The 1,153,433-nt window shown below is 46.9% G+C and overlaps 1 protein-coding gene and 1 pseudogene across 5 annotated transcripts; both read right to left on the bottom strand.

Annotated features, from left to right (window-relative positions):
• Positions 1 to 147,842: 147,842 nt before the first annotated feature.
• Positions 147,843 to 148,528, bottom strand: LOC138515491 (chromobox protein homolog 3 pseudogene; annotated as a pseudogene).
• A 32,703-nt stretch (positions 148,529 to 181,231) lies between these two features.
• On the bottom strand, positions 181,232 to 1,143,679 carry KIAA1958 (KIAA1958 ortholog). Of its 5 annotated transcripts, XM_069630639.1 has the most exons (6): positions 1,143,325 to 1,143,679; positions 992,167 to 992,351; positions 727,504 to 728,689; positions 354,928 to 355,010; positions 223,063 to 223,236; positions 181,232 to 183,666 (listed from the first exon to the last, which is right to left on the bottom strand). In XM_069630639.1, the coding sequence occupies exons 3-6, from the start codon at positions 728,663 to 728,665 to the stop codon at positions 182,854 to 182,856; spliced, it is 2,232 nt and encodes a 743-aa protein (XP_069486740.1). In that variant the 5' UTR covers positions 728,666 to 728,689; positions 992,167 to 992,351; positions 1,143,325 to 1,143,679; the 3' UTR covers positions 181,232 to 182,853. The 5 variants fall into 5 exon arrangements, with proteins under 5 accessions (XP_069486740.1, XP_069486738.1, XP_069486736.1 ...); XM_069630637.1 differs by lacking the exon at positions 354,928 to 355,010 and having other exon boundaries at positions 223,063 to 223,235; positions 1,143,325 to 1,143,678; XM_069630635.1 differs by lacking the exons at positions 181,232 to 183,666; positions 223,063 to 223,236 and having other exon boundaries at positions 350,623 to 355,010; positions 1,143,325 to 1,143,675.
• Positions 1,143,680 to 1,153,433: the final 9,754 nt, after the last annotated feature.

Below are 1,153,433 nucleotides of genomic sequence, written 5' to 3'. Positions count from 1 at the left end.
ATCTGGGAATATGGGCCACCCCTGCAGGCCGGGGTGGCGAGGCGTACAGCAGTCATTCGTGATGATGTGCAGGCTACACGTAGTCTGCTTACACATCATCACAGTGAGGTATGCCACCTCATCAGCTGGATTGCAACATGCCTGTTTGGTGTTGTGCTCCACGGGCTGTTCACTGCTGCAACCCCCTCCTCGTCTTCCTCCTCTGCGCCAGACGTCCTCCAGGGTGCCTTCCGGCCCAGATACCACCAGAGCCCCCTGTGCACCAGTGCCTCCCACATTGCCCAGCCTGGTGGAGCCAGCATCCTTGCCCAAGTTGGGAGTCCAAGGTAAATCAGCTGAGGTGGTCACCTTGCCTACCCAGGCACCGACAGGGTTACCGGCAATGGAGGGACAGCAGGCACCCAGAAGCAGTGCACAGACCGTATGCCCCCGGGTAGCATCATCAGTTCAGAGGGCATACATACATAGCAGGCACCAAGCACTGTGGCAGCAGGTGACAACAAGAAGGAGGCTACATTTTTCAGGGCAGAACATCCAAAGGGGGCAGGTGCGTGGTGTGAGGCGGGAGGCACACAAGGACCTGAGGCACAGGATGTCTTCCATGTTCCGAGGATATGGGTAGCAGAACAGAGCAGAGAGGCAGCGGGCTCTGGAAGAGAGGACTATGTTGGCCAGGGCTGTGATTGCACTGCATCGGGTGAGGAGGCGGACTGCAATCCTGGAGGACACTTGCAGGGAGGCCAAGGTGATAGAGACACAGATGTTGAAGACCCTGCAAGCCCTCCAGGCAAGAACGGAGGCCAGCATGAGGAGTGAGGACATGGCGCTGGACTCAGCTCTAGTGGAATGGCTAAGTGAGATTGGCGAGGAGGAGTTGGACTCGCACGCTGCCTGTGTACATAGTTCTTTAGGTGTAGGTTTCCTTTGTTTATTTATTATTTTCCCCAGACTTTCAAGGCATTCCTTCCCCGTTTTTCTTGTATGTAGTTGTTTAGGCATGCAATAATGATTTTTGTACATATTTATCATGAACTAATTTTAACTTCATTCAGAGTTTATTTTTTTACATATTTCTTTAATATACATTGGGCCTCATTCCGACTTTGGAGGTAACCATGCCGCTATTTGCGGCATGGCTGCTTCCAAAATAGTTCCGACTCCGCCTTGGTGAATCGAGTAATTACTGGTCCATTCCAAGGTTGGAGGGACCGGTAATTCCCCATTCACCAGGGCCCTTCCCCATTCCCATTTGAGCCCCCATAGGGCTCAATGGAAATGGGGAAGGCGCTAATAACGGTACTGTAAATTACGGTACCGTTATTAGCACTAAAGTCCCTTTGCAGGTCCTGTCCGAGTTCCGTACGAGTTCCGTTTGCGGGTCCTTCCTTAACGCCTGCTAAAAGCAGGCGTTAAGGAAGGACCCGCAAACGGAACTCGTAGTAGGGCGGTAAGGGTTTAACGGCACCGGTCTCGTTACCGGTGACCGTTAATCCTTACCGCCCTACTCGGAATGAGGCCCAATTTTCTGTTTGTTACATTCCATGCTTTGTGCAGTTCATTTGTGTGTCGGCCTCTTTGCTAGTTCTATTTTCAGCCAGTGTATCTCTCCATTGCAAGTCATGTGTCTTGTGGCGTGCGTGCTTGTATAGTGTTGTTGCTGGGACGGTAGGATGCACATGCGCCTGACATGTGGTGGTGGGTCCATCAGCCAACTGGGTCTACACTGTATTTTTAGATTAGCATTTACCTGTGCTGCATCATTTTGTATTTGGTATCTGTGTAGTTGGGGTGGAGGGAGGTGGGCTCACTGTTAGAGTGTTCCATGGTCCGGTTCATAGCACATTGGTTTGTCATTGCTGTGTAAAACACATGTTGTGCAGACCCCTTCACCAGCATGTTCAGTCACACAATGCATTCTCTCTGTGTTGCTCAACCTCTACCACTGGAATGCAGTAGGGGGCCATGTTTGCTCTTCCAGAGTGGCAGCACAATTCACCAGTCTCTGTGCGTCATGCTTTCTCTGACTGCCCTACCATCACCTGTGCATGGCCCTGTCATGTGATTGTTCTATGACAGGTATTTTTCCACCCACCTCTCTCATGCCCAGGCTGTGACATGCCTGCCCATTGTTTGTGGATCTTGCAAGAACTTTTGGTAGGTTTGCTTCTGTCGTGGGCACACATTCTGTCACTGTGCCTTGATGCCTTGGCAATGTGCCATGGGCAACATGCACATGTTTCTGCGTTCACTTGTCACGTGTATGGTGGGGGATGATTAAGGCCGGGAAAGGGGTGTGAGCAGATGCTCTACTCATGGATGGACCTCCAGTGATTCCAGTTGGTCGGATTTGCGGACTACATGTTGTTGTTGCAATTCATGGTGCTGTCAGACCTCAGAAATTCAGGTGAGCAGCAGACATGCATTGCACTGGTATTCTGTCAGACTGTCAGGGTGCTGCCTGGGGGGGTGTCACAGGTGAAGGGGGCTGGGGGTGGTGACAAGTCTGGAGGGGGCTGCCTGTGGGTGGTGTCCTGTCTGGAGTGGGCTGACTGTGGGTGGTGTCACAGGTGAGCGGGTATGGGGGAGGTGTCCAGTCTGGAGGGGACTGCCTGTGGGGTGTGTGCAGTCTCGAGCGGGCTGCCTGTGGGGGGGGAGAAGTCTGGTGGGGGGTGAAGTCTGGAGGGGGCTGTCTGTGGGTGGTGTCCAGTCTGGAGGGGCTGCCTGTGGGTGGTGTCACATGTGAGGGGGGATGGAGGTGGTGTCCAGTCTGGAGGGGGCTGCCTGTGGGGGGTGTCCAGTTTGGATGGGGCTACCTGGGGGTGCTGTCATAGGTGAGGGGGGCTCGGTGGTGGTGTCCAGTCTAGAGGGGGTGTGCAGTCTGGAGGGGGATGACTATGGGTGGTGTCCAGTCTGGAGGGCTGCCTGTCAGTGGTGTCCAGTCTGGAGGGGGGCTGCCTGTGGGGGGTGTCCTGCCTGGAGGGGGCTGCCTGTGGGGGGGTAAGTCTGGAGGGGGCTGCCTGTGGGTGGTGTCCAGTCTGGAGGGGGCTGCCTGTGGGGGGTGTCCAGTCTGGAGGGGGCTGCCTGTGAGGGTGGCCAGTCTGGAGGGGGCTGCCTATGGGTGGTGTCACAGGTGAGGGTGTTGGAGGGGGCTGCCTGTGGGGGGTGTCCAGTGTGGAGGGGGCTACCTGTGGGGGTGGCCAGTCTGGAGGGGGCTGCCTGTGGGTGGTGTCCAGTCTGGAGGGGGCTGCCTGTGGGGGGTGTCCAGTCTGGAGGGGGCTGCCTATGGGTGGTGTCCAGTCTGGAGGGGGCTGCCTGTGGGTGGTGTCACAGGTGTGGGGGCTGGGGGTGGTGTCCAGTCTGGAGGGGGCTGCCTGTGGGGGGTGTGAAGTCTGGAGGGGGCTGCCTGTGGGTGTTATCACGGGTGAGGGGATCTGGGGATAGTGTCCTGTCTAGAGGGGGCTGCCTGTGGGTGGCATCCTGTCTGGAGTGGGCTGCCTGTGGGTGGTGTCAGAGGTGAGGGCTGGTGTCTAGTCTGGATGGGGCCTGCGTTGGGGGTGTGAAGTCTGGAGGGGGCTTCCTCTGGGGGTGTGAAGTCTGGAGGGGGCTGCCTGTGGAGGGGGCTGCCTGTGGAGGGGGTTGCCTGTGGAGGGGGTGAAGTCTGGAGGGGGCTGCCTGTGGGTGGTGTCACAGGAGAGGGGGGCTGGGGGTGGTGCCCAGTTGGGAGGGGGCTGCTTGTAGGTGGTGTCCAGTCTGGAGGGGGCTGCCTGTGGTAGGTGTCACAGGTGAGGGGGGCTGTGGGTGGTATCCAGTCTGTAGGAGGCTGCCTGTGGGGGGTGTCCAGTCTGAGGAGGGCTGCCTCTGGGTGGTGTCCAGTCTGTAGGGGGCTGCCTGTGGGTGGAGACACAGGTCAGGGGGGCTGGGGGAAGGTGTCCAGTCTGAGGGGCTGCCTGTGGGGGGTCTGAAGTCTGGAGGGGGCTGCCTGTGAGTGGTGTCCAGTCTGGAGGGGGCTGCCTGTGGGGGGTGTCCAGTCTGGAGGGGGCTGCCTGTGGGGGGTGTCACCGGTCAGGGGGGCTGGGAGGTGGTGTGTGGACTACAGTGGTTGATGTGCAGTAGGGGGGTATTTGAACAGGATGGGTGCCAAGGATGTAGGGGGGACTCACATTTTTGTAAGGGGTGTAGCCTACACTTATGAGTGGGGCCCACCTTATCGCTGGGGTGCAGCCTGGGCTTGCGAGGTAGAGCACGCGTTTTCTCTAGGGTGCGGCCTGGGATTGCGAGGTGAGGCGTGCAATTTTGCTGGGGTACGGCTGTGCTTGCGAGGGAAGGCACTCGTTTTCTTTGGGATGCGGCCTGGGATTGCGAGGTGAGGCACGCGATTTAGCTGGGGTGCGGCTTGGGCTTGCTAGGGAGGGCACAGGTTTTCTCTGGGGTGGGTGCTGGGATTTCGAGGTGAGGTGCGCGATTTGGCTGGGGTGCGGCTGTCCTTACAAGGGAGGAATGCATTTTCTCTGGAATGTGGCCTGGGATGGCGAGGTGAGGCGTGTGATTTTGCTGGGGTACGGACTGGAATTGCGAGGTGAGATGTGCCATTTCGCTGGGGCACTGGATGCTGGGCCAGGGGGGGGGCGCAGAGGCTTGCACTGTGTTAGTCCTTTAGCTTGCTTTTTGCTGTGCCCTGGGGGAGTGTTGTGGGCATTCCCCGCACAGCTTGTTGTTACTTGAGTGACGGCTAATAATGCATCTTGAAATCCATGAATACGCGTGGCACGCAATATTTTTTCTGCGCCATGGCTCACGCAGGGTCCATTCCCTGCACGGCCCTTGCGCCATTTCTGCACCATATTCCATTCATCGGGCCCATAGCCTGCTGTCAAATTGCCTGCATTGTCATACTTGAGAATGTGCGGGGGAAAGGTTGGTATTGAGTTTACTAGTTCTGGAAGTTATGCGCCCCTTGCATTGTGGACTTTTGCCGCCACAACAAATGATACTTGCCCGCCCAAGGCTAAATGTAGTTAATCCTCCCCTGGCGCAGCTCCTTCCCCGATGAATGTATAACATGCACGGGGGGGGGGCATTGCCATCTGTGCTGGTTTCTGAGTCCTCTTCAGGATGCCACAACAGTGAACGTCCACTCGATACGGGGGAGGTAGTGTTGGGGAAAGGGGGCAGCATGGGAAGAGGAGAGTCGTCTGGCAGGTGCATTTCCCTACTGACTGTCACAGGTGCACTTGTAATGTTGGCAGTGACAGGTGCAGGGTGGTAATAGCAACAGCCACTTGCTGCCCAGTAGTGGTTTTGGAAATTGCAGTGGTTGCGCCATCTGTGTCACTCATGTCTATAGTGTGGCTGGTGCTGGTGGTCTGTGCCACAGGCTCTGTGGATGGTACTGTGGTGATCAGCGGCGAGGGAATGGCTGCCGAATTGCAGATCTCCGACCTGCGACCATGTGGTCAGAGGCTGCACTGGGCCCCTCATCTGCTGCTTGGCTGCCTTCAGTGCCGGGTGGGAGAGATGTGAGATGCTGTCACTACACTTTTAAGTTACTGTAGTGACTATTCAATGCCTTCAGCTGCATTGTTAGGAGCTGTAAGTCATCAATTTTGTACTGTGTGTTAATGTTACACATGGCTTCTCTGTGAGTGGCATCTTGCCCTACATGCACATTTGCACTGCTGCTATGGTATGATGTGGGGTTTGCTGTTTGCGTTTAATGAACACGTGGGCCTGTGCAAATGTTGACAGGGTCATGGTCTTTGTCTACAGAATTATTATGGCTGTTGGGAATGTTTTGCCAGACATTTCCTGGTACTTGTGTTGTACCCCCGATGGATGTGTGTTTCATCTGTCACTGCCCTTGTGGCAGCTGCTTGTTGCTTACAGCATGATGTATGTCGGGCAGACATGATATAGCACTATGGTATGTAAGTTGTGCATAACATGGCTGTTTCACCAGATGTGGTAGTCAGGGGGGTAATCGTGTTTTTGGTCAACATGTGAAAGAGGTAGTCGAGCCATGGTTACTAGGTGGTACTGAAGTTCCCATGGACAGCCCAGGTCAAATGGCCCCCCATGTGCAATACTGGTTTTGGACATTTGCTGACATAATTTGCAAACTGCATGTCAAAGTGTGTGGGTATGGCCTTCCTTCAGTACTGGGGCAGTTGGATTGATGGCGGACAGTGTGCATGTGCAATGGTGGCAACAGTGTGTGGCTTCCCATTGTATATGGCTTATGTAATTTTCAGTAGGTTAAACATTTACTCACCATGGTTTGCAGGAGTTCTGGCATCAACCTCAGCCAAAGCTATGCCGTCCAGGCCAGCCATGTGTAGGATGAAGCTCACTGTCTCCTCCATGGGGTGAGTTCAGGGGGCTAAACTGTGCCTCTGCCTGTGGCTGCTGTGTCCCTGAGGTGTTGCACCAGCAGTGAGCGTACCCCGGCGATGAGGTCGTTCCACTGATTTTGTGTTTCCTCATGTCTCTCTGTACCGCCCCTACTGTACCACCTTGTCCCACACTTTACTGTAGATGGCAGCCGTCCTCTGGTGTGTAGTCATTTTTGCTCTGGCTTTCATACAACTCTTCCTAATGACTGACAACCTCCTCCACCAATAATAATAAGCTCAGCCTCAGTGAACTTGGGCTTCCTAAAATACATTTCCAGGCCCTTGGTGTTTTCCCCTTTCCCCAGGCATTTTCAACCCTCTTTCGCCCTTGGATGACTGCAGGAAATGAGAGATTTTTCAATAGATTGTGTATTTGAAAATGGCCACTGTGCAGCTTCCCATTTCATTCAAGGCACTATTTCCACTGGCGTTAATTCCGCTAATATTTGGCGGATTTACCTTTTGTTAATTCCGCTGAATACTTTGACGGTAACAGTATTTCTGCCAAATATTGTTGAAATTACCCCTCAGTAGTGACTTTTGGTGGTCGAGCCCACTAACGGAGGTGTCGAGCAAGGGAGTGGCTGTATGCAGATTGAGTACTGAGAGGCATAAAAGGAGAGTTTGCCAAAAGTATCTCTCCTACCCAAAGCCATACCAAATTGGCCTCCGTTGAACAAGTGGTGGCTAAATGCCACTGCAATGCATTAGGAGAAAACTGAATTAGAGGTAAGGCTAAAAATAATGCTTGGCAGGTTAAATAGGCCACTGAGACATTGAACATTAAGGACAACACTCTAGGAGGGCAACTGTCCATTATAAGGCCCTTATCCAGAGCCTTTCTAGCTCCGAAAGCAAGGCTTTGAGGCCTTCTGTTCTTTCCAGGTGTATTGAAAGCAGTGGCCAAATGAGCAGTAGAACACACTCTTTCACTTACTCCTTAGGGCCAGAACAGCCAGGATCTGATGACAGGAAAGCTGTGAGGAACTACGGGCACTCTTAAATGAGGGTGGTCTCTGATCTATGGCTCCGCTGGGAGCACGCCCCTGGGTCAAGCTGCCTGCAAGTTCTTGGGGCCTGCCAGGGGCATTAGAGGTATGGTAATGGTGGTGTGGGAGGTTGAATTCCTCTTGGCCTGGGGCTGAGCTCTTCTGGGAGTCAATCTGCATAATCAAGGCTATCTACCCTTCCCAGCTGGGGCTGCAGTTACCTCATCCTATTAATAGAGGGCAGCTGGGTAATCCTAGGTTACACAAGGGTAGCGTAGTCTGCTTTTGCTGGACTATAATGGGCACTGTGGCCCTTTTCTTGAACGGACTACTGCTAACGTGTAATTATTTGGGGAACTGTGGTGTGCTATGTCACCTTACTGCTGCTTTACAGCCCTTGTTGGCCTTGTACACGCAACATGACATTGTAAATACCACATAAAACATGACCCAATACAGCATGACATAACACAATGTATCATAACATGCTCATATAACTAAACCACGGTTATGTCCAAAAGTTGTAAGTAAATATACAAATAGATACAACGACAAATGAGTGAAACTCCCTAAATAAAATGGAAATGTGCAAGGGAGAATTAAAACAAAACACAAGGATGGAATGAATGAGTCCAACTGAAGCGTGTGTGTTTGGGGGCGTTGAGCTCCCATCAAGGCAGGTAGAAGGTGTGAACAATCTATTGTCTATGGGTTACTGTGTGCATACTGTCCCCCCACCAGTCAGTGGTCAAAGACTGATCATCCACTACACTGCCAAAGATGCCCATCTGTCAGTGTGCATGCAATGCTTGCCCATCAGTTACCCTGCCACACCATGCTTTTTTGTTTGGTCCTGCCCATCACTTAATCTGCACTGAGTGCACAATACACTCGAGGTACCCAGACCATTGTATGTGCCACCTTCTCCATATTTTGGAATTAGATAAATGGGGAAGACCACATGTAATACCGAACCCCTAAATATAGGAGGGGGGCTGAGAAACGCAAACAAACATTTCAAAACGTACCATAGTTGGTAGGAGCAGGAAAAAAGAAAAACTGGCATAAAGTGAAAGTTTATTTTTCACAGCTGCTATAGATTGATGATTGTAGCCACCCTAGGACAAGGCCCTGGCACACGCAAACCATGATTTTAGTGGCCAGTGCCCCAAACGGCATCCATGGCATGTTGAGGTTTCATTGTGCATAAATTCCCTAACCATCATTCCGTGGGGCAGAAGAGACCACAGCTCTCTGAGGCAGACGCCAGGCTGATAAATCAGGATTTTGGTGATACAGTTATAAGCAGTAAACAACCTCAGACCACGCAGCACCCAGCCATTGCATCACATGTGTCATTCCACAAAAGCAGAGGCGTGGCTAGGTTGGGTTGGGGGTGGGAGGGTAATAGCCCCGAGTCTTTTGGCTGTAGCCCTGGATAGAAGCTCACAAACTATAACCAAAAGACTTGCTAGCCCGAGTCCTGACAGTCCCGACATTAGCATAGACCCAGACCCTTTCCAGACCAAGCAACACCACTGCACAAAAGAGTACTTGTTCAGTCCATTCCATCTCCTGTGTCTCTAAGTTTCCCTCCGTTTCTCCCAAGCATGCGGGCTTCCGGCCTTGATTCAGTGAGTCTCACACCTGGGAGGTAGTCTCATTGGAGGCGAGTCTCACGCAATCAGCACAATCTCTAGCATTGATTTTGTTTCTATTCAAGTTCCAAAATACATCTCTTGACTAAAGTCTGTGCATAGAAAGAAAACAAAACCTAAAACGCGTCAATCGACTAATTAACAACAGCTGTAGTATAGTTTTAAGAAAATACAGACCCACTATCAAATTGAAACTAACTGGCATTCATCCAAGTACTGTACCACATTGTGTGAGTATCCCATCGCATTACAATATGTTTGATCAGGCATATGTGTCACACTAACCTGAGGAAACATAAGATATATATATTTTTTAATTCTTTGGTAGAAAAGCATCCATGAACAACCTTAACTGATCCCATGCTTTTCGTGTCTAATATATTCAAACATTCTCTCTATTGGGGAACTTTAGCTGGCAAAGACCTATTTCTGTTCTCAGTGCTGAGACCCAGGTTGCCAAAAACAGTTCCAGGGTTTATCGCTAGACCCCGGGCTCACGCCTTGTTAAATCAGCAAAATGACTGGCCCACATTCATCCTGCATGGAGTGGGAAGGGCGCAACCCTTGTCCTCTGTGCCGAATGATGGGATTAACTAAAGGGAAATCATGCCGCTTACTAAAGCAGGTTTAATTCACATGCAGTTGAGAACTGTATCATCCACTATGTGTGACATCAAAACTCAGAACAGCTTCATTCGGGTGAGTCTCCATACAGTGGTGTTTCTTTCTTTGGGTGTGTGTCCCACACCTGCGAGCGTAGTCTCATTCACTGGGTAAGAGTCTCTCACTTCTGAGAACAATCCCACTGATTGGCTGAGCTTTACACACTGTACCAATGTCTCTACTTGGGCATGTGCCTCACCCCTAGGAGCACAGTCTCACTCAGTGGGTGTAAGTCTCACCTCAGGGCATAGTAAAGAAATAATCGCCTGTGCCTCACTCCAGGGAACTCAATTTCACTCTTTGGGGTGAACCTCTCACTCCAAAGCACGCACCTTAAATGGGTAGGTTGGTTACCTGTGATAAACCACTGACATCTGACGTTTAAGGAAACATTCATCTTATCTGGTCTTGGTTGCCCAATTTATTACAACCTTCAATAATGCCAAGGCCCTTGCCTTGGTTATAAAGGAATTATCATAGCAACATGGAATACATATGGCCGCAGTGACCGGCTCAATGCTAGTAATGATAAACAGATACTAAAGGAATGTGATATATTCTATGTCAAGACCGGAGGCTCGGATTATGCTTCTCTTCCATATTTACTGTTCAGCAGCAAAGTACAACCAATAAAACATGAAAACACAAAACTCATTAAAAACTACAATAACCATGTTTTTGAGTCTTTGTAGTTCTGTTCTTATTGGTCCTCAAACTGGCCATGTGATAACTTTAACCAATGATAGTGTTCCTTGTCCATAAATCCACTGTCCTTCTACTATTCCTCCTCTTTCTTTGCTGCTCGGCAGCGAGTTAAGTGCCCTTTTCATTTATTATTCATGAATGTGTGTTGAGTGACTTTATGTTTACTTTAGGCAGACCGCACGCATGCGCACGCACTACCTAGCATCTGGCGGAGCATATCCGTGTTGACTACTGTGTGTTTGAAGTTGCGGTCGCGATGGGGCTAGTTCTCTGGCCACCGGAACCTCAGGGGGAAGACAACAGAGGGCACTACGGTTACGGAAGGGGGAGCGCGACGGGACCCCTTCCGTGACCGTAGTTCCAGCGCTCCCTTTCATTCCGAAAACCATTAGTGAGGTGAAAGCGATCAAACATTCTGAGAGATATATATTACCATAATTCTTCTGACATATTCTATGCGTTTCAACTATATAACGAAACGTACCATTTGCATTGCACTACGCGATCAAAGAGCAGAGCACCCCTGCAGGCCATAGAAAGGTACCGCATCTTTCACACGGGCACAGTCCCATGTAAAACCTGATATTACATATATATATATTTATATATATATATTACAAAACGGGCCAGGTGATTAATTCATATATATATACATATCTAAATCTCTAAGAGATTATATATCAAAAAAACTCCTGGTTTATATATATTATTGAAATCCCCAGTGTTTCTGTGCAGACATAGGCTCCTCTAGTAATGAGGGGAAGGCTAATATTAGCCAGAAGAGAAGCCATGCAGGGATGACTGAGGTCCTCCAAAAAGCCTTGGAGGCCTCGTTGGGACAAGGGCCACAGCAGATAGCTCTGATGGAGGATTGGCTCAAGTTCTCACAGGGCCTGGAGGAGATCAAAGGGCTAAAAGCACAGGGGAAAACAAAAGGGGGCAGAAAAGCAGCCCACAGGGCAGAAGAAGCCCACCCCCCCCCGGGAACACCAACAAGGAAGTAGGGTGGTAAGAGAAGGACAGTAAGAGTAAAGGCAGGGCCTAGCAGGGGGCAGGATAAATCCTCAGACACCTCTGATGAGGGTGAGGAGGACTGGGAGGAAGAATACTCTGAGGAAGAAGAGGTATACTCCATGTCTTCCTCAGAAGACGAAGGCCACAAAGCGCCAAAGAAAAAGGAGGAGACAGAGGAGGATGGTGCAGGTGATGATGATTTTGATTCTGAAGCACTAATCCACCCAAGGTCTTCCGGATGGGAGCCACCAAAAAGAATAGCGGCCTACTTAAGAAAGCACCTGAGGGCGCCCTAGCTAAGGAGGCTAGGAGTAAAATGAGGGCAGAATGCCCTAGACGTCACCTCCCAGAAGGGGCAGCAGATACGCCCGAGATCGATGATAAAATGATCACATTCATGAGTAAGTACAGTAAGGACGTGAGGAAAGGTCTAGATAGATCCTGGCGTTCATGCCAGGACAAAATGCTGGACATGACAGGGCCCCTCACAAAAATTCTGCAGATTGGCGAAGAGGCCAGAGAAAAGGGGGAGCCAGTGGACCCGAAGATCCTGATCGGTGGGCCCAAAGGGCAATTGGGCAACGCCAACCACGCTATCACCACGGAGAGAAGGAGGTCTCTGCTGGTAAAGATAGACCCGAAGCTAAGTGAGCTAGCTTCTTTGGAGTCAGCGTCGACCGCAAAGGGAAAACTCTTCAGAGATTCTTTCATTAAAGAGTTAACTAAGTTCGCTAACTCATTTGCGGCGCTAGCCAAGGCACAGGCCTCTCTCAAGAGAATGTTTGGGAGACACATTTTTGGACGGGCCAGCAGAGGCTGGGGTCGCTCGGCTGGCCGATTTCTACTTTAACAGATCCTACCAGGACAGAACACAGTGGCGAGATCAGGAGGATCGAAGACAGACTCCCTTTTTCCCATCAAGGGGCAGAGGAAGGGGCAGAAGCTGATGACATGGAGAGCGTCAACAAAATAACTCAGGTGATAGCGAACAACCCATGCTTAATTACCCCAGCAGTAGGGGGAAGAATAGCACAGTTTATACAAAATTGGCTCATAATATCGGGGGATACTTGGCTAAGGGAAACCGCAAAAAGGTTTTCACATAGACTTTCTAGAGACGCCTCATCAGAAGGACCTGCCAAGGGGTTTAGAACTAAAGAGGGAAGACAAATTATTACTGGAAGAAGAGCTGAGAGGGCTAGAAAGCAAAAAGGCCATAAGACTAGTAAAAGATTATTCAAAGGGATATATAAGCAACATGTTTCTCGTGAAAGGGAAACGCAAGGTAAGACCAATTATAAACTTGAAAGGTTTAAACGAATACGTGGTGTACAGACACTTCAAGATGGAAGGAATACACCTATTAAGAGATACCTTAATTCAAGAGGATTGGCTAGCCAGAATAGATTTAAAGGATGCGTATCTAACCATACCCATAGCAGAGGAACACTGCAGAGTCCTAAGGTTCATTTGGGGAGAAGCAACATGGGAGTTTCAATGTCTACGCTTTGGTCTGGCATCCGCACCATGGTGTTTCACTAAGATGATGAAACCAGTAGTGACACACCTCAGGAGACGGGGAATAAGACTCTTAATATATTTAGACGACGTATGTCTGATGTGTCAGGAGAAAGAAACACTACTAGTACAGGTGCAGACAACGATAAAATTGTAAGAGGACCTGGGGTTCTTAATAAATTGGGAAAAATCCAAAATAGTACCAGATCAGTCAATAGAATTTCTGGGGTTCATAGTGGACTCTATTCAGGGATCTCTCAGTCGACCCATTCCCAAGGTGAACGATATTGTAAAGGAATGATCATAGCAACATGGAATAGATATGGCCGCAGGAACCGGCTCAATGCTAGTAATGATAAACAGATACTAAAGGAATGTGATATATTATTACTTCAGGAGTGATAACCATTGCAGGAGTGTTGCATGGATGGGTATACGATTTTCACGCAGAAGGCCAGGAATGGAATTTTTGGCCGTCCATCTAGGGGCCTACTCATAGGTGCTAAAAAATACATGTAGTGTTGTGGAAATTGAAACCAATAACTGTCACTATCTTTTAGCTATTGTGATTACATTTATAAATCGATCTTCTCTGTTAGTATGCAACATTTATGATCCTCCTAGTGGTTCATATTCAAATGAAATAATGGAAAACATCGAAGAGATTGTGAATATGCGTCATTTGACTCTAATTCATTCGGTTTGCCTCATTGGCTGGGATTTTAAGGCGTATTGCAGATCGCAAGATGACCATATTAAGTAATACATTGATTTCTCAAGATAAATTACAGCAACCTGAAGGAAATGGCAAAGGAAAACGTTGGTTGTTTTTCATGACAAACTGACAAATGTTCATACTTAAAGGAATAGTGCACTCAAAAATGTTATTGCCCGAGCATTCGGGCACGTGGTTTAAAGCAATCTGTGATCGATCGTAAAAACATTTCCTATGCACCTTACCATAGTTTTCCTCACTTTTACACATGCGAAATCAAGCATCGGGGCGCTTCCATATTGTGCTAATCTTATCTGTTGCCACATCGCCCTAAGTTGAACTGCCCTCGAGGCACTAAACCATATCCCCCGCCCCTGAAGCTGACATCAGTAGACGCGTATGGCCCATTTCACAATGCAAATGCACGTCTCGTGTCAACGTTCTCTGTGCGCCAGCTAATGACGTGTCTCCATGGAAATGGCAAGACGGCTCTTTCCTCAATAAGTATAAACAGACCGCTTCTCATCAGACAACATCAGAGTTGGTCTTTCAATCGTTTCACTGTCTTTTTATGTTTTTCCTGTGACTCGTTTCTGCTCTGTTCAGCTATCTTCATTGCTTGTAGCCTGTGCAAACAGATACCGGTACTAGCATTACTATCGATTTTAATGTTGTCATATAATGGCAACAATACAGCCCTACCAGTACGAGCCAGAGTATTCTGAGGTGGAATTAGTTGAAAGATAAAGCTGCAGAAACAATGGGGCATCCTACGACAGTTGGGAGGATGAATTACCGGATCCTGAGCCAGAACCTAGCCGCATGGAAGACGTCTCCACCTGGTGTACCTGCAATCGGTGCAAGGTCATGCAAACCGAGGAGAAGAACTGCTGCTGCAGAGAAATCTCTGGATGCTTGGCCTACATATCGGAAGACGAGACACGGCCGCAAACCGTTACCGAGCTGCATAACTTCAGGGTAATCTGCCTCACAAGGTCTGTGTTTAGGATTATGTTGGTGCTTATGCACGAACTTCGCGCAACAGTTCTCCTTCGCAATCCAAGTAACGAGTAAGTGTACTCTAGAAGTGATGTAACTTAGGCGTTTATCTCCTATATTGTCATAACTTTGATCTATCACTGTCAAATGAATGTAGTCTGGCAATTCAATAGATCTCTCGCAATTTGGGGAAATCTTAGTGGTAATCTTATGTGTCTTTCACGTACAACCAAGAAACAATATTTCTATGTCCCCCAAACGTTATGGATTGCGTGGGTGTTCACTTTTGTAATGTGTCTACACTTTAAAGCCCAAGTTGATTGATCCATGAAGTAACATTTGTACTGGCAACTATGCCATAGGATACAAGATTGCATTTTCAACTAAGGTTTGTACACTTATCATGTTCATTTAAATACAGTTTGTATGTTTCTCTTCCACAGGTGGTACAGGCTGGTGGCCTATCGTTTGTTTACATGGTGGCTTCATGGGAGGCTGCGTTCGACGAGTAATACCCGCCTGTGTCGTTGGTGCCATTCGATCCAAATTCCACAGTGACAGCGGTCAGTACAGGGGATTTTCCAACACTGTGTTGCAACCCAAAGTATACAATTTGTAGTACATTTGTGCCATCAACATCAGCAACAAAATAAAATAAAAATCATCTTTTTTGAATAGTTGTTTCAGTTTTTCATTGAATCAAGTACACGCTCACTTGTCCTGGCAGGGCTGGCAGGGTGGGAACGGCCAAGGTGCCAAACACCATGTACACTTCAAAGGTATCTTTTGCGCAGGGGCCATTGCTCACATGGCCTAGCCAGACCCAGTGTATCCAGGCAGGCTCCCCTGAAGCAGGCCGCGCCCCTGCAATCGACATAAGTGTGTCTCCATTCATCAGTGTTCCGGCCCTTTTCTGCATGCCTCATGCCCCTCCATCCCCCCTCCAGTATCAATGGCTGTTTGCACCTGTGGCTGTGCCCTCCCAAGGGGGCTGGCATGGTGGGAACGGCCAAGGTGCCAAACACCATGTACACGTCAAAGGTTTCTTCCGCGTAGTGGTCATTGTTTACATGCCCTCCTCAGACCCTGTGTCTCCAGCCAGGCTCCCCTGAAGCAGGCTGCGCCCCTGCAATCCACATAAGTGTGTCCCCATTCAGCAGTGTTTTCCGGCCCTTTTCTGCATCACATACACACTAACTTTTCTAATTCTTTATAAACCCCTTGATGGTTATCCTGAGAACATCTGTGAATGCTGGAAGTCAACTTGTGATCGTACTACCTGTTCTCCTGCTACTAACTATCCTGCTTGCTGAATCCAATTGTTTGTTAGTCAAGGTAAGGGCAGGTCACCTAATCATCTCTTTCTGATCTCAAAATGTCTATCTATTTCGAACAAATGTACCTAGTAGTGTAATTTTCATTCATCTCAATGACTGTACCATTGTCTACTGTTGAAAGTGTTCTGATCTTGATATACAGCAAATTTCATCAGTGTCAATTGTGATAGAATTGCATCTTTCTCGAACCATGTCTATAAGCATGTTTCCTTTTGATGCATGAAAGTAGGGATGTAACGGTATAACGGTATACCGTTAAAGATACCGTGAACCACTCAAATGAACAATATTGTTTATACCGGTATACCGTTTATACCGTTAAGTATGCTTCTCAATCTGATTTGGAAAGGCTGCAGTAAGCAAGTGCTAGGCAGTCTGGTCTTGCACTGTTGGATGTGCCATCTGCCAAGTACTTTCAGTTGGAGCAGTTTTTAATGCCATTCCATAAACCACACGTGCCTGACACAAAATCAATATGTTAGCAAAAGGAAGAATAAATACAGTGCCAAGAAGGAAAAGGGTTTACTTGGGGTTGGCGGCTTTGGGGTCTATATATAATGGATAATGTTTCCTAAACATATGACAATGGGGGATTTCCCTGGTTCTATCATTGAATTTACATATAATAAGTCACACTGTGAAATTCACTCATCTCCGTGGGAATTCTCTGGTGCCATACCAAAGGGTAACATGTCCGTGATTACTGAACACCTTTTGGCCCACAAGTAAACTAATGGCTGTAACGTAAAGAGAGCGTGCATGTGTGTATGCGCACAAGCGTATACTACCATCAGCCTCCATTGATCTGTGGCATGCAGGTTATAAAGATGGCAACATGTTCATCTTCACCAGTAGCCAGTGAGGGAGCTAAAAGCCTAAATGACCACTTAAGAAAAGCTATTCAGTTTGCTTTGCCAGTCGCAGCAGGGCTCCCCCCTCCTCCTCTCCACGCGTGTGTTTGCGTTTGGTGGAAGCAAGGGGTGGCATTTCAGTGGAAAGTATGTTGAAAAAATTCTGGCCCTGGGTGCCTGGTTTTGTTTGTGATGATAAATCTGACAATTTATGACCTTTTAGAAAATATTTGTTAAGATTGGTTAACTCCACCTGCTATACCGCGATAACCATGATATACCGTCATTTGGCAAGAAGGTTATGGTACCGTCATAAAATTAATACCGCAACACCACTACATGAAAGTACATTCAACGGACGAGTAACACGTTACGATTTACTTTGCATCAATCAATTCTGTATGAAAGTTATCCCGGAGTATATTTGACCACGCTACACAGGTTTTGCTTCTTTGACCAAAAGAAACATTGCATAGAAAACTTTGATATAATGCCATCAATCTCATGCATTCAGTAGAATGTTTTTGTAATTATGTGTACTTTTTTTTATACAGATTTTTCAAGAATGCCTGCTTGTATGGTTTTTGGTTGCCGTTCTAGGAGCCATGTCAAAAGTATGGGCACTATCATGCATAAATTCCAGACGAATATTGATTTAATAAGAGAATGGGTTCGACGTTGTGGATTTCCAGTGGACAAGCTTGAAAGTAGAATCGAGGCTGTCTTGGGAGACTCGAGGGCCAATCTATTCCGCATCTGCAGCCTGCACTTCACCCGGGATATGTACGACCAATCCCAGTACACAAAAAAGCATCGACTCAGAGCGTCTCGTAAATTGCTTCCAAATGCAATTTCAACTCTGTTCGTGCACACGCTGCCTCAGGTGAGACCCGGATGATGAATTGCATATTTACCAGATTGTATTTCTTTTTAACTATACCACATTTTACTACACATCTGTCCATGGTTTATGGAGCATCAAGGAAAGTAATTATGACCATAGAAAACATTTATTTTTGTTTTCTCGAAGTGTTTTGGGCTGGTGTTTTCTTCATGACGTGTTTTTTTATTTAAAGTGCTATCTACTGAATGTGTGATTTACATTGAACATGTTTTTACAAACTATCTCTTAGAGGCCCAGAAGGAAAAGAAGTATAAAGACACAGACAACAAATGAAACCAAAGATGCTGCTTGCCAAACACAGTTCACCATGGAGCAACTACTATTTGAGGCGCAGCGTGGTCCAGTCAATAAGCAGACTCAAGATGCTTATGCCCAATGGCCGGAAAATGTATTGAATGTGACCGGCAAAGCCAGCCAAGTTTTGTTGGATCATTGCTACAATGTGAGAACTCGACAAGATGAAGATGAAACTGAATATAATGAAGATACATTGGAATTCCTCGAGGACCACTTGACACAATCTACACCCTCAAAAAAAGGTCCACCCAATAAACATTCTTTGTTGATGGTTTCTCCAATTTGTGTGCAAATAACACAAGCTGAACTAACAGAGACTGAAGCTTCAACGCAATTGACTGTGGAACTTGTCAAAGTGTCACGCCGCGCGCTCGCTCGCAGGCGTCATTTACCTGTCCTGGGGTCCCTGGTCCACGGCCGCAGCGGTCTCCTCCTTCATGGAGGCTGTACCCGCGGTGGCGTCTCTCCTCACGCCAACCCGCGGTTCGGATGGGCGCCGTGGACGCCGCCATCTTGCGAGGATCTGCGCATGCGCGGATCGTCAGTATTCAACGTCCCGCGCATGCGCAGTGTCGGAACATGCGTTCCAAGCCTCGCTTTGACCCCGGGCCATAAAAGGGCACCGCATACACAGGGACAACGCGTCTCAACGCGGTTGTTACTGTGTATGCGCTGCTGGAGTCCTGGCGCTCGTTTTCCAGCCCTCCAGTTCCCTGTTCTACCTTTTTCTGCCTAGTCCTGCCTCATTTCCTTATTTCCTTCTTGCTTCCTGGTCCTCCTACCCTTTCTTCCCTGTATTGCTGGACCCTTGCATGTCCCTGGTTTAGGGTAGGGGAGGTCCTGTCTGGGTTCCTAGTTGTAGTAGGGATCCCCCTGTCTGTACTGCTTTCCTTGCAGTCTGTTCTCCTTTGCCTGTCTTGTGCCCTGCCGTTACCTGTGCCTTACTGCCTTCTTGGAAGTTCCAGTGTTCAGCCCTGTTATCATCGGTGTCTTCATCAAGCCTTCTCAGCCAGTGGAAACACTGTCCCGACGTCACGCAAATTCTGAGAAGTGCCACCCGTGGCGAAGGGAGTTGGTTCAGTGTCGTCCTGTCTTATATCGTCAGGAGGGGATTGGGCTAATTTCTCGCGCTACCCATTCATCGGCCATCGATACATCGACATACTGGCAACCTCAACTCCACGGTCTACAGGAAGAAGAGGTAACCTACGATCTCGTGAAGATTCGTTTAACAGATTGAGACGCCTCACCCCCAGTCTCGACATGGACGACATGCAGGAACTACGTGAAGAAATGCGTGCCATGCGTCTTGAAATGACCACTCTCCGCCAGGAGAACAACACCCTCAGACAAGCGTTGGATCGGTGTTTGGCTAATCCTGCACAACCTGCCACACCGCCTGAGAACTCCATGGCTTACACTACTCCGATGAAGTATGATGGTGATCTGCGTCGAGTGGCAGAGTTCTGTACCCACTGTCGGATCCATTTCCAATTCAGGTCTACTCATTTTGCTCAAGACAAGGCTAAGATCGGGTATATCCTTGGAAATCTAACCGGCAATGCACTCGCTTGGGCCGCACCTTTGGTCTCTACCAACAGTCCTCTGTTGGGTGATTTCGCTGCCTTCGAGAAAGCCTTTTTGGACGTCTTTAAACCACCCAATTTGGCAGCCATGGCCCAGAATCAATTAATGGAGATCAAGCAAGGGTCAGGTGACATAATCCACTACATCAGTCGGTTTCGACAATTAGCAACCGATTCACAATGGCCCGAAATCACTCAAAAAACCTTGTTTCGTCGGGGACTACGAGAAGAGTACAAAGACGAACTGCTGCACATTCCGGAGCCAAAAACGTTGCCTGCATTGGTGGAACAAGTCTTACGCATTGACCACAGGTTAACCGAACGACGGAGTGAACGTCGCAGATTTGACAGGTATCAACCAATTCTTCCAGCACAGAATCCCGGACCGGCTGTTTCTACCGATGTGGGTCCAGATCCCATGTAGTTGGGTGCCATCCGAGGTCCGTTGTCCGAGACCGAAAAGAAAAGAAGACGACAGAAAAACTTGTGCATGTATTGCGGTGGTTCTGGCCATTTTCTAGGCAACTGTCCGCTACGTCCTCTGAAGAAACAGGAAAACTAACAGGCCCGTTGTTTGAGGCGAAGGCAGCAGCGGGCCGCCTTTCTGAATCTGACCTTCCTCCCATGAACTCAGTACCCTTGTTGATCCTGAAAGTCGGTATTGCCTGGCTAGGGGAGTGTGTGAAGACCTGGGCCCTTCTGGATTGCGGAGCATCCGGCAACTACATCGATGCCTCGTTCGCGATTGCCAATGGGATCCGTTTACATAACAAGGAACGACCAACAGTGGTCGAGGTGATCGATGGTTCTACTTTGTCTTCCGGTCCGGTTTGCCAACAGTCCGATCCCTTGTGGCTCTCTGTGGAAGGACATCTCGAACGAATCTCATTGGACGTCATCAAGTCTCCCTCATTTCCGGTGGTGCTGGGTTTACCATGGCTGTTGTATCACAATCCCCAGGTCGTCTGGACCGCTCGTTCCCTGGTGTTCTCTTCGACACGTTGTCCTCGCGACTGTGTACTTCACGAAACCTTTCCTGCAATTTTTGAGTCCCTCAATCCTGCTGACATATCTGCTCGTTTATATGCCACTCAATCGGTTCCTCAAGAATATGCTGGATACCACAAAGCGTTCTCCAAGCCTGAGGACATACCATTACCACCCCATCGGCACTTTGATTGTTCCATTGACGTCCTGCCTGGTGCGATCATTCCCCACGGCAAGATCTATTCATTGACTCAACTCGAGAAAGGCGTCCTACAGGAGTACATTACGGATTGCCTCAACAAGGGCTACATAGTGCCGTCCAAATCCCCTGCAGGATTCCCGTTATTCTTCGTCAAGAAGAAAGAGGGCACTTTGCGCCCCTGTATCGACTACCGTCAACTAAACGAGATCACGAGGAAAGACAGGTACCCGTTAACACTCATCCGGGACATCATCGAATCCCTGAAATCCGCACAAATCTTCACCAAGCTGGATCTAAGGGGGGCCTATCACCTGGTGCGGATTAAGAAGGGAGATGAGTGGAAGACGGCCTTCAAAACACCTATTGGTCACTTCGAGTACAGGGTGATGCCGTTTGGACTCTGCAATGCCCCGGCCGTCTTCCAGCGGTTCATGGACGATGTCTTTTCGGACCTTATTGGAATATCTTTATGGGTATACCTTGATGATATTCTGTTTTTTTCTGACACTCGTACTGCACACGTGGCGCATGTTCAGGAAGTCCTCCGTAGACTAATAGACAACGGCCTGTATGCCAAAATTGAAAAATGCCAATTTCATAGGGAAAGCATGGAATTTCTGGGTTATGTGATCAGCAACACAGGAGTACAGATGGATCCCGCAAAACTGCAAGCTATAAGAGAATGGAAACCGCCACATGGCGTGAAGTCGCTTCAAAGGTTCTTGGGCTTCGCCAACTTTTATCGACGCTTCATTCCACGCTTTTCTCAACTGGCCAACAGTCTAACCCGCCTGTCCAGTACCAAGGTGCCATTTCTCTGGGACACGCAGGCCGAGGAGGCATTCCTGGGATTGAAAAGATCTTTCATGTCGGCTCCTGTTCTTAGACATCCAGATGATGAAAAGCCATTTGTGGTTGAAACAGACGCTTCGAACTACGCAATTGGTGCGGTCTTACTACAGCAAGATGCAATCACGGAAACAGAGCACCCGGTGGCTTACTACTCAAGGAAATTGTCAGTGAGTGAGAGAAACTATGCGGTGATAGAAAAGGAATTACTAGCGATAAAAGCTGCTTTCGAGGAGTGGCGACATCACTTGCTGGGTGGGAGGTACCCGGTGGTGGTTCGCACGGATCACCGTAATCTACAGTTCCTGCGCTCTTTGCAATGCAGAACCTCCCGTCATGCTCGTTGGGCCTTTTTCTTTTCGCAGTTTGATTTCACCGTCACGTACATTCCTAGTTCCCAGAATACGAAGGCTGATGCCCTGTCTCGGTCTCTGGAAAACAACGTTGAAAGTGCCAAGGAACCGGAGCCTCTGATAGCGTCAAAGCATTTTCTATTGATGGTGACTCCCCAGCTCCAACAGTTGATAGAGGCCACACGAACGGATCCCTCAAGATCACAGATACTACAACGCGCTGACATCAGAGAACGTGACGGCTTGTTGTTCTTCAAGGAACGTCTGTACGTTCCCACCTTGGAACTCCAGAAAATCGTTCTACAGAATTGCCATGATTCCGTCGTTTGCGGTCACCGTGGAGTTCGCACAACACAAGAACTGGTTGCACGGCAGTACTGGTGGCCTGGATGGGCCACACAGGTAAAGCACTATGTGGACTCCTGCCCTGTATGTGCCCAGACCAAGATTCCTCGCAAAAGGCCCATTGGTCTTCTGAAACCCACGCCTACGCCTCCGTACCCTTGGCATACTATCGCCACGGATTTCATCGTTGACCTGCCCCTGTCTGGTGGTTTCACGTGTATAATGGTGGTGGTGGACTGTTTGACCAAGACTGCTCATTTCTTGCCCTTTCCTAAGCTGCCCACTGCATCCCAGATGGCACAATGTTTTCTACACGAGGTGTATCGTCTTCATGGTCTTCCGGAGAAGATTCTGTCAGACCGGGGGTTTCAATACATTTCTTCCTTTTGGGGCCAACTGTGTCGGCATTTGGACATTCAGCGAGCCCTGAGTTCCGGCTATCATCCGCAGACTAATGGACAGACGGAACGCACCAATCAGACCCTTGAGCAATACCTACGTTGTTATGCCAATGCTACCCAAGACAACTGGTCGGAATGGTTGGACACCGCGGAAGCAGCTTACAACAACGCTGTTCATTCCGCTACCGGACTCAGCCCTTTTTTTTGCTCCACTGGTCTTCATCCCAGACTGCTGCCTGTTCATCCTACTTCTTCCAGTGCCGTACCATCTGCAGATGCCCTGGTGTCCCTGATCCGCGATCAACATCGTCTGGCGGCCGGTACCTTGGCAGTGGCACAAGCACATATGAAGGAGCGGGCTGACAAGAGACGGAGCCCTGAGCCTGTCCTTCATGTTGGGGACATGGTTTGGCTGTCCTCCAAGAATCTACCGGTACGCAACTTACCTGTGAAACTAGCCCCCCGCTTTTTTGGTCCCTTTCGCATCATAGAGCGTATTTCGTCTGTTGCCTTTCGTTTGTCTTTGCCTCGTTCTTGGAGGGTCCATCCTGTCTTTCATGTTTCCCTTTTGAAGCCCTATGTGCCCGATGTTATGGGTCGTACCTGTTCCCGTCCTGCCCCGGTTTTGGTTCGGGGGGTCCCTGAATTTGAGGTGCAGGAGATATGTGATTCACAGATTTGGCGGGGTGCTCTGCAGCTCCTGGTCAGCTGGAAGGGTTATCCTGCTTGTGACCGCACTTGGGAACCGCCCTCCTTCGTGCATGCACCGCGCCTGGTTCGGGACTTCTATCTCCGCTATCCTTGGAAACCCGGTGCTCCGGGGTTGTCCGGGAGGGGGTATGGTGTCACACCGCACGCTCGCGGGCGTCACTTACCTGTCCTGGGGTCCCTGGTCCACGGCCACAGTGGTCTCCTCCTTCATGGAGGCTGTACCCGCGGTGGCGTCTCTCCTCACGCCGACCCGCGGTTCGGATGGGCGCCGTGGACGCCACCATCTTGCGAGGATCTGCGCATGCGCGGATCGTCAGTATTCGACGCCCCGCGCATGCGCAGTGTCGGAACATGCCTTCCAAGCCTCGCTTTGACCCCGGGCCATAAAAGGGCACCGCATACACACGCGGTTGTTACTGTGTATGCGCTGCTGGAGTCCTGGCGCTCGTTTTCCAGCCCTCCAGTTCCCTGTTCTACCCTTTTCTGCCTAGTCCTGCCTCTTCCTTATTTCCTTCTTGCTTCCTGGTCCTCCTACCCTTTCTTCCCTGTATTGCTGGTCCCTTGCATGTCCCTGGTTTAGGGTAGGGGAGGTCCTGTCTGGGTTCCTAGTTGTAGTAGGGATCCCCCTGTCTGTACTGCTTTCCTTGCAGTCTGTTCTCCTTTGCCTGTCTTGTGCCCTGCCGGTACCTGTGCCTTACTGCCTTCTTGGAAGTTCCAGTGTTCAGCCCTGTTATCATCGGTGTCTTCATCAAGCCTTCTCAGCCAGTGGAAACACTGTCCCGACGTCACGCAAATTCTGAGAAGTGCCACCCGTGGCGTTGGGAGTTGGTTCAATGCCGTCCTGTCTTATATCGTCAGGAGGGGATTGGGCTAATTTCTCGCGCTACCCATTCATCGGCCATCGATACATCGACATACTGGCAACCTCAACTCCACGGTCTACAGGAAGAAGAGGTAACCTACGATCTCGTGAAGATTCGTTTAACACAAAGATCTCGACTACAGTTTGCCTAGTTTGGGCGAATTGTCCACCACAGTTGAGTCACAAACCACAATCATGCAGGAGGATTGGCTAATAAAGGAGCAGAAATACATTGTATTCGACCACTGCCTGGTAGAGATTATACTGATGCTGAAATGTGTGCATCCAGTGAGGGGGAAAATATGCGGGGAGCCATTGGTCATTGTGACTCGTGTATTACAAGGCACTAACCTGAAAATCCAAGCCACCTGTGCCCACCTCCATGACACATTTTCATGGTCCGCTCAACCGATGCTAGGCAAAGTGCCAGCTGGAAATCTACTGTGTTCGGCAGCTTTACTTTTCAGTGGCTATACTTTTAGTAAGTTGTCCAGTTTCTGTCAATTTGTGGGACTTTCAGTTCCTTGCTAAAACGCAGTACTACAAATACCAAAGAGAAGTTGTATTCCCCGCTATTAGTCAAGCCTGGAAAATTGAACACATGTCAATTGAAAGGACATTCTCTGGCAAACGGTTCAGGCTAGCTGACGAAGGACAGTGTGACAGCCCTGGATTTTCAGCAAAGTACTGCACATACCACTTCCAGGACATGGAAACCAAAATAATTGTGAGTTCGGAGGTCGTGCAGGTGTCTGAATGTAAATCCTCAGTTGCCATGGAGAAACATGGTTTCATAAAATCCCTCCAATATCTTCCATTGCCGGGAATGCAAATAGACCTCATAGCCGCTGACTGTCATGATCTTTGCTTCCAAAAGGTCAGGGTTTTCCCAACTCCCTTGGAAGCAGATCCATAACCCAGGTTCCGAGTGCCAACCAGTCCCAATTGGGACCTTTTGGACCCAGTCCTGGCGCCAGTGGCACCAGGCTCATAAATATGCCCAGTCCCAGCGCTGGAAGCGCCGGGCTCATAATGCTTGGGTGGACTTACCTGCAGCAGACCATGCTGCTTACTTGCCTGCCAGTTGAGCCTCTGATCCTCTTCTGTTTGGAACTACTTTTCCTGTTGGGTGGGGCAGGAGCCACTCCCTAGATTCAGAACACTGGAACTCTTCTGGAAAGCAGGAACTATTTTCTTACCTAGGCGTGGCTGTGGAAGGAGACACCTAAGCACTACAGGAGGCTATTTAAACCACACCCGATGGATGAATCTTGCTTTGCGTTATTCTGCATCCTCTGCAGCAGAACGTTCATCGTGTCTTCTGCATCTGATCCTGGGCCTAAGGAAAAAGGCTTACCATCCTGAATCCAGTCTTCAGCAACACCTATAAAGACAAGAAAGAACAGGTTAGCATTACGGTCTTCAGTGACAGCTCTTCACTTACCTGGTCCATCGGCTGTCACCAACGCCTCGCGCTGCATTCCGGCATCTGAAAGACAAAGGCTTACCTACTCTTCGTGCGCTCCGGAGGTCTTCACACTGCATTCCGGCATCTGAAAGACAAAAGCTTACCAACTCTTCGCACGCTCCGGAGGCCTTCGGCGCTGCATCCCGCATCTGAAAGACAAAACAAGGTGCGTTTAAAGACATTGGGGAACTTTAATACTCACGTGCCATTACTCCTTTCCACATCTAACCCAGTGGGTATTCCGGCACCCTGCAGCCGCTCCCAACTTGTACCTGCAAAATAAAAAGACAGTTAGAGCGCATCGTGAAGCAGGCAACAAGCGCTTACTTACGTGCTTCCAAGCGCTTCTATTCATCACACGGGCTCCATCTTCAACTCACTTCAGCCCGTCATCCGCCATCGCCGGAACCCTGCAAAACAAGAAACATCATTACTAAAGACTTTAAAGGCATTAGAATTACTCGAAACTTACCGTTCGTGCAGTAAACGACGGACAGCAGTCCTCTGAAGTCAAGAGGCCTGCTCCCCTTATCCAGTGAAGAAACTGGTTACAGCACCCTGCCCCGAGGCAGATGGAGAGCACGGCGTTCACTTACCTAAGGTGAGAGCGTTAACCTTTGGGGTTCTACAGGAGAAGAGAAAGGGAAGAAGAGAGAGACATTCAATAACCCAGTTCCTTAATCCCATATTTTCTATCTGCAGACATCTTACCCTTCAAGTCAGACATACAGTGCACAGAGGTCCAGCCCAAAGAACCAGCCGTGTGTTACACATCCCCTTTGCAGATACGGTATACGCCCAGTCAAGACCGGCGCCTCTACGGGAATCAGGTGAGCGTTACAGAACGCAAATCCTACCACAAAACTCCCGTCCAGGCGCTATGGAAACCTCGGATACCGACCAGCTAGCCCAGTTACTTGGGGAACTAAGGGCAGAAGTGCATGCAGCCCGTCAGGAAACGAACGCTCTAAGAAGGGAACTGATTATTTCCAAGGAGCGAACAGATGATCTCGCTAGACAATTGCTACAGTCACAAGCCGGACAGACCCCGTTACCCGCATCTGGGGGAAATCTTCCTTCTACATCCTCTATGAATCCAGTGCAGATCAACCTACCTGAGAATGTACCTCTGGCTCCGCCCGAATGATTTTCTGGTGACCCAAAGAGGTTTGCAGTATTTATCAATCAGTGCCGGTTGCATTTCTTATGCCGGCCAGCAGCCTTTCCAACTGATCAAGCTAAAGTAGCTTTCGTGCTTTCGTACCTTAGTGGCAATGCGGCAGACTGGTCGATCCCTCTAGTAAATCAAGATGATCTGGTCCTTCATGATTTTCAAGCTTTTCAGCTCAGTATGGAAAAACTGTTCGCAAGACATTCACAGGGGCAGGCCTTGGACAATGAGCTTCTTTCGTTGCGACAAGGTAATCAAGACCTTTTGGCTTATATTGCGTCTTTCAACAGACTGATAGTGGAAACTCAATGGCCTGAGGACAAAAGGATTACGCTGTTTTATAGAGGTCTACGTGGAGAGCTCAAAGATGTGTTCGCTCAAGTAGTGAATCCCCCACAAGATTGTTCGGACTATATAGACTTAGTCGTTCAAATAGATCACAGACTGCAGAACAGGAAGGCCGATCGTTCCAAGTTTGATGCTCGAGTATTTTCCAAACCGCCAACTCCTTCCAAAGGAGTAGACCCGGGGAACCCATGCAAATAGGGGGTCTGAAAGGTCCTCTAACACAAAAGGAGCAGGAAAGGAGAAAACAGTTGCAATTATGCCTCTATTGCGGAAACTCAGGGCACTTTCTTCGAGACTGTCCGGTGAAACCTGCCAAGAAGGCAGTAGGAGCTGCAGTTACCAAAGTTACAAACTCTGAGCAGGGAAACAACCTCGCCCGACAAGAATAGAGGTCCTCTTGCCGAGCGTGAAAACCAGTTCCGTGACCTCGCATTTCGTGATACCTATGGTCCTCATTAGCCCTGATAATCCGGATCGATTACATGCAATTGAAGCTTACGTCGACAGCGGTGCCATCGGCAATTATGTGGATCATGAAATGGTTTTGAGGATGAATCTAACTCTTTGTCCCAAGGCTGTAAAGGACGTCATTACTACGGTGGATGGTACGGAGATAGCCTCCGGGCCAGTAACGCATACCACTCAAGAGGTGACGCTAGTAAGTCAAGATGGACACCATGAGAAGATCGTGTTCGATGTGATCAAGGCCCCTCAGTTTCAGATTATTCTAGGAATACCTTGGTTAGAGAAACACAATCCTCTGATCGATTGGCGAGCAAGAACGGTCCAGTTTCCAGAATGTGTCTCTACTTGTCACCCTCCACCTGGTGTTGCACTGGCAGCAATTTCTTCAGAGACTCCCCAGTTACCTCCCGAATACCTAGAATACCAAGATGTTTTCCGGAAGGATCAGGCTAACTTTTTACCTCCTCATAGGTCTTATGACTGCCAGATAGACCTGATACCTGGATCTACTCCTCCTTGTAGTAGAATTTATGCCCTCACCGAGCCTGAGAACCTTCACCTTCGACAATACCTGGATCAATACCTGGCAAATGGGTTTATTCGTCCTTCCAAGTCCCCTGCTTCTTCAGCTTTGTTCTTCGTTCCAAAAAAGGAAGGAGACCTTAGAACTTGTATAGATTATCGCTCCCTGAACCAGATCACCGTTAAGAATAGATATCCGTTACCTTTGATCCCTGAACTCCTGGACCAAGTCAGAAAAGCATGCATATATACAAAGCTGGATCTTAGAGGAGCTTACCACTTGGTACGAGTAAAAGAGGGCGATGAATGGAAGACGGCCTTCCGCACCAAGTATGGACTATTTGAATATCAGGTCATGCCCTTCGGACTTTGCAATGCCCCGGCCGCCTTTCAATATTTTATGAACAATGTCCTCAGAGAGCTCATAGATGTGTGTGTTGTTGTTTACATTGACGACATCCTCGTTTATTCTTCATCGGAATCTGAACATCGGAAACATGTGAAAATGGTCCTCGAAAGATTGCGTCAACACAAACTTTTCGCTAAATTGGAAAAATGTGTTTTCAACGTGACTGAAGTTGAATTCTTGGGATTCATATTATCACCTGGCGGAGTGCGTATGGATTCAAAGAAGGTCGATGCAGTTCTCAAATGGCCATCACCATCCTCCGTAAAAGGTGTGCAAAGCATGTTAGGCTTCGCTAACTTTTACCGCAGGTTTATCCCCGAATTCTCTCGAATAGTCCAGCCCATCACTGCCTTGTTAAAGAAAAACAAACGTTTTGAATGGTCTACCGAGACGGAACAAGCTTTCCAGGATTTGAAGACTAAATTTATCTCTGCACCAATCTTAAAACACCCTCGCCCCGAACTCCCCTACATCGTGGAAACTGATGCTTCAAGCCTTGCCTTGGGGGCAGTTCTATCACAAAAGGACCCGGTAACCAATCAGTTGCATCCCGTGGCATTTTGGTCCCGCAAATTCTCGCCTCCTGAAATCAATTACACGATTACTGACAAGGAACTTCTGGCTAACAAGTCTGCCTTTAAGGCTTGGCGGCATTATCTGCTGGGGGCCCGACACACCGTTACTGTGATTACGGATCACCGAAACCTGCAATATTTGAAAACCGCAAAAGCCCAATCCTCTAGACGACTCCGTTGGGCATTATTCTTTGCCGAGTTTGACTTCATAATTACCTATCGACCTGGTACAAAGAACGGTAAAGCTGATGCCCTTTCTCGGATGGGAGTGGAAGAACACTTGATCAACCCTAAACCTGTACCAATCATTCCCGAACAAAGAATTCTGGGTGTAATCGCCACAGAATCCATAGAGGAAGTTAAGGATAAGGCCAGGCAACTTGTAACTCCAGCAGACATACAGAATTGGCATCTGCAGGGAAAGGACTTTGCAGTAAAGGACAACTTATTGTATTTCTAAGAACGATTATACCTACCCAGCACAGATTTACAGAAAAAAGTAATCTCTTGTTATCACGATTCTTTAATGGAAGGACATCCCGGTATGGCCAAGACCTCAGAAAAGATCAAGCGCTACTTCTGGTGGCCGTCTTGGAAAAAAGATATCAGAGACTTTATAATGTCCTGTGGAGTATGCGCCCAAAACAAGAGTCAAAAGGAAAGACCAGCAGGCCTCTTACGCCCTATTGACATCCCACCTCGCCCTTCGCATACGCTTTCTATGGACTTCATCACCGATCTACCTCCATGCTCCGGATACAATACGATTCTAGTAATCGTGGACTTATTCTCCAAGATGGCACATTTCATTCCGCTCAAAGGCTTGCCAACAGCAGCAACTCTGGCCCGAGAATTTCTCGAAAACATCGTCCGACTGCACGGTTTTCCTTCGGTTCTAATTTCGGATCGAGGTAGTCAATTTATTTCTCATTTTTGGCGAAGTTGCTGTCGGTCGGCTCAAATTGATGTGAGACTATCGACCAGTCACCACCCTCAGACCGACGGACAAACCGAGAGGACCAATCAAACTCTGGAACAGTATTTACGCTGCATGCTGCAACAAACTGAAAAAACTTGGAAAGACATCCTTTGGATAGCCGAATATGCCTACAATAACTCTGTCCATTCGGGAACTGGGAAAACCCCGTTTTTTCTTTTGTACGGCAGTCACCCTCGAACCTCGGAGTTGGATCCCCTCCAAGATCTTGAAACACCAGCAGTAGACTACCTGCATTCTACAATCACGCAAGCCTTTAAGGAAGCTGTTTCTCACCTTCAAAGGGCGAAAGAACAATACAAGAAAGGAGCAGATCAACATCGGAAGGAAGCCCCTCAATATCAAGTAGGGGATCAAGTCTGGTTATCCACCAAATATCTACCTCTAAAAGGGCCACGCACATTCAACCCAAGATACCTTGGTCCCTATTCCATCACTACCATAGTAAACCCAGTAGCGGTCAAGTTGGACTTGCCCCCGCACATGAAGATACATCCGGTCTTCCACGTCTCTCTATTAAAACCCGTGCAACCTCAAACCCGACTAACTAAATCTCCAAAACCTATCCTAGTTGATGGAGAACTCGAGTTTGAAGTCAAAAGCATTCTGGACTCCAAGATCTCCAAATCTAAACTATTTTACCTAATTGACTGGAAAGGCTACGGCCCCCAAGAGAGATCCTGGGAACCTGCTGAATATGTCCACGCTCCTCGCCTGATCAAAAGATTTCACCGAACATTTCCTGACAAGCCAAAACCCCCGGAGAAGCCCGGTTTGGGAGGGGCCTTGAGGGGGGGTACTGTCATGATCTCTGCTTCCAACAGGTCAGGGTTTTCCCAACTCCCTTGGAAGCAGATGCATAACCCAGGTTCCGAGTGCCAACCAGTCCCAATTGGGACCTTTTGGACCCAGTCCTGGCGCCAGTGGCACCAGGCTCATAAATATGCCCAGTCCCAGCGCTGGAAGCGCCGGGCTCATAATGCTTGGGTGGACTTACCTGCAGCAGACCATGCTGCTTACTTGCCTGCCAGTTGAGCCTCTGATCCTCCTCTGTTTGGAACTACTTTTCCTGTTGGGTGGGGCAGGAGCCACTCCCTAGATTCAGAACACTGGAACTCTTCTGGAAAGCAGGAACTATTTTCTTACCTAGGCGTGGCTGTGGAAGGAGACACCTAAGCACTACAGGAGGCTATTTAAACCACACCCGATGGATGAATCTTGCTTTGCGTTATTCTGCATCCTCTGCAGCAGAACGTTCATCGTGTCTTCTGCATCTGATCCTGGGCCTAAGGAAAAAGGCTTACCATCCTGAATCCAGTCTTCAGCAACACCTATAAAGACAAGAAAGAACAGGTTAGCATTACGGTCTTCAGTGACAGCTCTTCACTTACCTGGTCCATCGGCTGTCACCAACGCCTCGCGCTGCATTCCGGCATCTGAAAGACAAAAGCTTACCAACTCTTCGCACGCTCCGGAGGCCTTCGGCGCTGCATCCCGCATCTGAAAGACAAAACAAGGTGCGTTTAAAGACATTGGGGAACTTTAATACTCACGTGCCATTACCCCTTTCCACATCTAACCCAGTGGGTATTCCGGCACCCTGCAGCCGCTCCGAACTTGTACCTGCAAAATAAAAAGACAGTTAGAGCGCATCGTGAAGCAGGCAACAAGCGCTTACTTACGTGCTTCCAGGCGCTTCTATTCATCACACGGGCTCCATCTTCAACTCACTTCAGCCCGTCATCCGCCATCGCCGGAACCCTGCAAAACAAGAAACATCATTACTAAAGACTTTAAAGACATTAGAATTACTCGAAACTTACCGTTCGTGCAGTAAACGACGGACAGCAGTCCTCTGAAGTCAAGAGGCCTGCTCCCCTTATCCAATGAAGAAACTGGTTACAGCACCCTGCCCCGAGGCAGATGGAGAGCACGGCGTTCACTTACCTAAGGTGAGAGCGTTAACCTTTGGGGTTCTACAGGAGAAGAGAAAGGGAAGAAGAGAGAGACATTCAATAACCCAGTTCCTTAATCCCATATTTTCTATCTGCAGACATCTTAGCCTTCAAGTCAGACATACAGTGCACAGAGGTCCAGCCCAAAGAGCCAGCCGTGTGTTACACATCACCTTTGCAGATACGGTATACGCCCAGTCAAGACCGGCGCCTCTACGGGAATCAGGTGAGCGTTACACTGACAGACATGTTTCAATAGCCAAGGCCATGCGAGAGCAGTCTCCAAACATTCACCATCAATTTGATGTATGGCACGTTGCCAAATCAATCAATAAAAAAATCACAGCACAATAAAAAAATCCACACAAAGCTCTTGAGAAGATCGTGTTTGATAAAAACTCTTTCAAGAGACCTGAAGGGACTCACAGAATTCTGTCAAACCGGAGATTTGGAGGTGTTCCACAATATGTGCCTAAAGTACAGGCCCAAGAGGTTGCATTTCGGCATAGACGGTATGCAATATCGAACTTTACTAGCGGTATTAGCGCATAACGAGAACATGGGGAGAGAACTGCAGGAAACTTTGGGATGCTTTGTTACACAATGGCCTTTGCAAAAAGAAGCAAAAAATGGGTGGTCAAGCCAATATAGCAGGAAATGGAATTCGATTTTGTGAAAGATCTCTCTTTGACTGTGTTGGACATGCATACTCATGGAATCGATCATGATTTTGTTCCTAGGACACATACATTGCCACAAAACATTGCAAAAGTGCCCTGTCCACCAAAGGCGGACCTCGTTGAACAGTTGACTTCCTGGTATAAATGATTAGCAGCATGACCAATGGAAATCTATTTAACTTGAATTTCAAAGCTTTTAAAAGAATTAAGAACTATTAAGCGTCCAAATTGTCTTTTCAAATGTATCCTCTTTGTCAATTTTTTCTGCAAGAAGTGCCTGTTGGAGGATGCCATTCAGTGTAACACTGTGTTTTCCACCTTCCCGCTTTTGGCCAGCTCTTGTGGGTCCTTCACTGATCAGGGCATGGGAGGGTCGGATGGATATCAGCATGAAAGCAACTGTGGGGTCTGCAGTTGCCTTAGCATGCACCTGTCCAAATAGATAGAATAAATACGTGTCCCACTAAGGAATGAGACCTAAGCTAAATAACAAACTTGGCATGCAAGAACTAACGACTGTAAGCAAAACACTGCATGGAAGGGTGCTATTGGTGTGAAATAGGTGCATTCTGACCTATATTTTTATGGGGGCATGTGTTAGGGGTCGTTGCTTCCGGATGCCTTATCAGAAGGGCTGATCTTTGATTTGCGGGCTTTGGAGTCTTATGATTTCAAACACAGTGAGGATAGGTGTTAGTGTTACCAAAATATATGACCACTCTAGATTAGGTATATGGTAGGTGAATTTGAGGTGGTACGGGGGTAGGGTCTAGTGACCAGATGAGTTCCAAAGGAATAGGGGTCATGGGTACAGGGGACCGTGGCCGGGCAGAGAGGGGCTGGAGATGGCATGAGTCAATCAGCAGAGATGGGTGCGGCACTAAGGTTGGAGCAGGCCTTGGTCTCACATTATAGGATGAGCACATTTTGTCAGGGCTCGATACTTGCTACTTGCAAAAATGAATAGCTGCATTTCCGTGAGAACAGGAGACGCGCTGAGCTGACAGAGGACAGAGGTGGTGGGGGCTGGCTGTGCGTGGCGCTGGGAGAGGGAAAGTGAACAGTTCACCAGAGGGGCAGAGGGCCTCGAAAAAGAAGGTGTTTGGAAGGAAACAAAATGGAGTTCAAAGAATACACATTAGCACAGCGTTAATACACTTATATGAAACATGGGTGATGCAAATAGGTAAAGGAGGGGTGGAGAAGTCTCCCACCTTAGCTTATACGTCATTTGCCCGGTACGAGAATTGTGCAGGGGGGCGGGATATACCGCCTCTCCTTCAACATTTGTTAGTGCACGAGAAGTTCAGTGGAGATGGAAGGGCACTTGGATTTATGACTTATCATTGTCTCACGTTATCCACAGAGCACATTCCTCCGCAAAAACAGGGCGCACACAGATGTGACAATGTGGAGGACACTAACTGGAACTGTTGTTATAAAATAACTAAATCACTATCAATATAGAAGAGTAAAAAGCTATTCAAGATAGCACAGCATTGGAGGATGCCAGCAAACAATTAGTTTGTATTTCGAACATATTTCAAATGCCACGTTGGTCGGCTGGTCTAATCGCTCCCATGGGTTTGAAGGTCACTGCGTTTGATGTTGCTTGTGGGCTGTTCACACCGACGCATCCTGTACAGTATGTTTTTGATTTGTGGCTTTACTTCACCAAAAGGAAACTTAGCATACGCGCTCCTAAGAAGGTTCAATTGTTGTTCGTCCTTGGAAGAAAGGGAGGATTTGCTATGGATTGAATGACGGGAGGTATGTAATACAAGCAAAAATTATAAGGTTCACCATTTCAAAACTGGACAAAGGAACATGTAATTTCGTTTTATGAAAACCGTTGATCTGATTAGACACTCTGCGTTACGCCAAGAGAATGGAAATACCATATATAATGTAAGTTTTACTGTAGACGAGTTTATAGATGAACGAGTCAAGGTTTCATTTTCTGACCGGTATTGCTGGCTTACATTGTAATGGGTTGTTGGTTGGGGCATATTGTGACAACACGCAAACACAACCTGTATGTACTTGTCTTTGTCCCCTGCACATGGGCAGTCCAGCACCGAAATGCATGGAGTTCACGTCTGGGTTCCCCCAGGTTCCACCAACACCAAGTTTGTTGCTAATATTCCGTTATAATGCCGTCTATGTGTTGTTCGAATTCTTCCGTCAGCTTCCGCATCCCATTGCGAACTAAACATATTCCACAGCACTAACCTCTCAAGCACATCGTAGACTCCAACTTTCCACAATGTTTTCTCTGTGTTTCCATTGTTTCTGGTTTCTGTTCATTATTAGGTTTCACCTGGTGCAGAATTAAAGGGTAAATGGATAAATTAGAATAAAGAATGGCTACTGAGATATATTTCTGTTATGTTTTCTACACAGCTACATCCTTCCTTTCTGCGAATGTCATCGATTCCAGATACCCAGTGACGGGTTCTTCAGCAGGCAGTGGCAGATACACCTAAATGGCTGGCATACAATTATGCTGATGTGGGACGATTGCCCCGGACCAATATGCCCTTTCGTAGTACCAGCGACAAGGAGCAACCTGACATTGTTTACGGTGGTCTAGCAAGAAGCTGATGCCGAAGCCTTGCGATTCAAGGTGCGTCCAATGCGCTTATTCTACCGAAAGGAACACCGTGTGCCTCATGATAAAGATTTGATGTTCGAAAACAAAGAAATTAAGAATTTGGTTGAATATGGAAATTGGCAGATGTTCTCAGAGCGTTTCTTGTGAAATAAAAGCACATTATAAATTGTAGAGTATTAGTGTTTCCTTTAAAAATAGTGTTTTCTATTCCGATTTGGGACGTGCTGTGCTGTGAGAGGATGTGTGTGTTGATATTCCGGGTTCTGCATCAACTAACGTTTAGACGTAGGTGATGACGGCGCATTTGGCTACGCAGCCCACTAACATCATGAAAATAGGTGGAGAATATCGCTAGGAATAGTGATGTCGGCTTCAGGGGCGGAGGATATGATTTAGTGCCGCGAGGGCAGTTCAACTTAGGGCGATGCAGCAACGGATAAGATTAGAACAAGATGGCCATGCCGCTCTGCCTGATTTCGCATGTGTAAAAGTGCGGAAAACTAAGGTAAGGTGCATAGGAAATGTTTTACGATCGTTCACAGTTTGCTTAAAACCACATGCCCAAACCCTCAAGACAATAATATTTTTGAGCGCACTATTTCTTTAATGGTCGGACCAGCAGTGATATTTCTGGGCACACAACATGGAGACCATATTCTAAAAGATAATTAATTGATTATTATTTTATTATTAATAAACACTTCTTAGTTGTCGATAGTTAAAAGTCAGAGAAAATGAAGACTGCGATCATGCTTCATTGTTATTGGTGGGGAAATAACATAGTCCAGTGTGTCCTCAGGTAAAAGTTGGCGGTATAGAAGTAAATAATCTGACAACAGAGTGTGTTGGACGAAAAAGAATATTATTTCCCTGAACAATCATGTGAATAACCTGACTCATGGGAAGTCAAGTAAATTAGAGCCATTAACGTCCAGGGGCGCTAGTAATTGGATGTTCACATTGACTAAATGATTTGTCCAGTTGGAAGTAAGATGGTTTCAGCAAAGAACACAGAGGAAAACGCATATATGATGCGATTATAGCTAAAGAAAAACATACTTGCAGAAGCAATGTAAAGAGATTAGTGAAAGGCGAAAAGTTCAAATGCTAAACAAAGATCCGTACCGTTGACTATTATCAGGACGCAATGATGGAATTGGCTTACAAGGCATCAGGCATCGATTTGAAACGCTTGCTGGAAGATAATGCTGACAATACTTAGAACTAATAATGCAAAAAAAAAGTCTGACATTCTGTTAACAAACAGAATGCAGCTAAATCAAATTTCTATAAGGTTCTGGACCAAATTTATAGGTAAATCCTTTTATGATAAAGATACTAAGGAAAACTTTAATTAATTTATCATTAAGGAAAAATATGATCTAAAGGAATATAGTCCAGATGATATGCAAGATCTATTGCCAGGACTATGGCAATTACAATGTACCTGGTCCTGATGGGCTGTCTAATGCAGTTATATGACAATAAATGTCCTTCTGGTCACATCTATAGATATAAAAGTGAAAATCTTTGGGTTTGTTGGTTTGTGGCTTCACGTATGTTCCCTATACTATTCCACACTGTTTCACCAATCTGCACCAATTTTTGCACAATCACCTGTTAGGACCCTCTGGACATTACTGGCTACATGATATCTGGAAACCCCACCACTTTCCCCAGATTTCAGCAAAAGTGCACATTTGGGTGTGGGTCTGTGAGTCTGTGGCTTTGTGTATGTTCCCTATACAATTCCAGACCGTCTCACCAATCTGCACCATATTTTGCACAGTCGCCTGTCAGTACACTCCGTACATTACTGGGTACATGACATCTGGACACCCCACCATTTTCCCCACATTTCAGAAAAAGTTAAAATGTGGGTTTGTCAGTTTCTGACTTCATGTATGTTCCCTATGCAATTCCACACCGTTTCACCAATCTGCACCAAATTTTGCACAGTCACCTGTTAGGACCTTCCGGACATTACTGGCTACATGACATTTGGACACCCCACCCTTTTCCCCATATTTCAGCAAAAGTCTCTGGGTTTGTAGCTTCATGTATGTTCCCTATACAATTCCACACCGTTTCACTAATCTGTACCAAATTTTGCACAGTCACCTGTTATGACCATCTGCACATTAGCGGCTACATGACATTTTGACACCCCACCCCTTTGCCCGAATTTCAGCAAAAGTCAAAATGTGTTTGTGGGTTTGCGGCTTGGGCGAACCGCTGTTCCTTATACAATTCCACACCGTTTCACCAATCTCCACCAAATTGTGCACGGTTACCTGTAGCTATGAGGGAATGAAATCCCAGGAAACACCTGATATATCAGCCAGTTTATTCTAAATGCTGTAATTGAAAATTGTAGAATTAAAAAAGGTGCCTTCTCCCTGGAAAGAATCCCTTCTGATTGCTGTGCATAAATAAGGCTGCAGGAACAATCCCAATAACTACCATCTCTTAGCATTGATAAATGTGTCACTAAAGTATTTTCAACATTTATACATAAAGAGTTATACCTCTGGGTGGTAGATGATAGCCTGTCTGAAAATGTTTCAAAAGGTTATCGTAAAAGTTGCTCTACTGCACACAATATTTTGACACTGGAGTCAAACTCCACTAAGGCTAAGAGCGGACTGCGCCGTACGCTTTATGTTGCATACATCTATTTTAATGCATACTTTGATAGTCTTCGCAGAAACATGCTTTGGAACAAATTAGGTAAATGGCAAATACCAATAGGATTATTAAATATAATTCACCTACTATAGACACAGACCACAGTGCAAATTAGATCTGATAGCATGGGTAATATGTCACAACCAATTAACACCAGCAAGGGGCTCAAACAATGCCAGGTATTAGCACTGCTTCTTTTCAACCTGTCCATCGCTGTGATATGGTGTTTTCCTGTCTAGGTTCATCTTGTCATTTTACCTTGCGTGGAGTGGGCTCTGTGGCTGTGAGATCATTACAATCCATTCTACTTTGCAACCATGGTCTGGAATGTTTGGGTATGAGAAGGTGGTTGTGATCCAGTGAGAGAGAGCAGTTGGTGGAGTTCGAAGGAGCTGTAGGACCTGGGAGGCCATTTACTCAAGTACTTCAAGACATAATAAAGCAGCTGGTTGGAAATCTTCCAGAGTGCTTTATAATATATGCCTTTTACTTTGCAAAAGGTCTGCTTGTTGCCACCTAAAATGAAGAGCCAATGTATCCCCTGGATGGGATACATGGACGATATTGTGTTGTTGGTCCACACACCTATAGGTCTTCATCATGCTTTAAGTGCTGTGTCATTATTCAAGCTCTAATAATCTGACTAGTAACATTATTAAAACTAAGTCATGTTTTTGAAAAAACGCAAAATTGATTAGCTTATATGGATGCTTGATCAGAAAAAGTTGGAGATAGTTGACTCCAATATATATTTAGGGGTCATGATCACTAGTAAAACAAACAAGGCTCGATGCAGAGGGCGCCGTATTATCACGGTATGTAGTAAGAGAGGGGCCATCAACAGTTTTGCTAAAACTCACTTTGGATATATACACACAAAGTATTGTTCCAGGCATGCTGTATGGAACAGAAGCAGAGAGTGACACGAAATTGTCTTAGTTCTCCAGATCCTAGCTTCCAGTTTATTAAGCCATCGTAGGCCTTTCAAACTCGATTTTGAACAGCATTTGTCTTCAGCTGGGAATTATCTTACTACAAGCTAGAGCAATAGAAAGAAAAATGGTCTTTATTATAAAGAATCATTACAAACCAAGACACTTCAATGCATTAGTTAAAAGAAGCTGCTGAATCAAAAAGGTCTTACCTTAAATTAAATGATTAATGATATTGAAGAGTGGTTGAAGCAGATTAATCTGCAAATTGATTGGGACCTCAGTTTTAAATTAAGAAAAACAAGTAAGTGCTACAATCAAGAAATGAGACTGTGGAAATAATATTTTGAATGATGAACGAAGAAGGAATACTCAGGAAATGATCTTTGTAACTTGCATTCTTTCCAAGCCCCAAAATTACATAATCAAATTCTGATCTCCGTAACTTGCATTGTTTCCAAGCCCCAGAATTACATCATCAAATTATTTTCTTTCTTTCTGCGCCGTCAATTACTAGTATTGCGCTTGAATTTACTGCTGTGTTTAGCAATGCCAGGCCCTAGACTTGGAATTGAGAATTTGAAACAAACCTGTCATCACTGGAAACTATTGGATAAAAAAGAAACAATAAGGCATCCAATAACAGAATGGGAAGTAATAACAGTGCCTAGAATATTATTTTTGGGACGATTTGTACATAACATAAATGCAATATTTACTAATGAATTTTGGTTATGATGCCTGAGCGGACAGAGGTTTTCTTTCACTATTGTGGTATTGAACTTCTGGTTGCACTTAGAGGAAATGTATAATTTGTAATTGTATCAATGTGAGACCTGGATTGATGATGATTATGATGCTTTTACAAATGTTCTTCCTGTTCTTCATCTTTTTAACCAGCGTGAAAAATTTATCATTTTTGCTTACGCGCTAAGGGCCTTTGGTCCAATGAAATCGTGTATGCGTGCAGACGCGCTTACGCGCTAAGGGCCTTTCCTCGAATTACACGGTGACGTGCAATTTTTTCACGTGCCAAATCACTCCGTATCAAGCTGGCCACGCGAAGACACACGGAAGACCACGCTCCTGCCCAAAAGGCCGAATCATTGCCCCCCAAAACCCCTGAGCACGCTCCCACCTGCCATCTGCTGCTGCCTGACTGCCTGCTGGCCTCATGCACTGCCATTTGGTGCCTGCACATCAGCCATCGGCAGGGGTCCAGTTGCCGTGCCCACCCCTGCTGGAACAGAAGACTCCCGACTGGGATACCATCGCTCCACAGCCCAGCCCCAGGACCCTGTTGCCCACCCACGTCTGCCTCGGGGGTCGCCATGTCGGGGCAAACACCATCTGAGACCACTGGCGACCCCCAGCCAGAGGGGCAGAGGGCCACCAGCTTCAGTCAGAAGGAAGTTGGTGTCCTGGTGGAGCTTGTCTTGGGGCATTATGATGCCCTCTTCGGATCATCACGCGCCGACAAGGAAGGACGGGACAGGATCTGGGCCGACTTTGTGGTTGCCATCAACGCGGAGGGGGTGGCAACCCGCAACATCAAGCAAGTCAAGAAGCGCTGGGAGGACTTGAGGTCCAGGACCCTCATAAAGGCCCGACGCCTCATGGAGAGGGGCCGGGGCACTATGAGTACCATCCAGATGAGGGTCCTGGAACGCGTACGCCCAGAACTCCATGCCCAGATCCTTGAGAGGCAGACCCGTCTGGAGTTGAGCGGTAAGTGGCCAAGCATTGCTGTGTGAGACAGGGCATGTTGCATTGTGCTGGTTGTCTGATACTTGCCTGTATGTGTGACATAGGCCATGTACGCATGTGTGTGTGCAGGGACATCAGCCTGGATGCCGTCGTGCTGGCAGAGGCAGTTGCGTCGGATGCAGCGGCAGGCTCGACGTGGGAGGCATCATGGCTCGGGGCCATCAACATCAGGGGGGCAGGCATCGGCCGGAGGGCAGGAGAACCCTGGAATGGGAGTGTCTTCCGTGTGGGAGCGGTTGGGCCAGCAGATAGGTGTGGAGCGGCGGACGGGTGGAGGAGGAATGGCTCACAATGGTCAGGGCGGAGAACTCCATGCGGAGGGCGCTGAGGGGGGCTGAGTGCCTCGAGGGTATTCGCAGGGCGTTGGAGCTGGACACCGCATTATCCCTGCGAGACCTCGGGGCCAGGGAACATGCCCGCCTCCAAGCCATTGAACAGGAGTTCGATGATGCCCTGGCCCATGACATCAACCAGTGAGCCGTCGGACTAGCCCGCCGCCTTTGTATATAGTTATTTAGGTTTAGGTTTCATTTCTTTATTATAATGATTTGGAGTTCACGGACTTTGCTCCACTTTTTGTATATAGTTGTATTTTAGATAGGGTTCTTGGTAGGTTTCATTTGCTTTTGGGATAATGGACCCTTCAGACTTTCGTTTTCAATTTTCAGGACATGTATATACTTTCTTTTAGTCATATTCACATGGAGTAATGTTTTTTATGCTTTCCATCTTTGGATTTCGTTCTATGGACTTTGGGGATGCACCACTTATATTTTTTCATGTTTTGGATTTCTTTTCTTGCTTGGATTTGACTTTCTTTTTCTTATTTCAAAAATTATTTCTTCATTTGCATGTGTGCTTTTCATTTTGACATTTGTTATACTTTTTAATACATTTCTTTATTCAACATTATTGGTGTGGTGTACAGTGATGATTTTGGTGCATGTTTCCATGAGCATTGGCACAGTCATGTGTTGCAACTGTGTGGCTCTGTAGGACATTTGCTGATGGGCATGCTGGTTCTTTTCAGACTATCATGCAATTGGTGATTTACTAGGGAGTGGGTGCAGTGGTTCGTTGGGTGTTTGCACTGGGGGGTGGAGGGGTGGGATTTGGGTTGGCATTAGGGCCATGTGTCTGTATAGTCATGGTCTGGTGTTTGGGGGACATGTGTGGGGGCCTGCTGGCAGGTGCCCCTGACTGCTGGGGGTGGGGGTGCAGGGGGCCATGAGTGGGACATGAGTGGGGGCCTGCTGGCAGATGCCCTGCACTGCTGGGGGTTCAGGGGGTCATGCGTTGGTGATCAGTAGTGCAAGCTGACATGTTGCTTGGCTGGGGGGCATGCCCATGGTGGATGGGTAGCCTGTGGGACATGACCTGGGGTGCGGGGTAGTCCCCTGTGGTGTGGGCTGCCTGCAGGGGCCGTGGAGGGTGTAGAGGGGACACCTGGGAGGACCCACACTGCCAATTCACGTGTAGGACTCCCCGGCATCCCCGAAATACACGTACCCTGCTGAAATCGCGTGTGGAAGTTCCCGCGCACCCTGAAATACACGTACCCTGCTGAAATCGCGTGTGGAAGTTCCCACGCACCCCGAAATACACGTACCCTGCTGGAATCGCGTGTGGAAGTTCCCGCGCACCCCGAAATACACGTACCCTGCTGAAATCGCGTGTGGAAGTTCCTGCGCACCCCGAAATACACGTACCCTGCTGAAATCGCGTGTCGAAGTTCCCGCGCACCCAGAAATACACGTACCCTGCTGAAATCGCGTGTGGAAGTTCCCGCGCACCCCAAAATACACGTACCCTGCTAAAATCGCGTGTGGACGTTCCCGCGCAACCCCGAAATACACGTAACCAGGCCAATCGCCGGTAAGACTTCCCACGCACCCCTGAAATACACGTACCCAGGCCAATCACGTGTAGGACTTCCCGCGAACCTCAGTAATACACGCTCCCCGCTCGGCGTTTGCTGCAGCCCTTTGCGCTGGATTGAGGATTTTGATGGCTTTTCCTTGCGCTAGGGGCGTTCTTGGGGGCGTAACTGGCGCTGCTGCAGGGTCGCCACTCTGCGCCACGGCTGGTGATGGATGTTGAAATCCATGAATACGCTGTGCGCGGAAATGGATTTTAGCGCACGCGGCTGGCGCAGACTATCGCACGCGCACTCTGTGCGCCAGCCGCGTGCGTGCTAAATTCTATGAATTACCCCCTTAATTTTTTTATTTAAATTCGCACCCGTGTAGGTTTAATCAGCAGGAGTGACGGAGACTTACATCAATATACATTATCTTTAGTAATCTTTAAACACATTGCTAAATTTACAGTACACCTTCTGTGAAAGGTTGAGCAAAAACACACATTTTACAATCCGTTTTTTAGGGTAACAGTTGAAAAAAATACAATAACTGGTAATTCACCAACATTTCGTTGTCCAATGCATTTTCATGATTTCTTTGCCCACAATGTATGCTAGGGTTCTGCCACTGTAAAAACAATGTAATGCTGGCTGCACCCATACGTGTCCACGTCAGCGGAATCCGTATAGGGCGGTATTCTCACATAAGAACATACTCATATTTGCTCTGCCCATAACTCAGTAATGACACTATAAGAAAACATGCCCATGGTGCTCTTCCAACATATGCCATGAATTAAACCACTTGCACTCAAAATGTTTAACTTTACAATTGTCTCAAAACGTTCATTCTGGTTGGGGATTAGAAACTATTGAAATAGTTCTACAGCATAAACATGCTGTCCGCTGAGACACCTCTCACATGTTTGGTCTATAACCAACCTATGCTTTCACCAAAATCTTAAGAAAACATGCCCACACTTGCTGCACCAATGTAGGCCATAATGGTCATGCAAGAACACTTCATATTGTCTTTGCCTGTAATGCCAGTCAAAATGCTGTGCCCACTGTAAGAAAACATGCCTAAGCTGGATGAACAAATGCAACCACCCCTTTTACCCCATGTAAGAACACTAATCATGTTGGCTTTGTCCACAATGCAAGTAAACAGTAAAAATGTATGCCACTGTAAGAACACAAATCATGCTGGCTGCCACTGCACCAATGTAGCCCTGAATCTCGCCATCACCAGCTCCCCAGCCCACACACATTCATATACACCCCAATGCAACATACAAACTACCTCTCTCGCATGTGCACCCATACAGCATACACTCTCTCATTCACAAGTGCTCTGCTCTCTCATTCACATACTCACCTATACACTACAACATTCACATAGATGCACTCTCATTCACGCACACACTTACAGACCTACCCTTCATGTAAGCATGCATACATGTACAGAAAGGTTTTTTCCTACCTGCTGCCTGATATGCTGTTCCGATGGCCCTCCTACTCCCATGCACCATGCAAACAGGAACCAGGAATCAGGGAGACCTTCCTTGTTCCTGGCATGTGCAATGGAGCCAGAGCACCACAACTCACAGCCCCAGGTCCTCTGAATGTGCAGGAATGCAAAGAAAAACCCACTACACAAATTTGGCCTTGAAGTACCCAGCCTGCATCCCAATTGGTCATGCAAAGGCTGGGGAAGCAAAATACCCCTTGCCTTTTGTGGCCCATGGGGCATACACAGATGGGCCTGTATAGTGTCAAAGGGAAACCATATTTCCCTAAACAGTGAAAGCCAGCTCATGGGGTAGTCCTCAGTTGCTTGATGCAGCTGAGGACACGATCAGCGTTTTCACTGGGGTAGATTTGATCCTCCATAATTGAAGGAAGGCCGCCTCCGTGGTGCCCACCATGGATGAGCTGTCCCTGCTGAGAAGTGGTTGTGCAGTCCCATCAAATGTATAGCAAAGCTGCTGCAGGGTTCAGCTATGATATATGCAACATATGACAGCTCTGCTTAACAGGGCCAGTACAACGTACTTCCCCATTCCAATGATGGTAGCTTTGTTAATTTCTGACACACTCCCATTCTGCTGAGACGCAATGTGGGTTTCTTCCATTCCACTCCAATATGCATTATGTCCGCTAGCTCTCAGACAAGCCCTTCCCCACACCCACCACAAACACACACATAAAACAAGATGAAAACATCTAAATAATCAGCTCAAGCGACAAAAGCTTTTCACTGAAAAAGGCAACATCCTTTGCCTTTTTACATGTGTGCTTATCCATGCTACAGAATGCATGCTTGCCACTCTGATTTGCCATTGTGCAGTCCTTCTCCTCCTCCTGGCTCTGCCAGCCTAATTCCCCAGCTCCCTCTGTATCTCAGTGCTCCTTTTCCTCTTCATCACTTGGTTTTCCTTTTCTTTTCCATCCTTCTCTCTTTCCTTCTCTTGTTTTACACCTTGTTTTTCATTGCCGCAGTATTCCACAAACCCTTCTCTGTCTGCCTTCCTATCTCCCTCGCCCTTCGTCCTCTGATTCCTATGGTTCTAGTCTCCATTTCTCTCTACCCTGTTCGCCCTTGTTTTCTGGTGTCCGTTGCTCTCTCTGCTGCATGTGCTCGTGTTCTCTCTGCCCATCTTGCTTTGTTTGCCCTCTGCCACCTTGTCACATCTGTCACATTTCCCTTTGCCCGTTTGAGACCTCCAACCCTGCCATTATTGTACACTGCCTAGTATGCTATCTTGTGTTTGTATGATATGAAATGATATGATGTGGCATTTATTACGCGCCTGTATACAAGTGTTTCAAGGCGTGACAAGACAAGGAGGGGGAAAGAAGGGGAAACAAGGGAGGACAAAATAACAATCTTACTAGGACTTGTGTCATTCAGATTGCGCAAGTGCGGGGAAGAGGAAAGGGGAGAAGTGCCGGAAGGGAAGGGGGAAGTACAGTTAACTCATACGTGCAGAGAGAAGGGACTGCAGGGTTGCAGGTACAGACCCTTAAGTGTTGGGGAGCCCGGAGGCAGTGCAAGGGCAACTGGACATGCAGGAGCCTGGGCTCGAGTTCAGAGGGTGACCAGTGCGCGGAGCAGTCCGGTGCATCAGCCGGGGAGAGAAAGAGAGAAAGCGGAAGCGAAAAGGAAGGTCTTGCATTGCTTCTGGACCCAGAGGTGGTTCTGCTCATGTTTGAGAGAGGCAGGGAGGCGGTTCCAGAGGGAGGCCCCGGCTGAGGCGATAGATATGCCCCCAACTCTCTGCTTGGAGAAGCGTCTGACCCTCAGTGGACAATGCAGAGGGTCTTGAAGTTGATCTTTGCAGCCACGGGGATCCAGTGAAGAGATTTCAGAGGTGGAGAGATACGATCCCTGGGCTTGAGGCCAAGGACACGTCTCGCAGTTCTGTTCTGGATAAGTTGTAAAAGTTGAAGAGTAGAGGCAGGTATATTTAGAAAGAGGCTGTTGCAATAGTCCAACCTAGAGAGGACCAGAGCTCTGGAGACAGTGAGCTTCTGGGTGAAAATGAGAAAAGGAATAATACCTCTGAGGAGGTGCAGCGAATAGTTTGACTTATTAGAGACGTCAGAGATGTGAGGAGAGAAGGAGAGGGTGGAGTCGAAGATGACACCAAGGTTCTTAGCATTACAGGAAGGAGCAGGAGGAGGGCCCAGAGTGGGCGGCCAGAGAGAGAGAGCAAAAGAGGGAGCGGGTGTCCTAATGAAGAGGATCTCAGTCTCACTGGCATTAAGGCAGAGATCACTGGCAGCACACCATTCCTAAATTGCAGCCTGACAGTCTGATTTTAGAGAAGAAGCAGAGGTGGTTGAGCGGAGCCTGGAAGAGAGTGGAGTGTCATCGGCATAATATTGAAAATTGTAGCAGAAAGTAATGATGCACTGGGCAAGAGATGCCAGGTAGTGGTTGAAGAACCAGGGAGAGGTTAGACCCATGGGAACACCACAAGTAGAGAGAGAGATAGAAGAGAGGAAAGACTCCAGTTGGACGTGAGAGGGTCGGTCGGTCAGTGAGAAAGGACGTCAACCAGGCCAGGGCATGGTCAGTAATACCAAGGCTGTCCCGGAGATGATTGAGCAGGATGGGATGGTTGACCGTGTGAAAAACAGAGGATAGATCACAGAGAATTAGGACATAAGGGAGATTAGAGCCAAGATTGGAGAGCAAGTCTTCACGGTTGTTCAGGAGAGCAGTTTCTGTGCTCCTGGCAGCTCTGAAGCCAGACTGGTGGTCATGGAGGTAACCAATAGATTCAGTGGGCCTCATTACAAGCTTGCCGGTCCGGTAACAATGGTACTGGTAAACTTGCCGGTACCGCTGGTACCGGACTGGCAAACTACGAGTTCTGCTCGCAGGTGCCTTCCCACCCGCCAGGTCTAACCTGGCGGACGTGCCGGCACCCACGAGCAGACCTCGACGGATGCTCCGGCCAATGAGACTCAAATGGGAATGGGGAGTAATAATTACTGGCACCTGGCAATGGGCAACTACCGGGTCCGGCGGGCCAGAATGCCCCGGTAATTGCCCATTGCCGGTAAATTCATGTCTCCGGCAGCAGCCGTGCTGGGATTTACCGGCACGGCTACTGCCATTGTCATAATGAGGCCCAGTATGTAGATTAAGATGGGAGATGGCCAGCTTTTCCAAGAGTTTGCCCAGGAAAGGAGTGATGGAGATCGGGTGATAGCCGGAGAGGAAGGATCGGCAGAGGGATTCTTTAGAAGGGAGTTCACAAGAGAGTGCTTAAGGGGGAGGGGAAGTTCCAGTGGCAAAGGAGTGATTGCAGAAATCGGCCAATGATGGAGCAAGGGTGTTGATGTGATCCTTGATAGTTTTGGATGATCAGGGGAGAACCTGCTTTGATGAGACTTTCATAGATTAGGCTTGTCTAGAAACATTGTCAGGGGTGAACAGGGGAAAGGAGTAGAAAAGAGGAGGAGTGATGGCCTCAGACAGTCAAGGAGTGGTAGAGAAGGAGGAAGAGGAGGTAGAGGAAGAGAGGGCGAACAGGATGTCCTGAGTTTTAGTAGTGAAATGAGGCCAATGCTGTGCAGAGGGCTTGGGAGGGAACAGGATAGGTAGATACTGCAGAAGAATTGGCCAGCTCCTTGCAGATTTTGAAAAGTTTGGCCAAGTTGTTAGATGTCGCAGAGACGCGCACTTGGGTGTAGGCTATCTTCTTAGAGAGGACAGAGAGTCTGTACTGCCTTTGGAGCAAGCGGCAGGCCAGTTTGTCAGGGGGTGCACACAAGGCCCTCCACTTCCTCTCCGCAGCCCTACACTTGCGTTAAAGGGCGATGAGGACAGAATCATACCAAGAGTTGCACTTGGATTTGGGCTCTAAGCGGATCCTCAGAAGGTAGCTGACAGTGCTGGAGTCGGCTTCATCTGCGGGGAAGTGAGAGGTGGGTAGAAAGGAGAAAGTGATCACTCCAAGAGAGAGGAGTGGTGAGAGGGTTAGAGAAGGGGAGGTCTGAGGAGATCAGAACATGTAGGGTGTGCCCTGCAGAGAGAGTCGGGCCAGAGGGAAGGAAAGAGAGAGAGAGAGGATAGCAGAGCTTGCAAGAGTCCTAAAGGTATCCAGGTGGATGTCCAAGCCTCTGAGGAGGAGAAGTTGGGAGGTAGAGGCAAGGAGTGAGGAGGAGAGGTCAGCCCGCTCAGAGAGGAAGAGGGCGACATGGCCAGGCGGCTTGTAGATAGTGCCCACAGTGAGAGAGAGAGGCCAGGATAGATGGAGAGCCTGCAGATCAGGCATTCAAAGGAGGAGTAGTGCTGCACTGGAATGATGGAAGCAGGTATTATACCATGTGTTGGTCTTATGAATGGAAGCTGCGGTTTAACTGAGAATAACTTGACTGTAAGTCCTCTAATACTTGTGGCTTGCATATTCTGTTCCTCCTAGCCTGTGACACCCTAATGTCGCCCATTATTTAGAGAGTAGGCAAGAAGCAAAGTGATACAAGGGAAAAGGCAAAACATTGTTCAACTTGTATTGAGTGGCTATGGGCTGAAGTTGCCCCAATGGTTCTGCCACTTGTATGAATGTTCAAGTGTCTACTGAACAAAGTATTTACCCAAGGTGATTCCGGCACTTCACACCACCAAGAGTAATGTGGTGACTGAAGAACTGGCAAGTGTCATATCATCCGGCAGATCAAACCATATTTGTCATTTCACGCAAAAGTTATTGTCTCAATCGTTCTTTGTCCTTTCTCTAGCGTTCTTTACTAAGAAGTCTTTGCCGCTGAAGAGTGAAGAGGATTTAAGGCATAGTAAGTTATTTTCAGTTTTCATGTACTGCAATGTATTCATAGGCAAATCTCCTTCCGTGCTTGTCGCTGGTGATATTTTCTAGGGTGTCTCCTGACCTAACCAGAAACTCTTAGTATTCGTGCCCTCGAAGTTGATGTGACTCTTGTAGCCATTGCATTTCCCTGAAGGTGCAGATTCTTAATTAGACCCATACATATGTTGTCAAATATTTCCAAAGAACGGAATTCTTCTTTTTTGACGCTGCAGTCTTCTTGAGTCCTAGGCGATGGCTGTACACTGCAGTGGTGACCTGACCAAAGGTGGTAGATAACTTTGAAGTGATCATAATCACTGGCTTTGCTCTGCGGCCATATGCAGATCAGTCTTGTGGTGCAGCTGCTAGTTCTCATCCGATGTGGGTCACACGGTCATGGTGCCCAGTGAGACCAAAACCTGCCTGAGGTCACTTGCGGTCCTGTGCAGAAGTGGTGTCATCTAGCAGTTCGGAATAGATTGCAACCTTTGACATATACAGATTTGCAAACAGGGTTTCCCTTTATAATAGCACAGCAAGCTAATGAATGAATGATGGAATGGAATGGAATGCTACTCGTAGCAATTGCCAGACATTTTAAGGAATCCATCTATCACGTTTTAGTGCTGTACACTAAGCTGGACTATTATAATGGTCTATAAATGAGCATAAGGCAGTCAACTGTTCTTTCTCTGCCTGCCAGACCAAAGTGGGTGTTCACTCCAACTGCAATGAATTATAGGCCCACCAAACAAGGCTTTTGTGACTCATGCAAACACTGCATGGCAAATATTCTTTGACAGTAGGAAAGCTTTCACCTAGCGCTTGCTTCACACCAAGCCACAATCTCCACTGGGGCAATATGTCCTGATGCACTGATCTGATAGCCAATCGCACAGACTGGCTTCTCAAAGCAGCTCCCAGCTTTCTGTACATCAACCTGGTAACAACCTCCTTAAAAATAGTTGCATAGTAATTGTTCCTTTGGATGCAGGGTTATTCCCCTCATTGATCAAACGGTCACATCCCCTATGGAAGGGTATATGACAAGGAAAGGCAGTTTAATTGAGGTGTGTCCTGAACCACTGACTTGTCCTCCATTTAGGTGTCTGTTTGTTGCATGGATCGAGTGGAATGTTGTTATTGCAAGTGATTGGATTAGTACATTTTTACCCAGGTTTTGTGAAATGCAGATGTCTTAGGGCTTGCTGGCAAATTAGCAAACGGGGTGATTCAATCTTAGACAGCCTATGCTATCTCGCTAACGGAGCCCGAATAAATAAGTTGCAGAAAAAGTGGTCATGAGGCCGAAGAACAAGTTACTTACCTTATCTGGTAACGTTCTTTCGATGGGATGTTCCTCCGACGTATTCCACATCTATGACAGGTAATGACCACAGCTGTGCTGCTTTGGAAAATTTTCGGCAGAGGGCATCCTGCGTCGATGACGTCGATACGTTGTTCCTCGAGGGCCTCCGTCGAGGGTCGACGTCACCAGATGTTATATATAGGACGCACAGCGCCCGTAGCCTCAGTTGTAGTTTTTTCCCCAGAATGTGTGGCACCAATCTCCTGCCAGTATGACTGCATAAAGCTTTGCGCAAACGTAAGCTGCAATCGCATAAGAAATTCTGTAGTGGGGCAGGCTGGGAGGGTGCAATGTGGAATATGTCGGAGGAACATCCCATCGAAAGAACATTACCAGATAAGGTAAGTAACTTGTTCTTCGAGGGGATTATGTCCTCCAACGTATTCCATATCTATGACAGACTCCCAAAGCAGTACCAACGTATGGAGGTGGGAAAAGAATTTACAATTTTAGAACTTCAGAATGCCCAATGAAATGGCTGAATAGAGGACTGCCTTACCAAAGGCCAAATCCTGCCCATGGATGGAGTCCAAGGAATAGTGTCTCACAAAAGTATGGACAGAGGCCCATGTGGTTGCTTTGCAAATATTGCGAATCGGAACACCCCTCTGTAGAGCAGTGGAGGCAGCCACACCCCTAGTAGAGTGAGCCCTCAAGCCTACTGGAGGGCCCTTTCCCACCAAACGGTAACACACCGAGATCGTCAAAATGATCCATCTAGACAAGGTCTGTTTGGAAACAGCCTGACCCAAGCGCCTTCCAGCATAACCAACAAAGAGCTGATCGTCCACTCTGACCCGGGACATTCGTGATAGATAGCAACTCAAAGCTCTTCTAGGATCCAACCTATGGAGCCTCTCCTCTTCCTTACCAGGATGTGGAGGAGGATAAAACGCTGGAAGAGTTACCTTCTGGCTCAAATGGAATTCCGACACAACCTTCGGAAGAAAAGAAGGCTGCACCCGCAGGACAACCCTGTCCTTATGGAACACAGTAAAGGGTGGCTTGGCGGAAAGTGCCTGCAACTCACTCACTCTGTGTGCGGAAGTAACCGCAACTAAAACACTGTTTTAAAGGACAACAGTCGCAACGGACAAGAATGTAAGGGCTCAAACCGAGCTCCCATTAGGAACTTTAAAACCAAATTCAAATCCCATCCTGGCACCTGGAAAGGCGACGGTGGAAACACATTAGTTAGCCCTTTTAGAAACTGAGAAATCAAAGGGGTCTTAAAATAAGAACATTCCTCAGACGAGCGCTTAAATATGGACAGCGCCGCCAGGTAACCCTTAATGGTACCCACTTGCAGGCCCTTGTGGGCTAAAGAAAGCAAAAAAGACAAAACCAAAGGATTGAAACATTGGAAAGGATCCATATTCTGTACCCTGCAGCAGTCACAGAACTTTCTCCAACGGCAACGGTACAGGGACTTTGTTGCTGGCCTTCTGGCCAAAAGCAACACCTCCATCACGTCTTCTGGGATGTCCCAATCCATATACCTCAACCTTTCAGATACCAAGCATGAAGGCTGAGAGACTTGACTTCTGGATGGAGAACCCGACACCCCTCCCGTGAGAGCAGATCGTCTCGGTAGGGAAGACGGCGTGGAGGGCAGATGGACATGTCTAGAAGGTCCAGGTACCACGCTCTCCTGGCCCATGCCGGAGCAATGAGGATCATCCAGGAACCGAACCTCGATAACCTCTGCAACACTTCCGGAATGACGGGGACTGGAGGAAACGCGTACAGCAGTGGGAAGGACCACTCCACTACGAACACGTCACCTAAGGCTCATGCGGAAATTCCCGCGAGCAGAATCTTTCGCACTTCCCGTTGACACTGATAGTGAAGAGATCCACTTGTGGGGTTCCCCAAAGGGCAAAGATCTCCAACAGAACTTCCTGAGCCAACTCCCACTCGTGAGAGACCGTGCTCCGCCTGCTCAGAGCGTCCGCCGCCGCGTTTTTTTCTCCGGCCAGATGAACTGGCGAGATCGAAATTTCCTGCTGGATGGCCCAGAACCAGAGCTGCATCGCCTCCCTGCACAACGGGAGTGACCCTGCCCCCCCTCTTTTGTTCCGGTGGTGCATGGCCACTGTATTGTCTGTCATAATCAGGACATTCTTCCCTCGCACAGACGGCAGAAAAGCCTTCAGGGCTAGCCTGACAGCCCGCAGCTCTAACAGACTGATGTGGAGTCTGGACTCCGACGGAGACCAACGGCCGCTGGCTGTCAACTCATTGGCATGAGCTCCCCAACCCGTGAGGGATGCGTCTGTCACGAGCGTCACCTCCGGCCAAGGTTGCCAAAATGGCGCTCCCTTCATCAGATTGCCTTCGACGGACCACCACAGAAGATCCTGTGCGACCACTGCTTCTTGAGAGCCCACTGCAGAGATCTCATCCACAGCCTGACCTCTGGCACCAGGAAAATGCAAGATGCCATGAGGCCGAGCAACCTCAAGAACTCGAAACCCGGGAGACTCTGGGCACCTTGAAATTTGTCCACCATCTGCAGAATGTGATGAGCCCTCACCTGGGGAGGCGAACACTGCCCCGGGGATGTGTCGAGCACTGCTCCAATGTATTGGAGCCGTTGGGTAGGTGTCAAATGGGACTTCTTTAAATTGAGGGAGAAGCCCAGCTTGTGAAGGGAGTGGCAGGTGATGGACAGATGATCTAGGGCTTGGTCGGGAGAGCGTGCCTTGATCAACCAATCGTCCAGGTAGGGGTAGACGTGAATCCCCCCTTTCCTGAGATACGCTGCCAACACCACCATCCGCTTGGTGAAGACCCTCGGGACAGAGGTCAATCCGAATGGCAGGACCCGAAACTGAAAATGCAAGTCGCCAACCATGAACCACAGGTACTTCCTGTGCTTGGGTTGAATCGGCACATGAAAGTAAGCATCCTTGAGGTCGAGAGACACCAACCAATCCTGAAGTTGAAGGGCCTGGAGGACTTGAGAAAGAGTTACCATCTTGAACTTGTCCTTCCTGAGGAGCTTGTTCAGCCAACGCAAGTCCATGATGGGTCTCAATCCCCCATCTTTTTTCGGGATCAAAAAATAAGGGAACACCATCCCTTGTTCCTCTCCGCTACAGGCACCAGTTCTATGGCGCCTTCCTCCAGCAGGGATAGAATTTCCTGCGCAGGGAGCGGATCCGGGTGCTTCAAAGAGAGCTTCCCCGGTGGATTGTGGTGAGGCCTCTGCCGGAAGGGAAGACAGTAGCTGTGGGTTATGATCTCCAGAACCCACAAATCTGAAGTAATGACTCCCCATTCTGTAAGACGCTGCGCAAGTCTGGCCCCAACCGGCAAACCATGGGACATGGACTCATGACTGAGCTGACGCGGCTGTGGCAGTGCCTGAGGGCAAAGAGGCAACTGCCTGAGCAGCTTTGGCACCTCGAGTACCCTGCTTTCCACCTCTGGTACTCCTACGGTGGCCCCTTTGACTGGCAGCTCCTCTCGATCTACCAAAGGTAGAGTAGTACTGAAAGGAACCCCCCCCTCCATTGCTGTGCCCTAGGACGAAAAGGCAGAGGTTGACGTACTGCAGCGCTCAAAGACTTTGCTGCAGCTTTGGAGGTCTGCAACCTCTCAAGGCTCTCGTCAGCCTTGCTGCCAAACAGATGGACAGCATCAAAGGGCATGTTGAGAAGCCAAGATTGCACATCAGGAGCAAACCCCGACTTCCGCAACCACGCAAACCTGCTCGCAGCCATGGACCGACTGACAGTCTGCCATGTCCAGACGCGACTGAACAGATTCGCACATGGCTGCCAAAGATGCATAATTCCACAGAGTGTGAGTGAATCTCGCCAAGGCACAAACAGAGTTGGCTGCCTTCAAAGCCATACCTCCAGAAGAAAATACCTTCTTCGCCGAACCATCAAAGCGCTTGTCATCCCTATCAGGAGGGATGGTAGGGTACGCAGTCTGCTTTGCTGGGGCCGTAGCCACCTGCACCACCAAACTCTCCGGAGTAGGGTGCGTCGACAAGTAGCAGGGGTCACTACTGGCTGGGCGGTATTTTTTCGGAAGCGACTTACCAACTGCCGGGAGACTCTCCGGAGCAGTCCAAGCTGCCGCCACCCTTCTTTGCAAAGCCATGTGAAATGGCAACACCGGGTCAGTGGGTGGACCTTGGTCCATGATGTCCGTCAGATCATCCTGATCAAAATCAATAGGTGGAGCAGACCACCCAGAGTATTCCGTCACCCTGGACATGAGACGCCTATAGGAGGATTCTGCATGTGTTCCAGGCTCAGGCCTGCCAAACTCCACTTCCGGAGAGGTGTCAAGACCACTGGCATCATGCAAGGACTGATGGAGGTCTTCCATCTGACTGTGACCAGACAAAAGGTCATCAGGGACATCAGGAGGCACAACCAACTCCTGATCTGACCCTTCCTCCACCTCTGAAATATACTCCAAAGGTTGGAACAAATCCAATCTGGGAGGACGAACAGAGTAGGGCTCAAAAACAGGCCTCACAAATTTACTGAGAGCCTTCCTCAGAGCTTCCACAGCCCTCCGGCGCACCTCCGGCAAATCCTCCACAAAAGGTGCCGAGGGAATCGGCGTCACAACTTCCTCGAGGGCATAACCCTGAGAGCGTCCTTCGATGGACACGGCGTCGATGGCATCAACGACTTCTTCGAGGGTGGAGCCCCGAGAGTGTCCTTCTACGGACACGGCGCCGATGGCGTTGACGCCTTCCTCGAAGGCTTCACAGGTTCCGACGGTCTCAATGGCATCAAGAACTGGGACCTGGATCTGGCACGGCTACGGCGATCTTCCTTGTCCGGTCGGGACCTCGACGGCTCCCGATGATCGCGCCGAACGCCAGAGCACGTAGGCATGCGAGTGGTGGACCGAGCCCATTCCCTGCCGGCTTCTTTCGAAGGCGCCGCCGGAACTGTGCCTTGCGATTTGAAAATCGCCATCATGTGCTGGTGGAATGCATCCCATTCTGCCGCGATGAAGACTTGGTGGGACAAGTTAACCGCCGTCCTCCGACGAGGACGGTGAAGGCGACCGGTGACGGCACTTCTGAGAATGCCTCAAAGAGGCAGAGGAATGGCGGGAACCACTCCGAGACGCCCTGGACTTTTGCCGACGTGGAGAGTCGCCCCTCGAGTCGTCAGTCGAAAGCCCAGCAGATTTCGATTTATGGGGCTTAGACACCCTACCTACCGTTAATTTCTTCTTCCGCTCCTGCAAGGCCTTCGATGTCAGGGACTGGCAGTCATCGCAGTTGTCAGTGGCGTGGCTTTTTCCGAGGCACCAAAGGCAGATGTCGTGCGGGTCCGTGATGGACATTTTCGAACCGCAGTCCCGACATTTTTTAAAGCCCGACTTCGGGGTAGAAGAAGACGAAGACATTGCTTTCGAAATATGAGAATCGAGTGCGCCGAGATTCCGAAGCAAACACGTTTGCGGAAAAAACGGAACTGAGGCTATATATAACATCCGGTGACGTCGACCCTCGACGGAGGCCCTCGAGGAACAACGTATCGACATCATCGACGCAGGACGCCCTCTGCCGAAAATTTTCCGAAGCGGCACAGCTGTGGTCATTACCTGTCATAGATGTGGAATACATCGGAGGACACAAGCCCTCAAATTTGGTTAATTTCTTGAAAGAACGGGGGCTCTGTGAAAGGGGGTTATTAGCACTGTTCTGATTCGAAGCCTCTAGGCTGCATCTTATGGAGAGGGCCTAGGATACGAATGGAATTAATCCAACTGGGAGTGTCAGAGGTATGGTGAAGGCGCAAGCCCCTGAGGAGGGCACTCTTCCTTTTTCCACAAAATATTTATCCCATTTTCTATACATCTCACAGAAAGAAAGTTGTGCTGGAATTCACTTCAGCTTCTGCAAAGAACATTCCCTCTTAATTTCTTTCTACTGCGTTAATAATTTTCCTCTATCTTTCCTATCTCATACCTCCTTTTTTTGGCTTTCCGTTGATTCCCAGTTTCGCTATCGCATTCATAACCTGTCTCTTTCTCTTCCCCTTCTCCAGCCAACCTTTCCATATATTCTGAAATGTAAGAGTTGCATATTTAGCAAACAGTATTTATTTATTCATTTATTTAAATTTCTGGTAACACGCCAACTTGCCCGAAGGCCTCCGAGTGCACAAAGAACAAACAGACAGGACAACAAGAAAGTCAGAGTCGGAATAGGAGCAGTTGGTGAAAGCTTAGATTGGGGAGCATTGAACAACTCGTTGTTTGAATTTTGTTAGATCAGGATAGAGTTGCAGATAGCAGGGCTTGGACATCAAAGCTTGTCCCCCCCGTATCTAACGAGCCTGAATCCTGGCTGGACAAGTCTGGTCTGGTCCTGAGACCTGAGCTTGCGTGGTAGATAGGGCTTCAGACGCTCTGCGAGATACTAGAAGCCTCGTAGGCCAGGCATTTGTGTGTTAGGGCCAGGATATTATGCGAGACACGTTGCTTCACGGGCAACCAGTGCAGTTTTCTTCTTGCCTCAGAAGTGTGATGTCATCTAGAGAGACCTCTTACTGCCCCATTTTGGGTCACTTGAAGGGTAGAGAAGTTCAATTGGGCCGTGCCGGCCAGCAAACTGTTGCATAGTCAAGCCGTGTGTGGACTAGGGCCGAAGCCAGCACAGACATATTTTTCTGTGAAAGAAAGAGACGGATGTGGCTGAGCAGTTTATTAATGAGGCCACATGATGCGCAAGTCTTGGCCACATGCTGTCTCATGGTCAGTTCAGCATCCATCGTGACACCCAGAGTTGTATGTATGTTCTGACCCCCTTTGATCATTGCGGCCCCTTAACGGTGTTCACCTGAGTCCAGTACTTTGCTATCTCCCACACCATTCCAAGTGATTATCTGACCATGGGTTTCAGTGATGGTTATCGTAGCCCTCAGGCACTATACCCACTGTTGGCCCAAGCTCATGTGGTGAGGTCGGAACTTTCTGCTGCTCCCGCTACGATCCTGCACTGATCCGTGTCGCTGCTCCAACTACTGCATATTTACTGGTGTGCGAACGTAGTGCCTGCTATATCTGCTATGATTGACACATTTTACATCCTACAAAATAAAATCGTGGCCCATCAACAGGCACTCAGCCACCTAATTTCTGAATCACAAAGTATGATTACTGGTTACACCCCTTCATTTACCTTTGAGGAAATAAGTGAATCAGAAGTTACCACCCTCCTTAAATCTATGAAACCCTCCTTCTGCAAAAGGGACGCCTGTCCAGCCCAACTTATTAAAGATTGTGCCCCTACCCTGCCCGCATTCCTTACAGCCTTCATTAATGTGTCCTTCCAGTCAGGCCATGCCCCTACTGGTCACAAGGAAGCATGCGTTCGCTCTCTCCTCAAGAAACCAGCACTTGACCCGTCTGTCCCAGGGAATTACAGATGAAAACATGCTGCTGCAGGAAGTTGGGCCTGGCAACCTCTCGCAGGGCTTTTCCGTGGAATGTGCTCATTGCTCACTCCAAAAAAGACCCCCGCCCGGACCTCACACAAGGCCAGTGATAGCCAGGATCTTGAATTTCCACAATAGAGAAGTGATCCTGAGGCACTCCAGAGAAGGAGGTGACATACAAAGAGAAATCTCCAGGATCACAATATACCCAGACTACACACCCACGGTCCAAAAAGCCAGGAGCTCCTTTGTGCTGATAAAGACGAGACTCCGACAACTGAGCCTCCAGTATATGCTACTATATCCTGCCAGACTAAAGATTCTTTACAATAACAAATCATACTTTCTTGAGCGGTCACCATGTTGATGGAGCACAACAACCGAGCCAATAAACTTGAACGATCACCCAGCCCTACCGGCTCTCACCATGCCTGTTGTTCATAAGACACTAAAGTAACACCTTGTGGTTGGAGCAAAGAATGAAGGGACACAGCTCCACATCCTGAACCTTGGCGCCGCACATTTTGTGCGCCTATCAAGCTATCCGTTATAATTATCGCTGAAGCTGGTCCAACAGTATCTCTTTTTGTTCAGTGGGAGCGGGAGGCCCAGTTACCCACTGCTGGCCTTATTTGCCCACCCCAAGTTGACACTGGGAGCTGGCCAGTTGCTGGTCCCCCTTACCTGGTACTCAATGGCCGACCCTGGCCTTGGTAGTACAGGCATGCCTGAGAAATATACCTTTGCTGGGCAATGTTATAAAGTGCTGTTAATAATGGCATTGTTCTTTTGTTTACTCTATGCATTATGGCTCGAAAGGTGTTATTGCTGTGAGGGTTGGATGGTGGGGAGGGAGTACCCAGGGTTCGTATGCTCTAGTACTGCGTACATGGTTTAACAAGACACTAGCGACCACACACTACTAGTGCTTTTGTCATACAAAGCATGCACAACATCCTGGGGTGTGGTTGCTGGAATATTTGCTGGTGAGGTTTATCACGTTGTTTATTCATGGCCCCAATGTGCTTGGGTTGGGATCCTATCTCCGTAGAAACAGAGTGAACTCCTACCGGAAATGCAAGAAAATGTTCATAGCACTAATCCAGGAGACCCACCTGCTGGCGGATGAACAGGAGGCGATTTTGAATCGCTGGGGTGGGACGGGATACAGGGCCACATTCCCCAAGTATGCCAGGGGGCTTTCTACGTGGATAGATGGCTTGCTGCCATTGCAATTATTAGAGGTAGACAGAGACAGGAAGGGACCATATGTAATTTTGCGAGGTTACCTAGAACATAGGGAAATTTGTATTGTGAACTCTTACTTTCCAAATCATAATATCCCATCTCATGTGTGTGCAATAAGCAGCTATGCCACGTCCAGAGGCGACTGCTTCTTTCTATGGGGTGGAGATTTTAACTGTGTTACGGACGCCAGCGGGAGCCCATCCCCTGCCACTAATGCTTTAACTGCAGCCCTACATGACCTGGATTTGGTGGACGTCTGAAGAGAATTACACCCACACGCTGGAGGCTATTTCATTTACTCACCCCCCCCCCCAATCTACACACCAGAACAGATTACTGGATTGGGACAGTTGGCCGAACTATGTAATGCGGTATATCTGGGACGCTCTATATCCGACCACGCCCCCTGGTGATTGAGTGCAACACAACATACCGCAAGTCCCCATCCTGATCTGGCGAATGCCGGCGGATACCTTGACCAACCTGGTCTTTAAGAAATAGCTTCAGGTGTCCCTGACGGATTTCCTAGAACATAATGTTGAAAGTGTCGAGAAGTGGGGCACTGTCTGGGAGGCCATGAAGGTGGTGACAAGAGGTGAGGTGATATCAAGTGCCAGTGGTATACTTAGGAAACTGCGGGTAGACCTAGAAGCCATGGAAGATGAAATTCGGACAGAGGAGGCCTGCCATACAGGCCTGCGGCCTGATGAGAACAAACTAGCAGATATCCGGACCGGTTGTCTCGAGGCATGGAAAAGGCTCTCAAAGTTTGACTACAACACGTGAATAGCCCGTTCGCATGCAGAAGGGGACATACCGGGACAATTGTTAGCATGGCCCTGCAAAACGGAACACCGCTGACAATAGCACTTCAAGACGAATGCAGAACCCTTTGGAGAACCCAACACGAAAAAAATGACATCCTCACTACATATTATACTCTGCTATACAGTCATGACAGACAGGTGCCCCAGAACAAGGTAGCAGATGCACTTTCGCTAATCTCGCTCCCGAAGCTCACACAGGTGCAACAGACCCTTCTGGACCAGCCTATGTCTCTGGAGGAAGTCTCTGACGCAATAGCTTCCCTGTCCCGGTAAAACCCCTGGGAGTGACGACAAGACCTACAGCTCCACCCTGGCTCCTATGCTACTAAAGGTTTTGGAGGAAGCCTACGACACAGGAATACTTCCGGATAGCATGAGGGAAACCCTGGTCGTGCCTATACCCAAACCTGGCAAGCCCATGGACAAATGTGACTCGTATCGCCCCTTGGCCATTCTAAATTATGACGTCAAAATACGTACGACAGTGCTATCGGCGCGTCTCCGCAAGGTCATTGCTTCCCTGATACACACAGACCAAACAGGGTTCATACCAGGCCGTAGCACTACCCTGAACCTATGTAGGCTACAACACATTCTAGACCACACTGACTCTCACAACAGGAGTTATGTAGTAGCATGCTTGGATGCAATCAAAGCTTTCGATTCAGTCTACTGGGAATGGCTGCTTGCCTCACTGCAGAGCTTTGGGATGGGGGAAAGCTTTATTCGCTGGGTGACGCTGCTTTACACTTCCCCAACTACAAGGGTGAAATCGGGTAGACAGATCTCTGAAGTTTGGGACATATGTCGTGTGACCCGCCAGGGGTGCCATTTGTCTCCCATGCTATATATACTGGCCCTGGAACCTCTAGCAGATTACTTACACCAGGAATACTTGGGTGCGGGCATGGTGATTGGGGGAACCCGACACTTACTATCACTATATGCTGATGACGTCTTACTTTACTTATGCGAGCCACGGCATAATCTATCCATGGTACTGGATGTACTGGACAGTGTTGCAGAACTGTCTGGGATAGTCTAAAATAGGCAGGAGTCCTGCTTCTTCCCCTTGGCTGGTCTCCGCAGGATGAGCGAGGCTTCGCTACCGGATTTGGGTCTCACATGGGAGGTGCGCTCCTTTAAATACTTGGGTATCCACATCACACATACACCGGAGGATAAACATACACTTAACACCCTGCGGGACATGAAGGGTCTCAAGGAGTCCAAGTCTTTTTGGTCCCGGTTACTACTGTAATTTATGGGCAGGATTGCAATTGTGAAGATGATTGCTCTCCCTAGATTCCTGTACTGTTTCACAAATGCTTACTACTATATTGGGTCTCAGTACTTTTGTCGTCTAGATAAGCAAATTAGAGACTTCCTCGGGGGCCCAAATCACCACAGACTCTCCTTGCAGGTGCTAAGCCTTACAGTGAAGGAGTTACACAAGTGCCCCGGTTGGAACTTCACTACCTGGCTGCCCAACTAAGTTCCATCTCAAAATGGCTTTCTGATGACCCCACCTCTGAGTCAATATTGCTTCAACATCTGATCTCACCTGCTCGCCTTAAAGAGATCCCATGGCTCCTCTCCGGCTGCATGAATGCCCTTTCACTTATTGTGGTTCTTGGTCGCAGAGTCTGTTTCCAGGCATTGAAACTACCTAATGTGCACCACCCCTACTCATCTAATGCTCCCATAATGGTGGATGTATGTAAAACCAGGGACGACCTGGCAGCTATTCAGCACTGGGAGATATGGGGCATCTCTACATGGGGCGACTTGTTTGAGGGCGGGACATTTAGAGACTTAGATAACCTAACACGACAAACGGGGCGGCCTAAAGGGCAATTCCTGGGATACATGAAAGTTAAAGGAACTGAGAATGGCAGATGGCTGGAGTGGCCGGCTGAACCTGAGGAGGCAGAGCTGCTGGCCTTAATGCACATGCTCGAAGATGGCTGGAATCCTGTAACCAGACTGTACAGCTGCTTACTAAGCGGGTTGAAAGCCCAAAACTTGAATTTGAAGACATCAGACATAGGTACCACGAGTGGGATCTTATACTCTGTTTCCCTAAGAAAGTCTCCCAGAATGCTAGATTTAGGCTGCTACAAATCAATGTACTTCATCGCATGTACATGACCCCCAGCGCAATGGCCAAGTTTAATAGGAATAAATGCTCGTCCTGCCCATGGTGTCTCCTTGATGATGCAAACCTAGTCCACATGTTTTGGAATTGTTCCAGGGACCAGGGCACCGGCATTCTGATCCCGAGTAGAGCATTCCTGCAGGTTAGCTGGTATGGCTAGATATGACTGGAGCCCGCTAGAGTGGTTGCTTTGGGCATACTCCAGGAGGGAAATCGGACATATCACCAGGTTCATGGACCTAGCCTATATCCTCGCCAAATGCTGCATTGCCATGTCCTGGCAACATTCGGGGGCCCACAAGAAAAACTGTGGTATTTAGAACTTGAGACTTGGAGCGTAGCCGAGACAAGGGCGTGGGCTGGGTCATTACAAGACCTGGAGGAATCCCACACAGGAACTTATGAGTCTTGGAAAGCACTTGTTTTTACTATGTTCCATCCCTCAGATGACAAACCCCCATGAACCCCTACCTGATGTCATACCACTCTTTACTGGCAATGTGTGAATTACCTCTGCCCCTACAGAGCCTATATTTGTACCGCCGACTCCATCCCACTGATTACCCAACCAGGTGGACCTTCAACGCTACCCCTGCCCCCACAAAGCTGATTTCTTCACAATACCCTTTATAAGAGCCTAGTTATTAAGCTCTCAGAGTTTGGTTTTTGTTGGTTTTGTTCATCTGTGTTTATTCCATTGGTATGCTACACATCGCCTGGTTGCGTAACAGTTCCTGCTTCATATGTAACCTGCTACTGTTAATTGCTGATGTAACCTAATGATGCATTGTTATTCACTCTAAATGCCAACAAACAAATTTAAAAATAAACACTATATCCACTGTTGCTTCGAAACGTTTTAAAATTACGATTATGTTGACCTTTATTGTTCGTCCAAGAACATTTTTTTGCATTCTTTCAATATTTGGTAGAAGCTCCCTGACTTCTGCATTTTCCAGCTCATAACATTTGTATTACATTTTTTTGCGAAAGAAGAACTCTGGTCATTGATTAACTACACAGGTGTCTAGTTTATTGGATGCAATGTCTCGGGGTGTTCTTGTCTTATTCCTACCTCTATGGCCACTTAGTTAGGGAAACGTAGTGCTTCCTCCCACTTTTAATCTTCCATGGGGTCTACACCACTCTGCAAGTAAACGCTTAGCTTTTTGGTGCTTTATTAGTTGGTGTTGCTAGTGTCTAGTCATGCTTTCTTGATGTTGGCCCGCTCCTGGCAATTCGCTATACAGAACTTATCTTTTTGTGATTCACTGCTTCTTTACCAAAGAAAGATACAGAAACTTCCTCTTCACCTTCCACCTCTAGAAACCCTAAAAAAACATTATGATGCCCTCTATCATACCCAGTAAAACAGCTTAAGCAAATTCTGAACTCCACTAAACCCAAGCCATTGAACTCCTCCCACTACCATGCTGAATGCATTGAAAGGACTGGGCTACTAACCAAAGCCACAGTGAGCAAACTCTGAGCTGATAATGGCTTTCCTGCATCTGTCTATGCACCCAGCCGAAAGACATGAACAGTGCTGAACACTGCAAACTTCAGGTAGACCTGTCCTTTTTTGCACTCTGGGTTCTTTCTCAGGAGAATGCGGTTGACAGAATGTCCTGCCAGCATGGCTCTTATCCTCCTCAGACCAGGTACATGGCTTCTCTGATCCTTTTGGTTATACCCATCAGGGTTCTCCCATTCCAGTTAGCACATCAATTGGTCCCAATGCTTCTGAAAGTCCACTTCCGAGGACACAAAACACCATTTCTTCCTGTCCTACCCAGAGCTAATCCCATCCGGCATTTAGGATGGATATCCACAGCACCACACTGTCTGTTAGAAATTCTCTTATCTGTGTCTTTGTATTCTTTAAACCAATGTTTACTTCAAGCTGTAGACAAGTTGCCATGCCTTTCTTTAAGTGTATTACCATAAAGTAGCATCTGTGTGCAGAAAGGACACCTACATCTCCCACCTCAAATGACTTTGGGACAGAAATGCTACAACAATGTACAAAAGAGCTCACTGAAAAATATATGTTACTCCCCCAGCCCCCCACCCCGCCAACAAAGTATTCTGCACAGGGATTTAGAGATTATGGCCTATGACCTGTCAGTAAAAACAAGCCACAACATTGTTCAGGATTTCATTGTGAGACTTCAGTGTGGCCGTCGACACTTTGGCCCCATCAGTGCGTTCAGATACTTCATGGATTGGCCATGTAACAGAAGATTCAGTTCAACACAGTTCAAAAGAAAAATTGGCCCACCAACCTGCAGACCCTTTTAAAGAACTTTAGCTATGCAGTTCTGGCTTCCACCCAGCCCGTTTACATTTTGTGAAACATTCTTGGTCAATTGAACACAGGCAACACAAAATGGCCGACACTGGAACTAACTAGCCAGCGACCATCCTTATGCACTGTCTGCAAGACGTTTTCGCCAAACATTGAGCTGGCCTGTCACCACTTAGTGGAAGTAGTTTCAAGGAATCTAATGCTACTTTATATGACACTTACTTGCCCAGAAGGGTGTTGGAACGTTGTACAGACAAGAACAGAGGAGCATTACATTAAAATGTGGCAATATGCCCAGAACACGAGCCCCTGCGCCCTGTGAGGGTAGCAGTGAAACCAATCAACATGTACAATTTGGTGTAGCTCAACATCATTTACATAAAAAGGTATCATCATATCAAAAGTGCCACCAAAATTGAGTTGTAGTGGACATTGCATTAGATCAGGAAAGCAATCCTTTGCAACGTTGGGCGGTTTTAATGGGTGAAATTGGCCACCAACAAAGAGTGGTTTCATTTGGTTGTGAAATGGAAGGGGGCGTTCCAGGAAGTGATAGCAGGTAGACACTTCAGAGCTGGGAAAAAGACGGGTCACAAGAAGAATTACAGCGCAAGACTACGGGGAAGCTGCCTAGGCACAAGAGGGCCTGTGCCCACTGAAATATCCCAAACACTTCACATCATCGGCAAAGCAATTGACAGAGTGTATGAAAACTATGTGAACTTTTCATTTAGACTAAGCGTTTGTGCCAACGTTGAGGACAGTCGCGAGTTCAGGGGAAAAGCTAGCAGTTAGGCCCATGTAAAAGGGGCAAAGATGTTAGGTTCAGTGGTACATTACCTAAGAGGCGGTGAATGGTTACACCATAAGCGTGTATGAGAAGGAGCACATGAACTGTAAGAACAGTGGGCAGAAGGCACCAGAAAGTGTGGAGAAAGGAGCGTTAGCAGCCTGTCTGTCTCTACAGCACAGACAAGAAAGTGACTGCGATAAAGTCATCATTGCCCCCTAGTAGGACGCAAGCATGTATGCATGGATCAAAATTAAGATTGAAGGAGCATCAGCTAAATCAGTACCTAGATGGTCAGCATTAACCAGGGTACCAGGAGCTACCACTGGGGAACGAGGAGCTAGTACATAGTGTTCTGCAAGTCTTACTTCCACATGAGATGCAGGCATATAATCGTGTCCAATAATTATGACTCCTGATTTAAATGTCGTATAGATGTGTCCTAATGTTTGTCTATAAATTGTTGAGATAAATTCACATATGTGTGTTTGTTCGGCATCAGATGGACAAGGAGCCAAAAGTAACTCCTGGTATCCATTGGTATCAAGCTAATCAGCCACTTCTAGGCTACAAGCAGGGGCTAAATAGCTCCTAGCTCCTCTCAATTTCAAAAGTAGCTCCTGGTAGCTGTTGGTATCAAGCTAACCAGGCTCTTCTGTGCTATAAGAAGGAGATAAACAGCTGCTAGCTCCTCTGGTAGTTGTTGGTTTCAAGATAAACAGGCTCTTGTTGTCACCAAGGAGGAGCTCAATAGATCGTAGTTCCCCTCAATTTCAAATCCTGTTTGTTATATATAAATTACTGTCACAGTCAGGTTGTTTTTTGATTACCAAGAGATTCAATTTTAAGCGGTTTTCTTCTTTTGGGGTTGTCACATTGTAAGATGCTGTGAATTCTGCAGGAGTAAACAATACTGGCACAGAACTCATACAATGTTCTTTTTTCTTCTCAGAATGTGTAGCCAAGAGATGTTATCCTGATTTGGAGTCATGCACGAAAATCCGACTTGGTAAAAGTGGCAACCAACTCACAGGTAATACAACAGCTACAAGCATTTTCAATGTCACTAGCTGGTTCTTTAAAAATGGAAACCTGTTCCTGATCACAGATCGGAGACTTTTATCCATAAAAGATCAAACTGGGTCTCTAGGAATTTAAGTTAATGAATATTGGTGGGAGTAAAACAACTACACAGGACACGGTTTTAGGATTCTCTTTAATTATACATCAACATGCCCATTCACCAACCCTCACCAGATAAAATGCATGCAATAAATTACCCTTTATTCACAATTCGTAAAAAATAACCATACTTTAATAATCACTTCCATCGTTTAAAAAAGTCACCATCCATTACTAATGTGCTTAGCATCCCTGCCTATAATCATTCTGAAACCGGTGTGTCATTAGAGACAACGTGTATATAGTTAAGGCTTCTGGACACAACATCTAGCTTTATGGAGTCTGTTCTGTCACAAATATATATATATATCCGTTGTCCATTATGAATTTCAGTGGCAAAACATCCCCTGATCACCTGCTTCAGCCTGACATTTTTCGTTCTTTAAGGGAATTTACAGAGCTTTAAGAGACACTGGGGGTCATCACAAAGTGGGCGGTATTCCAGCGAGAAATCCGCCAGATAGCGCCCAATGCAAAATAGCGTTACTGCAAATCAGTCCGGCGCTATTACCGCCAGATACAGAGTTGCGGCAAGGCTGCAAATCCTTATTTTATTCAGAGTCCATAAGACTGTATGGGGTGTTTTCGGCGTATTTACCGCAGTGCAGTCATGTGCCGACAAAGGGCGGAAAGTCGGCAGATTTACCTACAGCTCAAAGCTGGAGGTGAATCTCTCAACTTTCCGCCCAAACTTGGAATTGGGCGGAGCAGTAGTGTGTGAAAATGACCCCTCATGCACAACTCCTTACCCGATTTTTCTTGGTTTCTTGAATATGCACCACCAAAGAAGGAAGTATGCATGGTGGTGCCGGGCTAGAAAAACCTGCAGCTGTGTGGTGCTGCTGCTTTTAAAAATGGCCCTGGATGAAAATCTACATGTCATGCCACGTCATGTCATCAAGTGACACACCCATGTAGGTTTACACTGTGAAACCTAGGTGGAAAAGCTTAGGAAAAAAAACATTATTATACGATAAAAAAAACGGTCCATACATCACACAGGACTGTGATATGTGCCCACTGGAAGGAACGCCTACTGCCACTATCGCAATCTAAAAAAGTTTAAGATTCATATTTTGTATCAAGGCCAAGTCAATTGTAAATATTACGTTACTCTTTGGGACATGAGGGATATAGTTTATCCATGGATATCTTATCAAAGCATACACGATGTTGTGAAAACAAATCATAGAAACAGTGTTAAGAATTGACTGAGCAAAATATCTATATTTATGGCAAGGTTTAATATATAATTTGTCTATGCCTCCAAATGATTTATAAAGGACATAGTACACATTACCAGTCACTCGAGTTCTCAATAATGATGCCACACCAGAGGTCAAAGTGACGAGGAACTAGCAGGATCTTCGTTCCACTTTTATTTTTAAGCATAACTATTTATTTTAATTGACAACTTCTTTTAAGGGGACTACTCCATTTGGGCTCTGCCGAGCTGGCAAGCAATATATAACAAGTGTGTAAGACCATGTTAAGGGCTGCTTTCTGGCTCCTGTGTGGTTGTGGAGTGCACTGCAGGGAGAGAGTACTCTGCTTTGGGAAGTATATTGTACAATTTATGAGGGTCGTGACAGAGGGAGCCCTTTCAGAAGGTTGTCCATGTAAAGACACCACTAGAGATTGTCCCTACTCCAGCGGATCATTGTCACTCCCAATTGGATGACCCAGCAGCTTCCTAGACTGACCATTGGCCCTCTGTGTGGTGATTCCCTAAGGTTGCCACCATCCTGTCTTGCTGGCATCTGTGATCATTATAATTTCTGAGGCTGTGACAGGGCTTCCCCTTCAGAAGGTTATCCATGTAAAGCCACCACTGGAATTTGACCTTGAACTCCTGGGAGATCCTTATTCTCAAAGTCCTTGGACTCCGGAGCCCAGCACCTTCGAATATAGTCCACTAGAGATCCATATGAAGTATTGCCCTTGCCCTGGAGGCCATATCTCTCTGAAGTCTCAGCGCTGTCTGTCTATTGCCCAATCGTACCTCAATAAGTACTGTAATCTGACTGCTCGTTCTTCAGGCAATAATACACACCCCTTTGCAGTGCCTGACAAATTGTAAATCCTCTGAGGGTATGATTTTGGATTTGCCCCAGTTGATCAGGTGCCCCAGATTTTGTAATATGTCACACGCAATCCTGAGATATTCCACCACCAAATGACCAGATGGAGCCCAGCTCAGCCAATCGTGCAGGCATGGGAATACAAAAAGACCCAGCTTTTCAGGAAGGGCCAGCACCGGTCCCAAAACCTTTGGTAACCTTTTTAAACACATAGGCGAATACCAGTAACTGGAAATAACCTGCCACCAGAAACATCAGGAAATGATGATGATGATGTGAGGGGTGTAATGGTACCTGATGATATATAACTAAGAGGTTGATTGCCAGAAAGTCGTGTTTCCTGATCAATGGGTTCCTCCGTACCAGAGTCTCCATCTTGCATTTCTTAGAAGAAATTAAGGTATTCAATCTTTTCAGGTGCATGACTAATCAGGATTTGCTATTGAGGTTCACAGATAAGAATGTGATGCATTCAAATCTCTGTCTGTGTTTCCTACTGTGCAACAATTCCTGAATGTCTTCCATCAAGGCTAGACGTTTTGAGGAGAGCCTGGAAACTGGGGTGCCTGTTAACCCAGAATGACCAGGGACTTCTGTTCACAGTCCCGTTGTCCCAAGCATCTGAAATCTTCCTCCATTCTCCAAAGAATCATAGTAGCCAAGCCCATAGTGTCAGGACCTATGTGTCATGCATGCTTGAAAAGGGCTTTCCTGAGTATCACCAAAATACAGACGTGACAAGGGATACCAGGGATATCTAAGTACTGTGCCCTGACCTGGATAGAACACAAAATACTTCACATAGAAGGTCAGAGTACTGTTGTGTTTATATGGTGAGTGCCGGTGCAATCTATCTGTATACATAATACCACTGTCTAGGCAGCACAAAGAAACAGCTGTAAAACAGAGTGTCTTCCAAAAACCATGTGCTGGGATGGAGCAAATTAAATTCAACCCAGTCGACACTCAAACACGGTTCAATATTATTTATTAACACGTTTGAAAAAAATCATGATAAAAAATATACATAATCATCAATGTCATTGTCAATAAATGTGTCAACCACTCCACCAAATTCATCTATGGACTAGTACGATATAACATTCCCATCTAAAACCACAATAAATCACACATCAACCATACCGCATTCATACACAAACCATTCAACAGATCATTCGATTATAACAGATATTTCATCACTATAAAAACGGTCATACTAAAATACAACATTACAATTTAGGTCCATTATTAATATGAACCAGAGATTTTTTACTGCTGAGTCAGTCTTTAATAATACACTGTGTTCTGACTCAAGCTGGTTTCATTTAGATGTATAAATCTTGTTTAAAAGAAATTCTTCAGGGGCACTATGGTCCCACGTGGTCAGGTGGAATATAGATGAATGATAGAAGAACATGTAGACTATACCAGCAGGTCTCGCCTGAATATAAACATAAAAACTCAACATCAATCAGGCTAAATTGCTTGAGTTTCTAGATTGATCTTAACAACCACTGCACCAAAAAATAAACAGGGTGTAGGAAAGGGTTATGAATACCCCACATTTACCTCTACCACTACAAAGATAATGAGAACCGGAGTACAGAACCATACGGGAAACACCATATTAATTGGTGTGTCCGAAATAATACCACCATCACCAACACCACATATCAGGACTTCCAGGATTTATAGGGTAGCTCCCCCAGATGGAGGTGCCACCAACCATTACCAAGTAGTGTATCATGCACAAAAAAGAAGAAGATGGAGATCTCAAGGCTGGATCGCCACAGATCAAGACACTTACAATGGATCTTCTATGGGTATCTCAATCTGTACCACCGGTAAATATCACCCACACATAGTACGCAAACACTGATAGCGCTAGTCGTGTCACACACTCGTACAAGAAGGGAAAAATTGACACAATTCCGTCGAATCAGTGCATACCCCAAGGTCAATTATGGACCACCTGTAAACAAAAGAGCGGAATATAATCAATCTGTAACAGTAATGAGATGGTCAAGTGAAGACATCTTAATTACCTCCTATGCAAGTGATATCTTAACCTCAATGAATAGAATATAAACAGGGTAAAAAACATCCTTAATGGAAGGTATCCACCCTAAAATTGTGCACGTATTACTTAGGCTTACCTCAATCTTCAAGGTATAACACTCCCCGCTGTAACTGCATTCTAGCAGATATCGCCCCATCGGACAACAACGAGAGCGTGGTCAGTGTCATTCAAACCAAAGCTCATAGGCGTTACTACGGAAACAAAGATGAGAAGATAAATACAAACAAATGCGGGGGTCTAATCACCGCCGAAAAAAACTCAATTCAACTGGTCACCATAACTCTCCATATAAGTGGCGAATCACATATCAACACGGAAATGCCACTCGTAAGACCAAAAGCGGCTTCCCTTCCCCAACTAGGACGTGAACACCGGTTAATACGAGAAAGCGAGCCGGAGTAGTTAAACCGGAATGAATCAACCCATACACTCCCGATACCGTCAGCGTCATTAAAAGAAGTTCTGGTAGCAGCCCCGCTTACCTGAATTACTCTAGAGTGTGCTCCGATGGACGCCGTGGGGGTCCTGTGAATCAACACGTCCACCGCTCAGGCACCGTACTGTCGGATAATATACGTGCTCGCCTGATCACATGGCGGTCACGAGACGCGAGTATTAGAGCGTAAGAAAATACACGCCCCTCAGTCAACGCTCGGACTCGGCAGATCTCCGGAACGTCGCAGTACATCATTTACAGCTGCATTATTGAGATAAACAAACTTCAATAGAGGAATGTGATAGTAAGTAGAAGGATCAAATGTCCACATACAAAAAGGTGCAATACAGAGATACTGCTTCGCAACATATTCAAAAGGCCATTTAACAGTTCTACATTTCGAGTGGCCTAAGACGTGAAGCCACAATGATTAAAAATTCCAATCTATTGCCTCGTTTAAACCAATCACATGACTTTTACTCAAAAAAATGAGTTTGGTTTCCTCCCTCGATAGAGTCTGTTTATCCACAGAAATGTTATTGGTAACAATAACTTTATTCAATACTGTCCACCTCAGCTCATCACAACCATGGTTCCGCATTACAAAATGCCCTACCATGGGGGCTGTCAAATTCCTTAATCTGATACAACTCCTGTGTTCACTGATGCGGATTTTGATTTTGCGTTCTGTTTTACCAATGTAAATTTTGTGGCAAGGACACCAGATTGCATATATAACATAGCTAGAGTTACAGTTAGAGAGCCCTCTTTGGGCCCAAGGTCTTGCAAGCCCAATGTCAACCTCAGTGGTCCGTTTCGTAAGGGGGCAACATACACACATTCCACAAGGAGCATGTCCTCGTAATTTGGGTAGCCCCCACTGTTGGGTAATTGTAGTTTGTATATCAATTTTGTTGCTAATGTCATTCCTACTCACCATCTCCTTATCATTACGTTCCCATTTTGAAAGCACATCGTGGACTAGCCACAGGTATTGTGGCTTGTGCTAAAAGGTGCCAATGTTTCTTAATAATCTTGACCACATGATTAGACAAATGGTTGAAGGTACTAACAAAGACCAGTGGACCAGATTCAGAGGGACTGGATTTAGGTCTATATTCCAGCAAGGCCTCTCAATGGTTATTTGAGGCTCTCTTAAATGATCTAACAATCTTGTTAGGATACCCTCGCTGGATCAAGTTGTGACTCAAAATGGAAGCTTCACACTCAAACCTGTCCTTCTTACTGCTATTCCGTTTGAGTCGCAGAAATTGCCCGAATGGTAAATTATCCCTCAAAGCCTTTGGGTGAAAACTGTCATATCGGAGAAGAGTGTTCCTGTCAGTGGTTTTATGCAAAGGTTTTAATCCGAACAGATTAGTAGATGAATCGGAAAAGATGGTTAAGTCCAAGAAATCTATCTGTTTCTTATGAAAATTCATAGTATGAGTATTACTGACCTGGTCTTCCTTCCTGTATAATAGCCTGTGACTGCCTATAAGCTGTCTGTACTTTCTTCCGTCACAGTTTGTCTGTTTATCTGCTGTAAAGGCACATTGTACTTTATCTTTGAGAGAATTTCCAAACATTAGGTGACCCTCAAATTGAATCCAGAGGGCTGCTTACTTTTGATGAATCTATATGCAAATCTCTAAGATGCAAATAATGTCTTCCGGCTGCAACGGCCCCCACGTAGAACGTGGATGCCTTAAGCCCATCATAGGCCACATCTGACAGGATAGTTGGTTGGCATTGCATGGACTCCAGTAAAGGCATACAACCTAAACTTACTTCCATGGCTTTGGCGAGTGAGGAAACCACCAATAGCAGTGAATTGTGCATAAAATGCATAAATAGATGTCATTAAAGACAAGTGGTCTCCTGAGTATGCCATCTTCACATTAGACTCGGCCTTCATGTCGACCCCATATTTAAATGTGTCTTCCAGGGCCATAGATGTATGTCCGACCAGATTCTGAAGAATAACATTCACTTTAAGGACAGTGGAAGGCTTGTATATTCTTCTTCTATGAGACACATCTTTGCCAAAGTCTTGGTAGGGCACTGTTGTCAGGCATCTTCCAATCCTTAAGGATTTCTACCTTAAGTTCAGGCAACAATGGAAGCCCATTCTTAACTGTTGTTTTAACCAGCCTCCTCCTATCGAGGCAGACTCTGCCTCCTCCTGAAACCGCAAGTAATTGACAAATAGGGAGATGGCATTGGCTGTGTCCTCTTTATTCAGATGAATATCTCTCCTGCAAATAAGACATGGTTGAAGACGAGGGAGAAGAGGATGAATGAGAACTGCCTGATGAGGTAGAGGCATGATCACTCCTCTTCCTCTTATGCACTCCTTTAAATGCCCTTTTCAGGATTTTCACCAGCTCCTGATCCTTTTGTGAGCCCCAACTCGGCTGCCTTAAATTTCCCCCTCTCGGGGAATGAAGACATGGAGTTGGAGGAGAGCTGTCTCCACATGTTTCTTTTTCTGAGTGGCCTTGTCCATATTGCTTCCAGGAGATGCAATCCTAGCAGACCCAGATCTGCTTCCCAGAATGGACTTTAAATGTTTGTGACATTGTGCTCCTGTCTGTTCCTAATAAGCAAACTAGTTCATTGGGTAGAGGAACGGCTCTAAATAATCCCCCCTCCCCTCTCCTTACCTTAAGTAGACACTGAACACCACCCGCTCTGAGTGCTGTTTTTGCATCAGCCTTTGCCGGACCCTCGACTGTGCTCCAATTCGCCTGCTACAAATCTGACTTTGCCTATTTTTTTTTTATTGATCCTCAACCAGGCCCACACCCAAAAGGTCTGCAGGCACGCGAGCCTTACTTCCGTGTTCGATGCCGCCACTCAGTGGCAGACAGGGGATCTGGGTAGACTCCTTCGTTGCCCCCTGGAGCCCAGAAACAAAGAGGTATGAAGAAGCGTGAAGTCCAGCAGCAGCACACCAGGATGCCTGGCCATGTAGGCTGCAGCAACCTCACAGAGAAGGACGTGGAGGTCATGTGAAGACAAAGGCAAACACTACAAAAGGAAGGCTCAGGGGAGTTTTTCACTGAACAGGAGTCGTAGTGGAAAAGTGAATCACTTTTTAATGACGGAACAGCCCCACCGGAACTACGCACCAGAAGCAGAGCAAATTAGTGCATATGGAACATTTTTAACTAAAATTGAACTATGCTGTTTCCACAGAGCACACAAAACAAGAGAAACTGTTCAGTGATCATTAAACTTAACGTTACACTGAACTAAGGGGACATTAGGAAATTGTCCATGAGGCATTGTAGTATCTTCTAGCTATGTGTAGAGGGAAGGAGAGAAGAAAGTGAGAACACAGGAAGTGGAGGGGACAGAGTGATGAAAAAGCATACCTTACCTTGAATAGTTTCTTTGTCCCTTTCTGAGAACCGCTGTGTGATCTATTATCTACAGCCCCGAATGGAACACTGGGAATGAGCGCGGCGTGAGTCCATGCGTGGCCTGGACTTCTCCTTGACACAAAGGGGTCCACGCAGAGGTGGTCCTGATACCTGCAGTGCATACTATTACCAATGCTCTGAGCACAGCGAGTGATAACATTGCCTACTACATGGACGGATGTGAGTCACACAAGCGTCTTCATAGAAGCAAGCTTACTGTAAAACTAACGATCTAACGTAACTCCTATAACAGTGAATATTCCCACAATGAAATTGATATCCACTGTAGGAAGGAACAAAGGGGTATTTAGTAGAGATTCAATAAAAACGTATACATATTACTTACTACATGTTTTTTTAAACTTTATTGTGTATTTGGTTTTAAAAAGAAACCGTAAGCACATTTTAACGCATCATCATTACATTTTTATACAATAGCCTTCATAATTTATAAAATACTTGTTCAAATATATTTAAAAATCAGAGAACAAAATCCAATCTGTTAAAAGGTTAAAAGGGAAAAAAAAGACATAAGCAATAATAAAAAGAAGGATTCTGACTCTTGAATTCTGGTCCCCAAGGATCAAGTTCAAAACGTCCAATCAGGGGTTTATTTCTTCTTTGGGCCAAATGTATTCAGAATGATTAGACGGCGACTAGAATGACTCATAGTGAAATTGAGGTGAGGGAATTCATTTGCCCTCAGTTTGTTTCAGGACTTCCTTCCAGATATGATAGGCTGCAGCAGTGATCACCAAAGATTCTGCAGCAACGAGGGTGGTCCAGAATTCGTCCTGTTCAATATGATCAATGCGGCTCACCAAATCTTTATAACTCTTCCGATATAGGGGCTTTAAGGCCAGGCAGGCAGTTAGTAGATGACGGCCTGTTTCCGGTCAGAGGGAGCATAGACAACATGGGCACTCCTCCAAGGGTGTACCCTGCCAGACTCCACAGTACTCCTTAGTAAGTGGGATATTTAATCAGAGGTATAATGTAAAGCGTTTCAGGTTCTTAGACCAAAGTTTTTTCTCACATGCCCTGGGGGTATCCGGTAGAAAGACATGTTGAGAATATTCGCTGTATCTCTTTTTTTGAGAGAGATAATTGATGTTTTTTATCGTGTCCCATTGCTTCGTCTGTTTTTTTAGGATGGATTCCAAATCAGGCAAGCTGTACAAAAGCAACATGGGGAGATGTAACTTTTCTAGGTGGGAGGCTGCACATTGCCACAATTCCTCTAAAAATCTGTTATTCGTCTGGCCGGCCTTTACTTTCCCAATTAGTTTCAACAAGTAGTTAGTGTTGACATATGATGATGTCAGCTTACAGTGGAGAAAGGTTAATTTGAGGTGCCAAATAGATTTTATTGAGGCTAAGCCATACTCCAATCTCAGGGCCTCGACTGGGACTGAGGGTGGAACATTAATGATGGAACGTAGAATTTTGCCCTCAATCTTATCCAGCCATTCTACCTGATTTAATGGAAGAGCTTCTAGACCGTATAGCAGGCAGGGTATTAAACAAACTTGGTATATCTCTAGTATCCCTTCTGTGTTGTGACCACATTAGCTATTTATATAATGCTTTGTAGCCAGCCACTTTCTCCCAATTGTAGGCTTCAGTATATTACAATAGATTGATTTGATGGTTTACGTTTTATAGGGAACCACAAGTAACAAAATTCTTCAACGATATCAAGTTTGTTGCTATTGAGCAGACATTTAAAAGGTGTTTTTTTGGTATTTTTCCAGCCAGGCACAATTTTTGTTTTTGGTATATTTATTACCATATGATTATATCTTGTATATTGGGACAGTGCATCCAAGGAGAGCTGCAGGCAAACAGGGGTGCGGTCAAATATGATGGCATCATCCGCGTATGTCATGCACAAAACAACCTCCCGTTGATTTTTGGAGGGAAGTTGTGTGCTGACCTAAGAGCATTGTCCATATCAGCAGCATATACTTTGTAAAGGAGGGGGCCAATACACATCCCTGCTTTAATCCTCGGTTAGTCATCAGATTCCTGCTGAGGTTTACCTTCTGATTCATTACAACCAAGGTGTTCGTATGCAGCATCTTGATGAGATATAGGAGTTGGTCGTCTATGCCCCAATTCTTGAGCTTGGCCCAGAGCAGAGAGCGATCAACCAGAACAAAGGCCTTGCTGGAGTGCACAAAGCAACAGAATGGATTTTGCTTTTGGCCATCCGAAGCCTCGGCCCTAGGGAAGTGTAGGGCACAGATATTATTGCAGGTGCTGTATCTCTTCCTGAATCAATTCTGGAAAGGTCTTAAGATCCTTTCTGATCTGTGCATTCTGTTAGTCTTTTGAGTAATATGGTTGAAAATATTTTCTGGCTGGAATCAAGCACAGCTAGCAAACGATAATTGGCAGCATCGGATCCATCTCCCGTTTTGAAACCTGGGACAAGTACCAACCGACGCCAGCTGTCTGCGCATATACCACTTGATTCAATTATAGGGTATAGAGTCATCAAGATTTTGGCCCAAAACTGTGGATTTGCTTTAAAGAGGTTATTCGGCACGCCCTTGGATCCTCGAGCTCTAGAGGCTTTTTGGTTTTTAATAATGTTTTCTATTTCCTCTATTTCCAGGCCCACTGCGCTGCCCGGTAAATTATGTGTGATCGCCCTTTCCACCCCCTCAGCTGGCTCCCTGTTTGTGTAGAGCTCTTGAATATGGGAGGCCCAGGCAGAGACTGTTATTGGGTTCAGTTCGATGGCCTTGAGGGCTTTTTGATATTCATTAAAACGTGACCAAAATGTGCGGCTGTCATGCAATCTCAATAAAGCAGACATAAGTTGCCAGTTGGCACTCAGAACAGAGCATTTGTATCGTTTCATCCAGTTGTTGTATCTGGTAAAGAGAAGGATAAGGCTGTCCGCCTTCTGTGATCTTGTTTGCAAGATATTTCTGCAAATGGCTGCTCTATCTTTAGGGAACTGTATTTTCTGCTGGTGTGTTATAGAATCAAAAAGGTACCATTTCAATACAACCCTTCTTCCCAAATGAGTTCTTGACAAGTATTTGGGAGATTTGGGTTGCCATCCTGACAAACGCCTCCAAATCCCAGATTTGTTCCCAAGGCCAGGGGACGTCCAGAAGGTGTTTGGTCTGTAGAAGATTGTTAATGTCTTTTATTTTGTCAGGGGACCATCTTATGCGATTCCCAGCAGTGTTGATGTGTATGTTTTGGCTTAAATTATTTGATCTTCTGGATCTGGGTAGAGCTACGTCAACTGTCGATATCAGCATAGCATGATCGATGAGTGTCCCTACCGTACTTGACGCTGGGCTACAGTATGTTGCCATTACAGGATCCACTGCAACGTAATCAATATGAGATCTGGCCGCGCCACTGGTCCATGTATAGGTTTGCTACTTTGTCTTCAGCATGGTTATTGGTAGGAGCGTGAAGTTATGCAATGTTAAACATTGTTTCCATTGGCAATCTTTGCGCCTGCCCCATTTATTGATCAAGTGTAGATCTTTGGAATTTAGATCACCTATCAGCATGATAGGGTGCTTAGGGTGTAGATCATACCATTTCATGATTGTTTCTGCTATGTTTTGTTGCAATACTTTTGTGTGGGTCACCAAAGGTGGATCGTATACGTTAATGATCAAGATTTTGAGGCTTGTAGGAAGCGTTAACAGGACACTTAGCATTTATGGTGAATACGTTTCAGTGCCAAATCTCTCATGCAGTAGGTTGGCCCTGGCCCCTGTTGCCAGCACCCTGCTGGCTCTTCCTCGCTGCGATGGCACTGCGCAATTAAAGACCAAAGAATAGCCATTGATACTGAAAGGTTGGGTGAGCCAACTTTCTTGTATGAATAATAGATCATATTTCAAGAGTGAGGCTAGGCCAGGAGGGCAAGATAGAAAAGTCTGATAGCCCTTCGTGTTCCATGAAAGGCAAGTAATTTAACTTGCCGGGGCAGGTGGTCAATGTGCCCCTTTCCGGACTCGCTCAGAGGCCCAGTATTCAACATGCTTTCTTTTTTTTTTTTGCCATTTATATATTGTAGGGCTCGTAGAACTGTTCGCTCAGAGGAGAGGATGAAGCGTCTGTCCTAGATATGGGGCCTTTTGCCAGGTAGGTTTCTTGTTTTTGTTTACGGCAGATCGTAAGCGCAAATCCCCATTCTTCCAAGGTGCTAATTTGTGTTTTTAGGCATGCCACCAATAGCGGGGTAGTACATTTAATTAGCACCCAATTTATCTGGCTACCTATCTTTGGTAACTCTATGCTTGAGATGTCTGCTGAAGTGATTACTTTTAAATCTGTTATTTCGTTAAATAAGGCTAAAATGTAAGAGATATTTTAAAATGGCCTAGCGTTTGTTGGGTGAAGTTCTTCCAGTAGTACCCAGTTTCCCAATTCCTTGATTTCTTCAAAGGCATTGGCCTCTCGAGTGTGGGGCTGTAGGTACTCATTCTCTGCTTGTTTTGAAACTTGAGTTTTCCCATTGGATGTCGTGGCCGTAGTTAGGTCTTTACTTTGCGCAGTCAGAGAGGTCTGAGGAATGCTGTTAATTACGGGAGATCCAGAAATTGCACTTACTAATGATGTGGATTGTACTGGTGGTTTCTCCCATTTGTCCATAGGGTCCTTTAGGCTTGTTTGTCTGAAGGAGCCGTCAGCAAGGTAATTAGTCATTGTAGTTCTAGTATTACTTTGACGTTTGCATTCTAGCCTGTTTTGATGGTTTTCCGTTTGATGCTGTGTTTCTCAGGATTTACTTGCCTTGCCATTTTCCTGTTCACATTCACTGCTGCAGCTGTTATAGCAGCTCCCTGGTTGACACTTTCTATCAACATCATGTTCGGTATCTGAGAGGGTAAAAAGTGTATTTCTTCAAAATCCTACCCATTTTTCCGGGTGGCCGAGAAATGCCCAATGTTGGTTTTACCTAGTAGTTGTGAGTCTTCTGGTGCAGGATATGCAGGTTTATCCTCTGTTGAGGCTGCAGGTTGGAGCAAGTCCTGCCCAGGTGCTTTTGTTGATGCTCATTTGGGAATGCAAGTGTTGTTTGGGTGTTCACTCACTTGGCCCCCAGGCTCTGTGTAATTTGGAAGAATGTTATCTACTACTTTGGCAAGTGCCTGCTTGAGGCCTAACTGCTCATTTTGAACTGCCACTTGTTGTGTCCTTCCCACCGGGCCCATCCTTAAATAAATACAGAGACTTGGTCATGCGTCTAACTCCTTTAATATCTTTTAACAACTGCCCTTTCCCCATGCCCTGCCTCCCCTCACCCTCCCCCCCTTCCGTCCCTCCCGATGTTCCTTGTTCCCTTTTCTTAAAGGAGGCGTGTGACCTTTTGGCCATTTTTGCTGTTAGTAAGTTAAGTGCAAGTACTTCTGCAAGGGTGTCTACCCTGGCTGTCAATGAATTAAATGCTTGTAAAGATGTATGTTAGTCTCTTGCATGTATGATGTTTTCCCGAATAGTGCCTTCCTCATCACTGTCACGGTCGACTTCCTCTGATTCGGAAGAGCTAAAGGTGCCTGAAGATTCAGAGGATGATTGCAGCGCTGATAAATCTGGAGTTGCTGACAAGGCAGTTCCAATGACATTGTCCATTCGCGCACTCATGAGTAGAGTTTGCCGCCTCCCACGGAGACTCACTGGAGGCCTATAAGCATGTTTAAAAGAAAGTGGTTATTGTCGATTGTGGATGAGAGTGCTGGATCAAAAGTATCTGGTATACAGGCCCGCTGTTCAGCATTAGCTGGTTTTGTTGCAATCTTGTCAAAACAATCTGGTGATTTCCGACTGCAATTCAACTATCGTGGAGGGTCTATATTTCTTAGCATTCTGTGTTAGTTCGTTCAACTTATTTATAGTTTCATGGCTCCGCTGCCTTTTCCCAGCTATGGTCGTCTCACTTCGTAGGCAATGTAAAGACTGGAGGGGGGCATCTGTACTCCTGCTCTCTATAGGGCAGAGTGGAAGCACAGAGCACCCCAGCCAAGATTCTCTATACGGTAGCTATGGACGAGCAATCCAGGCTTAAGCTCTCAGGAGGTGATGCAGGCAGGTTCTTAAGTACAGTGTAGTCCCCAAGAACCCACAAAGGAATGTCCACACACTATGTTAGTGAAAACACAGTCATTATATAAATAAGGTTCACGTTATGTACACAATCACAATAACACACTTTGTGCTCCGACAATTCTATAATGGCAAATATATACAGATCTACGTGGTACCACTCTTACTATCGATTCCTTTACAATCGGTCCACTGTTAACAGCTCCAAATCGCATACGAATCAGATTATAAAATGAATCCACGATAGACCACAGAAAGAATGCAAGTTAAATCAAGCAATGGCAGAACAGTATATCCCACTACCATGAGACAGTTCTGTGTGAGGATCCCCCCACCTAAGTAAACCTGTATATAAAGTGTATTTGACAAGCCCAATCCAATCATGCTCAGTACAGTCTCGAGTCCTTTCCAAAAGGTTCCACAACCCCAAAGTACATCCGATTTTCCCCAAAATCTAGCTTAGCATTGAAGTTCGGGATAGATGTTTTAGCACGCTTTATTGTTCCCGACTTCCGGGGAGATGTGAAGGTTCCCATACAAAATCATGGTGAAACTCAGTTTGAGGTACGTCGGGGGGATCAGATTGCTCAGGGAATTTTGGAAAGAGCGTTATTCCCTCAATTTAAAGAAAGAGACCAGCTAAACAGAAAGAGGGAACTTAGGCTTTGGGGAAGCTGATAAATCTCTTAACATCGAAGAAAGGAAATGGGAAGAACTCATCATCTATCCCGAATGATGCAGCCCTCGCTGGAGCTTTTTTACAAACAATTCTGGAAGAAGAAGGCAGAGAAAAGGGAAGTCCCTTTTTCTTGTTAAAACAAGGGTTACTCTAGAGAAGAGAAACCGCCACCGAAGGTTTGGTTAAAACCCAATTGGTAATACCCAAGAGTCACGAAAGTTTTTTTTTGTTTGTTTTTTAATATCTTTATTGTTTTTTTTAACATGTTACAATGCCAGTGTGGAATCATGGATAATCACATTCTTAACAAACAACGTAAATTCTTCCCTCTTCCCCTCGTACTATACTCCTCTGCCTGAGCATAGTCTTGCAACATTTAGTTTCCATTTTGTGGTCTGCTCACCAGTCTCGTCTTGTATAGTCCAGGCTGCACTTCCACTCTTTTCACTCTAGATAAAATGTTAACTTAAGGTCGATCCATTGTAATATGTCTGCACCAGGTTCTTGTTTTTTCCCCTCCAGTGCTTTTTCCCAGACCCCCGTTTCAGCCGTCGACTATTTCCTAAGGTCTTCCCAACATCTGTTGATACTCTGGCCATTTGCAGCTTTCCACCGCATGGCTATGCTGCATTTGTCCAACACGCATATTAGGTCTTTGAGTTTCCCCATTGCTTTTTGGTTGGTGTTTCTCTTGAAAAGCCCCAATATACATGCCTCCGGTGATTGGATGTCAAGGTTAATGCCCCCAGGGGCTACTTGATTTGCTACGCCCCTCCAAAATTTCTGTACACTCTGACACTCCCAAAACATGTGTAACATTCCTACATTGACTTCCCTGCATTTGGGGCAGACCTGAACACTCGCCCCTTTGAATTTTGCTATTTTGCTATTTTGCTTTTCTGGAGACTTTTTTGTGAAATAGGGTTATGCTTTGCCATTCCTTGTCTTCTAAAGGTTTCCCCAATTCCTTCTCCCATCCCCTCCTGCATTTCAGTTCACTCTTCGAGGTGCGCTCTATCAATACCTCATATATCCTAGAAATGGCTTGCCCGCCTCCAGAGATATTTATAATTGTTTCTAGATCTTCACATCCAACTGTCTCCTCTGTTATTCTGGGCCACCTACTATTTACTATGTTTAGCACGCTTCTATGCAGCAGGAATTGACCTTCATGAATGCCTGACGAATCCTGCAATTCCTTAAAGTCTAGCAATCTATTTTCGTTCCTAAGGTCTCCTATCGTAGCTACCCCACAGGATTCCCAATGTGCTTGCACCCGTGCTCTACATCCCTGTTTATCTGGCACTAGCGCCGCCAGAGGAGTCTGTGGTGATACTTGGTCTTTAATTCCCATGGTTTTGCAGGTCCTCTGCCGTATCTGCATTCCTAACTGCGCTAGGTATGGATGAGCGTGTGGTTCTCTTGGAGGGACCCATAGTAATTCACGCAGCTATAGTTTTTTTTAGTGCTGGCTGCAGGAGGAACGTCTCTGACATGGGGTCATCAGCCATCCACTGCACCACGTACTGCAACTGGCACGCAAGAAATTACAGCTCAAAATTAAGAAAGTTCATTCCGCCTTGTGCATAGGGCCTCTGCAGTATATTGAGTGCCACTCTGTGCCTCCCCCCTTGCCATAAGAAGCTTCTGCATTCTCTGCCGAGGTCTAGAAAGAATTTCCTTCCTGGGAATATTATACAGGATATTTCCGAAACAGTGCATGAGACTCGGTAGTGCCACCATTTTGAGTAGAGCCGCACTACCCATTACCGATAGTGGCAACTTACCCCAACATTGCATCGATTTGGCCAGGCTCTATATCGCCCGTAATGTGTTTAATTTGTGTTCACGTTTGGGGTTGTGGTATATATTTAACCCAAGGTATGTAAAGGAGTTCCTACACCACGGCAGAGGTAGGGCCGGCAGCGCCGCCTCTTTGTATTTTGCCACTGGGAATAGGCAGGATTTTTTCTTGTTTATTCCTATCCCAGTCAATATACTAAAATTATCTTGCACTCCAGTATATATGGTAGGTTCTCCACAGGGTTACTCAGATACAATAGCATGTCATCTGCATACATTGACATTACATGCTTAACCCTATCAATGTCTATGCCGGAATCACTGTATTCCTATCGTAGGAGTGCTGTTAAGGGTTCTACTGCAATTATGTAATACATTGGGGATAGGGGCAACCCTGTCTCGTGCCTTTAAATAGCTGCCACCTATCCAAAAAGGTAGACCAGTCTGCACCCTGGCCATAGTTTTTGTGTATATTAGCTTCACCGACCCCATACAGTGTGTTCCTATTCCCATTGTTACCATAGTAGCGTACAACCAGTCCCAATGGACAGAATCAAACGCTTTGGTCGCATCCAATGAAGCTACAGCACAGTGCTCTGCCCTCCCTTTTGTACTGTTAATGACATGATGTAGCCTTCGTAGATTCCCAGAGATGTTCCTGCCTGGTACATATCCTGTCTGGTCCTTGTTAGGGGCCAAGGACTAAATCTAGCAGTGGTGGCTTGACACGTCGTGATGCAATTGAGTCTTTCTGACAATATACCCCTCAAGAGTACAAAAGGACAGATGAGGTGAGTATTGCACGAAAATATTGGTACACCCTGGTACCCAGACAGCTGGCTGCAAGAGAAAGTATTATTATTAGACAAGAGGGCAAATTCTACAAAATTAACAGCATATTACCCTTAGTAGATTATGTTCACACACTAGATGGGCAATATACAACTGTGTTGTTCGCAGCCAAGTAAGAACCAAAAGAGGTCCAGTCGGCACAACCCAAATGACTGTGGTATGGACTACAATTTCAGCTAATATCTAGCTTGAGATCGAGAAAGATGTAAAAACAAGGCTGTGGCAGAAGACAGAAGGATAGAACAAGAAATATACTATCCCTGCCTAACGTGCGTTCTCAACTAGGTTGCGATGTTACAATGCCTGTCTAAAAAGTGACAGAATAAGAGTCAAATTACCAACTTCTATGGTATGTAATACATCCAGCCTTGTAGGTCCTTGTAGGTCCTATACCACTTTCTTCCAAATCTGGTACAGATTGGGAGAAACTGTAATTTAAAAGAAAAGGCGCACCAGGAGTATTGAAGAGGATATGTATCCCTCCAAAAACTCGTGTGGCAGCTAATGGGGTAAACAGTCCTCTAATAGCCCACAGATTTGTCACACTGACCCTGGATTGCTAGGGTTAAAAAGACACAAAAACAATTGAAGAAGGAGAAAATCCTTATTCTTTAAACACAAAGACAATACAGTCACAACTTCCCTTCCAAGGCTCGTTTTAATTAGAGGGGAGTCGGACAATGTAAAAAGGTTTGCTCAAACAATCACAAATAGGCTAACTGTTGCCTTTTTTAAATGTAGCAAACACCTTCGACGGTTTCAGTGGCATGACTTCATTACAACCACATTCATCAGGACAGTCTTAGCTTCCTCAGAACTGGTGTATTTTGTGATTTAACAGCCAGTAAATGAGGAACAAAAATACGGAAGATGGAATTGTACTTTACCACCTTGCCGTAGGTGTCAATGGACTGGAACAGTCTAGAAGGGAGCCTGTAGGATGAAAACAAAATAATCCACAGTCACAACGCGGCTGCTAGGTTCCATGCATTGGATTATGAATAGACCACAAACTAAGTGTCATTCATCTATGCAAACAAAGTCTGTTAAAACCACACTACATCATTCAATCTTAGTATATATCTCTCAATCTCCTTCGTATGTAGCCATCATGGCATCTAGGGCCAGAGTGTGGGCTACAGTATGCAAGGTATTAAATCAATAATCATGGGTACATGTGAATCATTCATAGACACGTCTTGAACGAGTTTGTTTTTAGGTCAATGGAGATCAAACCTTGTAAACATGCATATATAGGGTTGAAAATATACATATATAAAGGAAGGACTCCCCCTCTATTTGCTTCCCTCGAGAGTCGAAGAAAAAAGGTTATTATGCCTTAGTTGGAGGCACAGTTCGACTACCCAGTCCCATGCTGTTAATCTGTTGGGTAATATAAAGATGTAACAGTGTTACTCATATTAATATTATTCATATTAAGGTACCAGATTTTTGGTGCCTCTGCCTGCAGTGCCACCGATTAGGTTGCCGGTGAATTTTGGCACCTCTAATGCATTTTAGAAAACGTATAAAGGGGAGGGCCAGGAGTTACTGCTCCTAAAAGGGGGCGAGTACTCCCTATCCAGCGTGACATAATCCCATGGTTCTAGAAAACCTTAAGTCAAGATTATATGAAACCTCAGAGGAGGTCCCAAAAGCTTACCAGCATACACCTTCCTCGGTGTGTGGTACGGCTGTAATGTCCGATGCGAGTATTAAAATATGACTCAACACAACAAAATAACTAAGCAAGTTGATGAGTAGATGCTCTCAAGCAAGAAATGTAGACTGGGACTGATAAGTTCCAAGCTAGATTGGTGAGTATCCTGAAACAAGAGAGGTGGCTATTACAATGAGTGCAGGATAGTAAGAAAAAGGAAAGAACCAGGCAGTTGTGAGCTTACCAATAATTGTTCTGGATGAATTCTGAAGAGGAAATTGTAGTAACGAAGTGGTAGTCCTGGGAACACAAAGTCTTGTTTCCTATTCCCGCTGGCACGAGAACGCCTAAAGAAGTCTTTGATCCTTGCGCAGTTGCGCTAATGTCCTTTGAGCCTTGCACCGTTGCGCTAATGTCCTTTAGGTTCCTTAGAGTCTTTGAGCCGAAAAAGAAGGAAGACGTGACGATGGTTGGCATTGAAGCAGTCCAATAGACGATCCGGTTTGGCAACTAGCAGGTAAGACGTGAGAGATGAGATGAATGCGGTCCGTGGACGTTCCGGTTTGGCAACAAGCAGGTAAGACGTGAGGGATGAGGCGAAGGCAGTCCATGGATGTTCCGAGTCAACAACAGATACCAAGTAAGCAATGACAAAGTACGAGGCACGGGAGGTCACAGAGCAGACCTGGGGAATGAAGAGCTTGAAGACAAGGTAACAAGATACGTAGCTTTGAAATTACAAATTCAGAAGCAGCACCGTGCAGCGGGGGTGGGGTTTAAATACAGATCAGCTGACCGCACGCACAACGCGCCGCTGTAGGCTTGAACGCCTACGTGAATGCAAAGGGCGCCAGCATTTCCAAGGCAACCCATAGCGTTCTGTGAAGGGACACGTAAACAGGGACGAACCAGGGTCCGAGGGTTTAATGAGAATCCCGAATTCAAATGTAAACTGTTAAACCTACTGGGGATTCAGGAATGTTTCTTCCTGTGTGTAACCAATCTATGAGAAGACACAGAGGAATTGAATGGAACCCTGACAGTCCTGGTGTACAATTTTGGTTATTACATTCCTAACTCTATCCGCTAGAATTGCAGTAAGAATTTTTCTATCATTTACTACAGTCCGTAGGATCTTTATTCGGTTTGAGGAGCAGGATAATTGAGGCCTCTCACATGCTATCCGGGAGGATCCCGATTACATAGGCTTCATTGAATACTCTGGCTAGGAGTGGTGCTCACGTACCAGCATATGACTTATAAAACTCTACTGGCAACCCATCTGTGCGTGGGGTCTTCCACGAGGGCAAATCTCTAATTGTGGCTAAAACTTCTTCTGGGGTAATGGGCTCTTCCAGCATATTCGTTTGCTGCTCATCTAAGTGTGGAAGGGTGAGGAGGTCTAGTGCATCTTGCAGCACACCTGCCCGCTCTGTCTCGGGGTCTGTATATAGGCTCTGGTAGTATTCCGAAAACACCTTGTTAATACCTTCCTGAGTATTTTCCTCTACATCAATTTGGGAATTAATGGAGTTTATCGGGGATGTCCTGTTCCTATCCCTGTATAACCAAGCAAGCATTCTCCTGGGTTTATCCCCTTGTGCGTGGCTTCTCTAGAGATATTTTGCGTAACTGAACTTGCCCAGCCTCTCCCATCGTACCAAACATTCCTGCCTCAACCTGATTTCCTCCTCCAAATGGTCCTCGCCAGCGCCCATCGCCCTTTCTATTTCCGCCAGTTCCTTTTCTTGTAAGTTTCTAGTGATGCTTTTTTGTACTCCTAAGGCTGTGGTTATGATTTCATCTCTAATCACCACCTTGTATGTTTCCCAAATTGCGCCCACTTTGTTGACACTGCCCTCGTTGGCTTCCAGAAAGTCCACTGTACTTTTTCTAATGTGTCAATTTAATGCCTTATCCAGCAATGCCTCACTTCTAAGTCTCCAGGTGGGTAAAGACAGTCTCTGAGCAGTGACCCTCCGTTTTGTTAGAAGAGGGGCGTGGTCTGACAGGACCCTAGATAGATATTCTGCCTCTGTAAAGGCTGCCACATGTTCCTCTGCAGTGAATAAATAGTCTAGTCTCGTGTGGACTCCATGAGGGGCTGAGTAATGAGAGTATTCCCTGGCATCTCTATGAAGTGTCCTTCAAACATCTGTCAACTGGAAATGGCCCAGAAGGGTACCAAGGACTTTAGCAGGTGGTGCTGGTCTTTTGTGCTTTGTGTCTGATCTGTCCAATGTGGGGTTAAGGGTGCAATTGAAATCTCCACCCCATATCATGACCCCATCCCTATAGGCACCCAGTCTCCCGTAGAGTGACTTAAAAAATATTGTGGCGTCATGATTGGGTGGGTAGGTATTCACTATGCATACTTCCCAGTTCTCTACTATACAGTGTATTATAGCCATCCTCCCTTCATCATCAGTCTTAGTATCCAGAACTTTGAGGGGGATAGATGGGGCTACCCAGATAAGTACAACCCTAGCGTATGACGAGTATGTGGAAAACTCCACCACTCCGCCCCATTTTCTAGCCAGCTTACTTTGTTTCTGTACATCCAAATGTGTATCCTGTAATAATGCCACTCCCACTTTGTGTCTTCTTAAATATGTGATTCCTCTATGTCGTTTGACAAAATTATTTAGGCACCCGATGTTCCAGGTCATGATTTTGATGTCTCCAGCCATCCCTTGCTATTTTTTCAGGGTTTAGTGAGGCCGCAGCTCCTCTTCGGACAGCCGCCGGACACTTGCGTGGACTATATGCGCTAATACCAGGCTTCCCTACCAGCCCCTTTTGTAACACCCTCCCTCCCTCAACTAACAACAAAACGTCAAAATGAAACTGTCCAGCCATGATAAGCATGTTAAGTCTACCCCGCTTCCGCTTCATGGGATCAAGTCAGAGGACTTGACTCCTGGTGCCCAGCAGGCAGGTACTATTGCGTACCCTAAGAAAAAACAAGTATAGGGTGGTAGAAGGGTCTGCTTATTGTGTTCCCTCTACCTGGCTTCTGTGACTGTTCTGCAATGTTCCTGCTTCTAGCTTCAGCTAGCAACAGCCTTGATCTTATGCTATAGAAGCGATTACCTTAGGCCCAGCGTTTATATACACCCCCCAGCGCCTCCTGGTACATTCCTTACATTCCTTATTTAATAATAATAATAATTATTATTATTATTATTTGACTGGCTTCCTATAATACGACCTCCGGGCGTCTTCTGACTCCCTCGTTGGTTCACTGTCAATGTTCTCCGGATTCTGAGATCTGCGCACTGTCCATCCAGTCTTGTGCCTCAGAAGGTGTTTCGAAGAAGAGGGCCTTGCCATTATGTAAGATCTTCAATTTAGCTGGGTAAATTAGCATATATTTCAGGCCTGCTTTTTTGAGTCTGGCTTTTGTAGAAATAAATTGGGCTGGTCTCTTTTTGCACATGAAAGGTATAGTCCCGGAATATTGTTAGCTTTGCCGAGGCTCTTTGTATGTTCCCTCCGGTCCTCGAAAAAGCGAGGATCTTCTCCCTGTCCTTATAATTGAAGACCTTGGCAATGATGGGCCTGGGTGGAGATCCTGGTGGTGGTCTTCTGGTCAGGGAGCGGTGCACGCGCTTCATAGAGAAACCCTGCGTTAGGTTCCCAGTGCCTATTTTCTGCAATAAGACATTTTCTACATAAGTGGTGGGGTCGGACCCCTCCATTCCCTCGGGCACACCCACTATCCTGAAGTTATTTCGGTGCGCCCGCCCCTCTGCATCCTCCGCTCTGTCTTCCAACACCTTGACTTTCTGTATCAGGATATGCACATCCTTCGTCATTTGCATTCTCACTGTGGAGTTTTCTTGGACCTGTTACTCTAATTTGCCTGTACGATCTGCCAGGGCTCTAACATCTTGCCTCAGCAGTCCTTTCTGAATTCTTACTTCATCGATCTTTGATTCCAGGGGTGGCCTGCAGTGCGGTTATGGCATTCAATATATGTTGATTTCCCTGATCTGTTGTTTCCTTGAGTCTCATGGTGGAGCCTGCCTCCCTGTCGCCACCATTGTTTTCGACTGTGCTTATTTGGACTTTTGCGAATGCTTCCAGCATGGGCTGTATTGTTTTTGCCTTTGTTGCCATCCTCTTACTGTTGCACTCTCAAGCTTCTACAAGACCGCACTTGCTTGACAGCCCCTCCGTTACATCTCCCAGCTTCTAGTCAGCAATCCTGAACTTAGTTTGATCTGTCAGGAGGCCCCAACTTTATTGCCTCTGAACAACCTTTGACGTCGGCCTCAACACTGGACCTTCAATACAGTACATTGCTATTCACCAGGTTGTTGATGGGCCATCGGGGCGTGTTGTAATAATCTACTTGCCTTGCAATTATCACACAGGGTTCTGTGTGTTAATATCCCCACAAGAATATTGCGATACAAAAATATCGCCATATTTTTCCGGCGATATTGACCCATGGACCCTGCGGGGGACACCCCCGCAACCCCTGCTCCCACAAATTATCCCCCCTAAAAAATATCGCCTGTGGCGAGACAAACGGGCATATGTACGGCGATATTTTTGGTGGGGTTATTTTGTAGGGATACCTCACACAGGGCCTACTCTGTCTTCGGGGCTGGCAGAAAGATGCAATGCCTGTGCTTGTGGGCCTAGATCTCCTCTTCTTTCTTCTTCAGGCCTTTAATTCATTATTTGTCCTGTGCTCCTTGTAAACAGCAAATTAACAAGGGGGTCCTGGGAGTCCTTCTGCCAGACATTAGTCCTGGTTACGAGAGGCTTTCCCAGAGTCTTTAGCTCACTATCTTTCACAGAGAAGAAATATCCCAAACATATCAGTCTTTGTCCTGCCCTGGGGCAGTCCAGCACCGAAATGCTAGGCAATTCTCCTCTGAACAAGAGTACCAACAGAAACCCCAGACACGTGTTTCGGTCTGGTTGGACCTCATCAGTAGGGTGGATCTGTGCCTCTCTAAGAATAGTGAGCAAGGGGTCCACGTCTGGATTACCCTAGTAACTTAGGGTGAGACCCAAAGTTACTTAAATATGCAAATTAACAAGGGGGTCCTGGGAGTCCCTCTGCCAGACATAAGTCCTGGTTACGAGAGGCTTACTCAGAGTCTTTAGCTCACTATCTTTCACAGAGAAGAAATATCCCAAACATATTAGTGTTTGTCCTGCCCTGGGGCAGCCCAGCAACAAAATGCTAGGCAATTCTCCTCTGAACAAGAGTACCAACAGAAACCCCAGACACGTGTTTCGGTCTGGTTGGACCTCATCAGTAGGGTGGATCTGTGCCTCTCTAAGAATAGTGAGCAAGGGGTCCAGGACTCATGTCTGGCAGAGAGTCTTCCAGGACCCCCTTGTTATTTGCATATTTCAAGTAACTTTGGGTTTCACCCTAAGTTACTAGGGGAATCCAGACGTGGAGCCCTTGCTCACTATTCTTAGAGAGGCACAGCTACACCCTACTGATGAGGTTCAACCAGACCGAAACACGTGTCTGGGGTTGCTGTTGGTACTCTTGTTCAGAGGAGAATTGCCTAGCATTTCGATGCTGGACTGCCCCAGGGCAGAACAAAAACTGATATGTTTAGGATATTTCTCCTCTGTGAAAGATAGTGAGCTAAAGACTCTGGGTAAGGCTCTTGTAACCAGGACTCATGTCTGGCAGAGAGTCTTCCAGGACCCCCCTTGTTATTTGCATATTTCAAGTAACTTTGGGTTTCACCCTAAGTTACTAGGGGAATCCAGACGTGGACCCCTTGCTCACTATTCTTAGAGAGGCACAGCTACACCCTACTGATGAGGTTCAACCAGACCGAAACCCGTGTCTGGGGTTGCTGTTGGTACTCTTGTTCAGAGGAGAATTGCCTAGCATTTCGATGCTGGACTGCCCCAGGGCAGGACAAAAACTGATATGTTTAGGATATTTCTCCTCTGTGGAAGATAGTGAGCTAAAGACTCTGGGTAAGGCTCTTGTAACCAGGACTCATGTCTGGCAGAGAGTCTTCCAGGACCCCCCTTGTTATTTGCATATTTCAAGTAACTTTGGGTTTCACCCTAAGTTACTAGGGGAATCCAGATGTGGACCCCTTGCTCACTATTCCTAGAGAGGCACAGCTACACCCTACTGATGAGGTTCAACCAGACCGAAACACGTGTCTGGGGTTGCTGTTGGTACTCTTGTTCAGAGGAGAATTGCCTAGCATTTTGATGCTGGACTGCCCCAGGGCAGGACAAAAACTTATATGTTTAGAATATTTCTCCTCTGTGAAAGATAGTGAGTTAAAAAGACTCTGGGTAAGGCTCTTGTAACCAGGACTCATGTCTGGCAGAGAGTCTTCCAGGACCCCCCTTGTTATTTGCTCCTTGTAACCAGAGCAACACTTTCTCTTCTACTTCTTATTCTGTTTAATTGTACCAATACAGTGGTGTCTGCATGCATGCTGGGTGGGTCTCAATGACACGTATGCAGCTTCTGTGTGCACTTTGGGCCCTAAGTGTACGATGTGCTTGTGCCAGTGGATTGCCGTTATGCTCAGCCTATCTCTTTCTGTTCACTCCCGGCATGGAGGGGGTCTTCGGTGGGGAGTGGCTCCTATTGTTGTTTGGGAGGCTCTAGAAGTCCAAGCACATGGGCCAGGCTCTGTTACAAAGTGCACCCCCCCCTGGTGTCATGTAGGGTGGGGAGATGTACCTGCTCCCTTGATTACCGGGTAGTTGATCAATTAGCAGAGCTACAACGTGGCCACCACATGTACCGGTCTGAGCTCGGGGCACTGCGTATGTCAGGCGGATCTGGGCTCGACTGGGGTGTGCAGGTGTCCCTCCTCCTACCGGCTCCTTACTGAACTTCAACAATCCCTGCAAAGTCAGCCCTTACTTGAGTCCTTCAAGGATGTTGCTTTGCAGCTCTACATGCAGTAGTTGTAGCCTCCAATTGCACTGCGTAGTGTTATCAGCCTTACTATGTCACTTAATAGTTCACACACTTCTCCTGGTCAGTCGACTTTTAATGTGGCTAGGCCAGTCCGACCAGCCCCTATTCCCTCTTCCCCTCAGCAGGGAGTCCAGCGTTGCTTGTGCGCCTTACCCAGCATGCACACAATTCCTCCAATTACTCTGTCAATGTGTCTTTATACCTACTCTCGGGCCCCTTTGTTGTTTGCCAGGGGGCTGCTCTGATCAGCCTGGGCCTCTTGTTACCATACATTGTGGGGATTCAGGTAGCCTTGTGCCAGATTCTGCAAGTGGTTATTATGTTCATTGCCAGGGTGGGCTTTTGGCCCCTCGTATTTACTTTTTAAAGTGTGCAGAGTTGGCCTAGGCTGTGTTTGCGCAATGTGACTTGTGATGCCGCACAGGCGGCTCAACCGACTTTCGCTCTTCTCTCCACGTCTCACAGAGGGTGCACAGTGTACACCGACTTTGTTGCTGAGTGCTTTTATGAGCCGGTGGCTCAGACTCGTGGTCTGTGCCTCCCTCCAGGCCTTGATGGAGGGGGAAGCGTACTCTAGTAGCAGATCTCTCTACTCGTAGGGAGCGGGCTTAGGTAGCCCTGCACAGCCAGCTGCTTTCCCTCCTTTGGTGAGTCCCAGGTGTTTTCTCTGCTTCCCCATTCTCCTTACTGCTTCATCGTGGGCGCCTCAACACATCTTCCGCCCCTGGTTTGGGATCGTTCACTTCACCTCAGATCCTCCGAACCCTGCCGCGTATGTTGCTGTTAGCGCCGCCCCAATCCGCATCATTTTACTCTGCTGTTCATGCGCCAGATGCTTCGCTGATTGGTCCAGGCAGGCTGTCTCTCCCAACATGTCTTCTTCTATCGTCTGCTGTTCCCCACGGTGCTAGCTGCCAACTCAGGTATGCAGACCAGCTCCTCTGTCCCTGCTCCACTCGGTGCTCAAGTTCACCAGTGTGGGTCTTCTGCGCGTCAGCAGTGGGACCGGGGCTCTCGCCTTGTAGCTTCACACACACCTTAGTTCCTCATATGCTGTGAGGGATCTGCCAGGCCAGCCTGCATCCGTGGCGGTCTACGCTCTCTTCACGGTACACTTTGCCCATATATCAACTCACGCCAGCCGTCTCATTTCCCTGCGCCATTTTCTGCCTCCTCGTTTCATAAGTGAATTCCTGTGCATATTTCACTTTATAACCTCGCCTGCACTCACAATTCGACACGCAATCCACGCTGACGTTCTTATAGTTGGCAATCTTTGATTTACAGATCTAACTTTGCTGTTTGGTACTCATCATTGAAAGGATATGCAGGAGCTTCCAGAAACCATGTCAACTTCACATGGCTGTGTAGCCACGCCCCCCACCGAAAGGTTGTGCTAGATATCGCGCATTCCCATCTTACTGGGGGACATTTAGGACAATTTAAAACACAGGCGCACATTGGTGGGAAATTTTACCTGCCGGGTATCCACGCTGATATATAAACTTTCATCCAGTCATGCGAAATATGTCAAAAGACCAGCACGCACATCCCATTACCTGCACCTCTAAACCCGTTACTGATCATAGAAGTCCCCTTTTCAAGAATTGGCATGGACATAATAGGATCTCTAGAGACATCTAAACTGGGAAATAAGTATGTCCTGGAGTTTGTAGATTATGCAATGAGATATCCGGAGGCATTCCCAATGCAAAATAACAGCACCCAGCAAATCCTTCAGCATCTTCTATCGTATTTCTCAAGGGTTGGCTTTCCGAAAGAAATACTAACAGACCAGGGCTCGAATTTTATGAGTAAGTTTAAGGCCGAAGTCAAAGCACTACTCCACATTACCACCTTGCAAACTTCTGTGTACCACCTCCAAACCGATGGCCTGGTAGAAAGATTCAATAAGATTCTGAATAGACTTCTGTCAAATTAATTCCGTCTTGGACTTCGATGCCTATCCCATGCCATGCATCGATGACCTAATTGATCAACTCGGAACAGCTACCTATCTATCCACCCTAGATTTAACAAAAGGGTATGGCAAGTTCCTGTGTATGGGCCAGATAAGGGAAAAAAGTGTTTTCAATGCCCTTAGGATTATTCCAGTTTAAAGTCCTCCCCTTTGGCCTGCACAGTGTGCCAGCCACTTTCCAACGCCTCATGGATAGGGTCCTACAACCCTATTCCAGTTTCTGTGGAGCTTACATTGACAATATCGTAATTTATAGCAAGAGTTGGGGGGACCACCTCTTCTAACTTTATACCATCATGAAAGTCCTCGGGAACGCTGGCCTAAATGCTAATCCAGCTAAGTGCAGATTGGCCCAATCAGACATAAAATATCTTGGCTTTTTTTGTATGAAATGGAAACGTACAGACCCAACATGAGAAGGTAAAAGCTGTCTCAGATACACCAACCCCTAAGACCAAAAGAGACCTTAGAGCTTTCCTCGGGTTAATAGGATATTACCGTAATTATCCCCAACTTTTTTTGGACCTAACAGCCCAGCTAACAGATAAATGTAAGAATGCTGAACCCCAGAAACTTCAGTGGAATGAGGAAGACAAGATATATATATATTTTTTTTATTGTAAAACTTCAACTTGATATATTATATCAAGCTTTGGTTACATTTTAAAGAATAATTTTTTTCATCTCCTCCGTGAGATAGTCAAATTCAACAGAGAAGTTTAGACTATAATGATACAAAGTCACATGGAAAAACCTAGACTGTTATGACATGTCCTTCAGTTACTCACAAGGTTCAGTTAGGAACTGACTTTAAGACTTCATCAAAGAAATTGACTAAGTTACAGGAAAGCTTAATGTTATGACCTGCTACAGCATAATCCCACCAGTCATCAGACACATGGATTTGTGGTTTGAATTCATTTAAATGCACTTCGCGGAGATCTGTCAGCATTGGGCATGTAGTCGCTAGGTGCTTTAAAGTCTCGACTTCTGTTGATTTGCAGAATCGGCAATTGTTGTTGACTGTTTCTTTGTTCCTGCGCAGCCAGAGCATTTCATTAGTATTTAAAGCGTTCAGTCGGAACCTTAGAAATTGAGCCCTATGATGACGAGATGGACAATTTGTGAGATATTTTGGTTGACAGTGTAGTTTAACCAAACTTCTGGAAGTGGGCAAGGTAGATTTAAGAGCTAGACGACTGTTATAAGTTGTAATCCAGTCCCATATTGCTAGCTTCTTTTTAGCGTGTTGCGGGCGCTGGATGAGCTCTTCTTCCGATATGCCTGTTTCATCCATAATTGAATTTAGTTTGAGCTTCCAAACATGGATGAGGGCATTGTCGACAGATTCTTTCCCCTTCTTGAAGATGTTATATGCCGGGATGGAAGAGCCAAGTTGCATTTTACGTAAGATGGATAAAGATTTCCAGGCAATTGTCATGTGAATTGAGTTCAGGGCTAACTCATATCTCAAAGCTGACAGAGATATAATTAGGGAGGCCCAGAACACGCCTCCAAAACTTTCCTTCCAATCTGCGCCATAGGGTATGATTGACATTCAAGGCTGCTTCACCACCGAAGGTGAGTGTTGGGATTACTTTTTGAAGGTAAAACATTACTACGGGATTGATGGAAAATTTCCCGTAGTCAATGTTGATTTTAGCAGCTTGGATACTCAGAATTTTTGTTTTGTCCATCAAGTCGCTAATCCAGGCAGCTTCGCAAATGGAATCGTTAAACATTACACTTAGATAACGGATTGACTTGACAACATTTAGAGCCTTTTTTTCTATGTACCATCGGAAGGACCTGTCTTTCTTTGACATAGTTTGTCCGATGCACATGATTTTAGTTTTCTCTGCATTTAAACGCAACTCGTTGATAGTTAAAACCTCATGCAGGCGAGAAAGGAGATGTTCAAGGCCAATTTGTGTTTGGTCAACCAACACTATGTCGTCAGCATAAACCAGGTGGTTAACAAAGGAGCCATTGATCTTAGGAGGGAAACAATGGACAGACTTTAGCCACTCCGGTAGATCCGCTATAAAGAGTTTAAAGAGATCTGCTGCAAGAGGGCACCCTTGTTTAACGCCTTTGAATGTTCTTATTGGATCTGTAAGGTCGCCTTGTGAATTGACTCTAATTTGAATGGAAGTATTATAGTGCAGGGCGATGATGGGTTCTAACAGGTGATCTGGACAATGCCAAGAGCGTAGTTTTGCCCATAGTTTGCTGCGGTTGATGGCATCAAATGCTTGTCGAAGATCGACAAATGCAAAGAAGATACTTTTTTTCGCTTCCATTGCTGACAACTTTAGGAATGACAAGATTGTAAGATTTACATCGGTCCCCACATGTTTCGTGAATCCTGTTTGGCGACAATCAAGTTTTCCAGCTGCGACTGCCTAATTCACCAACTGTTGGCGCAAGAAGGATCCAAAAATATTTCCAATAGTATCAAGAAGGGCGATCGGGTGATAGTTCGCAGGATCGGCCCGGCTGCCCTTCTTGTATATAGGAACTACAATTGCCCTGGACCAAGAGGACGGAAGCTTCTTGCTGTTTGTGATCTGGAAAAACAGCTCATGGATAAATTTAGCCCAATGTACACAATGCTTCTTGAGCATGAGATTTGAAACTTGGTCTGGTCCAGCAGCTCTTGAATTTTTCAACTTAGAGATTGCATCCTCAAGCTCTTTGCAAGAAGGTGCAATATCCCAAGTGGAATTTGTCACCTCAAATGGCGAGGAATATTCACATGAAGGTTTTTCATAGATTGAAGTAAAGTATTCACGCCATTTGTCGCTTGTAATTTCATTAGTGATTGCTGGAGTAGATTTGGAACGCCCCTTATTCAGGATGGCCCAAATTTCACGTGTGTTTTTCTGTGCTAATAATTTTAGCATAATTTCTGCTCGTCCTTGATCGATGATGGTCGAGTGTGATCTTAGCCAATTTCGATATAGTTGCCACCGATCCTTGACCTTCCTTGCCTTACAGCATGGGTCGCTCAGCTCTCTTTTGATTTGTCGAAGGTCTTTTCTTAGTAATTTTTTTGCCGATGCTATTGTGGTCCATCAGCAATGGGGTGTATTCTACTATCTGGAGTGCATTTAAGCTTTGGCTTAGATGTGCGATGGCAAATCCATCAGTTACCAATCGGTTGCGTGCAGCATTTGATTGTAATTGGGAGGAATATTTTTCTGGCGTGTTACAGTGCTCTTCACACCAAACAAGCCACAGCATATCATGATCGCTGGATGACATCGGCTGCACATTGAGAGAAGAGGCTTTATCAAGAAAATCCGTCGAGGCCCAGATGTAATCAAGAGTACTTGTTCGGGCCATACTATGCCAGTCAGATTAGCAGGAAAGTCGCCTTTTATTGCTCCATTTAACATCTGATAGTTGCGTTCCGACAGATCTTTAGCCCAAGTTTGGCCTCTCGAAATAACTTTATGATCAAGTAGGCAAACATTTGACTTGGTAGATGGATCAAATTTAAACCAACTGCAGTTGAGGTCACCACAGATGAGTACAGAGACATTGTCATACTCTAGAAAATAGTGGTCAATTTCATTCAGTACTGACTGGATGAAAGATGTTGATGAGATCATGGCAGGATTCCAATATCCATTGATTATTAAGAGATTTGAGACAGTGGCTCTCAACGAGAGTCTGATCAAAGTACTTTGCACAAAAGGATTTGGATTTTCAGAAGTGTTATCAAACCTGCAAAAGGTCGACCCTTAGGGTTTTTACCAGCTGGGTTTATCAGCGTAGTAAATCCATTACGAGTGGGTGGGTCTCATAGCCATGTTTCTTGTAAGCATATGACAAACACATTTTTAAAGATTCTTAGAATGTGTTGAACAGATGCATGAATCCTCTTGTGTTCCAGGACAGTAGAATTAGTTCTTGTAGCTTGACGTTGGCTCATTGCTATTTGCGTGGTCCATTTGGGAATCTTCTCACGTTGTTGGCCCTTCTGTCGAATGACTGATGTGTGGCGGCATCTAAAATGTCAGGTGATGAGACTAGAGACTGGCGCAAGGCCGATCGCTTGGTGGCTCTGTGGATTGCTTCATGATCGAAATTTGCCTTAAAAGATGAAGCAGGTCTCGTAGCAGGCGGCTCAAGAGTGAGATCGAAACCGTAAAGCAGGAGATCTTCGTTTGCGTGGAGTAACATGTTTTTCACCGCCACCGATGAAATGTGAAGAAGAACTTGGTCGGAAGACGATTCAGATAAATATTCCACGATTTTGATGTCATCTGATGAAATGGCTCGCAGTGGTGGAATACATGCAAGTAGTTTTAGAATATATGTTCTGTTTAAGTTAACTTCATTACCATCCGAATGAATGTTTTGAAGACGAAGTTTCCACTTGCATGTTGAAGTCTCGAGATTTGCAGGTCCAGAAGCTCGCTGAACTCGAGGCAGACGCAAATTTAACTGATTCGACGTGTGTTTAGGGTTCAACCTTGAGCTTAGAGGTTGCTGAGAGGCCCCCATTAGTCTGAGGAGAAAGTTGTCGAACATTGGGTCTTGGTTGCGATGTGCTCCGGATTTTGCTGGCCAGTAGGTTCCTCATCATTGATGACCGGGCTGTTTTGACAACTTGAGCTTTAATAGGAGCATCGATGGGGTTCTCTGGGTCAGCCGAGTAGGTCGATAGATTGCATAAATCAATGGAGGTGTCAGAGGTGGCATTTCCAATGGAGGAATCATTAGATGCTATGCGCCAGCGTTTTGCTGAAGTCCTTGAAGGATACAGTGGAGCACCTGTTGTCCTCGGTGGTGCACAGCATGCAGAGATTGTCGCTGCAGTTGTATGAGCAGGTCGGGTAAGCAAACTTGTCTTCTTTGGGGTCGTTATGTTTCTTATGAATTTTTTTACCTTCTGTTGTGTTTATTTCGGCGGAATATATATTTTTTTGGGTTGCTGTGCTTGTTTCCCAGATATCTTTTTAAGTTTAATTTCAAGACTTGTAGTAATGGTTTTTGCCGGGCCTTTAAATATATTGAATGAATTCACTGACGTTAAAGTTTGAGCAGGTACACTTCCTTGGATCGGGATCGCATTTGTTGCCAAACTCCTCACATTAGGGACTAGACCCTGCATATTCGAATTTGGATCCAGAGCCTCATGAGAGGGAACCAAAGAGCTCACTGTTAGGACAGGCTGTAATGGTTCTTTGGCAGCTGTCGCGGATGCAACCAAGGCTTGAGGATGGGGGGATCCAGGTGAATTGTCTCGAGTATTAGAGTCTCCCCTCGAGGGGATAATTGCATTTTTTCGCATCCATTTCACAGAGTCCAACAGACCCTCCATTAGGGAGTCTTTTTGGCAATGATGACGAGCAGCTAGATCGCTCAGCCTGTCTTGCCATCTCACCGCATTTTCAGCATTGGATGCCATTTGAACTTGCAAGAAACTTGAAAAGTGTTCAAGTTTGTCAATTTTGTCATTATGTTGGAAATTGCAACACCTTGATCACTTATAGTCCCTATCAAGGATTCAAAAATGTTTGTGAATGGTGCTAAGGCAACAGCAGAAGCAGCTAGGACATTGTTATGTATCTGAGAAAGTGCTTCAGATGAAATGCTGAGCGATGGAGGTGCAAAATCGTGAATTGACGAAGAGCAGGCTGAATTGTCCAAATTATATTGCGGATTGAAGGAGGAGATATTTTTGGCAAAATTTGTAGGATGAACTTCTTCACCAAACTGAGACAAAATGGGATGCGGAGTGCTCGCATTTAGCATAGAGTTGTCACGCAGAGGAGGTATGGTAGAAGTGCCTTTTGCCTTAAGCTCGGCAACTCTTTGCAGGTGACTAGCGCGCGTAATCGCACTCCGCTCAAGAAGAATAGGGAGTGGATTGGATTCGTGCACCCGAGGCCCAGGGGTGTCAGATGGATTGGTGCCAATGAACTGTTCATTTGCACTCAACGTGGAAGAGCGACCAACATCTGGTGCTTGGCATGCTAAAGCACTGTCATTATCAAGTTCAGTACTTTCAAATACTGCTCCTAGAGCAGCTCGACCTGTTGTTTTTGGGCCGGTAAGGTCGATTAAGGAACAAATTGAATTGGTTGTAGACAGAGAGCATGGAATAGTAACACAAGGCCTCACTCCATTTTTGGCATCAGCCGAGCCAATCTGTGGGTCATGCGACTGGGCAGGAAGGAAGCAAGAGGTTTTCTCCTGTAGCAAAATTTATTTGGCAGTAAGGGGACGAATGGACCCCGGGGTAGGCCTGAGTAGTCGTTTCTCCTTCGGAGCTTGTTTAAGAGGCAGTATGGTCGCCCAAAGATTTTCCACTTCATTCGGAATCTTTAGCAGTTGTTCATCAGTTACTAGATGTGATGAAAGACCTTTATCTATAGGAGAACCGACATTCTTTGTAGAGTTATTGTTCTGTGCAGGCGCCCTGGCCAATAAGACCGATTGCGTCGTTTGTGGTGTAACAGATGCCTTGACATCAGACCGAAGCGCCGGAATGGCGACTGGAGCGCTGGATATGCTCAGTGAGTACACCTTATCCGCTCTGTATGCCAACGAGACTGTTTCATCGGCAAACGTGCTTACGAGTTTATCACAGTTGAAGGCAGGATTACAGTCAAGATTAGAAGCAGGGATACTCGAGGAGCAGGAATTTCCAAGCTGGACTGCTGAAGAGCCAGAAGGAACAGTTGACAGAACGGGTGGAATTAAGACATCTGGTGACACGCATCGCTCATCGAAAGATGATGAAGCTGGATGCGGTGGAGAGCAGGTAGCCGCCGTTGTTAACGAGCCATTCGCAGCCAAAAGCGCGCGTCCGGTTACTTTGCTATTGGGTCCAACGGCTGCTTTCATCATGGACCAAGGAGTTGTTTTGCGTCGTTGCTGTGAAGATTTTTTCCGGGTCAAGGGGCCGTCTGCTAACAAAGTCATTGCACCGCCGCCAGAGGGTGCGCGGTCAAGCAGAGAGAGCTGGAAGGAGCGGGGGAGCGGACTAGGAGCGGACTGGGGCAGACTGGGACTCAGCTCCTTGACTCCGCTCTGCGCTCTGTAGGTGTTTTTAAACACTGAAGAAATCGAGGTAGAAACAGGACAAGACGTGCAGCTCCTCTCAGCAGAACAGGGAGACTGGGGCAGACTGGGACTCAGCTCCTTGACTCCGCCGGGATATGCTATAACATCTTCAAACAGATTCTGAGCCAGAACCCAACCCTGAAGGTAATCGACTTCTCAAATCAGTTTGTGTTACCGACGGATTTCTTCTTTACATTGTAAGGAGCCATCCTGCCCGAAATTTGTGACAGACTAGAACATCCTATACTATATACTAGTCGCAAGTTGTTCCCACGTGAACAAACGACTCTGTGGTAGAACTAGAGGCCCTAGCTATCAAATGGGCCATTATCCATCTTAAGTACTACCTATTAGGACGAATGTTCACACTGGTCACCGACCACTCACCCCAAGTTTGGATTAGCCAACGCAAAGACTCCAACCCTCGGGTCATGTGATGGTTTCTAGACCTACAACCCTATTGTTTCACAGTGGAACACTGATGCTAGAAATGCATCGGAGGGAAAGGGCCTCCATGTCCTTGTTCTGTAGTCCTTTTTCATGTGTGTTCTCTATTATTTTCTGCCCAGGAGTCCACATGGGATTCCTGGCAGTGCAGCTCTTCCTCTTTTTGGTTTGGTGTACAGACTCTTGGAATACCCTTACGGCACCCAAGGGTGGGGGTACAACCCTGTACCGCTAGTGTATGTTTTTGGACACTCGTGTGGCACCCACAAAGCAGGCTATAGGCTGGTGGAAGCTCCATGCTGAATTTGACGGATGCTCTGCGTATCCCTCATTTTGGGATACCCAGGCCCTGCCATTGGAATCAGTTGATTCCTGATAGGAGGCAAGATGGCCCCTGTGGCCTCTTGCTTTCTGTTAGCTGTTAACTTGTTTTTCCCAAAGTCCTGGGAAGCCCTGACTCTGTCCCTTCCCCCTGATTGGCTGTTGGGTGGAAGTTCCATATATCGAATTGTGGGGAAGTCCAGGCCAGCCTGGTTGGAGCCTTCCCAGTGACTGTATGTTGTGGGTACACCCTTGGGGTGGGACCTGGGTGAATGTAGTGTGTGACCAATATGCACTTCTTGTTATGTTATGGGTGTCTGGTTTCTGGTGTGTAACACAATGAATGAGACACCCCTGCCCGAAATTGGTATGAATGCATTGTGGAGTGCTGAGAGGCTGGGTACTTGTCCCAATACACATTCCTTGTTGTGAGTGCCTGGAGGGAGGAGAATGGCCTGAATGCACTGTGAGCCTGATTGGATGCCTGACTGCGTGAATGCTCTTCTGAATGATTGGTAGCCTGAGTGTGACCCAGCAGAGTGAATGGGAGATCAACAGTATATCTGGGGGCCTCACACTGATGGAAATCGTTCAGAAGCTGAAGTTAATACTTGATGCTTAACCTTGAAGCCCATGGAAGAAGAAGTATTGCTGCTGCTGTCCTTCGCCAATCTGAAAGCTGCGTGACTGTCAAAGAACTGATCCAAGAGAGGACCTGGCTAGTAGACCTCTTCCCGAGCTACGTGGGACCATCGTGCACCAGCTGATCTTTGCCAAAGCTCCCTGGACGTCAGACCCTCGAAAGGCTGCCGACCGGAGACGGGGACCGCAGCGGAATCACAAAGCGAAGCGCCCGGACATTGAAGTCCATCACCGACCAGAGCAGCAGTGCTCCTTATCTAAGACATTTGATCCAAGGACTCCCTTGCTTATCACCGTTGACCACTTTTGTCCTGCCAGAGAAAGTAAAGGCCGCCGATGACCGAGGAGAATCCGCTGGTGGGTTTCCTGCCACCCGAAGACCACAGAGATGCCGAAGACCCGACGCCCTTGCTGGGCCAAAGTTCTTCATCAACTCTTTGCAGCAATGAACACTCGTCATTGATGTTAGGGAGAATTCTCTCTTTAGGAGGAATTTCCTAACCTAGTGAGTCCCCCAGCAGCTTTGCTGGATTTCTGGAGTTTGTTTTTTTTCTCCTGCCAAGAGTGAGACTCTTTTTCTCCCACTCTTGGACATGATTTATGGTGTTCCTTTGACTGTTAATGTGCTTTATGGGCTATGGGGTCCTTTACTCCATAGGGTCTAATGTGTTTTTACTATGTGTGTTACACAGCACCATCCATGCAATAACACAGGGGTGTCATAGTGACACCCCACCATATACTCCATACCCTGGGACTGACTACTGTCTCCCAGGGCATGTAAAGTCACCATTGGCTTTACTAGTCCCAAATTATGAACAGAAACCAGTACAAACCATCATATTGTGGACGTACTGGTCGGAGCAATTCAATTGCCCCGGGGTCTGTTAGTCAAGGGGGCACGTCTCCGTCCCCCCGATCGAGTTTTGGCTGGTGGCAGTGGATACTACTTTTTATATTCGACCGCGAAGATATCTCTACGGGATTTTCCCATTGTTCGAGGCTACCAACTTTAATTATTTAATTCTCATAGCCTCGAACATACCGCTGGTTTATTTATTTAATATTAATTCGCCAGTTGGTATTTTTTGCCAGAACTCGATTCTAAAATGGCGTTTGTGTTCTCTTCTGTGACTCCAACCCAAGTGGAGCCCTTTGTTCCACTTTTTGGCGGGCTTCTCCACAGAAGCCTCCAAAAGTGGTGCCACTCTAACTGGGTACCACAGGGAGTGTGGGAGGGGCTTTAGGCACCCTGGACTGAGTTAGCTTGGTAACTCAAGTCGCACTCTTGTGTGATTGGCCCAAGTGGTGAGCCGGCCGGCTCACCACTTAGCATGTTTGATGGACAGCTAGGCTGAGTGAATGGGGCTGTGCTGCATAAAAGCAGGGCTTTTGGGACTGGAACTTTAGAAGTCGCCACAGGACCTGAGAATCTGACGAGGGAGAAGCTGAGCCGACCTGCTACGACGACACCACCGGTGGAGCCCTGTGGAACCGACTCACCATTTCCCGACGACAGAGAAGATCTCCCGGCTGGAGAGTCTTCTTCCCCTGACAGGTGGGCACAACCAGTTTACCTTCTTTTTCTCGCATCCCAGGACGTTTTGTGGTCGAATTGCCCGTGCCAAGCACCCCGGCGACTGAATAGCCACTTACCACTGGACCGCGAATAAAAGGACCGCTCCTTTTAACTGAGAACTCTGCGGCTGATTTCTTCCCTGGCAGTGCAACGGACTCATGTCTTCCTCCCCGACGAGATCCTCTCTTCCCCCGGACGAAGCACCGACTTGCATCCGCTGCCAGAAACAACTGCCCCCGCTGGAGTTTTCTCACCACTTTAAGGTACCGTGTCCGCCAGGCCTCCCTTTCCAAAGATTGCTACAAGGTAATAATAATCCCTTAACCTTCTGGACTGGGCTGGCCTCCTTGACCTTCTAACTGGTCCCTTTCTTTTGGTCCAACTCTTTTTTGAACCTTTGCAAGACTCTTGTGCACTTCAACCGTGTGACCTTGGACACATTTCGTTCTGATCCTCTTAAAGTGGATCCGGCCTTCTGAACTCTAATTTCACGGTTTTACTTGGCTTCCTCTCTTGTTTTGTTCTTATGAAAGTGTTGGGATCTGTTTCAAATTATACTCTGCTTTTCTCTCCCTTTTTAAAACGAATTATTAGAGTGCCATCTGTGTTAAGCGCTCACCGCTGTCTGAAAATAAGTGGGGCTTTACTTAAGACTTGTCTAATATTCTTATAAGGGAGTGTATATCTTTTAGTGACTGTGTTTTTGAATTGCTTACTATTAGTGCCTGTGTGTTTTTCTAGATGTGGTTTTTAAATAAATAATTATCCCAATTGTCCCAAGTCTGAAGCTTCTTTTTGTAAAAACCAAAGGGGTTAAAAAGAAAAAAAAATAATAATAATAATTATATCTCTTTTACACCAAGCCCTGGTTAGTGTTTACTTGATCTACTGTGTTCTTTTGACCTATTGTGAATACTCTGTAAACTGCCTAACTCTTCTTGAGGGAAGTCTGACTGCTCAGCCACAGCTACCAAGTAAATCTGTGTGGTACAGACTGCTACCAAGTGGGTTTACTGCCAAACACCTGTAGTCTTAAATCTTTTGCAGTGGTCCCAGAGGGAACTGCACAGGTTTCTGCCTAACACTGGTGTACAGCGGTGGGATTTGTATCGAGTATACATTTTAGAGTGCTTTTTGAACACTTTAGGACAAGTAACCACAGAGTTTAGCACTAAAAGCTGATTTTCTAACTATGTCTGCTATGGAGAGTTATACCCTAGAATCATTGTCTGCAAAACTGCTGATTGCTTAAAAGTATTGTGTAGACATAAGAATCTCTCTGAGAAGGGCAAGAAAATGGAACTTATAGAAAGATTGTTAGAAAACCAAAGTCTGGGTGGTACAGAGGAATCTACCCCCCCAGCAAATGTAGAAAACAGTGATGGTATTTGTCATGCGCCGCCTCACCTGGCGCATTTGGCCACACAGACGAGTGTATTCCCGTTAGCACTTTCCCTTTCTTCCGGGTGCGGGTATGGGTCTAGTCTTTCTTTGTTTACTTCTGCTCTTAAGCCCCGCCTTTCCGGGCTGACACTGCGTTGCAACTCACTGCTTTCCTCGTGAGTCTGACGCTGTGTTGCTTTCCTCTTACCTTCCGTTTTCTCCTTGCCTTCCGTTCCTTCTGTGGTTTCCTTGTTTTCTCCCTCCGGCCCCTGGCGCCGCTTCCCGTCCTTTTCTCTGGTTCCTCTTTTCTCCCGGTTTTCTACCGTTCACTCGGCCCTTGTTACCTGCTTGCGGTGACTTTGGCTGCTTTCTGTCCGGAGCCTATTTCCCTTTTGGCTTCCACCTTGGGTCTCCCCATTGGGTTTAGCCATTCCTCTGGACATTTGCAAGTTTCCACGATCAGCCTTCTCTCCTGGTTCATACTTACTTCTGCTGCTGCATTCTGGGAGTCATAGTCCTTCACCGCCAATCCTCAGCGAATTCCTTACCTGCCATCTTCAAGAGGTTTTTTTTGCCGGCTGGCTTTTTTTCCTCGTGTTGGACTTCGTCGGAAGGGGGCCCCTCCTGCTTGCCATCACAGAAAGGCAGCAGAGTGGCTTCCGACCGAGGGAGACCCTTTCTCTTTGATCGAAGGTCTAGGAGCAAGAAGAAGAAAGAAGGACAAAGACCGGACAACACCGTTACCTCAGGTGAGAAGAAGGAGGAGGAGGAAGGGGATATTGATTCCTGTAGTGGCTCAGAGCATAGTACTGACTCAACTCCTGAGACCAGTTCCGAGCACTCTGAGAGATTGCAATGCCCACGAAACATCCTCATGGCTACTGCCGAACAGATGCAGGAGGTTGTGGCTGCCCTACAGAGCCTTACCCAGGAGGTGCAGACTCTGAAAAAAGAAAATGCTGATCTTCGATAATTTATGGCTACTCGTGAATTACTACGTACTGAATTACCTCCATTACCACTCACATCCGGTAAATTTGATGGATCCCCCCGGAGATACAAAGACTTTATGGAAGCCTGTGTAATTCACTTTACCTTTCACCCTCAAACGTATGTGTCCGACAAGGCTCGTATAGGTTTTCTAATATCGAACCTAACGGGCAACGCTCTGGCATGGGCAGCACCACTAGTAACCAGTGGTAGCCCGTTACTCCAGGATTATGGTGCCTTCACCGCCCTATTCAAAACCACCTTCGAAAGACAGGAGACAGCTCAGGTAGCCGGTGAGGAATTGCTGGATATCCGACAGGGTACGGCAGATCTACTGTCCTACATTTTGTTGTTTAAACGAACGGCTGCAGAGACTGGATGGCCGGATACGGCGCAATACACTATTTTCCGCAGCGGCCTCAGGGAAGAACTCAAGGATGAGTTGGCCCGGTCCCCAAGGCCAGCTACTCTTTCCGATTTGATCTCCACGGTTCTCCAGATCGATTTTCGACTAAGTGAATGACGAGGTGAACGACGCAAGAATCGTGGTCTACCTTTTCGGCTAGAATCTCCTACCCCTATTTCCTCCTCACCTTCCACAGTACCCGACGAGGCAATGCAGATTGGAACCATGAGAGGTCCTTTGACTGCAGAAGAAAGAAAGAAGAGAAAAGACAACAACCTTTGTATGATTTGTGGTTCCGACAAACACATACTACGAGATTGCCCTTTTGTTCCTCCACGGTGCCAGGGAAACGAGAAACCTCGGAACTAGAAGGGGCAAGGCTCCGAGGTGTACCAACAAGTCCCTACGTAACATTATCAGTTACTTCCACCTTACCGTCCGATGACAAAACCGGCTTATGGTTATGGGAATACAGCTATTATCCAACAAAGAAAGGCTAGAGATGTTAGCTCTAGTGGATTGTGGAGCGGCTGGTTGTTTCATGGACATATCCTGGGCCAAACGGATGGGTATAGAAACACAAGAAAAGGAAGAGAACCAAAAGGTGGAGGGTGTGGATGGAAAGCAGTTATGTTCTGGCCTCATCACCCATTCCACCATCCCGATCATTATGACAGTAACCCATCACAAAGAAACCATCCAATTCGATCTCATCAAGGCTGCACATTTTCCAGTCATACTGGGAATCACGTGGTTACGCAGGCACAATCCAGTAATAGACTGGATGAAGAACCAAATGGCATTTTCTTCTGACTATTGTTGCCAGACCTGTCTACAGAAAAGGCACTATAGCAAGGTTGACACAACTATTGCGGACCCTGTGGTCAGGACGGCTTCCGAGATTCTCCCCATTCCTGTATACCTGGAAGATCTCAAAGAAGTTTTCAACAGTGAAGGTCCACAAGCCCTTCCTCCTCACCGGCCAGAAGATTGTTCTATTGATCTTATCCCGGACGCTCTAGTTCCTTTCGGAAGAATGTTCTCCCTCTCTCTTAAGGAAAAGGAAGTCCTGCGGTCATACCTCGATGAAAACCTTGAAAACGGCTTGATACAACCCTCCCGTTCTCTGGCTGGGGCCTTACTATTTTTGTCCCTAAAAAAGATACCCATGAACTTCGTCCCTGCATAGACTTTCATGGTCTCAACAGTGTTACCATACGGGACCGCTACCCTATGCCACTGATAAAGGATGTACTAGAAGCGGTACAAGGCGCAGTCGTCTTTTCTAAACTGGATCTCCAAAGAGCATATCATCTTTTGCGAGTCCGTGCTGGAGACGAATGGAAGACTGCGTTCCGTACTCCTTACAGACTTTTTGAATACCGGGTCATGCCTTTTGGTTTGGTGAACGCCCCTGCAGCATTCCAAAGATTCATGGACCGCATATTTTCAGACCTTCTTTTTATCAATACCATTATATATCTGGATGACATTTTAGTATTTTCCGCCACCGAGACAGAACACAAGACCCATCTCCGACAAGTGATCCAAAGATTGCAAGAACATCATCTGTTAGTTAATCCACACAATTGCATCTTTCAAGCCTCCGTAGTTCCTTACTTGGGCTTTCTCTTGTCCCATGAGGGAGTCCAAATGGACCCCAGAAAGGTTACCGCTATCCTGAAATGGCCAGTTCCCACCTCAGTGAAAGAAGTGCAGAGATTCTTGGGTCTAAGCAATTTCTACCGAAAGTTTATTTCAGGGTTTTCAAGGATGGTTCTACCCATTACCTCTCTTCTCAAGAAAGACGTTCATCCATATATGTGGACGGAACAAGCCAATCAAGCCTTCGTCCAGTTGAAATCAGCCTTTAGCTCGGCTCCCATTCTTCAGCAGCCCTACCAGACCCTTCCTTTCATTGTGGAGACTGATGCATCAGCGGCAGCTTTAGGCGCTGTTCTTTTGCAAGAACATAATGGCTTGGAACACCCGGTGGCCTATCTATCCAAGACACTGACACCCAGCCAAAGGAACTATTCTGTTCTTGAAAAGGAACTATTAGCCATCAAAATGGCATGTGAAGAATGGCGTCATCTACTCCAAGGCTCAATTTGTCCATTCACTATAAGAACGGATCACAAAAATTTAAAAGTCCTGCAAAAGATGGAATGTGTCAACTCCAGACAAGCCAGGTGGGCACATTATTTTTCCCAATTTGACTTCAACATTACGTACTTGCCTGGAACCAGGAATATCATGGCAGATGCTCTCTCACGAATACCTATTGCAGGTAATCTTCCACATAACATGCCAGAATACATGTTCTCCCCCAAACAAGTGGTTTGTGTAGTCTTGTCGTTTCTTCAAAGGGTTAGGCAAAATACCGCCTCCTGTGCCTCTTTGCCTCCCAATGTCACCAGCAGAGATGGTTTGGTGTTTCAGAAACAAAGATTGTACTTGCCTGACTCGTCTACCAGGCTACAGGCTTTGAGATGGTGCCATGAAAATCCGGTGGCTGGACACCGGGGTGTCGCTGGAACCATCGATCTACTCCAACGACATTTTTGGTGGCCCGGTATGCTTAAGGAGGTCCAGAGTTATGTACAGTCTTGCCCCATCTGCTGCAGATCTAAATACGATACCAGGAGACCGATCAGTCTGTTACAACACGATTCCATTTCCGAAAGACCTTGGAACACAATAGCAACAGACTTTATAGTCGAATTACCACCTTCAGAAGGGTGTACATGTATCATGGTCACAGTCGATACTTTCACAAAAATGGCACATTTCACCCGACTTCCCGGTATACCCACTGCGTCCGAGATGGCTACCGTCTTCATCCGTGATATCTTCCGTCTGCATGGACTTCCGGCCAAGATAATATCGGACCGGGGAAGACAGTACACCTCACATTTCTGGAAGACACTTTGCAACAAATTGGGAGTACAAAGAGCGTTATCTTCAGGTTTCCACCCCCAGACTAACGGCCAAACTGAGAGAACCAATGCCACGTTAGAACAATACCCTGATGCTACATCAATTCCCAGCAGGACAATTGGGTGGCATTGCTACCATTGGCAGAATTCTCATACAACAACAGCAGTCATAGTGCCACCTCTCTTAGCCCTTTTTTCTGTTCTTATGGGATTCACCCCCAAGCTATTAATCCTGACAATTTACAAGCCACTGCCATTCCTTCTGTGGACGATTTACTCGTCAAAATCGCTGACGCGCACAAGAGAGCCTATCAAAGTCTTGTTAACGCTCGTCACAGATACTGCGACCAAACCAACCCCCATCGACTCCAGTCTCCCTCATGGCAGGAAGGGACCAAGGTATGGCTCTCTACAAGGTACTTACCCCGCTGGCTGAAGAGATCTAAGCTATCTCCCCGATATCTGGGTCCTTTTTCAATCTCCAAACGGATAAACCCTGTTGCCTACAGATTACACTTACCTGATCACATGAAACATATTCACCCGGTATTCCATTCCTCTTTACTCAAGGAATGTAGGGCGGATCCCTTCGCTCGGTCTATTCTGACCATCACGCCTTCCAAAGACGCCAACCCTGAAGAATATGAAGTGGCCTCCGTGCAAGATTCCAGATATAGAAGGGGCAGGTTGGAATATCTCATTCATTGGAAGGGTTTCCCCCATTCAGAGGACTCCTGGGAACCGGCATCACATGTCCATGCCCCTGTTTTGGTCCGAAAATTCCATCGATCCCACCCTGGCAAGCCGGGTGGTATCTCTTCGGGAGGGGGGCATACTGTCATGCGCCGCCTCACCTGGCGCATTTGGCCACACAGACGAGTGTATTCCCGTTAGCACTTTCCCTTTCTTCCGGGTGCGGGTATGGGTCTAGTCTTTCTTTGTTTACTTCTGCTCTTAAGCCCCGCCTTTCCGGGCTGACACTGCCTTGCAACTCACTGCTTTCCTCGTGAGACTGACGCTGTGTTGCTTTCCTCTTACCTTCCGTTTTCTCCTTGCCTTCCGTTCCTTCTGTGGTTTCCTTGTTTTCTCCCTCCGGCCCCCCCTGGCGCCGCTTCCCGTCCTTTTCTCTGGTTCCTCTTTTCTCCCGGTTATCTACCGTTCACTCGGCCCTTGTTACCTGCTTGCGGTGACTTCGGCTGCTTTCTGTCCGGAGCCTTTTTCCCTTTTGGCTTCCACCTTGGGTCTCCCCATTGGGTTTAGCCATTCCTCTGGACATTTGCAAGTTTCCACAATCAGCCTTCTCTCCTGGTTCATACTTACTTCTGCTGCTGCATTCTGGGAGTCATAGTCCTTCACCGCCAATCCACAGCGAATTCCTTACCTGCTATCTTCAAGAGTTTTTTTTTGCCGGCTGGCTTTTTTTCCTCGTGTTGGACTTCGTCGGAAGGGGACCCCTCCTGCTTGCCATCACAGAAAGGCAGCAGAGTGGCTTCCGACCGAGGGAGACCCTTTCTCTTCGATCGAAGGTCTAGGAGCAAGAAGAAGAAAGAAGGACAAAGACTGGACAACACTGTTACCTCAGGTGAGAAGGAGGAGGAGGAAGGGGATATTGATTCCTGTAGTGGCTCAGAGCATAGTACTGACTCAACTCCTGAGACCAGTTCCGAGCATTCTGAGAGTATTGATCTGAATCAAAGTCTTGATAATGAGTCAGAAGAGGAAAGTGAACCAAATGAAGTTAGCCACTCTGAGCCTCTGTCTGCCTTACCTACTGTACCTACTGGGCCTATACCAGGTCCTACATGTAACCCTGCTTATTTTGAACTTGAAAAAATGAAGCTTGAATTAGAGTACAAACGTTTTATTGCTCAATCTGAAAGAAACCAAGAGCTAGAGTTCAGAAGAATGAATGCCCAGGCTGAGCAGAAGCAAGCTGAGTTAAGACTCATTGAAATAGAGCTTAATCATGAACTAGAAATTAAGACGTCGTCTGTGGAAAATGCTTCTCTCTCCTCTGGTTCCTCTAGGAGTTCCAGTCCCAAAAGACCCCGGATGCCTAAGGAATTAGTGGGTATGTATGAACCTAAGTTGGATGTGTTGGATTGGTTAAAAATGTTTGAGTATAAACATGGGTTCCAGGACATCACAGGGAATGAGTTACTTCCCTGGTTGTTCTCTAGGCTTCCCCCTGTTACAACTGATGTGGTAATGGAGCTGGGGGAGGTGGATAAGAAGGATTATGAATGTGTGAAACTAGCTTTGATAGTTAGATTTGGGAAGACCCCTTCCCAGTACCTTAAGAGGTTTAGGACCCTCAAAAGCATGATGGTACCCCTTGGGCTACCTGGGTGAGTGAAAGTTTGAAAAATTTAGAGGGATGGATTAAGGGTTACAGAGTTAACACTTATGAAGGAATGAAGAATCTTGTAATGTTGGAGTCAATTTATGATGCCTGCTCTCCTGAGCTCAGACAGCACTTGGCTGATTCAAAGGAATTAGATTCCAGGAAGTTAGCCAAGGCTGCTGACTTGTGAGTTGCCAACAGGGCCACTCACAAGGATTCTGGGGCTACTCAGAAAAAGGATGAGGGAAAACCGCACAAAAAAGGACTCCAAAGAGAATTCTAATAATTCCAATTCCAAAGAGGGTCCCAAACAAAACCAAAAGGGTAAGCCACAAGGGAAACCAAATCAGGCTAGTGTACCTTCTGGTGCCAAACCAGAAGGAGGTCAAAACAAGCCACCATCCCAGAAAGCATTTGGTAAATGCTTTGTTTGTGGCTCTACTGACCATGTGAAAGGAGATCCCAGATGTAAGGGTAAACCTTCAGGGGTCCAGCTTGTCTCCTTAGCCTTCGCTCCAGAGGAGGAAGTACAAATGGCAAGTGGAAACTTTCTATTGCTGGCTGATGAACCCATTGGAGTCTCAGCCAGTGTTTCTTTAGTGTCTCTGGGTTTGTGGGAACAGCAGAACTTAGATGTCTATAATTCTATCCCAGATAATACTAAAGAGTATTATAAGGACAGTGTCCAGGTGAATGGTCAGGAAACTCCTGCCATTAGGGACACTGGGGCCAGCATAACTGCGGTGGACAAATCGCTTTTTCAGGCTGCGGATGTTGCTAAGGCACCCAAACGCCTCACTAAGTTAGCTGGAGGGCCTGTGCAGATGCTTCCCCAATTACCAGTTCTCATCCAGTGTAATGACATGACTGTGAAGATACCTGTCAGCATACAAAGTGAGGTGGCAGGAAGGGTTCTGTTGGGTAATGACTTGAAAACTCTTGGAGTAGTGTCACATACCCCCAGACCTCCTAGTAAAAGGTTACAGGAGCTCACCAGACCTGCAAGGGAGAGAACCATGAGAGGTGCTGCCAAGGAGATGATGAAGAAAGAGATCACTCCTGCTCCACTGGAGATGTCAGCTGCTGTCTCTAAGAAACTAGAAGAAAAAGGGAAACCTAAAACCTCTAAAAAGAACCTCACAGCCAGCACTCCAGTGCAGCCAACAAGGACTTCCCCTAGGTTGTCCAAAGTTACACCAGTAACTCCCCCTCCAGCTGAGGCCGAGAGGGAGGTACAAACCTGTGTGGTTGAACTAGACTCTGAGGAAGAGCAAGTGGAAGGCCAGGAACTCATTGGAGATCTGGATCCTGTTGACCATCCTAAGCTGCAGTCTTTACTGGCAGAAGGTGGACCCAACAGGGCAGACTTCAGTAAGGGACAGAGAGAATGTCCAACTCTGGAAGGTCTTCGCCACCTGGCAGATGCTCAGGCTGAAGGGCAAGAGCCTGGGAAATATAGGTTACACTGGGAAGATGGCCTCTTCTACAGTGAACCAACGGAGTCTGCACCTGGGGACAACAAACGACTTGTAGTACCCCAAGAGAACAGACCACAGTGCTTGCAGTTAGCCCATGAGATTCCTTTGACTGGTCACTTGAGTTTCAAGAAGACTAAGGAAAGGCTCTCACTCTACTTTTATTGGCCAAAGATGTGGGCTGAAGTAGATAGGTACTGCAGGAGCTGCCACACCTTCCAGACCTCTGGTATGGTTGGCTCCAAGAATGTGGCACCTTTAGTGCCTCTCCCTGTAGTGGGAGTCCCATTTGAGAGAGTAGGGATTGACATTGTTGGTCCCCTTGATCCTCCAACCTCCTCAGGCAACAGGGTTATACTTGTTGTAGTAGACCATGCTACTAGGTACCCTGAGGCAATTCCTATGAGGACTGTTACAGCTCCGACTGTGGCTAAGGCCCTCCTTGGTATTTTTACCAGGGTTGGGTTTCCTAAGGAAGTAATCTCTGACGGGGTCGAATTTTATGTCCCACTACATGAAAGCCATGTGGAAAACCTGCAGAGTTACATACAAGTTCTCAACCGCATACCACCCTCAGACAAATGGGCTGGTTGAAAGGTTCAACAGAACCATGAAGAGCATGATAGGTGCTTTAGAGGACCCCCTTAAAAGAAAGTGGGACCTTCTACTGCCATGCCTTCTCTTGACTTATAGAGAAGTCCCTCAGGAGGGAGTAGGTTATTCTCCCTTTGAACTTCTTTATGTCATCATTGGCCCTGATCAAGGAGGGATTAGAGAGTGCTCCTTCCCCCAAGCCAGTCAGAGTGACTGACTATGTGATAGGTCTTCAAAGGAGAATGTCACAAATGATAGCAGAAGCAAGTGATAACTTGAAAGCTGGACAAGCATTGGTCAAGCACTGGCATGACCAAAAGGCTAACATGGTTGAGTTTACTCAGGACCAGCTAGTTCTCGTTATGATTCCAACAAGGCAGAGGGCCTTGCAAGACAAATGGATGGGACCCTTCAAGGTTGTGGGTAAACTTGGAGAGGTCAGCTATCTGGTGGACTTGGGCAATCCCAAAGAGGCTTCAACAGTCTTCCACATGAACAGACTAAAAGTGTATGTCTCCAGACCTGATGTAGGAGCTTTGCTTCTAGCATCATCAGAGGAAGAAGAAGAGAGTGAAGCTCTTCCTGATCTCCTCAGAGGCTTACCTTTAGACGAAAAGATTGAAGGAGTAAATCTCTCTTCAAATCTGACACCTGAGCAACAGGAAGAGTGCAAATCTATGTTAAATCAGTTTGCCTCCCTGTTCTCACTTTCACCAGGCTTGACCCCTTGGGGACAGCCGACATACTCACTGGTGACTGTCTGCCAGTCAAAAGCAGAGGATATCGAATGTCAGAGAATGTAAGAACCCACATCAAAGGTGAGTTCAGCAAGATGTTTGATCTCGGGGTAATAGAGCCCTCTACTAGTCCATGGTCTAGCCTAATTGTGTTAGTACCAAAGGCAGGATCTAAAGAACTTAGATTCTGTGTGGATTACAGAGCTCTTAATGCAGTCACTAAGACTGATGCCCACCCTTTGCCAAGGACAGATGAGTTGGTGGATAGACTTGGTGCAGCCAAGTTTCTCGGCACGTTTGACTTGACGTCAGGCTATTGGCAAATACCCCTGACAGACCATGCCAAGGAGAAAACTGCATTTTCTACCCCAGTTGGCTTATACCAGTTTAAGGTTATGCCTTTTGGATTGAAAAATGCACCTGCTACATTTCAAAGGATGGTAAACCAGGTTCTGAATGGGATGGAGTACTTCTGCATGGCATACTTGGATGACATAGCAGTGTTCAGCAGTTCCTGGGAAGAACATGTGGACCACTTGAGATATGTTTTGCAGGCTCTTGGAAAGGCCAATCTGACCATAAAAGCAAGTAAATGCCAGATTGGACAGAGTAAAGTGGTCTACCTTGGACATGAGGTAGGAGGTGGAGAAATAAGGCCTTTGCCCAGTAAGATTGAAGCTGTGCAAAATTGGACAACACCTACTACTCAGACCCAGGTGAGAGCCTTCTTAGGCCTCACTGGATATTACAGGAATTTCATTGAGAACTATGGGTCCATAGCTTCTCCACTGAATGTCATCTCCTCTCCTAAATTCGCTAAAAAGGTTAGGTGGAATGAGGAATGCAATCAGGCCTTTGAAACCCTGAAAGGGGCTCTTTGCCAAGCCCCAGTACGCAGAGCTCCTGACTACCACCAAACTTTCATTGTGCAAACAGATGCTTCAAATGTAGGAATAGGTACCGGCCTTGGCTCCAGATATGCTGTAAAGCCCAGCGGTTCATCACAGCCAGTCAACAACTGGATGGGAAAGGTAGGGAGCACCCTATTTGCTTCATCAGTAGAAAACTGAAGGATCCTGAAACAAGGTGGGCAACCATTGAACGAGAGTGTTTTGCTATTGTGTGGGCTCTGAAGAAGTTTAGGCCATACTTGTATGGTTCTACCTTTGTCATTCAGACTGACCACCAACCCTTGAGATGGTTAATGCAAATGAAAGGGGAAAACCCAAAAATATTGAGATGGTCAATCTGCCTGCAAGGGTTTGATTTCACCATTGAGCACAGGTCAGGGTATCACCACCAAAATGCTGATGGTCTCTCTAGGATGTATGTCATCGACTAGAGGTATGAGATTCATCCAGGAGTGGATTAAATCCTCCTGTCCCTTAGTCTGGGGGGGCGAGTATTAGGGAGAATTCTCTGTTTAGGCTGAATTTCTTAACCTAGTGAGTCCCCCAGCAGCTTTGCTGGATTTCTGGAGTTTGTTTTTTTTCTCCTGCCAAGAGTGAGTCTCTTTTCTTCACACTCTTGGACATGATTTTAGGGGTTCCTTTGACTGTTAATGTGTTTTATGGGCTATGGGGTCTTTTACTCCATAGGGTCTCATGTGTTTTTACTATGTGTGTTACACAGCACCCTCAGTGCAGTGACACAGGGGTGTCATAGTGACACCCCACCATAGACTCCATACCCTGGGACTGACTACTGTCTCTCATGACATGTAAAGTCACCATTGGCTTTACTAGTCCCAAATTATGAACAGAAACCAGTACAAACCATCATATTGTGGACGTACTCGTCGGGGCAATTCGATTGCCCTGGGGTCTGTTAGTCGAGGGGGCACGTCTCCGTCCCCCCTGATTGAGTTTTGGCTGGTGGCAGTGGATACTACTTTTTATATTCGACCGCGAATATATCTCTATGGGATTTTCCCATTGTTCGAGGCTACCAACTTTAATTATTTAATTCTCATAGCCTCGAACATACCGCCGGTTTATTTATTTAATATTAATTCGCCGGTTGGTATTTTTTTACCAGAACTCGATTCTAAAATGGCGTTTGTGTTCTTTTCTGTGACTCCAACCCAAGTCGAGCCCTTTGTTCCACTTTTTGGCGGGCTTCTCCACAGAAGCCTCCAAAAGTGGTGCCACTCTGTCTGGGTACCACAGGGGGTGTGGGAGGAGGTTTAGGCACCCTGGACTGAGTTACCTTGGTACCTCAAGTCGCACTCTTGTGTGATTGGCCCAAGTGGTGAGCCAGCCGGCTCACCACTTAGCATGTTTGATTGACAGCTAGGCTGAGTGAATGGGGGTGTGCTGCATAAAAGCAGGGCTTTGGGACTGGAACTTCAGAAGTCACCACAGGACCTGAGAATCCGATGAGGGAGAAGCTGAGCCGACCTGCTACGACGACACCACCGGTGGAGCCCTGCGGAACCGACTCACCACTTCCCGACGACAGAGAAGATCTCCCGGCTGGAGAGTCTTCCTCCCCTGACTGGTGGGCACAACCAGTTTATCTTCTTTTTCTCGCATCCCAGGACGTCTTGTGGTCGAATTGCCCGTGCCAAGCACCCCGGCGACCGGATAGCCACTTACCACTGGACCGCAAATAAAAGGACCGCTCCTTTTAACTGAGAACTCTGCGGCTGGTTTCTTCCCTGGCAGTGCAACGGACTCCTGTCTTCCTCCCCGACATGATCCTCTCTTCCCCCGGACGAAGCACCGACTTGCATCCGCTGCCAGGAACAACGCCCCTGCTGGAGTATTCTCACAACTTTAAGGTACCGTGTCTGCCAGGCCTCCCTTTCTAAAGATTGCTACAAGGTAATAATAATCCCTTAACCTTCTGGACTGGGCTGGCCGCCGTGACCATCTAACTGGTCCCTTTCTTTTGGTCCAACTTCTTTCTGAACCTTTTCGAGACTTTTGTGCACTTTTCAACCGTGTGACCTTGGACACATTTCGTTCTGATCCTCTTAAAGTGGATCCGGCTTTCTGAACTCTAACTTCACGGTTTGACTCTGCCTCCCTCTCTTGCTGTGTTCTTTTGAAAGTGTTGGGATCTGTTTCAATTTATGCTCTGCCTTTCTCTCCCTTTTAAACCGAATTATTAGAGTACCATCTGCCCTAAACGCTCACCGCTGTCTGAAAATAAGTGGGGCTTTACTTAAGACTTGTCTAATATCCTTTTAAGGGAGTGTATATCTTTTAGTGATCGTGTTTTTGAATTGCTTAATATTAGTGCCTGTGTGTTTTATTTATTATCTCTTTTACGCCAAGCTCTGGTCAGTGTTTGCTTGTTCTACTGTGTTCTTTTGACCTATTGTGAATACTCTGTATACTGCCTAACTCTTCTTGAGGGAGGTCTGACTGCTCAGCCACAGCTACCAAGTGAATCTGTGTGGTCTAGACTGCTACCAAGTGGGTTTGCTGCCAAACACCTATAGTCTTAAATCTTTTGCAGTGGTCCCAGAGGGAACTGCACAGGTTTCTGCCTAACACCCTCCTACCATGTAGGATATTCCAAAACACTGCCCCCCTTTCCGACACTGACACTTTCGCACACCACAAACAACGGACTAACACCCGAGCCATTTACCTAACATGTCCCAATACAAGGGTCAGGCATGGTCAGGCGATTGACCAGAATAACGCGCACCTGATGGCCCTTTCCCTTCCCCACAGGGATACAAGGGTGAGCACGAAAGCACACTACGAGCAAGGCAGACCGCGCAACAAGAAAGCTTTCCAGGCACAGCAGTTCAAGCAGAGGCGAATATTGAGAGGTTGACAAGGAGAGATGCGACATTTCCCTTTTTGACCTAGACCTGCAAAACCTCTGCAGAAGGAATCGTAAAACCGCGGACAATAGCTCAAGTGTGTTGCAGCAGTGTCAATGGTACACAGAGTGTGCCTACGCTAATAAGCAGAACTGAGGGAGGCGTTTGCTACCGTGGTACCGGCCTTGGCTCCAGATATGCTGTAAAGCCAAGCGGTTCATCACAGCCAGTGAGTCGAGGAGAGAAGCGATAAAAACCGAACTGTGTTGAACGAAAGCCGCAAAATAGCAACTTAAGGGAAGTTCAAAGAAATGATAGAATAAAGGGGAGATCAGCTGCAGAGGGATCCGGCACTATGTGGGTGCTTATTCGAGAGACTCTGGTCAGTCCTGTGTTTGTTGAAACTGCGAATACCAGAAAGTCTTGGGAAGGTCGCAGAGGAACAGTCAAAGCGGTCATACAGGGGTCTTGCAAAATCTTCTCTACATTCAAAAGTCTTTGACCGACAGTGAAGGGCATGTGTGATAAAGTTGGCAACAGTGAACCTGGCAGAGGGATGATGAAAAAAAGGGGCGAAGCCTGAGATCCCTATGAACAGTGTGTCGACAGAAGTGAACCCAATCGAGGGATGTCCACAGTGAACTGTTTAAGAAAAAGTTGGCAAGTGTGGACCCGGCAGAGGGACGAAGCCTGAAGAATTGTTTAAAAAGACATTAAGATTCATGAATCAAGGAAAAGCCATAGTGAACCCGAAAGTGGGAGGCTGAAGATTGAGAAGCGTCTGCGCCTGCAGAGGGGGACCCAGTGGTAAGCTATTATCACCCTAACTACCGTGTAGAAGGAACATTTTGGTTTGTTATTTTCCCACCCACGAAGGCAAGAGACTTTTTGCAGGAAAGGAGACTTGGCCATTGAGGTTCTTGACGGTTGAGAGCAGAACTGTCGTCTCGTGCTGGGGAAGCCCGAGAAGTGTGCTATGCTCAAAGGTTCTACCTTATGCAGTGCTTAAAACGTTGGGAAGGGAGACCCCGACTACTGCATAGTGACACATTATTTCTGAACACTTATTTATTTCTTATGAATCCTATCCCACACTCTTTTTGTAATTAGCGTAAGGACTGGCAATAGGCTTTTCTTAGTATAGGCCCTTTTATTTGACACAACGCCAGTAGGACTGCCTCATTTTCATTTGATGGTCGAAGCTTGCTCCCATCTTAGATTTAGGTTTAGGTTAGGCGTTTATCTCACCCACTTTTGCAGTTTAATAAAGACCCTTGAACTGTGATCACTTGTGTCTGTCTTTACTGTTAACACCATGAGTTCTTTACAGTATACACACTAAGGGCAATATTTGGATTTAAGACAGTAGGTTTTCAAAAAGAATGACATACAGTTACCAGCTAACGGGTCTTTGGAGTGCACAGAAGGATAAAGGCAGCAGATAGGGTTCCAGAGGGCGAAGAACCACATCTGAAAGGACCTATGTGGTCTGAAGCAAGGGTATGGTGGCAAACTGAGCCCAGTCACGAAGTGGCTCAGCAGTGTCTTCAACTTTTTGAACATTTCTTGGGCTGATCTGCTCGCTGTAACTACTGTCGGGGGTAACACTGTGGAGAGCACCATTTGGGGTTGGCAAAAGGCTAAGCCTCTGACTATGCAGAGACTTCCAGGCAAGCTCCATGATGTCCAGACAGCCATGCCTGACTTGTCAGATGAACCCTAGTTAGTGACTGCTCTATGTAAACATGCAAGCCGCAGATGATGTCATGTCGGGAGATGGAGAACTGGTGAGTAGTGCAAATGGTGGGACAAGTCTTCAGTAGGAGGGTACATGACAGCTAAGCTGCTTGCCACAGTAATCTAGCACCTCACTTCTGGTGGCACCTTACTGGGTGGCTTATCAACCCTCAATGATTTCCAAGATGTGCTCTGTTGTTCTTCACTTGGTAATTATTTTGCTCATTCTGTAAAATATGGAATGCTTTAACACGCAATATTTCCTTTTAATGAAAGCCTGCATATCTTCTATTAAGCTCCTACAGGAAAAATTCAATCTGGTTTAGGGTTTTCAAACTTTGTTTCTTGTTTTCATTGTGCAGATGAGATAAAAAGAGAAGTAGCAGTGGTCCGCTGTGTCATTGGCTTTGGAGACTGTGCTACGAAGTGCTTCAACATCCAGGGGCTTCAATTTCAGCCCAGGACATAGCCCTTACTGGCTTTTCTGCTTGAACGCAAGCCCTACAAGATATGAATGCATTAGTAACTACATGGCGCATTGATGAGTGACTTTCATTAATCAATATGATATTTTCAGATATGGTATTCCATTTCGTTCAGGAGAACTTGTGTTTTTATCCTCGAAACATGTGTATATGTGCTTGTGATATTTTCATATAAAATGAACAATAAACTGTGCCTCCAAGCCTCAGTCCTTCATGTTGGACCAGCTGCTGCTGGACCACTGATGTAGGATTTTATTTTTTTATACCATATTTCATTGTGATTTGAAAACATACAACAGCAAAAACAAAGCAGCACCTTGATTGACATAATATAAGAAGTTCCGGCTATGCCAAAGGCAAAGAGCAGGCCAAAGCATAAACACAGACAGATCAAGTTACACATCCTACCCTGCGACGAACTCCATCACAGAGCTCCCCCCTCACTTGTGCTATATCTTGTGGAATTAAGTCGGACATCCCTCTGCGTTAGAAATTCTTCTTTCATATGAAATACATATATCCATGTCTGATACCCATTTGCTATATCTAGACACATCTGGTTTGCCCCACATCATAGCTATGTTTCTTTAAGCAAGAATGGCAGCTGTAGATATCAGCAACTTATCAAAGTGACCGTAGGAATGAGCACCCCAGATTCCCAACAACAACACCTTGGGCTCAGCAGGCATCAGTTCCCCCACCACCCTCAGCAATTTATTTATTTATTGTACCTTTGTATGGCGCTTATACATCAAGTAAATTGTGTTTCAACTATCCATAACTCTTTCCTAAAAGCGGCATACCATCAGACATTCCCATGTAGTATGGAAAAAAGTACCATCTGCTAGCTCGCATCTCAGGCATTGATTGTGGGCCGCACCACCACATTTAAAGAGCAGAGTATGCGAGTTGTACGTTCTTTGTAATATATTGAGCTGGATCAAGGAGGAAATCGCTACCTCCCTCAGGGACATCAGGGCCTCTATCCAGTCCTCGGGGTCCATAACCCCCAACTCCACCTCCCACCTACATTACAGTTCAGGCAGTTCGCCTGTTGAGGAGGAAGCTATGCATTGATACATGACCAAGGTAACCTTCCTGTCCATTCGCAGTGCCACGATATTGGTCTCTAAAGGGGAGCAGGGTGGGACAGCATGCACATCCGAAAACTGGGTGTATAGTGCATGGGTGATTTGCATGTAGTGAAAGCTTTCCACCCCTGGGAGCCCTTCGGTGTGTTGTAAGGTGGGGAAGGAGACAAGACTAGCCTTCCACCCCCCTGTCCAGTACGTAGTTTAGGGTGAGAATTCCGCAGCGGGCCCAAGTCCCGAACAAGCCAATCTTGTTAATTTCAGGTTGGAGCAAGTTCCTCCACAAAGGCTGGGCAAGCGGCAGCCTCCGCCCCATCCAATGCCCCAAAGTGCAGTCCCCCATACCCTGACAACATGACGAGTTACCCCTGGTAAAGCCAAGTCGTTACGACCCCCATACAATACTTGGATTGACGTGACCTCACCCATTCATGCCTGCTCAGCCTTAACATGGGGTAGGTGTGGGTCCCGTGCACCCAGTCGTTAATCACCGCCATTTGGGAGGCCCAACAGTAATAACCTATACCCGGCAGTCCTATGCCCCCCTTCCACACTGAGCGTTGTAACATAAACACAGCAATCCTGGTTTTCTTCCCACTCCATAGCAGGTTCCTGAGGGCAGAGTACACTCTGGCAAACTCTGTCCGGGGCACCAGAAGGGAGGTGTTTTGTGGGACGTAAAGGTACCTAGGTAGCATGAGCATCTTGAATAGTGCTGCCATTCCCAGAATTGTTATTGGGAAGGTTTGCCAATGCCACACATCCTGCAGAAAACTTTCCGTCATGAGGTATAAGTTACAAGAGAGAAAGTCGAGTGGATCAAGACCAATGTGAACCCCCAGGTATTTAAAACCGAGCCATGTGACATAAGGGATATCAGGGGGATTTGCCAGGTCACCTCCCTTTACCAGAAACAGGACAGACTTATGCCAGTTGACCCTAAGCCATGTGACCATATCGCTGTTCCGGATACATTTGATAACTATAGGACAAGAGACCCTTTGGTTACCCAAAAATATTAAAAGGTTGTTCGCTTAGCAAGAGACCCTGTCCTCATATCCAGTGGGCCAATGGAAACCTCCCATGCCAGATCAGTGCATAGCAGTATAGCCAGCGGGTCAGTAGCAATTGTAAACAAGGGGGGAAATAGTGGGCAACCCTGCCGGGCCCCCCTCTCCTCCAAGGGTAAAGTTCTAGATGCTACACTGTTTACCTTAACCCTAGCAACAGGAGTCATGTATAAGAGTTTGACACAGCGAATGATATGATATATGATATGATAAGGCATTTATAACGCGCCTATACACAAGTGGTTCAAGGCACAATGGGGCGTGGGGGGGTGAAACAAGGGACAACAGACAACGATCCTACTAGGCTAGGTGTCATTCAGATCGCGCAAGTGCATGGGAGGGGGGAATGGGAAAAGTGCGAGGAGGGGAAAGGGAGAGGGGAAAGTGCAGTAAAAGGGGTGATCGAATAAATAAGATAATAAAACAGCCATATGGTGGCAAGTGCAAGCTAAGTGCAAACATACGTGCTGGTAGGGGGACTGTAGGGAGACAGAAACAGTCCCTTAGTGCAGGGTTGCCAGGGAAGGCAGTGTAGGTGTGCAACTGGCAGTGCCTACGCCCGAATCAGACAGGGAGGGCAGGTAGTTTTGGACAGTGCAGATTCAGCAAGGGAGAGAGGGGGAGAAAGCGGAAACAAAGAGGAAGGTTTTGAGGTGCTTACGGAACCGGAGATGATTCTCTTCAAGTTTCAGGGAGGCAGGAAGGCTATTCCAGAGGGAGGCCCCTGCTGAAGAGAGAGAGATCTACCACCAACTCGTTGCTTAGAGAAACGACTGACACTGAGGGAATTGGAGCCAGATGAGCAAAGAGCTTGAAAAGGAAGATATTTGGGAAGAGAGAGTTGAAGGTAATTCGGCCCTAGGCCCCAGTAGGCCTTGTGGACAATGCAGAGGGTTTTGAACTTAATCCTTGCAGACACTGGGAGCCAGTGCAGTGATTTCAGTCCTGGAGAGATACGATCTCCCCAAAACCCATCTCTGCCAACACCTCCCAAGGGTGCTCCCACAAGACAGAGTCGAATGCTTTTTCGAGATCTATGGCAAGAAGTGCCATAGGCTCAGGAAGAATCAAAGCACGGTCCATTGTCATGCGGGTGGATTTACCTGGCAAAAAACCACTCTGATCTGGATGTATCAGTGAGCTGATCACCTGCAACACCCGATTGGTGAGCACCTTAGCCAGTACCTTAGTTTCCCCATTTATAAGAGAGATAAGAGGATAGGAAGAGCACATATTAGAGGTTTTGTCCTTTTTTGGAATAACAACTATGGTGGCCTACCTCAAGTCCAACGGCAGGGTGCCCACCTCTCTACTGTGTAGAACCAAATTAAGCAAGTGTGGGACCGTCAGGTTGCCCAGCCTTTTCCACACCTCCACCGGGAGCCTGCTAGGACCTGGAGCTTTCCTAGACTGAAGTTGGGAGATTGCATCCGCAATCTCCTCGGTAATCTCTGCATCCAGACCTACTGACTGTTCTTCTGAGAGCAAGGGAAACCAATGCTATTGAGAGGGCCACGATCAACCTGCTCCCATCGTACGGGCGCTTGATATAGTGCTTCATAGCATTGTGGGAAGCATTCTGCAATCTCAGAGTCCTCGGTGTGGCCTTCCCTATTCTCGACCAGTATTTCCCTAACATGTCTGTTTCCACATTGCGCTGCTCCATCCAGGCCAGCATTTTCCCGGCCTTATCCCCAGCATTGTAGATTCTGCCTAACCTGGCCCTGTGCGCTTGCCTGGCATCCATTTGGATATTCCGCATTGACTCTCTGGCCCCCACAAGTAATCTACGAGTGGCAGGGGGGTCTGATTGGAGAACATCTTCCTCTAGGTTCTCAGCTGCAATTTCAGACTCTCGTACCTGCTGTGGCTGGACCGTACGTTTTGCTGAGACCAGGGACAGCATTTCTCCTCTCAGCACTGTACCCCTCTCGTCCCAGATCGTGGGCTGTCCACCGACCCAGTGCCCCTCCATACTTTCAGGGAAGCTGAGGTAATAAGTATTAAAATGTCATCCCGCATGGTGCCTGGGTCTGCCGCTCTCCAGTTCTAAAAGAAGTGGGGTGTGGTCAGAAACCCCTCTCGCCAGGAACCTGACTGACAAAATCAAGTGTGCCTTCAGTTGCGGAAGAAAAAAGTAATCCATTCTAGACATGGAGGTGTGCGCCCCAGAGTTAAAGAAGTAACGCATGGACACCCCATTAACGGGCCTCATCACATCACACAGGTCGAACTCAGTCGCAAAAGTGCGTAATTTAGTGGGCACAGCAGGGTCCCTGTCCCAAAGGTGAGTACGGTCAGTGGTCTGGTCCATGACATCATTAAAATCACCTCCCAAGATGCACAACTCGTGGTGGTGGGAGAGTATTACATTTTGAACAGCGTCTAGGAGGTCCATAGACAGCAGAGGAGGCCCATAGACAGTCAAGATACCAACAGTGGTCCCCCACAAGCAGGGTCATTTTTGGTAGAGAGGACCCTAAAAGGCAACCGTTTGTGGATGAGCACCAACAACCGTCGGGAGCCTCTGAAGAAGCCTGCAAGTGTGGCGCTTCGATAGTGCGCCTCAAAAAATTGCAGTCTGAGCCTGACAAGTGTGTTTTGAGAAGAGCCACATCTGTAGAGTACCTATTCAGGAACAGGAGAACCAGGCCCCATTTAATCTGAGAGCACAAGCCATTCATGTTCCAGGACATCAAAGTAAGCTTTCTCCTCGTGCTATTGGTCCCCTGTCAGGTCACACGGAGATAAATGTGTCTGAAGTGAACCCAATGCCCCACATACATCCAGAGTACATTCTCCACTCATCATGTCTTTACGTCAATGGTGTGTAAAAAAAACATTTCAACCCCCAACTTCGCAGCCACACTCCTCCCCATACTTCATCCCCAACTCGAAGTACCTGTGGCCCAAACGTGACTAAATAGTCAGCAGCCTAACGGTAAGAGAGGAAATATAGTGTCCAAGAACTCCCACCATCCAGATCCAAAGAGAGAAAAAAGATCCAGTGAAAAGGGAAGGAAGAAGATAAGAAGAGAAAGCAAAAGGTGGCTGTCCTCTCCGCCACAGACAGTGAGACCAGTTCACCTCCAGGACAGTGGGCAATGTCCATGTCCTGCCGACACCTCCATCTCTGGGAAAATAAATTCCTGCAGGACAAAGAGTCTCAGTCTGCATTCCACAACGATTGTGAGACGTCTGCTCAAGGGAGGGCCATATGTGATGGAGATCGTGGCACATCGGAAGGACGTGATCGGTCAGCATTTCCACTGGGGTACCCCCTCTTTTGTGCCCCCACGATCTCGCCCCAGGTGAGTCTCTGCCCATGTCCATGCAGCCTGAGGATCCAAGAATGTCTGAATCGTTCCAATATGGTGTAATTTGAGGAGCGCCGGAAAGAAAAGGGCAAATTTGACCCCATGTGCATGAAGATGATTTCTGGCCGCGTCAAAGGACTGGCAAGCCGTTTGGACCCCTCTGGTGTAGTCGGGAAGGAGATTTCATTGTATGTTATCGGGCCCTTCAATCGAGCCATCTGGAGCAGGGCATCCCGATTCCAATAGTTGAGGAGCCTGGCGATCACTGTGCAGGGTGGAGCCCCAGGAGACGGCTGGCCCTTTGGGACCCGGTGTGCCCTTTCAATGGAGAAGAAGTTCCTACACTGAGCGTTGTAGCATAGACACAGCAATCTTCTGGTTACCACCTTGCTTTCACACTATTCAATAGTGGTTTGCTTTGCTCACTTTTCAATTTGTTTGAAAATGCTTTTTCGTTAACTTTGTTTCGTTCAAAAATGCTTTTCACGTTCTGTTTCATTCATACAATATTCTCATCTTTGTTCTATTAGTCAGTATTCAAATGTATTCATCCTTGTCCCCTTGTTTGGTATTCAAAAAGTTCCTTTCTGGGCTTCCGACCCATTCATTATTGTTCAGATCTTATCTCATGCTTGGCAAATTGTTCAGTATTCAATAATCTACTTTTCCGGTCTCCAGACCAATTTGGCCTGTCTTCCTGTTTGTCCGGCCTTCGCCGTCGCTCACATCATGCCCCTGGAATTAACCTTCTGCGTCACTCACCAATGTCTGGTATCTCCTCTTGGTGCACTGGACTTGTTCGCAGCTCGCTCCTCTTCCACTCGGAGGGGCTCCGGCGAGAAGCGTTCGCTCTGTCTGGTTTTCTTCTGCAGCGGTCGGAGGTTTCTCAGTGTTCCCCACTCCCAACGGGGAACACACAGCAATGGGCTTTGTCCAGCTACAGACTCTCCCGTGGCCCACAGTGGCCTCTGTGTCTTCCTAGATATACTTCTCTCTGCGTCTTTTTTTACTGGCCACGGTTATTCTGCCTGCTACACCTTGGCTGGCCGCGCTCTACGGCCCAGCTGCACTCTCATACTGCAGTCTCTGCCTCCTTTTATACACCTGCAATCACTGAATAGGTTGCAGGTGTGAATGTTCCATTTCATTTGCCTGCCCATAGTTATTGGGACATGCCTGACGCTCACAGTACTTATCAGGCCTCATCCTCGTCTCAGTAATAGAGTGGTGAAATGAACTGTAAGTGTTCACTACTCTTAGTTGCCTCTTCCTCGTCCCAGTACTCTAATGGTATGACTATGGAAAAAATGAGGGGAGATGATCTACCACATCCCATAAAGGCAGGAGGATGGTGAATCTGGTTTGCATTAGAAAATGAGAGATAGCATGTCTCGCCTGCTGATATCCTCTCCCCAATCCCCAAGGACCCTCCACTCAGGTGATCCTCCCTCGCATCTCCACCCCTAGGGTCAGAATCCAAAAGTGATGGCCCTTCCCTGGCCACCTGAGCAGAGGATCCAAGGGGAGTAGATGTGAGGATACCCTCAGGTTTCTCACAGAAGTCATAACTAATATGGATAACTGTCAATCTGTAATTCAGGCAAAACCAGTTTCAGAAATATTGTGGGTTCAGCACTTCGAGGCTATATATAAAAGGGCTGGTCCAACCTTCAATGCTCTATCTATTGACAGTAGGAATAAGTCGGATTGGAACCTTATCTGTACTCAGACAGAGATCTTAAAATGTATTCAGGACACTAATTCCACTAGAGCAGTAGGTCTGAATGAGCTCTCTAATCAGATGTTTATGGCAGCACTTGATCAGTGGGCTGACATTCTATTAATTCTATTTAGACAAATAATATCTTCTGGGAAATTTCCGGTTTCTTGGAAGACCTTGTTTATTATTCCCATATATTAATGAGGGCAGTGTAGCAATCCTAATAACTATAGAACTATTCTGCTCATGAATGCAGATAGTAAGATCTTCGAACTTATATTGGGAAACATGTACAACTTTTTGTCAGAAGAACCCAGCTGTCTTAAAAAATGGCAGGTTGGTTTCAGGAAACCGCAAGGTACAACTATTAAAGGAATGGTTCGGTCAAAATTTTTTTTTTGCCTCTACGGGTCGGCCACGTGTTTTTAAGCCTAAGTCGCTCGATTTTAGAAAAATTTCCTATGGACCTTACCCGAGTTTTCGTCCATTAAACGCACGCGAAAACAGGAGCCAGGGAGCTGCCATTTTGTGATAATCCTATCATTTCCCCCATCGCCCTGGCTGACCTGCTTTTTCAGCACTAAATCATATCCCCGCCCCTGAGCCTGTCATCAGCAGACGCGTACCACCCATTTCACAACGCCAAAGCACGTCTCGTGTCAACATCCGCTGCGCTTCAGCTAATGACGTGTCGCCATGGAAATGGCAGGACGCCTCTTTCCTCAATAAGTATAAACAGACCGTTTCACAACAGCAGCAGATTTTCGATTCCATTCCTCTCTCTGTGTTACTTTGAGTATTCTGTGACTCATTTCTGTGCTCTGGTCAGCTACCTTCATTGCTTGTAGCCCGTGTGGACAGATACCAGTACCACCGCTATCAATTATTTTAGTTTGTGCAACACCCAATGGATACAATAATGCCCTACATGTACGAGCCCGAGTATACCGAGGAGGAACTGCTGGAAAGGGAAACACGCGAAAAAGATGGGGCTTCGGACAGCAGTTGGCAGGACGAATCAACGGATGAAGACACTGGACCTAGTCGCATGGACAGTGTTTCCACCTGGTGCACATGCAATCTGTGCGAGCTAATGCCGACCGAGGAGGAGAACTGCTGCTGCTGTGAAAACTCGGGATGCGTGACCTACATTTCGGAAGGCGAGCCACGACTGCAATGCATCACCGAGCTGCCAGACTTCAGGGCAGCCTGCCTCACACGGTCCGTGTTGAGGATAATGATGGTGCTTATGCACGAACTTCGCGCAACTGTTCGTCCTCGTAATCCGAGTAACGAATAAGTATACTCTGCTTGTCATGCCACTCCCATTTCATGGTCTTCTACTATATCCAAAATGACATCTACATATCATTGTAACGCATGAAAGTCTTTCAATAGTGTGCAGTGTCTAGATAGCATTTGTCCAAGCAGAATGCCATTAGTTACAAGAATTGTCATTGACAACAAACGTTTATTAAACTTAACTTGGTCATTTAAAAACAGTTTGTTTAATTCCTTTTCACAGGTGGTACAGGCTGGTGGCCTATCGTTCCCTTACATGGTGGCTTCACGGGAGGCTTGGACACCGCGTTCGAAGAGTGATACCCGCCTGTGCGGTTTGTGCCATAAGAGAAACGTTCCGGAGTGACAGCGGTCAGTACAGGGGATTTTCTCTCGCTGTGCTTCAACCTGACCTGTACAATGTGTAAAGTCTTGTATTTTTGTGCCATCAAAATAAGGTACAAAATAAAACACCACATATATTTTAACAACGGTTGTTTCGATTTTTTTAATGAATCAAGTGTGTCTCCATTCAAGGATGGACGTCAGACATCTGTGCTCCGAATGGGTGAAGGTCAGGTCGCTGTGAAGCAGGGTGGTCACTATCTAAGCTAACATAAAATATTCTCAATAATGCATGCACTAAATAACACTTGTTCAAAGTCTTTCAGTCGGTTATGTATCTATAAAAGTCACACATATATCAATACTATCAATGAACATTGGATGATACAGGCCTTAGGTCAAGGGTCTTGACCACTGTAATACAGTGTTTGAAGTGTGGGTCTGTGCTCACAAGCATCTCCGATATGTGGCATTTGTTATTGATAGGCTACGATATACTGCAGTAGGGGTCTAATGTTAGTTGGGGATCTGCTAGGTGGCCATCATGGCGTGGACAGTGGTCTGGCACATGAAGAGAATACCTTGCAGGGACACAAGGTCAGAATGGCAGTAACTTTCCACTGGCGAGGGTGCGTGGGCAAGGACACGTTTGTCAATGGTGCGTGCTTTGTAAAAAAAACATTTCAACCCCCAACTTCGCAGCCACACTCCTCCCCATACTTCATCCCCAACTCGAAGTACCTGTGGCCCAAACGTGACTAATAGTCAGCAACCTAACGGTAAGAGAGGAAATATAGTGTCCAAGGCCTCCCATCATCCAGATCCAAAGAGAGAAAAAAGATCCAGTGAAAAGGGAAGGAAGAAGATAAGAAGAGAAAGCAAAAGGTGGCTGTCCTCTCCGCCACAGACAGTGAGACCAGTTCATCTCCAGGACAGTGGGCAATGTCCATGTCCTGCCCACACCTCCATCTCTGGGAAAATAAATTCCTGCAGGACAGAGAGTCTCAGTCTGCATTCCACAACGATTGTGAGACGTCTGCTCAAGGGAGGGCCATATGTGATGGAGATCGTGGCACATCGGAAGGACGTGATCGGTCAGCATTTCCACTGGGGTACCCCCTCACTTGTGCCCCCACGATCTCGCCCCAGGTGAGTCTCTGCCCATGTCCATGCAGCCTGAGGATCCAAGAATGTCTGAATCGTTCCATTATGGTGTAATTTGAGGAGCGCCGGAAAGAAAAGGGCAAATTTGACCCCATGTGCATGAAGATGATTTCTGGCCGCGTCAAAGGACTGGCAAGCCGTTTGGACCCTTCTGGTGTAGTCGGGGAAGGAGATTTCATTGTATGTTATCGGACCCTTCAATCGAGCCATCTGGAGCAGGGCATCCCGATTCCAATAGTTGAGGAGCCTGGCGATCACTGTGCAGGGTGGAGCCCCAGGAGACGGCTGGCCCTTTGGGACCCGGTGTGCCCTTTCAATGGAGAAGAAGTTCCTACACTGAGTGTTGTAGCATAGACACAGCAATCTTCTGGTTACCACCTTGCTTTCACACTATTCAATAGTGGTTTGCTTTGCTCACTTGTCACTTTGTTTGAAAATGCTTTTTCGTTAACTTCGTTTCGTTCAAAAATGCTTTTCACGTTCTGTTTCATTCATACAATATTCTCATCTTTGTTCTATTAGTCAGTATTCAAATGTATTCATCCTTGTCCCCTTGTTTGGTATTCAAAAAGTTCCTTTCTGGGCTTCCGACCCATTCATTATTGTTCAGATCTTATCTCATGCTAGGCAAATTGTCAGTATTCAATAATCTACTTTTCCGGTCTCCAGACCAATTTGGCCTGTCTTCCTGTTTGTCCGGCCTTCGCCATGTGCTTGGTTCAGGCCGGTTCACATGCAGGACCGTGATCTCAGAGAGTGATGTGTTACATTTATTAGCTGTTGCAAATACCTCTGGAGCTTTCCAGTCAGAGTGGGAACGAGGCTGTGGGCCATGTGCTCTGCGCGCTGTACTATCGCAGTGAGGCCTGGTCACCAAAATGGAGTGGAAAGGTGGTACAAAAATGGATGCTCCGTGTCCTGCTCAGTGTTCCCATCTACGCAAATGTCATGCAAAGTTAACATCACATAAGGGCAAGGGACAGGCGCAAACGGCCAAGGTGCCAAACAGCATGTACACTTCAAAAGGTATCCCACGCCCAGGGGCCATCGTTCACATGGCCTCCTCAGACACCGTGTCTCCAGGCAGGCATCCCCTGAGGCCGTCCGCCCCCCTGCAATCCACATAAGTGTGTCTCCATTCAGCAGTCTTCCTGTGCCTTATCTGCACACCCCAGGCCCATCCATCCCACCTCCTCTATCAAAGGCGGTTCGCACCCGGGCATGAGCGCTGGCATGGGGGGCTGTGACGGGCGCAAACGGCCAAGGTGCCAAACAGCATGTACACTTCAAAAGGTATCCCACGCCCAGGGGCCATCGCTCACATGGCCTCCTCAGACCCCGTGTCTCCAGGCAGGCCTCCCCTGAGGCAGGCCGCCCCCCTGCAATAAACATAATACCACGACATACACACGTCATTCATTCACAAACACACCCCTGTTTCTAATACTTTATAAACCACTTGATATGTCTCATGAGAACATCTTTGTGCTTTGCAAGTCAACTCCTGAACTTTCTACCTGAGAAGCACTGAGATCTATGCTAATCTGCTTGTCGCCGTGCTATCTGTGACCACTTCGAGCTAACTCGTCAGTGTGCTACCTGTGGCCATCTACGTGTTCTCCTGCAACATACTGCTCGGCCTGCTGAATCCGCCTGTTTGTTGTTCAAGGTGAGGCCATGTATCCTAGTCATATTTCGGTCATTTTTACATTTCAATCTATTTGCTATTACAGTACCCAATAGACCTATGGTCATTGGTCTCATTGCTTTTGACTTGAGTTTCAATTGTTATGCTATCAATAGATCTATTTATTTTCATCTGTGTCAATTGTCATCGAATTGCATCCTTCGGGGGTCCAGTCTATAATGTAAGCATGGTTCCTTTTCGTGTAAGACAGAACATCCAAGGGACGAGTCACATGTTCAGAGTTTAGTCACATAATTTAAAACATTTCTGTAACTTATGCAAATACTAAGCCGCACATGATGAACTGGTATAGTTCCGGCGACCAAAACAAACCTTGCATTGAGCATGGTATGGTTCATTTACTTTTTTATGACATTTTTATTCATCAAGGTTTTATAATAATCTTGATATTTACTTTTCAGAATTTTCAACAATGCTTGCCTGTTCGATTAGCGGTTGCCCTTCGAAGACCCATGCTAAATCTGAAGGCACTACAATGCATGTGTTCCCGAAAACTGTTGCTCGAATAAGAGAACGGGTCAGACATTGCGGATATCCACTGGATGAGCTGGAAAGTAGAGTCTAACAAGTCTTTGAAGACAAGAGGGGTGATCGATACCGCATCTACAGCCCGCACTTTCCCTCGAACATGTACACCACATCTTGGGTAACAAAGAAGAATAAACGGCGATCGACCATAAAATTGCTCGCAAACGCTATTCCCACTCTGTTCGTCCACAATCCGCCACTGGTGAGTCAAGTGTCCGTTTTTAGCTATAGGCCTTGCGGTAGTGTGTAGGTAGCCGAATGGATTCATTGATATTTTAGGTGTTGTTTCCAATTTGTAATACTTTCGACATTGATATGAGTGTATAGCTTTTTGAATAATGACATTTATCAATATATTATTTTTAGATTTCATAACCCACAAACGAAATCTATATATGGGCACAGGGAACTGTGCTATATTGCGCATTACTCAAGTATTCTGTCGCCTTACATGGCAATTTTAAATATTGGCATTTCATTATCAAACAATAATTTACCTTTACAACTTCTTGACTATCCCTTGAATCTGAAGCAAGAACATTCTACTTCCGTCACGTGCTCGCAGTTATCAACCACTTCTAGCGCGTATCAGGTAATCATACTTGGCTATTCCGCTTCAGACTTGTTTTATGCATGTCAAGTAATATTTTGTATGTATCGTGTGATTATTTTACCAATTGTTTGGTTAGTGCTTTCCAATTGATATACACCTTAGTTGTCGTCCCCTGGTGTTTGTTTTCAGTTATAATTAGTGTTATCCATACTAATGCAAGTACTGTCTTTCAGGGAGATGCTGAAGTGTCCACCACATTGACAACAGCCCTAGATGTTCTTCAGCAGCCCGAGGTATGGATACTGACAGCTCAACTGACCGTGATCATCAGGACTGGAACACTTGTCGTTTGATTGTTCTACACCATGTTTCATTTGTGGTTAGCCGTTGAAATGTACCTGTGCGGTCGACCCCAAGCGTGTGTTGTGTTTTCAATATTGTAATCCTTACTAATGCAAATACTATGTTTCAGGCAGCTGTTGAATCGTCAACCCACACACTTGATGCGGAGCCTGACATTCAAGTAATTCCGGTGGAAGCGGGACCATGCGGATACGAATCGGCGCAACAGCTTTCGGAAGTGCGCACCACATTGACAACAGCCCTAGATATTCTTCAGCAGCATGAGGTATGGATACTGACAGCTCCATCGAGCGTGATCATATAACGTGATTCCATTTGCTAAACTTTCTTCCCTATTAACGCAAGTACTGTGTTTCAGGGAGATGATGGAGCTTCCACTACAATCACAAGATCCCATTTAGATGATGCAGATGTAAAGAAATCGGAGAAATAAGTCGATTAAATCTGATCATTTTTAAATATTCCTTGGTTCTTTTAGACAATGCAACATTTGTGGTTATCTCTTTATATATGTACCTGTGCCGTCGACCCCAAGTGTGTGTTTATGTTTACGATATTGAAAACCATACTAACGCAAGTACTGTGTTTCAGGGAGTTGCTGATGCCTCTTCTTCAATACAATCATTTGTGGCAGTCCATGCAGAGCCAGAGGTATGGATACTGACAGGTCCATCGAACTAGGTCATCAGAGCTCGAATACTTGTCGTTTGATTGTTCCACACAATGTTTAAATCGTGTTTGGCTATTGAGATGTACATGTGTGTTCGTCCTCACATGCGTTTTATGCTAACAATATTTTGATACATAGTAATGAAAATACTATGTTTCAGGGAGTCAATGGAGCCTCATTCCGTGCTGTCTATGCGGATACAGAAAATATAGTCGTTGCAGCGCAAGAGGAAGGGGAGACATGCAGATACGTATCGGAGCAACAGCGTGCAGATGTTGAAGGTTGAGTCAAAAAAGTTGCAAAGAAAAGAAACAAAAATAAGGTTAGATACAAACAGTTCATAACTTTAGACATTTTTTTGTGCTGGGGACTATTTTATGTTTTTCTAAAGTCAATTGTACTATACTTAATCTTGTGTTTAAACTGAACATCCCTTTTCCAATCTGTCCTCTAGTTACCCGTGGATCTACGAACTATACATACACAGACAGTGAAGCGAATGAGAGATGTTGCTTGCCAGACCATTTACACTATGGAGGAACTATTAATTCAGTAGCGGCGCGTTGAGACTCGGGATGCTCATGTCCAATGTACAGAAAATGAAATGAATGTGTCCGGAGAATCCAGCAAAGTTGTATTGGACCATTGCTACAGTACGACCGCACCACCGCAACAACATGATACTGGATGTATTGAAGATAGCTCTGAAGTAGTCGCAGATCAATTTACACAATCTACACCCGCCAAAAAATTGCCACCAAAAAAGCTGTCGACATTGTTGTGTTCTCCCATCAATGTTGAAGTAGCAGATGTTGAAATGACAGAGAATGAACCAGCAGCAGCATTCACTGTCGCATCAGAACTTGATAGCAGCGATATTTCTTTCAAATGTGGTGATAAGTCCTCAACGTCACATGCCGAAACAACTTTGACGCAGGATGACAGTCTAATCAAAGAGGACAAATACATAGTATTCGACAGTTGTTTGATGGATATTATAAGTATGCTGAAATGTGGGCATTCCGTCAGAGGGAAAGTATGTGGGAAGACATTGATTCATGTGACTCGTCAAAAACAAGGCAGTAACGTCACAATACATGCCGCCTGTAGATTACATCATACGTTCTCATGGTCTGCACAACCGATGCTGGGGAAACTGCCAGCAGGCAATCTACTGTGTGCAGCTGCATCACTTTTTAGTGGCTCCAGTTTTAGAAAGTTAAAGTCTTTCTTTCAGTTTGTGGGACTCCATTTCATTTAAAAAACGCAGTACTACAAATACCAACATGATTATCTGTTTCCGGCCATTAGTGATGCTTGGAAAATTGAACAATTGTCTTTAGCAAGTACATTCGAAGGCAAACGATTCAGGCTAGCCGGCGATGGACAGTGCGACAGCCCTGGATTTTCTGCCAAGTACTGCATCTACCACTTTCAGGACATGGATAGTAAGAAAATTGTGAGTTTGGTGGTCGTGCAGGTAACACAATGTACATCCTCAGTGGCCATGGAGAAACTAGGATTTATAAAATCAGTGGAATATCTGCAATCTAGTGGTATGCACATCGACCTCATAGCCACGGACAGACACGTTTCAATTGCCAAGACAATGAGAGAGCAGTTCCCACATATTAAACATCAATTTGACGTATGGCATCTTGCTAAATCAATCAATAAGAAAATCTCGGCTGCAGGGAAAAAAAAGGTTTGGAAAGTATTTCAGAGTGGTCCCAGTCTATCAGCAACCATCTTTGGTGGAGCTCCAAAACTTGTGAAGGGTCAGTGGAAATACTACTTGAAAAATGGCGGTCACTGATGCACCACTGTACCAACGTGCACCGCTGGTCAGAAAACCTACATTTCCACCAATGTGAACATGGTCCTTTATCCCCAGTGGAGGCATGGAAGAAGTAGTTGAATCCATCTTCACCGACACACAAAGCCATTGAGAAGATTGTTTTCGATAAAACTCTATCAAGAGATTTGAGGGGACTGACAGAATTCTGTCACACTGGAGGTTTGGAGGTGTTCCACAATATGTGCCTAAAGCACAGGCCAAAGCGCTTGCATTTCAGCATACAGGGCATGAGACATAGGACTCTACTTGCCGTCTTGGCCCATAACGAGAATCTCGGCCGTGAACAATCTAGGACTAAGGGTAATGTAAGGATGCCTCGCTACACTAAGGCCTTTTCAAAAAGAAGTAAGCAATGGGTGATCAAACCAGTCTATGAGGAAATGGAGTTCGACTTTGTCAAAAGCCTTATTGTTGCTGTATTAGAGAAGCACAGATATGGAATTTTTAACGTTTCTGTGCAGAGCACTGATCCATTGCCACCCAACATTGCCACTGTGCCATGTCCAACCAAAGGAGAGCTGGTTGTGAAGTACAAATCCCGGTTTAAATAATTGTAATACGATTGTCTTTTTGTAAATACATTTTATTGTACAGTGTGCATACAAAGTACGCTAACCCTAACTCCTACCTTCACCATCCTAGGTGCCAAACTACCTGGGAGTCATCTTTGAATTCTCTCTCTATTCACCTCATATTGCCGACCTTGTCTATATGTGTATGTATATATTTTTGTTGATGTAACTATTTTTCGCAATCTCTTATAAATGCTGGGCACTGTTAACCGAGGGGAGGCTTGCGTATTGCAAATAATAAAACAAACAAACAATAAATCTCACTTTCAACTCAACTCCTCGGGTACTTTATACTTTCCCTGACCTTCCCCAAAAAATTAAAAGTCTCAATAGTTATGGTTCTTTGGGGCTTCAAAGCTCGCAGACAACGAGGACAAAATTGGGGCCTTAGAACGCGCCAAGCGAGCCGTTGCAGATGGGTGAGAAGCCAGTTCGCATTTGCACATTGAGGCGCACTACATAGATGGATTCGAAACTTCAAGTTCTCACAGATGGCTTTACTACGGGATGTTGCAAAGAAAGAATGTATGCTAATTTCTAGTGAAGGTCAGCGGCTTTGATTTTCAATTCGCGCCCTGAAGAGGCCCACAACTCGCACTGGCAGTATAAGGTTCTATTGTTTTTTGACCTTGAGAGACAGGGACCATGCAGAAAGAACTTCATTTGAAGGTGGGGTTTGGGGGTGCAATAACGTTTGAGACGATAAGGCAGAAAATTCTTAAACTAGACCGAGTTTCATGTTAGTTCAGTATACGAAAAATCGTTGTCAAGAGCACAGTGGGATTTACGGACTGCATTACACAGAGACACAATGGAAATTGCAAATATAATGTAGGTAACTCTTTAGACGCTTTTATACCGGAATGAAGAAATTAATGAATGGATGCATGAATAAATGAATGAATGAAGAGCTTTGAAAAGGTTTGTGGGATCGTCGTTATAGCGGGCACATGGGCATGCAGGTCCACATTCCACACGCATGTAGACAAAAAGTCGTTTCTCATTGTGTACCAACCTCAATTTATTTCGTTAGTTTTCGCATTGATTTTAGAGCCGAACATACTCCATTGCACTATCCTTGAAAGCAAATAGTTTCAGCTCGGCCGTAATAAATAAAATAAATAATATTAATAAAGATCGGCTGGCGAGACTAATTATAAATTTTATGTTTTCAAAATAGGTACATCCTTCCATTTTGCCCCTGCCACCAGTTTCAGACACCGGCAGACGGTTTTTTCAGCTGCCAGCTGCAGCTTAATGTAAACAACTGCACCATTCTGATGATCTTATGGGACGATCGCCAAGGGCCCATATGCCCTTACACGGTACTAGCGGCTAGAAGCAACATATCAACCTTTACGCTAGCCTAGTGCCTACTTGATGGAACAGCCTTGCGGTTCAACGTGCAACAAAAGTGCCTCTTTGAACGAAAACCAACACCCTGTGTACCATAAATGAACAGCGCGTGACTCACGATAAAATGTTAAGGATTTGCGGATAGAGATAAAAGAAAATAAATGACTTTCGGAGTTCATACGGCAATTGCAGAATATTCTATAAAAATTTAATGTCAAATAAATGTACTTTACCAAATTTACTGTGTTGCTGTTTGATTTTAAAGTACAGTTTCATATTCCGAATTGTGGCGCGCTGTGTTATGAGCTGATCTGTGTTGGTTTCCGGGTTCTGTGTGAAGTCGCGTAGAAGACGACTGGGCGCGTTTGCCTAAGCAGCACAGTAACGTCACGGAGAGAGGCGGGGAATATGAATGTTTTGATAATGTCAGGCTCAGGGTCGGGGGATATGACTTAGTGCCGCAAAAGCAGGTCAGCCAGGGCGATGGGGGAAATGATAGGATTATCACAAAACTGCAGCTCCCTGGTGCCTGTTTTCGCGTGCGTTTAATGGACGAAAACTCGGGTATGGTCCATAGGAAATTTTTCTAAAATCGAGCGACTTAGGCTTAAAAACACATAGCCGACCCGTAGGGGCAATAACATTTTTTGACCGAACCATTCCTTTAATTGGTTTATTTTAAGATGTTTTCAGGATCTTGCATGGTGTCAAAAATATAACCATATTTATGTAGCATCTATTGATCTTTCCTCAGCGTTCGATCTGGTGAATAGAGATTTGGTATGGCACAAACTGGTGAACTGCAGGTTTGCTGAAACTCCTGATTAACCTGCATGAAAATTCTAACATACAAGTCAGATTAGATTACAATGGTAATTTATCTAGAAAGATCTATACCAGTACTGGCCTAAGGCAGGGTTGCATCTGGCAACCTGCCTTTTTAATCTTTATGTATCAGATATCGAGGAAGTTCTGACCAAAGCTGCTTTTGCCTCTCCAAAACGTGCATCTTTTAAATACTGATGGGTTGCCTATGCAGATGACTGTATATTGTTTGACTGCACTCAGCGTAGGCTGCAACAACTAATCAATGCATTTGCACATTACAGGACATTGTATTAACCTGAATCAGGCAAAAATTATGTATTTTACTACCTCTTTACACCCTACACATTTTTATTGTTTTTTAAATAATTCGAAATTGGAGGTAACTTATAATTTGATGTACTTGGACTTGCCTATTTTAGGGAGACCTAGTAAAGGTCACATTGTGGAGTTTTTAAAATCTAAAAAAATAATCTTGGTTAGCCAAATGAGTAAAATGAATTATGAATTTTGAAAATGTTCAGTTTTAGCATTATTCAAATTTTATGAAGGTAAGGTGGTACCAAAAGTGTTATATGGAATTGAAGTGGTGCAAACCTGGGTATTAGAGAAACTGAACTATTTCGAAGAGTGGATGTGGAGGAAAGTGTTGAGGCTTCCCAAAAGATATGAGTTGGGTCTCAAGTCTCTCATGGCTAGAGCCAAGTGGAAGCTGTTATGTCTATTTTGTAAAATCTTGAGTCCCCACAGTAATTCCACATGTATCAATATGGAGCAATTAGTTAAGGATCAGAAAGTTAAAATGGTCTCCAACTTCATAGAGATATGCGCTCCTATACTAAATGAATTGAACCTCAAGTTGGAGGATTTCATGGGAGATGTGGTGCATATCAAATTACTTCTATATTGAGAAGACTGGAGACTAACAATGGAGAGGCTACATAATTATCCTTCCTTGGGCAACTTAATAGGGGAACATAAGAATTTGGGATGTCTACCCCCTATACCTGAAACTTTGTCCCAATTGTAAGACTCGATCTCAGTTGATGAGTATCAGATTTAATATGTGGCCTACAAGAGAAAACTTGGTGAAATGAGGTCAACTGCCCAAAGAACAAGTCTTCTGTAGATTTTGTAGAGATGAGACTACTATTGCAACGCTAAAACATTTAATAATGTCTTGTCCGATTTCAAGTTTTAAACATGCCTTATATCTGAGATGTTTGCTTTACAAAAATGATTTTATTGACTATGAAAGCCTGTGGAATTACTTCTTAAATGGCAATTCTACATCTACTATAATTGCTTTAGTGGGATTTCTTAATAGTTGAAACACTGATTTTAAATTATTGTGAAATATGGTAATTTATCTTAAATGTGCTATTTTACAGTTCATAAGGTTGTCTAAATGCATTATGTTAAATACTATCTTCTCTCTTTTTAGCCTCTCTTTCTTTGTAATGTATTGCAAAGGTGGTTGAACAAGTTTTATTTTTAACCATAAACAAACATTTAAAAAAAAAACTAACTTGAAAACAGAGACCTGTGGTCCCACCCTGGTGGCTATGCGCAGAATCATTACGAAACACATTGTGCAGGGAGATCATTTAATTCTTCAAACAGAACGAAGGCTCTATTGATGATACAGGGATAATTTGGGAGGCATTCAAGGTTACTAGCAGGGGTGTATGCATGGCTACAACATATGGGGTTAGGCAAAGCTCACAAAGTCTCTTAAATAATACAAAACAACATAAACAATAGAGGAGAAAATGGCAATGGGCATTCCCTGTGGAGCTGAGTTAATAAAACAACTTAAGGCACAACAGGAAATGTATTTATTTATTTTATTGGGTATTTATAATGCGCCTATACAGCAAAAGGTGGTACAAGGCGCAACATGGCAAGGAGGTGGGGTGGGGGAGCAGGGATGAGGAAAAACCAAAACTTTCCTACTAGGCTTTGTCATTCAGATTGTGCAATGGCTTTGGAACCTCTAGCTCAAATATTTAGGTACCATTTCTCAGAAGTAGGAATACAGATTGAAGATTGCAATCATATTATCTCGCTATATGCATATGATGTCTTAATATAAATCAGGAACCCTTTATATAGTCCCATTAATGCTAGAAATTCAGATAACTTCAGCACAATATCTGGATTGTAACAGTAAATCGTCTATATTTCCACTGGCAGGAATTAAAAGAAAAAAGAGCAATACATTGCCCGTTTGAGGGATAAGGTGGGAACAAGAATCCTTTAAATATTTGGGCATACATATTTTTCAAACCCTTGAAGAAAAATGTATATAAAATACAGGGAGAACATTAAGCAACTTTGGGTATTCTATACAATTTTGGATAACACTCAGGCTGTCTTTAATGGAGAAGACAGCAATGTTTAAAATGATAATTCTCCCTCAGTTCCTTTACTCGTTTACAAACATTAAAAAATACAAATATTCCATAATAAATCCTTAATATGCTTAATACAAAAATAATAGAATTCCTATAGGCAGATGGCAGACAGTGTCTAGCTCCATCAACACTATGCAGACCTTATCAAGAAGGGGGGGTTGAATTTAGCAGATTTTCAATTTTATTTAATAGTAGCCCTGCTTCAATATGCAACCAAAATAATTGATATAAGTAGGGAAGAAGACGGTACATTATTGGGGAATATCCCAAAGTACAGGAAGGGTTTCAAACTACTTTGGACTCCATGGGCCAAATCGGGGACATGAGTATAGTTTGGGTAGTACAACCGTCTGAAAGAGGACAGTTTCAACATTTCACATATTGGAAGATTATTGTCCTGGGTTGCTGATGGGAACTGATAACATTCTTGAAATAATAATCAAGGATATAGGGCGGTCAAAACTAAAGTAGGATGAATGTATGAGATCTGAGGACTTATTTGAGAATGGCACAGTGTTGACATTCAAACAGTGGGTAAAGAAATATAACATGCCATCATGATCATTCTTAAATCATGCTAGGCTAATTCAAGAGATCAGCAGTCAAGTGGGGGAATATTCCAGAAGAGCCTGAAACAACACCAATTTTAAAATTGATACTGTCAGTGGGACCCAGGAAGTGTTAATTCCCAAATTATACAAGGAACTAATTAATGGGAAAAAAAACCCCAGAACTGAAAATAAGGGAGATATTGGAAAACAATTTAGGCACACCACTGGAAGAGCAGGAATGGACGAAGATCTGCGCCGTTGTGCAAAATCTATCTAGAAACGCTAGATTTAAATTGATCCAATTTAACATCCTACATCAGGTATACTTAACACAAGCAAAATTACATATAATATATCCAACCTTTCCCCAGATGCAAACAAGAAAATGCAGGTTTCTGGCAAATTATATGGGAATGTCAGATAATCCGACTTTTTATAAAAAGTAATTTCAAGAACTAATGCATAACGCATGGATTCTTAAAATGCAGTATATATATTTGTCTACTGGGGATTTTACCTGGTGGAAAAAATAACACAGAATACAATAGCTACTTTATTGATGTTACTTGCCAAAAGGAGGCTAGCTTTTTCTAAAAACATGCCCCAAAGGCCTTTTCATTAATCAATGGGTGATTGGTATACAGAGATGAGCAGTAGCCGAAAAGGAAATCCTGTATAATAATAAAAAAGCTGAAGAAGTCAGCAGTGGAATTAACTGTGGACAATTGCCGAATATAACTTTCACGCCTCGCCGCCGGGGTGGGAAACTTATTCACATGCTGGGATTTTGCAGGTTGCAGATCTTTTTCTTCTTTGATTCCAATTGGAAATGTGCTCAGCGTGAGCACATCTCCCGGCCGGAATAAAAAAAAAGTTATAAAAAATGGCTTCTGCCATAAACATAGAAAAGGGACTATGTCCTTTTCTTTTGGATGACTGCGGCCATTGAAAAGATGTTAAAAAATGGCCACTGTCATCGGAAAAGGGACCTAGTCCCTTTTTGATTTTTATGGTGGTGGGCATTTTTGTTGACTTTTTTTTTTTTACCATAGCGGGCGGTGAATGCAGAATCACACCAGGGAAAGGAGGATTCTGATTGGTCAATCCGCCTTTCCTGGGTTGCGAATGAGTCAATATCATCACAGGACAATAAATCACCCAAGGCCCAACCCTAGAGGAGGTTATTGAAATTCATATATGAAGATGGGAGTTGTTTGACGTAACCCTTTAATTTATGTTGGAGAATTATGGCCGCCTTTTGACATTAAGTGGTCTGTTTACTATGGGAAGGATGGGACCGACCCCTTATCCAGAAGACATTCAGATGGTATTATGTTTAATTTGGAATAAACAGGAATCATGTTGATGTGTAGGCTTTTACTCATGTACATTGTACTGTCACAACCCAAAAATACATTGTTTATGCTATTTGTTTGTTTCGTTGTTTATTCTGTTTGTTTGTTTAAGAACCAAATAAAAAATATTTTTTAAATGTATGTCAAGGATATCCATATTTTTTTATTTTATTAAAATGATATAGTTTATTTCTAAACTTCTCATTTCTCTACATTACATTCCTAAATGTCAGTCTGTACATATAGAAGAAAAAGAAAAAGAAGAGAAGGGAAAAGAGGAGAAAGAGAAAAAAAAACACACACACATTTTCTGTTCCTTTTCTTTTTTGCCTCTTCCTTAGTTCATTACATCCTCTTTGGTAATATTTCTCCAAAATTGAATTATCGTATATTTCAACCTCTTGTTGATTCCTAGCAGTATTTGTTCCCATCTTTCCAAATGTATGTCAAGGATTTCCAAGGGCAGAGTACACAAAGTAAAGACACCATTCATGGTGGGCATTTAGACACTAAGAGGGGCATTGGGTATTGGGTGATCTTTCATGGCCCCTATTGCACCCGCTTTTAAAACTGTTCTCCAGCCTCTCCCCACCCCTAATGATGATGCTGGCACTACCTTTGTATTGCGCATAAGAGGAATAGTATTGCCTTCAAACTCTCCTCATTGTCCTTAGTGATTTGATATAGTGATTTACAACAACATACAAACAACACATAAGCACGCACAACAGAAGATGGTAATCGATCAGACTCGAAAGTCTCACCTAAGCTCAGCGAACGGTGCAACCCGAACTGAAGCTGCAAACAGAACATCATATCTCACTTTACTATTCACACTGCACCCTACTGACTGCTCCCACAGCCTCCCTGTTTCATACCGTCCTTTTTCAGATCCCCCAGAGCGCTAGGGGACCACTCTGGTGGGGAAAGTGCGCGGTACAAGTAACCTTTAACATTAACATAGGTTTTAGGAAATGAAAACCACAAGCCTTCATATCTCCTTTTAAGTATGATGGGGCATGCTGAGAACTGTCACAGGTCACCCTCTACCGTGCACAGGATGTGTGCCTAGCAGAGCCCCCTGAGACTTTCATACATAGGGGCAGCACCTGTCAAGTAAACAATTGTGCTTTTATCAGTTATTGGGCCAGAATCCCTGGTTATTTGGCCTAGATAGCTAACTCTGTGTCTTCAGCAGGCCTGAAACACATAAAATATGAATGCTCATGGCGCTATCCGTAACCCCCAGCCCAGACTCTAACCACCAAACTCCATGATAGAGGTTATCCTTATGCGGCGGTCAGACAAGCCAAGAAACGAGCTTGGAATAATAACTGAGAAGCTTTATTGGAACATACCAGGGAGAAGTGCCCATCTAATAGATTGGTTTTTGTGAATACTTTAACAAACCTTTCTTTCAAAATCAAAACCATGGTGACTAAACATTTGAAAAAGTACTTTGACCAAGGCTTTGAACGACCGCTATTTGCTTTTAAAAATGGGAAGAAGGTACAAGATATGCTAATACATAATGATCTGAAAAACCCTCCCTTAGAGCAACTACTTTACCAGCCTTATGGGGGTTAATCCCTGTGGTAGGCCATTACAAATGCGGGGGGTGTACCATGTGTAAACAGACCGACAATGCAAAAACGATCGATCTTGGCCTCACTGAACCCTGGCTACTGCGTGACTAATTGTAATACAAGTAATGCAATCTATATGCTGGTCTATATGCTGGTATGCCCATTCGGCTTGAGATATATTGGCAAAACCAAGCATAAGTGTAAAATCTGTGTGATTGAACATCAAAGCTGTCTGAAAAATCCAGTAGCGAACGCACCTCTGGTACATCATTTCGCAGAAAGTAAGCATGGTTTTGACGAGTTCCGATGGGTTATACTAATGAAGGTCAGAGGTCTAAACCAGCAACAGGTGGATCATAGATTGTTGAAGATGGAACAGCGCTTAATTTTCAAATTACAAAGTCATGTGACAGGCCTAAATGAATGCATTAAATGGCAGAATGTATAAGATAAATTATGTCTATCAATGCTTGTTCAATGTTTTGCTTGGGTTAATATTGGCAATTAAATATTCAACAAGGCGATATGATCATCAGATGCTTAAATGTATTAATATCACAGGTGGATGCAATTGTTTGGGTGGCCGTCATCAGAACCTGTGCTTGGGGTGTATTGATCTAGCATTTCAACTGTACAGTGGTTTGGAAATGATGCCTGTGAGATGGTTCTTAGATCCATCATTCTGACAATCATGAATATGTAAGGTTTATATTGCGATTAAACATCCTCCATGGTTTGCCGTCCCTGTCCTATTGTCTCCCTTCCCCCTGGGGTACTGAGAAGTCAGGTGGTGGTTGGGATGCGTGCCAGTAACTTAGCGGCTCTGCGCCTCTTTCAATGTGCCTAGAAATTTGTTGATTAATCGTGTTTATTCATGTTTTTTTCTGAATCTCCATGAATGGGATTTCGTTTAGGGTTTACTTTAGTTTGATCTGGCTTAGCCTTAATTGAAAGCCTACTGAGTGTTTATCATCTACGCCTAGCTGGGCATTGTAGTTTGTTCCTTGACTCATTTGCATTTTGGCCGGCGCTGATTTGGCTATGGGACCGCATTGTGCAGGACCCATGCCATGCGTCTGCTAGGGTCACGTGAGGCCTCACACATGATTGCTTTCAAGCCAATGGCTAGACTATATGCAACCGGGCGTCTGGATCGCTGCCGAATACGGGGATCGATTTGCGCACCTATAATGCAGTGACTTGGAGCCATTTTGGAGGAAAGGGTACCCTGACCTGTTGAAAGTTTTTTCTCTCATTCGCTGCCTTTGACTCATTGGTTCCGATTTGGTGTTTGTTTGTTGGATTTTCGAGGCCCAGGGTTCATCACACAGCAAAATGCATGAGGAGCTAATTCGGGCAAAAAAACATAAAAGAACAATATTTTATCGCTAAATAGGTAATCTTGATTTTTCTTTTTCATGAGAAACTCTACAATAGGCTCTATTTGTTATGATTTGAATAAACAAGGATATGCAAGGATGGTTATCTAACCCTGAATAAACAGATCACATTTTAAACAACTAGCATAATAAAGAGGTGTAATCAGGCCCACTCTAGGACCCTGGTGCTTCACCCCACCTGCTTTAGGTATATGAACATGGCATTTGACTCAGCTCCAAAAGGAAACTGTTGGGAAGGGCTTAGACCTATAACAGGACATATATGCTTACAAGGTCCTGTACGGAAAGAATAAAGAAGTTATCACGAGAATAAAGAAGTTATCATGTTTCAATAGTCAATTGGCAATTTTTGTTTTGTTTGTGTGGAATATAAAACAATTTTTATTGAACACTGCTCACCAGTTTACAGTAAACAATATACAGTCGGATAACATTCCACTTACTACATAAACAATGGTCTGCATTAAAACCTCCAGAGTTAGGGAGCAGAAAATGCATGCACATCAATATCAAACACTAAGAAACATCTGTGGGTCCGCTTGTACGTAGAAGATCAGTAGACATGAAACGTAAGGTTTATGAAAGCCTCACTCAAGGAGGGAAAAAAGTGTCCATGGACTGCTGGGACCAAGTAAAGTCAACTGCCAAAAACCTCCTCTGTTCATCTGAATGCCGAAAAATTCTACCAAAGGAAAAATAAAACGAGTTTTTTTAACATTGTTGAATAGATCAAGAGAAACCTCTTTACAGTACATTAAAAAGGTTATTGTACCTCGTCTTCTGGACAAGAGTGCCAAGTTAATCGTTCTTCATAGAAGGGAATCACAACTTGAGGACACTTTACATTGGCTTCTTTTGGTGGTACCAAGTCTGCTTCATCCGAGTCCTTCCATTTCATAAAAACAGTAGTTCTCCACTGCTGTCTGTGGCTCTGATTATTCTCTCGGGGTCGAGGGCACGAGCAAATCCCCTGGGTGTGTCAATGCTTACCGACTCCCTCTTCTTTTTGGTTTTGCTGTCTTCCGATTCACTGTCAGATAACGACTTCCGTATTGCCACCTTTGGCTTTTGTTTTCCAGATTTTTGTGAGTTCAAAAATGCTTCAATGAGCTCAGGGCAGTCTAAGTTCTCTTCTGGTTGCCAGGTGTTGTCAGCATCTGTAAATCCTTTCCACTTCAAGTAATATTCAACTTTTCCATTCACTATACGCCTGTGCAGCACTTTCTTCTCAACAAATTCTTCTAGTTCAGCTTCTTCTACCTTTTTGCCCTTGCCATTCTACTTCTTTCCCATTTTTTGCGATTTAGTCTGCGTCTCGTCGACGCCTTCTGCCCCGTTGGGACCCAGCCTGCCTCTAGACGCTAACCGGGGGGTTCCCTGGCCTGGTGACAGTGCTCACAACACGCTAACAGTGGTTGTTGGGGGCCTGCTCCGGGTCACCGGGTAGGCCCCATACTCGCGTCGGGAACACCCAACGGGGTTCCGTTGTGCGGCGATCACGCCGCAGATAATGCAATGGGGATCACCCCACTGCGCTCCAGGTCACTGAAGCCCACACTGGGCTGGGGGCACCTAGCACACGACAGCCCCTGCTCTGGGGGCACCCAGGCCGGGATCGTCCCCAACAGCCAGGCTCACACGGGCCGCACAAAGTGGAGGTCGCCGTTGCCCAGCAGGGGCGCTGGCCTCGTGGTGGGCTCGGTCCCTGGGCCTACACCACGCGGTGTTGTGCCAGGCAGGCACACAAAGGACGACACCGGAGCTAGGTTGTGGTGTGACTGACGAGCCGGAAACGGCTCGTTACTTTTATTATGTTGACCCATGACAACATCCTGGGAGCTACCATGCTCCCAGGAGGGTTACTATGCAACACCACTCCATTTTTTAATAACAACAAAACAAAGCTTACGCCACTACACACTACTGCTCCTATAACCACTCTACTAATTGTTCACCACTTTATTAACCTGGGTGAGTGGTTCTACTATAACAGAATAACTCTCAGAGGTACTGGCACCATGTTCCGTTGCCCACCAACAGGGCCATTTTACACCAGTCCGTCTCTGCAGGCCCGGAGTGTTCATCGGGATGTTGGTGACAATACCCATCCTCCACACTCGTGGAGTTGCAGAAAAACAGTCTGTGTCCTCAACAACCATTCACAACTGTCACAAAGGGCCGGAAAAGCCGCACCTGGGGATGCCCATGGGCCACATCGGCGAAGTCCAGTCTGGATTGCAGATGCTGTGGCAGGACGTGTGGGCAACAGGGTTAGGAGGGCGCACAAGTGCTCACAAAAGCTGCAACCCTCCCTGTGGAAACACCACATTCACTACCACCAGGCCCGGGTGATACCTGGGGCCCCTGCTGTTCCAGCTCCCTTCACTTCCTTGCTGCTCCGGGGGCCACAGGGCAGTCACCCATTCTTGTTGAGAGCACCTTGGGCCTGCTTGCCCACATGTTCATTTGGAGGCCTCCCCACCATGCTTGACGTTGGTGTTGCTCCCTCTTTTTTCCCTTCTTCTCCCGTGGGCCCAGGTGGTGATGGGCCTGCCTCATTGGTCCATGTGTCGGTGCCCGATGGGAGCAGCAGCGCTGTGGTGGGTGGCCAGAGGTGCCGGCAGGCATGCTGGGGGAGGGACAGGTCACCTTTCAATGTGGCCGACGCCGCGTGTGGCGATTCCCCGTCGTGTGGCTCGTGGGTGGACAGCTTTCCTCCTCCTGGTGGGGAAGACAGCGTCTCCTCCATGTGGCGCCGGCCTCCAGTTTTCCTCCCTTTTTTTTTTGTCGCGGCAGGCCCGTGTTCTTGAGGGGCTGCCGCAGGCTTTTCTGCCTTCTTGCGATTTTTCTTTTTTTTTTTGCAGCGACCGTCGCTGCTTTTCAGTTTTCCCCACCACGGGTGGGGAGGGGCAGGCAGCACCACCTCATCATCGCAGCCGCTTTAGATCTTCTTGGGGGCGGGAGCTCCATCTGCGCCATCCGCTGCTGCGGGAGAGGTCTCCTGCGGGCCCAGTTGAAGTTGGGGCCGCCCCTTCTCTTTTCTTTGTGGTGCATGTCGCCGCTCCTTCCCTCCGCGGCTCGTGGGCAGAGGAGAGGCAGCACCTCCTTATATCCGGCGTGGCTGCCCGCATTTCTGTTTCCTCTGGGGAGAGGTGCAGATCTCCCTTCACGGGGGCAGTGTTGCCAATTTAGCGACCTTCTCGCTATATTTAGCGAGAAAGTACGCCCCCTAGCGATTCTTTCATTAAAAAGCGGCCAGTGAGAAATCTAGCTACTTTTTTCAATTGGTTTGGAGACCCGCTTATTTATGCAAGTTTCCAAACCAACTGAAAAAAGCGTGGTCATTCGCCCATTTTCTAACAGCAGTAATGCAAAAACACACTGAATTTAAAAGGGTGGTGTTTACTCTAACGTTCTAGTGGAACTGTATGTTAAGGGGATGGACCAAAACAAAATAGTTAAAAGGGGAGGGGGCCACAGTAAAAGCCATAAATTGTAGGGGGAAAGAGTAGGTAATTATGCAAATTAGGCAGTGATGTCATCTAGCTACTTCTAGAGACTTTTAGGGGAGCCAATAGCTACTTTCTTCACTCAGAAGTTGGCAACACTGCACGTGGGCCGCCTCAGCTGTACAGCGGCCCAGGCGCCACCCTATGGCTGTGGCGGACGCCGCTCATAGCCCTTTCTTCCATTTACTGCGGCCGAGGCCGCCAGGCATCCTCCCCCTCAGATGAGATAGGGGTGGGCAGCTCACGCGGCCACCGCCGCCTTCACAACGTGGCCGACGCCGCGGGTCAATCCTCCCCCACACGGGCAGAGGAAGCTGCCCCTCCTCCTTTTTGCAGCTGACGACGCAAAGAGACGGTGGGACGTCTCCCGGTGGTGGTGGGGGTCAGACTCCCATCCTCATGCGGCAGACGCCGCCCACCTCAATGTACGGCGGCAGCCGACGCTGCCACCAGTCTCTCCACTCCTTCGCGGGCTGCGTTTCCTTTGTTCTTCCACCTCACAGCAGGGAGGGGCAGGCAGCTCTACTGCCGCCCTGCAGAACGGATGGGCCCCGCTCACTCGCCGCCTCCGTTGTCATGCGGCTGACACCGCACACCATCCCGGGGGCACCAGGTGCCCTGCGTTAGGACACACAGGGCCCTGGGCCACCCCCAGCATTTCCTCTCCATGTGGCCGACGCCACCTTGCACACAGGGCTTCAGCCCTCGTCACCATTGTTGGGGGCCTGCTCCGGGTCACCGGGCAGGCCCCATACTCACTTCGGGAACACCCGACGGGGTTCCGTTGTGTGGCGATCACGCCGTGGATAATGCAGTTGGGATCACCCCACTGCGCTCCAGGTCACTGGAGCCCACACTGGGCTGGGGGCACCCAGCACACGACGGCCCCGGTATCACGCTCACCTGGTCTCCTCGGGGGGTCGCTCAAAGATGCAGGAATGATGACTGCCCTGGCGTTACACGGCTGGATGGAGAGACTTGTACGCGACTTCTCCTTCCCTGTCACTTCCCTGAATGCTTTTGCCTACAAGGTCGAAATAGGATGTTAGCAACGTGAGGAGCGGGGTTGAGTTCCCACCTCCCGTAACCTCCTAATGCCCCCTCACTGCTTCAGCCTCACCTTGGTTTGTTTAGTGGTGGACTCTCCGTCCTGCGATCTCTTGCAGGGGCGCAATATGACCGTCTCTCCCTGGATCAAGTTCCTTCACTGATCCTGTGGGGGTGAAGCGGAGTCTTGAATTGCTTGACTCAGCAGGTAATAGATGCTTGGAATAGTTGCTTGAATGTCTTAATTACCCAAGTTTCAACCTTGTATTCACCTTTCTTTCAGGCGCAGTCTTGAGCAGGTTTTTAATGAAGTTTGGACTCGTCCTTCAACGCTGAGCAGGTTCTATGCGGGTGAGTGTAGCGTTTGTGAGTGGCGCCGAATGTCTCTATAATGGTTTCTTCCTGTGCGCGACTAACCTGTGGTGTTCTTTTCTTTCCTGCAAACAGGTGCAGCGTGGCTCCGGAGCGGCGATCGGAGGAACCGCTGCAGAGGAATCGCAAGGGAAGCGGTCTATGGGTGCGTATCAGCTGTTCTTGCAGATGCTTTCTTTTCTGCAGGTGCGGCGAACTGAAGAGCAGCTGCAGGAGCAGCCGCTCTGATGGAATCCTTCAGGTAAGGTCGAAAACTCAGTATTAATTCCTGTTTCTTTCTTCTCTTCTTTTGTTCTCATGTTCCGATGGATGGAAGTTCCAGAACGGGCGTGGCTGCTGGCGTTCAGGTACTGGAGCTAAGCAGACACGGTGAGCGTTACGCTGCAGGAATGCAGAATAACGCAAAGCGTGTTCTGTCGGTAGGGTGTGCTTTAAATAGCCTTGTAAGTAGTTCCAATAAAATAGTCCCTCCAGCCCCATTCTGCAATCATAGGTAAAGTAGTCCCACAGCCTCACCCAGGATAAGCCAGATGATTCAGCCCCTTTTGACTGGGCTGTATGTAGTCCCATGTAGTGCATTACCAGATGGAAAATCATGAGCCTTGGACAACCCTTTGGGGCTTTATAAGCCCTGATGGGTGTCAGTGACTGGGAAAGGCCCGCCAGCTCCAAGGGTTTTGGCACCCGGCTCTGGGTGCACCCAGGCCGGGATCGTCCCCAAGAGCCATGCTCACATGGCCCACACGAAGTGGAGGTCGGCGTTGCCCAGCAAGGGCGCCGGCCTCGTGGTGGGCCCGGTCCCTGGGCCTACACCATGCGGTGTTGTGCCAGGCAGGCACACAAAGGACGACACCGGAGCCAGGTTATGGTGTGATTAACGAGCCGGAAACGGCTCGTTACTTTTATTATGTTGGTCACCTGGCTACTGCCACGTGACCCATGACAACATCCTGGGAGCTATCATGCTCCCAGGAGGGTTACTATGCAACAGTGGCTCTCGTATACAAACGACCAGTGGCTCTCGGATACAAACGACCAGTGGCTCTCGGATACAAACGACTACAAAATCGGCAATAAAGCGAGAGGAACTGTTGCACATAGACAACCCGGTTTCTTTATGTTGTTTCTAAGCCGCGGCCACCCGCTGACTGACCAATTGGCAATATTTAATTACAAATAAAAATACGAAAATCTAACTTTACAAAATACTTATAATTGGCGATTTTTAAATACAATAATGATGAATAAACATAAGTCTACTAATCCTGAGGCATGGGACCTGTTTAAAAGTGCTCTAATTGATCATTTAGAGCCTCAGAAAGGTGATGATTTGCGCGCGAACGATCACAGGTCACATGACACAGAATCAAAGTTTAAAAGGAATTTCCAAAATGGCGGCGCGCTGGATTTTACAGATGCAGGCCACTATTAAGACTGAACACGAAGGTAAGCTGCTTATATTGGCAACTAGAATGCCAAACTAATCATGTGTGAATGACAATTGATACAAGCAGACAGTCTAATGCATGATATAGACGGCCGCTCCAGCTATACATGTAGTTTTTCTTTTTTTGTTTACTTTATTTAGTACAGTGCAAGACATACATCCTCAGAAACACATTTACACAACAGTATACAGCCTTCAACCTTGAGCATAATTGTAGATATATAATCAAACAATATTAAGCTTAACGTGTATTGTTTTGAACATCAAATCACAACACATTTATTGGGTTGAACTCTGCTTCCGCAGGTATTCTCGAAAAGGCTCCCAAATGTTCTTAGGTCTGCAACTTGGTGTCACCTGGGAAACATAGCCCTCCTCCATTTTATTAGAATAGGTCATTTCTCTAATCCACATTTTAATATCTGGGGCAACCTTCGATTTCCAATGATATAATATACATTGTTTGGCGGTCAAACAACCCAGATTGAAGAGGCGATGTATTTTAACTGTTACCAAGCCTATCGCACCAAACAAGTATTAGGGAGGTAAAAGCGTGGGTGGGACGTCTGCGATTTCATACAAACTATTTGCAACCAGCTGCCAGAACTGGGCTACCTGCGGGCCGTTCCAGTACATGTGATAAGAGTCGGCCACATCAACGCCACATTTCATACAGCCGCCATCAGCGAGAGAGCGAACCTAGCGATTCTTGCAGAGGTATAATGCAGCCTATTTAGTATTTTGAATTGGATCGGCCTGTGTCTGGCGATACCTCCTTGGTTAGGCGACACCAGCGGAGCCACTGAGCATCATCCACTGAGCTTGACACTTTGAGCTAAAATCTGAGCACCCTGACATTTCCTATACAGTCTAGATACCATCGTTCTGGGATTTCCACCAGTAACCACAGTCCCTATTTTTTCACATTCGCTGGGCTCGGCAGGGAACGATGACCATCACCTCTTGACCGCTGCTCTCATCCTGTAGTATTGTAATGATTTAATTGGATTATTACCCAGTTTCTCGGAGAAGTCTGCGCGACTGACAAAGGATCCTTCAGGAAAAAGATTATGCAGTGTCAGTGTTTCCTCGGGGTCCCACCCTCTCTGTATGTCCTAGTCATATGCAGGGGGGAGTCCTGGGCAGTTCCAGAGTGGGAGTGCACCGAAATAGGGGGAAGAGGTATCAAGCCTCTTGAATATTCTGGGCCAAGCGTTCACAGTTGTGCGGACGGGGTCGAATGTGCATGTGTCCACGTGTTGGTTAGCAAGGACAATAGTACTCAAACTCGCAGGGGAGGTGCTGTATTTCTCCATGGCCGTGTGTATCGGCAGTTCTTGTGTAGAGTACCAGTAACCGGCAAATTGTGCTTGTGATACCTTGTAATATAGTTTGAAGTCTGGGGCCTGTAGGCCACCCTGTTGAAACGGCCTGGTCAGTCCCTCCCATCTCATCAGTGGGGTTCCAGTGCCCCATCTAAAGCCGACTGCCAATGATCGTAGTCTATCAAAAAACATGCTACCGGGCCAAGCCGGAATATTAGTAAAGTAATACATTAATTTGGGGACCACAATCATTTTTAATAAGGAGAGTATGCCGTATAGGTAGATCTGAAGCTTGACCCAGAGACTCAACTTGTCCGCCAACATTTGTAGATATTTCTCGTGATTTTCAGCCAATAGGAAGCGATGTGTGCATGGAACCACTATGCCTAGATATTTAAATTTGTTTGAGACCCATCTGAATCCCGCCAAATTTGGCAGGGCGGTAGTAATATCGTTCAGCGGAAATAGCTCCGACTTAGATTTGTTGACATAATATCCTGAGTAGGCAGAGAACATACGCACCTCCTCCAATACCCGGGCCAGATTTGAAGCTGTATTTCGTATGTACACCAACGTATCATCAGCATAAAGAGAGATTATTTGTGGCGGACCAGCTATATGCAATCCACAGTGAATGTGCTTGAGGCACATTATGCACGCAAGGGGCTCTATAGTGAGTGCAAATAGTAATGAGGACAACAGGCAGCCCTGCCTCGTGCTGCGCTCCAGGAGAAATGTGGGAGAGAGTGTGACTCCAGTGCAGATCCTAGCAGTCGGTGAAGCATATAGCAAGCGGACACATTGAATAAAGAAATCTCCCAATCCCATCCGACACAGCACCGAGAATAGAAACTGCCAGGAGACCTAATCGAAAGCCTTCTCTGCATCATGTGAGGCAACAAACCCTTGCGCTCGTGGGCTAAGATGCTATAATAATAATAATACCGAATAGCCTTCGCAGATTAAACGCTGTTGAACGTCCGGGGATAAATCCCGATTGATCCGGGTGAACCAGCTTCAACATCTATGGGAGGAGCCGCAAAGACAACAATTTAGCAAACATTTTAGTATCTAAATTGATCAGGGATAATGGTCTGTATGAGCCCATGTCAGCAGCGGGTCTGTTTGGTTTCAGCAGCACTGTAATTACTGCTTCGGAAAGGGATGAGGGAAGTAGGCCAAACCGGAGCGACTCCTCCCAAACACGCATCAGGCTAGCAACGAGGGTGACACGCAGCTCCTTTTAGAATTCGATGCCCAAGCCGTCCGTGTGTCGCACCTTGCCAGATGGAAGTGACTTAATGGCATCAATAATCTCCTTGGGGGGTCAGTGGCTGATTAATTGACAATCGCGCTGATTGTGAATAGAGAGATTCATAGAACCCATGGAATTCATCATTTATCGCCTTCGCGGTGGTAAGAGTGATTTCAGAGGATCCCTTTCTCAGATCTAACTGCATTAGCAAGAAGTCAGCCCGGTCTATCGGCCTCGCCATATGGGATAATACATCAAATGGACCTCCCTATCTGCCAATTCCCTGAACTGCAAGAGATTACCCTTAACACAACCTAGCAGGGCTCGATCTTGTGTGTTGCCATATTAGTCTTCTAGCTTCGTGAGGTCTGTTTCTACCCTGCCCAGCTCCCGTCTAGAGTCCTTCGGGGCACCCGAAGCGATAGAGATCACTTCTCCCCTGACCTACACCTTGAAGGCCTCCCAGACCATGCTATAATGTAGTACCGTTCCTTAATTTCTTTGAAAACATCCTACCACTCCACTATGAAGTGTCTCCAGGAAGACCGGGTCTGTAAGGCATGCGGGAAGCATGTGCCATGGGGGCGTGGAGTTGTCTGTCCAGCCCACACCAACGTCATAGTGATAGTGGAGTGGTCCAAAATTGTGCGAGAGAGTATCTTGCTATCTTTAACCTGTGTCATCAGTGTGGCAGGTATCAGCCAATAATCAATTCTTGAATGGGCGTCATGGACCGACGAATAGTATGTGTACTCACGTGTATCAGGGTTGCGGTCCCTCCATACGTCTATAAAAGCAAGGTGTTGCATTATGTTTAAAACTGTGCCGCCTGCCTTGGTTAGTTACCGTTGAATGGATCTGGAACTATCCAACACAGTCTGATATCATATTGAAGTACCCTCCCCAGGTAAATACGCGTGTGGGCTCCCCCTAATAGGACGTCCAAAACCTGACCATAGAACTCAGGGTCATCAACATTGGGGCCATATGTGTTCACTAAGGTTGTGGCCACACGGACCAATTCACCCCATAAAATAACATATCTACCTAGTGAGTCTATGCAGCGTTTAGTTTCATGAAAAGGGATCGATCGGTGTATCAACGTCATTCCCCCCACAGTTTTGCAATGAATAATTCATGTATCCTTGCTGAGGCCCCCAGGCCGCAGAAAACCCTTCGTTAAGGACCCCCAGGGCATGCGTCTCCTGTAGCATCACCACCCTTGGAGCTTGGCGGTTCATGTACGCCACAACCCTTTGTGACTTACTAGGGTCATTGAACCCTCGGATAGTCCATGACATAAATGCAATATTACTTATGTCTGAACTGTAACTAATTGGGGCCCAAGTATGGTTGTGGGCGAAACCCAGGACAAGATTGCAACGTGTAGTCGAGGAGCAGTCTGCACTGTTTTTCAACACTGTATTTAACAACATCACTGATATACTATATCAACTACAACATCAAAACAAAACTTATGAAATCGCTACACCAATGATTTACTTGTGTGTCATTAAATACCCCAAACTTGACACTCTCCCTCCCCACCTCCCACATCATCACCCCCAACTTGACGATGGAACCCAAAAGCAACAAAAACACACTTGGACATCCCCTGGGGAGCACCATGAGCAGGGAATAATGCTTTTCAGATGACCGCTCTGCTGCAGCCCACTCCAACTCGCGAAATTTGTGTACTCTCGGTCAGTGAAGGAATAACACAACACAGTGTATGTTGATCAGTCATTGTCCATAATATCAGGCTCATTATTGCGCAAGGGGGGCTGCCACCACTTCCCCGGTCTCGCTCTCGGAAGGGGTATAGGAATGGAGGACTCGATGTAGGCTGTTGCTTCCAGTGGGTTTTCAAAAAAAGGTGTACGTCCTCCATGTTGAATACGCAATTTTGTCGGATATAGTATTGCATATGGGACTTGCCTCATGCACAGTCGTATTTTGACTGAGTCGTACGATTTGCGCTTTGCCTGTACGTTGGCGGAGAAGTCAGGATATATATGTATATCAGAGGATTCATATTGCAGGGACCCTTTTTCTCTGGCCATGCGTAGGATAAGGTCCCTGTCCCGATAGTTGAGAAGCTTCACAAGGGTAATGCAGGGAGGAGCCCGAATCTTGGGGGTGGGGGCCAACACCCCGCTGGGAGAATTTAGATGGGTCAAACATTGATTTCAATAAGGTCTCGACAAAATGTTCCATCGGGCCCTTACAGGCCACCTCCAGGATCCCAATGATACGGCTGTTGCGTCGGGAGCGCGACTCAAGTCTCCACATTTATTGCGGCTCTTGCTGACCTCCTGTTGCAGATGTGCTATATCACGCTCGTGTTTATCAACTTTGTCCTCAGTCTCGCCAATCCTCGTCCCCGACCTCTGTGCTACAGGCCCCCTCTTTCTCTAACTTGGACTTCAGAGACCCTATGGTCGATACAATATTGTCCAGCTTCATGTTTACTGCCATGAATCCATTTTGCATGGCTGCAAGGAGGTGGTACTTGCTGGTGGAATTAGAAGCTTAAGGCTGTTCATCACCGGGTGGTGACTCAGTAGACCACAGAGTTTTAGCAGGGGTATTAGTATACGTATCCATTGGACCCTTTCGCTCAGTGCCAGAACCCTTCATCATGTTGAATCCCCACGGAGTCAAAGCAGAACACATATTTTTACCCGGGATGCCAACCATTTTGCAGACGCCTCGGATGAGGGTCTTCGCCCCCAAGGGGCGATGTACCAGTTAACTGACAGCAGAAGGCCAACCTATCTGTATCCCAGGTGCCACTGCAGCAGGAATGAGGGCAGATGGGATTTGCTTGTGAGTCGTGTACTCCGGAAGTGGGACCGCCACGTTGTTCGATGAAGTATTTGGATACCACTGTTTAGAACTCCTCTGGCCCCTGGCTATATCCTATAACTCAGGATATTCTGTCATCACCCACTTTAAATTACAGCCCAGGATTGACAACCTGACGTGGGCTTCTCAGAACACGGCCCCCACTCCATAGGCCGCACACCACGGCGTCGCCTCCGGAGTTCCCTGTATGTGTCCGCAAGGGTCAGCACTGGTGCCACACTCGTACACCCCTCAGGGCACCCGTGCCCTCGCAGATGTGGATTCGAAGGGGGATTGGGTGTACCCCAGTGTCCACTCCAGTGACGCCAGTCAGCCCAGATCAGCAATCCCGACAGCGGGCCATGCAATGGATCCGATGGTAATATGACTTAGGGCACAGCAGCAGGGGAGGGCCACACAGACAGCACAAGCCCCACTAGGTCAACCAATTGTCTGCTAAGTCCGAAGTTATCTGGGGGGTTCAGTAAGCACACACTATCCCTGGTGGGCCACCTGCGCCAGTCATGGGATCACTAGGAAGGGACCCATATCTCCCAGGCCCTACACGCATCCACACTGCCACCCCGATTCACTGGGTGGCGAAACAGTAGGCTCTCCCAGCAGAAGGGGGGGGTCAGGGCCCCACACTCACTGCAGTTATAGCTCCCTAATTGGCAGGACACCCTGCTGAAGATGAAGGAAGAATGTAGCAGGTGAGATGGCTCAGCTCTAGCCCCACACCACTGCAGTGGAGGCCTCACAATGCCAAATGCGTGGTTCAGAGCAGCGTGGGCTCCAGTCAAGGCCCAACTGTGGTCCGGCCGAGCTTGTAGGACTGCAGCCGTGACCATGCAATGTTTGTTGCAGAAACGTAGCATGCAGGGTGTAGAGACTGGAGGGGGTATCTGTACTCCTGCTCCCTATATGGCAGAGTCGAGGCACAGAGCACCCCAGCCAAGATTCTCTATTGTTGGTAGCAATGGATGAGCAATCAAGGCTTAGCTCTCAGGAGGTGATGTGGGCTGGTTCTTAAGTACACTGTACTCCCCAAGCACCCACAAAGGAATGTCCACACACTATGTTAGTGATAACATATTCTTTATATAAAAAAGGCTCAAGTTATGTACACAATCACAATAACACACTTTGTGCTCAGACAATTCTAAAATGGTAAATATATACAGTTTCTATGTGGTACAACTATTACTCTGATTCCATTAAAATGCATCAACTGTAGATAGTTCAAATAACATACAAATCAATATAGCACAAGGTATCAATCATAGTCATAGACTTAGGAGGAAAACAGGCTGTTAGTCAATTGGCAGAATGCTGTGTCCAGTTTACCTAGACACAGTTCTGAGTGAGGATCCCCCACCAGGCCAACCTGTAAATAAAGATATCTCCTTCTAAAATGGTTCTACCTCCCCAATATACCTGGAATAGCATAGCTTGACGTTGGGTCATCGACGGATCCTTCTTGAGCGGCTCCCTTTAAGGTAGGAGCCACGGATCGTCGAGATCCCATGAGGAAATGGTGAACAAAGGCATTGAGGCAGCAGCTTCGTTCCTGGCGGTGCGAGTCGACGATCAGTCGTGGACGTCCTGCGAAGATGAGGCGTGTGGGGCACCACGACGACGATAGTTCGTTGCAGCAAAGAGTTACTGAAAAACTTTGGCCCAGCAAGGGTGTCGGGTCGTCAGCGTCTTTGTGGTCTTCGGGTGGCGGGAAACCCACCGGCCGATTCTCCTCAGCGCGTCGGTGGCCTTGACTTTCTCCAGCGGGACAAAGCGGTCGTTGGTGATGAGTGAGGGAGTCCTTTGTTCAAAGTGTTCTTGATCAATGGAGCATTGCGGCTCCGGTCGACGACGATCGACGCCGACGGTGATCGACTTCAATGTCCGGGCACTTCGCTTTGTTATTCCGTAGCGGTCCCCATCTCCGGTCGGCAGCCTTTCGAGGGCTGACTTTCAGAGCGCTTTGGCTAAGGTTAGCTGGTGCACGATGGCCCACGAGAGGTTTCCTAGCCAGGTCCACTCTTGCATCAGTTCCTTGAAGGCACAGCAACTTTCAGATTGGCGAAGGACAGCAGCAGCAATTCTTCGTCTTCCAGTGGGCTTCAAGGTTAAGCATCAAGTATCAAGTTCAGCGACTTCCATCAGTGAGAGGTCCCCAGATATACTGTTTGGTCTCTCATTCATTCTGCTGGGTCACATTCAGGCAACCAATCATTCAGAAGGGCATTCATGCAGGCAGGCAGCCAATTAGGTTCACAGTGCATTCAGGCCATTCTCCTCCCTCCAGACACTCACAACAAGGAATGTGTATTTGGACAAGTACCCAGCCATTCAGCACTCCACACTGCATTCATACTAGTTTCGGGCAGGGCTGTCTCAATCTTTGTGTCACATACCAGAAACCAGACACCCATAACAAGAAGTTCATATGGGTCACACACTACTTTCACCCAGGTCCCACCCCAAGGGTGTACCCACAACATACATTCACTGGGACGGCTCCAGCGAGTCTGGCCTGGACTTCCCAACAATACCATATATGGCACTTCCACCCACCAGCCAGTCAGGGGGAAGGGACAGAGTCAGGGCTTCCCAGGACTTTGGGAAAAACAAGGTAACACGGGTAAAAGCAAGAGGCCACAGGGGCCATCTTGTCTTCTATCAGGAATCAACTGATTCCAATGGCAGGGCCTGGGTATCCCAAAATGGAGGATACTCAGAGCACCTGTCAAATTCAGCATGGAGCTGCCACCAACCCATACCCTGCTCTGAGAGCCACAAACAGGTTCCCAAAAACATACACTAGGGGTAGAGGGTTGTACCCCCCACCCATGGGTGCCATAAAGGTATCCCAAGGGTCTGTACACCAAACCAAAAAGAGGAAGAGCTGCACGGACAGGAGTCCCACATGGACTACTGGGCATCAAAAAATACAGAACACACATGAAAAAGGACTACAGAACAAGGACAGGGAGGATCTGTCCCGCCAATGCATTTCCAGCATCACACAGGGCCAGTGACCCGCCGCTGTATCAGCGTGTCGCCACCTTCCTCAGGCCCACACCAGGGACCAAGATTCAAAACTGAGCGTTCAGCTGATCACGTGGCCGGGTTGAAGCCGGCAACGCGTAGTGACTGCAGATAGAGTGTGCACAGCCAGCCCTGCAAGGTGCATCACCTTTGCCGAGTAGTGGGCTCAGCTGAAATTCGCCCCGGAGGGCAGGCACGCCCACATTGAGTCCGCTCCCAGTCCCCCGCTGCACCACCACTCCACCCAGCTATTCAAGTTATAAACTATTTTATAAATAATAGAATGTGAATACAATGTGGCAAATATAGAAGTTTGCCACACTGCTTTGAGGGAATAAGTATGGGACACTTACCATGTTGTATAATTATGATTTTTTATAGATGGGAACTATCCCGGTAATCAGTGGTTAAAGGAAATAAACTAAGGTATCCTAGTACGTCGACTATTGAATGTGAGTATTATATGAATATGGTTTATTGATCAAACACTATCAGGGTAATTCATAGAATTTCGCAGAAAAGTGTCGCAAGCGGCTGGCGCAGAGTGTCCGCGTGCGATTGACTGCGCCAGGCACGTGCGCTAAAACCGATTTCCGCGCACAGCGTATTCATGGATTTCAGGCTCCCAAACCAGCCGTGGCGCAGAGTCTCGCAGCGACCCTGCAGCAGCGCCAGTAACGCCCCCAAGAACGCCCTCGCGCAAGGAAAAGCCATCAAAATCGCTAAATCATCGCAAAGGGCTGCGCTAACCCTGGACCAGTTTACAGGGCTGCCAAACAAGGAACGCAAAGCGGGTAACGTGCATATCAGGGGTACGCGTGAAGTTATACACGCGATTAGCCAGGGTACGTGTATTACAGGGGTACGCGGGAAGTTTAACACGCGATTGGCCAGGGTACGTGTATTACAGGGGTATGCGGGAAGTTTAACACGCGATTGGCCAGGGTACGTGTATTACAGGGGTATGCGGGAAGTTTAACACGCGATTAGCCAGGGTACGTGTATTACAGGGGTACGCGGGAAGTTTAACACGCGATTAGCCAGGGTACGTGTATTACAGGGGTACGCGGGAAGTTTAACACGCGATTGGCCAGGGTACGTGTATTACAGGGGTACGCGGGAAGTTTAACACGCGATTAGCCAGGGTACGTGTATTACAGGGGTACGCGGGAAGTTTAACACGCGATTGGCCAGGGTACGTGTATTACAGGGGTATGCGGGAAGTTTAACACGCGATTGTCCAGGGTACGTGTATTACAGGGGTACGCGGGAAGTTTAACACGCGATTAGCCAGGGTACGTGTATTACAGGGGTACGCGGGAAGTTTAACACGCGATTAGCCAGGGTACGTGTATTACAGGGGTACGCGGGAAGTTTAACACGCGATTGGCCAGGGTACGTGTATTACAGGGGTATGCGGGAAGTTTAACACGCAATTCGGCTGGGTACGTGTATTACAGGGATGCGATTTGGCCAGGTACGTGTATTACAGGGGTGCGCAGGAATTATCACACGCGATTTGGCTGGGTACGTGTATTACAGGGGTGCGTGGGAATCATCACACGCGATTTGGCTGGGTACGTGTATTACAGGGGTGCGTGGGAAGTCACACGCGATTGGGCTGGGTGGGTCCTCACAGGTGTTCCCTGTACACCCTCCACGGCCCCTGCAGGCAGCCTACAAAACAGGGGACTACCCTGCACACCTGCTCATGTCCCCCTGCACCCCCACCCCCCAGCAGTGCAGGGGCAGCCTCCACCAGGCCCCCACTCATGTCTCCCACCACCCCCACCCTCCCGCCACCAGGGGCAGCCTCCACCAGGCCCCCACTCATGTCCCCCTGCACCCCCACCCCCCAGCAGTGCATGGGCACCCTCCACCAGGCCCCCACCCATGTCTCCCACCACCCCCACCCCCCGCCACCAGGGGCACTCTCCACCAAGCCCCCACCCATGTCTCCCACCACCCCCACCAGTGCAGGGGCACCCTCCACCAGGCCCCCACCCATGTTTCCCAACACCCCCACCCACCAGCACTGTGGGGCACGTGGCCAGCAGGCAGTCAGGCAGCAGCAGATGGCAGGTGGGAGCGTGCTCAGGGCTCTGGGGGGCAGTAATTTGGCCTCCTGGCCAGGAGCGTGGTCTCTCGTGTGTGAACGCGTGGACAGCCTGATAGGGAGTGAAATCCCACACGTCAGCAAAGGCCCTTAGCGCGTAAACCCGTCAACAGCATATGCGCGCCTATAGTCACCTGCACGTGCAGGAAATTGTTGCGTGACACGTCCCAGTGTCAAAGCGTGTGATTGGTGAAAATGGATCTACACGCAGAAGTGACAAAGCGTGTGATTGGTGAAAATGGATCTACACGCAGAAGTGACAAAGCGTGTGATTGGTGAAAATGGATCTACACGCAGAAGTGACAAAGCGTGTGATTGGTGAAAATGGATCTACACGCAGGAGTGACAAAGCGTGTGATTGGTGAACGTACACGCCGCGTAAGTGACGCTGTACGTGTGGGCCTGTATATAAGGTACATGTAGAACACCATTTCCTTGTACGTGCTTTTCGTGGAGAGCGAGTGGGTGAATTCTGTACTTCTTGTCGTTTCACACGCGATTTACTTCACGGCGTTTCCAGTTCGTATTCCCTGTTACCTCTGACAGCTTTTTCTCTTTTTTCTCTTTTACTGGTTTACCTGGGCCTGTTCCCTCAAACAGTGTCCCCTTCTACTGTTGTCCTGTCTTCTCAGACAGCGTACACATCTTCTTTTGGCGGGGGTTTAGCCAGCCAAACGCGCTCATTTTTCACGCTCTTTTACCTGGCAGACGGTGAGTCACGCACGTATCCAACTTCTGTGCTTGCCCCGTGTGTAGCCTACCCCTTCAGAGGTCATTCTAGGCTGCGTGTGACACGCATACGTTCATTCTTGTGTTACTGGGTGCCACAGCGTAGTGCAGGTTTTTCTTTCTGCACACGTGGTCTAGGAGGGGTTGCGTGCACGTCATCTCCCTTTTTTGGGCCTCCTGTGCGTTGCGTGACCCGTCATCTTTCCCCAGGGGTTACAATCAGCCGTGCTAGAGCACTAGGGTACAATTACCATCTGGTACCCAACCCCTTTGACCCCCAATTGCCCAGGACAATTGTCTACAGCCACTCCCATACGCACATTAACATCAGTGCCATGGCTGGGAGGCGAGGATTCCGTAAGGGTGGCAAAGGTGGAAGAGCCACAAGTGGTGGCCGTGGTGGATCCGGTAGGGGACGTGGTCGTAACTTGCAGGGTGAGCCTGTCCCCCCATGTGTGGAGGACCAGTCAAGGGCACCCATCATCCCCCCCCCCTCCCCCCCTCCTGTTGAGGCTGAAGTGGCTGACACCATCCATGCTCAGCCCTTGTTGGACCAGCCCATTGTGGCACCAGACCTGGCTGACTCCATGGCTGACTTCCAGGTCAGCAGGGCTACGACACGTGCGCTGGTGCACGTTGATGCCATCATGCCACGTGGATCTGGGGCAGCAAGGTCATCTGCTGCACCAAGGAGGCAGGGCGGAGTGGCTGCAGGGGCAGCTGCGGCTCCATCCATCCCAGCCCTCACACACCCAGCCAGGACAGTGTCGGTCCTAGTCCATGCTGCTGACATTCCCCCTGACACCATCACACTAGAGCCAATGCCTGCACCAACTCCCATGCTGAGTGTGCAATCCCACACTCCTGATACAGAGTCCACCAGGGCTCCTGCCCCTAGTGTCCAGAGCGGCGCAGGACACTCAGGATCACCACCACCTTCCAAGCGGAAGAGGAAGAGTGCTCGTCCGGCACAGGCTGATGCCCCAGACACGGCTACACAGTCCGGCCCGTCCAGGAAGCCCAGCTTCACGGATGACGAACTGAATGCACTTGTCGAGTATGTGTCCGGACATGACAACGAGATGGTCATTGTTGCAGGATCCAAGACCACACCTGCACAACGCCAGGCACACTGGCAGACCGTTGCGGACATCGTAAGTGCCCTTGGAATCGTGAGGCGCACAGCCAATGATTGCTATAAGCGCTGGAATGACCTAAAGCGCAGGGCAAAGAGTAAGCTGGCCTCAAGTCATGCCGCAACTCTAGTGACTGGAGGTGGGTCTCCAGTAGTAGACATGGAACTCACTCCACATGAGTCAGTCGCTGGGACCTACGTCACGGAGGAACAGATCCAAGGCGTGGGAGATCTGGCTGATTACGAGGCATTGTCCGGTGAGTGCACATGCATGTGTGTGTCATCCATGTGCATGGTGTGTGTGTGAGGGCTTCTGTTTGGGTGCCAGGTGAGAGTGTGTGCGCCTGAGTCGTATGGGTCAGCCATGTGCTTCATGCAATACTTCCTGCGCAGCTGCATTTGGCCATAGCAGTATCCCTTCTGCCAACAGTAGACATCTAGCACAACTGCACGCCAGTTGCCCTTGAAGTGTCACCTTGACACAACATATTTGCTTATTTTTCACTGTTCATTCAGTCAGTTTGTTTGCATTCCACCACTTTCACTAGGCATGTCGCTGTCCACTAGTCACATGTCTGACATGGGTATGGTAAAGTGGAGTGACTTTGTTACCTGGATATCATTTGTACACACATGTCCCTGTGCAATTTGACCATTTCAGACTGGCAGCTCCAGGTGAAAAATCTGACCTGTTAGAATTAGAAAAGCTATTACATGCGGGAACTGGACTGAATGAATAGGTGCTGCCCTCCTCTCCATCTTCACTCAATAGCAATGGTACATGCCATCTGTGTGATGGCATGTGTGTTTCACCTGCCAATCACAGGCCAATGTGTGATGCCACTGCCAGGCAGCATGCAGAAAATTTGTTCATCTTCCATCTTGGTGTCATCAGTGTGTGCCATTTGCCTGCACTTCATACGCAGTGAGGGTGCATGCATGGGAGGGTTTTAGTCATGTGGGACATGTGACAATCAAGTACTGGTTCTCTTGCTTCTCAGCCCTCAATGTGTGCCATGGTGCTAATGCCTGTTTCCATTACTTTGTTTTCATGTCTTTGCAGGGGAAGACGCACCTGATACTGCTGGGGTTGTGGAGATGGTGCAGACCCAGGAGGTGTCCCAGGGCCGACCAACCACCAGTGAGGGACGTGGTGTGGTGGTGGGGGAGAACCCACAAGTGCTGCAGTTCGTGCTCTCAAGGGGTGTCGCTGGCTGCACCTCCCCCGAGCTGTACTCAGGTGTTGATTCGGATGAGACCTACGTGCCGTCGCAGGTGAGTGTTCCAGGGAGGGATTCTGTTCTGTCTCACCCACCTGCACCAGGGTCAGTACCCTCCATGGGGATGTCAGTGTTGGCAGCTACGCCTTCGGTGGTTACGGATGCAGGGTCACACTCCGCGATATCTGATCCTGTTCCTGGGCCAGCAGATCAGAGGGGGAATGCAGTCCTGCAGCCTCAGGCAGTGCCGGCACAGCAAGGCGCAGTTCGCCTTGCCCCAGACAGGTGTGGTGCCCGCCGACGTGGTGGCCGTACGCCACCCGGCAATACCGCATGGGAGCAATCCATTTACGGTATGGCTACCCAACAGGCTGCATCATCCGAGATGATGGCTCAGGCCATGGATAGGGTGGCCACTTCCATTGTCCCCCCAGAAAGGCTGATGGAGCGACTAGAGCAGGCAACCGACTCCATCTGCCAGTCACACAGGGAGGACATGTTGGGGTCCAACAGGGACAGGCGGGCGGCACTGGCGACTCTGCAGGAGGCCATCTCCATTGAGTCCCAGGGCCACAGGGAAGCCCTGAGGCAGGAGCTCCTACACCTCAGGACGACTCTTGTTGAGCTTGAGGCTTCAACACACCAAAGGACAGAACAGCAGCTGGAGCGTCTCACCCGTACGCTCTCAGCTGAGATGCAGGCAACGAGGGCGGAGGTCCGGGCATCCCGTGAGTTGTTGCATGGGGACCTCCGCACACTCATCCTCCAGAACCAGACCTACCACACCCGCATGCTTGCAGCCATGGAGGAGCAGACTAGGGCCTTGCGTGGGCTGCCTCCCATAGTGCAACCACCTCCGGATGCAGCTGCACAGGGTGATAATAGCGACAGCAGTGATACTCCCACAATAGGGTAGCCGTGTGGGCCATGAGCCCATGGAGGTGTTTTATCTTCCCAGGATCCACGCAGGTGGGTTCTGGTGTGCATCCTGTCCTCGGACCTCCTGGGTGGCCTCCCCAACCCCCCCGGGCCCATCAATGGCCATTTTTGATTGTTTCTTATTTTTATTTTTATTTTGATTTCTTTTATTCCCAATTTTTTTGGGACGATCTGTTGGCTTCGATGTGTTGGCTTCGATCTGTTGGCTTCGATCTGTTGGCTTCGATGTGTTGGCTTCGATCTGTTGGCTTCGATCTGTTGGCTTCCGTGGTTCCTGTGGGCATACGCTGCATTGTGGCTGGGCACATGCAGGCTTGTAATGTATTTGGTTCAGATGCTTGGGTTTGAGTCACACACACCCCTCCTGCTTCCCGTTTCCATGGGCTTGCAAAGGGTGTGCCCAAGTGACAGTGAATTACACAGTGACGTTGGACTCCCATGAGCTGTGTGGCCAGTCTGTAGTCAATACTGTGTATACATTCATAGTGCATATTGCTGTTGTGTTGTACACTGCATGTTGCATTGATGTGTAACTCTTCTTCTGTGTCTACCTCCCAATTTGCAGGTCCCTTCCTCAAGTCCACACAAGGACCTCTAGTCTGGAGATGGGGACCATGTTGGCAGCAGTGCACCTACAACTCTACATGGCGCCAACACTGCACAGTTGGTAGTGGTGGGAGTGCAGGCATTTCCAGGTGGTGAGACTACTAATATGTAACATTTGTGATGTCATGTTAATGGTACTACGTGCTCAAGTATGTTGTTGGTCCGGCATTGCTGTGAGCATTTCAGGTGTTGCAGGTTTCTAATAGTGCCACTGTACATAGTGAGAGTGATGTCATGTTGTGGGGATTACTTTGTTTACCTGCAATTAGCATGACATGGCACGGTGTGTCGTGTGGCAGTGCTGGGGTTGGGTTGGCTGACATGGCACTGTCCTCTTGTTGCATTTTGCAAGTGGGTATTCATTTTAGCTGCTTCAATGTGTAACTTCACAAAACTGCATTGGTGGTGTCTGTGTGGGTAGGGATGCACACATTGTGACACTTCCAGGTGAACAATCTCAGGCTGACATGGAATTCCCGGCTCATTTTCCAGACATTAAGGATCAGTGTCAGGTTGAGTCATCATTGATTGTCAGATGGAATGTGCCAGGGCAGTGTGCACTCCACAGGGGTGTGATTTCTATGTGAAGTAATTAGCCACTAGCTGTGTACGGGCTGCCTCCCCCCGTGCCCTTTCCCCTCCCATGCGTAGCGGCTGTGCATGTGGTTGGGGATGTGGGGCCACCACCATGTCCACGGCCAGGCCCCGGCGTGTTGCAACGTTGTGCAGGACACATGCTGCCACTATGATCCTGCACACTACTGGGGGAGCGTATAACAGCTGCCCGCCAGAACGGTCAAGGGAGCGAAAGCGTGACTTTAGCACTCCGAATGTGCGCTCCACTATGCCCCTGGTTGTAATGTGGGCTGTGTTAAATCTTACCTGGGGTGGCGTGGTGGGGTTCCGAATTGGCGTCATCATGTGGGGGCTGAGAGGGTAGGCACTGTCCCCTGTGGAGGTGGGGATTGGTATCATTGGTGAGGTTGTGACCTTGCTCAGTATCCAACATGCATGCATGTGCAGTGGCATACATACTCACCAAGCAGCCATGTATCGCCATGCCGCCCAGCTTCTAGGTCCCGGTTTAGGGTGGACATTCGGTAAATGAAGCTGTCGTGGGTGGAGCCGGGATAGTTGGCATATACTGAGGTGATGATTCCCTTGGCATTACATGCTACCTGCACGTTGATGGAATGCCAGTGCTTGCGGTTCCTATAGATGTGCTCAGATGCCCTGGGGGGACGTAGAGCCACATGGGTGCAGTCGATGGCACCTAGCACTTTGGGGAATCGTGCCACTGCGTAAAAATCCAGGGCGGCAGCATGCCTTTCTGCAGGTGTTCTGGGCAGGTATATGTGCCTGCGGACTGATGGGCGTGCAGTCATGATGTTCAAGACCTGGTGTAGGCAGCGTGACTGGGTGGCCTGTGACACCCCACCCACTCTGGCACTTGTCCGCTGAAATGATCCAGTGGCTAAGAAGTGCAGTACATTGAGGACCTTCTCCAGGGGGCTGAGTGCTTGGGAGCACAGGGTGGGTGATGTGAGGTCATCCTCCCACTCACTCACCAGGTCCAGTATGATGTGTGGTGGAAACCTGTACCTCCCATACACCTGGTCATCAGGCATCCCGAAAAGGCTGGTTCTGGGTGTGAATATTCTGGCCCTGACTATCCTCCTCCTCCTCCTTTGGTAGCCCACTGCCACTGCTGCTAGGAACGGTATGTTCATCCTGGCGTCTGAGCTTGTTATTGTTAAAGTCCGCAATTTATGCTTAGCGCGTGTTCTAGGCGAGCGTGTGACCCGCGCACCCCTGGAATCCAGTTCCCAGTCCAATAGCGTGCGGAAATTCACACGCACCACGGGATACAGCGTGTGACCCGCGCACCCCTGGAATCCAGTTCCCAGTCCAATAGCGTGCGGAAATTCACACGCACCACGGGATACAGCGTGTGACCCGCGCACCCCTGGAATCCAGTTCCCAGTCCAATAGCGTGCGGAAATTCACACGCACCACGGGATACAGGTTCGCTGACGTACTTGCGTGTGTAAGTGGCCGCGCACCCATTAAATACACGTACATAGGCCAATCGGGTGTACGCGCACTTTTGTCCAATTACACGCGATGACACTCTGACGTGCAGTATCTCCACGTGTGCCCCGTCATCACGTGCTGAGTGGGGAACACCCGTGCGGGTCACGTCACAGACGCGCTTACGCGCTGAGGGACTCTGGTCCAATAGAATCGCGTATGCGTGCTGACGCGCTTACGCGCTAAGGGCCTTTCCTCGGATTTCACGCTGACGTGCAGGATTTTCACGTGCCAAATCACTCCGTATCAAGCTGGCCACGCGAAAACACACGGAAGCCCACGCTCCTGCCCAGAAGGCCGAGTTACTGCCCCCCAGTGCCCCGAGCAGCCTCCCACGTGCCATCTGCTGCTGCCTGCCTGCCTGCTGCCACCGTGCCCTGCCATTTGGTGCCTGCACATCAGCCATCTGCAGGGGTCCAGTTGCTGTGTCCACCCCTGCTGGAACTGAAGACTCCCGACTGGGATTACATCGCTCCACAGCCCAGCCCCAGGACCCAGTTGCCCACCCACACCTGCCTCTGGGGTTGCCATGTCGGGCACTTCCACATCTGGCACCAGTGGCAACCCCAGGCCAGAGGGGCAGAGGGGCACCAGCTTCACTGTCACCGAAGTTGGTGTCCTGGTGGAGCATGTCCTGGGGCAGTATGATGCCCTCTTTGGATCGTCCCGCACCAGCAAGGAAGGACGGCAGAGGATCTGGGCCGACTGTGTGGTTGCCATCAACGCGGAGGGGGTGGCAACCCGCGACGTCCTGAAGATCAAGAAGCGCTGGGAGGACTTGAGGTCCAGGACCCTTGTGAAGGCCCGGCGCCTCGTGGAGGGGGGCCGGGGCCGCATGAGTTCCATCCAGATGAGGGTCCTGGAACGCGTACGCCCAGCGCTCCACGCCCAGATCCTTGAGAGGGAGGCCCGTCTGGAGTTGAGCGGTAAGTGTCCATGCATTACTGTGTGAGACAGGGCATGTTGCGGTGTGCTGGTTCTATGATACTTGCCTGTATGTGTGCCATAGGCCATGTATGCATGTATGTGTGCAGGGACATCATGGTAATGCATGTGCGACCAGTGATGTGTGATGCACATGGTTGTTGCATGTGTTGAAATGCCGCATGGGGAGCCCTATTCAGATTTTTAACATGATAGCATGCCAGTCTCTGTACCTGGACATGGGTGGGGGTGAGGGATGGGTGCTGATGCCAGGTACATATATGGTAGCCATGTCTGTGTGCCTGACCTGCGTGTCTGTGACTTGTGCATGCCATGGATGCATGACACATGTGTGTGACAATGCAGAGATTCAGTAAAGCAGCCAAATTACCCTTGTATCCGCTGTGTTTGGTGTGTTTGGGGCCAGATGGATGTGACTGAGGTGAAGTGTGTGCATGTGATGGGCATGAGCCATGATGCATGTGAGTTACATATCATTGAATGTTTCAAGAGTCCATTGGACATGCATGGAAATGTCCATGGCATGCACCATGCCTGTTACTGTGTGTGTTTTGCCTGGACTGACCCATGTGTTGTGGAGGGACATGATGGAAGTGTACTTTGACAGTGGTGCTCATCTGCTATTGCTTCCTGTCTAGGGGACCATTGTACAGTGCCCTGATGCTTGTGTTCTTTGTCTCCCTCTACGCAGCGGCTAGTGAAGAAGAGGGCGGAGACGGCGCTGTGGAGCAAGGCGGCGGGGATGCCCCCACGGCTGCAGCGGAAGGGGTGGGTGAGCCCCCACAGGGGCCTGCTACGGTGGGAGACGGTGAGGAGCCATCCAGGTTGGTGGTTTGCACAGAGGAGGAGGAGGCCGCCACTGGGGCACACATGGGGCCTGGTGGGGGCATCCCTGCTGGTGCAAGTGGTGCAGTCCAGGGCCAGGGGCAGGAGGCAGCACAGGTCACCGTGGAGGGGCCTGTGCATGTCGCTGTCCCTGACCCTGTGAGTGCACCACCATGCACCAGCAGGGATGCCCCGTCCCAGGCCTGTCCGCAGGTAGAGGGGATGTCCATGTCACCTGACTCCCCTCCACCTGCGGACGTGGGAACCCCTGGCCGTGCGGAGAAGGTCCTGATTGGGGTCGCGATGCGCCTGGCTGTGATTCGTGATGCCGTGCGTGGCTTCCCGGGAGGAGCACGCACGTCATCACGAAGTGCACCGTGCCGACGTGGCCCAATTGGGATCGGCCATGTTCGGGGGTTTCCTGCATGTGTTGGCCAATGTGGCGGCCCTCTCCTCCTCTGTGCAGGCTATCCACCAGTCGTTCTCCTTGCCGTCTTCCAGCCCAGATGCCACCAGGGCCCCCTGTGGACCTGCCCCGACCAATGCAGCCAGCTCGGTGGGGATCCCATCCCTGCCACAGTCGGGAGTCAGAGATCCAGCAGGGGTGGACACCAGAGCAACTGGACCCCAGCAGATGGAGGATGTGACGGCATCATCGGGCAGGGCACGTGCACGACGGCGTCGGTGGTTTCCATCAGCCTGGATGCCGTCGTGCTGGCACAGGCAGTTGCGTCGGAGGCAGCAGCAGGCTCAACGTGGGAGGCATCATGGCTCGGGGCCATCAACATCAGGGGTGCAGGCATCGGCCGGAGGGCAGGAGAACCCTGGAATGGGAGTGGCTTCCGTGTGGGAGAGGTTGTGCCAGCGGATAGGTGCGGAGCGGCAGCGGGCAGAGGAGGAACGGCTCACGATGGTCAGGGCGGAGGACTCCATGCGGAGGGCGCTGAGGCGGGCTGAGTGCCTCGAGGGTCTTCGCAGGGAGTTTGAGCTTGACACTGCGTTATCCCTGCGGGACCTCGGGGCCAGGGAACATGCCCGCCTCCAAGCCATTGACCAGGAGTTCGATGATGCCCTGGCCCATGACAACAACCAGTGAGCCGTCCGAATAGCCCGCTGCCTTTGTATATAGTTGTATAGTTAGGGTTAGGTTTCCTTTGTTTTTTTGATTTTTTTTTGGTTGCGATTGGACAATGCATCACTTTTTTGTATATAGTTCACTTTTTAGTTAGTAGTCAGTTAGGTTTAATTTGGTAGGGCTCATGGACCCAGGATGATCTTCTTCATTGCCTTATTTTAATTTTTCAGATTATTTTCTTGGACATTAATCTTGTTTTGTTTGATTTGCTTTGTGTTTTTTCTTATTTCATTTCCATTCTACTTGCTGTTAAATACATATTTTTTTTTTAATCTTCAATGTGTCGTATCATCTCATTGCTTTCAGGCATGTCATGTTGGGTGTTTTGTCATTCACTTGCAGCCATTGTGTGTGACAGACATGTGTTAAATTGCATTATTTAAATTGGGGGTGTAACATGTAATTGCCTTTGATATGTGGGTGGGTGTGATAGTTGGTTGGGCCTTTTGGCAGGGGAGGATGGGCATTACGGACATGATTGGGGAATGTTGGGACCCAGGTGCAGGGGGGCATGGATTGGACATGGGTGGGGGCCTGCTGGCAGGTGCCCCACACTGCTGGGGTGTGGGGGTGGTGGGTGACATGAGTGGGGGCCTGGTGGAGGGTGCCCCTGCACTGCTGGGGTGTGGGGGTGGTGGGTGACATGAGTGGGGGCCTGGTGGAGGGTGCCCCTGGTGGCTGGGGGGTGGGGGTGGTGGTAGACATGAGTGGGGGCCTGGTGGAGGGTGACCCTGCACTGCTGGGGTGTGGGGGTGGTGGGTGACATGAGTGGGGGCCTGGTGGAGGGTGACCCTGCACTGCTGGGGTGTGGGGGTGGTGGGTGACATGAGTGGGGGCCTGGTGGAGGGTGACCCTGCACTACTGGGGTGTGGGGGTGGTGGGTGACATGAGTGGGGGCCTGGTGGAGGGTGCCCCTGGTGGCTGGGGTTTGGGGGTGGTGGGAGACATGAGTGGGGGCCTGGTGGAGGGTGACCCTGGTGGCTGGGGGTGGTGGTAGACATGAGTGGGGGCCTGGTGGAGGGTGCCCCTGGTGGCTGGGGGGTGGGGGTGGTGGGAGACATGAGTGGGGGCCTGGTGGAGGCTGACCCTGGTGGCTGGGGGGTGGGGGTGGTGGTAGACATGAGTGGGGGCCTGGTGGAGGGTGACCCTGCACTGCTGGGGTGTGGGGGTGGTGGGTGACATGAGTGGGGGCCTGGTGGAGGGTGACCCTGCACTGCTGGGGTGTGGGGGTGGTGGGTGACATGAGTGGGGGCCTGGTGGAGGGTGCCCCTGGTGGCTGGGGTTTGGGGGTGGTGGGAGACATGAGTGGGGGCCTGCTGGAGGGTGACCCTGGTGGCTGGGGGGTGGGGGTGGTGGTAGACATGAGTGGGGGCCTGGTGGAGGGTGCCCCTGGTGGCTGGGGGGTGGGGGTGGTGGGAGACATGAGTGGGGGCCTGGTGGAGGCTGACCCTGGTGGCTGGGGGGTGGGGGTGGTGGGAGACATGAGTTGGACATGGGTGGGGGCCTGCTGGCAGGTGCCCCACAGTGCTGGGGGGTGGGGGGGGTGGGGGACATTAGTTGGACATGGGTGGGGGCCTGCTGGCAGGTGCCCCACAGTGCTGGGGGGTGGGGGTGGTGGGGGACATGAGTTGGACATGGGTGGGGGCCTGCTGGCAGGTGCCCCACAGTGCTGGGGGGTGGGGGTGCAAGGGGACATGAGTTGGTGTTCATTAGTTCAAGGAGACATGTGCCTTTGCTGGGGGGCATGCCCATGGTGGGTGGGCTGCCTGCGGGACATGACCAGGGATGCAGGGTAGTCCCCTGTGGTGTGGGCTGCCTGCAGGGGCCGTGGAGGGTGTACAGGGTACACCTGGGAGGACCCACACTGTCAAATCACATGTGGAACTTCACGCGCACCCCTGATATACACGCGCCCAGGCTATTCGCGTGTGGAACTTCCCGCGCACCCCTGGAATACACGCGCCCAGGCTATTCGCGTGTGGAACTTCCCCCGCACCCCTGAAATACACGCGCCTAGGCTATTCGCGTGTGGAACTTCCCGCGCACCCCTGAAATACACGCGCCCAGGCTGTTCGCGTGTGGAACTTCCCCCGCACCCCTGAAATACACGCGCCCAGGCTATTCGCGTGTGGAACTTCCCGCGCACCCCTGAAATACACGCGCCCAGGCTATTCGCGTGTGGAACTTCCCGCGCACCCCTGGAATACACGCGCCCAGGCTATCGCGTGTGGAACTTCCCGCGCACCCCTGAAATACACGCGCGCCCAGGCTATTCGCGTGTGGAACTTCCCCCGCACCCCTGAAATACACGCGCCCAGGCTGTTCGCGTGTGGAACTTCCCCCGCACCCCTGAAATACACGCGCCCAGGCTATTCCCGTGTGGAACTTCCCACGCACCCCTGAAATACACGCGCCCAGGCTGTTCGCGTGTGGAACTTCCCCCGCACCCCTGAAATACACGCGCCCAGGCTGTTCGCGTGTGGAACTTCCCGCGCACCCCTGAAATACGCGCGCCCAGGCTGTTCGCGTGTGGAACTTCCCCCGCACCCCTGAAATACACGCGCCCAGGCTGTTCGCGTGTGGAACTTCCCGCGCACCCCTGAAATACACGCGCCCAGGCTGTTCGCGTGTGGAACTTCACGCGAACCCCTGATATACACGTAGCCCGCTCCCCCAGACCCGATCGCGTGTGAAACTTCACGCGAACCCCTGTGATGCACGTACCCTGCTGAAATCGCGTGTTAGACTTCCCGCGCACCCCGGTATACACGCACACGTATTTTTTGTCAGCGGGTGTCCGTGTTTGTGGGTACCCCTTTGCACGTCATTTTTCCTGGAGGGCCACAGTATGGGACATTCATCATGGCAGTATATAGGTGCGATTTGTTGGCGCACCTTTTGGCGCACATTTCTTACAGCCGCAGAGACGCTACCGCCTGCTTTCTTGTGGCGGTCGTGTTTGTGCCTGTGCACTGGTTTGAGCGTGCGCTTTTTTCCCCTATTCTATTCCATGAATACGTGTTGTAGGCGAGCGTGTGGGCGTTCCGCGCACTTGTGCCCTGTACTTCCCCCGTGACGCCCACGTTTTGGCAAGTTGTTCCCCATTCCGAGTGTTACGCCCGTGTTCCGCCTACTTTTGTTGCGTGCGCCGCGCTATGTGCGATTTTCGCTGTGGCCTGTGCGATTTTCGCAGTGACCTGGCGCACGCTGTTAGATGGCCTGTGCGGCAACGTGCGCCGCGCACTTTTTATCGCACATCCGCTGGTTTTCTCGCGCACGGCCTTCCATGAATCGACGTGCGCTGCTTTTCGTGCGATTTTCGCAATTGCACTGCGATTTTCGCTATTCCACTGCGATTCGCACGTTTTTGCCCACTTGCGCCGCGCTAATTATTCCATGAATCGGCCTCTATATCTAATGGAGGAATGAAGTGAAAAAAGGGAATTAAATTATACACGAGTGTGATATTTAATGAATATAGAGAACATATTCTGATCTGCTAATGATTTATTATGTAAACTCATTACTAATATGGTATCAAACATTTCAGTCTCTCTTCCCTTACCAATCCTACCTACTACCAACCCCAATTTGTCTGACAGTACATTTATTTTATACAAAAAAGCTACTAAGAACAAAAATTGGCATATTACAACTAATTCAGCCCTGTTTTGAAAAAGGCATGCTGGCCAAAACACGTGTAAACTGTAAAGGGCATTCTTTGAATATGACTTATAAATTGATTAATTCAACATGTAGGGTTAGGTTGATGCGATCAGGGCATTATATGTATATGTATGTATATATATATATATATATATATATATATATATATATATATATATATATATAGTGTTGAGGTCATTAACGGTGGTCATTAGGGCATTCTGTATTTTAGATTTGTTTTTAGGTATGATTTATTGATATCTTGTATACATGTGTAGGGTCTTGTATACATTTGTAGGGTATATAGATAATGTGTATGTCACTGTGATTGGCCTCGATTTGGAACATTATGTATGTATTTTAATTGATGCTTATCATGAAATTAAATAGGATTTGTTTTTGTTCTTCCATTTTGTGTTTTACATCTTCTGTCCTCCCTCCTCTGTCGAAAATACTTGTGCTCACCCCCATGTTGTTTTTTTTACATTTTCTTTTTTACATTTGTTTTTATTGAGCATTTTCTTTAAGTACATTGATCAACCAATACAACCATATACTCACAGTGCTTTAACATTAAAAAAGTTTGAACTAGAACTCATCCCCTCGCCCTTCTCCATCACCCCCTTGGATTCAAACGGGTTGAAAGAATCAGTCTTTAGGATGGTTAAGTTCCTTTCCTTTAAAGTATGTGCCAGTCGGGCTTTGTCCCTGTCATTTATAGACCTCGAGAAAGGGGGCCCACTCAATTTCCCTACTCAGGGTGATTTCGTGGAGGGCACCAGTTATATTCTCTATTTCATAAAAGTCTTTTGCTTTCCGGGCCCATGTTGATTCTGTGTGTATGATGTTAATAATTGCCCCAGGCAATGGTTTTGCTGAGATTCCTCCCTCTCAGTTTACTGGGGTTGTGCTCGTGTGGAATATATATGATAAGGAATGTCAGATAATCCAAACTTTTTCGTAAAAAGAAATTTCAAGAACTAATGCATAACGCATGGATTCTTCAACTGCAGTACATATATGTGTCTACTGGTAATTTTTCCTGGTGGAAAATGAAAAGAACACGGGGAAAAATAGCTACTTTCTTGATGTTACTTGCCAAAAGGAGACTGGCTTTTTCTTGGGAATGTCCCAAAGGCCTTTTCATCAATCAATGGTTTATTGGTATACAGAGATGAGCAGAAGGAAATACTATATAATAATAAAAAAGCTGAAGAAGTCAGCAGTGGAATGGACTGTGGACAATTGCTGAATATAACTTCCACGCCCCGCCGCTGGGGCGGACATGGCATTTAACAGCGGGCCGTTATTCACACCCCAGGATTTCCCAGGGTGCAGATAATTTTCTTTTTCTTTTTTGATTCTAATGGGAGATGTGCTCACCCTGAGCACATCTCCCGTCGGAATCAAAAAAGTTTTAAAAAATGGCTGCCACCATAAACATAGAAAGGGGACTAAGTACCTTTTTTGGATGACGGCAGCCATTGAAAACATGGTAAAAAATGGCTGCCGTCATCTGAGAAGGGGCTATGACGTTTTGTTTTCTTCACCTCAGCGGGCAGTGAATGCAGAATCGTGCCCGGGAAAGGCTGATTCTGATTGGTCAATCCGTCTTTCCCTGGTGCGAATGAGTCCATATCATCACAGGACAATAAATCGCTCTAAGCCCAACCTTAGAGGGAGGTTATCGAAATTCATATATGAAGATGGGAGTTGTTTGATGTAACCCTTTAATTTATATTGGAGATCTATGGCCACCTTTTGACATTAAGTGGTCTGTTTGCTCAGGGAAAGATGGGAACCTGACCCCTTATCCAGAAGACTCCGAGATGATATTATGTTTAATTTGTAATACACAGGAATCATGTTGATGTCTTGGCTTTTAACAATGTACATGTTGTTTGTACTTGTCATACTGTATATTACTGTAAGTATTAGAATCTGGTTTGATACCAATCCAAGACTGACCTGAAGCATTATGCGAAATCCAGCTGGTTTTTGGAGCAATAGAAAGTGGAACTGAACCCCAGTTAGCATCCAAGCCCCCTAATAGAAACTGGGGATTTGTGTGCCCACTGGGCTGAGCCCAAAAAAGGGTAAAAAAACCAAAGCAGGGAGAAATCCCAGTCCAATTGACGGAAGTCTCTGTATCTGGACGAGCTGCCGAAGAGGAATGATGCAGGTGTACGTCGAGCAGAATAATACGGAGAATAACTGCAGTAGACAGAACCGAGTCCAAAGACAGAGCAACAGCAGGAAGGCAGGGTGAAACTAGTACAGACAGAGCATGGGTTGTGGCAGGAACACAGCAAGGAGCAGATGGAAGCGTCCAACAGAGCTGGCGGGATAAGCAGTGCGAGGAGGGAAGCACAGCGAAGCCAGGAACGGGGAAAGGGAGAGCAATGGCGACCGGGAGACCAGGATGCGGGAACCAAGGAAGGAAAGCAGGAAGGTGGCAGAGCCGGGATAGCAAGAAGGGAAAGGCAACGAAACTAGCATAGGGCTCAGTAAGAAACGAAGCGACGCAGAGTGTTACCTGCTGCTTTGGGTTTCATAGTGTGCGTGAAAACGAATCCGCCTCGTGCTGCAAGGCGCCTCCTGACGGCCATGTTGGAAATGGCTAGAACGTACCGACGGCTTCCAGAAAGAGAGCAAAGTGCCCGCCATCTTGCAGGTGAATACATCCCTGCAGGATGTCTTCTGCGCCACTGCTGCCACAGGGACAAAGGACTGGCAGCATTCCTAACAGTACTGTCACACCCCAAATATACGTTGTTTATTCTATTTGTTTGTTTAACAACCAAATAAAAGCATTTCTTTTAAATGTATGTCAAGGATTTCCTAGGGCAGAGTACACAAAGTAAAGGCACCATTCATGGTGGGCATTTAGACACAAAGAGTACATTGGATATTGGGTGATCCTTCATGGCCCCTACTGCACCCGCTTTTAAAACTGTCCTCCAGCCTCTCCCCACCCCAATGATGATGCTGGCTCTACCTTTGTTTTGCATATAAGAGGAATAGTACTGCCTTCAAACTCTCCTCATTGTCCTAAGTGATTTGATATAGGTTTTGGGGAGCAGGACCTGTTAAGGGAAAGAGGACTTTAGGAAATGAAAACCGCAAGCCTCCATGTCTCCTTTTAAGTATGATGGGGCAAGCTGAGAACTGTCACAAGTCACCCTGCACCGCGCACAGCGACTGTGCCTAGCACAGCCCCCTGAGACTTTCATACATCGGGGCAGCACCAGTCAAGCAAACAATTGGGTTTGATCAGTTATGGGGCCAGAATCCCTGGTTGTTTGGACCAGATAACTAACTCTGTGTCTTCAGCAGTCCTGAAAGACATAAAATAATAATGCAAATAATAATGCTCAAGGTTCTACCCATAACCCCCAGCCTGACCTCCACCCGCACCTACCAGTAAGGGTGGGTGCCGTTGGCTCTCGCTCCCAGTGACACGCTTCTGTGTCTTCTTCCACCGGCATCTGCTTTTCTGCAATATCTGGTAGAGGCAGTGATAGCGGGAAGAAGGATTACCCATACGTGTTCATTCAATAACCCTTCAGATGCCATTAGGAAGTTGCTGAGTGGCTGGGGGAAAGATCAGAGCCATGTTGGCTTTTTGCTGCCTAGTGCTGCCCCTCTAGGCTAGGGTTCGCATGGGCAGAACAGAGCGTCATATGTCGAGTACACCTGCTATAAACCAAGTCGAGATACTGACCATTTGTAGACACATTATGCCCTAAAATGATTTTTTCCTGCCAGCTAAAAAGCATTTATAAACTTCACAATTATTAGTGACCTATCCACACAACACGTCATCGCACACTCAAACAAACAAGCGACAAAGGGTACAGTTTACAGTTGTTTATTATTCTGCATAAAGTGTGCTTTGAATCTTAAATTAAGCTATTCCTACACATATAGTTGCCCCTCGCATTGACGCCCATCAGACAAAATTACAAAAAAGGCAGATAAACAACATAAGCATGTGGTTAACCAGTAGCCACAGCTGCTACATCCTCGATAACACGACAGACAACACAGCAGAGGGAAGACGAAGAGGAGCCATCTAAATACTGAACAGGTAAGTAGGAGTTTTTTTTAGACAAATAGAACTCGGGGCATGGAGGGTTCAGAGACCTCAAATATTGTTTGTTTTACTAGTTCTTGTGACATACATAAAGAATGCGTGGCGCTTCCCTTTCCCTAAATCACAGGTCTCAAGTGGCAGAAACACAGATCCTGCCAGCAGCTCATGCCTCTTCCCTCCCACAGCAATGATTTCATCGGCATCAACTTTAATAATATCCTCTGTACTCCATTCATCCAAGAGTGTTCGTTTGGATTATTTGTTTGAGGGGTCTAAACAAACATACTTTATATATCACACACTGAAAATAAAAGCAGAGGGTTTTACCCCCAGACTTCATGAAGTATTAACACTATAGGTAGGTACTATTCAACAACACAGTATTATCTTAAAACCATTAAGAACTTGGTCAACACAATGTCCAAAAAATCACTCAATGCTTGAAACAAACATTTCTAAGATTTCTATGTGTGAGGTTGCAAAAGTATTTTGAGTTTATTCGACTGCTTACCCCTCAGTTCGCAAGCCTAGCGATCAAAAATAGTGCTATTGCGCTGCCTACCTAATGTATCCAAAGTTTGAAGTAAACACACACACACAGAGTAAAACGAAAATATGAGGAACACATGTTTTTGTTGAAAACGAAATATAAACCTGAAGGATGAAATCTGATGCGACAAAATAGAAAAGGGACCTGAAATTAAGAGAAAAACGTATCAGAGTAAGAACAAAGTAACAGATTTTTGGTAGTTCTGCTGCTTGAATCTCACCTTTGCATTAGCATCATTCTGGCCTTTCACTGAAAATGTCTTTATGGGCTATGGAAAGCAGAATGTGATCACCCATAACATCTAAGGCATCCTTGCTTACAATACTCCAGCCAGGCATTGTTGTAGAAAGCAACAGCATCTCCCATCTGCCTAGGCCAATTTTCAGCAACAGGGAAAGGGAACAGTGGGTGGGTCAGAGGCAAATGCCTGCTTCTAGCTACTATGGAATTATTTTCCAATCAAATGTACCCAGATACATGTATACATCGAACGCTACCAGTCTACTGGGATTTCATTTCAGTTCTTTGCACTCTTCTGCCTTGGTGTTGTTTGCATAGAGAACACGGTCCTAAAGGCACTTTGTGTACATGCTTATCTCCGCCTCTCTGGAAACGTGGAAATAATCCATGCAGCAGTCCTGTCTCTGTAACATGACAAGCAGGTGCTGGTACAGATTGGACAGTGGTTTCCATACCAGTCAACTATAGTGTGGCGAGCACAAGCTTATTTGTAGCAAACAATGGTCAGGTCACTGAAAGCAGTTACTCTAGGACTCAACAATCCTCTGTTCCAATGTTATTACAGATGGTGCAACGTCAATGAGACAATGGTTACATGTGCTGATAGTTGTTAACAGGGCCAAAATTCCTACAGGCTTGGGTGAACGAGATGAATGTGTATCTGTCGCAGAGGTCAAGCATTACTTTCTTGGCTAACTTTGGGACAACTCCTCTCAGGGACCGGAGCCCCATTCTTTGTTCTTCGTACCAAACACTACCCATTCCAGTGATCTCCTTGCGGGGAGTCAAGTAGAATGGAGACTTGGCATCCATTTGCGAAGGGGGTCGGTGATCATACATATACTTACAAAGTAGGCAATAAGGGCAGCGGCGGAGTCCCATAGAATGCTCATGGTAAATCTGCCCGTAACAAACCTTGCTGGCATTGAGTCTGTTTTCTCTCTTCACACTATCAGTTCTGGCAAAGAAAGTCCTGTTATGTGAATCCTTCAGCAATTCAATGTCACCATACATCAGGTCTGCATGTTCTTGTAAAGTCCTCATGTTCAAGTACTGGCTGTTGTATTTGACAACTGTAGACAGCAGGGCCATTGGACTCTCATCCCCCAGGCATCCAATCCTCCACATTTGCTCCTGATCGGAAAGCGAGAAGTACGCAATGGTGCGGGACCGTGCACCTGACATGCCCGCCTTCTTGAGCACCCGTAATTTCTCCTTCAGTTTCTGCGAGGATGAATTGAATATGCTGCTGGTAATGGAGAAACCAGCACCTGCGTTTTTTACTATGCGATCTAGTCCTCGGCGGATTGCATGAAGGGACGTTGCAAGGAAGTCAGAGCCATCTGTTTTCTTCACTGTGATGTAGAAATCCTCCAGCAGCTCATTTAATTTGACAGCAGGGACCTGGAACAAGGCAAAATACAAGGTTAGACTCAAAATGCAGTAGATTTGTTGGTCAAATCAGAAGAAAGTGGGGTAACAGTACAATTACTTTCCCCAAGGTGAACCTAGCTTGCTCTGGGCCTTTTTGTTTAAAATAACCTTTACCTTTCTAGTGAAGATTCTGCTACAGAACATGCCCTAAGATTTGGATACAGGTAGGTCTCTGACTAACTCTTGTAATTCGATTTCAGTTAAACATTGCTGTTTGGTATAATGCATGAATTCCAAATGCTACACACATAAGACTGGGATTAACAGTTTTGTAAAAATGTGCTTCAAATGGTTAACAAAACCCGTTGATTCATTCTATGAGGGTCTTGATCATACAAATATTGGAAAGCAATGCAACACAATTAGTCTGAAAGGAAAGTCTAATAGTTAAATCACTAGTTTTAACATTACGCCCAAAGAAGAGCAGATAACCAGTCAACTCGTTATTACCCAAATTGACCTTTTTTCCTAATTGACCTAATAATAGTGGTCCTAATTGACCTTCTCACAATTGACCTTTTACCTTTATTTTAGTTATTTTATATATGTGTGGTGTGGGTTTGGGATAATAAATAATATAAGGGGATTGGGTGGGGTTTTTTGGACTGGGTGTGGGTTGCGGGGGGTTTCCCCCCATATATATCTCCTAATTGACCTTTTAAATTAGGTCAGTTCTCCCGCAATCAATTGTTATTAGATCAATTTGTATACATCTGTCAACCCTGCTCAAAACTAATTGATTATCACACTTACTAATTCCCATACCACTATAAATTCAGAATTAATGCCAAACCCTCTACCCTAAGGTTTGCTCAAACAATCTCATACAAACATAACAAGTAGCTAAGGAAAACCCGCTAACTACTATTTCTTCATTCAACCTCTACTGCCTTTTGCAAAACTAGAGATATGCTTTGGCTAACCATCTTGAACTATTTGACTGCATCCACAACCTCCTCTTTCTAATAGAAGACTGGTTTAATGAAAAAGAAGCAAACTGACCAACATCTTCCAACTCCGCCCCCATCTCTACCCAAGGATGACAAATTATTTGTGTGATCGGGTCACCTTACCACAGATCTCTTTTTTCGCAAGGACAGATATCCACCACTAGGTCACTGTCCTCCTGCTTGCCACCTCCTGTTCCCGTGGTTCGGGCCTGATACACCGAATGTACTCCACTTTCTACTCCCTCCTCTCTGGCTCTCCCCTATTTGCCTTTTTGTTTTTTCCACATCCTTCCAAGCCACTCCTCTGGGAGAATCAATTCTGCTCACTTTGACGGGGGAACTGTGTCCTATATTTCCTTTTACTTACCCCTGCTCCTTCTAAAACGGTGACCCCTGTAATGCCTGTTTTTTGTCCCTCCTCTGGTGACACCTGCATGTTTAATTTGGTTTCCTCATCCCTTCTTTGTCCCTGCCACGTCCCTCCACCTGTTTGTAAGACCAGCCCTACTCCCATTCACCTGAATAATGCTGCAGTAAGATGTTCCACGGTATAACAGCCGCAACACATCGCCCAGCTCCCATTTGTGTAACAACAAATGGACTTACTACACACTTAACACGCTCTGAAGACAAAAAAATGTTGTGGTTAATTTCAACATTCACTGGGGAAACAGGTCAACATACCCAGTGTCCAATTTCAAGTCATGCTTATCATACAGTAACCTTACAGGGTGCCGCAGCTAACCACCTTCTGAAAGCTGAATATCCTCTCAAATGTATTAATTGCTGACCCTCCCCACATCAGAGGCCACACCCCATATGAGTTGATTGATCGGATCACCAGCAAGTAAAAATTCAGAAACATTAGAGGAACAATGAAAACAGCATTCTCTCCATTCAGCTGTACCACAACACAACATTATAAATACTTGGGTTCTGCTAACTAACATTTTAGACGTTTCCGTAGTGTACCCGGCCAGAATGTCAAGTGGTCCCAACAAAAGGAAAATCACCAGTAATATATTTTAACAGGATTTATTATGAATATTTAAAGGGTTGGCCAAAAACACAAAAAACTCAAATTAGAATGTCTCTCATAATTCCTCTGTGATTATGTGGATTCTCAGAGCATCACCCCATCACCAACAGTATCTGAGTTAAGTGTCTTTCTTGAACTTCCTGCCTTCTTAGCTGAAACTTAGCTGAAACTTAGCTGTACATGTTGTAGATTGCTTACAGTGGAGAGACCTCCTTCCATTGTCTTAGGTCTGTAGTGGTATTCGACCATTTAAGCGGTGCCATATATTGAATCTGAGCCCACCTTTCATCAGGGCCTAGAGCCTGAAGCAACAAGGAGGCCCTGTTAGGGTTTCTACTGTCTGACTGCCATCCAGGGATGGCATGCGGCTAACCATCTCTGTCTTAATGCCAGTAAGATGGAGAGCCTTCTCATTGGGACACCTGCACCCTGTTTTCTTCCTACCCTCTGGCTGCCCTCTTTGGGCCATCCTGTAAGGCCAAAAACCTTGGGGTCATCTTCGACTCTGCTCTCTCCTTCACCCCTTACATATTGGACCTTGCCAAGAAGGCCTACTTCCAGCTTTACCTCCTTAGAGGCATTCTCCCTTTCCTCACCTTCTACCAGAAGCTCAATGTCTCCAGAGCTCTGGTCCTCTCTAGGTTGGACTACTGCAACAGCCTCTTCCTCAATCTCCCCCTTTCCTCTCTACGCCCCCTTGAGCTTATGCAGAATATGGATGCAAGACCTCACCTTACCACAGATCTCTTTTTTTGCAATGACAGATCACTCAGCCAAGAGACCATATCACTCCACTGTTTCCCGGTGGCCGCGATGATCAAATTCAAGACCCTCTGCATCATCCACAAGGCTTTTTGGGGCCTGGGACCACACTATCTCCACATTCCCTCCGTAAATACTCCCCCGCTAGAGCCCTACGCTCCTCTAACTCCAACTCTCTGCTTGTCAAAAGCTTCTCCAAGAAGCGAGTGAGGGGCAGGTCTCTCTCTTCACCTGGTGCCTCCCTTTGGAACAGCCTCCTTGCACCTATCAGACTTGAGCCGGACCTCCTTAAATTCCGTAAACTTTTCTAAACTCTGCTTTTCTCTACCTCTTTCCCTCATTCCCTTCCTTGCTAATCACCCCACTACCACTCAGAATGGTCTTCATGAATCTCACAGGATACCAGACCCTCTACCCAGTCAACGCCAACACCCCCCCTCAGCACTGCCCCCTTAGGGCCCCCTGCCTGGCGGGTTTGCATCCTACCTTTGGGATTTGTCTGCCCTAGCAGGTAGCCTTAAGCCTCCTCCCTTGGCACTTCCCTCCCGGGCACCCACCAGCACTTGTCCATCCCTTGCAAACCTCTCCCTACCCCCACCCATCCCTATCTCCTGCACTCCTCTTCACTGCACTTGCATGTCTGACGACTGTCACAAGGCCTAGTAGGACCACAATTGTATATTTACTGTTATTGCTAATGTTATTTACTCCCCTTGTTCCCTCCCCACTTGTCTTGTGGCGCCTGGAAACACCATTCTGTAGTATAGGCGCCTAACAAATGCTCAATAAATAAATTAATACATTTCCACGGTGCTTCTCGCCATGTCCTGGCTTACGGGCCATGGCTCCACTGCCCATAAACCCACACTCTCTATCCTCCTCAATGACCCACCACATGCTTTTCCCTATGCAACCTTCTATTCCCTTCCTCGCCTCCTCTCTGCCGTTGTGTTCACCAGCACCTCGCTGACACTTCAACATGTGCTTGTTCCTACACCCATCCCATCCATTACTCAATTACCTTGTATCTCTTGTGTTAGGCCTCCTATTCACCTCTGCTCTCTTCTCACCCTCTTCCTCCTCTCTGCTGGCATTCCTCATCTCCCCACTTCTCAACCTCCTCCTTCCCTCTGCTTTTATTTCTCTGTCAGTATCCTCCTCTGTTCTCACTCTCATATCTCCAGCTCCTGATTTGTTACCTCAACTCCTTTCCTTTCACACCCTCCTACTCCTCTCTCCAACTCATAACCTCCTTCTCTTGCTCTGTCTGCACTGTCCTCCAACTACTCCCAATAAACTCCTTCTCCAAACACCCACAAACCTCTGCGAGAAGGGTATTACCCAATGTGATTGTTTCGAATTGATCGTATGGCCGATTCAAAACAATAACATTTGGTTATCTCTACGAAACATGGGGAGTGGAGGCTGTGGGGGTGTCCCCCACTTCCGGAGGTTTGGAGGCAGGGGAAGGGGAACAAAAAAAAGAGAAGAAAATGGGACCCTGCAGCGTCAGATCCGACCCGTGTAGAATGGATGGAACTGACGTTGCAGGGTCCGAAGAAAACTGGACATCAAAAGGTAAGTAGGGGTTGGGTGGGAGGATGTATTGGGGACGTGAGTTTGGCCAAATTTGGCTGCGGCAAAATAGCCTTCGCGGCCGAATTGATCACGGTCAAGTCAGCCGCGAAGAATTCTGCCACGACCAGATCGTATAGATCTGCAAGAAGCACAGCCTTAGATAGAGACCTATGCCTGCCTGCCTGGCCTCCCCCATTGTAACGGGCTTCAGGCAGTCTTGTTCGGGATATGTGTACTCTGATTGGTTGGCTGTGTTCTTTCCAGGCCGTGACGCTGTCACCGGGTATCCGCAGTGTGAGCTGATAATAACTTGGGGTCGCTATATGGAGCTTCTTTTCCATATGCGCTCAGGGAGCAGAGGCCACCAGAGCTACATGTTCTGTAGACCTGCACTCTCTCCTGTGTTCACACTGCAAATGATGGAAATGTTTAGCACATCCCGAAATCTCCTGAAGGCTCTGTGACAGTCATCTAAAATGCCTGCAGTAGTTGCTTTCAACTGCCACTAGTGCCCAATACAAACTGTGAGTTTCAGGGGGAATAGAGTCCAATGTCTGTGTGGTTTATAGTTTGCATTACAGCACCTGTCGTCAACAGCTTTAACATTGGCTGACACACAATGCACCTTTTGCCCCAATAAAAGACTTGTTGTGTCCACTGCTTGATTTTGTTTTCGGTCACCAGTATGCCTAAAGACAAAGTAATTGCACCTCTTCAATTTTTCCAGATTGGCACCAGACAGAAATGGCTTTGCCTGAGCTGGGGGCATGATGACGTATGAAGATATGTTAAAATGTGTGCTGTATTTCTTACTCTCAACTCCCCCAGGTGTTCACAATGGACAGCAAATAGGTCCCATGTGAAAAGGTGTATGGGGCAAAGAAAGGGGTTATTAAGTACTCAGCAGGTGGTTAACATATCCACTCCACCAAAACCGCCCCAAAACCCAAAATGTAAAGGTATAGTAAGAAATGAGTGGAATGAAAAAAGATATCCCAAAGCATAGCCCACATTTAAATAAAGAGGTGACAATAAAGAAACACTATGTGATTATTATTGTATTCAAAATCAAAAAAAACATTGTCATGCAGTTCTAAAACTGCTGTATTTGATAGCTAGAGGCATTATTTTAAACCAATATCCAACAAGTAAGTCAGTGCGCAGATGTCCTCGGCATACAAAGCAGCCACAATGATAAATGCTGTTCCAAGTGTTTATAAGGTGCCATACATACAATACTGTAATCAAAAGGTGCTGGTGTGGTGAGAGACAAACCCAGCGGTGCAGATTTCCTGCCACCGGAGGCAAATGCTCTCACCACTTCACCACCAACGTTTTGATGGTAAAGCCAGGAGAGGTGTAGAAAAGCAAACCAGATATCACAATGCACTCTGCTACAAACTACTGGGAAGGTTGCATGCAGAAGGCTAGACTCTGCAGCACTGCTAACTCTGCATCATGTTGCTTTGGGTAGAGAGTGTGAATGGGGGTATGCAAAGTGTTAGCAGAGTTGTGGAGGACCATTTACATTTATAAATCAGTTTTAAATTCTAACCTACTCAACAGCTAAGCATACTGTTGTTTGCTCATGCAAAATGGTTAAACATGAATACATGCAATCATCTATGTAAGATCCTGTGTTCTTCTTGCTAACTCTGTAAAGTAAACTATTTTCTGAAACTGAAATCAGCTGTTGTCTGTAACTTCCTAAATGTTACTGGTTCCTCCACTGGATTTCAGGTATGCTGTTCCAGTATGGAAATTCTTCAGCTTGATAATACTGAAAAGCAGCCTTTTCTGTTATGCAGTGGAGATAAATCTCCTAACGGGAGCAACCATGCTTACCTGATTATTATCAACTTTTAATGTTGTATTGTACATGGGGGAAATAAAGTGCCATAGCTGCTCAGAAATAATGCTGTACTGTGGTCTACTATTGATTAACATTTAACAGCTGTATTTTTTGCTGCCTCTGTCCCCAACTGTAACTATAACCCCACACCATCTGTAAAAAGCCTCCAAATGTCAACTAGCAATTTAATTGGAAACCACTGGAATCCTTTGGCATCTGCATTGTCTTTACATTACTAAAGGGTGTTGAATTAAATTAGGTCATGTGTGAATTATCTGCTTACTGTAAGAGTAGTCAGAGGTGGAAACAAGAGAGAATTAAAATGCACAGCAGAGTACATGTGTGGTGGTGAGGCAGGATAACAATAGACAAGAGACAAAAGCTGTGAACTGCCTTCTCTACCATACTGTAAGCAAGTAATAACACAAAAGAATAGCAATTGACCGCTGGTTTGTAATCTTCTAGGTGCGTAACCGGAAGGTGCTTTCATTATTAATCACGCAAGTATCTGCACATTTGAGAGCAGTCCTTGGTAATGGCACATGCATTTGGTAATTTGATGTCAAAACCAGGCAATGATGTGAATACCTAGTTTTTTTATGAAAGTAGCTGGGACGTAATAGTACAACCTCTCATATGAAGTCAATACTAGAGAAAATGATGCGAATAAAAGGATTCCAGGAATCGATCGGGATGGAACCCTGGCATCCAATTAATTTAGGGGTCACCCAATTGGTGAAGTGTTGGCCAGGTTCGAACCCTGGTCTTTACACCATTGTGGGTGCACCAGGTAGTGTTTCAACCCCACAGTCACCTCTGCTACAGAAAGCGATGGGTATCTAAATACTGATGGGTTTAAAATGAAACTTACATCACACTCTTCTTCCACTCGTAGCGCACCTGTGTGAAGGGCCAGCACATAAAGGAGCAGGTGCTTCTACCCCGATTAAATGGCAAGGTGCCACTTAGTGATGAAACAATGAACAGCATCTCGAAAGCTGTGTACGACCAGTAACAAAGATACATTGAGGTCAAAGCAGTGAGGAAATCTAAGAATGATGTGGCTGACTTGGCCAAATAAAAAGAGTATACATACAAAGTCACTCTCAGGTACTATACATTTTTGGCTATACTTTTGTCCCTTAAAGTGAGTTTATCACATTGTAGGCTACAATGGTGAGCCCCTACTTCTTGCTATGGGAATGGGAAGGTTGGCCAGAAGATCCTCCCCACTCCACTTCTCGGCCCAGCATCAAGGCACAGCTGGCAACCTGCGGCCCTCTTGTCCACCACTACTATTGCCCCTAGGGACAGGAAAGAGAGTTTGTCACAGCCCTTTGGTTCTCAGTAAATGTAACCTTAGAAAAAAATAATATAAGACAGTGATTTATGGGTGGGGCTTTTTGACCTCATTACAATCTACACACTAAGGGAAAACGTGGTCGATCAAATCCATGAAAGAAGCCAAGCCTATCCGCTCACTTGAGCAGCCAGTAAACAACCTTGCCATGGACCAGGTATCCCATTTTCAATCTAATGTATCCAACGCTACGGGATGGTTCAGAGTGAAGAGAGCCAGGAAACCAGGAGGACCATCGAGAAAAGGTAACTTGGAATACAATGTTACGTCCTATTAAGCTTCTGGACAAAGTACTCAACACATATAACATAGTTTAAGATACTTCGAACCCCCAGAAGAGCCGGGATACCCTCAAAACGATGTTCGGCTTCGTTTCAAACAGAGTATATGGGTTGGGGAGGGAGGGACGTGGTTGCAATTCACTGTTAAAAACAAAACTGCATTCTTAAGGTAAATGTTCATGTAGATGTTTCTATTCTGAATGTGAACCATGCCACTGAAGCAACACTTAAAGATTCACGTTATTATGAGACTTGCATTCTCAGATGACATGACGGGATCGGAGGACATCCGCTTCCTTACGTGGAACGTACAGGCTGTGAACTCCCCTATGAAAAGGAAATTGGTTCTGTTGGAACTTACGCAATTGAAAGCTGGTATTATATTTTTAGAGGAGACCCATCTGTTGAAGCAGGATGTACATAGATTACACTATAAATATTGTTCACAGCATTTCTTTGCAACAGAGGATGAAAAGAAAAGAGGGGAGGGAATACTAATTGTGAAAAACATCCTGTTTACTTTGGCGGTGGTTAGGAGGGATCCACTGGTAAGGTACATATCCGTGTCTTGTTACCTATTTGGACACCACATCACTCTGGTCTCCCTATATTACCCAAATGACAAACAAGGCCGCTTCCTGTCATCAACACTTCCAGTCATTGCAGAGGCAACATTAGGGCAACTAATTGTTGGAGGTGACTTTAACCTTACCCCAGACCCCATGATCAATCCAGACCATGATCAATACAACTCTCCTTTCCACTAAGACAGACTTCAGGAATGTGACAGTGTTTGCAAATTTCACTAGGGAACTGAGCTTAATAGATATCTGGAGACTGCTTAATGAGGGCAGTAGAGACTATTCCCACTTTTCCCATGTACATAGGGGATATTCACTGATATACCTGATACTATTAGACTCGTCCCTGTTCCCTTACATATCAAACAATCCAATCAGAATAAAAACCCTCTCAGAACACTCCCCTATTGAAATGTCTCGAAACCCCAATGGAGATTATATGATCCTATCCTGAAAGACCTACTCATTCGTACTGAGATTGGGGAAGCAATAACGAATTACTTTGCACAAAATGCAGCAGGTCCTTATAGCTACTACCTTGGATGCTATGAAATCAGATAAGTAATAAAACACATGGCCATATACTCTAAAATGAGGTATACCAATTACAACCAATTATCTGACAAGATGAAACTCAAGGAACAAGCACACAAACAAAGGGGGGTCAGCTAAAAAGGTAAAAGAACTGAGACCTTCTAGATCAAAGCTAAATGCTCACAACCTAAAAAGACCTCTAAGGCCATCCTTAAAACCAAACAGTAATATTACAGTAATGGGGAAAAGGCCAAAATGATACTGGCACATAAATTAAAGAAACAACAGGCGCGGAACAATATGATGGCTATACAAAGGGATAAAACACTATGACGAACTGGACAAAATATATATTCTACAGAAATACTTTGAATCACTGAATACATTCCTAAGGGGAACATGCCTGCGATATCCAATGCTATTAGGGAGGATGTAGAGTCCCTGATAAGAAAAAGATAAGGTGGAAAGGGCTATCACATCCATCAAATATAAATCACTACGACAACTTTACCTCTGTTTTATAAAATATTTAATCCTTGCGTGATAACAACAATGACCGAAACATTGAAGTCCTTCCTTGTTACGGTGACAGTCACCCCAACATGGAGAAGACCTCTACGATACTTATACTGAAACCACACGAAGACCCCAAAGAATGTGACTCCTAGAGGCCCATCACCCTCATGAATAATGACGCCAACATTTTTGTCAAAAGGTTGGTAGTAGGTTCATGGATACTTCCCTCACTCATTTCCCCTGACCAAACTGTTTTTTTGTGGATATAAACCCACATGATAACATAAGAAGGATCTTGGAACTCATAGATTTTGAGACGAGAAAGAAAACCGAACTGGGCATAATATCCTTTGATGCCCATAAGGCATTTGGCACAGCCGATTAGGGATATATTAGTGAAACTCTCTCAGCAATTAATTTTGAGCCTGGATTCTCCAAACCTATTTTGCCAAATTTTGAGAGTCCTTCCACAAAATTGAGGGTTAATGAGAACTTTACTCAAGGAATTAAAATCTCAAGAGGAATATGTCGGGGGTGCCAGTTATTCCCGATGGTGTTTGCACTATCGATGGAGCCACTGGTAAAAATAATATGGGACAATGGTCTGATTAAGGGGATGAAGGTTGCTCAGCAGAATATAAAATCGTGCTGTATGCAGACGATATAATGGTAACATTAACTAATGTATTAACATCCACCTCAGCTTTAATGCAGATCACTCAGGATTTAGTATTAACTACCATAAAACTAAGGGACTGGATATCTCCATCACCCCAGGAGTAACTGATCAATTTAAAGGGGTATGCCCCGGACAATGGACGAAAGAGTCCATCGACTACCTTGGGATATGGATCCCTGCCTCATCCGAGAACATATATAATGCCACCTTTCTGACATTGCTGAAGCAATTAGAGGCTGACTTGATTAGATGGAGCCCCCTGGATATCGGCTGCGTGGGTTGTATCATGATGATAAAAATGAACCTAATACCTAGACTTTTATGTTTTTCAGACACTCCCAATGATTATCCTCGACCGGGCTTTGCTTCCGCTTCAGTGGAAAATTATTGACTATGTTTGGCAGGATGAGAAAGACTGCATACCAAAAGACGTGCAGCTAAGAAGCACGAATGTGGGAGCCCTGGGAGATCCTGACATCCTAAAACACAACCTGGCAGCGCAACTGGAGCAGATGTTTACCTGGGAGGGGGAGACCTCACCAACATTAGATGTGGGCAAATCGAGCAGGCAATGGCATCATTACGAGGTCGGCTGCACAGGAAGTCAGGTGTCAAATTTGTTAAGTCCCCATTCCTGTGGAGTCCCATACGACTCCATGGAGATGGGGACTCGGAAGCATTAGCACCGTTGCTAATGGTGGTGATGTTTCTGTGACAAATCTGCCTACCGGGGCCATTGCGCCCAGCAATGGTCAGACCTTCCGAGGCACAACGGCCCCTGCAGGCATACTTGGAGTGTGGCAGCCCGGAAACAAGGGTGCCAGTAAGCATACCAGCACCCTGGTTTCCAGACCGCCAAACTTGTGATGAGGCCCAATGACTTCTACTTTCTTAGCTGATTTACCATTCATATTGTTGGATAGGCTCCCCACTCCCCGAGAAAGTTATATGTTGAATGCTACCAATGCCTCACTAGCATATTGTAATACGGCTACCATGTTGTGGGGGACACTGCAAGATTTGGGCCTTTTGTCACCAATCTGGGGAAACACGGAATTCTCTCCAGGGATGCAGGTGGGAAAGTATAGATCCTGGAGACAGGGTGGGTTACGGACATTGGATCAGCTTTACAATGGCAATACTCCCCTGACATTTATTGAGTGTCAGGTGAAATTTGGGATTGGGGAGGTCAAAAGATTCAGTTATACTCCGATCCAGCTCTGGCTCACAAACCCAATGATGATTAATAGAGGAACCAGAGAGCTGAATATGCTGGAAACAACTTTCCACTCCGGGCTGACAAATCACGCTATACAAACTGTTAGATAGGTGGAATCCATCGGGAAAAACTGCTGTACATTACACAGTGGGAGAAAGATATAGGAGTAGCAATCGGGGAAGACTCCTGTTTGAGGTGATGTCTGATACCTAGGGGCTGTTTTTTATAAAACATCTCCCAAAATTATGCAACACACAACCACTCGACATAACAGTTTGAAGTAGAAATATGTGAAACCCAAGCAATAGGTCACATACACCCTCACTCTGGAAAAAAAATATTTGGCATACTTAGTATGTTTTGCTAATAAAATGCATAAAATCAAAATAAGAAACAACTAGAACCCCCCATCAAATATCTAACCCAAACTACAACCTCTAAATCCGGATGCAGATTCTCTCCAGTTGCTCTAAAAGACACTCTCAAAGCAGTCTAATCTTAAAAGCCTTCACACTCCCTAAGGGAGACCATGACAGCCTCCATGGTCTAGACTGCCATCCTGTGCTTGGGTCCCAGATAGCTCCAGAAGTGTATCCCCTCATGAAAATAAGGAGTTTTTCTGGAGTGTCTGATCATTTGCCAACGTAATCTCTTTAAAAAAACAGTAAATAAAATACCATGCATTATTACCACCCAATCAGTTGCCTCTTGTTCCTGATAGAAGACAAATAAAACGTGTTCCAAAATATGTGTTGTAGAACAAACATTTGTAAAAATGACAATCTGGCCTCCATCCAAGTTCCAACACAGCAGCCTTGTAAATCATGTACAATACCTATGCATCCTGGGTATCTGAAAATCTGATATTTGCTTTCTCTTTGAACGCTTGACTACATTTGACAGTGTAGACCCTACAATTCTCCTTACTTCCTCGATGAACTGTTGGAGATATTTGGCAATGCACACAAATGGCTCTTATTTTTGTGCAATCGTTCCTAGATGTTAAAATTGCTGTCAACATCTCCTTATCCCTTCAGCATGTTTGATAGTGTCCATCAAGACTCAATTCTCTCCATGATGCTTCTTAAACTTTACATAGGCCACCCCTTTGAGAGAACTAACTTGCATGTTGAAGGTTCCCATCAATCAAAATGCTGGCAACGTTTGAACATATCTAAAAGCAGTATAAAAATAGTCGTAGGCGCTCCTCTGCGAGAATGAACACGGCTAAATGATCTGTTCTTTGGAAAGGTACCCACTCGAGAGTCTGCAGCCGCACTTTATCTCACTGTACCTTTCACAGATGGGAAATACCATTTGCATATCAGTCTTGGTCCCGCCCACATGGGCAGTCCAGCACCGGAATGCTATGGCAATTCTCCTCTGAACAAGAGTACCAACAGCAACCCCAGACATGTGTTTCAGCATTGTTGGCCTCATCAGTGAGGTGGACCTGTGCCTCTCTGAGCACAGTGAGCACATCTGGATGACCAATGGAAATTTAGGGTGACTAAACCTAAGTCCCTTAAACAATAAAAAAAATAGTCATAGGCGCCCCTCTGCGAGAACGAACACTGCTAAATGACCTGTTCTTTGGGAAGATACCCACTCAAGAGTACGCAGTCACACTTAAGCTCACTGTACCTTTCACAGAAGGGAAATACATATCAGTCTTTGTCCCGCCCACATGGGCAGTCCAGCGCTGAAATGCTATGGCAATTCTCTTCTGAACAAGAGTACCAACAGCAACCCCAACATGTGTTTCAGCATTGTTGGGCCTCATCAGTGAGGTGAAGGTGTGCCACTCTGAGCACAGTGAGCAAGGGGTCCACGTCTGGATGACCGATGAAAACTTAGGGTGACTAATCCTAAGTCCCTAAAACAATAAAAAAAAATAGTCATAGGCGCCCCTCTGCGAGAACAAACACGGCTAACTGACCTGCTCTTTGAGAAGGTACCTCCTTGAGAGTCTGCAGCCACACTTTAGCTCACTATACCTTCCACAGAAGGGAAATACCCATTTGCATATCAGTCTTTGTCCCGCTCACATGGGCAGTCCAGCACCTTAAATGCTATGGCAATTCTCTTCTGGTCAAGAGTACCAACAAGGCTGAAACACGTGTCTGGGATTGCTGTTGGTACTTCACCCAGATTTTTCCACAGCTGGCTCTCAACCATCTTAGTAGATGGGAACAAAGGTTATATCCAGAACCTACTCACTAGGTTAGATGGCACGCTCACCATCCATATCAGTAACATTGTAAAAACGTGCCAAACATCAGCTTCACTTGTTGATAGATGTCAAAGACCTCATACTGAAAAATATCTAAGTTTGAACCGCAATGCAATCCTCACTTGCAAACATTCTGCTGCCCGATTGGTCTCTGCCACTCGCCATTTAAAGCACATCACCCCAACCCTTAATGCACAACCATGGGTAATCATCACAGCACATTGCATCTTCAAGAGGACCTGCCTAAGTACAAAGATGTGCACTTAAGAAATCCAAATAACCTTGCCATCAAGTTCTCCATTTTTGGGAGCATGTGTAATCTTGACAGCAAAACAGATCTATGGCTGGAGGCTGAGGCTTCAAGAAGAAAAGATTCTCAACCAATCCTTCTCCAACACTCAATACCACCTTAACTTTGTCTCATCCAACCCTTCACCCTTGTAAAGATATTTTGAACAGACAGCTAAAATGTCACCTCTTCCATTAAGTTATGGGCTGTGAGCTTGTGCGTGCACCTTCCACAGACTTTATTTAACCTCTGTAAGGCTATAGGTTGGCCACATCCCACAAGTGGGAGCCCTCTGCATATGCTTTATAACCATTATGCTTACGTGGGAATTGAAAAGCAGATATGTCCACCTCTTACCATGGGGAAAGCCATAACACCCCCTGCCTAGGTCAACTTTGTCAACAGTAGTCTTGCAATCCCTTTGTCAGGTCCCTGCCAGAAAAGCCAAAGAAACACATTGACAAGGATCCCAAGAGCCCTCCAACACCCTTCACAGTGGAGAAGGTATTAGAGCCATTCCCCACATCTGCAAGTCCTTATCAAACTCCAACCCATTGTTTGTAAAGACATCCTGATGTCAGGTTTTTGGATGGAGCCAGTGAGGGACATGCCAGTAGGAGGTCGGGAAGTCAAACCTTCCCTGAAAAGATCCAAGACCTTCAACACTGAACAGGGATAATTCAAAGTAACATCTTTCATAATGCATCATTCCCAAAGACTGAAAAACACAGAACTGATCTAGGATTTTCAAAACATGAGTGAGAGTGTCTGTCTAGAAAAATGGACACCTCTCATGATTGACGGCAAACGTATTTTGGTGGCCTACGGCCAACCGTCTCATGTACGGAACGATAGAAATACAGGTTTCCGAGTTTTACCAATGAACGGCCATTTTGATGCAACAAGGATCGCCATTTTGTTTTCTAACGATTGCTCATTGCTTTCTGTTCAAATTGCTTCGCAGCACATTTTCTGCTTACACTGCTCGACTGTTAACATTGTTGTCTGAACGTGAAAGGACAAGGCCGCAAAGGCTAATAAGAGTTTGTTGAAACACAACGTAGGCAGCTCTGGGGAGGAATGCCCGGCTCCCTCCCGAATGTAGCCTTGAAGCAGAGCCACAGGGCATTTAATCATTTCACAGCTGCCAGCCAGTATCGTTATATTGTAGAATACGTTAGAATAAAGCAGCTAAGGGCTTGAATTATGCTCTTCTTATGGCCCCCTTTTTCCGAGCCCTTTAGAGCGTGTCGGCTCCCAGGACACGAATAGCACCTCATAGATAGCAAGGTCTGGAATGTGACTCTTCCCCCGTATGTAGCTCGCTTACGAGAACAGAAGCACTGTGTTGTGTTCAACAAAGAAAAGATGTCTCTGCACTTGCAAGGTTGCATATTGTTACTAGAATAGATATTTGAGGGTGTCATATTCGTCGGAAGTGTCCATCATCAAACCGAGTTCAAAGAAACCCAATAAAGGGAGGTGTTAAACATGTCACAGCTGATTGTATAATATGCATTTTGTATATATGTAACTGATGTACGTAATTCGCTCTCTTGTGTCCCTTGTGGTCTAGAGATACATGTCGCGGGGCGTGAGACCGAGTTGGCCAACTGAGACTATTTGCTTTGCAATAAACCCTAGCTTTGGGAATACAACCTCGTGTCTGGCGTATCTATCGTGTGTGGTGACTTGCCTTGTTTCCATAACGCGAGGGGCCCCTTTCAAGATGGCGCCCGAATACGGACCCTCCCCCACTTGTTCCATCGTGTACGTTGTAATTGAGTAAAGGCGGGGAACGACGAGGACGGGACGATCGAGCCGGGATCAAGAGGTGTTCGGGGCACCCTGTAGAAGTGATGAGAGATTCCTTTGCAGATCTGCACACATCTGATCCCTGATCAACGTATCTGGCTAGAGAACAAGGAGGCGAGGGTCCTGAAACGAGGCAGAAGCCAAGAAACGCAGACACGACGTCATTGGTTGCCTCAGTATACAGACGAATTGTGTCCTGGAGGACAAATTTATTTATCAGGTGAGTCATACCCCGATTCAAAGTAATCCTGATATTGGTTGAGAGTTGACTTTGCAAAATCAAACGCCCTAGGTAAGCTTGATTAACCAGGAAGAAGGTTGAAACATGCCTGGGGTATTGTCCACCCTAGCGGTAGACAATTTTTGGAAGATGGCCAAATTGCACCACCTGGGGGAACACCGGCGTATGAGATGTATGTGAAATATGGTGTGGGAGCGATAATATTCTGTGAGACTTGGCATAGGCAAACCAGAAAGCAACAAGACCATCAGTGGCCGATAAATGGTAGTTTTGAGATAGCGAGAATAGATAATTTGGAAACGGTGTTGATAAGAAAGAAAGCGTGTCCCGCAGCATTTGATATCGTTAAGGACTGGAGAAGGGAAGCAATGCTCCGATTTAGAAGTAGAGCGAAGCATGCACGCAGACATAAATCGAAAGGTGAAGTAGCGGAAGAAAAGGAGGAGGAGGAGTGGACTGAGAGTCTAAGGAGGTCAGGTAGACGTGACCAGTTGAATATAGAAAAAATATACCCACAACGAGAATTCAACATAGCAGATGAAGTGATGGAAAACATATTGATCCATACAAAACAAGGCCCAAGATCAGAAGCGAGGCCAAGCACGTCAGTAACTGTTGCTCAAGCCCCTCCTGTAGCTCAAACTCTCCCTCCCATAGCTCAAGCCCTCCCTCCCATAGCTCAAGCCCTCCCACAGCCACAGATCGCGCAAGTAACACTTCCTATTAGCCAACCAGGCCCACAGCAGGCACTCCCCGTTCCTATTGTCCCATCCGCACCTCCCGCCTTAGATACAGACTCAGTACCGTCCGTCCCTCCAGGGGTTGAAGTTGAAACCGCGGGGGCGAGAGGCGAGACCGAACAAAGTGGATGCACGAGGGTAACTCGCAGTGCGATCAGCAAAGAAAGGAAGGTGGAATTGCAGCAACAGGCAGAAATGTATATAGACAGGAATGATGGGACGGCAGCATTGGCTTCGATGTATGACTTCCGAAGAAGCAACGAAAGACAGGTGGGTTGGAATGCATGGGTGAATATTTGGTGGAGAGATGGAAACAGTTAATTGGGAAATTACCACCGCAGCGAATGTTAGACTTAAATGCATTAGCACGCTGTAGACAAAGAGATGAAGAAGTGAGGGAACATGTGTATGGACTTTTTGAGCTTACAAATGAATTGTATAATGATTATGCTCAAATGTTTACTGCACCTGGGTACAGGGGTAAGGATATCGGGAGAGATAGGAAGGAAGCGGTAGAGCCATATATACAGCGACAACATTCGATGTCGTCAGTACAGAGGGGCGACAAATTGAAAGTATGTATACGAGAGGCGTTCAGATGGATGTCGGATCCCAGTATTCCCACAATGGAGATACATGAGATATTTGATGAATATTCCATGCCCATGAAAAGAAAAGCACTGCAGTCGATGGGTGAACATTTACTAGACAAAGATATAAAAAACGACAAGGCCAGCCCACCCGTAATAATGGCAGTATATAAGAGAGCACTAGAGCGAGGGACAGGAGAGACAACCCTATCACTTGATCTGGGAATATTATTACACATGAGAGAAGGGGCAGAGACAGTAAGTGGGGCATTCCCTATGAGGGAGGTCCCACCTACCTTTGTGCCAAAAACAGAGGTACCCGCAATGGGCACCGTAGCAGCGCAGGTAATGCCAGCCCATTATTACGCCCAGTACGCGCATGTCCCCTTTTCCAGACAGGAGGTGAACAACATAAAGCAGACGATTCCCGATATAAGAAAGAATCCTGCAGGATTTTACAAGGAAGTAGAGTCCTGCCTGCAATCATCCATGTTTACCATGGGTGACATAGACCTAATATTCCCAGTGATCCTGCCAAGAGACATATGGAAGCAAATAAGAAAGGTGGATGACGTAACGGCCTATGGCGCCACATGGGCGGACTTGATAATAGAAGACAGGAATAAAGCGGTTGGAGGGACACCAGGAGCGAACATGGTAGCATTACTAGCACGCATAATACAGAAATTAAAAGAAATTGTCCCAGAGAACAGAATTCAATGGGACAAGTTGACTGCATGTGTGCAAGGCAAGGATGAGTTAGCAACAGATTATTTCAATAAATTCGAAGAAGTATTCGCAGACTTCAGTGGGCAGGATGTGAGCTCGGAAGCGGGGAAGAGGCTATTTGTTGATAAATATGTGAGGGGGTTGAGACTTCCAATTCAGAACCTAATAATGACATCAGAAAGTGCATGGCAAGCAAAAACGCTGGGTGAAGTATTGCACATGGCCCAATATTATGAGACGAGAGTGAATGCGGGAAAGGACCAGGAGGAGAAAGATAGAGTAAATACTGAAAACAAGGGTGTTACTGCAGCAAGTAGCAGGACATAATAGAGGAAGAGGGAACGCACAAGGGAGGAATAACTTGAATATGCATGGGGGGCCATTGGGACCAAATCAGTGTGCATACTGTAAGGAGGAAGGACACTGGCGAGCGCAATGTCCACATTTACAGAATAGAAATGGACCTGGCTGAGAAGACAGCACAGAGGGCACCAAGGAGCGAATGGACCAAATAGGAATAGTATGCATCAGCACCACAATAATGAAGGTAATCAAAACCAAGCCCAAAACCAAAGTGCTCCTAACCAGAGTCAGGGTCAGCAAAACCAACAGTATGGGAATCAGAGTGGGGGAAATAGAGGAAAGAATGGGAACATTTTCAATACGCAGCCAAATACGTATTACAGTAATAGTAGTGACTACACATCGGATGATGTGTTATTTCCCCAATAGGACAGCCCAGGGCAAGGGTCGGAACCAGTGTCTATTCCCGTGAATCAGAGAGGACCCTACGTAGAAATGGGAGTCGGGAATAAGGAGCACCGCTTCCTTGTAGATACAGGAGCGCAAAAGTGTTCCATAGACCATCACTTGGTTCCGGATATACAACTGTCAGGGCAAAAGAATGTTTCCGTAGGGTTCGCAGGTACACCAGTCATAAACCCAGTGTCCCAACCAGTCCCAGTTACTATAGGACCATTTACTGAACATTGTCCCTTTCTCCTAACAGAACATTTTGGGGAGAACTTGTTGGGATTGAACTTGTTGAAAAAGCTAGGTGCGACTACACATTGTACGTCAGACGGGGTGTTTCTAACGATTTGGCCACAAGATGCCCCTGTGTCAGAATTCATGTCTGAAACCGTGCCAGGAGAGTTAAGAGAAGTGCCAACCTGTATATGGGCGATGCATGACAACGATGTAGGATGCTTAAAGATAGAGCCAGTAAGGATCATTTTGAAAGAAGGAGTTACACTGCCTAGAATTCCCCAGTATAAAATTTCGGCAAACAGAGAGAAAGGATTGAAAAGTATTGTTTCAGATTTGGTGAAATTATGGATGATTGAAGAAATTACAAGCAGTACATGTAACAGTACAATTCTTCCAGTGTTTAAGAAAGGAGGCAATGAAGTACCATATTGTTTCATAATTGATTTGCGTGCGCTAAACAAAGTAGTAGATCCACAATTTCCTTTGGTCCCAGACGTCACTACAATATTGACAATGATACCTGCCTCAGCAGAATACTTTAGCGTAAATGACCTAAAAAACGCTTTCTTCAGCATTCCGGTGGACAAGGACAGTAGATATTTGTTTGCGTTCACATTAGGGGGACAATCATTTACATTTGCACGCATTCCACAAGGATATACGGAAAGTCCGAGTGTTTACAGTAGATTGTTAAAAGAGCAGCTAGACAGGCTAGAATTACCAGTGGGGTGTGTACTATTGCAATACATAGATGATCTGTTGATCGCTGCTGATACAGAAGAGATTTGTAAAAAGAGCACCGTATTACTACTGTCACACCTAGCGGCACATGGCCATAAAGCTAGTTTGAAGAAGTTTCAATATAATCGAAAGGAGGTAGCTTATTTGGGCTTCCTACTTTCGAAAGAAGGGAGAAGGCTAACGCCAGAACGCATACAAAGTATTTCTTGTATGCCTATTCCAAAGACACAGAAAGGAATCAGAGCCATAATAGGCATGGCTTCTTATTGCCGGCAGTGGATAGGTAATTTTGCGTTAATTGTGCAGCCAATGGTGCTTTTAACTAAAAAGGATGCAGTGATGCCTTTGCAGTGGAATGAAGAATGTCAGAGAGCGTTTGATCAATTGAAAACTGTATTATGTTCTGCTCCAGTTCTGCGCACGCCGAATTATGAAAATGTTTTTAGATTATTTGTGTGCGGGAATGAAGGATGTGCATTAGCTGTTTTGACACAGGAACAAGGTGGAAGAAATAGGCCGTGCGGCTATTTTTCTTCTGCGCTCGACCCTGTAGCGCGCGCACTACCACGATGTTTGCGATCTGTCGCGGCGGCTGTTGCATCGGTGAAACAAACGGAAGGGATGGTATTGGGGCATACTTTAATTTTGATGGTGCCACATGCCATAGATGTCCTATTAAATAGGACACAGACGCAACACCTCACCTATGCTAGACTAACAAGATATGAGATTATCTTGCTTGCGCCCCATATCCAAATTATGAGGTGTAGCGCTTTGAATCCTGCAGAATTAATGCCACTGCCCATAAAAGAAATTGGTGACAACGAAGCACCACCCCATGATTGCTTAATGGTCACTGAGGAAGAGACGAACGGGAGAGTTGATTTAAGTGACATCCCACAAAAGGAGTCAGATGGAGAGTTATTTTGTGACGGCTCTTGTTTTAAACTTCCTGATGGTACGACAACTGCCGCTTACACTATCACTACCCTAGAGAGCGTTGTAGAAAGCAAAAGAATTCCCTACAACTCGGCACAAGCCGCAGAAATAATAGCATTGACCACAGCCTGTGAGATTTCTGAAAATTTGAACGTAAATATCTATACTGATAGTATGCTTTTGGGGTGGTTCATAACTTTGGTCGACTCTGGGCTGAGAGGGGTTTCTTGACATCGCATGGGGCCAGAATTCAACCTGGCCCTTTGATTGTACAATTGCTGTCTGCACTCACGTTTCCAAAGCGCCTAGCAATAGTGAAATGCGAGGCACATAAAAAGGTAACATGCAAAGTGGGAGAGGGAAACGCATTTGCAGACAGAATTGCGAAACGAAATGCCACTGATTTGAATAATAAAATGATGACAGTCCAGACTGAGGAAGTACCCTGTATGATAGAAGATGGAATCGCCACTGTCAAAGTGATGCAGGCCGAAGCCACGGCCGATGAGATACAAGGGTGGGCAGAGGGCTCTGCTGAGCTAGATTTAGAGGGTTGTTGGGTGGACAAGGGAACTAAAAACTGGATGTTGCCAAATTCTTATGTGACTGCAATGGTCACAATGTCTCACAGCCCTACACACATCTGTGCGAAAAAAATAATACAGCACCTATCTACTGTATGGCAGAATGTAAACATAAAGAAGAATGCAGAGAGGTTGGTGCAGAACTGCATTACGTGTTTACAACACAATGTAGGAAAGGGAACAGTGACTCCAATAGGCAGTTTTGGCCCGCCCTCTATGCCTTTTGAGGTAATCCATTTTGATTTCATAGAGTTGGAGAGGTGCTAAAACTTGAAATATGTCTTAGTGGTGATCTGTGCATTCAGCAAGTGGGTGGAGGCATATCCCTTAAAAGACTGCATAGCAATGAGTACGGCAAAAGTAATGCTTAAAGAATACTTTTCCCGTTTTGGCTTGCCTCGTGTCATATGGTCAGATAACGGTCCACATTTTGTGGGTGCAGTGGTATTACAGATATGTGCAGGTCTTCAGATTGATAAGAGATTCCATAGTTCGAGGCATCTGAGTTCGGTCGGTCTTGTTGAGAGGCACAACGGAATCCTCAAGTCAAAAATTAGCAAGATATGTGCAGGAAGCAAGTTGAGTTGGGTGGATGCATTACCGATAGCGCTATTGTGCATGCGTACGTCTGTACAGGCTAGAACTGGGCTCTCCCCGTATGAGATTGTGATGGGGAGACCGGTGAATGTTTGGTGCGCACCTCAGCCAAAGCGACTGAGTGAAGTGGAACATCCTGTACTTAGCACTTATTGTGGCCTTTTAATGCAGAAATTGCGTTTGATTCATCAGCAGGTGCAGGAGGCTCTACCCGTAAGATATACTGGTCCAGGGCACGCGCTGGAGCCAGGAGACTGGGTGCTGCTTAAAAACTTTGAGAGAAAATCGTCGTTGGCACCCAGGTGGCGTGGCCCCTACCAAGTGCTTCTGGCAACGCAGACGGCAATACGGGTGGATGGGAGGAAGTCGTGGATCCATGCCACCCATGCCAAAAAGATCCCATCTTCACTGAAAGACTTGCCCAATCCGGACGACCAGAAAGAGACAGTGGTCCCAGAAACTAAAGAAACTGCTGCCAGTCCACCGCCGCTAAATCTGTCCAAGCGGGAAGTGAAACTCGAAACGAAGCCTGAAAAGATTGCCAAAAAGGGGGAAGGGCAAAGAGTGCCCCAATGTTGCCCAGCAGAACCTACATCACTGTTGGCCGACACGAAATCTGCACTGCAAATAACAACAGATACTAAATGTGTACCCCTTTGGCGCCCACCAGCACTTGCCATTGCGCCAGAGCCAAAGACCGAATCCGCATCACTGTCACGACGCACACCAGCATCTGTCATTGCGCCGAAGGCTGACACTGAGCCTGGATCTGGAAGTGCTCCGGCACTGTTCACGGATCACACAATACCAGGAGTGAGGCGATATCATTTGCGGCCTCGAAAGACAGAGTGATCCACAGTTCTTTTGGTGTTTATGCTAACCTCTGGTTCTGCTCATGGACGGAGAAGGAACTAGAGGTGTAGAGGAGAGAAGCGTGAGAATTGTGCAAATAGGACAATTCAAGACTCTCGGCTCCTCGGTGCGATAATAAAAAGTACATGTGTTCTGAACCAGAGCGGACTAGCTGGGCGCACATGGTACAAAGGCAATAGAGAACTGTTCAGAAATCCTCTGAGCAGTATGAGAGAGGATAAGTGATCTTGCTTAGAACGAATAAGCAAACCAGGCTGCAAAGGGCTGGCAGACTAAACTGTTGACAATTTCTTTGAACTTATTGACATCCGGACAAGTGTGACGAAGAGAGATATCCACGACGAACTTTGTCAGGAAGAAGAAGGACGGTGAGAAAAATGTCGGGACCGGTTTCAGCCTCGTCCTGCACCACTGCTGAGAATGAGTTAGTTAAACAGACTGTAAACTTAGGGAAAACTCATGGTAAAAAAATTGTATGCTGGCTTTGACAATAATCATGTGCTTCATGAGTGTGGTAGCACCAATAACGACAGCCTTGGTGTTATGGTATGTGGAGTCTATACACCCATTGGGAATGTTTTTACCACTAGTTAATATATCCACTACTGAAAGCCCGGTTCAGGTGATTACTTATACCTTGTCCCCAATGGAAGAGAGACACAGAGAAGGGTATGGGAACAATACGCTATTACTCATCATGAATATGACGCATGCAATTCTAAAGGAAAATAATTGTTGGGTATGCGCCCATTTACCGCAGCATGCGGGGAAAGGAATAGGTTGGTGTGTACAACTATTACCATTAAGTTCTGCATGCAGTGCATCTTTAAGTGCAATGTTTTATGGGAAGTGGAATAAGAGTAGTACGGGTCAATTAGACAGAACAAACATGAATGAGTTTGAGGAAATAATTATGAGGCCTGTGGGTTGTTCCATATTCCATAAAGCACAAGTGATGATCCCAGAACCTATGGAAAAAAGTATGTGAAAAATAACACGACAAAATAGACAAAATAGATTGTCCCCACCAGTTAAAACATCTGTGATGACGTTTCGTGTAAGAACAGATGGGAACAAAGATGCAATTCCCCCTTCTTACACAGTGAATTACAACCCGAGAACTGTCCCTTTTTGTCTAAAAAAGAAAGGCTCCTATTCAGTAGTAACATTTACTGGATGCATGAATACAGCGGTACTAAAATGGGAAATAGAACCAGTATATGTGGGAGATCCAGTCTATTTTATATGTGGAGAAAAAGCATATCCTTGGTTGCCCAGAAACTGGGGAGGTACATGTTACCTAGGTCTACTGTTCCCGGGAGTGTTCCTCTTAGAAACAGCAGACATGGCCAAGCTATCCAGATCTAGAACCCGAAGGAGTAGCAAAGGTGTTTTGATAGGGAAGGACATAGCAAAATCATTCATTCCATTCTTGTCCCAGATAGTGAACTCTTATAACATAAGGCAGCTGTCCAGAATACTAAAAGGTACCATAAACACAATGACAGATATATACTTTTTAACATGACGTTGGAAGAAAAAGGAATTAGGTTAATGACGCTGAAAAATAGAATGGCTCTCGATGTAATCCTGGTTGATCGTGGGGGAATTTGCAAGATTGTGGGATCAGCGTGCTGCATATTCGTAGATGACTATTCCCCTACGATGTTTGAAGCAATAAAAAAAATGCATGTCCTAAGCTCCAAACTCCCTACTGAAGAAGGGGGCTGGGGAAAAGAGTCCTGGTTTTGGGGAATACTGCGTTCTTGGGGATGGAAGTTGATTGCGATATTAGTAGTAGTGTTTGGAATATTCATAACGTGCTGTTGTTGCATACACTGCCTGCCGATAGTTTGCACTGAGATAACTGAGGGATGTACTAAGGGATGTATGCATATGATAACAAAAAGAAAACAAATTTATGGCCGGGATGACAGAGACAGAAATGAAATGAAAACAGTGAAAGAATTAATGGATATAGATATTAATGACGATGATGATGCTTATAATAGCATGCAAAATTCAGATACAAGTACTTCAGACTTATCGTCATCAGAGGAGGATACAATAAATGAATGAGACGTTTGGCATACGGCCAAAGGAGGGTTTGTCGGTCTAGAAAAATGGACACCTCTCATGATTGACGGCAAACATATTTTGGTGGCCGAAGGCCAACCGTCTCATGTACGAAACGATAGAAATACAGGTTTCCGAGTTTTACCAATGAACGGCCATGAACGGCCATTCTGATGTAACAAGGATCGCCATTTTGTTTTCTAACGATTGCTCATTGCTTTCTGTTCAAATTGCTTAGCAGCACATTTTCTGCTTACACTGCTCGACTGTTAACATTGTTGTCTGAACGTGAAAGGACAAGGCCGCAAGGCCGCGAGGCTAATAAGAGTTTGTTGAAACACAACGTAGGCAGCTCCGGGGAGGAATGCCCGGCTCCCTCCCGAATGGGACATAAATAGCACCTCATAGATAGCAAGGTCTGGAATGTGACTCCAATAAGGGGGGTGTTAAACATGTCACAGCTGATTGTATGATATGCATTTTGTATATATGTATCTGATGTACGTAATTCGCTCTCTTGCGTCCCTCGAGGTCTAAAGATACACGTCGCGGGGCGTGAGACTGAGTTGGCCAACTGAGACTATTTGCTTTGCAATAAACCCTAGCTTTGGGAATACAACCTTGTGTCTGGCGTATCTATCGTGTGTGGTGACTTGCCTTGTTTCCATAACGTGAGGGACCCCTAGGTGCTCCTTTCAAGAGGGGAGAAAAGTCACAGGGTAGACAAGGAGGGAGGCTGGCTACAATATCAAGGGACACCCTTTTCCTCAACTGGGATGCTCGGAAACGAGAGGCAAACACTTCTCTCCAAACCAGCACATGCAGAGGACCATTCCCAATGCTCAAGCAGCCTTAACCAAAGAGATGACAGGACTCATACATGTACCCAAGCATGTTAGGAAATAGATACTACACTTGTGCCTGACCCTAAAATGGAGGAAACATGGATCAGTACCTTTACAAAGCTTCACTCGCCTGTAGTTACAGAGAAATGGATATCATTTACAGAGGTAGGAAATGAACACAGGAGCTCCGGTCGAATCAGGGCCAGGGTAACCCAGGCAAAAGCAGACCAGCCAATCGGGGAGTTCTCACCCCAATTACCCTCAGTGTAAAAGAGACTGTTTCTTCAGTCGGGGTGAAGGGAAGGTGAAGAGCAGACAGGTCTAAAAAACCCGTGCTGGAGGAAGAATGAACAAGAAGGAAGGCTGGTGAGGGAGAGTTTAGTGGTGGATGAGAGAAATAACTGCAGTGTGGAGGAAGGTGGAGTGAAGGAAAGGTTTCTGTTGGAGGAGGGAGAGAGAAGGGAGAGGCCAAGAGAGGCCAAGAGAGGCCAAGATAAAAGAGGAGAGGAATGAAGCAGATTTCTGAGGGAGAGTTTGGTGTAAGTGGTGGGGCAGAGGAAGAAAGAAAAAGAAACAAGTTAATAATTGAGGCGGTTTGAGGAGAGAGGAGGGAGAACACCAGAGGCAAGGGAATGTGGGAGACCAAAAAGGGTTGGGGTGGGTTCACCAGCATATAACATGTCTTTGCCAACTTGGGTGGGTCAAAGGCTACAGGAACCTCAGAGAGGCACATGGCAGATTTAGTGTGGCCTGAGTTGCAGTTCAGCCAAGTGGCAGGTGCAAAAGTGTCTGAGAGCCTTGTCAGCCTGGGCTTGGAAAATGGTAGGGACACTGCCTAATCACCCAGAGGGAAATACAGAGAAAGAGGCTAGGTGGGCGACTTGGCACTGCGTCTGGTGGGATTGGCAAGCCCACCATAGTAACAAAAACACTTGCTACTGAGGGAGGAGGGCTCAGGAAGAACTTGTGTCAGAAGGGTTCCTTAGGAAGCCTTTGGTAGGCTTGGGAAATAAAAATTTAGCAGCACCTAGCCACCGGTCCAGGTGGGCTATATCTACCAGCCCACCTGGTACGACACTCAACTAATTTTCACGCTGCCCTCGGCCACCCCCTCTCCCTCTCTCATCTCTGATTGCCTAAATGCCATTCAAGATTGGTGTGCAGCCAATGATCTTTGTCTGAATGCCAGCAAGATGGAGGTCCTCCTCATCGGCCCACCTTCACCATCCTTTCCCCTCACTCTCTGGCAGGCCTCCCTTGGCCCTTCTCCTACCCCCACATGCGAGGCTAAGAACCTTGGGTCATCTTTGACTCCACCCTTTCCTTCTCCGCCCACATCTCTGATGTCTCTAAAAAGTCACACTTCCTACTGCACCTCCTCAGAGGTACTCTGACTTTCCTCTCCTTCCCCCAGATGCTCATGGTTTCCCAAGCTCTGGTTCTCTCTAGGTTGGACTATTGTAACAGCCTCTTTCTAAATCTACCCTACCTGCCTCTACTCTCCGCCCTCTGCAACTAATCCAGAACAGGACTGTGAGACTTGTTCTTGGCCTCAAGCCCTGGGATCGTATCTCTCCAGCTTTGAAATCCCTCCATTGGCTCCCAGTGGATTCAAGGATTAAATTCAAAACCCTCTGCATTGTCCACAAGGCTTTCTGGGGACTGGGTCCAAAATACCTTCAGCTATCCCTCCACAAATACCTCCCCTCTGGAGCTCTTCGCTCCTCTACTTCTAACTCCCTCAGGGTCAGTCGTTTTTCAAAGAAACGAGCTGGGGGTAGATCTCTGTCTTTGGCTGGGGCCTCCCTCTGGAACAGCCTCCCTGCCACTCTAAAACTTGAGGAGAACCAACTCCGGCTCCTGAAGCACCTCAAGATCTTCCTCTTTTCTTCTGCCTTCACTCCCCTTCTCCCCTGCTGATCTGTTCTCTCTTGGCACCGTGCACCTGGCCACCCTCTGTCCTCCGGGCCCAGGTACCTGCTCTCCCTGCCACCCTCCCGCACTGCCTCTGGGCCCCCCCTTGCACTGGGGTCTGTATCTGTACCCATACAACCCCCCCTTTTTCTTCCTGCACTTATCAGACCTACCCCGTCTGCTGCCTTAAACCTAGCACTTTCCAATTGCTGGCTGCACTACCACTATTTGTTGCCTTTATTATTTATGTATTATTATTTATCTGTTTCTCCTTTGCTTCACACTTTCCACTTCTCCCCCCTTCCATGCACTTTTCCCCTCCCCCATGCACTTGCGCGTTTTCAATGTCACTGGGCCTAGTAAGATTGTTGTTTTGTTCTCCGCTGGTCCCCTCCCTTGCCTTGTTGCGCTCTGAAACACTTGTGTGCGAGCGCGATAGAAATAAATGCATTATGTTAGTAGTTTCATTTGGTAACATCTCTGCTAGTGATTCATGGCTTAGATACCACGCTTGACACACATGTAAACTTCTTTAACTCTCTTAGAGACTTACTGCCAGAATATGCACACCCTCCCCTCTAAAGTCAGATTCACCCACATTTGCTGAATATCTTCTTCCAAAACGGACAGGATTATGCCATAGAAAAAACAAGCAAGACCATGTTCCATCACTTGTTCACAGCTGAGGGCAAGTACTGTTGCCAAACATACATTTACTTCCAAAACTGCATCCTTTCTCATTTGCCACAGTGTGATGGATCATATTGCAAATATTGCTTGCATCCTGCTTATCAATCCCAATCGACAGCCAGGTGTCAGAGCGGTATAGTGGCTGCCCACAGACACTCTGCATGCTGGTCCGAGGTGCCCCTCCATGCAGAGCCCAAAGTGCGGCAAAGGCAGAATCCAATAGAGTTAGCAGGCAGATCAAGCAACTCAGAATATCCTTCTCTAGGCCAGTTTCTGGTCGGTGCTCGGCCTGATGACGTGGGGGATGCCATTGAATCCATGGACCAGTACTGGTGTTGAAGGGTGGCTAATTAGGGACTCGCTAAATCCAAGATGCTGATAGGTTTTCCATACGGAGTTGGCAAGCTTGGCAATATTGAGCAACTGCTCTTTGACAAGATGCTTTTTTGTATTTCCCCAAACATACCTAGGTGCATGCACCATCTAATGAAAGGGATTCAACATATACATTCAACATATAAAATCTAGATGTTGGTGGAATATTTAATTATTTTCTAGTTTTGGGGTCAGTACTCGACCTAACCACAAGTACTCATCCTCCATCATCAGGCCTGTGACATTTATGGGAAGCAGAGATTGCAGCATGAACACATCAATGAATCAAAGCTGCAATGCATCATATTTTATCAATACTGGAAGTCCCCCCAGATGTATGTCAAAAGTAAATTCCAAGTAAACAATGAGTGTCTTTATAAGGCCATGGAAGTCTGAGGGGACTTGCAATATCATTTAAATGTACAGTTGGTGGTAAGTCATTCTTTATAATGCATGTGTGTCACACCCCCTTCATCAACAAACTCCTTTTGTAATTTTTTTTCCCACACCTTTTTAATGCATTTTTTGGTACCCGCCTAACTCACCACAGACATTTCACTGTATTTTAATGTACAGCATTTTTTGCTGGATTTTTTAGGGAGGTGAGTTTTTCCCTGAGGTTTCCCCCATCTATGTTGCCTTTAGTTTTTACTGTTCTCCTTTATCTCTCATCTGCTTCAATTATGTTTTTCTCCTGTGAAAAACAAACCGCTGGCATAGCCGCTTCATCTAGAACTGTGTACTCCTCTGCATACCATGTAATAATCACTGATCGATAGATTATCCATTGAAAAACGTGTTCAATAGTTTGTCAATTAATATCAATAACACAATAAGACATTATATACTGAACTTCAGTATAGCACCGTATTAATTATACCTCCAAGTCCAAAAGGTTACAGATATGTACTATATATGAATTGCCTGACAGATGTGTACTGTCGTATTGTCGACATGTGTTTCGACCATGAGGTCTTTCTCAAGGCAGATTGCGTTAGTCCTCTATAATACAACACTTATTGAGTGAATTTATGTAAGGTCATCTCTACAAATGTTAGTGGTACACGAAAATAGATTACCAGTGAAGGTAATAGGTAGTGTGACAGGGTTACCAGGTGAGAGGCACAAAGAGGCTGACACAAGCGTACATTTCAGTAACATAACAGGGACAAGAATGTGTCTTACAAGAGTTCAAGAAAAGAGATTCATCCACCCCTGCTTGAGAATGTGGTTCATAACCCTGGTCTTTTACTGAGTATGATGATAGACCTTCACCGGCCAGTCCGCTCTGGGATTGGACAAGTCAGGAGGTCTTCTCAAGCAGAGGAAGACACTGGGTGAGTCTTCCCAGGAGTGATCCCTAAAATAGGCTTTTTGGGTATGTCCGGAGATGCTCTTTATCGGTTGATCACCTCCGTGCTCTAGTGTCCTGTTCTCTGAGACACATCCTCGCTGACCCCCTCTTAGCATAATCACACTGGCACCCAGGAAGATTGCACCATCTCATGCTGCCTCCACTAGCTTCTCCCCTGGACTATCCTGATCCGTTGCAATCTCTCTGCTCTCTTTTTTTTTTATAACAATGTTATAGTTTTTTTTATCAAAATACAGCAAATCAAAAGTACCAAGTTGGTTAGAGCATCACCAACAACAATTTTGACAGAAGCCTACATCATTTCTCTCCCCCCTCCTCATCTCCCGATTCCCACTGTAAGGAAGGCATGGTATCAACAGTAAGACAGACATAAGTGACCGCAGTTCAAGGTTGTTTATTAAAATTCTAAAAGGGTTTGAAAAACGCCTATATAATCCTAAATCTACAGATGGGAGCAAGCTACAACCATCAAATAATAATAACGCAGTCCTAGTGGTGTCTTGTCACAATAAAAGGGCCTAATAAGCCTATCACCAATCCTTACCTCTAAATACAACTACTATGGGAAACACTGTTATGAAAAAGAAAGAAGTGTTCATAAAATGATATGTCAGGATGTTCAGGCCGTTAGCCTCACTTACCCACGTTTTCAGCATGGGACAAGGTGGTACACTCAAGCTTAGCACAGTATCTGGCTTCTCTAGGATACAGTTCAATCGTTAGCATCAGGGCCTTCCATGCCCAAGTCTCTTTACCTTTCAAAGTCTGTTAATTCAGAGGGCCTGATGCGACAAAAAAAATAAGTTCCTTTTCTCTTTCAGATTTTCACAAGTACTCAATTTCTCAGGCAATTCACTATTCACCTCGGATCCCCCTCAGCCGGGCTCAGATCCCCTCAACACAGTGCTCAAAGATTATTTATTATACCAACTTCTCATAGGATATTCTTTCTCGGGTGACTCAAGGTTCACCCCAGATCTTCCTCAGCTGGGCTCAGATCCTTTTTAACACAATGTTCAATTAGTCTCCCTCCACCAGGCTTGGACTAATTCCAATTTCCAATATAACTTTTAACACAAACTTGGTTTAACTAAAAGCTTTTAGCTAATCTCCCTCCGCCGGGCTCGAACTTCATCTACTTTGTCATCAACTATCGAAGACTTTCTTTATCACTCTTCACATTCGGCCCCTTTCAGCTGGATATCTAACAGAGACTTTCGAATGAGCACCCACGTGGTGCCGGACCACTCCTTCTAAGGTATCGTATCTTGGCTTCAAAGTTCAATCACTCATTTGTTGTTTAATCTTTTTCGCGTCGCTTGCCACATACGCTTCATACACTGTTCTCTTCAGCTTTCACTATGAAATGTTGCCGCTTGCCACCTTGGCTTCAACACAGACCAGTCTGGTATCAGTCTCACCAACCAACCGGCTGGGCTGACTTCACTGGCACTGCTTTGTTGTAAGAGCCAAGGACAGTACCACAGCAGCAATTGATTCAACCCGCCTTGATTATCGACGCAGGAGAGCCCTGGGTACCTCAGACACACAATGCAGGATTCTTCAGCCTTGATTCCTGGTCTTACGTTTCCTATTCTTGAAGGCTCATGAAAGTAACAGTCTTTCGTTGAAAATGTCAAGGGCACTTCCCGCCTTGCGTTCCTCTCCGGTTTTGCCGTCTTTCGCCTTGTGTTAAACTGGCATCTTGGAACTGCTGCTTCCTCGTGTGTTTTGCCTTGCTCAGAGTGTGCTCTCGCGCTGCACCTTTTATACGTGTGGGTAAGTGTAATGGAAGTCAGGTGCGTGTAATGGTCAGTAATGGCCTGACCCTGCCTGGCCATTGTATTGGGACATGTCAGGTATATGGCTCGGGTGTAAGGAACAAGTTACTTAATTGTAACTGTTGTTCTCCAGCATGGGTCTGGCATGGATTCACATGCTCATGAATATACCCAGTCGTCAGGCTGGGAATCCTCGGTAAAGAAAAAATCAGTTTCAGTTTCGTTTCTGAACTGTCTTTCTACTAGTAACCAATCACTGGTCTCTGGGTCATACTGCCCCCAGCCAATGGCTGCCCTCTACCTGAGCCCCTCCTCTGGCAGCCATCTTCAGATTTGGTAACACATAAAGTGGCAGTAGGACCAAGAGAAGAGCCGCAGAGGGGTAGGCGGGAGGGTTCGCATGTGAATCCATGCCAGACCCATGCTGGAGAACAACAGTTACAATTAAGTAACTTGTTCCTTCTCCAGCATGGGGTCTGGCATGGATTTACATGCTCATGAATACAAGAATTCATAGCAGAACACACATGCACAACCACGGGAGGTGGCTAGGCTCAACATTAAGAATTTTAACAACTCAACATTAAGCATCTTTTACCTCCTCACCAGGCTCACCTTCAGGCGAACAGGTTGCGCAGCACTGCCTGGCTGACTCTGGACTCCTCCCTGGAATCCCCGTCGAAGCAGAAGAATCTCGTGAAGGTGTGCGTCGACCTCCACGTAGCAGCCCTGCAGATGTCCAGTAGGGGCACACCAGACAAGAATGCCGTGGTAGCAGCGATCGCTCTGGTTGAATGGGCTCTCGGATGGCCGGGCAACTGTCGGTTTGCCAACCGGTGACAGTGCATGATGCAGCCGGAGAGCCATCTGGAAATGGAAGCCTTTGAGAGGGCCCTCCCTTGGATCACAGATCCAAAGTACACAAACAGCTGTGATGACTTCCGAAGAATCTTCGTGCGGTCCACGTAGAACTTCAGCGCTCTAGCCACATCCATTGAGTGCAAAGTCCTCTCAGCCGGCGACGAAGGCGACGGGAAGGAAATAGGTAACACCAAGGGCTCGTTGAGGTGGAAGTCCGACGGGACCGTGGGCATGAAGGAGGGGTGCGTCCTCAGTACTACCCTCGTCTCGTGGAATGTCAGATATGGAGGTTTTCAGGAGAGGGCCTGATCTCTCCCACTCGTCGTGCGGAGGTGATGGCCACAAGAAACGCTGTCTTCCACAACAGGAACTTCAACGGTGCCAAATGCAGAGGCTCGAATGGTGGCCCCATGAGCCTGGTCAGCACCACGTTGAGCTCCCACACCGGGGCCAGAGCCTTCACCGGCGGGAACGATCGGAACAGTCCTTTCATGAGCTCCTTCACTAGGCGATGAGACCACAGAGATGACCGCCCCAGAGTTCTGCTGTAGCAGGAGATAGCCGCCAGATGGATCTTGATGGAGGCATGTGCCTACCCCGCCTTGGCCAGCGATAGCAAATACGGCAGCACTTGAGGATTAATCTTCTGTGCACGGCACCAGACTGAGAACCTCTTCCATTTGTGTCCATAGCACTTGAGAGTCAAGGACGCCCTGGCCTTTGCAAGCACCACCTTGCAGTCCGCTGGGATATCGTACCCTCCGAACTCTAGTGCTGCAGGAGCCAGGCCTGCAGGTTCAGCGATCCTGGGTCATGATGGAGGATGGCGCCTCATTCCCTGGTGAGAAAATCCGCGTCTGTCGGTAGTTTGACCGGGGGGGGGGGGCGGGTAGGGTGGCGCTGACATGTCCAGAAGGTCCGGGAACCAGATCTGCCTCGGGCACGCCGGTGAGTTGACTGATGAGTCGCAGCAGCAATGAGAAGGCATTGCCCATGCTCCCATACTGGGGAAACCTGCTGGCGAACCTCCGGCACTTCGCGTTCGTCGCCGTCACGAATAGGTCGATCTGGGGATTGCCCCATCATCGGAATAGGAGATCCACTTGATCCTGCCGAAGTTCCCGTGGCACAAGCGCAGCTCCCTGCTGAGTGAGTCGGCGATGGTGTTCTTTATTCCTGCCAGATGGAAGGGTATCAGGAACATCCCTTGGGCAATGGCCCAGTGCCACAGATCCTGCACTTCCTTGGATAGGGCTGGTGATCTGGTGCCCCCCTGCATCCTGATGTAGAACATCGTGGTGGTGTTGTCAGTGAAGATCCTTACCACCTTGCCCTTGAGGGACGGAAGGAACGACCTGAGGGCCCAGAACACGGCTCGGAGCTCCAGGACGTTGATGTGTAGTGACCTCTCCTCCGGGAGCCAAAGGTCTCTTGCGTGGAGATCTCCGGTGTGCGCTCCCCATCCTTCCAGGGAGGCATCCGTCGTCACCGTTTCCTGATGTGCCAGGGTCTGGAAGTCCATGCCCGCTGCTAGATGCGCGCAGGTGCCCCACCACCGGATTGCTTGCCAGAAAGTCTCGTTGAGTGAGATCCTGTCTTCGAAGCTGCCCGCCGCTTGCATCCAATGGGCATCGAGGAACTCCTGAAGTGGTTGCATCCGCAACCTGCATAGGCGCATGAGGTAGATGCACAAGGACATCATGCCGAGTAGGGACTTGATGGCCCTTACCCTGGCCACGTCCATTGTCAACTGCCGTTGTACCTTGCCCAGGATGGCCTTTGTCCTTTCCTCTGACGGCAAAGCCAATCGCGCCACTGTGTCGAGTCTGGCTCCCAGGAACAGGGCGTCTTACGACGGTACCAAGTGGGATTTCGCGAAGTTGATCGGGAATCCCAGATCCGTGAGCAGTTGGACGGTCTTTGCTGTGTGATCGACGGCGAGTTCCCTTGACTTTGCTCAGATGAGCCAATCGTTCAGGTAGGGGTAAACGTGGATCCACTGCAGGCGCAGCTGCGCCGCCACTGGTGCCAGGCACTTGTTGAAGACCCTGGGTGCCGACTTCAATCCGAAGGGAAGGGCCTTGAACTGATAGTGTTGCCCTTGGACCACGAATCGTAGGAACTTTCGATGTCCTTTGAGAATGGGGATGTGGAAGTAGGCGTCCTCCAAGTTCAGCGACGATGGGAAGTCACCTTCCTCCAGCTGTCCCAGCATGTGCTGAAGGGTGACCATCCAGAAATTTCTGGGACTTGATGTATTTGTTTACACGACGAAGGTCCAGGATGGGTCGCCAACCGCCGGTCTTCTTTCGGATGAGGAAGTACCGCAAGTACACTCCGGAGCCCCGGAGACTCTTCGGGACGAGTTCTATCGCGCCCTTTCTTAGCATTGCCAGTGCCTCCAGAAGTAGCTGTGGGACGTGGTTTCCTTCCTGGCCACAGGTGATAGACGGGGATACTTTCTTTGAAATTCCAGAGTGTGCCCGTGGGCCAGTGCATTCAGCACCCAACGGTCGGTGGAGATGGACTCGCACACACTGACGAATTTCGCCAGCCGGCCTCCCACCGGGGTGCTTCGGTGGGGGCACGATGCCACGGCCGGTTCAATCTTGCTTCACCGGGGCCATGGCGCCTTGGCCTCCTTGATGACGATGTCCTTCAGCCTTGCTGCGGCCTCTGTAGGCCTCCTGCGACGATGAATGGGCCGCTTGGTGGTACGACGAGTAACCACCACCAAATCCTTTGGAGACACCTTGAGACTTGCCTCTGGTGGTCCGAAAGGGTGGCCGTCGTTGATGGAGAGAATCCAAGGCCCGGGCCGTTCTCAGTGTCCGCCTTGATGGCCTGCAGTGACTCATCCACTACCTTGCTGAACAGGTTGTTCCCGTTGAAGGGGATGTCCAGTACCCTGGTCTGCATGTCCCGACGGAAATCGGTGGCCTTAAGCCAACCGCGCCGGCGAAGGTAAACGCTGTTACCCATCTGGCGAAAGCCGGTGTTGCCGATGTCCGTGGCCACCGTGTTGGCGTGGTCCGAAGCCACCTCGCCTTCCCGCAGGATTTCAAGGGCTTCCGCCCTCTTGCCTTCTGGGAGGAAGTGCAGGAGGGGAGCGATCTTGAACCACAGCTCCCTGTCGTAGCGTGCCACGATCTCGAGGGTGTTGGCCGCATTGATGGTCGTCGCTGGCGACAAGATGACTAGTCGCCCCATGGCGTCCAGCTTCTTCCCCTCGCCGTCCGGTGGGGAAGTAGAAGTTGATTCCGCCGCCCCTTCTGATTTCTTCCTGGCTGCTGCGGAGACCACCGAATCCTTGGATGGCTGAGCTCTGAGGCACATCGGGCGGAATCTGGGACCCGGTACTTCTTCTCATACCGGTCCCTCTTCGCAGGAGCCGTGGACGGGTTCTTGAGTAGCGACAGTCCTTCGTTCCAGATGTCGTCTAGTAACGGTACTGAGAGGACGGTCTTCCTCTCGGCCTCCCGCCGCTGGTAGAGGAAACCCTCCTTCTTCTGTTCTTCGAGACAAAGTTGGAAGAGCTCTGAAGCCCTGGCGATCATGGTGTGAAAGGAGCCAATTTCGTCGAAGAGAGAGGCCCGGGCAGGGGGTGATGGGAGATCCGTCCCGTCGCCACCACCGTCGTCGTCCGCCCCCGTCGTCGCCGTCTCCGTTCCCATCTCATGCCTCGGTGGAGGGGAAGGAGGTGAAGGCTGGAAAGGAGGGGGAGGATGGATTCGCCTCTGCTTGTTCGGTGGGCTTCCCGTCGGTCCAGGCGCCGCTGGATCGTCCGCTGGGGTTAAGGGCAACCTTGTCCTTATCTCTGTACACAGGGCCTGGATAGCCATCAAGATTGCTCCTGAGTTGTCCTGTGGCATAGGCACCGGTTGCGACGGGAGCGACGGCTGGGGAGTAGGGTCCTCCGTCTCCTCCACCGTCCGTGGCTCCTCATCGGCTCCACCGTCGCTTTCTACGTCCGCCTCGTCGGGATCCCTCCTGTAGGACCGGATTTCCTCGAACCTCTTGTCCAGGATCTTTGCAACGCCAGCCAGCTCATCTTCAGAGGTGGTATCTGTGTCCGTTATGGCTACCATGCCCCCCCTCTTTCTCCACTCGGGGTTTCACAGGGCACGAGGACTCCCAACACTTGAACGTGCAGTAAAAATCTGAAGATGGCTGCCAGAGGAGGGGCTTAGGTACAGAGCAGTCACTGGCTGGGGGCTGTATGACCCAGAGACCAGTGATTGGTTACTAGTAGAAAGACAGTTCAGAAACGAAACTGAAACTGATTTTTTCTTTACCGAGGATTCCCAGCCTGACGACGGGGAATATTCATGAGCATGTGAATCCATGCCAGACCCCATGCTGGAGAAGTCCATTTTCTTTTGTTGTGAGCTGTCCAGGAGGAAATGTGGGTGGAGGGTTGAGTTCTTAAGTATCACACCTGGTAGGATGGGGTAAAGGTGTTACAGGGAAGGGGATACCACGTCTCACCATCCGGTGATCCACTTCCACTCCTCTTACCCAGGTGATCCTCACACACTGGTCCACCCCTAGGAACTAGATCCAAAAGCGATGGCCGTGTCCTGGCCCCCTGGATGACAGATCCCAAGGGACTAGCGGGTGAGACACCGTCCGGTGTCTCACACCAACCATTCTTTCCGCTACCCCGCCCCTGGTCCATGGACATCCAGAATCTGTAGTTTGTCCCTTCTATGTGCAACCTCCCTTCCTCCCCATGTGTGCCTTGCCCGTTTTACATATCAATCATCTAAATCCCACCTCCCCCATATTCTTTGAAATTTCCTGGGGCACGCCCTATGCTGATAAACAATCTCTTCTAGGGCTCTGCAGTGATCCATCCCTTCTGCCCTCTCTGTTTTCTTGCCCTGTGGGCGCTTTGAACACAATTTACTTGATGTATATGCGCCATACAAATGCACAATAAATAAAATAAAATAAATACCTGCTTCCTCCAACCTATTCGGGTGTAGTAGTGCTATCTCACCCTCTAGCCCTTTTCTCTCTGCCACCAATGTTAAGGGCTTTCACCTCCTTCTGCCTCCAGGACAGTGTTATCGCCTGATGGTATTTCTCCTCCAGCCTCCCCATGCTCTCGCTAGATGGTAACAATTCTCCTCCAACTTCCTCATGACGCTCTTTCTTCCTCTGGTCTTCCACCTCCTCCACCCTCCATTAACACTCCTCCTCCTGATGGCAACTCTCTCTTCCACCAACCTCCTCCCTACTCTCTGACTCCTCCTCTGATGGGCCAACTCCACCTTTCCTCAACATCTCTCCTCCCTTTGATGACACACCTCTCTTCCCCCAAACCCCTCCAGACTTTCCAACCTCCAGCTCTCACCTCTTGCTCTTCTTACAGTACTCCTGTCTCTCACCACTTGTCACCAAACTCCTTTCTCCAACTCTGCTTGAACTCCTCAGCCAGGCAGTTGTAACTGGCAGCTTTTTACAGCAAGGTTCCTCCTTCCCTTGGTGGTGCTTAATGAAATGTGCTGAGGGTTGTGCTAGTTTCTGATTGGGCAATGGGTTGGTGTTCATGTGGCTTAGAGGGGGTTGGCCTGAGATTACACAAGGGACTGCTGCCACTTGGATTGAGGAGTTCCATAGACATGTATGTAGCCTCTCTCTTTCCACATGCAACCCATGCTATTCTTGCCTGCTTTAGTTGGGGTTGACTTCATCTCCCTCATCGGGCAATCCACCGTTATGAATAAGAGTTACATTTGAACTTCATTTGTTGCAGAACATTTGGACATTTGCAATCCCTGAGGCTCTGAATGAATCTGTTTGTTTCCTTGCTGCACATTCCGAACACATCACTTCCTCATTGTTTGAGAGTAACTTTGTAATTGTGGGGTTTCTACAGGCTACAGAGCTTGAATGGCTCTCTAAGTGTGTTCACCTTAAACACATGAGTCTATCTCAGGGTTATGGACAACCCTCTGTCCCTGTTTAGGCTACTGGTAGGGTTGGGGATGGTGGGGATGTGAGGTCCTCCATTAGTACCCCATTGATGGGCGTATATATTAACATAAGCAGAGGGGATTATAACAGCCACTGTGACTATTCCTTTGGCGGTCCTGCCAATTAGTAGGGTTGGGTGGGGGTTATCCTTCCAGTGACTGTCCCTTCTCTTATGGTAGGGACCCAGTAATGTTGGTCTGGAGATCCCCCATATAGCACATGCAGGCCCAGCATCCACTAGCTTAAGCTGGTACCTGGCCCCATTGACTACTATGTGTTCCTCATTGTTAGGCAGGGGCCTTCATCACAGCAGAAACCCGCAGAATCCACACAGGTTCTCTATTTGGATTTCAAAAGAGCTACAGTGAGTTTTTCTCTGTGGCTGAGCTGCCATATTCCCCTGTATTGCTATTTTCAGCAATATGAAAAAGTATCTGCACTCACTCATTATCAACTAAGGCTACCATCAAAGTAGCTGTTTGGTAAATGTTATCATTCTCAATCTGAATTAAAAGTACCTTTATGTAAAGAGGAATCAATTTTTTTGTGTCTGAAGGTGTACTTTAATGGGACATATCTAGCTGAGGCCCCTCCCGGGCTGCAATATGACTCCAGCTGTGGCTGGAATTTGCAAGGACATATGTATCAGTTCTGCTGGAACTCGTTTTGAAAGTCTGCCTAGGACAATACGAATCTCAGAAAAATGCCTGTTAATACAACACACTTCACTTGGGAAAGATCTTTGCAGTTCTTACCTTGGTCAGATCCATGTATTCCTTAAGTCCTTTGGTCATGCACCAATACCGCCACACATTAAGAGCATACAAGGTAGCCTTGGTGGTGTTAGGACTCACAGCGCTGATACACAGGTCTTTCAGGTCGTCGTGGAAATTAAACACTGGAAATTTGTTCAGCTTTGTAGAATATACTAGAATGAAAACAAAAAGCTTCTAAAATATTTGATACATTCAGGATCATTGATCCATTGGCATCAAATTATGTCTAGTGATAAATTACAATTTACTGACAATGGAAAATTGAAAACACATGAAAGACACTTTTTATCCATTCTTTCGATTCTCAGAATTAAAAGGAAACTGTGGCATGAAAAAAAAATCAACCAACTGAAACTTAGGAGGGACAGCAAAGTTCCAGTTCAGCACCATTTCACTAAAATTGCAATTTATTGTGGAATTCCTGTCAAGACAGTGACACTCTCATGTCAGGGCAAGTCCTGCAAGGAGTGGTGCCTGAACCCCCACTAACATATACTGTGCTTTAGGGTATAAGCTCCATATTGGATAAAGTTTGGTAGGCATCAAAAAGAGGCACATGGCCTGTAGATAGTTATTACAAACTCCTATAAAGGTTATGTGAAATGTTTGTCTAGACCGCAACAGTCATGTTCAGACCACATGTTAAGCTGCTGTGCCCTCCATCCCTCCATTTAGCATACAAAATACTGCTCTGGTTTTGTCATTCCACGTGATATGTCATGGCTGGGTGTCACTATCGGACTACTACCAAAGACACCCACCCTATGACTACACTTACTAAAACACTTAAACAAAATGTGAATAACTACACCACAAACCCACCAGCGATACAATGAATATTTGAGGAAAAATCTTGCTACAGTTTATCGTACCATAAATAACTTCAACTAGGCAAAGAATCAATGATTTCGAAAGTAACTTCTTTTCTAAATAATAATACCCAAATATAATCTAATATATATTTTTGAAAGTGTGTCTGTCTGTTTGTCATATATAGAAATTAAGGGCTCAAAAATGATCTAACAGGGGTAACTTCTCATGAAGAATCTAAGGTTGTGGTATAAAGTTGCTAAAGTGAAGCCCCTGGCAAATAAAATCAAAACAAATACTTATTTTGCTTAATTTAAAGTTGCTGATTTCGCAAGTTTGTACTCTTCCATTTTCGTCGCTGTTTTATGAATGTGGAAAACTCCATGCAGAGAACACAACATCGTGTAAGTGCTAACGTTGGTAGTCCCGCTATATGCAATAACCACTTTTTAGAACATGAGCCCCATTCGCTTTCTTCACTGTTTAAAAAAAAAACCTGTGGATGTCTCTTAAAATGAATGATGTGGGAGGCCTTTACAATTAATTCTGATGGAATACAACTGCTTTTACCAGTTGTAGAAGTCAGGTGGGTTCCATAAGAGTTCTTCAATTTAACGCCAGCATAAAAATACACACAGGGGTTAAATCATGTTGAGTTTTTAAGTGATTTAGGGAAGCATGACGTGACGGTCAGGCTCAGTTCGTTCCATCTCCACTACTGGAAAGGAAAAAGAACATTTCCTGGATCTGAAAAAAGAAATGTAAAAACTGGCGTTAATATGTAACGCGTGTCTTCACACCTTTTTTTATCCGATCCGGGGAACTTACAAAATGACTCTCAAATGGGAACATTTTGTAAACCCCCAGAAACCCGCAAGTAACATGTAAAATTAAGTGGTAAGCTTTTTACACATTGCTTTTAGGCTCTAATGGATTTTAATTCTATTTGGAGGTTGTGACAATTCACCTACTCTTGTCACTTCTCCCGCGAGGGGAGCCCCCTTCCATGAGGCTAGGGAGTTGTGGCCGCTACCGAATAGGGTGGTTTAATGCGGAAGGGCCTCATGGGGAGGGACTCCCCCTCTGGGGACAGGGACTTTGATCTGGAGAAAGGCCCCTTTAAACCCCAACCCACCAGGGTAACAATAACATCAAATCCTTCTGGTGTTAAAGGCTTTCGTCCCATGAGTGAACCCCCTCGCTCTCTCATCCTTGAGGCCCTGAAAACTGTAAGATCTATGGAGAGTTATGCTAAAAATGCCACTGTATGCTATTGTGACCTCCCCTTCGCTTAATTACTAATAACAGGGCTGAAGCAGACCTAGTAACTGATGCTAATCCTCCTTTCAACAGGACTATGAAGAGTAAGACTAGAGGACTCCCACCAACCACTCCTCTGTTAAATGGAGACAATATTAGGAAGAAGATCACCAGAGACACAAAGATTTCATACCCTTCAAGTATTGGTACGAGTTGGCCCTGAGGAGGTGTGAAGATTGTACCATTAGCAAATACAAAGGACTTGAGCAATCCACAAGGGTGGGATTGGATACTATGGGCCTCATTACGACCCTGGCGCCCCCTTCATTACGGGAGCGCCGATTACAAGGTTCCCTTTGCGGGACCCGGATCAGACTTCTGGTAAAACCAGATGTCTTTTCCCGGGTACCGCGAGGGGAAGAGGGAGATAACAACGGGACACTTGTAATGTGCCCGTTGTTACCTCCCTCCCCATTCCCATTGAGCCCTATGGGGGCTCACAGCTGTACCAATAAGCACAGTGGTGGCAGATACAGCGGAATCCTGTCCTGTTGTGGAAAGCAGCCGGCGTCCGAAATCTCCAGCGTGGGAGATTCAAACGACGACCGACAGCTGGGAAAAAGTGGAGAGTGGCAAGAGGATGCTGAAGAAGTTCTCTGCCGGCTGAGTGGAGGCGGACCGACTCCCAAAGCCAGGAAGATGCTGCAAAGCCATGAGTGCAGAGGAGAGAAGCCCCCAGAGCCGGAGAAGTGTGCCCCGGAAGAAGGGGAGGTAGACGAGAACCTGAGGTGACCCAGGGGTTGACACAGAGACTAAGGTGGCTTTTCCCCGGCCCAGTATTAGCGAGGACGTTAATGAGCATAAGGAGAGAAAAGTCTGTGACCCCAAGAGCGAGAAAGCTAGTATCAGAGGAAACCTTCCTTGGCACAGTGGTAACGACTGACCACCACAGAAGGGTCGTGGACCCCCAAAAGTGAGAAAGAGAGCATCAAAGGAAATCGTTCCCAGCGCAGTGTTAGTGAGGAAACCACTAACCACCAGAGAATGGTCTGAAACCCCAACAGTGAGAACTGTGTCAAGCAATACCAGGAGAAGGAAGTCATTCTCTTCGTACCGAACGAAGAGCTGTGATAAAGATACCAGGGGAAGGGAGTCATTCACCCTGACAGTATTGTGAACTGAACCAAGCAACACCAGGAGATGGGAGTCATTACTTGGTAAAGGTGCAGGACTTGTGTGGAAGACGCCTGGGGAAGGACATAATTTGCTTTGGCCTTTTGGTGAACTGCATCAAGTAATACCAGCAGAAGGGGGAAGTATTCTCTTGGTCCTGGGCTGAGAGCTGTGCTGGAGACTCCAGGGGAAGAGAGTCATTCCCCCTGGTTTTATTGGACACTGTCAATCTACACCAGGAGAACAGAGCCATTCTCCTGGATGTGAAATAGCATAAAGACTGGGTGAAACCCGTAAGCCAGGGGAAGGAAGTTGAGGGAATTGGGAGTGGGTGATACATCCTCCCACTTCTGGCTGAAAATCTGCAAAATCGGCAGAATTATCACAGCAGTAATTCCGCCTGCTGTAATTCTGCCAAAAATGCCCCATAGAGTCCAATGGACTCTAAAGAAATGGGGATTAACTCTGCCACTGCCACTTGTAATCTGACTGTAATTCTTCCGGTAATGGTAATACAGCCCAACTCGTAATGAGGCCCATATGTGTAGGAATTGGCTTTTGTATATGTTTCTGAGTTTTGCCATTTTGAAATCTGGTTCTACACCTGAGTGAACTGTACTCCTGTGCTGGCATCTGGGAGCCTTGTCTGCACTGGGTGAACTTTAATCTTGGAACTGGTTTTTGGATTCTCCCCTGCTTTGCGACAGCTCCTTGGCGTGCCCCCTATTATTTAATTTCCTCTAGTGTGTCTTTGTGCCACCCAGGATGAGGTCCATGCATCTGTCCTTTTTTTGGTCGGATTCCCAATTTTTTCCGACGTCCCCAGATTGCCGCCAGGGTGGTCTGCCATTCCCCTCCTTCAACTGGATGTATCAGGTACATTAACCTAAACTCAGCTCTTTAGATAAGGGGTGTATCGGACACTTTTACTCTCTAAAAATAGACAAATACTGCCAAAAAATACAAATAGGGAGTAAAAAACTCCAAACAAAAATAGGTAACCGACACATAGAAGCCTGCCCTCTGCTTTCACCCAAGCATCTACATGGATATGTTTGGACCAGTAGTACACATAGTAAGTACCACATGAAACTCGACTATGGTTATTGCCTAATCAGAAGATGTCAAATGTATCTTTTAATGTGCACAAAAAATGATGCAAGTAAATATTTATTTTTAAAAAACTGTTTTACAGTTAAGACATATTTGTATTTACTTATTTAATGCTCCCATTGGGAATGGGATTTACTTTTTTACTCACAGAAAAATCAGTTTACTCACAAATTTTAAAAATAAGGAGTAAAATACCCCCCGTAAAACATCTTCTCTGGAGTGAGTACTATACTAACTAGGGAACGTTTTAAATTGTGCACACTCCATACCATTCCACCCACCACTATGTTTCTCCTTTTCAGCCTCAGAGAAAACCTTTTGTTCCATTGCTGAGCCGAGAAGTGATTAGAATAGTCTCCCTGGCTGGTGTATTGAGAATAAGGCAATTCAGTTCACCTGGGACAACTGGTCATGACACTATCCCTGTGAATGGGGGCCTTGAGCCAACTAACAATATTTAGATTACTCATCGTCAAGATGAATTTCTGAGTATGTCTATTGCTGGTTGAATCTAACAGGCTAATATCTACAAGAGCCACAACTTTGTTAGCGGTATCCAGTGCACTAGATTGCAAGTTAGCCAATTTTTAAAAAAAATCTGTGCTATGGCCTGGCAGTCTGTAGACTGTTATGCAGATTAAGGACACGTTGATGTCAATCGAGCATTCACTTGGGAGGGCCTCAACTGCAGGGTTTTGAAGGTTTGTAAGTGTTGATACTTGGAATTTGTCTGAATAGATAAGAGCACCCCCCTATTCTGTTGTAACGATACAGGTCACAAGGTTTTAAGAAGGGGGAAGTAGCATGTCTAGTTAGGTGATACAGTAAGCAGTTTTCAAAGGTGCCTATGAAGTCAAGTTGGAATTCCTTAATATGTTATACGATATTGCAAGGTACTTGTGGCTGATTCAGCGTTGAAGGTGCTTATGCTAATATTAGGGCTTTTACCTTTCTGTTGGAGACTGCTATCCCTGGATGTGGTGGACCTAAGGGTTAGTTCAGAAGATACACTTATGGCGATTGACAGGGGGATCAGCAACATACTGGTCCGGTTTAGGTTGAGCAGCTCAGAAAGATCCTCTTCTGGGAAAGTGCCATGGTTGGAAGGGGTTTGGGTGCAGAGGGAATCTTGTGTCTAGGAGAGTGGCAGAGATGACGCTAGTCAGATGAGGGCTCTTGATGTAACTTGATGTAAACCGCGGTAGTGAGGGTAGGCATAAGGAGGTCAGTGGCGAATCTTAGTCAATCAGCAAGGACGATTATTACAGCTAAAAGGTATTTGGCTTGTAACATAAATGTACCATTGTTATAGATGCTAATAGTGATTGTATTATGCGTGGTTCTGTTTTGAACCTCCATTAATAATGGTGTGGCCACTGGCGGAATAGTGCTTTTTGCGATGCTCCATTTGTCACGGAAGTCGGAGTATGGGAGGATATCATGATCCAGTCTTTGGAATTTATGGACCAATAACTAATTGTGCAGGGGATTGTACCCAATGGTCTTTTTTGGAAATGTTGCTGACATTTTTTGGATGTTGTGGTTTGGGGGAGGATGATGATAAACTAATTGTCGAACAAGGGTGAGAGCAGAGGTAAATGTTGAGAATGGACGGGGTTGCATGTGACCTGAAGGTTGGGTTAAGGGGGCTGGCAACAGCACACTGGTTAGGCCACCCAAGTGGGAATTGGAGAAGCCTCCAGGAGGAAGAGATCTAAGAGAGATTAATAAAACGTTAGTTACTAGTAAGTAAAGAGCAGAGTTAAATTATGCCTGCAGAGCACAGAGTTCTTTTATATCAGTAGCAGTCAATAGGTAAAAGGCACAACTAGGTCAGTAGTATTCAACACATACTGATAATAAATTAGGCAATGGGAGCTGTGACGAATACCAGGGTATTGTCACTGCTTCCATGGAGGAAGCCCCTTCCCATGAGGCCAGGGAGGGGAGGCTGCTACCCAGTGGGTGTATCGCATGGGGAGGGAAGGTCTCCATGGGATCATTAATGATCACCTTGGGAGAATGCGGTATTCAGCACCTTAATTTCAGCCCCCTCCTTCCTTTGAAGGACCCTCTGGTTTCCCACACCTCTATGTATCTCTGTAGAATACAGGATTCCATTCATACAGAATATATTGGCATGAGGAAGAGTAAGGCTTACCTAGCTGGAGTTTATACGATCACTGGCACAAAGAAGGTCAAGCAAGGAGGAAAAAGCCCACCATGCAACCAGCACATGCCGTGCTGCCAGCTGAAGAGCGCTTTGGTGATAAAAAGTGAGGAAGGACTATGTGCGAAGATAAGCCAGTACAGGAGAAGAGACAGAGCAAGACAACCCTGGAGGAGCGAGCAACCAGACGCCGGTTCCGTGGCAGAAGCATGAGAGTCTTTAGAGGCCCCATGGAGAGGGAGCCTGTCCGGTGCCGGGCAGAGAATAGACCAGACCGGTGAAGCTGAAGCGAGGAAGAGACATGCAGCAGGGTACGTGAGAGAAAGCTTACAGCTGTGCAGCTGCCGAGGACAGAATGCAGACCGCAGAAGTGAAGAAGTCCTGCGCTGCTCCCAGGACAGACCGGAGTCTGAGAGAGCATTTCCCAAAGTAGGCAAATGGTCAGGCCGGTTGGTGGGAAGCAGAGGGCATGTAAAAAGTCAAACAGATACACGCTAATAACCCGGGAGATAGAAAGGGTTAACAAATGAACTGTAAAAGCTGGAACAAACTTTATAAAACTTCCTATGTGGAACAGTACCTGATAGGAGAGTTCACCAGGGTCTGTTCAGTGGGGCATTATGTGAAGCTGAGGTTGAGAACCAGCAAACCAGGGTTTGGGACCCATATGAAGAAATAGAGAGAGATAACGGACAAACTATAAAAGCTGGAATAAACCTTATAAAATATCCTACATTGAACAGTACCTGGCATGAGAGTACACCAGGTTTGTTCAGTTGGACAGTGAGTGAAGCAGCGGTAGAGAACCCACACAAGCAACACACCAGGGTCTGGGACCCCCATGTAGTTGGGCGAGGCCCACAAAAGCCAAACACACGGGTGAAGGACCCATACAAGACACACAGTCAAGGGGCTAGGGGCCATAGCAAGTTGAGGAGAGCCTGAGGGAATATAGAGGGGTCTGAGGCCCACACAGAAGAAAAATAAGTTAACGAACAAGTCGGGGAGACCCTGAGATATCCCAGAGGGATCTGGCACTCATGTGAGAAAGAAAGAGAGGTACAAGAAGCTGAATGAAGGGGTTGAGGACCCATTGCGAAAGGAAGAGACACTTATTCAAATTACAAGTTCTACAGTCAAGCCTGGCAGGATAGCGTACCAGACTGGGCACTGCAAGTTTAAGTTGGAGGAAAAAAACAAGAGGAGAAGTCTTTCCCACCGGATACAAGGAAAATCTATTTCTGCAAGTGAATCAGAATTAACATTATGTTTGTGAACTGAAGAGAAGAGCAAGGGTAAGATGCTCCCCTGTGATACTTGGAAATTGTGTTTAAAGAATCAGTCAATGAACATTTTCATCAAGAACTGAACGCTCAACCCAGAATGGGAGAACGCTTCTTTTTGATTAAGAGGACACCCAGTTTTCCTTAGTTAGTTTAGCGTAAGGGATGGAAATAGGTTTTAACACAGGACTTTGGACACTTTATGTTACAAGACGTCCTGACAGAGGCATTAGTGTTTTTGTTGAGGTTGGGCAACTCCTCATAGTAATAGGATGAGATTGTTTTGTTAATTTCTTTACTTTTATAATAAAAGTCTTTGCCAACAAACATGCCACCACTGTGTCAGAATCTTACTTCTGCACCCTTACATGGCTAACAGGTAAAAAAACACAATAAGACTAGTGGCAACCAGCAAAATCAAGGTCAAAATTATGCTGATAAAGCTAAAACACACATCCAGGAAAGAAGAAGAGCAAAAGTGAAAACCAAGTCAATATATTTAACTGTAAACACAATGATGGCATCAAACATATAGTGCATGGACACCCTCTTGCTGGGATTTCACCCTGGGTTAAAGTTCTATAAATGTCTGTGGAAAATAGAGTCCACAAAACAAAGTTACTTACAGTTACTCTGGAACTTTTCCACTCCTGAAGGTTCCCTGTGGCAGACTATGATCAAGATGGTTGTCAGCTGGCCGTTGAATCCTACTCCATCTGTCTAGGATGAATATTCGGGCCTTAGTCATTAAGGCCCTGCTGAGGGAAATATGGCACAAGAGTCTTCTTATGACTCCCATCTAGCCTTTCAGGCACAGGATAGTACAGTTTACAACTGCTTCAGTACAGACACTCTTACTGTCCTTCAACACAGGGCTCTCTGGTTCCACCTTCGACCGCTTGAATCCTCTATCTTTTGGCATCCTTCCTGTGGCCAATGCTGGAGCGATGTTCTCCCTTCCTTCTTCTCCTGATCTCAACATTCTTGAATGTCTCCTTTCCCCTGCTTATTCATGTCTCCTTCTTCATGATGCTTCCCCTCTCCTTACCTTCCTATTCCTGACTTCCTCCCCACCAGTTACTCACACTTTCGCCCGCTCATTCGACTCCCTGCTTCTTCCTCCTCGCTCGACCTTGCATTATTCAGCCTCCTCCAAACTCCAACCTAAGCCCCTGTGTTTAGCCCTCTTTCATACTATGGGCCATGGGTCTCTAAATTTACGAATGAGAGTAACTTGGGAATTCCTCAATCAAGCTAGGGAGAGGTTTATGTAATTCCACCTAACTTCAATCCGGATGCAGCTAAGGAACTCTTGGTTGGTACTAAATTAGTTTAGTTTAAGTTTACTTATATAGCTTAGCTTACGCCCCCAAAGAAATACCTTTCCGCTTAAAATGATTCCAACAGGTTTAGGTTCCATACCACATATTGTGCAAAAAGGGAAAGAGGACTATTAGACTAAAATACAGAAATTCGACTTATTTCGCGAAAAGGAAGGTATTACGCTATTTTCTAAAATAAACGTGATTCTGTCTGTTCTGAAGAAATATTAGCAGTGCGTTATACAGGATGAATGATTGAATAGATAAAGAACGCACCAAATTGTGTTCGTTGATATATATGTGGGACTAAATTGTTGATCACTACTGGCCTAATTGTATCTTTTATCAGTTGGCCGCTACCAGCCTAATATTTTGATCTGTGGTTTGTTGATAAGGGTCCCATGTTTAAAGTCTGCAAAGGGGAATAGTAGCCCTACAGATAAGGGGAGTATCAGCCACTTGTAATCCCTACAAATAGGCAAATGCTCTCAACAAAGAAAAATACGGAATAAAAACCTCCCAAAGAAAATAGGCAACAGACACATAGGTATCAGTCTCCTGCTTTCACCTACACAGCTCCATGATATTTACGTATAAGTAGCACCAGTAGTGCCAGATGACATGAAGAAGCTCAATTATTGCTATCTGATTGGTAGAGGTAAAAATGCATCTCTTAATTTGCATGAATAACTTGGTTTAAAGAAATATTTATTACAAAAACATTTCTGTTGTAGAGTTCGATCACATTTTTACTTGCGTACAGAATTCTCTCTTTGGAAATAGGACAATTGTTCTCTCCCAAAAATAATTGTACTCCCAACTTCAAAAATGAGTAAGTAAAATAATACCACTTCAAAATCTTATCTGGAGGACTGTGAGAGAGGAAGAAATATACCAGATAGTTTCCCAGACAGAGTATTAATGCCAAAACCTGGACGTAATCATATCTACTCTATGCTCGACATTTGGAAACTCTCTTATCTTCTTCATTGATATTAAAAACTTAAATTCAGGGATTCATTGTTAGCTGCTCACAACTTAAGTATACATTCAAATATGTAATAAAAATTCTCATTTAAATTTCCTAATGAATACCAGATCATTTGATAAAAATAAAACTCAGATATGTTATATTAAATAAGAAACTGGACAAGGCTTTGTGTTGCATAAATATGGCTGCATGATGATACTGCCCACATACTGAATGATAGTTTAACAAATAATTATAAAGCACTGTTGCTTAACGGCCAGAATCGAAAGGCCGGGCAGTAGCTATGTTATATCAAGATACTAGAACCTTTAAAATCGTTTAATCAGTGAAGTACAAACATTTTGAGCTTCATGCCAAATTACAGACCTTTTATAACACCAATCTAGATCTAATGTAATATTACTTTATAGACCGCCTCTGGCTGATGGTGATTTCGCCAACCTTCTTACTAATATATTTTCACTAACAATACTATTCAGGCAAAACATCTTTACTGCCAATGACTTTAATTTCTGGTTAGTGCAAACAGATGCCCCAAAAACTCAATTACTTTAAGATTCATTAGAAGGTATCCCCTTGCTAATTGGACTTCCTACCCATACCCACGGGTCAGACCTAAAACTGTGTCTTACCATCGCCTTTATTTCTGTTCATGAAACCCACACAACCTTTTTCTTGTACAGATTGCGTTGGGTTTACATTTCTTTGGGGGGTATTACCCACTTTTGCTGAATGTCAATTTTATCAAATCTTTTTGCACATCATTTGCTGCTGTTTTTACCACAAACTTACAGTTGCTAATTTGGAGAAAGGTATATAGAAAGAGAAGGTGCAGGGGGATAAAACACCAGAGCAAGAAATCGGGCAAAATAAATTCACGGAATTGCCATTGGGCAAAAATAAATTGGCAAACGTTCATAGATCCTTTCTTTTTCCTTTGAAAGCAGACCCAGTTATATTTAGTCCCAGTTTTAATTAAATCCCCTTTACAAAATGGTCAGTAGTTACTTTTTCAGTATTACCCCATTGATATCACACTTGACAAATAAGACAATACCACACAAAAATCTGTAGAGTTGGAGAAGAAAGCCTGAAACCCACAGAACAGATCTGGGAGGCATACACCATTCAGGTTGTCCTCGAGGCTCAAAGGAAAGAGAGTTTTCTTAACCTAGGCCGCGGCAGGTGTTGCAGTGCTCGCTTTGTCTGTCAATGAGCCAAGTGATCGTGCTAAGCATCCATGCTCTCAGGGCCTGCAGACGACTTGGGTCAATGGCCATAAGGGAAGTGGGCAGGGAAGGGGTGAAGGAGGCAGGATTTGTTTGTGACTGGAGAAGAAAGGTTACGAACCATAAAATCTGAATATGTAATGGAAGAAAGTTAACTTCTGGCTAACACCTTTGAATTTTTGTTGTATTTGCAGCTTACACCACTATAACTACGGAACATATGTAGGTATTTTTTTTGCAACACAATCTGTTGTTTTTGAGTTATGGCCCTGCCTACATTTCCAGACGCTGATGACCAATTTCTCTATTTCTCCCCCATAATATTCCAATAACAAATAAACATTTAATTGCTTCCTTACATTTCACCTTTGTTAGTTCATATTCTTTCTCCCCATTCCGTCCCCTCACATCGTAAGCAAGTTAACATTTGCTTTCCATCTTGGGTGCCTCTGCAGGTTAATCAGAATTTTATGACTGTCATTTACTTTCCTCCACATATTTAAAAACATGGTGTTTGAAAAGCAAGGATGTCTAGAGAAGTGTAGGGGGGAGGAATAACAGATCTCTCTAAAGTTAGGCCACATGTTGCTTTATCCGAGTGATTCACAATTGTCTGGATCTTGGTCACAGCAACTATTATTCTGGAATTTGGCAGGCATGCCATGTTTTTAATTAAGAAACCCTATTTCATTCATGGTTGACAGAGAGGGAGCAGACAGAACCAGGACACAGCAACTAGAATCAGCACATTGGAAATGGTACAAATTACTCCCCATAATGACATCTGTACTCTTAGTCCTCTTAGAACTTCCTGCTCTGCCTCTGGTGAGCCAGCAGGCGAAGCCGGCCGTGGGCAAGGCACGGGAGTAAGACCTATCATTCTGCCTGTCTGCGCCTGTCATTGCTCTTCGAGCCAAATAACCTTTGTCTCTCAGGGTTTTGTCTCGTGTCCAATGGTGCAAGACCCGTTGCAAACACTTGCCTACCCATGTCGCCTACTAAGTAAATCCAAGCGTAACCCTGTTATGCACTGTTTCTCTGTGCTTCACACCTCATCCTGTCTCTAGCCTAGTGCTAAACCTGAAAGGCACATGTTTGTTACGCATTGGTTTCCCTCACAACGCTCCGGTAAACCTTTCTAATCTAGTATCATTTATTTATTTATTTATGACATTTGTATAACGCCCAAACCCAGGGGTATCAAGGCGTTCATTACATAGCAGAATACAGTTACAGAATGGACTTGGTTACTAGAACAATTTGAAAAACCATGTTAACAGGAAATGTGCAAGTGCAGGATAAGCGTTGCTTTGTTACAGACTGCATTGGTTATTCATACTTGTTGAAAAGCCAAGTTTTTACAAGTTGCTTGAATACATGATGGGATTGCTCATTTCTGATGTTCTGATGTTGATAGAGAGGGAGTTCCAGAGTGAGGGTCCGGTGACCCTGAAGCTGCTGCCGCCTGCCCTTATGATTTTGAAGCGGGGGATGACCAAGGAAATACTGGCGTTCGATCTGAGGACTCTTCCTCCTTGTTTTATGGTCAGTGAGTCAATGAGGTAGGTGGGTGCTACTTTATAGATGCATTTGTGTGTGAGGGACATATTTGAATTCAATCCATGCTTTTATTGTAAGCCAGTGGACCTCTTTTCTGGTGTTTGAGATGTGTTTGGTACCTTTGAGTCATAAGACCTCATTACACGCTGTGCGCTAAAAATCGTAATTTACCGGCATGGCGCTATTAACGTGTCCGCCTTGGCAAGAGGCCGCTAATAGCCTACCATTACGCGGACACGAGCATAACGCCATGCCGCTAAAGACCCCAAAAAGACCCTTAGCGGCACCGATGAAAGCGCTGATAGCACTTCCAACCTCCAACATGCAAACAGCGGTCACCGCTAATAGCGGCCATCGCAATTAGCGGTCACCGCAATTAGCGGTCACCGTTAAATAGCGGAACCGGAAATAGCGTCATCGCACGGGAAGGAGCATGGCAGCCATCTTTAAAAACACAATCCATTGCCATCCTCTGCCCCCTGGACCTGTTTTGAGAACTTTGCTATTCGAAAGACACAAGGATACCCTCGCCATGCCTAAGGCTATTAAAAAAACAACCGACCGCCAGCGCAAGGAGAAGTTCACCAACAAGGAGCTAACAATGCTCACTGAGACCCTTGCAGCGAATGCCGATGTGGTATTTGCGAACGACATGCGGCGGGAGACCCTGATCCGCAAGAAGGCAATCTGGGCAGAGGTTGCCCTGATGCCCTGAAAGTGAGTGCAGTGGGCACCACCACCCACACTGTCCGGTAGTGCAGAAAGCGGTGGGATGATCTCTGCCTCCGGGTCCGAAGCATCCTGTCTGTGAACCGCAACATGGCCACAGGAGGTGGAGCCGATTCGCCGATAAAATTAAAGGAGTGGGAGGAGACCTGCGCCAACACGATAGGTGTTGAATCGATTGAGGGAGTCGGGAGCATGGTGTGGCAACTACATCAGATGAAGGTGAGGGTACACATGAAAGTATGCACTGTGAATGTTGAGGTCCCCCCCCCCAAATGTGAGCCCAGATTCACCTCATGGATGCGCAAAAATCCATACATGCATACAACCCTGGCCATGTTGTGTGTCAAACCCTAACACACACACATGCACGCATCACCAGAGACAAGTGCCACACAGAACCATGCATGGATGACCCACTCAACAGACACATCACCTGCATCCCTACCAATGAAGTCCCAATGCTCACAACAGCATGATTAACGTATTCTGCATGAAGTACATTGAACCGTCACCAATGCCATCCCCCTCTTTGTCCCCGACAGACTCACATACAGACAGTGAAGAACCTGGCACTGCAACTCAGGCACCCCCTGCCACGAAAAAACCAAGGCCACAGGACACAGGGGACACCCCCACTACATCAAGGGGCAAAGGGAGAAGAGTTCCCATGCAGAGTGCCAAACATCGGCGGAGCGCCACTGCTACCATACCACTGTCCACACCAGCACCAACTGCCCCACCTTCAGAAGTGAACCCACCACCACAGATTCCAGCCACGGAGGGCCCACCCTCTGCTGCCACAAGTTCCACAGGTGAGGCGGCTCTCAGATGTGGAGGACCCGATAGAGGTCCCCATGGAAATGCACACCCCAACCCCCCCCAGGAACCCCAGAGGCAACTCCACAGCAAACACCTGGGTCCAGTGTCCATAACCAGTCTGGCGAGGACAACATGGGAGGGTCCAGTAGCCCATCGGTGGCTTCACCAGATGTCCTGGTTGCAGAGGAAGGCGCAGCAGCCACACCACGAGAATGCCACAGTGCCCTTGACCTGGCCAGCATCAGGCAGCGCCAAGAGGACATAACTGTGTTGGTTGGGCAGCATGTGGAAGAGGCTGCCCGTCTCAGGGGGGAGATAACAGAGACTGCCAGGCACTCAAGGGAGGCGATTGAAGCCTGTACCAACAGGCTGTGTGGGGAGATTGGCCAACTCAGGCAGGTCCTCACGCGGATAGTGGACGCGATGGACCGCCAATTCCCACCACCACCACCGGGACAGACAGCCACATCATCATCCGCTAGTTCGAGGCAGACAAGCTCCCGCCGCCGCTCCACGCGCACCACCAGGCGCACATCAACCCAGCCTCTTAATGCTGGTGGTGGCAATGGGGAATAGGGACTGCAGGGTCAACCTTCCACGTGTGCAGCTGGACAACAACATTGTCCCAGACACAAAAGGGACTGTTGTGGGGGGAGGGGGAAAGGGTGTTTCGGGACTGTTGTGGGGGGAGGGGGGAAGGGTGTTTCGGGACTGTTGTGGGGGGAGGGGCAAAGGGTGTTTCGGGACTGTTGTGGGGGGAGGGGTGGTTCAGGACTGTTGTGGGGGGACGGTGGAAGGGTGTTTTGGGACTGTTGTGGGGGGAGAGGGGAAGGGTGGTGGGATGGTTGGGGACATGCACTTATACATCTTAAAATTCCTTAATACACTGGTGATTAATCAAAACACAGGCTTGGACTTCTTCATTGTGTATGTGTACTTAATTGGTGACAGGGTCCATTGTGCGCTTCAACACAGACTCCAGTGCATTACTACCCATATCCATCGTACAGAGTGAAACCATGTTACTCAGAAAATTTGGTTGATCAGATGCTGTCTCACATCATGTCCCTCCTGGCCATCGCCTCTTGCATGACCTGCATCCCCGTCACATCCGTCCTCATCACCATCATCATCCTCATCAGGTGGTTGCATTTGAACGTCAGGGGCAGGGGCACATTCCGTCTGATACACATATTGTGCAGCATGACACATGCCATGGTCATCTTGGCCACCTTCTCATGGCCGTACAGGAGAGCGCCACCCGACCTGCTTATGCACCTAAACCGTGTCTTCAAAAGGCCAAATGTCTGCTCAATCACGACACGGGTACGGGTATGTGCACGATTGTAGTCCTCTTCATGCCGGTTCTGTGGGTTCCGTACAGGGGTAAGGAGCCACCTCTTCAGGCGATAGCCAGCATCGCCTGTATGGGGGGGAAGAATGGGGACCTGTTACTGTCATCTCTGGAGCGGCATGTACATGTCACACAAATCAACTTTGCATTCTGATTGAGATCCACGACTACCAGCATGCATGCAGACGATCTGTGTGACTGCAATGTGCAAAGGTGTGCTTGACCCTGCAAGTGGACATGCCCGATTCATGCCTCCGACAGCAATTGACATGTCCTGGGTGAGGCCAGGTCTTAGGTGTCCCTGAGCCCAGGCATATTTGGTACCACACTGCTAGTGTACTGCCATTCCGACATTGATGTTGCCATGCTGTGTAGCATCACTTCACTGGTGCTCTATGTGTGTGGTTCAATGCTATGGCTAGGGGTGATCCCTTTGCATGTATTCAAGGGCACATGTCTGTATTGATGTTGTGCTGCGCTAATACTGTATTACTATCTTGACGCCATGTTGCTGATTTGTGTATTATGTGGTATGGCATGATGTGCAATGTGGATGGATGTGTAATATTTGTAGACCTGGATTGTTCTCTATGTTGTGTAGCTTATAATTGCATGCGGGTTCCAGGCTACACCCAGTTGGAGTATGTATCTCTCCCTCCCCAATCACACCCAGTTGGAGTATGTATCTCCCCCCCCCAACACACCCAGTTGGAGTATGTATCTCCCCCGCCAATCACACTGCCATGTGCTTGCCCTGCTACTCACCAAGTAGCCACGAACGTTCTCCGGCTTGTCGCTCCATGTAGCGTGGTATGGTTGAGTTCCGCAGGACCATGGAATCATGGGTTGATCCGGGAAATCGGGCACAACAATGTGTGATTATCTTGTTAGCGTCACATACCATTTGGACATTGATGAAGTGGAATTGCTTCCTGTTTCGGTAGACTACTTCATTGTGATGTGGGACCACCAATTCCACATGGGTACAGTCAATGGCCCCAATGCAACTTGGGATGCCTGCCAGTGAATAGAAGCCAACTTTGGTGTTTGCGATCTCCTGGGCAGTCCGTGGCATGAATATGTCTTCAGGTGCATGCTTCAGGAGGGCATCGAGTACCTGGTTTAGCGTGCGTGGGAATACTGGTTGTGAGATGCCATGCATCTGCCCCACTGTATGCTGGTAGGTGCCTGTGGCCAGGAAGTGGAGCACAGTCACCACCTTCAGTAGAGGGGGGGTGGCAGTTCTGATGTCTATGAGGCTCACAATGTCATCATGTATCATGTCCACGATGCTGGTGATGGTATACCGGTCCAGACGGTACAGGGTGTGTATCTGCTCAGGGGTTAGGTTAAATGGACTGGCTCGGATCCTAGGGATTGGTGGCTGCCTCTGTGGTATGACTAGGTGCCCTGGTGGTGCTTGCTGCGCCTGTCTTGCCCTCCTCCTCCTCCTCCTGCGTCTCCTCTGTGCTGCCTGTTGTTGTTGCTGCTGCACTGCAATCATGTCCTCCAGCCCATGTAATGCTGCTAGTATTGGAACCATCTTGGTATGGGAAGGGGTGTGTGAAGGAGTGTGGTGTGCTCCTTTTGTGCTGCCACACTCTCCATTGCCTCCACCTGTGCCGATTGTGTCCACCTGTGGCAGGTGGGAACACTGCTCAGTTCTATTAACGGGTGATTCGCGATGCTGATATTAGCGCCATGCCGGTAAGGGGTTTTTGGGGCTTTACCATGCCGCTATTTGCATGTCCGCAAGGCTTGTGATGGTGTGCTATTAGCGGCATGGCGCTATTTACGGGATGAAGGGAGGGTCGCGCGCCCGCAAACTAGCCGCTATTAGTGGCACCGTACTTAGCGGTGCCGCTAATAGCGGTAATCCGGGTCGTAATTGGCATGGGGATTTAACAATACCGGTATTCCCTCACTGGTAACGTTATTCCCTTACCGCACAACGTGTAATGAGGCCCATAGTGCGGCTCTAAGCGGTTTGTTCTAAAGCAATTGTAGTTTTGCTAGGTTAGCGACCGAGGTGCCTATTAGGAGCGCGTTGCAATAATGTAATTTGGATAAGATTAGTGCACGTGCTAGTGTTAGATAGTTAGTTGGAGTCAAAAATTGTCTGCTCACTGAGATGAGCAATGAGGTGTAGGATGTGGTAGAGGATAGCACATTTATATGTTTTGTAATGGCCAAATCGTCTTCGAAATGTACGCCGAGAGTCTTTACTTTTTTTTAAGACAGGAATGGAGGTGCCATCAATGCAGATGGAGGAGAAGGCCGAGTCAAGGTTTTTTAGGTGGTGGGGGGAGCTGACAATGAGGAGCTTAGTTTTCTCATCGTTTAGGCACAAGTTTTGTGGCCATCCAATTTTGTGTAGTTCGGTAGATCGAGTTTATGGTGTTGATGTCGGCTGAGAAGTTGCCTGAGATGGGAATGAGTATTTGGGTGTCATCTGCGAAGTTGGTGTAGATAACACCTAGGGAGTCCAGGAGATCAAATAGAGGCTTGGTATAGGTGTTGTATAGTGTAGGTGAGAGACAGGATCCCTGCGGTATGCCGAGGGGGACTGGAATGGGGTCAGCAGCTGCTTCCCCTATGAATACTCTGGTGGTCCGGTCGTTGAGGAAAGAATGTATTCAGGCCATGGCTTCTGTGGAGAAGTGGAAGTGCTGGCTGAGATGTTGGCAAGTGTATTATGGTTCACTAGATGGAAGGCCGCAGATAAGTCTAGGAGAAGGAGAATACCGAGATGGCCGGAATCCATGATGATGTCCATTTGTATTTTGAGGTCTAGGAGTGCCGTCTCTGTACTATGTTTAGGATGCAAGCCTGATTGTCTCTTGCCAAGTAAGTGGTTTTCCTCGAGGAAGTTCTGCACTTGCAGGTAGGCCAATTGGTCCAGGATTTTGAGTAAAAATGGGACTGTAGTGATTGGCCGGTAGTTGATTGGTAGAGAAGGGTCAAGAGCAGGCTTCTTTAAGAGGGGGGTGATCCATGCAGATATGATGTTGGAAGGGACTTCATTGGTGAGGAAGGAGGAATTGACAAAGCTTGTTATGATGGGGACAAGCGTGTGAGGACAGAGTTTGACTATATGAGCTGGGCATGCGTCCATTTTGCAGTTGGAAGGTTTGAGGCTGAGGATGGCTGTGAGCACTTCCTCTAACGAGACTTCCTTGAAGCTAAAGGGTGGAGGTTAAAGGCGTCGGCTGGTATGTTGTCTGAGATGGCAGAGGATGCTTTTGAGGACAGGTTGGCTTTCTTGATGCTGATTTTTGTTTGCAGAGTGGTGATTTTGTGTGCTAGCGCGTCTTGAATGGTGGTACACCATGCTTTGTCAGAGCGGGTGTGGTCTGAGGTGGAATGGGGTTTCTAGCTCTTTTAGGATGGCAAAGGGCTCTTCAGAGTTGGAGCTAGCATTATTGATACGCTCATTAAATATGTTAGCTTTGGTAGAGATAACAGCAGTTTTGTAGTTACAGATGGTGTAGTTGGGTGGGATGGCTATGGTGAGCAGTGGGCCTGAGCAGTGGTTGAAGTGAGCTGGAGCGGTGCTCCTCTACTTTTTTAAATTACCTTTTACAGTTCCTATACTTTTATTTTAAAAAGAAACCGTTCTGGAATGGTTTGGTTTTAAAATAAAAGTGTAGGAAGAAGTTGAAACCTTCACTTTCAGTGCACTGCATTGAACGTTCCCTTAAACAGCAGGTGCACGTGTTGGGGGGGGTGTATTGTGTGTGGGAGGGGTAGTGGCAATGGGGCTTGTGCGAGTGGGTGCAGGCCAGCAGGGAACATAGCTCCACTACTTCTTTTCGTACACTTCGACCACTGGGTCTGAGACCCTGTGGAGCCAAGATTCAGTGATGGCAAAGAAATCCAGTTGGTGTTCAAGTATTAGGTTGTGGATTTCGATGTCATGGGCTCCCAGGGAGGTCGTATAATTGCTCAGGTGATAGTAGTTTGAGGGTAGATTGTGGTTCCTGTGTGGTTGAGGGATATGTGGGGGGGGGGGGGTTAGGTGCCCAGTTTGTCTTTTGTGGGTAAGGAGGGGTGGAGGTATGGTTGTTCTGGATCTAAGTCTTACCCGTCGGGGTTCACCCAAGCAGGGTCGTGTTGCAGCTAGGTTCTCGAAGGGGAGGAGTGGTGGTTTGCTGCAACACATCATAACACATCATATGTGTAACACACTCGATTGTGACTCTCAGCCCTGTGCAACCAAGGATCATGTAGGAGACGTTCTTGATTCAGACTCTTGCACTATTACCAAACTGGTAACATGGCTGCTACGTACCTTATTGTCTCTTGTCTTCTGCTTCTATGTACCATGTACAGATTATTTACTTTAGCAGCACCCGCTGCAGTTTGCATCCTACCCATTACATACTTAATCTTTTTACTTTAGCAGTATTTTGCTGTACTTGGTAACTACCTGTAATTTAACGACTGTGACTCTAGCAGTACACTGCTGCCAATGCATTTTACCTAATTTGACGTGAGCAGCATTCTGCTGGACCTAATGTGATCTGTAACCAATCGATTGTGATTCTAGCAGCACTCTGCTGCCAATGCATTTGACCTAATTTAACGTGAGCAGCATTCTGCTAATGTGACCTATAACCAACCACCTGTGACTCTAGCAGCACTCTACTGCCAATGCATTTTACCTAATCTGTCCCCCACACCATGAGGTGCGGCTTTACTAGACTGTACATTTGCCCTAAGGTTATGCTATGTATCTGTATGCCTGATATAGCCCCCCGTACCATGAGGCGTGGCTATGCCAGATTATGCTTTTAAGAACCACCTGTATGTTGTAATCTGTATGCGTGGTCTTGCACTTTGAAGAAGGTCATCTCGCACTTTACTGTAACTAGCGCCTTGATGCCACAGGGTTTGGCGCGCTGCTATAAATGCAAAAAATAAATAAATAGTTCATAGTTCCCTTACCTTCTTACTTTTAGATGTCCTCCTGAGTGGGCAAGGGATGGGGGAGATCTGAGGAGTAGGAACGGAAAAAAGAGCTATGCCATATGCACAGCCATGTCCATAAACAGACCCCGTCTTCTATCCCACCCTTACCCCAAGCTTCATCCATAAGTCCTTTTTGCAGTTTCATTTATTGGAGGAATGACTCTTGTTAGTGGGGATGAAGGCAGGGTATAGGAGTACTATAAGTAACTTGTACTTACTAACAAGTCCCATAACATATGCTCCTTGCTCAAGGAAGACTGTAAAGCATGGGAGCAAAATACAAGAAACCATGCTTAAAAGCGTGTGCTATACATAGTTGCCTTGCAGTGGCATGTGCCTCTAAAACACATCAGAATCAGTCTAAGCTAGGACCAAGTGGACATACAAACTCTGGGAATGAGGACAGTTTCTAAAAGAGCAACATTTCAAAATGCATGATACTATCCAAAGATCTATGGAAGCTTTGGAGGCCTGGGGAGGATGTGCCATGCACGACAAATAGCCCCTCACAAGAGTGGATAGGCTTCTAACAGTCAGATAAAACATGAACGCCATGCATGTAGCCTTTTCATCGTTGTCAAAAGGACTGGGAAATAAAATTTGGAAACAGTTTTCCAGGCATTTATAACTTTACGGAAAAAGGAGGTGTGAGTACAGAGTACTATTTTGTCTCTGAGAATCGTGAGGAATCCTACTACTAGAGGACGTATAGCTTACTAAAACATTGAGCGGACGTCAGAGCAACTGAAATGGAGTTTTCCCAAAAACTCATTTGAAATAACACAAGAGTCCCAATGGATGCAGGGCTTTTAAACTGAAGGAAACATGCATGTTAACCTGTTGAAGTGGTGATGAACGCAGAAAATGAATTTCAATAATCACCAATGGCTAAAAGGTAGGTGCAACAGGAGTACCTTTTTAACTAACAACTGGGAAGCCCCATGATGAAGGAAAGAAAAATCTAGAGAACATGAAAGGGGAAAGACACCCTGGTCTTGAGAAAGTATTCTAAGATTCTCTTTAAAAAAACTGGAATTTATTCAGTGCATATTATTAGCTATCATTGCTGATTAGGTTTCCCATAACTGGAACACTGGGAACCTAAATAGGGACAAGTACATTATAAATGGGTGCTTAACATCTCCCAAATCAATATAACAGTTTTCCACAAAACTCCATCACAAACTTGAAGGTGACTTCTGCAATGACATCATTACACGGTGCCAAGGATCACACCCAAGGCTTCAAAACAGTGACCACAGCATAGCTTTGGTTCCGCCGCGGCATCCATGAGGAGCACCAGGCTCACCCAGCACAGGTAAGAATTATTGTTACATTTATATGTATGAAGAACTTTCAAGTCACGAACAACTTGGGAGGTTAACTACAGTAGGCCTCGTTGTCATGCCCCTCCCCTGACAGACATGATCGAAGAACTCTTAAATATGGCATCACCAAGAATAAGTATAGGAATAACCTGGTAGTTACACTATAATCTGCCCCGTTGTTCTGTCTTCTTTTACAGCAAACGAAGAGAAGAAACCACATGCTGAAGTGGGGTGAGCTCTTGTGCCCCTTCTTCTTGACTACGTCATGAACTCTCTAGACATGCAAACCTTTAATCGATTTCAACCGGAGAGAACCTGAGTAATCATAGGTTTCATTCTGTTCTTTTCCTTATAGATCTGACTGAGGAAAAAGAAATAAAAAGGCAATACAAAGAACAGAAAATTAAGAAGAACTAATACGTTGATTTAAGACACCAACCAATAACCATATGTTCCACTTGCTTATCAGGAAGTGGAAGAAGGTGCCAAAAGGGACAGAAATTGCAATGCTTGTGGAGAGACAGTATAGACCCAGAGCTAAGATATACAATGCTCACCCATTGGGGTGTAGTTTGTCCTGAAGAAGGCGACTTAACAGTAGAATTTCGCTGAAACCGGTCAACGCTAAAAAATTTGGATACCTCAAAGAATTGAGATACCCTAAAGAAAGTAGTCTCTTTTCAAAAATTAGAAAGAGAGACAAAATAACATATTTTTTAACTATTCTTGTTCTGGGGGCATAGAGAGATGCAGAATAAAATCAAACAGCTGTCGTGCCCCAGTTTCCAGGATTTTTAAGAGAACATTTCTTTCACACATTTTGTCAATTCTAGCTTAGTTTAACACTATTGTAGAACTAGGTGAGGGTAATTTTCTCTAACTATTCCCTTTTCTAGATAGGAGGCACACCACCTCATCATTAGGGATATACACCCACGTGGAGGGTAAGACTAGCTTTTCTATAGGGCTATACATTTTAGGGACAAACCATTTGAAAAGATTATTTCTCTCAGAGAGAAATTAATACCAGGAGCTTAAGAGCAAGAACTCCATGATTTAGAGTAAAGTGACTATCCGGCGTTAAAGAGACATGTACACCAGGAGTTAGAGAGAAGTAAACATCAAGAGTAGGAAGGGAGTGAATATCAGCCATTGGAAAGAAATGAACATCACAAGGAGAGTGGTGGATATCAAAAGAAGGTACACCATTTACATCAGGAATTGTAACCAGGGGATTATCAGACATCAGAGAAACATGAACATCATTAGGAAAAAAGGTGTATGTCCGTAGGAGGAGAGAGGTGCGTATCAGGAGCTGAGGTGGAGAGAGGGTTATTCCAGTACCGGGAGCGAAGTGAAAATCAGGAGGTGGTGAATGTTGCCTATCAGGAAGTGAAAGAAGGAGCCGAAAGGGACAGGGATTGCAATGCTTGCATAGAGACAGTTGCCCAGAGCTGCAAAGAAGGTGGAAGAGACAAGTGATACTTAGAGACTGTTATTTGTGAGGAGACAGGTGCTCAAAGGGGTGAACAGGGTGGAATATTGTGAGTTGGTAGTAGAAGATTGTGCTTGTGAGGAGATAAGTGTCCAAAGGGCAGAAAGTGGTGAAAGACAGGAGGTTGTGCAACATTGAGATTTGTAGGAAAGGTAGAGCCGAATGGGGCAAATAAGTTGTGAAGTAGTAGTAGTGGAGAGCAGATGTATGTTAAAAGAACGTATCCTAAAAGATCCAATTACAAAACTATGGAGCCCACTTGCCCGTATTTTGTAGTTTGATCTTTTGGGATTTTGCCCGTTTGTCCCCCGCACTGCCTTTAATGTATGCGGGGGATGCCCTGCAGCCCATAATACCGAACTGGGGGAGCAGGGGACACCCCCGCATCCCCTGTTCTCGGTTTATGGGCTTCTATTTAATCTACTATGCTGAATGCACACTAAACGTGCATTCAGTATTTTAGATTCAACCTTTTCGTCCATTTCCGTGGAGAGCCAGAGTGACAATATATGGTTGAGACACGAGAGACAACTTAATGGGAGGGACTGGGAATTAATTAGTAGATAGATTAATGGAAGAAGAACAAGTTACTTACCAACTGTCACGTTCTTTCGACTGGATGTTCCACCCACGTATTCCTTAGCTTTGATAAATTCACTTCCAGCTTGCTGACCTCGGAAAACATTTTCACAGTAGAGGGCACTGCGCGTTGACGCCCCTCGAGTTGGTGTCCCTCGAAGGCCTCTGTATCCGCGCCAACGTCACCATAGCTATAAATAGTCTCGCACAGCGTCCGTTGCTCAGTTCCGTTTTGAGGTGCTGTTTTGCTTTGCATGAAATGGTTAATAACCTTGAAGGAGCGTAGGCTGCAACTACAAGGGAAGTTTTACTGCGGGGAAGGATGGGAGGAGCGATAAGGAACACGTGGGAGGAACATCCAGTGAAAAGAACGTTACATTTGGTAAGTAACTTGTTCTTCAAATGGATTGTATCCTCCCACATATTCCTTATCTTTGATAGACTCCCATAGCAGTAGTATATAGAGGAGGCGGGAGTAAAGTGAAATGTTTCCCTTTAAAGATGCACAGAGTGCACACAGCTTTTCCAAATTTCGTCTCCTTGCTAGAGGAGGAATCAAGGCTGTAGAATTTAGTGAAAGTGTGAGCGGACGTCCATGTGGCAGCCGCACATATGTCCTTAATTGGAACTCCTCTTTGGAGAGTTGAAGAGGCTGCAATACCCCTGGTTGAATGAGCCCTGAGATGTTGAGGGGGATCTTTTCCTGCCAATTTATAGCACTCTATAATGGTTAATATAATCCATCTTGAGATGGTTTGTTTTGTAATAGGTAAAACTAATCTGTGCCCTGCATACCCCACAACAATTGGTCTGCTTGCCTATTCCTCGCTAGTCTGCTAATGTAAAAACTCAAGGCACGCCTTGGATCTAGGCTGTGCAATCTCTCTTCCTCTTTCTCTGGATGGGGAGGAGGATAAAACAAGGATAAGGTTATCTTTTGTGTGATGTGGAATTCTGAGACCACCTTTGGGAGAAAATGCGGCTTCACTTGGAGCACAACCTTATCTTTATAAAAGATTGTATGTGGAGGTTTGCAAGATAAAGCTTGTAATTCGCTCACTCTTCTGGCCAAAGTTAAAGCCACTAGAAAGATTGTTTTAAGAGTGAGAAACTTTAATGAACAGGAATTAAGGGGTTCGAATGGAGAACCCATTAGAAATGTCAAGACTAGGTTTAGGTCCCACATTGGAACTTGAAAAGGAATTGGGGGAAAAACATTAGTTAACCCTTTCAGAAATGTAATTACTATGGGCAATTTGAAGTATGAACGCTCCTCCGCAGTGCGCTTGAAGATTGACATCGCTGCGAGGTAGCCCTTGATTGTGCCAACTTGAAGACCTGAATTTGCCAAATATAGCAAAAAAGATAACACCATCGGTGTACTACATGAAAAGGGTTCAATATTCTTTTCTCTACACCAGCTGCAAAATTTGTTCCAACGGCAGCGGTATAAAGATTTTGTTGCTGGCCTTCTGGCTGAAAGCAACACCTCCATTACGTCATCCGGGAGATCCCAATCCTTGTATCTCAGCCTTTCAGAAACCAGGCGTGAAGGTTGAGGGTCCTGATATCCGGATGGAGAACCCGACCTCCCTTCTGCCAGAGAAGATCCTCTCTTTGCGGAAGACGAATCGGAGGACAGATGGACATGTCTAGAAGATCTGTGTACCACGTTCTCCTGGCCCAATCCGGGGAAATTAGGATTATGGGTTTACGGAATCTTCTCAGCCTCCTGATCATTTGAGGAATGACGGGGACTGGAGGAAACGTGTACAGAAGTGGAAACTCCCAATCCACCACAAACGCGTCACCTAGAGCTCCTCTTGGGGGAAATTCCTTTGAGCAATACTGATCACACTTCCGGTTGATACTGGTGGCGAACAGATCCACTTGAGGTGTTCCCCAAAGGGCAAAGATCTCGTGAAGGACTTCCTGAGTTAGTTCCTACTCGTGGGTGTTATAGACTGCGTCACGAGGACGTTGCGTACCTGTTCGTCCGGTTGAGGACCTTGAGGATGATGCCAGGCTGTCAGGAGTCCTGCGGTGATGTGGTTGATGACACGAGAAGCCAGCTCAGCTCCTGCCCGAATGGAACCGGGTTGGAGATGAACCAGCTCCCAACGTCACGAGCGTGCTCTCCCCTGATTAGCGTGGCGTCAGGACAGTGCAAGCACTGACAGGGGGAGCCTTTCTAGATGACGATACTGAGTCCCAAGGAAGACTGGATCCGGAAGATGGAAGTCCCAAGGATCAGGACACAGTGGAAGTTGGTTGGAGGCTGGATCCGGCAGAGGATGGTAGTGGGATTTCCCACAAGGTAGGTACAAAGGCAGAGGGAGGCAGAGCGGGCAGGCAGACAAGGTGCAAGAGCAAGAGCCAGCTAGTAGACACAGAAAGGGAACCACCCAACTCAGAAGCAGGGAAAAGGGAGCCCCAACCACAGGACAAGGAGAAGGGAAGACAGGACAAAACAACTTCAGGTTGTACCAGGAGGGTACCAGGAACAAGAAGAACGGGAATCAGGTAACAGGTAAGGAAGGCACAAGGAACCGGCGAGGAAACACGATTCAATTCAAACCGCGTTGAGACGCGGTTTGAATGAATGGCCGGGCTCCTTAAATAGGACTACCAACACCTAGGAGGCTTGGAACGCAAGCCGTGCTGTCTCCCATGCGTTGGTTGGTTTGGAGAGAGGCGCGGAACGCAAGGTCCTCCAAACCGAGTGCCCCGTGCAGTATGCATGCGCGGAGAACGTGAAACGGCCACCCGCGCATGCGCAGACCAACATGCCAAGGAAACCCGGAAGCGCCCGAGGACCAGGACAACCCAGGAGCCCCCAAGCGAAAGCGCGGGTACATCCTCCAGGACGGGGCGCGCCGCTTCAAGTAAATGGACCCCAATGCGGGCGGCGTGACACTATGCCCCCTCCCAGAAAGACCCGGGGCCCCAGGCTTCCAGGGACAACGAAGGAAAAAGCCACGAACAAGACGGGGCGCATGCACATGACACGCGGCTCCCAAGTGCGATCACAAGCAGGGTAACCCTTCCAACCAACAAGGAATTGGAGCACGCCCCGACGAATCCGTGAGTCACATATTTCCTGCACTTCAAACTCAGGGACCCCCCGTACTTGAAGGGAGGATGGCCGAGGACTGGAACGCCCAAAGACATCCTTCACAAAGGGTTTCAAAAGGGAGACATGAAACACTGGATGCACTCGCCAAGATTGGGGTAACACCAGTCGAAAAGCAACTGAGGACAAACGTTTAAAAATCCTGAAAGGCCCATAGAATCGGGGTGCCAATTTGGTGGGCAGATTTCGTACTGGCAGGTTCTTAGAGGACAACCAAACCAAATCACCCACCCAGAAATCCGGCTCCGTGGACCGACCCTTATCTGCCTGCTTTTTCATGCGCTCCCGTGCCTCCACCAGGGTACCCCGGGCCAGGTCGTGCTGCTTCTGGATGTCAAAAACCAATTGATCCGCAGAAGGAACAGCACTGGGCAGTACTGGACTAAAAGGAACCAACTTGGGATGTAGTCCGGTAGAGCAAAAGAAAGGGCTGACACCAGTAGCAGTATGCGTTGCGTTGTTAAAGGACACCTCAGCCAAATCAAGATTCTTCACCCAGTTGGATTGAGTAGTATTGGCATAACAGCGTAGGTACTGCTCAAGAGTTTGGTTAGTTCTCTCCGTCTGTCCGTTTGTGTGCGGGTGATAACCAGAACTCAAGGCTCTGCGGATACCAAGATGATTGCACAATTGATGCCAAAATGAGGAGAGAAACTGCGAGCCACGATCAGAGATGATCTTCTCCGGTAATCCGTGCAGTCGGTAGATGTTGTGTAGAAATGCCAGAGCCATCTGAGAGGAGGTAGGTATTTTAGAAAAAGGAATAAAGTGAGCATACTTCGTGAAACAGTCCACTACCACCATAATGCAAGTGTTGCCCTCAGAAGGCGGGAGCTCGACAATAAAGTCAGTGGCGATGGTGTGCCATGGGTAGGACGGTGTTTCAGTAGGCTGAAGTAATCCCAAAGGTTTTCTCCTTGGCGTCTTAGTCTGAGCGCAGATTGGACAACTCTCCACGTACCTCTTGATCTCCTTGGCCCAACCCAGCCACCAGAATTGTCTGGAAACCAGCTCCTGAGTGGCCTTGACGCCACGATGACCACCGACTTGTGAATCGTGAAACCCTTGGAGGATGTCTAACCGAAGTGAACACGTCGGTATGTACAGACGTTTCAAAAAGAACAGAAGACTGTTGCGTTCAGTGATTTGCGGTCGCTTTAGAATGTCGGCTCGATCTGGGTCCACCAGTGTTTCTTGTACTATTCTCTGCAGATGAGGAGAAATCGTCAAAAGAAAATGCTTAGGAGAAATCAATGGAGTGTTCAAACTGCAATCCTTCTCTTCCTTCTCCAGAGAGCGCGATAAGGCATCAGCCTTCAGGTTCTGAGAGCTGGGGATGTAAGAAATGTTGAAGTCGTAGTGAGAAAAGAAAAAGGCCCACCTGGCCTGGCGAGCGGTGCGACACTGCAAGGATCGTAAAAACTGCAGGTTGCGATGATCAGTACGGACCTCTACAGAAAAACGACCACCCAGCAAATGGTGCCTCCACTCCTCAAACGCAGTCTTAATGGCCAAGAGTTCCTTCTCTACGACTGCGTAGTTCTGTTCACTCGGAGCGAGCTTCCGTGAGAAATAGGCCACCGGGTGTTCTTCGTCAGATATGGGATGCTTCTGTAAGAGAACAGCGCCAACAGCGAAGTTGGAAGCATCAGCCTCAACGATGTAGGGCATCTCGTAGTTGAGATGACGTAAAACAGGAGCTGTACTGAATGCCGTCTTCAAATGGTTGAAGGCTGCTGACGCCTCTGAATCCCAAAGGAACGGAATCTTAACGCTGGTCAAATGTGTCAACGGGGCCGTGACACGAGAAAATTGAGGAATGAAGCGTCGATAAAAATTGGCGAATCCCAAGAATCTTTGGAGGGATTTCAAGTCGTGAGGTTGTTTCCAATCTCGGATTGCTTGTACCTTATCAGAATCCATGTGGATTCCAGCCTCGCTGATCACATACCCCAAAAACTCCATCTTGTTCCGATGAAATGAACATTTTTCAGCTTTGGCGAACAACTGATTCTGTGACAGACGTAGAAGGACCTCACGTACATGGGAAACATGTTCCTCCAGACTGTCTGAGAAGACCAGGATATCATCCAGATAAACCCAGACCGAGATGCCTATCAAGTCACTGAAGATGTGATCCATAAACCGCTGGAAGACGGCCGGGGCATTACACAACCCGAAGGGCATTACCCTGTATTCGTAATGCCCAAATGGAGTCTTAAAGGCCGTCTTCCATTAGTCACCCTCCTTGATTCTGACCAGATGGTAGGCTCCGCGAAGGTCTAGTTTGGTGAATACTCTGGCTGACCGTAATGACTCCATGATGTTCCGAATCAAAGGTAACGGGTACCTGTCCTTAAGGGTGATGTCATTCAGTTGACGATAATCGATACATGGCCGTAGAGTGCCCTCCTTCTTCTTCACAAAAAACAGCGGGAATCCCGCGGGGGATTTGGAAGGTACGATGTATCCCTTTTCGACACAGTCATCCAAGTAATCCCGAAGTACCAGTCTTTCAGTCTGAGTCAAGGAATAAACCTTCCCATGAGGGATCACCGCACCCGGGATCAGGTCAATGGAACAATCAAAAGTTCTGTGAGGTGGAAGGGGTATGTCTCCAGGCTCCGAAAACACTGTCCTCAGGTCAGTATATGCATGTGGAATCTGGGACAAGGAACACAAACCAGACGGGTTCTCACCAGAGGTAAGAGGGGTTGAAGTTGGTGACTTCAATGACGTGCCGAAACCACAACATTCCTGAAGACAAAGAGTAGAGGAAAACACTAGAATACGAGACTCCCAATTGATCGAGGGATTGTGTCGCTGAAGCCAAGGTAATCCCAACACCACTTGATATGAAGGTGACTTTATGACATCGAGAGCAATTCTCTCCTCATGAGCCTCGACTTGCAATAGCATGCCAACTGTATGCAATCGTATGGGTCCGGAAGATAAAGGTGTACCATCAATGACCTCCACAGGTATCGCATTCCTTCTGGTAAGCAATGGTATGCCGCTGTTGATGGCAAATTCCTTATCAATATAGTTACCGGAAGCCACAATCCATGGACATCAATTGTCTTCACCTGCCACTTCAGACTGATTTTCAAAATCATCAAGACGGCTGGCTGCATAGGTGGAAACGCCGTACTGGCACAAGAAAGGACTTGTAGCAAAGAAGGACCTGTCGTAGCCTTTCCAGTAGACGACAGGTCTCCTAGTTTCCCCCTTTCTTGATAGGACGCAAAGGACAGGTGCCCAGATAGTGACCTGCAGCTCCAAAGTATAGACACAATCGCAGACTTCTCCTGCGCTTCTTCTCTTCTTCTGATAAGGGACCTCTGACTGCACCCAATTGCATAGGCTCAGTAGAGGAATCTGAAGGTACTGGCAGTCCAGTCGGTAGGGTTGAAGGCCTGGGGAACAGCTTCTCAAACCGACGTCTCTCACCCTTTCTCTCGGCCAATCTCTGGTCTATCCTCAAAACTTGTTCAATAAGTTTCTGAAGATCTTTGGGTTCAGGAATGTGCAACAACTCATCCTTGTATTCCTCTCTTAATCCCCGGCGAAACAAGGTCTTCTGTGTTATCTCTGGCCATAGGGAATCAGTCGCCAGTTGACCGAAACGGCCGATATAAGTTATTATATCGGTATTTGCCTGTTGAATATCCATCAATTGATTCTGTGCTGTGGAGGCCAGATTAGGAGACTGGAAAACTTCCAAGAACGCTTTTTCAAAGGCCAAGAAATCGCTAAGAATGGGGCTATTAGTAACAACCAGGGGTGTAGCCCAAGCAAGAGCATTCCCAGATAAATTGCCCAAAATGTAGCCGATCTTGGCTTTATCATTGTTGAAATGAGTCGATCGGTAGAGGAAATGTATCCGACAATGATTGCAGAATTCACCCACACGTCTGGGGTCTCCATCGAACTTGATGGGTGCGGTGTGAGCCATGGTGTTTTCAGACTGTGCAGTTGCCCCTATGTTCTGTGTCACCATTTGACGTAAAGTCACATTCTCCTGACGGAGTGCTGTCATCTCAGCACGAAGAGCTTGTACTTCATTACGAAGACCTGGGTTCTCTTCCATCTCAGAGTCCGAAGTATCCGAAGGCAGGCGTCTCAATCTGTTATAGACTGCGTCACAAGGGCGTTGCGTACCTGTTCCTCCGGTTGAGGACCTTGAAGATGATGCCAGGCTGTCAGGAGTCCTGCAGTGATGTGGTTGATGACGCGAGAAGCCAGCTCAGCTCCCGCCCGAATGGAACCGGGTTGGAGATGAACCAGCTCCCAACGCCACGAGTGTGCTCTCCCCGATTAGCGTGGCGTCAGGACAGTGCAAGCACTGACAGGGGGAGCCTTTCCAGATGACGATACTGAGTCCCAAGGAAGACTGGATCCGGAAGATGGAAGTCCCAAGGATCAGGACACAGTGGAAGTTGGTTGGAGGCTGGATCTGGCAGAGGATGGTAGTGGGATTGCCCACAAGGTAGGTACAAAGGCAGAGGGAGGCAGAGCAGGCAGGCAGACAAGGTGCAAGAGCAAGAGCCAGCTAGTAGACACAGAAAGGGAACCACCCAACTCAGAAGCAGGGAAAAGGGAGCCCCAACCACAGGACAAGGAGAAGGGAAGACAGGACAAAACAATTTCAGGTTGTACCAGGAGGGTACCAGGAACAAGAAGAACGGGAATCAGGTAACAGGTAAGGAAGGCACAAGGAACCGGCGAGGAAACACGATCCAATTCAAACCGCGTTGAGACGCGGTTTGAATGAATGGCCGGGCTCCTTAAATAGGACTACCAACACCTAGGAGGTTTGGAACGCAAGCCGTGCTGTCTCCCATGCGTTGGTTGGTTTGGAGAGAGGCACGGACCGCAAGGTCCTCCAAACCGAGTGCCCCGTGCAGTGCGCATTCGCGGAGAACGTGAAACGGCCGCCCGCGCATGCGCAGACCAACATGCCCAGGAAACCCAGAAGCGCCTGAGGACCAGGACAACCCAGGAGCCCCCAAGCGAAAGCGTGGGTACATCCTCCAGGATGGGGCGCGCCGCTTCAAGTAAATGGACCCCAATGCGGGCGGCCTGACAGTGGGAGACTGTGTTCTGCCTGCTCAGAGTGTCCGCCGTCAAGTTCTTCTCTCCGGCTAGGTGAACTGCTGATAGAGAAATTCCTTCTTGAATTGTCCAAAACCAGAGCTGCATTGCCTCTCTGCACAGTGGCAGTGACCCTACGCCCCCTCTTTTGTTGAGGTAGTGCATGGCCACTGTATTGTCCGTCATTATCAGGACATTCTTTCCCTGTACTGATGGCAGGAAAGCCTTCAGCGCTAGTCTGATCGCTCTCAGCTCTATAGGTTGATGTGCAGTCTGGACTCTGATGGAGATCAACGACCGCTTATGGTCAAGTCGTTGGCATGTGCTCCCCAACCCGTGAGTGAGGCATCCGTGATTACTGTTATCTCTGGCCATGGTTGCCAAAACTGTACTCCTTTCAAGATGTTCTCCCGACAGGCCCACCACTGAAGGTCTCGAGCTACTCTGTCTGGGATTAGTAGGAGATCTGACATCTTTCCTGAGAATTGTGACCACTGGGTCCTTAACGCCCACTGGAGAGATCTCATCCTCAGGCGGGCCTCTGGCACTAGGAAAATGCAGGATGCCATGAGACCGAGCAACCTCAAAAAGTCGAAGGCTGGTAGACGTTGTCATTTTGAAACCTGGTGACCATCTGTAGAATATCTTGAGCCCTCACCTCTGGTTGCGAGGCTTTTCCCAGGAATGTGTCCAGGACTGCTCCAATGAACTGGAGTCTCTGTGATGGTATCATCTGTGACTTCTTTAAGTTGAGGGAGAAGCCCACCTTGTGGAGGAAATGGCAAACATAATCTAGATGAATCTGAGCTTGTTCCGGGGACACTGCTCTGATCAACCAGTCGTCTAGGTAGGGGTAGACGTGAATCCCTTCCCTCCTTAAACTTGCAGCCACAACCACCATTAGCTTGGTAAAGACCCTCGGGGCGGAGGTCTGCCCAAATGGCAGAACTCGAAATTGATAATGAGAGTTGCCAATAGCGAACCCCAGGTACTTCCTGTGCTTGAGATGGATTGGCACATGGAAGTAAGCATCCTGAAAGTCTAAAGATACCAACCAGTCCTGAATCTGGAGGACCTGAAGGATCTGATAAAGGGTTACCATCTTGAACGTGTCCTTCCTGAGGAATTTGTTCAATTCTCGCAAGTCCAAGATGGGTCTCAATCCTCCGTCCTTCTTCGGTATTAGAAAATAGGGGGAATACCAACCCTTGTTCCTCTCCGCTACAGGTACCGGTTCTATGGCACCTTTCTCTAGCAGTTCTGAAATCTCCTGCATAAGGAGCGGGTCTGGAAACTTCAAAGAGTTGTTCCCTGGTGGATGACTCTGAGGAGATTGTAGGAAAGGCAGGCAGTAACCTTTGGCAACTGTCTCCAATGCCCAAGCATCTGATGTAATAGCCTGCCATTCTGTCAGATGTTGAGTTAACCTGCCTCCTACTGGTGTCTTGTGAGGGGAGAACTCAGAGGGGTTTAGAAGCGGCTGACGCAGGTGCTGAGGGTAAAGTAGCACCTGCTGATGCGGGTTTGGTACCTTTGACCCGTCCACCACGGGTGAATCGTCTCTGGCCCCTTTGAGCTGGCTGTCCTCTGCCTTTTCCGAATGCGGAGTAAAAACGAAAGGACTTCCCCCTCCATGATGTACCTGTGGGGCGATTTGGAGTTTGCCGGATCGCAGCCCCAAGTGATTTTGCTGCTGCTTTAGATGTCTGCAATTTCTCCAGGCTGTCATCAGCCTTTTTGCCAAATAGAGAAGTGCAGTCAAAGGGCATATTCAGAAGTCTGGCTTGCACATCAGGAGCAAAACCAGACTTCCGCAACCACGCAAATGTGCGGATTGTGGTACTCACCGCCATGGCTCTCCTGATGCTGTCAGCAGAGTCGATGCCTATTTGGAGGGACTCGCACATCGCATCCTTCCCATCCTTGATGGTGTTCAAGAATGCTTCTCGTTCCTCCCCTTCCGGAAGACAGTCAGCCACTGATGAAGCACACTCCCAAAGGGTGTGGCTGAATCTCGCTAGCGTGCAAGTGGCGTTGATAGACTTAAGCGCCATACTGCATGCTGAAAAGACTTTTTTTGACATGGCATGAAATCTTTTGTCATCTCTGTCTTGCGGCATAGTGTGGTATGCCGACTTACTACTTGACGACGCCGCTGCCTGCACTACTACACTCTCTGAAGTTGGGTGTTTGCTTAGATATTCAGGGTCTGAAGCGGACACTCTGTATTTAGCAGAGAGTTTTTTATGTACTGCAGGGATAACTTCAGGTGTCTCCCAATTTGCAGATATTTTCCTCTGCAATGCAGCATGAAAAGGGACGATAGGGTCCTCTTGGGGCCCTTTATCCAAGATATCAGTAAGATCATCTTGCTGGAAAGAGGGTGCAGGTGTAGTCCACCCCATAAATTGCATACTTCTAGCCATAAGGGCTTTGTAAGGTATTTCTGCATGTTCTCCAGGTTGTGGTCTAGCAAATCATGCCTCTGGAGAGGTATCTATGCCACTTGCATCTTATAAAGACTCTTGTAGATCTTTCAATCTATTTTCTTCTGAAATTAGTTCCTCTGGAATGGGTACTGTTGTTCTTTGTAACCCAAAAGGTCTCTCACTTCAGAGTCCTCCCCTTCCTCATATATAGAGGAAAAAGCTCTGAAATAATCAGATCTTGGATAATGGGTAAAACCCATTTCCAGAGAAGAAGGAGCCAAATTGGTGGTTACTGCTTGTGAAAACATTGTGGTTGTCGACGTAGACGTTGTAGGTCTCGTCAAACCCGTAAAAAGGCGTCGAAAAGGGCCTTGATGTACTCGAGAGGACCGGAATCCTACTCAGTGTCGTCGAAGTTGTCAACGCCACTCTCAACGCCATGGTCGGAACCTTCGACACCTCTGGTATCCGTGGCGTAGTTGAGGTTTGAGGCCTCGAGGACGTATCCATCATCAGGGTCGACGACGGTGTCGATGACACAGATTTGCGCATCGAAGGTACCTTCGCCGATGACGCAGCCTTATCCGATGATGTTTTACCTTTACTCGAGGGTTCATGACGCTCTCGAGGATTTCTGGTCGCCGGGTTCAATGACTTGCAGCATTTTTGTTTTTCTGGTCTTTCATCCAAGGTGATAACCTCTAGGCATCTGCGAGGGAGTCAAGGCCGCTTTCTCGAAGACCCTAAGCATCTTTTTATGAAATTCTTCCCACTTAGTCAGAGAGCTCTGCTTAGTGGGGCAGGTGACCCTTTCCCGAGAATTTGAGGAAGATAAGGAGGGAAATCTATGACGCATCTTCTTAGAGTGTCTCAATTTCGAAGAGTGATGGGAACCGCTTCAAGATCTCGATTGGGAATGTTTCTTTTGACGGTGAGGAGACGAATGTCTCGATTCAGTCGAGGACAATTTTGAAAGGGGAGAAGATTTAACAGCCTTACCTCTTCCTAACTTCCCCTTACACTCCTTCAAGGCTTTCGCCATCATAGACATGCAGTCCTCACATTCCGAACACTGGTGCTCTGATCCCAGGCACCACAAACAGATCCTGTGAGGATCGGATAGTGACATCTTCTTTCCACAATCTCAACATTTTTTGAAGCCGGATCGTGGCGTCGATGGTTCGGATGAAGATGCCATTGTAGATATTTTAGATTTTCGAGTAATTTCAAAGATTTTTCGAAGAATAGTGTAGAACCGAGCGCTGCGTCTCTGAGGCTCACGAAGCGCGGAAAAACAGAACTGAGCAACGTACGCTGCACGAGACTATTTATACCTATGGTGACGTTGGCGCCGATAGGGAGGCCTTCAAGGGACACCTACTCGAGGGACATCGGCGCGCAGCGCCCTCTACTGTGACATTTTTTTCCGAGGCCATCAAGCTGCATGTGGATTTATCAAAGATAAGGAATACGTGGGAGGACACAATCCATTCGAAATAGACATTTGAAACAAGGAAGTGCAGTCAGGAGAAGATGACACATGGGGCAGATAAGAATGTTAGAGGTGGGAAGTGATGTAGCCTGCCGATCTTATGGACTGAGATACCATACGGGAGAGCTCTATGCAGGATAGTTGGCCACCCTCTCTGCCTGCCTACATTCTCCTACTTCCCAGATTGCATTGTCGGGGTATGGGAGTTGCCAAGGCCTCAGCTTCAAATCCTCACTCCTTTGCTAGTACACCCTGACCAGACAAGTGAGATGCCTCACGATGCAAAGAAAACCACCACAGATCGCCAAGGCACTAAAACACCCAGGACTTGAAAAGTAGGTTTCAGATGGGACAGAAACAGGGTGTGGTATCCCTTTTAGGCGATAATGAGATACCAAGTGAAGCATGGTGCGGAAACCTCTAAAACCCAGGTCAATAGACTTGACCCTTGAAAGTATGCTTGAAAGACACCCTTGAAGATCTTAACGCTCGAGAGGCATTGTATGGAAAACTCTGTTTTCTATGAACCTTTAGTTTGCTACAGCCCTCACACTAACCTAGACACGTTACTGCAGTTAACTTTTACTCCAAGACTGCTTGTTATTTTTTCCTGGATTGTACAAATACCCCAATGACATTTGTTAAACTTAACCTATTGTGTGTGTGGTCAATTGACCCCTGTCGCAAACGTAACACTCCCAAGTGACCAATAAATGACAGCATATGTAAAAATAAAGCAGGTGGGCTTCATCCAGGTGATCAACAGAACCACACAGAGGAAGCTATGTGCCTCAGTGAATCATGTTCTAAGAGTTGAGAGATGCACAAGAAGATCTGCAGGATCTGGTCATCCAATCATTGAGGTACCGGTAGTATAGCTCAGTGGCAACTCTTGGAAGCAAGACGACGCAAAGCAACACAGGTTTGAATCCCGGGTCCGCGCTTAGAAACCTCTTCGGTATTAAGCGCGTTATAACAAACCAATTATAATTATATTTATTATATGAACCACTCCTGTTTAAGAAAAACAGCCAATGCTCCCATCACCTTTGAGATCCTCAGAACAAGGCCTATCCCACTGTCTTTCGATGGAAAGGTTCAAAGGTGATGTACCCATCTTGAAGTTCTTTAGGGGAGGGAGGGGTTGAAGAGAGAAAGTTCTAAAATTGTCTGAAAGTCTGGCTTTTATCTTCTTCAAAGTGAAAAAAATGCAATAGAATCCCTTGCCAGGTTCTGCTGGGAGGAGAAACTTCAAGCCCTTTAAATAGAGCAATGTTCACATTCCTTACTAAAGCTCAGTAAGAGATGTCATGCAAGAAGAGGGGGTGCTCAGAGGGGGAAAGAAGTCATTGATATGCCTGCCTCATCAAAGGCACATTGGAGAGGTGGGTGTGTCTGCAAGTGCAGCAGCAAATTCTTAAATGCCCATGGATAGCTTCTTGGCATCCCAATGCCTGACAGAGGTTGATCACAAATCTGGTGATGGCTCACCAACAGCTAGCAATGCATTTGGCCAGACTGGCATCTGAAATTGTATGAAGCAAATGCAGAACCCTGTTAAATTATTCTTTCTTGCCAATAGTGTCCAGAAACATCTCACCCTGGGCTGACTGAGCAGAGTAAGATGCAGGTGATAGTTCAACGTGCCACATTGCTGACTATAGAACCAACAGATTTGTAGGACGCTGAGCTAACGAGCACCCTTTGTCATCTTGCAACTAGCAGTATTTTTCTCTTACACATTGGCCTGTGATGTCAATTTAGTATCTTTTGGCACATCCACCTCAACTGGAATGCCAGAGATGTCAACCTTGGAAAGGGAAACGGCCGCCATGATGACTATTTCCACTGGAGGTAATTTCAAGTGGTGGAAGGAACAAGTTACTTACCTGTAACTATTGTTTTCCAGCATGGTTCTGGCATGGATTCACATGCTCATGAATATTCCCCTTCGTCAGGCTGGGAATCCTCGGTAAAGAAAAAATCAGTATCAGTTTCGTTTCTGATCTGACTTTCTTAGTAGTAACCAATCACTGATCTCTGGGTCATACTGCCCCCAGCCAATGACTGCCCTCTCCCTAAGCCCCGCCTCTGGCAGCCATTGTTAGGGAGAACTCTCTGTATAGGCTGAATTTCCTAACCTAGTGAGTCCCCCAGCAGCTTTGCTGGATTTTTGGGGTTTATTTTTTTCTCCTGCCAAGAGTGAGACTATTTTACCCTCACTCTTGGGCATGATTTGAGTGTGTTTCTTTGACCCTAGATGTGTTTAATGCGCAATGGGGCCTTTTACCCCATAGGGCTTCATGTGTTTTTGTGAGGAGTGTTACACAGCACCCTCAGTGCAGTAACACAGGGGTGTCATAGTGACCCCCCAGTATAGACTCCATACCCTGGGACTGACTACTGTCTCCCCGGGCATGTAAAGTCACCATTGACTTTACTAGTCTTGAATTCTGAACAGAACCAGTACAAACCATCATATTTGTCACGCTCACCTGATTCCCACGGAGGCGCAGGTCTGGCTTCGAGTGCTGATGCTTCTTCTATGGTGAAGCGCAGGACTCTGAAGATGGACTCACTGGCTCGCAGGAATATTCCCCTGTGCGTGAAAAGGGAGTATTACCTACTGACGGAATAATGCTCAAGCCTCTCACTCCCTTCCAACCCTCCACAATACCCTTCCTCGATTCCCCGTGAAGTCTCACCTTAGGGTCTGGAAGGATGAGCTCTCCATCCTGCTTCTGCTGCAGGGGCGCGTTGAAACCCAGTTACTTCACTGGATTGAGGTTTGATGGGAGTTCAAATAAGCTTGACTATTCAGGTAAGGCGCTGTAAGAGTTCTGTAGCAAGTTCAAAAGTTCAAGCTTAATAATAATGTCCATTGTCTTATTGCAGCAAGCGCTAACGCTTATGTCTTTTTCCCCTTAGGGGCCAGGGTTCGGAATGCCGGAGATATGGCGCCGACCCGAAGTGAAACGTGCAGTTCCAGTAAATGACAGGTAAGTTCTGGATAAGCGTTCGGGTAATGTCTTTGCATTCGCTCATTCAATGTCTGTCTTTTTTCCCCATAGGGGCCGGGGTCCGGAATGCCAGGAAGCGGCAGGACCCGAAATGAAATGGGAATGACCCAACAGGTAAGTCTTAGAAGGAAACTGAGCTTTTCCTATTCCCTTCCTTCTCTCACCTTGTGTTCTTGTCTTTTTCTCTCTAGGCTCTGGGATGTGGCTGCGGATCCGGATGATCGCTGCTGAAGATGGAGGTGCCCAGGAAAGGTGAGTGAAATGCAGCGATGCAGCAATCGAAGCGAAATGCTTTTAAAATGATGTCTTCCCTTTCAGGATCGTCAGTGTGAAGTCTCTGTGATGCAGCTTTAGCAGGTAAGGTCTTCTTTCTCTCCAATTCTCTCTTAGCAGGTGACCCAGGATGCTGACAGGCGTGGCTGAAGTCCAGATGCAGGAGCTGACACGGTGAGCGTCCAGCTGCGAGGAGCAGAACAACGCGGAGCGTGACTTGCTGATCGGGCGTGGTTGAAATAGCTTTGGAAGAAGTTCCAGGTATGTATCCTTCCACCGATCAGGTATGTATCCTTCCCCGACCACACCCAGGGGAAAGTAGTTCCACAGGTAAAGTAGTTCCATTCAGGCCTCAAGAGGGCCTGGATGTAGCAGCATGGTCTGCATCAGGTAAGTGCACCTTAAAACACTTGAACACATGTCTAGCTTTATGAGCCTGGCGCCTAAGGCGCCAGGACAGGGGTCCAACATGAGCCTGGTGCCTAAGGCGCCAGGACTGTGTCCAAAGGGCCCCAGCTTGGGCCTGCTGGCACTTCCCTGGGGGAAATGATGCCTGCCTCTGGGGTTGCTGGGTCGGACCTGGCTCCTTGGAGGTAGGCATCATGACAGTACCCCCCCCCCCCCCCCCTCAAGGCCCCTCCCAAGGTTGTTCCCTCCGGGGGTTTTGGCTTGTTCGGAAATCTCCGGTGGAACCTTTGTATTAATCGAGGTGCGTGAACATGGTTACTAGGCTCCCACAATCTCTCCTGAGGTCCATATCCCTTCCAGTCAACAAGATAGAAGAGTTTGGACTTTAACACCTTGGAGTCTAAAATGTCTTTAACTTCGAATTCTAATTCCCCTTCAATTTGAACTGGGTCTGGAGGCTTGGACAGTCGGGTCCCTGATTGTACTGGCTTCAAAAGTGATGCATGAAAAACTGGATGAATACGCATGTTAGACGGTAAATCCAGTTTAAAGGCCACGGGATTGATTATAGCCTTGATGGGATAAGGTCCTATGAATCTGGGATTGAAGGTTCGCGGGCCCTTGAGGGGTAAATGTTTCGTTGCTAGCCATACCTGATCTCCTACTTGGTAAGGAGGAGTTTTACTTCGGTGCAAATCAGTGTTTTCTTGGCTTGCTGTAAATGAGTTGCAGCTTCTTTGAAGGCTCGGGTTATTGTGGAATGCAGATGATTTACTGCGGGCATTTCCAGGGTCAGAGGTGGATCTAGATCAGAGGTCCGAGGATGGTGACCATACAAAGTATAAAAAGGAGTTTGTCCGGTTCCAGAATGCACTGAATTGTTGTATGCATATTCTGCGATCCAAAGGATGTCTTTCCAATTTAACTCGGATTGGTGTAACATGCACCGAAGATATTGCTCGAGAGTCTGATTGGTTCTCTCGGTTTGTCCGTCGGTCTTGGGGTGGTGGCTGGTGGATAGCCGCACATCTATTTGTGCTAGTTGGCAACACTTCTTCCAAAAATGGGAGATAAATTGACTTCCACGATCCGAGACTAATATGGAAGGGAAACCATGTATGCAAACTATATTCTCCAGAAATTCCTTGGCCAAGGTGGAAGCTGAAGGCAAACCTTTTAAAGGGATAAAGTGGGCCATTTTGGAGAATAGATCCACAATTACAAGGATAGTGTTGTAACCAGCACAAGGAGGCAGGTCAGTTATAAAGTCCATTGATAAGGTGTGCCATGGTGCCGGTGGAATATCCAAGGGTTGAAGTAGGCCGGCTGGCCTTTTCTTTTGACCCTTGTTTTGGGTGCAAATTCCGCAAGACAATACAAAAGACTTTATGTCTTTTCTCCAAGAAGGCCACCAGAAGTGGCGTTTGATTTTTTCCTCCGTTTTAGAGATACCAGGGTGTCCTTCCATTAATGATTCATGATGATGGGCAATAACAAGTTCTTGCAATTCTTTACTAGGCAGGAACAACCGCTCCTGGAAGTAGGGTAAGTCGTCCTTAACGGTGTAATGAGGACCCTTTTGACTCCATTCCAGTAAGGCTGAAGAGTCTAGAAGTTGTTTTACTTGCGTTTGGATGTCCTCAATAGTTTGCAATGAAGTTAGGCCTAAGATTCTTTGTTCAGGTATGATTGGCACAGGTTCTAAACTCGAATTGGGTTCTTCCATGCCAATCCGGGATAGGGCGTCCGCTTTAGCATTCTTGCAGCCCGGGCGATAGGTAATTACAAAATCAAATTCCGCAAAGAATAGAGCCCATCGGAGTTGTCGTGAAGATTGAGCCTTGGCCGTCTTTAAATACTGTAAATTTCTGTGGTCCGTAATAACGGTGATGGTGTGTCTTGCCCCGAGAAGGTAGTGACGCCAAGACTTGAAAGCAGATTTAATAGCCAGTAACTCTTTGTCGGTAATTGCGTAGTTGATTTCAGGAGGAGAACATTTCCTGGACCAAAAGGCCACAGGGTGTAGTTGGTTAGTTTCTGGGTCTCTTTGCGACAGGACAGCTCCCATGGCCGAACTGAATGCATCGGTTTCCACAATGTAAGGGAGATCTGGGTGCGAATGCTTCAATATAGGTGCAGAGGTGAATTTGGTTTTCAGGTCCTGAAAGGCTTGTTCGGCCTCAAGAGTCCATTCAAAGCGTTTGTTTTTCTTTAGGAGAGCTTTGATGGGTTGGACTGTTCGGGAAAATTCCGGGATGAATCTTCGATAGAAATTGGCAAAGCCGAGCATGCTCTGAACTCCCTTCACCGAGCTAGGAGATGGCCATCTGAGGATGGCGTCCACCTTTCGCGAGTCCTTTCGGACTCCTTGAGGTGTCAGGATGAATCCGAGAAACTCCACTTCTGTGGTATGAAAAACGCATTTTTCGAGCTTTGCAAATAGTCTGTGCTGGCGCAATTTCTCAAGAACTGCCCTAACATGTTTTCTGTGATCGGATTCTGAAGAGGAGTAAACCAGGATGTCGTCAATATAAACAATGACACAGACGTCGATAAGTTCCTGAAGAACATCATTCATAAAGTACTGAAAGGCGGCAGGTGCATTGCACAAACCGAAGGGCATCACCTGATATTCGAAGAGCCCAAATTTGGTGCGGAATGCAGTCTTCCATTCGTCGCCTTCTTTTATACGCACCAGGTGATAAGCTCCTCGGAGATATAACTTGGTGTACACACAAGCGTCTTTCACCTGGTCGATAAGCTCAGGGATCAGGGGCAGAGGATAACGATTCTTAATCGTTATTTGATTAAGGGCGCGATAGTCTATACATGTTCTAAGGTCGCCCTCTTTTTTCGGCACGAAGAACAGAGCTGAGGCGACAGGAGACTTGGACGGGCGAATAAAACCATTGGCTAGGTACTGATCTAAATACTGACGCAAATGTAGGTTCTCAGGTTCCGTAAGAGTATAAATCCTACTACAAGGTAGTCGAGCATTGGGTACCAGATCGATTTGGCAATCATAAGACCGATGGGGAGGTAACGTGTTAGCCTGTTCCTTCTGAAAAACGTCTTGGAATTCTTGGTATTCTGACGGTAGCTGTACAGGGGTGGAAGTTGCTGAGGCTAGACCCATAACTGGATTTCTTGGGTAACAAGTTGGTTCACAATCAGGAAAACTTATCTTCTTTGCTTGCCAGTCAATTCTGGGGTTATGTGGTTCTAACCAAGGAATTCCAAGAATTACTTGAAATTGTGGGGCCTTGATCACATCAAACACGATTGCTTCCCGATGTCCATCCTGACCCACCAGTGTCATTTCAACAGTGGAATGCGTTACAGGCCCTGAGGCTATTTCGGTTCCATCTACTGTAGTAATGAGATCTTGGGTTACTTTCGGGCGGAGACGGAGCTTAATCCTGGAAGCCAATTCATGGCCCATGTAATTTCCAATAGCTCCACTGTCGATGTATGCTTTTATAGCATGCAACAGCTGAGGCTGTTTTGGGTCCACGAGCACCATTGGCATGACAAAATGCGAGGTCAAAGAGTTTGTTTTCAAGCTCGGCAAGCGGACCCCTACGCTTGTCGGGCTAGGTCGTTTCCCGAATGAGGTGTCAATAAATCGTTATCAGTGGCTCCAACCACCTTCTTAGGTGGTTTAACCGGACAATTTCGAAGAAAGTGACCGGAAGTCTCGCAATACAGGCAAAGTTGCATTTGCCGCCTTCTCTCTCGTTCCTTCTGTGTTAATGGTCCTTTAACACCGCCGATTTGCATAGGTTCGGATACGTCGGTACTCTTAGTGTTAGCGTGGGCTTTGATCGGTACTCGGGTTTCGTACTTGAACCGATCTGCTTTTCTATTTTGAAGTCTGTGATCAAGTTGAACCACCAAGTCTATGTAGTCTGCGCAGACCTGGGGTGGATCTACTATCTGAGCTAGAACATCCTTAAGCTCTCCGCGCAGGCCTCGATGAAACAATGGGATCCTTTTGTTTTCTGGCCATCCAGTTTCCACTACCAGTCTATTAAAGTTGGCAACGTAGGACAGAAGATCCTGATTACCTTGTCGTAAGGATAGCAGTTCGTTATCAAGGGCCTGTCCTTGAGAATGTCGAGCAAACAATCTTTCCATGCTGGCCTGGAAACCCTGAAAATTCTGGAGAATGGGATCATCCTGATTTACCAATGGAATAGACCAATCGGCAGCACTGCCACTGAGGTAAGATAGTATAAAGGCTACCTTGGTCTGGTCGTTAGGGAAGGCCCCGGGTCTGGATAGAAAGTGTAAACGACATTGGTTCATAAAGACGGCATATTTCTTGGGATCCCCCGCAAAACGTTCAGGCGGGGCCAAAGGCATGTGTCCAGGTAGATTGATTTGTACCGGGTTATTCAAACCCATTGATGTGGAAGTATAAGGAGTGTGTCCTGCCTGGGCCTGCAATAACCGTTTGGCCAGGTCATCTGTTTTTTCCTTGGATAGGATCAGTTCTCTTTTGAGAGCGTTAGTCTCCTGGCAGGCTGAGTGCACTTCTGCCCGTAATTCCCCCAAAAGCTGGGCCAGCTGATCTGTCTCGGAAGTCTCCATAGCGCCCGGGTGGGAAATTGTGGGTAGGCTTCGCGTTCTGTCACGCTCACCTGATTCCCACGGAGGCGCAGGTCTGGCTTCGAGTGCTGATGCTTCTTCTATGGTGAAGCGCAGGACTCTGAAGATGGACTCACTGGCTCGCAGGAATATTCCCCTGTGCGTGAAAAGGGAGTATTACCTACTGACGGAATAATGCTCAAGCCTCTCACTCCCTTCCAACCCTCCACAATACCCTTCCTCGATTCCCCGTGAAGTCTCACCTTAGGGTCTGGAAGGATGAGCTCTCCATCCTGCTTCTGCTGCAGGGGCGCGTTGAAACCCAGTTACTTCACTGGATTGAGGTTTGATGGGAGTTCAAATAAGCTTGACTATTCAGGTAAGGCGCTGTAAGAGTTCTGTAGCAAGTTCAAAAGTTCAAGCTTAATAATAATGTCCATTGTCTTATTGCAGCAAGCGCTAACGCTTATGTCTTTTTCCCCTTAGGGGCCGGGGTTCAGAATGCCGGAGATATGGCGCCGACCCGAAGTGAAACGTGCAGTTCCAGTAAATGATAGGTAAGTTCTGGATGAGCGATCGGGTAATGTCTTTGCATTTGCTCATTCAATGTCTTTGTCTTTTTTCCCCCATAGGGGCCCGGGTCCGGAATGCTGGGGCAATTCAATTACCCCGGGGTCTGTTAGTCGAGGGGGCATGTCTCCGTCCCCCCTGATCGAGTTTTGGCTGGTGGCAGTGGATACTACTTTTTATATTCAACCGCAAATATTTCTCTATGGGATTTTCCCATTGTTCAAGGCTACTATCTTTAATTATTTAATTACGATAGCCTCGAACATACCGCCGGTTTATTTAATTAATATTAATTCTCCGGTTGGTATTTTTTGCCAAAACTCGGTTCTAAAATGGCGTTTGTGTTCTCTTCTGTGACTCCAACCCAGGTCGAGCCCTTTGTTCCACTTTTTAGTGGGCTTCTCCACAGAAGCCCTCCAAAGTGGTGCCACTCTGTCTGGGGTACTTAGGAGGGGTGGAGGGGGATTTAGGCACCCTGGACTGAGTTGCCTAGGCAACTCAAGTCGCACTCCGTCCTGATTGGCCCAAGTGGTGAGCCGGCCGGCTCACCACTTAGCATGTTTGAGTGACAGCTAGGCTGAGTGAATGGGGGTTTTCTGCATAAAAGCAGGGCTTTGGGGACTGGAACTTCAGAAGTCGCCACAGGACCTAAGAATCCGACGAGGGAGAAGCTGAGCTGACCTGCCACAACGACACCACCGGTGGAGCCCTGCTGGACCGTCTCACCACTTTTCCCAACGACAGAGGAGATCTCCCGCTGGAGAGTCTTCTTCCTTTGACTGGTGGGGATAACCAGTTTCACCGTCTTTTCGCCTTCCCGACGTATCTCGTGGCCGCCTTGCCTGTGCCAAGCACCCCGGCAAACGGGATACCACGTTTTACCACGACGCAAATTAACGGGTACTACCTTTAACCGGAAAACTCAGCGGCTGGTTTCTTCCCTGGTAGTGCAACGACCTTCATCTTTCCTCCAAGTCGAGATCTTCTCTTCCCCTGGACGACGAGACTTGCACACACTGCCAGGAACAACTGCCACCGCTGGAGGATCCTTCCCAGTTAAGGTACCGTGTCCCGCCCGGCTTCCCTTGCCACCGACTGTACGGGGTAGATTTAGCCCCCCGCTTTCGTACCTGGGTTAGCCTGGGACACCCTGGCTGAACTTTTCTGAGCCTCTCTAAACTCTCTTTCAAACTCTCTGCAAGACTTTCCAAGCCTAGTGTAACTGTGTGATCTTGGGCGCATTTGTGGTCTGCTCTCTCTAAGAGTGGGCCCAGCCTATGGACTTTGGCTCACAAGTGACTTTTGCTATTCTGCCTTGCTAATAGTGTTCCTAAATCTTAGAGTGGTGTACCTTTCCATATTCTGCCTTTTTCCCTCCCTTTTTCACAAACTTATCGGAGTGCCATCTATAGTTAAGCGCTCACCTCTGTATGAAAATAAGTGGTGTCTTGCTAAGAGTTATCTGATAAGGAATAAGGGTTGTATATATCATAATAGTAACTGTGTCTAGAGTGTTTTACAATAAGAGTGCTGGAGTGTTTCAAACAGTGTGTTTTTAAATAAATCATTATATACTTTGATACCAAAGCTCTGGTCAGTGTTTGTTTGTATTATTGTATATGGGTGCCTATTGTGTATACTTTGCATACTGCCTAACTCTTCTTGAGGGAAGTCTGACTGCTCAGCCACAGCTACCAGGTAAATCTGGGTGTTACAGACTGCTACCAAGTGGGTTTACTGCTAACACCTGTAGTCCTAAATCTTTTGCAGTGCTCTCTAAGGGAACTGCACAGGTTTCTGCCTAACAGCCATCCTCAGATTTGGTAGCATGCCAAGTGGCAGTATGACCAAGTGAAGAGCCGCAGAGGGGTAGGTGGGAGGGTTCGCATGTGAATCCATGCCAGACCCATGCTGGAGAACAACAGTTACAGGTAAGTAACTTGTTCCTTCTCCAGCATGGGGTCTGACATGGATTCACATGCTCATGAATAAAAGAATGCATAGCAGTATACACATGCACAACCACGGGAGGTGGCAAAGGCTCAACATTAAGCATTACATACAAACTCAACATTAAGCAATTCTTACCTCATCACCAGGCTCACCTTAGGCGAACAGGTTGCGCAGCACTGCTTGGCCGACCCTGGACTCCTCCCTGGAGTCCCGATCGACGCAGTAGAATCTTGTGAAGGTGTGCGTCAACCTCCACGTAGCAGCCCTGCATATGTCCAGCAGGGGCACACCAGACAGGAACGCCATGGTAGCAGCGATCGCTCTGGTCGAATGGGCTCTCGGACGGCCGGGCAGCGGTCGGTTTGCCAACCGGTGACAGTGCATGATGCAGCCGGAGAGCCATCTGGAAATGGAAGTCTTCGAGAGAGCCTTCCCTTGATTCACAGGCCCAAAGTTCACAAACAGTTGTGACGTCTTCCGAAAACTCTTTGCGCGGTCCACGTAGAACTTCAGCGCTCTAGCTCCATCCATCGAGTGCAAAGTCCTCTCGGCCGGCGTCGAAGGCGACGGGAAGAAAACTGGTAACACCAAGGGCTCGTTGAGGTGGAAGTCCGATGGCACCTTGGGCATGAAGGAGGGGTGCGTCCTCAGCACCACCCTCGTGTCATGAAAAGTCAACTATGGAGGCTTGCAAGATAGGGCCTGGATCTCTCCCACTCGTCGTGCGGAGGTGATGGCCACGAGGAACGCGGTCTTCCATGACGGGAACTTCAAAGGCGCCGAATGCATAGGCTCGAATGGGGCCCCCATGAGCCTGGTCAGCACCACATTAAGCTCCCACGCCAGGGCAGGAGCCTTCACCGGCGGGAATTATCGGAATAGTCCCTTCATAAATTCCTTCACCAGGCGATGAGACCACAAGGACGCCCGTCCCGTAGTCCTGGTATATCGGGAGATGGCAGCCAGATGTATTTTGATGTAGGCGTGAGCCAGTCCAGCCTTGGCCAGCCGACAGTAGGTACGGCAGTTCTTGAGGGGCCGTAATCAGCAGAGGGTTAATCTTCTGTGCACGGCACCAGACAGAGAACCTCTTCCATTTATGACCGTAACACTTGAGAGTTGAGGACGCCCTGGCCTTTGCAAGAACCTCTCTGCAATCAGCCGGTATATCATACCCTCCAAACTCTAGTGCTGCAGGAGCCAGACCTGCAAGTTCAGCGACTGTGGGTCGTGATGGAGAATGGCGCCTCCTTCTCTGGAGAGAAGATCTGCGTCCGCCGGCAGCTTGTCTGGTGGGGACGTTGACAATTCCAGAAGGTCCGGGAACCAGATCTGCCTCGGCCACGCCGGTGCGACGAGGATCATCCTGCACCTGGATTTATTGAGCTGGTTGATGAGGCGGAGCAGCAACGGCAACGGAGGAAACGCGCATAGAAACAGGCATTACCAGAAGAACGAGAAAGCATCGCCCATGCTCCGCGGATGTGGGAACCTGCTGGCGAACCTCTGCACTTGGAGTTCGTCGCTGTCGCGAATAGGTCGATCTGGGGTTTGCCCCATCGTTGGAAGAGTCGATCCACTTGATCCTGGCGCAGTTCCCACTCGTGGCACGAGTGCAGCTCCCTGCTGAGTGAGTCGGCGATGGTGTTTTTTATTCCTGCCAAGTGGAAGGGAACCAGAAACATCCCCTGGGCGACTGCCCAGTGCCACAGATCCTGGGCCTCCTTGGATAGGGCTGGGGATCTGGTGCCCCCTTGCTTCCATATGTAGAACATCGTGGTGGTGTTGTCGGTGAAGATCCTCACCACCTTGTCCTTGAGGGACGGAAGGAACGACTTGAGAGCCCAGAACACTGCTCGGAGCTCCAGAATGTTGATGTGGAGAGACCTCTCCTCCGGGAGCCAAAGGCCTATTGCGTGGAGATCTCCGGTGTGGGCCCCCCAACCCTCCAGAGAGGCGTCCGTCGTCACCGTCTCCTGAAACGCCGGGGTTTGAAAGTCCGTGCCTGTAGTGAGGTGAGCACGGGTGCCCCACCATAAGATCGCCCGACGGAACTCCTCGTCGAGAAGGATCCTGTCCTCGAAACAGCCCATCGCCTGAAACCAGCGGGCGTCGAGGACATCATCCCGAGAAGGGACTTGATGGACTTCACTCTGGCCACATCCGTGGCTAACAGGCGCCGCACCTTGCCCAGGATGGTCTTGGTCCTCTCCTCTGAAGGGGAGGCCAATTGCCCCACTGTATCGAGCCTCGCTCCCAGAAACAGTGCTACTTGCGATGGAACCAGGTGGGATTTGGGGTAGTTGATGGCAAACTCCAGCTCCGTGAGCAACCGGACGGTCCTCGCCGTGTGTTCGACGGCGAGTTCCCTTGTCTTTGCCCGGATTAGCCAGTCGTCCAGGTAGGGGTAGACGTGGATCCCCTCCAGGTGCAGCCGCGCCGCCACTGGTGCCAGGCACTTGGTGAAAACCCTGGGTGCCGACTTTAATCCGAACGGTAGGGCTCAGAATTGGTAGTGGCGTCCCTGGACCACAAACCTGAGGAACTTCCTGTGCCTTTTTAGAATGGGGATGTGGAAGTAAGCATCCTCCAGGTCCGACGATGATAGGAAGTCGCCTTCCTCCAGCTGTCCCAGCACGTGCTGGAGGGTGACCATCCTGAATTTCTGCACCTTGATGGGTTTGTTTAACTGACGCAGGTCCAGGATGGGGCGCCAACCGCCTGTCTTCTTTCTGATGAGGAAGTACCTTGAGTACACTCCGGAGCCCTGGAGCCTTCTGGGGACGAGCTCGATGGCACCTTTCTTGAGCATCGCCCTTACCTCCAACAGCAGTTGAGGGACGTGTTTCTCCTTCCTGGCCACGGGAGGAATGCGAGGGCACTTCTTTTGGAATTCCAACGAGTGCCCGTTGGCCAGGGTGTCCAACACTCAACGGTCGGTGGAGATGGACTCCCACGTGCTGATGAACTTCGTCAGCCGGCCTCCCACCGGAGTGCTTCGGTGGGGGCACGACAACACGGCCAGGTCAGTCTTGCTTGGAGGCGGCCTTGCCGCCTTGGCGACGACGGCAGGATCCCCCTTGCTTGCTGCGACCTCTGTAGGCCTCCTGGGAAGAGGAGCGGGCCGCCTGGCGGTATGTGGAGGAGCCACCGCTGGATCCTTTGGAGGCACCCTGTCTGCCTCCGGAGCTCTGAAATGGCCGTCGCTGTTGAAGCACCCCTAGGGCCCGGCAGTCTCCGAGTCGGTCTTGATGGCCTGTAGAGACTCGTCCACCGCCTTACCAAAAAGGTTATTGCCTTCGAACGGCATGTCCAACACTCTGGTCTGGACGTCCTGGCGAAAGTCTGTCGCCTTCAGCCATCCTCGTCATCGGAGGCAAACTCCGTTGCCCAGTTGGCGAAATCCGGAATCGGCTCACCGTTATGGCGTGATCCGACGCCACCTCGCCTTCCTGCAGAATTTCTAGGGCCTCCGCCCTCATGTCGTCAGGTAGGAAGTCTAGCAGGGGAGCTATTTTGAACCAGAGCTCCCTGTCATAGCGGGCCACGATCGCTAAGGCATTGGCCGCCTTAATCGTCGTCGTCGCCGCCGACGAGATGACTCGTCGTCCCATGGAGTCCAACTTCTTGCCCTCGCTATCCGGCAGGGAAGTGGAAGTTGAAGCCGCCTCACCCACTGCCTTCTTCTTAGCCACTGCCGAGTCGACAGAGTCCGGCGTGGATGGGCCCTGAGGCACAAGGGGGCGGCATCGGGGACTCGGTACTTCTTCTCGTACCTGTCCCTCTTGGCGGGTGTCGTGGAAGGGTTCTTGAGGACAGCAAGCCCCTCGTCCCAGATGTCGTCGAGCAAAGGCACCGCGAGGACTGTCTTCCTCTTGGCCTCTCGTCGTTGGTACAGAAACCCTTCCTTTTTTTTGTTCTTCAGGGCAGAGCTGGAAGAGCTCGGATGCCCTGGTTATCATGGCGTGGAAAGAGCCAATTTCGTCGGCTGGAGAAGCCTGCGGGGGGGACGACGGGATGTCTGCTGTGTCATCGCCACCGTCATCACCGTCCCCGTCGCTGTATCAGTTGCTGTATCCTCTCTAGGGTCCGGCGAGGGGGATGAGGGGTCCACAGGTCTCGCAGGCACGAAGGGCGGAGCGGGGTGGACTCTCCTCCGCTTGTTCGGAGGGCTTCCCGACGGGAATGGTCCTGGATCCTCCGTCGGGGTCCGTGGTAATCTCGTCCTTATCTCGGTACATAAGGATTGGATTGCCAACAAAATGGCCGCCGAGCTATCCTGGGGCTCGGGTAATGGCTGCGACGGACGGGGTGGCCGCTCCACCGGGCCCTCTTCGTCGCCATCGTCGCTAACTTCGATCACGTCAGCAGGGACCGCCCCCTGGGATCGAACTTCTCGAACCTCTCGTTGAGGCATATGAACCTCTCGTTGAGGCCTATGGACCTCTCGTTGAGGCCCTTTTCGGATTCCACCAGCTCCTCCTCAGAGGCTGATTCCGAGTATGTAATGGCCATCGCCCCCCCCTCTTTTTCCGCCGGGGACTTCACGGGGTATTAACGATGGGCTGGAAAGAGGATTTCCTCTGCGGTGGCAGGGATACTCTGGGCCCAGAGGCCGTTTCCACTGACGTAGTCTCAGCCAGCTTCGCCAGGGTCGCAGCGACCACTTCAATAGAGGCCTTTGCCGGCTGGATCAAAGCCCTCACCACCTTAGGTGCGTCCTGGGCCTTCGCCTTGGGGGGAGGGTCAGCGCCTCGCTCCCCCTTCGAGATCGACCGGGTCCGCTCCAGCGGCTTACCCGGGTTCTTGGACTTCCTCTTCCCCGAACCAGAGCGCTGGCTCGTGGTCGAACGTGCCGGGGAAGTAGCGCCCTGCCTGGCAGCCGAAGAGCCCGACCTTTCGGCGCTCCCGGTGCCCACGGACTCGCGGTGCTTGGCCTTCTGTTGGGCCTCCATCGCCGGGGCGCCCTCACAGGACTTAGAAGCCCGCTCAGACTTTTTCTTCACCTTCTCCAGCCAGGTGGCGAGGTGGGAACGACGATCTTGTTTGGTCCGTTCCGAAAGGTTCTTGCAGAACGCACAGTCCTTCTCCACGTGCGTCTTGTCATCATGAAGGCAGTAGAGACATTGCGAGTGCTCGTCCTCCTTGAAAACGTTTTGCAATCCGCATCCAGGGCAGCACCTGAACAGCTTGGATCCGGGCGTCGAGCTTCCCTTGTCCTGGGCCATGTCCGTTGAGGTAGGCCGCAGATCTTCCGGAATCCTCCAAGAAGTGTAAACTCGATGGAAACTTCACCCTTGAGGGGCGTAGAAGAATTCCAAAATGGGTCCCCATTGTCAGAAGTAGAAACGGTGGAGCTTGAGGCTCAATTAAACGGAAAAAATGAGAAAATCTCCTGAAAAGCGTGAAAACGCAGCAAAAAAACTCGAGAGCTAAAGCACGAGGACTCCCAACACTTGAGTGTGCGGTAAAAATCTGAGGATGGCTGCCAGAGACGGGGTTTAGGGAGAGGGCAGTCATTGGCTGGGGGCAGTATGACAAAGAGATCAGTGATTGGTTACTACTAAGAAAGACAGATCAGAAACGACGCTGATACTGATTTTTTCTTTACCGAGGATTCCCAGCCTGACGACGGGGAATATTCATGAGCATGTGAATCCATGCCAGACCCCATGCTGGAGAAATGCATGAAACCAGAACCCTTTTGTGGAAAGCGTTGGTCTATTACAGAAGTTAATCGTCATCCACTTGTGCAGGCTCAACCACCTGGGTATCGAGAACAGAAGATGGAGGAGCTAAGTGGTCCGATGCAAATGCTGGGGACATGGTGAACGATGACAGAGGAGATGTTGTAGTGACAGATGTAGGCAGTGTGCTGACAGGTGCGAATATAACTTGAGTGTCCAGAAGCAGTTTGGGAGTCAGTGGGGAAATAGGACAATCACAGGAGCAGCCTTTGGTGTCACTGTTTGGGCAGAAGGGTAGGTGGCATGGGGTCCCATGGAGGAACTGGCAAACATGAGGGTAACACTATTTCATGATCTCCTTGCAAAAGGGGGTCTTGGCCCGAGTGGTCTTAAACTGATGGAGCCTGCCCAGCAGTGACACCACCCGTTGATATATGAGCAATCTTGGCATTGAGGAATGGATGTGGCTCATTGGCAATGCTTAAGTGTGACGAAAAGTGGAAGGACCATAGATGATTGCCTGGTGAGTCACAAGCATCAGTTTATTTTGGCTACTACTTAAGCAATGGAACAAAGGGAATAAACATGAGACTAGATTTTGAGGGCACACACGATTATAAGTGGCCCTTTGGATGAAAAACCTTAAGGATTCCAAACAGAGGAGCAAGTTCCTTGCACCCTTCATCAATTCGACCGGTTTGAGACCACTGAGTTGGCACCTCAGGATTACTACTGGCGGCAAGGTGTGTGATGCATCCACAGGAAAACTGGAATTAAAGTAGGCCTTACAGCCACCCCCACGGTTTGCCCTGTGAATTGCTGCAACAGGTAGGATGATCAAGGACTCAAGGACCACCTTCGTTTTTGGCGAGCATGAGAAATGAAAAGACAACCTGGGTTGCCTTTCAGAATGCAAATGTAGGCATCCTTAACTGTCTTTTGCAAGAAATAAAGTCTATGTAGTTGGTTGGAGGGAGGCACTGAAAATTCTCCTCCCATTTCTTTCTGTCACACCAGCAGGGACTGAGAGATAGCCTATTAAGTAGATGGCATAGGCTGCAGGATTTGTCTGGTCCCAGAAACTCCAGAAAAATAGGCATTAGTATTGAGGTATTAAAAACAGACCAGCCACATCTGAACCCCTGGAAATGGGGCACAGTCTATGGAGAAAAAGAACTGGATAAATTAGATCCAAAGGTTCCTGGCTGTTGGGTGCTCTAACTCACCCATTCAGAAAAAGGACTTGTGATTTAAACAAGGGAATGTAAGGTGAGGTTCTGTGCATCAACATCGCCACCCAAGTACTCAAGATATGTTTCTGCTGTACAGAAAGCTACAGTCTAATTCCCTCCTCTGGGCCAAATCCCATATGTATGGGAGGACAGAGAACTTGGCCACATCAGTAAATTAAGAATCTGGATGAACAGGGTGCAGGCAAGGCTCTTAAATTAGAACTTGTGCTGGATACATTCTGCCCAACTGACAAAAAACAGGCTCCCAATATAAATCGTTACTAATCACTGGAAACGTGTGAACAGTATCAATCCAATGTATACGAAAGAGAAGATTGGGTAACACAAGTACCAGTGGAATACCAAATGGAACTCCATGTTAAGAGGGCAAAAATGGAAAAGAAAACAATATCCAAAACATTTTGGGTATTGTCCACTTTGACAGCTTCCACTTAAAAGAAAAAAAAATGGATAACGATCCAAGGAAAATCAAAAACATTCCTGTTCTTTATTTAAGAAATAGCCAGTAAGTACAGTTTACTTAAATGAAGGGCGAGAGCCTAAGGAAGTTGCAATACAAGGAATGGAAAAATGAATGATAGTGAGACAAAGAATTTTAATAAAGTTATATTTATTTTATTTAGTATTATTTGAATTTGAGTTTAGCGCTGCCCCTACCCAGAGGCTCTCAGATTGTCTTATATGGTTAAAAGTTTGAAAAGGTGGCAGTGGAAAAAAGTTACAAATGTTTTCACGGACAATAAGAGGATTAGGCGAATGTGTGACAAATCCCAGGGTATTGTCACCTCTCCCATGGGGGAGGCCCCTTTCACTGAGGCCAGGGAGGAGGGGCCGCTACACAATAGTTCCGCTGGGGTTGGTACTCAGCGGGTGGATCTCATGGGAGGGGAAATCCTTCATGAGATTTGTGATAATGGCCCTGGGAGAATGCAGTATTCATTCACCCCTTTGGTGTCCCCACCTTCCTTAACCCCCACTCAAGTCCCTCTGGTCACCCACACCACTATTTGTTATGGTTTAGCAGAGGACTGGGATGAGGAAGAGGGAGACTCAGCCAAACCTGATGCAAAAACATCACTGCGAAGTGAAAGAAGAAGCAAGGAAGCGAAGGCCCACCGCAGAACCAACTCACGTGGTACAGCTGCCCAAAGGCAAGGCAGATGGTAAAAGAGAAGAAGGACTCACTCAGGAGCCAAGCAACCAGCCCTGTAGGAGCAGGGAATGAGATGCCGGTCGCATACTGAGGAACCCTAAGACTGGAGGCTGGGGCACGGACACTCCCGCGGGTACCTGAGAGGTCTTAGTGAGGCAGACCTGAACGGTGCCAGCGACACAGGAAGCCAGACCTGCGAAGACCGACCAAGAACAGCGACACGGGCAGCCAAAGGCGAGAGAAAGGCGCTGAAGCTGCAGAGCCGCGAGAAGGAGAACGCTGAGTGCGGCAGGAGCGGAGACAGCCCCAAGAGTTCCCCGATCAGGGGGGCATTGAGGAAGCTGAAGTAGATCATGAGAACATCCTGAAGAGCACAAAGGGGTGAAAGGGAGTTTGTGCAATATAACACAAACTTTGCATACTTGATAAAAACATCCAGAAGATTACAAGGGCGTGAAAAGGAAAGCATACAAATAGATACAAACTTTGAAAGCCCAATAAGAACATCCCGAAGAGAACAAGGGGGTGAAAGGGATCCTGTACAATATAACACAAACTTTACAAACTTTACAATAATACTCCGAAGATCACAAGGGGATGAAAGGTGAAGCATACAAATAAATAAGCCCAATAAGAATATCCCGAAGAGCACAAGGGGGTGAGAAAGAGAATCTCCAATATAACACAAACAGCGTGAAGCAGATAAACATGTCCCAAGGGACTCAAGGAAATAGGTTGAAAAGACATACAATCAGATACGAACATTGAGAGTGCCCCTAAGTGGGACCGACCTGGCGGGGAAGTATACCAGGTCGGTCCAATTGGACACTAGGTAACAAAGGGACAAGGATCCCCAGCCAAAGGAACAGGGACTGGAAACCAGATGAATGTGGGCATAGCCCACCAGTGGAATGCATAAGGGTCAAGGACCCACCACAATACAAGAATAATTATCACCAGTGGGCTGAAGCCCAAAACACAAAGATCTTTGAAGTTGAAGGTTGTGGAAATCAAGTCTGGCAAGCGAATAAACCAGACTTGATACAATGTTGGAAAAGTCTACGGTAAGGTTTGGCAGGTTAGTGAACCAGACCTGACAAGACTGGGCAGGATCATTTTTATGTGCTATGGATTGGGGGAGACTAATTCGCCAGAAGATGTGTAAAGAACATTATTGTGAAAGCAAGTGGAACCAAGAACCCAGGAAGAGGTACCCTCCATGCGGGTAACTGGGTTATCTTTAAGTTGGATGAACAGCGAACATTGAACTATACACATTCATTTGCAGAAGAACTGTGTTTTGCTGTCAGCGTCCAGCATGGGAGAGGCCTCCTTCTGGAATTAAGAAGACACCAATTTTTCATTTAGTTTAGATTGAAAGTGTAAGGGACGGAAATAGGTTTAGACACTGGACGGTGGACATCTTTGTTTGATGTACATCCTGACCGGCTTCATAGTATTAATTTGTTGAGGCAGGGCAACCCCTCTTAGTGGTTAGGGATAGTTAGGCCTTTCCTCAACCCTCTTTTCCTTACTTGATTGAAATAAAAGTTTATAACAACCATTTGCACCATACTCTTACTTCTGCACTCTAACAATAGACAAGTGATAGCAGTGGAGGAGGGCAGGGTTACCTGTGGGGAAACATGTATGCTTTGAGACTCTTTCTGAAAATGGTGATGGAGGGTGCAGGTTATGATTGGCCCAACAAGTTTGAACGGTCCTGGGGATATGCAAGAGGCTGTGTTGAGGATATCTGGACATCAAGCAATGAGGAGGATGTGCAACATCAGACGTAATCAACAGAAGACTCAAAACCGATCTCTTTTTACTAATATTTGTTAGTAACCTTTTGTAATATCTCCAAGGCCCAAATGTATGAGTCTAACAGAAAACCCCAAGCACTGCAGGGGGAAATAAAAAACAATGAAAGCTACGTTACTCCAAACTTTAAACCTACCCCCACATTACTCTCACAAGCATAAGTAAACCAGGGACAAATATATCTATACAGAGAACCCTTTATGAAAAGAAGGTGGCCAATCCACTCATTACCACTTGCCCCTTATCCAGGTACTGACTACATATTTCAGTTCCCCTCCACAGAAAAATCTCAGTTGCTTGTTCATCCACGAGTGCTCCCTCTTGCAGTGAGGACAAAAGACCTTTGCATCTTTCAACATGGGATACTCCAAAGTCTCTGCACCCTTCATCCCTCTCAACTCTGCTGAAATGAGAAGGTGCACCTGCAAACCCCTACTAACAAGTGCATTTCAGACTGGTGTTCCTTTCTCCTATTGTTGGAAGTCACACTTACACCATGGAAGAGTTAAACCAGCACCAACAAAAGCTTCAAAGTCTCAGAAATCGACCTCCTGTCGGCCTCAAGCTCAGCTGGACAATTATTGTTGGCCTAGTTCCATTCTTGGGCATTTGTAACTTTCCTCTCCCTACAAGCCAATGGCATTCAGCAATAATTGGTGGTGGAGTAACAGGTTCACTATTTAACAGCTTTCATTGCCTAGTGGAAATATATTTCTGCTGAACTGAAACATCCAAATTCCCCTTTCCTCCATACTGCATAGGCGATTACAACTGAATGTAGCCCCAGGGTGGAGAGGAGACCCTCCTTAAGCAAACAGGTTCCTAAGAACCGCCTGTCCGAAAGCCGCATCTGATCTATAGCCGGCGTCCAAACAGTAGTGCTTGCAGAAAGCCGAAGGGGTGGCTCATGTGGCCGCCCTGCTTATGACTTTCCAGGTGACCTGCCGCTGGAAAACGATGGCAGTTGCCTTGGCTCTGACCGCGTGGGCATGCATGTTGGCCGGGGGTGGCTTATGCTGTCCCTCGTAGGCTTCTTTGATGGCCAAGACCATCCATCGGGCTATGGAGGCCTTGGATGCCTGATGCCCCGGTCTTGAACCTCCAAAGGTGATGAACCACGGCCTGGCTGGCCACCATGGAGCTATCAGGATGATGCTGAGGAGACGAGCCTCCTTGATCTTGCATATCACCCTGTGCATCAGGGGAGTGGGTGGAAAGGCGTATGCTGTCATTCCGTCCCACCTGATCTCAAAGGCATCGCCCAGGGAGCCCGGGCCCTGACCCTGACAGGAGGCAAACAGTTGGCACTTCTTGTTGCCCCAGGAGGCAAAGAGGTCCACCTGAGGGTGACCCCACTTGAGAAAGATCTCCTGCAGCACTAAGTCGTTCAACTGCCACTGTTAGTTGTCCGCTCCCAGTCTGCTGAGCCTGTCGGCCTCCAGGTTGGATTACATCGGCAGGTGGACCGCCATGAGGTAGATGTTGTTCTCTAGGACCCACTCCCACATGCTGACTGCCAGCCTGCACAGTGGAGGGGATCTGGTAGCGCCCTGCTTGTTGACATAGCACATGCTGGTCGAGTTGTCTGTCTAAATGAGGACGACCTTGCCCTCCATAACCAGAAGGAAGGCCCTGAGGGCCAGCCAGATGACCTTCCGTTCCAGCCAATTGATGTGGTACTCCTGCTCCTGCCGGGTCCAGGTACCATGGACGCAGTGGATGTCCAGGATGGCCCCCCAACCCTCGAGAGAGGAGTCTGTGGTGATGGCGACCTGTGGTGTAGGTTGCTGGAAAGGCTTGCCCGTCCAGAGGTTGCAGTCCCTGGACCACCATGTAAGGTCTGGGTGAAACGATGGAGGAACGTTGATCATCTCTGACTGACGGCCCCGTTCCTAGTTCAAAGATACTGCAAAGTGCGGCTGTATCCTCCTCATCCTGAGTCTTCTGTGGGGGATGGCCAAGAGGACTGCTGCCATGAGACACAGTAGGTGTTGGTACCACCAGGCCAAGGTCACTTCTCTGCTGAGGAAGTGCACCATGGCCCTCGAGTGCTGTGATTTTGTCCTCCGAGGGAAACAATTTCTCAGAGCACGTGTCCCAAATGAGACCCAAGAAGGTCAGTGTCTGCGTGGGCTGCAGCTGTGACTTCTTGAGGTTGAGCGAAAAACCCAGCTTGTGCAGTGTGTTCATAAGAGCGTGGGAGGTATGGTGCACTGCTTCCAGAGATGTAGCCCTGACGAGCCAGTCGCCCACTTCTGGGTAAATGTGGTGGCCTTGCGACCTAAGGAGGGCAGCCACCGTGTTCATCAGAATGGTAAAGACCCTGGGGGCTGAGCTGTGGCCGAAAGGGAACACCTTGTATTTGAAATGGTGGCCCATGAGCCTGAATTCTAGAAAGGAACGATGAGGCTGCTAGATCGGGACGTGTAGGTACGCGTCCTTCAGATCCAGGGAGCACATCCAGTCTCCCTTGCACAATGTCTCAGCTATCAAAGCTGGCATAACCATCTTCAATTTTTGTAGAGGTAGGGAGAGGTTGAGGGTGGAAAGGTCCAGCACAACTCTCAGGCCCGCCTGGTTCTTTTTCTGAATGGCGAAAATCCTGGAGTAAAAGCCCAAGCCTTGCTGGCAGGCTGGGACTTCCTCCACTGCCTGGCTCTCGACGAGCGACCGGATCTCTGCCAAAAGAGTTGCTGTCCCAACATGTGGGAGTGGAGGGGAGGAGGGAGGAGAGGCTGGCATAGGGAGGCAGTACCCCATGGAGACTACAGAGAGGATCCAGGGGTCCGCAAAATTCTGGCGCCAAAAATGTGCATGGAGAGCAAGCCTGCCCCCCCCTTGGAGACACGTTGACCCAGAGGAGCGTGTCATGCCTTCTTTCCCTCTGAGGCTGCTGCGGAGGAGGGGGACTGGAAAAAGCACTTACTCCCCATCCCCTTTTTGTTGTTTGCGTCAATGCTGGGATGGCAAACGGTCAGGCTGCCTGCGCTCTTGGAAGCCGCGGGAACCACTGTATGTATGCCCCTTCTCAGAGAGTTGCTGTGACTGGGTGTACGGTTTGGGCGTGGTCTTTGTAAGAATGGATAAAGACTTAGGCGTTTGAGAGGTGTTTTTCTTTTTATCCAGCTCCTCATCCGTTGTGGAGTGAAAGAGGTCACCCCCTTCGAACGGAAGATCCAGTATGTGTTCCTGGTCATCTGGGTTGAATTTTGTAGCTCGGAGCCAGGCCGTTCTTCTCATGTCCGTGGCAATACAGATGGCAGAGCCAGAGGTGTCAATGTGGGCCACGGAGGACTCCATGATATCCTGCGCCATGATCTTGGCCTCCGCCAATCCCGCCTTGAATCGTGATTGGCTCTGAGCCGGAAGCTCCAGAAGGAAATCTGCAATTTCTCGCCAGAGCCTCTAATTAACGGCTGCCAGCATGGCATCCGCGTTGGCTTAATGCAGGTGCAAGGACGTGTTGAAATACAGCTTTTTTTTCCATACGCCTTCAAGATGTTCTCCTCCTTGCCTAGCAGCGCCGCAGAGGAGGAGGCTAAGGATGACTGAGGCTTGGAGTACAGTGATGCCGCAGCGGTCACCGAGGAGTGTAGCTGAGGATGGGCCGATAGCAAGAGTGTATCCCCTTCCATCTGCCTGTACTTGGCGTCCGGGCGTTTATTCACCGGCTGGGCTGAGTGGGGCTTGAGCCAACCCTTCTTGGCCAAGGCAACTACGTCCTTCTGCATCGGGATCCCCGTTCTGGCAACGGGACGTAGCGTGAGGACTTCTGCGAGGCCCCCCTCTGCTGGTTGCTCGACCTCGGGTTGAGGAAGGCCTAAGTACTCTGCCAGCCCTGCCAGACGCTTGTGGAAGGCTTTGGCTAAAGGCGGTGTTGTCTGGATCCTCCTCCTCACCTGTGTCCACCTGTGGATCCGGAGGGTCTGGCACCGAAGGGGGAGCGCTAGGAGCCGGGGGCTGCGGTACAGGGACCAGAGCCGGAGGCTGCGGCAGAGGCTGGTGCGGAACCGTCTGCACGATCGGCTGAGGGGTCATCTTGTCGAGCTGCCTTCCACGTGCCTGCATCATGTTGTTCGGCTCACTGGACCCCGCCCCGTCCAGGACTCTTGAGTGTGGATCATGGGGTCTACCCTGTTCTAGGCCCGGTGGGCATTATCCCCTTGGCAGATCTGCCATAGAACTTCGTAAAGGCCCCACCTCAGCCATGATGCTGGTACTAGGGGGTAGCCCCTCTGGTGAAGACCCGGTAAAAGGACCTTCCGGTCCCTCAGCACCCTCACCGGGAGGATCGGTAGATCCCTCGGCCTCTCTGCCGGTAGCTGATACAGCCTCGGTACTTGTGCTGGTACGAGGACCTGGGCAGCCCCACCGGCGTGGGCGAGTCCTTGCGGGGTGCACTGGAAAAGAGCAGCCCTAACTTGGGCTTGGATCGATGATAGACGAAGTCCTTTAGGTCCTCTGGAGGCGATCTGTGGAAGAACTCCCTACACCTGGCCAGTCTGTTCTTCAAAGACCTCGAGGAAAGAGCGTTGCACGCGGTACAAGCTTGCCAACTGTGGTCAGAGCCAAGGCACCATAGGCAGTGGGCGTGGGGGTCTTTGGTCGGGAAGAGCCCGTCGCAGGATGGACACCTGCTAAACGGGAGGAGCGTGACGCCTGAGGACCGAGTACCTGAATGACAAAAAGACAAAAAAGACAAAGAGAAGCATCCGCGCGTGGAACCACCTGGCCGAAGCCAAACCCAGGAGCGCTGGTGAATTTGGCCCGTTCCCGTCGACGCGGAAAAGGGGACTGAGGTGTGGCGCCGGAGGGCGGTGTCAGGGCAGCACATGCTCCCAGGGCCGCACCCCTGCTCGCCTCAAAATTTAAAGGGGAAGGAGGATTTTTCTGGTGAAAAAGGTTCCATCTCCCGTCCCTCGCAAGGGATGCCCATGCAGTATCGAGGAAAGGGGACGGGACGTAAGAGTATGAGGGGTTTTGTCAGTAATGGGTTCGACGCTGGAGTAGTCGTCGAAACTTTCTTTATCAGTGCCATAGATTTAACGGGGGCGCTCGGCGTCGATGTCGAGGGTTTGGCTGGCGTCGAAGGCACTGCCTACGTCAAAGGTGTCGATGGCATTGACAACCTCAACTTATGCTTCAGGCTCAACTGATTCTTCTATGGAACTTCATCAGATCAAGGCCTCGAGGGCTCACGATGCAGATCGGGCCTTTGTCCCAGGCTCCAGGGATTTAGGTCGAGCCCTTTCCTTCCTGGCTTCTTTCTAAGGCGCGGTAGGAGCATGGCTTGGAGGCTTTTGTTTTTCAAATATTTTGAGCATCTCTGCTCAGAAGGCCTCCCACTCGGCCGGAGTGGACTTTTTGGTTGGGCAAGAAACTCTCTCGGGTGAAGCGTCCGGCGACGAAGTCGACGAAGGCAACCTACGGTGCTTTCTCTTCGATTTCTTCGAGGACGAAGAAGAGTGGTGGGAGCCACTCCTCGACTGCTTGGCCTTCTTCCTCTGAGGAGAGTCGCCTCTCGACTCGTCAGTTGAAAGTTTCACAGTCAGGGTAGGAGATTTAGGGATTCGGCCTACCTTCAACTTCCCCTTATGTTCTTTCAAGACCTTTCCAGTCATTGGGCCTCATTACGACCCAGGCGGTAAGTTACCGCCTGGGCCGTGACTTTACCACCATGGCGTAAACTACGTTTACGCCATGGTGGTTGGCGGACTTACCGCCCCATTCCGAGGTCGGCGGGGCGGTAAGTCCCCAATCCCCATTTACCCTTCCCCATTCCCATTTTTGCCCCATAGGGCATAATGGGAGTGGGGAAGGCGTTAATTACGCCACCGTAAATTACGGTGGCGTAATTAACATCAAGGTCCCTTACCGCCATGGTTTTTTACACCCGCTAGAAGCAGGTGTAAAATCCGCCATGGCGGAAAGGGAACTCGTGATTGGCGGTAAGGGGTCGGCGCAGCTAACGATGGCGCTAACCCCTTACCGCCAGGGTCGTAATGAGGCCCATAGACTGGTACTTGGAGCAGTCAGAGGCGTTATGGTCTGCCCCGAGGCACCATAAACCGATTTGATGGGGATCGGTCAAAGACATTTTCGACCCACAATCCCAACACTTTCTGAACCCAGTTGCGGTTTCGATGATGAAGACATTTCGATTCTCGAAATAGTGAAAACGTCAAAAAAGTGAAAAAGCGGAAAAACAGAACTGAAGCCAACGGCGCTGCGTGTGCTATATATGCCTTCGATGACATCATCCTCAAGACGGAGGCCTTCGAGGGACATCGAGTCAACGCCTTCGATGCACAGCGCCCTCTGCCGAAATCTTTTCTCTGAAGCAGCTGAAGCTGGAAAATACATGCCAAAAAATGAGGAGTACACAGGAGGACACAATCCATTCGAAAGGGGGGGGGTTTGGGACCTCGGAACATCCTAAAACATAGGATGGGTTGGATAAACAAAATAGGGGGGAATACCGCGTCTCACCATTGGCTGCCTCACCCCCACCCCCCAAAGACCTCTCACCCAAGCGATCCTCCTGCACTGGTCTAACACCAGCGTCTGGATCCAAAGGCGATGGCCGTGCCCTGGCCACCTGAGAGAGAGATCCCTGTGGACTAGCGGGGGGGACACCCTCTGGTTTCTCACAGTATTTATAACTAAAATGCTCTGCTTCGTGAAGTGGGAACAAGTTATTTATGCAAGCTCTTTTGTGGAGCAAAGGGGTTCATAGCAGCACACAAGGGGTTGACTGTCTAGCATACGGGTACCATTTCAATAGGTGAAGTAAAGAAGAAGGAGCAAAGGTTGAAGTTGTAGTGGTGAGTAGAGGAGAGAGAGGAAGTTAGGAGGAGGAAGTGAAAAGAAGGTGGAAAAGGTGCAGCATATCTTAGAGATTTTGGAAGAGAAGCAGAGGGCAAGGACATAAGCTGAAAGGGGAGAGGATACGGTGTGAGGGCCGGGAAGAGCCAGTATAACTTAGAGGGTAGAGGAAAGCAGTTGCAGTGAAGTTACATTTGCTGTATCTGTTCATGTTTGTTTCCTATATTTGCTGAAAGATGTAGGCTGTTATTAGGGGGAACAAAATTTGAGAAACCAGGCTTGAATACCTGGAAAACATGGTGCGAGCTAAGCAAGTTAGAATCCTTGGTCTTCCATCCGGTGCAGAAGAGGAGAACCCAATTGCTTTCGTGTCTACTTGGCTTCCAGACCTACTAGATCTGGAGATAGAGGAAGATCCCATATATATTGAGAAATGCTACATAATTAAGAGGTACCCCCATATGAAGCTCTCAGAATCCACACTCGGACCAACACTAATTGTCAAGCTATCAGACATTAGAGACAAAGTGAGGATCCTGAAAGCGGCTGCAAAAAAGACAATCTTAAATACTAGCAACAAAAGCTTCACATCTTTCCTGACCTCGTGCCGGAGACAGAAAAGAGGAGAAAGAAACTCAACATGCTTAAAAAAGCTTTTCGGGCCCATGGTGTAAAGGCAGGATTGCTCAGACCAGCTAGGCTGAAGGTTACATGGAAAGATAAAGAATACATTTTCTGGGACTCAGAGAGCTGAAGACCTCTTAAAATCGAACCCTGAGAAACCTGCATCAGTGGAAGATGCCCTGTTTGCCTAATCAACCCTACTTGCTGACGTGACTACCTTCCCCTTCCTCAGGGATACTGCGAATGTTTCACTACTGCAACTAGTCTTCTGTACTAATGACCTACAATGTATATTATGTATAATACCCATGCTGTCTAATGTTTGAACCCTGTACCTACTGTAACTAGGTTTCCTACAAGTAACAGCACCACAATGCCCCATGGCTGTCTGTGCGCTATACAAATGTAATAAATAAATAAATAAATAAGAGACGAGTGGACTCGTGACCAGTTGACGCTTATTTTAAATTGGTTTGGTTGAAAACTGAGTTATATAATCTTATTGTTCAAAAATGTCTGTTGGCTGTTGTTGAAGTATGGGAATATAGGTTCATGGGAGTTTGGGTTTGGGGGCTAGAAACAGTGGACATTTTGCTTGTATTGTATATCTCTTATCCCCATAATGAAAATCATTTGCGTGTTTGCTATGGCTCGGAGATGCTCCTCGCCGTTGACACCTATAATATCTATGCTGTTTTCTATTTCTATCTTTATTCCCCCCCCCCCCACCCCCACACCATTAAGGAGGACTATCAGAGAGACCCCATGAGAAATGTGTTTTTAATTGATAATTTTTCTTTAATGAAAAAAACACTTTATTATGCAACAAAATATCACAACTAAATTCTTTATAAAAAGCCCTCTCTCTCTTAGCATGTCAGTTTCAAAGGACCCTTGTGTGGAACAGATTCCTGTGTAGCAGAAATTAACTATGGCCATGGAAATGCTCAGAATAAAGATACCAGGAAAAGCTGCATTTGGAAGTGACTTCCCAGCAGAATTAACACATATGTAAAATGTGCTTTTTAAAAAAAAACACTTTATATTAAAGAGAGTTACAACAGGTAAGGGCCAGTACAAGTACAACACAGTATCGCAACAAATATTACATATAAGCATCAACATTATGACACATGACATTTGATGAAATTAGGGGGTAAACAAGGGTGAAGGATCATTGGCCCTCATTCCGAGTTAGGACTACACCATGGAGTAAATAGCTCCATGGTTGGCAACCATGGAGCTATTTACTCCATGGAATACCGGCATGGTGAATGGAGTAATTTCCGGTCCATTCCAAGGTTGGATGGACCGGTAATTCCCCATTCACCATAGCCCTTCCCCATCCCCATTTCTGCCCCCATAGGGCTCAATGGGAATGGGGAAGGAGGTAATTACGGCACCGTAAATTACGGTGCCGTGATTTACTCCAAGGTCACTTGGCGGGTCCCGTAATTTACTCCTGCTAAAAGCAAGAGGTAAAGAGGGACCCGCAAAGGGAACTCGGAATACGGAGGTAAGGGATTACCGCCATCGGTGCCCTTACAGGCGCCGGTAATCCCTTACCTCCAACCTCGGAATGACCCGTAGCATATTACATAGGTAGCTCCTCTACGGAGCCCAAATATCTTTAGGGCGGCAAGTGGCAGACACTGTCAACACATAATGCTCTTCACACTCGTTTAGCATCGTAAGGTCCTTAAGAAAGTCTTCACGACGGGTTGCACTAGCAGACTTTCAAGTGTTCACTATGGTGGTCTCTCATATTGAGGGCATTGATCTTGTTTTGCTATGCACTTAGAACGGTAATAAAAATATATATTACAAAAAAAGAGAATTGAAAACCATGGCGAAGGTGGCCAATGGAGCAGGCGCAGTGTCAAGGGCTCCTGACTCCTCAAAATGAGCTCCAAGAGCACACTTGGACACTAGCCTCCTCAACTGAATGATTCTGATATAGGTTAGAAGCATCAGAAGGGGGTGAAGGTGGGGAACCCCTGGGAGAGAGCATGTAGGAGCTGGCGCATTGATGCCTGACCAAAAGATGGCACCCGGTGGCAGCAGATGAGGGGAGACATTGCACTAAAGATAAACGCGTGCGGAACAGCAGTGAAGTTAAGAGGCAAGAGGGGAGTTGTAACCCTCTGCCCCCTTATCGGGAGCCCATGCGTGCCGTTCAGGAAAGGGGGGAGAAAATCAGCATGCCTGCCAACTACCTCAACGCTGCAGTGCTGGTCCCCTGAGAGAAAACGAACAAAGCACCACCAACAGGTGGAGCCAAAGAGGAGACGCCATCTCTCCATCAGTACTACAAGAAAAAGACTGAAAATTCCCAGAGCATTGAAGGGGGAGTGGAAAGAATACAGCACAGAGATAACCGCAAACATCTGCTGGGTTGGGGCACGGGGGAGAGGGTGAATCGAGAAGCATCCTCCACAGTGTGGACTTGCTGCGTCGCCATTGAATAAGTACATTGTATAAGTACACAAAGACATAGGGGAGAGACCTCCCTAAATAGCCATCTACTCTACACAACTACAATGTTGAATGCAGACATACACATGAAGACCCTTTCACTAAAATCCTTCCTGGAAAATAACACCCCGAACGCAAGAGGTAAGGAGGACAATATGGTTATTGACAAATCTATGGAGGAACATGGCCAGAGAGACACCTGAGAGGCAGAGCTAACAACTAAAGACATTTCAGTACACACGCTATGCTCCCTAAAGGAGAACATATCAGAGGTATCAGATCAGAAATATCTGCCCTGAAGAACAAACTATCATCAGCCATCACAGTGAACAAAACAGAAATTGGGGTCATGGGGGAAAGAGTTAGTGAAATGAGATAAGGACAGTGGAAAACAAGGTGCCCCGAATAGCGCAAGAAATAAACGATCTAGCAGAAAACATTGAGATTCTTGAAAATAAATGCAACTATCTGGAAAACAGGTCACAGAGAGAGAATCTAAGAATAAAAGATCTGAAGGAGAGAGCGGAAGCAGAGGATGTATGAGATTGCATTGGAGAGGCTCTTCCAACACTTGCTGAAAGATACACCAGAAAGAATGTTGAAGCTAGAGTCCACTGAGTTGGTATCAGAAGAGCAGCCAGAACAAGCAAACCCAGATCCATGGTGATGAAACTCCATGACTTCACAGTTAAAGAAACCATCTTAGAAAAAGCAAGAAAAGCAGGGAACATCGACTTCAGGAACAGTACAGATCTTCCAAGACATGACCCAGTTGATCTTCACAAAGAGGAGGACGATGAAGCCCATTGTGAAAGTACTTAATAAAAGAGACATGTGATGTAGATGGACACAGGACTTGTGAATGGTAGCCTCACTACAAAGAACAGATATTAATTTATTTAAAAGGCTGTGGGGCCTCATCTCAGGATCTTAGAAGGTGTCAGAAGGGAAATGACTGATGACAGACTAAACCAGTTTATGGACGGCGAGGGTATTTATCTTGTAGTCATGCAGCTACGAGCCTGCTGTATGTAAGGTACAATGAACACAGACAGAATTAATCTAGGAAATGACTGAAGTCATACTGGATGGACATTTAAAATGTGAAATGATAGAGGATGGAGGAGCGCCAATTTGGAAAGGAACTTTAAAAGGGAGGTTGGGCGAATAAGTGTTGTAAATATTGAGGGTACATGTTAGGGAGAATTCTCTGTTTAGGCTGAATTTCCTTACCTAGTGAGTCCCCCAGCAGCTTTGCTGGATTTCTGGAGTTTGTTTTTTTTCTCCTGCCAAGAGTGAGACGCTTTTCCTCACACTCTTGGACATGATTTGAGGGGTTCCTTTGACTGTTAATGTGTTTTATGGGCTATCGGGTCTTTTACTCCATAGGGTCTCATGTGTTTTTACTGTGTGTGTTACACAGCACCCTCAGTGCAGTGACACAGGGGTGTCATAGTGACACCCCACCGTAGACTCCATACCCTGGGACTGACTACTGTCTCCCAGGGCATGTAAAGTCACCATTGGCTTTACTAGTCCCAAATTATGAACAGAAACCAGTAAAAAACCATCATATTGTGGACGTACTGGTCGGGGCAATTCGATTGCCCCGGGGTCTGTTATGCGAGGGGGCACGTCTCCGTCCCCCCTGATCGAGTTTTGGCTGGTGGCAGTGGATACTACTTTTTATATTCGACCGCGAAAATATCTCTATGGGATTTTCCTATTGTTCGAGGCTACCAACTTTAATTATTTAATTCCTATAGCCTCAAACCTACCGCCGGGTTATTTATTTAATATTAATTGACCGGTTGGTATTTTTTGCCAGAACTCGAGTCTAAAATGGCGTTTGTGTTCTCTTCTGTGACTCCAACCCAAGCCGAGTCCTTTGTTCCACTTTTTGGCGGGCTTCTCCACAGAAGCCTCCAAAAGTGGTGCCACTCTGTCTGGGTACCACAGGGGGTGTAGGAGGGGGTTTAGGCACCCTCGACTGAGTTTCCTTGGCAACTCAAGTCGCACTCTTGTGTGATTGGCCCAAGTGGTGAGCCGACCGGCTCACCACTTAGCATGTTTGATTGACAGCTAGGCTGAATGAATGGGGGTTTCTTGCATAAAAGCAGGGCTTTTGGGACTGGAACTTCAGAAGTCGCCACAGGACCTGACAATCCGAAGAGGGAGAAGCTGAGCCAACGTGCTACGATGACACCACCGGTGGAGCCCTGCTGAACCGACTCATCACTTCCCAACGACAGAGGAGATCTCCCTGCTGGAGAGTCTTCTTCGCTTGAATGGTGGAAACAACCAGCTTACCTTCTTTTTTGCTTCCAAGACGTCCAAGTGGTCGAATTGCCCGCGCCAAGCAGCCCGGCAACCAGATAGCCACTTACCCTTGCACCGCGAATAAAAGGACCGCTCCTTTTAATTGAGAACTCCACGGCTGGTTTCTTCCCTGGCAGTGCAATGACCTTCTGCTTTCCTCCACGTCAAGATACTCTCTTCCCCAGGACGAAGCACCAACTTGCACCCGCTGCCAGGAACAACTGCCCCCGCTGGAGCGTTCTCACCATTTTTAAGGTACTGTGTCCGCCAGGCCTCCCTTTCTATAGATTGCTACAAGGTGACAGTAACTCATTAACCTTCTGGACTGGGCTGGCCGCCTGACTATCTAACTGGTCCCTTTCTGTTGTCCAACACTTTTCTGAACCTTTGTCGAGACTTCTGTGTACTTTCAACCGTGTGACCTTGGACACATTTCTCGCGGATCCTCTTAAAGTGGGTCCAGCTTTCTGAACTTTAACTTCACGGTTTTAACCTGCCTTTTTCTCTTACTGTGTTTGTTTTAAAGTGTTGGGACCTGTTCTATCTATGCTTTGCCTTTCTCTCCCTTTTTAACCAAGTTATTAGAGTGCCATCTTCGTTAAGCGCTCACCACTGTCTGAAAATAAGTGTTGCTTTACTTAAGACTTGTCTAATAATCGTTTAAGGGAGTGTATATCTTTTAGTGACCGTGTTTTTTAACTGCTTGATATTAGTGCCAGTGTGTTTACTAGATGTGTTTTTAAATAAATATCTCTTTTACACCAAGCTCTGGTCAGTGTTTGCTTGTTCTACTGTGCTCTCTTGACCTATTGTGTATGCTCTGTATACTGCCTAACTCTTCTTGAGAGAATTCTGACTGCTCAGCCACAGCTACCAGGTAAATGGGTTTACTGCCAAACACCTGTAGTCTTAAATCTTTTGCAGTGGTCCCAGAGGGAACTACACAGGTTTCTGTTTAACAGTACAACAGCAGGTTGTGGGTGTTTATGGGGTCTTAGGGGGAGGGAAAACAGAGGCTAAAGTAAAAACTGGTAAGGGAATTCAAGGTGCTGCAACTAAAAGGGGGAGGGAATATCAATAAACAGGGTACATTGACAGCTAAAGCATGGAGAAATGATGGCTTTGAATCAGGATGATATAAATCTCTGTATTTGGTCAGGTAATCTGAGAGGGTTAAACAGTCTAATGGAGCAAACCCAACGATTTACAGAAGTCAAGAGAATAGATGCAGAGATAGTGGCATTGAAAAAGAAAAATACTCATTTACTGTCCAAGGACCTAGCCAGGCTAAGATACAAACAATATAATATGCAGCTATACTCAACCAATAATACCAAAAAGCCTTTCTGTTCCATAGAAGATTGAATTAACGTAAATGACTACACTAGAAATAAATAGGGACGTTTCATAATAGCTAATGTGGAATTGTCGAACTAGGCAAACGCGTTTGCATCAATAGATATACACCCAACACCCGTCAGGAGAAATTCCTTCTGCAATTTTTTCAAATATTGGGTGGATTTGTGGAGGGGAACTGTTATGTCGAAGGGGGTCTGAACCTTGTTGTAGAAGGAACATAGATAGATCGACACACACGAAAACTAGAATGGTATGAGAGGCATTGAGTAAGCATAAAAAGGATTTTGAAGAAATGGGTCCTTTTGAGTTGAGGAGGCACATTCACCCTTAGGTGAAAGATTACACTCACTACTCATTTGCACACAAATCTTATTCCTGTATTGATTACGTCTTCACGCCTGCCACCAGGAAATTAAGCATGACAGAAATAAGGATAGGAATGTTATCAGACCACTCGGCACTCCTCCTATGTATATGAATGGAAGGAGACATGAAAATAGGCTGCAAATGGATGTTAAATGAAACTGTGTTGGAAGATGCTATGGCGACAGAAAACCTGAAAATAAATTAGGAATTACCTAAAAACTAACCTAATTAAGAAGGGTGTGGAAGCCCCTCTACTGAGAACCAACATGGGTCAAATACCCTGTTCTATGGAAGTTCACCCACTCAGGAGGGTCTGCCACCATGTTTTAGTTCATTGCACCCTTCACAGAGGAGAAATCTATATTTGCATATCAGTCTGGTCCCACCCACAAGGGCAGTCCAACACTGAAATGCTAGGCAATTCTCCTCTGAACAAGAACATCATCAGCAGCCCCAAACACGTGTTTCGGTCTTGTTGGAATGCCTCAGTGAGGTGAAGATAACCTTTCTAAGACATATTGAGCAAGGGGTACACGTCTAGTTTACCCTGAGTTACTTAGGGTGAAACCACAAGTTTTACAAAATTAAGAATGGTGTGGGAGCCCCTCTACTGAGAACGAACATGGGTCAAATACCCTGTTCTATGGAATTTCTTACACCCAGTAGGGTCTGCAACCACGTTTTAGCTCACTGCACCCTTCAAAGGAGAAATATCCATTTGTATACTAGAATGGTCCCACTCACGAGGGCAGTCCAGCACCGAAATGCTAGGCAATTCTCCTCTGAACAAGAGTACCATCAGCAACCCCAGACACGTGTTTCGGCCTTGTTGAGCCGCCTCAGGGAGGTGAAGCTGAGGTTCTCTAAGGCACAGTGAGCAAGGGGTCGACATCTGGATTACCATGGGTTACTACAATGCTAAGCTGCACTGTGCCTACCACTAAGACAAATATAGAAAAGGACCAGGAGAATAACTCTTCTCCTGGATAGGCTTCCTCAACTTTAGTAGACCATTTTGAGATACTTTTTGGCAATCTCTTGGATTCATTTATTTAGTTCCTCTAGGGGACTTTTTGGCTCTACTATTCCTTCTTATCCTCTGTGCTATGGGCTTTGGAAATTCTTGTACAATGTCTTTCTTAGATGTGTCTGAAAGCCTCACCTTCTCTGAGATTACTAGGGAAACTAAAAATCTCTTTATGTGGTTCTTGTTCTCTGTGGTTCTGTAGTTCTTCAACACCTCATGAAAAAGACATTTGATATCATGTTCCTCCTCCTCCGATTCACTGTCTTTCCCCTTGAGATAATTATAGCAGACTCAATAGTTATTCTTATTCTCTTGTCCAGCTATAACAATGCTGAGACGAGTAAAAGAAGTTTGGTACAGCTTCTCATTCTTAACTTCTGACCATTCACTGGGACGAGTAAATTGAATCCCTGAATGTTTCTTACTATTCTTCTTAATCTCCAGCCACTCACTGGGACGAGTAGGCTGCGTCCCCGAGTGTCTTTCACTCTTCTTACTTTTGGACCTCTCAATGGGACAAGTAGGCTGAGTCCCTGAGTGTTTCTTACTCTTCGTAGAGTTAGGCCACTCACTGGGACAAGTAGGCTAATGGTACTCTTTATCTCTGTGTTCCCTCCCGGGTCTCCCTCTGTCCCTGTTACCTTGATTTCTGCAGGTGGGCGTCACAAGGCCTGCTTGCAGGATTGGGACTTCCCTTGTAGTCAGGACAGCTTTGGTTCTCGCTCCGTCTCCTTCTGTTTCTTCCCCGCGGCTCTGTGGCACCAGTGCTCCAGCAGTCTCAGTGTTGTTGCCAGGCTGGACAGTCCACCTCCCCTGGGTCACACCACCACCCACGACTAGTTCTTTCTCCTGGGGTTTTCTTCCCCCTCTCTCTTCTGCCTTTGGCTACCTTGGTGCTTCTTGCCACAGCACCCTGTTGCTTCCTCCCAACAGAGCATCTCCCGTCTTTCTCAGCACTCCCGACTGATTTGAAACTCCCGGGTTTCCCTTCTCACAGACATTAGTCCATATTCCCTTTTTATTATAGGTTGGTGGGTCCTCCCTAGCAGAGGTTATAGTCCGTTTTCTCTTTTAGCTGAGCACTCTATTATTTTTAATTCTTCTTTGTCACTGTAGTGTTGGTTCCCAACCATTGAGCAATCGATATTACTCGCTCAGCATTCTTCTTCTTCATGATAGCTTTGCTATTTTGTTCCTCAGTTTGTATCTTGGGTCTTATTTCACAATAACAAACAGTGGCTTGGTTTTATGGATGTCTCTGCAGTTCTGATGATACTGTCAAAGCCACTTCCCACAGTTCCTTCCCCAGGAGTCTCCTCACCTTGGTCTTCACTGTGACTGGCGACTTTCTGTCTTCTCCTCCGGTCTTTCGGGGTTCTCTCCTCTTCAGTATCCTTCTTAAGGAGTCCTTTCCCCTTCTTGCGTTCGAAGAGATAGGGACGGTCTCCTCCGGAGGCCACCTTGACCTTTATTGGAATAAACCGTCAGGTGAACCCTGGGGAGTCCGCCCCTCCCAAAACAGGGAAAAAGCCAGTAAGGCAGAAAAAACCCTGTGAGGCTGCAGGCGAGGATAGATTGGAGGAATTGCGGATCCAGAGGCTTTAAAAGTCTTGAGGTCAATGTCCAGTTGATACTCCAATGGATGACAGCTACCGGGCTGTGATTCCTTGGCTTGGATGAAGGAGCCCTGGGAGAGGCGATGGAGTGTGGAGCCACAAAGGAGAACTTCTATGCTTCCGAAGGATCAAACATAGGCACAGAAGACTGCAAATGGAGGTAAGTTGTTTCGATAGACAGGTAAAGGTATGGGGAGAGAGAGAGAGAAAACTCGTGAGCAACAGAGAGCAGTAGTGAGTCCGTGAGAGTAAGAGAGAGTGAATGCGAGAGAGTATGAATGAGAGTGCGAGTGAATGCTGGAGTGCGCGAATGAGAGAGAGAGTGAATGCAAGAGAGTATGAATGAGAGAGCGAGTGAATGTGAGAGTGCGAAAGAAAGAGGGGGTGAAAGAGAGGGATGGCAAGACCGAGGGAAGCCGGAAAAGACCCCGAGCAACAGGGAACCGGAAAACCGGAACCTCGCCGACGGGGAAGACAGGTACCAGCCGAGCGAGGTAGAGGGTACTACGGGGGGCGAAGCTAGGCTGGAACCGATGACCAGATAAGGGGAAAGGAAAGGAAAGGCAAGAGAGAACGGCCGTCGCCTAACGAGAAGGCGAAGGGCCGCAGAGATTAACCGAGAAAACAAAAGAGGAGCTCGGTATGTCAGGAACGGTAGTAGGCACAAAATCGAAAGTCAGCATAGCGAGTTGCAACGCGACTCGCAGGGGGCGTGGCTTCCTTAAATGCAGCAGCAACAAAAAGACTGGACCGCTCACAGACAGACTGTTGGGACCTAGTAGCGCCTCCATCTTGCCCATAACTTCCACGGTCTCAGCAGTGTGACAGATACTGTTGTTTCCAAAAAAAAGGCTCCAGGGAGTTCTGCAGAATGGGAGTCTTTGTCCCAGAGAGGGGAGTCGCTCCCTGTGAGGTCCCACATGCCGCCACCTCTAGGTGGATAACTGGGTAGCGGGCTCACTCCCCTAGCCTCACAAGGAAAGCCTCCCCTGTGGCAAGAAGTGGCTGGATCCCACGATTTGTCACAGAACCTACCCATAGAACAGGCTATTGACCATGTTCATTCTCGGTTAGTGGGCTTCCACACCTTTGTATATATGTTTAGGAATTTGCAGTTTCACCCTACGTTACCCAGGGCAATCCAGACATGAACCCTTGCTCACTGTACGTAGAGAGGCACAGCTTCACCTCACTAATGAGGCCGACTAGTCCAAAACCTGTGTCTGGGGTTGCTGTTGGTACTCTTGTTCAGAGGAGAATTGCCTAGCATTTGGGCGCAGGATAACTCAGGTGGGTGGGACCAGACTGATATGGAAATTGGTATTTCTCCTCTTTGGAGGTACAGTGAGCTAAAACATGGTTGTAGACCCTCCCGAGCGGGAACCTACCCATATAACAGGTTATTTGGCTGTGTTTGTTCTCGGTAGAGGGGCTCCCAGACCTTTGTACTTATCAAAACTAACCTACCACAAAAAACATAATTGGGAACACATTGGGACCCACTAAAACTAGTGGCGAGGAGCAGTCTAATAGCCTTAGTGGTAACACTAGCATATATGTGACAGAAGACGGAAAATGATCAAGTTAGGGAACTAGAAACACTAGAAAAAGAATACAAAATGAAAACCCATCTTTATTCTTCATGACAGCTTTGTATGGACTTTGCTAGCAAGTGCAAGTGGTAGTTTCAAAATGACAGCATAAACATTATTTGTTTCTTAGCCAAGTGCTTTTGGCTTTTTCACTTGCACCACCAAAATCCACGGTTTTCAAAGCTTTAAAGCCTCAAAGTCTCATGTCACACACAGGTGAACCAACTGGGCTCAGCCAATCAGTTCCCTGCACTCATTCACATCCACAGGTGCTGACCCTCACAGGAATCCCTATTTGAAGGGAGACCGCGGTGATGCAGAGGTTGGAAACAAGAGGGGGGCACGTCACAAGTAGATTTGCTTGAGATATCAAGAGGTGGTGGAGTGGAGCGATCAGGAGGAGGTTGATGGGAGAAATCTGGAGGTGGGTGGTTGGAGACAATAGGAAGAGTAGAGGTGAACAACAGGCGGACAAGTAGGTAGCTAGCAAAAATCCTGCGATTAAGATCAAGAAGGACCACAAGAGGGCACACATGGCCACAGGCAGAGAAAGGGGTTGGGACCCGATCTGGAAAGTTCAAGTCAACCGGGGTGGGGGAATGAGCACGTTTTATGGCATCGAAGAGGTGCAGAAGCAGAGCAGGAGTGGAGAAGTGGAGAAGAGGGATGTCAGGACAACAGAAGTCAGGGCTAGTACAATAAAGGCAAACCAAGTTGTCTTCAGTTCGTCTTGGAGGAGAAGATCCACTACTACCTAAAGCTCAAAACAGACACCCAGACAGAGCTACAGGAACTTCACGATCCAGGGAGGGGTTTGCATCTTACCAGCAACCAGAGACAAGCAGGAAAAAGTACATAGAGAATACCATTGAGACTGTGAGTGATGGGAAGTAACCTAAACCTTGTGAACGCTAAAGAAACCCCAACATTGTTGGAACTTTTTAGAAGAGACAGTTCTGAGACATGACACTTTTGAGATTGACCCAGGGGTGTGTAAAATAAAATCTGTTTAACCCTAAAATTGTTTGCAGACTCGTAGTCCGCACTCGGCTATATGGAAACCTCATTCATGAGACTGAGAACATGGATTTAACCCAATGCATCTAAAAAGAAAAACTTAATATAATTATGCACAGTGTTAGGTATAAACCAGAAACTTCAAAGTTTATGATCAGAGACTAAATATGTACAGACTGTTTCCACGTGAGGCATGCAGTGCCATACATGAAACTCTACAGAACCCCAAAAACAGAGTTGCAGATACAGGTTTTGTGACAGGAGTATTTGACTTTTAGGCAGTACTTTGCGTTACATTCATACTTCAGTGTTTGCTCGTTTATCATTCTTTCTTCTTTTTAGTCTCCCTCTGCTTGTCTCTCTGATACTTCTTCGTCAGCCATTCTTTAAATTTTATACTTATCTATAGTGTTTCAGTCTGGATGGATCTTATGTCAATCTCTGCTCATACTCTGTAAGCCACTTAAAAAAGCTATTTGGTATGTTTTTCCAGCCCGTGTACCCTTCAATGGATGTCTATGTTCCTTTGCCAGTTTCTACAGCAGTAAAGCTGTGTGTGTGTATGTGTTACCTTTTCACTCTTAACTGTTGTAGTGGTCGTATCTGTGTGTCCCATACTGTAATTACAACTGTTAAAACTATTAACAACTCCACTAGATGGCCATGACTTCATAGTATTGGTTTTACATATCACCACCAGTAGTAAGTAATTTTTGACAGAAAACTAGTATTTGCTATACCACTGGTGGTAATGAACTACCATCATGATAAGTTACGGCCAGCATCATAAATGAAATGTAACTATGGGACACAACTCATTCTCTGTGATTAAGGAAGTTGGCGCAACCCTCTATGTGACAAAGTCACATAGGTTTTCCATATTTTAGCGTCTACAGGGGCTATTGTAACCAGGGATACTCATCCGCTGTGTCTCCCGCACATTCCCGGTTGCCCAGGCATACTAATCGCATGATCTCAAAAGTAAATGTTATGAAATGTCACCCCCGCATGGACATTATCACCCCAGCAGAAATCAAGCTTTTTAACAATGGACCTCATTACAAGGTTGCTGGTCCAGTAAAATCGAGGCCAGTATCACTGTACCGCTATCCTTTACCAGACCGGAGTATTCCGAGTCGCGATGCCGGTGTGAGCAGCATCGACAGGGAGCCGCTGTGGCCGGCCACAGTGTTTCCGGTATCAGCGTTTACACGCGGCAGCCGTGCCAGTGACATTAGAATGCAGCAATCAAGTCCGCATTAAGAGGTGCACGGACATGCAAATACCGGCATGGACATGACGGTAATAACGGATCAAATGATGCCGTTAACACCGGAATTGCGGAGCAACCGTTAATAGGAATGTGGTGTATGGAAACCTGCCACAGGTACTCACAATCAGCACAGGTGGATGCAATGGAGTCTGGCAAAGCACAAAAGGAGCACTCCCACACACCAAACCCCTCCCAAGACCACAATGCTACCATTAGCAATAGCAGTACTAGAGCTGGAGGACATGCATGCACGGCTACTCCTTGAGGAGGCAGTGAGCCAGAGTATGCCGCCGAGACACAGGAGGATGAGAATGGGCCAGTAGCCCATTCAATCATATCCCTGCTCAGATCCACACCCTGTACCGGCTGGACAGGGACACCATCACCACAATAGTGGACCTCATACATGATGACCTGGTTACCCTAATCAACATCCGGACCGCCATCCCCCCTTGCTGAAGGTAGTGTCTGTGCTACACTTCATTGCCACAGGCACTTATCAGCACACAGTGGGGCAGCTGCATGGAATCTCCCATCCTGTTCCTCCCGTGTGCTCACCCAGGTGCTAGCTGCACTCCTGTCCCACATACAAAACCACATTAGCTTACCTCGTCGACCACCAAATCCTGACCAAACACCTCTCCACTGCCGCAGCTTTCTCCCCCAATGCATCGGATTGGATCAAATCCTTCCTAGTAGACCGCACTACCAGAGTCTTTTCACCCTCAGCCTGTGCAGACCCAACTCCAACCCTGTGCGGCGTCCCGCAAGGCTCTTGCGTGTCACCCACTTTATACAATATCTTTACGAAGCTCCTCTTCGACAGCCTTGACAACCTGGGCATTGTCTATACCAACTACGCTGACGACACTCAAGTCCTCATCCACCTCACTGGCTGCTATGACCATGATTCCAATCTACTTAACAGTATCTATCTCGAAATCCAAGCCTGGATGGCTGACAACGGTCTTTGTCTCAACGACGATAAGACAGAGCTGATGATTGTAGGCTCTCAAGCACGTCTGAACAAACTCGACCACAGTTACTCATCATTCGTCATCGACAACAACATAATTAGCGTCTCCAAAGAGATAAAAACCCTGGGGGTCTACCTCGATTCAACCCTCTCCTTCAGAAGACAGGTCAATAGCATTGCATCGTCTACAGCCTACACAAACAAACTAATATATAGTTGCAAAACTTTCCTATCCACAAGTAGCTGCTTAACACTAGCCAGAGCACTCGCCCTCTCCAAAATTGACTACTGCAACACCCTATTCCTCGGCACCTCGGAACACAACCTTAACAAACTCCAGGTGCTCCAGAACAACTCACTACTAGCAGCACTCAGCCTCCCGAGATCCTGCCACATCACCACACATAGGCAAAACGCCAACTGGCTGCCCATCCGAGACAGAATTGCACTTCGTACCCTGGCCATCACGCACAAGTGCCTCACCAATTCTGCCCCGAAATATCTTGCAGATAAACTCTGCCTCCACCAACCCACCCGCATTACCAGATCCTCAAATTCTTCAAACCTAATGATCCCAAGATACAACCTAAAATCAGCAGGCGGCGCCAGCTTCCCAGTTCAAGCAGCCATACGCTGGAACGCCATCCCCACCACACTCAAACAGGAACCAGCCTTCCTTACCTTCAAAGCAGGCATAAAAACATGGCTAAACAACAACCCTTCCCATTAAAGACCAGCCAACTCTTTTTCAGTACCTATTGTAACCAGCGTCCACCGCTGCACCATCACCTGTGTATCTTGTAATCAACCCTACTGTAACCAGGGTCACTGTTTCACGTAATCGTCCCAACTGTAACCAGGGACACTCCTTCTGTTATTTTTTGCATAACCTGCTCACCTGCTGTAACCTATATTCTCAAGCGCCCAGTTACCCTCGGGTTTGGCACACGATACAAGTAATAAACAAATACAAAAATACAAATACCACGGACTGCGGAGGTTTTGAATGCTACCAAAATAGCATCCCATGCACTTGCAGGCATGCCAAATGTACTAGGTGCGCTGGACTGCACACATGTGGAGCTGGTTGTCCGGCATGCTGTGGAGGTAGTGTACCGCAACAGGAAGCTGTACCATTCCCTGAATGTCCAGATGGTGTGCGATGCACGCAAAATAATAACGCATTGCTGTGCAAGATTCCCTGCCTCGGCACATGACGCCATGATGCTGCGCAACTGCACGCTGCCCCGCTACATGGCACGACACGCTGGACATCGTACAAAAGGATGTTGGGTGAGTCTGACTACAGGAGCAAGAGGGGTTATAAATGAGGGGGGTGAACAGCATAGGCAACCTGTCTGCTCGGTGGGCCATGAGCGGTGCTGAATTGGGGGTGGGAGGTATGAAAAGCATAGGCACCCTGTCTGCTGGGTGGGCCATGAGGGGTGTTGAATTGGGGGGGGGGTATGAACAGCACAGGCAACCGGTATGCTGGGTGAGTCTGACCACAGGGCCATGAGGGGTGTGGCAACATAGCATTTGAATGCATGCATGAGGAGCACAAGTGCACACTGCATGCATGAATCCATCATCACTCTTGCAAGAACCCGTTAACATCAACATGTATGCATTTAAGTGCAGAGAGACTGGGTAGGGCAATAGAAGGCTAAGTCAGATGAGGAATTAGACCAAGCAACGGCATCATTCCCAACCTGCCTAACATGAAACCTCACACATTGAATGGAACAAGACCACACACAGCATACTGGGTACCCTGAACTGTGACTTATGTAAATGTGACAGAATGTGCAATACAGTCAATGCATGCAGATGTGCAAGGCCTTCACGGCCATGTCTACATGCAAGCAACAGACACTGTGTTCACACCAACACATGTATCAGGAGCATCTCAAAACACAAACCACATGTACCACAATGCACCACTCTCCAGTGGCAATGCATTAAATATATGATCTCAGCAAAGCAAATGATGAGCCATGATGCTCTTCCAGAGAGAAAACCATCTGTCACACTGAAAAAATGTACTCACTGCACCCAGTCCACAGGTACGTCGCAAATCAGTATGCCGGTCATGTCACCTTAAGAGACACCTCCAAGTAGAATGGGTCAAGTATGACAATGAAAAAAAAAACAATCATTGAGCACCACCAAGATATGATTGAGAGTTGCGGGACACATCCAATGTAGCTTCATTCCACCATGCTAACACCCACCCTGCTGTATCACAGTAACGTAACCCTTCACCCGTGATACATACTACCAATGGAGATCTGACCTAGTCAAATGGGGGAAGGTGTCGATGGACATGTACGTGGAGACCTGTATATGTTGAATGCATTCTGGGGATACCACTGTATTACATGAAGCAAATTAGGCAAACGTGTGAGATGACACTGTAAATGCACAGTCCATTCCATTGGTAACACAACATTGAAAAGTAATACCATTGTGGTCTGTTGTACCTGAATTGTGAGAGTGGAGGTTCACTTTGAATGGGCCATGTGACAGCAACTGCACCCATCCCCCCCAATGGATCAGCCCTAGGTTCACTTACCGGGTTCATAGAGAATGACACATGCCATGTACAGTTAGGATTCCTATGTGCTTAGTTGCATTTTATGATGAACACTGTACAGCCAGTGCTAACATGGAATGACCTAATAAATCACAAGTACCCTTCCTCTTGCTCCCATGCAGGTGATGCCGGGTATCCCCTGATGGGCTGGCTCATGACCTCCATCAGGAAACCACACAACAGGCACGAAGGGGCCTACAACCGTGCACATGCACACACTCGTGTCACCATCGAGCAGACATTTGGCCTGTTGAAGGGCCGCTTCCGTTGCCTCAGCAGGTCGGGGGGAGCCCTCATTTACGGCCCAGAGAAGGTGGGAAAAATCATACTAGTATGTGCCGTGCTACACAACATGTGCATCCGCCACCGCAACGTTCCCCTGCCCCTGACATGGACATGATGCCACCTGAGGATGAGGATGAAGGAGATGCTGGAATACCTCAGGGCCACAATGGCATTGATGGACGTGCAATACGTCAAGAATTAATTGACCACTACTTTTGATGGACTGGAGAATACACGGCACTGGGCATGGGTCACACTGGGCAATGGACAGTGTACATGATTAAATTGACACACACTCGAAGCAATGTCCAGTCATGTTTGTTTTCAACACCAGGTGTATTCAAAGAGGATAAACTATGTACAAATTGTTGTGGACTGCCGGGGGTTCTTGCTGGCAGGTGTTGTGGACTACTGGGGGTCCTTGCTGACAGGTGTTTTAGACTGCCGGGGGTCCTAGCTGGCAGATGCTGTGGACTGCCAGGGGTCCTTGCTGGCAGATGTTGTAGACTGGCGGGAGGCCTTGCTGGCAGGTGTTGTGGACTGCTGGGGGTCCTTGCTGGCAGGTGTTGTGTACTGCCCGGGGGCCTTGCTGGCAGATGTTGTGGACTGTCGTGGGGGGGAGGGCATTGCTGGCAGGTGTTGGTGGGTGCTGGGGCTGCTGGCCAGCATGTGTTTCCTGGTAGTGGGGGGCTGTGCAGAATATGCTGTGGCACGCTCAAGTCTTGCCCTGGAGGTGGCTGGCTCCTGGCTAGAGGCGGTTGTTTCACGGCGGCGGCGGCGATGTGCAGCAGTGGACCAGGGTGTGGTGACATGTTCACCCTCACTGTCAGATGAGGTGCCTGTGGAGGACAGTGAGGCAGGGCATTATTAATGGGTGTGAATCCATCTGACATACATCGATGCTAGTACATTCAGAGTCATGTGCATTGTCATGGACATGGTGTAGAGCCTGGCATGGTGCGCACATGAATGTGGGGGGGACGCAGTATGGGAGCATCTTTATGGTGTGGCCATGGAGCGTGCAGTGTCTGTTGGCTGGGGTACTGGTGTCTAGTGGCTTGGGTGTTGTGGCCATGCCACAGAGACTTTGTGCCATGTGGAGTTTGATTGTCAAACTGATGTGTTCACATTGTGTACTTTGATGCAATGATGTTGACTTTGCGGGTAGGGACATGGTGGGTGTGACAGGTGTGCAACTGGTGCCGTTGATGTGTGCATCTTGCCATGAGGCGGCTTTGTTCATGTGGTGACACAGTGGTGACGGCAGCAGTTGGACAGTGCTGTGTGTCTGTGTGCATGCAGATGGTACTTTTGTGGGCAATACAGAGGACACGTGGCGTGTGTCAGTGGGGTTTGTTGCTCGTCTTCCTGGCAGGTACATTGTACTTGTGTGGAAGGATGCTTTCAGTGGGTGGAAATGCAGCAGGGATCTGGTGCCACTTACTTGACATTTGGACTTTACCATTGGCATTGGGGATGCAAGGTGTGTGCTGTGACTTTGGGCTTACGGTAAGGGACAGTCACGCTCATCATGGGATATTGCTGCTCCCATCTCCGCATCTCCTACTCCCTCTATGCTCTCCATGTGGAGTACAGTGCTGCAGGTCTCCTCCCACGCCTGCAGTTTGATGGGGGATGACTCACCACCTCCTGTGATCAGCCCCTGGCTGCGCTCTGCAGCGAGTAGGTTGCGGACACAGAGACGTAGATCGTCTCACCTCTTCCGACAATCTCGGATGGTCCGGGGTGTTGTCCCCACTGCCAAGACTTTGCGGGCCACTTGCTCCCAAATGGCCCTTTTTCTAAGTTGTGCTGGCCTCCGCAGATCAGCGCAGAACACCACATCAGCAGGCTCCACAAGTGTGTCTGCTATGTTGAGCTCCTGCTCGCTGAAACTGGGTTTGCGGCAAAGGACGGCTCCTTGACTAGCTGACATGTTCTTCTTTGTCGGTATCTACTTGGTTTTCCAGTTAGACTCCTGTAGAATAAGGATGGCAATGGATTGCGTTTTTAAGATGGCCGCTGGTGCATTTCCTGTTCCGGCACAATGACGTTGCTTCCAGTGCCGGTAATACTGGTACCGGTAATTACGGCGTAGTAGGTGCCGGAGTCGGTGTCTGCGGCATCATATGTACCAGTATCAGGCCTTTTGGGGCCGTTACAGCCATGCCGGTGCTACTGTTTCCGGCATGCCGGAATGCGCATGCACGCTGACTCGGAATCTACCGTTGATTCCGGCAGCAGTGCTACACGTAAACAGTAGAACCGGCATGCCGGTAACTCAATTTTTTTACCGGCAAACTCGTAATGAGGCCCAATGCCTCCTTTGTAGGGACATTATCAACCCAGCAGAAGTAATCCTTTTAACCATCACTGATACCTTTTCAGTTCCCTGTGAACTGAACCAAACACACTCCCATTTGCAATCAGAAATAACACACCGGACATCATCCTTTCCCTGATAATAATAGGTGTGGAAGAGAGACACATGTGGGCCTCATTACGAGTCTGGCGGTTACCCTGCCGGTGCTACCGGCGAGCTGCTGCTGGACTTGTAACATTTTACCCGCACCTAGCTTCCCGGTGCCACCGGGACATTACAGTCCCTGTGGACCGGGAAGCTACGTGCCGGAAAATGTTAGTACCCATTCCTGTGGAGTTACTAACGGTGCTGGTTCTTCCGTGATCAGTCTCTCAATCTGGGCTGCTGCACCCGGCAGGCAGACTCGGAGTGCGGTGGTCCGGAAACAAGGGTGCTTACCGGCACCCTTGTTTCTGGACCGTCACACTCATAATGAGGCCCACAGTCCTTTATGAAGGACATACCAGCTTCACCTAGTGGAAACATGTGCACACAAATTCATGCCTGGAAGATACAAGGATAAATACTGTTTTCACCCAACCTGCTATGCTGGACACCCAAAAAAGCAAGACAGGGCACACTCAATCTTCAAATTACCAAGATAGTGTTTCGGCTAGCAGCTCCAAATTCGAGGCTCTCCTTTGCGGTTGCCCTATTTTCTCTCATAAAACTTGTTTGAGGACGGAAAGTAACATGGGGGACCTCGCAAACTAGCAAAAAGAGGCATGACAGTCAGCTGTGGAGCCACAAGGCGCTACTCCACTTCTGCCTGACTTCAAAATGGAGATGGGATTTTTATGCCCATGCCCGCCACGAAGCAGGCAAATAGGCAGCAGATACCTAAAGGCAAAATGTAAGCATGGAAAGCTGATAACCTTGAGAAGGCAAAAGGAAACATCTAGAAAAGAAAAGTAGGATGTGGGAATAACCAATCACTGCCATAAAGGAGGTTGGAACCCGGGGAAGAAACAATCACAAGCTCTATTGATTAATCATACTAATCACGAGCACTATGTAAAGGAGCTCAGAGCTCTGCAGTTGCTTTCACAGGAGATGCAGCAGACCAGAAAACTGAAGGAGAGGAGAGAAGGAAGCTAGTGGGAGGAGATAAAGAGACTAGGCAGAGAGAAACTTAAGAGCATGCTGAGAGATACATTTAAGAAACTGGGAGAGATCCAATTGGAAGAGAAACCTAAGAGCTTGCTGAGAACTGTATCTCAGAGAGTAGGAGAAACTAGGCCCTGGTAGAGCCCGAGAAGCTCATTGAGAGCTGCATAACAGGCACTGGCAAAGGGTGGTTGTTAAGCTGTGATAAGCAGCACCTCCAGGCGCTTACATTATTTGGAACTGTTGTATTTTGATCCGATCACAACTCCATGAATAAGGAAACCATAACATTTGATATGGAGCAAAGAACTGTATTTAGGATACTTTAAACACTGTGATAAGTATAAGAATTGCAACGACTGGAACATACTGGGAAAGCCAGACCAGGAGATGTTGGCCCAGCAGGTTGACCATAGCCTAGGGGCTAATACTATAATTTGATAAAAAAATCCAAGTGAGCGGAAGAAATATTTCATGGTAGGAGTGTGTCAAAAGATATTTCCATTAACCGATAAGGGTGATCTGCAGTTAGTCGGAGAGAAAATCTATGCTTGACCTAAAATCAAACGGGAAGAAGTACTTGCTGTAGGAGATTGCCAAGAAGCGAGTCAGTCACTGTGTTCCTGGGACTAAGAATGTCGAGAAGTCAAACAGGCGATATATCTCTGAAGAAGCGAGCTTGGTGCTATTAGATTGCATTAGATTAGCCAGCTCCGGGGAACACCAGTATTTCAAAAGTAATGCTTGTGAGGTAGAGGTTCCTTGGGGCCCGGGTAGTGGCAGCGGCGTATGGAGAGGGAGACCGACCCAGCCGCATGTTGGCATGGGCGATTAAGCACGAACGGCAGCAGGGATCTATCCTTGAGATTGATAGCCCCACACGGGCAAAGATTACAGACCTTAAAGGGCTTAACACTGTCTTCCGCAATTACTATTTTTGCCCAATCACGCAATATCTGGACAGGGCGGTCCTGGGATGGCTTGACCCTGAACAGGCAGACAGATTAAATTAGGCCTCCCCCCCCCGGGCAAATACATTTGCTGGATGATACTTTATCTCCCCAAAGGCAAGGCCCTAGACTTGATGGTTAATGGCAGAAAAGTACAAGGAATATGCTGACCTGCTTATACCCCTTTTGCATGACATGTATGAGTCCGCATTGGCTTCCGCAGTGCTGCCTGAGTCTACCAGAACTGCCCTGGTTATGGTCCTGTTGAAGTCGAACAAAGCCCCCACTGGTGTGCCTCGTACAGGACACTGTGCCTAATCAACACAGATAACATAATTTTAGCTAAATTGCTGGCAGATAGATTATTACCAAATAAGCTGGCTTTGGTCCTCCCTAACCAAGGGGGTTTCATCCCTGGGAGGTCACCCAAATCAATCTGCGTCACCTGTTCGCCCTCATGCACAATGTAGACCATGAGGTCCTGATTCTGGTTGCCGTTCTGGATGCCAAAAAGGCGTTCGACCCAGCAGAGTGGCCCTTTTTCTGCAGCGATCTGGGGTGGGAATGGCGTTCCTTCAATCAGCTCGGCTGCTTTATACTGTGCCCAGAGCTGCAGTACTTACTAACCAGGTGGTGTCAGACTACATCATGCCCACGAGAGGTACCAGGCAGGAATGCCCCCTTCTCTCATCCTCTTTGCCCTTGCGGTCGAACATTTGGCCTGCTGTATTGAGGGATTATCATGCCCATAGAAGATCAAGATCTACTCTATTTCTTTATATACAGATGACATGTTTTTGTATGTCACAAAATCCCAAGCGAAATCTAGAACCTTTGGTGCAGGAGATTTGCCGCTTTTGCAAGCTCTCCAGACTACAACTGGACCAAATTGGAGGTGCTGCCCCGGAGACTGACGGTGCAACAGGAAAAAAATAAAAGTTCCCAAGATAAGGGAACTCATGTCCCCTGCACACTATCACAGGCCTATCAAAAACCAAGAACTTAGTAGTCAATTTTAAAAGGATTATGCATTTGTTAAATAACTTTGGTCTAACCTTGGTATGAATTCAATGCGAAATAGAATGTCCTTATGTATACATTCAATATCAATGTATATATCACAATGGATCTCAGTATTTTTAGTAAAACATAGATGTTTATTCATATTGTGACCCAACGCGGTTCGAGAAATCTTCTCTTCATCAAGGCTCTTCATGCAATTTTATAATCTACAAGTGATCAAAAACATAATGAATCTTCTATCAGTATCTCTGTTATCATTATCATTCAATACAAACCAAATAACTCATGTAAAAAGTAAATTCTTAACATTGCATAGGGTTAATATTTCTCACAGTAAGAATCTACAACTCTAACTTCAAAAGAACATACATCATTGTACAGTAAACAATATTCAGTTAATTCTGCTAATTAATATTATAAAATGTACCTTTAAGATGTCCACGGTCCTGATGGACTCAATTTTCTACATAGTACAAAGTACAATGCGTTTTCAGTGTACCATTCTGGCAACCTAAAGAAATGATGTCGATATCATTAGGTGTAAGGACCATTAATGAAACGTGTACTTGCTCTTAAATGATTAGTAATGCAAGCAAATACTTTCTGTACTCACCTTGCCTCATGGAGGTAAGAATGTGAATTCCAAAATGTAAACTTGAATTGATAGACGGTGTCTAGGGCACTCTGGGTAGACCTAAGGTCTATCTGAAAAAAAGGGATGTTCGCCATTTAAGTGTGAGGCTATAGGTCAAGTCAAGGTATCAACATATTAAATAAGTAACAACACTCAACTGTGGAAAATCTGGTGTTCAGATGCAGAGGTTACACCTAAGCAGTGGAATACAGGTATTCTAGGTAAAGTGTGTCCTAAGAGTAGCGACTCATCAGTAATCACCATTAGTATGAAGCTAAAAGCTTACAAACTTGGTTTAGTCTGAAGCGCAGTAGAATGCCATGTCAATTCTTGGTTGTCAGTAATCCAAATGCGACTAAAATGGGCACTTAAAGTATCAGCGTGTTTTATAAACATGTTGATGCCATGCCGTGATGACGGCCCTGACGTCATCAATGTAAACAAAACGGCCGGCCGCATAATGTGTTCACACGAATGTTGGTGGATGTTGAAAAATGTCCCAAATATGATAAAGGCAAGATTTGTAATACAAAACTAAATGCATTACTGTGAAGACTTCAGAGATTTTTTAGGGGAATAATGAAGATAGTCTAACAACTCAATGTTTGTTTGTAAAGTGTCCAAAACTAAGGACCCCTGATATGTCCCTCCACCCGCGAACATATGTGCCTATTATTATATTGTTACACTATCAAAAACAATGTAGTAGGGAGATCATCTAGAGAAGAAGTGTCTAATAGTACACAAAATAGTATTATACATAAAATGAAGGGCAAATAAATATACTGTGCAGGGGGGGCGCTGTTGAGCAGCCCAGAAAATGGCTGCTTAGCCTTTGAGCTCCGTACCTGCCCGCCTGGATCCGACGAATATCGGCACTCATCCTTAACATTCCACGATAATATTGTCACGATTCGTCGGCTAACACTCTCCTTTCTGTGTGCCCGAAGCTTGGAAGAAAATCGGTGCCTGGAGCCCGTGCAGCGGTCGCCTGGGCCCACAGCAGCTTGCGTCCTCCATTCCGGGCCTCCCCGTTGCCGTCTCGCGGCTGCCTGCGACATCCCCCGACTGGCGGCGCTGCCTAGCTTGCTCCCCATGCGCCATCAACCACAGACACCCTGAGGCGCTTCCTCGTCGAGCAGATCCGCTCTTCCGCTGGTGCCCGTTGAGCCGAGATCTCGAGCTCTCCGCCACCCCGCCTGTGGATGTACATCGGGGCAGGCTGGTGCTGCTGCTCCGGCGATGGCCAGGACCGGACAGCGAAGCCGCTCAACTCCTACTGCCGCGGGTTGGGCTGGCCCCTCTCGCACCGATACACAAAAGCGGCCCCTCTGGCCTGGAGGTGCGGGGACCCGATTGTGCTGCGCCGCAGCGCCGCACTGAACAAGCCTGCGGCGTCCCTGCGGACCTGTTGACACCGCGCGGCGGGGGCTACTCTCCCCCTGGCGTCCCTGATACTTGAGCGGCGACATCTACGACCGCGGGGCGTGGGCGGTGCCCCCCCGCGGCTCTCTACACGCACGGGCCTACGGCCCCTTCGAGGATCTGCCAGTACAGGCCCCCTGCGAGTGCCTAGATTTGGAAACACTAGGCCATCAACGCGCCCCTTTGCTGGGGGGGCCGCGGCACTACATGCGACCAGCCGCAGCCCCCACACCTCATCGGCCTCGGACCTGGGCTTGCCTCAGTGAGGGGAGCGCTGCCCTCTGGGGGCGCAGTCCTACGCGGGCGGACATACGGGTCTAGCCACCCCAAAGGCTATAAGGTGGGTGCTGAAGGCTCCGTTATAACCCTCTGCTTCATCCTGGTAGGGCCGCTTACCCACCCCGCTACTGGCAGTTTGCCCCACAACCCTGGATACGACCAAAGCAACACTGCCTACATAGAAGCCCCACTGGCTCCCCCCAGCTTTCGCTACTCGCTTGGCTTGTAGCCGCCATGGACCACCCGCTGGAACCTACTATTTTATAACTCCCTTGGCCACCCTCTGGGCAGTGGCCCGCATGGCCTCCTGTTATGGTCCTGAATAGGCATTTCCCGCGGTCCCCTCACCCCCGTGGGCCCCGCATGTCCATGTGCTGAGAATTCCCGCTGAGGTTCCGGGACTCACGGGGTGCCATTAAAAGAGAAATCATCCCACTCTATCAACGTACATAGCTGAGATCAGTGTCAGCCCGTCAACCCGCTGACAGCTCAATACCCAGCAAGCCCACGCATACTCTAATACGACATTAGCCACACTGGGCGTGCCTAACTCCCCCCAGTTCTCTCCACCCACAGCGCCAGCAGCCGTCACTAGGCACCTGCGGATTCCAGCAATATACGGCCCACCTGGCTACCCTTAGCTCACTGCCTCTCTGACATTACTGCCCAGCTGCAAACTGGCCTCCTCCGCCCCAGCAGGGCACTACCACCAAACTCAAGCTTACTACACGCCACAACCGCTGACCTATCACCACCCTCTCTGCGGAGGCCCTGGCCTGCGGCCACCACCAACCCTGTCAAGTTAGGCGCAGTTCCCCACTACAGCAATGTCCAACAGGTCGCGAGGTGCTAACAAGGTAGGCGCCTTGGATAAATTCGCCAAGGCAGCGCCCAGGGCGGACCACACGTCCTCTTCTGCAGCACAGGAAGATGGCGAGGTCCTGTCAGACCCCCCGCAACCAGAGTTAGCCGTGATGATGGAGTCCATGGCCAAAAACTTTGCAGCTTTCCATGAAAAGCTGGAAGACATCAACGTTAATGTATCCTCCTTAAGAACTAAACTCGATCAGCGCGGGGCCAGGATCAGAGAAGTAGAGCAAAGAATTGGAACAATGAGGACAATGTACATACCTTACAATACACAGTCACTGAACTCGTCCGTGACATGAAACAGGTCAAAGCTAAGTGCGACGACCTTGAATCGAGGTCGCGGAGGAATAATATTCGTATAGTGGGGGTTCCCGAATCTGCACTAAAAGGTCGCATGGAACTCGCGGTTTAACAACTCCTCAAAGACCTCCTTGATAATCCCGCACTCTCACCATTCTTCACAGTTGAAAGAGCACATCGCTCACTGGCACCCCAGCCTAAATCAGGAGACTTCCAAAGACCAATAATTGCAAAACTGTTAAGTTACAAGCACAGAGACCACATACTCCGACTGGCCAGGGAGAAAGGGCAATTAAGGCTGGATTCACAAATCATCAGGATCTTCCCTGACTTCGGTGGGGGTGCAGATGGAGGGACGCCAATTTGGAGGGTTGAAAAAGATGCTAAGGGCAGCAAAATCGAGTACGCGATGCTCTTCCCTGCTCGCCTAAAATTCACCCACCACAACAAACTATTTTTTTACGGTCCCTGACGAGGCAGTCAAGTTCATTGAGGCACAAATCCCACTAGTGGACCCCCCCAGAGGACCCCATGGACAACGACTAATACCAGAGCTCCCGGGCCCCTACGCTGGACCCCGATAGCTGTGCCCAACCTGTGGAAGGCCCCCCGGCGGGCTGATGGTCCCCCCCTCGCTGCCCATTTCGGGCCCAACACAGCCCAAACATCAGCATATCAAGAGCACAACTCCTTGAAGGGGATGCATCCTTAATTCACCGGACTATATCGCCACACACTGGGCCCGTACCTCGAAAGCCAAGCCTTACTGTCATACACCACCCTAAGGCAGCTTAAATTTAGCTATTCTAGAACATGTGTGTCCTTGCTTTGTAACCTTAGTTTCATCAGCCGTTCCAAACTTTAATGATGTTTCATCATAAAAAATAGTTACAAATGTGGGTCAGATGGTAGCGGCAGCCCCCACTGCAGCTGCAATGCCTTCTAAGGCGGAGTGTTTGTGTTCAAGCCCTGGTTGAGCTATTGTTCAAGTGTCGCCGAGTTGGGGATGGCGCGCAATTGCTTGCTCCGGGGGTGGGTATTGTCACACTGCTAGTTTGTACCGAAGCAGTGAGGGTGGGGGTGGTGAAGTTGGGGAATGTTACACCAAAAATGGCAGTAAAGTTGTGACTGGGGGGGGCGTGGCTAACTAGCCATGGACTAGGACGTGCCTTCATATGGAGTTCCTCTTGATCTGACATATATCCGAGTAATTACGCTGAAAAACTGCTGCACGAGACTTGCAATTGAAGGATTAGGCGTCTGAACGTACAATCTTTAAGAAACTTGAGAAGCGAGTGCCTCGCACTTACGAATGCAAAGATAAGTGACTTTGAAGGAGCCGCCGTGTGGACAAAGGGTGCCAAGATGGCGGACAACAAAGGGTGCATTATCGCAGCCCCGAGAAGAACTGAAGGCTGCTGAAATTGTATGAACCGCCAGGACGTTGCCTGCCAGTAGAAGCGCCTTGGAGCCCTGCTCCGTTTACTGTTACAAAGTGGCAGCGCTCCCGGACGTGAACAGATGGAACGAATCTAAGGGAAACTGTAGCAACGGACGCCGTATACTGGCACGGCTCCCAGCCGCTCGTGAAAGCAGCTGTGAAGAAGGAACGCTGAGCTTTGATTGCCAAAAGGGGAACGGCAGTGAACTCAACAAAGGAGGCACTGCCCGTTATTAACATCGGGTGAGAGGAGGTGCAGCTCTGAGCGCTGACAACGAAGGCTGGCTCTATTGCTCCTGCCGTATGCGGGCGCAGCTCCGAGCCGCTCGTGAAAACGGCTGTGACGGACGAACGCCGTGCTGTGGATCACAGTAGGGAGGACAGCGGTGAACTTAACAAGGGAAGCGCTGCCCGTGATAAACATCGGGTGGAAGGCGGCGCAGCCCACAGCGCCGATAATGGAGGTTGCTTCCCCACTCTTTAAACGCAGGATGCATGATAAAGAGGCCAGATGACGGTTGGAATCCCCTCGCACTGCTGAAGCGCGCAACAAACAAGGAGTAGTGTGCAGCCTGAACCGGCATACTGTTGACACACAGGGACATCCAGCATGGAATGTATGAACGAATAGGGTGGATTGTAAAATCTGCTTTATTACAATAAAGGCCCGCAAACTGATCCCTTTTCACTCCTGAAGTACCCAGCAGTTGCAGACTACCAGACTATCGAGTGGCATCACTGCGGAGAAGTGGTGCCGCAGGGGCACATAAATAATAAATAGGCGCACGAGGCGCACTGAAGGCATGCTCCTTTGTGGAATGAAGTAAACTGTAAGCCGTGAAAATGGCTGGGACTTACAGAGAGTGCAGGGATCCCAGGCTGAAGTGTTGCCAAGGGTCATAGAGGAATGGAATGCAAGCACTGGCTCTGGTACACGCGCCACTGAAACACTGCCCAAGGGAAAAAACATGGGAGGACACAGCCCACTCCATGCTTGACCTTGTGTGCCGCCAGGCGATGAAGCTCACTGAAGACATCCAGGTACTGAGCTAACCTGGGAAACTGCGATTACATGTGAGAGCTGGCATAAGCCACGAAGTAGATGACAGGATGTCGGTGAAAGGGGTGAAGGCCAGGGGCAAGCAACCCACTATGGACACTTTTGCAAAGGTGCAACGGACCCCCTCGACTCCAGCACAAAAGACGGGGGTGGCATCTGGAGATGATGCCCCTGAGGGAGAAAATCAACAGGTCCTAGCGGCCATAACGGATCTAAGTGCTAAATGGGGTATGGCGATGGCGGAACTACGGACGGCCCTGGAGAACAAAATAGATGCCGTGGGAATTGAAGTTACTCTGCTGCGTCAAGATGTCAGGGCGTTGGCGGAGAGAACTAGTGGCCTGGAGAGCACTGTAAAGACCAACACTGATGTAAGCACGAGCAATGCGAAGGAGGTCCATGTGCTCAAACAACAGGTTGCCAACCTGGAAAGTCGAGTGGAGGAGACAGAAGGAAGGGCGAGACGGAACAACATCCGGGTGGTCGGCCTGCCAGACGGAGAAGAGGGCCAGGACCGCACAGACTACGTGGAGAACATGATCCTGCAAGAAGTAGGAGCGGATAAACTTTCACAGGGGTTCACGGTTGAGCGGAAACATCGAGCTCTGGTGAGTAAACCACAGCCTGGAGCGCCACCAAGACCGATAATTGTGAAAATGTTGAACTATAAAGACAGGGAGAAGATTCTGGAGTTTTTTCGTAAGGGCGGAACGATAGAAAGAGCATCCTCTAAGATCACAGCATACCCTGACTACACTATGTTGGTGCAAAGACAGTGATATAGTTACGTGGCGGTTAAGAGGAGATTGCTTGCAACGGATATCAAGTACATATTATTGTGCCCTGCAAAGTTAAAAGTCCTGCACAAAGGCAGGGCACTGTTTTTTGATACTCCTGAGGAAGTGGAGTCATTGTTGGACTTGCAGGGCTGTCCGGCGACAGAAGACGGACAGGATCGCCAGGAACACGATAAGTGACGATACCATGCCATGTACACTGTGGAAATGAGCAGGTGGGGGATTTTATTATAACACCTGGAGACACCTGATAGACAGTGTGCAGCCCTTGGGCTTTATGATCCTGGTGGACTGGAATATAGTGCATAAAAGCGCAGATGGTTATAAGAGCACTAGGCGTAGAAACTTAAAACAAACAGGAGAGACAGAATGGCAACTACCTACCCCCGAGAATTAGTAGTAAGACAGCCACTAGGGCTGTTTCACCCTGCGGAGCCGCGAGTACAGGCTTTTGCCAGAAAGGGCTAGATGCGGGGGTGCCTGAGATCCAGGGATGGAGCTGGGCAATAGTTGGGGAGGGTGTTGGTTGGGGAACATGGGGAGGTGGGCGGGAGGGAGGCGGGGGGGTTGTTGTGTTTATAGTTAGAGGGTGCTTGTATTGGGATACAAGCCTACATAGAACAATTAAGCTACTGAAGTTGAACTGCATGGAGGTGGGGAGGAGGAGGACACAGACGCATCATGGGGGACCTTAAAATAGTCACCTAGAATGTTAGGGGCCTCAACAGTTACTTGAGAAGAAATAAGGTTATGCTATACCTACGGAGACAAAGGATACAGCTGTTACGCACGTTGGCAGAGACGGATGGGAGGATGGTCTTGATGAGGGGACTGGTGGAGAATAAAGAAATAAGTATTATAAATACATATGCCCCGAACCAAAACACTGCATCCTACTTTAGAACGCTGTGTCGCACCCTTAGCAGGTGTGTGGGGAGTGCGATGATCTGGGGGGAGGGACTTTAATTGCGTTCTAAACCCTAGATTGGATAGGTCGGACGGGAAATTGGATAAACCGACCCCCGCGGCCAGAGCGCTGCAGACGCTGTTGAATGATTTTGGGTTGGAAGATGCATGGAGGATGTGCCATCCTCATGACAGGCAGTACTGGCATTATTCCTCCCCACAGCAACTGTGTACCAGGTTAGACTATGTCTTTGTCGCCCCCGAAACATTGCCAGAGATCACGCAAATTGAATATAAACATCACATCACTCGCCCTTGATGTTGGGGTGGAAATATCGTCATTCGAGAGCGAGAATTCCAACATGGCGCCTCAGGGCGGAGGCGCTCAAAGACCCCCTGTTCAGAGAAGAGATAGCTAACTACTTTGAAATGAACACAGGCAGTGTGGACTCAGCGGGCACACTGTGGGAGGCCTTTAAGCGAAATCCAAAGGATTACAGGGAGGGATTTTGGCAGACCTACAGGAAGTTGAAAGTGAGCTAGAAAAAGCACTCAGAAAGGAAAATGAGACCAATCAAGACAGCGATTTGGTAGTAAGATTACAGCAAAAGTTGCGCCGCACACTGGGAAAGGAACAAGTTACTTACCTGTAACTGTTGTTCTCCAGCATGGGTCTGGCATGGATTCACATGCTCATGAATATTCCCCGTCGTCAGGCTGGGAATCCTCGGTAAAAAAAAATCAGTATCAGTTTCGTTTCTGATCTGTCTTTCGTAGTAGTAACCAATCACTGATCTCTGCGTCATACTGACCACAGCCAATGACTGCCCTCTCCCTAAGCCCCGCCTCTGGCAGCCATCTTCAGATTTGGTAGCACGTGAAGTGGCAGTATGACCAAGTGAAGAGCCGCAGAGGGGTAGGCGGGAGGGTTCGCATGTGAATCCATGCCAGACCCATGCTGGAGAACAACAGTTAAGGTAAGTAACTTGTTCCTTCTCCAGCATGGGGTCTGGCATGGATTCACATGCTCATGAATATAATAATACATAGCAGTACACACATGCACAACCACGGGAGGTGGCAAAAGGCTCAACATTAAGCAATACAAAAAACTCAACATTAAGCATCTCTTACCTCCTCACCAGGCTCACCTTAAGCGAACAAGTTGCGCAGCACTGCTTGGCCGACCCTGTACTCCTCCCTGGAATCCCGATCGACGCAGTAGACTCTCGTGAAGGTGTGCGTCGACCTCCACGTAGCAGCCCTGCAGATGTCCAGCAGGGGCACACCAGATAAGAACGCCGTAGTAGCAGCGATCGCTCTGGTCGAATGGGCTCTCGGACGGCCTGGCAGCGGTCGGTTAGTCAACCGGTGGCAGTGCATGATGCAGCCGGAGAGCCATCTGGAAATAGAAGACTTCGAGAGACCCTTCCCTTGATTCACAGATCCAAAGGTTCACGAATAGCTGTGATGTCCTCCGAAAACTCTTTGTGCGGTCCACGTAGAACTTCAGCGCTCTAGCCACATCCAGCGAGTGCAAAGTCCTCTCAGCCGGCGACGAAGGAGACGGGAAGAAAACAGGTAACACCAGGGGCTCGTTAAGATGGAAGTCCGACGGCACATTGGGCATAAAGGAGGGGTGCGTCCTAAGCACCACCCTCGAGGCATGGAAAGTCAAGTACGGTGGTTTACAGGATAGGGCCTGGATCTCTCCCACTCGTCGTGCGGAGGTAATGGCCACCAGGAATGCAGTCTTCCACGACACAAACTTCATCAGTGCGGAGTGCATCGGCTCGAATGGGGGCCCCATGAGCCTGGTCAGCACCACGTTAAGTTCCCACGCCGGGGCCAGGGCCTTCACCGGCGGGAACGACCGGAACAGTCCTTTCATAAACTCTTTTACCAGTCGATGGGACCACAGGGGCGTCCGTCCTGTGGTTCTGGTATATCTGGAGATCGCCGCCAGATGAATCTTAATGGAGGCATGGGCTAGCCCAGCCTTTGCCAGCGATAGCAGGTACGGCAGCACTTGAGGGGCCGTAATCCGTAGGGGGTTGATCTTCTGTGCTCGGCACCAGATAGAGAACCTCTTCCACTTATGACCGTAGTATTTGAGAGTCGAGGACGCCCTGGCCTTTGAAAGAACCTCTCTGCAATCGGCCGGTATATCGTAGCCTCCAAACTCTAGCGCTGCAGGAGCCAAGCCTGCAGGTTCAGCGACGCTGGGTCGTGGTGGAAGCTGGCGCCTCCTTCTCTGGAGAGAAGGTCCGCGTCCGCCGACAGCTTGATGGGAGGGGACGTTGACAAGTCCAGAAGGTCCGGGAACCAGATCTGCCTCGGCCACGCCGGTGCGACCAGGATCATCCTGCACCGGGACCTCTTGAGCTGGTTGATGAGTCAAAGCAGCAATGGCAACGGAGGGAACGCATACAGGTATAGGCCATCCCAGGGGAACGAGAACGCATCGCCCATGCTTCTCGGCTGGGGAAACCTGCTGGCGAACCTCTTGCACTTCGAGTTCGTCGCTGTTGTGAACAGGTCGATTTGAGGTTTGCCCCATCGTCGGAAGAGTTGATCCACCTGATCCTGGTGCAGTTCCCACTCGTGACACGCACGCAGCTCCCTGCTGAGCGAGTCGGCGATGGTGTTTCTTTCTCCTGCCAGGTGGAAGGGAACCAGGAACATCCCCTGGGCGACCGCCCAGTGCCACAGATCCTGTGCCTCCTTGGATAGGGCTGGGGATCTGGTGCCTCCCTGCTTCTGTATGTAAAACATTGTCATGGTGTTGTCCGTGAAGATCCGCACCACCTTGCCCTTGAGCGACGGGAGGAACGATTTGAGAGCCCAGAACACGGCTCGGAGTTCCAGGACGTTGATGTGCAGGAGCCTCTCCTCCGGGAACCACAGGCCTCTTGCGTGGAGATCTCCGGTGTGGGCGCCCCAGCCTTCCAGGGAGGCGTCCGTCGTCACCGTCTCCTGGTACGGTGGAAAGTCCTTGCCCGCCGTGAGGTGCGCTCGAACGTCCCACCACAGAATCGCCCGCCGGAACACCTCGTTGAGGGGGACCCTGTCTTCGAAGGTGCCCGTCGCCTGCATCCAACGGGCGTCGAGAAATTCTTGAAGAGGGCGCATCCGTAGTCTGCAGAGGCGCACCAGGTAGATGCAAGAGGACATCATCCCCAGGAGGGACTTGATGGACCACACCCTGGCCACGTCCGTGGCTAGCAGACGCTGCACTTTGCCTAGAATGGTCTTCGTCCGTTCTTCCGACGGTGCTGCCAGGCGCCTCACTGTATCGAGCTTCGCTCCCAGAAACAGGGCCACCTGCGACGGCACCAGGTGGGACTTTGGGTAATTTATGGCGAATCGCAGGTCTGTGAGTAGCTGGACGGTCCTCGCAGTGTGTTTGACGGCGAGTTCCCTCGTCCTTGAGCCGATGAGCCAGTTGTCCAAGTAGGGGTAGACGTGAATCCCCTGCAGGCGCAGCCGCGCCGCCACAGGTGCTAGGCACTTGGTAAAGACCCTGGGGGCCGACTTCAATCCGAACGGCAGTGCTCTGAATTGGTAGTGGCGTCCCTGGACGACGAACCTGAGGAACTTTCGGTGACTTTTGAGGATGGGAACGTGGAAGTAAGCATCCTCCAGGTCCAACGACGATAGAAAGTCGCCTTCCTCCAGCTGTCCCAGCACGTGCTGGAGGGTGACCATCCTGAACTTTTGTGACCTGATGCATTTGTTCAAACGACGAAGGTCCAGGATGGGGCGCCAGCCGCCCGTCTTCTTCCTGACGAGGAAGTACCTTGAGTACACCCCGGAGCCCCGGAGCCTCTTCGGGACAAGCACGATGGCGCCTTTCCTGAGCATCGCCCGTACTTCCAACAGCAGTTGCGGGACGTGATTTTCCTTCCTGGCCACAGGTGGAACTTGAGGGCACTTCTTCAGGAATTCGATAGAGTGTCCTCTTGCCAGGGTATCCAGCACCCAACGGTCGGTGGAGATGGACTTCCACACGCCGACGAACTTCGTCAGCCGGCCTCCCACCGGGGTGCTTCGGTGGGGGCCCGAGGCCACGGCCAGTTCAGTCCTGCTTGGAGGTGGTGGCCTTGCCACCCTGGCCACCTTGCCGACGGCGGCGAGGCGCTCCCTGCTTGCCGCGACCCCTGTAGGCCTCCTGAGACGAGGAGCGTGCCGCCTGGCGGTAGGACGACGAGCCACCACTGGATCCCTTGGAGGCACCATGTCTGCCCCCGGAGCTCTGAAAGGGCCGTCGTTGCTGAAGGGCTCCTAGGGCGCGGGCCGTCTCCGTGTCCGTCTTTATGGCTTGGAGGGATTCGTCCACCGCCTTCCCGAACAAGTTGCTGCCGTCGAACGGTATGTCCAACACCCTGGTCTGGACGTCCTGACGGAAGTCGGTCGCCCGGAGCCAACCCCGTCGTCGTAGGCAAACACCGGTGCCCAGCTGGCGGAACCCGGTATCGGCAATATCGGTTGCACCGTTATGGCGTGGTCCGACGCCACCTCGCCTTCTTGAAGTATTTCCAGGGCCTCGGACCTCTTGTCGTCCGGTAGGAAGTCCAATATGGGGGCCAGCTTAAACCAGAGCTCTCTGTCGTAACGGGCCACGATCGCCAGGGCGTTGGCCGCTTTGATCGTCGTCGCCGCCGAGGAAATGACCCGCCGCCCCATGGCGGGGAATTCGACGTCGAGGCTCCTGACCCCGTCGCTTTCTTCTTCGCCGCCGCCGAGACGACCGAGTCTGGCGTTGGCTGGGCCCTGAGGCACAGGGGAGCGGTTTCGGGGACCCGGTACTTCTTCTCGTACCGGTCCCGTTTGACTGGTGCCGTGGAGGGGTTCTTGAGAACCGACAGGCCCTCCTCCCAGATGTCATCGATTAGAGGCACCGCGATGACAGTCTTCCTCTTGGCCTCCCGGCGCTGATAGAGGAAACCTTCCTTTTTCTGCTCCTCCGGGCAGAGCTGGAACAATTCGGACGCCCTGGCGATCATGGCGTGGAATGAGCCAATCTCGTCGGGCGGCGAGGCCCATGCGACGGGAGACCCGTTCCGTCATCGTCGCCCTCAGAACCCGTCTTCGAGCCCATCGCACCGTCATCTCCCGACTCGTGGGAGGATGAGGAGGGAACTGTAGGCCTTACGGGGGCGAGTGGAGGAGAGGGTTGGGTCCTCCGTCGTTTGTTCTGAGGACTTCCCGATGGGCCAGGTTGCGGGTCCTCCGGCCTGGGCCGTGGTAATCTCATCCTTATCTCAGAGCATAAGGACTGGATCGCAGACAAAATGGCCGCCGAGCTATCCTGAGGCCTAGGTTCCGGCTGCGCCGGAAGGGAAGGCTGCTCTTCCTTGCCATCGTCGTCTTCCTCGGTTATCTCCTGAGGATCTTCCTTACGGGATCGAACCTTCTCGAATTGGACTTCGAGATTCCTCACGGCCTCGGTCAGTTCCTCCTCGAAGGCTGACTCCGAGCTCGAGGAGGCTACCGTGCCCCCCCTCGCTTCTTCCATCATGGTGGCCATGACGATAGGCTGAAAAGAGGATTCCCTCCTTGGCGGCAGGGAAACTCTAGTCCCGGAGGCAGTCTCCGCTGGCGGGGTCTCTGCCGGCTTGGCCAGAGTGGCCGCGATCGCCTCGATAGAGGCCTTTGCCTGCTGGGTAGGAGCCTTCACCACCTTAGGTCCGTCCCGGGCCTTCTCCTTAGGGGGAGGGGCGACGCCTCGCTCCCCCTCTTCCGAGATCGGACAGGGCTTCTCCCAAAGCTTACCCGGGGTCTCGGACTTCCTCTTCCCCGAACCGGAGCGCTGGCTCGTGGTTGACGGTGCCGGGGAAGGCGCGCCCTGCCTGGCGACCGAAGAGCCCGACCTTTCGGCGCTCCCGGAGCCAGGGGACTTGTGGCGCTTGGCCTGGTGTTGGACCCCCGTCGCCGGGGCGCCCGCACAGGACTTAGAAGCCCGCTCGGACCCTTTCATCTTCTTCTCACCCGTTGAGCCCTTCTCCAACCAGCTGGCGAGACGGGATCGACGGTCCCTCATGGTCCGCTCCGACAAGTTCTTGCAGAACTGGCAGTCCTTCTCTACATAAGTCTTGTCCCCATGAAGACAGTAGAGGCATCGCAAATGTTCGTCCTCCTTAAACACATTCTGCAGCCCGCATCCAGGGCAGCTGCGAAACAGCTTGGGTCCGGGTGACGAACTTGCGTCCTGGGCCATCTCGAAGTAGGCCGCAAATCTTCTGGAATCCTCCAATTAAGTTGATTCGACAAAATCTTCACCCTTGAGGGGAGTAGGAAAATCCCGCAACGGCTAGCAGTTAACGGGAGTAGAAACGGTGGAGCTTGAAGCTCGATTAACCGAAAAAAGGTGAAATTCACCTGAAAAAGCACGAAACACGCAGTAAAAGCTCGAGAGCTAAACACAAGGACTCCCAACACTTGAACGTGCAGTAAAAATCTGAAGATGGCTGCCAGAGGCGGGGCTTAGGGAGAGGGCAGTCATTGGCTGTGGTCATTATGACGCAGAGATCAGTGATTGGTTACTATTACGAAAGACAGATCAGAAACAAAACTGATACTGATTTTTCTTTACCGAGGATTCCCAGCCTGACGACGGGGAATATTCATAAGCATGTGAATCCATGCCAGACCCCATGCTGGAGAAGGTTGTGCAAACTCAACTATAGAAAATATATAGAGAAGCATCATGCCTGCAGGGACAAACCAGGACGGATTCTGGCATGGCTGTGTAAAAACTAGACTCCTAGACCCCCGATTAGATCAATAGTAGATGAAGACGGGAGGGTTGTAGATACCCAAGAGGGAATTAATCAGGAGTTTGTAAACTATTATGGCTCGCTATACGGGGATGCTGAGGAGGGCAATCACGCGACAATAGCGGAAACATTAGAAGACATAGGATTGCCGCAGATTAGTGCAGAGGAAAGGGAGGAGATGGACGCGCCGATCACTCTGGAGGAGTTGGAGGAAGTGGTGAGACAGCTGCCAACTAGTAAAACCCCGGGAGCTGACGGACTCCCAAGTGAGTTTTATAAAATATTCAAAGATGAAGTGCTCCCCCCTTTGTTAAATATGTTAAATGAGGCATATGAGTTAGTCGCTCAGAGAAGCGACAATAATACCACTTCCCAAACCGAACAAGCCGACACATAGCTGCAGCTCTTACAGGCCCCTGTCGATGTTAAATCAAGATAGTAAAATCTTGACCGCTGTCCTAGCCATTAGATTGAGGAGAGTCATAAGTAAATTGATGCACCCGGACCAGACAGGCTATGTCCCTAATAGGAACATTTCTAATAACCTTAGAAGGCTCCACAGAGTCATTGAATTTGGAAACGAAAGTGAGGATGAACTTGCAGTTGTGTCATTGGACGCAATAAAGGCTTTTGACTCTGTTAAATGGCATTGGCTGCTGGCGTCCCCGGCTGGCTATGGGATAGGACCGGGGTATCTACACTGGGCTAAGATGTTGTACAGCGAACCACTGGCTAGAGTCAAATCGGGGCCAGTGGTATCAGAAAGTTGGAAGCTGCAGATGGGAACCAGACAGGGTTGTCCATGGTACCCTATGCTCTATATATTAGCTCTGGAACGCCTGGCGATTTACTTAAGGCAGCAATATGACACGATAGGCATCCCAGTGGGTGGGACACGACACCTGATATCATTATATGCAGATGACATATTGCTGTACTTGAGATATCCAGAAGAAAACCTGCAATACGTCTTGGAGGTGATGAGCAGATATGCAGAGATGTCGGGAATTGCAGTGAACCCCCATAAATCCAGCATGTTCCCATTGGGTGGATATAAAGAAGTTCCCTTAGAACGATTAGCAAGGCTACAAGTACCATGGGCTATCAATACATTCCGCTACCTGGGAATAGATATATACCACACGGTAGAGGAAGAGCATATGCGCAACACAGAAGTGGCGATCACTAAAATAGAGCGATGCATGCGATTTTGGGTTAAACTTCCCTTGGCAATGGTGGGTAGGGGTGCAATGTTGAAGATGGTGGTTCTGCCTCGGCTCTTACACTACTTCGGGAATATCCCGTTTCTGATACCCAAGAAATATTTTGGTAAACTGGCTGGTATATGCAGGGACTTTTTGTGGCATGGGATGCGAAACAGAGTGGCCCTTTGGAAGTTACAGAACACCTACGAGAAAGGGGGTATACAATTGCCTAATTATGAGGTTTACTACGTTGCCAGTCAGCTACAATATGTGGCTAAATGGCTCTCAGAAGATGTGACCACGGAGACCAAACTGTTTAGACAAGACTGACTGTGTCCCATTCTATCTGAAGGAGATAATATGGCTACCCCAAGCTGTACTAGAAGTACGCCCCAAAATGATGTAACTGGGATGGAAGATGTGGCGTAGGGCATGTCAACTGATGGAAAATCCGTCCCGAGCTCCCACCAGATACCGCTATTGGCACTGGCTGGCGGGGAAGAGCAATTGAGGATGATAATTAGGAATCATTGGGAAGTGGCTGGCGTAGTTACAATGGGAGACATCTGGCGTGAGGGCGCTATAGTGGACTTCAAGGAGTTGGGCGCTGAGACTGGGCTACATACTGGCCAGTATATCACGTACCATAGATTGGTGTGGAAGATAAAGAGAACATGGTCAGAATTGGTTCTTGAGGAAGAACCAGACGCCACTATAAACGTGATATACGACATAGCAGAGGGAGGGCACGAGATATCTCGGATATACGAGACAATGATGTCTAAAGTGGGTAAGGAGGTAGTACAACTAAGACTAGACTGGAAGAACGAAGTGGGGGCCCCAATGGATGATGGAATGTGGGAACAAGCTCAGGGATATCATAAAAAGGTGTCAAGAAATGCAAGACTTCAGCAGATGCAATTGTACATTACACACAGGGCGTATCTGACACCCCAGAAGATAGCCAAATTAAAAAATGCAGGACGGCAGGCATGCCCTAGATGCGATGAAGAGAATGCGGGCATGGTGCATATGTTCTGGTCCTGCCTGGTCATTGGGTGCTTTTGGAGTGAGATTGTGCATAAATTAGCGGGAAAAGGCATCAAGATGGTGGTGGATAATGTATGGGCCTGTGTGTTATGGGGGTTCCCTAGGCCAAGGAAATGCAAGCATGTGAGTAAGCTAAAAGACCTGGCATATGCGCTTGCGAAGAGAAATATTGCTATGGGGTGGAAGACATGCCACAAGCCTCGACTGGAGATATGGAGGAAGGATTTGCAGAAATGGGCAGAGGCAGAAACTTTGGTATGGCAAGAGGCCAGTAGAACTGGGGGGAGGAGGAAACAGAGACCTTTATGGCCTGGAAACTGCTGATAGCGGAACTATTTGGGTTGGTGGCGGACTCAAGAGATCTCACAGACAGTGACCCCCCAATCACAGGATGCAGAACAAGATACTAATGAAAGTGGGCTCGTAACAGGGGAGTGAAGGGGTAGCAGTGAGCGTGATTGAATAACGCATAATGGATATGTTATTGTATGCACTGCAAGTTTGGTTTGTATTGTTTGTTTGAAGGAATTAATACAAATAAAAAAATAAAAATAAAAAAAAAGGTTGTGACTGGGTTTAAAGGGGAGGCATTCTTACGCCATTGCAGCGCACATTGCGGTAGTCAGAGAAAGATTCTACACTCTGGAAGTCCCATTAATGGTCTGTATGGCTATTAAAATGCTGACATGGAATGTTCGGGGATTGACGAATTTCACAAAGTCCCGTAGGATCACGGCATACGCACAAAGACACGGGATCAAGGTACTCCTATTGCAGGAGACACACGCTCTGAAACTTCTATCATCAAACCTTTCACAGACCTGGGGCCCCAGCAGATACTATACCCAATACTCCACTCAGGCCAGGGGAGTTCTTGCTCTCATCCACAAGTCGGTAAAATTCACCCTCCACACATCCCACATTGACACAGAAGGTAGATATGGGATTCTCCACTGCACTCTAGCTAACGAAGAATGCTTGCTTGTTAACTCATACGCGCCCAACACTGATTCCCCCGAATTTATAGACACAATAACCGCCATCCTCATGAGATATGTGGAAGTCCCCATTATATGGGGAGGAGACATGAATCTCATACTTGACAATGTCCTGGATAGAACGACCACTACCAGTAGGGCCACAACCCGAGCTGCCAAGCGACTCCATACACACATGAGCTCCCTAAATCTACACGATGTGTGGAGAACGCTCCATCCCCAAGGAAGAGATTATACTTTTTACTCAACGGTACATGACAGCTCCTCAAGAATAGATATGTTCCCTGTGTCCGGGAACCGGGTGCGCAGAGTTTCGGATGTCAGGATCCTCGCACGCACGCTCTCTGACCAGTCCCCTGTGCTACTACAGATCCAACTGGGTAATACACTGGCTGCCCGACCCCCCTGGCGTTTTAAATCGGGCGCTCTATCTGACATCGTCTTTAAGGCGGAGATCCTGGCAGACATAAACACGTTCTTTGAGAACAACAATACGTCCGACACCCCCGAAGGGACCCGTTGGGAGGCATTTAAAGTATACATCAGAGGGATGTGTATCTCGAGGGAAGCGGGGTCCTCAAAGCCATTAGCAGGCCTTAAACAACTCCGAAACCAAGCTCAAAACCCTAGAACAAGAGTACGTTTCCACATCAGCCCCGGCAACCCTAGCAAAGATTAGAACAGAACTGGAACTGTTCGAGTCCTACGCCCTAAGCGAGGTGCAATACTATGCTCGTCCCGTGGCTGCCCGAAGGTATGGTGAGGGAGACAGGCCAGGAAGAACCCTGGCTAAATTGGTGCGTGCGGAGGCGGCAGGACCCGTATAGATAGCATTATTGAGGAACAGGGCTTAAGACACTGGTCAGATCAAGCCATCATTGACAACTTTGCTAGCTTTTATGCCAAGCTATATGGCCCCCAGCCTGAACATACAACCCATGATCTGGACTACCAACTAGAAAGCATCCCTATGACCCTCATCTCCCAGAACACTAAGGAACAACTCGATGCCCGTTCACCTTGGATGAGATTGTTCGGGTAATTTCTGACCTCCCCAAGAACAAGGCCCCGGACACTGACGGACTCACATCTGAGTTCTACCAGGAACATGTTGCTATCCTAGCTCCCATACTGTACTGGGTCTGGACCGAATCACTCCGATTAAACACCCTCCCTCCCTCCTTAAGAGAAGCCCTAATAACAGTCCTCCCCAAACCAGGGAAACCCCCCCCGACGAATGTGGGTCCTATAGGCCGCTGTCGCTCATTAACACGGACACGAAAATCTTTGCTAAGATAATTGCCAACAAGTTTCCCCCATGCATGCCCCATCTGGTCCACGCTGACCAGAGTGGATTTGTTCCTGGTCGCTCTATGGCACTTAACATCCGCCGCCTATTCAACGTGATGTCCAGAATTTATCCGAATGCTGACGCAGTGGTGGTCACACTGGTCGCCCAAAAGGCATTCGACATGGTCTCATGGCAATACTTATGGGCCGTGCTAGAAAAAATGGGAGTAGGACCAAACATAATATCCTATATAAAACTACTGTATACAGGGCCATTGGCCAGGGTACTAGTCAACTCTGTCTCCTCCTCTACATTTGTGCTATACAGGGGTACCCGTCAGGGATATCCATTCTCCCCCATCCTATTTGCGCTCGCCATTGAACCCATGGCGGATTACATCAGGGATCGACACACCAGCAAAGGCATTTGCCTACAGGACATGCCAGAAATCATCTCACTGTACGCTGATGACGTACTCCATTACGTCAGAAACCCCTCCACACACCTAGATCTGATCATCTAAGACATAACCAAAATAGGCACGTACTCAGGGTTCATCATCAACTATTCTAAACCAGAAATGTTCCCCCTCACCATAGCAACCCAGCAACCGACATGCAAATTTCCCCTACGCTGGTCCCCGGGTGGCATCGGGTACCTCGGGGTGCAAGTGTCACTGTCCAAAGCTTCCTTATTGGCGGACAACTACGAGATAACAGCACAGCTCATTGAATCCAAGATGCTCAAATGGCGCAATCTCCCATTGTCCCTCGCGGGCAGACTGTCTCTAATGAAAATGATTGCGGTCCCCAAGCTCCTCTATATCTTTGCCAATGTACCAATATGGCCCGGGAAGCAATATTTTAAGAGGCTCCACTTGGCGTGTGCCCAATTTCTCTGGCACTCCGGAGCGGTCCGCAAGAAGTGGCAGCGTATGACCTTACCATATGAAAAAGGGGGTTTCACAGCCCCAGATCTAACATTATACTGGAACGCGGCACAGGACCAACACGCCACTCACTGGTACACACACCTAAATCCTCCCCCTCACGTCAAATTGGAGAAACTTGCGGGTGATGGAACCAATGTCATGACCTTACTATTACACCGTACATTCCAGGCAAACGCCCCGTCAGACCCTGTGGCCGCCACGATCAGAGCATGGAATAGTATCTTGCACTCTAAACAAGGCCACCGCCCATACTATAAATGGCTTCCCATATGGCAATTTCCTGGACTTTGCCCCACACACGACCAGCATTTCTCGCGACACTGGGAAGACCTGGGCTACCGAGCCCTAACTGACCTATACCCTGATGGCACATTCATCACCCCTCAAACATGGCGACCCGCACACTCCAACTCTGCGCTCGAGCTACTACAATACTTCAGGCTACGAGCAGCGGTACGGGCAATGTGGCCCTCGTACCCGGACGAACCCCCAGACTCACCTGAACTCCAATACATAGCAAACTCCACAGGGGGCAGGGCCATAATATCCTCCCTATATAAAATGCAGCTGGTTAAACTAGAGAACACATCCCTGAAACCACGGGCGGCATGGGCCATGGAGCTGGAAACGGAAATCACTGAAGGGATGTGGAGCAAGATGTGTGCACACACGCGCAAAGTCTCCCTTAGTGCCAGATTCCGTTGCATACAGTACAAACTCCTCCATAGGCTCTATTACACACCGCACAGAGTAGCGAAATTCACACATACTCCGACCCATACATGCCCGAAATGTAAATCTGAAGAGGCAGATCATGTACATATGTTTTGGTCCTGTGCTGCGCTAAACACGTTTTGGATGGAAGTGACAAAGGCGCTCTCTGAGATAATCAGGTCCCCAGTAGACCTGGACCCACTAGCCTTGTTGTTCGGAATTTGGGCTGGGGAAAATGAAAGGAAAATGTCAAAGTTTCTAAATGTAAGTGCTAGTGTCGCCAAAAGATGCATATTACAATGTTGGAAGCGCCGCACTCCCCCCCCACCTTTGAGATGTGGTTGAAAGCCCTCACTTGGGTACAAATGTGTGAAGAAGAATACTTCGGATCCCTGCCTATGCCATCCCGCCCCAAAAATGTGTGGAAAGAATTCTGCAGTTACCTGAACAACAGAGACAGGGTTGAGTGGAGCTCCACCCCCACACCGGGCCCGCCCAACTCAACATAAGAACTGAGTATTCAAGCTTCTCCATGCTATCAAGCCTCCCCCGTCCCCAGTCTGAGATGCTTGAAATAGTTGTGATGTGATGCCTATATGTGATACTATGGTGTTTGCTTATCTCTGCGCAATGTGTGCTGTACCTGTTTTAACCTTCTGCCAATAAACAAAAGTTTAAAAAAATAAAAATAAATATACTGTGGTGGTCTCAACCCTAATGAATTAGGGTGCACATTCCGTAATACACAATGATAAGTCAATCCTTCCAACGCAATATTACCATTGTATAAGTCTTACTCGTAAGAGTGTACAAGCTAATAGTATCTGATAATCTACCAGTTAGTACTGGACTCGATAGTGTGTTTAGTGGTGACATAGTATGACCCATAGTGCCATTATTATTGCTAAAGGGTATTAAACCCTGGTTCACGGGTCTAACTAATAGCTGTGCTCCTCTGTCTAAAGATATGGGCTCAAATAAAATTATTTGGGGATGCCAAGTGGCCCCACTGCATCTGGATGGTAAATCCAATGCAGTTCACGTTGTGCATGTTTTTTTGTCCTGTCCCCTCCTCTTGGTAGTGGGTGCACTAGTTCTAGCACTACCCATCTCATTTGTGCTATAGTGTGGTGGTTGTCATCAAAGTGTCTGTAAACAGGTGATTTCTCATTTGCCATTCTTATATTGGATTTGTGTTCCGTCCATCTGTCTTTTGCTGTCCGTATTGTCTGTCCTACATAGTACTTCCCGCAAGGGCATCGTAACGCATATATGGCATGTTTGATATTACAGGTTGCAAAATCATGAAGTTTATTCTTTTTACCTGTATTTGGGTGTCTGATGTAATCCCTCTTAATGATGCTCGAACAATGTTGACAATTTAGGCGGGGATATGTGCCTGCTTTCTGTTTCGGAAGTACCCTTTGTATAGATTGTTTATGTCACTCTGCTTTAACGAGAGAATCTTTCAAATTTCTACCACTTTTGTATGCCATCATGGGCAGATTTGGAAATATGCGGTTTAGAGTGGGATCAAGTTTTATGAGAGGTGACTGAAACTACAGATAACGGTGGAAAGCACTCGCTCTGGGGCCTCGTATGCAGTGGTGATTCGACCTATTTGGCAGCAATTTGAGGAGAAATCTGCAATCTGGATTTTGTATTGGTGGAGACCCCAGATGGTACCCATGCGCGGCATGAAAAGAGACGAAACGGAGGGCAGTGGGTGAGACGGCAGGAATCAGCCAGCTTGGGATCCCCATAAATAAACAGCAGGCTGGTGGACCTTCACCGCATATTGATCGGTGTCTGGGCGCGGAATTACCTCACTCTTCTGGCGACTCAGGGGAGGAGTGTAAAGTGGGATGCCCTGCTTTGGACCACTGCAATCCAGCACCTTATGCCTCTGCAGTCAAATGTACTCCAGCTGACGGGCTGCGATTCCGACCAGAATGCATGATCACCGAATACATGAACGTACGTCAGTAGGGGGAGGAATAAACTTTATACCGGGCGGAGAGACAGATTTATATCACTCATACAGACTTCAGCACAAGGCATTAGCTCCATCAGCTGGACCACCAAATCAATGCAGACTGTATGGGAGAAACAAGTTGTGCACCTGGGCCCATCAACCCACTCAAAACAACCAAACATTAAATGGTATGCACATAAACCTGCATTAAAATCAGTGGGGATGCAAGCTGGATGACAAGAAATGCAAGAGGGCGACATATTAGATACTGAGTGCAATAACAGCAGTGTTTACCGCCCTCGAAAATATATGAGAAATTAAGGTGGAAGTGACGTTGTTGCGCCACGACCTGAGAAATTTGTCAGATCAAATATCCACTTCTGAAAATAGACTCATAGAAGCAACACAGGAGATGCACTCTCTCCAAAAACAAGACACCAGCCTACAGGAAAGCATTATAACGTCAGAAAGGAGGGTTAAGGACGTCGAACAGAAACCACGTAGAAGTAATGTCAGGATCATAGGCCTGCCTGAAAATATGGAGGGAAAAAACCCCACTGAATACGAGAACCTTCTATTGCAGGCGATAGGACCGGGCAGTCTTTCCCAAGGATTTGCTGAAATAAGAGTGCATAGAGCCCATACAATAAACCCTCCTCCCACCAAGGCAGACAATAGCCAAGATCCTAAAGTTCAAAGACAGAGAAAGAAACCTGAGATTTACTAGACAAGGTGGGAAAATACAGAGAAGTGGGTCAATTTTGGCGATCTAGCCAGATTAGACAATACAGGTCCAGAAACAAAAGCGCACATTTTAAACGGCAATACTAAGCTGAACCAATAACAATTGAAATATATGTTGATGTTTCCTGCAAGGCTGAAGGCCATATATAACGGAGCAGCACACCTTTTTGAGAGTGGGGAGGAAGTTCTGTGCTGGTTGGAAAGGACTGTCATATGTGCCTCAACAACAGAAGGCACTGAAGGAAAGCTCAATCAACCGCTGGGACCTAATAAGAAAACACATACTACAGACTCATGGAGCAACTGAAAAGACCCCAAAATATTAGACCAAAAGCACACATCATATACCCTTTTAGACACACTATGAAGCGTAAATTACGAATAGCAGATGACTGATATGTGTGTAGACACAACGGTGCCCAACCAACTGAGTGCCATACATTTAGGTTTATTCAACTCGTCTCTATTACACCAAGGGAACCACATACCAGGGAAATCCCATGAACTGAATACAGGACACATGCGCTATGTCCAAAAAAGTTAGGAAATCCATTTTGAAACGCCAACACAGCGTTGCTCACCGTAAACAGCCTGAAGACACTGTGAAGGCATCATGAAGCAAGACACAGACAACAGATTCAAGGTTGAAACCAAATGTATTTATTAAGTCAAATGTCAGGATGGTTTAAGGCCTAACTTGCCCTATATTAAGGTGGGATTTTCCTACCTAAAGAAATATTAAAGATAGTCCGAGTCAGTACGTTCAAATTAAAAGTCTGTGTGTCCAAAACCTATACTTGCCCTCACAACTAAACTATACAATGTGTAAGGATGTCAGTAACAAATGGAAAAGTGTTCCAAAATAAAGTTCTGAGCATCTTCGAGCTCTAAGCTTATTTTCCAGCTGCCCGTCTCTAAGTTCAAAGCAGTTCAAAAAGGCCTTGGGGTTCCTTTCCCCAAGTAAGTAACACAGTTCCAAAAAGGCCATTGGGGCTCCCTTCCCCAAGGTTGCAACACTTTTAGCTTGACAATGTATAATCAGTTTTAAGTCTCTGAATTCTCACAACCAGTTCCTGGTCACCTTGAATAGCCTTCAGATTCAGGTATTGCAAATTGCTATTCTTCCCATTCACTTCAGCAATCTTGGTCACCAATAAAGATTCTTTATCTGGACTTTCCTCGACTTTGCCAGAAAGGGTTTCCTCGGTCTAGGCGCAGTCGATGGACCACACGGTCCACCCATTACAGGTCACGCAACCGATAACCCTAGGTTTCTTGCCTACACAGGTTTTCCTTCACCACACCTGTGCTTCAGCTTGCATTTACTCTGAATTTTTCTTGCTAGTCTTTTGGCTTGCCACAGATTGTTCTTCCAACACCTTGCTTTCATACACTGTTCATCACTTTCTTTTCACTTTATTTATAATGTTGCATTCTTTGCCTTTAAAATGTTAATTACGTGTGTTTCACCTTTATTTCCATTCCATTCATAAGCTTCACACAGCTTTCCTTCAGTTCGGTATTCAATAATATTTGTAAAGAAGTTCTTCAGTTGAAGATTCAGTATGACATGCTTCGCATTTAAATTCCTCACTTTAATGTTCAGCGTTCTATAAAACCTTTTTGGGGGTTTACAGTAACTTGCACATACATTTCCTTTCAACTGGCACCACCATATGCCTCGCCGTAGCCCGCAAGAGCGCCCTGGTATGAGTGATCCCTCTGTTTCACTCACCGGTTGTCGGCGACTCCTCTGGGCAGTCTCCCGCTTTCTTGTCGGCTTTGCGTACACCAATCTGTGACGCCGAAAGCAGTACTTGCTTGCCACAAACTCCATTGTGGGCTGCTGATAGCTCTGCCTCTCTCTCTCAGGTGCTATCGGTGCCCCGCAGAGCTTGCAAGTCCTCTGTGCTCCACAGCTACAGTCTTGGGCACTCTGCAAGGGGATTCCCTCAGTCTTGCTCCTTTTCCGTCAAAGCTTTCTGACAGCAGACGCCGGCGTCCTGGCCTCCAGGCAGGATCCTCAACAGCTTTCTTTGTTGCAGGACGTCAACCCTCTCATGCTCGCTTCTCCCGGCCCTGCATCTCTCCTGCTGGATTCCCCACTCATGCTGTTGGCTGCACCTTTTAAACACCTTTTAAACACCTGTGTCCCCCTAACAGGTTACAGGTGTGAGCCATTGTGTACAATTGCCTGACTATATCGGTGATCCCGGGACATGCCCTACTCTCACAACAGTCCTCAGGCCTCTTCCTCGTCTCAGTACCAGAGTGGTGAAATGACATGTTGGTGTGTACCACTCTTAGCCGCCTCTTATAGTGATATGAATGAGGGGAAATGAAGGGAAGTGATTGACAACATCCTGTAAAGGGAGGAGGGCAATGTTGGCTATCACAAGGAAAAGGGGGATACCATGTCTCGCCTGCAGACATCCTCTCTCCAGACCCCAAGGACCCTCCCACCCAGGTGATCCTCCCTCGCATCTCAATCCCCAGGGTCAGGATCCAAAAGCGATGGCCTTTCCCTGTCCAGCTGAGAAGAGGATCCAAGCGGAGTAGATGTGAGGATACCCTCGGGTTTCTGACAACACCACTTTGGGGGACACCGTCCGAAGCGACAGAAAGGGTAGGACCTGGACCTGTTCCTTTAATGGCTTACGCTATTGAGTTCTGTTCTAGTTTACTGTGTAATTATGCATGTTAGAGAACAATACGAAGGCATGGGCATTATGATAGGATGGGAGCTCTACCTAATATCTCTATACACAGATTACATCTTCCTGTATTTAAACAACCCATAGACAACAAATACATACTAGAGATTTTCAAAAATGTTAGAAACCTGCACATTATTTGGGATAAGTCCTGTATCCAAACCTCAGAGAGAAAAAAACTGAGATGGTGACCAGACACATTTAGATATCTTGGTATTAATATTTACCCCAACATCCGAGACAGCCACAAGACCCTTATAACACTAGAAAAATCACTGGAATTTCGGAATAAACGCCCATCCTTTCTTCTCTAATGTGGAAGGTTGCAATAACCAAATCGATAATATTGCGGTGCTTTCTCTATTATTTCGCTAATATTCCCTTCCTAATTCCACGTAACTTCTTCTGCACTCTGGATGCCAAAGTAAGCAAATTCCTATGGCTTCAGGATAGATGTAAAACAGCTACCGATACTCTCCACATACCCATGAACAGAGGTGGACTGAAAGTCCCAGACTTTGAAAAATTCCTTCCGACTTTGTAGCTGCAGTTTGTAGCCAAGTGGCTATCACATGAGATAACCCTGGGAAACCATACTTTTGAGAAAGACCAATAATCTATCCACACACGATGAAAGAAGCGCTCTGGCTGAAATCACCAGTTACAAAGACCCCAACATTGATCAAAATTTGGCACAAAACTTGCAGCATACAAACTGTGAAAACCCTGCTGCCCAGGTGTCCCAATCGGGGTGGGACTAAAATGTCAAATATGCTATTACAACATATTAAACATTCATGGGAACCGAATAATGTTGACGTTTGGGGAAACCATTTTGCAGGGGGCCGCTTGGTACCGTTTGTAGAGCTCTGAAAAGCTCATAACATACCCCAGGACAATTTCTTTACACATATTACATTAATAAGAGCAGCCATACAATACTGGAAAGATCTTTCAGATTAACCAGATTCAGACAAACTCTTAATGAACACAGGGAAAACACGGTTGACCTCAACAATATACAATACTCAGCTCGAAAAAACCTCACAAACAAAATTAAAGATTAGAAGTCAGTGGGAAGGCAACCTAGGCTATAATCTTGAAGACACTCAGTGGGAAACCATACACAACTACCCAAAACAGGTGTCCAGAAACCAGCAATTTAAACTAATCCAATATAGGCTCCTACAGAGAGTCTATTTGATACCTAAGAAAATGACAAGAATATTTCCCAATAATCCTTAGCAATGTACTTGGTGTTGATTGCAAAGTGCTGACTTGATACACATGTTATATAGCTGGCCGAAAATCTCTTCGTACTGGGGTGAAATCAGATCCAAACTGATCCAATTAGAACTAGACCTATTCCGACATACACCAGACGCATACTTGCTAGGCATTCAGACTAAAAAGATCAAAAAACAGGATTATTCAAACTCTTAAACCTAGCACTGACCTTAGCGATCATACGAATCACCATAACATGGAAAGCCCAACAAAGCCCCAGCATCGTAATGTGGCTCATTGTCTTAGAGAAATGGGGGTATGCAGAGCTTAATATACAAATCAAACATCATACAGGAGATTAAGATGAAGTTGGAGATGAAATTACTAAAACTGAATAGAACAGATGACAAGTCGCCCTGAAAAAATAAACCACCAACTGCGATCGCAACATATTAGATATATCACTAAACGTGCAACTGGCAATGGAAGTTTAAATAGCACTGTTGTTGAGGATGCATTAGCACCTGGTTAGATCTCAACAATAAAAGAGACTGCTATACCCGATTTGAGGAAATCAAAAGTTTTGGTTTTTATTCGTTAGACAGCACATTCGAATTGCTGTTGTTTTCTGATCCTACTAACCTTCTCACTGCTGTTAGCATTCCAACTTATGCAAGACCCATGTCAACAATTAGCGACGTGATTGTTCAATGTATATCTGTATGTTGTACTCAAAACCAAATAAAATGATTTAAAAACATACAAACACCCTTATTATAGAATCCCTTATCATTTGTAGTGTGATCCGCATAGACTATACAGGAGTTTTACTATCCCCAAACTGAAAAATTAAATAAAAGGTATTGAACTTCACTTATGACTCTTGCCTGATCGGTTGAGCCCGTTTCACACTTTTCATAATGACCTATCTTTATGTTCAACTTCACAGACGTTTTTTGATGTCTTGTAATTGTCCATTGCACAACATATGGAGTACAGAAAACAGCTGTTCAATGGGCTGCGGTTGCATGTACACTGACTGTTGGGGCCTTAGAGTAAAACAGTAATGTGGGTTGTTAATTGCGATCAGATGGAGGTTTCACCAAAGTAAAACTCAAACATTGTGCTGGAGCGAACCATCCAGATAAATAAATAACGGTAATACAAACTGTTGGAGTGTACAGACAGTTGCCGTTGTAAAGTAGACCGCCACCCAGACACACACTGGGCCCAGAAATGTTACTTCACCATCATAAGGTACCTTTTTCATTTTTTGTTTAGGTTCTCCTTATGTGAAACTGGCTATGACTCCTTGCCCCTCTGGTAGATGAGCCTGGGCATCATCCAGCATAGCGTAAGAAGCTAACACTTCTATCATCTATGATTTGACAGGGCACCACATTAGAGGAAAGCAATGTTTGTGTATTCAGTTATACTGATGTTTTGCTTCACCGATGTTGGTGGGGTGTGTGGTGCTCACGGTTGCATGGGTGTATGTAGTGAGCATGTAGGGAGGAGAGGTTCCATAAACCTCTATTTGTCATAATGATGTTGCAGGCAATCCATCATAGAGCATTCCCCCAACTTTCCCTGTTCAGTTAGTGCTAACTGCCGTGCTCCTTTGAAATCACATAACTGGGCCACATCTTTTGACTGTGATTCATGTCCTTAATAATTCCTTAGTAATGATACATTTGCCATCATAGATGTACTGTGCTTTTATTGTGTACACGCTGAACTGACAGAAAATCACATGAGTGTTCATATATTTAACCTATCCTGATCAATTGGGCATGACATGCTGTGATAAGATTAAACTCCCTATGCATTAATTCCGATGCCCAATGTGAATTGGGCTGCTCCTTTTCATGGTGCCATGAGGAGATGTGCTAGCAAGGTGATCCCCAACATGCAGCTCGGGAACAACATGTTGCTTGCGGGACAATACATTGTTGTTCGTCAGTTGCTCTGGGCCATGGTAAGGAGGAGCTGAAGCGATGAGACCTATAGCCAGGACAGATTCCTGGACTGCACTAGAATGTTCGCAAATAAGCATGTTGTGGTTCCAGCTGGCTTATTTTTATACATGCAGGATTTGCGTTTGTTGCCACCATGCAAACTATTTTTCGGTAAACGTCCTTACTTATTATAGCAGCGTCATTGTTAAAACCATGTCCTCTTCAGATACTTTGCCCAACTGACAAATGAATGATTAAAATAATTGAACCATGTTTGTGTCCTGGAGAAAAATGTCATATTCTGTTCGTTAGTACAGCTACTAGGAGCATAATGGACAAATAATTGGCATGCATATCCAACTTTCCTTTATTAAATAATTTGCATGCACTGCTTTTTGTACAAGCAAGGTTTGTGTTAGATGCCACCATGCATTATATCCATTGGAAACATTAATTTTAGTGTCACCTACATTTATTATTACATAGTGTCCTGGTGAAAAAATTGTAATTGTTTGATACGCTGCCCATGTGGATAATGGGCAGATACGGTTAATGCATGACACATTTTTCATAATTAATTTGCCCTATATTCAAATACAATTAATTTACTTTTAATTCTTTTAAATTAACAAGCCAATTACTTAATCAAAATACTTAGTTAACACCACCACACCCCTCTACGAAGTGGTAATCAAATGCTCAAAGTTTTGACCAAGATTTGCCGCTAAGTTTTGTATAAAACCCCTTTGGGCAAAGAAAAGAGGCTCTAAATCCTTCAGGAAAGTATTATTTTTATTCCTAGCCACTTTTTCACCAATGTAAAAGGCCCGAGGCGCTTTAAGATACACTATTTACCATTACAGGCCAATCTAATTCTTAGGAGGTAACCTCCAAAGCCCCAGTGAAGTGATCTTCAAAGCCTACCATGTAATTACTCAATCAATATTTATTTAATCATATTTCTCCATTAAGTTAGCAACATTTCGAAACATGTATCATATTTCATGAGCTTCTCATAGAACATGCACAAAATAAAAAAAGCAGCTTTAACATATTCAAACAACCTGTATATAAAACCCGGATCATTAAAATTAATTATATAAAACATAGCTGCCATTTATGTCCACGCTTACGCAAAACAGAGAAACAACACATTAACAGGAAATGAACTCCTACTTTGCAGGCCACTTTGTGCTTCCTCCTGCCCACCATACTTTATCGAGGGGGTGGGTAAATTTAAACATACCATTTCCATCAGACTCCTGCATTCTATGGATCTTCACAGATTTCTCCTTTCCATCTTATATGTGTATGTAAGTCTCTATATAAAGCTAAAGAGGACAGCCTAGGTATATTTTGAGCATCGTCCTCTTTCCCCATCCAACAAGCTCTTGCTTTAAGAGCTATTTTGAGTTGACTAAATGTGCCAAATTTAGTTATATCTCATCCCCTACCCAAATGGGGGTGCCTTACAACCCCCCTACCACAAGTATTTACCTCTACCAGGGGAGGCTGCAATCGCATGTGCACTGAACTTAATTTTATGATTACCAGAAAATCATAGATGTAGTTTTAAAAAATAAGTAATGAATCTTCACTGGCCCAACAACTTCAAACTGAACATCCCCAATTCACCTCATACGGCACTACCATGTGTTTCTGCAGGGAAACCTGCTATTTGACAAAGGAATTTATTTTGCAACCCCTCCATGACATGACCGTTTAAACCACCCTAGATTTCGCTGCCATAAAAATCATGGAACAGACCTTTGCATTATATACCTCCAGGAACTTGCCCAATCAGAATGCCCCAAACTTGAAATAAAAATGTAGAAAGCTCTTTAATCCTTAATGATGACCTTTCAGCTGTCTTCTGAAAATGGTTGCCCCAAGCACCGCTCTTTGAGAAGAGTAGGCTAAGATAAAAATTAAACTGCCCCCTCATCTCTACATTCATTTAAAAACTAACTACAGGGTTTCAAACACCATCATCTTTGTTTTTATCATATTTAATGTCAAACTATAGATCCCAAAATAGTCATTTGTGTTTAGCAGGCCCTGTTAGAGACCTGCCGGGGTTGAGTCCAAAATAGTCGTGTCTTTGTCATAAAGAAGCATGCTATAAAATTTACCCTTCAGAGAGGGTGGATTCACTTTCCTAAGAGAAGTACTAGAATCAACATCTGGTAGGAATACATTGAGTCAGACTGACATGCTTGCTTTTCACCTTTATTGGTCGGTAAAAGCAATGAATAATTCCCATATCTTGTATATCGAACAGATGCGGAGATGTCTGCATATCAAAGCTGGATAAGATTTAATAAACCATTAGGGACCCCAATAAAATGTAAATTACGTCACACTATGTTTCAATCAATCAAATCAAATGTTTTCTCTAAATCTGAAAAAAGACCAAAATAATCTTCCTCTCCATCATGGTACTCAGAGTGAAACAGTGGTCCACCGTACTAAGCCCTCTCCCGAAAACCGTTCGGAGGCCTTCAAGATATTGTTACTCTGAGTCCACTCCTCCAGTCTGAGCAACAAATATTTAGAGAATATCTTCCTAGTAATGTCCAGTGTGTAAATTGGCATATAACCGTGGGGGGCTGGTTGCCCAGAGATTACTTGTCCAAGGAGATGGCATAATGCCTGTCTCGACAACTGAATTAAACATAAAACAATTTGGCGTCCTTTGAAAAAGCTCCTATTGTTTCTCAAAACATTTTTTTTGTCTTTTGGCAATTTTGATATGCCATTTTGAAAACTATAAATCTGACCAGCCATGTACACACCACTGATTAAATTGTGGTTAAATTTTCTTTTCAAGATTCTACATTCTGCATGGAACCATGGGTGGGGCATTAATTTCTATAACCTGGACCTCCTGAACTTGAGGATGCTGCTTGCCAATAGCTCCGTCCCGGATAGTTTCAACCAATGACTCAAACTGATACTTTCCTTTGTGGCCTCTGAACTGTTTAACAGTTTTAAGAGAATATCTTATGGAGATTCCAAGATGGCTGGCGGCTTCGAGTAGTCGTGCCGACGGCGCTCCCCGAAACCCCGGTGACTTGGGCTGCCCACCGCCCGTTCCAGAGCGATTTTGGGGCATCGGATGCTCATCTAGAGGTGTGAGGCGACGGAGTCGAAACGAATTCCGTGGTCAGCCGGTGCTTGGCGGCCGACCGGAGCAACGTCGGAGTCAACTGTGCTGGGGCTGCGACAGATCCCGAAGGGAGCGCAGGCGAGGGAGAGCCGCGGACTCCGGTTACGGGGTCCAAGAAGATCGGAGGAGTGAAGAGACTCTTGATGGGGCCGGCGGAGGGGGTTAGCTGGTAGCCGGTGGTACGGACGAGTGCGCCCGCGGCACTGCGTGGGTGTCCCGGCTGCCCGTCCCCCCTCCCCCTGCTGTACCAGTGTGTGGAGCACCGCGGGCTCCGGGGCTCCTGAGAGGAACCGATCGAGTGGCGGAGTGGCGGGGTTGGGGAGAGGGGAGACGGGGACGTTGGAGGTTGGTGTCTGTGGTCCGGGCGCCCCCCTCATCCCCAAACAAGATACAGAGGGCTGCCTGTAGGCTCCGGAGGGACACCTGAAAGTGGTAGGGGCTGAAGCATAGGAGCCCGACTCGAGTGGAACAACAGGCGGGAGCGGCCCGCCCCCCGGATTGCAGGCAAAGAGCAGTGGCGCCGTGGTCTGCAGCGCTAGCCTGTGGAAATAGGCTTGGAGAAGGAGGCCTGGCGCCGCTGTTCCCGGACCCTGATGGCAGCCAGAGGTGAGAGTGTGAACCCGGTCCCGAGTGGTGGCAGGGACGGGTGAGAAGGCTCTGGGCTCCTGGTCTGGATCGTGGTCCTGAACTCTGAGGAGGCCATGTGGGGAAGAGGCGGTGCTTCAAAGGAGAAAATGCACTGGAGGTAGTGGAGCTCTGTCCCAGAGAAGTGAGGGGGATTCGTGTGCCACCATTTCCCTGCCTCCCCCCGCTGGGGTGAAGCGGGGCTGGTCTCAATACCGACGAGAGTTCTTGAAGGAGGGGTATCCCGCAGTGGTGGGAATTCTGCGCTCAGACCCAGTGAGCACAACGGGGGTTTGGTGCTACTGCTGATCTTGAGGCGCTACCCAACAGGAATATAAGAGACGCTCAGGGGAGTGGCCGCCGTGCGACATGGCCGCAAAACCTAAAGGTAAAGGAGGAAGAGTGGGCCAATGCGCAGGAGACACATTGGGAACGGTTACTGCCATTTGGCCGGCGCACGGCCCGAAGGAGGGCCGGGGACTGCCACAGGAGTCTTCAGCGAGGTCGCACGATATGGAGGACGCGGAGGAACAACCCGGGATGTCTAGACAGGAATTTCTGGGTGAGCTGCACGCCCTGCAGTCGAACTTGGCCAAAACTTTTCAAGACCAGTTTCAGTTGATGCGAGCGGACCTGAATGAAGCCTTAGGGGAAATTAAGCAGGACCTGAGGCAACTGGGTGAAAGGACAGACTCTTTGGAGAAGGCCCTCCAAGAGGTTGAGGAAGAAAACACAGCCCAAAGTGAGGCCATTGAGAGGTTGGATGTGGCAACACGGAATCTGGAAATTCAGATGGAAGATCTGGAAAATCAATCCCGAAGGGTCAATATTAGGGTGAAGGCGCTGCCGGAAACCGTGCTCGATACAGATTTGAGGGCGGTTGTGCAAGGCATATTTGCGGAGCTCCTGAACGAAGAACACCCGGAGAAGGTCGAACTAGACCGAGTACATAGAACTGGCCGAGTGCCTAATGGACAAATGATGAGACCCCGAGATGTTCTGGCAGCGTTTGCCAGATATGCCCAAAAGGAGGCAGTACTTCGAGCAGCTCGGCAGCGGGAGCCTGTTAGGTACAACGGGCATCAAATTGCATTGTTTCAGGACCTAGCGGGTAGTACGCTCACAAAAAGAAGGCAAATGAGCCCGCTTCTGAAAGTGCTAAAAGAGAAGGATATTCGATACAAATGGACATTCCCGTTTGGCCTCTTGTTTGAGTGGGACGGAGCCCAAAAACGCATCACGTCCCTCCAGGAAGGAGCTGACCTTCTCCAATTGGATCTGGAGGGGACCCCCTCGAGCTCGAGTGTGCAGGGGGCCAATACACGCCCCAGGAGGAAGCCCTGGGTATGGTCCACGGTGGGCGAGAAAAGGAGAAGAGGAGGCAGGGAAGGCAAGAAGCTGAGAAAGTCACAGCCGAACGAGGATCAAGATAGCACCCCAACTGCCTCATGAACTTGGTTCGTAGTAAGGGGGAGGTGGGCCCCAAAAAGGAGACTTGAGCTGTTGGGTTGTCGGAGGAGCGACCATTTTGGAAACAGAAAGGGCGGTCATGCCCGAGTTGGGAGGGGGACGAATGCGGGGAGGGGAGGGGAGAGCCTTCCAGGGAGGGTGGGGGCCAAGGGGGGAGGGAGGGACTCGGGGGGGGGGGGAACGAGCCATTCAACAAGGGGTGGGCAAGGTGGACAGGAGGTTATGGTGAGATTCAAGTTATAACTCTGACCTCTTAAGTGGTTAACACATAATGTGAGGGGGCTGAACTCCCCTTTAAAGAGGAAAAAGCTGGAGCAATTTATGAGAAAGGTGAGACCCGATATCATTGGGCTACAAGATTCTACATGCCTCAGGCCCCAGTAAAGCACGAGGGGTAGCGCTAGCCATAAGAAGTTCAGTGGATTTTAGAGTGGAAACTATTATTAGGGACAAGGAAGGAAGGTTTATAGTGGTGAAGGGGAGATATCAGGAGGCCCCTTATACAATTGCAGTGGTGTATGCCCCCAATACGGGCCAGGAACAGTTTATGTTACGGACCTTGAAAGCTTTAGAAGACCAACCGTGGGGGCAGGTAGTGATCTTGGGAGATCTGAATATCGTTTGGGATAGAGAGAGAGATCGGAATGGTACTCGCGTGGGAGGAGGGGGAGCAGTGATGTCAGCGGGATTGAAGGAGAGGTTTAGGGAGCTGGGGCTAAGGGATGTCTGGAGGGAGCTAAATGGAGAGGAGGAGGGTTACACCTTCCTATCTGGGGTCCATGGGTCATAATCTAGAATAGACTACATATGGGTCTCGGCGGATCTAGTGGGAGCTATTCGGGAAGTCGCTATGGGGCCGATTGGGATAGCAGATCATAAGATCGTCTCGGCTGTCTTTGACCTGGGTAGGAGAGTGAGGGGGGTATGGAGCTGGAAATTCCCAAGGGCGGTCCTGAGGAATCCGGTGATACGAGGGGACATCGAAGAGAAAATCCAGGCTTTTTTTGCAGTTAACAGAAAAGAGGACACCGGTGAGGGAGTTAGGTGGGATGCTTTTAAAGCTACTATAAGGGGAGATCTAATTGCGGCAACTGCCTTTCACGCGAAGCAATTGAGGGCTTTGGAGACCCGACTGGAGTCGGTGGTAGAGGCAGCCAGACAGGCAGCGGCCATGGTTCCCTCTCGGGGGGCCATGCGGGCTTATAGGAAGGCGCTGGGGCAGTTAGAACTACTGCGAACTAAAAAGGCGGAGGGGGCATTACTGGCAGTGAGACAGAAATTCTATGCTAAGGCGAACAAAGCGGGTACGTTGTTGGCGAGGCTTCTGAGGGGTAGGAGGGTGAGGAATTCTATCACAGCGTTAAAGGTGGGCTCTGGGAAAAGGGTAACGAAGAGGGAGGAAGTTCAGGAAGCCTTGGCAGAGTACTATGACTCTCTGTATGCGTCCCAGAATCCCTGTAGCGAAAAGCAGGTAAGGTTCTTGCAGTCGGTACAGTTAAGGGGAATTGATAGGGAGATGCAGGCAGACCTCAACCGGGAAATTACGGAAGAGGAAGTTCTAGGGGTAATCAGAGCCCTCCCTACAAATAAGGCCCAGGGGCCTGATGGCTTTACCGCGGCATTTTACAAGCTGTTTGTCACGCAGTTGGCCCCTCAATTGACCTCTTTATTTAACTCGTTCCGGCAGTCGGGTAGAATAGCCCCATCCATGGAGGAAGCGAAAGTGACCCTGGTCTTAAAACCAAATAAAGACCCAGAGGAGAGAGCGGCCTACCGACCCATTGCATTAATTAATACAGATGCCAAGAGTTACACAAAAATATTAGCTCATAGATTGGAGGGTATTCTCCCTTTACTGATACATCCCGATCAGGCAGGCTTTGTTAAAGGTCGACAAACGGCTGACAACATCAGGAGGGTGGCCCATTTAGTCGAAAAGGTGCAGAGAACGGACACTCCCGCGGTATTGGTGGCGCTTGATGCGGAAAAAGCTTTTGACCGCGTGGAGTGGCTGTTCTTGTTCCGGGTTATGGAAAAGATGGGCATACGGGGGGAATTCATGACTATGGTGAAAGCGAATTACCGAGACCCATCCATCAGAATAATGGTAAACGGGGTGGCTTCTAGAAGGGTCCTCTTACAGCGGGGGACGAAACAGGGCTGTCTGCTGTCCCCACTCCTCTATGCGATTTACTTAGAACCTTTGCTGCAAGCGATAAGAGAAGCAGAGGTGATTCAGGGTATCCCGTTTGGGGGGGAACAACAGAAGGTGGCTGCTTTTGCAGATGACATGCTACTGATGCTCACGGCCCCGGGAGAATCGCTCCTAGCGGGCTTAGCCTTGCTGGAACAATTTGGGGAGGCATCAGGGTTAAAAATCAACTCCACCAAGTCAGAAGTCTTAAATCTAACTTTAAGGGGAAGGGAACGGGAGGAGATGAAAAGGGGGCACTCGCCTTCTCTGGAGCCCGGGTGGGATAACATACTTGGGGGTACGCATCACTGCTAAACTGGAGGGGTGGTATGTGGCAAACTTCCCCCCTCTTCTTGAAATAATTAAGAGGGACTACCAAAAATGGAGGGGCCTGCGGGTCTCATGGTTTGGGCGGGTCGCGGTGGTCAAGATGGTGGCGCTTCCGCGGTTGCTGTACTTCTTTCAGGCGATCCCACAGCCTGTCCCCGCCAGCTTCTTTAATAAATTGGGGATTTTAACCAAGGACATTATTTGGGAACGTAGGAGGCCTAGAGTGAGCGGTGGCCTATTAATGGCCCCCAGGAGTGCAGGAGGCTTAGCGCTACCACACTTTAGACGCTATTACGAGGCTACTCAGCTTTCGGATCATTAGAGAGTGGCTGCAGACCGAAGAGGCTCAGGAAAATAAACTTTGGGCGAGAATGGATAGGGCAGTGGCCCATCGTAATTTATCAGAAGTGTTGTGGTTGCCTAAAGAGCGTAGACCGCGCCACCTTTATGAGAGTACAATAACCAAGCTAATAGCAGATACCTGGGATAAGATGGTGAGCACCAAGGGCATCACTTCGTACCCATCACCATTTACCCCCCTCTTTGATAATGGGGACTTTACCCCTGGCTTGGAGAAAGGGGCGTTTAAGAGCTGGTTGGAGGGAGGATGTGGGAAGCATTGTGATCTGTTTAGAGGCGGGGACCTGCTAACCTTTATAGAATGTACACGGGAATTCGCAATACAAGAGAGGGAAAGGCTGAGATACGCACAATTGAGACATTGGGCGCTTCAACCGGAGGTCAAGCGGGCGACTACTAGAGCCCCAACGCGATTTGAGGCTTTTTTAATTTCTAACGATGGAAAGAAGGGCCTCATTTCTAACCTTTATAGGATTTTGAATGATGCTCAAACTGATCCTCAGTGGCCCTATATGCAGAAATAGGAGTGGATAGTTGGTAGAGACATCTGCATGGAGGAATGGGGGAGACTGTGGAGGAGGTTACCCAAACTGGCAAAAGCGACCCAACTACAAGAGGCATGGTTTAAGGTTCTAGTCGGGTGGCATTATACTCCTGCCCGGCTTCATAGGATGTTTCCCACAAGATCGGGGGACTGTTGGAGGGGGTGTGGCCAGGTGGGAACGGCAGACCACATTTGGTGGAAATGCCCCAAAATCAAGCCTTTTTGGGAGGAGGTCCAGAGGACGCACGCAAAGTCAGGTTTTTGGCACGGGAGATAAACGAACTCCGGTACAGATCCTATTGTGCCTTCGGGACCCCATGGAGGGAGGGGAAATCGGGGGAAGGGAAAAAGCGGAGGTAATTATGATCCTCGCGGCTATGATGTTAATAGCCCAGAGGTGGAAAAGCCTGGATATTCCTGTGGGTCCCGATTGGTTTCGCAAAATTTGGGAGATCGCTGCATTGGAATGGGCGTCCTATGCGATGGAGGACAAAATACAGGACTTTGCCGCAGACTGGGGGGAGGTTATGGACTTTCTCAAGGATGACTACCGAGTGATGTGGTGCCCGCAACGCCTCAGACTGTTGGAGTTACAGTGAGGTGGAGGAACAGTCTTAAGAAGTTTTAATTTGTTGAAGACTCTTTTTTGTTCCCGGTTTTTGGGGAGTGGGTGGGTGGGGGGAGGGAGGGGTTTCTCTATCTGACCTTGATTTGTTGTAAAATTCAATAAAAAGAGTTAAGGAAAAAAAAAAGAAAATATCTTATGTTCTTGGTATTTAGTAATTCTTTCCACTGCCTCCTTGTCGAGATTAGGCAGCGCCAACCAGCCCCCCTCTGGCTGTTGGACATCTTCTTCGTGGTGCCTACCCTGGCCATTGGAAAATTAAAACAAGCAGATAGTGTTCACTCTTTGTTCAAACAGTATTCTTGATCTTGTATGCTTAGGAGTGCACCATTTGCCACTAAAGATCCCAGAAAATCCCCTGACAGAACCCCAAAGTACACCTGAAAAGCAGTGTTCCATTTGTGACCAATTTTACTGTTCAAACATTTGCACTAAATGTCTTTAAAATATTTTGCACGAGAACCTGAAACCTCTGGTAATGTTTATTTCGTCCTACCATATTTATGAACAACTTGACTAGTCCTATGTGTCCAGAAATGTACTACTGACCACTCAATTTCCTCAACATTTCCTTTAAACAACCAATTAACGTCAAATTAAGTTAAAGGCTTTGCACATTTCCTTTACTAGAATTACACGTGGTCTAGGAACTATTAAGCACTTGCAAATGAAACTTTTCTATAAGCAGTCAAAAGTTTATTACATTTCTAATTTGTGTTGCAATCATTTGTCTGCCAACTGATCACTGATATGTTCAGTCGAAAAATGTATGTTGCTCACCATTTCATTTGATATGCACATTTTGCTAATTGTGCACAAAAGGTTGGAGACCCCATAGTCCATCTCATCACTACTTGAGCCAAAAATGTTTTGAGAATCTGGCCTATTATGCCTAATCAGGGTTCAGTTCTTAATCTAGCCATTCTTTGGATTGGTTCTCTCTAAGTTCATACGGTCCATCACAGAATGGAACCAAGGATCTTGGGTTTGATAGAAGTACCCTTGGGATAGAGGTATTTCCTACCCTTGTGATCTTATCACCTTCCCCAGAGCATGTATGGATTGGGGATAGGGTTTTAACAGGAGGACTATACCCTCAGACTCTGAGCCTTTTGGCTTTAGCACTACATCTCCTACATCAGGACAGAGCCAGTGGCAGAGTGGAGGGGGGAGCTCTGCAGCTCCGACCCTGTACCACCTTCAGGGTTCCCATGGCTTCCGTATCTTTCTTTGGCTGGAGAGTACCCTCCAGAATTTAGGACAGAGTCAGGGATCAGACTTTGTCACAACCTGCCATACTCACTCCATCAATGTTTAATTCACAATTAAAATAGATGACTGGCCAAAAAGAGCAGTTTAATTTTAAATCAGTCAATTATGACCTCGATAAGAAATGAATGATTTGTTAATAACAGTTTACCATTTCCCTTCCAACTTGGTTTTGTGGCTGCCTATGTGTGACCTTCAGCTTGTTTACTCATGCCCGCCCTAACCCTCCTTTGTGGTTGGTTCTGTTTTTCAGTTAGGCTCTCTGTGATTATCTCTGCACTTGTCTCTCATCAAGCTGGGCTAGGGGAAGGGCCAATGTTGCAAACATCTAGTGCATTGTGAACATTAACATATCCCTTTTCATAAGTGTACAGAGCAGACCCATTTGGCTTGCAGTAAGTGGGGCAGGGCAGTTTATTACCTTTTGTGCCGTCAGCCGCAGTCTATTGTTTTTCGTTAGACGCGAAACATAAGAAAACAAATGACAAGTCTGTGATTCCACAGCATAAAGTACACAAAGTGGACTGTTGTTGGCTCTTTTCGGAGTGTAAAAACAGCCAGTCACCCATCTTATTGATAGAACAGATTTTGTATTCATGAACATGCACTATTCATGTTACGGACCTACTTTTAAGAACAAATGTTTCCCCTGGTAGGGTTTCCAATGGAGAAAGATTCATAGATGCTGTCTGTAGAAAGAACACATTTCAGTATTGAATGCTGATGGAGGTCGGGCTATAGGAAGAACTCAATGATGTTAAATGACAATAAAAATAGATCACTGACCAAAAAGAGTAATTTAATCTTAAGTCAGACAATTATAACTTTGACAAGAAATGGATGATCAAAGAATATCATTAATCATTTTTGCTTCATTGTAGCAAGTGCACTCATTAACCTCTTGAGTGCCAAGGGCAAGCAAAAGTTAATTCGGAATTACATAGGAAATCATTGTAAGGCCGCCCACTTCCTAATTTACTGATGTTATTTCTTGGAATAGGAAATGAACAACTGAAGGTGCAACTTACATACATTAATCAAAAAGGTAACTTCCGCAGCAGCAGAAGAAGGAACATATACTCTCACATCCTTGTAGGATGCAAGAGTTGCATGGAGGGGTAGTTCAGACCTACAGGACATGAAGAAAAACTAACACATTACAGAAGGCAAGAGGGTTTGTGTGAAGTTGGAGAAAAGTGGGGGGTATTAATTTGTTAAAGCCGGCTGGAGATAAAACCATATGATAAGAATTATGGGTCAAAGATTTGATTTCTGAAAAGAATCAAGTAAGCAATCAGAGGTTTGGGAGGAGACCACTAAACATGGACGGGTAAGAAATGTTTAGCTGGGAAGAGTACATAATTGTTGGAGAATGTGTTAAAAATGGATTATTATTAGACAGCAAAATAACTCATTTGTCGAAGATGGGGACGCTCATGCTAAAATGGAAAGGGGGTGAGTTTGGCTTCATTCTGAATAGAATCTGTCACATCAGAAAAGTACAGAATGAAGTGAGAACCAGTATTCTCCTCATCCATACCTTACGTTTCACATAAAAAAGTGTGCAAGTATTTTTTCCCCATACATAAATGTTGACATAGACAATTCTCATTATAAATATCTCCATATAATGGGCTTATCCATCTCCAACCACTAAGGCTACGGCTGGAGTTAGGAAATTAACATAATTGAATGCCAGGATAAGTGGCGATTACATCATGGTGGGTTTTTAAGTACAAAATAAAACAAACTTTTCTAAAATTCAAAAGGGTTTTAAAATCAATTGTAAATCAACTTTAATATATAATAAAGTATAGTTTACATTTTAAATATTTTGTTTGAACAGACAACATACGTTTCCTGACCATTATTAAAAAATAGAATTCATTTTTAAATATAGGGTAGCTATGGAGATACACTGAGTAATATGTGCTTTGGAGTGTGAATTATATAGAGATTCACAAATCTTTTTTCAGGGCTAAGTTGATTTACTTTTGGAAAAAGCTGAAATTTACAAACAAGTAAGTTACTGCAAATTCACAAAAAGGACTCCAAAACCAGCCCATGAGGGCGTCAAAGGGGGTTACTGAATGGGGAAGAGTTACACGACCACAAAAGTCTAATTTTACGTGCATTAAAAAAACTTCAAAGATGCACATGAAACGTTTGCCAATACATGTAAGTTACACCTGAACATTCCAGGAGTAAATGTTGGAGGTGAGGTGCGAAAGTGAATTATTACAGGGCTTAGAAGGCAATGTATGCCGGCACGAGGCACTTCATAAATGCAATTTTTCTATTATTAGTATTAGGAAGTGATATGAGGTGAAACAATATTTTGCAGAGTTAGAAAAAAAAAGTATATACATCTTTTTGGTAAAATGTAATTTTTTATGTCTAACATGTAGTGAGTTACTTTGTTACAGGCTACTTCATTTCAGACTATGGGCCTCATTACACGGATGGCGGTAAGGATTTAACGGTACCGGTAAAATACAGGTACCGGTAAATCCTTACCGCCTTACTACGAGGTCCCTTTGCGGGTTGGGGGATTTAACGCATGCTTTTTGCAGGCGTTAAAAACCAACCCGCAAAGGGACCCAGGGAGCTAATTACGGTACCGTAATTAGCGCCTTCCCCATTCCCATAGAGCCCTATGGGGCAAAAATGGGAATGGGGAAGGGCAATGGTGGAATGGGGAATTACCGCCCCGCCAACCTTGGAATGGGGCGGTAATTCCCCTTTCCGCCAAGGCAGTATTTTACCGGCATGAACCATGGCGCTAATAGCGCCATGGTTCTCCGCCATCCGTGTAATGAGGCCCTATGAATCTTGGGTTTAAATGTGCCCTTTTTGCGAATTAGATGAAATGTACAAGGGTTTTTACGACAGTAGTATGTTGTTGCAATTCAATGTTGTTTTAAGGGTTCTGTAACCAGCAAACAACCAATGGACTCAACAGAAAGTAATTTTTGAGTCTGGTGATGTCAACGCAGATATAAGTCCATAAGACTTGTGATGTAACAGAACTCTGCTTCGATTTTTAATAGGCTCATAAAGCACACAGTGAATAAACTATTCTATTTATAGCTAAAAGGTCACCAAAATTGCAGAAGATGTGCTTCATGAGACCACATTACATTATATTAAACAGATCCACCAGCCATATCATGCTGTGATTTACCTAGGCAGAAAGTATTATTTTGTATTTGGCTAATAAAGATTATATGAAAAAATATGTTGCCATACCATTATTCATGATCCAAATTTGGAACGATAAACATACATTATATGATCTGATTTAGTTCTGAAATTAACTCCACGCAACAGACTATAGCACTATTTTACAGTTTGCATGCCAATGAGGATGTTACAATTTAAAAGTTAAACTTATGTTTCACAATGAATACACAACTTAGATGAGCACTGTCTGACTAACAAATAAGAGTACATCATACAACAGTCTTTACACCATTTGCATATTGTTAAAAGCAACCGAACAATATTGACAATCTGTGTCATACCGCTTCTAAGAGCAAATTATAAAGAAACTGTCCTCTTCCTTAGTCCAACACTTTGCTTCATCTATGCAAAAAATAAGGGAACAATGAGGTAAAAGAAAACAGCTTTAAATAATTCAACTGCATGTGCTCTGATCCACCAGCATGCCTCAGTCTTGTAGTGTGCAGAATTCAAACTCATTTTAGAGTGAGACTTTCCAATAACCAATGTATTACACATCCAGACGAGCAAGTTCCACATTAAAAACATTTCAAAAGAAATCTGAGCCCCTAAACTCCTCAAATATTGCACAAACAAATATTTTAAAAACAAAAAGTGTCTATCCTGCCTACTTTCAGTTGCCTGAGGAGTATATTTGTTTTGTAAAGGTTTCAGTTGATATCTCAGAATTAAAAGAGTCTTCTCTACACTACCATATAAATAGCTAAATTAGTTTCAATCTAAACTATCACTATCAACTCATTTGTAAAAAAAGAAAAAAATATATTATATATTTATAACTTTTATAAAGTGAATTCACACAGGAGACAGAACATAATGTCACAGCTGATGTGTAGGACCAGGTAGGAACTATCCCTTAACATATATATTGTTCAATATGTTTTCAAGTAGTGTCTGAAGAAGAGTCATAGGAGGCAGAAACTATGAAATTCCCAGGACCCGAGTGACTTGCCATTGACTGAGCTGCTTGTTGGCTCAAATTGTTGCATATCAGCACCAGTTGATTACTTTGAGCTTCAGAGAGAGTACTGCAGCTCTGGTACACACTGAAGTTGGTCTTTCTGCCTGGGATGTTGCCTTTCTCACACATTGTCTTGACCATCTTGGCAAGCTTGTTTTTACCCAAGGCCTGGCAATTGTACCAGTGTAGCGCAGCCAAATTCACTACAGGTTTTATAGACAGATAAAAAGGTGCATCCTCATAACGCATTGCCGGGGGGCGTCGCTGGGCATATTCTTTGTAGTCTTGGACCGGACAGGTCTGAGGTGCATGTGGGGTGGCATACACTCTGCATTCTGTGCCTGTTCTCTTGATTTTGGAATCTGGGCTTTCCTGGCCCATCCACTCTAAATACTCAAGCCCAGTCTCCAATAATCGAAGCCTGACGTCCCCCCATTTGAGTGTTGACCCATGAAAACCGGTGCAGTGTCCAAAGGCTTTTGTGTTATTGAGCCAGACGAGGTTCAGCAACCCTTCTGGATTGTATCGGCTCAGCAAGCCCCGCTTACGTAAGATGAGCTCATCAGCAAATGTAAGCTTCATGGACTTGTGTGGCTTGTTTCCTTTACCTTTACATCGGAGTTCAACCTGCTTCTGTTTCAGGGCATCTTGAGATCGCTTGAACTCTTTATCTCTAGTTATACTGTAGCCATACCTATGTTCTTTCAGGTACCGTTCAAGACCACACTGATAGTTGGCCAAACTGTTAGGCTCATATTCAGAACCATCCTTCTGTCTTGCATCCACAAAGAAGGAAGCTAAATAGGCATCAAGTTCTTTACACGGAATTACATAAATTTCTCTGAGCTCGTTGGGATATTTAGAGATGATAAATTCCCGAAAGTTCCGCAGGGCTGTCTGTGTGCTCCGAATGGTTTTCTCGTTTTGTTCTCGACTCAGCTCAGCAGCTGCCTCATCATCCTCTGAAAGCAGACAGAAAAGAGAAAGAAGGAGGGGAGGTCAATTTGAGAAGGATGTAGAGAAATACGTGAATTTTCTATTGTTCTTGTTCCAAAATCACTAGAAAACATTACATACCTGTTTCATGTTTCAAAAGCCAACTTCAGTAGTTTCACAAATGATGTGCTAGAAAATGACTGAAAAGGTTTGTAATAAGTGCCTCTTGTTACACATGCACCTTTTGGTGCACAGAGACTTGTGAAATAAAACTAGGAATTAAGCAAGATCATCATTTGTGGAACAATTATGGAGTCAAAACTCTTTTACTTAGTGTTCCAGTGCCAAAACAGGGATGCAATCAGGGTTGCTAGTAATCCATTCTTATTTGCTTCATTTGTGAAACCAGAGGTTGTATTATGTTTTGTTATGAGTATCTCGTCCACCCCATAGCCCCGTGTCAGGACTGGTGCCATGATACTGATCTCTCATTGTAGCCCTTGTTAAGCGACCAGATGTTGAGACTAAGTAGGGGTAAAGTGTTTTCATATTTTAAATGTGGTTTTGAAGGTTGTCTGTCTTTTGAGACATGATTTAGAGCTGAATGTTTTTTGATTTTCATCAATTTTGTATATGTGTTATTTTCTTCTTTTATCTTGAATTTTTTCTATTTGAAGAAATAATCTGTATTTCTATCGTTTTTCCTTGATATTTTGTATTGGTTTTGTCATTTGTGAAACCTTCATAATGAACTACAACACAATAAAAACACATTTTAAAAAATGGGTTGTAGTGGTTCCAATGAAAATAGTATTTAATTACCATCCTGAAAACGTATTAAAAGAAAACAACCATCAACTGGTAAAGAACAAAAAGGGCTTGATGAAAAAGTATTGCTTTTCTCAGTTTTGAAAAAGGTCTGTTTTCTAAAGTTGTCCCTTCTTCCAATTACAAACATCCATGCAGGGTATGTACAGTGGACTTCTCTGCATATGTTGTATGCACAGTAGCCTCTTGTGTCAGTGGCTTAAGGGTGTTTGCAATATGCTTGAAATCACAAGGAGACATGATGTAAGGGACAATAGTCACATATTTGCTGCTAGGTGTGGTACAGAAGATTATACTGAACATCATAAAAATTAGAGGTAAATCACAAACCACCAACCTGTGTGTAAGGGAATAAATATCCCACATCCACTATAAAATGAAAGGACAAATAATAGCCAGGGTGCCCATTTCCATGGCACTTAAACACCAGAGAGTATGTGACATCAAAGGGCTTACCTCAGTGTACGCAACACAAGATTTCCATAGTATAAGTATCAATAGGAAAAACAACAAAATATGCCGCAATATCAGGTGAAATATTTGTCAGAAGGTTCAAATCAACCATTAGTTTGCTTGTGCAGAGAACAAAGCAGACATGCACACCACCACCTTATGGAGGTGTCACAAAGGAATGAGACATTTCAGCTAATCTGTGTCCTGCTCTATGGTTATTGTGATATCCACTGTAAAAGTACTGATCCTGGGGTGGCTGAGTTCAGGGCACTCCTCCTTAGTGCATGCACTGTAGAGGTGTGTTACAACCCCATCTAATTGCTCCCCCTCTTCCTTACACAAATCTGTGAGCATGCAACAGTAAAATACTGTGTTGCATGCATAACATGAGTGCTTGCGCTTGGCACCTTGTGTTTATTGATAGATTCATTGGCATTTATGGGGTATGCTAGGTTGTGCACAAGGCAGTAGGAGCAAACCATTATCAAACTCTTTTTTATTTAATGTATTCATTTTGCTATTTGACTTCATAAAGCAGTTTCCACAATGTGTGATATGGCAAAAATATATAAAATGTTAACAAGACAATGTGTGACAAATAAAGGCATCAACATATTGCAACATTTTTTGGGTGGAGAATGGCTAAAAGGTGAGCATTCCTGTTCCTCTGTCAAGGGGGAAGAAGAGAAAATGAACAAAGGTGGCACTGACCTCAAGAATGATGTAGGTAATCCAATCGGACAAGAGGGAAAGAACTAACAGTGCAGGTAGAAGAATACATGGAAACGAGGAAGGAAAGTGAGAGGTGCAAGGACATGCAGACATTTAAACACATAAAATAAGCAGAAAAACGGAAGACATGCAGGGAAAGAAAGCCAACGGAGAGCATTAAGTGAAGGAGAAAAAAGAGAGTGAGGAGGAAGCAAGCCGAGAAGACAAAGAGCTGAGTTAAAAAAAAGAATGAAACGTATTCAAAAGGAGCGAGGAACAGTTGTCAAGTCATGAAAAAATAAGTGTGAGAGTACGAGTATTGGTTGCAGAGAAGGTAAGCAAAGGACAAATGATATAAAGCTGAAAGTAAGTAAAGATGATGATGCCAAGATTCTGGGTAGATGAGAAGGAAAGAGAGTAGGTGAAAAATCAATAGAGGGAGGGTATGGACAGTCGTGAGGAAAGGGTCACGAAAAAATGATTCTCAGGTTTAGAAGGGGTGAGATGCCGAGAGTAGGTCAACATCCAAAACCTAACGGCGGAAAGACAGTCTGAAAGAAAAGAGTGAAGGTGATCAGAAAAGGTAGAGAACAAGAGAAGAAGATTTCAGAATCGTTAGCATAAACGTCACAATTTGGGTCATAAGAAAGAGTAATAGAAGAGAAGGAACAAGTTACTTACCTGTAACTGTTGTTCTCCAGCATGGGTCTGGCATGGATTCACATGCTCATGAATATTCCCCGTCGTCAGACTGGGAATCCTTGGTAAAGAAAAATCAGTATCAGTTTCGTTTCTGATCTGTCTTTCGTAGTAGTAACCAATCACTGATCTCTGCGTCATACTGACCACAGCCAATGACTGCCATCTCCCTAAGCCCCGCCTCTTGCAGCCATCTTCAGATTTGGTAGCACGTGAAGTGGCAGTATGACCAAGTGAAGAACCGCAGAGGGGTAGGCGGGAGGGTTCGCATGTGAATCCATGCCAGACCCATGCTGGAGAACAACAGTTACAGGTAAGTAACTTGTTCCTTCTCCAGCATGGGGTCTGGCATGGATTCACATGCTAATGAATAAAAGAATACATAGCAGTACACACATGCACAACCACGGGAGGTGGCAAGGCTCAACATTAAGCATTACATCCAAAACTCAACATTAAGCAATTCTTACCTCCTCACCAGGCTCACCTTAGGCGAACAGGTTGCGCAGCACTGCTTGGCCGACCCTGGACTCCTCTCTGGAATCCCGGTCGACGCAGTAGAATTTCGTGAAGGTGTGCTTCGACCTCCACATAGCAGCCCTGCAAATGTCCAGCAAGGGCACACCAAATAGGAACGCTGTGGTAGCTGCAATCGCTCTGGTGGAATGGGCTCTCGGACGGCCAGGCAGCGGTCCGTTTGCCAACCGATGACAGTACATGATACAGCCGGAGAGCCATCTGGAAATGGAAGCCTTGGAGAGAGCCTTCTCCTGATTGACAGGTCCAAAGTTCACAAAAAGTTGTGACGTCTTCCGAAAACTCTTCGTGCGGTCCACGTAGAACTTCAGCGCTTTAGCCACATCCAGTGAGTGCAAAGTCCTTTCAGCCGGCGACGAAGGCGACGGGAAGAAAACAGGCAACACCAAGGGTTTGTTGAGGTGGAAGTCCGACGGCACCTTGGGCATGAAGGAGGGGTGCGTCCTGAGCACTACCCTCGTGTCGTGAAAAGTCAAGTACGGAGGCTTGCAGGAAAGGGCCTGGATCTCTCCCACCTGTCGTGCGGAGGTGATGGCCACAAGAAACGCTGTTTTCCACGACAAGAACTTCAACGGAGCTGAGTGCAGAGGCTCGAACGGAGGTCCCATGAGCTTGGTCAGCACCACGTTGTGCTCCCACGCCGGGGCCGGAGCCTTCACCGGCGGGAACGATCTGAACAGTCCCTTCATGAATTCTTTCACCAGACGATGAGACCACAAAGACTCCGTCCCGTGGTTCTGGTGTATCGGGAGATCGCAGCAAGATTAATCTTGATGGAAGCGTGCGCCAGTCCAGCCTTGGCCAGCGTCAGCAGGTACGGCAGTACTTGAGGAGCCGTAATTCGTAGAGGGTTAATCTTCTGTGCGTGGCACCAGACAGAGAACCTCTTCCATTTGTGTCCGTAGCATTTAAGAGTTGAGGACGCCCTGGCCTTTGCAAGGACCTCTCTGCAGTCGGCCGGTATGTCGTAACCTCCAAACTCTAACGCTGCAGGAGCCAGGCCTGCAAGTTCAGCAACTTCGGGTCGTGATGGAGGATGGCGCCTCCTTCCTTGGAGAGAAGATACGCATCCACTGGCAGCTTGATTGACGGGGACGCTGACAAGTCCAGAAGGTCTGGGAACCATAACTGCCTCGTCCACGCAGGTGCGACGAGGATCATTCTGCACCGTGACCTCTTGAGCTGGTTGATGAGCCGGATCAGCAGCGGCAATGGAGGGAAAGCATATAGGAACAGGCCCTCCCAGGGGAACGAGAAAGCATCGCCTATGCTCCTCGGCTGGGGAAACCTGCCGGCGAACCTCCGACACTTGGAGTTCGTCGCCGTCGCAAACAGATCGATCTGGGGTGTGCCCCACCGTCGGAAGAGGCGGTCCACTAGATCCTGTCATAGTTCCCACTCGTGGCACGACCGCAGCTCTCTGCTGAGCGAATCGGCGATGGCGTTTTTTATTCCTGCCAGATGAAATGGCACCAGAAATTTCCCATGGGCCACAGATCCTGCGCCTCCTTGGACAGGGCTGGGGATCTGGTACCGCCCTGCTTCCTGATGTAGAACATGGTGGTGGTGTTGTCGGTGAAGATCCTCACCACCTTGCCCTTGAGGGACCGAAGAAAGGACCTGAGGGCCCAAAACACTGCACGGAGTTCCAGGACGTTGATATGGAGGGACTTCTCCGTCGGCAGCCAAAGGCCCCTCGCGTGCAGATTTACGGTGTGCGCTCCCCACCCTTCCAGGGAGGCATCCGTGGTCACTGTCTTCTGGTGGCCCGGGGTCTGGAAGTCCATGCCCGCCGTCAGATGCGCGCGGGTGCCCCACCACCGGATCGCTCGTCGGAAGCTCTCGTCGAGTGTGATCCTGTCCTCAAAGCTGCCCGTCGTCTGGATCCAGCGAGCGTCCAGGAACTCCTGTAACGGGCGCATCCGAAGCCTGCACAGGCGGATGAGATAAATGCAAGAAGACATCATTCTGAGGAGGGACTTGCCCAAGATGGCCCTCGTCCTTTCCTCCGACGGAGAGGCCAGAAGAGCCACTGTGTTGAGTTTCACTCCCAGAAACAGCGCGTCTTGCGCGGGCACCAGGTGGGACTTGGCGTAGTTTATGGAGAATCCCAGGTCCGTGAGTAGTTGGACAGTCCTCGCCGTGTGCTCCGTGGCGAGCTCCTTTGTCTTTGCTCGGATGAGCCAGTCATCCAGGTAGGGGTAGACGTGGATCCCCTCCAGGCGCAGCCGCGCCGCCACCGTTGCGAGGCACTTGTTGAACACCCTGGGTGCCGACCTCAATCCGAAGGGAAGAGCTCTCAACTGGTAGTGACGCCCTTGGACCACGAATCTGAGAAACTTTCGGTGTCCCTTTAGGATGGGGATATGGAAGTAGGCATCCTCCAAATCCAACGACGACAGGAAATCACCCTCCTCCAGCTGACCCAGGACGTGCTAGAGGGTGACCATCCGGAACTTCTGTGCCTTGATGAATTTGTTCAGTCGTCGTAGGTCCAGGATGGGACACCATCCTCCTGTCTTCTTCTTCACGAGGAAGTATCTTGAGTAAACTCCGGAGCCCCGAAGCCTCTTTGGGACGAGCTCAATGCGCCTTTCTTGAGCATCGCCTTTACCTCCAAGAGAAGTTGAGGGACGTGATGTTCCTTCCTCGCCACGGGGGGGAAGCGCGGGCACTTCTTTAGAAACTCGAGCGCGTGACCCTGGGTCAGGGCGTCCAGCACCCAACGGTCGGTGGAGATGGACTCCCACACGCTGACTAAGTTCGCCAGCCGGCCTCCCACCGGGATGCTTCGGTGGGGGCCCGACCCCACGGCCGGTTCAGTTCTGCTTCGACGGGGCTTTGCCGCCTTGTCCTCCCTGGCGACGACGGCGGGGTCCGCCCGACTTGCCTCGTCCCCTGTAGGCTTCCTGTGACGACGAACAGGCTGCTTGACGGTAGGTGGAATATCCGCCGCCGGAACCTTTGGAGGCACCCTGCTTGCCTCCGGCACTCCGAAAGGGCGGCCGTCATTGCTGGAGAACACCAAGAGCCCGGGCCGTCTCCGTGTCTGTCTTGATGGCTTGTAGGGAATCGTCCACTGTTTTCCCTAACAGGTTGCTACCGTCGAATGGCATGTCCAAAACTCTGGTCTGCACGTCCTGCCGGAAGTCCGTTGCCTTGAGCCATCCACGCCGTCTAAGGCACACGCCGTTGCCCAACTGGCTAAAACCAGTGTCAGCGATGTCCGTCGCTATCGTAATGGCGTGGTCCGACGCCACTTCTCCTTCCTGCAATATCTCTAGGGCCTCCGCCCTCTTGTCATCCAGCAGGGGGGCGATCTTGTACCACAACTCCCTGTCGTAGCGGGCTACGATGGCTAAGGCGTTGGCAGCCTTAATCGCTGCCAATGAGATGACTCTGCGTCCCATCGTGTCCAATTTCTTTCCCTCACCGTCCAGTGGGGAGGTTGACGTAGAGGCCGAAGCCCCCCCCCGCTTTCTTCCTGGCCGCTGCGGAGACGACCGAGTCCGGGGTCGGCTGTGCCCGAAGGCACAAGGGGGCCACGTCCGGGACCCGGTACTTCTTCTCGTACCGATCCCTTCTCGCAGGCGTTGTGGATGGGTTCTTGAGGAAGGCGAGACCCTCATCCCAGATATCGTCCAGTAGAGGTACAGCGAGGACCGTCTTGCTCTTGGTCTCGCACCGTTGATAAAGGAAACCTTCCTTCTTCTTCTCTTCCGGGCAGAGCTGGAAATGCTCGGATGCCTTGGCGATCATCGCATGAAACGATCCAATCTCGTCGGGCAGGGAAGCCTGGGGAGGAGGTGACGACAGAAGATCCTCGTCGTAAACCTTGTCGTCTGTATCCGTCGCGGCCGTGTCCGTCCCCGTATCATCCCCACGGGTCGTGGACGGGGAGGAGGGCTGAGCAGGGCGCGATGGTTGAAAAGGAGGTGGAGGATGAATCCTTCTTCTCTTAGGAGGAGGGCTCCCAGAAGGGCCTGGCTCCGGGTCCCCCGTCGGGAGCGGTTCCTCCGTTGGTGGTAACGGCAATCTCGTCCTTATCTCCGAGCATAAGGACTGTATAGCCAACAAAATGGCCGCCGAGTTGTCTTGCGGCACTGGTTGAGGGGATTCCGAAGGGCGGTCAGGAGCCTCGTCGGCACCCTCGACGTTCTCGTCGTCTCCTACGTCGGGATCCCTCCCGACGGGCTGGTCTTCTTCCACACCAATGCCGTGGCTTAAGACTTCGATCAGCTCCTCTTCAGAGGTTGAGGCCGAATCCACGATGACCTCCTGCCCCCCCTTTTTCTTCTACGTCGGAGGTTTCATGGGGGTCCTGTCGATGGGCTTGAAAGAGGACTCCACTCCGCGGTGGCAGGGAGACTCTGAGCCCCGAAGTCGCCTCCACTGGTGTAGCCTCCACAGGCTGAGCCAGGGCCGCCGTGACTGTCTCGATAGAGGCCTTGGCAGGGTGGGTCAAGGCTTTCACCACCTTAGGTGCGCTCACCGCCTTTTCCTTGGGGGGAGGGCCACCGCCTCGCTCCCCCTCCGATGGGGCCTTCGAGCTCGACCGGGGTCTCTCCAGGAGCTTCGCCGGGTGCTCGGCCTTCCTCTTACCCGAGCCAGAGCGTTGGCTCGTGGTTGATGGCGCCGGAGAGGATGCGCCCTGCCTGGCAGCTGTAGAGCCCGACCGTTCGGCGCTCCCGGTGCCAGCGGACTCACAGTGCTTGGCCTTCTGTTGGGCCCCCGTCGCCGGGGCGCCCTCAAAGGTCTTAGAAGACCGCTCAGACTTCTTCTTCTTCTTCTCGCCTGACGGGCTCTTCCCTTCCAGCCAGTTGGCGAGACGCAGATGGCGGTCCTTCATGGTCCGCTCCGACATATTGCCGCAAAACGCACAGTCCTTCTCCACGTGCGTCTTGTCCTCATCCAGGCAGTAGAGGCAAAGGGAGTGTTCGTCCTCCTTAAAGACATTCTGAAGCTGGCATCCAGGGCAGACCCTGAACAGCTTTCCGGGCGTCGAGCTTCCCTTCTCCTGGGCCATGTCCGAGATGGGCCTGAGAAACTTCTGGAGTCCTCCAAAAGCGTGGCTCGACGAAATCTTCACCCTTGAGGGGCGTAGAGGAATCCGACACGGGTCCCCGTTGATCAGATAAAGAAACGGTGGAGCTTGAGGCTCTTTTGACCGAAAAAAGAGAATTTTCCTATGAAAAAGCGCGAAAACGCACTACAGCTCGAGAGCAATAGCACGAGGATCCCAACACATGAACGTGCGGTAAAAATCTGAAGATGGCTGCCTGAGGCGGGGCTTAGGGAGATGGCAGTCATTGGCTGTGGTCTTCCCAGCCTGACGACGGGGAATATTCATGAGCATGTGAATCCATGCCAGATCCCATGCTGGAGAAAGGAATAGTGTAGCAAGATCATAATAAAGGGCTAAGGGCAGAGTCTTGTGGTACACAAAATTGCAAAGGGGGAGAACAAGAGGAGTCGCCAGCCCAGGAAATTAATTAAGAGATAGAAAGAGAACCAGGAAAGGGCAGGCCCAGATATACCAAGGGAAGAACAAGGAGCAAAGAATAGAAATGTTCATGCCTCGAAAGTCACAGACAAATCTAAAAGTATAAGAAGAATGGTATGTTTGGAATGATAGAAGGAAGCCCGCCAGTTAGTAAAATTCAGAAAATCCATTTAATTAGAATGGGCATGATGAAATCTGTATTGGAATAGATGCAAGAGAGAGTTGGGAACAGGATAGTCGAGAGTAGACAAAAAGCTCATGAAGTTTAGAGAGGAAAGGAAAAAGACAAATACGATAGTAGTTAAAGAGGAAAGACCTGACAAAAGAAGGTTCCTTAAGAATTGTGGCATGCTTAAAGGAAAGGAGAAAGATACCAGTGGAGAGAAAAAAGTTCAAGAGAGAAGGTAGCTATGCAAGAACATCAGAATATACAGAACAATAAGGTCCAATGGAAGATGATCCAGTGGGGCAACAAAAGGGTTCGAACGTTGGAGCAGAGGACAACTTCAGAGAGAGGAGTAAAACAGGAAAAATATAGAATATAGGAAAACCCAAAACGCATAAGGGGGGAGAGCAGGGCAGAATTAAGAGTGCAGTGCATATTATGGATGTTTGAGATAAAGTAAGTGGCAAAGTCAGAGACGAAAAGTAAGGAGTTCAGAGTAGGGTTGGGGGACAAGGGGCTGTATGTTTAAAACTTGAAAAAATAAGCGATTAGGAAAAGGAGAGAGGTAATAATATATATATATATAGTAATTAGTAAATGACTTTTTACAAAATAAAAAGAAACACATTTACACATACTAGACAAAAGAACAATAAAAGAAAAATTAAGAATTAAGATACATACACCAATTTCAATAGTCACATTACCTTAAAATCAATGGATAAAATAAAATGCAACAATATCACAATGTCTACATCAATAAATAAACAGGTATGTGCAAATACGCAAAGTGCAAGAAAAGTCGAAGGAGGGCGAACTTAACACACAGTAAGGTGAAAATAAAAGATGATAATATCAGCGAATAGCGCCCCCCAAAATACATATATCGAACAAACAGACTGCAGAGGAGGCATTTGATATCTCCAATTATATGAAACAGCTATGTGCAAGTCGTATACATTCTTCTTGGCTGATTTACCAGTGTCAAGCAAAAGAAAATGGCAGTCAATATAGTTCTTTAAGAGTACCCTCAAAGATTAAAATGGTTTAGTGCTTATAGCAAGCATCTTAGTAAACCCTGTAAAGTGCAAGATTGGCTGAAAGTGAGGGGGAGTTCAAACAATACGTCCCAAAAGTAATCAGATTTAATGGAGTTGTAATGATGGACAAGGGTCTCATATGTGCACATGTAGGAAGTACTCAGGGACGTACACTCTGTAAACAGGTGTTTTGATGTTTCCGTGGTCACTTGGCACTTACACAATCGGCACAATCTGTCTTCCAGTGTTAATTTCACAATTGACAATTTCAGCTAGTTAACATCCTCTCTGGTAGGTCAGCAATGTATAAATTAAACAACAGCACACAACCTTGCTTGACTCCCCTGTTGAGCAAGACTGATGTAATCACGCCTCCATCATTGTCCAGAAGGATTCTGGCACTCGTTCCTACGTGCAGTTTCTTCACTATGGTCAGTAGCCACCCCGTGCATCCCAAAGATGTCAGTTTGTTCCAAAGCCTGGGTCTATTTACTAGGCCAAAGCCGACCTAAAGTCGACAAACGTATTTAGCACTGGGGCATCCCTCTGTGAAGCCTCCAGGAACAAATGGTCACGCATACGTATGTTGTGTGAGGTGGAGGAGCCAAGCCGGAATCCCATCTGAAAGTCGGGCAAAATGTTTTCAATTTTTACCCATGCCTGTAGTTTCTTCAATACCAAACCAGGGAACAATTTACCAGTCACGTCCAACATGGACAACAGTCTGTAGTTTTCCCTTTTTATGAACAGGAAGAAGCACAGACTTCCACCAAGTGGACGGAATGTTGTGCTCACTGCATACCCTGTCAAATTAATGCTGCCAGGTAGGGGGCCCAAACAGATGGGTCGCTTTTGAGAATCACGTTTGCAAGTCTGTTTGGGCCAGGGGCCCTGGACAATTTTAGGTCTTTAATCGTTGCCAATAAGGTATCAATTGATGTATCTATCGGCCAACACTCACCATTAATGGTGTCACCTAGGGTAGGGATGGTTGGTAGGGACCCCATCTTCCCACCGATGTAGTCCAACCATACCCCCTCCTCAATAGTATTAAAATATGATGATTTGGGGGACCCTTGGCAGCAGTTAATACCTGCCATATGGTCCTTGTACTTCTGCTACTTAAAACACCTATCAACCGCTGCCATTGTGTGTTTTGTATTGAGTGTTTACAGTCCTTTAGCCATTTACGGTAGCAATTTTTGATTACGGTTGTTTGGTGTTGGTGTTCTGGGCCAGGCAAAATACTCTGCCTCAGATCACACAATTCTCCGTGCATAACACGTTTAGAGTTTCGGGTCTGAACTTCAAATGGTTTCCTAGGGGCCTCACTTGAAAAAAACTGAATGAAACACTCAGCTAATCAGTTGCTCACAAATTATGGCCCTGTCGGGGTTGCTATGGTTATTACAAGAGTAAAAAAAGCTTTAGAAGAATTTCCAAAATGTTGGTAGTCAAAGTACAGTCCAATGCTCAAATGTGCTAAATCAAATGAGTAGTTTAATTCTTCAACAGAAGGGGAGGCCAGCTGTAGCCTAAATAACTGAAGAGCTCCTGTGACAATGCATTTTGGAGTGTTATACTCCTTGGTCGTGGCTGAGCTCTCTGCAGAACAGTAAATCATGACAATGTAGCATTAGATCATAGAAAATTACAGTCACATTCCAATGTATAATGCGAGTCCAAAAATAACATGTACATACCCATGTGCAGCCAAATGTGGATGATTGCAGGGTAACATAAAAAGAACAAAAAAACAGAACAACACAATCATTTAACAGTGTACCACATTTCTCCCTTTGTGTACCAGGTGGATGAATGCCAGAAAAGTACCTCAGTCTTGTGACCTGCCAGTCAAAGCTGACATATTTGTCTAAAAGGCGTTGTAGGTTCCCATATTACAAAATTCTGAAAATGAATTCAATAAATGTGCATCAATATCCAGTATAAGCATTCTATGTGCGTATATTAATAAAACTTCACAAGGTGAATGCTATATCATGCTGTAGAGCGCACCGTTAATGTACTGTATTTCTCCAAAATGAGACTCGTGAAAGGGTCTGAACACCCTGCGTCTGCCAGCCCCGGCCACAATGCCCTTGTGGCCGGGGCGGGCATTTCTTACCAGGCTCAAATCATTAGCCACGCCGTTCGGTTGGTGTTCCGGAGCAGCATGAATTAATTGGCAAAAATTGTCTGAACCATACATATATGGGGGTCTTGCAGCACCAAATTTCGAATTATACTACCTGACATCACATGCCCAATTTGTAAGACACTGGTACAACACTGAGGACACTGCTACACACATACCACTGGAGAGATACAGGGCTTCCCCACGAACCTTCGCTCGGTCATATTCAAAAACACAATGGGCCTGATTACAAGTTTGCCGGTCTGGAAACAACGGTGCTGGTAAGCCTACCGGCACCATTGTTTCCGGACCGGCAAACTAAGAGTCTGCTGGCGGGTGCTATTCTGCCCGCCAGGTCTGACCCTGACGGGCGGAATGGCACCCGCCAGCAGACTTTCATGGAAGCACCGGCACCTATTGGACTCCACGGGAATGGGGAACAACATTTTAACGGCGCCTGACTTACCGGACCGCCGGGGCTGTAATGCCCTGGTTATTGCGGCAAGTTAGGCGCCGGTAAATCATTATGGGACGGTTCCCTGCTGGTTTTACCGGCACGGTTTACGCCAGACTCGTAATGAGGGCCAAACACTCCTGTGCCTTTGACCCAGTAAGTACAACGGTCAATGCATGGATGAGAATTTTCTGGAAGATTGGGGTGAAGGAACCCTATAACCGCAAGACCCTATTGTGGTGTTTTCTGGGCATTTCCCCTACGTTTGTAAAGACGCTACAGAAGTCTTGGGACCCCTCAGAACAATTGAAAATGGGTGACATTTACCCTGAGGGGAAGTTTGTAACTCAAAATGAATTTGTCGATACTCTGGGGGGAAGCCAATTGAGATTACTGCAATACCACCGGATGCAAGCCGAATTCCGTGGGAGGTGGTCATCGTTTTCGACAGAGCCGGAGACACATGACTGTATAAGTGCCATGCTGTCCAATGATGGCACAAAAAACAGAGTGTCCAGATTCTACAAGCTAATACAATCTCACGTTCCCTCCCACAATTCCATTAAAGAAACATGGGAAAGACAAGTGGGCACTACAATTGGGGAAGACAAGTGGAGCAAATACTGTCAAATAACTAAGTCGGTGTCTCTAAATGCTGGCTTGCGGCTGATCCAATTTAAGGTTTTGAACCAACTACATTACACCAGCGCCAAAATGGCTAAAGTCATGTCAGATTGCACGGGCGAGTGCTTGAAATGTGGGAGCCCACAAGCGGACGCCCTTCACATGTATTGGTCGTGCCTCCGGATCGAGATATTTTGGGGCAAGGTCTCTGAGGCTATAGAGGATATAGTAAATGTTCCATCTTCACTTGCTCCAATAAAATACTTGTTTGGGGATATCGGAAAGACCCCTGAGACTACAAGTAGATTGTTTAACATTGCATGTGCTGTTGCAAAAAAATGTATATTAAAATGTTGGAAGTCCAAGAATGCACCCAGCCTTGAGGACTGGCTGCATGAATTGACCTATGTTAATGAACGTGAAGAAATGTTTGTTCTATCTGTACCCTTAACATATCGCCCTAAAAAAAATAACTCTGACATTGATAGCACTGAAGTTCTAGACAACACCCACTTGAAAACGTTGTTCTTTACCAGCAGAAATGTTATACACGTAGATGTATGATTGTGAATAACTGCTTGATATATGACCATTGAATAAATAAATTTAAACAAAAAAAAGAATGTCTGGCAGTGTTCATGCAGGTTTACTTTCTTATTCTCAATGAATAGTGATGATTGAATATCTGAACCAACCAGTGCTTCACCTTTTGGCATTAACAAGCATGATGGTAAAAGTTAGCTGGGGACAGTATCTGATGATAACGTCTTATCATTGCCACCACATTTTACATTTCAAGAGGTTGAAATGACTATGACGAAGTTGGTTATGAAAACCGTGCAAGCAGTTGCAGTGTTTATAAAATTCAGAAGATAATACATTAATGGGGTTTGTGGTAAGACTGATCAATGGCACACTTGACTATGGTTAAACCTGGTTTTAACTAGTAGTGACAAAGGGTCGGATAAATGCCTAAAGATACTAGGAAAAGAAAAGAACTATAACCAAACGGGTTTTGTCTAAAGTAAACAGAGCACACCATCTCTCAACACAAAGTGGCTTTCCTTCCAGGTTTCTGACAACTCAGGTGTTCCTGTCTCAAAGTATAAAGTCCTGTAAGTCATTGCTTCTCCCTGATCGGGCAAGCTAAAAGTTAAAACACCTAACTTTAATAAATATTTTAGTCTCCTGGCTAACCTATGCTAACAGCAAAAAATATTCCAAAGATGGGTCCAAAGAATAAGTTCTTGAACCTATTTTTCAAAGTCCACCCATATTGTAATGCAACACAACAGAAGTAGTCTTCTGGGAAGGTTCTTGTAGCAGTTACTTGTTGCCCAGTCTCTCCAATTCTATCTCTTTCTTCTAACTTCTATCTAGTATTCCTTCAGTCCCAACATAATCACTTCCAGGCTTTTTCCAGCTCTTGCTTTCTGAGGCATTCTGTAGGTCCCTCATAGACGTTAATTGTCTCTATTTGAACGTAAGGCCCCTCTTGGATCGTGGGCTTATTTATGATTCACAACAGGTTCCTCCTGGGCATTGGCGTCCTCTCAAGATTTACAACAGGTCCTTTGTGGACCTTGACTTTGTTCAGGATTCAGAGTACATGCCTCCTTTCAAGATTCCTAACAGCCTCTGTAAGGGTGCAGGAGAAAGAGGCTGAAACAGGGGTGACATTTTTTCACAAATATTTACAGATATGTTAAAGTAAAAAACTATCTGGTCCTAATACTATGAGGGGGTTTCCCTGCCTCAACCAAAACTGAAGGAATTTTCAGAATGTCCAGCAAACTAACCGTCACCGTCCTGTGTACAAACCTATCGCCAGCCCTTACACGCTACAAGTGTAGTCCTCTCTCTCTATTCTTCACTCTGGCCAGACTCACTCTGCAGGGCACACCCTGGATGTTCTGATCTCATCAGAACTCCCCTTCTCTAACCCTCTAACCACTCCTCTCTCTTGGAGTGATCACTTTGTCCTTTCTTCCCACCTCTCTCTTTCTTCCCCACAGGCCAAGCAGACTTCAGTACTACCACCTACCTTCTCTGTCTTCCGACCCATGAAGAGTATGAAAGTTGAGGCTTTTGCCGCTACTTTCGCTCCCCCTCCTGCACCTTTGGCTGACTCACACCCGAACAAAACCCACTCTAACCTTCATCTCTCTATCTCTAACACTCTGGATGTCCTTGCCCCTGTCATGAGGATCCGCTCGAAACCCAAGTCAAAGTGCAACACTTGGTACGATACCGACCTCGCCACACTTCAACGCAAGTGTAGGGTGGCGGAGAGGAAGTGGAGGGCATCGGGCACACCACCGGACAAACTGGCATGCCACCTGCTCCATAGGCAGTACAGACTCTCTGTCCTCTTTAAGAAGAGAGCCTACATCCAAGCCAGCATCTCTGCAGCATCTAACAACTCGGACAATCTTTTCAAAATTGGCAAGGTGCTGGCCAATCCTGCTACTGTTTCTACCTCTCCTGTTCCCTCCCAGGCCCTCTGCATGGCCTTGGCCTCTCATTTCACTACAAAAACTCAGGAAATCCTGTCCACCCTCTCTTCCTCTACCTCCTCTTCCTCCTCCACCACTCATGGCCCGTCTGAGGCCGTCTCTCCTCCTCCTTTCTCCTCCTTCCCCTGTTCACCCCTGACGATGTTTCTAGACAAGTCCGATCTATGAAAGTCTCTTCAAATCAGGTTCTCCCCTCCTCTTCCAGAACCATCAAGGACCACATCGACACCCTTGTTCCAGCCTTGGCCAATTTCTACAATCACTCCTTTGCCATTGGAATTTTCCCCTCCCCTTAAGCACTCTCTTGTGCACCCCCTTCTAAAGAAGCCTGCGGCCGATCCTTCCTCTCCGGCTAACTATCGCCCGATCTCCATCACTCCTTTCCTGGGCAAACTCTTGGAAAAGCTGGCCATCTCCCAACTTAACCTACGTAATAAATCTGTTAGTTGCCTCCATGACCACCAGTCTGGCTTCAGAGCTGCCAGAAGCACAGGAACGGCTCTCCTGAACACCTGTGAAGATTTGCTCTCCAATCTTGACTCTAATCTCCCTTCTGTCCTCATTCTCCTCAATCTATCCTCTGCTTTTGACATAGTCAACCATAACATCCTGCTCAATCGCCTTTGCGACAACCTTGGTATTACTGATCAGGCCCTGCCTGGTTGACCTCCTTTCTCACTGACTGACCCTCTCAGGTCCAACTAGGGCCTTTCCTCTCTTCTGTCTCTCTACTTGTGGTGTTCCCCACGGGTCTAACCGCTCTCCTTGGCTCTTCAACCACTACCTGGAACCTCTTGATCACTGCATTGCTATTTTCTGCTCCAATTTTCAATGTTATGCAGATGGCACTCAGTTCTCTTTCAGGCTCCCCTCAGCCACCTCTGCTTCTTCTCTGATGCCAGACTGTCTGGCTGCAATTCAGGAATGGTGTGCAGACAATGATCTCTGCCTTAATGCCAATAAGACTGAGATCCTCCTCATTGGGACACCTGCTCCCTCCATTCCTCTTTCTCTCTGGCTGCCCACTCAGGGCCCACTTCCTGCTCCTTCCTGTGAGGCTAAGAACCTTGGTGTCATCTTCGACTCCACTGACGTCTCTAAGAAGTCAATCAGCTGCACCACCTCAGAGGTATTCTTCCTTTTCTCACTTTCCCCCAGAAGGTCATTGTCTCCAGAGCCCTTGTCCTCTATAGGCTGGACTATTGTAGCAGCCTCTTTCTAAATCTTTCTACCTCTAGTCTTCGAGCTTTACAACCTATCCAGAACAGGACTGCAAGACATGTCCTTGGCCTCAAGCCCAGGGGTCGTAACGGTCCAGCTCTGAAATCTCTTCACTATCTCCCTGTGGCTACAAGGATCAACTTCAAGATCCTCTGCATCGTCCACAAGACTTTCTGGGGCCTGAGACCCCACTACCTCCAACTTTCTTTTCCAAAACAACTTCTTCCTTCACAAGCTCTCTGCTCATTCACCTCCAACTCGCTGAGGGTCAGACGGTTCTCCAAGCAGAGAGTTGGGGGCAGATCTATCTCCTCGACTGGGGCCTCCCTCTGGAACAGCCTCCTTGCCTCTCTCAAACTGGAGCAGGACCACCTCCGGTTCCGGAAGCAACTCAAGACCTTCCTTTTCGCTTCTGCTTTCTCTCTTACTCTCCCCTGCTGATGCACCTGACTGCTCCATGCACTGGTCACCTGGCCACCCTCTGAACTCGGGCCCAGGCTGCTGCATGTCCAGTTGCCCTTGCACTGCCTCCGGGCTCCCCAAAACTTAAGGGTCTGTAAATGCAAACCTACAGTCCCTTCTCTGCACATATGAGCCGCCCGCTGGATGCACTTGTGAGTGAACTACACTTCCACCTTCCCCTCTGCATTTCTCCCCTCTCCTCTTCCCCACACTTGCACGATCAGAAGTACACAAGGCCTAATAAGATTGTTATTTTGACCTGCCTTTGTTTCCCATTCCTTGTCTTGTCGCGTCTAGAAACATTTGTGTACAGGCGCGTTCTAAATGCCACATCATATCATAACATATATCATACAACTAAGGATATCGAATAACACAAACATTCTCCCACCAGGGGAATGACTCCTTTCTCCTGGTGGATGCCGAGAGTTTTTCTGGCCCCTGGCATCGATTTCTTATTCCACAAAAGTTCATGTGAAGTAAATAGATCCTGATTCAGGAGAATGACTCCCTTCTCCTTGATTGGATATGGAGTTCTGCGTCCTTTCAGAGGGCCAGAGGGAATAGCTCTCTTCCTCTGATGTATTCCGAGTCACCTGTATGTTACACAGTCATTCAATAGAGTTTGCCATTCTTTCCAAGTGTAGGCAAACTTCCACTCTTTCTTATTGGTATTCTTTTTGTCTGGGTTTCAGACCCTTTTCACACTTCCTTTATCGGGGTCCCAAATCCTTCTATTACGTTCAGCGGGCTTCGCCTCCCCACTGAATTGAGGAACATTTTCTCCATGACTTAGTCCTTTATTGTTGGAGTCCCTGACCTGACCCTTCTCTGATGGTTAGTGGTTTTGTGTTTGTCACTGAGGTGAGGAAGCTTTCCTTGGATGCACACTTTGTACACTTCACTTCCCTTAATGTTGGGGTTCTTGACCCTTCTCTTTTGAGTAGTGGGCTTATGCCTGCCACTACGAGGAGGATGGTCCCCTCTGTTTCTTATTTCGACTTGTTAGGGGGTCTTTGACCAGTCCCTGGTGGTCAGTGGGCTTATTGGTATGGCCACTGGGACGAGGAAAAATTCCTCGGATGCAGTATTCCTGATGGTAGGGGTCTCCGACCCTTCCCTGGTGGTCAATTGGCGTATTGGTATGGCCACTGGGACAAGGAAGAATTCCTGTGATGCAGTATTCTTGATGGTAGGGGTCATTGACCCTTCCATAGTGGTCAAAGGTCTTATTCCTATGGCCACTGGGATGAGGAAGAGGAGCTGTGCTACAAGTTGGGCCTATCAGAGTCCCCTAGACACTGTTCTTACCAAGGGGTTGAGTGGAGTTAGCCTTAGACTGCTTTATTTGCACCACCACGTCCCTTCCGGGTCTCCCGCACCACCCGTTACCTTGGATTGAGTGTAGGGGCGAAACTCCCTTCTCGGACAAGCTACACACTCCCATCCTATCCCAGCTGGGATTGACACATTACTTAGTCCACTGTCAGTTTTTATACAATGTAGCAATGTCTCATTCGTCCCATTGTGTAAGTCCTTTTTCTCTCTCTTGGCCCCAATCCTCATGCCTCTGAAGGGCCACCTCGTACCGGTACTACTATAATTAGTGATCTTCATGATTCCTATGTTCTTCTTGGTCGTGGTACTTGTGGTCACACTTTGGTTTTCTGTATTAAGATAATACATGGGTCTACTGTCTAAAGAGAGTCAGCAGAGGAAAGAGGAGCTAGAGTATGTGTTGGTGCAATGGTGTTTACCAGGCCATACCCCAGGTGGTCGTCCTTGTCCCCAGGAGTAGAGTTCCTCCCCATGAGGTCCTCCCACATTGAACCACCCCTGGGGGGAATATTGGGTGGCAGACGCACCTCCCTATCCTCATAGGAAAGTTCTCCCTCCTAGGAAGAATTGACAGCACCTAGTGAATCATCACACTGCCCACCGCCTGGATCTTGGCTATCTCTCCAAATTCACAACAGAAGCAATGGGTATTTGTCCCCACTTATTAGGGTTGTTGCCAGGCAGCCAATATTATTTCACCTTCCTGCCAACTCCCTCTCTTACCTGTTAACTTCGTCTCCCTTTTAACCTCATGGTTGCTGGTGGTTGGCATTTGGCTTCTAATTGGTTCTGGGTTTGGGAGTAGTTCAACACACACCCTGGTTATCTTCTCCAATACAGGGTCTCCAGATGTGGACTTTCAGCCTGGTTGCGACCAGTCTTCTCCAGCATGTCCTTGCCTTCCTATGGACTGTGATCTTCACCATGTTCCTCTCTTCAGAAATCACCCTTGTGTCGCTCAATTTAGTATCCTGGAATGTTGCAGGAATAAAACCTAAGCTTGAGGATGCTGAGCTCTGTACGTGTCGGAATGGGCCTCACATTGGTCACAGGAGGTGTGGCTTGACACAGCTCGGTACTGCTAATCCCACTGATGCTTAGAGGTTCTTCCTATGTTTCTGTCATCCATCAAGTGGTGTGCGTGTTAGTGGGCGGAAACTGTAAAGCGAGAGTGACCCCATCAGCTGGGAGCTGGAAGTGTTACGCTGGCACTGAGCGTTGGGAGTGCTGAGAGCTGTGGTCGTGGCAGAGGTGACCATACTGGTGCACAAGGTCGGGCACAGTGGTTCCAGGAGGAGGTAACTCTGCCCCAGAGCTGCAAGAGTGTTGAACTCTTGTGAGTACAGAACAAGGCGGTAAAGAACCGTTGTTGGCCCTGCTGCCTACTGTAGCCCTGCAGTGGAGGCGGGGATGGTAAGAAGTTCTTGTGCTTCCTTCTGCACAGCATTCATTTTACAGTTTGCTTAATGTTGGTCTGTCGGAAGGGGCTGCTTTGCAGTGCGGCTTGACAAACTTGCTCTGTGCCATATATGTGAGCCGCTTCCTTTGTGCCTCCTTGCTTTGGCTCTGGTTTGTGACCTGTGGTGGCTTAAACTATTTATACTCCACCTTACCCTACGATAATACCACATATTGTGGTGCAGAGGTGACAATGGGCAGGTAACCTTCAAGCTGCCTTGTCTTCATGTCGTCTAGTGCAGTTTCGGCTTATTTCCCGCTATTGGTGCAATAGCTGGCTTCGAAAGGTGTGCATTACAACACCCTGTGTGCTTGAAGGCCAAAGAAGCTAAATGTAACCCAGCCCGTTATGGTGAAGCCTCACAAAAGAAAGTATTGATATTGATATTTTATTTATATTGCGCTCGTATACAAGTGTATCAGAGCGCGACAAGGCAAAGGAGGGGAACAGTGGAGAACAAAACAGCAATCTTACTAGGCCCAGTGTCATTGAGAACGCGCAAGTGCATGGGAGAGGGGAAAAGTGCATGGGAGGGGGGAGAAGTGGAAAGTGCGGTGCAAAGGAGAAACAGATAAGTATTAATAAATAAATAAGGCAACAGATGGTGGTGGTAGTGCAGCCAGCAAGTGGCAAGTGCTGAGTTTAAGGCAGCAGACAGGGTACGTCTGATAAGTCGAGGAAGAGAAACAAGGGGTGGTGGGGACTATATGGGTACGGATACAGACCCCAGTGCAAGGGGTGGCCCGGAGGCAGTGCGGGAGGGTGGCAGGGTGAGCAGGTACCTGGGCCCGGAAGACAGAGGGTAGGCCAGGTGCACAGTGCCGAGAGAGAACAGATCAGCAGGGGAGAGGGGGGGCGAAGACAGAAGCAAAGAGGAAGGTCTTGAGGTGCTTCCAGAACCGGAGATGGTTCTCCTCAACTTTCAGACTGGCAGGGTGGCTGCTCCATAGGGAGGCCCCAGCCAAAGACAGAGATAGAGGAGCGAAGAGCTTGAGAATGGAGGTATTTGCTGAGGGATAGCTGAAGGTATTTTGGATGAAGGCCCCAGAAAGCCTTGTGGACAATGCAGAGGGTTTTGAATTTAATCCTTGCATCCACTGGGAGCCAATGGAGAGATTTCAGAGCTGGAGAGATACGATTCCAGGGCTTGAGGCCAAGGACAAGTCTTGCAGTCCTGCTCTGGATCAGTTGCATAGGGTGAAGAGTAGAGGCAGGTATATTTAGAAAGAGGCTGTTACAATAGTCCAACCTACAGAGAACCAGAGCTTGGGAGACAGTGAGCTTCTGGGGGAAGGAGAGGAAAGGCAGAGTACCTCTGAGGAGGTGCAGTGGGAAGTTTGACTTTTTAGAGACATCAGAGATGTGGGCGGAGAAGGAAAGTGTAGAGTCAAAGATGACCCCAAGGTTCTTATCCGCGCATGTGGGGGTAGTGGGAGGGCCATGGGAGGCTGGCTAGGGAGTGAGGGGAAAGGAGGGTGAAGGTGTGCCGATGAGGAGGATCTCCGACTTTGTCATGATGCCTACCTCCAAGGAGCCAGGTCCGACCCAGCAACCCCAGAGGCAGGCATCATTTCCCCCAGGGGAGTGCCAGCGGGCCCAAGCTGGGGCCCTTTAGATGCAGTCCTGGCGCCAGGCTCATGTTGGACCCCTGTCCTGGCGCCTTAGGCGCCAGGCTCATAAAGCTAGACATGTGTTCAAGTGTTTTAATGTGCACTTACCTGATGCAGACCATGCTGCCACATCCAGGCCCTCTTGAGGCCTGAATGGAACTAGTTTACCTGTGGGATTACTTTCCACCCGGGTGTGGTCGGGGAAGGATACATACCTGATCGGAGGAAGGATACACACTTGGAACTTCTTCCAAAGCTATTTAAACCACACCCGATCAGCAACTCACGCTTCGCGTTGTTCTGCTCCTCGCAGCTGGATGCTCACCGTGTCAGCTCCTGCATCTGGACCTCAGCCACGCCTGTCAGTATCCTGGGTCACCTGCAAAGGGAGACAAAAGACCTTACCTGCTAAATCAGCACCACAGAGGCATCACACCGACGATCCTGAAAAGGAAGACATCATTTTAAAAGCATTTTGCTACGATCGCTGCAGCGCTGCATTTCACTCACCTTTCCTTGGCGCCACCATCTTCAGCAGCGATCATCCGGATCCACAGCCACTTCCCAGAACCTAGAGAGAAAGACGAGAACAAGGTGAGAGAAGGAAGGGAATAGGAAAAGCTCAGTTTCCTTCTAAGTCTTACCTGTTGGGTCATTCCCATTTCATTTCGGGTCTTGACGCTTCCAGGCATCCGGACCCCGGCCCCTATGGGGAAAAAAGACAAAGACATTGAATGAGCGAATGCAAAGACATTACCCGAGCGCTCATCCAGAATTTACCTGTCATTTACTGGAACTGCACGTATCACTTCGGGTCGGCGCCATATCTCCGGCATTCCGAACCCCGGCCCAGAAGGGGAAAAAGATAATGAACATTATTATTAAGCTTGGACTTTTGAACTTGCAATAGAACTTTTACAGAGCCTTACCTGAATAGCCAAGCTTACCTGAATTCCCATAATCCTCAATCCAGTGAAGTAACTGGGTTTCAACGCGCCCCTGCATCAGAAGCAGGATGGAGAGCTCATCCTTCCTGACCCTAAGGTGAGACTTCACGGGGAATCGTGGAAGGGTATCGTGGAGGGTTGGAAGAGAGTGGGAGGCTTGAGCATAACTCAGTCAGTAGGTAATACTCCCTTTTCACGCACAGGGGAATATTCCTGCGAGCCGGAGAAGCCAGAGTAGAGGGATAGATGATAGGAAGGACCCAAGTTGGACCTGGGAGGGGCGATCAGAGTGGAAAGAGGTCAGCCATGCCAGAGCCTGATCAGTGATATCCAGATTATCACAGAGACGGTTGGGCAGGATGGTATGGTTGACCGTGTCAAAGGCAGAAGAGAGATTGAGTAGGATGAGGACAGAGGGAATGTTAAGAGTAAAGGTTGGAGAGCAGATCTTCATGGATGTTCAGGAGAGCAGTTTCCGTGCTTCTGGCAGCTCTGAAGCCAGACTGATGGTCCTGGAGACAGCTAACAGAATCGGAGTGAAGGTTAAGCTGAGAGATGGCCAGTTTTTCAAGAAGTTTGCCCAGAAGAGTAGTAATGGAAATTGGCCGATGTTAGCCGGACAAGAAGGATCATCTGTGGCTTTCTTGAGAAGAGGTGCACAAGGGGGTGCTTCAGAGGGGAGGGGGAGGATCCTGAGGCAAAGGAGTGGTTGCAGAAATCGGCAAGAGCTGGAGCGGGGTTATCGTCATGGTCCTTGATGGTTTTTAGAGGAACAGGGATGAAACTGTTTTGACAATGCTTTCATGGATCAGATTTTCCTTGCGACCTCATCAGGGGAGAAAAAAGGAAAGGATGAGAAAAGGGGGGGGGGGGGTGGCTGAAGGAGGGTCAGCATGCACAGACAGAGAGGGGTTAGGAGGGGTAGGGAGGAGAGGGTGGACATGATGTCCTGGGTTTTTGAGATAAAGTGAGAGGCAGGCCGTTGCATAGAGCCTAGGATGCAACAGGAGGAAGAGATAAATAAAATAAAATTGCAATTGCAAATAAAAATGCAAAAGAGAGGGGTATTGAACAGGCGCCCAAACAGGGAACTAACCAACCCTTCTGCAGTCTCCTCCCCTCTTCCTTCCCAGGCCCTCTGCAAAGTACTGGCCTCACACTTTGCCACAAAAACTCTGGACATCTCGCACACCCTTGCTACCCTCTCCCCCAACCCCTCCCCGACCCCTCTGCCTCCTATGGCCTCCCACCCTCCTTCCTCTTCTCTCTTCTCCTTCTCCCCTGTCACACCTGATGATGTCACCAGAGTTGTCAGCTCTATGAAGGTCTCCTACAAACAGGTTTCCCCTTGCTCCTCCAGAACCATTGAGGACAACAGTGGCTCTCTTTCCCCCCTCTCTTGCTGATTTCTGCAACCACTCTTTTGCTACTGGAGCTTTCCCCTCCTCCCTCAAGCACTCCCTTGTGCGCCCCGTCCTGAAAAAACCTTCAGCAGACCCTACGTGTCCAGCCAACTACCACCCTATTTCTATCACCCCCCTTCCTTGGAAAACTCCTGGAGAAGTTGGCCTTCTCCCAACGTATCTCACTAGCCGAACTTGTTGGTGGTCTCCATGACCATCAATCTGGATTTCGAGTATCCAGAGGCACGGAAACTGCTGCTCGCTCCTATGTATTCTAACTCTCCAGCTGTCCTCATTCTACTTGATCTCACGGTCAACCACTCCATCCTCATAAAACGGCTCCATGATACCATGGGTATCTCGGAGCGGGCACAGGACTGGCTGTCCCCCTTCCTAACTGACTGTCCGTCCCAGGTTATTCTGGGCACCAACCTCTCCCCCTCCTCTTTAACACTTTCCTTGCTCCGCTGGCACATATCATTTCCTCCTTCTCCCCCAACTACCAGTGCTACGCAGATGACACGCAGCTCTTCTTCAAGCTTCCTGCTGACCCTCTTACCTCTTCCATCATCCTGGACTGCCTATCTGCTATCTAGTCCTGGTGAACATCCAATGATCTCTGCCTCAAAGCCAGCAAGACTGAGATCCTTTCTATTGGGACCTCTGCTCCCTCCTTCTTCCCTCACTGCACCCCCCGTCTCCTTCATCCGACGCCAAAAATCTTGGGGAGTCTTCTTCAACTCCTTTCTTTTTTTCCTCCCTCATATCCAGGACATTGCCAAGAATTCCAACTTTCAACTCTTCCTCCTCAAAGTAATTCTCAATTTTCATACTTTCCCTCAGGAGATCTGGTTCTTGCTAGGCTTGACTACTGCAACAGCCTACCCTTGAATATACCATCTTCCTCTCTATGACCTCTCCAGCTAGTCAAGAATAGGGCAGTGAGACTTATCCTTGGTCTCAAGCCCAGGGACCGCATCTATCCAGCCCAAAAAACTCTTCACTGACTCCCAGTTGAGGCACCGATCAAATTCAAATCTCTTTGCAACATCCACAAGGCTGTCTGGGACCGGGGACCACGCTATCTGCAACTTGCTATCACTAAATATTCTCCCTCTAGACCTCTAAGTTCCTATGGTACCAACTCTCTGATTGTGAAGCGTTTAGCTAAACAGAGGGCCGGAGGCCAAACTCTTGCTTCAGCAGACTCCCTCTTGTGGAACAGGCTCCTCCTTCCTCTTAGTCTTCAGCTGGACCTCCACAAATTCCGGAAGCTCCTCAAGACTTTCCTTTCCACTTACTCCTTCACTTCTTCCCTCCTCTACTAACCTCACAGTCGCTACGATTGGTGGCCAGGGCCCTTATGTGTCCTCAGGGCGATGGACTTCCCACACCAATTCGCCTCAGCCTCTGCCTACACACAGCACTTGCCTCGGCAACCACCAGCCGGCCTATCCCCACTGTAGGCCTGCACTTACCCACTTATTGCAGCTCAACACTTCCTAGCACTGACCCATGGCTCTTACATCTGCTGCTCATCCACGAGCATGGAAATTCCAACCCTTACCCCCACTCCCTCCTCCCCTCTTCTCCCCTAGCACTTGCACGTTCTGAATGCTCACAAGGCCTGGTAGGTTTGTCATTATCCTCCATTGTACATATTGTTTCAATCCCATGTTCCCTCCCTGTTGCCATGCCGGCGCTTTGAAACACAACTTACTTGATGTATAAGCGCACAACAAATGCACAATAATTAAAATAAAGAAATAAATCTGCAGGAGCAATAAAACAATCCACTATTATGTGGGCACTTCGCAGCCAGGCTGTTTTAAGCAGTACAGGCACTGTAGCTGATTCGGCACTGAACCAGCTATTGAACCAAGCGCCCGAGGTATTCGCTGCCTGCCGATATCTGCTTGGCTACTGTACGGTGAATCTTGCTTGTCCTTAGTCCTCTTGCCCAGCTCATCCCAAGAGGTTGATGTCTCTCCCTTTGGGAAACGTAGCTCTAAAGCATCAGCCTGTGCATCGAGTTCATCTGTTAGTGCTTAACGAATCCCTCCTTCCGGTCTGAACATCCCTTCAAATAGATTGATCTTGGAGGCATTAGAGCATTGCTGGTGCCTCCAGCGGCAGCCTAGTGACGGAGTATTCAATGCCTGAGGCTGGCTCTAGTGATCAATTAGTGGACCCAGCAGGTCATGCCCGAACGAAAGTCTTCGCACCTATCCCGGTGTACACTAATGTTATAGTGGAAGATTTTGTGAACCTAGCAGTTACTATTTGTAATGAAGTGCAAGAAATGCGTAAGTCATTTCTCCAACCCCCTCCTGCAGATTTGGATTATATTCCCCCTAGCCAACCTGATGAACAGTGTGCTGGTTTGTTGGGTTCCTACCAGTCGGTATACTCCCCGGATTTGTTAGACACATCAAGATATCTAAAATCCTCAGGCAACTTGGAGGGCGCTATGGACAGCTCACGGTTTTTTAGTGGACTGTATAAATCGCCTTTCTGTCGCATACTCAGAAATAAGAAACTCTCTGAGTCTGTTGCATGATTTAAAAGCTAGATATGCTGAAAAGATGTATAAATGCTTCTTGGATATTATATGTTCTTTGACAAATACCCTAGGTAGGGTTAGCACGCCGAAATAGATTGGTACGCTCCATTGGGCGGGCGCTTCCAGCATCAAGGTGTTAAAAAAGGGGGGTGGTGGTGGTGACACTGTAGTCAATATTGTAGGCAGCAACATTTAAAAGCTGGAGAGTCACAGGGTTGTAGGGGCTTCTATACACTCTGGTGAAGATATTGGTGTTGCCCTGGTTGGCCCTTGGAACTCTACTTATGGGGTCTCTCCTCACTCATCGCAGATAGTTCTACCTGCGCGAGCCACCCCTGCGGAGTACAACCGGCAACGCGGGTCTGCATGTGAGGAAGAGCCATGAGCATGCTTGTAATAACAGTTATGGGCCTTGTGCTTTGGAAGCGAGCTCCTGTGCACCGCATAGGAATTCACTTAAGAATGGTCCAAAGAAGGCTGTACATAGTGAAGACCATCTTACTGGTTTGAGAGAAAGAAATGTGATGCCTTTCGTGTTTAAGGACCTGAACATGGTAAAAAGAACTCTTAGAAAATATTATTAGTTAAAGCCCTGTCTGATGTATTAGGTGTTAACGATATTACTTCACTGGGCACATTTTATTTGATTGTATGTACTGTAAAGGGTACAATGTTCGTTTTTGCCTCTCAAATCAGTATTTTCGATCTTGCATAATAAATTGCTGCAAGGCTTTGCAATGCAAAGGGATTGAGGTATACAAAGAGGTTAGGTTTGACATCTGTCATTTGCATGACACTTGGTATACTTCTTGGGAGTTAGCTGGAGAAATTGATCCAATGGCTAGGTCGGTTAGTGATAAGCCGGCCTCCGGTGCAACAGTGGATTTAACCCACCCAATCATAGACCTGACTAGAGTGGAATTAGAGCAGAGACTGACGCAGCCTTCACTTTTGACTTTCTTGTCAAAAAAAGCACTGGAGCAGATGTACGCCTGTGTTACGCAAGCTTACCCAACAAAGCAGCTCTAGGTGCTGATGGCAATGTAATGACTAAACCATTTGCAGAGGGTTCCCTGTCTGATAACCCGTTAGGGCCTGGGAGGAAAAGGTTGGAACAGAATGTAATTTGAACAGACCCCAGTGAACCTGCTAAGCTGGAATGTGGCAGGGGTCCGTAACAACCTATGTGACCCAGACTGGATAAACTGGCTAAACAGATGACTAATAGGTCGTTGGAGAGCACCCTCCTAAGGAGCAGACAGAAATGTTATGAGCAAGGTAACAAAGTGGGGGCAGCCTTAGCGCGAAGGATAAGGGCTAGTGAGCAGAAAATGTTTATTGACAACCTGGAGGATGGGGGGAGGGGTAAACACATGAGGGCAGAGGGAGCCAAGCGTAAGATTGTGAGATGTTTTATGCAGACCTGTATCGGGAGGACCCAGTGGACAAGGAAGGGCAGGCGGCATACCTAGCAGGGTGGTACGGGCCAAAACGAACCCCCAAACAAAGAGATCAGCTAGAGGAACCAATAATGTGCAAAGAGCAATTTTACAATTAAAGGCGAAAAAAAAATCCGGGAGAAGAGGGCTTACGGCAGCATTCTCCATAGCATTTAGGGAGCCAATCGCCAAAGCCCTTGCAGAAGTATTCAACTACTTTTGAGAGAAGGGGGAGCTATCCAAATCTATGAATATGGCACACATCACTCTCATCCCAAAGCCGGTGAAGAACCCACACCTATGCTCCTCATATCGCCATTTAGTGCTCATCAATGTGGACACCAAATTGTATACGAGAATACTGGCAGGAAGGTTAGAAGGGATCTTACTGGGTTTGGTGATGCAGGACCAAAAAGATTTATTCAAGGACGGAACACGTTTGACAAAATAAGGAGGGTATTACATATCATCGACAAGGCGGGGAGAGAGGAGGGTACCACACCCATCTGCTTGATGATGCTGAATGCCGAGAAGGCATTTGACCATGTCAACATGGGCCTTTATGGAGCAAATACTCAGGAAGGTGGGACTAGGACCGAGTTTCCTTAGAACGATACAGGCTAATTACAAGCATCCCCAAGAGAAGGTTAAAAGTGAATGGGAGACTGGCCCCCTCTCAATAAGAAGAGGAACAAGACAGGGATGCCCACTATCGCCACTCCTCTTCGCCCTGGTGATGGAACCCTTTGTGCACCGGATAAGGGAGAGCATAGAGATCCGAGGGGTCAGATGGACAAAGACAGATCACAAAATAGGCTTGTTTGCTGACGATGTGATCCTGATGCTCACTGAGCCGGAGAACTCGCTACCAGCAATAATCGAGGAGATAAGGGCTTTCTTTGCAGTGTCGGTCTTTAAAGTGAATTTAAAAAAGTCAGATATACTAAATCTACGATATGATATGATAGGTTATTTATAATGCGCTTAATACCCAGAGGTTTCTAAGCGCGGACCCGGGGTTCGAACCTGTGTTTCTCCCTCTGAGCTATCCTCCCTATCTATAGGGCAAAGGGAAAGGAGCCAGCTGGAGAAAAGTAACACATTCAGATGAGCATCAGGACCAGTCAGATATCTGGGGGTGAAGTAACAGCCTCCATAACAAATAGTGAGGGCAAATTATCCAGCCGCTGTTGAAACAAATCAAGGTGGACCTAGCGAGATGGAGGGGGCTGTTCATATCATGGTTTGGAAGGATAGCCGCTGTCAAAATTAACATACTCCCTCAGATCCTATATCTCTTCCAGGCGATTCCCTTGGTGGTCCTCCGAAGGTTGATGAAGGACATTCAGGAGAGCATCATGGAGTTTATCTGGGGAGGGAAAAAGCAGAGGATAGGGAGAACAATGCTATTCCGGAGCAATGTTCAAAGGGGAGTGGCCTGCCCCAACATAATTAAATACTTTAGGCGGAACAGCTGAGAGCAATGGCAGAATGACGGATGGGAAATCAGAAGCACTGGGTGGGCATGGAACAAGCGGTGGCAGCAGAGCACCTATGGAAGATGACAGGGATGAGGAAAGATGGACGAAGGGGCTACTGGGAAACCCAATCACTAGAAATACCCTGAAGATTTGGGAACAGCTGAATAAGAGGTTTAGACTATCGCCTTGGCCATCACTGCGGGCATCCATTTTTGGCAACCCCACCTTCCCACCAGGAATGGAATATACAAGGTTTAAGCAATGGGTGGAGGGAGGAGTACGTGCGATTGGCGATTTGTATGAAGGAACACACTTCAGGTCATTTGAGGACTGTAGTAGGGAACTGGGCCTAAAGAAGTGGGACTTGTTTGCGTATCAACAACTAAGACATTGGTCAGGAACCTCTGCAATGATGGAAGGGGCTACAAGGGAGCATACAGAGTGGGAAAAGCTAATGTCACCGACAGAGAGCAACAGGGGGCTGATATCAGCGATTTATAAAATCTTGCTAAGTGGGGAACAGGAGGGAGAAGGGGCACTGAGGGACAGATGGGGTAGGGAAGAGTAAAGGTGCTCACTGACAAGGAAAGGGACAAGGCGCTAAAGGGCTGGTACACCTAACACACATCGGTGCAACACCAGGAACTAGAGTACAAGCTGCTGCACGAGTGGCACTACACCCCAGAGAGACTTCCCAAAATGTTTCCCTCCATGTCAGCAGAGTGTTGGAGGGGATGTGGGGAAGTGGGAACAACAGAACATATTTGGTGGGGGTGCCAGCGGCTCAAACACTTTTGGCAGGAGGTGAAATCAAAGGTGCTTGAAATAGTGGGGGTAGACCAAGAGTTGGATGGAGTAGCGGATCTTCTAGGCATTGTGCCTGACGGACAGGTAAGTCTGTCTGGGGGAGATGGAAGGTTATGTGCAAACTTAATGATGGCTGCAAAGAGATGTTTAGTAAAGCAGTGGAAGCAGGAGTCACCAGCCATTATACAATAGTACTATGCAATATGGGACATGATAAACTTGGAGAAGATGACGGCGACAATAAGGGGGTCAATGAGGAAATTCAGTAAAGTTTGGTCACCCTTCATAAACTATGCAATCAAGGATGTGACACCTATACATCCCAAAGAGACTGAGGGCACTGGGGATCTTAGAGGAGGACAATGGCTGAGCTGCAGTTAAGAGGACTTAAGGGGTCGCATGTAGGAACTGGTGGGGGGGCCAGGAGTCAGGGGGGATGTTGTTGATTAAGTATACGAGATTGGTTTGAAATGCTTTTTGCAAAGTATTACATGGAGATACAAAGTGATTCACATATGTAAACAGTGTTGAGCAAATAAAGATTTGGTTATAAAAATAAAAGCCCACAGTGTGATTTGTTTGCAAGAGACATGTGTAAAGGACTTTTCGCAGTTGGCTGCAATCTTCCGTGAATTCTGAGTATTCTTTTGCGCGGCGAAATAAGGGGACCGGCTGCCTGAGAAGGGGTTCTACAACCTTAATGCGCAGTGCTCCTTATTGGCACCCTGTATTAATCCCCAGTCCCTCTGATCATCCTTTGGTGACCTCTCTTGTCCCTAGTGAAGGTGCTGATTATAAGTTCCTTATCATTAATGTATATCTGCACCCAAAAGAGAACCCGAAAAATTTCCTAACAACCAATGGCGGGCTAACAAATATGATTACATCTTCCAGCGATGCAAGTATAATTATAATGGGGGATTTTAACACCAAATTGGGAGGGAATACAGAAATAGCTAAGGATAGGAAACTCTTGGAGCAGGCTGCGGTGTCCCAATGAGGAACCAATGTCTGTTATCTGGGGATTCATGTGGGTCGCTACTAAACTCCTTTTTGCTCCACTTCTCCGTGCAAGAATTGAACGGGAGATATCCCGTGGATGTCCGCCCAAGGCTACGTTTAAGTATGATTTCAGAGCCTTTTAAACAAACTATTGTTTGATAGACTGCTATTCATACAAGAATTTGGTGTTTATGAGCAGCCGGAAAGTGACCATAAACTCATAGTTCTTTTGTGGAATTCAGAATCATCTATTTCCAATAACTCCCCCCCTCTATCCCCATGCAACTAGTTAAGCAATAAGCCCCAAGCAGGGAGGGCATTAACACTTCAGGCAATGCCCCGGGGGCCCATAGTTACAGGAGGCTCTGGGGCATTACCTGAAGTGGTAATGCCCCCCTGCAAGGGGCTTGTTGCTATTAGTACCCTGTCCCGTAAGACCGGGGTACTAAAAGCATTTTTTCTTCTGTTCTGAAACGCTCCAGCGTTTTGCAACAGAAAAAAAATAAATGTCAAAAAAGGCCATTCAAAAAATAGGAATAAAAGCAAACAAAAAAAATGGCTGTCCTGGAAAGGAGAGAAGGGACTACATTTTTTTGTATATGTTGATATAGCGCTGAAAACCTGCGGGCATCAGGGCGCATAATAAATTATACATGTAACGTACAGAACAGAACACAAACATTGAGAACTAACCAGAACTACAACAGGCAATACCAAAGAATGCAAAATATAACACAGAATGGCAAGGCCTAAGAATACAAGGCTATGGTGTAATAAAGGAATACTACGAGAAATTGGCTATTCATTCAAAAAAGCAATTCTAAAAGTGGAGGTGCAAAACATAGTTCGAAATTCGAATGTAGATCAAATAAAAGAAAGCTACTACTGGGCCCAAGTCCCATAGTAGTACATACTGATGGGTAATTAAGAAGGCAGACAACAGTCAGCAGAGGCAGACAAAACTTATACCCTAGAACAGATCAGTTCATAGCAATGTTCAACCTAGACAACGGAGATAAGTGTCCCAGATTGGCTATTCTGTGCAGGAACAGGGGAAAACTACTGGAGCCACAGCCCACGACTACACAATCTGTATTGTCTGAGCTGCACCAGTTCACAATCTGAATTCTCCGGAGTACCTTCAAGTCCTGTGATCTGATGCAATTAGGCGCCACCTTGAGGTTGAACCAGGCTAAGATTTTATTTTTAAGGGCCTCCATAGACACGAACTGGCCTGCTTTCTCCACATTAGTGATAATAATATTGAGGAGGTCCAGAGCAAAATTCCTGAGGTTGGGATCGGTAATAGTCGGCATAGCTGATTTCTTGATACGTGAATCCTTGTAGTAGTGTGGGAGGTGGTAAGGTAACAGATTTATAGGAGAGTATGGTACTCTCTGTGGGACCTTCGACTTCCGCACTATGGTCGGATACAAGTGCTTTCACCTGCGAAGCTTTGAAAGGACGTTGGTGTGGCTAATGTTTAGCATCCACCTAATTTGGAATATTTTGAGTGAAATCAATTCTCTATTGCAGAACATCTCTGCAACTACAAAATATCTAATTTTGTTCGGCATGGTCTTGCATTAGGGCTTTCAAAACAATATAGATTTTTGAGTTTTCACAATTTGATGACGCCCATCAATCCCATGCCACCTTTTTGAAAGGTAAAACATGGCAGAATTTCCACAAAACAGCCCAATGCACACATGGTGGGTGTTGATTCATTAGAACACTGAGCTCCCAAGTCGTAGCAGAATGTTGTCAGATCAGTGAGTGGGCACCCTTTTGGATGAAGTCTTAAAAGGGCAAAGCAATGTCAGAATAGTGTTTTTTTTAACATTCGGGAGTTGCAGTTTTGCTTCTTCCATTATAGACCAACAAGGAGCATCATCAGACTGCAATGAAAAATAAATGAGTTACTCAAATTTGACATGGAAAAAGTCAGATCTCTTTAAAGAAAGAAAAAAATAAGTAGGTCTTGTGTGGCCCTGTGCACCTCGCTCTAGTGGATTCTTCCAAAGTGCTTGAGGCAAAGAACAGAAAGCAAAATCTTAGTATTGGCGACGGCCACTTGTCATGGAGAGGCCTTCATCCAAATTATGGTGATGCCAGTGGTCATTGGAAAAGATGCAAGAAGCATTTTTTGCAGTTTGTGGATGTCACCGGTGACAAATCTGATGCGCAGTTCCCAACAAAAGCACAACTTTAATTTCAGGTTCTCAAGCAGACGAAGAACTAGTACCAGGGAAAAAATGTCCAGCAGATTCAAGCTGTGAGCAATAAATGCCATGGACATGTAGTCCCTTCTTCCTTTCCACGACGGCCTGTCGCATAACGGGAGCGCATCCGCTGGGGACAGAAGTGTTCCCAGTGCCTCGGCTCCTGAAATGGACAGAAACGAAGGTAAGTGGAGGTGAGAGGGTGGGGAGGGAATTCTGTGGATGGCGGTGGGGGTAGCTAGGAAGGGAAAGACTTACCTCATTGTCCGGCGAGGGGAGATGGCGGTCGCCAGCCCTGAGGAGGCTCAGGGCGGCGGGTTTACCGTCTGATAATACCTGCGTTCTGAGCCTCTCCATTGGCTGGGAGGCCGCCACCCCCCCCTCGCCAGGTACTAATACAGTATACAAAACCTTTACGTGCAATGAAGCTGCCCAAGGACAGGTTGGCTACCATTTTAGTGGGGGCTGAAACTGGCAGACTTTTTTTCTTCCGGCTCTGCTGGACGATTCCGGGGTAATAATCTCAGCCTACAAGGAGTTAACCTTATTAATTGTCATTAAGTATTGTCGGAGGGATAGTATCGCCTCATGTCGGAGGGCAAATGAGTGTAAAGACGCCCCATGGTTTCATGCCAAACCCAAACTATGTATTCTGTCAACAACAAAAAAGCATGATTGCAGGTAGTCTGCATAATCTAAAATAAGCATACACAAACTCTTAAAGGAAAAGAAAAAAGCGTTCATTGAGAAGCAGTGGGACCTCTTAGACAAGATAATTAGAGAAAACAATGTGAAAGGTTTGTTTCATAATGGGGAACAAATGCAAGACAGCCTGATCTCTCCGTCGGAGTGGGCCTCCCATTATAAGCAAATTCTGTTTAATGCAGAGGCAGTAGTTCCTCTGCATGATTGGAAGCTAGGTTTCTCCTCTAGTAAGGTCACCTTTTCATTGCATGATATTATGCGGGCAATTGATGGTAGCAAAGCTGGTAAAGCACCCGGCCCAGACGGCATTAGGCCCGACATCTACATGTTGTTCCCAAGGTCGTGGGCAACAATTTTGCTAGAATTATTTAATGCCATTGCCCGTACCCAGGCTCGGACACTTTCTTGGAACAAGAGTATTATCATACCTGTTTTTAAGAAGACCTTGCATGCCGATCCCCATTGTTATCGCCTTATAACTCTGCAACAATGCTGGCAAATCTTTGCTAGATGATTAGCAGCTGGGCTAGTTGAGTGGGCAGAGGATAATGACATACTGTCCTTCTCATCTATCAAGCAGGTTTTAGGAAAGGCTTCATGACAACTGATCACACTTTCGTTCTTAAAACAATTATTGAGAAGTACGTCTCAGTAAGACGTGGTCGTGTCTATGCAGGTTTTTTAGACCTGGCGAAGGCCTTCGATACTTTGGATCAGGCCCTGCTGTGGAGAAAAGTCAAAGAACTGCTGCAGTTGATAATCCATCATTACTCGGATGCTAGGACCTCTGTTGGCAGCTGCACTGGCCAGGGCGAGGCTAAGGATTTTAAAACCAACAAAGGGGTTAGACAGGGTTGCCCAATGACCCCTCTGCTTTTTATTATTTTTCTCTCAGACTTTAGGCCCCATCTTAAACAGGAAGGTATCATAAAACTGGCTTAGTGAAGGCGGTGCACAACTACCTTGGTTGGAACTTTTTTTACCTGGCTGCCCAACAAAGTTCTGTCTCAAAATGGCTGTCTGATGACCCCACCTCTGAGTCAATATTACTTCAACATTTTGAGCTTAGGGCGCTTTAGGAATGTGCATATGTATTGGATGGGATCACACAGATACATTCTGAGTCCAAATAAACAAACCAACTCAGGAAGATGGCAAAGTACTGTTTTATAAACAATGATCTAAAACAGGGAGTTACAACGAACATCAACTGACATACGCTCGATTCCTCTCAGCGATCTTCACACAAAACATAGCTTGAACGAACGTCACCGCAGCCTGCTGCTGCGCCATAGCAATTATACATCCTTCCCTGGCACAGATAAATGCGGGAGCGATTACTGGAGCACTTCTGCTACGAAGGTCCAGCTGCGTATGACTCGTCTTGGGCTGGCCGTGGATGACTGACTGAGCGGCATCTGGCGGCGGCTGGTGCTGAAGCCTTGGATGTTTGGTGGTGCACCAGACCTGACCAGCCCTGCCGAGTGCACGGATCGGCTGAACATTGTGGCATCCCTGCTGCTGTCTTTCCCTACTACCCTCCCCCTACTGAGGCCCTGCGAAGATGGAGGCTTCAAAAATTAGAATCCTCGTGTGATTGCAGGGTGCAGGCGGCTGAGTGTCTGCCCTTACTCACTGCCTGTGCTGCCGAATCCCTGCAGCACCCTCTCCGGGCTGCACATCTTGAAGCGATTCCTGTCCGGCAGAACAGTACACCCAGAGACGTCGCGTGTGCTGCGTCTCCACCCCGGAGGACAGAAAGGAGCTGCTGCGGGCATGATGAGGAGGTGAGCCTGGGTGGCGCGCGGTTCCATTCTGCATGGCACGACTGGTGACTGAGGCAAGTGAACAGCCAACAACGTTTATTTGGATACTGCGTGGCACTAACCTGGGTCATCCCAGCTTTGACAACCGTGTCTCAGGGGTGCTCCAGCTCACGTACTGCTTGGCTGCTTACAAGCCGAGACCAGCCTTAAGTATAATAATGTTGCCCGAGGAGCGCTGTGTGTTTGGCACATTCTCTGGAATTCCTACTAGCTGGGCACATTCTGTTGCTGCTTGGGCCGTACTGGGGAGCTTGGTGTGAGGTTAGCCCTGGTGGCCTGTTGCTCTTGCGCTGGGTCACGCACCCCAACTGCTTGGGAGGATTGTGTGGCAGCCGGCGAGGGGTGAAAACTCCTGTTAAGTTGCACACTGGGTCTGCTCCTGCAGACGCGGCCCCTGGATTAATCTGGGCCTGGGGCTGGCTGACTGGACTATATGTAACTACGAACCAACCAGCCATGTTTAAAGCTGGCTACGTGCAACAGCTGTGGGAATTGACAGTACTGGCCCGATACACAACCTCGCAGGTTCTTTTGCTCCATAAGAGGGGGTCTCTGTTGCTGCCCCAATCTCTGGACATTAAGCCAGTGACCTTCAGACCTTGATCTCCTGGACCTTATCCATATCCCAGTACAAGCATGACTGCCTTCCTGGATACTGCTTGCCCCATACTACTTTAGTTGTGACCACCCACGCTGTCTGTCATCAGAGCTCCTGGCACACACATTGCAGACCACGGTGCTGTGTGGCATCCCTAGTGCCAGTGGCTAACCTAGCTTAAGCTCTGGTTGCTACGTGGGTTGAATCCCAGGGCCCTTTATTGTTGGGCGACCTAACACTACTACCTACTGCTCCCGACAGCAGCAGTTGGGTGCCTTCTTCTGGACTGTGGCAGCGGCTCATAATACTCTCTCAACATACTTCTTGAGCAGAACCTTCCCCTCTCTCCTCCTGAGCGAGCTCTACCGCTATATGGGTTCCAGCTACCCCCTTAGATCTAGTGCTGTGGTGCCACCATGACTAAAGGGGGAAGTAAGAAACAAAGCACCAAGCACCAAGAGTATGTTAGTGTTTTTCAAAACTCGAGAGAGCCTGGGGGCCCGACAAGTCTGTGTCGGGCTCAGCACCTTCTAGCAGCGGAGAACCCACTGAGATGCAGAAAAGGATGGACTACATGCGCGAGGGGTTTACAACCCTCAACACCAAGCTGAATGACTTGGGTGGACCGATCAGCGCTATTAAGGCCAGGATGGAGAAGACGGATACTAGAGTAGCCGAGGTCGAATCCAGAGTCGGTGTAGCTGAGGACGATATCATAGCACTCAGGACCGACCTCACCACGCTCACCAGATAGTTGCAGGAGATCGGCAAAAAGAATGAGGACCTAGAATCAAGGTCCCGGCGTAACAAAATACACATTATTGGTGTCCCTGAGGACAATTTAACCGGCAGGATGGAACAAGTTACTTACCTGTAACTGTTGTTCTCCAGGATGGGTCTGGCATGGATTCACATGCTCATGAATATTCCCCGTCGTGAGGCTGGGAATCCTCGGTAAAGAAAAAATCAGTATCAGTTTCGTTTCTGATCTGTCTTTCTTAGTAGTAACCAATCACTGGTCTCTGGGTCATACTGCCCCCAGCCAATGACTGCCCTCTCCCTAGCCCCGCCCCTGGCAGCCATCCTCAGATTTGGTAACACGTAAAGTGGCAGTATAACCAAGTGAAGAGCCGCAGAGGGGAAGGAGGGAGGGTTCGCATGTGAATCCATGCCAGGCCCATGCTGGAGAACAACAGTTACGGATAAGTAACTTGTTCCTTCTCCAGCATGGGGTCTGGCATGGATTCACATGCTCATGAATATAAGAATACATAGCAGTACACACATGCACAACCATGGGAGGTGGCAAGGATCAACATTAAGCATTAAATAAAACTCAACATTAAGCATCTCTTACCTCCTCACCAGGCTCACCTTAAGCAAACAGGTTGCGCAGCACTGCCTGGCCGACTCTGGACTCCTCCCTGGAATCCCAGTCGACGCAGCAGAATCTCGTGAAGGTGTGCGTCGACCACCACATAGCAGCCCTGCAGATGTCCAGCAGGGGCACACCAGACAAGAACGCCGTGGTAGCAGCGATCGCTCTGGTCGAATGGGCTCTCGGACGGCCCAGCAACGGTCGGTTTGCCAACCGATGACAGTGCATGATGCAGCCGGAGAGCCATCTGGAAATGGAAGCCTTCAAGAGAGCCTTCCCTTGGTTCACAGGTCCAAAGTTCACAAACAGCTGTGATGTCTTCCGAAAACTCTTCGTTCGGTCCACGTAGAACTTCAGCGCTCTAGCTACATCCAGCGAGTGCAAAGTCCTCTCGGCCGGCGACAAAGGCGACGGGAAAAAGACTGGTAACACCAAGGGCTCGTTGAGATGGCAGTCCGACGGCACCTTGGGCATGAAGGAGGTGTGCGTCCTCAGCACCCCCCTCGTCTCGTGGAAAGTCAAGTATGGAGGCTTGCAGGAAAGGGCCTGAATCTCTCCCACACGTCGTGCAGAGGTTATGGCCACAAGGAACGCTGTCTTCCACGACAGAAACTTCAACGGAGCCGAATGCAAGGGCTCGAATGGCGGGCCCATGAGCCTTGTCAGCACCACGTTGAGTTCCCACGCCGGGGCTGGAGCCTTCACCGGCGGGAACGATCAGAACAGTCCTTTCATAAACTCCTTCAACAGGCGATGAGACCACAGGGACGACCGTCCTGCAGTTCTGGTGTATGGGGAAATCGCTGCCAGATGTATCTTCATGGAAGCGTGAGCTAGTCCAGCTTTGGCCAGCGACAGTACGTATGGTAGCACATGAGGGGCTGTAATCCGTAGAGGGTTAATCTTCTGTGCCCGGCACCAGACAGAGAACCTCTTCCGCTTGTGTCGTTAGCACTTGAGAGTTGAAGACGCCCTGCCCTTTGCAAGAACCTTTCTGCAGTCAGCCGGGATATCGAACCCTCCAAACTGTAGTGCTGCAGGAGCAAGTTCAGCGACTCCGGGTCGTGATGAAGAATGGCGCCTCCTTCTCTGGAGAGAAGATATGCGTCTGTCGACAGTTTGACTCAGAAGGTCCAGGAACCATATCTGTCTCGGCCACCTCGGTGCGAGGAGGATCATCCTGCACCGGGACCTCTTGAGTTGGTTGATGAGCCTGAGCAGCAACGGCAACGGTGGGAACACATACAGAAACAGGCCGTCCCAGGGGAACGAGAAAGCATCGCCCATGCTCCTCGGCTGGGGGCACCTGCTGGCGAACCTCTGGAACTTGGAGTTCGTCGCCGTCGCAAACAGGTCGATTTGGGGTTTGCCCCATCGCCGGAAGAGTTGATCCACTTGATCCTGGCGTAGTTCCCACTTGTGGCAAGAGCGCAGCTCCCTGCTGAGCGAGTCGGTGATGGTGTTTTTTATCCCTGCTAGATGAAAAGGCACCAGAAACATCCCCTGGATAACGGCCCAGTGCCACAGATCCTGGGCCTCCTTGGATAGGGCTGGGGATCTGGTTCCTCCCTGCTTCCGGGTGTAGAACATCGTGGTGGTGTTGTTGGTGAAGATCCTCACCATATTGCCCTTGAGGGATGGGAGGAATGACTTGAGGGCCCAGAACACTGCTCGGAGCTCCAGTATGTTGATGTGGAGCGGCCTCTCCTCCGGGAGCCACAGGCCTCTCGCGTGAAGATCTCCTGTGTGCGCTCCCTACCCCTCCAGGGAGGCATCCGTCGTCACCTGCTATGCTGGGGTCTGGAAGTCTGTGCCCGCTGCGAGATGCGTGCGGGTGCCCCACTATCGGATTGCCTGGCGGAAAACTTCATTGAGCGAGATCTTGTCCTCGAAGCTGTCCGTCGCTTGTGTCCAACGGGCGTCGAGGAACTCCTGCAGAGGACGCACCCGAAGCCTGCACAGGCGCACCAGGTAGATGCTGGCTTCTTGCGATGAGGAACAGGCCGCTTGACGGTAGGTCAAGGAGCCGCCGCCGAATCCTTTGGAAGCATCTTGCTTGCCTCCGGAGTTCCGAAAGGGCAGCCGCCGTTGCTGCAGAACTCCCAAGGCCCGAGCCGTCTCTGTGTCGGTCTTGATGGCCTGCAGCGACTCATCCACTGTCTTTCCAAACAGATTGCTCCCGTCGGAGGGCATGTCCAAAACCTTGGCTTGCACGTTCTGGTGGAAATCCGTCGCCTTGAGCCACCCCCGCCGTTGAAGGCAAACGCTGTTGCCCAACTGGCGGAAACCGGTGTCAGCAATGTCCGTGGCCACAGTTATGGCGTGGTCCGACGCCACCTCACCCTCCTGTAGAATCACCAGGCCTCTGCCCTCTTGTCGTCCGGGAGGAAGTCCAAAAGGGGGGCGATCTTGTACCACAATTCCCTGTCGTAGCGGGCCACAATCGCTAGGGCGTTGGCCGCCTTAATCATTGTCGCCACCGACGAGATGACTTGTCCCATGGCGTCCAGCTTCTTTCCCTCGCCGTCCGGTGGGGAAGTTGAAGATGAGGCCAGTCCCTCTTGGCAGATGTCGTGGACGGGTTCTTGAGAAGGGCAAGTCCCTCGTCCCAGACGTCATCCAGCAACGGCACCGCGAGGACCGTCTTCCTCTTGACCTCGCGCCGTTGGTAGAGGAAGCCTTCCTTCTTCTTCTCTTCGGGGCAGAGCTGAAAAAGCTTGGATGCCCTGGCAATCATGGCGTGGAAGGAGCCAATCTCGTCGGACGGAGACGCCCGAGGGATCGGAGACAGAAGGTCAGTCCCGTCGTCACCGCCGTCGTCATCCGTACCCGTCGTGGCCGTGTCTGTTCCCGTGTCGTCCCTCGGGATCGGGGAAGGCGACAAAGGCTGAGAAGGCCATGAGGGCTGAAGGGCACTGGATGAATTCTCCTCCTCTTGTTTGGAGGGCTTCCCGATGGACCCGGATCAGCCGGGTCGTCCGTCGGGGGTAGGGGCAGTCTCGTCCTTATCTCGGTGCATAAGGCTTGGATTGCCGTCAAAATGGCCGCCGAGTTGTCCTGCAGCTCGAGCTGCGACGGGCGTGACGGGCACGACAGTTGCTCCTCATCCACGGGAACCTCGTCGTTGTTGCCACCCTTGCTCTCGTCGCCCCCTCGTCGGGGTTCCTCCCGTGGGACCGGGCCTCTTCCAAATTCCCGGTCAGTTCCTCCTCTGAGGTTGTGTCCGTGTCTGTAATGGCCACCGCCCCCCCTCTTTTTCCACTGGGGACTTCACGGGTGTCTTCTCGATGAGCTTAAAAGAGGATTCCCTCCGCGGAGGCAGGGAAACTCTAGACCCTGAGGTCGCCTCCACTGGGATAGCCTCCACAGGCTTCGCCAGGGCCGCAGCGACTCCCTCGATAGAGGCCTTAGCCGGGTGGATCAAGGCCTTCGCCGCCTTGGGCGCGCTTGAGGCCTGCATCTTAGGGGGAGGGTCACCACCTCGCTCCCCCTCGGCCGGTTCCTCCGAGATCAACCGGGGCCTTTCCAGAAGCTTAGCCGGGTTCTCGGATTTCCTCTTCCCCGAGCCAGAGCGTTGGCTCGTGGTTGATGGCATCGCTGAAGGCACGCCCTGCCTGGCACCCGAGGAGCCTGACCGTTCGGCGCTCCCAGTGCCTGCAGGCTCGCAGTGCTTTGCTTTCTGTTGGGCCCCCGTCGCCGGGGTGCCCTCACAGGACTTAGAAGACCGCTCAGACTTCTTCTTCTTCTCACCTGCTGGGCTCTTGCCTTCCAGCCAGTTGGAAAGACGGGTCCGGCGATCCCTCATCGTCCAATCCATCATGTTAAAGCAAAACGTACATTCCTTCTCCATGTGCGTTTTGTCCTCGTGGCATTTCGAATGCTCGTCCTCCTTGAACACATTTTGTACGTTGCATCCAGGGCAGATCCTGAACAGTTTGCCGGGAGTCGAGCTTCCCTTATCCTGGGCCATGTTCTTCTCGTCCACGAGGTAGACCTCAGAAAATTCTGGAATCCTCCAAGAAGCGTAACTCGACGAAAACCTCACCCTTGAGGGGTGTAGGTAAATCCGAAACGGGTCCCCGTTGATCGGAAGTAGAAACAGTGGAGAGCTTGATTAACCGAAAAAATGAGATAAATCTCTATGAAAAAGCGCAAAACGCAGTAAAAGCTCGAGAGCTGGATGGCTGCCAGGGGCGGGGCTTAGGTAGAGGGCAGTTATTGGCTGAGGGCAGTATGACCCAGAGACCAGTGATTGGTTACTACTAAGAAAGACAGATCAGAAACGAAAATGATACTGATTTTTTCTTTACCGAGGATTCCCAGCCTGACGACGGGGAATATTCATGAGCATGTGAATCCATGCCAGACCCCATGCTGGAGAAGGAAGACTCTTCTCTCCTTATTGGATGGTCCCAAGCTATCACCCCATTTCGCGATAGAACGAGCCCACCGCTCACCAATGATGAAGCCCAAACCTGGTGCCCCCCTACCCTGTCATCGCCAGAGTCTTAAATAACCAGGACAGGTATGCACTGCTGCGTGCCACAAGAGCTAAGGGGGAGCTACTACTTGGTTTGAATAAAATTCATCTCTATCCTGACTTTTCTGTAGCGGTTCAGAATGAGTGAAAATCCTTCCTTGCAGTGAAGAAGAGGTTCAGTGAACTTAATGTTAACTACGCAATGATGTGTCCCGCCAAGCTTCGCATTGATAATTCCGGGAAGGTTTTTTTCTTTACTATACCTGAAGCAATGAAATTCATCGAACAGCACTTTCTCGGCTGCTGAAATTGCCCTGTGCAGTTACTATATTCCTGTTAATGAAGCAGACCACCATCTCCTTATCTGACATAGTTCAGTTGACGCCCCTCACATGGTCCTACGGGGTCACTACCTTACTTGGTAATGCCCCACTAATTCTTCGATTATGTGCCTTAGTTTTACTTGCACTGATACTGCTGTGGAGTGCAGTGGGCTGCATGACGAGATCAGCCTCCCCATGCTAATTTGCAATGGTTTTTGTTATAGTTGCTTTGGGGTTTTCATCCCCCTAATTGGGTGGGGTGGGTGGTGTGGCAACGGGTTTCAGAAAATGCTTGATGGAGGTTACTAGGATGTCATCTGGCAACAATGTTTTGTGACACTATTCATGGAGCACCATGGGTCAGACCATACTGGTCCAGGCTTCTCCACCTGCAGGGATCTGATTATGGTTGATACGATAAGATGCATGAGCTGAAATGTCAGGGGTCTAGGCAATTACTCTAAGATGTGTAAGGAAGCTGCAGTTATATGTGGAGCAGCATAAGACACACATCTTCTTTTTACAGGAAACGCATTCACAGGCGACTGGTTGTGAGAGGTTCGCTAAAAGTTGGGGCGCCCATTGCTTCTACACACAATATTCGACCCAAGGCTGAGAAGTGATGACCCTAATCCATTGATCACTTCAATACACACCCAAAGGCGCACATATTGACCCTTTGTGGCGTTACGTGTTGTTGCACGGGATACTGGCTGGCATTGAGGTGGTATTGCTTAATATATATGGTCCCAACACTGACGAACCTGAGTTTTATACACAAGTGATGGACATGCTGGGCAGATATCCCTTGGCCCCCGTCCTTTGGGGAGGAGATTGTAACACCATTCTAGATCTCAAATTAGACAGATCGGGTAGCATGTTCGGCTGTTGCCTAGGGCTGCCCGTACTGTCCTGGATAGGCTAGCTGGTCTTGGGGCAGTGGATGCATGGCGATTACTACACCCGCAGGGTTATACGTTCTACTCAACTGTACATGATTCGCATTCTAGGATAGATCTGTGGTTAATATCTGGGAGGGTAATCAACTGTATAGCTAACGCAGATATACTTCCGAGGACATACTCAGACCACTCCCCAATCACCCTGTCCCTAACCTGGGAGGAACAGCTGGCCCCGGGTCGCTGCTGGAGGTTTAAGTCCCACTCGCAACTTGATCCGGTGTTCAAGGCTGAATGTGTGAATGACTATTTTAATATTAATACTGGCATGGTGGACTCCCTAGCTATCCACTGGGACGCTTTTAAAGCATATATCCGGGGTATGGCCATGGCCAGGGAGGCGGGAATCCTTAAGGCAATAAGTAGGAACATCTGCACGTTTGAGAACTCCCTAAAGTAACTTGAAATATTATACGCACGGGACTCGGCTGCTACAACTCTTGTCGCTATTAAAGAGGCTCTTTATGGTTTCAAGGAGGCGGCAGAGAGGGAGCGTGCATTTGTTGATAATCCAATAGCTGCTAGGCAATATGGGGAGGCTGAGCGACCAGGAGCCCTGCTGGCCAGACTGATGCGTCAGGAGGGGGGCGGGTGTCACATTACTCTTATTGAAGATCCTGATGGTGAACTGGTCCACACTGCAGGGGACATTAACGCAGAGTTTCGTTCCATCTATTCGAAGTTGTATACCAGCTGTGGCGAAGCCCCGGCTACTGACATAGGAACATTCTTAGATGGGTTACCGCTGTCTGTTGTCTCCGATGAAAGGAGGGATGCTTTGGACTGCCCCATGCAGGTTGAGGAGATTGCCCGCACCATTAATGCTTTACTACCCAATAAGGCCCCTAGGCCAGATGGGCTTACAATTGACTTTTATAAAAGTTACAAAAACCTCCTTGCCCCCCAGCTAGCCGCCTTACGGGATGAGTCATGTGTTAGGAAGGAACTGACACCTATGCTGAGGGAGGCAGTGATAATGCTTCTTCTTAAGCCCAGCAAGCCGGCCACACAATGTGGATCATATTGCCCTTTATCACTGATAAACTGTGATGTTAAAATATTTGCCAAGGTACTTGCCCTTCCGGCTGGCCCCATATATGGAACATTTAATATATACTGACCAATCTGGTTGTGTTCCTGGCCGCTCTATGGCCCTCAACCTGCCACAGTTATTTAACGTCCTTTCCCAAATTGATCCTGGGGTGAGCGATGTGGCGGCCATGTTAGATGTGCTGAAAGCATTTGATTCTGTGCCTTGGCATTTCCTATGGGCGGTGTTGGAAAGGTGCAATTTTGGTCCCTGCTTTGTGTCCTGGATACAGTTGCTTTATGCCAAGCCTGTCGCCAGTGTACGCACTAATGGCCTGCTTTCACATCTGTTTGATATTGGTAGGGGGACCAGACAAGAATGCCCTTTGTCTCCACTTATCTTTGCGATTGTCATGGAACCCTTTGCGGATTTAATGTGTCATAAACATGCGCTTAGGGGGATACGGCTATCCCGGTCACCCGACATTATTTCTCTTTATGCAGATGATGCGTTATTGTACACAAAAAATCTGGAACGTATGCGGGATGTCGCCCGCTTTGGATCGCTGTCAGGCCTTCGGGTCAATCGGGCTAAATCTGAGCTTTTTCCCCAGACCAAATCCACTTTAGCCCCGGCAACCCTCATGGGATTCATATGGGCACCAGATGAGATAAAGTACTTGGAAGTTACTGTCACGAGGTGCTGTTAGGACACTCACCCGGGATCGGCCGTGTCCTCGTGGGCGGGGTGATGCCTGGCGGCTGTACCCGCGGTTTCGCCTTGGTCGTGGGCGCACTCTCCGAGCTCATCGCTCATTTGGGGTGCATGCCCGCTTCGGGCGAGTTGGGGTGCATGCGTGCATATGCGGAAGCGGCAGGGAACGGGCTTGTGGTTCAAGCCTCGTTCCCACGAATACCGTGATTCCGCGCATGCGCCGACTCGGATTGCGGGTCAAGCCTCGCTTCCGTGCCGAATCACTATAAAGGAGCTTCCGGATCTGTACTCGCCGCGTCTCAACGCGGTTTGGTCCTGACCTCCCGCTCGCTTCTGGAATTCCTTATTCTCCTTGATCTCCCTGCTTGCCTCCCTTGTTCCCTTCCAGTTTGCCCGGCCTTCCCTCTCCCTGGTGGTTTGGTTCCTTGGTTGAGGGTCTGCTCCCCTGGGTTGGGTTTTGTCCGGTCCTGGCCTGGTACCTCCGGTCCCTTCATTTTTCCTCCTTACTAACTTTCCCTCTCCTGCCTGACCAACTTCCTTACCTGAATACTCCTCTGCCTAGTGCTGGGTGCCAGTGCCTTCGGTGCCTTTGTTCGGTTCCTCTTGCCGTCTGCCATTGCTACCATACTACAGTCCCGGCTGGCTTCTCTCAACATCTTCAAGAAGGATTCTGCAGAATCATAGCAACGCACTCAAGCTCGCTGTATACATCTACCGGCCTTCCCTGTTCAGTGCTTGCACTGTTCTGGCGCCACGTAAATCCAGGGAAGTGTTCATCCGTGGCGTCAGGAATCGGACCCATTTTCAATCCTGCAATCAGGACGGGACCTGGGCCGGTTCCTGGGGTTACCCTCTCATCTTTCGTTCTACAAGCAACGTCCTGGCGACCCCGGCACGCAAGCCTACAGGAAACACAGGTATGCAGCGCCCTAGGGACGCACATCTTGACAGATTGAGACGCCTAACCTCCGATTCAGACTCAGAGATGGAAGAAACCTCTGATCTGAGAGACGAAATCAGGTCTTTAAGGGCTGAAATGACAGCACTTCGTCTAGAAAACGAGACTTTACGTCAGATGGTGGTGCATAGGACTAGCACCACAACCCAGGCTGATTCTGCCATGGCACAGACGACACCCATGAAGTTCGATGGGGATTCTAGAAGAGTGGCCGAATTTTGTAACCACTGCAGGATCCATTTTTTGTTCCGGGCTTCCCATTTTACCGACGAGAAGGCGAAGATTTGGTATATTCTAGGAAATCTAACCGGAAATGCGCTTGCATGGGCAGCTCCTTTGGTGTCCGCAAACGCAATACTGGGTGATTTTGCCGCCTTCGAGAAAGCGTTTCTGGAAGTATTCCAGTCACCTAACTTGGCCGCCACAGCACAAAACCAATTGATGGATCTAAAACAGGGTTCAAGTGATCTGATCTCATACATTGGTCGGTTCCGTCAATTGGCGGCGGATTCTCAATGGCCAGAAGTAACACAGAAGACGCTTTTTCGGCGAGGTCTGAGAGAGGAGTACAAAGACGAACTTCTTCATATACCAGAACCGGATACTTTACAGGTACTTCTGGAACAGGTTCTTCGAATCGATCACCGTTTGGCTGAGCGGAAGGGGGAAAGACGTCGGTTGGAGAGGCCGAACTCCAGATCTTTTCCATCACCTGCTGGTGCTTCAAGTACAGCAGAAACAGGTCCGGAACCCATGCAATTGGTGGCACTCAGAGGACCTTTGTCCGCGAAAGAGAGGAAACGTCGAAGGGACTTGAACTTGTGCCTATATTGCGGTGCCTCCGGGCACTATTTGGGTACTTGTCAGTTACGACCACTCAGGAAGTCGGAAAACTAATAGACCTGTCAGGGATAAGGAAGGCAATGACAGGCCTACCGTTCACACCAGCCCTTCCGGATACCGATGGGATCTTACTGCCCATGACTCCCGCAGCCCTTTTGGTACTCCGAATTAAAGTACTGTGGCAGGATAAGTCAACTGAAATCATGGGTCTTCTAGATTGTGGTGCATCTGGCAACTATATCGATGTTGAGTTCGTCAAGAAGAACCAGATCCCTCTACTTAAGAAAAGGCAAGCTACACCAATTGAGGTCATTGATGGGACACCTTTGTCTTTTGGTCCCATTCAACATCACACCGGAGTTCTGCAGTTGTGGATCAATGAACATCTGGAAAACATATCTTTGGATGTGATTAAGTCACCGTCTTATCCGATCGTGTTGGGTTTACCCTGGTTGTTGTACCACAACCCTAAAGTTAATTGGGTAACCCGTACATTGACATTTAATTCGGATCGTTGTTTGTTGGATTGTTCCTCCGCAAGGTTATCTGTTGGGATATCTACAATTGCCACGCAGACAGAGGTGAATGGAACATCTTGTGCATGCCGGTTGTCTACCATACCTTCTGAATATGCGGATTATTCCTCTGTGTTTTCGGAACCTAGGGACATTCCCCTACCTCCTCATAGAAGTTTTGATTGTGCCATAGATCTGTTGCCAGATTCTGTGATTCCACATGGACGAGTGTACTCCTTATCCCCACAAGAAAGAACAGCCTTACAAGAATATCTAAATGACTACCTTCAGAAACAGTATATCACCCCTTCCAAGTCTCCTGCGGGATTTCCGCTGTTTTTCGTCAAGAAAAAGGAGGGTACGTTACGTCCCTGTGTGGACTATCGGCAGTTAAACGAACTTACTCGGAAGGACAGATATCCATTGCCTCTAATACGTGATATCCTGGAATCCTTGCACTCTGCCTGTATATTTACTAAGTTGGACTTAAGAGGGGCATATCATCTGGTACGAATCAAGACTAGTGACGAGTGGAAAACGGCTTTTAAGACACCCTTAGGGCACTATGAATATCGTGTAATGCCTTTCGGACTATGCAATGCCCCAGCCGTTTTCCAGCGTTTGATGGATGAAATATTTTCGGATTTATTCGGAACATCAGTGTGGGTATACCTAGATGATATACTGATTTTCTCAAAGAATGAGAAGGAACACATCATACATGTCAAAGAAGTTCTCAACCGTTTACGTCAGAACCACTTGTACGCCAAGACTGAGAAATGTCTCTTCAATCAAGACAAGATTGAGTTTCTTGGGTACGTGATTTGCCGTTCTGGCATACAGATGGACCCAACTAAGTCACGGGCTATTCAAGAATGGAAACGACCTAACGATGTGAAGGCCCTTCAGCGATTCCTTGGATTCGCCAATTTATATAGGCGCTTTATACCAGGTTTTTCCAATCTCACAGCACCTTTAACCAGTTTAACCAGCAGTAAGACGTTGTTTGTGTGGAATGAGGAAGCTACTAATGCATTCGAACGTCTCAAGGACGCCTTCAGCACCTCTCCCATCCTACACCATCCCGACCAAAGTAGACCATTCATTGTGGAAGCAGATGCGTCAAATTTCGCCGTTGGATCAGTTTTGCTACAGAAGCACCCGCAGTCGGATGTTGAATTCCCAGTGGCTTATTTTTCCTGAAAACTAACATCGAGCGAACGGAATTATGCCGTGATCGAGAAGGAGCTTTTAGCCATCAAATTGGCTTTTGAAGAATGGCGCCATCATCTTTTGGGAGGCCAATTTCCTGTTGAGGTCCGTACCGACCATAGAAATCTACAGTATCTACGATCCCTTCAATGTCGCACTTCCCGCCAGGCCCGTTGGGCGTTTTTCTTTTCCCATTATGATTTCACAATCACTTACATACCGAATGCTCGGAATCTGAAAGCAGACGCGTTGTCTCGCTCCTTGGAAGACATCAAGCAAGACAGTCAGAACCAGTTATTGCTAGCCCCAGAACATTTCTTGTTTTCTGTGTCTCATTGCCTGGATACGTTCTTACAGGAAACATTGGCACACCCCTACAGAACGGAACTATTGAAATTGCCCCAAGTTAGTGAGAACGAGGGGTTGCTCTTCTTCAGTGGGAAATTTTATGCACCCACCGACTCTCTTCGGATTGCCATTTTGCATGCATTTCACGATTCGAAGATTGGGGGTCATCGGGGCATACGTGCTACACAAGAACTTGTCGCCCGACAGTTTTGGTGGCCAGGATTGGCCAAACAAGTTAAACAATACGTGGAATGCTGTCCAGTATGTGCACAAGTAAAGATACCCAGAAGGAAACCACTCGGTCTACTCCAACCCATCGAGACACCGCCCTATCCTTGGCACATCATAGCTACTGATTTCATAGTGGAACTACCACCTTCCGAGGGCTTCACATGCATTATGGTAGTAGTTGACTGTTTTTCCAAGATGGCTCATTTTATCCCTTTTGTTAAAGTTCCCTCTGCGAGCTCCATGGCCCGAGCATTTCTGCACAACATTTACCGGTTACATGGACTACCTGATAAGATCATCTCAGTCCGCGGTTCCCAGTTCATATCATCCTTTTGGAAACAACTGTGTCTTCACCTGGGCATACATCGAGCACTTAGTTCCGGCTATCATCCACAGTCCAACGGACAGACGGAGAGGACCAATCAGACGTTGGAACAGTATCTGCGCTGTTTCTCCAACGCATCTCAAACCAACTGGGCATTGCAACTGGACTTTGCTGAGGTAGCTTACAACAACTCGATCCATTCTGCTACAGGATTAAGCCCCTTTCTTTGTACCTATGGACTCAGTCCTAGACTTTTTCCGTTTGTTCCTGTACGACCAAGCACGGTTCCCTCTGCTGATCAGCTGATTCAAGAGATCCGAGGACTGCATGCCCAGGCGACTGGTACCCTGGTTAAGGCACGTGAGGACATGAAGGTCCAGACAGATAAGAGGCGTACCCCGGAACCTGTATTCAAGGTTGGTGGGAAGGTGTGGCTTTCTTCCAAGAACTTACCTGTTCGCAACTTACCTACGAAACTTGCTCCCCGTTTCCTAGGACCCTTCCGGATTACTAGACGGATTTCCCCGGTGGCATTCAAACTAGATCTACCCCCATCCTGGCGGGTGCATCCTGTGTTTCATGTCTCCTTGTTTAAGCCTCACCTGGAGGACCCCTATGGGCGCTCGGGCTCTCGTCCTGCGGCCATTGAGGTGCAGGGTGTTCCTGAATATGAGGTCCGGGAAATCTGTGATTCTCGTTTCCATCGGGGTCAATTGCAGTTCCTGGTGGATTGGGAGGGGTATTCGGCTTGTGACCGCACTTGGGAACCTGTTGGGAATGTCCATGCTCCCCGTTTGGTGCGTGAGTTCTATTTACGCCATCCTTGTAGACCGAGGGCCCCGGGTCTTTCTGGGAGGGGGCATGGTGTTAGGACACTCACCCGGGATCGGGACCGGCCGTGTCCTTGTGGGCGGGGTGATGCCTGGCGGCTGTAACCGCGGTTTCGCCTTGGTCGTGGGCGCATTCTCCGAGCTCATCGCTCATTTGGGGAGCGTGCCCGCTTCGGGCGAGTTGGGGTGCATGCGTGCATACGCGGAAGCGGCAGGGAACGGGCTTGTGGTTCAAGCCTCGTTCCCACGAATACCGTGATTCCGCGCATGCGCCGACTCGGATTGCGGGTCAAGCCTCGCTTCCGTGCCGAATCACTATAAAGGAGCTTCCGGATCTGTACTCGCCGCGTCTCAACGCAGTTTGGTTCTGACCTCCCGCTCGCTTCTGGAATTCCTTATTCTCCTTGATCTCCCTGCTTGCCTCCCTTGTTCCCTTCCAGTTTGCCCGGCCTTCCCTCTCCCTGGTGGTTTGGTTCCTTGGTTGAGGGTCTGCTCCCCTGGGTTGGGTTTTGTCCGGTCCTGGCCTGGTACCTCCGGTCCCTTCATTTTTCCTCCTTACTACCTTTCCCTCTCCTGCCTGACCACCTTCCTTACCTGAATACTCCTCTGCCTAGTGCTGGGTGCCAGTGCCTTCAGTGCCTTTGTTCGGTTCCTCTTGCCGTCTGCCATTGCTACCATACTACAGTCCCGGCTGGCTTCTCTCAACATCTTCAAGAAGGATTCTGCAGAATCATAGCAACGCACTCAAGCTCGCTGTATACATCTACCGGCCTTCCCTGTTCAGTGCTCGCACTGTTCTGGCGCCACGTAAATCCAGGGAAGTGTTCATCCGTGGCGTCAGGAATCGGACCCATTTTCAATCCTGCAATCAGGACGGGACCTGGGCCGGTTCCTGGCGTTACCCTCTCATCTTTCGTTCTACAAGCAACGTCCTGGCGACCCCGGCACGCAAGCCTACAGGAAACACAGGTACACAGCGCCCTAGGGACGCACATCTTGACAGGTGCCAGGACTCGCTATACGAATGCAACTGCAGGAATTATTTGCAGCAACTCAACCTAAAGCTGCTCACTTGGGCGCAGCTACCCATCACTCTCACTGGTAAGGTGTCTCTGCTCAAGATGGTGGTGTTGCCTCAACTACTCTATAATTTCTTAAATGTTGCACTGTGGCCTGGCGTAGTACTGTTTACTAAACTCAGGTTCGAGATCAATAGTTTCTTATGGCATTCTGGGGCGGTGAGGCTGAAATGGTCTACTCTGGTTAGAACACATAGGTAGGGGGGTTGGCGGCTCCCGACTATGAGCTATACTGGCTTGCTGCGCAGGCTCACTATGCAGCATACTGGACAGCGGAGGGCCCACCATTTCCATATGTGAAAATTGAGCGACTCGCAGCTGGATCCAGGGAGCTAAGCTCCCTGTTCCTGCCCCCTCTACAGAGAGACTACAGTGGGCCCGGCAGCCATCACTGCTCTGGCCTGGGACAAAATAAGGAGACAGACTGGTAGTCCCCACCCATTCCTCCAAGACTTGCCACTTTGGAACCTCGTCCCCGAATTCCCTAGAATAATTAAGCCTGAGGTGGCCAAATGGTCAGCTAAAGGCTACTCTACCATGGGTGACAGAAGGGCTCATTTGTTAGTTGGGCTGACCTGCGTGGGAGGTTGGGGGAGCTCCCATGTGGGTGGCTGCAATACGCTGGACTGAGGCGTGTGGTTAGGAAACGGCAGTCTGAATTCCCCTCAAGCCCCCAGATGAACCTCTACTGGCAATTGTTTCGGGTAGGGCTGTTCCTTCAGGTATAGTCTCTAAACTGTACAGACTGCTTCAGGAACGGTGTAATAAACCCCTTGCTAAACTTCGAGAGGTTTGGAGTAGGGATCTCGGAACCGAGATGACTAAGGAGAGGTGGGATACTATCTGTAGCCATACTTGTGAAGATTGGTATTGCACAGGTTTCATTACACTCCTGCTAGATTACACATGCCTCAGGATCATTCACCTCTCTGCCCTAGATGCCACATTGACAATGCCGGGTACCGCCACATGGTCTGGGCTTGCCCTAAAATATCTGAGTACTGGGTTAAAGGTTGTACGGCCATATCAGCGATGCTTGAGCGAACTGTCGAGTCATCCCCCATGAACTGCCTATTCCACAAGTTCACATCGATCCAAAGGGGCGGCCGCAGGCTGGCTAGTCTTTGTATACTTTTAGCAATCCGATGTATACTATTGTTGTGGCTCCAGCCTACTGTACCCACTATTGATCAATGGCTTTGTGCTGTCACCTGGGCGGCAGACACAGAGGAACCCTGGATATCCCTGCAGCCTTCTAGTTGCAGAACCCGGGTATATGGCCTCCCTTTCGGACATATATGCAGACTCTGGCTGACCCGGGAGGAGAAGATGCAGATACATCTATGCCTACATGTCTTTCTGATTTACCTGTCATGGTGGGAACTAGTTTGGGGCCTTCAAACTGATAATGTATCCAAGGACCTACTGTGTGCGATATACACATGAAACCGGAAAATGTACGAACCTATGCATCCCTATGTATTGTTGTTCTGATTGTCCTGGCTACGTTGCCGAGCAATAATAAATAAAGGGTTAAAAAAAAAAATACTTGAGAGGTGATGTCATACTACGTGGCAATAATAAAAAACCTACCAGGGGTCGGGATTGTCTTAAGGTGAACATCTAAATATATTTTCTATAGGAACTCGGGTTGTATATGGCTGCCCACTATCAGGTGGACAACATTTGCATACCTCTAAAACATGGCATGCATGTGCCAGGTCTGGAACATTCGGTTCACTTAGCAAAACATAAGCCCAGAACCATATTCCTTCAGGGAGTTCCTCCCTTAGGTTGTCATCACTTCGAGGATACATTCGGTAGGGTTGTCTCAATGGGTATCTTCTCTCGAACACACGCTGCGGTATTGGCACAACTGCAGGTTTCAAACACGGTATGATCTCAGGTCTCCAACATATGGGAGGTAGGGGGGCAGGGTTTCCTGCAGAGGCATGCAGCCGCTCCTCTACATTCTCCCCTCTGGTCGAGTCCTCGACCATCTCCTCAATCGTTTCCAGACCCTGGTATTTTTTCTTGAAGAAGTGTTTCTTTGGTGTCCATATCTACATCACCCCCCGCAGGGGACCTGCTGATTTTACATGTTCATCCACACTAAAGGTCATGTAGTTACATTGTCCATTTGGGGTACAATAGACCCATCGTCCCACATGCTTCTTATGATACTTTGGGTACAGAAACTTGGTCCCTTCATGTGTTGCTATGCTAGCCTCTATGTATTTTCTAACAACATCATCAGTCAGCTCCTTGGCGTTTGGTTCAGGTTTGAGATCGATCATGATCTTCATAGCTAATTCCTTCTTTGCCATTTTCTTGCATTGGGCAATCACTGTTCTGACTACACAGAATCCAAACATTACTACCACCAGTATTACTCCAAGAACCTTGAATATATTCACCAACCACCGTGGAATCTATGAAAACAAAGCAGCTAACCAGGTGTCATCTTCAATGTCATTTGTCTCGTCTTCCATCTTGGCATGCAGGTCTATCAACAACGTTATGGCCTCTGTCAAGGTTCCATTATGGTCATCGTGAGAAGGTATAAATGTGCAACATGATTGCCCGATTTTGGCGCAAACTCCTCCTTCCATCGCTGTGATCACATCCAGGACATACCTATTCTGGAGGGTCATCAGTCGTATGGCCCTCAGCTCTTCTTTAATGTGTTAAATCCCTTTATGGTAGCATTGATTGTCTGCAAAAGCTCTCATCTGGCAATTTGCTACCATTTGGCGTTCGCCACTGTTTGGATTACAGGCATTAATATAGCTGTCATTATCATAGCAGTCTTGCTGAACAGCTTGTGCTCCTCAGGAATCGTATCATACGCTGTTATCGACATAGGCTGAGAAATAATGTTATCTTTTTGTCCGTCAGAGAAGTTCAAGTGATGATCTTTTTCACAAATGGTCATCCACTTTTGGAAATTCACCAATGTTTAGTTCGCTCTGAGGAATCACTAATGCTGGAACATGGATGAGCCCCAGGGAAAACACTCCACCCTAATCCTTGGCCAACTTCATATAGGCTCTAGATCCCCAAGCCCAATATCGATCCATAGGGATGGATTTCCCTCCTCTAATTCCAGAAACGTCAATGGTGGCTTTGCATTGTTATATCCCACATGGTTCTTTCCATGGTTTTGGAAACATACTGTCGCATTAACAAATGGGACCACAATTACTGGGCCCGAATCGTCTTCTACCCATGTCAACAATTTAGAGTGCTTGGCCCACGCCTTTAAACATCCATCATTCACTTCCTACACTTCTTATACTTCGTACGTCTTCAGCAGATGAGCTGCACAGGACACCATTCCTCCTTGGTATGCACTCGTCCATAGATCAACATTTGAGTTTGTTCCCAACATCCAGGTGACCCTGATATTTGTGTCACATCAGGACAATTCATTTTCTTCATTTCTTCAATGATCACCTCATCCTGTCCTGCAGCAGGATATACACACATTTAGCTTTTCCATCCAGGCTCCTTCTCCATTTGTATGGTTTTGATATAGTCATCCTGGTATGGAAACAACTATTTTGATCTCCATCGCAAGGTCGCCCAACTTCCTTGAAACTGTACTCGAGTAGTACATGCTGCAGGCATTCCGCATTGTGTGCTGATACCTCCTTCGAATTGAAAGTCTGTACTGTATTCATGGCACAGGGGATGAGAGAGCAGACATAGCAACTCTCAACTGTTTTGATACCACATGTGATTCCCCAAGTGAGCTGACTTATCTAGATAAGTATTTATTCCATCATTATCTTCAACTACATTGCTTCTATGTCTCCCAATAAACTTATAGAGATCAAGGAATTTATCATTATTTGTTTTCATAGTGTGGAGAATCATAGGAGCTCTTTCTTCGGTAGAAACATTAAGATGATAGAGACTGTGAAAGATAAGGAACAAAAAGACGAGAACAATCATGCAAATATAAATTATGCATAGAAATTTGGGCAGCCATTTCTTGTGCCATCCTACTGTTTGCTGAACTTGTGTTCTTTCGAAAATCGTATTGTCTTCTTCATTAATCATTTCTAATACAATCATCAAGCTTCTTTTATGTCTGCAACTGTACAATTTGTTCAATTATGGTAATAAGGAGTTTTCTTATCACTGGACTGTTTTTAGGATCCTGTAAAAAAGTATGAATATTAACATCTCTTCTGACAAGAGCAGAATAAGATTGAAGTATAAATACAAAGACAGCAACCAAAAGCCGATGAACATCACTGTCGGCAGGTATCATATGTTTGTATTACCTAAAACAAATATTCTCCACGAAACAAATCTCGATATTGATCTCTTTTCCAATTTCTGATCAAGAACTGACGTTTAGGCATTATTCTGATGCATTATTCACTGCTTCAATATATTTCTAAAAGTTAATTTCAAATTTCTGGAGTGTCTATTGAATTCGAGTCCAAATAAAGTAGACGTTATTTACTCGTTGCTTTATCGTCCTTCTTCTTAGTCATCGATTGGGTCTGCACACATGGAAATTATTCTAGTCTTTCTTCTGAATCGGCAACGGTGGGAGGAAGGGTCTCACCTATATAAATCACGTCGTTCAAATGCAACCAATCTCTTTGAACACAGAATGGGCCATTAAAGTGAGCCTCATGCCATTTACAGGTAAGATTCTTGATCAGAATCAGGTCCCCAACTTATAACTTAAGTGGTGGTTATAGTTCACTTGGATTGGTTGCCGAATTAGCTCCTTCTGTGTTCCTAGACCGTCCCCCCTGATGCTTGAATCGATCTGAAATGAAAGAAATACAGGCAGTCATACATGTCAAATAATCATGCATCTCATCACCTGAAGTTTTTGCCACACTCTGGGCATCACTTCTAATCCGAGCCGGAGGTGTAAGCGGTGTTCTCATTCGACGCCCTGTTACTAGCTCATGCGGGGTGAAGTGGTGGTCCGACACTGGCTGATTCCGAAAGGCATATAGAGCCTGGGGTAGGCAATACAGCCATCCCTTTTTCAAAGTCAATTTAATCTTGGCAATCCTCTCTTTGAGGAGGCCGTTGAGTCTCTCACATGTTCCATTCGCATGCGGGTGATACACCGAAGAAATCTTGTGCTTTATACTTAATAAAAGCCCTATTTGTTCAAATAGCTGACAAAATGAGGCCCATAATCGGATCGTACTTCACACATATCCCACCTCGGAAATACTTTGCGCACTAAAACCGTTGGTGTGCAAGTGGCATCAGGGTGTAAATGGACCCGCCTCGATCCACCTAGAGAAGGGACACACCACCACTAATAGATACCTATATCCATTACATGTCTGCAGCATATCGACATAGTCGATATGTAAATGCTGAAACGGACCCTTCAGTCGAGGTATTACTCGTCTAATCGTTCTCAGTGTATGCCCAGCAATAAACTTTTGACGCACGATGCAATTCACCATAAATAGTGCAACGTGTTCCGATAAAATGGGAATTAACCAGTCTTATGCAATATTGGCAGCAAGACTTGCTCTAGTTACATGTGCGGGGTAATGCAGCTGTTCAAGCACGACTTTCAATAAAGTTACTGGCATCACTGGCTTTCCAGTGCTGTCCCGTCATCATAATTCTTTTGTGGGGGATAAAGAACACCCCCTTTGTTTCCATAGTTCTTTCTCTTCCTGTGGTGTGCTTCCATGAATCTCCCTCAATTGGGTTATTGACAACATATTAAACCCCTCCTGTACTAACATGGTTGTAGCCAAATTCTCTTTAATATCGTGAATATCAAAGCTCAAAATTTCTGGAGAATATGCAACCCTTTTGGCTTCTACATCTGCGGTTTCGTTCCCGCAAGGCATACAATCTGTTTGTTTAGTATGCGCTGCACATTTTATGACCGCCATGGCTATTGGGAGTTGTAGTGCCTTAATGAGCCTATCTGGTAAGGAAGCATGCTGCACTGGAGAGCCGTCTGCGCAGAGGTAGCCCCTCCTTTTCCAAAATGCCAACCCTGCGTGTAAGGTTGACGTCACATAGGCGGAGTCACTGTACACCGTCACTTCCTGTCCTTCATTTTTTTCAAGTGCGACAATAAGCGCTATTAATTCTGCTGTTTACGCTAAAAAGTGAGACGGTAGTCTTGCACTCGTCACTACTTCAACTTCTCCATTTAATCTGTGTCTCACTACTGCAGCGCCAGAATGCCTTTCCCCAGTAGTCTGATCAATTTTCGAAGAACCCTCAATAAAAAGAATCTCCCCTCCTGCTAAAGCATTCTCCTTCACAGAGGGTACATCATCATAAAATTCAACATGATTAGCATAGTCATGCACGTGATCACCTTCTAAAAGGGTCATAGAGCAGCCCATTGCAATACTTGTGGGCATCTCAATTGCAAACGCGTCAGCTGCCAAAGATTGTTCGCAAGGAAAGTGTCCTCTCATGACTGTGTCTAAAATCCTTCTGTAAGATGCCAAATGTTTGTACCCCAATGTGGTTCTTTGTGTAAGCACTAGTGTCACTACTGACCCATTCATGTGTGAAAACAAATACAATTCCTCACCATAATTGGGAATCCCTAAAACTGGAACTGTACAAATAGCTTTTATCAATTCCTCAAATCCTTCCTCCATTTCTTTGGTCCATTATAGTTTTGTTTTACCAACTTGTGCTTTCTTTAATGCTGGCAGAAGTGGCCTTGTGTATGTGCTATACTCAATCAAACACCCAGGCTCTAACGTAATTGCACAAACCCAGAAACTGTTGCATATGTCTTACTATATTACTGTATTCGGTTTTGATGTTTTCATGATTTCCTCAGCTCCCTTAGGTGTCACTTTCTTTCCTTCATGCAATATTAACTGACCTATGTAGAACACCTCTGCTTGACAGTACTATAACTTCTCCTTGTCCACCTTATATCCTTTATCTGCTAAAATAATCATTAGTTGAATAGAGTCCTGTCTACACGCATCCTCTGTTTTACTGAAAATCAATAGGTCATCTACCTATTGTATCACTGCACTTTTGAGATCGATATTGCCTAGATCCATCTATAGAACTCTGTTCAAGATCGATGGAGACTCACAGTACCCTTGAGGCAAACTAATGTGTTTTAGTCTTTTTTGGCGAAACTTAATGAAGTCTTGGGGAGTCCTTATGCAACGGAATCGAGAAAAACGCATTTTTCAAATCGATCACAGTGAAGTATCAAGCTTCTACTGGGATACTACACAATATTGTCGCTGGATTAGGAACTAAAGGAAACTTCGCAACTACAATCTGGTTAAGAGGTCTCAAATCCTGGATAAATCTCCACAATACTCTTTTTGATTTGTTAATCGGATACACCACACTATTACATGATGGCTCTGATGGCACCAGAATCCCCTGATTCATCAGTGCTGAAATAGTCCGAAATATACCTTCATCACCTTCTCGAGACATGGGGAACTGTTTTGCTCGAGGTAAAATTGCTCCTGGCTAAAGCTTTATTATAACCTCTCCTATCCCCTTCAATAAACCAATGTGATAGGGGCCTGTGGTCCATAGGGCACTCAGCACCTTTTCAGGATCCTCCTTAAGAAATGCTGGTCGCTGCCGCATGATCACAATTCTTTGTGGAACTTCCCTTTTCTCTACCCTTATCCAGTATGTAATGCTCATGAAAAACAACACTTCATCATTGCTTTGGTTTTCCCTGAACATATCGTCATCAGTTACGTCAGTCTGTACCCCTCCTCAAGAGCTATCATTTTTCTCCATAGTCTGCCCTCAACATCTATCCCTTCGAACATTGCGATTTCTTTTCATACTATAGCTGCTTACAACTCTATAGGAATAGTCTGTCCACCCTCCGCATCCATAGGTATTTGTGGTCTAAATAAAAACTCATCAGGTATTCTCACAATCTTTCCTACCAGACCAGGTAGCCATGTCAGTAAAATGCTTACTCCATATAGAAATATCTCGATCTACTGGAGCGCCTCGCAGAGATACTTGCCCTGTGAATGCCAGTATGAACCACGTTAAAATCTTGTATTCTTGGAGGAACACACTATTCCTTGATAAGTAAATGAAATTGTCATATTAAGTTTTGTCAATAAATCTCTTCCTAAAATGTTAACCGGTGTCTGTCGTGAATATACCAGAGGAACAAACATGCCACATTCTCCTATGGAGACTGGTAATTTATCAGTAAAAGGAACTCGACTCGTAGCTCCAGAGAATGCTTGAGCATTCATGGCAATACCTGACATTGGATATTTTTCCTCTTGTATACACAAATGAGTTGCTCCAGTGTCTACAAGAAAAGAAAAGGATTTGCCTCATATTGTCACATCGACCCTTGGTTCCTCTTGGGGCTCTGGTGTCACAGATAGTACTGAGCACATCAAGTCACCCTGTGAGCTGTCCTATTGTGGGTACAAGCTACTCCCTGTCCTTGTGAAAGGAGTTCCTCCTACCACAGTGACAACCCCGATTCTTGGTGTCAATACTTGTCCTGTATTTCGCATACTGCTGTGTCTGCATAGCGGCTTGTTGCGCCTGCCCTTGTGGTGGATTCATTTGTGCTTGTCCCTGCTGTGGCATCTGCTGTACTTGCGATACTTGTGTCTGATAAGATGTATGATGTTGGGCAAAGCCCTTTCTAGTGTTTGTGCTGTATGGCGGAGGATAAGCTGTCCCCCCTCTGGAAAATTGGCCATTTTGTACATTCCCTTGGCTCCCGCACATGCGTGCAATGTGTCCCATCATTGCACAATTCCAACATACTGGAGGAATCCTTCTGTTAATCCCTCCTTGGTTATATCCTCCCTGAGCACTCTGGATGTAATTCTGTGTTTTTTGTGTTAATTCTGAAATGCGCCTTCGTTATTCTGAAATCCGGCTCCTCTTCCCCTATAACCCATACCTCTGGCTTGTGGTGTAAACCCGTACCTACCTTGTAAGTTAGTTATAATCAGTGAACTGCGCCAATAAACAGTAATACAATAACAATTGAATTATATTTTTAATCCCATTCCACAGCCTGACACGTGTTTCGAGCAAAGCTCTTTTTCAAAGGCTGTACATAGTAACGATTATACAACCAGTAGCCCATTCATTAGTGGATTTGCATCATGTCAATTGAGCAAACATCAAGGGGTAGCAAGGGAGAAGGACATCATGACATTGAATTAAAGGGAATGTAATATAATATAAATCATTTTCCATGCAGACAATTACCGTTTAAATAGAGGATCCATCCGGTTACAAATCCAATAAGGAATAAAAACATAACATAATAAGAGATTAGGTGTGTGCGGTGGAAAACCAACCATAGATAACATAATTGATTAAATCAACTAAAAGGATCAACTGACTAAATATTTACCGTTGAACCTTGTCCAAGAGAACTATACGGAAAAAAGATAAATTAACAAGAGTTATCTAATGTCTTGTGCATTGAAAGCAACCAATTATCCCACCATGAATATAAAATAAAAATTATGATTACCTTGATATTACTTGCAATTGCATTGACCATTAATTAATTACTGCAAAAATCCACATCCAAAAGGGGAATTGTTGCGCGTAGATAACAACAACCAACCAAATCAGAACGAGTCGCGTATCCATTGCCAATATTAATTTGAACAATTGCCAAAAAGAAAGAAAGGAAACAGGCTCTTAGTTAAATAAAAACAATTGATTGCAACATAAGGATCATGTCTAAAGAGCACACAAACTGCTTACCAGCCTTCCGGCAACAACAATGTACAAAAGGAGAGCGCACGCGCGCAATACTTCTCGTGTGATTAAATAGAGAACTGGATCGCATAGGCAACAACAAGACAAGGCTTCCCACGGCGGCCATGTTGGGTGAGGAAAAGGAACGATTGTTAATTAGTTCAATTCTCAGGTTATATGTAACATCTAAAGAGCCCGCGCAATTGAAAATTGACGTGGTTGTATTTAAATACTTGTAAATAAGGGGAAATGTAATATATTATTGACTGCCGAAAAATTATAAATCCAGATTATGTGTGAACCACACAATCTGTCGGTGCTATACACCAATTAACCACTTACAACTCATAATACAGTCGAAAAAATAATAAAGTTGAAAAGTACCAATGCATAAAACGCACTTGTTAAGCTGATGATGAAGAGATAAATCTTGGAGGTGTATAAAAATCTGTTATCACAGGTTATGTATTCAGCCGCACACACCCATTAATAATCACAAAACTATACAAACAATTGGATGTTCAATTTAGAGATTAAATAATAAAAAGAGCACGGTAAACAGGTGTAGCTACCTAAGTATCGCTGGCACCAAACCATAAATATAAAATTAAATCATAAGAACACATGGAATTCATGATCGGAATTAAGTCCACAATTTACTAATCTGTGTTTACAAATAAGTCTAGCCTCTAATTGCCTAAGTCTGAGTTCCATATTACCACCTCTTTTTAATGGACGTATTTGAGACAACCCAATAAATTTAAAATCCTTAGAGTCATCCAGCTGATGTAAAGTCTGCCAATGTAATGCCAGTGGATATTTGGCATCCTGTTTATGCAAAGAAGCCAAATGCTCTCGAATACGCATTTTAAGTGGTCTAATAGTGCTCCCTACATAAAATAAACCGCAAACACATATTATGCAATACACCACAAATTTTGTGTTACAGTTAATGAATGAGTTAATAACATGTTTGCCTGTTGTACCAAAATCAAATGCCTCAGATTCAAATGCATGTGAGCAAATATTGCAACTCCCACATTTGTGAAACCCATTCACGCGGCCTTGATCTAACCATGTTCTAACAGTAGGTACTGGTGCCATGAAAGAGGGGCATAAAAGATTTTTAAGAGTAGGAGCTCTACTAAAAACTATCGTTGGATTAGGTTCCAATAGTTTGGTAAGATCCTTGTCTAAGTGGAGTAAGTGCCAATGACGTTTTAGTATAGCATACACCTCATTACTATCACTAGTGTACCTGGTAATCAACCTGATTTTATTAAACCGCGTATTAGCTGAGTTCGTTCTGGTTTTAGGTTTAAGTAAATCAGCCCTCTTCATACTGGACACTTCGCGTTCAACCTTAGTAAGAAGATTAGGTTGATAACCCCGTTGTAAAAACTGGTCACGGATAAGCGATTTTTCCGCATCAAAATCTGCAGTCAGAGAGCAATTACGTTTAGCTCTAATATATTCACCTTTCGGGATATTGTTGATAACAGACCGTATATGAGAACTAGATGAATGTAACACTGCATTAACCGAGGTGGGTTTGCGAAAAGTTTTAGTAATAAAGCCAATAGGGGACTTGGAAATATTCAGGTCAAGAAAATCTACAGAATCATTTGAAACATAATGCACAAATTGCAAACCCCAATTATTGGCATTTAAAAATTTTACAAATTCATTTAATTCAACCACATTGCCCGTCCAAATCATAAAAACGTCATCAATATATCTTTTCCAAATATATATCAACGGTGAAAAGACATTATTATGAAACACATATTGTTCTTCAAATTGGTGCATGAATATATTCGCTACAGATGGAGCAAAGCTGGCTCCCATTGCAATGCCAATCAATTGTTGATAGTATGTATCATTGAAAAGGAAAACATTATTTTGCAGAGCACAAAGAAGAAATTCTTTGATCATTTCAATATGAAGGTGGTAAGATGCTGATTTGTGTCGGAAAATATAAGTAATGCTAGCAATTGCTTTATGATGATCAATAGAAGTATATAATGATTTAACATCAAGTGTGACCAATAATAATCCAGGAGTACAAGGCAATTGTGCAAGAATCTCAAGAATATGCATAGTATCTCGTAAATATGTGGGTGTAGAGTGGACCAAAGGTGCAATACATTCATTAATATACACTGATATAGGTTCCAAGATACCACCCTGGCCACTAATAATAGGTCTACCTTCAGGTATCCTATCAAATGACTTATGAATCTTAGGAAGAAAATAAGCAGTTGGCATTGTGGGTTTATCAGAAAACAAAAAACATTTTTCCACATCTGTAATGATACCTATTTTATACCATTTATCAATCAAGGAATGAACTTTATTTCGTATTTGAGCAATAGGATTGTTTTTCAAAATAGCATAACAACCTGGTGAATTCAAATGGTCAAGTGCCATGGAAATATAGTCTACTTTGTCCATAATCACAACGTTACCGCCTTTGTCAGCCTCCTTAATTACCAGCGAATCATTAGATACTAGTTTGTTCAGGGCGGAACGCTGTGCTACTGACAGATTAGAATTTGTGAATTTGGAACGAAAAGAACAGCGATCAGCTAATGTGTGAATATCATTGGTCACAACCCGATGAAACGTGTCTATAACATTATCATCTGAAAAAGTTGGAGTAAATTTAGATTTATTTGCAAATTCTTTAATTTTCAAATTACGATGCTGAATATCTAGTTCATGCATCGTATCAAGAAGATTAGATTCACTGTCAGATATTGACTCATCAATAGACATGAGTGTATGTGTGCTCATCATTGTTTGTAATGAAATTTCAGATAGTGCAGCGACAGGTGTCGTAGGAGAATATTGTTTAACCTGTGTAGCAAAAAACTTCTTGAGCTTAAGCTTCCTGACAAATTTAAATAGATCAATTTGAACCTGCACAATATCCTTGATGCAAGATGGAGCAAATGATAATCCTTTATTAAGCAATGAGTGTTCTTCTGGAGAGAGCTGATATTGACTTAAATTGTGAATTAAATTTATCTGAACTGATTCTGATCGGTTTGATTCTGTATTGATTTCTGATAAGAGGCTCTGGTTAGACGCTGGCCTAATGGAGCGGCGTTGACGCCGCCTGTGTTGACCACCCCTTGATCCCCTTGGTTTGGACCGAGCGTTGCGATATTGGCAGTGGGTGGTAGACGAAACCTGACCTGTTTTCTGATAGCTTCTTGTCTGTTGCCCTTTTTGAATCTTCTCATCTGTTCCAAAAAAGGTGCCGGAGAAAAGCTAGGTGGTTCTGACAATTCAACAGATTCGGCATCTTCTACATCCCGTGATTCATCATCACGAGGTGTGTTCCCTAAGGCATTTTTGTTACCAGAACGATCTGAATCACTTTCGACATCAGAACTAACAGGTGAAGAGGCCACACTACTATTCCGTGATCTAGACACTTCATCAAACTTGGGTTGATAAGTGTAGACCCGGTTGTCTCGATAATCCCTATCATCTCTTGAAAATTTCCTACACTTTCTCATTTTGACCTCATCCTGATGTCTTCTCAATATATTGTACATTGTTTTAAAGTTTTTATCAATAGTTGCGGCAGGTGCATCAAATAATTGAATTTCTTGTTTGAGTTCGTCAATCTGTTGAACAATACGAGAATGTGCTCGTTTTGCATGTTCAATAAGTAAAAGTAACATTTTGTTAGAGCTGTTAGTGAGGTTGGTTTCCCATTCCACTGCCAAATCATTATCCTGAGGATCTTCAAAATCCGGTAAGATAAGAATACGAAGGCCTCTTGGTATTTTGTGTTCTTGAGTATAATGCTGCAACGTGATCATTTCCCAAAATTTGTTAATTTCTCTAATGCTCAACCTCTCAAGCTTAATAAATTTAGATCTGAGATCCTCAGTAATATTAGGTAATCGTTTGAACGGGTTCAGAGTAGACCCACGAGGTGCGAATAGAGCTTTGATATCCGCATCTCTAGTAAGAATATATTCTGCTGATTCAGCCATGAGTTAAAGAGGAGTACACTGCAACGCTGCTGGGTTCAAGACCTGAAAATTAGCAATAAACCAAGGTGGTCCAAAGGTCTATGTGAACAACCAGCGCAACTGCACAAATGTTAGAAGTATGAAAAAGGCAGCGTTCAACATGAGAGTGTGAGGGTGCCCGGACCAAGGACCCTCAATAAGAAGTAAGTTAGTTATAATCAGTGAACTGCGCCAATAAACAGTAATACAATAACAATTGAATTATATTTTTAATCCCATTCCACAGCCTGACACGTGTTTCGAGCAAAGCTCTTTTTCAAAGGCTGTACATAGTAACGATTATACAACCAGTAGCCCATTCATTAGTGGATTTGCATCATGTCAATTGAGCAAACATCAAGGGGTAGCAAGGGAGAAGGACATCATGACATTGAATTAAAGGGAATGTAATATAATATAAATCATTTTCCATGCAGACAATTACCGTTTAAATAGAGGATCCATCCGGTTACAAATCCAATAAGGAATAAAAACATAACATAATAAGAGATTAGGTGTGTGCGGTGGAAAACCAACCATAGATAACATAATTGATTAAATCAACTAAAAGGATCAACTGACTAAATATTTACCGTTGAACCTTGTCCAAGAGAACTATACGGAAAAAAGATAAATTAACAAGAGTTATCTAATGTCTTGTGCATTGAAAGCAACCAATTATCCCACCATGAATATAAAATAAAAATTATGATTACCTTGATATTACTTGCAATTGCATTGACCATTAATTAATTACTGCAAAAATCCACATCCAAAAGGGGAATTTATCGCTTATCCGTGAATTGAACTAATTAACAATCGTTCCTTTTCCTCACCCAACATGGCCGCCGTGGGAAGCCTTGTCTTGTTGTTGCCTATGCGATCCAGTTCTCTATTTAATCACACGAGAAGTATTGCGCGCGTGCGCTCTCCTTTTGTACATTGTTGTTGCCGGAAGGCTGGTAAGCAGTTTGTGTGCTCTTTAGACATGATCCTTATGTTGCAATCAATTGTTTTTATTTAACTAAGAGCCTGTTTCCTTTCTTTCTTTTTGGCAATTGTTCAAATTAATATTGGCAATGGATACGCGACTCGTTCTGATTTGGTTGGTTGTTGTTATCTACGCGCAACAATTCCCCTTTTGGATGTGGATTTTTGCAGTAATTACCTATGGTGGAGACTCTCCCTTCTCACTATGTGGTCATCCTCGGGACGCTCAGAATATGCTATGGGATCTGGCGTTCTATCTTTAGGCTGTTCCAGATCTGACCATCTCACTTACTTATCCATTTTGCGAGCTTCCTTCAGGTGCGCATGGGCTAACTACTTCTGCCCCAAGACCGAACTCTCTTTCCTCGTCTGGCATGTCTAGGCCCCAACTAGTCTGACTACCATCCTCCTTGCCTTTGTCTAGGTTCAATCTGCTCAAAGACATTGCTAGATGTTCATCACTAAACAAGTTTCCCACCTCACTTCGTGACTGAGGCACTGGGGATCGATAATCGTTCCCTCGAGTTCCATACTCGCTATATCGTCTTATTTGTTGATAGACCTTATTGATCCTTTCTCCAATGCTTTCTGCATCAAATCTTTCTTCTTCAAGCGCTACTCTAGATGCTGCTGGCATTGCTTCCGTTATCAGGAGAATCTCTTCCATTCTATCACATCGTATTTCTTGGCTCTGCCTCCTTTGTTCCTTTCGAATAAGACTAGTATTCGAACTTCGCGGTCTCCTCTTTCACTCTATTTCTTCATATACTTCCCTTCACTTTCTTGCATCCCTTCTAACTCTTTCTTCCTCTTGCCTTCATTCTTCTCTCATTACTGTTTCCCTTCTTTCCTCTTCTTCCCTTCATCTCTGTAATCTTTTGTCCCTTAAACTTTGCACTTCTTCCTCTTCTCTCTTTCTTTCCTTTCTGTCCCTCTCTTCTATCGCTCTCTGTCTATTGTCGTCCTTTCTTTGTTCCTCTGCCTGTTCTTCAATGTTCTCCTGCTCCTCCTGATATATCTGTTCAAGTTGCTCCCTACTTTTCCTTCTCTGCTCATTCTCTTTCAATCTTTTCTCTCGTTCCTTATCCTTCCTTTCTTGTTCATCCTTATCTTCTCTTTGCCTAACTTCCTTGATACTTCTCCCATCTATCTTGAGTAATATCTGTCCTCTCATCCATTGGTTTTGTACGAGCGTTGCCTCAACTGCCTTATCTTTTTCTTCTTTCCATCGCTTAATCTCCATGTCTACAAATTCGACTGCTCACTTCCTTCATTGTCTTGTATGAATCTAAAAATATCTTCCTGTAGTGATACACAAAATTGCAACCTTGCCAATCAGGGCTTTAGATGACAGCATTAGCCGCTGAAAGCCAATAGTGTATTCAAAGTATGTGCTAAAAATGCTGACAGTAGTCTGTTGTAGCACTTCCATTATGCAGTAGTGAGCTACAAGGAATATGCAGGCCTAGTATGAGTGATAGGTCACATTATGCATTGTTGATAGACAGGCAGGGAGAGGGCCCTAGCTCTGTAGCCAATAGGTATTTTTGGAGTGTTTGGAACATTATGGCACCTATATAGCGCTTAGATAGCCAGTCTTAAGCGCTATAATCACTAAGCTATGAGTGCATGCCTTTTAGAGCTTGCAGATGGGGTTAATACATCCCTGCTTCCCTTAGAATATTCTGCCTCACTAACGGTAGCCCTGCATGGCCCCAAGCTAATCTCCTTTTCTCTGGGAAGGCACCGATAAGACATTCCTGAGCTTTGGCAGATGGGCTCCAGGGAGGGGCTCAGAAGAAGGAGCAGTGGAAATTAACAGAGTTGGTTTTTTTCCATGAGCCAGCCTATATTTTGCGCAGGGAAAGTTCTGGAACTGTGCGTCACGGACGGGCAGCACGAGATTATAAAATACACATGCTCACATGACTTGGGTAGGAGATCGTCCTGTGGACTTGGTTCGTGCAAGATCAAGTGCCCGGAATTTTGGAGCTCTTGACGGCATCCTGCAGCGCTGTCCTCTGATGAGGGCCAGGGTCTCCCAGTGCTGATTGAAGGGGCGTAAGACTGTGTTTCTCTATGTTTATCTAAGTTCTATGTTTCTCTATTTTGCATTTCTCTAAGTTTTGTGGTTTGTAATCTTCTCTAACTTGAATACCAAATGTATATGAAATTCACTGTTTAGAATAAATACTAAAACTTATTGAAGGTGTCATTGTCACTAGCATGAGATCACTGCTCAGCACAATAGAACCTGTATTTTGGGCTGAATTGGGTAATTATTGCTCCCGAGGGCTGGTCCCGAGGACGATTTGGCCCATATCAAGACATTTGGTGGCAGTGGTGGGATTTGTGCAGAGCAGTGCCTTGCTGTGAAATGACAAATTGTGTGAGAGAACACAGTGTAGAGTGAAGAGCAGGCTGTCGCATTTCCTTGGGGGTCTCACTGCAGCTCTGAGACTTCAAAAGACAGCAGCGTTGTGTCGGCTTGCCGTGGCCGATAGCTTGTGTGGTTAAGACTCCCTTCAGTAAATCAGTCGTGACTGACTTATTGCTTGGGAATGGAGCCAAGGGAGTACAAGGCGATAAACAAGCGGGAAATGGCTTTGTTTAAAGCGCTCTGATGAATGGTCAAGAAAGATGTATGTTCAATTAGGAAAGAATTTTATCATGCGGTTTCCCCAGTTTAAAGTTGTAATTTGAAATGCAAAGTGAGACGGAGTTCTCAACTCTATTCTGTCATGAGGGCAGGGAAAAATAGTTGCAAGGATTTGACATGCAAATTGTGAATAGTAATTTAACCATTCACTCAGCCCCAGTGTGCTAGCGAGTGGGGGGCTGTAATGTTCGGAGGCGAAGGTTCGCTTTTTTGATGTATGCTTTTGAAGTGTTGACATTCCTGAAAAATAACGTGGGGAATGAGCCGTGCTTAGGAGAAAGAGTAACATCTGTGCTGAGAGCCTAAAGGGTTTGTTTTTCTTTTGGCAACTGTAAATTCCATGTGCTGGTGGCGAATTCTGTTTAAAGGAAACACACTAAAATGGTTATATTGCATTTTAAGCTGTGCCATGCTTATAATGGGTGAGAGACTCACTTAAAAAAGAAAGTGAGTGATGTTATTTGGATTTTCGATTTTTGTGTATTGGTTTGAAATTGCAGAATCAGTTTGCAATGGTTTGGGGGGAAAAAACAATTTATATTTTTCTAAATTGCCTCTAAATTGCCCCTGGAGTATTTTTGACTGTTCCCACGCTATGCCATGGATTTGTACTGTTGCCTTATAAGTGATGCATGTTTGGAAATAGTGACCTGTTGACTGTGATACATGGTGAAAAATGTTGTTGACACATTTAACAGCCCACAAGCAATATAGAGTGTGGGTTGCTCTTGCAGAAAAACCGTGCAGGGAGCTGCACTAATATGGCATTTTTTAAATGCACTGAAATAAGTGGTTATATTCTGGCAATGGCACAACAGAATGAAAAATCTGTGTGTGATAAGATAGCACAAAGATTTAGTGGGTTGCGGGTTCTTTTGAAAGATCGCGCATTGCATTGGAGTGAGCTCGTGAAGCCAAACTACAAGGTTACGAGGAAAAAGAAGAGAAAAAAAAAACGTATGCTTTTAAATGGGACATTAATCAGTTCAAAACAGGCTAAAAAGACGCTTTGACATTTTGCAAAATTACATGGAGTAGAATCTGATGACAAGAAAAGTGCCTCTTTTGAAAATAAGAGTCTTGCTGTGTGTGCAGAGCTTGTGCCTTGAAGCTGTCTTGGGCGAGGTGCAGGAAGGCAAACAAAAGCAGAATACTGCACTCCTGTTTAATGGTGTTTCAGATATTGGAGCTTTTCTGAGTTGCTGGAACAGTGCAAGAAAGAGTTAATCTGGATGAACTGTCTGAAACGAGTGCCTTCCATTGAAGCTGCCACAGTAAGAGTTATGAGCAAAGAGATAAGCTTGCTGCGCGAAAAGATAAACAATGACATTCCTGCATTCCATCCCCTGTGAGAGACACCGCAGCGTGAGCAAAAAAAAAAAACTGAGGAGAGGGGGTGCAAAGACAGAAATGCTGATGTACGCAAGCTTTCTAACGGCATGCAATAACAGAGCTGATCAGAAGTAAAGAATTTGCCCAGTAACACTGGAAGGAAAACAAAGGCTGCATGCAGGATGGCAGGTGGGCACATCACATCTGAACATTGGGGAACCTGTGCATCTGTGAATGGGCTAAGAAAAGACAGCTGCCCATTCCAACAGACATTGCCATGCAAACCGCATTCCCATGCACCATGTGATGTGATGTGAAGTGAAACGCTATTGCTGTGCAAGCTGCATCCCAGTGCTCTATGTGATGTGAACTGAAGTAAAACGCTGTGCACTGGAGAAGAAACCTCTAGGCGCTTTGAGAAGAGAAAATACACAGCTGACTAAATGCAAGCTACATTGCCAGGGCTGGAGTAACTGACAAAGACATTTATGGCATTCCAGATGGAAGCAAAACTGACAAAAAGCGCTTAGCCGTTTTGCAAGAGACAACATGCAGAGCGGGGCTATGGAGTACAACATGAACACTGCACATTAGCCATGATCCAGAAGCCTCACGGCTTAGTGCAAGAATGAATGATTTGTTGAAGCAACAAAAGAAACTGACTTAGACTATAACACCCTTTGAGAAAATGATAAGTGAAAAAACCAGAGGCTTGAAAGACACTAGCTGTATGGAGAAAAATAAACAAAGCTGCTTGTGCAACTGCAGGCGATATTGGACTGAAAGACTTTACCTTTGAAAAATGGAGTGATGCCAGCAGGGCAAACTAAATCAAGATCATGAGACACTGGAAGCAAGTTGGCGCCTGGCATTCGTGATCGCTTTGGTGAAAAAGAAAAGCATTGTGCGACCTGGGTACTTATTATATGGCTTTTGTAAAAGCACAGAGCAGTCTGAGGTACCATTGACCAACTATGATCGCATTGCACAAATGAGTTTGTGATTAGGCAGTTACACCCCGTATGGTTGAGTGTAAATAAGCCCCCAATAACATGCAGAAGAGTGATAAATAATTGCAGTAGCAATGATAAAGTGTGTAGTTACCTGGTGAGACTTCTGAAGATGGGGGTGGTGTTCAGGGAAGGGGTGGATAACGCTGATATTGAAGTTTTGATGACATCCTAACATTTCTGTTTGTATTTTGCCTAGGCAAAAAAGCAAGACAATAGCGCGCTATGTACAGAAGTAGATGTATTCAATTTGCGGGTGACACTGATCAGTCAAGCAAACTGTGCTCAGAGAAAGCGAGTCAACTTTAAACGTGTCCTGCACCGCACTCAATACTGTTAGCATGTATGACGTATGAGGACATTTGTTCTGCAACCTGCGAAAGGTGTCCAACAGAGTAATAACTTTTGCTGAACTGGCATGGTGCAGACTTGGCTAGTTATCAAATATTTGATGCTACACATTCAAATGATTCAGTTGATGGAAATAACTTAATTGACATGTCTTGCCTTTCTTGTTTAAAGGACTGTGGACAATGAGTTGTGGACTGTAAGATCATGCACCACAAACAGCTGTGTGACACAGCACTTGAATGCTAACACATTGAAAAATGGTTTTTAAATGTACTTTTTGAGATGAATCTGAAAAAACGAAATGGTTTTGCTCTTCCAACTGAATTGCTTTAACCAGAGATGCTTTGCTTTTTGAAAAAAAAAAAAACTTCTACGTTGCACGTAGGCAGGAAAATGATTTATGAATTGTTGGGGCAGCAGGATTATACAAGCAGGAGCGTAATTTATTTTGAGATAAAATGAGTGCGCACATCAAAGCCACCTGTGCGTAGGTTAAGATCCTTAATTGAAGTAATGCTGCCAAGTGTGTGAGCTCTAATTTGAGATGGTAACCTTTGAAACACTGGATACTTTTACAGCCAGCTTAAGGCAGGTAAATGAAACCATGACTGACTTGATGTTTGATTTTATGACACAGTTTGTGACACGGTTTTTGTTAAACCAACCAGTTTCATGTTTTTGTGGGGACAGCTGTCTCCAGCACACTAATGCAAAGAGTCACCTTTTGATTGTAGACATTTGGAATAATTCTTTGGAAAAGCGCTACAAATGAGTGTCCACATGGAATTGCTAGCGTACTGGCCTGGCACATTGTCAGACATCTTTTGTCACTGACTCATATGACTGGTGTCTATGAAGTCATAGGCCCAAATGTTTCAGTGAATGGATACACAGATTTGTTTAAATTTGTTTAATGTGATGTTTTTCTGACCAAGAACTGCAGCGAGTGTTCTCGCCAAGATTTTATGGACTATAACTTGACTAAATGCATTTTACACAATGGTGTGATGAAACAGCCACTGCCGGAGGGTAGTATGGTGTTTGTGGCTAAAACTAATAATATGGTAGATATCCCACTTGAAGAAGGGTATTCTCCAAGTCACAATAGGTAGACACTGTGAACATGTTAGATTTTCCAGTAGTAAGGCAACATGTAAATTGTAGGCTGGTAATGCACACCTCCATTATTACAGTGATACACTTAGACATAGGTTTATCATGAGGCAATGTTTCCTTAGTACTACCAAGCTGCTACAAATGGAGTCCATTTCTATGGCCCATCACTAGAGTGCGCGTAGCTAGGGAGCTAGATTCATTAATTGCAGGAGCTTTATATGCTTGTGACATAGAAACTGTGCACAATAAGCTAGCCACTATGGGTTCTGATGCCAGCTCTGCTATAGAACTTCTAGCCTAGTGGGGTTCATTGATACGCCCAACACTGCTACAAGTATTGGCAACCACTGAAGATGGCAGAATTTTAGGTATGAAGACATTTTTTCTGCCATAGGGCAGATCAACAAGACTGCTAAATACACATGATGCATTGTATGGCAAACATTGTTAAATCAGCAGGTGTTGGCTTTTTACTGAGTGGGGGCGACCATCCTCCACACACTGGCACGCAGAGCTACAGTTACCAGCATACATATGGATGAAATTGCTTGCTTTTGATTGCATGAATAACACATGCCATGCTTGATGTAAATTAGTAGAATTGTTTTTATTTAGATAACCTGGTGCCCATGGGTTCACCTTGTTCACGAAATTAGATGGTTTCTGGTTGGGTTCCACATACATGGGGGAAGTGTCTAATCACACAGCCCATAGTCAAGTTTGAATGCCCTGGGATCAGGGGGGAGGGTAGGGCCTTAGAGTGAAAGGATGCCAGGTTTTAGAATTGATAACCATACATAAATGCAATAGTGCATTGTAGATTAGACTACACTGGATTGCCTTGACATTCTAACTGCATGCTGCTTTTTAACTGACAATCAGTTATACAATAATGATTTAGGTATTGTTGTGTAGGCCAGGTTTTGGCTAGGGTAAATGCCCATGTTCACTTTGTGTAGGTATTTTTGTGTAGGCCAGGTTTTGGCAAGGGTATATGTCACTGTTCACTTTGTGTACATTTTTGTTTAGGTAGTGTTTTACCTTGCATGCCACGCTAACTAACCGCTAGAAGGTAGTTTGCTTAAACCTCTTGCAAAGCCCCAAGGTCTTTATCACTGCACTAAATACTATATTGATGTGTATTAGTCAGCATTTGTCGCACACACGTTGAATAGGGGTGGAATGTAGTGATACACAAAATTGCAACCTTGCCAATCAGGGCTTTAGATGACAGCATTAGCCGCTGAAAGCCAATAGTGTATTCAAAGTATGTGCTAAAAATGCTGACAGTAGTCTGTTGTAGCACTTCCATTATGCAGTAGTGAGCTACAAGGAATATGCAGGCCTAGTATGAGTGATAGGTCACATTATGCATTGTTGATAGACAGGCAGGGAGAGGGCCCTAGCTCTGTAGCCAATAGGTATTTTTGGAGTGTTTGGAACATTATGGCACCTATATAGCGCTTAGATAGCCAGTCTTAAGCGCTATAATCACTAAGCTATGAGTGCATGCCTTTTAGAGCTTGCAGATGGGGTTAATACATCCCTGCTTCCCTTAGAATATTCTGCCTCACTAACGGTAGCCCTGCATGGCCCCAAGCTAATCTCCTTTTCTCTGGGAAGGCACTGATAAGACATTCCTGAGCTTTGGCAGATGGGCTCCAGGGAGGGGCTCAGAAGAAGGAGCAGTGGAAATTAACAGAGTTGGTTTTTTTCCATGAGCCAGCCTATATTTTGCGCAGGGAAAGTTCTGGAACTGTGCGTCACGGACGGGCAGCACAAGATTATAAAATACACATGCTCACATGACTCGGGTGGGAGATCGTCCTGTGGACTTGGTTCGTGCAAGATCAAGTGCCCGGAATTTTGGAGCTCTTGACGGCATCCTGCAGCGCTGTCCTCTGATGAGGGCCAGGGTCTCCCAGTGCTGATTGAAGGGGCGTAAGACTGTGTTTCTCTATGTTTCTCTATGTTTATCTAAGTTCTATGTTTCTCTATTTTGCATTTCTCTAAGTTTTGTGCTTTGTAATCTTCTCTAACTTGAATACCAAATGTATATGAAATTCACTGTTTAGAATAAATACTAAAACTTATTGAAGGTGTCATTGTCACTAGCATGAGATCACTGCTCAGCACAATAGAACCTATATTTTGGGCTGAATTGGGTAATTATTGCTCCCGAGGGCTGGTCCCGAGGACGATTTGGCCCATATCAAGACACTTCCTTTCCTTTATTCTCTTCCAGACTATTGTCACTACTATAAGCGGGGGTTCATATATCGGATTACTGTACCCCGTTGCTGCTCTTAATTCCTTTAAAGGATACACTCCTATCTCTTCCGTAGCAACACTCTTTGCTTCAAGGGGAGCTGAGGGCTCAACGCCTTCCCCCTTATTCTGATTAAGCATCCACTCTTCAGGTGGTGGGTCTTCTCTTTCCTCTTCATATATCTTCCAAAGCTCTAAAATTGTGAACCTTTTCTCTAATTTCTTTCCTGTATATGCAGCATGCAAGTATGTGGTCATGTGTTGCAATACCGCTCTTGACAAGGATATCTCTTGTGTCCATGGCATGAACATTTTATCTGCTGTGCCCTTTACCATTCTGCACTGTACTGTTTGAGCTTGGGCATATGTTTTGGCAGTGTCTTGCATAGGTGCATAAGAGGAGTATCTTCCATACTGACAAGTCTCAATTGACTGTCAATATCTACCAGATCATTAATTAAACCTTTACCTTGACTTAAATAACCACTTTTCATGTTTTAAAACAACAAATATGAGCATGCACCATCAATTGCTGCTCAATCCTCTCATTTCACTGCTCTATCTATTCTTTTGATTGGCACCAATAGTTTTGCTACACTTATTTCTATCGTTCCTTCGATATTTTACTCAACAAACAACATTTAGACTAGTCAGACATTAACACATTATAAACACTGTGATGACCTCTTCCCTCGCCTTTACTTTTTACCTTATCTTACACGGTCCAGACCTGTGCATTTTCTATTTCTCTCTACCCCAATTGGGGTTTGAAATGTCTCCTAATTCCCTTGAATTAGGACTCAAGATATCTCCTTATCTTTACAATATTTCCCTGTTACTCAAAATGATCACAATCCCGTCCCGTTATTTTCCATGCCCTTTAGTCTACTCACCATTCGTTAATCGATTTGAGGCCTTCGGTATCTACTCCTCCATTCCGACCACTTCGCCTTCCGTCCGCAGAGCACCCGTGGAAACCGGGCAGGGATTTCTTTAAAGGGGGACTTGCTCACCATCTCGGTTCTTCTTGCAAGTTTATTTCTATCAGCCGCTCTCCACAGGAAACTCTGCGTTCTTCCAGCTAATGGCGGAGGATGCCCGATCATCCAAAAATCTGGAGCTGAACTAGTTTGCATCTTTAAACCATCTTCGCCGCTACCACGTGAGCTTAGGGCCCTTTAGATACATGCATATGTAATGGATGAGATCACACAGATACATTCTGAGTCCAAATAACCGAAACAACTCAGGAAGATGGCAAAGTAGTGTTTTATTAACAACTACCTAAAACAGAGAGTTACAACAAACATCAACGGACGTACGCTCGATTTCTCTCAGTGATATTCACACAAAACATAGCTTTTATATAAAAAATACATCAGAGGTGATGTCATACTATATGGCAATAATGAAAAACCTACTAAGGGTCGGGATTGGCTTAAAGGGAACATCTAAATATATTTTCAATAGGAACTAGAATTGTAATTTGCTACCCACTATCAGGTGGACAACATATGCCTACCTCTAAAACATGTAATCTTCAGAAACATTAGCTACACAGTTTCCCATTGGTTTTCAATCTATAAGGTCCTTCATTATATGGACCACTTCAATTGGTTGGCACGCTTGTGCCAGGTCTGGAACATTCAGTTCACTTAGCAGCACGTAAACCCAGACCCAGGTGCAAGGAGATGGGGCATGGCACTACCTCCCCACCCAATTAGCCCAGCATCTCTGATCGCCCATGCCTTCTGCCATGAAGGTTGTCTTTGAACTTGTCCTTGCAAAGTATCCTAGTCTTTTAGAATACATGGGAGTGAAAGCACTCGCTATTGTGTTCTGGGACTCCAGTTCGAACTCTATTTTCATCCTTGGCTCACGTCGGCAGGAGACCACGATTTGGTCCATTTTGCAGGTTTTAAATGAATTAAACTTGGCACACTTGGTGTTCTTTCTTTGCACCTCAACAAGGGATGATTCATCCGTTGCACCCAGAATAGATAGCGGAACCTTGGCTGCTTCAGTTTCGACTCTAGGCCAGACGACCTCGCCATGCAGCTCCATGATTCTGCTTATTCTTGCTGCGGCACAGCTTTCCATTCCCGCTTCATGGGTCTTGGCTTAATAAATTCATGATACCGATGTCCAGCTCCTATACAATGACGGCTTTGCCTGCGTTCTAATCACTACATATAGCCAGCTTCTATGATGACTTGGTCTACCTTGCGTTTCAGAGTCTGTAAAATTATTGAACGGTTGATTTTATGCAGCACCTTGTGCACATGTAATCTTCTTCCTTTATATTTGAGAGTTCATCGATTCCTTACTTCATCATTAGGTTCTTTAGGATTCATACATTCTCATTGGTCAGTATCCCGAGACGTTGTGCATTCTTTTTGTGACGTCACTGGCTTCTTTTCTCTGGTCTTACTCATATTCCTTCAGGGAGTTCCTCCCTTAGGTTGTCATCATTTCGGAGATACATTCGGTAGGGTTGTCTCAATGGGTACCTTCTCACGAACACATGCTGCAGTATTGGCACAACTGCAGGTGTCAAACACAGCACGATCTCAGGTCTGCAACATATGGGAGGTAGGGGGGGCAGAGTTTCCTGCAGAAGTATGCAGCTGCTCCTCTACAACCTGGTCTCACCTGCTCGTCTCAAAGAAATCCTATGGCTTCCGACCAGCTGCATGCACGCCCTACCACTACTCATGGTCCTTGGTGGAAGAATCTGGTCCTGTGCATTAAAACTAATCCATGTGCGCCACCCCTACTCACCTAACGCTCCCATAGTGGCAGATGTATGTAAAACCAGGGAAGACCTGGCAGCTATCTGGCAATGGGATGTATAGGGCACCTCCATATGGTGCGACATGTTTGAGGGAGGACATTTAGGGACTTATATAATCTAATTCAACAGACAAGGCTGCCTAAGGGACAATTCCTCGGATACATGAAAATAAAAGCAGCTGCGAATGGCAGATGGCAGGGGTGGCCGGCTGAACCTGAGGAGATAGAGCTTCTGGCTTAATGTAGATGCTTGAAGATGGCTGGAAACCTGTAACCAGACTATATAGTTGCTTGCTACGCGGGTCAAATGCCCAAAACCTAAATTTAAAGCCATTATGGGAATCCGACATAGGTGCCACGATTACTGACCACGAGTGGGACCGTGTGCTTCATTTCCCTAAGAATATCTCCCGGAATGCCAGATTTAGGCTGCAACAAATGAATGTACTCTACCGCACTTACATGTCACACGCAGAGTGGCCAAGTTTAATAAGAATAAGGGCCTCATTACGAGAATGGAAGGCGGAATGGTAATACCGGCATCGTTAACAGGTCCGGGGCATTACGACCCGACAACCCGCCAATACCACCACCGCCCGTACCGTGCCCCCTCATGCCGGCTTGCGTGCATACACGCGCCCCTTCGTGGAGTAAATACCGGGATGCCGGTAATAGGAGGACATCACAACTCACGCGGGCATGCAATAACCGGCATCCCGAAGGCGGTAATTAGGGCCTGCACGATGCTGGCCATACAGGCATCGCGACCACCCGTAAACAGCAATCTGCAATCAAGGCAACTGCCACAGGTGCACACAATCACCACAGGTGGAGTCAATGGAGCCTGTCCCAGTATAAAAGGAGTACACCCACACACCACACTCCTTCTTACACCAAAATGATACCACTAGCTGTTGCAATTATGGGGCTGGAGGACATGCCTATAGTGCTCCAACTACAGCAACTACAACAACAACTACAGCCACAGCAACAGGCAGCACAGAGGAGACGCAGGAGGAGAAGGAGGTTGAAACAGGGCCAGCAATTACCACCAGTGCAGCCAGGAGTACCTCATAGGCAGCCACCAATCCCTCCCATCAGACCCAGTCCATTAAATCTAACCCTTGAGCAGATCCACACCCTGTACCGGTTGGACCGGGACACCATTGTTAGGCAGAAACCTGTGCAGCTCCCTTAGGGACCACTGAAAAAGATTTAAGACTACAGGTGTTTGGCAGTAAACCCACTTGGTAGCAGTCTGTACCACACAGATTCACTTGGTAGCTGTGGCTGAGCAGTCAGACTTCCCTCAAGAAGAATTAGGCAGTATGTAGAGTATACACAATAGGTACAGAGATACAGTAGCACAAGCAAACACTGACCAGAGCTTTGGTGTAAAAGTATATCATTATTTATTTAAAGACACACTTGTAAATTACACTAGCAACAAGAGGTAAGTAAATTCAGCACACAGTCACCATTATATATACAACCCTAATCACTTATTAGACAAGACTTGATGAGAAACACCACTTATTTTCAGACAGAGGTGAGCGCTTAACATAAGATGGCACTCTAATAAGTTATCAAAAAGGGAGGGAAAAAGGCAGAGTTATGGAAGCACACAAATTTCAATACTTTTAAAAAAAACACAGTAAGGCAGGATAGGCAGAGTTATACTGGAGAGCAAGGAAGTCAATTGCAAGGCCCACTCTTGGAGAGAGCAAGCAGAAGGGGTACAGGCTCACACAGTGGGGTTATGTCCAAAGAGTTTTGTAGATAGTTCGCACACAAAGAATGAAATTAAAGTCAGAAAAGTTATCTAGGTTGTCCCTGGCAAGCCAGGTTAGAAAGTCGAGGCTTTACTGTCACCCCGAACGATCTGTCGCAAGGGAAGTCAGGCGGGACACAGTACCTTAAGTGTGAAGGAAGCTCCAGCGGGGGCATTTGTTCCTGGCAGCGGGTGCAAGTCAGTGTTTTATCCAGAGGAAGAGGAGGTCTCGCCGTGGAGGAAAGATGAAGGTCGTTGCACTGCCAGGGAAGAAACCAGCCGCGGAGTTCTTCGGTTAAAAGGTACTACCCTTCTCTTCGCGGAGTGGTAAGCCGTGGTATTCCGGTTGCCGGGGTGCTTGGCACGGGCAAGGCGGCCACGAGATGCTCCAGGAAGGTGAAAAGAAGGCAAAACTGGTTATCCCCACAAGTCAAAGGAAGAAGACTCTCCGGACTGGAGATCTTCTCTGTCGTCGGGAAAAGTGGTGAGACTGTTCAGTAGGGCTCCACCGGTGGTGTCGTCGTTGCAGGTCGCCTCAGCTTCTCCCTCCTCGGATTCTTAGGTCCTGTGGCGACTTCTCAAGTTCCAGTCCCCAAAGCCCTGCTTTTATGCAGCAAACCCCCATTCATTCAGCCTAGCTGTCAATCAAACATGCTAAGTGGTGAGCCGGCCGGCTCACCACTTGGGGCAATCACACAAGAGTGCGACTTGAGTTGCCAAGGCAACTCAGTCCAGGGTGCCTAAACCCTCTCCCATACCCCCTGTGGTACCCAGACAGAGTGGCACCACTTTTGGAGGCTTCTGTGGAGAAGCCCGCCAAAAAGTGGAACAAAGGGCTCGACTTGGGTTGCAGTCACAGAAGAGAACACAAACGCCATTTTTAGAATCGAGTTCTGGCAAAAAATACCAACCGGTGAATTAATATTAAATAAATAAACCGGCGGTATGTTCGAGGCTGTAGGAATTAAATAATTAAAGTTGGTAGCCTCGAATAATGGGAAAATCCCATAGAGATATATTCACGGTTGAATATAAAAAGTAGTATCCACTGCCACCAGCCAAAACTCGATCAGGGGGGACGGAGACGTGCCCCCTCGAACAACAGTCCCCGGTGCAATCGAATTGCCCCGACCCGTACGTCCACAATATGATGGTTTGTACTGGTTTCTGTTCATAATTTGGGACTAGTAAAGCCAATGGTGACTTCACATGCCCTGGGAGACAGTAGTCAGTCCCAGGGTATGGAGTCTATGTTTGGGGGGTCGCTACGACACCCCCTGGGTTACAGCACGGAGGGTGCTGTGTAACCCACATCAAAAACACATGAGACCCTATGGAGTAAAAGACCCTATAGCCCATAAAACACATGGAAAGACAAAGGAACACCTCAAATCATGTCTAAGAGTGGGAGTAATAGAGTCTCACTCTTAGCAGGAGAAAAAAATAAACCCCAAAAATCCAGCAAAGCTGCTGGGGGACTCACTAGGTTTGGGAAATTAGCCTTTACAGAGAATTCTCCCTAACAACCATCACCACCATAGTAGACATGATACACAATGACATCGTCAGCCTCATAGAAATACGCACTGCCATCCCCCCGCTACTAAAAGTGGTGTCTGTGCTCCACTTCCTAGCCACGGACACCTACCAGCACACAGTGGGCCAGCTGCATGGCATTTCACAACCACTATTTTCACGCATGCTGAACCAAGTGCTGGATGCCCTTCTGAAGCATGTAAGCACCCACATATCCCTACCACGGACTGGCCAGGAGATAGCCGACACCAAAGTAGGCTTCCATGTACTGACAGGCATGGCCAATTGTGTTGGTGCCCTCGAGTACACCCATGTAGAATTGGTAGTCCCCCATGCCGTAGAGGCGGTGTACCGCAATTGCAAGCAATACCACTCCATCAATGTGCAGATGGTATGAGACTCCAGCAAGATCATCACACATTGCTGCGCCCGATATCCCGGATCGACACATGATGGCATGGTGCTGCGTAACTCCACGCTACCCCATCACATGGAGCGACATACTGGACGACGTGCTTGGCTGCTTGGTGAGTTGCCTGACTGGCCCATGGTAGTGCGTCAGGGTTGTGATGTGTTGGGATGCATACTCCACCTGTGTGGGAATGGGGGGGATGCATACTCCACCTGTATGGGAATGGGCGGGGGAGATGCATACTCTACCTGTGTGGGAATGGGGGGGATGCATACTCCACCTGTGTGGGAATGGGGGGATGCATACTCCACCTGTATGGGAATGTGGGGGGATGCATACTCCATCTGGGTGGGAATGGGGGTGATTGGAGAATGCACGCAGAGCTAAACACTCCTGACCTGAACATCCCAACCCCAACATGACACATCACTGGTACACATTGGACCAATGATGTATATCAATGACAACATGTAAGACGCGCAACCTGGCCACCATGGGTATGTCAAGAATGCATGACTAAACATGATTGCAGCTGTGCCAATGTGGCTAGTGTGACCATGCACAGTGTAGTATACACAGCAAAAATGGGAGGCAAAACCTCATCCTGCAACCACAGTACATCCACATCAGCATGCAAGAATTCACCCTGCATCATCTGTACAACGCCATCCAGACTACCACACCATATTGCAGTATAGAATGCATCTAAATAATATTTGTGCACACGTACAGGGACATGTGCATGTCGACAGCAAATAGCTGCGGCCATGACTGTGAATCCTGAAGTTGGCAGCTCAGAGTGACTCACATAGGCCTATTTGTATTTGCTTGCAGGTGATGGAGGATATCCCTTGAAGCCATGGCTACTTACCCCTGTGCGGAACCCGCAGAACAGCCATGAAGAGGAGTACAATTGGGTACATACCCATACCCGTGTTGTGATTGAGCAGACCTTTGGCCTGTTTAAGGCGCGGTTCCGCTGCCTAAGCAGGTCTGGTGAAGCACTCCTTTATAGGCCTGAGAAGGTGGCAAAGATCACCATGGCCTGTGTCATGCTGCACAACATGTGCGTCCAGAGAAATGTATCACTACCACCTGACATTGACATGCATGCACCGGATGAGGATGAAGACGGAGCAGAAGCAGCACCCCTGCCAATACGTGATGCACAGGATGGCCGTGCAGTACGCCAATCACTGATTGACGAATACTTCTGACCCACAGGGACGTCGATAGATATGTGTCAGTGACACATTGTACACTGGGTCCATGTGGACATGCACACAGGGAATGTGGGGAGTTGGGCACTGTGCACTGTCATAAATTAAATGGATACACATGAAATGAACAATATCCAAGGATTAAATGGTTTTTCACACAACGGGTGTATTTATATCAACTACAGAAATGTGCTATCCCCCCACAACAACAAAACTCCCCATACCCCCCTGTGTACTCCCAAAACCCCCCAATGAACTCCCAAAACCCCCCAATGAACTCCCAACCCCCCCCCAATGAAATCCCCCTAATACACCCATACACCACCGACACCATCTGACCCGCTCCCATTGTTATCCCACACTATTTCCTGGATTTCTTGTTGTCCGGGGGCAGCATTTCTGAGTGCCTTGCACTCCGTCCTGTTGGACGCACAGGGCTGGAGGGTGCAGAGGAAGCGGGTGTGGTGGATGGGGTGGACGCTGTGGTGATTTACATGGCTGGTGCGGGTTGTGGCTGCTGCATGTGCAGCAGGATAGAGTTAAGGACCTGCGTGATGGCCCCCAGACTGTCTCGCATCATCAATGCAGAGGCATTGACAGCGGCTGTGTTCGCCGCTATGGCGGCTTTGTTCGCTGCTATGGCCTGGGCAATCTCACGCCTCGTGTCCTCCCCATCCGCGACATATTGTCGGAGAAGGTCCAACATAGAGTCCTGTCTAGCCTCCAACCTCGCTAGCGGTGCCTCAAGGTTGTTGGTGGGAGCAGCAGTGGTCGAAGGGTGCTGCGACCGGGCCTGCATTGGCAGTGCTGTCCTTGTGGAGGCTGCTGAGGTCCGAATCGTGCAGCAAAGGATCCGTACTGCTGCCGGTGGGGGAAGGCTGAGTGTGGGGTTGGGGAGTAGACATGGGGCTTGTGGTGTGTGGACATGCCACATGGGTCAGCCCATCCTCGTCCACATACTCCTCCACTGCAGTATCTATGTTGCTCAGTGGGGCAACAGCCTTGCCTTCCATTGGTGTTGCCAGCTCTGTGTCCATGGTGTCAGGCGTTGATGTAGGGCCCTCATGTGCGGCCATGGCCTGGCCACTCACCATGGGTTTTGGTGTGTGCTGCGAGGCTGCCCCGGAGGTGGTTTTGTCGGTGGCCGTTGTCTTCGGGCCGGGACGTTGATGCCATTGTGGTTGGTTCCTCACTGGCATCTTCTCCATCGGTGCCTGGGGGGATAGAAGAGATGCAGGGCATCAGTGATGGTGTTACATGCAAGATGCATTATATGGTGCTGTGGAGTATTTCATTTATCATGCATTCATATCTTACAGGTGTGTCACACAGAGTAGTGTGAAGGGGGCATTTTGTCATTTTCTGTGATGTCTCAATGCAGGGATGCTGCATGGAAGGTGGCATGCCGTTGCATTGGGGTTTGTGTGATGTATTACATGGGCACGGTCCATGTGTGTTGGCTGTGTGTTGGTAATGGGATTGAACCTCAGCATGCATTTCAGTGTGGCAGGGTTTGGGCCTCCATCTGGACAAGGATATGTTTATGTGTGTGTTGGGACATGCATTGCCTTGCTTGGACTCTCTTCGACATCACTTGTGCTGCGTCATGGTTTCCCCTACTGGGATCTGCAGGGTCACTCACCTCCATCTCCAGATGTTGCGGCACCCATCTCCATCTCCCCGAAGCCCTCGATGGACTCCATCTGTATGAACGTACTGCACGTCTACTCCCAGCGTGAAAGTTTGGCAGGTGAGTGGGGACCCCCGCCTGCGGCCATGGCCTCCCTCCAATTGCTGACCAGGATATTCTGTACTCTGAGGCGGAGGTCATCCCACCTCTTTTTACAGTCTTTCACTGTCCGTGGAGTGGTGCCGACTGCCGAGACCTTGCGGGATACCTCCTCCCAGATCTCCTTTCTACGCTGCTGCACCTCCCTTTTCAGGTTCTGCAGGTTGATCTCCTCTGCATGGACGACAAGGGTGTCCGCCAGCATGTTCAGTTCGTCATCTGAAAAACGCTTTGTGCGCAGGCGGGGGGTTGTTTTCCTGGTAGCCTTTGACATGGTGAAGGGATTGGCACTGGTCTCTCCTGAACACAACTGGTGGTTTGGGAGGATTACAATGGATTGTGTTTTTAAAGATGGCCGCCGGCGCATTTCCTGTTCCGACGTGATGACGTTACTTCCGGGTCCGGTATTACGAGCCCGGTATTAGCATGATGTTATTACCGGATCTGTATTAAGGGGTGCCTCCGAGGCAGAGGCGGTATCGGCGGGTCCCGTGATGGCGCTATCAGGGGGTTGGAGGGCCTTTAGCGCCATGGCGGTATGGCCATTACTGGCATGGGGGTTTGCGCATGCTCGCACACTCGTAATCACCCACTATTAGCGGCGTCACACGAGCACGGACCCGCTAGCTCCTCCATGCCGGTAATGACCCCGTTTTTACCACGCTTCTCGTAATGACTTCTCTAAGTGTTCGTCCTGACCATGGTGTCACCTTGATGATGCAAACCTAATGGAGTTAGTCACCCTACTCTCTTATATGCTGATGACGCTATTTTACTTGACCTAACTCCAAAGGGGCTAGGACGTAGCTTAAGCTACGCAGCTAGCTAATTTGAGTTGAATGGTCTGAATTTAAATCTTTCAACTCAAAAATAGTAGTCTTTGGCAGTAATAAACCTAAATGTATATTTTCAATCAACAGAAAACATGGGTGGTCCTTGGAGTCCCTCTGCCGGACATTAGTCCCGGTTACGAGAGACTTACCCAGAGTCTTTAGCTCACTATCTTTCACAGAGGAGAAATATCTAAAACATATCAGTCTGTGTCCTGCCCTAGGGCAGTCCAGCACCAAAATGCTAAGCAATTCTCCTCTGAACAAGAGTACTAACAGCAACCCCATACATGTATTTTGGTCTGGTTGGACCTCATCAGTAGAGTGCAGCTGTGCCTCGCTAAGAATAGTGAGCAAGAGGTCCACGTCTGGATTCCCCTAGTAATTTAGGGTGAGATCCACAGTTACTTAAATATGCAAAAAACAAGGTGGGTCCTGGGAGTCCCTCTGCCGGACATTAGTTCCGGTTATGAGAGACTTACCCAGAGTCTTTAGCTCACTATCTTTCACAGAGGAGAAATATCTAAACATATCAGTCTTTGTCCTGCGAAAGATAGTGAGCTAAAGAGTCTGGGTAATTCTGTCGTAACCGGGATTAATGTACGGCAGAGGGACTCCCAGGACCCCCCTTGTTTTTTGCATATTAAAGTAACTTTGGGTGTCACCCTGCGTTACTAGAAGGATCCACACGTGGACCCCTTGCTCACTGTTGTTAGAGAGGCACAGCTCCACCCTACTGATGAGGTCCAGTCAAACCAAAACACGTGTCTGGGGTTGCTGTTGGTACTCTTGTTCAGAGGAGAATTGCTTAACATTTTGGTGTTGGACTGCCCTAGGGCAGGACAAAGACTGATATGTTTTAGATGAAGTTACTTACCAAACTGGTAATGTTATTTCGCTGGGATGTTCCTCCGACGTATTCCTTATCTTTGATATAATCCATTCCAGCTTGCTGTACTCGGAAATTTTTTCCAGTAGAGGGCGCTGTGCATCGATGTCCCTCGAGTCGGTGTCCCTCGACAGCCTCTGTATCGGCGCCGACGTCATCATGAGTACAAATAGACACGCGCAGTGTCCGTTGCTCAGTTCCGTTTTGAAGTTTAGTTTTGCTTTGCATGAATTGGCTAATAACCTTTAAGGAGCATAAACTGCAACTACAAGGGCACATTTTTACTGCGGGGAAGGATGGAGGGGCATTAAGGAATAGGATGGAGCAACATCCCATCGAAAGAACATTACCAGTTTGGTAAGTAACTTGTTCTTCGAAGGGATTGTGTCCTCCAAAGTATTTCTTATCTTTGATAGACTCCCATAGCAGTAGTATATAGAGGAGGCGGGAGTAAAATGGAATGTTTCCCTTTAAAGATGTACAGAATGCAACACAGCTTTTCCAAATTTTGTCTCCTGGCTAGAGGAGGAATTAAGGCTGTAAAATTTGGTTAAAGTGTGTGCAGACGACCATGTGGCAGCCGCAAATATGTCCTTAATTGGAACTCCTCTTTGGAGAGCTGAGGAGGCTGCGATACCCCTGGTCGAATGAGCCCTAAAGAGTTGAGGGGGCTCTTTTCCTGCCAATTTATAGCATTCTATAATAGTTAAAATAATCCATCTTCAAATGGTTTGTTTTGTAATTGGCAAACCTAATTTGTGCACGGCATATCCCACAAACAATTGGTCTGCTTGTCTGATTCTTGCAAGTCTGCTAATGTAAAAGCTTAAGGCACGCCTTGGATCTAGCCTGTGCAATCTCTCTTCCTCTTTCCCTGGATGGGGAGGAGGATAGAACGAGGGTAAAGTTATTTTATGAGTAATTTGGAATTCTGAGACCACCTTTGGGGAGAAAATTGGGCTTCACTTGTAAAACAACCTTATCTTTATGAAAGATTGTATGAGGAGGTTTGCAAGATAGAGCTTGTAATTCGCTCACTCTTCTGGCAGAAGTTAAAGCCACTAGAAAAACTGTTTTAAGAGTGAGAAACCTTAATGAACAGGAATGAAGGGGTTCAAATGGAGTACCCATTAGACATTTGAAGACTAGGTTTAGGTCCCACAATGGAAGTTGAAAAGTTTTGGGGGATAAACATTAGTTAATCCTTTCAGAAATTGAATTACTAAGGGTAATTTGAAATATGAAGGCTCCTCACTAGTTCGCTTAAAGATTGACAGCGCTGCGAGGTAGCCCTTGATCGTACCAACTTGGAGACCTGAATTTGCTAAGTAAAGCAAGAAAGATAAAACCATAGGTGTATTACATGAAAAGTGTTCGATATTCTTTTCTCTACACCAGCTACAAAATTTGTTCCAACTGCAGCGGTATAAAGTCTTTGTTGCTGGCCCTCTGACTGAAAGCAACACCTCCATGACATCATCCGGGAGATCCCAATCCTTGTATCGTAACCTTTCAGAAACCAGGCGTGAAGGTTGAGGGATCTGATATCCGAATGGAGAACCTGACCTCCCTTCTGCGAGAGAAGATCCTCTCTTTGCAGAAGACGAATCGGAGGGCAGATGGACATGTCTAGAAGATCCGGGTACCACATTCTCCTGGCCCAGTCTGGGGCAATTAGGATCATGGGTTTCCGGAATCTTCTCAACCTCCTGATCATTTGAGGAATGACGGGGACTGGAGGAAACGCGTACAGAAGTGGATATTCCGGGGGGCGTGGCCTGGAGCGGCATCTATGAAGACGCTCCTCTAATGGCCTCCGCGTGACGCCCGCTGCAACTGGCCTGAACAGCAGCGAAATCGCCTCGCCGCACTGCACAGACTTCTGTGGAGAGATATAATGGCTTGGAGCTCCTGTGGTCCGCTTCCTACATGCCTTCGGGGCGGCTAGCGGGTGCCTATGGGGAGCTCCCTCCTTGCGGCTCGAGAGACCCAAGATGGCGGACGGGACCGCACTGCCTGGAGCGGAGTGAGAGGCGGTGCCCCCCCGCCCTGGACCATCGCCAGAGGCGCTCGAGTCCCGGGTGAGCGTTTGCCCACAACAGCTGGCGCCTCTCCCCCTAGCCGCGACGGAGCATCGGGGCCCCCCCTGCCCCGCTCACCCAGCCTCAGCTCCCCCGCCACCCTCCCCCTTCGGACTGTTGCTGTATCTCGAAGGAAGCGGAGCACAGCGCGGAGTGTGCGCTCTCCCGCCCCTACCTGCCACCCAGCCAAGGATACCCTCGCGGGCCCCACTTGGCCCCCGCTCTGACCCCCCCCTTTTTTTTGGGAAACGCTGAGGCAGCCCATAGCATCGGGCCGACCTGGGTCCGCCTGCTTGTCCTGCTTCCCCAGCTCTGCCAGCTTAGTACGAACGGGGCGTACCAGAGTGGGGGCCTACTCTCTCTCCCCCCCCATACAGGGACCTGTGGGGTGCAGGTGCTGCCCCCTGCACACGCTGGCTGGCTGGCCCGACCCCACGGCCTTCTCCCTTCTTCCTGGGGCGCCCCGGCCCACTCCATGGCACAGCTGCTCGCCCCCTGAATAAAGGGTGACCCCTCCTCAACATGCAAGGATCCTCATCGGCCATGTCAGCAGCTCTTCCTTGACCATCAGAACCAGCAGCCCAAAGAACGCTGCATCTCGCCGCTTCATCCAGTAACCCTATCAGCACAGGAACTCTAACCTGGAACGGCGGTAAGCCCATGGGGCGCCAGGACCACTCCTCTGGCCTGCATGCGCGACTCTTGACCCCCTCTCTCTCCCTTCTCTCTCTCTCTGGACACTTCCTGGGGCGCCCAGGCCCACTCCATCCGGCAGCTACTTTTCTCGGAGCTGAGGCGCCCCCCGCCATCATCAGTTGAGCAGCTGGCGCCCGCCTGGAGACCCCATACCTTCCTGAGAGGACTTGGAACCAAGGTGGAGGTAAGCCTGGCCTACATTAAGAGACATCCCTCCCTTCTCCTCCCCTTCGCATCCTGGAGCGCCTTGTCCCATAGCCTCGCCTTCCGAGGATAAAGCTTTGACTCACTCCGGTGACACATTCCAGGCTCCCGGAGGGTTCTACAGGTCCTCGGGCGGCCTCTGAAGCGACCCACCGCCACAACTACAGTGCCATCAGCAGGCCCTGCCCCGCCGAGGACAAATAACACAATGTCCAAGCATCTGAAATCCAAGTCTTCAGGCATAGCGACAATGCTGATGTCATCCGACAGACCGAAGTAACAAGGCCCTCCCCCCTGCTTCTGCCCCACGTGATTCCCTAGACAACAAGGGGCCTTTGGCGTCCAAAGAAGACATCCGTGAATTTATGGCGGACATTAAATCTGAATTCCGGTCCTGAATGACAGAGCTTACTGCTAAGCTAGAGGACACTGATAAGAGGGTTTCTGAGGTGGAGCAGAGACTGGGGGAGGTTGAGGATCGCACCCAAGACCATACCGCCGCCCTAACCGAGGTTCAACACTCCATTAGACTCTTACAAGACAAGTGTGAGATCCTAGAGTACAAGCAGGAGGACCTGGAAAATAGGGCTTGGCGCAACAACCTCCGAATTCGGGGAGTTCGGGCCTCAGTCCCAGACAAAGGGTTGGCTGAATACGTGGGCCTCTTTTTTCAAACTCTCCTCACTGACCTAGAGGATTCACAGCTTCTCCTAGACCGCACCCATAGGCTGCGCCCCCGCCGCGGAGTGGAGTCGGACGCCTCGCCCGATGTTATCACCAGGGTGCACTTCTTCACCACGAAGGAAGCCATCTCGGCAATAAGCCGCTCCAAAGACGAAATCACCTTCCAAGGGGCCTCCCTCCAGATTTACCTATCTCCTCCCACTCTCCAGAAGAGGAGAGCCCTCCGCCGGCTAACCACTTTCCTTCAAGCCCAAAAAATTCGCTACAGATGCCTCTTTCCCACAGCCTTGCAGTTTTCTTACAAGGGCACACTGAGAAGAATTAGCCACCTAGAAGACGCTGAAAACATTATGCATCCAGACTCCCCCAGGCCCTCGCCTCCACCAATCACTGAGGCGACAGCTGACTCAGACCCTATGGCCTCCCCTAAATCCAAACAAAACTCATGGTCGAAGGTCCCGAGATTCAGGAAAAGGAAATAGCCAGGCACGGTCCCATAATGGAGTCGTCAGCATTCTATGACTCGGCTCGCCGGCCCGGCGCCCTGGAACCGACCATCACCTACAGGAACACAGATGAGCATCATCTCTAATACAGCGGGGCTCACCTCACGGCCCATGCCCAGCTCCAAGGCACAATCCACCTATGAGTCCTTGGAGCGATCCACTAAGACTACTTACGATTCTAGCCATATTGGCTACACACTGTTCTGTGGCCCCGTTGGCCAGGGGGGGTTCTAGACCCACAAAGGGTCCACCACCCCCAGTTAAATCTTGGACTTCCCGTTGGAGGTCTGAGAAAAAACCCCAAAGGCAGGTTAATAAATGGTCACATACCCCGCGACATGTCGGCTGACCCTTCTGCATCTTCCCACCCCTCCGCATACTTTGCTGGCGACTCCAGATCTTGCCCCGGAACATCAGACTCTGAGGTTTATCTCCCTGAATGTTAAGGGACTGAACTCGCCAGCCAAACACAAGTCAATCCTACAGAAACTCCAGAATGACAATGCTGCAGTGGCTATGCTACAGGAAACTCACCTACTGCCGGCAGACCTCGGACGCCTACGCTCCCGAAATTTCTCAAAGCAACTCTTTGCGTCCGGGAACTCCAAAAAGGGTGGCACAGCAATCCTATTCAGAAAAGAGTTGAACCCTCAAATATTGGACTCTATAAGCTGCCCGGAGGGGCGGTTCATAGCAGTGAAGTGTCTGCTGTTGGGACAATTATATTCCATAGTCTCAGTATACGCACCAAACTCAGGCCAGGTGCCTTTCTATGAGTCGTTAAGTACAACTCTTTAACTCTTTCTCCCTTCTTCGAGGGCCAGATAGTGATCGGTAGTGATTTTAATGGAGTCCCGGACCCCGTGAAAGACAAGTCGCACCAACCCTCTGCTGGGGACCTTGCTATAGCCCTGGCCCTCCTGCAACTATTCAGAACTCTAGGGGTGGTGGACTCATGGAGGGTACTCTACCCGTCTGAAAAATACTTTCCCTTCTATTCGTATGTTCACAGGACGTTCTCCAGGATAGATCTAGTATCTCCGCAAATTTTCACATTCACAAACGATCTGCCAAAAGGTTCCAGAATCTTATCCGACCACGCCCCGGTGACCCTGGAAATCCGAGTGCAAGGACCGCCCAATCCCCAATAGCGCAGATGGACGCTATATGACCCGATCCTTAACGAGATGACACTCAGACGCGATCGAAAGCACGATCAACAACTTCTTTAAGGAAAACTCCAGCGAAGACACCTCCTCCGCCAACAACTGGGACGCAATGAAGTCAGTGGTACGGGGGAACTGATTGCCCAAGGGGTGGCCTATCACAAGCACAGACGACAAACTCGTCAGAGCCTTGAGGAAGAACTCGAAAGAGCAGAAAATATCCATAAGGAGAAAGGCTGGACCCCTAAAACACAACAAGCTATCCGAATAGCACAAAAAAAGATTGAGGCTCACTACGCCGATCATACTGCCCATCAAATGGCAAAAGCGAAACAGTTTTACTACGCTAAAAATAATAAAGCGAACAAACTACTGGTGGCCAAACTTGCCAAGGTGAAAAGGAATAATACGATCGTGGGCTTGTGGGATCAGCATGGCAAAACCCAATACGCTGACACAGGTGATGGCCGCCCCGATATGGGACATAGAAGAACAGAGGGAATGCCTGCGGAAGGCAGTGCTTCCCCGACTAAAAAAGGCAGCCCGTGACTCTCTGGAGGCGCCGATTACCAACGAGGAAGTGGATGAGGCGATAAAAGCCCTTAAATCCTGGGCGCCCGGCCCGGATGGATATACAACCAGGTTCTATAAGATCTTCAAACCCCAATTACTAGCACCTCTGGTACAGCTGTTTAATTCATTCAGGACCACGGGCACCATAACCCCGTCCATGCAAGAGTCAATTACGGTCTTGCTGCCTAATCCCGGAGGCGGCCCAAAAAACCCTGCATCATACAGACCCATTGCCCTACTCAATATAGATGCCAATATATACTCTAAAATTCTAGCAAAACGACTGTCCCAGATCCTGCCGGAGATAGTCGGCGCTGATCAGAGTGGCTCCCTAAAACACCGCTCCACGGCCGACAACATTTGTAGAGCCTTGGACCTGGTGGAACTTGCCTCCCGAGATTGCCGGGGGTTGGTGCTTCTGGCCCTGGATGCAATCAAGGCATTCGACAAAGTGGACTGGACCTTCATGAGGCTCACCCTCAAGGCTTTTGGATTTGGCCCGGAATTTTGCACTATGACTCTGGCTAACTATAAAGCACCAAAACCCTCCTCAGAGTTAATGGCACCCTCTCCTCCCCCATCAGCCTAACTTGTGGAACCAGGCAAGGATGTCCACTGTCGCCACTCCTCTTCGCACTGATTATGGAACCCTTCGTCCAACGGATCAGGCTGAACCCTGCAATCAAAGGCTTTCAATCGGGCTCAGTGCACCATAAACTGGCCCTCTATGCGGACGATGTTCTTCTGACCATCACGGAGCCCTGCGTCTCTCTCCCTAAGGCCTTGGCCAACATAGCGAGCTATGGTAAGGTCACGGGTTTTGCCATCAACTTCCGGAAATCAGCTGCCATGGGAGTGAGCCTGTCCCTAGAAGACCGGAAGGCCCTAACCCCGCTATGCCCAATACAACGGACGACCAGGGGAATCAACTACCTGGGAGTCCAGATTCCAGCTAACCCAAGAGAGGTCTATCGAGCAAACTTTCCCCCACTATTCACGGACCTGGAGGCAGACTTAAAGCGCTGGGCGGCACAAGAGATTTCACTAATGGGCCGAATCACGGCCTGTAAAATGAACTTGCTACCGAGATTCCTATACGCCTGTACCTCACTCCCAGTACCAATACCAGCACCAGCCCTTCAAAACTTACAAAAGAAAATGCTGCAGTTTATTTGGAGGGGGAAGAAAGCCAGAATCCCCAAGACCACGATGCTAGGCAACGCGAAGCTTGGTGGCCTCGGGGTCCCGGATCTACAGAAATACCAGATGGCGGCTCAGTTGGCCAGCATTCAATCGTGGCAAATACTCACCAACCGCTCCAGGTGGGTGGATCTCAAACAGGCGCAACTGGTACCTCTCCCACTACGCTTTCTTCCACACATCCCTCCTCCCGAATGGCGACGGTGGCGGGAACTGCTGGCGAACCTAAACATACCATCTCTGTCTGGGACAAAGCACTGAAACAAAAGAGGATCCCGGTGGGACTCAGCCCCTTCTCCCCTGTGTTCATGAACCCAACTTTCTCACCCGGGCTGTCCACCCGGAGCTTCAGATCCTGGATTGCGGGAGGCCTGGAGACCCTGGGACAACTCTTCGAAGGGGGACAACCCTGTACCTTTGAGCGCTGTAAAGAACTCTTTAAGCTTCAGGAACAGGACAGGTTCACATACATCCAGCTGCGCCACTGGTGCTCTCACCCACAGACCCGTCAAGCAGCCACCCGCCGCCCCACAGCTATTGAACTAACCCTTAATGAGCTCCCAGTCCGAGGAAGAACCTCTACCCTATATAAACGCCTCCAAAAGGACTTCTTAATCTCCAAGACCCGGTATATGGCCCAATGGGAAGCAGACTTGGGCTACCAGATCGAGGACCAACTATGGGTTGATACCCCCTCAGCTTGCATCACAAACAGAGAATGCGCCTACAAGATCCGTTGGTATTACCCTCCCCTAAGACTTCACCATATGAATCCTACGCTTGACCCAAAATGCTGGAGACAATGTGGCCAAATAGGGTCCTTCTTTCATATGTGGTGGTCCTGCCCTAAGGCTCAAACCTTTTGGAAACAATGCCTAGCGACTATCGCGGACATTACTCAGGTGAGGCTGCCCCTAGACCCTAAACCCATTCTTCTTGGAGCTCTGATTCCTGGAATCTACCCAAGGTCTGGACCCAAAGCTAAACTACTATCCCAATGCCCACTGGCGGGCAGAAATGTGGTAGCCCGCACTTGGAAAACGGCAAAAGGCCCTCTTATGCCCTTCTGGTGGGTGAAAGTCTGGGACATTCTGATCGCTGAAAAAGTGACAGCTGCCGGGGCGGGCCTCTACACCGCTTTCATAACATTTGGGGTCCGGTCTTCGACTTTGACCAAAACTTTCCGGCCCGGACATACAAGCCCCAATTGGCCAGGAGAACTTTACAAGATGGTGATCTTCAGCGGGGACGGGAAGAAGGAACTTAATACCCAGAGGAAGGGAGGGAAGGGTGACAAACTGTATTGTTTTCATGCTACATGTCACGTATGATCAAACTCTGTATTTGTATAACCTGCCTGTTTAAAATAAACACATAAAAAAAAGAAGTGGATATTCCCAGTCCACTACGAACGCGTCCACTAGAGCTCCTCTCGGGGGAAATTCCCTTCAGCAATACTGATCGCACTTCCTGTTGATACTGGTGGCTAACAGATCCACTTGAGGGGTTCCCCAAAGGGCGAAGATCTATTGAAGGACTTCCTGAGCTAGTTCCCACTCGTGGGAGACTGTGTTCTGCCTGCTCAGAGCGTCCACCGTCAAGTTCTTCTCTCCGGCTAGGTGAACTGCCGATAGAGAGATTCCTTCTTGAATTGCCCAAAACCAGAGATGCATTGCCTCTCTGCACAGTGGCAGTGACCCTACGCCTCCTCTTTTGTTGAGGTAGTGCATGGCCATTGTTTTGTCCGTCATTATCAGGACTTTCTTTCCCTGTAATGATGGCAGGAAAGCTTTCAGCGCTAGTCTGATCGCTCTCAGCTCCAATAGGTTGATGTGTAGTCTGGACTCCGATGGAGACCAATGACCCCTGATGGTCAAGTCATTGGCATGGGCTCCCCACCCTGTGAGTGAAGCGTCCGTGACTACTGTTATCTCCGGCCATGGTTTCCAAAACTGTTCTCCTTTTAAGATGTTCTCCCGACAGGCCCACCAATGAAGGTCTCGAGCTACTCTGTCCGGAATTAGTAGGAGATCTGACATCCTCCCTGAGAATTGTGACCACTGGGTCCTTAGTGCCATTGGACGGATATCATTCTCAGGCGAGCCTCTGGCACTAGGAAGATGCAGGCCGAGCAACCTCAAAAAGTCCAAGGCTGGTAGACGTTGGGCATTTTGAAACCTGGTGACCATCTGTAGAATATCTTGAGCCCTCACCTCTTGTGGCGAGGCTTTTCCCAGGGATGTGTCCAGGATTGCTCCAATGAACTGGAGTCTCTGTGATGGTATCATCTGTGACTTCATTAAGTTGAGGGAGAAGCCCAGCTTGTGAAGGAAGTGGCAAACATAATCTAGATGGATCTGAGCTTGTTCTGGGGATCCTTCTCTGATCAACCAGTCGTCCAGGTAGGGGCAGACGTGAATTCCTTCCCTCCTTAGACTTGCAGCCATAACTGCCATTAGCCTGGTAAAGACGCTCGGGCGGAGGTCAGCCCAAATGGCAGAACTCAAAATTGATAATGAGAGTTGCCAATTGCAAACCTCAGGTATTTCCTGTGTTTGAGATGGATTGGCACATGGAAATAAGCATCCTGAAGATCTAGATATACCAACCAGTCCTGGAGCTGGAGGGCCTGAAGGATCTGAGAAAGGGTTACCATCTTGAACTTGTCTTTCCTGAGGAATTTGTTCAATTCTCGCAAGTCCAAGATGGGTCTCAATCCTCCGTCCTTCTTTGGTACTAGAAAGTAGGGGGAATACCAACCCTTGTTCCTCTCCGCTACAGGTACCGGTTCTATGGCACCTTTCTCTAGCAGGTCTGAAATCTCTTGCATAAGGAGCGGGTCGGGAAACTTCAAAGAGTTGTTCCCTGGTGGATGACTCTGAGCAGTTTGTAGGAAAGGCAGGCAGTAACCTTCGGAAACTGTCTCTAATGCCCAAGCATCTGACGTAATAGCCTGCCATTCTGCCAGATGTTGAGTTAACCTGCCCTCTACTGGTCTTGTGAGGGGAGACCTCAGAGGGGTTTAGAAGCGGCTGACGCAGATGCTGAGGGTAAAGTAGCACCTGCTGGTGCAGATTTTGTACGTTTGACCCGTCCACCACGGGTGAATCGTCTCTGGCCCCTTTGAGCTGGCTGTCCTCTGCCTTTTCCGAATGCGGAGTAAAAGCGAAAGGACCTACCCCTCCAGGATGTACATGTGGGGCGATTTGGAGTTTGCCGGATTGCAGCCCCAAGGGATTTCGCTGCTGCTTTGGATGTTTGCAATTACTCCAGGGTGTCATCAGCCTTCTTTCCAAATAGAGAAGCGCCGTCAAAGGGTATATTCAAAAGTCTGGCTTGCATATCTGGAGCAAACCCAGACTTCCACAACCACGCAAATCTGCGGATTGTGGTACTCGCCGCCATGGCCCTGCTGATGCTGTCAGCAGAGTCAATACCTGTTTGAAGGGACTCACACATTGCATCCTTTCCATTCATGATGATGTTTAAGAATGCTTCCTGTTCTTCCCCTTCTGGGAGACAGTCAGCCGCAGATGAAGCACACTCCCAAAGTGTGCCACTGAATCTTGCTAGCGTGCAAGTGGCATTGATAGATTTAAGCACCATACTACATGCCAAAAAGACTTTTTGACATGGCGTCAAATCTTTTATCATCTCTGTCTTGTGGAATAGTGGGGTATGCCGACTAAATGTTTGATGAAGTCGCTGCCTGCACAACTAAACTCTCTGGAGTTGGATGTTTGCTTTGATATTCGGGATCTGAAGCTGATACTCTGTATTTAGCAGAGAGTTTTTTATTTACTGCACAGATAACTTCAGGAGTCTCTCAATTAGCAGATATTTTAAAAAATTTTTAAATTTTTTTATTTATTTGAACTTTACTCAGTTATCACTAAGTTTTGTCAAAACCTTCTCGGTTCCGCTAGTAGCAACAAGAAAAGGAGGGTCATGCAAAAACCTCCCCGGGGGGGCTGGCCAGGCCTCAGTCGCAGGAGAGAGACCGCTGACATGGCGGAGTTAGGTCATCTTTCCGCTGGATCAGAACCCAAGACCGGGCCACCCTCAGGCTGTAGACTGTTTATCTGATCAAACACGAGTTCGATCAGTTTGGCCAGGGCTTGGCTCCATCTTGTGTTCTCACCAGAGATTAGTCTGTTCCATAGATCATCTGTTTGAAAAATCCACAGGCTTTCAGCCAATGAGGGGAGGTATAGCTTTCTACTTTCTGTAGTGCTGGGGCACTCTATCACCAGGTGCTTCAAAGTCTCGATGACTAGATCGTCTTTACATAAACGACAGCGCTTCTCGACACCATCTCCTCTGATTGTTATAATCTCTCTCGTAGGTAGGAGATTAAGTCTGGCTCTCATAATCGAGTTTCTCAGCTTCTTGTTTGGGAACTTTGCACAGTATTGCAAGGGTTTTTTTCCCTTGTTGAAAGTCGGGGGTAGATGTTTTAAAAGTTTATTCCCCACTGCTTTCTCTGTTGTCAAAATTCAGTCCATGTTTTCAATTTTTCTTTTAATTCGGTCCGGATTTTCTTTCAGATCTTCCTCCGTACATTCGATTTTATCCAGGTCATTCTTTCTGGCATTCACCCATTTGTTCAGGGCCTCACATTTACCTAATTCAGTTTCTTCTCGAATGATGTTGTATATCAGTAACGTGTCTGACATGATGATTCGTCTGTACAAGCGCAGAGCGCTTTGATCAACCGTTGACACTAATGATATGAGGCCCAAGTCTCTCCTTATCGCCGGCATAGCAGTGGATTTAGGTAGACCTAAGACCGCTTTCCACAGGTCGCCTTCCAGTTTGTTCCAAGTATTCTGCCGGAGATATAACGCCGGAGATATAACGCTGGGACCACTTTTGCGTTATAGAATGTTATGGCCGGAATCAAGGAAAATTTTCCGTATTCGCGGTCCACTGCTCTTATTTGGGTCGTTAACCTTTTCGCTTTTTCCCATAGTTGGTTTAAGAGGCTCTTTTCTACTCCGGAGCTGTCCATTTGTATCCCCAAGTATTTGAAACTCGTTACAATTTCAATTTTGGTCTTATCCATGTAGATCTTTAGATTCTTCGTATTTTTGCTGGGGACTTTCTCAAACACCATAACTTTAGTCTTTGCTTTGTTGAGTTCAAGGTTGTTTTCCACAATATAGGACTCCAGATTGGAAAGTTTTCTTTGAAGGCCCACTTTCGTCTGATCGATCACGATAATATTGTCTGCGTAAAGCAGCTGAGGGATCTAAGTTTTCCCGATTTTAGGGGGAAAAGATCTAATTTTTTCTTCAGAGAGTTGGTAATCGCCTAAGAATGCCGTAAACAGAGCCGGCGCCAGAGGGCACCCCTGCTTAACTCCTCGGTTCACATTTATCTCCTCTGAGAGCGCGCCCTGTTGGTTTAGTTTGACCCTTATTTTAGTGTTCGAATGTAGAGCTTTTATGGGGTCCAGTATACTTGCAGGACAGTTCCAACCTTGAAGCTTAGCCCAAAGAGTTTGTCTGTCAATCTTGTCAAACGCCTTGGAGAGGTCCACGAAAGCTAGGTATACCTTGGGCGCTCCCTCTTTGACTTTTGCTTACAAGATGCTGAGTAGCATGAGATTGATGGAGGTGCAACCATTCTTTTGAAAGCCTGTTTGGAGTCGATCTGTAACCTGACTATCTTTTTCCCATGTTCGAAATTGAACAAGGAGGCGGGTGGCGTGAAGTTTGCCTAGAATGTCCAGGAGGGCGATAGGTCTATAACTCGCGGGTTCTTGTCTCTGACCCTTTTTTATAAATCGGGACTATCACCGCTTTTTGCCATGATTCTGGCACCATGTTCGTTCTGCCACATTCCGAGAAGATTTTGCTGATCATTTCCGCCCATTTTTCTGGAAACATTTTTAAGTCCATATTCGCTAGTCCATCCGGACCCAGGGCTCTAGATGTTTTCAACTTCCGTATCAATGCCTCTAGGTCTTCAATATTTGACAAGTCGACCCACGATGTCTCCGAGTTCTGCTGTGTCATTAGTGTGTCGGTGGTCAGACCTCCAAATTTCGCAGTAAAGTATTGGATCCAATTTTCTTCTGCTACTGCGTTAAACATAGAGGCGGACTGGGTGTCGTTCATCTCTTTTATCAACTCCAGAATTCACTCGATTTTTTGGCTTGTAATTTCTGTATCATTGCTTCGGCGTCGTTTTGATATTGTATGGCTCTGTGTTGTTTACGCCAGTTATTATAGCTTTTGTTTTCCATGCGCCAGTTCTTCCAATCGCAATCAGCGTTAGATTTCTTTGCTATTCTTAGCAGTCGACGGCCGACTTTCCTTTTTTCCACTAAGGCTTTGTCATACGTATGTTTGTTGTCTAGGCGATTTTTCGATTTCTTTGAGCCTTTCACCTGGAAGGAAAGAAGTAAGGGTAAGTAGTTTGGTGTTTCTTTCCTGTCATTCCGGGCATGATCGCTGACTCTCTTCTCCCAGCTCTGATTGATTTTCCCAATGTCTTGTTCCATTAGACGAAGGCGGGTCTGTTGCAGGTTTGTCTCGATCGGCCAGTCATACGTTTTCAATCTCATGATTGTAGTACGCCAGGTACAGCAGAGTAGATTGTGGTCACTATGGATGGTCTTTTGGACCTTGAAGCCTGTCAGCCCGTGAATGAGGCCATTGGAAATGAAGATGTAGTCCAACGCTGCTTTGGATCCGTTGGGTTCCCATGTCGGACAGTTTGTTTGATTGGGGAACAAAGAGGCAACATTTTGCACATTTCTTTGGCTGATTGCTTCATTCCAGGCTTTGCCTCTTTCAATAGTTGGATCGAGACATCCCCGCTGCACGGCAGCGCATTGTTTGTCACCCAGAGCCTCAGTACATTTAGCGTTCAGATCTCCGCATATGATGAGCTCTATTCTGTCGAATTCTGCGTAGAGCTGGTCTATCGTTTCAGAGATGTTATCGCAGAAAGTTTTGGTTGACATTCTCTGGGGATTCCATTTACAGTTTATTATGGCCACTGTCTTCTGAAAGCCATTTTCCCTCTCGGCTTTTCCCTGGATTTGCGAGGTCAAGATGACTAGCATTTCGTAGGACTGTTTCCACTTTTTTGGTTCGCTCAGTCCCGTACCTGTTTTTATGGCAGTTAGAAGACCCGATGACAGTCTACCTAAAAGGCCTTTGACTGCGGCAGAGATCATCACCGAGAACCCATCGAGCACTGGTTGGTAGACGAGCCAGGTTTCTTGTAGGCACAGGATGTCGTAAGAACCCAGATCGACGTCTCCGGGTGTCGTGAGATGCATATAGCCTCTTGTGTTCCTTGAGCCCAAAATATAGGATTGCTTTACGGGTTGCTCGCTGCTTTTATCGCGGATATTTTCGCTGGAGTCGCTGAGGCAAGCTAACCCTGGTCGTTGCTATTTACCGTCCTTTTTCAACCAGTTTGTCTTTAGCCACTTCCATGGGCCTTTCGGATGTCTTTCGTCTGCCATTTTTTCCTGATGCGGGACATCTCTATTTGTCGTGTCCTCTGAACGGTCACGATCTGACCTGGTGTGGGCTCCGACGTATCTCTGTTCTTCTTTGTTGTAGCTTGTAGAATTCCCCGTACAGTCGGACTGATCTTTAGTGCGTTGGTAATGCCTTTGATTTGTGTGATCTCTCTCCGTCCGGTCCCTGGGCCCTTTTAGGTTTCTGCCTTCATGGTATGGACGTCTATACGTCTCCTGCCTTTCCTGAGGCTTATACCCACGGATTTGCTGGTATAGGTCTTTTGTTTTAGATCTATAGTGGTATTGGCGTTTAGGCTTTTCCGTCTTTCCCTCTTGAGGGGCTTGACTGTCCGTATTGCATTTATGTTCCATCAGGGAATAGCCCAGTTGGTCGAATTCTTCGTAGACTGACTCGTCGATATGTTTGATGGCAACTGCTTTTAAATGTAGATATGCTTTCGCCTTCTTTTCCCTATGATAGGGTTCAACAAGCAGGAGGTCCTCTGTTCTGATCTTTTTCAAGGTTCTCATTCTCTTGTTATTTGAAGTATTGTTGGTCTATTTAGAATGCGGAAGTTTTTCTCCACTTCCTTTTGTTCCAGCTTAAAAACTCGTATCTCTTCTTTGGATTCCTTTCTACTTTCCGATTCATTTTTTTCTGGTCGGTACTTCCGCAGGCTTCTTTGAGTATCTGCTGTTTCACGGTGATCTCTCGACTGAGGAGGGCTTCTTCTTATTCTTGACGCATAGGTCTGAAGCTTCTCGTTTTCTGGAGTTGCTTGATTGCCCGCTCCTTGTGAAGCTGGCAGGCTTGGTACGCTCTTTTCCCTCTGGCTTGGTCGCTCCCTGTCCCTTTTGGGCTTGGCTGTGTGACCTTCTGATCGATCTGAGGGGTTTTTCACCCCCACTACTGTGGTGGATTCCTTTTGTTCCAATAGCTCCTTTTCTGAGTGAGTAGAGATGTTCATTAGGTCGGTACAACCTAGAAATTCCTCTATTGTTCTTGGAGATCTCGTGGGGCCGGTCTCCTCTGCGTTAGATCTCGAATCTTGTCGATTTTTGCTCGCTGGGGATTCGCCAAAACCCTGCACCCTCAGGTCTTCATTGACCAACGTGCTGACATCCTTTTTTGGATTTACTTTCTTTACGATCAAATCACTTTTCGGTGGCTGCGTTTTTTGTGCTTTGGCCAGTGGCCTCCCTTCTGTTTTTTCTTGAGTCAATATCAGCACAGTTTTCTTTTTTTCATTTGTCTGTGTCACAGGCTCATCTCCCCCGTCTTCGGAGGCCAATGGGCTTGTTAAGGACCTTATATTCAAGAGTTCCAAGCTCTCAATCTTTTTTTCGAGCACTTCAATTTTGGTTTCCCACATTGTTTTCCGATTTGGCAAAATCTGTGGTCCCTCTATCGGTCTTACTGGGTTAAATCCGATCGGGTTTTCCATGTTCTCCATCTTTTTCTCCAGCGCTGCATTTTTCCTTTCCCAGTGAGGTTTCTTGTTGGTAGACGGGAATCCATCTGGGCTAATTTTGCCATTATGTTGGAAAGAATTGCTGTTTAGTTTAGTTTAGTTTATTCATTTGTATTGCGCACCAGACCCGAGGGTATGAGGGCGCATGAGCAGCAAGGTGATTCAAAGCTTGGTTACAGGATGCTTATACTTTACATTACATAATTATACTTTACATTACATAGTTACAGTGTGACGATGGAACATGTGTACAGTTTGGCAGGAGAGAATGCAGTAGATGTATTTAAAGAATTACAAATATATACAAGTTTAGTATTACAAATTTACAGATTCTCTTAAAGCATGCAACGCGGAGAGCAGCCGTGTGGTGTTAGAGGTGTTAGTGGTTCGTGTTCTTTAACCAATGGATGTAGTTGCGTCTAAAAAGTGAGTAAGGTTGGGGAGTTCTGAGCGATGGTGGTAGGGAGTTCCAGAGTTGAGGTTCTTTCACCTGGAAGCTGTTGCCACCCATTTTAGTGCGTTTAAACCTGGGGACGGTGAGCAGATTAGCATTGGAGGTTCTGGTGGGTCTGATGGGGCTGTGTTTGCATATTCTGTCTGCCAGATAGCGTGGGGCAGCATTATTCAGGCATTTGTGGGTGAGCGATGCTACTTTAAGCAGGATTTTGTCTGTTGTGCTGAGCCAGTTATGGGATTTCCTGATATTGGAAATGTGTTCCCTCCTGGGAATATTGAGTGCTGCCCTAAGGGCGTTGTTTTGTAGCACCTGAATTTTGTTGGTGATTTGTTTGGTGGCTCCTATGTAGAGGGTGTTACAATAGTCCAGTTTGTATTGTCTTGTACATTTTCTTGAATTGTTTCATACAGCTTGCAGAAGGGAGCTAGAACAATGGTCATGGCCGACATGATGGCAATCATTTCTGGTTTCTTATTTGGCGATTCATTTTGTAGAGCCACTGCAATTTCACTAAGTCGTCTCTTTTTCGGTGAGACTTGGGTGTTATCCGTTTTTTTCAGATTTACTGATGAGTTTATGTCCGGACCTTCCCCTGTGAATCTTGGATTTCTATCGGTGTTTGTGGGGTATCTTGGTGATCCAAATTTCGTTGATGACAGGGGTGATACCGAGGATAACCTTCTGGACAGATGTGGCTTTGTCCAGGCCAAACGATCCTCTCTGTCTTGTTGGGCCCGGTCCGTACGATTGAATCCCCCATCGGATTGTGCCCCCTTTGAGTCCTCTTCTTCCTGGTCATCATCCGAGACGAGGATCTCCTCTATAGTTTGGGGAACCCCATTAAGGGCATTTTGAGTTTGGGGAGTTCCGCTCCTCCCTCGCTGGTTGTCAATTGTGCTCGAGGGGACCGGTTTCAGAGTCTCTGGGCCCTTTGCTTTTCCACTGTCAATATGTGGATCATTTATGGGTATTGTGGCTTTTTCCTGCTGAAAACCGTTTGACCAGGCTTGTTTGTCTATCGCCACTTTGGAAGGATCAGTTTTCCTCTACTTTTGGGCGGGCTGGGATTGCATTGCTATTTCCAGCATCTCTGCGTCTGATACTTCTGTATCAATGCTTTGTTTTCTTTTATGTTGCGGTGTAAAAAAACTTTTAATGGGCGTGATAGCAGAGGATTTGGCAGTCCTTTTTTGTTAAGTTTTCTTATTTTTTGATCCCCCAGCATGGTGTTTTTTGGCAATCTTGTATTTGCCGTTTTTTTTTCTCCCTGATTGCGGTCTGGTTGTTGCTGGGGTATTCGATGTACCTCTTTTTTTCTTTTTAAGACCAGCTCCGGTTTTCAGTTGTCCACCATCCGTTTCTTTATTAGAATCTTCTGTTTCACCCTCCGTTTGTTTTTTACTGTCCGAGTCCTCTTCAACCGAATCTATGTCTTTATCTGGATCGACGATTATCACAGTGTCTCTGACTTCTCTAGCAAGGTTGGGTAACCTTGCCCTATTGTTACCCCGGCCTTGTGCGTTTTTCTCGCTGTCACGATCCGTCTCGTGCATCATAGCTTGAATGGATATCGCATTAGGCATGGGGTCGGTTCTTACTGTTCCAGCTAGCAGATTGGCCGCCCTTTTTCCTTCCACCACGGGGGCTTTTCTCTCCCCCTCAGAAGTATTTCGCTTTGTTTGGGTTTCTTTTTTTTTGGGTTTGTCTGTTGTCATTTCTTCAAACCCTGTCACCGTTCCCCCACTTCCACTTGCATCTATGTGGCCAGCAGTGGGATTTCTGGCTTCTGTCCGCGTCTCCTCTGTAACAGGGTCTCGTATGGGTGGGGAGAACTCTCTAAGGCGATCCCGATCGGGTTGTTCGGGTTCTGGTTCCATGTCGGGTTTCATGTCTTTCTCACCGCCGCGGGCCGATCGCCTCCAAACGGGCACGGACCCAGGCGCGGGCACCTGCTCGGCACTTGCGCGTTCGGGAGCTGCTCCTCCGCTCTTTCTTCCCCGGTCTTCCCCGACAGCGACGCCGACTGGGCTGCCGCCGCCTCTCCGGCCTCCTCCGCTTGCCCTCGTGAGTCAGGTATGTTAGCGTTTCCTGGTTTGATGTTCATCGGAGGCTCCTCCCCTGGTGCTTGAATATTTGTCGCAGCCAAGCTTGTGGCCTGTTTGGGGGATAACTGAGCCGTTTGTAACAACTCTAGGATAGAGGGGGACGCCATCGGGGTGGTCCTCAGTCTGGGAGCCGAGTCAGACTTACTCCTCCTTTTTCCCGGGCTTGGTTTCCCTCCCGAGTGTGATGTTTTAGGGAAAGTTTTAGGACTTTTCAAAGCTTTCGGGGGACGTACCTCCGGCTCCATTCGGCTTTGGCTTCGCGTCTGCAGCGGACTGCTGCAGACTGGCTCACACTCAGGCTCACAGCTCCGCTCACCGCTCCGCGGTGTCTCACAGCAAAAATAGGCACTTCCTGGCGCTTCCACACAACGATGTGGATTGATGCTGCAGACTGGCTCACACCTCAGGCTCACAGCTCCGCTCACCGCTCCGCGGTGTCTCACAGCAAAAATAGGCACTTCCTGGCGCTTCCACACAACGATGTGGACTGTTGCTGCAGACTGGCTCACACCTCAGGCTCACAGCTCAGCTCCAATATATTTGCAAAGCAGCATGAAAAGCGACAACGGGATCCTCTTGGGGTCCTTTATCTAATATATCAGTAAGGTCATCTTGCTGAAAAGAAGGCGCAGGTGTAGTCCATCCCATAAATTCAATTATTCTAGCCATTAGAGCCCTATACGGTATCTCAGCATGTTCTCCAGGTTCTGGTCTAGCAAACTCTACTTCTGGAGATGTATCTATACCACTTGCTTCATGAAGAGACTCCTGTAGGGCTTTCAACCTATTTTCTTCAGAGATCAATTCCTCTGGGATGGGTACTGTAGTCCTTTGTAGACCAAAAGGTCTCTCATTGTCAGAGTCCTCCCCTTTCTCATATATGGAGGACAAGGCTCTAAAGTAATCAGACCTAGGATATGGATTAAAACCCATTTCTAGAGAAGCAGCAGCTAAATTTGTTGTTACTGCCTGAGAAAACGTTGTGGTTGTCGACGTGGATGTTGTAGGCTTCAACAATCCTGTAAAAGGCGTCGAGAACGTTGAAAAAGGACTCAATGAACTCGAGAGGATCGTAATCCTACTCGGCGTAGTCGAGATTGTCGATGACACTCTCGACGTCATGATCGGGGCATTCGACACCTCTGGTGCCTGTGAAGAAGTGGCAATTCTAGGCTTATCCTTCATCGGAGTCGACGACGGCGTCGAAGATGGCGTCGATGAGGCAGATTTGTGCGTTGAAGGTCCCTTTGACAATGGCATCGATGATGCAGATTTGTGTGTCGAAGGAATCTTCGACGATGGCGTCGGTGACGCAGTCTTATTGCCTTTACTCGAAGTTCATGGCGCTCTCAAGTATTTTTACTCGCCGGGTTCAACGACTCACAGCGTTTTGGTTTTTCGGGACTTTCACCCAGGGTATCACCTTTAGACATCTCCGAGGGGGTTGAGGCCGCTTTCTCGAAAACGCTAAGCATTTTTTTATGGAATTCCTCTGTTAAGGAGAATTCTCTGTTATGGCTACTTTCCCAAACCTAGTGAGTCCCCCAGCAGCTTTGCTGGATTTTTGGGGTTTATTTTTTCTCCTGATAAGAGTGAGACACTTTTGACTTTGTAATGTGTTTTATGGGCTATGGGGTCTTTTACTCCATAGGGTTTCATGTGGTTTTGGTAAGTGTGTTACACAGCACCCTCAGTGCAGTAAAACAGGGGTGTCATGGTTACCCCCAAACAGACTCCATACCCTGGGACTGACTACTGTCTCCCAGGGCATGTAAAGTCACCATTGACTTTACTAGTCTTAAATTGTGAACAGAACCAGTACAAACCATCATATTGTGGAAGTACTGGTAGGGGTAATTAGATTGCCCCTGGGTCTTTTTTTCGAGGGGGCACTGTGCAGTCCCCCCTCGTCGAGTTTCTGGCTGGTGGCAGTGGTTACCACACGAAATATTCCACTGGAATATTTCCTATGGGATTTTCCATTCATTTTAAACGCACCACTTTTTTTGGTGCGATGTTAAAGATACCGCTGGGTTATTTATTTAATATTTATTCCCCGGTTGGGTCTTTTTGCCAGGACTCGGTTTTAAAATGGCGTTTGTGTTCGCCTCTGTAACTCCAACCCAAGTCGAGCCCTTTGTTCCACTTTTTGGCGGGCTTCTCCACAGAAGCCTCCAAAATTGGGGCCACTCTGTCTGGGTCTACAGGGTGTGGGAGGGGGGTTTAGGCACCCTGGACTGAGTTGCCTCGGCAACTCAAGTCGCACTCTTGTGTGATTGGATCAGTGGTGAGCCGCCCGGCTCACCATCTAGCAAGTTTGAGTGACAGCTAGGACTAATGAATGGGGGTTTTCTGCATAAAAGCAGGGCTTTGGGGACTGGAACTTCAGAAGTCGCCACAGGACCAAAGAATCCGAAGAGGGAGAAGCTGAGCCGACCTGCAACGAGTACACCACCGGTGGAGCCCTGCTGAACCATCTCACCACTTCCCAACGACAGAGAAGATCTTCATCTCGGAGAGTCTTCTTCCTCTGAACTGGTGGGGATAACCAGTTCGCCCTCCTTTTCGCCTTCCTGGATCGTCTCGTGGTCGAATCGCCCGTGCCAAGCACCCCGGCGGCCGGATAGCCACGCTTCACCACTACTGCGAATAAAAGGGTAGTACCTTTTAACCGGGAACCTCCGCGGCTGGTTTCTTCCCTGGCAACGACCTCCAGCTTTCCTCCACGTCGAGATCTTCTCTTCCCCTGGATGAAGCACCGACTTGCACCCGCTGCCAGGAACAACTGCCCCCGCTGGAGCTTTCTCACCATTTCAGGTACTGTGTCCTGCCTGGTCTCCCTTGCAACAGACTGTTCAAGGTGTCCCATAAATCCTTGACTTTCTATCCTGGGGTGACTTGGGACCTGCTAACCAACTTTTTCTGAACTGATCCAACCCTTTTCGAACTATCTGCAACAACTCTTTAAAGTACTATTCAACTGTGTGATCTTGGACACATTCCGTCTTGCTCTCTCCAAGAGTGGGCCTGGCCTATGACTTTCTTGCTCCTCAGTAGACTCTGCCTTTTCTGACATGCTCTGCTTCTCCTCAAAGTGTTGGTATTGTGCCTTTTTCACCTCCCTTTTTAACTAACTTATTGGAGTGCCATCTTAGGTTAAGCGCTCACCTCTGTCTGTAAATAAGTGGTGTTTTAACTAAGACTTGTTCAATAAGTAATCAGGGATGTATATATATTAATAGTGACTGTGTTTGAACTTGCTTGCCATATTAGTGTTAGTGTATTTTACAAAGTGTGTTTTTAAATAAAAAATTAAATACTTTTATACCCAAGCTCTGGTCAGTGTTTGCTTGTGCCACTGTATCTTTGTACCTATCTTGTATACTCTATATACTGTCTAATTCTTCTTGAGAGAAGTCTGGCTGCTCAGCCACAGCTACCAGGTAAATCTGGGTGGTACAGACTGCTACCAATTGGGTTTACTGCCAACACCTGTAGTCTTAAGCCTTTTGCAGTGGTCCCTAAGGGAACTGCACAGGTTTCTGCCTAACACTTGTGTACATTGGTGGGATTTGTATTGAGTATACATTTTAGTGTGCTTATAGATACCTTAGTGGAACTAACCACAAAGCTTAGCACTAAAAAGTTTATTTTCTAACCTGTCAACTATGGAAAGTTATAGTCAAGAGTCTCTTGCTACAAAAACTGCTGATTGTTTAAGAGTTCTCTGTAAGCATAAGAATCTCCTGACTAAAGGCAAGAAAATGGAGCTAATAGAAAGGTTGTTAGCAAACCAAAGTCTGGATGGTGGTTCAGAGGAACCTACCACTCCAGCAAATGTAGATAACAGTAATGAGATTGATATTCATCCTAGTATTGATAATCTTGAGACAGAACCAGAAGAGGAGGGTGAGGATGATGTAGTTGTCCCCCCTAGGCCTCTACCTGCTCTGCCAGCTGTACCTACTGGACCTTTGCCAGGTCCCACAATTAGTCCTGAATGTCTTGAACTAGAGAAAATGAAACTTGAATTGGAGTTTAAGAGACTTAATGCTCAAACAGAACAAAGGCACCAAGAACTAAGGCTCAGAGAAATGGAGCTCAAGCATGAGCTAGAGATGAAGAAATTGTCTGTTGAAAATGCTTCTCTCTCCGGATCCTCTAGGAGTTCCAGTTCCAAAAGGCCCCCGGATGCCTAAATAGCTTGTGGGTATGTATGAGCCTAAGTTGGATGTGTTGGATTGGTTGAGTTTGTTTGAGTATAATCATGGGCTGCAGAACATTACAGGAAATGAGTTACTTTCCTGATTGTTCTCTAGGCTCCCCCCTGTTGCAACTGATGTGGTAATGGAGTTGGGGGAGGAGGATAAGAAGGATTATGAATGTGTGAAGCTAGCTTTGATAGCTAGATTTGGGAAGACCTCTTCCCAGTATCTTAAGAGGTTTAGGACCCTCAAAAAGCATGATGGTACCCATTGGGCTACCTCGGTGAGTGAAAGTTTGAAGAACTTAGAGGGATGGATTAAGGGTTACAAGGTGAACACTTATGAGGGAATGACGAATCTTGTGATGTTGGAGTCAATTTATGATGCCTGCTCTCCTGAGCTCAGACAGCACTTGGCTGATTCAAAGGAATTCGATTCCAGAAAACTAGCTAAGGCTGCTGACTTGTGGGTTGTCAACAGGGCTACTCACAAGGACTCTGGGGTAACTCAGAAAAAGGATGAGGGGAAACAGCCTAAAAAGGACTCCAAAGAGAATTCTAATAATTCCAATCCCAAAGAGGGCCCCAAATAAAACAATAAGGGTAAGCCACAAGGGAAACCGAATCAGGCTAGTGTACCTTCTGGTGCCAAACCAGAAGGAGGTCAGAGCAAGCCTTCATTCCAGAAAGCATTTGGTAAATGCTATGTTTGTAGCTCGCCTGACCATGTGAAAGGGGATCCCAGATGCAAGGGTAAACCTTCAGGGGTCCACACTGTCTCCTTAGCCTTCGCTCCAGGGGAGGAAGTACAGATGGCCAGTGGAAACTTTCTGTTACTAGCTGATGAACCCATTGGAGTCTCAGCTAGTGTTTCTTTAGTGTCTCTAGGGTTGTGGGAACAACAGAATTTGGATGTATATAATTCTATCCCAGATAATACTAAAGAGTATTATAAGGACAGTGTCCAGGTGAATGGTCAGGAGACTCCTGCCATTAGGGACACTGGGGCCAGCATAACCGTGGTGGATAAATCATTTTTTCAGGCAGAGGCTGTTGCTAAGGCACCCAAACGCCTCACCAAGTTAGCTGGAGGGCCTGTGCAGATGCTTCCCCAGTTATCAGTTCTCATCCAGTGTAATGACATGACTGTGAAGATACCTGTCAGCATACAAAGTGAGGTACCAGGAAGGGTTCTGTTGGGAAATGACCTGAAGACTCTTGGAGTAGTGTCACATTCCCCCATACCTCCTAGTAAAAGGCTACAGGAGCTCACCAGACCTGCAAGGGAGAGAACCATGAGAGGTACTCCCAAGGAGATGATGAAGAAGCATATCACTCCTACTCCACTGGAGTTACTACTTGCTATCTAGAAGCAAAGGGGAAACCCAAGACTTCCAGGAAACAGCCAACAGCAAGCACTACAGTGCTTCCAACAAGGACTTCCCCTAGGTTGTCCAAAGTTACACCTGTAACTCCACCTCCAGCTGCGGCTGAGAGGGAGGTACAACCCTGTGTGGTTGAGCTAGACGCTAAAGAGGAGCTAGTGGAAGGCCCAGAACTTATTGGAGATCTGGATCCGGTTGACCATCCTGAGCTGCACTCTTTACTGGCAGAAGGTGGACCCAACAGGGCAGACTTCAGTAAGGGACAGAGAGAATGTCCAACTCTGGAAGGTCTTCGCCAACAGGCAGCTTCTCAGACTGATGGGCAAGAGCCTGGGAAGTATAGCTTGCACTGGGAAGATGGCCTCTTCTACAGTGAACCGACTGAGTCTGCACCTGGAGACTACAAGCGGTTTGTAGTACCTCAAGAAAACAGACAACAGTTCTTGCAACTGGCCCATGAGATTCCTCTGGCTGGTCACTTGAGTTTCAAGACCAAGGAAAGGCTCTCACTCTACTTTTATTGGCCAAAGATGGGGGCTGAGGTAGATAAGTTTTGCAAGAGCTGCCACACCTGCCAAACTTCTGGTAAGGTTGGTTCCAAGAATGTGGCACCTTTTGTTATGCATCGACGGCGGACTTGGTCGGTTTGACACCGTTGGCGTCACATCTCGTCAACATATCGCTTTAAACCCAAGTTGACGTATAGTTCTTCCAAAATGGCGCATCGAACTGAAAGTAACAGTCTAGTCCTGCAGAATGGCGGACAAGAGGCTCCTCCCTCTTTCCTGGAGACGGTACATCTGAAGCAGAAGCCAGGAGGAGGGTGCGTTGCTACTGCTTACTGTAGCTACGTTACGTGAGTAATCGAATAGTTCCGAAACTTTCCTCCTGCTTCCCTACCTTTCCGCAACTCCTCTGCTTCTTACTTTTCAACTCCTTTATATTTCCAGGTTTTCTTTTCCTCCGCGCCCACCGAGCGCAGAGAGTACTCCCACGGCCCCGAGCTTATTGCAGGAACCCTTTCAAGCAGCGTTCCCCGTTGTTAAGGAAGATTCTTTTCAAGTAGGTCATGTACCTCGTCAGATACTTGACTCCCATCAGGCTACTTTTTGCTGTTAGTAATTCTCGACCCTTTCAGGTTGTGTTCCTTTCTGCTAACGAGGATTCGTAGTATCAGACTACATTTCCCATAACCCCTTCTCCACAAGTCACAAACCTTGTCCTCGTCAACTTAGGTAAACTAAACTCCTCAATAGGTATTCTGAGTAAGACTTCCTACTCCCTTCTTTCAAACCTCTCTTTTTCCTTACTCTTTTACCCAAAGGAGTCAAGCGTGTTTCAAACAGCAGGACTTCCCATCCGTCTATTCTCCCGTTCTAACAGAAATACAGTCCGGAAAGGTATCCTCATTTCCTATATCCTTTGACATACCTTTCCATCAAAAACATCTTAGTAATTCTCTCCTTATATTATAGTTACCTCCACGTGAAGTAGAATACACCTGCTAGACATTGGGGATCAAACTACGCTCTCTAGCCACGCACCCCAATTTCTATTGACCAGCGCTCTCAAGCAGCCCAGGGTTTTTTCCCTTTCGAGGGTTTCCCTGCTGTGGTCTCCAAGAGCTTTAATTACAAGCGCGAGGAGAGTGCGGCAGGTGAACTTTCATCACTTCCTGCAGCTCCGAAGACAAGGTAGGCTGTACTTTGATTGTGTTACCCATCGGCCAACATCAAGAGTGAGAAATAGATCATTTGATTGGTATCCTATAAGATATTAACAGATAGCAACGCCCAATATCACCTAGTGTTGGCGGTTGGAGAACGCAACCGAGTGTAGCCTACTATGGAGCAACAAGTGCAACAGTTGGTTTCTGCCGTGCAAGCATTATCGGCGGAAATGCAACAACTTAAACAAGAAAATCTCAGTTTACGTCAGACTATAGGGCAGTCAGGACAGAGTTCAGGGGTTCCCCCAGGTCCCTTGCCTTGTGGCAGATTTGATGGAAACCCACATATGGTGAGAGAATTCTTAGAATCCTGCACAGTCCAATTTACTTTCAAAGCAGCGTTTTTTCCTACCGACAGGGATAAGGTAGGTCACATGATCGCCCAGATGACGGGAGCCGCTTTGGCATGGGCCACTCCTCTTGTGACCAACAACAAGCCCATTCTCGACTCTTATCCCGCCTTTTGTAATAGTGTTAAAAGTATGTTCGGGAGACAAGAAGTTACCATTGTATCCCAAGAGAAGCTATTGGATTTAAAACAGGGAAATCAAGATATTCTAACATACATAACCAAATTTAAACAAATGGCTGCAGACACCTCTTGGGCAGACGATGCTCAGATCACCATATTTAGGCGAGGTCTTTCTGAGGAACTTAAAGACGAGGTATCCAGAGTAGCGAGACCACACAACATGGCCGAATTCATTTCCTTAGTAATGCAACTGGATTTTCGTCTACAAGAACGGAATAAGGAAAGAAGGAAGGGACGTACTTTTAGACAGCTGACAGAAGGTGGTACTTCCTCAAACAAAGGCACTTCATCTGAAGAACCTATGCAGTTGGGGACTACCAGAGGCCCCCTTTCAGCAGAAGAACGAGTTAGGCGAAAGACACAGGGACTTTGTATGTACTGTGGTTCCAACACCCATACTGTGAAAGAATGTACTGTGGCTCCACAAAGGAAGCCGGGAAACGCCAAAGCCCGACCGTAAAGGGAACGACGGGGCAGGGCTTTCTTTGTTACCGGTTCCCTACTTAAGAAGGAGTCTCATCCTCCCAACTTCATCAATAATTCCATGGTGGTTCTTGAAGTAGCCTTGTCTTGGAAGAACATTAGATTAGAGAGAGTATCCGCATTGATAGACAGTGGCGCTGCAAGTAACTTTATAGATGACTCCTGGTCTAGAAATCATGGGATACCCAGAGAAACCAAGCACGTGGAAATCCCAGTTGAAAGTGTAGATGGTAGTCCATTAACATCTGGCCCTATTAAGGAACAGACTTGTTCCCTTGGTCTTCACATATCTGCCCACCAGGAGATAGTGGTCCTTGATATAATTCGCACTGCACATTATCCGATCATACTCAGACTACCTTGGTTGAGGAGACACAACCCATACATCAACTGGTCAGCGGGTACGCTTTTTTTGGGTTCAGAACATTGTGTTCATCACTGTCAAGAAACGAAAAGATCTCCAGATGACAGCATTTCCAGCAAGTTACCTAATCAGGTTTCTTCAATACCCCCAGAATACCAGATGTACCAGTCAGTATTTTCTCAGTCAGAATATTCATCTCTCCCACCACATCGAAGGGACGATTGTGCTATCGAATTGCTTCCCGACTGTCCCTTGCCCTTCGGTCGCATGTATATCCTATCAGCCAAAGAGAAGGAAGCCTTAAAGGAGTACCTTCATACCCATCTACAAAACGGTTTAATCACGGAATCAACCTCCCCAGCGGCCGCGTCTTTGTTTTTCATTCCAAAGAAGAACACAACGGAACTTCGTCCGTGTATCGATTATAGAGGACTAAACAAAATCACAGTACCTGATAAGTACCCCATGCCGCTTATACCAGACATCTTGGAGGCGATCAGAGGAGCCCAAATCTACACTAAACTCGATCTACGGGGTGCGTATCATCTGATTCGCATACGTACTGGAGACGAATGGAAGACAGCGTTTCGAACGCCCTTTGGACATTTTCAATATCGTGTAATGCCCTTTGGCAAATGCCCCCGCAGTCTTCCAAAGGTTTATGGATCATGTTTTTTCAGACATTTCTCTTCATTATGTTATCGTCTACTTAGACGATATACTGGTGTTTTCTCCTTCCTTGTCCGAACATATACGACATGTGCGTGAAGTCCTACATCGATTACAACAAAATCACCTATTATATAAACTGGAGAAATGTGAGTTCCATCAAACAACTGTCGCCTACTTGGGTTATATTCTATCCCCTCAGGGTATCGCTATGGATCCAACAAAAGTGTCAGCCATCATTGAATGGCCCTCACCAAGATCGGTAAAGGATATCCAGAGATTCCTAGGTTTCGCAAATTTTTACAGGCGCTTTATACCCCATTTTTCTAAGCTTACCATGCCTTTAACTCATTTGTTGGAAAAAGGAGTTGCCTTCAATTGGTCTTCTGAAACACAAAGGTCTTTTCAAGACCTGAAAGGATTGTTTACTGCTGCACCTATCTTATCGGTCCCTGATCAAAGGAGACGTTTCATTGTGGAATCCGATGCTTCTCATCACGCCATCGGCGCTATTCTTTTACAACCGGACCATAGAAACAATGAGAAACCCATCGCCTATCTTTCCAAGACTCTGACCCCTGCGGAACTGAACTATACAGTCCTCGAGAAAGAACTCTTGGCCATCAAACGTGCCTTTGAGGAATGGCGCCATCTCTTATTAGGAGCACAACATCCTGTTGAGGTGAGAACGGACCATCAAAACCTCCGCACCTTACAATACGCACAAACATGCAACAGCAGACAAGCGAGATGGGCACATTTCTTTTCTCCTTTTCGCATCGTTTTCACCTTCATTCCAGGAAGAAACAACCAAAGGGCGGACGCACTATCTCGACGGGATCCCTGGGAGAAGACAGCTTTTCAACCTGAACCTTTGTTTCCCAAGGCGCTTTTCATTTCAGTCCTCCATAACTTCTTGCAAAGGATGAAATACCGAAGCAAGATTTGGGTCCCTTCTAACCCCGAGATTATCGCACGACATGGTCTTACACTTAGCAAGGGATTGCTGTTCAAAGATGAAAAGATGTTTGTTCCGGAGGAAATCCTGCAAAAAGAAGTCTTACGACTCTGTCATGATTCTCGTGTTGCTGGACATCGGGGTTTTGTAAACACTACGGAATTGATCCAGAGACATTTCTGGTGGCCTTCTCTGCAACAGGACGTACGACTATACATCAGTTCCTGCCCGGTCTGTCTTCAAACCAAGTCATCACGTCAACCCCCCATTGGTGAATTGACTCAAATGCCACTCCCCAATAAGCCATGGCAAATAATCTCCACTGATTTTATAGTGGATCTCCCTTTGTCAGAGGGTTGTAACACGATTATGGTCACGGTTGACTCTCTGACCAAGATGGCTCATTTTATTCCTCTCTCTTCCGTACCTTCAGCAAGTACGATGGCTCGAATTTTTCTGGACCGTATTTTTTCATGGCATGGACTCCCTGATACTATCATATCAGACCGTGGTCCGCAATATACCTCCAACTATTGGCGCCACCTGTGTAACGCCTTAGGGATCTCACGAGCCCTGAGTTCGGGCTAACACCCACAAACCAATGGGCAAACCGAGCGTCTCAATCAGACCCTAGAGGGTTACCTCAGATGTTTCATATCGTCGGCCCAAGACAATTGGAAGGAACTTCTACCGTTAGCAGAATTTGCGTATAACAATGCACAACATTCCGCAACCCGTTCCAGCCCCTTCTATTGTACATATGGATTTCATCCGTCAGTATTTCCTGCTTCTCTACCTCAATCCCTGCCTATTCCGAATTTGGAGAAACTCGCTGACGGAATCCGACAGGGACACGCCAAAGCGGTTACGGCCCTACAAGCTGCCCAAGAAGCAAGCAAGAGGCAAGCGGACAGACACCGGACTCCAGCACCGCTTATAAATATCGGAGACAAAGTATGGTTGGCAAGCAAGTTCCTGCCCAGAAGACTGGTCCCTTCCAAATTGTCACCTAAATTTTATGGCCCATTCACTGTATTGGAAAAGAAGGGAGCAGCGGCTTATCGTTTACAGTTACCATTGTCATGGAGTCGCATTCACCCTACCTTTCATGTGTCTCAATTGAAACTGGATGTGAGGAGTCAATTTCATCCTAAACACTCTGGTATGCCTCCCCCTGTTTTGCTAGACTCTGCCCTTGAATTCGAGGTGTCGGGAATTTGTGACGCCCGCTACTATCGCGGGGTTCTTCAATTCCTGGTGGACTGGAAGGGATATTCCGTGGCTGAGCGCTCTTGGGAACCCGCTTCAGCGGTTCATGCCCCGCGCCTGGTTCGCTTGTTTTACAGAAATCATCCGGGCAAACCGGGGGGTTCTTCCCTTGGAAGGGGGCATACTGTTATGCATCGACGGCGGACTTGGTCGGTTTGGCACCGTTGGCGTCACATCTCGTCAACATATCGCTTTAAACCCAAGTTGACGTATAGTTCTTCCAAAATGGCGCATCGAACTGAAAGTAACAGTCTAGTCCTGCAGAATGGCGGAAAAGAGGCTCCTCCCTCTTTCCTGGAGACGGTACATCTGAAGCAGAAGCCAGGAGGAGGGTGCGTTGCTACTGCTTACTGTAGCTACGTTACGTGAGTAATCAAATAGTTCCGAAACTTTCCTCCTGCTTCCCTACCTTTCCGCAACTCCTCTGCTTCTTACTTTTCAACTCCTTTATATTTCCAGGTTTTCTTTTCCTCCGCGCCCACCGAGCGCAGAGAGTACTCCCACGGCCCCGAGCTTATCGCAGGAACCCTTTCAAGCAGCGTTCCCCGTTGTCAAGGAAGATTCTTTTCAAGTAGGTCGCGTACCTCATCAGATACTTGACTCCCATCAGGCTACTTTTTGCTGTTAGTAATTCTCGACCCTTTCAGGTTGTGTTCCTTTCTGCTAACGAGGATTCGTGGTATCAGACTACATTTCCCATAACCCCTTCTCCACAAGTCACGAACCTTGTCCTCGTCAACTTAGGTAAACTAAACTCCTCAATAGGTATTCTGAGTAAGACTTCCTACTCCCTTCTTTCAAACCTCTCTTTTTCCTTACTCTTTTACCCAAAGGAGTCAAGCATGTTTCAAACAGCAGGACTTCCCATCCGTCTATTCTCCCGTTCTAACAGAAATACAGTCCGGAAAGGTATCCTCATTTCCTATATCCTTTGACATACCTTTCCATCAAAAACATCTTAGTAATTCTCTCCTTATATTATAGTTACCTCCACGTGAAGTAGAATACACCTGCTAGACATTGGGGATCAAACTACGCTCTCTAGCCACGCACCCCAATTTCTATTGACCAGCGCTCTCAAGCAGCCCAGGGTTTTTTCCCTTTCGAGGGTTTCCCTGCTGTGGTCAACATCAAGTGTGAGAAATAGATCATTTGATTGGTATCCTATAAGTTATTAACACCTTTAGTGCCTCTCCTAGTTGTGGGAGTCCCATTTGAGAGGGTAGGGATTGACATTGTTGGTCCCCTTGACCCTCCAACCTCCTCAGGCAACAGGTTTATCCTTGTTGAAGTAGACCATGCTACTAGATACCCTGAGGCAATTCCTATGAAAACTCTTACAGCTCAGGCTGTGGCTAAGGCCCTCCTTGGTATTTTTAACAGGGTTGGGTTTCCTAAGGAAGTAATCTCGGACAGGGGGTCAAATGTTATGTCCCACTACATGAAAGCCATGTGAAAACCTGCAGAGTTACTTACAAGTTCTCTACCGCCTACCACCCTCAGACAAACGGGTTGGTAGAAAGGTTCAACAGAACCATGAAGAGCATTATAGATGCTTTAGCAGATCCCCTTAAAAGAAAATGGGACCTTCTACTGCCATGCTTTATCTTTGCTTATAAAGAGTCCCTCAGGAGGGAATAGGTTATTCTCCCTTTGAACTTCTTTATGGCCATCCAGTCAGAGGTCCATTGGCACTGATTAAGGAAGGGTTGGCTCCTTCCCCCAAGCCAGTCAGAGTGACAATGTGATAGGTCTCCGGAGGAGAATGTCACACATGATGGCAGAAGCTAGTGATAACCTGAAAGCTGGGCAAGCTTTGGTCAAGCATTGGCATGATCAAAAGGCTAGCATGGTTGAGTTCACTCAAAACCAGCTAGTTCTAGTTATGATCCCAACAAGGCAGAGGGCCTTGCAAGATAAATGGATGGGACCCTTCAAGGTTGGGGGTAAACTTGGAGAGGTGAACTATCTGGTGGACTTGGGCAATCCCAAGGAGGATCCCAGAGTCTTCCACACCAACCGACTAAAGGCGTATGTCTCCAGGCCTGAAGTAGGAGTCTTGCTTCTAGCTTCAACAGAAGAGGAAGAAGAGAGTGAAGCTCTCCCTGATCTCCTCAGAGGGTTACCATTGGATGAAAAGATTGAAGGAGTAAATCTCTCTTCAAATCTGACACCTGAGCAACAAGAGGAGTGCAAATCTATGTTAAATCAGTTTGCCTACCTGTTCTCACTTACACCCAGCTTGACCCCTTGGGGCCAGAATGATATACTCACTAGTGACTGTCTGCCAGTCAAAAGCAGAGGATATAGAATGTCAGAAAATGTAAGGACCCACATCAAAGGGGAGGTCAAGAAGATGCTCGATCTCGGGGTAATAGAGCCCTCTACTAGTCCATGGTCTAGCCCAGTTGTGTTAGTACCAAAGGCAGGATCCAAAGAATTGAGATTCTGTGTGGATGATAGAGCTCTTAATGCAGTTACCAAGACTGATGCCCACCCTTTGCCAAGGACAGATGAGTTGGTGGATAGACTTGGTTCAGCCAAGTTCCTCAGCACATCTGACCTTACGTCAGGCTATTGGCAAATAGCCCTGACATACCATGCCAAGGAGAAAACTGTATTTTCTACCCAGTTGGCTTATACCAATTTAAGGTTATGCCTTTTGGACTGAAAAATGCACCTGCAAGATTCCAAAGGATGGTAAATCAGGTTCTGGCTGGGATGGAGGACTTCTGCATGGCATACTTGGATGACATTGCAGTATTCAGCCAATCCTGGGAAGAGCAGGTTAACCACCTACGACATGTTTTGCAGGCTCTTGGACAGGCCAATCTGACCATAAAGGCAAGGAAATGCCAGATTGGTCAGAGTAAGGTGGTCTACCTTGGGCATGAGGTAGGAAGTGGAGAAATAAGGCCTTTGCTCAGTAAGATTGAAGCTGTGCAAAATTGGACAACACCTACTACTCAAACCCAGGTGAGAACCTTCCTAGGCCTCACTGGGTATTACAGGAATTTCATAGAGAACTATGGGACCATAGCTTCTCCACTGAATGTAATCTCCCCTCCAAAATTCCCTAAGAAGGTCAAATGGAATGATGAGTGCAATCAGGCCTTTGAAAACCTGAAGAAAGCTCTTTGCCAAGCACCAGTATTGAGAGCTCCCGACTATCACCAACTTTCATTGTGCAGACAGATGCTTCTAATGTAGGTATACGTGCAGTCCTTAGCCAACTGGATGAGAAAGGTAGGGAGCACCCTATTTGCTTCATCAGCAGAAAGCTGAAGGATCCTGAGACAAGGTGGGCAACAACTGAAAGAGAATGTTTTGCTATTGTGTGGGCACTGAAGAAGTTTAGGCCATACTTGTATGGTTCTACTTTTGTCATTCAGACTGACCACCAACCCTTGAGATGGTTGATGCAAATGAAGGGGGAAAATCCAAAACTATTGAGATGGCCAATCTGCCTGCAAGGGTTTGATTTCACCATTGAGCACAGGTCAGGGTGTCACCACCAAAATGCTGATGGCCTCTCTAGGATGTATGTCATCGACTAGAGGTATGAGATTCATACAGGAGTGGATTAAAACCTCCTATCCCTTAGTCTGGGGGGTGAGGGGCGAGTGTTAGGGAGAATTCTCTGTTAAGGCTAATTTCCCAAACCTAGTGAGTCCCCCAGCAGCTTTGCTGGATTTTTGGGGTTTATTTTTTCTCCTGATAAGAGTGAGACACTTTTTCTCCCACTCTTAGACATGATTTGAGATATCCTTTGACTTTGTAATGTGTTTTATGGGCTATGGGGTCTTTTACTCCATAGGGTTTGATGTGGTTTTGGTAAGTGTGTTACACAGCACCCTCAGTGCAGTAACACAGGGGTGTCATAGTGACCCCCAAACATAGACTCTATACCCTGTGACTGACTACTGTCTCCCAGGGCATGTAAAGTCACCCTTGACTTTACTAGTCTTAAATTGTGAACAGAACCAGTACAAACCATCATATTGTGGAAGTACTGTTAGGGGTAATTAGATTGCCCCTGGGTCTGTTTTTCGAGGGGGCACTGTGCAGTCCCCCCTCGTCGAGTTTCTGGCTGGTGGCAGTGATTAACACGCAAAATATTCCACTGGAATATTTCCTATGGGATTTTCCCATTCATTTTAAACGCACCACTTTTTTGGTGCAATGTTAAAGATACCGCCGGGTTATTTATTTAATATTTATTCCCCGGTTGGGTCTTTTTACCAGGACTCTGTTTTAAAATGGCATTTTTGTTCGCCTCTGTAACTCCAACCCAAGTCGAGCCCTTTTTTCACTTTTTGGCGGGCTTCTCCACAGAATCCTCCAAAAGTGGTGCCACTCTGTCTGGGTCTACAGGATGTGTGGGAGGGGGGTTTAGGCACCCTGGACTGAGTTGCCTCGGCACTCAAGTCGCACTCTTGTGTGATTGGCCCAGTGGTGAGCCACAGGACCAAAGAATCCGAAGAGGGAGAAGCTGAGCTGACCTGCAACGACACCACCGGTGGAGCCCTGCTGAACCGTCTCACCACTTCCCAACGACAGAGAAGATCTTCATCCCGGAGAGTCTTCTTCCTCTGAACTGGTGGGGATAACCAGTTCGCCCTCCTTTTCACCTTCCTGGATCGTCTCGTGGTCGAATCGCCCGTGCCAAGCACCCCGGCGGCCGGATAGCCACGCTTCACCACTACCGCGAATAAAAGGGTAATACCTTTTAACCGGGAACCTCCACGGCTGGTTTCTTCCCTGGCAGTGCAACGACCTCCAGCTTTCCTCCACGTTGAGATCTTCTCTTCCCCTGGACGAAGCACTGATGCAACCGCTGCCAGGAACAATTGCCCCCGCTGGAGCTTTCTCACCATTTCAGGTACCGTGTCCCGCCTGGTCTCCCTTGCAACATACTGTTCAAGGTGTCCCATAAATCCTTGACTTTCTATCCTGGGGTGACTTGAGACCTGCTAACTAACTTTTCTGAACTGATCCAACCCTTTTCGAACTATCTGCAAGGACTCTTTAAAGTACTATTCAACTGTGTGATCTTGGACACATTCCGTCTTGCTCTCTCCAAGAGTGGACCTGGCCTATCACTTTCTTGCTCCTCAGTAGACTCTGCCTTTTCTGACTTGCTCTTGTTCTCCTCAAAGTGTTGGTATTGTGTATCTTCCTAATTCTGCCTTTTCCCCTCCCTTTTTAACTAACTTATTGGAGTGCCATCTTAGGTTAAGCGCTCACCTCTGTCTGTAAATAAGTGGTGTTTTAACTAAGACTTGTTCAATAAGTAATCAGGGATGTGTATATATTAATAGTGACTGTGTTTGAACTTGCTTGCCATATTAGTGTATTTTACAAAGTGTGTTTATAAATAAATAATTATATACTTTTATACCCAAGCTCTGGTCAGTGTTTGCTTGTGCTACTGTATCTTTGTACCTATCTTGTATACTCTATATACTGTCTAACTCTTCTTGAGAGAAGTCTGGCTGCTCAGCCACAGCTACCGGGTGAATCTGGGTGTTACAGACTGCTACCAATTGGGTTTACTGCCAACACCTGTAGTTGTAAGCCTTTTGCAGTGGTCCCTAAGGGAACTGCACAGGTTTCTGCCTAACATCCTCCCACTTAGCCAGAGAGCTGCGTTTCGTGGGACAGGTGACCCTTTCCGGGGAACTAGAGGAAGAAGAAGAGGGAGATCAATGGCACCTCTTCTTAGAATGTCTCGATCTCGAAGAATGATGGGAACCGCTTTGAGATCTCGATCGGGAATGTTTCTTTTGACGACAAGGAGACGAATGTCTCGACTCAGCCGAAGAACCTTTTGAAGGGGTAGAAGTTTTAAAAGCCTTACCTCTTCTAACTTCCCCTTACGCTCCTTCAAGGCTTTCGCCGTCATGGACATACAGTCCTCACACTCCGAATAGTGATGCTCCGATCCCAGGCACCACAAACAGATACTGTGAGGGTCCGTTAAAGACATTTTCTTTCCACAGTCGTGACATTTTTTAAAACCGGACCGTGGAGTCGATGGTTCGGATGAAGATGCCATCATAATAAATTTAGATTTTTGAAGAAATAAGAAGATTTTCATGAAGAATGGGACCGAGCGTTAGGTTTCCGAGGTTCACGCAGCGCAGATAAACGGAACTGAGAAACGGATGCTGCGTGAGTCTATTTGTACTCATGATGACGTCGGCGCCGATACGGAGGCTGTAGAGGGACACCGACGCGCAGCACCCTCTACTGGAAAAAATGTCCGAGGCCAGCAAGCTGGAATGGATTATATCAAAGATAAGGAATACATCGAAGGACACAATCCCTTTGAAATTTCTCTTCTGTGAAAGATAGTGAGCTAAAGACTCTTGGTAAGTCTGTCCGGCAGAGGGACTCCCAGGACCCCCCTTGTTTTTTGCATATGTTCTATCAACAACGTAAAGTTTGAAGCAGAGGGTACTTTTTGTGAATTTAGTACGATTTTTTCAAGTAATTGCTCCTGGTCGCCACACTTTAATCTGGTTGAAAAAAGGCTACAGACAGGTTTGGGCGGCCTGACAAGGTTTTATTATAAGTTTGGTAGTTGTAGGTTAGACAAAAGTATCCAGGTTTTGGAGGGTACAGTCTATTTAGATGTTTTGAAATATAGGGTAATGTGAATTGTCTAGCTTTAGACCGTATTCAGAATGGCCTCCTGAGGAGGTTATTGGGTCTGGTCCCGGGTGCTGCGGTGGAGGCTTTACAGTTGGAAGTGGGTTTTCCCAGTATTAGTCTGCGGGTGGAACTGAGATTTTTTTAATTTTTACACAAACTATCCACAACGATCACAGAAAATCCCTATGTTAAGAATGCTAGAGGGGAAATGGTGTCTAACCAGTCAGAGGTTAATTATCCTTGGTTTACAAAGTGTGCAGTTCTATGCAAGAACTGGGGAATCAATTTTATGCAGTTTAGGACGGATGCTATAAATAAACTTTGGTTACAAAAGAAAGCTAAAGAGTTGGAACTAGACGAGGCTATGAAAGGTATTATGAAGCTGAACTCCCTGAAATAGCTAGCTGCTGCATGGAGTTCAAATTCCGAACATATCTCAATAGGCACAATACAATCTCCTGAGCAAAGGCGTATCATTTCAATGGTAACAGTCAACATCTTACCTTTAAGGGGTTGGATGTCCTGGCTCTTTAAAAAAAAGGAACTGCTCTTGTGGCAGTAGGGCTGTTTAGGATTTATCCCATTTTCTATTGATTTGCAATATATTATTGGATTTAAGGAGGCAGTGGCTTCGCACTCACTTTATATGTAACAATGTTAGATCAGTTTCTGAGGCAATGTAGTTTATTCTGACTTGCAATGGCAGTAACTTTGTATTCTATCTTTGAATACATGAAGGCTTCTCTTTTAAGCGATTGGAAAGACCATTTTAACTTGACCTTTTTTGTAATGTTTTTCTAATCGAAGCTTGAAGATTGCAATGTTTAACTGTGGCGCATATTTTATCTGCAATTCATACCTGTTGTATATGTGAACTTGTTGTTGGTTTTATCTGATTTGTTTGTAAATGTCATAAGCCGAATAAAGGTATTTACCTTACCTACCCCTTCTGGTAAGAGAGCGAGGGTTGACATTTCTGCCTCTTCCGAGATTCCCTCCCTTACTGGGTTGTCCTCAGTCGCTTACCTTTTTCATACCTTTTGGACTGGGGCTTGGCTCCTAATCTCAATAGCGAGGGCCTGCGAGGCTTTAAAGGTTTTTACATCCTAAGCTGCCATCTTGGAATCTCTACTGATGCAGAAATTCTGGGTTGCTCAGAAGCTCCTCCACTCTGCTCTCATTCAGACTGTATTGGTTCTTGAGGACCACAACAAGGTGTTTGCTCACTTCTGTGTCAGTAAGGATTGAATTTAGTTTCTCCACAGTTTGCAAACCATGCAGGTTCATGGGAAAATGTCCACTACGAGATGATTGTTGCTCTGATCCCGGAGCTGCAAATGTATAGTGCAATGTTTCTTGGGAGATGTAGCCCTGTAGATCAGCACCATGAAGTGGGACACCCCTGAGGTATTACTGCGTCTCTGGGGGAAGCGAGCCAACGGGATCCCTCCTCATCCACACTGACCAACCCAGTCCCTGGTGGCTTACTTCTCCAATATATAAGAATGGGGAGTTCAGACAGCTCGCCAAAGGTTTTAGAAAGTAATGAATGAACACTTTAAGTTAATAAATTGCCAGTTTATTCTGACCAAGTTGGAAAACACTTGCCATTTACATTTTTTCACCTACATTGAAAGCCTTGTTTCCAAGAAAGAGTTGTGGTACAAAGAAAGGAGCAAGACAAGGGGGAGTTTGACAGTGCAAATCTGTGTTGTCCAAACCAAATAGATAGTGCACGTATGAACAGATGGTGGCTATGCCAATTAGGCCACATTTCAGAAGGGCAGAGAATTGCCAAGTAATTGCACTAACATACATTTTGGTGAACGTTAGATGCCAGCCAGCTCAGCTAAAAGTCTTTCAAACCTGCTTGAGAAGTCAGACTGGGGGTAGTGGGGACGCCGAGCTAGGGGGAGAATTTACACCCAATCATAAAGAGGCCATATGCCAAGAGGGGCCCATTTTAGTACTTGCCCTGACAGTGGTTTCTAGACACTATACCCATCAGAAAGAGCCATAAAAGGTTGGATTGGCAGCAACAAATGCAAAGACATAGGTAAAGGCAAAGATAGTGACTAGGACAAGACAATGAAATGAGCTGGGACACTGAAAGCCTCCCTGGCAGTGGCTTAAGGACACTGCCCTGAGTTGGCAGTCGGGAACTTCAGATTAGGGATTTGGTCACAGCACTGTAGGGCCTTATAGATGAGGCACTTGACTGGCTTTCTTTCAGCCTGCTTCCCTCTCAATGTTCCCTTAGAAACTCCCTCTTGTTATGTTCCCTTACGATAATAGGTATTCACTCAATTAGTCATACTGATATAAGGAAATGCCAGGGATTCCCAACTCAGGATTGATCCCCTCCTATTAAGCAAACACGTAGGGTGCTGCTTCATTCACTTGACAAGAGAACATCCTTTTGTGTTGTTACCTATACATTAAGTCCCCAGAGGGCGATATGACTCATGTTGGTACCGTATTACTACTACATTAAACCATGATTCTTTGTTTCCTCAAAATAAACCTGGTTACTGCTTCACTTTTTTGTGTTTGAGTGTTCAATTATCCTAATAGTGACCTAGGATAAACCAGGAGTGGTGTGAGCATGGCAGCTGGCAACTCCTTTAACGTGATAGAAGTAGCATCCACAGGTCTAGTGCGGGATCCCTCTTTCCAACAGGCAGAACAAGTTGAAGTGGTGCAAGGCAGACAGCAGGTAGCTCCTCCATAATTATAGATGTGGTATCCACAGGTCAGAGAGTGCACCACCCTACGAGTACTCCTCTTGGAAAGGTAGTGTCTCAGCCAGGAGTTCTGGCAGTAGCAGGGTAGTGTGTCAACTCGGGGCACAGGCAAAGAGTCTGGGAGTAAACTCTTAGAAAGAGTACAGTGGACAGTGCCAGGGATATAAGGAACAGACCATACCCTAATGTCAACTTTCATACTTTTCATTAGGGGTTGTTTGGGGAACAAAATATAAAACAGGGGTTTAGCCAGTCTCAACTAAGTTGTCAGGATATGCCCAGTGTTCCCAATTAACTTAAAGTTTCGGAATAACTAAAAGTTGCAATTTAAGTAATAATTCCAATTTAGGGGGCATGGCTAAAATGGCAGACTGTGTGGATGTGCCCTGGGAGCACTCACCTCTTCTACCACATTCAGGAGGCAACGCTGGCTGCTCCACTCCCCTCTAGGCAACCAGTTAGCTGAGAGGGGCGGAGTAGTAGAGCTGGGACCTCAATAATGTGCTATTTCCCCGACAGGACAGCAGATTCGCCCGCTGAATCGGCGAGTTTCCTTCAACATGGTGGCCAATACTCCTCTGGGCGGCATGTTAAACTGAACATTAGCGAAGGGACTGCCTGGAAGAGGCCTGAAGTGGACGGCACCCCTCAGGGCATGGATGTGAAGGCGAGATCCAGACGGGTATTGGCAGATTAACCCCCCCATCTCAGACTCTGTTTAGCAGGGCATCCCCGGTGAACTTTTGTGATGGACTCAGAGGTAAGCGTCCTCTACCCTGGGATCGCGCCAGAGTGTGTGTCAGCCGATGCCAAGGCGACCTGGTGAGCTGTGTGAACAATTGGGAGTGGGTGTACTCCTTTCCTCCCTCCTTGAGAAACATTGCTTGGGGATTGCTGTGTCCCGGGTGGAAAGAGGAGGATAGGAGTAGCATCCTGCAGGAGCACCAAAGACTCATGAGCTTGGAGAGCCAGTGAGGGAGGCACAAAAAGCAGGTTTGGAGAGATTATTGGTGCCAGGGACACCCCCTGAATAGTATGTATTTCCATAACTGATATTTACTAGCACACTTAACTTCTTGTACACAAGCACAGTCTTTCTTTGGTGCTCGTAAAAGTTAGAGAAGCACTACTCCGGGATCACTTTTTGGGTAGACTATGACCCAAGAAAGTCTAGAACACAAAAGATGGTGAAGACCTCAAGCATGGGGGCTTTTATGGATCAGGCCAATAAAACAGTGGCATCTCTCAGAGGAGGAGCTCCTAATTAAATCTACAATCAGCATCCAGAGAGCCCACCTCTGACTTAAGACCTGCTGCTTCAAACTTTCAACTCTTTTAAAGAAGACAAAATGGAATCCTGCAGGACGCAGCTGAGTTCTTTGAGGACAGAACACACAGTGGCAGGGAGTAGTAAATAAAATACAACTTTGGTAGAACGAGTGGATACGGTTGCAACAGTGGCTAACACCCTTAAATAAAACGTTCCACCATTAGTGGAAGAAATTGGGGAGTGACGTGAATGCTCGGCATTGGTTCAGCTTCAGCTGCAAGACTTGGAAAGCTCTGCTAGAAGCAAGAACATAAGGGTGAGATATCTAAAGGAAGGTCAGAATGGAATAACATTACAGAATGCATGAAAACCTCACTTGGTGAAATTATGAAACAGGACCAACCGAATGATTTTGAGATCGACCAGGCGCACAGAATAGGTCCGCTGAGATAGGTTAAGAATGCACCTCCCATGAGAAATTGTGGTGAAATTCCATGCTTATAGCAAAAGGAATGGGTTTCTCAAGGTTGCATGTGGCTTGAGGGACACCCCCTTTTGGATAGTATGGTTCAGATCTTCCAATATCTTGCACCAGCAATTCTAGCAAGGAGACAAATGCTGAAGACGATTAGACAGGAGCAATCAAGAAGAATCATTCAGTCTCCAGTTCAGTCTAGATGGCAGTGTTAAGGTGATATTGACCCTTCAAAAAGGAATTTGGATCTTGAACATTACTATCCCCTTGGTGTGAGGAACCCGAGGGCATCCTCACTTCTTTTCCCCTCCGTATCCTCCTCTCAGGTGGCCAGGGAAAGACCATCGGTTTTGGATCCTGACCCTGGGGGAGGATATGCGAGGGAGGATCACCTGGGTGGAGGGAAGTTGGAGAGTAGGGAGAGAACATCCTTAGGGGAGACATGGTATACCCCATTCCCTTTTCATAATGAACCTTCTATCCCTCAAGCCTTTGTAGGCTACTGTCAGCCCTTTCCCTTTTCTTCCCTCCAAACTGTCCCCCAGAAACACCACCTCAACACTTGGACAAGGGAGAGACCAACTAGGAAGACACATCCTCATTTGGTTGAGACAAACACATACCAGTCTTATTTTGTTAATACAGACACATATCAGCCTCCTATTGTTAATATAGACACACATCAGTTAGGGACTAAGACAAGGAGCAGACAACACAGAGTTGTACATACTTCCTTTATTAACTTAGACATCCCCAAACACTACAATGTTACTGAGACAAAGAAGAGGGCTATGGTGGTATACAGGTGAAACAACCAGGCACATCCACCTAATGGGTTTCGCCATAGTCAGGCAATTGGATTTAATGACCCACACCTGAGGTCACTTAACAGGCCTTACGGATATAAAAGACCTGGCCGCAGAGAGCAAGGAGGAACGGACTGGAGAGAACAGAGATGGAGACACAGGAGCAGGGAGCCGTGTTACGCAGGAGAGAGAGAGACGCTGAGGCCAAGGCCGGCTGCGAGAGGGTCTGGAAGTCCTGCTACCCTCCTTATTGGGTACACACAGCAGGCGCCGTGGTAAGTCCAAGAACCCCAGTCACTGTGGGAAAGCAGGAGAGCAATCAGTACTCTCTGTGGCTGCCACGAAGGAAAGGCAAAGCTTGTGGAAGCCGGAAAGCAGAACGAGGAGCGTTAAGAGTGGCATCGCGAAGGACAACAAATAGAAGGGTGCTACTGTGTGCAACCGGTGAGTGGAAACCAGGGAAACACTCATACCGGGGTGCTCCAGGAACTTTAAACAGAGTTACCTTTTGAATACTGAAATTTGTATCAAGGAATAATTACTTTTGCAAACAAGTATAAGATAGTGAAAAGCAATGCCAACAGTCAAAGGGAATCTTTAAAGCTGTAGAATAACAGCAAGTACCTGTGAATATCGATCTGAATGAAAAACTGTGGTGTTGAAAATAATGCTAACATTGGAAACTCTGTGGAACAAGCATTGGCAAAAGCTGTTGAAAACTGTGTGAAACAAGTACTTTTGAATGCTGAATACTCTACAAATTGAGATTCAGTGCAAGTACTTTTGAATGCCGAAACAATTACTTTTGAATATCGAACTAACTGAAAGTCTTTATAAGCACTTTTGAATGCCGCATAGATTAAAAGCAAGTTTTGAGCACTCGTAAAAGAAAGATGGTGAATGTAGCAGTTGCCACAACTGCATTATCTGAGATATACGTTTTGGCAAAGTTAAAAGAATACCAAGAAGGGTATGATATGAGAAACCGAATACTAGCCGCAGCCTAAGAAGTTCAAAGAACTTCATGTTATGAGTAAACCTACATTGGTGAGAGCCAGACAGTATATGAAAGCGTAACCAGTAATTCAAGGAATTGTACTATATGAGGAACCAAGCATTTGCCAAAGAGAAAAGAGTTCAAGGAACTGCAGGTTAAGAGGAAACATATATTGGCAAGAGCCAGAAGAATACAGAAAAGTGTAACAAAGTGCATGGTGGCCAACCAAGCCACGGTAAAGTGTCAGAAGAGTGTGACACTGGTGAATAAACCAAGCCTCACTGTCAAAGGAAAGCAGTGGCCAATTGTTGATGGAAAGCTGTCAAGAAGGGATATTGGTTGCGTGATCTCTAATGGGTGGACCATATGGTCCGACAACTGCGCCTAGCCCGAGTAGCCCCGGGTATGGACAAGCCAGTGAAAGTATCCATTAAGAAGCTTGTGTTTTGCAACAAAATCTTATGGGATTTTGAAGTCAAGAAACAGAGCTGCCTATTTGAACTAGTGAACTGTATTGATATCAAAAGAGCTGGGTGTCCCACGGAAGGAGTATGTTGCTTACCTGTAACTCCTGTTTCTCCAGCATTGGTATCTTTCATGGATTCACATGCTTCGAATATTCCCTACCGACAGGATGGGAATCCTCAGGAACATTTTATTATAGCTTATAATTGAGCTTTTAAGCTCACTTTAGTAGCCCATCCATGTCCTTTTGGGTGCATTCTGCCTCAGCCAATGGGACGTCAAGTGACAAGCCCCACCCAGGAGGCCATCTTCAGATTCTAACCCCAGAGAGATGAGAGTTTTCGCAGTGTAAACTTGCTCCCTTAGGGGTGGTAGGTGGGCGCATGTAAATCTATTAAAGATACCAATGCTGGAGAACAGGCGTTACAGGCAAGCAACATACTCCTTCTCCATCATTGCATCTTTTATGGATTCACATGCTTTGAATAGATTGCACAGAAGTTAACATTTTGTAATAGAAGGTGTAAAAGGAGAAGGCATACCTTATTGAAACAAGCGTTGTAGGACGGCTCTTCCGACCTTTGCTTCAAATTCTCCTTGTCCCTCCATGCAGTAATGCTTGACGAAGGTGTGCAGAACTGCCCAGGTTGCCTCGCTGCATATGTCCGACAGGGGGGCCCATGCCCATAGCGCTGCCGAAGACCCCACTGCCCTAGTGGAATGAGCATGAACAGGTCCTTGTAGCGGTCGATTGGCATGGGTGCGCGCCATCAAAATTGAAGTGGAAACCCATCTTGCAATACCTTGGATTGAAATGGGCCGACCCTTGTTAGGGGGGCTGAAAGCCACAAATAGCTGGGACGTTCGTTGAAAGCTCTTGGTTGTGTCTATGAACAACGTCAGGACCCTTTCGAAGATCTAGCAAATGTAGAGCTTGTTCAGCTGGTGTGGACGGATGTGCGAAGAAAACCGGTAGGGTTACTTTAGTCTGCAAGTCAACGTTGGACAACGCCTTGGGAATGAACGTAGGGTTTGATTTTAAGATGACCTTGTTCTTTTCAAACCGTAGATATGGAGGTTTAACAGATATTGCATGCATTTCTGACACCCATCTGAAAGACATGATTTCTACTATAAAGGCAGTCTTCCAGGACACAAACATTATCTTTGTAGTCACGATAGGTTTGAACAGAGGTTTCATTAGGGCTGACAGCACAGTGTTTAAGCTCCACTGAGGTGCCACTTTCTTTTGAGGGGGATAGGTGCGGAATAGGCCTCTCATGAAGTGTTTTACGATGCAGGTTCTGAAAATGGAGGCTTTCCCTCGCTTTCTGGTGTATCTAGAAATTGCCGCCAAATGTACTTTAACGGACAAGTGAGATAAACCATCTTTTGCTAATTTTAAAAGGTATGGTAGGATTTGGTGAGGTTCCACATCTCACAGATCCAATTGTTGAGAGCACCAAATGCAAAATGGATACCACTTGTATACATATTACCTGTTCGTGGACTCCTCCCGGGTGGCCCTGCTGCATTCCTGCGTGAAGGGGACTTGTCAGAACTCATTGAAGTCATGAGACAGGCCTTCAAGTTGAGCACCCCTGGGTTATGGACCGGTGTCGTACCTGCTGGTTGCACATGGTCAGCAGGTCGGGGTCTTGACCCAGAGGGCTTCGACGGGTTGTCTCGCCCATGTTGGAGCTATTAGAATGACCGCGCACTTGTATGTCTGAATCATTTGCAGGACCTTGTGTATGACTGTTGTTGGAAGGAATGCCTAGGCGAAGATTGCTTTCCATGACATTGGGAACGCGTCGCCTAGCGATCGAGAATGCGGATATCTGTTTGTGTACAGCAGGCCTTTCTTGTTCTCCCATGTGGCAAATAACAAATTGATGGTCGCTGTTCCCCACTTGTTGAATATTTGTAGGAGCTTCCTGTCCGCTGGCTGCCATTCGTGTGACTGGTCACTGGTTCTGCTCAGTTGATCTGCAGTTTTGTTTTCCTTCCCTGGAAGGCGAAATGCTTGTAGTTGCATGTAGTTTTCGATGGTCCAGTGCCACAGCTGTTGGGCTTCTCTGGAGAGCGCCCTTGACCTCGTGCCCTCTAGTTTCGCACATAATACATTGTAGTCGTGTTGACCGTGAACACTCGTATCACTTTGTTTTTGAGCAGTGGTTGGAATGAGTGAAGAGCGTGTGCTACTGCCTTCAGCTCTAGTATGTTGATGTGGAGTTGTGTCTCGGTCGGGGACCAATGGCCCTTTACTGATAACTGGTTTGCATGCACGCCCCACCCTGTTAGTGAGGCATCCGTGATCAGGGTTCCTTGAAAGGGAGGATCCTTGAATGAGACTCCTTTGGTGATGGGAGATGGCATGAGGCACAACCACAAGCTGTGTGTCAATGACTTTGTTACTGCCAACTTGTTATTCCATGTTCCCCTTAGCTGGGACCATCGATCCGCTAGGAATTCTTTTAGCGGTCTCATTTGTAACCTGCAATGCTGTATTCGGGGAATTCAGGACGAAATGGTGCCTAAAAGTTGCATGACGGTTCTGACTTTGATCTTGGCGCCTGGGTAGTATTTCATGATTAGACAGGGTATTGCTGCTGCCCTCGCTACCAGGGCACGTACCCGCCCCTCGTTGGTGTTGAACTGTGCCTCTAGAAACACTAGCGTGGTTGATGGCTTGAAGCAGGATTTGCTTGAATGTATTGCAAAGCTGAGGAGTAAGATGTTGTTGGACACCTTCCGGATCGCTATTTCCACCGCATGGTGTCGGCGTGCTCGTATTAACCAATTGTCGTATTAACTGGTATTACACGAAAATATCGTTAAAAAAAAAATGGTTGAAATTATCATATTTCGGCAGCACCAAAATTACAGCCAAAAATGGTGAGCATTTCAACCATTCGGTTTTCATTATAGCGAACAAAGGAAGCAGAGGTTGCGGGGGTGTCCCCCGCACCCTATTTCTCTATAATGGAATCGTGGGTGGCGGAGGTGTCGTCTGCATCCAAAACAACAAAGTTTTAGAAAAAAAAGAAAAAAGAAAAGGACCCTGCAGTGTCGGTACCCATTCATGTAAGTGAAAGGAACTGGCGCTGCAAGGACTCGGCGGCACACAGCGAACTGTGCTGCCAAAAGTTAGGTAAGGGGGTGGAGGGGAGCGGGTCTACAAAGGCCATTTAGCTGTGGGGTGCTTATTTCAAATATGAACATTTAGAATTCGACATTTTTGTCTTCAATATCTTCATATTTGAAATAATCACATACATCCATACTAACCCGAACGATACGCTACTGGGGCTAGGCATTTTTTAATGTTCTTTGGGCTGAGCGAAGACCAAACGGGAGGACTTTGAATTGATAGTGATTTGTGCCTATAACGAATCTTAGGAACTTTCTGTGGCTTTTGAGAAAGGGAATGTGAAAGTATGTATCTTTAAGATCTGGTGAACCTAGGAATGCGTCCTCCCTTATTGATTTTATGACCTCTGCCAAGGTGACCATTTTGAACTTTTGTTTCTTTACATACTTCTTAGGTCCAGAATTGGTCACCATGAGTCGTCTGGTTTTTTAACCACAAAGAATCTGGAGTAGGTGCTCCCGCCACTCTGATGGTTTGGGACTTTTTCGATTGCGTTTTTTTTAGCAGGTTCTCCACTTCGCTCGTTAAGATGTTTAAGTGTGGCTGGCGTTGAAATATTGGGGGCGTTTGAGGCGGGTGGGTCCTCGGAATTCTATGATGTGTCCACTTTGTATGATGTCCAACACCAACTTGTCTGTGGTTAACTGATGGTACCCAACTGCCTCACACTTGCTGCAGTTGGGTCGTGGGTGTATCTGGTCGATGGAAGTCAGGCTTGTCTTTGCTGTCTGGCCCTAGAAGCGGATGTTGTTTGTCCCCTTTTTGGAGCTTGCTTTTAGTCCTTTTGTTTGTATGGGTACGCCCCGGCAATACCCCTGGTAGTACGCCTGTGAATAGGCGGTTCCCCAATGGTATACCTGTCCGCCTCTATTTGTTGCTGTGGAACAACCTGAGGCCCCTCGGAAGGAGCAAAAAGTGCATCTCACTGTTAGCGTGGTGAGCAATCTCGCCATATCTGTGGCCGTTTTGATCGCGTTCATGGCGTCGTCCATTTTGGGACCAAAGAGTTGGTCTCCGTCAAAAGGCATGTCTAGTACCTTTGATGGAACATCTGCTCTGAAATTTGTTCATTTTAACCTTGCCTGTCCACGTAGCACGATTCCATTACTAATTCGTTTAAACCCTGTTCCCGCTAAGTCGACTGCGATGTTGATCGCATGATTGGAGTTGTCTTCCCCTTCTCGTAGGATGTCCAGGGCCTGCTTTCTTTAATCATCTGGCAAGTACTCTAATAGCAGCGCCATCCGGTTCCCAATCTCGCAGTCGTATCTCGAGATTATTGCCAGTGAATTAGCCGTTTTACTGTCGTGGCTCTTGTGGCCAGAAATTTCTTGCCAAATGCATCTTGATTCCTGCTGTCATTGTCAGGTGGTACTGTGCATTTTTGACCTTGCGCCCTCATAGGGTGCTTGTTGGTGGGATTGGTTCACTGGTGGCCTAGTATCCAGTTATTGAAGTAGGGACTGCAGAGTAGATAATATCTGTAACGGGGACCGTGGATTGAGTAAAGATTCTGTTGGCTGTCGAGGAGTGGACGGGGTCGTCAACATCGGCTCTGGTAACTCCTGTATACTTGGTTCCACAGGTGCTTGCCGTGGCGGATATTGGTCACCCTCAGATGACTGGGGTGAGTACCCCTGTTCAAATTCTGAATCAATATGGTGCTCCAGTATCTGGTCTGGAAGAACTGACGAGACCAGCGATAGGGCTGGACCTTTGGACACTAAAGGTTGATTAGTGTCTCGCTCAGGTGACTGAGGTGAAGATGCTTCCCCACTTTCTGCTACTATGGCCTGGTCTTCCACGACATTAGGCGAGTGCAGGGTTCTGACAGGCAGTTTAAGAACTATTGGGTCTTGTTGTACCAGTGCAGAGCCCTCTTCTTGTTCCTTTCTATTTGGTATATGTTTGTCTCCAGAATTGCGTTTGTGCTTTAGTTTTTCCAATTTTCCTTCAACTTCCTTATTTTTGATATTTTCTATGTGCCCGTAGACGAGGATGCTCTCATTTCCTTTTCTGGCCCCTCGCTGTTGATGGCGCAGACAGGACAAGTGTTGGTGACTTTCCATGTACCATCAATGCTGCCATCAACGTTGTTTGGCCTTCCGGGACGGCACCGTCGTGGTCGACGGGGAAGTAGCCGACACTGCCAACGATGGGGTCTTCGCGGGCACGGGTGACATCGACGGGTGTGTGGACGATATTGACGTCGAGGAAGCTTTTGTCTGTTTACACGTCGACAACGATGGTTGGATGGTCGTCGTCAATGACGAGGCCAACGACTATGTTTTTATGGTCGCCGACAATGACTGCGCTGTGGACGATCGTTCCGCCATCAACAGTGATTTTCTGGTGACGGTGGGAATTGTTGCGCTCGTTGATGAAGCGCTTACAGCGGATTCCTCTGACGTGGCCCTTTTGTGGGTTTTTGGCCTGTCTGATCTGTCCTTCACCACACTGCTACAGGATTCAGTCAAGGGGGGTATCTGCCCTCATTCAGCCAAAGGGCTAGTCTCCTTCTTCTATTGTTGAGGGTTTTTGTGCTAAAGGTGGCACAAATTGCACAATCCTCCTGAATATGGTTAGGGGAGAAACAGTATATGCATTTAGAATGCTTGTCTCCCTCATACACATTCTTAATTCCACATGACTGGCATGCCTTGAAAAGAGCTTCCCATTTTTCTTCCAGATTATGAAAGTAAAAAGCACTTATCTGTATCGATGTTGTTATTATAAAGTTGTTAAGAAGTATTTAAAAGTTTAAGAAATATGTTGGTCTCTGGCCTTTTTTCTCCAGGAGAGAAAGCCTCAAAGACTCCTCAGCACGATGTGCGGTTAGAATCCGAAGATGGCCACCTGGGTGGGGTTTGTCACTCGACGTCCCATTGGCTGAAGCAGAATGCGCCCAAAAGGACATGGATGGGCTACTAAAGTGAGCTTAAAAGCTCTATTTTAAGCTATAATAAAATGTTATAGAGTATTCCCAGCCTGCCAGCGTGGAATGTTCAAAGCATTTGAATCCATGAAAGATCCAATGCTCGAAAATTGTGTTGTTTTGAAAAGCTGGAAGATTTGGTGTTTCTGAAAAGCTGGAAGATGTGTTTTTTTTAAACTGAAAGATTTTAACTCTTGGGGAAGGGAACCCTGATACCTTGTGAAATATTTTGAACTTGGAGAAGGCGAAGCTGATTACAAGCCAAGAGCTGGAAGAAGCTCTGAACTTTATTTTGAACACTATTCATTTTGATGCTGACATCCCTACATATTGTATACAGTTATTTGTGAGGGCATGTATAGGTTTCGGAAACAGACAGACTTTTGATTTGGACTTTCTGAAATAGACTATGCTTAGTTTTCTTTAGGTAGGGAAATCCCATCTTAGTATACGGCAGGTTAGGCCTTACTCCAGCCTGTCATTTAGGCTAATAAAGCTTTTGAGAACCAAACTTGAACCTGTTGTCTGTGTCTGCTTCCTGATGCCTTCATATCGGATAAAGAAATGTCGTCGACCAAGGCAAATCACCAAAGAAGATGGAACCCAGCAACCATGAGAATGATGACTATCCCAGAGGTAAACAAGAAAATGGTTAGAGTTACAAAATTCACTATGGGGTGGTATATAGGTTTTCAGTGTGCTCTAGGGAGGCGGCTACTTCATGGGTTTTGTATCAGAAAATGAGATGTTGAGAATAAGTAGTTAAGGAAGTAATATTATGAAGTGTAGCCACCCTTAACAACAAGAAGCCAATAATTTTGAAAGGATCAGAGGCACTACTGGCCTCTTAATATTGTTTGTTCTGCTGTGAGAGAAGATTGGAGTTCAGCATGGTAACAAATTCTGAGATAAAAGAAGGTTATTTGGTTCGTATGTGCGTTTATTTTTATTTGTTCTGTTAATTTTGGCACCTTAGGATCGCTTACAAAGGAGAAGGCATGTAGCTACAATAATCCTTCAGGTTACACTGATGGTTGCATCTGTCAGCCAACATACCTGCTGTTCTGGCAAGAGGGAAATATGGAAAACAGTTGTATCCTAATGAAATCCTATGACGAACTTTGAACAGATGTTGAGGTACAGGTTGTGGTCGTTGAACATAAGAAGCTTAAACTTGCCAAAAAAAAGAAGAGGGAAGTCCTTGGGAGACAGGCCCATGTTTTGTCTCTCCACTCCAGATAACGCATCCCCTCCTGCAGGACCAATCCAGGCTCAAACACAGTTGCTTAATCATGCAATTTCACTTGTCACATTCAGTCAAAAGAGTGGGAGTTGCACTGGGATTTCATAACAATGTTCATTTTAAAGGGTCAAATCAAAAAAGAGACAGAGGGAAGATACATTATGGTAAAAGAGTCTTTAAAATCCCAATAATGTATGTTTGCATTGTTTTATGCACGAAACAATATTCAAAACCAATTCATGATATCTTTCCTTTCCGTCCTCAATGAGTTTGCAGAGGCAAGATGTTTTCTTGCAGGGTACATGAATCTCATCATGGATCCAATTATAGATCATTTTTCACACTCAAGAGGACTTGGGCGGTTTGGTATCTACCCAATTGAAGAGGACCCTTAAGTCCCTCAACTTGTTAGACACACGGAGACAGACACTTGGACAAGAAATCGATCACACCCACTTTTCTTTTTTTAAACATCTCTTTATTGGTTTACAACATGTTAAACGTTCCCCCTTCTTCTTCCTCCCCTCCCTCCCCCTTCCCTTTCCCAGCAGTCAGCAGTCTCCATTTTCAGTTGGCTTGCCCCTCTGGGGTTCTGCTAATTCAAGTCCAAGATTTTCAGTCGTTGTGGACACCATTGGGCCCTATAATCGCCCTTCGGGAGGGCCAAGGTTTCCCCCCATTCCATTGCAAATTGCCCCAGACTGTGCATTGCATATGTATCCCATTCTAATGCTACCAGTTCCCACACTTTTCATAGCAAATCCTGTTCCGTCGGGACGGTCGGACCCTTCCATCTTTGTGCTATGAGGGTCATTGCCACCAATGTTAATATCGCCTTTGCCTTTTACCATCCCCCACTTTCTCCCTCTGTCCCTGTTCCTTTCAGTCCTAACAGGTCCTGTTTAGGGTCCCCTCAGGTCCCCTCTACGAATACTTGCACCTGAGACTGGAGTATCTCTTTGCAAAACGGCTTAATTTTGGAACATTCCCACCATATATGTGCTTCGGCTCCCTCCTCCACCAATCCTTGGAAACCTCAGGATCGATACTGTGTAGCCGGGTGGGGGTGTAGTGCCACCCGAATAAATATTTGTACCAGGCTTCCCGGAGCTTTACTGTCCTTGCCACCTTAGGTATTCTGCTCCAGAGCCTTTCCCATTCCTCTCTAGTAATCTCTTTTCCCAGCATCTGATCCCATCAGGCCATGTACGGCCAGTTATCCTGAGGGGAGGTCTTATCCAGTAGCCTCTATAAACTTGAACTAAGCCCCTTTGTTCCATAATTTGTCAATAGTAACCTCTCGAATGGGGTAACCCGACGGGTGGCCACTGCTCTAATTTCCCCATTCATTACCCAGTGTCTTATTTGAAAGTACCTGTGTCTCTCCCCCTCTCCCACTCCAAAATCTTGTTTGCACTCCAGGCAGGAAGAATTTCACCCTTTTCCCCAGGAACATATCGCTAAGCGTCCTACAGCCCCCCTCTCCCAACTTCTCAAAGGCCCCCCGCTCCAGTCCCGGCGTGAACTCATTGTTTTTAAAGATCAGGGTAAACGATGATGGGAAAGTCGTGATCCCCAACATTTTCACCACTTTGTCCCACGTGCCCGCTAGTGCCTTTTTGATGGCGCTCATGTATAGGTGTTTTGGCCAAAAGTATTGTGGGAGCCACAAGACCTCCCTCGGATCGTGCTGGGCCACTGCTCTATCCATCCGTGTCCACTGTTTCCCTTCATTCCGCTAGAACCATTCCCATATCACATGCTGTTGTGCTGCCTCGTAATATTGTTGAAAGTTGGGGAGAGCTAATCCACTCAACCTCTTTGGTGCCATCAGCAGATGATGGCTAATGCATGGCCTCCTCCGCTCCCAAATAAATTCTTTAGTTGATTTCCCTAGTTCCCTGAAAAAGTCTGGAGGCATTGTCAGTGGAATCACCTGAAATAGAAAGAGCAGCCGTGGGAGCGTGACCATTTTAACTGCTGCCATCTTGCCCATCCATGAGACCCCGAGATTCCTCCATTTCAGGTAGTCCTTCCTTATTGCATCTAGTGTGGGTGGGTAATTAGCTGCACACCAACCAGACAGATATTGAATCCCCCCCGTGCTCCACAGGAAGGGCGATGTTGCTTTCAACTCCCGGGCCTTCTCCTTTCCCACCGTTAAGTTTACAGTTCAGATTTTTTCAGGTTGATCTTCAAGCCCGACACCTCCCCAAATCCTGACAGTAACTTCCTGCAGGCTTCTATCCATTATTTGGGTCTAGTGAGTGACAGTACTATTTGACTTTGTGGCTTTATGTTGTGTGCCCCCAAATGGGATGCCCTGAATCTCCCCCGCTTCCCGTATTGCTTGCAGAAGGTCCTCTAGATATATTGCATACAGGAGTGGGGAGAGCGGACACCCCTGCTTAGTTCCTCTACCCAGGCCGACGGGAAGTGACATGGACCCATTTACGGACAAGCGTGTCGTCGAGTTTTTATAGTTGGCTTGGACCATTTTAAGAAAATCTCCCCCCAGGACCATTTTCTCCATTACTCTGAACAGAAATGGCCACTCCACCCGTTCGAAAGCCTTCGGTATCTAACGCCAATAAAACTGCCAGAGTGGCCGTTTTTTGGGCTTTCTCCACCAGATGTGCCACTGTTCTAATATTATCTGCTGTTTGTCTGCCCAAGACAAACCACGCCTGGTCTTGATAGATCAGTGAGGGGAGATGGCCTTCCAGTTCTTTTGCCAGTATTTTAGTATACATTTTTGCATCTATGTTTATGATTCCAAAAGCCCTATATGAGGTACATTCTGCAGGGTCGTTGTTGGGTTTAGGTATAAGGGTTATTTTTGCTTCTTCCATGGATGTTGTGATGCATCCCATTGCCTTGAATGTATTAAATAGTTGTGTTAATAGGGGGCTTAGTATGTGGGCGTACGTTTTGTAGAAGACGGCTGAGTAGCCACCTGGCCCCCTAGCCTTATTCAAGGGGAGCTTTGCTATTGTGCTCCTGACCTCCTCCTCCTTTATTGCCCATCCTAGCATTTACTGCTCCCCACGGGGTATCTTGGGCAATTGTATATTCTCTAGGAAGTCTATTTGAATCTGAGTCTGCAGGTTCTGAGATGTATATATGGTGTTATAATACTAGGCATGCATTCCTGAATTTCTTCAGTTCGGGTGAGATGCTGTCCCATTTTATCATTTATAGCTGTCTCTGCACTTCCCTCAATAGTTGTGCCAGTAGAGTGTCTGCTTTGTTCGCCTTGGCGTAGTATTTCTGCCTCACGAACAACAATGCACTTTCTGCTTTCTTGGTCCTGAGAACCTCCTGTTGCCCTACCGCACTTCTGTATGCCCTGAGCGTTTTCCTTGTGGGGGAGTTCACTGCCTTTTGGCGTGCCTCCTCCACTTCTCCCACGAGTTGGGTCTCTAATACCTTCATCTGTTTCTCTCTTTGTGCCCTCAGTGATACGAATTCCCCTCATAGTAGCTTTAAAAAGCGTCCCACCTAGTGCTCTCACTCGTATCCAAACTTTTGTTCTGCTCAAAAAACGTTTTGATCGTATGCCCTGTTCCCTCCCGCATCACTGAGTCCCTGAGTAGATCCCCTGTGAACTTCCATTTCCATACCCTGGTCTGCGTCCCTGCATTCTCAATTTCATTGACACCACCTTATGGTCCCCATCCCCATGGGACCTACCTCCACCTCCTCTACCCTCCCGACGAGACTTGTCGATACCCATATGCAGTCATTCCAGGACTGCGTGCAATGTACCCCCGAGAGGAATGTGTGTCCCTCCTTTTGCCCCTCCAGACGTCCCTCAAGCCGCACTCTCGAATCTCTCCCTCAGTTAGGGAGACACTACTGCTCCCCATCCAGAGCCCTCCCGAGTTATCCTGTCTCCTCTCTTGTTCCATGCTAGGTTGAGATCCCCCATAAGGATCATATGTCCCTTTGTAAACACTTCTACGATCTTTAGCAGTTCCCTTAAGAAGCAGTCTTGGCCTGTGTTTGGTGCGTATACTGATACTTTAGTGTAAGCTACTCCCATGTATTCCCCTTTGACTAGTATGCATCTCCCCCCTTTATCCCTGAGTCTGTCCGACACTCTAAAGTCTATACTATTCCTAAATGCCAGTGCCACCCCACCCGCTCCCTTTCCCCCCTGTCCTGTTTCCTTTCCTCTTCCTCCTCCTCGTCTTCCCTTTTTGGTCTGCTGCCCGCCCTCTCGTAGCTTCTCCTTCCTTCCCCTCTTTCTTTCCTGACTGCTTGCTGCCTCTCCCCTTCCCCCTCATCCACAGCCTCAACTTCGGGATGAACCTACCCCCTCCCTTCTCTCCTGTGCCTCCCATCCCCCGGGTGCCTCCACCCTTACTGGTTGCAACATGTTTTATACCCCCTGTTACCTTTGCCGCTAGTTATACCTGATCGTCCACCACCCCCCTTTTACTCCTCTTGTGGGCGTTGTTTGATCACTATTAGCCCTCGTTGTTCCCCACTTCTTCAGCCGCCTCCCCCCCTTTCGGGCGAGGGCCCCTTAATGACGCCCTCCTTCTTCGTCATTCCACCGCTATCGACCATTCCCATAGTCTCGGCCTTGCTTTGCTCTCCGGTGCTGGGGGTCCCACTCTCACCAAATCCTTGCCCAGGTGTATAATGTCTGCTGCTTCTTGCAGTGAGGTTACCCTCTTTTGGGCCCCTCCCCACTCGAACATCAGATCAAACGGGAAGGTCCACTTAATGTTCTTCTTGATAAATTCCTTCACTATTGAACTCATATGTCTCCTCTTGGTTAATGTGCTATTCGCCAGGTCCTCGTATAGTGCTATCTCTTGGCCCTTGAAGCGCACCGGCTCTTGTTGCCTGGCTGCCCTGAGAACTGCCTCTTTTTGCCCATATCTTGCAGACGCCGCTAAGACGTCCCACGATCTGGCATTGGGGCCCTTGTTCAGCCGGCCCACCCGATGGATCTGGTCCAATTCCATGATTTCTGGGTCAATCCCTCCCAAGAGTTCCTCAAAGATCTTCTGTGTTTCCCCCTTCAGTTCATTGTCCAGTACTGATTCCAGCAGTAGTTTTATTATAATGTTGACTCTCTGTGACCTGTTCTCTAGGTCCTCCAGTTGTATCTCCAAGTTCTGTGTTGACACATTTAAGCATTCTATGGCCTCACTGTTCGCTGTGGCCTCTTTATCTACCTCCTGTAGGCTTCTTTCAAGCAGGTCTGTTTGTTCCCCTAATTGGCCTATCTCGTGCCTCATTTCCCCTAGCGCTGAGATTAGGTCCGCCCTCATCAGTTGGAAGTGGTCGTGAAAGGTTTTGGCTAGGGTCGCTTGGAGGGATTGCATTTCTCAGCGGAAGTCCTGCTTTGTAATTGGCGCAATGTTATCTTCCGCCTCAGGGTCCATCCGATCCCTCAGGTCGGTCCATGCTGCCCTTGCCCTGTTCTCTGGCTTCTATAGTTGGCAACATGGTGGGGAGGGTGTCTGGGTTATCTCCTGTGGGTGGGCCTGCTTTCGCTGGGCGGCCTTTAACCTTGGAAGTCATTGAGGACTGTGGGTGCTACCCCTCCTGTCGTGTGTTTCTTATTAGGCTGTGCCAGAGGTCTTGTAGGCAGGTAAAGCACTTCTCCCCCTTGTGGGCCTCCTGCCCTCACCTCTTTGTGGCTCTCCGGCCCTGTCTCTTCCCTTTGGTGCCCTTCTTTGCCAACCTTGGCGTTCTTGCCCCTCCTTGGCCTCCCTCGGCTTCTCCCAGCTTTCTTGGACCTCTCCCGGTCCGTCTAGCCGTGGCCTGCTCTTTGGAATGGCAGATCTCCCTTTACCCCAGCCTTACTGGGGCTCTGTCTGGTGCCTTGGACATAGTTGCTCTCGCCCCCTTTAGCTTTGCTTGTTGCCGGGGAATGCCAGGGTATCTTTTCCTCTATCAGGGGGGTTCAACCTGAGACTTTAGTGGTCATGGATCCTCACCCACCCATGTGTGCTTGGGGGTTGTACCGCGGTGTGCCGGGTCCTTCTAGGCTCCCAAGTTCTATCCAGCACCTTACCCGGCTCTCTATTTCTTCCCTACTCCCTCCGGAGTTTTTTGACAATTGGGGGGAGCTTTTGCGGATTGAGTCCTGGGTGTTCAGAGCATGCAGTATTCCTTTCTCTCTTCCCCTTCCTGCACGGTGGGAGTCCCCACTTAGTAAGTAGATTCTTCCCGCAGAGATCGTCTGCTTCTGTCTTCCCGTTAATTGGGCCCGAGGCTTCTTTCCAGTGGGTTGACTCCAGGGATCCAACCCGGTGTACCTTACCCCAGGTCAGAGACCCGTCCCCCTCCATTTTGTATCCTGTTACGTTGGAGCTATGGTTCCCTTAATTTTGAATGTCACCACCTTTTCGGCCCACCGTTCGGCGTCCCCTTTATCCCGCCCAGGTCGTTTCTGGTTGGTATAGGGGCAAGCATCTGCCTGCGAGCCCTCCGTTGAGGGTTACCTGCACCTCTGCTGCAGCTAATCGCCCTCTTACTTGTGGCCCTGGGCGCATGTCGTCGCTCTCTGGGGGGGCCGGGGCTCTGGTTCCTTCCACGTGGTTCCCTGCTTTGGCTCACCGCACTGCCTCTCCGGTCCCTACTGTGCCGCGCTGTCCTGCTCTCTCCTTCTCACCTCACGGGGCTGGGGCTCACCTCCTCCCTTCTCACGGCGCTCCTCCTCCTCTCCTGCCGGGTCTGGAATTCTGCTCTCCGCTGCCCATGGGACTCACTGAGCAGCGTTGTCAGTCTCTTGGGCTTCCGCACTTCTAGCTCGAGTGCTCCTCTCATCAGCCCCGTGGGCCATGCTCCTTGCTTGCCCTCTCTCCGGTGTCGCCTTCTCTGGTTCTCTGCTTGGGCATCTCACTCCTTTCGTTGCTCACGCCTCAATGTCCCCGCTTCTGGGCTCCAGCTGCGCTGTTTCATCAAGTGCTGGGGCGCCGGGACCTTCCTTCTCGCCGACGCTCTTCCTGGCCCGACGTAGTAACGGGAGGACTCCCCCACACCACTATTTAGTCTTTGGCGGTTGCCACTCCTTTCTCTCTGTGTAGTCCGCATTGTCACTACCTGGCCACGCGGTAGTCGCTCTTCGCCGCCTCTTGCTCCTTCGTGGTATGTGTCACCACCATGATTCCTCCTTCCCGGGATAATCTGTCCTCTCTGGGGGGTGTGCAAAGCAGTTTCTCCTCGCCTTCAGGAGTTGGGGGTGGTGGAACCGCCTAAGACTGATCGTGGGCAGGGGAGCAGCCGTCGACACATCTACCTTGTGTCGGTGGCCATCTTGGAATCCCACACCCACTTTTTTATGTTCACAAGTCAAACTCATAGATTGATTAGAGTTTAATTTCTGGGGAGTTACTGGAGTCAACGCTGGGCACTGATATTCTTTCCTGCTCCTTCCGCGCCCACACTATAATACAGATTGGGTTTGATGAAGGCATCAACTAAAGCCTCATACTAAAGCTTAAATGGTTGTCTGTGCAATGTCTATGTCCTTTTTCAGCTATCTGCAGCTTCAATGCTCCTGGGCAGTGCCTCTTATGCAATTGAAATAGAAAGGTGTGCTTCCTTTTGTAAGTGCTACTATTCTATTTCCACGTCAAAACAAATAAACACTATCTTAAACTATTGTCTATGCACATCAGTTAGTCACAGAAAGGCTACGACTTTTAGGGCCTGGCCAGGAAGATACTGCGACAAATATTCAGGATGAGTCCCCCTCCCTGGCACTGTATAAGAACGTGATGCAATGCTTTTTGTAATGTAAATAAGACTTGAAAAATGTCTAGCTACAACACCTAATCTTATGATAAAATATTATATGAAATAATTTATTTTTATGAATTATTTATTTTTCTAATTCAACAAGTCTGGTGTGTTTCGTATAATGAGTCTCCCTGCTTATTATTATTTACTCTACATTATATTTCTTTTTGTCTCACTTTCCCTTTATGGATTTTTCCTGCCCCTGTCTGTTTTGTAGTGTGTTTTGTTACGCATATGTGTGTCATTTCATTTGTTGTAAATATGTATATACATTTTTTTTAAACTTGTTTTTATTGATTTACAATATAAACATTAAGCAGTTTCATAAACATCCACCCCCAACCTCCCCCCCACCCTACCCACCCGCTCTCAAGAAGAGTAGTTTATTGTTCCATTTTAGTTCTCGGGACCCATTATGAGGAAAATATGTCTGTAAGTCTTATGTTGTGCGGGCACCATTGTTCCATATAGTCTGATTGCAGATATTCCAAGACCCCCCCATTCCTTCATGAAGGATCCGCACAAGCCCTGTATTCGGTGAGTTATCTTTTCCATGGCCATTTGGGACCAGATCTTCGGCAGCCAGGTGAATACTAGTAGAGGGTTGCGCTTCTGCCTGTTCTATGCAATAGTTGCCCAGGCTGCTATGACCAGGCCCATGAAGCTGCGCCATTGTGCTTTGCTGTATCTCCTGGCTTGTTGCTCTTTCCATCCGCACAACCACACTTTCTCTCTGAGCTGATTCGCATCCGGGAACATCTTTTTCATTTCCAGTATCATATCTCTCCAGAATCCTTTGACCCCTTGACAGTCCCACCAAATATGCCTCCAAGTGCCGGTCTCGGGGCATCCCCTCCAGCAGCGGTCAGACGATAGGGGGTACATGGAGTTGAGCCTTTCCGGTGTGTAGTGCCATTGGGTAACAATTTTTATCCACATTTCCCTAGTCTGTACTGCTCGTGTTGATTTAGGGATGTCCGCCCACAGCGACTATGTATATACATTTTGAACTCTATGGCATATAATGTATATAAAAGTCATAGGTATTACATGTCTAAAGGTCATGCTTAATATTTATAATACATATCTTACTTAGTCTGAGGGATTCGTTTTTAAGTGATTGTTAATTTTATATACTTTTTCTATCATCATAATTTAAACTTCTTAATATCTTGAATAGGCTGTTAACTTTCAATTTGTCATGTTAAATACTGAAGTTTCTTATAATTACATATATATTATATAGGTTATCCTTATTTTGTTCTTATATACTTGCATGTATGGTGCAATGTATTAACATCAGTTTGAACACAATATAAATTGCTAACTTAAAACAAATAATCAGGATGCAGATTCTGTCGAGGGCCTGTGTTGTGTCTAGGGAAATGTAATTGGGTGGGGGAGGGAGGGCAGGGTATCTTGGGGAATAGAAAGTGCTTCAAAAAAGTTCCAGCTAACTCCAGGACCAGGTCTCGCTGTAGTCCCCTCCTTGCATATTTCCAGGTGTTGCCGAATCATGGCATTCAGAGGTTCCCAAGCCTTTTTCTCAGTCGGTGAACAGTTGCCATGGCTAGTTCATCCTTGGGCTGTCGTGTCAGTTTGGCCCCTTCGTGGAGGGAGATGTAAAGCTGGAGGTTTTCTGCCAAGAGATCCTAGCTCTTCATCATATAGTTCACCTTCCTGGAGAAACTGTTTCCCTGGCAAATGACAGAGCCATGGAGAAGGGTCCTTTGGCCTCTCTGAGGGCTAAATCTCCTTGACCTGCCTATATCTTCCTCCCAAGTCATGGTCCCATCCTTTGCCTCTTTGAGTCTCAGGTAAACTCCTTGTCAGGAACTTGTTCCTTCGCCCATCTTTAATGTCTGCCAAGGGCCAACCCATCTTCATGAACCTTCCTGTCCTCACTATTTTCACCTTCTCTTTCAGGTCTTCATTCACTTCCTTCACCTGGCAACGTTCTGACATGGACTCCTTCTGCCCTTTAGAGTTGAGGTGCTTCTTTCTACCATCCTCTCCAATCTCCTCCAACAATCTCCTTCACAATTCTCCACCTTGCTCCAACATCACCTTGATGCTCTCCTACCAACTTGTTACTTTCCTACTACTTCCTGCTGACGATCTCATCCTACTACCATCTGATTATTTGTTCCTACCAACCTATGACGCTCCGCTCCCCTCCTAACAGCTCCTCATAATAATCATCAACATCCTCCATCATTTTTCCAACCTTCTCCTTAGTCCTAGCAACCTTCTCCTCAGCCTTACCAACTACTTCCTTACCTTCACCAACCTATTCCTAAGTACAGCAAGCTCCTACATACTCTCGCCTACCTCCTCAAATGCTCCAAGCTTATCCATACTCTCGCCAACCTCCTCCTGAAGCCCTCCTAATGCTGCTACTAGATCTTTACAACCCACACCCCTCTCCTTTAACCCAAACTCACCAACCCCCTCAGACTCTACAAACCACAACTAGCCCTGCTGGGTCTTTATCCAGGTTGGATCCATCATAGCTTGGCCTCAACTCAACTCAGCTTCCAGGCTCTTTCCTCGAACGTCCTCCGCGCAATAGCTGCTCTTGCCACTGTCCCCCAAACTCCTCTTTCCAACTCCAGCTTCTTTTCCAAGATTCAACCTTCTTTTTCCAAACACCCACACTACCAGACTGAGCTTGTCGGCCTGTATAGCCGTGTAATTCCTCACCCTGGTGTGGCTGTGTGTGAGGGTCTGTAGCTATGTCCTGCAATTGGTTAGCAGCTGGGATCGGCTGACTCTCAGAGGCTCAACTAATCTTTCTCTGGGACACAGGAGCTGGGCCAAGCCTTTATCTGGCCTGTGTGCCATATTAAAAACTACAATGTCTTTCCTGTTACTGCTGAGTACTGTTTGGTAAGAATACAGCTCCCCAGCTTCCCAAGTGTGTGAACCGGATACTTGAAAATCCCCCGACAGTCTTTCTAATCCATCTTAATGTGAAAGGAATGCTTGCTCTATGTAAAGTTCAGCTTTGTAACACCCACGAAGGGAGACGGCCAGTAGACAACATCAATGGGTTGAAATGCTTATCTAAAACTTCAAACGGGCAACATAGTAAAACTCAGAGCCCGAGGAGAATCTCTCTGGGACTTTGAAGTGGGGTATTCTTTACTGTGAGATGTTTGACAACAGTAGGCCTGCCTCTACCGTAGGATCTTTGGAAACAGTAACATTGTTAGGGTTAAAAGTATCTTGTGCAAAAAGCTAACTGACAGTGTGCGTATTTTCCTGGTCAGTGACTTTGGTCTAGGTAGTGGAAACTTCAGTCTCCAGTCTCTTTCATCTGGGTAGGGGGTCCATACAGATTTCATCTGTGATTGTCCCCTATGTAAAGAGGGGTAAGGGAGGCTGATCAGGGAATCATCCAGGTCTCCACTCCTATACTCCCCATAACCAAGCACGGAACATTATCACAGTATCTACTATCTGAAACGGAAATCTATCACAGTCCGGAAGCAAGGTAATGAGTGGTAGAGGCTGAATTAGAATTTACCACAGTTTATATGGGGTTATTTTATACTGTGTAAGGAATGTGGTTCTGCTTGTTTGTGTAATAAAAAGATGACGAGGGAAAATCTATTTCTCAAACTAAAAATTATTGCATACTGGGACTGAAGTGTTTCGGGGGGGGGGGGTACAGAAAACATTCAATCCAGAATCACAATTACATGTACTATACGGGGTTATTTTTGCACCATCTTTCAACTTTAGAATCAAGATTCTAGCCCACTATACAGTCAGGGTACACAACGATCCACATAACACCTAAGAGATTCACGCTTTATCATTTGAAAATGTAGTTAGGCTGCATTGTTTCCATGAAAAAATATTGGCGCTACTACAATCAACATATAACATAGGAGAAGTCTGTAGATGGACATGTTGCATTAACTGATTATTCTTTAGCAGCTAAACAAAAAGAAATAGATTTCTACTGCACTTGCACTTAATAAAAAATGTGCACTATTAAGTGATAAATGGGTATGATTTAGCTTTGTCTTCGAATGATTGCATGTGTTGAGCCCCGATTTGCACAATCCAAATGCAAATGCATTAAAGGATTAATGGGTCAATGTTGTAAAAACTGTTATTTTAAATAGTTAACATATCTGATCGTAAATTAGAATTATGAATTCTGCTGGGACTCCACATGATTGTAAAAGTTAACCTCTTAGACTCGGTTGAAAAAAAAGACAACATAGGCAGTTTTCAAAGGTTTGCATGTTTAGCGTATTGGCTTTTCTTTTTACATAAAACATTTGGCAAATAAAGCATTATAGATTTAGTAAATCTCGGGGCTCATCCTTAATTAACATGAAAATCCATCAAATACCATATCACCTTCTCTGTACAAGTGTTCGAGTATCCATGAAGAACCAGACAACTGCATGAGAATTTCTGCTGCAGTTTAAAAAAAAACGAAAAGTGCTAGAAATGGCAATAGCTCAATTAACCCGAATAGGGCAAGTCCAAAGTCCAAAAGGACAACGGTCCATGCTATGCATACAATTAGTTCACTGCATTTAGCATAGCAAGTCTTCAATGGATAACAGTTGCATTGGGTTTTCTGCATATGCAATGTATGTTTTCTGAAAGATCAGTTTATGGTAAAAAAGCATTACTGATGTGCAAGAGGTCGTAACATTGGAGCCTGAGCATTGGCCATGGCCTCAAACGATGCCTTCTGCTGTTCCAAATGGCTGCTATACTTGAGGGCCACTTTGTGTGACCTGATCAATACCATTCTCTTGCCCTTTTCCTTGTCCATCAGATACTTTCGTCTGTTTTGCAAATGTTGCCCGAGACGTTGCCACACTTCCCTCTTGCGGCTCATCAATTGTGGTGCAACTCTTCCGATCACCTGAAAAAATGCCTCTTTCTTCCCATCGGGAATTTCAATCATCTGGGGGGCATCTTTCCAAATCTGTGCTGCCTCGGCAGCATGTCTGATAACTCCATGGAACAATGACTGAGCCTTGTTGGGTTTGCCCCGCAGTTTCTTTTTCTGTAACATTTCCTCTGCGGTATATATAGAGGTCACCACATCACTCAATCCCAACATGGCATTCCGTGCATCAAACTGAACTACTGCATAGCACTTAACTTCTCCAGAATTCTTATTGGCAGACGTGGGTTCTTCCTGTTGGCTCTTGATCTCATCCAAGTCTTTGGTCAGAGTTTCCCTCACCAGAAATCTCTCTTGTAACTTCAGGAGTGGGTCTTTCACGTCTGCTTTCAAGTTCAAAAACACTTCCGTGCTCACGTCATTATCTAAAAAAAATAAACCAATTCATACATATAACAAGCTAAATGTGCTTTAATGGAAAAAGCACAACATTTGTTCAGCTGCCGTTCTCCTTTAAGAAACATGCAATGCTATGCTAAATGAACTCTCTCCCACCAACTGAACAAACCAGCTTCTGCGAACCCAAAACATTCACAGGCTACAACAAAAACACAGCTATTGGCAATCACCACCTTAACGTTGTGGCTTTTTCTATCTTTTTTGCACTTAATGCAGTGTTCCTTGTCTTCTCTGACACTCTGTTAATGCTAACAATGTATATAAATCTTGAATAATCCTGCAATGCCATTCACAAAAATACATTATGAGGCTGGGTGGTTTGAAAATATTGCCACAACTCTGGGGCCTTCTTTACAGCAGGCTAGGAGGTGCAAGGAACCCCCGGTGCTAACTGGCTCTTTATCGCAATTTCTGCTCTCATATCCGTGTAGTAGGAAAGCTGGATCTTGTGGTTATTTTTCTTTTTATCGCCTCTGCGCACCGTCACTTATATACGGATGTGTTAACAGATGACTATGGGGATGTTTCGTAGCTCTGAGTTTGGATGGCAATTTTGTGTGCCGTGATCGAGCACCCAAGAAAATGTTTTAACGCACGAACATTCTGTACAAGTAGAGCTCCATTGTTAGCAGAACACTGTCACCAAGAAACATTACTGCAGAGACAAAGTATGCTTTTTAAAAAGTATACCTCTTCACTTAAAGTCGACCTACTGACTAACATAACTTAACTATCTGGCTGTATACCTTTTACAACAGACTAATAAATACTATACTCTACTTCCATGTTGGAAAGCAGTTTACACCTATCTTTCATGTCATGCTACACCAAACTAAGCTATGTGATGCAAATAATATGTAGCAGGTAACTGATTTATTTCACTTTGCGGTGATAAGAGAAGCCATGGGACTTATTCAACGTCAAGTTACTTCCTACTGAGCACTGACTCTCCTTTCAGAGAGCAGTGAGACGCATGCAATATCAAATCTTTCGGAAACCATGTTCATGAATATGCAACAGTTTTTTTTCACTCGTAGGCTGTACCTTTTATCATATGTATTTCTTTGCTGAGAAAGTAAAAGGCACGGATTGCTCACAAGCAGAACCCTCCGTCATCTCCAGCTAAGAAAATGATTAAGATATGACAACTTTCTGCATATATTGTTTATTCCATTTCCACCAAAAAGAAGACATATGCTTTGCCACAATAGCACTAACTGCTGTGCATTTGTACCATTCGGGTGAGACGAACAAGTTACTTACCAACTGGTAACGTTCTTTCGACTGGATGTTCCTCCAACGTATTCCACATCTTTGACATGTAATGTCCACAGCTGTGCACTTCGGAAACTTTTTCAGCAGAGGGCGTCCTGCGTCGATGACGTCGGTTCGATGTCCCTCGAAGGCCTCCATCGAGGGCGACGTCACTGGATGTTACAAATAGGACGCACGGCACCCATAGCCTCAGTTTAAGTTTTTTTCCCTCAGAACGTGTGGCACCAGTCTCATGCCTGCTTGACTGCACTTAGCCTGGCGGAAACGGAAGCTGCAATCGCATAGGAAATTCTCCAGAGGGGCAGGCTGGGAGGGCGACGTGGAATACGCTGGAGGAACATCCAGTCGAAAGAACGTTATCAGTTGGTAAGTAACTTGCTCTCTGAAAGGATTGTGTCCTCCAAAGTATTCCACATCTTTGACAGACTCCCAAAGCAGTACCAGTAAATGGAGGAGGGAAAAGAATTTAGAGTACCAAATTAGATAGCGGAATAAAGAACCACCTTCCCAAAGGCCATATCCTGACCATGGTTTGTATCCAGGGAGTAAGGTTTAACAAAGGTGTGGATTGAAACCCATGTGGCTGCATCACAAATATTCCTAATAGGAAGCCCCCGCTGGAGGGCTGTGGAAGTAGCCACGACCCTAGTGGAATGAGCTCGCAACCCTTCAGGAGGGTCCTTACCCGCCAACTGGTAACACTCTGTAATGGTGAGAAGAATCCACCTGGACAAGGTCTGTTTGGTAACAGCCTGGCCCAATCGGTGTCCAGCAAATCCTACAAAGAGTTGATCGTCCACTCTGACCCTGGACATCCTAGAAATGTAAAAGCTCAGAGCTCTCCTGGGATCCAACCGATGGAGTCGCTCCTCTTCCTTACCAGGATGAGGAGGAGGGTAGAAAGATGGAAGAGCCACCTTTTGACTCAAATAATATTCAGATACTACCTTAGGTAGAAAAGAGGGACGTACTCGCAGTACAACCCTGTTCTTATGAAACACAGTAAAGGGTGGCTTAGATGAAAGTGCCTGCAATTCACTCACTTTGCGAGTGGAAGTAACCGCAACCAAGCACACAGTCTTGGAGGACAGTAATCTCAAAGGACAAGAGTGCAAAGGTTCAAACGGAGCACTCATGAGAAATTTCAAAACCAAATTCAAATCCCAAACCGGCACCTCGAAAGGAGACGGCAGGATTACATTAGTCAGTCCTTTAAGAAACTGAGAAATCAAAGGAATCTTAAAGTAAGAACATTCTTCAGATGAGCGCTTAAAGATAGACAGCGCCGCCAGGTAACCCTTAATGGTACCCACTTGAAGGCCCCTGTGGGCCAAAGAAAGTAAGAAAGACAAAACCATAGGAATGGAACACTGAAAAGGATCAACATTGTGACCTCTGCACCAGTCGCAGAACTAACGCCAACGGCAATGGTACAGGGATTTTGTTGCAGGCCGTCTGGCCGAAAGCAACATCTCCATCACGTCATACGGGAGGTTCGAATCCTTATACCTCAACCTTTCAGATACCAAGCGTGAAGGTTGAGAGTCTTGACCTCTGGATGGAGAACCTGACCCCCCCTAGAGTGAGCCGAGATCCTCTCGGTAGGGAAGACAGCGTAGAGGGCAGATGGACATTTCTAGAAGGTCCGGGTACCACGCTCTCCTGGCCAAATCCAGAGCAATGAGGATCACGTGGGAACCGAATCTCCGTAACCTCCGCAACACTTGAGGAATGACGGGGACTGGAGGAAACGCGTACAGCAGTGGGAATTACCAATCCACCACGAACGCGTCTCCTAAGGCTCTGCTTGGAGGAAATTCCATTGAGCAGAATCTCTCGCACTTCCGGTTGACACTGGTGGCGAAGAGATCCGCTTGCGGGGTTCCCCAAAGGGCAAAGATCTCCTGAAGGACTTCCTGAGCCAACTCCCACTAGTGAGAGATCGTGCTCTGCCTGCTCAGAGCACCCGCCGCTGCATTTTTGACTCTGGCCAGATGAACTGCTGAGATCGAAATTCCCTGCTTGACGGCCCAGAACCAGAGCTGTATTGCCTCTCTGCACAACGGGAGTGACCCGACCCCCCCTTTTTTGTTGAGGTAATGCATGGCCACTGTGTTGTTCGTCATGATCAGGACACTCTTCCCCCATAGAGAAGGCAGAAAAGCCTTCAGGGCTAGCCTGATGGCCCTCAGCTCTAACAGATTGATGTGGAGTTTTGACTCCGACGGAGACCAACGACCGCTGGCCGTCAAATCGTTGGCATGAGCGCCCCATCCTGTGAGGGAAGCATCCGTTACTACGGTCACCTCCGGCCATGGTTGCCAAAACGGTTCCCCTCTCATCAGGTTCCCTTCGTTGGCCCACCACAGAAAATCCTGGGAGACCGAGAGTGGAATCTGAACGAGATCGGACATCTTGCCTGAGAACTGTGACCACTGCATCTTGAGAACCCATTGCAGGGATCTCATCCGCAGCCTGGCCTCTGGCACCAGAAAAATGGAGGAGGCCGAACAACCTTAAGAATTCGAAAGCGGGAGACTCTGGGCATGTTGAAACTTGTCCACCATCTCCACAATGTGATGAGCTCTCAACTTGGGAGGCGAGCACTCCCCCGAGGACGTGTCAAACACAGCCCATATGTACTGGAGCTATTGGGAAGGTGTCAGATGCAACTTCTTGAAATTCAGGGAGAAGCCCAGCCTGTGGAGGGTGCAGCAGGTGAGACCGAGGTGATCCAACGCTTCACGGCCGGATCAACCAGTCGTCAAGGTAGGGGTAGACGTGAATCCCCCCTCGCCTGAGATACGCAGCCACCACCACCATTAGCTTGGTGAAGACCCTCGGGCGGCGGTCCATCCGAATGGCAGGACCCAAAACTGAAAGTGCGAGTCGCCAGCCGCAAATGTCAGGTACTTTCTGTGCTTGGGATAAATCGGCACATGAAAGTAAGCATTATGTAGGTCCAGAGACAGCAACCAATCCTGACGTTTAAGGGGCTGGAGGACTTGAGAAAGAGTAACCATCTTGAACTTGTCCTTCCTGAGAAGTTTGTTCAACCAACGCAAGTCCATGATGGGTCCCACTCTCCTGTCTTTTTACGGGATCAAAAAATAAGGGGAATACCATCCCTTATTCCTCTCTGCTTCAGGCACCAGTTCTATAGCGCCTTTCTCCAGCAGGGTTAGGATTTCCTGCGCAAGGAGCGGATCCGGAAGCTTCAAAGAGTTTACCCGGTGGAGTGTCGTGAGGCCGCTGAAGGAAGGGAAGGCAGTAGCTGTGGGCAATGGTATCCAACACCCACACATCTGAAGTAATGGCTCGCCATTCTTCGAGATGCTGACAGTCTGCTCCCAACCGCCGTACCATGGGACATGGCCTCATGACTGTTTGGAAGTGACTGCGGCAGTGCCTGAAGGCAAAGAGGCCTGAGCGGCTCTGGCACCACGATTTCCCCGCCCACCACAGGTACTTTTTCGATGGCCCCTTTGACTGGCGGCCCCTCTCGTTCTACCAAAGGAGGAGTAGTAACGAAAAGAACCTCCCCTCCGTTGCTGTCCCCTAGGCCGAAAAGGCGTAGGTTAATGCACAGCTGCGCTTAAAGATTCAGCCGCAGCTTTTGAGGTCTCCAACCTCTCGAGGCTCTCGTCAGTCTTGCTGCCAAACAAATGTGCGCCATCAAAGGGCATGTTGAGAAGACGGGCCTGCACATCTGGAGCAAAACCCGACTTCCGCAACCACGCAAATCTGCATATAACGGTGCTCCCAGCCATGGATCGGCTAACACTGTCGGCCGTATCCAAACCCGAATGAAGGGATTCACACATTGCATCCTTGCCGTCCTGCACGAGAGCAAGGAACTCATCCCTTTCTTGGGAATATGCTCAGCCGCTAAAGAAACACAGTTCCACAGAATGTGTGAGAACATTGCCAAGGCACAAGTGGAGTTGGCCGATTTCAATGCCATGCTCCCAGCGGAAAATACCTTCCGGGCCCAACCGTCGAAGTGCTTGTCATCCCTATCCGGATGGATGGTAGGGTACGCCACCTGCTTCAAGGTGGCCGCAGCCGCCTGAACCACCAAAGTCTCGGGAGTGGGGTGAGTAGATAAGTAGCTGGAGTCGCTAACGGAAGGGCAGTATTTATTTGTCAAAGATTTATTAACAGCCGGAAGAGATTCCGGGGACTGCCACCCTTTTCTGTGAGGTGAGATGAAATGGTAACATCGGGACATAGGACGGACCTTGATCTAAGATGTCCGTTAGATCATCCTGCACAAAATCTTCAGGAGGACTGGACCAGCCCAGATACTCCGAGATCCTTGCCATGAGCCCCATGTATGAAGACTCTGCATGAGCCCCAGGTTCAGGCCTACCAAATTCCACTTCCGGGGAAGTGTCCAACCCACTGGCATCAACTCCTCCAACTGACTGTCTCCAGAAAAAAGTGGAGCTTCATCAAGTTCACCAGGGTCCTCAAACTCAGACCTTTCCTTCTCTTCATAAATGTCAGCCAGAGGGAGTTGAAACCCAGGTCAGGTGACAGAAGAGGGCCGGGAGTCCATACCAGGTCTCACAGACTTCGCTGTAGCCTTCCTAGGAGGATCCACCACATCGGGGTACTCTAAAGGTAGATTGCGGGCAAAAATACTCAAAGGCGTCGAGAGCGCCGAAGGCTTTGTCGTCGAAAGCGTCGACAACCTCAACATCGTGAACACCGCAGGCTTCGGCGTTGACACAGGTGCCGACGGCGCCATGAGCTGATACGATGGCAAAGCGTCGACGTCCGAGACAGACGGACACAGTGTCGACTCAGTCAATGCCGGCATTGAGCCCTCAGTAGTTGCTGCGGTCTCGCTGGGGACGAGGACCAAGACCTAGAAGCATGTCTCTTGTGACTTTTCGAATCCTTGTCCGTACGGGACCTCGAACACTCCCGATGCGAGTCGCGTCGTGGCCCCGAGCCCGAAGGCGTGCGAGCCACGGTACGAGACAGATCCTGGCCGGCTTCGTTAGAAGGCGCAACCAGACCCGTGCCCTGCGATTAAAAAAATCGCTAACATTTGTTCTTTAAACGCAGCCCATTCGTCCGGAGTCGAGGACTTTGTCGGGCATGCTACCTTCCTTGAGGCACCATCCTCCCTGGAGGACGAGGAAAGCGACCAGTGACGGCGCTTCCTAGAGTGCCGGGACGAGGAAGAAGAATGGCGGGAACCACTCCTGGACCGAGATCCCCGGGACTCCTTCTGACACGGAGAGTCGCCCCTCGAGTCGTCGGTGGAAACACCCTTGGACTTAGATTTGGATTTTCTGGACTTTACAGGCTTAGAGCCCCTAACTACCTGGAGCTACCCCTTCTGCTCCCGCAAGGCCTTGGCATACAGCGACTGGCATTTCGAGCAGTCGTCGGTGTCGTGCGACTCGCCCATGCACCACAAAGAAATGCGATGTAGGTCGGTGATCGACATTTTCAACTTGCAGTCCCAACAGGTCTTGAAGCCAGACCGCGGAGTCGGAGGGGTAGAAGAAAAAGACATTGCAATGATGTTAACACACGAAGCGTGCCGAGTTTCATGAAGCAACATGTTCATGGGAAAAACAGAACTGAGGCTACGGGCGCTGTGTGTCCTATTTGTAACATCCGGTGACGACGCCCTTGACAGAGGCCTTCGAGGGACATCGACCCGACGTCATCGACGCAGGACGCCCTCTGCTGAAAAAGTTTCCGAAGTGCACAGCTGTGGACATTACATGTCAAATATGTAGAATACGTTGGTGGACACAATCCATTCGAAGACACATACATGCATTTCCACAAGCATATGTTAACTGCCATCTTTTCTCCTTCAAGGGTCTCTGGGGAAAAGGTGGTCTGGTCCTTTAACCCTCCTCTCTTTGACTGCTGGGATTCCCAAATCTCCTGGGCAGACAGATGTTTTGGGGGCCGTTGTGAAAGCTGCCTCCTATAATTCCTCTTCAGGAGTTCTGTTCCTGCAAAGTTGTCGACCAGGCTAGGTGCCAGTATAGTGCTTTTGGTCTGCTGGGGTGCGCCCTGGTAGGGTTCAGCAGAGAAGTGTGGTCCTCGTACTCTCCTCCACCCACTTCTCCATTCAGTGTTATTTGCCATGCCCTCTTCCACTCTCACTATCCTTATATGCTGTCCTGCCTACCCGCCCAATGTAGCCGTGCCACCTCATACCTTTACCCTCCTCTACAATCTGCCCTGGACTGACCTGGCCCTTCCGAACATCTGAATACCCTCTTTCCTGGATTGTTCAGGTCTATCCCTTTCTCTAGCCAATGACTTTCATTTTGTCTCTCCTGATATTATATTCTCAATATTCTACCTCTCTCTTCCCTCCAAAGTCTTTTTGTCTAATCAAGAGGTCTTCAAACATATATATGTATATATTTATATTCCTATTTTCTTTTAGATTGGAGGAAATGGGCAGGGGCAGTTCACATGGTTGGACTGGACCATAAAACTGTCTCAGGCATCAATGAAAAAGTGGCCCACTGTTGCAAATGGATATTCTTTCCTTTAGTCACTGACTGTCTGAATTATAATCAAGGGGGTGTTTTCTGTTAAAATGTAAGCAAATTGTGATATTTTAAGAATATGTATTCAGCAACAATGGTGAAAACTGCTAGCTGGATAGTGAAGTAACTCATCAAACTGGCCCACATTGGCCAAAAAAGTGGCCCATTTGGACTGGCCTACACTAGCATTTTGCATTTTTGGTACATCATTGCCCTATAGGCCAGTCCGAGCCTGGCGGCTCATCCATAATGGGCGAGAGGGCGTCCGCCCAGTGGCCCCCTCGCCCATTATGGAGGAGCCAGCCCAGTGAAACACTGAGTACTCCCTCAGCTGCTTTTCCGAGCTGGGGAGTGCTCCTGGGCTGACTGAACACTGTTTCCCTTTGACAGTTCAGTTCCCCAGCTGCACATGCTCACTGAGCCATGCAACGCTGGGGGTGTTTTGCTTCGCCAGCCTTGCATAGCTCATTGTAAATGCTGGCTGCGGCACTGCATGTGCGAGGCGGAGCTCCTGAGCCTCCTTGCCCATACGGACAGAGCCACCTGGAGCAGTTCATTTTAGCACCCATGCGCAGGTCCGTGCAGAAGGTACGTTTATGTTCATTTATTTCTCATTTAAATATGTGTTTGGATGCGTGTATGCTTGTGTTATGAATGAGTGTATGGTGATGGGTGCTTGTATGAATGATAGAGTGATTGCAGTGTGAATGTGTGTCTGTGTGTTTGTTTTGGTCCGTTGAGCTGATTTTGGCGAATGGGGGCTACAGGAGGAAGGAGGGTTGTACAACAAGGGCATTTTAAACATGCCTTTGTTGCACAATCCCCCTACCCACCTGCCAAAATCAGCTCTCCTTCTGAGGCGCTGTGGAGCACAGGGTACAGGGATGGTATTTTTTTTACTGCATATCTATCATAGATTTCCAGTCAAAAATACCATGCTTTCCCCATGGCCCCCATTGCCAATTGCAAACTGTTTGGCTTTTTACCCATTTTTTTAAGTATGCTCTAAAATGCAACATTTTAACTCATTTTTTGGTTGGTTCGGGCTTCATCGTTACGCTCGGTTGCTTTGGCATTTTTATGGGAAATATTTATGCCCCTCCACTTAAAAAATTCACTAGCGCCGACTGGCCCTCGGACTGTGTTGGGAACGAGGTGGGGGGAGCCCAAGGAATGTGGTGGGAGCTGGATGGGTGGGAGCACTGGGATAGTGGTGGGAGCAGGGTGGGGAGAGCCCAGAGACTGGGTATGCGTGGTATGAGGGAGCCCAGCAACATTGATGGGAGCAGGTGGGGAGCCCAGGGACTATACTGGGAGTATGGTGCGGTGACAGCCCACAGTAGTTTATAGCCATTTGTACATACTGTCCATTTGGCATTTTTGGGAGGGCCCGGCCTGCCAAAATCCTGCTCATGGGGGGCCCAGCCCAAGCCCAAAAAGTTGGATTCTAACCTTTCTGTGACTTTTCCTCTGAGTTGCTTCCCTTCCTCTCTTTTCTCCCCCCCCAGATGTCTCCCTCCTTCTCTGTGTCTCCCTCGACCCCAAGATCACCTTCCGCCCCAAGATATCTTTTCGACTCTACTCTCTCTCTGGCTCAAAATCTCTCTCTGCCTTAAGATTTATCTCTGTCTCAATATCTTTTTTTCTGTCTCGATCACAGGATCGGCCACTTTTGGGTCAAAATAATCTTTCTGTCTTCTCAATAATATCCCTCTCCTTCAAAGAATCTCCCCCTTCCTTTCCAAGGTGATACCTCTTGCTTTCCTTTCTAAGGTGATATCCCTCTATTAACACTGTGGTAACTATTTCTCCTTCCCCCTCCAACAACAGAGTCTCCTTCTGACCTCACGCAATGATTTCCCTCTTCCAACACAGTAATATCACTATACTTACACCTGGTATCTTCCTCCTGCTTTACCACAATGTCCTCACCTCTCTTCTCTACACTTCTCTTGCCTTATCACTCGCCTCTCCTGCTAAGTTATCTGCACTAGAGGGCCCCAGGACCAGGTTCTTCTAGGGTCTGCTGTTCTCTTCTATCCAGCTCACCCAGGTTGTGCCTGTCTCCTAGGGAATGACTGGCTGGGTGATGCTCAGTTTTAAAGTCTGGTCTCTCCTCCTCCTGGGGGTTTTTTAGGGATATGGATTGCACTGTTTTAATAGAGATTGGCCTGGCTTGCGATTAGGTCATGTGCTTATGGTCATTTGTGCTGACAGGGGGATGGCTTGAGGTTAAATCAGGATCGGCTGCCATTTTGGATTTTAGAATGGGTCTGAGAATATGGGTGTTCTCTTTCCCTCCCTCCTTGAGTCGCGAGGGGAAAACCTGCTTTAAACGGTGTGCCGAAGTCAAGGAAACCTGTGGTAAGCAAGTAAAACTGGTTGTGTTGGTAAGAAATGTCTGTGGAGCATGTCTGTGCCCTGCACACAGGCATAATATTTCTTCACACCCCATTTTAATTCCATTTAATGTCGATGTTACAGATAGGAATTCCCTGCCTAGGCATGTCTCACCACACTTGGACACTCGTTCACATGCCCCAAATCTCTAAAATGTATTTTTGTCTGTTACCACGAGCCATGTGTTTCCAACATAATTACCTTTTTTTAGATTGATGTGTCTGAATAAAATTGCTATGGATTATCATTAGACTGTAGTAGGTGTAAGGAAGGCATGGTATCAAGAATAGACAGACACAAGTGATCACAGTTTAAGGGTGTTTATTAAACTGTATATGCGGGTTGGAAAAATGCCTAATCTAAACCTAAATCTAACATGGGAGCAAGCTATGACCATCAAATAATAATAAGGCAGTCCTCGTGGCGTCTTGTAAAATAAAAAGGCCTTTACGAAGAAAAACCTATTGCCAATCCTTATAACTAATACAAAAGGGTGTGGGATAAGTTTTACAAGAAAGAAAGGAGTGTTCACACATGATAAGTCAGGATATGGTAGTGGGGGGTCTCCCTTCCCCATGTTTTGAGCACGGGACAAGGCGGGACTCTTGAGCACAGCACACGCTCAAGCTTTTTCAGCATGAGACGATAGTTCCAGCTTCAACTATCAGGACCTTCGGTGGTTAAGTTTTTTTTCTACAAAAGTCTCTTGCCTCTGAGGACCTGATGTGGTCAAAATAACAAACAAAAGTTATTTTCCGTATGCACGTTGGGTGATGACCTTTCACCCCTGGATCCCACTCCTTAGGGCTCAGATCCACAAACAGTTCTCAGCGATATCAGGCCCTTTCGTAGTTAGATCTCTTGTTTCCGATGGCCTGATAGGTGTAAATTGTGCTTGAGGTGATGATTCCTCACCCCTGGGTCCCCCTCTTCCGGGCTCAGACCCCCTTTGAATATCAGCCTCCCTCCGCTGGGTTCACTCTGGCTTACGTTCAAAAAGATTTCTCGGTTGCCTTCATGGGTTGGTGGGTGATGACTTTTCACCCTTGGATGTCCCTCTTCCGGGCTCAGACCCTTCTCGACTGTTTGCCTCCCTCTGTCGGGCTCACTACGGCTTTTCACAAATCCTTCCCTCTGTTACATTCAGGAGTTTTAATGTCTTTTTATACCATGCTTCACAAATCTTAATGTCTTTTTAAACAGCTCACCGTGGACATACCTCTGTCGGGTTCACTTTTGTCAATGCACTGTTCATTGGGACTTTAGACTTCATCATGTTCTGTAGGCATCCCTCTGTCTGGTTCACTCTTGCCAATTTTACAGTTCCTTTATTTCCTTTGGTTTCTATTCATTTGCCTGTGAAAGTCTTTCGACTGTACCATGGATTTTGCAAGACCCCTGTATGACCCGTTTAACCTCTCTTGGCGGCTCTCCTACGGCCTTCTGGCATCAGTAGCTTCATTCAACGCAGGATCAACCAGAGTCTCTCAAGTGAGCACCCACGTGGTGCCAGACCCCTCTGCAGCTGGTTTTCCCTTAACAATTTACAGTTCTTTGAACTTTCCTCAATGTGCCACTTTGCGACTTTCATTCAACACAATTCGGTTTCTTTATTGGTTCTCTTCCGACTCACCGGCTGTGATGAACCGATTATCTTTTCAGTATATCTGGAGTCAAGGCTGGTACCACGGTAGCAGGTGTCTTCCTCTGCACTGCTTATCAGCATAGGCATGCTCCGTGTACCGTTGACATCTGCTGCAACACATATGGACTATTGTTCGTGGTCTTACGATTCCTTCCACGGAGGTCTCGCAGGTCTGGGTCGGAAAGGGCAAGGTCGCTTCTCTCCTTGTCAGCATCTTGCTGCCTTTCCCCTTCTCTTGAACTGCAGTGCTTGGATAGATGTCTCGTTGTGCGGTCTGCCTTGCTCGTATTGTGCTCTCGTGCTCCACCTTTTATACCTTTGGGGAAGGGAAAAGGGCGTCAGGTGTGTGTGATCCTGGTCAATTGCCTGACCCTTGTGTTCAGACATGTCAGGTAAACGGCTTTGGTGTTTGTCCCTCGTCTTTTGTGGTGTGTGAAAGTGTTCGTGTCGGCCAAGGGGGTCAGGGGGTAGAGTGTTTGAGTATCCTACGTGGTAGGTTGGGGAAAAGGGATTACAAAAAGGGGGATACCGCGTCTCACACATCAGTGTTCCATTTCCACTCCCTGAGGACCCCCCATCTAAGTGATCCTCCCTCACTGGTCCGCCCCCAGGTACTGGATCCAATAGCGATGGCTGTGTCCTGGCCACCTGGGAGACAGACCCCCAGGGACTAGTCAAGGAGACACCTTCAGGTTTCTCACATAGGGTAATGATCTTCTGTAATAATATTACTCACTGTTAGGAATAGGCCAGTTTCATGTCCAAAAAAGATTTTTGTTTAAGAATATGGCATTAACTGATAGAGCCAGATTCTCAAAACATTTTTTAGCGCAAGGGAGCCGATGTGCTAGCGCCAAAAAAAGTATCAGCCGAATTCACAAATGGACTCTAAATGAGCACATCTTAGATGGGCTCAGTCAAAAGCCCTTTTTTCCACCTGCACATATTTGTGCAATAAGGGGATGTTTCGGGCATTTTACAGCGCATCCCGAATTCACGTACTGGTTGCGCTTTCAAATGTCCAGAAAAGAGGGGCAGGGTGAGGCAGACATCATGACACATCATGATTTTCTTTTGAAGTGTAACAGCTGCAGGTTAAACCACGTCTGTCAAACTAAAAAACGGGGATGGAAATATTTTTTCAGTCATTTCACAAAGACGGGTCCTTTAACAGGATGTCTCGGTGGAATGCACATCCAGCAGCCACGCTGGGGCCCTGTCATAAATTAGTGTCAGGAGCACACTACCGACACTAATGTATGCCATGGGGCTTGTTTGAAGGCATCATGAAGAAGGACATAGATAGCGTACTTAAAATTAACTCAAATGTCAGGATGGTTGAAATGTGCCCTATGCTATGGTTGGATTTCCCTACCTGAACAAAACTAAGTAAAGTCAAAGAGTTCAATTAAATAGTCCGCCTGTGTGCAAAACCTATCCTTGTCCCCACAACTATAACCAATAAATGTTTAGGGATATCAAAGTCAAAAGATAAAGTGTTCAACGTAAAGTTCTGAGCTTCTTCCAGTTCACAGCTTTCTCTCAGCTCCCCTTACCCAAGTATATGCAAGTTCTCCACAGACATATGACCATTTCTTCAACAAAATGTCTCAAAGTTTTACCTTCTCCAGTTCAAGGTGATATGGTCCCAAATCAATCCTTGGGCTTTCCCCCCCAAGCTTTAAGTTGCAGAATAAAAAATAAAAGGATCTCAGGACTTCGTTCCCAAGAAAACAAGTGTAATACCTTAAGTCTCAGGATTCCCTTCCCCAAGACTTCAGTTGCTTCAGCCTTTTAAAGTGCTGCAGTGGTTTTGTTGGGCTCACTCCGTGCTGTCCTCTGTTTTTCACCACTTAGGGTTCTCTGGTCTAGGCGCAGTTGTTAGACCGCACAGTCTACCCATCACAGGTCGCGCAACCAGGGTCCCTAGATTCCTTAGCCCATACACTGGTTTATTGGTGCTGGCTCCTGTGCACCAAGTCACTTTCAATTGACTCCTTGTATTGACCTCTTGGCGTTAGGGTGCAGTCTTTTATTCATCTGGCTTCTCCTTGGTTACCTGGGGCTCTGCCACCATCTATCACACACCCCTTGTCAAGTTGTAGATTTGCCACAATGCATTTAGTTATTATTCATTATTTCGGCTTCCTTCAGCTTTTAATATATTCAACTTGTATGTTAAGTGTAACTTGTTGTGCAACTTAGATTTAATATGGTTGATTTTCAGTTCAAAGTGGTTTTATATTGCTTAATAATGTTCAGTTTGAATATTAAACATGTTTGCTTCAAAGCCAAACTATGAGTGAGGTTGAACTTCAATACTTTGCTTGACTCAATACTTTGCTTGTTCGATTTTCATATAGTTCGGCATTCAAAACATATTGTTTTTCTTTCAAAGTTAAAGTTTCGTATAGTTCAGAATTCAATATATGTTCAATTGTTAAATTTCATGGACCATTACTCAATGGAGGTCTGTTGGCAGCTTCCTGACGCTGGAGCGTCCCTCTGACACTGACCAGCCTTCTTTAAGTCTGTCTGATGGTTCCCTCGGCTTCCCTTCTGCTGCAGAAGCACGGAAACCCACAGGTGTGAGCTTCACTCGCTCGCCGCACAGCTTCTCCTCTGCGTCAGAAACTCTTGATGCTTGTTTTCACACGCGGACCCTGTCCTCTGGGTTCAGCGCTCTCCAGCAGCTCCTTCTGCTTGTGACAAGCTTTGGAGGCATCTTTGTGCTTCCTCCTAGGCCACCACAGGTGGCTCTCCACATGGGTCTCCTGCTGCTCCTTGGCTCTCAGGTCTCTGTCGCTCTCTCTGTTGCTCTTTCTCTTTCCTTATATACACCTGCAGCAACTTGACTGGCTGCAGGTGTGAACACCTAATTGGACCTTTTCCTGACCATGATTAGAGGGACATGCCTGACCCTTACAGTTCCTTACATGCATCTTCTTTGTCCCAGTACCAAAGTGGTGAAAAGATGCCTCTTCATCACTCTGAGTTGCCCCTTCTTTGAGTCAGTACTGTCAGGTGTTGTATGTGGTAAAATGGGGAAACTGGTCTACAATACCCCATTAAAGTTGGGGTAGTGGGGGTTTAGGTTGACTGTCACAAGAGAAAGGGGGTTACCATGTCTCACCTAAGGGTTCCCCACTCAAGGACCCTCCAACCAGGTGATCCTCCCTTGCTTTCCCTCCCCCAGAGTCAGGTTCCAAGAGCGATGGCCTTTCCCTGGCCACCTGCGCAGCGGATCCAAGGGGAGTAGGAGAGAGAATACCCTCAGGTTTCTACCACTAGACAATGCATTCTTGTACAACTATCCAGCCCCTCCAGAAATACTCAGGTCACCTTTGTGAATAAGGTGATCAGAGCATTTCTCATAATGGCGCTTTCTGGAACCCCGCCTGTTCAGAACTCCCTGCTTTCTTAGCAATTTTGGACTCCCTTCTGGAAAATATTTAACTGGAGCCGGGAGGGTCTCAGATTATATTAGCGGGGGACCTAAACACAGTGTGTGCAGATACAGGGAATGTCCCAGAGAAAGCACCTACTCATAAAACCTCAAAAAATGGGAACATTTGGTTGAGCTTGTTGAAGTCTTGGGACTTGAGTATGGTTAAGGGGAGAAGAGAGAGTGAGATGGGTTTGTCTATGACGTGGCATAGAGGAAACTCAACATCAGCCTTGGATTACATCTTTTTATCTCAATCCCTCATCTCGAACCCCATTTCTCTAGAGATAAAACATGGAGGATGGAGTGACCACTGTAGACTGGAGCTCTCGTTCACTAATCTTTCCACCTCACTATTGGGTTCAGGCAAACAGGATGTGGTAAGACTCAAGAGGAAAATAAGGTTAGTGAAGTATCGGGGAGAGGGTTCTAAATTGAATGCCCAGTTGAAAAAGAATCCTAGATTTATTTGTGAAACGCAATGTCAGTCAGTGAACTTTACACATTTTTTGTGGGCCACCTCGGCTCCAGGAGTTCCAAGGGAAAGATCTATGCAAAAGCATCTGCATTGCTTTGATGAGGAGACCCAGAAAAAGAAGAGAGAACTCAGAAGTTCTCTGTGTAAATTAAAATCAGCAGGATAGGATCCAGTAAAATTCACAGTAGAAGCTAGAAGCATTAAAATCAAATATAATTCATGGTCGAGAAATCATAGAGCTGCCAGGATGCAAAGAGATGGGGAACATATGCTAGAACTCCTAAGGGTAAAGAACTCCAGGAACTTTTGGTCTATAATTACCCAGTTAGAATCGGGTGACAATAGTTCTCTTTGTAATCCAGTCCCCGAGCCAGAATGGGTGGAGCACCTGACCGAAACCTTTAGAGATTCGGGGCAAACGATCACCAGTTGCAGAGCGAGCGGGCCTTGGACGCTGTCATTTGATGAAGAGGATATAAAAGATTTACTTCTGAAATCCTCCACATCAAGGGCAGCGGATCCAAACGGCCTCACATATCAAATTCTAAAAAGCAAGCCAAAACTATGGTCTCGGTTACTTTTTTGTCTCTTTGAAGAGATTTTGGAGAACTGTGTTTCCAACATCTTGGAAAACAGCTTTGGTCATATCTCTCTTTAAGGGAGGGGATTGTCGAGCAGCAATAAACTACCGTCCGATTGCTTTGCTCGACACAGAGCGTAAAATATTTAAGAAGCTGCTATTAAAGGAAATCTCAGCCTGGCTCGATAATCAGAAGATTCTGTCCCATCTCCAGACTGGCTTCCGAAGAGGCCTGTCAACAGCTCTAAATGGGTTGGTATTGAACCTGACAAATGAGCATACGATGACTAAGGGATTCCGCATGTTGTACGGGGCTTCGGTCGATTTGTCCAAAGCTTTCGACCAAGTCAATAGAAACATGCTTTGGAACAAACTCAACAGCTGGGGGATGCTAGATTTGTACTTAGCCATGTTGGAGGAACTGCATAAAGATACCTCCATGAGAGTTAGGTTGGACGAATATGGTAATCTGTCTGAAACCATTAGGGTCGAGAGGGGGGTCAGGCAGGGTTGTTTGGGGCCCCCACTATTTTTCAATCTCTTTTTGGCAGAAAAGGGGATCTTCTTGGAGCCGTCTGCATTGGCCAGCCCAGAGTTAAGCGGTAATAGGGTCCATTGGCTGGCCTACGCGGACGACATTGTCCTGTTGGACAGAATAGCCATTGGTCTGCAGCGACTCTTGACAAAGTTAGGGGAGTATGCAGAACTAAACAATCTTACTATCAATCCACTCAATTAAGAGTTGTGATCTTCAGGCATCCACAGAGGAAGATTGATTTTGTAAATTGGTTCCTTGGGGGTCAATCGATCGAAAGAGTTGAGGTGGTGAAGTACTTAGGCTACAACATCTATGCCTCTCCAGTTCGACATAAAGTAGAAGCAGATGTGGCCGTAAAAGCATCTCTGCTGCCCTCTCAAATGTTAAAACTGAATGTTAAGTATTGCAAGTTCTCAGTTTTACCGCTAATAAAATTCTATCTAGTAAAAGCGGTGCCTGTAATTCTCTATGGTTTGGAGACAAAGCCGCTTCTCTGGTCTTCGGACTGGAGTGCAGTGGAGAGTCGAATCTGGAAGAAGTCACTAGGTCTGCCTCATTGCACTCCAGGGTGGAGCCTTAGATTCGAGCTTGGCCTCAAATCATTAAATTTCATGGCAAACTGGAAGCTAGCATCACTATATGGGGACATCGGATCCCATTTGAATAAATCAAAGCCACCCATGTTGTCTGACCTGGAAGAAAGAGTAAAGGAACTGCTGGAGAAAGTAGATCTAGAGGTCGACACCCTAATCTCAAACCCGTTAATGGTAAAACGTAAGCCGGAATTAAGCGAGTGGATGGAAACCATTGCAAGGGTAAGAGAGACACCATTTGTAAACCCTTTCCTTTTGGTGGAAAACAACTTGGTTGCCTTTCTAGTTATCTTTTAAAATCCCCTGACAGGGCAGTAAGGAACGATTTCCTCAGGATCAGGCTAAACCTGGTTCATTGCTGAGAAGTACTGGCAAGGAGGAAACAAAGAGATGGCTATAAGACTGAGACTGTGTAACATGTGTGTCCTTCCATCTGACCAAACATTAAGACATTTATTGATGGAGTGTGAGGGAACGTGGTCATCCCGAAAAAAATGTTGTTCAGCAAATTTGTATCCCGTGAGGAAGGGATCGTGGCAGAATATTTTTGGTATTACTTGGTTTCCGGACTTAATGCAGCTTTAACAGCCTCCATAGTTCGGGTTTTAAAAATTGCAAAATAATGGAATAATGTTTTCTTTGGAGTAGTAATTGTGAAGTATTAGAAATCAGCTCATTTAATTTAACTATTTATTACTTCTTTTTTCTTCTTTTTTTCTTTTGATCAATGTATTCATGGTGGAAAGGTGTATTTTATCTTTATTTTTTTCTTCCTTTATTCTTTTGTTAGACAATTTTCTTATATAGTTTGTAGCCATTACTCTTCGATTTGTCGTTGTATGTTATTTTTGATTTATGTTTTGTAAAGGTTCATGCCAGAACCATATATAAAAAATAATAATAATAATAATAATAGCGTTTTCTATGCGCTCCTTTCGTTTGCGTTAGTATTCGAGAATCTCGCCCATGGTGATGAATTCATGTGCTTCACGCACCGCTGTGGCTAAATGATAGTAATACACCAATATTGTGGGCTGCATTTAATTGGGGGCTGCCCTTGTATGTGTTGGTATTTCTTGAGGCTATGAAGAACCCATTCCCTGGTTGGAGAGGGGCTAGGGAACACAACAGTTAGCTGATCTCCTGGTGCAAAAGCATATCTTTTCCACTGTGGAAAAGCTATAAAAGGCTCTTCAGGACACAGAGCCTGCATTTCACTAATATAGCAAGCCAAGTTATTGCAATAAGAAAAGCAAATGTCCAATTTAAAGGTGTAGAAGTACGAGTCTAGCACAGTGGTGGCATGTTTGTTGGCAAATACTTTTATTTACAAAGTAAAAGAAAAGGAAAAACCTATCTCGTCCTATGTCTATGAGAGGCTGCCCTAATACAACAAATATACTAAGGTCTCTGTAAGGATGTCCTGTAAAATAAAATGTCCACCATCCTGTGTCCAAACTTATTTCCGTCCCTTACAATCTAAAGAAACTGGGCATCTTCTTGATCCTGAAGAAGGCCCCTTTAGACCTTGATATAGATTCAAATGTTCAGTTCTGGAAGAGGAAAGACAACAAATGATTCTTTAGCTTGAAAGTTCTTGCTCTTGACTGCACTTTCAAACGTATACAAAAGACAGCTCCCAAGTATCGGGGGGGGGGGGGTCTCTTTGTCATCTCTTTTCGCAGCTGACAGATGTAGTGTCAAGTCTAGTTCACTATCCTGCCAAACTTGATTTGAAATGTCCTTATCCGGGATCAGTCAAAAACATCTTTTTCCCACAATAGCAGCATTTTTTAAAGCTGGATCGGAGCGTGGTTGGAGCTGACGAAGATGCCATTATAGATTGAAGATTCAATGTTTTTCCTTCACGATTCACTGAGGAACCAAGCGTTACGTCTCGGAGGCTTACGAAGCGCGGAAAAACGCAACTGAGCAACGGACACTGTGCGCGACTATTTATACCTATGATGACGTTGACGCCGTTACGGATTCCTCCGAGGGACATCGACTCGAGGGACATCGACACACATCGCCTTTTACTGAAAAAAACATTCAGAGACCAGCAAGCTGGAAATCAATATATCAAAGATAAATAGGGAGGACACAATCCATTCGAAGAAGTTGTTTGTTGTATTGAAAATCCTCTGAACAATGGAAATGTAACGCACGCGTAGAAAGTGAAGAGCTTCTTACTCAAGTAAGAAGCTAACGATACCAAAACCCATTGTTCGGCTAAGATTTCTTCGTGTGTCCCTAATTAAGAAGAGGGAACGCTGGTGAGACCATTTCGGAACATTTAACTTTGACAATACAAGAGTTAATCTTTGTCGTGGGAAAACTATATTAAAGGATGGTCAGGCGTGCTTAATTATGATTCCCCAATGAGGCCTGAACTTTATCCTTTTCTTCTATTGGAATACAATTACATATCCATCTTTAAAGCTTGAAAACTACATCAAAGAGTGGTCATGTGTGCTGTGAAGGCATCATGAAGCAAGCCACAGACAACTGATTCAAAGTTCAAACAAGTCTGAGTCAGTAAATTCAACTGAATAGTCTGTCCGTGTCCAAAACCTATTCTTGCTCTCACAACTAAAGCTAAACAATGTGTAGGGATGTCAGCAACAAAAAAAGTGTTTCAAATAAAGTTCTGAGCTTCTTCCAGCTTCTCGCTTACTTTCCAGCCCCCCTTTACCAAGTTCAAGACAGTTGTCTTGTGGTTCCCTTCCCCAAGAAGATAACAGTTCCAAAAAGGGGTCTCGAGGTTCACTTTCTCAAGACAACCACAAAGTTCATATGGTCTCAGCTTTTCCCTTCCCCAAGGCTTCAGCTTGCCAACTTGTACTTAGTCTCAGTCTCTCAATATTCAAAACCAGTTCCAGATCAACTTTACACTCCTTCTGGTTTCTTGACAATTCACATAGATTGCTTTCTTCTGATTCACCTCAGCAATCTCTTTCATACACTTGGTTTTGTTCTCTGTATGTTTCTTTGGCTTTCACAGATAGGGTAGCCCGGTCTAGGCACGGTTGTCGGACCACACAGTCCACCTATTTCAGGTCACGCAACCGGTAACCATAGGCTTTTCTACCCACACAGGTTCTTCTGTAAGTGCACCTGTGTTCTGGTTCACCTTCACTTGGCTTCCTCCTTTCCAGCTTTTTCACTCTGTCACAATGTGTTTTCCTCTTTGTCAGTCTCTCGGCTTTGCCACAATGTGCTCTTTCATACTGTTTACTTTGTGGTGCTCTTTTTCCTTCACCACATTGCTTTCACACTTTTCAGCAATATTCAATCTTTGCTTTTCTCTGCATTTCATAAGATTCATTCTTTGCATTCAATATAATGTACGTGTACTTTGCAGAAACTTGTCATCTGTTCATAGATTTGCCAAATGCTTTCAGTTAGTTCAGTATTCAATAGTTTAGAACTTTTATTCTGTTGCTCACAGTTCAGCTTATTTGTATTATTCATCATAACCCGTTGCTTTGGGTTTACTATATTTTGCAAATAATCTTTTGTTCATTCAGCATTCACTTTTGCTCAATAAAAGCCCCCAGGAGTGCCCCAGCTCGAGTGTTCCCCTCCTGTGCACTCACCAGACCCTGGCGTCTCCTCCGGGTGGCTGTTTTCTCTTATGCTGCTCTGTAGACACGTTAACTTTGGATTGCGAGCCACGCTCTCACTTGGCTCTACACTCTGTGGGTTGTCGGCAGCTGAGCTTGCTTCCTGCGGACGGTGCCAGTAGCTTGCAGCTATATTCCACCAGTAAGGCTCCCACCACTATGGCCCTCTTGTGGCCCACCTGGGTCTCGGTTCCACAGCATCTTCTAAATGGTTGACGGCATCCTGGTTTCCCAGCAAGACCCTACGCGGCTGCCTCCTTCTGCACAGGATTCTCCCCTTAGGCTCACAATGCTTGGCCCGGCTTCTCTCCGGCTGGTCTCTCTTTTCTCCTTGTCGGCTCCATCTTTTATATACCTGCAACAATTTGACAGTTTGCAGGTGAGTCCTCAGTCTCAATTGCCTGACCATAATTAGTGCAGTACTCTGGACATGCATGGCCATTACAACAGTCTACAGGCCTCTTCCTCGTCTCAGTACTAGAGTGGTGAAATGACATGTTAGTGTGCACTACTCCTAGTCTCCTCTTCCTCGTTCCAGAAATATCATGGTATGAATAAGGGGAAATGGTTTGCAATAGCCTATAAAGCAGCAGGGGGATTGGTTCTCACAGGGAAAAGGTGGATTCAAAAGCGAAGGCCTTTCCATGGCCACCTGAGAAGAGGATCCAAGGGGAGAAGGTGAGAGGCTACCCTCAGGTTTCTCACAGTGCCTAATTGTAGTTCCTACCGAAAGACAGAACCTTATACTTTGTGTAAAAGCGACATGCCTTTCATTCACAAGACGTTAAAGAGTGTAAACTGTTCAAGAGAAGAACAAGCATTTCCCAAGCCAAGAGGCACCCCATTCTAACAGTGAAAACAACCTTTCGCAGAGTTAAAAAGCAATCCAGCAATACTGTGAAGTTACTAACAGTTAATGGGCCTAAACCAACAGTGTGCAAGTATTACCTGAAGCTAGGAGAGCAGCACCAAGGCTTCTGGGTAATTGTTGGGCTGAAAGCTGGCAGAAAGATACAGGTAAAGTTGGGGAAGGGGATGCGACTGCTTGTAAAGACTATTTTGAAGCAGGCTCAACCTGTAAATCCTAGGACTGTGGAAGCCAGAAAGAAGTGAGTCTTAAAGGCAAACCCAGGTTGTTATCGTGGCAGATAGACAAGAGGCAAAGAGGCTGACCCTTTGAAGAGAGCTATTTAGAGGAAGAGTGTCTTGCCTACCATCGTGTCTAAAAGTCATTGAAGCTGTGGCAGTAGTCCAAAGAATTTAAACTAAAGAGGTATATCTGGTTGTCATTAGATGCTGCATTGCAGTTGTCAAAACCAAGGTGAAATACTGTGGGACAAAGGTAAATGTTTTTGTGGTAAAACAAGTCGAAATATAGTTGTTGAAGTAGAAGCAGAAGTATTAAAAAGTCATTCTGACAAATATTCCATTTTGAATGTTGAACTTACAATTCAAGGAATCCTAACTGTTAACCAAGAACTGTGTTTCATTAACAGTGTGGATATTGTATTTTCTTTTGAACTGTGGCAACACTTTCTGTGGGAGTGTGTGAGAAACCTGAGGGTATCCTCACTCCTTCTCCCCCTGGATCCTCTTCTCAGGTGGCCAGGGAAAGGCCATTGCTTTTGGATCCTGACCCTGGGGGTGCAGAAGCGAGGGAGGAGCACCTGGGTGGAGAGACCTTGGGGATTGGGAGTGGGGTACCCACAGGCGAGTCATTGTACCCCCCTTTCCCTATTGAAAACTAACAAACCTCCACCCGCCTTTATGGGCTACGGTAAAAAATCTCCCCTCATTTTCCCACACTTTACCTTGGAGAGTACTGGGATGAGGAAGAGACGATTAGGAGGAATGAACACTAGTAACTCCTTTCACCACTCTAGTACTGGGATGAGAACAATGCCTGCAAAGTACTGTGAAGGTCAGGCATGTTCCTCTTTTTTTATTTTAAACTTTATTTAAGCAGACAGGCAGACAAAATGGACATTGGGCCCACATTGCTTCCATCATAATTGACAACAATTACTGCATTGGATCAAGCTGCACATTGACATTCTGTCATGAATTATTGCTCTATACTTTCCTAGGCGAGGCATTTCTTAAGTATTCGCAGAACGGGCCCCAGATATTCTGTGGCCTACTTGCCGTAGTTGCAGTCATAATATAAGTCTTCTCCTTTTCGTTCACATAAATTAATAACTCTTTGATCCATTCCTCATATGATGGAGCTGCCTTAGATTCCATTTCAATAAAATAATTTTTCCGCAACAATGCAGCATATGTTAAACCATCTACGTTCTTTAGTGGAGACTTGCAACAATATCACCCAGTAAATATTTAAAAGGAAGAAGCACAGGGGGGATTCCAACCATAACATGTATTACTCCAGCAACCTCCTGACAAAGTTGTGACTTGTATCCACCCACTCATGCCCACATTTCAGGCATTTGTTTGTTGCTCCTGGAAATAATCGTGACACCCTGACAGGTGTACAATGTAAATGGTTTAGGACCTTAAATTGTATCAGCCATAGCCGTGCATTAAGTGCAACATCCTTAGTTAATAGACAATATCTACGCCATTTAGTCTCCTCAATGTTCACACTCAGTTCTCTTTCTCACTTAGATTTTGCTGTATTCCGTAATACCTGGGTAGCCTGCAGTTTTATATAGCCTCGACACCAATCCCCTTTGTGCGTCACCTAACACAATTACATCTATACACTAACATGACACTGGTCCCTGAGGGAATGTGGGCCATTGCCTACGCACTGCAGTCCTCATTTGAAAATATTTTAACGGGGTTAGTTCCATTTCGCTGAGAATTCCTCCAATGTCACGAACTTTGCCACCGAAAATAAACCACCCAACACCATTTCTTTGCCGGATCCCAGAATATTTGTATATCGGAATCATATGCAGGAGAGAGAGGCCCGGCCAGTTCCAAAGACTGATCTTATAGTTGTATGGGGTTGTCATACCCAACCGTTTGAATTCTCCAGCCCCTGCATTAACAGCTGTTCGAACCAGGTCAAATGTACAGGAATCTGTGTATCATCGACAATGACTGCCCTGAGGTCTGTCGGTGCCGCACCATATCGTTGTAGCGCCCAATGTACTGGCCCGTGGTCAGGAGCATACCAATATCCTGCATGTTGTGCTTGGGCAACTAGGAAATATAATTCAAAATCCGTAGCCCCTATGCCCCCTCTTTCATATGGTTCAGCTAATCCTTCCCAGCTAATGCGGGATACACTACCTCCCCAAACGAATTGCACTGCCATAGACCAAGGTTTTACAAAGAACCCTCGGCCTGGCCATATTGGTATGTTATTAAAATAATAAAGGTTTAGGCAACACCGCCATTTTCAAGAGGGATACCCTGCCATACAAAGAGATCAGGAATTTAGTTCACAACTCCAATTTAACTGCAGAGTGTCGAGGTATACCTCGTGGTTATCTTCATATAGTGTCCGATGTTTACGGGTCACCTTTACTGTTAGGTATTTAAAACTGAGTGGGCCCATCTAGATTCCATGAGGTCGTCTGGTGCAGTGGTGTAGTCAGTGAATGGGAACAATTTGGATTTAGTGGTGTTAATCTGATTTCATGAGTGCTGTGTGAACCTCGATAGCTAAGCATGTCCCTCTAACTACAGTCAGGCAAATCCAATTGAAAAGTCACACCTGCAACCTGTCAAGTAGTTGCAGGTGTACAAGAGGTGAGGCAGAGAGCAGCAAGAAGATGACCAACAGGGAAGCCTGTGCAGGAGAGACCAGCGGGGGACCATGAGGAGGCAGGCATGGTGGGTCCTGAGAGGAAGCCAGGACTTCGGCAGAAGTCCCAGAGGACCTGTGGAGCCCAGGGCGTGTTTGGCCGTTAGACTTCCACAGGTATGGGAGCCTCTGTTGTCGAGAGAGAGCAGCTGGAGCTGCGGACAAGGAAGAAAGAACAGAGGATGCCGTCCGCGTCCATGGAAGAGGAGCACATCTGCCAGCGTGTGCAGGGAAGCACACGCAGTGTGAGCGGGGCTCGCAGTGATCGGCCGCCAGCTGGCAAAGCAGAAGGGAAGCAGCGAGGCTGCCGGGGAGGAAGGCCCAAGACCGGTGGGTGCAGGGAAATGACACTTGAAGCCTGGGTGCTCCTAGAAGCTACGCATTAGTACAAAGTGACGTATGAGTCAAATTGAATACGGAACTGAATGAAAACTTGAAGAAAAGGTAAATTACACATATTAAATACAGAACTGAATGAAAACTTGAAGCAAAGTTAAATCCTGCATATTGAATAACGAACTGAATTAAAACTTTATGGGCAAAGCTATTAGCTGATGAAAGTTGAAAGGTAGAGTACCTATTTGAAAGCAACCTATGAAATAAGAGTGCACGTATGAAAGAGCATGACAGAAAGGTGGGGAATAAATAAGACCACCACAGAGTGAACTTTTTGAATGGAAACAGGGCGGCAAGGCCCAAGACCGGCATGAGACACATTATGGAAAGCCAAGAGGCTAACCAAGAGAAGCCAGGAGAGTGTGAACCTGCACAGTAAGCAAAGAGGACGAAAAGGAGAAGCTAAGTGAATGTGAATCTGTGCAAAGCGGAAAATACAGAATAACCTGTGTGGGGCTGAAGAGCCTAGGGTTCCTATTTGCGCAACCTGGGATGGGTGGACCGCGTGGTCTGGCAACTGTGCCTAGACCAGGGAGCCCTAAAATCGTGAAAACCAAAGACATTGTGAAACAAACAAAGAAGGAGCGATATAAGTGAATTGTTGATGCAATCCAGAAGGAGGGCCAAGTTGACCTGGAGTTGTGTTGAACATTGAGAGACTGAAACAAGTACAAGTTGCTACGTAGAAGTCTTGGGGAAGGGATCCCTGAGACTTGGTGAACTGCAAATGTTGTCTTGAGGGCAGAGCCTCAAGGCCCTTTTCTTTTGAACCGAGTTGCCTGGAACTTGGCAAAGGGAACCCTGACAATTTCGTGGAACTGTTTTGAACTCGGGAAAGGTAATCCCAAGACATTTGTGGAACTTTCTTGAACTTGGAGAAGGGGAGCTGAAAAGGGAGCTAAGAGCTGGAACTAGCTTGGAACTTTGTTTTGATCACCATTTCTTTGATTATTGACATCCTTACACATTGTTTATCTTAAGGTGTGAGGGCAAGGATAAGTTTTGCACACAGACAGGCTTTTAAGTTGAACTATTTGACTCAGACTTTCCTTAGTTTCGTTCAGGTAGGGAAATCCCACCTTAGCATAGGGCAAGTTAGGCTTTCAGCCATCCTGATGTTTGATTTAATAAACCATTTAATTTTGAACTTTGTATCGGTCGTGTGTGTCTTGCTTCATGATGCCTTCACAGTGACAAAGCATTGTGGCCAGGATTACCATTGGGGCTATTTTGCTAGAAGTGGAAAGTGAATAACTTCACCCAAAATAGGAGATTTGTTGCTAGTGGAAGATTTGTTGATGAACCTTTTCTTTAACTTTGAAACTTCAACTGAGTTAAGACATTTTCTTTCTTTGATTGAGCATTTTCCATAGTGACTTTGAATCCTGAGGAAGGGAAATCTCCCAGGACATTAGAAGGTCATTTAGGAAATATGAATGGTTATGTCATGTTGAGTTATCATATCTTTTCTTTATGTATTTGTTGTTTAGTGTGAGGGCCAGTTATCCTAGGTTAGAGTGTATTCTCTTAGATTTAGGTTAGGCCGGCAATACCTCACCATAGTAGGGACAACAAGGTATTTTGATATATTTTCTTTTATAATACAAACTAGCTGGGGTTCCCAGCGTTGCCTGTATCCTGATTGAGTGGTGTCTCATGTGCCCTGGGGGATGTTGCTCTTGTCCTCATGTCAGCAAGACTTGCTTCAGTTTGCTCTGGCATCTAATTTTCCCTGGAGAACGTTGCTCTTGTCCTCTGGTCGGCATGTCATGCTGCTGTTTGTTGTGTTTCAGAAGCTCTTGATACTGATTTTCGCTTTGCATCAGGTGGAGCTTTTCCAAGTGTTGTTTGTTTTTTGTGCAACATGTTTTAGTCGCTCAATGGCTTCATCACATTTCAGAAAAAGTCCAAGAAAGACTGACTGATTGTGCTCTCTTCTCAGGAATTAACTTAAGTAAACTGTAACCTTGCCATTTCCCATATTTGGAGTGGCGTGATACATTTTTTTTTAGTTTTTTGTATTCTCTTTAAAAATGCTTTAATAAACACTTTCGAACTGTATACAGTAGTAATACATTTCAAAGGAATAATCAACACATCGAACATTTTGCTTCAGAAACTCTTCCAAATTGTGCCTCCTACTAGTACACACTGTAGTAAATCGGGGTGATCATCATAAATGCGGGTGTTTACGGAGTGAATCTTTTGCATCCAAACAGATTACAATCTTGCCCCAGACAAATGAGGAATTGATGCAAAATTTTGTAGTAGTGGGTTTAAAGGTGTGGATTTGTATAGCTGGTCAAACATACACACACACATCGAAAAAGATGTTTGCATACAAGATTTTTGCATCCAAGCATAGACTACGATCTTGCCCCAGACAAAAGAGGAATCCATGCAAAATTTGGTAGATATGGGTTCAACAGTGTCGATTTGTATAGCCAGACAAACATACATATACGCATACATACATTCAGCTTTATATATCAGATTGCATGTTCAGAGAAATCCTCAAACAGTTGTCCGCCTTGCATAACTGACCCCTCACACCTCACAAAACGACTCTAGTCTGCCTGAAGGTGTGCTTTCTTCAGAAGTATGCCTGCTTACCGCAAAAAGCAGATGCAAGAAAATTACCCCGTTCAACCTCGTCTATAACTCACACATACAATGAAACTGGACTACTTGGTCCAGAAACCCTTCCTTTCTGGACTCTCCTGCACCGCTTGCCAGAGAATGTTAGCGAAAACTACAAGAGAGGCCTTCTTTAGTCAAATGTTTGGAACATGCTTCCCCTTTGCTGAGGACACGTGTCCGTACTGGAGACCTGCAAGGAGCTAATAAATATCTGCATTGACTGTACATTCAGACCTTTCCCGTTGAGCTCTATAGACTCCCCTGCTTGCAATGCTTCCTCACATTCCTCTGTACCGGCATGGCCTCCCAGGTCTAAGGTCATGCTTAATTTATTGAGACCCACATTAATTTGCAAATGCCTAAAAACATCTGAATAGCTTGCCAGTCGTTCCTAAATATTAATTTATATTTGCACCCGGGGACGGGCGCTCAGCCAATCAGGTGGCTAGAAGTGCAGGTGAGAACACACAGTGTACCGCCCACGTTTCTTCAGCTACCTGAGGCCCTTCCCTGGGTGCCACCATGTCTGCCTCCCCAAGTCCTCACCTTCTCCCTCCACCCCCAGAACAATGCTCACCTTTCTCCCACCTCCCACCCTCCTCCCACTCTCTCGCCTCACTTATCTGCATTGTGCTCCTGTCCCTGTGCTCCATCCCGGTCATAGCCACCGCCATAGGCGGCCATCTGCTTTTTCTTTTACAGGAGATTGGGCTCTGCACGTTACGGAGCCCATCTCCTGTAAAAATAACTACAAACAAAAAAAACGTTCTGGGTGTGAATAGCAGCCGCTTGTGGGTGGTGTACCGGTCCTGAACCCTTGTTGAGGCCCTTGCAAGTCGGCGGGCCGTTACCAGACCTCGACAGCCTATAAGCGGGGTTGAATGCTATAAGCTTTTCTGGCTGATATAATCAAAGCTTCGGTTCCATGTGGTCCAACGGGCCAGACCCAAGTCTATGACCCTCTCCTCGGTTCTCACTTCCTATGATGAACATGTAAGCCTTTCTCAAGAAACTAAAAAATTAGATTGCCCTCTTTCATTGGTTCTCTCCCTGAGAGGAAAAGAGGTTCAGGGGTAGTCACAGCTAAGCCGTGGGCCTGCATTCCAGATCTTGACATGATGACAAAGGCGGAGGAGGGGATATACAAGAAGGAAAGTGGGAGGGGAGCGACTTGGGGAGTCAGAGTGGGCGAATAGATTTGAGACAATGTGCAAACGCAAGTGCTGAAGAGTTTAAACCAAGGGACAAACACGCAGAGAGACAGCACGGTTACACACTCTACAAATCGCAAAGGGAACACAACTCAAAGAAGGATTCACATGGCAGGGGAACCCGGGCAGAAGGGTTACAGTGTTTAGACTGTCAAATTATGAATTTCTTTTACAAATGGAATCATTTTGTAAAAAGGGCAAACCTGTTTTGTTATTCACTGTTTAAAATTGCAACTGAAAAGAAGGGGCTGTAGGGGAACCCCAGTAGTACCCACAGTAGTACCCACGTGGATGTTCCAAAGCAGTTGAGGTTTGCAGAGGTTTTTGCTCTTTTTAGTTTAGGTGTCGCTTGCAACACTTATAAGACGAAACTATTGCATTAGAGTACACATAGGGAGGATTGGCATATGATGAGGGAGACATAGCCTGGAGGTGTTTTTTGATTATGTGCCCACCCATTGACTGCCATTGCCATGCTAATCCCTATGAACATTCCCACTCAGTTCCTGCCCCTCCCCGCCAAAACAAACCTCCTCATGAGAACTCAGAGCTTGTTTTAAGAAAGCCTTACCATCGAACTTTGCACTCGAAGTGCCTGTCAGAGCAGTCTTCTGAGAGTTACTGACTTAATTCGAGTTGTAAATCCGCTACTGGTGTAATAAAAATGTCCGAATCAGGTATGCCTTGCCCTTAAGCCACTCGAGTTATAAGCACTACTGTGTCCTTCACTGAAGTCCTGTGGAAACAAGCATTGGCAAAGCCACCAGTTTTTGCTCGTGTATAAGTATTAAGCATTTGCCAGACACTGCTATTAGATGCCCAGGTACTCGCACGACTTTGCACTTGATACAATCAATGGGCATTTAATACCACTATGGCAGTGCCTGGCAAGTGCCTTTCCCATGCCTACACAAAAGCTTAAACTGTTGGCATTGCCAAAGCTTATTGTACAGTGGTCCGTAGAAACAGTGGTGATTTAGAAAAGAATGACGTATGTTTCAATGGCAATGAAAAAAGCAATATTGAAGCATATAACAGAAGCAAGTAATACATATTTGACTACCTTCATTAAAATAGGTCCATTGTTTTATTCAAAGTGCATTCTTAATTCTTAAATCATCTTGTGAATGCGGTTGCAGCTCTACACTTGGCAGCCAGAGATCCACATGGCTGTAATTAACGCAATACATCTTGCTTTGGTGACCACTACCAGAGCTGACAAGCAGCCTGCCGATGTATTGTACGTTCAGACAGACTACAGATAAGTCACCGATTTTTTTATGGTGCTGCCAATCGCCGTTTGTCAAAGCCACTCCTTTCTGACAAGTCAAGAAAATCTATTGCAGATACGACAATATATGTGATATGTTTACCGAGTCGCCCTGGGCTCAAGGCCCAAGTATTGTCAGGACTTGCTTTCACCAAGTCTGCTTGGTTCAGCATACATAAAAGCCACAATGCTGCAGACCCCCGTCTCCAGATGTCAAACAAACAATCCATCCCCACTTGGCGAAAAGAGGCAGAGCATGGAAGACAATGTATGGCACTTTGGAAATGGGGAAGGTACAGCATTCTAGGCCATCATAAAGGCTGCACCGTAGCCCCAATGCATACAGATGCTAGCCATTCCCTAGGACATTGGCCAAGTTGGTAGTTCTCTGTATCTAAGCTCACTCACCCACAGTGTGAGTTTAGTAATGGTACTTGAAACTGCCAAATTCGCACTTAAATGTGTAGTCGGAGCAGTAGTTCTATTGCTAAACTTCTTAAGACTCAGTACTTCGTAGTCTTTAAAATGTGCCCGTATAAAGCATAGCTCGTTTTGAGCCTAAGAAGGCTGGTCAAAATGGAGTCATGCTGATTAAGTCAGTGACCGATATTAAAACAAATACATATCCGACAGCTGGCCCATCCCAAGTGTCCTTCAGCAAGAATGACCACAATTAAAATATCTCCTTTTGCGGAGTAGAGCCATTTCTAGGGCCGGGCAAGCCGGGCAACGGTCCGGGGTACAGATGTGGTGGAGGAAGAAGTGCAGCAGGCACAGCTTGTAATTCTCCCATCTGAGAGAGTAGCATAGCCTTTGCATTTTAACATCACCAACAAGCAGCAGCAATAAACGGACAGAGGCAGAAGACAATAGCCTTTGCTGCCCATATCCATCAACCCCCCAGGATGCAGCCAAAGGCTTACAATGTTGCTATTTTTTTAAAAAGAAGTCTCCCACCTCCTACATTAGCACTTCTTTGTGAAACTAAACATCCTTAAACTGCCCCACAACCTTGGACAGTTTGATAACTGCTATCACAGCCCAGAATGCAGTTTTGGGGGTTTTAAGATAGACTAAAAAGGCCTTCATTGGCTGGTTTAATATGGGCCAGGGACTGCCTGAAGAAGTGCGAAATTGTGGGGGCACGGATGGTTGACAGAAAGGAAGGCATAATATATATAGGGTAGGGAGGGTTTGGCATTCACGTATGGCCTTGTAGCAGGTGAATATGCGCATTGTGTTGTATGGACCATCAAATGAGGGATTTCATGTCATCTGGACATCACTGGGGTTTCTTTGGAATATCATGGTTTTCTGGTATGTTAATCCATTTCAAACCAAAAAAAGACTACAACTACAACAATGCACTCATCTGTTACATGAAAGCCCAGGACCGGAGAACATGTGTTCAGGTGACATGGAGTCACAATGCCAAACTATGCAGTTTAATCGGAGGCAAACAAAATCCTTAAGTAGGAAAAAGCAATATTGTAACCCATTGTGTTTGTTGCCAAGCTTTAGGCAAAAGGGCAAGGAATTGGAAAAGTGGTAGGGTAATGGTATAGAACGTAAGGGGACAACTGCCTTTGTTTGTTGTTGTGTGCGTCCAGAGTAATTTGGTTTGTGTGTGTTATTTACTGTGGACAAATTGTGTGTGCAAAGGTAGAAAACAAGCATTAACAAGGTCAATCGTTTTGAAGTCATGTGTGTAGTGAAAATGTTTTATTTGTTAATATTGTAGGCATTGGGATCACGTGTTCATGTACCCGCACAATTTGCCTCGAGTTAGAATTCCATGTCCAAGTTGCCATCATTTGCTAGGTTTTGTCAGGGTATGTTCACATACCCAAAACATATTAATTGCATTGTCACCATACAGTAAGGTACTCCTATCATTGCCAGATACTCACACAAATTGCCAGCTTTTGCCATCAGACCACAGCAATTCACACAATTGACTTACGTATTTCAATATTTCAGCATTATACTTGCATCATATAATAATAATTTGGCAATTTTTTACAAAGCTTTGGGTAGATGGACTGATTCTAAGTTCTGTAATAATCAATCTAATTACCCAGTGGTGATACTTGATTCATGGCCCATGGAAGGATGAAGGGCCTAGTCGGCCCAACCAGGGTGTTGAACTTGTTGCATGGCATCGTCCCCTTCTTGAAAGAAGAGTGTTGCACAGGAACTATCAGTCTGGTTTGCAACCATTTGCTAGAAGTTATTTATGCCCGGTTGCTCGCACCATTAGACAGCTATTGCCATCACATGCCTAGTAGTCAGGCCATTTTCCAGATATTGGGCCTCATTATTTATTTATTTATTTTTTTATTGTATATGGTTTACAAGAAACCTTTACAAAAAAATGACTTTAAGAAGTAGAAAGACATTCATTACATTAAATTTCAATTATACAAACAAGCATTAAAACAGATCCAATTTCCAGTTAAAATTTCCAGAGAATAAGGGACAAATTTAAATTTAGATTTGAAAGGTTCAGTGCGAAGTACAGTGCAGCATTAAAGAATATACCAACATTAAAATTTCAAATTTCCAAAATTCTAAAATAGAAATAAACCTGCCGAAACTGAAAAGAAATTTCATAAAGACAAGCATAATCATAACAAGCATAATCATAACAACGGGGCGTATAAATCTAAAGCTTTGATGAATCCAGCCACAGCAAGTCCATCCTTAATATTTGAAATAGAGAGACACTGTGACCAGATCAGATTGCCCTCCCCCATTTGCCCCATTACATTAAAACGACCTAAATATTTGTCCCTTAAAGATGTCAAAGCAGTACAGTCTAAAAAGAGATGCCGAGCAGTTTCAATCACCCCCAGAGTTTTACAAAAACGGCAAATAGGATCTAAATCAGAGAACCCCTTCCTTTTATGTAGAACTTCCCGAGTGGGGAGGAGATTCCATCTGAGTTTAATGAGAAGGGAGCGATAATATCTGTTGGGAAATTGATTCAAAATAAAAGACAGCAGGCCTCTTTTCTTATGGTCAAATTGTAAGTCTCTCAAAGAGGGATACCAATGTAATTTTTCAATAGTGTTACTCCAGTCGTGACTGAAAAGACACTCCTTGACCTTGTTAGGATTCGTTAGTAGGGTGTCCCTATCGGACGAAATATCCAACAGGGTCTTGTCACAGAGATCACTAAAAGCGTTAAGATATAGATTCTGGACTAAAGGTCCCTGAGAAGAAATCATGTGGCCCACATCAGCATAGAGAGTATCAGGTTTAGGAGAAAGCAAAGCTGAAAAAAGTGAAAGAACCCTCCAGAGAATCCTGGCTCGGAATGAGACTAACCCTAGTTCATACCTAATAGCCACTATTGGAATGGAATTTGGCAGTTTTAAAATTTTCCTGCAATAGATACCCTCAAGAGAGTCCCAGAAAATCAAAAGTGCAGAGTAGTGGAGTTCCATTCCATACAAAAGCTTTGGAGTAACCGTACTCTTAAAGAAATCTACTACAGGCTTAAGGGAGAACATGCCATATTTATTGTCTAGTCTAAGGGATTGGGAGATGAGAGGGAGCAATTTGTGTCTAAGAAATCGTCTAAGTTTGATCGCCGAGGGTCGGGCCAAAATCAAATAACCAAGATAGACGATTTTATTTGCTCTAATTATATTTTCGTCACCTATTTTCCATACTTTGTTGTTCCCCATTCTCCCCTTTGAGAAGACCATAGTACGGGTTTTGGTCGGGTTAATCTTAAGCCCATTAAGAGTGGCGTATTCTTCAAATTTGCAAATGAACCTCTGCAGGCCCACTTTAGTTTGATCAAAAAGAAGAAAGTCGTCGGCATAAGCCAACCATGAGAGCCTCAGATCCCCTAGTTTAGCACTCACCATGCCTGCATTTCTCAGGAAGTCATCAACATCAGCCATATAAAGGATAAAGAGACAGGGAGCTAACGAGCAACCCACTCTCACCCCAATACGTGTCCTTATCCTTCTGGAAAGGGTTCCTGCCAAGTCAAGCCTGATATGGACCCCAGAATTTTCATACATAGCCATGATAAGAGTTAAAAGCCCGGCCGGAATGCCCCATTTGGTTAATTTTTCCCATAGTCGTGACCTGATAACCAGGTCAAATGCATTTGACAGGTCGATAGACGCAACATAGAGAGAACCATCATATTTATCCCAGGAAGAAGTCTGTAGGGCGCTGAGAATAAGACCATTGAGATTAGTTGAGTGGCCTGCCCTAAAGCCTGTTTGTTGTTTGGGGAGAATATGATTTTCCCTGATCCAAACGTTAAGGTGGGAGAGCAACAGAGAGGCAAAAAGCTTACAATCCGCATCAATAAGCGCGATAGGTCTATAATTTTTGACCTCGTTACGCAAGCCTCTTTTGAAAATTGGAACAATATGAGTAGTTTGCCAACTAATGGGTACCTTCCCGGAATTAACGACATCTTGAAAGAGCAAAGAAAGAAGGTTAGCCCAGAGATCTGGCTCAGCTTTAAATGTGTTGTTAGTGAGGCCATTAGGTCCCGGAGCCCTAGATTTCCTGGCTTTGGAGATGAGTCCTAGTACTGTCTCGGAGTCAGCCGGAGGCTTCCATGAGTCCTTAGAGGGGTTGTTCCCCAGAAGACAGGAAACTAATCCCTCACCCCCAGTGTCAAAGAGTTTAGTATAGTGCTCAACCCATTGAACCTCTGGGATGGCATTCATCTGGTCGGCGACCGCCGCATTGTCTAAGCTGGATACTGTAACCCAAAATGCCCTCGGATCTCGTTTTATAAGCACTCAGGCATATACTCGGCGTCATTTTGTAGCATAGTAGCTTTTCTAGACTTACAATAATTTTTATATTTTTGGCGGATAGTTTTAATTTTTGTTTTTTTTGTCGGCCCATTCCATATCTAGGGCTTGTACATCTCTAATGAGTTTCCTAGTGAGACCCTTTACGTTAGCCAATTCTTGGTCAAATCTATGAAGGTGAGATATTTTAGAAACACTTTTCCTAAGCTGGCCATGAATACTACACTGGAGAGCACTGAGAAAGCTATCAAAGTGAACTATATTGAAAACTGCCAATTTCCAACAGAAAGAAGTATGGTTAAAAGAAGAAATCAGTTTACGATTAAGTACACTGATATTGAGAGGAGTCCAGCGTACCCCTGTCCCTTGTCCCACAGTTTGGAGATGGGTAGGTCCCCCCGCGGGCAAAAACTTAGTAGGAAAGAGACAGAGAAATGAGACCCGGAGGATACCATGGTCACTCCATGAATTGAAGGAAACCTCGACATTAGACGAGAAAGGAATGAGAGAGTGATCTACAAACACATAGTCTAAGGTAGATATTGATGAAGATCTACGCCATGTGGGACGAGGTAAATTAGTAGCGTCGTAATAACCATTGAGACAAGTTAGACCCACTGAATCCATGGTGAAATTCCAACAACGACCCCGAATTTCAAGCCTAGGCGAGAGTCATCCTCCATCGCCAATCCCAAGTCGTCATATTTGGATTCGGAAGAAATAGAACAATCCGAATTAAGATCACCTGCCAGGATCAGTTTACCCCTAGGGTACAAAGATCTCCAAGAAAGAAGCATATCCGTTAACTTTTGCAAAAACGGCTCAAGAGGAGAGATTCCCTTGTGCCAGTATTCATTAACCAGAAGTAGAATAACCGTTAGATCAAGAGAGAACACCTCCAGGGCCAGGATACCAAAAGGCGTGTCCAAAAGCACCTTAGTCCTATAACCTAAAGAAGTTCTTAATCCCATAAGAAGACCACCGGATGGCCTCCCTCCCAGGCTGGGTTTAGCATTTTGAGAAAAGATATCAAACCCATCTAAAACGGGAGTTGAGAGCATCCAGGTTTCTTGGAGAAAGAAACAATGCGAAGCCCTAATCAGAGTGACAGTGTCTAAGTTCGTAAAGAGGTGAGAGTTACCTCTAGAATTCCAAGAGAGAAACCCAAAGCTATTCACGGGAAGAACATCTGGAGAGAGTTCTGAATTAATCAGAAGGTACTCATTTCCACAGACCTGCGGTGACCTGTACCCAATTGCGAAAGTTTCCATTTGATTTGGGCATAAATTGCCTCCCTTGGGGCTGTGGGGTTCTTTCCGGATGATATACCATAGTGAGATTACCCCTATATTCTGCACCCCCTCCATTGTTACTGGAGAGCTGAGTGGATTCCAGTAAATTTGCTTCAAAGCCAAGTTGCTTTAACCCTTCCCTATGCCCCATGATCAAGTCCAAAACCACTCTTGATTTAAGAATGATATTACTTCCATCTACCCGATCATGAATGGGGAAAAAAATGCTATCCATGTCATAGCTAGAGATGAGCGAGAGCGGGGGAAGTTGATGGAAGATCTTTAAAATATTACCACGATTTAAGCAGATTGGCATGTCTTGGCCCCAAAGGCTGGTAAGTTGTATAATATACAGAGGAACTTTTGATTCTGATAAATTAGGTAGAGAGTCAGAGATCTTTTTAGTAAACTGAGTTAAAGGATCAACCGCCAAGTCGGGGCCCCTAGCACCTCTTAGTATAGTCCTATTTTGAATAACATTTGGACCCACAGGAAATCTTTCACATGAATTGAAGGAAGTATTGTAACAAACAGAATCGGGCCCAGAGGGGACACCTTCACGGCCCATAATCGGGCCGACAGTAGACAGACTTGGAAAGGCTGGGTTAAAAGAGAGAGGGGCAGACAAACCCCTCTCTAGTTGAGCTCCCATATCACCGTCCCTCGTTATAAGCTCAATATTCGCAGGAAGACCCTCAGTGACAGCCCTGAGCGTTGGCTCCAAAGGTAGGGGCGGTGTAGAAGAAGCCCCATCCTGGGATGGGCATATATTAGACTTAGGCACTGCCCCACATACAGTTTTAGGAGCCAGTATCTCCCGGAATAGGTGTTTGACCATATCAATGTTAACCAAGTTTGCTGTAATCGTTGGCAGAGTAATCTCTGAATGGCTCTGAACTAACCCTGATATGCAGTTAGATGGAGTAATAGGGAGTACTGCAGCAGAGGAGGGATCCTTTGCTTTGACAATAACATTAGTGGTTAGCACAGTAGAGGCATTAATGGAGGTCGGCTCTAGTAAAGTTGGAACTGTTGTCAAGGTACTAGAAGCCACAGAATCCACAACCCCCTCAATATTAGGTCCCACTACTAGGGAAGGAATGTTGTTAGTCGAGGGACCATCAACCAAACCATCCGGTAAGGGAGATAGAGCTGCTGTAGTGGGAAGTAAGTCAGCTGTGGCTGCAGTAGCCACCGTAGTAGGAATAGGGGTCAGCGAAACCACTGGTTCAACGTGATTCCCAGTCCCCTTCGGAACGGGAGTAGTAGATGAGGAAGCTAAAGTATTTGCCCAGAAGAGATTTTTAAAAAATTGGTTCGTTTAAGAATTTAAATTTTTCACGTTCTTCTGATTTTTAGTTTTCTTCATTTGCTGAGTAATTTTCCTTTTCCTTCCTATACAGGGCACAACTTTTTGATGTAAGATTTCTTTGATGGGTTCACTGGGAATAGATGGATTCTCTAAAGTCGGAATAGATATGAACTCCAGAGAAGAGGCGATAGGGGGACCCTTAGATATATCTACCAGTTCTAAAGACCTTCCCACAAGGGGAAGACCTTGAACAATAAGATTAGGAAGCGGACCAACCGATTCCTCCTGGACTTTCTCCTCCATTAATACCATCGTATGTTTGGTGTGAGGGGTAGGTTGTACTGCCTTCGATCCAGTGACCTCTCGCATACCCTCAGAAATAGTTGAAATCATAGCAGGTTGGCTACAAGAATCCAAAGCTGGGCCTTGAGGGACCGTAGGACCCTGGCCCTTAACAAACTACCTCTTGTATACTTGGCGTGGTCACAGTGAGCCCTTTATGTACGGTATGGGCTTCAGACGGTAGTTGATTAGAAGGGATTGGGTCAGGACCGTGTGTGGACAAAAGTGGATGTTCTTCCTTTATAATTTTAACTAACTCTTCAAATCTGTCAAGGCCCTCTAACCTAGAATAAATTTCAGATAGGAGGAGAGAGTGAGATCTGACCTCAGACCATATATTATCATACAAACTCACAAAGAAACTCAGAACCATATTCAGAGCCGAGATAGTAGGTTGAGAAAGTTTAATTCTTTCATCTGCCTCTTTAAGAGTATGATGTAAGATAGATTCGCTACCCTGATCCTTTTTTGAGTCTGGGAGTAGACCCCTTTCTTTCAACCAATTTTGTTTCTCTGTGTATTCATCAATGAATTTGATGAGATCAGAAGGAGAGCCTGCAAAGGAATCATCACAGATTTGCTGGGTGACATTATTTGTATTATTACAATTGGGGCCCAGGTGACTATCAGCAATTGCCTTGTCTGCACATTCTATAATGCTGATGTCGTCAATATCCTGAGCTAAAGGGTCTTCAATCTCCAATTTCTTAACTACATCAACTAGATTAGTATGATCTAATGAAGACACTGTTGGAAGGGAGTGTAGAGATTTAACAAGGGTACTAGATGTAGTCCTATTTCCAAAGAAGTGTGAAATATTTTTCCCTTGAATTGGTTTCCCTTGGGTACCCAGATTGGATTTTGTTTTGAGGGTGCGATTATGGGATTTATTGAATGGAGTTTTGAACAAAATAGGTATAGATTTCCCTATAGGCGTGTATGGAGTTCCAGCCACATTAGTAGACAGATTAACATGGATAGTCGAAGTATGATTACTGTCCCTAGTTGCGGAATTAACCTCGGGCGAAGGTTCAGTGGAAGGAGAAACAGTGTTCCCATTGACCGTCATCATTGGTAATGCAGAGGCAATAGCTACAGAGTCAGCCGCCATAACAGAGAAGATAGGCGTCCTGGGATGAGGGTTGGCAGGTGTTGAAAGAACAATATTAACCATATTGTTGTTGGAGTAATCCAAATGGCCCTTATCCTTTTGAAGAATAGCACCTTCCGCAAGATTAGAGGCTAAGGTAGCTGCTAGACGTTCTTCCTGTGTGTCTATCGAGATATCATGAGTTCCATTAAAGATACAGCTTTTGTAGGCTGTATTGCGTGGAATAATACCCATAGCATTGAGTACCTCAGACCTATTGCTGACATGAATTTGAGCCTGGGCTAGGGTTTTAAGGAGTAAAGGGTTATAAAGGGCATCTACTGGAGCATGATGTAAATTCCCCAGTATAGCCGGGGAGGGAACATCTAACAGAGTAGTAACTGATGAACCAGAGGGTAAATTACCAATAGCAGGCGGAGTCGAAGCCAGTGAGGCCTCCATAGCTGTCTGACTTTGCAGTCCCTTGCGTGTCATTCAGAGAGAACCAGGACCCAATAGGGAAATACAGGGGACTTAAGAAAATAACAGTAGAGGGTTAAGCTAAAAGTAAACCTGAATTGCAATGATAAATTTGTTGTACACCACAGTCGATAAAATTATGAACACAGAGATCTAAAAATATTGCACTAAAAAAACCAAAGGCAACCTCAGGCAAAAATAACAATTGTCCCAAAAACACTCTTAGATTAAAAATACAGAAAGAAATGGATCTATGCAACCCCCCCACCCCAAAACAAAATAGTAAAAGCAGATGTATTATGAACTGGAATTGATAATGTTCTTAGTCAATACGTAATCAAAATATATTAATTTTAGGAATAGCCACAGTTGTCAAAGAAACCAAGAGGAGCGCTCAATCTCAGGGTAGGGAATGCCCGACAGCTTGTGGAGCTGCCAGAGTCCGACTCTCCACCCCAGACCCTTAGAGCTGAAGAGGTGCTTGAGAAAAAAATATGCAGCGCAAGACCCAAGTTCAAGTTACTCACAGGTCACAGCCAAACAGCACAACAGCGGCTCCAGCCCTTACTGCCTCCAGGGCTTAACGCCGCAAGGGCGGTTGTGCCGGGATTAAGAGGACTTTCAAAGTCACGTGGTCTGTCACGTGACCGCAGTCAGGTCCGCCTCCTCCAGGAAGCAAACAGTGCCTCAGCAAGAGCTACGCTCGCAGTGCTGAGGATAAACAGGGCACAGGAAATGCTGCAGTAAAAAGCACACGATCAAGCAGAAAAGCGTTACTTTGAATGTATGCAGAACTGCCTCATTATAACCTTGCTGGTCCATAAAAAAACGGTGCCGGTAGGTTTCCGGACCGGCAAAGTACAAGTCTGCCGGGCGGGTACCCTCCCGCCCACGGTCTGACTGGCTGGGTGGAACGTCACCCGCCCGCAGAGTTTCACGGAAGCACCGGCACCATTATTAACGATGCCGGTGCTTCTGTGGTCCCCACTCTCAGAGTCCTATGGGACTCTTATGGGAATGGGGAACAACATTTTACCGGTGCCTGACTTCCCGGACGCCGGGTTTGTAATCCCCCAGTGTTACCGGCAAGTCAGGCGCCAGTAAATATTTACAGGTCTGGCTGCAACCTGCCAGTTTTACGGGCGCGGTTACCGCCGGACCCGTAATGAGGCCCATTGCCATCCTATACTGAAATACTTCCACTATATGGAAGATTTTATGATTTCCTTTTTTGAATTTTTTAAAAATGAATCTTGCATAAATATCTATCACATATGATATAAGTCATTTATAACATACCGGTTAACAAGCATAGCAGAGTGCTATTAAATTCTCGTGATATCAGACTCTCTCTGGTGAGGGAAGATCCGCTTTGCAGTACTGGCCACAAAACTGTGGACCACCCTATCCAAACCTCTCTGCCTGGAAGTGAACCACCTGACTTTCAGGCAACAGCTCAAGACTTGGATTTTCAACCAATCACTTTGCAATACATTTTAAATAATAGCAACTGACTAGCCCAAGTTTCTAGTGCACAGTTTTTAATTCATGACAAGCACTTTTTTCTTAGCAAAATTCTTAGCACTACCATCTGTGGGAAACCAAGTTGATCCATTGTACCTCTGCTGCGAGACACTGGTGTGTACCTTAATCACAGTGAAATCTAACACCAAGAGCCAGGAAGCGAGAACATCCATCACACAGCGCCATTCTACACCCCATGCATCCCCCAACTAACTCCTCACTACTAAACTCTTGCATACTTACACCTTACACACCCCTTCGGACAACTTGCAGGTCTATTGCACTTAACATAATTAGACCCTATCCAACTTCTATCAACAACCATACTGTCAACGTTTGACCTCCACAATCCGGGGGCTGTCCATATGTCTAACCTGCCCGTCGGTACCAACCACAAACAGAGATTTTCATATCGGCAACAAGGTAATGGGTACTTATGACATGCATTCATCAACAGTAAAGGTTTCTGCATCTGCCTTCCTGCTATCTGACTAACAGATCTTGCCCTCCTTTCTTATAGAGCCATGCACAGTGAGGCCAAAATTATTGGCAGAAGTGCGCTATACAAGTGTGAGGAATTCACCATTCGCACGGTGGGTGTGCGCACGCCTGTGCTTTTTTGAAATTTTAAATGAGATTGAATGATGGTAGATCAACTGCCAGAAAATGTGTGGGGCTAATCCGCACACAATTCCCTATGCTCACTGCACGACATACGCATAGAACGGTGACCCCTGGGTGGACAGGCTCAGCCCCCCCCCCCCCGTCATAGTTAGTTGGGATATGACAGGAGGAGTACACAATGCATCTCGGGAAGGGGAGGGCCAAACCTTTCCCCTGCCATGGCCAGCCTGATTAGATCAACAGTGGGGGGCTGTTCTGTCGTATAACATTTTTAGGGCCTATTATTTGACTTAAGTAGGCCTGGGTTATTTTTATTATGTCAGGAAAGATACACAAACACTATAAATGTGAGAATGTACCAAAGGGAGTTTCAGACACACATAGATAGCAATTTTACAGCTTTTATAATTTATTTTGCTGCTGGATGCAATTGGTAATACTGCATCAATAATTTTCTTAAAATAAAAGAAGAGAAGGGAAAAACATTTGTTGAAAGAACACAATCAGAAAATGCACAGAGGGTTCATTTCGAAAATACAGAGTTTATAAGGAGATTAATTATTAATCTTGACTTTTCCTTAAGCATCTGTTTATGACAAGGTACATTTTCATGACAAAATAGTGTTTAAGAAGAAACACTGTGAAACCACCACCTTAGTGACAAGTGATTAGCATGTAATCTATACATGACAACCAAGACACAAGCACTTAATGAGAAAGCTCTTGGGTAGGTGTAGCCAGGCTGGAGGGTGACCTAACAAGTGGTCGACGTCTAGATATTGATCTAAAAAGAAGTAGGGACCAGAAGGAATTTAGAGGTGCTGGTCGATGAGACGTTTCGGCTGGATGCCTTCATCTTGGGCCTGGGGTAGGTCTCCCTAAAAGGAGAAGCAGGGGGTCTCTATTAGTGACTGGGTTGAGAGGTGTAAAAACGTATTGGTTAAAACAAGACATAATAAATCCATAATTGTGGTACACCACTAAAAAATAAGGGACAAGCGGTACACAGGACTGACCTTGGGGGCTTCAGTACTCCCTTGGTCTGGAATAGCTGTGGCCTGCTGTGATGCCAAATGATTTAGTTTTCTGTTTTCCGGCTGTAGGTGACTGCAGGAATTAGGTAACATAGTGTTCTGGGTAAGGATGCTGTTAGTGACGGTTAAAAAACAGCACAGGAATGAGCTAAGACTAGGCAAAAAAGTAACAGGCGCTCACCTTTGTGCGTTGTAACTGAGCGGTGAGGCACAGGAAAAAACGTGCGGGGTTCCAGTGAGATGGCTGCTCAAGAGCACATGGAACAGCACGTAATGTCGGCTGGACGGTTATTGGTTTCCATGATTGCCTAACATGAACCTGTGAGGAGAACGAGATGCATGCGCCTCGTTAGAAAAAGTAGTGGAAATAAAAATTGTATGAACAGGCAAGTACAGGAGGAGTATTTACCTAGAAAGTGAAGATGTAGGCTCACTGCATGCTAGTGAGTGTAATCGCGTTTCGAGGCTGCGACTGAAGCACTCTGTTGAGGCTGGGAAGTAATGGTGCCGAGATGTGCACGGCTGCCCTGACTGCGCATGCGCCGAGAGTAGTGTTTGGACCCAGTTCACCCGTTCCACCCAGTTCACCCATTCCACCCAGTTCACCCATTCCACCCAGTTCATCCATTCCACCCACAATACTTCACCCGTTCCAATCTCATACTTCCTTCGTTCCAACCACATTTATCATTTGATCCATCCACTTCACCCGTTCCATCCACCTACTTAAATCGTTCTATCCAATACATTTGACCCATTTTGTCCTCATACTTCGCCCGTTCCTTACTCAAGTCCACCCAGACCAAGAAGAATCAAAAAGAAACAACCTTTGCAAGGAAACCGTGCTCTGCATGGGTGCGCACAATTCTCTTCACGCATACCACTTCACGCATACAGCAGATTGTTGTTGGGGACACAGGATTAGTTCATTAAGGTAATCGTATCCTACACCAATCCCTGTGGTCCGTTTGGCTTTAAAAGAGGGCTGAGCCCCTCTTTTTAGCAGATCATTTGAAGGGTTCACCAGAAGCAGAAGGAAGAACTCATCATTGGACCCTGGCTGAAAGTACAGTCTGCCTTACATCTACCGCCAGTGAAGGAAGGCCAGGACCTCCAAGAGGGAAGCAAGATCCCTCCCCTAAACATCTCTCAGGGAACAGAGGGAGATACTGAATCCAGAGAACCCTGCAGCAGCTCCAGAACCGATACCCAGCCAGCACACAGCATTCCCTGCTAGGCTCTGCAGCAAGCTTCTTAGGTGGGAAGTGCCAGAGAGTCTCTGAAAACGAATCCAAGGACAAGGCAGCTGCCTGCAACACACTCCTCAGCTTTGGTCCACTGGCCTTAAAGGACGACACAAGCCCAGTGAAGAAGCTAGAAGAAGTGCATCGGCAAGCATTTACCTAAGTCTGCCTTAAAGGACATTTTCGAGCCAGTCGAGTCCCGCGAGCTGCAACCGATCAACGTTGACTGTTGTTACGCCTCAGTTGTTTAAATCCACCTGAGACGCCCCGACCAGTGCTTCAGAATGGATGACCAGCACTGCAACAATGATTTCTGACCCCTAGCCACCATGTAGGCCAGCGTGCAGCTGTCCATCCAGCTTCGCTTGCCGAACTGTTTGCCGCCTGAAACCCGCAGCCGTCTCCCGTCTTGAACTCTATCACAGAAGCTGCAAAGCGCCTTGAAACCGACTTCACCCTGTCAAGCACCAAGAACATGTACAGCACAAGGAACATCGTGGTTCTTTCCCCCGGTGCTTCTCCGAAGGCCCCTAGAGACATTTTACGACCCATTGCTCCCTTTGTGCTGAAACGAAGTATCCTTGAACTATTGCGATTATTTACTATACTGGCTACCCTCCTGTCTGTATCCAGAGTGCATCCCTATTCCTTCTTAGACACGGTCTGTCCTCTGCAATCCTTTATATGGTGGGTTGTATTTCGTAGTGTTGCTAGAACTGTCTGTTGCGATAATAATAAAGTAGATATTTGTATACAGCCTTAACTGGACAGTGCCTTTTATCATTGGGTAATAATTGTATTTTTGCTGTGTTGCAACTAACCCACGACACACAACCTTTCGGAGATAAGCCTGCTGTTCTGTCCACGTTACCAAAATTGGACAAGGTGGTTTATAATTTGCTTGTGTTTCCCATCTGTTCGGATTCCTTCTGGTGTACTAGAGGTGTGGGGCTGATTGATGGTTTAGAAATTGATATTCACCCCTGGACCACTGATGCCCCGGAAGTTGATTCATCACATTGGTGGCCGGCGGTCGGATCTAGTTGGAGCCTTGCATCAGACGAGTCACCCAACGATAAAAGTACTGTTGCAGGCAACGTTTAGACACTCCAGGTATTTATAATAATCATGGATCTTGACAGGGAGGCATGACCAAGGATGTCCGGCGCGTTCTATGTCAAGAGAGGACTTCCCCACAGCACCAAGGTTAATACACCTGAGTTGCTAGGGGGAAGACCACAGGGGATGGGTAAGACCCCTGTGTACCCGAACGAAGAAGACCTTCTGGGAAGGGTAGTGGAAGACGACGAGGAAGACTGTATGAACAGTGTTTCTCGCCAACCATCCCTCCGGGGGGCAAGCATGGTTTCCCAATACTCAAGAGTGTCTGTGAGGTCAGGGGTTAGTGCGGCATCCTGCAGGTCCTAGGCCTCGGCACGGTTTCTTAGTGGCCCTGTAATTGTTCTGGGTGTTAAGATAGCAGCAGGAAAGCTCCTGCTGGAGGAGAGGAGACTAGCGCCAGAGGAACAGAAACAGCAGGACAAGGTTACCATAGAACTGCTCAAGCTGGCGCTCGAAGAGAAGAAGGAGGCCAACAGATCCACCTCTAGCGAATGCAGCGGTAGCGGCTCCAACCAGGGTACCCAGGATAAGCCCCTGGGCCAGATCCCCTAAGACTTAGTGCAGGCTTACGAAGTGGGAAATGATATTTTTGATTGGTTTGAAGCGCTCAAGCTTGCTTTTCAGGTACAAGAGTTGGGCAAGGTACTGGGGGTGCAGCCCTGATGAATCGCTGACCAACATCAGGGACTGATGCAATTCTTCAGTTAACTCCTGAGGAACGGCCTGTTTATGAGAGCATGAAGGCTGCCCTCCTCGGGCAGTTCTGTAAAACCCCAGAACGGTATCTCAAGAGCTTCAGAGAGCTCAGAAAGAAATGTGGGCAGTGTCAAAAACCAGAGGGTGTTTCACTGCCTAGACCCCAAAAATCCCTTACTTAGCTGGCCAGGGCACGGCCATCGCCTTCGGATCCAGACCCTGGGGGTGGACAAGTGCAGGGGGATCACCTCAGTGAGGGGTCCTCAGGGAGTGTTCGAGGAATGCCCTATGGCGGGACATGGTATCCCCCTTTCCAAATACCCCTGTCGCATCCTATTTTATAGGATATTCCAACTTTCCAGATCCCCCCCCTTTCCTACACAAACACTGAGCCTAGGAAGAGGAGGTCTGAGGATAAAAGGAGCACCACGCATGCAATACATGGGACATGTCCCACTAATAAGATCCGGCAAGGTCAGGCACTTGATCTTAATTATATGCACCTGGTATCTATTAGCTCTCCCCACATGGTGAAAAGGTGGAACACAGAGACACACTCTGAGTAAGGCGATGCATGAGAATGATCAGTTCTCCCAGGTCGATGGCGAACCAGGCGTAGCAGAGCGACAGGCCAAGGGACGGAACCGAGGTACTGAGAAACCTTGGCCACCCCGGCGAGAGATCATTACCCCTGAAGGGCCTTGAAGGTTGCATAAGCCCAGCCAGAGAGAAGAGACAACCCTCTTTTGTGTTTCAAGGATACCAGCCACCCTCCTGGTGAACCGCAGAGTTGGGGAAGTGCAGCAGCAGTTGTGGTATCAGCCTTGACTTCAGGATCAAAGCCGCGAAAGACGAAAATGAAGAAACACAGCCGGTGAGTTGATAAAAGCAATGAAAGTCCGGTCTGTGTTAAATGAAACTTGACGGAAACAGTATCCGATGAATGAAGGTTGCCCGTGTGCCGATATGACGCGAGAGAAAGCAAAGCATTGTAAAGAACTGTAAATTAAAGATACAAAGTAACAGAGTGGTCCGGTGAAAGAAGATTGCCCAATTGAAAGTCTCTGTCAAATGTTTGATGCGGGAAGAGAAAGAAACAGATGCAAAATGTTAACTGTTAGGTTTAATCCCGGCAGAAGGAAATCAGGTTGTGAAAAATGTCTTTGAACTGCTAGGTTTGATCCCAGCAGAGGGAAACCTGTAAGTATGATCCCCCCCGTCAGAGGGAAACCTGGATCTGAGAGATGTCTTTGAACTTTGAAATAAGTACTGTGCTCGAAACTACATTTACCAAGAGGCCTTTGTGTAGGAGAGAGAAAGTGGCATTATAAGGAAGAAGGTTGAAGTGGTCATGCCGATGTAAGAGCAAAAGTCTTGTAGTTTCGAAAGTCTCCGAAAGCGGAAGAAAGTGAAAGGAGGCTTCAGCCCAATGGAGGGAAGCCTATGAAGGTCTGATTGAAACTTGGGGACGGGAACCCCACAAAGTGTGATTGAAAGGCTTGAGCTGGACTGAGGAGAGTCTAGGTGAACTGTTGCAGGCTTGAGCCTGAAAGAGGGGAGCCTAGGTTAACTGGCAGGCTTGGGCCTGACTGAGAGAAGCCTGTGAGAACTTGTGATTAAATTAGAAACATTGCAGGTCTGAGCCAGACTGAGAGACTGGTAACTTTTCGTTGAAGGCCAAGTGGGCGCTGGTCCACGAAACAAACTGGATCCCTGTGTCTGAAACCAGAGTGTGCCGCAAGGTCTAAGTGTGCCACCTTACCCCGTACTAGAAAACGTGGAGAAGGGAGTTTACTCAGCCATACTGACATTTCTTTTGAACATTGATTTTCCTTTTTGCATTACACATTCCCTTTACACATTGATTGTATTAGAAAGAGGGCAGGCATTAGGTTTATTAGTATAGGCCATTTTGTTTTGACTAAGGACTGACTAAGACTGTATTTTCTTTTTGTTTGATTGTCGAGAATACTGCCATCCTAGTTATAGGGCAAGATGGGAGTTTTCCAACCCTCTTTAAACCATCAATAAAGGTTTTTAAACTTGCAGCTCTTGCGTCAGTGTCTACTTGTGATACCATGCCTCCCTCACATATGGTGTCAGAAGAGGGATACGACTCAATTAAAACAAGTTGGGGAACCCTAAAATTTCAGAAACTTAGTACCCGAGCCACAGACCCCACTACCGCCACAAGAGAATCTATCGGCTTTGATATATGCCGCAGCAGAGAGGCTACCATCCCTCCAGGGAAAAGAGGACTGACTCCCACTGACTTAGCTCTAATACCCCCCCTGGTTGGTACGTTCGGCTGGCACCAAAATCTGGTTTGGCCTGGAAATTTGGTCTGGATGTACTTGCAGGAGTTCTAGATCCGGACTTTAGGGGAGACATAAAAGTACTCTTGTAAATTCATGGCAATACTACTTTTGAGATATGTCCTGGTGACAAGATTGCACAGGGAATTCTTGAGAAAGCTTTATTTCCCCGTACTGAGGAAGAGATAGAGCCTGAGGAAACTGAGAGAGCCAACTTAGGTTTTGGGGAGGCCGATGAGAAACATAAAATTGGAGCCAAAGTGGAAGAAAAACCCGCCATCCTTCCAGACTTATCCTTTGCCCAACAAAACGACCCAATGCTGGCAGGGGCTTTCTTGCACATAATTCCTGAGGGAGAAGGCCAAGAAAACAGAAATCCCTTTTTCTTTCTGAAACAGGGACTACCGTATCGTAGAGAACCCTCAGGGGAAGGCATAAGTAAAACCCAATTGGTAATACACAAAACACATCAGAAAATTGTGTTAGAAATGTCACACTCTCACTTGACAAGGGGACACTTAGGACAGTCTAAGACCCAAGCTCACATTAGTGGAACATCTATTGGCCAGGGATACATGCGGATATAAAAAACTTTGTTCAGACATGTGAGATAAGTCTAAAGACCAGCTCGCATATTCCTCTACCTGCCCATTTAAATCCACTACCGATAATTGAAGTTCCCTTCTCCCGAAATGGGATGGATATTATCGGACCATTAGAAACTTTTAAGTTGGGCAACAAATTTGTTCTTGTGATCGTTGATTACGCCACCATGTACCCAGAAGGCCTTACCCATGAGAAATAACACCAGCCAGCAAATCTTAAAGCATTTGCTACCATTCTTTTCTAGAGTTGGATTCCCCAAAGAAATTCTAACTCACCAGGGGACACATTTCATGAGTAAACGTATGGGTGAAATAAAGGAATTGCTACATATTACACACTTAAGGATCTCGGTGTACAATCCCCAAACCGATGGATTGGTAGAAAGATTTAATAAGACCCTCAAGACGATTCGAAGAAAGTTAGTAGACAAGGATGGGAAAGATTGGGATCGCATGATCCCCATGGCCATGTTTGTGGTGAGAAAGACTCCTCAAACATCTACTGGATTCTCCCCTTTTGAATTATTGTATGGTAGAGAACCGAGAGATGTCTTGGACATGCTCAGGAAAACCTGGGAAGAAAGAAAAGAAGCACCAATATCTCTTTCACAGACAGTCACCCGGTTACGAGAGCCCATTAATCTAGTCAGAACTCCAGTTCATACTCATTTGGAAAAAGCTCAAAAACAACAGAAGCTTTCTTATGATAAAAAGGTAAATCTTAGATCGGTTTCAGTAGGTCAGAAAGTACTGGTTCTTTTACCTACCTCTGAAAATAATCTTGTTTCAAAATGGCACAGGCCCTGTGAAATAGTAGAGCAAACTGGAACATGCACCTATAGGGTAACCCAACCTGATAGAAGACAAAATACCCACATCTACCACGTAAATCTCCTGAAAAAATAGAAGAAGAACCCTTATGCCTCTAACTCTTCAATATTATCCTTTTTGGTCCCCAGGCGAGTAATAACCTAGAACACATTCCCCAAGAACTACCTAAAGACAAACAAAAAAATATAAATGACTTTTTACCGCTTGCCACGACGTATTTTGTGAAAAACTAGGGAGAGTACATGGAAGCTATCATCACATCAGAACCCCAGAAGGAAAAGTGGTTAATCTAAAACCATACAGACTCCCAGAGGTGCGAAAGAAAATAGTTATTAATGAGGTTGAGAAAATGCTGAAGGCAAATATTATCGAGCCCTCTTCAAGCCAATGGTCCTCCCCTATCGTGTTAAAAACGAAACCATTTTGGAGCCATTGCATAGATTTTAGGCAAGTCAACATCATCTCCGCCTTTGATGCATATCCTATGCCACGCAACGATGACTTGATAAACTGTGAAATGCAGTGTTCTTGTCTACTCTAGATTTAACTAAAGGGTATTGGCAGGTCCCTGTGCACGGACCGGATAAGGAAAAAACAGCCTTCTCGACACCCATAGGGCTACTCCAGTTTAAAGTGCTCCCTTCTGGTCTGCATGGGCCCCAGCGACTTTTCAACAACTTATGAGTAGAATACTACAACCCTATTTTGATTTCTGTGGGGCCTACATTGACGATATAGTTATCTATAGTAAAACGTGGGAGGACCATCTTTCCCATCTTTACACTTTTATGAGAGCTCTCTGAGAGGCCGAATTGACTGCCAACCCTAGGAAGTGTAAGCTGGCTCAATCAGCCGTGAAATATCGGGGCTTCTTCGTGGGGAATGGTAGTGTACAGCCTCAGCAAGAAAAGGTGAAAGCCGTCTTAGAAGCCCCGACACCCAAGACCAAAAGAGATCTTAGAGCATTCTTAGGCTTGAGTGGGTATTATCGTAGGTTTATCCCAAAACATTCAGACAAAACATCATGTTTGACAGATACATTATGAAATGCAGAACCCCAGAGAATTGAGTGGACCAATGAGGATGATGTTTGTTATAAGAACCTCAAACATTGTGTCAGAACCCCATATTGAAAGTGGCAGACTTCTCGAAAGAGTTTGTTTTACAGACTGATCCCTCCCTGACTGGATTAGGAGCCGTATTTTCTCAAATACATGATGGCTTGGAGCATCCTATATTATTTACCAGTCGCAAACTATTTCCTAGAGAGAAAAGCGACTGTCAGAACTAGAAGCCCTTGCCATCAAATGGTCGATCCTCCATCTCAGGTACTACCTATTGGGAATTAAATGTACCCTTATTCCTGATCATTCACCCTTACTTTGGATAAGTCAGAGGAAAGAATCTAACCCTCGAGTCATGCGTTGGTTCCTGGACTTGCAACTATTCTGTTTTGTTGTGTAACATTGAAAGGGTAAAGACCAGTGGGAACATTGATTTCCTTTCCCGGTTCCCCTGTGAAACAGATCCGTCCACACCGCATAGGGGAAGGGTATGTGAAAAACCAGAAGGGCATTTCACTGGCTAGACCCCGGGGATCCCTTACTCAGGTAGCCAGCTTACAGCCATTGTCCTTGGATCCAGAGCCTGGGGTGGACAAGTGTGGGAGGATCTCCTGGGTGAGGGGTACTCGGGGAGGAACACCCGATGGCGAAGCATGTATCTCCCCTTTCCAAATAGCCCTGTCCCATCCTATTTTATAGGATATTCCAACTTCCCAGCACCCCCGGCCCCCTTTCCTACACAAACATGAACCGAGGAAGAGGAGGTCTGAGGCTAAAAAGAGCACCACCCATGCAATACATGGGATATGTCCCACTAATAAGATCAGGCAAGGTCAGGCACTTTATCTTAATTACATACATCTGGTACCTAGTAGCTCTCCCAACATGGTTAAAAGTGGAACACTGAGACACACGCTGAGCAAGGTGATGCACGAGAAGGCACAGTTCTCCCAGGGCGACGGTAAACCAGGCGCAGCAGAGCGACAGGCTGAGGGACAGAACCGAGGTACGGAGAAACTTTGGACACCCGACGAGAGATCGTTACCTCCGAAGAGCCTTGAATGTTGTGCAAGGGAGCCCAGCAAGAGAGAAGAGACAACCCTCTTGTGTTTCAAGTATACCAGCCACCCTCCTGGGTGAACGGCAGAGTTGGTGAGATGCAGCGGCAGTTGTGGAATCAGTCTTGACTTCAGGACTTCAAGATCAAAGCTGCGAAAGATGAAAATTAAGTAACACAGTCAGTGAGATGATGAAAGCAATGAAAGTCTGGTCTGTGTTAAATGAAACTTGACGGTAACAGTGTCTGACGAATGAAGGTTGCGTGCGTGCCGATAAGACGCGAGAGAAAGCAAAGCATTGTAAAGAACTGTACATTAAAGATACGAAGTAACAGAGTTGGCCAGCAAAAGAAGATTGCTCAATTGAAGACATGTTTGATGCCGTAGAAGCGGCAGGAAGAGAAAGAAACTGAGATGCAAGATTTGATCTGTTAGGTTTGATCCCGGCAGAGGGAAACCTGTAGGTTTTATCGCAGCAGACCGAAACCTAGATGTGAGAGATGACTATGAACTGTTAGGTTTGATCCCGGCAGAGGGAAACCTGGATGTGAGAGATATCTTTAACTTTGAAATTCTTCTACAGTGGAAGGAAAGTGAAAGAAGGCTTGAGCCCGATGGAGGGAAGCCTATGAAGGTGTGATTGAAGCTTGGAGAAGGGAACCCAAAAAAGTGCGATTGAAAGGCTTGAGCCTGAGTGAGGGAAACCTATGTGAATTTTGCTTGCTTGAGCCAGACAGAGGGGAGCCTAGGTGAACTGGCAGTCTCGGGCCTGACCGAGAGAAGCCAATGAGAACTTGTGATTAAAGAAGAAACATTGCAGGCCGAAGCCCGTCTGAGAGACTAGTGACTCTTCGTGGATGGCCAAGTGGGCCCAGGTCCACGAAACAAACTGCATTCTTGTGGCCAAAGCCACAGTGTGTCGCAAGGTCCAAGTGTGCCACATTACCCCGTGCTACAAAACGCGGGGAAGGGAGTTTACTCAGCCATACTGACATTTCTTTTGAACATTGATTTTCCTTTTTGCATTACACATTCCCTTTACACATTTATTGTATTAGAAAGAGGGCAGGCATTAGGTTTATTAGTATAGGTCATTTTGTTTTGACTAAGGACTGATTACGACTGTATTTTCTTTTTGTTTGATGGTTGAGAATAGTCCCATCTTAGTTATAGGGCAAGATGGGAGTTTTCCAATTAAAGGGTTTGAAATGTGCAGCTCGTGTCAGTGTTTACCATGCATCCCTCACATCAGACATTTGTAGCATTCACACATTTGTCATAGTAATATCGAAGTGGGTGAGTGGCTGGTAACAAAGTTAACACATTTAATGGGATATACAATTTGATTGCGTGTGAGCATGTATTGAAGAATTGTGAGGTTGACCTGCAACAGCATCTTGTGGACAAGTCTATTACAGACCCCAGGGAGTTTGCAAAGGCTGCTGACAGGTTTGTGAGTACTCGAGTACACAAAATGGTCGAGGCAAGCACACCCAAACGAGAAGAGAAATCCTCAGACAAAAAAGTTAACAAGGATGGAAAGGACAAAGGTCCAACCCAATCTTCTTCAAAGTCAGGTCCCCAAAAGAATGAAGGGAAATCCCAAAACATGTGTTCAGCCACACACACCGACAAGAAGAGCGCAGGCACCCCTAACACTGGGACACCTACGTTTGCACCACCCAAAGGTTGTTTTGTGTGTAAGGAGCTCAGCCATAGGAAAGGAGATTCTGCTTGTATGGGCTTAACCAAGCAATCCATAGTGAATGTTGGCTTTGTGGAGGAGGCCATCATTAGTGTGGGCCTCCTAGAGGAGGACTTCCCATTAGGCCAAGGAGTGACCGAATGTGGACTGGTTACACTGAGTGGGAATGGTGCAGGGTCTCGGGAAGATATCCCAGTTCCAAATAATACTCAACTCTGTTTAGAACGCGTGTGTATCAATGGCAGTGGATTTGAAGGAAAGAGTAAGTGCCCCTTGGTGATAGTAGAGTTCAGCTGGTGAGGTGAAACGACCCAGTGCTGTGTAGCAGTGGAAGACTGCATCCCTGTTCCATGTCTGTTGGGTAATGATTTTCCTGATCCAGAGATAGTCGCAGCAGCTATCTGATCGAGGGCCAAAGAGATAACCAGAATGAACACTCTCAGAGCCTTACGGCCTGGAGTGCTTCCGGAGTGCTTGCTGGAGGGACCGGGGTGGTCGGTAGCCCCTGGTCCAGTACCACAGACGGCTAAGTCGCCTACTCCTGCGGGAGAGGGGCCCTGAGCCACTGAGGGCCGTACTTTGGTAGCAGGGGACTCAGTGACTTCAGAGTTGCCTGGTGCAGCACAGGAACCTGAGGTGGAGGACCAGGGGTGAGCTCAGATCTGAAGGGCCTGTCCAAGTTGGATGAGTTTGCATCAGCTGGGTGCCCAGATAAGACTGACTTCTTTAAAGCCCCGAAAGAGTGTCCCAGGAGGAACAGGCTAAGGGGTGAGGCCGCTGGACTGTTCAAAATGTACTAGGAGGATGGACTCCTGTATAATGAGCCAAAAGACTCCTGCGCATGCTTACCAGAAGGTTGGTGATTCCCCAATGCCACAAAAGGTTTGTTTGGATTTGGCTCACTAAATTCGTTTAGCGGGTCACTTGGGCAAGACTAAGACATCAGAGCAGTTGTCAGCGCACTATTACTGGCTGCAGTTCGGCATAAAAGTTAAGGATTTTGTCCAGTCCTGCCTGACTTGTTAGGCTTCTGGCAAGTCAGGTTGAGCCACAAAGGGCCCCTTAATTCCACTATCCGTGGTTGGGCATCCTTTCGAGAGAATAGGCATGGACATTGTGGGTCCTTTGGATCCCCAAACCAGCTCAGGGAACAGATACATCTTGGTGGTGGTAAACCATGCCACAAGTTACCCTGAGGCTGTCCCCCGAGGAGCATCAGAGCCCCAGTGGTTGCAAAGGCTCTTATTGGGATATTCTCCCGTGTTGGTTTCCCCAAGGAAGCCGTTTCTGACAGGGGATCAAACTTCATATCAGCATATATGAAAGCTATGTGGGAAGAGTGTGGAGTCAGCTACTGGGTCTCTACATCCTTCCATCCACAAACGAATGGGCTTTTTGAGCAGTTTAACAAGACCCCGAAAGGCATGATAGGTTGTTTGGAAGAGCACCTGAGGAGAAAATGGGATATTCTCCTGCCATGCCTTCTTTCGCATACATGGAGGTCCCACAGAACCGAGTAGGGTTTAGCCCCTTTGAGCTTCTGTTTGGACACCCTGTACGAGGTCCCCTCAGTCTAGTCAAAGAAGGATGGGAGGGCAACCCATCATACCTTATGCGAGATGTGGTGGACTATGTACTTGGCATTTCCTCTAGAACGGCAAAGTACATGGAACAGTCGACGAAAAATCTAAAGGTCAGTCAGGAGCTGATGAAGCACTGGCACGATCAGAAGGCCAGAGTGATAGTCTATTCTCCAGGCCAGTGGGTGTGGATTAAGGAACCTGTCAAACCCAGTGCCCTTCAGGAAAAGTGGATTGGGCCCTACTGTGTGCTGGAAAAGGTCAGTGAGGTGAATTATCTCATTGACGGGAAAGGACCTAAACAGATGTGCAGGGTCTTTCACGTCAATTGGCTAAAACTCGATTATAGCCGGCATGACTTGGTGATGGCATTAGTGACTGATGGACAGACTGAGGAGGAGACCAATCCCCTCCCAGAGCTCCTGTACACTGAAGCCACAGATGGGTCAGTTGAAGGTGTCAACCTTGTACCAGACCTGTCAGAACAGCAACTGACAGACGTTCACTGCAACTGTCGCCGTTTACTGGGACAGTTTGCAGGTCTGTTTTTGCTGACTCCAGGACGCACAGATTAGTGTACCCATGATGTGGACACTGGAGACAGTAAACCGGTGAACAGCACGATTCACCTGATGTCTGATAAGGTCAGGGACACCATCAAGGAGGAAGTTTCCAAGATGCTGTCCCTGGGAGTGATAGAGTCATCCCACAGCCCCTGGGCTAGACCACTGGTATTGGTCCCTAAAAAGGCCAATGCCAGGGCAGAGGGACTGAAGTTCGCTTTTGTGGGGACTAAAGGGGGCTCAATTCGGTCACGAAGACAGATGCTCACCCCATTCCTCGGGCAGATGAGCTCAGTACATGGGTACCTTCGACCTCACGGAAGGGTACTGGCAGGTCGGCTTGACAGATGGAGCGAGAGAGAGGACTGCATTCTCAATGCCAGAAGTACATTTCCTGTTCACTGTGATGCCCTTTGGGTGGAAGAAAGCCCCGGCCACTTTTCATCGGATGGCTAGCCAGGTTTTGCCTGGTCTGGAAAACTTCAGTGTCGCCTATTTAAATGACATTGCTGTATTCAGCCCCACCTGAGAGGATCACTTATCCCACCTGAACTAAGTGCTCCAGGCACCACAGAATGCAGGTCCGACTATCAAGGCCATGAAGTGCCAGATAGCGCAGGGCACAGTGACTTACCTAGGCCACCTGGTCGGCGCAGGTAAGAAACAACCTCTTAAAATGAAGGTACAGACTGTGAAGGACTGATACATCCCTGCCACACAAATGCAGGTGAGAGCCTTTCTACGTCTCACCGGGTACTACTGGTCGTTCGTCAAGGGGTATGGGACAATTGCCATGCCTCTGAATGATGTAACTTCCAAGAAAATGACAAAGAAGGTAACTTGGACCCCTGCCTGTCAAACCTCCTTTCAGGATTTAAAGGATGGATTGTGCAGGGCCCCAGTTCTGAGTGCCAGACTCTGGTCGGGAGTTCATTATCCAGACAGACGACCTGTGATTTTGGGATTTTTGGGATTGAAGCAGCCACCCCTGTCAAATTTTGTTGGGATATGACAAGAGGAGTACAAGATGCATCTCCAGAAGGGGGAGGGCCAAACCTTCCCCCTTCCATGGCCAGCCTGATTTACTAGCAAAGTTATGGTGGCGTTGTCCTTTTTTTTGGGCCCTGCAGCTGGTGGCCGCGATTCACATACTAATCTGAGGGTAATTCAAACAGGCCCATATGGGGCATGATTGCAGAGGTTAACAAAGGAGACAGGAAACCCAAACAACATTTCACATGCACTATGTCAACCTGAAGCCAGATCCTGCCTTCAGTATCAATTGACGGTGAGTTGTCATGTCTGGGACTGCATGTTTACAAGAGTCCACCCCGCAAGGAAACCCATTTATAAGGTACGAGAATGAGGTTTGCAGAAGCCAGAGAGTCTGGTCACGCTGCAGCTTCAAGGGAGACCTGCCGCTTTAATCAGGAACTACAGAGCGCTCCATTAACCAGAGAGACCGTTTAATCCACAACAGACAGGAAGATGGGACTTAGTTTACATGTTTTCATCCCTTAACCTTTTCTGTTGAAAAGCACTCTGGTTATTTCCTCACGCATACAGGAGATTGTTGGTGGAGACCCAGGATTGGTTCATTAAGGTAGGTTTAGCCTACACCAACCCCTGTGGTCCATTTGGCTTTAAACAAGGGCTGAGCCCATCTTTTGGCAGATCATCTAAAGGCTTCACCAGAAGCAGAAGGAAGAACTCATCATTGGACCCTGGCTGAAGGTATAGTGTGGCTTACATCTACCGCCAGTGAAGTAAGGCCAGGACCTCCAAGAGGGAAGCAAGATCCCTCCCCTAAACATCTCCCAGGGAACAGAGGGAGAAACCGAATCCAGAGGACCCTCCAACAGCTCCAGAACCGGTACCCAGTCAGCACACAGCGTGCCCTGCTAGGCTCTGCAGCAAGCTTTCTAGGTGGGAAGTGCCAGAGAGTCCCTGAACCCGAAACCAAGGACAAGGCAGCTGCCTGCAACACACTACTCAGCTTTGGGCAGTCCGCCTTAACGGACGACACAAGCCTATTGAAGAAGCTAGGAGAAGTGCATTGACGAGCACCTACTGACGCCCACCCTAAAGGACATTTTCGAGCCAGTCGAGTCCCTTGAGCTCCAACCAACAGCAATGCCGACTGTTGTTATGCTGCAGTCACTTAAAGCCATCTGAGACGCCTTGACCAGTGCTTCTGAACCACAGACCAGCACTAAGACAATTCCTGACCCTGAGCCGCTGCGTAGGCCAGCCTGTAGCCATCTGTCCAGCTTTGCTTGCTGAACAGTTTGCCACCTGATACCTGCAACTGTCTCCCATCTTGAACTCTTGTCACAGAAGTTGCAAAGCGCCATGAAACCGACTCGACTTTGTCGAGCGCCAGGAACATGCACAGCACAAGGTACATCATGGTTCTGTCCCCCTGGTCCTTCTCCGAAAGCCCCTAGAGAAATTTTACGACCCATTGCTCCCGTTGTGCTGAAACCAAGTATCTTTGAACTGTTGATAGAACTGTCTGTTGTGATAATAATAAAGTACATTATTGTATACAACCTTGACTGGACAGTCCCTTTTATCATTGGGTAATAGTTGTATTTTCTCTGTGTTTCAACTAGCCAACGATCCACGACCTTTCGGAGAAAAACCTGCCATTCCGTTCATGTTACCAAAATTGGACAAGGAGGTTTATAATTTCGTTGTGCGTCCAATCTGTTCAGATCCCTTATGGTGTACTAGAGGTGTGGGGTTGATTGATAGTTTAGAAACCGATATTCACCCCTGGAGCACTGGTGCCCCGAGAAGTTGATTCGTCGCAATAAGACCACTTTACATTACATTATATTTGTCCAGTATTTTTATAATTGGTGCTATGTACTCACATCATATGGCCTACCTACTTCTCTTCCCCTACTTGTCTTTGTAATCAAGCCATACTTAATATAGCTGAGAACTGGCTCCTTTTTCCCCACGCCTAACATTTTTTCCTTTTTTTCACACCCATCTTCCATTATTTCCCAGGAGTATTTAGAACAGCCTCTGGGAGCTGCATTTACCAACTGAAAAGAGCTACTGGCTTTTGCTACACTTTCAACTGAGAGCAAAATTGTTGGAAAAAGTACACAGTACCAAGAGTGTCCTTCATTTAGATAATTAAGTCGAGCAATAAAATGAATTGTTGTTCGTAATCTTGTTGTATATGTTGTTGTCTACTTACTAATTGTAAGTACAAGACAATAAACCATTATTTAAATAGCAATTAATTAAGTTTGTGGTGGAGTGGAGTGCAGTGCTGCAATAGAGAGGCAATGTGACGGCATGCATATTCTGGTGCTTTGCCCTGGGCACAATATTGTCTAAAAACTACCCTGCTAAGGAGCGAGAACGCTGAAGGTGTGTTCTCCTGCACAAGCCAACAATGCCAGACACCAAAGTACCCACAGGTTAAAAGCAGGCGCTCTGCTAGTCCTCCACCCACCCTGATAGTGTGCAGCACCCACACAGCTCACAACTGTCTATACTTTGTAAACCCTAATGGGTCTAATATAATTCAATTCACCCAAGAAGACCAATTCTAATTTACATTAGCACCCGGGTGGGGGCGAGCCAGCCAATCAGATGGCTAGTAACGAGGGCTTGAACTGCCGGTACAAGCCTGCGTTCCAAGCCACCTGACGGCCGTCTCCCCTCGCTGCCATCCTCCCCTCACCATGTCCACCTTCCCCCCCACCCCTCAAATCCCTACTTACCTTATTTCGGCGGTGGCAGTTGCCGCTGCTGCAGCCACTCCTTCCCCTCACCTCCCGCACGTTGCCATGGAAAGGGAGGAGGGCCTGCCTTTCTTTTCCATGGTGGCCATCTTGGAAAAGGATTTTCCTTCCTACAGCGGGATGCCGCGCGCGTCCCATTGTAGGAAAGAACATCCTTTTTTTTAGCACCCCAGGTTACCGCTTTGGCAACCCGGTGTGCTAATGGTCTTCATCCTGCATTCCAGCCCCTGGAACGGGGGGATGAACGCCACATACATAGCCAAAAATTACACATGGCAGAAAGTGAGCCCAATTTAACTAGAAGACTGCATTTCTTGTTGCATTGAAATACTGTATGCTAGAAAAACAGTCACTTAAACATTAATAAAATCGCGAAAGGAACTAAATGAGATCTGAAAACGTTTGATATATTTCAGTGCACAATTGTGAATACGTCATTTAAACAAGAGAGAACATTTTTTTTTCGGCAATGCCATTAACAATATAATACAATACAGTGAATTAATAATGCAACGTTCAAATTACATATATTAAAAATCCTGATCACCAATGCGTAAAACAAGATAAAAATGTAAAAAAATGTCCATATGTCGTTAGAGCTGTCTACCAATCTTTAAAAATGCTGCTTTCGCAAATGTGCGTATTTCCCTTAAAACACTGATATCATTAGCCCATAAATGGAACATCATTGCCTCTGCAGTGGCTCTAATTTTATACTTAGTAAAATGTTCCCTTAACCATGCTCTCCGAATGTCGATCAGATTTTTACAAATCAGCATAAAATGGAGCAGACTTTCAGTACCCCCTGAACCGCAGAGACGCAGCTTATTTTTAATAAGCCAAAACATGCGGGCCCTCAGGGGTAATACATTCAGTCGCACCATTAAAATTATCCTGCAGTATTAAGGAGACCATTATTTGCATAAGCCTATTCTCAGCCAGCAGTTCCTGCTGAGCAGCAATTAGATGTTCTAATGACAGTAGCTTTGCGCTATATCTAAGCATTCTATCATGGTCAAGGTGGCAAGCCTTATCTTTTAACATTTCGACAGATGTTTTACCTCATTGGTTATTTCACCCAAATAAATCGGGTGCATTCTTAATTGGGTTTTTCATGATTTATTCAGTGAGAACTTCTTGAAACAAGTTCGGGGGTGACTTATAAAGTTAATCATGCCTTGGAAAAGTCAATGTGAATAATTCTGTGCGGTCCTACATAATGTATTTACAAAGGAGAACATTTGTGAGTAGCTTCTGCGAAAGTCAACAAGATAGCTCATTGAGTTAAACGCTTGCCTCTGACCTCTGTGTACTACCTGACGCAAAAGTTTTGAATCCTAGCAGATTCTTTTATACAATGAGGGACACCAGGATTAATTCATACGAGGAGGAAGGGCATCCCTGGTTAAGAATAAAACAACACACTCTAAGGCCCTCAACCTCTAACTCTCTATGGAAAACATTGGATAGGGAACTATTTTGGAAATGGGTACAGTCAAAGGATTAGCCAAAGTGCTAAGGTAGGGCACCTATCTGTAAAGGAACATTCCACCTTCACATTAGTACTCAACATGAGTAATTCGACAATTCTATGTATTCCATACAACACAAATAACACTTGGTTAAAAACATTAGAAAGTGACCTGTGCTCAAGAAAGTGACCAGTGAATCCTGCAAAAGTGACTTGTGCAAATATAGCAATGAACAATTAATATTATCCACAAACAGACAAAAATATAATATCAGTTCCTTCAAGTAACAACATATATATGTCATGAACCGTCGTCTACGTCCTTTCTGGACCTCCTGGTCCCTGACTCGCAGGGGTTTGCATGCAGTTATCCTTCCAACATTGCCGCCCGGAACGGAATGCTCCGGATCAGTCTATGCGTTCCACGCTGCTCATCCTACAAAAGAGACACGCCCCCGCGGCTCTGCGCATCTCAACGCTACCGCTACCTGAAAGTCGGACGTGCTTAGCCGGAGTTCGATCGGGGCTCTCGCTTGATTCCTTGTTCCTAGTTCCTTGAATCCCCTCTTGTTCCATTCCCTCTCCAATCTCCTTGAAATCCTTCCGCGCTCGAGTCACGGTCCTCCGTACCTTCGAGCGTACCTTAATTGCTTCCTGGAATTACCCTGGACTTTATGAACGCTCCTGGAAACTGAACCGCTACTCTCACGCTGGATGCCGAAGAGCGGCGTTCGGGTCTATACAAATCCCGGACCGTAAAGAAGAAGAAATCCCAGAAGGTCGCAAGTACACAACAGAAACAGGTGAGAAGGGGAGAGACTTGTGACAATATACGTCTAAAATTCCACATTCATTATTGCACTAATCCTTCTAGAAGCAATAATCTTCATTGGATGTAGGAGCAGAATCCTATTCTGCTTGACTCCATTTCATGGTGTTGTTATTTAGCAACCACATCAATGTAGGCACTCATAACCATACCCAACATGTTTTGTTCCTTGTATGTTGACAATTCCCTATTAGGAACTTCTTCAGGGGCAATTTAAATCCAACAGCCTTTGTAACCTGTGGCCTAAGTAAGTCTTTCACAACAAGGAAAAGCACAAATGCTTGTGGACAGTTTGTATTCTTTTAGCAGTGCTTAATCTCTTAATCTCTGGGCGAGCTAAGAATGGTCTTTTTTGGTTCCCATTCAATAGTCTTCATATGCTTTATTTTTCTTATTACCCTGCTTTCCAAGGGCACCACCCTCAATCTGTGGTTATCCAGCGGTGCTGATGAAGTTAAATTTCTTCTGCATATACCGTCATCAAAAGTAAGGTTTCTTTTAAGCTATGTGGGTCCCATCTTCATGTTTCATTTGCTTCATGTTAACACAAAATGTGAGGCGCGGTTCCTAAGCTTAGTGACACAACCTTGCATTAATCCATATGTTCTTGTTATGAGCTTTCAAATGCTCCAATGTCCTGTATTCACTTCAAGACCCTCACGCAAGTTAGACTCTGAACAGGTCGCGCACTGTGTTGCAATACACTGATGCTGGGTTATGTTGTGATGATACACTCAGCTGCTCGCCGTTATCCGCTAGACCTGCTCACCTACCATTGAATCCTAGCATGGCAGGCTAAGCCCTTCATCCTGCAGAGGTTGATAAATTGATTACACAGACTCGGGTGATGAAAGCCATTATTACAGAATACAGAAGTGGGAGGAATATGATATGAAGCGCAATATAAAAACCTTATATTATTAATGTACTTATTTGAAATAAGATTTGAGAAGCAGGCACTAAAAACAGTCCCTGAATAGTATTTATCACGGAGTAAACAGGTGCTATCCATAGGAACACAGTGTCAAATAACAAACTTCTGCAATATTCTACATTATAGGTCACGTATTATGCTTTGTATGTCTTATAGACAGGCCCTAATGCATCTGTACATAAATTCTCCAACAAACGCAATATTAATGTCAAATAGGTATGTTTGTATTGCACCAGTTAGCCTGAGGTGACAAAAGTAGCGCCGGGCGCTGCTGGTGCCTGTTTATCGAGGCTCGTCTAAGCTATAAGAAGGAGCTAAATAACTACCACCAATTTCAATCCATGGCTACTATATGGGAATATAATTTAGGACCAGATGTAAAATCATATGCAGTGACCTCACCAATGTACAAATAAACTAGGAAACAGCGAAGTAGTAGCTGGCATGGAGATAACCAGTTATTTTCAGCCTAGGCAACTGCAGGAAACAAAGTTTGGAAGAGAAATGTGCACTGAAAAGCTGTAACTCTGCTTTACAAGTTTGTATTCTACTAGACAGGTAGAACGGAATGCTATTTCAGAAATACTAGTGAACAAACTGCCCTTTCAGTACATAAATACACCGATTCACTACTCAAGGTTTAACTAACTGACTATAAATTATGATAAAAAACAAAATTCTGGTTTGTGGGGGAAAGAGAAACTCGAATTATTCAAACTGGGCAGTTAACAGCATCCAGCAGGTATCTAGTTTTAAATATCTCGGTCTGCTCCTGTCTGACATGAAAAGCGATAAAGCTATGCATGCAGTGCTCCAAGTAAGATTTTGAGGTGAGAGTAAATGTGATTTCAAGAGAGTAAAATTAGCTTTCTCCTTTGCAAGAGAGTAAGAAGTATGATGTCCAGCCGACGTGTGCAAATAGTTAAAACTGTATGGAAATCCTTATCATGCGGCAGCTTTCTGCATTGTGACATAAAAGCAGGTTTCGCTCACAATTAACAGATAAGGCACATGGTACAGTGGCACAAACACCCTCGTACAAATGGAACAGATGAGTACTAACACTGAGTTTCCTTTGCATGTAAAGAAATGGTACAAGAGCAGTATAAGCTTTTTAACGCTTCTCTCAGACAAAGCAGGACATCTTGAGTAGGAACCGTGCAGGATTCCCCCACACAAAAGTAAAGGCAAAGCAGTGCAACCACAATGCAAGCTTTATTCGTGGATAACAAGTAGAGGGGATCTGTGCAAGGTGTAAATCAAGGGTAGAAGATTCCAACACAGAGAACAGATCCGTAATGTGTCTCTGCGGTGGACGTTCTTCTCATAAAACCAGTGCAACCTAGCGTTCAGTAGTGCACACTCTACTCCCAATATAGAAAAGGCACACCGTGGATCTCAGGAGAGCATGCTTTCCTAACGCAGAACAGGAACGCTGCGAGTCTCAACAATGCAAGATTACCACACTTGGAACAGATACATTGTGGGTCACAATGGTATAAGTTCCACTTGCATAGCGAAGGAACTGCTTGGGATGGAGCGGTGAATCCACACCCACACTGAAGAGGTAGGCTAAGGGCCTCACCACAGTAGTGCAAGCTACACTCACACGTAACTGGAACATCATTGGACTCAGCAGTCCAAATTACTGTAAAAAAGGACATACACAGCATGTGCCTCACCGATACAGCAGTGAGAGAACCACCCACAAAGCACAGGAACAGTTAATTGCCTCAGAAGTGCAAGATCCTCAAAGATAGAATGAATGTAACATTGATAGCAACTAGCCACAATAAGTAGGCTATCTCGAATCAGAAAAGCTTTAAATAGTAGGAATTAAATAAACTATGATTGGAAGGAATTCAGCCTTAAAAAATGTATTTCATACCAAATCCCAGCCACCCTACAGCTGGTTCACATCCTAAAACATGTTGCAGAATGGGATGTTAAGATAATAGATAGAGATAAGTCACTCAATATGCCTTTCACATTAGGTCTGGCCATTTGATTTATGTATATATTTTAATTTTTAGACACAACAACCTGGCCAATTACACAGTAAAGCAAACCTGAATTGCATTGTGCGTTTTGACGTTCGATAGCAGAGTTGTCTTTTTTTTTTAAACTTAGTTTTTTTGTTGAACATTTCTAAATATAACAAAAAAAACAGGAGGACCCTGGTAAGTCAATAGAAGTAACATGTCTGAGTTTACATCCCCACCCCTGCACATACGCCTACCAGGCCCCATAGGGCAACAGACATGAGAAGCAAAGGGAAAAGGAGTTAAAGCAAGATACTTAGCAAGACAATACAGATTGGCTGACATTGTGGGGTCAAAGGTTATAATCGTAGTATGGGGCTGAAGTTAAAAGTAAAAAACAGTTGGTGAACAGTGCAAGGGATAACACAATGACTCTAACGACACATCTAAACTAGATTCGCATAGCTACACATTGGTCATTCAGAAGAACTACAGTCCATTCCTGCACAAAGGAAGACATAGGGCCTCATTACGAGTTGCCCGGTAAAACCGGGTTCATTACCGGCATGCCGGAATGTGCGGGTCTGTGCTGGTATGAACCCGCTAATATCGGGTGATCACGAGTGCGCGAGCACGCGCGTCCCCCCATGCCGGTAGTGGCAATACCGCCATGCCGCTAAAGGGCCTCCAACTCCCCTATACCGGCATCGCGGGACCCGCCCATAGCGGTACCGCCTCATACCAACCCCTAAATACCAGCATGGTAATACCGGCATGGTAATACCGTGTTCGCAAAAAACTGACCCGGAAATTACGTCATCGCGCAGGAACGGGAAATGGGCTGGCGGCCATCTTTAAAAACACAATCCATTGCAATCCTCCATAACCACCAGCCGATACTCGGAGAGCACAGTGGAAATCCATAGAGGATGTCAAAGGCTACCAGGAAGACCACCCCCCGGCTGCATAAACAGCGTTACTCAGATGCAGAGCTCACCATATTAGTGGACTCTCTAGCTGCACATGCAGAGACAATACAATCCCACGACAAGAAGCGGGAGGTGCAGCAACAAAAGTGGCAAATCTGGCAGGAGGTAGCCCGCAAAGTATCAGCCGTAGGTCCCACCCCGCGCAGTGTGAGGGACTGCAGGAAGCGGTGGGATGACCTCCGGTTGAGGGTACGCAATATCATGGCCACCAATCGGAGGGAGGCCATGGCCACAGGCGGGGATGCCCACCCCCCTGCCAAATTGATGCCCTGGGAGGAGACAGCCAGCAGATTCATCAGTCCTGAGTCCATCGAGGGATTATGCAAGATGGAGCCGGGTGCGGCATCAACCGCGGAAGGAGGTGAGTGACCCTGCAGATCCCTGTAAGGGAGACCATGAAGTAGCACAAGTGAAGTGGTAGGGAGTCTAGGCAAGGCAATACATTTCCCAACACCCACATGACCATACCCAAAAACAGATGGTGGGCCAAACGCTGCCACACTGAAATGCATGCTGAGTGCCCATCCCTTAACCAACACACAGCCAACACACCTGGAGCTTGCCCATGTGATACTTCACACAAACCCAAAATCAATGGCATGCAGTGAATGCTTACATGCCCCCTCTGAATACCCTGCGTGACACACCTGTAAGACATGAAAGCATGATCAAATGAATAATGAACAGCACCGCCACTGCCATGTCACACCATCACTGATGCCCTGCATCTCTTCTACCCCCCCAGGTACTGATGAGGAAGAAGCAACCCAGGAGACAACTGCGAGGGCATCCACCTCACACCGCAAGAAGAGGGCAACCACCACCACCACCTCCGCTGGAGACAAGCAGGCCACACCCACACCTCTCCAAGGGGAGTCCCTGGAAGCACCCGCCTCCACTGGGGAATAACTTGATGCCAGTGTGGAGCCTGAGGGAGACACTGAGGTGACATGCCCGGCCACCACGTGCCCCGTGCCCACCCCTTCGCCCCAACACCTGCAGTCACCCACCTGCAGTGAAGTTGATCCCTGCCTCCGTGACTGTGACCTACCCACCTCTGAGGAGTCCAATCCTGAAAATGTCATCCACGTGACTGCACAACCCACCACTCCAGCCCCCTCCAGAACCCTGGAGACACGATTGTCGATGGTGGAGGCCCAACAGGAGGCCATGTTAGACCTACTCCGCCAGTACATAGCAGACAGGGAGGAAACCAGGCGGGGTATTGCCACAGCAATTGCAGGGACCACAGCGGCCATCGAAGCAAACACAGCCGCTGTCAATGCATCGACTCGGCTAATGAGGGACTGCCTGGGGGTGGTGACACAGGTGCTGACCTCAATGCTGCTTCATATGCAGCGGCCACGGCTTGCAGGAGGTGTGGAACCTGCCAGCGAATCACCTACTACCTCCACACCAGCTTCATCTGTCCCCACCAGCCCAATGCGCCACACACGTAGGAGTGGAAGGCACACTGAAATGCCGCCTCTAGACAGGAAGAAGTCCCGGAAGTGGTGTGGGGGGACAATGGTAGTGGGACACAAGGTTGGGGGTGAAGGGGTGCATCTTGTGGAGTGTATTGGGGGTGTTGGTGTTTGTTGGGGGGTCAGGGAGTTTGTTGGGGGGACTGGGAGTTTGTTGGGGGGGACTGGGAGTTTGTTGGGGGGTCAGAGAGTTTGTTGGGGGAGTCTGGGAGGGGGGAGTGGGCACATTTTTGCTGTTGTAAATAATACACACGTTGTGATAAGAAAAATCCATGGCTGGACATTGTTATTTTTGTGTGCATCCATTTAATGTGGTACGGTGTTCAGTGCCCAACTCCCAACATTCCCTGTGTGCATTTCCACATTGGCCCAGTGTCTGACTGACAGGAGTCTTTCATAGTCCCTGTATTTCAGAAGTATTCGTAAATTAGTGCTTGGCGTACAGCATAGCCATCCCGTGCATCCTGTACTGGCATGGGGGCTACTTCACCTCCGTCTCCATCCTCATAATCCTCACCCGGCCCATACATGTCAATGTCAGGTGGCAGTGGTACATTTCTCCAGAGGCACATGTTGTGCAGCATGACACAGGCCATGGTGATCTTTGCCACCTTCTCAGGCCTATATAGGAGTGCCCCACCAGACCTGCTGAGGCAGCGGAACCGCCCCTTCAACAGGCCAAAGGTCTGCTCAATCACAACACGGGTACGGGTGTGCACACGATTGTACTCCTCCTTATGGATGTTCTGCGGGTTACGCACAGGGGTGAGTAGCCACGGCCTCAAGGGATATCCTCCATCACCTGCAAGCAAATTCAAATAGGTGTGTGTCACTCTGAACTGCCACATTCATGGAGCACAGCAGCTATTTGGTGTGGCCATGCACATGTCCCTGTAAGCATGAAAAAATGTTATCTAGGTGCAATCTATATTGTCATGAGGTGTGGTAGTCTGGATGGCGTTCAATAGATGATGCAGGGTGTAATCATGCATGCTGAGGCAGATATGCTGTGGTAGTGCAACAATGTTTTGACTCCAATTCATGCTGTTCATTATTTACTATGCATGGTCACACTGCCCACATTGTCACACTTGCCATCCTGTTCATTCATGCATTGCTTGGCATCACCAGGGTGGCCTGGTTGTGCCCCTTACTTGTTCTCATCGATATGCATTATTTGTGAGATGTGGCCCAGTGAAGTGTCATGTACCGTTTGGCTGGGTCAGGTGAGGAGTGGTTAGCTATGCATTTATTCTCCACTCACTGGCTATTGCCACCCAGATGTACCCAGATGCATCCGCACACATGAGTACCCCACAGCATGGCCATGGGCCTGTTGTGCAACTCACCGAGCAGCCAGGCACGTGGTCCGGCATGTCGCTCCATGTGACAGGGTAGCGTGGAGTTGCGCAGTACCATGGCATCATGTGTGGATCCAGGAAATCTGGCGCAGCAATGGGTGATGATCTTGCTGGAGTCACATACCATTTGCACATTGATGGAGTGGTATTGCTTGCGATTGCGGTACACCGCCTCTATGGCATGGGGGACTACCAATTCCATATGGGTGCAGTCGATGGCACCAACACAATTGGGCATGCCTGCCAGTGCATGGAAGCCTACTTTGGTTTCGGCTATCTCCTGGGCAGTCCGTGGTAGGGATATGTGGGTGCTTGCGTGCTTCAGGAGGGCATCCAGCACTTGGTTCAGCATGCGTGAGAATAGTGGTTGTGAAATGCCATGCAGCTGGCCCACTGTGTGTTGGTAGGTGCCTGTGGCCAGGAAGTGTAGCACAGACACCACCATTAGTAGTGGGGGGATGGCAGTGCGTATTTGTATGTGGCTGGCAATGTCGTTCTGTATCATGTCCACTATGGTGGTGATGGTGTCACGGTGCAACCGGTACAGGGTGTGGATCTGCTCAGGGGTTAGGTTGAATGGGCTGGGTCTGGTGCGAGGGATTGGTGGCTGCCTACGAGGCGCTGGTGGTAATTGCTGGCCCTGTCTCACCCTCCTTCTCCTCCTGCGTCTCCTCTGTGCTGCCTGTTCTTGCTGCTGTAGTTGTTGTTGTTGTTGCTGTAGTTGTAGCAGTATAGGCATGTCCTCCTGCGCCATGATTGCAAATGCTAGTGGTAGCATTTTGGTGTAGGAAGGGGTGTGGTGTGTAGGTGTGCTCCTTTTGTACTGGGCCACTCTACATTGCCTACACCTGTGGAGGGGGGGGTGTGGTGTGTGGGTGTGCTCATTTCATACTGGCACAGCCTCCTTTCACTCCACCTGTGGGGATTGTGTGCACCTGTGGCAGCTGCCTTGTATCTTGGTTGCTGTTTGCGGGTGGTCCGCGATGCCTGTTTTGCCGGCATCATGCAGCCCGTTATTACCGGGTTCGCGATGCCGGTATTTGCATGTTTGCGTGGGTTGTAATTGGCACCTATTACCGGCATGCCGGTATTTCCTGCCCGAAGAGGCACGTGTACGCGCCTATGCCGCTATTTATGGCACAGTAAATAACGGTGCCGTTAATACCGGGTTTGTGGGTCAGAATGCTACGGAACGTTAAATGATGCCGGTATTTACATACCGGCATCATTTTTCCCTTACCGGCATACCTCGTAATGAGGCCCATAGTATTGTTAGTGATTGCAGACAGTTTTTCATATGTAAAAATGGCCCACAGTTTATTAAGCCATTCCTCCTTGGAGGGAGCGGAGGTGCTCTTCCATTTTTTGGGCCAGGGCAAGTCTCCCCGCTCTGAGCATTGCCATAACTACTTTAGGGAAAGCTGACAGTGCGGATTCTGGCATGGGTGCACCCAGGAGGATTTCCACGGGGTGGAGAGGCGGACTCATACCCACGATGTCCTTGATCCAGCTGAGCAGTTGTGACCAATACACTCGGATGATAGGACATTCCCACCACATGTGGTGCCAACTGCCCCGCTGCGAGCACATTCTGGGGCACAGTGGGGAGACGCCGTCAAACATTTTGGACAGGGCAACTGGGGGGCGGTGCCAGGAATGGAGCATCTTAAAATTGTGTTCCATGGGAGAGGTGAACAAAGACACAGGGAAGATTGACTTAAAGACTGCCCTCCACGTTGGTTCCTCAAGAGACATTCCCAACCTTTCCTCCCATATTCTTTTAAACGGCTGTCTGCCCTCTAGATTGGCTGTAATAAGAGCTTTGTAGATCTTGGAGAGGGAGCCCTTCCTGGATTCCACCAAGATTCTCTCAAAAGGGGTGAGAGAGGGAATCAGGTCGGCCAACCACTTAGGGTTGGTGAGAATCCCTTTTAGGCGCAAGTACTCGAAGACAGAGGGGGGATTATCCCCCAGCTCCTCAGCCAGCCGGTCATATTCAATAAAAGCACCCTTGCGGAAGAGTTGTGCTGCCCTCTCCAACCCATTGTCCAACCACGATTGGGTATCGCGCAAGCCCCTAGAGCTGTGGTCAAAGGGGGGCCCCCAAAGAGATGGTAAGGGGGATGGCCAGGATGAGAGCTGCTTATTATCCTTGTTTGGCCTCCAGGACTCCCAGAGGACGGCTAAGGTTAGGTGAGATTTGAGATGCGACGGAAGACGTTTGGGGGGGGCACACAGGAGGTCCCTGATTTTTTTCGGGTCAGAATGTGTATCCTCAAGGTAGGTCCAATAGGTCCCCATCTGATCTCTCATATGCTCTAACATCACGCGCATTTGTGCTGCTTTATGATACAACCTAACGTCTGGGAGACCGAAGCCTCCATCGGTCTTGGGCAAAGTTAAGGTAGAAAGTTTAATTCTTGCCCTTTTGCTACTCCATATGAAGCGAAGGAGCCAGGTCTGCAGTACCTCGAATAAAGACTCTGGTATAGCGACAGGAAGAGCTGAGAAGAGATAAAGGAGCCGAGGCAGAATGTTCATTTTTATCGTGACCATGCGCCTGAACCACGAGAGAGTGAGGGGCATCCAGCGTATAAGGTCGCTGTTGATTTTCGCCAAGATCGGGGGGAAGTTGGCTTCGAAGATACGGCTCAGGTCCCTAGGGAGTATAGTGCTTAAATACGGAGTGGCATCCCGTTCTATTCTAATTCCTTGTACCTCAGTTTTACCTCTAATTTCGTGATCCCCAGCACCCATCAGCATTAAACAAGACTTGGTTACATTGACCTTGAACCCCGAGAAAGAGACAAAGAAGCCAATGAGGTCAAGTAACCGAGGGAGCGAATCCGGGAGATCGGTCAGATAGGCCAAAATATCATCTACGAACAGCAATAGTTTATACTCGCAGTCTCCACACTGAACTCCGGTGATCCCCCTGTCTGCTCTGATTGCGATGCCCAGGGATTCTATCGCCAATGCATATAAAAGGGGGGACAAGGGACAACCCTGACGGGTGCCTCTGGAGAGATGCAAGGCTGTTGAGGTGCAATCATTAACCAAAACGTTGCCACGGCACCGTTGTACAACGCTGAGACCCACCCACAGAACCTCTCGCCCAGACCCATTTTACGGAGCACCTTTCCCATATAAGGCCATTCGACACGGTCAAAGGCCTTTTCCAAGTCCAACACGGGAAGGTAACCCTCCAGGTTCTGCCTCTTGACCTCATGCATGAGGTCCAACGTCTTCCTCACATTGTCTGAACCTTGCCGACCGGGAATGAAGCCAACTTGGTCACCGTGCACCAAGGGCGGGAGATGTTTTGCCAGTCTGTTGGCCAAAAGCTTGGCTAGGAATTTAACATCCGTGTTAAGGAGGGAAATGAGGCGGTAGGACTGACACTGGAAGGGGTCTTTCCCTTCTTTAGGAAGGACCACGATAAGAGCGGACATCATGGAGTGTGGGAGGGCTCCTGTTTCTAGGGCAGCGTTAAACATTTTAGTCATGAACGGGGCCAATGTGGAGCGGTACGTTTTGTAAAAGCGAACCATAAACCCGTCATCCCCCGGTGCTGTGCCACTCTTCAAGGAGGAAATGGTATCTACTACTTCTTGCGGGGTGATAGGGAGCTCCAGAGAGTCAGCGCTGTCACGGGAGTCGGGGGATAGGCAAGGACTCCAAAAACTGATCTACGATAGTGCCGTCCTCCGAGTATTCTGAGGAGTACAGGCGTTCGTAATAGAGGCGAAATTGTTCTGCTATGGAGTCATCTCTATCTAACGATATACTCCCCTTCGGAGGAGCGGACCGAGTTCACTCTTCTGCTGTTTCTGAGTTCCCTCAGCCACCAAGCTAATATCCAGTCTGCTTTTTCCCCTTTCTCCATATATTTCTGCTTTAAGAAGGCTAATTTCCTTTCCGCCTGGCCTACCAGGAGAGCAGCCAGCTTCGATTTGAGTCGTCGTAGTTCCTCCCACTTGCCCGGAAACATCTGTGTCCTTAACTTCCCCCGGGTTAAATAGCAGCAATTTCATCCCTTAACTTTTTCTCTTCATATCCCCTTTCCCTTTTCCTGCTCAAGCCCATCTCCATAAGAGTAACCCTAATAGTGGCATTAAAAGCGTCCCAGACTCCCATGACGCCCACTTTCCCATTGTCATTGATGACAAAGTAGTCCTTGATGGCGACCAAAAGCGATTGCCTCAACTCCCCATCCTGCAGCAGAAGGTCATTGCACTGCCAACGGGACCCAGTGGGGGGTTGGGGAGCATACCCAGCCTAATCCTGACCATGTCGTGGTTAGACCACGGAACGGACTCTACTCCCGATTCAAAGACATGCTCCCAGAGTGAGGAATCGACTAGAATGTAGTCGATTCTGGAAAACGTTGAGTGTGGCTTTGAAAAGAAGGTGAAGTATGGATCGCAACCCTGTTTTGAGGACTGAGACTCAAACAGCCCCAGTTCCCCATTAACTCCTTGAAAAGCAGTTGCAAACCTTTTCTGGAGGCGTGAGTCTGGAAATGGATTGGGTGACTTCCTATCCCTTTCCGGACATAGGACCATATTGAAATCTCCTCCCACCCATTCCCCTCTGTAAATGCAATAACCCTATCCTTCATTTCCTCCCAGAAAAGATGCTGCGCCTCATTCGGAGCATATATGCACACTAGAGTAAATAGCTTGCCTCTCAGATCTCCTTTGACCATAATATACCCCCCCCCGGGTCAAGCCTCTGAGCTTGGGGTGAAAAATGGGCATTGGGTGAGACCAGGAGGGCGACCCCTCGTTTCTTCGCCACATAGGGGAGGCAAAGATATGTTGTATGGATTGAGCCTTAAGCTTGGGTTCTTTTCCTTTGACCCAGTGAGTTTCCTGTAAAAATAAAAAGTGAAGCCGAAGCCTAGTGAACTACCTCACCACCAGAGACCTTTTAGTGGGAGAATTGAGACCTCGCACGTACAGAGACCCCACCGTCAGAGACTGAAGTGTGTCATCCATTGAAGAATTGAAAACTGCTCATAGCTCCACCGAGAGCCCACTACAACCTCCTCCTCCAGTTGCCTCTGTGCGTCATCGATGCCCAAGAAAAAACCTGTAAATTCCGTACCCTCCCTGAGTCCTGATAAGCATAAAAGAGAACTCTGAAAACTTAACTCGAGCGGACCTGGCCGCCCCCCACTGACCCCCACCCCCCCTCCCTGAACGCCTGGATAGTAAGTGACGCCAATATGCCGCCAGAACAGGCCACCAGTGTCTCCCTCCTCCGAGCCCATGATCTCATTAACTACAACATCAAGTGCCCCCTCTAAGCCCCCCAGGAACAACATGCAATTGTACAAAGAACAAGAACAAAATGCAACAGGTACATGCATAAGCAGGGTCTTTCCCATTAGGCACGCCAATACCAGCAAGCTTAAATCTAACGGTTTGGGCTGCTCCCTGCTTCTGGGAAAACACCCGTACTGGCCTAAAAGGAAAAACGAAAAACACCTTCAGTTTTTAGGAGAACTTGGCGAGGCTGGTGCCACCTTTCTGAACTTCCTGTGCCCTCGGACCTTGCGCCTTTCCGTGGAAGTCTTAGAGTTTGGAGGGCCGGATGGGGCTCGCTCTTGTGCCGCAGCGGCGGGATCCTCGTATGGTTCATCCAAAAGTTCCTGAGACACCCTTGGAATATCATCTTCTGTGACCAAAGCATATATGTAGCCCTCAAGTTCAAAGAAAAGGAAAAGGGGTATCCCCACCTATAACGCACTCCCTTAGATTGAAGCATCTTTGTCAGGGGGGAGCACATCCGGCGCCTAGCCAAGGTGAAGGCCGACAGATCCTGGTAAATCGAGATTTGCGAGCCTTCCCAATCGATCAGACCTCTATTACGTGCAAGCTCCAGGATTTTACTTTTCTCTGAGAAGTAGTGAAAGCGCACTAAGATGGACCTGGGATCCCTACTGGGAGCACAGGCTCTATGCGCCCTGTCAATAGTTGGTTCGTTGATGTTGGCATACTCAAAAAGAGACCTAACCACAGCATTGATAGCCCTGGCCAAGTCCACCTTCTCTCTCCGGAAAGCCGAGGAAACACAGGTTGCAACGGCGCTCCCTATTTTCCAGATCGTCTAGATTCAGGGAACACTTCTCCTCTCTCCTCTCCAATTCCGCTAAGCGCATATCTAACTGGGTTTCAAGAACATCGACTGAGGATGTGCTGGCTTTCAGTGCCTGGACCCGGTCACCAATGGTGTCAACTTTCTTGTCCAAAGTATCCAGCCGCACAGCTATATCTGCTCTGAAACCCTGTATTTCCTCCAAAAGGGCAGCCATACCCTTGGTGACAGTGCTGGCATCTATAGATTCCGGATGCTGGGGGGCCGCCATGTTGGGGAGGGCACGTGAACGCAGAGGTGTGCAGTGGAACTTTTGCAGGGACTCCGACCAACTCATAAGAATACCAGTTTAATTGAAACACAGGTCAGGCCCCTATAGAAACATGTTAAGCGGGGGGGGGGTTCGCCACATGAGGTGAGGGGAGGATTAAACTAGAGAGTCTCAGGGGGGCTAATCTGCTGCCTTCAACCCGCCTAGGTCATTTTGTGGGTGAACCCGATGAGGTGGGCGGTCGCCTCCAGTGGACCCCGTCAAATGTTGCAGCCGGGGCAGAGGGATTGGGTCACCAGCTGAGAAAGGTACACAGGGCGCTTTCGGTCCAATACTCCGTGTGCTGTGCTTTGCCTACCCGCCCGGGGGTTTAATGCAGAGCTTGGGTGGCGATCTCTCAGCCCGCAGGCTTTAACCCAGGCGCCTGGGCCACACACCCATCTCCCCCAGGTGGCGTAATGAGGGGGACTCCAGAGTATCCTCCTGGCCCCCAGGCTATACTCGCTGACCACTGATGCAGTTCTGGTGGGGTCTCAGACACTGCTCCTCGGGCTTGCCGTGATGGTACTCTGTCCTTTCCTAGTTGTGTCAGCTCCCAAGTCTCTGTTCCCCGCGAGGGCCAACCAGGAAGCCCCCGTGCAGTGTGGCTGCCGACCCCGCCACTGACTCCTTAGCCTGTGATTCAGAAACGATCCCAGGAGATCCCCTGTAGCAGGTCCTTAGGTGGTCCGCAGTCTGTTAAAGGGGTAAGGGGGTCCTCAAGCGGAGGTCTCGCGGCCGGGTTCAGGCAGAGACAGTGGGGGAATTATATGGATCCCACCCACGGCCCGGCTCCCAGTCCCACAGTCCAGCAAAATGCAGGGGCTCACCCTCGTAGACAGCACCGCTCCATGGGCTGCTCACCTGCTCTCCCGTGCCTCAGCTGCGCCTCCCGGGGCGGCGGGGAGGCTCGTATGCCCTACTCTCCGGCCGCCTCTGTGGGTCCTCCTGTGCCTGCAGGGCTGTCCGTCGGGGGCGAGCAAGGGTCCCGCACAAGCTTCCGTACGCGGCAGGCTGGCCGCTCCGAAGCCTCGGTGCCCAGCAATCTCGGACGGGGTGACGGCGTCAGGAGGGAAGTGCTATCGTTCCGCCCCCTTTCTCGTTGGCTCGTAGCTCCGTCAATACTTGGGCTAGAAACACCAGAATCAGTTCACTAGGCACTCCGGGGGTTTGGGTAGCCCCCGGTGGGGTCAGATGCTCACTCCTGGGGGACTGTGGGGGGCTCAATCCCCGTTTATACGACCCGAAGTAGGAGACCGACGTAGATGCGTCAGTGAATCTCGGCGCCCCCTGGTGGTTCCTCAGAACTGTCTTTTGATGTTAACTGAAAATCCTAATTTCCTAAAACTAGTACCTAATTGTATGCCAATGTTATGACACAATAGTGCAGAGAGCTAAGGGCTTAGTGCTAAATTATATATCTAATCTCATGGTCAAATTTTGTTTGGTCAGTGTCAATGATCTGTTATTTATGTAGCGCTTTTGCCAAAGCGCTGTACATAGAACATATTTACATACAATTATCACCTAACCAAAGTTAGAACTCATTTATAGACCTTAGAAGGATGAAAGGATGACTTGGCCTTGCCGGGTTTCGAACTTGTGACCTTCAGGTCACGCACAGATCGCAGCAGCAGAGCCCCACATAAGGTTTTGAGGTGAGAGTATTTTTCACACTATTTTTATAATTAGAGTGTTCAATAAATTATAAGAGTAAAAATGAGTTGCCTCTGCACGAGTGTAAAAAGTATGCAACCAAAACATGACGAAACTTGAAAATGAATAGGGCCCACTACAAACAAAACAGTTGTTCAGCAAAGAAGTCTGGTTTAAAATAATTTCTAGCATTTCTGGAAAACCGTCTCCTACACAATAATGTGTATGAACACACTATATAGCTGCATATTGATGATGAATGCACACAGCACAGACATTCTATACAATACTTTTGTGCAATACAGGTTTGTTTTCACTGGAAAAAAAGAATGCGTTACACAAGATAATTCTCAGTTGTAACTCAGTTTTCCATCTAGTTTATGGTATGCTTCAGTTTGCTCCGTGAGCTTCTTGACACAAAACACACCAGAAGGGACTATCTACATCTGGTCCTGAAGGGTTTTGGCTTCGGCCCACATTTCTCTAAATTGGTCCTGGCCAACTTCCAGATCCCCTCTACCCGACTACGAGTGAACGCTCACTGGACACCACAGATACCCCTCGGTAGAGGGACCAGACAGGGATGTCCTCTATCGCCTTTGGTTTTTGCTCTAGCAATTGAACCTTTAGCCCAAAACATCCGCCTTCACCCTGAAATTCAAGGGTTCAAGGTAGGAGACCAGAACCACAAAGTAGCGCTATATGTGGACGATGTGCTCTGTTTCTTGAAAGAGGCTCAGACCTCGGTCGGTCCGCTCATGAGCCTGCTTGGAAGTTTCGCGCAGATCGCGGGCTTCACAATAAATATGGCCAAATCAAAGGGTCTGAATCTTTCTGAAACACCAGAGGCACTAAATTCCTTACAGAACACCTTCTCTCTTAGCAGGGTAAACTCCAAAATAACATACCTTGGGGTACACTTAACTCCTACATACTCTGGACTGGTGAGAGCCAATATCCCTCCCTTGATAAAAGACGTGAAGGAGTCTCTACTAAAATGGGCCCCCCAGGAGATATCTTGGCTGGGGCGTTTAACAGCCATCAAAATGACCTTGCTACCCCGTCTTCTCTACACATTTCAAGCACACCCAGTCCACATCCCGGAGCGAGATTTACACAACTTGCAGAAAGAGATATGCTGATTCATTTGGCAATATAAAACACCCAGAATTCAGCACAGGATTCTCACCAGAAGCAGGCAGCTTGGAGGCCTGGGGCTCCCCTCCATCTTAAGATACTATCGAGAAACTCAAATTGCCCCCATCCTGAGCCGGGCAATTCAAGATGATCCCCCCAAATGGCAAGACATGGAAAAGTTGTTCTCCGGGGCTCCTCTCTCACACCTCCCCTTCCTAACGCGGGAGGCCTGGGGTTCCCGGAGGCCCCTTCTCCCAACTACAAGCTCCACACGCTCCGATGCTGGGACAGGCAGACTGCCCTAAAGGGAATCGCCCCGGGACTGGGACCTCTAACCCCAATCATGCAGAACCCAATGTTCACTCCTGGGCTCCAACCTAGATCATACCAAAACTGGTCAGTAGCTGGGACCCTGAGACTGCAGGAGCTATATGTCGATAATGACCCCTTAACTTTCATCCAGTGTAAGGAGAAATTCAACCTCCCAGAAACAGAGAGATTCAGATATATACAACTCAGACACTGGGTCACCAATCCGACTGTAAAAAGGGCGGCCACCAGGCATCCCACGGGCCTGGAGATAACTGTCTCGGAAGGACAACGCTTACATAAAGTGGCAACGTGCTATCGCCTTCTAGAAAACGCCCCAGAGGAAGAAAAACTTCCTTACATGTTGACATGGAGAGGGAGCTAGGGAGAGAGAGATAGCTCCAGAATCATGGCAGAGAATCTGGGACAGAGCACATAGGTCTTCTAGATGCACAATTATCAGGGAGTGCGCATTTAAGATATGTTATCGATGGTATTTCACGCCGCAGAGGCTGCATGCAATGAATGTACATTACCCTGATGTATGTTGGCATGGTTGTGAGGCAAAGGGAGATTTGGGGCACACGTGGTGGCATTGTCCAATCATTCAATCCTTTTGGCTAGAGATCAGGTCCAAAATTAAGGACATCTGTGGCACTTTCCTCCCGATGGACCCACTAATAATGGTGCTGGGGAACACCCCAGATGATGGATCCTATCCATAATCTGGTCCCTGAGCGCGGCTAATCACACAACTACTAATGGCGGCCCGTCTCATGCACGCTCAATTCTGGAAAGAACGGGAGGGTCCCCATATTGCGCACTGGTGGGTCAAAGTCTGGGATATTCTGGGAATAGAGAAACTAACGGCTGCAATGGAAAACTGGACAGACAAATTTCAGAATATCTGGGACCCATTCCTAGATCATGTGGAGGAAAAGGAACATATGTTCTTCCAACCCAGACTGGTTAAATACCTCCTCCAGCCCTGAACAGCTTGGGAATGAAGGAAAGACTTACCGACTTGAAATCAAAATGTTTGGACGCTGCGGGGCACTGGGGGCAATACTCGGAACTAATGGTGGTTCTGGTGAAGGTGGTAATTTAACTGACTCTTATGATGACTCTGAAGAAGGTGGTAATCTAACTGAATGTGTTTTTTTTTCTTTTTCCTTTCTCCCCCTTCTCTTCTCCAATTAAGAACGCTATGCAACACAAAGCTGTAATACTATACCCCAGCGGATACTTATGAAATACATTCACTAAAAGAATTATAAAGATGTTAAAATGAAATGTTAATGCATTGTTATAAATTAATTGAAGTTGGGAGCACAGTGACAAATGTTGAATTTTATGAACTTAATGAATTGCAGTAAATGACTCAATGGACAAGTGCCGTTGGGGCGATTGACCGTCGTTTTGAAATCAAGCAATATTGCCACTGATTTGGTTTGTTAATGAAATCAATGTCTATTGATGTTTCAATAAAACAGATTCTGACAAAAAAAAACACAGCAGAAGCTGGACAGAAAGAAACCATTCCTTAAATTACTCACTGTGTGCTGTTTCTTTCTGAAAGGCTTCAGAGAAACATGTGTCTGTTTCAGAGGCTTCTCCTGCAATTTCATCCTTGTAGATACAAATCAAAAATGTTCTGGGTTCTGTGAAGTAACCTGACCTTTGCACTGACCTCTGCTCTCAACTGGTGTGTAAATGGTATGCAGCAAAAAAATAAAGTAGTCGTATTTACAAGATTTGAATGCGTACAAAGGCCTGGTATGACGCTTATCTGGAGGCTTGCGCTAATCCAGATAAAATTTTGAAGAGGGAGTATTTTGTTCGCTATTTTTTGGAGTTGGGAGTAACATGGTTTTTTAAAGGAGCAAACAAGTAAGTACCATTCCCAATGGGAGTATTTTAACAAGCGAGTAAAAATGTCTTAACTGTAAAACAATTTTTTTTATAATATATATTTATTTGCACCTAGTTATTCAAGCACATTAAAAGATACATTTTTACCTTTTCAGATCAGGCAGTAATAATAATACAGTTTCTTCCAATTGCACAACGATCCAAACATATCCATCGAGCTGTGCGGATGAATGAGGTGGGAGAGACTCCTATGTGTATGTTTCCTATATTTGTTGGGAGTATTTTTGTTCCCTTTTCACTTTTTTGGCAATACCTGCCTATCTGTAGGGAGTAAAGGTGGCTGATACACACCTTAGCTGTTGGGCTGAGTGCAACAGTAAAATATATTAACAGTAGACTATACAGATCTCTGGGACTTCCAACCTCCCATTTTACTGATCTGCAGTCAAACAACTGTTTTTTTCCAGTTCTTTTCACCCTTTTCTGTTTTCCCGAACTTCCACTTTATGGAGGGGTAGGGGGTGTTAGGATATCGTACCCTACATGTTTTCCCATTGCTTCCCCTGCCCACCTCCCCTTATATGTATCGTCCCCATTAATCCCTGTTTCTTTTTGTGATTTGTCGTTAATATTAAGGCCGTACATTTTCGGGAACATGTGCCCTCAAAATGCAACTCATTAACATTGTTTCAGAACAAGACCGCATCCCGACTATACAAAATCTCAGCATGTTGAGTTTGACCTTAACGGTTCTGAACACTACGTCACAAAAGTAACAAAACCTACCCATAAAGTTTTAAATATGCCAAGCTCAACAGATGCAGAAAACAGTTTCAATTCACAAAAAGTGATTTAAAATAAGTTATGGAAAGTCCTTGCTTGCTATCGAGAGCCTTCAAATGTATGCTTCCAGTTGAATAAAAACATTGTTTGGACTGTATGCTTCATTGTTTTTAAATAACTGTGAGAACTGCACTAGAAGCCGTTTCGGCTGCACAAAAACATTTCGATCAGATTAATGGAACGCTGCAGTGTGTTCAGTGTTTGGATACTGCAGTGTCAAGGAATTTAACCCGTAGATGGAAGGTAGACCATTCAATGTTTCTGTACGATTATTACATTCCTTATGCCAATTCAATATTATATTCAGAAATCTTACATTTCTTTACATAATGAAACAGTTGCACATACATTGAAAAAACATAGAAGAAAACGTAACGATAGTAAAAAATAAAAAGGCAAATTCATAAACAAAATATACCAAAATCGTCTATCATTGTTGGAAATTCATATAGTTAGATCTAATAAACCATGCCCTTTCAATAAAACCAGCAACAGCCCTTGTGGTGACAGGGTCAGCAGCACATTTAAAAGATGTCAATGCATCTAAAGTATTTAAAAACCTGTGATTTAACAAGATCAGTAAAAGTAATTCTCTCCTTGCCTTAAGATAATGATGACAAGAAAAAACTAAATGCTGCTCACATTTAATCTCTTTTTTTTCTTTAAATTTTTATTATCACAACAACAAGTATAGAAGCGGAAACAAGGCTAATGGTGAACAATTAATCATATAAAAAGTAAATTAAAGGCAAAACATATTAAACAACTCATCAGTAATTAGCAGAATACATCATACAGAAAAGAGAAAGCTGAAGACAAAGAGAGAAGGAGAAAAAAGAGAGGAAAAGAAGAAATACCAAAATCCAGCACTGAAATCAACATTCATAACAAACCATACAGCAGACATAGGAATTCATCAAGTCCATGGCAGGAAGATACAGGCGAGTAAACATAACATCAAGTAACCTCAGTAGGGATGCACAGTTTTTGAGGCAAAGTTCGAAGTTAACCATACACATCAAGAAAATAGCTCCAAATGTTCCAAAATTTGTCTAGTTCATTCAATCACATCAGGGCAAAAAGGACACTTATCTGGGACATTTGGGTCCCATTTACCAGTAATTGAGGCTAGCAGTAGAATGCTGACTCTAAACTTCATATAGAGTAATTTTGCTTCGTGGTGGACATCGACACCAAATATTTTTCATTGCCCCATTCTATTTTCAAAGGCACATACATATTAGTTAATGTGTCACTTGCCTGTTCTTTTAGGAAACGGTCTAATACCCAGGTATTGTATCTTTCTGTTAGACGGGAGCAGGGATTCTGTTGGACATCTATGTGTCTGTGCCAGAGCTAACTCAATTAGCATGTTTTTTATAAATTAAAACCATTTCCATTTTGGTGTTCCGATTATTTCTACCAATTCCCATAACACATCCTTATGAAAGGTCAGATTGTGTAGTGTTTTAAGATGTAGCCAAAATAGTACAGGTCTAATGCATGTCTCATACATTACTGGCCGAAAAAAAACAAGATCACAATAAATTGGTACATGGGGGCACTATTAGGAAGCATGAGCACATTTTTAAAACCGCCTTATCCCGAGTGTAAAATGATATTTTCGAGGTATGCCCCACAATTCTGTAAATCTCCACATTGGGTATGACTGCCACCAAATGTAGCTGTAGAGGATCTTTGGCACCAGATCTTTCTGCGAGTTGACACTTACTACGTGCCAATTGGTCTCTCCAGGTTCCTTTTGACAAAACTCTTAAGCAAAAATAGTCGAAACAATCAACCTGTTTGATTGTTTCGTCAATGAACTTCAGGGATGTTTTCATTGATTGTGTTGGGTGGCAAACCATCACCACCATCTTAGTCATATTCACTTTAAGACATTGAGCTCTGCTAAACTTCTATAACATTCCCAATTGTTTATGTGTTACATGTGCCATCTGTGACAATAAATCCACATATTCAGCAGAAAGTAAAATTCCCACCCAATTTTAGCTGCATCACAATCAAAGTCCTGGCTGAGCAATGCTAAGTGGATCTATGTGATCACTGCGATGGCCGAAAATGGCGACTTTTTTTAACCCTTTACACCACATATATATGTGGGGGGGGAGACCCCTGCAGTCCCCCTGATATTAATATTATACACTTAACCCCCCCACATATATATATGGTGTAACGGAGGGGTTAAAAAGAGAAAAAATGTCAGCATTTTCAGCCGTCGCAGTTCCCAGGTCGACATTTTTGTACGATTCCATGCTAAGTCATTAAAGTACAATACAAATATAAGAACACACCCTTGTCAGACTCATTTGCCCATACTAAATGCCTTTGGGCGTTCACCTTTTGAACCATAACTCCCTTTTGCTGTGTTGTGCCTATAGAATAATTGAATCATGACCAAAACAGAGGGGTGGGGGGCTGCTTTGCCCTTTAGGATTTGCCACAAGTTAACCCTAGCCACACTGTTGAATCGGTATTCATTCAAAGTAAGAATCGTTTGAAAGTTTACGACTAAACATTGCAACTCAAATCCACATTTCTGCACAACTAGCACAAATCTAGGAAGAAAACAAGGTAACGATATGTAGCAGGCAAACTACATGCAAATCAAACGCAGCAACAGAAGAGTGAAACATAAAATGTGGAATAGCAAAACAACAAGGGCAATTAGGACAGGGTCAACGCGCTGGTTTTGGAAGCAAGACCATGCAGAGCAACAGAGGTTTGAATCCTGGATCCGTGCTTGGAAACCAAGCTCAGGTATGGTATTAGGCGCGTTATAAAAAACCAATAATGTAACAATTTATAATTTCCGCAAAACTCCACAATGCAATTAGCCAGAAACATGTACACTGCACATTAATGGATTATATTTAGTGGAGACTGCAATAATTTGTGCTGTGTAAACAGAGAAAAAAAGCAATCTGCAAACAGGTGCATCAGCAATGAAGGAGGGACAGTCACCATTGCTCCTGATGCACATAATGTGGCAGAAGCCTGTAAAAGATAAGCATTCCACCAGCTATTCAGGCTTTTTTGCATACATCTCACAAGTATATTGTTTTATTTAGTAAAATGTACATTTAGCTGCTTAAGTGAAAGCAATAACTGGCATGATTGCAGCAACAGCTAAACAATGTTAACTGGGACCACATTAGATTTTTCACACCAATGATTAATACCAATTACTGTATTATACACCTGTTTTGCATCACTATGTTAAATCACATTTCTTCCCATAGCATCTCAAGTCGAACTCATTTCATCACCTCATAATTTCTGAACCGAAAGTACTCTCCCTCCAGGACAATGAAGGGCCACTGATCAATTTCCAGTCTTAAAAAGGAAGAGTCCCTTTAAGGTGACCTCAAGAGCCATCTGCAAAATAAGTCTGTGCTACCAAACCACCCAAGTAATCCCAAGAGGTGCTGATTAGTAAAAACACAAGGATGTGAGAATGTACAGTTTAATTGATTCATACCGGGATATATTTTTGTAAATAAAGGGTCCTGCTTCCCATGACAACATATTGACACACGTGCGCCGTGTATTCAAGCAATTCCCCACTAGCTATTCATCACCAAAAAGAGTACATTAAGGAAATATAAAAGGGGACTTGCGGCATACTGACAAATCTACTAGATTCCCAGTAAAGCATATTAAAAACACACATATGTCTAACCCATAGAGAAGTGCTCCAATGGTAGATAAACTGATTACGAAACAGCACACTTCCCAGAGGTACTGGGTAACTTGCAGCAATGAAAGGAAGAAAAAACTGTTGGTAAATAAATCACTGGCTATTGTGACGAATCTGATGGCTTTGTCCCTTTTTACCCTCGGGAGAGCCACACACTTTGAGACTAGAAATGTCATCCTGCCCAGCAAAACCCTTCCTAGGGATATGGGAAAGCGGGACCCCATTTGGAGTGACTCCCCTCAAGGGGACAACTACTCCCATTCCAATGGGGAGCGTACTATAACTAAAGCATGATCTGCATGCATAGGAATCTGAGAAACTGATGTTAGATTAAGCTGTAGGACTCAAAATAATACTAAAAGTGCCTTTGGAAGTTTGGCTCAAGCCAATGCTAGTCTCTCTGTGGGCTTGACAGCTGAACATAAGCAACATGCCCCTTTTTGGTCTCCGAACGAGAATAAAGTTGTGATCACCCTTGAATGGAGGAGAAGAAGCAATACGCATACGACATGAGTACATCACTGAGGGGCGGAGCTGCGCTTCACAGCGAAGCCGGCTGTGGCACAGAGAGAGGCAGGAAAAGGAGACAGATGCAGCAGAGCCGGCACAGAGCCATGCAGAGTCGATGAGGTGAAGCCCGAGCAGAGCCGACCTTAACTGCCTGAGAAACAACGCAGAACCAATGAACGCGAGGGAAGAACGCATCCTCCACTCGCAACAAGGGAGCCGAGGAGCAGAGAAACATGGAGACAAGCGGAATACAAAACTTGCTCGTGTCCAAACAGGAAAGCCAGAAAGCCGTAGAGAGAGCTACCACTATCGAGCAGATGCCACCTTACTGGACGAAACCCTATGATTTAGAAGATACCCTGGTTGCTGATAGTGGAGGGGGCGGTGAGAACAGAGAGTGAAAGGGGAAGAAGGAAGGATTGCCCTGTCCCCATACCAGGGGCATAAAGGCCCAAAGAGAGAGAAAGAAGCAATTAACAATTAAGGGTTATGGGAGCCGTAGAAACCCAAATGTTATAATTATCCAAACGGCTCACAGAAATTCCAGAGAAGCAAGAAAGGCCTATGGACAGAGGGGTTACCAAAAAGATCTGCCCCAACTCTCTACTTTGAAAAGCATCTGATCTGCAGAGAGTTGGAGCTAGAAGACCTAGCAAAGAGGTATTGAGGGAGAGAGAGTTGGATGTAGCGGGGTCCCAGGTCCTAGAAGGCCTTGTGGATGATGCAGAGGGTCTTGAACTTGATCCTCGCAACCACTGAGAGCCAGTGGAGAGATTTTAGGGCTGTAGAGATGCAGTCTTGGGCTTGAGGCATTCAAGCCCAAGAATGCGTTTTGCATTCCTATTCTGGATTAATTGAAGGGGGCGAAGGGAGGAGTTAGGATGATTGAGGAAGAGGCTGTTGCAGTAGTCTAGCCTGTGTAGGACCAGAGTTCTGCAGACATTGGTCCTGATCACAACCTCGGCGGTAACGCTAACGCTATTATCGCAGGGGGCTATTAGCGCGACCGCCATAGCCCCCGGCGCTAATAGCGCGGGATCACGAGTTGGGCGGACTTGGAAGTCCCCATTCCCCATTGAGCCCATTCGGGAATGCCCCATTCCCCATTGGGCTCAATGGGGAACATTTGCGCTCTTACCGCCGGCGGATTTCCCGCCGGTGGTAATAGCGCGAATTTTCGGCGGATTTCCCCCCACCCAAGAGCTGGGGCGAAATCCGCCGAAGCCCTGATTCGGAGGACCCTTAAATCCGGCGGTAATAGCGCTACCGCCAGATTTAAGGGTTACCGCCGAGGTTGTAATCAGGCCCATTGAGTTTCTGGGGGAAGGTGAGGAAATGGAGAATGCCTCTGAGGAGGGCCTTCTTGGCAAAGTCCGTGATGTGAGGCGAGAAGGAGCGAGAGGAGTCAAAGATTACACCAAAGTTCTTTGCCTCACAGGAGAGGGAGGGGGGCCGAAGGAGGGTAGCTGGAGTGTGGGAGGGAAGCATGGAGCAGGGGTATCAATGAGAAGGATCTTTGTCTTACTGGCATTAAGGCAGACATCATTAGCAGTGCACCATGCCTGGATAGCAGATAGGCAATCAGGAATGAGAGAGTAAGAGGAGGAGGCAGAGGAGGGAAGCTTGAAGGAGAGCTGTGTGTCATCCGCATAAGACCGGAAGTTAGAAGAGAAGGCAGAGATCAAATTGTGAGACGACATCACAGGCTCAACACTGGACCGGTTTTGCAGCTACCACTCCAACAAGCACCAGGCTGTTAAGATCAGGCCACTTACATAAGCCTCTTCTCTGGTCATTTGTGGAGTCCCTTAGGGATCCCCTCTGCCTCCCTTCTATTTAATATTTATTTTTCTCCCCTGTTGTCTATCATTTATAATTTGTTATTAATTTTCATTCTTATGCAGACGCTCTACTACTGTTCCCTATGGTCTCTGGCCCCCAGGAGAACCTCTCTTATCTTGCCATTCTGAAGTTAAACTTTAATTTAGTAACCAATTTCCATTCAACCGAGCAAAGCTTGAGACCATGCTACTGTGCCCTTCACAACTTCTAAAAGTCCCTCTGAGATGCCCTGGGTCATCTATTATGTTTCATCTGCCTACCAGTTTTGCAATGAAGACTACAAATCTAGAAGTCACCTGAAATGAAATTAACTAATCAGTTCAATGACGTTGTTAGATCCTCCTTTTATTGTCTAGGCATGCGTTTCTTTTGCATGTGACTCAGTCAATGGTTGTGGGCTCTTTGCTTAATTCCTGGTTTGATTATGCCAAAGCTCTGGATACCAGATTAACAAGCTCCAGAAAGAGGTGCTTGAACCCCGCCAAAATACAGCTTTTAGGCTAATTTGCAAAGTTACGAAGGCCTATCAGGTCCCTTTGGCCAGAGGTTCTCTGCATTGGTGTTCTATTTCCCAACTGATAATCTTCAAAATGTTGAGCCTGGTTTTTTAATGTGGCCATGGATTGGCATCTAAGCATCTATGCTCGAAAATTAAATCACAGTGCGCCCTCGTCGGTCTTCCAATCAGTGTCTCTTACACATTCCTCCATCATGCTGTTTAACCAGAGGAGATAGGCGGTTTCTGGTTAGTGCCCTCGCCTTTGGAATGACCACTCGTTAAAGCTGTGCTCCTTGAATTCCTTGATGACCTTTAGGAATAGGCTGAAACCCCTCTTTTATATTTATTTATTTTACATTTATAAAGCGCTCACACAGCCCGCAGGCATCGAGGCGCTGTTACATGAATTGTTTGTTTTTCTTAGTTGCGTAATTGTGTTTTTTTTTGTCTTAGTTACGTATTTATAACGCGCTTAAACACCCGGAGGTTTCTAAGCGCGGACCCGGGGATCGAACCTGTTGCTGCTTCGTGTCGTCTTGCTTCCAAGACGCGCACGCTGCCGCTGAGCTATCCTCCCGGGATACCTGGTGTATTTCCTTGTCTAGCATATTCGATCAGCACAGCATAGGATATTAATGTCCTGCACTTTCCATCTGCACCCAGATCCAGGAAATGCTTATGCAGTACCCTTTGGGTTTTGCACCATATAAGTAATCAAAAATCTAACTGAATCAAATTAGTACACTGCCAGAAATTTTGAGAAAAACCCTTGAACCAGCTATGGGAGAGGGCGTGTTCTTTAGGCCACCTGTGACAAATATGTGCAACGCCCTTTTTCCACAATGCACAGCATGGGCCATTTTTAGTAGTAGGCCAACTCTGCATTTGTCTGCCCTGTTCCAAGAAAGTGACAAGCCATGCTCAGTTTAACAACTTTTAAATAAATGAAGAGGTTAAAGCTGCACCTTAATGTGCACTGAAGATATATGATTTTGCAATGAGAACAATGATAAAATGGCCGAAAAGGAATTGAAATATAGGGAGACAAATTGATTTGCCCAAGATTGAAGCATGTTGGTCACGAGGGAAGGAGATATTAGAATCCAGATATTCTGAATCTTAAGTCAGAATCATGTCACTTCTCTACATCTCCTTTCATTCCTCTCCTTGGCAGTCATTTGATCTAATTTAACAATTCATAAAGGCGTTCAGTTTATTTCTAAGCAATCAGGCATTTGTCAAATAATATAACTGAAGTAGGGGGTGAAATATTGAGCCAGGATTACACAGTTTGTGACAAGTCGGAAAACTGAGTTTAGATCCAGTGGAATTATTATTTCACCAGACTCATAGAAGTGCAAATAAGATATCACACAGACACAGACCCCTCAACAACCTCATGAGAAAAGATAAAATAATCTTACAGCGCCAGTGATGGGCCAGAGCATCCTTTTCAAGAATACTTATTGGAATGGTGAGGCCGCAGACAAGCAATTTTTTGGTTTTCCCTGGACTATCATATCCAGATGTATCTGAAAAAAAAATGTTTTGAAACATTCTCAAGATGTAAATATTTAACGGAAAAGGCTGGATCAGACAATATTACTTCTAAAAAACAGTATACAAATCCCCCTGAGGATTGTGATGAATCAGGTATGATTCCCCCTGAAATCCAGACCTGGGACCCCTCCCATGTGGCCAGGGAAAGGCAGACGCTTCCTCATTCTGACCCTGGGAGTTGTGTTCTGCAGGAGGATCACATGGGGGAAAGGGGAGAAGCAGGTCGGGAGAATGGTAAAATCTATGTGTAACTTTCCCCGAGACCCTACTCTTTTGATGGCCTATTGTAAAGTCAAAACGGTTAAAAAAACGGATTTTCATGTTGTGGACTGCTAAGTCCCACGAGGACAGCAGAGGCCCAAGACTGTAAAGTGCAGTGTATTAGTGGTAATGACACACACCTGAGGAAGATTGAGAGGCATAAAAGGCCCCCTCCGGGGCAGCAGAACAGAGACGCTGGGACCATCGTGGTGCATCGAGTGGATGTCGGTCCTGAGTGGGTCTTTGCTGTTCCAGACTGTGAATGCAGAGGTAGCTCAGCGGGAAGCATGAGAGTTGACAACTTTTCCCCACAGGACCAAATCTGCAGGGGTCGCGCAGCAGAAAGTGCAGTAATTGAAAGGCTTTTGCCAATTTCAGTCGGCCTCAGTTGACAGACGAGTACCGATGAGCCAAGAGGACCAAAGAGAGCTCCTCTAGGGACTGGCGCGAGTAGCAGGAAGCCAGGAAGCAGATGATTCCAGACCAGGAGAAAAGGCAGCAAGAGAGGACCTGGAGGCAGCGAGACAAACAGATGCGCACTCCAGACCCAGTGAGTTCATGAAGAGATTGTGCGCTCTGTAACCACTTGCTTGCCAAGACTGGGTGCCTAAACCTTAGAAGTAACACAAGTAGAGTAAAATTCTAACCGAAATGTAATTTGGAATGTTGAACTCAACTAAAGCAGAATAACCATAATTTTGTAAAGCAAGTTGATTCTAACAAGAGCAAGTGGAAAAATAAGAACATAATCACCAGACCAGTAGGGCGTGATTGTATGTATGTGGGTTTGATTAAAGGACAACAACAGGCATGGGCAATAAGGCGAGAAACTAAGTAACACACCCATTGCCAAAGCCAAAAGAGAACTATAGCAAGGCAAATAAGAGATAACAACCATTGCCAAAGTCAAGAAGGGGCAAATTTAAGTCTAAATGATTGCAAAACCTATTGCCCAAATATAAAAAAGCTCAGAAATAGGGGGCGTGGCTTGGAGCCAAAATGGGCAGTCCAGCTCTGTGAGAGCTCCCGGCTGTCGCCATGTATCCGCCTAAAATGCATTGGTGAAAGGCGATTTGCAACATATCCTAACGTCGTCCCTGATGCCGGAATCTCCCCCACGTATGTGGAACTAGCCCCAGTCCCGCTGCGGGCCTGGGAGCCGAGGCAAGGCCGTGAGATCTGTGGTTACGGGGGAAGACGGGAGCCCGCGCACAAAATGGCGGCCATCAGAACCTCGCAGACCCCTGAGCCGGTGCGGAGCCTAGTGCCGGGACCCTTAGTCAGTGAACCTCAGGGGGTCCCGTGAAGCCCAGCAGTCCCGGAGCAAGTGCGCAGACCGATCCTCGGTCACAGAGTGCAGCCCCCAATACAGCTGCCGGCTCCGCCCAGCCCAACGAGAGGGAACCGGGGGAGCTCCCAGCGAAGCGCTGCCACCGGGGCGACTGTCGGCGCCCGTCGATCCAGTGGCCCGGAGGGAGATCTGCCATCAGGAGGCCGAAAGCAAGGGGCTCCTGCCGGATTGTGCCCTAAGGCGCGCGGAGAGGAGAAGATCCCAGTGTCGGCATTCTGCCTCATTGGGCGCATCGATTGTGAGCCAGGCGGGGAGCTGCCCTCGGGGTGAGTGGGTCAGCACCCGGCAGCATCCTGCATGAAACGGCAAGCGGCTCCGCGGACCCCGTGGAACGAAGCGGAGGAGGCAGAGTGGCAAGTGAAACCGGCCTGCTTCGCCCAGTGAGGCAGGCGGGGAGCTGCCCTCGGGGTGACTGGGTCGGCACCCGGCAGCATCCCGCACGACATGGCAGGCGGCTCCGCAGACTCTGTGGAACGAAGCGGAGGAGGCGGAGAGCCAAGTGGAGCTGGCCTGCTTCTCCCAGTGCAGCGGGGGCTCTCGCTGCCTCCCCCCACCCCATGACTCCGGACGCAGCCGCTGTCCTGCAGCTGGCAACCAACGAGGAATAGAAACCGCAGGGAGAGATCCGAAATCGAAGCAGCCGCAGCCCCGCTCCGATCCAGCAAAGGCGTAGTGGGGTCCGGAGGAGGCCCCCAGACTAATATCCCAATGGAGGCCAGGTAGGGCGGCACCTGCTGCACCACCCATAACTTCAGTGGGACCCCCACAGGCCCAGGTGGGGCCAAGGACAGCTTCGATCAAGGCCGGAACAAACTACCCTGGACCAGCGCGAGGGGAACGAAGCACCTCCCCCGTCCCCATCAACGAACCCTCGGGGGCACTATCTCACAACCAGGACTCAGCGGATCCCCGCAACAGACGCAGAGGGAGATCGGGGAGGGCCTTCCCCGGTCTTCACTGACCCACCCGGCCTCAGGGGGAGAATCGGAATCCCCGGTGGGCCCTCAAGGGGCAACAAACCACCCCTGACGGGGTGTAGCGGGGCGAATCGCTCCACAGACTGTTCCACAAATACGAATACAGTGGCCACTGGGACACAATAAGGTGCAATAAGGCAGGGGAGAGCAGAGGCTCCAACCAATGTTTAGCGACCATCAGGGCCCCAACAGCAATCGCCCAGGGGTCCAACACGGCACATCAGCCCTAAGGAACGTAGGCCCCAGGAACCCAGGCAACCGGGAGAAGGTCTGCACCTCCCACGACCCAAAGAACTTACCGCACCAACAAACAAGCGAGCTACTATGGGAATAAACTACCGCAACCTACGCGGGACCCACCAAACCAGGAGGAACCCTCCCTCAAGACAGCACAAGCGCTGTCCTCCCTTCCAAATATGACGAAAGCGCTCAAGGCCACGAAACAAACAGACATCTTGGCCCTATTGGCAGGCCCGAGCGCAGACAAGCCCAAAAAGGGGGACCGACCGGAGACAGCGGCCGGAATCCAAACCACTGCCGCGGATCCCACCACCATGGCACAGTAAGTGACCAAATCAGACTTACAGGAGCTCCTACAAGCCCTCACAAAAGAATACCAAAGGGGCACAGAAGTCATCATGGGAAATATTACAGCTCTAGACAAACGAGTGGGGGAAGTGGAGGCAAGGACCGAAGAGGTAGAAGCGACCCTATGAGATCACGATCACGAGATTGGCGAAAGTTCAGACAGAATCACAGCCCTCGAGGCTCGATGTGAAGCTATGGAAGCAAGGCAGGAGGACGCTGAAAATCGGTCTCGCCGGAATAACATTCGTTTAAGGAGAATTCCGTAGACAATCCCGGACGCTGATCTGCCCCGCTATGTCGAGGACCTATTCCGGTTCATCATAACCCTCCCCGACAACACCCCACTGGAGCTGGATAGGGTGCATCGAACAAGGACCAGAACAAACACAGACACCCCCCGGATGTCCTAGCCAGAGTGCACTTTTACGAAGTCAAATAGGAAATCATGAGGGAGGCCAGGGACTCCCCCAGCATCCTCTTCAGAGACGCTTCGATCTCCCTCTACCAGGATCTAGGAGCCATAACACTAGCAAAAAGAAAGGCCTTACGGCCCATCACAATCTGGCTCAGGGAGAAGAAAACCCCTTACCACTGGGCGTTCCCCACGGCTCTAGCATTCTCCTGGGATGGAAAACCCTGTCTGATCTGCACCCTGCAGGAGGGAGAGAGGCTTCTAAACCCGGACCCAGAAGACGACATCCAAGCCCGAGATACTCCAGCGCGAACGCCCCGATCAAGGGGGGCTAACCCCGCCTGGACCAAAGTGGGAAGACACCGAAAACTCAGAGGACCACCAACCAAAAACAAACTAAATGGCTAGAACTGGGCTCAACACCAAACAAAGAATTAAAAAGAGGGACGCCTAACAAAAACACAAGAAAAGAGGACAATACGATCTTAACACATTAGAACCTCATTGTTTCACCAAATAACAGTTGAGGCACCGTTGTCTCCAAGCCGCAAGGATGTGTTAGCCCAGCCAGATGCCCCGTTGGCAGATAAGCTGACCTTCAAGGCCTTAAAAACTGGGATTGTTGAATTGGGTGGGGGGGGGCTCTCAGAACCGGGGAACAGAAACCAAAAACCCAGCAATACACAGGGGAACTAACGCACCGGAGGGATCACAACAAGAACAGCCCTATGATCACAGAAGCGACATCATCACAAAAGATGGAGACGACTAAGGACTAACCATGATAACATGGAATGTACAGGGGCTGAACTCACCTAGAAAACGAAAATCAGTGGAACAGAGACTGAGCCATCTAGAAGCCGACATTGTGTGCCTCCAGGAAACACACCTATTGCAAACGGCTGAAAAGAGAGCAAATTTCTGCCAATACCCCACAAAGTTCTTTGCCTCCTCGGGCCATAAAAAAAGGGGAGCAGCCATTCTCCTTAGCCGAGCAGTGCAGCTCACCCAAATCTCAATTAAACGCGACCCAGCAGGGAGATACATACTGCTCAAGGGACTCCCGATAGATCTCCCGATCACAATAGCAGCAATATACGCCCCAAACTCCGGGCAGGATCGCTTTCTCTGCAATCTTCTCCCCACAATCACCTCCTTCACGGAAGGGCGCCTCCTAATCAGAGGAGACTTCAATCTCACCCCAGACCCCAACACAGACAAGACACTTCCGCCCTTGAGAGAGGACTTCACCCGGGCACTGGGGATGGCGGAATTTCTGAGGACCACGGGCACCGTCGACACCTGGAGACTGGCCCACCAGGGAGAGCAAGACTATACATTCTATTCCCACGTCCACAGAGGATAGACCTTCTGCTAATGACCAGCAAACTCTTCCCCTGCATCGAAGACATCCAAATCGGCCGCAGAGTAAAAGCCGATCACGCCGCAGTCATAGCCAAGCTGCAAGTGGAGGGCCTCCCAGCACCCCCTCAGAGAACCTGGAAACTCCAGGATTACATCCTAGAGATATAGCATCAAGCTCCGAGCTACAGGCTTCCCTGGAGAACTACTTCTCAGAGAACGCAGACAAAGGCACCCCCAAAGCCATGGTCTGGGACGCAATGAAGCCGGTTATCAGAGGAGTGGCAATCAGCTGCTCGGCAGCACAGAAAAGAAGGCACCAAATCCAACTCGCCAAGCTTGAGGCAGAAATGGGTGAAATAGAAGCACGATACAAAATCCGCCAAACCACGAAAGTAAGCAGAGAACTCAAAAGAGAGAAGACAAAACTGGAAATGCACCTGGCAGACAAAACGGCCCGAGCATTAGCCTACACAAAACAATTTTACTATATAAACAGTAACAAGGCCAACCGCCTGTTGGTCCAGAAACTGAAGAAACTGCACTCCCGAAACAAGATACTAACGCTTCAGGACCAAGGAGGAAGACTTTGCTGCACGGAGATCCTCACCAAACATCACATGGGAATCATGTCGGGCCCTGCCACAAGCAAGGAAGCTCAAGCCCAATACCTGCACCCAATCCGGTGAGACCCTCTGCCCTCACAGCTCGACTCTTTGGAACCACCATTCTCGGCGGAAGAAGTAGCAGAAACAATTCGGCTCTTGAAAAACACATCTCCAGGCTCCGACGGCCTGACCGCCCAATTCTATAAAAAGTTCTCCCACATTTTGGCCCCTCGCTTGGCCTCGCTATACAACTCCTTCCTGGAATCAGGCTCCATCACCCCCTCCATGGAGGAGTCCCTAACTGTGCTGCTACCAAAACCAGGAAGAAGCCCGGAGCTCTGCTCCTCATATAGACCTATGACATTACTGAATAATGACGCAAAAATCTTCTCGAAAATTCTAGCAAGCAGACTGGCAAAACACCTCCCAGAGCTGATCCATCCAGATTAGACGGGATTCATCCCAGGGTGAAGCACCTTTGATAACACCAGGCACACCCTAAATATTATCAAATCGGCAGGGAGAACGGGCGAGCAAATGGCAGTCCTGTCGCTAGACGCAAACAAAGCGTTCGACATGTTAGACTGGGGATACATAGAGGACCCTAAAGCTTCTGGGCATCGACCCAAAGTTCCGAACATGGACACTGTCCAACTAACAACATCCAACCACAGCACTAAGGGTAAACGGCAACAAATCGCCCAGAATTCATATCACCAGAGGCACGAGGCAGGGCTGCCCGCTATCCCCGCTCATCTTTGCTCTGTCCATGGAACCATTCGCCAACAGAGTGCGCCAAACTCCCTCAATAAGCGGGCTATCGATCAGAGGAGAGGTATACAAAATAGCACTATACGCAGACGATGTTCTGTTATCACTGACCAGGCCGAAGTCATCCCTGGAAGCACTATGGAACGAACTGGCCAACTTCGGAGCGGCATCTGGATTCTCAATTGATCTTGAAAAATCCACGGCCCTGGGAATTAACATACCAGGTGGCACGATAAAATCTCTAGCTACCAATCACCCCATCCAATGGACCAACTCACACTTCACCTACCTGGGGTGAAGATTCCACAGAGAATAGAAGAAGCTTACAAGCTGAATTTCCCCCAGCTATTCAAGGAGCTCCAAACGGACCTAGTAAGATGGCAAAAACAAGAAGTGTCATGGCTGGGAAGGATAACAGCAGTAAAAATGAATCTGGTACCGAGGTTGCCCTATCATTGCCAGGCCCTCCCATTCTCCATCTCAAGGAAGGACCTGCTGAAGTTCCAAACAAATATCATGAAATTCATCTGGGAGAGCAAGAAGCCGGGAATAGCGAGAAGGGTGGTGACAAGGAGCAAGGGAGCAGGTGGCCTGGGAGCCACGGAAATAGAGAGATACTGACTGGCCGGCCAGCTGGCGCCAGCGTTCACCTGGAACCCATCCACCAGCAGACCGCGCTAGGTGAAACTAGAGGAGGACTGGTGCCAAAGCCCCCTAGAAGCGCTTCCACATATCATCAGACCCATTGACCCCCCCAGGGAGGGACCACTAACTGCAACCAAGAATACAGTTGAGAGCTGGAGGAGAGCAGCCAGGTGGTGGAACCGAGGAAGCACAATCGGCCTTCTATCCCTGATCTGTGACAACCCGGACTTCACCTCCGGCATAACAGCCAATAACTTTAATCACTGGAAAACCGATGGGCTAAAGCACGTGGGAGACTTTTATGAGGAGGGCGTCCCACTAACCTTTGAAGAATGCAAAGCAAAATTCGGGGTGCCGAAAACAGAAAGATTCCGCTACACTCAGATCCGACACTGGCTCTCTCACGAGCCCATGAGAACTCAGGGCTGCAGAGAACTAACAGCACTGGAACAAACGCTCACAACGACTCACCCCAGAGGGTAAACATCAGCCCTATACAGACTATTAGACAGAACTGATCCCGACAAAAAAGAGGCATACATGGAAAAGTGGGAAAAGGACATCAGCAGGACAATTGACAGGGAAGAATGGGGACACATCTGGACCAGAACGCAGAAGAGCTCAAAGTGCGTCACCAACAAGGAAGGGGCGATCAAAACTTGTTACAGATGGCACTTAACCCCAGAGATTTTGAACAGGAGCAACCCGGCTATCTCCCGCTATGCTGGAGAGGATGCACAGACACAGGCACGCTATTCCACCTACTCCGGTCATGCCCATGATCAGTCAAATACTGGAAGGAAATTCTGGACTTAATCAAGCAAATCACAGGGCTAACGATCCCATGGGACCCAGGAATTGTTCTACTGGGCAGCACAGGGGAGGGCCAATTCCCAATCACCGGCAACCTTGCGAGCGTGTGCACACAACTTCTCACGGCAGTTAAGATAGCAATAGCAAGACTATGGAAACATCCAGAGTTCCCCGCCGTGAGCCTGTGGTGGGCTAAATGCTGGGACATCGCAGCCGTGGAAAAAATAACCGCCATTCGCCTGGGGAATAGAAACAAGTTCTTCAACACCTGGGCCCCCTTCCTAGACTATGCAGACCAGTTCCCAGGAATGGCAAGAAAACTGCCGCCCCTCTGCTGGATGGACAAATACGACTAAAATAATCCATAGGCAAGCCCCGCGGCCCGCAAGGAAACGGCCCCCCAAATGTCACCAACCCAGGATCAAGTACAGCAGAGGGCAAAATGAACTCGGCGACACTCAGCCCCAACCCAGTTCCAACCATCACCTCCCCGCAAAAGTCAATTAATCAACTAAAACAATTCACCTAAGGACTACAGCTCCCCCGAGAGACGGTCCCACAGGGCTGCCCCCCTTTTGCCCCAATACCTCATCTAACCATATTCTGTTTATGTTTACAGGGTGGCTTAAAATGCTCATCTCAAATGAACTATGCAACATACCCCCACCTAATTATATTCAGTTTATGTTTATGTTGTGGTTAAACATGCTCATTCGATATGAACTATGCAATATGTGAATTAACGCATTAGAAACAGTATGTTTATTGAAAAAATCAAATAAAAAGAATGTTGGAAAAAAAAAAGATCAGAAGAATAATTGGTTCAAACCCATATTACCAAAGCCAAAGAGGTGTAAGAGAGAGAGAGAATCATTGTCAGCATTTGATCAAAGCAGAAGTGAGGAGTCAAGAGTGGCAGGAAGGCTGCCCTTTTGATAGAAAGCATTCAAAGGGAGTGGAGCATTACCTGCATTGTGTGTGGCAATAACAAGTGTATCGCAAACAGCGCCTTGAAACACTGGTCCATAGGTGCGTTAAAAATTCCATATCATATCAAATCACCATTGTGGTTCTTGTTTTCCCTGAAGACATTTTTGAACTTGATGTTGTGAACCAAGAGGCATTGCTAATTTGTTGGAGGTTAACCTTTACCACAGAAGTACTTGCAGCTAGTTGTTTATTTTGGCCTGGCAGGAAAGTACACCAGGTCAGGAGACTTTGCAGTAGTTTTCTTTGTTCTGGCAGAAGAGTATACCAGACCAGAGGACTTTGTGGTAGTATGGCCTGCCAGGTGAGTGGGCCATGTGGAGGTCAATGAAGTACTGTGGTGTGGTTACAAACCTAAAAGAAGAAGTAGCAGAACTACAACAATGTTTTATGAGTTGTTGATAAACCATCCTGACATTACTGAAGCAAGTATTGTGTGAACTGGTGCAGAATAATATACAATTGCTGAAACAAGTGTTTATGAACTGTTGCAGAAATATTCTTACAAGAAGAGAAGAAATTATTCTTAGTTCTTAGTTACAAGTGGAAGGAGGAAAAATCACTGTTGAACTATTAGTTAAAGTCAAGTTGAACCAAACAGAACTGTGTTGGAACTTTTGTTATCAAGTTGAAACACACAGAACTGTGTTGGAACATTATTACAAGACACGATTTTCTATCTTTTTGGAACTGTTGAACAGAATCCTGCTCAAATCTGCGGCAGGGAAATTCAACCAGATTGTAAGGAGAGACAAATATCTGATTGAGAATCTAAATGTGATATTTTGCATTGCCATATATTACCTTATTGAGTTGTTGTATATATAAGTGTGATGGACAGAAACCTTTCGTTAGAGTGTTTCCTTAAGTTTATTTTAGGCAGAGAAATTCTCATCAGGGTAGGTATAGTGAGGCGTTTCTCCAAACATTTGAGTTAATGAAATGGCATCTTTTGAGAAATCTTCACAGGAGGCCAGGTCACGGTCATCGCTTTTGGATCCAGTTCCTGGGGGTGGACCAGTGCAGGAGGATCACCTGGATGAGGGGTCTTCGGGGAGTGGAAGTTGGGCACCGGATGGTGAGACGCAGTATCCCTTTCCCTGTAACACCTTTTCCCCATCCTACCAGGTAGGATACCTAGGAACTCAACTCCCCGCACAACCCCACCCCCACACCCCACCCAGCTCCCGAACACAAACACTTTCTCATGGACAGTTCACCATGAGCGATAACGGACTAACACCAGAGCTGTATACTTGACATGTCCCAATACAATGGTCAGGCAAGGTCAGGCAATTACTGATCATTACACACACCAGACTTCCATCACACTTCCCCACACGGATAAAAGGCGGAGCACGAAAGCACACTCTGAGTGAGGAAAAGCACACTTGGAAACAGCAGTTCCAAGGTGGTAGTTTATTAGAAGGAGAAAGACGTTGAGACCAGAGAGGCTTGCATGGAGGGAAGTGCCCTTGACCTTTAAGACCGTCACTTTTGCGAACCTTGGAAAGTAAGAAGCCTAAGACCAGGAGCAAAAGCTGAACAAACCTACACTGTGCATCGAAGGTACCCGGGGCTCTGCCATGTCGATAACCAAGGCGGTGAGGAACGATTGCAGCTGTGGTACTGTCCTTGGCTACTACGACAAAGCAGCACCAGTAAAGACAGCACAACCGGTGAGTTGTAGAGACCATACAAGCTTGTGTATGAACCAAGGTTGCAAGCGGCAACATTGTATGAAGAAATCCAAAGAGGACAGTGTGTGAAACGCATGTGATGAGCGACGTGCGACGTGGATATAATTGGAAACCAAAGGAGTGAATGAACTATGGGGAAGCCAAGCGAGATACCATATACAGAGTGGTCTGGCACCACATGGGTGCTCATTCGACGGTCTATGTTAGGTATCCAACTGAATGGCGACTGTATTGTAAAACAGAAGCTTGTATCAAAGTGGTCCTGCAACAGGTCAAGCTAAACCCTGTGCACATTCGAAAGTCTTCGATAAACCAAGGTGAACTACAAATGGTCCCAGCCAGGCTGAGGGAGAATAATTCAAAAAGGGGCCGATCTGAGCCTGGCTGAGGGGGATCCGGGGTGAGCCGTGAGCCACCCAAGAAAAATAAATATTCTCTGAACTTTGTAAAAAGTAGGATTTGAGTCCGGAAGAGCGGGATCCGCAGAACGATTGTTAAATAACATGAATCTGAGCCTGGGCTGAGGGGGATTCAGGGTGAAACACCCGATTTGAAAACTTATAAGAAGAACAGAACTGTGTATCTTATTTTTTGTGAATCAGGCCCTCTGAATCAAGAGACTTTGATGAGAAGAGAGACTTGGGTACTGAAGGCCCTGTTGCTGGAAATAGAACTGTATCCTCATGCCTAATAAGCCAGAGTGTGTGCTTTGCTCGAGTGAACTGACTTATTCCGTGCTGAAAACCTGGGCAAGGGAGGCCAACGGCCCGAACCCCCTGACATTATTTTGTGAAAACTTCTTTCTTTTTCATGAACATTACCCCACACTATTTGTAAATTAGCGGTAAGGATTGGCAATCGTTTCTTTAAATTATAGGCCCTTTTCTTTTGACAAGACTCCACTAGGATTGCATTATTATTATTTGATGATCGTAGCTTTAGGTTTAGATAGGCATTTATCACCACTTTGTGAAAGTTCAATAAACACCCTTGTAACTGTGGTCACTTGTGTCTGGTCTTACTGTTGATATCATGCCTTCCTTACCGTGGTGAAACATGTGTATAGGTGATTATAAGGTCCAAGAGGTGATTATAACATTCAAGAACAAATATAAATGATTTTGGGCTATGAGTGTAACAAACAATAGTTATTATGAATAAGGAATAACACAATTTGGATCATGAAGAAATTAATATAGAAACACCGAAATAAGAAAAGCTTTTCTGGGAAGTCGCCAAGTGAATTTAAAGAGATTGACTATAATGTCTACAAGGCGCTTTGTCATACAATGACTAAACATTGTTTGAGCAATTAGTATTACTTTTGATCAGACACAAAAGCAGCAGCTATAGACAAGCGACTAGACACACGATAACATAGGTAATTATCTCCTTGAGACTTAGTGTATGCATGCACACATTTCAGTATTATTCCTAATCATGTCTACATTTTTTCATGAAAATTCCGTATGGTTTATTTTCTCTGAGTGGGGCAGTCAAATTAGTGTTAAAGGCTCACGTGCTTCAGAAAAATGTGCTTAAAGTGCAGTAAGAGAAACACTCAAACTGCCTTAAAGTGGTTGTGCATGCTTGCTCAATGACCCCATACTTTGTCTTAAATTTCTGGAAATATTTCCCATTGACTGATAGTTTGTGGGAATTTCTTTGCTGGGCTGCAGTCGTCTTGGAATGCACCGTCAGGCAGTAGAGCACACTCGCAGAGTTTGTGAGGGAGTGGGAGACTGCGGTCACAAGAACACAACCACTTTCCATGTCTAATCTGGTCATCTTGAATTCCTCATTCTCATTTTTCAATGTCCGCAGATCAACATAGGAGTGGGCTGCAACAGCTTTCTTTGCCACACCTAACGACACACATTTTAAAGTCCAGAAGCAAATCACTATGGTAATCCTCTGTATCAGGCCCCTGGTTTTGTGGGGGAGGGATCAGTGGATCCTCTCCATACCAACCCCAAAACCACATCATGTAACAGGTAGAAGGGGCAAGTCTCCTGAACCCTACACACTCTTAGGGCAAGGAAGGGGACTTTGTCATAGCTGCCAAATTCCTTATGTGTGTCAAGTGCTAAAAGGGAAAATTCCTGGCCTGAAAGCCTTCAGCGCTTCATCTAATTGATTGCTCTTCTTATGTTATCAAGGGAATTATGGTTCATTATAAACCCAATCTGATTGGGAACCACTACTAAGGGGAGCACTGGCATTATCTGTGTTGCAAATACATTTGCATATATCTTAGCATTGTCATTAAGTAGAGACGGTGGACAGTAAGAACCACAATCGGATGGCTATTTACCAAGCTATAATAGGAGGGCTCTCTTCAATTCTACCATTGATTAGGAAACAGAACTTGGGTTAAAATAGAAATAAATAATGTAATCAGTGAGGGAACCATGACCCTCCTGAATGTCTTATAGTAGATGTTAGAAAACTGTATTCCCTGGGAGTGACTTTTATGCCCTTTTCTTTAATCCGCTGGGCAAACTGGTCATTCGCATTCCTCCCCAATAGCCTGTGATATCTGGGAAGGGTTACTAAACCTATATATGACTGTTGTTTGGAGAGATTGAGGGGTCCCAGTATAATAAGATTACATTCTTTTGGTTTTCTCTACCTCCCTAAATTTGTTGGAAATGCCTATTATGTTAGAAATATAGTTACACATTCTACGTTTCCGTAACGTGTCTGCCAGGAAGCAATTTTCTCTGTTACCTTTTAAGTAATATGACAGTTTAGTCTGGAGAATTAGTTTCTGAGCAATCCTGAGCGCTCTGAAAGCGTTCTGGTACCCAGTTTGTTTATGTTTAGTCTCACATGCCTCGACTGTGCCCACCAAGAGTACACGGACAGCCTTCCTTACTTTCAAGAAGGCAGAGGTTTTTCAGATTATTACCCCTTTCAAAACCCTTATTCACAACCCAAATCATGGCGCAATCAATTCGTCCTGTCACATTCTCTCCGTCTTGCTCTCTGTCCTCCACAGCCTCTGACCAGTTGCCCCGTCGCCCCCTCCACTCCCATAGAGTGTTCATCAGGTATGCAGCCTCCTTTTCTTTGCAGATGGAGCGGGGCTGGTCGTTGATCGTAAACAAGAGCTTACAACGATTACTCCATCTGTATTTAATTCCATTTTCTCTGAGCCAACGCATGAGTAGGCTTCATCTCTTCCTGTTGACCAAATAGGCCGAGACATATCTTGGAATACTGGCATTTTGGCATATCTGAATAGGATCTCCTTAAATTATTTGTCTAATGCCATTGTTTTCTCCTTTTGTTGGAAGGAATCCACAAGCATCAACACAGCTGGTAGGACGTATTCCTGTGCTGATATGTAGAACATACCTTCATCAGGTAGCTGGACACTGCTCGGAACAGGCCTTGTGCAAACTCTTCCAGGTCACAAACGTGAACATGTTACAGGATGCCCCTGATCCTGATGCTGTTCCATCAATATATTTTCTGCATCTTCCAACACTGAGTATTACATAGATTCGGGCTTTCAGAGTTTCCACATATCCAGTCAGTTCAGCTTGTTTATACACTTGTTGACAGAGGGTATCAAGCCTTTTCTCCACTGTCAGCACATGTTTATCAAGTTCTGATATTCATTTAGAGCTCTGCTGCACTCCCTTTGATTTCTTGCATCAATTCCAGCAACATCTGCTGCAAATCGCTCTCAGTTGCTGGAGCCTTCACCAAACCTTGGTTCTTCAGAGGTTTGTGAATGTGTCAAAAATATGGTGACGGTAAGCCAGGTGGGGACAGGTGGCAAAGTCTGTGACCGCAGCCAACAAGACTTGCTATTGCGGCTCACGGGGATCGCAAACTACCTTACCCAGGAAACCCTGGGTGATGTGCGTGCAGCATAACAGCTGCGCTTCATAAGGCTGCTATCCGCCCGTACCAGGTGAGTATTATTGAAGATTTTGGCACAGGACGTCACAGCGAAAATAGCATGGGGCTATTTCTGCTCAAGGTCTTGGTAACACTGATGAGGACACAGATCTGGGCCGAGAGGCAGTGAAAGAGGCTTCCTTTTTTGTGCAACACAGACCTCACTACTGCCCAGGTCGCCTCACGGGACACCAGGGCCTCAGTTAATTACACGTGCCACAGTTCTACCATGTGCGAACCTTCAAAATTGAAGTGTGGCTATTAACACGTGCTTGTGCATATGTTTGGTATTTAAACACCTTCACTATAAGTGTGACCTGTGGAAACTCACACTGAGCTAAGAAGCTAGTGGTTTACATTTTTCACCTGTGAAGTTAAAACATGTTTGAAAAAAAGAAAGTACAGGTTCTGGGAAAAGACCAGTCCGTTGGAAAATACTTTATGTGCTAGGTTTGTTATCCCATTTCATGCTTCACCTACAAAGCTATGAGTTTCGTATATCATGTGGAACAACCCCAATTGTGTGTTTCTTTTCACTGCCATGTCCATTCCGTGAGTTGTGTTTGTACTGTGGGGATAATCCCTACTGTTCGTGTCATTTCACTGCCATGTTCAAGCCATCAGTTTGTGTATCATGCGGAATAGTTTCTGTTGTTGGTCTCATTATGCTGTTTGTTTCATGTGTGCTCCCTGTTCATTTCTGCATGTTCATTTACACTCCAAAAGGAGTTATGTGAAAACCAAGTACTATGTGCATTTGAATCTCCATGTTCTATGTTTGAATGTGTAGGGTCTTGAATCTAGGAGCAAACTTGGATAAGATTACATGTCGGGTCAAGAAACACCTCAGGTTAGGTTGGTGAGGTATAAGTCGCAAGGTATCAAGTTTTTTTCCCTAAACTCCCCCTACCCGTCCAATCTCGTTATCCTAATCCAATTTCCCTACTTCCCCCTACCTATTCACAACCTCTACTTAATTCCTCTTCCCCCACAATGGCTGTTTTGTGGTTACCTGTGCCTCTAACATCAGGAACCCATGTCAACCACGGTGGGAGGGTCGATTCCATTTGGATTCTGTGGTTCAGGAGCGGGTGTTGATGCCCTTCCCATTCATGGTCTTGACAGAATGTTTGGTTTATGCCTTTGCTTGCTTCTGGGCTCCCACTAGTGATTTAATGGCAGTGGACTGCGGACACATCTGTTTGATTGGAGCCTTCACCAAGAGTGCTGATGTAGATATGGTTGGCATACCAATTCAGCAACCGCTTTATCTGTTGTATGAGGAATCAGGCACAGGACTCACGGACCACCAATGCCACAGACAAGTTGTGAAATCCACAGAGGACTCTGCTTATCCTCAGAAACAAATAATTCAGGTATTTCACTGATAGGTGAATCATGCCAACCCCTGCCCCCTGACTTCAATGTGGCACTGATGCACTGCTCCAGTTAGGGGGATGTTGCCCCCAAGGTTCCCAAACTCACCAGGTCAAATGGTATCAAGACAGTGTTACCTCATTAGTTCACCTCTGCAGTGTTACACTACTTTAGTTCCAATGTTAGCCTCCTATGAAGGAGGTGTGGTTGCCCAGGTCATGCATAGTATAGTCTGATTGTGCAAATATGCGCCATGCCATATACCACACACAATCAGACTTCTCCACCTTTATTTGTTTTGATTCTGTCACTCAACATACTCCCAACTCATGAGGGGTCAGGCAAGGCTACTGTGTTTCCCCCACCCTCTACAATACCTACATAAAACCGCTATTTAACCACCTTGACTCACTGGGAGTCGCCTTCACAAACTATGCAGTCAACACCCAAATACTCATCCCCCTTTCTGGCATCCATGCGCAGGACTCCACTAATGATCCAAACTTTGATGGCCCTACACAGTCTCTGCCTGAATGATGAGAAAACAGAGCTCCTTCTAGTTGGCACGCCAGCCCGCTTTTTACAAAATTTGACCCAGCCTTCTGCTTCTTCAATATCGATGGCCACAAGATTCGGGTCTCCTCTTCTGTGAAAACTCTGGGTGTCTACCTTGACACCTCTCTCAATATGTCCTGCCAAATCAATCACATTACTCCCACAGCAGCCTGCGCCACGAAACTCATACGAGCTAGCAAACGATTCCTATGCACCAACAATCGCCTCATTGTCGCACCTGCCTTTGTCGGATCGAAGCTGGACTATTGCAATGCCTTGCTGTGTGGTACTTCTGAAAAAAATGTAAACAGGCTCCACGTTACCCAAAACAATGCTCTCTATGCTATGTTGGACCTGAATAAGTATGACCCCATCTCTGTAGCTAGAAGATCTGTCCATTGGCTCCCTGTCCGAGAAATAATTAAGTTCAATATCCTCTCAATCACCCATTGCTGTCGGTCAAACAATGCCCACAATTACCTAGCTCAGAGGTTGAACATACGCATGCTCACCAGACCTCTGAGATCCACCCACAGCCACTGCCTCATCATCCCAAGATTCCGACACAAAAGACCCGGATTATCTAGCTTGCCGGTGGTGGCAGCAAACCTCTGGAACAATCTACCACTTTCCCTTTGATCTGAAACCTCTTATCCTCTGTTGAGAAAAAAGCTGAAGACATACCTGTTGAACTAGCCTAATACTGTAGGTACCCATTGAATGTATCAGGTCTGTAACCAGCACCTAGATGCCAAAGGGCTTTGCACGCTTCTACAAATGTAAAAAAATAAAATAAATAAAGATCTGCAGCAAGGTCCATGCTGCACAACTGTCCCCTGCCAGGACTCTCTGGATGGTCTCTCAAGCGGCTGTCGGCCACTAAGCTGAATCACCTTATCTATAGACCCCCAGGGGCCACTACCTCCTTCAAGGAGGATATCTCCCACCTACTGACTCTAAACACCAAACCAAGCTCTCAAGTGGTTCTAATGGGTGACCAAAACTTAGGTCTACATTATCCAATGACTCAAACGCCTCCCTACTCAATGATACTGTCACACAATTGGGCCTCACTCAGTGTATTAACAAACCTACTCACTCCAAAGGTAGAACGCTGGACTGGTTGGCTGATACCAACTGCAACATCTCCCTGGTCAATATCACACTGTGCGTCTGGAGAGACCACCACTGTATCACCTTCACCATACCCATAGACTCTCTCAAGAATGTACCCAATACTAATGTACCTCAAATTATATCCAGAAACAAACGTAATATTACTATTGAGAACTTAAGACCCCTACTAGAACCAATTATTAACACCCAAACTAGCACTATCACAAAACCTACCGCCTTAGTCGACCTATTCAATGACACGTTGGAACACGCGCTCAACCAAATTGCGCCACTCAAACCAAGAAAGGCTAAACCAATTGCTCACTTGAACAAATGGTTTTTGGCAGAACTAAAAGCACTCCGAAATATCAAAAGAAGCTCTGAAGCCAGCTGGAGAAAAGCCCCCTCACCCTCCTCTAAAGAAAGATTCTCCGCCACAGCCGCCACTTAAAAAACGGCCATTACGAACGCAAAAAAAGAGATCTTCAACACCAGAATCTATAATGCCAAATCAGCCACCAAAGAGCTATTCGCCATTCTAAAAGAACTAGAATCACCAGTACCTCCCATCGAGGACTGCATCAAAGACAAAACCTGGTTTGACAACATACAGCAAGCCCTATCAAACACAATATCTCTCCGGCAAGCAAAGATAGGATCCAAAAAAGCTAACCTGGCTGCCAAAGCCCATCGCCACATCGGCTTTAGCACTCATAGACCAGACTGCCCTCCTTTCCTTTTTTGCCCCAGTCACAGACGACCAAGTAATTAAGATAATTGCCAGCCTCAAACCTTCTAACAGCTAGGGAGACAAGTGTCCAGCCTCAGACATTAAGGATGGGACCAAAGACCTAGCTCTCTTTATCACCTCGCTGATCAACTCATCCTTCAAAAACACATCTGTTCCTAATAACCTTAAAGAAGCTTGGGTTCTAACACTTCTCAAGAAACCCAACCTTGACCCCAACATACCGCCTAATTACAGACCCATCACGACTGTCCCCTTTCTCCTGCAAATACTTGACAGAGTGGCTTACATCCCAATACAGCAACATTTGGAAGACAACAACCTCCTAGGACTACGTCAATCTGGCTTTAGACCCAGGCACGGGACGGAAACAGCCCTCCTGGACCTAAAAATCCAAATGGACAAAGACAAGGGCAAACTGGCCAACTTTGTTTTGTTGGACCTGTCTGCAGCCTTTGACCTTGTAGACCATCAAATCCTGACCAAACATCTCTCCTCGGCTGCCTCATTCTCCCAGGATACCACTAACTGGATTCAATCCTTCCTCACTGACAGAACGACCAGGGTCTTTTCGCCTTCGGCAGCGGCCGACCCAATCCCTATCTTATGGGGAGTTCCTCAAGGATTTAGTATCTCTCCCACGCTTTACAACATCTTTACTAAGCTCCTCTTTGACCGTCTTGATGGTCTGGGTGTCACATACACAAATTATGCTGATGATACCCAGATCCTCATTACTCTCACTGGCCGCTATGAGAAATATGTTGCAAAACTTAATGAAATCTACCTGGAAATCCAAGCTTGGATGGCTACCCCCAGCTTGTGCGTAATCGATGACAAGACGGAACTACTGATCGTGGGTTCTCAAGCCCGCCTTAACAAACTTGACCCTAGGTACCAATCCTTTACCATTGACGGTAACTCCATCAAAGTTTCGAAAGAAGTCAAAACATTGGGTGTATATCTTGACGCCACATTCACTCAAAAAACAAATAAACGCAACTATCTCCACCTCTGCATACACCAATAAACTTATTAATGCATGTAAACTCTTCCTATTCACTAACAGCTGCCTTACGTTGGCTAGAGCCCTGATTTTGTCTAGATTGGATTATTGCAACACACTCTTCCTCGGCACCACGAATCTCAATCTGAACAGACTACAGGTGCTCCAAAACAACGCCCTCAACCTTCCGTGTAAGACCCATATCTCCACCATCAGAAAGGAAGTCCACTGGCTCCCCATTTGCGACAGAATTAAATTACGCTCGCTCATCATTACACATAAATGCCTCTCCTTGACTGTACCACGCTATCAGATCAATTCTTCAGACAAAACTCAACCAGACCAACCAGGTCCCCCTATCTGCACCAACTCATTGTTCCTAAGTTCAACGTGAAAACTGCAGGGGGAGAAAGTTTCCCAGTGCTTGCAGCCAAATGCTGGAACTCACTCCCCACAGACATCTGAGCTGACACTTCATTCTGGTCGTTCAGAGCTAAGGTGAAAGCTCTGCTCGCGACCTAGTACTACTTAACCACCCACACAGGTACCATGTCTACACCGAGCCCCATACAGCTCGATGTTGGCCAAATCAACTCCCTATCTAGTATTACTTGTGACACACTTAGACCCGGACTACTCTATAACCAAGTCCCGTCTGTAACTACTTCTGATAGCTCTGACTTGGACCACACTGTAAGCTGGTCCCACATGTTATGTATGGTGTGTACTATTGTCCTTGAATTATATATTGGTGTAACCTCTGTAACCCATGTTGTTCCACAAGTAAACACACCCAGTTACCTTAGGGTTCGGTTGCGCTATACGAATAAATAAACTAAACTAAACTGGGGTGGAGTGCTTCTCAAATTGTTCTCCATTGCTCTTGAGGTCTGGCTAGGTGATCTGGATGGCTGATTGTGTACTCTCAGTGGCACTGAGGGGGCCAGGTCGCCAGAGGGATCCAAATGTCTAACAATTGGTGTGTTTGTCACCAAGCCTCCATACCCAATAGGGAATTATGGCAACCACAACTTACAGGACTGCATGCCATGGTGAGGTCGGGCGACAACATGAGGGGCATGAAAGCTCTGGGCAGACCACTAGAGGATATATTGGCCTCTTATCTTTAACGTAGAGAAGGTGGACTACTGTTCCGGAACGGAGAAACACAGCACTAGCCCACAGGTGTTGCATCCATCACCTCCTTCTTGTCCCTGTTTTTGAGGATCAAATGGGCGGAGCCGCTGTGTATGGTCTCTCTGTTACCATGACTTTAGCTGCATACCCATCTGAGCCTCTCTTCTCTACATCGCTTGTTCAGCTGTGGCATGGTCCGGATCAGCTCTGCCTCTCCTCACACCGTGTTTCTAATACTATTGCTCATGCTTATTTATAAATATGTGTAATTGTACCATGTGGTCCATATGTAACTGTACAGAAGATATACGCCAAGATGCCTTTGGGCCAGGCGCGCTCTACCAATAAAACAAATACAAATACAATACCATAGGCCATCGTAGCGCCACACGGTCTACACCGGCTGACCCAGTAGATGGTAAACGGACAGCGGGAATGGCCTTGGATGTCTGCTTCTCTCCCTAATTTGGATAACAAAATAGGGATTTCCTGTGTAATACATACAAATATTTACAAGAAGTAAACGCGGATTGCCAAGATAGAAGGCTACGCATTAAACGGATGAACCTTTAAATAGAACGCAAGCTCTGTCAGCACAATAGTTCATCAATGCTGTAGCTGAGCATTGACATACGTGACACCAGATACGTGTGGTTCAAAAGAATGGCTTTATTTAGTATTCTGTCATAGAAGAGATTGGACCAAACGTTGATGGGAACTAGGCAAATAAGAACATTCCCAAGCCAAAGAGTGGCAAGGATGGGAAAACACAAAGTGAGACTTTCTCCAGGTGTCTTACACCTCCAAGGATGAAGATCCAAATCATAAAGTTCTTAATCCAATCTACAGGGTCCTTGTTCTGTCAGAGACCCCCTATTCTACAAAGCAATGACCAAAAAAGTGCCCAACAGAAACGTCCAAATTCTAATCTTAATGAGTCCTTTAGCCTCCTAGCCATTCTATGAAATATAATGTAATGTAATTGTCATCTGTATAGCGCCTTCAACCATCAATATGGTCCCAATGCGCTGTAAATTGAACGGCCTTGGGGGACCGAGGTCCAGGTATGGGAAATTCTATCCAATATCACAAAATGTTCCAAGGCATGTCCAAAAGAAGAGTTCACAAATACTACTCATAGATATCCAGCCCTAGTCTAACACACCAAAACAGAAAAGGTCTCTTGGGCAGGCTATTCCGTAGTTTACCTCACAGTCTGGACTTCCAGATTTCTACTATCACAATGACTCTAAAGACATTTCACAGGTTTCAGACTTCTCAGATTTCTCTTCTCTGGCTCTGCATGAGCCTTGTAGCTTTCTGTTAAAGGTCACTACCAGACCTTCAGTTTCCCACATTCACTTTAGGTCTCTCTCGATCTTGGGATCCCCAGCAGTTACATTGGAATTATACCAGACCTACCAGATCTAGGGCTTCCCTGTATTCACTTTAGGTCTCTCCAAGAACTTGGGCTACCCAACATTCACTTCAGGTCTCTTCGAGACTTTGGGTTTTTTTTTTTTTTAACTTTCTTTATTGCCATTTTCAAACAAAACAAACAGTAAGGCCATGCGTCGGCCGCCTCGTGAGTGCCCCCCCCCGCCGCCCTCCACCCCGCCCATTGTAATGACATTGTGTACATGCTTAGGCAGTTATCAGCGTAGCGCAATCTCCGTGGCTTCAGCGTTGTGGGTCAGGCTGGTACTCGAGTTCTGTGAAGGGGACAGATGTTGCGTGTCCAAGTCGTCTGTTGTTGAAAGCAGGTATGCTATATATGGGCCCCAAATGTCTGGGGAGCGTGAATGGAGCGACAGTGTCTTAATGAAGTTAGTTTCTATGTCTTGGCAGTATGTAATGTCTTTGAGAAAGAGCTGAGGGCTTGGTGGGGGTCCTCTGCCCCAGTTGTATGCGACTCTTCTTCGTGCCAAAACCAGCAGTAGGTCTGTTAGTTTTCTAACTGTACTGGGCAGTGATTGGGTTAATCCTACCATTGTTATTTTCGGGTCGGTATCAAGGTCCGTTCCTATTATTGCTGATGTTTTTACCAGTACTGTGTTCCAGAAGGTAGCCACCGGTGCGCAGGACCACGCCAGGTGGAGGAAGTCTGCTTCTGGCGCTCCGCATCTGTCGCTCTCTGCTGATATTGTGTCTCTTTGGGCATGAAGTTTTGCTGGTGTATGGTATGTTTGATGGAGGAAGTTAAAGTGGATCAGCTTAAATCTCGAGTTGATCGCTACCTTTTGAGTGGGATTCAGTATGTAGGCCCATTCCTCTTCTAGAATTATGCTTTCAAGTGTTTTTTCCCCATCTCCTTTTGGCGCCTGAGCAGAGCGAGTTCGGTTCACTGAGGAGGGCCCTGTAGATTTTTGCTACCAGGTGCCCATCTCCTTGGGCTTGGATTGTGTTGTGGAGTAGTGGCCAAACTGGCGGTTGTTGCGGAAAGGTCGGGATTGCTGCTTGTAGTGAGTGCCGCAATCTGAAGTAGATGAAGGCATCAAGGGCGTTGTTGCTTCCCCTGTCTTGGGCTTGTTGAGGGGACAGGAATGTACCTCCCGGGAAGAGGTCATTCATGGTGTGTAGCTGTAGTTTTTCTGTCCAAAGCAGGAAAATATTTTCTGTTTTAATGTAGATTCCTGGGATATGTTTAATCGGGAGAAGAGGGGAGAATCTGGACGTGACGTTACTTTTCTTGGCCATCTTTCTCCAGATTGAGTACGTGGTAGTGACAGTGTTCATGGATGATTGAATGACTGGGAATTGGCCAAAGATTATGGCATGGGGGGGTCTCCAAGCGCTCTCTCTATCTTGACGTGGCGTCTTCCGAAGTGCGTTGTATACCAATGACTAAGGAATTGGGCTTGGGCTGCCCAGTAGTAGCGTTCCATGTCAGGGAGAGCCAGTCCTCCCTGTCGCGTCGGTACAGTTAGTGTGGTATAGGCTACTCTCGCCACCTTGCCCGCCCAGATGAGGTCGAGGACTATGCTTTTGATGCGCTGTAAGAACCTTTGTGACAGAAGCAGAGGGATGTTTGAGAAGAGCTACAATAGTTTCGGTAGGATGATCATCTTCACTATTGATACTCTGCCCCAGAGGGTAAGTGGTAGGGATTTCAACCTGTCGATTTTGGATTGGATGGTGTCTAATGTGGCTTCGTAGTTATCGTGTAGGATATCTTCTTTCATTTTGGACATATAAATACCGAGGTATCTCACATGCGAGTGTTGCCACTGGAAGCCAAAGTCGTCAGCAAATTCGGTGGTGGCGGTGGTAAGTGGGAAGATGATTGATTTGCTGCTGTTGATTCTCAGTCCTGCGAAATGGCCAAATTGGATCACTGCTCTCATCACCGGGTTCAGGTTCTCGTCGGCATTCCGGAGAAACAGGGCTACGTCGTCTGCGTATAGTGAAATGATAATTTTGTGTGGGCCGAATGAGAGGCCCCTATGAAGGTGGTACATGCGCAGATCGGAGGCCAGAGGTTCCATTACTAAGGCAAACAATAGTGCAGAGAGTGGACAGCCCTGTCTGGTTCCTCTTCTTAAATGGATGTCGGCTGATCGGATACCACCCAGTGTGATGTTAGATGTTGGCTTTTTGTAGAGCAGTGAGATCAGCTGTATAAAGCGTTTGCCCAGGCCCATCCTTTCTAGGACTGTGAAGAGGAAGGGCCATTTGACTGATTCGAAGGCCTTTTCGGCGTCCAGCAGTACCGCCACCGCCTGACATTCTGGATCGAGGGCTTCTATCGCTCCAAAAATTCTTCTTATCCCATAGGAGGTGTTCCTCCCCGGAATGAAGCCAGCCTGATCTGCTAGTACCATGGCGGGCATGAGGGGTAATAGTGTCTTAGTTAGGATTTTTGCAAAAATGTTATTGTCCAGATTTATCAATGATATTGGTCTATATGATCCGCATTCGTTTTGGAGTTTTGCCGGGCTTATGTAAGAGGATTATGTTGGCCATGTAGAGTTTTGGCGGCAGTTGGTCGTTGACTAGGGCTTTGTTGTATACCTGTAGGAGTAGTGGGGCGAGGAGGTCTGCGTAGAATTTATAGAATTCACCGGACAGGCCGTCTGGGCCTGGTGCTTTTGTATTAGGTAGCTCATTGATAGCCTCCAGGATTGCTTCAGTGGTAATTGGAGCATTCAGTGGTTCTCTAAGCTCTGAGTCTGTCCAGTATAGTTTGACAGTATCTAAGTATTGTGACAATTCAGCAGGGTTTGCGAAGTAGTTTGAATCATACAGCCTTTGGTAGAAGCTGCGAAAGGTTTCAACAATGTCAATTGCGGAGTGAACAGCACTAACTGTGTGGTCGGTCACTGATTCAATCGATGTGGGTTTCCTGTCGGCTGCTATGAGCCTCACTAGGAGTGCCCGGGTTTGTTGTCCCTCGCCGCACTGGCGAATCTTATGGTGCCTGTCTAGAAATTTTACTTCTCTTTCTGCTGTGTTTCGGAACAACTCTAGTTCTTTTTTGATTGCTGCCAGAGTCTGTCGTTTAGGAGTGAACTCTAAAGTTCCTTGAGTCGGGATTCACTGGCGTTCAGTTCCCTTCGTATCAGTTTGAGGATTCTGCATTCTTTCGTTATGCATACTCCTCTGGTGAAGCACTTCAGGGTTTCCCACAGTGTCCCGGCTGAGGTCACGACCCTTGGTTGTTGTCTAGGAAAGACTTTATTTCTGTTCGGAGTTCTTCTGCAAAGACAGTGTCTTGTAGCGCTCTGGGTTTGAATCTCCAGTGTGGCTTGGTTTTGATTGTTTGTGTTATCTTACATTCTAGGGTCACCATGGAGTGGTCTGACAGGGATCTCGGTAGGATGTGGCAGTCGCCCCCCTGCAGGCGGCTGTGGGTGGACACAAGAAGATAGTCTATTCTTGAACTAGTATTTTGAACCCAGGAGTGAAAGGTGTAGTCTCGGGTGTTTGGGTATTTGTTTCTCCAGATATCGACGAGGTCATAGGCTTTGCAGATTTCGATGATTTGCGGGCTCGCTTTGGATGCGGCCGATGTCGTGTTACGCGACTTGTCCTTGGATGGGTTGAGTGTTGTGTTGAGGTCTCCGCCCCATATGATTGTGTACCGCATGGTTGTGTTCAGATGGGTCATTACCATTCAAAGTTGCTGGGGCTATCAGTATTTGGGCCGTATGAGTTCACTAGAGTGACTTCTTTGCCATCGATTGTTCCGTGTATCAGGAGCGATCTGCCCTCGGTGTCTTTTTTTTCTGAAATCAGTCTGAAGTTAGTTGCTTTGTTGATAAGAATGGCTACTCCTGTGGCAGACGACGAGAATGATGCAAAGTAGCGGTGGCATCCCCAGTCTTTTTCCCAGGGGTGTTCGGTTGTCGGACGCAGGTGGGTTCCTTGGATGAGAGCTACGTCAATTTTGTGTTGGCGCAGGTATTGTGTTATTTTTCCCACTTTGGCTGGCTGGTTCCCTCCTTTAATATTCCACGTAGTTACGGTGAAGGCGCTGTCTTTTTATTTCTTTGTGTAAGCAAGTTTTTCCATTTGGTTGCTGGAGGGCGAAGGTGATGGAACTTGTCATGTTGACAATGGGTGAGGTGTGGTCTTCTCGCGGGCGGCGCATGCGGATAACCTTAGGTTCGGTAAAACTGGTTAACCCCCAACTTGTGTGGAGTCCCCACCCGTTTCTCGCAAGCAACCCCCAACCTGTTCGTCATTTTTCCCCTTTCTTCAAACATGTAACTAGTAAACTTGAACTTTGCTGTGCTAGGGGCGCTTGGATCTTCCCAAGTCGCGTGGCCTTGTGGTGTTTAACCCCTAAATTGTGTTCCGGTTAAATTATCTTTCATTCTAAGCTGTGTTCTATTGACTTTGTTAGCCTATGGTGGGTTCCTCTGCGCCCTTTCTCTTTGAGCGCGGGCCTGGTTGTTCTCGGGTGGGCCGCAGCCTGCCTGGTCGAGATATGAGCTTGCTTCTTCGGGGGTCTGGAAAAACTGGGTCTTTCCCGTGATGTTATACTCTCAGTCGGGTGGGAAACAGCATCGAGTATGGGATCTGATTGGTGCGAGTCTTTGCTTGATGTTTGTGAGGGATCTTCTTTGTGCTTGAACGGCTGGTGAGAAGTTAGGGTAAAAGTGGACGGTGTCACCGTCGTGATGTAGCTCACCTTTCTCCCTAACAAGTCGGAGGATTGCATCTCTGTCTTTATAATTAAGTAGTTTTGCAATAATTGGTTGGGGTGGTGCTCCGGGAATGGGTTTTGATGTTGGTAATCTGTGGGCTCACTCAATGACAAATAAGTGTGATAGAGCTTCTGGTCCAAAGAGGGATTTGCACATTTCTTCCACGTGGTCTTCCATTCTTCCCTGTAGTTGCTTCTCTCTTACCCCTACTATCCTAATGTTGTTCCTTCTAGAGCGTACTTCAAGGTCCTCGCTTCGTGCATTGGCCGTTTTCATTTGAGCTTCGAGAGTCAACCGTCTGGCGGTTAAGGTTGTCACCCCGTCGTCAAGATTGGATATTCGTTGTTCCGCCTCGTCTAGACGTTCGGTGTGGTTATCGAGCCGGTGTTGCTCTTGGTCCACCTTGGAAGAGAGGTCGTCTAATTTGCTATCTAGGTTACCAATTCCGGTTTTCAACTCCAAGAGAAGTGCTCTGATATCTGGAAGTTGGGAATCACTATTGTCTTGACTGGACGCATGTGATGGGGATTCCTGTTCACTGTTGTGTCTAGGTGTTTTGGATGAAGTGCCAACTTCAAAGTTCAGTTTACGCTGTGATTTGTCGGATTTCCCCATCTCAAGTTTGTATGAGCAGTGTTGTTGGTTCCTCCGCTGAGGTGTCTGGTTGGTGATTTGGGTTGTTGGTGCAGGGTGTTATTTTTAAGGGTCTGCAATGTTTGCAAGGGTCTTTGTGCCCCAGGGAGTGTTTACGATTTATGTTATTGCCTGGTGATTCTGGTTCGCGTTTGCTTCTAAATTTACTGTTGATAGCTCAATGAGTGTTTGATGCGCCGGGGTGTTTTGACTTTTCGTCTGGTTTATTTTTGGGTGTGTCCCCGCTTTGCGTGGCGGCTGCATTTCTACTTTGGGTTTCTACTGGCTGACAATTAATGGGGTGCTCTTTGGTGTCGTGTGGGGGCTGGTCGAGTTCGCGTTAGCTGCGGTTCGTTCCAGCTATTCTTGTTGGAATCTCTGTACTGCAGGGCTTGGGCCCTTTGTTGGGTGGTGGTGAGCAGTATGCTGAGATTTGTTAGGGGAGCCTGAGTGGTCTAGCAGTCTGAGTGACCAGTGAGTTGTGCGCTTGGGCTGTGAGGAATTATACCTGTACCTGAAGGATTTGTAGGGACCTTCTTTCTGTGGATCTGCTTCTTGCACTTTTCTGTCACCAAGTGCCGCCGTGGCGCTGTGATGAGCGGGCCGTTGTGGTGTAGTTGTTCCACACTGGGGCGTGGAGAGGGTCAGCTCTGCCGCCGCGTTCCAGCGGCCGTCTCCAAACAGGGTGCTCTATTGAGCGTTGCTTTTCTGGGCTGCTGGGGGGGCTGAGGGGCTGCTCCGCCCACTCTACTTCGCCCCGTCGGCGTTCAAGGTCTGCAGGTCCTTCGGGGGAAGGGCCCGTGGAGCCATGTGGTGGTTGTCACCCAGATCTGATCGGTGTCCTCGCCGGGCTCGGGTCCGGTTCGGGCTGCTGCCGCTGTTCCGGCACGGCCGCCGGGCTGGAATGTGTCGGCGGTGTGAAGAGGGCTGGCCCCGCCGCCGTGCGCCGGAGGCCACTCTCTAATGGGGACGCCCTGCGGGCTTCAATCTCCTGGATCACCGGAGGAGGCTCACAGGTTGCACTGCTCGAATCTGGCCTTTGCTGTTGTTGAGGGGCGCGTCTGCGGCCCCGACGACCAGCGAGGACCTCCCCAGCCCCCCCCTGCCCAAGGGCTTAATGGGGCTTTAGGTCTGCCGCGGGGGCTCTGCTGCAGGGTCATAGAAGGCGGGTGTGTGTCGGCGGGTTCTCGGGATCTCGTTGCCGCTCGAGTGTGCCGAGCGTGATTTTAGTAGCACAGGACTCCGAAATCAGCTGCTGCTCGGGTATCTCTCTCATATTATAAAAGAAGGATAAGATGGTAAACTTTCTCTACTTCCACCCTTCCTTCTCCCCCAACGATTAGACACCTCTGACAGATTCTCCGGCACTACAGGTCTTGACAACATAGACTGCGTGCAACATTCCAAATTTCAAAAAACATTTTTGTTTAATACAGAATATTTAAATTAAAACATAAGATACTACCCACACCTAACACAGTGTACAAAACTACCACTAAAACCTACGAAATCTAAAAAGCTAAATTTCAAATAAACCACTTACAAATGGACACAGACAAAATCACATATCACAGTACATAGAAAAAACCTAAATGTGTCACTAAAACAACATATAATCCCAACATGTTTCTGTTCTTTAAAGCCCCTTTCGGGCGAACATTCTTCAGGGGAACCTTTAAAACATCCACTATTCTTCTCAACACTGTGTTGAATGGGTAGTTTCAGGCAACCAGCCTGCAAAGAAGGGAAACAGAGGAAACTAATCAGATCCCCAGGGGAGGGGGTATTACCAAATGTAAAAGTGGAGTTGACTCGGTCAAGAGAACAATTCCACAATTCCTCTGTTTCCCTTCTTTGCAGGCTGGTTGCCTGAAACTACCCATTCAACACGGTGTGTAGAAGAATAGTGGATGTTTTAAAGGTTCCCCTGAAGAATGTTCGCCTGAAAGGGGCTTTAAAGAACAGAAACATGTTGGGATTATATGTTGTTTTAGTGACACATTTAGGTTTTTTCTATGTACTGTGATATGTGATTTCGTCTGTGTCCATTTGTAAGTGGTTTATTTGAAATTTAGCTTTTTAGATTTTGTAGGTTTTAGTGGTAGTTTTGTACACTGTGTTAGGTGTGGGTAGTATCTTATGTTTTAAATTAAATATTCTGTATTAAACAAAAATGTTTTTTGAAATTTGGAATGTTGCACGCAGTCTATGTTGTCAAGACCTGTAGTGCCGGAGAATCTGTCAGAGGTGTCTAATCGTTGGGGGAGAAGGAGGGGTGGAAGTAGAGAAGGTTAACCATCTTATCCTTATTTTATAATATAATCTATGTTCCTATTGGTGGAGTAAGATGTGGTACATATAAGTAGGATCCTGTGTACCTATTTGATTACACGGGTATCTCTCTCGTCAGCTCGCTTGCGGCAGTGCTGTTAGCAGTAATCGGGTGTTGGTCCACCGGAACGGACAAAATGAATGAGGATTTTTTAAGGCCGTGCAGGAGGTCACAGGGGAGCGGCCATCTTGTTCGGGTCTCTAGCGCCCTCGAGACTTTGGGTTTCTAAACATTTACTTTAGGTCTCTCCCAGATCTTGCGTTTCTCCACATTCACTTTAGCAACAATTGCTTTTTCTCATTCAGGTTCCTTTTCAGGCAGAGAATGGGATACATTGATCACCGTAATCGTATTTCTGGTGCTTGTATCTGCTTAGATACACATACTCTGCATAGTCCCACATCTAGTGGTAGTCGCAGAGTATTACAAGATTTGTTTTCGAAACTCTAAAAACGGACGTCGACAGGGCATGTTATTAATACTATCCCTAATGTGACGTGTACTGTACCCATGGTCCTTCATGCGTTGAGGTCCCTCAGATTGTTTGTTTCTATGAGGTTGCATGAAGTGTAGCGTGAGTACAGATGGGCAAGAGAGCAGTGTTTGGCGGCCCAGAGTCCTTCCTGCTGCTTCCTGCTCCCCAGGCCACACCCCCTTGGACATATCTACCAACACCAGTTCCCACAGCGGTGAAGACCACGGTGGGGCAAGGGTGCAGTGTTTGGCAGCTCGGGGTCCTTCCTGCTGTCCAGGTCATGCCCCCATCGACATATCCACCGGCACCAGTCCCTGCAGCAGTGAAGCCCGTGGCGGGGCAAGGGCGCAGTGTTTGGCGCCACTGGTGTTCGGCGCCTGTAGGTAGAGGCACATGGCTAATCTGGAGCGAGCTCCTATGAAGATCCCCTGCAAGTGGAAAGCTGCAAAGAAGACAGTGAAGTAAGTCTAGCCCTGAGACCTGAGTTGGGAACCTTTCATGGGAGGAGGGGGTGGCGGGGATACTTCTTGCCCACTGGTTGGGTCACCTAGACTGTCTGAACTATACTCTGGCAAGGCAATACTCGCCCATGGAGTCTCCATCACCCACCTCCCCCTTCCCTCCGCTCCTCTTCTGCACCCAGCTCGTTTCCCAGGATGCAGAAAACCACCCCCACACTCCCTGTGCACAAATCCCAGTGCAAATTCCTGGCCGTAAGAAGGAAATTGCAACAGGGAGGAGCATCTAAAGGTATACCCAGTGGCACCATCTCTGCCTTGGGCGTGGCAATTGGGTCAATGGAGCCACCCCCAACAAGCTGTTTGATCCTGCAGGGAGGGCTCATCTGTTGATTGGATTAAAGAGATTCATCAATTTTTGGGGTTGGTAGTAATGCTTTTGAAGGGGCCCTTATACTACCAACACCACCACCAGTTACCAGGGAGCGAGGCATTGCAAATTGTTGGGCTCTTTGACACGTGCATCGAGTGGGCTGTGTAGTCCAGAACCAAGAAGCCCCAGATACTATTGTGACCACGTTTACCTTGGGAGGGAACCCCAATATGATATGATATGGAATTTGTAACGTGCCTATACACAAGTGTTTCAAGGCGCGACGAGGCAGGGAGGGGGGAAAACAAGGGGAAGACAGACAACGATCCTACTAGGCCAGGTGTCATTCAGATCGCGCAAGTGCAGGGGTAGGGGGAAGGGAAAAGGGGAAGGGGAGGGGGGAAGTGCAGTACAAGTAAGTAGAATAAAATAAATAAATAAATCGGGCCAGCTGGTGGCAAGTGCAAAGTAAGTGCAGACAAGTACTGGGAAGGGGGGGCCTGTAGGGATACAGAGACAGTCCCGCAGTGCAGAGGTTGCCCGGGAGGCAGTGCAAGTGGAGAGTGGCTGGGCCCAGGACTGAGGTCGGTGAGAGTGGCCCAGTTGCAGATTCAGTGCAATTTCAGTGAAGGATTTAGCAGGGGAGAGGGAGAGAGAAAGCAGAGGCAAAGAGGAAGGTTTTGAGGTGCTTCTGGAACCAGAGATGGTTCTCCTCAAGTTTCATGGAGGCAGGAAGGCTGTTCCAGAGGGAGGCCCCTGCCGCGGAAAGAGATCTACCCCCAGCTCGTTGCTTCGAGAAGCGGCTAACCCTGAGGGAGTTGGAGACGGATGAGCGAAGGGCTCGGGAAGGAAGATATTTAGGAAGAGAGAGTTGAAGGTATTTAGGCCCCAGGCCCCAGAAGGCCTTGTGGACAATGCGATGTGTGTTGTACTTGATAAGGTCCTTGGAATAGATGTAGTGACTGTCATTTCCCCTTCAATCTCAGAGGATACCATCCGGCTTTACGAGCCCCCGAGTCTCGCCCTAGTGTATCCACCACCTGTTACATTTTGTGATGAGTTGATGAAGCAGGGTATCACAGTTAAGGAGGTGGTCATCCCGGCCGCCCCGTTAGTAGTTGCATGCTACAAAGTCCTACTCCTGCTATCCCTAGCCTGGACCACACCACTGTACCGGCCATTGAACCTGGCACTGTTGTACTCCCAGAAAACCCTTCCTCTTTAACCCTGGCTGAAGTGGCAAGAGCGATTAGCGATTACGCTGCACATAAACCCCCTTTCCGGCTCAACCTGAAGTGCCTAGAGCGAGTGTGTCCCCCGTACGAGCTCAGGGGCCAGCTCCTTTCTCCGTTTAACTCCACTCAGGGCCCCCAAGCGCCCACGATACGCAGCTAACCTTGGTGCTGAGATGGTCATGGATCCACCAAACGGGCATGATTGCATACATGGGGGGTGCAAGTGCAATCAAGTGCTTGCAGAGTTGGCTGTATTTCGGAAAATGATTTCAGCCGTGATGGAATCCCAGGGGAAGGGAGGAGAGCGCTTGCAGGGGAAGTGGGAGCCCTGTACTGCCTCAATCGACTGCAAGGGGCCCAATAACCCACCCCCGTAATACTCTATTGTCCAGGCTCCCATGGGCCTAACGAACATTGAAGCAAATGCGTTCTGTCTCACTCAGGCACCTGGGATCCCGTGCCCAGCCATTCCCATCGCCCCCCGTGGAAACAATGCTATGACCAGCAAGACTAAAAAGGTGCCCAAACCAAGGACTAAGTCCATTCCCCTGCTGGATCACGCTCCAAGCCCAGTGGGCACTAATCGTTCTGGCCCACGGGAATCTCGAACACAACGCATGCGGTGCAGAAGAAGTGGCTTCAAGCCCCAAGACCAAGGAGGGCCTAGCAGTGCCACCGTTTATCTCCATGGGGTACCCAAACTAATAATGGACACATTAGAACCAGGTGATGCCCTTCTAAACAAAAGCCTTCATTGGCTGCGGACCACTGGGTGCTGCCCCTTAGTCTCCAGGGAAGCCATGGTGGTTTTTTGTAGAGTTCCAAACAAGGGAATTAATCCTCAAGACACTGTTGAACTGGCCTTTTGGGGCTGGAGTAGCCAAAGGGGTCCTGGGTAGATGTGGGGGGGGGGGTTGGCAGGAGGTCTGGGAGCGGGATTAGGATCACTGCGTACCCCTGCCCTGCTCTGAGCTTCATATCCAGGATATTGCCAAGGAACACCCTCCATTACTGGCACGAACCTCACACCCCTAGGACATGGGATAGTGGGGGCCAATGTGGCTGGGCCTTTGGAGTGGGGGAATCTCTGAATGGGGCAGGGTCTTTGAGTCTGGTTCTACCTTCCCCACTTTGTGACTTTTTTTTGATGTGTTGTACTGTATCTTGGTTTTGTAGCATTGTGATTGGATGCACTTTGATGGCCGAATGAAGTTATGATGATAAAGCAGAAACATTGATAACCCAGAAAATCATCTATGCATCTTCTACTCCAGTAGGGGAGGAAGGGTGGGTGCATATGAACCTAAGCAGATACAAGCACCAGAAATACGATTACGGTGAGTAATGTATCCATTCTGGAGTTTGTGGATCTGCTTAGATCAGCTAGCAGTATCTGGAGAAGGAGGTGGTAAGTGAGAAGGTACAGCGGCAAAGAGATGTTTTAGAACCGCTTGTCCCACCTGTGAATCTGCTTTAGAATGAGTGTCAATACAGTAATGCTGCGTGAAAGTATGGATGGAACCCCATGTAGCAGCTTTGCAAATGGCGTCTAGAGGGACGTTTGCAATGATGGCTAAGGTAGCTCCTGTACCTCTGGTAGAGTGAGCCCTGGGAGTGAAAGATAAACTTTTGGATAGGGAATAGCAGATCTGTATGCACCTGACTATCCATTTGGAGATGACGTTTTTGATATGTAATCGGCCTCTCTCCTAGGTGCTATGGAAACAAAGAGTTGGTCTGTTTTCCTTAGAGGTTTAGTTTTGTTCACTTAGTACAAGACCGCCCTCTATACATCAAGTGTATGGAGGCTCATTTCAGCTGAATTGGATGGATTTTGAAATAAGGTAGGAAGTTCTATGGATTATCATGGAACGTTGAGACGAACATAGGTGAAAACCTGGTGTGTGTTCTGAGGACAACCTTGTCCTCGTTGATTATGAAGAAAGGGACTTGTACAGGCAAAGCCTCACTAGGCATAGCTCACTGACTCGTTTTATAGATGCGATAGCTACTCGGAATGCAGTTTTGTAAATCAGATGTTTTAGGCTGGCCTTGTACATAGGATCAATGAGCTTTGAGAGCACGACATTAAGATCCCAACCAAGAGGAGGGTTGGAAATTTGGGGGTATGGCCTCTTTAACCCTTACATGACCTTGTTTTGTGAAGTGGTGTAAACTGATAGGGCCGCCAGATGTTCTTTAATGGAGCTGAATACTAGGCCGGAGTCTAGCAGGTAAAGCATGTAATTTATAATGTTAGCTTGGGAACGTTCTGTTGGGTTTAGTGTTTGTGATCTGCACCATATCACAAATCTCTTCCACTTATTTAAATAGAAGTGGCTACAGTTGGGTTTTTGTGCCTCCTTTAGGATATCCATACACCTTTGTGGAAGATTCAAGTTGTTGTGTTAGTATGTTGTACGGGCACGGGTGCTTGATTGGGCGCACATCGCCAGTTTGAGCAGATGTGGAAACCAAGGTTGTCTTGCCCACATACGAGCAACTAGGATTAGAGTTAATTGTTGCTGGTGCATCTTGTGCACTATTTTGCTCAGGAGTGGCGTCGGGGGGGGGGGGGAAAGCAAAAGCACATTTCCTTAACCAGTTCATCCACAGGGCATTCCCCTTGGACCCTGTTTGGGGAAACCTGGGCGCGAAGTCTGGGCATTGCGCGTTGAGGCTTGTAGCGAACAAATCTAATGGGGGATGACCCCATTGTGAGAATATTCCATCTAGCATATCCTTGTCGAGTTGCTACTCATGTTCTTCTGGTTGATGGTACCTGCTTAGTGTGTCTGCCACAGAATTGAATTTCCCTGGAACATGTTGGGATGTTAGGAACATGGTCCGCTTGAGTGCCCACTTCCATATTTTTGGGATAGCTTGGACAGACATTGAGAGTGTGTGCCTTACTGCTTGTTTATGTTTAACATGGCAGTGGTGCTGTCTGTAAGGACTTGCAGTTTCTGAGCTGTAAGATGTTGCTGAAAGGCCTGAAGAGCCTTGAGGACTGCCAAAAGTTCCAGGAAGTTGTTGTGTCTTTGGGCTGTAGCAAGTGTCCACTAGCCGTGGGCTGTGTGGTGAAGGAAGTGAGCTCGCCATCTGTAGTTAGGATCGCTTGTGCTGGTGGAAGGCGGAAGGGATTTCCTCTTAGCAGGTTGTCCCTGCACCACAAGCGAAGAGCCTGTACCAGGGTTAGCGAAACAGCCACTAGATCGTCCCACTGATCACTTGCCTGAAACCATTGTTTCGCTAACCATCCCTGTATTGGGCGCAGGCACGCGTGTGAGTACAAGTGAATGCATGAGGCCATCATCCCGAGAAATCGCATTGCTTTGCGTACAGTTATCTGGCGACCGGTCTTGTAGTGAGGTACTTGTAACAGCATGTTTTGTACTTTCTCGTTTGATGGGAAAGCGAGCTCCTCTTTTGTCTTTAGAATAGCCCCCAGAAATTTGTTCACGTGTGTGGGGACTAGACTTGATTTCTGTTAGTTGATGGAGAAGCCAAGATTGAAAAGAAGGTCTAGTGTCCTTGTGTATTTTGTTTGCAAATTTGAGGCGATTCCCCGGTAACTAGCCAGTTACCCAGATAAGAGTATACTGGGATTAACTTTCTGCGCAGGTGTGCTGCCACTACTGCAAGCACCTTTGTGAATACTCTTGGCGCTGTGGTGATGTCGAAGGGGAGTACCTTGAACTGGCAGTGGACTACCGCTATCTTGAAACACAGATATTTTCTGTGCGCAGGGAGCATTGAAATATGAAAGTATGCATCTTTCATATCCAATGTTGCCATATAGTCCCCAGTTTTAGGAGGGGGATTACTTCTTGGAGCGTGGTCATGCAAAACATTTGGGGTTTGACATATTTGTTGGCAAGGTGCATATCTAGTACTGGGCGCATGGAAAGGTCTTTCTTTGGCACAAGGAAGTACATTGAATAAATACCCTTGTTTACCTGATTTGCTGGGACGATCTCTATGGCGTCCTTTTCCAGCAGTGCCTTTACTTCTTCTAACAGTATGCGCTCTTTTTCTGGCGTCATTTCCCTCTGTCTTGGCGGGAGGTTTGGTGTTTTTTGTAACAGTTCGATACAATACCCGCCTGCCAAGGTGAACAACACCCACTTGTCTGATGATATGCCCTCCCATGCGTGGGTGAAGTGTGAAATTCGGCTTCCTACTAGAGTGGCATGGGAAGGGACCTGTAGCAGTGCGTCATTGTTTGGGAGGGGTGGAGCCTCTCCCAGGTGAGGTTCTGCCTCTTCCTCTGGACCTTTTATTTCCTCTTTGAAAATCAGAAGAGGAAGTTTGTCCTTGCGATGGGTCCCAAGATGGAGACTGTCCGCCCTGAGTATATCCGGAGGAGCGTTAGGAACCCTGACCCCGAAACCTTCTGGATTTTGAGGAGGCCCGTTGTTCATAGGGCTTGTCAGTCAACTGGCCAAGGGATTTAAGAGTGTCATACTTCTCCTTTGCCCTCTTGAGGGCGTCTTCGACAGCCTTACCTAAAAGTACCTTAGGCTCCACCGGCATGTTTAGGAGGGTGGCCTGTGTCTCTAGCTAAAAACCAACTGTCTGAGCCAGGCGTGGCGCTTGATGAGCGTACTTTCTGCGATGATGTGGCCTGCATTGTCTGCTGCATCAAGATTATTTTTGAGGATGCAGTTTGATACCTGATTCCCTCTGCAATAGTACTTAATAATTGCGACTTTAGGGGTTCTGGAACTACTACAATCTGATGTTCCAGATCATCCCACTTGTGGCAGCGGTAACTAGCTAGAAGCATATTGTTGTTAGAGATTCTGGCTTGATCTTCCGTTGAGTAAGCAACCTTTCTCCCGAAAGTATAGACTTGCTTGCTTTCCTTGTCTGGCGAGGCTTCAGCTGATGCCAGAGGGGTGCCCACCCTCTTTCTGGTAGTGGTGACCACTATTGAAGCAGGTTTTAGATGACCCCTAATATACAGAGGGTCAGTGGGCGCTGGCCCTAATAGTTTCTCTATTCTGGGATTAACAGCCCTTGTGAGATTGGGCGCAAGTAGGGAAGGCTGTATACGGCTTTGTAGAGACTGTAACAGCGGGATAAACTCAGTGGCAGACTTTCTGTCTCCCAGAATGTCCTCCACAAGGTCCTTGTCTACTTGTGCCTCTTGGGTGTCAATATTAAACTGTTGGGCAGCTTTCAGCATCAGTTCATTATATTGCAGTCGGTTGTCAACGGGAGAACCTGCTACAGGCTGGTCTTAGTGGTCAGGCGACTGGATGATATAGATATCGTCCTCATCTTCGTCGTAGTATTGATCCTGACTATAAAGTTCCCATTGAGAGCCGGGGTCTTGTGACCCTGAGAGATCCACATCATACATGTCCTGAAAGGGGTCCTGGTAGGTCGAGGCCGGGGGGCCTAGCACAGAGGTGCTGGGTTGTGGCTCAAGATGAGTTTTTTTTTGCAGGGGGTTGGTGTGCTGATGCTCCTGGCTGTGAGGCATCTCTAAGGGATGTTAGTTCTTCTGGATGCCTGTCCATAAAGTCAACAAAGCACGACATCCTCTTTAAAATGTTATTAAATTGTTCAGGAGTATAGTCACATGAAGGTGGCAAGCCTAACATGGTAGGGGTGGCTTGGGAGTTAGCTTGGTCCTTGTGGTGCATAGCTCCTGAGAGTTTGTCCACGGGGGGGAAGAATGTACAGGCTCTGTGCTTTTGGAGGACAAAGGCGTCAATGATTTGGACTTTTCTGGTGACTTTTAACAGGGTGGCACTGACGTGTTATTTAATTAATTCTTGCATTTCTGGCGTTTGTTTGGGGGATGCCAATGCACCTTTTGCTGCCCTGTTCTTCGGCCTGCGAAAGGAGAACCTTTTTGTGTGCGGTGTCCGAACCGACTTTGGGGTCTGGTTTCGGAGGCCTGTCATGAGGCAAAAGTGTACGCGATGGCCCATAGGACAGGAAATAACTTAAGGCTTTTTCCACGGACACCACGTGAGCCATGACACTCGACGCTTTCGTTGAGTGTCGGCCGTAGGGTATGTGCTTTGTGTTCTTGGACTTGTGTGTGATATGGCCACCAGGTGTCATCTCTGTCACAGAGCCGCCGGCCTGCTTATTGGAGTTGGGGCCTGCACTTGGGGGTTCTGACAAACCCTGCCCACCTTTGGCATCACTAAGAATACCAACACTGCCCTCGCTGGAGTCCTCTGTCACGTCATTGGAGGCCTCTGCCTGCATTGCGTGAACTGCCCAGCGTTTGGTGCGTCGATCTTTGAGAGTTTTTGGTCGAAAAAGTTTGCAGGACTTGCAAAGCTTTTCTGAGTGATTCCTAGGGAGACAGTAATTGCACACTCGGTGTGTGTCCTTCCACAGGAATTTTTGATGGCAGCTAGGGCACAATTTACCGGGAGTTTGGTCCATTATTATTTAAAAGGGCAGTTTGGTGAGGAAAAGGGAAAGGGGATGGCAGAATATGCATTCTCTAAAGAGGTCCACATGAAGAACCTCCCCCCTCTCTCCCTACTGTAAGGGCCAAAGCCCAAAGAGACCTGTGTAGGCTGTGTCTTGTTGTCGATTCAGTCAAGTAGTCAATGATGAAGTTGTCCGTCGAAGGTCGTCGAGCAGTCTGTTGGAAGTGCAACAAAAGCAGACAATAAAGAAAGAGAGAAAAGCCTACGAATAAACTTTCAACTAGTGAAAGGCATCAGCTTGGAAAAGAACTCTGCAACTTGCGACCGACCACAATGGCGGAAGGAAACAATCTGAGGGACCTCTGCGCGTGAAGGCACATGGGTACAATACACGTAATGCTAGGGATAGTATTACTAACACGGCCTGTCGATGTCTGTTTTCAGGTTTTGAAAACAAATCTTGTAATACTCTGTGACTACCACTAGATGTCGGACTATGCAGAGCATGTGACCTAAGCAAATCCACACGCTCCAGAAATCATATTACCCTCCTGTCATGGGTCTCTCTGAATTTCTCAATATTCTCTTTGGATGTCTTAGCTGTCACATTAGGTCCCTTTTAAACCTTGGGTTTCTCAGCATTCACTTTAGGTATCTTACAGACCTTTGGTTTCTCCATATGCAACAATCCTGAGGATGGAACACTGCATATCAGTGAGGTTGGAAAGCCTTTGGAACACACTCCTCCACTGGCTAGCCCCATCACATACTAAGATGGGGAGTTCAAAAAATGAAATTGTGGAATGCACACCTTCATTCCAAATCTTGCTAATTATGGTATAGGGAATCTTACAACAATTAACAGGTGCAGGGGAGAAAAGTGCAACTCTGGCACAGAAGGTTGCTAATATGAATATGAATCAAAAGAAAACAGTGTCCTTCATTGATGGACAGTCCTGTCCCCTGCACACCTTTATAAAACGGCCCTGGACCACTGGTAAGGTTTGATCCTTATAATTGATAAATATGTACTTTTAACAGACCAGCTTCATTAACGCTTTTAGATAACACAACGAGACCATTGATACACTCTACATTCTCCATTTTCCTATTTCCATCTGTAGATATTACAAAGAGAATTCCTGTTCATTCCTTTAAGAACGCTCATTCCTAACTTTGAGTGGCCCACTGGAGCATAAGGTGAGCTTCCCTGGGGATTTATCCCACACAATTGAAATGATGCTGAGGGAATTTAGCAGACTCACTTTTCTCCCGCACACAATACTTTTTTTCAGACACTGTGATCCGTAGGTACCACTGTTTTAATGATGCACTGATTGCAGCACAAGATGTATTTGTGTGGGATTCCTTACGTTTTTGCATCAATCTTCTCTCCATATAAATTGAGAATTTTGGAGGTAGGCACTTTTCCTCTTCTATCGCAGATATGAATAAACATTAATGACTGAGATTTACACTAGTTACATAAGTATACATTCATTCTTCGCTACATTCATAGAATAAGTGAACCTGAATTCTCCACTTACCATGACATGAACAAGGGAATAAGATTTAGAAGACTAGATGGTCTCCGGATGTCAGGTTGATGTCATCCTGTAGTTCATTCAGGTGAGGTCATTTTACAACACACATTGATTTTGCAATGATTCATTTGAACTGATTATCACACAACTGACCTTAGCATTGTTCTACTTACCTTATAGATGAAATATGAATGTTGACACCTGAAGATTGACTAAAGTACCTGATACTAATGAATTATTGCTCCTGATGAAAGGATCCTTTTACCAAAACGCGTCAAGCTCTTTTTTAATTGTATTTAAATGTGTTTTATTGGTTTTCGTTTATACATGAAGAATAAAACAATTTCACAGCACTGCCTCATACGGTGTTCATAATATTCGGGTTACAACACAACATAAGCACTATCCCAACTCTGCCCTCCCCCTTCCCTTTCTACTCCCACCCCACAACGTTGCCCAAAACACCCACATAATGTCAATGCACTTCATGCCGCTTGGTTTGGATTACCTCTGATCTTTATTAGGGTTTATCTCCCCCAGCCATATCCATAATCTCTGCCGCGAACAGGGTTTGTAACACTACCTCCCACTCTGTAATTCCTGTTGTATTCTCCCCATGGCGAAGACGTACTGCACCCCTCCATGAAGCTGTTTCGGCCATCGCCAATTTCTTCATATGCCGCCACCATTCCTCCACGTCTGGGCCCTTGTGGGACTTCCATGCCATAGTAATTCTGCGTTTGGCCAATATGTACGCTAAATCCTTCATTTTAGTGATGTGTTTTGTACTTTTGGGATGTGGAAAGCGGCCCAGCAAACGTGCTGCAGGGGACGCTATATTAAATTCCAATCCCCCTTTGTACATTCTACTCGCCACCTCTCGCCAGTATTGTCCCACTACTGGACACGTCCAGAACATGTGTAATATTCCCGCCTCTGTCTCTTTGCGCCTGTGGCATACTTGTACTGCTGCACCTGAGAACCTTGAAATTCTCTGGGGCGTCATGTATGCTCTGTGTGTAATCAGCAGTTGCATCAGTTGCAATCTTGCATTCCGTGACACCGTCTTATGGTATCCCAGTACCCCTGTCCATTGTGTGTTTGTGAAAAGGACCCCTAAGTCCTCCTCCCACCTACCTGTTCCACCAGGGGGTGGGAGGCCCATTAGTTAACAGGAAATCATATATACGGGATATGGTGTGCCCACCCTCCGATCGTATAGAATGTCCACGAAAGCATACTGTTCTTTTAATTCGCTATATGCGGGACATCTACATATGATCTCTCCCTTGATAGTGCTCGGCAGTAAGTATTGGCCTTTATGCAAGCCTGTGTGGTCAGCCAAATCTACAAAGGGTATGAAGGAGGTATCCTGCGGTAGATCCCCTATCGTGGCAACTCCATGGGGCTCCCAGTACACTTGTATGCCCTGTCTCGCCTGCACTGAGTGAGCTACTACTGTGACCAGGGGGCTCTGTACTGAAATTGGGTCTATGAGCCCTATCACTGGCAGTGCTCTATCCCACATCCTCACCCCTGGGGTCACTAAATGCCATCTATATCCCCCCCTTTGTTTCCTATTCCATACCAATTCCTTTAGGTAATAACAGGACCCTGTGGGTTGGAGAATTAGTGTATCTGGAGTTGGGTCATCTGCGAGCCAATCCATCACAAATTGCAACTGTCCCGCTATGTAGTATAGTTCAAAGTGCGGGACCCCAATACCGCCTTCTTCGTATGGCCTATGTAACGTGAATAGTGCTATTCTGTTCCTCCCGTTACTCCACAAAAAGCCTCTACAAATACTATCCAGTGTTTTGAAAAAGGATTTGGGTATATAAAACAGAACATTTACTAAGAAGTGCAGCAGTCGAAGCAATACTACCATTTTCAACAATGCCGCGAGAGAGGCAACTTGGTCCAGAATTTCATGGAGCCTTGGATGCTCTCCAGGGCCTTCCGCGTGTTATGTATATGTTTTTCTACTGGGTCATGACATATATTGACCCCTAAATATCTGAACGTGGTTTCCTTCCATTGTAGTGCCAGAACTGGGAGCACCTCTTGCCCTATCTCTTATTTTTGTTTATTCCTTTGAAAGTTGATTTAATAATTTGACACTGAAAATAAAATAACCGTTTTCTATGTTGTAAAACAGACACACATACTCATTGAGTGTATGCGATTAATGTTCTATTCAATGCTATAACTATCATCTAAAACCTATGAATTTCAAGAATTGTTGACTGACATTTTGTCAGTGTATGAGGTGTGCAGGGGACGGGAGTATCCATCAATGAGGGACACTGAGTTCATTGAACTCACCATGATGCAAATTCTCAAATAATTTACTCCGAATTACCCTTGACTTTAGCTCTCTACAGGTTTCAGTCAAGTGTAAGTCAGTTACAATAGGTCGTTTAAGCCAAATCACATCACAAACTGGTAAGCTATTCAAGGTTTAGACAGGCCCTTACACATTACCTACACACTGTGAGCTTATTAAGCCGTGTAAGATTAGGCAAAAAACCTGAATACAAACATGTTTTAGTGGGTGCATCCCATTTAGTGCAGACCTCATGCTGGTCTCCCGCTGTGTACACAATGCATAAACATTTTAGATTTTCTATTATAAGCCAGACAACAAATAGAAGCCATAATAAACATTTTAAAACAATCATCTGGTACCAACTAATGCCAGAAAATGAGGCATTATAAAAAACTGAGAAGACACTCCCTAAATGTTATTAGAAAGAATTGTATTACAACACGGATCTGGGCAATATCCCACATGTATGTAAAAAAAGAAAATACAGATACATATCTACCCTATGTGTGACGTGTTAGCTCAAATGCTTAACGGTCACTGCTTTACGTCCTGAAGATCCACACAAAATGTGTCCCAATGCAAGATGGTGCTGAGCCAACACAGGTGGCCGTAGCCATTGAGGCTCCTCTCCCCAGCTCCATCGTTCTCCCCGACTCTACACCTCATTACCCTTGGCCACATGTATAAAAGCCAGAGAAAAAAACATTGGGCCTCATTATGAGTTTGCCGGTCCAGAAACAAGGGTGCCAGTAAGCTCACCAGCACCCTTGTTTCCAGATTGGCAAACTCTGAGTGTGCCTGCCGTGGCCGCTGTGCACAACAGGTCTGACCCTGCCGGGTGCAGCGGCCACTGTAGGCAGACCGGTCACGGAAGCAACAGTGCCGGTGCGTTGGTGTCCCCACTCCTATAGAGTCCAAAGGGACTCTATGGGAATGGGGACTTACATTTTACCGGTGCCTGACTTCCCGGGCCGCCAGACTTGGAATCTCCCGGTGGCACCGGGAAGCCAGACGACGGTAACATTTTTTTGAATCCAGTGGAAACCCGCCGGTGCCACCGGCAGGGTTACCGGCAGACTCGTAATGAGGCCCGTTGTGTTTACCTATAACTCAAACTGTGTGAGGACATGCACATACTGGAGCTCGGCCCATTATTTGATGAAGAAACTTCCAAATTTTCTCAGAAATAACAAAGAACTGAGAAGCATTTCAGAAAGTGTTGGTATGGAGTGTCTAACATAATTGAATTAACTTGACGTGGCACTATACACACATACACACACACACACACACACACACACTTTTGTACCAAGGTCAAGGTGCGATTTAGTGGAATGAATACAGAGCTTTTTCATCATCTAAACTATCACAAAATTGAGCAGAAACCTCATCAGATAGTGACAACATAAGTTCCATAAGTATACAATATGCAGGAGGGGGTGTGGCCAGCAGCCATGCAGTGAGGCTGCCTATTCTCTGTCCTCCCGCATGATCCTTTCTGAAATAAGCATTACATTGCCCTAAATTTACTTTTAAGAGGAGATTTGTGTACCGGAAAAATCACTGATGGTGACTGTCGTAGTGCTGTGATCGTTACACCGTGGGCGGCAGAGTCTGGTGGGCCGACAAAGCCGAGATTGAGAGGCCAAGATGGCCCCCTTGACTTTACAGAGTGCCAACTGTAACCCCAGAGAGTCCAGCGGCTTGTGTGGGGGATGCTGTGGAAGTGGCTTTGCACCGTCCGGAGCAGATCAAGAAGACACTGGCGCTGAGGCTCCTGCCTCGACTGGTGTGCGGTAAGGGGAGACATCAAGCCCCGGTGTCAGGACCACTATAGAGGGGAGCCCTGTGGTGCAGAGGAGCAAGGACGCGAGACTGAGCATCAGGAAGCGACCCCAAAATTGGAGGTTGACTGAGGGACGCCGTGCACAGCAGCATGCACCCCTTATAGCAGGGTCGACGCTGGGCAACCGCCCGGTTTTGAGCAGCAGAGCCCTCACGGGCAGTGGATGTAGGCAGATCCCCTCGGGTCAGCCGTTGCAGTGTGGGCTGATTGCCGGTGGGTGCACTATGGGTGTGTGCACACAGGGGCTAACGGACACGCGGCACACTCTTGCAGCAGGCTACCAAATGGCCGGCACCACCGCTGACAGAGGCATGCTGTATTTCAAATCTAGGGCCCCCCGGCCTCAAGATTGGCACAGTTGCACACAAGACGCACCTGGGCGGCTTGCTACATGCAAGGACCAAGCAAGGGGAGAGCAGGCACAGGGTTCATACAAGCATAAAGGAGCGCATCCAAGATCCAGGAAGTAACCAAGGGCTGGGCCCCTGTGCTTGCAGACCGTGGATGGATAAGCTGAGAATACTGGATTCAAATTGATTTATGCACAGAGTGTCCACTTGTAGAGCACCTCTGAGGGTACCTGACTTGCTCACTCCGGCACACATAATAACGACGGTTGGAGAAAGAAAGAGGTATAGAGCGCCTAAATACAAGAGGCATGGTAGTGTGCTGTGCCCACAAAGGGGTCATAAGCAGAGCCAGAAGATTGTGTATAGTACCACGCCTGGGGGAACTACAAAGCACATGAACGTTTACCTGGCCCAGCGATACATACTACAGGATGCAAATCATTGGCAAAAACAGGCTGTAAGTTACATCCAACAGAGAAGACAGGTCTCATCCCGGCTGTCAATTTGTGAGACTTCTGGGGTTGGGTATTTACGGCGCTCACAACTGACGCACAGCCAAAACAGCACTGGGAGACGTCACTCACCCTCTGATCAACGCCTCTACCACAGCTGCAAATGCCTGACAAGCACCACAGGCATAAGCCCAAACAGACAGTGATGCAGGCCTTCATGCATAAGGAAGGAGGAAACCGATCTCATCCGCCCGCAACCATGGCAGAAGGCACCGCCCCGACATCAGTGAGCCAGCAGGGAGAGTGTCACATACTCACAGCCATTGCAGCATTCCAAACGTCCCTAGAACATAAAATTGACACAGCCATTGTAGATGCTGACCTATTAAGACAGGATGTGCACGCTTTGGCTGATCGCCTGGGCACCGCGGAATCGCTGCTGCAGGACACCACAAACAATATACCTAACTCTCAATCTCAAGTAGCTGAACTGTCTGGAAAAGTCTGGGTGTTGGAGCAGAGCCGAAGAAGCTAAGGGGTGAGCCAGGAGAAATAACATCAGAATCCTGGGCATCCCTGAAGGCGAAGGGGGCAATTAGTAAATCGTGCGCGTAGGTCACTGGTGAAAAGACCCCTGCCTGGCACCCGCCCGAGGCCACTGATCACAAAATAATGAACTATAAAGACAGTGAGAGGATCTTGGCCTTCTGCAGGGAGGGAGGGAAGCAATATTGTGATAGCGTCCTAGAAGTTGGCTGTATACCCAAACTATACGGTTTTGATACAATGCAGAGCAATGTTTGGCCCTACCAAGGAACAGCTATGCCGAGCAAACCTTCGATACATGTTAATTTATCATACTAGGCTAAAAGTGCTCCATAAGGACAGGTTGCACTTCTTTGAGGACACAGCAGAGGCACACTCCTCGATGGACACACTAGGAACAGCACATCTTTTAGAGAGAAGAAACAATGCAGCATAGTATCCAGAGGCCACAATATGTGCACAACCTCCCTTTTTCCTCATACGCAGTGGCGCAACGAAACAGTAGCAGACTGCAGGAGTAGTAAACATTGAGACACAAGAACACGGGGCTGGAGCCCAGATGGTGGCCACTGCTGGAGGCTGACACACCCCATTTGGCATTGCACATTGGGATGGCCGTTTTAGGGCATCACGCTGCTGTACGTAACCCGAGGGAGGATAAACGGGTGCACGAGAGGCAGCTGTCCTGAGTAGGCGTTCTGCTACTGGGCCATTGTTATGTGGTTTGAGAGAAGGTTTTTGTTTTATCTCCTATGGTTTTCTTTCTTTTTTCCAGTATCATTTGCTTGGTATGTTTGACTTGTTTGTTGGAGGGTTTTAATATTTCCAATGTCATATGGATGGTCATTGCATACGTATTAGTAAGATCTTTGCAAACAGCGGCTCACCTCACATGGCAAAAGACGCACAGTGGCTGTTCAAACTGGTCTCAATAGATTGTCCATTCTTGAGGGATGGTATTTCCCACCCTTTTTTCTTTTTTCCCTTTCCCCAATACCTTCTGTTTGGTATGTTTGCTGTGCTCTTTTAGGGGGTTTGAATGTTATTTGTGATACACAATCAATCCAAGCACTAATATGGGTATTATCCTTGCAGATTGCGGCGCCTCTTACATAGTCTGGGCACACTCGCCAGATGTACAAAAGCCACCTATGCTGGCATTGGGGGATTACACTTGCTGGGAGGATGTTAACGAAACTGATAATGAGTTGTGGGGTGAGTCGATGAGGACTGGCAAGACCCAGGGAGATAACGTAGATGGCTAGCAATTTGAAGGTTGTAACCTCGAATGTCGGGGGCCTTAATAGCTACATTAAGAGACTCAGGCTGCACGCTTACTTGAGAAGGATGGGTTGCAGATAGCATTGCTCCAGGAAATGCACCTCATGGTGGCCAGACAAAACTTAAAGGGTAGTTCGGTCAGAAATGTTACTGGCCCAATCGACCGGGCATGCATTTTAGAGCACACATCAATCGTTCTTAAAATAATTCCAATGCAACTTACCCAGGTTTTTCTCACTTTAACATATATGAAAACCACTGCCATCTTTTGTTTATCTTTATTTATTGCTTACTTATTTATTGTTCAATGTTAGGAGCTTATACAGGAAGTAAATACTGTTTCAAAGCGCCATCTTAACCATTGATCCATCACCCTAAGTGCAAGTGCCCTTGGGGCACTAAGTCAGATCACCCACCCCTAACACTGAAGTCACTAGACGCTCACAATGTGCTTGACCTATTTTAATGGCGTTAGTGGGCAGCGTAGCCAAACATACCCTGTCATCACCAACGTCATAACGTTATCTAACGCAGAACCAGGAACATATACATCCACAGCAGATGCAAATCTTATGTTTCTTTTCACAAAAATGATAAAAACAGTTTATTTTAAAGAAAACGGCAATAGTCGGGAGAGTAACAAGTACTTTTAATTTTGACAATGCTGAAAAGAGGTAATTAAGTCCACGAAAGCATGGGAAACTTTTTCCAATAGAGGTTATAGCTAGCAAACATTGCATGGTTCTCATTTTTTGTTTAACTGTGAACAGAGATCTTATAATGCTGATTCCGTGTATCGATCAATTAATCCCAGTGTTTGCATTCTTCACAGGAAGTTATTATCTTCTATAGCCGATTCCTGATCGACGCACGTTGCGTTTCATTACAGAGAAGAAATTAGTGGTTTAAATTTCAAATGTAACACTTTCACATCTGCACGTTTTCAGAACCTAAAGGTGGCCATGTTGCTCCTTATCACTGCTACCGAAAAAAGGACAGATTTGTGTCTGGCGATTGTCCCAGAAAATGGTTATCAAACATGCACTGTTGGTGATTGTCCAATTACTGTTCAAGAAGCAGTTGACCGGTAAGCTGTACCCATGACAGGTGCACATCGGTATAATATAACTATGTAAGATCGAGAATGCAAAAATATATTTCACTACCAAATTTATTATTGTATATACACAGTACATATTTATGTTAACTATCAATTTAAGTTACAAATAACACGTACAATGTCTATTATTTGCATCAAATTGAACTTCATTGGTCTAGCATATAGCACCCTTGCCATCCTCACTTGTATACAAATTATTTAAAACTTTGGTTACATTGTGTCTTGTGTTTACATTCTCCCTATGAGACGGATGGCCAAACGCTTTGAAAGACAGGCCTCAGTAACAGAAATGTAACTTTCCTACATAAGCTTTCAATATAGTGAATCTTATAACTTCTTTGTGGATATTCGACACATTTTGGCCTTCAAATTGTTAGTGCAGTAGATTCAAAGACAAATAACAATGCAACCCTTCATCCAGCGTTCACTGCGTGTCAGAGAAAGTTTCGTTTTGGGAACACATGCCACAAAAAAAGATTATTATTAATGGCAAGCTGTGCAGTGAAAAACAACAAAATATTTCAAGTATCCCACATATGAAAATATTTACTTCCATTTGAACGGTATCAATGCGCCTGGTCCCACAACATTTACGTATTCTTTCAAAGATGACGCTAGGCAAGGTGCAGACACGCTCCGATTTCCATATACTTCAAAAGGGCAATGCCTGGAAATAAAATGCCAACTTAATAGTGTGGGGCAGTTTTATGGGCCAAAGTGGGCACTTAATTTCTGAAATAAACTGAATTCAAAAGCGGTGGGTTAATATATAGAGACGGCATGGACAGACCGTGAAGGGAGGGGGCGATTTCGCACAAGGCCGGGTGGACTGTTGCAGCCAGGGCAAAACGTGCAATGAGCAACAATAAAAACAAAAAATGTTTTACATCACTAAAATTCCAGCATGCCTCGAATGAGTACAGTTTTGAAAGGCTTACTGGCTTCTTTGTATATCTATTCCAGCAAACATATTGATTTCTGCATTGATGCATGTACGCCTGGTTGTCATCCACATGTGGGCCTCCACACTAATATGTAAATGTGCAAAGGCCATGTTCATAGTGCACATTGGCAAGACATATTTCTTCGCTCGTTATTTCAATGTTGGCTAGCACTGTGGCACATACACCTTGGGTCTATTGCTTATCTGCAGCCACTTGTCATGATTCCTACTTTCCAGCGAGGTTAGACTTCATTTATTTTATTTATTTGTTATTTGTAAAACACATATTCAAGCAAGCATTGGCAAAGCCAATAGTTTTGGCATTTACTGCTGTTGCTTGCATTATGCATTTATAAGCACGAGGGGATAAGAAGGAAAAAGTTTCATGGGAGGATGTGAGAAGGTATGCAGGTGTGCAAGAGAATGAGCAGGAGAATAGAGAAAGGGCGGAAGCCATTGAGAGAGGGTACCATCGATGATTAGCAAGAGTAAATATGATTGGTTGAAGAGAAGAGAAAAAGCGAGTCTCTGAGAGGAAGGAGAGAAAAAGTAAGGGCTATGAGCAACGGTGTGAGCTGGAGAACATGTAAGGAGGAAGGGTGCAAAGAGAAGGAACAAGTTACTTACCTGTAACTGTTGTTCTCCAGCATGGGTCTGGCATGGATTCACATGCTCATGAATATTCCCTGCCGTCAGGCTGGGAATCCTCAGTAAAGAAAAAATCAGTATCAGTTTTGTTTCTGATCTGACTTTCTTAGTAGTAACCAATCACTGATCTCTGGGTCATACTGCCCCCAGCCAATAACTGCCCTCTCCCTAAGCCCCGCCTTTGGCAGCCATCCTCAGATTTGGTAGCACGCAAAGTGGCAGTATGACCAAGTGAAGAGCCGCAGAGGGGTAGGTGGGAGGGTTCGCATGTGAATCCATGCCAGATCCATGCTGGAGAACAACAGTTACAGGTAAGTAACTTGTTCCTTCTCCAGCATGGGGTCTGGCATGGATTCACATGCTCATGAATAAAAGAATACATAGCAGTATACACATGCACAACCACGGGAGGTGGCAAAGGCTCAGCATTAAGCATTACATCCAAAACTCAACATTAAGCAATTCTTACCTCCTCACCAGGCTCACCTTAGGCGAACAGGTTGCGCAGCACAGCTTGGCCGACCCTGGACTCCTCCGTGGAGTCCCAATCGATGCAGCAGAATCTTGTGAAGGTGTGCGTAGACCTCCACGTAGCAGCCCTGCAGATGTCCAGCAGGGGCACACCAGACAGGAACGCCGTGGTAGCAGCGATCGCTCTGGTCGAATGGGCTCTTGGACGGCCGGGCAGCGGTCGGTTTGCCAACCGGTGACCGTGCATGATGCAGCCGGTGAGCCATCTGGAAATGGAAGTCTTTGAGAGAGCCTTCCCTTGATTCACAGACCCAAAGTTCACAAACAGTTGTGACGTCTTCCGAAAACTCTTTGTGCGGTCCACGTAGAACTTCAGCGCTCTAGCTACATCCAGCGAGTGCAAAGTCCTCTCGGCCGGCGTCGAAGGTGACGGGAAGAAAACTGGTAACACCAAGGGCTCGTTGAGGTGGAAGTCCAATGGCACCTTGGACATGAAGGAGGGGTGCATCCTCAGCACCACCCTCGTGTCATGAAAAGTCAAGTATGGAGGCTTGCAAGATAGGGCCTGGATCTCTCCCACTGGTCGTGGGGAGGTGATGGCCACGCAGAACGCTGTCTTCCATGACAGGAACTTCAAAGGCGCCGAATGCATAGGCTCGAATGGGGCCCCCATGAGCCTGGTCAGCAACACATTAAGCTCCCACGCCGGGGCAGGAGCCTTCACCGGCGGGAACGATCGGAATAGTCCCTTCATAAATTCCTTCACCAGGCGATGAGACCACAAGGACGCCCGTCCCGTAGTCCTGGTGTATCGGGAGATGGCAGCCAGATGTATTTTGATGGAGGCGTGAGCCAGTCCAGCTTTGGCCAGCGACAGTAGGTACGGCAGTACTTGAGGTGCCGTAATCCGCAGAGGGTTAATCTTCTGTGCACGGCACCAGACAGAGAACCTCTTCCAATTATGACCGTAACACTTGAGAGTTGAGGACGCCCTGGCTTTTGCAAGAACCTCTCTGCAGTCAGCCGGGATATCGTACTCTCCAAACTCTAGTGTTACAGGAGCCAGGCCTGCAAGTTCAGCGACTGTGGGTCGTGATGGAGAATGGCGCCTCCTTCTCTGGAGAGAAGATCCGCGTCCGCCGGCAGCTTGACTGGTGGGGACGTTGACAAGTCCAGAAGGTCCGGGAACCAGATCTGCCTCGGCCACGCCGGTGTGACGAGGATCATTCTACACCTGGACTTCTTGAGCTGGCTGATTAAGCGGAGCAGCAACGGCAACGGAGGGAACGCGTATAGAAACAGGCCGTCCCATGGGAATGAGAAAGCATCGCCCATGCTCCTCGGCTGCGGGAACCTGCTGGCGAACCTCTGGCACTTGGAGTTCGTTGCTGTCGCGAACAGGTCGATCTGGGGTTTGCCCCATCGTTGGAAGAACCGATCCACTTGATCCTGGCGTAGTTCTCACTCGTGGCACGAGCGCAGCTCCCTGCAAAGTGAGTCGGCGATGGTGTTTTTTATTCCTGCCAAGTGGGAGGAACCAGAAACATCCCCTGGGCGACGGCCCAGTGCCACAGATCCTGGGCCTCCTTGGATAGGGCTGGGGATCTGGTGTCCCCTTGCTTCCGTATGTAGAACATCGTGGTGGTGTTGTCGGTGAAGATCCTCACCACTTTGTCCTTGAGGGACGGAAGGAACGACTTGAGTGCCCAGAACACTGCTCGGAGCTCCAGAATGTTGATGTGGCGAGACCTCTCCTCCGGGAGCCAAAGGCCTCTTGCGTGGAGATCTCTGGTGTGGGCCCCCCAACCCTCCAGAGAGGCGTCCGTCGTCACCGTCTCCTGAAATGCCAGGGTTTGAAAGTCCGTGCCTGTAGTGAGGTGAGCACAGGCACCCCACCATAGGATCGCCCGACGGAACTCCTTGTCAAGAGGGATCCTGTCCTCGAAGCAGCCCGTCGCCTGAAACCAGTGGGCGTCGAGGAACTCCTGTAGCGGACGCATCCGAAGTCTGCAAAGGGGTGCCAGATAGATGCATGAGGACATCATCCCGAAAAGGGACTTGATGGACCTCACCCTGGCCACGTCTGTGGCTAACAGGCGCCGCACCTTGCCCAGGATGGTCCTGGTCCTCTCCGACGACGGGGAGGCCAATTGTCCCACTGTATCGAGCTTCGCTCCCAGAAACAGTGCTACTTGAGATGGAACTAGGTGGGATTTAGGGTAGTTGATGGCGAACCCTAGTTCTGTGTTTATGTTCGACGGCGAGTTCCCTTGTCCTTTCCCGGATTAGCCAGTCGTCCAGATAGGGGTAGACGTGGATCCCCTGCAGGCGCAGCCGCGCCGCCACTAGTGCCAGGCACTTGGTGAATACCATGGGTGCCGACTTTAATCCGAACGGTTGGGCTCTGAATTGGTAGTGGCGTTCCTGAACCACGAAACTGAGAAACTTCCTGTGCCCTTTTAGAATGGGGATGTGGAAGTAAGCATCCTCCAGGTCCAACGACAATAGGAAGTCGCCTTCCTCCAGCTGTCCCAGCACGTGCTGGAGGGTGACCATCCTGAAAACTTCTGGCCTTGATGTATTTGTTTAACCGACGCAGGTCCAGGATGGGGCGCCAACCGCCTGTCTTCTTTCTGACGAGGAAGTACCTTGAGTACACACCGGAGCCCCAGAGCCTCCTGGGGACGAGCTCGATGGCACCTTTCCCGGGCATCGCCCTTACCTCCCACAGCAGTTGAGGGATGTGATTCTCCTTCCTGGCCACGGGAGGAATGCTAGGGCACTTCTTTTGGAATTCCAGCGAGTGCCGTTGGCCAGGGTGTCCAACACCCAACGGTCGGTGGAGATGGACTCCCACACGCTGACTAACTTCGTCAGCCGGCCTCCCACCGGGGTGCTTCAGTGGGGGCCCGACAACACGGCCGGGTCAGTCTTGCTTGGAGGCGGCCTTGCCACCTTGGCCTCCTTGGCGACGACGGCGGGATCCCTCTTGCTTGCCGCGATCTCTGTAGGCCTCCTGGGAAGAGGAGCGGGCCGCCTGGCGGTAAATGGAGGAGCCACCGCTGGATCCTTTGGAGGCACTGGGCCTCATTACAACCTGCCAGTCCGGGACCGTGCAAAATCTGTGACGGCGGTAAAAACGTTTCCGTGTCAGCAAGGTTGCGGAAAAACCATCCGATTACACGCTGTCGGTCGCGCGCACCACACAGACTCGGAAACATTGTTACCGCCGTCACGTAAAACCCCACGGAAATGGAAATAACGCAGCCACAAGTGGCGCAAAACCCGTGTTCGCCTCCGCCGCCACAGACACGGAACCGGAAATACCATGATCACCAAAACAGGAAACAGAGAGGCGGCCATCATATAAAAGCACAATCCATTGCCATCCAGAGCCAGCACAAGCACAATCGTAACTCTGAGAAGCCAAAAGGGACCACCAGCATGTCTGCAAGGATTCCTGCTCAGAGGCAGCGCAAACAGCGCTTCAGTGAGGCGGAGCTAACCGTCTTGGTGGAGCACATTGTGGACAATGCGGAGATGCTGTTCGGCGTCGACCAACGGCGTGCCACACAGCAGCGGAGGAAGGAGGTGTGGGCCGAAGCTGCACGCAAGTGCACCGCTGTGGGCCTGACAGTGAGGAGAGTGAAGGACTGCCACAAGCGGTGGGACTACCTGAGGCTGAAGGTACGCAACCTCATTTCCACGCACCGCCAACGCAGCAGTGGGACAGGCGGAGGACCCCCTTCCCCGCTGAGGCTGCAAGCATGGGAGGAGCGTTGCAGCAGCGTCCTCCACCTAGAGGGAATCCAGGGGATCGGGGAGGCTGAGGCAGGAGTGAGCCCACCTGCAGATGCCGGTAAGTGCACAAACATGAATGCCACATGAAAATATGCAGTTGTGAGTACTGGGCCAAAGGACCCATTAACAAAACCCCGCCCCCCCAGGCAGTGCATGTGTGGGCCAAAGGACCCATTAACAACCCCCCCCCCCCAGGCAGTGCATGTGTGGGCCAAAGGACCCATTAACAACGCCCCCCCAGGCAGTGCATGTGTGGGCCAAAGGACCCATTAACAACCCCCCCCCCCCCCAGGCAGTGCATGTGTGGGCCAAAGGACCCATTAACAACCCCCCCCCAGGCAGTGCATGTGTGGGCCAAAGGACCCATTAACAACCCCCCCCCAGGCAGTGCATGCGTGGGCCAAAGGACCCATCATGATCCGTATGGCAACCAATATCACAGAATGCATACACCAGCAATCAGATGCATGTGGCTAACACTATTCAATGTACAATCTTAATGACGCATGTGATGCACCCATCTGCCGCCACAACAACACTAATTGCATGCCCTTTGTGTCCCCACAGCCGTTTCAAGTGACAGTGATACTGAACAACAGGCCAGCCAATCTGCACCGGCAAGTACACAAGCCACCGCCACCACACAGGAGGATGCTGCCGACAGTTCTGCACCTCTGGCCACATTACCAGCCACTACAGATGTGCCGCCCACCACCACCACCACCGACATCCCCACCGTCTCCACACTGCCTGAGTCTAGACAGGTGCCACAGGAACCTATCATGGCCACCCAACACAACACCGAAGGCAGCAGCACTGCAGAGGGGGCGGCCTGCAGTGATAACAGTGCCCCGCAAGACCACTCGGAAACGGGGCCACAGGGGGAGATGCCCACATTGAAAGACCTGGGCTCCTTCCATGAGCTGGAGTTCAGCCCCACATCACTGGGGAGTCCCATGAGGTCGCCCACCCCATCCATGGCCGCACTGAATGCCCGCATGCAGCGGATGGAGGACCAGCAGGCTACCATCACCCAGCTGGTGGAGAGGCAGCTAGAGGAATCCAGGCTGCAGAGGGAGAGCTACAGCGCCTCAGTCAGTCGCCTGTCGAGGTCCATCGGACGCTTTGCAAGCACTATAGTAACCCTTGCACGCCATGTGCGGGAGGGCAACGACCACACCTCCAGGCTTGTAGAGGCCATGTTGGTTGGCCAACAGGCAAATCTGGCACGGATGCCCTCAATCCCAGATTCTGCGCAATCAAACACAACCACCCCATCCAGCTCCACTACTGCCAGTCCAAGGAGGCGCTCGAGTAGGCTAACGGGTCCCTCGGGCAAGGTTGCACAGGCACAGAAGCGCACACGGAAGTGATGGCATGTGTGTGGGGCAGTGCAGGACACATGTGGACTAAAAGGGTGTGAGAGGGGTGGGCACGTTTGGATGGTGGGGTAGGTAGTTTTGGGGGTTTGAACAATGGGGCCTGGGTGGGGGTGGCCACGTTTGGGTGGTGAGGTAGGTAGTTTTGGGGGTTTGAACAATGGGGCCTGGGTGGGGGTGGGTGGCCCCGGGTGTACAGCTTCCCTAACCAATGCACCTCCTTCCCTGTTGTTATTACATCAATACATCACCATTTCGAATCAAGACATACATGTGTGGACATTTTTTTTTTTAAAAACGTATTTTATTGATTTTTGGTGAGAAAAAACGTGCAATACAATGAGAAATTAAGCAGTGATTCAAACGAGGGAGGGAATGGTGAAGGGGGGAACAGGGAAGAGGGAAGGAACAGACAAAACAACAACAGTCTTCATGTTGTAGCGAACTTTTCAGTGGATGGATGGGTCAAGGCCAGCGACCCAGAGTTTCAGGAAGCACGAGGGGTCGCATACAGGGGCTGTCCTTTCGGGCTAGGAGCAGGGGATTAGTGTCAGTGTGATGCTACGAAATTTCAGGGGGGCTTGTAGTCAGCGCTGAAGCGTAAGTCTCTGAGGAGGGCCTTCCATGATTCTAAGGTGCCGCTCTCAGTTTCGCCGCTTGACGTGATACCTTCTTGCCAGGCCCTGGTTTCGGCTACCGTCCATCTCTCTAGTTCTTTGAGCCATCGTTCGTGCCTGGGGCCCGACGGCGTCTTTCAAGCCATCGCGATTGTTCTCTTAGCCAGGATGCATGAGATATCCATTAACCTGACAGCATGCTTGTACTTGCTAGGTCTGGGGTACTTTCCCAGAAGGCACTCGCCGGGAGTCCATTCGTACCTCGTCATTCCGGCGTCCAACATCTGTGGACATTGATCATTTATTTTGCAGTGCAACTATTAATTAATTGTCGTCACCATGTTCGTGCATTTCTGTGAATGTGCTATGACTCAAAAGTAAATGCGAATCAGGGCATCCAGTGCTCTCTCGCCATCATGTGGACTCCCAGGGGGAGGCGGTGCCATCCCATCCCCATCTCCATCCCCATCCCCATCTCCATCCCCATCCCCATCTCCATCCCCATCTCCATCCCCATCCCCATCTTCCTCATGTGCGTCTGGTGGCATTGGGATGTTCCTGCGCAGGCATATATTGTGCAGCATGGCACATACGAGCGTGATTTTACCCGTCTTCACTGGGCTGTACAGCAGTGATCCGCCAGATCTGCTCAGACAGCGGAAACGGGCCTTCAGCAGTCCAAATGTCCTCTCAATCATTCCACGTGTGCGGATATGTGCCCTATTGTATGCCTCTTCATGCCTGTTCCTTGGTCTCCGTACAGGTGTCATCATCCATGGGGTGAGTGCATATCCTGCATCACCTACATGGGATGTAGATGGGGGAACATGTCAGTGTTTGTGGCATCATGTCCTCATCTGCTGCTGTGCATTCTTGTATCATCATTAATTCATGCATATGTACCATGCAGTGTATGGAGGTATGTTTTGGGCATCACGATGTATGTCGCTAACTGGATATGGGCCTACACATTAACTTGCATGCTTACTGTGCCCTGCGGGTGACATTTGATTGTGTACATGTCACGGTGCAGTGCTGTCCACACATGGCAGAGTGACTCCACTGTACGGAAGTAGTAAATACACGTCGTCTCATTTACACGCCTCTCGTGCCTTTTGAGGCAGTGTTTCAATTGTGGGTGGGTGTCTGCAGTGGCACAAGGTTCATGGGACAGTGACGGGATTGGCTGTGCCAGCGTGTGCACGGGCACATTGTGGTGCCCTGTCATGTCTTCCTTCATGATGTTTGGCATCCGCTGTGTATTTGGTAGATGGAAGGGGGGTGATGCATGTGCGGTCACAGCGGCACACTCACAATGCTCATTGGCCTGGACACACACACACCACTTCGACAGGGTTGTAGCATCATCAGTTGTACTCACCCAATAGCCATGTGCTTTGTCCGGCATAGCGTTCCATGTACCTTGGCAACGTGGAATTCCGCAGTACCATTGAGTCATGTGATGAGCCTGGGAAACGTGCGCAGCAGTGTGTAATCAGTTGCATGGCATCACAAACCATCTGGACATTCAAAGAGTGATACTATTTCCTATTGCGGAACACCGCCTCAAATGCACATGGTACTGTCAGCTCAACGTGGGTGCAGTCAACTGCGCCTATGCAATTTGGCATGCCTGCTATGGCATGGAAGGCCAACTTGGTGGCAATGACCTCGGGGAGGGTGCGGGGTAGGGCTATGTGTTCCGACACATGGCGCAACAGGGCATCCAGTACCTGTACCAGGATTTTTGAGAAACAGGGTTGTGATATGCCGTGCAGCTCACCAACCGCGTGTTGATAGGTGCCAGTGCCAAGGAAATGCAGTACTGAGACAACCTTCAAGAGGGGGGGGATGGCGGTGGGGGTGTCAATTTGGCTGCTGATGTTGTCCTCAATCATGGCGGTGATGTGCAGGATTGTTGCACGGTCCAGCCGGTATAGTGTGTGGATCTGCCCTGGGGTGAGGTTCCAGGGTGAGGCCCTGATGCGTGGTATTGCTGGCTGGCGGCGGGGTCGGGCTGGCTGGGCAATGGGTTTTGCCATAGCTGCAGGTTTGGCTGGTTGCCGCCTGCGCCTCCTCCGCCTACGCCTCCTCCTCTGCGCCATTACTGCCACCATGTGCAGTGCTGCCTGTTGGTTGAGTAGGCCCATTCCCAGTGCTACTAGACCTGCTGCCTGCATGGTTCTGTGTTGTGTTGGGCTGGGTGTGGCCCTTTTGTAGGCTCCCAGTGGCCTGCTAGGTCCAGCTGGGCTGATTTGGTGCACCTGTGCCCTGATTCAGTTCAGCAGGCAGTGTATAACGCCATGTTCGCGGTGGCGGCGGTTCCGCCACCGTGATCACGGTATTTACGCCATTTTTTTGACACTGCCTGCTGAACTGAATCAGGGCACAGGTGCACCAAATCAGCCCAGCTGGACCTAGCAGGCCACTGGGAGCCTACAAAAGGACCACACCCAGCCCAACACAACACAGAACCATGCAGGCAGAAGGTCTAGTAGCACTGGGACTGGGCCTACTCAACCAACAGGCAGCACTGCACATGGTGGCAGTAATAGCGCAGAGGAGGAGGCGTAGGCGGAGGAGGCGCAGGCGGCAACCAGCCAACCATGCAGCTATGGCAAACCCCATTGCCCAGCCAGCCCGACCCCGCCGCCAGCCAGCAATACCACGCATCAGGGCCTCACCCTGGAACCTCACCCCAGGACAGATCCACACACTATACCGGCTGGACCGTGCAACAATCCTGCACATCACCGCCATGATTGAGGACAACATCAGCAGCCAAATTGACACCCCCACCGCCATCCCCCCCCCCCTCTTGAAGGTTGTCTCAGTACTGCATTTCCTTGGCACTGGCACCTATCAACACGCGGTTGGTGAGCTGCACGGCATATAGACTTTAACCTAGGTTACAATGACCCCTTGGACTCGGAAGCATCTACATTTTATACAGCCATGTCAGAAATGAATTTCGTACAACTGGTAGATAAACCCACCCACTCAAAAGGAAGAACCCTAGACTGGCTTCTCACTCTTAACTCTCTAGTCACCATTGACTCCATCCTCCCAGTCAATTGGTCAGATCATCATGTAATCAATTTCACTATAGACAACGCCAGTACAGAGCACACCACCCCTAAAAAACCAGAAACATTTGAAACTAGAAATATCAAAAAGCTCTCCTCCGACAAACTCACCCCAGCACTGAGTGCTGCCTTTGCCCATACAGTTCTAGGCACCAACAACCCCTCCTATCTAGCTGACCAATACCAACAAGGCCTTACCCAAACCATCAACCTACTTGCTCCCATCACCACCAAAACCCGTAGACCTGATAAACGCTCCTGCTTTTGGTTCAATGAGGAGCTTGTAACCTTAAGACGCACAAAAAGATCACTTGAACACATCCATAAGAAAACCAACACCCCAGAATCGGCATCAGCCTTCGCTGAAGCCAACAAAACCTATAAATCAGCAATAATCACCCAAAAAGCCAATGCCCTCAACCTCCGCATTACGAATGCGGCCTCAGATAGTAAAGAACTCTTTACTATCCTTAGAGAACTCGAAAGCCCTTGTCAAACTTCAGCACCCTCTAACGCTAGCAAAGACTGGTGCACCACTATTCAAAACGCACTCTCATCTAAAATCCTCCTACTACAAAACAAAATTGATAGTAAAAAACACTCCTAGCTGACAAATCTCCACCCACTATATCAATGACCACATCAAATGTCATTACTGGCCCCCCATTTCAATTCACTCCAGTGACTAACAAAGAGGTATTCGACACCATAATGAAACTCAAGGCTTCCAACTTCAAGGAAGACCAATTCCCCGCCCATCTAGTGAAACTATGCGCCCCCACTCTCACACCTATCATCACTGAATTCATCAACGCCTCTTTTCTCACAAACACAGCCCCCACTAGTATCAAAAAAGCTTGGGTGACACCACTTCTAAAAAAACCTTCCCTGGACCCAACAATACCCACTAATTACCGACCCATTACAACGGTCCCATTTCTCCTAAAAATAATCGACAAAATAGCCTACTGCCAAATCCAGAACCACTTGGAACAACATCACTTACTAGGAGACCGCCAGTCAGGATTCCGTCCCAACCATAGCACAGAGACAGCCCTCCTTGATCTGAAGATCTTAAAGGATGCCACCAGAGAAGCAGGTAAACTCTGCCTTCTGATGCTCTTGGACCTCTAAGCGGCCTTCGATCTGGTTGATCACGATAAACTCTGTAACACTCTAGCAAACAATTTCAACCTAGCACAGAACGCTACCAACTGGATCAAATCTTTCTTGGCTGACAGGACTTCCAGAGTATCCATCGGCATAGAATCAGCAGACCCAGTGCCTGTCCCTGCAGGTGTGCCGCAAGGCTCCTGCCTATCCCCTACTTTGTATAATGCCTACACCAAGCTATTATTTGCAGCCTTGGATGCCATGGGTGTCATCTATACTAATTTCGCCGATGATACCCAAATCCTCATTCCCCTCTCAGGCAATCACGAACAAGACTCCCTCCCGGTTAACCAAATCTACTCACTCATCCAAAACTGGATGGCTAACAACAGCCTCTGTCTCAACGACGACAAAACCGAGCTCCTCATACTAGGCTCCTCCAGCAAAATCAACACCCTTGAGCCCGCTTTCAAATCATTCACCATCGATGGAACCATAATCCCTGTTCTCAAACAAGTCAAGACCCTTGACGTGTACTTAGATGCAACACTATCCATGTCCAAACAAATAAACATATTAGCTTCGTCCACTTCCTACACCTCCAAACATCTCCCTCAGCCGTAAATTCCTCTCAACCAACAACTGTGTCACTCTAGCCAGAACACTCATACTGTCTAAGCTAGACTATTGCAATATCCTATTCCTTGGCACATCCAAAGCCAATATAGCCAAACTTCAATTCATGCAGAACAAAGCCCTCAGAGCAGCTCTAGGCATCAAAAAATCTGTACATATCTCCAACACCAGAAGAGACCACCACTGGCTCCCCATACAAGCCAGAATTCTATTTAAAACCCTGAGCATCACCCACAAATGCAGGGCCAACAAAGCACCCAAATACCTCAACAACACTGTCATGATGAAGCCCCAGACCAGACTCCTCAGGTTCAACAAAAACGCACTCCTCGAAACCCCCAAATACAAAAGAGAGAAAGCAGGGGGCAGTAGCTTCAAAACACTGGCCCCCAGACACTGGAACGCGCTACCCTCCCACATTATGAATGAAACCTCATTCCCCAAATTCAAAAGCCTCCTGAAGACTTGGCTCTTCAACAAGTTCTAACTGAACCAGAGCACCTACCTACCCGCTCCTAGTAACTACTTATACCTGACTGCTTTGTATATTTTGTATATTATTTATTTATTCCTGACTGCCCTGCATATTACTGTATATTTTTTGATTGCTACTCCTGTATACCTCTATGTACTTTCTAAGATTGCATTCTCCCATTGTCTGTAACTACCCCGTGGTACCTCCGGGTCTGGGCGTATAACAAATGTAATAAATAAATAAATAAAAATAAAACCGCGCTAGTTGTGATGCTCACGGTGTTTCGGGTTGACGGTAACGGAGGGGTTTCCGTGCAGACGGACTTAACGGGACCCCTATTTCCGCAGTGGCGGTTGAGGGTGGTGCTATTACCGGGGCCGCTGGTCATGATTGGGCGGACATGGAAACGGTGCCGGTATGGTTTTACCGGCAGTGTTAATTCCGGACCGGAGTACTTGTAATGAGGCCCACTGTGTCTGCCTCCGGAGCTCAAAACGGGCCGTCGCTGTTGAAGTACCCCCAGGGCCCGGGCCATCTCTGAGTCGGTCTTGATGGCCTGTAGAGACTAGTCCACCGCCTTACCAAAAAGGTTGTTGCCGTCGAACGGCATGTCCAACAGTCTGTTCTGGACGTCCTGGCGAAAGTCTGTCACCTTGAGCCATCCTCGTCGTCGGAGGCAAAGTCTGTTGCCCAGTTGGCGATATCCGGTATCGGCAATGTCCGTTGCCACCGTTATGGCGTGATCCGACGCCACTTCGCCTTCCTGCAGAATTTCTAGGGCCTCCGCCCTCTTGTCGTCAGGTAGGAAGTCTAGCAGGGAAGCTAACTTGAACCAGAGCTCCCTGTCGTAGCGGGTTATTTACCTTGAATGTCTTTCAAGGCTATGGCAATCATTGATTCTGGAGCAACAGGTAACTATATTGATCAATATTTTGCTTCCATGTCTGGGATATCTGGCATACCACTGACTCACAAAAACATCCTGAAACCGTTAATGCAGTAGATGGAGCGAACCTTGCTTCCGGTATGGTTACTCATCAGACAGTACCGGTGCTTATGTGTACCGATGAAGGTCATTTTGAGGAGATCTCCTTTGAAATTATCAGAGCTCCTGCGTTTAAAGTCATCCTTGGTATTCCGTGGCTTCAGTATCATAATCCAGTCATTGATTGGTCATCCCATCAGATCCAATTCCCTTCCACGGTATGCAATACACAATGCACTACACTGCATGGAATTTCCCAGGAAGAGCCCGCCAGGTTCCTCGTTTCTTCTTCCATGCATATTGGGGATGTCTCAAACACCCCGGCGCCTTCAGTTCCCCCCGAATACATAGAATATCTGGACGTATTTGACAAGGGTATGGTGGAAACGCTGCCTCCACAAAGGGTTTATGACTGCCCGATAGACCTCATACCGTGGGGAAAGATACCAGCGGGGCAAGTGTATTCCCTCACTCTAAAAGAAGACACAGTACTTAAGGAGTACATCGACAAATCTCTTGCTATGGGGTTCATCCATTCATCAAAGTCTCCGGTGGCATCTCCCCTCTTTTTTGTTCCCAAGAAAGAGGGCGATCTACGCCCCTATATTGATTACCGCGCTTTGAACGCAGTGTCCATAAAAAATCAATATCCACTTCCTTTGATTTCTGTCCTTCTTGATCAACTGGGATCATCGCAAGTTTTCACGAAACTAGAGCTCAGAGGGGCCTACAATTTGGTACGCATGAGAGAGGGGAACGAATGGAAGACAGCGTTCAAGACACGCTATGGTCTATTTGAATATCTGATGATGCCCTTTGGGCTCTGTAACGCCCCAGCCACTTTTCAGGCTTTTATGAATTATCTGTTTCATGACATCCTGGATCAATATCTAGTAGTGTTTCTAGATGACATATTGATCTATTCACGGAACCTTCCTGAACATATCCAACAAGTCAGAACGGTGCTCCAGCGTTTGCGGGAGAACAAACTATTTGTAAAAGCCGAGAAATGTATTTTCCATGCCTCCGAGGTGGAATTCCTAGGTTACGACCTTACTGATCAGGGTGTTCGTATGAGTAGGTCCAAAGTGAGAGCTATCTTGGACTGGCCAGAACCTAAATCTATCAAATCACTCCAGTCATTTCTAGGATTCGCCAATTTTTATAGGCGTTTCATCCATGGTTTCTCCGAACTATCTGCGCCTCTTACTTCCCTGACCAGTGCTAAAGTTCCTTATCTATGGTCATCAGAAGCCCAGAAAGCCTTCGATCAATTAAAATCGGCTTTCACTTCCGCACCTGTTCTTAAGCATCCTGATCCGGATTTCCCTTTTTTTGTGGAGGCTGATGCATCAGGATATGCGGTCGGTGCTGTCTTATCTCAACAGTGCCCCCACTCAGGCGACATACATCCCATAGCATACTATTCCCGCAAACTAACAGCCTACGAAAGAAATTATTCAATCACAGAATATGAACTCCTAGCCATCAAGGATGCCTTTTCAGAATGGAGACACCATATACTAGGGGCTCTGCACACTGTTACTGTCTACTCAGATCACAGTAGCCTACTAGCCTTCAAATCGATGAAATGTCTCACCGCCAGGCAGGCGCGTTGGCATTTATTCTTCTCACAATATCAATTCACTATTACGTATCATCCTGCCAGGGCCCAGGTGTCTGCTGATGCTCTTTCTCGCCTTCATGCGGGGAATCAATCCTTACAGACGGAGCCTCTATCGTTTCTACCAAACAGAGTCGTCTGTGGGTGTTCAGTTGAACCCTCATTACGATCCGTTATTAATGAATGGGTATCTAATCATCCTGCAGAGATAGCAGAACTCAATCTGGATATGGTTCATGGTCTATCCTTCAGCCAGGGACGTACCTTTATTCCACCTGGCCAAGCCCGCACGCTAGCTCTCCAATGGTTTCATGACTCTGTTATGGCAGCGCATCCAGGTATTCATAAGACACTGGAAGTGTTGCGCGTTGGGCTTGGTGGTCTACCATGGCCAGGGACGTAAAAGACTACATAGCGACATGCGCTATATGTGCCCAATGCAAAACATCCAGAGCCAAACCTGTGGGATTGTTGCAGCCCTTACCGGTCCCCTAAAAGCCTTGGCAAATGGTGTTAATGGATTTTGTAGATGACTTAACCGAGATACAAGGACACAATACCATTTGGGTGGTCATGGATTATTTCACTAAGTATGCCATATTTATTCCTTGCACCCAGGTTGGCTGGACTATTTATGGCCAACGTGTTTCGGTCTTTCGGGTTGCCATCCGTTATTGTATCCGACCGGGGAACGCAATTTACCTCACGATTCTGGAAGGCACTCACAGCTTCTCTTGGCATTGACGATAGGTACTCTTCCTCGTACCATCCTCAGACAGATGGCCAATCAGAAAGGGCCAGCGCTACTATTGAACAGTACCCACATTGTCTGTGTCTCCAATTCCAACAATCCTGGTTCACGGCTTTGCCACAAGCCGAGTTCGCTTGCAACAATTCTATGCATACATCCACAGGAGTTTCTCCGTTTTTTGCCTTATATGGTTGCCATCCTAGGACGCTACTACTTGATCCTTCCTTACCGGAGGCCAATCCGGCCGTGCTTGCTTGCGTGCGCAAGCTGGACCAAATACATCGGGATGTACAATGCCATCTGTTCCGAACCCAGGAGCACGCCACAAAATCTGCTGATGCGCATCGTACTCGAGCACCAAACTATCAGGTTGGCATGAAAGTGTGGTTGTCCTCCCGGAATCTACGGATTACTGGCAAACGTTCTCTCTTACCTCGATTTGTGGGCCCTTTTCTCATTTCCTCTGTGGTGAATCCTGCTACTGTCAGGTTGACTCTACCTAGGTATTGGTGCAATCACCCTGTCTTTTATGTCTCGCTTATCAAGCCTTTTGTTCCATCTACGCGTCTGCCAGCGCGTCCTTCTCCTGTCATGGTGGATAGTGAAGAAAGATACGAGGTGTCTCGTATATTGGATTGCAGAATATCTAGAGGTTCGATCCTTACTTGGGAACCTCTTGCAAATCTGCATTGTCCTGACCTCTTAAGGAACTTCCATACCACCAAGGGGTTGCCTGTGTCTTTGTGGGCAGATGCTGTTACGTGTTGGCAGCAGACTCCTCCCGTTCCTTTATATTTTACATCAGGTTTGTATGGAAACAAGCGTTCCTGGGCTTCCCTCTGGCATAGTTACAGGTTGCCGTGGAGATTGATCGGTCGGCAGCGACAGTCGTGTCAGCTGATGCATTCCGTGGGTCGAATACGTGCAAAGAAGCCCCGCCCACCTGTAGTTTAAACCCAGCTTCTACCGGATGCCTGTTGCTGCTAATCGTGGCGTTACTCACACTGTTCCTGTTTCGAATTCCTCTTACTGTTCGGATTACACTCCGAAAGTTCTATTGATTTCCTGGATCCCGAACCGTGCTTAAGTCTATCTGGATTGCTTCTGTGTTTCTCAATTTGGTTTTGATTGTTACTCCGTTGCCGAACCCGGAACTCTTGGACTGCCATTGCCACTTCCCTTGTCTTCTGTTAAGGATCTCCAGGTGCCTGACTCAGAACGTTTTTTGGATTGTTTTACACGCAAAGTTTTTTGGATTGCCTTCCAGAGTGCCACGCATCGCGGCTGTGTCTCTCTGCCTTACAGAGTGCCGCGCATCACGCAAACTCCTCACGCTTATGATAGAACAGAAGACTTAATCCCATCTGTAACATGAGTAGTGTTCGTTGTGGGCGATGTGCCTTTTCTGCAGCATTTACATCTCTGGGGATAAACCTTCACTGCCTTCATATGTCCTGCCTACAACAAATGCCATTTGTACCTGAACTGGGATTGTTGGGTATTACTATATTGTACTCCTTGGACCTGCTGAGAGATCCTCCTAAGTGCATTCTTCGAACGCTCTCCAGTCCATGCACCAACCCGTACCTAGTGCGTCCCTCGTGCCGCCCAGGTATACTCATACCATACTAACTTCCCTGTTTATTATTTTCTCCTTCCGTTGTCATTACTTTCAACTATCATCCATTAGGGCTCAGAATCCTTACCCAGGTCAGTCTAATTGCTTATTGATTATAGTGGGGTCTTATTTGGGTTAGGCAGCAGACTCATGGCTTTGGGGTTTATTTCTTTGTAGGTTCAGAATCTATACCTTATTCAGCTGTGAACAAACCTTGTCCTAGGTATTCCTAAATCTTTTCTGTTGTCTGTTTTGTCATCCTTCCTTACTGTACCAATTCTAATAATTTCTGTGATTCCTTTACAGCATTGGTTTTTGCGGTGCATGTTTTCCCCGCTCCTTTGTGCAATTGACACCTCTGCCTGTTTTTACTTAAACAACAGAGAGGTACATTGTAAAGAAGAGTCCATCAATTGGAGGAAGCCTGAATCTTAGAATTCAGGGGAACTGGAGTCCTGGAGGCTGAATCCTAATCCACTCTGTATACCACTCCTCTCATCGAGGTCGTCTTACCAACGCCCCGACCGGTTTATGGTGTGGTGAGTAACACCTATTTGCAGTCGCAGCCTGAATCACCAAGCTTTCAGGTGAAGGGTTTTTAGACAGATACTCTGGATCCGAAGGAGAAGGTCTGTACTTTCCCACAAATGTCTTATTTACAGTGGTATAGACTCAGGGGGTCTCCCAAATTGTCATAACTCTCTTTCAAAGAGCTTTGTGGAAAGGAAGGATTGGGTCTTTCTGAGGTCCTTCATCAATATTATCAGTCATGTCGTCCTGGTCATACCTTGGAGACACTGACTTCCACCCCATAAAATCTACCACTATTCCCATGAGGCTCCTATACCCCCGTTCTGCGTGGTCAGCGGGGTCAAGCCTTTCAAATTCTACCTCAGGTGAGGTATCTAGGACACTGGCCGATTGTAGGCAGTCATGGACTGCCATTTCTGAACTAGGATCTACAAATTCCTCAGGGACTTCTCTTGTCCCAAATCTAACACCAGCTGATGTAATGTCCTCATCAGAGGTTTGTTCTTCAAAAATACCAGACATGGATTAAAAAAATTCCTGCCTGGGCTGAGGATGGAAACATTTTTCTGGTAACTGTGGCGGCATACACCTACATTTAGCCATAGATGTTGCCTTGGGTATCGGTATAAAAGATTTCCCCAACAAAGGCGTTGATGGAATCAACGATGGCTTCGATATGCTCGAAGGAATCCCCGAGGTCATTGAGGAAGGCTTCGATGTCATTGAGCAAGGCTTCGACGCCGAGGCTGAAGTTATCGACACCATCTTTGGCTTCGAGGGAAGCGTCGAGTCTTTACCTGACTTCGCCGATGAGGACGCCAGTTTGTCCTCTGTCAACCTCGATTTGTGCACCGAAGGTTTCCCTTTTGTTTCATGAGGTGCTGGAGAATCATCTTCCGAGGACACCCTCGGCTTCTTGTTGGATTTAGCGTGTGCTGTTTTAGATTTCCCTCTGTCAATTTTGGAGAGGACAGGGGCATTCTCTTGACGCAACTTTTTTGAGGGAGCCAGGCCACCTTCTCAAAAATGTTTTGCATTGAAGCCCTAAAGGCCTCCTGTTTTTTGGGGGAATCATGCTTAGAAGGACAAGAAATGAACCTTCTGTCGGCCGAGGAGGTAGAAGAGGACGAAGATCTGTGATGTGGCTTTTTTGATTTTTTAGATGATGAGGAAGAAGACTTCCTCGAGCGACTCTTCGACCTCAACCGCCTCGACTCGTGACGAGATTTTCTACTCGACTCTCCTGAGTCTTTGAGTCTTTTTGCTGACTTGAAAGACTCCTCTCCCACCGCTAGCTTACCTTGGCGTTCCTTAAGAGCCTTGTTCGACATCGCCTGACCCGATGGTCAGGACTAAGGCACCAAAGGCAGTTGCAGTGAGGATCCGTAATGGACATCTTTCTTCCGCACTTCGGACACTTTTTAAAACCCGTCTTGGGTGTTGTCGGAGTTGAGGATGAAGACATTTTAAATGAGGTAACTGACGCGCCATTTCGAAAAACGAAGCAGAAGCTCGGAAAAACGGAACTGAACCAACGGGCGCGGCTCGAGCCCTTTATACGACGGATGATGTCGACGCTGGACAGCGGCCTTCGAGGGACCAAGAGACGCGGCTTCGAGCACAGTGTCCTCTGGTGAAAAAATGTCCGAAAAGCAGTAGCAAACTGGCAAATATATCTAAGATGAGGAATACGTGCGAGGACACAATCCATTCGAAAGAGAATGAAAGCGCACAGAGACAGAGTGGCAGCTCACAGAGAGTGTGCGTGTGTGACTATGCACAGTGACAACACAGAAAGAGAGTGACAGTGCACAAAGAAAGGGCGTGTGCAGGACAGAGAGAGAAAGATTGTGACAGTGTACATACAGAGCGAGAAAGAGAATGACAGTGCACAGAGAGTGACAGTGCACAGAGAGTGACAATGACAGCACAAAGAGTGTAATGCACACAGAGAGATGGAGTGACAGGCACAGAGTGACTGTGCAGAGAGAAAGTGAGTGACAGTGCACATGGAGAGATAGTTACAGCACAGAGAGGGTGTGACCTTGCACAGAGAGTGACACAACAGCAGACAGAGAGTGACAGTCCACAAAGAGAAAGCGAGTGGCAGCACAGAGAAAGATAGAAAACAAATGTTTAATATTATTATTACATGTTTGTACCGCGAGACACACCCATAGGCCTTAGTGCGCTCAATGAACGATGAGTAGTTTTAGTCACCAAAGGAGAGCCTACAACCCAAAGGTAGTAATAACTGGCTGGAACATCAAAGAGGCCTCTTAAACTTTACATTTGTATAGAAGGGATACCATTTTCGATTTGGGGAATGTGGAAACCTATGTTTTATTGGAGGAAATGTCAAGTGGCAGCAAAATGGGACAGAACTCCTCCACCCCCAAATCGCCCCCCACCCCCCAATTCAAACATGGAGATGGAAAGTATGCCAAATAATCTGTATGGCAGGGGGTTTTGTGACTGTAGAATAGATCTCTAGGTGGGGGGGGTTCTAAAAATTACATTTGTCTTTTTGTGGGTGGGTGAAAGCTGGATGCGCATGTCACACTAAATCACAGCAACTCCCATACTATGCGAGGCATTATCTCCATTTAAAAAGCTCTCCTGCATGTTCTCAGCCTCCTCTACATGTTGTAATTTCGGTATTTGTGTTTGCAAATCATCCAGAAAATAAAATAAAAGCAGCTCCCCACAGGCTGCACCTATGCGCGCCCTCCCTGCCTGCGGATCTGGATTGATTTGTATCGCCTTGCGTGAAGGGGGAAGTGAGACACCTGACGGAAGCAATGGCAGGTCTGCTTCCTAAACCACACCTAGCTACAAAGGGCCCGGGAGTTCACTGAGCAAGGGAGACATTTGTGCACAATAAATAATAAACCTGCTTTGGTGGGGGGGGGGGCAGTGACTTAAGTTTGTTTGTTGGTTTTATTATGTATTACTTATCTATGGGAGGGTGATGTGAAGAACTCATGGTGACAACAAGTAAGACAGACACAAGTGATCACAGTTCAAGGGTGTTTATTCAACAATGAATGCTGTATGCAGGTTGGAAAAACGCCTAATCTAAACCTAAAATCTAAGCTGGGAGCAAGCGTCAACCATCAAATAGAAAATAAGGCAGACCTAGTGGTGTTGTGTCAAATAAAAGGGCCTATAATAAGAAACCTATTGCCAAACCTTACAACTAATACAAAAAGGGGTGTGGGATAGATCTTACGAAAAGAAAGAAGTGTTTTCAAATAATACGTCAGGATGCAGTAGCCTGGGTCGGTGTGATCGTGGAGAACAGCTCACTCTCGAGATGTCCCAGCACGAGATGACCGATCAGTTTTCAACTATAAGGGCCGTCAATGGCCAATTCTCGTTTCACTTGAAATTCTCTTGCCCTCTGTTAGGTAAGATTTCCACAGGGCTGGTAAATCTTCCTTGCCTGGTTCAACTCCAGAACTTTTTGCTTTTCTAGTGAGATATTTTCCATTAATACCTTAGTGAGTGGGAACCTTTTTCCACACTCACCTGTCTTTAACTCTTTTTATGGGTGTCATTTTTAAGACTCTCCATAGTGTCTTTTTAAAGTTATCATGTCTAACAACTTATTGGCAATAAGTGCCTGTTGTTGCTGGGTTGCCCTAGGGGCTCCCCATTTAACTTTCTTGTGCTAACCTTGAGTGAACTACAGTTCCCAAGGGTAGAAAGGATCTTTGGATCCCTTTTACATTTACTTCTGTGAAACCAGCACACCCCACCTTATGTGGAGTGCTGGGGAGATACAATGTATCCCCTTTCACATTTAAACTGTAACAATTCTGCTACGGTGACAAGCTTACCTTTAATGGCTGGTGGCAGTGATACCTTTTACTAATTTGGTGCACCTTTACCGCGTGCTGTAATCACAGCTGCAGTAAAGGCACCCAAGGGTGCTCATTTTTACCAAAATGGCCCCTGTCTTCTTTTTCTGCCATTTTAGTGTTTCTTGTCGTTTCTTGTTCCTTCCCCTGACATCCAGGGTGGGAAAATCCTTTGTTTGAGTTTTGTCTTCGGCGGGAGTCCCCTGGACACCCCGCCCAGGCTCCAGTCAGTCTGTAAGCACAGGAAGTGGGGGAGGGGTCCCAAACTTCCCCCTCCTTTGTCTTAGGTCTTCCTTCAACTGGGCTAAATCCCAGTGGGGGGTTGGCTGTCCTGATTGGACAGCCAAACGCCCCTTTCTTGTAAAATGCGGGGAGAGAATGCAGAGGTTGTGTTGCAGTTCCTGATAAATACTGGAAACCAGGAAGCTGAAGTGATGTCGACCACTGGAACCGAAAATCGAAGAGGATGACGAAGGAAAAGCGGCGGGAATGATTTCCAGCGGCCGGAGAGCCTGCTTTGTAACCGGAGCCTGCTGCAGCCCTTCCTTCCGATCGACCTGGGGTCTCCGAAAACGACGACCCGAACCAGAGCCTGGTGAGACCCACTAGACTCAAGACGACCTGCATTTTGAGCCATCCCACGGGTTGCTGCGACCTTGCGTTCTTGCAATACCCCAATACCCTGGGACCTCCTGCCACTATGCGGTGCACGGTCTTCCGAATTCCGAATCTCGCTGAAACTTCGTGGGCATCTTGGTCTATCTCCAGAGACACGAATCAATTCCAAAAAGTCCCCTCACAAGAGTGCTGGACCTTTTAAACGACGAGAATTCAACCGCGATTTTCTGTCTTCATCTGTGCTCCTTGAAAAGGCGCCAAACCCGCAGAACCGCATTCAGCCGCGAGAGAAATCTTGCCTAGAGCCTTCTTCATCGATCCCTGCTGCAAAGTCCCTTCTGAGGTCTTGTGTTCAGTCTCCAGGACAAGGAATCCAGTGACCGGGTATTTGGCTGCAGTCCCTGAAGTTCTCCTGCTGCAATCTCTTCTTCATTGCTGAGGTACTGTGTTGGCTTGGGTATATACTTACCTTAAGCCTGTTGGGATTTATGTGCAGTCCTGGGGTGTTTTCTGTGATTGGGAGGTCCCTCGTCCAGTACACCCAGTCCCACTGCTAGAATCCTGCTGGGGTGTCTTCTGTGAAGCCCCTGGACCCTCTTCTAACCCTAGAGGTAAAGTACTCACTTGTTTGCCCAGTTTTCCTAAGGAAACTCTGGCTTTTGCTACTAAAGAACTTATCCTAACACTGCCTGTTGGTCACTAGTCCTAGTGACCCCCCTTCTGCCACTGAGAACACTCATGCTCTAAGGGAAAAGACTTTGAAGGGATTGGGACTCCTGCATAGAAAAGAAATCAAGTGTTTTTACTTACTTGTAAAGATTTGGTTGGTAACTGTAATTCTAAGAGTGAACAGTTACAAAAGTTCTTACTGATCTTGGATGTGGGATGCACTATTCTTAAAAGTATGGTTAACATCTTTCCTTCCTTAGCCACTGTTTTGCCAGTCTAAAAGAAAGTAGATGTGAAGGTATTTTACTCTCCTGTGATTAGGTTGTGCCTCTTTACAAAAGTAATGTGTTGGTTTCACCAGATTATTCCCGAAGGGTAATTGTATGAGTGTCCTCCAACTGTTGGTATCACCAGGTTAGTCCTGTTAGGATAACTGTATGAGTGTCCCCCAACTGGGTCTTGCTTCCCCTGACTTGCTGCTAGCCTGTCTTTAATAAGTCTACAATAGGTTGTTGCCTACCTAGAATATCTATTCTGTAAAGTGTGACATTGGGTTTTACTTTCCCCTTCATTGTGAAGTTAAAGTAAGTGGGTTTTACTTACCTTGTGTTAGCTGTGTGCCATCCAAAACAAGTTACAAGAGTTATTGCTTATCTCCATCTGGGGTTCCCCGATTTCCAAAGCATCTGTAATTGTATATTACATCCATTAGGTTTTGCTCACCTGGTATAACTGTGTGTTATGACCAAAGTAGTTATAGGTTTTTACTGCACCTGGAATAAGTGTTTCACTATTCACCAAAAGTATATTGTCCAGTTGACTGTTTATGTGATTTGTTCCAAGAGTTACTGTACAACTGGAAGGGCCTACTGTCCTTGTATTACCACAAGTAATCTACAAAGTAACCATTGGTCTTTTACTCCCAAAGACTAGGCTTGGCCTATACTAAATATGTATAACAAGGTTTTGACTTCCCTAGAACTACTGTTAGGTGTTCCAAATAAGGTCTATACTTGGGTCTGTGTACTTTCAAGTATAGTGTTGTGTTTTATATTGTGATTTCATATAATGTTTCAGTATTTACTTAACCCCTAGATTTATCTGGGCCTACTTGTATTTAAATAAATCCTTTATTTTTATAATACATGGTGTTTCAGTGTTTCTTTGGATCATTTGTATTACAATTTTCACTTGTACTGTATCTACTGCCCTCTCTCCCTCCTAAGATAAGCCTGGCTGCTCTGCCTACGCTACCATGTACTCAGGTGGTACAGTCTTATACTAAGAGTGGAGTCTTGTACTGCCTCAGTTGAATGGTTTTACTAGGCCCTTAACTGGACTTCAGAAAAACTGTCCTAACACCCTCGAGGACCTGAAGTCTTCAAAATAATAAAAAGGTTCTGCGGGTCAGGCACTAAAAGGGCAAGTTCACTTCTCTCCTTGCCACCTTCTCAATTGCTACCGCCTTTCTCGTTCTCTTGAACTGCCACGCTTGATTAGACGACTCGTTGTGCTGTCTGCCGTGCTCGCTGTTAGGGAGAATTCTCTCTTTAGGCTGAATTTCCTAACCTAGTGAGTCCCCCAGCAGCTTTGCCAAGAGTGAGACTCTTTTTCTCCCAATCTTGGACATGATTTATGGTGTTCCTTTGACTGTTAATGTGTTTTATGGGCTATCGGGTCCTTTACACCATAGGGTCTCATGTGTTTTTACGATGTGTGTTACACAGCACCCTCCGTGCAGTAACACAGGGGTGTCATAGTGACACCCCACCATAGACTCCATACCCTGGGACTGACTACTGTCTCCCAGGGCATGTAAAGTCATCATTGGCTTTACTAGTCCCAAATTATTAACAGAAACCAGTACAAACCATCATATTGTGGACGTACTGGTCGGGGCAATTCGATTGCCCCGGGGTCTGGTGGTCGAGGGGGCACGTCTCCGTCCCCCCTGATCGAGTTTTGGCTGGTGGCAGTGGAATCTACTTTCTATATTCGACCGCAAATATTTCCCTATGGGATTTTCCCATTGTTCGAGGCTACCAACTTTAATTATTTAATTCTCATAGCCTCGAACATACCGCTGGTTTATTTAATTAATATTAATTTGCCGGTTGGTATTTTTTGCCAGGACTCGATTCTAAAATGGCGTTTGTGTTCTCTTCTGTGACTCCAACCCAAGTCGAGCCCTTTGTTCCACTTTTTGGCGGGCTTCTCCAGAGAAGCCTCCAAAAGTGGTGCCACTCTGTCTGGGTACCACAGGGGGTGTGGGAGGGGGTTTAGGCACCCTGGACTGAGTTACGTTGGTAACTCAAGTCGCACTCTTGTGTGATTGGCCCCAGTGGTGAGCCGGCCGGCTCACCACTTAGCATGTTTGATTGACAGCTAGGCTGAGTGAATGGGGGTATGCTGCATAAAAGCAGGGCTTTGGGGACTGGAACTTCAGAAGTCGTCACAGGACCTGAGAATCCGACGAGGGAGAAGCTGAGCCGACCTACCACAACGACACCATCGGTGGAGCCCTGCGGAACCGACTCACCACTTGCCGACGACAGAGAAGATCTCCCGGCTGGAGAGGCTTCTTCCCCTGACTGGTGGGCACAACCAGTTTACCTTCTTTCTTCGCACCCCAGACCGGTTTGTGGTCGAACTGCCCGTGCCAAGCACCCCGGCAGCCGGATAGCCACTCACCACTGAACCGCGAATCAACGGACCACTCCTTGTACCTGAGAAACTCAGCGGCTGGTTTCTTCCCTGGCAGTGCAACGGACTCCTGTCTTCCTCTCCAACGAGATCCTCTTTTCCCCCCGGACGAAGCACCGACTTGCATCCGCTGCCATGAACAACTGCCCCCGCTGGAGTGTTCTCACCCATTTAAGGTACCGTGTCCGCCAGGCCTCCCTTTCTAAAGATTGCTACAAGGTAATAATAACCCCTTAACCTTCTGGACTGGGCTGGCCGCCTTGACCCTCTAACTGGTCCCTTTCTTTGGTCCAACTCCTTTTTGAACCGTTACATGACTTTCATGCACTGCAACTGTGTGACCTTGGACACATTTCGTTTGTATCCTCTTAAGCAGATCCAGCCTACTGACTCTGAATTCCTAGTGTTACTTTGCCTTCCTCCCTTGTTGTGTTCGTGAAAAAGTGTTGGGATCTGTTTCAATTTATTCTGTTTTTCTCTCCCTTTATAAACGAATTATTAGAGTGCCATCTGTGTTAAGCGCTCACAGCTGTCTGAAAATAAGTGGGGCTTTACTTAAGACTTTTCTAATATTCTTTTAAGGGAGTGTATATCTTTTAGTGACCGTGTTTTTGAATTGCTTACTATTAGTGCCTGTGTGTTTTTCTAGATGTGGTTTTAAATAAATAATTATATCTCTTTTACACCAAGCCCTGGTCAGTGTTTACTTGTTCTATTGTGTTCTCTTGACCTATTGTGAATACTCTGTATACTGCCTAACTCTTCTTGAGGGAAGTCTGACAGCTCAGCCACAGCTACCAAGTGAATCTGTGTGGTACAGACTGCTACCAAGTGGGTTTACTGCCAAACACCTGTAGTCCTAAATCTTTTGCAGTGGTCCCAGTGGCAACTGCACAGGTTTCTGCCTAACACTCGCCCTTCTCGCCTTGCTCGTACTGTGCTCTCTTGCTCCACCTTTTATCCCTCTGGGGAAAAAAAGGGCCTTCAGGTGTATGAGATTCAGGTTAATTCAGAGTTAATTTATGTTCACCACACTTTACTGCTTTCAAAACGCTGTTGTTTAAGTTTATCCAAAAAATAATATCAAGGTAGAAAGTAGTATAAGTTATGACACTCCAGTATCATAATTTATTTATTTGTTGCCTGACATGTCAGTGCCCAATTTTTTTATCATTGCCAATGCATTTCGGACTTCGTCCATCGTCAGGGCTCTTAGGCACTGATTGGTAATTATCTAACATCAACTTATCACAGTTTCCACATTTTTCTGTGATGCTGTGAAAGCACTGAACCGTACCACCAAACGGTTCAGTGCTTTCACAGCATCACAGAAAAATGGAATGGAAATTATGATACTGGAGTGTCATAACATATACTACTTTCTGCCTTGATATTATTTTTTGGATAAACTTAACAACAGCGTTTTGAAAGCAATAAAGTGTGGTGAACATAAATTAACTCTGGAAGGAGAATCACGAGTGAGCACACTCAGAAACGGAGGGCACTCCGATCCTATTTTTCTAGTTTGTTGTTCATAACCTGGTGCCAAGGCTACAGGGTGTGCTCCCATTAGAACTGATATATATGAACTATGGACTCAACAGTATTTGAACAAATTTAAACATTGAGGTGCCCACCCTACCCCCTCGTTTCAGATTCAGGTTAACTGCCTGACTTTGCCTGACCCTCGTGTCGGGACATGTCAGGTAAACAATATTTTTATTTGTTTTCTACATCGGGGGAAAGTGTTGGTGTCGGTAAAGGGGAGCGGTAGAGTTTCTACATGTTCTGCGTGGTAGGATGGGGATAATGTGTTATCAGAAATTATAGTCTTTGTATTGGAAAGGGGAGGGGTTGGAATGACAAAGTATCCTACGAGACGGAATAGGGAAGATTTGTGAAATGGACGAGAATGACCGGGATGGAGAACAGAACATAGGGGATTGTGGGAATAGTAGTGTTCTGTCCTAGTAGATTGGGTAATAGGGACAAAATAACTAGAGGAATGTGGAAAGGAATGTTCAGGGTTGTTTGGATAAGACGCAAGCAGATTAGAGATCTTAGAGGTTTGGTTTTGTACAGGGCTCTACCTGGGAGGATACCTTCAGGTTTCTCACACAACCAGATATACCATCACAGCTTCAGTACTTTGGATTACTACCACAGCTTCAGTAATTTGTGATTCATGACAGTTTTTGACAAGATTTACTTTACAGTACTTCCATACCTTGAAATAGGCAAGACACTCTTCCTCTGGATATCTCTCCTCAAAAGGGGCAGCCTCTTTGCCTCTCTTGTCTGTCTGCCACAACAACTTCAGATAATATTCATCAGCATCAAGTTTCAATTCCCCAACTTTGCCTTCACCTCTCTGCCAATTGTTAGCCCAAGTAATTGCCCAGAAGCCTTGGTGCCACTCTCCTGGCTCCAGGTAATGCTTGCACACTTGTATCTTCGGCAACTTTGAACTGCTATTGGGTTCACAATTATAGTTAGATTGCTTTTTGGCTCTGAGAAAGGCTACTTTCAATCGTAGTATGGGAAGACTCTTGGCTTGGGCAATGTGTTCTCGTCTCTTCAATTGTAGATACAATGTTTAACTGCTTAGCTTCTTTTATAAGAGATGAATGCCCGCGTGAAATAAATGATAGAGTTCAGTCTTCATTTAGAAAGCACAATTAGACACACACAACCACTCCTTCATGTAGTTTTGAAAGGTTAAAGGTTTAACAATGGTATTAGTAACATTAAATGTTTAGCAATGGCCTTCTCAACATTTACTCTTCATAATGAGCGACATGTGGCCTCTTCTTCATTAGGTTTATAGTCTGTTAAGGGTTTAACAATGGTCTTCTCCCCCTTAGAAGCAAACATTCTTCATGCTAGAATCCCGACAAAGGTTACATCTACACTCTCGCAAGTATTTACCGCTTACGGGGCCCAGGAACTATCCTGCCTCCGTGAGAAATGGGAGAGGGTGGTGGGCCCGCTGGAATCGGAAGAATGGGTTGAGGGACTAATGTTCCCACGCAATATAGGTATAGCTGCCAGACTCCGCTGGATACACTAAAATATTGCATCAGGCCTACCACTCCCGCGCAGCGATGGCAAGGTGGGGGGTAGTGGATAATGGAGACTGCCTGAGATGCCGAAGGTTAGAAGGAACCTTCTTCCATATGGTGTGGGACTGCGATATAATACAGGACATCTGCAAGATCTCTAGTGTTTTGGGGTCCCCAGTTCCGCAGGACCCAAAGCTTGTAATACTGGGAATCTGGGGGGAAGTGAAGTACACCAAACATGAAAAGACAATCCTCTCAGCGGCGTGGGGACTGGGAAAGAGACTTACGGCTGCTACATGGGGATCCTCAGACAGATTGAGCTTTGGCCGCTGGGTCAATGAAATGGACAGATGTGCATCCTTAGAGACACGCATCTACAATGGCAGGGGCTGCCCTGGGAAGTATCAGAAGGTCTGGAGGGAAATGGACAGGAACTGTGTGAATACTCGGCACGGAAACGCTCTGCGGCGCTGAATCCATTGGGCTCTGTGTGCATGGCGACCTGGCACACTCATCCCCCCCTTACCCTGAGCCATGCACATGTGTATTTTCATTTCTCATTACTGTCTTACAAATGTGGATATATTGTACCTTTGCAATGCGACCCTGTTTTGTTTGTTTATTCTGGTTCAGGTTGTAAATCAATAAAAAGATTTATAAAAAAAAAGAAAAACAATGATCTTCGCAGTGTTTGCTCTTCATGCGAATAAATGGAAATCAACCGGTGTTCGCGAGTGGTACATTTCCATTGTGCCCTTATTAAATCTTCAACGAATAACTTCAGCTTCCTTCTGACTATATGCAAGTGAACAGGAAATTGGGTACTCTTTCCAGCAGTGCTCATCCAAGGAATAAGAATGGCAGGTTTCGCTCACCGGCTTCTGTGAACACTGTTCTGCAGGTTTCACAACTTCCCCGGCTTCAGCCACAACTTCTACTGCTCCAATGAAGGTGTTTCGGACCGGCCACTCGGTTAAGGAGCCCCTCTCACTCCTGAGACCCACAGTTTGACAACAGTTCCTCGACTCAGTCACGACACGTTCTCTGCACTGTAATGGGGGTTCACATAGTGAAAGACAGCCTTCCTGCATGTATTCCGCGGCGCAGCCTCTGCACTTCAGAGTTTGGGGTACCAGGACCCTCTCACACAAGCAGGTGAAATCTGCTGCATCCACTTTTCGGTGTCCCTCTGGTTGTCCCACTTCTGCTTCTGATTGCCTGCACCTGAGGGGGCCTTTCATGCCTCACAGGTTCCTTCAGGTGTGGACTGTTGGGCTTAATTGTCTGACTACTGCTATAACATACCTCATCAGCCCTAGTCCTCGTGCCAGTATTTATGGGATTATGGGACTTGTAGTCCCCAACAACAAAGTTAGTTTTCTTAACTTCTTCTATTTGGCAAACAACCATCAAAAGTGTGGGATTACAGGGAAAGTTAAACAGGTGTTTTCCCAGTATTCCTGATCTGTTCCCCCACCCACTGTGATCCTCCCGCAGTACACCACCTCCAGAGTTGGGATCAGGAAGCATCTGCATTTCCCTGGCCACATAAGAAGGGTCCCAGACCAGGTTTCTGGGAGGAATCATGACTCATTCATCACACTAGCCCCACCTTTACCCAGGAGACTCTCCCCCAAACAATCACATATTGCACCGAAGCATCTATGCAGTTCTTGTTGGCCTGGAAGCGTAGTGACCAGTGTACATGGGTAAGCGCCCCTCTCATCTGTTACGAGTAGTTAGTGTAAAATCGTTGCTGGCCCCATTTAGATGTAAACCCCTCATGCAATGGTCCAGCGCATGTGTCACCTGTAACATGGCAATCTTGGGATGGTGGCAATCCAAATATGCCAGTATCTTCCTAGCTTTTGTGGGGCTATTGAGGCCAGAGTCCAACATCTATTTCTAACAACACACTTTACAGAACGTTACATATACTAGTCTGATAGATGAGTAATGATTAATTACAATGCATTCTAAGGTAACCATCTCACCGAGTGTAGACGCGCTACACATTATTGATTATGTTCGGGTAATCATTTATCCATCTTTCATGAATTTACGAGCATCTTTTATTTTTATTTTGCGCACAGCTAGTGATATATGCCCAACAACAGATTGCTGCATCCTAAAACATAATGATTTACCCATTCAAAGATGGCAGACTGAACTTTTAGCGATTGGGTATCTTATTAGTTATCGTTGCCATGGCAACAGTACTAATTTGTAAGAGCACACGAATACCTCAGACTACCCGCGGTACGAGTGCGCTCCAAGTTCGCGGATCTTCCACGAAAGGTAAGCAAATGCACTGTTTACTTCTTTGAATCTGATTACACTATTATGTCGATTACAGAAAAGATTCAGAGCGCACAGCACAACGCTGCAAGCGAAGGCAGTGTACTATTCAGGTCAGAATCTTCACCATAAAAATGAGTTTGCTGTCATATCCAAGAGTTGGGAAAAAGCAAATTGACTAACAAAAGTTATGTGTTTTGTTTCTCTACATGTTTTTCTACATGTTGTACGTTTGCTCTATGTGGGTACCCGGTTATGTTGACATGATGACTAATACAAAATAAGGATTAGACAAAGCCCTGATGAAGGATTAGCATCCGAAATGCATTGGCCATTTAGTCAGATTTTTGCTTAAAAAAGTATTGACGGCAATTTGGTGAAAGTAACCAGAATTGAAGATTACATTTCACAATCTGATAAACTACTAATGGCTTCAAGTGATCATTTACTTAAAGAACTTTAAGAAACAAAATAACCCCCAGTGGGAATCAAGGGTGTGCGGACGACACCGAAGGCTACTTAGCCTAGGTCTCTTCTCATCAGTTATTGAGGCCACAGCCATTCCACATGATCAAAGTAATACAATCACCCATTAACTTGCATTAAATCTAAATACGGTGAGCATAACTGCCCCCGCCTTGCATGACCTAGGCCAGGTATCTCGTCCATCAAGCAACATGTCTGCCAAATTTTGTAACTTAAGTTTCCATTTCCCTCCCAGCCAATGCCCCCCCCGTGCCCACAGCAGCCGTAAACCTGGCTCAGCCCCGACATATAATATAACTGTCCCCAGTTCTCCCCTCCCCTAATCCCAATCCACCCTCACCATCTCCCCCAACCTGATGATGTATCCCCATAGCGTCAATGGAAGCCTCCTGGAGTGTGTTGCGAACAGCAATGTTGCTTGAAGGGCATCTCTGCGTGCCGTTGTGTAGATTCACCATGGTCCAAAGTTGCATGACAAGGATGTTTTATTCAGTCTCCCACGCCATCCGGCAAGGCCTCTGCCGCCTGGCTGGGATTACGATTGTTCCGGTGCTCCTCTAGCAGCAGTGGGATAAATGCTTCTATGTATGCAATGGCGTTGAACGTTTTTTTAAAAAAGTATGCCATTCCACCGTGTTGTATTCTCAGTTTGGCAGGGAACAAGAGGGCATACAGGATCTGTCGGGCTCATAGCAGGCGCTGCACAGGGTTGTAGGATCGTCTCAGCATCTGAACCCCAGCCACGAAAATCTGGATATATATGAATGTTGCTGGCCTCATAACGAAGCGTTCCCTGCTCCTTAGACATTTTCAGGATTAGATCCCTGTCCCTGTAGTTTAGCAGCTTCACAATAATAGTACACAGAGGGGCCCCAAGCTTCGGGATGGGAGCAAGGGCACGATGGTTGTGCTCCACCAGAAATTGTGCTGAGAACTGCGTTGCCCCAAACTGTTTTTTCAACAACTCCTCCACAAACGGTTCCATGGGCCCCTTTGTAGCTTCTTCGGGCAGCCCCACTATCCACACATTATTGCGTGCGCCGAGAGCGCAACTCAAGAACATCACACTTTACCTGGACTGCGGCCAATTCCGCCTTCAGCCCTGATATTACGCGGTCATGTTGCTCCGCCTTGTCTTCCACTTCTCTAATTCTGGTCTCGGTGTCCGTAATGCGACAGCTTTCTTTGTCTACTTTGGATCTCAGTGTGCTGATATTCGCCACAATGTCGTCTAGTTTGACATTAACAGACATAAATCCGCTTTGCATAGCCGCCATCAGCTGGTCCTTTAGAGTGTCACTAACCAGCACACTTGGTCCGGCATTGTTCTCAAGCTCCTCTGACCTGGGGATCATTGCAGGAGTGTTCGTGTAGGAGACGATGGGCCCTCGCTTTTTCCCTGCACCTTTCGTCATGTTGCCCTCTCAACACCAGGCGCTGCACCCAGTGGTCAGTATGCTCCCCAATATGATGGTTGCAGGCCCTGCCCACGTGTTGTCCCCCTTCCCAAACACCAAATGAATGCGCCAAGCCTGGACCAATTTTGAAGTCTGCACTGCAGGCCCCCTGCTATGCCCTCACTGCTATCCGGATAAGTGTTCAAGCAAGAAAAGGATGCTGTGCCCTAGGACAACTTAGCAGAAAGACATTCCATCTCCCAGTCTTCACAGCAGAACACTTTGGGGCAGTTCCTCCAGATTACCCCAGCACTGTTCAGTCTCCCCACTACTTGTATTTCATGTCTGCACCCCGGGGATCGCTGGGGCTGGGTGACAGATAGCCTTCAGGGTGACCGTTATTTCCAACTACTCTGTCCAGTATATTAGGCTGAAGTATATGGACCTCCCCCAGGGGCTCCCGCTAGTTTCCCCGGACAGCCAGGCCCTTACCAGAAAAGCAGCTCACTGTGTACATCCAAATAAGGAGGCTCTATGTTGCGACCGGCACATGCCTCAAGGGAATCCGGATACCGTTTGTAGCACAACAAGCTAGGAAAAGCGTTTCCCGTCCGCAGTGCTACGTGGCTCCTGGACACGCCACTATCAGAGTGTGATTGCTGGCTATGGGCGAACACTTAAATCCGGCAGGCAAACTGTACCTGATACAAGTTGTAGGATATGTTGGCCCCTCCCCCTGCTGAGCTACTCGCCGCCGTGACCTGGATAATCTGCGCACCCACGGTGATCGGATGTGGGCTCGGGACTGGCCTCTCCTCTGCACCGTAGCCCACTGAAGGAGATCCCACGGCGCTCCTAGTGTACGGATTCACACAGTAGTCAGCCGCTGTGCTCTACACACAGTCTGCCGCCTCCTCACACCGTCCTAGTTTTCATATTTGGCACTAGTAAGGATAATACAAAAAGGATTTTGCAGGAGCTCACATTGAGGCAGCCATCTACGTTGCTGCTCAGCAGCGCACTCCCCCCACCATCTGCCTTTTTCCTAATAATTTTGCTTTTCCTACCCAGTTATTCCTCGGGGTGGATTTCTTGCTCTCTCTCCCTCGCTCTCTCGTTCTGATCCCTGCCTCTGTTGCCTTCAGGCTGCCACTTTTTCCATCTCCTTTCTCCCTTGTGCTGCTTTGTGTCATCGTGTCTGCCAGAAGAGGTCTTCCACCTTCTTCTTTGAAATCTCTAGCATTTGTAATTTCAGCAGCTGGCTCCCCAGTGAGTGCTTTGCACTGTCCCTGTGTCTCGCTAATGCAGTGAAGGCCTAAACGTGACATAGTGAGCGGTGACAGATCACTCATGAGTACCCTCTCAGGGTTGGTTGGGCTGCTACTTGTACTACACCCTGTACAGCTGCAATCACAGCCACACTGACTTCTACAAAAGACTACAGGAGAGATAAAGGTATGCAGTGCAAGCGAGATAGTCAGTTTGACACATTATTCTAAAATTCTCAAGCAGATGGTCTTCAACCAAATCACCTCAAATGAACGACTCTCTCCCGTCAGCCTTCTGGCACAACACAGAAAATAAAAACCATCAATGTCTCAAAAATGTTCACCATGGCTCTACGCTCCAAACTATCGTCCATCATTTTCCTTGTTGACCTCTCACCGCCTTTGACACTGTTAAACACTCCTCTCTACTCTTACTTTTATGGGCTTCCAGGGTAAGATTATTATCTGGATTGCTTTCTACTTGCCTGACCATTCTTTTTCCATATTATAGAATGGGGGTAATGTCAGTGGACAATCCCTTTCCATTGGAGTCCCCAAGAATCCATCTTTTGCCTGCTCCGCTTTACTCTTTACACCTCTTTCAGCAAACTCATCCCTTTGTTTGGCTTCTCTTACCATCTCTTCACCAAAGACATCCAGATCAACTTATGCTTTCTGTCTTTCTCACTTGGCTCTACCCTAAAATCAGTGATTGCCCTACAGATGTATGCAACTGGATGGCAATCCAGTCTCTCATGCTGAACTCACCAAAGAGTGAAGCCATCTATCTTTCAGGCTGACGTGCCCCCTTCAACTGCTCTCACCTCTACTCTTTTCGCGGACACCCTCACGCCATCCTGCATTTCTTGCAACCTTGGGTTCCCTTTTGACAGGGACCTTAAAATTCAAGCAGTTCATGATTCCCGTGCCAAGATTGCCAAGCTTAACCGCTTGAACATCTGGAGAATTCTCCTGTATCGGACCTTGCTCACTGCTAAGACTCTTATCTTCACTCTTGTCCCTCAGCTGAATTGAGTACTTTTCTAGCCTGCCTTTTGATCTACACCTCGACTCTTCACCCCACTGGACAAGATCATTAACTTTGCCATTTGCTCTCCCTATTTGCGGACGACGTCCTGGCGTACTTGACCAACCTCCAGACTTCGCTTCCGAACCTCTTGGACTTGATCCGAGAGTTTGGCAGCTTTTTCGGGGCTGAAAATTAACCCAGGGAAGTCATCTTTGATGCCAATGGGCAGAGCCGAAGCGGAAGTTGAGGGGAGGGAGTCATGGGGTGGTATAAGAATCGAGCTTAAAGCTACATCCTACGTGGGGGCTCTTCTCTCAAGGGACTTGTCCAGCCTCTTCGAAGTAAACTATCCTCCTATCATAGCCAAGATCAAGTCTGACTTACTTCGTTCGGCCCCCTTGACCCTCTCGTGGTTTGGGCGAATGGTGTCAGTCAAGATGTATATTATGCCTAGGCTTCTTTACCTGTTTTCTGCCCTCCCGATTGCCAATCCAGGGTCTTTCTTCAGATCCCTTCATTTAGTGGTCCAGCGCTTTATTTGGAAGGGAAAAAAAAGCAAGGGTCAAGTTCGGGAACATGACGCTCCCGAAAGCATATGGGGGATTCGGTCTTCCAGACTTCAGTCTCTACCACAAAGCCCCTCAATTAAGAGTGATGTTGGAGCATTCGTGGGGTGATTTGAGGACCTACTGGTCTTACATAGAAGATGTGCAGGTTCACCCCAAGAAGGTGAGAGATCTCTTGAGGTCCCCTACCAAGGACCTCCCGTATAAAATTAGGAATCACCCTACCTTGTCTGTGTTGTGGGAGCTGTGGAAGGACCACAGAGAAAACGCAGCTCTCTCTTCTTGGCCCTCTCCTCTGTCCTCTCCGTGGGCCCCCCCGATCGACCTGGGCAATAGAGACCTGCGTGGGACACAGGGTTGGTCGGATGTGGGCCTTGAACGTGCAGCACAGCTCTTCCAACAGGGTCAATTCATTGAATATGCTAGCTTAGGAAAGGCCATGGGAGAATCCCTGATGCCAATCTTTGACTATATTCGAGTGAAAGGGATCCTGACAGATAGCCATTGGGTGGAAGGACTGGCTCGTCCTCTTATGCCACTTGAGAAAATCATAGTTGAATCCTCCTCAAGGAGGGGGTCCGTGTCTAGATTTTACAACTTTAAAGTACTGCACGCGTGGCACCTTGCGCCAGTGAGACTTACTAAAATGTATCCGGGGGTGGCCCCAGTCTGTCCGAGGAGTTGTGGCCAACAAGGAACGTGGTTCCACTTGTGGTGGGAGTGTCCCGTTATACAGAAATATTGGGCAGACCTCAGGAGTTGGATTAAGGAGATAACGGGGGTCCCTCTGCCCATTCTCCCCCTTGAATTCCTCTTTGGCGTCTCCGTCCTGGATGGGCTCTCAGCTCCTTTGCCCAGGGTCGTTCAGGCCATGCTCTGAGCAGGGAGACTGGCCCTAGCGCAAAAGTGGAAAAACGATTTGGCTCCGAGAAAATCGGACTGGATGGCCAAGCTGTGGGCGATATTTACATATGAGAAATTCTCAGCTTTGACTCACGATACTATGAACTCTTTCCTGCAAGACTGGATGGTGGTTCTGCTCCACGAGAGCTGTGAATCGATGAGACTATGAACTCTCGTGAAATAGACTGATACTCATTATGTGTGTACCTCCCAGTACCGGTCATATTATTTCCTCTCTCCGTTTGAGCCTGTGTCAGCTGTTGTGGTGTGTTGGATCCATGATCGAGTAGAATTTGAGACTCCATTAATTTATTTAATACGGTTGTTTCCTGAGCGGGGGGTGGGAGAGGGTGGTGGGGGTAGTGGGTGTTTCTAATTGCAGTGTTTAGGGACGCTATTGTTGGTCTAATGTTTTTGATTAGCTCTTTTGTCCGGAAAATGTTCAATAACATTTAAGTGGAAAAAAAACTTTGCCATTTGCATCCTCATTCTCCTGCGCAGTTCTGCTCTTACCCACAATAATTTTCTTCAGTTTGGATGGAAATCCACACGTAATCACTCCCCCTTTAAACCCTTTTTACTAGTCCATAAATCCATCCATAATTTGGCACCCCCTACTTGTCTGCCTCAACCTCACAACACCTTCTTTGCACATACTTCCACCTACAGCTATCCTTAACCTCTCTGTCCCTTTCCCCTACCATGCTGCCTCATTCTTGTGCGCATTCGCTCTGCATGCTCCACACCACTGGAACTCCCTACCACCGGTTATCAAATCCATCTCTACTCTGACAGCTCCCAGAAAGCCCTTAAAAAGCACCATCTATTGCTGGAAGGAGCTGCTCCTCACCTAGTGCTCTTTTCCTAATTTCCCATCCTCTCCCATTGCCTCATGTACTCTCTGCTGTACTATATCTATAATATTTAGTATATAAACTGTACATACTCACTTTTTGCTCCCTTCCTCTAATTGTAATGCATTTTCTGGTGTGTTTCTCCCCTTTGTACCATTATCCATTACTACACCAGTTGAATAGTTATGTTATGCAAATTTATAGAGCGCACAAACACCCGAGGGCGCCCTGGCGCTGGAATGAATACAGAGCTACCTGACAACAATTAGCACACCCAAGTTTTGAGCAGACGTCGAAAGGTAAGATAGTCAGCTGTCATCTGTAGTGCCCGCGGAATGGCATTCCATAACTTGGCGGCAGCCACCGAGAAGGCACGGCCGCCAGTACGGGTCAGTCTAAACCGGGGCACCTTGACCAGGTAGGCAGAGTGAGAGCGGAGACAGAGTGTTGGAACATAGTGGGGGAACTTTTCTTGGATATATTCCGGCCCAAGGCCGTTGAAAGCCTGATGTACTATACACAAGGATTTGAACAGTATTCTCTTGTCCACCAGGAACCAGGGAAGCTGCCTCAGCAGGGGAGTGATGTGGGCTCCCGTAGGAGGCCGCTGTAACTCTTACCTTACACTCTGCGGGGACACCACTAAAATGCGGACAACCTTCTTCTCTGGGTGCGTTGTATTCAACTATCTCTGTGTCGCTACTCTTCTTCTTGAACCTTTTGTCTAGTGAGAGAATCAGGGACAACTATTAGAAAACCTATTCCTATAACTGGATGTAACTATTCATTCCCACTGTTCTTTATATTACCTTAGGTTCTTTTTTGGTGAGCTCTCCATCCTGCAACTGGCAGGGGCGCTTGTTCTGAAGACTGAGGGAACGAGAGGCTAATGATATCGCTGACTGGAAATTGCTGACTAGAAAACTGACAGGGGTCTGAGAGAACACAGAAACAGCCAGAAGGACTCACACCATTAATTCTGCTGAACTGCTGTGTGGACAATGAATGTTTTCAATTAACATTAGTGACACACAACTGCAGGGAAATGCAAAATGTTGTTTCAAAATTTCTTCACAGAAAAATGTGTGCCTAATGTACAACAGGAAAATAATTCTGCACCTGGACTAGCCATGAAAAAACATGTGCGCATGGTGCTAAAGGAACACCAGCCAGCGACTCGTGACTAATTCCTAGAATACGTGTGTCTGCTAAGGAGAAAAACAAACATGTGCGTATGGTGCTGAATGAACTCTAGCCTGTGAAGAGTAACTAAATACAAGAATACGAGTGCCTGCTGAGGAGAGCGAATTCACTGAGAAACTCAACGACTTGTCAAAAATTTACCATAATGGCACTATTCATGGCGAAAAGCATAAGGTTCACTGGTGCACCACAACATTCCAAAACTACTCAAAACCTAGGTTACCTTGAAATTCAGTAATTGAATAGCAAGAAAACTGAATCTTGAACAACTCCCAAAGGGAAACAATACTTGCAGAGATTGTGTAACCCTCTGCACTCCGGGTTCGACGGAATTTGACTAACTTGCTCTCTGTGAAAACTCGAACAGGAAAATACCAGGAAAAAACAATGACGTGGGCAGAACAAAGGACGGACAAGGGAGGGAAAGGAAATACGGGCAAAGAAGGGAAAAATGCTGAGGGAAAGCTGCAGGAATTCCGAACCGCGGTAAGCGTCTCTGAAGGAAAATCAGATGCGAAGCGCGGAACGAAAAAGGGGAGGGGCTTAAATACCCAGTGAGGTGAGAGTGATCGAACTAGACTGCGAATTCTATTTAGAGGAATTTCGTTGGCAGCCATGTTGAAATCCAATAAGTGTTCTACAAGTAACTACCAAGGACTATTTCAGCACTGTCCCACAATACCCTGCTGCACTGGAACCAAAGAAAATCTCTGAAGGGAAACCCAGTGATCATGACAGTATACCCCCCTAAAGCCCCTCCTAAAAAGATCTCCCCTTCCCTGGTTTGCTTGGGTTATTACGGTGAAAACTTTTTAACAATCTAGGGGCATGCAGGTTTTCAAGGGGCTCCCAAGTTCTGTCCTGTGGGCTGTACCCCTTCCAATCCACCAAGTAGTACAGTTTGTTGCGCACAATTTTGGAGTCCAAGATGGCCTTGACTTCGTACTCCAGCTGATCATTCTCCACTTCCACAGGGGCTGGAGCCTCTTGGATTCGAGTGTTTGGATAAACTGGTTTCAAAAGAGAAACATGAAACACAGGATGGATTTTCATGGTTCTCGGAAGGATCAATTTCATGGCTACTGGGTTGATCACTTTCTCAATAGCAAAAGGTCCCAGGAATCGTGGAAGGAACTTTCGGGATCCTTTCAGGGCCAAATTCCAAGTGGATAACCACACCAAATTCCCCACCTCATACTAAGGAGCATCACATCTCTTTGCATCCGCAAACTTTTTCTGGGATTCCTTAGCCAAGGTTAGATGTTCTTTTGCCTGGTTTACAGCTGTGGTGATTTTCTCATGCAGAGATTTCACTGCAGGCATTTCCAGAGATTCCGGTGGATCATAGACCGAAGTACGTGGATGTCTGCCATGTAAAGTATAAAAAGGACTTAGTCCAGTAGAGGCATGCACTGAGTTGTTATATGCGTATTCTGCAATCCATAGAACATTCAGCCAGGTTTCTTCGAGTTGATGTGCATGCATCGAAGGTACCTGTCCAGAGTTTGATTGGTTCGTTCAGTTTGGCCATCAGTTTGGGGATGATGACTAGTTGACAGGCGTACATCTATGTTTGCTAATTCACAACACTTCTTCCAAAACTTAGAGACAAATTGGCTTCCTCGATCTGAAATCACTATTGTAGGGAAGCCATGTAACCTTACAATATTTTCTAGAAAGGTTTTTGCCAATTCAGAAGCTGAAGGTAATCCTTTTAATGCGATAAAATGTGCCATTTTTGAGAATAAGTCCACTACCACTAAAATGGTATTGTACCCTTCGCAATTTGGCAAATCTGTGATGAAATCCATCGATATCGTGTGCCAGGGGGCAGGAGGAACACTCAATGGCTGAAGCAACCCAGCAGGTTTTTGTTTTTGAGTTTTGTTTTGTGCACAGGTACCACAGGTTTTCAAATATTGAATGACATCCTTTCTCCAAGTAGACCACCAATACGACCTTTTTACCTTCTCCAAGGTCTTGGTGACTCCAGGATGACCTTCCAGCAGCGCTCCATGATAACTAGCAATCACTTGCTCTTGTAGTTTTGGCGTGGATAAGTACAGACGTTCCTGATAAAAAGGTAACCCATCCAGTACAGTAAAAAGTTCTCCCCTTGACTCCCACTTCCTCAATTCATCCTGATCAATACTGTTTCTGATCTCATTGTGTAGATCTTCAAGTGTCGAATCAACGCTATTTAGAACCCCAAGTACCTTCTCCCCAGAAATGATCTCCACGGGATTCACAGGCACATAAGCTTCTTCGCCCTTTCCAATGCGTGACAGGGCATCAGCCTTACCGTTTCGCACCCCAGGTCTAAAGGTAATGATGAAATCATATTCGGCAAAAAAGAGGGCCCATCGCAACTGCCTAGAGGATTGCGCTTTTGCAGAGCGTAAATATCGCAAATTACGATGGTCGGTAAAAATGGTCACAGTGTGTCTTGCTCCAAGCAGGTGATGCCTCCATTCTTTCAGTGCACATTTTATTACTAGCAGTTCTTTGTCAGTAATGGTATAGTTCAATTCTGCAGCAGAGAACTTCTTAGACCAAAAGGCCACTGGGTGCAACTCTTGAGTATCCGGATCACGCTGGGACAAAACAGCTCCCATGGCGACATTTGATGCATCCGTCTCAACCACATACGGGAGGTCGGGTCTTGGATGATGAAGGACTGGTGCTGCTGTGAATCGATCCTTGAGGTTTTTAAATGCTTCGTCAGCTTCTTTTGTCCATTCAAATTTTCTATTTTTTCTCAGTAACGAAGTAATAGGATTAACCAGGCGGGAAAAATCAGAAACAAATCGCTGGTAAAAATTGGCGAATCCGAGAAAACTCTGAATCCCTTTGATAGAATTAGGGGCGGGCCAAGACAGAATTGCTTCAACTTTTCGGTTGTCCATTTTGATTCCTTGTGCCGACAGGATGAATCCCAAGAATTCCACTTCAGGAACATGGAAATGACATTTCTCTAATTTAACATACAGAGAATTCTCCTTAAGCGTTTGCAGCACTGATGTCACATGTTTCACGTGATCCGAAATAGTTGCAGAGAAAATGAGAATGTCGTCCACATAGACAACCACACAGATGTCCAACAGTTCTCGAAAGATGTCATTCATGAAGGACTGAAAAGCTGCGGGTGCGTTGCAAAGCCCAAAGGGCATGACTTGATACTCGAAAAGCCCGAACCGTGTCCGAAAGGCAGTCTTCCACTCCTCTCCCTCCTTAATGCGGATGAGATGATAGGCACCACGCAGGTCTAATTTGGTGAATACTCGTGCCTGTTTAACCTGGTCCAGCAAAGTTGAAATCAAGGGGAGAGGATACCGGTTTTTCACAGTAATCTGGTTCAAGGCTCTGTAGTCAATACATGTCCTTAAATCACCTTCTTTTTTGGGCACGAAAAAGAGAGGCAAAGCCACCCGAGACTTAGATGGCCTGATGAATCCGTTGGCTAAGTATTGATCCAGGTATGACTTCAAGTGTAAATTTTCTTTTTCGGTGAGGGCATAGATTCGACTGCATGGAAGCTGTGCTCCTGGAATGAGGTCAATTTGGCAGTCATACGGTCTGTGTGGAGGTAATACTTCTGCTTGTTTTTCTTCTTGAAATAGATCCTGGAATCTTTGATATTCCTTTGGCAATGAACCTAGTAAACCTAGAGTAGATTGGGGAGTTGCACAAGGCTGTCGAGTTTCTTTCAAACCTTCTACTGAAAAGCATTCTTCCTGACACTTGGGGGAAAAAATTAAGGTTCGGGCACACCAATCAATTATGGGGTTATGCTTTTCCAACCAGGGTATGCCCAAGATGATCTGAAATTGCGGGGCTCGAATCAGGTCAAAAGATATCCTCTCCTTGTGTCCCTCCTGACAAAGCATAATGAGTGGGTTGGTGCACTGTGTAACTGGACCTGACACTAATGGAGTGCCATCGACCCCTGAAACATTTTCGGCTTCCAACTTATTCCTCAAAGAGAATCCCAGAGTGCTTGCCAGCTGTTGATCTATGTAATTACCAATGGCCCCACAGTCAATGTATGCTATTAAAGCATGCCTGTCTGAGGGGTTTTCTGGATGAAAAAGGACTATTGGAAACACGAAGTGTGAGGTCGCTGCAACCTTTTCCATGCTCGACAAGCGGACCTCTAAACTTGTCGGGCACTGGAGTTTTCCGCCACCTGCTCTTTTTTCTCTCGATTAACTCCTCCCAAAGGTTTCCGAACCGGTTTTACCGGGCATTCTTTCAAAAAGTGACCAGCCTTGCCACAATATAAACACAACTGCATTTGCCGTCTCTTGTCTCACTCTGCTTGGGATATTGGGCCTCGGATTCCCCCTAACTGCATAGGTTCTGGACGAGCTTCCACTCCGGACTTCCCCACTGGTTCTCTGGAACGGACTACGAAGGGCCGATAGTCTTGACGAGCCCAATCTAGTCTTCTGTCCTGGAGACGATGATCCAATTGAATAGTTAAATCTATGAAATCTGCAATTCCTTCCGACGGGTTCACAACTTGAGCCAGAACGTCCTTCAATTCATTGCGGAGACCACGATAGAACAATGTTGTTCTCTTTTCAGTGGGCCAATTAGTTTCGGCTACCAGTCTATTAAAAGTTGCAACATATGCCCACAGTTCCTGATTGCCCTGCTTTAATGACAGCAATTAATTATCCAATGCTTGTCCTCGCGTGGGGTGAGCAAACAGTTTTTCCAATTCGTGTTGAAATTCTGCAAAATTTTGTAACAGAGGATCATCCCTATTTACCAGGGGAATGGACCAATCTGCCGCGCATCCCCCCAAGTAAGATAACACAAAGGCCACCTTAGATTGATCATTGGGAAAGACTCCCGGTCGACACAAAAAATTGAGTCTGCACTGATTAAAGAATACTGCAAACTTTTTGGGGCCTCCGGTGAAGCGTTCTGGAGGTGCCAATGGGATGTTCCCAGGAATGACAACCTGAACAGGAACAGGGGGCGATGAAGAGGATGAAGCCTGGGCATGGTCTTGGGGTAAGGGCACCTGTCCTGCTTGATTCGTTAACAATTGACGAGCTAATTTGTCAGTTTGTTCCCTATTCATTCCTAGTTCCCTTCTTAGGGCACTGGTTTCAGACCTGGCTGCAAGTACCTCAGACCTCATTTCGCCCAATAATTGGGTGAGCTGATCTATCTCAGGGGATCCCATGATATCCAGACAGAGTATTTTTCTGCACGGCTTCGCGTTCTGTAACGCTTACCTTAGACTCTGCGGGGACACCACTAAAATGCGGAAAACCTTCTTCTCTGGGTGCGTTGTATTTAACTATCTCTATGTCGCTACTCTTCTTCTTGAACCTTTTGTCTAGTGAGAGAATCAGGGACAACTATTAGAAAACCTATTCCTATAACTGGATGTAACTATTCATTCCCACTGTTCTTTATATTACCTTAGGTTCTTTTTTGGTGAGCTCTCCATCCTGCAACTGGCAGGGGCGCTTGTTCTGAAGACTGAGGGAACGAGAGGCTAATGATATCGCTGACTGGAAATTGCTGACTAGAAAACTGACAGGGGTCTGAGAGAACACAGAAACAGCACCATTAATTCTGCTGAACTGCTGTGTGGACAATGAATGTTTTCAATTAACATTAGTGACACACAAATGCGGGGAAATGCAAAATAATGTTTCAAAATTTCTTCACAGAAAAATGCGCGCCTAATGTACAGCAGGAAAATAATTCTGCACCTGGACTAGCCATGAAAAAACATGTGCGCATGGTGCTAAAGGAACACCAGCCAGCGACTCGTGACTAATTCCTAGAATACGTGTGTCTGCTGAGGAGAAAAACAAACATGTGCGTATGGTGCTGAATGAACTCTAGCCTGTGAAGAGTAACTAAATACAAGAATACGAGTGCCTGCTGAGGAGAGCGAATTCACTGAGAAACTCAACGACTTGTCATAAATTTACCATAATGGCACTATTCATGGCGAAAAGCATAAGATTCACTGGTGCACCACAACATTCCAAAACTACTCAAAACCTAGGTTACCTTGAAATTCAGTGATTGAATAGCAAGAAAACTGAATCTTGAACAACTCCCAAAGGGAAACAATACTTGCGGAGATTGTGTAACCCTCTGCACTCCGGGTTCGACGGAATTTGACTAACTTGCTCTCTGTGAAAACTCGAACAGGAAAATACCAGGAAAAAACAATGACGCGGGCAGAACAAAGGACGGACAAGGGAGGGAAAGGAAATACGGGCAAAGAAGGGAAAAATGCTGAGGGAAAGCTGCAGGAATTCCGAACCGCGGTAAGCGTCTCTGAAGGAAAATCAGACGCGAAGCGCGGACCGAAAAAGGGGAGGGGCTTAAATACCCAGTGAGGTGAGAGTGATCGAACTAGACTGCGAATTCTATTTAGAGGAATTTCGTTGGCAGCCATGTTGAAATCCAAAAGTGTTCTACAAGTAACTACCAAGGACTATTTCAGCATTGCCCCACAATACCCTGCTGCACTGGAACCAAAGAAAATCTCTGAAGGGAAACCCAGTGATCATGACAGCCGCAGAATAGCTTTGACAGCGGTGTTCTGCAGTAACTGTAATCGATGGATCACGTAGCGGGGCTGGGCGAGATACAGTGAGTTGCAGTAGTCTAGGCCACTCAGAACGAGTGCTGCTACAACCGGAGCCCGACATTCTATTGGCCCAAAAGGGAGGACTTTCCTGAGTATGCGCAGTTTAAAATGTCCACTCTTACAAACTGCTGCTACCTGAGCGTCCATTGCAAGAGAAGAGGAGATAACAACCCCAAGTTCTTTACGGATGCCACAGGAGCCGGAAGGGGGCCAAGAGAGGTTGGCCAGCAATCATTGGTCCAATAAAGAAGAGGCGAGGTGGTACCGACCACCAATACCTCCGTCTTACTACCATTCAGTTTGAGCCAATTGGACGACATACATTCACCGACCTCCTGAAGACACAACCTAAACCGACTGGCCGTGTTGGCATGGTTAAGGCCAAGACGGACCAAGATTTGGGTGTCTTCGGCATAGGAATAATAGCAGAAGCCATGAGAGTGAATGAGAGCCAAAAGATACCCGATATACAGGTTCAATAGGATCAGGGCAAGGGCACACCCCTGCGGGACACCACATGATAACAAGACTGGAGTGGAGCGAAACAGAGGGAGTGACACCGATTGTGAACGATCGGCCATAAAGGAGACGAACCAGTCCAGAACCCTGCCCGACAGGCCAGCAATAGCAAGCCGGGAGATCAGGGTAGGATGGTCAATGGTGTCGAACGCAGCCGAATGATCTAAGAGAAGAACTGCGCCGACACCACCCTGATCCACCAAGGGAGCTAGGTCGTCAAGCACCGAGTTCAGCATGGATTCAGTTCACCTCCCAGGCCGAATCCCAGACTGAAATAGGTCGAAGTAGGACGTAGATTCCAGGAAAGCAGAGAGCAGAGGTGAGACCATGGCTTACAACAGTTTCAAAAGAAATGGGAGTAAGGAAATAGGACAATAGTTTGCTAACACCTCAGGATCAAGTGAGGGTTTTTTTAATAGAGGGATCACAAGGGCGTGTTTAAGTGTGGATGGAACCACACCCTCCATAAAGGAGGCATTAACAGCTGCAGTAATCTGAGAAATAATTGCCCTCGAGGTTTCCTTCAATAGTGCCAGCGGGATGGGGTCAGTGGGGGATGCCAATTTCAGCCCTAGAATGGCAGCAAGGATATCTGATTCTAGAAAAGTAGGAAATGAAGACCAAGTGCTACCTTCGCGGGAGGGCTCAGTCAGTGTTTTAGTGAATGGCGGGCAAGTTTCCTCACTATTAATATTATCACAGATAGCGGCGATCTTAGACACAAGAAAGGAAAACAAGGAGTCACATAAAGCTTGAGAAGGAGTAACCTGCGTGCTGGTCATTGCAGGGGAGGAGAGGGACTGAACAAGCTTTTACAGGGCCCTAAGCTCAGTCACACCTCCCACTAAAACGTCATAAGGTACCCTCCCCAGGGACTGCCCTGTGCACATTTGCACTTTGCACAGAGATTTATAGTCCAAGCTCTTTATTATTCTCAATAAATACAAATACACCTTTCTGCTATTAGAAAATAATATAGTGTGATCATTTTTTACAATTGAATTAGCAAATTTGTAAGTTTTTGCTAAGATATTTTCACTGCATTAAAAGTGGAGAATAGGATTAGCAAAATTGTGGTTTGTACTGAATCAGGTCACAAAATATGGGGAATGTAGTTCCTTTTGGATGGGCTACTTCGAATGAGGCTTTGTTTTCAATGTCATCTTTATGGTAGCCATGATTACATCATAAGAGTTACAAAACGTCATCTTGCTCGGCTGATTTTTAAACAAAATGATGATTACGGATTTGTTTTCTTAAAGGACTCTATGCTAACCGTGCCATCCTTGATGGTTGCTGGCTGAACTGCACAGTGATGTTGTTGACTTGCGCTACGTTTGCAAGGAGGAGTGTTCCCCTGTTTGCACATTTGGTGAGAAGTGCTAGCCTGTGTTTGTATATATTAGAACCTTACTAGACACTATGGACATGGAATAGTCAAAGAAAAAAAGAAAATAAAAGGGATGCAGGAAGAGGAACAATAAGGCACAATATATCTAGTCAGGCAAATGTGCGGTGACAGTGCAGATAAAGTTTCATCAGTTCAAAGCAACAGAAGTAGGCAAAGACAAGAGAAAGCAGTGACATGAAAACGTAGGCAGGGGGATGTAGAGACAGGAACAATAAAGAACAGTAAAGTCCACAATCATTCAGAGCAAAAGTCATGAAGGGATTGACAGAGGAGTCCAAAAGTAAGAAGGAAGGGAGAATCCTGAGAGGTCCAGCAAATCCAAAATAGAGCTCAACAAGTTCACAATCAGGACAAAAAAAGAAATGATAATAATAAATACAAAAAATAAAAACTTTTTTTTTAAAAGTTCACAATCAGGACAAGCATGGGAAATGGACATGAATTCATCCAAAGGTGGGAGAGGTCCAGCAGGTCCATTGCAGAGTGTAAAAGAGGAAGAAAATATCTGAAAGATAAAAAGCTGAAGGCATTAGTTGCCCGGAAGACAGAGAGAAGGCCATCCTTAGAGTCGCAGAGGACACCAATGGCATCCACCTAGAAACAAGCAGGTGGGTAGAGGGCGGGGAATAGCAGGAAGCAGAAATGAAGGGACTGATGGATGAGGCAAAAAGAGTTGCTACCTGGCTATAAGTATACACAAATATGTATATAAGCCTTAATGGCAAAATAGCCCACTTTTTTGTTTATATACATCTACTTGCACAGACAGTGTGGACTACAACCTAGAAGGGACATAATTCCTTACTAAATACCACTATAAACCTCGAGCTTACACAAATTGTTTGCTTCTACTTTAGAAATACTTTGAGAATATATGCTAGTGCTGGTCACATTGCGTCAAATGTTTACAGAAATTGTAAGATATTGGGAAAAAATATATTATTGAACAAATTAGATATCTAGACCCAAGATACTGCAAATAACTTCTGTTGAAACTAAAATAACAGTATGGTACTCAGGTAATAATAATATAAGACCATGCCCTTTCTTTCTAATAAGGGTTTGTTATTTTCTTTGCCATTTTTTTGGCTCCTCAGAAATTATATGACGCTAAGGGTGAGGAATCTGAGGGCGTCCTCACTTCTATCCCCAATATAGCCTCCTCCGAGGTGTCCTCGGAAGGCCGTCGCTATTGGATCCTGACCCTGGGGCTGGATATGCGAGGGAGGATCACCTGCGTGGAGGAGACTTGGAGACTGGAGATGAGGCGCCATTAGGTAAGACACAGTATCCCCCGTTCCCCTTTCACCATGAGTTCAATGTCCCCCAAGCCTTTAAAGGCTATTGTCGATCCCTTCCCTGGTTGTTCCCTAAAACATCCCCCTATAGACACCAGTTTGGTACAGAGATGCGGAATAGATCAACTAGAGAAATATATTCTCTCTTTATTAACACACACACATAAAAACACCAGTTATGTACTGGGACGAGGAGGAGGACAGCAAGAGTAATCCTGGACTCCTGAGTCAGCAATGATCGGTCTATTCCTTTTTGGACCAATTAACCGGTTAAAAGAAGGAAGAACAGCGAAAATGGATACAGCTGTGGAAGCAGGTCTACAGACTGCTGTACGAGAGCAGACATCTCCTGGAAGGCGGCGTGGCAGACGGAGTGCTCAAGAACCCCTGGAAGATGAAGAGATTTTGCAGCGGGAAGCGAGGTTGAAAGAAGCTGGAGGCCAGTGGCAGACAACGGAAAAGGAAACAGGCGTGACCAGGCGAAGCTGCAGTTTGAGGCCTAAGCTGCGAGAGAAGCATCAGTGGTGTGAGCGAGGCCTCGGACAGCTGCTGAGGAGATGGTGCGAGGCGCCGCATAGAGATCTTGTAGTGGCTGGAAGCCTTGCCAGAACGCGGTAAGCTCCCAGCGGTGTGTCAACCTAGGAAAGGGGACACCGGAACAACAGGCAAGCACCCAACGCTTTGATGAATACTTAGTTGAATGAAAGCAAGTACTTTTTGCAATACTGATCCCAATGAAAATGAAAGTAAACGCTTTTTGTATTTTATTTAGTTTTATATAGCGCATTACGCCAAAGCGCTGATTATATGAGTAAAAACGGTACAAAGAATGCTTAAAACAAAAAGTAGTAGAACAATTGCAAGTACCTTAGTTAATCAGATAGCAGAAGATGGGATCTTAGAGCGAACCGAAAAGATGAATAAACAAAGATAGAACGCAGAGAAAGTGGGAGCAAATTCCAATTTAGAGGTGCTAAAAGAGAAAAAGAACAGAAACAAAGAGGACGTGGAACTATAAGAAGGTGATGAGACGCCGAACAAAGTGAACTAGAAGGAAGATAAAAAGAAACAAGCGAAGAGAGATAAGGAGGAGCAAGACCATGAAGAGCTTTAAAAACTAAGCATAACAAGTTACATTTTAGAAGGTGATGAAAAGAAAGCCATCCAAGTTCAGCGAGAGAAACCGATTTTAATGGAGCTAAACGAGAAATAGGAAGTCCAAAGAGTGCAGAAGAACAATAAAAAAGATGTAAAAGATTAGGGCAGACACCAATAACTTTGTGGCATTTAAGGTCATAAAAGAATGAGCTTTGCAAATGTTATATATATGGAATCGACAGGAACAAGCAGATAATGAGATATGATGGACGAAGAGAGATCTGAGTCAAAGTGTCATGCCTGCACCATGGGCGCATACATTGGCGTTCAATATGGATAAATTGTTATTCATTTATCTACAGAAAACTCTTGGATCAACCGCTATTCACTTTTTGGACCTTATTTCCCATTTGCGAGACTTTGGTGCTTTTTTATTTTTCCCAAAAAACTACACTTACCACAATGCACTTGGCTATAACCATCTATTCCTGGCTATTCCTATTTTTCTTCATCAGAACTACAATCCCCAGAAGCCCTAGGGATTTGCTCTGCTTCCACCAGCTCAGGAACAGAGAGGGAGGTGGCCGATTGTCTGCAGGTGTGCTGAGCCAGGTGCAACCAACTCTGTGCTGGGCTGGGCGGTATAAAAGCTGCTGCCTGCAGGAGCTCAGTCTCTTGCATTGAGAGTCCTTCCAGCTCCTTTTTGCTTCGATCCACAAACTTTGTATGCTGTTTCCTGCTTACACCTGCTTTTGTTCCAGTGCCCTGGCGGGCTCCAGCCTTGCAGCCGATCACGCTCTGCTGCCTTCTACCTTCCGCCCTGGGCCTTTTGGGCTCCCCGCCTCAACCCTGCTCCTCTGGGCGTCCTTCCTTGCAGCCTGCTACACCCTGCTGCCTACAGCCCTAGCCTTTTGGGCTCCCTGCCTCTGCCCGGCTCCTCTGGGCATCCTGCCTTGCAGCCTGCTACACCCTGCTGCCTACAACCCTAGCCTTTTGGGCTCCCTGCCTTACAGTCTGCATCTCTCCGCTGCTTACAGCCCTTGTCCTCTGGTACCCCTGTCTTGCAGATTGCTACACCCCTCTGCCTTCAGCCCTTGTCCTTTGGGCTCCTTGCCTTGCAGCCTGTTTTCACTCCGCTGCCTACAGCCCTTTTCCTTTGGGCTCCCTTCCTTACAGCCCTGCTCCTCTGGGCCTGCTCCTTGCTTTTCTGCTCCTCTGAGCTCTCTACATTGTACCCTACAGCCCTCCGCTATCCACAACAGTTTACCTGCATTCAGTCTTTGCAGCCCCCCTGTTTCCTGACTGCTACTCCCTTGCTTTCTTTCTCATTTTCAACCCTCAGTTCTTTATCCCTGTCCAATTCAGTTATACTGCTTTCCTTTCATTTCCTTCTGCTAGTTTGCTTATCGACTTCCCTATTTCCCTGGATTTATCTGTCAAGTGTCTTCTCTTGTACTGTTTGTAGACCCCTTGTACAGATCTTGTCCGTTGGTTTCCGTGAGGCAACCTCTGCTCCTTCCCTTGTCTCGTTTCTGCGTTACAGAACCCTTAGCTGTTGTTCCAAGCTATTAGCAAACAGCGAGGGCCTCTGTTATAGCAAACTGTGCAGAAGGCTAGAGTTTTCCTAAGGTTCGTGGAATACTCTTTTCCTATATCTGCATACACCCCAAGAGGGAATTCATTCTGTACCTTTTTCCTTGTTACTCTTGCCTACTCTTCGTTCTCTTTCCTTTCAGCTGTGTGTGTACTTATCTGTCCACTTTACTTTTGCACAACCACCCAAACCTCGGGTGTCCTGTGCCACTCTTAGTAGAGTGCCATCCCCGACACAAAGAAAAGACTTATGTTATGAGCCACTAATGATATGGGTAACTGAGCTGGAGGAAAAGATACAAAGGAAGGTAAAACAGAAGATTAAATATTAGAGGCAGGAAAGAAGATAACTTTGGTTTTTGGAGCATTGGTGGTATAGAGAGAGAAAAAAAAAGGGGCCAAGAACTGATCCTCGAACACCGCACGTGAGCGAGTGTATTTCAGAAGAGACCCCTGCCCAAAAACACAAAAAGGTTCGCTGGGGTAGAAAAGATTCTAGCCAAGATTTTTGAATACCGATCTGATTGTACGCAAGTTTGTGGAACTTCCTCATATAAGGAACTGTGAATTTGAGAGACCAAGCATTGACAAACAAGTATTGCCAAGAGCCATGAAAATGTAAGGAACTGTGAATTTGAGAAAATAAGCCATAAGAGTATAAGGACTAGGGGGTTCAGCCATTGGTTCGATGGGGGCAGTGCTCAGGAAGTGCTGTTCTCCCACGAGGTTTTTGTGTTACAAGTGACTTGGATTACATTTAAGGTGGAATTCGATGGGTATATGACTTTTCAAGCAGAGGCCACCCAGGGGGAGCTTGGACGCCCCAAGGGAGGTCTCTTGATAGGAATAAAGTCGACATACAGCCCGAGACTGGTAAATGACCCTAAACCTGGTGGCAACGTGCTAGCCGTGGCTGCGACCATAACGGCAAAAGGAGGAAAGCAACAAGACGTGTTAATTATTGATATATATGATCCCCCGGGTACTTTGCAGACTGAGTCGATTTTTGAGCAATTGGATACCATATTAATGAACTGGGATACAGACAAAGAAAGTAACCTTATCATAGTATGTGGGGATCTGAATGTGAGATGTGTAGACTTAGAAGGCTGTGGCAAATATGATAATGTAGCTGATTATTGTTGTATGTCACAAGCAACCTCTAATATTAAGGGCAAGGCTTGGGTAGATTACCTAAACCAACGTGGGTAATGGGAACCAAAAGGGCGGTCCTGGACTATATGGTAGTCTCGGAAGGTGCCTTGGACAAAGTCATTGGTATCCACATTGCACCTAACACCTATAGTGACCATGCCCCCGTTACCCTGAGTGGGGGAGGGGGAAAGGGATTTGGGAAGGTATATAGTAATGTGTCCATAAACAATCAAGGGAATCGGATAAGATGGACTCATTTTAATATTGAAAGAATGAGATCCCGGATCTTCCCTGAGGGACGTTGTACGAAGAGTGAACTAAGGGCGAAATCCCCTGAGGAGATAGTCAGGGATACAATCTCTCACTCAGTTTCTCTTTAAGAGTACACAGGCTCCCAAAATTATATGGAAAGCTAAGGAAAGGGGAAAGTTTGACATCAAGATCCGGGACCGAAAACTGGTAATGCGGCGAGGAATCCGTGCCCGTAGATTGGCTTTTACTAACAATAAGAGCCAGCAGGAGAGGTTGTTTGAGATTAAGTACATCAAGTGGCAGTATCAAACATGGCTTTATCATTATCTTAAGTTCCAACAATGCGAAAAATGGGAAAACTTCATACAGATCTCATGAGCAGAAATACTCGAAGAATCTGGCAAACATTAGGAGAGGCAGGAGGGGACCAGGGACTAAGAATAGTGAACCCCATTGATGAGGAGGAGTGGGTAGAAAACATTAAATACAAGTTTGATGTAAATATACCCGCCTCTGCTACTACACCAAGTACAAATATATGGCCTTTACCTCTAAGCCACAACGCGATAAAGCAGGTCATTATAGCACTCAAACCCTCCAATGCCCCAGGCCCTAATGGGCTAGCAAATTCTGTATTAAAAAGTGACCCGGACAAGTGGGCACATATACTTTTGACACTTTTCTCTCGTGTCTGTAGGTCTGCTGTAATTCCGTCATCATGGAGGTCGGTTGGTAATTATACCTCTACATAAAAAGGGAGATCGATGTAATGCTGGTAATTACCGAATTCTCTCCATGCTTGACGTTACCAGCAAAATATTCATGACACTTGTCCTTAGGGAATTAGAAACCTGGGTCGTAACAAATAAAATCTTGAACTACGCGCAGACTGGGTATAGACCCTGCTCTGGGACAGCCCATAACATCAGGGACTTGGACCTACTGATCAATAACACCTTGAGCAACAAAAATGCTACTCTACACATAGTTTTTGTGGATTTCTGTAGTGCCTTTGATCAAGTTAAAAGGGAGACCCTATGGGACAAGTTAAGTGAGCTAAAGTGCCCAGGCTGGATATTACATGTATTGTTGAGCTTACATAGTAACAACAGTGCCAGGGTCAGACTTAATAATGAGGGAGAGGCCACTGATTCTATTCCCATTAATATGGGCTGTGTGGGGGCACCAATGTGCTATAACTTATATATAGCTGATCTGCTACCCCGGTTGGCCGCTAAGGCAAATTGCCCTCCAAAGTTGGGGGACACCCCCATTGTAGGCATGCTCTATGCGGACGACTTAATATTGTTCGATCGTACGTTGTCGGGAGTAAAGAGCATGCTTGTCTGGAATCTGATAAAATGAGGAGCCTAGAAGTGTTATCATTAGAAGAATCATAAGACCCATTGGAGAGAATCAGTAGACCCATTGATAGAGAATCATTACTCATTGTTACCCAGTAGTATTCCTTTAGGCATGATTGCATCATGGTTAGCTATCCATTATTGCATTCTGTTTAGTTTTGATTAAGTACATGGAGAAGTAGCATCATTATAATTATCCACATATTAAGACTGTCACTTTATGCATTAGCCATTGACATGTTATGCATTTGAAGAGAGAAATAGGCCCTGTTGTATGAAGGGTTGGTTTTTAGAATGATATGTTTGCATTAGAATATACTGCTTGCCATTAGGAGAGAAACATGCTAGACACTAGAGTTTGCAATAGCATGACACTTGCATGTATTTTAGAGACACGGTATATTTGACATATAGAGAATGATTTGCTATGTATCTATGTTTACATTATAGCGCTTAGGCTGAGAGAAACGTATTGTTTGCAGGATTGAGAACGAATGAGGCCTGGAAATGACACACACAGTGCATATTTGAAAATGCCATGAAGAGCCATTTAGAATGGCATTGTTATGCTTTGTAGAGACACATTTAAAGATATGTTTGACACACAGGCATGTATGTTGAGTGTGGACTTAGAATGAGTTTGTATTATGTAGCTAGCGCTTGCATTGTGAGAGAAATCGTAAATGCTAGGAAGCATTTAGCTGGTATTATAAAGCCATTTCTGAAGGAGACACATTAGAAGCGCCACTGGGCTCTGTGCGCAAAGAATTGTTATGAATTACTCTGAATACTGGAATTTGTAAACAGTTGCTTGGCAGGCAGACAGATAGAGAGAAGGGAGGCTAATCAGCATGGCCTCTGTGCCGCGGAGAAAACACGAGGGTTGGCACCATGAAGTGAGCGACATGGGGAGATGGGAGTGAAGCCTTTTCACACAAGGAGTTGCTTTGAAAACGGGCACTAAGAGAGCATTTCGTAATGCAGACAGAGCCAACAGTGGGAGTGAAGAGGAGAAATAGATGGAATTAGATGGTGTTTTGCACTGTGCACATAGATGGCCATGAAAGAGATATGATGTCCAATGTCACTTTGACAGAGAACACGCAGTGAAAGTACACGCAAAACGCAGACTGGCAGGCACGGCCTGAATATAGAATGCTGAGATAGAAAGAGACATTCTTAGGATGTAAGTAACCATAGAAATGGGTGCGTCATTGGAAACTATAACCAGAGCTGGAGAGAGAGGAGAGTGGCTAGTTCGAGGTAGTTGCTGAGAGTCTGATAGAGGATGCAGTTAGAAACTGATGGAGTTCATTCGAGCTAGCTGCTGATGGAGTTTGGCTGGAGAATGCAATCCTGAGAATGAGGGAGAGATGTTTTGGTGCTGTAGAATCCAATGGCTTTGGGGCAGAGAGCTTGGCAGAAGCAGTTCGTGTGACCAGATCTTGGGGCCTGCCACTGCTGACTGACTGATTGAAGAGGGTAGCAGGAAGAGGAGAGACCTGGCTTGACAAATGCAGAGCTGGAGACAGAGAGATACACAAGCAAATGGGAAGTATGGTTCATGGCTAGACAAACTGATTGATTATATTTAGTGGGGTAACTTTGCTGATGGGTTTGGAGAGGACGTGACATGGGAAGGGGAGGTGCTGGCGCCAAATGAGTGGGGACAGAATGGTGTGCCATGAAGATTGGGGGGACGTGCATCCCTGTGCCTCCCCCCAGAATTACGCCCATGATTAGAATGGGACACCATCTAGTTGTTGGTCAGACACTCACACAACAGTTTTGAGTTTGGGAAAGGGGAGATCAGACAGGGATTGTCTTAAAGAGAGTGAGTGTGATGCATGGTGTGGATTGGTGTGGATTGAAGAGAGGTTTGATTCTGTATGAAGGAGAGGATTGTTGGATGTTTGACACTTGCACGATAGGCTTGTATTTTAGACTGCATTAGAAGAACAAGTTACTTCTTACCTTGTAACGTTCTTTCGACGGGATGTTCCTCCGACGTATTCCTCATCTTAGATATCTCCTTCCAGCTCTGCTGGCCTCGGAAAATGTTTTCTCTAGAGGGCGCTGCGCGTCGACGTCCTCCGAGTCGATGTCCTTCGACAGCCGCCGTATCGACGTCAACGTCATCCTGCCTATAAAGGCCGCGCGCAGCGTCCGTTGCTCAGTTCCGTTTTGTAGCCCACAATAATACTTTCTGGACTAACTAATCACCCTGAAGGAGCGTACGCTGCAACAACAAGGGAAGTAGAACTGTGGGGATGGATGGGAGGGTCAATGAGGAATACGTCGGAGGAACATCCCGTCGAAAGAACGTTACAAGGTAAGAAGTAACTTGTTCTTCGAAGGGATTGTGTCCTCCGACGTATTCCTCATCTTAGATAGGCTCCCATATCAGTATTCTATTATCGGAGGAGGGAGTACTGACTTCACGCTGTCTTCTATTGATGAATAGAATGCAGTACAGCCCTTCCAAACCTAGTCTCTTGACTGGAGGAGGAATCCAGATTGTAAAAATGTGTAAAGGTATGGACAGATGACCATGTAGCGGCCGCACATATGTCTTTAACCGGCACGCCTCTTTTGAGGGCCGATGAAGCTGCAATTCCTCTGGCCGAATGAGCCCTAAGGTGGTTTTGAGGGGGCTCTTTCCCTGCCAGTTTATAACATTCCAGAATGGCTAGAATGATCCATCTGGAAATGGTTGCTTAGTTATTGGTAATCCCAGCTTGTGACCTGTGTAACCTACAAACAGCTGGTCTGCCTGTCTTATCCTGGCTAGTCTACTAATGTAAAAACTTAAAGCCCTCCTAGGGTCTAGCCTGTGTAACCTCTCTTCCTCTTTCCCCGGGTGAGGAGGAGGATAGAAAGATGGTAGGGTAATCTTCTGAGTGATATGGAATTCAGAAACCACCTTTGGGAGGAAATTAGGCTTCACTTGCAGGACAACTTTGTCTTTGTGAAATATAGTATGAGGGGGTTTACAAGAAAGAGCTTGTAATTCGCTCACCCTTCTAGCAGATGTAAGTGCTATTAATAAAACAGTTTTAAGGGTAAGGAATCTTAACGAACAAGAATGGAGAGGTTCGAAAGGTGTACCCATCAGGAAAGTTAGTACTAAGTTTAAATCCCATAGGGGAACTTGGAATGGTCTTGGGGGATAAACATCGGTTAACCCCTTTAGAAACTGTATTACCAAGGGTAATTTGAAATAGGATGGTTCTTCCGCAGTACGCTTAAAGATGGATAGCGCTGCGAGATAGCCCTTAATGGTGCCAACTTGAAGGCCTGAATTTGCCAAATATAGTAGGAAGGACAAAACCATTGGTGTACCACATGAAAAAGGGTCGATATTCTGTTCTCTACACCAGCTGCAAAATCTGTTCCAACGGCAGCGGTATAAAGACTTTGTTGCTGGCCTCCTTGCCGAAAGCAACACCTCCATAACATCATCAGGGAGGTCCCAATCCTTGTACCTCAGCCTTTCAGAAGCCAAGCGTGAAGGTTGAGGGTTTTGATGTCTGGATGGAGAACCTGACCTCCCTTCTGTGAGGGTAGGTTCTCTCTGAGTGGAAGTCGAATTGGAGGGCAGATGGACAAGTCTAGAAGGTCCGGGTACCACGTTCTCCTGGCCCAATCCGGGGCAATTAGGATCATGGTTCGCCGGAATCTTCTCAACCTCCTGATCATTTGAGGAATGACAGGGACCGGTGGGAACGCGTACAGAAGCGGAAACTCCCAGTCCACTATGAACGCGTCTCCCAGAGCTCCTCTCGGGGGAAATTCCCTTTAGCAGAACAGGTCGCATTTCCTGTTTAGGCTGGTGGCGAACAGATCTACCTGAGGGGTTCCCCAAAGGGCAAAGATCTATTGAAGGACTTCCTGAGCTAGCTCCCACTCGTGGGAGACTGTTCTGCCTGCTCAGAGCGTCCGCTGTCAAGTTCTTCTCTCCGGCTAGGTGAACTGCCGATAGAGAGATTCCTTCTTGGATTGCCCAAAACCAGAGCTGCATCGCCTCTCTGCACAGGGGTAGTGATCCTACGCCTCCTCTTTTGTTGAGGTAATGCATGGCCACGGTGTTGTCCGTCATTATCAGGACGTTCTTCCCTTGTACAGCTGGCAGGAACGCCTTCAGCGCAAGTCTGATGGCTCTCAGCTCTAACAGGTTGATGTGTAGTCTGGACTCCGATGGAGACCAACGACCGCTGATGGTCAAGTCGTTGGCGTGGGCTCCCCACCCCGTGAGTGAGGCATCCGTGACTACTGTTATCTCCGGCCAGGGTTGCCAAAACTGTTCTCCTTTCAGAATGTTCTCCTGACAGGCCCACCACTGAAGGTCTCGAGCCACCCTGCCGGGAACCTGAAGAAGATCGGTCATTCTCCCTGAGAATTGTGACCATTGAGTCCTCAGTGCCCACTGGAGGGATCTCATTCTCAGGCGAGCCTCTGGCACTAGGAAAATGCAGGATGCCATGAGGCCTAGCAACCTCAAAAAGTCGAAGGCTGGGAGACGTTGGGCATGCTGGAACTTGGTAACCATCTGTAGAATATCTTGAGCCCTCACCTCTGGTGGCGAGGCTTTTCCCAGGGAAGTATCCAGGATCGCTCCTATGAACTGGAGCCTCTGCGATGGTATCATTTGTGACTTCTTTAAATTGAGGGAGAAGCCCAGTAATTGAAGGAAGTGGCACACGTGATTTAGCTGGATCTGAGCTTGTTCCGGAGAAACAGCCCTGATCAACCAATCGTCCAGGTAGGGGTAGACGTGAATCCCTTCCCTCCTTAGACTTGCAGCCACTACCGACATTAACTTGGTGAAGACCCTCGGGGCGGAGGTCAGCCCAAATGGCAGCACTCGAAATTGATAGTGAGAGTTGCCAATTGCGAACCTCAGGTATTTCCTGTGTTTGAGATGGATAGGCACATGGAAATAAGCGTCCTGAAGGTCCAGAGATACCAACCAGTCCTGGAACTGAAGGGCCTGGAGGATCTGAGAAAGAGTGACCATCTTGAATTTGTCTTTTCTGAGGAATTTGTTCAATTCTCGCAAGTCCAAGATGGGTCTCAGTCCTCCGTCTTTCTTTGGAATGAGAAAGTAAGGGGAGTACCAGCCCTTGTTCCTCTCCGCTACAGGTACTGGTTCTATGGCATCTTTCTCTAGCAGGTCCCAAATTTCCTGCAAGAGGAGCGGATCTGGAGCTTTCTGAGAGCTGATCCCCGGTGGATGACTCTGAGGTATACGTAGGAAAGGCAGGCAGTAACCTTGGGCAACTGTTACCAATGCCCAAGCATCTGACGTGATAGCCTGCCATACCGCAAGATGTTGAGTCAACCTGCCTCCTACAGGTGTCCTGTGAGGGAAGTCCTCAGAGTGGTTTTGGGGCGGCTGATGCAGATGCCGATGGTAAAGAGGCACCTGCTGTTGCTGCTGCTTTTGAATATCTACCCCGTCCACCTCAGGTAGTTCTTCTTTGACCCCTTTGAGCCGGTCGTCCTCTACCTCTTCCGAATGCGGAGTAGAAGCGAAAGGACTTGCCCCTCGCAGAGGTTCCTGTGGGACGAAAAGGAGTCTGACGGATTGCAGCTCCTAGGGATTTTGCTGCTGCTTTTGAAGTTTACAGTTTCTCTAAACTGTCATCCGCCTTTTTCCCGAACAAAGAAGAGCCATCGAATGGCATGTTCACGAGCCTGGCTTGCACATCTGGGGCAAAACCCGACTTTCTCAACCAAGCGAATCTCCTGGTTGATGTACTTGCCGCCGTTGCTCTGCTGATACTGTCAGCCGAATCAATGCCCGTCTGGAGGGATTCGCACATAGCGTCTTTACCGTCCTGTATAATATTCAGGAACGCATCCCTTTCTTCTCCCTCCGGGATGCAGTCAGCCGCTGTAGAAGCACACTCCCAAAGTGTATGGCTGAACCTAGCAAGGGTGCAAGTAGCATTAACAGATTTTAACGCCATGCTACATGCTGAAAAGACTTTCTTTGCCATAGCATCATATTTTTTATCGTCCCTGTCCTGTGGGACGGTAGGCTAAGCCGTCTTGACATCGGTAGAGGATGCTGCCAGTACCACCAGACTTTCTGGGGATGGGTGTTTAGACAAAAACTCTGGGTCTGTAGAAGATACCCTGTACTTTGTAGACAGTTTTTTATTTACTGCTGGTACTACATCTGGGGTTTCCCAGTTTGTCATGATCTTTCTCCGAAGAGCTTTATGAAAAGGCACCACAGGATCCTCCTGTGGGCCTTTGTCAAGAATATCCGTGAGGTCATCTTGTTGGAAAGATTGTGAAGGTGCAGACCACCCCATGAACTCTGTAATCCTGGCCATTAAGGCTCTGTAGGGGGTTTCAGCATGCTCCCCCGGGTCTGGCTTAGCAAACTCCACCTCAGGGGAAGTGTCTAACCCACTTGCCTCATGTAAAGAATCATGAAGATCCTTTAACCTGCGCTCTTCAAAGGAAAATTCCTCTCTAACTGGGGTTACAGGTCCCTGTAACTCAAATGTGTCTTCCTGTTCAGACAAATCACCCTCTTCTAAAATTGAGGATATAGTTCTCAATTGTTCTGAACTCATAAAGGGAGTAAATCCCATTTCCAAGGCAGAGGGTGCCGAACTTGTCATTATTGGCCTCGAAAACGTCGATGTCGTCGACGCCGACGGCTTCGAGCGTGGCGTCGAAAACAGAGGCGGAGGCCTCGAAGACCTCGACAGAATTGGAATTCTACTCGACAATATCGAAGCCATCGACGTCGAGGGCCGGGGGATAGTCACTGGATGTGTGGTAACCGTGTGGTAAAGCTGGCGTCGAGTCGACAGACCCGTGTGTCGAAGGTCCCTTCGACAACGGCGTCGAAGACATCGACCTCGACGTCGACGGAACCTTCGTCGATGGAGTCGACGGAAGGTTTGGAGGTCATAGTCCTGCTCGAGGGTTCGAGACGCGCTGGAGAGGTTTCTTTCGCCGGGTACTGCGACTCGCTGCGTTTTTGACCTTCGGGTCTTTCGACCAGAGCATCGCTCTCGGCAGTCTTCGAGGGGGTCGAGGCCGCTTTCTCGAAGACGCTCATCATATTTTTTCGGAATTCCTCCCATTCAGCCCGGGAACTATGTTTCGTGGGGCAAGGGATTCTTTTTGGCGAAACAGAGGAAGAGGAAGACGGAGAAGGGGATCTTCGACGTCTCCTCTTCGAGTGCTTCGATCTCGAGGAGTGATGAGACCCACTCCGAGACCTGGAGCGCGAATGGTGACGAGGAGACGAATGTCTCGACTTCGTCGACGAAGAAGAAGCTTTAAAAGTCTTACCTTTCTCCAGCTTCCCCCTACGCTCCTTCAGGGCCTTAGCTGTCATGGACATACAGTCCTCGCATTCCGAACAATGGTGTTCAGCTCCCAAACACCACAGACAAATTCTGTGAGGATCAGTCAACGACATCTTTTTCCCACAATCTCGACATTTCTTGAAGCCGGATCGAGGAGTTGTCGGTTCCGACGAGGAAGCCATCGAGTACGGATCGAATAACTCGAGGTAAATAGGATTAATCTGACTAAGAACTGAGCAACGGTATTCCGAGGCACTGAGTAAGCGCGGAAAAACGGAACTGAGCAACGGACGCTGCGCGCGGCCTTTATAGGCAGGATGACGTCGACGTCGATACGGCGGCTGTCGAAGGACATCGACTCGGAGGACGTTGACGCGCAGCGCCCTCTAGAGAAAACATTTTCCGAGGCCAGCAGAGCTGGAAGGAGATATCTAAGATGGGGAATACGTCGGAGGACACAATCCCTTCGAAACACACGCTTGCATTAGACTGTATTAGAATGAAAGGCTTGCATTATAGGCTTGCATTAGGAACCTGAAAGGCTTATAGTTAGTGCATGGTAAATTTGCACCAAAAGCATCAAAGGTGCAAATTCGATCTTGGTTAGAGTTTTAGCATTGTTTGAATTATGCTTTGGTATTAGCATAAATAAATGTATTCCACTGTTATAATTGAATCGATTCATGTGTTTTTCTTTGTGTCTTGTGATTTGTGTCCACAGAAGTAAGATAGGAGTAAGTTGGTATTGTGTTGGTATTATTTGTTCTGTATAGCATGGGTATGTTGTCAGGAGTAATCTAGGAGTAACACAGTGCGCAAAGGGCCTGAGATACGGAGTTGGGGGGTATAGGCCACACCCCTCCCCTAGGGGATTGTCAAAGATTGTCTGAGACCGGAGCATGCTTGCCCGGGGGGGGGCAAGAAGATGATGGGGGATTTGTTTTTCCAGACTAACACTTGAGGAGTTATCTCTGTATTCAGCGCATCTGGGGTTAACCATTAATTTGAGGAAAACAAAGATCTTGGCTATAACTAAAAGTGGCCTCCGTCGTTCAGGGGTTGAGACAAGCGTGGGTAGAATAAGCATTGATCAATCTTACCCATATCTCGGGCTAGAATTTGACATTCAACCAAATTACAATTTGATCATTCTCCAAAAAAAGAGGCGGGCAAAACTCCTTACACTGCAGGCCTGTAAATTTGCTAAAGGAACAGCTGGGTACAGTATAGCGGGTATTATTAAACTCTATCAACAGTGCTTCGCCCCAGCAATCTTGTATGGCTTGGAGGCATTATCCATACAGGACTTGAATTGGCTCAATATATTAGAGGGCCAGTATTGGGGCGCAATACTGGGTTTGGGCCCAGCTTATTCTGTTCAGTATCTGAGATTGGAATTAGGTCTAACTTCATTAAAAGGTATGGCCTTGCGAGCACGAGCCGTTTTCTATTTGAAAGCTGTTTCTACTTCTTCATGTAAACTGCTTAGCTTGGCCCGCACTAATTTCAATAAGGAAAAGTCGCATCAGGGTAATAGCTACCAACAGTTAAATGAGTCTCTTTTTATTGAAATAGACTGGTCTTATGACAAGAAGCGTCCAATGTCATTTATACACCTAAAAAAATAATTTATACAAAAAATGAATAGATGGGACTGGACCCAGAATTATATCCATGTGTCCACCCTGAAGGGGTATGAAGCTGCAATGCATGTAATCCATAGATACAGAAAGCCCCCAACAATACCTACTATTATGCCCGGAGGTGTGTCAATTTATGTTAAGGTTGCGGACAAATCAACTCCAGGTATTGGAGGTTGTTGGGCCTCGGCTGGGCATTTCATTAAAGGATAAGTTTTGTCATATCTGTGTGAAGGGAGAACACCTAGAATCGACCAGGCACGTTTTAACAATGTGCCCTCGACTAGGCCCACTGTACATGTGCTTGTTGGGAAAATTGGTAAGCAACTACGACACCATTAAGGGAGAGTCCTTTTGGGGTTACTGTCTAAATTCGGACTCAATTGGGACCCAGCTGGCATTATATAGGGTCTGGCTCAGAGTTAAAAGTCTATTACCAAACCTGCCAGCTATAGTGGATCCTAGAGTGGGTACATAGGGACTGGCCCTGGCTTCAGGCCTTTATGTCTGCCGTTGGATGCTTGGCCTTCAGGCTTGACGCTTGGTGTTAGTGTTTAGTGCTTAGTGTCCATTATTATTGCCATGTCACAGGTATTATGTATATATGGGTTGCCCAGGATGTATAAGAAGCGAGATTTACATCATTTATTCATGTATTCATGTATTGTACCTGGAGTCATATGTTTTATATTTATTTAATGTGTAGATTGAATATATGTTTGTATTAAGTTATTAGATGTATTTTGTACTTTGTATTGTTTGTGTAAAGTTCAGATTTGAACTAATTCACAATAAATGTATTATTATTATTATTATTATTATTGTTATTATTATTATTATTATAAGGAACAGTCTAACTTGAGTGAACAAGCATTGGTAAGAGCTAGGACAGTATGTGAAAATAAAAGGAACTGTGAATTCGAGAAAACAAGCATTGACAAACAAACATTGGCAATACATATTGGCAAGAGCCAGAAGAGTATAAGGAACTATGTAACTTGAATGAACAAGCATTGACAAGAGCCAGGAGAGTATGTGAAAGTGCAACAAGTGAATGGTGGCAAAACAAGCAATGATAAAGCATCTTGAGGATGTGAAAAGAGACTGAACCAATCACCACCGTAAAGTTGAAGCAGCGGCAATGTGCATATGAAGAAGAAGCAAGAAAGGTGTAACGGTTGCGTGACCTTTCATGGGTGGACCGTGTGGCCCGACAACTGCGCCTAGACCGAATGCACCATCTATGGAAAAGCCACTTAAAGCACCCACAAAGAAGTTTGTCTTTGAATAAGAAAGGACATTTTGTGTGAACTGAACTATATGAAATTGATGAGAAATATTCAAATCAGAAGAGCTGGGAAGTATCCCAAGGAATTGTGTTGTTTTGGAACGTTGGAAGACTTGAAAGCCTGGGAAAGGGAGCTCCTTTGCATTGTGAACTATTCTGGACTTGGATAAGGGAAACCCATAGCAAACCAAGAGCTGGAAGAAGCTCTGAACTGTTATTTGAACACTACAAGTTTTGATGCTGACATCCCTACACATTGTATACAATTACAGGTGAGGGCAAGTATAGGTTTTAGACACAGACATTTGCTTTGGACTTCCTGACACAGAGTACCTTTAGTTTCATTTAGGTAGGCAAATCCTACCTTAGCAGAGGGCAAGTTAGGTCTTTTTTCAACCCTCCTTTTGATTTAATAAAAGTTTATAGCCCAAACTTTATTCAGTTGACTGTTTCTACGTCATGATGCCTTCACAAAAGTTAAATAAAGATCGTAAACGCCTGTCATGCTGTGGACAGCAGCTAACAAAGACGCCAAAACCACATAATGGGCCTTGTTACAGGTCCAGAGGTAACCCTGCCGGTGCTAACGGCGGGTGGTCCCCGGACCCGTAAACAATTACCGGCGCCTGACATCCCGGTGCCACAGGCTATTGTAAGTCCGGCAGCCGGGAAGACAGGTGCCGGTATTTCTTTTAATCCCCATTTCCATAGAGCCCCATAGGACCCTATGGGAGTGAGAACACGGAAACACCGGCAGGCACTGTTGTTAACAGTGCCGGTGCTTCCGTGACGGCTTTGCCTGCTGTGACCGATGTGCCCGGCAGGGTCAGACCTGTCGGGCACAGCAGCTCTGGCAGGCAAACCTGTAGTTTGCCGGTCCAGAAACAAGGGTGTTGGTGAGCTTACCGGCACCCTTATTTCCAGACCGGCAAACTCTGCATGAGGTCCAATGTGTTCAAAGGCTTACTAAGGCTTACGAAGGGTTTTGAACATAAAGTGCAAAGTAAGCCTTAGTTATTTGTCATCAATAATATTGTGGAATATTGAAATGATGTTTGTGGCTAGCATACACAGGTGGGGTTAAGCACTCTAATCTGTATACATATTACTCCATTCATTGGGTATGCAGTGATAAAATCGCAGCAAAAATATCGCCTGTAAAGAAAATTGCGGGGTTTGACCTGTTAAAGGTGTACCCCATTACTCCATTTAAGGGGAGCAGGGGTTGCGGGGGTGTCCCCCGCTCCCCTTAAATGGTATAATGGGTCCAGCGGTTGCAGGCGTGTCCCCCGCATCCTTTACATGGATTGCAACGTAAAAACCACTGCATTTTTTCCACAATATTTTGTGTTCACGGCCATTTTTGCCGTGATTTTAATGATAATAATGATGTGTTATTTATGTAGCGCCTTAATCCAAAGCGCTTTTCCAGAGCACATATTTACATACAATATCACCCAACCGAAGTTGGTACTCATTTATCGACCTCGGAAGGATGAAAGGCTGAGTTGGCCTTGCCGGGATTCGAACCTGCGACCTGCAGATGACGCTCAGATCGCAGCAACGGGCGCTCAACCCGTTGAGCTATCTTACCGGCACATCTTACCTTACTTTTAACACATGGAACCATTCATTGTAGGTTAGGACTAATTCCAGTGCACAGTATGCTAATTGTTTGCGAATATAGAGGAAGATACCACCTATTTTATACTATGTTTCACGAGGATTGACCCTATGGACCTACAACTAAATATGACGTCCATGGTGTAAGTATAACTCCTGGATTGTTGACTACACCGTCTAGCCATGTTAAGTGTGGTATTTATAATAAGAGTCACTCCCATGTCTCCCTTCCGTATTGTTTTTCAATACACAGCCCCGGCTAAATGAGGAAACTGATATTCCTTTCATACCTTTGATTGATCATTATTATATCAATTGGGTAGGTGTGAGCATTTTCATGAATTTATCTCAATTTGTGTAACGCTCACCTGACTCCCACGGAGGCGCTGGCCTGGTTCGCGCTGCTGTGACCTCTTCTAAGGTGATGCGCAAGGTTCGGAAGACGGACTGGACCGGGCCCCCAAATCTGGCTTGTCTGGCTCGCAGAAGTATTCTTCTGTAGGCGAAAATAGGGGATTAACTGTCTGCGGGGTAATGCAATCAGCCTCCCACTTTCCCCTCTCACCCTCCTCGAAACCCTTCTGTGATTCCTCGTAGCGTCTCACCTTAGGGTCTGGAAGGACGAGCTCTCCATCCTCCTTCTGATGCAGGGGCGCGTTGGTATCCAGTTACTTCACTGGATTTTCGGATTGGTGAGAACCAAACTTGCTTGGCTTCCAGGTAAGTTTTTTGATAAGAGGTTCCCCTTGTGTCCATGCATTAATGTACTAATGCTAGTGTCTTTTTCCCCATAGGGGCCGGGGAACGGAATGCCGGGGAACAGGCACCGACCTGAGATGAGAGGTGAAATCCTTGTAGAAATCAGGTAAGTCTTTAATGAGCGTTTTTTTGGTAATGTCTTTTCATTCGCTCATTAATGCTGATGTCTCTTTTTCCCCTTAGGGGCCAGGGTCCGGAAATGCCAGGATGCGGCGCGGACCCGAAATGAAGAGGGAATTAATCAACAGGTAAGTCTTAACATGGAGATTTAGCTTTCCTTATTCCCTTCTCTCTCTCACCTTTTGTTCTGGTCTTTTTCTCCCTAGGCGCTGGGGCGTGACTGCGAATCTGGATGATCGCTGCTGAACATGGAGGCGCCCTGTTAAGGTGAATGGAATGCGGCGCTGCAGCGATCAACGCAATGAGCTTTTAAATAAAAGTCCTTTTCAGTATCGTCGGCGAGATGTCTCTGGGATGCGGTTTTAGCAGGTAAGGACTTTTCCTTCTTCTGTTCTCTTCTTCTCTTCCTTTGCAGGTGATCCAGGATGCTGGCAGGCATGGCAGAAGTCAGGATGCAGGAGCAGACACGGTGAGCGTCCAGCTGCTAGATGCAGAACAACGCGAAGCACGTGTGGCTGTTCGGGTGGGGTTTAAATAGCCTTGGAAGAAGTTCCAGGTATGTATCCTTCCCTGACCACGCCCGGATGGTAAATTAGTCCCACAGGTAAAGTAGTTCCTTTCAGGCCTCAAGGAGGCCGGGATCCTGCAGCATGGTCTGCATCAGGTAAGTGCACCCAAGCACTTCCACAATGAGCCTGGCACCAGGACACTGTCCAAAGGGCCCCTATATGGGGTTGCTGGGTCCTTCCTTGGGGACTGGATGTCCGCTTTCGGGGACGCAGGGCTTGAACCGGCTCCCCGGGAGCGGGCATCATGACAATTTGTCCGTGAATAATTAACTATATCACGTTGACAGCATGCACTATTAATTCTTACTAGTTCATTAATTATGTGCATCTTTATATGTAGGTGAAGATAAGAAGTACGAATCCACCTCACAGTGATTTTTTTACTAAAGACATACCAGCAAGATTACCAACATGAATATACCCCTGTAGAATTTCCTATGAATTATATACTTCGGTTTAATGGAAAGAAACATTTTGGGATCGTTTAGGTCTTATTAATTGTGACGAGTTCGATATTGTCAGTTATATGTTGTATTTTTTCTGTATGATTTGATTTATTGACATTTTTCACATTCCTTTTACTTTATTGTTCTGTGATGACTGCGGTGATTTTGTCAGTTATTGTATTGTCTATCTACCACAGTAGGATGTGGTTATATATATTAGCTTTGTAGATTTTTATGTTGAAGGTAGTTTTGTCTGGTGTATTTATCACTTATTGGTCAGGATTTGATTGATTTTTCTATTTGTTTAATTTTCAAATGTTCTGGCCTATGATTTTAATTGAATTGATGAATTAACTCTCTTTGTATTATGCTTTATTCCTTTATTGCAATGGTTTTACACATAGATTTTATTTTAAAATTGTGTGTGAGATTTAAGCACCCTATTGAATGGATTAGAACTGAATTTTGTCTCATCCATACACTAGAAATATAGTGGTTGTTTTCAGTCTTCTTTGGTTCCCTACATAAGATGTACTTTATACCCAGTCTTTTCTTTTATTATGTTTGATTGATTAATTAACGATGTGTGACCGGGGTATTATACACCTGGTGTCCCGTTTCTTTTTGATTGGTTACTAAGAGTTATTTACAGAGGGCTAACTAAAAGTCAACAGAGAACTTCCTAAACAAAAGTATACGTAGTTGAACAACAAAACAGTCAGGTCTAGTACGTGTCTTACCTGCTGGCTGCACATTGCAAGGCCATCAACTGAGGGGTCAAAATCCCAGAAATTATAGGTACAAAGCTCAAGGGGTTGCTAAACTCTATGTTCCTAGTCCATAAAGGTTTAAGGGAGGTTGCACCACCTCTTTCCTTCCTGGTGTTGCGGGCTCATGTGGTTCCTGAACTCCCTTCTTGACTTGCTTCTAGGTGTCGGTTTTCTGGGGTCCCGTACTCTTTGACTACTATAGTTTCTAAAAGTCATGAGCATCCATGTCATTTTATGGAACCCTGGACGGAGAGCTAGACAGGAGTCTTCCAAGCAAGGTGACCAACACTAAGATTTTGTTTTTCTCCCTTATACTCATCAGACTCTCCTTGGCTCCATCTCGTTACTCCACACACCGAAGGGGCCTGCCAGGAACCCATCTTGTCTGTCGGAACCTGCATATTCTGTCTGGCAAGGCCCTGATCTTCCTCACAGTTTGACTTGCCTCTAACGTCCTTCGCCGCCACTTCACCTCTTCAGTACCACTCTCTCCTGATGTTACAACTGCTTCTGTCTCACTCCGGATGCTGTTCTCCCCTCTTCTTGACTCAGGACTCCCATTTCATCCACCTGGTCCTCCCCTTTCCAAGTAGAGATAATAAGGGAAGCCTGATTACTATCTATGGCCCTTCAGGCAATTCTATAATAGGATAAAGAGAAATGGGCCAACTAGGCCAAAGAGGACAGCTACCTATTATTTAAATCATAATAGCTTTCTGTTTATTGTACAAATACATACCAGATTATACAAAATTATATACAATGATTATGTTCATATAAAATGTAGCTCCAAACACAGCACATCCCTCCATACACAGCTCATTCACAACTTCTTCATGCATTCATCATATTCACAAAGGATAGAAAACAGAAGTGATGTCTTATTCATATCACAGTGGTAGATCAAACAATTGTAAATTAGACACTCAGTTATTTTACAATGAGCCCCTCTGTCTGTATTCAGGGGGTTGGAAAACTGTTGTCAACATGTTTCGGTTGAGTTCTCTTGGGGAGGAAAAACACGATCCCCTCATATAATGACTTAATATTCAACCTTCTTCAGGACAGGAGAGCAATCGCTGAATCCGCGTTGCCTCTTGGTGGAAAACAAAAGTGGGGGGTGTGTGGCAAGGGAGCCTTTGATATCCTCTGAGACTTTCAGGGAATGGTGAACCGGGGAAGTGGAATGGATCACGTTGTGAGTGCTTACAATAATGGCGCTTCACGTCGTATTCGATGTCTGTTATTTAAAGAATCTTGTGGCCCAGTGTAGTGCATGGCTGTCAATTCGGGCAGAAGCGTGCTACAGACGTGTGCTAGAGATGCTTGCTGGGTCTAAGGTGCTGCTAGCTGAAGTCTAAATGCCTGTAATGGATTCTATGAGGCCGTGGAATGCAGAGCCCTCATCAAAGCTATGGGGCTTGTTATTCACAAAAATAAATCAGGCAATGATTCACGAAGCAGCAGGGTCACGGGACAGTTTTCCAACCCCCTGAATACAGACAGAGGGGCTCATTGTAAAATAACTGAGTGTCTAATTTACAATTGTTTGATCTACCACTGTGATATGAATAAGACATCACTTCCGTTTTCTATCCTTTGTGAATATGATGAATGCATGAAGAAGTTTTGAATGAGCTGTTTATGGAAGGATGTGCTGTGTTTGGTGCTTGGAGCTAAATTTTTATATGAACACAATCATTGTATATAATTTTGTATAATCTGGTATGTATTTGTACAATAAACAGAAAGCTATTATAATTTAAATAATAGGTAGCTGTCATCTTTGGTCTAGTTGACCCATTTATCTTTATCCTCCCCTTTCCAAGCCTTAACCTCTGCCCTACAACCTCCTGGACTGTCAAGACTCGTATGCTCACTCTTCTCTGATTTTACCTCTGCTGCTTCATTCATTCCATAATCACCTCCTTCTTCTCCACTTCAACTGTTAACTCCTTCCAAATCACACCGTATTTTACCTCCTCCCTCCTTTCTTCTACTGTTACCACCATCCTTCCACTCTAATCCAGATTTGACCATCCCTCATTTTTTATATATTGTTAACCACCTCTTTCCACTCTACCCCAGGTTTTACCTCCTCCCTCTGATTGTCTGCTGTTGCCCCCTACTTTCCCTACACTCCCGATTTGACATCTTCTCTCATTCATACTCCTCTGGTCTCACCACCTTCTCCTGCTCTCCAATCTCCAACCTTCGCCAAATGCTAGACTCCTGCTCTTGTAACCGACAATGCCAGACTGGACTTCCTACCCTAAACAGGGCTCTCCCTCCTCCCCTTGGATGAGACCTCAAATGAGGGTCTGCACTTGTGAATGATAATGGGCTGAGGGCTGGTCTTGCTTGTGTCCCTTCACTTTCTGTGGGCCAGAATGATGCTGAGGTGGTGGCCTGAGTCTATATATACCCTGGTGGGCATTTGGAAAATTCTATCTGCATATCATGAGGAGCACTTTGCCATATGCCAGAACCTCAAATTGATGTTTGACTCTTTCAAGTATATGTTTCATGACTATCCATTTACTCTGGAAGGTGCATTGCATTCCAGAGGCATACCTGAAGTAAATTGAAAAAAGGGCTTGCCCTCCATTCTTGCAGTGTCCTGTTTTTATCATGAGCATATGTTTTGTTAGGGCCTTAACTGATATCCAGATCTCATTAAACCAGATCCTGGCAAAATAACACTTTCAATGTGGTGTGCGACAAATTCACATTAGAGTATTCAGCTGCAGATGTTGTGGGGGTGGGAGAGTACTCTGGTATTATGGGATTCCCACAAGTGCTGTGATGAGCTACCCAGAGTTGTATGCAGGGTCTCTCCCAGAGTCCCTCCACAGCGGCCAACCTTTTTTGCTTACTAGACACCAAGTAAGAGGTGAGGAGGAGCACCTCACATCCCAACAACCATATGTGAGGAAAGCACATATTGTTTTCATCATCACACATGCCCTATATGAAGCAATATACCATTTATCTTTCCATTCATACCGTTTTGCTTCATCCTTTGCTGCAGCACTAGAACAGGGGAGAATAGGGATTTCGCAGACTTGCAGCGAACCAGTGTTTCATCGGCAGCAGAATGGATAATTCGGATTCTCCCAAAGCAGGGCGATCTCGGGTCCCATAGATATCCTTTTTCCTATAGAGTGCCACAGGGAAACACTCCCTTACAAGTGGAAATAGATGATACAGAGATGGACAGTGATGGGCGGAGCGACACACCCAGTTCCTGTGACTTCAAAATGTCAGACCAAGATTTTCACCCCTAAATCAGCACCAAGAGTGGTATAGTGGAAACCGATCACAAAAGGACAATAAGTCTGGCCCAACTCCTGTATTCCTCAATTGCGAAAGGAAAAAACACCTGAGAGAGAGCGAGGCAGCTTGAAACAGGGCCAATCACAGACCAATGCGAGAACACATTTGAAGGGAAACCAATCCCATGGATTACTAGACAATCAGAGTAACTCAAAACCCTATAAAATAACCCACTGACAAACAGAAGAGGGAACAGTTAGGATGGGGGTCAAGGAGAGTGAAGGTGTAGCCAGACTGCCAGCGAAGGATATAACCTTAAACCTACTAAGGTCTAAACTCATCTGCTAGGCAGGACGAAAGCAAAAGAAAGAAGGAAATGCAGTAATCTGCAGAGGGTGATAGTTCAGTCCCTTCAGATGGCCAAAAGAAGAGAACAAGCTGCTACAAGCCTACTGAGGGCCATATCTCCAAGCCTGCCAATGGCCAAAAATCAGAAGGCTAGAGAGGCCATAGCATACTATGCACATAGCACAAGGAGAACCCAGGTTGATGGGTGATAATACATTAAGAGTGACAACAAAACTGGAAATGAGAATAAAATAATGGTTGGTAAACTCATGCTAATACTCTACCAAAGGAAGAAGACATTCTTGCTGGTAAGGCAGCCGCTAGATTAAGGGGCGACAAGAAATATCTATTTAATTTATTTGTTTGCTTGTTAGGCGCTTATACTGGAAGTAAATATTGTTTCAAAGCGCACACAGGGCAACAGAGGGGGGATAAGGGGAATGTGAAACAAACAATTAATACAATTAAATACATTAAGAAATATTAAATACAGTGGGTTTGGGAGGACAAACCTTCTATGCCTTGTGAGTGTTCAGAACGTGCAAGTGCAGAAGGGAGGGGGAATGGGATAGGTGCTGTGGTGCCCATGGGTGAGCAACAGGTGGAGTGCAATGTAGGGTAAGTGCTAGCCTCCATGGAGGAGGGTGAGCCGAGGCAAGTGCTGAGGAAAGACAGAAGCTGGGGGCTATTTGGTGTGGGAGGTCAGGGCCCCAAGGATGCATAAGGGCCCTGCACACCAAACAAGCAACTGTGAAATTAGCAGAGGAGAATAGGTGAGGGGGACGAAGAGGGAAAGTGGAAAGTCTTCAGGAGCTTCCAGAATTTAAGAAAGTCTTGCTCAAGACGAAGAAGGAGGGGCAGACTGTTCCAAAGAAGGGAGCCAGCAGAGGAAAGCGATCGACCACCGGCCTTCGGTTTAGCAAAACCATTTTCACACAAAGAGTTGGTGCCAGAGGAGCGCAGCGGTCTAGAGGGGGAATATTTAGTATGAGAGAGTTGCAGATAGTGTGGTCCCCGGCCCTAGACGGCCTTGTGGATGGTATAGAGGGATTTGAATTTAATCCGTGAAGCAACCGAGAGCCAGTGAAGACATTTTAAGGCAGGAGAGATGCGGTCCATGGGCTTCAGGCCAAGGATAAGTCTTGCTGCCCTATTCTGGATTAGCTGGAGAGGTCGCAGAGTGGAAGAAGGGAGATTCAGGAGGAGGCTATTGCAATAGTCAAGCCTAGAGAGAACCAGAGCTCGGGTAACATTGAGCATCTGGAGGAAGGTGAGAAAAGGTAGAATTCCTTTGAGAAGGCAGAACTGAAAATGGAGCTTCTTGCCAATGTCCTGAGAGTGAGGGAGGAAGGAAAGAGAGGAGATGAAGATGACTTCAAGGTTTCTGGCTTCAGAAGAGGGAGTAGGGGGAGAGCACATGGAAAAAGGCCAGAGTGAATGCAAGGAGTCGTGGGCAGGGGTCCCAATGGGAAGGATCTCCATTTTGCTGGCATTGAGGCAGAGATCATTGGAAGTGCACCAGGCCTGGATGGCAGAAAGGCAATCAGGGATAATGGAAGATGCAGCAGAAAGTTTGAAGAAGCGTTGTGTGTCGTCAACATAACACTGGAAAATGGGGTAGAAGGATGAGATGAGGAGTGCCAGCAGTGTTAGGTAGATATTTAAGAGCCAAGGCGAGAGGATAGAGCTCTGGGGGACGCCACAGGCGGAGTAGGAAGTAGGAGAGTAGAAGGTGCCCAGGATGACTTGAGAGGAGCGATCAGTAAGGAAGGAGGTCAACCAGTCCAGTGCCCGCTCCGAGATGCAAAGTGTGTCGTGGAGCCTTTGTATGAGGATGGGGTGGTTGACCGTGTCAAATGCAGAAGAGAGATCAAAAAGGATGAGCACAGCTGGGGAGTTGGAATCCAGGGATGCAAGCAGTATCACAGGTGTTCAGAAGAGCAGTTTCCTTGCATCTGGATGCTCCGAATCCAGATTGATGGTCGTGGAGACCACCCACTAGTTCAGTGTGAGAGTTAAGTTGGGACAGGGCCAACTTCTCTAGCAGTTTCCCCAGGAAGAGGGTGATGGAGATAGGGCAGTAGTTGGCTGGATAAGTAGGGTCTGCTGATGTTTTTTTAAGGAGGGGTCGCACAAGGGAGTGATTGAGGGAGGAGGGGAAGAAACTAATAGCAAAGAAGTGGTTACAGAGATCAGCGAGTGCAGGGGCAAGAGAGACAATATTGTCCTTGATGGTTCTGGAGGAGCAAGGGGAATCCTGTTTGGACGAGACCTTCAGCGGACATCTCTGGTGACTTCATTGGGTGAGACAAGGGTGAAAAAGGAGAAGGAGGGTGTGTGGCCAAAGAAGGCAAGGGGATGAGGGATGGGTTCGGAGAGAGTGCAACAAGGCTTTCAGGATGTCCTGAGTTCTGGTGGTGAAGTGAGTGGCGAGTGTGTTGCAGAGGGCCCGAGATGGAACAGGGGAGGTGGATACTGCGGAAGGGTTTGATAGTTCCCAGCAGATTTTGAAAAATTCAGCCATGTTATTGGATGTGCCAGATACCCGTGTCTGAATGTGGGCCCTTTTCTTGGCACGGATAGAGTCTGTATTGCCTTTGGAGCAGGCCAGTTTGTCAGACGGTGCGCCTGGGGTTTGCCACTTCCGTTCCGCAGCTCTACACTTTCGTTTCAGGGTTGCAAGTTCGGAGTCGTACCAGGTGTTGTGCTTAGAGGCGGGTTTCAAGCGGGTTTCCAGGTAGGAGTGTGTTGTTTTCTTTTTTTTTTTAATTTTTATTTGTATATGGTTCTATCATAAAATAACAGAACCTTTACAAAATTTAAAAGACAAATAGTTGTTGCAGTATAATTCGTAAAATCTATAAAATCGTCATTCCATATAAATTCGCAATAGAACATTACCAAAATGCAAAAGCAAGGCAAATATTACATTTGAGAGAGTAGGAATACAAACATACTTGGATTAAAAAGAGAAGGAGAGAATACAGCATCACTCATATAGCACTTTCCCCAAATTACCAAGTTTACATGTATCATTTCCAGACATTGGTATCGGCATGTTTGTCTAGTTCCCGCTCTATCAATTTGCAAAATCTCATTAGGACATAGATAAGAGGTTTGTGGTTGCCTTGCATCATGCGGGCCCATAGGAATGGTAAACAATCAGTATAATTGATATTCACAAAGTCCATAAGTAAAACAGTTCTTGAGTGTTTAAAATGAGGACAGTATGAAATCCGATGTTTTAATGTTTCTACTGTTTCAATACATGTGGGAAACCTACAATGCTTGTTTTCACTAATCATCTTACTATCTGCCCAATTCGAGGTTCTTTCTTTGGTATAAAGTAAATTAAATTTAAACCGTAGAAAGACATTACGGGTGTGGTTACAGGGGAATAGGGTGATGTGATCATATCTGGGTATGCGTTTTTTTTTAAATAGATGGTATTCCTTATAAAGTTTATGTGACCCTATCTGGTCAATGGTGGTACACCAGTCAATCTCAAATAACTTTTTTTTTGGCATAGGCAGGTCTGTTGTAAACGTCCTCCATCGTGATATTGGCTTCATTCAGAATAACATGTATTCTTGTCAAGTATTGAGCCATGGAGGTCATTGGCCTTAGATCAATTGATTCTTTCATATCCATATATGGAGAGTTTGATTTAGGGTAAGTTATTTTTGCGAAGTTTGTAAGAAGTCGCCATTTCCAACGAGTGGATAGCGCTATGAAGCCTAATTCGTGCCTTAAAACTGCATTAGGCAGTGACATTGGAAGAGACATTGCCCGCTTCAAGGATGTCCCTTGCAATTGATCCAAGATCGCACCCATTTCGCTCAAACAAGTGTCCAATGAGTAAAGGATAACACTTTCAATTTTCAGTGTGAAAAACTCAATAAGAGGCATTAATGAGAACTTGCAGTATTTTGCGTGTATTATTTTTAACTGTGATGTAAGTGGTCGGATCTTGGTGCTTAATAGTTCGATCCACATGTTAATAGAGTTTTTCTCTTCTAGATAGTACCCTAGGTAAATGGTATCAATGTTTAAGGGGATAGTAGTCTGCATGATATACCATTGGGCTTTTCCAGTTCTCTTCTGCACGCCGAATTTCATCACTGCTGTTTTAGTTGGATTGGGAGATAAATTATGAGTTATGGCGAACTCTTCAAATAGTCGTAGTTTAAGTTGGAGGCCACCAGGAGTTGGATCAAAAAGAATGATATCTTCTGCAAAGGTGAGCCATTTTAGTCTAATAAGCCCAATTTTTACAGAGAATTAATTTCTCTCGTCCCAGCCTATGTCAAGATCTGCCAGATACAAATTAAAAAAGGTAGCGGCTAAATTGCAGCCTTGTTTTAGGCCTATTTTAGTGCTAATTGGTTTTGTTATGCGGCCCTCTGAGGTGAGTTTGATTTTATAAGAAGTGGTGGTGTGGAGAGCTATAAACCAGTATATTAGTAAAATGGTATTCCCATTTCCATTAATTTGATCCATAGTAAATTCAGAATCACTGTGTCGAAGGCTGAGGTCATGTCAATAAGTTCAATGTAAACTGGGTTAGCAGATTTTTGCTTCGCTCCAGCGATAGTAAATGCCATTATCATGGCATTGAGGGAGGTGCTCATCCCTTTCCTAAATCCAGTTTGGTATTTGGAATATAGCTCATGCATTTCGATATGTTTTTCCAGATCATGAAGAAGAAGGATTGCAAACAGTTTTGCTTCTGTATCGATTAGAGCGATAGGCCGATAATTCTGAGGCAGGGAAGTATCTCCTTTTTTGAATATCGGAATGATGTTAGCCAAGAGGCAGGGATAGTTCCCGAGTTATGAATGGCCTGAAATTTAGTTTTTAAAATCATAGCACATAGGTCCGGATCTGCTTTGTACAGGCAGGGAGGAAAACCATCAGGACCAGCTGATTTAGAGTGGTTCAGTTTAGAAATAACCCATCTAATATCGGCGATAGACCAATTTAAGCGTAGAAGATCTTGATATATTAGCTTACTGATAGTGGGATTCTGGAGCTGATTAGGCATCTGAAATTTGTGGGTAATATAGGTGCGCCAAGTAGCTTCAGATATAGCATTTGGTGGTGAAAGTGAAACTTGACTGTGATTGCTTTTGATAGTTCGCCAGATAGTGCGAGTATCATGGACTGTGATTGCTCTAATAAGGTTGCAATTAATTTCATTGTATCTTAGTATTATTATATGTTTTAGATTTTGTTTATGTAAGTCCATGATTCGGTTTCGCTGTATTTGGTATGTTTTGTGGGATATCTCATTATTTTTTCCTAAGGCTCTAAGGGCTTTGTTCTTTTCACGCTTCTGAATTTTACAGAGAGGATCAAATAAGTGTCGATGTGTGGTGACAGTTTTTTATTTTTACTGAAATGTAGTAATGCTGCCTGAATAATTGCAGCATAATTTAACTCTATAGTGCTGATGGAAGATTCCCGGGGGATATGTCGATTGGCAATAGCCAGCGTTACATATTTGACAAATTGTTTACATAGAGCTTGGCTCCATCTAAGAGAAAGTTGAGGGCGATCAGTTTCGCATAGCGTTGTAGAAGGATCAACTGCAAGAATATGGAAGTTAATTTTTAGTTTGCCAAGAATTTGAGCATGATCACCATAGGACATTGGAGTGATTTTTAGCGGTGCAGATGTTGTAAGTTATGAGTGACAAATATGAAATCGATAGTTGAGGATTTCGCCTCTCTGGACCATGTAGTCCAATTTGTTTCTTGATCGGGTATAATGATGTCTAAGTCCCAATCTTTTAAAAAGTTCCTCCATTTGGTACCTCTCTGCTTTGATAGAATGTTATTTTTAGAGCCTTTGAGCTCAGTAGTGGTCCTACAGTCGCAGTTAAAGTCTCCACCTAGTATTATTTCAGTGTTATTGTATTCTTGGGTTACAAATTCTAGGCAATTCTCCACCAAATCAATCATTTCATCGATTGGGGTGTGTGCTGGATTCCAATACATTGTAATTACAATTAAGTGATGATACTGGTGGAGATTTGTCTTTAGCAGTAGTGCGAGCAAATTGGTAGCCTTCCACACTATAGTGAAATCAAACCCTAATGCATTGTCCACTGCTATCAAAATGCCTCCAGAGGGGCGACCAACAGAAGATTGTATGGCTGATATGCAATGTGTTGTATAATCAGGCAGCGAAAAAGTAGTGGTTTTCATGGTTTCTTGGATCATTATGATTGATGGCCAATTGTAGCCATTTATCGTTGAGTGCCATTTCATCAGATTGTGATAGCCACATGAGTTCCAAGATTGAAAGGTTAAGCAAGTTTTTGAAGGAAGCTACGATACAACAGAGGATTCTTTGGATTTAAGAATGGAGTTAAGCATTGGGGCTAATCATGGCAGGTCGTGAGAAATGCCCACTTTGTGTAGCAATTCATTGATAACTCCATTTGCGTCTTCATTGGTTTTGGATAACGGGGTAGCATGTAGTTCAGGAATAGGAGCCTGAGGACATTTAAATTGAATACATTTCATTGCTTCTTGTTCATTTTCCATTGAACTTAGAACAAGACCTTCCTCTCTTATACCTTCCCTGTTGAACCTTAGATATTTCAGGACTGCTTCAGAGGACAAATAGCACACTGCACGGTAATTGTTTTCCGTGGATAGTGATACTCTCAAAATGTCCTCTGATTTAAACATTGGTAACTGAGGAATTCGACTAAATAAGAGTTAGAAGAAAAGGTCGATTAATGCGATTTATTCCAAGTAAATAGCACTTCCCTTCAAAGCCTACGAGGTGGTGTTTTTCCACGATGGTTTGTTCGATCTTATCAGTGGATCGATCGAACGTTTTTGTATGAGGATCGGAGGGATTGTTAGAGGAAGAGACAAGTTTATGCGAGCTGGTCGAATTTGAATTTGTTGGTTCATTGTCTAAGATTGTTTTAGTGGATCTTTCATAAAGTTCTTTCCTTAGAATGTCCAAGATATCATAATGTGTTAGCCTAGTGGAAGATGGTGCTTCCAGGACGGCTCTATGTTGTGGAAGACCGTGCACCATTGTGCAATTGTGCTCAATGGATGGTAGTAAACTGGGCTGGACCTGATTGGTTGTTGGCAAGGAGAGTGATTCCGCCGGAGGTACTGTTGTAAGAGATGATACTTTACCTCGTCCATTAACGACTATCTCTGATTGAGATAATGGGGGCGAGTCTGTTTTGCTAGTGTTAGTAGCAAGACAGTTCGGTACAATTGGAGCTTTGGAAGGAGTGAGTGGTAGAGCATTAGGAATGATCGGGTTCAAGTTACTCAGCTGTGAAGATGATAAATGTACCACTGGCTATACTAATACAGAAGAGTGATTTGCCCGTCCATTTACTGTGATCATTGGACCAGTAGTGTTATGAAGATCATTAGTTCCCATAGAGTTTGGGATGATGTTTTGATCATATGTGCAGGCTTCACTATAAGTTTTAGTCATTGTAGTGGTAGGAAATCCTAAAGGCAGTGCATCATCATGGCAAGTAGTGCGAGTTCTGCCACATATTGGAAAATAGTTGGCTAGGTTCGATTTAACACCAATCAGTTGTGCCGGGACCTGCTCGTTCAAGAACTCCACACCTGCTGGTGAGTGCTTTGATGTCGCATTGACTTTTTTTGTTTCTTCGTTTAGACATTATTGATGCTTTATTAATCTCATTGAGATGTGTTGGTAATTCTTTGTTGTCAGAATTCACCGGGTTAGTTTCCTTCAGAGGATTTATGCTAACGAATGAAGACGGGGTTTTTGGAGAATTTATTATATTGTTAGGTGATTTCAAGGGAGAGTTTGTGGGTAATATTAAAGCTTCTTGGCTTTCTTTTGAAAGTTGCTGAAGATCAATGTGATCTTCATCTGTAGTTGTGTCAGTAATGGTGCATGAAGCTTGATTAAGTGAATCGATTTGAGGTTTAGAACCTTTGGTCAGTGCATCCTTTCTTCTTTTAGCATACCTTTTAACAGCTCTTTGATGGAGTTTTTTGGCTCTCCGAGACATGAAGCCAGTAGGCCCCTCTGTTGAAGGCTGCTCTTGTGGGTCTGAGTGTATTTGTTCAAGTACATCGAGCAATTCAGTTGGACTATCTGGGCCATCTTGAGGCTGGGTGAATTTTGGGGTATGAAACGCTATGATAGTGTTCATTTTTTCTATAGCTAATTTTAGCTCGGATGAAGCATTTTGACAGATGCATACGGGATGGATTGGAAAAACTTCCGGTGAGGTTGAATGGGGTGTGGAGATTTGTTCAAAACAGCAGTGGGTATCTTTATTTTTCATTACTGGATTGGACACAATTGAGTGATTTGAAATTGGGGCTGCTTTGAGGTTTTTAAGCGTTTCAGCTGCCATAATAAATCCCTCAATGCGATCCATCTTTGAGGACATGAGTAAGAGCATTGATTTGATCTCCTTCAGTTCAAGATGGGTCAGGTCATGACCTTTATCGAGGAGATCGAGGATCTGTATAATAACAGGAAAGGAACCAGGGGAATGTTGGATTGAGCTCTCATCTGGGAATGGTGGAATGTGAGAGGATTTGTTGTGATTTGCCCCGGGTTCCGGAGATAGAATGGTTTGGCATGGAAGTAGCTCTTTGTTTATGTCATCCACAATTTCAGTACTCATGTCAAAAAGGCTTTTAAGATAATTTGGTAGGTGCGAGTGAAAAGACATGCGCTTTTTTACTGAGTTAAATACTATTGGGGTCAGAGTGCCGATAGAGCGGCAGATCGCCTGATCTAATGCCTCAATTTTCTCCATTGTTGCATCAAATTGCCTTTTGCCGTTTTCGTAGGACAGGGTGATTCAGAGCAACTTCTGAAATCATCAATGGCTTTACGCACCTCAGGGCTAATAGAAGGGGCATAGGCAGAAGGCACAGAGGGTGCAGGGAATAAAGTGTGATTGGATGAAGGGGAGATTCCCTGCGCATGTATTTGGGCAACATGTGGAGTCTGAGAGGATATGGAAGACTCCACATTGGTAGGAGTCATTACGTGAGCTTCAGGGGCTGCCGATTCGATATATGAGGATTTCCCAGGACAAACAAGCGAATCGATTTTGCTAACGGAAAGCGGAAAAGGGGTGATCAAATTACCCTTTAGACTTCTCAAGCCATTCGCCATGATTACGTTAGCAGAAGAACAGCGTTATTGATCTTACAAGGTGATATAGCGCAGATTGCTTAGTGCGTATAACTTTAGTAGAATATGGACCCTACCGACATTATAGTCGATGTATACGCTAGGTGGTTTAAAAGCACATGGCTAAGTGACAGGGTGTGCATAGGATGGATAGCTAAGTATCTGATCGGACGATCAGAGGGCATCAGTTAATTACTCCCTTTTACCTGAAGTTAGCGATGTAAAGCAAGTAGCCACCAGCTTCCAGCTAACAGCTAACAGCAAACAGCGCTACTTAGAGCGCGTACTTGATGCGCGCGCGCAGATGCGCGCGGGCGTCAGTAGATATGGTCTTCTGGGAAAAGGGGCGGAGTCACCTATAATAAGGTAAAGGTTGGTAAATATAAAGGATATCTATGGAATATGTTAAGATATATATATATCCTGTTAGAATGCAGTATATAAATACCGTTGTAGTCCCAATAGAAAAGTCCACAAATAGGTGTAAGCGTGACTGTCCCTCGATGTCCTCATGCAGGGGCAGCGTTCCTGGCCAGCAAACAGCGCTACTTAGAGCGCGTACTTGATGCGCGCGGGCGTCAGTAGATATGGGCTTCTGGGAAAAAGGGGCGGAGTCACCGTTGTAGTCCCAATAGAAAAGTCCACAAATAGGTGTAAGCGTGACTGTCCCACGACGTCCTCACGCAGGGGCTGCGTTCCTGGCCAGCAAACAGCGCTATTTTATCCAAAATCCAGATAAAAACAAGGGGTCCACTCAGTTCGATAAATACAACAGATTTAGTTCTCCATCCTAACACTTCCAGTAGAGGTGTTCCCCATTTGAGTTATATGTGAAAGCTATAGGTCCTAAAGGCATTAATCCAACTCCAACCTGCCTATAGTGATAATAAGGTATTGAAATATATTTTGCCACAATTGTTCTGTTGTCTAAACTTGGTGTCAGTAACAAACTGGAGAGGAAGCAACCCCAACAGCTGGCAGCAGAAGACAGACAAGCAGGAGAGTGAAACACAGAAAAATCTTTCCCAGTACTACAGGGTTTGCTTGCTTTCCAAGGCTGCTGTGTGGTCCTGAGAAGATAGTAAAAAAGATTATGCATTTGATCAACCACTGATGTTTCTGTTGGGAGGCATGTGGTAGCTCTAGAAGGGCCATTTCAGAGCAAAGTTTTAAGCCAGGGATGTGCCCTAGGGGGATGTTGCAATGTTTACTCTCGAGCCAAGAGAAGTAAAGGAGTACAAATGGGAGTGCCCTGGACATAACAAAACCTACACTTGAGAAATACATTCTACCATTAGACTGTACTTCACATAAATGTGGTTAAAATTGAAAACAGAATATCAAGATAATCCTTCCAAGAGGGGTGTTCCCTCTTATACATCACAGTGGAACTAGACCCTGCCCTACCCACAGACCCTAGTATAAGCAAAGAAACTGAATAACAGCTGTGACCGCCTTGGAAAGTAAAACAGTAAGAAACTGAATCAGGGAAGAACAGTGAAATATTACATTGAGCCAGCTGATGATGAAAGGAAATGCTGGGTGATGTCTGTACTTGTGAAAGGCCAGTAACAGATCTGTGCTTCCTCCTGGGCATGAATATACATTGCTTAGTGGAGGTAAATTCTTCAAAGTATTTCCTTTCCTGCGAAGTACGGAGTGTGAAAAACCATCATCAGGTGAGGAGTGATGATTCAAGTGGGGGGAGTGGGAGGGGTGGAGGTTAGGCAAAGATAAGGAAAGAGACAGTCAGAGGTAAGCTTGGGTCAGACTGGATTGAATATTGCTCTTGTGGCAAACACAGGTCTGACACCTGGAGTACGAGCTGGTACAGGGGATTAAAAAAACTATAGTTGACAGTATCACATCTGATGACAGATCTAATAAAATCGGAAAACAGCCAGCAATTACATTAGCCACATTTCTGAGAGCCTTCAATATGGAAACCAGCACAAAACCGATTCTGACAGCTGGTGTAAAGTCTATGAGAAATTAAAGAAATGGGTAATCGTTTCAAATAATCTCTATATTCACTGTGTGACTTAAGGTTCAGATAAGAAGAACAGATTACAAATCAGTGATGATTTGGGAGATGTCTAAAGTCTATGAGAAATTAAAGAAATAGGTAATCGTTTCAAATAATCTCTATATTCACTGTGTGACTTAAGGTTCAGATAAGAAGAACAGATTACAAATCAGTGATGATTTGGGAGATGTCTATTTTATTACCGAAAAAGGTGTAGAACGGTTTGCAAATGGCTAAGAGTGAGTGATGTTAAAGAAAGAAGATAAGTTATTAAGATAATAAATACCCACGAAAATCCCACTAAATGTTGAATGCCACAAAACGTGTTTAAAGAAGTGAGTTTTCTTTGAAGTGTGTAAGCATTTAGTGGTCCTTATTTTGCTACCTTATCTGATCAAGAGTATGTTTGCCCGTCACCAGTCCGATGCATCTAGTTTTGTGAAGGCGAGTGGACCCCTGGACTGTACTAAAGACACAGGAGGGACATATAAATCAGTGGTAAAATGTCTTTAACACCTACCTTCTCTCTAAATTCTGGATGAGTGTGCATAGGAAAAACAGAAAAAGTGAAGCAAACCTGCTACATGCATTACCCCTGGTTCTACAACAATGAATATTGAACAGGCAGCAAACCAAGCAAAATTGGTCACGGTTTTAAAACATTTGAATTACAGAACGGGGGAATATTGCACTCATTTGTGTGCAGTACTGGAATGCAAGAATATTTCATACCTGGTAGTGATTGTGCTGAGGTGTCAGTGCTGCTGATTGGAGCAGTGCTGGGAAGCTGCTGGCTGGAGCTCACCTCAGGTTCTGCACTAACTGAGGGAGATGCCGCCAGTTCACATGATGCAGAAGGCTTCAGCACAGGCGGAAGGAGCTCTTCTGTAACCGCTTGCTCATCTTGCCCAGGAATCTGCAGGGCAGATAAAGGAATGCTGATGGGCTGGCTGCTGCTTGAAGTACTCACTGGCATCTGAATTGGTACCTGCTGAGTAGCTACAGAGGGGCAGGCTGGTCCTTTGTTTTGAGATGGCAGCAATGTTCTTGCAGGCTTCTGAAGTGGAGGTGGCCTGGTTAGAACTGGTGGTGAAGCAGACATACTTTGCAAATCAAGTTCAGCATTGAGAGAAGTGGCTATTTGAGTGCTGCATTTTGGTGGCCCCACAAAAGAGGGCCCGGCATGACTTTGTGGTTTGGGCTTTGACATATGTGTCAAAGCTAGTGCTGGTCCATCAATGCCACCAGTAAGCTCTGCATTTGCAACAATGTAATAATCCTCAGGAATTTCTTGCTTAATTTTCTTGACAAAAACATCATCACTATTTTCATCACTGATCTGAAAACCGGAAACAGTAGACTGCCCCATTCCCGGTCTCTTTCGAGAAAGATGTGGTGATCTTTGGGCATGAGTTTCTAAGTCACTGTCATCTTCGGTCGCCGAAGATTCGCAAACCATATCAAATAAAGTGGCTTCGTCTTCATATTCCTCCACTGGATCATCCAGCTCTGATGGTTCACTGCAGTAAGAAAAGTCACAAGAATCTCTAGTTCTAATGTCAAGCTTTGTTTTCCCTATCCTTCCTGGGTGCCGTTCTAATGGGCTGGTTTGCGTCTCTGAAGGCACACCGGTGATGCTAGGGCTATCAGAATTGAAACTTCTATTGTCTTGAAAACACATCCTCTCTTGAGAGCCGGTACGACATGTAGCAGTCAATGGCCAGTGGTATGCATGGCCAGCACTGCAGCCCCACATTGCTGTCAGGTTACCATGGGATCCTTCAGAGAGCAGGTGTTTCAGGTTGGGGATGAGGCTGCAAATAGTCCCATGGCTGTGGGCCCAACTTACCAGTTTAGAAAGGTTTTCAGAAGACGTGTGAAGGCAATCCTCCATTTTGAAGGATCAACTTGAGCGTTCCTAAAAATAAAACAATACAATTACATTTAAATAAGGACTTTTTCTTGCAAAGATCACACCAATATTTAACTTATACGAATAAGAAGCTAATCAAAAACCACTACCGTCAGAGTGAGAACTTAAACATAGATCACTTTCTATGGGGCATTCCAGATATAGTTTCTATGTTAGTTGTGCCCCAATCTACCTGCAAGAACCTTTACCAGCACCTCCTTTCATTGACGTACTTCATAACACTGGCTTTTCTTCTCCACTGTATTGAGGAACACTTATTTCTGGAGCAAGTATTCAATCAGGTGTAATGACCAGGATCCGGAGCTCCATAATAGTGGTTGAGTGTTACAGAACACTATTTGCCTATGTGTCTTATTGGACCATTGTACAATGTGTAGCAGCTTAAAATCGTCCAAGCATGGTTGGTGCCATTATCAAGTCCCACCAAAACTATAGCATTTCATAATTCTTCTCTTTCTGTTTCAGAGCTGTTAACTGGTGCTCGGCCTTGCAGCCGCTTTGAAATAATCACAGGTTCAAAATGCATTGGCACTGCAACTGAAAGTCACCTCTACAAGTACATTATAAAACACATACATGCTAAGATTAATCATTGTAAGCCAAAAAATAAAATAAAAAGTAAATAAATAATCAAAGATAAAGAAGCAGCTTGCACAATTGAGAAATCTGTGTGCTTATTCAGGCATTTAATTGATAATTCAACCTCTCAGTGTCTAACATAACAAATGCTCAACTAGCAAGAATGGTAACAGTCTATCTAGAGAATAAGGGTCTAATACGCAATCATACATTATCAAATACAGGGACATTCTGTAAAATGTATTACTGGTGAATGTTGATAATGCAGGTAAAGTTAAAGAGAAATAGATTTTGTCCCACTAGATAGCTCCTTTAAGCGAGCTGCAGAATGCATTATGCCACATTAGCACCCTGGGCGGAAAGCTAGCCAATCAGGTGGCTATGAATGTGGGCTGACACTACCAGTGAAAGCCTGTGTTCTATGCGGCCTGATGGTCGGCTCCCTCGCTCGCCATCTTCCCCCAACCCGACCCCGCTTTTTAAAAATAATTCCTGCGCCCAAACCAACTTACCTGTTTGTGGCGGCAGCGAATCTCTCTGCTGCTCTGCTGCTGCTCCTCCGGTCCCCGCTCTGGCCGCCATGAAAATGGAAGAAGGGCTCCATACGGAGCCCCACCTTCCTTCCGTGGCAGACATGTTGGTAGACTATTTTATCTCTGCGAACGGGATTCCAAGAGGCACGGAAAGAAAATACTTTCAATTTACATGTGGGTTGAGAAGGCCGTCGTGGGGGAAAGGTGGTGACCCCAGCAGGAGAGACGCAGTATTCTTCCCTACATAAAGAAGACAACTGCATCATTCCTAAAACCTTAATGGCTTGCTGTGAATGTACAAGTCCTTCCTGTTGTAAAACCCCAAAATCCCTTCTTAAAAATCACTCTAGGCAAGATAATATTTGTACCTCATACACACACAGCACTCCTTTAACATCTCCTGTCTCTAATGGTTCTTTGATGAGAAATTCTGAAAAACATCACATTGAAAGTCACAGACATTTTACAAACTCCAACTCCCAGAAAGATTCAAATACTGAGACAAGGAAGGAGTTAATGAGGATTAAAAAAAACACAAACATGAGCGGAACATTTAAAATTGGTAGCCGCTTTCACAACAGGAGAGCTGGGGAAGAAGGAAGCAGATCCGGAGACGAGAGAAGCAGTGCTGAAGCAAGACGCATTGCAGAGAAGGACTGCGCTGGTGGAAGCACGTACTTTTACACCGCTGCTCGCAGGCGTTACATACCTGTGTGGCCCGAGGCTGGTGGGGACTCTGCAAACACCAGGAAAGAACCATTGGAAGACCGGCAGCAACAACGGAGCTACCGGGAACATAGTTGTGCAGAGGGACTGCGGTCGTGCAGGCGAGTGAGCATGGAGCAGCCATGAAGCTGAAAGGAGGCCTGCTGTGCAGGGGAGGCCATACCAGAGTGGAAGCATCAGCCAAGTGGCTTGCCTCAGATTGGAAACACTTCAGGACACCAGTGAGTCTGCCCAGAGCTATTGGGGACCCCAGGGTGTAACGAAAGGCATGGGTGCAATTAAGAAACTATTTTGAATACCGACCAAGTGAAGTAAAAATACAGAATTTGAACAATTCCCCATACATGAAATGTCAAGGTGGGGGAAAGTTGGAGCAAGTATTACCCGAAGCAAAGGAATAATAATTAAGATATAAAAAGGCAGAACTTGAACAGATCCCCATACATGAGATGTCGGTTTGGGGAAAGTTGGAAAAGTAGTACCTCATGCCAATGAAGTAGAAACACGGTGAAGTATGTGAGACAGGCATTGTATAAAGAGAATTTATTGAATTCTTGGTGGGGGTCACAATCATCAATTTCTTATGCTCGGCGACCGGTTTTACTTGTTTTCCCTTTTAGGGAGTGTCGCAAATGTGAGGAAACGGAGGTCAAACCCCACCTCCGGTAGGTAAAGCAGTGTTAGGTCCTCACCAATAAACTGCGTCACAGTCTGAGCTTTGATTTCAAACTGTTTATTATCAACAGTACCCCGGAGAGCCGACCCCATGCAGGGACAAGCTGACCGATCGGTGGAATTAAACCTATAATACTTTCACTAATCATCAGGAGAATGACCATAACACACACATGTTAAGTCTTTTGTAACAAATGCCCTCATTTGAAAAAGGCACCAGGTGTGCCGAAACACATGTCATCAAGGGGCTTCTCCTAAGGGAGCAATAACATACTCTTGTTGATGATAAGCAGTTTGAAACCAAAGCTCAGACTGTGGCGCAGTTTACTGGTGAGGACCAAACACTATTGTATCAAGTGAGACACAGACTCAAAGCTGTTAGTTTCAAAACCTTTGTTTATTGTTTACTAGCGTTCCTGTTAACGCCTAACTGGCCCTAACTGTAAAGGGATGCTTCGAAGGGCCGTCGGTGTCTGAAAGTCAAAAACAATGATCAGTCTATGTCTAAACCTATGCTTGCCCTCACTCTTTACAAAAATATGTTGGGAAGCCTTTAAAAAGGAAAAATAGTAGTTCAAAGAAAAGGAAATGTAGACCACAGCTGGTTTTAGAATCCAAGTGATTTGCCCGCGGCTGAAAGTACAGCGGGCAAAAGGTTTGCATGAGAAAGGTGCGAACTACCAAAAGTTTGCACCTTTCTCATGCGAACACACATACATTCTCACACCCACACGCACAACACACCCATAACCCCCGCCCACACACCCAACATAAACAAACCCCACTTACCTTCATCTTCACGCTGTGTCCCTGCAGCACCAGTTCCTTTTCACTTCCGTGATCGGGAACTGGTGCTGCAGGATCCTTTTCTTTTTCTTTTTTTACATAAGGCTGCGGGGGTGTCCCCCGCTCACTATACCATAAAGTATAGTGAGCGGGGCGATGCGGGGGACACCCCCGCAGCCCCTGTTTCTTTTTTTCTTTCTTTTTTTTTTTAGACGGAAGGCTGCAGGGGTGTCCCCCGCAGCCCCTGCTCACTATACCATAAAGTATAGTGAGCGGGGCGATGCGGGGGACGCCCCCGTTTTTTTTTACAATGCTACCACCAAGGTTTGAACTTTTGGTGTTCGAACCTTTGGTGGTAGCATTTTTAGAACTTTTGGTCGTTGCAACCATTTTTTTTGGGGAGAATCGTCCTAAACCTCGTTTTAGATAGTCTTACCTATGGCTGTAGTTCTGCCAGTGCAATATAGTTCAATTAAAAAGGGGAGCCCTTAGAACTTTCCACGCAGAGCTGTTGCAGCAAATCAACAAAGTTCACAATATCCTTGGGACTCTTGGGGTTCCCTACCCGAAGCCTGGACTCTTCCAGTTCCAAACAAAAAAAAGAATACACAGTTCTGGTCAGGCCTCTCAGGGTCCCGTTCCCCAAGCTTAAGCCTCTTCCGTCTTTCAACAAAGTTTCCCTAGTCAGGATGTACCTTTTGTTTCTCACACAATTCTTCTTAGGCCTCTAAGTGTTCCCTTCCTCAAGCTTAGGCCCCTTTCTTCTTTAAACAAACAAAGGTCTCCTAGTCAGGATGTACATTTCACTGTACAGTTCTTACATGGGGTAGTATCAGAGACTTTCGAGAATACTGGGCTCTTTGCTCGTCCCAAGAGTCCACCACTCTGGCCTTTAACCCCTCTCCTTATTCCTTGCTCCTCCTTTTTAAACTTTCACCTTCAGGTGCTTCCTGCACCCCTTCTTCCTCTTCTTTGTTTCCTTTGATTTATCGTGCACACTTGCACCCTGCTTTGCTGTATTTTCTCTGTATGGTGCCTCTGGCACGCGTTCCTCTTTACAGCATGCAAACTTGCACCCATTCGTTTCTTTCTTTCCACCCTTTCCCTTTCAGGTGCTTCCTGCACCCCTTCTTGCTTTCCTTTGTTTCCTTTATTTGACCGTGCAGACTTGCACCCTTTTCTTTATTGTGCACACTTGCACCTCCCTTCGGTTTCTTGTCTTTATATCATGCCTCTCGCACAGTTCCTGTCTTTACAGTGGACACTTGCATCTGTCCGCTTGTCTCTCGTGCCTCTTGCGCACTTCACATGCCTTTAATCTACTTTACCTTCAGCTCGCTAGCTCCTTTTTCTTCTTTCTGTTTTTCCTTTTTCTGTTATTTCTTACACTTTCTGTACTTCTTATGATTTCTCTCATTCTTCGTTCTGTGCTGCTTTGCAAATTGTGCCTTTCTCCCGCTCTGCATCAGTCACACACACTGTCCTGAGTTTCCCTCCCTTACTTTCACGAAACTCACTGGGCAGCGTCACGTTGACAGGCCGTCTCCCTCTGGATATGTGGGGTTGAGGTCTGGGTCTCACCACCTTCCCCTCAGGCACCCTTTGGACTGGAACAGATCCCAAGGAAACAAGCACTTCACCGACCGTTGCCAACAGGATGCAGGCTGCCTCATTCCGGCTTGTTGGAGGCACGACTCCCTAGCCACGGTGCAGCCCCTCACCACCAGAATTCTGCTCTCCTCCAGAATTCAGCTCCAGCTGCTCTCTGCTCCTTGGCTTCTCTGGTCCAGACAGCCGATCCATCTCGCTCTATGATTCTGGCAGAACCTGACTTGGGATTCAGAAGGGATCCCCTGCTGGTCTCAGCCACACAGCCTCCCTTCTGCTCTCCCTCTGCTGTCCCAGCAGGCTGCTTTTATACACCTGTTTTGTATCAATGGGTTGCAGGTGTGTGGTCAGGGCTGGGTTGGCCTGACCTCCAATACTCCAATTAACAGGACATGCCTGTCCTTCAGTCATGAGTAAGTCAGCTCTTAAAAGTGCAGTATACATTTTCCTTCCCTGCTCTTTCTTTGTAATAATCTGTAGTGAAGAGTCAAGTAGAGTCAGGTGTGCGCAGTTGTAGTCAAGTGCCTGACCTTGCCAGACTCTATTAAAGGGACAGCCAAATGGTGGTATGTAGTAGGCCTCTTTTTGCATCTCCACGTTGTTCCTATGGGCAATCATCATTGCTCTCGGTCACTTCTTCCTCGTCCCAGTGTGTGTTAGAAATGGGGAGGGGGAGATGGGGTGTGATTGAAAATTCCCCATGAAGGCTGAGGGAGAGTGGGTTGGGGTATTATTGGGAATGGGGAAATACCATGTCTCACCCTTGGGTATTCTCCTCCCAATCCCTTGTGACCCTCCACTCAGGTGATCCTGCCTCACTTGTCCACCCCCAGGGTCGAGATCCAAAAGCGATGGCCCTTCCCTGGCCACCTGAATGGAAGATCCCGAGGGAGTAGGTGGGAGAATACTGCCATGTTTCTCACACATAGTGCAACTGTGTTGCATTAAAGGACAGTGAACCCAAGAAGAAGTCCTGTTGAAAGGAGTAGACCAGACAGTGAACACCGGGAGGCAAGATACCTGGCAGGAGAGTTGTAAGGACTCATATTGGCAACATTAAAGACAGACGCAAGTGATCACAGTTCAAGGGTGTTTATTAAACTGTATACGCAGATTGGAAAACACCTAATCTAAGCCTAAATCTAAGATGGGAGCAAGCTAAAACCATCAAATATAATAAGTCCGTCCTAGTGGCGTCTTGTCAAGTAAAAGGGCCTATACTAAAAAAACGAATGCCAATCCATACAACTTAATACAAAAAGAGTGTGGGATAAGATTCACAAGAAAGAAAGAAGTGTTCACAAATATTGCCGCCTCGGTCACCACCATCCTCTTTCTCTGGTCCCTTAACCCCACCATGAAGTATCTCTGTTCTCTTGCTCTCAGTTGTCTTGCCAGTATATTTCCCACTTTGTTCCCATGCTAATAGAAGGGCTGCTTACATCTTAATATGGTGCTCTCCACCGACCGATTAACAAGCTGCCGTAGCTGCCCCCTCACATGTGCCAGTTGCCTAGCTGTTTCCGTCATCTGCGACCCCTTGTGTACTGCCTCGAATCTCAATATTTCTGCCTCCAACTACTGTTCCTCTCTCCTCCTCCCCTCCTTCAATTCTTTGGTGATGTTGATAATATAATTTTTGATGTGAGCCTTGAACCCGTCCCATCTCTCCCCTACTTAACCCCTGGTTCCTTATCCATCGCCATGTATTTTCTAACTCTCCTTCTATCAGGTTCCCGGTTCCCTTGTCCCTCAGTAGGTAATCCTCCAGCCTCCAAGCTCTATTCCCCCTTCTGGCGGCCCCCTCTTCCCAAAACAGTGACACTGAAGCATGGTCAGAGAGGGTAACAGACCCGATTTGCGCTTTAAAACCCCCTTTTTAGGATGCCCTATGTTGCTAGGATATAGTCTATTCTTGAGTATGTTTTGTGTACTGAGGATGGCTATACTCCAGACCTCCATCAGAGCTAATCCCACAGGTGCTTTGTCAGGGTCCCTGTAGCGTGTCTCCCCTCGCCCCTCATGATCTGTCACATAGCGAGTAAAATGCCAAATTGAAATCCCCTTCGACCACCCATTCACTGTCTCCAAACACCTCCAACTCGTCCATCCAAGCCTCCAGGTACTGGTCCTGCCCCTGATTTGGTGCATACACTGACACTAGGGTGTACATCTGCCCCTTTATTTTCCCCTTCACCATTATGTACCTCCAAAGTGCATCCCTCTTAACACTAGCTCCCTCCATATTAAGCTCTCAATGCAGCAATATTGCTACCCCAGCCTGCTTGGTTTGGGCATGCGCCTGGAAGCAAGTGGGGTACTCCCTACAGTATATTCACCTCGCATCCTCCCGTTTTAAATGTGTTTCCTGTAGGAAAATGACACGCGCCTCTTTTTTGACAATATCCCTTAGGACCCTCAGTCTCTTGTTTGGGCTGTTCACCCCCCTCACATTCTACGATTTTACTTTAACCATTACTACATTTTTTGCTCCACACTACTGCACCCCCTATGGAGCACCCTCTCCCTCACCCACACCCTAGTGATATCAAACCTTTCTTCAGAATATTGACCCTCCCACTTTAGACCTGAACTCCACCTTGTCGCTAAACGTGTACCTGGAACCCATGTCCAGTTTCTGGATGGAACCACCCTCCTGCAAACTAGCCTCGGCATTGGCCCTGTCCCTCCCCCTCCATGTCAGTCCCCCCCACCATACCCAGAGCAAACAATTCAACCTTGTGAATAACGCTTTGTTGAACGAATCAACTATTATACATGCTGCAGACCCAAGTTCAAGCCAAGTAGATGTCCTCACCAACCACCACTACCGCCATATATTATTGTTATCTTTTCTCCACCACATCCAGGTGGAAGGCAGTTTATGTATTTTTTGTGATCTTTGTGGCCCACCAGTCTTGGCTCACCGCAGAGCGTCTCTTCTCTCCCTCCTTTGGATCTCCCTCTACCTGGGGCCTCAACCTCAAGATCCTTAGTCCATCCTCCACATTTTCCTTTTTTTTAAATTAAGTTTTTACTGGCATTTGCATTTTTAAACAAGTAAACATTTCCCCTTCCCCTATCCCCCTTCTTTCTCCTTCCCTCTTACCCCCCGCTCCCCATCCCAGAGCTGCTCCCCTTATAATGCTTTTGATACAAGGAAATTCCATTTTGATCGTTTGGTCAAAAGTCAAAAATACAAATATTCTGCGGGCACGTTTCAATCCTATAGTCATCTCTCAAGTATTGCAGCAGTTCCCCCTCAGTCTGAAATTGTTGGATGTCGCCTTGAATTGTATAAGTTACCCATTCCATAGCCAAAATATGCTAAATTTTAAATAACCATTCGTGATGGGTGGGAGCAGCCTCCTGCTTCCAATTCCACGCTAATACCAATAAGGCATCCAAACTCAGAACCATACATGCTTTGATGCGCACCCTTCCTCTTGGTGCCTTATGCTTTAACCATAGACCCAAAAGGCATTCCTCAATCCCCAGAGGCGTATCTGTCCCCATCACCTCCTGCATTGTCGTACAATCTTGACCCAAATACGCTTACAAGGCCGGACAAGACCACCAAATATGGTGCCAATCCCCCTTCCCTTTTCAATTCGGCCAGTATTCCGGGGATGTCTCCGGATTCATAGATCTAAGTTTCTCTGCGGTATAATGCCATTGAATAAGGGCCTTATACCACATCTCCCTAAGTTGGATGGATCGAGTAAGCCTCAGGATATTGCCCCATAATACCTCCCACTCATCCTCTAATATATGTCAGTCTAGGGTTTGTTCCCACTTTTGCATATAAGACCACCTTTCCCGTGGGCCACATTCTGCTGTTAACGCATAAAATGTGGAGATTAGATGTGAATCTCCCGCTTGAGTTGCTACATATTTTTCGAATGCAATAAGTTGCCCACTCGCCGCTGATTTATTAAGGGGATGTAAAACCCAATGCCCTAGTTGGTAATAGCTAAACCTATCCTCTTCCTTAAGGCAAAAAGATTGCTTACATTGCTCAAAAGTTTTAACTTTGTTGCCTTCCATCATGTTTCTTAACCTTACACAGCCCGCCCCCCTCCATTTCCTAAATGTTAGTATATCCCTCCCTGGTGTGAAATGGGTATTCCCAAACAATGGCATAAATGGGCCTAGGCAAATGGGCCCCTAAAATCAGGAACCCCCATTCCTCCCCTATTCCTCGTAGCCATTAAAGTTTGCATGGCCGCCCGCTGTCTCTTATTTTGCCAAATAAACGTAGGCAATAAGCGATTGAGTGACTTAAACATTTTCCCAGGGAGGGACACTGGCAAAGCCTGAAAAAAAGTTTTAAAAAAGAGTGGGAGGGTCACCATTTCAATCGAGGCCATAGGCCCCATACATGAGATATGTAACAGATTACATCGTAAGTCGGTTTTGAGTGCGTTAAGTAATTGGGAATAATTCTCCTCATATAATGTAGCCATTGATATTGTAGAATGAATCCCCAAGTATTACATTTTGTCCACCGCCCATTGAAATTGGATACTCCCCCCGTATTTCCATTTCCTTTTCTCTTGACAGTGAGACGTTTAATATTTCAGATTTATTTGTAATCCTGATACTTCCCCAAAGAGAACCAACTCGGATGTTAACGCCTTTTTTCCACTGGGTCACCAAATGCCAATAACATGCCATCCACAAATGACATTATTTTGTGCTCCCTTCCCCCAAATTGGATAACTTTCACTCCCGACGCTTCTCAGAGATTTTGTAAAAAGGGTTCCAGATAAATTGCATAGAGCAAGGCAGACAGCGGGCATCCCTGTTTAGTTCCCCTTTCCAGTCGGACAGAGCCAGACAGCTATCCATTGATAGACAAACGCAGGGTTGGAGTCTGATAATTGGCTTGTATCCTGGTTGAATGCCTTTTCAGCATCTAGAGCGAGAAGAACAGCCGGAATCTCACGTCCCTCTGCTTTTTCTATTAGGTGACAAATGCTTCTAATATCGTCGAAGGTTTGGCATTGCTTAATAAAACCTGCCTGGTCAGGTCCTAATAAAACTTGCAGTCTATCCTCTAGTCGTGAAGCTAAAATCTTAGTATATTTTAGCGTCAATATTAATTAACGCTATCGGACAATAGGAACCGCACTGTGTTGGGTCTTTACCTGGTTTCGGGAATATTACCATTTTAGCCTGGTCCATATATGTTATAATAGGACCAGTTCTTTCAAAAGAATTATATAATTTTGTTAAATACAGGGTGAGAACTGTTTGGTATTTCCTATAAAAGATGGCCGTAAAGCCATCCGGACCCAGCGCCTTGTTTAGGGGGAACTTACCAAGAGTTGTACTGACTTCCTCCTCTGTAATGTCTTCCTCTAGTTCTTCTCTATCCTCCTTCAACAGCTTCGGGAGAGTTACATCTGCTAAGTAAGAAGATTGTGATTCCCTTGCAGGCTTTTCAGAGGAGTATAAAGCTCCATAATCTCATTCGAAGCATCCAATAATTCCCTCCGTCTCTACCACTTCTTCCCCTTCCCCCTCCCTAATTTTCAAGATCGTTTGGGCTGCCCCCCTTTATCTCAATTGCTGTGCTAATAGTCTCCCCACCCTATTTCCCTTGATATAATAGTGTTGTTTGGCTCTAGAAGGGTCCGCTCAGCTTTTTTAGCCCTTAATATCTTGAGTTGCCCGCAAACTGCTCTATATGCTTTTAACGTTTCCCTCCTTGGGTAGCCATTTTTGGTATAATATCTTTGGGTTGAGCCTCTAACTTCTCCTCCAACTGCAAGCTTAATATTTCACTCAGGGCTTTACATGCAATCATTTCCCCCCTTATTACCGCTTTGAAGGCGTCACCATATACCCGGGGAGGTATTGCATTGATGCCTACTCCCGGGCATCCGGATCAAGCCCATCAGCCCCGGGAGCAGGCATCCAGACATTTACAAAAACCCCAGCAGCCCCAGCTAGGGGCTGTCTGGGTTCAGTCCTGGCGCCTTAGGTCCCAGGCTCATAGACATTACTTACCTCATGCAGACCATGCTGCAAATAAATCCAAGCCAACGTGAGGCCTGGATGGGACTATTTTACTACAGGGACTATTTTTTACTCGGGTGTGGTCCTGGGGAACTTCTTTCCTAGGACTACTTTGGAGGCTTTTTAAACCACGCCAGAACAGCAGCACATGCTTCGTGTCATTCTGCATCCAGCAGCGTGACTCTCACCGTGCCTGCAGCCAGCATCCAGTCTTCTGCCACGCCCGCGTGCCTGCAGCCAGCATCCAGTCTTCTGCCACGCCCGCCTCAAATCCAGAGCTCCTAGGAAGAAAAGGACAAGGTTAGAAAATGAACTTATTTCAAATTCCTTACCTGATTCCGGATCCATTCCATCTCCTGACCTGGAAAGTACATCAGTCCTGCACACGTCGCTTCGCCAGCTGCAGCACTGTGCCAAACTCGCCAGTTCTCACAGCATCTTTCGATCCGGCAGTGTCTCCATCATTTCTTCGCCGTACTCCGGCACCTAGGGGCACAAGAATAACAAGGTGAGCCAAGGGAATCAACAAATACCTCTTACCACCATAGACTTACCTGATTTACCACCGGCGGTATTATTCTCCATATCTTCATATGCCGCATCTGTAAAGAGGGAGAAAAACAACACGTTAACGCATGCAATAGTTACCAGACAGCGTTGGGTAACACAGACTCTTACCTGAACGCCAGCAGCAGCTACGAGACCTTCTTCTCACAAACTCAGTTGCAACTTAAGGAAGGAAGAGGACAAGAGTGAACTTCGGGCACATTGAACTCTTTGAACTTGATACTTACCATCCCGCCTGGGACTTCAGAGTCAATGCTTACCGGAACTCTCCCAAAGCCTTCAAACCAGTGAAGTAACCGGTATCTACGCGCCCCTGCCCATGGAGAGCTCATCTTTGGCAAACATAAGGTGAGGTTACTAAGGGGATATCGGAGGTGATTAGTGAGGGAGAGCGAGAACAGTTGGGAGGCCATCACTAAAACCCACAGGTGGCTAATCCCTGCCTCCACTTGCAGAAAAATACTTCTTTGGGTCCAGCAGACAAGACTAGGCGGGTCCGTCCAGACAGTCATCTCTGCACTACGCATCACGTTGACGGAGACCGCAGCTGTCCGAGTCCGATCGACACCCCTGTGGGGTCCAGGTGAGCGTAACAGGTATCCTCCATCACATTCTCTCTAAAATTGATTTGAATCTTCTCCCCTACCTTGGCTGAGAATAACATATCGGTCAGAATCCATTCTGGTACACCCACTGCCATAACCCCTTACGTCAAAATGTCATTTCTAGCATTGCCCCCAGCAGGGCATGGTCCGATAGCGCTATTGCCCCGAAAGATACTTCACGAACTCGTCCCAACAATCGAGAGGAAACACATATATAAGCGATACGTGATTGGGATCTATGGATGCGAGAATAAAAACGTGAATCCAGCTTCTTTTCCCTTACAAGCAGACCACACATCAACCACCCCCAGTTGTTTGAATTTTTCTTTAAGTTGAAAAGAGGGGAAGCCTTGTTGTGCAAACCCTATGTTGCTTCTATCCATCACTGTATCCCAAGCTATATTAAAATCCCCTGTTAGTATAACATATCCCTCCAGGAAGGTTTCTAGTGTTGCCAGTGTGGCCCTGAGGAAACCATCTTGTCCGGAGTTAGGTGCATACACCGTTGCTACTGCATATATCACTGTCTCAATACGAACCTTGACAAACAAATATCTTCCTAGCTTATCCTACCTGGAGCCCAATATCACCATATCATGATTAGCTCTGAATGCAATTAACACCCACAGCTTTTTGTCCTTCGCGTTAGCCTCAAAGATTTGTTGATACCCCTTAATCCGAAGTTGCAATCTATCCTTTTTACTTATATGGGTTTCTTGGCTAGCGAGAAAGTCCGGTTTCTCATGCCTCAGAAAATACTCCAACTTACACTGCTTTGCCAGTGTATTCAGCCCTCTAACATTATATTAAAACCCATGTGTCAGTTTTGATTTTATATAGTCCCTTCCATTCCCTTGGAACCTTTTTTCCCTAACTCCCTTTGGGAAGTCCCCCTGGTCTCTTGACTTTTGCCTCTTTCTCCATAAAAGCTTCATCTTTGGGCACTTGTATCACCTGCCCTCTTACCAGCCACCCCTACCCACCTCTCCTCCCCTACCCTGCAGATCTCCCTCCCAAACCCCCCTGTGTGTTGACACAGGCCGGTTCATGGGTCCTAATGACAACGACGTGAAGAGCACCGACCATGCACCGGTAAACTAGCCTGGATCCTACCAACTGCGGATAGATACTAACCCTCTGCTTTAGATCCCAAGCAGACCCCCAACACCAACCTCCTTCCTTGACCCTGCCCCCAATCTGCAATCACCCAAGCACCCCCCTGCAAATTCAAAGCAATAACATTCTTGTTTATATTCACCAAGGTACCTGAGCCCCCCTCCAACACATCTCTGTGCCTGGCATGTCCTTTGACTTCTCCCAGCCTCTCGGGGCTCATGCCTTTCCACTGTCTCGTTTCACTGTGGACCATTCCCATTGCTGCCTCCGCTGAGCAGAACAAATCCCCTACTCCCATGACCTGGTCTGCTCCCTGCTCCTGGTGCCACCACATTGAGGCCTTCGTCACACGTTGTTATCCGAATCTGCCTGCCCTTCCATGTAAAAAGGAAGCCGACTGGCAAGTCCATCGATATCAAACCTTTTCCTGATTGAGAATACTGGTGAGTGGTCCCATCTGCCTCATTTTCATTAGAGTAGAGAAAGCCAAGTCCTGGAACAGCTGTACCTCTGAGCCATTCATTGTCAATGATGTGCCTGGTCGTACTGCCCTCAAAATGTCTTCCTTCTGCCCATATGATGAAAAAGCTGCCAGAACATCTCTCGGTCGGGCCCCCGGCTCTTTTCTCAACTGTCCCACTCTGTGGATCCTATCCAAATGTATTTCTTCCGAAGGGATCCCCAATAGTAACTCACCACAAAAGGTTTGTATCAATTGTTTGAGCTCTTTATCCGCTTTTTCTTCCAGACCATTTTTTAGGCAGATGTTCGAGCACCCGTCTCTGTTCTCGGATCTTCACACTGAAGCTCTAAATTATGTGACATCCGTGCCAATCGTTCTATTGCTTCATCTTTTTTCCGGGAGTCCTCTGATAGCTCCTGTAGGGCTTGCTCGTTCACATCTACTCGTTCCCCAAGTTTCGAAATTTCACCTTTTATTTCCTGTACTGCAGTTTTGATGTCCATTTTCAGGGAGGAGATCTGCTTGTGTACACATTCCTGAAAAGAGTCTTTAAGGTGCCGTTGATGGTCTGCTAAGCATTGCATTAATTCTTCCTTGGTGATCGTCATCTTATCCCAATGTTCAAGAGTTTCCTCGTCTGGTGGTTGTGTCCGGAAGGTGTTTGCTGCACCCGAAATTCCCGTCATCTCCGTCTGCCAGAACCTTGTGATCGGTCCCCCGGGCGTTCGGTATGGGTTGTGTCGGCGTAGCCTTATTCCGTCCTTTTCCCTTGGCTTTCGACATGTGCCTCGCTTTGAATTGTCCCCTTGGCAACCAAACCGCCCGTTCAGTTCTGACCGTGTCTCAGAGTGAGTCGGTCCTGCTTCCCCAAGCCTCTGGCAAGGTTGCCCTTCAAACCTGCCGTAACATTCTCATATTGCACCAGCAGGCACTCCCCTAACCAAGATCTGGATTCTGGTATTTTCTTGCCTCTTCCACAAATCCCCCATCAGAGCAAAGCCATTCACCACAGCAGTCTAAACAGACAAGATCCCCACAGTCCTCCTCACCTACACTTGCACTGTGTGGGCTCCCAGGACAAGCGCCTTCTCAAAACACAGCCGAGCCTCATGCCATTCACTCGAGCCTTCCTCTTTAATATTATTGCGTGATTATTGCTATGTTAAGTCACATGTGGGAGGGGGTAGGCTTTCCCCCTGACACAATCTACAAGTGTTAAAAGTTGAAAGTAGCTCACGTGGTTCCACAATATGCAATTCCTCAGGGAAGGAGGAGCCACACCCCTCTCCAGCGTCTGTTAGCGGGATTTCAGGTGTTTCAGGTGTTCCCAGTGTTATTTTATAATCCTCCTTCCCACCACATCAATCCGTATGCGTATCTCCACTGGCTCTGCCAAGCACAGACACGAGATGAGGAGCTCCGCTCGCCTCCAATGATTCAGTCCGCTCATTGACATGCGCCCACCTTCGGCCAGTACCCACTCCTCCAGTCGCCACTTAAACTGCTCCTGTGCCGCTGGAACTGGCCTTTTCACTCCAGAGCTGCTCTGGGCTGTACCCGCTGCCGCCACACCCCTCTCCCGCGTGGGATCTTGGGACGTCCTCTGCACCGATGCCTGCAGGCTTCCTCCCGATCCGAGCAGTGCGCCTCACGTTGCCTCAATGGGGTTGGGGGTACTGCTCCTTGTAGCTGCAGTGGGGGCGGGGGGCCTGGGACCCTGATTTCAACTCTTTTCGATGGGGCAAGTGACGAGGCGCTCTTAGCCTGTCCTCCCCCTGTCGGTGGCCATTTTGGAATAATCCTCCACATTTTCAATGATCTTTTCCTCATTACCTCTCCGAACCTGAAGCCTTGTCGGGAAGAGCCAAGGGAACTTCAGGTTCTTCCTGGTAAGCTCCTCCGTCACCTCCTTCAACGTTATCTGTTTGGCTAGGGCCACCTGTGTTAGGTCGAACAACTGGACTTCGCTCCCTGCAATGTTTAATGTTTATTTAATATACTTATAGCCTTACGGCTTTGTATATACAACACAAATACATATACATGCACAAGACATCCAAGTATAAAATCCAAATATAAAATTTGAGAGCAGCACATAGTATAATACAGACATTGTCAATTTACAATAAATAACTCAAGTATACTAACAATTATACTAAACAGTTTAAAATGTCAACAATTCGCAAATAAAATGACACCATAAAATAGATAAAATTAATATCATCCCCTTTCATAAAGTTTTGCCACAAATCAGGAGTATTACTGGGATCAATCAAGTTATTATAAGATTTTAAAAACGTTATGCGCAGCTCAGAAAGACTGTCACAACACACCAAAAGATGTTGTAGAGACTCAATCACCTCACAGCCACAAAAATCGACCTTCATCTCAAGAGCCTCACGGTTTTTAAATTTCATCACGAGATAGAATCTAAATGTCAAAGGGCTAGGATAAGCCATAATATATTTTGGCCTAGACTGAGGTGTCATCCTATATTGACAATAGGGACCACTATGAGCTTTCGTGGCCAACTCGACAACGTGGCATTCGTGACTGTATATTGCCAATTTCTAATTAAGTCAACCTTTAAACTGCATATGCTCACTGTGCCCTGTGGTATAGACAAACCCAGCTGCCCATTTATCATGCATGGTTTTGATGATACCAAGGGTACCCATCGATGAACAGCTATCAGTTCTCAAAAAGGCCTGAACATGTGCTACGACGATAGTTTTGTAACCGCATAAATTTGCGAATTAACATAGCCTCAAGCTTTTTAAGGGGAGCTAAATATTTATGCCCCCATATTTCAATCGCATAGAGTAGCATAGCTCTTATTTCTGCTGTGTGCAACATGAGGACTGCATAGGCCGAATAACCAACATTTCTGCCAATGAAGACGCTGATTGTGTTGGCTGTCATTAGACATCTTGCTTTTATCGATGTCCATTGCCTATCCCATCTAAGCTTGTCGTCCACTAAAACACCAAAGTACTTATAATAGTGGACCTGTTCGAGGCTCTCATTATTCATATTCCATACACATTTTTTTTCTTTTTTACAGGAAAGACCATGACTTTACTCTTACCAATATTTATTTTCAGACAATTTTTACTTGAATATGCAACCAATGCGTCCAGCATCTTCCATAGGCCCGTCGGAGTATAATCCAATAACAACAAATCATCTGCGTAAACAAGCCACCCTACAGATGAAGTTCCTTCCTTAACAGGGCAAGCTACCAGATTCATAAAGTCCTGCTGCATATCGTACAAATATAAATTAAACAGGGTTGATGCCACAATGCAGCCCTGCTTAACTCCACTGTTTGTTGGTAACGAAGCAGACAATTTCCTTTTGGCATCCAAAAGAATGCGCACCAAAGTGTCAGAGTATAGCAGCATAAGCATTTTTAAGAGGCCCATTGCTATATGCCACGAACTTAACTTACACCACAGACGATTCCGAAGGACCGAATCGAAAGCATCCGAGAAGTCAATAAATGCACAATATACATTTGACTCTCCTTTTCCGTGCATACTCTATAGCTGATGGGTGTACTATTAGATTATTAGTGGTACTAGAACTTTGCCTAAACCCAATCTTATTGGCTGGTAAGATGTTATTAGTAGATATCCAATTATTCAATTCTATAAGCAGTACCCTTGCGAATATCTTTGAGGGGATGTCAAGCATAGCTAGCATTCTAAAATTCATGGGATTATCCCAGGCTCCCTTTTTGTATACTGTTAGAATGTGACTCACCCTCCACGTATTTGGAATTATACCAGTCGCACCAATTTCAGTAAAAAGCATGTGAAGGGCAGTAGCCCATAATTCTGGAGTCAATTTTAGCAAATTGTTGCACACGCCATCGGGTCCCGCAGAGCGGGAATAGTTAAGGTGCTCTATGATTACTATAATATCTAATATGGATGCTTTGCCGGTTCAACTATCAGATGGTAAGGGGAATACCCAATTGTTACTTTCTTTTCGTCCCAGGGTAGATTTAATATGTGTGCTCGATCTCTCTTCAGAGATACATTTTATGGACAAATCGCTTTTTTTGTACTACGAATCAACTCCCATATTGCTGTAGACCTTTTAGATAGCGTAAGATTGATTGGCTATCTGTTGCCATCTTTTGATTTCACAGCTAAACTGATAATGTCTTAACCAGCATCAATGTCTATTCTTGATGACTTTAACATTAAGAGAGACAAGGTCAGCAGCGACACCAGAATATGTATGGGAAATTGCTGCAGATATGTCACGGCGCATGGTCTTTTTTGCTAGACTAATAGTATTATCTTTACATTGTCTGCTGTACATGCCCTTATTTGTTCTTTCAAGAGTGGATTTATAGAGCTGAGTATCTTGTACTTGTTTACTAATGGTGGCCATCATGTAGGTAAAATGTGGCACTATCCAGTTACTAATATGATCAACAAGCATCCCTTCTGCTATAAGCACAGGTATTATTTTCTTAAACACCACATTCGCAGATTCAAGATTTTTCATGTGCCAATGGATACGATTTTGTCCATCATTAATGTATATTTGCCCATCACGGTCATAGATGTTGGAATTTCTACTGACCATGGGCAAAGCCAAGAGGGTACAGAGGGGAAAATGATTGCTCTCATCGCTACACACAATACCTATATCTTGTATATAACCAAGCCCTTTGACGTTCGCAAACACATAATCGAGTGTGGAGGCTGATCTCCCATCGACTCTTGTTTACGCCATTTTTGCGCCACTCTGACAGCTTGCATTTATCCTGGAAAAGCCATATGAATCGAAAAATGTAAACCACAAAATGTAAACCACAATTTTCCTTGTTTGTTAGTTTCAGGGCTTTTATTAGGAGAGGACATGTTCCTATTGGGCTGCAGACCGGCAGTTGATAACACCCACATTTTCGCATTGAAGTCTCCCACAATCCATACTGGATATTTATAATGATAGTAGATGTGTAGAATTTCACTGACTGCTTTAACATTACCTTTTGTGACAGACATGTTGGGAGGGTCATAAATGTTTAACAGTACTATAGCTGTCTTTTGATACATCAGCTTTGCGGCCAAAACATTAGGAGTATATTCTTTTAGCATGGATACAATCCAAGGGGATCTAGCCGAGATTAGTAAACCACCTTTTGGTCTCCCTTTTTTCCCTTGTGTTGTCATGCCCCGATTGGGCAGACGCCTGTGGTATCGCTGCCGTCTGAACCGCCATTGCTAGCGCCGTCACGTTTTCTTGGCGATGCGCTTTAGCAGTCTAGTTGTGCAGGCACTGCCCGCCGGAAGGTACACTGTTCCTCCCTCTTCCGGCGGACAGTGCGTTGCAACCCTTGGCTTGGAGTTTTGCTTTTCCTCTTTGGGAGGCTTCACTAGTATTTTTCCCGTTCTGTACACACGGTAAGATGCTTATCCCGCTCCTTTCCTTCTCCGTTTCGGCGGCCTTTCTCTGTTTCTTCCCTCTTTCTGCTTTCTCCGTGCTTTTGGCTCTTTCGCCTCCCCGCTCTTTCTCTCTCCATGTGTCCCCTCTCGCCCTCTAGTTCCATCCTCCCTCTTACCTACCTTGTACATACTTACCCTTACTCCTTTATTTTTCTCTGTGCTCCACGCAATCACAACACTTCAAGTTGTCACCCTCGCTCTCCATTCAACACCTCGCCGCGTATTCATACGCGGCGGCTCCTCTGGCAATCCAGTCTCCACTGATACTTATTGGAAGAACAATCTCTGCTTACACCTTTAAGGGGTTTTTTGTGCCTTAGGGCTTTTTCCCCTATTTCGGCTGTTTCCGGAAGGGGGCCCCTGGGGCGTTGGTGACAACTCCCACGGTGGCTTCATTCAGTGGCAGGCCATATCCACCTATAAAAAAAAAAAAACAAAAGAGTATTTGGGAGAGGAGACTACACGAGCTACAACAGGAGGACTCTGATTCAGGAGAGGAGGAGTAGAATTCACTGCAAACTAGTGAAGAAAGCGTAAACGCTGACAGTTTGCAACGCCCAATTCCAACCATGGTGACTGTCGAGCAGATACAGGAATTGGTAGCCGCAGTACAGAGCCTCAACCTAGAGGTTCAGAATCTCAAGGCTGAAAACACAATCCTAAAACAGTTGGTGACTACTTGGGAAGTACAGTCTACCGATTTACATCCTATGGCACTTTCTTCGTGAAAATATGATGGTACATCTAAGAAGCTGAAGGAGTTTATTGACGCCTGTCAGCTGTATTTCAAATTTCAGCCTCACACTTATAAATCTGTTAGCACTCGTGTAGGGTTCATGGTTTCCAACATGATGGGGAATGCTCTGTCCTGGGCAACCCCACTTGTTAACAGTAATGATCCCGTCTTGCAGAATTATGATGGATTCCTACAAAGACTTAAAGATACTTTTGAACGTCCCGAGATAACATTCACAGTTTGTGAAGATCTGCTAGACGTGCGTCAAGAATCATCCGACTTATTGTCCTACATCTCTACGTTCAAACACCTCGCAGTAGAAGCTGGGTGGCCTGATCAGGGCCAGTATGTGATCTTCCGGAGAGGACTTAAGGAAGAAATAAAGGATGAACTTGCAAGAATCCCCAGACCTATCACGTTTTCCGATTTGCTTACTACTGTTATACAGATCGAGCATAGTCTTGGGGAACGTGGGGCAGAAAGAAGAAAGGCTAGACCACCACGAACGACTATCCCTTCCTCCTCCTCACCTTCACCTCCTGTTGTGAGACCACCTAGAGACAAGCCGATGCAGATTGGTACTGCAAGAGCCCCTTTGACCCCGGAAGAGAAGAAACACCGCCGGGACTCTGGTCTATGTATGTACTATGGCTCTGATGGACACCTTCTTAGGAACGACCCGATGTACCACCTAGGCGTTCAGGAAACGATCGCCCTCGGACCAATTAGGGACAGGTATCCGAGGGTCCCTAAAGAGTCCCTATGTTTACTTATCTGTTACCCCCACAGAATGAGGAGGATTCCCATCTAATGGTTGTGTCTATACAGATAGCTACTCCAGAACAAGTATTGGACACTTTAGCAGTCATTGATTATGGCGCAGCAGGCAATTTTATTGACACAGTATGGGCTGTGAAGACCGGTTTACGTCGACTCCGTAGAGAAGAAGATCAAAAGGTGGAAGGGGTTGATGGTTCTGCCCTCAGTTCCGGTCCAATCACCCATTCCACTGAACCACTTCGGGTTTGAGTGTTAAGTCCTACTGAGGAACTCGCCTTTGATATAATCGTGCAGGCCATTTTCCCGTCATTCTGGGTATATCCTGGCTAAGAAGACATAACCCCACCATTGAATGGGCAAAAAAATACCCTGTCATTTCATTCTATGTACTGTCACCATAATTGTCTTTCAGATTTACCCCAAAAAACTGTGCAAATACTCCCTACAGAACCTACCACTATTAGCAAGATATGCTGTATACCACCTGAGCTCAACCAATATTATAAAGTCTTTCTACACAAAGAAATTTTGGACTTGCCTCCCCATCGTACCGAAGACTGTGCGATAGATCTCATTCCCAATGCCTTGGTAACCTTCGGACGTATGTTCGCCTTGTCCCTGACCGAGAAAAAGACCTTACGGAAGTACCTAGATTCCCATTTAGAAAATGGACTTATCCAACCTTCCAAGTCTCCTGCAGGTGCACCATTATTTTTTGTTTCCAAAAGAGATTCCAATGAACTCAGACCTTGTATAGACTACAGGGGTCTTAATAAGGTCCCAATCAGGGATCGTTACCCAATGGCGATAATATCGGACATTCTAGAAGCTGTTCAAGGGTGTTCTATCTTTACCAAACTGTAACGCTTACCTTGACTCTGCGGGGACACTGGAGTGGGAAACTGCTGGGCACAAGTCTGGGACACTGGAGTGGGAAACTGCTGGGCACAATTCTTCCCTTCTACTTTTCTAACAAGGAGTCCCTGCATAAAACACCAAAGATACCTTAGTGTGTTTAAAGTGCACAAAATCTAGGATTCAATGAGAATTCTCCTTAATAGGATACTGCAGTTGCTCTCCTCGAATATCTTACCTAGTTTATTTTTGAAGCGAGCTCTCCATCCTGCATCTGTGCAGGGGCTCTAGTTCTGCAGAGGGACATCCAGAGGAATACGGTAGGGTGGAAGGGGAGCTATAAGTGTCAGGAGGGAACATTCCTACTATGCTAGTGGAGCCCCACTGGTCATGAAGTGAAAAACAGATTAAAACCCATTCAAACGGAAGAAATACAAACACTTGGCCAAATGTGTTTAAAACCCCAAAAGCTTCCTCTTCCAAAGTAAAGTATGTGTGTGTAACAGGAGGAGCTGAACTGGCACATAAACAAACGTGCAGCAGCACGTAATAATAACAATGGGCCAAACCTTTCAATCAATGCCTTAACAATGGAGTAGAAAACCTCCATGTGATATGTGAGCCCAAACGTACTTCACCATCAAGAATAACAATGCCTTTCACTCAGATGACTGAAGCTAGCGAGGAGCAGAAAATGCGCTCGGTAGCTATGCCTGCCAAATGCACTTCCCAATAAACATGGCAATGTCTTTCCCCCAGATGACTGAAGCTAGCGAGGAGCGGGAAACGCGCTCGGTAGCTATGCCTGCCAAATGCACTTCACAATAAACACGGCAATGTCTTTCACTGAAGATCGTTCGTCAGCGGAGCGCGGGAACTTGCTTTATGGAATGCTGAATGAACGCTCTTCACAAGAGCATGGCCTCATCACCCTGCGAATAAGTAAACGTCAATAAACCTCAAGAGCACAGCCGCTTGTAAAAAAAAGGGAAACAGATACTTGGAATATGAAGCCGCTGACAGGAACGAATGAATAATTATGCCGCTGACAGGAACGAGTGTATAAATAGCATGCAGCAATACGGAAATGGAAACTAATGACTGACGTTTTTTTTGGTGCTACAATGACAGGCTGGGCAGGGGAAGGAAAATACTAAAAGGGTTAGATTACTAGCACCAATGAAGCGAAAAACGACGAGTTGACAGGACAGCTGACTGGAACTGCGGTAAGCGTCAAATGAAGGCAAAATGATGACGCGAAGCAGGGAACTCTCGAGGGGAGGGGCTTCAATAGGAGCAAGATGACAACCACTAGACAGACACTGCCCACCCCCAGAATAAGCTAGGCGGCCATGTGTAAAAGTCAGGAAGTAACATCAATTCCCCTCCAGTGCTCCGAGTTGTTTTTTCATGACCCAAGAATGGTACATGGAAGACTACTTCCTTTTGGAGTCAATTGGGGAACTTTTTTCTGTGATCATGACAGTATTCCCCCCCCCATGGTCCCCCCTTCTCCAGGTTTGCTAGGGTTATTCAGATGGAAGGATTTTATCAAGCGGGGTGCATGAATATTTTCAAAAGGTTCCCAAGTTCTATCCTGTGGCCCATACCCCTTCCAGTCCACTAAGTAGTATAGCTTTTTACGAACTACCTTAGAGTCCAAGATAGCCTTTACTTCATACTCTGGTTGGTCCTTTTCCACAACTATGGGAGCTGGGGAATCTTGGATTCGGGTATTAGGACTCACTGCTTTCAGCAAGGACACATGAAACACTGGATGAATTTTCATATTCTTGGGAAGCGTTAACTTCATAGCCACTGGATTGATAACCTTTTCTATACTAAAGGGACCCAAAAATCTTGGAAGGAACTTCCGGGACCCTCTCAACCTCAATTTCTTTGTAGCCAACCACACACAGTCTCCCACCTTATACTCCGGGGAGTTTCTTCGTTTTTGATCAGCAAACTTCTTCTGAGCTTCTTTTGCTAAGTACAGCTGTTTTTTTGCTTGGTCCACTGCATTAGCGATATTGTCGTGCAAGGTTTTGATTGCAGGCATTTCCAAGGATTCAGGTGGATCATGAACAGAGGTTCGTGGATGCCTTCCATATATAGTGAAAAATGGACATAATCCAGTGGACGAGTGAACAGAATTATTGTAAGCATATTCTGCAATCCACAAAAACTTGAGCCAAGAGTCTTCAGTCTGATGGAGCATGCAACTCAGATACTGCTCCAACGTTTGGTTTGTGCGTTCGGTTTGCCCATCCGTTTGTGGATGGTAACTGGTGGACAAACGTACTTCAGTTTTAGCCATTTTACAACATCTCTTCCAGAATTCCGAGACAAATTGACTTCCTCGATCAGACATGACTATGGAAGGAAATCCATGCATCTGTCATGATGCCTACCTCCAAGGAGCCAGGTCCGACCCAGCGAACCCAGAGGCAGCCATCATTTCCCCCAGGGCAGTGCCAGCGGGCCCAAGCTGGGGCCCTTTGGACGCAGTCCTGGCGCCTTAGGCGCCAGGCTCATGTTGGACCTCTGTCCTGGCGCCTTAGGCGCCAGGCTCATAAAGCTAGACATGTGTTCAAGTGTTTTAATGTGCACTTACCTGATGCAGACCATGCTGCCACACATCCAGGCCCTCTTGAGGCCTGAATGGAACTACTTTACCTGTGGGACTACTTTCCACCCGGGTGTGGTCGGGGAAGGATACATACCTCATCGGAGGAAGGATACACACTTGGGACTTCTTCCAAAGCTATTTAAACCACACCCGATCAGCAACTCACGCTTCGCGTTGTTCTGCTCCTTGCAGCTGGACGCTCACCGTGTCAGCTCCTGCATCTGGACTTCAGCCACGCCTGTCAGCATCCTGGGTCACCTGCAAAGGGAGACAAGAGACCTTACCAGCTAAATCTGCACCACGGAGACATCACCGACGATCCCGAAAGGGAAGACATTTTTAAAAGCATTTTGTTACGATCGCTGCATCGCTGCATTTCACTCACCTTTCCTAGGTTCCTCCATCTTCAGCAGCGATCATCCGGATACACAGCCACTTCCCAGAGCCTAGGGAAAAAGACAAGAATAAGAGGTGAGAGAAGGAAGGGAATAAGACTTACCTGTTGGGTCATTCCCATTTCATTTCGGGTCTTGCCGCTTCCAGGCATTTTCTGGACCCCGGCCCCTATGGGGAAAAAAGACAAAGACATTGAATGAGCGTATGCAAAGACAGTTCCCGAGCGCTCATCCAGAACTAACCTGCCATTTACTGGAACTGGAACTGCATGTTTCACTTCGGGTCGGTGCCATATCTCCGGCATTCCGAACCCCGGCCCCTAAGGGGAAAAAAGACAAGCATTAGCGCTTGCTGCAAAAAGACAATGAACATTATTATTAAGCTTGGACTTTTGAACTTGCAACATAACTTTTACAGAGCCTTACCTGAATAGTCAAGCTTACCTGAACTCCCATCAATCCTCAATCCAGTGAAGTAACTGGGTTTCAACGCGCCCCTGCATCAGAAGCAGGATGGAGAGCTCATCCTTCCTGACCCTAAAATGAGACTTCACAGGGAATCGTGGAAGGGTATCGTGGAGGGTTGGAAGAGAGTGGGAGGCTTGAGCATAACTCAGTCAGTAGGTAATACTCCCTTTTCACGCACAGGGGAATATTCCTGCGAGCCGGAGAAGCCAGAGTAGAGGGCCCTTCCTGCCCATCTTCAGAGTCCTGCGCTTCACCATTGAAGAAGCCTCAGCACTCAAAGCCAGACCTGTGCCTCCGTGGGAATCAGGTGAGCGTTACAGAACGCGAAGCCTACCCACAATTTCCCACACGGGCGCTATGGAGACTTCCGAGACTGACCAGCTGGCCCAGCTTTTGGGGGAATTACGGGCAGAGGTGCACTCAGCCCGCCAGGAGACTAACGCTCTCAATAGAGAACTGATCTTATCCAAGGAAAGAACAGATGACCTAGCCAAAAGGTTATTACAGGCCCAGGCAGGGCACACTCCTTTACCTAATTCCGGAGACATTTCCACATCAATGGGTTTGAGTAACCCGGTACAAATTAATCTACCTGGACACATGCCTTTGGCCCCGCCTGAACGTTTTGCGGGGATCCCAAAAAATATGCCGTCTTTATGAACCAATGTCGTTTACACTTTCTATGCAGACCCGGAGCCTTCCCTAACGACCAGACCAAGGTAGCCTTTATAGTATCTTACCTCAGTGGCAGTGCTGCCGATTGGTCTATTCCATTGGTAAATCAGGATGATCCCATTCTCCAGAATTTTCAGGGCTTCCAGGCCAGCATGGAAAGATTGTTCGCTCGACACTCTCAAGGACAGGCCCTTGATAACAAACTGCTATCCTTACGACAAGGTAATCAGGATCTTCTGTCCTACATAGCCACCTTTAACAGACTGGTTGTGGAAACTGGATGGCCAGAAAGCAAAAGGATCACATTGTTTCATCGAGGCCTGCGCGGAGAGCTTAAGGATGTTCTAGCTCAGATAGTAAACCCACCCCAGGTCTGCGCAGACTACATTGACTTGGTGGTTCAACTTGATCACAGACTTCAAAATAGAAAAGCAGATCGGTTCAAGTATGAAAACCGAGCACCGATCAAAACCCACGCTAACTCCAAGAGTACCGACGTATCTGAACCTATGCAAATCGGTGGTGTTAAAGGACCATTAACGCAGAAAGAACGAGAGAGAAGGCGGCAAATGCAACTTTGTCTGTATTGCGGGACTTCCGGTCACTTTCTTCGAAATTGTCCAGTTAAACCACTTAAGAAGGTGGTTGGAGCTACTGATAACGAATTAGTGACACCTGATTCGGGAAACGACCTAGCCCGGCAAGCGTAGGGGTCCGCTTGCCGAGCTTGAAAACTTAACTCTTTGACCTCGCATTTTGTCATGCCAATGGTGCTCGTGGACACAAAAGAGCCTCAGCAGTTGCATGCTATAAAAGCATACATCGACAGTGGAGCTATTGGAAATTACATAGACCGTGAATTGGCTTCCAGGATTAAGCTTCCTCTCCGCCCGAAAGTAACCCAAGATGTCATTACTACAGTAGATGGAACCGAAATAGCGTCAGGGCCTGTACCGCATTCCACTGTTGAAGTGACACTGGTGGGTCAGGATGGACATCGGGAAGCAATCTTGTTTGATGTGATCAAGGCCCCACAATTTCAAGTAGTTCTTGGAATTCCTTGGTTAGAAACACATAATCCCAGAATTGACTGGCGAGCAAAGAAGATAAGTTTTCCTGATTGTGAACCAACTTGTTATCCAAGAAATCCAGCTATGGGTCTAGCCTCAGCAACTTCCACCCCTGTACAGCTACCGTCAGAATACCAAGAATTCCAAGACGTTTTTCAGAAAGAACAGACTAACACGTTACCTCCCCATCGGTCTTATGATTGCCAAATCGATCTGGTACCCAATGCTCAACTACCTTGTAGTAGGATTTATGCTCTTACGGAACCTGAGAACCTGCATTTGCGTCAGTATTTAGATCAGTACCTAGCCAATGGTTTTATTCGCCCGTCCAAGTCTCCTGTCTCTTCAGCTCTGTTCTTCGTGCCGAAAAAAGAAGGCGACCTTAGAACATGTATAGATTATCGCGCCCTAAATCTGCCCTTGATCCCTGAGCTTATCGACCAGGTGAAAGACGCTTGTGTGTACACCAAGTTAGATCTCCGAGGAGCTTATCACCTGGTGCGCATAAAAGAAGGCGACGAATGGAAGACTGCATTCCGCACCAAGTTTGGGCTCTTCGAATATCAGGTGATGCCCTTCGGTTTGTGCAATGCACCTGCCGCCTTTCAGTACTTTATGAATGATGTTCTTCGGGAGCTTATCGATGTCTGTGTCATTGTTTACATTGACGACATCCTGGTGTACTCTTCTTCAGAATCTGATCACAGAAAACATGTTAGGGCAGTTCTTGAGAAACTGCGCCAGCACAGATTATTTGCAAAACTCGAAAAATGCGTTTTTCATACCACAGAAGTTGAGTTTCTCGGATTCATCCTGACACCTCAAGGAGTCCGAATGGACTTGCGAAAGGTGGACGCCATCCTCAAATGGCCATCTCCAAGCTCGGTGAAGGGAGTTCAGAGCATGCTCGGCTTTGCCAATTTCTATCGAAGATTCATCCAGGAATTTTCCCGAACAGTCCAACCCATCACCGCTCTCCTAAAGAAAAACAAACGCTTCAATTGGACTCTTTTGGCCGAACAAGCCTTCAAGGACCTGAAAACCAAATTCACCTCTGCACCTGTATTGAAGCACCCGCACCCAGATCTCCCGTACATAGTGGAAACCGAAGCATCCAGTTCGGCCATGGGAGCTGTCCTGTCGCAAAGAGACCCAAAAACTAACCAACTACACCCAGTGGCCTTTTGGTCCAGAAAATGTTCTCCTCCTGAAATCAACTACGCAATTACCGATAAAGGGTTACTGGCCATCAAATCTGCTTTCAAGGCTTAGCGTCACTACCTTCTCGGGGCAAGACACACCATCACCATAATTACGGACCACAGAAACTTACAGTATTTAAAAACGGCCAAAGCTCAATCTTCACGACAACTCCGATGGGCTCTATTCTTTGCGGGATTTGATTTTGTAATTACCTATCGCCCTGGCTGCAAGAATGGAAAAGCCGACGCCTTATCCCAGATTGGCATGGAAGAACCTAATTCGAGCATAGAACCTGTGTCCATCATACCTGAGCAAAGAATCTTAGGCTTAACTTCATTGCAAACTATTGAGGATATCCAAACGCAAGTAAAACAACTTCTAGACTCTTCAACCTTACTGGAATGGAGTCAAAAGGGTCCTCATTACACCGTTAAGGATGACTTACTCTACTTCCAGGAGCGGTTGTTTCTGCCAAGTAAAGAATTGCAAGAACTCGTTATTGCCCATCATCATGAATCTTTAATGGAAGGACACCCTGGTATCGCTAAAACAGAGGAAAAAATCAAACGCCACTTCTGGTGGCCTTCTTGGAGAAAAGACAAAGTCTTTTGTACTGTCTTGTGGAATTTGCGCCCAAAACAAGGCTCAAAAGAAAAGGCCAGCTGGCCTACTTCAACCCTTGGATATTCCACCGGCGCCATGGCATACCCTGTCAATGGACTTTATAACAGATCTGCCTCCTTGTGCTGGTTACAACACAATCCTTGTAATTGTGGACCTATTCTCCAAAATGGCCCACTTTATCCCTTTAAAGGGTTTGCCTTCAGCTTCCACCTTGGCCAAGGAATTCCTGGAGAATATAGTTCGCATACATGGTTTCCCTTCCATATTAGTCTCGGATCGTGGAAGTCAATTTATCTCACATTTTTGGAAGAAGTGTTGCCAACTAGCACAAATAGATGTGCGGTTATCCACCAGCCACCACCCCCAGACCGACGGACAAACCGAGAGAACCAATCAGACTCTCGAGCGATATCTTCGGTGCATGGTACACCAATCCGAGTTAAATTGGAAAGACATCCTTTGGATCGCAGAATATGCATACAACAATTCAGTGCATTCTGGAACCGGACAAACCCCCTTTTATACTTTGTATGGTCACCATCCTCGGAGCTCTGACCTAGATCCACCTCTGACCCTGGAAATGTCCGCAGTAAATCATCTGCATTCCACAATAACCCGAGCCTTCAAAGAAGCTGCAACTCATTTACAGCAAGCCAAGAAAAAGTATAAAGAAAACGGTGATTTGCACCGAAGTAAAACTCCTCCTTACCAAGTAGGAGACCAGGTATGGCTAGCAACAAACATTTACCCCTCAAGGGCCCGCGAACCTTCAATCCCAGATTCATAGGACCTTATCCCATCAAAGCTATAATCAACCCAGTGGCCTTTAAACTGGATCTACCGTCCAACATGCAAATTCATCCAGTTTTTCATGCATCACTTTTGAAGCCAGTACAACCAGGAACCCGATTGTCCAAGCCTCCAGATCCAGTTCAAATTGAAGGGGAATTAGAATTCGAAGTTAAAGACATTTTAGACTCCAAGGTGGTAAAGTCGAAACTCTTCTATCTTGTTGACTGGAAGGGATATGGACCTCAGGAGAGATCGTGGGAGCCTAGTAACCATGTCCACGCACCTCGATTAGTACAAAGGTTTCACCGGAGATTTCCGAACAAGCCCAAACCCCCGGAGGGAAGAACCTTGGGAGGGGCCTTGAGGGGGGGTACTGTCATGATGCCTAACTCCAAGGAGCCAGGTCCGACCCAGCGACCCCATAGGCAGGCATCATTTCCCCCAGGGGAGTGCCAGCGGGCCCAAGCTGGGGCCCTTTGGACGCAGTCCTGGCGCCTTAGGCGCCAGGCTCATGTTGGACCTCTGTCCTGGCACCTTAGGCGCCAGGCTCATAAACCTAGACATGTGTTCAAGTGTTTTAATGTGCATTTACCTGATGCAGACCATGCTGCCACATCCAGGCCCTCTTGAGGCCTGAATGGAACTACTTTTCCTGTGGGACTACTTTCCAACCGGGTGTGGTCGAGGAAGGATACACACTTGGGACTCCTTCCAAAGCTATTTAAACCACACCCGATCAGCAACTCACGCTTCGCGTTGTTCTGCTCCTCGCAGCTGGACTCTCACCGTGTCAGCTCCTGCATCTGGACTTCAGCCTCGCCTGTCAGCATCCTGGGTCACCTGCAAAGGGAGACAAGAGACCTTACCAGCTAAATCTGCACCATGGAGACATCACCGACGATCCTGAAAGGGAAGACATTATTATTAAAAGCATTTTGTTACGATCGCTGCAGCGCTGCATTTCACTCACCTTTCCTGGGTTCCTCCATCTTCAGCAGCGATCATCCGGATACACAGCCACTTCCCAGAGCCTAGGGAAAAAGACAAGAATAAGAGGTGAGAGAAGGAAGGGAATAAGACTTACCCTGTTGGGTCATTCCCATTTCATTTCGGGTCTTGCCGCTTCCAGGCATTTTCTGGACCCCGGCCCCTATGGGGAAAAAAGACAAAGACATTGAATGAGCGTATGCAAAGACAGTTCCCGAGCGCTCATCCAGAACTAACCTGCCATTTACTGGAACTGCACGTTTCACTTCGGGTCGGTGCCATTTCTCCGGCATTCCGAACCCCGGCCCCTAAGGGGAAAAAATACATAAGCATTAGCGCTTGCTGCAAAAGACAATGAACATCATTATTAAGCTTGGACTTTTGAACTTGCAACAGAACTTTTACAGAGCCTTACCTGAATAGTTAAGCTTATCTGAACTCCCATCAATCCTCAATCCAGTGAAGTAACTGGGTTTCAACGCGCCCCTGCATCAGAAGCAGGATGGAGAGCTCATCCTTCCTGACCCTAAGGTGAGACTTCACGGGGAATCGTGGAAGGGTATCGTGGAGGGTTGGAAGAGAGTGGGAGGCTTGAGCATAACTCAGTCAGTAGATAATACTCCCTTTTCACGCACAGGGGAATATTCCTGCGAGCCGGAGAAGCCAGAGTAGAGGGCCCTTCCTGTCCATCTTCAGAGTCCTACGCTTCACCATTGAAGAAGCATCAGCACTTGAAGCCAGACCTGCGCCTCCGTGGGAATCAGGTGAGCGTTACAGTATCCTCACAATGTTCTCCAAAAAGATTTTGGCCAGAACTGATGCCATTGGTAGACCTTTCAGGGCTACAAAATGCGCCATCTTGGAAAAAAGGTCCACCACCACCAGGATGGAGTCGAATCCGTCGCTCTTAGGTAAATCTGTAATAAAATCTAGCGAGAGGGTATGCCAAGGAAGAGGTGGAACATCTAATGGCTTGAGAAACCCAGCAGGTTTCATTTTCTGAGATTTGTTTTGCGCACAGATTCCACAAGTCTTGATAAATTGAATTACATCTTTTCGCCAGGTAGGCCACCAGTAAGATCTCTTGACCTTTTCCAACGTTTTTGTATCTCCAGGATGTCCTTCCATCAAAGCAATGTGGTAGTCAGCAATCACTTGTTCTCGAAACTTTTGAGTAGGTAAGAAGAGTCTTCCATTATAAAATGGCAACCCTTCATGGACACAACAATGTTCTTTCTCAGACTCCCACTTTAGCAATTCTGCCGTGCTAATATTTGCTTTTATTTCTTCTCGCAACTCTTCAAACAATGAATCAGTAGTATTCATAACTCCAAGCATTTTCTCTGCAGAAATTATTTCCACTGGGGTTGAGGCAATGTAAGCCTCTTCTACCTTACCCAGTCTGGACAGAGTGTCAGCCTTTCCATTACGGATACCAGGCCGAAAACGTGATAACGAAGTCGTACTCCGCAAAGAAAAGGGCCCATCTTAACTGTCGCAAAGATTGTGCCTTTGCAGAGCGTAAATACTGCAAATTCCGGTGATCAGTGAAAATGGTGACAGTGTGCCTACCCCCAAGTAGGTGATGCCTCCATTGCTTCAATGCACATTTTATTGCCAACAACTCTATCAGTGACAGTATAATTTAATTCAGCCGCAGAACATTTTTTCGACCAAAAGCCTACTGGGTGCATCTCTTGCGAGATTGGATCACGCTGTGATAAAACCGCACCCATGGCCACATTGGACGCATCGGTTTCCACTACAAAGGGAAGATCCGGTCTGGGATGCTGAAGAACTGGAGCTACTGTAAACTTCTCCTTCAGTTTCTGGAAGGCCTCATCCGCCACCTGTGTCCAATTGAAGGTTTTGTTTCTTCGCAGCAAGGACGTGATGGGATGAACCAGTTGAGAGAAATCTGATACAAATCGTCGATAAAAGTTGGCAAACCCCAGAAAACTTTGGACTCCTTTCACAGATGTCGGAGCTGGCCAGGAAAGGATGGCGTCAACCTTTCTGTTGTCCATTTTTACCCCCTGAGAAGACAACATGAATCCCAAGAATTCAACTTCAGGAACATGGAATTGACATTTCTCCAACTTCACGTACAAGGAGTTTTCTTTGAGGATCTGAAGAACGGCAGTGACGTGTGTAATATGCTCCAGAGGATTGGCGGAAAAGATCAAGATGTCATCGACATACACCACTACACAAATATCCAGTAACTCACGAAATATGTCATTCATGAAAGACTGAAACGCAGCTGGTGCATTACATAGCCCAAAGGGCATAACCTGGTATTCAAATAGTCCATAGCGAGTGCGGAAGGCCGTTTTCCATTCGTCTCCATGTTTAATGCGAATGAGATGGTATGCCCCTCGAAGATCAAGCTTGGTGAAGATCTTGGCTCTCTTTACTTGGTCCAATAGTGTAGAAAGGATAGGCAGGGGGTATCGGTTCTTCACAGTGATTTGATTCAGGGCTGTATAATCAATGCATGTTCTCAAATTTCCTTCTTTTTTGGGCACGAAGAACAGAGGTGATGCAGCAGGGGACTTGGATGGTCTAATAAATCCATTAGCCAAATATTGTTCAAGGTAAGCTTTCAGATGAAGGTTTTCCTTCTCCGTTAATGCATAAATGCGATGACAAGGAAGCTGAGCTCCTGGAATCAGGTCTATCTGACAATCATAAGGCCTATGAGAGGGTAAAATTTCGGCTTGCTTTTCTTCTTGAAAAACATCCTGAAATCTTTGATATTCTGAGGGCAATGAACCAATGAGGCCCAACGTGATCTCAGTATTTTTTGTTGGTTGCTCTAAGCCCGTAGAAGGTTCAGAGAGACTACACTTCTCATAACATTCAGAACTAAACATCAAGGCCCGTGCACGCCAATCAATAACATGATTATGTTTTTCCAACCAAGGCATTCCTAGGATGATTTGAAATTGTGGTGCTTGAATGAGGTCAAAGGAAATCCCCTCCTTGTGTCCTTCCTGGCAGAGCATGATGAGATTGTTTGTTAACTGAGTTACCGGGCCTGACACTAGAGGGGTGCCATCAACCCCAGAAACATTTTCAGCTTCCAATTTCTCCATTAAAGGAATACCCAATCTGCTCGCTAGGTGTAAATCCATATAGTTGCCAATGGCCCCACAGTCAATATAGGCGTTCAACGCAAATTTTTTAGTGGGACACTCTGGACTAACTAAGATGATGGGAAACACAAAATGCGAGGTCACAGAAACCTTCTTCATGCTCGACAAGCTGACCTCTACACTTGTCGGGCACTGGAGTTTTACGGACGCGGTTCTTTCTTATCCTGACTGATTCCTCCTAGGGGCTTTCTTGAGGGTTTCACAGGACAGTCTTTCAGGAAGTGCCCCGCCTTTCCACAATACAAACACAGCTGCTGCTGCCGTCTCTTATCTCTTTCCGCCTGAGAGAGAGGACCTCCAATTACCCCCACCTGCATTGGTTCGGAATGAGTCTCTGACAATGATCTTCCAACAGATTCCTTAGGACGTACAAAATAAGCTCGACCTTCTGGGCGGGCCCGGTCTGTTCTTCGATCTTGGAGCCGATGGTCTAACTGGATGGTCAAATCAATGAATTCTGTGACACCTTCAGGTGGGTTCACCACCTGTGCTAGGACATCCTTCAACTCACTCCGCAACCCGCGGTAAAACAAGGTGGTTCTTTTTTCCAAAGGCCAGTTGGTTTCTGCAACTAGTCTATTGAAAGTTGCCACATATGCCAGTAGATCTTGATTGCCCTGTCACAACGACAACAACTCATTATCTAGGGCTTGACCTTGAGTGTGACGCGCAAATAACTTTTCCAGTTCCTGCTGAAATTCCTGAAAATTTCTTAACAAAGGATAATTTCTGTTGACAAGGGGAATATACCAGTCGGCAGCATATCCACCAAGATATGACAACACAAATGCCACCTTAGACTGATCCGTGGGAAATACTCCTGGTCTACATAGAAAATGTAGTCTACATTGGTTTAAAAACACTGCAAATTTCTTTGGATCTCCACTGAAACGCTCCGGGGGAGCCAAGGGAATATTTCCTGGTACGACCACTTGAACTGGAACAGCTGGTGCGTGCAGATGGGGCTGGAACTTGTGGATTACCCTGAGGCAAGGGAACCTGTCCAGCTTGAGACTGTAATAGTTGGCGGGCTAATTCTTCGGTTCTATCCCTGTTTACCACTAACTCCCTCCTCAGAGCGTTGGTTTCAGAACGAGCTGCATGAACCTCAGCTCTCAATTCCCCCAACAATTGGACCAACTGATCCACCTCTGGAGTTCCCATGATGTCCAGGCAGAGTATGTTTCAGTACGGCTTCGCGTTCTGTAACGCTTACCTTGACTCTGCGGGGACACTGGAATGGGAAACTGCTGGGCACAAGTCTGGGACACTGGAGTGGGAAACTGCTGGGCACAATTCTTCCCTTCTACTTTTCTAACAAGGAGTCCCTGCATAAAACACCAAAGATTCCTTAGTGTGTTTAAAGTGCACAAAATCTAGGATTCAATGAGAATTCTCCTTAATAGGATACTGCAGTTGCTCTCCTCGAATATCTTGCCTAGTTTATTTTTGAAGCGAGCTCTCCATCCTGCATCTGTGCAGGGGCTCTAGTTCTGCAGAGGGACATCCAGAGGAATACGGTAGGATGGAAGGGGAGCTATAAGTGTCAGGAGGGAACATTCCTACTATGCTAGTGGAGCCCCACTGGTCATGAAGTGAAAAACAGATTAAAACCCATTCAAACGGAAGAAATACAAACACTTGGCCAAATGTGTTTAAAACCCCAAAAGCTTCCTCTTCCAAAGTAAAGTATGTGTGTGTAACAGGAGGAGCTGAACTGGCACATAAACAAACATGCAGCAGCACGTAATAATAACAATGGGCCAAACCTTTCAATCAATGCCTTAACAATGGAGTAGAAAACCCCCGTGTGATATGCAAGCCCAAACGCACTTCACCATCAAGAATAACAATGCCTTTCACTCAGATGACTGAAGCTAGCGAGAAGCAGAAAACGCGCTCGGTAGCTATGCCTGCCAAATGCACTTCCCAATAAACATGGCAATGTCTTTCCCTCAGATGACTGAAGCTAGCGAGGAGCGGGAAACGCGCTCGGTAGCAATGCCTGCCAAATGCACTTCACAATAAACACGGCAATGTCTTTCACTGAAGATCGTTCGTCAGCGGGGAGCGGGAACTTGCTTTATGGAATGCTGAATGAACGCTCTTCACAAGAGCATGGCCTCATCACCCTGCGAATAAGTAAACGTCAATAAACCTCAAGAGCACAACCGCTTGTAAAAAAAAGGGAAACAGATACTTGCAATATGAAGCCGCTGACAGGAACGAATGAATAATTATGCCCGACAGGAACGAGTGTATAAATAGCATGCAGCAATACGGAAATGGAAACTAATGACTGAAGGTTTTTTTGGTGCTACAATGACAGGCTGGGCAGGGGAAGGAAAATACTAAAAGGGTTAGATTACTAGGACCAATGAAGCGAAAAACTACGAGTTGACCGGACAGCTGACTGGAACTGCGGTAAGCGTCAAATGAAGGCAAAATGATGACGCGAAGCAGGGAACTCTCGAGAGGAGGGGCTTAAATAGGAGCAGGATGACAACCACTAGACAGACACTGCCCACCCCCAGAATAAGTTAGGCGGCCATGTGTAAAAGTCAGGAAGTAACATCCATTCCCCTCCAGTGCTCCGAGTTGTTTTTTCATGACCCAAGAATGGTACATGGAAGACCACTTCCTTTTGGATTCAATTAGGGAACTTTTTTCTGTGATCATGACACAAACTGGATCTACGCAGCACCTACCATCTGCTTCGTATCCGCGGAGGGGATGAGTGGAAGACAGCATTCCGCACACCTTATGGTGTTTACGAGTACAAGGTTATGCCTTTCGGTTTGGTGAATGCACCAGGCATTTTTCAGCGGTTTATGGACCGGATATTTTCGGACAGTCTATACATCTATAACATTGTCTACACGGGTGAGATCCTTGTTTTTTCTCATGACCTACAGGAACATACCAGACATCTACACTCCGTGTTTCAACGACTTAAAGACAACAAACTCCTGATAAAACCAGAGAAATGTTTGTTTGTGGTCTCTTCCGTGCCGTATTTGGGTTTTGTACTCTCTGAACAGGGTATCAGGATGGAGACGGAAAAGGTGCAAGCAATAGCAGCATGGCCGTCCCCTACCAATGTCAAGGAAGTTCAGATGTTTTTGGGACTGGCTAATTTTTACTGCAAGTTTATCTCCAGTTTTTCTAATGTGGTCCTTCCTATAACTGCTCTTCTTAAGAAAGAAGCAAAGCCTTTTAGGTGGACAGATCAAGCAGAAGCGGCATTCCGGCATCTTAAGGTCTTGTTTTGTTCGGCACCCATTCTCAAGCAACCTAACCATTTGAAACCTTTCATAATTGAGGCTGATGCCTCAACAGGAGCCATAGGAGCTGTTCTGCTTCAAGAGAAGGACGGGAAGGAACACCCAATAACTTACATGTCCAAGACACTTACCTGTATTCAACGGAATTACTCCGTAATTGAAAGGGAGTTATTGGCCATCAAGACCGCCTGTGAAGAATGGAGAAACCTTCTTCAGGGCGGGGCCATTCCATTTACCATTCGCACTGACCATAAGAATCTACAGGTTTTACGCAACTTGGACTGGATCAACTCCTGTCAGGCCAGGTGGGCCCATTTTATCAGTCAGTATGATTTCATGAAAACCTACATACCTGACAGTCAAAACATCCTGGCAGATGCCCTTTCCCAAGAATTCCTCCACGACTCGTCACAAGCATTGACTAATGAACCCATGTTTCAGAAGGAATGCATCATTGGAAGCGTGACTACGTTTCTTAATGATATCAAGGAAGCTACCACCTCCTCAACTAACATCTTGCCGAATTTGGGTAGGAACTTCCGACCCACAGCCAAGGACGGACTTATCTTTGTCAACCGAAGATTGTTCATACCTTCATTGCCCCTTCAGCAAAAGGTGATGGAATGGTGCCATGATCATCTCACTGCAGGACATTGCGGAGTAAAGGGTACCACCGAGCTCATCGGCAGGCATTTCATTTGGCCCAGCATTACCGCTGATGTAAAAAAGTACTGCCAATCTTGTACTGTTTGCTCTAGGAGTAAGAATTGCTCCCAAAAACCTTTAGGTCTCTTAAAACAACCCTCTGTACCGACCAGACCCTGGTCCCAGATATCCACTGACTTTATAGTGGACCTCCCACTTTCCAAAGGACATACCTGTATAATGGTCACAGTGGATTCTCTGATTAAGCTCACACACTTCTCCCCACTCCCAGGAACACTATCAGCCTCGACCATGGCAGAAGTCTTTATTAAAGACATTTTCCGACTACATGGACTACCTGATAAGATAATCACAGACCGTGGGTGTCGGTATACCTCCAGGTTTTGGAAGTCTTTATGCAGCCGATTGGGGGTAGAAAGGGCCTTGTCCTCGGGCTTTCACCCTCAAATGAACGGGCAGACTGAGAGGCTTAACGCATCACTCGAACAATATTTACGATGCTAGATCAATCACCATCAGGACAACTGGTTTTCTCTCCTTCCAACTGCAGAGTTTACCTATAATAACACAGTTCATTCTTCTACTAAACTGAGCCCTTTCTTTTGTACATAGGGTCTGAATCCCCGTGGTATAATTCCTACTGTATTGCCTCCAAGCAATATTCCCACCATTGAGTCTACTTTAGCCGACATCGAGAGCGCCCACAGGACTGCTCAGAAGAGTCTACAAAAGGCTTAACACGGTCATAAGATGCAAGCTGACCAACATTGAAAACCGTGCCCTGGTTGGGACGTAGGCTCTAAAGTCTGGCTTTCCACGAGTTACCTTCCACGTTGGGTTCACCCTACTAAACTCTCCTAGTTTTATTGGTCCATTTGAGATTATAGCCAAGATCAATCCTGTAGTTTATCATCTTAAACTGCCTAAATGTCTGACTCGCATCCATCCGGTGTTTCACTCATCTCTTCTGCGCCCACTGGACCCGTCTATAAGACTCCGACGGTCCACCATATGTCATGACACCCCTGACCCAACTCCTGTGGAATACTAAGTATCTTCCATTCGTGATTCTAGGTACAGAAGGGGTAGATTGGAATACCTGGTGTGTTGGAAGGGGTTTCCCTCATCTGAAGACTCCTGGGAACCTTACTCTTATGTTCATGCCCCACGACTTGTCCGCATGTTCCATGGAGAACTGCTTCCATTTGTCCAACCGTAGTACTCATATTCCGTGGACAACTATGCGACACCTTATTCGGGCACGATTTTGTAACTGGTTGTCACACTGCTGAGACCGTGGAAGTTATGGGCAAGATGGATGCGCTACTAGGTCCCAACAGTCTGTCTGTGAGCGGTCCAGTCTTTTTGTTGCTGCTGCATTTAAGGAAGCCACGCTCCCTGCGAGTCGCGTTGCAACTCGCTATGCTGACTTTCGATTTTGTGCCTACTACCGTTCCTGACATACCGAGCTCCTCTTTTGTTTTCTCGGTTAATCTCCGCGGCCCTTCGCCTTCTCGTTAGGCGACGGCCGTTCTCTCTTGCCTTTCCTTTCCTTTCCCCTTATCTGGTCATCGGTTCCAGCCTAGCTTCGCCCCCCCGTAGTACCCTCTACCTCGCTCGGCTGGTACCTGTCTTCCCCGTCGGCGAGGTTCCGGTTTTCCGGTTCCCTGTTGCTCGGGGTCTTTTCCGGCTTCCCTCGGTCTTGCCATCCCTCTCTTTCACCCCCTCTTTCTTTCGCACTCTCACATTCACTCGCTCTCTCATTCATACACTCTTGCATTCACTCTCTCTCTCATTCGCGCACTCCAGCATTCACTCGCACTCTCATTCATACTCTCTCGCATTCCCTCTCTCTTACTCTCACAGACTCACTACTGCTCTCTATTGCTCACGAGTTTTCTCTCTCTCTCTCCCTATACCTTTACCTGTCTACCGAAACAACTTACCTCCGTTTGCAGTCTTCTGTGCCTATGTTTGATCCTTCGGAAGCATAGAAGTTCTCCTTTGTGGCTCCACACTCCATCGCCTCTCCCAGGGCTCCTTCATCCAAGCCAAGGAATCACAGTCCGGTAGCTGTCATCCATTGGAGTATCAACTGGACATTGACCTCAAGACTTTTAAAGCCTCTGGATCCGCAATTCCTCCAATCTATCCTCGCCTGCAGCCTCACAGGGTTTTTTCTGCCTTACTGGCTTTTTCCCTGTTTTGGGAGGGGCGGACTCCCCAGGGTTCACCTGACGGTTTATTCCAATAACGGTCAAGGTGGCCTCCGGAGGAGACCGTCCCTATCTCTTCGAACGCAAGAAGGGGAAAGGACTCCTTAAGAAGGATACTGAAGAGGAGAGAACCCCGAAAGACCGGAGGAGAAGACAGAAAGTCGCCAGTCACAGTGAAGACCAAGGTGAGGAGACTCCAGGGGAAGGAACTGTGGGAAGTGGCTTTGACACTGGTATAGACACTACCTTACTAGCGTAACCTAATCTAAGTAGGTCTACTTCATATCTCATTATATAATTCAATGTTGAGTCAGAGTAAAACCAAACAGACGTGATATACTCAGCCACCAGTTCAACCTGGTCTACTGTCCTGATATCTCTAGATGTAATTGCTCTAAGAGGAACTATTGTATGTAAGATACACAAGACAGCAGGTCTATTTAACGGTAGCGGATTACCCTCATGACAAACCTGATGCAATTGCAACGCTTTCACCTGTATACCGTTAACAGAAGGATAATTATCATTTACCTCAGCTATATGTGCATAGTTCTTAGTGTTAATATTCCATAAATCAGTCAATGTACTTTGTGTCTTGAGGTGGGTGTCGGGTTGAGCCGAGCACCCAATTTGTACAGTAGGCACATTACACAAAAAAAGAGTTGCATACGGCCGAAGACAGTGGAACATCTCCATGTTGCCCCACAGTGTCTTCAGTGCTAGAGCTAGTGTGCTGCTTACCCTCATGTGTAGGCTGTGCCAATTCAAAATGAGTGTCCTCCTCGACTATCACTGGCATGTTCTCTACCTTTTTCACATTCTTTGCATATTTACGCAATTTGATCTTATTACTATACATAAATGCTTGCCTGACAGGTGTAGGCGTGTGCTTCACTTTGGAAGTGCTCCTGCCTCTCCTTACTTTATTCGTTTCAACATGATTACAATTAAGGAGAGATTTCTTTGCATCTGCATGTGTATCGATTGTAGCAGGAGGTACTGGTTTGTGACATACACGTACCTTTTTCGCAAACCGATTTACGTCCGTGATTGATACTTATTTTCAAGGCGCTCACACTGGGCTATTAATATGGTCAGCAAGTTCTCGAAGGCATTAAACATGTCACTAGATGTCATACTAGTGTCATTTACACTTATGTTTACACTCTCACTGGGATCAAGCACCGCCTTTATTGTAACTTCATCATTTTTGTCAAAATTATTAACTTGCCCCGATACAAATTTATCTGACCACAAATCATACTGTTTATTGACTCGTTTGTGTTTAGATTCTGCAGCCGAAGAGGACAAGTATTCGGCAGATAGCCCCACTGACTCTGGGGACATTACCACTGTTGTTTTCGGGGTGGAAGATACTTCAGTGGATGACATCTCCATAATGTTACCAAGGTACTCCACATCGGGTTCATCCAATTCATTGCTAGAAATATCAATGTTGACCATTGGAAGCTGAGTCAGTCTCTCAGCGCCATTGTGTACAATTGCCTAGACACTATGAGTTTGCTCTTCCACTGAAGTTGGAATCTTAACACTGTCCACGACTTCTACTGTTGTGATTGGGGACCCTTTTCCTAAAGAAAGGTGTGAACTCAAGAATGCAGCGGGGCACCCACCAGCGATGTCACCAGCGATGTCACTCGACACTTCATCTATGTTACTTATTCGAACTCTAGAAGATTGACCTGCTTCACCACACATCACATCAACTAGGAATTTCGAACTGACACATCCCAGTTTCTTTGTAAGGTCAACAACCAGTTCCCTTGCAGCTATACCCTTAGTATGGTCAGTTGAGGGTAACATTTTTTGAAAATACTTCAATTGGTTACAAGATAGGCCCTGGGTCTTAGAATGTGTGATGACCTTAAGTAGGCATATACGTCGACCACACAAGAGTTTATGTGCACTTGATTTGGAATGAGAGTCTCCCATAATTCTATACAAAATTTGCAGTATTTTTTATTTTTCAAGTATACAGGGATACTACTTCCAACCGATGGTATTGTGAGAACATACATGATACAGCACACTATATCAACAATTCAAGAAGACTAACACAGTAACCGTCTCTGGTAAACAGACGAGTAGTCTGAGCTGATGCACACAACACCGAGTTTCCAAGCCCGAGCTTGACAGACACTGTTCACACACTTTCCATATGAAGTGGAAAGACTAAAATCAATTGCAGAATAGAGTGAACACAAGGACTCACCTACACATCTGCATACTGGCTAGCATTGTAAAGCAGAGTATTGGCTAACCTCCCGTAAGCAAGCCGAACCAGAATGGGTAACACTACAGCATACTGCAGTATACAAGATAATAATGGCGAAATATCAATTGGCCACTCCCGACACACCTGCGCTCGGAGCAGCCGAACAGAGACTGGGAAAGCGACTTACCAAAAGCGTGCGCGCAAAATGTATACCTTCTGTGTAACAGAGGGCGGGGCATCAAAGCGCAAGCTCCTAAATGTGGAAAATTATAAAAAGTATTATGCCATTGAAAGCAATACTAGAAGCAATCCACTTGTATGTATATGGTCCATATATATATGCAGTTGTATGAGCCATACCAGGCTAATTAGTTGTAGTCCTTTGGAGCTTGCGTAGCATTCCCAGCAGTCCTCCTCAGCCGAACAGCGACTTGGAAAGCGACTTGCCAAAAGCGAACGCGCAAAAGCGCACGCCTACTCCTTAAGTATGTCTTCTGGGTAAGAGAGGGTGGGGCATCAAAGTGCGAGCTCCAGGCTAATTAGTTGTAGTGCTTTGGAGATTGCGTAGCGTTCCCAGCAGTCCTCCTCAGCCGAACAGCGACTTGGAAAGCGACTTGTGAACATTGCCTCGTCTTCTAGCAGCATTCAATATCTTCTGCTTGTCCTTAAAGCTGTGCAGCTTCACTAAGACATTCTGTGGGCATGCCCCCGGATCATTCCTTCATTTGCCCACACAATGCACCCTTTCTATTTCCATTTTTGGTGCTTGTCCATTGTCAATTAGCTCCTCAAACAGCTCCAAGACACATTCTTTCAGATCCATTCCTTCTACTCATTCTTTCAAGTCTTTGATCCGAACATTCTCTCTCCTTGACCTATTTTCGAATTCTTCACATTTCTCCTCCAGCGTCTTTATTCTCTCCTCTGCTGTTTGGGTTTGCTGCGATAGATCTGGGACCTTGTCCATCATTTCCATCAGCTGCCCCTTCATATCCGCTATCCTCTCTCCTAGGCCCTAAATGTCCTTTCTGTTCGCCACTATGGCCTGTGACAGGACTTTTGATATGTAACGCCCCCACTTTGACCGTTTCTGTGATGTCACTTTGAAATCTAGCCAGCGCAGAGTCCAAATCTTCCTTTGTGAGTGTCATTGCCGCGGCTCCTTTCCCCTCCTCGGATGCGAATCTCAGTATGGATTGCTTAACGGTGTTTCTCTTATCCTTCAATCCACGCTCCTTAATCTTCGGTGTCAGATCCCTCCTCTTTGGTCCCATTTACATTCTGCTGGCCACGGTGGCGCTCAACGACCCCCGGGGGAGATGCAGTGTCGGTACTCTCGCTACTACGGTCGTATTCTCCCCCAACAGCCTGCTGCCCCAAGGGATCCTCCTCCACTCTCCTTTCGGCTTAGTCAGTGCTGGTCACTGCCCCCGTCACTGATCTGGCCCTCTGCCACCAGAACCAAGCTTCCAACTACATTTGGCTCTCCTTCTGGCCGCTGGTCTTATGCCTTCCCATGCTCCAGGCTACCACTGTGTTTCCCTTTAGCGGGATCTGGACACTCCCAAAGCAGCTCCCTTCTGATCCACTCACCCGGTATGTGGTGAGGTTGAGCAACCCCTGCATGCTTGTGCAGTCCCTCCTCTCTCCGGCCCGATCCAAGCGCCAAGACACAACCTCCACTAGATGCTGAAAGATATCCCTATGCCGGCCTCACCAGGCTTCCAGTGCACAGCCCCCCCAACAACAGGGATGCTGACACCCGTCTCACTGCTGGGTCCCCTCCACTCAGGCCCCCAAGCAGCTCAGCAGGTCTTCCCTACCAGGGCCTCGCTGCCGGCTCCGGCACTCTGGCTGCTCCTGCTGCACATCAGGCTCACAGGCCCACAGGCACAAGGCCTCTACTGCCACTGGACTCCGCTCATGCCTCCCTCATCCAGCAGTTGCAGGCGGGGCATCTGCTCAGATCTTCACCCTAGCCCTCCACTGCCCCTGGGCTTAGCTCCTGCTCATGCCTCCCTCCTCCAGCTGTTACAGAGCGGGCCCTCTGCTCAGATCTTCACTGGCATCCTCCCTGCCAGAGGGTGTCCTCCCTGCCAGAGGACCTGCTCCGGCGAAGCAAATTGAGGGTTCCCACTGCCCACAGGTCCATCCAACATTTCTCTGCTCCGGGAAGCCGGTAGTCCCATCGCTGCTGTGTGCGGGTCCTCCACCTACTATGCTCTCCACATCCAGCACCTAACGGTGCACTGCTTGCACTTAACTGTCTGGTGCTGTCCTGCTTCGCACCACTGGGAACTTCGGGCCCGGCCGACCACCCCGAAGGCCAATGCGACTGCCAATACAGGACCCGCCGCGCCATCTTCACTTCTCGCCACTGCTTTTCCCGGGCTGCCACTTTGGTAGTACTTCTTAGCCACCGGCCCGCTATTGCATAGCCTTCCACTTTGCAGTTGAATTTAGGGGTTAGCTGCGGATTCTATGCATTAATATTGTTCAGCCTGACGGGAGCTCTTGACAGCCGCGTCCACTCAGCTCGCCATCTTGGCCACACACCCACACTCTTTAATTTTAATAAAGGTCTTCACAAACGCGAGAGAATGATGCTTAGAAAAAGGTTGTTTCCCTGTATTGCTGTTCCAGGGAGAGTCAACCCATGCCTCCCCAGAGCCACCAAACCCGAACCCCTAACCCCATCAAAGTAGGTTGCTGGCTGCGAGGAGAAGGGTGGCAAAGATAAAGTGTAACATGATGTTGAAAGTATTAATCATTCTTTCGTGTGCACTTGAGGTACTGTAATGCAACTCTGTTTTTTATCAAGGTATGTTATGCCTGTCCTTAGGGTGGCGTAAGGTTCTGACGTGAAGCTTGGGGCTGGCTTGCCCCTAGCCGTGGGTGGTGGTCTGTCTGCCACACACTGGACCTATACTCCATGTGGACTCCACCCGCCTAACCAGTCACATTTGTAGGGGAGTGGAACCATCTGAAGTGGACCAATGGATTACTTGTGATCTATCTCCAGATTCAGGTCCTGCTCTTTTCCCTCTTGGCTTTACATTGTATTTCTGTAGCCCTGCAAAGGGAGCCGAGTGAGCAGTTTCAGCTGGCAACATTGCATCATTGCTCCTTGTTGCTCTTGAAGAGGCAGGAGCCACTACGGCGGCAATGTGCCAAGCCCTTGAATCCCACGTGTAGCCTGGTGAGGTTCAGCAGGAGATTCTTCTCATGCTCCATGTAGCTCCAGTATAACATGGCTTGCATCAGCACCTGACCCCTTGGCGACTGCACCATCTATCAGCATAGTTAGGTAAGGGATTGCGTCACAATGGCCACCAACCTTTTAAAAGACTTCCTCCAACAGCTTGGGACTACAAATCCACACGGCCAATAAAATTGTGGCAGTGAAAAACCTGTCCACACTAGCCAATCAGGGAGCTGGTACCTGGCCAAAGCTCGATAAAAAGTGACATTCCCGGAATATCACGATGAAGGGAAACAGGAGTGAAGGGAATGGCAGGAGGGGCACACAGTAGAGTCATGGAACCGCAAAGGCGCTGGGAAGAGCGGAGAGGCCCAGGAGTGGGTGGAAGACCTGTGGGTCTTGAAAATGGTGAACTGCGTAACAGTTAGAAGAGTGCAATATACCTGGATAGTGAAAAATTGACCATAGCCTTTAGAAGTGAAAAAGCCACTAGCGCCATTGGAAGCAATTTTGCCGAGAAGAGCCTAGCTAGCTTGATACCAAGAGCTCCTAGGAGCTACATTTAACTCCCAGGTCAACTGGTGCCATACAAACATATCTTCGGGACATTCTATGTTTGGTAAGGTGTACAACATGACATTAGGACACATCAGAAACTTAAAACATAATGGGTTACTTATAACAGACAAAACAATGCAGTTTGCAAATCATGTGAAAGTTAGATTTGTGGCACGCTCTGTACTGGGTCCTTGTTCCCCAGTGGTAGCTCCTGCCTACTGGGTGGTGGCTGAGTCCCAGCTTTTAGATGCTGCTCCTTAAATGTTATTTCAATCCCTGGGTATGCATTATATCACATAGGTGTCTAGGCTCAGCAAAGTACCCAGACCAGAAGTATGTTTAAACAACATTTCTATTCAACGTATACTGTACAGGATCATGAGATGAATAATAAAGGGGTGAATACAGGTAATTCAATAGTCTCTCCCCTATGAGGCACAGCTTCGTGCTTGGTATCACCGTTTTCTCCCACCAAACTCTGAGTGAGCTTTGAGGGTGCTTTGTCCCTCTTACCTATTATTAGGAAAATGTCCTAAATCATCTATTGTTGTTGCGGTTTTAGTGGTTTGCAGAAAACTTTTCTCCTCTGTGGCTCCTCCTTCTCTGTTACCTCAAAAAGGGTTTAATGGGTTCTTTAACCCTTCATCTTCACAGCACAATTTTTGTCTCTTCAGGGTCTCTTCGAAGAGTGGGACCAATCGTTTCTGGTCAAGTGGGAGCTGGAGCCAACTTGGATGACCCAGGGCACAATATTAATTGCTGAGAGCGGTAAGGACACCATAACTCTAATAAGCAGTGAGAAAGGCACCATACCCCTTACTGATAGTGAGAGTGGCACTATATCGCTTGGAGAGGGATGGACACATTACGAATAGGAAGCTGGCCGCTATATTGCTGTGAATGCAAAAAGAGCAAAGAACCATCTGGTTGCTGGCCGACTGTGATACTGAGAAAGACACATGTTGGGGACTATATTTCCAACAGTCAGTAGTAGATTAGAGAAACGTAGCTAGGAACCCTGGCACCTTGTAGTTTAACCCATCATGGCTCCATTTGTTTCATTGTTCTAATAGAAGGCTATGCCTTTTCAGTACTCAATCCCTAGTACCTATCAGCACTTATCCTAACCCCTTTAAGACATAGCTGATAAGGAACAAGTTACTTACCTGTAACTGTTGTTCTCCAGCATGGGTCTGGCATGGATTCACATGCTCATGAATATTCCCCGTCGTCAGGCTGGGAATCCTTGGTAAAGAAAAAACCAGTATCAGTTTCGTTTCTGATCTGTCTTTCGTAGTAGTAACCAATCACTGGTCTCTGCGTCATACTGACCACAGCCAATGACTGCCCTCTACCTAAGCCCCGCCTCTGGCAGCCATCTTCAGATTTGGAAGCACGTGAAGTGGCAGGATGACCAGGTGAAGAGCCGCAGAGGGGTAGGCGGGAGGGTTCGCATGTGAATCCATGCCAGACCCATGCTGGAGAACAACAGTTACAGGTAAGTAACTTGTTCCTTCTCCAGCATGGGGTCTGGCATGGATTCACATGCTCATGAATAAAGAATACATAGCAGTACCCACATGCACAACCACGGGAGGTGGCAAAGGCTCAACATTAAGCATCACATCAAACTCAACATTAAGCAATCTTACCTCCTCACCAGGCTCACCTCAGGCGAACAGGTTGCGCAGCACTGCTTGGCCGACCCTGGACTCCTCCCTGGAATCCCGATCGACGCAGTAGAATTTCATGAAGTGTGCGTCGACCTCCACGTAGCAGCCCTGCAAATGTCCAGCAGGGGCACACCAGATAGGAACGCCGTGGTAGCTGCGATCGCTCTGGTGGAATGTGCTCTCGGACGGCCAGGCAGCGGTCGGTTTGCCAACCGGTGACAGTACATGATACAGCCGGAGAGCCATCTGGAAATGGAAGCCTTCGAGAGAGCCTTCCCCTGATTGACAGGTCCAAAGTTCACAAAGAGTTGTGACGTCTTCCGAAAACACTTTGTGCGATCCACGTAGAACTTCAGCGCTCTAGCCACATCCAGTGAGTGCAAAGTCCTCTCAGCCGGCGACAAAGGCGACGGGAAAAACACAGGCAACACCAAGGGTTCGTTGAGATGGAAGTCCGACGGCACCTTGGGCATGAAGGAGGGGTGCGTCCTGAGCACCACCCTCGTGTCGTGAAAAGTCAAGTACGGGGCCTTGCAGGAAAGGGCCTGGATCTCTCCCACCCGTGGCGTGGTCCGACGCCACCTCACCTTCCTGCAAGATCTCCAGGGCATCCGCCCTCTTGTCGTCCGGTAGGAAGTCCAGAAGGGGAGCCAGCTTGTACCACAGCTCCCTGTCGTACCGGGCTACGATAGCCAAGGCGTTAGCCGCCTTAATCGTCGTCGCTGCAGACGAGATGACCCTGCGCCCCATCGTGTCCAATTTCTTTCCCTCGCCGTCTGGCGGGGAAGTCGACGTGGAGGCCGCAACCCCCCCCCCGCTTTCTTCCTGGCCGCCGCGGAGACGATGGAGTCCGGGGTAGGCTGCGCCCGGAGACATAAGGGGGCCGCGTCCGGGACCCGGTACTTCTTCTCGTACCAGTCTCTTCTAGCCGGCGTCGTGGATGGGTTCTTGAGGAGGGCGAGGCCCTCATCCCAAATATCGTCCAGTAGAGGTACCGCGAGGACAGTCTTCCTCTTGGCCTCGCGCCGCTGATAAAGGAAACCTTCCTTCTTCTTCTCCTCAGGGCAGAGCTGGAAGAGCTCGGATGCCCTGGCGATCATAGCGTGAAAAGATCCAATCTCGTCGGGCGGCGAAGCCCGGGTGGGAGGAGACGATGGCAGATCCTTGTCGTACACCTCGTCGTCCGTACCCGTTGCGGCCGTGTCAGTCCCCGTATCATCCCCTCGAGTCGTGGACGGGGAGGAGGGCTGAACGGGGCGCGACGGCTGAAAAGGAGGTGGAGGGTGAATCCTTCTTTTCTTAGGAGGGGGGCTGCCCGAAGGGCCTGGTTCCGGGTGCCCCGACGGGAGTGGTTCCTCCACTGGTAACGGCAGTCTCGTCCTTATCTCTGAGCATAAGGACTGTATAGCCAACAAAATGGCCGCCGAGTTGTCTTGCGGCACTGGCAGAGGGGAATCCGACGGGCGGTCAGGGGCTGGTCTTCTTCCACGCCAACGCCGTGGCTTAAGACCTCGATCAGTTCTTCCTCAGAGGTTGAGGCCGAATCCACGGCGACCTCCTGCCCCCCCTTTTTCTTCTCCGCCGGAGGTTTCACGGGGGTCCCGTCGATGGGCATAAAAGAGGACTCCCTCCGCGGTGGCAGGGAGACTTTGAGCCCCGAGGTCGCCACCACCGGCGTAGCCTCCACAGGCTGAGCCAGGGCCGCCGCGACTGTCTCGATAGAGGCCTTGGCCGGATGGATTAAGGCTTTAACCACCCTTGGTGCGCTCACCGCCTTCTCCTTAAGGGGGGGGACACTGCCTCGCTCCCCCTCCGCCTTCGAGCTCGACCGGGGCCTCTCCAGGAGCTTCGCCGGGTGCTCGGCCTTCCTCTTACCCGACCCAGAGTGTTGGCTCGTGGTTGATGGTGCCGGGGAGGGTGCGCCCTGCCTGGTGCCCGTAGAGCCGACCGTTCGGCGCTCCCGGTGCCAGCGGACTCGCGGTGCTTGGCCTTATGTTGGACCCCCGTCGCCGGGGCATCCTCAAAGGTCTTAGAAGACCGCTCGGATTTCTTCTTCTTCTTCTCGCCGGACGGGCTCTTCCCTTCCAGCCAGTTGGCGAGACGTTGATGGCGGTCCTTCATGGTCCGCTCCGACATGTTGCCGCAAAACGCACAGTCCTTCTCCACGTGCGTCTTGTCTTCATGTAGGCAGTAAAGACAAAAGGAGTGTTCGTCTTCCTTAAAGACATTCTGCAGCTGGCATCCAGGGCAGACCCTGAACAGCTTTCCGGGCGTCGAGCTTCCCTTCTCCTGGGCCATGACCGAGATGGGCCTGAGAAACTTCTGGAGTCCTCCAAAAGCGTAGCTCGATGAATCTTCACCCTTGAGGGGCGTAGACCAATCCGACACGGGTCCCCGTTGATCGGATGGAGTGTCGGTGGAGCTTGAGGCTCTTTTGACCGAAAAAAACGAAGTTTTTGAGAAAAAACGTGAAAAAATAGCACTAACGCTCGAGAGCAATAGCACGAGGATCCCAACACATGAACGTGCGGTAAAAATCTGAAGATGGCTGCCAGAGGCGGGGCTTAGGTAGAGGGCAGTCATTGGCTGTGGTCAGTATGACGCAGAGACCAGTGATTGGTTACACTACGAAAGACAGATCACAAACGAAACTGATACTGGTTTTTTCTTTACCGAGGATTCCCAGCCTGACGACGGGGAATATTCATGAGCATGTGAATCCATGCCAGACCCCATGCTGGAGAAAGTCATTAAAACATGGATCGAAATTAAGGTTGGCTAAGCAGGAACAAAAAGCAGCTCCTGTGTATCCAGCAATAACCAGTGACCAGGAGTGACCGCTGGGGAACGAGGAGCTAGTACATCACGTTTTCCAAATCTAACTTCCATATAAGATTGAAGGTTATCATTTTGTCCATTATGTATGACCCCTTGAGCTTTAAATGCTTTACAGGCGTGTCCTAATTGTTTGTTTAGAGATTTTCCCAAATGCACAAAGTAAATTTAAAATCAAATAGGTGTGTTTGCTTGGCATCCGCTGGCTTGGGGAGCCAAAAGTATCTAATGGTAGCTGTTGGTCTCAAGCTAACAAGGCTCTTCTAAGCTACAAACAGGAGCTAAATGGCTCCCAGCTCCCCTCAATTTCGAACCCTGGTTAAAACATAGTTGTTTGTCACATTCTGTTGGATCTGCTACAATAGTTAGACATCAAAAGGGGCCAGCCCTCTGCCTATAGCTGCTGTTAATCCTTTTCCTGGTGGCCCTCTTGGTATGGCTTTTACCTCGGCAGCCGCAAGAGGGGGTGGGGCGGATTCCTTTACATTACTATTACTAGCCGGAGGAGGTTAAGACTTACTTTGGGTTAGATGGGCACGAGTAGCTATAAAGCTTGCAGTCACAGGCAAAACCAGGATTTATGGACAGTGAGCTCTCCTTATCCGCCCTCACTCTTCGCTCAGGCTTAAGTCAGGCCAAAACGCATTGTTAGTACAGCCTGCGGCAAGGGCATTTGTGATGAAATAGCCTGTTTTAGGCCGTTCCATAGAGGTGGAAATGCTGTTTTGGGTGGCATGGCCGGATGTGGCCAAGAAAGTCACATTACCTTAGAGCTCCAGCAAGGTGCCCTGCACTTTCAAAAAGACGCCCTTACACCACTCTCACTGCTTTGAAATCTTCTAGATCATGGGAGCTCCCAGATGCTACTCTGCTGATGTATGATGCTGATTGTTGATGTCCATGAGCCCCACCCCATGGAGATATAGCATTACCCTGTATCACAGGGAAAAGGAGGCATGAAAAGAGGACCCTGTGCAGTGCCGGCATAAAGGTAGAAAGGAGAGGCCACTGGCCACAAGGGGTTCACTAAAGGGAAACACTGCACTGCCTGCATGCAACCTACAGCACAATATATTTACTGAGCAGGTGCGTGAGCGCCTTGCGCGTGGGGGACCAGCCGGCCTGTGCTGGTATTTAAGGGAGTTCCCTGCTACTTCTGTCCTTTCTACTCGTGTTACACCAGTGCTGCTAAATTTAGACTGCTAAAAGTTTTTATTGCATTCTTTTAGAAAACAGCATTTTAATTATTAATTGTACTGTAGGAACGTTAGCACATTATTTGTCAAGCTGCTAAATTCAGTAAATTAACTGCGCTGTGAGGATTTGAGCTTTTATAAACTAACAAGCCACACTCATTGCTTCATTTGATCCTTTTTATCTTGGAACTACAGTTCCCTTCTATATTGTAGTTCTTTGCACAATATATTTGCTAAACAGGCGCGTGAGCACCAACGCGTGGGGGACCAGCCGTCTGTACCGGTATTTAAGAGAGTTCCCAGCCACTTCTGTCCTTTCTGCTCGTGTTACATCGGTGCTGCTAAATTTGGACGGCTTAAGGTTTTTATTGCATTCTTTTTAGAAAACAGCATTTTAATTATTAATTGTACAGTAGGAACGTTAGCACATTATTTGTCAAGCTGCTAAATTCAGTAAATGAACTGCGCTAAGAGGATTTGAGCTTTTAAAAACTCACAAGCAACACTCATTGCTTCATTTGATCCTTTTTATCTTGGAAAAACAGTTCCCTTCTATGTTGTAGTTCTTTGCACAATATATTTGCTGAGCAGGCGTGGGGGTCCAGTCTGTGCCGATATTTAAGAGAATTCCAAGCCACTTCTGTCCTTTCTGTTTGTTTGTTTATTTAGTATAGCACGCAAAACCCAGAGGTAACAGGGCGCAACATAGAGCAGGAAGGTAAGATTACATAAAAACTTAGTTACTGGAAGGCACATTTGAGTAAGAATCGAGAGTACATATATACATATAGTTAATAACTTGCTTACATATTTACATATTTGATGCTGTGCATGGAGGCAGTTCGGTTGAATTTGCATATTTACATATGTACATTTTAATGCTGTACATAGAATCAGTCAGGCTTGAGCAAAAACACTTTCTACTCGTGTTACATCAGTGCTGCTAAATTTAGACTGCTAAAAGATTTTATTGCATTCTTTTTAGAAAACAGCATTTTAATTATTAATTGTACTGTAGGAACGTTAGCGCATTATTTGTTAAGCTGCTAAATTCAGTAAATAAACTGCGCAGTGAGGATATTAGCTTTTGTACACTCACAAGCCACACTTATTGCTTCATATGATCCTTTTTTATCTTGGAACTACAGTTCGCTTCTATATTGCAGTTCTTTGCACAATATATTTGCTGAGCAGGCGCAATAGTGCCAGCGCGTGGGGCACCAGTCGATCAGGTGCCTGTATTTAAGAGAGTTCCCAGCCACTTCTGTCCTTTCGACTCATGTTACATCAGTGCTGCTAAATTTAGACTGCTAAAAGTTTTTATTGCATTTTCTTTAGAAAACATAATTTTAATTATTAATTTTACTGTGGGAACGTTAGCACATTATTTGTTAATCTGCTAAATTCAGTAAATGAACTGCGCTGTGAGGATTTGAGCTTGTATACACTCACAAGTCACGCTTATTGCTTCATATGATCCTTTCTATCTTGGAACTACAGTTCCCTTCTATATTGTAGTTCTGTGCACAATATATTTGCTGGACAGACGCGTGGGGGACCAGCCGGTCTGTGCCTGTATTTAAGAGAGTTTCAGCCACTTCTGTCCTTTCTACTTATGTTACATCAGTGCGGCTAAATTTAGACTGCTAAAAGTTTTTATTGCATTTTTTATAAAACAGCATTTTAATTATTAATTGTACAGTAGCAACGTTAGCGCATTATATGTTAAGATGCTAAATTCAGTAAATGAACTGTGCTGTCAGGATTTGAGCTTTTATAAACTCACAAGCCACGCTTATTGCTTCATTTGACCCTTTTTATCTTGAAACTACAGTTCCCTTCTATATTGTAGTTCTTTGCACAATATATTTGCTGAAAAGGCACGTGAGCACCGGCGCGTGGGGGGTCAGCCAGTCTGTGCCGGTCCGTGACATTTGTGGAGTTGCCCATTACCTACTGAGTTTAGATTGTTTGAAATCAAGTTTGGGGTAACACGGGCAAGTAACCTTTCTGACCATCTGCCACATGCGTCCTATACAAGCTATTCAAATGGCTAGAAATAAATGTTGTAATTCACAGGCACATAGTAATATAGCACGTAAATCATCTCAGGCTGTAAGTGAAATTATTTCACACTACACAAACATAGGCCTTGATTACACCCCATCTGTAACCAGCGTGACACTGATGACCCGCCTGAATGATTTACTCATAGAGGACAAAAAAGTATTAGAAGAGATTCCTATGCATGTATTATGTAGCCAAACAAAAAACCCTCCCATGCCATTTGGTGCAATGGGTGAGGCTTTGGAACACACGCCATTTACCATTAGTGGGGGAGCAAGAAAACAGTCCACACTAGAATTAGCAGTATTAAACACTAGATCACTAGTTAAACACTACTGAAATTGCTGTTCTAACAGTAAAAGAAACCTAGATATTATTTGCCTTTCTGAAACATGGCTTAATGATACAACTAATCACGCAGCCTTATTAGCTATCCCCACAGGTTATAGTATAGCCAGAAGTGATAGGGAAGAAGGGAGAGTGTGGGGGGGGGGGGTGGGACAGCATTGATTTTCAAAGAAACATTGAACATACACGTACTTTGCCAAAGTGCTATTGATCACTGTGAATGTACACTTATTAAACTATCGCTAGATTGCAATACATCTGTATCTTTTCTGAACATCTACCGTCCACTGTATGAAGAACAGCTCTTATCAGTATTAGATGATCTCATGAAGAAAGGGAATTATGCCCTCATACTTGGAGATTTTAACCTGTGGGCATATGATAATAAGGACCAGGAAGCTGCCTCTATTAGGACAGCTTTACAAGCCCTTGGCCTGTCTCAACAGATAAAACAATCTACGCATAGAGAAGGCCACACATTAGATTGGGTACTACCTGTTAATGTGAGTATGGATAATCTGTCTGTCTCCCCTTGCCCATGGACAGACCATTTTCTAATATCTTTTGACCTTATTCTGCCAGAAAAATGGAAGAAGGTTAAGCTTGGTCTCAGACCCATCACACAAGTCAGGACACTACATAAAGTCTCAGAAGAGGCATTTGGTAACTTGCTTCATCCCACTTTTGTTAACTTAATACCCACCACTGAAACCTCATTGCTTACTGAGAGGTTTCATAATAGCACTAAGACGGCTATTGACATACTAGCGCGCCTCACTGTAAAGAAAATTAAAGAGGAAACATGTGGTAAAACTTGGTTCTCAGAGGACATTCTGAAATGTGGAAGACAAAAGAGGCTAGCAGAACGTACTTGGAGAGCAACACCATGCGAGGTTACTCTATCATATTTTTTTCTTTTTGTTGTATTTGGTTAAAACAACATTTTACAAATCTGACTAGACATATTAAAATAAAAACATCAAAAGAAAACATAAGATATAAAATCTATAAAACTTCCACACACATAATCCTATTCAACTAAATAAAATACGATTAAATTAACCAATGACGAATGGAGTGAAAAGGAAACAAACAAAGCCACAAATTTGATACAATTGTGCATTAGTACGAGAGACACAATCTGACAACCACTTCTCAAAAGTATCTTCCAAAAGTGCTTACACAAATATATCACAGGATACCTCATTCACCATTTCAAAAATCCCCAAAGCATGAGCCAGATTAGGAAACAATATTGCAGCTTTCAAGCACCTGTACCACTGCAATTGTGAGAGGATTAAAATCGCCTGCGATTAGCCAATCCCAAATCCTCTCTGGAAGAAAATTCTCACTGCACATTCCAAATCTGGCGAACAGTCGACATCTCACCAGCAGGGTACCTTGGCAATCCATTAGGAGGTGTTTCAGTGTTTGAGCCTTTGGATTGTCAGCCCTATTGCATAGGCTTATCGCAGATTCACCCATGCCTCTCTGTGTGAGGACCTCCCCCGTTCTTGTTAAGCGTAGTCTGAGGAAATTATTCCTCATCTTCCAGTCGGGTAATTTCACAAGATATTGTGGTAAGTAACCTTGTTTTTTATCTTCCACCATGAATTGATGTGTGCCCCCTCTGGAGCTCAGGCTATCTATTGTTTCAATCCAGTCTATTTCTGCCAGTGCCTTTCTAGCCTTGCAAGGGTTAAGAATCAATGTTTGGAGATCTGTATTGGCCTTCAACAGCTCACTCAGAACCCACCCTTCCAACTTTCCCAGTGATTCTGATCCGCCCATCTCAAGGTGTGCTCTAATGTCTGCATATAGAGACTCTTCCTGTGCACAGACTATCAATCTATACAATCAGATCAGTTTCCAGGCTGCTAGAGCTTTTAAAGAACACAGCCCTAGTTCAAATCTAAGAGCCCACATAGAAAGGCTCATTGGGAGATTAAGTACTTTCTTCCAAACCAGCCCCTCCCAACTCTGCCAATCTCCAAACCACAATTATGGTTTTGATTCCAACCCGTATAACGGTACCGGAACAAGCTTGGCTTTAAAGTATCTGATCAATGGTAGTATTGAGAATATACAGTATTTTACTGAGACTTTCTTCATCTGTGCAACAAGTTGCAAGATTTTATTTTGCAGGTCTTTCTCTGCCTTACATATAGCAGGACCGGCGTAGATTTTGTAGCCTAAATATGTCAGCACCTCCACCCTTTTAATTTGCGGCCCCCCATCACCCAATGGGGATAGGTCATCCTTTTGCGGCCTGTTTCTGAACACCAAGATCTTGATTTTTTTGGATTGAGTGCCAGGCTATTTTCACTAGCATAACAATCTAGTCTGTTCAGGAGTCTCTGCAGCCCCACAGCTGTGCAGTCCAACAGGACCACATCATCAGCGTAAGCCAACCAGTGAATTTATTTTCCATTAATCACTGGACTGGCCACTGCTGATGATTTTAGAAACTCTCCGGAATCAACCAGGTACAAGTTGAAAAATAACAGAGCCCCCAGGGATACCCAACCTGTCACGACTCGCTCCCTTCGCTCCCGTTCCCGCCACTTGGGGGCATGTTTTGGGGCTTATCCCTTGCTGGACATTTCTTCCGAACCTAATGCCACAGCGCTGTAATGAATTGGGAGCGCTAAATCCCTATTTTCCAAACTACTTCCCTTCCGGATCCATTCCAGGTTTTTGGCAGCCAGCATGCTTCTTTAACCAAATGACTGTGCTTCCCAGAATGCCTGGCCCACTGCTCCACCTCCACCCTTGCAGGACAAGGTTGGGTGGAGGATAGGCAACACCTGTGGCTGCAGGTGCAGCAGTCAGCACACCTGAGGCGTGTGCTCGTTAAACAGCTTTAAAAGCCTCAGTCTCACTTCAGTCCAGCGCTGGTCATCGCTTGCAGTGTTCCTGTTTTGACTAGTCCCTGGTTCCTTGTTCCTTACCATTGTACCTACTTCCTTGTTCCTGTTTTCTTGTTTCCTCCGCCCTGAATTTCGGATTCATGAGCTAATTGATTTCTGCTCCCTTGATTTCCCTTTTTGTCTTCCTCTGTTTGCAGGCAGCAATTCTCAGTGCTTTCCCCTTTTAGATGCAGCCCAGTTTGTCTGTGTTCTATATTTCTTTGACTCTGTCCTTTGCTGCTGTTACCCATTTGCCTTAGCCTTCCTCTTAGTTTAGTTTCCTGTCTTTTCCTTGGAGGGGTAGGGAGAAGTTTGCATAGGTTATTTCGTTTTTCCCTGCTCCTGATCCTTACTTTCTAGAGGATCCATTCCATGTTTTCCACTGCACTTCTGCATTTATTTTCCCTTTGATTATTAGGTGTGGTGTGCGGTAGTAGCTAGCTCCTGTGTGAATGCTTATGTTTTCCTCACTATTTTGTAGACACTATTCCCACTTAGGTATTTAGTTTTCCTTCCATTGCTGTTCTAGCCTTTCGGGGTCCCAGTTTCTTCAACAGGATTCGTGGGCTAGCTGACATTCAAGAGGTTTATCTCGTCCTCGTGAGTACAGTTCTTAAGTTCCCTTCTGTAATACCATCAAGAGTGTTAGTACACAGATCCTGTCATTGCTTGCCCTCCACGTGGGTTTAGCGCTGTCAGTACCTGTAACAGCAATTGGGGGTAAGGCGCTTGCCGACTTTCCTCGCGGTCAGGTGCTTACCCCACATCCCTTTTCACATATTGGTTTTGATGTCACACTCTATTTGCACTCCTGGGTTCTAGCATACCTGAGTCGTAGTTCCTGGGTGCACATTTCCCTTGCCATATTCGCTGCCTTTGTACTCGCCTGACTAATCCTGACAGTATGACCAGCCAAAAATTCCCATTGAATATGGCAAGTTTAAGAAAGAAAGGCAGCAAGGCCTCTAACAAGTTAGTACAGAAAGCTTCCCCTACATTTACCTGTGACAATCAAATCACTAGTCTTGGCTTAAATGAACTCCTTGTCACGAATGGGCATTTACGAGCAAAGTATTTTTCCCATAGGATGGCACATCCTACATTGCCTGATCCTAGTTCGATCTTTTGTTCTGATCCCGATTCTATGTCAGCGCAAGCCTTAGCCGCAGAAAACAACACACTGTTAGACTTATTATACAAGAGTACCTCTGTTGTTGAACCCCATGATTCCAGTTGTGCTTCACCTCAGATAGAACAGTTTCATGGTACAAACATAACGAATGGAGGGGTTCCTTGCATAACTTCAGTTTTCTACCCTCAGTCCAAATACTTCTTTGCACAAGTACATACGGTAGTCCCTAATGTCAAGAGGTCTAAGGTCAATAGATTGCTTAAGGGTAATACAGACCAAGTTAGTATGAGAAAGTATAAATCTCAGAACCTGAAAGCAGTTGAGGACAATGCACAATCGGTGTACATCCAGATTGCTAGTGCAGGATCCAGCCCTGATGCCACTATGCCTCCCCCTGTGCCTACTGATAGTGATGTACAGTTAATGCAGGGCATGCTAAGAGCTAAGCTTGAGGAGTTAACACAAGAATTCATTTCTTTACAAGAGGAGAATAAGATCTTGCACGCATTCCTGAATACACCTCAGACTTTATCCATTGATGTTGATGAAGTGAACACAGTTCAGCCCCTGAGTGCAGAGACTTTGGTAAACCATGATAATTGCCAATATGTTAGATCTATTGGAAGTGAAAGTCTTTCTTCTAGCACAGAGCTCAATCTGGGCACAGTTTCTAACAATTGTTCTGCTGATTGTCAGGGATTGCAGTTAGCTGAAGATTTACAAGCCACTCCTTTACCTAAAGTTTCCTGTGTAGCAGTCTGTCATAATTCTGAGCTAGCACACATACAAGCTTCTGATCTCCAAACACAATACACAAAGGTAGCATACACAGATTCAGTCACTACAGTAGGCTTAGGTCCTGCTCTTGATACAGCTGCTGAGACTGAAGTAGATGTTAAAGCTGATGTGGAAGACGATCTTACCTCTGGGTTCACTCTTCCTCCTGCCAATTCTGATCAATACGAACAGTCAGAGACAGTACAGATTTCATGTTCTGATGAACTCATTCCACAGTATACAGAACCAAAAGACCAGCAGGCGATTCCTGAACTGTGGATTGTTAATCTGCCTCTTTCAGAAGCTAAGACAGAGGAATGGACAATTGACGAAATCCTGATTAACAGAGACTTTACTATGGTGATTCCACTGGTTGATTTTGACTTCCACAAAGAAAGAGACTCTGTGTCACCCACTAAAGAAAAGGACTGCAAGGGTACAGTTCAGTCCTTGGTTACTGGAGCCAAGGAGTCTAATGCCCTAAAGGTGCCCTCCATTCCTGAGCCACTAATGTGTCTATCAACTTCTGAGACTTCTGTGTGTCCTCCTACAACCATTGACTCTTCTATGATCCAATCCACAGCCCTGCAGTCATCTTTGACACACCTGTCTTCAACCAATGAACCGCTGCCATGTCTGCCATTTACTCAAGAGCCAGTCCCAAAGACCTGGACATGCTTGTATCCAGCAACCGAGATTGCTCCAGCTTGCATGCCTTCAGCCTCAAGGTTTCCCCTGACCTGCCTGTCTTCAGCTACAGTGACTCATCCTGCAGATCATCCTTCAGCTTTAGAGCCTCCGGAAATCCATCAAAAGAGCATGTCTTCAGTCCCGGAGTATACTGAGTATTTGCCTTCAGTTCATGAGACGCCTGCATCCTGCATAGCCTCGCTGCCAATATCAGAGGTATACCTGTCTACACCATCAGATTCTGCTGTATTTTCTTCTGCTCCAGCGATTCCTCCTGAATCCCAACCATTTACAGTCGATGAACGTCTAGCCTGCCTTTCTTTTGCTTCAGGAGGAGCATCAGAATGTCTGCCTTTTCCACAAGACGATTCTCCCAACTGCTTCACTTTGGCATCAGAGCCTCCTAAAGATGCAGCATCAGAGTTTGAGACTTTTGCCAGCTCCCGCTTCAGAGTCATCAAGCTGGACCAAGTGGTGAGTCAGAACCACTCACTTGGGTGTGCACAAGGGGTGGTGCAGACCGGCGTATTACCTACAGGACTTGTGCAACAGAATTCCACCAAGAAGCACCAGTCGGGTGCTAGTAGCCAAAGGAAGGGAATGACTGCTGCAGTTCAAGATGTGTCTGTTATTGCTCCTTCTGCGAGTCTGCCTGAAATACCAAGTACTGCGTCTATCACTCCTATCAGGATGCCAAACATCCCTGCTGTGGTATCCCACGTGAAACAAGGTGGCTACACGACTGTCACCAGGAGTACCAGCCTCGTACAACCCATGGGACTTCCAGGCATCCAAGGCGTAGAATATGTGCAGTCAAACCTTAATCATTTTCAACCACAAGCCTTTTCCCAGATGGATGACAGAAAAAGATCTGAACCTCTACCTCAGCCGCCACCTTCTCTAATGGCTGAACATGAACATTTCCTGAAGCCAGCAACTTCCTCACCTCCCGCAGGTCCGCTCTCGGCAGAAAGGCTAACAGAACTTCTACCATCGTCTAAGGCAAGTTGCACCAGCCTGCCTCCCTCCTCAAAGACTTACAAGGGTCCACTCCCAGTGACTGAGCTTCCTGGACCTTCCAACTCTGCTCCAGGTCCTGCAAGTTCTTCATGCCTTTCTTCGAACCATGAGTCTCTTCCTCACCAGAAGTCACCGTTTCCATCAGTATCACCTCCAAAGACAACACACTCCTATCATGGAAGCCCATCTGCCTTTGCCCACAAGCCACCATTTCCATCAGTGCCACCTCCAAAGAAAAAGCACTCCCATCATGGAAAGAAGAAGTCTCGTACGGGTGGCGGGCACCCGAAGAGGGCCGTAGGAGGGGGTATACTGTCACGACTCGCTCCCTTCGCTCCCGTTCCCGCCACTTGGGGGCATGTTTTGGGGCTTATCCCTTGCTGGACATTTCTTCCGAACCTAATGCCACAGCGCTGTAATGAATTGGGAGCGCTAAATCCCTATTTTCCAAACTACTTCCCTTCCGGATCCATTCCAGGTTTTTGGCAGCCAGCATGCTTCTTTAACCAAATGACTGTGCTTCCCAGAATGCCTGGCCCACTGCTCCACCTCCACCCTTGCAGGACAAGGTTGGGTGGAGGATAGGCAACACCTGTGGCTGCAGGTGCAGCAGTCAGCACACCTGAGGCGTGTGCTCGTTAAACAGCTTTAAAAGCCTCAGTCTCACTTCAGTCCAGCGCTGGTCATCGCTTGCAGTGTTCCTGTTTTGACTAGTCCCTGGTTCCTTGTTCCTTACCATTGTACCTACTTCCTTGTTCCTGTTTTCTTGTTTCCTCCGCCCTGAATTTCGGATTCATGAGCTAATTGATTTCTGCTCCCTTGATTTCCCTTTTTGTCTTCCTCTGTTTGCAGGCAGCAATTCTCAGTGCTTTCCCCTTTTAGATGCAGCCCAGTTTGTCTGTGTTCTATATTTCTTTGACTCTGTCCTTTGCTGCTGTTACCCATTTGCCTTAGCCTTCCTCTTAGTTTAGTTTCCTGTCTTTTCCTTGGAGGGGTAGGGAGAAGTTTGCATAGGTTATTTCGTTTTTCCCTGCTCCTGATCCTTACTTTCTAGAGGATCCATTCCATGTTTTCCACTGCACTTCTGCATTTATTTTCCCTTTGATTATTAGGTGTGGTGTGCGGTAGTAGCTAGCTCCTGTGTGAATGCTTATGTTTTCCTCACTATTTTGTAGACACTATTCCCACTTAGGTATTTAGTTTTCCTTCCATTGCTGTTCTAGCCTTTCGGGGTCCCAGTTTCTTCAACAGGATTCGTGGGCTAGCTGACATTCAAGAGGTTTATCTCGTCCTCGTGAGTACAGTTCTTAAGTTCCCTTCTGTAATACCATCAAGAGTGTTAGTACACAGATCCTGTCATTGCTTGCCCTCCACGTGGGTTTAGCGCTGTCAGTACCTGTAACAGCAATTGGGGGTAAGGCGCTTGCCGACTTTCCTCGCGGTCAGGTGCTTACCCCACATCCCTTTTCACATATTGGTTTTGATGTCACACTCTATTTGCACTCCTGGGTTCTAGCATACCTGAGTCGTAGTTCCTGGGTGCACATTTCCCTTGCCATATTCGCTGCCTTTGTACTCGCCTGACTAATCCTGACACAACCCTCTTAGCTTAGACCACAGTCGAGTTCTATCGACCTGGACAAATGCTCTCGAGAAATCCACCTAAGCCCCAAAGAGTAGATTTTCACCCTTTTTCTCAGCCTTTTCACTCATGATATTAAGGGCGACACCATTTAGGGCTGTCGAGAGGGCTTTTCCAAGTCCAATTTGATACTTGGACAGGACTTTGGCCTCCTTTGCCCAATTTTCCAATTCCACCAACAGAATTTTCATAAATATCTTACCATCAATATCTAGGAGGGCGATCGGCCGGTAATTTATTGGGTCCGACCGATCTCCCCCCTTGACCAATGGGATGATTATGGCGAACTTCCAAGACGGGAGCAGCCTTTGACTTGTTAGAATCTCCCTGAATAGCCAATACAGCAGTTTTGCCCACAGTGGAGGATTGTTTTTCAACACTTGGTATGTTAACCCTTTCGGGCCGGCTGCTTTGGAGGTTGAGCTAGACCTAATTAGATCTTCCAGGGTCTGTACATCTAGCGGCAAGTGCCATACTGCACTCTCCATATCCAGATGCAGAGACTCTGAAGGAGTCCCAAACGTTAATGAAAAGTACTGCACCCAGTCCTTTTCTGGCACCAAATTGCACAGCTTGTTTTTTGAGCAGCCTTCCAATTGGTTGATCACCTCCGAGGAGTTACCGGAGCCCTTGTTTGCCACCAGCTTCAGCATATGTTCACAGTCCTGCTTGAGACATATGTGCTTTTTGCCTACCGACCATTGTTCATGAATTAGGCGTAAAGCTTTATATTTTTCTCCCAATTCAACCTTACCAATGCAGGATTTCTTCAACTGCCTCAACTTTTGATTTAACTGCTTCTTCCTCAGCATGGTTTCCTCATCAAAGACATGGCGATAGACTTGCCTCTTGCCCCACCCCACCCACACTTAGGGGATAGGACGACCAGATAAATTTTATAAAGTTGTCCGGTTTACAGTTTTCCTGAAGGGTATACTCTGGAATTTCCGTAAAAAAAACTATTCAGGGCCTTAACATACCATTTATATTTCGGTAGGTGCACTCTGCCTCTGCCCTTCCTACTCTCTAACAATTGGCTCTGCCTGCTTTGCCCATCAGAAACAATATCCAGAAAGGTCAGTTCCAACCGGGAATGGTCACTACCCCCGTTTTTCTCAATATTCAGTGAGGCATTGAAAGTAAAGAGGTCAGCAGACATAAAAATGTAGTCAATGATCGACGCAACTGAGCCCGGATATCTAGTGGGATTTGCTGGTTTATCCGGTGGGAGTGACCCATTTGTCATACTCAAACCCCACCCGGTCAGGAACTCCACCCAGGATCTGCCCCTCTCGAAGGATTTCCCCAATTGTAGGTATTGAGGATTTAAGTCTCCACCTAGAATGATATGCGCTCCCCCATACAACAACTTGATCCTCTCCAATGATGATAAGCCCCCAGAAAATCCTCCAAGCTGGTGCACGCGGGGTTCCAATATACATTCACAAATATCACTTCAGAAATAATACTCTGAAATTTCAATGACACTCTACAAATTTGAATACCATCATATCAGTTGGCAGCATCCAAATATAAAACAAGCCATATTGGATGCTAAGCACGCTAGCTTTAACAACAGAATAGACATGGCCAAATCCAGACAGAAGGAATTATTTGCCATCCTAAAAGAGATGGAAGGTAAGAGATCTGCCCTTTCCACCATCACTGGAAGTAATGAGTGGTGCACTGAAATCCAAAAAGGTTTGCTGCCAAATTAAAACTCCACAAGGAGACAATCAGCTTGCGAACATTGATAGCTCATCCAAATGTGTGACTGTAAATAATGCTCAGTCGACTCACTCTGATAGACTCCCGGATTTTGCTTTGAACAAATAGATCACACTGACATAAGGGTGGTGAAGAAGTTGAAACCGACAACATGCCTGTCATGATGCCTCCCCCGGGGACCCAGACCAAATCCAGCAACTCCGGAAGCAGGCATCAAGTCATTCCAAGCAAGCCCAACAACCCCTGCTAGGGGCTATTTGGGTGCAGTCCTGGCGTCTATGGCGCCAGGCTCATATGGAGAGTCAGTCCTGGCGCCATAGGCGCCAGGCTCATAGATTAAAACTTACCTGATGCAGACCATGCTGCAAACTTACCTGATGCAGACCATGCTGCAAGAGCTCCAAGCCAAAAGAGGCTTGGAAGGGACTACTTTACTTAGGGCCTATTTTTTTACTCGGGTGGGGCTGGGAAGGAATACTTACCTGGGACTACTTTGGAGGCTTTTTAAACCACCCCCGAAGAGCAGCACACGCTTTGTGTTATTCTGCATCCAGCAGCGTAACGCTCACCGTGCCTGCAAGTCTCCATCCAGTCTTCTGCCACGCCCGCCTCGAGTCCGGAGCGCCTAGAAAAAGGGAGAAAGAAGGAGAAAAGGTTAGAACAAGAGCAATATCTTTGATCCTTACCTGAATTCCCGATCCATCGCGCCTTCGAGCTGGAAGAAAGAAGTTATTTTATGCGTGTCGCCTCGCCTGCTGCAGCTCCGCGCTGAACTCACCGGCCTTCGGAGCAACTTCACATTCCACCGCATCCTTCTGCATGTTCCCGCCGCACTCCGGCACCTAAGGGGAAGACGAGAACAGCAAGGTGAGCCTAGGGAATACACACGGACAATATTAGTTACCCCCCACAGACTTACCCGATATTACCACCGGGGGTACTATTCCTCTTCACGGGTCGGCTCAGCTTCCACTGCATTCTCGCCGAACCCCGGCCCTTAAGGGGAAACAAAAGGACAGCAAGGTGAAACAAAGGGATAAACAAGGGGAAATCTCATCACCACAATAGACTTACCTGATTTTACCGCCGGAGGCATTATTTCCTGAGACTTCATACTTTCTCTCAGCGCCTGAATAAGGGAGAAAGCAACAGGTTACATATTGACATTATTTTATCGAACTGTGTTGGATAATACAAATCCTTACCTGAATATTACCGGTTGTCACGAGGAACTCTTCGCTAGGGTTAAGCTGCAACCTGCAAGGAATCGGACAGAGTGGAAGTCAGACATTTGAACTCTTACGAACTACATACTTACGGCGTCTTGCCGGGAATCTCAGAGTCAATATTGTTCTGGAACTCACCAATTCCTTCGAGCCAGTGAAGCAACTGGTTATCTACGCGCCCCTGCGCTCAATGCAGGGTGGAGAGCTCATCTTTTCAAACCATCAGTTGAGACTATAAGAGGGGACATCAAAGGTGATCAGTGGGGCGATCAGCGGGAGTGGGGGTGGGGGGGTTAACGCTCAACTCCACGGGTGGTTAATTCCCTTTCTCCATTTGCAGAAGAATATTTCTACGGGCCAAGCAAACAAAGCTAGGTGGGCCAGTCCAGTCCGTCATCTCGGCACTACGCGTCACATTGGTGGAGACCGCAGCTGTCCAGTTCAGATCGACGCCCCTGTAGGAGCCAGTTGAGCGTAACAGAATGCGAAGCCTACCCACAAATTCCCACCCGGGCATTATGGCTACCTCAGAAACTGACAAATTGACCCAATTACTAGGGGAACTAAGGGCTGAAGTGCATTCTGCCCGTCAAGAAACCAATGCTCTTAGGAGAGAACTGATTTTGTCAAAGGAGCGAACTGATGACTTTGCTAGGCAACTACTGCAAAGCCAGGCTGGACAAGCACCCCTACCAAGTCCCAGGGGAAATCCAGCTCCTGTGTCATCGAGTAACCCTGTGCAAATAAACCTACCAGGAAATATTCCATTAGCTCCGCCCAAACGCTTTGCGGGAGATCCCAAAAGGTTCGCCGTGCTTATGAACCAATGCCGCTTGCACTTTTTATGCAGACCTGGAGCCTTCCCAAACGATCAAGCCAAGGTAGCCTTCGTATTGTCATATCTCAGCGGCAGTGCAGCTGATTGGTCAATTCCACTAGTTACTCAGGATGACCCAATTCTTCGGGATTATCAGGGCTTTCAAATGAGCATGGGAAGACTGTTTTCCCGGCACTCCCAAGGACAGGCCCTGGATAAGGAACTTTTGTCCCTACGACAGGGTAACCAGGACCTTCTATCCTACATCGTGACCTTTAATAGGTTGATAGTGGAAACTGGATGGCCTGAGGTAAAACGAATCACCTTATTTCATCGAGAGCTTCGAGGAGAACTCAAGGATGTCTTGGCTCAAGTCGTGAACCCACCTCAAGACTGGGCTGAATATATAGCCTTAGTGGTCCAGTTAGATCACAGACTTCAGAACAGAAAGGCTGATCGAGCCAAGTTGGAGAATCGGGTGTTGGTCAAAACCCACGCTAACCCCAAAGGAGCAGATGCTTCAGAACCCATGCAAATCGGAGGGGTTAAAGGACCCTTAACCCAGAAGGAAAGAGAAAGGAGACGGCAAATGCAATTGTGTCTATATTGTGGAACTTCTGGGCATTTTCTAGGGGATTGCCCTGTAAAACCACCCAAGAAGGTGGTAAGAGCTGCTGATAAAAGCCATATGGAGTCAGACTCGGGAAACGACCACGCCCGACAAGCGTAGAGGTCCGCTTGCCGAGCTTGAAGAAGGATACTAGGACCTCGCATTTCATCATACCAATGGTCCTCGTAGATCCAAGGCAGCCATCGCGTATGCACGCAGTAAGGGCATACATTGATAGCGGGGCCATAGGAAACTATGTGGACTACGAATTGGCTTCCAGGATGAATCTACCTCTCTGCCGAAAAACATCCTCAGATGTCATCACCACAGTCGATGGAACTGAAATTGCCTCTGGGCCTGTAACTCATTCCACTGCAGAGGTGACACTATTGGGTCAGGATGGGCATCGAGAGACTATTGTGTTTGATCTAATCAAAGCCCCACAGTTCCAAATAATACTGGGGATACCTTGGTTGGAAACACATAATCCTTGTATTGATTGGCGAGAGAAGAGAATAACCTTCCCGGATTGTGTGTGCACAAACCTGTTACCCAAAGAAAAATCTGAACGCAGGCCTGGCCACAGTAACCACAGCAGTCATGCAACTACCTCCAGAATACCAAGAATTCCAGGATGTCTTCCAAAAAGAACAGGCAAACACCTTACCACCTCACAGGTCGTACGATTGTCAAATCGATCTCATACCCGGTGCACAACCCCCTTGTAGCAGGATCTACGCCCTTACAGAACCTGAGAACCTTCACCTACGACAATACCTAGACCAGTACCTTGCTAATGGCTTCATTCACCCATCCAAGTCCCCTGCATCTTCAGCTTTGTTCTTCGTGCCCAAAAAGGAAGGTGACGTCAGAATGTGCATAGACTACCGCACATTGAACCAGATAACGATACCCATTGCCTCTGATCCCTGAACTACTAGACCAAGTGAAGGACGCTTGCATATACACTAAGTTAGATCTCCGGGGGGCATACCATCTGGTATGTGTAAAAGAGGGCGACGAATGGAAGACTGCTTTTCGCACTAAGTATGGGTTATTCGAATACCAGGTGATGCCTTTCGGGTTGTGCAATGCACCAGCAGCCTTCCAATACTTCATGAACGATGTCCTTCGTGAACTCATTGACGTTTGTGTGGTCGTATACATCGATGATATTCTAGTATACTCCTCTTCAGAATCTGACCATGTGAAGCACTTCCGAGCAGTCCTTGAGAAATTGCGCCAGCACAAACTATATGCAAAACTGGAAAAATGCGTTTTTCATGCCACAGAAGTTGAATTCCTTGGGTTTATCCTGACCCCAAGAGGAGTCCGAATGGACTCACAAAAGGTGGACGCAATCCTTAAGTGGCCATCACCAAGTTCAGTTAAAGGAGTACAAAGCATGCTCGGCTTTGCCAATTTCTACCGCAGATTCATCCTGGATTTTTCACATGTTGTACATCCCATCACAGCACTCTTGCGAAAAAATGAACGCTTTATGTGGACTGAAGAAGCTGAAAATGCCTTCCAAGAGCTGAAAGCGAAATTCACGCCTGCAACCGGAATTAAAGCACCCGCGCCCTGAACTTGCATACATAGTGGAAACTGATGCATTCAGTCTAGCCATGGGAGCTGTCCTGTCTCAAAAGGACCCTGAAACTGGCCAGCTTAACCCTTTAGCGTTTTGGTCCAGAAAGTTCTCGGCACCCGAGTTAAACTATGCGGTTACCGACAAGAAGTTATTAGCCATTAAATCCGCCTTCAAGGCTTGGAGGCACTATCTTCTCGGTGCCAGGCATTCCATTACTGTGATCACCGATCACCGGAACTTACAGTATTTAAAGACAGCCAAGGCCCAATCGTCACGCCAACTCCGATGGGCATTGTTCTTTGCCGAGTTCGATTTTGTGATAACCTATCAACCAGGTTGTAAGAATGGTAAAGCAGACGCCTTATCCCGAATAGGGATGGGAGAGGCAGAAGTGAACCCAGAACCAGTACCTATAATTTCCGAACAAAGGATCCTTGGCATGACTACTCTACAGACAATAGAGGACATTCAGGTAAAGATCCAGCAACTCTTTGATCCTACAGCCCTGCAGGACTGGGTAAAGAAAGGCCCGGACTACTCTGTCACCAATAGCCTGCCTTATTACCAAGGGCGGCTATTTCTGCCACACAAGGAACTACAAGAGCTAGTAATTTCCCGTTATCATGATACCCTTGTTAATATTAAGTAACTCACAATCTCACTAACCTAGTCAGACGGCCAACCCGGGAGCAGCAACTGCAGAAAGCAAGAATCACCTGGGGGAGCCTGCGCCCCCACCGCACCTCGAATACCCACAGAGGGGAGGCACGAACCCCAGGGAAACCCTCTGGGGGAAAAAACCCTGATGAAGCGATAGAGGCTTCTCGGATGAATGGAATCCCTTCACATGTGCATCTTCAATGGGTCGAGGCACAAGCCCTACGGGAGAGGAAAGGAGAATCCTTACGGGAGTCTGACCTGAACGGTCGTTAGTGATGAGAGGGTGAGCGTGGAGTAAGGATCTGCTTGAGAGCCTGGTTCTCGAAGCGCCGGGGGAGGGGGGGGAGGAATCCTGAAAAGACGGAACGGGTAAGTATGGGAACATGAAGAGAAACCCGAAACCCAAGAAAGAGACACTCACTATATGAGAGGTGCCCTGTGTCCTATTGAACACCGTACACTTGAACGAGCATAACGGATAGGGAAGCGCGGGTGATGCCGGAAGAGTCTGGCGTGTTGGAGAACTGATAGTGAGAAAACCTGGAACAAAGTCTCTGGGAAGAGGGAAACAAGAGAGAGAGTGAGCAACGAAATACAGAAAGTTGGTCAGGAAAGGTTTAACCCTAGATTCGAACTTACGGAGTGTCTCTGGCAACAGTAGCGACACTTAGAGGCGAGTATTGACGATCCTTTAATAGGGTCACGTGACTCTCTGCCGGCGTGCGCTGACAGCGTGAATCAACTAGAGCGCTAAGGCTCATTCTGCCGGGTTCTGCAGCTCTCTGTCTTGTAGAATGAAGCATCTTTCTCCTATAGACCATGGGCCAGTGTTGGAAAGGTGTAACAGTATGCCCCCTCCTCCGGGGTGGAGAACCCGGCTTCCATGGATGCAACCGAAAAAACCGCCGCACCAGGAGGGGGGCATGAACCCCAGAGGCCGGTTCCCAAGTCCTTTCCGCTGGAGAATAACCCTTCCAGTCGATGAGGAATTGGAGGCGACCTCTATAATAACGTGAGTCGCAAATGTTGGCCACTTCGTATTCAGTCCTAGTATTATTAACCACTGGGGTCGGTAATGGTTTGGAGGACCGTAAAAACCGGTCCCTAATGGCTAGTTTTACTTGAGAAAAATGAAAAACTGGATGAATCCTAGACCACGAGGGTGGTAGGGCCAACCGAACCGCAGTAGATCCTACCATGGTTAATATTTTGAAGGGCCCGAAAAACCGAGGAGACAATTTGGAAGGAACCAAATGTCTAGGGAGGAATCGAGAGGACAACCAGACATAGTTCCCTACGTTCAATTCTGGCATATCACGGCGATGTTTGTCCGCATACCGTTTGGCCCGGTCTTGGGCATTTTGGAGAGCTAAACGGGCGAGACTATGTCCTTTCTGAATGTCGGCTACGAGACCATCGACACGTGTGAAACTAGATAAGGCTTGAGAGAAAGTAGGCACAAAGGATGGGTGGTAGCCATATGAGCAGTAGAAGGGACTAGTCTTGAGGGAAGAATGCTTAGCGTTATTGTAGGCAAACTCAGCGAACAGTAACAGTTCCTTCCAATCATCTTGAGCTGCAGACACAAAACAGCGTAAGTAGCCTTCCAAGGTCTGATTGAGGCGTTCAGTCTGCCCGTTGGTCTGGGGATGATATCCTGAAGTAAGGGCTCTCTTAATTCCGAGAACGTGACATACCCTCTTCCAAAACCGGGAGGTATATTGAGGTCCTCTGTCTGATACTATGACCTCGGGTAAACCGTGACGAGAAAACACTTCTGATAGAAATATCGAAGCCACCTGCTCCGGGAATCTTAACTAAAGGAGTGAAAGTGTGCGAGTTTTGTCAAGTAGTCAATGGTGACCATAATGACCGTGTACTGAGAGGAAGGCGGAAGATCGACTATGAAGTCAGTACAAATCATCAGCCAAGGTCTTTCCGGTATAGGCATTCGAGCGAGCAGCCCCTAAGGAGAGGATCATGAGGTTTTGGACTGGATACAAGTAGTGCATGCTTTAACATAGTCTTGGACATCCAATTGAACTGTAGGCCACCAAAAATGTCTTTTCACGAGTTCTAGAGTAGACTGGATACCCCGATGTCCGGCAGCCTTAGAGTCATGGCACATTCAAAGCACTTCTGCTTGTTGGAAGGAATGTTGATGGCACCAGAACTTGATCAGCGTGAAAGTATAATTCTTGATTCTTACTAAGGTGATGAGTAAGAGCGAGTTCCTCGCTTAGGCGTTGACTTCTGATTGTTTCTTGTTTGAGAAGTTGTAGGAAATCGGAAATGACTGCGATAAAAGTTGCTGTGGGAAACATCTTTTCAGAACAAAACCGGGAAGAGTGAGGTCTCTTCCGAGACAAAGCATCCGCCTTCAAATTTTGATTCCCTGGCAGGAAGGTAAATTCAATCCGGTAAGGTAGAAAGAAATGGGCCCATCTTGCTTGTCTGCTATTAGAAGTTTGTGCATGTTGCAAGGCCTTAAGATTTTGATGATCCGTGCAAACTTCTATTGCGAAGGGGGACCCTAGCAACAGATGCCGCCATTCCTCAAAGGCCCTTTTAATAGCCAACAGTTCTTCCTCTAAAACTGAATAGTGTTCTTCAGCAGAAGAGAAAGTTTTCAATAGGTAGGCCACAGGTCGTTCTACTCCTTGTTCCGTTCTTTGCAGAAGAACGGCTCCCAAAGCATGTTGAGAGGCATCCGTTTCTAAGATAAAGGGTTTGGATTGGTCTGGATTGAGCAGGATAGAGGCTGAGGTAAACAACTCTTTTAAGGTTTTGAAGGCTTGTTGCGCTGGTGGATCCCAAGAAAAGACTGTTCCTTTTTTTTAAGTAAACGGGTAATGGGGAGTATAATTTCTGAGTAACAGGGGATACATTTACGATAAAAATGTGCAAACCCAAGGAATCTTTGTACCTCTTTGATTGTAGTTGGGGATGGCCACTCTAAAACTGCAGACACCTTTCGGGGGTCCATGGAAATTCCCTTCATGGAAAGGACGAATCCTAGATACGTCATTTGTGTTTGATGGAATTCGCATTTTTCTGCCTTACAGTATAACTGAATGTCTCGCAGACGCCTTAACACAAGGTTGACATGCTCGATGTGTTCCTTTAAAGTTGTGGAGAAAATCAGAATATCATCTAAGTACACGATGACAAAATGAAGAAGGAGATCAGAAAATAGATGGTCCATAAATCGCTGGAACTCAGCAGGCGCATTAACCAGACCGAATGGCATTATGCGGTATTGGAAATGACCAAACGGGGTGCGAAAGGCAGTTTTCCATTCGTCGTTGGGAGCAATTCTGATGAGGTGATATGCCCCTCTGAGATCCAATTTAGTATAGCACGTAGCTCCCCGCACAGCTTCTAGAATGTCCTTTATTAAAGGATTAGGATATTTGTCTGGTATGGTGATCTTATTGAGTCCTCTGTAGTCAATGCATGGTCTTAGTTCCTCTGTGTCCTTCTTCGGGATAAAGAATAAAGAGGCTCCAGCCGGGGATTTGGACTCCGTGATGAGACCATTCTGGAGGTTGGCTTGAAGATATTCCTTGAGCGCACTCTTCTCTCGTTGAGAAAGAACGTACATACGTCCAAACGGAATAGGTTGGTCAGGCAGAAGGTCTATGTGACAGTCGCCTCTACGATGGGGAGGAAGAGTCGGATACTATGGTGTTGAGAAGACTATGGAATGATTGGTGACATTCTGGAACCTTCCCTAACTGACCTATGTAGGGTACAGCAGGAGTATCTGTAATCACAGCGGGAAGATGAAGACCTACAGTGTGTTGGAATATGCAATGGCAGACACAATATTCAGAGCCCAAAAAAAGGGTTCCAGCCTTCGAATTTATATAAGGATTATGGAGGCGCAACCATGGAAGGCCCAAGATGACCGGAAAATGGGCGGCTCTGATCAAATCAAAGACTAATGTTTCTTGGTGAGAGGCAATCACACAAATAACTGGTTTGGTTTGTTCCCGAATAGGTCCTGAACTCAAAGGGGAACCATCAACTCCTTGAATGGGGGTGGTAACTGTCTTAGTGATCCTAGCCAACCCATTTTTTTCTGCCCATTGATCATCGATGAAATTACCTGCTGCTCCACTATCAAGCAAAGCAGGAACCCCTTCAATAGTTTGATCATGCAAGACAAGAGTCAAGGAAAGTACAATCATGGATCGAATGGGGTGTTGGCTAGAAGATGGTTCAAGAGATGATTCGATTCTGATAGGGGAACCCTGATGCTGAACACCTGCCGTGGTTCCCCTTACGGCAGGGATTTGTCGTTTCCCGACTGAGGAGGTCTGGACCTACGGGAAGGAACTATGGGACAATCTCGTAACACGTGGGAGGAAGACCCACAGTACATACACAGCCCTAAGGACCTTCTTCGCTCTCTTTCTGTAGCAGATAACGGTCCTCTGACAGAACCTATCTGCATAGGTTCTTCAGCTGAGCAAGGTTTACTAGGGATTGAAGTTGGATATAAATGCGAGCGATGTCCTTTACCCTTTCTCCTTTCTTGAGAGCGCTCTTGCAAACGATAATCGATTTGCATAGTTAGGGTTATCATCTCGGCCAAGTTAGGTGGTCGTGGAACCTTCGACACCTCATCTTTTAATTCCTCATTAAGCCCCCGTCGAAAGAGAGTCTGTAAACCGTCATCAGGCCAGCCTACTTCAGAGGACAATTGTTTGAACTGAGTAATGTATGAGATCTTTATTTCCCTGTTTAAGGTCCAGGAGTCTTTCCTGTGTGGATACCGAGATCTCTTGACGGCTAAACATTGATCTGAGACTATTAGAGAAAGCCTGGTATGAGTCTAAGATGGCATTTCCGGAAGTAACCAAAGGGGTAGCCCAAGCAAGGGCCGGACCTGTAAGATGAGAAATCAGAAACCCTACTTTGTCCTTATCAGTTGGAAAAAAGCGGGGCTTAAATGTAAATTGGACTGTACAGCTGTCCAAAAATTATTTCAGTTTGTGTGGGTCTCTGTCGAATTTGCCAGTAGGCAGGGCGACTGGGGGGGTTTCAGAAAACGCACGGGCAACTTGTTTTAACTGAGCATTATCATGTTTGAGAGTCTGCATTTCTAAAGTCATAGCTTGCATCGCTGCCATGAGCTGCTGCATTTGCTGTTCCATGTTCGCGATCGTAACCAGGATTTTTATTTTATGGCGTCGCTAACTGTTAATATTAAGTAACTCACAATCTCACTAACCTGGTCAGACGGCCAACCCGGGAGCAGCAACTGCAGAAAGCAAGAATCTCCCGGAGGAGCCTGCGCCCCCACCGCAGCTCAAATACCCACGGAGGGGAGGCACGAACCTCAGGGAAACCCTCTGGGGGAAAAAACCCTGATGAAGCGGATGGAGGCTTCTCGGATGGATGGAATCCCTTCACATGTGCATCTTCAATGGGTCGAGGCACAAGCCCTACGGGAGAAAATAGGACAAGTAAGTGATGTATGATGGAGAGTGAGAAGACTATGAAAGGAGAGGAAAGGAGAATCCTTACGGGAGTCTGACCTGAACGGTCGTTAGTGATGGAGAGGGTGAGCGTGGAGTAAGGATCTGCTCGAGAGCCTGGTTCTCGAAGCGCCGGGGGGGGGGAATCCTGAAAAGACGGAACGGGTAAGTATGGGAACGTGAAGAGAAACCCGAAACCCAAGAAAGAGACACTCACTGTATGAGAGGGGCCCTGGGTCGTACTGAACACCGTACACTAACGGATAGGGAAGCGCGGGTGATGCCGGAAGAGTCTGGCTTGTTGGAGAACTGATAGTGAGAAATCCTGGAACAAAGTCTCTGGGAAGAGGGAAACAAGAGAGAGAGTGAGCAACGAAAGACAGAAAGTTGGTCAGGAAAGGTTTAACCTTAGATTCAAATTTACGGAGTGTCTCTGGCAACAGTAGCGACGCTTAGAGGCGAGTATAGACGATCCTTTAATAGGACCACGTGACTCTCTGCCGGCGTGCTCTGACAGCGTGAATCAACTAGAGTGCTAAGACTCATTCTGCCGGGTTCTGCTGCCCTCCGTCTTGTAGAATGAAGCATCTTTCTCCTACAGACCACGGACCAGCGTTGGAAAGGTGTAACAACCCTAATGGAGGGGCACCCAGGTATTGCAAAAACTGAAGCTAAAATTAAGAGACAATTCTGGTGGCCCACCTGGCAAAAGGATATTAAATCATTTGTGATGTCTTGTGGCATTTGCGCTCAAAACAAAAGTCAAAAGAAAAAAACAGCTGGACTCTTACAACCTTTAGACATTCCGCCCACACCATGGCACACCTTATCGTTAGACTTTATTACTGATCTACCCCCATGCAATGGATTTAACACCATTCTAGTTATTGTGGATCTTTTTTCCAAGATGGCCCACTTTATTCCTTTAAAGGGATTACCTTCAGCCTCAATCCTGGCCAAGGAGTTCCTCGAAAACATTGTTTGCATACATGGATTTCCGTCCGTGTTGGTCTCTGACCGGGGCAGTCAATTCATTTCACATTTTTGGAAAAAATGTTGGCAATTGGCGCAGATCGATGTGAGGTTATCGACCAGTCACCACCCCCAAACCGATGGTCAAACGGAGAGGACCAACCAGACTCTCGAACAATACCTGTGTTGTATGTTACATCAGACAGAGTAATTGGAAAGACATTCTTTGGATCGCCGAATATGCATACAATAATTCAGTACATTCTGGAACTGGACAAAGCCCCTTTTATACCTTATATGGGCACCATCCTCGAACCTCAGACCTTGACTCACCCCACCACTTAGAAATGCCTGCAGTGGACCATCTGCACGCTATGATTACACAAGCCTTTAAGGAAGCAACTGCACATTTTAAACAGGCGAAAGAAAAATACAAGAAAGATGCTGATCGGCATAGAAGTGATACTCCACAATACCAGATAGGGGACCAAGTATGGTTAGCCACAAAACATATACCTCTAAAGGGAAGACGGACCTTTAACCCCAAATATTTGGGACCTTACTCTATTAAGGCCATTATCAACCTGGTGGCTGTCAAGTTGGACTTACCTGCTAATATGCGAATTCACCCCGTCTTTCATGTGTCACTTTTGAAGCCAGTGCAACCAGGGACAAGACTAACCAAGCCACCAGACCCCATCCTTGTAGACGGGGAACCCGAATTTAAAGTTAAGAACATCCTGGACTCCAAGCTGATAAAGTCAAAACTTTTTTATTTAATCGACTGGAAGGGTTACGGTGTCAAGATTAGTCAGGCGAGTACAAAGGCAGCGAATATGGCAAGGGAAATGTGCACCCAGGAACTACGACTCAGGTATGCTAGAACCCAGGAGTGCAAATAGAGTGTGACATCAAAACCAATATATGAAAAGGGATGTGGGGTAAGCACCTGACCGCGAGGAAAGTCGGCAAGCGCCTTACCCCCAATTGCTGTTACAGGTACTGACAGCGCTAAACCCACGTGGAGGGCAAGCAATGACAGGATCTGTGTACTAACACTCTTGATGGTATTACATAAGGGAACTTAAGAACTGTACTCACGAGGACGAGATAAACCTCTTGAATGTCAGCTAGCCCACGAATCCTGTTGAAGAAACTGGGACCCCGAAAGGCTAGAACAGCAATGGAAGGAAAACTAAATACCTAAGTGGGAATAGTGTTTACAAAATAGTGAGGAAAACATAAGCATTCACACAGGAGCTAGCTACTACCGCACACCACACCTAATAATCAAAGGGAAAATAAATGCAGAAGTGCAGTGGAAAACATGGAATGGATCCTCTAGAAAGTAAGGATCAGGAGCAGGGAAAAAACGAAATAACCTATGCAAACTTCTCCCTACCCCTCCAAGGAAAAGACAGGAAACTAAACTAAGAGGAAGGCTAAGGCAAATGGGTAACAGCAGCAAAGGACAGAGTCAAAGAAATATAGAACACAGACAAACTGGGCTGCATCTAAAAGGGGAAAGCACTGAGAATTGCTGCCTGCAAACAGAGGAAGACAAAAAGGGAAATCAAGGGAGCAGAAATCAATTAGCGCATGAATCCGAAATTCAGGGCGGAGGAAACAAGAAAACAGGAACAAGGAAGTAGGTACAAAGGCAAAGAACCAGGAACCAGGGACTAGTCAAAAACAGGAACACTGCAAACGATGACCAGCGCTGGACTGAAGTGAGACTGAGGCTTTTAAAGCTGTTTAACGAGCACACGCCTCAGGTGTGCTGACTGCTGCACCTGCAGCCACAGGTGTTGCCTATCCTCCACCCAACCTTGTCCTGCAAGGGTGGAGGTGGAGCAGTGGGCCAGGCATTCTGGGAAGCACAGTCATTTGGTTAAAGAAGCATGCTGGCTGCCAAAAACCTGGAATGGATCCGGAAGGGAAGTAGTTTGGAAAATAGGGATTTAGCGCTCCCAATTCATTACAGCACTGTGGCATTAGGTTCGGAGGAAATGTCCAGCAAGGAATAAGCCCCAAAACATGCCCCCAAGTGGCGGGAACGGGAGCGAAGGGAGCGAGTCGTGACATACGGACCACAGGAAAGGTCATGGGAACCTAGTGACCATGTTCATGGACCCCGATTGGTGAAAAAATTCCACCGAAATTTCCCAGACAAACCGAAACCACAGGGAAGAACGACTTTAGGAGGGGCCTTGGGGGGCGGGGGGATAGTGCTGTCATGATGCCTACCCCCGGGGACGCAGACCAAGTCCAGCAACCCCGGAAGCAGGCATCAAGTCATTCCAAGCAAGCCCAACAACCCCTGCTAGGGGCTATTTGAGTGCAGACCTGGCGTCTATGGCGCCAGGCTCATATGTAGAGTCAGTCCTGGCGCCATAGGCGCCAGGCTCATAGATTAAAACTTACCTTATGCAGACCATGCTGCAAACTTACCTGATGCAGACCATGCTGCAAGAGCTCCAAGCCAAAAGAGGCTTGGAAGGGACTACTTTACTTAGGGACTATTTTTTTACTCGGTTGGGGCTGGGGAGGAATACTTACCTTGGACTACTTTGGTGGCTATTTAAACCACGCCCGAAGAGCAGCACACGCTTCGCGTTATTCTGTATCCAGCAGCGTAACGCTCACCGTGCCTGCAAGTCTGCATCCAGTCTTCTGCCACGCCCGCCTCGAGTCCGGTGCTCCTAGAAAAAAGGGAGAAAGAAGGAGAAAAGGTTAGAACAAGAGCAATACCTTTGATCCTTACCTGAATTCCCGATCCATCGCGCCTTCGAGCTGGAAGAAAGAAGTTATTTTATGCGCGTCGCCTCGTCTGCTGCAGCGCCGCGCTGAACTCACTGGCCTTCGCAGCATCTTCACATTCCACCGCATCCTTCTGCATGTTCCCGCCGCACTCCGGCACCTAAGGGGAAGACAAGAACAGCAAGGTGAGCCAAGGGAATACACAGAGGCAATATTAGTTACCCCCCATAAACTTACCTGATTCTACCACCGGGGGTACTATTCCTCTTCACGGGTCGGCGCAGCTTCCACTGCATTCTTGCCGAACCCCGGCCCCTAAGGGGAAACAAAAGGACAACAAGGTGAAACAAAGGGACAAACAAGGGGAAACCTCATCACCACAATAGACTTACCCGATTTTACCGCCGGAGGCATTATTCCCCGAGACTTCATACTTTCTCTCAGCGCCTGAATAAGGGAGAAAGCAACAGGTTACATATTGACATTATTTTATCGAACTGTGTTGGATAATACAAATCCTTACCTGAATATTATTGGTTGCCACGAGGAACTCTTCGCTAGGGTCAAGCTGCAACCTGCAAGGAATCGGAAAGAGTGAAAGTCAGACATTTGAACTCTTATGAACTACATACTTGCCGGGAATCTCAGAGTCAATATTGTTCTGGAACTCACCAATTCCTTCAGGCCAGTGAAGCAACTGGTTATCTACGCGCCCATGCGCTCAATGCAGGATGGAGAGCTCATCTTTTCAAACCATCAGGTGAGACTATAAGAGGGGACATCAAAGGTGATCAGTGGGGAGATCAGCAGGAGTGGGGGGGGGTTAACACTCAACTCCACGGGTGGTTAATTCCCTTTCTCCATTTGCAGAAGAATATTTCTACGGGCCAAGCAAACGAAGCTAGGTGGGCCAGTCCAGTCCGTCATCTCGGCACTACGCGTCACATTGGTGGAGACCGCAGATGTCCAGTTCAGATCGACGCCCCTGTGGGAGCCAGGTGAGCGTAACAATGCCCAAGTGATGTCTACCCTGCTAGTATAATTAAATAATCAACAGAATCAACAAATCATCTGCCACCTTCCCTTACAGAAATTGTAAACCCCTCCTTTCTCACAGCCAAAGCCCACCCCCCCTATCCCCCACTTAAGGAGGCTTGGATATCACCTATTCTTAAAAAAGATTCACTCGATCCTACGGTTGTGAGCAATTATCGCCCCATCACAAAGGTTCTGTTTCTCCTAAGGGTGCTGGACAGGATAGCCCATCAACAACTGCAGAAACATGTGGACACACAAGGACTGCTGAGCCCTTGTCAATCAGGCTTCCAGGCACAACATGGCACAGAGACTGCTGTGTTGGACTTGAGAGCTAGTCTTGAAAATATAGTGGGTAATGGTCAAATTGCACTGCTGATGTTGCTAGATCGCTCAGCAGCTTTTGGCCTATAGACCATGGCTTGCTGTTCGAGATGTTGAGAACATTAGGTAATTGCTCGGACCATGCAGTCTCCTGGCTGGCTTCTTTGTTGGGCCCCTGTCAGACAAGAGTTATGCTTGGTGAATGTCATTCTCTTTCTAAATTCTTGACTTGTGGGGTCCCTCAGGGAGCCTGCCTCTCTCCTATATTGTTTAATATTTACATGCACCCACTCTTTGATCTTCTGGATGCCGCTGTCGTGGGTTATACCAACTACGCCGACGACACCAAGATATTTCTGACACTCAATGGAGATTATGGGACAGATGTGATGAGGATTAATCAGTTATGGCTACAAACTCACTAGCCCTTAATTGTGGAAAAATAAAGTTTGTTAGTAGGCTCTAGTCAACACCTAAAGAGATTGGACCCTGATTACATGCAATTTAGGATCAGTAACTGCAACATTCAGTTTAGCTCTTGTCTTAAAACTTGGGAGTCTATCTAGACTGAGGCTTGACCATGAAACAACATGCCCTCTATCCACTCCCAACATCTCCATGCTTGCGACTGCCCTAGTAAACTCCAGAATTGACTACTGTAATAGTCTTCTGGTGGGCACAGCTAAGGGCAATATCAGAAGCTTGCAAACTGGCTAGAATGGAGCCGTTAGAGCTGTAAGTGGGCTGACAAGGACAGAACATACTACACAGGCAAGGAGATCCTTGCACTGGCTTCCAGTCTGTCACTGGATATCCCATAACCACACAGTGAACACCAGACCCACTGTAGGACCGGAAGGGGTGCGTAGTTCACTTTGTGTTGATCAGGAAAAAGCTCAGATCGAATCTCCGTCATGGTACTCAAGAAAACAGAGACCTGTCGCCAAACAGGCGCTTATGTATGAAGATCTCTTGACCGTGAAGAAGAAAAAAGCAAAGCAAATGAAGGATGGACCTGCCTGTTTAGGCAAGAACACCAATCCACCTCATAATACAGGATCAGCCTTAGTAACCAACTCATTCCCTCCTAAAACTCATCCATACCTGTCCAACTGCACTACATTTCCCAGACACGCAAATCGTCCCCACTAAAGAAGAAGCAAAGGGGAATAGTCAAGGTAGAACAAAATCCAGAGAAAAGGCCACACAAGGTGGTCCTAGCAAGAACACTCAGTGCCCCAAGAATGTAAGGGCGAATAAAAACAAAAGGAAATGTAAGGGCCCAAACAACTTAGAAAATGGCGATGACTCATTCAATCTGGAAGAACTAATTCAAGTACATGGCACTTTGCCTACGAATGCAGAGACAGCCATAACACCAGCTATCTCACATACTGCAGTAAAGAAAGATCTGGTAGTCTGTCCTCACTTGCTCAATTCTGCAAGTTTGGTCTCAAAAGAGTCTAGTCAACCAGTAAAAAGGACGACAGCCCTTCAGATAAAAAGTGTCTTGGGACGTGAAAGGTGCGCATATGTTAACAGGAGTCGGGCACTTGAACTATATGCTATAATTCCTTTTCGCAATATTCTCTCCAAGCATATTCGCATTGTGGATATATATGAACCTGTCGGCAGGGAAGACAAAGCCATTTCCAACGTTTTCTTCTCCTCTGAGGGAACACTCTCCTATGTACTTGAACACAGCCATGCATTACTTAAACTGGGTTATGATTGTACAGAGGGAGAACCTTTTGAAAAAAAATCACAATGACGACAGGGCATATAGGAGAGAATGACCCTTTACACAAATTGGAGAACAGTACAACCGTGGTGCCTTCTAATCCTACTGCCCAACACATTACCCAGCAGAGTAGCAATAATGATGTTGAAGGTCATTGGTCCTGGCTAGCCGACCTGGTAAACCGACATGGCAGGTCTGATTCCTAGCGCATAGGTGGTGTGCTACTCATACCTACTCAGCTGGAATACATGTGGCAACACACATCTCTTCGAACAAGAAGGCCCCCTAAACAATATTGATACATTTCAAAGTATTGCTTTACAAGAGACATGGTTAACCTCTCAATTGGTGATAGACGGCTGGAATATTCTCTCAGCATTGGCTAATCCGGGCCCGCAAGGAAGACCTAAAGGCAATCTGGTGTTGGGTGTAAGGAAGAACCTGGGAAAAGAGTTGATTTTGCCCATGTAGTTATTTATGTATTGCATTTGTTACATGCCCAAACCCAAGTGTATCACAGCGGTGGTTACTTAAAAACTCCACTTGTTACGAATAACTCCACTTGTTACGAATTTAGGATTGTGGTTACATTCATACATTCACTTAAAACATGTTAAGAACAATGACATTATACCATCCTTGCTGGTAGAGTCTCACTCAATGACTGCCTGCCTGGTATTGCCTACAAGTTCATCTATGTGATCAACATCTATGATCCCCCCTTCAGATCCCGTCACAAAGAGTTCTTAAAATATATGAGAACATTATTAACCAAGCTGGTTGAGGGCTACCCAATCTTGATATGTGGTGATTTCAATGCCTAAATACAGAGTAAACCTGACGACATTACAGGCAACCAAATAGCTGGTTTAACCTCCTGTTGCAAAAGAGAAATGGAATGGGCAAATGTACTATACCCTCTTTAATTTGCAATGACAAATGGTAGCACTGCTTCAGACTCATCCCGGCCCATACAAGGTTGGGGAGGGCCTCTAGCAGTATTATCAACTACGTGTTTGTCCTGAAACATGATCAGATTGTGTCGGATATGTGTATATGGAACTGGGCTCAGAGTGACCACTTCGCACTTTTTATCAAATTGAAACACTGCCTGATCATGGATGATCGGGCAGAACTAGGCTCACTCTCTGAACAAAATCATTGGTAGGGTCTCCTGGCATGACAACAACATACAGAAAGCCGCTATCAAAGCCCGGTTCACACTGGGAATATTCTGTGCGGTCTGGTGGGACATAAGATCTACAGATATGAGCACTCCGGAAAATGAGCGCCCTCTCCCACTTCGAGGCCTGCATGGAACAAATCAAAGCTTGCTCAATGGGTCGGCAAACAGCCTGCCACAGATTGGGTAAGGTCCACTCTAAGGCTCACGCACACAACTATGATCCGGAAATCCATCAGAGGAAGAAACTGCTGCGTCAGGAGCTTCGTTCAATTGCCCATCGAGAGCTGGACGCCCCAGCACACACTGGGGGCAGTGAACAAGGAGAAACAACGCTGTGGGAAATGGTTTAAAAAACATAAAATTGAAAGGTGAAAGGAAGTGCGCTAAATGGCGCACTCTTGTGTGGTCATGCAAAACAAATGACCCTGTGCTATTCTGGAAAACGGTAAATGGGAAATCTACACAACATCGAGACCTAAATGGGGTGCCTAGTGAGGTCTGCATAGCCTTTGTCACAAAACATTTCAATGTCAACTCCTTATATGTAATGCTGCAGAATATAAAAAGTGCAATTTGGCATTACTCTAAAGGCATCCCTAACCTTGAAGGAATCATCAGATTTTCCAAGAGCTCGCAAGCACCCGGCCCGGATGGAGCCTGTAGCTCTCTTTTGAAGAAGGATCCAGGTAGGTGGCCAGAAACTCTACACTGGCTGTTCACGTGGATTGAAATGACCCAGACCATCCCGGATTCCTGGCTAGATAGCATCATCGTACCAATCCACAAAAAGGGGAGACTTGAAGACCGCAAGAACTATCGGATGCTAGCAATGTTGGACATCCCTGCGAAAATCTTCACTCCCATCATTCTAGATGAGCTGGAGGACTGGACCCTGAAAAAGAATATCATTCCGTTTAGCCAGACAGGGTTTCGGAAAGGCTGTGATACTACTATCAACAGCTTGGCCCGGGTCACGGTCATACAACAATCTTGGTCCATACGTAATATGCCGGTGTACGCCACATTCACTGATTTTAGTGCGGCGTTCGATACGGTGGACAGACCTAGACTGTGGGCCAAATTGGCAGCCTGGGATATCCCACCAGGGTTACTCAAAATAATCACCCTTCTGCATGACCACACGAGTTGAGGTCCGGATTGATCAGATGGACGACAGGATGGGTGGACACAAATAAAAGGCTAAAACAAGGATGCCGCCTTGCCCCTATATTATTCAACCTTTATCTCGGACCTTGGTAAAGAATTGTCCAACCCTTCAGCAAACCCACCCAAACTGGGAGGAACCTTCCTACTCTGGCTGGGTTACGCACATTACATTGTCATCCTTGACTCTAACCCTTGGGGCTTACAAATGACACTAAATAAACCGTCAAGCTACGCTGACAGAAACACCTTAATCATCAACACAGATAAAACCAAAATTGTGTCATTCGCCAAGAGGAGCAGGAGTGTGAAGAAGATGACTTGGTCCTCGGAGGGACTCCAGAGTGGAAGTGGTACCTGACTTTAAATATCTGGGGGTATACCTGGATGCAGAATTAAGAGGCATACGACAACTCCACCAGGTTTGCCTTAAAACAGCTATGGCAACCAGTCTGTTAAATACTCTGTCAGGAAAAGGAGGTGGTTTTTCCTTAAAAATTCTACTACAACTTTACACAGCAAAAGTGGCCTCGATAATGTTGTATGAAGCAGAAATGTGGGCATTAATGCAGTCGGAAAGTCTGAGGCATGCGGAAAGCTTAGGTAAGCTTGAAGGAAAATGACTGTGCTTACCACATTACGTCCCTGCCGATTACATATATCTGAAATTCAATCTTATACCAACCTTGTCCACATATGTCCAAATTAAAATCACGCTGTGTACTGCTGTATGAGAAAATTCACACCGCACCAGATGGAACTTTGTTACATCTGCTGCTGGATGTGGTTCAAACCAGGGGTAGCCTAATGTCAACCAGTGATGTGGTGAAAATAAAAAAGTGCTGTTTTACACACCTATCAAGTGATCTGGATGACAGAATAAATTGGCCACAAAGCAAATTGAAGAACTATATCACCTCGCACCTACGTCAGGAGGGATTTGAACAGTGCACTACTAAACTGTCAGGCAGGATGCAGGCATTATGCTTTATTGAATATCTTGCTGCTCCCACTAGGGAGCTGGGGTACATTGAGTGCTTTGCAGGAAACTATGTAATATGGGACTACTTAAAAATCAAATTTAACAGCGTTAGATCTTTTGAAATGTGCGGTGCCTGGCAGAATATCCCTCAGGAGGCCAGGCTTTGTCGCTTATGTGGTAATAACTGTGTAGAAACAATCAACCACTTATTACTATACTGAAGCGCTCTCACCTTTAAGCACTATAACATTTAGAAATGCAGGCACAAACATGAATACCCCTCTGGAGGAAATATATGATGGGAAACTCAGAGGGCTTAAATTTCCATCTCTCATTGTTATGGAGGTTTAATTCAATCTTCTGTGTACTTTTTAACTAATAGATAATCAATGTGAAAGTGGAAAATAATAAATGTGTAAATGAAAAAATCTATTTTTGTTAATTCCTATTTTAAAGAAGGATGGGGGGGGCGGGTCCGCCGCCTTGTCCACTCTCCGCCGGCCTCCGTTGCCCTCCATAGTCTCCTCTCTCTTCACAGTGCGGCAATGCCCAAGTCTGCTCTCCGGTTCCTCCCTGCTGGCTCGGGCTCATTATGCTCTACATGCCCAGGCTCTCCGGATCGGTGTGGGTCCCCCCAACTCCCCCGTGGATTTGCACTCCCCGCACAGAGACCTGAGCTGTCAGCGGAGACTGGGGACACCAGGCTCCTCTGGTCACAGATAGGCCACATTGTCTCTGCCTCATGGTTTCGTCGGCTGGTCTTTGTTCCTGCTCCGCTGCAGGCTTTTCAGTCTTGCCCATGAAGTTGTTTTGGTCTTTGCCCTGAGCCGCACACTATTAATCTGGCAGTCTGTCAGAGTGGAAGTGCTCTTTCTCCTCGCAGTAGTGCTGGAGGGTCCGGCAGCCGACGTCTATGCAGCCATGTTTCTCTGTGCCCCCTATTGGTCTCTCGAAAATTCTGTTCTTTTTTTTAAAGTTGTATCATGTATCAACTGTGGTGGGCACAGCTAAGAGCAAAATCAGAATCTTGCCAACTACCCAAAATGGAGCTGTTAGAGTTGTAAGTGGGCTGAACATACTACACAGGCAAGGAGATCCTTGCACTGGCTTCAGTCTGTCACCGGATATCCCATAGGATGTTATCTCTCACATACAAATGTTTATCAAACCAGGCCCCCACTTAATTGACAGAACAAATTCAGAACGCCCCTGTTCTACGCTCCTTACGTTCAAATGGAAAAAGGAATCTGAACGTTCCTCGTTTTAAACTGAAAATGTTTGGCGGAACTTGCTTTGATACTCAGGCTCCCATTTTACAGAAATCACTTACTTGCGATATTAGGGATATTCCAGCCCTATCAGGGTTCAAAAGAGCTATAATTCCAAGGATTAGGGTGAAACCTACTCTGTTGCTCTCCATGCATGATAACTTAATCCCCTATGTGACACCCCACTTTTGTCACTTATTGTCTGTCTGTTTGAGCGCACTGAGGCCTATGGGTGTGATATGCTATAAAAGAATGTTATAATAATAATAATAATAATAATAATAACAACAACAGGCAGGAGTGGAGGAGGGAGGGGAAACCACAGTGAAGTGGTTGAAGTGTTTGACTCTCTGAATGGTGAAATAACTCAGAGAAGCAAGTGGAACCCTCACAGATGAGGAGATATAGTAGCAGTTGAATAAATAGAGGGACACATTGGATAGACTCTACAGTAATTTTGTGAAAGTCATTTCAGTGACAGATCTAAAAGTCATTAGGTACTTGTATATCTACCGCTGTGATGGGTCATCAACTGTAATCACAATTAACTGTTTGATCTGGCTGGTTTGATCTGTATGTGCAGCAAACAACGTAACATATGCTAGAACTTAATTTTAAGAATTCCTAGGGAAGACCTACAGTTCTAAGCAGAAATCACCCTAGGAAGGTATTATGCCCGCTGCAACTGCAACACTAAACGTCTTGATGAGTAGATGGCAAGGAAGTAAAAAGAAAAACACACTTCTGTGATTGGTGAGTACTCTACCTAAAACCCTGGAGAGTAACTCTGAGGTTACTCTGGGGAGGCATTGAGCTCTGAAGGGCCCTAAGCATGCCTCCGCAACAAACCCACTCATGAAACAGTACTTGTTCTCCTGCCTTGCAATGCTTCGGGAAGACATCTACCACAAGATAACTCTGGAAAAACAGACATCAACTAAGGCCATCAAGGCAAGTACAGGACGATTGCAACAAGAACTTGCTACTACTGGAACAAGAGTAACAGATAACGGACATTTTATTAAGGAATTGGAAGAAAATCTAGAAAAGACAAATGTGAAACTGTCTTATCAACAAGTGCCATGGCCGTGAATAGACTTGAAGATCTGGACACTCGTCACATAAATTAAGTAAAAGCCCTGATTCAGGGAACCAAAGGAGACATTCAGGCGTGGGCCTGAAAGCTTTTGGTGCATATGGATCCGACCTCCCACCGTTAAGGTATGCTCTTTGCTAGAGTTCATAAAGAAATGCCCACTTGGGAAAGATGGAACCCAGTAGGACATGGTAATGAAGTTTCACACAATACACTGTGAAAGAGAAGATATTAAAGACACGTGGCATGAATAAAATCTCCTTCCAAGGTAAGACTTTGTACATTTTTCAGAGCATTGCACTTATAACCCTAAAAAAGAGAATGCCTTCCGTCATGTCACAGAAAAGCTTAGGTCTAAAGAGGTCAGATATCAATTGACATTTCCATTTGTTGCAGTATGCTATTGTTGCAACAAAACACAGAGGGCCTGATCACGAGTTGGGCGGTATCCCGGCTGAGATACCGCCCAACTATATTAGCGTTAGCGCCCACCGGTCCGGCGGCATTACCGCTGGATTATGTGTTAGGCGGTAACTTTAAATCCCCAATCCCCATTAGGTCTATTGTACCCAATGGGGAATTTTTGGCGCAATTACCGCACGGTAAGTGCGGGGAAGATCCTAATCTGTTGGGCCTTTCCTTGCCGTCCTTTAGGCAATTCCAAGATGGCCACCGCCTTTGCTGTGCTTTAAAGGCTGCTCGAGCGCCTCCCAACTTGCCTCCTGGCAAGCCAATTGGCCATCGGGAAGCTCAAACTCTCCATATGAGTGCCGGCAGGCTTTAGCCGGCCCCCGCCTCAAAGGTCCACTTTCTAAGGCACTGTCTGTTCCCCTGTCCATTGCCTGGCCGGGTCTGGGCCCCCCCCCCCCACATTACCCCAGTGCACATGGAGGCTGAGGAGAACTTCACACTTTCTGGGCACACTGAAATCACTGCAACATTTAACATTTCTCTGAAGGTTAGTTCCCTCAACTAATATCATCGATCCACTACCTCCACACCTGTGACTGTGCCACCTCTCACTCCATGTCTTCTTGTTACGCTCACCTGACTCCCACTGAGGCGCTGGCCTAGTTTGCGCTGCTGTGACCTCTTCTAAGGTGATGCGCAGGGTTCGGAAGACGGACTGGACCGGGCCCCCGAGTCTGGCTTGTCTGGCTCGCAGAAGTATCCTTCTGTAGGCGAAAATAGGGGATTAACTGTCTGCGGGGTAATGCAATCGGCCTCCCACTTTCCCTTCTCACCCTCCTCAAAACCCTTCTGTGATTCCTCGTAGCGTCTCACCTTAGGGTCTGGAAGGACGAGCTCTCCATCCTGCTTCTGATGCAGGGGCGCGTTGGTATCCAGTTACTTCACTGGATTTTCGGATTGGTGAGAACCAAACTTGCTTGGCTTCCAGGTAAGTTTTTTGATAAGAGGTTCCCCTTGTGTCCATGCATTAATGTACTAATGCTAGTGTCGTTTTCCCCATAGGGGCCGGGGTACGGAATGCCGGGGAACAGGCACCGACCCGAGATGAGAGGTGAAATCCTTATAGAAATCAGGTAAGTCTTTAATGAGCGTTTTTTGGTAATGTCTTTTCATTCGCTCATTAACGCTGATGTCTTTTTTTCCCCTTAGGGGCCGGGGTCCGGAAATGCCAGGATGCGGCGCGGACCCGAAATGAAGAGGGAATGAATCAACTGGTAAGTCTTAACATGGAGATTTAGCTTTCCTTATTCCCTTCTCTCTCTCACCTTTTGTTCTGGTCTTTTTCTCCCTAGGCGCTGGGGCGTGACTGCGAATCCGGATGATCACTGCTGAACATGGAGGCGCGCAGAAAAGGTGAGTGGAATGCGGCGCTGCAGCGATCGACGCGATGAGCTTTTAAATAAAAGTCTTCCTTTTCAGGATTGTCGGCGAGATGTCTCCGGGATGCGGCCTTAGCAGGTAAGGACTTTTCCTTCTTCTGTTTTCTTCTCTTCCTTTGCAGGTGATCCAGGATTCTGGCAGGCGTGGCAGAAGTCAGGATGCAGGAGCAGACACGGTGAGCGTCCAGCTGCTAGATGCAGAACAACGCGAAGCACGTGTGGCTGTTCGGGTGGGGTTTAAATAGCCTTGGAAGAAGTTCCAGGTATGTATCCTTCCTCCAATCAGGTATGTATCCTTCCCCGACCACACCCGGATGGTAAATTAGTCCCACAGGTAAAGTAGTTCCTTTCAGGCCTCAAGGAGGCCGGGATCCTGCAGCATGGTCTGCATCAGGTAAGTGCACCCAAGCACTCCCATAATGAGCCTGGCGCCTATGGCGCCAGGACTGATGTCTTTTATGAGCCTGGCGCCATAGGCGCCAGGACACTGTCCAAAGGGCCCCTATATGGGGTTGCTGGGTCCTTCCTTGGGGACTGGATGTCCGCTTTCGGGGACGCAGGGCTTGAACCGGCTCCCCGGGAGCAGGCATCATGACACTTCTGGACTCCTACTACCTAAAATAAAATCGAATTTAGCTGTGCCCAGTGGCTGCATTGTGTTTTCATTTTGTCCTGCTAAAATCGAATCTAGCTGTGCTTAGTGGCTGCATTGTGTTTTCATTTTGTCCTGCTAAACCCGAAATCTAGCTGTGCCTAGTGGCTGCATTGTGTTTTTATTTTGTCCTGCTATAATCGAATCTAGCTGTGCCTAGTGACTGCATTGCGTTTTCATTTTGTCGTGCTAAAACCAAATCTAGCTGTGCCTAGTGGCTGCATTGTGTTTTCATTTTGTCCTGCTAAACCAGAATCTAGTTGTGCCCAGTGGCTGCATTGTGTTTTCATTTTGTCATTTCCAGAGTCATCATTAATGTCTATTTTTTAAGCTCTTTTTACAACATGTTAAACATTTTCCCAACCTATCTCCCCTCCCTTCTCCCACCCCCAAGAGGCAAGCTCGAGTCTTTCCCTGGTCCATTTCTTTTATGGACGGGTCACTGTATTTCACTGCAAGTCTAGGAGTTTTAGGCGCTGAGGGCACCATACAATCCGGAAGTCGTCCTTGAGGAAGGATAGGATTTCTCCCCAGTCTTTCGCGAAATTGTGCATGTTACTGTTCATGACGTACGTCGCCCATTCCAGGACTACAATTTATATTTTTCGCAGCCAATCCTGTACCGTGGGTATGTTTGTGCTCTTCCATCTCTGCACAATTATCGTAATTGCCGCCAGTGTTAACACCACTCTCGCCTTTTCCCGGGATTAAGGTTCGCCTGCCGCTCCTCCCCCCCCTTGATTCCTAGTAAGATCTTTTGCAGTAGTCTGCTTTCCCCTGGCCCGCAGGCTTGGACCTGCGCACGCTGTACCTCCCTCCAGAATGGCTTGATTTTTGGGCATTTCCACCAGATATGATCTGCCGTGCCCTCCTTCCCACACCCCCTCCAAGACTCCCCCGATGCTCCCGGCTATATCCTGTGGAGGCAGGCTGGCGTGTAGTGCTAGCCAAAGAGTATTTTATAACATGCCTCTTGCAACTGGGATGCTCTTGCAAACTTGGGAATCGTCCCCCACAGTCTCTCCCATTCCTCCCTTTTTATGTCTCTTCCCAGTGTTTGCTCCCATCTCTACATGTATGGCCAGTGTTGTCTAGGGGTAGCATCGTGCAATATCCTGTACAAATTGGATATCAACCCTTTGGCCCCATCGTTTGACAGCAGGAATTTTTCGAACTGCGTCACCTTTCTGATTGCTGCCTCTTTGATTTGGGGGGTTCATTACCCAGTGGCTTAGTTGGACTTACCTAAGCCTCGCCCCTTCCCCCACTGTGAATTCCCTTTTACATTCCCCAAATGAGAGTATCTCCTCCCCCCAGAACATATCCCGCAGTTTCCTGCACCCTCCTCCTTGCCATTGTTTGAAGGCCCCCCCTTCTCCATCCCGGGCGTGAATTCTCCATTGTTGAATATAGGCGTAAAGGGGGACAGGAAGGCTGTCATTTCTCTGGTTCTCACTAATTTGTCCAAGTTGTCCGCTACCAGTTTCGTGATAGTGCTCTCGTACATGTATTTCAGTCTGTGCTGATTCGGTAGCCACAGCACTTCTTTCACTGCATGTTGTGCTACTGCCCTGTCCATCCTAACCCATTGCTTGTTTTGTGTACTCTCCCCATCCTGGGGCCATTCCCTAATTACCCTTAATTGTGTGGCCTCATAATACTACTGGAAGTTGGGTAGAGCCAGCCCTCCCTCCCTTCTCAGAGCCATGAGTAGGTGCCTGTTGATCCTCGCCCTCCTTCAGTCCCAGAGGAATTGGTTGGTTAGGGCCCTTATCTCCCTAAAGAAACTTGCTGGTACCGCCTGTGGGATCGCCTGGAATAAGTATAGCAATCACAGGAGCGTAGCCATTTTTACTGCCGCCAGCCTCCCCATCCAGGAGACACGGAGGTTCCTCCATTTGTGAAAATCCTGTTTTATGCGTTTCACTAGGGGTTTGGGGGGAGGGATGGCTGCATACTACCCTGAGAGGGCCAACGTAATCTTCACTCCCAAGTACCTGATCCCCCTGTGCTCCACACAAACGGGGTGGATGACCTCAGTGTGTTGCGGTCCCCCGCCCCCAGAGTGAGGTTTAATATCTCAGATTTGCCAACATTAACTCGCAGACACGATACCTCACTGAATTTGTCTAGCAGGACCCTGTTTGCTTTGATAGACTCCAGGGGTTTTGTCAGTGTGAGCAATATGTCGTCGGCGAAGGCCGCTACCTTGTGTTGCTATCCTCCAAATGGGATGCCCTGTATCGTGTCAGTCTCCCTTATTGCCTGTAGGAGGAGTTCCAGGTAGATCGTGTAGAGCATTGGGGACAGGGGGAACCCTTGTTTCGTCCCTCTGCCTAGCCTGAATGGTTATGACATGGCCCCGTTCACCGCCACACGCGTTAGTGGTGCCTGGTAGTTGGCTTGCACCATCTTAAGAAAATCTCCGCCCAGGCCCATTTTCCCCATAACCCAAAACATGGGTCTAGTGATAAAAGAACTGCGGGAGTGTCCGTTTTCTGAACTTTTTTCCAGTAGATGTGCACCCTCCTAATGTTGTCTGCTGCTCGTCTGCCCCTTATAAATCCCGCCTGGTCCAGGTGGATCAGTTACGGTATCTGTGTGTAGATTTTGGCGTCCACGTTTATTAGCGAAATAGGTCTATAGGATGTTCTCTCTGTGGGGTCTTTGTTTGGTTTAAGAATACGAGTCAGTCTGGCCTCTTCCATGGATGGGGTTATACTGCCTGTGGTTTTGAATGTGTTGAAGAGGTGTGTCAATTTCTGGGTTAGTATGGGTGCAAAAGTTTTATAAAAGGCCGCCGTGAAGCCATCTGGGCCCAGTGCCTTGTTCGGTGGTAGGTTCCCTATGACCCTCCTTACTTCCTCTTCCATGATCTCCCGGCTTAGGGTATCTTTGGCTTCCCTGCCAATTTTGTGCAACTCTACCCTCTCGAGGAATTCCGCTTGAAAATGGTCCTGGTGGTTTTGCGATGTGCATAGAGTCTCATAGAATTTTGCTAGACTTTCTTGGATGTCCCCTGCCCGTGTAACGTGCTCCCCGGTTTCTGTTTTCAGTGCCATAATTGCATTTTTTGTCCTCGCTCCCCTCAGGATGTGCGCCAAGAGTGCGTCCGCCTTATTTGCTTTGACGTAATACTTTTGTCGGATGGTAAGCAATGCCCCCCCACCCTCTTTGTTCGAAGGATCTCTAAATGCCCGCCCGCGCGCCTATACTCTCTCATAGTTGAGCTGGATGGGGTTGCTCCCGCCGATTGCCTTGCCGCCTCCACCTCTGCTTCTAGCTGTGCCTCCAATATCTTTTGTTGCTTTTCCCTCTGCGCTTTCGCTGCTATCAGTTCCCCCCCCTGAGTGTGGATTTGAATGCATCCCATCTTATGTCTTCCATCGTATCCCCCCTCTTACTGGTCTCAAAGAAATCTTTAATCTTCCCTTCTATTTCCCCTCTAATTACTGGGTCTTTTAGAAAGGACCTTGGATATTTCCATCCCCACACCCCCCTCTCCTTGCACCCTAGACCCATTTGCATGGAGACTATTGTGTGGTCTGCTATTCCGATGAGGCCCAACTTCACTTCCCTAACCTGCCCCAGCAGGCCTGCTGAGACACATATATAATCGATCCTTGATTGTGTTCCGTGTACGCTTGATAGAAATGTGAATCCCTCTTCTTCACCCTTCAATTCCCGCCACACATCACGCAAGCCTGCCCGCTTGATCCTGTCTCTTAATTCTGCAGACGCCACTCCTCCCACTCCCCTACCAGTCCCCGACCTATCCCGTTCCCTATCCCAGGCTATGTTGACGTCTCCCATTATAAATATTTGGCCCCTTGCGCTGTCTTCCAATACGCCCAGGAATATTTCTTGGCCCGAGTTGGGTGCGTAAGTAACAGCTATCGTGTAGGGGAGGTCCAGATGTGTCCCCTTGACTATAATGTAAAGGACCTCCGTTACCCTAAAGTCCACTGTGTTTTTAATGGCCAGGGCCACCTTGCCCTGTCTTGTTCATTCCCGTCACGTGCAGGATCTGATCGAATCCTCGCAGTTTTAGTCGCCCCTGGTCTTTGTGCCCTATTACGTTGGCAGCTTCCCGTGCCTGCTGTTATTCCCTGTATTCCCCTCTTCTTGTGAACATCCTCATTGCCCTCTCTACTCTACTCTTTCCCCTTGTACTTCCCGTTTCTCTGCCCTTGTCTGCCCCTCTTCCTCGATTTGCCCCTTCTACTCCCCCTTCCCACCCCACCCCTTCCGATCCCCTCCCCCTAGATGGGTTCTCACCTCCCCCCTCCCCTTCCCTCTCGCCGGTCCTCTTCGCCCTTTCTAAATTCATGATGTTTACACACCCCTGCCTTTATTATCTTTTTAACGTCCACCACCCCTTTTCCGTGTTACCTGATCAGGGCTCCCCCTCCTCTATATTTGACTTCTCGCACCTCTCCTTGTACAGCGGGCCGCGTAGTGCGGTTCTTTTCCGTTCATCTCCAACCGTGGTCCATTCCCATGGTCTGAGTCTCGTTCCATTTTCTGCGCCTGGTGATCTCTCAGGTCTGTCATCACTTTGCTCCTGGTCCAGGTCGAGCTGCAGTATATATGCCCCCTCTTGTAGCGTGGTTATTCATCTTTGCCATCCTACCCACTCAAAGAGGAGTCCAAAGGGGAAGGTCCATTTGTATTTGACCCCTTTTTCCTTGAGTACTGCTAGGACCGGGCCCATTTGGCGGCGCTTAGCTAAGGTGCTGTTTGCTAGATCCTGATACAGCTTAATTTGTCGTTCCTTGTACTTGACCAGTTCTTGTTGTCTTGCCGCTTTCAGAACTGCTTCCTTTAGGCTGTATCTCGTGAACGCTGCCCGCACCTTTCTCGGTCGGGCGTTTGAGTTTCTGCTGAGACGTCCCACTCTGTGGACTCTGTCCAGTTCCCCTGTGCTTGGGGTCGCTTCTCCCAGGAGATCTGTGAAGATGCCCTGGATGACCTCCTTCAGCCCTATATACGCTACCGTTTCCAAAAGCATTTTCAGTCTTATGTTGACCCTCCGAGATCTGTTCTCCATGTCTTCAATCTGGAGTTCCAGGTTCTGCGTCGCCGTGTCCAGTCGCTCTATGGCCTCGCTGTTCACCATTATTTCTCTGTCTACCTCCTGTAGGCCCTTTTCCAGGATATCGGTCCTCTCTCCTAGTTGACCCAGTTCCTGTTTAATTTCCCCCAGAACCGAATTGAGGTTCGAGCGCAGTAGCTGAAACTAATCCTGGAATGTCTTTACTAGGTTTGACTGTAGGGAGAGCATTTTCCCCATGGAAGTCCTGGCGTGATATTGGGGCTGACGGATCCATCTCCTCCGGTGTGCTGCAGCCCTTTGCTCCCTCCTGGGTGCCCCTGAGTTTTCCATTAGCCTCCCTGGCCATCCACATTGTGGGTAGTGTCCAGGGGTGTCACCCTGAGGGGTGCACCTTTATTCGTCCTGCCTTTGGTTTTAGTTGACATTTTTCAGGGTGCCCTGGCTGGATTTGGGTCAGTTCTCTGGTTTGATCTTGGTTCCCAGAATTCCTGTTTCAATGGGGCCCCCTTCGTGGAGTGGGGACTCCATGACTGTCACTCCTCTCCTTCAGTCAGCTCCTTCGGGGCAGTTGCTGGTCTCCTGCGCCCTTGTTAGTGCTTGGTTTAGTTCCCTCTATTGCGAGCCTCTGCCTCTCCTTTTCCCCTCCCTTTGGGTGTCTTCTCTCTTCCTGTGACTGTGGATGACGCCTCTCTGGGCCCATGTCCTGTCACTCTACTCATTCTATATATCTCCTCCGCTTCTATGGGTGTCCTGGGTTTGGGCGGCAGGACTGCGACCCGGCTCTCCCCCTCCTGCTGTGTGTCTTTTGGTGTGGAGACGGTCCCCGGCAGGGGCAAGTTATAGGGCTGAGGTCTACGTGCCTTAGGTTTTCTCCCAGGTGTGCTCTCATGTCCTTTTGCTGTGGAGCCCCTTTGGTCGGGCCCCTGTTCTCTTGTTTTACAGCTGCTTCTCCTGTCCCATGGGGGCCCAGAGGTCCATTTATGCCCTCGGGCACCCCGGGTTGGCGGTGTGTGCTGGTACCTTCCCCGCCTCCGTGGTCCCCCTTGTCAGTGCTGCTGGTAGTGACCCGTTCCTGCTCGATGGGGAAGGGGGCTCACCTTCTGTTAGTGTTGCTCTCTCCAGCGGTACCCCTGCACCTTCGCTCTGCGTCGTCCTTGCGGCCAGGGCCTCGTCCGACCCTCGGTGCCTGTCTCTCCTGGCGGGGTCCTCTGCTTACTCCCCCATTCCGCTTCGCCCTCTGGATGCTGTCTGCTCTGCACAGGTGTGTCTCCTCGCCTTCCCAACCCTACTGCTGTTTTCCCTCGTTGGTGGGCCCGCTCTCTGTGCTTTGTTTGCGGGCGGGTGTGTGGCCTTCTCCGCTCTGTGTGTGCTTCTGCCTCCGGCACCTGGCTTCCTTTTCCTTTCCTGGTATCCGCGCTGCTTTCTCCCCGCAAGGTCTCCCTCTGTCTGCTCCCCTCTTTACTTTTCTCCCCGCAAGGTCTCCCTCTGTCCGCTCCGCTCTTTGCTTTTCCGGCCTCGGGGAAGCGTTCTCCAGATGCTTTGGTGTCTCTCCTCTCTCTCACCCGCGACCGCGGGGCTCCCCTTGCTATTGTGGCTCTGTAGCTGAAGTTCTCCCTGTCGGGCCTCCAGGTCCCTCCACTTGTTTCTCCGGGGCAACCTCCGTTGCTTATTGGTCTCGTGGTTGCCGTTCCGGCCAGTCTGCCATTACCATAGGTTGCCTCCGTCTATCCTTGGGTTGCTGGACCCCCCCCTTTCAGTTGGGTCGCTGAGCCTCCACGTGGACCGCCGGAAAGCTTTTGCTGCTTCCCGGTCACGCGGCTCACTTTCCGGCCACTCTGCTATTGCCGCAGGGTGCCTCCATCTCTCCTTGGGTTGCCGGAGCTCCCCCTCTGTTTGATCGCAGGGCCTCCCCGAAGTCCGCTGTGCTAGTGGCGGATCCTCATCCGGGCCTACTGTCCCAGGCGTCTCGACTGGGCGCCTCCTCCCCTAAGTGGGTTCCGCTCTGCTTGACGGGGTCGGCACTGCGCCACTATTTCTTGAAGTCATTAATTTCTATTTCAATGGAACCATCATGGTTCAGGGTCCTCTACCCAACCTTCTTCTCTTTGACAGGCTCGCCTCTCTGACCTCACTTCGCCCTCCGGCCAGGCTCCCTTGCCTTCTGTGCCTACTTCCTCCTCTGCACTAATTCCCATGCTCACTGTGCCTTCCTCTTCCTCTGCACAGGCTCCTTTGCCCACTGTGCCTTCCTCCTCCGCTGCACCGGCGCCCTTGCCTTGTCGTACTGCTCCGGCTCCCTCGTCGGCCTTGGCTCATCTGCCATTCTCCACTATCCCTCTGGCCCTCTTGCCACCCCTGGGGGGGGACCACTGTCCCCTGTGCACCCCCAAGGAAGACCCTCAAAGAGGGCAAGCTGCTCCACATTGCCACTCTCAACACTCGATCCGCCATCAAATACTCATCTGACATCTGCAACCTCCGCAAACTCATACATCTTGATGTGCTCGCCATCACAGAGACATGGTTCAAGGATAGCTCTGTCACAAGCTTTGACACACTCCTCCCTGAAGGCAACAAAATCCTCTCTGTGCCCAGGCCAAAGAAGACAGGTAGGTAGTGGCGCTGATCTTCCCTGATTGAATACCTATGTCCATCAGGCCTACTCCTCCTTCGAGTGCCTAGTTTGCAAACTCTCACTCTCTCCTTAATCTTCTCTCCTTATGGCCACCTTCTATCAGCCACCAGGACCACCCACTCCCTCGGGGAATGGCCTGACCTGGCCTCCTCTCAACATTCCTCCTCCTCCTCTCACCTCCTCCTGATGGGTGATCTTAACATGCATCTGAACTCTCCTGACTCCTCATGTCCTTTCCGCAACCTTTGCGACTCTCTCTCCCTCTCTATCCTACCCTCTGGCTTCACGCACATCGCGGGCCACACTTTGGATGCTCGCATCTCAACTGACATACCTCTCTCTATCCCTCTCACTTCCTCGCTCTCTAAGACTGACATCTCTCTTCTCTCAACACACCTGAAGCTCTCCTCTTGCAGCGACAGACCCGACACGGCCACTCAGCTACAAAGTCACCAGACCCATGAATAAAGTGACAGTGGCTGCCTTTGCCTCCACCTACTCCTCCCCCCATTCTGTGGTTGACTCCAACCCTGACACAGCCCTTGCTAACCTCAACCTTTTTATCGCCAACACTCTTTATACTCTTGCTCCTGTCACGAGGGTCCGACAGAAGCCTTCCAAAAAGTGCAACTCTTGGTACAACTCCGATCGGGCTGCCCTAAAACGCAAATGTAGGGCAGCTGAGCAGAATGGAACTTGTGGGGCGAACTATCTGACAAACTGGCATGCTGCCTCCTTCAAACGCAAAATCGACTCTGCATCCACTCCAAAAAGAGTGGTTATTCAAGCCTGCATCTCCGCGGCATCAAGCAACATGGCCGAACTTTTCAACGTCTGTAAGGAACTGGCCAATCCTGCAGCGTCTCTTCTTCCGTCACCCGTGAAGAGCTGCTCTCAAACGACACTAACACTCCCTCTGTCCTCATTCTCCTTGACCTCTCCTCTGCCTTTCGACACGGTTAACCACAACATCCTGATTGCACGTCTCTGTGACACCCTGGGAATCACAGGTCAGGGTCTGGCATGGTTAACCTCCTTTCACTCGACTATTACTCACTGAACCAGTGGCGTTCCCCAGGGATATAACCTATCCCCCTGGTTCTTCAATGTCTATATGGTTGCCTTGGCACGTGTGATTGCCACTTTCACCTCTAACTTCCAGTGTTACGCAGATGACACGTAACCATCTTTCAGGCTACCCTCAGCCTCCTCGTCGCTCATATGCGATTGGCTGTCCACTACTCAGTCATGGTGTGTGGCAAATGACCTTTGCCTTAACGCTTGTAAGACTGAGATTGTTTGCATTGGGAACCCTGCTCCCGCCTTCCCACTCTCACTCTGGCCGGCCTCCCTTGGGCCTGCGCCCGCACCCACCTATGAGGCTAAAAACCTTGGGGTCATCTTCGATTCCACTCTTTCCTTCACCTCTCACATTTCGGACATCTCTAAAAAGACTATCAGCTACACCTTCTCAGAGATAATCTACCTTTTCTCACTTTCCCCCAGCGGCTCACTGTCTCCAGAGCCCTGGTTCTCTCTAGGCTGGACTACTGCAGCGGCTGTGCAGTGCAAAGCATTCTCCGGCTGGCGTGGCTGTTACTTCCCACACTCACTGGACCTCAGGGACGTCTGGAGCTTCTTCCACTCGGTTTTTCGAGCGATCTGTCCACACCGGAGCTGCTTTGCACAGGCTTACTCTCGTCTCGGCATCCCGGTCTGCCTTGTACCTCCTTCTCCTGTGTTGGCTTTTGCAGTTCCTCCAGGGAGGGCTCGACAAACTTGTGAGTCCTTCCTCATTCTTTATACATGTAGAACTTCCATAATGACTAGTCTGCTCATGTTGATTCCGCGGGGTGCTCTTCAGCACTCTGTGCCTCTTCTTCGTCCCAGTATCATTATGGTTGGTTACAATTGCTCTTCCTCATGCCAGTTTTGCAATGAGTCTCACATGGGTAGTCCCTACTCTTCGTCATCTCAGTATAAAGCAGCGAGGTGGAGTGGTCTACCCGACACAGATATATTGAGGTATGTGGCACTGTGCCACCTTTCACAGGGTGAATGGGTGAGGGAGGTTGTAATGGGGAGGGTTGGTACCACATTCTCCCTGAGAGATCATCCCTTGTCTCATTTGATCCTCCCATGATGCAACACACCCATGGGGACTATTGGACTGTGCCTGCACTGCCCGGGTCCCATGGGAAGGGTCCCCCTTACGGGAGAAAGGATGAAATCTAAGGATTCGTCACACTGTCTAGACACGATATACCCATAACTAATGTCAGCATGATATAGGGTGCATCCGGCAGAGGCCTGAGGACTGGGTGTAATTCAGCATATATTTTGGACACAATCAGGGTTGGATGAGGCTTTCCACCTTGGCTATATTGTTTAGGTTGTGTGCTGGCCCCTTTTCACCCGTTTAGGGTAGTGAGTTATGGTTCTCGGTTTGCTTTTATTTCTTTTGCGCAGTCCCATTCTTTCACTGAATATTCACCCTGAGGTTTGGTTTGATTGTAGGTTCGGAATAGAGGGGAAGTTTTGGGTTTGTTGCATAGCGGTCAGAATCACATAGGGATGATCTTACCTCTTGCTTCCACTGACTTTTCGAGCCGAAGAGGTCAGGTCTATTTCTAGACGTGGCCAGGATGACACCCTAGAGTAATCTACAAGGTGACCGGCCAGGTCACCACCAAGGTGGGTCCAATAATCAGAGGGGAAACCCTTTGGGGTAGAAAACCCCTCTGATGAAAGTAACACCTGGTACAAACTCCTATGATGCCAAGGTTGTCGAGTATAGGATTCTCTAGTGTCACGAAGGAATCCAGATGTAATAATGACTGTACACCAACAGTATTTCAATTTCAGGAAGAGAAGCAGATCTACATGGAATCACTCGAACAGGGAATGAGATACAGGAAGGGGAGCACAGAAAAAACGTGAAGGCATATAAGTAGAGTGCCAGAAACACTCACAGAGCACATGGATCTGAAAAACAGAAATGGAATAACAGGCAGACAGGAGGAATGATTCAAGGCAGGGGCATGGGTCAAGGCAAGAACGGAGGGAACGGAACAGCGATACCACTTACCGAAAAGTTGCGACTCCGGTTTCTTGCAAGGATTAAGTGTCTTCCGGGCCTTTCGAGAATGCACGCTCTGATTGGCTGACGCGCTTCCAACATCTGGACCATTAAACCGTCTTCCCCATAGATCGTGTTGGTACCACAATGAGTAGCGGAAGTGTTTTGCGCGTCTGTTCATGACATTAGTGGTCATTTATATTTTGCAGCAAAGGTTCTAAAACACCCAAGTCTTTATGAATTATTTTTGCTACATCATCTTATTTATGCATATATAAAATGTTACCATGTAATGTTAGATATTTGAACAGGCCACGTAACACGATATGTTTGTTAAAATCTCTGAAGTAACAGAGGATTGACAATGTCTGTATAAAGAAAACACATGGTATATGGTTTGGTTGGTGGGGAATTGCCAAAGATTGCTACAGAATATGTGCCAAAGGAAGCCCAAAGCGCATACTTTATGGATTTCCTTCCCAGTATGGTTTTGGATAAGACCTGAGCTAGGTAAGGGAAAAGACAAGTGGGGACGTAACCAAGACTGTAAGGAAATTCTTGGGGCGTTTGGCGAAAGACCAACCCTTCAACCAGAGATTTTTCCTTCTACTCCCACACAACTGTAAACTATTCTCATATACGTTTTCTACTGGCAGACAAGAGAGAACAAAAATAATGATGCAGAGAGTGCCAAAATATAACAGATCATATTTTCTGATCAGGCAGTGTTAGCTTTCATATAAGTCTTGGAAGACTTTGCCCTGTTTGCTTCAGGTCCCAGATATTTCTCAGGAGTTTAGGGAATGCATTTCAGAGTTTTTTCCCCATTAACACACTGAGGAAGGGGTGAAATGGAACGCCTTCAATACTTTCATAAGGGGTAACCTCAATGAGAAAGCCACCAAGTTGTGGAACAGTCAGGGCACAGGGAAAGGAACCTCTTCTGAATTAGACCCCCAAGCATAAGGCGAAAGGGTCTGCAAATTGATTCCGACAACTGAGGTTCCTCAGAAAACAAATGCTTGCATACATTCAAGCAAGTGCTTTCTTCAAGTGCTGTTGAGGCTGGCGAAGCTGTTGCGGTCCCAGGAATGTGTTATTCCTACAAGTTTGCTGTGGTGAACTCTAGCACCTAAAATTGTATGTGTACTGACCGAAGCTAAGCCCCGCCCACTTTCCATAAAAACAGCAGTGCGCGCATTCAAGCAGGTGCTTTCTTCAAGTACTCTGGAGGCTGTTTGGGCTGTGCGGCTGAAGGTATTCTGTATATTGTTTGTCAATTGTTAACTAATCACAAGCGCTGTATGCGTGTCGTAGAAATGGGTGGTCCTGAACCTTCCCGCGACCAATTTCCTCGCCATCATCTAAACGTTGTCTCTACTCTCGACACGTACATCCATAATTGTCTGCTTAAGTTTGCTGCTTTTTCATATGAGCTTGTGCAATCAGGCCATTTTATACACATTAAAAACAGGCATGCCGTCTAAAATAGATACTCTAAAGCTAGTGGAGCGCCTCAAACGTACTCCTGTGAAAGTTGCTCACACACTTACCATTGCGAATTCCAGCGCTCCATGCAGACGGGCTCAAGCCCTTTCATTGAACTCTGTCATTCGTTCCTTATACCCGGCTGACCCAGGCACAACTCATCAGCAAAGAGTACCGCCATAGACCTGTTTACGATCAAGCAGCATCGAACAGATCAGGCACCTCTACACTTGGCGAGTAATTCATTGACGCCGGCACAATTACCTGTCATACAGAGCCTGAGTGACCTTACAATGGAGACACTTGTGATGAATCCAAACCCCGGACAAACAACAGAGAACCAAAATAAACACCAGAAGGGACAAGCCGATAGATTGCCACGGCAAAACACTGTGGGCCTCAACACGAAAAAACAAATGATGGCCACCAGGAACAAAAGAAGAGTAAAAACGTCAAGACAACACCACTGCACAATCATGCAACTTCTAAACAATTCATAAAAAATAAGGCCAAGTCAAAAAATAGACTTCTGAATGCCAGTACCGCAATTACCAGAAAATACACAAATATAGCTAGACTAAATGTAACAAAAAAGGACAAAGAACCAACTAACAGCATCGCTGATAATCCTCGAGAGCCAATAGATAGCCTATTGGAAGAAATTGAACTCAAAAACTAAAAACGTCAAACACCAAAAACATCGAGAAGTTGCAAACTCACAGCCCTCACGTTACACACTGTGGTCGGGCTACTCTAAACAAGGCAATGCCATTTCAAACTCTGGAACAAAGGAGATCTGAAATAGCAAAATGAGTTGATCAGTATTTTCATAACTCACAACCAACTCACAGAATTATTAATATTGAACCTTCATCTCTAGCTTCTACAAAAAAACTATCCCTCAAGTGAACCAGCATCTAAGCACTGAACGAATAAGCACCATCACAAAATCAAACAAGTTCCACAATTCAACCAAATAAACAAGGACCACAAAATCAATTCATTTTTTCATAATCTAACCATTCAATGTAGAGCTAGGCCTTTCCTGATGTACGACCTTAACAGAACGTGCATACTGAATATATTCAGTGATATTCCGAGTCTTGAAGACCTTACGACCACTGATATTAATTAAGTTGAATTTCTTTACGAACTTGATCTTTCGGCAGCCAGACTATGGATACAGTCTGGCATAGTTCTAAATACAATCTGGCAAGCCAAACAAGAACTCTACAATCTTGGATTCGATATTATTCACCAACCTATTAATATGGAGCAAACTCATATTCAATATTCAAATACAGAACATAGCCATCTGACTGAAGACATGCAGAGATCTAACATTAAAATCACATGCATGGAAAAGCCCATATATGAGCGCCTCCAAACTCTACCATTAATGAAAGAGCGTTTTCAGTCACAAAAGTGACCCCGACTAGATTCATAGCAGACAACAATTCATGATTCCCAACATTTTCAACTAATCAGCTGGAATAGGATACACGCACTTACAATTCTAAAATGAATGGCCTAGAACAGTATGACATCATAGCCCTACAGGAGACATGGCGGACAGAAGCCCCAGTATGGGACAACTTTATTATTCAGTTATTACCAGCTATAACTCAAACCAAAGGCAGGCCAATGGCAGGACTGCTGATCACTGGCAAAGTTTCCTCGGGATGCAAACTTTTGAAATGGAAGGAACCAAATAACTACCTCCAAATTGTGAAAATATTTATAGGCTCCAAAGTGATCGCATTACTAAATGTTTATTGGAACTATCTGGCATACCAGAAGACATCTTTTCAGAGACATTGAAGAACTCCAAGACCTGATTATATTGGATCCTACTATATCATTGACAATTATAGTAGGTGACTTAAATATACAATGCTTGGCAAACACCAAGACGAGAGATGCTGCAATAACCCGCCGATGGATCTCAATGATGGCTGGAAGCCAGCTAATAATGCAAAATGGAGCCATAGAAAGTGATGCACCACCTACCAGTACGTGGCAGAGACTCAATCAATAAGCTACCATAGATTACATCTACACAGATAAAACACTTGTTGCTGTAGTGGATGGCTTTAAAGTTAAACAGCAAAATATCAGCGATCACGATCAACTGATACTAATGTGGCAATGGAAACTATCCGCAATCTCTGACAAGAACTCCAAGTATAGAAACAGAGTGATTGTAACAGGAGGTCGCAATCGACTGCGCTGGACAACTACCCAATTAATAAATCTTCACAAGGTTATAACAAATAAATCGGCTCAGGTACCAGCTCATCTACTTCAAAAGTATGGATACTACGTTGCTGCTTTGCAATTATTTAAAGAATTAACTACAAATACAAACAAACCGAAATTCAAACAGAAACATATATATGATGCAGCAGTACAGCAGCAGAAAAGAATACTTCGCAAGACAATAAGGCAAACTAGAAACTTGCCCTTACGAGATCGATTGGACAAGATAAAACAACTCAAATCTAAAAACAAAAGATGGCAAATATCAAGAAATTCTCTGATGTATCAAAAAGATAGTGAAGTAATGTTACAGACTATAGAAACAAAAACACTGGAGAAATATGGCAATTACTCAATCAAATTACGCACGATTCACGAAACCCTCTACAGTTAAATGCAGTGCCCGAGCTTGAACGGGTAAGCCACTTTACGAATCTATATGCCTCAGTCAACCAAGAAGATTTCAAAAGTGAGTTTATATCAGATACTAAGATCTCACTAAAATTTGACTAGAAGATATAAAGCATTTCATTGCCAAATAAAGCTCATCCAGAGCGCTGGGGCCCGATGGACTGACTAATGATATTCTCAAAAATAAACCAGAACAGTGGTCAAAAATACTTAATAATATCTTTCTAGATATAATATCAAACCAGACCATCCCATAATCGTGGCAAAAATCAGTTATTATACCTATCTTCAAAAAAGGCAACCGACAACTAGCCAGTAATTATCATCCTATTGCACTGCTGGACGTCCCAGGTAAACACTTTGCCCAACTTATTCTGAGGGATTTTACCAATTGGGTAAACCTCAATAGATTGAATGTTCCTCACCAGACCGGGTTTGTTGCTGGACTGCACACTGCCATCAATCGACTCAAATCTCCAAACAGCCAATTTATATGGTATATATAGACTTTTAATTGGCCTTTGACTCTGTAACAAGAAACAAACGGATGAACAAACTTTTGGAAGCAAGATGTCCTCGATACCTAGTGAAATTAATATACCAATTACACTCTGATACATCTATTCAAATAAGACTAACGCATGAGGGAAAACATACTGACCCAATCACTACCCATCAAGGTCTTAAACAAGGCTGTGTGTTGGCATCAATTCTATTTAATTTTTTTATAGCAGACTTGAGAAAAATCTTAGAACCTGTAATCTTTGATCTACCGCGCCTACTAACAACTGCGATAGCTTGGCTCTTTTACACAGACTATCTTGTCCTACTTTCAAAAACACTGAAAGGTCTGCAAAATTGACTTACTGCCTTAGGGATGCATGCCAACACGAACCATCTGGAGATAAATTAACACAAAAGCAAAATCTTTTAATGTAAACCAGCAAAACTAAGAAATAAGAACATTCTAAAATGGTCTTTGAATGGGAGAACGCTGGAAATTGTCGATGAATATAAATAATTGGGAGTTAATATTAACAATCACAGCCTGGATCAACCCAATGTGGTGGGCTACCGGTCTAAAATAACAACTATTTCTTCACAAGCAAGGATAATTCATGCAAAACACAGAAAATGTTCACTTTCACCACTAATAATATTCTATATGCAAAAAGTGGCCCCAATTATACTGTATGGTGCAGAAACTAAACCATCCACAGATGAACTCCACTGGACAAAACTAGAGGGCCTTTATTTGAAACGTGTCTTAGCCTTACCAAGCTCCTGGCCTATGGCCTTACTTAGATTCGAACTAGGCCTCCCTTCACTATTTGTTATGTACAGTTGGAAAGTTTGCTCACTATACAGAAAATATCTCCAACAAGAGAAGTCTAACACCCTTCTCAGCACACTGGCAAATTACATGAGCATTTCTAATCATCAATTTGCACTAGAATGGAGGAGACAAATTGCTTGGTTACTGATGACAGCCAACATCTCTGAGGAATTGCTATTAAGCAACCCAACAAGAGAAAAACAGAAGTTATATCAAACAGGATTGGATACGAACCGTTGAATTATGCAAGCCATATAAGTCATTCAATGACAATCCCTTGGCTGCTAAAAAACTGCGACAAACAGACGCGTATCTACTAAAATGTCATAGCCCAGTACAAAGAAATATCTTCCTACGTTTCCGCCTGAACTTATGTAAAACTAGAGAAATTCAAGCTAGGCGGTAACAAATTGACAATCCTGATAATATATGCTGATTTCATTGTGGTCCACAACAAAATGAAAACCTACAACATCTGCTGACTGAATGCCCGGGTTTAACAGAACAACAAGCTACATATCTAAAACCGCACTTTAAAGACTTCCGGATCTTGACCACAGAAATTCTGTGGCAAAAAATGTTTCAATCTCAGATAACTATGATTCAAATTGCCACTGCAAAGTTCATACTAGCCCTCAATCTTGGATAGGTGGAATTTTCACCTTGAGGAAGATCACCAAAAGTGTCAATTTTCTTGTTATACTTATATTTCTGTAAAAGAACTAAGTGAAGTATTTTATTGAACACAGTTTAATTTGAATTTAACCTTATTTTAGAACTCTCTTGAAGTGTGAAATGCTAATAAGATTGCTTTTTCCTCCTTTCTAAATATAACCTAAATTGTAAACTGATTGGCAATGGAAATATTTTATTTATGTGAAGAATGAATCAATTCTATTGTAAAGAATATTATTGAAAGATTGATGCACTCAATCATAACAATAATTTAAAAAAATGCCTGCGAGACCTGGTCAAGGTCATGACTCTGGCAGGGAGGAACAGGGGCCCCTTCCAGAAGTAGAGAGAGAGAATAGGGCGCCCCGTCCCAAACCCCCCCCGAGTGTATTTGTATATGACTGCTAGTTCCCTCCCACAATGCCTCTCTTCTGGTCAGAGTTCCCTTTTGTCTTTTCAGAGCCACAACCCCCAGAATGCACCTGGGGGCAAACAAGAAAACCCATACTGGAATCAAAGAAATGGAAAAAAGGCCAAGCATGACAAAAGTAATAGGTAAGACACCCGACACCCGACCCACTAACCCCAGACAGACCGCATGGAATGGTGGAGCAATAGAAGAAAACACATTGAGAAGGGATTGCAGGGGAGCTAGGGGGACACAGAAATCCTCCCCTAACTCAGGGAGAACAAAACTCACACGGACAGGAATAAAGCCACCAGGGAAACAAGAATCCTGAACACATGGCTGCCATCCCACAAATGGAGATTGGAAAGGGTCGGGGCTAAACAGATTCTTAATGCCTTCCAGAGGAAGTCCCACCCCCAGAAGGAAAGCTTAGCAAGAGATTGGCCAATGGGGCGTATGTAGCCAGGGAGACCAATGAGAGCCGAAAGGAGTGTCAGAGGGGAGTACGATGGGCTATGAAAGCCGAGCCAGCACAGAGGAGATTGAAAGATGTACGGGTGAGGTCAGGTAGAGCAGTGGTGGATCAAGAGACCAGATGGTGGCTGGACGGTAGAGTGGAGTACTGAGGAAACTTTGGTGGTTTTTGTGAGTGTGCAGGTAAGGCTTTGTGTGTCAGAGTGGTACCACTTATTTCTAGTGTAGTGATGGGTTGTGAAATGTGATTGAACGATAGAGAGAGAGAAGCCTAGAGAAAGTGTAGGGGAATTAAAGAGTAAGTGAGAGTGTAAGGCAGGAGGGTGCTGAGAAAGAGTAAGGTGGTAGTGGGAGTGGCAGTGAGGACAGAGTGAAGCAGGAAGGGGGCATAGATGGTAGAGATAGATGGAGAGAGTTTGATAAGGTCAGGACATAGAGGTGTAGCTACGGGATCGGGAGTATAAAGAGAGGGGAGAAGAGAAGGAGAGTAGGAGTTTAGAGTTCAGAGAGAAGAGAATGGAAGGGGGTGAAGGCATGTACAGAATAGGAGAGGGCTGGAGCTAGAGACTGAGGAGGAGAGTTGGAAGATATTGAAAGAGGGTAGAGCAGAGATGGATATATGAGAAATAGAGAGAGAAAGAGAGAGAAGTGGAGAGACGGGAAGAGTAACCCTGGTGACATCAAAAACAGACCAGATGTACCCCATAAAAAAATCTGGTGAGAGAGAGATAGAAAAGGCCTTGGCTTTTAGTTTACCCTCCCAGAATACAAAAGTGGGGTTACCTTGCATTAGAATATGCTGGAGACATTCTGGTGGCTTGGGACGCTGTGCTATGGTGGAGGGAGCCCAGGGGGGGTCATGGGCCGCAGGAAGTCCTTTAGTTTCAACCGTACCAGTCTTCCCAGACCAGTTGCTTAAATGTCTAATAAAGTACTGTAAAACTACTCTCTTTATCTGTAGATTTATGAGGACATCTGTGACACCTCCAAGTACCTAAAATGAGTAACATCTGCAGCATGGAATCCAGATATATTATGAGCTATGTAACAAAACAAACAGGCTGCTCACTTTCTCACTTTTCAATAATAGGGTTGGATAAAGGCTAATTAGATCACGCAGCATTCAAACTGTTTTGGTTGGCTAGTCTCTGGGCCACATGTTAAATTAAGGGTTATTTCTACCGTTTCCTGTGTTCAGGGGATGAGTGGGAACAGCAGGATGTAGAGTACTTTCTTATAAGAACAGCTCCCCAAATCATCTACTTTGTAACAATAATAGCCGGAAGCCCTGATCTCCAAAGAAGAAATAATTTACGCAATTAAGGAACTTAAACCCAATAGGGCTACCACCCTTGTAACTTTATTTTTTTTTTTTATTTTTTTTTATTGCATCAATTAGTTTCCAAGAAAACTTTAAATGCATACTGAAACCAAGATTTTCTTACAAAAACGTGAAATTACATCAATTATATATATAGGGAGGAAAAGTAATAAAGATAAAAAAGTGTAGCTAAGTATCCAGTTTTGTGAAAATTTCTCTCACAAAGTTCAACAGTGCCAAGGTCCTGGATACTTTTCCTCCCCTTCTTAAGATTGTCCACCTCTCTTGCAAGGATAGAGTAGTTAGTTTTTGGAAGTGCGACCCTAGCCATTTTTCTCTGGGCCTAGATAAGGTAATACAGTTCATCACCAAGTGCTGTAAGGTTTCAGTCTCCAGCCCACAGCAACGACACAACAAACTAGGTTGCACCTCCTTTTTATTTCTTCTCCCTAGAACTTCTCTAGTCTGGAGGAGATTTAATCGGAATTTTAAAAATCGGTCCCTTTCCATGCTTGAGGGAAATTTGTCGAGATACGGGTGCACGGTGCCTCTGTGATAATTCTCGTCCATGCCCTGGGTTATTGATGAAAAGGCACTAAGTCTGTCCAAGGTGGCTGTCCAATCCCCGTCCAGGAGTTTCCTCTTTACCGTGTGCGGATTTAGCACAAGGTTTTTAGGTTCCAGGGCTATAAGATTCAAAATTTCTGTGCAGATTGACTGCCACTTGGTTAGAGCCGGGATCAGTTTTCTTGTCATGGTTTCATTAATGGCCAAGAAACCACTTCTTTCCTGTGGGTGCAGACATTTACCAAGGAGTGTCAATGATTTCCAAGCCATGGATACGTAAAGTGAAGATAAGCCAAGTTCTTTACGGACACTTTCAATTGGGATCGATGACGGTAGACTCAATGCTCTTTTCCAAAACAGGCCTTCCAACAGTCTCCAAACCTCTGGAGTGAGGAAAAAGTTTGCCTCCGCCGCATAGGTCAAAATGGGCGAGACTTTCAGTTTATAGAAGACAATCAGTGGTCTAAGGGAGAAGGAGCAGTATCGCCGTTTAATTAACAGAGCTTGAGAAGCTAAGTTTGTGACTTTACTTCTAAGTCTTTCGATACCCGGACCATCTTGGATACTGTTGTTTAAAGTTACTCAAAGGTATACCATGGTTGAGACCACCGGTACCACTTCCCCCGACAAGAACCACCTTAGGTTTTTAACACCCATGATGGGACCTAGCCTCAGGATCTGTGACTTCTTCGGATTTATTCGGAGGCCATTACCTTGTATATACAACTTAAGTGCCTTTAGTTGGCGCTGTAGTCCAACCGCGGTCTGGTCTAATAGCAGGTGGTCGTCCGCAAACAACAACCTTCCCACAGGAGTCCCCGCGATCTTAGGGGGGAAACATCTCACTGCTTCAAAGGCTTCCTGCATGTCGGATATGAAGAGACAAAATACCGCTGGAGCCAACCAACAGCCCTGTTTCAGCCCATTCATGGCCTCCACACTGTTTGAAAGGTTGCCCTGTCTGTCCAGCCTTACTTTAAGGGTTGTCCCAGTGTGCAGTGCTTCCAAGGGTTCTCTTAGCTTGTTCGGACAACCCCATTTCCTCAGTTTTTGCCATAGAATACAACGATCGACGGAGTCGAACGCCTGTTCCAAATCTATGGACGCAATGTAGATGTTTTTGTAGCTTTTCTCCTTGACCAGGCATTTTAATATATTTATGATAAGAACATTTAGGGATGTCCCTATGCCCTTACGAAAACCTGATTGCCAAGGGTCCAAGTGATTTGTCGACCAGCTCCAATCGTTTAGATGTTTCAGGATTAACGCTGCAAAAGTTTTGCCCACGACGTCCAAGAGGGCAATTGGTCTGTAGTTCGTGGGCACAGACCTATCTCCCTTTTTGAAAATCGGCACGATTATGGACGTCGTCCACGATTTGGGTAACTTTTTTAGTCTCATTATATCGTTGAACAATAACTGCATAAATGAGGCCCATTTTTCCGGGTCCTTTTTAAGGATCTCATTAGTAAGGCCGTCCGGACCTGCAGCTCTTGAGTAGTTTGATTTTTTAATTAGGTCTAGGATGTCTTGTTTTCCAAATTCAATGGCCCAGGATTCGTCGGCTGATAACGGTATTTGGGGACCACTTTTTATCCCCTTGGAATAAAGATTACGAAAGTGGGTTTCCTATACTGTTGCTGCTATGGGATTCACCATCTTGGAGTCCGGAGGGGTATTTATTTCGTTGATCAATTTCCAAATGCCAGTGATGTTTTTAGTAGATAACAGTTCTAGCATTGTCTCACTGTCTTTTTGCACCAGTTGATGTTTATGTTGCGTGATCCAATTCCTGTAGTTGTTTCTGGATTTTTTATACAGGAGTAAATCAACTGGTGCACTGGTTTTAAGAAATCGCCTCCTGGCTTTTCTTACAGCTTTTTTTGTTGTCACTACTTGGTGATCATAAGTGTGCCGAGTACATTGGTGACTACCCCTGGCAGCCGCCTTTGTTCGAAAGATCTTCAGTACTTCAGCATATTCGATCAGTTTCGAACCTTTGTCTTTAATTAAAGAATCCAACACCAGGCTCGTCTCTTTTCTTCCCATACGTAGTCTGTTTCCCCCCGGAGTTATCTCAAGGGGCTGATTTGGTAAGTGTTTGGCTGGTATAAGGAGGGACTTGTCCCAAGCCTCAATTACAAGTTCCAGAATGTTATGGTCACTCTGGATCGTGGGGACCACTTTCAACGATGTTAGATTTCCAAAGAGAGTTTCTGATACAAAAATGTAATCCAGCGTGCTCGTTTGATTGGCCCGTTTCCAGGTTGGAGCGGCCGATTGGTCGCCCAACAGGTTCCCATTTACCATATGGATGTTCCTAGCTGTGAGTTCCTTCTCCATGTTTACTCCTCTTATTATGTTTTTAGAGGCGGTCAAAGGCACAAACTCAATCTTCTTCTGATTCTTATCGTAGCATTCCATATTGAAATCGCCACATAGAAGGATTTCGAGTTTCGGGCACTCAGTCCTAGCATCGTCTGTAGCTTTCATGAGGACTTCCATAAATTAGTCTTCTTCTCGTGCTTTTGGACCCCAATATACATTACATATTAGGAGCTGCCAGTCTTGGGTTCGTAGTGAAGATTTTGTCGTAGATGAAATCCTAATGAGTTGGATCCAAGGATTCCTGTTTTCTGATGAAAACACTTTTAAGCCACTGGTGCGCTTTACCCCTACCAGTAGGCCTGCATTCGGTCTCCCTTTCAAGCCCTTTATTGCGGGATTTAGGAATAGCTCGAACCTATCCAAGAGGGGAAGATCACACAGCCAGGTTTCCTGCAGGCAAAAGACATCTTAAGTTGTCAAATGTACTAATGAATTTCCGAGGAGGTGCGAGTATCCCCTTGTGTTCCAACTCATGATTTTTAGCCCTTTTGACACGGGATTGAGTTGGGCGCTCCTGGGGCACTGATGGCTTTATGATTTGGCGGATAGGGCCCCTGCTAACCAACTCCAGTCCTCTGAGCTGTTCTCCAGGGTCAATCCGGCTTTGTCTGGTTGAGTGTGCACATGGTCTTTTCTGTTGTCCCCCTCTCGTATGCCCCTATCGCTCTTACCAATTTTCGCCTGCTGTTCCTTTTTGAGTTCGGTGGAAGAATTTAAGGAGTTGCTTAATGTGTGTTTCGGGTCTTTAGGACTTACACGTTCTAGACTGGTCCCCTCCTCCAACTCCTTTAGCACAAACCCACATAGATTGAGTTTAGGACCCAGCTCCAAAAGTGAGGTTTTGATGTTTCGATCACCTGTGTGAAGAATCACACTATCATGACGCTGTTTGTTGTGAAATTCAATCCAGTCTATGTCCCTAGATTTTAGGTGGTCAGGGTAGTCCAGGGAATGCAGGAGTCTCATAACATTTGCCCGATTCATAATCAGATTGCCTTCGTAACCCAGGGTTCTTTCCAGTAGCACTCTGTAGTGTGCTGGGGCGTTGTGTATCTCAGACCCTTTGTGAACAGTCTGGTTAGAGAGTCCTGATACTAGCTTGTTCTCTATATTTTCCGCCCATGAGACTGTTCTTCTAATCCCCTTTATCGTATCCGTACAATCTCCTTTATGGTTATTGACTTCCGAAAGTTTCCGGACCAGGAAGTTCCTCCTGTCTTCCAGTGTTACAAAGTCCAGGGGGCTAGGTGTCTGTGGAGCCATACTTCCTTTTTCCAAGGAGCAGGCCTTGTCTTCTCTCCCAGTGTGCACTCTAGATTCCCACTTGAACTTTTTAACTAAGTCCGCTTTCGGCACCGACAACGTTGGTAATGAGTGCTTTTTAAAGATTACTTGTCGCTCCGTCCGATCTTTAAACAACTGACCCTCCGTCGCCCCTTTGTACTCAACACCTCTGCTTTTATTTTGTACTTCAGAGTCGTTGTCCTCAGTTCCACTTTCTGTGTCGGATGTATTTCTTCCCGACTTCTCCTCCCATGAGGTGTTCATGTCCGAGTAAACAGATAAGTCCATAAAGGAAATATCAATGTTTTCGTTCTCCCTCTCACTGACCAGCGGGCGACAATGCTCATCTGGGCTCACATTTTGTGGGAGGGCGGGGGAATCACCGATTTTCTTTGATGGTCTGTCGTAAATCAATGATTTGGGGGGGGAGGGTCAGATTCCTGGGGAGATTTAGGCCACTAACGATTTTAGATCTCGCTGAAGGTTTCCTTGTATTCAAAGGCCCCTGTCCTGTAGGTTTTTCCGGCAGCATAGGGGTCTTCCCGTAATTTCTTTCTCCTTTCTTGTTTACTTTGAGTTGACCTTTGTCTGCAGGGGAAAGGCCTGTTTTAGGTTTCCTGAAAAGATCGAACACTTTAATAGTATTAGTTGATTCTGAAGCCTTGGGTGGATCCACTATCACCTGCGGCAGGGTGTTTGTTGCAGTGGAGGTCACTGGGCGACCTTCTTTAGGGGCCGGACCACTTTCCTTCATTGTGGGGACAATCGCCCACACGGTATTGTCCGTGTTAGTAGAGGCATCCATTAATTTTAATAGGGGGGTATCTACAGGAGAACTCTTAGGGGACGGTACCACCTGAGGTTTTGTAGTTTGTGCCGGGATATCAAGATCCATCACGTGGCCCCCCACTCACCCATGCAGAAGACTTAGCCTTTCCGAACTCCTTGTTTCTTTTTCCTTTATAATCGGCTCGATGATGCTTTTCAAGATTTCAGTTGTATGTTCATCATTTTTTTCCAGTTTCGACTAGATTGCTGTAACAAAGCCTTCAATGAAGATCATTTTGGAGTACAGCATAGCAATTGTTGTCGAGTGGTCCCGAAGCTGATCATTTTGCGTCTCTATGAGTTTCATAAAGGGGGCCATTACAAGGGCAAAAGCTGTAACCATTCCGGGGTCGATTTGCAGGTCCTTTTTAGAAGCGTCATCTACTTGGGTAGATACCAGGACAGACAGAAGGTCCTCATCTGTGGGTGATGGTTGTCTTCTTTGCCGTTTGCTCGGAAATGGAGCTTGCTGGGGAAAGACTCCTTTGTGGAATCTTTGAGGGGGACCCCCAGATACGATTTTATTTGCTGGGGCAAATTGCCCCCCTCTTGTGTTTAAAAGTGCGCCCTTGCGCTCGGGGGCTGTGGTGTATGACCCCCAAATGTCCGTTTGATGGTGACTAAGCCGTGACGTAGAGTAGTCCTGGAAGCAGCCTTGGGGAGTCACCTTGTTTTGCTGGTCCACATTGCAGATTACAGTATTCGCCAGGGAGATCCCAAAGGGTTTCCAACCTTTGTCCGGTCCTTGTGCATAGTGCTGACCTCCCTTGGACCCATTGAGAGTACCAAAGACAAAGGGGTTCGCGGCTAGAGGGGGTGTTAACCTTGGAGAACCCATTGCATCATCGGGGGCCGGACCCAAGTCCTTTAGTGCAGGAGGGGTGAAATTTGGGGGGGTCAGTATGAGAGAGGCCTGAGAGAGGCCTCCCGCAGAGTTTCCTTGGGGGACGGACCTAACAATGGATCCTTACTCAGTCCCGTTTCTTCCGTGACCACCGCTCTATTTGGGGTTGAAAAAGTTCCATTTTCTTTTGGTGGGCCCGGAGTTTGTAGAATTTGTGGAGTTTGTAAGAGATGTTGAAGATGTGAATGAGTAACTTCTCTTTCCCCTACACTCGATCCCTTCCCCTCCCCCTCTCCCGTGTTTAGTTGCAAAATGTTTTCGTGTGAAACTGTGGTGCTTGTAATGGCTACTTCGGGGTAGAGGTCCCCCATTGTCCTGAGTGGAGGAAGTTTGGGGGCCGGGGAGCCGACCATTGTCCGCAGATAAACGGTTGAACCCGAGCAGACTGGCTGGGATTTCAGGGCAACTTCCAGTACCGTGTACCACAAGTCTTTTAGTCAGTAGTGCGGTGAACCCTTGTAGTACACTTCCGTACCAGTAGAAACAAGCAGGGAAAAACCAGTGAGTATAATTCACAATGTTACCTTCCTGCCTTCCTGCTGCAAACTGCCAGAGACTGCACTTAGCCGCCCTTCGAAAATGTGCACAGTTTTTGCTGTTAACCGTGCATGAACAACCATCCGTTGGGCAGGAGCCAATCTTGCTGGTGCACCCCAGTGCGCCCAACAGCCGCACAACAGCCGATGGACTTGACTCCTGTCGGGCTTAACGCCGCGAGGGTGAATGGGCCTGCTTTTTGGTGGTGAGATGGATCACGTGGCTTGTCACGTGCTTAGGGCAAGCTCCGCCCCCTCCAGGAAGCGAGCTATCCACGGCAAGAGCCCCTTGTCAGCTCGCAATGCCGGAAAGGAAACGACAGTAAGAGCAAACGTTTCCACTTCAATAAACAGTTCTCCTTTTGCAACAATGCTCGCCACTTGGGCGGACGGGCCTGCTTTTTGGTGTTGAGATGGATCACGTTGCTTGTCACGTGCTTAGGGCAAGCTCCGCCTCCTCCAGGAAGCGAGCTATCCACGGCAAGAGCCCCTTGTCAGCTTGCAATGCCGGAAAGGAAACGACAGTAAGAGCAAACGTTTCCACTTCAATAAACAGTTCTCCTTTTGCAACAATGCTCGCCACTTGGGCGGATGGGCCTGCTTTTTGGTGGTGAGATGGATCACGTGGCTTGTCACGTGCTTAGGGCAAGCTCCGCCTCCTCCAGGAAGCGAGCTATCCACGGCAAGAGCCCCTTGTCAGCTCGCAATGCCGGAAAGGAAACGACAGTAAGAGCAAACGTTTCCACTTCAATAAACAGTTCTCCTTTTGCAACAATGCTCGCCACTTGGGCGGACGGGCCTGCTTTTTGGTGTTGAGATGGATCACGTGGCTTGTCACGTGCTTAGGGCAAGCTCCGCCTCCTCCAGGAAGCGAGCTATCCACGGCAAGAGCCCCTTGTCAGCTTGCAATGCCGGAAAGGAAACGACAGTAAGAGCAAATGTTTCCACTTCAATAAACAGTTCTCCTTTTGCAACAATGCTCGCCACTTGGGCGGATGGGCCTGCTTTTTGGTGGTGAGATGGATCACGTGGCTTGTCACGTGCTTAGGGCAAGCTCCGCCTCCTCCAGGAAGCGAGCTATCCACGGCAAGAGCCCCTTGTCAGCTCGCAATGCCGGAAAGGAAACGACAGTAAGAGCAAACGTTTCCACTTCAATAAACAGTTCTCCTTTTGCAACAATGCTCGCCACTTGGGCGGATGGGCCTGCTTTTTGGTGGTGAGATGGATCACGTGGCTTGTCACGTGCTTAGGGCAAGCTTCGCCTCCTCCAGGAAGCGAGCTATCCACGGCAAAAGCCCCTTGTCAGCTCGCAATGCCGGAAAGGAAACGACAATAAGAGCAAACGTTTCCACTTCAATAAACAGTTCTCCTTTTGCAACAATGCTCGCCACTTGGGCGGATGGGCCTGCTTTTTGGTGGTGAGATGGATCACGTGGCTTGTCACGTGCTTAGGGCAAGCTCCGCCTCCTCCAGGAAGCGAGCTATCCACGGCAAGAGCCCCTTGTCAGCTCGCAATGCCGGAGAGGAAACGACAGTAAGAGCAAACGTTTCCACTTCAATAAACAGTTCTCCTTTTGCAACAACGCTCGCCACTCGGGCGGATGGGCCTGCTTTTTGGTGGTGAGATGGATCACGTGGCTTGTCACGTGCTTAGGGCAAGCTCCGCCTCCTCCAGGAAGCGCGCTATCCACGGCAAGAGCCCCTTGTCAGCTTGCAATGCCGGAAAGGAAACGACAGTAAGAGCAAACGTTTCCACTTCAATAAACAGTTCTCCTTTTGCAACAACGCTCGCCACTCGGGCGGATGGGCCTGCTTTTTGGTGGTGAGATGGATCACGTGGCTTGTCACGTGCTTAGGGCAAGCTCCGCCTCCTCCAGGAAGCGAGTTATCCACTGCAAGAGCCCCTTGTCAGCTCGCAATGCCGGAAAGGAAACGACAGTAAGAGCAAACGTTTCCACTTCAATAAACCGTTCTCCTTTTGCAACAACGCTCGCCACTCGGGCGGATGGGCCTGCTTTTTGGTGGTGAGATGGATCACGTGGCTTGTCACGTGCTTAGGGCAAGCTCCGCCTCCTCCAGGAAGCGAGCTATCCACGGCAAGAGCCCCTTGTCAGCTTGCAATGCCGGAAAGGAAACGACAGTAAGAGCAAACGTTTCCACTTCAATAAACAGTTCTCCTTTTGCAACAACTTTATCTCTTTGTCCCATAAACAAATGCAGAAACATCTTTTAACATCGCCAGACACAGAACTCCAGGGGCATTTGTCTGCCTCAATGCAAATAAGTTGTTCAACAGTGTCAAGAAGAACTTTCTCATGGCGGTGATGGATAGGGTTGGCTTTGGTGAGGGCTTTCAAAAGTAAGTAATGGCCACCCGTGGGAATCCGAAAACTTGAGTTAGGATTAATGGTTTTCTTTCAGAGACATTCTTGCTGACTCAGGGCACCTGTCATGGACGCCAGTTATCACTCTTAATATTTGCATTGGTGGCCGCCTGGCTCAGGCCATTAGAGACTGAGGGGATTTCCTACATAGAATATGCGAGGAGACCCAGTAAGTCCTTGCCGTTAGCTAATTATGCTCCCCTCTCGCTGTCACACTACGAATCATCTGTCCCTACACCGATGGAGCTTTTTGAGAAATTAAAACTGTTGGCGGTCTCCGGTGGCCACCTCCGTGAGCCCCCCACCCCCGTGCTACAGAGACACGGAGACAGCAGTGTTGTCGGTGTTGGCTCCCCGGTGATTGTGTTTGTCACCGGGAACGCCCCCTTTATTTAACAGCGCACGCGACGGAGTGAACGTCACTCCGTCGCGTGCGTACCCTTGAAGGGCCAACGCCACACTCCTCCTTTTCCATAACAACAAATTGGAAACAGGAGTACCTAACTAGCACACATCTACATAACACAAAACTTTGTCAGTTTCCACAAAAACCCCCATTTATTGACAGCCACCCCGGATCCCCCGTGGGTGCCTGTCCTGGCCTGACCATTAACCCCCGGTCAGCCTCGCCGACTCAGTCCGTAATATAGTCAGTGAGACGGGCAGGTTTCCAACGCCCTGTTCTCAGGGGGTACCTCCTGCCACCGTCCCTGGCTGGTGTCCCTGGACCGGGTCCGCCTCGAGCCGGAGATTCCACGGCGGGACCTTCTCCCCCACCTTCATCCAGAGCACCTTCTCCTTCTCGGCTGTCCGGGCTGTCCACTCTGGGGTCGCCGATCTTCCGGAAGAATGAAGCATTCCTGGTTACCGATGACGTTCCATCTGAGGCTGTTACCATCGAACCCTTGACTGCCACTACGTCTAAAGGAGCGGGTTCATACGTGAGGGACAGTTTTCCATGTGGGTGGCGATTCCTCACCAGCACCTCATCTCCCAGCGCAATGTGTGGGGGTCTGAGGCCCCTCCGGATATTCTCCATTTGTGTCCTGACCTGTCTGCCCTCTTCGACCTGCTCATTGTCGATGACGGCAGGGTCTCTGCCCCCCACTTCCGGTATGACATCTCTCGGGCACCGCTGGAAGAGTGCTTCCGCCGGGGCCACCCCCGTTGAGGAGTGAGGGGTGGTCCGGTATCCACGCAGGAAGATGTACAAAGCCCTCTGCAAACACTCTCCTTTGCCATGAGCAATCCTGAATACCTTGTTGAGAGTGCGCATCATGCGCTCGGCCTCCCCGTTGGCGCGAGGCCACAGTGGGGTGACCCGCCGGTGTTGAATGCCATACTCCTTCATGAGCTCGGCAAAGCTCTCGCCTTGGAATGGGGCTCCGTTGTCGGAGCACAGCACAGAGGGGAGGCCATGAGTGGCAAAGATTTTCTCCAACGCCACCACCACGTTCTCAAACGCCACTGAGTCTATGAACTCAACCTCCGGGTACCTAGACCACTCGTCCACCACCACTAGAAAGTGCGTGCCTCTCGACGTGGACCCGGAGTCAGCGTGCACCACTTCCCACGGTCGAGTCCCTCGGGGCATTGCTTCAATGGGTGGTTCCTTCTGGGCCGGTGCTGCAGCCTGGCACCACACACACGGGGCCACAAACGCTTCCACCTTCCGCTCCAGTTCAGGGAACCACACCTTCTGACGGAGGCGAGCTTTGGTCTTGGGGGCCCCTTGATGACCCTGGTGCGCCAAGGCAATGACCTGTGCTACTTTGGTCTGGGGCACCACGATCCTTTCCCCTCTCAGTAGAAGCCCCGACTCCGAGAATGTTAGTTCCTCTCTCACTCTCCACAATTGCTCGAGGGCAACTCGGGCCTCACATGTCCTCCGTTCCACAGCCTCCAGCACTGTCTTCCAGGTCCCTTTCTGCATGGCTTCCTTCAGGATGGCGAAACATTCATCGCCTCTCGACGCAGCCTCGAGTTCCTCCACCTGCATGGAGTTAGGAGTGGCAGTCTCCACGACCAGGCAGACGTGATCGTCGGCTTCTTCCGCCGATGCCGACTCCTGTGAGTCACCTCTGGGGTGTCGAGATAGGTAGTCCGCCGCATTGCTAGCACCTGGACGATATATCAACGACACTCCATACTCGAGCAGGGCGAGCATCCAGCACTCAATTCTCACCGGCGGGCGAGATGACGAGCCCGCCATGATCGGCAACAACGGCTTGTGGTCCGTGACCACCGTCACTGGACGCCCCAGAATATAGAGGCGGAAGTGCCGACAGCCCCACAGCACCGCCAGGGCTTCCCTCTCAATTTGGGAATATCGTTGCTCAGTGTCGGAAAGGGCCTTACTGGCGTATGCTATGGGTCGAACCTCCTGGTCTTTCCCCACTTGCGTAAGCACCGCCCCCAGTCCATATGGGCTGGCGTCCACCACGATCTCCGTCTGCAGGCTCGGGCCGAAGAACGCCATGGTGTCATGCGCCGCCAAAGCCCCTCTGATATCGTCAAATGCCGCCTGTTCCAGAGGGCCCCACTGCCAGGTGACATCCTTCTTGGTGAGCGATCTCAGCGGCTCAGAGCGGGACGCGAGATTCCTGATGAAGCGGCCACAGTAAGTGACCATCCCCAAGAAGCTCCTCACCTCTGCAACATTCTCAGGCGGGCGCGCCTCTTTTATGTCCCTCACTTTGCGGGGATCCGGGGACACCCCATCCGCCTTAAATACGAACCCAAAGAACTCGATCGTTGTCTTCAGAAATTCGCACTTGTCCTTGTGCAGGGTGAGGCCCAGCAAACGTAGCCGTTCAAAGGTCTTGGACAGGCGTGAGAGATGCTCCGTCTCTGATTTGGCATACACCAAAATGTCGTCGCTAATGTTAAGGACACCATCAAGATCCGCCAATGCTCCCCTTATGATGTTTTGAAAAACCTCCGCTGCGGAGGACACCCCAAAGCTCAGTCTCTTGTATTGATAGAGACCCCGATGTGTGGTAAATGTAGTAATATAGCGGGACTCGGGGTGCAGGACCACCTGATGATAGCCGGATCTCAGGTCGAGCTTGGAAAAGAACTTCGCCCCTTGCAGTTCCGCTGTGATGTCATCGATGGTAGGGGTGAGGTGTCGCTCCCTCTTTATGGCCTTATTGGGAAGCCGCATGTCCACACAGATTCTCACGGCATCTGGCTGTTTGGGCTTGCGTGCGATGACGATGGGAGACACCCAGGGGGTGGGGCCTTCAACCTTTTCAATTATGTCCAGCCCCACTAGGTTGTCAAGTTCGCGATCCACCAGATCCCTGAGATGGAAAGGAACCCGTCGGTGTTTCAGCGCCACTGGTTGGATAGATTCGTCGATATGAAGCCAGACCGGCTCACCCACCAGCTGTCCAATGCCCTCAAACAGGGATCCATGTTTGGCCAGGAGGACCTGAATGTCATCTAAGTACACTGAGTAAGCGAACGTGACGATACCCAGCGCCTCCGCCGCGGCACAGCAGAGCAGGGTGTTGTCGCTCACCGGTGTGACATAGAAGCTGGCCCGTATGTATGAGTCACCATATTGCACATCGGCCACGAATACTCCGTCCAGAGGCAAAGGCCGGTCCCCGCCGAAGGCGAATATGCGTGCCTTCGGCGCAGTCAGCGTGGGCGGGGCCTGCATGGTACTATAATGCTGGCGGGCCATTACATTCACGGATGCGCCAGTGTCTACTAGCATCGGCACAGAGTCTCCATTAACCAGCACGTTGCACCTGGGCTGTCTCTTGGAGCGGGACTTCAGCATGCTCACACTGGACACAAAAAATATGTTTTCCTCGTCCTCTTCCTCCTCCTCCTCATCCTGAGGGGCCCCTTCGTCACCCTGGTCTACCTGGGCAACGTTAGACGTCCTTTGGGGCCGGAAGAAGCCGGCTCGAACTGGCCCCCTCGGTACAATCTTGGGGGCTGCAGACCTGCACATTCTGGCGAAGTGGTCAGCGCCTCCGCATCTACCACACTTGACCCCCGTTGTAGGGCATTCCGCGGGGTGCGGGAGATCGTATCCACACTTCAGGCACGAGGCATTCGACCCCGGCGTGCGCGGGCTCTGAGTGTTCATGGGGCGCCTCACCCCGCGGCCTCTTCCGACCGCGCAGATCTCCTCCGTCTTGGCTGGGCGAGCACCAGCTTCCATCCTGGTTGCCCGCAATTCCGAGACTTCATGGCACCTTCCCAGTTCTAGGATGCGAGGAAGGGTGATGCCAGGCTCGCGCAATATCTGGCGTCTCAGTTTCCCAGAGCTACACCCCTGAATGAGTTGGTTACGAATCATGACTTCCGGGTCGTTCCAGGCACACGGCGCTGACAATCTCCGCAGCCGCCCAAAGAATACATCCAGAGTCTCATCATCTTTTTGTCGAGCCGTTCCCATGAGAAAACGTTCATAGTCCGCATTGGCCATCGGCAGAAAATGATTGTGGAGTGCCTCCTTAGCCGCCGCAAAAGATCCGTCTACCGGCTGCAGGGACATGAATACCTCGTGCACCGCTGGACCAGCGGAGTACAGGAGAGTGGCCAGCTTGCCGTCGTCACTTGTCTCCATTGTGGCCCTGAAATACATCTCCAGCCTATCCATCCACATCTTCCACCTCTGTCCCAGGCCTGATGGAGCACCCGAGATATCAAACTCAGGCATTGGCTGTAGGGACCCCAGTGGTTTCGGCAGGGGAGCAGGCGGAGGCGCAGGAGGCACAGCAGCAGCAGGAGCAGCAGCAGCAGCAGCCTGATTCATGGTGGAAAGCGCACAGGCACCCCAAAGGATTGAAAAGAATGGGGCCGCAACTCACCACCAGCCGTGCTCTCCGTGGAAGTGTCACTCCAGCCAGCATGCAGACAATGATGTGTCCAAAAATTGAGTAGAGGAAGAGACCCCTAGTGCAAACAGCAGGTTTCCCATGGAGCCTCCATGCCTCTGCTCGGTAATAACAGTGAAAACGTCGAAATTTTCCTCTGGAACTGACATGTGCTGTTTTCAGCGACCATCCGCCGCTGAAATCCCAAAAATTGTGTCCGGATGGCTCACCGACGCTTCGTTATGAAGCTGTGAGTCTCCGAGGCCTATTGATCAAAATGGCCGCCGGCCGCGTGTGTCGCTTCCTTCTCCGCGGTCGGAGTTCGTCGGAGCGTTCACATACGATCATCTGCGCTCCAGACGAACATCCCCGCCTGTCCCAGGAAGCGATCCGGGCCTCGTCGCCACTGTTGGCGGTCTCGGGTGGCCGCCTCCGTGAGCCTCCCACCCCCGTGCTACAGAGACACGGAGACAGCAGTGTTGTCGGTGTGGGCTCCCCGGTGATTGTGTTTGTCACCGGGAACGCCCCCTTTATTTAACAGCGCACGCGACGGAGTGAACGTCACTCCGTCGCGTGCGTACCCTTGAAGGGCCAACGCCACAAAAACGTGTCTTCGGAGTGAAAATCAACTTTGAAAAGACTGAGTTACTAAGCCCAAACAATATTTGCATCTAAATTGGAAGATGTTCCTGAGGGCATCCCCTATTTCTAATAAGTACCTGGTAGTTAATCTGATGAAAATTATATTATAGCTATACGGTACAAATTACGCACTACTTTACCCAAAGATCAGGAACGACTCATGAGCCTAGAAATGATTGGCCTTCTCTTGGTTTATGCGGATTGTTTCAGTTAAAAACAAGTAGTCTTCCGAGGCTTTTATACGCTTTTCATGCCGTTCCACTTTGAGCTTTATTTGGCAAAGTTCCAGCCCGAGAAGAGCCAAGACAGTACTGTTCTTTGCGTGGACATTAGGAGGCGTCACATGTCCAGATATTATTAAATATCAGGAGGCACAACTTGATGTCATTGGTGAATGGCTAAACCCAGGTTCAACAAAACTCTGGAGGATGAAGTGTCCGGTGGAGTTCTCCGGCACGTGCAATAGATTCCGAGGAGAGATAGTGCTCTGGCAGTGGACAAGCTGCCTGCAATCAGAACTAGTGTGCGACGTTAGAACAGAGCAACTTTTCCCAACCCCTATCCCATACATGGCAAACCCCTGCTTACTCCAGCATACAAAAGGGAGGGATGTTATGAACTGGCCACCCTTACGTACACAAATAATGAAATAAAATAATGCATTAAACGAAAGTACGACTTTGGGCTAGCCGAGGAGCGACAATGATACTGCAAATTCGACATTGACCTTTGCATAGAGGCATGAAAGCGGTTGGGAACAGATCTGAAAAACTGATCTTCGTGCCGGGCACGAAGTGTCATCTCAAAACTATACACATGATTACACACTCTGAGACCGGGCCAGAGTTTAGCTTATGTAAAAGCAGGGCATACTGACCTGGCATTGTAACTGGATGCCAAAAAACGGCATGTTTTCTGGTAAAGAGCACACTCACCCACTATTTGGACACACCATAAGGAACAACACTTTAAAATGATATATAGGTGGTATTATGTTTCGGGTAAACTAAAGCATTTCATTTGAGATGAATCGGGGCTGCACTGGAGGGAATGTGGAGGTGCATGAGCGTGTGCAAGGACCTAAGTTAGAGAGGTTTTGGGACTATGTCGTTCTTGAAATCAGCAGATTCGGTGGTCATACCCTTCCTAAGGACCCTAAGATTGTGTTAGCTCAATATGCCAGTTGGGCAATCTTTCCACTTAATAACAAATCTGGGGATTTTATAACCAAGGCGCTGCTGTCAGCAAGACTGCGTATAGCTAAACTCTGGAAGCCTGGGGGCTGCGTAAGTGTATGAATGGCATGTTGAATTGTGGGATATAATCGTCAATGAAAAGCTTACATGCTCATCTAGGAGAAAACTTCCGGCATTTATTACCATATTTTCTATAAAGGGCTCATTCTTTGATTATGTGAAAGTGCATAATAAAGACCTCACATGCCCAACACAGGCCAACGGGCCCATGGTATCTTGGAATGTTTACATGTACGGCCCTGGAGATATACAGCTTCATGAGGGGGTTGGTGGCGGGGGGGGGGGGGGGGGGGCAGAGTAAATGTGATGTGTATAGTGTCCAGAAGGAAGTGGGGGGAGGAAAACGTTCGTGGGATGTCACTTGTCATTGTTATTATTACATGGCCATGACCTCTTGCTTGAAATGCCATGTAAGTGTGAACAAATGCGTTGAACAAAAAGAACTACAATGCATTCACATATCTTACATATGTTTTTCTCTTGTACATATTGGTGGATAGTGTCATTAAAGGCGAGCTCTAATCTAAAAGTAGAAATATAACATTTCATAAGAAACAAAAGAACATCCAACATTAATCCCCCTCATATTCCTCCCCCCACTTAAGAGTCCAACATATATCATATCTCTCAAGGACCTTGAATTAAAAACTATATTTCAAACCAGCAGGCCTTTATTAGATGGAAGCAGAGTTCACCCAGGGTAGAAATGGTAAATTTTTAGGTATACCCGTGTAGGTCACAGTATACCGAAGGGTGAGTGCTTTATTGGGAATGTGTGGAAAATTATCAATTAATTACTACAAGGAAGCAAAACAAGCATTCTCTAAAATTCAGAATGTTTGGTACTGGGTAACATATCCAAAAAGCAAGGACTAAGAGGTATTTTCCAAGGGAATACAGGGCAACATAGCTTCATCTTTTCCTACGCCATTATGCTTTCGTTTAAAAACGTTTCTCTCACTCCCAACGTGAGAATAGCTTGCATTATGCATATGCAGGTGGAGAAGGTATTAAATAGCCAGACCACGCTTAGTCCAGACACGCTAAATAATAAACACATTCTAGCTTGGTATCCCTGTCAGCTGGTGTCTAGTTTCCCGAGACAGCATCCGATGACTTACTTTATACCCTGCTAGATTCAGCACATCTGCCGGTGCTCCTCACCAGACCTCTAATCGTTTTTTAAAACAAACAGGGAAGATTTATTACATTTTCTTTCCAAGTATTTTTCCCAAGTCTTAGCGCATTTTTTTCTCCAAAGAGTTAGCTGCCCCCACCGTTTTATTGAGCGGTTTCAATTTTAAAAAAAGTATATGTTCGAAGTGGTTTACTTTTTTAAGCAAGCACTATTTATTTATTTATTTATTGTTTGCTTGTTAGGCGCTTATACAATGAGAAAATACTGTTTAAAGGCGCCCACAGGGCAGGGAGGGAGTTAGGGAGGGAAAAACATTAAAACACAATATTTAAGAGCAGAGGAGGGAAAAGGTAGAAGGGACAAACCTATTATGCCTTGTGAGTATTCAGAACGTGCAAGTGCAGCAAGGAAGAGGAAAGAGGGAGTAAGTGCTGGGGTGTCCGAGTTCATGGGTGAGCTACAGATGAAGTGCTAGCAATGTTGAGGGCTACACAGACTGGAGTCGCGGGAGGTATAAGTGTGAACCTCCAGGACAGAGTGTGTGCAGATGCAAGTGCTGTGGATAGACAGGAGCCAGGCAGAATTGGTGTGGGAGGTCTGGGCCCTGAGGATGCATAAGGACCCAGGACACTGATCGCAGCAGCTGTGGGATTAGCAAAGGATAGAAGAAGGGAAGGAGGAGGAAAAGAGGAAAGTCTTAAGGAGCTTCCGGAATTTGAGAAGATCCTTTTCAAGGCGCAGAGGGAGGGGGCGGCTATTCTATAGGAGGGAGCCTGCTGAGGAAAGTAAATGACCACCTAATGTCTATTTAGCAAAACGCTTTACACACAGAGAGTTGGTGCCAGAGGAACGTAGTGGTCTAGAGAGAGAGTATTTAGTAATATAAAGTTGAAGATAGAGTGGTCCCCGGGCCCAGACAGCCTTGTGGATGATGCAGAGGGATTTTAATTTAATCCGTGCAGCAACCAAAAGCCAGTGAAGACATTTTAGTGTAGGAGAGATGCAGTCCCTGGGCTTAAGGCCAAGGATAAGTCTTGCAAGCCCTATTCTGGATTAGCTGGAAGGGTCACAGAGTGGAAGATGGTAGATTCAGGAGGAGGCTATTGCAGTAGTCAAGCCTAGAAAGAACCAGGGCTTGGGTCATATTGAGCCTCTGAGGGAAAGTGAGAAAAGGTAAAATTCCTTTGAGAAGGAAGAGCTGAAAGTGGGACCTCTTGGCTATGTCCTGAGTGTGAGGGAGGAAGGAGAGAGAGGAGTCAAAGATGACTCCAAGGTTTCTGGCTTCAGTTGAAGACAAAGGGGGAGAGCCCAAGGAGAAATGCCAGAGTGAGGGGAAGAAGGAGGGAGTAGAGGTCCCGATGGGAAGGATCTTAGTTTTACAGGCGTTGAGGCAGAGATTGTCGGAGACGAACCAGCACTGAATGGCAGATAGGCAGTCAGGGATGTTGGAGGGTGCAAGAGGGTCAGCAGGGAGTTTTAATAATAGCTGTACGTCGTCTCCGCAACACTGGAAGATGGAGGAGGAGGAGGCGATGAGGCATGCAAGGTGAGCAAGGTAGATGTTAAAAGATCCAGGGGGAGAGTATGGAGCCCTGGGGAACACCACAGGTGGAAAGGGAAGGAGGAGAGGAGAAACTGTCCATGGCGACTTGGGAAGAGCGGTTAGTGAGGAAGGAGGTCAGCCAGTCCAGTGCCCATTTCGAGATACCGTGGGTATTGTGGAGCCTTTGTATGAGGATGAAATGGTTGACTGTGTCAAAGGCAGAGGGGAGATCGAGAAGGATAAGGACAGCTGGTGAGTTGGAGTCCAGAGATGCGAGAAGTTCTTCACAGGTGTTCAGAAGAGCAGTTTCCGTACCTCTGGATGCCCAGAATCCAGATTGATGATCATGAAGACCACCAACAAATTCAGTGTGAGAGTTGAGTTGGTGCCATTATGCAATTATATAACGTAAACACAACTTATTTATCGGTTTACACCAACCTGAAAAAAAGGACAGCTGTAGCTTTGTACCTTTTCGTTCACATTCATAGCTTTGGTATGCAATGTCTGCTGCCTTAGTTCCAGTGGTGCCAAGAGGCCTGTATCTCAAAGGGTATAAGCTTTCTTCCTTAAGGTTTCCGAAATGTGTAGGTCTTGTCCTTTTTAGCTAGCATTAATATTTTTTATGCACAAGTCAAGTTTGTCTGAGTGTGTGAGTAACTCACAGTTAGTGGTTTAGGGAAGGCATGGTATCACAAGTATGACACTGACACAATGGATTCAATTTGTAAAACCTTATTTGAAAATATTGGGGTCCGAACAAATCCTATTTTGCCCTATAACTAAAATGGGAGTAGTCTCGACCATCAAACGATTAACAAACAGTCCTAGTGGAGTCTGTCAAATTAAAATTAAAAAACCTAATGCCTGCCCTATCTCTTGTACAAAAACTGTAAAAAGGAGAAATGTATGCAAAGGAAAAATCAGTGTTCAAAAGAATAAAGGTAGTTGAACCAGCTCTCCTCCTCACGTTAAACCTCACAGAGTAAGGCTGTCCTTGTAGGCAGGATGACACACTCTGGCTCAGTTTCTAACACTCTAAGCAGTTCCAAAACCGGCTCGCCTGGCCTTCCACATTAAAGTCTCTTTCTTGACTTTCACAAAATGTATTCCAACGTAAAGTTCACAAATATCCCCCTCTTCCGGGCTCAGACCTTACAGCACACAGTTCACGTAGGTCCCCCTCTGCCGGACTCAGACCTCTCACTTCACAGTTCAACACAAACTTGCCAGGGGGCTCCATTCCCCAAAGCTTATTGTACTTCAGGTCTCCCTCAATTGGGTTCCAACCCCTTTCGAATGTCGAAGGCTTTTGAATGTGCGTGGATCTCTTTACAGATGACCGCAGGACCACTTCGACTCAAAGTTCACTTCTACTCCCGCTTAATTCACTTCTGCCGTTTCTTCGATTTATAGCTTCAAACAATGCACCTTCTATAGAGACTTCGAATGGGCTACTTCCTTTCGCCGGACAACTCCGTTACTTAGTATCGCTGATCTCACAGCTGCCTTTTACTTCAAAGTTCATTCACAGGTCTGCCTTTCTTCACGTCCCATCTAAATGCGTGCAGCCTTCGCTTGTGATATAATGTTGCTACTCCATTTGCAATAACACACACAGGTCTCTCAGGTTGCTTGCCAGCTCACTGGCTGTGTGGGCTTCGTTCTTGCTTTGCTATTTCCAATTTGCAAGTCAAGGTTAGTACCACAGTCTTGTCCTCACATCCCCAACTCTGCCGTTCATTCAGGAGGGTCGCGGGCGGCCTTGAAACACAATGCAATCTTCACTTGTGGGCTCTGGCCTTCTCCACATGTCTTTCGCTGGCTGTCAGAGGCAACAACCTCCAGTAGGGAACCCGTGGTGGGTTTTAAACCCGCTGCTCTCATACCTTGGTGCGTTGCTCTGCTCCAGTAGGTGTGGCTTCGTCCCAGAAGTTCTGCTGGTACTCGTGTACCACCTTGCTCAGAGTGCATCTTTAGGTGTTGCCTTTTTTGTGTGAGAGGAGAACTAACTGGTATCAGGTGTATGCACGTAGTGTAAAGTGCCTAACTTTGCCTGACCCGGTTAACAGGACATGTCCAGTACGATGTGAGAGAGTTAGTCTGGTTGCTCTCAGTCACCCTCTCCCTCGGCCCAGTGTTTGTGTAAAAAGGAGGGGGGAGTTGTAAAATCTTACAAAATAGGATGGGGTAGATGAACAAAAAAAGGGGATAATACTGCATCTAACCATCGGCTATCTCACCCCCACTCTCTGAAGACCCCTCACCCAGGAGATCCTCCTGCACTGGTCCAGCCTCAGTGTCTGGATCCAAAGGAGATGGCCGTGCCCTGGCCACCTGAAAGAGAGGTACCTGGTGACTAGCGGGTGAGACACGGTCTGGTTTCTCACAGTGGGTTCACTAGATTGAATCCTTTAGTTAATAATAAGCAAACATAAAACTGTTCGGGCAACTGCATAACCCCATCAAGACAGTGGAGGTCGGCTCTTGCTTTTGATGAAGGGAAAAGATCAGTGAATCCTTTCAACTTTATGGATGAGAAAGGCTGATTAAAAGGGTGCTTGTCACAATAAGCTGAGAAAGAGAACTAGATGGCTTAGAATGGAAGTAGACCTGTACCAAATGAGGCACCCTGGTTATCAGTACAGTAGGCTGTCCTAAACCATGCTACAGTACCAAATCACACACCTCTCCTATACATCTGAGAGAGAACTAAATGGAGTCACAAGAGTTAAATTTTGTTTTTATTTATCCTAAACACCACTAACAGTTCCAGAGAATATTCATCAATGTGGTTATGTGAACAAACTGGAAAAGAAAAAAATCGAATTCCTGCATGACCAGCAATTCCCAAACAGGGCCTTTTATTGCATGAAACTTGCAGCAAAAATTGATATTAGGGTACATCATTAGGGTTGGGAGGGAACACGGCAGGGTCGTTATCCTCACTGTTTCAGTAGTGTTCCACACATTTCTGAAACTGTCCATGTGGTATGGCTGTTTCGACATGCTTGGAACCCGTAGGAATATAGAAGACACAAACCAAAAAGTTAAAGATGAAAATGTTTCACCCAACGCTTCTTAACCACTGAATCCATTCTTTTTTATTTTACTTGCATGTAATATTAGAAAACAAGACCAACCATATGCAGCTTAGTTATTCCCGTACTCCCAAAGGGAGCCAATCCAGCCCAAATGCTAAGACACATCCCGACTAAAGAGGAACACAAGTACACACCACATGCATTTCACAGTCTTTTTAGGTCTCAGTGGTGAGGTCCAGATTGATTCCCAAGCATAGCGGACTTGGAACTCAGGGCTCAGCTTCCTGCTCCCATTTAAGAACACTCTGTGTGAAAACTAAAAAGGGATGGATGGAAATGCTGAATCACCGGGAATTCCTGTAAGCAAGAGTCTATTGTCTCTTATCCCATCTATGCCCTTATTGATCCAAGTGAGTCTGGGCTTTGTAGTGTTACTATGAAGAGTGGACAAGGTCTAGCAGTTTGGGCTGGATGCTCTTTTGGCTGTCCATCAACCTGCCTTGGGTCCCAAACGTGGGCCAGCAGTTGTTAGTTGTAGACCGTGCCTTTTTTGGGCTGGTACTCCCTGAGTGCCAGGCCAAATATGGTACAGGAACAAGCATCTGACCAACAGAAGAGGGCTGGAGCTGGTAGGTTCAAAAGGAGTAGCCACCAAGAGTAATAGTTGTCCACTATTCAGGACTTTCAAACTTAGGTGTGTTCTTCTGTTTATAAAAATTGCGTTGTGAAAGTATTTAAAATTGTACTGTGAAAGCAGTGGCGTTATGTGGCTTTGCCTCCTAGCAAAGCACTCAGCTAGCGAACCTTTCTAACACTATCTAAGTGCATGTTGTCTTGTCCACTTGTCTCTTCTTACTGCCTTGTCTACTTGCATCCTGCCCTCTGTCCTTCCCTAGTTTTCTCCCCTACCCCTAGCCCTTCCCACTCCCGCCTCTTCTTTCCTCTCCCCACCTACTCCATGGTGCTCTGTCTCTCCTCTCTTTTCTAACTGCTTCTCTATCAACTATCCTGCTCTCCTCACTAAATCTGGTAGGAAGAAGCTGCTTAAAAAAAAATCCTGGTCTCCAACCCAGGCCTCCCTATCGCTGACACCTATACCAGTGCCTCCTCCAGGCAAACTTTCACCAACATCCTCTTTGTCGTTCCCTCGGCAGACCTATGGACTCTACATATGGTCTCTGTGCTCTCTCCCTTTTCTTCCTCTCCCATTAATGGTGGCACCCGGTGGGAGGCCCTCCTGGCCTCCTTCCACTCCGCTAAGGTCATCATTAATGTTTACCTGAATGGTACCGTCTTGGTCCAAGGCTCTCAAGCCAACCTTCTCCTCTTTAATAGACGCTTCCCGTGCCTCATCAACTTTCTTTCTTCTCCTGCTGTCTCCTCCCTTTCCTCCACTGCTTCCTTGCCTCTGCCTGCTGTCTCCTCCTTGGCTACCTTGCCCTCGTCTCCTTCCTCTTCTGCCCCACCTCAGGCTGCTTCTACACCTCCGAAAGGCGTACCTCTGACCTGTACCCTCCCTGGAAGTCTTTCAAGGATGGCACCCATCTCCATATTGCCACTCTAAACTCTCGCTCAGCTGTCAAACACTACTCTGACATCTGCCACCTTCTGGTGGTACTTGACCTCTATGTCCTCGGTCTCACCGAGACATGGTTCACAGCCAGCTCTGTCACAAGCTTTGACACTCTCCTCCCTGATGGCTACAAGATCCTCTCCGCACCCAGATACAACCGTTCGAGAGGGGGTGTAGCCCTGATCTTCCTTCAGTGGATTCCTGCCTCTATAATTCCTACGCATGCTTGCTAGTCTTTCGTATGCCTCGTCTGCAGGCTCTATCTCTCTCCTGGCCATTCCCTTACTGTGGCTACCATCTATCGGCCACCTGGTCAGATCTCCTCCTTCCGCTCTGAGTGGGCGGACCTCTCCTCTTCCCTCCTGGTCTCAACCCCCAAACTTCTCCTGCTTGGAGACTTCAACATCCACCTGGATGCTTCCTGTCCTTTCACTGGAATCTTTCGTGACCTCTGCGACTCTCTCCCTCTATTCTCCTTTCCTCCCATCTCACCCTCTCTACCTCTCAGGCCAAGCCAACTCCAGCACTTCCACCTACCTTCTCGGTTATCCGACCCATGAAGCGTGTGTCAGTTGAGGCTTTCGCCGCCACTTTCACACCCCCCGCCCCTTCTCCCTTGGCTGACTCCCACCCTGACACAGCCCTTTCCATGCTCCACTCTCCTATATCTCATACTCTCAATGTTCTTGCCCCTGTCATGAGGATCTGCCTGAAACCCAAAGCCAAGTGCAACTCTTGGTACGACTCAGACCTCGTCACCCTTAAACGCAAGTGCAGGGTGGCTGAGAGGAAATGGCGTACTTCCGGTACATCCTCTGACAAACTGGCCTGCCACCTGCTCCAAAGGCAATACCGGCACTCTGTCCGCACCAAGAAGAGGGCCCACATCCAAGCCTGTGTCTCTGCCATCTTACCTCGGCCGAAAGTTTTAAAATCTACAGGGAGCTGGCCAATCCTGCTGCAGACTCTACCTCTCCTGTCCCCTCCCAGGCCCTCTGCAAGGCCCTTGCTTCTCAGTTCAACTCTAAAAATCAGGGCATCCTGTCCTCTCTTCTCGTCCTCCTCCTCCTCCTCCTCCTCTCTCTACTCCCCGCTCTTCCTCTGGCCCTTTCGTGGCTATCCCTCCTTCCTCCTTCTCTGCCTTTCCCCTGTTCTCCCCAGACGAGGTTTCTAGACAAGTCTGATCTATGAAAGTCTCGTTCACCCCTGTTCCTCCAAACCCATCAAGGACCACATTGACACCCTGGTTCCTGCTCTGGCTGATTTCTGCAACCACCCCTTTGCCACTGGAGTCTTCCCCTCCCCCCTGAAGCACTCCCCTGTGCACCCTCTTCTTAAGAAACCCTCTGCTGACCCTTCCTGCCCGGGCCAACTATCTTCCATTCTCCATCACTCCTTTCCTGGGCAAACTCCTGGAAAAGCTAGCCATCTCCCAGCTTAAAACTGAATCTGTTGGTTGTCTCTTTAACCATCAGTCTGGCTTCAGAGCTGCCAGAAGCACGGAAACTGCTCTCCTGAACATCCGTGAAGACCTGCTCTCCAACCTTGATTCCAACACCCCCTGTGTCCTCATCTTACTCAATCTCTCTTCTGCCTTTGACACGGTCAACCATGCCATCCTGCTCAACCGTCGCCGCAATAACCTGGGTATCACTGATCAGGCCCTGGCTTGGCTGACCTCCTTCCTCTCTGATCGACCCTCCAAGGTCCAACTTAGGTCCTTTCTCTCCTCTATCTCTATCTCTAGCTGTGGTGTTCCCCAGGGGTCTAACCTCTCTTCCTGGCTGTTGAACCAATACCTGGCACTTCTTGCCCACCGCATTGCTGCTCTCTGACCCAACTTTCAGTGCTATGCGGATGACACTCAACTCACTTTGCGGCACCTGGAGTGGTTCACTGCCAATGATCTCTGCCTTAATGCCAGTAAGACTGAGATTCTCCTCATCGGCACACCCGCTCCCTCCTTTCCTGTCACTCTCTGGCCGGCCTCTCTTGGCCCTCTTCCGGTTCGCACCTGTGGGGCTAAAAAGCATTGGGGTCATCTTCGACTCCACACTTTCCTTCTCTCCTCACATCTCTGACGTCTCTAAGAAGTCACACTACCAGCTGCACCCCCTCAGAGGTCTTCCTCCTTTCCTCTCCTTCCCCCAGAAGCTCACTGTCTCCAGAGCTCTGGTTCTCTCTAGGCTGGACTACTGCACCAGCCTCTTTCTAAATCTGCCTGACTCTACTCTCCGCCCACTGCAACTCATCAAAACAGGACTGCGAGGCTTGTCCTTGGCCTCAAGCCCAGGGATTGTATCTCTCCGGGACTGAAATCCCTGCACTGTCTCCCAGTGGCAGCGAGGATTATGTTCAAAACCCTTTGCATTGTCCACAGGGCGTTCTGGGGCCTGGGGCCTCAATACCTTCAACTCTCTCTTCCTAAATATCTTCTTTCTCGAGCTCTTCGCTCATCCGCCTCCAACTCCCTTAGGGTCAGTCGCTTCTCCAAGCAGCGAGTTGGTGGTAAATCTCTTTCTTCTGCTGGGGCCTCCCTCTGGAACAACCCTGCTGCCTTTCTGAAACTTGAGGAGAACCATCTCCAGTTCCGGGAGCAACTCAAGACCTTCATCTCTGCTTTCTCTCCTCCTCTCCCTTACTGATCTCGTGGCTGATTCTGAAACTGCACTGGTTACCTGGCTACCATCTGATCTCGGGCCCAGGTCCCCTCCCCGCCAGTTGCACACCTGCACTGCCCCCCTGGCTACCTTTGCACTCAGGGACTGCTTCTGTATTCCTACAGCCCCTACTAGCACTTGACTCCTGATGTCTGCATTTACCCTTGCACTTGCCATTAGCTGGCTGCACTTTTATTTATCGTCTTTATTTATTTTACTGTTATCCTACATACAGCACTGCCCCCTCCCCTTTAACCCCGTACTTCTCCCCCCCTCCTCTGCACTTGCATGATCTCAATGTCACCTGGCCTACTAGGATCGCTGTCTGTCCTCCCTCTGTTTCCCCTCCCTTGCCTCGTTGCGCCTTGAAACACTTGTGTATAGGCGCGTTATAAATGCCATATAATATCCTATCACATCAGGAGCACTGCAGAGGATGAGAAAGGCCTTGGGAAGGTGGAGGAAACAAAAGTTGGCAACTGAGGACAGAAAGGTCTTGAAGGAAAAAGAAACAAGACTAACAATGAAGGCCCAAAAGCTCAGGAGCTTTATCAGAATGGCGAGGTCAACAGATCGCGAAGCAATGAGTCCTGCATCCCTGCTGCTTATGTGCCAGGGCTTCCACGAGGAGTACAGGATTTGTTAGTGACATGCGCATGCTCCAAATAACAAGATTTTCCCTATCAGTATTGGCAGAATGGACTTCTGGACACTGAAATCTACGGTGCCCGCCATCTTGATGGCAGTTCCAGAAGGAAAGGAATTTCCATTGGAGGAAAGAAATCCCCATAAAGGGAATCAGCTTGGGCAAGTAAATATCTGTGACCTTTGAATCCAGATACTGTGGTGAAAGGTCGGATTCAGGACATTTAAATGGTCATGGCTTTTATCCCAAGCACATGTATTTTAAAAGTCAGTTGTTTCCAGTGCTATAAAATGTGTCCATTTGGACGGATCAATGATCCTCAGTAATCTAGATGACAAGCAAATCTCTGCAGTAAAGGAATCGAGAAGCATTGGTCAGCTCAAATGCCACTTGATTTAAAACTGGTGGGAAAGGGACAATCCCACATATGGGAAGATGGTCAGTGCTGACACCTATGTTTTTAAAAGTTCTTCGTGTATTTCTGAAATGTAAAAGTGCTGAACTAGAATGGTGATTGTGGGCGCTGTCCGGGCAAAGGCTAGTAAGCCATGCTCCCAGGACAGTGCCTATTTTTTACCAGTGTTTAGTTTCACCTTCAGATTTGCAGGATTCTATTCTAGTTAGGGAACAGGACAGGAATCTGGTAGGGGGCATTAGAGCGCCTTCAAGAGGCCTGACAAATGCTCAAGGCACATTTCTACATTAAGAACCCGTTGGGTAAACCTGCGTGGATCAAATATGCTTTCTAGATCCTATCATAGGGGGGCTATGAGCACGTTTGCAGCCAACTCTACATGCGGATTAATAGAGTTGATGATTTCTGCCAAATCCACAGTAGACAGCCATTTGTAAAACACAACGCTGTTACTAGCAACTGGTGAATAATTGAATGTGTTTGGGCACCCTCCTTTCCCAATGTAGGGATATGATTATCACCTGTCCAGAAATAGGCTGTGTGTTTATGCAGACCACTACTCTACTACTGTCAAGTCCACAATCATTTTCTGTTATGACAAAATAAAAATAGATATAAAAAGTGACAATCATTCACAGTATAACAGAAGTATTGCTACCTATGGTATGTAATTATGTGAACAAGACAGATCATTTAAATGCAATTTCAACTCATTAAGACGGGCAGGAAAGTTTTTATGAACAACAAGTGACAGTTACATTACAAGTCCAATTTCTGATTGCTTCATTCCTTGTCAAATAAATTCCCGCCCAAGACAAGAAGTTACACTGTGAAAGTACATGCGGTTTGGCTTTCTCAAATCAAAAACTCTTAGATAACTGAAACATGTATTTAATTTGCAGCAGATGGCTACCGAACAATTAGATAACGTTCTTCTGAAATTTAAATTTGTTTCCTAGGATTACACCCTATTACTTTAATGTAATCTACTGTAATTTGTACCATTCACAAGGGTGCCCAAATAGGGCTGGTGAGTGCTAAGAAAAAAAGGACATTATTTTGTGCAGAAAAAAAACCCATCGTCCAGTTCTCACGGGATTACGGGATTTTACAGTGCACATGTATAAGAAGCACTTATGGAATATAGGACAGTCCCAATGGAAACATTAGGCCTCCACAGACCACATACGGCGTTGGTAGAGGCAGAAAAAAGTTCTCTCATGAAATACCAATGAACCCAAAAGCAGCTTCTAGTTAATGTATATCATGCTCACATATTGAACAACATATTGCATGCATCAAAACCGCGGCTAGAATGTAAAATATTGCAGTTGTTGGGGTATGCAGATGCATTAGTACTGCCAGACTGCACCCCGACCGGATTGCATTTAATATTTAGTGCCTTTCATGAAAATTCCAATCTGCATGGATTATTGATGAATTTGGCTATAACAAAGATCATGGCATATCCTGGAATCATTGTTGATCATTTATTAACCTGGAAACTTAATTTTAAGTAATTAAACAGCAAATGTATGCAATTATCGACTGTGTCCAATTGCCAGTACAAAGGTTACAGTCTGCTACCATTAATTGAAATATAAAATGTTAAATTGACTGCTGTCATTCTATATGGTTGTGAGATTTGCCCCTAGACAAACTGGAGGGCAAATGTTTAAAAAGACTACTCGACATGTCGGGGGGTTTCCGAGCGACTAACTCTTGAGGGATGTTTGTCGAATGGGGAGTCTGCAGGAGAATAATCCATAGAAAGAACATAACCGGTGGGTAATTTATCCTTTGTTTCAAAAATACACAAATAATCTCTATCTGGTTAAATAAGTACTTTAGGTAAAATGTCTACAGACAAATCTTCGAACATGTAGAAAACATTCGGACACTAGACCAGGCACAAGTAGGTTTCAGACACATGAGAGGAATGGAAAAAGTATTACTATCGATATGGGACGATCTAAAATGCAGTGCAGACTCCAAAGTCAAATCGGCACTAATACTACTTGATCTATCAGCAGCCTTCGACACAGTCTACCATGAAACACTCATCAAAAGATTTGAAGATATAGGAATCAGTAACACAGTGCTACTCTGGCTAAATTCCTTCATGACAGAAAGATCAAAAAAGACTTGGCTAACATCATTCGAGGCAACACACTGCAAAACAAGTGGAGTCCCACAAGGGTCATCTCTCTCACCACTATCATTCAACATCTACATGACGCCATCATTAAGCTCATCGAAAGACATGGCCTCACCTGCTACAATTACACAGACAACACACAAATCATCTACAAAATCAACGCCACCGAAGAACAAAACCCAACATTACCAACTGCCTTGCAGAAATAAACCATTGGATGAGTTCCAACAGCCTCAAGCTCAACCCCTGCCAAATAGAAATCGTGACTGCATCCAATGACGCGTCAAACCATCACGACATTCCAAGGCTGGAACTGGGAAACCGACCAGAACCTTCCAAAGTGGTAAAAAAAAACACAGAATATTAATGAACAACGAACTAACACTCGAAACACAAGTCAATGCAGTAGTAAAGAAATGCTCCTTTCACCTACATTCAATCAAGAGGGCACTCCCATTCTTCACCTTCCCACACAGAACACTCGCCATCATCTCTCTCGTCATGTCAAGAACAGACTACACCAACAGCGTCTATCTCAGAATGCCAGAATACCTTATGAAAAAAATACAATGAATCCAGAAAGCAGCAGCAAGACTACTCCTCAGACTCATTAACAGAGAACACATCACACCAGAACTGGGAACACTACATTGGCTTCCAGTCAAAAACTAATTTTCTGCATAAAACACAGAACAGTCCACGGCCAAGGAGCAGAATTCATACAGGAAAAAATCTCCATTTCGAAACCAAAATGAACATTAAGATCCTGCAATGACATTTGCCTCGAACTGAAACAATACTTAAAGCGCAAATTCGGGGGATCAGCATTCTCCTGCATGGCAGAGAGACTCAGGAAATACGAACAACAGAAGATCACCTTAAGTTCAGAAAATTGTTAAAAACATGGCTCTTCAACTCACCAAGCTAAATAGGAAACATCATAGAAGGAAACCACCAACACAGCACAATAGAAATTCCAAAGACAACGAAAACCTGACTGCCCGAAACAGAGCCACACAAAGAAATAAAGCATCCTATCAGCAAACCACCACGGAATAATACTAACCCATTGGATCAACATAACCTGCAGAAAAAGACTCAAACGACTGCCCACTAACCGTACTAAAAACTCTCTAAATACTCTGCACACTCATCCTCAAACACAACAGATCAGACATATACCTTGACGCAAAACAACAAAATAAATAGCAACCACAAACTGCAGACACTCCATAACAGGAAAATAAACCAATCGTACACAAATCACCCCATACACACTTCTTCTACTTAGGACACATACTGGACTATAAAGGGAAATTTTTAGACCTTCCATCAGGCGAACATCTATGCATATTGTTTCGAGTCAGTAAAGAAGTTTATTGAGGTCTAAATGACTTGACCTCAACTATGAACAAAATCTGACTGAAGCAAGTACTAGATCTCATGCTTGGAATTACCTAACGTTTGAGCCCCAATTGGGTGTGACCCCTAAACATGTATCAGAATTTCCTGCCTGATTGTAAGATGAGGCTATTATTGAAATTTAACATCCTGCCTACACTTGAAGTGCAAAGGGGCTTGGTTAAACATACCTCGTCAGCAGCAGATTTGTAGAATTTGTAAAACCAAGGGTGATGTTGAAACTATGAAACATTTATCACTAGACTGTATGGGATTGGTTTGCCTGAGACCTAGCTGCATGAGTAATTATGTTTTGATGAATTCTGATGTATTGAGTAGAATATGCTATACATTAATTAAAGGGGACGATCAATGTGCTATGTTTATAGTAATCACAATGTAGAATAAAAAAACAGTTTGGAGTGTGAAAGGGATATTATATATTTTGTCTAAAGATCATGTTGCTCAAATATGCAAATAAAAAAAAAGAAATATCAACAATGCAATTCAACCCAAATGTTGTAAATCTCCTTATGGTGCATCAGAAGGTAGTTACATTGCACAATGGGAATTGGGACATACACTGTTCTGTCGGAACACTAGCACACAGGAGTGGGGCACTGGCCAACCAAGAGGCCTGGAATGCAGCCAGAAGCCCACAGCTATGTTATCTTAATAGGCTTTTATACTGTGATAAATATCACTGTAGTAGTTTCAGGGCTAGGCTAGTCCGTGGAGTGGCGTACTGTAACTCACATGGGTATCCAGGGAATGGCATGCTGGAGGAAAGAAAGTGAGCAAGCGAAAGAAAAGAGGATGGGACAGCAGCAAATATATGCTACAAATGTACAGGGAAGAAAGGATGCAGCTGGGCAAGTATGTTTTCTAACAGCATGGGTACATATCAACCCTATCAGGTAGAGCATAGTTCAGCAAAAGAGAGGCGGATGATGTGTTCTTAAGTGTTAATATGACCAGGTTGTGTTTCCAAGACAGATTTAGAAAACTGTAAGTTAATATACAATGGCCCTGATTACAAGTTTGCCGCAAACACTTACAGTCTTCCCATGGAGTCCAGCAGGACTCAATGGTATGTGATCTCCTGAATCACTGGCACAGTTAATAATGGTGCCAGTGATTCAGGCATTTGTTTGCCGGTAGGGGCCTGAACTCCTGGCAGGTCATATCTGCCAGGAGATCCGTAGCCCCAACCGACAAACTTGAAGTGTGCCGGTCCAGAAAAAATGCCAGAGCTGGAATTACCAGCATTTTTTCCAGACCGGCACACTCATATGAGGCCCAATGTAATGTTTATACATGAGGGGGCTCAACAGTGACCTCAGGCAAAAATGGAAGGGCGAATGTTGTTGTTAACAGAAGGTTAGGGACAAGAGAGGTCAAACTAATATGGTAAAAGTGTATTAAGAGTTGTGGCTTGTCATATCATACTAGACTTTATTTTAGTTCACAGCAAGATAGTAAAGCTAATTATGAGTTTGCTGGTCAAGAAATAAGGTGCTGGTAATAACGTGTACCAGCACCTTCCTGGACTGGCAAACTCCAGGTCTGCCGGTAGGGGTTGTGATCTACCGGCAGGCATGACCTGCCGGGAGTTCCAGACCCTACCGTCAGACAATTGCAGCAATCACCTGCACCGGTATTACCGGTGCTGGTGATTGCAGCTTCCCCATCCCATGGAGTCCTATTTGACTCCATGGGACTGGGGATTTACCAGCATCTCCTCCACCCGTAATATCCCGGAAATGCAGGGATATCGGGCGGCGGACACGGTACAGTAGTCCCCTGGTATCCGCCGGTATTAATGGTTGGATAGCGAGGGACTTGTAATGATCACCAGTGTGTTGCTTTACTTGGGAGTGGGCTATGTGAGGGTGTGGGAGTAAGAGACGGACACAAGGGTGGCATGTTGATTGGCAAAGACTTTTATTAACAACAGAAATGCAGGAGAGTTGGAGGAAATCCTAACTATCCCTACCTCTAAGCGGGGTTTCCCTGACTCAAAAAAACTAGCTAATGAAACTGTCCGTGTCAGAGTGTCCAAAGTAAAGCTTGCCGTCCTTTGTCCAATTCCTAACCTATCCCTCAAAAGCGAAACTTAACAAAAGGTGAAAAGGGAAATGTCTCTTGGCTGCCGACCTGCAGCCCAGCTTTGCAGTTCAAAATACAAGTTCCAAAAAGGTGTAGTAAAGCAAACAAAAGATCCACTAGACTCGAGGGGTTGATTACCTTTCCCCAGAGTCTTTCCAGCTTTATCTAACTTTGTCTTCTATGAGTAGAGCCGCTTCCAAGGTACTGAGACAAGGTAAAATAGCCTGGTTTTCTCTCCCAAGATATGTTGTGATTGTTCTTTTCACTTGCTGCGGGTCCCAGACACTGCTCCTACCCAGACACTGCTCCTAGTACCTCTCCTGCCAAGTGGATTACACAACATTTGTGAATTCTCAATTCTGTTTCTCTGTTTTCACCTGCACCAACAGCCTTGGTTTACTCTCCTGCCAAGGTCTCAGAGTGTCACTTGTACCTACAACGTTGTATTCCTCTTGAATGTGATTCGGGGAGCACTTCCCCCAACATCAGTCCCAGATCCCTTTCATATGTTCATTGTATCGAATTTCTCTCTGCTCCACAGCCCTGGTTTACTCTCCTGCCAAGGTCTCTGAATATCACCAGTTGCTGCAAAGTTCGTATACCCCTTTATGACTGGCTGGGTATGCTTTTTGGGCCTCTCTCTGCTGTGGGTCTACGCGGCACTTACCAAGGTCTCGGTTTGCACTGAGCTGAGAATGAAGAAGCTATTGTTCTATTCCCTCGATGCCTTTGAATGACAGCTGACCAATCACGTTGTCGCAAAAGCTAGAGCGTATACCTTTGTTCTTGTCAGTGATCATCATTACTTGTGACCTTGTCCCAGTGTTTTCTGTCTGAGACATCCTGCAAACACACATGAGGCATTATGTATTGGGGAATGTAGGGGTTTTGAGGGAACGTGGGAGGGTTACAGGGATACTGTGTTCTCCTGAGATCACCACTACGCTCAATGGGGTCCTCCTTCCCCATGAGATCCTCCCACTGTGTATCACCCCCAGGGGGACTGTTGGGTAACAGCCTCACCTCCCTGGCGTCATGAGAAGGAGCTCCACTATCTAAAGAAGTGATGACACCTCGGGCTTCGTTACAGCTATCAAAGTATACTAATATGCACCCATCGATAGTGAGAAAATCTACCTTGACCTCCCTATGTAGGCTGTGTTCATTAGACTGTGTGAAAGGTGGATATGGATGTCCAATAAATAGGGTAGGTATGGATGGAAGGGGCAGTTGTATGTACTCCTAAACCACCCATGTTCTCCCTAGCTAGACACCAGAGCTCTCGCCCCTTATCCACCATCTTGATTTATCGCTGCTGGTTTCCCAGGCCCATTCTATCGCAAACCCCGGCCCACTACGACCCCTCCCCTCCGATTGTCACCACACCTCCCCAAATCCTACCAACCACCATATTCCACAGATTCCATTCGCTGGGACCTCCTAATGCCACTAGCGGTAACTGTTCAGAGTAGTATACATAATCGGTTAACTAAGCCCAGCACCCAGTGGGTGTGCCATTTAGGAATTTGTGGGTATGAATATTTTGTACTCACAAAACTATGAAAATTAGTTCAGCACAAGTATAAACATAAATTAGTTTTAACTTCAAAGGGAAAACTGTGGAACAAAGACCAACAAAGTTAAGTAATATTGCCACAGCCCTTGTAAGGGCCTTGAGGCCACCATTCCTGGGCCTTTCAGATGGAGGAAATAGGGAATTAAGTGGAAGGACATCAGATTGTACAATAAAATGGAATGTAGCATTACATGGAAGCATAACAACTCCAAAACCTCACATCTCCCATTCCTCAAAAGTGCAATAAAAAAACAACCTATGGACACTCTCCAAATAATGGTCTTTCGAAAAACAATCGGTACATGAGATCAAGCTCTATTATTTTCAAGATGCAATTAAGCACAACCAAAACATAAAAGGTAAACTTCTGCAATTAAGTTTTTGTTTTGGCCTTTTACACCCCTAAACCTTTGAATTGTGTTGTTGGGCAACATACAGATGGCATACAAAAAGCCTCCCCACCTCGCATCAGACTATAATGAAGCCTCATTGAAATGATGCTACACGCAAAACAATATTCAGGAGGTACTTGAATTTTTAAAATCATCTGGGTTAAATTAATGAGTACATCAGAAAAAAACAACCTTTAAAAAAGCACTTCGAAACGAGATAGATATGGACTGCATTTGTACAACAACTGATATGTTTCACAGGTTAGCGGAGGACAGGAATAAAAAGGCTGACAAAAGAATAAGTTACTTCTTACCTGGTAACATTCTTTCGATGGGATGTTCCTCCGACGTATTCCTTATCTTGATAGATCACTTCCAGCTGGCTGGCCTCGGAATTGTTTTTCAGTAGAGGGCGCTGCACGTCGACGTCCCTCGAGTCGGTGTCCCTTGACAGCCTCTGTATCGGCGCCGACGTCATCATGCGTATAAATAGACTTGCGCAGCGTCCGTTGCTCAGTTCCGTTTTGTAGCTTGGAATTATCTGTTCATGAATTGTTTATTGACCTTGAAGGAGCGTAAGCTGCTACCACAAGGGAAGTTTTACTGAGGGGCGATAAGGAATACGTCGGAGGAACATCCCATCGAAAGAACGTTACCAGGTAAGAAGTAACTTGTTCTTCGAAGGGACTGTGGCCTCCGACGTATTCCTTATCTTGATAGACTCCCATAGCAGTGGTGTGTAAACGGAGGTGGGAGTAAAATTGTCATATTCCCTTTTAAGAGTGAACAGAGTGTAACACAGCTTTGCCAAATCTAGTCTCTTGACTAGAGGAGGAATCCAGATTGTAGAATTTAGTAAAGGTATGTGCGGACGACCATGTGGCAGCCGCACATATGTCTCGAATCGGTACCCCTCTCTGGAGGGCCGAAGAGGCTGCGATACCCCTGGTTGAATGAGCCCTAAGATATTTAGGGGGCTCTTTCCCTGCCAATTTGTAACATTCTAGAATGGCTAAAATAATCCATCTGGAGATAGTCTGTTTTGTAATTGGCAACCCTAATTTGTGCCCTGTGTAACCTATGAACAGTTGATCTGCTTGCCTGATCCTAGCCAGTCTGCTGATATAAAAACTGAAGGCTCGCCTTGGATCCAGCCTATGTAGCCTCTCTTCCTCTTTCCCTGGATGGGGAGGAGGATAGAATGAGGGTAAGGTTATTTTCTGAGTGATGTGGAATTCAGAAACCACCTTTGGGAGAAAATTAGGCTTCACTTGCAGGACAAAAAATTATATGAGGAGGTTTGCAAGATAGGGCTTGTAATTCGCTCACCCTCCTGGCCGATGTCAAAGCCACTAATAAGACAGTTTTAAGGGTGAGAAATCTTAACGAACAAGAGTGGAGTGGTTCGAAAGGAGTACCCATCAGGAAATTCTAAACTAAATTTAAGTCCCATAAGGGAACTTGGAACGGTCTCGGGGGATAGACATTAGTTATCCCCTTCAGAAATTGTATTAATAATGGTAATTTGAAATATAATGGCTCCTCTGCAGTGCGCTTGAAGATCGAGGGCGCTGCAAGGTAGCCCTTGATTGTACCAACTTGAAGACCTGAATTCGCCAAATAGAGTAGAAAGGATAGCACCATTGGTGTACCACATTATAAGAGGTCAATATTCTTTTCTCTACACCAGCTGCAGAATTTGTTCCAACAGCAGCGGTATAAAGTCTTTATTGCTGGCCTTCTGGCTGAAAGCAACACCTCCATGACGTCATCTGGGAGGTCCCAATCCTTGTATCTTAACCTTTCAGAAACCAAGCGTGAAGGTTGAGGGTTCTGATGTCTAGATGTAGAACCTGACCTCCCTTCTGTGAGAGAAGATCCTCCCTGTGTGGAAGGCAAATTGGAGGGCAGATGGACATGTCCAGAAGGTACGGGGGCGCTGTTGCGCACGAGACGGAATGGTCGCACTCGTGTGAGCTCCTGCGACGACCAGGATCGAAAAGCCAAAAGAACGATCAATCTGACCTGGTTCGTATGAAGAAAGTGCTATAAACGTGTATAAGCACCACGCTAAGCTACATGCGAAGTTACAGAGGGAAACTCGCACGATCGTCGGAGTTGCGCTGTGAGAGAAATCACACGGCTGAGACCCGAGCTGAGCTGGGAGAGCGCCGCTCAGAGAGGGGAGGAGCCAAGCATTCAACAATGCGAGCAGCCGGGGACGCGGAAGAAGTCCAGCAGCGCCGGGTGTGGGACGCGGGCGCTCCGGAGGCCATTGAGCGCCTGCTGACCCCCCCCAACCTTGACGTACAACGCTGGAATCTGAGGAGGTCGGAGGGATCCGAGAAGGGGCCCGCGGCCCGGAAGGTAGGAGGGCGCTGGCGCTCGGCTGGCCCCCTGCTCCCAGGCGCTGTTGGCCTCCATCAAATTTATTGATCCCCGATACCTGATCAGATAGGGGGCGCAGGAGGGGCCACATAAGAGCCCTGGTCATCCTCACCCCCCTGCACCTCTGGTGACACTGCGGGATCCTGCCAAGGCGGCAACGGACCACGGGGTGGTCTCCCTTTCCACCCCTGCTGAGGTCACGCACCCAAACAGCGCTGGGGCCCATGCCCCATCCTTACTATCTGGACACTCGGAAGCGGAGGGATCCCTCTCCCCCATAAAACACACCACAGCTGGGAGGTCAGACCCCGCCGGGGGACACTGGCTGGCGTGGCGGCGCCCAATAGATTGGGCAGTATCATTGAGGAACATTCAGAGGAGCTGGCACTCAGAGACATCAGGCCTGACGCACTTTGGACGCCGCCGACGACAGGGAATCATCGGCAATAAAAGGGGCGTCGGGGCCCTGTAACGCTGCCCCCCCTTCCTCCGGGGAGCCCCCCCACAGACAAAACTACTAGCAACCCCACGTGTGGTACAAAGGCTTATCAGGCCGGAGAGTGCAGTGGATTCGAGGGACATGGAGGCATTTTCCCCAGCTCTCCATGATTGCAGGCCACACACCATTACCATAGACTGGGTCTGGGAAGGTACGGAAGACCTTGGGACTAGTAAAGTGTAGGAGCTAATTTAAAGGTTGCCTGTCGCACAGTGAACTTAATCCCAACAATTACAGCGGACCCACAAGTCCATTATTAAAATACAAGACCACGAAAGGGAGTGGTGACTGGCAACAGAACTGATTCTCTGACCGCACCGGTTGCATAAAATTAACCCAGAGGAAGTACTATAAGCGCCACGCATGAGTTGGTTATGGGCCCGGAATACGTCCCATAGCGACAAGTAACGGGGTGGAGGACCGGGACTCTGATAGGTATCCAAGCCCTGCACAGACAATGCCCAACCGTCTTCGCCACAAGAAAAGCCGTGCATCCATTGAAAGATTCACAAAAGCATTGAACAAGGTAACGCATCCCGAGATGTCTGAAGACATACCCCCACAAGAGCAACCAGTTACCCAAGCGGCCATGATGGATCCACAAGTGGTCTTCCTAGCCATGCAACAGGGGTTTTCCGAACTCAACGTAAAATTGGACGGAATAACAGCTGATGTTACATCCATTAAAGCAAAGCTAGACAAAACAACATCACGCATTACCGAGGCGGAGACGAGAATTTCTGGAGCGGAGGACGCATTGTAGGCTTTGAGGACCACGGTGTCCACGATGGCAATTGATCTTGGGACGGTGAAATCCAAATGTGAAGATTTGGAAGCCAGATCACAGCGGAATAACATCTGCATAATCGGGGTTCCAGAGGAAGCATTAAAGGGGTCAATGGAAAAGGCGGTGGAGGAGCTCCTCCGAAGCCTATTGGGGGACCCTGGGTGGTTGGCGATGTTTATCGTGGAGAGGGCACACAGATCACTTGCCCCCAAACCGAAGCCTGGAGCATACCCCAGACCTATTATTGCCCGCCTGATAAATTACAGAGACCTGATATTGAGAACGGCCAGGGAGAAACAGGAACTGAGGTGGGAGGCTAACATAATTCGCATTTTCCCTGACTTCACCTTGGCAGTACAGCAAGAAAGGAAACTGTTCACGGGGGTAAAGAAACTACTGCGTGAACGCCAGGTAAAATACGCCATGCTCTATCCGGCAAGACTCAAGATACAGCACCAGAACAAAACATATTTCTTCACGGTCCCTGAAGAGACGGCGAACTTCGTCGAGACACACATCCCTGCCCCGGCTGGGATTCCTAGAATCGAGGAAGTCTCATGAAACATATAAGTGACAAAATGCCAGCGCGGTGCTGATTAAGAATAGACTACAGAAAGCTAAGGCTCCCCATCGGGTGGCCCACATGCGGGGAGATTAAGACTAAATCTATGAATCAAATAGGCTAACCCAGCCTTGCATGTGTTGACATGAGTTAGAGTAACAACGGAGAACCAGCCATATTGGATAGGACGATGTGTGGCATAGGCAATGGTGGTCGCTACAGCCCCCCCTGTAGCAGGTGCACGTTAAATGTTGGGAGGAGAAGGGGAGGGATTGATAGGCATAGTTGAAGTTCGGGGAACTATGAGGGAGGGGGGAGGGATGGGCAGAAGTTATGGGGCGCAAGTTATGAAAAAGTTGAGGTTAAAATGAAAAGCGCACAAGCCTCCGGCTCTACTACTATTGAATGCACAGTCAAAATACACAGGCATGGAAATTGTCGATAACAGTTGTTTGATAATGGCTAGTCCAGGCACAGACAGCTTGAAAATATTGAGCTGGAATGTACGTGGGTTGGGAACCCACATGAAGAAGAGAAAGATATTAGCATATGTAAACAGGCTAGGCTCCAAAATAATTTTCCTGCAGGAAACGCATTTAGGGCCCCAACAAGTAGGCCATCTAATCCCGAGTTGGGGGTCTCATCAATATTATACAACTTTTTCGAGAAGGGCAAGGGGGGTGGCGATCCTTATTCATAAGTCTCTTTCCTTCACCTGTATATACTCCGAATCCGACCCTGAAGGCAGATATGTGTTGCTCCACGGAACCCTTAGTGACAGGGAAATAATCTTCCTTAATGTGTATGGGCCGAACGTTGATGACCCAGAGTTTTATTCTGTAATATTTGAGAAGCTGGCAAACTACCGGACGGCCCATTTGATCTGTGGCGGGGATTTTAATACCATCCTTGATGTAAACCTAGATCACACATCAACAAGAACAAGGGTACTCACCAAGGCAGCACAAAAAATACTTCTCCACATGTCTGACCTCAATCTGAAAGATGCATGGAGAACAATGAATCTGTCCAAAAGGGAATACACATTCTAGTCCTCATTCCATGACATGCATTCCAGAATAGACCTGTGGCTTGTGGAGAATGAGTGGTTGGGTTACAGGTACTCATATCTATCCTAGAACATACTCGGATCACTCCCCAATACAGCTAACAATGATGATTCCCGGTGTCACTGCAATTAGGCCACCGTGGAGGTTCAAGCCTCAGGCTCTCCAAGACCTGGTCTATAAGAACGCAATGGCTCGGCAAATACAGGAGTATTTCGAAATTAACGAGGGAACGGTGTCCAGTCAGGCAATACTGTGGCAGGCATTCAAGGTTTGCATCAGAGGCAGCTCCATAGCCGCTGAATGCGGAGTCCTGAAGGACATTCGGGTTAGACTGGCACGCCTAGAAACACAAATAGCTACCTTACAAACTCAATACGCACACTCGCCTTTAGCGCAGAAAAGTGCCGAACTTAAAACTAGGCTAGATGAATACAAAGAAGCAGCGGAGCATGAGATCCTCTACTTTGACAAGCCAGTGGCAGCTCGTAGATATAGGTGTCAAGGATGGCACTCTATAAAGAGTGGCACAGGACACCCAGGAAAGGTTTAGGTGGTTGTGCCAAAGTAAAGTGGACAGATAAGTACACACACAGCTGAAAGGAAAGAGAACTAAGAGTAGGCAAGAGTAGCAAGGAAAAAGGTACAGAATGAATTCCCTCTTGAGGTGTATGCAGATATAGGGAAAGAGTATTCCACGAACCTTAGGAAAACTCTAGCCTTCTGCACAGTTTTCTATAACAGAGGCCCTCGCTGTTTGCTCATAGCTTGGAACAACAGCTAAGGGTGTCTAACGCAGAAACGAGACAAGGGAAGGGGCAGAGGTTGCCTGACGGAAACCAACGGACAAGCTCTGTACAAGGGGTGTACAAACAGTACAAGAGAAGACACTGACAGATAAATCCAGGGAAATAGGGAAGTCGATAAGCAAACTAGCAGAAGGAAATGAAAGGAAAGCAGTATAACTGAATTGGACAGGGATAAAGAACTGAGGGTTGAAAATGAGAAAGAAAGCAAGGGAGCAGCTGTCAGGAAACAGGGGGGCTGCAATAACTGAATGCAGGTAAACTGTTGTGGATTGCTGAGGGCTGTAGGGGACAAGGTAGAGAGCTCAGAGGAGCAGGACAGCAAGGAGCAGGCCCAGAGGAGCAGGGCTGTAAGGAAGGGAGCCCAAAGGAAAAGGGCTGTAGACAGCGGAGTGAAAACAGGCTGCAAGGCAGGACGCCTAGAGGAGCAGGGCTGAGGCAGGGAGCCCAAAAGGCTAGGGCTGTAGGCAGCAGGGTGTAGCAGGCTGCAAGACAGGACGCCCCGAGGAGCAGGGCTGAGGCGGGGAGCACAAAAGGCCCAGGGCGGAAGGTAGAAGGCAGCAGAGCGTGATCGGCTGCAAGGCTGGAGCCCGCCAGGGCACTGGAACAAAAGCAGGTGTAAGCAGGAAACAGCATACAAAGTTTGTGGCTCGAAGCAAAAAGGAGCTGGAAGGACTCTCAATGCAAGAGACTGAGCTCCTGCAGGCAGCAGCTTTTATACCACCCAGCCCAGCACAGAGGCAGGCTAATTGGTTGCACCTGGCTCAGCACACCTGCAATCGGCCACCTCCCTCTCTGTTCCTGAGCTGGTGGAAGCAGAGCTAATCCCTAGGGCCTCTGGGGATTGTAGTTCTGATGAAGAAAAATAGGAATAGCCAGGAATAGATGGTTATAGCCAAGTGCATTGTAGTAAGTGTAGTCTTTTGGGAAAAGTAAAAAAGCACCAAAGTCTCGCAAATGGGAAATAAGGTTCAAAAAGTGAATAGAGGTTGATCCAAGAGTTTTCTGTAGATAAATGAATAACAATTTGTCCATATTGATCGCCAATGTATGCGCCCATGGCGCAGGCATGACAATAGGAAGGGGGAAAGACCAGGGAGACTGCTGGCGAGAACGGTAAGGGGTGAAAGAGGCACGACAACAACACCGTGCATACTGCCAGATGGTACTGTGACCACGGAGAATGTTAAGGTGAAAGAGGCATTCTATGATTTCTATAACAAATTGTATTCCCCTCAATGCGACATTACTGATGAGGAGATAGACGCTTACCTCTCCCAAATACCGACAACACTCCTGGCTGATGCTACCAGGGAGTCCCTCGAGAGCCCGATCACAGAAGCAGAGATAGACGAAGCCATTAAAGCACTTCCCAATGGGAAAGCCTCCGGCACAGACGGACTCGGAACGGAATTCTACAAAGAATTCAGCGATCTCCTTGTACCCAGGCTGTACACTGTTTGGATGGAGGCTTTGAATAAAGGGGAACTGCCCGAAACTACGGGAGAAGCAGTGATCACACTACTGCTTAAACAGGGAAAATCACTGGAGGAATGTGGGTCATATAGACCGTTATCACTAATGAACACAGACGCGAAGATTTTCGCAAAAATGTTGGCAACCAGACTTTCACCGCTGATGCCATACATGGTACATAAAGATCAGGCAGGGTTTATTATGGGCAGATCTACGGCAACCAATATTAGACGATGCCACAAGATACTAGCAACAATACCCCCTGAGACCCAAGGAGTAGCGGTTTCATTAGATATGCAAAAGGTGTTTGATATGGTTTTCTGGCCCTTCTTATTTGGGGTTATACGCAACTATGGCTTTGGCCCCAACATCATCAAGTGGATTCATATCTTATATGCTCGCCCCTATGCTAGGATTAGAATCAATGGCACTTTAACGGAAGTCTTGGAACTATTAGGTGGCACCCGTCAGGGTTGCCCCCTGTCGCCATTACTCTTTGCCCTAGTAATAGAGCCGCTGGCTGATATTCTCAGAGCACGCTACAGTGCATATGGGATATGGCTGGAAGGTAAGAGGCAGATTATCACTCTGTATGCTGACGATATTTTACTAGATCTTAGGAACCCAGACCGCACACTGGGCAAGGTACTGACAGAGGTGGAAAGGTTTGGCGGGTACTCTGGATTGAGACTCAACCCTAACAAGTTGGAGGTATTCCCACTCACGAAAAATACAGTAGAACCCCAGGACCTACACGGTCTCATGTGGAGCCCTACACACATACTCTATTTGGGAGCACATATAGCGAGAACGGCTCAACTCTCACAAGCACTAAATTACAATGTATTGTCTGATTCCCTGTGTGCAAAAATGAAGCGCTGGAGTGCCCTTCCTATCTCGCTAATGGGGAGAATAGCACTCGTTAAGGTGATCATACTACCAAAACTCTTCTACCTGTTCCATACAGTTCCGGTATGGCCCGGGCGCGCACTGTTTGTCAAGATGAAGAGTGCTTGCACAATGTTCGTTTGGGGAGGGCACCCCAGGCTTAACTGGAAGACACTAACTAACACATACCAACAGGGAGGGCTAGCGGCTCCAGATCTACTATCTCTCGGTGCAGGCTTATCATGCCGCACATTGGGCCACAAACTTTCTTGACCCGGGGCCCTCGCCACCTGACCAACAAGCAAGAGAATCAATACTGGCATTGCATAAGATAACAAAACTGACCCCTAAATATCATATCTCATTAGACCCAACAAAGGTGACTACCACAGCATGGGCAAAGACCTGCAGCCCAGCTTTGCAGTTCAAAATACAAGTTCCAAAAAGGTGTAGTAAAGCAAACAAAAGATCCACTAGACTCGAGGGGTTGATTACCTTTCCCCAGAGTCTTTCCAGCTTTATCTAACTTTGTCTTCTATGAGTAGAGCCGCTTCCAAGGTACTGAGACAAGGTAAAATAGCCTGGTTTTCTCTCCCAAGATATGTTGTGATTGTTCTTTTCACTTGCTGCGGGTCCCAGACACTGCTCCTACCCAGACACTGCTCCTAGTACCTCTCCTGCCAAGTGGATTACACAACATTTGTGAATTCTCAATTCTGTTTCTCTGTTTTCACCTGCACCAACAGCCTTGGTTTACTCTCCTGCCAAGGTCTCAGAGTGTCACTTGTACCTACAACGTTGTATTCCTCTTGAATGTGATTCGGGGAGCACTTCCCCCAACATCAGTCCCAGATCCCTTTCATATGTTCATTGTATCGAATTTCTCTCTGCTCCACAGCCCTGGTTTACTCTCCTGCCAAGGTCTCTGAATATCACCAGTTGCTGCAAAGTTCGTATACCCCTTTATGACTGGCTGGGTATGCTTTTTGGGCCTCTCTCTGCTGTGGGTCTACGCGGCACTTACCAAGGTCTCGGTTTGCACTGAGCTGAGAATGAAGAAGCTATTGTTCTATTCCCTCGATGCCTTTGAATGACAGCTGACCAATCACGTTGTCGCAAAAGCTAGAGCGTATACCTTTGTTCTTGTCAGTGATCATCATTACTTGTGACCTTGTCCCAGTGTTTTCTGTCTGAGATATCCTGCAAACACACATGAGGCATTATGTATTGGGGAATGTAGGGGTTTTGAGGGAACGTGGGAGGGTTACAGGGATACTGTGTTCTCCTGAGATCACCACTACGCTCAATGGGGTCCTCCTTCCCCATGAGATCCTCCCACTGTGTATCACCCCCAGGGGGACTGTTGGGTAACAGCCTCACCTCCCTGGCGTCATGAGAAGGAGCTCCACTATCTAAAGAAGTGATGACACCTCGGGCTTCGTTACAGCTATCAAAGTATACTAATATGCACCCATCGATAGTGAGAAAATCTACCTTGACCTCCCTATGTAGGCTGTGTTCATTAGACTGTGTGAAAGGTGGATATGGATGTCCAATAAACAGGGTAGGTATGGATGGAAGGGGCAGTTGTATGTACTCCTAAACCACCCATGTTCTCCCTAGCTAGACACCAGAGCTCTCGCCCCTTATCCACCATCTTGATTTATCGCTGCTGGTTTCCCAGGCCCATTCTATCGCAAACCCCGGCCCACTACGACCCCTCCCCTCCGATTGTCACCACACCTCCCCAAATCCTACCAACCACCATATTCCACAGATTCCATTCGCTGGGACCTCCTAATGCCACTACCGGTAACTGTTCAGAGTAGTATACATAATCGGTTAACTAAGCCCAGCACCCAGTGGGTGTGCCATTTAGGAATTTGTGGGTATGAATATTTTGTACTCACAAAACTATGAAAATTAGTTCAGCAAAAGTATAAACATAAATTAGTTTTAACTTCAAAGGGAAAACTGTGGAACAAAGACCAACAAAGTTAAGTAATATTGCCACAGCCCTTGTAAGGGCCTTGAGGCCACCATTCCTGGGCCTTTCAGATGGAGGAAATAGGGAATTAAGTGGAAGGACATCAGATTGTACAATAAAATGGAATGTAGCATTACATGGAAGCATAACAACTCCAAAACCTCACATCTCCCATTCCTCAAAAGTGCAATAAAAAAACAACCTATGGACACTCTCCAAATAATGGTCTTTCGAAAAACAATCGGTACATGAGATCAAGCTCTATTATTTTCAAGATGCAATTAAGCACAACCAAAACATAAAAGGTAAACTTCTGCAATTAAGTTTTTGTTTTGGCCTTTTACACCCCTAAACCTTTGAATTGTGTTGTTGGGCAACATACAGATGGCATACAAAAAGCCTCCCCACCTCGCATCAGACTATAATGAAGCCTCATTGAAATGATGCTACACGCAAAACAATATTCAGGAGGTACTTGAATTTTTAAAATCATCTGGGTTAAATTAATGAGTACATCAGCAAAAAACAACCTTTAAAAAAGCACTTCGAAACGAGATAGATGAACTAGTTACTCTTACCTTGTAACGTTCTTTCGATGGGATGTTCCTCCGACGTATTCCTTATCTTAGATATAAATCCTTCAGCTTTGCTGGCCTCGGAAAATTTTTTTCGCCAGAGGGCGCTGCGCGTCGATGATCGCCGAGTCGATGACCCTCGACGGCCTCCGTGCCGACGTCGACGTCATCCTGCCTATAAAGGCCGCGCGCAGCGTCCGTTGCTCAGTTCCGTTTTGTAGTCCCCAGTAATGTTTTTGGATTAGACTAATCACCTTGAAGGAGCATAGGCTGCAAACCCACAGGAAGTCATACTGCGGGGATGGATGGGAGGGTCGATAAGGAATACGTCGGAGGAACATCCCATCGAAAGAACGTTACAAGGTAAGAGTAACTAGTTCTTCGAAGGGATTGTGTCCTCCGACGTATTCCTTATCTTAGATAGACTCCCATAGCAGTGGTATTGTGACTGGAGGCGGGAGTAATAAAAGTTATGTTACCCTTCCAGAATGGACAGAGTGTAACACAGCCTTGCCGAATCTAGTTTCTTGACTAGAGGAGGAATCCAGGCTATAGAATTTGGTAAATGTATGTGCGGACGACCATGTGGCAGCCGCACATATATCTCGAATTGGCACCCCTCTTTGAAGGGCTGAGGATGTTGCGATACCCCTGGTAGAATGAGCCCTTAGATTTTGAGGAGGCTCCTTTCCTGCCAATTTGTAGCACTCCAGAATGGCTAAAATAATCCATCTGGAGATGGTTTGTTTTGTTATTGGAAGGCCCAACTTATGTCCTGCATAACCTACAAAGAGTTGGTCTGCTTGTCTGATCTTAGCCAATCTGCTGATATAGAAGCTCAAGGCTCGCTTAGGGTCCAGCCTGTGCAGTCTCTCTTCCTCCTTCCCCGGATGAGGAGGAGGGTAGAAAGAAGGTAATATAATCTTCTGAGTGATGTGAAACTCCGAGACTACCTTCGGGAGGAAGTTAGGCTTCACCTGAAGAACAACTTTGTCCTTGTAAAAGATTGTATGTGGAGGTTTACACGATAAGGCTTGCAACTCGCTAACCCTTCTAGCAGATGTCAATGCTATTAGCAAAACAGTTTTGAGGGTGAGAAGCTTCAATGAACAAGAGTGTAGTGGTTCAAAAGGGGCACCCTTTAGGAAGTTTAAAATTAGGTTTAAATCCCATAAGGGAACTTGAAAAGGTTTCGGGGGATAAACATTAGTTAATCCTTTTAGGTATTGTATTACCAATGGAATTTTGAAGTATGAAGGCTCCTCTGCAGTGCGCTTAAAGATTGATAGCGCTGCGAGATAGCCCTTAATTGTGCCAACCTGTAGGCCTGAATTAGCCAGGTAAAGTAAGAATGACAACACCATAGGTGTACCACAAGAAAAGGGTTCAATATTCTTTTCTCTGCACCAGCTGCAAAATTTGTTCCAACGGCAGCGGTATAGAGTTTTAGTTGCCGGCCTTCTGGCCGAAAGCAACACCTCCATAACATCATCCGGAAGGTCCCAATCCTTGTACCTCAACCTTTCAGACACCAAGCGTGAAGGTTGAGGGTCTTGATGGCTGGATGGAGAACCTGACCTTCCTTCTGCGAGAGAAGATCCTCTCTGTATGGCAGTCGAATTGGAGGGCAGATGGACATGTCTAGAAGGTCCGGGTACCACGTTCTCCTGGCCCAATCCGGGGCAATTAGGATCATGGTCTTCCGAAACCTTCTCAACCTCCTGATCATTTGAGGAATGACAGGGACCGGAGGGAACGCGTACAGAAGTGGGAACTCCCAGTCCACTACGAACGCATCTCCTAGAGCTCCTCTCGGGGGAAATTCCCTTGAGCAAAATCTGTCGCACTTCCTGTTGATACTGGTGGCGAACAGATCCACTTGAGGGGTTCCCCAAAGGGCGAAGATCTCTTGAAGGACTTCCTGAGCTATCTCCCACTCGTGAGAGACTGTGCTCTGCCTGCTCAGAGCGTCCGCTGTCAAGTTCTTCTCTCCGGCTAGGTGAATTGCCGATAGAGAGATTCCTTCCTGAATTGCCCAAAACCAGAGCTGCATCGCCTCTCTGCACAGTGGTAGTGAGCCTACGCCTCCTCTTTTGATGAGGTAGTGCATGGCCACTGTATTGTCCGTCATTATTAGGACGTTTCTTCCCCGTACAGACGGCAGAAAAGCCTTCAGCGCTAGTCTGATGGCTCTCAGCTCCAACAGGTTGATATGTAGTCTGGACTCCGATGGAGACCAACGACCGCTGATGGTCAAGTCGTTGGCGTGAGCTCCCCACCCCGTGAGTGAGGCATCCGTGACTACTGTTATCTCCGGCCATGGTTGCCAAAACATTTCTCCTTTCAGGATGTTCTCCCGACAGGCCCACCACTGAAGGTCTCGGGCTACTTTGACCGGGATCCGAAGGAGATCTGTCATCCTTCCTGAGAACTGTGACCACTGAGTTCTCAGTGCCCACTGGAGGGATCTCATTCTCAGGCGAGCCTCCGGCACGAGGAATATGCAGGATGCCATGAGGCCTAGCAACCTCAGAAAGTCGTAGGCTGGGAGATATTGGGCATTCTGAAATCTGATGACCATCTGCAGAATATCTCGAGCCCTCACCTCTGGTGGCAAGGCTTTTCCCAGGGAAGTGTCCAGGACTGCTCCAATGAATTGGAGTCTCTGTGATGGTATCATCTGTGACTTCTTTAAATTGAGGGAGAAGCCCAGCTTGTGAAGGAAGTGGCAAACATAATCCAGTTGTCTCTGAGCCTGTTCCGAAGATACAGCTCTGATCAACCAATCGTCTAGGTAAGGGTAGACATGAATCCCTTCCCTCCTTAGACTTGCAGCCACAACCGACATTAGCTTGGTAAAGACCCTCGGGGCGGAGGTTAGCCCAAATGGCAGAACTCGAAATTGATAATGAGAGCTGCCAATTGCGAACCTCAGGTATCTCCTGTGCCTGGGATGGATCGGCACATGGAAATAAGCGTCCTGGAGGTCTAGAGATACCAACCAGTCCTGAAGCTGGAGGGCCTGAAGGATCTGAGAGAGAGTCACCATCTTGAACTTGTCCTTTCGGAGGAATTTGTTCAATTCCCGTAAGTCTAAGATGGGTCTCAGTCCTCCGTCCTTCTTCGGTATTATGAAGTAGGGGGAGTACCAACCCTTGTTCCTTTCCGCTACAGGTACCAGTTCTATGGCACCTTTCTCTAGCAGGTCTAAAACCTCCTGCAAGAGGAGCGGATCTGGAAGCTTCAAAGGGTTGTTCCCCGGTGGATGACTCTGAGGGATATGTAGGAAGGGCAGGCAGTAACCTTGGGCCACTGTCTCCAGAGCCCAAGCATCTGACGTAATAGCCTGCCATTCCGTCAGATGGTGAGTTAACCTGCCCCCTACTGGTGTTCTGTGAGGGGAGACCTCAGAGTGGTTTTGAAGCGGCTGATGCAGTTGCCGAAGGTAAAGTGGCTCCTGCTCCTGCGGGTGCGGCTTTCTTTCCCCTACCCCGTCCACCACGGGTAAATCTTCCTTGGCCTCTTTGAGCCGGTCGTCCCCTGCCCCTTCCATATGAGGAATAGTAACGAAAGGACCGTCCTCTCCACGATGATCCCGAAGGACGAAAGGTATTCTGACGGATAGCAGCTCCCAATGACTTGGCTGCTGCCTTGGACGTTTGCAGTTTCTCCAAACTGTCATCCGCCTTCTTTCCAAAGAGGGTAGAACCGTCAAAGGGCATATTCAAAAGCCTGGTCTGCACGTCAGAGGCAAAACCAGACTTCCTCAACCACGCATGCCTGCGGATTGTGGTACTTGCCGCCATGGCCCTGCTGATACTGTCAGCAGAATCTAGGCCAGTTTGTAGGGTCTCGCACATCGCATCTTTACCATCCCTGATGATGTTTAAAAATGCGTCCCTTTCCTCTCCTTCTTGGAGGCAGTCAGCCGCTGATGAAGCGCACTCCCAAAGGGTGTGGCTGAACCTAGCGAGCGTACAGGTCGCGTTAATAGACTTTAACGCCATGCTACAGGCAGAAAAAACCTTCTTAGCCATGGCATCATACTTTTTGTCATCCCTATCCTGCGGAGCAGTGGGGTATGCAGATGTGCTGCCTGATGAGGTTGCAGCCTGTACAACCAAGCTCTCAGGAGTAGGGTGTTTTGACAAATATTCAGGGTCAGAACTAGCCACCCTGTATTTTGTTGACAGTTTTTTATTTACTGCCGGGATAATTTCTGGCGTTTCCCAGTTTGTCAAAATCCTTCTCTGTAGAGCAGAGTGAAATGGAACCACAGGATCCTCCTGTGGGCCCTTGTCCAGTATGTCAGTGAGGTCATCCTGCTGAAAGGCAGGAGAAGGTGCAGACCAACCCATAAATTCTATGATTCTAGACATCAGAGCTCTATATGGAGTCTCCGCATGTTCTCCTGGGTCTGGTTTGATAAATTCTGCTTCAGGAGAAGTGTCCAAGCCACTAGCTTCCTGAAGTGCATCCTGAAGATTTTTTAATCTTCCTTCCTCAGAGGCGAAAGTCTCTGGCTCTGGTGATGTGGTCCTCTGTAAATCAATATCTTGGTCTGAATCCTCCCTTTCCTCAAAAATCGAGGTTAAAGGGGGATACATTGGTTTTTGGAATGGTATAAACCCCATTTCCAATGCAGAAGGAGCCATCATCACAGGCCTTGAAAACGTCGATGTCGTCGACACCGACGTGAAAGTACTCGAAGGCGCCGTGAAAAGCGTCGAGAAATGTGTACTAGGCCTCGAAGAACTCGAAAGGATCGGAGTCCTGCTCGAGAACGACGTCGACGTTCTCGGCGTCGAGTCGGAGGTCTTTTGTCTAACCGTTGGCTGTGGAGTAGCCGTGGTTCTTTCCTTCACCGGCGTCGATATCGGCGTCGACGTCGGCGTCGACTCGATCGACTGAAGCGCCGATGGATCCTTCGACAACGGCGTCGATGGCGCCGACCTCTGTTTCGAAGGAGTTTTCGACGATGGCGTCGATGATGCTTTATCTCCCGATGGCTCGAGGCGCTTTCGGGTTGACTTTTCCGCCGGGTACTGCGACTCGCGGCGTTTAGATTTTTTGGGTTTTTTACCCGGGGTATCACCCTCAGCTGTCTTCGAGGGGGACGAGGCCGCTTTCTCGAAGACGCTTAGCATCTTTTTCCTGAATTCCTCCCACTCAGCTTGCGAGCTGCGTTTTGTGGGGCAATGAACTCTCTCAGGAGAACTCGACGAAGATGACGAAGGGGATCTCCTACGTCTCTTCTTCGAGTGTCTCGATGTCGACGAGTGGTGGGAGCCACTTCGTGATCTAGATCGAGAGTGTTTTTTATGGTGAGGAGACGAACGTCTCGACTCTACCGAAGAAGCTTTCGAGGAAGTTAAAGTTGACCTACCTCTCTCGAGCTTCCCCCTACGCTCCTTCAAGGCTTTCGCCGTCATGGAAAGGCATTCCTCACACTCCGAACTCTGGTGCGTGATTCCCAGACACCACAAACAGACCCTGTGAGGGTCCGTCAACGACATTTTCTTCCCGCAGTCTCGGCACTTTTTGAAACCGGACCGAGGGGTCGTCGGGTCGGAGGAGGATGCCATCGATATCGAGGTAAATAGTAGTTATTATATACGTTATCTTGACGAGAACTGAGCAACGGTGTTCCGAGGCACAACGAAGCGCGGAAAAACGGAACTGAGCAACGGACGCTGCGCGCGGCCTTTATAGGCAGGATGACGTCGACGTCGGCACGGAGGCCGTCGAGGGTCATCGACTCGGCGATCATCGACGCGCAGCGCCCTCTGGCGAAAAAAATTTTCCGAGGCCAGCAAAGCTGAAGGATTTATATCTAAGATAAGGAATACGTCGGAGGACACAATCCCTTCGAAATGGACTGCATTTGTACAACAACTGATATGTTTCACAGGTTAGCGGAGGACAGGAATAAAAAGGCTGACAAAAGAATAAGTTACTTCTTACCTGGTAACATTCTTTCGATGGGATGTTCCTCCGACGTATTCCTTATCTTGATAGATCACTTCCAGCTGGCTGGCCTCGGAATTGTTTTTCAGTAGAGGGCGCTGCACGTCGACGTCCCTCGAGTCGGTGTCCCTTGACAGCCTCTGTATCGGCGCCGACGTCATCATGCGTATAAATAGACTTGCGCAGCGTCCGTTGCTCAGTTCCGTTTTGTAGCTTGGAATTATCTGTTCATGAATTGTTTATTGACCTTGAAGGAGCGTAAGCTGCTACCACAAGGGAAGTTTTACTGAGGGGCGATAAGGAATACGTCGGAGGAACATCCCATCGAAAGAACGTTACCAGGTAAGAAGTAACTTGTTCTTCGAAGGGACTGTGGCCTCCGACGTATTCCTTATCTTGATAGACTCCCATAGCAGTGGTGTGTAAACGGAGGTGGGAGTAAAATTGTCATATTCCCTTTTAAGAGTGAACAGAGTGTAACACAGCTTTGCCAAATCTAGTCTCTTGACTAGAGGAGGAATCCAGATTGTAGAATTTAGTAAAGGTATGTGCGGACGACCATGTGGCAGCCGCACATATGTCTCGAATCGGTACCCCTCTCTGGAGGGCCGAAGAGGCTGCGATACCCCTGGTTGAATGAGCCCTAAGATATTTAGGGGGCTCTTTCCCTGCCAATTTGTAACATTCTAGAATGGCTAAAATAATCCATCTGGAGATAGTCTGTTTTGTAATTGGCAACCCTAATTTGTGCCCTGTGTAACCTATGAACAGTTGATCTGCTTGCCTGATCCTAGCCAGTCTGCTGATATAAAAACTGAAGGCTCGCCTTGGATCCAGCCTATGTAGCCTCTCTTCCTCTTTCCCTGGATGGGGAGGAGGATAGAATGAGGGTAAGGTTATTTTCTGAGTGATGTGGAATTCAGAAACCACCTTTGGGAGAAAATTAGGCTTCACTTGCAGGACAAAAAATTATATGAGGAGGTTTGCAAGATAGGGCTTGTAATTCGCTCACCCTCCTGGCCGATGTCAAAGCCACTAATAAGACAGTTTTAAGGGTGAGAAATCTTAACGAACAAGAGTGGAGTGGTTCGAAAGGAGTACCCATCAGGAAATTCTAAACTAAATTTAAGTCCCATAAGGGAACTTGGAACGGTCTCGGGGGATAGACATTAGTTATCCCCTTCAGAAATTGTATTAATAATGGTAATTTGAAATATAATGGCTCCTCTGCAGTGCGCTTGAAGATCGAGGGCGCTGCAAGGTAGCCCTTGATTGTACCAACTTGAAGACCTGAATTCGCCAAATAGAGTAGAAAGGATAGCACCATTGGTGTACCACGTTATAAGAGGTCAATATTCTTTTCTCTACACCAGCTGCAGAATTTGTTCCAACAGCAGCGGTATAAAGTCTTTATTGCTGGCCTTCTGGCTGAAAGCAACACCTCCATGACGTCATCTGGGAGGTCCCAATCCTTGTATCTTAACCTTTCAGAAACCAAGCGTGAAGGTTGAGGGTTCTGATGTCTAGATGTAGAACCTGACCTCCCTTCTGTGAGAGAAGATCCTCCCTGTGTGGAAGGCAAATTGGAGGGCAGATGGACATGTCCAGAAGGTACGGGGGCGCTGTTGCGCACGAGACGGAATGGTCGCACTCGTGTGAGCTCCTGCGACGACCAGGATCGAAAAGCCAAAAGAACGATCAATCTGACCTGGTTCGTATGAAGAAAGTGCTATAAACGTGTATAAGCACCACGCTAAGCTACATGCGAAGTTACAGAGGGAAACTCGCACGATCGTCGGAGTTGCGCTGTGAGAGAAATCACACGGCTGAGACCCGAGCTGAGCTGGGAGAGCGCCGCTCAGAGAGGGGAGGAGCCAAGCATTCAACAATGCGAGCAGCCGGGGACGCGGAAGAAGTCCAGCAGCGCCGGGTGTGGGACGCGGGCGCTCCGGAGGCCGTTGAGCGCCTGCTGACCCCCCCCAACCTTGACGTACAACGCTGGAATCTGAGGAGGTCGGAGGGATCCGAGAAGGAGCCCGCGGCCCGGAAGGTAGGAGGGCGCTGGCGCTCGGCTGGCCCCCTGCTCCCAGGCGCTGTTGGCCTCCATCAAATTTATTGATCCCCGATACCTGATCAGATAGGGGGCGCAGGAGGGGCCACATAAGAGCCCTGGTCATCCTCACCCCCCTGCACCTCTGGTGACACTGCGGGATCCTGCCAAGGCGGCAACGGACCACGGGGTGGTCTCCCTTTCCACCCCTGCTGAGGTCACGCACCCAAACAGCGCTGGGGCCCATGCCCCATCCTTACTATCTGGACACTCGGAAGCGGAGGGATCCCTCTCCCCCATAAAACACACCACAGCTGGGAGGTCAGACCCCGCCGGGGGACACTGGCTGGCGTGGCGGCGCCCAATAGATTGGGCAGTATCATTGAGGAACATTCAGAGGAGCTGGCACTCAGAGACATCAGGCCTGACGCACTTTGGACGCCGCCGACGACAGGGAATCATCGGCAATAAAAGGGGCGTCGGGGCCCTGTAACGCTGCCCCCCCTTCCTCCGGGGAGCCCCCCCACAGACAAAACTACTAGCAACCCCACGTGTGGTACAAAGGCTTATCAGGCCGGAGAGTGCAGTGGATTCGAGGGACATGGAGGCATTTTCCCCAGCTCTCCATGATTGCAGGCCACACACCATTACCATAGACTGGGTCTGGGAAGGTACGGAAGACCTTGGGACTAGTAAAGTGTAGGAGCTAATTTAAAGGTTGCCTGTCGCACAGTGAACTTAATCCCAACAATTACAGCGGACCCACAAGTCCATTATTAAAATACAAGACCACGAAAGGGAGTGGTGACTGGCAACAGAACTGATTCTCTGACCGCACCGGTTGCATAAAATTAACCCAGAGGAAGTACTATAAGCGCCACGCATGAGTTGGTTATGGGCCCGGAATACGTCCCATAGCGACAAGTAACGGGGTGGAGGACCGGGACTCTGATAGGTATCCAAGCCCTGCACAGACAATGCCCAACCGTCTTCGCCACAAGAAAAGCCGTGCATCCATTGAAAGATTCACAAAAGCATTGAACAAGGTAACGCATCCCGAGATGTCTGAAGACATACCCCCACAAGAGCAACCAGTTACCCAAGCGGCCATGATGGATCCACAAGTGGTCTTCCTAGCCATGCAACAGGGGTTTTCCGAACTCAACGTAAAATTGGACGGAATAACAGCTGATGTTACATCCATTAAAGCAAAGCTAGACAAAACAACATCACGCATTACCGAGGCGGAGACGAGAATTTCTGGAGCGGAGGACGCATTGTAGGCTTTGAGGACCACGGTGTCCACGATGGCAATTGATCTTGGGACGGTGAAATCCAAATGTGAAGATTTGGAAGCCAGATCACAGCGGAATAACATCTGCATAATCGGGGTTCCAGAGGAAGCATTAAAGGGGTCAATGGAAAAGGCGGTGGAGGAGCTCCTCCGAAGCCTATTGGGGGACCCTGGGTGGTTGGCGATGTTCATCGTGGAGAGGGCACACAGATCACTTGCCCCCAAACCGAAGCCTGGAGCATACCCCAGACCTATTATTGCCCGCCTGATAAATTACAGAGACCTGATATTGAGAACGGCCAGGGAGAAACAGGAACTGAGGTGGGAGGCTAACATAATTCGCATTTTCCCTGACTTCACCTTGGCAGTACAGCAAGAAAGGAAACTGTTCACGGGGGTAAAGAAACTACTGCGTGAACGCCAGGTAAAATACGCCATGCTCTATCCGGCGAGACTCAAGATACAGCACCAGAACAAAACATATTTCTTCACGGTCCCTGAAGAGACGGCGAACTTCGTCGAGACACACATCCCTGCCCCGGCTGGGATTCCTAGAATCGAGGAAGTCTCATGAAACATATAAGTGACAAAATGCCAGCGCGGTGCTGATTAAGAATAGACTACAGAAAGCTAAGGCTCCCCATCGGGTGGCCCACATGCGGGGAGATTAAGACTAAATCTATGAATCAAATAGGCTAACCCAGCCTTGCATGTGTTGACATGAGTTAGAGTAACAACGGAGAACCAGCCATATTGGATAGGACGATGTGTGGCATAGGCAATGGTGGTCGCTACAGCCCCCCCTGTAGCAGGTGCACGTTAAATGTTGGGAGGAGAAGGGGAGGGATTGATAGGCATAGTTGAAGTTCGGGGAACTATGAGGGAGGGGGGAGGGATGGGCAGAAGTTATGGGGCGCAAGTTATGAAAAAGTTGAGGTTAAAATGAAAAGCGCACAAGCCTCCGGCTCTACTACTATTGAATGCACAGTCAAAATACACAGGCATGGAAATTGTCGATAACAGTTGTTTGATAATGGCTAGTCCAGGCACAGACAGCTTGAAAATATTGAGCTGGAATGTACGTGGGTTGGGAACCCACATGAAGAAGAGAAAGATATTAGCATATGTAAACAGGCTAGGCTCCAAAATAATTTTCCTGCAGGAAACGCATTTAGGGCCCCAACAAGTAGGCCATCTAATCCCGAGTTGGGGGTCTCATCAATATTATACAACTTTTTCGAGAAGGGCAAGGGGGGTGGCGATCCTTATTCATAAGTCTCTTTCCTTCACCTGTATATACTCCGAATCCGACCCTGAAGGCAGATATGTGTTGCTCCACGGAACCCTTAGTGACAGGGAAATAATCTTCCTTAATGTGTATGGGCCGAACGTTGATGACCCAGAGTTTTATTCTGTAATATTTGAGAAGCTGGCAAACTACCGGACGGCCCATTTGATCTGTGGCGGGGATTTTAATACCATCCTTGATGTAAACCTAGATCACACATCAACAAGAACAAGGGTACTCACCAAGGCAGCACAGAAAATACTTCTCCACATGTCTGACCTCAATCTGAAAGATGCATGGAGAACACTGAATCTGTCCAAAAGGGAATACACATTCTAGTCCTCATTCCATGACATGCATTCCAGAATAGACCTGTGGCTTGTGGAGAATGAGTGGTTGGGTTACAGGTACTCATATCTATCCTAGAACATACTCGGATCACTCCCCAATACAGCTAACAATAATGATTCCCGGTGTCACTGCAATTAGGCCACCGTGGAGGTTCAAGCCTCAGGCTCTCCAAGACCTGGTCTATAAGAACGCAATGGCTCGGCAAATACAGGAGTATTTCGAAATTAACGAGGGAACGGTGTCCAGTCAGGCAATACTGTGGCAGGCATTCAAGGTTTGCATCAGAGGCAGCTCCATAGCCGCTGAATGCGGAGTCCTGAAGGACATTCGGGTTAGACTGGCACGCCTAGAAACACAAATAGCTACCTTACAAACTCAATACGCACACTCGCCTTTAGCGCAGACAAGTGCCGAAATTAAAACTAGGCTAGATGAATACAAAGAAGCAGCGGAGCATGAGATCCTCTACTTTGACAAGCCAGTGGCAGCTCGTAGATATAGGTGTCAAGGATGGCACTCTATAAAGAGTGGCACAGGACACCCAGGAAAGGTTTAGGTGGTTGTGCCAAAGTAAAGTGGACAGATAAGTACACACACAGCTGAAAGGAAAGAGAACTAAGAGTAGGCAAGAGTAGCAAGGAAAAAGGTACAGAATGAATTCCCTCTTGAGGTGTATGCAGATATAGGGAAAGAGTATTCCACGAACCTTAGGAAAACTCTAGCCTTCTGCACAGTTTTCTATAACAGAGGCCCTCGCTGTTTGCTCATAGCTTGGAACAACAGCTAAGGGTGTCTAACGCAGAAACGAGACAAGGGAAGGGGCAGAGGTTGCCTGACGGAAACCAACGGACAAGCTCTGTACAAGGGGTGTACAAACAGTACAAGAGAAGACACTGACAGATAAATCCAGGGAAATAGGGAAGTCGATAAGCAAACTAGCAGAAGGAAATGAAAGGAAAGCAGTATAACTGAATTGGACAGGGATAAAGAACTGAGGGTTGAAAATGAGAAAGAAAGCAAGGGAGCAGCTGTCAGGAAACAGGGGGGCTGCAATAACTGAATGCAGGTAAACTGTTGTGGATTGCTGAGGGCTGTAGGGGACAAGGTAGAGAGCTCAGAGGAGCAGGACAGCAAGGAGCAGGCCCAGAGGAGCAGGGCTGTAAGGAAGGGAGCCCAAAGGAAAAGGGCTGTAGACAGCGGAGTGAAAACAGGCTGCAAGGCAGGACGCCTAGAGGAGCAGGGCTGAGGCAGGGAGCCCAAAAGGCTAGGGCTGTAGGCAGCAGGGTGTAGCAGGCTGCAAGACAGGACGCCCCGAGGAGCAGGGCTGAGGCGGGGAGCACAAAAGGCCCAGGGCGGAAGGTAGAAGGCAGCAGAGCGTGATCGGCTGCAAGGCTGGAGCCCGCCAGGGCACTGGAACAAAAGCAGGTGTAAGCAGGAAACAGCATACAAAGTTTGTGGCTCGAAGCAAAAAGGAGCTGGAAGGACTCTCAATGCAAGAGACTGAGCTCCTGCAGGCAGCAGCTTTTATACCACCCAGCCCAGCACAGAGGCAGGCTAATTGGTTGCACCTGGCTCAGCACACCTGCAATCGGCCACCTCCCTCTCTGTTCCTGAGCTGGTGGAAGCAGAGCTAATCCCTAGGGCCTCTGGGGATTGTAGTTCTGATGAAGAAAAATAGGAATAGCCAGGAATAGATGGTTATAGCCAAGTGCATTGTAGTAAGTGTAGTCTTTTGGGAAAAGTAAAAAAGCACCAAAGTCTCGCAAATGGGAAATAAGGTTCAAAAAGTGAATAGAGGTTGATCCAAGAGTTTTCTGTAGATAAATGAATAACAATTTGTCCATATTGATCGCCAATGTATGCGCCCATGGCGCAGGCATGACAATAGGAAGGGGGAAAGACCAGGGAGACTGCTGGCGAGAACGGTAAGGGGTGAAAGAGGCACGACAACAACACCGTGCATACTGCCAGATGGTACTGTGACCACGGAGAATGTTAAGGTGAAAGAGGCATTCTATGATTTCTATAACAAATTGTATTCCCCTCAATGCGACATTACTGATGAGGAGATAGACGCTTACCTCTCCCAAATACCGACAACACTCCTGGCTGATGCTACCAGGGAGTCCCTCGAGAGCCCGATCACAGAAGCAGAGATAGACGAAGCCATTAAAGCACTTCCCAATGGGAAAGCCTCCGGCACAGACGGACTCGGAACGGAATTCTACAAAGAATTCAGCGATCTCCTTGTACCCAGGCTGTACACTGTTTGGATGGAGGCTTTGAATAAAGGGGAACTGCCCGAAACTACGGGAGAAGCAGTGATCACACTACTGCTTAAACAGGGAAAATCACTGGAGGAATGTGGGTCATATAGACCGTTATCACTAATGAACACAGACGCGAAGATTTTCGCAAAAATGTTGGCAACCAGACTTTCACCGCTGATGCCATACATGGTACATAAAGATCAGGCAGGGTTTATTATGGGCAGATCTACGGCAACCAATATTAGACGATGCCACAAGATACTAGCAACAATACCCCCTGAGACCCAAGGAGTAGCGGTTTCATTAGATATGCAAAAGGTGTTTGATATGGTTTTCTGGCCCTTCTTATTTGGGGTTATACGCAACTATGGCTTTGGCCCCAACATCATCAAGTGGATTCATATCTTATATGCTCGCCCCTATGCTAGGATTAGAATCAATGGCACTTTAACGGAAGTCTTGGAACTATTAGGTGGCACCCGTCAGGGTTGCCCCCTGTCGCCATTACTCTTTGCCCTAGTAATAGAGCCGCTGGCTGATATTCTCAGAGCACGCTACAGTGCATATGGGATATGGCTGGAAGGTAAGAGGCAGATTATCACTCTGTATGCTGACGATATTTTACTAGATCTTAGGAACCCAGACCGCACACTGGGCAAGGTACTGACAGAGGTGGAAAGGTTTGGCGGGTACTCTGGATTGAGACTCAACCCTAACAAGTTGGAGGTATTCCCACTCACGAAAAATACAGTAGAACCCCAGGACCTACACGGTCTCATGTGGAGCCCTACACACATACTCTATTTGGGAGCACATATAGCGAGAACGGCTCAACTCTCACGAGTAAATTACAATGTATTGTCTGATTCCCTGTGTGCAAAAATGAAGCGCTGGAGTGCCCTTCCTATCTCGCTAATGGGGAGAATAGCACTCGTTAAGGTGATCATACTACCAAAACTCTTCTACCTGTTCCATACAGTTCCGGTATGGCCCGGGCGCGCACTGTTTGTCAAGATGAAGAGTGCTTGCACAATGTTCGTTTGGGGAGGGCACCCCAGGCTTAACTGGAAGACACTAACTAACACATACCAACAGGGAGGGCTAGCGGCTCCAGATCTGGAGCTATACTATCTCTCGGTGCAGGCTTATCATGCCGCACATTGGGCCACAAACTTTCTTGACCCGGGGCCCTCGCCACCTGACCAACAAGCAAGAGAATCAATACTGGCATTGCATAAGATAACAAAACTGACCCCTAAATATCATATCTCATTAGACCCAACAAAGGTGACTACCACAGCATGGGCAAAGATTGCGGATATGTTTGGCCGAGATAGGTTATATCATCCGAGTATGCCGATATGGGGGGGACCCGCAATCACCCTTTTCCCTGGAAGGGGAGGTGGCCACACACTGGAATTCCGGAGGGATCGCCCAATGGGGGCAGATGTTCCGGTATGGGCTCTTTGTAACATGGGATGACCTGAAGGACACAGTGAGGAACACGAATAGACACAAATGGCAATATAACCGAATTAAAGACGCCACGCGGAGTGCCTACCGCTCCTTCCCGAAAGAACCAGAGATAAATATGGGGTTGGGCTATATGTTCACGGGCGGCACCCAGAAAATCACAGCTTCTGCACTGTATAAAATCATAACCCAGACACGCCCAGCTGGGGTCCACTTCTCCAGAGCCAACTGGGAACTAGACCTTGGGCAACAAATAGAGGACCACGAATGGACACAAATATATATGTTGACCAAAAGAATTTCATGTAACTCCAGATATAAGCTAATACACTATAAAATAATAAACAGGTTACATTATACTCCCACAAAGCATAAGCAAATCTACCCCTCTACTTCGGGAACGTGTCCAAGATGCCATGTCGAGGACGTGGATATTTACCATATGCTCTGGGAATGTGTAAGACTGAAAGAGTATTGGAGGGAGGTCTGTGCAGCATTAGATGTAATGGCAGATCTGCCTGTCACGTGGACACCAAAGTTGTGTTTGCTGGGGGCGGTGGGGAAGATGAATCCGACATGGCGAAAACTACTGAATCTAAGCTTGTTGTTCACCAAGAGGGCAATACTGTTGAAGTGGAAAAGCGTAGTACCCCCAACTAAGGCAGATTGGGAGAGAGACATGTTATGGACAAACGATACTGAAGAAATGTATATAGACTCTGTGCTTCCCACCGCCAGACCAAGAAATATATGGGCCCGGTACAAGCAGTACCTTGCAGACAAAGCTCTAGCGGAAGAATCAGAATCGGGTACTGAATGACTGTGTATAATTATTGATGTGTAACCATTTTAAATTGTGAATGTATGTGCTCTGCTTGTGTGCGCCAATAAATAAAGTGTTAAAAAAAAAGAAGGTCCGGGTACCACGTTCTCCTGGCCCAGTCTGGGGCAATTAGGATCATAGTCTTCCGGAATCTTCTCAACCTCCTGATCATCTGAGGAATGACAGGGACTGGAGGAAACACGTACAGAAGTGGAAACTCCCAGTCCACTACGAACGCGTCCCCTAGAGCTCCTCTCGGGGGAAATTCCCTTGAACAAAACTGATCGCACTTCCTGTTGATACTGGTGGCGAACAGATCCACGTGAGGGGTTCCCCAAAGGGCAAAGATCTCTTGAAGGACTTCCTGAGCTATCTCCCACTCGTGAGAGACTGTGTTCTGCCTGCTCAGAGCGTCCGCTGTCAAGTTCTTCTCTCCGGCTAAGTGAACTGCCGATAGAGAGATTCCTTCTTGGATTGCCCAAAACCAGAGCTGCATCACCTCTCTGCACAGAGGCAGTGATCCTACGCCTCCTCTTTTGTTGAGGTAGTGCATGGCCACTGTGTTGTGCGTCATTATCAGGACATTTTTCCCTTGTACAGATGGCAGAAAAGCCTTCAGCGCTAGTCTGATTGCTCTCAGCTCTAACAGGTTGATATGTAGCCTGGACTCCGATGGATACCAACGACAGCTGATGGTCAAGTCGTTAGCATGGGCTCCCCACCCTGTGAGTGAAGCGTCCATGACTACTGTTATCTCCGGCCATGGTTGCCAAAACAGTTCTCCTTTCAAAATGTTCTCCTGACAGGCCCACCACTGAAGGTCTCGAGCCTCCTTGTCCGGAACCTGAAGGAGATCTGTCATTCTCCCTGAGAATTGTGACTACTGAGTTCTTAGTGCCCACTGGAGAGATCTCATTCTCAGGCGAGCCTCTGGCACAAGGAAAATGCAGAATGCCATGAGGCCTAGCAACCTCAAAAAGTCGAAGGCTAGGAGACGTTGGGCATTTTGAAACTTGGTGACCATCTGCAGAATATCTTGAGCCCTCACCTCTGGTGGCGAGGCTTTCCCCAGGGAAGTGTCCAGGACCGCTCCAATGAACTGGAGTCTCTGTGATGGTATCATCCGTGACTTCTTTAAATTGAGGGAGAAGCCCAGTTTGTGAAGGAAGTGGCAGACATAATCTAGTTGGATCTGAGCTTGTTCCGGAGATACTGCTCTGATCAACCAATCGTCTAGGTAGTGGTAGACGTGGATCCCTTCCCTCCTTAGACTTGCAGCCACTACCGACATTAGCTTGGTGAAGACCCTCGGGCGGAGGTCAGCCCAAATGGCAGTACTCGAAATTGATAGTGAGAATTGCCAATTGCGAACCTCAGGTATTTCCTGTGTTTGAGATGGATTGGCACATGGAAATAAGCATCCTGAAGGTCTAGAGATACCAGCTAGTCCTGAAGCTGGAGGGCCTGAAGGATCTGAGAGAGAGTTACCATCTTGAACTTGTCCTTCCTGAGGAATTTGTTCAATTTTCTTAAGTCCAATATGGGTCTGTCCTCCGTCCTTCTTCGGTATCAAGAAGTAGGGGGAATACCAACCCTTGTTCCTCTCCGCTACAGGTACCGGTTCTATGGCACATTTCTCCAGTAGGTCTAGAATCTCCTGCAAAAGGAGCAGATCTGGAAACTTCAAAGAGTTGATCCCCGGTGGATAGATCGAGGGGTGCGTAGAAAAGCCAGACAGTAACCTTGGGCAACTGTCTCCAATGCCCAAGCATCTGACGTAATAGCCTGCCATTCCGTCAGATGTTGAGTTAACCTGCCCCCTACTGGTAATTTGTGAGGAGAGTCCTCAGAGCGGTTTAGAAGCAGCTGGTGCAGATGCAGAGGGTAAAGAGGCACCTGCTGCTGCTGCGGCTTTTGTACTTTTAACCCATCCACCTCGGGTGAATTTCCTTTGGCCTCTTTGAGCCGGCTGTCCCCTGCCTCTTCCGAATGCGGAATAGAAACGAAAGGACCTACTGTCATGATGCCTACCCCCGGAGCGCGAGGCCAGGCCCAGCACCCCCGGGAGCAGGCATCACGCCCCGGGTAAAAGCCCAGCGGCCCTTTATAGGGGCTCTTTGGACTCTGTCCTGGCGCCGTTGGCGCCAGGCTCATGTTGGACATCAGTCCTGGCGCCATAGGCTCCAGGCTCATAAGGGGAAGTGTTTGGTGCACTTACCTGAAGCAGACCATGCTGCACACTCACCTGATGCAGACCATGCTGCATGAAGAACCAAGCCAAATGAGGCTTAGGAGGGACTATTTTTCTGAAGGAACTATTTTGTTACTTGGGTGGGGCTGTGGAAGAATACTCACCTGGAACTTCTTCCAAAGCTATTTAAGCTACGTCCGGACAGCCACACGTGCTTCGCGTTGTTCTGCATCCCAGCAGCTGAACGCTCACCGTGTCTGCTCCTGCACCTGGACTGCAGCCACGCCCGCCTCGAACCTGGAACACCTGTAAGGGAATAAGAGAAGAGAAAGGTGAAAACCGAGAACTTATTCAACCTTCTTTCCTGCATCCGGAATCTTCACGCCAGCATTCCTGAAGGAAGACTTCCATTTAAAAGCACCGCGTTGCTCGCTGCAGCGCCGCGCTTCACTCACCTGTTCCCGAGACGCCGCCCGGCTCCATCGCGGCTCTCAGCACCGGTCGCCAGATCTCTGCACCTAGGGGAGAGAAACAGAGACAAAAGGTGAGCAAGGGAACACAAGAGGAAAGCCGAATTTTCAGCCATATTACTTACCGGCTTTTCTTGGTGAACCATTCCACATCTCGGGTCGGCGCCGCATCTTTGGCAGGTACCGCACCCCGGCCCCTATGGGGAAAGGACAAAAGACATTACTGGGGAATTATAAAGACATTTAGAGGGGTCGCCCTCATCACTAACTCATCTGATTTTACCACCGGCAATTTAACCCCTCAACGCATCGCCTTTGTTCAGCACCTGAAATAAAGGACAGAAAAAACAACATAAAAGGAGGCTCACACTTGAACTTTTGCATCTTCATACTTACGGCGTATCGCTCAGAAAAGTCAAGTGGATGTGCCAGCGCCATTCTGAAAACCAGTGAAGTAACTGGACGAACGCGCGCCCCTGCACCAGAAGCAGGATGGAGAGTTCATCCTTCCAAACCATAAGGTGAGCTTAAACCGGGGGTTTTGGAGGAAGTCAGAGAAGAACGAAAGGGGAAAGGGGGGAGCAAGCACACTATTCAGCAGACAGTTAATCCCCTTTCTCATCTGCAGAAGGATATTCCTACGGGCCAGACAAGCAAGATTTGGGGGTCCTGTTCAATCGGTGGTCCGAATTCCGCGCATCACGCTTGAAGAGGCCACAGCAACCCAGACCAGACCAGCGCCTCCGTGGGAGCCAGGTGAGCGTTACACCTACCTCTCCAAGAGGTTCCTGAGGGGCGATAGGGAGTTTGACGGATTGCAGCTCCAAGGGATTTTGCTGCTGCCTTAGATGTTTGTAACTTCTCTAGACTGTCATCAGCCTTTTTACCAAATAAAGAAGAGCCGTCAAAGGGCATATTCAAAAGTCTGGCCTGTACATCTGGAGCAAAACCAGACTTTTGTAACCATGCAAACCTGCGAATTGTAGTACTTGCCACCATGGCCCTGCTGATACTGTCAGCAGAATCAATGCCAGTTTGAAGGGATTCGCACATTGCGTCTTTACCATCTTTAATGATGTTCAGAAAAGCTTCCCTTTCTTCTCCTTCCGGGAGGCAGTCAGCCGCTGATGAAGCACACTCCCAAAGTGTATGGCTGAATCTTGCGAGCGTACAAATAGCATTAATGGATTTAAGTGCCATGCTACATGCAGAAAAGACCTTTTTTGACATAGCCTCAAATCTCTTACCATCCCTGTTTTGTGGAACAGTAGGGTATGCAGATCTACTGTTCGATGAAGTTGCTGTTTGAACAACCAGACTCTCTGGAGTTGGTTGTTTTGACAAGTATTCAGGATCAGAAGCAGATACCCTATATTTGGCAGATAGTTCTTGTTGACTGCCGGGATAACCTCAGGAGTTTCCCAGTTGGACGATATTTTCCTCTGCAGTGCAGTATGGAATGGAACCACAGGATCTTCCTGTGGGCCTTTAATCAAGATGTCTGTAAGATCATCTTGTTGAAAAGTAGGTAAAGGTGTAGACCAACCCATGAATTCTATTATTCTGGCCATTAAAGTTCTATAAGGGGTCTCAGCATGATCCCCTGGGTCTGGTTTGGCAAATTCTGCTTCTGGGGAAGTATCCAACCCACTTGCATCATGCAAGGAATCTTGCAGGTCCTTCAACCTATTTTCTTCAGAGATAAATTCCTCTGGTACAGGTGTTGTAGTTCTCTGCAACCCAAAAGGTCTTTCCTGATCAGAATCCTCACCTTCTTCATAAATGGAGGACAAGGCATTGAAATAATCTGACCTTGGAAAAGGCTTAAAACCCATTTCTAAAGCAGAAGGGGCTAAGCTTGTGGTAACTGGTTGAGAAAACGTGGACGTCGTCGACGCAGAAGTCAAAGGTTTCGAAGAAATCGAAAAAAAGTGCGTCGAAAAGGTATGAAGCGACTTCGAAGAACTCGAGAGGATCGGAATCCTACACAGAGTCGTCGAGGTTATCGACGACATTCGAGGTCATGATGGGAGCCCTCAGTATGACTATTGACTGCGAAGTAGTTACAGTCGTAGGTTTCTTCTTTATCGGCGTCGACATAGAGGACGGCGTCGATTCGACCAATCTATGCGTCGACAGGCCCTTCGATAATGGCGTTGATGATGCAGATTTATGAGTCGAAGGGGCCTTCGACGAAGACGTCGATGATGCAGTCTTACTGCTTTTTGTCGAGGGTTCGGAACGCTCTTGAGCAGTTTCTTTCGCCGGGTGCAACGACTCGCAGCGTTTCGACTTTTCGGGTCTTTCACCGAGGGTATCACCTTTAGCCGTCTCCGAGGGGGTCGAGGCCGCTTTCTCGAATATGCTAAGCATCCTTTTATGGAATTCCTGCCACTTGGCTGGAGAGCTATGTTTTGTGGGGCAGGTGACCCTTTCAGGGGAGACAGAAGAAGATGAAGAAGAGGGGGATCTTCGACGCCTCTTTTTCGAATGTTTGGATCTCGAAGAGTGATGGGAACTACTTCGAGACCTTGAACGAGAATGTTTACCGTGAGGCGAGGAGACGAATGTCTCGACTCTGCCAAGGAAACTTTCAAAGGAGTAGAAGTTTTAAGAGTCTTACCTCTTTCGAGGTTCCCCTTACGCTCCTTCAAGGCTTTCGCCGTCATGGACATGCAGTCCTCGCATTCTGAACAATGGTGCTCCGATCCCAGGCACCACAAACAGATCCTGTGAGGATCTGTCAACGACATTTTCTTTCCACAATCTGGACACTTTTTGAAGCTGGACCATGGTGTCGACGGTTCAGATGAGGAAGCCATCGAAACGAGTAAGATATACTCGAGGAATAAGTATAATATACTTTGACTAACGAACTGAGCAACATGATTCCGAGGCCCACGAAGCGCAGAAAAACGGAACTGAGCAACGGACGCTGCGCGAGTCTATTTATACGCATGAGGACATCGGCGCCGATAAGGAGGGACGTCAACGCGCAGCGCCCTCTACTGACATTTTTTTCCGAGGCCAGCAAGCTGGAAGTGATCTATCAAGATAAGGAATACGTCGGAGGACACAATCCCTTCGAAAGGTAGGTTTCAGTAACAAAGATAATTCTTTTTTGACAACCTCAACAACAAAGCAAGAGTAAAACAATATATTTCTCCTAAACAATGAAGTCTCTTATAACAGTTCCAGCAAAAGGGTCCTCCACCAGCTGTTTGCTTCTCCAATCTATAACTCAGTCGTTTTTTTGTGGTTCTTCGGGTTAACTGGGTTGCCAAAACCTTATCGACTGAGTATGTGTAAGGCCTACCACAGACAGTACGCTCAGGGCATGGATAAGTCTACAGATGTTTTCAAGCAGGTTGAGACACTGGGTCTTCCCTGTGACCACCTCGTAAGGGGTCCTCTATATTGCTATGAGCGGTGAGGTGGTGGGGGAATGTGCATTCTTGTAAATGCCTCCTACCTAGGCTCCAGTAGATTGGGGTGGCTTGCGGATCCCTGTATGCCTCCTCTAAGCCCACGTTCCACTAGTTTGGGAGGGCTCCCGACCCATTTCACCAAACCACTGTGGGTTTCCAAGGTGAGGCTGGGAAGTTTGTCACACTAATACAATTAATACACACACATTTGACATTACATTCAGAATCAAGAAAAGCTAATTGAATATCACCCTCACCCTTGTATGCACTGTCAGTAACATTGATAAAAGGATACTAAGAGCACGATTGTGCAAACACAATTCAAAGGTTTGGCACAGTGTAAACCCAAAAGCTTAATTCCATGTGTCATTTTGCAAGGGGTAAACAGGAGCCACTCTCCTTGTCACGACCTGCTGCCGCACAAAATTAATTCTACTTCAAAATCTTAATGATTAGCTTTAAAGGAAGGAGTATCATAGGCAAAAGAGTTTGCATTCTTGCCATTGTCTGCTCGTCGACTGCCTCAGTGTAAAAACATAAAAGGTGGTTGAGTGTTCCACAATACCCAAATTACCTACAAATGTAAGACATAAGCAGAGAAATGAAAAAATAACAAATATGCTGCAACCAATACAACTATCAGGAGCAATGATTAAAAATGAATCCTTTTTGAATTGTAAGAATAATGATTGAACTCTGAATGACATGAGCGTTTTTCCAGATAAGCAGACAGAACCAAAAATGGACCCAGTTAATTTTCCATTTAAGTTTCAAGGTGAACAAGCATTGGCAATGCCAACAGTTTGGGCTTTGCACTTGCTACCATCAGTGTCCAGTTAATACCACTATGTCAGTGCCTGGTTTTTCACTACTGTGGTATGCAGTAGTATGCAGCGCACAGGAAGCAAGTATGAGTCTGCAAGTAAGTCTTCAATGAAAGTTCCTTATTTAAGTTCATTGTCACAAGTAAATATTAAGTAGATAGCAGTGAACATACATGTATTTCACACCAAAGATATTTGTTTTTCCACTTCATCATGTTGTCAATAAGTAGAGCAGGCAGAGGCAGGGAACAATGGGGTAGGACCAAGCCAGGACCAAGCCTTTGGGTCTGGCTCTAGAAGCCTAACGTGGGCCAAAGCAGAGTCCCATGGTGGCTGGACCAGGGGTGGAGGCCAAGGGGGATAGCAGCACGCATGGTGGGAGAATGGAGGGGGGGATTCAGAGGGCAGCGTCAGTCTTTTTTTATGGGGAGAGGGGCTGGGAAAGAGAACAGGGAGATGTTGGTGCTTGTAGAGAGAGACAGCACTGCTGTTTTGGGGATGGCAGGAGAAGCAGGGAAAAATAAAATGGTGGCACTTGGGGCGGGGTGTGGGCAGCATGGGAATTTCTTTTAATAGTGAGGAGGAGGCTCGAGGATGATGGGTAAGGGGAACAAACGCTGTAGAGGTAAGGAGGGCGCTTGACTTACATTTAAATTCCTAGCAAGCCTCTATCCCGTCGTTCCAGGAAGTGCTCCGTCCCATTCCAGCCAATAAAGTGGCTGGGGTGGGAGAAGAGGTCTGGCAGCCCGGAGAGGAAGTCAGGTGCCGACCAAGCCTAAAGCATTTTGTTTTACGATTTTCTGTGTTACGGGGCAGCAGGTGAAGCTCTTGATCAACCCCAGCTTTGGACAGGCACTGACCCGAGAGTAGGGTCTGGCCGGAGCCCCAGTCCGGCCAAGCCACACCGTTGAGGCCTGCATGGAAAATGGCTCTACAGTTTTGTTATTTGTTTGTGCTGCGTATGTACTAAAATGCCATATGCCACTAATGTTACTAAAAAGTTGATGGTGGGGAGGGGCATGGACGTGAATGACACAGTAGGAACAAGTTACTTACCTGTAACTGTTGTTCTCCAGCATGAGTCTGGCATGGATTCACATGCTCATGAATATTCCCCGTCGTCAGGCTGGGAATCCTCGGTAAAGAAAAAATCAGTTTCAGTTTCACTTCTGAATGGGCTCTCGGACGGCCAGACAACGGTCGGTTTGCCAACCGGTGACAATGGGTGATGCAGCCGCAGAGCCACCTGGAAATGGAAGCCTTGGAGAGGGCCTTGCCATGATTCACTGGGCCAAAGTTCACAATAAGTTGCGGCCTATACCTTAAACTCTTTGTGCGGTCCACATAGAACTTCAGCGCTCTCACCCGGCAACAAAGGCGCCAGAAAGAATACAGGTAACACCAAGGGCTAGTTTAGATGCAATTCCGACAGCACCTTGGGCTTGAAGGAGGGGTGCGTCAGTAGCACCACCCTCGTCTCGTGGAATGTCAAATAAGGTGGTTTAAAAGAGAGGGCCTGTATCTCTCCCACTCGCCTTGCGGAGGTGATCGCAACAAGAAACGCTGTTTTCCATGGAAGCGGGGGCTTCCCACTCCCCCTCGAAGGCATGGATATGGACACAGCTCCTCACAACTCGACCAGCGTCACACTAGGTTGAGGCCCCAGAAGTGTACAAGTGCGTTATGCACAGGAAGGAACCGCAGGGTGGAAATCACAGCCTGAGGTGAAAGAGGAGTCCTGTTAAGGGGCAATCCCCAGGCAAGTGGAGGAAGAGCAAGGCCAGCGGGGCCTTTCTGGGACTTGGATTCCCCCCAGGCGGTGCACTACAGCAGCGGGAATCATGCTGGGTCGGGTTGCGATTCTACTGGGCGAACAGAGACCCATGGGGGAGCAACTCCACGAATATTTGGCGCCAGAGGGAGAGAAGCATAGTTACGGGGAGGTTGGAGGATCGCAGACGGAGCCCCAATGCCAAGTCTAAAGGGAAACGGGTGCTTTCCAGGCCGCAACCCCAGGCTGCTAAGCAAGATGCAAATTTAGTGTAGTTGTGGTCGGCTGCCTGTGCTGGTGGCTCCAGAGGAAGAATGCAGGCGGATGTATCTGGGTCTCGGAGCCAGTCCCCCCAGCCGGGAACGCAAATCTGAAAGGACGACATGCAAGCTTGGTTCAGGGACCTGCAAGATAAATTCATGTCCACGGTACAGGACCAATTTGCCAATATGAGAGAAGATATGAAACAGGCGGTCCAGGAACTTCGGCAGGATGCCTCCAAACTGGAGGAGCGCACTGACACATTAGAAAAGAGAGCAGGAGCAGTTGGTGCGGCTGACACACAATCTGGAGCTCCAATGCGAGGACCGGGAGAATCGGTCCCGGAGATCGAACATTCGTATTAAAAATATTGTGGAGACTGTGGAGGAAAAAGATCTAAAGCACGTGGGGCAAGAAGTCTTTAAGGACATTCTAGCAGTGGAGGACGCCGAAGAGGTCAAAATAGACAGGGTCCACCTGGTGGGCCCCAAAAGAACAGGCGAGCCGGGGGAGCGTCCCAGAGATGTGCTTGTGGCGTTATCCTTGTATCCACAGAAAGAGGAGATCTTGAGGAAAGCTAGGGGAATGGATCACAAAGATGAACGGAGTGGAAATTTATTTGTTCCAGGATTTGGCTCAAGTGACTCTAGTGACTCTTCAGAAGAGGAGGGCGATGGCCTCGGTTGTTAGGGAGTTGGCGATGAAGAAGATCAGATACAAGTGGACATTTCCCTCTCCCATTTTATTCCCAACTCTGGTAATTCCTCCCGTGGACTATCTCTTAACCCCCCTAACGGAAACAGCACTGATTTTCCCGGATTAATGCGAAAGCCAGACATGTAGCGAACATTTTTCACTATCTCGAGCAGCTCTGGAAGATCCGTCTTGGGGTTTACCACTTACAACAATAAATCATCTGCATAAAGGGAAACTATATGCCCTGGACCTCCCGCTTCAATCCTTGCCTCCTTCATTTCCTGCCGCAGAAACACTGCCAAGGGCTCCAGGGCCAAGGCAAACAGAATCAGGGAGGCTGCACACCCCTGCCACATCACCCTGCCCAGTTCCCATGTCACAGACACCCAGTTGTTAGTCTCACCATAGCCATCGGCTTCTTATATAACAGGGCCAACCATCTACATATTTTTTCCCCAAAAAAGTCCATCAGGTCCTTGCCCTCCTTCAATATCACAGTAATCATTGCCTCTCTCATCGATTCAGGGAGGCAACCCCTCTGAAAAGCTTCCTCATATACCTTCTGGAGCTGTGGCTCCAGGAGATCGAGAAACGTGGAGTAGAACTCCACTGGGAATCTGTCACTACCCGGCGCTGTGCCTTTCCTCATTGTGCAAATCGCCCAGCGGATGTCGGCCCCCTCGATTGGGGCCTCCAATTCTTCCCGTAACTGCTCCCCCAGTTTCGGTAACCGTAACAATTCCATGAGGTCCTCTACATCGGCATCCACGTACCCACCTTCACTCGTATACAGCTCCTCATAGAATGCCACAAAGGCTTCATTAATCTCCTGAGTCCCAACTATCTCCCCCGAGTTCATCCTAATCTGGGTTGTAGCCCGGCTCGGGTTTTCCTTGATGATCAGCCGGGCCAATAACTTGCCCGCCTTATCCCCCTCCCCATGCAGTCTAACGTCCTGCCTAATACTATCAAAGTGCGACAGGTCTGCCAAGATTTCCTGGTGGAGCTCCAACTTCTGCACCAGGGCTTCCCCCACCACAGCGCCCCCTGCTGCCTCCCTATCCAATTCCAACACCGGAGCGACCGTTCGCCGCAGCGTGTCCAGGAGCCGCTTACGCATACCTACTGTCATGATAGGCATTTCCCTCCTATGGTCGCCTTAAAGGCTTCCCAGAGGAACCCCCTGGACTCCACCAACCCTCATTCAGCTAAAAAAACGCTGTAATCCCTTCTCTAAACTCTCCGACGAATGCCCCATCCCCTAGTGCCTCTCTCTCTGCAGTCGCCATAACCGCCGCATTTCCCCCATCATGCGTAGCACTGACGAAAAATATTCCTTATCATCTACATTCAGTGCGTCGAGTTAACCAAACAAATTGTCCTGCCCTCCCATAAACCCTTCACTAGCACCGTTCTACCAATCTCATCCTTCAGCACCATTTCCACCTGAAGTGGTACCCCTCTAGCCACCCAAATAAACACTCCCCTAGCTTGGGTTGAATAAGTCGTGCCAACTACCTGCCTCCCCCACCCATAATTTCCCCAGTTTCCCCAGCTCCTCCTTACCCGCGTGCGTCTCCTGTATCAAAGCCACTTGTATCCCTTGCCTCTTCAGGAACTCTTCCACCCTCCTCCTCTTTTGGTGGCTCTCTAATCCGCAGACATTCCATGTCCCAATTTTCAGGCTTCCCACCTTACCCGTCTACACTGCTGATGCATCACTCAAGTTACCTCCTCATCTCTCCCAAATATCCCCGTCCCAGATTCTCCCTCTCTGCCTTCCCCAGTACCTATACATAGAACCGCCCCCGACCTCACGATATGCCTTATTACTGCCATGCCAATCCTCCTACCTCCTCCTTGTCTCTGAACCCCGCCCCCCCTCGGTGCACTGTTATGCTTGAACTAAAATGGCGCTGGTGCGCAGTGCATTCTGGGAGCGCTCGGAGCCATGATGGATATTTACTTCATGCCGCAGTGAAAAGCTGCACACATTTTGCTGAGTGTAGATTCACGGTGCTGAGGAAAACATGCTTTCCAAACCTGGTATGCGGTCAAGGACATTTCTGCTGGGAAAGCTAACTTTGTTATGGTTTGTTACGAGCGTGTTTTTAGAGAAGGGAGGTACTCTGCTCCTTGAGGGTGGCTGTCGATTGACCCAGCTGGCAACCAACGGCTGCTCATCAATGCGCAAGTGCCATTTCCAGAAGGTTCGAGAATTGCCACCCCTTTTCGGAGTGCGCATATATATGGGGCACCGGGGGTGGTCAGGTGAGACTTCAGTCGGAGGAGGACGCTTCCGTCCGGCATTCCTGTGAGCTGTGGTGCTCTCGGCCTGGCTGTTCCCGGGGTCTTCCAGCCGCTTCTGGGCGAGATGAGGAATCCAGCTACGCTCACGGTGATGTATTTCCTTTTGAATTATTTGCTTCTTCTGTGATTTATGTCTATATTACTTCTGTGAGTTATTTTTATGTTATTACTAGTTGCTTTTAAACTTTGAATAAATAGCCGTATAAGTGCTGATTATCTTCTAAGAATGTGTGGTTGCGAGTTATTGCGTCTTTCTGCATTCTAAGTATTGGCTCTATAATTGCATTGGTGATTTATGATTTTCCGTGCACTTTGGGAAGAGCAATACATTTTTGGCGTCACAAACAGGACACTTGTGATGAGTTGTTCCGAGTATTCAAGAATCTGTTTAAACGTAGATAGGATTCGGTTATCTTGCAGGTGAAAGTAAGTGGGTAGTGAAGTTGTTGAGTAGTGAAGTTTTTTTCCTTTGCCGGTGTGTACGTGCCTGTGGGAGTGATTGCAGTGTGGAAAGAAAAAATATATAGATATAAAGAGGTTTTGTTTTGTTTGCGATAATGAGTAGTTTGTTCAGGAAGAAGAGCGTTACCGCTGGCGGTGACTGTTCTGGTGTTGTTATTCCAGGCTGGACTAAGAGTCCATATGATAAATTGGCCCAGGCGTGGGCATGTGGTTCAGGGCTAAGTGAAACATGGGATCAAGGATTGGGAGATGCCGATCCGTCTGATGTAATGGTATGCTTGCAACAAGTTCCAGTGGAACGTGGCAGAAAATGTGCGGCATTAGGTAGGCGAGGTTGGGTTCTTTTGCATGCTTATAGGAAAATACATCAAATGAAGGTGGAAATGAAAAATGAGGTTTTGCGATTAGAAAGAGAGCTGGCTGCAGAAAGGCAGACTGCGTTAATGCAGCAGATTCAAATGAAACTGTTTAAAGATAAGGCTGACAAATATCAGGCTGTGGCCGAGAGGGCAGCAGTCAGAGTAGCCCGGTATAAGTATAGGAAAAGACGGGGAGGGGTCAACAAAAGAAAGGTGGCAGCTGTAATCGCTACCGCTGGTGTGGACTGGGATCCAGATAAATGTGATGGTGATATTTTTGACTCAACCAGTCTAGAAAGTAGTTCCGCAAATTAGTCTGACCCCAAAATGGAAGTGAAACAGAAAACAGTGGCGGCTAAGCCCATTAGAAGACAGCGAGCCGGACCCCAGCAGAATCCTGATGGCGGAATGGTGGATTTAACCACGCTGGAGGATTACACACAGCAGGAGGTTGGGGAAATTATTACCCATTTGAGGCAAAAATCAGGGGAAGCTTTATTGACATGGATGGTGAGATTGCTAGATGGGGGTGCTGCAGGGTTGTTGGTAGATTCTACGGATTCACCACGTTTTTTACCCCTGTCAATTGACACCAATGTACAAGAGGTCTTAAGGGCAGGACCACCCCCTGACGGAAATGGTCAAGATACACAGGTGTCTTTGTTGCACCTGATAGCCCAAGCATGTAACCGTAAATACCCCATTACCACAGATTGGCCTAGCGAAGAAGCAAAGTGGCATACGTTGAGAGAAGCAATTCAAAAAATCAGAGAGCATGCTATGAAAGAGGGTATTCACATAGATGCTCCTGATCACATGGGAGCCGTGCTGCTCTCAGTTTCAACTCGAAACATGGTGATTAGAACCCCGCCACCCGCATACAAAAGTGTCATTATGACTTTGCTCGTAGGTATGACGGTCAAAGCTACTGATGAGGTAGCGGATGCCATTCGGCAACTTGCAGATTTAAGGGAGTGGGATAAGAGCGATAACAAGCCACGGGAGAGAGAGGGGCGTGGTGAGAGAAGAACCGAAGGCAGGCGGCAAGATAGCAGAGACTCCCGAGTGTCCCGAAAAGACATGTTTTTGGCTTTGTTAAAAGATGGTGTGCCACACGAAGAAATTGATGGCATTGAAACCAGAGTAATGTATGAATTATACAAAAAACGAGGACTTGCAGCCAAAGAGCGCTATAAACAGGTTAAGAAACAGGTAGTCACCACACCACAGGGGGACACCTCACCTTCTGCTCCCCCTGCGGAAGAACAAGACGAAGGGTCTATGGGGACACCTTCCCCGTACCAGCCAACATACGCTGATTTGAGAAAGGTGGTGAGTGCGATGTTAGAGGCGGAGTCGAGTCACACTCATTCGAAGTTTGACTAGGGCTTCGGCCAAGCTCCGGCAGTGTCTTCCCACATAAAAGTTGATAGGCGGCCTCATGTTGATGTTAAGATTTTTTGGGGGCCAGGAAATACACAAGGGGTGCGAGCATTGAGAGACACCGGGGCGGAGGGCACTTTGATTCATGGCAATCCAACACGATTTAAAGGCAAACAGTTTACTATTAGAGGTCTAGGGGGAAAGGAGACCCCCGCCGTACAAACGAAAGTGGAGATGAAAATAGGCAATTTGAATAGGCAGAAATACCAAGTGTTGATTGTCCCGATACCTGAATATATAATTGGCTTTGACATTTTGGAAGGGTTAACCTTGGGACTTGGCGGTAAAACGTACCAGTTTGGGGTGAGTCCATTGATCTGTACACCCATTACCGTAGGCAAATTGAAGATGCCCCCAGTGCAAGTGCCGGTGGTAACCAAGCGGGTAGCAATGAAATAATACCGCATTCCTGGGGGGCACAAGGATATTTCAGACACCATCAAAGAGTACGTGGAGGCGGCTGTATTACGCCCTATTACCACCGCATGGAACAATCCTCTCTGGCCTATTAAAAAGGGAGATGGGTCGTGGAGGATGACGGTGGATTACCGGGAGTTGAATAAACATACTCCTCCCTTAGTTCCCGCAGTCCCAGATGCCATTACCTTGATTGAGAATGTCCAAAAGTTTGAGGGGACTTGGTATGCAGTGATCGATTTAGCCAATGCATTTTTCTCTGTGCCAATTGCTGAAGAGTGTCAAGAGCAGTTTGCATTTTCGTGGAGTGGACGTCAGTACACTTTCACGAGGCTACCTATGGGGTACATACATAGCCTGACTATCTGTCACCGGCTGGTGGCAGAGCACTTAGACAAGATACTGTGTAAACCAGACATACAAATCTCTCATTACATTGATGATATTTTGATTCAGGACAAGGATGAGCACAGTGTGCAAAGCCAGTTAGATGTCATTATGGAAGGATTGAAGAAGGAAGGGTGGGAGATTAACCTGAGTAAAATTCAAGGTCCAGCTGAAACAGTGATATTCCTAGGGATTCAGTGGCATCATGGGCATCGAGAAATGGTGCCAAAAGCCCGATAGAAAATACTTGAAATCACCACTCCAATGAACAAAAAGTAAGCTCAGCAGTTTATAGGGCTGTTTAGGTTTTGGAGACAGCACATTCCCCATTTAGGGCAGATATTGGCCCCCCTTTACAAAGTGACATGAAAGAAATATGAGTTTCAGTGGGGGGAGGAGCAGCAGAAAGCTTTTGAGCTGGCGAAAGACACCGTGCAGCAGGTGCTTGATGTATGGCCATTGAAGGAAGGCGAAGTGGAATTAAATGTGTCTGAACAAGACAATTATGCTAACTGGAGTGTGTGGCAGAAACAAGACAGGAAACGTGTGCCATTGGGGTTTTGGAGTCGTAAGTTGCCCAATGCTGGTAACTCATACACTCCGTTTGAGAAGCAATTGCTGGCGCGTTATTGGGCCCTTGTTGATACCGAGCAAATGACAGTGGGCCATGATGTATTAATGAGACCAGAAATACCAATCATGCAATGGGTACTGAGCTCTCCTAAAACGCATAGAATAGGACATGCTCAAAAAGCCAGCATAATTAAATGGAAATTGTATATTCAAGACAGACCCAAATCAGGGAAGGGTGGAGTTGCAAAATTACATGAGCAAGTAGCCAACATACCGCCCTCAGATTATATACCACCGGAAGTGCCTGAAAAACGTGAGTCTCGCGTGAAATGGGGAGTACCTTACAGCGATTTGACCGTGGAGCAAACAGAGCATGCTTGGTTCACGGATGGCTCAGCTCGATATGTGGGAACTGAGCGGTAATGGAAAGCAGTGTCGTACAATCCCAAGACAAAAAAGATGTTGACAACGTCAGGGAAAGGGAAGAGCAGTCAGTTTGCAGAGCTTTACGCAGTTTACCAAGCATTGAAACAAGAGACCCCTGGTCAATGTTATGTGTACACAGATTCATGGTCAGTGGTGAATGGAATGGCAGTGTGGTTGCCAACTTGGCAAAAGAATGGGTGGAAGATTCATTCAAAAGAGTTGCGGGGAAAAGAACTGTGGCAAGATATTGCAGAAATGTTATCACAAAGTGAAGTCACTGTATATCATGTGGACGCACATTGTGCCACAGACTCATTACAACGTTGGTTTAATTCTGTTGCAGACGAACACACCAAGATTTCATCTGTGGAGGCAGAGGCCCAGGAAGACGATTTGGAGGGTTTGGCCAAATGGGCTCTTCAGAAATGTGGGCACCTTGGAGAAAAGGCTACTATCCGGTGGGCACAAGCTCGAGGAATCAGTCTTCATTTAGAAGTAGTGAAAACAATCATTTTGCAATGTCCAGTGTGCCAACACCAACTGCATAGACCTATCCCTCAGATTGTTCGAGGTACATTGCGAAGAGGAAAATTACCAGGTCAAATTTGGAAGATTGATTATATCGGTGCCATGCCAATCAGTAGAGGTTGTCAGTATGCATGCACTATTGTGGATACATAGTCAGGATATTTGATGGTTTTGCCGTGCAAGCGTGCAACACAACTGAACACCATCAGGTTGTTAGATCAGATCATACTACATTATGCAGTGCCTTTGCAGATTCAAAGTGACAATGGGTCACATTTCAAAGGCAAATTAATTCAGGAGTATTGTCAGGAAAAGAGCATTGAGTGGTTGTATCACATACCGTATTACCCAGCTGCTTCAGGGTTAATTGAACAAATTAATGGGTTATTGAAAGAACAGTTGCGCAAATCTGGAGACGGCAATCTGGCAGGCTGGCATGATCGTGTGTTTGATGCGGTGCAAGTATTAAACAATAGACCTGTGAATGAGCATGAAACTCCTTTAATGCGATTAATGACTCCTACTTTACAGGCTCAACCCAATTCAGTCAGGGAAACTCTATTGTACTGGGAAATTACTCCGGGTTCTTTAGCTCCCTATCGAGCAACTCCAGAGTCAGCAGGGGTAGACTTGCATTTCCATGAAGAAATCAGATTAGACCCGAGAGGGATGGTTGTAATTGAAACAGGGATTGGAGTACAAATTCCCCCAGAGCATATGGGATGGATTGCCCCTAGATCTGGCCTAGCATTGAAGGGAGTTCAAGTGTTGGGAGGGGTAATTGATGCTGATTACCAAGGCAAGATTAAAGTCATCCTAATGAATAGTGGGGACCAATTGTTATCGATCCACAAGGGTGATCGAGTGGCCCAATTGATCATTATTCCTGTTAAGTTGTCCATGATTAAGAAGGGGGAGCCTCCTACAATGTTAACTACACGTGGGGATCGTGGTTTTGGCTCTTCAGACAGTATGGTACCGGGTGCCAAGGTGTGGGTGGAAAAGCCAAGTGGCCCACCCGTGCCCGCAGATGTCATTGCATCAGGCAAAGATCAAGTAGTTTTAGTCATGGAGCCTGGTAGAAAGAAATGGCAATATGTGCCTGTTAGGCAGAAACCTGTGCAGTTCCCTTAGGGAACACTGCAAAAGATTTAAGACTACAGGTATAGCAGTAAACCCACTTGGTAGCAGTCTGTACCACCCAGATTTACCTGGTAGCTGTGGCTGAGCAGTCAGACTTCCCTCAAGAAGAGTTAGGCAGTATGCGAAGTATACACAATAGGTACCGAAACACAATAGTACAAGCAAACACTGACCAGAGCTTGGTTTCAAAAGTATATAGTTATTTATTTTAAGAACACATAAGTTGGAAACACTCTAGCAATATATAGCAAAACACTTCAAACACAGTTATATGGAAAGCAGTCCCAACCCTTATTCCTATCTAGACAACTCTAGGTTAACATCACATAATTCAAACAGAGGTGAGTGCTTAACTTTAGATGACACTCTAGTAGGTTCAAAGAAGGGAGAGAAAAAGCAGGAATAGGCGAAACACACCACTCTAAGGTCAAGAACACTTTCAATAGGCTCAAAGAAGCATAAAGTCACAGGTGAGCAAAAGTCACTAGGCAGGGCCCACTCTTAGAGCAGACAGAGCGAAAATGTGCCCAAGATCACACTGTTATTAGGGATTTAGAGTCTTGCAAAGAGTTCAGACGGAGTTTAGAGAGGCTTAGAAAGTTTAGCCAGGGTGTCCCAGGCACTCCCAGGTTCGAAAGCCGGGGGCTAAAACTACCCCATACAGTCGGTGGCAAGGGAAGCCAGGCGGAACACGGTACCTTAGACGGGAAGGATCCTCCAGCGGTGGCAGTTGTTCCAGGCAATGGCAGCAAGGCTCGACGTCGGTCAGGGGAGAAGAAGTTCTCGCTGAAGAGCAGAAGAAGAAGGTCGTTGCACTGCCCGGGAAGAAACCAGCCGCGGAGTCCTCCGGTTAAAGGGTTGTACCGACTTTCGCGGTTGTGGTAAAAGTGTGGTATTCCGGTTGCCGGGGTGCTTGGCACGGGCAAGGCGGCCACGAGATACCTCGAAGAAGCGAAAAGAAGGTGAAAACTGGTTGTCCCCACCAGTCAAGGGAAGGAGCCACTCCGTTAAGAGTTCTCCTCGGTCGTTGGGAAAAGTGGTGAGACGGTTCAGCAGGGCTCCACCGGGTGGTGTCGTCGCAGCAGGTCGGCTCAGCTCTTCCCTCGTCGGATTCTTGGTCCTGTGGCGACTTCTGAAGTTCCAGTCCCCAAAGCCCTGCTTTTATGCAGCAAACCCCCATTCACCCAGCCTAGCTGTCACTCAAACATGCTAAGTGGTGAGCCGGCCGGCTCACCACTTGGGCCAATCAGGACGGAGTGCGACTTGAGTTACCAAGGTAACTCAGTCCAGGGTGCCTAAATCCCCCTCCACCCCTCCTAAGTACCCCAGACAGAGTGGCACCACTTTGGAGGGCTTCTGTGGAGAAGCCCGCCAAAAGTGGGACAAAGGGCTCCACTTCGGGTCAGAGTTACAGAGGCGAACGCCAACGCCATTTTAGAATCAAGTTTTGGCAAAAAATCCCAACCGGAGTTATAATAATAAACATATAAACCGGCGGTATGTTTGAGGCTACCGTAAATAAATAATTAAATGTGTTAGCCTAAAACAATGGGAAATCCCATAGGAAAATATTCGCGGTCGAATATAAAAAGTAGTTTCCACTGCCACCAGCCAAAACTCGATCAGGGTGGACGGAGACGTGCCCCCTTGACTAACAGACCCTGGGGCAATCGAATTGCCCCAGCCAGTACGTCCACAATATGATGGTTTGTACTGGTTCTGTTCAGGATTTAAGACTAGTAAAGTCTTTGGTGACTTTACATGCCCTGGGAGACAGTAGTCAGTCCCAAGGTATGGAGTCTATGTTGGGGAGTCCCTAGGACACCCCTGGGTTACGGCACAGAGGGTGCTGTGTAACCCAAATCACAAAAATACATGAGGCCCTATGCAGTAAAAGACCCCATAGCCCATTCAACACAAGGTTTAACCAAGAAAACAAACTTCAACATGCCCAAGGGTAAGGGTAAAAGAGTCTCACTCTTGGCAGGAGAAAAAAAGAAACCCTAGAAATCCAGCAAAGCTGCTGGGGGACTCACTAGGTAGGGAAATTCAGCCTAAACAGAGAATTCTCCCTAACAGTGCCCGCAGACAAATGTTACCCGAGAGAGTGATGTACAACACTGATATCTCTTTTCTGGGTTTGCCTTGTAGATCCTGTGTCTGGCTGGTGTAATTGTGGTACTAAATGGACTCCTTTTGGGAGAGTTAAACAGCCTGCTGCTACCAACGAAAAATGTCACATCTGTGCCAGTGATCAAGAGGATACTGATAGTGATGAATAGTGTGGTCCCAAAGCAACCTCATGCCAATGCCGAAAAGCCAGCCAGACCGAAGACATGGATTCGTGAAATGCGGCAAACACGTCAGGAGCAAGTAAAAACAAACTTGATGCCAGTCATGCGAGAAGCATTTTCAGGACGGCGAAAACATTCTCCTATGATCACCCAGACGGAAAATATGTGGATATATATGGCACAGCAGATGCGCAACATATCGCACTTCTGTCTTACTGATGTGCCCAATGCTGAAGCTTTACTGACTAAGTGCTTAGTAGCAGTGCCGACGCCTGTTCCAATTTTAAAGCATATCTTCGGCGTCACACACAATGATTCTTTGGTTCAAGATTCGGATATTAGGCAATCTTTTTCCGTTTATGAGTACTGTAGGTTTTGCCAAGAAACCCATCGCAAATGGAGAAATTTGACACATGTTATTACTTATAATATAACCCAAGGTGATGTATGTTATTTCATGACATGCAATGCACAAGAAATTGCCAAATGCCAACAGATCGATTTAACCAAACAGCACAATCATACAAGGTTTGAGCAATGACTGTGTTCGCGAGTGCCACGCGCGTGCACCAGTGTAAATAATACTATGGGCCTCACTACACGGTAGGCGGAGAACCAAGGTGCTATTAGCACCTTGGTCCATGCCGGTAAAATACCGGCACCGCCTTGGAGGAAAGGGGAATTACGGCCCTATTCCAAGGTTGGTGGGGCGGTAATTCCCCCTTCCCCCATTGCCCTTCCCCATTCCCATTTTTGCCCCATAGGGCTCTATGGGAATGGGTAAGGCGCTAATTACGGTGCCACAAATTGCGGTACCGTAATTAGCACCCTGGTCCCTTTGCAGGTTGGTTTTAAACGCCTGCTAAACAGCAGGCGTTAAAGTACCAACCCGCAAAGGGACCTCATAGTAAGGCGGTAAGGGTTTGCCGGTACAGGTGCCCTTACCGGTAAACCCTTACCGCCGTCCGTGTAATGAGGCCCTATGTCTTGTAATCATACAGTGATAGCTGCCAGTCATTTGAATCATGTGAAACTTCCAACAGGATGGCTCTTTTCATGTGGCAACATCACATACACTTATATTCCAGCTAACATTTCCGTAGGTCCATGTGCTTTAACTCGATTAGGACTAATGATGTTTCCTTTGCACCCAGCGATAACTCGAGGTAAACGGTCAACTTTCGAATCTGTGGGTCTATCTCCTGATTGCGATTCACATGTACACTTATTATCAGAAGCTGAGGTTCTAGCATTAACCCTTTCATTAGTGGGAGTTTGGGGTTTAGCTGCTGGGGTTACAAATCTTTGATGAAATTAGCATGTTTAGTAGTCAAAAGCCTTAATCATACTTCTCAGGCATTAGAGAATTACTCCTTGATAAGTTATTAGAAAAGCAACTTTGCAGAACAGAGCTGCTGTTGATTATCTATTGCTAAAGCATAATTTAGGGTGTAACGCATTTGAAGGTATGTGTTGTTTTAATCTAAGTGACCATTCACGATCCATTGAAACTCATATTCAAGGTTTGAGGGATCTCCTTTCTCAAGTGTCTCAAGATCGTACCGGGAATTGGTGGGATTGGTTATTTTCATGGATACCTGATATTGGGGGTACACTACGTTACGCTTTTGCTTGCATTTTCATTATATTAGGTATCATAATAGCTTGTTGTTGTTGTATTCAATGTATTCCCAATTTAGTTTTAATGTTTCATCGAGTTCAGAGACCGGCTCCTTTGCCACCGGGCTATGGATGGTAAATATCTAAGGGTGGAATTGTTATGCTTGAACTAAAATGGTGCTGGTGCGCAGTGCATTCTGGGAGCGCTCGGAGCCATGATGGATATTTACTTCATGCCGCAGTGAAAAGCTGCACACATTTTGCTGAGTGTTAGATTCACAGTGCTGAGGAAAACATGCTTTCCAAAACCTGGTATGCGGTCAAGGACATTTCTGCTGGGAAAGCTAACTTTGTTATGGTTTGTTACGAGCGTGTTTTTAGAGAGGGTGGCTGTCGATTGACCCAGCTGGCAACCAACGGCTGCTCATCAATGCGCAAGTGCCATTTCCAGAAGGTTCAAGAATCGCCACCCCTTTTCGGAGTGTGCATATATGCGGGGCACCGGGGGTGGTCAGGTGACGATTACGTCCGGCATTCCTGTGAGGTGTGGTCCTCTCAGCCTGGCTGTTCCCGGGGTCTTCCAGCCGCTTCTGGGCGAGATGAGGAATCCAGTTACGCTCAGGGTGATGTATTTCCTTTTGAATCCTTTGCTTCTTCTGTGATTTATGTCTATATTACTTCTGTGAGTTATTTCTATGTTATTACTGGTTGCTTTAAACTTTGAATAAATAGCCGTATAAGTGCTGATTATCTTCTAAGAATGTGTGGTTGCGAGTTATTGCGTCTTTCTGCGTTCAAAGTATTGGCTCTATAATTGCATTGGTGATTTATGAGTTTCCGTGCACTTTGGGGAGAGCAATACATGCACCCAACCCCAACTCTTCCACTAGCCAAATGACCCCCCCATCGCTCCCCCCTCCTCCTTCCCCAACTGTCCCTCCCCCCGCTCCTCCCCACATACCATTCCTCCCCCCAAACCCTGCAACTGCTGTGAGTGGTCAAATCCCACCCAGATTCCAATTCTCCTCTCCTTCACCATAGACCCCTTGACTTGCCTACCCTCTCTACTCCCCCTCCCTCTGGGGATTTCGCTATCCCTCCGATACCACCCCTCCAATGTAGCATGCCCCTCTTACCACACCCAACTCCACTCTCAAATAACTTCTTTCCTGAAAACCACCACATAGTCCTCGCCTCCATCCCCGCCTTCCTCATCCCTCGTATCCAGACGCTCCGCCGCCCCAGTTCCTTTGGTCTGGGGGTCTGCCATATGTGCCCTGGCATCTAGCCAGTCCCATACCTCCCTTGAGGACATGAAAAACCACGACCTTCCCCCCAACAGTACCTTCACCGGGAAAAACATCATATCATTTAAATTGAGTTCTCTGAGTCGACACCTCACTGCGTCATATGACCTTCTTTGATTCTGCACATCCAACGTAAAGTCTGGAAATATCCTCAGCTTCGCTTGACCAATTTCGTAATGGCCTACTCTACGGGCGTCCTGTAGGATAGCGTATCGATCCCAAAAAATCATAATTTTTGCCACCATCACCCTCAGCGGGGCACCCGGCAGTGGGGTCCTCCCCGGCACCCTGTGTGCTTTCTCCCTGTGAAGAACTTGGAGATGCGTTTAATCCCCAACACCTTCAGGATCAGGTTTTCCACAAATAACTCCACACTAGGGCCTTCCTCCCTGTCTGGGACTCCGACTAGACGGATGTTACAGCACGTGGCGCGGCCCTCCGCGTCCTCCGCTCTTACTTCCAGCGGTCGGGTCACCCCCACCAGGCCTGCCATTTGATTCTTGAGCTTCTGGATGTTATCCTCCACTGTACTGACCCTCTGCTCCACTTCCATAACCCTCTTGCATACTTTGCAGAGGTCTGCTCTCACCAGCGAGACATCTACCACCACCTCCTTGAAAATCTCCTGAAGCGTACATCTAGAGGCCTGTATCACCTACATTAGCGAGTCCAGAGTCACTCCACTCTCCTCCCCAGTAGTAGGTCTCTCTCCCGTCTGTCGCTCTGGTCAATCCTATCGTCCTATCCTTCGCTTCTGTATACTTGTCCATCCGCTGCTGGTTCTTGCCCATGCTGAGCGGGAGATTATGAAGGCCCCCTCCCTCGGGCGTCACCGTTTCTTTCGTGACCTTCCTTGTGTCTCCAATGTCCGTACCAGTATTTCCCCACACTCGATCTCACTGCGTTGTTTATCACGCTTACTGTCTGCCAAAGGATGCCCTGGGACCGCGGTGTACGCCGCGTATGTACTATTGCTACGTTGTTGGATCTATCAAGCCTTCCCTTGGGTTCAGCTGTCCTCACTCGACCTCCTCTCCTTTCCTCTCCTCAGCACTCCCCTCTGCTCCCCTGTGCACGAATGTCCGTGTTCCACCCCACAGGATGGGGTCAGATCGCAGAGCTTAACGGGACTCCAAGATCCCAGGTCACTGAATAAAGCCCCAATGAGGGGGGAGCTTGTGATGTCCTCCAGACCCGAGCCACCAGATTGCTCAGCCCCAACCTCTGTGCTTACTGTAGCTCTGCAGCAGCCTCCAGCAGTCGCTTTGTGATCTGGAGGGAGAGGGATCCTTTACTCCATTTAACCCGCCTCCTGCACTCAGCAAGCACTGGCTCCCAGTTCAGGCTCTCACTCCAGCAGGGCGTCCATCCGTAGTACCCCCAAAAGGCCAGCGAAGCGTTGCAAACCCATGTAAACCGCCGTCTCAGCAACTTTCAAATATGGGGAAAGCCCCGCTCCCACACTCTGCAGGCTTCAGTACCCACACCTCTCCTTATGATCTGCCTGTTCCGACTCCTTTACAGACCTTTTCCTGATATACCATGCTACCCCTCAATCCAGCCGTGCCCCACCCATAAAACCCTCCCTAACCCCACTTCGCCCAACTTGAACCCCAAAGTCCCCTGGGGTGATCCACAGTTCGTAACAACGTCTGGGCCAACTAACCCCAGCCGTGAACCCACTATAAACAAAGGACAATGTGCAGGATATCCTAGTACCCCTATCTGTCACCTTAACAGATAGATTCCAAAACTATCAGCAACCTCTCCTGCGCCTTGGATAATAAGATTCCGGCCTGCTTTCTGTGCTTTCCTTCCTCACAGATAGTTCATTTTATTCCAATGGTTTAGGTGTTTGGTCATGAAGACGAGCCATCCAATCTTCTTTCTGCAGCGTTCTCTGTTTCCACCCTTTCCGTGGTACAGTTGACCATTTGCATGATTTAGGTCGCTGGGATGTTTGAGCAGATTCCAATGCCATTGCACTTCCCCCTCTTCATCTTCAATTTGTAAGAGCACTAGACCCGCTTCTCGGGAAATAACCCTGCGCTGAGATCCTTCAAAAAGGAAGAGGATTCCAAAGGGAAAGGTCCATTTATACTTTATCCCCCGATCTTGTAGTGCTCTGACCACGGGCTGCATTTCTCGCCTTTTCTGTAATGTAATTGGAAACGAGTCCTGGTAGAGCTAAATTTCTGTCCCGTTGTAGGTGATCAAGCATTGTTTCCTGGCCCCCCTTAAAATGTGTTCTTTTTTGGATATGATGAGTATGCCGCCAGGACATCCCGAGGGCGAGCGCCAGGGTCAGTCCTTTTCGGGCCGGTTCGGTACAGACAAACCAATGAGATTTCAGGAAGCTCTTCCCCCAAGAGTAAGTCAGCAAAAATATGTGTTACAGCTTCTTTTAGTTGGAGGTCCAAAACTGAGTCTGGGAGGTTCCTCAACCGGATGTTTGATCGCCGGGACCTGTTCTCTAAATCTTTACACTATATTTCGAGGGTTCGTGTCGCCCTGGCAAGGTCTTCCAATGCAATATCTGTTTGCTTACTGTCTTGTGAAGGTTCTTGACTCGCCCTTTCGTTAACCTCTATGCGCTCACCCAGAGTAGCAATGTCCTTACTGAAATCCGAGAGTGACTGTTTTATTTCAGTTGTGAAGCAGGAAAATTGCAGTAGGAAAGAGGCAGAGAATTCATCCTGAAACGGTTGAAAACTTGTCGTGAAATCTTCTTTAATGGCCGCCATCTCCTTTTCTGGGTCAATTGCGTTTATAGATAGGCGAAGTTGGCCTGCATCAGATACGGGACCAGTCTCCGAAGGCGCGACCCCCCAAAAGTCTCTGGATCGAGTTCTGTTTCATAGGAGCGTCTTTAGAAGGCTGCTGCTGAGTATTCTTCTTCCTGCCCCTCGGCATGAGACAGAGTCTACCTGAGCCTCCACCCTTGATGCAGTGCCTGCAGCTGTGTGCTGGGGATATCAGCTTGTTATAAGTACCCTCTGATTGCTGTGTGTACTTCAGCAAATAATCTGCCCCAAAAGAAGGCGCAACTTGCAGTCTTGTCCTGTACACTCTGGCACCTCGATTGTAGTAGGGATGGCACATCAGATCCAGGTGGCAGGGAGGCCCTCCATCGTCCCGGGAGGATAGCTCAGTGGCAACGTGGTCGCCTTGGAAGCAAGACGACAAGAAGCAACACAGTTTCGATCCCCAGGTCGGCGCTTAGAAACATCTAGGTATTTAAGCGCGTTATAAACAAGCAACTAAGACAACAACAACAAAAGAAAAAAAATCTGTAACAGCGCCTCGATGCCCCCGGGCTGTGTGAGCGCTTTAAAAATTCAAATAAAAAATAATCTCTCTGCACAGTTCTATAAAACACCTAGGATATGTGATTCAATGTAAAAATCATCCAGTAAAGAGGGAATGCTTTACCAGCCCTTGCCTTGCGTGTTAATTACTGCTTGTTTAGATTGCTACAGAAGCAATCGTGCCATACACTTTTCGTACTGATGGGTTATCCCTGTCACGTTAGAGACCCATGCGGACCCTAATATGGGGGCTGTAGAACAATGCTAAATTGGATGCTGGGGATGGTGGGGGGGGCGTGGCCCACTTCATCCATTATTGCCTTATTGTTTTTATTGGGTCCCCCGGTGCAATGCTGCTAGAGATACTGCCTTATTATTCAGTCACCAAACAGGGCCGTAATAATTCACTGTGCGTTCTCCGCAGCGTACACCTGTCCCCCCGCTGTGCAGTAAACGTACCTGTAGAGGAGATTCAAATGTGCCGGGCGGCCCGCTACATGCTCCTCCCAGTCCGTGTGTGTGAGAGCTCTGCTCTGGAGCCGCAGGGCAAGCTGTAGGTTTATGCAGCGGCCCGCTCTTTGCTTCTGCCCGCATTTGTCCTCCGTGTTGCGAAGGGGCATGAGGAATCAAAGCCCCCAGATACTTATACGCTCAGTTGCGGGTTGTTGCTGACAAACTTTTGGCCCCGATGATTGTCCCATTCTCAGTCCTCCGATTGAGGGATGTTACGTATACAGGGTATCGGCAGCCACGCCCAGTCCGTTCAGAGAAGCCGATCCTCCATAAAGGTTTAATCCATGCAAATGCTTTGTCCGATAAATTGCATTTTCGACATCACAGCCTAGAAATGATGAGTTTGACCCGTTATGCACCGATCCGCAAGACTGCTGGAAAGCAGGCCGTTTCTGCAGCCGTGGAGGAGAGTTTTGAAAACACGTCATCAGGTTGCGACAGTCATTTTGGAATCCTCCAAAGCCCATATTTGAAGCTCTTAAGTTAAAGCTCTTATTTTAATGACAATAGTGTCAGTTTAAGGTAGCACTTTCAGCGTCACCTAATAGCGCAAACTAAAAATGGTTTGACAAATGGAGTTTTGAAAACCATCATAAATTACAAGCAAGAGAAGACAAACTAACAGCAATTGAAGATCTATCACAGTATCTTGAGGACAGTGGAAACATATTCAACATTCCTAGTGATTGAGATTAACCAAAGTGCCAAATGGAGTGCTTTACCTTCATAGTATCCAGTGAGGCTTGAAGAACCATAAGAATGTAATTCCTCGAGTTCTCTAAATGGCAGCAGAAATCATCCAGAGTCCAAATGGGGCTTCATTGATGCTGCTGACTGCACTATAGACCAACATCAGCAACTATTTTCACATATGGCAGGTGGTGATCATTTATTGTGATTACCAAGTTAATAGTTGAAGGCCTAATCACAGAAGTAGTATGTGACAGTCAATTCACCTAGTCTCTCCAGATACCTCATACCCCCCAGTGACATGCTCCTAATGATATTGTGCCCAGGCATGGTTGTTGTCCTCCCAGGAAAGTGAGCCCTTTTTCCAATCCCTGACACATGGGGTCACAGTGTATCTCATAGTCTGACACATCGACCTGAAGACTGTGCAATGGATCTACATGTAGACAGTCTTGTTCCTTTCAGCCACATGTATACATTGTCCCTTCCACAAAAGACGGTGCTCAAAGAATACCTGGACAACAACCTGCAGAATGGGCTTATTTCTCGATAAGTACCCGGCAGGAGCTTTGCTCTTTTTCGTACCGAAAACAGACACCAAGGAACTACAACCCTGTATAGATTACAGGGTTTCTGAACAGGATTACCATCAGCGACCGCTAGCCAATGCCTCTCATCAACGATATTCTGGAAGACTGTGTTCTGTACACCATTCGGTCATTTCAAATACCACTAATTGCCCTTTGGTTTGGCGAACGCTCCAGCAGTCTTCCAGAGGTTCATGGACCAAATCTTTACCGACTTACTCTTTCACTTCGTAATCGTCTACTTGGATGACATTTTGGTATATTCCAGTAATGAGAGCCTACATCAAGACCATCTCAAAGAAGTACTTCATCGTTTACGCGTACATAACCTGTATGCCAAACCCAAAAAGTGTCATTTTGAAGTACAATCGGTACTGTATCTTGGTTTTATCCTTTCCTGCCATGGATCCACATAAGACCTCAGCTGTTCTACAATGGTCTTCTCCTTCCTCTGTCAAAGACGTACAGCGCTTTCTTGGTCTAGCAAATTTTTATCAGCGCTTTATCTGGAATTTCTCGACTATTGCTCACCCTGTTACCTGTCTGTTGAGGAAGGATGTCAGCTTTGAATGGAATGGAGCAGCCAAACGCACCTTTCAACATCTTAAAAAATCCTTCTGTTCGGCTCCCATTCTTATCCAGCCCAACCAGTCATTGCCTTCTGTAGTGGAAACAGATGCCTATTTAAATGCCATAGGGGCAGTACTTTAACAAGTCAGTACCAACGGATTGGAACCTCTACAGGCTTACTATTCTCTGACCCCTGTGAAATTAACTACTCCGTAATTGAAAAGGAGTTACTCGCCATCCTCCTGTTGGTGGCACTTCATCCCTTTGAAGTAAGAAACGACCACGGAAATCGTAAGGTCTTACAAAACATTTAATGCCTTAACAGCCGACACGCCCGTTGGGCGCATTTCTTTTCTCAATATGACTTTGTTCTTACCTATTTACCTGGCAGTCAAAACATTATAACCAACAGTGTATCTCATAGTCTGGATCAGAGCAGTAATGTCCCACCAGAAGGACAGAAGATCCTGCTAGATAAAACATTCATATATGGTATCAATTCCTTTTTGCAACCAGTCCGAAAAGTTACCATTGACCTTGATACGACTGGTTAGGAAGATCTAAGAGAGGAGATCAAGGAGAGGGACGGATTATTGTTCTTTGGGGATCTGCTATTTGTTTCAGACACAAAATTATAAGAGCAAGTCATGTACTGGCATCTCGTAGTTTGGAGCAGAGCAGTAATGTCCCACCAGAAGGAGTGAAGATCCTGCCGGAAAAAACATTCATATTTGTTATCAATTCCTTTTTGCAACGAGTCCGAAAGGTTACCATTGACCTTGAAACGACTGGTTTGGAAGATCTCAGAGAGGCGATCAAGGAGAGGGACGGACTATTGAACTTTGGGGATCTGCTATTTGTTTCAGACATAGAATTATAAGAACAAGTCATGTGCTGGCATCATGATTCTAAGACTGCAGGACACACAGGAGTTGCAGCTACTTGCGAAATGATTAAATATACCTATTGGTGGCCACACTCAGGAAAGATGTGCAAGAATAGGTTTCAACATGTCCTGTCTGTTCTCGAAGCAAGTATAACACAGCAAAACCCTTTGGGGCTCTTCAACAGGAATCTACTCCTGTAGGATAATGGTTGCACGTGTCAACCGACTTCATAGTAGACTTACTCCCATCACATAGTTTCACTGCGATAATGGTCACCATCGATTCATTCAGCAAGATGGCCCACTTCACACAATTGAGAGTTCCATCTGCCCCTCAAATGGCCAATACCTTTTTGAAGGAGATCTTCCGATTACACAGACTACCTTTGACCATACTGGTGGATAGAGGATCGCAGTACACCTCTAGATTCGGGAAGGTCCTTTGCAAATGGCTTGGTGTTGATGGAGCACTGTCGTCTGGCTACCATCCTCAAACAAATGGCCAAACGGAGAGGGTTAACCACACATTAAATAGTATCTCCATTGCTTTTCCTCCCAGAGTCAAGATAACTGGGTTGAGATGTTACCAACAGCAGAATTAGTCTATAATAATACATTCCGCTCGGCTACCAAGAGGAGTCCATATTTCTGCATTTCAGGCGTCCATCCCAGGTCTTTACCCATCACTATGCTGCCTACTACTAATCTGCCTGTGGTTGATTCTCTCCTGGAGAACATATCTCGCAATCACCATACTGCTTATGAAAATCTTGAAGCTAGCAAAAGGATGTATAAGAAGAACGCAGACAGGCATAGGCAGAAGAATACTTGTTGGGAGGTCAGTATCAAAGTGTGGTTGTCACCAAATAACTACCCAGTTCGATACCTCCCTCCAAACTATCCTCTCAGTACATTGGTCCTTTTGAAATCATAACCAAGATCAACCCTGTGGCCTTTAAACTATGTTTACCAAGAAGATGGAAATGCATACACTTTGTTTTCATTCATCTCTCTTGAAGGAATGCAAACCTGATATATACCATAGGAAAGGGACTAAGCAACCTGGGCCAACCTTCAAGGAACTTGACGAGTATGAAGTTTATAGAAGGTTTAAGTTACTTACCTGTAACTATTATTCTCCAGCATGGGTCTGACATGGATTCACATGCTCATGAATATTCCTAGTCGTCAGGCTGGGAATCCTCTGTAAAAGAAAAAACAGTTTCACTTTCACTTAAAAACTGTATTTCTCCTCTAAACAAATCACTGTCCTCTGGGTCATACTGCCCCATTCAATAACAGTCCTCTCCCTAAGTCCCTCCTCTGGCAGCCTCTTCAGATTTGGTAAGCGCATAAAGTGGCAGACTGACCAAGAAGAGCAGCAGAGGGGACGGAGGGAGGTTTTGCATGTGAATCCATGCTAGACCCAGGCTGGAGAACAATAATTACAGGTAACCTAACCCTTCTGCAGCATGGGGTCTGGCATGGATTCACATGCTCATGAATAACGAATAAATAGCAGTACAACATTACACAACCACGGAAGGTGGCAAGGCTCAACAGAACCATATAACTTTAACCTCTGGAACAGATTCACCTCAAGCGGACAGGTTGCGTAGCACTGCTTGGCCGACTCTGGACTCCTCCCTGGAATCCCTGTCGACGCAATAGAATTTTGTGAAGCTGTGCGTGGACCTCCACATAACAGCCCTGCAGATGTCCAGCAGGGGCACACCAGACAGGAACATTGTCGTCGCAGCGATCGCTCTTGTGGAGTGGGCTGTCGAACGGCTGGGTAGCGGTCGGTACGCCAACCGATGACAGTGTGTGATGCAGCCGGAGAGCCACCTTGAAATGGAAGCCTTGGACAAGGCCTTCCTATGGTTCACAGGACCAAAGTTCACAAACAGTTGTGCGGTCTTCCGAAAACTCTTCGTGCGTGTCACGTAGAACGTCATGGCCTTGAGCAATGTCCAGAGAGTGCAAGGCCTTTTCTGCCTGCGGCAAAGGTTTTGGGGGAAAAACAGGTAACACCAAAAGCTTGTTGAGGTGGAATTCCGACTGAACCTTAGGCATGAAAGAGGGGTGCGTACGCAGCACCACCCAAGATTCAAGAAAGTCAGGTATGAATGCTTGCAGGATAGGGCCTGGATCTCACCTATCCTCCTGGCAGAGATGATGACCACAAGCAAATCAGTTTTCCACAAGAGGAACTTGAGTGAAGCCTAATGCATAGGCTCAAAGGGGGCCCCCATGAGCCTCATCAGAACCATGTTGACTTCCCACGCTGGGGCAGGAGCCTTCACTGGCGGGAAAGATCGAACAAGTCCTTTGAGAAATTCCATGATGAGTCGGTGGGAACAAAGTGAAGACCTTCATGGAGACCTGGTGTAGCGGGAGATAGCCGCCAGATGTACCTTGATAGAGGCATGCGCCAGTCCAGCCGTGGACAAGGATAGCAAGTATGACAGGATCTGCAGGGCCGTGACCCTGAGAGGGGTAATCTTCTGAGACCGGCTCCACGCAGCAAAATGCTTACACTTGTGACGATTGCAGTTCAAGGTTGATGACGCCCTGGCCTTGGCAAGGACGTCCATGCAGTCCGCCGGCAACTCATATCCTCCAAACTCTAGGGCTGCAGGAGCCAAGCCCTCAGGTTCAGCAATCATGGGTCGTAAGGTCCCACTTGTGGCAGCAGCGCAGTTCCCTGCTGAGGAAGTCTGCAATGGTGTTCTTGAAGACCTCCAGGTGGAGAGGGACGAGGAACATCCCGTGTTCGACGGCCCAGCGCCACAAGTTCTGCGCTTCTTTGGAGAGTGCCGGGGATTGAGTGCCCCCCTGCTTCCTGATGTAGAACATGGTAGTGGTGTTGTCTGTGAAGATTCTCACCACCTTGTCTTTCAGAGATGGTAGGAACGACTTGAGGGCCCAGAACACTGCCCGTAGCTCCAGGATGTTGATATGAAGATCCTTCTCCTCCGGCAGCCAGAGGCTTCAGGCATACAGATGTCCAGTGTGCGCTCTCCAGCCTTCCATGGAGGCGTCCATGGTGATGGTCTCCTGGTTGGGGGACGGGGGTTTGAAATTCTGCACCTTAGGCTATGTTGGAGCAGACACCCCACTATCCAATCGCCCGACGGAACTCGTCGTTGAGAGAGATCTTGTCTGTGAAGCTTCCCGACACCTGTATCCAGCGGGCGTCCAGGAATTCCTGCAGAGGTCGCATCTGTAACCTGCAGAGCCAGACGAGGTAGATCCAGGACGATTACATGCACAGTAACAAATTGATGGCCCGCACCATGGCCGTCTTCGTCAACGACAGCCTTGGCACCTTCCTTTGAATAGCTGCTGGCCTTTCCTCCAAGGACAACGCAGGCAAGACACTGCATTAAGTCTGGCGTCTAGGAACAGCGTGTTCTGTGATGGCGTTAAGCAGGGCTTTGGATAGTTGAGCAGGACATTTGATAGTTGACATAGAATCCCAGATCCGTCAGTAACCGGACGGTTGTGTCCGTGTGTCCGTCGGCCAGCTCCTGAGAGCAAATCAGCCAGTCGTCCAGGTACGGGTATACGTGTATCCCCTGTAGACATAGATGGACCACCAATGGTGCCAGGCATTTTGTGAACACTGGGGGCCGACTTCAAGCTGAAAGGTATGGCCTTGAATTGGTAGTGCTGTCCCTGCACCACAAAACGTAGAAACCTCTGATGTTTCTTATGAATGGGGACGTGGAAGCAGGTGTCCTCCACGTCCAACGTCGTCAAGAAGTCTCCTTTTTCCAGTTGGCCGAGCACATGTTGCAACATGACCATCCTGAACTTTTGGGACTTAAGGTACTTGTTCAGACGTCATAGGTCTAGGATGGGCCACCAGCCCCCTGTCTTTTTTCGGACCAGAAAGTATCTGGAATAGACTCCGGAGGCCCTGAGCCATTGGAGAACTAGCTCTATCGCCGCTTTTCGCAGTATGGCCCTTACCTCGTCAAGGAGCGGAGGGATGTGCTACTCCTGACGGGTAACCGGAGGGATCCGCAGACACCTGCGTTGAAATTCTAGTGTGTGTCCTTTGGCCAGAGCGTCCAGCACCCATCGGTCGGTGGTGATCTTTTTCTACTCGCTGACGAACCTCGTCAGCCAGCCTCCCACCGGGGGGCACAAGTGGGGGCCCAGCATCCCGGCCGATTCAGGATTACTTCAGCGCCGGCCTCCTGCCCTGCGGACGACGCTGTCCTCCACTACCATAGGCATGGGAACAGCCTCTGTAGGCTCCCTGCCATGTGGCTCTGGAAGGCTGCCTGTACAATGTTGAGAAACCTTTTAAGACCTTGTTGACTTTCCCCAGGAGGAGCAAAAAGACGAGCGGTACTGCCGGAGAGTGCCCAGGGAATGGGCCATCTCCATATCCGTTTTGATAGCCTGGAGAGACTCGCCGAGGACCTTCCCAAACAGATTCTCTCAGTGGAAGAGTATGTCCAGCACCTTCGCTTGGACCTCCGGAAGGAAACTCATGGCTTTCACCAACCTTGGCGATGAAGGCAGACACTGCTCCCCATTTGCCGAAACCTTGTGTCGGCGATGTCCAATGCAACTGTGATGGCGTGATCAGACTCCTCTTCCCCTTCCTTGAAGAGAGCAATTGCCTCCATCTTCCTATTGTCAGGGAGGCACTCCAGAATCGGCCCCAGCTTGTACCACAACTCCCAGTCGTACCTGGCCAGAATTGCATGTGCGATGGCCGCCTTAATAGTGGACGCCGCAGTGTAAATCACCTTCTTTCCTATGGCGTCCATCCTTTTCCCCTCACTGTCCGGAGGGACCGAAGACGACGAAGTATCCTCGCGGCCGCCGATACTACCAAATCCGGAGTCCGGCACCCTATATTTCTTCTCCAGTCTATCCTGTTTGGGGGGAGGGCCAGGCTCTCTTCCCAAACATCGTCCAGAAGGGGCACAGCCATGATCGTCTTCCTCTTGGCCTCACGCCTCTGGTACAAGAAGCCCTCCTTCTTGGTTTCCTCGGGCACCAGCAGGAATAGTTCAGAGGCTCTGGAGATCATTGAGTGGAACAAGCCCACCTCATCCAGTGGGGACACCCTATGTGGAGCATTGAGGTGTGGCGATTCACCGTCCGCTGCGACGATATCCTCGGCATCATGGCCGTATCCGTACCCATACCCGTGTCTTGGTCTGGCAGGGGAGAAGGGACCCGATGTGTTGGCGGAGGTTGAAATGGGGGCGTCGGATGCCGCTTCCTCTTCTTCGCCAGAGGCCGTTCCGGGACTATAGGAGACCACAGGAACCGAAGCAAGAGGCATCCTCATCTAGATCTCTGACACCAAGGTTGTTAAGAGTCTACAGAATATCCAAGGAAAGGTCCCTGAGAAGGCAGAACAGGAAAACTAGGCCCTGCGCCATCATCGCTGTCGTCCTCCTTTTCAACGTCCTTGTGGACCGTATGCAGGGCTGGACTGGGAACCAAAAGTGGCCCTGTAATTTGTTTTTAAAGTGGCCCCATATTTCTTCCAAGGAGCGAGCAGAGCGAGCAGAGCGTGTGAGCCAACGTTTCTAATGAGGGGATTGGGAGTATTTCCCCAAGAAAATGTGGAATAAAATTAGTCAAAATCAGTCCATTTAAGTCATCCAATTCTGGTGCTTCTCCTTCTCCCTAGACGGCATCCAGAGTTCATTGCAGGATGTAGAGAAATCCATTAAAGTTTCTTCTTCATTAGCCATAGTGAGAATCCATTCCAGGGAAGCACAGACTTCCTGTTGCAGTGTCCTCTACCTGTCACAAAGGGTGCATACAAGTACCTTTGAAGAGGCACATACATCCACTTAATCCAGTCCCATTTACTCCCTTCGGTCAAAACAGATATCCCATATAAGGAGGTCCAATAATCCAGACTGGAATTCATTAATAACACGGTTTTGTTCACCTCTTCCCAGAACTTTACCCAACGTCCATTGCAGGGGCACATTAATGTACTTTGAGCTCTTCTCACACAGGCTGTGTTCAGATTACATTAACAAGGGGGACAGAAGTCCAGTTCCTGTACAACCCCGGGCGTATCACCCAGGGTACATTCCAGGGGCACTGTTATCCAGTTACTGTTTTTCAGTAGATACACTGAGAGTCCATTTCTGTACTCATACAAATCCTGTTTGAGTGTTTTCTCCAGTTGCTGCACTCTAAAAAGAACAGAATTCAGTTTTGGGTAATCTCTTGAAGGCATTGTACAACACTCCATTCCAATGGACTGATACATGCAGTTCAGGTTCTTCCCCTATGCTAGTGTTCAATTCCTAGAGGCCGATGAATGCAGGTCAGGATCTTCTCTAGGTCCAAACTCATTTGTGGATGCACAGAAGAACAAGTTACTTACCCATGGTAAATTTATTTCGACGGATGTTCCTCTCACGTATTCCTTATCTTTGATATTTCCTAATATGCAGCTTGCTGTTTCTGATTTTTTATTCCCAGTAGAGGGCGCTGTGCAACGATGCCTGTCGAGTCGATGTCCCTCGGAGGCCTCCATCTCGACATCGACGTCATCACAGGTATAAGCAGCGCGTGCAGCGTCCGTTGCTCAGTTCCGTTTTGAAGTGCAAAGCAATGACTTGAATTAAACGGTTACTACCCTTGAGGGAGCGCAGACTGTAACGAAAAGGGAAGTTTTACTGCAGGGAAGGATGGGAGGAGCGATAAGGAATACACGGGAGGAACATCCAGTCGAATGAACGTTACCATGGGTAGGTAACTTGTTCTTTGAATGGATTGTGTCCTCCCACATATTCCTTATCTTTGATACACTCCCAAAGCAGTAATATAATCCGGAGGAGGGAGTAAAATGTAATTTGTTAAGTATGCACAAAGTGCAGTTCTGCCTTTCCAAATTTAGATTCTTGGCTAGTGGAGGGATCCAGACTATAGTATCTTGTAAAGGTGTGCGCAGACGACCATGTGGCAGCTGCACAAATATCCTTTATTGGAACTCCCATTTGAAGAGCTGACGAAGCTGCGACACCCCTGGTTCAATGAGCCCTTATATGCTCTGGATGGTCTTTACTGGCCAATTTGTAACATTCTACAACAGTTAGAATAATCCACCTAGAAATGGTTTGCTTGGTGATGGCTAGGCCCAACTTATGACCCGTGTAACCCACAAACAATTGGTCAGTTTGACTCAGTTTTGCTAATGTAAAAACTCAAATCACACCTCGGATCGAGTCTGTGAAGCCTTTCTTGCTCTTTCCCCGGATGTGGTGTGTGATAAAAGGATGGCAAGGTTATTTTCTGGGTGATAATTCAGAAACAACCTTGGGTAGGAAGTTAGGCTTCACCTGTAATACCACTCTGTCCTTGTGAAAGACAGGGTGAGGAGGCTTTCAGGATAAAGCCTGTAACTCACTCACCCTTCGGGCAGATGTTATTGCCACTAAAAAGACTGTTTTGAGGGTAAGAGGTCTTAATGGGCACGAATTAAGAGGTTCAAAGGGAGTACCCATTAAAAAGTTTAAGACCTAATTTAGATTCCACAGGGGAACTTGAAAAGATTTGGGGGATAAACATTAGTTAACCCCTTCAAGAATTGTATTACGAGAGGTATTTTAAAAATAGAGATTCCTCATCATACCAACCTGGAGCCCCAGATTTGCCAAGTGCAAAAGAAAATACCATCAGTGTATTGCATTTGAAAAGGTCAACATTCTTATCGCTACACCAGCTGCAGAACTTATTCCAGCAGCAGCGGTATAAGGATTTGGTTGCTGGCCTTCTGGCCTAAAGCAACACCTCCATTACGTCGTCCGGGAGGTCCCAATGCTTGTATCTCAGCCTCTCAGAAACCAAGCATGAAGGCTGAGGGTCCAGATATCCGGATGGAGAACCCGACCCTCCTCTTGCGAGAGCAGATCTTCTCTTTTTGGAAGACAAATCGGAGGGCAGATGGACATGTCCAGAAGGTCCGGGTACCACGTTCTCCTGGCCCAATCTGGGGCAATTAGGATCATGGATTTCCTGAACCTCCTCAACCTCCTTATTACGTGAGGAATGACGGGGACTGGAGGAAATGCATAGAGGTGTGGAAATTCCCAGTCCACCACAAATGCATCTCCTAGAACTCCTCTCGGGGGAAATTCCCTTGAGCAGTACAGTTCGCACTTCCGGTTGGCATTGGTCGCGAACAGATCCACTTGAGGGGTTCCCCAAAGGGTGAAGATCTCTTGAAGGACTTCCTGAGCTAGTACCCACTCGTGAGAGACTTTGCTATGCCTGCTCAGAGCGTCCGCTGTCGTGTTCTTCTCTCCGGCTTGGATGAACTGCAGATTGAGAGATTCCTTCTTGTATTGCCCAGAACCAGAGCTGCATTGCCTCTCTGCACAGTGGTAGTGACCCTACACCTCCTCTATTGTTGACGTAGTACATGGCCACTGTGTTGTCCATCATTATCAAGACATTCTTTCCCTGTACAGATGGCAAAAAGGCCTTCAGTGCTAGTCTGATTGCCCTCAGCTCTAAAATGTTGATATGTAGTTTGGATTCCGATGGAGACCAACGACCGCTGATGGTCAAATCGTTGATATGGGCTCCCCACCCCGTGAGTGAGGCGTCCATCACTACTGTCATCTCTGGCCATGGTTGCCAAAAAGGTTCTCCTTTCAAGATGTTTTCCCGACAGGCCAACCACTAAAGGTCCAGAGAGACTGTGTTTGGGAAGATCTGACATCCTTCCTGAGAATTGTGACCACTGGGTCCTGAGAGCCCATTGGAGAGATCTCATTCTCAGGCGAGCCTCTGGCACCAGAAAAATGCAGGATGCCATGAGGCCAAGCAACCTCAGAAAATCGAAGGCCTGAAGATGTTGGGCATTTTGGAATTTTGTCACCATCCGCAGAATGTCTTCAGCCCTCACCTCCGGTGGCGAGGCTTTTGCCATGGATGCATCCAGGACTGCTCTGATAAATTGGAGTCTTTGTGATGGTATCATATGGGACTTCTTGAAGTTGAGGGAGAAACCCAGCCTGCGGAGGGAGTGGCATGATTAGCTGAGATGATCTAGGGCTTGTTCCGGGGAACTGGCCCTGATAAGTCAATCGTCCAGGTAGGGGTAGACGTGAATCCACCCTCTCCTGAGACTTGCTGCCACAACCACCATGAGCTTGGTAAAAACCCTCGGGCGGATGTTAGCCCAAATGGCAGAACCCGAAACCGATAGTGAGATTTGCCAATGGCGAACCTCAGGTACTTTCTTTGTTTGTAATGGATTGGCACATGAAAGTAAGCATCCTGAAGGTCCAATGATACCAACCAATCCTGAAGCTGGAGGGCCTGAAGGATCTGGGAAAGGGTAAACATCTTGAACTTGTCCTTCCTGAGGAACTTGTTCAATTCTCGCAAGTCCAGGATGGGTCTCAATCCTCTGTCCTTTTTTTCGGAATTAGAAAATATGGGGAGTACCAACTCTTGTTCCTTTCCGCTACAGGTACTTGTTCTAGAGCACCTTTCTCTAGCAGGATTAAAATCTCTTGCATAAGGAGCGGATATGGAAATCTTCAAAGAGTTGTTCCCCGGTGGATGACTCAGAGTGTTTGTAGAAAAGGCAGGTAGTAACCTTGGGCAACTCTCTCCAACGCCCAAGCATCGGAAGTAATAGCGTGTCATTCTGTCAGATGTTGAGTTTACCTGCTTCCTACTACTGACTTGTGATGTAAGACCTCAGAGAGGTTTTGGGGTGGCTGATGCAGAAGCGGAGGCTAAAGCAGCTCCTGCTGTTGCAGTCTTAGTACCCCTACCCCATCCACCACGGGGGTATCATCTTTGACCCGGCTGTCCACAGCCTTTTTCGAATGCGGAATAATAGCGAAAGGACCTACCCCTCCAGGGCGCACCTCGGGGGAGGTTTGGATCTTGCCTTATTGCAGCTCCAAGTGATTCTGCTGCCGCCTTGGAAGTTTGCAACTTCTCCAAACTGTCATCAGGTTTCTTACCAAATAGATGAGTGCCGTCAAAGGGCATATTCTGAAGTGCGGACTGTACGTCTGGGGCAAATCCTGACTTCCGCAACCACAAAAATCTGCGGATTGTACTAGCCGCCATGGCTCTGCTGATGCTGTCAACAGAGTCGAGACCGGTCTGGAGGGATTCGCACATAGCGTCCTTTCCATCCTTGATAATGTTCAAGAAACCGTCTCTCTCCTCCCCTTCAGAGATGTGGTCAGACGCCATCGAAATACAATCCCAAAGGGTGTGGGTAAACCTTGCCAGCATGCATGTGGCCATAACGGACTTTAACGCCATACTACCGGCCGAGAAAACTTTCTTGGCCATGTCATCGTACGCTTTGTCATCCCTATCTTGTGGGATTTTGGGGTAAGCATTTTGTTTGCCAGAAGAGGTTGCAGTCTGTACCACTAGGCTTTCAGGTGTCGGGTGCTTCGACAGATATAGAGGGTGTGAAGCTGATGCTCTATATTTTGCTGATAACCTCTTGTTAACTGCTGAGACAACCTCCAGTGTTTCCCAGTTGGAGGATACTCTCTTGTGTAGGGCCTTGTGAAAAGGGACAATAGTGTCCTCCTGTGGCCCTTAATCGAGAATGTCTGTTAAGTCATCCTGCTCGAAAACAGGTATGGGCCTAGACCATCCCATGTACTCCATTACTCTATTCATAAGATGTCTATAATTTCCTTCAGCATGGTCCCCTGGATCAGCTCTGCTGAATTCCACTTCAGGGGAAGTGTCAATGCCACTTGCTTCATGCAGAGAGTACTACAGATCTTTCATTCGGGATTCCTCTGACAAAAGGTCTTCTGGGACAGAAGGTGTGCCATACTGGAGCTTCTCGTCAGAAGAATTTTCTGCATTCTCATGTATTGAGGACAGAGTTTTAAAAAAGTCTGACCGAGGTTGAGGCGTATAAATCCTCTCAAAAGTGGCAGAAGGTGCTATAGACTTCATAATTGGGGCTGGAATTGTTGAAAACGTTGATGTCGTCAACGACTTTGACAAAATTGTCAATGTCTTCGAAGTTGTCAATGGGATCGACACCAATGTTGAGGTCTTTGTCGGAAACTTCGAACACGCTGTAATGTACAGCGTCGCGGAGGTCGATACGCGAGGTGTCGATGGCTTTTCCTTCGAAGAAGGTGCCGAAGGTATCGACAACGCGCATTTTGGCTTTGCCGAATGGGTCGATGGTGACGACTTCTTGTGTGTCACAGAGGCTTTCTCTCAACTCGAGGGAGTAGCTCGCTCTTGAGGAGTTTCCACAGCAGAGATCGAGGACTCACGGCTCTTGTGCTTTCCACGTCTTTCCTCTGGGGTATAGCCTCTAGGTGTCTTCACGGGGAGCAAGGCCGCGTTCTCGAACACCTTTAACATGCTTTTTCTGAGTTCCTCCCACTGTGCCGGGGTACTGTCTTTGGAAGGACAAACAACCCTCTCAGGTGAACTCGAGGAAGAAGTGGACAGCGACCTATGGTGCCTTTTCTTACTATGCCTCGAAGACAAGGAATGATGGGATCCACGTTTTTTATGATGAGGAGACTAAGGTCTCGACTCGTCGGATGATTTTCATTTGGAAGGGGTAACGGATTTCTGAGGCTTACCTCACTCCAGTTTCCCTCTGCGCTCCCTCAAGGCCTTGGCCGTCATAGACATGCACTTGTCGCATTCGGAACATGGATGCTCTGCCCCTACGCACCACAGATAGACCCTTTGTGGGTCCATCATGGACATCTTAGCCCCGCAGTCACAGCATTTTTTTAAACCGGACCGAGGGGTAGATGGAGCCGATGAGGAAGCCATCTCATCGTCAATGATTTTTGACAGGAAATTCGAAGAAATTCGATGATATTCGACAAATAACACGGAACCGAGCGTTTTGTTACCGAAGGTGTGAAGTGCGGAAAAACGGAACTGAGCAACGGACACTGCGCACGCTACTTATACCTGTGATGACGTCAATGTCGAGAAGGAGGCCTCCGAGGGACATCGACTCGACAGGCATCGACGCGCAGCGCCCTCTTGGGGGAAAACATTTTTACGAAGCAGCAAGCTGGATATTAGGAAATATCAAAGATAAGGAATACGTGGGAGGACACAATCTATTTGAAATCCGGTTCCGGTTTTGCTTTCAGGGGAAACACCTAGACTTTACCCCAGGGATGCATATATTCAAACCATTTCTTCTCCCAAGAGATGCATTTCTATGCAGATGGTGCACAGAAATGCAGTCCATCTTCTCCTTCTCTAGGAGCTATGCCCATATTAAATTCAAGAAAGCACAGAATTGGCATTACACCTAAATCCCATGTCAGGGTCACAATTTCAGTTCCAGTGTTTCTCCTCTTTAATTGAGTGTAACCTGAGTCCATTCAAGGTAGCAAAGAATCCTGTTCCCATCCTTCTCCAAGAGATATGCCCAGATTGCAGTGCAAGAGGTACAGAAATCCGGTTCAGCTTCTTCCTTCTCCACCCAGTGTCTATTTTGGGGCAGGAAAGCTAGTGTTGGGTGTCTTCCTGCTTCAGGATAGCAACCGGAATCTATTGCATGCAGAGTGATGTAAATCCATTTTAGATTATTAACCAGTAGTCGGAGACTGCAAACATTTAGGCCTAATGGTCTGCTCCAAGGGCACAGGACTCCAATTCTGTTGCTATCTTCCCTCTCCAAGACGCTCTCTAAAATTCCATTTCAGGACCATATGAAACATGTTCCAGTGCGTTTCCACTCTATACCAGGGATCCGTCGGTCCAGCCATAGAAGACTGCGAGGATCAGATATGGAATTATCAAAGAAACCTTGAAAAGATTATGCCTCGTGCCATCTGCCTTCTACCTCACCTCTCTCTGGTGAAGGAGGGATGGCATATAGATGGACACTTCACACGACCTCATCTCTGCTCACGCTAGGCTTTGTGATCCATAACTACTCACTTTCCCCCACCATGATGGCCCCATTGCCCCCTTTCGCAAGTGAACCATCAGCCAATCTTTACTTTTTACATAACAGCACTTGGCATGCCTAGGGTTCTACCTTAAAAGACAGGACTAGCAGAGGGTGTCACACATGACATGGGCACACTTGGTACTTACACCCCCAGAGCCCTTTAACATGTCTATCAAACTTTAGAGCCTTTCAGCATCCATCCACTACTTCGAGCCTTTCAACTCCTTCCTAAACTCCCTATCACCCCTTCAAACCCGCTTGGGACCCTTCATTGCACCCCACAAGCCTTCAGCACCCTTAAGATCCCTTTGTCTACCCTTGAAATTCTTTAACTAGTTAGAGTATGCGTCATACCTTGGAACCCTTCAGCACATATCAGGGTCTTTGAGCAGCCGATTGAATGCTTGACTTCCCCTTTTCAACTCCCCAGATTCACTTAGAACCTTATAGCACCCTCAAGACCCTTCAGTGTGCCACAGAACCCATCAGCACCCATCATAACTCACCTGCAAAACTTCTAACCCATCAGCACCCTCAAACAACATCAGCACTGCTTGAATCCATTTAGCTCCCCTCAAAAACGTTCAGCAGCCCCTGCACCCTTCAACGCCAATCAGATTACTAAGGACCCATCAGAACCTGTAAGCACGCCTCTGAATATTTCTTGGTCTCTCAGAACTGCTCAGTATTCCAGCAATTGCTTTCACAAAACCCTGTTAATAGTGCCCGGAATTCTTTGGCTCCCTCGGCTCTCCCCTTAGAACTAGTCACTGGGCCCGAGCAATTCTCCCCGGCATCCCTTGGAACACTTCAACAACAACGGGAATAGTTAGCACTCATTGAACTTTTTAGCATTCTATCAAATTCTTCAGCCCCTGTTTGATGCCTTTTAGCATATCACATAACGCTTCAGCCATTGTTGGATCTCTCTCTTCATCAACTGTCAAAACCCCTCAAGTCCCAAAGTTATGTGTTACAAGCATCCATCGTCCCAGGGCCCCTTCGCAATGGATCAGAATCCACTGCCCCCACCCACCCGCAAAGCACCGTCACTCAGTATACCTCACAAACCTTTGGTAAACCTGGAATAACTCCAGTGCTCCCCAGAACTGACCAGGAGCCCTCGGAACTCTAAGAAGCCTGCCCACTGATGTCTCAGAACTCCATTTACCACCTATCAAACATGTTTAGCATCCTTCAGGACCAGGCCAGATTCACTCATCATCCCTCAAAGCCATAAAATGAGGTCCCTGCGCCACTCAGTGAGCTTTGCTCTCCTCTCTGAATCCCTCAGCATTTCACACCAGGCCTCTTTACCTTTCGATCCTCTCTTCCCCCTCCGAGCAACCTGGAATCCCACAGAACCATTCGACATCTCTTCCCTCCTCTCAACACACACCTCAGCTCATCTTTAAGGCATAAACGGCACTCCACAGTGGGGGAGGGGATCTGTCTCGGGATAGCCGACGGGGCTGCCACTGCTTGGTCTCTGGCTACATCAGTTTACACCTCTGTGCCCTTTGTCCACGGACTGAAAAACCAATTACTAACTCCAAGTACGAGGACCCAGCACTTGGCCCCTCGCCCCTCTTCCCAAATCCCATTGTACCCTACCAGACCCTCCTTTGAACATGTGAAGGCAGAGTGGCAAAGGTAGCTGGGAGCGTGCTAGGCGAAATCTCGCAGCCACCCCTCCCTCTAAAGACGCTGCACACAAAACATGCCAGACTGTTCCTCATAGTACGGCTCACTGGTAAGTGCTGAGAGAGCCCTACTGTGCGTCCCACCAATGCCCTCCAAACTCACTAACTTGCTCTGTTTCTAAATCATAGGGATACTGCATTGCCAAAAGCCGGTTTCCTCATGCTTCATTAGCACAAGCGACCCATATTTCCTTCATTAGTTCAAGTTTGACAGTGCAGATTCTCCACCCCTGAACAAGCTGGTTTTGACGTGTACTTTAATGCCCAGCCCCAAAAGGACATGCTGCTGAAGCATGTGGGTTGTCTGTCCACTGCTTTGACAATCACCTTCAAATATTGCGGAGAGAGGTTGCAAGCTCTTCAATCCCATTAACTCATGCTTCATTAGCACAAGCGACCCATATTTCCTTCATTAGTTCAAGTTTGACAGTGCAGATTCTCCACCCCTGAACAAGCTGGTTTTGACGTGTACTTTAATGCCCAGCCCCAAAAGGACATGCTGCTGAAGCATGTGGGTTGTCTGTCCACTGCTTTGGCAATCACCTTCAAATATTGGGGAGAGAGGTTGCAAGCTCTTCAATCCCATTAACTCCTTGTGCCTAAAGCAGGGACATTGTATCTATCCCCTTGTGCAATCAATGTGCTGCTCGGGGCACTACTCGGGAAAGGCACAGGTAGGAAGGGGTACTGTCGCCTTGGGTTCAAATGGTGGGCCCCTCTGAGATTTCAGGCCATAAAAATACTGTGGAAATTGTGATTTACTCATGCAGAGGTTGCGACTGCACTACAGGTGAGCAAGAACCATGTCCTGATTTTTGAGGGGTCAATCTGAATCTGCTGGAGTATAAGCAGGGGGTTCGTACGTGGCTGACACGATGACCATATTCGCCCATTCCATCGCAGACCCGGCAGTTCCTGAAGTCCTGGTCGGAAGAGTAGAAAAAGACCAGAGAAGAAGACCCCCCCCCCCCACCCGCCGCCAGGACCAGCACCATCTCTGCAGCCCACTCCTGCACGTGAGGTTCCTTAGGCAGTGCCCCACCTTCAAAATGCACAGGCGCGAGCCCGGTCCCATTGTCGGCCCTGGGAAGAGAAATGCGCAGCCAATTTTATGCGAACCACCATATGGTTGTTCATATCCTTCCGAAGTTCCTCTAAGACCCAAAGAGGCCCTGCCCTATACCTCGAGGCCTACCGGGGAATGTCCCGTTGTTCCGGTGGGCCAGTCAAGCCCTGACCGTATGTAAGAACTCCTGATCTTCGTTGTCCATGGACAAGACCTCTACGGTTTGGGCGACAGCCTGGGAGGGCTGTTTCGGAGCCTCCTCGTCCTCCCCCTTTTCCCCTTGAGAGTCTTGAACCAGGGCCTGAGCCGGTTTCACCCCTTCTGGTGTGCCTGCAGACTTTGCCAAAGTCACTGCGGCGGAGTCGCGCCTTGGGGGTAGGGACACCGTCTGAGCCGTGGGAGTGTGATCTGCGACTTTAGCTGTCGTGGCAGTAGCAGTCGTCGACGGAGTCGCCGACGAAGGTCTTAGCCTGTGCCCGTTGAGCCTTCTTGGGCTGTTTGACCTTCTGCTCCTCCGTCTGCGGCTTCTTGAATTTCTCATTTAGTTTAGCTGGGGTAGATTACATCCTCTTCAAAGAGGAGCTTGATTGGCGGCTGGCAATGGAGGCGGGAGGTGATGCTGATCGCACCCTATCCACTTTGGGACCCGCTTCCTCTGTGACCCCGGTGGACTCAGACTTGCGGATCTTGGCCTTATGTTGGGACCCCACGGATGAGGCGCCCTCAAAGGATTTAGAAGACTGCTCCTCGGACCAGCCGGTCCTGGATGAGGCATGACCCTGCTTGGAGCAGAGGTCAGAGGCCTTGGCGTTAAGCCATACCACCAGCCTACTATGCCTGCCCTTTGTTGTTTTCTTAGAGAAACCGAGGCATATCTCACACTCTACCCTCTTGTGGTCCGGGCGCAGGCAGTAGAGGCATTGCAGGTGCTTGTCCTCCAAAAACACTCTGCAGCCGGCATTTGGTGCAGAGCCTGAAGAGGGAACTTCCCTCCTTCTCCGTCATGGTCGGAAGGCGTGAAGTAGACCAAAAGGCCTTGTAGAATCTTCGCCCTTGAGAGGCGTGGAACTTCACCGACAACAGGTCCCCGCTGTCGGCAGACCAAGAAAAGAGCATACAGGCTTCTTTGAAACAAAAATACAACTTTTCCATCAAAACATGAAAAAACTTACAAATAGCTCGGAGAGCAAACTTGAGGACTCCCAACACTTAAGCATGCAGTATAAATCTGAAGATGGCTGCCAGAGGAGGGGCTTAAGGAGAGGAATGTCATTGGATGGGAGCAGTATGACCCAGAGGACAGTGATTGGTTTGGAGGGGAAATACAGTTTTTAAGTGAAAGTGAAACTGTTCTTTCTTTTACCAAGGAATCCCAGCCCGACGACGGGAAATATTCATGAGCATGTGAGTTCATGCCAGACCCCATGCTGGAGAATATGTGATTCCCCATACAACAAAGGTTGAAAGCAGTAACTCATACACTGGAAGGTATTTTAGGTAGCCGAAAGCTCTTGGGAATCCCTATCCAATGTTCATGCTCCTCTGTTGGTTCGCCGATTACATCTGGCTTACCCCTGGAAACCCGGATCCCCCCCGGACTATGAGGGGGCATACTGTCATAACCAACAGATAGTCTTTGTGGCAAAAGTGGAAGAGGATCCCTGTGTGTGTGCCAGTATGTCGCATCTGCATGAACGTAGTGTGCAGGTCTTGTCTTTTTTCAACATGGTGCTGCAAGTCTGTATTACTCCAGACTACTGTATACCGAATACCGAAATAGTGCAACCCTTGCAGTTCTTAGGGTAAGACGGTGTGCCTTATTGACCGTTCCTGTGCCTTCTGTGATTTTTCCACTCTTTCGCCTTCTTTCTCTGGCCTTTCTGGGAAGAGTAGTAGGCCCTCTACTGAGGCTTCTTTATACCAGTTTTACGGCCTCATCATGGTTTGGGCAGTGCTGTAAAAATGCGTCAGTAACATTATTACTGGTCCACCCAATCCGGAGTTTGAGCAGAACTTTGCAGATTTACCTCCATCTTTGAGCTGGAGGTAAATCTTGCCACTTTCTGCCCATTTGCGGCACTATTACCGTGGCGCTATTAGTGCCAGTGCTAATAGCACCCAACATGCCCCATAGAGTCATATGGACTCTTAAAAAACATGGGGACTAACAGCCTTACCGTAACTCGGGATCCGGTGGTAAAAGCGGTGCACCGAATTAAAGTAAGGCTATTTGCGTTGGACGGTATCCCATCGGTTTTACCTCTGAGGGAATGTTGTCGTTCCTGGCTCTCCTCAGTGTCTCTGTCAAGCAAGCGTTCGGTCCATCCACTTCAGTGCTTTATTCGTTGCTCGCTCCGGGAACGGATGATTCATTCCTCTGCCATTCTCTGGTCTCAGCACTTGTTTGCGGGCCCCAAACCCACCACGCCTGCAGTGTGGTCACGCCACCAGATACCATGGTGTTTCTCCCATCTCTGCCTCTACGATATTGCACTTCTCGCTGCTGGTCTCCTGGCATCTCTCTTCCGCGTCTTGGTCTATCCATTTTCCTGCTAGCTCTGCGGGGCAGCGTGGCTCCGCCCCTCCATGACGTTGTGTCATCAGAGGATCATCTCTGCGTAGAATTTCTCACTCTCCATCCATGACTGGTTGTTACTTTATTCTCACTGCCATACTTTCAGGGCCACGTTGCTTCTCATCAGCTATTGCATTTCAGGGAAGTTAAGCATTACCTTGAGTCAAAAGTACAGAAGCAATGTCTGTATATTTTTAGCCTTGTTTACGGATATAACAGTCTCTTCTACTTCCATATAGGCAGAGAAGGTATTTCTTATATGGAGTTCCTCTTAGGAATGGGAGTTCTTGTTCCCTTGAGTGGAGGCACTCCCAGTGAGGTCTCGCTTTTCCAAACCCCTAGGGAGGGTTTTGCTTAGTGGGTTCACCTCCTTAGCCTCAAAAGGGGAGGCTCCCCTCTGGGAAGAAGGGACAAATTCCTGAAATTCGTCACAAGAGAGATTGACCCAGTGGGAGAACGAGGCTGTGGGATAGTGCCCAACTCAGGGAAAGAACCAGACTCAGAGAGACCAACCTTGGAATAAGACCAGACCTTAGGAACCAGCCAAACCCTGATGAAAAATAGACCCTGGGAAAAGATGCTAAAAGAGAACAAAGCAGACCTTAGCCTAGGAGGGCAAGCTCAGCTGGTTGGCCAAACCAACATTGTCTGACTGTTACCACGAGCAAGGGACAATAACTACTTGCTGGTAGGAGAATGTCCTAGGTAATACCTAAACAACGTGGGATAAAATACTTGCTAGTAGAAGGGATTCATAGGAATGGTTACTGGTCCAGGAGGGTGACCTATGGCAAAGGGGTGATCGTTTCTGAGCTAGATCTGTACCCTAAAGCAATGGTGGATGAGTACTTGCTGGTAGGCTTGTTACAAAGTGAGCAGGATGCTACACCCCTAGGTCGCTGAGAAGAGTATTGGCTATAGTATACCTAGTTCCGTTTTAGGCGATTTTAAGGAAGATTAGCAATTCCTTAGTTAGGTCCTTGAATCCCACTTAGGTAGACCATCCTGACCCACTCAATCATAGGTCTCCATCTACCAACTGCGGCAAATCGAGAGTATTTGTCCCTTCTCCTAAAGGGGGAGCCACCCACTTCTGAGAGGAACTCCCTATATATAGAACATTATCTGCCTACATGGGAATTGGACAAAATGTTGCTACTTCCGTTTTGAATACTTTTGCTTTGAATCCAGCAAGTAGTGACATTTCCTCAAGCTCTCTGGTTTCAGATAATGTTGGATCTCGCTTGAATCTCACTGTCAAAAAGGAAGGACCCACCACATTGGGTTTTGAGGATTGACTTCAAACCAATGGAGACTGAGTCGAAGAGAGAGAACCTTATGCAGGGGAGAGCCTCTGAGATAGGTATGCCTTAAAGGGGCAGAACGTGGTGGAGCCGCAAAGACGGCAGCAGCCGGAGAGTGAGAGAACACCCCAGAAGAATGCCAGAGGTACGGTATAACGTGCAGTGGAGCAACAGCTGCAGGGAAGGATTCACAAAGAACTTTCCACTGGGTGGCATGACCACAAAGAGAAAGTCATGGTGGGCCAGGGGCCCGCTAAACAACACCGAGACCAGCCAAACCTGGAGGAACGAAACCTTGCAGAGCATACCGAAGCAAACCGATGAGCAGAGCGAGTCAGCGACAAACTCAAGAAAGCAGAGAACGAGAGATGGCGAAGCCGCCATATCCCGACACCAAGCCCTATGTTATGTTATTGTTATGTTATTTTGCACTTATATAGCGCCTTATATACCATTGGTATGGTCTGAAGGCGCTGGTAGGTTGAACGCCCTTGGGAACCGAAGTTCAGATCAGTAGAGAGAGTAGGGAGAGTCAAAAGGTGCGTGTTAGCACCGGGTATGTGTACAGCTCGTGCGGTACTCGTGTAATAGCTGCTTCTTAGTGTGGTGTGGTGGTTGAGAGATCAGGAGAATGTGTTCGTTCTGGCGGGATTTATCCGGAATGCATGTGGCTGCGTTAGGCCTGAGGAAAACGCCTGGCTGGGGGTGTGAAACCAGCAGTGTTTACATAGAGTGATGTGGAGTAAGCGGCGGAATGTTGGTATGAGAACAGTTATACCGAATGGTGTCATAGTATCTCTGTGTTCTAGTTGAGTGGTGATGTAAAGGAGAGAGTAAGCATGGTGGTGTGATATGATGGTTGTGCTCTTTCAACGAGCACACTTCTAAATGTAATTTTCCCAGAGAGGGTACTGGGCAAACTTCTAAATACAATTTTCCACAGAGAGGCTATTGGGCACACTTCTAAATTCAATTTACCAGAGAGGCTATTGGGCAGAGGGCTATTGGGTACACTTCTAAAAGCAATTTTTACAGAGCGTCTACTGGGCACACTTCTAAATGCCGCTTTCCAGAGTGTCTATTGGATACGCTTCTATAATCAATTTTCAGAGATGCTATTGAGAACACTTCTAAATGCAGCTTTCACAGAGGATATTGGGCGCACTTCTAAATGCAGCTTTCCAGAGTGTCTATTGGATACACTTCTATAATCAATTTTCAGAGATGCTATTGGGAACACTTCTAGATGCAACCTTCACAGCGTGGCTATTGGGGACATTTCTAAATGCAGCTTTCACAGAGGATATTGGGCACACTTCTAAATGCAGCTTACACAGCGAGGCTATTGGGCACACTTCTGAATGCAACTCTCACAGAGGCTATTGGGTACACTTCTAAATTTCACAGAGGGGTTATTGGGAACACTACTAAATTCAGAGTGAGGTTATTGGGCACACTTCCAGATGCAACTTTCACATAGGATCTTGGGTACACTTCTAAATTCAATTTACCAGAGAGGCTATTGGGCACATTTCACATGCTAACATTCACAATTCTATCTAGATGTGACGCAGGCCAATATTCACAATTCGATCTAAGAGTGGACATGCTGACATTCACAATACCATCTGAGAATGGACATGCTAACATTCACAGTTCTATCTAAGTGTGGAGATGCTAACATTCACAATTCTATCTAAGGGTGGGCATGCTAACATTCACAATCCCACCTGAGAGTGGACATGCTAACATTCACAATTCCATCTAGATGCGACGCAGGCCAATATTCACAATTCCATCTAAGAGTGGACATGCTGACATTCACAATACCATCTGAGAGTGGACATGCTAACATTCACAATTCCATCTAGATGCGACGCAGGCCAATATTCACAATTCCATCTAAGAGTGGACATGCTGACATTCACAATACCATCTGAGAGTGGACATGCTAACATTCACAATTCCATCTAGATGCGACGCAGGCAAATATTCACAATTCCATCCGAGACAGGTTCTTCCGTTTTGCAGTGGGGTCTCAGCATTTTCAATTCCGAGTGCTCCCGTTTGGGTTGTGCTCGGCCCCGAGGGTGTTCATCAAGCTGGTGGCGCATCTCCACCTGGGGGGCTTTCAGATTTTTCCCTACCTGGGTGACTGGTTGGTCAATGCGGCCCCCGGCAGAACATCCTGGCTCATCTCCAACTGGTTTGCCAAGCATTGCGGGAGTGGGGGTTTCTGGTGAACTGGCAGAAGTATCATATGGAGACCTCTCAGGATCTGTTTTTTATCGGGGCTCAGATTTACACCAGGATAGAGGGTTTTCCTGTCCTAGGAGAGGGTCAGAACCTGTTGTCTGTTCTGGGCAGGCTTCTCAGGCAGCAGTGCGTCACGGCTCGCCTGTTGCTCATGCTTCAGGGGCACGTGGCTGCTTGTGTCTTCTTGGTCCCTTTGGATCGTCTTCATCTGCGTTCTCTTGTCTCTTACCTACTCGCCTACTGGTTCCCGGCTTCTCAGGCTTAAAAGGCCTTAATCCCGGTGTTGCATGCTCTGAGGGCTGCTTTACTGTGGTGGTTGCAGGTTTCGAATCTTCGGGCAGGGTTGTCCCAGGTCCAGCCCCGTTTGACCATTCTTACTACAGACGCCAGCAGAAGGGGTTGGGGTGCCACGCTGGGCGTCCTCTCAGCCCAGGGGCTGTGGGCTCCGAAGGAGAGTTGTCGCTCGTCCAATTGGAAAGAGTTGTGTGCCATTCTCCGGGCCCTGTTGCACTTCAAGGTGTTTCTGATGGGTCAGCCCAAGTCAAGAGAAGGTACTCGGGTGGTTCAGGAAAGGGGGAGGCAACTGAGAGTGAATTAACTGTATTAAGAGATTAAAAAAGTAAAGATGGTTGGCAATGCCCTATGAGAAACCTGAAGTATAGGTCTTAGGGAGAGACCACTAAAGTTGACTGATATCAAACTTGGAAAAGACTGACCATGCCCTAGGAGAGATACTCATGTTAATTACATCACGTCCAGGCAAAGCCCAGGGCAATGACAGTGCAAAGTCACCTTGCTGCTGTCTGCAGTTGTGCCTGTGTGTGGTGTAGCGACTGCACAGCGGTGCTGGGAGATCTTCTGCTCTGAACTGTTCTATCAACAACACATTTGGCAAGGACTTTTAACATTGGTAACCTGGTTGTGAGGCTGCTAGTTGCCAGTCCTCTCGAGGGGCAGCCCTTTCACCTGCTCTGCCATGGTACTCCATTGCTTCCTGACCTGCAGACTTTGGCCATGGACCCTCGTCCCCTTGACTTAATTACATCACGTCCGGATGAAGCCATGGCGAAGTCATGGCAAGGTCACCTCACTGCTGTCTGCAGCAGTCGGCTGATGGTCGCACAAACCTATATATATACCCTTTCTTGTCTTGTTAGTATGCTTTTCATACTTTTTGCCTGCCATCATTGCCTTCATCTGCAGTCTTTTACTTCCCTGGTTTCTCCAACTGCTGTGCTCGCAGTTTTTTTCACGTACTGGGTTTATGTCAATTAACATATTAGCGCTTGCTATTGTCTTACTCCTCCGATCTTACCATTTTTCAGTTCCACTATTGTCTGACATGAGCTTTTCTGACATTGCCTTTTCTATTCCTTCTATTCATTCTTCTCACCCACCTCCTTTTCATTTTTCTACTCATAATCCTACTAATCTTATCTACTTTGCTTGTTCTTTTGTGCCACCTCCTATTAACCTTGCTCCGTGGGATGCGCATTCTCTCTGTAATAAGTCTCACTCTGTGCTTGATACTTTTCTGTGTCTTAATCTTCATTTTGTATGTATCACTGAAACTTGGATTTCCACTTCTAACACATCTATCCCTGCATAGCTCCCTACTTCGGACACTTCCTTTTTATACACCCCCTGTCCTTCTGGCTGTGGGGTGGAACTGGTATTCTATGCCGTTCTAACTTTACTTTTGTTTCTGCTTCTCTTTCTCTCCCTACTTTTTCATCCTTTTGAGTATTCATTCACGACTTTCATAAAACCTCACTCCCTTGCTTTCCTATTGATCTATCATCCTCTTGGTCCAATCAATTATTTTTGTGATGACCGTGCTGCATTGCTGTCTGCTTTTTTTTTTCAACAAAACATTTTATTAAACATTTTTTCAGGGTAACATATATCATCATCATCAACATCACAAGAAAGCAGAGTGATCATACAAATTCAACCCACACATGGAAGCATTCATTTATTTTTGGTTTGTTGGTCAGTATAGGATCCGTTTGCCCCTAAACTCTAGTCGCCTATGTCAGCCACTGTGTCATAGGAGGACGTCGGATTATACCAGGATATTTCTCTGCATATTCCATAAATGGAGCCCAAGTGTTCTGGAAGCTAGTGATATTTCCCAGGCGCATGGCCGTGATTTTTTCTGTCACCACAGTGTCCCGACATTTAGTCCACCACATATACAGAAACGATCCATCTGGGTGCTATCTGCCCTGTTAGTGGGAATTCCCCATCCTTGGTGTCTCCCAATAACACTATTCTAGGATCCCAATGGACGCCCAGGCCCGTAATGAGTTTAATTTGCTCCAAGATTAATCACCAAAATTCGGCCGCCTTTGGGCAGTCCCATAGTAAGTGGAACAGAGAGCCACTGTCCGAGGATCCCCTCCAGCAACTAGAGGGAATAGTGGAGTTGCTTATATTTAGTAGCTCAGGGGTTACATAGTACCGATAGGATACCTTGTATCCGCCCTCCCTGTTTGTTATACATTTGGTGCTCTTATGCAGCCTCGCCCGTATTCTTCCCCAATCTTCGATCTCTAGTGTGCGACTCAGATCTCTTTCCCAGCTAAGCATGGATCTTTCCTTCCTAATACCATCTGTTTTATCTAATCAGTACAATGTGGAGATTTCCCCCCTGGCTGCGGTTGCTGTTAAGGTCCTCTCGAGCATGGTCGGATCCCTCCCAAATGTACCCTTCCCTGCACAATGCGAGATCCAGTGCCTTAATCGTCCGTAATGAAACCTCTCAGTTTCTGGAACATTACATTTTGTTTTACACTCCACAAACTTGAGGGGGGAACCTTTCTGTACAAAATCCCCTAACCTCTTGAGACCACCTAGCCGCCAGGCCGTAAAGCTATGGGGAGGGATACCTGGGGTAAAATCAGTATTGCTCCAAATTGGCATCAGGGGACCAATGGCGTTTGTACAACACCATTTGCATGCTGCCATTCTCCAGCTTAATACTGTGTTTTTGTCACCGCTAGAGGCCCCGAAGTTGCCAGACTCCGCCCATGAGTTATATGTGGGAGCATGGATAGGGACTCAGAACACCAAGTTTCCTCAATTTGCTTCCACCGGGGCCGATCCACCATTCATTCCTAAGCAAAGGCATAAGATAGTTGGGCTGCCCAACAATATCTGGCTACGTCTGGCACTCCTAGGTCTCCCAGACCCCTACTACGAAGCATAATCGGTTTTGAGATACGCAGTTCCTCCCCCCACCCAAATACATTTCATTATACTTTAGACAAGTCACCTTCCGGGATATTAACTGGGAGGGCTACACAGTGATAAATCAGCCTGGGGACAATATTAATTTGTACTGCAGTTATCACCCCCTAACCACAAAATGTCCTGTTTCTGCCACTGCACTAGATCCTTTTGGAAATCGCTAGACAGCTCTGGGAATTTTGAATGATAAATTTGTTTGAATTTCTCATCAACTCTCCCCCTCCCCGGAAAGAGCTTCTCAGCGCTTTGGTGTAAAGCGCTCTATAAATAAATCAATCAATCAATCAACAGTTTTCGGCAGTTTTAGGCAGCATGGCAGGAAACGGTGACTCAGAGAGGGAACGAGACGCCCATTGCCATTCAGCCATCCGCCCTGGGCCGCCTCCCCTCTCACTGTGGGCCCTACCACGCACTGCTGTCAATTTCAACTAGCGCTACCTCCGTGGAGCGAGGGGTGGGTCGGGGGGCCAGGACTCAAGACCCCTCATCCTAGTCCTGCCTGCCTTTGCCCCGTGCCCCACAGGGCCTGGGACCAACAACTACCGCTCCGGAATTCCATGCGTCCGAGATGTCAGCTCACAGCACTGCCGTGCCAGACCCCGAGAAGGGTGCTGTCTGTGTTCAGGTGGGTCGAAGGGGCACTCCCGCCCCACGAGACTCTGTGCTCCAGCACCAGGGGGGGATCAGAGCTTCAACTAGGGCCTTGCGATGCCAGGAGCCACAGGGGGCAACATTCCTCAGTTGCTTCCAGCTTCACCTGCAGTTCGCTGCCAAGGCCAGTCCCAGGCGCCACTCGGGAGCCTCACGCTCCAGCGTCTCCTTCTCTACCGCCGCTGAGGACCCGCAGCCCCCAAGAGGGAACCAGGCTGCCTCTGAACTGCCCGTCACCAATGCCGCAACTCTCTGCTATCACTCTTCATGAAGGCTGGCCGGAGCGCGAATCACTCCGACACACAATCTGCAGAGAGTGGCTGCTTCCAACAGCCCCAGCTCTCCCTGAAGCTCCAGGACGGAGCAGTCGCCATCTTCCCTCCCACGAGGTCTGGAGCTAGATCACTTCATCGCAGATGAAAGGATGGCGTCCGGACCCTGCATTTAGGCGGTTTGGCACCTCGTGCCTTCCTAACTCTATACCCCGCTTGATGGGCTTTAGTTTTCCAGTAAAGCCTGCTGAATTTCCTCCGGTGGCTGGGATGTCACTGGAGCTAACGCAAAGCCATACCAGTAGCCTTGGCGCCAAGCCGCTGTCTGATGTTTTACCTTCTTCTACTCCACTTATTCTTTTGGGTGACTTTAATCTTCACCACTCTATTACTCATGCATCACTCCTTTTCTTTGTATTATCAATTCTTACCACCTTTCTCCTATTTCATCTCCCCCTTCTCATGTTTCTGGTTCCCATTTGGACATTATAATTTCTTTTTCTTCATCTTTGTCTTCTTTCAGGCTGTTCCGTTATATTCATATTTTCCCCTCTTCTTCTCCTCATTCTACTTATTCTCTACGTGATCTTCGTGCCTTTAATACTTCTCCATTTGATTTTTCTTGTAATTCTATGCTCCCTCCTCATCCTTTATTCCCATTCCCTTCTGTTGATGATGCGGCTATTTTTTTCTCTTCTTCTATTTCTCCTTCGCTTGATTCTTTGTACCCTGCTTCTTCCTTTGTCCCTACTCTGAAGCCATCGCAGCCGTGGATTACATCACTGCTTCGTACAATGCAGCAAATTCTTCGCCGCTTCCAGCGTCGCTTGCGTAAATTTTGCTCAGACTCCTCTGTACTGTTATTGTATCATTCTGTTTATGATGAAGCTCTTCACACTGCTAAGCATCTTTTTTTACTTTGATTTACTCCAATCCCAGTCTTTTCATCCTTGTTGTCTTTTTCAGACTCTTTCTCGGTTATTTTCTCCTCCTACCCCTGATTTTACTTCTAGTTCTCTCTGTGCCACTGATCTTGCATCTTATTGCTCTACGAAAGTTACTTCTCTTCGTGTTGCTATTGTTTGACCTACTATTTCATCTCCTACTGTTCATTATGTGACTATGTCTTCTTTTCTCCATACTTCTACCTCTGATTCTATGCTTCTGTTAGCTCACCATGCAGCTGCTCCGGCTGACCCAATTCTTTCTTCATTGATACCGAAGGTCTACCCTCCTTTGGTTTCTTATTTAACTTCTCTTTTTAATATTTCTCTTCTCTCTTTGACCTTTCTTTCTCCATTCAAGCATGCTACTGTTCATCCCATCTTGAAAAAGCCTTCCTTAGATCTCTCTCTTCCTTTTAACTTTAGATGTATATCTCTACTTCCCTATCTGTCTAAGCTTCTTGAGCAGTTGGTCTTTTCTCAAGGTTCTTCTTTTGTTTCTGATAATTCTATCCTACCTTGCTTTCAATCGGGTTTCCGTTCACCCCCTTCTACGGAAACTGCTTTTCTTTCTGTATGTGATTTTTTACTCTCAACTCAGTATTCTAAACACTCATCTCTCTTAATCTTACATGACTTACCCTCTGGAGTAAGTAGCTCGATCCTTCTGGAACGTTTGTGTTGGGGTTGCACATTTTCATTTTTGAACATTTTTAAAACCATGTAAGGCCAAAGACATTACCCTTTTCACCTTGAGAGTTTATTTTGTTAGAATGTGAGGGCCAGAATAGTACTTTGCACGCGGGACAGTTTTGCTTTGGACATTCCGATATCGACAGACCCTTAGTTTTGGTTTTAGGTAGGGATACACCTCTAGTGCAGGGACAAAGGCATTCACCCACCCCCTTTTATTTTAATAAAAGTATTTGACCAAAGCCATGAATCCCTTGTGTCCAAGTCTCCTTCCTGGCTCCTTCACAAACACTATGCTGTCAGTCTCTTTTGATCTTAACTGTTCCACATTGCCCCTGTGCTCAGTCTCGCTTTCACTCTTTTTCTTTACTGGCTTCTTTACATTGGAACATGCTGCCTCTTTCCTTCCATTTTATATCTTTATATTCATCTTTCCATTTTGCTCTTAAAGATTATCTTTTAATGTACTGTATTCTGACAATTGTACAGCGCTTTGGCATATAGCTCTTAATAGATATAAACTAAATAAGAAATACTGAGAGACTGAGTGACTTAAATGAGAAGACTGCTTATGAGCACCTGAGAAGAGTCGAAATACAAACCTCGCGAGAGAGCAGAAGAACAGGGTGTAAAAAAAGTTGCAAGCTACTAGTCAGCCATGAAAAAGTTCCTTGCCACGTCAATTCTATAGATACACACAGCACACACTCTTAGTCGCCAAGAGTCAAATATCACTAGCCAATGGCTGGTGGCGAGTGCCCATTTTGCACCCTGTGAAGAGTATTTATTATATGTATAGCGGGACAGGAAGGCCTGGACTACTCTATCAGAAACAGTAGAACGTGAAAGAGTAGTCCCGGCCTTCCTGGACCACTCTACATATAATGCTCTTCACAGGGTGCAGCGCTCTTTTGCTCTCTCGCAAGGTTTGTATTTTGTCTCATAAGCAGTCTTCTCATTTAAGTCACTCAGACCTTATGGTCAGTTACGGGAACCTGAGAAACCCAAAGTATAAGCCTTGGGCGAAGTCACAGAAGCTATTATACATGATACATCAAGAGGGTCAAGAATTCCTTATCAGAGACGGTGTGAAACTTAACAAATCTGAAGCATTACAACTGAGAAAGAGAAAAAAAAGGAGAAGAATGTTAAAAGGGGATGGGGGGCGTGGCCAGCAGCCATGTGAGGCAGACGTGTCCACTGGAAGTTCCTGCTGATCCGCCAAAGGCCAGTGTTAATAAGAAGAACGCCCCGGGGGTCTGTGTGGGAGCGGAGAACCCCGGCGAAGAAAGTAAGTGAGATATGCCGTGAAAGAGTTGCGAGGAGGGAAGCGAGCAGAAAATGGCGGCGGGTGGAGCAAAGGCAGACTGGAGCTAAGTCGCAGCCAAACACTCTGGTGAACGAACTTGGAACAGCCACGGAAAGAAAGCACCCGACATATCCCACACGGCTGGGGAAGTGCAACAGTAGGAGTCATTGGAAGCTCAGAAGCCGTAGTCGACGTGAGGAAGACACGAGCCAGAGGACTCGGAGACCAGGAGAGCAGGAGGAGCCTGGGCTGCGGAGCGCATGGAGGATCTGCTTGGTGCGGAAGCGGCGGTGGCAGCTGAAGAGGGAGACCTACGGTGTGACCCAGACCATCCGGTTTGAGATGCTGAAGCAGCCGGTGAGCAGATTTTGGCCGCGGCAGATAAAGGTCTGGGAGTTGCCCACAGCAGCTGATGCGGTAGGAGGAAGGCATTCCTGGCGTATCGGAAAAGAAGGTGAGAGACTCCAGGCCGGGAGAAGACGTGAGAGAGCAGAACCCACCATGCAGCGGTAAGGAGTGGGGACGGAGAGGGGAACCCACTCGGTACTACACAGTAAGCCGGGGCTGCCCGCCACGTGCTGCTCCCTGTGCCAGCATATAAGGCAGGGGAGGGAGCACTAGCGTAGTGTGGACCTCGCTGCAGCACCAACTGGAGGGATAAAGCGCCCCCATCCCCCTCGGACTGAACCTGGAGGGTGTGTAAGCAATGGGAAGAGCCATCGGGCCTCAGGACACACAAAACAGGGGCCACGAGGAGAGCAATGGAACCGCTCCTGACCCTGACTCAATACCATCCATACAAGGAGGAGACCCGACCCGGGGGCTTGGTAGTGGTCAAAAACTATGCCAAGGAGTTAAGTGCAATGCTAGGTTAGTGGCTTCTATCTTCCTGCCCAATCCTTGTCTTAAGCAGTAATGCAGGCTACACGCTGCAGGAATACAACGTGACAAATAAATTTAGCAAGCAATGCAGCGCACACATGAGGAGCAAAGGCCCGCATCTGGTGTAAAACAGAGGCTTTGATTGTGCAAGATATACGACCACAAGAACTGAACCGTAAGGGAAGTTGCCACAAAGGGCGAAAAGCGCAATCAATACAGCATTCGTGACTACAGTAATAAACAGAGGTGAATAGACCACATTGCCAGACACAATTACAGGTGGTTAGCTGCGAGAAAGGGGTAACCTCTTGATATTATATTAACCACTGCATTCGTCCATTTTGCTTTCCTTGCCAATTATTCTTCTGCGCATGCACCCAGCTGCGCTTTATTACTTCTCTGCAATAAATTGGCATGACACAGTATTTCATATGGCAAACTTGGCCGCAGTTTTATTTTCATAACATAATTATTGTACACATTTGTGAACTTCAGTCTGCAAGTGTGGCGCTTGCTCCGTGCCGGATTTCCCTTGCTTCGCCCTATACTTTTGTATAGTAGGCCCCCAACTCCCCCGACCCTTTGTACCTGAGCCTATCCTGCCCGTGCAGGTGTCCGTGGGTCGGGAGAGTGCCTTTTTTGGGGGAAGCTGAGCCTTATTTGTTGCCACCAGACGCCCCCACCATTTAGGCCCCCAGGAGGCGCTGGTCCGGAAGAGCGAAGACCCATTCCGGTTTCCTTCTGGCTATATGATAGTTTATTTATATATATCGCCTATACACAATGTGTTTCAAAGCACTTCAAGGAAAGAGAGGGAACAAGGGAAATACAATGACATTCTTACAGGCCATGAACAGTAAGGATGTGAAATTAACTATCGTACTCGGCCTGACGACATTTCAGATAGTGCAAGAGCTAAGACATAGATCAGGAAGGGAGGGGGAGAGTGGGAAGGAAATGGAAAGAGAAAGGGGACTATGATTAAGATGGGAAAAGCATGATTCAGGGCCACCATTAGTACAAATGCAAAGGAAGTCCAGCATAAGAGTTGTGACAGGGTGACGCACCGTGAATCAATGAAGTCCATAAAAGTCAAATCCAGCATTGTCTACAATACGGTGATGGTGAAACCAGAATGGATCAGGACAGACTCCTGCAGAAGTAGGCTGAAGGGGGGAGGGGGAGCAGAGAAGAAGAATCGAGCAAAACAGGCAACACCTGTGTGCGAGAAGGGTGGGGGGCACGTGGGAACATCACAGGGGACCAGAGGGAGTGGGGAAGGCCTGTGGGACCAGAGGGCGTAAACACATGTTGGTGCATGCTTTCCTGCTGTCTGAGCAGGGGGTCGAGCCCTGGGTACTCCTGGTCCAAACAGGAATTGCCCTTTTCTTCATCTGCCCTTCTCTTCGGACGCCCGGGCGAGAGACTCCCTTGATCTAAGAGTTAAGAGCAGTAAGGAAAAGGCAGGGCTAAGAAGGTGGGTGGTGCTTAGGCCAGGTGACCGAGATCCACTTGCACCTGCTCCCCATCTGCAAAGGAAAAGAGGCTGGAGGGCTCCTTAAGTAGGGAAAAGGGCGGCAACCAGGAAGGCACCAGGTGGGCAGGGCTTGCTAAGTGTGGGGAAAAAGAGCGACAAACTGGAAGGCACCAGGTGGGCGGGGCTTAGGGCAGGTAACCTAGATCCACTTGCACCTGCTCCCCATCTGCAAAGGAAAAGAGGCTGGAGGGCCCCTTAAGTAGGGAAAAAGAGCGGCAACCAGGAAGGCATGGCTTGCTAAGTGGGGAAAAAGAGCAGCAACCTGGGAGGTGCCAGGTGGGCAGGGCTTAGGCCAGGTGACCTAGATCCACTTGCACCTGCTCCCCATCTAAAAAGGAAAAGAGGCTCGAGGGCTCCTTAAGTAGGGAAAAAGAGCGCCAACCAGGAAGGCACCAGGTGGGCGGGGCTTGCTAAGTTTTGAAAAAGAGCAGCAACCTGGAAGGCACTAGGTGGGCGGGGCCCTTACCATGGTGCCATTATAAGGCGAACACCACCAAGCAATACGCCTAGAGACCCTTGATATAGCACATTGTGAGAAGAAAGAGCAACAATGCCAAAATTAAACTACAGATAGCACTAAAGAGGTATTACACACAACAGAGACAAGAGTGTAACCGCCGCCTGAGCAAAGCAAGAGACCCACGGTGAACAGCCAGGAAGAGGAAAAGGTGACACAGCTGCGAGAGGACAGATACGAAGGGCTGGATACGACAGTCGGAGTGAAGATGACAAAAGGCAACAAAACAAAGAATAAGCAGACCACAATGGAAACATTTGCGAAAGGACAAGCTCACCTACTTGAAACTGGAAGTGGTGACATAGAGGGGGAATATACATTGCACCCCAAAGATGCAATAGACACAGGGAATCAACAGATTCTGAAGGCAATCGCAGCATTGCAGGCCACACTGGAAGTCAGCAGTGGGAATTGACATCAGACTATTGCGACAGGATGTCAGAGCCCTAGCAGAACATACAGGCAAATTGGAGGAACAGGTTCAAGACAATACCGCTGCAAAAGTACAAACATCTAGAGACGTGGATATCCTGCTACAGACAGTCAAACTGCTAGAAGAAAGAGCTGAAGATGCAGAGGGACGTGCACGTCGGAACAACGTCAGGATAGTAGGACTGCCCGAGGGGTCAGACCCCACCACATATATAGAAAATGTGCTACTGCAGGAAATAGGAGCCGGAGACTTAACACAGGGGTTCACGATTGAGAAAGCGCACCGTTCCCTCACCAGAAGACCACCGCCCAGACCGATAATTGCCAAGGTCCTCAATTATAAGGACCGGGGAAAAAAATCTTGCCTTTTCCAGAACTGGGGGGTCAATACAGAGAGCCTCGGCAAAGATATCAATGTTTCCAGATTACACCTTTCAAGTGCAAAAGAAGAGGGCCCAATATATCTCAACGAAAATTAGACTTAAAAATGTGGGTCTGAAATATATGCTGATATACCCAGCAAAATTGAAGGTCATACATAATTGCAAAGCGCTCTTCTTCGAGACACCATCTGAAGCACAGGACTGGATGGATAGTGTGCAGATCCCGGAGGAGGAAGAGCAAGGTCAACGACATGAGACAGAGGAAGCTAAGAAGATCTGCGGGGCGAAACAAGTAACGTAACTAACATATCAAGCAGGAATGTGACAAGACGACAGCCTCTGACCTCCACCGCATCCACACACTTGAAAAACCCATCATCACCTCACCCCAACCTCCCTAACACTAGCAATATTAAGGGTGCATTAATCAATGTCAGATCACTCACGGCTCACGCTCTAGAAGTGGCTGACCTTATTCTTACCCTCGACCTCATGGCTATCACCGAAACTTGGCTTCACGCAGCCTCTGGCCCACTACTCTCCTTTGCCATCCCTCCAGGTTACAACATTATCAGACACAATCGTAACTCTAACCAGTCCAAAGGTGGTGGCATTGCCATCATCCATAAAAATGCTCTAAACTTCCACCTCTCCTCTGTGCATCACTTTTCCTCTATGGAAGTACTGACAGCCAAACTAGCCATCACTCCTAACCACTCTATCAACTTCCATCTACTTTACCGGCCACCTGGGCCGCTATCCACCTTCGCTGAGGACCTCTCCAACATCATCACTCATAACACCAAAACCAAATCCCAAGCCTCGATATTAGGGGACTTTAACCTGGGCCTCACTGATCCCAACGACACTGCTGCCATGACTATTGGTAATATGCTTATGAATGCAGGATTCATACAGCTTATCAACCAACCTACCCACGTTAAGGGCAGAACCCTCGACTGGCTAGCCTCCCACAATTTTCCCATCCATATCATCTCTAACCAACAGTATGCATGGACCGACCACAACTTAATTACGTTTAACATTCAGTCCAAACCTGCCAGCCTCTCGCCTACCATTGCACCATCTACTGCCAACCGCAATAAACGTGACCACACTTGCGACAGACTCCTCCCCTCCTGGTTCTCAATGACCAGGTTCGCTCATGCTCCGACCCCACGGCTATGGTTGACACCTTTAAACTTGCTATGCAAAAAGCCTTAAGATATCATCGCCCCATCCAAACTGAGAAAACCCAAACCTCGAGCCCACCTGAACTCTTGGTTCACACCCCAGCTCAGAACCCTGCGCAAAGAAAAACAAATTGCGGAATCACATTGGAAAAGCAACCAGTCCGCAGCCAACAAATCGTGCCTCCTCCTGGCCACCCTTAACTACAAGGAAGCCATATTCCAGGCTAAAAAAAGACACTTACAATAAACGTATCGAACAAGCCAAATCCAACACCAAAGAATTTTTTTATAATCCTAAAAGAACTTGAAACCCCTGTCACTGCAACAGACACTTGCATCAAAGATAGCACTTGGTGTACCAAAATTCAAGAGGCTCTCCTCTGCAAGATTGCCACCCTCCAAATTAAAATCAATATCAAACAATCAAGCCTAGAATCCAACCCACAACCCAACTCTATCCCCACCCTAAACCACCCCATCCCAGACTCGACTCCTTTTAGCTTCTCTCCACTCTCCATTTCCGAAGTGGAAAAGATCATCACCAGCCTTAAACCGAGCAATTGCCAAGGCAACCTCTGTCCGGCACCTATAATCAAGGAAGCAGCTCATGACCTAGCGCCATTCATTACTACGCTCATCAACTCTTCCTTTAGCTCTGGGATCGTACCTGACAATCTAAAGGACGCGTGGGTCATCCACCTATTGAAAAAACCTACCCTGGACGCTAGTATACCCACAAACTACAGGCTAATCACCACAGTCCGGTTTCTACTAAAAATCCTCGACTGTGCAGCATATCTACAAATTCAAGATTACCTTGAATCTAACAAACTCTTGGGACTTAGGCAATCTGGATTCCGGCTACGTCAAGGCACTGAAACTGCCCTCATAGATTTAAAAACACAGATTGATGATCTAAAAGACAAAGGCAAACTTGCTCTCTTACTCCTCTTGGACCTCTCGGAGGACTTTGATCTCATCAATCATTAAATCCTCTGCCACCACCTTAAATCAGCTGCATACTTCTCCGATAAAGCTACAACCTGGATTAGCTCCTTTTTAGACAATAGATCTATGCGCGTGTTCTCTCCACTAGCAGCCGCCCCACCTGCACCCGTCTCCTGTGGCGTGCCACAAGGATCTTGTGTTTCACCCACGTTGTATAACGTGTTCACCAAACCTCTCTTCGATATCTTGGACTATCTGGGTGTCACTTACATCAACTACGCTGACAACACCCAGATACTAATCCCTATCTCAGGTGACTACACAGCTGACTCCCTCGCTATCAATGTCATCTACCAGGTCATCCAGGCGTGGATGGCTCAACACGGACTCTGTCTTAATGACGAAAAGACTGAGGTCCTTATTCTTGGTTCGCCGCAAAAACTTACCAAACTCGACCCTGCGTTCAAGTCCTTCATCATCGATGGGGATATTATCCCAACCGCCGAGGACAAAAAAAACCTAGGTATCTACATTGACTCGACCCTATCCCTGACCAGACAAACTAACTCAGTCTCTTCCACAGCGGCATATACCTGCAAGCTTATTAGAGCCTGTCGCCCTTTCCTCTCCGCAACCAATTGTGTCACCATGGCTAGAACTCTTGTATTATCCAAGATTAATTACTGCAATGCACTGTACCTAGGCAGGCACCAATTGCTGCAACCTAAACAAGTTACAAATTGTCCAAAACAATGCGATTAGAGCTGCCCTCAACATTCCCAGGCGCCAACACATATCCGACACCAGACGCAATATTCGCTGACTCTCAGTCCCACACCATATCTCCCTGAAAACCCTGGCTCTTACCCACAAATGCCTTCATAACCAAGTTCCCTGATACCTGGCCAACCGATTTGCCCTCCACAACTCCATTAGATGCCGCAGAATGGCTCATTTAAACTGCCTTGAGGTTCCACGTTTCAATCTACAAAGATCAGGTGGAATTAGCTTCCCTATCTTGGCAGCTAAACTCTGGAACACGCTTCCTAATGAGCTTAGAGCAGAACCCTCATTCCCGAGATTCAAACACCTTACGAAAACCTGGCTGGCCGCCCAGGACATTTAGCTCTGGGTGCTCTGCTTAATTTGTACTTGTATATACAATCTGCTTGTCCTCTCATTGCTATTATTATACCTGTAAATTCTGTATTATACTTGTAAACTTTGTAATTATGGTTCTGTCTGTTTTTCTTATGTTGTAACTAAGTGATGCGCCCGGTTGCCCCTGGGCCTGGTGCGCTATACAAATAAATAAGAAATAAATAAAATGTACACTGGAACTAGGATGGGCGCCACTATGGCGAACTGATGCTGCTGTTGTAGTTGGAAGATAGCAGGAGCATGACAGAGCAATCACTGACGCCCAGTAGAGGGAACGAAATACGAAGACCCACTGCTACCCCGGATTGGATAGTTTTAAAGCGTACGGAACAGTACCTGCCCGTTGGGCACCAGGAGTCTAGTTTAGCGACTAGGTCTAATGAAGCGGAAGCGGGGAAGTCTAAGCGTGCGTAGCATGTCTGGACGATTTAAGTTAGAGTGTGTTTTGGTGTTAGTTTGGGGTTGGGAGCTCATTCAGATGGTGAAGCCTGGTATAGTTGGAAATATGTTACACACAATCCTGGTCAAAACTCAGAGCAGTTCAAAGGCCCCGCCAGAGCGCAGGAAATTAATGTATGATGGCTGAAGGGGTAAGAATTATGACCTGGAATATCCGGGGTCTAAATAATTATGTCAGACGTCAAAGGGTGATTGCGTTTTTAAGAAGACACAAAGTTGGGATCGCGTTATTACAGGAAACGCACTTGAATGCACAGAAGCAAAAGAAGCTCGCTAGCGCATGGGGCGGGGTGATGGTGGGTGCCACATACTCATCATACGCAAGTGGAGTCCTTATTTGAGTAAACCCGGCTGTCCCACTTAAAGTACTGAACCCTAGGACTGACGATGAAGGTAGGATGGCTGTGCTACACGGCATGTTGGAGAACCGGGAAGTGTGCATAGTGAACACCTACGCACCCAATCACAATATTCCTGCCTTTTTTAAGTCATTGTATGCGAGGCAAGGCCCCTACAGAACGGGAGTAGTAATATGGGGTGGAGATTTCAATTGCACCCTAAAACCCACAATGGACAGGTCCTACACAAAGCACAAAAGACCGGCCCCACCGGCCAAAGTTCTAAGCACACTCTTAGATCATTTTCAGTTGAAAGACATTTGGAGGACATTACATAGGGACAGAACAGAATACTCCCATTACTCAGCCCCATATAAAGTTCACACAAGACTTCATTATCTGTTCACAGTGGAAGAATATGTGATGGAATTCACAGAGGTAGAATATCAAGCTAGATCTATCGGACCATGCCACTCTATTAACAATATGGAGGATGTCTGCCCAAGACCGCCCATACCTACCTGGAGATTGAGAAGTGAATCCTTGTTGGATAAGGCGTTTAATGAACATATTAGGAAAAGCACGGTTCATTTTATGGAAGTAAATGAGGGAAGTGTTAACCATGTAGGCACGATCAGGGAACCGTATAAAGTGTTAATTAGAGGTGAAATGATAGCTAAAACAGGGGGGGTTCAGAAAACCATCACTAATGACCTAAAAGATACTGAAAGTAAACTATTGGAAATGGAGGGACGTGGGTATGCGGGGGAGGAACACTTGAAGGAGGAACTCAGATTGAGGCAGGAGTGTCTAACACACTGGGATAGGTTGGGTATAAGTTCAGCTACGCAAAATATCTTGTAAGAAGTCATGCACAGGAAGATAAACCAGGGTGAATGCTCGCCTGGCTGTAAAAGAACAGTAGATCCCCTTTATACTCAGTCCTAAACACAGAACAGGAAGAGGTAAATACGCAAGTAGGCATTAATAAGGTTTATGCAGAATATTATAGGAACGTTTACACCAACCCACAGATAGAGCGAGAGGACGAGCTGCAGGATGCCTCAGATCTCATTACCCTGCCAAGATTAGACGAACAACAAATGAATATGCAAGAAGAGGCGATAACCGCAGATGAAGTGGTAGCCACTATAAGAACGTTGCCCTTAGGAAAGACCCCAGGCACGGACGGGTTGCTGGGAGAGTTTTATAAGGCTTATGTAGACACGTTGGTGCCGTTTCTAGCCAGGGTATTCAGCGAAGCATATGAACTAGGAATCCTCCCAGACAGTATGAGAGAGGCTATGATAATTCTTCTCCTTAAACCTAATAAGACAGACCAGACAGTAGTTCATACAGACCACTAGCTTTATTAAACCAAGATAGTAAAATCCTCACAGCAATCCTGGCAAACAGACTTAGGAAAGTAATACCCAAACTAGTAAACCAGGATCAGACTGGATATGTTCCAGGGGGGGGGGTATTGCTGAGAACCTGAGACGACTACACCATGTCATCCATTGCACAAGAGAACATGCGGTATAATGCGCCGTAGCTTCATTAGATGCCACAAAGGTGTTTGATTCTGTCCATTGGGACTGGTTATATGCCACCATGGTTAAGATGGGAATAGGACCACACTATATGAAATGGGAGAAGTTAATATACACTCAACCAATGGCTAGGGTCAGGACTGGACCCATGTTTTCAGACACATAGCAGCTGCATAAGGGGACGAGACAGGGGTGCCCTCTGTCCCCAATGCTATACATAATCGCAGCAGAACCCATGGCGGCCTTCCCGAGACAGGAATATAGTGATGCTGGAATAGAAATAGGCGGGGTTAGGCACAGAGTGTCAATGTATACGAACGATATCTTAATACCCGAGTATCAATGAGGTGAATTTGCCATATGTGTTGGAGGTGCTGGACAACTTTAGTAAACTGACCGGGATCCAAATAAATAAGGCCAAGTCTTGTCTCTTCCCACTGGCAGAGATGGCGACTCTTAGAGAACCAGACTTACCGGTTCTGTCCCTGCTGTGGAGTAAGAACTCCTTCAGATACCTAGAGCTAAACATATACCGAGATCCCAAGCTAGAACATGAATCCAACACAATAAAGGCTAAAGAGAGCTTGGTTAAATCAATGGAGTTTTGGAGAAAGCTACCCCTGTCAATGGCAGGAAGAGCAGCACTATTAAAGATGGTGGCATTGCTGAGGCTTATGCACTGTTTTGGGAATATCCCATACAAAATTCCTAAACAATTCTTTCTAGAACTGGACAAAATAGGTAGGGGGTGGCATAGAGTTGCACTTAATGTATTGCAAAGACCCTATGCTCAAAAGGCATTCAAGAGCCCCAATTTTGAATTGTACTTCCTGGTGCGCCAGTTACAGTATGTAGTGCAATGGATGGCGGATGACCCTACAGGGGAAACAACTCTCCTACAACCAGCAATAAAAAGAATATTGCTCAGAGACTTGATCTGGGCTCCCCCACGGGAACAGTATAGTCATCCCCAACTAGTGAAGTTAGGAATACAAATATGGCGGAGGACCTGCAGGACCATGGGATTAGGAGACCCAATATCACCACAGACCCCCTTAGCAGCGGTAATGGCAGATATACACGGAAATAGAGCAAGAGTGAGGGCACAGTGGGAGACTTGAGGAATCCCGACGATAAGGGATCTGAGGAATGAAAATAGGCTGCTGGACTTTAATGAACTACAAGATGCCACTGGTATGCAAAAGGGGCAATTCCTGCTGCACAGGACCATGATAAGTACAATAAAGGGTAGGTGGCCAGCTGTCAAGGCAGAGACTATAGGCTGTGAAGACACAGAAACATTAATAAACATCTCAGAGGGAGGGCACGCTGTTTCCAGAATTCATGAGGTGTTGATAGACTGTACCTCGAGAGGTGAATTAAAAAGCAGGAGAAGATGGGAAGAAGAATTGGGGAAAACATTTGAGGATAAAGAGTGGCAATATATAGTCTTATATCATAAAAAAGTCTCTAGAAACGCCAGACTGCAGCTAATTCAACTCTACATTACACAAAGGGCATTTGGAACACCAGCTGCAATAGCAAAGTTTAAAGGAGCAGGTAAGCAGGCATGTCCCAAATGTACGGAAGAGAATGTAGGCTTGATATGTATGTTCTGGGAATGTAATGTGGTACAGGTATTTTGGAGGAGGGTGGCAAATAAAGTCGCCCAAGGAGGCATTAACCTTGATATCCAATCCCCGGAGGCATGTATACTGGGACGTTTCAAGAGAAGCACGAAGCATAAATCTACGGTTAAGATCAAAGACCTAATTCATATACTATTTATATGCTAGCTAAATGCAGCATAGCCATGGAGTGGAAAGCCACTAGGGAACCAAGTATTGACAGATGGTGGGATGACCTGAGGAAATGGTCAACAGCAGAAACGGGCGTGTGGGAAAAAGCACTTTGGGAAAAAAGACAAGAACTGGGAACAGACGTTCTACAATGGATTGCCCTAACAGTGGCATTGTTTAACCAAAAGGAGAGTGATAGCACTACTCAAGACACAGACGACAGAGCACAAAAAAGTGTAAGGATTAAAGAATAAATGTTTGAACTATACACAGGCAGTTCAGGGAGGGGGTGGGAAGTTAAATGGGAGATACTGGGGAAGAAGTTTGAAGCATATGATCATTTGCATTATTGTTTGTTACTGTTATATTGCAAAAAACTAAAAGATATTCAATACAAAAGAAACTGGATGAGTGTCAAAAGGGGTAGGAGAAGGGGTGCAAGAAAGTTCCTCATTCCCAATGCAATTAAAACCTTTGAAATATATACAATATATGTGTGGGTGCTCAATCGAACGTCTCTGTAAGGTATCCAGTTGAGAAGTGGCAAAAGTGAAACTGAGAAAAAGGTTATCTCAAGAAAAGAAAGAGTAATTGTGAATCGAAGTGGTCCTGCAATGGGTTGAGCAAAATCTCGTGCACAGTCGATAGTCTTCGATTTTGATGAAGTAAAGAACGTTTAGAAAAGTAAATACATTTGGTCTGAGCCCGGCAGAGGGGGACCAGGGGTGAATAGAAAATCACCCGAAAAGTTTTATATGTGTAATCCTAAGAAGAAAGGAACTATAATGTTTGGTGTGTTGTACCACGCCCTCTGAAATAAGAGACGTTGAATGGCAAAGAGACTTTGGCACAGAAGGCCCTGATGTTGAGGCTTTTGAACTGCATCCTCGTAATGGAGAAGCCAGAGACTGTGCTAAGCTCGAGTGTGCTTTAGAAGTAAGGATTGGCAATAGGTTCATTAGTATAGGCCCTTTTATTTTGACAAACTCTACTAGGATTGCGTTATTATTATTTGATGGTCATAGCTTGCTCCCATATTTAGATTTAGGAATAGATATGCGTTTTTCAAACCCAATTGAAGTTCAATAAACACCCTTGAACTGTGATCACTCGAGTCTGTCTTACTGTTTGATACCATGCCTTCCTTACAGTAGTCTCAAGTAGATTCTACAAGCTTTAGGGTTTCTGGAATTAAATTGTGTTTGGACAAGTGTCAATAGGCAAAGAAATATTGTCTTAGTGTGAACGAATTATAGACTTTCCTATCTCCTTTTGTTTTCTCTTAAAACTAGTTGTTATTCGCTCTCTTTTTAGATTATATTCATAAAAGGACTTTGGATTAATAGGGACTACAATTTACAAATGGCTATGATTGTATGCTTACTATGATTTTGTGCTTACAGAAGGAAAGTATTATTGCTAAGAGCTGTTCTGTATATGGTTATTGACCAATTGTTATAAATACAACCTGGATAAAGCCCTGATGGGCGAAACATTTGCACATACTCACTAATGACTTAATGTCGTTTTTTTTTATCCATTGTGTTTTTTGTGTCAGGGCACATTTGTCACTGTTACCTGAATTCAATTATGGAGAATTTTGTCATTGAATCAATTAATTTTAAATTAAATTGCACTATTGAAAGATGTATGACCAAATCAATTTATTTTCTAAATAACAAACGTTATTACAATTTTGGAACCACTACGCATCAAATCGTCTGGAGTTTATTTTAGTAATGTAGGGAGGTACCCTACGAAAACTAAGACTTTTTTTCTTTATTGACTTTAACCACTTTTCTTCAAAATTACAAGAAACGTTCTTTGTCTTATTGGAATAAACCTGACAAGAAGCCCAGTGAGCCCAGTTAAAAAGGGAAGTAATAAGAAGCTGAATATTCGGTCTAATTTATTTGCTAGTCATAGTGGTAGGGCTAGTTGGAAGTAATTTGGACAGAGGACATTTTCTTTGCGGTTTGAAAGATGAATGAGCACCCTTAGGTATTCTGAGTTAGGCAGAAGATATCCCCTTTAGCGATAGGGAAAGCTAGGCATTTTTACATTATTGTTTAATAAAATTCTTAAAACATCCTCTATGCTTCACACTTCTTCTTCTGGTTTGGCCCACTACCTACTCAGTTGACCAATAAAGGTGTTGAACTACATGTCTGATGTGCGCTGTTGCTCCTTCGCCACATCATTTCATGGACACTGGACTTAAGTATTTAGGCATCCACTGCAATACTATTTCCATTAACCTCAACTAGGAATGTATAATTTAATATATGGCTGCTGTCCCTATCGATCAAGCTGAGCAGACTTTGTAGAAAAGTTAGGAAGGGGAAGGATACAGCCAGGATGATTGAAATGTTTTTAAATGTTGAGCATTAAAATCATTTTTCTTCATTCTTCTTTGATAGTCCGAAAAATGTCCTTCTAATAAAGGCAAGAGAAACCACATTTACCTCTTTGACTCGCAACTCAGTGCTATGTAGGCATCTACTTGGGAGCAACAAGAGCAGGGACACCTTCCAGCCCATCATATGGAATCAGCTAAATGGACTGATCTTCCAAAGTTATATACTGTTCACCCAGATATAACCACAATCACATGATAGAAATCCATCTATTGTGTTCCCCATTAACAGCTGTCTGTCTGTGATGATGTCCCTTGTATAATCCAGTGAGTGCATCTAATGTCCAGAATATATCTTGGCATTGATTAGAAAGAAAACAAAGACCAGGCAATTACTCCAACAATCCGACACATACAAACATATCCCCTTCAGTCGCACAGGGATCCTTCTTTTTTGCCATTGGTGCTATAGAAGAAATCAAACTCAGGACTCAAAGCTTGAGTGAAGTTACTTTGGTAAAGATTTAATTGCAGCACTGCGGGGCAAACACAGAAATGGGCAACACACAGTCTCCAAACAATCCCAAACTGTGCTACCCCACCACCAGTAAAACAATTTATATAGGTTTTTTAATACATTTAATCTAATGCAACCAGTGGAATATTTCAGGACTTCATTTGGATGGATTTTACACCTACAATGAATACAATAAGCCTCTATGTAGAGACAGACATGCCTTGGTCTTGCAAGAGTACTCCGGCTGCCTTCAGGAGAGCAGTGCAGATGTGGGTCCATTATTCAATTAAAGCACACAATTTCTCATCACTGGTCGTTTGAAATAGTTAACTGAATATATAGCCACATTTTGTTGTATTGTATTGTATTGTATTGTATTGTATTGGGCATTCATACAGCACCCTTTGCCCATTTGTATGGCCTCAATGCGCTTTGTGTTTGGAACGCCCTTGGTGACCATAGTCCAGTTGTAGGAGATTCTGACAGTTAGTTTAAAAATGCATGTGTGTATTTTACCAGGTTAGGACTTAGGTGGGCTGGCTAGGCTCCAGTAAGCAACCCGGAGGTCAGGCACATGGGTGGGAGCTGTTGGTGGGTTAGGATAGAGTGCTAGTGCCAGAGATTCAATGGGTGCCTGGCTAGACCAAACCTTTTCACGGGTTGTTGCTGCATACTAATGGCAGAGGTGTTGAGGTACGTCAGGGGTTTCAGTGTGGATGTCTATGCTAGTTGCTAGATTGGAATATCATAGCCATAGCTGCATTCTAGAATAAAGATATAGAGGTACAGTCTTTGGCTGATTCCGGCGCTGCTCTTGTGAGAAAAATAGATGTATGCAAGCGGCAAGACAAGGTCTAAACCTCTCAGACTGTAGAGAGACAAAAACTGGAAAAAATAAGTGAAAAAGACCTCAGAAGAGTCTGCACTAGAGCAAAACCAATCTAAAGAGTATCTTATTTTGTAAATTATTTTTTTCGGTGAAATCACTGATGCATGAGACAGTTGGTTTGGTTTTCTTAGCCTTGATAACTTGATTTAATTGCAAAGTTGCTTAAATAATACATTCAATTTGAATTGTAGAATCATTCAAATTCAAAACATCAATGCCATTCTTGATGAAGTAAAGGTTCAGTATATATGTAACAAAGTTAAAGTTTCTGTTAAGTCCTTTGCAAAAGATTAGAGGTCAATTTGTCAAAAAAAAAAAAAATTATAATTTGAAATGTCCAGCACTTTCCCGGCACGTGTTTCCCCGTCTATTTACTGACGGTTCCTCAGGGGTTTAGTGGTTGACTCTTGTCAAAGAAGTGGTGTGAATTAACCTCACAATTCAAAATCATCAGTTACACATTTTAATCCTATTAGGACAAAGTACAAAAAAATACAATGTTTATGATTGTTGAAAAAAACTTTATATTAGATCTTCAGGAATAGTTTTGAAAAATGTGCAAGTGTTTACAGTCTACGGTGCAAATCTAGGTCTTAAGTACAGTGGAAGCAGTGAAAACTGGAATGAAAGAAAAGAGGTAGGGTTACAACTTACATGTGTAATCTCTAAGTCTGTTCACGTGGTAAATGGTCTCCCGTATGGGCGCTTGAAAAAAGTCTCCTGGATGGAGTTTGTGGTGGCACTAAATGAGCAGAAAACGAGTATGTATAAATCCGCCTTTACAATGTTTGTATCTGGTGCGCGAACGTTCGTTTTGTATAAAAGTAAAATAATGAACGTGTTACTTACATGAGAGAAGCGGCCGTGCTGTTAGCCGAACAAATGGCTCTATGCCGAGGAACTAGTGTTTCGCGCGAATGCGTTCGAAGCTGCATTGTAAACAAATGCTTACGCATGAATGAGTCCTGTGATGTCGTGACGTTGTAGCCATTCACGAGGCGCCATTTTGGATCGGGGTAAAAAGCAAAGTTGGTGTGTGCTTCGAGATTCTTTATGCATATGAATGGATTGGTATTCAAAACATGATTTTAAATAGGCGGGCATCCAATTAAAATTAAAAGCACCCTAATTCGGTTGATTTAGAAAAAGGGAATTTTTTCTATGGAGATATGAAAAAAAGTTTTTAAAACTAATGTGAAGATCTCATCATAATTGCAGGCTAAGAAATGTGTTTTAACATATCATGATGCACATGGGAAAAATACAAATTCTCATCACTGGTTGTTTGAAATAGTTTCACTGAATATATAGCCACATTTTGTTGTATTGTATTGTATTGGGCATTCATACAACCCTTCCGCCAAATATATATTATATATATATATATATATATAGCCTGATTCCTGGTTCAGTGTGACCTGGGGGGTATTTTGAGAAGGGTGTGATATGAGTGGTATATCATTCAGAATATTGAATTTATAGACACAAATAAAATAATGGTTTCATTGCACACTACATGCTAGGCGAGACCTGGTTGTGTGCCTGATTGAAATCCTTAACACTGCGGCCTGTGTCCACAGAAGTGGGGGCAAGGTATACACACCGTAAACTTTAATGGTTCATCTTCAATGTCGTTTATTTGTGTGCATTTTGCCAGGTTAGGACCAAGGTGGGCTGGCTAGGTTCCAGTAAGCAACCCGGAGGTCAAGCACATGGGTGGGAGCTGTTGGTGGGTTAGGATAGAGTGCTAGTGTCAGAGATTCGATGGGTGCCCAGCTAGACTAAATCTTTTCACAGGTTGTCGCTGCATACTAATGGCAGAGGTGTTGAGGTACGTCAGGGGTTTCAGTTTGGATGGCTATGCGAGTTGCTATATTGGAATAGCATAGCCATAGCTGCATTCTAGTGTGCATGGATGGTTGGGCGTGCCTGCGGCCTGTGTTCATATAAGTGGTGCAAGGTATACATACCGTAAACTTGAATGGTTCATCTTCAATGTCATTTTTTTAGGTCCAACACGATTGGCTGGTCTCGCCAGTTGTGGTCTCCCTAGATGATGTATGATCATCTATGGGTAAGGGGAGGCAACATTTTTCACGGTGTGCTGCTGCGAATGCTGTCGACATCCATGGAGGTTTGGTGGATAGGTGTGTTGTTGGGTTTGGGCCAGTGTTTCTGTGCGTGTATCAACAGTATACAGTGTGAGAGGGTATCAGGAGGAGGAAGAGAAGAGATAGGTTTTGAGGGCCTTTCTGAATGCCAAGTGATTGTGAATGTTGCGGATGTGCAGGGGCAGAGAGTTTCAGATGAGGCGCTTGGACAGAGGAGGAGGATCCGCCCAGTCTGGAGTTGTAATGTGGGATAACTAGGAGAGATGATGTGCCAGATCTGAGTGTCCTTGAAGGGTGGTAGCAAGTGACTTTGTATTGGAGGAATTATCGACCGGTGTTGTGAACGGCACAGTGCGGGATGTACATGGCTTTAAAGGTAGTGCTTTGACCAATACAGAGCCAACAGAGGACTCTTAAGTGTAGGGCTGATGTGTTCTCTGGGAGGGAGGTTAATATGCAGGCGGGACACAGCGTTTTGGATTCAACCTTTATTACATGCAACTGTGTTTTCCCTCTACAGTAAGTAATCCTTATGACTACTGTGGCGGGTCGAAAGAAGGAGGCGGACACTTGAAGGACATCATTATTGGTGTTTATTGAAATAATAAGATAAAGGGCCTCATTACAAGTCCAGCGGTAACCGAGCTGGAAAAACCGGCAGGTTACCGCCGTACCCGTATTACCATTCCGCCTCTGTGATTCCCTTAGGACTGCATGGGGATTGAGACAATGGAAACACTGGCTCCGTATATGACAGAGCCGGTGTTTCCATGTCCGCCTGCAGGCAAGTTGTGTTAAACCCGCCAGGTCAGACCCGGCGGGAGTGACACCTCCCCCACCTGCAGGACTCTTAATCAGCCGGTCTGGCAAGAACGGTGGCAGCGGTTTTACCACCACCGTTCTTTCTGGACCGGAAGGGTCGTAATGAGGCCCATAGCCTATATTTCCCTATTGCTAGAGGGTTACCCCAGCCTGTATGAATAACAAAGTGCTCATCAGTCGTTAGAAAATCGAAAATGAATATGTCCATGGTCCAAAACTATTTCTAACTGACCGTACCACTATTTTAACTAACTTAAATTACACTGGGAGAATCTCCACTCTCCGGCTCGTCTCTTATGTAAAGTCTGTTCTTTAATCAAAAGTTCCCTTCAGTAAGATATCTTCAAATAGTCTCTTGCTCTTTCTGGACAATATCTTGTAACTCTTTCACAATGTACTTGGGTTTTATCTCCCTTTTGGGTCTGTTTTCCACAAACCTGTTTTAGCACTCTTTTTTTGTATTTTGATCCAGGCGTATTTGCCTTTCTGACTCTTGTAACCCTGGTCTTCTTAGGTAGGGTATCCTTTGTAGGGACTTGCCCTTCACCCTCTCCCAGGGTTGCTCAGTTAGATTATCTCTCCTCTTGTCTAAATCACTTGATTTCATTTCCCATTCCTATTTATAGACTTTTCTCTCTGGTTTCCTCCACTCTTTCATTTCTTAAACCATGGGGTACTTATCCCTCGTCCCAGGGTGTTTGTGCCCAGTTGTTAATTCCTTCTCTTTCAGGCTTATTCGTTATTCTTTTTATCACAGTAACACAGTTCCACTTAAAAGACTTTATATTTAGTATCCCGTTAATTTCATTGGTACAAGTTTCTGCTGCTCCATAACGATGCCCTGGCGGCCTCCAGGTTCTTCCCGTTACCACTGTATCTACAGGGGAACGCTATCAGACTCGGCACCCACTCGGGTACTCCTCCTCTGCTCCGGATTTCGTGCTTTTCCTTGTTGTAGGTGTCCCGCCCTCGATCCTCTCTCTCGTTGTGACCGAGTCTGGATGCGGGTCACAGGGTGTCTCGTGAACTCCCCAGCTGAGTGGTTTTGGTTCTGTTTGACGAGCACACACTTCATTGCAAAGTCATTGTGGTCACGCCACCAACGGGATGTGGATCCCCTTCTACTCAGCTTCTCGCTATTCGGAAACGTCAGACCTCCAGCTTTTCCTTCTGATGCTCAGGACTCCTCTGAAAGTCGCTGGCCCCGCGGCTCTCCTCGGCTCTGCCTCCTCCAGGTGTCACATCATCAGTTTACGCTCTTCTCTCTGTTTCAGGGATTTGCTTCTCCTCAGAATGTTCTCCCTCTTCAGCCCACTTGTCTCAGTTAAATGTACATCTCTTCTTAAAGAGACAGATCCTCCTGCTTAGGCATAATGGGGTATTTTAGTTTTGTCTTCAGCCAAGTATCTGGATCTTATAATTTTCTTCATATCAGATAGTCCCACATATGCTACTATGGTGGATGGTCTAGGGAGTTCCTCACAGGAACGGGAGTCCTTATACCCTAAGGGGGAGTCTCTCCCAGTGAGGTCCTACTTGCCCAGACCCCTAGGGAGGGTCTTGTGGAGGGGGCACACCTCCCTAGCATCAACAGGGGAGGCTCCCTCTTGGGGAGAAGGGACGAATACCCTTGATTTGTCACATGTCAGTAATCAACATTTGAATGTGTACAAGTTAAATTCTGAGAAGACAGAGGGGATAACTCATTATAGAAGCGGAAACCTCCTTTTTTGTACCCCTACCAAAGGATAATAATATAGGTTGCAAACTAGATTATGATCTCTCTCTGGCCCAGCAGATTCATGCTAGTTCTGGTATTCAACAAGTCTCTGGTCTTGGATACATTTCCTGTTTCTATACACAGATGTGAAATCAACTGTATTTACTGACGCAATATCTATGTGTAGTAACTAAGGTAATGACCTCGACGTGAGCGTGCCAAATAGCCTTAAGCTCAAACTTGAAATGATTCAAACCAGCAATGCCAATAGAAAAAACACAGTAGAAAATCAGATACATATCTCCTCTATGGTTCCCTGTTGCCAGGTGTGTACAATATAAGACACTTTTTGAATGTGTGTTTTCCTTAGCATTTTAAAAGCCCTTTTTAATTAAATATAAGGTAGCACACTATCTGTCAGCTGAGATATGCATTACATCACCTTCTTTCCACCTTCTGTTTAGAAGTAAGGAAGGGGCATTAAGGTAGATTGAACAGTCTTGGTTCAGGAACATTCTTCCTAAAAAAAACTCCATTCCTTCAGAAGGAAATTAAAAACCTGATTTTTTTTCTGCCGAAGCATATCAGTTGCTTTTTGTTTGCCTATTATTATTAGAAAGATCTCCCTTCGATTCAACTTATGTACTTATACATTTCTATAAATATAAACATCAGCTCAAGACTGATGTCCACAGCGAAAGAGACCATGTTCACCTTGCTTCAGATTTTATTTTCTGTCCAGGGCTTGTAACTGAAATAGGAGAAGAAAGAGGAAGAGTTGTGGATTGCCAGTGATAAAGCCATATTTATGTAAGATTATGAGCTTTTTGCATTTTAAAGGACAGAGAGCGGTGACATTATGTCATTTAGGCCAGGCATAAACAGTCTTTTCATTAGGTAGGTAGGGCTGCAGATGGTCATAGAACCAGAAACTCAGTCATGGTCGCTCATGCTCAGGCTACAACTCCAAGTTGAAAACAAGTAGACACTTTGAGTGGGCTTTTCCAGGGGACACAATTGTATTTTTCAGAACATTAGGAATTGTGAGGAGATTTAATGGGGTGATATGACCCAAGAGAGCAGGCCGACCATGTCGTTAACGGCTTGCCGTCCAACTGCCGTCACTGAAAGGGTTGTCTCAACATAGAGGGTCTTATTGCCATTAGCACCCGTGTGATTTCCTATGCAGGTGCTAATCATTTGTTGAAAAAAAAAGATATATATACCTTGCGATGCGGCACAGTGCCATAGTTTCCATAGGCCATTTTCTATATTGATGACCGGATGTCATCAACAAGGAAACAGATATGGGAGACTATGGGATTGTGCCGCACCACAAGGTACGTTTAAACACTCTTAGCACCCGTGTAATAACTACATGGGTGATAAGATTTGAGGGAGGAGCGGGAAATAGAAGGATCAGGCTGCTCGGTATGCAGGTTTATACCGGAGAATGCAGGCTGCGTTCCCAGCTTCCCGATTAGCCAGAGCCCCCTTTCAGGATGCTAACGGTGAAAACTAACCTTCTCCTGGCATGAGGGCAATGGCAAAATTCAAAAGCCGATTGTAGAAGTTGTCATCTAAAAGAGACTGCACCAATAGGACCATCAATTAAAAAATACAATTAAACGTAAAGGGCAGTAGGAGTTTTGGAGCAGTGAGGATAATCCCAAAGACGAGGCACAGCTTTGAGATACTGCAGTACAATGGGTGTAAGAGTGGAGCCTAGTAGATGACATTGGTGATCGTTTTCTGCCCTTGCATTTTCTAATGCGATAACCATCAACAAGTTCACTAATGTCCACAATAGTCATGACAAAGATAGGAAATGTGTCCTGATGCTTGGTCAATAGGCGCTTTTTTCAAGTGTCTTTCTCCCTGCCATCACCTCCATCCACCCAAAGGGCCTGGAGAAGGAAATGCTGCTTCCAAAAGGTGGGTTTAGGAAAGAACAGCAGGAAAGGCAATGCTAGAGTTCACTCCTCAGTCAAGCATAGAAACCAGCAAGTAAAGGTAACAAGCACTGACAAAGGCAATCGTTTTTGCAGTTATATGGCAAAAACACTTTTTGAGTTAATGCACACAGACAACCTTAGGGAGATGGGCGTGTCAAGGGGAAAAAGACAGTGGAAAGATGGTGCAGGGTGGATGGATGAATGAATAAGAAGAACAAGTTACTTCTTACCTTGTAACGTTCTTTCGACGGGATGTTCCTCCGACGTATTCCTCATCTTAGATATATCCTTCCAGCTCTGCTGGCCTCGGAAAATTTTTTCTCTAGAGGGCGCTGCGCGTCGACGTCCCTCGAGTCGATGTTCCTCGACAGCCGCCGTATCGACGCTCGAAGTCATCCTGCCTATAAAGGCCGCGCGCAGCGTCCGTTGCTCAGTTCCGTTTTGTAGCCCACAGTATTACTGTCTGGACTAGACTAATCACCCTGAAGGAGCGTAAGCTGCAACAACAAGGGAAGTAGAACTGCAGGGATGGATGGGAGGGTCGATGAGGAATACGTCGGAGGAACATCCCGTCGAAAGAACGTTACAAGGTAAGAAGTAACCTGTTCTTCGAAGGGATTGTGTCCTCCGACGTATTCCTCATCTTAGATAGGCTCCCATAGCAGTATTCTATATTCGGAGGAGGGAGTACTGACTTCACGCTGTCTTCTATTGATGAATAGAATGCATTACAGCACTTCCAAACCTAGTCTCTTGACTGGAGGAGGAATCCAGATTGTAAAAACGTGTAGAGGTATGGACAGACGACCATGTAGCGGCTGCACATATGTCTTTAACCGGCACGCCTCTTTTGAGGGCCGATGAAGCTGCAATACCTCTGGTCAAATGAGCCCTAAGGTTTTGAGGGGGCTCTTTCCCTGCCAGTTTATAACATTCCAGAATGGCTAGAATGATCCATCTGGAAATGGTCTGCTTAGTTATTGGTAACCCCAGCTTGTGACCTGCGTAACCTACAAACAGCTGGTCTGCCTGTCTTATCCTGGCTAGTCTACTAATGTAAAAACTTAAAACCCTCCTAGGGTCTAGTCTGTGTAACCTCTCTTCCTCTTTCCCCGGGTGAGGAGGAGGATAGAAAGATGGTAGGGTAATCTTCTGAGTGATATGGAATTCAGAAACCACCTTTGGGAGGAAATTAGGCTTCACTTGCAGGACAACTTTGTCTTTGTGAAAGATTGTATGAGGGGGTTTACAAGAAAGAGCTTGTAATTCGCTCACCCTTCTAGCAGATGTAAGTGCTATTAATAAAACAGTTTTAAGGGTAAGGAATCTTAACAAACAAGAATGGAGAGGTTCGAAAGGTGTACCCATCAGGAAAGTTATTACTAAGTTTAAATCCCATAGGGGAACTTGGAATGGTCTTGGGGGATAAACATTGGTTAACCCCTTTAGAAACTGTATTACCAAGGGTAATTTGAAATAGGATGGTTCTTCCGCAGTACGCTTAAAGATAGATAGCGCTGCGAGATAGGCCTTAATGGTGCCAACTTGAAGGCCTGAATTTGCCAAATATAGTAGGAAGGACAAAACCATTGGTGTACCACATGAAAATGGGTCGATATTCTGTTCTCTACACCAGCTGCAAAATCTGTTCCAACGGCAGCGGTATAAAGACTTTGTTGCTGGCCTCCTTGCCGAAAGCAACACCTCCATAACATCATCAGGGAGGTCCCAATCCTTGTACCTCAGCCGTTCAGAAGCCAAGCGTGAAGGTTGAGGGTTTTGATGTCTGGATGGAGAACCTGACCTCCCTTCTGTGAGAGTAGGTTCTCTCTCAGAGGAAGTCGAATTGGAGGGCAGATGGACAAGTCTAGAAGGTCCGGGTACCACGTTCTCCTGGCCCAATCCGGGGCAATTAGGATCATGGTTCGCCGGAATCTTCTCAACCTCCTGATCATTTGAGGAATGACAGGGACCGGTGGGAACGCGTACAGAAGCGGAAACTCCCAGTCCACTATGAACGCGTCTCCCAGAGCTCCTCTCGGAGGAAATTCCCTTGAGCAGAACAGGTCGCATTTCCTGTTTAGGCTGGTGGCGAACAGATCTACCTGAGGGGTTCCCCAAAGGGCGAAGATCTCTTGAAGGACTTCCTGAGCTAGCTCCCACTCGTGGGAGACTGTGTTCTGCCTGCTCAGAGCGTCCGCTGTCAAGTTCTTCTCTCCGGCTAGGTGAACTGCCGATAGAGAAATTCCTTCTTGGATTGCCCAAAACCAGAGCTGCATCGCCTCTCTGCACAGGGGTAGAGATCCTACGCCTCCTCTTTTGCTGAGGTAATGCATGGCCACCGTGTTGTCCGTCATTATCAGGACGTTCTTCCCTCTCAGCTCTAACAGGTTGATGTGTAGTCTGGACTCCGATGGAGACCAACGACCACAGCTGGTCAAGTCGTTGCCGTGGGCTCCCCACCCCGTGAGTGAGGCATCCGTGACTACTGTTATCTCCGGCCAGGGTTGCCAAAACTGTTCTCCTTTCAGAATGTTCTCCTGACAGGCCCACCACTGAAGGTCTCGAGCCACCCTGCCGGGAACCTGAAGAAGATCTGTCATTCTCCCTGAGAATTGTGACCACTGAGTCCTCAGTGCCCACTGGAGGGATCTCATTCTCAGGCGAGCCTCTGGCACAAGGAAAATGCAGGATGCCATGAGGCCTAGCAACCTCAAAAAGTCGAAGGGCATGCTGGAACTTGGTAACCATCTGTAGAATATCTTGAGCCCTCACCTCTGGTGGCGAGGCTTTTCCCAGGGAAGTATCCAGGATCGCTCCTATGAACTGGAGTCTCTGCGATGGTATGATTTGTGACTTCTTTAAATTGAGGGAGAAGCCCAGTCTGTGAAGGAAATGGCACACGTGATTTAGCTGGATCTGAGCTTGCTCCGGAGAAACAGCCCTGATCAGCCAATCGTCCAGGTAGGGGTAGACGTGAATCCCTTCCCTCCTTAGACTTGCAGCCACTACCGACATTAACTTGGTAAAGACCCTCGGGGCGGAGGTCAGCCCAAATGGCAGCACTCGAGAGATACCAACCAGTCCTGAAACTGAAGGGCCTGGAGGATCTGAGAAAGAGTGACCATCTTGAATTTGTCTTTTCTGAGGAATTTGTTCAATTCTCGCAAGTCCAAGATGGGTCTCAGTCCTCCGTCTTTCTTCGGAATGAGAAAGTAAGGGGAGTACCAGCCCTTGTCCCTCTCCGCTACAGGTACCGATTCTATGGCACCTTTCTCTAGCAGGTCCAAAATTTCCTGCAAGAGGAGCGGATCTGGAGCTTTCTGAGAGCTGATCCCCGGTGGATGACTCTGAGGTATCCGTAGGAAAGGCAGGCAGTAACCTTGGGCGACTGTTTCTAATGCCCAAGCATCTGACGTGATAGCCTGCCATACCGTCAGATGTTGAGGCAACCTGCCTCCTACAGGTGTCCTGTGAGGGGAGTCCTCAGAGTGGTTTTGGGGCGGCTGATGCAGATGCCGATGGTAAAGAGGCACCTGCTGTTGCTGCGGCTTTAGAATATCTACCCCGTCCACCTCGGGTAGTTCTTCTTTGACCCCTTTGAGCCGGTCGTCCCCTACCTCTTCCGAATGCGGAGTAGAAGCGAAAGGACTTGCCCCTCGCAGAGGTTCCTGTGGGACGAAAAGGAGTCTGACGGATTGCAGCTCCCAGGGATTTTGCTGCAGCTTTTGAACTTTGCAGTTTCTCTAAACTGTCATCCGCCTCTTTCCCGAACAAAGAAGAGCCATCGAATGGCATGTTCAAGAGCCTGGCTTGCACATCTGGGGCAAAACCCGACTTTCTCAACCAAGCGAATCGCCTGGTTGATTTACTTGCCGCCATTGCTCTGCTGATACTGTCAGCCGAATCAATGCCCGTCTGGAGGGATTCGCACATAGCGTCTTTACCGTCCTGTATAATATTCAGGAACGCATCCCTTTCTTCTCCCTCCGGGATGCAGTCAGCCGCTGTAGAAGCACACTCCCAAAGTGTATGGCTGAACCTAGCAAGGGTGCAAGTAGCATTAACAGACTTTAATGCCATGCTACATGCTGAAAAGACTTTCTTTGCCATAGCATCATATTTTTTATCGTCCCTGTCCTGTGGGACTGTAGGATAAGCCGTCTTGACATCGGTAGAGGATGCTGCTTGTACCACCAGACTTTCTGGGGATGGATGTTTAGACAAAAACTCTGGGTCTGTGGAAGATACCCTGTACTTTGCAGACAGCTTTTTATTTACTGCTGGTATTACATCTGGGGTTTCCCAGTTTGTCATGATCTTTCTCTGAAGAGCTTTATGAAAGGGCACCACAGGATCCTCTTGTGGGCCTTTGTCAAGAATATCCGTGAGGTCATCTTGCTGGAAAGATTGTGAAGGTGCAGACCATCCCATGAACTCTGTAATCCTGGCCATTAAGGCTCTGTAGGGGGTTTCAGCATGCTCCCCTGGGTCTGGCTTAGCAAAATCCACCTCAGGGGAAGTGTCTAACCCACTTGCCTCATGTAAAGAATCATGAAGATCCTTTAATCTGCGCCCTTCAGAGGAAAATTCCTCTCTAACTGGGGTTACAGGTCCCTGTAACTCAAATGTGTCTTGTTCAGACAAATCACCCTCTTCTAAAATTGAGGATATAGTTCTCAATTGTTCTGAACTCATGAAGGGAGTAAATCCCATTTCCAAGGCAGATGGTGCCGAACTTGTCATTATTGGCCTCGAAAACGTCAATGTCGTCGATGCCGCCGTCGAAGGCTTCGAGCGTGGCGTCGAAAACAGAGGTGGAGGCCTCGAGGACCTCGACAGAATTGGAATTCTACTCGACAATATCGACGCCATCGACGTCGAGGGCCTGGGGATAGTCACTGGATGTGTGGTCACCGTGACTTTTCTTGGCGTCGACGCCGGTGTCGAGGCCGGCGTCGAGTCGACAGACCTGTGTGTCGAAGGTCCCCTCGACAACGGCGCCGAAGACATCGACCTCGACGGAACCTTCGTCGACGGCGTCGACGGAACCTTCGAGGAAGGTTTGGAGGTCATAGTCCTGCTCGAGGGTTCGAAACGCGCTCGAGAGGTTTCTTTCGCCGGGTACTGCGACTCGCGGCGTTTTTGACCTTCGGGTCTTTCGACCAGAGCATCGCTCTCAGCAGTCTTCGAGGGGGTCGAGGCCGCTTTCTCGAAGACGCTCATCATATTTTTTCGGAATTCCTCCCATTCAGCCCGGGAACTATGTTTCGTGGGGCAAGGGATTCTTTTTGGCGAAACAGAGGAAGAGGAAGACGGAGAAGGGGATCTTCGACGCCTCCTCTTCGAGTGCTTCGATCTCGAGGAGTGATGAGACCCACTCCGAGACCTGGAGCGCGAATGGTGACGAGGAGACGAATGTCTCGACTTCGTCGACGAAGAAGCAGCTTTAAAAGTCTTACCTTTCTCCAGCTTCCCCCTACGCTCCTTCAGGGCCTTAGCTGTCATGGACATACAGTCCTCGCATTCCGAACAATGGTGTTCAGCTCCCAAGCACCACAGACAATTTCTGTGAGGATCGGTCAACGACATCTTTTTCCCACAATCGCGACATTTTTTGAAGCCGGATCGAGGAGTTGTCGGTTCCGACGAGGAAGCCATCGAGTATGGATCGAATAACTCGAGGTAAATAGGATTAATCTGACTAAGAACTGAGCAACGGTATTCCGAGGCACCGAGTAAGCGCGGAAAAACGGAACTGAGCAACGGACGCTGCGCGCGGCCTTTATAGGCAGGATGACGTCGAGCGTCGATACTGTGGCTGTCGAGGGACATCGACTCGAGGGACGTCGACGCGCAGCGCCCTCTAGAGAAAAAATTTTCCGAGGCCAGCAGAGCTGGAAGGATATATCTAAGATGAGGAATACGTCGGAGGACACAATCCCTTCGAATGTAAGGATTAATGAATGACAGTGAGGGAGGATATGTGAATTAATAATTATGTGGATGGTTGAATGTGTTAGGGTATTGGCCTGGAGGGATGAAGGAAGATTTTGAAGTTGGATGTAAGAATTAACATTTGAGGGCATATGACAGTTTGAGAATGTATGGACGGATAAATGCATAAATGTGATATGGATGAATGGATTATTTGAAAAGCATTTAGTGATGAACATATGAGTGCAAGGATGGGCTAATAAATGAGAATGTTAGGTTGGGTGAATGAGTGAGTGTGAGAGTTGCAATGTCAAAACCATATCAAGACTATGTCACATGACCACACTGTTTACTCTGCAACGACGAGGACCTTTCAGAATTACATGAAAGTGCAAGCCAAGACTACGACTAGATGCATAAGGTCTTTCAGCAGCAGCTCACCATTCTTGTTACAACAGTTTGAATTTGGGGGGAGAGGGATGTATAGGCATCAGCAACTGATTCTACTAGAAGGTCTGTCCTAGAATGTATACAGTTGACAACACAGTCTGATCCACAGAGTGGCAGAGGCAGATTTGTATGACGCCTATACAGCAAACGTGTTTCCACCTGCCACAAGGCAAGGAAGGGGGGGAGAGGGTAACAAAGGAGAAAACAACAATAACAGTCCTACTAGTCCTTCTAATATTCGGATTGTGCAAGTGCAGTAACAGGAAGTGCAGGGGGGAAGGGGAAGATCAGGGCGGAGGGATGGGATAGGGAAAATAACAAGTTACTTACCCCTGGTAACGTTCTTTCGACTGGATGTTCCTCCCACGTATTCCTCATCTTTGATATTCAATATGCAGCTTCAGCTGCTTCGGAAAACATTTTTTGGCAAAGGGCTCTGTGCGTCAATGCAGTCGACTTGATGTCCCTCGAGGGCCTCCGTAATCCGTAGTCAAAGGCATATATAGCACGTGCAGCGCCCGTTGGCTTCAGTTCTGTTTTTTCTTTTAGTAGAACTAACCGCATCAACACAGGTTTGGTCGTATTAGGCTCTGAGGGAACGAGAGCTGTATTAACATTGGAAATTCTACTGCGGGGTAGAATGGGGGGCGATGTGGAATACTTGGGAGGAACATCCAGACGAAAGAACTTTACGTGGGTTAAGTAACTTGTTATTTGAATGGATTGTGTCCTCCCACGTATTCCTCATCTTTGATAAGACTCCTAAAGCAGTGTTGGTTTTGGTGAAGGTAGTACGAATTTATCAATGGTTTCCATGAACAGAATAGAGGACAGCTTTTCCAAAGCTTCAATCCTGACTCAGGAAAGAATCAAGGCAGTAATGCTTTGTGAAAGTGTGTGTTGTAGACCACGTAGCTGCCTCACAAATGTTTTTAATAGGAACACCTCTTTGCAGAACCGAATAAGTAGCCATGCCCCTGGTGGAATGGGCCCTCAAGCCTTCTGGAGGATCTTTGCCGCCAGCCTGTAGCATTCTGAAATTGCTAGAATAATCCATCTTGATTAGGTCTGCTGTGTTACAGCCTGACCCAGTTTGTGACCTGTATAACCTAAACAAAGTTGATCATCCAGACAAAGTTTGGACAATCTAGAAATGTAGAAGCTTAGCGCTCTACCTGGATCTAATCTGTGCAAACTCTCTTCCTCCTTGCCAGGATGAGGTGGAGGATAGGAAGTGGGTAACACAACCTTTTGTCCTAAATGAAAGTCTGAAATGACCTTGAATAGAAATGAAGGCTTAAACCTCAGGACGACTGTGTCCTTATGAAATTCTGTAAATGGTGTTTTAGAGGATAGTGCCTGCAACTCACTCACTCTACGGGCTGAAGTTAGTGCTACCAACAAGATGGTCTTGAACGTTAGTAACCTTAAGGGACATGAATGGAGTGGTTCAAATGGTGCACCCATAAGACATGTTAATACCAGATTAAGGTCCCAAATGGTAACTTGAAAGGGAGATGTAAGGAACACATTAGTGAGTCCCTTCAGAAATTGCATCAGCAAAGGTATCTTAAAATATGAAGTTTCCTCAGACAAGCGCTTGAAAATGGGTAGGGCCGCCAAATAACCTTTAATGGTCTCAACCTCGAGCCCCAGCTTGGCTAAGTTAAGTAGAAAGGAACACCTCCAGTGTTTTGCATAGAAAAGGGTCTACATTCTTGTCCCTGCACCAGCTGCAGAATTTGTTCGAACGGCAATGGTACAAAGACTTCGTTGCTGGTCTTCTGGCTGAAAGCAAAATCTCCATTATGTCATCCGGGAGGTCCCAATCCTTATACCTCAGCCTCTCTGAAACCATACATGAAGGCTGAGTGTCTTGACCTCTGGATGGATAAACCGACCCTCCTCTCACAAGAGAAGGTCCTCTCTTTGTGGAAGACGGATTGGAGGGCAGATGGGCATGTCCAGAAGGTCCAGGTACCACGTCCTCCTGGCCCAATCCGGGGCAATTAGGATCATGTGTCTTCCGAACTTTCTCAACCTCCTGATCACGTGAGGAATGAGGGGGACTGGAGGAAACGCATACAGGAGTGGAAACTCCCAGTCAACCACAAACGCGTCTCCTAGAGCTCCTCTTGGTGGAAATTCCCTGGAGCAGAACAGTTTGCACTTCCACGAACAGTTCCACTTGAGGGGTTCCCCAAAGGGTGAAGATCTCTTGAAGGACTTCCTGAGCTAGTTTCCACTCATGGAAGACTGCGCTCTGCCTGCTCAGAGCGTCTGCCGCGGTGTTCTTTTCTCAGGCTAGGTAAACCTCTGTAAGAAAGATTCCTTCTTGAACTGCCCAGAACCAGAACTGCATTGCATCTCTGCAAAGTGGTAGTGACGATACACCTCCTCTCTTGTTGAGGCAGTACATGGCCACTGTGTTTTCTGTTATTATCAGGACATTCTATCCCCGGACAGAGGGCAGAAAATCCTTCAGCGCAAGTCTGATGCTCTCAGTTCCAAAAGATTGATGTGTAGTTTAGACTCCGATGGAGACCAACGACCGCTGATTGTCAGATTGTTTGCGTGGGCTCCCCACCCCGTAAGTGAGGCATCCGTCACTACTGTTATCTCCAGCCATGGTTGCCAAAAAGGTTCTCCCTTCAGAATGTTGTCCTCACAGGCCCACCACAGGAGATCCTGTGCGACCCTGCTTGGAACCTAAAGTAGGTCTGACATGTTGCCTGAGAATTGAGACCATTGTGTCCTGAGAGCCCATTGAAGGGATCTCATTCTCAGACGAGCCTCTGGCAACAGAAAAATGCAGGATGCCATGAGGCTGAGCAACCTGAGTCGAAGGCCAGGAGATGCTGGGCACTCTGAAACTTGGAGACCATCTGCAAAATGGCTGGAACCCTCACATCGGGTGGCAAGCTCTTTCCCAAGGATGTATCCAGTACAGCCCTGATGAACAGGAGCTTTTGAGATGGTGTCATATGGGGCTTCTTGTAATTGAGGGAGAAGCCCAGCCTGTGAAGAGAGTGGCAGGTTACGTTGAGATGATCCAGGACTTGTTCGGGAGAACGCGCCCTGATGAGCCAATGGTCCAGGTAGGGGTAGACATGAATCCCCCGTCTCCCGAGACTCACTGCCACCAGTTTGGTCAAATCAGCCCGAATGGCACAACTCGAAACTGATAATGACAACCACCAACAGCGAACATCAGGTACTTTCTGTGCTTGAGATGGATTGGCACATGAAAATAAGCATCCTGAAGGTCCAATGAACTTTTCCTTCCTGAGGAACTTGTTCAAGTATCTCAGGTCCAAGATGGCTCTCAGTCCTCCGTCCTTCTTGGGGATTAGAAAATATGGAGAATACCATCCTTTGTTACTTTGACCAGCCATTCCTCTCACTCTTCCAACTGAGGAGTAGTAGCCAAAAGGATCTATCCCTCCAAGATGGTGCGCTGGGGTGAAAAGGGTGAGGCTGCCTGATAGCGGCACCCCAAGATTTGGCTGCCGCCTTCGAGGTCTGCAGCTTCTCAAGGGTTTCGTCAGCCTTGCTGCCGAAAAGATGAGACCCGGCAAAAGGCATGTTAAGGAATCTAGACTGCACGTCCGGTGCAAATCCAGATTTCCTTAACCATGCAAATCTGTGAATTACGGTGCTTGCTGCCATGGCTCTGCTGATGCGGTCAGCAGAATCCAGACCAGACTGAAGAGACTCACGCATGGTTTCCTTGCCATCCTTAGCAATGGCCAAGAAACTGTCTCTTTCCTCTCCTTCGGGAATATGCTCAGTCGCCATAGAAATGGAGTCCCATAGAGTGTATGAAAACTTTGCTAAGGTACATGTAGAGTTGACTGATTTAAGAGCCATGCTCCCAGCAGAAACTACATTTCTTGAAAAGGCATCTATCCTTTTATCATCCCTACCTGGTGCGATTGTCGGATAAGCTGCCTGTTTCGGGGTAACGGTTGCCGCCTGCACCACCAGATTTTCTGGGGTAGGGTGTTTGATAAGTAGCTGGGGTCACTACTTGATCGGCCGTATTTCCTTAAGTTCCTATTACTGCCGGACTTGACTCCGGTGCTTCCCAATAGGCACTTACGCTTTTCTGAATAGAATGTGAAAAGGTAATATGGGATCCTTTTGAGGACCTTTATCTAGTATGTCTGTAAATTCATCTTGTTCGAAAGGGAGGGCAGGTCTGCTCCATCCCAGGTAATCCACTACCCTGGTCATCAACTGCCTGTAAGAGGCATCAGCATGTTCATCTGATTCAGGATTTCCAAATTCTAATTCCGGTTAAGTGTCCACTCCACTGGCTATCTGCAAATTTCCATACAGATCTTTCAGTCTGGACTCCTCTGAAATTAAACTATCAGAGACATTTGGCATGCCATACTGTAAACCAAAGGGCGCTTCATTATCAGATGGCTCATTGTCCTCATAAATAGAGGTCAGAGATTTAAAGAATTCCTTTCTTGGTAAAGGAGTGAATGTTTTTTCAGGTAAAGGCATTGAAGGCTTTGAAAATTTCAAGCCCAATGCCCAAAGAGTCGTTAATGTTAATGTTAAAGGACATTTGTACCATGCACTATCAACACCGGAGTGGTCCCCTGGCGCTCTGGCGGGTCTGAAAGAGGGAGGGAGGGTGAGTGAGTTAGTGGGAGGCGGCTGGAAAGGTGCGAGAATGCAGTGATGTGCAGTTGGCGGCCTCAGCCCGGTCGGTCAGTTGGCTGGACCTGGGGTGTTTGCGGCCGGCAGTCATCGTGTGCTGTTGTGCGAGTCTGTGTTTTTTTTGTTTTGTTGTTGCGGTGTAGAGAAGTTTGTGCGGTTTGTTGTGCTGTAGATCTGTGGTTGTGTTTGGTTTGGAGTTTGAGAGGTGTAAGCAGAGGAGGAAATTGTTAGTGGAATTGGTTAGTTGGCATCTCTATCCTGAAATTGACGATTTGGGCTTGCGTGATCTCTACAGATGGGGTACAGGGCATCTTGTGCCTCTAGTTAGGTCTGGGCCCGTCCTGCATTCAAGGTCCCTTTCATGTCTCGCTGCCACCTCCACTAGCCTCCCTGACAACCCCACATGTTCCTCCCCCCGCCTGCATGGCCAGTGCATCCGCCAGTGTCCCCAACTCAGTTAGCGTGGTGTTCGGTAGTGTCTTGACAATTCCATAACCCGGTGGTACCTAGTAGCAGCTAAGGGGCGGGTGAAGATGTTGGATGGGATTGGATGGGGTTGTTGACTCCGTCTCCTTGGGTGTCACCTGTGTTCAACTCTGCCCGATGTCACCTGTTCAGGTGCAGTGGGTGCTTCTCTGTCGGTTCTGGGAGCTTGTCAATGTTCTTTCCGGTTTAGTCAATTATTTCCTTTCTGTTGTCTCAGTTCGAGTCTGTGGTGTTGAAGAGCAAGGTTTTTAGTAATTTTCTGAATTTTAGGTGATCTTCAGTGTTTCTCATTTCTTTTGGGATGTTGTTCCAGGTTTTTGCAGCTAAGTGGTAGAAGGCGGTGCCTCTGAGTTTTTTCTTAATGTATGGTTTTAGTTCCAGGCGGATTTCGTTGCTTGACCTGAGGGGTCTCGTTGGCTTGTAGATTGTAATTTTCTTTTGTAGGAATTCTGCTCCTTCTCCACGGATTGCCCTGTGCGTTATGCACATTGTTTTGAAGGTGATGCAATGTTTTAATGGAAGCCAGTGTAGTGTTTTTAGGGCAGGGGTGAAGTGGTCTCTTCTGGATAGTTTGAGGAGTAGTCTGGCTGCTGTATTTTGGATCCGTTGCAGTCTCTTCAGAATGCCTTCAATAAAGACGTTTTCGACTTCGATGGCGCCACTGGCAATGATGGGCCCGCTGGCGTCAACGACCTTGACCTGTCTTTCGACTTATGACTCAAAGGATCCCTCGATGATTTCTCATCGTGTCGAGGCCTCTCGATGGGGATCTGACCTTCGTTCCAGGTTTGAGGAAACACAGGATTTGGTACAAGCCCTTTCCTTACCGGCTTTAGAAGGCGAGGTAGGAGCATGGCCTGACTGCTTTGAAGGTTTTTGGCTCTCGAGTATCTTAAGCATTTCTTGCCTGAATGCTTCCCATTCGGCAGGAGTGGAGGCCTTAGTGGGATAGGATATAGCTCTCTCATGAGAGGGGTCAGACATCAAAGTAGGCAGTTTATGGTGCATCTTCCTCGACTTCCTCAACGACGACGAGGAGTGGTGGGAGCCACTCTTCGACCTGGACCTTTTTGCCTTCTTTCTTCAAGGAGAGTCGCCTCTTGCTTCATCAGAAGAAGGTTTCTTCGACGGGGTAGTCGATGGGGTATTAGGGAATCTACCTACCGCCAATTTCCCCTTACGCTCCTTCAGAGCTTTTTCAGTCATCGATTAACACTTTGAACAGGCCGAGGTCTTGTGCTCCACACCGAGACACCACAAGCAATCTCGATGCGAATCGGTCAACGACATCTTGGCATCGCATTCTTGACACATTTTAAACCTGGTCTTCGGGGTAGTCAGTGTCGAAGAATAAGACATTTTCAGAGTTTCTCAAGGAAATACTGAAGCGTGCCGTAGTTCTCGAAGCGTGAGCTTACTCGGAAAAACAGAACTGAAGCCAACAGGCACTGCGAGTGCTATATATGCCTTTGATAAAATCACGCGCGAGACGGAGGCCCTCGAGGGACATGGAGTCGACTGCATCGACGCACAGCGCCCTCTGCAGAAATAAAAATAATCAGAAGCAGCTGATGCTGGATATTGGATATATCAAAGATGAGGAATATGTTGGAGGACACAATCTATTTAAAATTCAGTTTCTGGGGGAAGATGGAGAAAGGGAGAATGCCTCTGAGAAGGTGAAGCTGAAAGTGGGCCTTCTTGGCAAGATCAGCGATATGAGGTAAGAACGAGTGAGAGGTGTTGAAGATGACAACCAGGTTTTTAGCCTCACACGAGGGTGAGGGGAGAAAGTAGGAAGGGAGGAGGGGGCAGGAGTCCCAATGAGAAGGATCTCCGTCTTACTGACATTAAGGCAGAGATTGTTAGCAGTACACCATGCCTGAATAGCAAACAGACAGGAATGAGAGAGGAAAGAGAGGAGGTGGGGATACGTTTAAAGGGGAGCTTTGTGTCATCAGCATAACACTGGAAATGAGGAGAGAAGGTGCAGATCAAGTGGGCAAGAGGGGCAAGGTAAATGTCGAAGAGCCATGGCGAGAGGATCGAGGCATAAGGGATGCCGCAGGTAGAGAGTGAGGTAGAGGAAAGAAAAGGGCCCAGTGGCACTTGGGAGGGCCAGATTATGGTGCCAAGTAGCGCAGAGGGCTTCTGGAAGGGTACTAGCATTCTAAATGACTCAAGGCCTGTCCCAAAGGGGGAACATTTTTAGTAGAGGGGCATTATATTTCCCCCAAATCAGCATGAATGACTGAGCAAAGCGAGGGAGTCCTTAGTAATGTAGGAGGACTTGGGGCAGTTCACATACATGCTTGACAATTAGTGTAAACTGATGGGATATGATGTGCATCTTACAGAACAGTTTTGGGGAACAAAGTGTTTAAAAGCCATACAATTGCAATCAAATCAGTTGAGAAATACATGGAAAGAAATGCAACAGATGCCAGGCCACCAGTACATATGAGCAATTTATTGTTACCAAACGATTAAAATGTTCTGGTAAGTATACCTGGGAGTATAAAAGTGTGCAGCAGAAAGCAGACTTCTGCCAATGACACCCATCCAACCTCACTCACCAAGTAGGCTTTCATCTTTAGTTTTCACAACACAGCGAAGTATATTAGGCAACACTAACATTTTAAGAGGGGATTCCCAATTGTGTTCAGCTGATAACAATGACATTTTTCTATTTTGCTTGCTTACTTTCAGAAATATCTGTCCTTTCAAGACACGTCAATGGGCAAATTAATGTTTTCCCTCTTTCTACAGCAAGGTCAAACAATTTCAAATATATTTTTTTCTTACCTTGTTAAATCTATTTTTGTGACCAAACTGGGTTCTTCTACTCCTCAACATGCTCAACAGTCACAGTTTTCAAGGCAGCAGTAGAAGAGATAACAGCTTTAAGAAAAGCTCTATTGGAAGCTGTTTGACTTTCTTGGCCATTAAAGCCACAATGCCATCCATCCACAAAGATCCAAGGCACTTTCCTACCAAACAAAACAACACATCCTGAGATGAGCACATGTGTATTACCAAACCAAAAAATAAATTAGAATGCAGCACACATAAAAACACAACAAACAAACACACCACACCCTTAAAATAAGGGACATATGTTGAGCACTCCTCGAAAAAATAATTCCAACTTGACAGCAGCAAAAGTTGCGAATTTATAGTGCCTGCTGTATGAGATGTGGTCTGGGAATCAAGTTGTGCTGAACATTGCAGGAGTAAGATTAATTATTGGAATTTTAACTTTAACTATGAAATGTTAATTATGATGTCATTTAATTTCTTTTTGTTTTACTAATTTCTTTTTACGATGCATATTTTGTTCATGACTATGTGAATGATTAAATAAACAGATATAAAAAAAAACGGATGAGATTCTCAAGAAACATCAAGTCCAGCTTGTCTCCTTAGCCTTCGCTCCAGAGGAGGAAGTACAAATGGCAAGTGGAAACTTTCTATTACTGGCTGATGAACCCATTGGAGTCTCAGCCAGTGTTTCTTTAGTGTCTCTGGGTTTGTGGGAACAACAGAACTTAGATGTCTATAATTCTATCCCATATAATACTAAAGAGTATTATAAGGACAGTGTCCAGGTGAATGGTCAGGATACTCCTGCCATTAGGGACGCTGGGGCCAGCATAACTGTGGTGGACACATCGTTTTTTCAGGCTGAGGATGTTGGTAAGGCACTCAAACGCCTCACCAAGTTAGCTGGAGGGCCTGTGCAGATGCTTCCCCAATTACCAGTTCTCATCCAGTGTAATGACATGACTGTGAAGATACCTGTCAGCATACAAAGTGAGGTGCCAGGAAGGGTTCTGCTGGGTAATGACTTGAAAACTCTTGGAGTAGTGTCACATACCCCCAGACCTCCTAGTAAAAGGTTACAGGAGCTCACCAGACCTGCAAGGGAGAGAACCATGAGAGGTACTCCCAAGGAGATGATGAAGAAAGAGATCACTCCTACTCCACTGGAGATGTCAGCTGCTGGATCTAAGAAACTAGAAGAAAAAGGGAAACCTAAAACTTCTAAAAAGAACCTCACAGCCAGCACTCCAGTGCAGCCAACAAGGACTTCTAGGTTGTCCAAAGTTACACCAGTAACTCTCCCTCCAGTTGAGGCTGAGAGGGAGGTACAACCCTGTGTGGTTAAACTAGACTCTGAAGAAGAGCTAGTGGAAGGCCAGGAACTCATTGGAGATCTGGATCCTGTTGACCATCCTGAGCTGCAGTCTTTACTGGCAGAAGGTAGACCCAACAGGGCAGACTTCAGTAAGGGACAGAGAGAATGTCCAACTCTGGAAGGTCTTCGCCACCAGGCAGATGCTCAGACTGAATGGCAAGAGCCTGGGAAATATAGGTTACACTGGGAAGATGGCCTCTTCTACAGTGAACCAACAGAGTCTGCACCTGGGGACAACAAACGACTTGTAGTACCCCAAGAGAACAGACCACAGTTCTTGTAGTTAGCCCATGAGATTCCTTTGGCTGGTCACTTGAGTTTCAAGAAGACTAAGGAAAGGCTCTCACTCTACTTTTATTGGCCAAAGATGGGGGCTGAAGTAGATAAGTACTGCAGGAGCTGCCACACCTGCCAGACTTCTGGTAAGGTTGGCTCCAAGAATGTGGCACCTTTAGTGCCTCTCCCTGTAGTGGGAGTCCCATTTGAGAGAGTAGGGATTGACATTGTTGGTCCCCTTGATCCTCCAACTTCCTCAGGCAACAGGTTTATACTTGTTGTAGTAGACCATGCTACTAGATACCCTGAGGCAATTCCTATGAGGACTGTTACAGCTCCGGCTGTGGCTAAGGCCCTCCTTGGTATTTTTACCAGGGTTGGGTTTCCTAAGGAAGTAATCTCTGACAGGGGGTCAAATTTTATGTCCCACTACATGAAAGCCATGTGGAAAACCTGCGTAGTTACTTACAAGTTCTCGACCGCATACCACCCTCAGACAAATGGGCTTGTTGAAAGGTCAACAGAACCATGAAGAGTATGATGGGTGCTTTAGAGGACCCCCTTAAAAGAAAGTGGGGCCTTCTACCACCATGCCTGCTCTTTGCTTTTAGAGAAGTCCCTCAGGAGGGAGTAGGTTATTCTCCCTTTGAACGTCTTTATGGTCATCCGGTTAGAGGTCCATTGGCCCTGATCAAGGAGGGGTTGGAGAGTGCTCCTTCCCCCAAGCCAGTCAGAGTGACTGACTATGTGAAAGGTCTCCGAAGGAGACTGTCACAAATGATGGCAGAAGCAAGTGATAACTTGAAAGCTGGACAAGCATTGGTCAAGCACTGGCATGACCAAAAGGCTAACATGGTCGAGTTTACTCAGGACCAACTAGTTCTCGTTATGATTCCAACAAGGCAGAGGGCCTTGCAAGACAAATAGATGGGACCCTTCAAAGTTGTGGGTAAACTTGGAGAGGTCAACTATCTGGTGGACTTGGGCAATCCCAAGGAGGCTCCAACACTCTTCCACACCAACAGACTAAAAGCGTATGTCTCCAGACCTGATTTAGGAGCTATGCTTGTAGCATCATCAGAGGAAGAAGAGAGTGAAGCTCTTCCTGATCTCCTCAGGGGCTTACCTTTAGACGAAAAGATTGAAGGAGTAAATCTCTCTTCAAATCTGACACCTGAGCAACAGGAAGAGTGCAAATCTATGTTGAATCAGTTTGCCTCTCTGTCTCACTTTCACCAGGCTTGACCCCTTGGGGACAGCATGACATACTCACTGGTGACTGTCTGCCAGTCAAAAGCAGAGGATATCGAATGTCAGAAAATGTAAGAACCCACATCAAAGGTGAGGTCAACAAGATGCTTGATCTCGGGGTAATAGAGCCCTCTACTAGTCCATGGTCTAGCCCAGTTGTGTTAGTACCAAAGGCAGGATCTAAAGAACTTAGATTCTGCTTGTATTACAGAGCTCTTAATGCAGTCACTAAGACTGATGCCCACCCTTTGCCAAGGACAGATGAGTTGGTGGATAGACTTGGTGCAGCCAAGTTCCTCAGCACATTTGACTTGACGTCAGGCTATTGGCAAATAGCCCTGACAGACCATGCCAAGGAGAAAACTGCATTTTCTACCCCAGTTGGCTTATACCAGTTTAAGGTTATGCCTTTTGGATTGAAAAATGCACCTGCTACATTTCAAAGGATGGCAAACCAGGTTCTGAATGGGATGGAGGACTTCTGCATGGCATACATGGATGACATAGCAGTGTTCAGCAATTCCTGGGAGGAACATGTGGACCACCTGAGATATGTTTAGCACGCTCTTGGGAAGGCCAATCTGACCATAAAGGCAAGTAAATGCCAGGTTGGACAGAGGAAAGTGGTCTACCTTGGACATGAGGTAGGAGGTGGAAAAATAAGGCCTTTGCCCAGTACGATTGAAGCTGTGCAAAATTGGACAACACCTACTACTCAGTCCCAGGTGAGAGCCTTCTTAGGTCTCACTGGGTATTACAGGAATTTCATTGAGAACTATGGGTCCATAGCTTCTCCACTGAATGTCATCTCCTCTCCAAAATTTCCTAAAAAGGTTAGGTGGAATGAGGAATGCAATCAGGCCTTTGAAACCCTGAAAAAGGCTCTTTGCTTAGCCCCAGTACTCAGAGCTCCTGACTATCACCAAACTTTCATTGTGCAAACAGATGCTTCAAATGTAGCAATAGGTGCAGTCCTCAGTTAACTGGATGGGAAAGGTAGGGAGCAACCCATTTGCTTCATCAGTAGAAAACTGAAGGATCCTGAAACAATGTGGGCAACCATTGAACAAGAGTGTTTTGCTATTGTGTGGGCTCTGAACAAGTTTAGGCCATACTTGTATGGTTCTACTTTTGTCATTCAGACTGACCACCAACCCTTGAGATGGTTAATGCATATAAAAGGGGAAACCCCAAAACTATTGAGATGGTCAATCTGCCTGCAAGGGTTTGATTTCACCATTGAGCACAGGTCAGGGTGTCACCACCAACATGCTGATGGTCTCTCTAGGATGTATGTTATTGACTAGAGGTATGAGATTCATTCAGGAGTGGATTAAATCCTCCTGTCCCTTAGTCTGGTAGTCTGGGGGGGGGGGCAAGTGTTAGGGAGAATTCTCTCTTTAGGCTGAATTGCCTAACCTAGTGAGTCCCCCAGCAGCTTTGCTGGATTTCTGGAGTTTGTTTTTTTCTCCTGCCAAGAGTGAGACTCTTTTTCTCCCACTCTTGGACATGATTTATGGTGTTCCTTTGACTGTTGATGTGTTTTATGGGCTTTGGGGTCCTTTACTCCATAGGGTCTTGTGTGTTTTTTCCATGTGTGTTACACAGCACCCTCCGTGCAGTAACACAGGGGTGTCATAGTGACACCTCACCATAGACTCCATACCCTGGGACTGACTACTGTCTCCCAGGGCATGTAAAGTCACCATTGGCTTTACTAGTCCCAAATTATTAACAGAAACCCGTACAAACCATCATATTGTGGACGTACTGATCGGGGGATTCGATTTCCCCGGGGTCTGTTAGTCGAGGGGGCACGTCTCCGTCCCCCCTGATCGAGTTTTGGCTGGTGGCAGTGGAAACTACTTTTTATATTCGACCGCGAATACATTCCTATGGGATTTTCCCATTGTTCGAGGCTACCATCTTTAATTATTTAATTCTCATAGCCTCGAACATACCGCCGGTTTATTTATTTAATATTAATTTGCCGGTTGGTATTTGTTGCCAGGACTCGATTCTAAAATGGCGTTTGCGTTTTCTTCTGTGACTGCAACCCAAGTTGAGCCCATTGTTCTACCTTTTGGCGGGCTTCTCCACAGAAGCCTCCAAAAGTGGTGCCACTCTGTCTGGGTACCACAGGGGGTGTAGGAGGGGGTTTAGGCACCCTGGACTGAGTTACCTTGGTAACTCAAGTCGCACTCTTGTGTGATTGGCCCAAGTGGTGAGCCGGCCGGCTCACCACTTAGCATGTTTGATTGACAGCTAGGCTGAGTGAATGGGGCTGTGCTGCATAAAAGCAGGGCTTTGGGGACTGGAACTTCAGAAGTCGCCACAGGACCTGAGAATCCGACGAGGGAGAAGCTGAGCCGACCTACCACAACGACACCACCGGTGGAGCCCTGCGGAACGGACTCGCCACTTCCCGATGACAGAGATGATCTCCCGGCGGGAGAGGCTTCTTCCCCTGACTGGTGGGCACAACCAGTTTAACTTCTTCTCTTCGCACCCCAGACCGGCTTGTGGTCGAATTGCCCGTGCCAAGCACCCCGGCAACCGGATAGCCACTTACAACTGGACCGCGAATAAACGGACCGCTCCTTTTACCTGAGAACTCTGCGGCTGGTTTCTTCCCTGGCAGTGCAACGGACTCCTGTCTTGCTCCCCGACGAGATCCTCTCTTTCCCCGGACGAAGCACCGACTTGCATCCGCTGCCAGGAACAACTGCCCCCGCTGGAGTATTCTCACCACTTTAAGGTACCGTGTCCGCCAGGCCTCCCTTTCTAAAGATTGCTACAAGGTAATAATAACCCCTTAACCTTCTGGACTGGGCTGGCCGCCTTGACCCTCCAACTGGTCCCTTTCTTTTGGTCCAACTCTTTTTGAACCTTTGCAAAACTCTTGTGCACTTCAACCGTGTGACCTTGGACACCTTTCGTTCTGATCCTCTTAAAGTGGATCCGGCCTACTGAACTCCAACTTCACGGTTTTATTCGCCTTCCTCTCTTGCTTTGATTTTACAAAAGTGTTGGGATCTGTTTCATATTATTCTCTGATTTTCTCTCCCTTTTAAAACAAATTATTAGAGTTCCATCTACGTTAAGCGCTCACCGCTGTCTGAAAATAAGGGGGGGCTTTACTTAAGACTTGTCTAATATTCTTCTAAGGGAGTGTATATCTTTTAGTGACCGTGTTTTTGAATTGCTTACTATTAGTGCCTGTGTGTTTTTCTAGATGTGGTTTTAAATAAATAATTATATCTCTTTTACACCAAGCTCTGGTCAGTGTTTACTTGTTCTACTGTGTTCTTTTGACCTATTGTGAATACTCTGTATACTGCCTAACTCTTCTTGAGGGACGTCTGACTGCTCAGCCACAGCTACCAAGTGAATCTGTGTGGTACAGACTGCTACCAAGTGGGTTTACTGCCAAACACCTGTAGTCTTAAATCTTTTGCAGTGGTCCCAGAGGGAACTGCACAGGTTTCTGCCTAACAGTCTGCCCCAAGGCGTGCTTGCTAGTAGTTTTCTCAAGGACGAAACAAGCTAGACATGCAAGTAAACTGAAAGATCCGGCATACATCCTGGCGAAGCGCAGGATAGCAATGGGGTGGAAAGCTAGTCATGGTCCAGTGGTGGGCGTATGTTTGAGGGACCTCCCTAAATGGGCACTTGCAGAAACAGCAGTGTGATAAGAGGCATCCCGTCGGGGCCAGGAGGAGCAAAATATGGATTTAGTGGCCTGGAAAGAGTTGATACAGGAAGTGGCCTGGAAAGAGTTGATACAGGAACTGGCTCCCCTTAAATGTGATGATACCCAAACTGGGACACATACACCATCACAATCTGCGGGATAGAGTCACGGTGGGATGTTCAATTACTTAGAATGTATCATGGGCAGATATAGAAAGCGGACTAGGCTGGGAGGAGAGAGGGAAGTGGGTGGGAGGGAGTTGGGAACAGGGGAACGATATGATGTATCATTAAATATGCTTCAAAAGTAAAAACAAATAACGTAAGTTGTAATATTCGCAAAATCTTGGAAATACTTGCATGTTCCAAAACCTCTTCCCAAACAACACAGTGATATAATTTTCTCATCTGATTAGGACAAATCCAAACAAACATTTGTTGACCAGGAAACAAAGTATGGAAAACAGTAGTTAAAACAGAAGCAGTGATATCAGAGAGGTGGCAACTTCGTAGAGACACTAGGCAGGGATGCCCGTGGTCTCCTATGCTGTATATTCTAGCCCTAGAACCCCTGGCCATATACCTGAGGCAACAGTACGACCCGATAGGCATCGCTGTAAAGGGGAACCACATTTAATCTCTTTGTATGCAGGTGACATGTTGTATTTACGGCACCCGGAAGAAAACCCCCAGTACATTCTGGAAGTGATGGAGAGATATGCAAGGCTGTCTGGTATAGCCGTGAACCCCCATAAATCCAGTATATTTACACTGGGCAGGTACAAAGGAATCCCGTTAGAACAGCTACCGGTGCTACAGATACCATGGGAGGTTAGCACGTTTCGATATCTTGGGATAGATATATACCATACGGTGGAAGAGGAACACCAGTATAATACATAGGAAGCTATCAAGAAAATTGAAAATAGCATGAAGTTCTGGGTGAGGCTACCATTGGCGATGATAGGGCGAGGGGCAATGTTGAAAATGGTGGTCCTACCAAAACTCTTGCATTATTTTGGGAACATCCCATACCTGATAACAAGGCGGTTCTTTGCTAGGATAGATGGCATGTGCAGGGATTTCCTTTGGCATGGGACGAGGAATAGAGTGGCCCTTTGGAAGCTACACAACTCGCATGAGAAAGGGGGCATAAAACTGCCAAAATATGAAATGTATTACATAGCAAGCCAGCTGCAATGTGTAGCTAAATGGCTCTCTGAAGAGTCAACCTCGGAGTCCAGGCTGTTACGACAGGACTGTGCCCCATACTTCCTAAAGGAAATGATGTGGCTGCCTAAGCCAGACATGGAAGGGCGTCCAAAGATGATGATACTTGGGTGGAAGATGTGGCGCAGGGCCTGCCAGTTGATGGAGAATCCATTCCCGTGTTCGCCGCAGGTACCACTAGTGGCGCTGGCCGGTGAAGAAAAGCAACTAAGGATGCTGATTTGGAAACACTGGGAACCGGTGGGGATAGCAACAATGGGCGATATATGGCAGGAGGGGAATAGAAGGGACTTTGCAGTGTTGGAGGAAGAAACCGGGTTACACGGGGGCCAGTATATCACATACCATAGGGTGGTGCGAAGAATCAAGGAGACAATGTCCTAAGTAGTACTAGAAGAAGAACCAGACACCACCATAGATACAATATATGACATAGCAGAGGGGGGACATGAGATATCTAGAATATATGAGCTGATGATGTCCAAGGTGGGGAAGGAAGTGGCACAACTGAGATGGGACTGGAAAGAGGAAGTGGGAGCCCCAATGAGTGATGGGATGTGGAAACGAGCCCAAGGGTACCACAAAAAAGTGTCGAGGAATGCAAGACTACAACAGATACAATTATATGTAACCCATAGGGCGTATATGACACTCCAGAGAATAGCCAAATTCAAAAACGCAGAACGACAAGCAAGTCCCAAATGTGATGAGGAAAATGCCGGAATGGTGCATATGTTCTGGTCATGCCCAGTCATTGAGCGATTTTCGGGTGAAGTGGCACACAGGCTAGCCGAAAAAGGAATCAAGATTGTGGTGGACACGGTGTGGGCCTGTATGATAGGAGGGTTTCCGAGACCACCTAAACTCAAGCATGTGAGTAACCTAAAGGACCTAGCATATGCACTTGCAAAGAGGAGAATTGCTATGGGGTGGAAGGCATGCCATAGACCACGAAGAGAAGTATGGTGGAAAGATCTACAGAAATGGGCTGAAGCAGAAACTACAGTATGGCAAGTTGCAAGTAATGTCGGGGGGGGGGGAGGCTGAGACCCTGATAGACTGGAAACAACTAATAGAGTTATTTGAGATAATGCGAGACCCAACGGAAACCATGGAAGAAGAAAAACAAGTTACTCTCTTACCTGGTAACGTTCTTTCGATGGGATGGTCCGACGACATATTCCATATCTATGACAGTAATCACCACATCTGCGCTGCTTCAGAAAATCTTTCGGCGTATGCGTCCTGCGCTGATGACGTCAATACGCCGTCCTCGAGGCCCTCCGTCACCAGATGTTATAAGTAGGACGCACAACGCCCATAGCCGCAGTTGTAGTTTTTTCCCAGAACGTGTGGCACCAATCTTCTGCCAGTAGGACCACAGAAAGCCTTGCGAAAACGTAAGCTGCAATCGCATAAGAAATTCTGTAGCGGGGAAGGCAGGGAGGGAGCAGTATGGAATATGTCGTCGGACCATCCCATCGAAAGAACGTTACCAGGTAAGAGAGTAACTTGTTCTTTGAGGGGATTGGGTCCTCCGACGTATTCCATATCTATGACAGACTCCCAAAGCAGTACCAACGTAAGGAGGTGGGAAAAGAATTTAGAATATACAAATTTAGAATGCCCAATCAAATTGCAGAGTAAAGGACCGCCTTGCCAAAGGCCAGATCCTGCCCATGGACAGAATCTAGGGAATAGTGACGTACAAAAGTATGGACCGAAGCCCAAGTGGCTGCATCACAGATGTTGCGAATAGGAACACCCCTCTGCAGGGCAGTAGTGGCAGCCATACCCCTAGTCGAATGGGCCCGTAAGCCTACAGGAGGGTCCTTACCCGCCAGGCGGTAACATTCAGAAATTGCGAAGATAATCCATCTAGACAAAGTCTGCTTAGTCACAGCTTGTCCAAAACACCTTCCAGCGTAATCAATAAAGAGCTGATCGTCCACTCTGACCCGGGACATGCGTGAAATGTAGAAACTCAAAGCCCTCCTAGGATCTAACCTATGGAGCCTCTCCTCGTTCTTACCAGGATGCAGAGGAGGATAAAATGCCGGAAGAACAACCTTCTGGCTTAAATGAAATTCCGACACCACCTTCGGAAGAAAGGAAGGACGAACTCGAAGGACAATCCTGTCCTTATGAAACACAGTGAAGGGTGGGTTAACTGAAAGCGCCTTTAACTCACTCTGCGAGCGGAAGTGACCGCAACTAAAAATACACTTTTAAGGGTTAACAGCCTCAAAGGACAAGAATGTAAAGGCTCAAAAGGAGCACCCATTAGAAACTTGAGAACAAGGTTCAAATCCCAACCGGGCACCTGGAAAGGTGACGGAGGGAACACATTAGTGAGCCCTTTCAGAAACTGAGAAATTAAAGGAATTTAAAATAAGAACACTCCTCAGACGGGCGCTTAAATATGGACAGTGCCGCCAGGTAACCTTTAATGTACCCACTTGCAAGCCCCTGTGGGTTAAGAAAGCAAAAAGAGAACTACAGGAATATCACATGAAAAAGGATCCACATTCTGAACCCTGCACCAGTCGCAGAACTTTCTCCAACCGCAACGGTACAGGGACTTAGTTGCCGGCCGTCTAGCCGAAAGCAACACCTCCATAACGTCTTCAGGGAGGTCCCAATCCTTATACCTCAACCTTTCAGAAGCCAAGCGTGAAGGTTGAGGGATCTGACCTCTGGATGGAGAACTTGATCCCCCTCCCGTGAGAGCAGATTGTCTCGGTAGGGAAGACGACGTGGAGGGCAGATGGACAAGTCGAGAAGGTAAGGGTACCACGTCCTCCTGGCCCATGCCGGAGCAATGAGGATCATCCGTGAACCGAACCTTTGTAACCTCCGCAGCACTTGCGGGATGACGGGGACTGGAGGAAACGCGTACAGCAGTGGGAATGACCACTCCACCACAAACGTGTCTCCTAAGGCTCATCTTGGAGGAAATTCCAGCGAGCAGAACCTTTCGCACTTCCGGTTGACACTGGACGGCGAAGAGATCCACTTGAGGGGTCCCCCAAAGGGTGAAGATCTCCAGGAGAATCTCCTGAGCCAACTCCCACTCGTGAGAGATCGCACTCTGCCTGCTCAGAGCATCCGCCGTCTCGTTTTCGTCTCCGGCCAGATGAACTGCCGAGATTGAAATTCCCTGCTGGATGGCCCAGAACCCGACCCTGCCCCGCCCTTTTTGTTGAGGTAGCGCATGGCCACTGTGTTGTCCGTCAGAATCAGGACATTCTTTCCTCACACAGTCGGCAGAAAAGCCTTCAGGGCAAGCCTGACGGCCCTCACTCCAACAGATTGATATGGATTCTGGACTCCGACGGAGACCAACGACCGCTGTCAGCTCGTTGGTATGAGCTCCCCATGCCGTGAGGGACGCGTCCATCACGATCGTCACCTCCGGCCAATGTACTGGAGCCGCTGAGTTGGCATCAAGTGGGACTTCTTAAATTGAGGGAGAAGCCCAGCCTGTGAAGGGAGCGGCAGGTGATGGAGAGATGATCCAGGACTTGCTCGGGAGAGCGCGCCCTGATCAACCAATCGTCCAGGTAGAGGTAGACGTGAATCCCCCCTTTCCTGTGCTACCATGAGCTTGGTGAAAACCCTCGAGCGGAGGTCAATCCAAACGGCAGGACCCGAAACTGAAAATGCGAGTCGCCAACAGCGAACCTCAGATACTTCTTGTGCTTGGGATGGATCGGCACATGAAAATAAGCGTCCTTGAGGTCGAGAGACACCAACCAGTCCTGAAGTTGAAGGGCCTGGAGGACTTGAGAAAGAGTAACCATCTTGAAATTGTCCTTCCTGAGGAGCTTGTTCAAACCGCGCAAGTCCATGATGGGTCCAATCCTCTGTCTTTCTTTGAAATCAAAAAATAAGGGGAATACCATCCCTTGTTCCTCTCCGCTACAGGCACCAGTTCTATAGCGCCTTTCTCCAGCAGGGATTGAATTTCCTGCGCAAGGAGCTGATCCGGACTCTTCAAAGAGAGGTTCCCTGGTGGATTGTCGTGAGGCCTCTGCCCGAAAGGAAGACAGTAGCCATGGGCTATGATCTCCAGAACGCACACATCTGAAGTAATGGCACGCCATTCTACAAGATGCTGCGCCAGCCTTCCTCCAACCGGAGAAGCATGAGCCTCATGACTGAGCTGAAGCGGCTGCGGCAGTGCCCGAGGGCAAAGAGGCAACTGCTCGCGCGGCTTTGGCACATCGAGTACCTTGTTTTCCACCTCTGGCACTCCTACAGTTGCCCCTTTGACTAACAGCTCCTCTCGATTTACTAAAGGACGAGTAATATTGAAAGGAATCTCCCCTCCATTGCTGTCCCCTAGGACGAAAAGGCGGAGGTTGGCGGACTGCAGCGCCCAACGTCTTCGCTGCAGCTTTGGAGTTCAGCAACCTCTCAAGACTCTCGTCAGCCTTGCTGCCAAAAAGATGTTCACCATCAAAGGGCATGTTGAGGAGCCTGGCTTGCACATCGGGAGCAAACCCCGACTTCCTCAACCACACAAACCTGCGTATCACGGTGCTCGCCACCATGGACCAGCTGACACAGTCTGCCATGTCCAAACCCGACTGAACAGTCTCACACATGGCATCCTTGCCATCCTGAATAATAGCAAGAAAACCATCCAGTTCGTCCCCTTCGGGAATATCTTCAGCCGCTAATGAAATACAGTTCCCGAGAGTGTACGTGAAACGGGACAAGGCCCATACGGAGTTGACCGCCTGAAGAGCCATACCCCCTGAGGAAAACACTTTCTTCGCCTAGCCATCAAAACGCTTGTCGTCTCTATCAGGAGGGATGGTAGGATACGACGCCTGCTTTGCTGGGGCCGTAGCCGCCTGCACCACCAAACTCTCCGGAGTGGGGTGCGTGGTCAAGTAGCAGGGGTCACTACTGGCTGGGCGGTATTTTTGCGGCAAATACTTGCCCACTGCCGGGAGACTCTCTGGAGCAGTCCAAGCCGCTGCTACCCTTCTTTGCAGAGCCATATTGAATGGCAGTACCGGGTCAGTGGGTGGACCTTGGTCGAGGATATCCGTCAGGTCATCCTGCACAAAATCAACTGGGGGCGCCGACCACCGCAAGTAGTCCGTGACCCTCGACATAAGGCGCTGATACGATGACTCGGCATGGGTGCCATGCTCAGGCCTACAGAACTCCACCTCCGGAGGCGTATGTCTCCAGGCCTGAAGTAGGAGCCTTGCTTCTAGCTTCAACAGAAGAGGAAGAAGAGAGTGAAGCTCTCCCTGATCTCCTCAGAGGCTTACCCTTGGATGAAAAGATTGAAGGAGTAAATCGCTCTTCAAATCTGACACCTGAGCAACAAGAGGAGTGCAAATCTATGTTAAATCAGTTTGCCTCCCTGTTCTCACTTTCACCAGCATGATATACTCACTGGTGACTGTCTGCTAGTCAAAAGCAGAGGATATAGAATGTCAGAAAATGTTAGGACCCACATCAAAGGGGAGGTCAAGAAGATGCTTGATCTCGGGGTAATAGAGCCCTTTACTAGTCCATGGTCTAGCCCAGTTGTGTTAGTACCAAAGGCAGGATCCAAAGAATAGAGATTCTGTGTGGATTATAGAGCTCTTAATGCAGTCACCAAGACTGATCCCCACCCTTTGCCAAGGACAGATGAGTTGGTGGATAGACTTGGCTCAGCCAAGTTCATCAGCACATTTGACATTACGTCAGGCTATTGGCAAATACCCCGACAGACCATGTCAAGGAGAAAACTGCATTTTCTACCCCAGTTGGCTTATACCAATTTAAGGTTATGCCTTTTGGACTGAAAAATGCACCTGCAACATTCCAAAGGACGGTAAATAAAGTTCTGGCTGGGATGGATGACGTCTGCATGGCATACTTGGATGACATTGCAGTATTCAGCCATTCCTGGGAAGAGCATGTTAACCACCTAGGACATGTTTTGCAGGCTCTTGGACAGGCCAATCTGACCATAAAGGGAAGTAAATGCCAGATTGGTCAGAGTAAGGTGGTCTACCTTGGGCATGAGGTAGGAGGTGGAGAGATAAGGCCTTTGCTCAGCAAGATTGAAGCTGTGCAAAATTGGACAGCACCTACTACTCAAACCCAGGTGAGAGCCTTCCTATGGCCTCACTGGGTATTACAGGAATTTCATAGAGAACTATGGGACCATAGCTTCTCCAGTGAATCTAATCTCCTCTCCATAATTCCCTAAGAAGGTCAAATGGAATGAGGAGTGCAATCAAGCCTTTGAAAACCTGAAGAAAGCTCTGTGCCAAGCACCAGTATTGAGAGCTCCTGACTACCACCAAACTTTCATTGTGCAGACAGGTGCTTCTAATGTAGGTATAGGTGCAGTCCTTAGCCAACTGGATGAGAAAGGTAGGGAGCACCCCATTTGCTTCATCAGCAGAAAGCTGAAGGATCCAGAGACAAGGTGGGCAACAATTGAAAGAGAATGTTTTGCTATTGTGTGGGCACTGAAGAAGTTTAGGCCATACTTTTAAGCTTCTACTTTTGTCATTCAGACTGACCACCAACCCTTGAGATGGTTGATGCAAATGAAGGGGGAAAACCCAAAACTACTGAGATGGTCAATCTGCCTGCAAGGGTTTGATTTCACCATTGAGCACAGGTCAGGGTGTCACCACCAAAATGCTGATGGTCTCTCTAGGATGTATGTCATCGACTAGGGGTATGAGATTCATCCAGGAGTGGATTAAATCCTCCTGTCCCTTAGTCTGGGGAGGGAGGGGGGCGAGTGTTAGGGAGAATTCTCTGTTAAGGCTAATTTCCCAAACCTAGTGAGTCCCCCAGCAGCTTTGCTGGATTTTTGGGGTTTATTTTTTCTCCTGCTAAGAGTGAGACTCTTTTTTCTCCCACTCTTAGACATGATTTGAGATATCCTTTGACTTTGTAATGTGTTTTATGGGCTATGGGGTCTTTTAATCCATAGGGTTTCAAGTGGTTTTTGGTAAGTGTTTTACACAGCACCCTCAGTGCAGCAACACAGGGGTGTCATAGTGACCCCCAAACATAGACTCCATACCCTGGGACTGACTACTGTCTCCCAGGGCATGTACAGTCACCATTGGCTTTATTAGTCCAAATTTGTGAACAGAACCAGTACAAACCATCATATTGTGGAAGTACTGGAAGGGGCTAATTAGATTACCCCTGGGTCTGTGTTCGAGGGGGCACTGTGCAGTCCCCTCTCGTCGAGTTTCTGGATGGTGGCAGTGGTTACCATGCAAAATATTCCTTAAGAATATTTACTATGGCATTTTCCCATTCATTTTAAACGCACCACTTTTTGGTGCAATGTTAAAGATACCGCCGGGTTATTTATTTAATATTTATTCTCCGGTTGGGTCTTTTTGCCAGGACTCGGTTTTAAAATGGCATTTGTGTACTCTTCTGTGACTCCAACCCAAGTCGAGCCCTTTGTTCCACTTTTTGGCTGGCTTCTACACAGAAGCCTCCAAAAGTGGTGCCACTCTGTCTGGGTCTACAGGATGTGTGGGAGGGGGGTTTAGGCACCCTGGACTAAGTTGCCTCGGCAACTCATGTCGCACTCTTGTGTGATTGGCCCAGTGGTGAGCCGCCCGGCTCACCACTTAGCATGTTTGAGTGACAGCTAGGACTGATGAATGGGGGTTTTCTGCATAAAAGCAGGGCTTTGGGGACTGGGACTTCAGACGTCGCCACAGGACCAAAGAATCCAAAGAGGGAGAAGCTGAGCCGACCTGCAACGACAACACCACCGGTGGGGCCCTGCTGAACCGCCTCACCACTTCTTCCAACGACAGAGAAGATTTTCATCCCGAAGAGTCTTCTTCCTTTGACTGGTGGGGATAACCAGTTTGCCCGCCTTTTCGCCTTCCCAGATCATCTCGTGGCCACCTTGCCTGTGCCAAGCACCCCGGCAACCAGGATATCACGTTTTACCACTACCGCAAATAAAAGGGTAGTACCTTTTAACCAGAGAACTCTGCGGCTGGTTTCTTACCTGGCAGTTCAACAACCTTCAGCTTTCCTCCACGTAGAGATCTTCTCTTCCTCTGGACGACGCCGCGATTTGCACTCACTGCCAGGAAGAACTGCCCCCGCTGGAGGATTCTCCCCACTTTCAAGGTACTGTGTCCGCCTGGCCTCCCTCGCAACGGTCTGAGTGGGGTGTCTCGTAAATCCTCAATTTACCACTTGGGTTGGCCCTATGCTGGCTAACTGAACTTTTCTGAGCTGAACTAATTCCTTTTTAAACTCTCTGCAAGACTTTTCAAGCCTTTTAAACTGTGTGATCTTGGGCGCATTGGTGTTCTACTCTCTCTAAGAGGGAGCCGGGCCTCTGAACTTGTTGCTCACAAGTAGACTTTGACTTTCCTGCCTTGCTGAGTGCTTCTAAAGTATTGTATTGTGTGCTTTTCTAATTTCTGCCTTTTCCCTCCCTTTTTTGATAACTTATTGGAGTGCCATCTTTAGTTAAGCGCTCACCTCTTTCTGAAAATAAGTGGTGTTAACTAAGACTTGTCTAATAAGGAATAAGGGATGTATATATATTAATCGTGACTGTGTTTTTGAACTTGCTTACAATAATAGTGCTGGAGTGTTTCTAAGTGTGTCTTTAAATAAGTAATTCTATACTTGATACCAAAGCTCTAGTCAGTGTTTGCTTGTGCTACTGTATTTTGGTACCTATCTTGTATACTCTATATACTGTCTAACTCTTCATGAGAGAAGTCTGGCTGCTCAGCCACAGCTACCAGGTAAATCTGGGTGGTACAGACTGCTACCAATTGGGTTTACTGCCAACACCTGTAGTCTTAAGCCTTTTGCAGTGGTCCCAAAGGGAACTGGACAGGTTTCTGCCTAACAAGCAGCAGTCCACAAACCCAAGCACTTGGCGAATAAGTTAGTGTTCTAATGAACGTGTCCAGCGTGATGAGTCCTTTTTCAAGAGCTTTTGTGGCAGCCGTTACAACTACAGAAAAACCAGTATTGAGCCCAGTCAACTGTGAGCTGTCAATTAAAGCGTGCATGGCCTCTTCCATTGTATCTTCGGAGGCTAGCAGAGATGCAACCTGGTTGACCACTGCAAAGTGTGCCTCAAGATAAGACTCTTCACTGCTGAACACTTTTAATCGCAGGTTTTGCAGTTGTGCCATAGGCAAGCTCAATTTTGGATATTCTAATTGTCTTAATTTGGAACCAGGCCAGTCTAGAGATCTGAATTGGGATGGCCTAGGTAGATTCAGAATGGCCCGCAGTACTTAACTTGTGAATTCACAGAAACCAGGGTTGGAACCCCACTGCAACATGACAACATGACTCATTGAATTGCACCAGATATGAGCCATTTGATAAGCTGTGTACTTGACTGTGAAAAAATGAAATTGGTGCAACTTGAAGTGTGCATTTAGTGTTACTGCCACAGGAATTGAATGGTACAGCATGCGCGCAAACTATGCGCGCTAAGCCTCTGCTTCCACATAATGAGTACAGTGTTATTTCTGGACTTGAAGGTGACACACATGCATGTGAATACAGCACAACATAGTCTTCCCTGATCCAAGTGTCATTAACCACATGCACATTACCCCAGGAATGCCGTTCCTGACATACCATGAAAGGTGTCGTTTGAATGGGAATATTTAACACACCATGCAAAATCCAATTAGTCAAGCCTGGTGCCCAGGCAGATGATGCTGCACAACTCTTTGTAAGTACACTAAGCAACAAGAAAGTAGAGGCTGACATTGCCTGGCATACTGCAAACTTGGACAAGTTATGTGCATTTATTTGTTCTGGCCATGAAATTACATTCCACACTGGGACTCCTCTGCTAAGAGTGTCAAGGAAATCTCTTACCACAGAAAGACTTACTGAGGCTTCTTGGTCGCTTCTAGTCATAGACAGGTCAATTTGAACCAATCCCACTACATCTGGAATGACATCTCTTAGTGCATAGAATCCCTGCTCTAGCGCTTGATCATTAGAATCTGATGCATGAAATCCTAGCCGCACTGCCTCACTTTCAGTCTGCAGGATTTGCATTATTGCTTGTGACCAAGTGTACGTTCTACCTGTTATGGACGTTTGTCCCACCTCACAAGGTACTCTAGGGTCAGAGGTGGTGCAGGTAGCTGCTCTCGTGACACGCCCACTTTGTGTGTGCCTCAGGACAGTAGCTCACTGAATGATAGTTATCCAATTTTCTTCTTTTATGAAGTTATCTATAAATTGTATCACCTCACTCAAGCGATACAGCGGAAGCATTCCTTGGCACAGCTTACCTAGGGATATAGCTTGAGTCAGGGAAGTGTTATGGGAATTCCAAGCCCTATATGGGCCCACACTGGTTCCTGCTTTTCTTTTATTGCATTAATTTGCTTGATCCGTTCATAATACAGGTCTCCCTGATGCGCAAGTAGTAGTGTTCTTTTTCTTCTCTAAAGGACACACTCCAGAACTCACCTTCTTCCCTCTTCCATTCTGGGTAGAAGCTCAAGTTCCTATTACTGCAAGTTGTCTGGAACTGTGTATAATTAAAAAAAATACATCAAATGTGGGAATCTACATGCAATGTCTAACGTGTGAACACCTTTGATTTGCCATATCCGTTGACCCCAAGTAGACCACAGAGGGACAGTTTCCCGCCATGTTTGTTCAGTCATGTTTGAAATGTATTCTCTGTCAAAAACGACTGAATCTGCAACATACATATTTTGTGCATCATGTGGCGCTAGCAGGAATTTATACTGATTTTCAAACATGTAATCCCCTGCTCGGTATGGTCTCAGTGAAATATATGGGATCTATGCTTGGAATTCAGGACTATCGGTTTGAAAAGACACTACACAGTGTTCCCAGAAAGTGTATTTGGGACACAGGATGGGCTCACGCTTGACAAGTTCAAAGACATTATAATATCGCACATAACACACATGGGACCCCATTTCATGGAGATCCTCAACATCATCAAAAACATCAAATAACGCATTTTGCGCAAATGTCTGGAACCTAGTTCTTAACAGTTCTCTATATGTTCTGGACACAGGATTACTGGGTGCAAACAGTTTAGATACATCAATCACAGAAAAAGTGTGAACTTGCAGCTGCTTGGCTGGGCCATTAAATGTCTTAAACATTGGCATTCACACATGACCAATGGTTAGAGCAAACATTTGTATTGAGGCTGCAGTTCCTGGCTCTTGGAGCTCTCTTTTCTCTAACATGTGGGAAGAACTTAAAGGCTTTAGAACAACTTCTTTGCTTGCAGGTGGAGTGGAATCCTTGCTCAAAAAATGCCCCGAAGTCAGTGAGATGAAAAAACAAACAGTGAGGCTCAACCGCAGTAGGAGGAAATACACTGCCAGCCTTATATAACACTGTTTCAGAAAGTCTGTCCAAAAGCATTCTATCATTACTTTAGCAACCAGAAAGGCTTTCCGTTTGCAAATTGGCAGACCTGCAGTACTTCCCTGAATTGTGGAGTTGTAGTCAAGAGTGGAATATTCTTCCTCATATTGAACGCCAATCATCATCATTTGTCGGATCTCCATCTCGTCTTATTCTGCGGGCTCCTCAACTGGAAGAGGAGGATTGCATAGAAACATTGCGGTAACCATCTGGAGTGGGTTTCATGTGATCCACAGAAACTTGCCTGGTACCTCTCTTGGGTGGTATTGCATGCAGGACAGCAATTCTGGAACCTTTCACTCTGATTACTTACTCTGCTGGTCATAGGACGGGCCAGAGTCATCATGGATCTTCTCCAGGACCCACTCGCTGTCATGACCTACAGAACGCGCCCCTTTTGGACTTCCTGGTCCTTGTCTCAACGGGGCTTGCACTCCCTGGTACTCCCAACATGGCCGTCCAGTATAAAACACCTTCCTCGCTCTACTTGTTGCACGTAGCGTGTTCTATTAATAGACCGCGCCTCCCGCGGCTCTGCGTGTCTCAATGCTATTGCGAAGTAGCGACCAGACGTATGCTCCGTAGCTCGCGCTATTGTTTCGCTGATTCTGTCCCTACTAACTCCATTCCTAGTCCCTCTCCTTTCTTTCTTACTTCCTGGACTCGTGTGCTGAGTAGTGCACTTTCTTAATTTTCCGGATTCCTGGATCGTTGCATCTCGGAACTTTGAACGCACGCTGGAGTCGGAAGAGACTCGTGCAGCCTTATTCAAGACCTGATCCGTCCGCAAGAAGGCTTCGACCAAGAAATCCAGCAAAGATCGGACTCAGGTGAGAAGCGGGGAACCCCTTGACACTCTCCTGCTTTGAGAGCGGTCTGAGGACGGGCCTCAGCAACTTCCACCTGCAGGGATTCCCTCAGCAGCGTTGTCACCAGCAGTTGCTCTTGCCTAGAGAGGGAGCTGGGGATAGTGTAAAGATCAGGCATAAACATTTTTCTCCCAATCAAGAGTTGAAGTGGAGTCTTACCGTTGCATAGAGACTGTCGTGGTGAATTATTTAAACTTCTGCCAACTAGATGCACATGGTCTACCCAGTTATGCCCCAGTGAAAGAATGCATTTAGTCAGGCACAACATTATTGATTGGTTTGCCCTTTATATCAGCCCATCTCATCTCTGTATAACACAGGTTTAGAAAAGTGTAGCTCTGATCCCCAAGCCTCTAATGCCTTTCTCAGGGCCCAGTCTGCGAAAGCTGGACCATTATTAGCATGGCACGTTCGAGTTGCAGTCATAGCTACTACACCCTGGAGTGCCTGTATGACTAAGTTTGCAGTCTGCTCTCTTTTGAGGAATCATCCAGGTAAACCTAGTGCAAGAATCCACTATTACTAGAATATATGTGTACTTATTTATTGCTGGGAGTGGGCCTATATGATCCAGATATTGAATCTCAAAAGACGAGGTTGCCTTTCATAAAGGAGCCTCTTCAGGTTTTTTGCTGTGGTCAACAGTTGTCTTCAGACATGTGTCACAGTTCGCTATGTATATTTTAACCTGTTGCCTTAGTCCTGGCCACTAATACCGGTCACAGAGTACCTGTGCATTTGGACTAACCCCAAAATGGGTAGATGCAAGTCCAGCATGTGTGACTGCAATCAGCTTTTCCCTGTCTGTCTATTACGGATTCATCTTTGAAAAGGATCCCCTTTTTTCATAGGAATTGTGACTACTGCTTTATTATTCTCAATGTCATTAATGTAATTACTTGGGAAACCTTTCAGCATAGGTATAATACCTTAACAAGCTTCTTTTATTTCCTCATCCATTGCAGTTGCTGAGCGAGTTATGGCTGCTATTGTTTTTCTTACTGTATGCCATATTTATCTGCCAATGCATTGCCAATGCTTTGAAGGTGTCCTTTGGCATAGCAAAGGGTAAGTCTGTTTAAGGTCCTAAACTTGCTTCCAGAGTTGGCTGGAAGCAATAGTTGAATGCCTAATGTCTCTAAAGTCATTTTTAATCCACCAATGCAAATCAGTGTTATAAGCCTTAACAATGTAATCTGAATCTTAGACTACAAGCGTGGGCTTATCTGAGTCTGCTTGGCGCAATGCAAGCAGCAAGCCATGCAATTCAGCAGTCTGGGCAGACATGTTTCCCAGATGCCTTGTTGCAATATCAGTGTGTATAAATGCTTCTTCATGTGTAAAATGTCCTAGCACTGCTGCACATGCAGCAGAATATTTGGAACCTGTCCCAACAGCTGGTATGGCAGAGCCATCACAGTAAATTATTTGAAATCAGACAATGGTGTGTCAGGCAGTGAGGTGTCTGGTTCTGTAGCCATTGTCCAAGTCAATCCACTCATTCTTTGAAATTCTGCCTTATAATGATACTTTACATCTGGAGCATGTTGAGATGCTGACGATTGAATCCATCTGGTCTGTAATGCCTTTGCATTGGGCACGCTAGCTTTTGTGGCAGCCTCAAGTTGAGCGAAAGGTATATTTATGTATACAGTTCTATTTGCCGCCAACAGCTGTTTCTTCTGAATGATCATCTGAACTGAAGACAGAATGTTTTCCTCAGATGCAAATCTTAATTCAGGTGTGGAATATACATGTGACTGATATGCAATTGGTTTAGTCTCCCCTAGATTGCAAACTGTGTATGTGAAAGCATTATCTCCCACCAACAGGTTTATTTCGAAGTCTTTTTCTGCATGTCTGTCTTGCAAAGGACCAGTTTGAGTCATTAATGAGTACACATGGTGCAGAATGTGAGTGTGCTCTGGCAACAATGGGCTGCTTGGAAATTTGGTTTTATCATAAGATCTGCCAAAATTCAAAAGCCCTAAAATTGCCTGCAATTGCTTGAGTGTTTTAGGCGGCCGTATCCTGGCACACTTCTCAAGAAAATCTGCTGACCAGCCTCTGGCCTCATCTGAAAGAGTGAATCCTAAGAAGGTAACCTCACAATGGGCCTCATTACACGGAATGCGGTAAGGGTTTACCAGTACCGGTAAGGGCACCGGTACCGGTAAACCCTTACCGCCTTACTACGAGGTCCCTTTGCGGGACCCGACCTCAACGGCTGGTTTTACCAGCCGTTAAGGTACGGGCCTGCAAAGGGACCTTGGTGCTAATTACGGTACCGCAATTTGCGGTACCGTAATTAGCTCCTTCCCCATTCCCATTGAGCCCTATGGGGAAAGAAATGGGAATGGGGAAGTGCCTTGGTGAATGGGGAATTACCACCCCTGCTCACCTTGGAGTAGGGCGGTAATTCCGCCATCCACCAAGGCGGACACGGTAAAATACTGCCATGGTTATCGCATACCGTGTAATGAGGCCCACTGAGCGATTCTTGATTTCTTGAAGTTAAACAGGTACGCTTTTGCAGCCAATGTGTGAATGACTATGTCTACCTGTTGCAAGTGTTCATTGATGGGTGGGATGATGTAAATATGATCTACATATTGCCAACAGTTAGGAATGTCTGCAAGCAAACTCTTTATTCTACTTGAGAATATGCTGGGTGAATTCTTATACCCCTGCATTATTCTAGTGAATTGGAAATGTGTTCCCTTAAAAGTGAATGCAGTGTATTTCTGGCTTTCTACACTTAAAGGTTGTGTGAAATACCCATTGCCTGGATAAAGGTTAGTTTGATATTTGCATCTGTGTAAATTAGCTATAACTCCAGAACTTTAAAATAGGGAGCACCGGACTGTTATGTGGGCTTGCTTGCTTTATAACTACCCTGGTCCATTTGTTGGTCCACTATGGTTTGCAGGTGGGCAATTGCTTGTGGCTTGACTGGATACTGCCTCTGTAGTGGGGGTGGTTTCAGTACTGGAATCGCATGCGCTGGACATTCCAGATCATGCCCTACATGATCTCCTGCATAATTTTGCACTTGTTTCCCACTCACTACTATTGAAAAGGCAGGCATCACTACCACTTCACCTCCTGGTCCTTGTCTCACATACAAAGTTGGTCAATCTTGAAATGCTAAAAGTCCTTTATATGGGATATGTAACTGTGGCCAAACAGTGCTTGAATCTCTTTTGGATGGTCACCTTCCAGCAGAATGGTTACCAAATACACTTAATTATTTGCTAATGTCTACCCAGTGGGCGTAGTTATTTGTGCATTTCTGTGTGCCTTTGTATGCTCCAAAAGTGCCGTGTGGCTGCATTCAAATATGGAAATATGAGACCCAAAGTCTAACAGGACCTCTATCTAATCGGTGTGTCGCTTAGCCTTGGGAATGATTTGATGTGTGGACTCTGCATTCTGTGAAACTTATAGGGCTGCTTTGTGTTTTTTCTCAACTTTCACCTCCTTCCCCTCAGTTTTAAAACAGTCTGGCGTCCTTGCCTGTGAGGAAGGAGAAGAACTCTCATCAGTGCCATACTTTTGTGGAATGTTCATGTGTTTTCTGTCTCTGCACGCAGTTGGTCTAAAATGGGACTGCCCCTAGGCTCACCGCAAGATCGTCTACCTCTGTGAGTGCCTTGCCACTGCGGGGCATCCCTATCTCCTGTAGCTTTCCCATTCTTTGGCTCATGCTCTGTGTATTTTTCTTCCTCTATTGTCGAAAGATGTCGTCTATGTGGTTTACCACCCTTTTTACCTTGAAACGATCCCCATCCTTTTGAGGGTTTTTCTTCATGGTGTGTCTCCTTGTCTGGGTTACTATCTTTGTTAGCTTTTTTCTGTGCCTCTGCAGGTCTCCTGCCTAGGTGATCCCCGCCTAGTGATTGATAAGTGGATGTCACAATGACCCCAAATTGCTCCCTTTTTCTTGCTCATTTCATTGGGAAATTTTTCTATAAACTTCTAACCTTGCAGGCTCTTTTTTCAATAAGGGTAGAATTATGCTCTCAACCATTTGATAATTATTGGATGCTATGGACAAGTCCAAGTTCATGGCGGCAGCAGCGCCCTGTGTTCCCATAATATCTGCCAATATTAATGCTAGCGATGTGATAGACGGCGTGCCTATCAGCTGTAAATAAAGCCAGCTATAAATTGAGATCCAGCTGTCACAGCTCGCTAAAGGCGGTGTGTAACCAGAGGAAAGGAACATGGCTAGTGCCATATACCTATGCTGTGGTGTAACCTGGGGATAGGCAGCTTGCAGCTGTCCTAGCTTTTCTGAATACCACATCCTCATTTCTGGAAGGGCAAGACCCTAATATAATTCTCAATGTCTGTAACTGCACTCTTCCTGCGTCTATCTGTCCTTGTGGCTGCCGGGCAGGCGCTAAGCCTTGCTGCGCAGCATATTGCAATGCAAAGTTACGCAGTGTTGAAATGTGTAGCCAGTAATTGATAGTCTGTTTGTAAAAAGGAGCCTATGCGGTTTGGATGAAACCGGGCTAAAAATTCTAGTGACAGGCTCTGTGTAGCTAACGGTCCATGTCTAGAATTTGTCTGTGGATAAACTAGATCACCTCCAAACCTGATTTGTATGTGTTAAAGCCAATTCAGAAAACTAGTAGGGGCAATATTGGATGGTGTTTAAATCTCCCCTTATCAGGAGAGCTGCATACACATTATTTACCTTGTTAGCTGGGGTTTTTAAGTAAGTAAATAGCGATTCCGCATGTAGCCCCCCCTAGTTGGTATATCACTACTGTGAAGTTGGTATTAACAACCTGACAGTGAGATGCTTTAAGCCACTTGAACAGCGCTGTCCTACAAAGGATGGGAATATTGATTTCCTGATGGGCCATCTTCTGTACCACCTAACCTCTTTTGATTTAAAAGCTTTTTAGAAAAAAATATTTTGCCCGGTCAGTTTATCTTGACTGGGGCATGAGGTTATGTTATTATTAGCAATGCTACGGTCAGCTCTAAGACGTCTCATCTCTGCGGGTGCCACCTGACTTAATTGACTATGATTTATGTGTGACCATGAGCCTCTTATCTCCACCTCGTTTGAGGCTGTGAAAATAGACCTGTGATCATCAGTCGTTTCACCCTAGACTGTGTCTCAGTGTTAATAGACAGGCCTGCCTTTAATATTCCCCAAAAAGTGTCAAGGAACGCTAGATTCGGCCAGATCCAGTTGAACGTCCTGTACAGGACATACATGACCCCACACAGGGTCGCCTCCTTCAACAAGACATCCTCCCCAGCATGCCCATGATGTGGGAACGATAATGCGGATATGATCCACATGTTCTGGACCTGCACTAGGGCGATGACACTATGGTCCAAAGCTAAACAGACTTGCATGGACGCCGGAATGCGGAGGTACGAATGGACTCCCGGCGAGTGCCTACTGGGAATTTACCCCAGACCCAGCAAATTCAAACATGCTGTTAGGTTAATGGACATCTCATGCATCCTGGCTAAGAGAACCATCGCGATGGCTTGGAAGACGCCATCGGGCCCCAGGCATGAACGCTGGCTTAAAGAGATGGAGAGATGGACGGCAGCTGAAACTAGAGCCTGGCAAGAAGGAACAACATCAAGCGGCGAAACAGAGAGCGGCCCTCCTGAGAGACATCCGCTTCAGCGCTGACCACAAACCCCCCTGATAACCCATACCATCACACCGACACTACCTCCCTACACCTGGCCTGAACCGACGGTCCCTGTATGCGACCCCCCCTGCTTCCTGAAGCACTGGAACATTGGCCTCGACCCATCCATCCACCGAAACGCTCGCTATTATTTGAAGACTGTTGTTGTTTTTATTGTTCTTTCCCCCCTTTCTGTTCTCCCCTCCTCACTATTTCCTCCTTTGTTTACCTCACTGTTTAATTCACATGTTTGTACTGCACGTATTTTCTCACCACATACCAATAAAATACGTTTGAAAAAAAAAATAGACAGGCCTGCCTAGGTGTGTGTGCTTACCAACAAGATTATACATACAGTCAGGAATTGTAAAGTTCTTGGACTCAAAGAGATACCACTTTGACACATTACTCTGATTTATACACTTGACACAAGAGTTATCATGGTAATGTATTTAATAGGACACCCTACCTTCTGAGGGCTCTTATTCTCATCACACAAGTAAAGCAAAAGCCGATATACTATAACATAGCGTCACACCAATGAACAAGATTGCCATGTGGGCAAAGAGCATGTTTGAATAGATTAATAATAGAACAAGTGGTAGTTTTAGTTCAACAGCATGTGTAACCTTTGTGTCTCATGGAGATATGCTATACTATACTACACTACACACCATCAGTCTAAATGCACTCAGCAAGTCCCCACCCTTTACTGAAGTTTAGAGCAGAATGTGCTTCAAATGAAACAGCACCTTGTGGGGTTTACGAGTTCTGCTTAGCTGGGCCCGGCTGTTTCTTTTCTGCTGCTACTCTGCTCAGGACTCCTCTGCTCTGCACTCGTCCCAAGCCCCACTGGCCTAGATGGACAGGCAAGTCTGCTGATCTCGTTCCTCGTTTTGCTTGGGCCTTATATGTATGAATGAACATGGTTCCCCTTCCTGTGTGCGTGCGTCATATCCGCTATCTGGAAGAGTAAGGCCTAGAGCTCAGTGTGTCACTGTGCTTGTTGAGTACTGTCTCCTATATACAACTCCATTAAATGGGTTTTAGCACCTCTCAGTGAGAGTTTTGTACTCATTCAGTGATGGGTTCCACTGTATTCCCTGGGCCTTGGCTTAGTGAAGAGACAATTCTTCCACTTGTTACTTCATAGCCTTGCAGATGTACACTACACTTCTATTCGTGTCCGCCTATTTCCTGTCCTTGAATCCTTATCAGATAAAACACTCAATGGTGTGAAGTCAACGCTCGCACGTACTGAAACAGGCAGCTCTCTGCCGTTTATGGTTTGCCCATCTGCCAGAACAGGAAAGCACCACTTCCTGGATCTTGTCGAGGCCAAGAAATATTCTTCCAGCATGATGTGAAAAAAGCTGTCATCTACATTTGTCATTGTGTCACTGGCTATAGGCCGCATGATATGTGAAAAGCTGTCTTAACTTAGGCTTGTTTTCCTATCAAACCTTTCCTGAGATACTATTGGCTTTCCTCTGGAATTCCAAAATTGAAAGAGTTAAAGGTGAAATGCAAGGAGCACTACAAAGGGAGCACAGGGTGCCAGACATTGCTATAATTCCATGCAGGATGTTAATGTGCAGCTTAGTCATAATCACCAAGAGGAGCCAAGAAAATGCAGACCATGACAGATTCTTTGTGACACTCTCCTTTTTTGTTCCAACACAGAAAAACACAGCTTGGCCAAGTAGATTAGTTAAGCTCCATTCATCTCGAGCCTGTCCTAATACTAGAGAGGTGGAAAAATGTATCAAGAAATCCAGCCTGGGCCTATGTATTCTGAAGACCCTCTACCAACCGATCCAAGCAAAGAAATGTATTGAACTGGTGTGAGCGCTACTGTTAGCAGTGACCGCATGTGTGTTATAAAAGATGCTCTTCAGCAGCTGCAATGACATTTTGAGGATGGCCATAGTCAGAGTACCACCTGTGGAAGACTTCATACACCAAAGCCTGTGCACCTAGAGAATGTATGTAAATCAATGGACCTCAGATTAAACAGATATCAGGTCAACTCAGATACCTGAATAGCCTGCGTAGCCAAGGACTGCTGATGGACAGGGTTCAGGACACTGATCCCATCAAAGAACATTACCTATTAATGGTTTATGTATGGTCTGGTCCCAAGCATGTACAAGCTTGTGGCCATCCTCTGCTTCTTCGAATCCTGTGCTGCTTCAAAGATGTCCTGCTGTGTTTTTAATTCCTCTGGTGCTCAGGACAAAGCACCTGGTAACTTTGGACCATTACAGCACAATTAATAGACGCTTACAATATAGATCATAACTAAGAGATTGGAAGATAACACAGACTAGGTTAAGTAATAAGTAAAGATGCAACTTTCAACGTGCCCTTTATCTTTATAGTTAAAGGAATATGAAATGTCTTCAACATGCTCTGTCTTCTTGATTCTACGGACTAATAAACTAACACCCCAAAGAAGGGTGCATTAACGTTTTTCAACCAACTGCTGAACGCATACTAGATTGTATGCCATATCCAAGATTAATTAAAACCCATTGCAAGGTTGTCTTTTGAGTAACTGTTGGATCGACAGACAACATACAAGTGTACTCATAGATAATGTGATCTGAATGTATGGGATTTCTATAGCACAAATCTAGTCATAAAGCAAGGGAGTGGGACAAATTGAGAGGAAAGGACAGGAGAAAGTGAGGGTGAAGTGAGGAGGAGGGAGGAGAAAAGCTGTCGGGGTGGAGATGGAGAAGTGTTATTAGGGTAGCCCAATGGACAACAAGGAGAGATGCAGCAGAAATGTGGGCAATCGTTTTGGTTGTATGGGAGCCGAGTAGGATAAGGCCCTTTTTATGGTTCTTTCCTTCTCACATCTCTTAGATTTTCGTCTAGTGATGTTGCTGCTTTGGTTACTGTCGAGGCCTTCCAAAGGGGAGTTTATCAGCCAGATATTATAGAACTGGTTTGTCATAGCCATGTATAATACAGGCAGATGTGAAAGGGATATAGGTTTTGAGTGGTAACCAGAGTAGCACAATGGTGGTTGGGATGATGTGGGCATATTTGTAAGTCCTCTAGGGAGACTGACTGCGGAGGGCACGCCAGGGAGGAGGTCAGGATTGCGGTCCAACGTTCATTCATCAGCCAGTTTTTTTACAGCATTTTTTGCCCAAAAAGAACTATGGGGCAAGGGGTAAGGGCATATAAGGGGTACGGTGGGGTGGGGAATAGCAAATAAATAATAGGGGAAGGGAAAAAATTTGACGACTTTTAGGGAACAAATTAGACAACTTTTTTTCGGGCAAACATTTTTGGCGAAAAATGCCGCGAAAAAAGAAGGGGCGATAAATGAAAATAGAATTGTGTCAAGGTTAATGGGTTTCATTGTGCTAAGGATATAGAAGTCTTACTAGGTTTTCTGGGTGTTCTTCAAAATATGTGTTTTGAAAGTAAGATCACTGTTAATAGTGAAGCCAAGGGACTTAGCACAAAACGGAGGTTTAGGCGGCAATCCATCAAGTTCAGTTTCTGTGAGCTAGTTTGGGATTTGAGAGTTCTTGGTAGATCCCCCAATAAGGTTTAACTTGATCTTCTTGTGGTTCAGTATCACAAAAGTGAATTCAATAGATGAGTTACAGGATGGGTTTTAGGCCATTGAGGTCAATGATAGAATTCACTATTAGCAGTCCTGAATGCCATAGATTTATTGGTGGATTATAAAGTCAAGATTAGTGAGTAGTTGCCCCAGTAGATTAATGTACGTTGAGGATGACAGGGAATAGAATGGGCCACAGTGTTTGGATCTGTTGGTGCCCATCTCGATAAGCTGGTGTCTGTACAGGTTTAGTCAAATGTTATGTCTTGTGGCAATGAATGTCTAAGACAGTTGGGTCATGTGGGACATTATTAACCCCTTAAGAGAGATTCAACAAAATATACACAGAAAGTGATTAAACAAATAACAATTTATGCATATGTTGAAAGTTTCTTTATGTCAGAGGAATACACTTATTTTTCGTAAAAAATCCATGGTTGCTGGCATTTTACACCTTTCCAAAAGTACATAAAGATACATCCAATATTCTGGGACGACTGATTCGGGTTGTGGTTCTGTTTTAGAACCTTTTAGTAAGCTTATAGATTGTTTTATTAAACCTTTAGCAATGGAAACAAAATCACATCTCAACGACACAAGAGATGTGATCAATGAAAGAGAAAAGGTTCATTTTGATGTTTCAACACAGCAACCTCATAGCATGCCTAAATTTCTTGTGGTTTTGGCACCAATGATATGATATGATAGGTTATTTATAACACGCTTAATACCGAGTGGTTTCTAAGCGCGGACCCGTGGATCGAACCCGTGTTGCTCCGTGTCGTCTTGCTGCCAAGGCGGGGACGTTGCCGCTGAGCTATCCTCCCTAGACAATAGCCTTTTACAAACATTATATGATCTTTAACGGTCAATTTATGCAACATTTTAAAAAGCACTTGAAAGGGCTCTGCCTTTGTCCCAAATTTGGCAGACCTGTATATGGCACAAGTTGAGGATAGGAACATCTTTAGTGATTCAAACATCTACTTATTGCCCATAAGGTTTCATGGACGCTGCATAGATATTCAAATATTACGGAGAATTTGAAGTGCATCATTAGATGAGTTCCTCACTTGATTAATACTTTAGATTCCAATTTGCAATTTACATCTTGTGTCAATAAAGAACAGATACCTTTCCTTCAAATGGTGATTACAAATACTAATGGAAATCTGAATGTATGTTTGTAAAGAAAGTCAATAGAAACAAATAGCTCAGTCAACATACAAATGCTCCGAAGGAAAACGTGCCGTATTGAAAGTATTTGAGAGTGAGAAGAAACTGTTCCTCATTAGAAGATTTCAATGTACAAGCAGGTATGATTGCTTCACCTTTGAATAAAAAAGGTTATACAAGATCTTTTCTGTGATGACCACTCAAGCGAACTAGATATACATATAGAATCTGGTTGTTACATTTAATGAAACAAGCTAAAGACATCAATAGAATGAAGATTATCCCTGCATATTGCACAGGGAGTCTTAATTCTATTAAAAACACAGAGGCGCTCATTATGCTTCAACTTCTTTAATTCTACTCTTCAGCAGTTTCAACAAATAACTGGAAATGATCTTAAAATTTCTAATTTTCCATGTTTTTTAAAACTACATTTCCCTCTCATCAAACTAATTTCTGTAGTCTTTAACACTTCCCATCTCTGACACTAAATCACTTCCTGTCCTGTGCTCCACCTCTTCTTTGGATGCTCTGAAATGATCCATAACACTAACTGTCAGTCCGACTAACCACGAAAAACGTTTAGTTCTCGATCAACTTGTGGTCCTCTTGAGGTTATCCACGGCTGATAATCTTCCGCTGGCCCCTCGTAACTCAGATCCTCGAATCGGACGCCACCAAGTAAACATGCAAGCCTACGACGACAGGGGGAAAGACGAACAAAGGGAACATAGGGTAGGGGATACTGTGTTGTATTCCCCTGAGGGGAGGGGAGAGGGGAAAACAAAGACGCCAAAGCCCAAGACGGTCCGGTACACTCAACGGAACACTCCGACTTTGGTGGCATCCAGCGATAGATGGGACCCGGCAGACACACTAAGAACACACACCAATGGCGAATAACCACAACAAGGTAAGCGACAGGCCAACCAAAATTAAAATAGGGACACTGATTGTCAAGGGACTTAACTCCCCTACCAAAAGGTCACTTGTGGCCAGAGAACTCAAAAGGGCAGAGCTCAACATACTCTTCCTACAAGAAACCAAATACATTAAAGGGGAAGAAAGAAGGATCTCAAACACCAGGACAGGTACTGAATATTGGGGCTCGAGCCCCACTTAGAAAAGCAGGCGTCAGCATCCTGATCACCAAAAGGATACAATTCGAAGTCCAGAAAACCTGGGCAGATGTAAGTGGCAGAGCGCTAGTGCTTGTGGGCAAGATACAGGGCACCACCATCACACTCGCCTCCATATACTCCCCCCAACTCCGGACAGTCCAGGTTCTTACAACACATGGTCCCTAAAGTCATGGTTGAAGCAGAGGGCGAAGTGATCTTGGGAGGTGACCTCAAAATGTGGGCTGACCCAACCCTGGAGACAAGCTGGAAATCCACAGGCGAACACCCCACCAGACGCTGGCCGCTCAGTGATAGTCAATATGATGGACACCTACAAGCTAACAGACGCATTACCCCACATGAATCCGCAAGAAACGACATTCACATTTTACTCAGCGCCGCACGCCACATATACCAGAATTGATTACCTAGATCTCACAACAGAGCTAACGGAGGCGATGTCCGCATCCGAAATATATCCTATAACATGGTCAGATCACGACATGGTCACGGTCACCCTCAGTCGTATGGCACTCCCCCACAGAAGCTCGAAGTGGCGGTGCAACGAAACGCTCCGGAAAGACCCAGTATTTCATGAATACCTTGAGAAGGAGATCGACCAGTACTTCGAGCAGAATAACCCAGGCTAAGTCTCGATAAACACGATATGGGAGGCATGGAAAGCCACATGGAGAGGAGTACTAACTCAAGAAGGAGCAGCACGTAAAAGAGAGCGCCAACTCATAGAAAACAGGCTTAGGAACAAAATAACCCAACTAGACCTTCGTGCCCAATCCGCCGGTACTGAAAGATGCCGAAAAATAGAGGAGGCCGCCAGCAAGAGAGAGGAACTGCGGCAACTGGAAACAGACCAGATCGTCCGCAACTCCAATACTTAAAACAGAAACAATATGAGAAAGGGGATAAAGCCGGCGCGCTCCTCGCAGCCAGGCTCCGTGGACAACGCAAGGAGAGATGGGTGTCAACTATACACAACAAAACAGAACCCCACAGGGACCACCCCTGCGACATCCCCGAAACCTTTGCTAACTTCTAGGAGAATTTGTACACCTCTGATACACCGACAGACGAGAGTGCAATCGCAGAATACACGAACACGATAACTATCCCCAGCCTATCCCGAGATACAGCACAAGCTCTTGATGCCCCCATCACAGGTGAAGAAATAGCAGACGCAATCAAAAGGCACCCAACAGGGAAAGCCCCTGGAAATGATGGTTGTACAGCAGGATTCTACAAAGCCTTCAGCAACACCCTCCTCCCAGCAATGGTCGAGCTCTTCAATCGTATCCTCCAAACTGGCACAGCACCCGCATCCTTCTCCGACGCACTGGTCACGGTCATCCCTAAAGAAGGAAAAGACTCCAACCAAGGCACTTCTTACTGCCCTATCTCCCTCTTAAATACGGATGTTAAAATCTACACAAGTGTCCTCACCGCACGGCTGGAGACGCAGATGCCCGCTATAATCCACAATGACCTGGTGGGATTCATACTTGGAAGACAGGGTGCAAGACCCTCCACCTCATACACAAAGCCAAGAAAATGCCAAACACACCGGCACTATTGACAATAGATGCAGAAAAAGTGTTCAATAGGGTCGAATGGCACTTCCTGGAAGCTACACTAATGAAAATAGGTCTTGGCCCTACTCTTCGACGCAGAATCAAGGCTGATACACCTCGCCCTGAGCTTCGGTAGCAGTAAACTCCCAATACTCTCGCTGGTTTTCCTTAAGCAGAGGAACGCGACAAGGATGCCCCCTCTCAGCAATACTATTTGCGCTATCATTGGAACCACTGGCGCAAACGCTTAGAGCAAACAAAGGCGTTGAAGGCCTCCATGTGAGAGGAAAAGAATATAAGCTGGCCTTGTATGCAGATGATATTCTACTCCACGTCCAGAACCGATGACATCAATCCCTAAAGCGATACAACTCATTGAGCAATACGGTGCACTGTCAGGCTTCAAAATTAATAAAACTAAATCAATCCTCTTCCCGTTACAAGAACCCATCAGCCAAAGAGCGGAACTCGAACAACTCGGTCTCACCATTGGAGGTCCCACACTCCGATACATGGGCGTCAACTTGACGAGAGAAATCGCTGATATAGACGAGGTCAACTTCCCCCAACTCCTCGCTGCCTTCAAAGCGCACCTCGCAAAATGGCAACCCCTCACGATCTCTTGGATGGGACGCCTGAACGCTATTAAGATGGTTAGTCTCCCACGCTTCCTATACCCCTTCCAAGTACTTCCTGTGACAGTGCCAGATGACTTCTTCAAACAGGTGAAAAGGGCAATAACTGGATTTTTGTTGGGAAGGAAAGAAGCCCAGAATACCCTACGAAACTCTCATACTACCCAAAGACCGAGAAGGGGTAGGCCTTCCCGACATCGATCGATATTATCAGGCCACGCAGTTGAGAGTCCTCATCCCCCACTTCAGAGACAGGAAAGACCTCAGTGGGTCCAGCTGGTCAACGACAACCTGACCCCCGCAACGCTATCGGAGTGGCTATGGGTCTCCAGACCACAACGCACACGAAAATTGCACAACCACCCAATACTGGGAACCATATGGAATGTATGGAAGGAGGGAAAAGGGATGGTGGGAGTGACCACATGGCCATCCCCCTTGAGCCACCTCTGGGCCCCAGGGATCGGAGAAGAAATCCCGGAGCACTCTAGATATCAAACCTGGTTTGATTCAGGACTCGAAAGGGTTGGAAGACGCCCTCCAACTACACCCAATCCCGATTTTCCTTTATCTCCGCTTGAAGGGAGTCCTATCCAAACGGGAGTGGAAAACCAAGATACAGAGAGAACTCACTCCCTTTGAGAAAATCCTCGACACAACCTCCACGAACAAAGGCCTGATTGCGCGCATGTACAGTGCCCTGATCAGCAAAGACCAAAATTTGAACCACCGCCTCAAAGAGAAATGGGAAAAGGACTTCAACAGAGAATTTGATTAACGGGCAAGGGACACAATCTGCAAAAATTATGTCCGGAATATCTGTCGCCGCGCAATACATACTACATGCTATAAAACTACTTCACAGATGGCAGTATGACCCTCACAGACTATCGAAAATGTACCAGACTAACAGCCCTAAATGCTGGAGACAATATAGAACGGAGGCTAACTACTGGCACATGTGGTGGGACTGCCCCAACGTCTGTATATACTGGAACAAAGTGCTCGGATGGATCAAAGAAATAGACAGCATTGAGCGGGAACCATCTCCCCTCCTGATTTTATTTGGCCTGGAAGAGGAAGAAGATGAACTAACCAGAATAAAGGGACTGGCATCCCCACTCCTACTTGCAGCAAGGGCCGGCCTAGTCATCAAATGGAAATCTCCATGCCTCCCAGTCATAAAGGAATGGACTGCCATTGCAACAAACATATACACAATGGAGGAAATCACGGCGGCCCTCCATGGAAAGGCAGCCCACCACGAGGAAACCTGGTGTGACTTCGCCAACATATATATCCCAAGCCAAAGACAATCAACGCCGGAAGATTCAGAATCGCAGTAAATAACACATGACGACGAGACTCGTCCTCTATCCAACAGCCCAGAGGTGATCAGGCTTGTCGCACCGAACGAACACATGCAAGCCAACTGAGACCAACATCCCATCTTGCGCTAAGCACAGACTAAGTCTTCACCAACAAAATGGACAAACTCGCCAGACCGTCTGGGGGGGACAGAAACACTTAATGCCAAAGGGAGAGTGGTTTTAATTCTGTTGACAGCATTACTCTTGTTTAATCTCAATAGCATATTGATGTACCTATGTGAAAACAACATGAATGTACTCGTACATATTACCCTTGTGTTTCAAAACCAATAAAATTTAAATAAAAAAAAAAAAACAACAGCATAAACTTACAGTGCATGAGCTGGGTGGGAGAGTAATGCTCGCCTGTGTCTTGCCCAGCGCAATATGCTGCGCAATATGCAGGGGTAATCTTCATTCTAAGTCAAGAACGGAGGCGAGCATTATTGCTTGTTCAAAGCTTTTAACTACTACTCCTTCTACTGATGGCACTGGCTTAAAGTAAAAGGTCTTAAATGAGCTGTCGATGGCCAAATCGGCCGCTTGTGAAATGTCACCCAGAGCTACCCCAGCTGTGAATGCTTTGGACGCCATAGCTCCTCTCACTGAATGCACCCCAAACTGTGCGAGGTCAATCCCCGCTTTTTGCATAATCTTGCATACCCATCTTGCGATGGTAGCAGAAGCCACCGCTTTGTACGGCTCCCTGGGTGCTATTAGCAGTTGAGACACTCCTACTGGACGTAGTTATGCTGGCATTCCCGGATACACGCTGCTATGCAGAGCTGTGCCTGTCCGGTCAGATATGGATACGAGATCGACGAGGAGTTAGTCTTTGTCCTCCTAGTAAGGGTAAAGGCTACCCCATTTGGTCCATACGTTTTCTTATCTATGTCTAGCGCCCTAACATCTGCGACTCGCCTGCACGATACTAAACATAGCAGTATGGAAAGCTTTCCTGATAACTTACTCACGGACAGGTACCCGTTGGCCTGCCAGTTCATTAGGAATTTCAGCACTATGTTCACATCCCATAGCTGCGTGTATATCGGATTTGAGGGAATCCAAAAACGGGCACCTTTCATGAGCCCGACTAGTGAAAGATGGTCTCCTACAGGTGCTCTGTCTACATGGGTATGGCCTGCAGATATCGCTGACCTACATACTTCCATAGTCCTGAAGGCTTTTCCCTCCTCTAAGAGGGAAGCTAGGAAATTAAAGACTGCTACTATTGGGGCAGAAACAGGAGGAACACCTCTCCCTTTGCACCAGGTTGGACAACTATTCCATGCCGTGTCGTAGCTCCTCCCAGTGGAGGGAGCCCACAAATCTGCAATAAACCCTGCAGATTGGTCCGAAATTCCTGGCAGTGTCCATCTCTGTCTGATAGCTTGCACGCCATCAGGGGAAGTGTTCTCTTCACTCTCAGAGGGTGAAATGACCCCGTTGGGTTTGTGAGCAGGTGCTACCCTGACGGGAGAATCTGCAGGAAATCCGAGGAAAGTTCCATCAGCGCTGGAAACCACACTTGTGACTTCCATGTGGGCGCTATCACTATCAATGCTGCTCTCTCTCAACTAACCCTCGCTAGTACCCTGCTCATCATCACGAAGGGGAAACGCATAGTGCCGATTCCTGCTCCAATCCTGTAGGAACGCATCTGTGCCTTGCGCAGCCGGGTCCAGTCTCCAGATGAAATACTGATTGTTTTGGGCGTTCAGCCTGGAGGCGAACAAGTCAGTGTGAAATGGGCCGCATAAATGCTCACCCTATTTGAATATGTTCACATTGAGCTTCCAATCGCTGGAATCTGTCAAGTGCAGAGAGATCCAGTCTGCTATCACATTCAGCGCACCCGGAGATCCCTGTCTGCAGACAAAAATGCAAAAAATCTTTCGCTAATTCTGCTGGGAGTTTGGACTTTGTCCCTCCTAGACGGTTTATGTATCCGACTGCTGAGATGTTGTCCATCTTTGGCAGGATGCAACTTTTCCCTTTGTGAATGCGTTGATTGCGAATCACCCAGCTAATAGTTCTAGACAGTTTATATGATGCTGTCATTTTTACGAACTCGAAATGCTTCCTGTGTCCAACGTGCCGCATCGCGCTCCCGAGCCTGCCCTTTTGGCATCCGACTCTATAATTTGGTCTGGGCGGTCCCCGAAAATTGCCCGCCCGTTCCATGCTTCCATATTCTGCAGCCACCACTGCAGTTCTGTTCTTGATTCCTGGTGTAGTGGTATTGTCCGATGATACTTCAGACCTTGCAGGAGGTGGTTGATCTTCAGCCTCTGCAAAGCCCGTAATGTAGGAGTCCTGGAAACATGGCTTGAATGGAGGCTGGTAGTAGTCCAGCTATTCTCGCTAGAACTCGTAGAGAGACAATCTGTTGGGAGAGACATACTTTGATCTCTCTCTTGATATTTCAAATCTTTCTTGCCGGTAACTCTAGCGTCACCTTATTTGTATCCACCACGAACCCCAGAAAATCGATGTACCCAGGCTGTTTGAGTTGTTAGAACTTCTTTGTTGTCTGCTGAAAGCAGGGTATCGTCTAGGTATATAATTATGTGAATCCCTTTTTCTCTGATAGCTGCTGCTAGTGGTTTCATGAGCTTTGTGAATGCCCGCAGTGCTGACGCAAGCCCCACCTGCGTGCAAACGTAGTTTGATGGCCTCCTTCATGAGCTCGGAGCTCGTTGTGAAGCAGGTCCTGTTCCTCTTGTGACACCCGCATGGGGCGAGGGAGCGTGTCTTGTAAAGGGGGTTGTATGAACTGTATCCGTAACCCTTGTGTTGTCTGCAGCACCGATGCACAGCTGGAAAGCGTGCACCTGTTCTGCCAGGACTGCTTTGTTCCCCCCCCCCACTGGCGTGTAGGGAATGGCTCTCATCTGTGTTAGAGCTTTGTGCTCTTCCGGCTCCCCTGCTCCTGCGTCCCCTGGGGAATCTTCCTCTGGTCGGGAAAAAAGACAGTCTTGCTATCTCCCTTCCCAGTAGTGCGCTGTATTGCATTGAGGCCTTCATGTTGTTTGAAAGCGACCGGCCGTTCGACCTCTGTAACGACCGGTCCCGGCAAAAACTCTAGTTGGGAAGATCTTTTTAATTGAGGCTTGCACCTTCTCTAAAGAGGTGCAAGTACCTACACATCTCCCCATTTCCTTACCAAAGGGCTCTCCGAAGAGCAAACCATGTGCTGCTACGCCTGCCATGTAATTGGCGAGGTCCCTGAATTTAGTGTTCATCTTTAAAAAGGAGTCTCTTCTCCTTTTGGATGAGATTGCACAATTAGCATTTCCTGGCAGGCAGACTGCCCTCTGAGCCCAGTTGGCTAGAGTATGCGACTCGATCCCGTCACCCGTATCTCTTGCTCTTTCCGCTAGGTCCGTTATTTTAGCTAGAGGCCCTGTATGGTCTAGTACTTTTTCTTGACAACTTTTCCAAAACCTGTCCATTCCTTTCCACAGGTCTTTGGATGCTTTCGTGACAAATGCTAGCATTTTCGGATCTAGTTCGGGAGCTTTGGCCACTTTCCCTGCCAGATCTGGGCAAGGGCACTCTGCCCTCATGCACAGTCTAGTGTCTTTAGCCAGTGCTTTCCGCACTCTCTGCCCCATATACTTCGCAACCCTAGGCAATGGCTGGCAGTCTGAGGATCTGGGGTTTCTGATATCGTCAGAGTTGAACATATCCGACATCTCTATTTTTTCCCCTCAAGGTGTTTCTCTAGCCCTCCGTGGGTCCTGCCCACTCTTTTTCTGGCTTACTGTCCTGGTCCTGAGATGAGGTTGTAGCCTCTGGTAGGTCCACATCTGTATTTCCTATATTCCCTTCCCCTGGGGAGGGGCGGTCAGAAGGCATGGCACTGTTGTTCTCTGAAGAAATGTGTTTCTCAGTTTGCCCAACGCTTCAGCTACCCCTGGGTGGGGCCTTTGTTTGTGCCTTGTATTGACGTACCGGGGGAGTCAAAGAGGATTAACACTTCCGGGTCTTTTTACTTCCCGAGGTTCCTGCTTCTCAGCAGCCCTTGTGGATGTGCTCTCTTTACTGGATTTGGTGCTTGTATGCTTCTGACCCAGGAGAGACTTTTGTGTAGCTAGCCACTCTTGAATGGGCTTAACCCCTTCAACCACCATCATCGACCAGTGAGTTTCCTAGCATCTCTTTAAAGCAAAGCGCTAGATCTTGCGCTTTTTCCTCTTCACTCCATTCATATTCCGACATTGTATAAGAAGTTAGGGTGCTGCGTCCCAAATACCTGAATTTGTAGGTTGAGTTGGACATCCACTGCTCTGCTGGTATGCCCTTTTATGTGGCTTGCACCTTTTGTAATGCAGTAACACTTGTATTCAGTGCCATTGTGCAGACGGCGTTCTGACGCTCCACGTAACGCTACTGCAGCGTGTTGATTGATTTATGGCCTTGTGTCGCTCATGCTGGGCTCTACGGCTGTTCGCACTGCGTACTATTATTTCACCTGTAGCGCTTTATATTTTCGTTCTCCTCTGAGCGAGCTGCAAGCGTTGTGGTCGTTTGGCTTACAATGCTGTGCCGCATTGCGTCTGGGACGCCGCTGTGCCCGGCTCCACACTTCCAACGGTGGGGGCCCTGGCACTCCTCCAGAGTTGCTACTGCTCCGCCGAGGTGAACAGGACGCTGGGCGTGCTTGTAGTGAAGCACTGGCCCCGTTCGGCTCAGGCGGAGCAGCTGCTATGGCTCGCGTGAATTTGCACCACTTGCCTGATAGAGCCTGAAGTCGGTTCAAAGCAAAATAAGTAAAAAACTAACGCTTTGCTGGAAGGTGCGTCACGTTAAATCGCTAGTTAAGGGACGCTGCACTTGTGAAGCCCCTACTAAGTTTATATCCTTTATGCAGCAATTTTTGTCACTATATGGTCATCCTTATAATATATGTACATTCTAAAGTAAGAATGGGTACTTATGCTGAACAGCAGGAAAAGAAGAGGTGGAGCAAAGGACGGGAAGTGGCTTAGTGCCAGAGACAGGAAGTGTTATGGACTACAGAAAGGAGTGTAGTGAGAGGGGAACGTATTGTAAAAAAAAGGACAATTAGAGATGTTAAGATAATTTCCAGTTATTTGTTGAAACTGCTGAAGAGTAGAATTAAAGACGTTGAAGCATAATGCTCGTCTCCGGTCTTGACATGTTTGTGCACACAGCAATCAACCTCAAAACATTGTTTTGAAACATTGGCATGTAATTGGGTTAGTAGCCACTAACTTTTCGTAATCTTTTTGTTTGCCTGAGAAGGGTGTGAGTTCAAAACGAACGCTATTGTGAGCCCTACACGAAGCAGATATTCAAAATAACAGAGAATGCATTAGATGCTGGGTCTGGACTCACTGATAGGGCATAATGCATGTGTCAACTACTCAGTTTGTAAATTTACTTTGACACTGACTGAATTTCTTCATAAAGATATCAAATGGACACTTCATATTAATTGCAAACTGTATTTCAACACTAACTCAAAATTTGAGACTGGACAACCTATTCTTGAAAGATATATGCTGGATCAATTAATAAATCCTCTCCTCTCTGACAACGTAGAAATAAAATGGGTCCTGTGGAGCACCAGGTGGAAATTACACTGGTAGCCAGGGGTGAATTGTTAATAGAAATGAAGGTGAACGCCTGAGAGTCAAACTATGTGGTGGGTGCCAGAAAGTACTATCACCAACCTCTAGAACAATGGGATTTGATCTCAGCGGGCCTTGTGCTGGCTTTGCAATTTCTCCAAGGGGGGTTTCCAGTATCGGAGTGATGGGTCACATATGCATACTACTAGCCCCCATACAAATACCAACCACACCATGTGGCAGAGTGAGCACAGTTCGGTGCGACAATGTGTGGAGAACCACAGCCACAAAAAAAGCAATTGTGGTTAGTGTTGCAAACATATGCTTAACAATAAACCCAACAGGATTGTCAGACAGTTCTGGAGTGGGTTCAAGGGCGTGCCTTGTTTGTTATTTTGGCCTTTCTATTACACCACTGGTCTCTGTTTGAAATGGATTAGAAAACATCACCCCTGATCCCCAAGATTTTAACGCCTTTCTCATGGCCACCCTGCTAAAGCTGGACCATTAACAGCATGGAATGCCTCGGTTGCTACTACACCCCGCAGTGCCTGCAGGACTGATTTGCATTCTTCATAGCAATTGGCTGAGGCAGTCCTGTGTCTCTGTCCTTTGTGTTTGGAGCCCTTTCTTACTGCTCTCCCCTGCCTTCCTGATAGTAATCCGTAGCCATCGTGTACAACAAGCACTTGGCAAGGAGTTTACAGCCTGTTTGCTATCTTTTTGGAGGGATCGATCTGTGTTTTTAGTGAGATTTCCAATCCGTTTTTGTGCTGGATTGCTCCTAGAGGGCACTGTCTTTGTGGTGTAGTCCTTTGTTTGCTTCTGTCCTTTTTCCTCTACCCTCCCACTCTCCACTTCTTAAGCACTGCTCTCAGGGCAGCTTGGCCCTGTGTGAGGGGTCATAAAAGGAGGACACAAAGTTGTAATTTTATCATTATTAGACATCTTTATTAAACAGAAATGGGTTGGATAAAGGTCTCTCTATCCATAACCTAAATCGAGTTTCCTTACCTAGGAAACTAAAACTAAAAGGTTAGTCTGTGTCAAGTCATTAAACTTATAAACAGTCTGTGTTTCAAAAACATTCTAATATGTCCTTCAGACCAGAAATGAACTAAGGGTGCAAGGAAATGTCTCTGACTTTATGGTTGACAAAATGTGTTAATGATCAAGTAAATAGAAACATCCAACATACAAGTATTTTCCAATGAGACACCCTTGGATCTAGGAGGTGGTTCCCCTCCCCTGGATATTTAGGTAGACTGGAAAAAGTGTCTCTTCCTAACAACAGTTTCTTGATGATAAGGTAGGATGGAAAGTGTCTCTTTCAAACAAGTTTCTTAATGTTTAAGTTGTTTAAAAAAAAGTTCTTATGCAGACAATACTTCCATACCATTCAACTTGTCCTTGATTTCTTTGTATTGAATTCATTAAAGTTCTTATTCATATGATGAATTTCACAATGGGTTTCCTTTGTACAGCTTTGGTGGACTTCCATGGGTTTTTCAGATCCACTGGTGTACTCTCCTGCCAGGTATCTTCCCACAATGTACCTGGCCTAGTTAGCTGCCAGAACTTCCTCTTTGAACTTCCTAGATCCCCTGGTATACTCCTTTGCCAGGTATCCTGTAACAATCTCTTATATCCGCATATACTTTTGGTGGATTGCCTGGTATGCTTCCCTGCCAGGAATCCTTCTTTAGGGTTCTACAGATCCCCTGGTGCTCTTCTCTCCCAGGTATCTACCCCTCCAAATGTCAACTGCCAGGGGTACTCCTTTCACCAGGACTTCTTATCAATTTCACTATCTTTTAATATACCACAGTTGTAACACTTTGCTGTATTTCTATTTGCTTGCTTAAGGTAATACTTGCTCCAACTTTCCCCACAATGACATCTCGTATATAGGGAATAGTCCAAGTTTTGTCAGTGTCTTTATCGTATTGCTATTCATTTGCTTCTGTTAACACTTGCTCCAACTTTCCGCACATTGACACCTCAAACACAGGGACTTGTTCAGGTTTTGTCGCTGCGCTGTATCTTGTTGGTATTCAAATATTCTTAATTCATTTACTTGTTTACATGCCTGTCGGTATGCCCCGTGGTCCCCAGTGGCTCAGGACAGACACCCAGGGATTTGTAGCTTTCCCGACCCATAGTGGGTCTTTGCGATGAAGCTCCCTCTCTGGGACAACCTCTGTCGCGCTGCAGACCTACTTCCAGCATTTCTTTAAGCTCCATGCTCACCTGCCGGCTTCTCTCTCTGGCCTGGACAGGAGTATGCTGCCTTCTACCACAACCGTATCCCTGGAGGATCTGCTGCTGCTCCCAATGCTCCGACGGTCCTCCAAAGGTGCCCAGAGCATCTCCCCTTCCTTCGCGCCAAGTTGATATGTGACTCTCGTGTTTGCAAACTGCCGCATGGATGTGCCTGTTCCCTCAACTTCTTCCAGCACGGTCATCTCCCGTTCTGCCTGCATTTTGATTGCGGATGCCATTTTTAAATGTCCCGCACACTTGTGATTCAACCAAACAACTAGTCTGCACATTCAGTTTTGGGTTTCTTTCAATCTGCATCAACTCCTTCCTCCTCTTCCTCGTCTAAGTACCTGAGGCTTTATCGGAGTTCGAGTCCAGAGAGATCATGGGATTTTTAAATTGATGTTGCTTAAAAGTCTTTCTTAGAAAAACCTAAAAAACAGGAAATATTGTAGGTGTGTTATGTATGTTTGAGGTATGAATGGAACTCTGCATAGAGTGACTTAAAGGAAGGAGAATTTCGGTTCTATATTAAGGAGGATTTGTGAGGTGACAACAAGCCATCAAAATATGTGCGTATAATGAGATCTTCAGTGGGAGGGTGAGAATACTGTGTCCCATCCGATTGAGTCACCACCTTAATCCGATAGTCGCCCCCCATGTGATCCTCCCTCAAATTGCCACCCACAGGGTCAGGATAAGGCAGCGGTTGCCATACCCTGGCCACATGGGAGAAGATCATCGCTGGGGAAACAGTGAAGACTCCACAGGATTCATCACACCTAGCAACCAGTGGAGGGCACAGGCTGAGGGTGCCTCATTAAGATGCCAACCATCCCCGTTTGCCTTGCGCTCCAGCCCTGCAGGGCACCATGCTCCCCTTCTACAGCTACATCCAGGTAAGAGACGTCTTCACTGAATCTTACAACAACTGTATTCTGCCACACGTGTATAGTGGTTACCAAGGTGTTCCAACTGGGGGTTTGTTATATTAAATCTCACCACTTGTTACAATTTCGGCACACTTGCAATTTGCGGAATAGATTTCCCAGTTTAGATTACTGCTTTAAAACTCGTCACTATCTATGTCTCCGACACTTCCATTTTGCCTCCCAGAGTTACCCAAATGTAGTACACCACATTTCAAATTTTGCCACTGTGCTGGTGTCACCATTCTAGATTTTTGATACTGCTGGGGTTACACCAAATTTGATTTTGCCACAGCTTGTGTTGAATCCCAGTCGATTTTTGCTACGGCGTGGGTCCCACTACATTCCAATGTTGCTGCTGTGTGATTTGGTTAACGCTGCCTTTGAATTTAGCCACACTAGAATTGTAATAATTTAGTTAATGCTGCTTTGTATTTAGCCACACTAGTCGTAACGATTTAGTTAGCGCTGCTTTTGAATTTAGCCACACTAGAATTATAATGATTCAGTTAACGCTGCTTTTGAATTTAGCCACACTAGAATTGTAGTGATTTAGTTTACGCTGATTTTGATTTTAGCCACACAAAAATTGTAACCATTTAGTAAATGCTACTTAGAATTTAGCCACACTAGAACTGCACTGATCTTGCGTCCGCTGCTTTTGAATTTAGCCACCCAGAATTGTACTGATTTCGTTAACGCTGCTTTTGAATTTTGTCCCACCGGAATTGAACTGAGTTAGTAAAAGCAGCTTTTGATTTTAGCCACACTAGAACTGTACTGATTTGGCATCGGCTGCTTTTGAATGTAGCCTCACGAGATGTGTACCGATATATTTAACAAAGCTTTGAATTTAGCTGCACTAAAATTGTAACCCACTGCTTTTGAATTTAGCCACACTAACATTGTAATGATTTATTGTTAATGCTGCTTTTGAATTTAGCCACACTAGAATTGTACTGAGTTAGTAAACACTGCTTTTAATCTAGGCACACTAGAACAGTATTTGCAGCCCTCTCTTACTGCTCTGCGTTCCTGAATGTAATCTGTAGCCATCCTGCACAACAGCCACTTGGTAAGCAGTTTAGGTCTTGTTTGGTGCCTCTTTGGAGGAATTTATCTGTGTCTTTACTGTGATTTCCAATCCGTAGTTTAAGCTGGATTGCTCCCCGAGTGGACAGTCTTTGTGGTGTAGTCCTCAGTTTGTTTCTAGCCTTTTCCCTTTCCCCTTACTATGTACTGTAAGAAAGGCTTTGGTAGTATAGCATTTAATGATATTTGGCACAGACAGACCAGACCTAACCCTAATCTTCGGTGGCCAACCAATGGTAGCTTTGAAATCCCTCGGTTAGAATATTTAGAGTCTGTATTGATAAAGAAACAGGCTAGACATGCGGCATTTGATGCATTGCACAGTTGGAAAACAGAAGCTTTGCAGCAACAAAAGAGTAGAGAAAAACATATTTGTATTTGTATTTATTTTATTTATATAGCGCACCAGACCCAGGGGCAACCGGGCGCATCTCTTAGGTACAACATGATGAAAGCAGACATGGCGGTACTTACGAAGGTTTGCAAGTATAACACACAGTTTACAATCAGTATAACAATGAGCAGATAACGGCAGATTTTACAGACTTGACATTCAGAGTAATAACAATAATAAGGCAAGCAGAATGTAAATACAAAGGTATGTCAAAGTACTGGATAAGCAGAGAGCCCCGTGTTAGATGTCTTGAGAGGACAGCCAAGCTTTGGTAAGGTGTTTGAATCTCAGGAAGGAGGGTTCCGCTCTCAGCTCATTAGGCAGTGAGTTCCATAGTTTGGCTCCCATGGTGGGGAAGCTGGATCCACCTGATCTTTGGAGATTGAATCGTGGAATGACAAGGCAGTTGGCTTGGGCCATTCTGCTGGTCTAGTGTAGCTGTGGAGGGCAAATCTGTTAGCCAGGTAACAAGGAGCTTGATTGTGAAGGCATTTATGTGTGAGCGCTAGAGATTTCAAGGAGATTCGGTGTGGAATGGAGAGCCAGTGAAGGTTATGTCTAGTGTCAGCTATGTGTTAGCGCCTGGGAATGTTAAGGGCCGCTCTGATCGCATTGTTTTGGACAATTTGTAGCTTGTTTAAGTTACAGCGATTAGTGCCTAAGTAGAGGGCGTTGCAGTAATCCACCTTAGATAGTACCAGGGTTCTAGCCAGGGTCACACAATTGGCTGTAGAGAGGAGAGGGCGACAGGCTGAAATAAGCTTACAGGTATAAGCCGCTGCGGACGAGACTGAATTCGTTTGTCTGGTCAGGGATAGAGTTGAGTCAATGTAAATCCCTAGGGTTTTGGTGTCCTTGGCAGTAGGGATAGTATTCCCATCGATGGTAAAGGACTTGAACGCAGGGTCGAGTTTGGTATGTTTTTGTGGCGAACCAAGAATGAGGAGCTCTGTCTTTTCATCATTTAGACAGAGTCCGTGTTGGGCCATCCAAGCTTGGATGACCTGGTAGATGGCATTGTAGCGAGGGAGTCAGTAGTGTAGTCACCTGTGATCGGGATTAGTATCTGGGTGTCGTCGGCGTAATTGGTGTAAGTGACACCCAGATAGTCCAGAATATCGAAGAGGGGTTTGGTAAACACGTTATACAACGTAGGTGAGACACAGGACCCTTGAGGCACGCCGCAGGGGACAGGTGCAGGTGCGGCGGCTGCTAGTGGAGAGAACACACACATTGATCTATTGTCTAAGAAAGAACTAATCCAGGTTGTAGCTTTGTCTGAGAAGTGTGCAGCTGATTTGAGGTGGTGACAAAGAATTTCATAATTGACAAGATCAAAGGCCGCCGAGAGGTCCAGAAGAAGTAATAGCGCCAGTTTGCCATTGTCCTTTAAGTCTTCGATCTGAGTTTTTAAATCGATAAGGGCAGTTTCGGTACCGTGACGTGGCCGAAACCCCGATTGCCTAAGACCCAGAAGTTTGTTTGATTCAAGGTAATCTTGAATTTGTAAATAAGCAGCTCGGTCAAGGATTTTTAGAAGAAATGGGACAGTAGTAATTGGCCTGTAGTTTGTCGGTATGCTGGGGTCCAAGGTGGGTTTTTTCAGAAGAGGGATGACCCATGCATCCTTTAGGTTATTAGGTACAATCCCAGAACTAAAGGAAGAGTTAATAAGCGTAGTGATAAATGGTGCTAGGTCATGAGCAGCTTCCTTAATAGTAGACTCAGGACAAAGGTCGCCTTGACAGTTGGATGGTTTAAGGCTAGCGATGATCTTTTCCACTTCAGAAATGGAAAGTGGAGAGAAGCTAAAGGGAGACAGGAAATCTGGGATGGAATGGTTGAGGGTAGGTATAAGGTTAGGTTGAGGGTTAGATAGTAGGCTAGTTTGTTTGTTGTTAATTTTAGTTTGAAGAGTGGCAATCTTACCTAGGAGAGCCTCTTGGATTTTGGTACACCAAGTGCTATCTTTAGTGCAGGTGTCAGGTGCAGTAACAAGAGTTTCAAGTTCTTCTAGGATTTTGAACAGTTCTTTGGTGTTGGATTTGGCATGTTCGATGCGTTTATTGTATGTATCTTTTTTTTGCCTGGAGTATGGCTTCCTTGTAGTTAAGGGTAGCCAGGAGTAGACGAGATTTGTTGGCTGGAGAGTGGTTGCTTTTCCAGTGAGATTCCGCAATTCGTTTTTCTTTGCGCAAGGTTCTAAGCTGGGGTGTGAACCAGGAGTTCAGGTGAGCTCGGGGTTTGGATTTTCTCAGTTTGGATGGGGCGATGGTGTCTAATGCTTTTTGCATAGTACGGTTAAAGGTGTCAACCAGAACCGTGGGGTCGGAGCAGGTGCGAGCCTGGTCGTTGAGAGCAGGGAGGAGGAGTTGGAGGAGTCTGTTACACGTGATGTCACGTTTATTGCGAGTGGCCATAGCAGGTGAGATGCTAGGAGCGGGGCATACAGGTTTGGACTGGATGTTGAACGTAATTAAGTTGTGGTCAGTCCAAGAGCACTGTTGGTTGGAGGTGATGTCGATGGGGCAATTGTGGGCGGCTAGCCAGTCAAGAGTTCTGCCCTTGTCATGGGTAGGTTTGTTTATGAGCTGTGTAAATCCTGCATTAATAATCATATTATTGATAGTCATGGCAGCAGTGTCCTTGGGGTCGGAAAGGCCTAGGTTAAAATCCCCCAGTATCGCAGCTTGGGAATTGGTTTTGGCGTTGTGAGTGATGATGTTAGAGAGGTCTTCAGCGAAGGTAGATAACGGGCCAGGTGGCCGGTAAAGAAGATGGAAAGTGATAGAGTGGTTAGGGGTGACGGCTAGTGTAGCTGTCAGTGCTTCCAAAGAGGAAAAGTGGTGCGCAGAAGAGAGGTGGAAGTTTAGAGCATTTTTATGGATGATGGCAATGCCACCACCTTTGGACTGGTTAGAGTTACGGTCATGTCTTATAATGTTGTAGCCAGGTGGGAAGGCAAGGGAGAGTAGTGGGCCTGAGGCTGTGTGGAGCCAAGTGTCAGTAATTGCTATGAAGTCGAGGTCGAGGATGAGGTCAGCCACTTCTGGGGCGTGAGCCGTGAGTGATCTGGCGTTGATTAACGCGCCCTTGATATTACTCATGTTCGGGATGTTAGTGATGGGTGGAGAGGGGTTTGGCGTGGGTGTGGGTGGTCTGGAAGACGGTGGCTGTTTGTTAAGGTGCGCCAGATGATGGGAGGCATGAGTGAGTCGTGAGCCAAGTCTGGCATTTCTCAAGGTGTTAGAGCATGGTAAGTTTGGTAGAGGTCTAGATGCAAAATGTTGGATCCATAAGGCTGGGTTGTTGAGGTAGGGGTTAGTGTGGTGCGCGAGGGAAGACATGGTTATGGTGTGATGCGGATGTGGGTAGTAGAGAGGGGCAGTGGTGTGGTTGAATATGGTCCCCCCAAAGTACTGTATGAGGAGAAGAAAGGTGGGCAGTAATCTTGTGAGTAAGATATTGGAGGTGTACTGGGGCATGTCTGTGGCTGTTAGGCAGCTAGTAAGGGCCTAGTACAATCTAAGAGCAAGTGGTCAGATAGTGTCTCTGTAGGCTAATAGAGGCCGTAAGGGCAATACACTCACGGTAGTCAGTTAGCGACCATAGGGCACAGCGCAATTAGAGTGGTCTGGTAGTGACCCAAAGGCAAGATACAATCGGCGTGGTCTATTAATGACCATAAGGCGCAATATGGTTGGAGTGGACAATAGGCGATCATAAGGCACAACACATTTAGAGAGGTCTGTTAGCGACCCTAAGGCACAACACAATTAGAGTGAGTGGTCTGTTAGCGACCATAAGGCACAACACAATTGGAGTGGTTTGGTAGTGACCCAAAGGCAAAATACAATCAGCGTGGTCTATTAAGGACCATAAGGCACAATATGGTTGGAGTGGGCAATGGGCGATCATACATAAGGCACAACACATTTAGAGTGGTCTGGTAGTGACCCAAGGCAAAATACAATCAGCGTAGACTGTTAAAGATCATAAGACACAATATGGTTGGAGTGGTCTGGTAGTGACCCAGGGGCATAACACAGACAATATGGTCTATTACTGACCGTAAGTCTCAGTACAAATTAAAGTGGTCTGCTAGCGGGCAGAGGGGCTGTTACGACCATGATGCACCAGGTGATAGGTACCTAACGAATGAAGTGTGATGCTTCCGGGCAACGCAAGCTAAGGATGGCAGGCTGAATGATGCACACCGCACATTCGCCGTCGGGTGCGTCGACATATGACGAATGCCAAAAAAGCACTGTTATATGATCAAAATAAACAATTGGAATCAGTTAGGAACACGGACAGAGCGTTTTAATTAGGCATTCAGAAAATGTACCCTTTGAAAGATTTTCATACGTCCGATGAATTGATTAACAAACTTTTGCATGAACGAAGGCCCGATGCCTCTGCGCCACCCCTGTACGTCCCTCCTCCTGGTGCTTTGCCTCTTCCTGTCATTATTCCTCCTCCTATAGTCCCCCCGGTCCTTCCTATTGTTCTTCCTGTTGTTTCTCCAGTCGTCGCTCCTTTGCCTGCCCCCTTGCCTCCACCTATTGACATTCAGAATGTGCCTACTCTTCCTCTTCCAAGTGATTCTGCATCACTTGTAGTAGACCAAGGAGCGCGATCAAGGGTTGTGACTCCTAATACTGTGTCCCCAGATAAAAAGAATGAATTGATTGCTTGGGCTAAACATTGTATGGAGAAGGGTGAACAAGCTGATGTTTTTTCCACACTCGAAAATCTAAAAAGTATTCCTGAGAAAAATGTTTTTATTGAAGGGTTAGGAATTCATTTAAGCCTAATGTGGAATAGATTAAACGATGTAGATCTCCCAAAAGGGTTACGGGATTTGAACACCTTAGCGCTATCTAGGGATACCGCAGAGAAAGTATATGAGCATGTGAAGAGGATTTTTGTGCATAGGAAGGAGTTGGAAGAGTTACATAATGAAGAAGCAGGTGGTGATAGTTTAGGCGCTATATTCTTACAGAAACGGTTTTCTCCTCGCCGTGAATTGGTAGCTGAGGAAGCGCGAATTTGTACAAAGGATGCGATAAGATGGATTTCGGATATGTCGATAACTCCAGATGAAGTATATGACACGTAAAGTCACTATACATTAGAAATGCAAAAGAAAGTGATACAGGTTATGGTAGAATACCTGCAGGATGAGTGTGTAAAAAGAAAGATTTGTTGTCCCGCAGAATTGTTGGGTGTTTATAAGAGAGCCTTTTCAATTGATACCTCTTCGACTGCCTTAGCGCTTGATTTGGCTCTGTTGCTTAGTAAGCGTTCGGAGATACCTACTTCTCAGTTGCCTATGAGAGAGGTCCCTCCGACATTTGTCCCAAAAGTTGAGATTGCGGCCGATGCTGCACGAGGTATAGTCGCTGTGAACATTCCTGCACATTATGTATCGCAGTTTGTTCACATCCCGTTCTCGAGACAGGAAGTGAACACCATAAAGCAATCTATTCCTGATATAAGAAAGAATCCGACGGGGTTCTATAAAGACATAGAGTCAGTCTTACAATCAGCGGTATTCACCTTAAGCGATATCGATTTATTATTTCCCGTACTCCTGCCAGTTGATTTGTGGAAACAGAGTAGGACTGTAGATGATGTACCTGGGTTAGGGGATACATGGGATAATATGGTTAGGCTCGACAGAGAAAGACCAGCTGGCGAGTTGCCTACTACTTGCACGTTACTACAGTATGTAGATGATCTCCTCTTGGCTGCTGATTCTGAAAGTGCCTTTAAAGAAGGCACCATGTTGTTGCTTTGTCATCTAGCAAAACATGGTCATAAAGCTTCACTCAAAAAATTCCAATATTTTTGCCAGGAGGTCGCCTATTTAGGCTATCACCTGTCAAAGGAGGGAAGAAGGTTGACACCTGAACGAATAAAAACTATTTCTGGCATGTCTGTCCCAAAAACGCAGAAAGAAGTTAGAGCCCTGATAGGTATGGCTTCTTACTGTAGATTGTGGATCCCTAACTTTTCGTTAACGATTAAACCAATGCTGGCTTTGACAAAGAAGGGCATTTCTTTGCCATTGCCATGGACTTTGGAACACCAGACAGCATTTGATTTACTCAAAACCGCGCTGGTTCGCCACCGGTTTTAGGAACTCCAAATTATGAAAAGGCCTTTTGTTGTATGTGCATGAACGTGATGGATGTGCTTTGGCTGTGTTAACGCAGGAACATGGAGGGAAGAATAGGCCGTACGGCTATTTCTCATCCGTCCTTCATCCTGTTGCATGCGCTTTGCCGAGATGTTTGAGAGCTGTCGCTGATGCTGGTGTGTCTGTAAAACAGAGCAGGGGAATGGTCCTGGGACATGCGTTAACCCGAATGGTACCTCACTCTGTGGATGTTCTATTAAATAGAACTCAAACGCAACACCTTACGTCCGCACGATTGACAAGATACAAATTGATCTTGTTTGCTCCCCACATTCAAATTTAGAGGGGTTGTGTATTAAATCCGGCTGAACTTTTACCTGTCCCGCAAGATACTGTTGATGGTGACGAAACGTCACATGATTGGCCTTTACACTACAGAACAAGAGACTAAAGGTAGAATCGATTTGAAAGATACGCCTTTGAATAGCCCACAAGGAGAGCTATTTTGTGATGGCTCTTGTTTCAAACTTCCGAATGGTACATCCACAGCTGCTTATGCTGTCACTACCTTAAGCACGATTGTAGAAACCAAATGAATTATGCATAATTCCGCGCAGGCCACAGAAATTATAGCATTAACTCGAGCTTGTGAACTTTCTGAAGGGGTTACAGTAAATATATATACCGACAGTCAGTACGCCTTTGGGGTAGTTCACAACTTCGGTAGACTTTGGAAAGAACGAGGTTTCTTGACCTCACATGGCACAAAAATACAGCACGCCACTTTAATAGTGCGATTACTTTCAACGCTCGCACTCCCTGTTCAGTTAGCCATTGTAAAATGCACAGCACATCAGAAGGTTACAGATGATCTAGGAAAAGGGAATGCTTTCGCTGATGAGATAGCTAAACAAACTGCCACTGATTTTAGTTCAGAAATGTATGCTGTAAGGGAAACTGGTGAAAGTATTGATTCTGTAAAAGACATTCAAGCAGATGCTACTGTAGAGGAGACCAAGAAATGGGTCGAGGGTGCAGGGAGACGGGATGGTGATGGGTGTTGGGCGGACAATGTTGAAGGAAAATGGTTACTCCCTGACGCCTATATTACAATGATGGTCATTATGGCTCATGGTCCGACCCATGTCTGTGCGCGTAAATTGACTAAAATGTTGCACAGTGTATGGGCCAATGATAAAATCTTCAAAATCGCGGAGCGCTTTGTCCAAGGGTGCATGGACTGCTTGCAGCACAATGTAGGAAAAGGTACCTTGACTCCTAGAGGAAGTTTCGCTCCACCTTCTGTTCCGTTTGAGGTCATCCACTTTGATTTTATTGAGATGGAATGTTGCAACAATCTTAAATACGTGTTGGTCGTCATTTGTGCATTTAGCAAGTGGGTTGAGGCCTTCCCTGTTAGAGATGCAACTGCCATAACCACGGCAAAGACTCTGTTGAAAGAGTTATTTCCTAGGTTCGGGCTGCTGAGAGTCATCTGGTCGGATAATGGGCCACACTTTATCGCTGCTGTAATCCTACAAATATGTGAAGGATTGCATATTGATAAAAGGTTACATTCGGCCAGACATGTCCAAAGTGCCGGATTAGTGGAAAGGCATAACGGCATAATAAAGAACAAGCTCGCTAAGACGTGTGCTGGCACCAAGTTAAAATGGCCGGACGCCTTACCGATTGTGTTGCTGTCGATGAGAACAACCCCTCAAACTAAGACTGGGCTCTCTCCCTTTGAGGCGGTGATGGAGAGGCCTGCTAATATTTGGGGGATGCCAAAGAGTCGCTCATTGTGGGATGTAGAGAATGTGCTTCTTTCAGATTACTGTAACCAGTTGACTAAAAATCTATTTTGAATTTATCATCAGGTGCGAGAGGCATTACCTGTACGGTACGAGGGTCCCGGTCACAGTCTACGACCGGGAGACTGAATCCTCACAAAAGTTTTCGAAAGGTCGTCTTGCCTTGCACCTCGGTGGAGGGGTCCCTACCAGGTCCTGCTAGTCACCCAGACTGCGGTGCGGGTAGCAGGGCAGAAGAACTGGATACACGGAACGCACACCAAACGGATCCCGCAGCCCGTGCCATACGATATAGAAGACACAGAATCCCTTTCCAATGCTGTAACCAACGTGCCCGAAACAGCAACAACCGACAAGAGAGTATCGGAGACCGTTCCAGAGTTTGTAAGGCCAGACAAAACGGCCACCTTGTCTCCGCACTCTCCAACAGTGGTACTTCCGGATCATCCATTTTTTTATCCCATTTCCGTTCACTCGCCACCTCCAGTGGAAAGTGACGACGCACTGCTTTCTGACTCTTCAGCACTGGAAATTGTGAAATATAATTTACGTCCTAGAAGATAGACGTACGGCACGGTCTGACTGTGCGATTGAGGAAATCATTTGAGGGCTTGCCTTTTGGCCAGACTGTACGAAAGGATTCTGTTGGCTAAAGGTTGTGGGAAAGACATTAAGAAGACGCGTGACTGGAGTCGCCAGCAAACGAACAATTGGTGTTTTTTCGATTGAAGACTACGATGCCTGCACTCGCTAACGCTCGTACCAAACTTTTAGATAAATATGTGACTAGCAGAGACAATGATGAAGCGTGTAAGGGGACCCCGAAAATGTATTGTTGCCTTTTTATAATAATAACTGGGTTTTGGGTTATGGTACCTGGAAGAAGCATATCCGCTAGAGGACTTTTTACTTGTTGAAAATGTATCTGTTATACCCACTCCTTCCGTGCAATTGCATACCTTGTCGCCTAGAGATTCTTCGCATAGACGGAACTATCAGAATAATACTCTTTTGTTAATAATGAATGCCACTCATGCAATTTTTAATAGGACCAACTGCTGGATCTGCTCGCATTTACCGCAACATGGGGATAAGGGGCTAGGTTGGTACATTCATCCTTTACCTTTGACAACTGCTTGTTATGCTTCTCTTAGAGCACTATTCTTTGGCCGTTGGAATGACAGCATCTCAGGGAACTTTGATGGCACAAATTTGAATAGTTTTGAAAAACATGTTTTGATGGCCCTGGGATGCAAATAGGAGTAAGCCAAACGTTGCTTCTGTTAGGCCCTCTGATAGATTGTCTCGTCCTTTTCAGTCTTTGATCTCTTTCAAAATGGCTCCTATAGGCAATAAGGATGCCACGCCTCCATCTTATTCTGTTAACCATAGCCACGATTCAGTTTCCTTCTGCATACAGAGGAATGGAACACGGTCAATGGGTGATTTTAGAAGTTGCGCCAACGTTGCAAATTTGACTAGTGAGAACAGACCTCTATATGTAGGTGAACCTGTCTATTTCGTTTGCGGTAATGTGGCATGTCCATGGTTGCCCAGGGATTGGCAAGGAACTTTCTATTTAGGGATTCTATTACCTGGGGTATTTATTGCCAGTACTGCAGAAATTTCGAAGACTCGTCCACGACGAGATGTGAAGGGGGATACTCCAGCGCAAACTCTAGGAGATATAATGAAATCCTTTGTGCCATTTTTTAGGCAAATTATGAATTCAGAAGATATCAGGGGACTAGCGAGAGTACTGGAGAGAACCATCAACCGGACCACTGACATACTCTATAATATGACGTTAGAACAGAAAGCGATAAGATTAGTAGCTCTTCAGAACCGGATGGCATTAGATGTCATTCTGGCTGAGCGTGGAGGAGTATGTAAATTAGTGGGGTCTGCTTGCTGCGTTTACGTACCAGACTCCTCTCCAAGGATCTTTAGGGCGATCCAAAATCTACATGTTCTTAGTACGGAAGTGCATGTTCCTGAGGGAAACTGGGAACTTAGTGTATGGTTTTGGGATCTCCTACGGACGTGGGGATGGAAGTTGCTTTCGGCCTTGCTGATTATCTTGGGTAGTTTACTGTTCCTTTGTTGTTGTATACAGTGTCTTCCTGGTATATGTTCGGTATTAGGGGGATGTTGCGCGCAAGCAACAAGTGTATTAGGGCATAAAATATATGCCCCAGATAAGGTTTCCAAGGAGTACGTGTTGAAAGAAACTCTAGTGTCTGACCTAATGGCAATAGATATGTCTGATAATGATTCAGGGTGTATAGACATTGAAATGTGGAGTTAGTCGTAAAGTGATTGGAAGTAGTTTAGCGCTTGGCATAGGCCAAAAGGAGGGTTTGTTAAAACTGATATAATATTGTTTCATCCTCATTGTATATGTTGGCCTATGCCCAGTCGCTTTGCGAGGAAATCCGCATCGCAAGGTCGTGACCTTAAGTTAATCAAGCCTCCATTTTAGGTTAAAGCCGCCGTTTTGGTTCGTCGTGCAAAGTCACTCTGTGGCCTAAAATGGCCGACCTGTGTTCTCTTTTTCTTACTTTAACCTCTTCAACCCCTGTAGGCGAGTTAATGTCCAACCTGCCTGCAGGCTACATGTTACGGTCATGTAGACCTTGTCCTTTGTTGACCTCAGGATCAGGGGATTATTTGAATCGGCGATGTTAACCGACAAGTATACAAGAACAATAATGCTATTCAACATGACATGCGAAACATCTGTTTGACCTGCATTGAAGCAAATGTGTAAAGAGTGTAAAGTTAAACCCAGAGAATAATAGTATTTGTTAGTAAATGTAATAAGAAGTAAACCACATGCACGAGATATGTAAATTAGGAATGAACCTGGCGCGAACCCTAGCCCAGTACATGATTAACTTGTAGGAGGCTGGACATCGTTATAAAGAAACTGTATAAATATGCTGATGTCCAGCTAGCAATTCCTGTTCACTGCTCACATTGAACCTGCTGGTGTTCTCTGTGGTGTACTGACGGCCAAATAGCTATTTGTGTACTTTGTTTTGTAAAGTGTTCAGTGTTGCAATAAAGATTCTGGGAATCTTTACAAGCCCGTGTTGGTGTATTTCTCTTTGCATGGTGTAAAAGCCTTAATATTGTATTTTCTGATTCCACCGGGCAAGGGGCCATTTGTGAGCCTGTTAAGATTTTCTCATGCTTCGGGATCTTCTTCCTCCTGTCCCAAATTAAGTGATTCTACAAATTTCAGTGCGTCTAATGTTCTGCCAACCTTTTCAGCTGTCATTAGCCGCTCCCAGTATTCCTCTTCCGTCCCCTCAGAGATGTTACTAGTATAGCTTCCCATAGATACCTGACGTTTCGAAGCCATTTCCGGGCAGGATAGCATCATGTGTCTGATGGATTCTAGTTGGCCTTTTTTTTTGCAGAATCTGCAATATGCTTTTGATTTTTCAATGAGCCTTCTTCTCCATTTTACCTCTCTGGAATGCTATATGTTAAGCCTGCAACGCATCAGCAAGTCTCTATAATGGCTTGATGGGAACTTCAAAAAATACGGTGGGAGCATGTTTAGACCTTTTCGTTCCCAGATGATATTATGGCACTGATTTCTTGTCAGTCTGTTCACTTGAGTTTCCTCCCAGTCCTTTTCCCGGATGGTTCTTTTGGCCTTATCCGGATTACGCTTCAAGGTGTCTTCCGAAATGTCCACATGTTCCAAAATTGCTTTGCATCTCTCTTTCTAATCATAACGTATCATGTCTCCATTTGGTACCCCTGGCTGTGCTAGAATTTCAAACGGCTGGGATGGTTTATCCAGGATACACTTTCTGTAGAGAGATAAGTTTTTCCACAGCGCAATTGAACCCACGGATTGGAGCCTTAATGAGCTCTAATGCCAGCGAATTTGGGAGGCGTAGTATCTTCCGCCAGAAGTAGGATTCACATAGGTTCCAAACTTTCCATCTCAAGGCTAGAAGAGCCTCTGCTCCATACGTAATTACGGCCACCACCTTTTGTTTGTAAAAGGTCGTTATGGGCGTCGAGGAGAACTTCCCGTACCTTCGATGTATAAGTATTCCTTGGTTGGTCAGGGTCGTTAGTTTTTCTCAGATCATTGCGTAGTGCACGTTTTCATTGCAGTTTTTATTTATCCTTAGTCCAAGATATATTGTAGTATCCACCACTTCCAGTATTTCCTTCTCTAACGACCAAGTTTGACGTTTCCCTGCCGGTTTTCTTCCGCGGCAAGGCCTCATTATTAGTACATGGATTTCTTGAGTTTTGAGTTTAGATTTTGCTGCCTCATATCTCGCACAATTCAGCACCCAATCACTTAATACCAAACCAAAAAATACAAGTGCAAGACAAGACCACAGAGAGAAACAAGCCACCACAATCCCACAACCACAGCAAGGCAGACGCCACTTTGTGTCGCAGCACATTGTCATGAACTTCAGATCATGCCCTTTTTGGACCTCCTGGTCCTTATCTCAACGGGGCTTACGTTCCGTACTACTTCCAACATGGGCGTCCAGAGCTGAAGCCCTTGCTCTCTCCATACGCTGAACACGGCGTGATCTATTTATAGACCATGCCTTCCGCGGCTCTGTGCGGCTCAATGCTATTGCAGAGTAGCCTCAGACGTGTGTTCGTAACTCGCGGTATTGGTTCCTTTGTCCCAGTGCTATTGCCCGCTCCTGACCCTTTCCCCCTTCCTGATTCCGAGCATTACTAGCTTTTCCCAGACTCCCGGATTCCTGGACTCCGCGTTCCCAGAACTAAACGCAACCTGGAACCAGACGAGACTCGAGCAGCACTGTTCAAGACCAGGAGCGTTCGCAAGAAGGCAGCGATCGAAGATACCGGCAAACACCGGACCCAGGTGAGAAGGGGGGAACTCCTTGACACACATCGACTTACCCATGAGACCAGGAAAATAATCAGCCCAGAAAGTCACCAGCCCCTGGAATATATAACAAACCCAAATCCAAGACAGAGGCAAAAAAAGCAAGCCACCACAACCCTACAACCACAGTGAGACAGACACCACTGTGTGTTGCAGCACATCAATCTATCACTGATCTCAAGATAGAAAGCAATCTAGGAAGGCACCCGACCATGGAAAATATCATAAACCCGAAATCCAAGATCTAGGTGAAAAAGCAAAACATCACAATCCTACAACCACAGCGATACAACCACCACTGAGGATTACAGCACATCAACCAACCACCGAAAAAAATAAAATGAGTCATCCCAGGAGGCCTTGAACCTAGAACAAAGGACAAATCAGCAACACATCAGATCAAGCAAGCCACCATAAACCTAGAACCACAGGGAGGTACCAGCCATTACATCTAAACCCACATCAGTGTTCCCAGCTGTGAGAAACCATTGGGTATTCTCCCTCCTATTCCCCATGGATCCTCTGTGCAGGTGGCCAGGAAAAGACCACTGCTCTTAGATCCTGACCCTAGGGGTGGACAGGCGAGGGAGGATCACCTGGGTGGCGGATCTGTGGGGACTGGGAGTTGGATGCTCTTGGGTGAGTCATGGTATCCCCCCCTTCCCTAACAATGACTTACCCTCTCTTCCCTCAACCTTTATGGGCTATTTTCATTCATGCCCCATCTTCCCCTTTAAATATCCAACAAGTACTGAAAAGAGGAGGAACCAGCTAGAAGTAATACACACTTCCTATTACAAACATCACTCTGGTACTGGGACAAAGAAGAGGGGCAGGAAGACATCCAATACTGAAGGACAGGCATGTCAGGCATGTCCCATTGATTGGATTACGTATGGTCAGGCAAGACAATCCAACAACTCACACCTGAGGCCCCTTAATAGGGCTCATGTGTATAAAAGAGGAAGGCCCAAACATAAAACAGGAGAGGCAGAAGGAGAACAAGAACAAGAAGGAGAACTGCCGTGTTGGGAAAAGGCCCAGGAGTCTGATCACCAGCATCGATCCCAGAGGATCTGTAGCTGATGGGTGCATGCCTGGGAGCCTTTCAATTGGGAGGCGGGCAGCTGGGCTGCCAAACCGAAGAGTGAATGAAAGAGACGCTGTCCGTACTGAGAATCGGAGGCAGCTGGAGCTGCAAAGGCAACCGGGAGCATGGGAGACGCGGTCTGTGTCTATTGTGAAGTAAGAGGCCGAGAAGTGCAGTCAGGACATGCCCGACTAACGTGCGGTCTGCTTCCCCGCTATGGAGAAGGTGGGCGAAAAACAGGAGCAGCCTCAGTGGAAACGTGAAAGCGCCAGTGAGTGTCAGAGGACACAGGGAGACCAGAGCGCTCCCAGAACTGGAGGCAAGTGTCGGTCCAAGTGAATGTGAACTGTATTGAATACCGAACTGAATTGAACCTACTAATTGAGTATACTGAATACCAAACTGAATTGAAAGTACTAGTTGAGTATATTGAACACCGACCGAATATTTGAAATTAACAAATGTTATTTGAAATAAGATCACGGCATACTTAACACCGACCGAACATTTGGAGTTAAATAGATATACTAAATATCAGACTGTATGTAAGCAACACTGTGGGAAAAACAAAAACGTATGGAATATTGAACAGTGATTTAAATATTCTAACAATCAGTGTGAGAAAGGCCGTAACTCTATGGCAACAACCAAAATACATACAAGTGTGAGAAGTCAGAAGCCTGAGGTTGAAGAGCCTGTTAAGTGGCCAAACAAGGTTAAGGGAGCTCATGATTGTGCAACCTGTAATGGGTGGACTGTGTGGTCTGATAGCTGCACCTAGACCAGGGAGTTCCCCACTGTGAAGATCACAGAAATCGCAAATCAAGTCAAGGAGAAGCTGAGGGTTCCTGGTTGTGTCATCTGTGGTGGACAGTGTGGTCTGACAACTGTGCCTAGACCAGAGAGCCCTAAATAATAACCAGTAAAGGAAATTGGAAATTATTCATGAAGAATTGTGAAACACTTGGTAAAGCAAGTCAGAAGGTGGATCAAGTAGACATTGTTTTTTTGTACTGAACATTGAGCGGATTAAAGCTACTGCTTTAAGTGCTGCAGTGAAATCTTGGGGAAGGGAACCATGAGAGCAGAAAGATCTGAGAAACGCGTCTTGGGGAAGGGAACCTCAAGACCTCTTATTTTTTTAGTTTTTTTATTGTTTATGGTTTTGCAACCTTTACAAATTCCATCTTGACGAGTTACATAGAAAATAAATTCTTAAAAACAATAAAAAGAGAAATATGTATCACTAGAGCCCCACAATACACATACAAAATATACATTTCACAAAAGACAATCCACCTATTTCTCACAGATAAAAATCAACATTACATTTCATTACATGTGGCGTTTTTCATTACACACTGAAAACCATATATAACATTTCAAACGCTCAATTCTCTAAAACAATGAAAAATCAAGGCCATGCAGGCAACTAAGTCAGTGTACTCCTGCCCGGCACTCAAAAACAATACTTCTAATGATTTCAGGCCAGCACATAAGATGCCCTCATGATCTAGATTCCCAGCCCTTAATTGGAGGTTCAGCTGATCGCCTCTACCAGTTCACGGACCTAAGCTACACAATTCTCAGCTTTTTCAGATAGTTTCTCTTCAATCATTAACAGACAATGTGTTAAACTAATAAGTGTTTCACTCCTTCCCCACATACATCTTTGCCATAGTGTTTCCCTACTCATACTGGATTCAGTGTAGAGATGGGCGCCAAGGAGATGTTTCCGATCTGCTTCAAAATACATGCAATACACCGTCAGATGTTTCAAAGTTTCAATTATCGTGGGCGTATTGCAGAATCTACATAATCCTCTGTTTAACTTATTTCTATACTGCTGCCAGAACATAATCTCCTCATAGGTAGGTATCTGATTCAAACGAAATCTTAAGTAAACCTTCCTCGCATAATTGCATGGGAAAATAATCTGGTATTTTGGACGAAAACCCCACTGTCGCGTAAATTTGGCATACTCCTAGAAGGATTGATATTTATTAATCTTTTCGACTAACAAACACCAATGGTATCTACAATATTTGGTTTTACATGACGGTAGACCTACCACCAGGTCCTCATGGCTAATCATAGCATCCGATAGCAAATCCTCCATCTTATTCTTAAATTGCAGGATAGACGGAGGATGTCCCTTCTCTATCATCATCGCAAATTCTTCGTATAGTGAATTCTTGGGGGGAGCTAACATTTTCCCATAATTAGTGAGCAGTCGCCAGTGCCATTTGACCGATAAAGGTAGAACCCCCAACTCATGGCAGACAATGGCATTCGGCGTGGAAAGAGCCAAGCCCAAAACACTTTTCAGCATTTTACCCTGTATAACGTCCAAAATACCATAAATTTCATGAAGACATAAGTCCAGGGCATATAGCAGAATAGGTTTGATTTTTTGCAAGTAAAATTTTAACATCGCAACCATTGAAAATTTCCCAAGTCGGTGGTATACCAGTTTCAACTGTACGGTAAGAAATTTCGCTTTGTTATTCAAGAACAACCATCAAGAGAATAAGTACTTGCTAATTGATAGCCCAAATAACGCATGGCGGGAGACCTAGGAATTGAGATACCATTAATACACCATGTAAATTTAGTAGATGTTTTCGTCCTTCAACAAACGTAATAATGAAGGATTTTTCAGTATTAATCTGTAGATTGTGTTTACAGGCAAATGTGTAAAATAAACACAACTTTGTCTGAAGCCCAAAAGGGGTCCTGTCAAAGAACAGTAAATCATAGGCGAAACTTAGCCAATTCAGTACAATTGATCCCAATTTCACTGGGAAGATCGTCGCCTCCTTCCACTGATCATCCAAATCCAATAGATATAGATTTAACAGGACTGCAGCAAGGTTACAGCCCTGTTTTAATCCAATCACAGTTGGAATGGAGTCAGTGAGTGCGCCTGCTTTAGTAAGACGGATGCGATAGGTTGTGTATTTATGTAGGGCAGCAATGATTCAAACAAGCTGAACCGAAAAGCCAAATTTGATCAGTTTTTTTCCATAGGAGTTCTCGAATTACAGAATCAAACGCAGCAGTAAGATCCAAGGCTGCCATATAAAGAGGGCCGGCATTTCGAGATTTGGTCTGCTGATAAACATGGGCAATAATAGTTGCATTATGTTGACAACCCATGTACTGACGAAAACCAATTTGAAATTTAGACAATAGATTGGAGTTAGAGATATGCTGATGAATAAATTGGAATAGAAGACTAGTAAAAATCTGAGCCGAAGCATCCATCAATGCTATCGGCCTAAATTTTGCCGGTTCATTCATTGGTACCTTTTTATAGATTGGGATAATAGTCGCCGAGCACCAGGAGTGTTAGGCAGAAACCTGTGCAGTTCCCTCTGGGACCACTGTAAAAAAGATTTAAGACTACAGGTGTTTGGCAGTAAACCCGCTTGGTAGCAGTCTGTACCACACAGATTCACTTGGTAGCTGTGGCTGAGCAGTCAGACTTCCCTCAAGAAGAGTTAGGCAGTATACAAAGTATTTACAGTAGGTCAAAAGAACACAGTAGAACAAGCAAACACTGACCAGAGCTTGGTGTAAAAGAGATATAATTATTTATTTAAAACCACATCTAATAAAACACACAGGCACTAATATTAAGCAGTTCAAAAACACGGTCACTAAAAGATATACACTCCCTTAAAATATAAGACAAGTCTTAAGTAAAGCCCCGCTTATTTTCAGACAGCGGTGAGCGCTTAACGCAGATGGCACTCTAATAATTCGTTTTAAAAGGGAGAGAAAGGCAGAGTATAAATTGAAACAGATCCCAACACTTTCATAAGAACACAGCAAGAGAGGAAGGCAGATTCAAACCGTGAAGTTAGAGTTCAGAAAGCCGGATCCACTTTAAGAGGATCAGAAGGAAATGTGTCCACGGTCACACGGTTGAAAAGTGCACAAAAGTCTCTACAAGGTTCAGAAAGAGTTAGACCAAAAGAAAGGGACCAGTTATATGGTCAAGGAGGCCAGCCCAGTCCAGAAGGTTAAGGGATTATTATTACCTTGTAGCAATCATTAGAAAGGGAGGCCTGGCGGACCCGGTACCTTAAAGTGGTGAGAATACTCCAGCGGGGGCAGTTGTTCCTGGCAGCGGATGCAAGTCAGTGCTTCGTCCGGGGGAAGAGAGGATCTCGTCGGGGAGGAAGACAGGAGTCCGTTGCACTGCCAGGGAAGAAACCAGCCGCGGAGTTCTCAGTTAAAAGGAGCGGTCCTTTTATTCGCGGTCCAGTGGTATGTGGCTATCCGGTTGCCGGGGTGCTTGGCACAGGCAATTCGACCACAAGACGTCCTGGGATGCGAGGAAAGGGAATAGTTTCTTACCTGTAACTCCATTTCTCCAGCATTGGTATCTTTCATGGATTCACATGCTTAGAATATTCCCCGTCGTCAGGCTGGGAATCCCCGGTACATTATATAGACCCTTTCCCGTAGGAAAACTTTTTCGACGCTTATGCGTCCTATCCACCTCGTTTTGTATCATGCGTGCCCGTACCGTCAGGACGTCATGATATAAATACAGGCCCCGCCCCCGCGCTCCCTCAGATTTCGGCCCCCAAAGTAGTGGAGGAACCGGTTTGCATGCTCAGGGGAGGCAGGCGGGCGCATGTGAATCCATGAAAGATACCAATGCTGGAGAAATGGAGTTACAGGTAAGAAACTATTCCCTTCTCCAGCATTGGATCTTTCATGGATTCACATGCTTAGAATAGATTACATAGCAGTACCACCCCCAAAGAGGAGGCGTGCATGCAAACCCATACACTTTCTTCGCAAAGCCCGTTCCCTATGATCATGTATACATTAGAAATCGTTAACATAGGAAAACAAACCACATACAGTCATAAATTCCACAGGAAGCAACCCCTCAGCCGGGGCTTACCTTATTGGAATAGGTGTCGGAGCACTGCCTGTCCCATCCGGGTATCTTCGGCATGTTGCTGCGACAGGCAGTAATGGCGGGTAAAGGTGTGTGTCGCCGCCCAGGTAGCCGCCATGCAGATGTCCCCCAGAGGGACTCCGGCCCACAGTGCCGTCGACGATGCCGCTGCTCTAGTTGAATGAGCTCTTGGCCGTCGCAGAAGAGGTTTCCCTGCCCTGGAATGGCAGTACGAAATGGTAGATGACACCCATCTTGACAGTCCTTGCTTTGAAATGGCTTTTCCTCTAGCACCCAGACCATAGGCCACGAACAGCTGTCTCGTTTCTCTGAACGGTTGCGTACGATGAAGATAAAACTTGAGGGCCCTTTTTACATCCAATGTGTGTAACATGCGCTCCGCTCCCGAGCATGGCTCCGGAAAAAACGTAGGCAACACAATAGAGGAGTGTTTATGGAACACCGAAGGAGCTTTTGGTATGAACTGTGGGTTAGTGGCTAGGACTACCTTGTTCTTGAAAAATCGTAAGTATGGTGGGTCTACCATTAGGAGCCTGAACTTCTGAAATACGTCGGGCTGAAGTGATGGCCACCAGGAAGGCCAATTTCCACGACAAAAACTTTAGAGACGATGATGACATTGGCCCAAAAGGCGGCTTCATAAGAGACGTTAAGACCAGATTGAGGCTCCACTCCGGCGGAAATTTCTTCTCTGGAGGGAAACTCCGAAAGAGGCCTTTAAGGAAGTGCTTAATCAGGCGGTCGCTGAACAATGGTGCCGAATGCCGTTGACGAGTAAACCTGGAAATGGCTGCCAGGTGTACTTTTATTGACGATACCGACAGGCCCTTTTGAGCTAAGAACAGCAAGTATGGAAGGAGCTGTTCCGGCTTAATCGATTGCGGGGCCAAACCTGGTTGATCCTCGCACCATTGACAGAAACTTCTCCATTTGTACGTGTATGAGGCGTTTGTGGAAGGTGCTCTTGCCGCTTGCAGGATACGCCGACAGTCCTCTGGAATCGTTAGCCGACCAAATTCGGCGAAGTCAGGAGCCAGGCCGTCAACTTGAGGCTGTCCGGGTCGTGATGCCAAACGACACCCTCCTGTCGAGACAGAAGGTCGGGGGTCTTCTGGAATCTCATCGGTTCCGCCACCGCTAAGTGTAGCAGGTCTGAAAACCACACCTGTCTGGCCCAGTACGGGGCCACCAGAATTACCCGACATGGGTACCTGAGGATCCATTGCAACGTCCTCCGGACAAGGGGAAATGGAGGGAATGCGTACAGGAATTTGTTCGTCCATGGGAAGGAGAACGCATCCCCCAGTGAGCCCTGCTGAGGCCATCTGCTTGCGTACTGATGGCATTTCTTGTTGTTCTTCGTCGCAAACAGGTCTATGGAAGGATGTCCCCATTTCTTGAATACATGTTGTAGTTGTTGGTCATTCAGCACCCATTCGTGAACTTCGTTCATTTCTCTGCTGAGGGCATCGGCTTCCACATTTTTCACGCCTGGCAGGTGGAACGCTAAGATTTGCATGTTGTGTTGCAGGGCCCAATGTCAGATTTTCTGTGCCTCCGTCGATAGGGACCTGGAACGTGTCCCTCCTTGTTTCCTCAAGTAGAACATCGTAGTGGTGTTGTCCGTCATGACACGCACCACCGAGTCCCTCAGTTGAGGAAGAAAAGATTTCAGAGCCCATCGCACTGCTCTCAGTTCTAGCAGGTTGATATGCAGGGAGGACTCCTGCAACGACCACTGGCCTTGTACCTGTAACGTATCCAGATGAGCTCCCCATCCGCTTAGCGATGCATCCGTCTCCACCGTCTTTTGGAACTCTGGTTCCAGTAGAGGCATTCCTTTTGTTAGATGAGTAGACACTCTCCACCAGCAGAGTGCTTGAACTAGTTGTTCGTCGACGACCAGTCTGTCGGACCAGTGACCTCGGCTCTGCGCCCAACGGTCCGCTAGAAATTCCTGGCAAGGTCTCATAAACAGACGGCAGTTGTTTATCAATGGAATGCAGGACGACATGGTCCCTAGCAGGGACATGTACTTGCGCACTGAAACCTTGGTACCGCCTCTCCATTCCGACGCCTTGCTTTGAAGTTTCTGAATTCTTTCGCTGGATGGTCTCACCAGGCTTGTGTGTGTATGAAACTCCGCTCCTAGAAAGACCAAGGTCCTCGAAGGCTCTACGGAGGACTTGTTGAAGTTTATTGCGAAGCCCAGTTCCTGTAAGAGGGACATTGTGGCCCTTAGACTGTCTCGTGTTTGTTCCTTGGACGAACCTCTGACCAGCCAGTCGTCTAGATATGGATAGACATGGTGACCATCCTTTCTTAAATGGGCCGCTATAGGGGGCAAGCACTTTGTGAACGTTCTGGGGGAGGACTTGAGCCCGAACGGGAGGACCTTGAACTGAAAATGCTTTCTCCCGACGACGAACCTTAAATATCTCCTGTGTCGTGGGCGTATTGGGATGTGAAAATAAGCATCTTGAAGGTCTAGTGATGATAGATAATCCATGGGTTGCACCGACCTGATAACCTCTTGGAGCTTTAGCATTTTGAATTTTAGGCTCTTTAGCCACTTGTTGAGTACCCTCAGGTCGAGAATGGGCCTCCATTTGCCGTTTGGCTTCTTGACAACGAAGAACCTGGAATAAACTCCTTGTCCTTCCTGTGCCACAGGAACTCTCACTACCGCCCCTTTTCGCAGCATAAGCGCCGCCTCTTGTCGTAGGATTCGGAGGTGGGGCTGTGTCGAGAATAAAGGAGGAAGACGCGGAGGCTTGTCTTTGAATTGTAGCGCATGACCCATGCGAATCGTGTCTAGAACCCATTGATCTGTGGTGATGCATTTCCATCGGTCGAAGTGATGAGAGACTCGACCCCCCAGGACGTTCCGAAGGCCGTCATTGGTTGCTGGTTTGCTTGTTCTTCGTTGACGACGGACCCGAGCCTCGCCGCCTGGAGGCTTGATAGTCCCTGCTTCTACGTGCCGACTGGGACGCTCGTCTGAACCCTTGTGAAGAGTACGAGGGCCTGTTAAATCCACGGTCCCTCGAGGCTCCAAAGCAGGAGTTTCCAGAAGCACCCCTGAAGGGGCGAAAAGAGCGAAAGTTTCTACCCGTTTGAAGGGCGCCAAGGGACCTAGCAGTATCCGTGTCTTCTTTCATCCCTTTCAACGCTTCATCAACCTTTTCGCCAAACAGGTGTTCCCCTTCGCATGGCATGTCAAGGACTTTGTACTGGACTTCAGGACAGAAAGTAGTACATTTGAGCCACGCTTGTCGACGAAGCACTACTCCATGGTTGATTTGTTTGAAGCCAGACTCTGCTAGGTCAACTGCGATATTAATAGCGTGGTTCGAGGCCTCTTCGCCATCCCGCACCAGTAACATAGCAGCTTTCCGGTGTTCGTCTGGCAGGTGTTCTAGGATAGGGGCCAGTTTATGCCACATTTCTCTATCATATCGTGACACGATCGCTAAGGAATTGGCTGCTCTTACTGTCGTCGCTCCGACCGAGAGCACCTTTTTTCCAAAGGCGTCCTGCCTCCTAGCCTCGCTTTCCGGTGGCGTTGAACATTTTTGCTGTACCCTGGCCTTCCTAGCCGCTGCCGCTGACACAACCGAGTCAGACAGAGGCTGTGATGTTAGACATTTTGGAGTGGACTCCGGAGCTTTAAACTTTTTCTCGATCCGTCCCTTTATGGCTGGCTCCGAGAACGGATGGCGCATCGTCTTGAGACCTTCTTGCCACACGTGGTCCAGGATTGGGATGGCAAATACCGATTTTCTCCTTTGACCCATGTGGTCAAAAAGGAAACAGTCTTTCTTCTGCTCCTCAGGAATCAAGCCGAACTCGGAACAAGCTTTTCCCATCATTGCATGGAAGGCTCCCACATCATCCGGGGGAGATGGCTGTGTCTGGCTCCTCGTAGACTCTAACTCTATATCCGAATTCCATGTTGGGTCCCTCGACGGTGACAGGGAGATGTCTGACCCCGAGTCACCCAGTATAGAGTCGGACTCCGACAACTCACCCTCCTCCTGAGCTCGAGGACGATCTTTTACCACCTGGGGAGCCGATGGGTGTTTAGTCGTCGAGCGAGCCGTACAAGTTTGCTCGTCGACGGCAGGTACAGAAAAAAGTGACGATGACGTCCCAGGTTGGGGGAACTGCGTATCCAGCCGTTGCAGGAGCTTCTGAAGAGTATTAAGCACATCCAGAGACAAAACTGTCTGGGGGGTCAGTAACGTGGATGATATAGGTACCATACCCCCGCTCGCACTCATCGTCGTCGTCGCCGACGTGGAAGGCCGTAAGCCTAAATCCGATGGCTGCAGAACCGTGTCACCTTCTCCTTCCGCCGAGCAGGCCGTGTCTGGCTGCAGTAAGACCTCAGGGGGGATCGGGTCATAGACCTCTGGCAGCCAAGCCATAGACAGTCTCCGTCGACGAAGGAATCCCAACCGCTGCTGCCTGAACGGTAATAGGCATCGTCAATGACACCGAGGTCGACGAGCACGTCGTCGTCGTCGAGCCCTTAGACTTCGTCGTCGATTTCGATGCCGACTTCCCGGCTGAAGCATCTCGACTTATGGAAGACCTGGGACGGTCCCCTGAGGAGGATTTTGACAGCGCTAGCCTCTCCGTCTTAGATGATGAGGAGGAGGAGGGCTTTTTATGTGATGAGGAAGATCCAGCATGTTTCCCCTTATGCTTGTCCTCAGTGCGAATTTCCGCTGGCCGCACCTTTTTCGATGGAGGCTCCGACTTGCTCCTGGAGGCCGTGGAGCCAACTTCCGAAGCCGGGTAGGCACCCGCTCCGTCATTAAGCCAGTCGACCAGCCTTCTTTTACGGTCCTTAAGGGTATTTTGGGAGAAACCCTGGCATATCTCACATGTATCCGCCGTGTGGTGCGGGTGGAGACAGTAGATACAGTCCATGTGGCCGTCTCCTTCATAAACTTTTTTGAGGCCACATGTTGCACACGGGCGAAATAACGCTTTTCCAGACATAATTCTCCAGAATTTGAACTTCGCCGAAGCGAAACAGAAAAAACAACCTAGTTTTCACTAGTAGTAAACACGAGGATCCCACTAATTTGAAAGACGGTTGAAATTTGAGGGAGCGCGGGGGCGGGGCCTGTATTTATATCATGACGTCCTGACGGTACGGGCACGCATGATACAAAACGAGGTGGATAGGACGCATAAGCGTCGAAAAAGTTTTCCTACGGGAAAGGGTCTATATAATGTACCGAGGATTCCCAGCCTGACGACGGGGAATATTCTAAGCATGTGAATCCATGAAAGATCCAATGCTGGAGAAAGAAGGTAAACTGGTTGTGCCCACCAGTCAGGGGAAGAAGACTCTCCAGCAGGGAGATCTTCTCTGACGTCGGGAAGTGGTGAGTCGGTTCCGCAAGGCTCCACCGGTGGTGTCGTCGTAGCAGGTCGGCTCAGCTTCTCCCTTGTCGGATTCTCAGGTCCTGTGGCGACTTCTGAAGTTCCAGTCCCCAAAGCCCTGCTTTTATGCAGCACACCCCCATTCACTCAGCCTAGCTGTCAATCAAACATGCTAAGAGGTGAGCCGGCTGGCTCACCACTTGGGCCAATCACACAAGAGTGCGACTTGAGTTACCAAGGTAACTCAGTCCAGGGTACCTAAACCCCCTCCCACACTCCCTGTGGTATCCAGACAGAGTGGCACCACTTTTGGAGGCTTCTGTGGAGAAGCCCGCCAAAAGTGGAACAAAGGGCTCGACTTGGGTTGGAGTCACAGAAGAGAACACAAACGCCATTTTAGAATAGAGTCCTGGCAAAAAATACCAACCGGCGAATTCATATTAAATAAATAAACCGGCGGTAAGTTCGAGGCTATGAGAATTAAATAATTAAAGTTGGTAGCCTCGAACAATAGGAAAATCCCATAGGGATATATTTGCGGTCGAATATAAAAAGTAGTATCCACTGCCATCAGCCAAAACTCGATCAGGGGGGACGGAGACATGTCCCCTCGACTAACAGACCCCGGGGCAATCAAATTGCCCCGACCAGTACATCCACAATATGATGGTTTGTAGTGGTTTCTGTTCATAATTTGGGACTAGTAAAGCCAATGGTGACTTTACATGCCCTGGGAGACAGTAGTCAGTCCCAGGGTATGGAGTCTATGGTGGGGTGTCACTATGACACCCCTGTGTCACTGCACGGAGGGTGCTGTGTAACACACACAAAGTAAAAACACATGAGACCCTATGGAGTAAAGGACCCCATAGCCCATAAAACACATTAACAGTCAAAGGAACACCATAAATCATGCCCAAGAATGGGAGAAAAAGAGTCTCACTCTTGGCAGGAGAAAAAAACAAACTCCAGAAATCCAGCAAAGCTGCTGGGGGACTCACTAGGTTAGGAAATTCAGCCTAAACAGAGAATTCTCCCTAACAAGGAGCTAGGAATATGCCGGAGATAATAAATAGCATCAAATTTGATTTTGAAAATCCCCGCCCATAGTTCTGGATTGAGCTTAATAAAACATGGCGGAATTCCATCCGGCCCAGGAGCCCTTGAACCTTTAGATTTTATAATGGCCATATATATGTCCTCGATCGACCACGGACATCTACAAGTGGTGGGACTAAATAAAGTCATGTCTTCCGCCAAACAAAAATCAAGTGGCTTGGCAAACTTTGCTTTAATATGACTAACCGCAGAGATAGCCGATTCTTCAATCATCTCTGCGTTCCAGAGCAGGGGTTGCATCGTAGCCCACACCTGTCTAGAGTTTTTCATGAGTAGAAGAGCCATAAGGTTCTGATTATCGGTATTATAAAGCTCAAGCTTCAGCATTTTTAGTTGTTTTTTATAGGTCATAATGATCAAGGCCTTTGTCTCATCAAACTCAAGATCGGCTAGATGTCGAACACGCAGTTGCCTAATAAGTAGGCATTTCTCTTTCCGTAGATCAACCACTTTTTGATTATACTGATGGCGATGCGTGGTCGACCGACTAGAGTCAATGGATATCTTCATGAGTGAGATATGTACAGCGATTCTTATCGAGTTCTGAAACTCTGCCACCACCCAAGATACGCCTGTTATCGAGTTACTCAACTTAAGTAGGGGGTCCTCTTGAATGGATGTGCTAACTAACTCGCACCTTTTCGAGGTCCACTTGACCGATAATCGCACTCGATCAAATTCAATGGCAGCTAAACTTATGGCAGCATCTAAGCAAGTAATTTTCAATCTAAGATTAGTATTCAGAGCAAAATGATCTCCCCTAAATAAATTACCAATCAGAATTGGATCAATGAGATGTAGCCATCCTGTAGAAACAAAGATGTAATCAATCAATGAGGAATATGGACCTCTTGACCATGTATACTGGTAGGTTCCTATACCAAAAGGGACCATTTGGATATCCCAAAACGTGAAAAACTCCAACCACTTTATACCATTCACATGTGATTTTTTTTGTGTCAAGATAACATTGTTTGCCTGCCTCGTCTGCAGCTACACAAGTAGCATTAAAGTCTCCCCAATGATCACATTCAAACTTACTTTGCTCCTAATTGCCTGTTCAAAAATTTAATTCAAACTATTGGTTATCGTTTCAAAGGAAGTCCTACAGTCATTCCAATACAAGTTAACTACAATAAAATCCTGAAATTGCAGCTCTTTGGATGAGATTTCAACCACCAACAAAGCCTCATCAGCCCACAACACAGAGGAATTCACTTTCAAATTTTTGTCAATTAAGATAGCAAGACCTCCAGCTAGACGGCCTAGTGTCCCTCTAACTGCAGGCTGATGAGAATCAAATCCCTCCAAAACTAAATCACCGGTGATCATTGTTTCTTGGATCAGACAGATCCCTGGGCGAGACCCGCTATCAAGTGAAGCATTCCATGACCTCAAATTGGAACTTCCACATGAGTTCCATGACAATAGGGTCAAACCAACATTTTCCTCCTATTTTTTGCCCATGGGGTTGTGGTTCGAGGAGAAATAGAGGACCCTATGCCCATCATACCTGATAGTGAAGCAGCGAAGTTCATAAATTGTTTCAATACTTCTTCATTAATCAACGGTAGGGATCCTGCTAAGGTTGCATTTTGTAGTGGCTCTGGAAGGGTTGCAATAAAGATTTTGGCACATTCATCAGAATTAAATAGACAGGGAAATAGGCCCAATAGCTCTAAGTCATCACGTTGTGCCCAAAATAATCTTGCAATGATATGAGAATGGTAACCACAGATCATCCGAGTTGGATTATTATGAGACAATCGCACCCAATCAAAATCTACGCTTCTTATGGTGGTAAGGCTGGGATCGCCTGAAAGGTTTTCAACATGGCAGAATGATTTAGGCTCATTTTTTGCGGTGGTTAATTGCTTAATTTCCCAGCCCATGATAAATGGCATGTCTGCAGTTAAGAACATTGCCTCAGAATTGGATACAGTTCCATAGATGTTGGGATGCGATTCATGTTCCCAAATCTGTGCTTCTGAATTAGATCTCTCACTGGCCCTGGTTATATTGTTCTTACAAGGTGACGAACCACGACCTTCACTTATTACACCAGGGTCAGTGGTCGCCTTAGGAGCAAGTTCCTTCACCCGTGTATTGGATAATGTCTCCTGGGGGGATACCTTTTTAGGTGATTCACCCTCCTACCTAGTAGGTATCTTTGAGATTGTCTCACTAGATTTGGTTGGTATCGATTTAATCACCAATGTTTTTTTCAAAGAGTTACAAGGCCCTGCCTCCTTAATTTTTTTTAAAGCCTTTTTCATATAAAGGGCCGGAAAAAATGTTACCAGCTCAGTTTGCTTGTGTTTGACAACGCTGGAATCATCTGTCTGAGGGGACACACCAGTCCCATTTCCCGTCTTATTAGACGCCTGCAATTTTCGCTTATCACCCAGGCTCTGAGTGCCTTTAATATTCAATAAAGCTCTAGATTCTGGGTTAAGTCGCAGGAGATAGATCTTCTCCTCTTCAAGCGAGGGATCCTTTAAATCAACCTTTAACGAGTCTAAAAAAGTCTTCGGTGTATTTTGTTTGTTTGCCAACTTTACGTTTTTGGCTTGTTTGATCTTACGTTTGGTGGCTCTCAGTAGAAGTCTTTTCTGCTTCCTTGATAGTACCGGCTCGTGAGGTTGATCCTCTACCATGATTTCCTTCTCTGCATCTGCATGGTGATGAACTTTCTGTGCATCATCTTCCAAATCAATTAGGTTGGTCACAGCCGAAGGGCTATCAGGTGACTTATCTATATTTGAACTAGGCAGCGATGGTAGTGGATCAACCCTCTCATCGGTAGTAAAGAACTGCGCCACCGTTAGTTGTTGAATAGAATTAATCTTTTTTATAGTTGTGAGTATCTGTTGGATGTCCACTGCATTTGCCGCTACCAACTCAGTCAACTGATTTGGAGCTGCATCTACAGCCCCGTCTGATTTTCTTAAGACAGATACCGTAACTGCAGCAAAGGTAGGTGTTGGATTTATCCCCATTCTTGGATCAGCAGTAGTTTGCGAGGCTTTAGTAACTGCCACCAAGATAGGCATTGCATTTCGCCCCATATTTAAATCAGCTGAAGTTTGAGAGGCCTTAGTACACATTTGGATGTGTTCCCTTTGTTTGCCCTTTGAAAGGGCCGCCACAGCATCACAAGCCCTCAAGTCTATTAACTTTAGTTAATAACTCAGTAATCATATCATGCGAGTACATAAGTTGCGCATGAGTATGATCATATCCTTTGTCCAGTAAGTTGAGTATTCTAGACAGAACCGGAAACTCAACTCCAATGTCTGAGGACTCCATTAGATTGCGATCTGCTTCAACTTCAAGTTGAGATAGGCTCTTTTTTGGGTCATCATGGAGGAGCGGCATCAATGTATTAGGCCCAACTACCACTTCAGCTAAATCACCATTGTTTTCTATTCCGACCGGTGAGCTAGTCTCTTGATTTTTCACCCCTTCTTAGTCTCATTAATTCCCGAATGATCGTCAAAGAAAGCATGTACCTGGGCTTGCGTCGCAAGCACATATCCTGAATCAGTGTGCACATGCACATCTTCCATACAATATTTATTAACTGTGACCTAGGTAGAGGGCCCTCTGGAGAAGCGCATTCTCTTATCCAGAAGTGCCTCAATACCCGGGGCGATAATGGATACATCAGAGAATCTGGGTTTAGTTGACCTAATGCCCATTGTGGCTAATAATTCTTCATTTGGCGGGATCACCAAGCCCCCACACATAGCCCCATTCTCCTGATTCTGATTCATCTCTTTAAACTTACAAGTCTCTGGTATCAGTAGGGAGTTGGTGTTCAAAATCGGTTGCAAAGGCCCCACTTCATTGTTAGGTACCTTAAGTTGGGCCCCCACACCTTGCAATGCATGCCCGCTCACATCACCCTGCAATTCAACACACACAGACGTTCCCACCTCGCTGGAACAGTTAATTTCCTCATTATTTACTGTAAGGATATCTGCCATGACCAAATGGCTTCCCAAAGAATCATTCATCTCCTTACTCATATTACCACAAAGCTTCCTCCTACTGCGGAGCCCGTTAACCATGGTAAGTGCCTCCGCTTGAATGATGGAATAGGACCAGAGCCCGCATCCTGCGACCCGCGCACCGTGAACAGTAAACAGTACTTCTCGTACTTCTCACGGTGCACGCGCGAGTGCGCAGGCTGCAGGCTTTTAATGGAAACAGAAGAGGGCGTCCAAGGACACGTGGCGGGACCCAGGAAGGAAGCCTCAAATCATAGGAGAGAAAAAAGAAAGAGCGAAATTCAATATGTATCGTTACTTCCCAAAGTTCGAACACCCCCTTAAACACAGTGTGCGCGGCGTCCGCGCTACACGCGTACATGCTGGTTACCCACGCACGTTCCGAGAGTCACCTTTTTTTTTTCGATTCGGGAAGCCTGGCAACACTGGTGTTGCTTGCAACGACGTCCTCCAGGCGTCATCCCAGCACGAATACAGTGACGCTCAGCAGTCAGTCCAAAACACTGCCAAACTAGCATCCACGGCCACAGTTGAAATGAAGGGCAGCACAACGAGACAGTAAACAGTACTTCTCGTACTTCTCACGGAGCGCGCGAGGACGCAGGCTGCAGGCTTTTAATGGAAACAGAAGAGGGCGTCCAAGGACACGGGGGCGGGACCCAGGAAGGAAGCCTCAAATCATAGGAGAGAAAAAAGAAAGAGCGAAATTCAATATGTATCGTTACTTCCCAAAGTTCGAACACCCCCTTAAACACAGTGTGCGCCGCGTCCGCGCTACACGCGTACACGCTGGTCACCCACGCACATTCCGAGAGTCACCTTTTTTTTTCTTTTTTCAATTCAGGAAGCCAGGCAACGCTGGTGTTGCTCGCAACGACGTCCTCCAGGCCTCGTCCCAGCACGAATACAGTGACGCTCACCGGTCAGTCCAAAACACTGCCAAACTAGCATCCACGGCCACAGTTGAAATGAAGGGCAGCACAACGAGACAGTAAACAGTACTTCTCGTACTTCTCACGGTGCTCATTTTTGTGTAAATTATATTGTATTAAACTTGGGAAAGGGAACCGCAAGATTTGATGGAACATTTGTGGAGACAAGCAGCCATCGGAGCTGTGTTGAACTTGGAACATGGAACCCAAGAAGAACTCTTCGCTAAGAACAACTGAGACTTCTTTTTTAACCCTATTCTGTTGGCTAAATCCCCCCCACAACATTTTCTCTAGATCTGAGGATAAGCATAGGTTTCTTGATACAGACAGACTTTTGATTTGGACTTATAGATAAGGACTTCTTAGTTTTCTTTAAGCAGGAGAAATCCCTACCTTAGTTGAGACTTAGACCAACCTGACATTGAAATAAAACATTCTTTGAAACTTAAAATCTGTTGCCTGTGTCATCTCTTGATACCATGCCTGTCTCACACATCCAAAAACCATTTAACAACACGACTCATCTAGTCGGAACAAAACCAACAGAGAATCAAGCAACATCAGAGAACTGCACAGGCAGGAAGCCAAATACAAAAAACAGTATAATCACACAACCAAACCCGCAGTACAACACCAAGCCACAACAGCCAGACACATCAAGATCTCAAACATGCCACGAAACAAGAAAGACAAAAAAACAAGAATGGAAAACAGAATAGGAAAGAGGAATGAAATTGCATCCCCGTTCAACTGGAACCACGTAACAGAATTCGCAAAACCTCAAAATCCCCCCCACTAAGCAGACTAAAGATACACACTAAGACAAGAACAAAAACAGCATACATCACTGCTACCTCTCCGCCTACAATTCTACCACAACGGAAAACAAACAACCCACAAATAAGGACACAATGAATCCTAGAGTGGACCCCACCAGACTACCAAACAGCACAACACACAGAACCCTGGTACTCCAAAGACATTTTCGGAAAAACCCCAACAATAATCAGAGCTAAGCTAGAATCCCTAATCATCCACACCCCTTACATAACCAGAGACTGGAAAAAAGACAAACAATCAAACACCTGACTACTACGAACCATCACTCAACTTAATTGAACTCCTCAACGAAGGGATAGAGGCCCCAACTACACAACCAGCAAATAACAGCCTCACCCCAGAGAGAACTGAAAATCTGACAGGCACCACCCCAACCGCGACGTGAAAAATTATACAAAGAATAAAGAAAAACACACACTCTACACTGCAGTCTACTCGATGTAAGATCAATGGCTAAGCACAAAACAGAAATGTGCGACCTCTTGAGCAAAGGCGCAACTGGCGCGCTCTGCCTCACAAAATAATCGCCCACAAAGTCATACCCGGCAACTTCAAACTAATAAATTCTAACAGAGAAAACCGAAGAGGAGGAGGAATCGCAATAGCGTACGAAAACCAGATCTGCTTCACACCACTCCCCTCACCCGAGAATTTCAAATCACTTGTAATGAACATCAAGCTCAATGACCAATCCCAGCCTACTGTTTCTCCTGATCTACAGACGCCATCCTACAACCCCAACTTTGTCACAAATCTCACTGACGCCATTGCCAACCTCTCTATTTATCGTGGGTCGGCAAATAAACTTAGTCCTTTCTGCTTTCTCATGGCATTCCGCAACAGTCTGTTCTTGGCCCTTTTCTGTTCTCCCTCTATATCTCCTCTTTTGCCACGGTTATTTCTTCCTTTGGCCTTTCACACCACTTCTATGTTGATACTCAACTTTTGCTCTCCTTCTCCTTTATCTCCTCTGATGTTCACCACACTGTCTCTTCTTGTCTGTTAGCCATCAAATCTTGGATGTCTTCTCACTATCTCACACTCAATGCTGGGAGGTTCTCTTTTTCCCCGCTAATACTTTCCCCCTTTCTCTTCCTCCATCTTTTATTTCGTTTCCCCCATCCCAGCTTCCAATTTCCCCTACGGCTCCAAGTCTGGGGCTTTATTTTGACTCTTCTCTATCCTTCTCGCACAATATTTCTCCAGCTTCACGTGCCTTCCGCCATCATCTGCAATATCCACAAAGCTCGCCCATTTCTTACTTTTCTAGCTTCAAAACTGTTTATTTCTTCTTTGATTTTTTCCCCTGACTCTTCTACTGCTCCGCTGCTCTCTTTGGGCTCCCAACCCAGTTCCAAGGCACCAATACTTAGGGTTCCCTTCCCCAAGCTTAAAGTGAATATCAAAAGAAATATCTTGTAGCATTGTCTTTCAACTGGACCTTCGCAATTCTTTATAACTCAGGGTTCCCTGCTCCAAGTATGATATTCATCATCAGCAGTTTTCCTGTTTTCATCAAACTAAACTTCCTAGTTGGCATGGATATGTTCTCTGGTCTAGGTGCAGTTTTAGACCACACGGTCCACCCACTACAGGTCACCCAACCAGGAACTTCCAGGTTTCTTTCAGAGTTCAATCTTTCGACCAACAGGCAGTTTCTTCAACCACAGCTTCACAAACATATCACATATGTTGTTGCTCAATCTAGATTTACTCTCTTCCATTCAGGTAAGTAGTTCAGTTGGCAAAAGATGTTGCTTTCACTTATAACTGTGGCTTTCACTTAATAAAGTATCCTTGTGCAGGTTTCTTTCAATTCAGTATTCAAATAAATGACTCTTTGCTCGTTTCATTCTATGCAGTATTCAAAAAGGGTTACTTTTGCTTTGTTTCATTCAATTCCCTGAGTTACTTTAATTTGTTTAATTCAGTTTGGTATTCAATAGAAGTAACTTGTTTCGTCTCATCCTATTGAATAAGTTACTTTCACTTGTTTCACTCAGTTCGGTATTCAATAGCAGTAACTTGCCTTGTTTCATTCAAAAGGTTACTTTCACTTGTTTCATTCAGTTTGGTATTCAATAGAAGTACTTCCACTTGTTTCATTCAACATTATTGCATTCACAGTGTACTTCGAATGCCCCAGGTATTTTAAGTGCCCCTGACACTTATAAGAGCTTGGCAACTCCTGAGCGAAAGCCAGATAGACAGGTGCTCCACTAAGCACTCGCTGACTGCTATGCGTAGCTTTGTCTTTGTCCTCTGGCAGCACCTTCTGCCCGCCTTCCCCTCTGTGAGAGCTCCGGTCTGCATTCACCATCCAGCGGGACTCCCAGGGTCTCATTCGGCGTACTGGCATCTTCGCTTCTCTCACTCTCGCCTCAGTACTGTTATGCATTTTGAAGGGGGGGGGGGGGTGAAGTGGAACACTTTTATAATGACCCATAAAGGTTAGGGGGGCATGGCTTGGCGGCTATGCAGTGAGCGGTTGGAATTCAGATCTCTGCAGAGATCCTTTATACGAGACGGTCAAACTGGCCCCTTTTTCATTTAAAGTAGTTAAAGCGAATCTAGAGGGCAGACAAACCTTCAGACGCTTGTGGGAGGAAAGGATGGGGATGGTTCTCAGTGAGGCAACCTGGGGGGCGATTTTCAAAACTCTCTTCTCAGGGTCCTTGTACACCTCGGCTCTGGAGCATAATTTCAAGATGTTACATTCCTGGCATCTCTCCACAGCTAGGCTGAGATGTGATCGAAGTAATAGACGCATATGGCAAGCTATCGGGCATTTCCATAAACAGAGAAAAATCCACCCTGTACCCCCTAGCGGAACGCAGACAAGTCCCTGTGGAACAATTACCGAAACTCAGCCTCGTGTGGGCGCCACGCACCTTTCGTTATTTGGCCATAGGCATACACCACAACCCCACGGATATGCACAAAGCCAACACACAAGTAGCCTTAGTTAAAACGGTGAAGACTATGGAGTTCTGGAGGACACTCCCACTGGGAATGATAGGGAGGGCAGCCCTGTTGAAAATGACGGTCCTTCCCCGTCTGTTATACTACTTTACGAATATACCTTACAACATACCCAGGACATTCTTTAAGAAATTGAACACGATAGTGCAAGAATTTCTATGGGGAGGGGGAGGAACAGAGCAGCGCCACAAATCCTACAAAGGGACTACCACTTGGGGGGAATTAAAGTACCAGATTACGAGAAGTACTACCTGGCAGGACAGCTACACTTTGTGTGGTCAGATGGTTAGGAGATGACATGTCCATAGACTCACAACTATTTCAGCCTGCACTACAACACTCTTGCCTACGAAAAATTATCTGGATGAGAACTTGCGAAAACAAAACCCTGCCCACCCTGGTCAAACTGGGGTTGACGCTATGGAAGGCGGCGTGGAATATCCAAGGAATCCAAGACCCATGCTCCTTGCAAATACCCCCGGCGGGGCTGATTGGCACCCAGCCGGATGCACTGGCTGTGTACCAAAGACATTGGGAAGCCAAGGGAGTGGCACAGGTCGGAGATCTGTGGAAGGAAGGGAATTGGGTCGCATTCGACACCCTGAGAGAAGAATATGGAATACAGTCAGGCCAGTTCATGCTGCATAACAGCATGGTCCAAAAGATGCAAAGGAGATGGTCGGAACTCGCCGAGGAGGGAGAAACGCAAAACTATCGAGACAAATGGTACGATATTTCTGAAGGGGGACACACAACGTCAGGAATTTATGAACAACTCATGAAAAACAGTAATACCAAAGAACTGCAAATACATGAGAAATGGGAGTCAGAACTCCAAAGGACATTCGCTGACCAAGAATGGCAGAGGGTCCTAAAATACACAAAAAAGGTCTCCAGAAATGCAAGATTCAGGCAGACACAGATTTATGTCACGCATCGGGCGTACCTCACCCCAAAAAGATTGTCCAGAATGGGGAACAAAGACACTCAAAGCTGCCCCAGATGTGCCGCAGAAAACGTAGACATGCTCCATATGTTCTGGACGTGCCCAGTGGTGAGGACTTTATCGGAGGGCATCAAGATAAGAGCAATAGCAGGCGGAATGCAGATGCAGGAATGGACGCCGGAATCCTACCTGCTGGGACTGTTCCCTTGGGGAAATAAACAAAGGACGCATATAGCCAAAATGAAGGACCTGATGTGCATCCTGGCAAAGCGCTGGATTGCTATGGCATGGAAAAAGAGGCAGGGCCCAGCATCGATGCCTGGTGGGCCGACCTGAACCGGTGCGTGCTAGCAGAGACAACGGTATGGACGACTGCAGTACAAAGAGGATTAAGGGAGAGTAGCGATAAGATAGTGGCCTGGAATGCTCTGGTACAGAACGTGTTGTACCCCAGGGAAGAACAAGACACAGTGGACCCGAGTGAGACAGAGAGTGCAGAAGAAAATCCGACAGACCAAGGGGAAGGCCCCAACAGAGCCACTTAACTAACCGGTTGTAAGGTTTGGACAATGGACCACCAAACTTGGAAACAGACACTGAGTAGCCACAAGTGACCACAGAACTGTGTACATGAATGAGAGGAAGCGCCAGAACAACTATAGCAAGGGGACTCCCCGCAAGAAGTGCCATTTCGAATGTAGTGTTATTTGTTGTTTGTTTTTGAATGTTGTTAAAACAAAGAGTTTTCAACAAGAAAAAAGGTCAGGGTGAGGCTAGATTGGTTATCATGAGGATAAGGGGGATAACATGATTTGTTACAAAGTGTCTCATCCCCACTCTTTCTCTTCCTCTGTTTAACAAGTCTGATTTGCTAATGTATTCTACCTGTCTCAGAAACTAGGGAACAAGATGAACAATATCCCCATAACCACTTCTGGGATAGGGGTTCCTTTCTGCCAGGAGGATGTGGAATACTGTGTCTAACCCATGGACATCCCACTTCCAATCCCCAAGGACACTCTATCCAGGTGATCCTCCCTCTCTAATCCGCCCCCGGGTGCAGGATCCAAAAGCGATGGCCTTTCCCAGGCCACCGCATAGAGGATCCAACGGGAATAGAAGTGAGAAGACCTTCAAATTCCTCATAAGGTCTTGAATTGGAAACACTAACGTAGCTACTGTAATCAACCAAACAAAATACCTCCCAGCTAAATAGAATTACTCCAGACTCGGAGAAAAAGAAACTTGGATCACAGACCCCTCTAGACCAATTAGCCCCTGCAAAACCCTTCAATCCCACCCCAAAAAATTAATGCAGCACCATAGCTGACAGAAGAACTGAGGGAACTCAAAAAAACAAACTGCAAACTGGAAAAACAATGGAGAAATCACTGCAAACAATCTGACAAATACCGACCACAAATCCAAGTGTACAAATTGGGAGTCTTGAAAGTAAAAAAAGGCATATTACACTACACAAATTCAATCGACAAATAACTGTGAGGGGTCTGAAATAGGAGGACACCTTTGTGAAGAATTTTCAAAAGATGCCATTTTATTAACTTAAAAGGTTGGATAAATGCCTCACCATCCTTACCCTGACGAGAATTTCCCTGCCTAAAATAAACTAAAGGAAACACTGTAACAAAAGTCCTCTGTCCCTCACACTTGCACATACAACAATTCAATAAGGTAATATATGGCAAATCAAAATTGACAAATATAAAAATTAGATCCACAATCTGATGTGTTTCTCCTTCCAATCTGGGTGAATTCCCCCTGTTGGGTAAGATTTTCATATTAATGTTAAATCTTCGTGACCTGTGTCAACCCGGGAACGTTTTGCTGGACTGGTAGATTATTTGTCCCTATACCTCATTGAGTGGGAATCTTTTTCCAAACTCACAGAGTCTTTTACTCTTTTTATGGGTATCATTTGTAAGACTCTCCATAGTATCTTTTAAAAGTTACCCTCTTTGACAACTTTTGGCAGTAAGTGCCTATTGTTGCTGGGTTTCCCTGGGGATCTCCTTTTAACTTTCTCTGGCTAGCCTTGTGTGAACTACTGTTCCCAAGGGTAGAAAGGATCTTTGGATCCCTTTTACATTTTGTCACGTAATACCAGAACACCCCATCTTATGTGGAGTGCTATGTAGATGCCAAGTATCCCCTTTCTCATTTTAAATGTAAAATGTAAGTTACAAGGACATACTTTCCTTGTCCAACACTTGTCCCACAAAGAGAGGAGCCAGCCAATGATGATGTGCCTGCTAGAACAGTTGCTGCACACTATATTGAAGAATTTGTATATGTCCCCTTTTCCAGACAAGAAGTTGACACAATTAAGCCATCTATCCCAGACATAAGGAAGAACCCCGCCGGGTTCTATAAGAAAGTACAGTTGGTCTTGGCTTCTTCAGTTTTTACCTTAAAAGATATAGGGGGTCATTACGAGGTTGGAGGTAGCCATGGCGCTATTATCGCCATGGCTACCCCCTTACCGTATACCGGGTCCTGGTACCCTGAATGGGGAATTACCGGGCCATTCCAACCTTGGAGGGCCCGGTATTTCCCCATTCAGGGAACCCATCCCCATTCCTATTCCTATTCGAGCCCGCATAGGGCTCAATGGGAATGGGGACCATGCTAACAATGGGCTTGTTAATAACGGGCCCGTTCCGTTGTTAGCATGCTGGTCCTTTAGCGGCTCCCACTTAAGGGCACCTGGTAAAACCAGCCGCCTTAGCGGGACCCGCTAAAGGACCTCGTAATGCAGCGGTAAGGGTTTAACGGCACCGGCACCTTTACCAGCGCCGTTAACCTCTTACCGCCAACCTCGGAATGAGGCCCTTAGATTTCCCGTCATTTTACCTTCCAATTTATGGAAGCAAATCAGGAACATAGATGATAACGGGGCATTGGGAGGAAACATGGCCAGAACTCATGGCTGCCGACATACTGAGAAAAGCAGGCGAGAAACCTCCAGAGAAAATATTAGCATTACCCAACGCCATCCTTGCTAAACGTCAGACATTAGTACCAGAGAAAAGGATTATATGGGACAAATTAACAGCCTGCATGTAAGAGAAATCTGAGGAGGCAACAAAGTATTTCAATAGATTTGAGCATGAATTTTCTGACTACATCAGACACGATTTGAGCACTGAATCAGGAGATTGTTTGTTCACAAGTCTGTATGTGCTCTCTTGCCCGAAATTCAGTCTCAAATCACGGCTTAAGAGAGTGCCTGGCAAACCAAGACAACTTCTGAGATACTGCTGATGGCTCAGTATTATGAGAACACAGTTAACAATGAGAATGAAAGGATAGAGAAGAAAAAAGCAGATCTGAAGACTAGGGTGTTGTTACAGCAGGTAGCTAGGGGACCGCGAGGATATGCCCCAAATAGGGGACAGGTTATGCCACACAGTTAATAAGAACCAGTGCGCCTACTCAAGCAGGAAGGCCACTGGAGGGCGCAATGCCCAATACTCCAGCCGAAGTGAAAAAATATATGAGATGATATATGATAGTTTATTTATATAGCGCCTATACACAATGTCTTTCAAAGCGCTTCAAGGCAAGGGAGGGAACAAGGGAAAATACAATGACTTTCGTACAGGCCATGAACAATAAGGATATGAAATTAACTATCGTACTCGGCCTGACGACATTTCAGATAAGGAAGGGAGGGGTAGAGTGGGAAGGAAATGGAAACAGACAGGCGACTACCGTACTAGGCCTGACGACATTTCTATATATGCAAGATGAGGAAGAGGACGTAGTAATGGCATGCAGAGACCGAATAGAAGCCAGTTTTCTCAGCCTCCACAGTTCAGCAATAATGCAGCAAATACAGACATGCAACACCCGAACAAGCCCGCCAACATTTTCGATAACACTCCCTCACAATTATTATTCCGAGGACTACACATATGACGACATATTCTTTGCCTATGGCATCCTGAAACTGGCTGGAACCTACCCCTATCCCTTTCAATAAAGAAGGACCCTGCGTTACAATGAAAGATGGGGATAGAACACACACATTTCTAGTTGATACTGGTGAACAGAAGTGCTACATTGATCACCTATCGGTTTCAGATATTCCTCTGTCAGGGCAACAAAATGTTTCTGTAGGGTTTGCTGGCACACGTGTAGTTAGTCCGGTCTCCAAACCGGTACCTTTTTCTCTGGGACCATTCACTGATCTGATACATGTCCTTTTCTATTGACAACTAACTGTGGTGAAAACGTGTTAGGCTTGAATTTACTGAAGAAATTATTATGCTGTTATTTACTGTTCAACCAGTGGTGTATATTTGACTATTTCACTGCAGCACACTTCTTCATCTAAGTTGTTAGCACTCCCTCTACCGAGTGAATTGCAAAGTGTACGTATTCATTTATGGGCCCTTAGCGTAATGGCGTGGGAATGCTCGATGTTGAGCCAGTACAGATCCAGTTAGAGCAAAATGTCACATTACCGCGCATACCACAATACAAAGTTTCAGTGGATGCAGAAGCTGCACTGAAAATTTTAATTTCAGATCTTGTCCATTTAAGGGTTTTTGAACGATTTACGGGTAGCACTTGTAACAGTCCCATACCTCTGTATACAGAAAGGGTGACAACGCAATGCCTTACCATTTTGTAATTGATTTACGGGCCATCAATACAATTGTTTGTCCCCAACATCCCATTGTGCCTGAAATCACGACTATTTTGACTATGATTCCTGCCCAGCCCACTCATTTTTCTGTGATCCTACAGCAGAGGAAATAATGTGCTAAAGTTAACAATAAAGGAACCACTGGTGAGATAAAGCGACCCACTATGTGCCTGCGCTGAAATCGGGAGAAATCGGACTGCAGACGAAGCAGCAAGTCCTCAGAAAGCAGCCCCCCCCCCCTAGATGGCACAAAATGGCAGAGAAGAGAAGAGCGTGCGCTGAGAAGCCAGAGGGGGAAGGGCAAGAGGTCCGGCATGGCTCTGTAGAAGGCAACGGCAGCAATCAGAGGAGCTCCGGACCGGAGGCAAATCAGCCTGATCAAGAGAGACGAGCGAGGAGGCGAACTGGAGATCGGGAGGAGCACCTGCAGCGACGCAGTGCCCGGAGTGTGTGCAACCTGAACTGGGCTGTGACCACAGAGCGAGGACGACACGCTGGGGCAGGAGAGAACAGCAGAGCGGAGGGTACTGGCGAGGTGAGGACACCCGAATGATAGCGGCAGCCTCGTGAGCACAAGGGAGCCCCTTTGCCAGGTTAAGAAGTTTTAAAAGGACCCCTCTGGGCAAAGAGAGGAGATCGGGAGCGGACACAACATTGGGAGCCAGGAGCGCGGGGACCGCAGCAACTGAAGACCCTGGGAAGACGAGGACGCTCGGGGGAGAAACCAGGGAGAAAAGCGGTAGCCCAGAGCACGCAGAAGCACCCCACTGCCGCGGTATGAAACTGGAAGGGAGGCCACCGGGTGCAGAGAAGTGACCGGGAGCGTCCACAGCAGCAAGGCGAGCACGCATTAAACTGGGAGCAGCCACGGGCACAATAAACACACGCTGAGCCGGAACGAGCAGGGGGCACGCCTGCGGTGAGCCGAGGGGCAGAAATACAAACACACAAGCCGGAGCGGAAGACTCAAGCGCCACTACCACAGGCTCCGGGCGGACAAGGAAGCCAACACGCTGCTACACGGAGCACACTACAAGGTTCACGGAGGGGCAGCACAGGACAAATTTAAAGAAGCCCAAGCGGGCCTGGACAGGGCTGCCGCAGGAAGGAAACCACAGGTGAGCCACGAAGGCAAGGAGGGACACACTTGATTCCGAACAGCGCAGGGAGGGCGACAAGAAGTGAGCAACCCACAACGCCTGCGCGCATGAACTATCCAGGGCCATGGAATAGGAAGATATGCAAGCAAAGGCCCGAATACATGACAAGAGCTGAGCTAACTGTCAGGTTTCCTCTAATATTTCCCTTTTTATTTCTGTGTGGGTTAGAGGTTTTGTACTATAGTTGGTTTGGCCTTGACTTTTCAATACAGATTCCAGGCTCTGTCCCAAGGCAAGATGGAGCTTTACAATAGAAGCTTTGATTGGCTAAAAGAGAGCTGCAGGACAACAATGAACATTCTAAACTATCACTCTCTGCCTTTCATCGTCGTAACCCCAGCTGAGTGGACGTGTTAGTAGCTGCTCCTGCTTTAGTCTTGGGCCTGGTGGATTTGGACTTTCAAATCCTGGCAGTCGAGCGGCTACTTATTCGGGGTTGTTTCAGGAGAGTATCCAGGTTCACAGGAGAGTTTTCAGAAGTTCTTTTGGAAATAACATTCTAAGCTAAGTGACTTTATTTGGATATGTAAATCTGTTGCTCAAATTAATTAGTGACATTGTGGAGAATAAATTCATAAGTAAAACTGTGATGTTAAACTGTTAAAAGTTCAACGTTTCATTCTTAAACGCACGCAAACTACGGAAGACAGTTACGTGTGACCTACAGCGCGTGTGTTCATAGCGCGTGTATGCAAGCGCGAGAAAAGACTGCTATGTGATTTCTACAGAGCGTGTATTCACAGCGCGGGTGTTCATAGCGTGTGTATTCATAGCGCGTGTACGTGAGCGCGAGAAAAGACTGCTACGTGAATTCTACAGCGCGTGTGTTTATAGCATGGGTGTTCATAGCGCGTGTACTTGAGAGAAGACTGATTTGTGATTCCTACAGCGTGTGTGTTAATAGCGTGGGTGTTCATAACGCGTGTACGCGAGCGCGAGAAAAGACTGCTACGTGATTTCTTCAGCGCGTGTTTTCATAGCGCGTGTGTGTTTAGCACGTGTTTTCTCCTGCATGTATTTTCTTCAGCGCGTGTTCTGCGCGTGTACATTTTTACGTGTGTACGCGAAAAGGTTTCTACGAACTTTGGACAAGTTTGCAAGTTCTTAAAGAGACTATACTTTAGATTGCGTGTGTTGGTTTAAAATTCCATTTTTAAAGAAAGAAGAACAGGATTTATTTAAGCCCATCATAACTGGAACAATATACCGTTTTTTAAAAAAAAGGCAAGAGTCAAGGTTCTTAAGGCTACATAACTCAAAGGAGTTGCTGTTATTTTCAAGACCTTCAAAGCAAAAAAGGTAGAAAGATTTTATCAGCAATTACTCCACTCTTCTCTAAAATCCTTAAAGAGAAGAACCAGGTATGATTCTTTATTTTTTAGTTAAGGATATAGAGTTTTCAAAATCAAAAGGTTAGTTAAGTAATTTGAGGATTTTGTGTTTTTTATGTATTCACTGCAGGTTCTGCATCAGCTAGTCTAGACGCCGCCAGCCTTAGTGTTTCTTATGTTATCCAATTCCCCCTTTCCCTTTGGGGTGTAGTTAACAGAGCCGAGTATAATCTGGTTCTGAGGATTACATTTCAGATGGATTGTCGGGGGTTCAGCAGCTTCCGCGGATACATGATTTCTCAAGGAGGGACACACTTGATTCCGAACAACGCAGTGAGGGTGACAAGAAGTGAGCAACCCACACCGCCTGCGCGCATGAACTACCCAGAGCCATGGAATAGGAAGATATGCAAGCAAAGGCCCGAATCCATGACAAGAGCTGAGCTAACACAGAAGCGCAGCATAACCTAACGCAACTGTGCAGCACCCAACGACTGAGGGCAACAAGGTCGGAGTGCCCAGAAAGACTAAGGGAAAACCGGTAAATGGCACACCCACTTACAACGTGGAGGGAACAACAAGTGGTAGCACAAATAAACCACAAGACCCCCCAGCAACTGAAGCGCATTGGGGAATTAACATCAAAAAGATTGAAACAAATGAAAGTTAGACACAGCTTGAGCCACTGAAGTGTTGGTGAAGGAGAGACAACTACCTGGAAACGGGCCAACGCACAAAAAGCAGCTAAGAAGGGAGAGAAGGGGGATGGCAGCGGGCCGAGCCCAAAGGCAAAACTAGGGAGTACAGAAGGCACAAGCATTCCACCAGCAGGACACAAAGGCACAGCGGGGCCCAACAATCCTGTGGGAAGGCGGGGGATACCACGCGTCCTGAGATCCAGAGCCTCCCCAATCCCCCCTGCCGGAGCACAGAACTGTCCTAACGGCTGGGGCGCTGAAAAAGGCCAGCGCAACCTGCAACGCCCTGCTTAAACATGCCATCCACCAAAGACAAAGGCAAGGTGAAGATGACAACAATGGATTTGTTCATGGCACCGAAAACAACGTCCACGACACACAGAGGCGCAACGGAAACAGAGGCACAGAAAGAATCAGAAACAGACAACAGAGATGGGCAGGTGCTGGAGGCCATAGCTGCTCTCAGGACCTTCATAGACACAAAGATAGACAAAGCGAAAACAGATATGCAGCTAATGAGGCAGGATGCGAGGAACCTTGCAGAAAGAGTGGCTGTAACTGAAGCTGGTGTGTCAGAAACCACGGAAGCCACAACGGAACTGAAGACCAACGTGGGGGAATTAGAGAGGAAAGTTGCGATGTTGGAAGCAAGAGCTGAGGAAGCGGAAGGAAGGGCCAAGAGAAGTAACATCAGACTGCTGGGAATCCCTGAAGGAACCGAGGGAATGAATCCGACAAGATACGCAGAGTCCCTACTACAGCAGGAAATAGGCACGAACAAACTCTCACAGGGATTCGCTGTAGAAAGAGCTCAAGATCCCTTCAAAAGAAACCGCCACCAGGCTCACATCCCCGCCCGATGATTGCAAAGATCCTCAATTTCCAAGACAGAGAGATTATACTCAAGCATTCGAGAGAAGGCGGGATAATAGAGCGAGGAGACTCTTAGATAACCATATACCCTGACTATATGCAAACGGTGCAAAGAGAAAGGAACTCCTTTGTCCCGATCAAAGCAAGGCTGAGACAACTAAACCTGAAGTATATGCTGCTCTATCCCTCCAGGCTAAAGGTAATCCACAAAGGACGAGCCATATTCTTAGAGACCCCAGCAGCAGCCAACATGTGGCTAGAACATAAAAACCTGGCGGACGATCAGGGCAAAGATCCTTGAAATGGACCGAAACTGAGGGAAGGATACAGAGGCATGGAAGGGACTTTCCCCTTTGAACTGCCACCAGCAGTGCAATTCACCACCATGAGAGATCCATAAGAGCACTTAATGATCGGCTGAGAAAGAGCTTGGACAATCACCCTGCGTGCGACGCCCTAACCCTTGGAATGACCAGAGCTGGCCTGTTGCCGGCACAACCACATCTGCGCCGGATACCCTGCAAGGGGCTAGACAGTGTGGAGGCACCCGAGCACAACACCGGTTGTGTAGTTGCTGAGTGCAACTGTTTAGGCTGCATTTGTTGTTGCAGCCGTTCCCGTTTTGTACCAGAGTCTTCATGCAGCACAGAAAAGGAAAAAGGTGGCCAACAAGTCGAGGACACAAGAAATTAACTGAGGGGGCGGGAGGGAAAGGGCGTTCTGGAGATAAACACTCCAAACTGGTGGAATGGCGAGGGAAGGGGAGCTCGGAAGCACAACACAACCAAATATGGCAACGCAACTTAAAATACTAATATGGAATGTACGCAGGTTGGGGTCCTACTTAGGCAGAAACAGGATCAGGTCCTATCTGCGCAGGAAGAAAGTAGACTTGTCTTGTTGACAGAATGGGGTGTATAGTACAGTTTGCGCTGGCTGATTCCTTCTCGGCATTCGATTGACATCTACGGACGCCTCATCTGAGGCCTAAAATAAAGTTCCAGATGGGGCCTGACTCCTCTATGCAAGACTTTGGTTCATCTTTGACACTTAATGTTCACCTTGAATCCTAGCTAAGTTTGTTTTGGGCATTGAAATTCTTTGTTAGAAGCTGACTTGGGCGCCGATTTGGAAGGCGCCCGACATAATTTGTACCTGGTTTAGATTCCCATGGGGACCAAGAATGCAGCAATCCTAGATGGAATTAATTGGCTTCATTGGTGTTTTATGTTTTTATTATATGTTCCTTTTTGAGTCTGTTAAGTTTCGCTCATCTTCAACATTAGCAGAGAGAGATTATGGCATAGTTCACCACGCCCCTTACTTCGGTTGCCCTGTGGTGGCTTCCTTAAGGAAATGTATCGCTCCGGCATTGGCCAGGAGACTCGCGCTGAGGCAGAAACCTGAAAGACCATAACATGGCAGCCCCTGGCTATAAATTCATCTCGCTCAATGTGCAAGGTCTTAATTCCCCCTTAAAACGTAAAGCACTCCTTCACAGATTGAAGTCCTTGGATGCTTCCTTTTTGTTTCTTCAAGAGACCCATTTACGCCCGACGGACGAATTCCGTTTGCATGATAGACTTTACCCCACTCGATTTTTTGCATCGAGCAGACTGAAAAAGCGAGGGGTTGCCATTTTGGTGCGCAGGGGGATTTCTTTTAAGTCTCATGGAGAGGTTTGAGATGAGGAGGGGAGGTTTTTGCTGGTTAATGCTACTCTAGATGGTCGCAAAGTCACCCTGGTCTCCATTTATGGCCCAAACACTAATCAAAGCCAGTTCTTTTTGAAATTGTCTAAAGCCCTATTTGACCACGCTGAAGGGGAGGTGACCCTGGGAGGGGATTTTAATGCTGTAATCAACCCTTTGGTTGATAAAACACTGCCTCCAACAGCAAATGATAGGAATAACTTTAAGGCTCTCACTTCCATTTTGAAAGATCACTCCCTAATAGAGGCGTGGAGATTTTGTCATCAGGACGAAAAGAATTATACATACTTTTCAGCAGTACATGGGGGATTCTCAAGATTGGATATGTTCTTCATAGCTGACTCGTTGATTCAAAATGTATTGGAGGTGGAAATTCTCCCAGAAGCACTAGCAGATCACTCACCGGTTCTGCTGTCCATTTCCCCCCCCCGAACTACCCCCTTTACGAAACCCCCCTGGAGGCTAAATGACTTTTTACTAGATGACCCAATGATCCGTGCTCATATTAGAGAAACAATGGAGTTATATTATAGCGAAAATGACACGGGGGAGACGGGCTGGGAGACTATTTGGGAAGCAGGTAAAGCGGTACTTAGGGGCCATTTTATAGAACAGGCCGCACAACGCAGGAGAGATAGGAAACTGCTGAGGGAGCACTTAGATGGGGAAGTCCTCAGATTAGAAGGGGCACATCAGAAGAAACCCTCTCGGCGCACATTAAGAGACCTGAGGATGACTAAAAAAGCGTTGGAGGCGCATCATGTGGGGAGGGCGGCCTATGCTATGATGCGCACTAAACAATTTTTTTACACAAAAGGGAATAAGGCAAACAGATTATTAGCGGCCAAACTGGGGAAGCAGACCAGACAAAACAGAATAGACTTCCTTAGAGACAAAGTAGGCAAGGGTATATATTCAGAGGCGGGCAAATGCCGCATCATGGGTGAATTCTTCAAAGAACATGCAACCCCACATGTTGTGAATCCGCAGCTCGCCAAGGAGTTTATAGAAAAGGCTCAACTTCCACAACTGCCTCGATCTCTTATAGAAATCTTAGAAGCTCCTATATTTGGGGAGGAAGTGGAATTTGTTATCAAAACTCTCTCTATTGGCAAGGCTCCGGGACCCGACGGTTTCACAAATAAATTCTATAAAATCTTTGCAAAAGAACTTATACCACGCCTCACTAAATTATTCAATATTCTATGGGAATCAGGGTCTGTCACACAAACTATGGCCGATTCATACAACACCCTAATTCTAAAACCCGGAAAAGATCCGGCAGATTGTGCTTCTTATCGGCCCGTAGCCTTACTCAATACCAACGCCAAGCTGTTCAGTAAAATCATAGCGCGTCGCCTGGGGGAGGTATTACCCATATTAATAGTCCAGGATCAGACGGGTTTTATCCAGGGCCGTTCGACCCATGATAATATTCGGAGAGCAATCGATCTAATAGCCCTGGCCCCCTCTATACCAGGACAACTTTCCTTATTATCCTTGGATGCCCATCGGGCCTTTGACAGCATGTCATGGGATTACCTACGGTTAGCCCTGAAGGGGTTTCGAATTAGCTCGTATTTCTCCAAGTTGATCTTGACCAATTTCCAGATTCCCTCTACCCAAGTTAGAATAAACGGGCAGTGGACTCCACGGATACCTCTTGGCAGAGGGACCAGGCAGGGGTGTCCCCCGTCACCCCTGGTCTTTGCCCTAGCAATGGAACCGCTAGCTCAATATATCCATCTACACCCTGAAATCCAAGGGTTTAGAGTAAAAGATCAGACCCATAAAGTTGCATTATAAGCAGACGATGTGCTATGCTTTTTTGAGAGAAGCGCAGACCTCGGTCCCTCCGCTTATGGCCCTGCTGGATAGCTTTGCGCAGATTTCGGGCTTTTCAATAAACCCGGCCAAATCAAAGGGGCTGAACTTATCTGAAACTCCCGATATACTAAATGCCTTACAGGACAGATACTCGCTTAAATGGGTAACCTCCAAAATAACATACCTGGGGGTAGACCTAACTCCTAATTACTCTGGATTGAGGAGAGCCAACATCCCCCCGCTAATAAAAGAAGCAAAAGAGTCTTTACTCAAATGGGCTTCCCAGGAAATATCATGGCTGGGGCGTATGACAGCAGTTAAAATGACCTTATTACCTTGACTCCTTTATGTATTTCAGGCGCTCCCAGTTCCTATCCCTGAGCGGGATTTACAAGATCTGCAGAAGGAGATAAGCAGATTTATCTGGCAGCGCAAAACACCCAGAATCCAACGCAAGATCCTGTTCAGAAGTAAACAACTGGGAGGCTTAGGGGTCCCCTCTGTTTTAAGATATTATCGTGCTTCTCAGGTTACCCCCATCCTGGGTTTGGCTATACAAAAGGATCCACCTAAATGGCAGGACATAGAACAGTTATTTGCCGGGGCTCCTCTCTCCTACCTTCCTTTTCTCCCGCGGAGTGCACAGATCTCTCAACTTCCACTTCTCCCAACCACAAGCTCCACACTTAGCTGCTGGGATAGGCAGATCACCTCTAGAGGGCTGTCCCCGGGGTTGGGCCCCATGACTCCGATCACTCAGAATCCTGCCTTCACTCCAGGGCTCCATCCTAGGTCCTTTCATAACTGGTCAGGGACTAAGATCCTGAGGTTTCAGGAGATGTTTGTCGACAGCATCCCCTTGACCTTCATTCAATGTAAGAAGAAATTTAACCTCCCAGAAACTGAAAGGTTCAAATATATACAACTTAGGCATTGGGTCACCAACCCGTCAGTTAAAAAAGCTGCCATTAGGCCTCCTATAGGCATTGAGTTAACTGCTGCAGAGGGTCTACGCTCCCACAAAGTAGCAACATGTTACTGACTCATAGAAATAGCCTCAGAGGAGGAAAAATTCCCTTACATGGAAGCATGGGAGAAGGAATTGGGGAGGGTAATAACCCCTGAATCATGGCAAAGAATTTGGGACAGAGCACATAGGTCTTCTAGATGCACATCGGTCAGGGAATGTGCAATTAAAATATGCTATTGATGGTACTTCTCGCCACAGAGACTACACGCCATGAATGCGGACTACTCCATTATGTGCTGGCACAGGTGCGGGGCTAGAGGAGACCTGGGACACATGTGGTGACACTGCCTGGTTATCCAGTTCTTCTGGTTGGAGGTTCGATCCAAAATTAAGGACATCTGCAGATCCCTCCTTCCTATGGACCCTTTGGTGTTGGTGTTGGGAGACTCTGCTGAAGATGGGTCATACCCACAATCTGGTCCCAGAGCGCAACTAATTACCCAACTACTGATGGCGGCCCGCTTAAAGCAAGCTCGTTTCTGGAAAGAACCTGAAGGTCCCCATATTGCACACTGGTGGGTCAAGGTCTGGGAACTCTTGGGAATGGAGAAGCTAACAGCCACAATTGAGAACCGAACAGACAAATTTCGAAAAATTTGGGGTCCATTCTTAGATCATGTGGAGGAAAAGGAACACATGTTCTTCCAACCAAGACTGGTCAGATGTCTTCTTCAGCCCTGAAGGGCCTAGAGTTCCGAAAAGACTCTACTGGACTATTACTAGAACCGGCGGAGAATACTAAGCCCCCAAGGTAATGCCCGGATCATAGAAGGCTGCTGGTGACAGATCATTAAATTGTTTTTTTTATTTTTTATTCCCTTCAATGAAGCACATCATCGAAAACAATGTGGTAATAATATGTCCCGAAGGGTACGTGTGATATTGTTAATGGAATTATAGTTGTTAAAATGAAATGTCAATCCATTGTTGTTAATTAGCTGGTGGCAGCGACAATTGCTGAGGTTTATGTGAATATGTTGAATTGTTACTGAATAATGGTGCCACTGTTTTATATCATTAAGATCTCAATGTGCATTGATGTCTCAATAAAAAGATTTTGACAAAAAGAAAGTAGACATCGCACTGCTACAAGAAACCCACCTCACAGCGGACGCCCAGGCCAAGCTACAAGAATACTGGGGAGGCCAGGGACAAGGAGCCTCATACTCTAAATATGCGAGGGGAGTGTTCACTTGGATCAGCCCTGGGGTGCCTTTCCAGCTAATGGGGGCTGAGGCAGACACTGAAGGGAGGTACTTGATAATATGGGGTGCCATCAAGCAGGTTGAGATCTGCATAGTAAATACGTATTTCCCTAACCAAGGCATACCATCATACCTTGGTAGGCTACAACCCAAATTGACTAGGCACAGGGAGGGCCTTTACACATGGGGTGGTGATTTCAACTGTGTGATGAACCTAGACCTAGACAGATCTGAACCCCCCACAGAACCGGGCTTAAAAGGCCCCAACAGCACTGAATAACACACTGGGACAACTAGACCTTGCGGATGCCTGGAGGGAACACCACCCCACAGACAGGGGCTACTCATACTACTCTTCACCACACGGCCTTTACACAAGAATCGATTACATGTTCATTGACAAAGAACATCTAGCACAAGTGGAGTCAATACAATACATGGGCAGAACGATCTCTGACCACTCGCCTCTGCTAATGCACTGGGCAATGAAAGGCCCCAAGCCCCCCATCCCACTATGGCGAATACCCACAGAGGTACTGACAGACCCAAACTTCAGAGATGAGCTAGGGGACAAGTTTACAGAATATGTCACAATTAATAGCGGTATTGTAGACCGCTGGGGTACAGTGTGGGAAGCCCTGCAGATGGAAATGAGGGGAGAGATTATAGCTGTGGCAGGGGGAAATCAGATAAATGCTGAGGAAGGAACTAGCGGAGCGGGAGGAAGAAATAAAGCAAAAAGAGAACACTAGCTCAGGATCCAGGGTAGAGGAGGAAAGTCTGCTGGAGGCGCGAACAAGCTGTCAACAGGCGTGGTGGCGGCTGGCTAAATTGGACTATATAACGCACACCACTGGGACACACATAAACGGTGACAAACCAGGTATATTGCTGGTATGGCTATGTAAACAGAGCATCCGAAACACACAGCGACCGCACTAACAGATGAAAAGGGGGACACGAAAAGGACACAGAGCTCAATAAATGACACTTTTTCTGACTTCTATTCCGCACTATATGCACATAACACCCAAGTGCCGCTGACAGACATACACGACATCCTAGAAGAAATAGAACTTCCCAAGCTGAGCGAGCAACAACGAGAAATACTAGAAGAGAGAATCACACTAGAAGACATCACAGACGCCATCAGATCCCTGGCTACATGCAAGACCCCTGGAACAGACGGGCTTCCCCCAGAGTTCTATAAAGCATACGAAACAACGCTAACCCTGGTGCTACATGAGGTGTACCAAGAGGCCTATCAGACAGGAACCCTTCCCAAAAGCATGCGAGAAACACTAATAGTCCCGATACCCAAACCACACAAACCAACAGACGAATGAGACTCATATCGCCCACTGGCAATGCTAAATTATGACAGCAAAATACTGACCACCATACTGGCCAAGAGACTGTCCAAAGTGATAGGAAGCCTGGTACACACGGACCAAAATGGTTTTGTGCCTGGTCGCAACAGGGCTGCTAATTTGCGCAGACTACAACACATTATGGCACAATCAGAGGAGGAACAGGAGCACGTGGCAGTGATGTCATTAGATGCCATCAAGGCATTTGACTCCATCTACTGGGAGTGGCTGATAGAGGTGCTGCGGGAGTTTGGATTCGGGGAGGGATTTGTCTGATGGATTAAGATACTGTATAAAGACCCCGCAGCAAGGGTAAAAACGAGCAAACTGGTTTCAAGAGCTTGGAACATACAGAGAGGAACCAGACAGGGCTGCCCTTTGTCGCCCATGCTCTACATTCTGGGGTTAGAACCAATTGCAATTCACATAAGGAAACAGTTCTGGGACGCTGGGATACGGATGGGTGCGAAGTATCATGTTATCTCGCTATTTGCAGATGATGTCCTGCTATACCTGAGAGATCCACAGAACAATGTCCCAACAATCCTAGAAGTGCTGGACAACTTCGCAAGCTACTCGGGGATACACTTTAGCAGACAAAAGTCTTGCATGTTCCTACTAGCGGGCTTAAGGGAGACAACGATAGAAAACTTGCCAGAGCTAGGGATACAGTGGAAGCTAGACGCATTTAAGTACTTGGGGGTTAAGATCAGACATACACCTGAACTCATGCATGAATATAACACAATGGCGGTAACACAGGGACTCTGCAACTCAATTAAATTCTGGTCCAAACTACCGCTTTCAATGATGGGGAGGGCATTGATAGTTAAAATGATCATCCTGCCAAGATTCCTGTACTTCTTCCAGAATATCTGCCAGTACATCAGACCAACCTTTTTCCGTAAGTTAGACGCTCAGTACAGAGATTTCATATGGGGAAAGGCGTGCCACAAACTGGCACTGACCACACTGACCCTACCACACAGAGCAGGGGGCATACAGCTCCCAGACTTTGAAAGGTACTACTTGGCGGCCCAACTAAGCCACGTCACCAGATGGTTGTCAGATGATGTCACTAACGAAACGGGCCTACTGCGCAACCTGATCAAACGTACACACCTGAAAGAAATAATATGGACACCAAGAGATCATACTTGGGTAGCACCTGTGCTGGCCAAACTGGGCAGACAAATATGGGGAAGAGCTAAAACCGTCACGCACTTGGAGAACCCTTACTCCCCAGAAATACCAATTATGGCAGAGATGAGAACAACATTAGCCGACCTCAACACCATTAGACAGTGGGAAATAATGGGGATATACACCTGGGGGGATATGTACGAGGAAGGGGAATTCAGGGAGTTGAAATCGCTGCACGAAAAAGAGGGCCTGCCGATGGGACAATTCTTGTGGTACCAGAAACTCAAACACGAGGCCAAAATGAGGTGGAGAGATTGGCCAGCTGAACCAACAAGTCCCCTAGTGACAGAAATATACAACCTGAGCGACGGGTGGAGGCCAGTGTCAAGGATCTATGCACAATTAAACTACAGGCCCAACCCCCGCAACGCCACACTAAAAACCAAATGGGAAACGGACACTGGTGAAGACTTCACAGACAATGAGTGGGAAAGAGCACTGAAACACCCGAAGACAGTGTCCAGAAATGCCAGATTCAGACTAATACAAACAAACGTCCTATACAGAACATACATGACCCCCAAAAAAGTAGCAAGCTTCAGGAGGCAGACGGAAGCGCAATGCCCATGGTGCAACTGCGATGAAGCCGCCCTAATGCACATATTCTGGTGATGTGAGAAAGCGAGTATCCTCTGGGCAAACATAGAACAGACATGCAAAAAGGGTGGAATCAAAAAGTATGACTGGACACTGAAAGAGTGTCTCCTACGCACGCACCCCAGACTGAGTAGGATCAAACATATAGTGAGGGTGAGGGACATGGCATGTATACTGGCAAAAAGAGAGATAGCAATGTCATGGAAATCAAAAAGAGGCCCACAATATGCACGATGGAAAAGGGAAATGGAACGATGGACAGCCGCAGAGACAGAAGCCTGGGGCATGGGGGCCGCCAAGGGAGAAGGGGACACCAATGCTAAATTCGAGGCATGGAAGGCAATAGTAAGAGACATGTTCCTCCCGTCTGACGACATGCCTCCCTGAGGAGGCGCACGGGGAAAGACGCAGGTGTGGCACAGCAGAAGGAGAACAATAAACCAAACCGCCCTCGTAACCACACTATGGAAGGATACGGACATGCCACCAACCCATTCCTAGGCAACGAATGAAGTCATAATTGTTTAAATGCATGAAGACAGTTAATGTTTGTTACTTTAATTATGTATTGCAACCGCAAGCATGGCGACGAAAATCAAGGGGGGGACCAACTGCTATGTTATATATGATTTCAAAATGCCAATAAAAATATTCAAAAATAAAATACTGACAGTAGGTACTTATTCGCCTTTACTCTGGGGGGTTGTCGTTTACATTCACTAGAATACCCCAAGGATACACTGAAAGCGCAAGCATGTATAGTAGAGCCCTCAAGGAACAACAGGATACTTTAGAATTACCTTCATCTTGCACATTAATACAGTACATTGACAACTTACTTATTGCTGCAGAATCTGCGGATGCTTTCAAGGAGGGCGCTGTGTTGTTAACACCACTTGGCTAACAACGGTCACAAGGCTTCTTTGAAGAAATTCCAATATTGTCAACAGGAAGTTGCCTATTTAGGATACCTCCTGTCGAAGGAGGGTAGGCATCTAGCACCAGAAAGAATACCGGCCATCTCTGACATGGCGTTTCCAAACACACACACTGAGGTTAGAACTGTTATCGGGATGACTTCCTATTGCAGGCAATGGATTCTGAATTTCTCCCTTTTTAATTAAGAATAGCTTAAGCACTAACAAAAAAAGATTTAGCTCTACCTCTGCCTTCGGATACAGCTTGTCAAGATGCTTTTGACATGCTCAAAGCTGCTCTGTGTTCTGCGCCAGAATTAGGCACACCAAATTACACTAAGAGGTTCGTGTTATTTGTGCATGAAAGAGATGGTTGTGCTTTGGCTGTTTTAACGCAGGAACATGGGGGAAAGAACAGGCCCTGTGGCTATTTTTCCTCCACGTTGGACCCTGTTGCATTTGCTTTGCCAAAATGTCTTAAAGCTGTGGCAGCTGACGCTGCATCAGTAAAACAGAGGGAAGGCATGGTTTTGGGTCACTCCTTAACTGTCATGGTGCCTCACTCAGTAGATATACTATTGAAGAGAACACAAACACTGCATCTCACATCTGCGCCCCTCACTAGATACGTGCTCATTTTGTTTGAACCTCACCTCAAAATTAAACGATGTAACACATTAAACCCAGCTGAACTGTTACCTCCCCTAGAGGAGAGTAGCATTCCTGATACCAATCATGACTGCATTTTTATCACTGAAAATTAAACAAAAGGAAGAATAGATTTGACAGACACTCCTCTGCCATCCTCAGATGGAGAAATATTTAGTGATGGTTCTTGCTTTAAACTTCCGGATGGCACTTCTACTGCTGCCTATGCAATCACCACACTAGACACAGTGGTAGAAACTAGGAGTATTCTTACAACTCTTCCCAAGCAGCAGCAGAAATAATTGCCCTGACTCGAGCTTGGGAGGTATCCGAAGGGTTGAAAGTAAATATTTATATGGACAGCCAGTATGCCTTTGGTGTAGTTCACAACTTTGGGAAACTATGGGCCGAAAGGGGATTTCTGGCATCCCATGGCACCAAGATTCAGGATGGTCCCTTGATATTTATTTAATCGTTTTTTTATAAACGCTCCTAATACCATACCTGAGTTTGGTTTCTAAGTGCGGATCCGGAATTTGAACATCTGTTGCTCTGCGTGTTCTTGCTTCCAAGACCAGTGTGGTGCCCCAGTGCTACCCTCCATTCACAATAGTGCAACTTTTATCAGTACTCGCATTACTTGTACAGCTAGTAATTATGAAATGCGCAGCCCACCAGAAAATCAGCGACAGTATTGGGAAAGGCAATGCTTTCACAGACCGAATTGCCAAACAAACAGCCACAGTCTGGAATGTTCGTATTGGGACCTGCTAGATGGGTCACAGAGTGGGATGATGGAAGAGGGCATTAGCAGTCTAAAAGGGATTCAGGCTCAGGCCACATCCAAAGAAATCAAAGGGTGGGGATCAGGAGCAGCCCGCCTAGATGAGGAAGGTTGTTGGGTTGACCATGACAAACAGAGATGGATGTTACCTAATGCATAAGTAGAAGCTATAGTGACCATGGCCCAGGGCCCAGCCCACATAAGTGCAAAAGGCATTTGTAAACACCTAGACCCAGTATGGAGGAACTCCAACATACCCAAAATAGCAGACTGCCATGTCAAGAACTGCATGATCTGTTTAAAGCATAACATTGGAAAAGGAACACCAGTACCTAAGGGCAGCTTTGGTCCACCTTCCATGCCCTTTGAGGTAATAAACTTTGATTTCAATGAGATGGAAAGATGTTGAAATATGTTCTAGTGGTAGTGTGTGCATTTAGCAAATGGGTTGAAGATTTCCCTCTGAAAGATAACACTGCAATTTCAACAGCAAAAGTAATGCTAAAAGAGTACTTTCCCCGTTTTGGTTTACCAAGGCTGATCTGGTTGGACAATGGTTCACACTTTATAGCACTTTCTAGCATCAGTCACCAAGCATGCGCGTCAGGGATTACAGATAAGAAAGAAATGTAATTCTGTGAACCATCCCCAATCAGCGGGGTTGGTTGAGAGACAACTGTATCCTAAAGAACAAGTTAGCAAAGATATGTGCACAAAGCAAGATAAAATGGCCCGAAGCCCTACCAGTAGACTTGATGTCAATGAGAATAACAGCCCAAGCAAAGACACGCCTGTCCCCATATAAGACTGTGATGGGGAGACCTGCTAATGTGTGGAATGTAGAACAAGACAAAGTTCCCTTTTAGGAAATTCCTGTCCCCGCACACTATCATAGGCCCATTTCAAAAAGCCAAACTTTCAAGAAGCAAAGTTCTTTGAATTAGCTGAATCTTGGAATATTCCCTTTGTTTAAATCGTAATTAATAAATGACAATTTCATTAAGAGCTATATTTCCTTGTATCACAGAGGTGACTTGAAGCAATATTCATTCAATGTAGTTTATATTTATTCATAAAGCCCAACGCGTTTCGAGGTAATCTTTCTCTTCATAAGGGGTGAATTTCAAATCACTTCTACAAAAATAATTCAGACAACATCATTTTAGTAAATCATAAGTTTCACATATCCAATTACTGATAATTTCAAACAGAAAATGTATAATCCTCAATAAATTATAGAGCTTAGAGTAGGTAAATATCCCTACAATATTTACCAAAAGAGTTCTAACCGCTAGTTTTCATGGAGGCCTTTATTCACTAGATACATCAATGTCTTTAAACACCTCATTTTTTCGTTGCAAATTATAGTCACAAGACTAAGTTACTTCAAACCAGTATTTCCATCAATAAAGTGTAAAAGAATGGTCATTGGCTATTGTTGTTGTGGAATTCCAGTGTCAGATTTTTCAAATAATTTGTATAAAGATACTTATTAAACAAAACGACCTTGGAGTAAGTTATGGCTCACCTTATGGTTAGTTGGCCCAACGCCAAAATAGGTAATCGTTATTCAAATCTTCATTTTTGGACGAAAGGGATCTAGTTTAGGGATACTAGTTTAAGTATATTAAGATTCATTGTATATACAGTAGGCATTAGTTAATCTACTCACCTAAAGGTAAATTGGAGCTAACGGGGGCTTGCTTTCCTGCTTTAGAACGTGTCAACATACTGTGGAGATCTATAGATAAAATCAGGGCTTAAGAATGTGTCCTAAGTTGTTCTAAATCAAGCACATCTCACTATGCAGTGTGGATAATTTCACTTACCAAAATGTTTTGTGCTGTTCCCTTAGTCCGCGCTCGTGGCTAAAACTTGCAGCAAAATGGCAGTTTTAAATAATACGCCACTATGACGTCATCACGTCATCATATATGACGTGCGTGACATCATTTATGTAAACAAAGCGGACGGAAGTAAAATTTCTTTGTTTGCGGTACCCTTTTGTTGGCAATTATTATCTTAAGTACATAGGACCACGCACTCCATTTAAGCTCAAACATCATCCGAGATTAATTTTATAATATCAAAATAAAATGTAAAAATAATATGTTAAAATAAAATGAAATAAAAATAAAAATGAAAGTCAAAGTCTAGTGATTTGTTCACCTACTGTCCGGCCCTAGTTGTCAATAGCAGTATTAATTTTGTTGATGAGCATGTGTTAATGCTCCCATTGTGTCTTTTATCTAATATTACTCATATATGTTGGATAGCATCAACTTAAAGGCATGGTTCGGTCAAAAAATGTTATTGTCCCTACGGGTCGGCCATGTGTTTTTAAGACCTTACCCGAGTTTTCGTCCACTAAACGCACGCGAAAACAGGTACCAGGGTGCTGCCATTTTGTGATAATCCTATCACTTGCCGCATCGCCCTGGCTGACCTGCTTTTGCGGCACTAAATCATATCCCCCGCCCCTGAGCCTGACATTGTCAAAACATTCAAAACATTCATATTCCCCGCCTCTCTCCGTGACGTTACTTTGCTGCGTAAGCAAACGCGCCCAGTCGTCTTCTACGCGACTTCACACATAACCCGGAAACCAACACAGATCAACTCACAACATAGCGCGCCACAATTCGGAATATGAAACTGTACTTTAAAATCAAACAGCAATACAGTACATTTGGTAAAGTACATTTATTTGACATTAAATGTTTAGAGAATATTCAGCAATTGGCATATTAAATCAGAATGGAATTTTTGTTCTTTTCTCTCGATCCGCAAATCCGTAAAAGTTTATTTTGAGTCACGCACTGTTCCTTTATGGTACACAGGGTGTTGGTTTTCGTTAAAAGAAGCACTTTGGACGCACGGTGAACCGCAAGGCTGTTCCATCAACTAGGCACTAGGCCACCGTAAAGGTCGATATGTTGCTTCCAGCCGCTAGTACCGCGTAAGGGCATATGGCTCCTTGGCGATCGTCCCATAAAATGGTCAATGTAGTGCAGTTGTTTACAAGAAGCTGCAGCTGGCGGTTGAAGAAGCCGTCTGCCGGGGTCTGGAATACGTGGCAGTGGCAATATGGTAGGATGTACCTGTTTCGAAAACATAAAAATTGAAATTAGTCTCACCAGCCGATCTTTATTACTATTATTCATTTTATTTATTACGGGCGAGCTGAAACTATTTGCTTGCGAGGATAGTGCAATGGAGTATGTTCGGCTCTAAAAGCAATGCGAAAACTAACTAAATAAATCGAGGGAAACACACAAACTAATGTTTTTTTTACTGTTGAACCACTGGGAAACGACTGTCTACATGCGTGTCGAATGGGCACATGCATGCCCATGTGCCCGGTAGAAAGACGATCCCACAAATGTTGTACTTGCTCTTCATGCATTCATTCATTCATTCATTCCGGTATAAAAGCGTCTAAAGAGTTACTTACATTATATTGCCATTTCCATTGTATGTCTGCGTAATGCAGTCCGTAAATCCCACTGTGTTCATGCCAACGATTTTTCATATACTGAACTAACATGAAACTCGGTCTAGTTTCAGAATTTTCAGACTTATGGTCTCTTACGTTACTGCCCACCTCCTTCAAATGAAGTCCTTTCGGCATGGTCTCTGTCTCTCAAGGTCAAAAAACAATAGAACCTTATACTGCCAGTGCGATTTGCGGGCCTCTTCAGCCCACGAGCATAAAATCAAAGCCACTGACCTTCACTCTGCATGAGCATACATTCTTACTTTGCAACATCCCGTATAAAGCCATCTTTGAGAACTTGAATTTTCAACTCCATGTTTGTACTAGGCCTCAATGTGCAAATGCGAACTGGCTTCTCTCCCATCTGCAACGCCTCGCTTGGCGCGTTCTAAGGCCCCCGATTTTGCCCTCGTTGTCCGCGAACTTTGCAGCCCTAGAGAACCATAACTATGGAGGCATTGACTTTTTGGGGGAAGGTCAGGGAAAGTATAAAGTACCCGAGGAGTGGAGATGAAAGTGAGATTTATTGTTTGTTTGTTTTATTATTTGCAATACGCAAGCCTCCCCTCGGTTAACAGTGCTCAGCATTTACATGAGATTGCGAACCTTAGTTACATCAACAAAAATATATACATACACATATTGACAAGGTCAGCGATAAGAGGTGAATAGAGAGAGAAGTCAAAGATGACACCCATGTTGTTCGCCACCCAGGATGGTGAATGGAGGGTTTAGGGTTAGCATACTTTGTATGCACACTGTACAATAACATTATTTTCAAAAAGACAATCAGATTACAATGATTTATTTAAACCGGGATTTGAACTTCTCAACAAGCTCTGCTTTGGGTGGACATGGCACAGTGGCACTGTTTGGTGGCAATGCATCAGTGCTCTGCACAGAAACGCTCAAAATTCCATATCTGTGCTTCTCTAGTACACTAACAATAAGGCCTTTAACAAAGTCGAACTCCATTTCCTCATATACTGGTTTTACCCCCCATTTCTTAGTTATTTTTCCAAAGGTCGTAGTGTAGCGAGGCATCCCCACATTTCCCGTAGTCCTAGACTGTTCACGGCCCACATTCTCGTTATGGGCCAAGACCGCTAGTAGAGTCCTATGTTTCATGCCCTGTAAGCTGAAATGCAATCGCTTTGGCCTGTACTTTAGGCACATATTGTGGAACACCTCCAATTCTCCTGTGTGACAGAATTCTGTCAGTCCCCTCAAATCTCTTGATAGAATTTTATCGAAAACAATCTTCTCAATGGCTTTGTGTGTAGGTGACTTTGTGTGTAGGTGAAGATGCAATCAACCACTTCTTCTTCCGTGCCTCCTCTGTGGACAAAGGGCCATGTTCACATTGGTGGAAATGTTGGTTTTCTGTCCAGCGGTGAACGTTGGTACAGTGGTGCATCAGTGACCGCCATTTTTCAGGTAGGATTTCCACTGACCCTTCACAAGTTTTGGAGCTCCACCAAAGATGGTTGCTGATAGAGTGGGACCACTGTGAAATACTTTCAAAACCTTTTTTTTCCCTGCAGCCGAGATTTCTTTATTGATTAATTTAGCAAGATGCCATACATCAAATTGATGTTTAATATGTGGGAACTGCTCCCTCATTGTCTTGGCAATTGAAACGTGTCTGTCCGTGGCTATGAGGTCGATGTGCATTCCCCTTGATTGTAGATATTGCAATGATTTTATAAATCCTAGTTTCTCCATGGCCACTGAGGAGTTACATTGGGACACCTGCACGACCACCAAACTCACAATTTTCTTACTATCCATGTCCTCAAAGTGGTAGGTGCAGTACTTGGCAGAAAATCCAGGGCTGTCGCACTGTCCATCGCGGCTAGCTTGAATCTTTTCCCTTCGAATGTACTTGCTAGAGACAATTGTTCAATTTTCCAAGCATCACTAATGGCCGGAAACAGATAATCATGTTGGTATTTGTAGCACTGCGTTTTAGAAATGAAATGGAGTCCCACAAACTGAAAGAAAGACTAACTTTCTAAAATTGGACCCACTAAAAAGCGAGGCAGCTGCACACAGTAGATTGCCTGCTGGCAGCTTCCCCAGCATCGGATGTGCAGACCATGAGAATGCATGATTTAATCTACAGGCGGCATATATTTTGACGTTACTGCCTTGTTTTTGACGAGTCACATGAATCAATGGCTCCCCACATACTTCCCCCTCCAACTGAATGCCCACATTTCAGCATACTTATAATATCCATCAAACAACTGTCGAATACTATGCATTTGCCCTCTTTCATTAGACTGTCATCCGGCGTGAAAGTTGTTTCGGACTGTGCCGCTGAGGACATATCAAGAAATTCGAAAGAAATATCGCTGATATCAAGTTCTGATGCGTCGTTGGGTGCTGCTGCTGGTTCATTCTCTGTCATTTCAACATCTGTTACTTCAGCATTGATGGGAGAACACAACATTGTCAACAGCTTTTTGGGTGGCATTTTTTTGTCGGGTGTAGATTGTGTGAATTGATCTGCGACTACTTCAGAGCTATCTTCAATACATTCAGTATCATCTTCTTTTGGTGGTGCAGTCGAACTGTAGCAATGGTCCAATACAACTTTACTGTATTCTCCAGACACATTCAATTCATGTTCTGGCCATTGGACATGAGCATCCCGAGTCTCAACACGCTGCGTCTGAATTAATTGTTCCTCCATAGTGTAAATGGTCTGGCAAGCAACATCTCTCATTTGCTTCACTGTCTGTGTATGTACAGTTCGTACACCAACGGGTAACTAGAGGACAGATTGGAAAAGGGATGTTCATTTTAAACACAATATAAAGTATAGTACAATTGACAGGAAAAAAACATAATATAGTCCCCAACACAAAACAATTCCTAAAATTATGAACTGTTTGTAACTAACCTTATTTTTGTTTCTTTTCTGTGCAACTTTCTTGACTCGAACTTCAACAGCTACACGCTGTTGCTCCGATTTGTTTCCGCATGTCTTCCCTTCCTCTTGCGCTGCAACGACTATATTTTCTGGATCCGCATAGACAGCACGGAATGACACTCCATCGACTCCCTGAAACATAGTACTTTCATTACTATGTATCACAATATTGAAAACATAAAACATACGTGTGGACGAACATACAGGTACATCTCAATAGCTAAACACGAATTAAACATTCTGTAGAACAATCAAACCACAAGTATTCGAGCTCTGATGATCTAGTTCGATGGAACTGTCAGTATCCATACCTCTGGCTCTGCATGGACTGCCATGAATGGTTGTATTGGGGAGGAGGCATCAGCAACTCCCTGAAACACAGTATTTGCATTAGTATGGTTTTCAATATTGTAAACATAACACACACTTGGGGTCGATGGCACAAGTACATATAAAGAGATAACCACAAATGATGCATTGTCTAAAAGAATCAAGGAATATCTAAATATGATGAGATTTCATCGACTTATTTCTCCGATTTATTTACATATGCATCACCTAAATGGGATGTTGTTATTCTAGTGGAAGCTCTGTCGTCTCCCTGAAACACAGTACTTGCGTTAATAGGGAAGAAAGTATAGCAAATGGAATCACGTTATGATGACGACGCTCGATGGAGCTGTCAGTATCCATACCTCGTGCTGCTGAAGAATATGTAGGGATGTTGTAAATGTAGTGCGCACTTCCGAAAGCTGTTGCGCCGATTCGTATACGCAAGGTCCCGCTTCCACTTCCCCTGGAATTACTTGAATGTCAGGCTCCGCATCAAGTGCAGGGGTTGTCGCTCTATCAACTGCCTGAAAGATAGTACTTGCATTAGTAAGGATTACAATATTGAAAACATAAGACACACTTGGGGTCGACCGCACAGGTACATATCAATGGCTAACCACGAATGAAACATTGTGTAGAACAATGAAACGACAAGTATTACAGCTCTGATGATCTAGTTCGATGGAGCTGTCAGTATCCATACCTCGTGCTGCTGAACATCATCTAGGGATGTTGTCAATGTGGTGGACGCTTCAGCATCTCCCTGAAAGACAGTACTTGCATTACTATGGATAACACTAATCATAACTGAAAACAAACACCAGTGGACGATAACTAAGGTGTATATCAATTGGAAAGCACTAACCAAACATTCAGTAAAATAATTACATGATACAATAACAATATTACTTGACATGCATAAAACAAGTCTGTAGCGGAATAGCCAAGTAAGATTACCTGATACGCGCTAGAAGTGGTTGATAACTGCAAGCACGTCACGGATGTAGAATGTTCTTGCTTCAGATTCAAGGGATAGTCAAGCAGTTGTAAAGGTAAATTATTGATTGATAATGAAATGTCAATATTAAAAATTGCCATGTAAGGAGACAGAATACTTGAAAGTAATGCCATTGAAAATGCGCATATAGCACAGTTCCCTGTGCCCATATATAGATTTTGTTTGTGGGTTATGAAATCGAAAAAGAATATATCGATAAATGTCATTATTCAAAAAGCTATACACTCATATCAATGTCGAAAGTATTACAAGGAACACAACACCAAAAATATCAATGAATCTATTCAGCTACCTACACACTATCGCAAGGCCTAAAGCTAAATCCGGACACTTAACTCACCAGTGGCGGAATGTGGACGAATAGAGTGGGAATAGCGTTCGCGAGCAATTTTCATGTTGTTCGCCGTTTATTCTTCTTTGTTACCCAAGATGTTGTGTACATGTTCGAGGAAAAGTGCCAGCTGCAGATGCGCTATCGATCACCCCTCCTGTCCTCTACGACTTGTTGGACTCTACTTTCCAGCTCATCCAGTGGATATCCGCAATGTCTGACCCATTCTCTTATTTGATAAACAGTTTTCGGGAATACATGCATTGTAGTGCCTTCAGATTTAGCATGGGTCTTCGAAGGGCAACCGCTAATCGAACAGGCAGGCATTATTGAAAATTCTGAAAAGGAAATATCGACATTATTATACAATCTTGATGAATAAAAATGTGATACAAAAGTAAATGAACCATACAATGTTCAATGCAAGGTTTGTTTTGGTCGCAGGAACTATACCAGTTCATCATGTGCGGCTTAGCATTTGCAGAAATTTATAAATGATGTGACTAAACTCTGAACATGTGACTCGTCCCTTGGATGTTCTGTCTTGCAGAGAAGGAAACATGCTTACATTATAGACTGGACCCCCGAAGGATGCAATTCGATGACAATTGACACAGATGAAAATAAATAGATCTATTGATAGCATAACAATGGAAAATCAAGTCAATATCAATGAGACCAATGAACATAGCACTATTGAGTACTCTACTCGCAAATAGATAGAAATTTAAAAATCAGCGAAATATGATTAGGATTCATGGCCTTACCTTGACCAACAAACAGTTGGATTCAGCAAGCAGAGCAGTATGTTGCAGGAGAACAGGTAGATGGCCACAGGTAGCACACTGACGAGTTTGCTCGAAGCGTTCACTGAAGTTCACGGATAGCACGACGACGAGCAGATTAGCATAGATCTCAGTGGTTCTCAGGTAGCTCTTTCAGGAGTTGACTTGCAAATCACAAAGATGTTCTCATGAGACATATCAAGTGGTTTATAAAGTATTGCAAACAGGGGTGTGTTTGTGAATGAATGACGTGTGTATGTCGTGGTATTATGTGGTTTGCCGGGGGCCGGCCAGCGTGAGGGGGGCGGGTCCTGGCCGGACACACGGAGTCTGAGGAGGCCATGTGAAAAATGGGCCCTTGGCGTGGGATACCTTTTGATGTGTACATGCTGGCACCTTGGCCGTTTGCGCCCCTGACAGCCCCCCATGGCAGCGCGCATCCACTGGCGCAAACCGCCTTTGAAGAGGTGGGTGGGATGGATGGGCCTGGGGCATGCAGATAAGGCACAGGACGACTGCTGAATGGAGACACACTTGATTCATTTAAAAAATCGAAACAACCGTTGTTAAAATATATGTGATGTTTTATTTTGTTTCTTTTTTTGATGGCACAAAAATACAAAACTTTACACATTGTACAGGTCAGGTTGCAGCACAGCGAGGGAAAATCCCCTGTACTGACCGCTGTCACTCAGGAAAGTTTCTCTTATGGCACAGGCGGGTATTACTCTTCGAACGCGGTGTCCAAGCCTCCCGTGAATGTAAAGGAACGATAGGCCACCAGCCGGTACCACCTGTGAAAAATAATGATACAAACTGTTTTTAAATGACCAAGATAAGTTGATTAAACGTTTGTTGTCAATGACAATTCTTGTAACTAATGGCATTCTGCTCGGACAAATGCATCTAGACACTGCACACTATTGAACGACTTTCATGCGTTACAATGATATGTAGATGTAATTTTGGATATAGGAGACTACCATGAAATAGTAGTGGCATCACAAGCAGATTATACTTACTCGTTACTCGGATTATGAGGACGAAAAGTTGCGCAAAGTTTGTGTATAAGCACCATCATTATCCTCAACACGGACCGTGTGAGGCATGCTGCCCTGAAGTCTGGCAGCTCAGTGATGCATTGCGGTCATGGCTCGCCTTCCGAAATGCAGGCCACGCATCCCGAGTTTTCACAGCAGCAGCAGTTCTCCTCCTCGTTTGGCATTAGCTCGCACCGATTGCATGTGCACCAGGTGGAAACACCGTCCATGCGACTAGGTCCAGTGTCTTCATCCGTTGATTCGTCCTGCCAACTGCCGTCCGAAGCCCCATCGTTTTCGCGTGTTTCCCTTTCCAGTAGTTCCTCCTCGGTATACTCGGGCTCATACATGTAGGGCATTATTGTAGCCATTGTGTGGTAAATAAACTAAAATAATTTATAGCGATGGTACAGGTGTTCACACGGGCTACAAGCGGCAAAGGTAGCTGACCAGAGCAGAGAAACGAGTCACAGAATACTCAAAGTAACACAGAGAGAGGAATGGAATCGAAAATCTGCTGCTTTGTGTTGTGAAACGGTCTGTTTATACTTATTGAGGAAAGAGGCGTCTTGCCATTTCCATGGCGACACGTCATTAGCTGAAGCGCAGCGATTGTTGACACGAGACGTGCTTTGGCGTTGTGAAATGGGTGGTACGCGTCTGTTGATGACAGGCTCAGAGGCGGGGGATATGATTTAGTGCCGCAATAGCAGGTCAGCCAGGGCGATGGGGCAAGTGATAGGATTATCACAAAATGGCAGCGCCCTGGTGCCTGTTTTCGTGTGCGTTTAATGGACGAAAACTCGGGTAAGGTCCATAGGAAATTTTTCTAAAATCGAGCGACTTAGGTTTAAAAACACATGGCTGACCCGTAGGGACAATAAAACATTTTGACCGAACCATTCCTTTAAGCTGCCTCAGAAGAGTTCACATTCTGTTAGTTCTTGATTGTGACTGGTTTTAAGATTGAATTAACCGACAGTGACCTAATCTAGTCAATTCCATCTTAAAATAGGTCACTGTCGTTTCATTCTACCTAATGATCATATTTGATTGACAACATGTGGCATTGAGACCAGTCACAATCAAGGACCACCAAACAGATTTACAGTTACCACCACTTGGTCACGTGGATTTACCACAGGATTACAAGTGGTGGTAGGCGGTGTAAATCCCCATTTTCTGGAGTCCATAGAACTCCATTTGGCATTTTTGGTTGAACTACCAACAGTGGAATTACAAGTGGTAATTCTGCCGATTATTTGGAGGAAAATGCTGGAGGTAGATCCTCCACTTTTCCTCCACAAATCAGCGGAATTCCACTTGTGGTAATTCTGCCAAAACTTGTAATTTGTCGGTGTGGGAAAAAGGGAGGTAACAGAATTACCTCCACTTTTTTCCCCACTGCGCAAAACTCGTAATGAGGCCCTTTGAGTTCAAAGTTTGATTGTACGGCTTCATAAACCTAGCCCAAAGAGATCCTAGGAGGAAGTGTTTGGGATGGCAGAGCCAGGAAATGGGTGGAAATGGCCATAGGGATTAACATGACCATGGGCAGTCAATGAGTGGGTAAATAACTAAACAACACCTACAAGCTATGTATCCCTCCTTGTGCCATTTCTCCCTAGCTGTGCTGCAACTGTTTCGGCTTTTATATGGTGCTAGCGCCATCTACTAGCCCAAACTGAAAAAGAACATTATCAGCTGGGAAAACAAGTCACTTAGTGGAAGGAGAATCCACATGTTTAAGAAAATGCTACATTTGCAAAACCGGTTTAGAAGTACCACAGTGAACTGAGAATTCTGTTGTATAAAGAAGTGGTGTATGGTGGGAAACAGTCACAGGCCTGCAGTGAACTGAGAAATCATTTGATAAAAAGAACACCATATGTTGGGAAACAGAATCACATCTCTCATAAAGAAGTATAAGATCACTTGTGCAAAGAAATTGCTCTATGTTGGGAAATAAGTCACAGGCACCACAGTAACTATTTGCGCGAAGACACATTGCAGGTTTAAGTGTGATAGGTCCCATCGTGATACAAGAAACATTTACGTCAAGAAACTGTTGTGTGTGGAGAAAGTGAACCTGAATGTATCCATTGCAATGAGACACTTTTCATCTCATCGATTGGTGACAACTCGACAACCACCATGAAGTACAGTCCCAAACAAACGCTTACTATTTTAGTTACATTCATGAGTCTATAGAAAGATTAAAATCCGGGGAGTTTGCATCCTCAATCCAGACTGCGTCATTACCTAGTAGACATGATAAATTGGACACATTGAATCTGACTGAATCCACTGAGCCTCAGACAGAATATCGAATTAGAAGAGATGAGTCCTGGTACCAGGTTCCCAGGAAGACAGCACCCTCATGGACTTGTCACTGAGTATACTTTCTGATGACAGTGTTGGTGGGCGGGAGGGGGACTTAAAAAAGCAAGTTTCTCCTCAAATATCCTTAGAAGCACACTACTGAAACGTTAATAAACCAGTTTCAAGGGCACACAAATGATGACAAATCAAATAAATAATACAAAATGGGTCAATATTTAAAATTCCAGAACTGAATCAGATGGAGAAGAACGGGATGAACTGGAGGCCACTGTGTCGAGTAGGATTTCCCCTGAAAATTCAAAAACATAACAAAACGCTGTGGGCCTCTACCGTTAGACTCCGCTTCAAATGACATGCCACCCTAGCAGAACACATGCTGACATCAAGCTTTGATTCAGGTATTATTCATTAGTCACTTGCACAGTATTTTCTTTTGGTAACGCTCTGTGTTTTCAGGAAGTATTCATAACAATGCTGGTAGTTTTCAGAGTGCTACATTGTGTAAAAACACCAAGTGTAGTGTGGTCCGACAGCATCAGATAATTATAGGTCACTAATTATTGCATTTGTAACACACGATAAATGGAAGTAAGCGAAGGAACATTTTGCACAGATACAAGCTTCAGCCCGTTCAGTGATTTGGAAGCAAACATGTTTGCATGTTTTGTTTTGTTCCATTTTCCTTTTTTATACCCTGTCACTCCATTTTCAATGAAGGACAGCCAGAATGTCATTTTTGGATGATTCACGTCTAACCACTTAAAACGTATACAATTGTTATGATGTAGATTGTCGTCACACAAATGCGAACATATGCTTTTTTAAGGGTTTCCACCTTGAATTCAAGGAGCCAGTAGAAGTTGCAAAGCTTCTGAATAGTCAACCCCAAATGGTACATTGAAATGATATTAAAACATCACTGAGGAGATCTGGATCATATAAAGGAAACATTCAATGTATAGACTCATTGTATTGTATTGTATTGTTTACAATACAATATGTGATTTTTGGTAGCCTCATAAATGTTATGGTGGGGCTAGAGAAATGCATGGCAAAACCAGCCTACGTGGAATTCGGAGGTAAAATAGGCCATTACAGATCACAAGCCACAGCGCAACCCAGTAGCTATCCCTGAAAGATCACCTCCTGTTCAGAGACTTTAAGCAATGCAATGTGGGTAGGCAAATTAGCTGAAAGGCATGCATTTTGCTAAAGAATATTGATGTTCTCTTAAAGACCAGCTCTGTTCTATACATCGCTTTCCAATGTCTTGTATTCCAATGTATTGCTCTGTGGCCATTTCTTTTTTTGATTTTAATCTTTTTTTATTAAAGAACGATATCCCATGTAAAAGAAGCAACAATGCAGTAGAGAATGCACTGCTTTGTCGGACCTTCAGCGGTTCACATATGCTTGCCGCTCATGCGCACACAGTCTAGAGACTTCTCCCACCCACACATTCTTATTCGGTTTCTCAGGAGACTTCCATTTGAGAAGGATGGCTTTGCGAGCTGCAAACAACATAATATGCAATAACCTAACCACATTAGCATCATTGTGCCAGTCTTGTAGATCCACCCAAACAACATAAATGCAGGTCTCAGCATCAGGATGCCCCTGGGATCTTAGTCAGCTTTTCTTAACCGCCACCCAGAACCTATGGACAATAGGGCAGGACCAAAATAAGTGTCCTAACGTTCCACGTTCTCCACAACACCTCCAGCAATGTGAGGTTGCAGATAATTTCATTGTGACCGTTCTGACCGGAGTATAGTAGTCTCGCTGGATGATTTTAAATTGTGTTTCTCAGTTTCGCATACTGTACTAGACATCTTTGATCAGTGAGAAGTATATATAAATGTCTGCGCCATCTAGTTGAGTATCAAGATCCTCGGCCCACTGTTTTCCCTAGATTGTTCTGGGCACTGAGAAGATAAAAGGATATCATTTTATGGAAAACTGACAGATACGCTGCCAATTCTAGTTTCCAACCAAGGGGCTCTCGAGAAAAGTTATCCTCCGTACCTGAGACATAACCTGAGAAACCACAGCCCAGTGCTCTAGCTAGGCTGTCGGCACCAGTCCTAACACTACCCTAGCCTCTGTAAAGGGTATCGGCATGGCCTCTTCAAACAGGTCAAGTATGTGCACCAGTCGACAGTCCTCTAACTGTTCAAGATTCCCTGTTCTCTCAACCATTTCAAAAAGAGCGCCCTAAGGCGGCGCTGTTGAGCAGCCAGCATAATGGCTGTCTTGCAACAGTGCTCTGCTAATGGCCCATTAGAAGTTGCATGTAGTGGCGGCAATACTGAACCTCGTCTTCTCCAACTTGGGGCATTGGTGCCTATTACTGTCTAGACCAACCGGTCCCGGTGTGGGGAGGAACGGAAGCCCACGCATCCCACTCTGAACTGTTGCGTGCCTTCCCGCTCTGGGGAGGAGGAGCAGCTGGAAAATCGAAGTGGCGCGGGAGGTGCGCAGGCAGAGGACACCGTGACCTCCGCCTAGCTCCAGAGGTCAGGGACGCACCATCACTTGGCGCACCACCCGCTCTGAGTAGATCGCAGCATGCGATCTTACTGGCCCCTCGCGCCGTACCCTGTGACTGGCCCGGCAGAAGGAAGCACTCCCCCCACCCATCTGTGGGAGACAGCTGGCGAGTATTGCTCCCCTGGGGTGTGGAGACAATGGCCACAGGCTCCCATTGTACTTCTGCCGGCATCCGCCTGTGCCGAGGTGCGGGCCCTTCATCCCGCAGTGCGGTGGCTCTGCGGGCCACCTGGCCCAGGTTGAGAGGCTGCGTGCAGACCGCCGGGGGCCTTGTGGAGCAGACTCCTGAGTGGACCACCAATGAGCCTGCAAACCACGGTCTACGTGCTGAGCTGCGCCGGCCCTGCTTGGGAGGGTGGGCCCTTGTTCAGAACTGCTGCATCGTTCAGTATACCAGCGGCCCGACCCATTGTCCCGGGGGGATAGCTCAGCGGCAACGTGCTCGCCTTGGAAGCAAGACGACACAGAGCAACACAGGTTTGATCCCCGGGTCCACGCTTAGAAACCTCTGGGTATTTAAGCGCATTATAAATATGCAACTAAGACAACAACAACAAATTCTGTATCACCGCCTCGATGCCCCCTGTGTGAGCGCTTTAAAAATACAAAAAAAAAATAAAAAATACAGACGACATATGCAGCTTTCATGCCGCCTACACCACGCTCAATCCGGCCTCACCCTAGCTGTGACTAAACTGCAGAAACTAGTGGCCACACACACCCGGCCTCACCCGCTCCACCACTTGGAACAGCCCCTCCTCCTACACAAACTCTGGTGGAGACTGGCATGTGAAGACAACCATACCCACACCATGCAGGCCAATACAAACCTCACGCACCCTAATCTACTGCTCCAATTTCCTGCATCTGGACAACCTGCGGTGTTGTGACCCATGGCCCCCAGGCCTAATCAGTCTTCCATCCCCCAGGCCTGCAAACGACACTATCTCTGACTGCGCAGCTGCTCAAATACAGCGCTGCTACCAAGCATTGTGGGCGGGAAACAAACATCGGCCCCTGCCACATAAAGTACAGGTGTACCCACCTGGATCAGAGCAACAGGAACCATCACGACCTGCCATGCCCACCCAACTGGACCTCAGACATCGGGACCAAAGGAGGTCACACCAAATCAGGGGGCAAACCTGCAACATCATACTAAAGTTGGCAGCACAACCAAGCCCGGCTACATCTGTGGGGCGGCACATTCTGGAACTCACAGCAGCACACACACCCATCTGACCTGGCTGTATAGGGGGCCTCTTCGATCGGGTCCAAGATTAAGTCTATATTATTGTTGCGCAGAAGGAGTGCAGGGCAAACCTGATCGTACCGAACTCACAACCCCGCAGCCCTGCACTCTGCCCACTCACAGAGGCTACCCGTGTCAGCCGGCCACTGTTACAGGGCCCCGGAAACCCCGGTTACAATGCACGCCAAACAACTTCACCTAACCCACGCAGGGGATCTCACACCAAAGGACTTGAATTTGAAGAGAAGTCCCGACCAGTTAAGCTTAGGTAGCTCCCCAATGTAGACCCTGCCCAACATCATGACTAGAGGCACGCAAGCAAGCAAGCCCAACTACTAGTCTGCGCCCCAACCTCACTCATATGATGGAAGCCATGGCAAAAGGACATTGCATCCATGAGATCACAACTAGCTAAGGAAGCCATACATCACAGAGGCTGAAACGAGGATTGGGGCGACGGAAGATACAGTGCAAGGCCTCCACAACATGGTGGCAACTCTGTCGAAAGACATGAAAGCTGTGAAATCCAAAAGTGACAATCTAGAATCACGCTCCAGGAGAAACAACATCAGAATTGTTGGGGTCCCCAAGGATGCAATATCTGAGGGCATGGAACATGCAGTTGAGAACTTACTTAAAGACGTCCTGGGTGCCGCAGTAGTATCCCCTTTCTTTACAGTGGAGTGAGCTCACCGGGCACTCGGCCCTAGAGCGAAACCAGGCAACTTCCACAACCCATTATTGCAAAGATCCTCCGTTTTCATGACAGAGATCAGCTCCTCCGCCTCGCCAGAGAGAAAAAGGAACTCTGGCTGGGCTCCCAGACAATACATATTTTCCCAGATTTCTCTGTCTCGGTGCAATATGAAAGACGCCAGTTCATTGGAGTCAAGAAATTACTACGGGCCTGCAACATCCAATATGCAATGCTGTTCCCAGCTCGACTAAAATTTCAATTTCAAGGCAAAATGTACTTTTTTACGGTTCCTGATGAGGCAGTTAAATTCATCGAGGCTCAAATATCGGTCCAAGACAACCAAGAAAACAACGAAGACATCACCCCACCAATATGAAGAAACTCTTTAGGATCGCACCATCATCTTCTTTTACTTATATGACGACCACATAGTATCTGGAACGTCATTTACCAGCACTACAAATACATTTGAATTAACAACCATGCAATGCCCTTGTGCAATGGGCCACAGTGGCAACAGTTAACCCTGCAGCAGCTGTTAAGTTAATGTTGAGTTTTGATAAAGTAAGCGGGCCAGGTTGGGGTATGCCAAGGGGGCTGGGGGGAGGAAGAGGAGTTTACACTGCAAGGTTGGGGAGGGTAGTGAGGGAGGAAGGGAGAGGGCTGGGGTTTGCAAGGTTGGGGAGGGTAGTGAGGGAGGAAGGGAGGGGGCTGGGGTTTGTGCTCAAAATCCAGGCAAATTGTGGAGATGAAACACTTAAAATACTGGCAATTGAGTGCACTGACGGCTGGCTCCTAGGATGCACAAAAGACTGTACTAATGGTCCACACAGTGTAAACTATGGAATAACACATATGTTATGGCACAACAGCTGAGAATAATGTGTTGGAATGTCCGTGGTCTGGAGAACTTCACTAAAACACAGAAAGTAATATCCTATATACAAAGACACTGGCAAATGTCTTATTCCTGCAGGAAACCGATGCTAAAGAGGGGTATTGCCCCTAGATGGGGAAGGAATAAGTATTTCACATGCTACTTGTCGCAATCCAGGGGAGTCATGATACTCATACATAAAGCCCTACAATTTATAGAATAGAAAGTACACATTGACCCAGAGGGTAGGTACGTTGTGGTACATTGTGTCCTAGAGGGAACTGAAATAGTGCTTGCAAACACATATGCCCCTAATATTGACTCCCGGGTTTTTTTTTACCTTGTTGGGGGAATCACCTCCAGTTACTGTGGAATACCTGTAGTACGGGGAGGTGATTTGAATCTGATTTTAGATCGTGTACTAGACAGAACAAATCCTACACCCAGGCCTCAACCCAGAGCTGCCCGCCGTTTGCTATCCCTTATACAATCACTAGCCTTGTGCGATGCATGGCGCATGTCACACCGACAGTCGAGAGACTGTACATTTTACTCATCAGTACACAACATGTCGTCCCGCATCAATATGGTTTTAATATCCAGCTCACTCATGGGGAAAGTACTTGACGCTGATATTAAGCCTTGCACATTGTCTGATCACTCCACAATGACACTTTCACTGAAATCGGGCAGGAACAGCTCAAGGGGTGCTTGGAGGTTTAAGTCGGAGGCTTTGAAAGAAATAGTGTTCCGAGCAGAAATTAGGGCTGACATTGAGTCTTTTTTCGCCTGTAATGTGGTAGATTCAACCTCCCTGGGTATTAGATGGCAGGCCTTCAAGGTCTACATTAGGGGTATGGTGATGTCAAGGGAAGGTGGAGTCCTCATACGCATTAGGAAGGACTTGGGGAAATCTGAGACCACACTTAAAAAGCTTGAGATTGAATACTCCAGCTCCCCGGTTGCTAGTACAAATGCGGACGGAATTGGAAAAATTCGAGGCACACGCTCAGAGGGAAATCCATTATTTCTCCCGCACGCAGGTGGCTCGAAGATACGAGGAGGGCGACAGACAAGGTAGAACTCTGGCGAGACTAGTGCATGCAGAGAGAGGGCAGATCCAGATGGACTGCATTCTGGATGAACGTGGTAACGCTAAATGGACAGATCCTGAGGTGGTCAGGACATTCTGTGACTTCTACAAAACAGTCTACACTGCAGACCGTTAAGAGGGGACCAAGCTATTCAGTCGTTGCTAGAAGATATCCCAAAGTCAAGCCTTAACGCTCAGACTAGGGCGGACTTGAGGCCCCCATTACACTTGAGGAGATCATGGCGGTTATCGCCAATTTGCCAAAAGGGAAAGTTCCAGGCCCGGACGGTCTCACTACAGAGTTTTATCAAGAATATGCGACTGTGTGGGCCCCCAACCTCCTCCAGGTTTGGGAGGAATCACTTTGTGACTCTATTCTGCCCAAGTCGCTCTGTGAGGCCGTGATCACAGTACTTCTAAAACCTGACAAGCCCAGCAATGAGTGCGGGTCCTATAGACCCCTTTCGCTTATGAACTGTGACACTAAAATATGCGCCAAAGTCCTGGCCAACCATCGTCTCCCACCGATGCCATATCTGGTTCATTGTGATCAGGCCGGGTTCGTTCCTGGAAGATCTACAGCTCTCAATATTAGGCGGCTATTTGACATCATGGCCAGAATAGACCCCGAGTTATTGCCATCGCAGTGACTATAGATGCTCAGAAGGCCTTCGATATGATCTCGTGGGAATAGTTACTAGTGGTTCTCAGAAAGATGGTGTTCCGAACGGCTATGGTACAATATATTAAACTGTTATGCACACAGCCCTTGGCGAGAGTACTGGTTAATTCATGCTTATCAGAACAGTTCCTACTAGAAAGAGGCACTCTGCAGGGCAACCCTCTCTCCCCGATCCTCTTCGCCCTGGTCATGGAGCCTATGGCAGATTTCATCAGAGAATGCCACGGCCGACGTGTCTTACGACTGGTGTGCTTTCCCAAAATAATTTCCCTGTATGCTGACGATGTGATGTTATATGTGAGAGAACCTCACACCAATCTAAACCCAATCTTATATGACATTAAACGAAATGGGGAATTATTTGGCTTCACTATTAACTTTTCCAAAATCAGAAATCTTTCCACTGACTGATGACACAGGTGAGCCTCGCGGCTCCTTCCCTCTCTGATGGCCCCCCCAACCACATTAAATATCTGGGGGTGGTGGTCTCCAGAACACGCACCTCCTTGTTACAGGACAATCAAGAAGCAAACATAACTGGTCAATAAACTCAACAGATGGAAATCTATCTCATTATCGGCAGTGGCCAAGCTTTCACTAATAAAAATGACCTTACTACCTAAGATATTGAATATGTTTACCAATGTCCCACTGTGGCTGGAGAAGTCATACTTTGCCAGGTTGCAGGGACAATTTGCACAATTTCAGTGGCACTCCGGAGCAGTACGGAAGAAATGGGTGGAGATGGCCTCTTCATACGAGAAAGGAGGGTTCTCCCCATATGGAACTATACTGGATAGCTGCCCAGGCCCAGGTGGCGGAACATCCATGTCAAATTAGAAACACTGGCAGCGGATCACTCTGATCTTAAGTAACTACTGCTGGACCAACACTACAAAGACAACTGCCCATTCGATCCAGTCACCTCTACACTAAAAGCTTGGTGAGCAATATTTGCACTTACAGGGGCTGCTCGAACTTACAATAGATGGCTCCCATTATGGAAATTTCCAGAACTGGGACCGACACGGGATGGGGCGGTGCAATCAAGATTGGATGTTTTGGGATATAGAGCACTGGCGGATCTATATACCGAAGGGAAATTCATTGCACCTACTACATGGAAGCCTGGGCATGGGGGCGCTGGAGGTGATCTGCTCCAATACTATCGGATCCGCTCAGCAGTGACTACCAGAGGGCCCCTTTACTCCAATGAACCCCATGAGACACCTGAACTGGCATATATAGTTAACTCCGGGAATTGCAGACACATCCTCTCCACTCTCTACACAATGGTATTGAACAAAATGGTCCCTCCACCCTCACACACACGGACCCGCTGGTCGGAAGAAATGGAATTGGAAATTACTGATGCCCAATGGTCAGTCTTGTGTTCCCACACCAGCAGAGTACCCCTCAGATTTAGGTTCAAATTCATGCAAGTCAAAATACAAAACAGGCTATATTACACCCCGGGCCAGATTGTCCAAAATGTTTCAAGCCAAAGAGCAGGGCTGCCCGAGATGTGGGTATTCCCTAGCGCATCACCTACATATGTTCTGGGAGTGTCACCACCTTAGAGAATTCTGGAACAAAATCTTGGATACCTTGTCCAGGGTGGTGAGCTCCCTGCTGGAACGGAACCCACTTGGGGCCCTTTTCGGGCTTATGGTCAGATATGCAGGGCAAATGTTGCAGAGCATTTGCAAATATGGGTTGCATGATGGCTAAACGAAGCATTCTCTTGAAGAGAAAGGATAAAAAAAAACCGGGGGAGAAAGACTGGCTGCTAGCATTGACCTGGGCTCAGGAAACAGAGGACCAATATGTGGCCACATTGCTCCTCTTAGCCAGACGCAGAGACATATGGGAAGAGTTTTGCTCATACCTAGCAGAAATTGCAGCTGTGGATTAGGGGAGTTCTCGATACAGTGAACAACTGTTGTAGGGTTAATACCTGTATTTCATACAAAGTCTGTGTCTATTCCACTTGTTTTAATGCTATGTGATTATCTGTGTACATTCTATGCTTGCTTGATCCCATGTGCTCTCTGTTGTACTCACAGATTGAAAGGTATAACATGATGTCATCTGCATAAAGAGATATGCGATGTTCGATCCCCGTTCATACTCTACTGCCCCCCAAGTCTGTGTCAAGCCGGCCCCAGGCAGCAAGCGGGTCGATGGGTAATGCATAAAGGAGCGGTGATAATGGGCAGCTTTGGCATGTGCCCGAGTAAAAGGCAAAAAGGAGCTGAGGTGTTTCCATTTGTTTCTAAAAAGGTAGCAGGCGCTACTCTGCAGAAAGAACATGGCATGATAACCTGTTCTGTGTTTTTTTTCCCACTTTGAGATGAGAGTTTGCTGCCATCGCTTTTTGCTCACTGTACCTTTCACAGATGGGAAATATCCAATCAGTCATTGTCCCGCCCACATGGGTAGTCCAGCACCGAAATGCTATGGCAATTCCCTTCTGAACAAGAGTACCAACAGCAACCCCATACCCGTGTTTCAGCCTTGTTGGGCCTCATCAGTGAGGTGGAGCTGTGCCTCTCTGAGCACGGTGAGCAGCAAGTCCACGTCCGGTTTCCCCCAGGTAAACCCATTTGTGATCATTGACGCCTGTGGGTTTCAATAGAGGAGCCCCACCATATCTAGGAAGTATCCCTTGATGCCAAATGTCTGTAGTACTGAAGCATATAATCCCACCTAATTTTTTCGAACGTCTTTTCAGCAACAAGGGTTAACATTATGTCATCCTGGTCTCCCTCGCTGGCTATTATGTTTAACAGTCATCTCATACTGACGCACGAGTACCGATCGAGGATGAAACCCATCTGGTACGAATGGCCTGGTTTAGGTAGAATATGCTCTTGATGTTGTGACAAACATTTGGTGAGTATCTTTGCGTCTGTATTAATAAGAAAGATTGGTCAATATGCGCTGCACTCTATGGGATCTTCGCCAGGCTTAAGAAAAGCAATGTTGGCGATAAGCATAAAATTAGGAAGAGAGCCTGCATCTCCCGCCTCATTGAATTCAGCCGCAGCCTAGGGACCAGTTTTTCCACCAGTGCTTTATAGAGATAGATCGGAAAACTGTCTGGGCCGGTGGCCCTCCCCTCTGCCAACCCCACCAAAGCAGCCTCTACCTCATCCTCAGTAATTGGAGCATTCAGCAGGAGCAGGGAAAACCGTGTCCGTGCAGGAAGTCAAAGGTCCTGCCATCTTTAGGCGCAGGAGGATTGGAATATAGTTCATGGTAAAATTCAATGAAGCAGTTGTTGATTTTGCAGATGCTGAAAGCAGGGCTCTGGACCTTGTTTTAATTTTATTAAGGAGCTGTGCTCGCTGATGCCCCTTCAGCAGGACATCCATGGAGAAGAGTAAGACTGCTGTCTTCAAAGAAAGACTGAGCACATTCAGAGAAAATTGTTTGAGCTTCGGCCATAGTAACTGTTTTAATCTCCCCACAAAGCCATTTAATTTTTCCCAAGAGAGAGTGTTCTCGCAAGACTTTATCTACACTTTCCAAGTTCAGTAGTTCTTTCTGTAGTAGTTTTTTGTGTTGCTTCCACATTATCAGCTCGTACGCCCATCTAGTGATGCATTGTTCCCTAACAAAGGCTCTAAATGCATCCCAATGTCTCAGAGTCGTAAAACCTTCAATCAGGTTTTCCTCCCAAAAGACGTCAAGAGTGTTCCGCCCAATATTCGACAAAATCAGGGAACTGCAGGGTTGCTACAGTTAGCCTTCATATGGGTGCCTGCTGGCATACGGTCGGGTGGGAACCCTGAAGAACCACTGGCACGTGATCCAAGATTGTGATGGTTAGGATCTCACAAAGATCAACCATGGACAGCATAGTAGACACCAATAGCCAATAATCCAGTCGCACATTGCTCCCATGGTGATGTGAATAAAAGAAAAATCTGCCATTGGGGATGTAGCTCTCTCCAAGCATCTCTTAACCAGAGCTCATCCATTAAAAGCAGGAGAGTGCTCTTTTTTTGGGAGGCGCAGTAAGAGCAGCCGGGGGCTGCTGCCTGTCCATGGTTGCAGATAGAGCAACATTGAGGTACCCTCCTATATATAGGGTGCACATGTATAAAGAACATGTGAATAGAACCCTGCACTGTCTTCCGTGAGACTGTAAATGTTTAAGAAGGTGACACGCTGCTACAATACCGCTCCTCTAATGAATCAATATCACCCATCCGGGTCAGCAACCATGTCTAAGGAGGTGAGGGGTAAGCGCTTGTGAATTAAAATGGTGTCCAACCCACCCATGAACTTGTTTACAAGATTCAGTGCTATCCAAGTGGGTATCCTGAAGAAAGGCCATGTCCCCATGCTCATCCCGCAAGAGATTCAACAATCTATGCCACTTAATGGGGTCACTATAACCCTGTATGCTCAGGGTGATACATCTAATAGCAGTCACCCCTCCCATCCCCGAGTGAGCTAAATTTGGGCCCCAAAGCACACCAAATGGCCTCACTGTAGATCAAGATACTATTCTAACAACACTCAGTAGGTCAGGCATTCCCAAGATAGCCATCACAGCATGCCTTCCGTTGCGATCAACAAGCATATAGTCTGTTCCACACCACCCCAACAAGTATACCTTTGTGAAGACCAATATACAAAGTTACAATCATAAACTTCCCCGATGTGTCTGAAAAAAACAAAACCCCAAACAGAAATAATCATAAAGAACAATCAAACATTTAGCTCCTAAGCCACAAACTCAATAAGAGTATAGTACAACCAATGCAGGACATTCGGAAGAAGTCTAAATGATTTTGTCGTCGTCTCGCCATCAACAGTGACTAATAGATAGAAGCGTCCCAAGACCACTCAGGGTGGGGGGTAGGACAGGCCATCTATAGCAGTGACATATGCACAGATTCTGCCCACAGCTTGCATACATTTGACATATACCAAGAGCCATCAGTAACGAGCATGCTCACACCATTCATTTCCAGCAATCAGAAGAGGCAAGCAGTTGAGTTTGAGCACCCCACCGAATGACACCACGCACACATCTCAAAATGGAGAAACGTGTATTCGAGATTGTCACAGAGGTGGTGCCTTCCTTTCTTCTATCTCACTCTAAACCTGTGGTGTTCCCCAGGGATCTAACCTCTCTTCCTGGCTTTTCAACCAATACCTGGCAACCTGGATATCTACTCTTGATAAAATCAAGCTCAAAACTACCTCCCTAACTTCCAAATCTCTCAACAATGCAGCACCTCTCTACCTCACTGAGAGGTTGAACAAAAGACCGACCCTCCGACCTACTAGAACAATTTACACCAATTGTTTGACAGTCCTCCATTCAAACGAGCTACCATTGGCGGAAACAGCTTCCTTGTCAAAGCAGCCCAACTATGGAATTCCCTGCCTCCGTGACTGAGGGAAAACCAAACATACTGACATTTCAGGTGCAACATTATCAACTGGTTTAAATCGAATGACCTCTAAATCCAGACCAGAGAGAGAAGGTCCTCTAACCTCGCTGGCCCTTTCAGTCCCCTCTTGACCTTTCTCTTACTCTAATAAACCCTCCTCACTTTTATCTGTAGATATCATAGTACATTATCTATCTTCTCGTGAAAACTGCCTACACTGCCATCCTTATTAGCTGTATATTCTGCCATTTATGCTATGCTCTGTACTATAACCTGTATGCTCAATGCCTTTGTATGTAATATGTGATTATGAAAATCCTGTGTGCCTTATTATGTAACTTTGAAAGCCTAAAATATCATTTGTCTCCATGCCCTGATGCCTCTGGGTCTGGTGCGCGCTACAAATAAAGAGACAAATACCTCGCCCACAGCATTGCTGCTCTCTGCTACAACTTTCAGTGCTATGCTGATGACGCTCAGCTCGTTTTCAGGCTCCTCTTTTTTCCACCTCTTCTCCCTCTCTCATCTCTGACTGTCTGTCTGTCTGAAATCCTGGAGTGGTGTGCCACCAACGACCTCTACCTAAATGCCAGTAAGACAGAGATCCTCCTCATTGGCACTCCTACACCTTCCTTTCCTGTCACTCTCTGTTGGCCCTCTTCCCGCTCTCACCTGTGAGGCTAAGAACCTCTGGGTCATCTTCGACTCCATGCTTTCCATTTCTCCATACATCTCCGACGTCTCTAAGAAGTCAAACTACCAACTGCACCTCCTCAGGGGTATTCTTCCTTTCCTCTACTTTTCCCAGAAGCTCACTGTGTCTAGAGCTCTGGTTCTCTCAAGGATGAACTACTGCAACAGTATCTTTCTGAATCTGCCTGCCACTACTCTACACCCTCTGCAACTCATCCAGAAGAGGACTGTGAAACTTGTCCTTGGCATCAAGCCCAGGGATCAGATCTCTCCAGTCCTGAAATCTCTTCATTGGCTCCCAGTGGCTGCAAGGATTAAATTCAAGACCCTCTGCATTGTCCACAAGGCCTTCTGGGGCCTTGGGCCTCAATACCTTCAACTCTTCCTTCGGAAATACCTTCCTAATTGAGCTCTTTGCTCCTCCACCTCCAACTCCCTCATGGTCAGTCGCTTTGCCAAGCAACGAGTTGGTGGTAGATATCTTTCTTCAGCTGGGGCCTCCCTCTGGAACAGCCTCCCTGCCTCTCTGAAACTTGAGGAGAACCATCTTCGGTTTACGGAAGCGCCTCAAGACCTTACTCTTTGCTTCTGCCTTCTCTCTTCCTCTCCCCTGCGGATCGGTCTCTCTCTGTACTGGGCACCTGGCTACCCTCTGAAGTCAGGCCCAGATCCCTTCCCACCCAGCTGCATACCCACACTGCCTCGTGGCAACCCTTGTACTTGGGTCTGTATCCGCAACCCTACAGTCCCCTTACCTGCACTTATTACACAACCTTTGTCAGAGCTTAATTCTTGCACTTGCCACATGCTGGCCACACTACCTGTTGTTGTTCTGACCACGTGTTCAGCACTTCCCACTCCTCCCCTGCCCTTTGCACTTTCCCCCCTTCCCTCTCCCCTGCAATTGCGCGTTATCAATGTCACTGGGCCTAGTGAGATAGTTGTTTTGCCCTCCCTTGTACCCCTCTCTTGCCTCATCACGCCTTGAAACACTTGTGTATGGGTGCAATATGAATAAAAGATCATATCATATCACTCCCTCTTCCATCATACAAGGCGGGCCCCTGGGTCGTCTATCTTTCTTTTCCCAATGAACTATCGGCTTGGATTGGTTGTGTTTCTAGTCCCCCTCATGAGAGCAGAAGGCCTGTAACTCAAGGTCCGGTATTGGATTTAGGGCCAAACAGGGCAACCCCGCCTCACCAGCTCCACAGGATGCCAGGGCACATCAATTTGGAAAGATAGGACCTCCTATTTATCATAATTTACCTTAAAGCTAGCAATTGGTCCAAATTCCAGTAAAACTGTGGATCCGTGGGAGGTTTTCCCACCAGTGTGTGAGGTATAACAGAACGTCATCTGCACAAAGAGATATGCAATGTTCGATCCCCGTTCATACTCTGCCCCACCCCCCAAGTCTGTGTCAAGCCGGCCCCAGGCACTGAGCTAGTCGATGGCTAACGCATTAAGTAGCAGTGATAATGGGCAGCCTTGGCGCGTGCCTGAGTAAAAGGCAAAAGGAGCTGAGGTGTATCCATTTGTGACCACTGACGCCTGTGTGTTTCAATATTGGAGCCCCACCATATCTAGGAAGTATCCCTTGATGCCAGACGTCTGTAGTACTGAAAACATATAATCCCACCTAACTTTATCAAACGACTTTTCAGCAATGAGGGTTAATATTATGTCATCCTGGTCTGCCTCGCTGGCTATTACGTTTAACAGTCATCTCATATTGACGCATGAGTGCCGATTGTGTATGAAACCCGTCTGGTACGAATGGACCGGTTTGGGTAGAATATGCTCCCGACATTGTGACAAACATTTGACGAGTATCTTTGCGTCTGTATTAATAAGAGAGATTGGATAATATGCGCTGCACTCCATGGGATCTTCGCCAGGCTTAGGAAAAACTATGTTGGCGGTAAGCATACAATTAAGAAGAGAGCCTGCATCTCCCACCTCATTGAATACAGTTGCCAGCCTAGGGACCAGTTTTTCGGCCAGCGCTTTATAGTGATTGATCAGAAAACCATCTGGGCTGGTGGCCTTCCCCTTTGCCAACCCCACCAAAGCAGCCGCCATTTCATCCTCAGTACTTGGAGCATTCAGCAGGAGCAGGGCAAACCGTGCCCGCGCAGGAAGTCAAAGGTCCTGCCATCTTTAGGCGAAGGTGGATTGGAATATAGCTCACAGTAAAATTCAATGAAGCAGTCGTTGATATCCGAGATGCCGAAAGCAGGACTCTGGACCTTGTTTTAATTGTATCAATGAGCTGTGCTCGCTGATGCCCCTTCAGCAGGACAGCCATCGGGACGGAGCAGAGAAAGACTGCTGTCTTCAAAGAAAGACTGAGCACATTTAGAGAACATTTTTGAGCTTCGGCCATACTAACTGTTTTAATCTCCCCATAAAGCTGTTTAATTTTTCCCAAGAGAGAGCGTTTTCGCAATACTTTATCTACTCTTTCCAAGTTCAGTAGTTGTTCCTGTAGTCTTTTTCATGTTGCTTCCACCTTTTCAGCTCGTACGCCCAACCCACCCATGAACTTGTTTACCAGATTCAGTGTTATCCAAGTGGGTTTCCTGAAGAAAGGCCACGTTCCCACGCTCATACCACAAGAGATTCAACAATCTATGCCACTTAATGGGGTCACTATAACCCTGTATGCTCAGGGTGATACATCTAATGGCAGTCACCCCTCCCTCCCCCAAGTGAACTAAATGTGCGCACCAAATGGCCTCACTGTAGGTGGAGATACTATTCTAACAACACTCAGTAGGTCAGTTATTCCCCAAGATAGCCAGTGCAGCATGCCTTCCGTAGCGATCAACAAGCATATAGTCTGTTCCACACCACCCCAACAATTATACCTTTGTGAAGACCAAGATACAAAGTTACAATCATATACTTCCAATGTGCCTGAAGAAAATGAAAAAAACAAAACCCCAAACAGAAAGGACCATAAAGAACAATCAAACATTTAGCTCCTAAGCCACAAACTCAATAAGAGTATAGTACAACCAATGCAGGACATTCGTACGAATTATAAATGATTTTGTCGTCCCAAGACCATATCGGGGTGGGGTTCGGGGACCGGGGGGAGGTCTGGCCATCTATAGCAGTGACATATACACAGATTCGGCCCGTCGCTTGCTTACATTTGACATATAGCAAGAGCCATCACTACACAAGCATGCTCACAGAATTCATTTCCAGCAACCAGAATAGGCAAACAGTTGAGTTTGAGCACCCTGCCGAAAAACACCACGCACACATCAAAAAATTGAGAAACTTGTATTAGAGATTGTCACAGAGGTGGTGCCTCCTGCACTCCCTCTTCCATCATACGAGGCAGGCCCCTGGGTCGTCTACCTTTCTTTTGCCAATAAGCTATCGGCTTGGATTGGTTGTGTTTCTAGTCCCCCTCGTGAAAGGGGTAGGCCTGTAACTCAAGGTCCGGTATTGATTTAGTGCCAAGAATGTCATTTTGACCCAGTAATGTTCATGCTGTCAAACGAATGGCACTTTTTATCTAGCGGGAAGATGGACCAACCCTTCAAGGGCCTCACAAATTGGATTAAATTCTCTCCGTCGCCTTGCCACCTCAGCCGAGAAATTGTTGAATATCTTAATTTGTGCCCTGCTGAGCTGTATGACATCTTGTTCTCCGTAGGCTTTCAATATTGACAGCTTGTGTTGTAAATTCAGGAAGCATACTGTGATAATTCTGGGTCACTCCCCCTTGGCTGGTTTGGGACTAGGTGCTCTGTGGGCATGTTCAATAAGGAATTCTCTTGGGTTATCAAGGTGAAGTGGCAACTGCCACACAGAATACAGGAAGCCCTCTAGGTCGCCCTTCTGCTCCTGTGGGCATCCCAACCCGCTGTATATTATTGCACTGAGAGCAATTTTCTTGATCATTGAGCTTTGCTCCGAGGCGCTGAATCTCTTTAATGGCTGCATCAAGCTCCACTACCATCGAACGTTGGTCACCCTCCACCCCGCTAATACGTTTCTCGTTGTCCGTGGTCCGTTCGACCTATATGTTGAGGTGCCCATTTTTATCTTTAAACTCCTTCGCTACATCGGGAACTGCCAAGTTCGTCTCCTGAGTTTGCTGTTTCAGGGTATTAATTTCTGACAAGATCACCTGGAACCACGCAGCGGTATCCATGTTGCTCTGTCTGGTTGCAAGTTTAGCTATACTCTGGGACCATGTCCGGTGCCCTTGTGGACTTGTAGTAGTGCGCCTCAGCAACAATGTGGACCTATCCCGCTTTAGCCAGGGAATCAGAAGATATTGCTATCTTTCGGCCATCAGCTGCATCTCATCACCTCTGAGAAACTATACATCTATTCCACAGGCCCCGCCACTGCAATCAACGGATGGCAGGCTTTATCGGTGGGGCGCAGTGACAAACGCCCCCTCAGTGGCCGCACTCTCCAGCAGAGCGCTTCTACCTTGCCCATTGTGTGTTGCGCAGCAAGTCAGCTTCTCCGACCCTGTCGGTTCTAGGGCAAATGCGCTGCACTTTTACCAATCTCATCATGGCGCCTCATTCAATCAAGTCAAAGAGTGACGATCACAGTCCTCCATTGCTCACCAAGGGTCAGAAGGCCTTTGATCGTACTAACGGGTCTTACCATCACAGGGAAGCCCAACATTGCATGGGTCCAGTGCCCCTCTGGCTCCACTTCCTTTGTTTCCAGCTGGCGGTTGTGTCAAACGCACCCTCAGAGGGCGTGCTTTCGAAGAGAGTGCTCCTACCTTGTCCGGCGTAAGCTGCGCATCAGATGAGCGTCTCAGTCTCCCCCCTTTTCCGACACCAACACTTTTGCATGACACACCAGAGAACGGACTAAAACCAGAGCCGTTTACCTGACATGTCCCAATGTAAGGGTCAGGCAAAGTCAGGCAATTGATCAGAATCACACCCACCTGATGGCCCTTTCCCTTCTCCAAAGGGATAAACGGTGGAGCAAGAGAGCACAGTACGAGCACGGGAGACAGCACGATGAGACGGCTAACCAGGTGCGGCAGTTCAAGAGAAGGAGAAAGACGGCTGGAAGTGAGAGGGTGGCGAGGAGAGAAGCGACCTTGTCCCTTTCGTCCCAGGTCAACTGAACCTTCGTGGAAGAGAGCCTAAGACAGTGAGCAATAGCACAAGTGTCTTTCAGCAGATTTCAATGGTACACAGAGCGTGATGAAGCGAGAAAAACTCCTGCTACCGTGGTACTGGCCTTAACTCCAGTTACGAAGAAAGCCAAGAGGTTCATCACAGCCGGTGAGTCGAGGGGAGAGCCAATAAGATCCGGCCTGTTGTGAATGAAAATCACAAAGTGCCAAAGTGAGGAAGTTCAAAGAACTATAAAAAGTATTAAGGGGAGAGACCAGCTGTAGAGGGAACCAGCACCACATGCGTGTTAACAAGAGACTCTGGTCGATCCCCGTCTGAGTAAAACTACCGCAACCAGAAGGCTGTAGGGGAGCCGCCAAAAGAGGTCAAAGTGGTCATACAGGAGGTCTAGCAAAAGACTTATCTACAAATATGGTGAAAGTAAAAGGGAAGTGGAGCCAGTGAACAATGAGAGTGAATACGAATGTGAAGTTGGCAAGATTAAGCCCGGAAGAGGGGTGCTAACGAGAAGGGGGCAAAATATAAAGTTCCGAGAAACAGTGTGTTGACAAAGGTAAGCCCGGCCAAGGGATGTCCACCGGAACTGTTTACAAGTGCTTTGAAAATTGTGATTGAGAGGGGTCTGTGCCCAGAAGAGGGGCACCCAGGGGTGAGCCATTATCACCCTGATCACATGAACCTGAGAATGGGAGGTTCATAGCGAACATGACTTTATAAAGGAACTCTCATTGTTGGCCTCACAGCAAAGTGTTGAAAAGACTTTGTGTGAGAACGATAGTTGAAGATTTGTTGAAAGCCATAGTGACCCCAGCAGAGGGAGGCCAAGAGTCGAGACGGGTCCGAGCCCGAACGAGGGAGATCCAGGGGTGAACTCATCACCCAAAACCCATTAAGAGAAGGAACTATTATTTGGTTTTGTGAAATACGAGTGAAAAGGGTCAGCACCCAGAAGAGGGGGACCCAAGGATGAAACTTTCACCCAAAGTGTTCTAAAGGGGTCAGCGCCCGAAAGAGGGGGAACCAGGGGTGAAGCCATCACCCGGCGTGAACTACAGAAAAGTACCCTTTTGTGCGTTTGTTTTGTAAGTGAATACATCAGGCCCTCGAAGGCAAGAGACTTTCAAGAGGAACGAAACTTGCCCATCCACGTTCCTGATTGCTGCCAGTTGAACTGTTGACTCGTGCTGGGGAAAGCTCAAGTGTGTGCTGCGCTCCAAGCACCCATCTTGCCCCGGGATCCAAACGTGGGGAAGGGAGATCCAAGCTACCGTATCCGGACATATTATTTGCGAACACTTCTTTCTTTTCTTGAAAACCATCTCACACCCGTTTTGTAGTAGTTGTAAGGTTTGGCAATAGGTTTCTTAGTATAGGCCCTTCTTATTTGACACAACGCCACCAGGACTGCCTTATTTTCATTTCATGGTCAACACTTACTCCCATCTTAGATTTAGGTTTAGCTTAGGCGTTTTTCCAACCTGCATACAGTTTAAATAAACACCCTTGAACTGTGATCACTTGTGTCTGTCTTTACTGTTGTCACCATGAGTCCCTCACACTATGCTCAAAGCAAGTCTGACAAAGTAGCATACTCTCTATTTTATTACAATCATATTTCCAAATAGCGTTTCACACAGGATTCCTCTTTCTTCTATGTGTTATAACAATAGGTTTGATTATTACCCAGTACTCAATTTATCTATGTCCTAAGGAGGAAGGGCTGAGTCGATGCTGCTAGAATCCGTCTTGCTACACTTTAGTAGCTTTCTGCTTTGGCACATTGTAGTGGCGGGTGACTGGCTTGTTATGTCATGGTCGGTGTCATGTATGAAATCCTGCAGTACAGCCCCAAGGGACAACGTAACATTTGGTGATGAGCAATCTGAACTCTGACCACTGTGGGGGGGAGTCGTGGATGATCAGAGTACCACCCACCAAAGTGACGACCCAAAACCCAGGGCATTGTTGGTGGCCTTTCAGTTGATTCCAGCAGCTGAATCCAGGGCCAAGCCACTACTACTAATACACAATAGCAGCCGGTAAAAACAACAATTGAGCGGTGCGCGGCCCCTCTGACCGGCTACTACTTAAAACACATCCAGGTGTAGGAACCCGTAGGTCACCACACACAAGTATGCACACATTGGCCCCCCTTAGGGTAGAGCACTACTTACAGAAAAGCAAACTGCCCCCTTGGCACCGCTCACACCAGGCATCACATGGTTAAGAACCCGTAGGTCACCATCCCCAATGCTTGCACCAATGGCCTCTTTGAACGATAGACTTATCACATTTCACACAAAGACGCCCCCTAGGCGGTTTAATCACACATGAGCACATAACAGATGATGGAACCCGCAGGTCACCACTTACTGTAACCTGAGCACTACATATTTTGAGGCTTCCCAAAATACACACAGTAACTACGGCAATACCTCTTCTAATTTTCACACCACACACACAGTTATAAATCACCCACATTCGTCATGTTTTTTTCTTTGTTGAGAAGATAAATACTCAGATAACATTTCATATTCCTTGTGCCTCCATTTTTCCCTTTCTTAAACGAGGCTAACATGGGAAACACGATTGGCATTTCACCGTCCGCATTTACGCACAGGGCAATGCCTAAACAAAAAAAAAACACTTCTCCCCACAATGCATCTGTCGTTCACTTCGGTGGATGCCTTTGTGAGAGCCTTGTTAGAGGCTCAGGGAGGCTCTCATTCACGAACGGGACTTCAGCAAGCCCTGACAGGGCCACAGAATACGCAGAGACTAAACGGGTCTCATACATGTCTTGATTCATCAGGGCAGAACATATCAACTGCCACAACACTCACCGTTGACCTCCTTTGTGTCCCCGCCCCTTACCCTAACCCAACGGTCCCTTTCATAACATTTGACCAAAACCGTGGGCCACCCACATAAAATGTGGGGTGGTTACAGGCGTCTTCTCTAGGAGTCACGTTACGACGTGACATCTTCCCGCCCTTTTATAGTACAGCTAGACCATTGCCTTCATCCCATTTCCTTAATCAGTCTAAGAGGTTTTATGCGGCTGCATTGAAGTCGTTGGGGATGAAAGGATTCTTGGTCAGGTGAAGGTTGTTCTCCACTCTGGCCTTCATCTTCCGAAGGTTCACTATCTCCTTGATATGAATCATCCGACAGGGATTCAGCCTCACTGTTGCTGGACAGCTCCCATTTTTCAGGTATGCGTCCTGGAAGCCTTTTAAAAAGAGAGGAGTTTTGTGTGACCATGTGTTGGTGATCTCCACAGGCCGTTATCATGTTGCCTTTCTTTTCAGTCACTATCAATATTTTACGGGCAAATGTTGGATCTTCCTTCTTGCCCCTAGGCTGGTACATCACTACTTGGTCTCCCATCTTCACATCGATTTCCTGCGCTCTGCGTCGTGTGACAGCCATTCTTTCCTTTTCTTCTTCTGCTCTAGGTCCCGATCCTTGACCTGTTGTTCAAGGGGTGTGATGGCTGTGGACATAAGCTCTCAGGTAAGCGTGTTCTCACAATTCGTCGAAACATAAGGTCAGATGGACTCTCTCCCGTCGTGCTATGAGGTGTGTGGCTATACCCAATTAGTAGCTGATACAGCGCTTGCTCAAATGGTTTATTGATAGGATGAGCTGTTTGTAACAACCTTTTTATGTTTGACATGAATCTTTCAACGATTCCATTTGCCCGAGGCCATCGAGGCGTTATTTTGCGATGTAGGAATCCCATGTATTTAGCAAAGTTCTCAAAGTCACGACCTGTGAATGGGGGTCCATTGTCTGATTTCAGCATTTTAGGTATGCTATACGTGGATAACATTCTGTCCAGCGCTGGAATGGCACACGTTGTTGACGAGGAATCAATGATCTGCGCATCTGGAAACCTCGAATGTTCATCAATAAATACTTTATGTATTTTCCATTTTGTGTTGGTCCAAACAAATCAACGGCAACCTCCTTCCAAATACCCCCCAGGCAGCGTTGACATTTGTAACGGATTTGGGCATGGTTGGGGAGCTACACACTCACTGATAACTTCTTCCACCAATGTGTCCATTTTTGGAAACCAGACTTTTTCACATAGAAGACTTTTAGTGGAGGCTAGAACTCGATGTTCTGCATGTGCCAGTTCGATGACACGTTTCCGTAGTGAGGAAGGAATGATGATTTTTTAGCCTTTCATCACGATGTGGCTCTTAACCACCGTCAGATTGTCTTTTACTAGTTCCAATGCCTTGACGTTGTCTCTTACAGTTTCCTCTCCCTGTTTGGCTTGTTGTCTAGCATGAGAAACTCTGTCAGTTCTTATGCAGTGTGAGATTATGGCAAGAGCTTTGTCATTTTCAGACTCTTTAAGTATGGTGGACCAGTCTACTGGCAGCGGTTGAAGATGGTGTATGATGTAATTGATATAGTTGTCTGCAATGGACGGGCTGTTTCTTGCTGGACCGGTAGGATGTCTTGACATATATTGTGCCGGATTGTTGTCCTTTCCTGGACAGTGTTCAATATTGAATTTATAATCTTGAAGACGTAGTCCCCATCCCGCTATTCTTGGGGGGCATTCTTGCCTTAGGGTGTCTGAAAATTGTGTGAAGTGCCTGATGGTCTGTAATCACGGTGAATGATTTGCTGTATGAGAACAGGTGAAAGTACTTGCAGTCCCATACCACTGCTAAGCTTTCCTTTTCTGCTTGAGAGTAAGTTTATTTGGTTGCTGTGAGACTCCTACTTGCATTACCTACTATATATTTCTCAGTGGGTACTGCAGGGTTGCATTGTATTAGTATGGCACTCAGTTCTAATGGGCTGTCATCGACTATTACTTCAGTTTTCTTATCTGCATCAAAATATGCCATGTTATCAACTTTCGTTATATTGTCTCGATTGCTCTCAAAAGCAGTCTGACAGTCAGGGGTACATTCGAAAGATTGATTTTTCCGTGTGAGTTGACGTAGAGGATTACTCACTGTTGCATAATCCTGTAAGTATCGGGAGCAGTAACTAGCCAGTCCAAGAAAAGATCGTAAATCTGATATGTTTTTGGGGGGTTGGGCAGAGTTGAGGGCCGCAACTTTTTCAGAGTCTGGTCTTATTCCCTTTTCTGAGAATATGTGTCCAAAGAACCTCAGAGATTCTTTCCGGAATCCACACTTTCACCAGTTAAGTGTCAGACCTGCTGTTTCGATTGCTGTGCAAACTTTGTGAAGAGCAGGGTCATGTTCCTCCTTGGATTTCCCGGACACTAGTACATCATCTGAGTAATTCAAACAGTTTGGGACGTGGCGGATGATCTTGTGAATTTCTTCTTGAAAAATTCCTGCTGCCGACGAAATCCCATTGAAATATTGAAATAGCCCAAAGTGGGTTACAAATATGGTGATGTACCGGGATTCTGGTGCGATTTTCTATCTGATGGTATCCCTTCGTGAGATCTAGTTTTGAGAAGTATTTGGCTCCATGTAAAAGGTGGATCATATCGCTTATTCTTGGAGCTTGATGTCTTTCCCTTTCCATGGTATTGTTTACTCTCCGCATGTCTACACACAGTCTTATGGACCCATCTGGTGTTTTTTTTTGGTACTGGCACTATGGGTGATACCCACGGAGTGGGTCCAGTCACTGGTTCTATGACGTTTTGTTTTAATAGCTTATTTATTTCATCCTCCACTTGGTGTTGGATATTAATGGGTATGCCCCGGTAATGTTTGGCGACAGGTTTGACTTTCGGGTTGATGTGGAGCTGCACTTTCGGGTTCTTTAGCTTACCCAGACCTGAAAATAATTTCGGGAATCCAGTCTCAATATCCTCTAGCCGAGAAAAGTACTTATGAGCCATCAATTGGTACAGAATGTGGACTAGTCCCATGTCCACTGCTGTTTTTAAAACAGAGTATGCATCCACTTTTCGCTTCAGTCTTGAGGACAAGTACTTCAACTTTTGCCACATGAGATTTATGTGCATACGTGACCAATATGACCCCTTTGCAGGGCAGCAGTGTGTTGGAGCCATAGGGGTAGATATCTACCATAGATTTTCTTGAGTTCATAGGCTTCTTCGCTAATTAGGTTAACGATAGCTCCTGTGTCGATGAGAAAACCCATGGGCGTATTATTCACTTGGATGTTGAGAATTGGGCTGTGTTGTGTTCCCGAGTCATTGTTCAGCACGTACACATCCTTTTCTCCTCTGATCATCTCCTGAGGAAGAGGATTTGCAGCTTCATTTCAATGTATCGTACATAACGCCTGCGTCTACTGCGCCTTGATGAATCCATTTTCTTATGTTCATCCCTCTGATATGGTCTTTGGTGTTCTCTTTCGTCTCTCCTGGTCCATTTATTATCATTATCTGGGCCCCCTGCATGTGGGCTGGTTGGTGTTGATCTTTTTTGTTCTTTGAAAGTTCTTCATATGTTGGGTTGAATTGGTGCATTTTTGCACATGGCTCTGTAGTGATCATATCCCCCACAGGCAGCACATTTTTGTCACATAGCCGGGTATTACCCTGCGTGGGTATACTCATAATCACAACTACAGCAGGTAATTTCATTACGTTTTGGTATCAAGTTGACAGATGAAGATATTGTATTGACCACTTCATGATCAGTAAATTTAGGTTGTAAAATTACTTTGCTGAGATTATCTACTTGAGATTCCACTGCTGCTTCCATACATGCCAGGGCAAGAAATAAATCAATGAATTGTTGCTTCTGTATTAGTTTCTTGCGGAAACTTTGTGAGTCAGATCCTGTTGTTACTTGGGATCTGAGTGCCTCTTCGTTAGAGTATCTATGGAATTCACAATTCTTCAGAATTCGCAGTCTCATTACAAAGTTGTCAATGGATTCTCCGTTGTCTTGTCGCGTGGTGTGGAAGATATGTCGTACATAATAAACATTGGTCAATGGTGTAAAATATTCTGTCAGTTTGGAGTGTAATTCAAAGTATAAGGCAGTGTCAAGATCAATTAGTTCTCCTACAATGTCTCTTACAGCAGGACCCACGGCCATGGAGAGAGTGTTTTTGAGCCTAATATCATCTTTAAGTCCTATGGCACCCATACATAAGTTAGTCACGTAACCAGGTAGCCCCGTGAGGCCCAAGATTACTGGTATCTTGTATATCAAATGCATGGGGTAAGTGTAATACTTGTGTGCCTCCATTTGTTGTGGTCTGACTTTCAGTTGTCACAGCAGCCTCTGTTGTGGAGGTGTGCCTTTCTTCAGACATGCTGGCTGATTGTGTTTCTTAGTATTTAGAATCTGTAGGTACGCATTTATAGCCTCCTTTACAGATTTGTAATTGACGGCACCACCTTCACCATTGGAACTTCTTCCTGACTGAGTTTGTTGAGTTTACTTGCTTCTTGGCTTCACTCACTCTAAAGCCTCCTCATCATTTATTTATTAATGTTTCATTTATTCTGTAAAAAAATTGGTTAGGCATAACTTGTTGCTTAGATGCGCAAATACGTCGCCTATTCGCTGGGTGATCTGCGCTATTGATGAAGCTTTTGTTTTACTGCCAAGTCTGATACGGCAGCCGATAAGACGGCTTTGTGTTCTTTTTAATTTATTTATTTTTCTTATGTTGACGGTGCCGTGCTTCCTAAATACTGTATTTGGCATGGGAGGTACTACGCGCTCAGCGGGTGCAACCAGCAGGGAGAGCGACTAATTTCTTCTTGACTTTTTTTTTCTTGACATTGCCGGGCTTCCGGAATGACGCGATCAGCAAATACCCGTCATTCCTCCAGCCGCCAGCAACACATGGAGCCGCGCCGGCACGCGTAAGTAGTGCCCAACGGCACCCTCCTTGTCAGAATACTTCTTTCACAGCGCGGAACACCTTTCATGTGGTTCCCTCGTCGCCAGCTGTGAGAGCCTTGTCAGAGGCTCAGGGAGGCTCTCATTCATGGACGGGACTTCAGCGAGCCCCGACAGGGCCACAGAATAAGCGGAGACTAAATGGGTCTCATACACGTCTTTATTCATCAGGGCAGAACATATTAACTGCCACAACACTCACCATTGACCTCCTTTATGTCCCCGCCCGCTACCCTAACCCAACGGTCCCTTTCATAACATTTGACCCAAACTGAGGGCCACCCACATAACGATGTGGGAGGGTTACAGGAGTCTTCTCTTGGAGTCACGTTACGACGTGACAGCCTTCAACAATAAATTCTCTTGATGGGTGGAAGTACAAATATTGCCCCACAATCGAAAATGGGCAACACGCATTAGAAACTTCTCCCTTAAGGTCAGGACCGACAGCATTGCGTCCCTTTGATAGCAAGATATAACATCACCGTAAACTCCAGCACATCCTACTGCATCAAGATGAACGCTCACTGTGCCCATGGCTCTTCTGCCACGGATGCAGCTCATACAACAGAAGTTCCGGGAAGCTTTTTTCCCCAGGCGTTCCTTCCAACTTCTGCACGGAACACGTGGCCCCCCTCATCACGCTCCAGGTTCTCTTCTTGGAGCGCTCAATCCACTGATCCCCAACATCATCATTTTAAAGTCAGGAGCTTGTGAGAATGGAGCTCCGTGTCCAGTAAACAGTGCATACATCACAGTAGGTAAAACTCACAGACACTGATTACAGAGCTTCGGTCCTGTATGATCTCGAGATATCTCCGGCAGCTGTTTCCCTCGAGGTATAAAAGTAGGATGGCAAGTCACAGCCACCTTCGGTACTTGAGGCAGTTTAATACTCACTCTCCCCCCCTCCTTCGGTAACAGCTGCATGGACCTGCTGTTGGCCTCAATTCCGCCACTGCCCCAGGCAGTAGAGATGTAGTCATCCTGATCTGGGCCCTCTCCGCCCCTTCTCCACTTACCAATGAAAGAGGTAGTCCATGCCCTAGTGGCAGGTGCACAGCGACCATTGACTTGGCCCTGGATTCAGCTGCTGGAATCAACCGAAAGGCCACCAACAATGCCCTGGGTGGTGGGTCGTCACTTTGGTGGGTGGTACTCTGATCATCCACGACTCCCCCCCACAGTGGTCAGAGTTCAGATTGCTCATCACCAAATGTTACGTTGTCCCTTGGAGCTGTACTGCAGGATTTCAAACATGACACTGACCATGACATAACAAGCCAGTCACCCGCCACTACAATGTGCCAAAGCAGAAAGCTACTAAAGTTTAGCAAGCCGGATTCTAGCAGCATCGACTCAGCCCTTCCTCCTTAGGACATAGATAAATTGAGTACTGGGTAATAATCAAACCTATTTGTAACACATAGAAGAAAGAGAAATCCTGTGTGAAACATTATTTGAAAATATGATTGTAATAAAATAGAGAGTATACTACTTTGTCAGACTTGCTTTGAGCATAGTGTGAGGGACTCATGGTGACAACAGTAAAGACAGACACATGATCACAGTTCAAGGGTGTTTATTTAAACTGTATGCAGGTTGGAAAAATGCCTAAACTAAACCTAAATCTAAGATGGGAGTAAGTGTTGACCATGAAATGAAAATAAGGCATTCCTAGTGGCGTTGTGTCAAATAAAAAGGGCCTACACTAAGAAACCTATCGCCAAACCTTACAACTAATACAAAAAGGGTGTGGGATGGTTTTCAGGAAAAGAAAGAAGTGTTCACAAATAAAATGTCAGGATACGGTAACTTGGATCTCCCTTCCCCACGTTTGGATCCCGGGGCAAGATGGGTGCTTGGAGTGCAGCACACACTTGAGCTTTCCCCAGCACGAGTTAACAGTTCAACTGGCAGCAATCAGGAACGTGGATGGGCAAGTTTAGTTCCTCTTGAAAGTCTCTTGCCTTCGAGGGCCTGATGTATTCACTTACAAAACAAACGCACAAAAGGGTTCTTTTCTGTAGTTCACGCCGGGTGATGGCTTCACCCCTGGTTCCCCCTCTTCCGGGCGCTGACCCCTTTAGAACACTTTGGGTGAAAGTTTCATCCTTGGGTCCCCCTCTTCTGGGTGCTGACCCTTTTCACTCGTATTTCACAAAACCAAATAATAGTTCCTTCTCTTAATGGGTTTTGGGTGATGAGTTCACCCCTGGATCTCCCTCGTTCGGGCTGGGACCCGTCTCGACTCTTGGCCTCCCTCTGCTTGGGTCACTATGGCTTTCAACAAATCTTCAACTATCGTTCTCACACAAAGTCTTTTCAACACTTCGCTGTGAGGCCAACAATGAGAGTTCCTTTATAAAGTCATGTTCGCTATGAAGCTCCCATTCCCGGGTTCACGTGATCAGGGTGATAATAGCTCACCCCTGGGTGCCCCTCTTCTGGGCGCAGACCCCTCTCAATCACAATTTTCAGAGCGCTTGTAAACAGTTCCGGTGGACATCCCTTGGCCGGGCTTAAGTCAACACACTGTTTCTCAGGACTTTATATTTTGCCCCCTTCTCGTTAGCACCCCTCTTCCGGGTTTACTCTTGCCAACTTCACATTCGTATTCACTCTCATTGTTCACTGGCTTCACTTCCCTTTTACTTTCACCATATTTGTAGATAAAAGTCTTTTGATTGTACAGGGATTTTGCTAGACCTCCTGTATGACCACTTTGACCTCTTTTGGCGGCTCCTCTACGGCCTTCTGGTTGCGGTAGTTTTACTCAGACGGGGATCGACCAGAGTATCTCGTTAATACGCATGTGGTGCTGGTTCCCTCTACAGCTGGTCTCTCCCCTTAATACTTTTTATAGTTATTTGAACTTCCTCACTTTGGCACTTTGTGATTTTCATTCACAACAGGCCGGCTCTTATTGGCTCTCCCCTCGACTCACCGGCTGTGATGAACCTCTTGGCTTTCTTCGTAACTGGAGTCAAGGCCAGTACCACTGTAGCAGGAGTTTCCCCTCGCTTCAACACACTCTGTGTACCATTGAAATCTGCTGCAAGACACTTGTGCTATTGTTCGCTGTCTTAGGCTCTCTTCCACGAAGGTTCAGTTGACCTGGGACGAAAGGGGCAAGGTCGCTTCTCTCCTCGCCACCCTCTCACTTCCCGCCGTCTTTCTCCTTCTCTTGAACTGCCGCACCTGGTTAGCCGTCTCATCGTGCTGTCTCCCGTGCTCGGACTGTGCTCTCTTACGCCACCTTTTATCCCTTTGGAGAAGGGAAAGGGCCATCAGGTGGGTGTGATTCTGATCAATTGCCTGACTTTGCCTGACCCTAACATTGGGACATGTCAGGTAAACGGCTCTGGTGTTAGTCCGTTCTCTGGTGTGTCATGCAAAAGTGTTGGTATCGGAAAAGGGGGGGGGGGGAGACTGAGACGCTGATCTGATGCGCAGCTTACGGCGGACAAGGTAGGAGCACTCTCTTCGAAAGCACGCCCTCTGAGGGTGTGTTTGACACAACCGCCAGCTGGAAAAGTGGAGCCGGAGGGGCACTGGACCCATGCAATGTTGGGCTTCCCTGTGATGGTAAGACCCGTTAGTACGATCAAAGGCCTCCTGACCCTTGGGGAGCAATGGAGGTCTGTGATCGTCACTCTTTGACTTGACTGAATGAGGCGCCATGATGAGATTGGTAAAAATAGCCACGCATGTGCCCTAGAACCGACAGGGTTGTAGAAGCCAACTTGCTGCGCAACACACAATGGGCAAGGTAGAAGCGCTCTGCTGGAGAGTGCGGCCACTGAGGGGGCGTTTGTCACTGCGCCCCACCTATAAAGCCTGCCGTCCATTGATTGCAGTGGCGGGGCCTGTAGAATAGATGTATCGTTTCTCAGAGGTGATGAGATGCAGCTGATGGCCAACAGATAGCAATATCTTCTGATTCCCTGGCTAAAGCGGGATAGGTCCATATTGTTGCTGAGGCGCACCACTACAAGTCCACGAGGGCACCGGACATGGTCCCAGAGTATAGCTAAACTTGCAACCACACAGAGCAACATGGATACTGCTGCGTGGTTCCAGGTGATATTGTCAGAAATGAATACCCTGAAACAGTAAACTCAGGAGACAAACTTGGCAGTTCCCGATGTAGCGAAGGAGTTTAAAGATAAAAATGGCCAACTCAACATATAGGTCGAACGGACCACGGACAACGAGAAACGTACTAGCGGGGTGGACGATGACCAACGTTCGATGGCAGTGGAGCTTGATGCAGCCATTAAAGAGATTCAGCGCCTTCGAGCAAAGCTCAATGATCAAGAAAATTGCTCTCAGTGCAATAATATACAGCGGGTGGGGATGCCCACAGGAGCAGAAGGGTGACCTAGAGGGCTTCCTGTATTCTGTGTGGCAGTTGCCACTCCACCTTGATAACCCAGGAGAATTCCTTATTGAACATGCCCACAGAGCACCTGGTCCCAAACCAGCCAAGGGGGAGTGTCCCAGAATTATCACAGTATGCTTCCCGAATTTACAACACAAGCTGTCAATATTGAAAGCCTACAGACAAAAAGATGTCATACAGCTCAGCAGGGCGCAAATTAAGATATTCAACAATTTCTCGGCTGAGGTGGCAAGGCGACAGAGAAAGTTTAATCCAATTTGTGAGGCCCTTGAAGGGTTGGTCCATCTTCTCGCTAGATAAAAAGTGGCATTCGTTTGACAGCATGGACATTACTGGGTCAAAATGACATTCTTGGCACTAAATAAATACCGGACCTTGAGTTACAGGCCTACTCCTCTCACGAGGGGGACTAGAAACACAACCAATCCAAGCCGATAGCTTATTGGCAAAAGAAAGGTAGACGACCCAGGGGCTTTCCTCGTATGATGGAAGAGGGAGTGCAGGAGGCACCACCTCTGTGACAATCTCTAATACAAGTTTCTCCATTATTTGATGTGTGCGTGGTGTTTTTCGGCAGGGTGCTCAAACTCAATTGTTTGCCTATTCTAATTGCTGGAAATGAATTGTGTGAGCATGCTTGTGTAGTTATGGCTCTTGGTATATGTCAAATGTAAGCAAGCGACGGGCCGAATCTGTGTATATGCCACTGCTATAGATGGCGAGTCCTCCCCCCGGCCCCGCACCTCCACCCCGATATGGTCTTGGGACATTCCTCTTTGTTGGTCACTGTTGATGACGACAAAATCATTTAAATTTCGTCCGAATGTCCTGCATTGGTTGTACTATACTTTTATCGAGTTCCTGACTTAGGCGCTAAATGTTTGATTGTTCTTTATGGTCCTTTCTGTTTGGGGTTTTGTTTTTTTCATTTTTTTCAGGAACATTGGGGAAGTATATGATTGTAACTTTATATATTGTCTTCACAAAGGTATAATTGGTGGGGTGGTGTGGAACAGACTATATGCTTGTTGATCGCTACGGAAGGCATGCTGCACTGGCTATCTTGGGGAATAACTGACCTACTGAGTGTTGTTAGAATAGTATCTCGACCTACAGTGAGGCCATTTGGTGCGCACATTTAGTTCACTTGGGGGTCGGAGGGGTGACTCCCATTAGATGTATCACCCTGAGCATACATAGGGTTATAGTGACCCCATTAAGTGGCATAAATTGTTGAATCTCTTGTGGTATGAGCGTGGGGACTTGGCCTTTCTTCAGGAAACCCACTTGGATAACACTGAATCTAGTAAACAAGTTCATGGGTGGGTTGGGCGTATGAGCAGAAAAGGTGGAAGCAACACGAAAAACGACTACAGGAAGAACTACTGAACTTGGAAAGAGTAGATAAAGTATTGCGAGAACATTCCTTCTTGGGAAAAATGAAACAGCTTTATGTGGAGATTAAAACAGTTAGTATGGCCAAAGCTCAAAAATGTTCTCTAAATGTGCTCAGTCTTTCTTTGAAGACAGCAGTCTTCCTCTGCTCCCTCCCGATGGCTGTCCTGCTGAAGGGGCATCAGCGAGCACAGCTCATTGATACAATTAAAACTAGGTCCAGGGTCCTGCTTTCGGCATCTCGGATATCAACGACTGCTTCATTGAATTTTACTGTGAGCTATATTCCAATCCACCTTCGCCTAAAGATGGCAGAACCTATGACTTCCTGCGCGGGCACAGTTTGCCCTGCTCCTGCTGAACGCTCCAAGTACTGAGGATGAGGTAGCGGCTGCTTTGGTGGGGTTGGAAAAGGGGAAGGGTACCAGCCCAGATGGTTTTCTGATCGATCACTATAAAGCGCTGGTTGAAAAACTGGTCCCTAGGCTGGCGACTATATTCAATGAGGCGGGAGATGCAGGCTCTCTTCCTAATTGTATGCTTACCGCCAACATAGTTTTTCCTAGGCCTGGCGAAGATCCCATGGAGTGCAGCGCATATTAACCAATCTCTCTTATTAATACAGACGCAAAGATACTAGCCAAATGTTTGTCACAACGTCGGGAGCATATTCTACCCAAACCGGTCCATTCGTACCAGACGGGTTTCATACACATTCGGCACTCATGCGTCAATATGAGATGACTGTTAAACGTAATAGCCAGCGAGGCAGACCAGGATGACATAATATTAACTCTCATTGCTGAAAAGACGTTTGATAAAGTTAGGTGGGATTATAGGTTTTCAGTACTACAGACATTTGGCATCAAGGGATACTTCCTAGATATGGTGGGGCTCCAATATTGAAACACACAGGCGTCAGTGGTCACAAATGGATACACCTCAGCTCCTTTTGCCTTTTACTCAGGCACGCGCCAAGGCTGCCCATTATCACCGCTACTTTATGCATTAGCCATCGACTAGCTCAGTGCCTGGGGCCGGCTTGACACAGACTTGGGGGGGGGGGTGCAGAGTATGAACGGGGATCGAACATCCCATATCTCTTTGTGCAGATGACATCCTGTTATACCTCACACACTGGTGGGAAAACCTCCCACGGATCCAATCAGTTTTACAGGAATTTGGACCAATTGCTAGGTTTAAGGTAAATGATAAATCGGAGGTCCTATCGTTCCAAATTGATGTGCCCTGGCATCCTGGGGAGGCGGGGTGGCCCTGTTTGGCCCTAAATCAATACCAGACCTTGAGTTACAGGCCTTCTGCTCTCACGAGGGGGACTAGAAACACAACCAATCCAAGCCGATAGTTCATTGGGAAGATAGACGACCAAGGGGCCCGCCTTGTATGATGGAAGAGGGAGTGATATGATATGATCTTTTATTCATATCGCGCCCCTACACAAGTATTTCAAGGCGCGACGAGGCAAGAGAGGGGTACAAGGGAGGACAAAACAACTATCTTACTAGGCCCAGTGACATTGAGAACGTGCAAGTGCAGGGGAGAGGGAAGGGGGGAAGTGCAAAGGGCAGGGGAGGAGTGGGAAGTGCTTAACACGTGATCAGAACAACAACAGGTAGTGTGGCCAGCATGTGGCAAGTGCAAGAATTAAGCACTGACAAAGGTTGTGTAATAAGTGCAGGTAAGGGGACTGTAGGGTTGCGGATACAGACCCAAGTGCAAGGGTTGCCAGGAGGCAGTGCGGGTATGCAGCTGGGTGGGAAGGGATCTGGGCCCGACTTCAGAGGGTAGCCAGGTGCCCAGTGCAGAGAGGGACAGATCTGCAGGGGAGAGGAAGAGAGAAGGCAGAAGCAAAGAGTAAGGTCTTGAGGCGCTTCCATAAACCGAAGATGGTTCTCCTCAAGTTTCAGAGAGGCAGGGAGGCTGTTCCAGAGGGAGGCCCCAGCTGCAGAAAGATATCTACCACCAACTTGTTGCTTGGCAAAGCGACTAACCATGAGGGAGTTAGAGGTAGAGGAGCAAAGAGCTCAAGTAGGAAGGTATTTCCGAAGGGAGAGTTGAAGGTATTGAGGCCCAAGGCCCCAGAATGCCTTGTGGACAATGCAGAGGGTCTTGAATTTAATCCTTGCAGCCACTGGGAGCCAATGAAGTGAGTGGAGTTAAGATGCATACACTTAAGTGTTGTGGGTGATTAGGTAGTTATTAGCGACGAGTTATTTTACTCATAAAGACATATGTGTGCATTGGTACGCGTGGTCGCCACTTATTCACTCTCATCTTGTTATTAGTGTATACTAGGCTTTTCCTCTTGTTCAGTTCCTTAAGGGGGATGGTGTGTAGTGGCGAGTGACTGGCTTGTGAGGTCATGGCTTGTGTCATGTATGGAATCCTTATAATAGTCACAAAAAGGACCAGGAAACGGGTCTCTGGCCTGCGTGTACCCTTATATATTAACACAATAGAAGACTCAGGTTGATCAATTCTGTAAAAGTATTTTAATAAAAATTGTTTAATTTTTTCTTTTTAAAGTTCGCCCTCGAGTGAGGTACTTGGAATTTCTTAAAAAGCTGCTTCATAGATGAAAAAAGATGATTTTATTAGATTTCTCTATCCACAGGATGTTAAAAAAGGAGGACAATGTTAATAGATGTGTTTCTATTCTCTACTTCTATTCATTTAGTTTGAAAAAGTAGCGTCCAATTGTTTCTTCCGGTTTTGCTTCAAACATTTCCGGATTCCCATATTCTTCTTCTGTTCTGATCTTTTAACATTGTTATTTCAGAATTCAGTTTGAAAATGTTTTTACGGAATTCCCATCTATTTGTTGGGAGATCACAAATCAGGAAGTCCAGCAGGTTGTAGATAGATTAGTTACTAGTCTGGGACTATTCCTGATGTAGAAAGCCACAAAAAAGCCTACCGGTTTCAGTGGCAAAGAGGCCACATTCATCAGGGTTGGGCAAACGTATTGAAAAGTGGATGTGTCTACGTCTAGGAGGCTGGGTAGATGGTACCAGAGGATCCCACCTATAAAAGGGAGGGGGACGGGAAGAAGGAAAAGAGAGAGAGACAAGCACCATTATGGTATCAATAAGGTAATTTGACGGTGCTGTCATCTAGAAAATAAAAGGCTAGGTCTTACCTAGTTTAAGGGGTCCCCATAGGTGTCCATATGGGTGGGGAAAGTAGGTATTACTACTTCCCAACAGGGGTCATGGGTCGTTTTGTCATGCCATGGGGTTTCAAAAATGATGTAGCATGCTTACTTGCCCCTCAAAATATGCACCAAAAACCCCTGGGATGGGATGGGGGGTGGACCCATAGTTATAAAGGGAGCGGGACTGTTGCTCATAGAGCTCTATGCTACATCATTTTTGATAGCCCATTATATCACGCGATATGGTATGTTCCTAATCTGTTAAGACATGGCAAAACATGTTTTCTGGTCACACTTTCTAGGTAAAACTTTCTGGAGTCTCTCTTTTGAAGAAATTTGTCAGGGGTCATTCATATATGACCCTATCTTATTGAGCACTATCTTTAACTACTTTGCATCATGTAATCTTTGTTCGTCCCGTCTGGTTAAGAGTCTAAAATATGATCCCTTTTTTCCAGAATCCAGGGCATGACAAAACGACCCATGACCCTTGTTGGGAAGTAGTAATACCTACTTTCCACCACCCACATGGACACCTATGGGGACCCCTTAAACTAGGTAAGACCTAGCCTTTTATTTTCTATGATATAAGAATATGGGAATCCGGAAATGTTTTAAGCAAAACCGGAAGAAACAATTGGACGCTACTTTTTCAAACTAAATGAATAGAAGTAGAGAATAGAAACACATCTATTAACATTGTCCTCCTTTTTTAACATCCTGTTGATAGAGAAATCTAATAAAATCATCTTTTTTCATCTATGAAGCAGCTTTTTAAGAAATTCCAAGTACCTCACTCGAGGGCGAACTTTCAAAACAAAAAATTAAACAATTTTTATTAAAATACTTTTACAGAATTGATCAACCTGAGTCTTCTATTGTGTTAATATGTATGGAATCCTGCAATGCATCTTCTGAGAGAGGTTCCATTAGTGTCAGTTGCTGAGACACTGGGAGAAGATCAGCCTGGGTGGTGGGCACTGGTATCTCTGGTGTAGGCCTGACTTGTACCTGAGAACAGGAGCTAATAAAGACTCACAACTTATATCGCAACTGGAGTGACGTCTCTGGTTGACTCCTGCCTCCATTGCTTATATTATACCCAGGTACAGCCCCAAGGGACAACGCAACACACATAATTTCATAAAAGACAGGCTGGACAAGCATCATGCTGATACAATAAGAATCTAGCATTCAGGATCAGAAAGTAAAAGGCATGTGCTAAGATTCTGACGGGAGGTTTCTAGCTTCCCAAAAAATAATTTAAAAACAAAGCACAGAGCAAGACATTTTCAAAATAATAGGAGAAAAAAACAAGGATTGTCAAAGATAACAGGATTGGCTTTTCGACAGGAAGACATGTTCCGCTTATAACAATTTTCTTAACATTACATTTTTATTTATGTATGACATGTTCAGAAAATATCAGGGTACCTGTAACGCTACTGGACCTACAGGTAAGAGTCAAATAAACAAATAAAATTGGACCATAGCTGTGAGGTTGGAAAGAGGCTTACTTACACAATTCTTACAAAACAATTGAATTTATTACAAAATAGCATATTTAAATTCATCATACTGTGTTCTGATAAAAAAGCAAATACACATTTCTAATAGACCAGCAAATCTAACATCACTTATTTCACTAAAGGGTTATATAGAGCTGATAACACAGGGAATTATGCAATATGTGGGTGCTATGTGACATTGAGAGAATGTGAATGTATGGTGGAGTGAAATAAGTGATGTTAGATTTGTTGGTCTATTAGAAATGTGTATTTGCTTTTTTATGAGAACACAGTATGATGAATTTAAACATGCTATTTTGTAATGAATTCAATTGTTTTGTAAGAATTGTGTTAGCAAGTCTCTTTCCAACCTCACAGCTATGGTCCAAATTTGTTTGTATGACATGTTCTACAAATAACATGCTACTACTGATCTTTACAAAACAATAGTAACGTACTACTTGTCTATATTTTCTATACAAAATAAAAAATAATAGAAGGGTCAAGCTAAATTGATTAACCCATGGCTGTCTACTGGGATAATGTATCGTTTATGAATCGAGAGGCTGAATGGGCACTTAGTTACAAAGTTTTTATTACATCAGAATGTGCTTGATGGCTAAAAATACTTATTATCTTTCTGATGTTCTTGCAGGCACAAATGGAGGTTCACAACACCTAAATGTAACAAGAATGTAGATAACGGAGAACTCGCTATTGTCATACATGTATCCTGACAGAAACATAGTCCTCACATATTATTTCCAGTTTTTTCTCATACAGCCGTCTATGTTCTGGTCTACGAGCCAAAACGAAGTATACAAAAATGGGCATTTATGCATTATATATCAGTCACATAATTACAGACTTTTAATGTAACATCTAAAAGATGTATTGCTTTGAAAGGGTATTGACAGTTTTATACCTTGGCTCAAGCCATTCCTTAAAGGGGGGAGCTCGAAGGAGACCCACTGATGTAATCATTTAGCGTCAAACAGTTAACAAAGAGAAGCAAGTATATTGCATACAAAGAACTGAAAAACAGTTCATAAAGGTGCGCGTTAATGTCGGGGAAACGTACCAATACCACACAGGGCAACAGCCCCATTTCAAGTACCAATTTCAGTGAGAGAAGAAAGAGGGCATGAGATAAAGAATCAAAAAAAGAGTGAAGATGAAGCGGAAAAGGAATAGAGAGCAACAGAAAAGTAAAACTAACAGAGTAGAGTAAGAGAAAAGGGCACAAAAAGACAAAATATGTAAGGAATTAACAAAATAAAACAATTCGAGAGAAAGAGTAGCACAAAGTGGAGCTATAAAGACCACAAAAAACAGTCGCGTTAAAAAGAGAGGATAGAAGAGTAAAAAGAGTTGACAGACCACTATGAATTTCAGTTATGTTTACAAACGAATCCATACAATCTTACCTTAGGCATCTCCTGCGTATACCCGCGGTGCTTTTTTTTTTTATCACTGACGGCCCTCTTTGCCCAATGGTGTGGTGGGGCACCAACTCTCCGACCGTGTCCGCTTAACACCCCCACCTTTCACTTGCACCCTCCTTAAAGCCTCGCCTCCAAGGACGGCATTGCTGAACTGGTCACCTTTTCTTTTCAACGGCGGCGGCAACGGCCGCACCACTGTTCGTCCCACCTGAAAAATGCCTACCTGTGCCCTCTTGTTTTTTGCGGCGGCGCCGGTGCCCCAACTATATCAATCCGTGCCCATCTCCCAGGAAGTAGCGGGAGACTGGGGCAGACGGCTCCATGCAGTTTGTTTCTGTCCGGTTGTACTGCACAGTCCCCACCTCACCCGGAAGCAGTAGCAATAAGACAAACCGTTCGGGACCAAGGACAGCAGTACGTGGTGCCTTGTTTTTAATTAAAGATGAGATCAAATATAAAAGAAAAGGAAAAAGGCTATACTATAACAACATGAGATGACTTTCCAGGCGGTAATAAAACGAATAGGGGTTTCATAAAAGGAATGCAGCTGCAATGATTGCTGCTCCTTTTCAATTAAAAGGGTGCAGTTTATATCAATGCATTTTATGAACAACGGTCATTAAAACATTAACGGGGACAAACGTGTATTGGCTTACAGATAATTCGTTTCCAAGGAAAATATATTTTTGTTAAAGAATCCCGTAAGAATGTTTTACCGCCACGGTTTCGTTAACATTATTGTCATGACATAATGTTATATGAGCGTCTGGAGACTGCCCTTGGGTAGTAGCGGCGCGCGGTATAAATCAACATATGTCTTTTGTCTTTATTTTTTTTTTAGATTTAGCTGAGTACCAGGCGTTTTCCATGCTGAAGAGTCAGTGTGAGCATGTTTCCTCAAGTGTAACGTGTTTATGTTAAATGTTAAAGGTATTTGTATCGCGCACCGTCACCAATGGAATTGGTCCCCAGGCGCTCAGGCGGATCTGTAAACGATAAAGGTGGGATGGGTTAGTAAGGTGAAGAAGGGACTAGGATAGTGAGAGGAGTGGTGTTCTGTTGGCAGCTTCAACTCAGTATACACCGGGTGCTGAGCTTTGGTGCGGGTATCGGATCGGGGTCAGTCCGCGTGTGCTGTTGTTCCGGCTTATGTGTTGTTGCGGTGTTGTGAAGTGTGTGCGGCTTGTTGTGCGCGAGATGGTTGTGTGAGTTTTTTTAGTGGAATAGGTATGCAGAGTTAGAGTTTATATTGGTTAGTGGGTTACCTGACCTTTGCCATGCTAACATTCATAGTTCTGTCTGAGTGTGACACCTGTTGGCCCTCACATTCCCATCAAGACGCGGCGCAGGTCAATGTTTGGGACTCCATCCAGGTGTGGTCATGCCAACCCTCACACCCTCATCCAGATGCGGCGCAGGCTACTGTCTGGAGACCCGTCCAGGTGTGGGCATGCTAACATTCACAACTCCATCTGAGCGCCACGCAGGCCTGTGTTCACAATTCTAGGTGTGGCACATGATAGCATTCACGTTTTTTCGGGGCGCGGGCATGTTATCCTTCAATCGATCCTATCCAGATGTGACGCAGGCCAACTTTTATCTAGATATGTCTGCCGATCTGGATATGTTCGTTCGGTACGTACGAGTGGGAGAGTCGCTTGGAGCTTTCGTCTGGGTCTAGGTATGTGGTCAGTCTCTGCAGCCTTCCTTTGTGGCTATTTTCCATGATGTCTTATGCTCTGTCGGATGGTTGGTTATTTGGTTCGAGTGTTTGTCCGATATGAGAGTGGTCGAGGTTGGATTTATTTTCCTCATTGTTTTAATGTCTGGGCATTCTAGTGCGTCTCCGTTGTGGTTACGCTTTGAAGATCCATGATTTGAGGAGTTTCCTGAATGCTAGGTGGTTTGTTGTATTCCGTATATTCTTAGGTAGGTCATTCCAGGTTTTGGGTGCCTGGTGAGCGAAGGACAATCCTCCGAGTTCTTTTTCTGTTGTAGGGTTTTGGTTCCAGGCGTATGCCGGTGCTTGATCTTAGTGTTCTTGTCGGTTGGTGTAGCCGTAGTTTGTCGCTTAGAAAATCTGCGCCTTGTTTGTGTATTGCTCTGTGTGTGATGCACATGGCCTTGAACTTTATTCGTTGTTTCAGTGGTAGCCAGTGTAGTGATTTTAGCGTGGTGTGATGTGTTCTCTTCTGGGTAGCTTGAGGAGGAGTCTGGCTGCTGCATTTTGTATGTGTTGTAGTTTGTTTAGAAGTCGTTCGGGCATGCCCAGGTATAGGCTATTGACATAGTCTACTCTGGACATGATCAGAGAGATGATGGTAAGTGTTTTGTTGGCGAATGACAGGAACGGTAGGATCCTTTTTGCTGCTCGCAGGAGGAAGAAACATTTCTTGATTACCGAGTTTACTTGTGGCTCCAGAGTGAGGTTGTTATCCATCAGGACCCCTAGGTTTTTTACAGTTGATGATGGTTCTGGTGTGGTGCCGAGCTCTCTTGGCCAGGGCATGTAGTTGAGGTCTCCTCCCTTTTTTGAAACAATCATTACCTCTGTTTTGCCCGGGTTGATTTTGAGATGGTTGAGGTTCATCCAGTTGAATATGTCGCGAAGGCAATTCTCTAGTGTGGTGTTTCCTTCCCGGGTGTCTTGTATGTTGAAGATTATTTGAGTATCGTCGGCGTAGTTGTAGCATGTGAGGTCGTGTTTTTTGATGAGTTTGATTAATAGGTACATGTAGATGTTGAATAGAAGCGGGGAGAAGGATGATCCTTATGGTATTCGGCATGTGGCGATTCTGGGTTTGGATTTACAAGGTTTCATCCATATTGTTTCTGTTCTGTTTGTTAGGAAGGATTTGATCCATAGTAGGGCAGTGTCTGTTATCCCTAGTCCTTCTAATCTCTTTATGAGGATGGCGTGGTTGACAGTGTCGAAGGCTGCAGACAGATCAAGGAGAATCAGGGCGGTGCTGTTGTCTGAGTCTGCGTTTGTTTTTAGGTCGTCCCATATTGAGAGGAGAGCCGATTCTGTTCCTCTCATGGATCTGAAGCCAACTTGTGCCTGGTCTAGTAGGCAGTGCTCTTCTATAAATTCATGGGTTATTAGGTAGACCTACGTTTCTAGTAGTTTGGCTATGTAGGGTATGTTGGAGATGGGTCTGTAGTTAGATAAGTCCTCTACGTTTCCTGTTGTGTCTTTGAGTAGCGGCTTGATGTAGCGGCTTGATGTAAGCCGATTCGAAGGCCTGTGGTACTTTACCTGTTGAGATTGAGAGGTTTAGGAGGTTTCTGTGGTATTCCATGGGGGTTCCTTGTTTGAGAATTGTTTTGTATATGTCTGGGGGGCAAGGGTCTTCGGGAGAGCCTGACTTGTTGCTTTGGTTTACCATCTTGGCGAAAGCCTCAACTGATATTTTGGGAAGTTTCGTAGCTTGTTTGCGTGTTCCTCGTCTGTGTCGGTGTGGTTTGAGCTGTGAATGCTTGGTCTGTTTTGTATGGTGTGTTGGGTGGAGGTTATTTTGTTTTTGAAGTGGTCTCCGAGGTCTTCGCAAAGTTTCTTCGATGGTATTGGCGTGTTGTTGCAGGCAGGTGGGTTTTTTATTTCGTTTATGATTTTGAATAGTTCTTTTTGGGCGTTTGGTACTCTGATGATTCGGTTGTCGTAATGTTTCCTCTTCGCTTTTTTGTATTTCCTTTTTATATGCGCGGATCTGTTGTAGAAATTTCAGTTTGTTTGCGGTGGTGGTGTTGTTCCTCCATTCAGATTCTAGTTTTCGTTTTTTCCTTTTCATGGTTTTGAGTAGTGGGGTGAACCATTTTGCTGTGGTTTTCTTGCGTGATGGGGTGAAGGGCTTTTCTTTGACGATGTCGTCAAGGGTTGTTGCGATCCAGGTATGAAGTAAGGCAACTTTTTTGTCTAGGTCTGCTTCTTCCACGGTTGATGCTTGTGGTTTGCTGAGTTCTAGGAGCTTGGTTAGGTTGGAGTTTTTTATGGTTCTCCAATTTCTTTTCATCATGATGGGTTGCTTTTCTGTTGCTTTTTTGTGGGAGTGGTCGTTGTGATTATGAAAGGGATAATGAGGTGGTCGCTCCAAAGTATTTGAATTGGGGGTGCCGTGGTGATGAGATCCTTGTTGGCGAAGATTGCGTCAAGTGTATGCCCTGCTGAGTGGGTTGCTCCTTTGACTAGTTGTTGTAGGTTCATGGCTGCTAGTTGGGCGGTTAAGGATATTTGTGTGGTTGTGGTTTCTTCGTCGAACCAGATGTTGATATCTCCGAGGATGATCAGATGATTGTACTTGATGGCTAGGGTGGTGATTGCTTCTGTGAAAGCGTCTACGAAAGTCGCATCGTAGGTTGGTGGTCTGTATATCAGTATGAATTTCAGGTGGGTTTTGGGGTTTACTGAAAGTCGTAGTATTAAGGATTCGCATTTATCGATGTTTAGTGGATCTTCCATTTTGATGGCCAGTTGTTCCTTGTGGATGATCGCTAGTCCCCCCCCCTTTTGGATTTTCTGTTTGTTTGGATGCATTTGAAGTCTTCAGGCGGGCAGTTGTTGAGGGTGATCTTGTAGTTGTCATCTAGCCATGTTTCGGTTACAAATAGGATGTCTTTGCCTCCTTCTGACAGGAGGTCATATATTTCCATTGAGTGTTTGGACATTGACCTTGCGTTTATTACATTACATTGGATTCTCTGGGTGAGATTTTGTTTTGAGGTTATTTGTTGCTCGAGTTTGTAATTGTCTGTTCGTGGAGTTTCCGCATTGATGTCAGTAGGATGAAGAACAGCGATAGCTGCTTCTTCATTGAAGCGGTCTAGTAAGTTGATAACAGGGCTGATTAGTCTTGGTGTTTCTGCTGTGATGCTACTCCGATGATGATCAGCGGTAGTTTCTTCATTGGGTCCGATTGTTGGGTGGGAGGTGGCGTTGCTGGTTGTTGGTACTTCGCCGTATTGTGCGGGACGTAGTGGAAATCGATGTTGCCCCTCTGTTCTTGTAATGTAAGGGGTAATGGGGACGGAGCCCTCCCACTCTCTTGTTGAGTGCCCCCGTCTTTTTCCCGCGTGTATCAGGACATTTTTTGCATGTTTCGAGGTTTCCGTGTGGGGTTGTCGGTGTACCGTGGTTGTTGCGAGGTAAGGTGTGAGGTATAAGGATTTTTCTCTTGTGGGTTTTGTTCCGGTTGTGGTTAGATTATTCGAGAGATCTGTATAGTGGGTGAGAGTCCTGTCAGTGCAATCTAAACATCACACAGTACCGTTCGGAGACAAGGCCCCTGCTAAGTTTGAGAGACCTGCACGGTGGGGAGAGACATCCACCAGCGCAATCTAAACACCACACAGTGCAGTTTGGAGACGGAGCCCCTGTTAAGCTTTGACAGACCCGCGCAGTGGGAGAGTGGCCTATAAGTGCAATCTGGACATCCTACACGGTAATTTGGGGAGAGAGCCCCTGCTAAATTTGAGAGACCTGTATAGTGGGAGAGAGGCCTATCAGTGCAATCTGAACATCGTAGGATGCAGTTTGGGGACAGAGCCCCTGCTAGATTTGAGAGACCCGCACCGTGGGAGAGAGGCCTATCAGTGCAACGTAATCATATAATGCAATTAGGAGACAGAACCCCTGCCAGATTTGAGAGACCTGTACAGTGGGCGAGAGGCCTATCAGTGCAATATAAACCTCATACAATGCAGTTTGGGAGACCTGTATAGTGGGAGAGAGGCCTATCAGTGCAATTTGAACCTCATACAATGCAGTTTGGGGACAAAGCCCCTGCTAGATTTGAGAGACCTGTATAGTGGGAGAGAGGCCTATCAGTGCAAACTAAACATCATACAATGCAATTAGGAGACAGAATCCCTGCTAAGATTGAGAGACCTGTACAGTGGGCGAAAGGCCTATCAGTGCAATATAAACCTCATACAATGCAGTTTGGGAGACCTGTATAGTGGGAAAGAGGCCTATCAGTGCAATCTGAACCTCATACAATGCAGTTTGGGGACGGAGCCCCTGCTAGATTTGAGAGACCTGTATAGTGGGAGAGAGGCCTATCAGTGCAAACTAAACATCAAACAATGCAATTAGGAGACAGAACCCCTGCTAAGTTTGAGAGACCTGTACAGTGGGCGAGAGGCCTATCAGTGCAATATAAACCTCATACAATGCAGTTTGGGAGACCTGTATAGTGGAAAAGAGGCCTATCAGTGCAATCTGAACCTCATACAATGCAGTTTGGGGACGGAGCCCCTGCTAGATTTGAGAGACCTGTATAGTGGGAGAGAGGCCTATCAGTGCAAACTAAACATCATACAATGCAGTTTGGGAGACCTGTATAGTGGGAGAGAGGCCTATCAGTGCAATCTGAACCTCATAAAATGCAGTTTGGGGACGGAGCCCCTGCTAGATTTGAGAGACCTGTATAGTGGGAGAGAGGCCTATCAGTGTAAACTAAACATCATACAATGCAATTAGGAGACAGAACCCCTGCTAAGTTTGAGAGACCTGTACAGTGGGCGAGAGGCCTATCAGTGCATTATAAACCTCATACAATGCAGTTTGGGAGACCTGTATAGTGGGAGAGAGGCCTATCAGTGCAATCTGAACCTCATACAATGCAGTTTGGGGACGGAGCCCCTGCTAGATTTGAGAGATCTGTATAATGGGAGAGAGGCCTATCAGTACAAACTAAACATCATACAATGCAATTAGGAGGCAGAACCCCTGCTAAGTTTGAGAGACCTGTGTAGTGGGAGAGAGGCCTATCAGTGCAAACTAAACATCGTATAATGCAATCATTTTTTTGCTTTGGGTTTGGTAGGTGGCTCGGAGTCTGGGGTAGAGTAGTTGCTCCAATCCTGACCCAGGCCACTCCTACCTTACAGGTCCTTGTAGTTGCTGTTTGACGGCTGGCCACTGGCTTCCCCTGCGGACACCTCCTGGAGCCGCCTCTGTTGGAACCGCCCTTGGCCTTGGGGCCCTTAGCCGCAGGGGACTGACGGGCAGAGGGCTGCCCTGGGAGGACCAGTGATGAAGTGTGGGTGGACCAATCAGAGCGGGCTTGGGCGGGTCGGGAGGCGAAAGCAGGAAGAGGGAGCGGGTGGGCGTGGGCAGCAAGGGGGCACAGAAAGGCCTCGGGGCCTCAAATCATTACAAAATTCTGGCGCTCCTGGAGGGGGCATGCCTACTCACCGAGCTCCTTTGCAAATGGAGCCGGTGAGCGAGCGCGTTGCTGGCCTTCTGTGTGTTTGGTCCGGTGGACCAATCAGAGCAGGCCTGGGCGGGTTGGGAGGCGGGAGGGAAGGTGAAAGCAGGAAGAAGGAGCGGGTGGGCGCAGACAGCAAGGGGGCACAGAAAGGGTTTGGGGCCTCAAATTATTACAAAATTCTGGCGCTCCTGGAGGAGGCCTGCCTACTCACCAAGCTCCTTTGCAAATGGAGCCAGTGAGCGAGCGCGTTGCTGGCCTTCTGTGTGTTTGGTCCGGTGGACCAATCAGAGCGGGCCTGGGCGGGTCGGGAGGCGGGAGGGAAGGCGAAAGCAGGAAGAGGGAGCGGGTGGGTGCGGGCAGCAGGGGGGCACAGAAAGGCCTCGGGGCCTCAAATTATTACAAAATTCTGGTGATCCTGGAGGGGGCCTGCCTACTCACCGAGCTCCTTTGCAAATGGAGCCGGTGAGCGAGCGCGTTGCTGGCCTTCTGTGTGTTTGGTCCGGTGGACCAATCAGAGCGGGCCTGGTCGAGGCGGGAGGGAAGGCGAAAGCAGGAAGAGGGAGCGGGTGGGCGCGGGCAGCAAGGGGGCACAGAAAGGCCTCGGGGCCTCAAATTATTACAAAATTCTGGCGCTCCTGGAGGGGGCCTGCCTACTCACCGAGCTCCTTTGCAAATGGAGCCGGTGAGCGGGCGCGTTGCTGGCCTTCTGTGTGTTTGGTCCGGTGGACCAATCAGAGCGGGCCTGGGCGGGTCGGGAGGCGGGAGGGAAGGCGAAAGCAGGAAGAGGGAGTGGGTGGGCGCCGGCAGCAAGGGGGCACAGAAAGACCTCGGGGCCTCAAATTATTACAAAATTCTGGCGCTCCTGGAGGGGGCCTGCCTACTCACTGAGCTTCTTTGCAAAATCCCACGAATTATGCCCACGATATAGTGAAAAGACGGGGTATTTTATGGAAGCGCAAAGCACAATGCAATATCCCCAAACCTGTAATTTATTCTTACGAGTTCCCAACTAACCCCAACCCTAAAAGTAGAATTAATTGAGGCATAAACATACAATAAAGAAAATAAACAGAACAGTAACCTAATGAGTGTCTTCCCTCTATCCATTTACTTTACCTCCCTGGAGTGGTGATGTCAATGGAATGTGGTGATGTCACTGTGTTTAGAGTGTTGTCATCTGAATATGTGTTACATGGGGAGCAATTGGAGATAGAGAGCTGGCTGGCAAGGATGTGCCGGTTTTCCTGCTGTGTACATAACTAATAAACCCATATAACTTACCTGCTGGCTCAGGTGTGTTGATGACAATACGACATTGTTGCACAGTACTGAGGAACTAAAACTCATAATATAAGCCTGAAGTGTTTTAGTGTAGGGGGGAGCCATGCAAGGTGTGACAGGTGACAGTAATGACAGTAATGACATTGCCATAATGAGGAGGCCAAACAAGAGGTAGGGTGGAAAAACATTGGCCACAAGCTTTATTACATCACAAGCTGTAGTGGAAAGAAAACCAACCAACCAAATATAATCATAATATCACCAACTATTTTGGAGAATAAGGGACCAGGTGAGCGTGGGCCCTACTTCCACATAGGGCCAACTCGAGGCTGATCCCTGCCGCCACCCTGAGGGGGTTTATGGCCCGCAGGTCCCCCCCCAAAATATATCCTATGTAGCTCTTTATACTGCCAGAGGCCAGGAAAGTTGTATTCCCTCCTCGTTGTCTATAAATGAACCATTTCTCTGGGTGTTGTTTCGGTTTACCTGGCCCAGGACCGCACCTCGCGGACCCACTGTTTGGATGAAGTAGCTCTTCTGTGGGCACACCCTGGGTATTATTACTACCTGTAATACCTTTGTATTCCATCGGTCACTTTGCTGTGGGGTGTGGGATGGAGATCCCCCAGGGACCACTGCTGCCATGCCTGGCTATGGTTATACCTCCTACGGTTTCAGTGGGTTGTGCAGATGGGGATCTCCGGCACCTGTCAGCCAGATCCGCCTCTTTGTTATGGCGTTTGTCTCATACCAGTCTTTTTATTCTTTTTTAGCATTATTTTGCAGGCTTCGTAGCCAATTTTGCTATGTAATTTCTTTTAAGGTCATCCTCCTGTAAGGCTTTCACCATGGGCCTCATTACAAGGTTGGCGGAATGGGTTTAACGGCGCCGGTAATGGTGCCGGTGCTGTTAAACCCACTCTGCCCTATTACGAGATTCCCTTGCGGTACCCGCTCTGGGCGTCTGGTTTTACCAGACGTCCATAGCGGGTCAAGCGAGGGGACCAGGGAGCTAACAACGGGCCCGTTATTAACAGGCCCGTTGTTAGCTCCCTCCCCATTCCCATTGAGCCCTATGGGGGCTCGAATGGGAATGGGGAAGGTCCGGGTCTGGGTTCCCTGAAAGGGGAAATACCGGGTCCTCCCGGTATTTCCCCATTCCGGGATCCCGGACCAGAGTTTGGAGGCAGCCATGCCCTTATTAAGGGCATGGCTGCCTCCAAACTCGTAATGAGGCCCCATGACTTTATTATTTATGTGCTTCTTGTGCAGCATTAGTATGTGGCAGGTTTATAGCACTGGTGTCTGCTTCGGACCAATTGCTTTTTGTCTTTTATATCTACCTGCTTAGAGGGGCAATTTTATTCCTGTTCTTCCTTCGTGCTGGATTATGGATTATTGGCTTCCTGTCTTCACCCTACTCACCTTTGGTTCTGCCCCCTGTAAGTGTGATTTGATCATTTTTAGTTGCGCATGACTCCAGTGTGCTGGGCCTTGGCCTAGACTAACTCTGGCCGAGAGAATCAGTGAATATCTATTTGTATTTATATTTCTTTATTTGTATAGCGAGCATGGCCCAAAAGGCATCTGGGTGCTTAT

The sequence above is a fragment of the Ambystoma mexicanum genome, chromosome 6q, assembly GCF_040938575.1.
Source record: "Ambystoma mexicanum isolate Mex_15411 chromosome 6q, UKY_AmexF1_1, whole genome shotgun sequence".
Lineage (NCBI taxonomy): Eukaryota > Metazoa > Chordata > Amphibia > Caudata > Ambystomatidae > Ambystoma > Ambystoma mexicanum.
The sequence above is the reverse complement of the archived record's forward strand: the minus strand, read 5'-3'. Positions and strand labels throughout refer to the sequence as shown.

What these genes read in the sequence shown, in the direction of transcription:
- KIAA1958 (XM_069630639.1), bottom strand. Translation starts at nt 728,665, where the DNA reads ATGGAGGATTGCCTTCACACGTCTTCTGAAAACCTTTCTAAACTGGTA. An exon ending in AGACAGCCCTGCGGAACTTT is followed by an intron (nt 223,237 to 354,927) that starts CGGGAATTTATC and finishes GTTTTCATTCTA; the next exon opens with GTATATTCTACAAAGCTGAA. An exon ending in AATACATGGATCTGACCAAG is followed by an intron (nt 183,667 to 223,062) that starts GTAAGAACTGCA and finishes GCCTTGTTCCAG; the next exon opens with GTCCCTGCTGTCAAATTAAA.